Source organism: Thalassophryne amazonica, chromosome 2, assembly GCF_902500255.1.
Source record: "Thalassophryne amazonica chromosome 2, fThaAma1.1, whole genome shotgun sequence".
In the NCBI taxonomy this organism is placed as follows: domain Eukaryota; kingdom Metazoa; phylum Chordata; class Actinopteri; order Batrachoidiformes; family Batrachoididae; genus Thalassophryne; species Thalassophryne amazonica.
This window is the reverse complement of record NC_047104.1, coordinates 107,731,540-108,767,239: the sequence shown is the minus strand read 5'-3', so window position 1 is coordinate 108,767,239 and position 1,035,700 is coordinate 107,731,540. Positions and strand designations below refer to the sequence as shown.

Sequence of the window (1,035,700 nt, the reverse complement as noted above, 5' to 3'; positions counted from 1 at the left end):
TGAGAAATCCTTTGCTGTAAATTTTATTACCATAACAGCAATCACTGGAAGATTGGGAGGATGTTACATGTTTGAAAAAATACTTTGAATTCTCTGTTCACATTTATTGCAGTTCATTCAAAGTCCATGTTGGCATGAATAATCACAGCATAACATTATTTAATGCATATACATGCTGAAATCTGCTTCTCACCATGAGGTGATTTCTCAAAGCCGTCAGAGCTGAAACATGAAACACAATGAAACATCTCCATGTCAGTCATCAGCAGAAATGTCTCCCATTCTGCATCGCATCAGCAACACCTGGAGAAATTTTGATTAGTTGGCATTCCTCTTGAAATTTAACCAGATCTTTGTTTAAAAAAATTAAGATCTTTGTTTCAGCTGGTTGTGGAATGAGAGAATGTCATCCAGAGGAATTAGATACAAAGCAATGACACTTTCTCACACTGCAGAATGAAACCCAAGAGCAAACATCAGTTCATATATTCCTTTGTGTCAAACAGTTTATTTTTGGAGACTCGGACGAGGACTATTACTTGTATTGTCAGGGAGCATCAGCTACATTTTGGTCATATTTCTCTGGACACAAACATGTAGATGCCTCAGTATTGAGGATACCAGTGGGCAGGGTTGGGTAGGATTACTTTGAAATGTAATCCAAAAGTAATCAGATTACAAGTAATCCAAATGTATGCACATACATACATGTAATCGACATGTATTCCTTTCAAAGTAAATCCTACCCAACCTTGCCAGTGGGGGTGTATGTTCATGTACAGGTGCTAGTTTAGTTAGATTAAAATACTCCAAATGTTGACGCATTTCTTGATTGTGTTCCATTAAATATCTTATGTCAAAAAAGTGTTTTTATTTTCTGGATATGAATTTTGAATTGTGTTTCTGATTCCTTGGAAATGACAACTACCCATATGCGTGGAGGTAGTTATATGTGGGGAAAAGGATTATCTGCTCCAACCTGCATAAACATAGCAATTCTAACATACCGAAATGGTGTTTTTTGCTACAATATGTTCTTGCACCAGAGGACAGTGTTTAAAGTTTCTCACTCTCGACCTAAGCACTGGGATTTTCCCAAAAAGAAAACCTGAAAGTTCAGCTACAATGTGCCAGAAGGTACAACTAAGGTGCAAGCCTAGATTTCATATTTTAGTGAATAAAAATCCTCGTCTGTACCACTTCATCAGGAAGCTGATTAACTGGAGATGCAAAATGCCAAAAACATGCACTGTGCACAATTCTCCAATCACAGCCACAGAAGCCTGTAACTCTTCTGGGTTGTCTGGTTGCCTTGGGGCTTCCTCACTCTTCTCCTTCTTGCACAGGACACTCAGTTTTTTTTGTTTGTTTTTTTTTTAATGAAAATGGCAAAAGAGAAAAAGGAAGAAGCAAAACAAAGCAAACAAACAGAAATCACAAAAGCACAAACCTAACTGGGTTGTACAAATGCACCGTTGCATCACCAAAGCATTGCAATCCAACAAGCTTTCAATATCGAGGTGAGTGGACCATTGTGGCATGTTAGAGTGATTGCCAGGCTGGGCAAGATGATCTAAGAATGGTGGACATATGATGTAAAATTTAGTAAGACTGTGCATCAAGCTGTATCGATTTTCTCCATATGCAATAAACTGCTTAGTTCCATTAGCCACGCCTTGACCTGAGGCACAGTGCCCGATTTCCAGGGTGTTAAAATCAGTCTCTTAGTGAATATCATTCCATACACAATAGTGCTCTGCACCGAGAGACTGAGATTTTGTAGGGACAGAGATTATCCAAACAACATAATCTCTGGGTCAGGACTAAACACACAATCATACATCTCAGAAAACCACTTGAATATTTCAGTTATGTAATTTTGGGCAGGTTAAAGAGATTAGAGATTATAGGGTAAATTTAACTTTTGAGTAACATAGCTTGTGCATCACCTTAATTGAATTAACTGGTTGTCTATAGCCTTAATGGAACAGGAGCGAATTCTGCGAGGCTTTCCCCCAAACATTCATTCTCATCAGTCTGCAGCCCCAGTCTTTCTGTCATGTTGCTCTCAAAGATTGCGTACTAAAATGAATGTGTCCATAAAATATTTTGACAGAGTTTGAAACCAAACCTTTTAGAGCCAGGCGGTCCCAGTAGGAGTGAGTAAACCCTTTTCCCTCAGGGAGGGTTTTCACAATTAGGCAAACATCGGCAGACATAGTTCCTGATTTGTAAATATCTAAGGGTGTTGATGGGAGGGAGAACTTGTTCTTTTAGCTTGTCAAAGGAGGCACATATTTTATTAAGGTACAGAACTTTGCAAAGTGACTGTGCCTTTTAACCTCCAGCTGTTCAAAGCTGCATCCGAAATGATGGAGGGAATGGATTGGCAATGAACTGGAGTGTGAATAGAGCGGCCCGACAATTTCCAGCACTTCTTAATTTCTAACCAGATTTTGAAACAGTTTGAAATTATCTGGTTGTTCACCTTCGTGCCCTGCTGGCAGGCTGGCGTGAGTGCTGGCTGCAAACTATTTTATGAAGCCTTTCTTTTCAGTTGCGACCCAAGCAGGAGTATCCACTGAAATTCCTGCCAGTAGACAAGAGCCCTTAGATTTGCCAGCTTGGTAATAATGTTGGAAGCAAGGTATCCCTAACCCTCCCATCTCTTTTGGTTTGTATAAATGAGTTTTTGATATCCTGTGGGCTTTGAAACCCCATATAAACAGTATAACTACCGACTCTAATGATCTGAAAAATTGAGTTGTTGATAAAATGAGAGTTTGAAATAGGTTGAAAAATCTTGGCAACAATATCATTTTGATAACATTTATGCGACCCACCATGGAAAGAGGGAGGGTATGCCGTATTGCTTTTCAACTTACCCACGTATTAAAGAAAATAGAGTTTGAAGTCTGTGTCACCCAATCATCATGTGCACTAGACATGAACATTGCGCAAATCACACCGATACCTCATATGTCACAGCGAGTCACAGTGTGTCTCCATAACGCGCTGATGTGTACTGCGGCCATCTGGCCGGGGTCTAACAGCCATTGATAGCATGATACTACAGATAAATCCTCTGACTCATGAGGTGAACTGGCAATGGATCTGTGATTACATGTCATTGTGGACATTATACTGCGATCACAGGCGATGTGCGTTAGCGCATCACGGAAGCCTGTGGATGGGTTATTGAAAACTTTAGTACGGCAAAACTGGGCTGGTGTGACTGTTTTGCTTTATTTATTTTATTTGAAATTTTTTACGGATTCAAGAGCACAATGTGAAATATTCAGGACATCAGGACAGTGTCTCTGCAAAATCCTCGCTTCAAGCGGGGGAAGACAATACCTTATCTGCTTCACTCGAGTGACCAGAGCTGCACAGGGTAGATGAAACCGACCCTTGCTCCAGCATACTTGAGCTTCTTATGGACATCATCATAGGTTTGCCCCTGCTTCATCACCTCTGCTGGGAAGTCAGGAAAGAGTGTATGGTCTTGCCCTTGTAGATCTGAGGAGATTGCTGGTAGCACAGCTGTAGTATCTTCTCTCTTACCTGGAAATGGTGGATCCAGGCTGTCATTATACGCAGCCAGGCATTTCACCAGACTATTCAGGATTGAGGGGAAAGATGAATGCAGCAATGTACAGAGACCATCCTGGATGAAAACCTGCTCCAGAGTGCTCTTAACCTCAGACTGGGGCAACGGCTGCATCTTTCAGCAGGACCAATGACCCTAACACACAGCCAAGTATCAAAGGAGTGGCTTTCAGAGCAACTCTGTGAATGTCCTTGAGCCCACCCAGAGCCCAGACCTGAATCTGATTGAACATCTCTGGAGAGAGATGTGAAAATGGCTGTGCACCGACACTCCCCATCCAACCTGATGGAGCTTGAGAGGTGCTGCAAAGACAAATGCGGAAAACCTGCCAAAGATAGGTGTGCCAAGCTTGTGGCATCTATTTCAAGAAGATTGAGACTATAATTGCTGACAAAGGTGCATTAACAAGTATTGAGCAAGGGGTGTAAATACCTTACGGTACATGTGTATTTTTTAGTTTTATTTTTAATACCATTTGCATTTTCAAAAAAACTTTTCATGTTCTCATTATGGAGTGCTGTGAGTTAGGATTCGAAGGAAAAAAAAAAAAATGAATTTACTCCATTTTTGCAATAAGGCTGTAACCATAACAAAATGTGGAAAAAGTGAAATGCTGTGAATTCTTTCTGGATGCACTGTAGCAACTGGGGCAGTGTGATGTCAAAAGAAATCAGTGTTCCATCCAAGGATCCCAGGGTGTCCCCCTAGAAATTTATAGTATGAGGGTGCTGTACCTGTGAGTAGACAGCAGGATGCAGCAAATGGGTCTGGAGGGGGCATGTGGGGGTGGGAAGTACAGCATGGCAAAGAGGGAAGCTCTATAATTTGCTCATGTTCAAGATATAGCAACTGATGCAGCATGACTGTTATTATTCCATTTACGGCTTATACCAATCCAGTCAGGGGTTGGGTGGTGTAGCACAACGAGCCAGCTAATATTTAATATGAAACGGACACATGCAAACTCTAGGCGATCATAATCACTGAATAAACCCTTTGTGGTGTCCTTGTAAATGGCATAAAGAGTTCTATAAATGACTCAAACTTCATTTGTTAAGGTTTGATTATGCTGAACACAATCAGGTTAATCGCCTGACCAGTCAGGAGGCAAAAGTTTGCACAACCTCCGCGATGATGCCAATCATTATTGATGAAGTGTCAGATATAAATAAAAGTGCAGACATGAGTCTTTTTCGACTGCTCAAGGTTGAAAGAGATGTCAGAGGTGTCCACGGCACAGGATAAGGGTTACTTCCTGCAGTCCGCTGTGTTATATCCATACTGGCTTTGTCCAAAAGACAGATGAGGCCGTTCTCTACGCAGTGTGATGTTACAGTGAAGACAGCCTCATGAACCTCTTTGTTCCTATGAGTCATCTTGAATGATTGCATTTGTGAAATAACTGTGTATTTAACTGGATCATCACAGTACTTATATGCAGTATTTGGAGTTGATGCCGAAAGGTTAACACAGGGTCAATCATGATATTTACATATTTGTAAAGACTAATAAACAAAATGAAGGAAGGCTGAACTGCAGCATTTAAATAATAGTCCTTTGTTCTTTTTTAAGTGGGCCATAAAGCAAACAGAATGCAAAGTGTATACAGAGTACAACTAACCATGCAAAGTCTACCATAAATGAATAACACCAATATTAAAGGGAAATATTTTGAGGTTTGTATTTTCACTCAGAACAATATCAGTTTTATTTCCAATGCTAACACTGTCAAGGGCTGAACAACTACACACTACATCTGTACGAGGAAGTTAAAACACCAACCCGATTTCAAGGTAGCTCATGATGGAATCACGAAAACTTATTTAATCTGTTGTTTTGTGATGCCGTCATTTTGTGACGGTATCACGAAATTTGGGGTGATACGGGGAGGGGTTGGGGGCTATGGTCATGGCTATAGTTAGGGATAGGGTAGGGTTAAAAATATGAACTCAACTTGACCACGTCACGAAAATGTGACGCATTTCGTGACGGTACACTCAACAACCTGATGCATTGGATGAACTGAATTCAGTTATGAGGATTTCCATCTACTAAATGTATGTAGCCCCAACTCAAATAAAGTGCATCCATGCAAGATTTAGAAGATTTAGAATTTAGTTGGGACTACTTATATTTATTAGATGGGAATCCTGCACATAATTGAATTGAGTTCATCCAATGAGTCATTTGTTTGAGTGATAAAACTGACTCATTGGATTGGATTCCACCTAATAAATATATGTAGTCTCAACTAAATAAAATTACATTATCTTGCATGGATGTGTTTTATTTGAGTTGGGCCTACATATATTTATTAGATGGAAATCTTGTACATAATTGAATTGAGTTCATCCAAAGAGCCATTTTTTGAGTGCATCACAAAAATAAAGCTTCTTGAGGCTGGGCTGAAAACATTCAAAGGAAAACGTTTCTTGTCACCACTGACCAGATACAAATGTCATTCATGTCATGGTTGGTGGGTGCACAGCTGGTGCTTGCTGTTTTGTTCCACACGGTTATCCGTGCAGTTTTGTTTACCTTGCCACTAGTTCCTCAGTCTTGGTGTCTCCCAGTGACCACGTTCCTCAGGATCATCCCAGCACTCCTCACTGAAACATCTTCTTTGCTTCTGTGTTGAGCACGCCGGCATATCTCTGGCCTGTTTTGTACTGACCGCCCCTTGTGTTTGCACCTTAAAGTTTTTTCCCCAATGTCGTTTTTGTAGCCAGAGTGATCATTGTGGGTCAAGTTGAGCTACTTTGTTTGCTCATTTTTTTAATTTTTCAGTCAAACTGATCTTCGCCTTATTGAGCAGTACCTCAGCGCGTTTAACCTCACTGAGTATTGTGGCGTTTTCCTTCACAGGTGAAATTTTTGCTAATGGACCTCACAGTGCCCTCTGCTGCAACCTGAAAGATCGCTTGAGAAGAACATGTGACTTTCTTGGTTCTTTTTTTACCCTTTGTTTAAAAAAAAAGACTCTGACTGCTCATCAGTCTGTTCTCTGCATTTGGGGTTAACATTCTGTTTGCTGATAATTAGATGCACCTGTTAGGTTGACAGATTATACAGTTAGCCGCTTACCTTACGCTCCTGACTGTTTGACAATGCCCATTTCGACCTAGTCACGACAAGTCGATTACTCATGAGATGCTCTGTATTTTGCTTACAACAAGAATGAGTCTGTCATCAACAATCGACGTATAGGTACTGACTGAGTGGAGATCGGTGCAGCTGAAAAGCCAGCACACTAAGGTAAGTGGCTAAGTGTGGAATCTGTCATTTAAAAAGTTTATTTAGTGCGCTCCCTGGCGATCCTCTCCATACTGCAAGACATGTTTTAGCTTGCAAAGTTTTTACTTTTCTCCATACAATTACATTATGTAGCTGTTTGCCTCTGATGATTTTTGAGTTCAGAATTAGTACAGCAGCAAATCCAATAATTTTGGGTTCCATGTGAAAAGATGAACTCAAAAACATCAAAAAAATAGAGCACAGGTTGAAATATGCTGGAGATCCACTCTAACTGCTGACGAGAAAAGTCTTTTAGCACAAAGTCAGGTAGCTCCTGTTGGGTCAGACATGCTGGTAAGTAGCTAGTGGTGAAGGTCACAGAGAAACTGCTCCCATCAGCACCGCTTGGTACTGGCAGCAACAAAAACAGCTGAAATCTCACCAAAAATCTTCACACGCCTGCCTCGCCTTACTCCTCTGAAGTGTATTTAGAGCTTTGGGGTTGGAAAGAGGATTAAAAAATACACAAGCATCACGGGCCTGAAGGAGATTGAGGGATGGTGAGGTCACAACAGCAGTGAGAGGGTCTTAAGACAGAAGGCCAGTGCAGTCCAATACCCTCTCCAAACTCTGTTGATGCATTTTCTGATACATATGTGCAAGTTGCAATCCTATATTGCAAATATGGACTCTTGTTTGGGGCTGCATTTAAAAGCTGGATGCCACCTGATTTTTTTCATTTTGGAGAGATGCTGAGATTATTTTACCGGCCCTGCCAGAAAGAGAGGATTTTATTATCATTTCACAACCCTGTTCATGGCTGGGCCAGCATGGTGGCTTAGTGGTTTGCACTGTTGCCTCACAGTTAAGAAGGGTGGGGATTGCTTCCCACACGGTCCTTTATTGTGGAGTTTGCAAGTTTTCCCTGTATTCACGTGGGTTCCCCAACTTCCAAAACATGCAGGTTAGGTGAATGGATCACTCTAAATTGACCACAGGTGTGCGTGAAGTAAATGGACTGCATTTATATAGCGCTTTTCCTGTTGTGTGGGCCGCTGAAGAGGAGGTACTGCTGGCCCACCACCACCAGAGGGCGCCCTGCTTGGAGTGCGGGCTCCAAGCAAAGAGGGCGCCAGACCCAGAGGAGGTGACAGCTGTCACTCATTACTCCAGCTGTCACTCATCTACACCACCATATAAGCCGGACTGCAACTCCACCTCCCCGCCGAGAAATCGACTACCAGTACTAAGGTAATTCTTCTCTGCTGTTGTTAGTGTATCTAAACTGTGATCTGTGTGCAGCCGCGTACCTGTGAAGTCTGTGGAAGACTGGATTGGCGGATAGTGAGAGGACGACGGTCTTCGTCTCTCACTCCATCCAGAAGGAAGACAAACAGGAGCTCCACAAGTGATAACGTATCTGGAGGTGGAGGTGCTCCCTCCTAACGGTGTCTGGACTGTTAATCACTGAGTGTGCGGACTCACACTCACACATCATCTTTCTGTTTTCTGCCAGCAGTACCAGGGTCGACAGCCGAAGACAGAGGCCACCTGGGGACTCGGGACTTGGCGGCTCCGGTGTTCTTCAGGCCGTTGGTGGTGGAAGCCGTGTGGGACGCGGCTTCTCTCGTCGTCGGGCGTCTTCTATCTTCGAGCCTGCCCATACGTCACCTGGTGTTTATTGACTGTGAACATTAAGACACGTTTCGTTGTGTAATATCACAACATTAAATTGTTACCTTTTGGCTTACTCATTGTCCGTTCATTTGCGCCCCCTGTTGTGGGTCCGTGCTACGACACCTTCACAACAGGATTTCTCGGCCATCGTCATGGACTCCGAGGGGCGTCAACTCCAGCTTGAATGGCCAATGGAAGAGCCAGGAGCGCAGGCGTCAGCGGGAGGCGGGTTGAGTGAGCTGCAGCAGATCTTAACCGCCTTCAAGGCCCGGTTAGTGTTTGTGACCGAGCAGAGTGTCCTCCTTAATCGGAGGGTGGAGGCTCTCACCGCCAGGGTGGAAGCGCGCGATCAGGGCGCTGCTGCAGCCACTCCTCTGGCTGGTCCTGGGCCCGTATCAAACGTTCCACTGGTCGTTCAACGAACCCCCCCACCGTCCCCTGAAGCATACATAAGCCCTCCGGAACCGTACGGGGGCTGTGTCGAGACGTGCACGGACTTCCTCATGCAGTGTTCGCTCGTCTTTTCACAGCGCCCCGTCATGTACGCATCAGACGCTAGCCGGAAGTCGGCGGAGAAAATGCCTCACTCAAAGTGTGGCTGTTGCAACAGGTGTCGTAAAGCGGGACTGGTTGGTTGCTACGGCGATGCTGTGTGGCTGCTCCAAGCTAAGGGTCCTTTCACACATAGGGCTAATTTGGTCAAATTGCACATGAAGTGTGCATGAAGCAGGAATCATATGCAATACGTATAAAATCGTAGCTGCCTCTAACATCTCTACACTTGATGCTACAACTATTTGCGCACACGGTGATTGAAAGACAGCGTGTGCGCTGTGAGAGCCCATCGAACCCTCTCGTGGCAGGTGTCAGCCAAATTCCAGGTGACACACACAAACATCTAACCCCACTCGCATGGCACTTAGAAAATGTGTGGCCATTCACATTGTTAACACGACAACAGTCAGCAGACAATCACTGTCGAACTGGATGTGAAATTTGTCTAAGTGCCCCACGAGTGTGGCTTTGCAAACAGACACAGTGACACTTTGGTGTGTGCGCTGAACTGACAGGGGGGTGCTGCCCACAGGGGCAGCTGTGGAGATCTGTGGTTCTGGACGTCCCAGCTGGACAACATGTACTGGACGGACATGAACTAACAACTGCCACTGTGACGCACTTGCGTCTGCTTGCTGTTATCACGTGGACATACATAAAATATATACCGCTGTTGCAATGGGCTGCAGCGAGCACATGCACACCGCGCACATTGACAGGCTACCCCAGCTGAAACTGACTGTCAGATCATAACACACAGCAGGCGATCTGAATGTCGCACCACCCATGTGAGCTCTGTTCCACATGATGTGGCGTCTGGCCTGTCAGGCAGGACACACGCACGTGGCCGGCTGGACACACCGCCAGTAAATGTGGACGTGATAAGAGTGCTCTGCTTCTCATTCATGTCATTTCATGTCTGTACGTCTGTGACCATGGGCAGTAGTGGGCACAGTTCAGCTAATCCGACAGCAGATAATTATCGAAGCTAATGTTTTTGCTATTGGATTAGCTTTTCAGATAAGTTTTGAAACCATTACTGGACCAATTATCTTCTGCTAAATTTAGTTCCCGATAACTTTCAGTCTGATAACATTTTCTTTGCTGGTAAAGTTTAACAGTCAAAAACGTTTGTAAACCCTAAAATCAAACATTTTAGTTCGTTTGTTGTGTGTTTATAGCCACCGAGCAGACTGGCTGCATTTTGCGTGCTGATGATGTCATCATTAAGCGCAAAACGTGATTGGCCGATCGACGCAAGTAGCATTGTGGGTAGTGTGTTCCGGTTCACTTTGAACGTTACAGTGACTTTTCCACTCGACACAATAACAAAACAGACTAATTTTAACATTATTTTATTTTATTTCTTTGTGGCTGTAATTTAATCTCCAAGACTCGGTAGGGGAGAGGAGCTCTCACGCTGCAGCTGTGTGTACAGAGCGAGTGACTTTTCTTCATGTTTCAATACTGTTTTGGATTTTAAAAAGGACACTTTATGTGGATTATTTATTCAGATGAATCCCACTGAAACTAACAGGTAAGAATTTATATTTACTACATGTATTTTACCTGCCAATCAATGCATTAATGGATGTATTTCGGTTGTTTAAGCCGCAGGGTTGAAAGCATGCAAAAAACAGCGGCAGCTTTTAGCTCGTAAATGACGGTGTATCTAATACCAGATAAACTGTGACTTCTAATACTGTGTTTTACTGCTTTTGAAAGATGATGACAGTGTTTGGGGTTTTATTTTTTTGTTTATTCATTTTTGTGCATTCTTTGTGTTTGTGATCCTTGAATTTACCCAGCAGCCCCTGCGGCGCTTAAACTGAAACTGGTTTATCAGAAGCCGACAGTGTAATCTGATGTGGCCGCGTCTAAATCAGTACTATAGTTAGTTATCGGTTATCTGTAATAAAGATCAATTTTTTAGCAGTTTATCTGTTTATCGTCATAAAATATAACTTTTCAGTTATCTGATTAATGGTCATTGAAGCTAACTTTTTGGTTCGCTGTGCCCACCACTGAACATGGGTCATCTACAGAGGAATGGACAGATCATACTTATATTGTCCGCTTGATAAGAGGGATTCATAAAATGTGGTGTTTTTATATGGTGTGGGTTTGACTTTTTTAAATACGCCCATGTCCTTCTTGATATCAGGCATGTTCCTGCACCTTTTACAGGACAGCAATAGTAGCTCAGTGGTTTCTGACTAGCAATCAGAGCTTTGGGAAAGTGCAGGATCGAATCCCGTGGGTGGCATGTATTTTCTTTTCAGCTGCGCAGCTGCTCGCACTGTGTTCCCACGTGCATGAAACCATCGCAACATGTATTTTTTTTTTTCTTCACAGCAGCTGTGTTCCCGTGTGCATGAACCGTCACAGCGGCATCGTGCATGCCTGCCCGTCAGCTCGATGTTTTCGTGGTTCACTCATACAAGCTCTTCCGCCGTGAGTCGCCCTGACTTGTACTTATTCATGTGTGAAGGGCAGTGTTGGGGAAAGTAACTTTGGAAAGTTACTTCATTAGTTAATTTATACAGTTATATTTTACAGTTACTTCATACAGTTAGTTCAGCAGCTGCGGACACCTTGTCGGCAGCTGCTGAATGTAATTAATAAAGTTACTCATAATCTAATTTGGTTATTTTTAAGATTTAGTACTCAGAAAAGTAACTATTAGTTACTTTGCTGGTGAGTTACTTTGCTGATTGCTCAATCTTACGAGTAACCAAGTTACATTACTCGTTACCTTATTAGTTACATTACTTATTAGTTGCAAGTTTTCGGCAGATTCTAATAAAGTAATTGCATAATGCTGCTAATGAAGTAACTGCATAAAGCAACTGTATAAAGCAACTAAAAAAGTAACTAAGAAAGTAACTTGTCAAAGTTACTTTTCACAACACTGGTGAAGGGACCCTAAACGTAGCATGTGGACATTGCATAGAGCCATCAAGTTTTTAAAAGCAGAATTTTTCGGTATGTCTGTGTCACGGGGTGACATCGGAGAGAGGGAAGATAGCGAGAAACATGGTTTAAAAAGTTTAATGAGGACAAGAATCCATGGAATTGGCGCTGGCTTGAATTTAAAGTTCATCGTCACGAACACAGATAAAACAAACTGGAAAAGCTCACTGCGTCTTGTGTCCTTAAGAAACACTGTAATTTTTTTTTTCTGGAAAATAAACATTGTGCTGTTCAAACAGGATTTCAGACAAGATTTTGTGACTTTTTAAATTAATGCAGACTTTCTTTCATTGGAAAAAAAGACAATGTGGCTTTGAATGGATTTACAGGAATTTACACAAAGATATAATTGACTTTTTTTTTTACTATTAAGGTATGTTATTGATATTTAACTATGATTTTCAATATTCTACAAGCTTTAGCTGTGGTTTTTAAAATGCTTTAACAGTCTTTTCAGTCTTCATGAATTTCATGTAGTTTATTTGTTCCTAGTTAATGCATAATTTGGTTTACAATTAAAAGGAAAACCATTCCAGGCCCTACTTTCACATCATATTCTGTTATTTCAGCATTATCAATGACAGTTCAAATGAAAGGTTGAATCTAGGATCATTTAAATATGCACTTCTTTTGAGATTTTTTTTTTCTTCCAGGAAATGCTGAAAATGTATCATTACATAAAAAATTAATTGGTTTCTTGGCCCCACGGGCCCTAAACCCTGGCTCCTGGCGGGCTGTGCCCCCCAACCCCCTGCAAATTTTCCTCCGATTTCACAATTTTCATTTCACAGCACTGATGAAACATTCTATTTGATTCATCTTGGCTTTCTTGAAAGGAATGTTACAGGTTTCAAGTCATGCAAATTTGCTCTCATTTCTTTTTTATTCAGCCAATAATGAATCATACGAAGAAAAACATGCATATATGTAGCGGCTGCGCTCTGTTGTTATGACTCTGCCCATTCGCTCCCCTCGGGACGCGAACTCACTAACTCCAGCATGGGAGTCGGACTCTCTAACCAGAAGGCTAAAACCCAGGGCTCTGGCCTTGTGACCAGAGAATCCCTTTGAGCTGTTGGGAGTGAGGTTTACTAACTACATCTGCACAGCGTCACCTGCTGGCCTCTGTTACATATATGACAACATTAAAACCTGTCAGGATCTGTGGTGAAGTGGCCTGGCAGGCAGGTGGACACCAATGCAGACTCATTACTCAGATGGAGGATTTAGTAAAGGTTTAATCAGAAACAGGCTTGGTCGGAGCACAGGAAGACAATCAGACAGGCGGCAGTACAGACGGTCGTCAGGCGGAGACGTGGTCAGTACAGAAGCAGAGTTCCAGCACGGGCAAACAGGTACATAAGAGGTGGCAAAAAACAGAGTCAAAAACAGGCTGGGTTTGGACACGGAGAAGGAGGTTAACATGCTCAGGCAAAAACGTAGTCAAGGACAAGCAGAAGTCGAGAACGGCAAAAACAGACTAAGACAGGATACAGATGGCTTGGAACGAGGCTGAATGCACAACGAACTAGCAGTGAGCTGTGGAAGACAAGGAGTTTAAAAGCAGAGTATAATCAGGGCGTGATGAGATGCAGGTGCAGGAAAGAAGGCGTGGCTGAGTGAGACGAGTGGAGTGACAGGTGGGCGTGTCAGACAAAAGCAGCAAAAAGAGGAATGTGACAGTGACAGAACAAATGTTAAACAATTAGGAAATAATGATACCTAGAATCCAAATGTGAGAAACAGAATAAACAAATGAAAAGGAAGAAACAGAACAGAAAATTAAAGGCTGGATCTAAACTAGATGAGAACTCAACGTCTGGCAGGAGTGTACAGAAAAACCTGAAGGACTAATGTGCTCAACACAGAGTGACTGAATAACCAGAAAGTAAGTATGAAGACTCTAAACTAGAACAGAACTCAATAAGTGGCTGAAGAGTAACTGATAATACTCAAAACCTAATGTGATAACACATAATGACTAAATAAGAATACAGAGACTAGAACCAGAACCAAACTTAATGTGGGTGAAGTGTAACAAATCATAAAACAAGACTAAAGTGTAAGAAACAGAAATAAACACTCAGAGCTAAACAGAAGAACCAAGACAGGGAAATGGACGGAGACTGGGGAACAAAAGCAGGTTCTGGGCCGGTCCAGGACCAAAGCATGACAAAACCAGGATAACACGTGAAACAAACAAACAAACAAAAAAAAACTTATTTCCAATGTGGTCTTTAGTAAAATATAAACATTCATTATTAAGTCCCTTCGGCTGCTCCCTTTTTTGCACTCAGGGTCACCACAGCAAATCCAAGGTGGATCTGCATGTTGAATTGGCACAGGTTTTACGCTGGATGTCCTTCCTGACGCAACTCCACATTACATGGAGAGATGTGGCAGGTGTGGGATTTGAACTGGGAACCTTCTGCACTAAAACCAAGCGCATTAACCACTTGGCCACCACCCCTGCACCTAAACATTCATTATTATATTATATTATAATATAATAATCAATTAATTGATTATTTGTTGCAACTCTAGATGGAAGTTTGAAGAGTTAAACAAAATGTCCAGTTGCTGTTGACAATGCTTTTGGATTTCTTGTGTAACTGGGAATCTGCATCAACGCAAACTCTGTCTTGACCTGACCAGTTATGTTCTCTTACAAGTGCCCCACCACACACACACACACCACACACACACAAACAAACAGGTCATCACAAGAAGCTTCAAATACAGCGACAGTCAAATGAATGACGGGGGAAAACGCGGGATATATATGTGAAAAAAAAACAACACGCAGGCTTTCGGCGCTGTCCTGTGAGGGCACGTGCTCTGATTTTATTGTGAAACTCAGCAGCGGATCAAGACTCTCCAGATAAACACAGAAGGGCTGCTGGGAAAAAAAAAATACAAACTCTTGTTATAGGAAAGCATGGAAACGTAAAAGCCTCATTTGAAATCTGTTCTAAAGACATTTTTTAATCAAACAGCACGCGCGACCTTTGCGCTCGCGCGCCGACCGGTGGACTCACCAGAGCTGTCTCTTGGCGGGGAGGCAGTCTTTGTTGGAGGCTGTCACTCCCATGGCCATCTGCATCACTGTGATTATATTTCTGGTACTCATTTTGTCCGCCTATTACTACTACTACTAATTTCAGCTACTACTATTAGTTCACCTCGTGGGCAGCCGCGCGGCACGAAAGCGGCGCAGGTGAGCGCGCGCGCTCAAAGGTCTCCGCTGGCGGCGGCTCGCGCGTCTTCAGCATCACGAGCGCCATTTCCACGTCTGGAGGAGCGACAGGGGAGGATGTGTTCAAAGAAAGGTGCCGCGCCGGCTGTGTAATCTCATTAGAGCGCAGAATAGATTAGTCCGTTCAGTTTGAGTCGGCGCCCGGCGGCTGCACTTTTGCTTCTGAGGAGGAATAAAAGTCAGACAGGCAGCAGCCGAAGATCTGCGCGCGAGCAACGAAGAGAGTGTTCCACGCCGCGCGCGCGAGAGGAGGAGGGAGCAGGAGGAGGGGGGATGAAGAGGAAGCACGAACCTCCTGTGGAGTCAATAAGACGAAAACATTTTTGTCGAGATTTTTCTTTTTTTTTTTAATGGAAGCTGAGAATGGCTACCAGTCAACGTATTTTCTCCCATTGTTTTCCTGAGAGAATGAAATATTTGTCATCTCATCTCTGTAGAACCTTTTTTTTTCATTATTTCAAGAAAAAATAAACTTGGTTTTCCCAAAATAATGGAATAATTGTATCAGGCTAGTACATTAATGCATTTTCTACTCCCTCTTATTCCCATTAAGGGGACTACATCTCTCTGCTGGCTTGGGAACGCCTTGGGGTTCCCCCGGAGGAGCTGGGGGAGGTGTGTGTGGATCGGGAGGTCTGGGCGGCTTTGCTTCACCTGCTGCCCCCGCGACCCGACTCCGGATAAAGCGGATGAAGATGGATGGTTACAGGGGAACTAGGCTGGGCAGGTATTGCACCATATATAGACACATAAGGTATCCAGGACACACCCATGTAACCCTCAAGTTGTCACAGAGAGAAGAGAAGTAGACGTAAGTTCAGCATAGGACCTGAGACCCATTGGTATTGGTGCTTATCCCTACATTCTGCAGCATGAATGCCCCAGACTAGCCAAGGGTGGTGCCCATTTTTATGTCTGTGGACTGGGATGATGCAGAGTGTTGTCCAGGGACACTCAGGGGCAGCATGATGGAGGATCTAACTCAAATCTACATAATGGGCAGTCTAAGTCCTATTTGATTAAGGGTACTATCTTACTGGGCTGAGACTGGTGGAGATAGGCAGAAACACTAAATCGCGCTAAACCAGATGGAAAAGCAACAACTTTTTCATGTCACTTCTCAAGGAACTGGTCCTCCTGACATGTAGGCACATGGTGGCCAACTGTTTGATGAATAACGTCCGGCATGGTAGCGAAAATACAGCCACAAATCACGAGCCGTCCGCACACATTTTGTGCAAGACCCACTGACACGACGCCCGGCACAGACGCAAAAGTCAAGCAGCACTGGTGCGGCCTTTGCAGGTGCAAGGTTTGATTCAACATGGTTCCTACAGTTTGATGAAATTGAGTTTATGAGATAAACAATTTTAGAAGCCACGACCTGGAAAACTGCTCTTGTGTTCTTGCTATATGCACATATCACAATGAACACATAAAATATTTTGTGCTCAGTAAATGTATTTCAGTGCTTGCTGTTGTCCACAAAAACACAGTACTTCACTCACTGTGTTATTTGCACTCTGGACTGTGCGGTCAACTTGGCACGGTGCACAGAAGAGATGTGTATCGTGCACAGAAAATAATCACAACATGGGAACTAATTAATCAAATCATAGGAGCAAATTACATGCTGCCTGGTTCCCACCTTCTACACAGAAATGTACTAAATTGGAGAAGTAAACCATTACCAATATTTTCTAATTATTTCAATGGGATTCAGATCAAATCATGACAAGGCCACACCTTCACACAGCCTTACAGAAGGCAGCATGAATTCAGCCACAGTAGAGTGAGTGCATGGTTTGGTCCATCCCAGTAATATAGGTTATCTTCTGTGTCTACAACTTTAAAAATGCATATGATGACGACAAACTGTTTAAAATCTGGCAAATTTTAGTGCATCACATCAATTAAAAAAGCAACTTTGTTGAGCCTATTTAATATTTCACAGATGTGTCTGCCACCTGCTGGATGTGGAGCTAGCCTTCACAGGAGCCAACAACGTAAACCCACAACTGTCGGAACAAAAATGATTTTCCAAACATGTCCAAGGAGGAGGTCCCAGGAAAGACCCAGGACGTGCTGGAGGGATCTCCAAGCTGGCTGGAAGTGTGGGATGAGCTGCTTGATCTACTGCCCACTGTGACCTGGACCCAGATAAGCAGCAGAAAATGAATGAATGAATGATAGAAAATAAAACACTGTCCAGTAATCTTTTGAAACCTCGGAAACACCAGAGTTTCAAACATTGTTCCAGAGTCCACATGAAAAGGAAGACAACACGCTGTGTTGCCACCTGCTGAATACTGACACCAAGTGGACAGTTTGGAAATTTGCATCAATTATCAAATAAGGAATTTCATATTTAAAAATGGGGCAGCACGGGAGCTTAGTGGGCAGCGCTGTTGCCTCAGAACAAGAAGTGTCATTGGGAGGATTCCCGCCTGTGGCCTTTCTGTTTGGAGTTTGCATGTTCTCCCCGTGTTTGTGTGGGGTCTCTCCGGGTTCTCCGGCTTCCTATTTTGTTTGTCTATATGGGGCCCTGCGACAGACTGGCATCCCCTGGTGTACCCCGTCTCACACCCTATGACTGCTGGGATAGGCTCCAGTCCCCTGTAAAAAAGAGCCCCACGACCCGATCTTGGTAGTTGAAGATGAGATGATATTTAAAAGCTGTCATTAGTCCATGATATGCATGTGCATGTGCCTGTACATTCTAAAACTCCAATAACACACTCCACACAGCCCTACTGAAAGGATTTTGTTTGAATGTAGCTAAAGCAGACTTTATTCTCTCTCTGTCTCTCCCAACATAGATGTGTGGTTGAAGTTCCATGTTGTTTGAAATTAGCTTGTTTCACAGTATATTTCATTTTCAAAGCCTCCAACTGGTGGCCACCCAGGCCACTGCTGCTTGCCTTAGGAAATAAAAAGTGGAAAACATATGTTAACTGATGCTGACTCTTGGCTTTAACAAAATTTATTTTTGTTTTTGTGGTCATCGTGCTGTACAGATTTGCACTTTAGGGCACAATTAAAGGGTTGTGATGTTCAGGAGGAAGAAGAAAGAGGAGAGAGGAGGATGGAGGGAAGTACGTCTGACACAACAGCAGTCTTCAACAACAAGCAATTAAAGAAAGCAACAACATCATCCTAAAGTCATCATTAGTAAGAGGAATACAAATTTAAAAGGATCCTTGTATCAGTCCAAGAAACACAAATTGCTCTGCACGTTCAACTCAATTTCATTTATAGTTCGGTTCATAAATATTTGGACAGCGGTACAGCGGGGTTTTTTGTAATGCCTGCCTCTGTACTTCACTGCAGTGGAGCTGAAATCAAACAGTCAAGATGTGCTTGTTGTGTAGACTTTCAGCTTTGAGTCAAAGGATTGAACACGCATCGCCGGTAAAACTACTTTTTACTGCCGGTAAAGCTGTATGTTCGACCATATAACCCAGTATGAACATCCGCCCATCATCAGACACAACAGGGTTATTCTCTAAATGACCACTAGTGAGGGAAGCCACCAAGGCATTCAGACAACCATAGAACAGAGAAGGATTTTCATCTATGAAAAGAAATCAAATCTAGGATTAGAGTTTCCATTGTTCCCTCTGGCAAACACGCGGAAATTTTAAGTTTTGCTTTATTGAGAAAATCCTTTGCTGTAAATTTTATACCATTAACAGCAAATCACTGGAAGATTGGGAGGATGTTACATGTTTGAAAAAATACTTTGAATTCTCTGTTCACATTTATTGCAGTTCATTCAAAGTCCATGTTGGCATGAATAATCACAGCATAACATTTATTTAATGCATATACATGCTGAAATCTGCTTCTCACCATGAGGTGATTCTCAAAGCCGTCAGAGCTGAAACATGAAACACAATGAAACATCTCCATGTCAGTCATCAGCAGAAATGTCTCCCATTCTGCATCGCATCAGCAACACCTGGAGAAATTTTGATTAGTTGGCATTCCTCTTGAAATTTAACCAGATCTTTGTTTAAAAAAATATAAGATCTTTGTTTCAGCTGGTTGTGGAATGAGAGAATGTCATCCAGAGGATTAGATACAAAGCAATGACACTTTCTCACACTGCAGAATGAAACCCAAGAGCAAACATCAGTTCATATATTCCTTTGTGTCAAACAGTTTATTTTGGAGACTCGGACGAGGACTATTACTTGTATTGTCAGGGAGCATCAGCTACATTTTGGTCATATTTCTCTGGACACAAACATGTAGATGCCTCAGTATTGAGGATACCAGTGGGCAGGGTTGGGTAGGATTACTTTGAAATGTAATCCAAAAGTAATCAGATTACAAGTAATCCAAATGTATGCACATACATACATGTAATCGACATGTATTCTTTCAAAGTAATCCTACCCAACCTTGCCAGTGGGGGTGTATGTTCATGTACAGGTGCTAGTTTAGTTAGATTAAAATACTCCAAATGTTGACGCATTTCTTGATTGTGTTCCATTAAATATCTTATGTCAAAAAAGTGTTTTTATTTTCTGGATATGAATTTTGAATTGTGTTTCTGATTCCTTGGAAATGACAACTACCCATATGCGTGGAGGTAGTTATATGTGGGGAAAAGGATTATCTGCTCCAACCTGCATAAACATAGCACTTCTAACATACAGAAATGGTGTTTTTGCTACAATATGTTCTTGCACCAGAGGACAGTGTTTAAAGTTTCTCACTCTCGAACTAAGCACTGAGGATTTTCCCAAAAAGAAAACCTGAAAGTTCAGCTACAATGTGCCAGAAGGTACAACTAAGGTGCAAGCCTAGATTTCATATTTTAGTGAATAAAAAATCCTCGTCTGTACCACTTCATCAGGAAGCTGATTAACTGGAGATGCAAAATGCAAAACATGCACTGTGCACAATTTCTCCAATCACAGCCACAGAAGCCTGTAACTTCTTCTGGGTTGTCTGGTTGCCTTGGTGGCTTTCCTCACTCTTCTCCTTCTTGCACAGACACTCAGTTTTTTTGTTTGTTTTTTTTTTAATGAAAATGGCAAAAGAGAAAAAGGAGAAGAAAAAACAAAGCAAACAAACAGAAATCACAAAAGCACAAACCTAACTGGGTGTACAAATGCACCGTTGCATCACCAAAGCATTGCAATCCAACAAGCTTTCAATATCGAGGTGAGTGGACCATTGTGGGCATGTTAGAGTGATTGCCAGGCTGGGCAAGATGATCTAAGAATGGTGGACATATGATGTAAAATTTAGTAAGACTGTGCATCAAGCTGTATCCGATTTTCTCCATATGCAATAAACTGCTTAGTTCCATTAGCCACGCCTTGACCTGAGGCACAGTGCCCGATTTCCAGGGTGTTAAAATCAGTCTCTTAGTGAATATCATTCCATACACAATAGTGCTCTGCACCGAGAGACTGAGATTTTGTAGGGACAGAGATTATCCAAACAACATAATCTCTGGGTCAGGACTAAACACACAATCATACATCTCAGAAAACCACTTGAATATTTCAGTTATGTAATTTTGGGCAGGTTAAAGAGATTAGAGATTATAGGGTAAATTTAACTTTTGAGTAACATAGCTTGTGCATCACCTTAAATTGAATTAACTGGTGTCTATAGCATTAATGGAACAGGAGCGAATTCTGCCGAGGCTTTCCCCCAAACATCATTCTCATCAGTCTGCAGCCCCAGTTCTTTCTGTCATGTTGCTCTCAAAGATTGCGTACTAAAATGAATGTGTCCATAAAATATTTTGACAGAGTTTGAAACCAAACCTTTAGAGCCAGGCGGTCCCAGTAGGAGTGAGTAAACCCTTTTCCCCTCAGGGAGGTTTTCACAATTAGGCAAACATCGGCAGACATAGTTCCTGATTTGTAAATATCTAAGGTGTGTTGATGGGAGGGAGAACTTGTCTTTTAGCTTGTCAAAGGAGGCACATATTTTATTAAGGTACAGAACTTTGAAAGTGACTGTGCCTTTTAACCTCCAGCTGTCAAAAGCTGCATCCGAAAGTGATGGAGGGAATGGATTGGCAATGAACTGGAGTGTGAATAGAAGCGCCCGACAATTTACAGCACTTCTTAATTTCTAACCAGATTTTGAAACAGTTTGAAATTATCTGGTTGTTCACCTTCGTGGCCTAGCTGGCAGGCTGGGCGTTGAGTGCTGGCTGCAAACTATTTTATGAAGCCTTTCTTTTCAGTTGCGACCCAAGCAGGAGTATCCACTGAAATTCCTGCCAGTAGACAAGAGCCCTTAGATTTGCAGCTTGGTAATAATGTTGGAAGCAAGGTATCCCTAACCCTCCCATCTCTTTTGGTTTGTATAAATGAGTTTTTGATATCCTGTGGGCTTTGAAACCCCATATAAACAGTATAACTACCGACTCTAATGATCTGAAAAATTGAGTTGTTGATAAAATGAGAGTTTGAAATAGGTTGAAAAATCTTGGCAACAATATCATTTTGATAACATTTATGCGACCCACCATGGAAAGAGGGAGGGTATGCCGTATTGCTTTTCAACTTACCCACGTATTAAAGAAAATAGAGTTGAAGTCTGTGTCACCCAATCATCATGTGCACTAGACACGAACATTGCGCAATCACACCGAATACCTCATATGTCACAGCGAGTCACAGTGTGTCTCCATAACGCGCTGATGTGTACTGCGGCCATCTGGCCGGGGTCTAACAGCCATGATAGCATGATAATACAGATAAATCCTCTGACTCATGAGGTGAACTGGCAATGGATCTGTGATTACATGCTCATTGTGGACATTATACTGCGATCACAGGCGATGTGCGTTAGCGCATCACGGAAGCCATGTGGATGGAGTATTGAAAACTTTAGTACCGGCAAAACTGGCTGGTGTGACTGTTTTGCTTTATTTATTTTATTGAAATTTTTACGATTCAAGAGCACAAATGTGAAATATTCAGGACATCAGGACAGTGTCTCTGCAAAATCCTCTGCTTCAAGCGGGGAAGACAATACCTTATCTGATTCACCTAGAGTGACCCAGAGCTGCACAGGGTAGATGAAACCGACCCTTGCTCCAGCATACTTGAGCTTCTTATGGACATCATCATAGGTTTGCCCCTGCTTCATCACCTCTGCTGGGAAGTCAGGAAAGAAGTGTATGGTCTTGCCCTTGTAGATCTGAGGAGATTGCTGGTAGCACAGCTGTAGTATCTTCTCTCTTACCTGGAAATGGTGGATCCAGGCTGTCATTATACGCAGCCAGGCATTTTCACCAGACTATTCAGGATTGAGGGAAAGATGAATGCAGCAATGTACAGAGACATCCTGGATGAAAACCTGCTCCAGAGTGCTCTTAACCTCAGACTGGGGCAACGGTGCATCTTTCAGCAGGACAATGACCCTAAACACACAGCCAAGATATCAAAGGAGTGGCTTCAGAGCAACTCTGTGAATGTCCTTGAGCCCACCCAGAGCCCAGACCTGAATCTGATTGAACATCTCTGGAGAGAGATGTGAAAATGGCTGTGCACCGACACTCCCCATCCAACCTGATGGAGCTTGAGAGGTGCTGCAAAGACAAATGGGAAAACTGCCCAAAGATAGGTGTGCCAAGCTTGTGGCATCATATTCAAGAAGATTTGAGACTATAATTGCTGACAAAGGTGCATTAACAAAGTATTGAGCAAAGGGTGTAAATACTTAGGTACATGTGATTTTTTAGTTTTTATTTTAATACATTTGCATTTTCAAAAAAACTTTTCATGTTCTCATTATGGAGTGCTGTGAGTAGGATTTCGAAGGGAAAAAAAAAAATGAATTTACTCCATTTTGCAATAAGGCTGTAACATAACAAAATGTGGAAAAAGTGAAATGCTGTGAATTCTTTCTGGATGCACTGTAGCAACTGGGGCAGTGTGATGTCAAAAGAAATCAGTGTTCCATCCAAGGGATCCCAGGGTGTCCCCCTAGAAATTTATAGTATGAGGGTGCTGTACCTGTGAGTAGACAGCAGGATGCAGCAAATGGGTCTGGAGGGGGGCATGTGGGGTGGGAAGTACAGCATGGCAAAGAGGGAAGCTCTATAATTTTGCTCATGTTCAAGATATAGCAACTGATGCAGCATGATGTTATTATTCCATTTAAGGTATACCAATCCAGTCAGGGGTTGGGTTGTGTGTAGCACAACGAGCCAGCTAATATTTAATATGAAACGGACACATGCAAACTCAGGCGATCATAATCACTGAATAAAACCTTTGTGTGTTTCATTGTAAATGGATAAAAGAGTTCTATAAATGACTAAACTTCATTTGTTAATGGTTGATTATGCTGAAACACAATCAGGTTAATTCGACTGACCAGTCAGGAGGCAAAAGTTTGCACAACCTCCGCGATGATGCCAATCAATTATTGATGAAGTGTCAGATATAAATAAAGTGCAGACATGAGTCTTTTCTGACTGCTCAAGGTTGAAGAGGATGTCAGAGGTGTCCACGTGCACAGGATAAGGGTTACTTCCTGCAGTCCGCTGTGTTTATATCCATACTGGCTTTGTCCAAAAGACAGATGAGGCCGTTCTCTACGCAGTGTGATGTTACAGTGAAGACAGCCTCATGAACCTCTTTGTTCCTATGAGTCATCTTGAATGATTGCATTTGTGAAATAACTGTGTATTTAACTGGATCATCACAGTACTTATATGCAGTATTTGGAGTTGATGCCGAAAGGTTAACACAGGGTCAATCATGATATTTACATATTTGTAAAGACTAATAAACAAAATGAAGGAAGGCTGAACTGCAGCATTTAAATAATAGTCCTTTGTTCTTTTTTAAGTGGGCCATAAAGCAAACAGAATGCAAAGTGTATACAGAGTACAACTAACCATGCAAAGTCTACCATAAATGAATAACACCAATATTAAAGGGAAATATTTTGAGGTTTGTATTTTCACTCAGAACAATATCAGTTTTATTTCCAATGCTAACACTGTCAAGGGCTGAACAACTACACACTACATCTGTACGAGGAAGTTAAAACACCAACCCGATTTCAAGGTAGCTCATGATGGAATCACGAAAACTTATTTAATCTGTTGTTTTGTGATGCCGTCATTTTGTGACGGTATCACGAAATTTGGGGTGATACGGGGAGGGGTTGGGGGCTATGGTCATGGCTATAGTTAGGGATAGGGGTAGGGTTAAAAATAGTGAACTCAACTTGACCACGTCACGAAAATGTGACGCATTTCGTGACGGTACACTCAACAACCTGATGCATTGGATGAACTGAATTCAGTTATGAGGATTTCCATCTACTAAATGTATGTAGCCCCAACTCAAATAAAGTGCATCCATGCAAGATTTAGAAGATTTAGAATTTAGTTGGGACTACTTATATTTATTAGATGGGAATCCTGCACATAATTGAATTGAGTTCATCCAATGAGTCATTTGTTTGAGTGATAAAACTGACTCATTGGATTGGATTCCACCTAATAAATATATGTAGTCTCAACTAAATAAAATTACATTATCTTGCATGGATGTGTTTTATTTGAGTTGGGCCTACATATATTTATTAGATGGAAATCTTGTACATAATTGAATTGAGTTCATCCAAAGAGCCATTTTTTGAGTGCATCACAAAAATAAAGCTTCTTGAGGCTGGGCTGAAAACATTCAAAGGAAAACGTTTCTTGTCACCACTGACCAGATACAAATGTCATTCATGTCATGGTTGGTGGGTGCACAGCTGGTGCTTGCTGTTTTGTTCCACACGGTTATCCGTGCAGTTTTGTTTACCTTGCCACTAGTTCCTCAGTCTTGGTGTCTCCCAGTGACCACGTTCCTCAGGATCATCCCAGCACTCCTCACTGAACATCTTCTTTGCTTCTGTGTTGAGCACGCCGGCATATCTCTGGCCTGTTTTGTACTGACCGCCCCTTGTGTTTGCACCTTAAAGTTTTTTCCCCAATGTCGTTTTTGTAGCCAGAGTGATCATTGTGGGTCAAGTTGAGCTACTTTGTTTGCTCATTTTCTTTAATTTTTCAGTCAAACTGATCTTCGCCTTATTGAGCAGTACCTCAGCGCGTTTAACCTCACTGAGTATTGTGGCGTTTTCCTTCACAGGTGAAATTTTTGCTAATGGACCTCACAGTGCCCTCTGCTGCAACCTGAAAGATCGCTTGAGAAGAACATGTGACTTTCTTGGTTCTTTTTTTACCCTTTGTTTAAAAAAAAGACTCTGACTGCTCATCAGTCTGTTCTCTGCATTTGGGGTTAACATTCTGTTTGCTGATAATTAGATGCACCTGTTAGGTTGACAGATTATACAGTTAGCCGCTTACCTTACGCTCCTGACTGTTTGACAATGCCCATTTCGACCTAGTCACGACAAGTCGATTACTCATGAGATGCTCTGTATTTTGCTTACAACAAGAATGAGTCTGTCATCAACAATCGACGTATAGGTACTGACTGAGTGGAGATCGGTGCAGCTGAAAAGCCAGCACACTAAGGTAAGTGGCTAAGTGTGGAATCTGTCATTTAAAAAGTTTATTTAGTGCGCTCCCTGGCGATCCTCTCCATACTGCAAGACATGTTTTAGCTTGCAAAGTTTTTACTTTTCTCCATACAATTACATTATGTAGCTGTTTTGCCTCTGATGATTTTTGAGTTCAGAATTAGTACAGCAGCAAATCCAATAATTTTGGGTTCCATGTGAAAAGATGAACTCAAAAACATCAAAAAAATAGAGCACAGGTTGAAATATGCTGGAGATCCACTCTAACTGCTGACGAGAAAAGTCTTTTAGCACAAAGTCAGGTAGCTCCTGTTGGGTCAGACATGCTGGTAAGTAGCTAGTGGTGAAGGTCACAGAGAAACTGCTCCCATCAGCACCGCTTGGTACTGGCAGCAACAAAAACAGCTGAAATCTCACCAAAATCTTCACACGCCTGCCTCGCCTTACTCCTCTGAAGTGTATTTAGAGCTTTGGGGTTGGAAAGAGGATTAAATAAATACACAAGCATCACGGGCCTGAAGGAGATTGAGGGATGGTGAGGTCACAACAGCAGTGAGAGGGTCTTAAGACAGAAGGCCAGTGCAGTCCAATACCCTCTCCAAACTCTGTTGATGCATTTTCTGATACATATGTGCAAGTTGCATATCCTATATTGCAAATATGGACTCTTGTTTGGGGCTGCATTTAAAAGCTGGATGCCACCTGATTTTTTTCAATTTTGGAGAGATGACTGAGATTATTTTACCGGCCCTGCCAGAAAGAGAGGATTTTATTATCATTTCACATACCCTGTTCATGGCTGGGCCAGCATGGTGGCTTAGTGGTTTGCACTGTTGCCTCACAGTAAGAAGGGTGTGGGATTGCTTCCCACACGGTCCTTTATTTGTGGAGTTTGCAAGTTTTCCCTGTATTCACGTGGGTTCCCCAACTTCCAAAGACATGCAGGTTAGGTGAATGGATCACTCTAAATTGACCACAGGTGTGCGTGAAGTAAATGGACTGCATTTATATAGCGCTTTTCCTGTTGTGTGGGCCGCTGAAGAGGAGGTACTGCTGGCCCACCACCACCAGAGGGCGCCCTGCTTGGAGTGCGGGCTCCAAGCACAAGAGGGCGCCAGACCCAGAGGAGGTGACAGCTGTCACTCATTACTCCAGCTGTCACTCATCTACACCACCATATAAGCCGGACTGCAACTCCACCTCCCCGCCGAGAAATCGACTACCAGTACTAAGGTAATTCTTCTCTGCTGTTGTTAGTGTATCTAAACTGTGATCTGTGTGCAGCCGCGTACCTGTGAAGTCTGTGGAAGACTGGATTGGCGGATAGTGAGAGGACGACGGTCTTCGTCTCTCACTCCATCCAGAAGGAAGACAAACAGGAGCTCCACAAGTGATAACGTATCTGGAGGTGGAGGTGCTCCCTCCTAACGGTGTCTGGACTGTTAATCACTGAGTGTGCGGACTCACACTCACACATCATCTTTCTGTTTTCTGCCAGCAGTACCAGGGTCGACAGCCGAAGACAGAGGCCACCTGGGGACTCGGGACTTGGCGGCTCCGGTGTTCTTCAGGCCGTTGGTGGTGGAAGCCGTGTGGGACGCGGCTTCTCTCTCGTCGGGCGTCTTCTATCTTCGAGCCTGCCCATACGTCACCTGGTGTTTATTGACTGTGAACATTAAGACACGTTTCGTTGTGTAATATCACAACATTAAATTGTTACCTTTTGGCTTACTCATTGTCCGTTCATTTGCGCCCCCTGTTGTGGGTCCGTGCTACGACACCTTCACAACAGGATTTCTCGGCCATCGTCATGGACTCCGAGGGGCGTCAACTCCAGCTTGAATGGCCAATGGAAGAGCCAGGAGCGCAGGCGTCAGCGGGAGGCGGGTTGAGTGAGCTGCAGCAGATCTTAACCGCCTTCAAGGCCCGGTTAGTGTTTGTGACCGAGCAGAGTGTCCTCCTTAATCGGAGGGTGGAGGCTCTCACCGCCAGGGTGGAAGCGCGCGATCAGGGCGCTGCTGCAGCCACTCCTCTGGCTGGTCCTGGGCCCGTATCAAACGTTCCACTGGTCGTTCAACGAACCCCCCCACCGTCCCCTGAAGCATACATAAGCCCTCCGGAACCGTACGGGGGCTGTGTCGAGACGTGCACGGACTTCCTCATGCAGTGTTCGCTCGTCTTTTCACAGCGCCCCGTCATGTACGCATCAGACGCTAGCCGGGTGGCTTATGTTATTAATTTGCTTCGAGGAAAGGCACGCGCATGGGCTACGGCGCTTTGGGAGCAGAATTCACGGCTCCTAACGTCTTATACTGGGTTCGTACGGGAATTCAAACAAGTGTTTGATCATCCCAACAGAGGCGAGACCGCTTCGACGTCCTGCTGTCGATGAGACAGGGGCGCCGTAGCGCAGCCGAGTATGCAGTCGACTTCCGCATCGCGGCAGCGAGGTCCGGCTGGAATAACGCTGCGCTCCGCGCCGCCTTTGTAAATGGACTGTCCCCGGTCCTTAAGGAGCACCTACTGGCCAAGGATGAACCGCGGGAATTTGACGGGCTGATCGATTTGGTTATACGTTTAGACAACCGTTTAAATGAGCATCGTCGGGAGCAGGCCGGGGGGCGTGACCGGGCACGAGCCGTCCCTCCCCCTTCCGGTTCCGACAAGGTGACGTCGTCCCCACGCTTCACTGCCAGAGAGCTCCGTGTGGCTACGGCTCCCCCTGCTGAGGAGGCTAGGGACACGAGCAGGGCCAAATTAAGATCAAAAATCAGACAAAGGAGGCTGGCCCGCGGGGAGTGTTTTGTCTGCGGCTCTTGCGAGCACATGCAGAAGGACTGCCCTAAAACGGTCAAACTACAACGCCCGTCCTTAGAAACTGGGCTAAGGGTGGGTCATAACACGCACGCGGGAAAACCCCGCAGATCTGCACGAATCCCAGTAACAATCCTTTGTGGGGATTTAACCCTTCATGCCCCAGCACTGATAGACACAGGGTCTGAAGGGAATCTGCTGGACAGCAGATGGGTAAAGGAAGTAGGGCTCCCTCTGGTGGCTCTGCCGGCACCATTGCAGGTGCAAGCACTAGATGGCACCCTGCTTCCATTAATCACACATCAGACACAACCAGTGACTTTGGTTGTGTCTGGGAATCACAGGGAGGAGATAGTGTTCCATGTAACACCTTCTACCTCCCGAGTGATTTTGGGCTTTCCATGGATGGTGAAGCACAATCCCCGGATTGATTGGCCGTCTGGGGTTGTGACGCAGTGGAGCGAAACCTGCCATCGGGAGTGCTTAGGATCCTCGGTTCCTCCCGGCACTACGGCTAATGAGGAGGTCAAAGTTCCCCCCAATCTATCGGCGGTGCCAAAGGAGTACCACGATCTTGTGTTGTGTGGGCCGCTGAAGAGGAGGTACTGCTGGCCCACCACCACCAGAGGGCGCCCTGCCTGGAGTGCGGGCTCCAGGCACCAGAGGGCGCTGCCGCCGACGAGGGCTGCCAGGGTGACAGCTGTCACCCATTACTGGACACAGCTGACTGCACTCAGGACGGAGGTATATCAGCAGGACAGCGTCTCCACCTCAGTGCCGAGATATCGTCTTGAGATTAAGGTAACCTTCTCTGCAAGCTCATATTGAAGACTCTGATAAACCTTGGTAAACCTTTTCAGGACAGCTGACTACAGAAAGCTACTTGCTTGGATAAGTACTCACCTTTCCTGCTTCATTGTAACAAGAGGTGGAGGCGGCTTCTCCCCTCTCCGTCTACTGGGTGCTGTCGCATCCATACCTGTGTGTTTGTGCTCTTTCCCGCCAGCAGTACCGGATCCGACGAGCGGAGGCAGTGGCCACCTGGGAATTCGGGACTTGGCGGTTCCAGTACTTCTGGGGTTCGGTGGCAGAGGAAATCTGGGTGGTTCCGGTTCGACTAGGACGGACGCCTCCTACCTTCGAGCCTGCCCACACGACACCAGCAGATTTCGGCTTCAAACTCCAAATTATTAATTGTTGTATTGGTTGTGCTCTTTTCACAACAGTAAAACTTGTTATTCACCTTTCTCCATTGTCCGTTCATTGCGCCCCCTGTTGTGGGTCCGTGTACCTACACTTTCACAACATCTTGCTGACGTTTTCAGCAAAGATCTGGCACTCACTCTTCCCCCGCACCGACCGTATGATTGTGCCATCGATTTGGTCCCGGGCGCTGAGTACCCGTCCAGCAGGCTGTACAACCTCTCACGTCCGGAACGCGAATCAATGGAGACCTACATCCGGGACTCCTTAGCTGCCGGGCTGATCCGGAACTCCACCTCCCCGATGGGTGCGGGTTTCTTTTTTGTGGGCAAGAAAGACGGCGGACTCCGTCCATGCATTGATTACCGAGCGCTGAACGAGATCACGGTTCGCAACCGATACCCGTTACCTCTGTTGGATTCAGTGTTCACGCCCCTGCATGGAGCCCAAATTTTCACAAAATTGGATCTTAGAAACGCGTACCACCTGGTTCGGGTCCGGAAGGGAGACGAATGGAAGACGGCATTCAACACCCCGTTAGGTCATTTTGAGTACCTGGTCATGCCGTTCGGCCTCACTAACGCCCCCGCGACGTTCCAAGCTTTGGTAAATGACGTCTTGCGGGACTTCCTGCATCGGTTCGTCTTCGTATATCTGGACGATATACTCATCTTTTCCCCGGACCCTGAGACCCATGTCCAGCATGTACGTCAGGTCCTACAGCGGTTGTTGGAGAACCGGCTGTTTGTGAAGGGCGAGAAGTGCGAGTTCCACCGCACTTCTTTGTCCTTCCTGGGGTTCATCATCTCCTCCAACTCCGTCGCCCCTGATCCGGCTAAGGTTGCGGCGGTGAGAGATTGGCCCCAACCGATAAGCCGCAGGAAACTACAGCAGTTCCTAGGCTTTGCAAATTTCTACAGGAGGTTCATTAAAGGTTACAGTCAGGTAGTTAGCCCCCTGACTGCCCTGACCTCCACCAAGGTCCCCTTCGCCTGGTCGGATCGGTGCGAAGCCGCGTTCCAGGAGTTGAAACGCCGGTTCTCGACTGCACCAGTTCTGGTGCAGCCTGATCCTGATCGCCAGTACATAGTAGAAGTGGACGCCTCTGACTCAGGGATAGGAGCCGTGCTGTCCCAGAGCGTGGAGGCTGATAAAGTCCTCCATCCTTGTGCCTTTTATTCCCGCAGGTTGACCCCAGCTGAACGGAACTATGACGTCGGCAATCGGGAACTTCTTGCGGTGAAGGAGGCTCTTGAAGAGTGGAGACACCTGCTGGAGGGGGCATCGTTGCCCTTCACGGTTTTCACGGACCATCGGAACCTGGAGTACATCCGGACCGCCAAGCGGCTGAACCCCAGGCAAGCCCGCTGGTCTCTGTTCTTCGGGCGCTTTGACTTCCAGATCATGTATCGCCCCGGGACCAAGAACCAAAAACCAGATGCATTGTCCCGGGTGCACGAAGAAGAAGCCAAAGCGGGGCTGTCGAACCCCACCGAGACCATCATCCCCGAGTCCACTGTCGTGGCCACCCTCACCTGGGACGTGGAGAAGACCGTCCGGGAGGCCCTGACAACGAGCCCGGACCCGGGGACTGGCCCCAAGAACAGACTGTACGTCCCACCAGAGGCAAGAGCTGCCGTATTGGACTTCTGTCACGGGTCCAAGCTCTCCTGTCATCCCGGAGTGCGTAGGACCGTGGCAGTAGTCCAGCAGCGCTTCTGGTGGGCGTCCCTGGAAACCGACGTCCGGGACTACGTCCAGGCCTGTACCATTTGCGCCAGGGGCAAGGCAGACCATCGGAGGACGACGGGACTCCTCCAACCCCTGCCAGTGCCTCATCGTCCCTGGTCTCACATCGGCCTGGACTTCATCACGGGCCTCCCGCCGTCCCAGGGCAACACCGTTATTCTCACGATAGTGGACCGGTTCTCCAAGGCGGCCCACTTCGTGGCCCTCCCGAAGCTCCCGACGGCCCAGGAGACGGCGGACCTCCTGGTCCACCACGTCATGCGGCTGCATGGGATACCATCGGACATCGTGTCAGATCGTGGTCCCCAGTTCTCTTCACAGGTGTGGAAGAGTTTCTGTAAGGAGCTGGGGGCCACCGTGAGTCTCTCGTCCGGGTACCACCCCCAGACCAACGGCCAGGCAGAGCGGGCTAACCAGGAGTTGGAACAGGCCCTTCGCTGCGTCACCTCCGCGCACCCGGCGGCCTGGAGTCACCATCTGGCCTGGATCGAGTATGCCCATAACAGCCAAATCTCGTCTGCTACCGGCCTCTCCCCTTTTGAGGCATGTTTGGGGTTCCAGCCCCCATTGTTCCCGCTGGTGGAGGGAGAGGTCGGTGTGCCCTCGGTCCAGGCCCACCTCAGGAGGTGCCGCCGGGTGTGGCGGACCGCCCGCTCTGCCCTATTAAAGGCCCGGACGAGGGCCAAAACCCATGCGGACCGCCGACGTTCCCCGGCCCCCACATACCAGCCCGGGCAGGAGGTGTGGCTGTCAACAAAGGACATCCCCCTCTGTGTGGACTCACCCAAATTAAAGGACAGATACATCGGCCCATTCCCCATCCTCAAGATCATCAACCCGGCCGCAGTGAAGCTCCGACTCCCAGCTTCACTGCGGATCCACCCTGTTTTCCACGTGTCCCGTATCAAGCCACACCACACCTCGCCCCTCTGTGCACCTGGCCCTACGCCGCCTCCTGCCTGGCTCATCGACGGGGAGCCTGCTTGGACAGTCCGCAGGCTCCTGGACGTCCGTCGTAAGGGCCGGGGGTTCCAATATCTGGTGGACTGGGAGGGGTATGGACCCGAGGAACGCTCCTGGGTGAAGAGGAGCTTCATCCTGGACCCGGCCCTCCTGGCCGATTTCTACAGCCGACACCCGGACAAGCCTGGTCGGGCGCCAGGAGGCGCCCGTTGAGGGGGGGGTCCTGTTGTGTGGGCCGCTGAAGAGGAGGTACTGCTGGCCCACCACCACCAGAGGGCGCCCTGCTTGGAGTGCGGGCTCCAAGCACAAGAGGGCGCCAGACCCAGAGGAGGTGACAGCTGTCACTCATTACTCCAGCTGTCACTCATCTACACCACCATATAAGCCGGACTGCAACTTCACCTCCCCGCCGAGAAATCGACTACCAGTACTAAGGTAATTCTTCTCTGCTGTTGTTAGTGTATCTAAACTGTGATCTGTGTGCAGCCGCGTACCTGTGAAGTCTGTGGAAGACTGGATTGGCGGATAGTGAGAGGACGACGGTCTTCGTCTCTCACTCCATCCAGAAGGAAGACAAACAGGAGCTGCACAAGTGATAACGTATCTGGAGGTGGAGGTGCTCCCTCCTAACGGTGTCTGGACTGTTAATCACTGAGTGTGCGGACTCACACTCACACATCATCTTTCTGTTTTCTGCCAGCAGTACCAGGGTCGACAGCCGAAGACAGAGGCCACCTGGGGACTCGGGACTTGGCGGCTCCGGTGTTCTTCAGGCCGTTGGTGGTGGAAGCCGTGTGGGACGCGGCTTCTCTCTCGTCGGGCGTCTTCTATCTTCGAGCCTGCCCACACGTCACCTGGTGTTTATTGACTGTGAACATTAAGACACGTTTCGTTGTGTAATATCACAACATTAAATTGTTACCTTTTGGCTTACTCATTGTCCGTTCATTTGCGCCCCCTGTTGTGGGTCCGTGCTACGACACCTTCACAACATTTCCACCTGCATCAGACGCTTAAAGTGCTTTACAATAATGCCTCACATTCACCCCAATGTCAGGGTGCTGCCATACAAGGTGCTCACTACACACCGGGAGCAACTAGGCGATTAAGGACCTTGCCCAAGGGGCCTTAGTGATTTTCCGGTCAGGCTGGGATTTTAACTGAGGATCCTCTGCTCTCAAGCCCAACGCTTAGCAACTGGACGATCACCTCCCCATGTGAATGTGTTTGTCTGTCTGTATGTGGCCCTGCAGTAAACTGCTGGCCTGTCCAGGGTGTACCTTGCCTCTCCCCAGTTGACCACTTCTATAGGCTCTAGTACCCTGTGACCCTTAACTGAAATAAGTGGGTGTAAAAATGAATGAATGCCCATGACTGATGGAGAGATGGTGGTTCTTTGTTTCTTCAGAAATATATTACTGTAATGCCCCCTGGGGAAAAAAATCATTCTAATTGTTTACAGCAAACCTGCTGTAGGTTTAGCCAGGGTGATGAAATTTGATATCACTGCAACATTATTTCACTTCACTGCCTGTCTGTCTATGTGACAGCAGATTTCAAGGTTTTGCTGCTGACATACAACATAGAATAATAAATGGTAGCACACTCCATTTTCTCACTGAACTAGTTTTTTTTTAACTTCTTGATTGTCTTTTTAATAAAATCTCCTAACAGCCATGCATCCAACAGTTTCCATTGCTCATACTTAACATGGCTTCCATTGCAGGGGATTTTCTGCCTGAGGATCCCCTCCCAATAATTTTATGTTTAGAGCGAACTCAAAGACTGAAAAGACTGACAGGACATGGACTTCAAAAACCAGATGTTATATTGAAGAGATGCCTTCACAGAAAGAATAGAGTGTCAGTACGACAGCACTGAGGTCTTGAAGCAAGCGTCCCACCTGATGTTGCAAACAAGAGCCCCGACATTAGGTTAACCTGACTTTTTTAAGCCTGCTTCAGCCCACCCCCCAGGTGGACAGGCGTTGTTCTGTCCGTGGATCATTAGAGCTATGTGATTGGTTGAAAAGTGTTGCGTTTGACCTTGTAGGCGGGTGAGCATGCTTGTGTTGTTGTATCTGAATGGTATGTGTTACATCAAAATTTTGCTCTGCATGTGTTTGTGCCAGCGTGCTAAGCATTGCCTGTGGTCCCAGATGGAGATATAAAGGCCTTAGTTTTATCAGTTTATACTCTACGCAAATGATGACATTTTTTCAGGTATGTACCCAAAACACTCAGGTCAAATCTGGTCTGTGTGATTAAGTGGTCTGTGGACAAGCGTCATGGAACATTCCATACAACACATAATAAATAAATAAATGTCTTGTGCATGATGTTAAACCATATCCAGGATTGTTGGTGGTCTTCGACCTACGTATAACTCCCTTTTTTTGTGAGTCAGTGGTGTGACTGCCAGTGCAGCCACCATAAAAATACACCATAAACTCAATCCTACAGTGTGGCGCTGGAGCCTATCCCAGTAGTCATAGGGCATGAGGCAGGGTACATCCTGGACAGAACTCCAGTCTGTCACAGGGCCACATACAGACAAACCAACATTCACACCAACATGGACACGTACGGACAATTTAAAGTTTCCAATTCACCTAACCTGCATGTCTCTGGAAATGGGAGGAAGCCAAAGCACCCGGAGATGGAAAGGGATCCCTTACCTTCTTGCTGTGAGGCAACTGTGCTAACCACTAAGCCACAGTGCTGCCTCGTTGATCCCAAAATGTGCCAAATATAAATTATTCTATTTGTGAGATGACCCCTGTTTTCAAGACATATTTTTCAAAAAGGCTTTCTGAAGTTGGAATATTCTTTTTTTAAATAAGGAATATGATTTCATTTGAAAATAATGGTCACAAAAGCACATTTTATTGGCAGCTCATGTTTTATTTATTTTTTCCCCAAAATACTGACACACAAGTACTTTTGGACCACAGGATATTTTTCTGCCTGCTAGCATTTTTAAGCTGGTCTTTTGGGGCTTGCCATCTTTTACATTCTAACATTGCATTCACATCATACTTCTTGGCTGTTTGAGAGTTGTTTGATTACATCCATTTGTTGTCCATTCCTGGTTAACTGACACAACTTTTAAAGAGCTGTCTTTTCAGGACAGTCACTGTCTATCTGTGTCACTCAGCACTGTGAGATACAGGGGCAGGTTGCTTCAATCCTTTGTATATTTATTTCATATGTACTGGTACCACCTATTGTTTTGGTTGTAAAATCTGAATAATCGAATGATGCATTCAAACCCATTGTGGCCAGCACCCAGTTTTGCTAACAGTTTATACATCCTTAAAGGACATGTCTCACATTTCTTAACGTCTCAGTTAGTAAGACAACATAAAAGTACTCATGACTGTAAGTGTCTTTGCACACATGTGCTAATAATTAGTGATCTCTTATGTATTTTATTCCTTTCACTCTGAGCATTAGCAGGTGCATTTCTGGAAAATGTTTCACTCTGCAATTTAAGGCATTTTTCAGTGTGTGACGCACTTATAAGCAAAACAGAAACATCCCAATGACTGCCAGACAGAGAGAAAAGAAGCATCCAAAAACAAAGTTTCTGAGCTGTTGTTCAAACGTGATGGTTCGGATTTACAGAGAGGCGATGACGTGCTTCACCCCGAAACTCAACTTTTTCAGAGTCTGATTTTGGCACCTAAAGTGTGGTGAAGCACTGTTTGTGTGAATGCTGGTGCACATCAACCTTCTTGGAGCCGCAGATTTTACTGTGACTCCATCAAAATGAACAGTTATCACTTAAAAACGAGTCATCATAACACGACATCACACTTATGTCAACTCTGGAATTAATCTGTGCCTCCGTTCTTAACGTTATTTTTCAATTTAATTTTCAATTTATTTTAATTTATATAGCACCAAATCATGACAGAGTTGCCTCAAAGCGCTTCACACAGGCAAGGTCTAACCTTACCAACCCCCAGAGCAACAGTGGTAAGGAAAAACTCCCTCTGAGGAAGAATCCTCAAGCAGACCAGACTCAAAGGGGTGACCCTCTGCTTGGGCCATGCTACAAACATAATTTACAGAACAATTCTCGGACAAATATACAAGAAATGCTATTGGCGCACAGGACAGGAGGATCGCCAACACGAATACAACTCCCATCTCTGGATGGAGCTGCACCTTAAACAGAGAGAAAAAACAGAATCAGGCATCAGAAAGACAAAATACTGTATAATTTGCCAGCATTAAACAACAAGAAAAACAGAGAAATACTAAGGTGATCGCTGGCTACTAGCCCTAAACTTCACTAAAAGACCCAGAATTTAGGTAAAGTTGAGGCCGTAGCCCGCTCCAATAACTAATAAATGAATTAAAAGAGTAAAAAGCGTAAAACAAAACTGTACCAGTATGCTAGCCATATGAAAGGGAAAATAAGTGCGTCTTAAGTCTGGACTTGAAAATCTCCACAGAATCTGACTGCTTTATTGACACAGGGAGATCATTCCACAGAACAGGGGCATGATAAGAGAAAGCTCTGTGACCTGCAGACGCTTTATTCACCTTAGGGACACAAAGTAGTCCTGCACCCTGAGAACGTAAAGCCCGGGCTGGTACGTAAGGTTTAATTAGGTCAGCTTGGTAGGGAGGTGCCAGTCCATGAATAATTTTATAGGTTAGTAGCAGAACCTTAAAATCTGATCTCACTGGGACAGGAAGCCAGTGAAGGGATGCCAAAATGGGTGTAATGTGGTTGTACTTTCTGCTTTGTGTCAAAAGTCTGGCTGCAGCATTTTGAACCAAATGGAGACCCCTAATGCTAGACTGCAGTAAACCAGAAAATAGAACATTACAGTAGTCCAATCTAGAAGAGATAAATGCATGGATCAGGGTCTTAGCATCAGCCATAGACAGGATGGGACGAATCTTCGCTATATTTCGCAGGTGGAAGAAAGCAGTCCTAGTAATATTTTTAATGTGGAAGCCAAAGGACAATGAAGGATCAAAAATTACCCCAAGGTTCCTCACTTTGTCAGTGTGATGTATGACACACGAGCCAAGGCTGAGCGTTAACTGGTCAAATTGATGCCGATGTCTCACTGGACCAAGAACCATCATTTCAGTCTTATCAGAGTTTAAAGTAGGAAGTTTCTAGACATCCAACTTCTCACTGCTGCAAGGCAATCTTCTAAGGATTTTATGTGAACGAGATTACCAGCAGTTATCGGCATGTATAACTGAGTATCATCTGCATAGCAGCTTATAGTCAGCTTATAAAGCTTATAGTTAGGGCTGGATCAGGTGACCCTGAACCATCCCTTAGTTATGCTGCTATAGACGTAGACTGCTGGGGGGTTCCCATGATGCACTGTTTCTTTCTCTTTTTGCTCTGTATGCACCACTCTGCATTTAATCATTAGTGATCGATCTCTGCTCCCCTCCACAGCATGTCTTTTTCTTGGTTCTCTCCCTCAGCCCCAACCAGTCCCAGCAGAAGACTGCCCCTCCCTGAGCCTGGTTCTGCTGGAGGTTTCTTCCTGTTAAAAGGGAGTTTTTCCTTCCCACTGTAGCCAAGTGCTTGCTCACAGGGGGTCGTTTTGACCGTTGGGGTTTTACATAATTATTGTATGGCCTTGCCTTACAATATAAAGCGCCTTGGGGCAACTGTTTGTTGTGATTTGGCGCTATATAAAAAAATTGATTGAATTGATTGATTGATAGCAGTGAAAGGTAATCCCAAAACACCGTAATATGTGCCCAAGGGGTGCTATATAAAGGGAGAAAAGCAGGGGGCCTAAGACAGACCCCTGTGGAACCCCAAATTTCATGTCACTAAGGTTAGAGGTAGTGTTGCTGTACAAAACACAGTGAGAACGACTGGTCAAGTATGACATCAGCCATGCAAGGTCACTCCCAGTAATCCCAAAATGATTTTCCAGCCTATCAAGTAGAATATGATGATCCACTGTATCAAATGCAGCACTGAGATCTAACAGCAACAGAACCGTAGTGGTGTCCGAATCCATTGTAAGCAGAAGATCATTCACCACTTTAGTGAGAGCCGTCTCTGTGGAATGATATTTTCTAAAAGCAGACTGCAGTGGCTCAAAGAGATTATTCTCAGTAAGATAGTCTACGAGCTGCCGTGACATCACTTTTTCCAGAATTTTAGAGCAAAATGATAGATTTGATATCGTCCGATAGTTTTTCAATACACTAGGGTCAAGATTAGGTTTCTTAAGTAATTATTAGCTGCATTCCATTGAAGCGCACACTGGGACGCTTCTAGTTGCGACATCACTTGTTGGAAACACCCGAGTACTCACGAGTACTTTGTTTTCGGATGTCTCCGTAGCTGTTTGTTGAGAATGCTGTATAATTTGAAACCGGTCACTGAAGTGCAAAAAGTAATCCCAGTGAATTATTGGATGGCCACGAACAGCCTAAATCTAAACTGTTATGATTTTGGTGCGACATGTCCTTTAATAGCAATTAGACTAACTCGATTTCTCATTATATAGCTTCTTCTGCTATACAGGAATTGCTGCAAAATTGATGCAGTAGTGATTAGAAATTTTCCTTTGTTTAATTGTATGTAGAATTATTACTGTGTTGATTTTGTAAAGCAAATGACTGGAATGAAATCTTTCTTCTTCTTGCTCTCTTATTATTATTATTATTATTATTATTAATGTTGCTGACTTCCAGCTGAAGTAATGCAAGTCCTGTTAGCCCTCAGAAGTGAAGTAAATAGGTCCTGATTAGTACTTGGCTGGGTGGCCACTTGGGAACACCAGTAACTGTGCATGTGTTTATTATGAAGAACAGGAAGTGCATCCAGTGTAAAAGTTGTGCCAAATGCCCATGCTGGTCTGTCCTGGATCTGACCAGCCACAAGAAAAATGAAATGATATTGACTTTCAAAAAGTCTTTATAAACTACTGGTCAGTAGATTATGTTGTCTGTCTTTAAATAAGCACATTTGCTTGTGGCACCTGCTGTTTAGATGTCAGCCATTTCATTTTCTTACAAAGTCACATGATGTTATAATGGATAGAGTGGAGGATACAGGACTACTTTAAGAGAGATTTTCCTAAGGAGGACCATCCAAATGCCCCCCACTCCCTCCACCCCACCACCACCATAAATCACACCACCCACTGGCCCCTGGCCACCATTAATCACATGACCTCAGCAGCCAGATTAAATCTGAAGCCTTAAACTGTTCTGCTGTCTCATGTTCTTTACCCTTTTCTTTCATAAACAAGACACACATTGGCATCACATGAAGACATGAGAGACTGACGACATAAACTGGACAGCAACAGACACACACTGTAACAATGCGTGTGTTATCAGATCAGACATTAGTCACTGAGTAGCTGGTGTGTCCACATCCACCTGTTGTCACCTGTCTGGGCGTATCTGCAGCATGTGGAGGCTACAGCTCTCAGAGTATGGTTGGTTGCTGTGTGCAACCTGCAACTCAACACTCGGCTGCAGTGCTTTGATTTCTTACCTTGCATCTCCAGGACAGCACTTGTTCCAGGCTTGGATGATGCTGACACATGATATGTGTTCATATGCAGTAGCAATATGATATATTGCAAATTGAACAGCTAACAGTCTTTTAATTTGATATTGCACTAGGTATTTATAATGTGACAGATTTGATTTGAGCATTATAAAATACTGTTGTGCTGTATCACAGAGCAGGTAGCTCAACCAGGCAGGAGTTGGGCTTAAAAAGGAGGACATGAAATTTCAGCTACAGTTTAGAAGACAATCTGAAAACTATTTAACTGACTTTCTTTTATGACAATCCTCTGTATCAGTTCACCATGAAGCTGTGACTGATGATGAAAAAGACATGTTGCACTGTGCAGTTTCTCAGTTTCTCCAATCACAGCCACAGTTGCTTATAACTTCTTCAGAGTTGGGTTTCCTGGTGGCTTCCCTCGCTTGTCTCTTTCTTGGACAGTCACAGTTTTTCAAAACTGTCTACACCATACAGATTTATCGTACTGTTTGCATTTCTTCATGATTGACGTAAATTAAGTCCAAGACATTCTGCTACCTTGCCGCAACGGAAATAAGTTTAATGCTGCCAGCCCAGCCATGCGGGTAGGGGCAACAGGCTGGATGAGTCCTGCCTGGCAGTGCAGGAGGATGACGTGCGCAATCTGGATTTATTCTTTTTGGAGAACCACAATGGAAATAACTTTAATGCTTTATTCTGTTATCGTCTGCAATTTTATATACTGTATTGTCGAGACACAGCGGGGTGTCACTATCTCATCATCACTCTGTACGTTGGTGAGTTACCACACAAAACATCTACTTTTCTCTTCTTTATTTTATCTCCTCCACTAGGCTGTTGTTTTATTTATTATTTAGAGGTCTTTGCCTTCTGTGGCTACAGTCTGGGGTATTTCCACAGCCTCTTTCACATAATAGCAGCACCATAGCACCCCACTGCCATCCTGAGCACTTTGCTCACAAATGTGTTGTTATTTCTCCTCTTACTAACCAAACGTTGTAGCCCAGTGAGAGACTACCCTGAACCTCACTCCGCATGATACTAGAGCCCATGGGTTTTACTCTCGTGGTTACAGCGCCTACCTCCCATCCTGGAGATTGTGTGTTACAATGCAGGTTACAGCATGATGTGATAAGAAGGCACACATGGACTGCCAGATATAGAAACTGCAGAAGATGCAGCATGAACCAAATGAAACCAACCAAGAGTAATGCAATATGTAAATGAAAGTGCTGTGTGCATGTGAAATACAGGAGTCACGACTCACAGAAAACACACATATGCAGGCTCTGGTGTTTCTACTGCATGCACAGTTCTGAACTTTATTGCAGGTCAAAGCAACAAAAGTGTGTGTGTGTGTGTGTGTGTGTGTTAAGGGGTGCAACCATGAGTTATGTTAGTGGCTCGCAAACCTTTTCTGCAGGGCCTCACTTTTGTACGTAAGAATATTTTCGACACCCGCTCCCCCAAACTGTGACACACATAAAAATCTTTTGCACCTAAAATCGACTAGAATTTATTTTAAACATTGTAATTTATGCAAATGTAGAACTTCTGTTGGGAAAGTGTAGTGACACGGACCCACAACAGGGGGCGTAAATGAACGGACAATGGAAGGAGTCAAATTATAACACTTTACTGTTGTGAATGTCACAACCAAACACAGCAGATTCAGAATGTGCAACAGTCAATTAATAAAGGTGTCGTGTGGGCAGGCTCGACGATAAGAGACGCCCGTCTGGAAACGAACCGGAACCACACGATTTCCACCGCCACCTGAACCCGAGGAATACTGGAGCCGACAAGTCCCGGAGTCCCCAGGTGGCCACCTTCCCGGCGTGTCGGATCTGGTACTGCTGGCAGAAAGCAAAAGACAGTCAAAGGGTGGGTGTGTGAACACCCAGTAACAATGGTGGGAATGCCACCTCCACCTCTCACTCAACACGTTGCAGCGGTCTCAGATGAAAAGGAGCGCCGTCTTGCACAGCCTCCGCAAAAACGACCGGTTCTCCTGCGAACACTCACAATAACAGATTTATAAATCTCACTAAAAGGGCTGAGAGTATTACCTCCAGATGAAGATGATATCTCGGCAGCTTGGTGGAGGTGTCTTCCTGCTTTTATACCAGATGTGTTGATTAGTGACAGCTGTCACCACGGCTTGTTCCTGAGGCGGCAGCGCCCTCTCGTGCCTGAAGCCCGCACTTCAGGCAGGGCGCCTTCTGGTGGTGGGCCAGCAGTACCTCCTCTTCAGCAGCCCACACAACAACTTCTTATTGATCAAAACAAAATAAAGTGAAAACATCACTATTACAGTGGAATTATTAAAAGTGATATGCGTCATACAGATTACATATTTTTTAATTTATTTGTCACAAACATGTCCATGTTGTGCTCAAGCATGATTATCTTCAGTGTTGCCAGATACAGCTGATGGTTTCCATCCCCAAAGTTGTTCAGAAACTGCCAAAATGCACACAAAACTAAAATATTAGTTATATATAATATTTTAACTAAATGCAAATTAATATTTTAACTGTCCAGGTCACTTAGTCAATCATAAAAAGCAATTCACCCGAAGCATATGTAAAAATCCTACAACAACAAACTGCTTGTTCACCTACAAGCAAATTAATTTGCCTTACCATGCCCCCCTGGAAAATCTCCCTCTAAATTTTGGAACCACAGAGCTATGTTCATATGACAAAGTGGCACATATCAGATATTCTTTCAGACATGTGACAGATCTGAGTTCTTTACTCGCAGTGTGAACAAGCAAAGTCAGCACTGTTGCTCCACAGCAAGCAAGTCCTGGGTTTACTTCTCGCCTGGTCCTTTCTGAACTTATCTTTATTAATTTGATCATTAGAAATTTTCAGTGCAAGTTACCTTATACAATTGCAGAAGATAATTACAGATATAACATGTAAATTATAATTAAATTATACACTGTGTCCATGTTATACATATATATAAAGAAAATACAGCCTGCATTATAACAAGAAAAGCGAAAAGGAATGAGCAAAACAGTTCAATTTGAGAGGTATCTTTGGATCGCGGCCCATTCGTCCAGAAATGAGTCCATTTTCATTTGTAGACCCACAGTTATTCACTCCATATGGTATACTTCTTGTAATTTGTTCCTCCATTGAGCAATAGTCGGGGCTGGGGCCTGAGCCATGAGACCGTAATCATTTTCTTGACGATTAAAAGTAATATTTTTATTTAAGGAAAGTTACACTTTAACCTGAAATCATTAGGAAATATTACCAGTATGATGTGACTTGGCTGTATTGGTATTTCAACATCTAGGCATATTTTTATTTCACTTTGTATATCTTTCCATTAATTTGTTAATTTTGGGCAGTCCCAAAATATATGGGTGTGGTCTCCAATAAGACCACAGGCCCTCCAACACCAGTCTGAAAAGGCATTCTAAAAAATCTTACCTTAGTTTTCCATTCACATTCCCTTAGGACTGGACTCTTTGTTATTCTATGTCTCTTCCGCAATGTCTGTTCCCAGTACTAATTCTCAATTATTACATTCACAGTACCTTCTTGCTGTAATATTTTATAAATGTGAGAAACATATTTACTGTTGATAGTTCTTTTAATTACTGAAATAAAAATAAAAAATCTATACTGGAGGGTGGGGCCTGCAAGGAGACCAGATATGCAAGTAATTTTCAGAGGGAGCGTCTGGAACAGAAAAAGTACTCTTGGCAGTATGTTTATTCTGATCTGCTCCTATCCTCCCTACAAGTGAGAGAGGCAAGATTTCCCACCTTGTAAGATATTTTTTGATTTCATCCATCATTGCAGTGGGCCCTTTCAATGCCCAGATCCATGTCCGTGGGAAGATTGAGTGAGGTGCGGATAATGTCAGGTATGAACAGAATGGTATCATTTTTCTCTTGGCCTTCATTTATACCATATATGCGCAAATTATTGTGCCTTGCTCTCAACTCAAGGTCCTCACATTATGCAAATACTTGGACTTCTCAGTGTAACAGGTGACGGATGGCTCTCTCATGAAGCTGCAGGTGGTCCTCGTTCTCACTCACTCTCTGCTGTATATTAACCACCTCCTGCTCAAGCTTATCGGTACGGTCGACCACATCTTTCAGAGTTACCTCCACCCTTGCCAGGGGAGCCCTGGTGTTTTTAGAGGCCTCCGCATGTTCTTTTCTGAAATTTCTTAACTCCTCGAGAAGGGACACCATGTTGTCTTCGGGCTCGTTCACATCCAAAGCTTCTTCCTCAGTGTGTTCCTGTTTGTCCCCTTTTTTGGCGCTCCTGTGTTTGTTTTCTATTTGTTGAGTTGTAAACATAGTTTGTAATATTTTTCTTCAGTTTGCAGATAAGAATATAGACCTTTTTTTTTTCCTAGATTTGGGCTTTCTCCCCAGAGCTATGGAATCAGGCTGTTTACTTCATCATGACGTCACTGGTAGTCTGTCTGGTCCTTCCTGTGTGGAGTTTGCATGTCCTTCCCATGTTTATGTGAGTTTCCTCCGGGTGCTCCGGCTTCCTCCCACTTCCAAAGACATGCAGGTTAGGTGAATTGGTGACTCTAAAATTGACCGTAGATGTGTTTGCATGTGTGAATGTGTGTGTCCTACGACAGAATGGCGTCCTGTCCAGAGTGTACCCTGCCTCATGCCGTTTGACTGCTGGGATAAGCTCTGCTCCAACCCACCGTGTAACCTGAGATCGTGCATGCATTTTATTGTATTTTTATATATTTATTTTTCTAAGACTTATTATATGTGCATGTGCACCTCGACACAGAAAGTGCCACCTGAATTACGATTCCACTGACACATGGACACTGATGCCTGCAAAGCTCTGTGATCTGTTTTATTATTTGGCTGCTGCTTCGCTTACATTTTTTTTTGTTCCTGATTTCATGCGGATTCTGGTGTGTATATATATATATATATATATATATATATATATATATATATATATATATATAGTTTGTTTGCTGCACACAAACATGAATATGAACCGTCAAGACACAAAGATTCAATTTCACCACAGAGATATAACAAAGCAATAAGGGGCTGTAACCTGAATTAAACTAATTTGGCTAACGTGATCAGTGGCGGCCATGTTCCTTCTAAATTCCCTCTTTCTCTGTGTTGCTAAGTAACTGAATGATACCAAATCAGCTGAGTTTTTGTTTTAGGCACTGAACAGAGGCAGCAAGGAAACAGCGAAGAGTTGGGGGTTGAAAGAAAGCAGAAGAATGAAGAATCGGATGCCAGAAGCGATGGATCCTAAATGACTGCTGCTGCTGCTGCTGGTAGGACGGTGATTTATGGTTGAGCTTCAGGAGCTGTAAGGAAGAGGACTACACATGTAAACAGATGCAGTCTGACAGCTGGAGAGAAAGCAGGCTCTTCGTGGTATCAGACAGACTTTATTTACTGGTATGTGTTTATATGCAGAAGAGTGGATGAGTTGACAGTAAAGTGAACCTTGGTCCTGCTGTGCCTCCGCTCAGCGGGGTTTGACACCAGCAGCTCCCTCTCCTCTCGCACACCCGCTGTCACCTTTATTAAAGGTCTGCCAGGTGGAGCCTTTGTCTCCAAAGTGTAGCCTCGTATGGAGGGGAGTGATGAACGGGATTTACCACACAGCACAGCAAGGTTCTTCAGTCGAATACGGTCTGGCCTGTTGTCATCTACAGCTGGCATGGGTCATTAGGTGCTGAAGGCAACTAATTATTGTAAGATTCACCAAGGTCAGGCACACAGGAGATCGGAAAATGTGTTCAGATGTCCAGCTGTTTTTCTTATCTACTGCAGTGGAGGCAACTAAACAAACAACCAAACTTCAAAGCCCTGAAATAAGATACATTTGTAACTAAATAGCGATCAGCCTGTGGTGGCCTTGGAAGCCACCAGACCAAGTCTTTGGAAATGAAACTGATAATCCAGTAGATTGGGGAAAAATTGTGCACTTTTGTAACAATGTGTAGATTTTTGCAATATGTCTTACACCCACATTTACATACAAAGTAACCTTCTTGTCCACGGTATCAGATTAAAACTCTTTTAGAAAAGAACCAACCGAGGCAAGTGTTACAGAATATACGTACATTACTATAGCTGGGGTACCCGGCACTGCCCGGGTTAACCTGTTTTAGACATAAGCCAAATGTCAATCATTTTAATCAAAACAATTGCCCAACATTTGTTTTTGTAATGCTGATGTCTTATAAATATAATAGTTAATGGGCTAAAGTTTGTCCAGCAGAACTATAAGAAGTGGACTCCCCAAACCATGTGGAAATACTTGGTTAAAAGACAAACACATTTGAAGTCCTTCATGCAGACTTTGTTTTGCAATCAAATTTATAACAACATTACACACAAAAGGTAGGTAACAGTAAATGTAAATATCAATAAATCAAAATTGAGGCAGGGGTGTATTTCACTGTTTTTACATTGCAATTTTACAAAGATAAAATCAGTGTATTCAGACAGGAAGGCAAACTGGGTTGTACAGGACAGTCAGGTGCGTAACAGTTGAGAACATAAAGTAGCTGAAGGAAGGGATTAAAGAAACAGAGATGGCCAACACATATACAGGGCTGGAAATTTGAATCTGCCTGGTCATACCCACAGCCTCAGCCTAAGCATGTTGTTGTTTTGCTGAGTGTGCTGTGCTGAGTGTGCTGTAGGAAGGGATTAAATAAATAGAGATGGCCAGCACATATACAGGGCTGGAAATTTGAATCTGCCTGGTCATACACACAGCTGGCAATTTTGGGGGTCATTTTCAGTTCAACTTTTAAAAAAATGGTACCAGTTTGTTCCCCATGTCATGAGGATTCAGAATATATATAGTTTTTAGGGCTACATATTATAGTTTGGGAGTTTATCCCGGACAGACAGAAGTGGCAGCATGAAAAGCACATGGTATAACACTGTATGGTCTTACATAAATGGCTATTTTGGGGTAATTTTCAGTTCAACTTAAAAAAAAAAATTGTACCAGTTTGTTCCCCATGTCATGATTCAGAATATATCTAGTTTTTAGGGCTACATATTATAATTTGGGAGTTTATCCCAGACAGACAGACAGACAGATGCAGCCCTTTATGTATATAGATTCAGAGAGTATCAAAAAAAATTGGTATTTGTATTTTAGCTGATCTAGAATATGATCCACTGATCATCACAATGATCACCGTTATAAGACTGATATAAAATTGCCAAAACACACACACACACACACACACACACACACACACACACACACACACACACACACACACACACACACACACACACACACACACACACACACACACACACACACACACACACACACACACACACACACACACACACACACACAAGCACACTGACTGATTCTGCTTTTTTCTTTTCTCTCTGTTTGAGGTGCAGCTCCATCCACAGATGGGTGTGGTGTTGTATGGCTGGGGGGGTCTGGCTGCCTTTTTGTTTCTGTCTTTTGTCCTGTCTTTTGTTTTTCCTTCCAGGTGGCTTGCATTTGGGACTGAGTGGCTGTGAACTGGTTGGACAAAGGCTGACCGCACAGGTTCAAGAACTCCTGGCCACACCTGTGCTAATTGACTAATAGAAACAAGGGCAAAGATGCAGCCAGAGGAGAAGACATCAACCGTTCTGTTAGATGAAGATTCTGTTGGAAGATGAATGCGGATACGGTTTCCAGCCATGGTCCCTGGAGGGGGGTGTTTCTCCTGGGCCAGGTTTGTGTGGTCGCCGGGAGGCTTCCCGTGAGGGTGGGGTACTGTTGTATGGCTGGGGGGAGCCTGGCTGCCTTTTTGTTTCTGTCTTTTGTCCTGTCTTTTGTTTTTCCTTCCAGGTGGCTTGCATTTGGGACTGAGTGGCTGTGTAGCTGAGTTTATCAGGACCTCACCCTGATCACCTGAGGCTGATCACCTGCGGCTCGTCAGGACTCACAGCTGTGGTGCATCTACATGGATTGGAACATGGTGGCATTTAAGACTGGAGTACACAGTGTGTATTTGCCAGAGACTCGACCTTGTGACCAGACGGGTGAGATCGTCGTCTCGGGAGCCATCTCATCATCAGTGGATGCAGAGAACGTCCAGGTTTGATGCATGGTCTGTGAAAGAGGAGGGGGTGAGGTCTCACGCTCGTCAGCACACTTCCTGAGGTACGTTAGATTTTGTGAATAACATTTATACAGTCAGTAAATGTGGTGTCCCTCACACCTTATTATATTGAGCTGTATGTTGGTTGTATAATCAGCTTCCACTGCAGTGGAGTTTTGTGAACTGGGTGTTCCATGCCTGCAGGGTGGGAAGCTGATTAGTAATTAAGCCAGGAAGTGTTTGCTGTTTGTGCACCTTTGAGCGTTCTCTCTGTGTGTTGAGTGTGGACTCACATAATGATTCCTTCTTTCACAGACTCGGTTTGTCGCGGCCACCTGGGGGGTGTCGGCGGGGTCCTTGGGTCCGGGTTGGCGCTGCTGGGAGCGCACCGCAAAACCACCACACCAGACCACGTACTTTTATATTTTTTCACAGCACTGTTATGTTCATTAAACTCTGTTATCCTTTGTACCGTGCTCTGCTTATTTTATACTGGGTCCTTCAAACGCTGGTCGGTTCTCCGGGCTGCGTCCGACACATAACAGTGTGGTATCTGTTCCAGAAACTGTCCTGTGCACCAGCAACATTTCCTGTATATTTGTTTTGTGAATTGTTTTGTAATTTATGTCTGTAGCATGGCCCAAGCAGAGGGTCACCCCTTTGAGTGTGGTCTGCTTGAGGTTTCTTCCTCAGAGGGAGTTTTTCCATACCACTGTTGCTCTGGGGGTTGGTAAGGTTAGACCTTACTTGTGTGAAGTGCCTTGAGGCAACTGTGTTGTGATTTGGTGCTATATAAATGAAAATAAATTGAAGCATATTTAATGCTTCATAAAAGCATTAAAATGTATGAAAAACTGAAAAACAAATCACAAATAAATTAAATGTGTGACGAATTCAAACTTTAATGATAATCAAAATGAAAACTGGGTGCTATTTACATGTGACTTTTCAGTATATAACTCGCACCAGTGTATAAGTCGCAGGACCTCAAAAACTATTTTGAGAAAAGTATGAGTAAATATGTTTAACTGTCATTTTAATATTGCATGATCATTTGCAACTGTGTATGTGTGGTACACTTACAAAGCAGTTATTATTATTAGTATTAGTATTATTGAAAAAATGATACTTGTGTTATAACTCTGGGATGCCTCAAACATTTTCACAGACAGTACTATATGGGCAGCACAGTGTCTTAGTGGTTAGCACTGTTACCTCACAGCAAGAACGTCATGGGATAGAGCCCCACCTGTGGCCTTTCTGTGTGGAGTTTGCATGTTCTCTCTGTGTTTGCGTGGGTTCCTCTGGGTGCTCCGGTTTCCTCCCACATCCAAAGACAACTGTTGTGGCTGGCGTGCCTGGCTGGCTTTTGTGTGTCTTTTGTTTCTGTCTTTTGGTTTTCCTCCCAGGTGGTGCGCATTTGGGACTGAGTGGCTGTGTAGCTGAGTTTATCAGGACCTCACCCTGATCACCTGAGGCTGATCACGTGCAGCTCGTCAGGACTCACAGCTGTGGTGCATCTACATGGATTGGAACATGGTAGCATTTAAGTCTGGAGTACACAGGGTGTATTTGCCAGAGACTCGACCTTGTGACCAGACGGGTGAGAGCGTCGTCTCGGGAGCCATCTCATCATCAGTGGATGCAGAGAACATCCAGGTTTGATGCATGGTCTGTGAAAGAGGAGGGGGTGAGGTCTCACGCTCGTCAGCACACTTCCTGAGGTACGTTAGATTTTGTGACTAACATTTATACAGTCAGTAAATGTGGTGTCCCTCACACCTTATTATATTGAGCTGTATGTTGGTCGTGTAATCAGCTTCCACTGCAGTGGAGTTTTGTGAACTGGATGTTCCATGCCTGCAGGGTGGGAAGCTGATTAGTAATTAAGCCAGGAAGTGTTTGCTGTTTGTGCACCTTTGAGCGTTCTCTCTGTGTGTTGAGTGTGGACTCACATAATGATTCCTTCTTTCACAGACTCGGTTTGTCGCGGCCACCTGGGGGGTGTCGGCGGGGTCCTTGGGTCCGAATTGGTTCTGGCTCCGGACCGTTGGCGCTGCTGGGAGCGCACCGCAAAACCACCATGCCAGACCGCGCACTTTTATATTTTTTCACATCACTGTTATGTTCATTAAACTCTGTTATCCTTTGTACCGTGCTCTGCTTATTTTATACTGGGTCCTTCAAACGCTGGTCAGTTCTCCGGGCTGCGTCCGACACATAACAGTAGTCTCTGGCCAAACATCACGGACCCAGCGGTAGCAGAGACGGTAACGCGCCGGGAAGGTGGCAGCAGACGTTCAGAAGTTATCCGGATCAGTTGCAGGTGCTCTCCGCGCGGATGGTGCGCGTTGGAGAACCCATTACTGAATACTGATTTGAGCGCTCATGCAGCCGTGTTTCCTGTGTTTGTGCCTTATCCGTGGGTCGTGGGGGAGTGTGACTGGCGACGGCTTCGCGTCGCACTTCGACCGGATAAGAGGTTTAAACGGGAGCTGCAGGAGTGGGTCTGTAATGGGTGAACGCGCACGGCGGAGCTCTGTGGCACAGGTCGCGGTGCTTCCTGTGTTACAGTCGTAGCCCCGTTTCCCCGGGTAATGATAGCTACTGTGTCTGTTGTGTCAGCTCCGGTGTTATTTAGTTGAATCACATTTTTGGTTGTGTGTTGCACACAGCTGCGCACAGAAGAGCAGCTCGTTTGTTTTCTCTGTCACCAAAGGGGGTTTTTCATTTTTAGCACTCTGGCTCCCTCTGTTGGTGACTGAGTCACATTACCGTCAAGCTCTTAAGTTGGAACAGGTGTGTTCCATTTGTTTGAGCTTGACGGTATAAATCACTTATTTGTTTTGTGTTAGTTCATTTTGTGTGGGTGTTTTTTGAGTTGGTTTTTGTGTGGGATTTTTTTTTTTTTACACTATTAGTGTCTGGGGTCGTGTCCCTGCAGTCTGTTTGGAGCACAAAAAGGACCCAAGCAACTTTATGTTAGTCTGTTAGTCTTTCTTTTTATTTCTTTTAGTTTCACCTCCCAGGGTTTGATGGGACGGCCCCCTGGGGGGTGATGGGGGGGTAATTGGGTTGTTTTTTTCTTTTTTCTTTTTTTTTGTTTTGTTTTTTGTTATGCCCTCTCTTCTCCTCTGACTCCAGCCGGGTGAGCCGTAGAGTCGGCGTTGCTGGAGTGGTGCAGTTTGGTTATGCTGGGCGTTTCCCAGGTAACCTCTGCACCCGGGAGGGGAGGGGGGGGTTTGGGGTATTTTCTTTTTATTCCCTCTCTTCTCCTCTGGCTCCAGCCGTGTGAGCCGTAGGTTGTCGGCGTTGCTGGAGTGGTGCAGTTTGGTTATGCTGGGCGTTTCCCAGGTAACCTCTGCACCTGGGGGGGGGGTGTTTTTGTTTGTTGATTCCCTGTTCCACCTCCGGCTTCAGCGCGCCTTTGAGCCGTCTGCCATCGGCGTGGCTGAGGTTTGGGGCAGTGGGATATACCCGTGGCTGGTTTGGAAGTCGGAGGAGTGGCGCTGTTTTGTGCCGTCTGCCATAACCGCTGTTCCACTCCTCCCGGTTGGCTTCTGGGGTATAGTCACGGTTGGTGACGCTGGACGTGCTTCCAGTTTCCACTGCGCCAAGGGGGTGGGGTTGGGGTTATTTTGTTTGTATGTTTTTTTTTCTTTCCTTTTGTTTTTCCCCCCAGTTTCCGCCCTCAGGGTGTGACTGTGGTGTCCTCTGGGGGGGAAAGGGCTGTGGGTCCATCTAGCCATAGACGGCCGGGGCTGGGTCCGTTGGTCATGAGGGGAGGCGTCTCCTGGGGTTGATGGAATGGTCCTCTGGGAGGCGCTGGGAGTCCCCGTGGGTGATGTTGGATCCCAGAGGGACCTCGGCTGTGGTTATTACTCCTGGAGCTGGCGGGATGTCCTCTGGGGTGTGTTGGTCCATACATGTCGTTGGGGGGGGGGGGGGTGTTAGCATTTTTATTTGCAAGCTAAAGTTTGGGTTTTTCTTTTCTCCCCTTCCCGGGGTTTGATGGAACGGTCCTCTGGGGGGGGGGGGGGGGGGGGGGGTGTTAGCATTGTTATTTGCAAGCTTAAGTTTGGGTTGTTTTTCTTTTCTCCCCTTCCCGGGGTTTGATGGGACGGTCCTCTGGGAGGGGGGGGGGGTGGTTTGGTTGTTTGTGTTTGTCTTTTTTGTTTTATGACTAATCAGACTGAACATGGTTGGACAAAGGCTGACCGCACAGGTTTAAGAACTCCTGGCCACACCTGTGCTAAGTGACTGACAGAAACAAAGGCAAAGATGCAGCCAGAGGAGAAGACATCAACCGTTCTGTTAAATGAAGATTCTGTTGGAAGACGAATGCAGATACGGTTTCCAGCCATGGTCCCTGGAGGGGGGTGTTTCTCCTGGGCCAGGTTTGTGTGGTCGCCGGGAGGCTTCCCGTGAGGATGGGGTGCTGTTGTGGCTGGCGTGCCTGGCTGGCTTTTGTGTGTCTTTTGTTTCTGTCTTTTGGTTTTCCTCCCAGGTGGTGCGCATTTGGGACTGAGTGGCTGTGTAGCTGAGTTTATCAGGACCTCACCCTGATCACCTGAGGCTGATCACGTGCAGCTCGTCAGGACTCACAGCTGTGGTGCATCTACATGGATTGGAACATGGTAGCATTTAAGTCTGGAGTACACAGTGTGTATTTGCCAGAGACTCGACCTTGTGACCAGACGGGTGAGATCGTCGTCTCGGGAGCAATCTCATCATCAGTGGATGCAGAGAACGTCCAGGTTTGATGCATGGTCTGTGAAAGAGGAGGGGGTGAGGTCTCACGCTCGTCAGCACACTTCCTGAGGTACGTTAGATTTTGTGACTAACATTTATACAGTCAGTAAATGTGGTGTCCCTCACACCTTATTATATTGAGCTGTATGTTGGTCGTGTAATCAGCTTCCACTGCAGTGGAGTTTTGTGAACTGGATGTTCCATGCCTGCAGGGTGGGAAGCTGATTAGTAATTAAGCCAGGAAGTGTTTGCTATTTGTGCACCTTTGAGCGTTCTCTCTGTGTGTTGAGTGTGGACTCACATAATGATTCCTTCTTTCACAGACTCGGTTTGTCGCGGCCACCTGTGGGGTGTCGGCGGGGTCCTTGGGTCCGAATTGGTTCTGGCTCCGGACCATTGGCGCTGCTGACCATGCCAGACCGCGCACTTTTATATTTTTTCACATCACTGTTATGTTCATTAAACTCTGTTATCCTTTGTACCGTGCTCTGCTTATTTTATACTGGGTCCTTCAAACGCTGGTCGGTTCTCCGGGCTGCGTCCGACACATAACAACAACTTTATAATTGTCCAGATCTCCCTTGTAAAAGAGATCTCGATCTCAATGGGACTAACCTGGTCATACATATACATATATATATATATATATATATATATATATATATATATATATATATAAAACACACACACACAGTTGTATGCAAAAGTTTGGGCACCCCTGATAATTTTCATGATTTTCCTTTATAAATCATTGGTTGTCTGGATCAGAAATTTCAGTTAAATATATCATATAGCAGACAAACACACTGATATTTGAGAAGTGAAATGAAGTTTCTAGTATTTACAGAAAGTGTGCAATAATTATTTAAACAAATTTGGGCAGGTGCATAAATTTGGGCACCCTTGTCATTTTATTGATTTGAATACATTTAGCACTAATTATTGGAACACAAAACTGGTTTGGTAAGCTCGTTGACAACTGTCATAGTCAACCCACAGACCTGCTCCAAAGACCTACAACATGATCTTGCTGCAGATAGTGTCTCTGTGCATCGTTCAACTATACAGTGCACTCTGCACAAGGGGATGCTGTAATGCAGAGGAAGCCTTTTCTGCGTACATGCCACAAAAAGAGTCACTTGACGTATGCTAAAGCACATTTGGAGAAACCAGCTTCATTTTGGAATAAGGTGCTGTGGACTGATGAAACTAAAATTGAGTTATTTGGACATAACAAGGGGTGGTATGCATTGCTGAAAAAGAATACAACATTCCAAGAAAAACACTTGCTACCTACAGTAAAATTTGGAGGTGGTTCCATCATGCTGTGGGGCTGTGTGGCCAGAGCAGGTACTAGACTAGGAATGTGCTCTGGCCACACACACACACACACTATATATATATATATATATATATATATATATATATATATATATATATATATATATATATATATATATATATATATATATATATATATATATATACACTCAACAAGAATATAAACGCAACACTTTTGGTTTTGCTCCCATTTTGTATGAGATGAACTCAAAGATCTAACACTTTTTCCACATACACAATATCACCATTTCCCTCAAATATTGTTCACAAACCAGTCTAAATCTGTGATAGTGAGCACTTCTCCTTTGCTGAGATAATCCATCCCACCTCACAGGTGTGCCATATCAAGATGCTGATTAGACACCATGATTAGTGCACAGGTGTGCCTTAGACTGTCCACAATAAAAGGCCACTCTGAAAGGTGCAGTTTTGTTTTATTGGGGGGGGGGATACCAGTCAGTATCTGGTGTGACCACCATTTGCCTCATGCAGTGCAACACATCTCCTTCGCATAGAGTTGATCAGGTTGTCAATTGTGGCCTGTGGAATGTTGGTCCACTCCTCTTCAATGGCTGTGCGAAGTTGCTGGATATTGGCAGGATCTGGTACACGAGGTTGTATACGCCGGTCCAGAGCATCCCAAACATGCTCAATGGGTGACATGTCCGGTGAGTATGACGGCCATGCAAGAACTGGGACATTTTCAGCTTCCAAGAATTGTGTACAGATCCTTGCAACATGGGGCCGTGCATTATTTTGCTGCAACATGAGGTGATGTTCTTGGATGTATGGCACAACAATGGGCCTCAGGATCTCGTTACGGTATCTCTGTGCTTTCAAAATGCCATCAATAAAATGCACCTGTGTTCTTCATCCATAACAGACACCTGCCCATACCATAACCCCACCGCCACCATGGGCCACTCGATCCACAACACTGACATCAGAAAACTGCTCACCCACACGACGCCACACACGCTGTCTGCCATCTGCCCTGGACAGTGTGAACCAGGATTCATCCGTGAAGAGAACACCTCTCCAATGTGCCAAACGCCAGCGAATGTGAGCATTTGCCCACTCAAGTCGGTTACGACGACGAACTGGAGTCAGGTCGAGACCCCGATGAGGACGACGAGCATGCAGATGAGCTTCCCTGAGACGGTTTCTGACAGTTTGTGCAGAAATTCTTTGGTTATGCAAACCGATTGTTTCAGCAGCTGTCCGAGTGGCTGGTCTCAGACGATCTTGGAGGTGAACATGCTGGATGTGGAGGTCCTGGGCTGGTGTGGTTACACGTGATCTGCAGGTGTGAGGCTGGTTGGATGTACTGCCAAATTCTCTGAAACGCCTTTGGAGACGGCTTATGGTAGAGAAATGAACATTCAATACACGAGCAACAGCTCTGGTTGACATTCCTGCTGTCAGCATGCCAATTGCACGCTCCCTCAAATCTTGCGACATCTGTGGCATTGTGCTGTGTGATAAAACTGCACCTTTCAGAGTGGCCTTTTATTGTGGGCAGTCTAAGGCACACTTGTGCACTAATCATGGTGTCTAATCAGCATCTTGATATGGCACACCTGTGAGGTGGGATGGATTATCTCAGCAAAGGAGAAGCGCTCACTATCACAGATTTAGACTGGTTTGTGAACAATATTTGAGGGAAATGGTGATATTGTGTATGTGGAAAAAGTTTTAGATCTTTGAGTTCATCTCATACAAAATGGGAGCAAAACCAAAAGTGTTGCATTTATATTTTTGTTGAGTGTGTGTATGTATATATATATATATATATATATATATATATATATATATATATATATATATATATATATATATATATATATGTATGTGTGTAAAGGTAGTTTGAAAACACACACACACACATATATATATATATATATATATATATATATATATATATATATATATATATATATATATATATATACGAGGTCTGTCCATAAAGTATCGTACCTTTTTATTTTTTTTTAAACTATATGGATTTGATTCATATGTTTTCACGTCAGACAAGCTTGAACCCTTGTGCGCATGCGTGAGTTTTTCCATGCCTGTCGGTGACGTCATTCACCTGTGAGCACGCCTTGTGGAAGGAGTGGTCCCGCCCCGTCGTCGGATTTTCATTGTCTGGAAATGGCGGAATGATTTGGGGTTTTTTTCCATCAGAATTTTTTCAGAAGCTGTTAGAGACTGGCACCTGGAAACCATTCGAAACATTTATCTGGCTTTCGGTGAAAATTTTGCGGGCTTCACAGAGAATAAGGTCTGTTAGTACAGCTTTAAGGACCCCTTTAAGGACCCCTTTAAGGACGCTCAGCGCGCCGCACTCCGAGCTGCGACGACGCGGCACAAGCCACCGGACCATTTCTAAATGTATGGCTCTGTGGATATGAGACCGTCGTGTGCTCTTTCTCTGGTTATCACAAGAGCTGGACATCAGCCATTTTCCGGCAGATTTCACTTTTAACAAGAGATTTTGCCATGGAAAGCCGCGCGGAGGCTTCGCGCGTCACGACCGATTCGCTTTGGAAGCGAGACAAAGGAACACCTCCGTTTTGGCGTGTCAGAGGACAAGTTTGGACATGTCCAGCTCTCCACAATTTCACTGATACTTACTGGACTGGTAATCGTTGAAAGCCGTGATAGACATTATTTATTTTTGCAGTACATCATAAAATTACAGCTAATTGTAAGTAACTTTAAATGTCTACAAACAAAATGATGAAAGCAGGACAATATCAGTAGGTGGACTCAGCGAGAACGCTCAGATGGATTCTGTTTAATCTGACACACACCCGAGCTCCATGTATCCACCCATTCATCCATCCATTGATTCATCTGTCCTTGTATATTTATTGATGAACTGCTCTCAGACAAACTGAATGTGATACGGGCAGCCAAACCTGTCGTCTCAGGTGTCACATCACCTCATTTTGTTGTGAAGCAGTGAAGCAGGTGCTCTGCACCAAGGCGGCACTGAATCTCTGAATCCCATCTCTACTGGTGAGAATGAGACTTCACTCCATCTGCTCATGCCTTACCTAGTCAACGTTCACATATGGATAACACAAGAAGCGGAGTCACACATAAAAATAAGTCACACTCAACCAAGTCAGACATAAGGAGGACACGTCTGGTCACTTTTTTTTCTGTGAAAGGACCATCTGCTAATACAAGGGTAACAACTGACTGCAGAAAGTCTGCAGTGATAATTTATTAACTTCACAGTCACTCCTACTATACAGTCAACCTCTTGATGCAGATATGAAAGGATACACGAAATTCAAACTTCAATTTTCAGTCGTCGCATGAGGAAAATTGAGCCTATATTTCATGCCTTTTTTTCAATGGCTTTCTCTGTGCTATTCAAAACGGGCCAACTAGTAACATATCACTCCTGAAAACGATCTTTGGCTTTTCACGTGAGGTAAATCTGCCCTACGATTGGATTTTGGAAAACCATGTGAAGGTGAACCAATTCCGATTGGACACTCACATTGTGCAGATCATCACACAGCTTCTATGAGAAGTACAAAGATGGCTGGCTCAAAAGGTCTTGTTAGGAGAGACGGCATCCATCCCACTTTGGATGGAGCAGCTCTCATTTCTAGAAATCTGGCCAATTTTCTTAAATCCTCCAAACCGTGACTATCCAGGGTTGGGACCAGGAAGCAGAGTTGTAGTCTTACACACCTCTCTGCAGCTTCTCTCCCCCTGCCATCCCCTCATTACCCCATCCCCGTAGAGACGGTGTCTGCTCCCAGACCACCAATAACCAGCAAAAATCTATTTAAGCATAAAAATTCAAAAAGAAAAAATAATATAGCACCTTCAACTGCACCACAGACTAAAACAGTTAAATGTGGTCTATTAAACATTAGGTCTCTCTCTTCTAAGTCCCTGTTGGTAAATGATATAATAATTGATCAACATATTGATTTATTCTGCCTTACAGAAACCTGGTTACAGCAGGATGAATATGTTAGTTTAAATGAGTCAACACCCCCGAGTCACACTAACTGTCAGAATGCTCGTAGCACGGGCCGAGGCGGAGGATTAGCAGCAATCTTCCATTCCAGCTTATTAATTAATCAAAAACCCAGACAGAGCTTTCATTCATTTGAAAGCTTGACTCTTAGTCTTGTCCATCCAAATTGGAAGTCCCAAAAACCAGTTTTATTTCTTATTATCTATCGTCCACCTGGTCGTTACTGTGAGTTTCTCTGTGAATTTTCAGACCTTTTGTCTGACTTAGTGCTTAGCTCAGATAAGATAATTATAGTGGGCGATTTTAACATCCACACAGATGCTGAGAATGACAGCCTCAACACTGCATTTAATTTATTATTAGACTCTATTGGCTTTGCTCAAAATGTAAATGAGTCCACCCACCACTTTAATCATATCTTAGATCTTGTTCTGACTTATGGTATGGAAATAGAAGACTTAACAGTATTCCCTGAAAACTCCCTTCTGTCTGATCATTTCTTAATAACATTTACATTTACTCTGATGGACTACCCAGCAGTGGGGAATAAGTTTCATTACACTAGAAGTCTTTCAGAAAGCGCTGTAACTAGGTTTAAGGATATGATTCCTTCTTTATGTTCTCTAATGCCATATACCAACACAGTGCAGAGTAGCTACCTAAACTCTGTAAGTGAGATAGAGTATCTCGTCAATAGTTTTACATCCTCATTGAAGACAACTTTGGATGCTGTAGCTCCTCTGAAAAAGAGAGCTTTAAATCAGAAGTGCCTGACTCCGTGGTATAACTCACAAACTCGTAGCTTAAAGCAGATAACCCGTAAGTTGGAGAGGAAATGGCGTCTCACTAATTTAGAAGATCTTCACTTAGCCTGGAAAAAGAGTCTGTTGCTCTATAAAAAAAAAGCCCTCCGTAAACCTAGGACATCTTACTACTCATCACTAATTGAAGAAAATAAGAACAACCCCAGGTTTCTTTTCAGCACTGTAGCCAGGCTGACAAAGAGTCAGAGCTCTATTGAGCTGAGTATTCCATTAACTTTAACTAGTAATGACTTCATGACTTTCTTTGCTAACAAAAATTTTAACTATTAGAGAAAAAATTACTCATAACCATCCCAAAGACGTATTGTTATCTTTGGCTGCTTTCAGTGATGCCGGTATTTGGTTAGACTCTTTCTCTCCGATTGTTCTGTCTGAGTTATTTTCATTAGTTACTTCATCCAAACCATCAACATGTCTATTAGACCCCATTCCTACCAGGCTGCTCAAGGAAGCCCTACCATTATTTAATGCTTCGATCTTAAATATGATCAATCTATCTTTGTTAGTTGGCTATGTACCACAGGCTTTTAAGGTGGCAGTAATTAAACCATTACTTAAAAAGCCATCACTTGACCCAGCTATCTTAGCTAATTATAGGCCAATCTCCAACCTTCCTTTTCTCTCAAAAATTCTTGAAAGGGTAGTTGTAAAACAGCTAACTGATCATCTGCAGAGGAATGGTCTATTTGAAGAGTTTCAGTCAGGTTTTAGAATTCATCATAGTACAGAAACAGCATTAGTGAAGGTTACAAATGATCTTCTTATGGCCTCGGACCGTGGACTCATCTCTGTGCTTGTTCTGTTAGACCTCAGTGCTGCTTTTGATACTGTTGACCATAAAATTTTATTACAGAGATTAGAGCATGCCATAGGTATTAAAGGCACTGCGCTGCGGTGGTTTGAATCATATTTGTCTAATAGATTACAATTTGTTCATGTAAATGGGGAATCTTCTTCACAGACTAAAGTTAATTATGGAGTTCCACAAGGTTCTGTGCTAGGACCAATTTTATTCACTTTATACATGCTTCCCTTAGGCAGTATTATTAGATGGTATTGCTTAAATTTTCATTGTTACGCAGATGATACCCAGCTTTATCTATCCATGAAGCCAGAGGACACACACCAATTAGCTAAACTGCAGGATTGTCTTACAGACATAAAGACATGGATGACCTCTAATTTCCTGCTTTTAAACTCAGATAAAACTGAAGTTATTGTACTTGGCCCCACAAATCTTAGAAACATGGTGTCTAACCAGATCCTTACTCTGGATGGCATTACCCTGACCTCTAGTAATACTGTGAGAAATCTTGGAGTCATTTTTGATCAGGATATGTCATTCAAAGCGCATATTAAACAAATATGTAGGACTGCTTTTTTGCATTTACGCAATATCTCTAAAATTAGAAAGGTCTTGTCTCAGAGTGATGCTGAAAAACTAATTCATGCATTTATTTCCTCTAGGCTGGACTATTGTAATTCATTATTATCAGGTTGTCCTAAAAGTTCCCTAAAAAGCCTTCAGTTAATTCAAAATGCTGCAGCTAGAGTACTAACGGGGACTAGAAGGAGAGAGCATATCTCACCCATATTGGCCTCTCTTCATTGGCTTCCTGTTAATTCTAGAATAGAATTTAAAATTCTTCTTCTTACTTATAAGGTTTTGAATAATCAGGTCCCATCTTATCTTAGGGACCTCGTAGTACCATATCACCCCAATAGAGCGCTTTGCTCTCAGACTGCAGGCTTACTTGTAGTTCCTAGGGTTTGTAAGAGTAGAATGGGAGGCAGAGCCTTCAGCTTTCAGGCTCCTCTCCTGTGGAACCAGCTCCCAATTCAGATCAGGGAGACAGACACCCTCTCTACTTTTAAGATTAGGCTTAAAACGTTCTTTTTTGCTAAAGCTTATAGTTAGGGCTGGATCAGGTGACCCTGAACCATCCCTTAGTTATGCTGCTATAGACGTAGACTGCTGGGGGGTTCCCATGATGCACTGTTTCTTTCTCTTTTTGCTCTGTATGCACCACTCTGCATTTAATCATTAGTGATCGATCTCTGCTCCCCTCCACAGCATGTCTTTTTCCTGGTTCTCTCCCTCAGCCCCAACCAGTCCCAGCAGAAGACTGCCCCTCCCTGAGCCTGGTTCTGCTGGAGGTTTCTTCCTGTTAAAAGGGAGTTTTTCCTTCCCACTGTAGCCAAGTGCTTGCTCACAGGGGGTCGTTTTGACCGTTGGGGTTTTACATAATTATTGTATGGCCTTGCCTTACAATATAAAGCGCCTTGGGGCAACTGTTTATTGTGATTTGGCGCTATATAAAAAAAAAAATTGATTGATTGATTGAAAAGTCCGTGGAGTTAACTTTTCAGCAAAAACAAAAAGTAAGTTTCTATTTCATATCATTCAAAAGTTATTTATAATTTAGTAAAGCTTGGTCTGAGCCGTCGTATACGATGGCGTCGGCCCCAGAGGGTTAAGGATTATGGCAAAACTACTTTACAGATTTTCCGCAAATTTGCACCACAGATTAGGCATGTGGAGATTAATCGATACGAATCAGTATCTAGAATGCATCGATTCATTCAGTGTGCATCGATTCAATTGATGGGCAAAGTCGCGATTTTGCATGTCGCTGCCTGCTTGCATCAATTTTTTTTCCAATGCATATTCAATGCACCATGGACGGAAGCCAGAAAGCACATTTCTACCACAACAAAAATGATGACATCAAAAGCCTTTTTGCTTAACGATTCCCTTATCAGTCCTTCAGTTCGGGACACTGGAATGGCCGTTTTTTGTGGGGGTGTTTATCGGGAAATGATAATTTCTCTATGTTGATTGCAGACTGCAGCGGGTGTGCTGGAAGCAACGAAGCAGCCCTTCGACCCGCTGTTCGCTGGATCTCTGCTTCACTTCATTAATCCCTCTCACAACCTAGGAATATTGTCTTGCTGCTGGCAAGAAATGAGAAACGTCCTCCATTCCACACCAGAGTTTTACGAGACGGTTCTCTGGCATGAGCACCAGCCGGTGCGTAAACTGAAGTTGTCCATCAGGTAATGGAAATAATAATAATAATAATAATAATAATAATAATATCCTCTGTTTTGTGGGACTAAGTGCACAGCTCCAAAGAGCCGCGTAGATTTTGGTCAGAATTAATAACTTAAGAGCGAATCGCCATTTTAAATCAAATGACACCTCTTTCCAAACATTATAAGACAAACAAACTACAACTGACCTAAGCTGTTTTTTTCCTCCCAAAATGAGCCGTCCTCTCTCTTTTTTTTTTCTGACTTCTTTTATTACTTCCTGCCAGCTGAAGAGTTCATCTCAGAGTCTATGGAGTTACATTTGTGTCATTAATATCTGAAAGGAAATGCTTTTGACAAAAACATACACATACAACATACACATTTTGTTTATTTTGATTTATGTCCAGAGAGCTAGGATCCACCATGTACATTAAGGATTCAGTCACCATGTACAGAGTTTATTGATTTCTGAGTGGATTCTTGTCATTTGATTGGTGCTTTGTATGTCACATCAATCAATCAATCAATTTTTTTTTTATATAGCGCCAAATCACAACAAACAGTTGCCCCAAGGCGCTTTATATTGTAAGGCAAGGCCATACAACAATTATGTAAAACCCCAACGGTCAAAACGACCCCCTGTGAGCAAGCACTTGGCTACAGTGGGAAGGAAAAACTCCCTTTTAACAGGAAGAAACCTCCAGCAGAACCAGGCTCAGGGAGGGGCAGTCTTCTGCTGGGACTGGTTGGGGCTGAGGGAGAGAACCAAGAAAAAGACATGCTGTGGAGGGGAGCAGAGATCGATCACTAATGATTAAATGCAGAGTGGTGCATACAGAGCAAAAAGAGAAAGAAACAGTGCATCATGGGAACCCCCCAGCAGTCTACGTCTATAGCAGCATAACTAAGGGATGGTTCAGGGTCACCTGATCCAGCCCTAACTATAAGCTTTAGCAAAAAGGAAAGTTTTAAGCCTAATCTTAAAAGTAGAGAGGGTGTCTGTCTCCCTGATCTGAATTGGGAGCTGGTTCCACAGGAGAGGAGCCTGAAAGCTGAAGGCTCTGCCTCCCATTCTACTCTTACAAACCCTAGGAACTACAAGTAAGCCTGCAGTCTGAGAACGAAGCGCTCTAATGGGGTGATATGGTACTACGAGGTCCCTAAGATAAGATGGGACCTGATTATTCAAAACCTTATAAGTAAGACGAAGAATTTTAAATTCTATTCTAGAATTAACAGGAAGCCAATGAAGAGAGGCCAATATGGGTGAGATATGCTCTCTCCTGCTAGTCCCCGTCAGTACTCTAGCTGCAGCATTTTGAATTAACTGAAGGCTTTTTAGGGAACTTTTAGGACAACCTGATAATAATGAATTACAATAGTCCAGCCTAGAGGAAATAAATGCATGAATTAGTTTTTCAGCATCACTCTGAGACAAGACCTTTCTGATTTTAGAGATATTGCGTAAATGCAAAAAAGCAGTCCTACATATTTGTTTAATATGCGCTTTGAATGACATATCCTGATCAAAAATGACTCCAAGATTTCTCACAGTATTACTAGAGGTCAGGGTAATGCCATCCAGAGTAAGGATCTGGTTAGACACCATGTTTCTAAGATTTGTGGGGCCAAGTACAATAACTTCAGTTTTATCTGAGTTTAAAATCAGGAAATTAGAGGTCATCCATGTCTTTATGTCTGTAAGACAATCCTGCAGTTTAGCTAATTGGTGTGTGTCCTCTGGCTTCATGGATAGATAAAGCTGGGTATCATCTGCGTAACAATGAAAATTTAAGCAATACCGTCTAATAATACTGCCTAAGGGAAGCATGTATAAAGTGAATAAAATTGGTCCTAGCACAGAACCTTGTGGAACTCCATAATTAACTTTAGTCTGTGAAGAAGATTCCCCATTTACATGAACAAACTGTAATCTATTAGACAAATATGATTCAAACCACCGCAGCGCAGTGCCTTTAATACCTATGGCATGCTCTAATCTCTGTAATAAAATTTTATGATCAACAGTATCAAAAGCAGCACTGAGGTCTAACAGAACAAGCACAGAGATGAGTCCACTGTCCGAGGCCATAAGAAGATCATTTGTAACCTTCACTAATGCTGTTTCTGTACTATGATGAATTCTAAAACCTGACTGAAACTCTTCAAATAGACCATTCCTCTGCAGATGATCAGTTAGCTGTTTTACAACTACCCTTTCAAGAATTTTTGAGAGAAAAGGAAGGTTGGAGATTGGCCTATAATTAGCTAAGATAGCTGGGTCAAGTAACGGTTTAATTACTGCCACCTTAAAAGCCTGTGGTACATAGCCAACTAACAAAGATAGATTGATCATATTTAAGATCGAAGCATTAAATAATGGTAGGGCTTCCTTGAGCAGCCTGGCAGGAATGGGGTCTAATAAACATGTTGATGGTTTGGATGAAGTAACTAATGAAAATAACTCAGACAGAACAATCGGAGAGAAAGAGTCTAACCAAATACCGGCATCACTGAGAGCAGCCAAAGATAACGATACGTCTTTGGGATGGTTATGAGTAATTTTTTCTCTAATGGTTAAAATTTTGTTAGCAAAGAAAGTCATGAAGTCATTACTAGTTAAAGTTAATGGAATACTCAGCTCAATAGAGCTCTGACTCTTTGTCAGCCTGGCTACAGTGCTGAAAAGAAACCTGGGGTTGTTCTTATTTTCTTCAATTAGTGATGAGTAGAAAGATGTCCTAGCTTTACGGAGGGCTTTTTTATAGAGCAACAGACTCTTTTTCCAGGCTAAGTGAAGATCTTCTAAATTAGTGAGACGCCATTTCCTCTCCAACTTACGGGTTATCTGCTTTAAGCTACGAGTTTGTGAGTTATACCACGGAGTCAGACACTTCTGATTTAAAGCTCTCTTTTTCAGAGGAGCTACAGCATCCAAAGTTGTCTTCAATGAGGATGTAAAACTATTGACGAGATACTCTATCTCCCTTACAGAGTTTAGGTAGCTACTCTGCACTGTGTTGGTATATGGCATTAGAGAACATAAAGAAGGAATCATATCCTTAAACCTAGTTACAGCGCTTTCTGAAAGACTTCTAGTGTAATGAAACTTATTCCCCACTGCTGGGTAGTCCATCAGAGTAAATGTAAATGTTATTAAGAAATGATCAGACAGAAGGGAGTTTTCAGGGAATACTGTTAAGTCTTCTATTTCCATACCATAAGTCAGAACAAGATCTAAGATATGATTAAAGTGGTGGGTGGACTCATTTACTTTTTGAGCAAAGCCAATAGAGTCAAATAATAGATTAAATGCAGTGTTGAGGCTGTCATTCTCAGCATCTGTGTGGATGTTAAAATCGCCCACTATAATTATCTTATCTGAGCTAAGCACTAAGTCAGGCAAAAGGTCTGAAAATTCACAGAGAAACTCACAGTAACGACCAGGTGGACGATAGATAATAACAAATAAAACTGGTTTTTGGGACTTCCAATTTGGATGGACAAGACTAAGAGACAAACTTTCAAATGAATTAAAGCTCTGTCTGGGTTTTTGATTAATTAATAAGCTGGAATGGAAGATTGCTGCTAATCCTCCGCCCCGGCCCGTGCTACGAGCATTCTGACAGTTAGTGTGACTCGGGGGTGTTGACTCATTTAAACTAACATATTCATCCTGCTGTAACCAGGTTTCTGTTAGGCAGAATAAATCAATATGTTGATCAATTATTATATCATTTACCAACAGGGACTTAGAAGAGAGAGACCTAATGTTTAATAGACCACATTTAACTGTTTTAGTCTGTGGTGCAATTGAAGGTGCTATATTATTTTTTCTTTTTGAATTTTTATGCTTAAATAGATTTTTGCTGGTTATTGGTGGTCTGGGAGCAGGCACCGTCTCTACGGGGATGGGGTAATGAGGGGATGGCAGGGGGAGAGAAGCTGCAGAGAGGTGTGTAAGACCACAACTCTGCCTCCTAGTCCCAACCCTGGACAGTCACAGTTTGGAGGATCCAAGAAAATTGGCCAGATTTCTAGAAATCCCAAAGTGGGATGGATGCCGTCTCTCCTAACAAGACCAGGTTTTCCCCAGAAGCTTTGCCAATTATCTATGAAGCCCACCTCATTTTTTTTTATTGTCACATGACATGGATTATTCATCCCATTTGCGTTCCATTGCATTTAGAGTGTGATTTGGTTCCATTTAGAGTGCAAATTTGGTTCCATACATTTGGTACCATTGCACTCTGCATGTGCACGCACACACAAACGTGCGTGCACGCACACACATAACAAATCCACTGCACTGTAAGCCGTCTGGAGGCTGCTAGCAGGAAGTTGAAATGAAAAGCTGGACTAATTTCTGATTTTTTTGCTGCACTGAGGAAATACACAGCCCTTTTTTGGGGTAGTATATGCGCGCACAAGCAAGTCCCTTTTGTGTGAGCTAGTGTGTGTGTGTGAGCTAACTGACGGTGCTAGTTCTTGTAACACACACACACACACACACACACACACACACACACACACACACACACACACACACACACACACACTCACACACACACACACAGAATCCACTCTGCTGTGAACCATCTGGATGCATGAAGAGCTGTTCAGATGAAAAGTTGACGTGATTTTTAACTTTTTTTTAATGGAAATCCGAAGTCAGTGCACAGCATTACGGTCTACATGTCACAATTTGGACTTTAGCAGCAGTGGAACAGCAAAATGTAAGTCCCTTTTTTGTTTTTTATAAATTAACAAAATGCCAAATGACAAGGATCTAGTTTAGCCCTTATATAAAACAAATAATGAATGTTTTAATATTCTTTCAATGGAACGAATATTTAATTAAAAATTCGTACCACTGAACCCATAAACATTCATTATTTCTATATTATTTATGTCTAGAGATCAAGGATCCAGTGACCAATTTCATATTTATTTACTTAAGACTCGATAAAATGTTGTTGACATAGAAAACCTGTAAATCCTACTTTTAGTACACAGAAAATTCACAATAGGTATTGATAAGGGATTCAATAAAGAATTGGATCAATAAGCGGAATCAATAATGGCATCGATATCGATAAAATCTTATCAATACCCATCATTAATCGTCAGTGTCGCTGTGTATTGTATCGCTGGTAGTGTGTCGAGGTGTGTATCGAATCATTGTCAGTGATGAGATTCACATGTCTACCACAGATAGATATTCGGCCATGGAAGACACCACTGGATTTTGGAGATGATCCAGATTATGGATCAAGATTTCACTTTATATAGGCTTTTAAGGATTACGTCAAAATTACTTCACAGATTCTCATCAAATTGCACCACAGATAGATATTAGGCCACGGAAGACATTGCATTTTGGAGGTGATCTGGATTCTGGATCAGGATTTGTATGCTTCACTTTCTCGGATTTTGAGGATGTCAAAACTACATAACGGATTTTCACTATATTTTCGCCACACATTGGTGTTAGGCCTTGGAAGACTCCATAAAATTTTGGATGTGATCTGGATCTGCATCCGTGTCCAGATGCTGGATCAGGATTTTATTTTGTAGACTTTTAAGGATTACATCAAAGCTACTTCATGGATACATCACAATGTAAAACCAAGAACAGGAAGACAGAATTTTGTTTACGTTTGTGAATTAAATTTCACATTGCAACATCTTGATCAGTCTGTCAGTATGCAATTATTGCATTGTGTTGTGGAATCCGGATCCAGATAAAGTCCGGGTCACGATGTGAATCACATATCTGTTATTTTGAGTCCTCGTCAGCCCTTGGCGGATGTCAGAATTCTTGGATTGCGCTTGTTGTAAATGATGTAAGACATATTTATGTGCACTTGCTGTAAAAGTGATGACGTTTTTCAGTTTTGTACAATTAGATATGACCTGTGAAAATGGAGGGATTGTGTAAAGCATGTGTTGTTCCTAAATGGTTCACACAACATTTTTATTAAACCCCTTGAATTTGACTGTTTCCTTTCAACTCCAGTGAGGTGGTATCCAGAGGCAAAAGAAGACATACGGTCCATGTCCAAATACTTATGGACCCAGCTGTTTTATAACCCAGTGAGGGTGAATTAAATGACAGCTGTGAATGCAAGAGCTACAAGTTTACTTTATTGTTTTCTCTTTTCTTGTCACACCAGGGAACAGAACACACAGATGTAAGTTTAAAAGACAAACCACAGCAGGTATGTGACTCTTACGACAGGAATATCCTGTGCTGCTCCCAAAAAAAAAAAAAAGGAAAATGTCTCAACATAATAGTGCAAGAGAGAAGCCAGGCATCCAATAATATTCTCTTAGCTGTTCATGTCTTTCTTCTGTGGCTCTGCGGGCCACAGAACTTTCTCTTATTGTGTACCTGCTTTGTGGAATGATCTCCCTGCGTAAATAAAACAGTCAGATTCTGTAGAGACTTTTAAGTCCAGTCTTAAGCCCCGTTTACACATAGACGGTAAAAGCTCCCGGAAGCGTCCCGGAAAAGTTTTTGGTCGTCTTAAGGATCACACGCCGTTGTTAATGCCGGCACTAGGGGGCGTGGCTTAGTTCCGGCTTTACCGGGAATTGTCGAAAAAATTATTCAACATGTCGAATAATTCCGGGAGCGCTCCCGGAATTATTGAACTTTTAACTTTTAACTCTGTAATTTTATTACAGAGATTAGAGCATGCCATAGGTATTAAAGGCACTGCGCTGCGGTGGTTTGAATCATATTTATCTAATAGATTACAATTTGTTCATGTAAATGGGGAATCTTCTTCACAGACTAAGGTTAATTATGGAGTTCCACAAGGTTCTGTGCTAGGACCAATTTTATTCACTTTATACATGCTTCCCTTAGGCAGTATTATTAGACGGCATTGCTTAAATTTTCATTGTTACGCAGATGATACCCAGCTTTATCTATCCATGAAGCCAGAGGATTGATTGATTGATTGAAAACGTCACTTTATTCGGTGGATTTAGCGGCATTTTATCCGCATATTTCGAATAGTACGGCGGTCAAAACGCTGGCGAAATGCTCCGCCCCTTTCCACCGCGAAAACAGCCAGAACTACCACGAACTTCGGTCTGCGTACTACCCGCCGACAAAACCGTCTATGTGTAAAGGGGGCTTTAAGACACACTGATTTTCCCTTTCGTATGGCTAACAATTGCCATAGTATGTTACTATGCATCCTACCCTTTTAAATTCATTTTATTAGTAAACAGAGTGTGTCTCTGCCTCAACTTTATCTAAAGTCTGGGTTTGTTAGTGAAGCTTAGGGCTAGTGGCTGGCGACCACCTTAGTATTTCTTTTGCTTTCCTGTTGCTGCTGGCAAATTATACCTTAAGTGTAGTTTTTCTGGCTGACTGATCGTTTTCCTTTTCTCTCTGTCCGAGATGCGGCTGGATTCATGTGCTGGATTGAATGATTTCTGTGGTGGATGCAGGACAGACTGGCAATTATTAACAAAATGTTGCTTGCTACCTGCACTGTAATATGGTGTAAAGTTTCAAACATATCCCTGCGTGAACCAAAGACACCCACTTTAATTCAGAGCCCTCTGCATGACTGCGAACCCGTGCACCTGCTAAATGACTGAGAACGCAAAGGGCTGTGATTTGTCACAGTTCATTAACAGTTTAATTAACACAGGGGAGTCAATGTGCAGGTAAGAGTCAACTGAGACACCGTTTTTCTTTAAGGTGGGTACAAACTTAGGCATCTTCATCATAAGAGGTGACTACAAACTGAGGAATCTTCTTCATCAGAGGTGGATACAGAGGGATCTTCTTAATAACAGGTGAGTACAAACTAGGGAATCTTCTTCATCTTCATCTTCTTCTTCATTTTCTCTTCTCCCTCCCTCCTTATCTTTCCTGCTTCTGTGGCGTGTTGTCTGTGAGGCTGTCAGCTTTGCTCTTCTGGAAACAGCAAAAATGGATCTGTTAAAGTGGTCTCTGAACGCAATTGACACTATTTTTTCTACAAGACATTCGGGAGCGGAGGACCCGACCTGTCCTGCCGGGACACATGTGATGGGTTACGTGATGGACAGTTGGAGGAAATGGCAGGTCATGTGCCTTTACACGCTGTCTGTGGAGGACGTCAAAGATGTGTATATATTTGGCATGGTGGTGACAGGGTTTCTGCTGTGTGGAGCGGGCATAGTGCTGGTTTACTGGAAAATTAAGAAAGTGGAAGCTGCAATAATTGGCCCGTCCAGGCTCCCCCACATGATTGATTCGATTGGAAGGGCAGTGTCAGCTCAGTCGGTGGGTGTTAACCGCGCATTGGAAACCATCTCTGGTAGGATCGCTGCACTGGAAAACCGCATTGATCGTCAGTAATGACCACATCTCCTCTCCTAATTCAGATGTATTGGAAGCCACTTGTCTCAGACTGTGGAATCTTTCAGGCGTCTGCTAATCTGGATTTTTTTCGGCTTCCCAAAACACAGCTGCACTTCAAGGCCGCTGTGATAAAACCCTCCTGGAGAAGAACAACGCTCATGCCTCACCCCCCCGGTCTTCCCCCGCCCTCAGTTTCTCCAGCTCTGACGTTGACTGTGGACAGTGGACTGTTCAGGGCTGGGCCCCTCCTCCCTCCAGAACGGACGAACAAGGCCGTTGATGGCGCCTAAAGGCGGCCTCCGGGTGTTCTGTCTGATAACTGGACTCTTACAAATCTCGGTCGTCGTCTCTCGTCCTGTTGTTGTGTGTGATCATTGTTCATTGTGCTGATAGGCTTTTTCCTGCATTGCTGCTGCATGATTCAATGCAGCAGAAATGAAGGTTTTTCTTTCTCAAGTCTTACCTTGTGTGTGCTTTTTATATGTGTTCATGTACCGGGCCGGCTTATGTGTGTGTTTGTGTGTGTCGTTTGTCGTCATGAGGCCGGTCATGGTTTGCTCAGCCCTGCTGTTGACCTAAGGCAGGACATACATCTGGAGCTGGTCCCCGGGCGCCTAAATGCGACTTCTGCTCCTAACTGGCAATTAGGATGGGTTAAATGCAGTAAACACATTTCATTGTGCAGGGAACATGTTCCTTTGTGCATATGACAATAAAATTCTTTTGAATCCTTTGAATCCTTTGAAAAGGTGAATACTTTCAAAACACAAGATCAGCTACTTCATTATAAAATGTAAGTTCAAAAGACAGCCAGGCTTCTTCCTCGACTGGGGGTGAGTTCCAAACATAAAGCTCCCTCCTCACAGCAGGTGTGTGAAAACTAAAAGTCTGTTGTGAGGCAGGGATGAACTGAGGAAAATATCCATCTTCAGAGAGAAGAACTCACTGGAATATAATACTACCCACTCTAGGTAAAGGGTTTGACAGAATGGGCAAGAAAAAACTCAGAAGAACCGGAGTGCAAAAACCAACACAGTACTTACAACAAACGAAGATCGCTTGAAACACTATGAACAGGAAGCCAACTACCTACAAACATACATACATACAATGGACCCGCACCAGAAAAACAAACACAGGTGACTTAAATAACAAACAGGCAAATTTAACACAGGTGTCTTGATGGTGCAAGCAGACCTGTATTAACACAAAGGAAATACCAGGGGGCAACAGAGAATGGAACATACATGAATATAGAGGGTAGATACAAAGTGACACAGAAACTCCTCAAACACTATAAGAAAGACAAGACTGGAGGGTATAAGTGAGAAAGGCAAAATGGACATGACCAGGAAATACAACGAGCAAAAGGTGGGGCCTAGCCATGACAGAATGACAGCACAGTGCGCTCGCTGTGAGGCACAGCCCTGCCAACAAGCATGCACGTATGGTGGGAACAGAATACAAGAAGACAGCAGTGCAGAGCTACATAAATTGGGGAAAGGCGACAGCACAGAAGAGACAGAGAGACTGAGTTAAAATGGATAGGAGGTATGGGAGAAATGCCCTCACACACATGACCCAGACACTCATTTATCCGCAACCACACACAGACTACTGGAGGAAGAGGTAGGACAGAGAAACCATAGGGATGGAATATCACACAGAAACTAACCAAAAACAACCCAACAGAACCTAACCACAACAGTTCTGGCTTCAGGCCATTGGCTGAGAGTCTGTGTCCAAAATAATTCACTTAAGACATGCATATTCAACATTTCTCCAGATTCATCTTAATCCCGCGCTCTCTGGTTTAGCTGAGCATGACTCTGAGGTTACGATTGTGTTTCTTTTTTGTTTTTCCAAAGATAACAATGTCATCCACGATGCCAGCCACCCCTATGAGACCCTCATATGTTTCATCCACTCTCCTCTGAAACTTGTGTTGGGTGGACATGATACCAAAGGGCAGCCTGACGAAACGGTATCTGCTGAATGTGGTGTTGAATGTGCTGAGCATCAATGACTCCTCACTTAATGGACCAGTAGCTAGAATTTGCATCTAGGATGGTGAAGAACTTTGCCCCTGCTAAATTTGATGTCACATCCTCAAGTGTGGGTATGGGGTAGTGTGGCCTCATCATTGCCTTATTTTGGGGCCTTGGGTCTAGACATACTCTAAGCTTGCCTGTCTTGGGCTTTTTGCACACTACTAGGGTATTGACCCACTGTATAGACTCCATTACTTTGCAAATTATGCCTTCTGCATCCATCTTTTTAGGCAATCTCTCCGGGCAAATGGTACCCTGCATGGTGGGCAAATCACTGGTGTTACACAGGGGTCTATTCTGATACTGTATTCACCTGGGAATGTACCGATGACTTTGAAAACGTCTGAATATTCAATCAGGATGTAATCTGACTGGGTGCTGCTCTTTTTTCACGAGTGACTGTGTAGACCACTTTTATGAGTGCCAGAGCCTTACATGCTCTGTAGCCTTGGATAGGTGGGCCTTCGCAATTCACTACGTAGAACCTTTGGGTGGTGGACCTCTTTTTGTACCTGCCCACTATATTGCAAAAGCCATCCACTTGAAGTGGGTGTCCTCTGTAGTCAGTCAGCCTGTGGTCTGGAGGTTTTAATGATATGTCGGATATGAGTGCAACAAAGTCTGTGGTGGGGATTACGTTTGCTTGAGCTTCAGTGTCTAACTTGAAAGTTAGCTGACAGTTCTGTGGTCCCAGTCTGAAATCTGCATATGCACTTTTCTTGTCCTCCTCTTCTGTGGTAACAGTGTCCACAAACCGCTCTGAGTTGAGATCCTCTTTCTTAACCGAGTTTACATCTTGTCTGTGTCCTGCTCTGCTACGAGTATGAGGTTTAGTCTTACACACCCTTGCGTAGTGGTTGAATTTCTTTCACTTCAAACACTGTTGGCCTTTTGCTGCCATCCACACCACACGCTACAGGTTTTATTGTGTGCTTTATGACTGTCATTTAGCATGCTAGCATTTCTCATGGCTCCTGGTTTTCCTATTTACGATGGATTGCATGCACTTCGTGACTGTCACTAGCCATAGCTTTTAGTTGTACCTGTGATACCTCATAGGAGAGAGTTTTATCTACTGCTTTGTCTAGGGTTAGCTCTGTTCTGTAGCTCAGCAACTTTTCATGCACTCTAGGGGCATTGGTGGAAAATACTATGCAGTCGCTGACCATCTTGTCGCTGGTTGTGTAGCCACAGTCTTTGATTAGCAACTTGAGATCAGTCACAAAATGTTCAAATGACTCACTGCTCCCTTGTGTTTTCTCATGGAATTTGTGTCTGCCAAATATGGGGTTTACTTTAGGGGTGAGGTACTCTGCGAATTTGTCATAGTATGTCTTTAACTGTTTTGTCTTGTCTGCCGTCCATGTGTTCCTGATGTCCTGTCCTTTATCCTCAATCCACAGCAGAAGGAAGCTGCATTTCTCCTCTTCAGACTTGCTTTTAAGCAGGCCTGTAAACATGAGTTTGGCATGTTGTTTAAATCTTCGCCATCCATGAATTTAAATAAATAAATGCTGATGTTCTATGAACCAACCAATGAATTACTTGTAACATCATAAATTGCAGGACTTAAGCTTGTTTCACTTTTGCTTTTGTTTTCAAATGCTTGTAAAAGTTCAAAGACTTTCACGAGACTGGATCACAGGAACTTTTAAATTTGTGAAATAAAAACAAAATCAACATGTCTGATCATTATAGCACATCGCCTCGATTCGCCCTAATTAAATAAATACATTAATGCTGTCTCAACAAAAACCTGAGTTTTGAACAGCATGTTGTGACAACAGACAAAGACTGTGTTTTCCCCCTCAGGTGAGAAATTCCTAAGTCATCTGGAGATTTGGAAGATAAGCCTGAGACCCCCCTTCGGGCCCCCACACTGTGGCCCAGAGAAAAACACAATTATAAATCAACGTTCTTATGAATTATGTGACATTATAATCGCTTCATGTCAGAATCTGAAATTGTCCAGGCCCGAAGAACCCACTTTTATCACCTCAAGCCAAGGACAGAACCTCTCCTCACACAGAGGACCTTCCCCCCATGATAACATGTGGTCATAAAACTTTGTCTTGACAATCACCTTTTATCGAGGTCTAAGCAAAGGAAAAGAACTTTTGTTTAAAATAAAAGGAATTAGATCAGCATTCTTATTCATATATATATCTAAAGACTTCTAATGTTGGTAATGATTAATCAAATGAAAGGCGTTGCATTCCATTTAATTGATGTGTTCCTTAACTGATGTGTGTTTAAATGTGATCTTCCTGCATTATGAATATTGTTGATGGTGAAATATTCTGGTTTATCCAAAGGATGTGTCTATTAATGATGTGTATCCATTCGAGTGTCTCAGAACACATAATATGTCAAAATAGTTAATGTGTTTAAATAATTGAATCATTTGTGTCTGCACTGTGACAACATTAATTTTTCTGTGAGATTACACACCTTAAATGGGCAGAGTTTGGTGAGGTAAGTCCCCCTTTTTAAAGTTAGAACAGAGTGCTGCCTCTCTCTTGCTCTGGCCTCTCCCTCTTCTCTGCCGGCAACGCTTCTTCTTTTTCTTTTCTCTCTTCTTTGTTAAACGCTTAATTTTTATTCTTGGGCCAAGGCCCATTGCTAAGCTAAGCTAAAGCTACCATGTGGCATTCATTCTTTATTCATTTTTGATAATTTTAACAAAGTTTTAACCTGACGCTTTACGGTGCATCAAGTCTTTTGAATTTTTAAGAGAACTTCCGAGCTGAACTTTTCAAATTAATAGCGAATTTACAGAAAAGTGACTCTCCTTTTCTGTTGGCTATTTTGTTTTTTCAGTGCTTTTAAAGATGAATTACTTTTTTCTAAATTCACGAAGACTTTTAATCTGGCTCCATCAAACTTTTTAGAAGCTACCAGAAACTATTTTCAATAAACGCCTTCCACCTCTGGGGTCCAGCAGCTGACAACGGAGCTGACTTCAAACCTGACTACAAGCAGCCATCCTGTCGGTAAAGCCGGTCAGCACAAGCCTTTGGGATCACTCAGGGAGACCACGGAGTTAACCCCTGACCCAAGTGAGCTCACGCTGCAGAGCCTACATCAACAACGGATGGACAGGCCATCTGAACCACCTTTTCAACGGACCAGCTAAGTGACCCAGTTAAAGGTTCCAGAGAAAGGGTTTGTTGTTAATGGATACAAAGTGGCTCCTCCTTATTATCATTCTTCCTTTTAAACATATTCATATGTTTGTTTAATAATTTTCTTAAAAATAATTGGCTTCCAATTTCATCACTAAATTCTACTCAGATTTATTCACTTAAAGTCATGAAGCTTCATCTCTCTTTCTTTCACGTCTCATGACTAAGTAGGAATTGTGTCCATAAATGAACTTATTTAATCACTGTCCACAAAAATGCCAGTAAACTGTTCATGACTATATAATTGTAAATAAATTGTAAATATTTCTGCTGTGGTTCATTTTGTGTTCAGAAGGAAACCTTGGTCAATTGTATTGTGAATTCAGACGTTCCAATGAAATCAAATCAAATCAATTTTATTTGTATAGTGCCAAATCACAACAAAAAGTTGCCCCAAGGCGCTTTAGATTGTAAGGCAAAAGCCATACATAATTACAGAAAAACCCCAATGGTCAAAACGACCCCCTGTGAGCAAGCACTTGGCGACAGTGGGCCTTCCCACTGTCGCCAAGAAACCTCCAGCAGAACCAGGCTCAGGGAGGGGCAGTCTTCTGCTGGGACTGGTTGGGGCTGAGGGGAGAGAACCAGGAAAAAGACATGCTGTGGAAGATAGCAGAGATCAATCACCAATGATTAAATGCAGAGTGGTGCATACACAGCAAAAAGAGAAAGAAACACTCAGTGCATCATGGGAACCCCCCCAGCAGTCTAAGTCTATAGCAGCATAACTAAGGGATGGTTCAGGGTCACCTGATCCAGCCCTAACTATAAGCTTTAGCAAAAAGGAACATTTTAAGCCTAATCTTAAAAGTAGAGAGGGTGTCTGTCTCCCTGATCCGAATTGGGAGCTGATTCCACAGGAGAGGAGCCTGAAAGCTGAAGGCTCTGCCTCCCATTCTACTCTTAAAAACCCTAGGAACTACAAGTAAGCCTGCAGTCTGAGAGCGAAGCACTCTATTGGGGTGATATGGTACTATGAGGTCCCTAAGATAAGATGGGACCTGATTATTCAAAACCTTATAAGTAAGAAGAAGAATTTTAAATTTTATTCTAGAATTAACAGGAAGCCAATGAAGAGAGGCCAATATGGGTGAAATATGCTCTCTACTTCTAGTCCCCGTCAGTACTCTAGCTGCAGCATTTTGAATTAACTGAAGGCTTTTCAGGGAACTTTTAGGACAACCTGATAATAATGAATTACAACAGTCCAGCCTAGAGGAAATAAATGCATGAATTAGTTTTTCAGCATCACTCTGAGACAAGACCTTTCTAATTTTAGAGATATTGCACAAATGCAAAAAAGCAGCCCTACATATTTGCTTAATATGCGCATTGAAAGACATATCCTGATCAAAAATGACTCCAAGATTTCTCACAGTACTACGAGAGGTCAGGGTAATGCCATCCAGAGTAAGGATCTGGTTAGACACCATGTTTCTAAGATTTGTGGGGCCAAGTACAATAACTTCAGTTTTATCTGAATTTAAAAGCAGGAAATTAGAGGTCATCCATGTCTTTATGTCTGTAAGACATTCCTGCAGTTTAACTAATTGGTGTGTGTCCTCTGGCTTCATGGATAGATAAAGCTGGGTATTATCTGCGTAACAATGAAAATTTAAGCAATGCTTTCTAATAATACTGCCTAAGGGAAGCATGTATACAGTGAATAAAATTGGTCCTAGCACAGAACCTTGTGGAACTCCATAATTAACCTTAGTCTGTGAAGAAAACTCCCCATTTACATGAACAAATTATAATCTATTAGATAAATATGATTCAGACCACCGCAGCACAGTGCCTTTAATACCTATGGCATGCTCTAATCTCTGTAATAAAATGTTATGGTCAACAGTATCAAAAGCAGCACTGAGGTCTAACAGGACAAGCACAGAGATGAGTCCACTGTCTGAGGCCATAAGAAGATCATTTGTTACCTTCACTAATGCTGTTTATGTACTATGATGAATTCCTCTGCAGATGATCAGTTAGCTGTTTTACAACTACCCTTTCAAGAATTTTTGAGAGAAAAGGAAAGTTGGAGATTGGCCTATAATTAGCTAAGATATCTGGGTCAAGTGATGGCTTTTTAAGTAATGGGTTAATTACTGCCACCTTAAAAACCTGAGGTACATAGCCAACTAATAAAGATAGATTGATCATATTTAAGATCGAAGCATTAATTAATGGTAGGGCTTCCTTGAGCAGCCTGGTAGGAATGGGGTCTAATAGACATGTTGATGGTTTGGAGGAAGTAACTAATGAAAATAACTCAGACAGAACAATCGGAGAGAAAGAGTCTAACCAAATACCGGCATCACTGAAAGCAGCCAAAGATAACGATATGTCTTTGGGATGGTTATGAGTAATTTTTTCTCTAATCGTTAAAATTTTATTAGGAAAGAAAGTCATGAAGTCATTACTAGTAAAGGTTAAAGGAATACTCGGCTCAATAGAGCTCTGACTCTTTGTCAGCCTGGCTACAGTGCTGAAAAGAAACCTGGGGTTGTTCTTATTTTCTTCAATTAGTGATGAGTAGTAAGATGTCCTAGCTTTACGGAGGGCTTTTTTTTATAGAGCAACAGACTCTTTTTCCAGGTTAAGTGAAGATCTTCTAAATTAGTGAGATGCCATTTCCTCTCCAACTCACGGGTTATCTGCTTTAAGCTGCAAGTTTGTGAGTTATACCACGGAGTCAGGCACTTCTGATTTAAGGCTCGCTTTTTCAGAGGAGCTACAGCATCCAAAGTTGTGCTCAGTGAGGATGTAAAACTACTGATGAGATAATCTATCTCACTCACAGAGTTTAGGTAGCTACTCTGCACTGTGTTGGTATATGGCATTGGAGAACATAACAAAGAAGGAATCTATCCTTAAAACTAGTTACAGCGCTTTCCGAAAGACTTCTACTGTAATGAAACTTATTTCCCACTGCTGGGTAGTCCATTAAAGTAAATGTAAATGTTATTAAGAAATGATCAGACAGAAGGGGTTTTTCAGGGAATACTGTTAAGTCTTCAATTTCCATACCATAAGTCAGAACAAGATCTAAGGTATGATTAAAGTGGTGGGTGGACTCATTTACATTTTGAGCGAAGCCAATTGAGTCTAATAATAGATTAAATGCAGTATTGATGCTGTCATTCTCAGCATCTATGTCAGGGGTAGGCAACCTGTTCCAGAAAGAGCCATGAGGGTGCAGGTTTTCTTTGCAGCCACTGACTCCACCAGGTGATTTTACTGATTAATATCACTTTGAGCAGATGGAATCAGTTAATTAGTGAATGAATTAAAGCTCTGTCTGGGTTTTTGATTAATTAATAAGCTGGAGTGGAAGAGTGGATTAACTTTAGATCAGTATAGGTTTTGGGTAACATGTTAAAATACTGATATATATATATATATATATATATATATATATATATATATATATATATAAACTAAGAAATCACATGTACATAAGTATTTACACCCTTGGCAGCAATTACAGCTCTTGAACATGATGCCACAAGCTTGGCACACCTATCTTTGGGCAGTTTTGCCCTTTCCTCTTTGCAGCACCTCTCACGTTCCATCAGGTTGGATGGGGAACGTCGGTGCACAGACATTCTCAGATGTCTCCAGAGAAGTTCAATCAGATTCAGGTCTGGGCTCTGGCTGGGCCACTCAAGGACATTCGCAGAGATGTTGTGAAGCCACTCCTTTGATATGTTGGCTGTGTGCTTAGGGTCATTGTCCTGCTGAAAGATGAACCGTCTCCCCAGTCTGAGGTCAAGAGTGCTCTGGAGCAGGTTTTCATCCAGGATGTCTCTGGGCATTGCTGTATTCATCTTTCCCTCAATCCTGACTACTTTCCCCGGTTCCTGCCACTTAAACAGCATGATGCTACCACTACCATGCTTCACTGTAGGGACGGTGCCTGGTTTCCTCCAAACATGACACCTGGCATTCACACCAATGAGTTCAATCATTGTCTCATCAGATCAGAGAATTTTGTTTCTCATGGTCTGAGAGTCCATCAAGTGCCTTTTGGCAAAGTCCAGGTGGGCTGCCATGTGCCTTTTACTAAGGAGTGTCTTCTATCTGGACACTCTACCATACAGGTCTGATTGGTGGATTGCTGCAGAGATGGTTGTCCTTCTTGAAGGTTCCCCTCTCTCCACATAGGAAAGCTGGAGCTCTGACTAGAGTGACCATCGGGATCTTGGTCACCTCCGTGACTAATGGCCTTCTCCCCAGGTGGCCAGCTCTAGGAAAAGTCCTGGTGGATCCCAACTTCTTCCATTTATGGATGATGGAAGCCACTGCGCTCATTGGGACTTTCAAAGCAGCAGAAATGTTTCTTTACCCTTCCCCAGATTTTTGCCTCAAGACAATCCTGTCTCAGAGGTCTACAGACAATTCCTTTCACTTCATGCTTGGTTTGTGCTCTGAAATGCTCTGTCAACTGTGGGACCTTATATGTAGACAGGTGTGTGTCTTTCCAAATCATGTCCAAGCAACTGAATTTACACCAGGTGGACTTCAATTAAGCTGCAGAAACATCTCAAGGATGATCAGTGGAAACAGGATGCACCTGAGCTCAATTTTAAACTTCATGGCAAAGGCTGTGAATACTTACGTACATGTGATTTCTTAGTTTGTTTGTTTTTTAAATAAATTTACAAAAATCTAAAAAATAAAGTTTTTCACATTGTCATTATAGGGTATTGTGTGTAGAATTTTGAGGAAAAAAAATGAATTTCATCCATTTTGGAATAAAGCTGTAACATAACAAAATGTGGAAAAAGTGAAGCCTTGTGAACATTTTCTGGATGCACCGTATGCACAAACACGTGTATGCACAAGCACATGAATGTGATGAATGTATGAATCTGTGTGCTGGCAACCTGCTCGTGTCCTCACAGTCAGCCTGCTCCCCTCAAGGTAAGCCCTTGGACAGTGTGACATTTACAAAGATGCTGTTCAGCTGGTCCCAACGTGACAACTGAACAGTCAAAAACAAAACACCAACACCAACCACCTGGTAAAACACCAACCACCTGGTGACCCAACCAGGGTCAAGGGTCAACACTTGGCCGACAGCTCGCACCAGCAGTCACACCAGAAAATGTTTCATCATCTCCTGTGCTTCACAGAGATTCAAGTGCATGTGTACAGGGCGGTGAAAATATGCTGTCATGATGTCTTTTTTGTTTGTTTGATTGGTTGGTTGTTTTTTGGTTAGGGGCGAGGGATAACTGAAAAAACATAAAGAAAAAAAATAAAGGCATTAACCAGTTACAATTATTTTAAAATAAAAATTCTGTTCCAGAACAATTTTTTTTAAAAATAAAATTTCTGGTTTTGTTTTTGTTCGATGCACCAGTTCAAAGCCTTGATCACTGGATTATACCAATAAAATTTAAGTACATCATTTTTGAAAGGGTGTTGCTTCATTTTATTCCCACCTCACAATCTTCGTTTGTCACTTGATGGCGACCTAGATACATATTATATCTAATACATGTCTGTAGTTTACATGATGTGGCTGCATTCCCATGGGTTATTTTCATGTAAAAACAATGCAAAAGGGACAAATGGATAATCAAGACAGCTAAGTTTGTGAGTGAATTCAGACCAGTTCATTCCGGGTTATAAAACATACAATAAAAATAAAACATACAATAAAAAATAATTTGTATACAGTTGTCCAATAATAATGTGTCACAAATCACGATATGAGGAAACAGTATGATAACAGAAGTTCAAACAAAAACTAGAGCACTGGGCTTGTAGAGCGCAAACCACCACCAGCACTAGTTTTCTATTTTACAAACTTTGACAAAGGTCAAAGTCCTGTTAGAAGTGACTTTTCATAAACTAAAGTATAAGACAAAATATAGATCAAAAGGGCTTTTCAATGTTAATGTTAACATCAAATATCCACAAAGTCCGCAATATGGATCAGACACAAGATCAAACTTAGTCTATTCTTTGAGAGTGTCAGTTTGCACCTCAGTGTCACAAATGAGAGTGATTGAGGCACTTTTGATTGAGATATAATCCAAAATGTACACCAAATGTACACAAAATCCACAATCTGGAACAAACTTTGTCAGGTGATAAGTGAGTGTCAGTCTGCACCTCACTTTCAAATAAGAGGGTGATTGGGGTGTGTTTAATTAAGATAATACATTAAATGGTGTTTTCAATGTTAAATTTAAATGAGCACAAAATCTGTAATCTGGAGCAGATCCGGATCAAACTTTGTCATTCGATACTGTCCTACATAACACTCAAATATGAAATATTTGATCTTTTTGATAGTTATGAATTTTTGAAAATTTTTGAAATTTTGAGATTTTTCTTGACTTTGACCTATGACCTTGAAAATTGAATCAGTTCTTTCCTTTAGGATATGAATCTTCAGTAAAGATTTCATAACATATATGAAAACTTGTGGGCTCCAGGCTGTTCACAAACAGACAAACGGACAAACAGACAGACAAACAAACTAACAAACAGGGCAGATAACATTACCTCCTCCAACTTCATTGGTGGAGGTAACAATTGCCTCAGACTTCTATAATCAGACAAGATCAGATCTTGTCTCACTTGGGCAACTGTCAACATTAATTATTTTAGAAATTATTCACCAATTTTGACCGCCCTTTTAATTAATATACCTGTGTGAGAATGAAAATCCGCCTTATTTTCATTTGAGTAATGATAGTGTAAGAGAGAAAAAAATCATGGCTTCAAAGATGGGGTTGAGAATCAATCCCATCCAGCGGTACTCTTCATCCTTCAACACCTGCCATTTGAAGCACACTGCTTTGATGTTGTAGGTTCAGTGGAAAAAAAGAGGCTGATAGATGTCAGCACAAGAGGGAGAGATGGAGGGATAACAGACAAAATGAAATGAACGCATGGTGGGTAGGCATCGCAAATGAAGTTCATTTTAGGGGGGAATTCACCAAATGAAAGGAAGCCAGCAAAAGGAGATAGAAGTTTTTTTTATGTTTTAGTATTAGTTGAAATGAGCTATGCGGGTCAGCTGAAAAGTTCTGCCTCCAGCGCCATTATTTCAATAACAAACAAGTCTGGATTTGAACTGGACGTTGCTGCGGGAACAGGAATGCTGGATGACCCCTGCCTGTGGTATCACCGCCTGCATGGACTTCTCATCAAATACATACATACTCTTTTGTTATTATGTTGTTTTGAAGTCCTGTTTTCTGTTTCTTCAGCTTTGTGAAACTTTGTAAAAACCTTGTAACTGTTAGAATGGCCTAAGCAGTGGGTCAACCATCTGAGTCTGGTCTGCTTGATGTTTCTTCCTCAATATCATCAGAGGGAGTTTTTTCTTATCACTGTCGCCTGTGTGCTTGCTCTAAGGTTTGGTTAAGGTTAGACTGTGTGTGTGAAATGCCTTGAGGCAGCTTTGTTGTGATTTGGCGCTATATAAATTAAATAACTAAACTGCTACAAGAATAATCCTTTACTTATTGACTGTTGTGACACTGTTTTTGCCTGCAATCTCAGGCATGCTCAAAATCACCTTTTACATAACACAGGCACACAGCTGTCTGGAAAAATTGCCGCGTACATGGATGTGCATTACTGAAGTCAGGGCTGTGCACACATGGACATTCATCAGTGAATAAATGTTGTCTATAATGATGCCTGTGTGGATGTCAGTACAGTCAGGAGGTGGGCAAAGGCCAAAAATCCAGCTATGACAAATCTGTATGTCCAGGCTCAGTAGGCGTCCCATAACAGAAGACATGGAATATCTGTGTCGTTTCAGAAAGACACCGAGTGTGACTGCGGTCATTCTGAAGAATATTTCATGTTGTTTTATCACTAATATGAGTTTAAACAGCCTGCATGAAAATAAAACAAGTTTCACAGATAGATTTTACAGACGGGATTCCTATATACCTCTCAAAATTTCATTTATGGAGGGTATTACAACCATCACATTTTTTCAGTTGTTTGCATGGAATAAAATGCCACAAAGAAAAGATATAAAATAAAAACGTTAAATTATATTTGTGAAACTGCACCTAGTTAATGGAAACAAAACATTTAAGTAATCACTTGATTAAAAATAAACTTGAAATTTATTTATTTCAATCAATTCCTTGATTAATCAGCTAATTAATTCAGCACAAAGGCTGTGTGCTAAAAAGGTAAATCAACACCTGATTCAGTGATTCTTCATTCATTTTAAAGCTCACTGCATTCGCGACCGACCAGCGTCTTAGGACTGTCACTTGCTCTCAACAGTGTGTTGGGAGTTGAGGAAGATAAAGGTTGTGGCTTTGCTGTTGTCATGGCAACAGAGATATGACAGCTTAAATCAGTCTTGATATGAACAAGCAAGAATGGCCACCAGGAATCCGTTTGATGAAGCAATACTGAGAGAGACAGACTGAGACTAAGGCCAAGTACTCAAACTTTAGTCAAAGATGAAAAATGGTGAGGTTCCATGTGGACAGACTAGGTTAGTTATGTTAGAACGGTCTAATTTTAGTCCAAAGATCTAAATTTTACACCACCAATCTGAGGTGGTTTAAGCCTCTTAGTCCTGGTCTAAGGCCAAGATGGCAGAGATTGTTGTGCTTCAAGACAAAGACAGGAGGCAAGACTTAACGTCCACAGAGAGGGTCTTTCAACAGTGCCATATCTGAAAAACAAATCATAAGAAAAAAAATAATTTATTCTTTTCGTACCCACTAGGCAACCAATCAGCGTTTTATAAGCTACATTATAATGACTATTAATTAATCTTGTGTATACAAAATAACAGGACCGATGTGATTTTGAAAGAAAAACATGACATTAACTGAAAATATTAACCATGTTAAAAATTACTTTTGACCATGAAGGACTATTTGTAAAAATATTAAATATTTTATATTTTTACAGCAAAGGAGACACGACCAGGCTTTTAAGTTTCAAAACATTTCACATATTGGTTTGCAGTTGGCAATGTTTTTTTTTTTAAACAAATCTGTGCTTGGGTTCCATAGAGTTGACTATGTAGTAGTTTTTATGGAGATACTGACAAATATTTTGCAGACTCCCTGACTCAATGACACAATGAATGAGTCCATTATCCTCTGATTACTCTACTAATCACAAGGAACCTTTTCGAACAAAGTGATTCATAGACTACCCAATTTGATTCTTATTCTGACCTCCTCAGGGTTCAAACAACCATGACCTATCAGTTATACCAACGGCAAGTTGTATGATTATACAGCAGCATTTTTCTTAATAGGTTGCTGCTGGTATAAAACACCAGATTAAATGACATGACTGTATTTAATCAAAAGGAATCAATCAATGCATCACATGTACATGTGACACCAATAAACGCTTAACCTGCAGACAGCCCCATCTCGGTGGTAAAACAATACTGGTTGCGGGATAATGTTAACAGACTGATGGCAACTTCATGCAATGATACATATATTGAAATCATGCTGTTCCTTTATGACATCACCTGCCATTTAGGAGCTCAGGTGACAATATTTAGAAGACATAGTAACACACTTCAAGGACTGCAGTTAATGAACAACGCTGGATTTTATTCTCATTGGTTTTAGTGTTGTAAATCATATAAATCAGGGGTGGGCAATCATGTGCCATAAAGGGCCGAGACATTGCAGGTTTTCCTTGCTACCACTCACCTTCGTAGGTGATTTCATTAATGTTCAGGTGTCTCAGCAGGTGATTTCATTGATGACCAGGTGTTTATGTGCAGGGGAGAAGGTCATCAGCAACCCACCAGGTGAGGTGATTGGTTGCAAGGAAAACCTGCAGTGTCTCGGCCCTCGTTGCCCACCCCTGATATAAATGAACTGGACTTGGCCAACAACTTAGTATATTAGATAATATCACCATCTGGTGGTTAGCACAGGTATTGCAAACACTCATCTAACTGGCCTCCATAAAACACTCGTACTCTGTTCTTTCATTCTAAAAATATTGTCTCACACTTAATGGGGTGCTTTTGCAAAAAGGAACAGACGCTAATCCTAGACTAAAATGTTCTTTTTAAACCAGAATAATATGTCACTTTATGATTTGTGGAACACAATAACACCAGGTTAGACTAAATCTTGTCTAAAATCGTTTGTTTAACCATCGTGAAGTTTTTAGACAAAGACAAAGCCAACAATCAGGACCAGCCAAATCAGGAAAATCACATCTAATTTAGCTTATGAAAAGCCACTTCTAACAGGAGTTTGACCTTGAAATTTTTTCCAAGGTAAAATTTTGTGTAATTGGAAACTAGGCAGGCAGGTATAAAGTTTGCATTAATGTTATCTTGGTTCTTTCTGGGTGGTTCTTATGGCAACTGAGCCAATCTCAAGCAAGGACTATTTGTATATAAAAATGTATTTCCTAAAATGATTCATTTTGGATTTCAAATGAAATTTATGTAGCTTTTTACCTCTCGAAATCCTCAAAAAGCTTCTGCTTCAGGGGGCTTTGCACCCCCTGAGCCCCCCCACGAGGGCATTGCCCCTCGACCCCACCGGGGGCCCTGCGGCCCACTGGACCCCCAACTCAAGGATTTCAACCCCCCCCCCCTTTCACATTCCTATATACGGCCCTGCTCCCCCTCCTTTTTTTTTGCACCGGCCCCCCTTTAACTGAGTATGGTGCCCGCGTCCCACCTCACAGGTGTGACATATCAAGATGCTGATTAGACAGCATGCTTATTGCACAAATGTGGCTTCGGCTAGATTATTACCGTTACTTGTGGTAATGTGATCATGGTCACTTTAAAAAAATTGTTTAAATAATATACAGTTAATGTTAACCATTAATGCTGTGAGGTAAAATGTTATTTTATTATTATTATTATTTTTAGCTTGCACTAGCTACTAAACCATATTTTTTGCATGGCCATTTGCCTTGATGTGTATGTGTCTGAATGATATATTTTTAAAATATATTTTAGTGTTTAAACATGAACAGAATCATTTCAGTATCAAAGAAATGATCTGTTTGTTATTTCCCTCTTCAGCCCTCAGTCTAGCCTTAATTAGCCCTTTAGCTAGCCCACTGTGTTCAAGCTGAAACGCTGAAAACAGCTTTACTAAAATAACACCTCAACAGATATGTTTGAGAACAAGACTGCTTGGTTTTCAAACAGCGTGCCACAGGAACGCCATATGTTTTGGAGTAAGTCCTATTATTAGGTTAAGAATTGTAGGGCTTTTTTGAGCTAACATGCTAATATGCTAACTGTTACAAGTTTTGCTCATTGGAAGATTTAGAAGCTGTGTTACATTAAACTTGCATTTTCTTTAAAAAGGGAAGCACATTGTCTGAAATAACAGATGTGTAACTTCATTTTGTGCTTAGAATGGTAACAGTATTGCTTAATGTTTTAAGATTGCTCAGCGGGCTTTGTGGTCTTGTTTTAGCTCTGGAGGGAGGAACAGTTATAAGTTGGAGGAGAGCAGATTACCTTTTTAGTGACGATGCTTCATGTCCTGATACTGTGAGGTGAGCAGCGTAACAGTGATAACTAGAAAACGAACGAACTACAGGCTTCCAATATTTTTGCAAAGCAAAAAATGAAACCATTGTAAGTCTTTTCCAGCCCAGTCTCGCATTTTTTTCGTGCTCCCGTCACAAAATGAGTCAAATTGTCGTGACACCCCCCCGTATTAAACATTAGAATTAATGAGAATAAATCAGGTACAGGAGACTAAGCTGCTGGGTGTAATGGTAGATTCTAAATTATCATGGAAAAAACACATAATATTTTTGTAAAAATGAGCAGGGGTATATTGATTATGAGGATACATGCAAGGTTTTTAAGTTGTGCAACATTGAATTCCGCTATCAAATCATTATTACTAATATACCTGGATTATTGCCCAGCAGTTTGGTCAAATGCTTCTAGTGAAATGATTGATAAATTACAGATTATTCAAAATAGGGCTGCCCGTATAGCACTTAAATGTAGTTATAGGACCAACATTATTATGCATAAAAGTTTAAAACTGGCTGTTAGTTAAAGATAGACTATTATATTCACTGATTATTTTTACGAGAAAGATTATTGTCACTAAGTTACCTGATATTTTGCTCAGGAATTGTCCTTCAGTTCAGAAAGTCATAGATACATAACCAGACATGCTGTGGTGGGAAATTTTACGTTACCTGTGGCCAGGACTAATGCCACAAAAAAACATTGTCTTATTTAGGGGTATGAAGGAATGGAATTCATTGCCGGAATGTATTAAACTTATTGCAAATGAATGTTCATTTAGGGAACTTCTGCAGCAGTATTTACTGACATAGTGAGCAATCTGTTTTTTTTCTTCTTCTTCTTTATCAGACAAGTTTTTTTGAGAATATTGATTGACCAGATGTGATGATTAATACATATATATATATATATATATATATATATATATATATATATATATATATATATATATATGCATTTTTGATTATTGTATATTTTGGTTGTTGTTTTGTGTGGACCCCAAGAAGAGTAGCTGCAGCTAATGGGAATCCTAATAACTAATCAAACATAAACAACCCCCAACCCTAACCTTAACCATAACCTAACCCTACTTCTCCCCCAACCTTAATCATAACCACCCGACCCCCCCCCCCACCGCTTCACTTTTAATTTCATGCAGCCATCACGGAATGTATTAGAATGAATTTGTGCTGCCGTGACGAAAATGAGGCACTTTTTGTCACAATATCACGAACCAATAGATTAATGTATATTTCGTGCAGCTGAATCACGACTTGCTGTGAGACTGGGTTGGGCTTTTCTGAGTGATTAATGAACCTATCTGTATGGGTGGCACACAACGCTCCAATTCCTTTGGGAGTCCTTTGCTCTTTGACTAAGGCAGTGGCTCAGGGCACCAGACTGTTCCTGCACATTACTCCTTGTGGTTAGATTGTGTTTAAATGTAATTAGGATGGGTTAAATTCATTCATTCATTTTCTGTACCCGCCTCAAGGGTCATGGGGTGGGATGAAGTCTGTCCCAGCAGTCATAGGACGAGAGGTGGAGTACACCCTGAACAGGATGTCAGTCTGTTGCAGGGGCAGATATATCATTTTTAAAGAGTACGTTTCCCCAAATAAAATCACTCATGCTCCATCTTCAATTCTGTTTTTTTTTTTTCAGAATATATGACAGCAAAGATTTTCTTTGGAACAAGGTGACAGTTTTCCACAGCTCTTTTTTGTCGGCCTGTGAGAGGCGCAAGAGTGTCCGATCTGTGTGCATCGGCCATTATGTGCTGCCTCCAGCCTCTGTGCAGGATGGTAAGGAGCACTTCATGTTTGGTGGTTTACTGTGAAGCTTTGAAAAAAAAATCAAGGTTTCACAAATTACACTACACTCTTATTATTTAAGAGGTGCGAAATGTGGTTGGAAGACTGATTTGGGAATGTGAAGATGACCAGTCGACTGCAGAGGTATGCATACACGCACGAACCATTAATGAGATGGAAAATGATGCTGATCGGGTTAACATTAACAATACTGTAATCAATACTGTTAAATTTTGTATTTTACAGGATTTTTGTTCCCAAACAGAAGATGACTCAAGTGAGACAGAATCCAGTAGAAACACGTACGCTCATTTTCTGCTGAAAATATTCAGAACAGGAAGATAATTAATAATAAAAGCTGTTCATTTTCTTTCTTTCTAAGTTCTGGACCTTCCTGCAAAGATACATCAGAAAATGGAACCTACTCATGTGGTGTTTTGCAGCATTATCCACTTCATAAAACAATTACAGGTAATGCTTTAGTCATTGATATTCGTTGCCTAAAAGTCTGTGCCCATTTCCATTAAGATAATATGAAACAATTTTTTTTTTTATGGTGCAACTTGTTACTCAATGAAATACAAAACGATCATGTTAAATATGTATGAAGGAAATACAGAACTACTCACAGCTTTGTAAATATGAGGATATGCTGCTCACATCATAATCAAAAATAAGCAAATTGGAAGGATTATTTTCAGCTGTAGTATGTTGATATTCATACATTGAACTTTTGAAAGCAGCTCACCATTCTGTTGACTTGTACTTCACAGAGTATGCCAGCATGGATGACCTGCAGAAATATTCAGGTGACCTGTGCGATTTCCTTCCTGAATGTTTCCGATGCTCCATCTGTAATGCCCATTGCTGTGGTATTTGCAATCTGTAGTTAATGTAGTGGAAGATAATTCACTCTGTTTGTTTTCCATTTGCTTCTATGCAGTTATGACACAAGCCAAAGTGATAAGAAAATGTTTATCCATACCATTCAGGTATTATCAGTATGTATGAGGTCCATGTACTGAATTTGACTTCTATAGTTTTGCTAATCAGCGATCAATTATTTGAAATTTGAGGATTTTTTGTGAGATTGTGAAGAAAATAATAAGCATAGAGTGATACACTAGTTTTATGAAGCATCCAAAAAAGAGTTTTCCTCTCCAGCATGAGGGCATATTTGGTAAATAAATAAATAAATAAACCAATTTGTGGCTTTGTGTATTTCTCAACTTGGACAGTATATGGCTTAGTGGTTAGCACTGTTGCCTCACAGCAAGAAGGTCATAGGATTGATTCCCACCTGTGGGAATCTGTGTGGCGTTTGCATGTTCTACCTGTGTTTACGTGGGTTCCCTCCGGGTGTTCTGACTTCCTCCCATATCCAAAGACATACAGGTTAGGTGGATTGGAAACTTTACGTTGTCCATAGGTGTGGGTGTGAATGTGTTTGTTTGTCTATGTGTGGCCCTGTGACAGACTGGCGTCCTGTCCACGGTGTACCCCGCCTCGTGTCCTATGACTGCTGACTGGCTGAGCACGCCTTGTGGGACGAGTGGTCCAGCCGCCTCGTTGGAATGGCTTTGTCTGAGAAGTTGCTGAGAGACTGGCGCTGTGCTTCATCAAAATTTTTTCAGAAACTGTGAGGCACATCCGAGTGGACACCATTCGAGAAATTAAGCTGGTTTTCGGTGAAAATTTTAATGGCTGATGAGAGATTTTGGATTGTTTCTATTGCTGTAAGGACTTCCCACGGAGCGGGACGTCGCGCAGCGCTCCGAGGTGACGTCGTCATCCTGTTTCAAGCTGAAAACCTCCAAATTTAAGCCTCTGTTGACCCAGGACGTCGTGAGAGAACAGAGAACTTTCAGAAGAGGTCGGAATCAGCAGTTTATCCGGACATTCCACTGTTAAAGGAGATTTTTTTAATGAAAGACGTGCGGACGGATTGGTGCGTCGGCTCGCAGCCGGCGCGGCGCACCCGCCACAGGAAAAAAACCTCCGTTGGAAGCCTTAAGGACAAGTTGGAACATGCCCTGTTGTTAAACAATTTCTCAGATACTCACTCAACTGAAAGCCACCAAAAGCCGCCTGGATTTTACAAATGATTATCAACATGGAGGTGTTTTTCCTGTGGCGGGGGCACGCCACGCCGGCTGCGCCCGCCACAGGAAAGACACCTCCGTCCGCACGTCTTTCATTAAAAAAATCTCCTTTAACAGTGGAATGTCCGGATAAGCTGCTGATTCCGACCTCTTCTGAAAGTTCTCTGTTCTCTCACGACGTCCTGGGTCAACAGAGGCTTAAATTTGGAGGTTTTCAGCTTGAAACAGGATGATGACATCGCCCCGGAGCGCTGCGTGACGTCCCGCTCCGTGGGAAGTCCTTACAGTGATAGAAACAATCCAGAATCTCTCATCAGCCGTTAAAATTTTCACCGAAAACCAGCTTAATTTCTCGAATGGTATCCACTCGGATGTGCCTCACAGTTTCTGAAAAAATTTTGATGAAGCACAGCGCCAGTCTCTCAGCAACTTCTCAGACAATGAATATCCGACGAGGGGGCTGGACCACTCCTCCCACAAGGCGTGCTCACAGGCGAATGACGTCACCGACAGGCGTGGAAAAACTCACGCATGCGCACGAAGGTTCAAGCTTGGCTGACGTAAAAACATATGAATCAAATCCATATAGTTTTTAAAAAAAATAAAACGGTCGGTTTCTTTTCTAATAGACCTCGTATGTCTCCTGTAAATTTAGATTACAGAATTAATATTTAATTGCATTTTGCTTTAAATATCACAAATAGTTTGTATCAACATCCATCCGTTCATCTTCTTCACATTCATTTTAGACCTTTAAAGATGTAAGGCCTTTCATCAAATTTCACAAAACTGACCAAATTTAGTTTCTACTAAAATCCATTTGTATACTCGTATTTCTGAGCTCTTCCTCATCAAACTCCCATTGTGTCAATGTTGAATGTGCTTGAGTGAAAACTTTAAGTTTTGTAACTATTTATTACAGCCACTCTTAAAACTTCAGTTATCTTCATAATTTTATTACTGGTAAATTTTAGAATTGATTTAGATGAGATATACTCATTATCTCACAAGAATATGTCACAATTATCTGGGAACTACTTTTTGCGCAGGAATTCATCAAGCACGTCGGCCGCGCACTAATACAGAATATACAGAAACTGTATATCGTTGTTCGGCCAAAACGAGACTGTCCACTGCCTGAGCTCGTCGCGCACATGGCTGTTTGGTTTGTTCCACCCCCCCGCGGAATGGTCGGCTCTGCGGCTGTCTGTCCAATCACAGGCCGTGTTTAGCGGTGACGTAGATTATCAGTCTTGAACCTGTTGCGACGCACGCAGAGTCCACGTCTTTTTCCTCCGTGACCTCCTTCAGTTTGTGCAGCCTGTGGAGCGAAATGGAGAAGGACAATCTGTGCATGGTGCTACACTCCAAAAGAAACTTCAGACTGGTAGGACATTCTCCGCCAACTTTTTCTTTTTGGCGCATTCACACAGGACGCGATTTACGCAAACTGCGTCCTGTGTGAATGCGCAGTGACACATTTTGACAGTGCATGAGTTCCCTGCTGAACTGAGACAAACTTTACTTTCTTCTAGGAAAAGCGTCCTGTGCAGGAACCAGGCCCTAACGGTACTGTGTGCGATGGAGCAGTTTTTATATTAAGAACACAGGTGCTGTGTGCATGAAAGTGTTGTGGTTTATTTCACACTCAGTCGGTGGTTTTCTGCTTGCAGGCTGTCTTATCGGTGTTATTACATTACCTATCGAGAAGTCCTACCGAGCCTTCACTGGGCATGCGCACAAGAAACAAAAATAATTCTTCAGCAGTCAGTATTAATTGTTTTCCAAGTTAATAATTGATTTTGAATCATTGAATTTACTTTTGGCTCGTGCCTTGTTTTTTTGATTGATATTCTCTGTATAGAGGGTTTTCATGTGACGTATCGGTCACGTCATTTTGTGTCCCACGCCCATTCTGGATTACGACGCGGTGGCTGCTGTGTTACGCTACGTGCATTTGGCGAACAATTGCAGAAGCTTCAACGTCGGTGTGAAGAAGCCTCACGGCACCGTGGCGCTGAGAGAGATCCGCCGCTACCAGAAATCCACTGCTCCCAGAATTTTATTTTATTTTATTCTGCAATAAAATTATATAAAAATACATAAAAATACCCCAGAGGATAACACAAGAACGCTTCCAATATGGATGCTTATTTACATTGTGGTCCTCGAGCACCGAGCTGCTGATCCGCAAGCTGCCCTTCTAGCGCCTGGTGAGAGAAATCTCTCAGGACTTCAAGACGACTTCCGCTTTCAGAGCTCTGCCGTGATGCTCTGCAGGAGGCCGGCGAGGCTGACCTGGTCGGCAGCTTCCTAGTTCACAATATCGCAGTGTGACACTATCGGCCAGTTTGTTACATCACCACTAAATTCACTATCTGGTATAAGATACGGATCCACTGAACCAACTGCTACACATCTATCATGATAAATAGACTTATCTCAAGGATTTAAAGCATCGTAATAACCGTACATTCTCTCCATTTTTCTATCACGCGCCAGCCTCCTTGTAATCCAGAATGGAGACGGCACCTGTCCTGCAGCAAATCGGTCACGTGATTGAAAACCCTCTATAGGTACAGTTGGACATCCAGGTCCTTGATGCGCGTGCACAAAGCAACGCGCATAGTAACCAGTGAGGCGCTGAAAACGAACCGCTATCTTTTCTACTTGACATCCATCTTGCTCGCATTATTGTGCCACATTCTTTTCTACTTAATATGCACCAGTTTTCACAGAGAATGCCACGATCGTGTGTTGCAGTTGGCTGTACCAACCACAATAAGTTAAAAGATCAAAAAGTGCATTTTTTTTTAGCTCCCAAAGCGGCACAAAAGTCCAGACAGAAGGGATAAATGGCTGGCTGCTATCAGTCAAGTAAACGAGGATGGTCATGGGAATCACCCCGCCGGATTGCTAGTTGGCATCGTTTATGGTCGGAACTACGACGGTATCTGATCTTCTTCAAACCGCTGACTTTAGTTCTTGATTAATGAAAACATTCTTGGCAAATGCTTTCGCTTTCGTCCGTTTTGCGCCAGTCCAAGAATTTCACCTCTAGCGGCACAATATGAATGCCTCCTGCCATCCTTCTTAATCATGGCCCCAGTTCAGAGGAAGAAAACCCACAAAATAGAACCGGAGTCCTATTCCATTATTCCTAGCTGGGGTATTCAGGCGACTGGGCCTGCTTTGAACACTTAATTTTTTTCAAAGTAAATACTTCAGACTAGAGCCGATATATTATCGGCCGATATAAGCCCTTTTCAAAGTACTCACTATCGGCTGAAATTTTGCCGATAGAACGTCAATAATTTCTCATAAACAGAACCGTTACTGAAATAATGTTTGTGTCGGCAATGTAAAATGTCCTTGCACCGTTTGTCCAGCAGATGGAGCTCTGACTCCATTCAACTGAGAGCTGCTTAAATGTGTTCATCGCCGGCCCCTGTAGTTTGCCGTCACACTGCACTGATCAGCTGACAAAACCATATAAGTAAGTTTATAAGGCTGTTGTTTGTAATAACTTTGCAATTACATTCACCCCACATTTCTCCCGTTTCAGTTCAACTCAGTTTGATTAACTCAGTTTATGTAGTAATGTATCAAATGTGCTTCATTGCATCAGTCATGCTTTTTATTAAGCCCACGTTGTGTACACCTTATTTCTAGCATGAAAAACTTTCCTTTACTGCTAAGAGGTTGAAACATTCAGATTCACTGGTCGTCCGGAAGTGTTCTGGGAATTACTGCCATTCACCATTAATCCTCTGGGGCCGATGCCATCGTATACGACGGCTGGGACCAAGCTTTACTAAATTGTAAATAACTTTTTAATGATATGAGATAGAAACTTACTTTTTATTTTTTGCTGAAAAGTTAACTCTGTGGACTTTTGATCCACCGTCGGCCATCTTGGTACTCCTCATAGAAGATGTGTGATGACGTGCGCAATGTGAGTGTCCAATCAGAATCGGTTCTCCGTCACATGGTTTCCCAAAATCCAATCGTAGGGCAGATTTACCTCACGTGATATGGCAACAATCGTTTTCAGGAGTGATATCTTACTAGTTGGCCCGTTTGAATAGCCCCCTAACTGCTCCAATGCACCTTGCGCCATTACGCACAGCGAAAGTGAAAGTGAGCAGACGGCGCCGACATAGAGCCTCTGATGACAATCACACGTGCTCAAATAGACCGTGTAAGTATCAGGATTGCTACACTAGTTTGCATGTGAATGTTTACTGGATAACTCTGGCAAGCTCTCTGGCTGAGGCGTAAAGCACTGTGTTTATCATATCATATCATATGAGGACACAGCTTCAGCTTTTAGCTCATACCTTTTTTGTTAAGGGTCCAAAAAAGAACATTTTATTAATAATAAAAAAAAAACAAAAAAACAGCTGTTTCATCGGCTATCGGCAAATCAGCCAATTTATTGATTATCGGCATTTTTTCATCCAAATATCGTTATCGGCATCGGCCTCAAAAAATCCATATCGGTCAGGCTCTACTTCAGACCCCGCGGGACACTCAGCTAAGAGCATCGAGGGGGCGCTGAGAGGCAGGGGCTGGGACAGACGGTAGCTTGCCTGCGGCGGGCCGTTAGCTTGATCCCGAGATCCAACTACGAGCTTTTTAACTGCAGCAACTTTTGCACACCTAGCAAGGCTCTTCACATACTCCTACACCATTTGGCATGACCAAAATGGCAGGCCTTTGTGAATAAACAGCAGTAAAGACAAGTATAACAACAATGGTTGTGAGTGCACGTACAGTTTGTTTTCAGCGGTAATCCAAAATGGCGGCGGAAGTGACGTAGGCCCGATGGTACATATTGACTCAGTTGCACATCAGGGTACTCAGTCTGAAGTCTTAGCAACGCCGGCTGGGGTGTAAACAATCAATAGCAGACAGTAGGCCTGGGTGAGTTGGCCTAAAAATAAAATCATTTTAAAATATGTGAATTATGTCGGTATCGGAACCCGATACCCGTCTGGGATTGGATCAGTCCCATCCCCAGTATAGAGCCATATTTAAGTCAGAGTGTGCTGGAAGATGGGATAACCGTTGTCGAGTCTTCTTCTTCTGTGTTGTGTCACAGTGGCGGCACATATGACTGCGTCTGCCCTTTGGCTGTTAGATTAGATATAACTTTACTGATCACTCAGACTCCCTCAGGGAAACTGCACCATTTACCAGACAACACCATTTCACTGTCTACACACAGAATCCATACACACAAAAGTCAGTTTTGGATTTCTGTACTCTCAGGGCATTTTTGAAAAGTGCCAGATTGGGGAGGGGAGAACGGTGGATTAGCGTGGATGGAATGCCAAAATGGTTAGACGATTTCCTTTAAAACATGATAGTGTAGATTGGGCCTGTGTCTGTCTGGTTGATGTGATTCACCACTGTCTGCAGGGGTGGAGTCTAAAAATGCAGACATCAAGTCAGACAAGTTCTACTTCATGTTGTTTCTGTGAACTGATATATAATGTCATTCTGTTTGTCTTCTTTGTAGAAAGAGAATAAATGTAAAGAATAAAAATATGAGCTACAAGGATGTTATTCTTACAACAACAATCTTTTTAACTAAACTTTATGTTGGATGAGATCACTCATATCGCAAAACAACAAAAACAGAATATGGACTTGATGGGGAAAAATAAAGGAGCTGAAAATAAAATAATGACGAGAAGGACAAAAAAATCGTGTTACTGATTTGAAGCAATATTCCTGAATGAATGACCTAGTCATCAGTGGTTTGGAAACAAAGCTCTGGTCATACGCCAGAGCAGCAGCGATGGAGAGGGAGCTCACTGAGCCGGACCTGGGGTCCATTGAGCAGTAGGTGATTGGCTTTTTTGAGACCAACGGGATCACTATGGAAAGCAGTGCCATTGAGGCGTGTCATCCCCTTCCCAGGAAAAACAAGAAGATTAAGCCAGCCACATTAATTTTGTAAACAAAAAAACAGCACTGCTCAAACAGGTGAGCAAGCTGAGAGGAGCTGACATCTACCTCAACGAGCACCTGACCAAGAAAAACTCCAATATCACCAGACAAGCCCACATTCTGAAGAAGCAAAACTGAATTCAATCAACATGGGCATCAAACTGCAAGGTGTTCATCAAGCTGCATGGATCACCTGAAGAGGCCAAAGTACTGCTGATGGAGAAAGCTATGAGCTGGACAGGGACACGTGACTGAGTCAACATCAACGTATGAATAATGAACAGTACAGTACAGTAGGTACTGACTACTATCTCTGTAGAGCAAACTGATAACATCCTACATGACCATCATCACCATTGATGGAAATAAACACAGTTACTAACGGCATTATTTTTTTCAGTAACAGGTAATTTAACTAATTATTGATTCCATCGTTACAATGCCATTGCCATTACTGACAATAAAATGCGGCACGTTACCCAAATTAAAGTTATTGAAGCTGATTGAATCGCTCTCGGCCATGGCTGAGCTGCAAATTTTTTTTTTTTTTTTTGGTGAAAGAAGTTATGGTGATTGGCTAAGGAAGAGTAAAATTTCACGGTAAGCCAACCAGAGGCAGAGGTCGGCGGGAATTCACACACATACACAAACATGCACAGTCACCTCACATACAACTGAGACATGCAGCATTAGCGTTTTTCAAATGGAACTAAAGACATTACTTCCCCTTATTGAGATTGAAGAGAAGAATGTACATGTGAACGAGCATCATTTAATTTTAAATTTATTTGATGGCCAGTTGCGGCCTATTGAGGTGCACTATAAGTAAAAAATTCTAAAATATCTACTATGTTTGATTATTCCACTATTATAAACATAGTAATGATATGTATTAAATTTGATAGGTGTCTTTTCTTACATTGTCCCACAGCAACATTAAAATAGTGTAGATTGTTGTTGTTTTCTCTTAACAATTTATTAAGTGTACATTTCATTCATTAAATATATTTAATATTCAGTTTTTATAATTGAATATACAGTTAAATTTAAAGTTCTGTTGGGGGGGTGTCCAAATTCATTGACTTTTTTTTAACATGTTAAAATGTAATGCAATAGTTACTTTCCACAGTAACTACTGACTTCTGTAATGCTGTAACTCAGTTACCAAGTTAGTTTTTGGGAGAATAACTATAATTACTGTTTTTAAAGTAATGTACCCCAACACTGGTCATTACTGACCGTAATGATTAATCATTACTGACCGTAATGATTAATCATTTTCTGAAGGTGATAATGAAATTACAACATCCTTGGAAACAGATTATGCGTCATTCGCCTGTGAGCAGGCTTTGAGTGAGGAGTGGTCCACCCTCTCGTCGTTTTTTTCATTGTTTAGGAATGGCTCAGAGACTGCCGCTTTGCTTGATCAAACTTTTTTCAGGAACTGTGAGGGACATCAAAGTGGACACCATTCGAGAAATTCAGATGGTTTTTGGTGAAAATTTTATGGGCTTCAAAGAGATTACGGAGTGTTACTGTCGCTTTAAGGACGGCCCAAAGCGACTGGTGGTGCGCCGTGCTCCGAAGCCGCCATCGACAGGCTGAGCGACCATTTCATTTCTAAACGGATGGCTGTGTGGATCCGTGACCATCGTGTGCAATTTCTCTGGTTATCACAAGAGCTGGACATCAACCATTTTCCGGCAGATTTCATTTTAACAAGAGATTTTGTCATGGAAAGCCGAGGGGAGGCTTCGCGCGTCACGATGGATTCGCTACTGGAACGAGACAAAACCACCTCCGTTTTGGTCTCACATGACGGCTTTGAGATGGCGTTCAGACAGCTGTCGGTGGTTTTTCCATCGAGTGATTATCCGAGAAATTGTGGATGTGCCTGGACATGCCAGAACATGTCCTGTGAGGCTTCATCATGGCGTTGCTTTGTGCCATGCGGCACTGCTGCGACGCTCGAAGCCTCCTCTCCTCTTTCCATTACAAAAACTCCTGTAACAGTGGAATGTGCCGTTCATTTCCAAACTGGATGCTGTGTTTTATCCGGGATGTCATCTGACTAGCACAGGAATTGTGAAAAGACGTGGACATCAGCACTTTTTCGGCACATTGAGACAGACGTGCGGAGGAATTCCGCACGTCGCGGCGGTTCCGCATGGCGCAAAGCAACAAAATCTCTTGTTAAAAGTGAAATCTGCCGGAAAATGGTTGATGTCCAGCTCTTGTGATAACCAGAGAAATTGCACACGATGGTCACGGATCCATACAGCCATCCGTTTAGAAATGAAATGGTCGCTCAGCCTGTCGATGGCGGCTTCGGAGCGCGGCGCACCACCAGTCGCTCTGGGCCGTCCTTAAAGCGACAGTAACACTCCGTAATCTCTTTGAAGCCCATAAAACTTTCACCAAAAACCATCTGAATTTCTCGAATGGTATCCACTTTGATGTCCCTCACAGTTTCTGAAAAAATTTTGATCAAGCAAAGCGGCAGTCTCTGAGCCATTCCTAAACAATGAAAAAAACGACGAGAGGGTGGACCACTCCTCACTCAAAGCCTGCTCACAGGTGAATGACGCAACCGACAGGCGTGAAAAAACTCATGCATGCGCATGAAGGTTCAAGCTTGGCTGACGCAATCACACGTGATTCAAATCCATATCGTTTTTGAAAAAAATAATAAGGTCAGATACTTTTCTAATAGACCTCGTATTTCAGGCATGAACCGAGAAAACATTTACAAAAAATAAGAGTCAGAAGAATATTTTTATCTGTGGTTACGTCAATATAGACATACTTAAGGCAAAGCAACATAAAAGAACTGAGGAAATGAACAGAAAGAGAAATAAATTGTATAAACAATTTATGAAACAAAGAACTATTGAGGCAGAAGAGAAATATAAAGAAATAAATTATGAGATTAGAAAAACCTTTCACTGCTAGACTCACCAACTTCATTGATTTAATAATCAATATGAATTCAGAACCAGCAGCTCAACTTCACTTGTTCTGACTGAATTCCTCAAGGAGCTCACAAAGAGCATAGAAATGAAAATGCACTCAGTGGGAATCTTCATAGATTAAAAAAAGGCTTTTGACACCATTAACTACAATATATTGATTGAAAAATGGAAAGGTATGGCATCAGGGGAACGGTACTGAACTGTCTGGAAAGCTATTTAACAAACAGGCAGCATTTTACACACACACACACACACACACACACACACACACACACACACACACACACACACACACACACACACACACACACACACACACACACACACACACACACACATATATACCTCAACAAAAATATAAACGCAACACTTTTGGTTTTGCTCCCATTTTGTATGAGATGAACTCAAAGATCTAAAACTTTTTCCACATACACAATATCACCATTTCTCTCAAATATTGTTCACAAACCAGTCTAAATCTGTGATAGTGAGCACTTCTCCTTTTCTGAGATAATCCATCCCACCTCACAGGTGTGCCATAACAAGATGCTGATTAGACACCATGATTAGTGCACAGGTGTGCCTTAGACTGTCCACAATAAAAGGCCACTCTGAAAGGTGCAGTTTTATCACACAGCACAATGCCACAGATGTCGCAAGATTTGAGGGAGCGTGCAAGTGGCATGCTGACAGCAGGAATGTCAACCAGAGCTGTTGCTCGTGTATTGAAAGTTCATTTCTCTACCATATGCCATCTCCAAAGGCGTTTCAGAGAATTTGGCAGTACATCCAACCAGCCTCACAACCACAGACCACGTGTAACCACACCAGCCCAGGACCTCCACATCCAGCATGTTCACCTCCAAGATCGTCTGAGACCAGCCACTCGGACAGCTGCTGGAACAATCGGTTTGCATAACCAAAGAATTTCTGCACAAACTGTCAGAAACCGTCTCAGGGAAGCTCATCTGCATGCTTGTCGTCCTCATCGGAGTCTCGACCTGACTCCAGTTCGTCGTCGTAACCGATTTGAGTGGGCAAATGCTCACATTCGCTGGCATTTGGCACGTTGGAGAGGTGTTCTCTTCACGGATGATGCGAAGGAGATGTGTTGCGCTGCATGAGGCAAATGGTGGTCACACCAGATACTGACTGGTATCCCCCCCCAATAAAACAAAACTGCACCTTTCAGAGTGGCCTTTTATTGTGGGCAGTCTAAGGCACACCTGTGCACTAATCATGGTGTCTAATCAGCATTTTGGTATGGCACACCTGTGAGGTGGGATGGATTATCTCAGCGAAGGAGAAGTGCTCACTATCACAGATTTGACTGGTTTGTGAACAATATTTGAGGGAAATGGTGATATTGTGTATGTGGAAAAAGTTTTAGATCTTTGAGTTCATCTCATACAAAATGGGAGCAAAACCAAAAGTGTTGCGTTTATATTTTTGTTGAGTATATATATATATACACACGCATGCCTTGTGAAACTGCAGACGGCTGTTAAAGTTTGTGTCCTTTTTTCTTCTCTTTTATTTCACCTTGCCATGTAATGCTGTGTTTATGCATAGGCAGGACAAATGTCATATTTGCGTCAATCGTGGCACATTCCTGACATTCTTAACGTGACTTAATGAATCTGAATAGGTTTCTTAATAGTACGTGTTGGTGCGTGATATTCATGATTTTCGTGGGGCATGTTTTGGCTGTCAGAAAATCTTCCACGAATGTCACGCACCATCCTCATTTTGCCTCATGTCGTGGAGGTCGCAACTGAGCATGTTGATCCTGTCTTGATTAGTGGTGATCCTTAATAGAGCATGACAGACATGACATTATTCTCTAACGTGCGGACAATTAAATCCTGCTGCACCGCATTCAGCTTCATTGCTGCAGTATGCTAAACAAGGACAGTGATGCCAAGTCAGCTAAAAGTCTCGTTCCAATGCTCTTCAGCGTGCTCCTGCAGGTATTCCACCTGCTGCTGTGCTTGATGTTTGGGAACTCAAGGGAGACGAGAGCCGCGTGCAGCCAGACATGTGGCTTGCTCCGTCTCCTCCTCTCTGCGCCACTCCATGGCACATAGCCCAACTTAGCATGCAATCACAAAGTTCTTCTGCTGTGGATTAATCTGGATTTTGAGGAGCAAACTGGAGTGATCTGAATTGTTCAGTAGCTGATGGTAGGATGAATATGGGTGTGTGTGGAGACAATTCGCCTCATTCACAACGTGACAGAACGATGTGCTGTTATGTGCAGCAGCACACAACAACGTGGAACATTATTCTTGAGCGTGCATAATGGTTCATGATAATTCGCCAGCAACACATGCCATTAATCATAATGCGTGGTAACAGGTTGCAGCAGTTCCTGAGGACATCTGACACCTCTGCCCCAAATCATCACATTCGTGATCATCGGCCAAGAATGTATACTTCGTGGCATTCGTGACTTGTCGTTATGTGTAAATGCAGCATAACGTATCCTTCTAACATTGTGACTGTTACACACACATTATATATAGATGCACACACGTTTTGTACAGATAGGTGACTATTAATCATCATGTATAAATATCGCCTGTGGTGTACCTGAGGGATCAGTTTTGAGTCCACAACTGTTCCCTGTGTACATAAATGACATGTGTCAGGTGTCTAAAACTTTAAAATTTATTCTGTTTTGCTGATAACACAATTGTTTTTTTCTCTCTCTGGGGAAAATTTACAGCTGCCTTTGAGAGATATCACAACAGAAATGAATACATTAAAAGAGGCAGCGTGATTAAAAAAATCTTTAAATAAAACAAAATGTATGTTTGGAAATCATTGTATAGATGCAGAGGTGCAAAAGAAAATATTATTATTGAAAAAAAATGTATGAAAATAAATTTCTGGGTATGATATTGGACCACAAAATCAGTTGGAAATCCCACATAAGTTGTATTCTATAAAAGATGGCGAGGAGTGTGGCAGATTATCTACAAAGCAAAAAATGATTTACTTCTGGGCATTATTTAAAAAAATGTTTTGTGACAGGGATGGGGGTTACAAGAAGTTATAGAAGAGAATTAAACTAAAAAAAGCACTGTGTTTGCACAACTATGAAGAGTGTGTGTATTTCAGCTTGTGGGGTGGATTTGTAGAATGGGCTGGATGAAGAATTACAGAGTAACACTGATATAGAGCAGGTTTTAAAAAATGTACAGAAGGAAGACTTTAAGAATGTATACAGACAAACAAGTTCACAATGACAGATGAGATTATGTCTAGATGCATCTTTTTGACAGTTTTTATTTAATTATGTATTTTTGTTCTTTATTTTTCGGCACTGTATGGGTATTGGACTGTAAATACCTTGGATTTACGTGGTGATGTAACTGAGTTGTCATTTATTTTAAAATATGAACAGTAAGATGAGGTTAGGAGTTTAAGTGTTTACTTCTACTCCATTTCAAACATTTTCTTAATTGACATGTTTTTTCTTGTGGATTATCATCATTATTTTATTTTTCCTTTCAGAGACATCCTTTAACCGTCGTCTAGCTTTGTTTCTGTAGCTGGCGCTTTGTCAGAATTTTCAAACTATGAAAACTCTGAACAAATCCTGACGACAACCTCAATACGTTCGTAATCTGTTTTGCTTTGTGTCTTGACAGTTCCTCATCATTTGCGTAGTTCCCGTACTGTCAGCGTTCCATTGATTGTTGTCCAACTTCATCCAGCTTCTCTCTCTCTCTCTCTCTCAATGTCTCTGGCTGTTACGTGTGTGTCAAGCAACGCAGCTGCAGCGAATCTGTGTCACAGACTTGCTGCAGAAATGATCACACACTGGTACTTTGTTTTGATTTTGTTTGTAAGCGTCAAGGTCACCGCTCGCTTAGTTTTTCTTTTGGTAGTTTCAGTCTTTTTTGTGCTCTGCACGTGCAGGCTTTTCGGTGATGGGAGAAGTCCATGATCATTCGTCCACTTTTTCTCGACGATTTGTGACTTTGGGACTTTTCTTCCTTAGTTCAGCTAACGCCGTGACCGGTCCCTAAAGTGCAGTGCTCCATAAGTCCTGGAGTTGATCAGTCTTACAGCCTCTGGATAGAAGCTGCGTTTGTGCATAGTTGTTCTTTCCCTGATGCTCTCTGCAGCCTCCTGCCTGAGGGGAGCAGTTCAGTTTGTGGGCTGGGTGGGAGGGGGCTGCACTGCTCCTGCACCTGCTGGTATAGATGTCCTCAATGGAAGGGAGGCTGCAGTGAGTGATGTTCTGGGCGGCTACCACCACCCTCTGCAATGCCTTCTTGTTGCAGTGGAGCAGTGCCCGTACCAGGTGATGATGGAGAAGGTGAGTGCGCTCTCCACCACACACCTGTAAAAAGCTACCAGCACAGAGTTGTCAAGTCCAGCCTGCTTCAGCAAACTGAGGAAATATAGGCATTGGTGGGCCTTCTTAATGATGTTCACAGAGTTAATGGTCTATATCAAGTCCTTGGAAAGGACTAAGGTATTTCAGACTGTGGGCTTTTTCCACTGCTGTTTCATTGCTAAACAGGGGCGAGAGGGTGTGGCTTTGTCTCCTAAAGTCCACGACCAGTCCCTTTGTCCTTCCCACACTGATACTTATTTTTCTGACACCAGTGCACCAGATCTTTTACCTCCTGCCGGTACTAGGACTCATCATTGTGGAATATCAGACTCACCACTGCTATGACGTCCAGAAATTGTGACATTTGCTGGTGTTTTAAAGTGTGACATGCCAATGTCGGGCGGTGCTGGCAAAAGTCGGACTTAAGTTCTAACTGACATGTAGTGCGCTGGTCCACAAAGCAAAATGTCTAGCCATCTTGCCTTTCAGGGTGAAGGCACATGGACCCATATTCAGCTGGAAATTGCAATCACGTGACTTCTGTTGGAGGTGTCGTCACACAGATTTGATGTTTGGGTAGTTTTTCACTTTTGTAAGTTAAGTTTATGGTACGGTTGTAGTAAATTTGTATTGTACAGGTTAGATTTTTCAGTCATTAGTGAAAAAAACTAATTGATCACATGACCACTGTAAATGTGGTCACGTGATAGCTGCCGAAAAAATAGACTGAGAATTATTGTTCCAGTAGCCTGAAAGACAGCCACTGCACCACTGATAGTTGACAGAGGTTCATCATATGGGACGAAATTTGTTAAAATATCATTGAAGTAAAAAAAAAAAACACCAGCTTCATAGTGGACACAGAGAGAAGGATTTTCTTTAAAAGATGTGATAATTTAGGCACAGCTTGCCAGAAGGCACATGGGAGATTCAGGCCTAAATGTAGTCAGTTTCCTTGTATTAAAACTAATTTAAAATCTTCCGTACCTGACTGCTTTTCTTTGCGCATTTGATCATTACTGGTGTGAAGTATTTCAAACTGCTTCTAAACTGCTCACCATGTTTTGTGCACAGATGTTTTGCTGCAGATGCACTCTGTTGGAATCTGTGGATCGGATGTGCACTTTTGGCATGATGGCCGTATTGGTGACTTTGTGGTTGCACAACCCTTGGTGTTGGGGCACGAGGCATCTGGGCGAGTGGTGAAGGTTGGATCAGCAGTCAAGCACCTCAAAGTAGGTAAGTGGGGGGGTGGGGAGGTGGGAGTGGGGGTTCCAGAGGCGTCCACTGCAGACGGGGAAGCAGACCTATAAAGTACTAATCCTGCAAATTTGACTTTCACTATTATCATTTTCATGCTTGAATGTATTTACATAAAGTTTGCCAAAGCAAACTGTGCTGTGACCTTGTGTTTGTCGTAGGTGACAGAGTGGCTATTGAGCCAGGCGTGCCCCTCGAAATGGATGATTTTGTCAAACAGGGTCGCTACAACTTAACTCCTTCAATATACTTCTGTGCCACGCCTCCTGACGATGGAACCCTGTGTCGATATTACACACACAATGCCAACTTCTGTTACAAGTAACTGCAAGACTGTTGGTGCAGCACAGGTTATGTAACGACTCGCACTCTCTCTAACCGTCTTGCTTACATCCTCTTCTGGCTGTCTTCTCTTGCACTTTTTCCTGTTCCTCTTTTCAACTGTCCAGGTTACCTGATAACCTGACGTTTGAGGAGGGCGCTCTGGCTGAACCGCTGTCTGTGGGGATCCACACCTGTCGCAGAGCTGGAGTATCCATTAATAGCACTGTGCTCATCTGTGGTGCAGGTCAGAACGTAAATAACTCGTTAACACAAGCAACCAAACTCACTGCTACTGGTTTGAGATGTTGCAGATTACAGTGAGGACATTTCAGTGCATGCCGGAATCTAATTGCATGATGTTAACTGTATGTCTTTCCAAGTAAGGAATCTAAAGGACAAGTGCAGTTATAAAAGAGGACTCACACTCACTCAACAAAATTCAAGTCAGGAAAAACTATTAGATATTAACTTTCCATTGCTTAACATGCACATTAAGTGTGCACTTGGTGTCTGCTGAACGTACGTTGATGGCATGAACACTGCCCCCGGTGTCTTAGAATTACTTTATTGCAGTCTGTGGCCCAGGTGAGAGCAGGTTTCCTTATCGCACATTCATATTTTCAGTGTTGGTCTGCATGTGTCGAGTACCAAACTCTTTTTCATGCAGTTTCTACAGTAGCATAAGGTTATTTATTGCTTTCTGCAGGACCTATCGGTTTGATATGCATGGCTGTGGCCAGAACAATGGGGGCTTCAAGGACCATCATCCTTGGTATAGAACCAAGAAAACCTTTGTTTTTGAACTGTTGATGTTCCAATTTTCCAAACCATGGGTCCTTTTTTTGTTTTTCATCCTGTCCTACTGTGTTTAACTGCCACTGCTGTCAGATGTGAACCCACAGCGCTTGAAACTGGCCAAGGAAATGGGTGCTGACTTTACTCTGACAGTGGAGCAAGGGGATGCACCAAAGCAGGTGGCCAAGAGTGTGCAAGACTTGCTGGGAGTTGAGCCCCACATTGCGATCGACTGTACTGGTGCCGAGTCCTGCATCCAAACTGGAATCTATGTACGTAACCACAGCTCAGGCCATATGTTTACATGCACCTTGGCTAAAAAGCTTTCAAAATCAACTTTTCTTATTGCCACTAGGGCTGGGCAGTTAAACAGTCCCAATCCTGGATCGTGGTTAAAGTTATGTTAATTTCTGCGATAAGCTTTGTACAATTTTACTTGAAGGGCAGATTTAAGATCCGATCACATAGCAGACAGGCTCTGTATTCATATAGCGTGTATACAGTGAGACAAAAAAGTATCTGATCCACTGTCAGTTTTGCAAGTTTTCCCACCTGCAAAGAATGGAGAGGTCTGTAATTTTATTGTAGGTACACTTCAACTGTGAGAGACACAATCAAAAAAAAAAAATCATAAAATCACATTGTATGATTTTTAAATAATTTGCATGTTATTGCATGAAATAAGTGGCTCGGGCATCTTTTCCGGATGTCCCCTGGACGCCTTGCTGGAGAGGTGTTCCGGGCACGTCCCACTGGGAGGAGGCCCCAGGGAAGACCCAGGACACGCTGGAGGGACTACATCTCTCAGCTGGCTTGGGAACGCCTTGGGGTTCCCCCGGAGGAGCTGGGGGAGGTGTGTGTGGATCGGGAGGTCTGGGCGGCTTTGCTTGAGCTGCTGCCCCCGCGACCCGACTCCGGATAAAGCGGAAGAAAATGGATGGATGGATAGAAAAACACACCTTAATATTTGGTACAGAAACCTTTTTCCTGTAGTTCTTGACCAGGTTTGCAAACACTGCAGCAGGGATTTTGGTCCACTCCTCCATACAGATCTTCTCCAGATCTTTCAGGTTTCCAGTTTCAGCTCCCTCCAAAGATTTTCTATTGAGTTCAGGTCTGGAGACTGGCTAGGTCACTCCAGGACTTTGAAATGCTTCTTACGGAGCCCCTCTTTAGTTGCTCTAGCTGTGTGTTTCAGGTCATTGTCATGCTGGAAGACCCAGCCACGACCCATCTTTAATATTGAAGCAGATAACAGAATATTTACATAGGAATCTTTCAAATGGTGAAACAAGCACCAAATTTGGCACAAATACTAGACATTACTCTTTTGTAAAAGCACATCAGCCAAAAATTACACATGGGTCAAATTTAAAAATGCTCCAATCATATTGAAAACTACACCACATTATTTGTCTGAGCATAAAGATTCCAAAAAGGTATAGTTTGGACTATCTGTGATATATTATGGAGTTATGGGGTAAATCAGCAAGAATGGTAAGAAAGGTCAGTGTCAGTTTGTAAAGTGGTCAAAAGTTAAAGTTGCTCCATTTTTGGTATAAAAAAAGTGTAAATTATTGATTGAAATAAAAGGATTAATAAATGGAATAGTTTTGACAGTGTTGAGTGCTTCGTCTCCAAAGTAAAGGTCAAACAAGATAAACGTCCATGCAACATGTTTCAAAAAAGCTGGGACAGTGGTATGTTGACCACTGTGTTACATCACCTTTCCTTCTAACAACACTCAATAAGTGTTTGGGAACTGAGGACACTAATTGTTGAAGCTTTGTAGGTGGAATTCTTTCCCATTTTTGCTTGATGTACGACTTCAGTTGTTCAACAGTCCGGGGGTCTCCTTTGTCATTTTTTGTGCTTCATAATGCGCCATACATGTTCAGTGGGTGACAGGTCTGGACTGCAGGCAGGCCAGTCAAGTACTCGCACTCTGTTGTAACACGTGCAGAATGTGGCTTGGCATTGTCTTGCTGAAATAAGCAGGGACGTCCCTGAAAAATTGTATTCTGGTTTTATTTACATTTTACACAGCATCCCAACTTCATTGGAACTGGGGTTGTACTTATCTTTTTTTCAAAGGGTGAAAAGTACTTATTTGTGTAACTTGAATCAATGGCAGAACTGGTCTAAATCAGCAACTTTTTAATCGGCTTCCTTTCTATCTGTGGGACTCAGGTCAGGGTTTGTTTGTTTTTTCATTTTGCTGTTTGAAAGCCATGTTTCAAACCACTGTTGTAACAACTGTAACATTTGTAATCATAAGTACCATAGCAGGTGCAAATGCACAGTTAGACTTACGACTTTGTCGTAAATGTTAACGTCACTGATACCCCTTACCATGAATATAACAATCTTTTAACAATCTTTTAACAATCTCTTAATAATTGTTACACCATAGTGGTTGCAGCAAAACCACTGTCACAGTGGTTGGAATACACAGTTGCATCCAAGCTTTAGTGTTCTAATGTCTTCAAATGTTGCTTGTGAATTTACAGGTAACATTTTTTTTTTCTTAATGATACCTGACTGACTGTGATAAATCCCACACTTCAAAACAAGAAGCACAAATTCTGACTACATCTGAACACAGTTTTTACATCAAGGTCTGGAAAAAAACAAGTTATGAGATGGATCATATGGTGAACTTTTAAAGAAAATCTCTACTTTTAAACGTTTTCCACCCTCTGCAGGCACACTGAAAGCAGGCAGATACTTTGTTTCGTAAAGGGTTAAGAAAGAATCCAAGTAGTTTATTTGCTGCTAACCTAAAATCGTTCTGAGTGCTTTTTTTATTTTAGAATGTGTTGTGGAGCATCGTGTTGTGGTGCACATGTTCTGCTGAACCCAAAGTGTAATTTAAAGGAAATAACATCTGCACAAGAAGCCATTTTTTCTGCAGTTTTACAGCCCATGTGCACGTGCATCACCATGAGGTGGACATAAATGTTTTACCTTTTACTTTGCTGCAGTGGTAACAGTGCAGACTGTCAGTCACCATTACACAGGCAGTGGTAACGGGTGCAGAGGGGCTGTTGCTCTCCTGGGTGTTTGAATTTAGAATCGGTGCATGAGAGCTGCTCAAGAATGTATTTAAAATAAATTATGAATCATTAGAAATACTTTCTTTGAAGAGTACCAAGCAGTCACACAGTGAGGGGAAAAAAAAAATTATATAGAAATACGATGCATCGATATTCCTTTTATCTCGCGATTCCTTGATTACTTTAACCTGAATAAGGTCATAATTACAGTAACAGTAATCTAATTAAGACATGGAGTATTCTTATTTTAGTCAGATTATTGAAGTGCATTGTGGACATACTCCGTACTCAGACTGTCATATTGTTGGAGTTGTTATGACCCATAAATTTGTGACCCATAAGACATTCATCAGAGTATAATCTGAATGGAATATTCACTAAACTCGTGTAAGGGCAATAGTTGGATAATTGACATCCATATAAACAAAGTCACTGTATTTCTTTCACATATGTATACTGTAGCATTGATCATTACTCCTGAAAAGTACCATTTTATTTCATCTCACCAGGCAGAATTCCTCCAAAAGCCTTTTTTAAATGTTGAAATTGGGTTCTTTCTTAGTTAACAGCCTTTAGGCCATTATATATTCACCAGAGTGCCAAGTATAAAAATAACTGTAAAAATTCAAGCAGGTACTCCAGGAGACTGAGATGAGAAATTTCACTTCCATTCCGTGAGACATTTTGGAAATCTGTCTCATTTCTCTGATCCACCACTCAGCAGCCTTGGGACTGAGGATCCCAGTGGCTGGAGAAGGCCAAGGGGATGTCCATGTTTCATCTGGTTGCAGCAGATACGTAGATGGTGGAGATGGGGATGGATCAGCTGTGTGCCTAGGTGGTTGTCCTTCAGGACTTTAAACATTTCCATGGTGTGGCAGTTGCTCCAAGACTTGACACCGATTACTCAGAAGATGTTATGCATGATAATCACTGGTATTGTTTCCTGTCAGGCAACTCGTCCTGGAGGTGTGGTGGTGCTGGTGGGTGCTTGCTCAAGTATGACCACGGTTCCTCTGATTGATGTCACTATCAAAGAATTGGACATCAGAGGAATATTTCGCTACTGCAACACGTAAGAAAGTATCTATTTTCACTTGTGTGTGTCATGGGAGATGTGGTGGCAGTTGCAGTTATGTTTCACAGATAGCAAAAATGAAGTCAAGTAAAGTTTTTTTGTCTTGCTGTGTTCCAGCTGGCCAACGGCTATAGACATGCTGGCGTCAAAGAAAGTAAACTTGAAGCCCCTGGTGACACACCGTTTTCCCCTGGAGCAGGCTCCTCGTGCCTTTGAGGTAGCGCATCAAGGTCTGGGGGTAAAGATCATGCTAAAGTGTGACCAGAATGACCAGAATCCCTAATAAACGTAGCTGCAGTTGTGCAAGCTTGACCAGTAGAATTGACTCTGCAAGGCAGGCAGGCATTCTCCAACAGGACATTGACCTCAGGAAAGTGTCCCAGTTTAGAACAAACAGCAGTTCTTTGAAAAACAACCTGAGTGCTGTGTCGCTTACAGGGCCACTGCATTGTACAGACAAAACACTAATCAGTATGCTTTGCACTGTATTCTCCCAGTAATTTTTAATATTAATATTCAACAAGAGCTTTACCCTCTAGTTAATTTACTTATAATTTTAAACACTACATTTAGATTTTTTTTTAAAGGCTTTGAATAATAAAACCCAAACAGTCATAGTTTTTTAATTTATTTCTGGGGATTAGTGAGCCGTACCTTTGATTCTCTGTAGTGTAGAGTGAATGGTGCAGTTGGACTGGTGCACCATGGCTCTATGTTGCCCAAAGTGGCGAGTTAATTTTCAGGCCCATTTGTAATGAAATCTGGTCAAAAGCAACACATTTCATCGACTGCCCTGGGCTGCAGAAGCAGGATTTTTTTTTTTCTTTGATTTGTCTATTTTGGATAAATGATACCCACTTCTTTAAATCCATGATTATTTCATTTCCTCTCATATGGGTAGCGTGATTGTAATGGGCAGACACACAGATCACCAAAGAGTACATTGTATGTTTTAAAAGTAAATTTTATTCATACTATTGCTGTTGTACACGCAAAACTTATAAAAATCAGCAGATATGAAAATAGCCCACTTGCTCAAATAAGGTAATTATTAAAGAGGTCATATTGTATAAAACCAGTTTTGTCTACTTTTTAGTTTCATGTTTGAGAATTCATGTTTTAGACATCTCCAAAGTTCCACAATTCCACTCAGTTACACTCAGAAATTCTCCTGCTGTATACGAGGTCTGTTAGAAAAGTATTGGCCTTTTTATTTTTTTCAAAAACCTGATGGATTTGAATCTTGTGTGTTTGCATGAGCAAACCTTGAACCTTCGTGCGCATGTATGAACTTTTTCACGCCTGTCGATTGCGTCATTTGCTGGTAAGCAGCCTTTGTGTGGGACGTGTGCAGCGCGCTTGGCGGATTTTCATTTCAAGGAAAAAGACGGAACGACTGGAGCAGCGCCGCATCAGATTTTGCCAGAAACTGGGCGACAGCCAGGTGGAAACCATTCTGATGATTCAGACGGCTTTCGGTGACTTTTCAGTTGTGTGACTATCTGAGAAATTGTGGAAGAGGTGGGCATGTCACAACATGTCCTGTGAGACTTCCAACACAAAGAAGCTTTTGCTGCACCATCAGCAGCTTCGTGCCGAAGCCATCGGCTTGATTTTCACCGCCAATCTTTTCATGGCCAAATCTTCTGTCACAGTGGAATGTACCGAAAAAATGCTGATGTCCACCTCTTCCTCAATTTCTCGGACAGTCACACGACGGTCCCGCATCATCACAGCGTTCACTTTGGAAATGATCTGGTCATTTCAGCATGTTGATGGCTGACCAGAGCGTGGCGCGCTCTCCACCGTTGTGCAGACGTCTTTAAACCGGTTGTACCGCTCCTTAATCTGTGTGATGCTCACAGGATCGTCACCGAAAGCCTACCTGGCTGTCGCCCAGTTTCTGGCAAAATTTGATGCAGTCACGCTGCTCCAGTCTTTTTCCTTGGAATGAAAAAACGCCGAGCGCACGAAACACACCTCACACAAAGGCTGCTTACCAGGAAATGATGCAATCGACAGGCGTGAAAAAGTTCACGCATGCTCACGAAGGTTCAAGGTTGGCTCATGCAAGCACACGTGATTCAAATCCATCAGGTTTTTGAAAAAAATAATAAGGTCCGATACTTTTCTAACAGACCTCGTACATAGTTCAGGCCTGATATAGATTGTTTATTGTTGTGTGATGTGTAAGAGGAACGACCTCCAAATGTTTTAATTTTACCTCCAATTATTAAAATCCCCCCCCGACTCAATGATCTAGGATCACTGTACACCAAAATCTGAGGAGAAAAAAATCCCACCAGCTTGCTTTGTATGTTGTTTGAATTGCTGAAAAAAATTAAATAAACTTTGTCAAGCACGCACAATGGATTGATTTGCATATACTTGTAACTTCTTCTGTGTGCATCCAATATATCAGGTCTGTCAGTGGATAGTCAATATGATATATACAGTAAAACTCGCATATAACGGATTTAGTTGGACCAGTGAATTTTGTCCATTATAATCGAAGTCCACTATATGTATAAAACGGACAAAATACATTATATGTATGTAACAATACCAATTAGGCTGAGGTATTTCCTTGATTAAATGCCTGACCTTGAATAGGACCTGCCTCATTTAATGGGCGGGTCAAAACTTCATCTCAAAAAACATGTCTGCTTTAAACAAGCACCGCACATATGTGAATTAAAAAGGATTACATTTAGTCGAGTCACTCATTTTCTAAGTCCCCCGTGGAGTGGTACCTCACAATCCTAAAGCCTGATTTATGCTTCTATAACTATGCAACTCTGTGGCCATGCAATGAGTCCAACAACATTGATCCATGATTGAAATGTAATGGGTGGGCGCACTGCAAAAACTATTAAAATGTGACGGGAGAGGAAAGAGGGAAAACGTAAAAGTGACCAATCACAGCCCTTGCAGTCTCTGATGCTTTTTGGCTAGGCTACGGAGAGGGTTTGCAGAGGGCTCTGATCTAAAGTGGTTGTTGTTGGTTCATCACACCCAGGGATATGTGTAAAACTTAACACCATATTACAGTGCAGGCAGCAAGCAGCATTTTGTTAATCGCCGGCCTTGAATTACGCCCTACCTTGTTTAGGCACCGAGTCTGAGCAATTTGAAAAAAGTAAAAGCCCGGGCTTTTAGTCAAGGAAATGCGACACCCACTTCCCTTGAAGTGGCTCGTGTCAGTGCTGAACTTAATTTCGTACCTCTGTTGCGACTGGGCACATCCAGACTACTCTGTTCGGTACATGCGAGGAGTTTTTAATGGGAATGCATTGTGATGGGGTGGGACGTTTTGTCCGATGTGAACGAAAATCTGTTGTAAAAAAATCTGTTATATACAGTGTTGAATAAAAGGAAATTGTGCCTGAAGAGGGGGTGGGCTGATGCATGAGCATGGCCAATATATTCAGCAGAATCCCCAGTTCAGTAAAATGTCTGATTTCATCACTAATCTTCTTCTTTGTCTTCCGGCTGTTCCCATTATACAACCTCTGGCAAAAATTATGGAATCACCGACCTCGGAGGATGTTCATTCAGTTGTTTAATTTTGTAGAAAAAAAAGCAGATCACAGACATGACACAAAACTAAAGTCATTTCAAATGGCAACTTTCTGGCTTTAAGAAACACTATAAGAAATCAGGAAAAAAAATTGTGGCAGTCAGTAACGGTTACTTTTTTAGACCAAGCAGAGGGAAAAAATCTGGAATCACTCAATTCTGAGGAAAAAATTATGGAATCATGAAAAACAAAAGAACGCTCCAACACATCACTAGTATTTTGTTGCACCACCTCTGGCTTTTATAACAGCTTGCAGTCTCTGAGGCATGGACTTAATGAGTGACAAACAGTACTCTTCATCAATCTGGCTCCAACTTTCTCTGATTGCTGTTGCCAGATCAGCTTTGCAGGTTGGAGCCTTGTCATGGACCATTTTCTTCAACTTCCACCAAAGATTTTCAATTGGATTAAGATCCGGACTATTTGCAGGCCATGACATTGACCCTATGTGTCTTGTTGCAAGGAATGTTTTCACAGTTTTTGCTCTATGGCAAGATGCATTATCATCTTGAAAAATGATTTCATCATCCCCAAGCATCCTTTCAATTGATGGGATAAGAAAAGTGTCCAAAATATCAACGTAAACTTGTGCATTTATTGATGATGTAATGACAGCCATCTCCCCAGTGCCTTTACCTGACATGCAGCCCCATATCATCAATGACTGTGGAAATTTACATGTTCTCTTCAGGCAGTCATCTTTATAAATCTCATTGGAACGGCACCAAACAAAAGTTCCAGCATCATCACCTTGCCCAATGCAGATTCGAGATTCATCACTATGACTTTCATCCAGTCATCCACAGTCCATGATTGCTTTTCCTTAGCCCATTGTAACCTTGTTTTTTTTCTGTTTAGGTGTTAATGATGACTTTCGTTTAGCTTTTCTGTATGTAAATCCCATTTCCTTTAGGCGGTTTCTTACAGTTCGGTCACAGACGTTGACTCCAGTTTCCTCCCATTTGTTCCTCATTTGTTTTGTTGTGCATTTTCGATTTTTGAGACATATGCTTTAAGTTTTCTGTCTTGACGCTTTGATGTCTTCCTTGGTCTATCAATATGTTTGCCTTTAACAACCTTCCCATGTTGTTTGTATTTGGTCCAGAGTTTAGACACAGCTGATTGTGAACAACCAACATCTTTTGCAACATTGCGTAATGATTTGCCCTCTTTTAAGAGTTTGATAATCCTCTCCTTTGTTTCAGTTAACATCTCTCGTGTTGGAGCCATGATTCATGTCAGTCCACTTGGTGCAACAGCTCTCCAAGGTGTGATCACTCATTTGTAGATGCAGACTAATGAGCAGATCTGATTTGATGCAGGTGTTAGTTTAGTTTTGTGTCATGTCTGTGATCTGCTTTTTTTGTACAAAATTAAACAACTGAATGAACATCCTCCGAGGCGGTGATTCCATAATTATTGCCAGGGGTTGTAATGCTGGAGCTAAGACTAAGATTGTGTGTTTTTGGTTAAAAGCATGAACCTTGGCACAGTTATAGAGTGACCCCAGATGAATATTTCTGGATATGGATACATTCTGGCAGAGCCCCCTGGCGGCCACAGCTGGAACTAAAAGTGCGCCCATCGAAATAACACTACTTCAGTAAATAAATCCCGTTATATATATATGTAAATTATATACTAAAATACATAATAAGACTAGTTTAATAATACTAAGTATATCAGAGTAAGTTTAGGTAATGAATTACAAATCGATCCAGTGCTTTGGGGCTGCCTCGCAGACGCCATACGAGGGAGCATGAGTTGCTCCTGAGGTTAATCTATCTTAAACCTAATAAACTACTTATAAATCCAAACACCTCTCTGTGTTGACTGCCAAAACAAACAAAAAAATATACACACACACACACACACACACAAAATCGGCATAAGGCACCGTTTGACTGGGGGCTAACCTATGTTTGAAAGCAGTTTCCTTCACAGTTGCAAAGTGCAGTGCACTTCAGCTGGGCTTTGCTGCATTTGCATAGGCCCCTGCACAATTTCTTGCACTTGCAGTGTATCAGCTCATAGCACATTTCATGTGCCTGTTGAAGGGTGGTCCATCTTGGTATCCACTTTCTATTTGTTTCATTCCATTCCAGCCATACAGTGATGGACTTGGCAGCTGTGGTTCTTTCTTTAATGACTGACCCCATATATGTCCTGCTATGAAAGCTGCTCTCAGAATGTGCTGCTTTAATGCTGCTTGTGTTGGAGGAATGCCTTCAAGAGATTTAGATTTCCTAGAGAACATATGCTGCCTTGCATCATTGACACTGGAAAGCTCACTTGTGCGATCATACCAGAGTACAACAAATCTCTCGATTAGACACAGAGAGGCTTCAGTCAGCTCCTCTGCAGATGCCAGAGACAAGAAAGCTTTTGTAACATCAGGATAGGCATTCCATGTATCCCATGAACTTTTCTTGCCCTTTCCAGCAAAGAATGATGTCATGTCACAGCCACTGAATGCATGGAAAAACAACAATGCCTGTGCTTTGGATACGGATAGCGCACCAGCAATCTCATGGATTGCTATGTACCTCTGAGTTTTCCCTGTGCCAAAGGAGATCCACAATTCAGGAACTCCAAATCTGTGGAAGAAAGCTACTGCAAGAATGACAACATCAGTGTCAGCTGTTCTGATCATGATACTTGCAGTATCCAATACATGTAGCATTAGGCGTGCGTCTGCCTCCTCATGTGAAGATGGCTCTAACATTCTCTTATGTTACTGCTGAATTGCAGATCACATTTTTGTTCACTGTGCAGAGAATCTGCTTGTTGTCTTTTTCAGTGCTTGCTGCCTGTTCAGCAATGAGGGTGAACAATTCTCTTTGTTCTCATTGTTCCTCAGAAAGCTTTGCCAGTTACCAGGAATATGAGTTGAGAGAGTGACCCTTCGACGCACGCCAGTACCTCTTTTCTCTCTGGTTGAGGCCTTCAGACTTTGTGCATCATAGACATCAAACACCACATCAACTCTGTCCACATTCTGCAAGATTTTCTCAATGTGGTGGGGAAAAAACCTCTGCAATGTAGTTAGCAAATGTCTTAGATGTGATGGGTCTTAGACTATGGACCATCATGGCACCATCCAGTACAACTGAGGTCACCGCAGGTGCTGCGTTGTGCGACTCAAGTAAAGCTTCCAAGGGAGACAACAAATCAGCCCTCTTTCCTGATCTCATTTCTCCAGCTTTTGAGAGTGAGGGTGCCCATGGTTGGTTTTCATACTTGAAAAACTCTTCTAGGTTTCCCTCTCTAGACTGACATGCTATGTATAGTCTTGAAAACAAAGTACAGTCGTCTTTCAGAGCAGAGATCTGGCTTTTCTGCTTTGTTTGTGACTGAGATCCCGAGAACAAGGACTTGTTTTTCTTGATTGGCTGCATTATAGACTTAGACTGAGGAACTAACCGCTCAGCAACATATGCCTCATACTGTTGCTGACCCAGAGTATGTGCACTTCTCACACTTTCCACTACTGATTTACCCATGACTATTTTGGTGTCAAGTGTGAGTAGATCTGTGCTGTCCTCAAGAAAAGCATTTCCAAAGTCTGCTATGACAGTCTCAACAGCAGTAACATCCTTAACAAATGCCTTCTGGACACTGGGCATCTGTTCATGATGTTTGTCATCTGACCTTTTCTCTGAGCCTTTCTCAAAATCATGTATCAACCTGCAGATTTCTGGACCAGCAACTATCCACCGACGCAGGGCTGAAGGTAGGGCTGTCACAATTATTACAATATTTGTCAATCGCGATATTTTTTCATATTCGCGATTACCGTGATTATTTATTTTATCACAAAGCATAAACCGACTCAGAATCTGACGTCATTGTGCTGCAGCCTCGCTCTCGTCTTAAGGCGGGACAATAACATGGAGGCTGAAGAGCGATCCGTCTTGCCGTTTGGATAAGACGGCTGATTAAAACAGTGGCCGTCTTCTTCAAAAGCCATCTAAAATGTGGAGCTGTCGGTGTGTGTGTGTGTGTGTACGCGCCCGCGGAGTCAACAGGCTACACACTGCGAGGGAGGGGGTGCGTGAGGGAGATTCCTGAATGCAGGGCGCGACACGTTACAGTCTGGGAACCATCAGTGCGCAGCGAGCGCGGAGCAGAGAGGATTTTAACCCGAGTGAACATGTTAAAAAAAAACCAAAAACATGAAGCTGCTTTTACTTCTCTCTGAACTTTCTCTAAAGGTGTGATCCTGCCGTTACCGTCCTGTTCACATCATGTGCACATCGTCTGCTGAATTTATGAATCATGAGATAAATAAACAGTCAAATAGCTTTAAAAACATATTTAAAAAATGAGAATATATGAATGAACTGAGCCACAAAAAAAAAAAAACCCTGACATGGAGAAGCTGTGGTGATGTTCAGATGCACAGATCACAAAATCAATCAATCCATCATTTTATTTATATAGCGCCAAATCACAACAAACAGTTGTCCACAAGGCGCTTTATTATGTAAGGCAAGGCCATACATATTACGTAAAAACCCCAACGGTCAAAACGACCCCCTGTGAGCAAGCACTTGGCGACAGTGGAAAGGAAAAACTCCCTTTTAACAGGAAAAAACCTCCAGCGAACCAGGCTCAGGGAGGGGCAGGCTCTGCTGGGACTGGTTGGGGCTGAGGGGAGAGAACCAGGAAAAAGACATGCTGTGGAGGGGAGCAGAGATCAATCACTATGATTAAATGCAGAGTGGTGCATACAGAGCAAAAAGGAGAAAAGAAACACTCAGTTCATCATGGGAACCCCCCAGCATCTAGAGTCTATAGCAGCATAACTAGGGATGGTTCAGGGTCACCTGAGTCCGACCTAACTATAAGCTTTAGCAAAAGGCAAAGTTTTAAGCCTAATCTTAAAAGTAGAGGGGTGGTCTGTCTCCCTGATCTGAATTGGGAGCTGGTTCCACAGGAGAGGATCCTGAAAGCTGAAGGCTCTGCCTCCCATTCTACTCTTACAAACCCTAGGAACTACAAGTAAGCCTGCAGTCTGAGAGCGAAGCGCTCTATTGGGGTGATATGGTACTATGATGGTCCCTAAGATAAGATGGGACCTGATTATTCAAAACCTCATAAGTAAGAAGAAGAATTTTAAATTCTATTCTAGAATTAACAGGAAGCCAATGAAGAGAGGCCAATATGGGTGAGATATGCTCTCTCCTTCTAGTCCCTGTCAGTACTCTAGCTGCAGCATTTTGAATTAACTGAAGGCTTTTCAGAGAACTTTTAGGACAACTTGATAATAATGAATTACAATAGTCCAGCCTAGAGGAAATAAATGCATGAATTAGTTTTTCAGTATCACTCTGAGACAAGACCTTTCTAATTTTAGAGATATTGCGTAAATGCAAAAAAGCAGTCCTACATATTTGTTTAATATGTGCATTGAATGACATATCCTGATCAAAAATGACTCCAAGATTCTCACAGTATTACTAGAGGTCAGGGTAATGCCATCCAGAGTAAGGATCTGGTAGACACCATGTTTTCTAAGATTTGTGGGGCCAAGTACAATACTTCAGTTTTATCTGAGTTTAAAGCAGGAAATTAGAGGTCATCCATGTCTTTATGTCTGTAAGACAATCCTGCAGTTTAGCTAATTGGTGTGTGTCCTCTGGCTTCATGGATAGATAAAGCGGGGTATCATCTGCGTAACAATGAAAATTTAAGCAATGGCGTCTAAAAATACTGCCTAAGGGAAGCATGTATAAAGTGAATAAAATTGGTCCTAGCACAGAACCTTGTGGAACTCCATAATTAACCTTAGTCTGTGAAGAAGATTCCCCATTACATGAACAAATTGTAATCTATTAGATAAATATGATTCAAACCACCGCAGCGCAGTGCCTTTATACCTATGGCATGCTCTAATCTCTGTAATAAAATTTTATGGTCAACAGTATCAAAAGCAGCACTGAGGTCTAACAGAACAAGCACAGAGATGAGTCCACTGTCTGAGGCCATAGAAGATCATTTGTAACCTTCACTAATGCTGTTTCTGTACTATGATGAATTCTAAAACCTGACTGAAGCGCTTCAAATAGACCATTCCTCTGCAGATGATCAGTTAGCTGTTTTACAACTACCCTTTCAAGGATTTTTGAGAGAAAAGGAAGGTTGGAGATTGGCCTATAATTAGCTAAGATAGCTGGGTCAAGTGATGGCTTTTAAGTAATGGTTTAATTACTGTCACCTTAAAAGCCTGTGTACATAGCCAACTAATAAAGATAGATTGATCATATTTAAGATCGAAGCATTAAATAATGGTAGGGCTTCCTTGAGCAGCCTGGTAGGAATGGGGTCTAATAGACATGTTGATGGTTTGGAGGAAGTAACTAATGAAAATACTCAGACAGAACAATCTGAGAGAAAGAGTCTAACCAAATACCGGCATCACTGAAAGCAGCCAAAGATAACGATACGTCTTTGGGATGGTTATGAGTAATTTTTTTCCTCTAATAGTTAAAATTTTATTAGCAAAGAAAGTCATGAAGTCATTACTAGTTAAAGTTAAAGGAATACTCGGCTCAATTAGAGCTCTGACTCTTTGTCAGCCTGGCTACAGTGCTGAAAAGAAACCTGGGGTTGTTCTTATTTTCTTCAATTAGTGATGAGTAGTAAGATGTCCTAGCTTTACGGAGGGCTTTTTTATAGAGCAACAGACTCTTTTTCCAGGCTAAGTGAAGATCTTCTAAATTAGTGAGATGCCATTTCCTCTCCAACTTACGGGTTATATGCTTTAAGCTGCGAGTTTGTGAGTTATACCACAGAGTCAGGCACTTCTGATTTAAAGCTCTCTTTTTCAGAGGAGCTACAGCATGAAAAAGCAGGTGAGAACTCTGAACTTTAACAGCTGTTACTTTCCAAAGGTATTTATTTGTTCAATCTTGAGCTTAATGCAGTGTTAACCACAAAACACGACTGATGAGGAGAAACAATTTCAGAAATGCAACAGAAACAACCACAATTCAGAAAAAGTTGGGACTGTATGTAAAATGAAGATAAAAATAAAATGTTGCACCATTCCCAGTTTCTCCACTCACAGAAGCCAAACGTTCTTCCAGAGTTGTGTATTATACTACAATAGTAGAATATAAAGAAGGGGAAAAAAAGGAAAAATAGACAATATATCGTCAATCGCAATCATCTGTCTGACAATTAATCGTCTCCAGAAATTCCTAATCGTGACAGCCCTAGGCTGAAGGATTACCTGTTAATCCAACAGCTCCTCCTTCACCCTGATTATAGCATTTTCCGCTCATGTGCCTGATCTAAAGCCATGGCTGAGAACTTGTGGCTTCTGCACAACAAAGGCCCCTGCACAGAACTCCTGAAACACAGATGGATGCTACCTTTCCAGAGTTGACATGTCGCGGATGTGCACAGGCAGCCACCTAGCATAGTTTGTGTGGTCTGTAGCAAATGTCCATGGTGTTAGTTTTATCAATGAAGCCACATATTGTAGAAAATCTCCTTCTCGAATGGACTGCACAAATTGAAGTACATTGAGTTCAAGCTCTAGAACCAAGTTCCAGAAATGAAACTGTGGATGTTCTTGGCACATTTGTTTGATCCAGTCATGAAATTCTAATATTTCTGAATCAGAGACACACTCTGCTTATAGCTTTCATGAGCCTGACACTGTAACAAGTAGAGAGCAGCTTCTGTGACAGTGTGTGCATGACGTGTTCTTGCCGAATGTGCTACCTTCAAGAGAGAATCAGCAACACCACCAATTGCAACTTCTGCAGTAGAAACCACTGTGGTCCATCCACTGTCTGTCAGCAAGTCTCTAAGAATTAAAAAAAAGTAATTTCTGTGTGCATTGCCCCCAACATGATCACAAACTTGCTTTCACCGTGGCTTTCTGGGAATGCCCATTGAATCATTTTTCCAAGAGCAAAAAGTGGTTGATCCATCACTAATACTCGTACCTGACCAGGTTTAACATGCTGAATAGCAGCAATCACAACATCCATAGCTTGTTTGATCACAGCAGGTGTATGGGCACTATCCAAGAAAAGTGGCATCAGTGCTACATTTGCAGGATGTAAAAGCACAGACTGGAGACTAGCATGGAAAGCAGCCCTTGCATCAGACTCACTTAAGTCAGGCTTATCCAAGACCTTTCTTACATTCTCTAGCCAGGCAAACTGGTTATTTAGACAGCTGTTGCTAACAGTTGTGCTGGACCTGCATATAAGTTAGGAATTTGTGGATCATTTTTTGCCATTGTCACTGGCTGAACATTTGTGAAGTGTCTCGGCAAAGTTGATACTTGTTTCACATTTGTTGTCAGCCCAGATATTGTAGGAATCCTCTTGAAATACCTGTGAAGCCTTCTCTAGGATGTTGTGCAAGGGAAATACTAGTCCCATGGAAAGAATCAACTGAGGTGGTGGAGCTTGGGTTGTGGTCAATGTTATCAACAGCGGCTGTGGTAAATATACCACTGAACAACTTTGGAGGGCACACAACACCTTCATCTTGGTACATCTGGCAAACAGTGTTTGCCACATCAGCAGATACAGACAATAGTCTGTGATAAGATATGCAAAGACCCATACCATGTAAAGTGTGAACTAGTTCATGTTTTCTTGTCTCACCGTGTACTTTCAAAGCCAGGTAGATTGACACTGGCGTTTCACGATCTCTGTTGTGCCTAACGTGGCCTGTGGAGAGGGCAGATGTGGACTGAGATTTTACAGTGTTAAATGCCACTAACTGAGAAATAGTACTAGATGCCTTGGTTGCAGCATTGTCTAAACCAGCTTGATCTTTGATGTTGGGGCCATTTAGTATCATACTTATCAAAGATGTTAATGTTGCTGGTACAGAATTTGCCTGGCAGTTTTCTGAAAATTGGCCATCAAATACTTGCTTAAATTTGTGAATGTCTCGGCGTATAATTGCTGGTTTTGTGAGCAACATTGCATCAGAGTCATAGTCTGCATCACATGCATGTTTAAGTGCTGGACCAACATCTTCTCTGAAGGCTAACAGCACTTCTTTGCCTTTCTTTTGAGCTTGCAAATCAGGAACAGCAGCAAGGATACATTCCTTGAACCGTGTTGTATGCAGCAGGAATTTTCAGCACCTAGCTCCTTAGTTCTTTCAATATAGAGCTGTTTTAAAGCCTGCAAATTGAACACAGGTCTTACTTCCTTGGAATATTGGTATGATTCTATGTATGAAACCAGCTGTGCAAACGCAATGCCACAAAGGGTTTGGGTGTCATCCTGGCCATTACTTTTATCACATTGTTGTCCTCGTTTATAAAATTTTACCCAGCACAGTGTATGATATTGTGCTTCAATTGCCACAATGTCTACAGCTGCTAACTTTGAGAGCAGCTTGGTGTCTCTGAGTTCTGTAGCAATGCGACGGACCTTAAAGTCCAGCTCAACGTGGAGGCCCTATGCAGACCAACTGAGCCACCTCTCTGATCACAAAAGATACAAGTTGGTTCAGAATTACTTGCTACAACATACTGTCATCTTGTTTTTACAGGACTGGAGAATTCGTCAGTTTCACTCTTTTGCTTTATAGCTCGTTCAAGCATCATGTTGTTAACTTTATTGCGGCAAGATTTATGAAAAACTGCATTAAGTGATACAAGGGTTTGTTCAATCCCCAGACCTTCATCCAATTGTTTTGCATTTACAGGCACAGGCATCATATCAATCTCATGGAATTTCTGCAAGTTCTCTGCAATATATTTGTAGCCAGCACCTACATCCTTTCTCTTGGAAAATGCAGGGCATTGCACTGGTTCACTTGTAACTGACTGACAGAGAATACATTTATCCCAGTCAATTGGTGTGGGCTCAGTTGGACCAGAAGGACCTGGGATTGAATCATCAATTATCTTAAATGACATAATGAAACTTCAGCCTCCTTAATGTTGTAACTATATAGCTCTATATAGCCTACATTTGACAATAAATGTTACTAAACTGGAATGGTTATAAATTAACAGTATAGATGTATACTAATAACACCTATCAAACAGCTGACAAGACATCCAACCATAAAATGATGGCCAAGTGCATTTCCCTGGTGAGAGTTACTGAAAACATAGAACCACTGGCGACACCCCACAGTGGAAATCGCAGCAATTCACCAGTACTTATTCTATAATGTCTCTCAATGTGGTTTTATTTATATTTGCATATAATATTACCAAGTTGTATTATAATAAATATGTAATATTATCATGGTGATTGTTACTATTAAACAAAATACAGTGACTGTTGGTATTTGTTGGCTATCATTAAAACATTAATAAACTTAAAAAAAAAATCAAACAGTGGCCACCAGGGCCTAAATATTATAACACTATTGTAGTCACTGTTTCCTCTGTAAATATCTGTAAATATACTAAATGCAAAACCTAAACTAGCATCACAATCAGAAATCTGACCATTTCTATGGCATCGCCTATTTCTTTAAATATTAGTTCCAGCTGTGGCCACCAGGGGCTCTGCCAGAATGTATCCATATCCAGAAATATTCACCTGGGGTCACTCAATAACTGTGCCAAGTTTCATGCTTTGAACCCAAAACGCACGATCTTAGTACCGGGCTAGCCTTAGCTCCTGCACTATTAGGGGTCGCCACAGCAGATCAATTATTTCCATCTCACCCTGTCCTCTGTATCTTCCTCTGTCACACCAACCACCTGCATGTCCTCCCTCAACACATTCATAAACCTCCTCTTTGGCCTCCCTCTTCTCCTCCTAGCTGGTGGCTCCATCCTCAGCATCCTCTTCCCTATATACCCTGGGTCCCTCCTCTGCACATGTCCAAACCGTCTCAATCTCGCCTCTCTGACTTTGTCTCCAAACCGTCCCACCTGAGCTGTCCCTGATATTTCATTCCTAATCTTGTCCATTCTTGTCACTCCAAAGAGAATCTCAACATCTTCAGCTCTGCCACCTCCAGCTCTGCCTCCTGCCTTTTTGTTAGTGCCACCGTCACTAAACCGTACCACATAGCTGGTCTCACTACTGTTTTGTAAACTTCCCCTTCACTCTTGCTAATATTCTTCGGTCACAAATCATTCCTGCCACCTTTCTCCACACTCCCCCTGCCTGCACTCTCTTCTTCACCTCTCTACCACAATCTCCATTACTTTGAACAGTTGACCCCAGATATTTAAACTCATCTACTTTCACCACTTCTACTCCTTGTAACTGCACTATTCCACTGGACTCCCTCCCATTCACACACATGTACTCAGTCTTGCTTCTACTGACTTTCATTCCCCTTCTCTCCAAAGCATATCTCCACCTCTCCAGACTAGATTCGACTTGCTGTCCACTCTCACTAAGATCACAATGTCATCTACAACATCATAGTCCATGGGGACTCCTGTCTGATCTCATCCGTCAACCTGTCCATCACCACTGCAAACAGGAAAGGACTCAGAGCTGATCCTTGGTATAATCCCACCTTCACCTTGAATGAGTCTGTCATTCCGACTGCGCATCTCACCACTGTCACACTATTCTTGCACATGTCCTGCACGACCCTAACATACTTCTCTGCCACTCCAGACTTCCTCATACAATACCACAGCTCTTCTCTTGGCACCCTATCATAAGCTTTTTCTAAGTCCACAAACACACAATGTAACTCTTTCTGTCCTTCTCTGTACTTCTTCAACAGTATTCTCAGAGCAAACATTGCATCTGTAGTGCTCTTTCTTGGCATGAAACCATATTGCTGCTCACAGATCTTCACCTGTTTTCTAAGCCTAGCTTCTACTACTCTTTCCCATAACTTCATGCTGTGGCTGATCAACTTTATGCCTCTGCAGTTACTGCAGCTCTGCACATCACCCTTGTTCTTGAAATAGGAACCAGCACACTTTGTCTCCACTCCTCAGGCATCCTCTCACTTTCCAAGATTTTAAACAATTTGGTTAGAAACTCTACTGCCATCTCTCCTAGACATTTCCATGCCTCCACTGGAATGTCATCTGGACCAACTGCCGCCACTCTTCATCCTAGCATAGCAGTCGTCACTTCTTCCTTACTAATCTCTTGTACTCCTGATTACTCTCACCATCATCCATCTTTTCTCTCGGTTCATTTTCTTCATCATCAGCTCTGCAAATTTTCCCTCCACCTTCGCACACACTCCTCCACTTGTCACACATACCATGTGCATTTTTACCACCCTAACCTGCTGCACATCCTTCCAGCTCTGTCCCTTTGTCTGGCCAGTCGGTACAATCCTTTTCCCTTCCTTACTATTCAACTTCTTATACAGCTCGCAATATGCCTTTTCTTTCGCTTTTCCCCACTTCTCTTTTCGCCTTATGCCACATCTCCTTGTACTCCTGTCTACTTTCTTCATCTCTCCGACTATCCCAAAACTTTTTCGCTAACTCTTTCTCTTTATGCTTTCCTGGACCTCTTCATTCCACCACCAAGTCTCCTTGTCTTCCTTCCACTGTCCAGATGTCATACCTAGTACTGTGCTAGCGGTCTCCCTCACCACATCTGCAGTACTTTTCCAGTTGTCCAAAAGTGCTTCCCCTCTAAACAGTCTTCCTCCTTCAGCTTTCACCATCTGATCCTTTGTTGAACTCTCACTCTCTTCTTCTTCTACCTCTAAAGTCATCCTACAAACAACCATCCTATGCTATCTAACGACACTCTCTCCTACCACCACCTTACAGTCTCTGATTTCTTTTAGCTTGCATCTCCTATAAAGAATGTAGTCCACCTGTGTGCACCTTCCTCCACTCTTATGTTACCCTGTGCTCCTTCCTTTTCTTAAAGTAGGTATTCACCAAAGCCATTTCCATCCTTTTTGCAAAATCAACTACCATCTGTCCTTCCCCATTCCTATCCTTGATATCATATCTACCCATTACTTCCTAATTACCTCTGTTCCCTTCACAACATGCCCATTGAAGTCCGCTCCTATCACCACTCTTCATGCTTGGGCACACTCTCCACCACCTCATTGAACACACTCCAGAAATCTTCTTTCTCCATCATCTCACAACCTACCTGTGGGGCATATGCACTGATGATACATCATTACCCCTTCAATTTCCAACTTCACACTCATCGCCCTGTCAGACACTCGCTTAACCTCCAACACACTTTTAACATACTCTTCCTTTAAAATGACCCCAATGCCATTTCTCTTCCTTTTCCTCACCATGGTACAGCAACTTGTACCCACCGCCGATGCTCCTGCTCTTACTTCCCTTCCACTTGGTCTCTTGCACACAATATGTCTACCTTTCTCCTCTCCATCATATCTGCCAGCTCTCTCCCTTTACCAGTCATACTACCAACATTCAAAGTCCACTCTCATTTCCACCCTTCTAGTTTTCTTCTTCTCCCACGGTTTGTGGAAACGTTCTCCCTCTTTTTCGTCATCTTCGCCCAGCAGTAGCCCAATTTCCACCGGCACCCTGTTGGGCAACAGCACCGGTGGCGGATGTTGTTAACCCTGGCCTCGACCGATCCGGTATGGAAATTCAATTCTTAGGCTGCATAGTTGCATTGGCTTGTTTTACGCCGGATGCCCTTCCTGACACAGCCCTCCTCATTTATCCGGGCTTGGAACCGGCACTCAGAATGTACTGGCTGCACACCCCATGTGGCTGAGTTTTGATTTCATCACTACTAAAAAAATAAATTACAAATAACTCACTGATTTATGTTTTTCGTCCTTGTCTCAGTCGAAAAAGTGTTTGTGTAATTTATTATAATTTCAGGTGGACATTTAACCAACTTTCTTCAAAAAAAAAAAAAAAAAAAGGGGAGGTGTCAGGGTGCTGATGCTCAGTCCCGGGACCTCTGACAGGTAAACGCGGTATACATTCACACACGCGCACTCGCTGATTACCCACCCCAGGGTGGGTTTGATTCACTGTTAGGGTGCGACTAAAGCTGCCTCAAGAAGAGACTGCTGCTTACTAGTAATACTATGCTGCTACTACTACTGGTACTTGCAAAAAATGAAGAGGTAAAAAGTTCAAAGGAAAAAAAAGAGAATAGAAAACTATCACAAACTTTTAGCACACTTGTCAATGATGGTGCAGCAAAAAAGCGTTTCTCCCATTAACAACTACTAAAGTGCTCAATAGCCTATGTCACTCCCTGCATATCAAAGTATGTGTGCCATGTTTGACTCAATTCCAAGGTGCCGTCTGAACAAGAGGACATACACACACACACATATATATATATATATATATATATATACATACATACACACACAACCGCATCGGCTTTACTGGGTTCCTATTCATTGCTTGTTAACATAAATGGCTAATCAGCCAATCACATGACAGCAACTCCATGCATTTAGGCATCTAGACAAAGTTCAAACAGAACACCAGAATGTGGAAGAAAGGGGATTCAAGTGACTTTCAATGTGGCGTAATTCTTGGTGCCAAACGGGCTGCTCTGAGTATTTCATAAACTGCTGATCTACTAGGCTTTTCACACACCCATCTTTAGGGTTTACAGAGAATGGTCAGAAAAAGAGAAGATATCCAGTGAACGGCAGATGTGTGGAAGAAAAGGCCTGGGTAAGGTCAGAGAATGGGCAGACTGGTTGAATGGGCGACTGCGTGATGCTGTCATGTCAATATGGACCAACATCGCTCAGGACTGTTTCCAAGACCTTATTGAATCTACACCATGAAGAATTAAAACAGTTTTGGAGGCAAAAGGGGGTCCAAGTACTAAGTACTAGCAAGGTGCATCTCAAAGTGGCCGGTGAGTGTGTGTATATGACCCCCCTGCTTGCCCCGTATGGCTAAGTGTAGTGCCCTGGTACTGTGCAGTCCAGAAACTGGCTGGATGGAAGGAATTATTTCACATTCACAGTGCTCAATGACTCCTTTAATCTTATGCACATTCTGCTTATTGCAGTAAAAATAAAACTTGCCCTACCTAGTTGTAGAATTAACTAGAGCACCACGCTCGTAGAGCACAAACTTCTGTCAACACTAGTTTCCAATTCCACTGATTTTTATCTTGAACAACATTTTCAAGGTCAAAGTCCTGTTAGAAATGGCTTTTCATAAGCTAAAATATAATACAAAATATAGATCAAAAGGGGGTTCCACATTATTTGTCTGAGCATAAAGATTCCAAAAAGGTATAGTTTGGACTATCTGTGATATATTATGGAGTTATGGGTAAATCAGCAAGAATGTAAGAAAGGTCAGTGTCAGTTTGTAAAGTGGTCAAAAGTTAAAGTTGCTCCATTTTTGGTATAAAAAAAGTGTAAATTATTGATTGAAATAAAAGGATTAATAATGGAATAGTTTTGACAGTGTTGAGTGCTTCGTCTCCAAAGTAAAGGTCAAACAAGATAAACGTCCATGCAACATGTTTCAAAAAAGCTGGGACAGTGGTATGTTGACCACTGTGTTCACACCTTTCCTTCTAACAACACTCAATAAGTGTTTGGGAACTGAGGACACTAATTGTTGAAGCTTTGTAGGTGGAATTCTTTCCCATTTTTGCTTGATGTACGACTTCAGTTGTTCAACAGTCCGGGGGTCTCCTTTGCCATTTTTTGCTTCATAATGCGCCATACATGTTCAGTGGGTGACAGGTCTGGACTGCAGGCAGGCCAGTCAAGTACTCGCACTCTGTTGTAACACGTGCAGAATGTGGCTTGGCATTGTCTTGCTGAAATAAGCAGGGACGTCCCTGAAAAATTGTATTCTGGTTTTATTTACATTTTACACAGCATCCCAACTTCATTGGAACTGGGGTTGTACTTATCTTTTTTTTCAAAGGGTGAAAAGTACTTATTTGTGTAACTTGAATCAATGGCAGAACTGGTCTAAATCAGCAACTTTTTAATCGGCTTCCTTTATCTGTGGGACTCAGGTCAGGGTTTGTTTGTTTTTTCATTTTTGCTGTTTGAAAGCCATGTTTCAAACCACTGTTGTAACAACTGTAACATTTGTAATCATAAGTACCATAGCAGGTGCAAATGCACAGTTAGACTTACGACTTTGTCGTAAATGTTAACGTCACTGATACCCTTACATGAATATAACAATCTTTTTAACAATCTTTTAACAATCTCTTAATAATTGTTACACCATAGTGGTTGCAGCAAAACCACTGTCACAGTGGTTGGAATACACAGTTGCATCCAGCTTTAGTGTTCTAATGTCTTCAAATGTTGCTTGTGAATTTACAGGTAACATTTTTTTTTTTCTTAATGATACCTGACTGACTGTGATAAATCCCACACTCAAAACAAGAAGCACAAATTCTGACTACATCTGAACACAGTTTTTACATCAAGGTCTGGAAAAAAAACAAGTTATGAGATGGATCATATGGTGAACTTTTAAAGAAAATCTCTACTTTTAAACGTTTTCCACCCTCTGCAGGCACACTGAAAGCAGGCAGATACTTGTTTCGTAAAGGGTTAAGAAAGAATCCAAGTAGTTTATTTGCTGCTAACCTAAAATCGTTCTGAGTGCTTTTTTTATTTTAGAATGTGTTGTGGACATCGTGTTGTGGTGCACATGTTCTGCTGAACCCAAAGTGTAATTTAAAGGAATAACATCTGCACAGAAGCCATTTTTTCTGCAGTTTTTACAGCCCATGTGCACGTGCATCACCATGAGGTGGACATAAATGTTTACCTTTTACTTTGCTGCAGTGGTAACAGTGCAGACTGTCAGTCACCATTACACAGGCAGTGGAACGGGTGCAGAGGGGCTGTTGCTCTCCTGGTGTTTGAATTTAGATCGGTGCATGAGAGCTGCTCAAGAATGTATTTAAATAAATATGAATCATTAGAAATACTTTCTTTGAAGAGTACCAGCAGTCACACAGTGAGGGGAAAAAAAAATTATATAGAAATACGATGCATCGATATTCCTTTATCTCGCGATTCCTTGATTACTTTAACCTGAATAAGGTCATAAATTACAGTAACAGTAATCTAATTAAGACATGGAGTATTCTTATTTAGTCAGATTATTGAAGTGCATTGTGGACATACTCCGTACTCAGACTGTCATATTGTTGGAGTTGTTATGACCCATAAATTTGTGACCCATAAGACATTCATCAGAGTATAATCTGAATGGAATATTCACTAAACTCGTGTAAGGGCAATAGTTGGATAATTGACATCATATAAACAAAGTCACTGTATTTCTTTCACATATGTATACTGTAGCATTGATCATTACTCCTGAAAAGTACCATTTTATTTCATCTCACCAGGCAGAATTCCTCCAAAAGCCTTTTTTAAATGTTGAAATTGGGTTCTTTCTTAGTTAACAGCCTTTAGGCCATATATATTCACCAGAGTGCCAAGTATAAAATAACTGTAAAAATTCAAGCAGGTACTCCAGGAGACTGAGATGAGAAATTTCACTTCCATTCCGTGAGACATTTTGGAAATCTGTCTCATTTCTCTGATCCACCCCCTCAGCAGCCTTGGGACTGAGGATCCCAGTGGCGGGAGAAGGCCAAGGGATGTCCATGTTTCATCTGTTGCAGCAGATAAGTAGATGGTGGAGATGGGGATGGATCAGCTGTGGGCCTAGGTGGTTGTCCTTCAGGACTTTAAACATTTCCATGGTGTGGCAGTTGCTCCAAGACTTGACACCCGATTACTCAGAGATTGTTATGCATGATAATCACTGGTATTGTTTCCTGTCGGCAACTCGTCCTGGAGGGTGTGGTGGTGCTGGTGGGTGCTTGCTTCAAGTATGACCAGGTTCCTCTGATGATGTCACTATCAAAGAATTGGACATCAGAGGAATATTTCGCTACTGCACACGTAAGAAAGTATCTATTTTCACTTGTGTGTGTCATGGGAGATGTGGTGGCAGTTGCAGTTAGGTTCACAGATAGCAAAATGAAGTCAAGTAAAGTTTTTTTGTCTTGCTGTGTTCCAGCTGGCCAACGGCTATAGACATGCTGGCGTCAAAGAAAGTAAACTTGAAGCCCCTGGTGACACACCGTTTTCCCCTGGAGCAGGCTCCTCGTGCCTTTGAGGTAGCGCATCAAGGTCTGGGGGGTAAAGATCATGCTAAAGTGTGACCAGAATGACCAGAATCCCTAATAAACGTAGCTGCAGTTGTGCAAGCTTGACCAGTAGAATTGACTCTGCAAGGCAGGCAGGCATTCTCCAACAGGACATTGACCTCAGGAAAGTGTCCCAGTTTAGAACAAACAGCAGTTCTTTGAAAAACAACCTGAGTGCTGTGTCGCTACAGGGCCACTGCATTGTACAGACAAAACACTAATCAGTATGCTTTGCACTGTATTCTCCAGTAATTTTTAATATTAATATTCAACAAGAGCTTTACCCTCTAGTTAATTTACTTATAATTTTAAACACTACATTTAGATTTTTTTTAAAGGCTTTGAATAATAAAACCCAAACAGTCATAGTTTTTTAATTTATTTCTGGGGATTAGTGAGCCGTACCTTTGATTCTCTGTAGTGTAGAGTGAATGGTGCAGTTGGACTGGTGCACCATGGCTCTATGTTGCCCAAAGTGGCGAGTTAATTTTCAGGCCCATTTGTAATGAAATCTGGTCAAAAGCAACACATTTCATCGACTGCCCTGGGCTGCAGAAGCAGGATTTTTTTTTTTCTGTGATTTGTCTATTTTGGATAAATGATACCACTTCTTTAAATCCATGATTATTTCATTTCCTCTCATATGGGTAGCGTGATTGTAATGGGCAGACACACAGATCACCAAAGAGTACATTGTATGTTTTAAAAGTAAATTTTATTCATACATTGCTGTTGTACACGCAAAACTTATAAAAATCAGCAGATATGAAAATAGCCCACTTGCTCAAATAAGGTAATTATTAAAGAGGTCATATTGTATAAAACCAGTTTTGTCTACTTTTTAGTTTCATGTTTGAGAATTCATGTTTTAGACATCTCCAAAGTTCCACAATTCCACTCAGTTACACTCAGAAATTCTCCTGCTGTATACGAGGTCTGTTAGAAAAGTATTGGCCTTTTATTTTTTTCAAAACCTGATGGATTTGAATCTTGTGTGTTTGCATGAGCAAACCTTGAACCTTCGTGCGCATGTATGAACTTTTTCACGCCTGTCGATTGCGTCATTTGCTGGTAAGCAGCCTTTGTGTGGGACGTGTGCAGCGCGCTTGGCGGATTTTCATTTCAAGGAAAAAGACGGAACGACTGGAGCAGCGCCGCATCAAATTTTGCCAGAAACTGGGCGACAGCCAGGTGGAAACCATTCTGATGATTCAGACGGCTTTCGGTGACTTTTCAGTTGTGTGACTATCTGAGAAATTGTGGAAGAGGTGGGCATGTCACAACATGTCCTGTGAGACTTCCAACACAAAGAAGCTTTTGCTGCACCATCAGCAGCTTCGTGCCGAAGCCATCGGCTTGATTTTCACCGCCAATCTTTTCATGGCCAAATCTTCTGTCACAGTGGAATGTACCGAAAAATGCTGATGTCCACCTCTTCCTCAATTTCTCGGACAGTCACACGACGGTCCCGCATCATCACAGCGTTCACTTTGGAAATGATCTGGTCATTTCAGCATGTTGATGGCTGACCAGAGCGTGGCGCGCTCTCCACCGTTGTGCAGACGTCTTTAAACCGGTTGTACCGCTCCTTAATCTGTGTGATGCTCACAGGATCGTCACCGAAAGCCTACCTGGCTGTCGCCCAGTTTCTGGCAAAATTTGATGCAGTCACGCTGCTCCAGTCTTTTTCCTTGGAATGAAAAAACGCCGAGCGCACGAAACACACCTCACACAAAGGCTGCTTACCAGGAAATGATGCAATCGACAGGCGTGAAAAAGTTCACGCATGCTCACGAAGGTTCAAGGTTGGCTCATGCAAGCACACGTGATTCAAATCCATCAGGTTTTTGAAAAAAATAATAAGGTCCGATACTTTTCTAACAGACCTCGTACATAGTTCAGGCCTGATATAGATTGTTTATTGTTGTGTGATGTGTAAGAGGAACGACCTCCAAATGTTTTAATTTTACCTCCAATTATTAAAATCCCCCCCCCGACTCAATGATCTAGGATCACTGTACACCAAAATCTGAGGAGAAAAAAAATCCCACCAGCTTGCTTTGTATGTTGTTTGAATTGCTGAAAAAAATTAAATAAACTTTGTCAAGCACGCACAATGGATTGATTTGCATATACTTGTAACTTCTTCTGTGTGCATCCAATATATCAGGTCTGTCAGTGGATAGTCAATATGATATATACAGTAAAACTCGCATATAACGGATTTAGTTGGACCAGTGAATTTTGTCCATTATAATCGAAGTCCACTATATGTATAAACGGACAAAATACATTATATGTATGTAACAATACCAATTAGGCTGAGGTATTCCTTGATTAAATGCCTGACCTTGAATAGGACCTGCCTCATTTAATGGGCGGGTCAAAACTTCATCTCAAAAAAACATGTCTGCTTTAAACAAGCACCGCACATATGTGAATTAAAAAGGATTACATTTAGTCGAGTCACTCATTTTCTAAGTCCCCCGTGGAGTGGTACTCACAATCCTAAAGCCTGATTTATGCTTCTATAACTATGGCAACTCTGTGGCCATGCAATGAGTCCAACAACATTGATCCATGATTGAATGTAATGGGTGGGCGCACTGCAAAAACTATTAAAATGTGACGGGAGAGGAAAGAGGGAAAACGTAAAAGTGACCAATCACAGCCCTTGCAGTCTCTGATGCTTTTTGGCTAGGCTACGGAGAGGGTTTGCAGAGGGCTCTGATCTAAAGTGGTTGTTGTTGGTTCATCACACCCAGGGATATGTGTAAAACTTAACACCATATTACAGTGCAGGCAGCAAGCAGCATTTTGTTAATCGCCGGCCTTGAATTACGCCCTACCTTGTTTAGGCACCGAGTCTGAGCAATTTGAAAAAAGTAAAAGCCCGGGCTTTTAGTCAAGGAAATGCGACACCCACTTCCCTTGAAGTGGCTCGTGTCAGTGCTGAACTTAATTTCGTACCTCTGTTGCGACTGGGCACATCCAGACTACTCTGTTCGGTACATGCGAGGAGTTTTTAATGGGAATGCATTGTGATGGGGTGGGACGTTTTGTCCGATGTGAACGAAAATCTGTTGTAAAAAAATCTGTTATATACAGTGTTGAATAAAAGGAAATTGTGCCTGAAGAGGGGGGTGGGCTGATGCATGAGCATGGCAATATATTCAGCAGAATCCCCAGTTCAGTAAAATGTCCTGATTTCATCACTAATCTTCTTCTTTGTCTTCCGGCTGTTCCCATTATACAACCTCTGGCAAAAATTATGGAATCACCGACCTCGGAGGATGTTCATTCAGTTGTTTAATTTTGTAGAAAAAAAAGCAGATCACAGACATGACACAAAACTAAAGTCATTTCAAATGGCAACTTTCTGGCTTTAAGAAACACTATAAGAAATCAGGAAAAAAAATTGTGGCAGTCAGTAACGGTTACTTTTTTAGACCAAGCAGAGGGAAAAAAATCTGGAATCACTCAATTCTGAGGAAAAAATTATGGAATCATGAAAAACAAAAGAACGCTCCAACACATCACTAGTATTTTGTTGCACCACCTCTGGCTTTTATAACAGCTTGCAGTCTCTGAGGCATGGACTTAATGAGTGACAAACAGTACTCTTCATCAATCTGGCTCCAACTTTCTCTGATTGCTGTTGCCAGATCAGCTTTGCAGGTTGGAGCCTTGTCATGGACCATTTTCTTCAACTTCCACCAAAGATTTTCAATTGGATTAAGATCCGGACTATTTGCAGGCCATGACATTGACCCTATGTGTCTTGTTGCAAGGAATGTTTTCACAGTTTTTGCTCTATGGCAAGATGCATTATCATCTTGAAAAATGATTTCATCATCCCCAAGCATCCTTTCAATTGATGGGATAAGAAAAGTGTCCAAAATATCAACGTAAACTTGTGCATTTATTGATGATGTAATGACAGCCATCTCCCCAGTGCCTTTACCTGACATGCAGCCCCATATCATCAATGACTGTGGAAATTTACATGTTCTCTTCAGGCAGTCATCTTTATAAATCTCATTGGAACGGCACCAAACAAAAGTTCCAGCATCATCACCTTGCCCAATGCAGATTCGAGATTCATCACTATGACTTTCATCCAGTCATCCACAGTCCATGATTGCTTTTCCTTAGCCCATTGTAACCTTGTTTTTTTCTGTTTAGGTGTTAATGATGACTTTCGTTTAGCTTTTCTGTATGTAAATCCCATTTCCTTTAGGCGGTTTCTTACAGTTCGGTCACAGACGTTGACTCCAGTTTCCTCCCATTTGTTCCTCATTTGTTTTGTTGTGCATTTTCGATTTTTGAGACATATTGCTTTAAGTTTTCTGTCTTGACGCTTTGATGTCTTCCTTGGTCTATCAATATGTTTGCCTTTAACAACCTTCCCATGTTGTTTGTATTTGGTCCAGAGTTTAGACACAGCTGATTGTGAACAACCAACATCTTTTGCAACATTGCGTAATGATTTGCCCTCTTTTAAGAGTTTGATAATCCTCTCCTTTGTTTCAGTTAACATCTCTCGTGTTGGAGCCATGATTCATGTCAGTCCACTTGGTGCAACAGCTCTCCAAGGTGTGATCACTCCTTTGTAGATGCAGACTAATGAGCAGATCTGATTTGATGCAGGTGTTAGTTTAGTTTTGTGTCATGTCTGTGATCTGCTTTTTTTGTACAAAATTAAACAACTGAATGAACATCCTCCGAGGCCGGTGATTCCATAATTATTGCCAGGGGTTGTAATGCTGGAGCTAAGACTAAGATTGTGTGTTTTTGGTTAAAAGCATGAACCTTGGCACAGTTATAGAGTGACCCCAGATGAATATTTCTGGATATGGATACATTCTGGCAGAGCCCCCTGGCGGCCACAGCTGGAACTAAAAGTGCGCCCATCGAAATAACACTACTTCAGTAAATAAATCCCGTTATATATATATGTAAATTATATACTAAAATACATATAAGACTAGTTTAATAATACTAAGTATATCAGAGTAAGTTTAGGTAATGAATTACAAATCGATCCAGTGCTTTGGGGCTGCCTCGCAGACGCCATACGAGGGAGCATGAGTTGCTCCTGAGGTTAATCTATCTTAAACCTAATAAACTACTTATAAATCCAAACACCTCTCTGTGTTGACTGCCAAAACAAACAAAAAAATATACACACACACACACACACACACAAAATCGGCATAAGGCACCGTTTGACTGGGGGGCTAACCTATGTTTGAAAGCAGTTTCCTTCACAGTTGCAAAGTGCAGTGCACTTCAGCTGGGCTTTGCTGCATTTGCATAGGCCCCTGCACAATTTCTTGCACTTGCAGTGTATCAGCTCATAGCACATTTCATGTGCCTGTTGAAGGGTGGTCCATCTTGGTATCCACTTTCTATTTGTTTCATTCCATTCCCAGCCATACAGTGATGGACTTGGCAGCTGTGGTTCTTTCTTTAATGACTGACCCCATATATGTCCTGCTATGAAAGCTGCTCTCAGAATGTGCTGCTTTAATGCTGCTTGTGTTGGAGGAATGCCTTCAAGAGATTTAGATTTCCTAGAGAACATATGCTGCCTTGCATCATTGACACTGGAAAGCTCACTTGTGCGATCATACCAGAGTACAACAAATCTCTCGATTAGACACAGAGAGGCTTCAGTCAGCTCCTCTGCAGATGCCAGAGACAAGAAAGCTTTTGTAACATCAGGATAGGCATTCCATGTATCCCATGAACTTTTCTTGCCCTTTCCAGCAAAGAATGATGTCATGTCACAGCCACTGAATGCATGGAAAAACAACAATGCCTGTGCTTTGGATACGGATAGCGCACCAGCAATCTCATGGATTGCTATGTACCTCTGAGTTTTCCCTGTGCCAAAGGAGATCCACAATTCAGGAACTCCAAATCTGTGGAAGAAAGCTACTGCAAGAATGACAACATCAGTGTCAGCTGTTCTGATCATGATACTTGCAGTATCCAATACATGTAGCATTAGGCGTGCGTCTGCCTCCTCATGTGAAGATGGCTCTAACATTCTCTTATGTTACTGCTGAATTGCAGATCACATTTTTGTTCACTGTGCAGAGAATCTGCTTGTTGTCTTTTTCAGTGCTTGCTGCCTGTTCAGCAATGAGGGTGAACAATTCTCTTTTGTTCTCATTGTTCCTCAGAAAGCTTTGCCAGTTACCAGGAATATGAGTTGAGAGAGTGACCCTTCGACGCACGCCAGTACCTCTTTTCTCTCTGGTTGAGGCCTTCAGACTTTGTGCATCATAGACATCAAACACCACATCAACTCTGTCCACATTCTGCAAGATTTTCTCAATGTGGTGGGGAAAAAACCTCTGCAATGTAGTTAGCAAATGTCTTAGATGTGATGGGTCTTAGACTATGGACCATCATGGCACCATCCAGTACAACTGAGGTCACCGCAGGTGCTGCGTTGTGCGACTCAAGTAAAGCTTCCAAGGGAGACAACAAATCAGCCCTCTTTCCTGATCTCATTTCTCCAGCTTTTGAGAGTGAGGGTGCCCATGGTTGGTTTTCATACTTGAAAAACTCTTCTAGGTTTCCCTCTCTAGACTGACATGCTATGTATAGTCTTGAAAACAAAGTACAGTCGTCTTTCAGAGCAGAGATCTGGCTTTTCTGCTTTGTTTGTGACTGAGATCCCGAGAACAAGGACTTGTTTTTCTTGATTGGCTGCATTATAGACTTAGACTGAGGAACTAACCGCTCAGCAACATATGCCTCATACTGTTGCTGACCCAGAGTATGTGCACTTCTCACACTTTCCACTACTGATTTACCCATGACTATTTTGGTGTCAAGTGTGAGTAGATCTGTGCTGTCCTCAAGAAAAGCATTTCCAAAGTCTGCTATGACAGTCTCAACAGCAGTAACATCCTTAACAAATGCCTTCTGGACACTGGGCATCTGTTCATGATGTTTGTCATCTGACCTTTTCTCTGAGCCTTTCTCAAAATCATGTATCAACCTGCAGATTTCTGGACCAGCAACTATCCACCGACGCAGGGCTGAAGGTAGGGCTGTCACAATTATTACAATATTTGTCAATCGCGATTATTTTTCATATTCGCGATTACCGTGAATTATTTATTTTATCCACAAAGCATAAACCGACTCAGAATCTGACGTCATTGTGCTGCAGCCTCGCTCTCGTCTTAAGGCGGGACAATAACATGGAGGCTGAAGAGCGATCCGTCTTGCCGTTTGGATAAGACGGCTGATTAAAACAGTGGCCGTCTTCTTCAAAAGCCATCTAAAATGTGGAGCTGTCGGTGTGTGTGTGTGTGTGTGTACGCGCCCGCGGAGTCAACAGGCTACACACTGCGAGGGAGGGGGTGCGTGAGGGAGATTCCTGAATGCAGGCGCGACACGTTACAGTCTGGGAACCATCAGTGCGCAGCGAGCGCGGAGCAGAGAGGATTTTAACCCGAGTGAACATGTTAAAAAAAAACCAAAAACATGAAGCTGCTTTTACTTCTCTCTGAACTTTCTCTAAAGGTGTGATCCTGCCGTTACCGTCCTGTTCACATCATGTGCACATCGTCTGCTGAATTTATGAGATCATGAGATGAAATAAACAGTCAAATAGCTTTAAAAACATATTTAAAAAATGAGAATATATGAATGAACTGAGCCACAAAAAAAAAAAACCCTGACATGGAGAAGCTGTGGTGATGTTCAGATGCACAGATCACAAAAATCAATCAATCAATCAATTTTATTTATATAGCGCCAAATCACAACAAACAGTTGTCCCAAGGCGCTTTATATTGTAAGGCAAGGCCATACAATAATTACGTAAAAACCCCAACGGTCAAAACGACCCCCTGTGAGCAAGCACTTGGCGACAGTGGAAAGGAAAAACTCCCTTTTAACAGGAAGAAACCTCCAGCAGAACCAGGCTCAGGGAGGGGCAGTCTTCTGCTGGGACTGGTTGGGGCTGAGGGAGAGAACCAGGAAAAAGACATGCTGTGGAGGGGAGCAGAGATCAATCACTAATGATTAAATGCAGAGTGGTGCATACAGAGCAAAAGGAGAAAGAAACACTCAGTGCATCATGGGAACCCCCCAGCAGTCTAAGTCTATAGCAGCATAACTAAGGGATGGTTCAGGGTCACCTGATCCAGACCTAACTATAAGCTTTAGCAAAAAGGAAAGTTTTAAGCCTAATCTTAAAAGTAGAGAGGGTGTCTGTCTCCCTGATCTGAATTGGGAGCTGGTTCCACAGGAGAGGATCCTGAAAGCTGAAGGCTCTGCCTCCCATTCTACTCTTACAAACCCTAGGAACTACAAGTAAGCCTGCAGTCTGAGAGCGAAGCGCTCTATTGGGGTGATATGGTACTATGAGGTCCCTAAGATAAGATGGGACCTGATTATTCAAAACCTCATAAGTAAGAAGAAGAATTTTAAATTCTATTCTAGAATTAACAGGAAGCCAATGAAGAGAGGCCAATATGGGTGAGATATGCTCTCTCCTTCTAGTCCCTGTCAGTACTCTAGCTGCAGCATTTTGAATTAACTGAAGGCTTTTCAGAGAACTTTTAGGACAACTTGATAATAATGAATTACAATAGTCCAGCCTAGAGGAAATAAATGCATGAATTAGTTTTTCAGTATCACTCTGAGACAAGACCTTTCTAATTTTAGAGATATTGCGTAAATGCAAAAAAGCAGTCCTACATATTTGTTTAATATGTGCATTGAATGACATATCCTGATCAAAAATGACTCCAAGATTTCTCACAGTATTACTAGAGGTCAGGGTAATGCCATCCAGAGTAAGGATCTGGTTAGACACCATGTTTCTAAGATTTGTGGGGCCAAGTACAATAACTTCAGTTTTATCTGAGTTTAAAAGCAGGAAATTAGAGGTCATCCATGTCTTTATGTCTGTAAGACAATCCTGCAGTTTAGCTAATTGGTGTGTGTCCTCTGGCTTCATGGATAGATAAAGCGGGGTATCATCTGCGTAACAATGAAAATTTAAGCAATGGCGTCTAAAAATACTGCCTAAGGGAAGCATGTATAAAGTGAATAAAATTGGTCCTAGCACAGAACCTTGTGGAACTCCATAATTAACCTTAGTCTGTGAAGAAGATTCCCCATTTACATGAACAAATTGTAATCTATTAGATAAATATGATTCAAACCACCGCAGCGCAGTGCCTTTAATACCTATGGCATGCTCTAATCTCTGTAATAAAATTTTATGGTCAACAGTATCAAAAGCAGCACTGAGGTCTAACAGAACAAGCACAGAGATGAGTCCACTGTCTGAGGCCATAAGAAGATCATTTGTAACCTTCACTAATGCTGTTTCTGTACTATGATGAATTCTAAAACCTGACTGAAACTCTTCAAATAGACCATTCCTCTGCAGATGATCAGTTAGCTGTTTTACAACTACCCTTTCAAGGATTTTTGAGAGAAAAGGAAGGTTGGAGATTGGCCTATAATTAGCTAAGATAGCTGGGTCAAGTGATGGCTTTTTAAGTAATGGTTTAATTACTGTCACCTTAAAAGCCTGTGGTACATAGCCAACTAATAAAGATAGATTGATCATATTTAAGATCGAAGCATTAAATAATGGTAGGGCTTCCTTGAGCAGCCTGGTAGGAATGGGGTCTAATAGACATGTTGATGGTTTGGAGGAAGTAACTAATGAAAATAACTCAGACAGAACAATCTGAGAGAAAGAGTCTAACCAAATACCGGCATCACTGAAAGCAGCCAAAGATAACGATACGTCTTTGGGATGGTTATGAGTAATTTTTTCCCTAATAGTTAAAATTTTATTAGCAAAGAAAGTCATGAAGTCATTACTAGTTAAAGTTAAAGGAATACTCGGCTCAATAGAGCTCTGACTCTTTGTCAGCCTGGCTACAGTGCTGAAAAGAAACCTGGGGTTGTTCTTATTTTCTTCAATTAGTGATGAGTAGTAAGATGTCCTAGCTTTACGGAGGGCTTTTTTATAGAGCAACAGACTCTTTTTCCAGGCTAAGTGAAGATCTTCTAAATTAGTGAGATGCCATTTCCTCTCCAACTTACGGGTTATATGCTTTAAGCTGCGAGTTTGTGAGTTATACCACAGAGTCAGGCACTTCTGATTTAAAGCTCTCTTTTTCAGAGGAGCTACAGCATGAAAAAGCAGGTGAGAACTCTGAACTTTAACAGCTGTTACTTTCCAAAGGTATTTATTTGTTCAATCTTGAGCTTAATGCAGTGTTTAACCACAAAACACGACTGATGAGGAGAAACAATTTCAGAAATGCAACAGAAACAACCACAATTCAGAAAAAGTTGGGACTGTATGTAAAATGAAGATAAAAATAAAAATGTTGCACCATTCCCAGTTTCTCCACTCACAGAAGCCAAACGTTCTTCCAGAGTTGTGTAATTATACTACAATAGTAGAATATAAAGAAGGGGAAAAAAGGAAAAAATAGACAATATATTCGTCAATCGCAATCATCTGTCTGACAATTAATCGTCTCCAGAAATTCCTAATCGTGACAGCCCTAGCTGAAGGATTACCTGTTAATCCAACAGCTCCTCCTTCACCCTTGATTATAGCATTTTCCTGCTCATGTGCCTGATCTAAAGCCATGGCTGAGAACTTGTGGCTTCTGCACAACAAAGGCCCCTGCACAGAACTCCTGAAACACAGATGGATGCTACCTTTCCAGAGTTGACATGTCGCGGATGTGCACAGGCAGCCACCTAGCATAGTTTGTGTGGTCTGTAGCAAATGTCCATGGTGTTAGTTTTATCAATGAAGCCACATATTGTAGAAAATCTCCTTCTCGAATGGACTGCACAAATTGAAGTACATTGAGTTCAAGCTCTAGAACCAAGTTCCAGAAATGAAACTGTGGATGTTCTTGGCACATTTGTTTGATCCAGTCATGAAATTCTAATATTTCTGAATCAGATGACACACTCTGCTTATAGCTTTCATGAGCCTGACACTGTAACAAGTAGAGAGCAGCTTCTGTGACAGTGTGTGCATGACGTGTTCTTGCCGAATGTGCTACCTTCAAGAGAGAATCAGCAACACCACCAATTGCAACTTCTGCAGTAGAAACCACTGTGGTCCATCCACTGTCTGTCAGCAAGTCTCTAAGAATTAAAAAAAAGTAATTTCTGTGTGCATTGCCCCCAACATGATCACAAACTTGCTTTCACCGTGGCTTTCTGGGAATGCCCATTGAATCATTTTTCCAAGAGCAAAAAGTGGTTGATCCATCACTAATACTCGTACCTGACCAGGTTTAACATGCTGAATAGCAGCAATCACAACATCCATAGCTTGTTTGATCACAGCAGGTGTATGGGCACTATCCAAGAAAAGTGGCATCAGTGCTACATTTGCAGGATGTAAAAGCACAGACTGGAGACTAGCATGGAAAGCAGCCCTTGCATCAGACTCACTTAAGTCAGGCTTATCCAAGACCTTTCTTACATTCTCTAGCCAGGCAAACTGGTTATTTAGACAGCTGTTGCTAACAGTTGTGCTGGACCTGCATATAAGTTAGGAATTTGTGGATCATTTTTTGCCATTGTCACTGGCTGAACATTTGTGAAGTGTCTCGGCAAAGTTGATACTTGTTTCACATTTGTTGTCAGCCCAGATATTGTAGGAAATCCTCTTGAAATACCTGTGAAGCCTTCTCTAGGATGTTGTGCAAGGGAAATACTAGTCCCATGGAAAGAATCAACTGAGGTGGTGGAGCTTGGGTTGTGGTCAATGTTATCAACAGCGGCTGTGGTAAATATACCACTGAACAACTTTGGAGGGCACACAACACCTTCATCTTGGTACATCTGGCAAACAGTGTTTGCCACATCAGCAGATACAGACAATAGTCTGTGATAAGATATGCAAAGACCCATACCATGTAAAGTGTGAACTAGTTCATGTTTTCTTGTCTCACCGTGTACTTTCAAAGCCAGGTAGATTGACACTGGCGTTTCACGATCTCTGTTGTGCCTAACGTGGCCTGTGGAGAGGGCAGATGTGGACTGAGATTTTACAGTGTTAAATGCCACTAACTGAGAAATAGTACTAGATGCCTTGGTTGCAGCATTGTCTAAACCAGCTTGATCTTTGATGTTGGGGCCATTTAGTATCATACTTATCAAAGATGTTAATGTTGCTGGTACAGAATTTGCCTGGCAGTTTTCTGAAAATTGGCCATCAAATACTTGCTTAAATTTGTGAATGTCTCGGCGTATAATTGCTGGTTTTGTGAGCAACATTGCATCAGAGTCATAGTCTGCATCACATGCATGTTTAAGTGCTGGACCAACATCTTCTCTGAAGGCTAACAGCACTTCTTTGCCTTTCTTTTGAGCTTGCAAATCAGGAACAGCAGCAAGGATACATTCCTTGAACCGTGTTGTATGCAGCAGGACATTTTCAGCACCTAGCTCCTTAGTTCTTTCAATATAGAGCTGTTTTAAAGCCTGCAAATTGAACACAGGTCTTACTTCCTTGGAATATTGGTATGATTCTATGTATGAAACCAGCTGTGCAAACGCAATGCCACAAAGGGTTTGGGTGTCATCCTGGCCATTACTTTTATCACATTGTTGTCCTCGTTTATAAAATTTTACCCAGCACAGTGTATGATATTGTGCTTCAATTGCCACAATGTCTACAGCTGCTAACTTTGAGAGCAGCTTGGTGTCTCTGAGTTCTGTAGCAATGCGACGGACCTTAAAGTCCAGCTCAAACGTGGAGGCCCTATGCAGACCAACTGAGCCACCTCTCTGATCACAAAAGATACAAGTTGGTTCAGAATTACTTGCTACAACATACTGTCATCTTGTTTTTACAGGACTGGAGAATTCGTCAGTTTCACTCTTTTGCTTTATAGCTCGTTCAAGCATCATGTTGTTAACTTTATTGCGGCAAGATTTATGAAAAACTGCATTAAGTGATACAAGGGTTTGTTCAATCCCCAGACCTTCATCCAATTGTTTTGCATTTACAGGCACAGGCATCATATCAATCTCATGGAATTTCTGCAAGTTCTCTGCAATATATTTGTAGCCAGCACCTACATCCTTTCTCTTGGAAAATGCAGGGCATTGCACTGGTTCACTTGTAACTGACTGACAGAGAATACATTTATCCCAGTCAATTGGTGTGGGCTCAGTTGGACCAGAAGGACCTGGGATTGAATCATCAATTATCTTAAATGACATAATGAAACTTCAGCCTCCTTAATGTTGTAACTATATAGCTCTATATAGGCCTACATTTGACAATAAATGTTACTAAACTGGAATGGTTATAAATTAACAGTATAGATGTAGCTACTAATAACACCTATCAAACAGCTGACAAGACATCCAACCATAAAATGATGGCCAAGTGCATTTCCCTGGTGAGAGTTACTGAAAACATAGAACCACTGGCGACACCCCACAGTGGAAATCGCAGCAATTCACCAGTACTTATTCTATAATGTCTCTCAATGTGGTTTTATTTATATTTGCATATAATATTACCAAGTTGTATTATAATAAAATATGTAATATTATCATGGTGATTGTTACTATTAAACAAAATACAGTGACTGTTGGTATTTGTTGGCTATCATTAAAACATTAATAAACTTAAAAAAAAAAAATCAAACAGTGGCCACCAGGGCCTAAATATTATAAACAACTATTGTAGTCACTGTTTCCTCTGTAAATATCTGTAAATATACTAAATGCAAAACCTAAACTAGCATCACAATCAGAAATCTGACCATTTCTATGGCATCGCCTATTTCTTTAAATATTAGTTCCAGCTGTGGCCACCAGGGGGCTCTGCCAGAATGTATCCATATCCAGAAATATTCACCTGGGGTCACTCAATAACTGTGCCAAGTTTCATGCTTTGAACCCAAAAACGCACGATCTTAGTACCGGGCTAGCCTTAGCTCCTGCACTATTAGGGGTCGCCACAGCAGATCAATTATTTCCATCTCACCCTGTCCTCTGTATCTTCCTCTGTCACACCAACCACCTGCATGTCCTCCCTCAACACATTCATAAACCTCCTCTTTGGCCTCCCTCTTCTCCTCCTAGCTGGTGGCTCCATCCTCAGCATCCTCTTCCCTATATACCCTGGGTCCCTCCTCTGCACATGTCCAAACCGTCTCAATCTCGCCTCTCTGACTTTGTCTCCAAACCGTCCCACCTGAGCTGTCCCTCTGATATGTTCATTCCTAATCTTGTCCATTCTTGTCACTCCCAAAGAGAATCTCAACATCTTCAGCTCTGCCACCTCCAGCTCTGCCTCCTGCCTTTTTGTTAGTGCCACCGTCACTAAACCGTACCACATAGCTGGTCTCACTACTGTTTTGTAAACTTTCCCCTTCACTCTTGCTAATATTCTTCGGTCACAAATCATTCCTGCCACCTTTCTCCACCCACTCCACCCTGCCTGCACTCTCTTCTTCACCTCTCTACCACAATCTCCATTACTTTGAACAGTTGACCCCAGATATTTAAACTCATCTACTTTCACCACTTCTACTCCTTGTAACTGCACTATTCCACTGGACTCCCTCCCATTCACACACATGTACTCAGTCTTGCTTCTACTGACTTTCATTCCCCTTCTCTCCAAAGCATATCTCCACCTCTCCAGACTAGATTCGACTTGCTGTCCACTCTCACTACAGATCACAATGTCATCTACAAACATCATAGTCCATGGGGACTCCTGTCTGATCTCATCCGTCAACCTGTCCATCACCACTGCAAACAGGAAAGGACTCAGAGCTGATCCTTGGTATAATCCCACCTTCACCTTGAATGAGTCTGTCATTCCGACTGCGCATCTCACCACTGTCACACTATTCTTGCACATGTCCTGCACGACCCTAACATACTTCTCTGCCACTCCAGACTTCCTCATACAATACCACAGCTCTTCTCTTGGCACCCTATCATAAGCTTTTTCTAAGTCCACAAACACACAATGTAACTCTTTCTGTCCTTCTCTGTACTTCTTCAACAGTATTCTCAGAGCAAACATTGCATCTGTAGTGCTCTTTCTTGGCATGAAACCATATTGCTGCTCACAGATCTTCACCTGTTTTCTAAGCCTAGCTTCTACTACTCTTTCCCATAACTTCATGCTGTGGCTGATCAACTTTATGCCTCTGCAGTTACTGCAGCTCTGCACATCACCCTTGTTCTTGAAAATAGGAACCAGCACACTTTGTCTCCACTCCTCAGGCATCCTCTCACTTTCCAAGATTTTATTAAACAATTTGGTTAGAAACTCTACTGCCATCTCTCCTAGACATTTCCATGCCTCCACTGGAATGTCATCTGGACCAACTGCCTTTCCACTCTTCATCCTCTTCATAGCAGTCGTCACTTCTTCCTTACTAATCTCTTGTACTTCCTGATTACTCTCACCATGTCATCCAGTCTTTTCTCTCGTTCATTTTCTTCATTCATCAGCTCTTCAAAATTTTCCCTCCACCTTCTCAGCACACACTCCTCACTTGTCAGCACATTACCATGTGCATTTTTACCACCCTAACCTGCTGCACATCCTTTCCAGCTCTGTCCCTTTGTCTGGCCAGTCGGTACAAGTCCTTTTCTCCTTCCTTACTATTCAACTTCTTATACAGCTCGCAATATGCCTTTTCTTTCGCTTTTCCCACTTCTCTTTTCGCCTTATGCCACATCTCCTTGTACTCCTGTCTACTTTCTTCATCTCTCCGACTATCCCAAAACTTTTTCGCTAACCTCTTTCTCTTTATGCTTTCCTGGACCTCTTCATTCCACCACCAAGTCTCCTTGTCTTCCTTCCACTGTCCAGATGTCATACCTAGTACTGTGCTAGCGGTCTCCCTCACCACATCTGCAGTACTTTTCCAGTTGTCCAAAAGTGCTTCCCCTCTAAACAGTCTTCCTCCTTCAGCTTTCACCATCTGATCCTTTGTTGAACTCTCACTCTCTTCTTCTTCTTTACCTCTAAAGTCATCCTACAAACAACCATCCTATGCTATCTAACGACACTCTCTCCTACCACCACCTTACAGTCTCTGATTTCTTTTAGCTTGCATCTCCTATAAAGAATGTAGTCCACCTGTGTGCACCTTCCTCCACTCTTATGTTACCCTGTGCTCCTTCCTTTTCTTAAAGTAGGTATTCACCAAAGCCATTTCCATCCTTTTTGCAAAATCAACTACCATCTGTCCTTCCCCATTCCTATCCTTGATATCATATCTACCCATTACTTCCTAATTACCTCTGTTCCCTTCACAACATGCCCATTGAAGTCCGCTCCTATCACCACTCTTCATGCTTGGGCACACTCTCCACCACCTCATTGAACACACTCCAGAAATCTTCTTTCTCCATCATCTCACAACCTACCTGTGGGGCATATGCACTGATGATATTCATCATTACCCCTTCAATTTCCAACTTCACACTCATCGCCCTGTCAGACACTCGCTTAACCTCCAACACACTTTTAACATACTCTTCCTTTAAAATGACCCCAATGCCATTTCTCTTCCTTTTCCTCACCATGGTACAGCAACTTGTACCCACCGCCGATGCTCCTGCTCTTACTTCCCTTCCACTTGGTCTCTTGCACACAATATGTCTACCTTTCTCCTCTCCATCATATCTGCCAGCTCTCTCCCTTTACCAGTCATACTACCAACATTCAAAGTCCACTCTCATTTCCACCCTTCTAGTTTTCTTCTTCTCCCACGGTTTGTGGAAACGTTCTCCTCCTCTTTTTCGTCATCTTCGCCCAGCAGTAGCCCAATTTCCACCGGCACCCTGTTGGGCAACAGCACCGGTGGCGGATGTTGTTAACCCTGGCCTCGACCGATCCGGTATGGAAATTCAATTCTTAGGCTGCATAGTTGCATTGGCTTGTTTTACGCCGGATGCCCTTCCTGACACAGCCCTCCTCATTTATCCGGGCTTGGAACCGGCACTCAGAATGTACTGGCTGCACACCCCATGTGGCTGAGTTTTGATTTCATCACTACTAAAAAAATAAATTACAAATAACTCACTGATTTATGTTTTTCGTCCTTGTCTCAGTCGAAAAAGTGTTTGTGTAATTTATTATAATTTCAGGTGGACATTTAACCAACTTTCTTCAAAAAAAAAAAAAAAAAAAAGGGGGAGGTGTCAGGGTGCTGATGCTCAGTCCCGGGACCTCTGACAGGTAAACGCGGTATACATTCACACACGCGCACTCGCTGATTACCCACCCCAGGGTGGGTTTGATTCACTGTTAGGGTGCGACTAAAGCTGCCTCAAGAAGAGACTGCTGCTTACTAGTAATACTATGCTGCTACTACTACTGGTACTTGCAAAAAATGAAGAGGTAAAAAGTTCAAAGGAAAAAAAGAGAATAGAAAACTATCACAAACTTTTAGCACACTTGTCAATGATGGTGCAGCAAAAAAGCGTTTCTCCCATTAACAACTACTAAAGTGCTCAATAGCCTATGTCACTCCCTGCATATCAAAGTATGTGTGCCATGTTTGACTCAATTCCAAGGTGCCGTCTGAACAAGAGGACATACACACACACACATATATATATATATATATATATATATATACATACATACACACACACCGCATCGGCTTTACTGGGTTCCTATTCATTGCTTGTTAACATAAATGGCTAATCAGCCAATCACATGACAGCAACTCCATGCATTTAGGCATCTAGACAAAGTTCAAACAGAACACCAGAATGTGGAAGAAAGGGGATTCAAGTGACTTTCAATGTGGCGTAATTCTTGGTGCCAAACGGGCTGCTCTGAGTATTTCATAAACTGCTGATCTACTAGGCTTTTCACACACCCATCTTTAGGGTTTACAGAGAATGGTCAGAAAAAGAGAAGATATCCAGTGAACGGCAGATGTGTGGAAGAAAAGGCCTGGGTAAGGTCAGAGAATGGGCAGACTGGTTGAATGGGCGACTGCGTGATGCTGTCATGTCAATATGGACCAACATCGCTCAGGACTGTTTCCAAGACCTTATTGAATCTACACCATGAAGAATTAAAACAGTTTTGGAGGCAAAAGGGGGTCCAAGTACTAAGTACTAGCAAGGTGCATCTCAAAGTGGCCGGTGAGTGTGTGTATATGACCCCCCTGCTTGCCCCGTATGGCTAAGTGTAGTGCCCTGGTACTGTGCAGTCCAGAAACTGGCTGGATGGAAGGAATTATTTCACATTCACAGTGCTCAATGACTCCTTTAATCTTATGCACATTCTGCTTATTGCAGTAAAAATAAAACTTGCCCTACCTAGTTGTAGAATTAACTAGAGCACCACGCTCGTAGAGCACAAACTTCTGTCAACACTAGTTTCCAATTCCACTGATTTTTATCTTGAACAACATTTTCAAGGTCAAAGTCCTGTTAGAAATGGCTTTTCATAAGCTAAAATATAATACAAAATATAGATCAAAAGGGGGTTTCAATGTTAAAATGAAATATCCAGTAACTCCACAAGACAGATCAGACTTAGTCTATTCATTGAGAGTGCCAGTTTGCACCGCATTGTCACAAATGAGAGTGATTGAGGCACTTTTGGTTGAGATAATATGCATATGTTGCCGACATGAACGAGCGAAGCTCTTCACCATCTCACCATGTCATTTAGGTCCTTCAGACTTTTTCAGTGAAATGGTTCGTGGGAGTATGAGCATGACTAAAACCCCCCAGACCCCCTGCCTTTTTAAGCATTATCCTTATTTTGCCTTTCAGCTTCTGGAGGAGCTCTGCCCCCCGTACCCCCACCTTTTTAAGCATTTTTCTTTTTTTGCCTTTCAGCTGACCCCCTTAATTACAGCCCTCTTAACCCCCTGCCACTTTAAGCATTTTTTTCTAATGTAGATGTAAATTAATATTCAAAGTTTTCAGCTAGTTGACAGTAGGGCTGTACAACATGGCCAAATTATAATATCTCAATATTGTCATATCAATATGATATACGATGACTATGATTTGACACAAAGTGCAGCAACAGCGAAAATTAAACAATCTTAAACAAAACAGTAATAATACCACACTCATCATAAGGATAGGATACTGTGCCCTCCAAAAGTATTGGAACACTTGGAATTCCTCACAGTTTAATTTTTTAATTTTTTTTTTTTTTTTCCGGCGCTTCCAGGTGGTTGCAGCTGGGTCACTTCGCAGCTCCATATTTGCGCACTTTTTTTTTCCAACTTTTGAACTTTATTTATTTTATTTTATTGTTACACTTACTGTAAGGCTAGGGCTACGCTGACACAGTATTTTTCTGCAAATTCGTGGATATTTTTTACCTGTTTTTGCCCCCCGCATGCCGCGCGCCTATTGTCTACACGAAGGAACAGCTGATCGCCCTGAGAGGAGCCGCTCGGCTTTTCCTGTGGGACAAAGAAGTAAACAGCATCCCCGCGGACATATTACGCAGTTTTCGTCGTGGATGTCGGGCCGGACGCAGGATCCAAGAGAAGAAACATCGCCCTCGTCCTGCACTTCCCTCTGTGATCACCGGTAACGTAAGATCCATTGCCGGAAAGTGTGACGAGCTGACTGCGCTCACACGGTACCAGCGGGAATACAGAGACAGCGCACTGATGATCTTCACGGAGACCTGGCTCCCCCCGACCATCCCAGACTCTGCTGTAGCCATCGACAACTTTCATCTGCTACGCTTGGACAGGACGGAGGAGAGTGGGAAGCGGAGAGGAGGAGGACTTTCAGTTTATGTGAGTGAAAAATGGTCCAAAGCAGAACACTGTACTGTTAGATGCAGATGTGCAACAAACACATCGAACTTCTTGCTGTTAGCATCAGGCCATATCATCTGTCTCGGGAGTTCTCACAAGTTATCATGATAGCTGTGTATGTAGCCCCATCTGCTAACCCTGAAATCGCTTGTGAGCATCTGCTAAACTGCATCAGTGATCTGCAGTCAAGACACCCACAGGCCCTGTTCCTCACCACTGGGGACTTCAACCACTCCAGCCCTGCCTCTGTCCTCCCCACACACACTCAGTATGTGACCTGTCCCACCAGAGACAATAAAACACTGGACTTATTTTTTGCCAGTGTGAAGGAGGCATACACCTCTTCCCCCCCTTCCCCCACTGGGCAGATCAGACCATAGTCTCATCCATTTGGCACCAGTATATGTCCCCCTTGTGCAAAGGCAGCCTGCTGAGTCTCAGATTGTACTGAAGTGGTCTGCAGAGAGTGAGGCAGCACTTAGAGACTGTTTCAGCACAACTGTGTGGTCCAAACTCTGTGACCCTCACAAGGAGGACATAAACGCCATGACAGAATGCATCACGGACTACATCAACTTCTGCTTTGAAAACACCGTACATACCCGGACAGTGCGGTGTTTCTCGAACAACAAAACATGGATTAACCCTGACATAAAGACTCTGCTGAAGGAGAAGAAGACAGCCTTTAAGTCAGGGAACCGAGAGGCCCTGAAGAATATACAGGAGGGAAATTCGCAAAGCTCAGACCGCCTACAAGAGGAAGTTGGAGGAGAAGCTCCAACACCAGAACATCTGGGGGGTGTGGAGCAGCTTGAAAACCATCTCTGGGTTCAAACCCCCTCCCAAACAGGCGGAAGGGGACCATCAATGGGCAAACGACCTCAACAAGTACTTCCTGAGGTTCGACACAACCCCTCCCCCTGCTCTGTCTTCGGTGCCTCTGCCCAGTATCCCCCCTCCCCCTCCTTACACCTCCGCTCACACCGCCACCACAGACTGCTTCATTCCTAATACACATCCCGGCACCTGCCAGACCTCCTCCACCCATACCTTCCCCTCCACCTGCTTTCTACTCTTCACAGCAGATCAGGTCAGGAGTCAGCTGAAGAGACTAAAGAGCAAAAAGGCAGCAGGCCCAGACAAGATCAGCCCGAGGCTCCTCAAATCTTGCGCAGATGAGCTGTGTGGGGTCATGGAGCGGATCTTCAACCTGAGCCTGAAGCTGAGGACGGTGCCACACCTCTGGAAAACGTCATGTGTGGTCCCAGTGCCCAAAACACCGCACGCCAAGGACCTCAACAGCTTCAGGCCAGTGGCACTTACATCCCACCTGATGAAGACCCTAGAGCGCCTCATCCTGTGTCACCTTCGCTCCACAGTGAGCTCTGCTATGGACCCACAGCAGTTTGCTTACCGGCCTGGCATCGGAGTGGAGGACGCCATCATCTCCCTGCTGCACCGCTCACTGTCCCATCTGGAGAGGCCCGGCAGCGCTGTGAGGATTCTTTTCTTTGACTTCTCCAGTACTTTCAACACCATCCAGCCGCAGCTCCTGAGGGACAAGCTGGTGATTGCAGGAGTGGACGAGGATCTGGCTGAGTGGGTCCCAGACTACCTCACAAACCGGCCCCAGTTTGTGAGGACCAAGAACTGCGTGTCTGACCTCCTGACCTGCAGTGTGGGGGCCCCCCAGGGGACGGTCCTTGCGCCCTTCCTCTTCACTCTTTACAATGCAGACTTCAGACACAACACGGACAGCTGTGTCATGCAGAAGTTCTCCGATGACTCCGCCCTCACTGGACTTATTATGGACGGCGATGACACGGAGTACAGAGGACTAACGCAGGACTTTGTGGACTGGTGTCAGAGGAACCACCTCCTCATCAACGCGGGGAAGACCAAGGAGATGGTGGTGGATTTCAGACGCGGCCCCACTACACTCCCCTCAGTGAACATCCAGGGAAGGGACATTGAGAGAGTGGACTCTTATAAGTACCCGGGTGTTCATCTGAACAACAAACTGGACTGGACTGACAACACGGACGCACTTTACAGGAAGAGTCAGAGCCGCCTCTACCTCCTGAGGAGGCTGAGGTCTTTTGGAGTGAGGGGGCCACTCCTGAGGACCTTCTGTGACTCTGTGGTGGCATCTGCCATCCTGTACGGTGTGGTCTGCTGGAGCAGCAGCAACACAGAGAGGGACAGGAAAAGACTGGATAACATCATCAGGAAATCCTGCTCTGTCCTGGGCTGTCCTCTGGACTCTGTGCAGGAAGTGGGGGACAGGAGGGTCCTGGCTAAACTTACATCTATGCTGGACCACGAGTGTCACCCCCTGCTGGACGTTCTGTCTGCTCTGGAGAGCAGTTTCAGTGACAGACTCATCCACCCTCGCTGTGTGAGGGAGAGATTCCGCAGATCGTTTCTCCCCGCTGCTGTCAGACTGTACAATGAACAATGCTAGTACTGTGGTAACCATAGCAACCAGGACAATAATCATGTCACTACCTGCTGTATTTATTAGTGCAATAATTTAACTTATGGTGCACTCAATCACTTTACATATATTACACTACATATTACATATATATATATATATATATATATATATATATATATATATATATATATATATATATATATATATATATATATATATATATATATACGAGGGCTGTCAATAAAGTAACGGTCCTTTTTATTTTTTTCAAAAACTATATGGATTTCATTCATATGTTTTTATGTCAGACATGCTTGAACCCTCGTGCGCATGCGTGAGTTTTTCCACGCCTGTCGGTGACGTCATTCGCCTGTGAGCACTCCTTGTGGGAGGAGTCGTCCAGCCCCTCGTCGGAATTCCTTTGTCTGAGAAGTTGCTGAGAGACTGGCGCGTTGTTTGATCAAAATTTTTTCTAAACCTGTGAGACACATCGAAGTGGACATGGTTCGAAAAATTAAGCTGGTTTTCAGTGAAAATTTTAACGTCTGATGAGAGATTTTGAGGTGAGACTGTCGCTTTAAGGACTTTTCACGGTGCGAGACGTCGCTCAGCGCTCTCAGGCGGCGTCATCAGCCTGTTCAAGCTGAAAACCTCCACATTTCAGGCTCTAGTGATCCAGGACGTCGTGAGAGAACAGAGAAGTTTCAGAAGAAGTCGGTTTCAGCATTTTATCCGGATATTCCACTGTTAAAGGAGATTTTTTTAATGAAAGACGTGCGGACGGGTCCGCGCGTCGGGACGCAGCCGCCGCGACGCTCCGCCACAGGAAAAACACCTCTGTTGAAAGCCTTAAGGACAAGTTGGAACATGTCATGCCTGTTAAACAATTTCTCATATACTCACTCCACTGAAAGCCATCAAAAGCCGCCTGGATTTTACAAATGGTTATCAACACAGAGGTGTTTTTCCTGTGCCGCCGCACCGCGTATATATATATATATATATATATATTACTTATATTTTAACCTGCCCATATTGTAAATATCAGAGTAACTTATCGTACATTTCACGCTGAAGTCATTTTACCTGATCAATCTCACACCCCGACAGTGTAACTGAACAATGGTAGCCTCAGCTTTAAGCCCCGTTTACACATAGACGGTAAACTCTCCCGGAAGCGTCCCGGCAGAGATTTTGCCCCCTCTGGGCTGTTTTAGGGATCAAACGCCATAGTTAACGCCGGCTCACGGGGGCGTGGTTTGGTTCCGGCTTCACCGGGAATCATCGAAAAAATTATTCAATATGTCGAGTAATTCCGGGAGCGCTCCCGGAGAAGTGGCCTGACGATGGAGACAACGCGAACAACGGCGTTTGATACTTTTTAATTGCTGTGTCATCCCGCCCCTTGCTGTAGTGCTGCAGTTTACACCACCGTAATTGGCGGCCGGCGTTGTATCCCTAATCAACAGTGTGTAAAACGGCGATAGAGCCCACATCGGCGTCCTCAAAGGCGTTTTAACCGGCGACAGAGGCAGACAAAACGGCGGTGTTAGCGGACAGTACGCTGTTCTAAACGCCACCTCCCGGTTAATGGCGTTCCAAACGGCCGATAGGTGGCGGTCAGTATAAAAACGCCACGCTGCATGCAGGTCTCTCACTCGGGGCCAGCTCCAGATATTTTTGTAGAGAAGCTCCAGTATACCTCCTAAAATAAAATTGGCAGCGGCAAGGACTTACCAAGAGGTCTGGTTCAGAAGCAGAGGGTAGCCCTGTGGTGGAGACAGAGCAACACGTTGAGGAGGGGAAAAGGAGAGAAAAGAAAAGGCTGAGAGATGAGCTCCCTGTCACTCCCTCCCCCTGCAGTGACAGCTGCTTCAGCCTATTATACTCTGGGGGTGGTGCCTGTAAGCAAAAGTTCCTGAAGTAACACAGGATTTGCCTGGATAAATCCAGCGGTACACAGGGCATTATCGGTGGCAGCAGAACACCGCCGTTCTCACGCGCGTCTTAACCTGCGATTGTAAAGGATAGAACTGAGTATTAACCCCCGTTGCCTGACGTGTGCCGGATGCTACGGCGTCAAAACTCCGCTTTATTCTGCGGATTTAGCAGAGTTTTATCCGCATATTTGCGGCTAGTAGGGCGCTCAAAACGCCGGCGAAATGCTCCGCCCCTTTCCACCGTGAAAACAGCCGGAACTACCGCGAACTTCGGTCTACGTACTACCCGCGGACAAAACCGTCTATGTGTAACTTGGGCTTTACCCAGCACTCAGTGCTTTTTTTAGTTCTTGTTTTTTAAGAGATGCTTGTTGTTTTATTGCATGCCCTTCTATTCCTACTGTTCTATGCCGCGATGTGACACTGAAATTTCCCCATTGAGGGATGAATAAAGGCTTTTCTTATCTTATCTGTTTATGCCATTTTAAATACAAGAAATACACAAAAAAAATCTCTAAAACTTAATAAAACCTGTAAATATGTTGTGGGCTGGGGTGTTTGGCTGGCTTTGTTTTTGTTTTCTGTTTCTCCCACCAGGTGGTATGCGTTCAGGACTTAGTGGCTGACGTGGGGCTGAGTTTGAGGACCTCACCCTGATCACCTGTGGCTTGTTATCACGTGCAGTTCATCAGGACTCACAGCTGTGGTGCATCTGTCTTGATCAGGGCATGTTGCATTTAAACCTGGAATACACAGTGTGTATTTGCCAGAGACTCGACTTTGTGACCAGACGTGTGAGATCGACGTTGGGAGAACAGTCTCACCACTACGGATGCAGAGACCGCTCCAGGTTTGACGCCACGGTCTGTGAAAGAGGATTGGGTGAGGTCTCATGCTCTTCAGCACACTTCCTGAGGTATTTTGGTTTTTGTGACTTTCATGAAGTAAAGTCAGTAAATTTGGTGTCCCTCACACCTTGTTATATTGAGTTGTTATGCTATGCTAATCGTCTAAATCAGCTTCTACTGCAGTGGAGTTTTGAACTGAGTTGTTCCGTACCTGCAGGGAGAGAAGCTGATTTTACATTTAGGCCAGGAAGTGTTTTGCTGATTGTGTGCACCTTTGAGCTGTCTCTCTGTGTGGAGAGTGTTGGACTCACCTTACGGTTTCTTCTTTCACAGACTCGGTTTGTCGCAGCCACCTGGGGGGTGTCGGCGGGGTCCTTGGGTCCAGAATTGCTGTGGCTCCGGTCTTTTTGCGCTGCTGGGAGCGCGCCGTTTTTCCACCTCGCCAGACCGTTGACTTTTGGGTTATTATCACTTAATACACTATGTTAATTAAAACTTGTTTTCCTTTGAACTGTGCTCTGTTTCTTTTATGCTGGGTCCTGTCAAACGCTGGGTCGGTTCTACGCCCGCGTCCGACACATAACAAAATAATCAGTTTTATTGCCAATTTTCTTCAGACAAGTCAGGGGATGGACACATGAACATTTCCAAGTCACTGAATATGTCTTGGACTTTATTTGGACTGTAATTTATGTCTGTAGCATGGCCCAAGTAGCACTCCTTTGAGTCTGGTCTGCTTAAGGTTTCTTCCTCAGAGGGAGTTTTTCCTTACCACTGCTGCTCTGGGGTTTAGTAAGGTTAAACTTTACTTGTGTGAAGCGCCGTGAGGCAACTCTGTTGTGATTTGGAGCTATATAAATGAAAATAAATTGAAATTATTTACATCAATTATGAAGAAATACAAAAGTTTCTTTCACCAAAACATCAAATCTAGGCTTTCATCTCAAATGTACTTTATGGCAAATTGTAGCTGAACTTTCAGGTCTTCTTTTTAAGAAAGTCCTCCTCAACACCACTTCATCAGGAAGCTGGATTTTATATTTTTAATTAATTTATATCAAGTTGTGGAGATTTGCGTTCAGTTTGAGTTAAGGAAGATAATTTTAGAAAAAAAAATGTATTTGAAATGGAATAAACAAATTCAAATGTGTGAAATACCAAGTGTTCCAGTACTTTTGAGGGCAATTGAGAAACACTGAGGAGCAGCATTTTACATTTCATAGTGCAGCAGATAAGAGAATATTTATAGCGGAATGCTGCAAATGGTGATACAAGCATCAAATTCGGCACAAATATTCCATACACATTAACACTTGGAAAAAAAAAAACTGATCGGCCTGATCATAAAGACTCCAAAAAGGTATAGTTTGGACAGTCTGTGACTGAAGTTATGAGGTAAAAGCAGCAAGAATGGTGACAAAGGTCAGTTTCAGTTTTATAATCAGACAAGTAACGTGATGTAGTTTTCAATTTGATTGGACCAAATTTTAACCCCTGTGTAATTCTTCAGTTGACCCCTACCTGGCTGCCTATTGAAAATTTAAGTGGGCAGTCAGTCAGTTTTTTTTAAAGTGTAGTGTCTAAGCTGTATGTGTGCTGAATTTGATGTTTGTATCACCATTTGAAGGATTGTTATCTGCTGCACTAATACGCCAACAGAGCATGAACCAGCTGCTGTCTATTAGCTTAAAGATGTGTATATAAGGCAACCCGAATTAAAGGAGAAATGCTGCTTTTAACAACCTGGACCTCATTTCTGGCATAAAATATGGTTGTTTACTCACCCATGTAAATTTGGTGTGATTAGAAGTCCATAGTTAAAACAACGTCAATGTTGGGTATTTTCTCCTCCAAACATTCTTAAAACCTTTGATAAGACAAACAGAGTCAAGAAACACCAGTGAGACAGAAAGTCAAATTAATCACGCGCGGAGTGCGGCCAGGCTGTACACCAAGGCTACACTAAAGTCTGGCCTGTGCTCCCGCTCTTTTTATTAGAGATGCCCTCATTACATCATAAAACCTGTCCTAAGGGGGGGGGGGGGGTGGGGGGACAACGCGAGACAAGTTTCTTCCCGTAACATAAACACATACGTCAATAAGCGCAGCTGTAAGGACAAACAGTTTCTTTCTTTTACTCTTATCGTCGGAGGTCAGCACATCTCGTTCGTCTGTTGCAGTTATCAGCTGTTGTGCATCTGCCTGGAGTGTCCTGGTCTTCACACTAAGCATCACGTCACAACAGTCAAAAACAACCTTCAGGTCTATTACTCCCAGTTCATGACTGACCCCGTCATGCTTCACTCCCAGTCGTTAGCGGCTACAAAAACAAGTTGTATAATAATAATAATAAGTACATCCAGCTCTTCATTCCCAGTTCAGATTGACCCCAGCATGCTAAAACAAGGTTGAATAACACATACATTCTCAGGGTTAGTGCAAACAGCACAACACCGTTTTCATAAGAAGAAGACGAAGGTACAAATGTTTAACAGTGATAACATATATATATATATATATATATATATATATAAAATCCTTAACATTTCCCACCTGTTTATCGCCTGTTAAACATATAGTAGGCATCACCCAGCTTAGTTAGTTAGTTTATTAACTTAGTTTATTCTGTCCACGTTTTTATTAATTGAACACCACCAACAGATGGAAGATTCGAATCCAGCTGCTATTTGATCAACCAGTTTATACTCGTCAGGCACTCCTCTGGGGACTCCTATTGCGTCAATATATGTTGGATTTCCTACTCCTTTCCAATCTCTTTTTACTCTATGTCTGGCTATGCCTTTCTGCCAATCCTCAGGAATAAGAGAGGCTGCATATGTCGTAACGTCTTCAGGGGTCATGGGTATGGCTTTAACTGGTAACAATAATGATATTAATGCACAATAACCTGACACATTTCGTGGCAGTCTGTCAAAGATTCTGTTATCACCACACCACCACCATACATCACTTCGGCTGACTGGTATAAATGAACCGTTTTTCTGTATTATTCGACTACACCACTTGTCTTATTACTTTTTCAGCTAAAGCTTCATAGGCTAAGAGTGTGTTAACTCATCACGTCAACAGTTCAAGCTTGAACTGGAGTTGTGAGCTTTTCAATATCATCATAATTCTCAGTACAGTCATTATAGTTTTCTCCACTAAGGTCTGACTGTTTCAATGCTTGATATTTTGGCATAGTTTGTTGGAAGGCCAGATTACACTGTACAAATGTATTTGACACCATTTTGCCAACCATTGTTTTGATATAAGGGATCACACAACACATGCAAAGTCCAATCAGAATTAGGACTATAATAACTGGTGTCACCATTTTCAATAGTAACTGCCAACATGGTCCTGAAGTCAACCAGGACCAGGGATTCCACCGGTTCACGGCTAGGGTGTCTTTATGCATTGCATCACGAAGTTTATTCAGCTCTTCCAATGCGTCCTGCATATCCACTGAATGAATGGAGTCTGGGATGAAAGTACAGCATGTTGTGTTCAGCAGAACACAAACTCCTCCCTGTGAACCAGTAAGCAAGTCTAAAACCATGTGATTTTGCATCACCATGGTACGTAAAGCATCTATTTCAGTGTTTTGAGCTGCTACTATTTTTTTAGTTACATTCATGAACAGACCCAATCGATAATTCAGAGTTTCAATCATTAATGAATTTTTTCCCACTCCTATCCAGGGGAACAATGAATGTGCTATTTTATCTCCTACAGACCACAATTTTTTGGTCCTTTAGTACATCCGAGCCCCACATGTGATCATGTGGTAACACATCTGGGTATATCAATCTCCTCCGTCTGGTGCTGCCATTCTTCTCTGTGGAGGTCCTACCACATATGTATGGTCAGTCACCTGGGTAGGTGCACACACACCACCCCAATTTGGTGGGAGACTCATGTACAGTCTGGAACCACAAAGCCAATAGATGTCATCATACACCGGAGTACCATTTACAGGTGGTAGCAAAAACTTACTAACATAAGCACATGATTCATCCGTTCCCCATGGACAGGAGCCTGTATAATTACATCCCCGTCCAATGTGATGAAGATAAGTACCATCCACATATTATGTTTTGGCTAGGCTTAAATTATTTGATAAAACATACGTTTGGGTACACAGACGTTTCTTAATTTTACCTACAGTTTTATTCCCTGTCCCGTAAAAGCAATTTGGGAATGGCCGTTGTGATGACAATTTAACGTGATGATATTTTTGCGTTTCCCTTCAGTCTAGTCAATGGAGCAGCACTTGGGCACGCTTGTACGTCCTCTGTTGAAATCCCTATCATATAAGTGGTTGCACTGAGGCAAGTGGTGTTAGAACTGCCCCCGAAATACAGTTTGATTATGCATCCGTATGATAAGACATTCTGTCACCCTAGCAGGGTACGGTTTAGCCGTCAGAGCTGGGTGTGTTGAGGATATAGGTATTTGCGAACAAACATAACAATTAGTAACGTAATTCCATAGCCAATAAATGAACATATCTGTACCACATATTAGTATGGTATATATGAGGGTGTCCATCTGTCTCGTTCACATTATGAATAAACCTCTTCTGACGTTGCTTGCGTTGTTCTCTGGCTCGGTCCACAGTGAGCTGCAATTCTTGGGTCAACCACCAGGCCAGGAATCCGAGGAGCACGAAACACACTAAGATCACAACGCAACCGGCTGCCCTACCAACAGTCGGCAGCGGCGGCGCTGAGCACGCCGCTCCGGGGTCTGCTGTAGTTCAGTCATGATTGCTAGGATACAGTGTTGTTAACCACCTCACCTAATAGTGCAAGGATCTCCCTGCTTCACTGGCATTGAGACAATCTATTGCTAATTAAATAGACTCCCTTTGTAGCCAGACTTCCCCTTACACTGTGGAGGCCGCCAACACACGCTGTATCTTACAGTGATGTATCCACGTTGATCTCTCCGCTATCTTTACTGCAGTTGGTGTTGTTAACAGCACTTGGTATAGACCTTCCCAACGAGGACTGGACCAGTTCTTCCTCTTAATCACTCTGATGAACACCCAGTCTCCTGGCTAGACTACTGGAAGGCCGTCCTGTGGAAGATCAAAATGATTCGGCAGTAAATGTGTTTAAGTTATCTCTTTCTGTGTTAATGTCTTTTTCATAAAATTTGCTAATGTTTGTTCCTCATCTGCTGTTTTAGTATCCATGTCAAAATTGGTAGACGATATGGTCGTCCATAAAGCATCTCAAATGGTGTTAACCCTGATGGTGTTGGTGTTATTCTCATATACAATTTTACTAGGTCCAACATTCAATCCAGGTTCGTTTTGTCTCTTCTATACATTTCCTTAATCTTATTTTTATTGTGCCCTTTGTCCTTTCCACTAATCCGGCACTGTGTGGATGATAAGCACAATGATTTTTGAGATTGACCTGTAGCGCTTCTCCTACGTATTGCACTATTGTATTAACAAAATGCGCTCCATTATCTGAATAAACTGTTTCTGGTATTCCAAATCGTGGAATGATGTCTTTGCACAATGCCTTAGCCACTGTAAGTGCATCTGCATGTTTTGTAGGGAACAATTCTACCCATTTTGAGAAGGCATCAATTACGACTAAACAAAATTCCTTCCCTTCATGTTTACTCAGCTGTATATAATCCATGTGAATCACTTGAAAGGGATATTGTGGTGTTGGAAATTTGCCTCTTTGGGGTCTCAAATTGCCTTGTGAATTGTGTTTTGCACATGTCATGCATGCTCTACAATGCTGTTTTGCATATGCATCGAACCCATAAAGACAAAAAATAGATTGCAATTGCGATATCATACCCCCTGATGAGACATGCGTCACGCCATGGCTCATAATAGCTGCCCATTTAAACATATTTTTTGGCAATATGGGTTTCTTTTGTGGGCATACGTACAAATCATTTGCATACGTAGCTCCTTTATTTATCCACATCTGTTTTTCTTTCAGTTGCCTGCTGTTGCATGTCAGCAAGCAGTGTATGACCTAAATGCAAATCTGGAGTGGTTTCCTGTACAACAAAAATAGAAGAAGCTGCTGCTGCCTCTTTTGCTGCTCTGTCAGCAAAATCATTTCCTTTTGAAATACTGTCAGAGCCCTTGGTGTGAGCCGCACATTTGCATATAGCAATTTGTTTAGGCAATTTCACAGCCTTCAGTAGTGCAGTTAGGAGTGTGGCATGAGTCACTGGCTTTCCAGATGATGTCACCATTCCACGCTCTTCCCACAGTTTTGCAAACACATGCACTGTGCTAAAAGCGTACTGGCTGTCTGTATAAATTGTTACAGCCGTACCTTTAAACAGATAGCAAGCTGCAGTTAAAGCAACTAATTCAGCTGCTTGTGCTGAAAATGAGGATGGCAATGAAGCAGAATCCAATACTTCTGAATTTGTGACAACAGCATATCCAGATTGTGTTTGTCCATAAGCGTTTTTAGTGGAAGAACCATCCACATACACAATTGTACTGTTTGGGATGGGTGTGTCCTGGAGGTCTGGGCGTGCTTTCGTACAGACCGTAGCTACATCAAGACAATTGTGCGGCTCACCATCCTCAGATAAAGGTATCAATGTGGATGGATTCAATGTTGTACAGCGCTCTACCGTAAGGTGTGGTTGTGATAATAGCAAGGACATGCACGAAAGATGTCTTGCTGGGGACAAAAGGCTCATTTTTGTCTGCAACAGAAGTGCAGAAACTGCATGTGGAACTTTCAGTGTCAACTGATGGAATAGAACAACATTACTGCTACTTTGAACAGCCATAGAGGCTGCAACAACAGCCTGTACACATGGTGGTAGAGCACTTGCCACTGCATCCAATTTAGATGAGTAGTAGGCAACTGGCCTTAATTTTGAGCCATACACTTGAACCAAAACACTAGTCATGAACTTATTCTTACAATCAGCTGTTTGAATGAATGGTTTACTATAATCTGGTAGTGCCAAAACTGTGGATGACACTAATGTTTGTTTTACTTTTACAAAAGCTTCCTCAGCATCTTTGTTCCATTCCAACACGGTTGACATTGAAATATCATCCTTGTACATCAAATCAGAAAGTGGACTAGTCAATTCTGCATAACAGGGAATCCATGCCCTGCAGTAATTAGTCAGTCCAAGAAATGACATCATCTGCTTTTTGGTTTGTGGTTTTGGAGCGTGTAAAATTGCTTCCTTCCTGTCAGACAGGATCGTGCGCCCTGTGGCTGATAATTCATGTCCTAAATATTTTACTTTATCCCTACACAACTGAACTTTGTTTTTACTCACTTTGTGGCCATTATCAAATAAGAAACATAATAATGCTACTGTGTCAGTTATGCAGTTTTCTCGTGTGTCAGAGGCAATCAAATGTCATCAACATACACTAATAGTTGGCTATCTGCCGGTGGAACGAAATTGGCTAAACATGCTGACATGACTTGAGAATAAATAGTTGGACTCTCTGCGTAACCCTGCGGTAATCTGGTAAATGTATATCGTTGTCCTTTAAAGGTAAAAGCAAACCAGAATTGACTATCTGGATGTACTGGCACAGAGAAAAATGCATTACTTATGTCAATTACTGAGAAACTATTAGAATTTGGTCTCAGCGAATTTAACAAGGTGTGTGGATCTGGGACACATGGTGCTCTTTTAATCACAGCAGCATTTACTGCCTGCAGATCTTGAATCATTCTCCACCCCACTGAGGGCGGAGCCTTTTTTACAGGAAATATGGGTGTGTTACATGGTGAATCTGGACATGGCACTATTACTCCTGCTGTTAATAAATTCTCTATTACTGGCCTGATTCCTTCAATTGCATCAGGTTTCAATGGATACTGTCTTACACATGGTCTGTATTCTGTTTTTGGTCTTATAACTACAGGTTGTGCATTTTTTATCAGTCCTACGTCTGAAGGACCTGTTGTCCACAATCCTGATGGTACCGAAGAGAGAAGATCATCTTCTTCAGGACTCAACTGAAACACTCAGGATTGTGAAGTGGACACATCAATGTGTGTTCCAGCTGTCAGCACCAATGAGACATTAACTGGCACTTTATACAATTTAGTTGATGGACTGAACTCCGTTCGTGGTCCAACTCTGCTCCAATCAGTGGCTGACAAAGCTGTTATGACTGTCAGTCCCAATTCTTGCCATTCTGTCAAATATGGTTTACAAAGTGACACATGTAATGGCATACCTGTGAATCTCAATTTTAAAACATCTTCAGTGGCACCTGTTACTGTTATGACAGCTGTTGAGTTGCCATCATGAATCAAATCGGTCATTGTCAGCTTCACAGGTGAAATATTTTTCAATTTGTTTTCATACACTGGTGTTCCTGGCAATATGCCACTATGGACTCTAAATACACTCTCAAATCTGCATCTAAACTCTGTCCATGGTTCTCCTTCTTTCTGAGTTGTCCTGGTAATTTCAGTATAATTTATCTTTGGTCCTAACACACCTTTTGCACGTGTAATCATAGCTTTCACTCTTGTTTTCAAGACTGGATCATCATGTGGCAATGGTACGCCATCCTGGTCTGCAGGATTCCAGTCTCCGCGTATCTGACTCCATTTAGGGCCACATGCTTTCATCCACACCTGTTGGACTTCAGGTCCACTAAGGTGGTAAGAACTTCTAATGTTTTCTATATCCTGCATAAATCCCTCAATGTCGACATGTGGCGATGGTATCATGTCGACTGCTGCTTTGATATCATCAGCATTCCATGTTTGATATACGAGCATGGTTGATCGCTGTCCTGCTGTTCCTGCACGAGGATTTGGTACTTCTATCATAGGATAGGCACCTCCCTGGTCACTGTGTTCCACCATGGGAGGGGCTGTAGGCACTTTCGCTTGACTGCGTGTTTGTGGTTTTTCTGGTTTTTCTGGTTTTTCACTTTTTACCTTAGGTTTTACTGCCAAATCATACTGTGGTGGCGGTACATCGTCATCCTCTGGTAGAGGAGATAAGGGTGTTGTTGTCACCGACGATCCAGCCGGCGGTGGTTGCTGAGGCTGTTCTGGTTCTCTGTGCTGAATTATCACATCTTCTTCTGCCTTACCTACAGCTTTCCTTTTCCTTGCTTTCTCTAATCGTCGCTTCTCTGCTCCCTTCTGTCTGTTCTCTGCTTCCTCCTCCCAAAATGCCACTAAATCTGCCCCTACTTTCTGCATCTTTTTCTCATCACCTTTATGTTGCTGTTCTAACTCCTTCTTTACCTTCTGTATACTGATCAGGTTCAGTCGTCCGTCAAAGTCATGTTTATTTATCCAGGTCTCCAATTTCTTTGTTGCTTTTGGATTTTTTTGCTTCCATAAATTTCCAGTCGTCAGTTGATAAATTTTCCTTATTTTTAGACGTCTTACCCCCCATTTTTATTATCCCTTGTTATAATTTGGACTTCAGACGGGGGCACACCTAGGGTGTTCTAAATCTGAAGTTTTCACACTTTCTTTGGACGTGACAATTAATTTGCCGTCGTGTGGTTGATTCCTTTCACCTCCCCGTAGGAAGCGGAATCACTTGCCTCTGCTTCCACACGCACGGTTGTCACTAACGTTGTCCAAAGTATTACACTTTCACACAGTTATTTACACTTACACAAAACACTATTTACACATAGAAACACTTTTAATAATCGTACGCGTATTCTTAGCCCAGGGGAGCTCGCCCTCCCGTGAAATTTAACTAATGTCCTGCATTAGGGGACTCCGCCGTCCCTGCCAAATTTAACTGCTTTTTTACAGTGCACGTATTTCTACCCGGGATTTCCTTTACGTATTAAAACAGAGGAGTCCGTATCCTCCTTCCGGAATTTAACTACGTGCGTCCCTCGCAACCGTAGAGGAGTCCGCCCTCCTTACAGAGTTTAACTGTGTTTCATTAACAGACGATTCTGTATCATCGCTTACGGAGTTTAACTGTTTTATGTGATCACTTTTATCCCCTACCGGTACGCGTATATAAACAGAGGAGTCCGCACCCTCCTTACAGAGTTTAACTGCTTTGCATTAACAGACGATTCTGTATCATCGCTTGCGGAATTTAACTGTTTATGTGATCTGATCACCACTCACTCAGTACTGTTTACAAAGAAATTTTACTCACTGACTCGACTTCCTGTCTGTCTTCTTCGGGAAAATCTCGTCAACCAGACGATGCCAACGGTGGTCGACAATTGCAGACACGATCAATCGATTGGACCTTGGCCAAGGATTTACGTCTGGACTTGACGACCTCCGCTGGACACCTCCGGTATTGTTGAGATCCCGGACTGAGCCCCCAGTCAATGTTGGGTATTTTCTCCTCCAAACATTCTTAAAACCTTTGATAAGACAAACAGAGTCAAGAAACACCAGTGAGACAGAAAGTCAAATTAATCACGCGCGGAGTGCGGCCAGGCTGTACACCAAGGCTACACTAAAGTCTGGCCTGTGCTCCCGCTCTTTTTATTAGAGATGCCCTCATTACATCATAAAACTTGTCCTAAGGGGGGGGGGGACAACGCGAGACAAGTTTCTTCCCGTAACATAAACACATACGTCAATAAGCGCAGCTGTAAGGACAAACAGTTTCTTTCTTTTACTCTTATCGTCGGAGGTCAGCACATCTCGTTCGTCTGTTGCAGTTATCAGCTGTTGTGCATCTGTCTGGAGTGTCCTGGTCTTCACACTAAGCATCACGTCACAACAGTCAAAAACAACCTTCAGGTCTATTACTCCCAGTTCATGACTGACCCCGTCATGCTTCACTCCCAGTCGTTAGCGGCTACAAAAACAAGTTGTATAATAATAATAATAAGTACATCCAGCTCTTCATTCCCAGTTCAGATTGACCCCAGCATGCTAAAACAAGGTTGAATAACACATACATTCTCAGGGTTAGTGCAAACAGCACAACACCGTTTTCATAAGAAAGAAGACGAAGGTACAAATGTTTAACAGTGATAACATATATATATATATATATATAAAATCCTTAACAGTGTTCACTTCAAATCTGAGGCAAACATTTTTCTTCTTCTGTGAAGGTGAATTAGAACTTGTTGTGGTACACAGCACCAACTACTGGACAGGAGGAACCTATCGGTCAATGTGACTCACTAATTTCAAAACGTAGCTCTTTCAACCAGATGTGTGGTGCCGTGACATGCCAAGCATCTGTGTCCAATCACATTTCAGGGGAGTCCATGAAGCCCCGGCCACTGCTCTAGCTCCACCCATGCCAGGAAATGTTCAACATTTGACATTTTCTGTTTCACTGTGGATTAAGAATTTGGCACTTCTTGTTTGGGCCACAGTGTACCATCGCTTCCAAATGGGCTTTTTAGTATTAAATTCAAGTGTCCACAAAATGCACAATCCAGATCAGATCCAGATCAAACTTTGTGAGGTGCCAGTCTGCACCTCACTTTCAAATATGAGAGTGACTGGGGCATGTTTGATTAAGATAAAATATACATTAAATGGGATTTTCAATGTTAAATTTAAATGGGAAAAAAAAAAAATCTGTAATCCAAATCAAACTTTGTCAGTTGATAATGGATACCATCCTATGTAATGTTCTCAATTATGAAAGAAATTTCATCTTTTTTGACAGCATACATGTCAACCTATACTGATTGTCCGTAAATTACACGGATTTTTCTTTTTTTTTTTAAATGCTTAAATTCTTATGCAGCGTTCACACCGGGCGCGACGTGAGCGACAGCAGCGACAGGTTGCCATGTAATCTCTATGGAACAACGCGTTTTGGCGCCAAGTCACGCAGCGCGACTCGATGGAAGCGAGTGAAGCGATTTTGAGCGATTGGCGCGTTTGTGGCGTGATATTGCGTCGCATCACATCGCGTTGCCCTCCTCCCCAAGTTGAAAAATCTGAACTTTTTCCTCTCATTGCTCCACGATGACCAATCAGGGAGTGAATATGTAGTGACGTGGAGATGTCTGGAGTTTGACTGAAGATGTGAACATGTCCTGTATCTGGTAGCAGCCTGTGAGCAGGACTTATGTCTCTTTTGTCCTTTATTTCACAATTATGACAGAGTTGTTGGAGAAAGCAGCAGCACCACTGCAGCGGGGAGCGGAGTTACTTTCTCTTTTTATTTTACGTGCGCGCGCAAGCGAATCGTCCATGGAGATTATTTTACCTATTAACTACACAGATGTATAAAACAAATGGTGACTGGTTTCTAAATACAATTATGACTCTTTTTTTTTTGGGGGGGGGGGGGGGGGGGGGGAGCGAGGTGCAGCCCCGCAGCAAGCAGCGGAGTTTTTTTTTTTTTTTTTATTGTTTACATGTGCGCGCGTGAACGGGATAGGATGTCCTCAAACTGGGTCCCGCAGAGGTGGAAGGACCACTGAAAGTGGCCGTCATCCAGACGCAGCTCCTGCAGCAAATAATGATGCTCCCTGTATTGGGAGCTTTCCACAACAACTCGCTCTGTGTGATCAAGGTCCGTCATGTTAACTTGACTGACAACCGGAGCTGGCGAGCGGAATAGGAAGCTCCTCCTATTTGAAGACGCACCGGGGCGAATTTTCGCAGCAAAAGCAGAGCAACACACCGGGTGAAGGACGCGCGTCCGTCACCACGCGACCCCCGCGAATTTGTAGCATCTGATCGCGCCCGGTGTGAACGCAGCATTCTGCAGCGCGACTCCACTTTGATGCGAGTCATTGAAGCTATGCTTCGAACCACTGGCTCGTGGTTCTTTGATTCGCTGCACTTCAGAAGCGGCAAGTCCACTTCTTAACTCCGCTCAAAGCCATTAAAATATCGTGAGTCACTTTTGTGTGGATTAAAGTCACTAACTGGGACTTGTCATGTTGTAGTCCAGAAATGAGAATCGTCCTCCGTTCCGTTGACACAAAATTGCTGCTTTAAATAAAATGACACCTCTTTCCAAACGCTGTAATACAGAAAATAAACTACAATCGACTAAAACGTTTTTTTTTTCTTCCTAAAATGAGACGTCCTGTGTTCTTTATGAATTAAACTGATGCTGACATACAGCACAGCCAGCTGAGCTCAGCTCAGATGTATGGAAAGACATTCATGCCAAAATGTTTTAAAGGAAATGCTTTTGACAAAAACTACAGATTTTGTTTATTTCTATTTATGTCCAGAGATCAAGGATCCACCATGTAGAGTTTATTATGTCCAAAGTTTAAGGATCCAGTGACCAATTTCATATTTATTTACTTTAAGACTCAATAAAATGTTGTTCAATTCAATTTCACTTTAATCGGCTTACAAAGCGCCAAATCACAACAAAAGCCATCTCATGGCACCTCACATAGAACAGTTCAACATAAAAAATTAAAATACATAAATAAAAATTAAAAAATTCAAATACATAATTAAAAACAGAAGTAAAAGAATAAAACAGATAAAAAATAAAAACTATTCACAAGAAAGAGAATAAAAACAGGCTTTAAGTCTTGACTTAAAAATGTCCACAGACTCCGACTGCCTCACGGTCACAGGAAGACCGTTCCACAGAGCGGGTGCACGATAAGAAAAAGCTCTTTGACCCGCTGACATAGAAAACCTGTAAAGCCTACTTTTAGTACACAAAAAAAATCACAAGAGGTATCGATAAGGAATCGGATCGATAAGCAGAATTGATAATGGTATCGCTAAAATCTTATCGATACCCATCCCTAATAAACACACGGGGCGAAGTCAAGGATCACTGACATGCCTGTCTGCAACATAGGCACTGGCAAAGTGATTTTTGATACACTTGAAGTTCTGAGGTATGTTTTATTTTGTTCATTATATTCGATTTATTTTTCATGATTTTATTAATGTATTTCCACTAGTGACACACAATTCTTGTTTCTGTAAAAAAAAAACTAAATTTGACACATTCAGTTCTATAAAATTCAGCTTGACACATGAATACTAGATCTCTATTGTTTGAAATTCAACTGTGGAGGAAATACTAATGATCCTGACTTTAATGTCAAGGCGCTTATATTGTATGGCATTGCCTTACAATATAAAGCACCTTGGGGCAACTGTTTGTTGTGATTTGGCGGTATATAAATAAAATTGATTGATTGATTGTGGCAACTCATAATATGTGGACAAAAACCCAGTTATGTGATACCTCTATGCGGTTGTGTGTACTGTAATAAAACTGATTTTGGTGCAATTTGGAGGTTATAAGGATTTTGTGCTGATTTTATGGATTTCTCACTTGGTTATACAGGTGGACCCTCAAAGGGGTCGACATGTACAAAGTCAGGAAGTTTTTTCTGACTTTGTCCTATGACCTTGAAAATTGAATCAGTTTTTGACTGCCAGGATATGACTTCTCTGTAAAAATTTCATAAGGATACATGGAAAATTGTGGGTTACAGGCTGTTCAGAAACACATTACCTCCACCCATCTTCGTTGGCGGCGGTAATTAGCTCAAAGAGGAAACAAGCCTGACAACATTCTTTTCGAGGCTTCTTACAATTGCTGCTCAACACTTTTTTTATGACGACACCAAAATTCTGCAGGTGGATGTAAGCCAAGAACATCAGACAGGTTTAGCTTTGATTTTATTACCTTGCAACAATGACGTACTAATTTACAGGGCATGCACACAGACAATGCTCATGGTTTAAATTAACTACACACCCATTGTGAAACCGTTACTCGTGCATAAGGCTTTTTCTGTCACAGTGTGTGATTCACAGTTCTCTCTTCGCTTCTGGAGACTCAGCATCAACATACAGTTTTTCAAGATGTTTGAAATGGCTAAACCTGTTTTTTTTTTTTTTTTTTGTCATGTCTAAGTACAATACTAGACTGTTTATTTTATGTACAGACATTCTAATACGGTTTATGACAATGGAACAGCTCACACAGAAACGGTACATTCACAATTCACTTGTAAGCATGAGCTTCTGTCAAGAACAATACACTTCAACACAGAGCAGAATATCACAATCTTTTTTTTTCATACATTTGACTATCAAAAGCATAATTAATGCATGTTCAGGATTTACTGAGTTGCTTGTTATTTGAGTGTTGGGTGTTTTGCACTTGAGATTTACAAAAGCATTCAGAGGTTGAAAGTTCGTATTGCCTGAAAATGGAGTAACTGAAAAAGGTTATGGCATTTCTCCCATAAACTCCTTTGGAAAGGAGTGTTTTTATTCACACGCACGTCAACCCATTGCATTTAACTCAACATTCTGAACACTAAAATCATTATCGTTTTCACATGGAACTACTGTGATCCCCAAAGTTTAATTGTTCCCCCAAACATTAATTAAAAAGCAAGACTCCATAAATATTTACAGTGCATGTGAGCTCTGCTTCACATTTCCTTCAGTCACACTATCAGCAAAAAGAAAAAAGTATTTACATGAGAAATAAATAAAGAATAAAATGTATAGAAGTAGGATATTGCATTACATGAATATAAAAAAAATAACAGTGATGCATTCATTCGATAATTCACACTGATGTCGGACAGAAAAGCACAGAAATAACACACACACACACACACATATTCTTCAGCTGGTCAGATGGAAAAAGCATCACACGTCACGTTTAAGCACACAGACAGGAGAGACAAACAAAGCATTCAGCGTCGATAGATGAGCCGTCCTGCCCACGTTATCGGCCGGCTGGTCAGACTGACAAAGGTCTCTGTCCAACGGTTATATGTACATCGGTGTCTCCTGTCCTGTCAGAAGTCTGAACATGGCTGCAGGCATCGTCTTCATGTGGATCTGGTAGTGGAAGAAATACCAAGACAATGTTAATACATTTTGTACTGTGTTTGCCAGCTGTTAAAGGGGTTCGGTGATCTCAGCAATCTAATTATGAAGAAGAGATTTTAAAAAGGATCTGTTTCTGTGCTCGCTATTTTTTATGAAAATGGTGCCGGTGAATGGTCACTCCCTCCCCCTCTGGCTTTTCCACAGACCCTGAGGGTGTGTAGTCAAAGCTTAGACCAGCTCACTGAACAGATAGTATCATGTAAAGTTCGTGTGTGGAAGAAACATGCTAGTTTGTTGCTCTGGAAGGTGGATCTCTGCATATGCAGAGCTGATCTGGCAGACTGTACAGATCTGGTAGTGCCAGCACTGAGCAGCTGCAAGAGCAAACCATAAAGTTTTGGCAGCCTTCATCATGTACTCAACAGAAATGTCATCTTCCTCATGGTCGAGTGACAAGGTGGCAAATTGGAAAATGAGTAAGTACATTTAATTACCCTCCATATTGGTTTGTTTATGTTAGTAAGAGATTCGTGCAGATGACCAGATCCATTCTGCACACATGCATATACAATGTCAACTACTTTGGCTTCCAGGTAATGCCATAACTTTAGCAACCAACGTGGATAGATGGAAAATGAAGATTTCCACACAGAGATCCAATTTGTGTGTTTGTGTGGACACAAACTAACGACCTCGGATGTGGGAGCGTTTGTGCTAATATATAAAAGTTAAGTCCCTTCGGCTGCTCCATTGTTTTGACTTGGGGTCGCCACAGAAAATCCAAGGTGGTTCTGCATGTTGAATTGGCACAAGTTTTATGCCGGATCCCCTTCCTGACACAACTCCACATTACATGGAGAAATGTGGAAGGGGTGGAATTTGAAGTGCACTAACCACTTAGGCACCACCCCTGCCTAGTATTTGTGCTACTGGCCTTACTGTCACAAACACAGACATTTTGCCTCTTGCCTCGGTGGTCTCTGAACACTCATTTATTAGGTTTACATTTACGTTGCCGTGTTTAGCGGAGGGACAACCTTGTCTACTACTGCGGCGATGCATTAAACCCTCAACTGTGACTGAACTCAAAGCTAGACTGTCTGAAATTCTGGCTTCAGGTTTGGAGAATGTACAATCAGTGGATTGTCTTGTGGATGGCTTGAATTCAAATCAAATCAAATCAATTTCATTTATATAGCGCTAAATCACAACAAACAGTTGCCCCAAGGCGCTTCATATTGCAAGGCAAAGCCATACAATAATTACAGAAAAACCCCAACTGTCAAAACGACCCCCTGTGAGCAAGCACTTGGCGACAGTGGGAAGGAAAAACTCCCTTTTAACAGGAAGAAACCTCCAGCAGAACCAGGCTCAGGGAGGGGCAGTCTTCTGCTGGGACTGGTTGGGGCTGAGGGAGAGAACCAGGAAAAAGACATGCTGTGGAGGGGAGCAGAGATCAATCACTAATGATTAAATGCAGAGTGGTGCATACAGAGCAAAAAGAGAAAGAAACACTCAGTGCATCATGGGAACCCCCCAGCAGTCTAAGTCTATAGCAACATAACTAAGGGATGGTTCAGGGTCACCTGATCCAGCCCTAACTATAAGCTTTAGCAAAAAGGAAAGTTTTAAGCCTAATCTTAAAAGTAGAGAGGGTGTCTGTCTCCCTGATCTGAATTGGGAGCTGGTTCCACAGGAGAGGAGCCTGAAAGCTGAAGGCTCTGCCTCCCATTCTACTCTTACAAACCCTAGGAACTACAAGTACGCCTGCAGTCTGAGAGCGAAGCGCTCTATTGGGTGATATGGTACTATGAGGTCCCTAAGATAAGATGGGACCTGATTATTCAAAACCTTATAAGTAAGAAGAAGAATTTTAAATTCTATTCTAGAATTAACAGGAATTCAATGAAGAGAGGCCAATATGGGTGAGATATGCTCTCTCCTTCTAGTCCCTGTCAGTACTCTAACTGCAGCATTTTGAATTAACTGAAGGCTTTTCAGGGAACTTTTAGAATAACCTGATAATAATGAATTACAATAGTCCAGCCTAGAGGAAATAAATACATGAATTAGTTTTTCAGCATCCCTTTGAGACAAGACCTTTCTAATTTTAGAGATATTGCGCAAATGCAAAAAAGCAGTCCTACATATTTGTTTAATATGCGCATTGAATGACATATCCTGATCAAAAATGACTCCAAGATTTCTCACAGTATTACTAGAGGTCAGGGTAATGCCATCCAGAGTAAGGATCTGGTTAGACACCATGTTTCTAAGATTTGTGGGGCCAAGTACAATAACTTCAGTTTTATCTGAGTTTAAAAGCAGGAAATTAGAGGTCATCCATCTCTTTATGTCTGTAAGACAATCCTAGGTAATTGGTGTGTGTCCTCTGGCTTCATGGATAGATAAAGCTGAGTATCATCTGCGTAACAATGAAAATTTAAGCAATGCTGTCTAATAATACTGCCTAAGGGAAGCATGTATAAAGTGAATAAAATTGATCCTAGCACAGAACCTTGTGGAACTCCATAATTAACCTTAGTCTGTGAAGAAGATTCCCCATTTACATGAACAAATTGTAATCTATTAGATAAATATGATTCAAACCACTGCAGCGCAGTGCCTTTAATACCTATGGCATGCAGTATTCAGTGCAATTCAGTATTTCACAGAATTGCACACCTATGGTGTGCAATTCAGAGCACAAGACTACACTTGATAAGGTTGCATCTCCTCTTTTAAGGCCACATCTTCCCAAGGTACAGTTGCCTCGGTTCAATGGTTACTTGCATGACCTTAGGTAGAAGGCTAGACGTCTGGAACGGAAATGGCGTAGTTCCAAATTAGAGGTGTTCCACCTTGCGTGGTGTGATGCTATCTTAGATTATAAGCATGCACTACTGGCTACAAAGTGGGTCTATTATTCTGATTTGATCAATAAAAACAAGCATAACTCAGTTTTTGTTTGACACGGTAGCATTTCTCATTCATGGACGGCCACCTGTTATTCACTCTCCCTTTTCAGTACAGGACTTCTTGGACTATTTCGAGAAGAAAATTGAAGATATTAGGTTGAGCATATCTCAGCATGCCTTGGTCCAACCACCGCATCCTGCTATGGAGGTGGATGTTACCACTGAGGTGTTACCCAGATTTACAGATTTTGATGGTATCTCGCTAGGCGCACTGATGAAGCTCATGACGCCTACAAAAAACACAACCTGCTTATTTGATCCTATATCAACAAACTGTTTAAGGACCTGTGGCCCATTCTTGGGCCGACTGTGCTGGAAATGATTAATCTCTCACTAACTTCTGGATCTGTTCCTAAATGTTTCAAATCTGCAGTGATTAAACCATTACTTAAGAAACCAGTGGTGGGCACAGTTACGATAATCCGATAACCGATAATTATCAAAGATAATGTTTTCATTATCGAATTATCTTTTTAGATAACTTTAAAAACCATTATCAGACTAATTATCTTGCGATAAATTTTTGTCCAATAATTTTTAGATAATTTTTTTAATTTTTCAGTTGAGCACCTACCTGTTAAATGTTTCGTAGCTGATGTGTAGTTCTACCCTCTGCAAAACAGAGAAGAGCTGCTTTAAAGAAGAAACCGCTCTATCCTCTGTAGACAAAGGAGAACATTTTGCGATGACACTTCCAGGGCTCAGTAAAAATGCCTGTTTTTACAAATAAAAAATGGAATATTTTACAAAAGCACATTTATCTGTAAACACCAACACACGACATACGTCACATTAACGTGTTGGTTTACATAATGAATGACTGAACCAATCAGTGTTTAGCAGAGGCACATTTTACCCAGAATCCTTTGCGATCTGTGTTTGTTACAAAATCTCAGAATTAGTGCATTATTCAACATTAAGATATATGTTATATTTTAACTTTGTACAAATGACAGAATTGGCATTAATTATTAATGTTATTTATAAATCAAAACCATAAGTCAACATGGCTTTATGATTGCTCTCAGCTGGCTTCTGTGCTGGAAGCCTTGTAGTAAACGAGAGCTTCTAGCAGGGGGCAGGATGTTCAAAGACAGAAGTATGGACTCATTGTTTGGGTCTGTTGTTGCTTTTGATGTTACCAGAAGTGATCGTGGTGTTAAAACTCAAATTTAGTTTATTAGTAGTTGCAAATGTACCAGAGACAATACTGGAATTCATCGGTTATCTGTAACTTCCAATACATTTTTGGGTGGTTTATCATTTTATCTTTATCAAAGATAACTTTTCAGTTATCTGATTAGCTGTTATCGAAGTTAATTTTTTGGTTATCTGTGCCCATCACTGTAAGAAACCCAATCTCGACCCTAGTGTATTGAAAAATTATAGGCCGATATCAAATTTAGCATTTTGTTGTAAAATTCTGGAAAAAGTGGTTTTGCGGCCGCTCGTGGACCACCTTACTGAGAATAATCTTTTTGAGCCACTGCAGTCTGCTTTTAGAAAATATCACTCCACAAAAACAGCGCTCACGAAAGTAGTGAATGACCTTCTGTGAGCAATGGACTCGGACACCACTACGGTTTTGGTGCAGTTGGATCTCAGTGCTGCGTTTGATACTGTGGATCATCATATTTTACTCGACGGGCTGCAGACATTTTTGGATTACTGGAACTACCCTTGCGTGGTTGATGTCATATCTGTCCAGTCATTCTCACTGCGTTTTGTACAATAATACTACCTCTGATCTTAGGGACATTGAGTTTGGGGTTCCACAGGGATCTGTTTTAGGAACCCTTGCTTTCTTCCATTTATGTAGCACCCCTTGGGAATATACTGCGGCGTTTTGGGATTGCCTTTCATTGCTATGCTGATGATACTCAACTGTACATGCTGATAACTGCTGGTAATCTTACTCACATAAAATCTTTAGAAAATTGCCTTGCATCAGTGAGAAGTTGGATGTCTAGTAACTTCCTACTTTTAAACTCTCATAAGACTGAAATGATGGTTCTTGGTAGCGAGGCATCTGCATCAATTTGACCAGCTGACGTTTAGTTTGGGTTTATGTGTTACACATCATACGGACAAAGTGGGGTAATTTTTGATCCTACGTTGTCCTTTGACCTCCACAATAGAGACATTATGTGGACTGCTTTCTTCCACCTGCGAAATGTAGCAAAGATTCGTTCCATCCTGTCTATGGCTGATGCTGAGACTTTGATACATGTATTTTTTTCTTCTCGATTGGACTATTTTAATGCTGTATTTTCTGGTTTGCCTTGTCCAACATTAGGGGTCTTCAACTGGTTCAAAATGCTGCTGCCAGACTTTTGACTTCAGGCACAAAGTTTGACCATATTACGCCCATTTTTTTCTGTGTAGGCTCTCAGTTGTCCAGGTGGTTTCCATGGTAGAGAAGCTTGAATCTTCGACTGGACTGGGTTGCTTGATGCGAGGACGTTTCGCTTCAAATCTGGTCAGACCACCAGAGCAAGAATTTTAGCTGAGGAAGCTTCTGCGATTTGAAGCGAAATGTCCTCGCGTCAAGCAACCGAGTCCAGTCGAAGATTCAAGCTTCTCTACTACGCCCATTTTGGCATCCCTTTACTGGTTTCCTGGCAAGATTGGATTTTAAGGATCTGTTATTGGCATTTAAAATTGTTCATAGACTTGCACCTCCCTATCTGGCTGACCTGGTCAAGCCCTACGTATCAGCTCGGGTCCTGCGCTCACAGGATACAGGACTTTTAAGTGTTCCCAGAGTGAATAAAAAGTCTGCCGGTCACAGAGCTTTCACCTACCGTGTCCCACCTCTGTGGAATGATCTCGCCTGATGACGTCTCGTTGCGCTGCGAGTTTGGCTGCCAGTTGCTCCCCCTCACTCTAAACTTTAATGAACGAGCGAATGAACCTTCAAGCGAATGTGGAGATGTCTGGACTTCTATTTGATGTTAACATGTCCTGTCTCAGGACTTACGTCCTTTTTTTTGTCCTTTTTGTTAACTGTGATGTGAGAGTTCGAGCAGAGAACAACGAACTAATGCTTGGAGCCACACTTTTTTTTTCTTTTAATTGTTCACATGTGCGCGCGTGAACGAACATCCATGAGTGGACTAGAGATGTCCGGACTTTTTACTGGATATTTCTGGCAATCATTCTGCATTTTTTTCTTCAGCATGTAGTTTTTACTGCATTAAGTACATGGTATAACAACAATCCTGCGTGATTTATACTGCGGGAACAACGGAACACAGCAGGAATCATAAATTGGCTTCAAGTCACGTCGGGTAACGCCTCTTTGCCCCGAATTACGCCTCTTTGCCCCGACTTGCACTGGACCCACTTCCTTTCTGCGCCGAGCACAGGACGCCAAAAAAATTAAACAGGTTTAATTTTTCAGCGCCCAACTTGCTTCCTCCTTTGCGCCCTCGCGCACATGCGGACCGGGAGCCGCATGTTCTCCTTGAATTGCTGGCTGTCTGAGTGGTGTCCAAAAAATGAGGTGGGCTTCATAGATAATTGGCAAAGCTTCTGGGGAAAACCTGGTCTTGTTAGGAGAGACGGCATCCATCCCACTTTGGATGGAGCAGCTCTCATTTCTAGAAATCTGGCCAATTTCTTAAATCCTTCAAACCGTGGACTATCCAGGGTTGGGACCAGGAAGCAGAGTTGTAGTCTTACACACCTCTCTGCAGCTTCTTCTCCCCTGCCATCCCCTCATTACCCCATCCCCGTAGAGACGGTGCCTGCTCCCAGACTACCAATAACCAGCACAAATCTATTTAAGCATAAAAATTCAAAAAGAAAAAATAATATAGCACCTTCAACTCACCACAGACTAAAACAGTTAAATGTGGTCTATTAAACATTAGGTCTCTCTCTTCTAAGTCCCTGTTAGTAAATGATATAATAATTGATCAACATATTGATTTATTCTGCCTTACAGAAACCTGGTTACAGCAGGATGAATATGTTAGTTTAAATGAGTCAACACCCCCGAGTCACACTAACTGCCAGAACGCTCATAGCCGGGCCGAGGCGGAGGATTAGCAGCAATCTTCCATTCCAGCTTATTATTAATCAAAAACCCAGACAGAGCTTTAATTCATTTGAAAGCTTGACTCTTAGTCTTGTCCATCCAAATGGAAGTCCCAAAAACAGTTTTATTGTTGTTATCTATCGTCCTCCTGGTCGTTACTGTGGGTTTCTCTGTGAATTTTCAGAACTTTTGTCTGACTTAGTGCTTAGCTCAGATAAGATAATTATAGTGGGTGATTTTAACATCCACACAGATGCTGAGAATGACAGCTCTCAACACTGCATTTAATCTATTATTAGACTCAATTGGCTTTGCTCAAATGTAAATGAGTCCACCCACCACTTTAATCATATCTTAGATCTTGTTCTGACTTATTGGTATGGAAATGAAGACTTAACAGTATTCCCTGAAAACTCCCCTTCTGTCTGATCATTTCTTAATAACATTTACATTTACTCTGATGGACTACCCAGCAGTGGGGAATAAGTTTCATTACACTAGAAGTCTTTCAGAAAGCGTTGTAACTAGGTTTAAGGATATGTTTCCTTCTTTATGTTCTCTAATGCCATATACCAACACAGTGCAGAGTAGCTACCTAAACTCTGTAAGTGAGATAGAGTATCTCATCAATAGTTTTACATCCTCATTGAAGACAACTTTGGATGCTGTAGCTCCTCTGAAAAAGAGAGCTTTAAATCAGAAGTGCCTGACTCCGTGGTATAACTCACAAACTTGCAGCTTAAAGCAGATAACCCATAAGTTGGAGAGGAAATGGCGTCTCACTAATTTAGAAGATCTTCACTTAGCCTGGAAAAAGAGTTTGTTGCTCTATAAAAAAGCCCTCCGTAAAGCTAGGACATCTTACTACTCATCACTAATTGAAGAAAATAAGAACAACCCCAGGTTTCTTTTCAGCACTGTAGCCAGGCTGACAAAGAGTCAGAGCTCTATGAGCTGAGTATTCCATTAACTTAACTAGTAATGACTTCATGACTTTCTTTGCTAACAAAATTTTAACTATTACAGAAAAAATTACTCATAACCCATCCCAAAGACGTATCGTTATCTTTGGCTGCTTTCAGTGATGCCGGGTATTTGGTTAGACTCTTTCTCTCAGATTGTTCTGTCTGAGTTATTTTCATTAGTTACTTCATCCAAACCATCAACATGTCTATTAGACCCCATTCCTACCAGGCTGCTCAAGGAAGCCCTACCATTATTAATGCTTCGATCTTTAAATATGATCAATCTACTCTTTATTAGTTGGCTATGTACCACAGGCTTTAAGGTGGCAGTAATTAAACCATTACTTAAAAAGCCATCACTTGACCCAGCTATCTTAGCTAATTATAGACCAATCTCCAACCTTCCTTTTCTCTCAAAAATTCTTGAAAGGGTAGTTGTAAAACAGCTAACTGATCATCTGCAGAGGAATGGTCTATTTGAGAGTTTCAGTCAGGTTTTAGAATTCATCATAGTACAGAAACAGCATTAGTGAAGGTTACAAATGATCTTCTTATGGCCTCAGACAGTGGACTCATCTCTGTGCTTGTTCTGTTAGACCTCAGTGCTGCTTTGATACTGTGACCATAAAATTTATTACGAGATTAGAGCATGCCATAGGTCTTAAAAGGCACTGTGCTGCGGTGGTTTGAATCATATTTATCTAATAGATTACAATTTGTTCATGTAAATGGGGAATCTTCTTCACAGACTAAGGTTAACTATGGAGTTCCACAAGGTTCTGTGCTAGGACCAATTTTATTCACTTTATACATGCTTCCCTTAGGCAGTATTATTAGACGGCATTGCTTAAATTTTCATTGTTACGCAGATGATACCCAGCTTTATCTATCCATGAAGCCAGAGGACACACACCAATTAGCTAAACTGCAGGATTGTCTTACAGACATAAGGACATGGATGACCTCTAATTTCCTGCTTTTAAACTCAGATAAAACTGAAGTTATTGTACTTGGCCCCACAAATCTTAGAAACATGGTGTCTAACCAGATCCTTACTCTGGATGGCATTACCCTGACCTCTAGTAATACTGTGAGAAATCTTGGAGTCATTTTTGATCAGGATAAGTCATTCAAAGCGCATATTAAACAAATATGTAAGACTGCTTTTTTGCATTTACGCAATATCTCTAAAATTAGAAAGGTCTTGTCTCAGAGTGATGCTGAAAAACTAATTCATGCATTTATTTCCTCTAGGCTGGACTATTGTAATTCATTATTATCAGGTTGTCCTAAAAGGTCCCTGAAAAGCCTTCAGTTAATTCAAAATGCTGCAGTTAGAGTACTGACGGGGACTAGAAGGAGAGAGCATATCTCACCCATATTGGCCTCTCTTCATTGGCTTCCTGTTAATTCTAGAATAGAATTTAAAATTCGTCTTCTTACTTATAAGGTTTTGAATAATCAGGTCCCTTATCTTAGGGACCTCATAGTACCATATCACCCCAATAGAGCGCTTCGCTCTCAGACTGCAGGCTTACTTGTAGTTCCTAGGGTTTGTAAGAGTAGAATGGGAGGCAGAGCCTTCAGCTTTCAGGCTCCTCTCCTGTGGAACCAGCTCCCAATTCGGATCAGGGAGACAGACACCCTCTCTACTTTTAAGATTAGGCTTAAAACTTTCCTTTTTGCTAAAGCTTATAGTTAGGGCTGGATCAGGTGACCCTGAACCATCCCTTAGTTATGCTGCTATAGACTTAGACTGCTGGGGGGGTTCCCATAATGCACTGAGTGTTTCTTTCTCTTTTTGCTCTGTATGCACCACTCTGCATTTAATCATTAGTGATTGATCTCTGCTCCCCTCCACAGCATGTCTTTTTCCTGGTTCTCTCCCTCAGCCCCAACCAGTCCCAGCAGAAGACTGCCCCTCTCTGAGCCTGGTTCTGCTGGAGGTTTCTTCCTGTTAAAAGGGAGTTTTTCCTTCCCACTGTCGCCAAGTGCTTGCTCACAGGGGGTCGTTTTGACCATTGGGGTTTTTACGTAATTATTGTATGGCCTTGCCTTACAATATAAAGCGCCTTGGGGCAACTGTTTGTTGTGATTTGGCGCTATATAAATAAAATTGATTGAACTGATTGATAAAGTAACTAAGTTACTTTTTCAAGGAGTAATCAGTAATCAGTAATTGGATTACTTTTTCAAAGTAACTGTGGCAACCCTGCACGTTAGAGAGAACTTGAATTCAGGGGTTAGGGTTAGAACTTTGATGAAATGCTGAATAGTACCCTCAAGTGGCACTGGCATAATGCTCATCACTATGGCCTTTCATCTACGGTGATGGGCCCATCACCGTTTTAAACCGGGACTCTCGGCTAAGTACAATGCCTTACAGTCATTTTTCAAAAGTCATCTACATTGCCTTATGTGATGAAGAGTTTGTCCTACTTTGAGTCATATAATGTGCCACATTGCAGGCATGTCATGCAGCTGTTTCCATGAAATTTCACTCGCTGAATCAATTTTGACAACCCTTGTAAATTGTGCTCCTCATCACAAATAACTGGTGGCAGAAATGCACACACGTTGGTTGCTTGCTAATAAACTCCACAGTTGAAGAAGTTTCTGTGCTGTCAGACGGTGATTCGTGACCATCCAGCATGTGAAAACAAACACCGAAATATGAGTCGATGAAAAGAAGAAAACTGAGTGTGAGAAATTGATGCAGGATAAAGGAGTGTGTGCTCTGAGAAGATGAAACCTTTTTTACATGGGGGAGGGCAGAGACACGTTAGCAGGACTGAACAGTGTTTACCTGCAAGGACACACACATGGAGTTCCAAACGAGAAGCAACTCATCCCTTTGTTGTATAGAAAGACACATATTGAGGCAAGACTACATTGAAATTATTATTATAACAAATGGTTTGATGTGAAAGCTTTGGAATACCATGAGAATTGATAATTTGGTATCAAGTTGATACAAAAATTCAGAAAATGTGACTCTGTTGGTCATACTGTTCGTATGAAGGACACAGTTTTAAGCATGTAAAAACAACTGCTACTGCTGCATAAACGGGCTTGCAGCCCAAAATCTGTACACTCATGTTTAAAAGGCATGTTTCATGTTTTTTTTTTTTTGTTGTTTGTTTTTGTTTTTTTTGTTAGTGTTTTGTGTCCAGCAGTTTAACCACCACAAATGTTATATACAGTATATGCTTATATATCATGTACACATTTTATATATTGTCCCCCTTTTTTTGACCTGTTATCTCTATTGTACACTTACTTAATGCCGTGCCTCTGTTTATATGTCATATATCAACGGTTTATATGTATATTGTAATTTTTGATGTGTTCTGTAAATAAACCAAAGGGAAAATGTTTTTAAGGTGTTGATCCATACTGATGAACCAAAGGCCATGTTTACATTACAGGGTAAAGTAAACAAAATCCAGTAAAGACATTAAGAATTCCTATTTTATGGCTACTCAACTCAACTGATAGCAGAATAAAATGCAAAATGTCTAACAAACATGTCAGTCCTGCTGTACCTTTCTTCACAGTCTGCAGACTATGATAAACATTTCTATTACATGTTTTGGCTTTAGGGTTCAACACGATTATTTACATGCTCTATTAATCTTGAACATTTGCTTGATTAATCCATTAGTTGTTTGGTCCATAAAACGGTGAAAAATGTTGATCAGTGTTTCCCAAAGTACAATATGATGTCCTCCAATGTCTTGTTTTGTCCACAAATATTCAAAATATTTACATTTCATAAAATGACATCTGCAGAGCTCCTGAACGGCCACAGTGGGAATTATATTTTAGAGGTGGGGATTTATTTTTACGTCTTACTTTGTGTTCCCTTGTAAATAATTTCATCTCTGGAGATGCCTCCTTTACCTCAAGGAAGCTTCTCTCGTATCCTGCTTCTTGATGTGCGGGCCATGTTCCCTGCATTTGGAATACATCCATACATATCAATCAATCAATCAATCAATCAATTTTTTTTTATATAGCGCCAAATCACAACAAACAGTTGCCCCAAGGCGCTTTATATTGTAAGGCAAGGCCATACAATAATTATGTAAAACCCCAACGGTCAAAACGACCCCCTGTGAGCAAGCACTTGGCTACAGTGGGAAGGAAAAACTCCCTTTTAACAGGAAGAAACCTCCAGCAGAACCAGGCTCAGGGAGGGGCAGTCTTCTGCTGGGACTGGTTGGGGCTGAGGGAGAGAACCAGGAAAAAGACATGCTGTGGAGGGGAGCAGAGATCGATCACTAATGATTAAATGCAGAGTGGTGCATACAGAGCAAAAAGAGAAAGAAACAGTGCATCATGGGAACCCCCCAGCAGTCTACGTCTATAGCAGCATAACTAAGGGATGGTTCAGGGTCACCTGATCCAGCCCTAACTATAAGCTTTAGCAAAAAGGAAAGTTTAAGCCTAATCTTAAAAGTAGAGAGGGTGTCTGTCTCCCTGATCTGAATTGGGAGCTGGTTCCACAGGAGAGGAGCCTGAAAGCTGAAGGCTCTGCCTTCACATACATATATGTGAAGTTTCTGGAGTGTGGTAACTAACAACGAATAAAATCAACAGCATCTACTGTAATATTTTCTCTGAGAGACCCGTAATATTTTAAGAAGTCTTTTTAGTTTTCTGTCACTAACTGCACAATTGTGGTTTTCAATCAGTAGTAATAGCATGTCTGCATATTCAACACCTAGCTCAAAATACAGTTGTAGTATAGATAAGTGGATAAGGAGCTGGCCTGCCATTATCTAGACCTGGGTTCAAATCCCATTCATGCTACCTGTCTGTGTTCTTGGACAATATCTACATTGTCTGAATCCACCCAGCCATAAATGGGCACCATCGTCGGTTGGGAAAATAATCTGTGTTGGACTGACGTCCTGTCCAGAGGGAGTCATAGACTCTCATCCACTTGATACTATGGAATCCGGAGATAAGCACCAGCACCAATGAGCCTCAGGGCCTACATTGGACTTACTTCTTCAAAATAAAGTTTTATGAGCACATCCATTCCGTAATGTTGGGTATTAAGAATAGCTCATTAAGAAGGGATGTAGAAAATATTATGAGGGGACGCAAACCTATTGCAAGGAAAATAATTACCACCGTGGCCTTTTTTTTTCCTTATTTAAAAATGCCTCAATGATTTATTATGAAAATAATTGCCAAAGGATTTAGTAGGCAATTAATCATTGGCAGCTGTATTTGATGTGGGACTATACCTACCGAGGTTTGTAATAAGGAAACCTTGTTGGAAACTCAGTGTGCACTTAAAAAAAATGTCAGTGCCATTTAACTTTGATTTAGGAACTGGATCTTTGGTGTCTAGAATCTGTATCTTGTGAGTCCATCAATTCAGTCTAAAAGTTCATTCATTCAGTTTGAGAGATTTAGTTGGAATGAACACAGACAAAATAGTTTTTCCTTGTGGTCACCTAGTTGCCAGTTTTGTTTGTGTCACAAAATGGTGTTTTTCATTTGAACCAAGCTGTTAGGGATCAACGCAGCCCTAAACTGTAAAGTTCATTCATGGTCTCCTTCACATTGGCAGCAGGTGGTATATAAACAGCAGCCACTAAAACCATTGTTGGTTACTGCAGTAACCAACAATGGATCAGACTGACCTAGAATGACTCCAAATATGTACTTTAATTTAATTGTTTGGTGTTTGTTTTTTGTGAGATGTGCTCAGTACATGTACTCGGGGCAGGTGCGCTATCTTGTGTACAAGAGATGAAGCTTTAGCTACTGGGCCAGTCTGCTCCATTTCATTACATTTTAGCCCCATTTCGTGATTATCAGTCCCCATTTCACTCCATTTTTCTCCAATTTTGCTAAAAAATTAAATAAAAGTACTATCATATTTGGAGTCAGTCTGGGTCACTCTGCTCCATTTCATTACATTTTACCCCCATTTCATGATTATCAGGCTCCATTTCACTCATTTTGTATTTTAGTATAGCCGCATGCAGACTCCTCTCAGTGCCAGAAGTCCACCTAAGGTAGGGAACAGCTTTTCCATTTCTGACATTTTCTGTACTGTATATTTTGGTGAATATTGCTTGATTGTATAGATAATTCACTTTTAAAAACAAGATGTAGTGTTTTGTGTGTACATCTGGGTTGAATGTTTGTCTCTCTTTTACCTCGCCAACAGAGTTTGAGAGAGCCTGGACAATCTTCTCATGTGCTGTGGCCACCACGCTCTGACCATTGATTTGTATGATTCTGTGTCCCACGCGGACCCCACCTCGTTCAGCGATGCCTCCCCGCATCAAACTGCATATCTGCATGGTAAAAATAAATAAATAAATAAAGCAAAAACAGGAACAAGCATTTAAATAACATCATGTTTTAAACATACGGAATAAGGGTGGACTCCCAATGCCGATATTTCATGTATGATTGTGTACGTCTGTGGCACAAAATAAATAAAATAAACATCGGATACCCAATTATGGCCAGAAAACAGGTGTAATCTGTGGTTAAAAAAAAGTAGCACTGTGGAACACTGTAAGCAAATGGGAACGTTTTAAACATGTTTAAAAACATTTATGACGCTGGGTTAAATTGTAATCCCCCAAATGTGACTAATCTGATTTAACTGGTGCAGACCATGAAAAGCATGTTGTTCTCTTCAACAGAAGACTGTTTCAAGATGTGAACAGAAACATTTTAGTTTTTTGGAAAAATATAGGGGAAAATGTACAAGTAGCGTTTCACACATGGGCAGGTGCAACAACAATTGTTAAATGAGAATCATAGATATCTGGGTGTATTTGGCAATAATCGGTCACACTTGTATGTAAGCAGATATAAAATAGTAGGTAACACAAATTTTGCATATTCCTCAAATCATCATTGTTCCTCAATTTTGAAATTGGGATGGAAACCTGTGGCAAAAGTCAGCAACAGCCCATCTCACACAGATTACATATTTGTGGAATACAGCACACGCCACGAACATGTCACAAAACACTACACGATTGCCGGCACTTGCCAGAGTTTGGCCCGCTTTTTGGTCATGTTTAAAACACTTGCCATACTCTGGTGAGTGCCAGTGTCACCGACCAAACAATCCCCCCTAAAAATCAGTCCGCCCTGCCTTCACTGCGCATGCGTCATTTCGGAGCATCAGCAACGATTCAGTTTATCGCCTCGTTTCTGCTTAAAACTGCACTACAGTCATCATCTGTCTCAGCAATAGATATATGAAGCTTTTGTACAACAATCACTTCCACATAAATTCAGAATTATTTCATAATAAAAGACAGGGACCGATCAGAGCACCACAGCAGCACGTCTGAGTCTGGCGTGCTGCTGCACCTACGTCATTTTGGAGCATCAGTAGCAATTCACCAATTATCGCCTTGTTTCTGCTTAAAACTGACTTTAGAATGATTTAAAGTAGACCTGCAATGAAATAAATGCAGTCAGATCTTTGGACCAAAAAATGACTTATATTTACACATAAGATCCTTCTGAATGTAGTAAAGTAAATCTGCAAGCCCAGATCTGTCGTTCAACGGAGAAATCTTCATTTAAAAATGACAAATTTACAGCTAAAATTTAGCCCTCCGCAAAACTGTTATCACATCCGGGACGCTGCAGAGACGTCATGGAAAAGACCCTATCCCAGCATGCATTGCACGCGCCAACTGTAATTTGTGGATTTACGTCAGTTTGCATCTGCACCTTTTTCGTGTCTTATACGGAAGGATCTACTTTTTTAAAAACTTCATATTGTCTTGCGGCACGTTTGGTGAGTACACATTTCTTTTATTTGTGCTTGAAAATCATTTTGGGGGACTTTTTCATACGCCCCTTTGATTGAGTGGTGTCGCATTGAAAATCTACTGTCTTTCGCCTCCGGTGTTACCGTCGCGGGGTATGGAGGCGGGACCTGCAAAGAATCCAAGTCATTAAAAAGATATAAACCTCTCTCAGCGGCCACGGAGCTCTGCGGCTCCGATTACCGAGACGTGCGGCACTGCGGAAAGTCTGTCCTTGCAGCAACAGGTGTCACCGGCCGCTCCGCATCAAAACAGCGAGCGTAGTCTCTGGACTTTTGCCAAGTTGGCTGCACCTCCATTCAGTAGACAGGGAGGTGGTGCCGGCTACACAGCAGACACGGGGGTGATGTGAGTGGCCCGCTTTGGCGTTCATCGAGTACGCAGACTCAGTAAGCGCAGCGGAGGCAGAGAGCGAGGCGTCGGGGAAGAACGTCGCCCACTGTTGATGTCGCCGCTGATCTGAGCATGCAGAGCTGTATCTCACATTCATTGCAGCTTACTTTTGGATGCTGAAACCAGGATGTGTATAACAGTAACATTACTAACAGATAAAATCAATTTCAATGCGGGATCGGACTGAAGGTGGGAGCGCTCCGTCTTCTGCCGGACGTCACTGCAATGACCCGGATGTACAAACAGTTTTCGCTGAGGGCCAAATTTTAGCTGCAAATTTGTCATTTTTAAATGAAGATTTCTCCGCTGAATTACAAATTTGGGCTTGCAGATTTACTTTACTGCATTCATAAGGGTCTTATAAATACATATCAGCTATTTCTTTCTGAGATCTGACCACATTTATTTCAATGCAGGTCTACTTTAAGAGGTTTCACAACAGTTTGTTGTGATTTGGCGCTATATATAAAAAAAAATTGATTGATTGATTGAATATGATGTACAACTCTAAGTAGTTGACATTGAAAAGTCAGTGTGACAGTTGCAGATTATATCTGTGCTGGAAGTAATGAATACTGGAGACTTAACTGTAGCGTCAGTGAAAAGAAAACAGTGAAACTTACAGTGTTTGGTTTGTCAGTGCATAAGTAAGCAGCAGCGGCTTGAAATGTGAATGACACACATTCTGTAAATAAAAATATGTCATAAGAATATTCATTATTTTGTGTTGTTGTGCTTTGAACAGTGAGATGTGCTCACAATGCCGTTCTGGACACTGAAGCCCAGCTGGTACTTCAGATCTGGTCTCTTGATGAGGACAGTGGTAACAGGAGGGCAGCTTACAATGTTCATTTTCACCTGGACCTGGTTCTTCAAGCCCTTTAATAAAGACGGATAAGCATGACACTTTATGTTAAAGCGCCTTTCTCACAAACAGAACTGCTCATTTCATTTTTGAGCATGGTGTTTTAATTGTCTCTTGTCATCCTCGTCTACCTTGATGATTCCCTGGCAGGTAGCGAGCGGCAGCCCGACCAGGCTGGTGTTGTTGATAGACATGATCTGGTCTCCGATGCTGAGCTTGCTGGAGCGTGCCGCTGGGCCCCCGTTCATCATGTTGGCTAATATAACTGTCGGCAGAATGGATCCCCAGCCGGACTCCACAATCACCACACCCAGGATCTCCCCTTTACTCTTCTCCAGCTGCAGCTGTGGAATGGTGAGAAGTGGGCAGGTATTGGAACCTTTTAACTTTTCATGATATATTATGCAGAAATTGACATTATGTCATTAACGAAGTTCATTATTATTATTATCATCCATTACTTTTTAGGTTCCCAGATATCCATAAACTTAAGTGCTGAATCGCCCTACAATGTATTCAGCATATTTCATGTCACGCAGCATATATAAACATCCACAACAGGCAAAGCTCCTCCTTGTGTTACTGAATGTGATGCAGAACTGTTGCCCCGCATGCAGAAACTGCTTCATGCTAGGGCTGAGCAACATGGTATATTGATCAATATTTATCACAAGGTAAACTGATAATGCTATCAATTTGAAAAGTGTAATGACTGAAGCCTGAAGAAACCAGAGGGTTTATAATTTGAACTTCACCATATTTTATTAATAACAAATAGAATATTAACAATGTAAACATTTAACTTTGCAAAAACCATTTCTTTGCCTTAACAGAGCAATATAAGTGAGCCTGCCTTCTAACTTATGAACTAAAAGCTGCGGCTACTTTCACAAATTATTGTGGGAGGGTGGAAAGCATCTCAAATGTTCGTAGAGGTGCATTTGCAGGACAGATCGTGCATGTACTTTGACATACAAGCCAAAAACTGGTGGTCTGTGAGTGACCCCTAGTCTATTGTAGTAGTGTATTCATAAAATATCACGTTTTAAATTTAGATCATACTTTAACTTAACAGTGATTCACAAAATGTTTAAAAATGACCCAAAGGCTAACAGATACTAATGTACAGTTGGACTGGGAAGCAGACCTATGTTTTTGGATATTGAGAACTTAGGTGGTTGCCAAGATTTATTTATTTATTTTTAACTGGCTAAGGGGTCCTTGGTCAGAAAAAAGTTTGAGAAACATGGGTCTAGACCTTACCCACTGCATGACAAAGCACACTGATGAAAGTGGTAAGGAAAATCACCTTATGTGTTTCTTAATTATAGAAAGAAACCTCAAGCAGACAAGACAAAGTGGGGTGGCCATCTGTTTTTACCATAGCAACAAAGTAGCACAGGCACAACACGGAATTGGAGGCTTTGATCAGAACTCAAACCCCTAACCCTACTACACATCTGCAGCAAAAAATATTTTTGTTCATAAATTTTAAATAAAGAATAAAACATGGAAGTTGCAGTCTAAAGATAGCCACAAGATACCCCCCCCCCCCCAAAAAAAAATGTTTAAAGTCAGCAAGCCACCAAGAAAATGACTGTAGTATATCACATAATGACAAGTGATTAATTGAACGATATAGAATTTGGATCACCTCACTAGCCATATTGATTATGGAAAGAGATACGGTGCATCCGAAAAGTATTCACAGCGCTTCAACATTTTGTTATCTTACAGCCTTATTCCAATATGGAATAAATGAGTTTTCCCCTCAAAATTCTACTCACAACGCCCTATAATGACAAAATGAAAAAGTCTTCTGAAATTTGTGTAAATTTACTAAAAAACAAACAAAAAAAAAACTAAGCAATCTTATGTTCATTAGTATTCACACCCTTTGCTCAATACTTTGTTGATGGACCTTTGGCAGCAATTACAGCCTCAATTCTTTTTGAATATGATGCCACAAGCTTGGCACATCTATCTTTGGGCAGTTTTGCCCATTCCTCTTTGCAGCACATCTTAAGCTCCATCAGGTTGGATGAGGAGTGTCGGTGCACAGCCATTTTCAGATCTGTCCAGAGATGTTCAATCAGATTCAGGTATGGGCTCTGGCTGGGCCACTCAAGGACATTCACAGAGTTGTCCTGAAACCACTCCTTTGATACCTTGGATGTGTGTGTAGGGTCATTATCCTGCTGAAAGATCAACAGTCACCCCAGTCTGAGGTCAAGAGCACTCTGGAGCAGGTTTTCATCCAGGATGTCTCTGTATATTGCTGCATTCATCTTTCCCTCAATCCTCACTAGTCTCCCAGTTCCTGCCACTGAAAACATCCCACAGCATGATGCTGCCACCACCATGCTTCACTGTAGGGGATGGTGCCTGGCTTCCTCCAAACATGACGCCTGGCAAGTGTTCCAACCAGAGAATTTTGTTTGTCATGGTCTGAGAGTCCTTCAGGTGCCTTTTGGCAAACTCCGGGTGGGCTGCCATGTACCTTTTACTGAGGAATGGCTTCTGTCTGGCCACACTACCATGCAAGCCTGATTGATGGATTGCTGCAGAGATGGCTGTCTTTCTGGAAGGTTATCCTCTCTCTACAGAGAAATGCTGGAGCTCTGACAAAGTGACCATCAGGTCCCTGGTCACCTCCCTGATTAAGGCCTTTCTTCCCCAATCGCTCAGTTTAGACAGGTGGCCAGCTCTAGGAAGAGTCCTAGTGAAGCCAAACCTCTTCCATTTACGGATGATGGAGGCCACTGTTCATTGGGACTTTCAATGTAGCAGAAATGTTTCTGTACCCTTCCCCAGATTTCTGCCTGGAGACAATCCTGTCTTGGAGGTCTACAGTCAATTCCTTTGACTTTCTGCTTGGTTTGTGCTCTGACATGCACTGTCAACTGTGGGACCTTATATGTAGACAGGTATGTGCCTTTCCAAATTATGTCCAATCAACTGAATTTACCCTAGGTGACTCCAATTAAGCTGTAGAAACATCTCAAGGATGATCAGTGGAAACAGGATGCACCTGAGGTCAATTTTGAGCTTCATGGGAAAGGCTGTGAATACTTATGTACGCATGATTTCTTTGTTTTTATTTAGTTTTTTAAATAAATTTACAAAAAGCTAAATAAAAAAAAAACTTTTCACATCGTCATTATGGGGTGTTGTGTGTAGAATTTTTTTTTTGGGGGGGGGGGTGTAAAAATGAATTTCATCCATTTTTGTGTAAGACTGTAACATAACAAAATGTGGAAAAGTGAAGTGCTGTGAATACTTTCTGGATGCACGGTATCCGAGAAAATGTATGTTTCCCAATGATTATGTTATAATTTCCTGACATCTTTGGTACATTGTCTTGACATCACTCACACATTTGATAACAAATGATTGATTGGTTGATAAAAACTTTTCATCATCTCTCCAGTCCTATTGGTTATCAGGATATCTGGAAAAAGTACTACATTTTTAGCCTTGACCTTTCACTGATTATCTCCAAAAGGTCATGATCTGGAGATAACCATCCAGTATTCCTACCAGGTCTAACGAATATCTTGTCACTCGTTGCTGAGAATTTGTACTCAGACACACCTAAGTGATTACAAACCCTGATCTACAGAGGGTAAAGACACAAGCCAATTACATGTTATTCTGTAGTCCAGCAATGACCAACCTCTTTGCAGTTTTCAGAGTTGGAAAAGTGAATGAGGTCATCATTGTACATCTCCTGGGTGTTGATGATGTCACTGTATTCCTTCTGGCTCAAGTCCTCGGGATTAATGCCATTGGCTCGTAGGAACTCCTGGTAAGCTACGCTGAATGCCTGGCCGATGGACTGAGCGATGAGCTGGGCCTGCAGACACAAAACAGGCTCAGAGACGCAAGAAATCAGAAATCAGGATGGACGCACGCTTCATCTGTTTAGCCTACACTGAGATATCAGAAAATACACTGTGGAGTCAAATGATTCTGACATTGTATGTTGTTTTTGTTGACATCAGGAGGGGAATATTAATAATAATATTTCACTGAACACAAGATACTTCAGCATTTCTCATTCACTTGTAGAGTGTGTGAATTCAACTTTCTACAAGTTTAATCAGTGAGCCAGAGAACACTGTCAGAGTGTTAACGTGACACTTTCAAAAGCGTTATTGTAAACCTCACCCAGGAGTGACACTCAAACCACTGGCATGGTGTCTTGGACATCCAGTGGACCTGGATCATGTTCTACAACATAGTTATCAGGACTGGAATTTTCCCAACACTGGAAAGCAGTGTTGGGAAAACAATACAATATTTTCTTTATGTCGAATTTGTCATTTCAGGACATGGATGTCTCTGCAGACATTTCTTCAAGGATTTTGAGTACCAGCAGGGGGAGCTTTAGATACAAGTATGTAACTGGTGATAGTGTCTTTAAGAAATGTCTGCAGTTACCACAATAAAATACTTTATTATTTTACAATATAAGCATATGGTATAAGTGGTATGAGCACCATTGTTTGAAAACTAACACCACAGATATTCAAAGGTGACATCCAGTAAATTTAATGACAAAACACCATACACTTGGTATAAAACCTATTAAAAAGGGCACTGAAAAAAAAAGATCTTGAATATACTAATGAACTATAAGACAACAGTTTATGAGGCAGAATACATTCACAATTTATTTGTTGGATTTTTCTATAAACCTTTGCAGTAGCAAGCTAGAAGCAGAAAAGGACATCATGGAGCTCCATGACAAAGAGAACACAAAGTGTTTGTGTGCTGATGGATGAGCAACTGAAGACAGAACAGATGGGACTCCAGCCTTTGCACCAACTGAAGACAAGCTGGAGTGCTGACAGCTTTACACAGAGTTCTTCATGAAGCCACTGCTTTCTGAATTTGCTTCAACAAGTCAAGCTGCAGCAGTGTGGTCCTAAATTAAATAAATGCCCAGTCAGTTCAGTGGGTTATCCTGTTCACTTACTATTGACTACAGCGAGGAAATGGGAGAAACTAAATTCAGGATGGACAAATAAAATGAGGTGTTAGATCCATTGTGTCATTGCCTGTCATAATCATTTGAAGTTTTTTTTAGAATGGGGTCATCTGTGTAAAGGCCCCGTCACACCTTGACGATTTAGGCAGCGTATGCCAACCATATTAAAATCGCTGACATACGCTGAGATGCATCTAATAAGTTATAGGCAGTGGTGGGCACAGCTAACCAAAACGTTAGCTTTGATAACAGCTAATCAGCTAACTGAAAAGTTATCTTTTATGAAGCTAAACCGATAAACCACCCAAAAAATTATCGGAAGCTACAGCTAACCGATAACTTTCAGTATTGTGTCCGGTTACACTTGCAACTACTAACAAGTTGATCTTGAGTTTTAACACCCTGGTAGCATCAAAGGCGACCACAAACCCAAGCAATGAATCAGCACTTCTGTCTTTGTGCACCCTGCCCACTGCTGGAAGCTCCTGTTTACTACATATTTTGCAGCAGTGAAGCAGTTGAGAGGAGCTCAACTCACACACACACACACACACACACACACACACACACACACACACACACACACACACACACACACACACACACACACACACACACACACACACACACACACACACACACACACACACCACACACACACACACACACGCAGCATTATTCCTTAACAGCATATACAGTGCCGCCATGAGGCAGAGGTCTTGGAAAATAAAGCAGTTTTGACTTATGGTTTTGATTCATAAATCAAATAAATCCGGAAAAACATTATTTTGAAATCCTGAGAAAATAAATTTTGTAGCACAGAAGTGGCTTTATTGCAAGAATCTGTAAAAAGCAAAAAGCACAAAAACATAGTTTTAGACTCCTGAGAAAAAGTAAAATATATTTACAGAGTGGCACAAAAACACTGTTTTGAAATCCTGAGAACATACGACATGTGATTGTCACATACTTGTTTGTGATGCGCTGCCGCATGCTTTCTGTAAGTGGAATTATTGTTCGGCGTAAGTTGCATAAGCCGGCAACATGATACGCAGTCGTTGGTGTCAATTCATTTAAACATTCTATATAAGTTAAAAATACGACATGTACACATCCAACTGATTATGAATACACTATGCATACGTCCAACAGTGGGGAAAAAAAAAAAAAAATCTGCATATGCGAGCATTTTTGATACGGTTGGCATATGCTGCCTATATCGTCAAAGTGTGACAGGGGTATAACCTCTTATGTGTTGCTGCTGTTGCTACAGGAGGCAAACATACAAATCACAGTTTAAGAGGGACTTACATCCTCAGACTCAAAAACGTGACAAATCATCTTGTACTGCTTCTTGGCCTCAGGTGCACCAGGTGTGGTCTCGATGCAGTCCTGGGAGGCCGTGCGTGGCATCCTGCGTCTCGCCATCAGGACCACAATGTTCCCAATATCAGCAATGTAAGATATTGTACGAAGTGCATTGTCCATCATGGTTTCCTGTCGGTACAACAATCAAAGTAACATTCTGTTAAAGGTCAAATCTGCCTTAAAATGGCGGCATCATCATCATCATAGTCTGTGCTGCTCCTGCTTAATAAACAGATGCTGCACTGATGGTGAGCTGTGGAAAACCTACCATGATACCATGAAAGCAGCAGTTGTCAAGTTACTTATGTAGAATACATCACTTTGTCAAAATGTCCGGTGTTAAAAAACAAGGGTGTAACAGTACACACACACACACACACACACACACACACACACAACACACACACACACACACACACACACACACACACACACACACACACACACACACACACACACACACACACACACACACACACACACACAAAAATCACAGTTCAGCACAATTTCAGTACAGCGGAAACTAGAAACACAACATTAAGGATAATTAACCTATGTTCTTTGGACTAGTGTGTGGCTGAATAGTGTTGCCAGATTAGTATTTTTTTCTTAAATTCTTGCAAAATAATTTCAACAATAAATCTGACTTAAGACCTGTGTGATTTATATATTTATAAAATGGTCAGTGAGAATTCCATGCCTAACTGCATTATTTTCTTTATACGCACACGTAGTTCGGCGAGTTAAGTCACTGTAATATCACTCCACTCTGGTCGTCACCATACCAACGTGCAAATCTGTTGGCGCAGATCAACTGTGTTTTGACAGGTGAACGACAGAAATGTGATAAAACATGGATTTCCAAGTGACATTTAATATTTTGGCCAAAATAAAACATTTGAGGAATGAAAAGAGGAGGACAGCAAATGAGAAGAACAGCAAAAGCAACGGCATAAAGATTTAACATCGGACGAACTGGACAAGACTGAAGACTGGAAAGAAGAAGAGAACACGATAAAAGTTAACTTAAATAAATATTTGTGTGTTAGCTCACTGTGTGGGACCATGGTATAAGCAGATTAAACAACTCGAAGCCGTGCATTATATGGTTTGAATGCACTTCGCGGAGTAACACCACTCTGCTTCGCGTCGTGGTGTTTTAGACTCTACGGCTTCTCGTTGTTTAATCCTTATATATATATATATATATATATATATATATATATATATATATATATATATATATATATATATATATATATATATATACACGAGGTCTCCTGTAACAGTGGAATGTGCCGCAAAAGTGCTGATGTACACCTCTTCCACAATTTCTCTGGTAGTCAGACGACACAGCCTTCACTTTGGAAATAATCTGGTCATTTCAGCTTGTCGATGGCCGCTCGGAGCGCGGCGCGCCCTGCGCCGCTGTGGGCCATCTTTAATCTGGTTGTAATGATACTTAATCTGTGTGACGCCCAGAGTATCTTCACCGAAAGCCGTCTGAATCTTCCGAATGGTTTCCACCTGGCTGTCTCTCACATTTTCTGGAAAAATTTGATTCAGCGCTGCTCCAATTGCTCAGCCATTTTCCTGACAATGAAAATCCGACGAGGGGGCTGGACCAGTGCTCACTCAAAGCCTGCCCACAGGCGAATGACGCAACCGACAGGCGTGAAAAAACTCACGCATGCACGCGAAGGTTCAAGCTTGGCTGATGCAAGCGCACATGATTCAAATCCATATAGTTATTTAAAAAAATAAAAAGGTCGGAAAGTTTTCTAACAGACCTCGTATATATATATATATATATATATATATATATATATATATATATATATAGAGAGAGAGAGAGAGAGAGAGAGAGAGAGAGAGATGTGTCTTATATGCTAGCACGATTTACAGTAGTCCAGAAAATACAGTAAGTCCTTTATAGGCCCTGAAAAACTATTTTGCTGGTGGTTATCCCCAGATTCTGCAGCATGAAGGTGATAGAAGTCTTCCCCAGCCAAGTCTGGTACCCATTTACAGCTGGGTGAACTGGGACAAGGCAGATGAAGTGTCGTGGACATTTGATGGATGCATGAGAACAGAATACCTACTCAAGTTTAATCAAAAGCTATTCAACTTTATGGTTTTATTTGGATGCTGGAATAACGAAGTTAACAACTGAACTTCAAAATGTGGTAAAACAGACCTAATAGGAAGTGTAGTATGCAGTTGTACCTCTATGGCACCACCAATGAATGGAAGTACTACATTACAATTGAACATTTTAAATGCTCAAGTGAAACGAATAATGCAAATGCGCAGTGCGCAATTGGCCACATAACAAGTGCACCCAGACACATCCAACTACTACGTTGATTTTTGGACTAATTATGTGCGGCTGTTGGATGATTAATGGAACATGATAACTGAAGAACATTAATCACTGACGCCCCACTCCCACCTCCAAAAAAGGAATACACAGATTTTGTTGTTCATATCAGCTCCCTTAAGAATAGCAATGTTCATGAAATCTTTTAAGTGACCATAAAGTTTAATCTTTGATCTTGAAAATTACCTTAAACCCAAGTTTACAAGAGGACCACTTGAGGAATAATGTCTGCATGTTTGATCCAAATTGGGCAATAAAGGTCAGAGGAGAATGAATTTTTTGAATTGTGGATGACAGATACGACAGAAGCTACATCACGGCTAAAGAAAAAAATGTTTCATTCTTGCTTCTGGGAATTACGGGGTTGAAATGCTGCATTCATTCCTCAGTGTGTATTTAAACAAATGGAGTAAATGATATTTGGAATAACGCTTCTACTAAACAGAAGAATAGTACAGAAAACAAAACGTGGTACTGCACAGTAAATTCTCTGTAGAATGCCTTGGTGTTCCCATGTTTCCACGGCTGAACTCACCTGTGAGTCTGCATTGAGTACTTTGATCCTCTGGGTAGAGATGAACAGATCAACCTCTGTGAGAGTTTGAGTGTCCCCTTCTGCATTCTGCAAAAAGACAATTACAGAAGACGTCGTTGTTGGCTTTCTGTGTTAACTCCTCTGCTGGACTGTTGGAGAGTTTAGTGAAGACAAATCATATTATACATGCCCTAAAAGACAGCAATGGTGCATGCATGATTAAGGTCCATGGTGGCTTCTTGAATGAATGGTGTTATGTGAAAAGGCAGAAAAAGAAATAGTTTGGCAGCAGCATTCATTTACATGAAATTGGCACAAGAATGGTGAGCGGGCAGAGTCACCAGAAAGGGCTTAGCGCTAAACCCTTACCAGCTGGCTCTTATTCCACTGAGTTATACCGCTGTGGTTCCAGCACAGCAAAGGCTGAACACAATTATCTCTGAATACTGCAGAATGCAAACAAAGTGTATTAGTCTGAAATATCAAACCACATTACACTGCACACTGTAATGAACCACTTTAATGACTGTTGAACCATTTATTTGACACTATGGCAGCGAACCACAGCTGCAGCTACTATTATATTTATCATCCAACAATCTGTTGATTATTTTATGGTTTAGCTTCTAAAAATATGAGAAACAGCAAAGAAGCACCTGTGACAATTTCCCATATTTAAAAATACAGTGTGCAAGGTTTAGGGTTGTTTATTAGCAGGCCCCTTATTAGCATATAGCATTCATAACCATTTGTTTATTAGTATACAACAAAGTATTAATGTATTTTCCTAAGTTTAGAATGAGTCTTTCAAATCTACATCAGAGCATGCCCCTTCACGAAGGCTGCCGCGTTGCACCACCATGTTGATTCAGTGGCCCAAAAGGCATGTAGTTATCACTGTAGACATTATATACATAGAAGCCTCATGACTTGCTGCAACGTAATCCAGCGTCGCCGCCATATTTAATGGGTCTCTTCACAATAGGCCAGGACCAGAGTCAACCAGAGTTAATGGAGAGTGAGCAAATATACCGGTATTTTGTGCTGCTTACGGTTGCAATAACCGGCACAGTATAGAAACAAGATCGCGTGGGATTACCTTTCACAAGTAAGACTGAACAATAATTTTGGTTATTTTACCATTTGTAATATTATGCCATGTTAACAAACGGTACTTGCGTGTAACATTATTACAGCAGGAACTGGTACTGTCTCTCATTAGCTGTGTTTCCATCCAACTAGTATCACAACTCTTAAGCGAATTTTCGTTAATGAGGTTAATGGAAGAGTACATCTCCGCACATTTCCATCCACTTGTTATGCGTTTTTGTTTCACAGGATAAGTCGTAGGTGCCGTTAGGTGTTGCTAATTCTTGAGTCTGTATTTCACAAAGTAAGGCTGCACCACATCGTAAAATTAACTACACTGGCGTTACAGAGTGCCAGCACACACAAGCAGCTGTCCAAAAACAGTTCTTTTGCCAAGGGTTTCAACTCTTCAGCCCCAGTTGCAAGCCTAACAAGGTAGTTTAAGACCCTGTAATGACCTGGAACTTTCTTTTCCTGACCTTGAAAAAATGTTTGTCTTTGTAACAAAACCTGGTGAGCGAAGCAGAGGAAATTGTGATGTCCTCTGTGTGTGTGTTTTATAATACATACTTCTCACTCTATCCAGGAGTGTATACATATATACAACGTATTTTTAATGTGTGACATTTTTAATGTGTGCATCCTGTATTGTACAGATCTCTGCTTTTTCTAATAAACCAACTGTGGGAAAATTGGGCAAAAATTTGGTGAGGTTACGGATTATTGTAGTTCGGGATACACCTTCCGCAGTACAAATAAATGCACTGGGGGGTGCAATAGGGACCCATCCAGATGGTGGCGCACCGATATGTCAGCTCCAATAGGCCAGCGGCAGTCCATGAGGCGTCTACCATATATAATGTCTATGGTTACTGCACCTTTCTTGCAGCACGGAAAGAAGACTGAAGAAAAACAAGATCAATCAGTGATTTCTCCTGTCTGCTGGTTGTGAGTGCAGGCTAACAAGTTTGAGAATCCTCATATTTATGAAATGGAGGATCATACATGTATATATATATATATATATATATATATATATATATATATGGAGTTAAATTTGACTCCAAAATACCTGCAAATGGTTTCACTTAGAAACAAAACTAATTCTGCCATCTACAGGATGGGAGTGTGAATAGCGACTTACATATTTGTGAACCTCTAAGCAGTTTTGCGCTCAGAATGTCTCAATATTGTGTAGCTGAGCAAAACGATGGATGCGTGTGATCGGTGATTCACGAATGCTGAATCACACTTCACAAACAGAATTTTCAGTTTTGCAAATTCCTTTTTTAACAAATGAAAAAATTATATATTTACAAATACACATTTATTTGTAACAAAACAAACCAAAACACAAGTTACGAATCGGAAATTTGTGTTTAGATTGCAAAACACGTGTGAAAATCAAGCACTATTTGTAGATCACCCTCAGTGTATTTGCAGGTACAGTAGTGTTCAGAATAATAGTAGTGCTATGTGACTAAAAAGATTAATTCAGGTGTTGAGTATATTTCTAATTGTTACATGGGAAGCAAGGTACCAGTAGATTCAGTAGATTCTCACAAATCCAACAAGACCAAGCATTCATGATATGCACACTCTTAAGGTTATGAAATTGGGCGTCTATCGACCTATCCGTCTATCGGTGTCATGCTTCAACGTACCCCCACTCGTGAACAAGACCCCAAGATACTTAAACTCCTCCACTTGGGGCAGTAAGTCTCCTCTGACCCAGAGGTGACAATCCATCATTTTCCGACAGAGGACCATGGTCTCAGATTTGGAAATGCTGATTCTCATCTTAGTCACTTCACACTCAGCTTCAAACCTGCTCAGTGTGCATGGTAGGTCACTGCCTGATGAAGAATCACATCATCGGCACAAAGCAGACAGGCAACTCTGAGGTCACCAAAATGGACATCCTCCGGTCCCTGACTGTGCCTTGAAATCCAGTCCATGAACATTACAAACAGGACTGGTGACAAGGGGTAGCTCTGGCGAAGTCCAGCACCCACCAAAAACAAGCCTGATGTAATGCAGAGAATGCGGACGCAGCTCCAACTTTAGTCATAAAGAGACCGGATTGCATGTTGTAGCGAATCTGGTACCCCATACTCCCGCAGCATCCCCCACAGGACACACAGAGGGACCCGGTCATATCTCTTTTCCAAGTCCACAAAACATATGTAGACTGGTTGGTCATGATGCCAACATCACCCTCTAATATCCTTGTGAGGGTAAAGAGTTGGTCCGCTGTTCCACGAACAGAATGGAATCAGCATTGCTCCTCCAGAATCTGAGGCTTGACTAGCGGTCTAAGTTTCGTCTCTAGTAGCCTGGCATAGGTTTTCCCAGGGAGGCTAAGAATTCCTCTATAAGATAAGATAAGATCAACTTTATTGATCCCCCAACTAGGAAAATCACTTGTTGCTGCAGCAAAAGTCATACAGTAGTAAAGAAAAAAAAATAGTTAGACCAGGTTGTGGTCAGAACGGCCTAGCAGGGGGAGGGGACAGGAGCTGTATGCATCCTTGATGTTCACATACATTAAATCCAAGGTTCTCTTGTCTCTGGTGGCCATTCATGTACTGAGTGAAGGTAGGGAGAGTGGAAGACAGGGAAGCATGACTGAAATCACTGGAGATGAGGAGGAGGGACTGGGGGTGTGATGTCTGCAACTCAAACACTACAATCTGCAGGCACTCACAGGCTGCAGCAGCATCTGCCAATGGCAGTATGTACACAGTTATCACTATAACATGCGAGAATTCCTTCGGGCTGTAGTATGGCTGAATGCTAACTGGTAGCAGCTCAATGTCTCTACTGCAGTACTGCTCCCTCACCGTGATGTTCTCCGGGTTACTCCATCTATCGTTCACAAACATCACTATGCCCCTACCTTTCCTCTTATCGCTGTCCTTTGCTTCCTGTCCACTCTCACGATTTGAAAGCCTTCCAACATAAAGTGCAAATCTGGTGTGAGTTCATTCCCGGTGTCGCCGACCAAAACGGTCCCCCCTAAAATTGGTCCGCCCTGCCTTCACTGCACATGCGTCATCAGCCAAGGTTCACGGATTATCTCCTCGTTTCTGCTTCAAACTGCACTCCAGTCATCATCTGTCTCAGCGACAGATTTCTGAAGCTTTTGTACAACAATCGTTTCCACATAAATTCAGCATTATTTTATCATAAAAGACGGAGGAAGCGATAAGAGCGACGCGGCTACATGGGCTGCTAGCTGCTGTGTGTCCGTCATTTTAAAGAGTCAGCGAATATCACCTCGTTTCTGCTTAAAATGGCCTTGATTCTGCTTAAAACTGACTTTAGAATGATTTAAGAGGTTTTACCTTGTCATCTGATGGTTAAGGTTAATAATCCCATTATTGCGTTTGATCGCTTTGAGTGAAGAGACTCTTTCTCAGATGAGCTGTTGAAGCTCCGAAATGACGCATGCACAGTGGACACAGGGCGGACCAATTTTTACGGGGGACCGTTTGGTCTGCGAATCCGGTACTCCCTCTGCGGCCTGGTTAGCACCGTTAGCTCTTCCACCTTTTTGGGGAGAGATCTCATATTCCCTTTAATAACAGACAGTATACATGGTTTATACAGTCTTTTCTTCATTCTCACTCTGTATCCCCTTCTTCTTCTCCTTAATTCCGTGGGGATCTCCGGTCTTTCCACGGGAGGGAGTACCTTCCTGCTGAGCAGTGCTAACAGCTGCTCCTGAGTGCAAACAATGGAGCCGTGGCTGAATGAAACATCTGATGTTGATGTAAGTAGTTCCAAAAAAAGAAGAAAATACTGTCTCACGAGTTGTACATCCATAGATGCACACTTCTGACTGAGAAAAGTGATGAAGAAGACACTAAAGGAATACAAAAACACAAGCTATTGCAGCGGGCTGCCACTCGTGCAATGCCATCTTGGTACCTGGATGATTTGAACACACGCTACAGTGCCCTTTTTTAAAGATGGGGACCACCACCCAGGTTTGCCAATCCAGAGGTATTGTCCACGAATTCCATGTAACATTGTATAGGCGTGTCAGCAATGACAGCCCAAAAACATCCAGAGACTTCAGCATCTGAGAATGCATCTCATCTGTGGCCTGCTGGTACCTGTTCGCTGATTCTGGAGACTTCTGTGCGAACCAAACACCAAAGGCCTGATGGCTTCCCTTACCGCTGGAGTCAATGGGTTCTTAGGTTGCTGCCACGACAAGCACTAATGCCGCGTTCACACCGGGCGCAAAGTGAGCGACAGCAGCGACAGGTTGCCATATAATCCCTATGGAATGACGTGTTTTGACGCCAGGTCACGCAGCACGACGCGATGGACGTAAATGAAGCGACGCGAGTGAAGCAATTTTGAACGACTGGCACGTTTGTGGTGCGATACTGTGTCACGTCACGTCGTACTGCCCTCCTCCCCAAGTTGAAAAATCTGAACGTTTTCGTCTTGTCGTGCCGCGATGACCAATCAGGGACTGAATATGTAGTGACGTGGAGATATCTGGAGTTTGACTGAAGATGTGAACGTGTCCTGTCTCTGGTAGCCAGCCTGTGAGCAGGAATTATGTCTCTTTTGTCCTTTATTTCACAATTATGACAGAGTTTTTGGAGCGAGCAGCAGCCCCACAGCAGGGGGAGTGGCGTTTCTTTCTCTTTTTAATTTACATGTGCGCGCGAGCGAATCATCCGTGGAGATTATTTTAGTTATTAACTACACAGATGTATAATAAAACAAATGGTGACTGGTTTCTAAACGCAATTATGACAGAGTTTTTTGGGGAAGAGCGAGCAGCAGCTCCACAGCAAGCAGCAGAGTTTTTTTTTTTCTGTCTACGTGCACGCTTCAGCGAATCGTCTGTGGAGATTATTTTATTAATTAATGACACAGATGTATAATAAAGCAAATGGTGACTGGTTTACAAACACAATTATGACAGAGTTTTTTGAGGAAGAGCGAGGAGCAGCCCCGCAGCAAACAGCGGAGTGTCTTTTTTTTTTTTTTATTGTTTACATGTGTGCGCGTGAAAGGGACAGGAGGTCCTCAAACTGGGTCCTGCAGAGGTGGAAGGACCACTGAAAGCGGCTGTCATCCAGATGCAGCTCCTGCAGCAAATGATGATACTCCCCGAATTGGGAATGTTTCATGGCATTTGTCAGCTTTCCATAACTCGCTCCATGTGATCAAGGTCCGTCATGTTAACTTGACTGACAACCGGAGCCGGCGAGCGGAATGGAAGCTCCTCCTATTTGATGACGCACTGGGGCGAATTTTCGCAGCAAAAGCAGAGTGACACACTGGGCGATGGTGGCGCGTCCGTCGCCACGCGACCCCCGCAAATTTGTAGCATCTGATCGCGCCCGGTGTGAACGCGACATAACAATTTTCTGGCCAAATAAAGAATATATGTACAAGGTGGGCCAATAAAATGTTAGCACTTTTTGATCGTACACAAGTGTTTGAAATGAGAACTTATTTGAAAATTTTATTCACAGACTTGTAACAGAAGCATCAAATTAACATTTGATACCAAATGTTTCCCACTTTGTCTCTTGTTTTCCGCACAGTTCAATAACTGATGACATTTTTTAATTGTACGAATTAAAAACGTGGTAACATTTTATTGGCCCACCCTGTATATATGTATTGGATACTCCCTTTTGCTGGGGGTCATGACACAGAATTCAGGAGAGATCTGCTTTGGGATTTGGGACAAGATTTGGCCCTTTTGGCTACACGTGTTCCAAAAGTTGTATATGAATAAAAACAAAGTCTGTTGGATTCACATGATATAAATATGTACATGCCTGGAATGCATCCAAATGACATCATAAATTATGAGTTCAATTTTTTTGTAAAACACTTTTTAACTGAAAACTTTTGATTTTTTGCACTTATTACATGCTACGGAAGTGTATTGCATTCACTGGATACAAGAAAAAAAATTAGACGGCTGACCTCGTAAGGAGAAAAGATCTCATCATTATGAGAAAAGAAATCATAATTACGAGATCAGGATCTTGTAATTAAGAGATCAGGCTATTTTTATTTTTTGTAATCACTTCCATACATTAGGTCCCTCAGTAAAGACAAGATTGAGAATTCCCGAGTCATAATCGAAAATCAGCCAATTTGTAACCGCCGACACTGCACTGCGATCGCACACCACTTCTATGCGCACACAAAGTGTGGATTTTCCCCTAAACTGTTCCTGGATGAATGAAACTCCTCTAGGGAGGCGGGGCATGGGCAACCAGACTGGCATGCGCCCGGCTGGAAGTGAGCCCCCTTTGTTCCTCAGTGGTTGGTGGGGCTTGTGAGTGAAACCTGGAAGTCTAAAGGGGAGCAAGACACATCTCATTTTGGTGAGACACCTCGTGCTCCTTCCTGGACTTTTATCCAGGAAAACCTTAGGGGAACATCCACACTTTATATTTGATTACAGAGTGTTATTATTGGTTAACCTCAGCCCGCTTCTTTACTGAGAGACTGGAAGTACGGAAAATCGATCGATCGATCGATCGAACTATCTATCTATCTACGAGGTCTGTTAGGTCTGTTTTTCAAAAACCATATGGATTTGAATCACGTGTGATTGCATCAGACAAGCTTGAACTTTCGTGCGCATGCATGAGTTTTTTCACGCCTGTCGGCTGCATCATTCGCCTGTGAGCAGGCTTTGTGTGAGCACTGGTCCACCCCTCTCGTCGTTTTTTTATTGCGAATAAATGTCTAAAGGATTTGGAGCTTTGCTGCATCAATTTTTTCCAGAAACTGTGAGAGACCTCCAGGTGGACACCGTTCGGAAAATTAATATGGCTTTCAGGGACGATTTTATGGGGATTATACAGATTAAGGAGAATTACTGCCGCTTTAAGGACGGCGCGGCGCGCTCCCAGCGCCGATCGACATGCTCAGACCCCGCTGAAACAACCAGATCATTTCCAACGTGAAGGCTTTGTTGATCCGGGACCTCGTCTGACTTTCACAAAAAGGCAGAAGTCGTGGACATCAGCACTTTTTCGGCACATTCCACTGTTACAGGAGTTTTTTTCATGGAAAGAAAAGCGGAGGGACGTGCCACGGAGCCGTTCATTACGCGGCACAAAACCACCTCCGTGTTGGTCTCACAGGACAATTCCTCCGGACGTCTGTCCACGTCCAGACAACGTCCCGGATAAAACACAGCGTCCAGTTTGGAAATGAACGGCACATTCCACTGTTACAAGGATTTTTTGTCATGGAAAGGAGCGGATGCGTCGCGCGTCACGACGGCAAGCGAGACAAAGAACACCTCCGTTTCGGAGTGCCAGAAGGACAAGCTGGGACATGTCCACCTCTCCACAATTTCTCTGATACTCACTCGACTGGTAAGCACTGAAAGGCATGTCCCAGCACTTTTTCGGCAAATTGAGACAGACGTCACGGCGGTGCCGCGACGCGCAAAGCAATGCCGTGATGAAGCGTCACAGAACATGTTCTGGCATGTCCAGGCACATCCACAATTTCTTGGATAATCACTCGACTGAAAAACCACCGACAGCTATCTGAACACCATCTCAAAGCCGTCCTGTGAGACCAAAACGGAGGTGGTTTTGTGTCGGTCCAGCAGCGAATCCATCATGACGCGCAACGCGTCCGCTCGGCTTTCCACGACAAAATATCTTGTTAAAAGTGAAATCTGCAGGAAAATGGGTGATGTCCAGCTCTTGTGATAACCACAGAAAGTGCACACGATGGTCACGGATCCACAGAGCGATCCGTTTAGAAATGAAATGGTCGTTCAGCCTGTCGAAGGCAGCTGGAGCGCGGCGCGCCCCACAGCTGCTGTGGGCGTTCTTAAAGCGACAGTAACATCCCTTAATGTCTTTGAAGCCCAGAAAATTTTCACCAAAAACCACCTGAATTTCTCGAATGGTGTCCACATGGATGTGCCTCACAGTTTCTAAAAAAAAATTGATCAAGCAAAGCAGCAGTCTCTCAGCCATTTCCCTGACAATGAAAATCCGCCGAGGGGGGTGGACCAATCCTCACTCAAAGCCTGCTCACAGGCGAATGACGCAACCGACAGGCGTGAAAAAAATCACGCACGCGCATGAAGGTTCAAGGTTGGCTCACGCAAGCACACGTGATTCAAATCCATATGTTTTTTTTTTTAAATAAGGTCGGATACTTTTCTAATAGACCTCGTATATATATATATATATAAACAAATTAGAATTACAAGAAAATATCTCATAATTACAAGATCTTTTCTTGTAATTATGAGATTCTGATTTTGTATTATGCAATATGCTTCCATAACATACCACCTAAGTATGTTTAAAAAAACTTTGTTCCTTACAACTCCAAAGCAATAGAAGAAAACATGCATCTCAAAATATTAAAATGTTTCATAATGGATTTTTAAAAAAAAAGGATTTATACATACATACAGTACCAGTCAAAAATTCACACACTTTCCTAGTTGAAAGGGAAAGTGTGCCCAAACCTGTGACTGGTAGTGCGCACGCATGCACACGCGCGCACACACACGCATGCGCGCACACACACACGTATCCTGTTACTTTTACGGATACTGCAACAAAAATCTTTTAATTCTGCCATAGTTTGAATGATGCTGTGCTCTTATGATATGCTAAAAATGAGGTGCAGTGCAGACAGATCAAAGTGACTTTGCTCTGGGAACATAAGAAACATGTGACAGACACATTTGTGGCAGAATACAAAAGGAAGACACATACAAATGAAATGAAAAAGAAATGATGACAGTGGCAAGGAGGTGGATGAAGGGTCTTGGTTTTGCTCTGTTTGTTACACACCGCCTTTTTCTTGATTTTGGCAGCCTTCTGAACCCTCTGGCAGACAGGTAGGCAGGGAGGCATTACAGGACAAGGTCAGCAGATACAGGAGCACAAAAAACAGGAGGAAAGAGGAGGAGCAAAATAAGAAGGCAAATAAAAACAGACAAAAGCTTCAAACCAACCAGCCAGTGTGTGGAGAGAGAGAGAGAGAGAGACAGAGAGAGAGAGAGAGAGAGAGAGGTGTACAGGGTGATATCGCATGTGTGACATCGCATGTGTGACTGGCTGAAGACTGTGTTGGTTGTCATACACAGAACAAAACAGCAATTACAGAGGGACATAATTGCCTTTTAACTGAAACACAAAATCTCAAGGGGATTGACAGTATTTATGCATTGTTGACATTTAAACTAGGCACACTAATTTTACACATGCCTTTTTATTATTATCACTTTAACATTTGACAGTATTTTTGGCCGTAGGTGGAGCACTGTAGATGTCAACATGCAGGTCATCGAGATGGGCAGCGTGACATTATATTATTGTTCCTCAGCAATGATCACCAGGACAGTCTGTAACTCCTCATTTGACCAAGCTTGGCTATTGTTCGCTGACATTCTTCGTTGTGTGGATATTGAAAAAAACGCATATATTTTTGACAGGAATTATTACAGTGCGTAAGCTGTCACAGGGTGACGACGCGTTCCTATGTTGTTATGAGCCATTCAATGGACAGCAGTGGGTTAGCGCCTCTCTTCTGTTACCATTTCATCAGTAAGGTATCCCAAGAGAAGGATGTCAAAAAGTGTTATGCAGGGGTTGGTTATTTTGGTACACGTCCCTAAGCATTCCATACCGTGCCGTACCACCCTCGACCGCTCCTTGGAAACGAGGAAGTGGTTAGCACTGTTGCCTCACAGCAAGAAGGTCCTGCAATTGCTTCCCACATGGTGCTTTCTGTGTAGCGTTTGTATATTCTCCACATGGTCAGGTGACTTCCCTCCGGGTGCTCTGGCTTCCTCCCACTTCCACAGACATGCAGGGTGAATTAGATACCTTAATTTAACTGTAGGTGTTCTGACCTGCTTTACCTCCTCCATCCAACACTCACAACCCAAAAATGCTGCATTCACATGTTAGGGTGTGTGACATTTTCTTTTCAGCGATATCTAAAAGCCACTGCTGGCTGTTAGAAGTTAAAAATTTACTTCCCAAAGCTGCACTGACAAATGCTGATTTGTTCTCAGAGACAGGCAGAGAGAGTTATTCTTTTGGTGCAATCAGGTGCATAATATTTTCTATCATTAAAGCAGAAATGACTTACGTGACATTCCAGAGAGAAACAACATAGAATCTAAAAGTTATAAAACAACCTGCAAATTACCACGCCTATGCTATTCCCATGCCATCTGTTGCTGCAGTTGGCAACGAACCCACTGTAATGAACGGTAGGGCTGCTTTTCTTCAACAGCATGCAGCATGAGTGTATCAGTAAATACCATCTGTACTTTCTGCTCAGATGTATACAGTAATACTGCAGATAAGCCTAAACACGTAGTTCTTATGAAAATTACTCAATCGGGCAAACATTTGACCCTGTGGCATCATATAAACCGCAGCAAACAACAATCAGTGTGTTTTGAAAATTGACCCACGCTGTTCTATTTCCACTTCTTAAATTGCAGCAGGAGGAGCTTTATCTTCACTTGGAGAGCAGCAGAAGCACGAAGTGTCACTCGTTACTTCCTCCACCTCATAACATAACAATGACTTGTTATGGCATCTGTTATGTAAGTCACAGATGAACTCTTTGTTCTGCTTTGGCCATAGAAACAATCAGGCATTTTAATTCTTTTGAATCTCAACTACAAACACTTTACTTTTTCACATTTTATGTACAGCCTTATTCTAAAATGTATTAAATGAATTTTTCCTCAAAATTCTACACACAACACCCCATAATGACAATGTAAAAAAAAAATGTGAGATTTTTGCAGATTTATTAAAATGAAAAACAAACAAACAAATCACATGTACATAAGTATTCACAGTCTTTGACATGAAGCTCAAACTTGAGCTCAGATGCATCCTGTTTCCACTGAACATCGTTGAGATGTTTCTACAGCTAAATTGGAGTCCACCTGCGGTAAATTCTGTCAATTGGACATGAATTGGAAAGGCACACACCTCCCTACATATAATGGCCCAGTCACACAGCACACGACGATTCCTGAAACGAAGGGAAAAAGTAAAAAAAGACACAATTCGTTGAGAAAAGGTGGACGAAAGAGCTTTATCACCGAACAGCCTGCGAAGCAAGAGGTGCAAAAGGGACGAAAAAAGGAACTTAAAAAAACAAGCTAACAATCTCACCACTTTAATGAAACGCCACAGCTGGAGCAGTGTGTGTCTGCATCTCTGAGTTCCAGGACTCGGTGCTGGGACGGAGCTCATAGCGCCTAAGTCCTGGAGAAACTACAAACAGAAGCTGTGGAGCTCTGTGTGCACGTCAGTGGACCCACCTGCTCTGGTTCCTCATCCAGAACAAAAAAGGGATCATCTCCATCATCATCAGAATCCACACTGTCTGTCGACACGCTGCGCGCTCCGTCTGGCTCCAATTAAAAAAAAAAAGTGTGCCGTGGTCATATCACTGTATTCCTTTACTAAGCCGTATATATTGATTTATAACAGAAAACTGTCAAAAGGGGGAATAAATATATGTGTAAAGATGATTGAATATATCAGAGCAGTAAATTAATCAGTAAGTGTGAATGCGTGCATTGACTCACGTGCGGTTATTCCACCAGCTGATCACTGATCCACAATGTGAATTCTGCCTTCCAGAACAGCTCTTTATATAATCATTTTAATTCATTTACCCATTGCCACATGTACAGAAGGAGTGGATTGTCATTCCTGCATTCATATTGTTATATTTAATACAAAATAAGCGCACGCAGCAGCTGCTGCTGCCGCTGGTGCTGCATTCAAGTACCGTCGGAAATTACACAACTTTTTTGTTGTTTCAAATTAAACAGTTGCTTGTGGCAAAAGTAATTAATTATATCCACACAAAAGATTAATTCTGGCCTATATAAGGAGCACATTGAAGCTGACCCCCCACCCAGATAAAAAAAAAAATCCAAGCAAGCAGGCTAAGTTTGCCCTGTAATTTCCAATGGTACATGAAGCAGCAGCAGCCTCAGTGCTCACAAACCGGCTTCTGTACTATGTGAAAACACTCAGCTGCTCCAACAAAGTCAAATTAAACAATAACGTTACAAAAACTAAACAAACGATTAAAAATGTCAAGAACGACAGCAAAACAAAACACAGACGAATTGAGGTTGTCGTTGCCCTTCGTTCAAATTTTTCAACAGTTTAAAAATCCTGACGAAGTGCCAGCTGCAGGAACGAAGCTGCGCGAAGGTTAAACGATGTCAACAAAAGTCCAGATTTCTTCTTTCGTCAGGGCTTCGTCACCCTTCGTTAAGTGCCGTGTGACTGGGCCATAAGGTTCCACAGTCAGTTAGTTAGTTAGTCAGAGCAGAAACCAAGCATGAAGTCAAAGGAATTGTCTGTAGACCTCCGAGACAGGAATGTCTCGAGGCACAAATCTGGGGAAAGGTACAGAAACATTTCTGTTGTTTTGAAGGTCCAAAATGAGCACAATGGCCTCCATCATCCATAAATGGATGAAGTTTGGATCCACCAAGACTCTTCCTAAAGCTGGCCGCCCATTTAAACAGTGATTGGTGGAGAAAGGCCTTAGTCAGGGAGGTGACCAACAACCCGATGGTCACTCTGTCAGACCTCCAGCCTTCCTCTGGGGAGAGAGGAGGCCCTTCCTTGTTATCATTAGAGGGATTTTTTTCTTACCACTGTCACCTGCGTGCTTGTACAGTGGAGTTCACAAGGTTAGAACTTCCTTGTTTGTAGTGCATTGAGGCAGCTTTGCTGTGGTTTGGCACTATATAAAGAAAATAAGTTGAACTTGATTGGGGGAGGTGATGGTTTAGTGGGCTTCAGATCAGAGGATCCTTTGTTCAAACCCATGTCTGGCTGGAAAATAACTAAGGGTCCTTGGGTGAGGTTCTTAGTCCCCAAGTTGCTCCGGATGTGTAGTGACTGCCTCGCATGGCAGCACTCTGACATCGGTGTGCGAATGGGTGAATGTGAGGCATTATTGTAAAGTGCACTGAGTATCTGATATAGATGGGAAAGTGCAATATGCAGTCCATTCATTTGAATTGCTACTAAACATTAGATACACACACACACACACACACACACACACACACACACACACACATATATATATATATATATATATATATATATATATATATATATATGAGGTCTATTAGAAAAGTATCCGACCTTATTATTTTTTCAAAAACCATATGGATTTGAATCACGTGTGATTGTGTCAGACAAGCTTGAACCCTCGTGCGCATGCGTGAGTTTTTCCACGCCTGTCGGTTGCATCATTCGCCTGTGAGCAGGCTTTAAGTGAGGAGTGGTCCACCCCGTCGGCGGATTTCCATTGTCAGGAAATGGCGGAATGATTTGGGCGTTTTTTCCATCAGAATTTTTTCAGAAACTGTTAGAGACTGGCAGCTGGAAACCATTCGAAAAATTTATCTGGCTTTCGGTGAAAATTTTACGGGCTTCACAGAGAATAAGGACTGTTACTACAGCTTTAAGGACGCTCAGCGCGCCGCGCTCCGTGCCGCCATCGAGAGCCACAAACCACCGGATCATTTCTAAATGGATGGCTCTGTGGAGCCGGGACCGTCATGTGCCATTTCTCTGGTTATCACAAGAGCTGGACATCAACAATTTTCCGGCAGATTTCACTTTTAACAAGAGATTTTGTCATGGAAAGCAGAGCGGAGGCTTCGCGCATCACGATGGATTCGCTCGCTACTGGAGCGAGACAAAACCACCTCCGTTTTGGTCTCACAGGACGGCTTTGAGATGGCGTTCAGACAGCTGTCGGTGGTTTTTCCATCGAGTGATTATCCGAGAAATTGTGGATGTGCCTGGACATGCCAGAACATGTCCCGTGAGGCTTCATCACGGCGTTGCTTTGCGCCATGCGGCACCGCCAAATCATTCCGCCATTTCATGACAATGAAAAGCCGCCGAGGGGGTGGACCACTCCTCACTCAAAGCCTGCTCATAGTTCAAATCCCCACCTGACTGGAAAATCACTAAGGGCCCTTGGGTGAGGTTCTTAGTCCCCAAGTTGCTCCGGATGTGTAGTGACTGCCTCGCATGGCAGCACTCTGGTGTGCAAATGGGTGAATGTGAGGCATTATTGTAAAGTGCACTGAGTTTCTGATATAGATGGGAAAGTGCAATATGCAGTCCATTCATTTGAATTGCTACTCAACATTAGATACACACACACACACACACACATGTATATATATATACTCAACAAAAATATAAACGCAACACTTTTGGTTTTGCTCCCATTTTGTATGAGATGAACTCAAAGATCTAAAACTTTTTCCACATACACAATATCACCATTTCCCTCAAATATTGTTCACAAACCAGTCGAAATCTGTGACAGTGAGCACTTCTCCTTTGCTGAGATAATCCATCCCACCTCACAGGTGTGCCATATCAAGATGCTGATTAGACACCATGATTAGTGCACAGGTGTGCCTTAGACTGCCCACAATAAAAGGCCACTCTGAAAGGTGCAGTTTTGTTTTATTGGGGGGGGATACCAGTCAGTATCTGGTGTGACCACCATTTGCCTCATGCAGTGCATCACATCTCCTTCACATCATCCGTGAAGAGAACACCTCTCCAACGTGCCAAATGCCAGCAAATGTGAGCATTTGCCCACTCAAGTCGGTTACGACGACGAACTGGAGCCAGGTCGAGACCCCGATGAGGACGACGAGCATGCAGATGAGCTTCCCTGAGATGGTTTCTGACAGTTTGTGCAGAAATTCTTTGGTTATGCAAACCGATTGTTTCAGCAGCTGTCCGAGTGGCTGGTCTCAGTCGATCTTGGAGATGAACATGCTGGATGTGGAGGTCCTGGGCTGGTGTGGTTACACGTGGTCTGCGGTTGTGAGGCTGGTTGGATGTACTGCCAAATTCTCTGAAACGCCTTTGGAGACGGCTTATGGTAGAGAAATGAACATTCAATACACGAGCAACAGCTCTGGTTGACATTCCTGCTGTCAGCATGCCAATTGCACGTTCCCTCAAATCTTGCGACATCTGTGGCATTGTGCTGTGTGATAAAACTGCACCTTTCAGAGTGGCCTTTTATTGTGGGCAGTCTAAGGCACACCTGTGCACTAATCATGGTGTCTAATCAGCATCTTGATATGGCACACTTGTGAGGTGGGATGGATTATCTCAGCAAAGGAGAAGTGCTCACTATCACAGATTTAGACTGGTTTGTGAACAATATTTGAGGGAAATGGTGATATTGTGTATGTGGAAAAAGTTTTAGATCTTTGAGTTCATCTCATACAAAATGGGAGCAAAACCAAAAGTGTTGCGTTTATATTTTTGTTGAGTGTATATATATATATATATGTATATATTGAGATCTTTAAAGACATTAAAGACGGCCCAAAGCGGTGGAGGGCACGCCTCGCTCCGAGCGGCGATCGACAGGCTGAAACGACCAGATCATTTCCAAAGTGAACGCTTTGTTGATCCAGGACGTCGTCTGACTACCAGAGAAGTGGCAGAAGAGGTGGACATCAGCCAGTTTTTGTCAGATTCCACTGTTACAGGAGATTTTGTCATGAAAAGACGTGCGGAGGAATTCGCGCGTCGGGACGGAGCCGCTAATGGCGCGGGACAAAAAGCAACGCCGTGATGAAGCCTCACAGGACATGTTGTGGCATGTCCAGCTCGTCCACAATTTCTCGGATAGTCACACGACTGAAAAGCCACCGAAAGCCGTCTGAATCTTCCGAATGGTGCAAGAGCTGGGCATGTTAGAACATGTCCTGTGAGACCAACACGGAGGTGCTTTTGTCCTGCGCCATTAGCGGCTCCGTGGCGAATTCCAAAACCAAACAAAACCACCTCGGTGTTGGTCTCACAGGACGGCTTAAAGGTGGATTTCAGACGGATTCCGGTTGCTTTCCAGTCGTGTGAATATTCGACTGTGATTGTGCATGAGCTGAACATGCCAGAACATGTCCTGTGAGGCTTCATCACGGCGTTTCTTTTCACCATGCAGCTCCGCCGTGACGCGCGGAATTCCTCCGCCTTTGTTCCTCTTTCCATGACAAAAACACCTGTAACAGTGAAATGTGCCGTTCATTTCTAAACTGGACGCTGTCTTGATCCGGTATGTCCTCTGACTAGCACAGGAATTGTGAAAAGACGTGGACATCAGCAAAAATAAATAAAATTTAAAAAATCATACAATGTGATTTACTTTTTAGATTCTGTCTCTCACAGTTGAAGTGTACCTACGATAAAAATTACAGACCTCTCCATTCTTTGTAGGTGGGAAAACCTGCAAAACTCACAGTGGGTCACATATTATTTTCCCCACTGTGTGTGTGTATATATACAACCCCTGGCAATAATTATGGAATCACCGGCCTCGGAGGATGTTCATTCAGTTGTTTAATTTTGTAGAAAAAAACGCAGATCACAGACATGACACAAAACTAAAGTCATTTCAAATAGCAACTTTCTGGCTTTAAGAAACACTATAAGAAATCAGGAAAAATAATTGTGGCAGTCAGTAACGGTTACTTTTTTAGACCAAGCAGAGGGGAAAAAAATATGGACTCACTCAATTCTGAGGAATAAATTATGGAATCACCCTGTAAATTTTCATCCCTAAAACTAACACCTGCATCAAATCAGATCTGATCGTTAGTCTGCATCTACAAAGGAGTGAACACACCTTGGAGAGCTGTTGCACCAAGTGGACTGACATGAATCATGGCTCCAACACGAGAGATGTCAACTGAAACAAAGGAGAGGATTATCAAACTCTTAAAAGAGGGTAAATCATCACGCAATGTTGCTAAAGATGTTGGTTGTTCACAGTCAGCTGTGTCTAAACTCTGGACCAAATACAAACAACATGGGAAGGTTGTTAAAGGCAAACATACTGGTAGACCAAGGAAGACATCAAAGCGTCAAGACAGAAAACTTAAAGCAATATGTCTCAAAAATCGAAAATGTACAACAAAACAAATGAGGAACGAATGGGAGGAACCTGGAGTCAACGTCTGTGACCGAACTGTAAGAAACCACCTAAAGGAAATTGGATTTACATACAGAATAGCTAAACGAAAGCCATCATTAACACCTAAACAGAAAAAAACAAGGTTACAATGGGCTAAGGAAAAGCAATCGTGGACTGTGGTTGACTGGATGAAAGTCATATTCAGTGATGAATCTCGAATCTGCATTGGGCAAGGTGATGATGCTGGAACCTTTGTTTGCTGCCGTTCCACTGAGATTTATAAAGATGACTGCCTGAAGAGAACATGTAAATTTCCACAGTCATTGATGATATGGGGCTGCATGTCAGGTAAAGGCACTGGGGAGATGGCTGTCATTACATCATCAATAAATGCACAAGTTTACGTTGATATTTTGGACACTCTTCTTATCCCATCAATTGAAAGGATGTTTGGGGATGATGAAATCATTTTTCAAGATGATAATGCATCTTGCCATAGAGCAAAAACTGTGAAAACATTCCTTGCAAAAAGACACATAGGGTCAATGTCATGGCCTGCAAATAGTCCGGATCTTAATCCAATTGAAAATCTTTGGTGGAAGTTGACAAGGCTCCAACCTGCAAAGCTGATATGGCAACAGCAATCAGAGAAAGTTGGAGCCAGATTGATGAAGAGTACTGTTTGTCACTCATTAAGTCCATGCCTCAGAGACTGCAAGCTGTTATAAAAGCCAGAGGTGGTGCAACAAAATACTAGTGATGTGTTGGAGTGTTCTTTTGTTTTTCATGATTCCATAATTTTTTCCTCAGAATTGAGTGATTCCATTTTTTTCCCCCTCTGCTTGGTCTAAAAAATAATCGTTACTGACTGCCAAATTTTTTTTCCTGATTTCTTATAGTTTCTTAAAGCCAGAAAGTTGCCATTTGAAATTACTTTAGTTTTGTGTCATGTCTGTGATCTGCTTTTTTTCTACAAAATTAAACAACTGAATGAACATCCTCCGAGGCCGGTGATTCCATAATTTTTGCCAGGGGTTTTATATATATATATATATATATATATATATATATATATATATATATATATATATATATAGAGAGAGAGAGAGAGAGAGAGAGAGAGAGAGAGAGAGAGAGAGAGAGAGTACATTCTGAGTACCAGTCCCAAACCAAGATAAATGAGGAGGGTTGCTTCAGGAAGGGCATCCGGTGTAAAACAAGGCAAAATCACCATGCAGCGTACAAAACAAATTTCCATACCAGATCGGTCTAGACCCGGGTTAGCAGTGACTGCCACTGGTGCCGTTCCCCAACAGGATGCTGGCGGAAATTGGGCTACTGCTGGGCGAAGAGGAGGAAACTGTATCCAGAGACAATGGGAGAAGAAGAAAACTAGAAGGGTGGAAGTGAGACTAGGGAGTTTGAATGCTGGCAGTATGAATTGTAAAGGGAGTGAGCTGGCTGATATAATGGAGAGGAGAAAGGTCGATATATTGTGTGTGTACTGTGAAATAAGAGCAGGCGCATAGGCGGTGGGTTGAAGTTGTTGTATCATGGTGTGGATAGGAAGAGAAATGGTGTTGGGGTCATTTTAAAGGAAGAGTATGTTAAGAGTGTGTCGCAGGTTAAGCAAGTGTCTGACAGGGTGATGAGTGGGAAGTTGGAAATTGAAGGGGTGATGATGAATATCATTAGTGCATATGCCCCACAGGGAGGTTGGGAGAGGAAGGGGAAAGAAGATTTCTGGAATGAGTTAGATGAGGTGGTGGAGAGTGTGCCCTAGCATGAAAGAGTGGACTTCAATGTGCATGTTGGCGAAGGGAACAGAGGTGATGAGGAAGTAATGGGTAGATATGGTATCAAGGGCAGGAATATGGAAGGGCAAATGGGAGGTGATTTTGCAAAAAGGATGGAAATGGCTGTGGTGAATACCTACATTAAGAAAAGAGAGGAGCATAGAGTGACATATAAGAGTGGAGGAAAGTGCATACAGGTGGACTACATTCTTTGTAGGATATGCAAGCTAAAAAAAAAATTGCAGTCATCAGCCTTCTGTACTTCCACCTGTTAATCTCAACTCCTCTGTTCCCTCAGCTCTCAGCCTGATCCTCCATTGCCAATAAACCTGGGAGCAGGCTAAGAAGGCTCTGTTATGTTCCTCTGTGACCTACAAGATTGCTGCTGACAGAAGGAGGTCCACCGCGTCACCATACACTCCCGTACAGAAAGTTTGGCTCTCCACATGCCACCTTACGCTAAGAGGACTTACCCCAGAAATCGGCTCCTAGGTTCGTTGGTCCCTTCATAGTTTCAAAATTATTAATCCTGTCTCTGTTCGTCTCCGTCTCCTCAAGTCTATGTGCATCCACCCCATGTTTCAACAAACTTCATAATGAACAACCAGATGGCGCTTTTATTGTTACTGGGGACTTTAATCACTGCAACTTAAGAACTGTACTTCCAAAAAAATTATCAGAATGTCTCAGGCTCCACAAGGAGCAATAAGACCCCGGATCATGCTTACACCAATGTGGCTGGTGCCTCCACCACCTTGGTCAGTGGGCCCATCTTTCTTTGTCTCTGATGCCGACACAGACCCCAGTCATTAAACATGTGAAACCCTCAACAAAGACTGTGAGAATCTGGCTGGAAGATGCAGACTCCACTCTGCAGCACCAGTTCCAGCACACTGACTAGAGTGTGCTTCCTGTTGTTGCTACCACAGACTCCCAGGCCAACATTCATATATACACCAACTCTGACCTGGATTACATCAATAAGTGCATAGGGGGGAATGACTACACAGAAACAATATAATTATTCACCAACCAGAAACCCTGGATGAACAAGGATGTTTGCCATCTCCTCAAGGCTAGAGATGCAGCCTTATGGTCTGGAGACCAGGAGGCATACAGCTCAGCTAGATCCAACCAGAGGAAAGGAATATCCAGGGCCAAATACATTTAAAAGAAAAGGATTGTAGAGCAATTCAACTCCTCTGACCCCCGGTATATGTGGCAAGGACTACATACAATTATTAACAAACTCCCATGCAACGCTTTCCTACCCTGTTCCACTTTAAGGAGGTAACCTCCAAGACAACGGTTTCACTTGATGAGGTCACTCTCCAATGATCTATTTTTAATTTTAATTTGACAGAGAATGTGGAGGAAGACATTAAAAGCACTACACTTTTCATTATGGTACCGGAAGCATTCAACAGCAACATAACACTTAACAAAACCTACAAAAACACAATAAATCAAAAACATCAACAACACTGTTAAACTGACAAGCACCACAATAACAACATTTAAAACCCCAAAACCTTGAACTCCCATGGTGCATTGCAGCACAATGTCCATTGTTTAGTGGTTAGGTAAAAGCGCTAATTTCTCAAAAAGATATTTTTCCTATCAACTTTCCATTTTCGCGGCATTCATCCTTGACCCAAAATACACAAGCATACCAAATGGCAAATGTCAGTTCTCCCTGGTTTCTCTCAGTGATCAAAACCATACACGCACACACACAGAGACCACTTGGCTATTATAATATAGATGTTAATGGCATTCGCACTTTCAGCAGCTGTCGGTAGCCTGATCCATTAGATCCATTTAATGAATAATTACTGAGAAAATACATATCACATTTTATGCCCACACTGAAGCAAACAGTTATGAGAACCACCGCACAGTCTCCAAAAATAATTTCATAAACACCCAAACCTCGGTTAGCATGTTTGCTTAACTAGTTCAAACTCAAAGACAGGAGCATGATCAGGCTTCTTGTATCAGACAATGAGGCACTGACGTGTCACCTCTTTTTCATGACGTTGGGGCAGCCGCAGCTCGTGGTGGTGGTGGTGGTGGGGGGAGTCTGGGAGAAATACTGCATGCAATTTTGTGCAATCTGGTGCAATTATTGAGCTAAATGGGAGCTATTTCTCAGTCCCATTTTCTTGTTCATTTTAGTCATAAAAACCACATTTTCCCATTTTGGCAAGATGGCAGAACTATAATACAGCTGCCACATTGATTAGAATATGGTGTTATTACTATTACATAAAAAAACACATATTTGCATTGGACTGTTAGGGTTCACTCTCTACATTTGACTTCAGCAATTTGTGTTTTTATAACTGATAGTGTCTTAACATAAACAAAAATAAAAACTGACACAAGTAAAGCTGCACTTATTGTTCATTAGAACAGAACAGAATAGAATAGAATGCCTTTTATTGTCATTATACGATGTACAACGAGATTAAAAGCCAACTCCAAAATCAGTGCAGGCAAGTGAGAAGAAAAGCAGCAATATAACTTTTAGTTCTCAGGAACACTGGTTTGGGTTTAAATTTGATTCATATTTCTATTGTATAAATGAGAAATGCAGTAACACATATTGTTCTGTCCATTAGTGACGTCAGCATTTCTGGGATATTGACCATTTATGTCACACAACATAACGCATAAATGTTTTTCACATCAATATTTGACTTTAGAGCATGTTAAATGTTTATCATAATTTCCTCCAGTTGGATATTTCTCACCCATGTAACATAAGAACGACAAAATGCAGATTTTGCAAGCTGGAATTTGCATAGAGACAATTTGAAGTAAATTCTTCCTAAAGACGGGTTTTGAAACATGATATAAAAATCAAGAGTTACCGGAGTGTTAGCTTTTCTGTATAAACGATGAATTAAAAAAAGTCAGGTAGCCTTTTTGGTCCTTTTTCCTTGAACCGCCCCATTTGAATTTATTTTTGATGAACTTTAAATTATCTCACCACAGCAGAACAACGTTCATCAATTTGGTTTGTCGTTTCAATACGTCACAGAGTTCATGGTAAAACGGTGCCTCTCATTTCCTGCTGTGTATCTGTATCTGTATCTCTGATTCGGATATTAAAACATCAGACTTAATATATCTACTGTAGCATCTTAGAGATGTTTGCAAACAATTTTACAAATGCAAACATCATGAAATCAGACCACAGACTAAATCCGAAGGAAAACAAAAATAACCTGCCACTAGCCACATGACACAACCAACGGGGGCCCAGCATAGTGCACTGCTTTGTCCCAAGTGTTGTGATTGGCTGCCAGGTCCACTACATTAAAATGGCCAACAGGAACAACTCTGACAACACTTTGCTTCAATCAATGCTTGGTTTTGCTGGAAATGTCCACATTTTCCCCCAAAAATTGGAATTATGAGAATTTCCAGTAAACTTTCATCACTGCTAATGACACTTGGAAAGAATCATGATGCTCAGTTTTCAATTTTCTCTGAGATTCTAATACAAGACTTGTCTTTGTTTAAATCCTCTGAATTTGGATTTGAACCAGAACTGAAACTGCAATATAAAAAGTAAGGTAGCGTAGTGCAAGTTTTACCAGGAAGACACTTTCAATCAGATTCACCGAATCACTTTAGTCCAGTTTTAGTCATCTGCTCACAACAAATACAAACATATATGTTATTTAAAAATGTCAACCCTAACTCACCGCTCTGCCGTTTGCAGTTGCCACCCTGAAATGCTACCTTCTCCACCCTGTCCCCACCAGTTGGTCCCCGTCTGACATCAAGGGGTAGGCTCCATCCCTACCTTCTTTCGAGGGCAAGATTTGGGATCAATGTACCCCTTCACCATTGTGACCGGCACCTCCCCCAAAGATTGTGCTAACATTCTGTACAATATCACTGTGGGTTAAATCTGTAACTGTTTCTGGTCTCCTGAGTCTTAATGGTAGAATAACATATTTCCAGTCCGCCACTCTACAATACGGCATGATACAGCTGTATACATCCATCCATCCATCCATCCATTTTCTTCCGTTTTATCCGGAGTCGGGTCGCGGGGGCAGCAGCTCAAGCAAAACCGCTCAGACCTCCCGATCCACACACACCTCCCCCAGCTCCTCCGGGGGAACCCCAAGGAGTTCCCAAGCCAGCCGAGAGATGTAGTCCCTCCAGCGTGTCCTGGGTCTTCCCCAGGGCCTCCTCCCAGTGGGACGTGCCCGGAACACCTCTCCAGCAAGGCGTTCAGGGGGCATCCGGAAAAGATGCCTGAGCCACCTCAACTGACTCCTTTCGACGTGGAGAAGCAGCGGCTCGACTCCGAGCTCATCCCGAGTGACCGAGCTCCTAACCCTATCTCTAAGGGAGCACCCAGCCACCCTGCGGAGGAAACTCATCTCGGCCGCTTGTACTCGCGATCTCGTTCTTTCGGTCATGAGCCAAATCTCATGACCATAGGTGAGGATCGGAACGTAGATCGATCGGTAAATCGAGAGCTTTGCCCCCCTACTCAGCTCTCTCTTCACCACGACGGTCCGATACAGCAACCGCATCACTGCAGATGCTGCACCGATCCGTCTACCGATCTCACGCTCCATCCGTCCCTCACTCGTGAACAAGACGCCGAGATACTTAAACTCCTCCACTTGAGGCAAGGACACTCCACCGACCTGAAGAGGGCAAAGCACCTTTTTCCAGTCGAGAACCATGGCCTCGGATTTGGAGGTGCTGATTTTCATCCCGGACGCTTCACACTCGGCTGCAAACCGCCCCAGTGCACGCTGAAGGTCCTGATTTGACGAAGCCAACAGAACCACATCGTCCGCAAACAGCAGAGACGAGAATCTGAAAGAAAATTGAAAGGATTAAAGTATATCCGGAAGAAGGTCAAGTGCGTTCCAAATAAGACATTAATAAAATACAACACAGATAAAACAAAAAATAAGTAAAAAGGTGACCAACATAACTAACACTGACTAGAACATGAATAATTTTAAAATGCCTTAGAGAAAAGATTTGTTTTTAAGCGAGACCTAAAAACTTCTAATGAAGGAGCCAGCCTAACATCCAAAGGCAACTCATTGGGGGCCACTACAGCAAAAGCTCGGCCATCCCGGTGTTTCAGTCTCGATTTGGGGACAGCAAGAAGTAAATGGTCAGCTGATCTGAGAGACCTTCGAGGGGTCTATATATGTAAGAGGTCTGTCAGACACATGGGAGTCAAGCCACTCAAAACTTTAAAAGTGAACAATAAAATTTTTAAATTAATTCTAAAATAGTCAGGCAACCAGTGTAGAGAGACAAGAACAGGGGTAATGTGCTCACATCTACATGTTCCTGTCAGGAGACGAGCAGCAGCATTCTGGACCATTTGTAAACACAATAGCGAAGCCTGATCAATACGAACATAAAGGGCATTACAATAATCCAGGCGAGTGGTTACAAATGCATGCAAGACTCTCTCTAAATCTCGACAAGATAAAAAAGGCTCAACTTTGGAGTGTTGCCTCAGCTGAAAGAAGCCATTTCTCACCACTATTTATCTGCTTGTCCATTTTAAGAGCTGGATCAATTTTTACCCCAAGGTTGGTTACAAGTGGTTTGACACAGGATTTGAGGGGCCCCAGGTCGAATGGTAAAATACCTGGCACACTTGGCCCAAATATAATGACCTCTGCTTTATTTAATTAAAATCCAAGAAATTCAGGGCCAGCCAGTCTCGACATATGGAGGACGCAATCAACCTAGCACAAACACATCACCCTGCAACACTTTGACCACCCAGGAACATATACAAGGATCCTATCTATCATTCCAGAAATCCTCCATTCTAAGCTCACCCAGCTCACTATACTTGCGTCTATCTGTGAGTAACTCACCAAGTTCCTAACAGACAGGAAGCAACAAATGAGGCTGGGGAAAACCATAGCCAGCACCTGGAACATCAGCACCAGTGCCTCCAGGGTTATGTACTCTCTCCTCTGCTCTTCTCCCTCTACACCAATAACTGCACCCTGAGATAACCCTTTCTGAAACTCCTGAAGTTTGCAGATGACAAGGCAGCACTGGCCTCATTCATGATGATGACAAAATCTGTAGACAGGAGGTTGCAGATGAAAACTGTGGAGATGACAGTGGAATTTAGGAGACACCCCCCCCCCCCCCCCCCCAACACTGTCCCACAATATAATCCTCAATAATACTGTTTCTTCTGTGGTGAGCTTCAGGCTTCTGGGATGCACCATCCCTCAAGACCTCAGGTGGACTACAAACATCATCTCACTCACCAAGAAGGCGGATGTACTTCTTGCGTTAGCTTAAACAGTTAAACTTGTCACAGTCACTGCTGACTCAGATCTACAATGCCACCATCTAGTCTTTTCTCTGGTCCCCCATCATTGTGTGGTTTGGGTCACTCCATTAAACACACCAGGAACAGACTGCAACAGACCATCAGGACTGGATTAAAAAAATATTCAATAGTATCAACCTACTCACTCACTCGGGAGGAGCTCGGAGTCGAGCCGCTGCTCCTCCACGTCGAAAGGAGTCAGTTGAGGTGGCTCGGGCATCTTTTCCGGATGCCCCCTGGACGCCTCGCTGGAGAGGTGTTCCGGGCACGTCCCATTGGGAGGAGGCCCCGGGGAAGACCCAGGACACGTTGGAGGGACTACACCTCTCGGCTGGCTTGGGAACGCCTTGGGGTTCCCCCGGAGGAGCTGGGGGAGGTGTGTGTGGATCGGGAGGTCTGGGCGGCTTTGCTTGAGCTGCTGCCCCCGCGACCCGACTCCGGGTAAAGCGGAAGAAAATGGATGGATGGATGGATGGATCAACCTACCCTCCATCTCAGACTTCCAGACTAAGGAAACGAGCAGAAAATATCACTGCAGAACCCACACATTACAGACACAATCAATCTTAGATTCTCCCCTCTGGGAGGCACTTCAGATCAGAGTACAAAAACATCCACACATAAGAACAGTTTATTCTCACTGGCCATCAACCTGATGAACAACTTAATATGCAATGGACCTGTACACCACGCAATAATTATTTACATATCAGCAAAACTCACACATATATTTTTTCAAACACAATGTTCTATATAAGTTGTTTAATACGGAAATACTAAAGTTAATCCGGAGTCAAATTCCTGATAAGTGTACAGATACTTGGCCAATAAATGTGACTCTGATTCTGAAACAAAAACAGAAAATAGCAGCTACAACTACATAATCGCACACATTTGCAGGCACACTAGTGTGTTGCCTGTGAAGATCCACGGGCTCTAGATTGGGCAGTGTTTATAAAATAGGGAGCTGACATTTTTCAAGGGTGGTAATAAATTAAGCAAAGTTTGTTTAATGAGTTGGAATGGTGTGGGAGTCCAGAATGTTTTTAGAATGTCAGACCTCAACAATTTTTCGGACAGTAACTCAACACTTTTATTTCCTGTTAATTATGGTTTTTTTTACAGTTAATTTACTGTCTAAATTGTTTAGGTTCTTGTTATCATATGCACACTATTATTATTATTATCATTATTATTCTCAGTATTATTATTATCATTATTATTATATTTTATTATTACTTCTACTTTGCCATTTAGTTTTTAAATGGAACACAATGGAAATAAGTGTTTTCACTTTCTGTCATCGATGTATTCTCAACATATTGACCCAAAATACATAAACATACCAAACGGCAAATGTCAACTCTCCCTGGTTTCTGTGTGATCAAAGCCATACACATGCATGCATGCACACACACAGAAGCCACTTGGCTATTATAATATAGATGTGACTATCAAAGCATGATCAGTGATCCTGCATGTTCATGATTCAAAGATGCAAGAAACGTCAAAAAGCTGAGAGTAAGCTTTTTACATAACCATAAAGCTATGCAGGGACACATGTTCTGTTGGCAGTTTACACTAATGAACAAAGCAATCAAGTTAATCAAAAATAATATGGGCTGGCCTCCTCAGCACAGCCCTTGTATCGCCTGTGCCCCACTGGAACATCACCATCATCAAAATAATATTAATATTACAGCAGGGAGCCAGTGTCAACAAGGGAAATATCGACTGTGCAAGCCAACAGTTCCATTATCCATCCGGCTGTGTCGAACACACACCCTGCGGTTCAATCTGGCCAAGTTCTTTAGCTGCCCTAAAAGCACACTCGCAGCTAATATATGGCTGTAACTGCTTTGCTCCAGAAACAAATAGCACTGATTCCATTGTAAATTTTATTAGGGGCAATCTAAATTGAATTTAAATGTTAAAAATGAATAAATAAATAAACAAATAAATCCCAAGAGAATTATTAAGGACAAATGAGAAAATAAAGCAACACGAGGAAACAGCGATGCTTGTTTATTTGTGCCAATAGTTTAAAGAGAGCTGTATACATTTTATTTATATTCTAGGCATGCGCAGTCATGTGAGATACAGATGGTTAACAAACTGAAGGAAAACACAACATAAAGTGGCTTTGTGAGGTGTTGGGCTACGGCATGATGCCAGAACAGCTTCAGTGTGCCTTGGTTTGATTTTACAAATCTCTGGATCTGTACTGGAGGAGTAGAAGACCATTCATCCCTTCATTTGGTGTTTTAATGATGCTGGTGTTGAGCAATGTTTTAAGTTCTGTTCTCACTTTCATGGATCTCAGACTCACGGTTTTAAATCTTAACCATACCTGAGAAAATCATAAGGGGGGGTTCACCAACCCTGATGCTTCAGATCACCTGTCCTGCATGTTTTCCATATGTACACCCCCTTTTTTCCATTGCAAATTTTGACATTCTTTGGTAATCCCTTGTATTTTTGAAGAGCATGTAACGTTGTGCATGCCATGATATCAAAGGAAGGATGACATCAAAGATTAGATTAGAACTTTATTAATCTCTCGGGAAGACTACCTCAGGGAAATTGAGGTTCCAGCAGCATTGTACAGCAACACACAGAGTAAGAAGCACACAGGTAATCAAAAGTACAAGTAAAAAAAAAAACAAAAAAAAATTTGCAAAATGTAAAAAATATAAATACCAGAAATACTGCTCATTACTGGCTTACTGGCTACTACTGTTCCTCTCTTTCATGTCCCCTGTCTTGCTGATACAGGGTACGGGAAGGAGAGGAAAGGAAGGTTTCCCAGGATAGGTTCAAAGGAAGGTTTCACAGAATAGCCAAGGTTGTGCTAAAGTTATACTACAGGTGTGCTGTGGTTGGTTTTGCACACATCAGATGGCACAGCCTGTTGTGTCATCCAACTGTACACTAGATCACATTCGTGGACAACCGTGATCTCCACACAGTGGTTTTGCACAGATATATAGACTGTGACCTTCCAGGATGCATATCCATAAAAGTGAGAACATGAATGCTGGTCTGAAAACTCCCATAGGCATTCAACTGGGTCTGGATTTGGCAATTGAATTTGTATACCTGGAAAAGACTGTGATTGGCTGTTCATTGTTTAATTTTGCCATTCAGTTTTCCTGTATGGAAGCATCTCTATTTCTTGTATTTTTCCTCTCATGTATTCAGGCTTTTCCTTTAATTTGTACGAGGTCTGTTAGAAAAGTATCGGACCTTTTTATTTTTTGCAAAAACCATATGGATTTGAATCACGTGTAGTTGCATCAGCCAAGCTTGAACCTTCGTGCGCATGCGTGAGTTTTTTCATGCCTGTCGGTTGCGTCATTCGCCTGTGAGCAGGCTTTGTGTGAGCAGTGGTCAACCCCTCTCCTCGGATTTTTAATGCGAATAAATGTCTGAACGATTTGGAGCTTTGCTGCATCAAATTTTTCCAGAAACTGTGAGAGACCTCCAGGTGGACACCATTCGGAAAATTCAGATGGCTTTCAGCGACAATTTTATGGGGATTACACAGATTAAGGAGTGCTCTAGCCGGTTTAAAGACCGCCCACAGCGTTTGAGAGCACGGCGCACTCCGAGCGCCGATCGACAGGCTGACACCCCGCTGAAACAACCAGATCATTTCCAACGTGAAGGCTTTGTTGATCCGGGACGTCGTCTGACTTCCACAAAAAAAGGCAGAAGGCGTGGACATCAGCACTTTTTCGGCACATTCCACTGTTACAGGAGTTTTTTTCATGGAAAGAGAAGCGGAGGGATGCGCCACCGTGCCGCTCATGGCATGGCACAAAACCACCTACGTGTTGGTCTCACAGGACGGCTTTCAGGTGGCTTTCAGACGGCTTTCGGTGGCATTTCAGTCGTGTGACTATCCGAGAAATTGTGCATGAGCTGGACATGCCCCAACATGTCCTGTAAGGCTTCATCACGGAGTTGCTTGGCGCCATGCGGCTCCACCGCGACGCGCAGAATTCCTCCGCTCCTCTTTCCATGACAAAAACTCCTGTAACAGTGGAATGTGCCGTTCATTTCTAAACTGGACGCTGTGTTGATCCGGGACATCGTCTGACTAGCAAAGAAATTGCGGAAGACATGGACATCAGCACTTTTTCAGCACACTGAGACAGACGTGCGGAGGAATTCCGCGCGTCGGGACGTTTCCGCATGGCGTAAAGCAACGCCGTGATGAAGCCTCACAGGACATGTTGGGGCATGTCCAGCTCATGCACAATTTCTCGGATAGTCACACGACTGAAAAGCCACCGAAAGCCATCTGAGCCATCTGAAAGCCGTCCTGTGAGACCAACACGGAGGTGGTTTTGTCCCGCGCCATGAGCGGCACGGTGGCGCATCCCTCCGCTCCTCTTTCCATGAAAATAACTCCTGTAACAGTGGAATGTGCTGAAAAAGTGCTGATGTCCACGCCTTCTGCCTTTTTTTGTGGAAGTCAGACGACGTCCCGGATCAACAAAGCCTTCACGTTGGAAATGATCTGGTTGTTTCAGCAGGGTTTCAGCCTGTCGATCGGCGCTCAGAGTGCGCCGTGCTCTCAGACGCTGTGGGCGGTCTTTAAACCGGCGGGAGCACTCCTTAATCTGTGTAATCCCCATAAAATCATTGCTGAAAGCCATCTGAATTTTCCGAATGGTGTCCACCTGGAGGTCTCTCACAGTTTTTGGAAAAATTTGATGCAGCAAAGCTCCAAATCGTTCAGACATTTATTCGCAATAAAAATCCGACGAGAGGGGTGGACCACTGCTCACACAAAGCCTGCTTACAGGCGAATGACGCAACCGACAGGCGTGAAAAAACTCACGCATGCGCACGAACGTTCAAGCTTGGCTGATGCAATCACACGTGATTCAAATCCATATGGTTTTTGCAAAAAATAAAAAGGTCCGATACTTTTCTAACAGACCTCGTATACTCATATACTGTACTCATATAAATGATCATTTGTACAGTATTCTCCATGTGAAGCTGGTGGATACTTCCCTTTTGCAGAGCTTGTACTACAGTTTCATAGTGTGTTGGATGTTGAAGCCTAAGCAACAAGATAATATCAGATTTTGCTGAAAACTCAGCAGAGAAAACTGCTTCATATGAAATGCTGTTTCAGAGCAGGTCAACAAACAAACAAGGAGTGATCGAACACTGTAGCCTGAGCTGAGAACAAACGGCAACAACACCTCTAAGAGTCGAGAATCAGACAAGCGGGAATACTTCAAATAGCTCCCAAAGCTCCTGATTTAGATCTGAGCTATTTTACCTCAGGAAGAGCAGCACCAGAATTGGAGAAAAAAGTGTCTATCTCTGAGCCAACAATTCATCAAAACATGCACATTTGTTTCGATGTGTGAGTTTGTGAAGTTTGATAGGTGCTTGCTTTTGAGTACCTTCACCCTGCTGACGGCCTCCTGCGCTTGCATCATGCGTATGTTCTTGGAGGGATTCCTCTCAGAAAGCAGCTGAGTGGAGCCAATGTAGTTAGCAGCAAAAATAATTCCATCAATCAGATCCTCAGGCTCACAGGGTCCTGGGACTGGCCAGGAAGGGAAGAGAGGATGGTGATTAATTGGGAGACACCAGAAAGAAGAGAGTGTGGTTAGACTGAAGGAGCCGGCTGGGTGGCAGAGAGGTTATTGTATTGAGGGTAGACAATTTGCTGTGTGGAGAAATGGAGCCAATCACTGCTGCTTGGGTGATACTGATACCATGCTGGATCAGACTGAACAGTCAGGTGACCACTGGGTACCAGTTGATGTACTGATATGGTACTGGTGTAAGTGTGGGCCAAGACTGAGACACAATGCACCAAATGTGTATAACCGGAATACTTAGAATATTTTCATTGTAAGATTTCAATTTCACCATCAAAATGTGTACAGAGGGATTATCTTACCGTCGACAAAGCTGGGGAATGACGCAGCCTTCTTTGTTGGCTAAAAAAATAGCAAGATATGATGGTGACTAAACAGGCTTACAGTGCATGTAGACTCATATAAACCATAAACATAAAATCAACCAATAACATGACAGCACAGCTAAGAAAACAAGTCAAACAGCACACAACACCATGCAGGAAACTAAATTTTTGACAGTGACTATAAATTAGTCAGTGACTATATTTGTAGGCATCGCTCAGTTAATCAGCAAAGCTGATCTCTTCATAAGCAGATTAGCTTTTCACCTAACTCTGAAAACTGTTAGCAGAACAGTTATCTTAAAAAAATATTTTCAGTAACTTTAACTCACCTAACAATTTTGAATAACAGTCAAAAATGTTTGTAAACCCTATAATTCACACATTTTTTGTTCCTAATGGATCTTATAGACTAATCCTAAAAGTCAGAACATCGTAACAATACAATACAAAAACTGTATTGTCCAAAATGTGGACATTTACCTTTGGTTTCACCATAAAATCATGTTATAAAATGCCTTACATTCTTACAACAAGCAACCATAAAAAAATATATCTAGGCGCTTGAGCACACACACGCGCATGCACACGCATTTAAAGGCAACAAGCATCACCTTGAAGACCTGGAGGAGCAGGAGGTCAAGCCAGAACAAACATTAATTAGATTTTTAAAAACGTTTTTCATTTGTGTTTTTATGTCTTAAGAGTTTTTTGTTTGTTTAATATTTTCTGTACTGTGAAAACAATGCATGTTGAATGTAAACTACGATTTAGCGTCACAAATAATTATTAATGCACATCTTGCGCATCACCTGTTCTTGGCATGCTTAATGTTATTGGTAACCTAATGTATATGCTTTAACATAATAACATTTCAGCTCTTTAAGTCTGTTTTTTTCCAGAAGTTTAGCACCAAAATATGAAGTCCAATCTATGTTCAAATCATAAACGTTAGCAGGTGGCAGTGAATTAAGCTAAATGTTTTATCAGTTTAGTGTTATCACATTTTCTGAAAGCAAATGAGCGGTTACCAAAGTCATCTTTTGGGCTAGCTGTGCCCACCACAGCCTTTTTAAAGTCATCAAGTGACATTATGGGAATCATGCCTTTCCCAAAATGAAGGAAAAGGAATCAGTGATGAACAGATTCATGTCAAATGGCTGAGAAACGAGAGAGAGATGAAATGATACAATATGGTGATAAAACAAGTTAGTTCTGCTTTTAGTGCGTTTATAATCATATCTCTGGTAGCGGCCATACATTCCACACATACAATCAGTTCCAAATATATCAGGACATTGACCATTTTTGTAAGTAATTGAGGTCTGAGCATAATATACAGAAGCATCACACAGTTAAGCTCAGAAGTTAAACAATCATCATGGATATAAATGTCAGGACAATATTACATTTTTGGTTTCTTTGAAATGTGCCACTGACTACAAAGTAGGGTTGCTGCTGTTATTTGTTGTTGTTTTGTTTTTAAGCATACAGTGGATTTTTGTAATTTGGTGGGAATTTTTGTCTTCCTAAATTCTCACACATGACCCAAACATCAAAAGTGTGTTCAGCACACAGAAGCTTGATATGCAAGAAACATTTAATATGAGTAAGTTTCTCGAAAAAAAATTAACCTATCCATTACCACCTTCTTTTTGGAACAGTTTAAAAATACAGTTATCAATCATGACATATGTTCTGATATTTTTATATACACTCAACAAAAATATAAATGCAACACTTTTGGTTTTGCTCCCATTTTGTATGAGATGAACTCAAAGATCTAAAACTTTTTCCACATACACAATATCACCATTTCCCTCAAATATTGTTCACAAACCAGTCTAAATCTGTGATAGTGAGCACTTCTCCTTTGCTGAGATAATCCATCCCACCTCACAGGTGTGCCATATCAAGATGCTGATTAGACACCATGATTACTGCACAGGTGTGCCTTAGACTGCCCACAATAAAAGGCCACTCTGAAAGGTGCAGTTTTGCTTTATTGGGGGGGGGGGGGGGGATACCAGTCAGTATCTGGTGTGACCACCATTTGCCTCATGCAGTGCAACACATCTCCTTCGCATAGAGTTGATCAGGTTGTCAATTATGGCCTGTGGAATGTTGGTCCAATGGCTGTGCGAAGTTGCTGGATATTGGCAGGAACTGGTACACGCTGTCGTATACGCCGGTCCAGAGCATCCCAAACATGCTCAATGGGTGACATGTCCGGTGAGTATGCCGGCAATGCAAGAACTGGGACATTTTCAGCGTCCAAGAATTGTGTACAGATCCTTCCAACATGGGGCCGTGCATTATCCTGCTGCAACTTGAGGTGATGTTCTTGGATGTATGGCACAACAGTGGGCCTCAGGATCTTGTCACGGTATCTCTGTGCATTCAAAATGCCATCAATAAAACGCACCTGTGTTCTTCGTCCATAACAGACGCCTGCCCATACCATAACCCCACCGCCACCATGGGCCACTCGATCCACAACATTGACATCAGAAAACCGCTCACCCACATGACGCCACACACGCTGTCTGCCATCTGCCCTGAACAGTGTGAACCGGGATTCATCCATGAAGAGAACACCTCTCCAATGTGCCAAACGCCAGCGAATGTGAACATTTGCCCACTCAAGTCGGTTACGACGACGAACTGGAGTCAGGTCGAGACCCCGATGAGGACGACGAGCATGCAGATGAACTTCCCTGAGATGGTTTCTGACAGTTTGTGCAGAAATTCTTTGGTTATGCAAACCGATTGTTTCAGCAGCTGTCCGAGTGGCTGGTCTCAGATGATCTTGGAGGTGAACATGCTGGATGTGGAGGTCCTGGGCTGATGTGGTTACACGTGGTCTGCGGTTGTGAGGCTGGTTGGATGTACTGCCAAATTCTCTGAAACGCCTTTGGAGACGGCTTATGGTAGAGAAATGAACATTCAATACACGAGCAACAGCTCTGGTTGACATTCCTGCTGTCAGCATGCCAATTGCACGCTCCCTCAAATCTTGCGACATCTGTGGCATTGTGCTGTGTGATAAAACTGCACCTTTCAGAGTGGCCTTTTATTGTGGACAGTCTAAGACACATCTGTGCACTAATCATGGTGTCTAATCAGCATCTTGATATGGCACACCTGTGAGGTGGGATGGATTATCTCAGCAAAGGAGAAGTGCTCACTATCACAGATTTAGACTGGTTTGTGAACAATATTTGAGGGAAATGGTGATATTGTGTATGTGGAAAAAGTTTTAGATCTTTGAGTTCATCTCATACAAAATGGGAGCAAAACCAAAAGTGTTGCGTTTATATTTTTGTTGAGTATATATATATATTTTTTTTTTAAATCATTTTATACATATTATTTTTACCATGTGTGGCCACAAGATGGCATGGTGTACACATGTGACAATCTGCTTCTCTAGCCTGATCTGAATGAGGTACTTACTGTCTGATCAACATTCCGGAGCAGAATGTGACATTAAAGCACCATTAATCTGGATGCCGACAGCTGTAAAATACTACTACTACTACTACTACTAATAATAATAATAATGATAATATCTGAAAGATGACATGCTGGGTGTTAGAGAACAAATGAAATTAATAAGCCATGCACTCAAACTGAGAGATGCACTCTTAAAGAGAGGAAATAACCTTTATACACTGTTGAATAAAAAAAAGAATGAATAAACATACTACTCAGCACTTCACTTGTTTGCACTTTGTGGGGCAACCAGAACTGCAATGAAGAGGTGTGTTAGGCTAAGGTAAGGCTAATGTTTTGAAAATGTATAATCAGTTCTCCCTGTGGCATATATGAAAAAAATCTGGCCCATAATACACTGTCTTGGTATCTGCCTGGCAAACATCTGATTGCTATTGTTCCATTTGTGTTTCTTGATTCTTTCATTTATCAAAAAAAAAAAAAAAAACAGTCAATAAGCTGATAAGCAGTTACCAGCACTGCTAGCTGTTAGTGAGGTCTATGCTTATCGGCTTATAGACTGTTTTTTGGATAAATGAAAAAAATAAAAAATAAATTAACACATATGTGACAACTGCAATCAGATGTTTAATGACAGCCATGTGGAACTCCTGTAATTTCAAAATATCGACGTTTACAAAGCCCTGTGAAAAAAGCAGTTGTGTTCCTGTTATCCTGCAGCAAATGGCTTTAGCCATGATCTCAAAAGAGAACAAATGAAAGAAACAAGAAACACAAATGTGACTATGGCAATCGGAGGTTTAATGATTGTCATGTCAAACTTGTGGAATTGAAGCTTACGAAGGTGTGTGAAGCAACAAACAGTGTCGACAGCAACTCACTATTCTCCGTTGCTGCTGAGGGTTACCTGAGGAGGAGTAAAATAAGCCGGATGCGGCTATGTTGGATGCTATGCATTTATAAATTTTCACTTTGTCCTGTCCGGTTTACACATAATAGATGCGTTTTCAATGCTCGCTGTATGAGCTCTGCACCAGTCACAATGCAACCGGAGGTACAGTTAGACGCAGTGGTGGGCATAGCTAACCAAAAAGTTAGCTTTGATAACCGCTAATCCGCTTCAAAATTTAGCAGATGTTACAGCTAAGTGCTAACTTTTAGGACTGACTCAATACGCAGTCGGCTAAGCCAGTTTTGAGTTTAATCACTGCAAATGTTGCTGGGTAAATTCAAAGGCAATCACAAACAAAAAGCTAGAGCTTCTGTCTTTATGCACCTGGCCCACCGCTACAAAAACAAAAACATTAGTTTTAGTTTAGCTTATTCATTTATTTAAGGTACAGCATCATTAAGCTCATCAAAGCAGAGATGAGTTGTACCAGATTATAGCTGAATAGCTAATTTCCATCTGCAGTCCCTAGGTACATCAAATAATTTAACCATAAATAACTTAAAATTCATAAATTAGAGTATATTAACACAATATTCCAAAATTCAAGTTTTAAAATTGCTCTCCCACAATAAATCACTCTCACAGGTACCATATCACAATATCACAGTCTATCAGTCAGTCACAAGCATATAAATCCATGTCCCCTAAAGTCTGTACTATTGCACATTTAAGTCTAAAAAACATGGGGTTAACATTAGACAATTTCACACACAAAAAAGAAATAAAAAACTGTATCTAAGAAAACATGAAATTAATACTAAACAGTTTCTTACAAAAAAAAAAAGAAAAAAGGCCTCATTTACTTTCAACATGCAGTGGGCAGAAGTCATGAAGCGCAAAGCACCTTTCACTCATGGTTTCATTTAAAACCAACTAATTCCGGACAGTTTATGGAAATGAACGGCAACTCTGTCATTTTTACAACGTGAAAATATGATATTGCACACATTTTTAAAGTAATGCGTGAATTTTGAAGGTTTGAGCGTTAAACAGACGTGGGTGCCAAAAGGCATTATGGGAAATTCAAATGATCTGCTGTCATTACCCCCCCCCCCACTTAAAATGCATAGAACACCAGTAGAATGCAGCTTCTTGACATTTTCCTTTGTTCAGTGGGGACAAGAAATAATTTATGGTTGAGTTCTTTGAGCCTAATACATTAATTAGTCTATTAGCTTCTGCTCGCTAATGCACTATGAATAAATAATATGCCAAATCAATTAATTTTACTTCTTGTCACATGAAGCAGTAACACTGTTTTAAAAATAAATGTGACTCACAGACTGATGCTACTTCTTATGTTTTTTATCTCTTCACAATGCAGTAAGACACAAAGCTATACTAATATATAATGCAAAATGTTCATGTCATTCACCAGATTCAGTCATGCTGTGCTGTGTTAACAGTTAAAGAGAAAGAAGCGGTGGTCAGTTACAAAGATGGAATAACATATGACAACTCCAATTGGAAATAATTTTTCTCAATTTTGTTGCAGCTGTAACAACATTAATACTTGCTGAAAAATTACATTAGTGGATTATTTAGGTCTCTGTAAATATTCAGACATCTCCAACTCTGCACCACATTCACACATTTACATCTATTAGAGCTGCAGGGTTTTCTGTGATTTGCTCAAAAGCACATGGGGATATTATTTTGAAGAGTGGAGAGTGTTACTGGTCCATTCACACATTCAGAGCTCTGTAAAATGTAGAAGAAAAAAAAACAATGAAAGAGGAAGCAATAAGTGAGAGATGGCTGCTAAGTTGTTATTTATGTAGAGACTCAAGATAAACATTCAGGTACAGTTTGTGCATATGAACCCCCCCACACACACACTCCCCAAACTGGCTCATTACAAATTCAATGACTTTCCTCTACCCAAGAACATGGGGGTATGGGCGGAGCCTGTGCAGGAAACATCCTGATTAAAAATGGCTGTCATAAAACAGTGAGCAGACACACTTCCAATTACCGGGAGGCCATTATGTCTTAAATGGAGGACATGAATTGTGCTTGTAATGACACAGTTATTCATTTACGCAGGCATACATGCATGCACGCACATTAACAACATCCTCCGTTAAAATGACAATGACCTTGAGATGCTGCAATACAAAATCCAGACCATCTTACCTCTGGTACATTATTGTTCTCAAGGGGAACGTTGAGGTCAGAGCGTTGCTGTTTTCTGGGTTGCTCTGCACCATTGCTCACCTGGCAGGTCAACAAAGAAGAACAGGTGTGAATCCAAAGAATCCAAACAGAATCATGTGACTGGATGTGTGCATGGCATCTTTTTTACAAAGATGGGTTAAGTGCTACCAAAACCCTCTGAACTCACCCCTCTGCTTGATAGGTTTAAGCTCAGTGTTGATTTTATTGGCATGTCTACAGCCTGATAAATACATCCAAGTTAATTTTGAGAAGGAACGAATTCTTTATACCATGAGTAACCAATTTCTTACAGTGGACTTCAGCTGAATATTTATTTATTATTTATCGTATCATGCCCCTGTTCTGTGGAATCTGCCTGCGTCAATAAGTCAGATTCTGTAGAGACTTTCAAGTCCAGACTTAAGACGCACTTATTTTCCCTTTCGTATGGCTAGTATACTGGCATAGTATGGTACTATGCTTTTTACTCTTTTAATTCATTTTATTAGGAAAAGGAGCAGGCCATGGCCTCAACTTTATCTAAAGTCTGGGTCTTTTAGTGAAGGTTGTGTGAAGCGCCTTGAGGCACCTTTGTTGTGATTTGGAGCTATATAAATGAAAAAAATGTAATTGATATTTATTATTTATTATTTCTCGTTACAGGCAGAGACATTTTTTACCCCGGATAGCATTCTTGCAGCTCCTCATCTCTTTATTAACAATTAAAAATAAATAAATAAATAAATAAAAATAAAAAATCCAATACTTTGTGTGGCATTAAGGTGCACAAGTAATTTTTTTTAAGTGGACCATGCTGATTTCCATCTCAGATTGAAAATTAATAGCTGCAGACATGGCATTGCTGACCTCTCAAAAACAGAGGTAAACAAACCAGTGATCAGCATTCACTGTGTTCCTCAAATCACCTGTGCAAACAAATTGAGGTTTGTGTTATCTGCTGAGATAATGTTAAATTTTAATGAACTACAAATTTATTTTCCTGCAGATAAAATTCCAGTTGACTCCAGTCAAATCTTAGTAGTTTCACTGACTACAGGAATTCTAAATTACATGTTGAATTTGAATGCGAGTAAATCAGCAACACATCCATTCAATGAGAACATTAGCAATTCAAGGCCCTTATTCACAAGATGATGCATCTGTATTATGAGACAATCTGTCAGCTTGTCAGCTAATGTGTACTACCTGTGGCTCTGACACTGTCTTTTAAGTTGTTCACGACTATATTTTCCGGAGTATAAGTCACACTTTTTTAAATTAGTTGTAGCTACGACTTATACTCTGGTGTGACATATACTGAAAAATCACACATTCCTTAATAAATAATAATAATAATAATGATTATAATGACTGGTTATATAGGACTTTCCCAGGAATCAAAACACTAAACAAAATAAACTAATAATACAAGAACAAATGCCAATAATAAAAAGTACATAACAACAGTGCACAAAAATCTTAAATTAAAGAGCTGATAAAAGTTGCAATTTGTAATTTGGTGTAGTTTATATATGGGTTTTTCCTCATAAACAGGCATTTTTTAACAGGTGTGACTTATACTTCAAAAAATACAGCAACCACAAATCAGAAAAAGTTGGGACAGTATGGAAAATTGAAAACAAAATAAAAACAAAACACCCAAACAAACAAAAAAACCATTACATTTATTTTATCCCTCTGGGGCCCAGGAGTAATTTATAGATTTTACCATACTTTTCAGCAAAAGCAGCCACTGCTACCTTCAACAAGCAGTTCTAAATTAAATTAAAATGTAAATAGTTTGTACATGAAATACTTTAAAAAGTGGTTCAGATACATTTTTGATGGTTAATGCAATATTATAAATTATTCCTCGTGTATGTTTTTTGTAAGGGCAATTGCAGTTTCTTTGTAAGGGAAGGACTGTGTAGAGGTTAACAGGTATGCAGTTCACAGTTTGCAGATAATTGCATGATTTACAGCTGATTCACGTTTTGGGGGTTAACTCTCATTTTCCCAGTTATCCCAATTTACAGCTGTGAGGCCAGTTATAATGTGTGGCTGCCCTACAGAATCAGCAGCAGTAATGATTTTGCAGTGTATGTAGAGGAAACACTGGTGAGATAGGTAGCACCATTGCGCCAAAGCTATGGAAACTGATGGGACATTTTTCAATTAAATGCAACAGTGGCACAAGGCATGTGCCCTTCCTGATCTATGCACAAAACATGAAATATCTTAGATTTCCACTGTCTTCAAGAAGCAGAAGTTGACATGAAAGTAAGAATGAGTTTATTTGTATTTTCCATACCATCCCAGCCTTTTCTGATCTGAGGCTGCAGTTTGGAGACTTACATAATCTTGTAACTTCTGAGTTGTTATTATTATGAGCTTATGCCAGACTATTGCTTATTTGAAAAGTACATAATAAGACTGTTTTAATCAACTAATTCAGGTCTGAACCAGGTAGATGGACGTGTGTGTGAATATGCGTGTGCAGCTCTCCCATGCGTGTGTGTGTGTGTGGGGGGGGGGGGTCATTGTGTAATTTACTTCAATTAAACTTTTACTGCCAATGTATGCGGGATACAAAACCGTAAGTAAGATGTTGCAACTCTGGTACTGATGCCTCCACTCTCACATTTGTTGCTTTTCTTTTGACCAATCAGCCAACCTGTATTTTCCCTTTAAAAAGGGGATTTCTTCAAGACAGAATAAGAAATTAAGCAGAAACTAGTGCCAGTAAATGCAGACCTTGAACAGGAAAATCTGACTGTTTTACATAAAATGTGGTCTGGCAATAATAGTGCATAATGGCAGTGTCAGTGTTTCACCAATAATCATATTACATATAATCTTTAAAAAAATTTATTAAAATTTTCAGCCAGTATCAGTTACATACATAGATTAAAATACATTCTAATCCAATTACATTTTTTCCACAAATCTGACTGGTTAATCATGTGAGATTTCAGACCATAAAATATCACATAAATGGTGGCAAAATATTACAACCGTTTTACGTTTAATGTATTAATTGGCGCCCTGACCGCGCATTGCTACGCAGATGTAAATAATTGTGCTGACACATGAGGGCAACAGAAACTTGGATTTGATGGATTTAACTCAATGCAGCTGACGAAATGGAGAAATCTGTTGGTCTGCTCACAGAATTTCCAGTTTGGCATGAAGACGCTGCCGCAACAGTAAGCTCTGACAAGCCGATCACACCCTTTCACAGCTATTTGCGGACTGAATTACTTACAGAAAAATAAACCGTGCAAACATTGAAATTGCATTAGAATGGGAATGATCCTATTGTGTGGGCCGCTGAAGAGGAGGTACTGCTGGCCCACCACCACCAGATGGCGCCCTGCTTGGAGTGCGGGCTCCAAGCACGACGGGCGTCAGAGCCGCTGGGAGTGACAGCTGTCACTTATCAGCACCAGCTGTCACTCATCACCATCACTATAAAGGCTGGACTGCAACTCCACCTCCTCGCCGAGAAATCAGCTACCAATCGAGGTAACCTTCTCTGCGATTTATATTGAGACTAAAAACATTGTTCTGTGTGCAGCCGTGTTCCTGCGGGCTCTGTCGGAGGCTGGATTGGCGGACAGTGAGAGGGCGACGTTCTTCGCCTCTCACTCCATCCAGGAAAGAGACCAACAGGAGCTGCACGGGTGAAATTGTTTCTGGAGGTGGAGGTTCTCCCTCCCGGAGGAACTAATTAAGGGACGATTACTGGGTGTGTCTTCACACACCCACCATTAACTGTTTCTGTTTCTGCCAGCAGTACCTGGTCTGACAGCTGGAGACGGTGGCCACCTGGGACTCGGGACTTGGCGGCTCCGGTGTTCTTCAGATCCGCTGGCGGTGGAAGCCGTGTGGGATCCAGCTCTTCTCTGGACAGACGTCTTCTATCCTCGAGCCTGCCCACACGTCACCTTGTATACGATTGACTGTACTCCTCTATTGTCATTGTCTGTATTCCATTGGGCAATTCACAACATTAAATTGTTACTTTTTGGCGCATCCATTGTCCGTTCATTAACGCCCCCTGTTGTGGGTCCGTGTCACTACACCTTCCCAACAGATCCCTTTGTGTCTGATGATTTGTGGACGTGAATGCTGGATTACGGTCACAAATAGCTGTAATGTCCTCAAATCATCAGACACAATAGGGTTATTCCCTAAGTAACACCTTCAAAATTGTGACGAAAGCAAGCCGGAGTGTTGCGCATATGTAGTCACAAATCATCACTCCTCAATGCCAAAAGATGCTCTCGTGACAGACGGCAGAGCCCATGGGTTTTATCCTCGTGATTAAAGTATCTGCCTCCTGTCCAGATCGTGAGTTTTCTCCCCAAGTGGTGGAATCACAACACAGAAGTTAAATAAGCACACGCCTTGGTGTTTAAGTCGGTTAAAAAGTTTCTCTCACACAAAAAAGAAAAGCCAGTTGTCACATTTGAGTTGCACAAATAAGAAATCATGGCAAATTTGGGTGCCCGTTTATAAAATTAATATCTTAAAAAAAAATTCTGCCCTTGATCTGATTCTCTGAGTAATTACAGTCCTGTCGTTAACCTTTTCTTTAAAACACTGACTGAAAAACAATGTTCAAACAATTTGTGGGATATTTGCTACATAATTTCATTTCAGTCAGTATTTGACTCATTACTTTGAAGAAGACACACTCTTTGAGACAGTAAATTATTTTGTGATTGGTATGGATGCAAGCGCTATGTCAGTGCTGCTTTTGCAAACGAGACATTGTTCAAAGAGAAAACCTTTGTGGCAATTCTGGGCTAGTGCTTGTATGGTTGAGATCACATTCATTGGACATATCAGTGTGCTTTTCATTATTGCATTAAAGTATGTCAAATTTTCTGTATTTAAATATGGACTTCCACAGAGTTATGTGCTTCATCCTTTGTTGTTGCCCTTGTACATTGCAGCAATTGGCCAGATCATCTACAGTTATATAACAACCTTTTATTATGCCACCTTTACATGGTTGCTGATGCCAATAATGTCTCTCAAATTGGAGGCTTGTCTAACTTCAGTAAAAAGTGGATAACATAACCTTTTGCTTCTAAATTCTGAGAGGACTGAGATGATGGTCATGGGTCCAGTGCAGCACAGATGATCAGTTGACAATTTCACTTAATACTTGTTTGATTTATCAAAATGATAAAACTAAGAATTTTGGAGTGATATTTGACCACACCTTGTTTTTATTTATACACTAGAAAGATGCCAATAATATATATGATTGTAAATATCCATCCCATTTTGTCTACTGCTAACATTGATTCATGCTTGTGTCTCAGAGTTGTTACACACTAACGGTTTCTTCCTTGGCTTGCCAAAATGCTACTGCAAGAATTTTAACCAAGCTGATGAAATGGAATCATATTGACTGACTTCATGTTCATGTGAGATCAGAATTTAGGGACTGCCAAGATACAACATACTGAATTTGCCTTCTTTGACAGCTCTTTAAAATGTGAACCATTTTTTACACTGCGTTCTCATTACATAGGTCTACTTTATATTCCTAAAATAAACAGGACCTCTGTGGATTGTAGTGCTTTCCAGTGTACTGTGCACTCCTTTTCGGGGAATAACATGTCAGTTATGACAACACCATCTGCTCTGTTGATTCATTTTAAACCAAACACACTTGTATTCTTTAACTTACAGTTACCAGCTGTGCATTACTGGCAGCTTTTGGGAAAATATTCTTTGTTAGTTGATTTAGGGTCAAGTTGTTTTGCAATTATGGCAACAGTTTTACTGGAAAGGACTTAACCCTCTGAGGGCGATGGACATAGAGGCCTGCCTGACTCGTTTTTTGCATGCGTCATTTCTGTGCGGCAGCTGTGGTTCACCGATTTTCACCTCGTTTCTGCTTAAAACTGCACTCCAGTCATCATCTACCTCAGCGATTGATATCTGAAGCTTTGGTACAACAATCATTTCCACATAAATTCTGCATTATTTCATCATAAAAGACGGAGGAAGCTATCAGAGTGCAGCAGCCAGAGGAGTTGCCGCATTCACTGCGCCTTTGTCATTTCAAAGCGTCAGTAGAGACTCACCAATTATTGCCTTGTTTCTGCTTAAAACCACCTTGTTTCTGCTTAAAACTGATTTAAGAACGATCTAAGAGGTTTTACCTTGTCATCTGATTGATAATAAACACATTATTCCCTTTGATCGCTTTGGGCGTAGAGACTCGGTCTCAGACGAGCTGCTGTGTTCCCAAATGACACATGCGCAGTGAAGGCAGGGCGGACCAATTTCTTGGGGGGGACCGTTTGGTCTGCGACAACAGAACATCACAAAGACCACTGCCTGAAACTATAATTTGCCAGCTTTAAAATGGATCCTCCCTAGTTATAGTAAGGAGGGCAACATCACTTTGAGCAGATGGAATCAGTTAATCAGTGAAATCACCTGGTAGAGTGGGTGGCTGCACCCTCTTGGCCCTTTCTGCAGTCAGTTTGAGACCTCTGCTCTACACCTGCTACATTTTCTACTAGAGAATTTTAAAGTGTTGTACATAGTAATCATGCTCCTATATTTTGCCTGTTTATATGAAAAAGCCAGTTCCAATTAATTTTTTAAGGCAAACCTTGAAACTTATTTTCTGCTGCCTGCAGTTAGTTTTACTGTTTTATCTTGATTTAACTAAATCTGTTGGTTTGTATGTTTCATTTTGACTTTGTTTCAATTTTCAGTTCTTATGGATATTAGTTGTTTTACTGTTGCGCCATGATGTTGATGTTGTCGAGCACTTTCATTTTGCTAATCCTCTATAAATCAATTATAATAACAAAACACCAAAAAGAGAAGAGTTTAAGATCTGTAACAAATTCAAACTACCAAATACATACACTCAACAAAAATATAAACGCAACACTTTTGGTTTTGCTCCCATTTTGTATGAGATGAACTCAAAGATATAAAACTTTTTCCACATACACAATATCACCATTTCCCTCAAATATTGTTCACAAACCAGTCTAAATCTGTGATAGTGAGCACTTCTCCTTTGCTGAGATAATCCATCCCACCTCACAGGTGTGCCATATCAAGATGCTGATTAGACACCATGATTACTGCACAGGTGTGCCTTAGACTGTCCACAATAAAAGTCCACTCTGAAAGGTGCAGTTTTGTTTTATTGGGGGGGATACCAGTCAGTATCTGGTGTGACCACCATTTGCCTCATGCAGTGCAACACATCTCCTTCGCATAGAGTTGATCAGGTTGTCAATTGTGGCCTGTGGAATTTTGGTCCACTCCTCTTCAATGGCTGTGCGAAGTTGCTGGATATTGGCAGGAACTGGTACACGCTGTCGTATACACCGGTCCAGAGTATCCCAAACATGCTCAATGGGTGACATGTCCGGTGAGTATGCCGGCCATGCAAGAACTGGGACATTTTCAGCTTCCAAGAATTGTGTACAGATCCTTGCAACATGGGGTCGTGCATTATCCTGCTGCAACATGAGGTGATGTTCTTGGATGTATGGCACAACAATGGGCCTCAGGATCTCGTCACGGTATCTCTGTGCATTCAAAATGCCATCAATATAATGCACCTGTGTTCTTTGTCCATAACAGACGCCTGCCCATACCATAACCCCACCGCCACGATGGGCCACTCGATCCACTCGATCCACAACACTGACATCAGAAAACCGCTCACCCACACGATGCCACACACGCTGTCTGCCATCTGCCCTGAACAGTGTGAACTGGGATTCATCCGTGAAGAGAACACCTCTCCAACGTGCCAGACGCCAGCGAATGTGAGCATTTGCCCACTCAAGTCGGTTACGACGACGAACTGGAGTCAGGTCGAGACCCCGATGAGGATGACGAGCATGCAGATGAGCTTCCCTGAGACGGTTTCTGACAGTTTGTGCAGAAATTCTTTGGTTATGCAAACCGATTGTTTCAGCAGCTGTCCGAGTGGCTGGTCTCAGACGATCTTGGAGGTGAACATGCTGGATGTGGAGGTCCTGGGCTGGTGTGGTTACACGTGGTCTGCGGTTGTGAGGCTGGTTGGATGTACTGCCAAATTCTCTGAAATGCCTTTGGAGACGGCTTATGGTAGAGAAATGAACATTCAATACACGAGCAACAGCTCTGGTTGACATTCCTGCTGTCAGCATGCCAACTGCACGCTCCCTCAAATCTTGCGACATCTGTGACATTGTGCTGTGTGATAAAACTGCACCTTTCAGAGTGGCCTTTTATTGTGGGCAGTCTAAGGCACACCTGTGCACTAATCATGGTGTCTAATCAGCATCTTGATATGGCACACCTGAGGTGGGATGGATTATCTCAGCAAAGGAGAAGTGCTCACTATCACAGATTTAGACTGGTTTGTGAACAATATTTGACGGAATGGTGATATTGTGTAAGTGGAAAAAGTTTTAGATCTTTGAGTTCATCTCATACAAAATGGGAGCAAAACCAAAAGTGTTGCGTTTATATTTTTGTTGAGTGTATATATATATATATATATACACACATACATACACAATAGTTCCCACTGGGATACCAATTAAACAAGTGCAAATGATAAAGAACACGATACTCATATGGCCAACGGTATTTCAGCATTGTGTTATATTTTATTTCTGTAATACACAATTGTACAGAAACATATTAACTAAATACACTGTTGTCCTGGTTTCTGGGGCCATGTTAAAGTGTGCACAGAAAATATTTCATCCAATGACAGCAGTAGAAATCATCTGTGTGTGTGGGAGTTTTCTGCACTGTACAGTATGTACTCCCACTTTATTCTCGTAATACACCTGACCCAGTTGTCTGCTACAGATATGCTGTGCACCGTGAATGTGGGGGCACATATGCACACTGCAGACCAGGTGCGTATCACTTTGTTGCCCACAGGAGATTCTCTGTTCCATTCTTGCCATCTGCCTTAAAACAGAGACGCTTTGTGTATGCTTCTCTCCAAGTATGAATCTGAACAGCACTCAAGGTAGCAGGAACGTTTATGGTAAGAGGAGCAACATATGACCTGTAACTCATTTCTAGCTCCTCAGTGTAAATCTGCTGTTAGTCATACAGGCAGAGTCTCTACATTAACTCTAATGATTACAATATATCATCTGCAAAGGCTCTGACCTTAGCCTTAGGCTGAAACTCATTATTTTCATTATCAGTTAATGTACTGGTTATTGTTATGATTAATCAAACTAGCTCAACATTTGCACTGCTGGAGACTACAGTTATGGTTGGAAGTTTGCCTACGGTGCGTTCGGAAAGTATTCACAGTGCTTCACTTTTTCCACATTTTGTTATGTTACAGCCTTATTCCAAAATGGATGAAATTCTTTTTTTTCCCATAATGACAATGAGAAAAAGTTTTAGATTTTTGCAAATTTATTAAAATAATAAAAAAAAACAACTAAGCAGTCACATTCAGCTTAATTGAAGTCCACCTGGGGTAAATTCAGTTGATTGGACATGATTTGGTAAGGCACACACTTGTCTGCATACAGTAGAATAATAGTAGTGCTATGTGACTAAAAAGATTAATCCAGGTTTTGAGTATATTTCTTATTGTTACATGGGAAACAAGGTACCAGTAGATTCAGTAGATTCTCACAAATCCAACAAGACCAAGCATTCATGATATGCACACTCTTATGGCTATGAAATTGGGCTATTAGTAAAAAAAAAAAAAAAAAAGTAGAAAAGGGGGTGTTCACAATAATATTATCATCTGCTGTTGATGCTACAAACTCAAAACTATTATGTTCAAACTGCTTTTTTAGCAATCCTGTGAATCACTAAACTAGTATTTAGTTGTATAACCACAGTTTTTCATGATTTCTTCACATCTGCAAGGCATTAATTTTGTTGGTTTGGAACCAAGATTTTGCTCGTTTACTAGTGTGCTTGGGGTCTTTGTCTTGTTGAAACATCCATTTCAAGGGCATGTCCTCTTCAGCATAATGCAACATGACCTCTTCAAGTATTCTGACATATCCAAACTGATCCATGATACCTGGTATGCGATATATAGGCCCAACACCATAGTAGGAGAAACATGCCCATATCATGATGCTTGCACAACCATGCTTCACTGTCTTCACTGTGAACTGTGGCTTGAATTCAGATTTTGGGGGTAGTCTCACAAACTGTCTGCAGCCCTTGGACCCAAAAAGGTCAAGGTCAAGGTCAGGTTTATTTATAAAGCACATTTACAAACAGTCAACACTGCCCCAAAGTGCTGTACAATAAAAGGAATTAAAATTATATAACGTTAAATACAAGAACAAAATAAATCAACAAGACAGTAAAAGATGTGGCAGTGCTCAGCTCATCTTGTATTAAAAGCCAGTGCAAAAAGATATGTCTTTAAAAGAGTCTTAAAAGAGTCAATTGAAGGAGCCAGTCGGACATTCAATGGCAGAGAGTTCCAGAGCTTAGGCCCCGCAACAGCAAAGGCTCTGTCTCCCCTGGTCCTTAGCTTAGATCTGGGACAGACCAGTAAACTCTGGTCCGCGGAGCGCAGAGCTCTTCCTGGAGTGTGCAATGAACAGAATGGGGCTTGACCGTGAATTGATTTAAAAACAAGCAACAAAATCTTAAAATCAATTCTAAAAGCAACAGGCAACCAGTGCAGTGAAGATAAAACAGGAGAAATGTATTGGTGCCGTTTGGCTCCAGTGAGCAGATGCGCAGTTGCATTTTGCACCATCTGGAGACGATGCAGAGACGACTGATTAAGACCAACATACAAAGAATTGCAGTAGTCTAAACAAGACGTGATCAAGGCGTGCACAACCTGTTCCAGCTGATTTGGGGGTAGGTAACGCTTGATTTTACTTAAAGGTCTAAGCTGGAAGAAGCTTGTTTTGACCACTGTGTTGATCTGCTTCTCGAATTTAAAAGAGCTGTCTATAAAAACACCAAGGGTCTTAGCAGATGAACGACAGTGGGAGGCGAGTGAACCATGAGCAGAAAGGTCAAGGTCACCAAAGACTACAATCTCTGTTTTGCTTTCATTTAGGTTCAAAAAGTTTAAAGACATCCAGTCTTTGACTTCTTGAAAGCAAGTCTGTAGGATGGCAGATGAGTTTGTTTTAAGGTTCAGAGGTGGATAAATCTGCACATCATCAGCAAAGCAGTGAAATTGAATGTTATATTTCTTAAAAATTGATCCTAAAGGAAGCAAATTGAGCGAAAATAGAATTGGCCCTAAAATTGAACCCTGAGGTACTCCACAAGTCAAAGGGGCTTTCTGTGACACAAAGAGACCAAGGTTTACAGAAAAGCACCGACCAGTCAAATAGGAATTAAACCATTTGAGCACTGTGCCATTTAATCCAACACACGATTCAAGGCGAGATAATAAGACCTGGTGGTCAACAGTGTCAAAGGCTGCAGTTAAATCCAAAAGCACAAGCACAGCTGAGCTGCCAGAGTCCATGATTAAAAGAAGATCATTAAAAACTTTTAAAAGAGCAGCTTCAGTGCTGTGCAAAGGTTTAAAACCAGACTGGAACTTCAGTTATGTCAAATGCAGTAAGGTGCGACTGTAGTTGAGTATAGACCACCTTTTCAAGTATTTTAGATAAAAATGACATCTTAGAAATGGGTCTATAATTAGAAAAAATAGCAGGGTTCAAATTATGTTTTTTTAAAAGGGGCTGTATCATGGCCTGTTTAAAGGAACAAGGAATGACACGAAGACAGAGAAGCATTAATCAGCTGTAAAATACAAGGGCCAACTGAAGAACAATTTTACTCTCATCAGTCCACAAAATATTCCTCCATTTCTCTTTAGGCCAGTTGATGTGTTCAAATTGTAACCTCTTCTGCACATGTCTTTTATTTAACAGAGGGACTTTGCGGGGGATTCTTGCAAATAAATTAGCTTCACACAGGCATCTTCTAACTGTCACAGCGCTTACAGGTAACTCCAGACTGTCTTTGATCATCCTGGAGCTGATCAGTGGGTGAGCCTTTGCCATTCTGGTTATTCTTCTATCCATTTTGATGGTTGTTTACCATTTTCTTCCACGCGTCTCTGGGTTTTTTTTTTTTTTTTGTCCATTTTAAAGCATTGGAGATCATGATAGATGAACAGCCTATTATTTTTTGCACCTGCGTATAAGTTTTCCCCTCTCCAATCAACTTTTTAATCAAACTACGCTGTTCTTCTGAACAATGTCTTGAACGTCCCATTTTCCTCAGGCTTTCAAAGAGAAAAGCATGTTCAACAGGTGCTGGCTTCATCCTTAAATAGGGGACACCTGATTCACACCTGTTTGTTCCACAAAATTGACAAACTCACTGACTGAATGCCTAAAAACTATTATTGTAGTGTGGCATTTTCTACTATTTTCTACTTTTTTTTTTTTTACTAATAGCCCAATTTCATAGCCTTAAGAGTGTGCATATCATGAATGCTTGGTCTTGTTGGATTTGTGAGAATCTACTGAATCTAGTGGTACCCTGTTTCCCATGTAACAATAAGAAATATACTCAAAACCTGGATTAATCTTTTTAGTCACATAGCACTACTATTATTCTGAACACTACTGTATAAGGTCCCACAGTTGACAGTGCATGTCAGAGCACAAACCAAGCATGAAGTCAAAGGAATTGTCTGTAGACCTCTGAAACAGGATTGTCTCTAGGTACAAATCTGGGTCCGAGACAGGACTGTCTCTAGGCACAAATCTGGGGAAGGGTATAAAAACATTTCTGCTCCCTTGACGGTCCCAATGATCACAGTGGCCTCCATCATCCATAAATGATACAAGTTCAGCTCCATCAGGACTCTTCCTTGAGTTGGTCACCTGTCTAAACTGAGCGATCAAGAGAGAAGGGTCTTGAGGTGACCAAGAACCAGATGGTCACTCTGTCAGAGTTCCAGCATTCCTCTGTGGAGAGAGGAGAACCTTACAGAAGGACAACCATCTCTGCAGCAATTCACCAATCAGGCCTGTATGGTAGAGTGGCCAGACGGAAGCCAATCCTTAATAAAGGGCACATGGCAGCTCACCTGGAATTTGCCAAAAGGCACCTGAAGGACTCTCAGACCATGAGAAACAAAATTCTCTGCTCTGATGAGACAAAGATTGAACTCTTTTGCGTGAATGCCAGGCATCATGTTTGGTGGAAATGAGGCACCATCTGTACAGTGAAGCATGGTGGTGGCAGCATCATGTTGTGGGGATGTTTTTCAGTGGCAGGAACTTGGAGACTAGTCAGGATTGTGGGAAAGATGAATGCATCAATGCAGAGAGAGATCATGGATGAAAACATGTTCCAGAGCGCTGCTGTCCTCAGACTAGCGTGATGGTTCATCTTTCAGCAGCACAATGACCCTAAGCACACAGTGTGTCAAGACTGGCTTCAGGACAACTCTGTGAATGTCCTTGAGTGGCCCAGCCAGAGCCCAAACCTGAATCTGATTGAACATCTCTGGAGAGATCTGAAAATGGCTGTCATGGTAATTTTGGGCTTTTATTGGTGTCTTTGAACTGTATGTTTGCCAGGGTGATTCGACTGTACACCATTTACAACGTTAAAAAACAAGAATTGGGTGCCCAAGTTTGAATTTATTTTGGATCTTCTCTAAAGCACACACGGTCAGAAGTATACATACAGGCTCATATATATATATATATATATAATATTTATTATCAGTTATGAAGTTGTTCACCAATGAATATGGCTTTATACACCCTGAAGAAAACCATACACCCTGAGGCCGAAGGCCCGCTGCGGCACTTACCGAGCCCGCAGACTCAGTAAGCGCATCGGAGGCAGTGAGAGCAATCGCGGTGATGCCGACCGGTGCCGCGACTGGCCTGCCTGATAAGGATGCAGAACACGATGCGCTGTTTAAAAAAAAAAAAAAAAAAAAAAAAAAGAAGCAGCATGCAAAATTGCACAAAAAAACAAACAAAAAAAAATCTGTGAAACTGTGAGGCCACGAAAGGTGAGCCGCGATATAGCGAGGGACCACTGGTGGTCCCTCCCTCGTATTTCACAGTTCCTCTGACTGCGCCTCTTCGTCGTGGCGCCGCTCTGCTGTCCAGATTGGCTGATTACTCGGGTGGTATGGAAAATATTACCCGTCCGTGAAAAGGGTGTATTGCTATTTATTCTTTAGTGTTTTATCCAATCATACAACCCCTGGCAATAATTATGGAATCACCGGCCTTGGAAGATGTTCATTCAGTTATTTAAAGGGGATAGAGAATCAAAATCATCTTTTTCATGTTTTTGGTGTTAGTTCAGAGTCTCCCCGCTGTGGGGAATACACACGAAGTGCCAGAAAGTTTCAGAACCTCTGTTTCAAGTATTTCTCCTTTTTTGAATTGCCCCTAGAAAACAGGCCAATCTGTTTTTGAGAGAAAACTTACGTCACTTTTTCACCAATAGCCCCCCCCCCCCCACACACACACACCCACCCTCTTTCACACACGCCCCTTCGAAATTAATTATTCATAAGGTTGTGCCCACCCATTCGTTACACTTGAAGAGAAGCAATGGCGAGCTACAGGTGTGCTTTCCCAGGCTGTTTTAGCGGACTACTATCTTCCCACGGAAAACAATGTACGCGATCACTGGCTTTTATTCATTTTTAACCGCATCCCCAGTACATACAACCGCCGACTATTTCTTTGCTCTGCGCATTTCACGGAGGACTGTTTCACAAACCTTGCACGATTTCGAGCTGGCTTCAGTCGGCATTTAATACTCAGTAGAAGGTCAGTTCCGACTCTGCGACAAAATCAACCCCAGCAATCAGTACAGCCTGTGAGTATCACATTTTCTTTTGTTTTAAATTTGTGTTGCGCCATATTCCTGTTGTAAGAATTGCATGTTAGAATGGCACGTTAGTTCTGGTTTGTTCCTCTAAAGGGAATGAGCTAACCCCTTAGCAGCTAGGGATGTGTATTGAGAACCGGTCACTTTTGGGTATCGTTAAGAAATGACTCGATCCACCGACATCAATAAGCTTTGTGCTTAACGATTATGTTATCGGTCCTTCAGAGTGGCCGTTGTTTTGGGGGGAGTTTGTCAGGAAAATGATAATTTCTGTATTGATTACAGACCCTGCAGCGGGTCCATAAACAACTTTTCTGCAGCGCGGCTTTGCTTTGAACCTTGAACCAATCGAAGCACTGCTTAGCAGATTTTCTCCTGCTAAAACCCTAAAGAGCATACGTCTGTGAGTATTATTTACCTTTTCTATGTTAAACCGACCTGTTATGTTCTTCTGAAACGTTGATAGATGTATTTTATAACTTAAAAACGGGAGCGATGCTAACACGTTAGCATGTCTATGGCATTTTCAATGTTAAAAGTTAGCATTGCAGCTGTCATCACGTTCGGGTGCATTTGTTTTCAATTTGTAATATTTCTTAAATTTATTTTTGTTTATATATTAATAATCTAATAATAATCTAATATTAATTAATATTAATTCTAATATTAATAATTTCTTTTTTTTTGCCAGCTTGCACTCGGCCGAGACGGATGCACTTTTCTCTTCTCCCTCCCTCATCTTTCCTGCTTCTGTGGCGTGTTGTCTGTGAGGCTGCAGCTTTGCTCTTCTGGAACGACAAAAATGGATCTGTTAAAGTGGTCTCTGAACGCAATTGACACTATTTTTTCTACAAGACATTCGGGGGCGGAGGACCCGACCTGTCCTGCCGGGACGCATGTGATGGGTTACGTGATGGACTCGTGGAGGAGATGGCAGGTCATGTGCCTTTACATGCTTTCTGTGGAGGACGTCGAAGATGTGTACATATTCGGCTTGGTGGTGACCGGCTTTCTGCTGTGTGGAGCGGGCACTATGCTGGTTTACCGGAAAATCAAGAAAGTGGAAGCAGCTTTGATTGGTCCTTCCAGGCTGCCCTACATGATTGATTCGATTGGGAAGGCAGTGGCTGCGCAGCGTTGGAAAATACCTCGAATAGAATTGCAGCCCTGGAAACCCGCTCTGACTGTCTGTGAAGACCACATTCTACATTCAGATGCATTGAGAGCCACTCTGTTCTCAGAACTGTGGAATCTTTCAGGCGTCTGCTAATCTGTCTATTCATTTGGCTTCCCCAAAGCTGCACTTCAAGGTCGCTGTGATAAAACCTCCTCAGAAGATCAACACTTAAGCCTCGCTCCCTGGTCTTCCCCCCTCCCTTCAGCTTCTCCAGCTCGGACGTTGACTGTGTGGACTGCTCAGGACTGCTCAGACTGCTCAGGGCTGCCCCTCCCCCCTCCAGGATTGTTGGACAAGGCCGTTGACGGCGCCAAACAGGCTGCCTCCGGAGTGTTCTGATAAACTGGACCTTTTCAAATCTTGGATGTCGTCCTGTGTCCTTGTTTTTGTCTGTGTGATTATTGTTTTTCTGTGCTGATGGAGATTTTTTTCCTCATTGCCGCTGTGTAATGCAGCAGCTATGAGGGTTTTTTTCTCCTTTTCCCTCGTGTTTTGCTTTTCATATATATGTTTATGTACCGGGCCGGCCTATGTGTTGTGTGTTGTGTGTGTATTGTTTGTTATGGGTCGGTGTTGGTTTGCTCAGCCCTGCTGTTGACCAAGGCAGGGATGTACATCTGGAGCTGGTCCCCGGGCGCCTAATGGCGACTTCTGCTCCTACTGAAAATTAGGATGGGTTAAATGCAGTAGACATATTTCATTGTGCAGGGAACATGTTCTTCTGTGCATATGACAATAAAATTCCTTTGAATCCTTGAATCCTTTGAATCCTTGAATCTCATGATTATTATATACAATTTTAGAGAAAGAGGCAAAAAAAACCTGAATAGAAATACAACAGAAAATATAAAAGCAATGAAAATAAATAAATAATGCTTTCTTTTCAGTGAGAGCAAGGGCAGCCAATCAAACAACGGCAACCGATCAGCGCCACCTACTTGCATTTCATAATGAGGTTGCCAAATAAGCTCCGAAACAACGCCATTAAAGGCAAACGAGGCATTCTAAACCCAGCATAGTAACATAGCTGTTTCAGAGAGCCTTTTAGGAAGGTTCTGAGCCATTACAGACCCAACCAATTTTTTTTGGGCTACATATCACATCACAGAACAAGGATTAATGCCTCATTCTCTCTATCACCTTTAATTTTGTAGAAAAAAAGCAGATCACACACATGACACAAAACTAAAGTCATTTCAAATGGCAACTTTCTGGCTTTAAGAAACACTATAAGAAATAAGGAAAAATAATTGTGGCAGTCAGTAACGGTTACATTTTTAGACCAAGCAGAGGGAAAAAAATACGGACTCACTCAATTCTGAGGAATAAATTATGGAATCACCCTGCAAATTTTCATCCCCAAAACTAACACTTGCATCAAATCAGATCTGCTCGTTAGTCTGCATCTAAAAAGGAGTGATCACACCTTGAAGAGCTGTTGCACCAAGTGGACTGACATGAATCTGGCTCCAACACGAGAGATGTCAATTGAAACAAAGGAGAGGATTATCAAACTCTTAAAAGAGGGTAAATCATCATGCAATGTTGCAAAAGATGTTGGTTGTTCACAGTCAGCTGTGTCTAAACTCTGGACCAAATACAAACAACATGGGAAGGTTGTTAAAGGCAAACATACTGGTAGACCAAGGAAGACAGCAAAGTGTCAAGACAGAAAACTTAAAGCAATATGTCTCAAAAATCGAAAATGCACAACAAAACAAATGAGGAACGAATGGGAGGAAACTGGAGTCAACGTCTGTGACCGAACTGTAAGAAACCGCCTAAAGGAAATGGGATTTACATACAGAAAAGCTAAAAGAAAGCCATCATTAACACCTGAACAGAAAAAAACAAGGTTACAATGGGCTAAGGAAAAGCAATCGTGGACTGTGGATGACTGGATGAAAGTCATATTCAGTGATGAATCTCGAATCTGCACTGGGCAAGGTGATGATGCTGGAGCTTTTGTTTGGTCCCGTTCCAATAAGATTTATTTTCAGGCGTGGCACAAACCGAGCAGGACACAAATGCAAAACTCTCACAAACAGACTGGTGTAAGCAAAAGGTTTAATTACAAGCTGGAATTCGGTACACAGGAGGTCCAGTAGCGACAGCAAAGGTACAGACAGACGTGAGGCTGAGGCTTGGTCCAAAAAACAGGCTGTAGTCAAAAAACACGGCGTGGAGGTAATCAGAGGCAATGACAAGTACAAGGTCGAGGGCAAAACAAGGTCAGATACCGGCAGGCTGAATACAAAGCAAAACAAGGCAAGGACGTGAGTGCTGGAAAGTGAAATCATTCAACAATCGAGCAGAGGACTGTGAGACTGTGAGGGCTTATATAACTTGTGATGTAATTAGTGCAACAAGACACAGGTGTCGGTGAAGGTTCTGGAAGGGGGCGTGACCAGGGAAGACAAAGGCAAGTGCAAGAGAGTGAAGGCAGGAAGACAGAGTGAAGTGATGAAAGAGACAAAGACACGTGAGCAAGTGCAAGAGTGGGAGTGAATGAAAATACAAAGCAGACAGAAAAAGAGTGAGACAAAGACACAATGGCTGGTGTAGTGAGTGAACACAAACAAATGAGGACGACGTGAGAACAGAGCTAAAACAGAATATGATACTGGTCGACCAGGACAGAGCAAGCATCATGGGAACTAAAAGCAGACCAAGATATAACAAGTACAAAAGAAAAAACTATGAGAACTGATCAGAAAGTCAATACTGAAGCAAAACTAAATAGGAAATGACTAATTAACAGAAAGCAAAAATCCAATATAAAAGTACAACAGTAAACAGAAATGAGAACATCAGATAAACAAAACTGGTGACTACAGAATAGTGCAATAAATTAAAAAAACAACTGATGAGCAATAAGTGACAAACTGAACATAATCAGAAGAAACACTTGAAGATAAATAATAACAAATACCTGTGACCAAAGCATAATACAAAAATGTGATAAACAGAACTAAGCTAAGAATACAAGATGCTCAAAAGAAAACTGAACCAGTGCCCAAAGTATAATACAAGAAATGAAGTAAACACAATCAAAGATTAGAGTGACTAAGTGACCAAATACAAGGTTAAATGACAGAAACAAAACCAAAGATAACATGAACATGAAAACCTGGCAAGGACAAGAAACAAGACCAGCTGAAGCATGACGATGATACATGGCATGATTAAGAAATCCAAAAGGCTCAGAGCACAAACATGGAAAAATAGTTCAAAATAATAACAGCCAGGCCCAACAGGGCTGGATCATGACATTTATAAAGATGACTGCCTGAAGAGAACATGTAAATTTCCACAGTCATTGATGATATGGGGCTGCATGTCAGGTAAAGGCACTGGGGAGATGGCTGTCATTACATCATCAATAAATGCACAAGTTTACGTTGATATTTTGGACACTTTTCTTATCCCATCAATTGAAAGGATGTTTGGGGACGATGAAATCATTTTTCAAGATGATAATGCATCTTGCCATAGAGCAAAAACTGTGAAAACATTCCTTGCAAAAAGACACACAGGGTCAATGTCATGGCCTGCAAATAGTCCGGATCTCAATCCAATTGAAAATCTTTGGTGGAAGTTGAAGAAAATGGTCCATGACAAGGCTCCAACCTGCAAAGCTGATCTGGCAACAGCAATTACAGAAAGTTGGAGCCAGATTGATGAAGAGTACTGTTTGTCACTCATTAAGTCCATGCCTCAGAGACTGCAAGCTGTTATAAAAGCCAGAGGTGGTGCAACAAAATACTAGTGATGTGTTGGAGCATTCTTTCTTTTTCATGATACCCATTTTTCATGATATATATATATATATATATATATATATATATATATATATATATATATATATATATAGGGTTAGGGTTAGGCAAGTTAACGTGTTATTATCACGTTGACACATTAAGTAATTAAAGCCGACAATTTTTTATCACACATTAACGCAGTTGTTTTTTTAATGAGCGGAGTACTTCCTAAACGCACCACACACAGCTGATACCAGCAAATCATTCAACGAAGCACAATGCAACATGAGGCTTCGCCAGACTACGTTAGATGCAGCGTGTGGTTGAACTACAGATAAACAAAGGCAAGAGAAGTCTGCAAATGCGATAGCGAAATGAATTGCTACAGACGGCAGGCCGATTAGTGTTGTGGAAGACATTGGTCTGAGAGACATTCTGAGAATCGCAACAAATGACGGCACGTATGAGATTCCCTCACGTCGAACCATAAAGGAGAGGACTGCAAAGGTCAAAGCTTTACAATATGCACCCGCTGTTGCTCTCACTGGGGACGACTTGACATCACTGGGTAATTTTACATTGTAATTTAGCATATTTTGTTTGTTTGTTTTTTTCTTCTTAGTGGTGGGACAAAGCAGGTTGAGAAACTCACCCAGAGGAGACAGACACTAAGGGACTTCTTAAAAACCCATAATAAGTAACTTCCATCATAAGGAATTAATGAATTTCCAGACGTCATCTTCCAAAACAAGGGTGTCATGTGGAGAACAGTTTTCATCTGTGATGATGAATCCTGGTAACAGGTCAGATTAAAAGACTTTATTTAATCTGTGATCCAGCTTCTAAAGTTTTAGATTTTGTTGTTAGCTCCACATCTTCTTCTCCATTTTTTTGTAGAAGCATTACAGTGCTACATACAGGCCTGGCATGTGTACTACAACATTTTCATGCAATTTCACTGGATTTGTGAGAACAGAGACATTTCTTGAATGGAAAACTTTTTGAAAATGACAAAGAAAAAGACTGTATAGGAGACGTTCAGTTTCAGTGCAGATAAGGCCTTAAAAACATGGGATGAAATTAAAATAATACAATAATGAGGAATTATTTTCTTGGGGGTACTGTGGGGGTGCTATGACAAATCCAGGGGAGTTCCAGCGCCCCCCCTGGTGCTGCTCATGCTTTTGTTCATATGGCAGAACATTTAAAATAAAATTGAATTCAAATCCCCGCCTGACTGGAAAATCACTAAGGGCCCTTGGGCAAGGTCCTTAATCCCCTATTGCTCCTGGTGTGTGGTGAGCGCCTTGTATGGCAGCACCCTCACACCGGGGTGAATGTGAGGCATTATAGTAAAGTGCTTTGAGCGTCTGATGCAGATGGAAAAGCACTATATAAATGCAGTCCATTTACCATTTAGTGTTCCAGCAGTTTCCAGTTCATGGCAGGGCTGGGAGGTTCCTGTGTTGTTCCTGAACATACTAACCAGTTTCCTCTTATCTGAAGGTGACTGTGTAGGTCTTCCCTTGGCAAAGGGGTGACACACCTGACTAACTTTTACTTACGTGTCATTGTTTGAACTCATGATTCTGGAATCTGCATTTGTTTAGAAATGGCTCCAAGAGACTTTCCCAATTTGTGTAAATCTACAGTTCTCCTTCTTAGAACTTTATTGAGTTCCTTGGACTTTCCCATTGTACTGTCAAACACATCCTTTTTATACTGGCAAATAGAATCTAGCAGTAGTAGTCAATAATGATCACTAATAAGGAGTCATAGTTGTCATGACTTGTCATGTTAAAAGACCCTGCAAAACCTTCAGCACCACTTACTAAAAGATTTATCCTTTGTGGATATTAATATGTCCAGAAAGTGATTGATTTAGTGATTGATTTTAAGAAGAATCAAATATAAATCTCCCCAGTGATTAATTATCACGCTGTGGAGGTGGTACAACAGTATAAATACTTGGGCACCCTCACTGATAGTAAGCGCACCTTTGAAACCCAAGTGGATGCTGTCCTTAAGAAAACCCATTAGCGAACATACTGCTTTGGGGAGGTGATGGTCTCATGGTTAAGCAGTAGGCTTGAGATGGCAAGATCCTCTGTTCAAAGCCCTGCCTGGCCTAAAAAAAAAATACTAAGCGGCAAGGTTCTTGATCCCCAAATTGTTCCCAGTGTATTGTGAGCTTCTTGCATAGCAGCACACTGACATTGGCGTGTATATGTGAACGTGAGTCATTACTGTAAAGCACACTGAGCTTCTGATATAGATGGAAAAGCACCATAGGAATGCAGTTCATTTACCATTCTACTTCTTGCATAAGATTAATAGTTTTAATGTTGACAGAGTTTTTATTAAGATGTGTTATTCCTGATTTATTGAATCACTCCTGACCTTGTCTTTGGTGTTCTGGCTGGGTCTACTGACCCTTTAGAACAGAAACAAGCTTCAGAGTATGATTGTAGTATGCAGCTAAATTGTGGGTATGCCCTTAAGTGACCTGACAAGCTTAGCTGATATCAGGTCTTTGATGGCCTTGCCACGCCTTGACGATTTAGCCTGCGTATGCGGACCGTATTAAAAACTCTGGCGCACATCTAACAAACTAATGCAGCTGTCACACCTTGACTATTAACCAGCGTATGCTGCCAGCTCCGTTTACACCCAGTGGTTTGGGTCAGTACTGCATGGTGTGGTGCCAGTCAGAAACAGAGTTATTTAACTTTTTTTTTTCTTTTTTTTTTTTTTATCTTGGTGGACCATTTTCATTGTGTACAGAATGCTGATGAGTCGACTGACTGGGAAACGTTGCTGTGAATGTGTTGTGTGTTGGGGGGGGTTTGGCTGGATAAGGTTGGGTTGTTTTGTGTTTATTTTCCTTCCCAGGTGATTTGGGGCTGTTCTCTGAGGAAAATGTGCTGCAGAAGAGTCTCTCTCCTCTGTTACGATGATTGGCTGCACCTGTTGCATTCTCGTGCGGCTCTCTATCAGGACAATCCACGACACCTGTGATGTTCACGTGCAGATCTGAGGACTTCCAGCTGGTACCAATGTAATGATGAAGAACTACATTTAAACCAGCAGTGAGTTGGATAAGATGGCCGGAGAATGCGACCTTGTGACGACCGTGTGGGGACGCTGAGGGCCGTTTCAGAGTCTGACATCGCGCCTGTGAAGGAGGACGAGGGTGAGAGGCAAACGTTGTCAGCACACGACAGAGGTGAATATTCTGAAAAGTTTATCCGTGAATGTAAATTGGCGTTTATACGCAGCTATAAGTAATTATTGGTGGAAATTGTTTGGCGTGCTCCTCACGGCAGTGGCGTGCGGATTAATGATCCTCCACTAGCTGTGAGCAGCAGCCTCTTTCAACCAGACCTAAACGTGTAGCTGATAAGTTTGCCTCTAAACAATATTTCGTAGTAATAAGTGTTGAATAATCTCATCTCTGTTCCTCCTTCGCAGAGTACAGTCTGGGAAAGTCACCTGGGGGGGGGTGTTGGCGGAACTCCTGAGTCCTGAACGTTCGGACTCCGACTGTTGAGACGCTGAGAGAGCGCGCCGCCTTTTCACCTCACCAGAACTCTAATTATTTAGTATTTCATGTATAGCACAAAGGGAGAAAAATAAATGTGTTTTCTTTTTGGAACTGCTTCTTGTTGTGTGGGCCGCTGAAGAGGAGGTACTGCTGGCCCACCACCACCAGATGGCGCCCTGCATGGAGTGCGGGCTTCAAGCACGAGAGGGCACCGGAGCCACTGGGAGTGACAGCTGTCGCTCTTCATCAGCACCAGCTGTCACTCATTCAACCCATCACCATCACCATAAAGGCCAGACTGCAACTCCACCTCCTCGCCGAGAAATCATCTACCATACAGGTAATTTTCTCTGCTGAACTAAACCTTGTTCCTGTGACGGTGTTCTTATCTGCGGTATTGGCGTTTGGTGTGGACTGCGACGACTTCGCCTCACACCCCAAACCAGATAAGTGGTTTCACAGGAGCTGTACGAGTGTGTGATTGGAGGTGGAGGTAGTCCCTCCTAACTGAACACAGACTGTGGGATTACTGAGTGTGCGTACTCACACTCATCAAACTGTTTCTGTTCTCTGCCAGCAGTACCGGGTCTGACTGCTGAAGACGGTGGCCACCTGGGGCGCAGGGCTTGGCGGCTCCGGTGTTCTTCAGATCCGTTGGTGGTGGAAGCTGTGTGGGTTCCGGCTCTTCTATCACCAGACGTCTTCTATCTTCGAGCCTGCCACACGCCACCTTGTGTATGATTGACATTCCGCACTATTGTTATTGTCTGTACTTCGCTGTGCGCTTCACAACATTAAATTGTTACTTTTTGGCTTATCCATTGTCAGTTCATTAACGCCCCCTGTTGTGGGTCCGTGTCACGACACTTTCCCAACACTTCTGATTATTTCATGCTGGGTTCAGTCAGATACTGGACCACTCCTCAATCCGCGTCTTATCCATAACAGAATGAATGGAGTGCTGTCTATTTAAATGCTGAAAGTGTGGGGGGGTGCTTCCTGATCTGATCTGATCAGGTCCGCTGATCAGACCTGATCAGGTCATCACATACCTAAATGAAACGCTGTGATGATTTAAACTTTTAAGCACCAGTTGACTGCAATCAGGTGTGATCTGAATGAAGTGCTGTGTGATCTAACGGTGTGATCTGTCGGTGTGGTGATCATCGACAGCGACGGCGCTTTAAATGTTTAAACAGTGCATTAATCAAGTGTGATCACCCTGATTGACCGATCAGGTCATCTGATGATCACACCACAGCGACAGCTCTTTAAAAGTTTAAATCATCACAGCGCTTCTGTGTGATCAGACCGTGAGACACAGGCATCCTCTGAGAAACGAACCTGCAGCAGAAAAACCACAGAGGGACTTGCTTTAAAACGCTGCATTTCTAGCCACGAATTAAAGGATTTTCAGAGGTCATTTTCAAAAATCAGGAGCTTTATGTGGATTCATGTCCATCTGTGATGGTGAATTGGACTGAATGAAACAAGTTTCAGCCAAGCAGTGGCCAACATTAATGGACAAATTTAGAATTATGAGTAAATTACAAGAAACGTGTGCCAACACTCATAACTTACCTACAACTTATGTCCCGCATGTGCGGGATGTATGAGTCACACGCTGGTATGCGTTGAAAATTTTCAGCATGCCCAAATTTTTTTGAGGAGCTCAGCTAGGACGCACATCAGCGAGCTTCATTGTGTTTCAACATGCTTCAACTTGCTCTTAAGTTGTAAAAAAAACCCTACCCTTGACTTACTGGGCCTATGCCAGTATTTTTTAATACGGATGGCATACGATGGCTAAATCGTCAAGGTGTGACAGGGCCTTGAAGATGGAGAGAAAAATTTTGGCAGGTGCAAGTCATCCGCTGTTCAGAGAATTTCAGGTGCTTTCTTCAGGTAGGCGATACAGAATGACAAGATGCAGAACGAAAAGGCTTCCTTTATCCTACCTGTCATCGACCTTTTAAAAAAGATGAATTAATTACTCATGATGTGCTCTAAAACTATTTTTTTCCCATTGTTTGCTAACCATATATCATAATAAGGTGCTTGTACAAATGACCTATTGGGTCTTTTTTTTTTTGGAGGGTGAGTCTGCAACTAGATCAGCCAGTCAGAAATATAGACAGGAAGCACCAAAATAAAACAGTATGGAACAATGTTGGAATAAAATAAACTGTTGAAAGTTATTGTATGTTATGGTCTTTGTATTTCTAGAGACATACTTAGTTTTCATACTCTGTGATGTGATGATCAGTACCTAGATTCACATTCTGTATTTAGAGCACTGTTGCCAATACTTGTTTTCAGTACTAACACACCATTTTTTCAACCAGCATACACATTTTGTATTGTGTGTCTCAATGCAAATGTTTTAATTTTCAGTTCAGGTTTGTCTCTCAATGTCAAATTTTATTTTCCTCGCTAAAGTTATCTGTAACTGTTCTGGCTCCATAGGTTTCGGGCTATATAAATAAAGCTGAACCAAAAATGTCACATTTATTTGTATAATGCCCCAAATTATAACATTTCAACAGACTTAAACTTCCATACTAAGTCAATTCAGCTGCTCCCTTATTTTGACTCAGGGTTGCCACAGCAGATCCAAGGTGGATGTGCATGTTGATTTGGCACACGTTTTATGCCGGATGCCCTTCCTGACGCAGCTCCACATTACGGGGAGAAATGTGACAGGTTTGAACCATGAACCTTATGCACTGAAACCAAGTGTACTAACCACTTGGCCACCACCCCTGCTTAGGCTTAAAATGAATATAATAACCAAGTGGCCTCTGTGTGCTTGTGTTTGTGTATGCATGTGTATGGCTTCAATCTAGGAGAAACTGGAGAGAGCTGGCATTTTCCATTTGGTATGCTTATGTATTTTGGGTCAAGGATGAACGCTGCAAAAATGGAAAGTTGATAGGACTAATATTTTGGGAGAAATGAGCGATTTTAGCTAATAACAGTTATTGTGTTGTAATGCACCATGGGAGTTCAGGGTTTGGGGGTGTTATATGTTGTTTTTGTGGTTCATGTGGTGGTTCAGAGCTGATTAACATATGAATTTCTCCTTTGTGAGATCAATAAAGTTTATCTTATCATATCTTAACAGTGTTGTTAGTATTACTGATTTATTCTGTTTTTGTAGCTCAGTTGGCTTAGTCAATTTAATTAAGTGTCATGTTGCTGTTTCCATGAGTAAAAAGTGTAGTGCTTTTGATGTCTTCTGCCACCATCTCTATTTGTGGGTGTGTAAAAATAAAGCACCTGCTTGCAGCAGAATGCAGAAAAGACCAAAAGCTGTGTGCATACTTATAACTTTGATCACAAACAAACTGGGGAGAGCTGATATTTACCATTGGGTATGCTTATGTATTTTGGGTCAAGGATGAATGCTGCCAAAACAGAAAGTTGATAGGACTAATATTTTTGGAGAAATTACGGATATTAGCTAACAACACTGAACAATGTGATAATTACATTCTGGACTCACACGCCATTCCAGCAGGGGGCGGTAAATCATCTGTATATTAAAAGTGTGCATGCATGCATGATTTTATTTAGCAAGTTCAATGCAAGAAAATAATATATTTGTAAATAAGTTAAAAATACATGGATGACACAAGAAAGTGAAAAAACACTTATTTCCATTGTGGTCAATTTAAAAATCAATTGACAAAATAGAAGTAATAATAAAATAAAAAGAATAATACTACTAATAATAATGATAATAATAACAATAATAATAAAAGTGTGTACAGTATAACAAGAACCTAAACAATTTATACATTAAGACAATTACCACTCTTGAAAAATGTCAGCTACCTATTTTATGAACACTACACAATCTAGAGGCCATGGATCCCATGGGCAACACACTAGTTCCGTATAACACACAAAAATGTAACAATTAATGTTCTTTCATATTATTTTTCCCAATCAGAACTGGTATTAGTATTTTGTCAGGGTGAAACAAAAGCTCCCTTTATTTCCTGTTTTTATGTACATTAAATGTGAGAGTGCCACTAATGTATGTTTACATCCAGTAAACCACTTTATATGGATGTAGTACAAATTCCTGCATTTTTAAAAATGGGTAATAACATTAAATAACTGTTTTTCTGCATCATTTGTTCCCACCCATCAATGTCTCAAAGTTTTGTTTTGGCATTAAGTACGAGGTCTATTAGAAAAGAAACCAACCTTTTTATTTTTTTCAAAAACCATATGGATTTGAATCACGTGTGATTGCGTCAGACAACCTTGAACCCTCGTGCGCATGCGTGAGTTTTTCCATGCCTGTCAGTTGCGTCATTCGCCTGTGAGCAGGCTTTGAGTGAGGAGTGGTCCACCCCCTCGGTGGATTTTCATTGTCAGGAAATGGCGGAATGATTTGGGCTTTTTTTTCCATCAGAATTTTTTCAGAAACTGTTAGAGACTGGCAGCTGGAAACCATTCGAAAAATTTATCTGGCTTTTGGTGAAAATTTTACGGGCTTCACAGAGAATAAGGACTATTACTACAGCTTTAAGGACGGCTTTAAGGACGCTCAGCGTGCCGCGCTCCATGCCGCCATCGAGAGCCACAAACCACCGGATCATTTCTAAATGGATGGCTCTGTGGATCCAAGACTGTCGTGGGCACTTTCTCTGGTTATCACAAGAGCTGGACATCAGCCATTTTCTGGCAGATTTCACTTTTAACAAGAGATTTTGTCATGGAAAGCCGAGCGGAGGCTTCGTGCGTCACGACCGATTTGCTGATGGAGCGAGACAAAGGAACACCTTCGTTTTGGTCTCACAGGACGGCTTTGAGATGGCGTTCAGACAGCTGTCGGTGGTTTTTCCATCGAGTGATTATCCGAGAAATTGTGCAGGTTTCTGGACATGCCAGAACATGTCCCATGAGGCTTCATCACGGCGTTGCTTTGCGCCATGCGGCACCGCCACGACGCGCGGAATTGCTGATGTCCATGTCTTTTCCCAATTCCTGTGCTAGTCAGACGACGTCCCGGATAAAACACAGCGTCCAGTTTGGAAATGAATGGCATATTCCACTGTTACAGGAGTTTTTGTCATGGAAAGAGGAGCGGAGGCTTCGCGCGTCGCGGCGGTGCCGCATGGCGCACAGCAACGCCGTGATGAAGCCTCACGGGACATGTTCTGGCATGTCCAGGCACATCCACAATTTCTCGGATAATCACTCGATGGAAAAACCACCGACAGCTGTCTGAACGCCATCTCAAAGCTGTCCTGTGAGACCAAAACGGAGGTGTTCCTTTGTCTCGCTCCATCAGCAAATCGGTCATGACGCGCAAAGCCTCCGCTCGGCTTTCCATGACAAAATCTCTTGTTAAAAGTGAAATCTGCCGGAAAATGGTTGATGTCCAGCTCTTGTGATAACCAGAGAAAGTGCACACGACGGTCTCGGATCCACAGAGCCATCCGTTTAGAAATGATCCGGTGGTTTGTGGCTCTCGATGGCGGCACGGAGCGTGGCACGCCAGTCTCTGCCAGTCTCTAACAGTTTCTGAAAAAATGTCTGATGGAAAAAAAGCCCAAATCATTCCGCCATTTCGTGACAATGAAAATCCGCCGAGGGGGTGGACCACTCCTCACTCAAAGCCTGCTCACAGGCGAATGACGCAACTGACAGGCATGGAAAAACTCACGCATGCGCACGAGGGTTCAAGGTTGTCTGACGCAATCACACGTGATTCAAATCCATATGGTTTTTGAAAAAAATTAAAAGGTCGGTTTTTTCTCTAATAGACCTCGTATATCAATAGTTTATTGTTCACAACATTCCTTCAGAACAGCTCACCTGCTCTTGCTGCCATCGCTGCCTGTCTTCAGGTGAACGTGGATGTGGTTTGATGCCCCTCTGGTGGTCAGGGTTGTTATGATGTAATGAGGGCAGATTGAGTGACTTGGGCCTACTATCATGGCGGTGGTGAGGTGGCGGGTAGGACGTTGTGTCAGGTTTGCCATGAGAGCAGTTGCTTGGTGTGGGGTCATGCGCTAACTCTTCTGGGCTTTGGTCAGTGGCACTGCTTAGACTTCCCATACTCATACTCATCTTGATCTCAGCAACTATTTGGTCAATGTCCTCCTCTGCCTCTTCTCCCGTCTCTCCCTCTACAACCAGCACTTTCCTGCCATGATACGGAGAGACTTGCACTGGGTTCCCGTTGTCCTCCGGAGCATAGTATTCACCACTATAGACCCCTCCATGTCTCTCCTCGTCCTCACCTTCTTCATCTTCTTCCTCATTTGGGTAGTACTCCTCACTCTCTGCCTCCTCCTCTCCCTCTCTGTCAGCTGGACTGGAATGCAGGGTATCATGAAGCGATGGCTGGTGGTGGTGGTGATGGTGGAGGTGATGATCCAGGATGGGTTCAGGTCGGCCATTGTATATTTGTTCATCTGGATCTTGCTCCACTACCTCACAGCGCACCTCACCATCTCCGTTGCCCCACTCCTCCACCCTGTGCCTCTCTCGCACCATCCACTGCTCCTGTCTCACTTGTCCTTCTTGTCTCCATTCTTCCCTTGCCTCCTCATCTCTTTCCCTCCACTCTTCCCTTAACTCTTCACCTTCCTCTCTCCACTCTTCCCCCACCTCATCCTCATCTTCTCTCCATTCTTCCCTCACCACACCTTCTTGCTCGTCTTCCACCCATTCCTCCTCTCTCACCCTCTCCTCCCCCTCTCCTTGTTCCCATCCTTCTACAGCATCCTGCCTTTCATGATTATGGACTGCAGCTTGCTGGATGGTGGTAGCACAGTCTGGCTGGCTGTGGGCACGGCTGCAGTCTCTCTGGCTGTTGCAATCCACACCTTCCAGATAGCTGTCATCTTCTGGGCAGTAGCGGATATAGTAAGTCACACCCTCATCCTCCTCTGCGAGTCCTGAAACAGTTTACATTTGTCACCATCCAGTGTTTCCTAAATGTCTGTCACACTATGACGGATTGAGGAAATGTATGAGTAACATATACAAAGTTCTGACAAACTGTTCATGTCAGTTTTTGTTCTGTACAAATCCTTTTCTCATTTGCTAAATGAGTTCCTTGTCAGCTGATGTCTAGAGAGTCTGTCAAAGCTTTGTGCACACTCAAAACTTTGAGACTGAGAGCTTTCCCAGTGGTTGCATATTTGCTTACCATTTTGTCCTGTACTTGTTTATTACTTCTACAGCGTGAAACAGCTGTTCCTCATCCCTCACATACTCCGAGCTCTGCACACAGTGTACACAGTAGAGCATGGCTACGTGATCTGGGCCTGATGGGACCCGACGGGTTGGGTCAGGTTCAGACAATTATTTTGGAATGATACTCTGGTTCGGGTCATGCTCTGTCACGTCAGCACAAAGACACTGAACATACAGAACTTTTCTGAAATGATGACGTCGTAGCCCTGCCTCTCAAAATTCAGCCACTCATAATGAAGACATGTTGTTGTTAACAGTGTAATTTAACTATGGCTGCAGCTATCGATTATTTTAGTAATCGAGTATTCTATTGATTATTTTTGCGATTAATCAAGTATTCTATCGATTATTTTTGCGATTAATCGAGTAATCGAGTAATCAGTAAAAAGCACTTTTGCATTTTTAAACAACATCAATAGTCCAGGGTTCTCCCTAAGCAATGGCACAATGTCTCTGCGCCAAAATCTGAGTAAATCAGAAGAGATATGCACATCCAGGATGTGTAAAAAAGGCGTGCTGGATCAAAAAAGAGACAAATATCAAAGCAAAAATCTACACAACCTGAGCGCTCCCATGCAAAAAGCTTTATTTGGACACAAATAGCAAAATAGTTGTGTCAAAATCTTGACATTTTGCTGAAATGGCGATGCGATGTGGTTTCTGTTTTGTTTTTTCCCCAACTTGTAAAATTTAACCATTTTGTTTTTTTGTTTTTTTTTTAAGGTTGGTGGACTGGGTCCCTGCATTTTTTTTTTTATCCCCCTTTCTCTGCAATTCAGCAGATGCATTTCAGCTGGAGGTTGAACATGCAGCCTCACAGTCAGTTTTTATTATTATTATTATTATTTTATTTAAGTTACCGTATTTGTGAAGCGTTGTGTGCTGCCCAAAAAAGCAAAAATTAAAAAGTGAAACACTCAGTGGGAGTCAGCAAAACAAAGAAGAAAGAGTGGACTTTTGCTGAGAGGATCTTTCAGAAACTGTGTATCAGTGTGTCTGGGGACAGCACTGTGACTTGCCCGGTGTGAGGGGAGTACTGAGCACCCCACACAGGGCCGAGAGACAGCAGCTGGCCGCCCAGTCAATAGTCACTCCCCACACTGAGCTGACCATGTGTTTTTTTAAAAATAGACAACCACACAGCTTCGCTTTAAATGCGCAGTCTATTTCAGATGATCAATGTGGACCCTCTTTCTCTTATAAGGCTTAATTTTACTCTGTGGTGGTTCATTAATGGGATTTAGAGTGCTGAAGACACAACGGATGACTGTGGTGAACGCTGATCGTGAATAAATGGAGCGCTGTGACGCTAATATTTATTATATTAGTGCCACAGTGCAGAAAAGACCTTCAGCTTTTAAAGTAAATGATTTTTTTCTTCTTGTTGGTGGCAGGACAAAGCAAGTGCATGCTGAGAAACATACCAGGAGCACCATGTTGTAACACAGAGGGACTTCTTAAAAAAAACCTCTACATTTATTCACGTGCAATTTCCCCAATAAGGAATAAAAGTATTTCTAGATGTCGTCTTCCAAAACAAGGGCATCTTATGTGGACAACAGTTTTCATCAGGCTGTGATGATGAATCCAGATGCAACAGGCCAGATTAAGACTTTATTTACTCTGTGTACTGTGGTAGCCAACAGGTCTGCTTCATTTGAGGCAAATGTTTGTTTCTGTTAATTAAAACAATTATAATACAGGATCTAACAGTTTTCTTTCTGTTTGCAGGGATTTGTGTAGGATGGAAATAACAGAGACATCAACAGCGTTGGGTTCAAACAGAAACATTAAATGGCGGTCGGGTTTGGTCACTACTCTGTGGGACGTGGGTCGGGTTCAGATAGAAATATGAGGCCTGAACTGCACTTTAGTGCACAGCTGTCAATGTAGGATGACTCCTGCACATATGTACACACTGTTTGTGCATTCTGCTGTGGGCTTTACTGTGTGTATCAATAATAAATCAATAAAATAGACTGCTATTTGAGTACTGGCTTCCATATCTATTAGATCTAGATAAAGAAGTGTCTTACACCTGCATCCAGTAACTTAAGTGGCTGATTTCATTTGATTTTACACTTACGGCCATAAACACAAAATCTTCATTTACATACTGCTCAACATCACATTACTGCCTGCTAGCAACTGCCCATTTACTCTTTGTAAATCACCCATTTTAGTCAATTTAACCATGAAATGTAGCACTCCTTATCTGGCATCTTAGTAAATCAGGCCACCAGTGCCACTCTGTTTCACACTCTACTATAGAAAGCGTATAATACAGTCATGACTGTCTGACTCACCATCATCATAATCTTCATCTTCTGAGGTGTTATTAATGTAGTCTGAGCTTGAGTCTTCATCCAGGCTGTCAGCTTCACCATGGAAGTCTGCCTGGTCACGGTCAACTTGGTCAAGGTCATGTTCTGGTGTGGAGGGTGTTGCTGTCTGCTGGTTGTCCCGCTCTGCATCTACTTTGTTGTTGTAACATGTTTCTTCAACTTCTGCCTTGACATTCACATCTGGATGGTTGCGGATACCATCTTGAGGCTTGCGAGAGGAATACTGTGCTTTGCATGGACGGGGGAGTGGTTTTTGATCATGTGACTGCTTGTGGTAGCGCACCGGGCACTGGCGAGAAGGCAGCACTTTCAAATCACATGAGTCTGCAGGATGAGGGGCGGGGCAGGGGGCAGGGACTGGAGCAGCCATAGTGTTTCCTCCACTGGTCCCTGGCCTCTTCCTGTGAGCCATAACTGGTGGCTTACAGGCTATGCATTATCACTGGCTTGATCCTGAGAGACAAAGATGACATAAAAAGACAAAGATGACAAAAACAAACTGTAAAGTAACACATGTAGGTTCATAAAAACACACTGGAACTGAAGAAAACAGGATGGTAGTCTGATGACAAAAACTTAATATGAGGACAAAATGCATTTGAAAAAGAAAATTTGTGCTTTAAGTATATATCTGTCAGAGCAATTCCCTTTATCAAAATCACACAGGCACATGCGCACGCAAACATTTTGCATATGCTTTCTGATAGCAAAATACTGCTACTTGTTTTTATATAACAAACCAATCTATTGGTGCAGTCAGCACTGACTTTGTGCCGCTAACACTACAGCTTTAAATAAGCAAACACTGGATCAATAAAATGCTCATGAACACTTTGAAACAATAGTGACAGAGTAGAGCCCTTCTAAGCATGATGGCTTCACAGACAAGAATCAATAGACACATCAAGACCATCCAAATGTATGTGGTGTTCATGTACACTCCAGGATCAGGCTTGCAGCTGATGGTTCAGTTTGAGTATTGATCCTTCTGTCGTGTTTGAGCTTTGAAAGTTACAGAGATGAAATGCGGAAGTTCATGGAAAACCAGTTTTAATAGATGAAGAAGAAATCACAATGAAGCCTTTACCTTTACCAAAATATCCAACAAACTGAAATCCAAAAGCTTTAGGCGTGCTGATAAAATGCAAATAACCTACAGAATGTTAAGAGTAAAATCTACATGGGTCCATACCCATTCAGGGTATTCTTGAAACACCGGTATAACTTGTATGCATACAAGTTATACCGGTGTCGCTAACCGAATGGTCCCCCCGATGACGCGGTTTCACCTTGTTTCTGCTTCAAACTGCACTCTAGTCATCATCTATCTCAGCGACACATATCTGACACTTTTGTACAACAATCATTTCCACATAAATTCAACATTATTTCATCATAAAAGGTGGCGGAAGCAATCAGAGTGCCGTGGCTAAAGGAGCTGCTAGCTGATGCGTTCACTGTGCGTCAGTCATTTCAAAGGGTCACGGAATTTCGTTGAGCTTCTGCTTAAAATGGCCCCGTTTCTGCTTAAAACTGACTTCAGAATGATTTAAGAAGTTTTACCTTTATCATCTGATGGTTAATAATCCCAATAATCCATCTGATTGCTTTGGGTGAAGAGACGCTGTCTCAGACATGCTGCTGTGGTCCAAAATGACGCATGCGCAGATACAAAAGGCGGACTGATTTTTAGGGGCAGACCGCTCAGTCTGCGACACCGGTGTTCCCTCAACCTCAGTACATGTACAGTGGGTTTTACAAACATATTTATGCTTTGTTTTCTTTCAGATATGTACAAAGGCTGTTGCTGAGGGTGGCACATACAACTCCAATTCCAATGAAGTTGGGACGTTGTGTAAAATGTAAATAAAAATAAAATACACTGATATGCAAGGAAGGAAAGGTGATGTAACACAGTGGTAAACATACCACTGTCCCAGCTTTTTTTGAAACATGTTCCAGGCATCCATTTTAAACTGAGTAAATATTTGCATAAAAACAATAAAGTTTATCAGTTTGAACATTAAATATCTTGTCTTTGTGGTGTATTCAATTAAATATAGGTTGACGAGGATTTGCAAATCACTGTATTCTATTTTTATTTACATTTCACACAACGTCCCAACTTGATTGGAATTGGGGTTGTATAATCAAACCATGGCTAAACTGTCTTATCTGTGAATGAGGGTGGACGTTCCACATAAATACATGAGTTATGTTTTTGTTTTACTCACACAGGGCAGGGACGTAGACAGAGAGGTGAGGGGGCATAACACCTCTCACCCTCACCACACCTCAACTCTCAGAGAGTAAAGGTCCAGTTTTGAAAACATTTTAGACATTTTTGTGTGTACTACTGCTATTTTTAAATGTTAATAATAATAATAAATATTTTTTAACAAATAAAATGTTTAAACAATATCAAGAATAAGAAAGAACTTTATTAATCGCAAAGAAAATCGTTTTTCTAGAGTGCCGAAACAGTTAACATTGCTTTTTTTTTTTTTTTTTACAGTGGGAACAATGAGTAAAACATGTTGATGCAAAATGACTGAAGACACTAGCACAAGATGTTTGACAGTATTGCACATAGCTCTGAGTAACTACAAAAACTCTGATCATTATGTATTCATCCTGAAGAAGGGGGAGGAGTTACACAGTCTGATTGCCACAGGTAGGAAGGACCTCCTGTGGCCTTCTGTGGTACACTGTGGTGGCCTCAGTCTTTGGCTGAAGGTGCTCTGACAGAACATCAGTGTGGCATGCAGGGGATGGGAGGTGTTGTCAGGGATGGTGAGTAGTTTTCTCAACATTCTCCTCTCCAACACCTCCATCACAGACTTCAGTTCCACCCCCAGGAAAAAGCCTGATAAGCTTGTTGAGTTTGTTCATGTCAGCTGCCTTCGGCCTGCTGCCTCAGCACACTACAGCATAGAAGGTGACACTGGAGACCACTGAGTGATAAAAAATCTGCAACATACTTCTGCAGACTGTTATCCAGGCATATTTCATCTTACTGTTTGCCTTAGTTTTACTATAATTCTACAGTAAGTAGAACTGATGAGCCATATTAAACTATTTAACTTTTCTGCATAACTAAAGTGGGGCATGAAGCAGCATCTGTTTTCTCTTCTTTTTTAAGCAGTATTGAAGCTTGGAGTCTGTGTGGTATTCCACCTTTAAAATCAGGTCAGTTAGGGTTAGGGAAGCCATAAATATGGAAATGATGAAGGGTCTTATGTAGGTTGTGAAGTCAATTTGGGACAGGGAAAAGGCAAAGAAAAGGTGAAAATGTGCAAAAGAAAATATGAAGAGAACACACAGTAAGCAGTATAACTAAAGTACTAAATAGTTGGGTTACACACCAACACCACACATTGCAATTTATGCATGCATTTAAATACAATTTCTATAAGCAGTATTAAGCACATTAATTTATTAATATCATGATATGTACTGCATGTGTATATGACTTCACATGCTCAAACTATGGAAAATATTAAACTGACCATTACGAGCATCCATGTTTGAGACACTGAAGCATACCATTACACTCAAAGAAGCCTCTCCATTTCATGGCTCCTTAATGCCAGCTATACTGGCTATGAAATATGTAAATTTGGCATATCTGTGGTAAACAGTTATTGTGGCAGAAACCTCTGAAATCTGAAAAAAGCATTTTGTGGTCAAATTTTATTAGAAGAAAAGCTCATGTGGGCAGTAAATAAAACTCTTAAAACTGATTCCATTTTGAAGGTATTGAGCATACATAAACTTCACAGTTTAGTGTCAATGTATGTTGTTTGACTATAGACCAAGTCTAGGTGTCCATGACAACTGCCACAGAAAATTTCAGGCCTCTAAGTCCACTATTTGCTGATGTCTAAGAAACGGCAGACCCGGGTTCAAATCCCACCCCTGCCACATTTCTCCATGTAATGTGGAGTTGCGTCAGGAAGGGCATCTGGCGTAAATTGTGCCAATTCAACATGCAGACCCACCTTGGATTTGCTGTGGCGACCCCAAGTGCAAACAAGGGAGCAGCCGAAGAGACTTACTATTGTTATAGTATACCTTAGTATACTAGCATAGGTCCGCCTTAGAATTGGAATATATAAGATATACCTTACTGTAGTGATTTTCAACCTTTTTTGAGCCGCGGCACCCTTTTTATATTTACAAAATCACCACCAACCAAAATAATATTATAACTCTATTACCTCTGGTTTTGCGCAAAACCCAATTATCGCAATAGAAAATCTATACAGAAAACACCGCACTTCGAAAATCCTCAAGCATTTTGCGCTCTGATCTCAAGTAGGGCTGTCACGATTAGGAATTTCTGGAGATGATTAATTGTCAGACAAATAATTGCGTTTGACGAATATATTGTCTATTTTTTTCTTTTTTCCCCTTCTTTATATTCTACTATTGTAGTATAATTACACAACTCTGGAAGAACATTTGGCTTCTGTGAGTGGAGAAACTGGGAATGGTGCAACATTTTTATTTTTATCTTCATTTTACATACAGTCCCAACTTTTTCTGAATTGTGGTTGTTTCTGTTGCATTTCTGAAATTGTTTCTCCTCATCAGTCACGTTTTGTGCTTAAACACTGCATTAAGCCCATATTGAACAAATAAATACCTTTGGAAAGTAACAGCTGTTAAAGTTCAGAGTTCTCACGTGCTTTTTGTGATCTGTGCATCTGAACATCACCACAGCTTCTCCATGTCAGGGGTGTTTTTTTTTTTTTGTGGCTCAGTTCATTCATATATTCTCATTTTTTAAATATGTTTTTAAAGCTATTTGACCGTTTATTTCATCTCATGATCTCATAAATTCAGCATACGACGCGCACATGGTGTGAACAGGACGGTAACGGCAGAATCACACCTTTAGAGAAAGTTCAGAGAGAAGTAAAAGCAGCTTCACGTTTTGGTTTTGTTTTTTTAACATGTTCACTCGGGTTAAAATCCTCTCTCTGTTCCGCGCTCGCTGCACACTGATGGTTCTCAGACTGTAACGTGTCGCGCCTGCATTCAGTAATCTCCCTCACGCACCCCCTCCCTCGCAGTCTGCAGCCTGTTGACTCCGCGCGTGCGCGCACACACACACACACACACACAGACCACCAGCTCCGCATTTTAGACGGCTTTTGAAGAAGACGGCCACTGTTTTAATCGGCCGTCTTATCCAAACGGCAGGACAGATCGCTCTTCAGCCTCCATCTTATTGTCCCGCCTTAAGACAAGAGCGAGGCTGCAGCACAATGACGTCAGATTCTGAGTCGTTTTATGCTTTGTGGATAAAATAAATAATTCACGGTAATCGCGAATATGAAAAATAATCACGAATATGAAAAATAATCGCGATTGACGAATATTGTAATAATTGTGACAGCCCTAATTTCACGTGTTTTTTTTTAGATGTGTCGACACTTTTATTCACAATAATCTGCCACTCTAATATGCACGGAGCGCAGAGGCTGCCTTCAGTGAACCCAGTTGTGAGCGAGAAGGCCCAAGTCTGACCACGGTGACATCAACGGAGGTCAGGCCGCCTTCCCCGCACACCTCCACAGCCAACGCGGTTTCTCCTTCCCCAGAGGAGCCATGCTCCGTGAGCAGCTGAGATTCACGCTGTAGTCAGCAACCCGTAACCATGGAGATGCACAACACTATGTGCGCAAGTATGTCTATTATACTATAGTACAGCGCTTAAAATTTGTAGTTTTTGTCAAAAGCATTTCCTTTCAGACATTTTGGCATGAATGTCTTGCCATACCTCTGAGCTGAGCTCAGCAGGCTGCTGCACGTCAGCGCAGGATGTCTCATTTTGGGAGGAAAAAACATTTTGATCGATTGCAGTTTGTTTGTATTCCAACATTTGGAATGAGGTGTCATTTGATTTGCTTTGAATTTACTAATTCCGACTGGACTCTATCATTCTAAATTGACTTGGCAGAGAGCCGCGCAGCATTTGGAGCTGGTTGAACAGAACGGAGGACGATTCTTGTTTCTTTCTCGCAACAAGACAGGAGTCCCAGTTAGTGACTTTAATCTGCACAAAAGTGACTCATGATTGACATATTCAGGGATGAAAGTGGTGAAAAAGAAACAAATCTGAAACCCAAAATTACCCCCCAACACCTCCCGCACGAAAATTTTTGAATTCTAGGAGCTCTGAAATGTAATCTGGGGCTATTCCAGACAATGCAGTGAGTGCAGCATCCATTTTGGTGAGGGGGAAAAAAAAACAAAACCATTTTCTTTATTCAAATTCATTCCAGTAGTATTCTGCCTTTACTAGGATGCAGAGGTTTTCTGGCTTGGCAGATAGTTCTGGAGGAAATCACTGATGAAATTAACAAATTGAAAATATGGTTTCACCAAAACAAATTGTCATTAAACTTAAAAATGAAACAGGGATGAAGTGGAGGTGTAAGAGTCACTAGGTGTTCACAGGAAACAGTTATTTATTTCTATATGTTTATTTATTTATGTTCATTGTTAGTTGGTTTTATATTTTCTGTTGTGTTTTTATCAGGTTCTTTTTGTCTCTTTCTCTAAAATTGTATTGTAGCATTATTAGTTATTATTACTATTACTGTTGTTGCTATTATTATTATTATTATTAATATATAACCAAATTTAAAAAAAAATTAGAATTTGTAATACATTTGACTCTGTTACGACAACAAACACTGAGCCATTAATTATTATACAGAAAACAAATGCACACAAACGTGCTGACATGCGAACAGCTTAATGCTAACTTCAACACTGAAAATGCCATAGACATGCTAACGTATTATCATCAGTCCCGTTTTTAAGTTATACATTGATCAACTGTTTCAGAAACCGTAACAGGTTGGTTTAACATAAAAAAAGGTAAATATTACTCACAGACATAGGAGGGTAGGCTGAAAAGTTCTAAGGCTCCCCATGAAGGAGTAATGCATTAACTGCATTATAGTGAGCCTTAGAACTTTTCAGCCTACCCTCGTATGCTCTTTAGAGTTTTAGCGGGGAAAAATTAAGATAAAGTGAAATAAAACAAAGAACCAACAAAGCAGCGTGTCGGATCAATGCTTCATTACTTCAACCTTCAAAGAAAAGCCGTTCTGCAGAAACGGTTGATTACAGACCCTGCAGGGGTTCTGTAATCAACGTAGAGACATAATTTTCACGACAAACACCCCCAAAACAACAGCCACTCTGAAGGACCAACAAGGGAATCGTTAAGCAAAAAGGCTATTGATGTCAGTGGATCAAATAATTTGTTAACAATACCCGAAGAGAACCGGTTCTCGATACCCAACCCTAGCAATACCCGATGGCCATATGTGGGCCTCACGTAAAAACTACACTGTCAGGTATGAAAGTTCACATTATGCAATGGGATAACAGGCATCGACATTAACGCTTGTCTGATTGTCCGGGACAAGTGTAAAATGTGATTGGACAAGCTATATGCTCTAATCGCTGTCCGACCGGACAAGTGGTATTTTTTTGCTTTAAAATGTTCAAATTCTTTATTTTCATCGCTCGAAACCAAAATACCTGACGGCTGCCTTTTTGTCTCACACCTCGCGAGAAAGCGTCTTCGGTTTTTCCCGCCACTCTCCACGCAGGGGACAGTCGGAAAACATGATAATGTGTGTGCGAGACCACTGTATGGCATTGAGCGCAGAGTGAAACGCAACACAAACTAAACTGTGGCACTGCCTTTATTTCTCTCTGGACTGTTCTGACGGTACGTCCTGTTCACACCGTGTGCATGTGAATTACTGAAATTATATGAGATGAAATAAATTGGTCAAAATTCCTTAAAATGAGAATATATGAATGAACAGAATAAAAATCACACACGTGTTTAAAAAAACGTGATGTGCAGAAACTCTGCAGTGATGTTCAGAAGCAGAAATCACATAACGCAGCTGAGAACTCTGAACTTTAACAGGCTGTTATTTTACGAAGATATTTATTTTAAATGGCTTAATGTAGTTGTTTTATGTTCAAGCACAAAACGTGACTGAGGAGGAGAAAAAAAGAGGAAATGAACTCTAGTCTGAATAAAAATACAAGCCGCTGATTTTTATTTTTCAAAATTATTAGGCTGCAGTTCTGAGTTTCATTTATTTCAAAGTAAGTTACCGCTTATTATTTTCAAAAATCACGAGTCAAATCAGTCTGCATTGTTCAGTTTTTCCTGCACATTTGTGTATTTTTTCCTTCTTCATAAGAGTTTGGTTTTTGTGTTTGTTCTACTAAAACATTTTAAAACACTTTTCCTTATAGCAGTTCTTTAATTTCAGAAATGGAACAGAAACAACCACAAATAGAAAAGTAGGGACTGTATGTAAAATGAAGATAAAAATAAAAGTGTCATATTCCCAGTTTCTCCACTCACACCCACAGAGGCCAAACATTCTTCCAAAGTTGTCTTGGTGGCTTTCCTCACTTGTCTTCTTCCAGCATGAACATTTAGTTTTTGAGAACTGCTTATCTGACACAGATTTAACATAAAGTACCACACTGTTTGTATTTCTGAACGATTGATGTAAATAAAGTCTAAGAAATATTCAGTGAGTTGGAAATATTCATGTATTCATCCTCTGACATTTCCCAAGAAAACTGGCTGTAAATATTAACTAATTCTTCCATTAACAATAAACTGCCCTATCCCAACCTTTTTTCTTGGAAAATGCTGCAGGCCTCAAATGTAGGAATGGATATATATTAACAAAAAAATTAAATAAATAAATAAATAAATAAAGCTGACCTCACAAAACATGAAATATTTTGGTTTCATACAGTCTGCAGTTACAGAAATAGAAGACAAAGTAAATGTCAGGATCATTACGTCTCTATCACCACCACATTTTGAAAAACTATAAGACCACAGGCCATGCATTACTTATGTTTTGTGTCTTTTAGTGACTTTTTTTTTTATTAAGGCAATAAGTGCCTCCCTGTATTACCACAGATGAACTGTTTCTGTTGCCACATCTTCTAAAATAAAACTGCAAAATTTTACCATCTACACAGGAGAGTGGCAGTATTAACTTTTTCATGAAGTGATATGTCACAGCAAAGTAGATATGATAAATATTTAATCTGAATCTCAGTCCCAGAAAATGTTGAAATGTAATGACTTTTCTATTTCAGCTGCAATTCTTATGTTGGAATATTAAAGTTAAAGTACTTACAAACAAAAGAAGTATGAGAGGTTTTTATTAAGTGACAAGTCAGAGCAAAGAATGTGATAAATATTTAATTTGAATCTCATTCACGGGTTGTCCAGACAACCAGCTTTTCCTATAGGACAAGTAAACTGCCAGGGTTACTTGTCCTATGGACAAGTACACTAAAAAGCTTAATGTCAATACCTGGGATAGTGTTATATTAGCAATCCTTGGTAGTATTTGCTGGTGCTTAGAGTTATTACATGTTTTTTGGGTTCATTGTGTTGTTGTGTGAAAGGTACTGCATGTATGGTATGACAGTGGGCTGTGCAAACCTGTAGAATGCACTTGATTGAGAATGTGTTTCCAGAAAGACCTTGTGATGTGTATCATAACTTTGAGGTTGTCAACAAGGCCAATTCTTGGCTGGTTTTATAAAATATAACAGAATGCTAAAATACCCTCGGCTGTATGAGCATAGTCTTCTTTATAATTTGCAGTTGTTTAATTAATTATTAAGATCTTATCTTAAATACAATTTGTACATGTTCAATAAAGCTTCTCTATCAATCAATCAATCATAAACAATTCAATTTCAAACTTCCAAGCCTTCAATTTCCAACTTCACACTCATCACCCTGTCAGACACTTGCTTAATCTTCAACACAGTCTGAACATAGTCTTCCTTTAAAATAACCCCAACACCATTTCCCCTCACATCCACACCATAACACAACGACTTGAAACCACATCCAGTGCTCCTGCCCTTACTTCGCTTCCACTTGGTTTCTTGTAGGCACAATATGTACCTTTCGCCTTTCTGTCATATCAGCTAACTCTCTCCGTTTACCAGTCGTGCTGCCAAAATTCAATGTGACAACTGTCACTTCCATCCTTCTTGTTCTCCTCTTCTTCCGCTGTCTCTGGACACGTTCTCCAGAAAGGAGGGAATTTACAAGGTTATCTGCACACATTGTCCTTCTGTTCTTTCTTAGTTGCCCAGCAGTAGCCCAAGTTCCACAGGAAACATTTTAGGCAACAGTGGCAGTTGTTAACCTGAGCCTTGACTGGTCCAGTATGGAATTTTAATTTGACCTGCATAGTTTTTGTAGCTTTTTTATGCGCAGTGGCCTTACTGACGTGACCCTACTCACTTATACAGGTTTCCGACTGGTGTTCTGACTGTACACGCCATATGACTGAGATTTCACAAAATTTACGGAAGCGCCGTGTTTTCTTCTACCCTCCTCATTTGTCTAGGCTTGGGACTGGCACTCAGAATGTAGTGGCTGCACACCCCATGCAGCAGAGTTGCTAATCAGAAATTTGGGGTTGACTGATATCCTTTTCTTTATGTCACAATTTCATGAGTCAGCCTTCAAATGACGGCAGAACTGGCGACTGTCAGGAACTCGGGGTGATGTGGCACCAAAGGTTGTGGGACCTAAATGCAAAAACTCACAGACAATGGAATTGAAATTGAAAGGCTTTATCTGTCAAAAAATTAGCTTGGATTCGGTACACAGTTAGGCAGTCATGGATGCAGAGGTACAGATAGTCGGCAGGCCAGGGTGTCGTCAAAAAGGCAGGCTCAGGTCTTTAACACAAGCAGACAAAGTACGTGGGCAGCAGCAAGACGAGGTCACAAAACAGAGCTGGGTCAGTACACGGCAAAACAAAGCAGAGCTATGAAAAGGCTGGTACGAGGACTGTGAAAATCAACAAACTGGCGGGGCTTGAGTGAAGACAGAGAGTTTAAATAACCAAAGTGGAAATGAGGAAAGTGAGAACAGGTGTGTTGGAAGAACCAGGAAGAGGGCGTGGCAAACAGAAGAAACAGAAAAGTTCAGGTGGGCGTGACTTAGTGCAAAAATACTGAACAGCAAAAACCAAAAGGTAATTCTGATGAAGAAAAAACAGAAATAAGAAAATGCAGAGACAAGTGTAATGAGACAGAGATGAAAGAAAACAGAAAAAAAACAACTAAACATCATGACATGCAAACGGAAAGAAATGACCCCAAAAACTAATACATGTTAAAGTGGACAGACCAGCCAGAATATAAAAGACTAAGACAAAACTAGAACAGAACTGACCATGGCTAGAGTATAAAAACTAACAAGAACAAAATGGCAAACAAACCCACAGACTACAGAATAACAGATAATACCTAAAAATGACTAAACAGAAGACTAAGTGATAAACTGAAAACAAAAGCAGAGACAAAAGTAAACTTCACAGAAAAGGCCAGACTAAAGCAGAATACAAGAAATTAAATAAACAGAACAAAACCAAGACTGAAGTGAAAACTAAGGTAACAGTTAATGAAAACAATGTGGCAAACCAGCTACTAAGACAAAACTACACAATACATGAATGATGAACAGAAAACAAAACAGACAACAGAGTGAATGGGCCAGAACCCAAGGGAACCGCCTACAAAAAGGGCAGCATCAACCGGGTGGCCAAAACACCATGGAGGGACAAAAAGACCTGCAGGAGGGTGACAAAGCAAAAAACAAGGAACAAACAGGCAGTCAGGCAAACAAACAAGCATGGAGTCCGGGGGACGACGGCGAAGCCCATGACGATAAGCAGGAGGCTCAGGAGGTCAGCCAGAAGGGAGACAGGGCCTCGTGACAGAGGTAGCAAGTGGACCTGGGTCAGGTGCATGACCCAAACCCCGGCGAGCAAAAGGGCAGGAGGGAAGGGCTAACATTACCCCAGAACCAAGGAACCAGAGACCAAACATAGTACTGGGCCCCCAGAATAGGGAAGGCTGCGAATTAATGCCCAAACCCCATATTACCATGCAAGGAAGTCCAAAAAACAGGGAGACTGACAGACAAACAGCCAAATCTGGGGGCCTACGCCTGATAATACTGACACTGAACATAAACAAAAATGCCACAGTAAGAGGATTAACAAACCCAGCAAATGAATTAGATACAGCATAATAGTGAATAAACCACCGAGATAAAAAGCTATGGGAGCCACTGACATACATGTTGTTATCATAAGAGTTTGAGGAAGCAAAAAACTTCTTAGCTGAAGCGTGCAAAAAGTAAACAAACTGACACAAAAGATTAGGGAGGCGAACAGGAACCAACCACTCCAGAATGGACCAGGGGGGTATCTTGACTGAGCCCAAATACGGAGCACCAACCAGTTCCCAACAAAAAAGCAAACAATAAAAGGAGCAGACCAACAGGATCTCTCTTAAACACATATCAAAAGACATGGTTGCTATTAGCTTAGCACCGTAACAATACAAGAGCAATACATTGTGGAAAAAGGTTCTATGCAAACCTGCCACAAAATGAAAACTGCAGAAAAACCACCAAAAAACCATGTTCAAAAAAGAAAATAAAAAACTCACAGTTCTATAGATCGTAATCCCCAAGGGCACCCTTGAGGGTGGCGTTGATGATTGGTTCAGATGTAGTGTGGAGGTCATGGATATGTCTGTGCCTTCAATAGTCATGCATGCTGTGGGTAGACGCAGAAATGTCGCCGAAGACTTTGGATATGAATACGTAAGTGACGTCTCATGCGGGGTGTGACAGGCTGAAGGCTCGAGTGGTGTGACCTTCTCCTGTAGTTCAGTCGCAGCTTCGTGGGACAGGAGATGCTCTGATGAGTCTGAATGTGGGCGCGCAGCAGAAACACATGCTGCTGGGTTCTGGGATGTCGTGCTCGCCGTGGAAGGCTCCTGTTGCATGCGCGGTGCTGGGAGCAGTGGTGTACTCGGAGAAGAGTGGATGACAGCGAGCTCAGGAGGCGGGCATGGAGGAATTAGGTCGGCGGGCACGAGCGCTGCCGAGGACTGGAAGGAATTGCGCGATGTGGATGACTGCTGACACGGGTGCGCTTCGGTGAGTTGTAATGGCTTCAATGTTTCTGTCAATGCTGATTGCTGGTAGCGGACCGGTGCGTCAGACGGAAGCAGTGAGACTGCAGCGTTGGACAGCGTGATAGATTGGGGCGTGTCCGAGCAGGACTCTAGAATGTCGGCTTCAAACAGAAACGTCATTGGGTCGTCAATGTAGGTGGGGATCCGACCTTGCATAAACAGAGACTTGATGTTGGCGAGTTCTGGATAAGATGACATGATTCCCGGCTCATCCTGTAGGATGCGGTCTAATGCCGAAAAAATCTGTTGTCATTCCTGCCGACCTGTGCTGTCCAGAAATTCATAAAATAAGTCCTGAATCTTAAAGAACACAGTGGCCGTGTCCTGTAGTGCTAACTGCTCTGACTCAGACTCCTCTTCCTTATCACCATCAATCCAGTTGGATTCGTCGTCTTCTGACGGTAGGTAGGCCTCTGGGTGTTTCATCCAATTGGGCCGTTTTTGTTCACAAAAAACATCGGCAAGGCATAGAAGCTCCGGAAAATAGTCAAACAGCCAAGGATGTAGATTCACCAGGTTCCAGGCTTGGTCTAAATAATCACACTTCTCTTCTGGAACATAACAGTCTCGAAAGCAGACAAAAAAAAAAGAGAGATCAGAAAAAATCCTCTTTATCACCTCTAAATCTGGGAGAGCAGCAACAGAGCTTGCAGGCTTCATGTTCTGGCCAGTTTGAATTGGCAGACCGGGCGGGGGCCCGTCTACTATGGTGGCTGTGTCCTGTAGATATGACCCTTCTGTCTCTGATGTGCAGTCATCGTCCAGGTCGGTCCACTCAGACTCGCTGTCAAGGAGCTGGTGTGGGCGGCAAGTGCATTTCTGGCTGGTAAATCCAGGCTGGGAGGCTTCCTGCCACAAACAAGTTGTCCAGATCTTCTAATTCTGGAAAAAGATCATACAGCCAGGAGTTCTCCTCCACCAGGTTCCAAGCTTTGTCCAAAAAGTCAAATTTTTTCTTCGGGGTGTAACAGGAGTGAAAACAGTTAAAGAAAAAATTTACCTCAGAAAAAATGTCCTTGATGAGGGCCATGTCCGGGTCCTTGGCAGAGAGAGAGTTGTCAGACATGACTGGGAGTGAGCTTGCTGAGTCCGTTTATGGCCAGTTCGTTCTGTCAGGAACTCGGGGTGATGTGGCACCAAAGGTTGTGGGACCTAAATGCAAAAACTCACAGACAATGGAATTGAAATTGAAAGGCTTTATCTGTCAAAAAATTAGCTTGGATTCGGTACACAGTTAGGCAGTCATGGATACAGAGGTACAGATAGTCGGCAGGCCAGGGTGTCGTCAAAAAGGCAGGCTCAGGTCTTTAACACAAGCAGACAAAGTACGTGGGCAGCAGCAAGACGAGGTCACAAAACAGAGCTGGGTCAGTACACGGCAAAACAAGGCAGAGCTATGACAAGGCTGGTACGAGGACTGTGAAAATCAACAAACTGGCAGGGCTTGAGTGAAGACAGAGAGTTTAAATAACCAAAGTGGAAATGAGGAAAGTGAGAACAGGTGTGTTGGAAGAACCAGGAAGAGGGCGTGGCAAACAGAAGAAACAGAAAAGTTCAGGTGGGCGTGACTTAGTGCAAAAATACTGAACAGCAAAAACCAAAAGGTAATTCTGATGAAGAAAAAACAGAAATAACAAAATGCAGAGACAAGTGCAATGAGACAGAGAGGAAAAAAAAAAGAAAAAAACAACTAAACATCATGACATACAAACGGAAAGAAATAACCCCAAAAACTAATACATGTTAAAGTGGACAGACCAGCCAGAATATAAAAGACTATGACAAAACTAGAACGGAACTGACCATGGCTAGAGTATAAAAACTAACAAGAACAAAATGGCAAACAAACCCACAGACTACAGAATAACAGATAATACCTAAAATGACTAAACAGAAGACTAAGTGATAAACTGAAAACAAAAGCAGAGACAAAAGTAAACTTAACAGAAAAGGCCAGACTAAAGCAGACTACAAGAAATTAAATAAACAGAACAAAACCAAGACTGAAGTGAAAACTAAGGTAACAATTAATGAAAACAATGTGGCAAACCAGCTACTAAGACAAAACTACACAATACATGAATGATGAACAGAAAACAAAACCAATGAAAACATGAACATGGCAGGAATGCAAATACAGATGTACAGAACAAGAAAGCAAAGATCAATAAAAAGTCATAACAGAAAACACATCAAGGGCAGGACCATGACAGCGACTAGTCAGTCGCCACATCCAGGACTGCAAAACAAAACTGTCTGAATGGCAAATCTGTTTTCAAAATGGAAGATACAGATACTCGCAAAAATGTTGAATTTTTGTACAAATAATCAGCCAGGCCTATAATCGGTCAACCCCAACACTACAGGCTTTGGGTTTTAGGCTTGTGCTTAGAACACCTGCGTTTCCAGTCGGACCTCATTCCAGGACAGACTTGACTCCTCAGTGATCAGACTGAACAGCGCTCCTCTATTTAATACAATGTTGTAATCATCTCTTTTATTTTAGTTACCTGTGCATTACTTTTGGTAGTATTTAAGTGCAACAGCTACAGATTTTCCTTCACTAATTTACTGCTGTGTGAATCCTAGGAGTATTCTCGTTAGCGAATAACTTGTGCACTAAGAAAAGAATAAGCAAGTAGTGCAACACTTTAACTTGCGGTCTTCTAAGAGAGCCATATCTGTAAGTGAGAGCAGCTTCTTAGTTCAGTGCAGTTAGATATCATGGGCACTCCAGATGAGCTTAGCATTAGGCCAGTTAGTGCACCCATTAGCAATAGCTTAGTTCCGCCGGCTAAAGACGACGGCTTTCGGACTGTTCTTCGGTGGAAGAAATCCCGTAAAGCTTGATGTGTCGGCAGCGATTAATAGTCCCTGGTCCCCTCCCCTCTCGGGGTAATGATGAGGCGTTGAGCAGTCTGATATCTTTGAACAGGTGGCTGGTGAAGTTTTGCAGACAGCAAGGCTTTAGTTTTATTGACAACTGGCCCTCTTTCTGGAGTTGCATTGGCTTGCTGATATCGGACGGCCTTCACCCTACTGGAGAAGGCGCCACCATCTTATCTACAAACATAGATGGTGGTTTACAGGGATGGTAACATTAGGATGCTAGGGCAGGCCAAGGAACGGGTGATAAGAGAATATGCAGTGCCTCATATTAATGTGGATGTAGACTCCATTAGCATGGCAGGGAAAATAGCGCAGGAAATCCACAATGGTAACAGCATAGTTTATGTGCCAGGAAAGGAAATTTCTCAAGTTGAAATTGTGGCATGTTTCCCCAGAGGTACCCATAAAAAACATAGAGGGATAGGTTTTGCAAATTTAGTGCCCATTACTACACTGGATAACACTAAATCTGAGGGTGCCCCACTGGCTGTTTCTGCAATGTCAATATTCTGTGTCTGCTTTCTTCAGTCCCTGTGGGATTTCACAAACCTAAACCTAATCTAAGACATCTGCAGGCTCTTCAAGGTTACCCAGAAACGCTCCTACTCAATGGAAATACCATAGCATCGACAAACAAGTATGATGGCCTCCTGCAGACTTTTTATAACATCATTGCAGATAAGACAATGGATGATAACACACTGGATTGTGCCAAAGGTTCTGTAATGAAACTGGATGATTTTGAGTTTGTGTAAATGTTGTACACACACAGTGGTGGGCACAGTTCCGCTAATCCGCTAACCACTAATTATCGAAGCTAACGTTTTCATTAGCGGATTAGCTTTTCAGATAACTTTGAAAACCATCAGCAGACCAATTAGCTTCTGATAAATGTGCCTCAGGTCATTTTTAGACCACTAACATATTTTTGCAGGCATAGCGAATAAACCTTAACAGTTAAAAACATTTGTGAAGTCTGAAATCAAAGATTTTAGTGCCTGCCCATTACATGTTTTGTAGCAGACAGACAGCTATGAGTGGTGCAGCTCTATCCTCTGCATTCAGAGGAGAGCTGACTACCAGAGAGAAAGAAAGGGGGGGGGGGGGATCATTTCTCTTCACACCATACGGGCTCACCGGCATATTACACAAGTCATGCATAGGCAGACAGTTTTGAAGTATGGTTAACATTTTATACAAACTAATTCCAGACAAGTAATTGAAATTAATGTCACGTCTGTCATTTTACAAAGTGAAAATAAAAAAAATGACATATTAGAAATACAGATTTATTTGTAAAACCCACCACACGTTTCAGTAAGTTGTGTGTTATACCGACCAACCAACCACTTATGTCAGGAAACTAATTTACCCATAATGCATTGTGGCATGGGTGTCTAAATGCTAAAACCTTCAAAATTAGTGTTACTTTAAAACTAAAACACATAGCTGATATTTTCACTTTGTAAAATGACACACATGACATTAATTTCAATAACTTGGCCAGAATGAGTTTGTTTAAAATTTTAACCATAAGTCAAAACTGTCTGCCTGTGCATGACTTGTGTGAAATGCCGGCGAGTCTGTATGGTATGAAGAGAAATGATCTTTTTTCCCCTCTCCTCTCCTCTCCTCTTTTCTCTTTCCTTTCTTTATGGTTACCAGGTCTCTTTTGCTGAAAGAAGGCTGATCTGAGACAGAAGCGCTGGCTCGTTGTTTTGTCATTAGCTGAGTGTACTGACGTCAATATTGCAAGTTATGAGTTTAGGTTTTATCTGTAACATCTGCTAAATTTTTTAGGGGTTCATCGGTTTAGCTTTATAAAAGTTAACTTTTCAGTTAGTGGATTAACGGTTATCGAAGCTAATTTTTTAGTTAGCTGTGCCCACCACTGCGCACATAAGAAATCTTATCAGAGACTGATGTGGTCTTTGATGTCGTCCAGCATAAGGCCATGGATGTTCTTTACTGCAATGAAAGAATCAAGTCTCTTCTTGGTTTTGTCAAAGAGAACAGGTCAGAGGGGGCTTTCCAAGCTGTTTATGCCAAATAAGCACGTCTCAGAGACCCACGAGATGAGCCCATGGGAAAGCACCTTCTCTCCCAATTCCAGGGTCTCCAGGAGCGCTACAGAAATCTATACATGGCCATCCTTGATAATCTCATGGAGCAGATTATGCAACATTTTGCAAATTTGGAAAGTTTGCGCTTCTTAGAATTGGTCAATCTAGGGAAGTTTCATGACATGAGAGAAGTGTGTTCAGAGGAGGCATTCCAGAGTGTCCTGAAAGGTTATGGCCAATACTTTGATTCAGGGAGACTGAGGTCTGAACTTCAAGTCCTGTACTCAAATCAGAACTTACAGTGTAACAGGGGAAAGCTGTGTGATTTCTTGGTCTTTTTAAAAGACATAGATTTGGACTGTGCAATGCCTCAGCTGTACAAATTGTTATCATTAGTGGCAACAACTGGAGCTACATCTGTAGGTGTAGAAAGAAGCCTCTCCTGTTTAAAAAGGCTTACGTCTTACACCTGCAACACAATGAACCAAGGCCATCTCAGCAGCCAAGGTCTGCTGGCCAATGAAAGGACACTGGTCAAGTCCTTGGAAAAGACACCAACTTGGTATGACAGGGTCACAGACCATTTTCTTCAAAAGGAACAGAGGGCAGAATTGACGTAAAAATAAACTGACAAATTTTATAATGTAAGCCAACAATGAGCTTTCCCTCTTTGAAAGAACAGCAGCCGCCACTGTGATAGAGACAGATTTTGAGTGAGTTATATATTTTGAGTGACAAATCCAATAATCCTCTCAGATGTCAAGACAGCAGTCTGAAAAGTTGAGAGACATTCAACTTAAAAGCACTTAAGAGTTCGGGCGCACAAAATGTGGTCTGCTCTGAAAACAGACACTGGGTGTGGTCTAGAGGTGACTGCATCTGCTCCATTCTCATTTAGAAGAGTACAAAAGAAAAAAAGAAGATGCTGGTGCTCAGTAAAAAAAAAGATGCTAAATTAGCCTAATTTAGAGCAACCAAGAGTGAAAGCAGATATACATATTTGGCACACATACTCCAACTGGGACTCGGATGAGTAATGAAACGTTTTAGCTTGCTGTAAATGATGCTTGAATGCTAAATGTCACACACACACACACACACACACACACACACACACACACACACACACACACACACACACACACACACACACACACACACACACACACACACACACACACACACACACACACACACACACACACACACACAAAAGCAGTAAGCTTGGATGGGCTCAGATGAAGCACAACCAGAAGAAGAAAAATGGTTGTTCCTCGACCGACCACTTGAAGCTGGCTACAAAAGTGAGCAGGTCCATGTTGTCCAACTTCAGAACAGAAATAAACATGTTTACAGCCTGGTCCAAAAAAAAAAAGTTATTATAGAGAAAACTGTACAGGGTTTGTTCTGTGGTGAAAAGCCCTAACAGATCATCTCAGATATCCTTGCTGCAATTTACACTGCGTGAAATTTTCACTTTTAATGTTATATACTAACGACATTACCACTTTTAGCATTTATTGGTACCCTGATCTGTTAGGTCAATTTACTGCATGATTACTGAGAAAATAAGTGGCTCATAACAATTTGTGCCCACACCAAAGCAAACCATTATGGGAAACCCCTGCACAGTCCCTAAAGATATGATTTAAGAAACATCCAAACTGAGGTTAGCCTGTTCGCTTAGCTGGTTTGTAATCGAAGATGGGGTGTGTCCAGGCTTCTTCTGTCATACACAAAGTCACTCACGTTCCACGGGTTCATTGTGACGTAGTCAATGCCAGTGCTGCCACCTCTGTCAATATGGCGAAGCCCAGATATGGCTTCATATGGGCTGGTCCGGGTCTCCACAGAAAATGTATGGGTGCTGTCACTGGGTGTTGCTCAGTATATAGACAGTCTATGTTCTGCAATCATGCAAGACAGTTGTCATTAGTGTAAAAAAATACTAGTGGCCACCCATTTGCTAAGCTCATTAACTGGACCATAAACAGTGCATATCAAATCAAATCAATTTTATTTATATAGCGCCAAATCACAACAAACAGTTGCCCCAAGGCGCTTTATATTGTAAGGCAAGGCCATACAATAATTACGGAAAAACCCCAACGGTCAAAACGACCCCCTGTGAGCAAGCACTTGGCAACAGTGGGAAGGAAAAACTCCCTTTTAACAGGAAGAAACCTCCAGCAGAACCAGGCTCAGGGAGGGGCAGTCTTCTGCTGGGACTGGTTGGGGCTGAGGGAGAGAACCAGGAAAAAGACATGCTGTGGAGGGGAGCAGAGATCAATCACTAATGATTAAATGCAGAGTGGTGCATACAGAGCAAAAAGAGAAAGAAACACTCAGTGCATCATGGGAACCCCCCAGCAGTCTAAGTCTATAGCAGCATAACTAAGGGATGGTTCAGGGTCACCTGATCCAGCCCTAACTATAAGCTTTAGCAAAAAGGAACGTTTTAAGCCTAATCTTACAAGTAGAGAGGGTGTCTGTCTCCCTGATCTGAATTGGGAGCTGGTCCACAGGAGAGGAGCCTGAAAGCTGAAGGCTCTGCCTCCCATTCTACTCTTACAAACCCTAGGAACTACAAGTAAGCCTGCAGTCTGAGAGCGAAGCGCTCTATTGGGGTGATATGGTACTATGAGGTCCCTAAGATAAGATGGGACCTGATTATTCAAAACCTTATAAGTAAGAAGAAGAATTTTAAATTCTATTCTAGAAGTAACAGGAAGCCAATGAAGAGAGGCCAATATGGGTGAGATATGCTCTCTCCTTCTAGTCCCTGTTAGCACTCTAGCTGCGGCATTTTGAATTAACTGAAGGCTTTTCAGGGAACGTTTAGGACAACGTGATAATAATGAATTACAATAGTCCAGCCTAGAGGAAATAAATGCATGAATTAGTTTTTCAGCATCACTCTGAGACAAGACCTTTCTAATTTTAGAGATATTGCGCAAATGCAAAAAAGCAGTCCTACATATTTGTTTAATATGCGCATTGAATGACATATCCTGATCAAAAATGACTCCAAGATTTCTCACAGTATTACTAGAGGTCAGGGTAATGCCATCCAGAGTAAGGATCTGGTTAGACACCATGTTTCTAAGATTTGTGGGGCCAAGTACAATAACTTCAGTTTTATCTGAGTTTAAAAGCAGGAAATTAGAGGTCATCCATGTCTTTATGTCTGTAAGACAATCCTGCAGTTTAGCTAATTGGTGTGTGTCCTCTGGCATCATAGATAAAGCTGGGTATCATCTGCGTAACAATGAAAATTTAAGCAATGCCATCTAATAATACTGCCTAAGGGAAACATGTATAAAGTGAATAAAATTGGTCCTAGCACAGAACCTTGTGGAACTCCATAATTAACCTTAGTCTGTGAAGAAGATTCCCCATTTACATGAACAAATTGTAATCTATTAGATAAATATGATTCAAACCACCGCAGCGCAGTGCCTTTAATACCTATGGCATGCTCTAATCTCTGTAATAAAATTTTATGGTCAACAGTATCAAAAGCAGCACTGAGGTCTAACAGAACAAGCACAGAGATGAGTCCACTGTCTGAGGCCATAAGATCATTTGTAACCTTCACTAATGCTGTTTCTGTACTATGACGAATTCTAAAACCTGACTGAAACTCTTCAAATAGACCATTCCTCTGCAGATGATCAGTTAGCTGTTTTACAACTACCCTTTCAAGAATTTTTGAGAGAAAAGGAAGGTTGGAGATTGGCCTATAATTAGCTAAGATAGCTGGGTCAAGTGATGGCTTTTTAAGTAATGGTTTAATTACTGCCACCTTAAAAGCCTGTGGTACATAGCCAACTAATAAAGATAGATTGATCATATTTAAGATCGAAGCATTAATTAATGGTAGGGCTTCCTTGAGCAGCCTGGTAGGAATGGGGTCTAATAGACATGTTGATGGTTTGGAGGAAGTAACTAATGAAAATAACTCAGACAGAACAATCGGAGAGAAAGAGTCTAACCAAATACCGGCATCATTGAAAGCAGCCAAAGATAACGATACGTCTTTGGGATGGTTATGAGTAATTTTTTCTCTAATAGTTAAAATTTTATTAGCAAAGAAAGTCATGAAGTCATTACTAGTTAAAGTTAAAGGAATACTCGGCTCAATAGAGCTCTGACTCTTTGTCAGCCTGGCTACAGTGCTGAAAAGAAACCTGGGGTTGTTCTTATTTTCTTCAATTAGTGATGAGTAGTAAGATGACCTAGCTTTACGGAGGGCTTTTTTATAAAGCAACAGACTCTTTTTCCAGGCTAAGTGAAGATCTTCTAAATTAGTGAGACGCCATTTCCTCTCCAACGTACAAGTTATCTGCTTTAAGCTGCGAGTTTGTGAGTTATACCACAGAGTCAGGCACTTCTGATTTAAAGCTCTCTTTTTCAGAGGAGCTACAGCATCCAAAGTTGTCTTCAATGAGGATGTAAGACTATTGACAAGATGCCAATATTATGCTGCGTTTACGCATAACGACGACAAGTCACGAATGCCATGAAGTATACATTCTTGGCCGCTGATCACGAATGTGATGATTTGAGGCAAAGGTGTCAGGTGTCTTTAGGAACTGCTGCAACCTGTTACCACGCCTTACAATTAACGGCGTGTTGCTGGCGAATTATCAGGAACCATTACACACGGTCAAGAATGTTCCGCGCTATTGCATGTAACAGCGCATCGTTATGTTCTGCCATGTTGTGAATGAGGCGAATTGTCTCCATACACGCACCCATATTCATTCATCAGCTGCTAAACAATTCAGATCACTTCAGTTTGCTCCTCAAAATCCACAGCAGAACGTTGTGACTGCATGCTTAGTTGCACTCTGTGCCATGGAGTGGCGCAGAAAGGAGGAGGAGATGGAGAGAGCCAGATGTGTGGCTCCACGCGGCTCTCGTCTCGCATGTTTTCCCAAACATCAGGCACATGCAGAAGGTGGAACACCTGCAGGAGCGCAGTGATGAGCACTGGAACAAAACTTTTGGCCAACTTGGCGTCACTGTCCTTCTTCAGCATACTGCAGTAATGAAACTGAATGTGGTGCACCAGGGTTTAATTGTGCACACGTCGCAGAAGAACGCTTTCATGCTCTATTAAGGATCACCACTAATCAAGATGGATCAACACGCTCAGTTGCGACCTCCACGACATCAGGCGAAATGAGGGTGGTGTGTGACATTCGTGGAAGATTTGACAGCCAAAAACATGCTCCATGAAAATCACGAATACCATGCACCAACACGCACTGTTAAGAAACCTATTCAGATGCATTAAGTCACATTAAGAATGTCAGGAATGTGCCAAGAATGACGCAAATATAAATAAATATTCGTAACGCGGCCCGCCTATGTGTAAACGCAGCATCAGTCATATCAATGAAATGTTAGATATAATCACTTCAGTGTAAGTGATTGCACAGCCTCATCATAGAGACTCAACTCGTCTTAGAGCATGGAGATAAGTGTCTACAAGGCTTCTACTGTAATCTAATTTAATTTAATTTATTAATTTATATAGCGCCAAATCACGACAAAGTCGCACCAAGGCGCTTCACATAATTCACAACAACACAAATTAATCTAAATTCAAAATTAAAAGCAAGAAAAGCACAGTTAAAAGATAAAACACAGTAGAATAAAAAGAAATTACAAAGCAAACACAAACAGATTAAAAAATTAATGATAAGACAGTCTAAAAAAGTGGGTCGTCAGTCTTGATTTAAAAATCTCCACCGTGTCAGACTGCCGAATAACAGCAGGTAGATCATTCCAAAGAGCCGGACCACGGTAGGAGAAGGCTCTATACCCCACAGACTTTTGTTCATCCTCGGAACACACAGAAGCCCTGTGCCCTGCGAACGCAAAGGCCTCGCAGGTACGTAGGGCTTAACCAAGTCCGCCAAGTAGGAAGGCGCCAGTCCATGAACAATTTTATAAACCAACAATAAAACTTTAAAATCCAATCTGGCAGAAACCGGTAGCCAATGAAGGGATGCCAGAATGGGAGTAATGTGGTCAAACCTTCTACTTTGTGTCAAAATTCTGGCAGCAGCATTCTACATCAGCTTGTAGCTTAGTAGAACATAGCCAAACAATTATATACAGTATAAGATATTGGGGCACTGTCAGGGTGCAGGTCCTGTCTATGGCACAAAAGGTCTAAACTGTAATATATCAACAATTACATCCTGTTTTCCAGTGCTCTATGTAGAAAACAACAGTACTAAGATAAAAGATAAAGACTAAAGATGTTGTATGTTGCATGTTTAATCTAATAGGACTGTCTATCTGACCCGTTATCCGCTTTAACACCATTGCCACTCTATTGTGTCATTCAGTTGCTAAGAACAACTCCCCTTACGAAGTGTGCTGCTGCTTCTTTAACTTCCCATAATTATATTTTCCACTATCAATGACTGAAATGGTTAATTATTTAGGCACAATGTAAGCAAGACAAAATGTTTCCAAAACACCAACAGATGAGAAAGTAGCACATACAGGTGCACTTTAATACAGTTGTCTGTTCATCAGGTATCAGTGTGTACACAGTGTGATAATCTAATGGATGATTTTTGTTGTACCACACCAAAAATGTCATAACGGAATATAATAATTAGCATTAAGATTATCTAACACACAGTTTAAGTAAATGCACACATGCACTCTTGCTTGCACCCCTGATGAATCTACAAGTATGCATCCAGTCTTTTTAATAAGTGATAAGTGAAAAGCTTTTTATGCCAAAGTTTTACTAAATTAACTGGAAATGATTCTTAATATCTAGAAAACGGTCAAGTGACTGTGTCTCTTACCTGATGTCCTGAGCTGGGATGCAGTGTACAATAGCAATGGGATCGGCTGTATCAACAGCCTCCGTCCTCCCTCCCACTGCTCATTTGCTCCTCCCTTCCCCCCACCAGCTGCTACACAGCAGGCACCTCCCTCACTCCACCCTCTGCCTTCCTCTGAATTATATTCCAGCATCCTCTAGTAGAAGCTCAGCCCCACCTTGTTCAGTCCCAGAGGGCTTACTAGGGGTAAGGATTGGTAACTATGGGTAACTGCATCCCCTGGAGGCTGAAACGCTTTCACTTCTTTGTTGGCTTCCTGGATTTACAATCCCTTGATTTGTGGTATGGTGCTGCCCAACAATACAGCACACTGCACATGCTTCAAATCATGTTTTTGTTCTGTACCACAGGGAGAGTAACAACTGTTGTTAACATTTAGAAATCCCATAAGTCCCGAGCCAGGTGGCTTTTCTAAAATCTTCTTTGTCAACAAGTAATTTCAGATATGACTGAGTTTATTTAATTTGCATACGCTGATACAATCATATGAGGCCACAGAGGGATCTGTTAGACCTGTTTACCATCAGAAGCAATTTAGCATGAATACAGCAATTCTATTTTCTCTTCACAGAGGATGTACTTTCAAAAATGCTTTCTGCACTCACAGAAATATTTAACCCTAACTTATAAGATTTATGTAATTTTATTACATGACACATTCCTATTTACTTTTTTTTTTTTTTTAGATAATTTCAATACAAACCTACCAAATAAACCTTACATGATGCATATTCATAACGCTGAGGATTATAATTTATGGACAAGCAGTCATGGTCATAGACAGGATTACTGGCACCCCTCCTACATAATAAGTACACATTTTAAAATATGTACAGAAATAAATGTAAACAAGCCAATTTTGTATAATCAAAATATAAAAAAAAAGTCCAAAGGCAGTGACTAGAAACAACAGCTCTTTCTTGAAGTCAAATAATAAATACAGACATAAACTGTATGCTGGATAATGTTATTGGCACATAGCTGTCTTTACACAAGTCAGGATGGATCCATGAATATCTCCAAGTCCATGAATATGTCTTGGATTTCATTTCCATCAATGATCAAGAAATATAAACAGCATGGTACATCTGTCAGGAATATAGTTCTCTAAAACAGCTACCAGGCAAGAAGGAAATGAGTGAAGGAAGAATTAATTCAGGTGTCTGTTAGTATATTATTGGCTGCACAACTGAATGAGCTAATCAGCTTGTCGCAGAGCAGGGAGAGATGGAAAATGAGTAGGTTAGGTGGTCTTTGAGGACACGGACAACTACTGACGTATAAGTTGGCATAATTCTGATTGCAGAAGTTGTACATAGTGCAACTGTTGGCTGTTGCATCAAGTCCCGGGACATAAAAACTGCAAAAGAATGCGTCAGCATTCTGGAGTGCTCAACTGTTAAGTTGTTACAAGTCATGGTTCTTAAGGAAAAAAATTTAAGATGGTATCTGAGTTAAGATGGCATAATTTTGCCATCTTAACTCAGATTGGACATTCCACATGCTCACAGCATCTCAAGCTTCAAGTTGAAGCCAAATACAAACAACATGGGCAGGTTGTTGAAGTTGAAGAAAATGGTCCATGACAAGGCTCCAACTTGCAAAGCTGATCTGGTAACAGCAATCAGAGAAAGTTGGAGCCAGATTGATGAAGAGTACTGTTTGTCACTCATTAAGTCCATGCCTCAGAGACTGCAAGCTGTTATAAAAGCCAGAGGTGGTGCAACAAAATACTAGTGATGTGTTGGAGCGTTCTTTTGTTTTTCATGATTCCATAATTGTTTCCTCAGAATTGAGTGATTCCATATTTTTTTTTCCCTCTGCTTGGTCTAAAAAAGTAACCATTACTGACTGCCACAATTTTTTTTCCCTGATTTCTTATAGTGTTTCTTAAAGCCAGAAAGTTGCCATTTGAAATGACTTTAGTTTTGTGTCATGTCTGTGATCTGCTTTTTTTCTACAAAATTAAACAACTGAATGAACATCCTCCAAGGCAGGTTATTCCATAATTTTTGCCAGGGGTTGTATATACTCCTCTGGAACAAACAGGACAAACAGTGTTGTAAAGGACAATAAATAGGATGTTAAAGAGCAAACAGGAAGCGATTGCAGCTCTCAGTGATTCCAACTGAAAATAATGGAGAAGCAACCTGAGCTTCTTCTGGCATGTTTACATAAAACAAACACAATAACAACGTCTATAAATCCAGAGAATATATTCAGGAGAGTTTTAGGTACAATATACAAAGGGTTTAATGCTGTTGTCCGTGTGGAGCCTGATTAGAGTGTCGCAAATGCATTTCTCCTGTTGTGAACTTTTACCCATAACGCACTTTGGAGACAGCATGTCCACACTAAAACCTTCAAAATTAGTGCATTACTTTAAAACTAAAACATATAGCTGATATTTTCACTTTATAAAACTTCAGATGTGATGTTAATTTAAATAACTTGTCCGAAATTAGTTTGGTTAAAATTTTAAACGAGTTAAAGTTGTATGCCTCTGGATGACTTTGTGATATTGCCGGCAAGTTAGTATGGTGTCAAGAGAAATGAGCTCTTTTTTCCTTTTTCTATCTCGCTTCTCCTCTTGCTTTCTTTCTCTTCTGTGACCAGTTCTCCTCTGACTGCACACGACAGAGCGGTTTCTCCTGAAACCAGCTCTCCTCTGTTTGCAGAGAATAGAACTGTATGTCTGCTACAAAACATTTAACAGGTAGGCACTAAAATCTTTGATATCAAATGTTTAAAGCTTTATTTATTTAGACTTAACAGTATTCCCTGAAAACTCCCTTTTGTCTGATCATTTTTTAATAACATTTACATTTACCCTGATGGACTACCCTGCAGTGGGGAATAAGTTTCATTACACTAGAAGTCTTTCAGAAAGCGCTGTAACTAGGTTTAAGGATATGATTCCTTCTTTATGTTCTCTAATGTCATATACCAACACAGAGCAGAGTAGCTACCTAAACTCTGTAAGGGAGTTAGAGTATCTTGTCAATAGTTTTACATCCTCATTGAAGACAACTTTGGATGCTGTAGCTCCTCTGAAAAAGAGAGCTTTAAATCAGAAGTGTCTGACTCCGTGGTATAACTCACAAACTCGTAGCTTAAAGCAGATAACCCGTAAGTTGGAGAGGAAATGGCGTCTCACTAATTTAGAAGATCTTCACTTAGCCTGGAAAAAGAGTTTGTTGCTCTATAAGAAAGCCCTTCGTGAAGCTAGGACATCTTTCTACTCATCACTAATTGAAGAAAATAAGAACAACCCCAGGTTTCTTTTCAGCACTGTAGCCAGGCTGACAAAGAGTCAGAGCTCTATTGAGCTGAGTATTCCATTAACTTTAACTAGTAATGACTTCATGACTTTCTTTGCTAACAAAATTTTGACTATTAGAGAAAAAATTACTCATAACCATCCCAAAGATGTATCGTTATCTTTGGCTGCTTTCAGTGATGCCGGTATTTGGTTAGACTCTTTCTCTCCAATTGTTCTGTCTGAGTTATTTTCATTAGTTACTTCATCCAAACCATCAACATGCTTATTAGACCCCATTCCTGCCAGGCTGCTCAAGGAAGTCCTACCATTATTTAATGCTTCAATCTTAAATATGATCAATCTATCTTTGTTAGTTGGTTATGTACCACAGGCCTTTAAGGTGGCAGTAATTAAACCATTACTTAAAAAGCCATCACTTGACCCAGCTATCTTAGCTAATTATAGGCCAATCTCCAACCTTCCTTTTCTCTCAAAGATTCTTGAGAGGGTAGTTGTAAAACAGCTAACTGATCACCTGCAGAGGAATGGTCTATTTGAAGAGTTTCAGTCAGGTTTTAGAATTCATCATAGTACAGAAACAGCATTAGTGAAGGTTACAAATGATCTTCTTATGGCTTCGGACAGTGGACTTATCTCTGTGCTTGTTCTGTTGGACCTCAGTGCTGCTTTTGATACTGTTGACCATAAAATTTTATTACAGAGATTAGAGCATGTCATAGGTATTAAAGGCATTGCGCTGCGGTGGTTTGAATCATATTTGTCTAATAGATTACAGTTTGTTCATGTAAATGGGGAATCTTCTTCACAGACTAAAGTTAATTATGGAGTTCCACAAGGTTCTGTGCTAGGACCAATTTTATTCACTTTATACATGCTTCCCTTGGGCAGTATTATTAGACGGTATTGCTTAAATTTTCATTGTTACGCAGATGATACCCAGCTTTATCTATCCATGAAGCCAGAGGATACGCACCAATTAGCTAAACTGCAGGATTGTCTTACAGACATAAAGACATGGATGACCTCTAATTTCCTGCTTTTAAACTCAGATAAAACTGAAGTTATTGTACTTGGCCCCACAAATCTTAGAAGCATGGTGTCTAACCAGATCGTTACTCTGGATGGCATTTCCCTGATCTCTAGTAATACTGTGAGAAATCTTGGAGTTATTTTTGATCAGGATATGTCATTCAAAGCGCATATTAAACAAATATGTAGGACTGCCTTTTTGCATTTACGCAATATCTCTAAAATCAGAAAGGTCTTGTCTCAGAGTGATGCTGAAAAACTAATTCATGCATTTATTTCCTCTAGGCTGGACTATTGTAATTCATTATTATCAGGTTGTCCTAAAAGTTCCCTAAAAAGCCTTCAGTTGGTTCAGAATGCTGCAGCTAGAGTACTGACGGGGACTAGCAGGAGAGAGCATATCTCACCCGTGTTGGCCTCCCTTCATTGGCTTCCTGTTAATGCTAGAATAGAATTTAAAATTCTTCTTCTTACTTATAAGGTTTTGAATAATCAGGTCGCATCTTATCTTAGGGACCTCGTAGTACCATATTACCCCATTAGAGCGCTTCGCTCTCAGACTGCGGGCTTACTTGTAGTTCCTAGGGTTTGTAAGAGTAGAATGGGAGGCAGAGCCTTCAGCTTTCAGGCTCCTCTCCTGTGGAACCAGCTCCCAATTCAGATCAGGGGGACAGATACCCTCTCTACTTTTAAGATTAGGCTTAAAACTTTCCTTTTCGCTAAGGCTTATAGTTAGGGCTGGATCGGGTGACCCTGGACCATCCCTTGGTTATGTTGCTTTAGACGTAGACTGTGTTTCATAATTATTGTATGGCCTTGCCTTGCAATGTGGAGCGCCTTGGGGCAACTGTTTGTTGTGATTTGGCGCTATACAAGAAAAAAGTTGATTGATTGATTATTCTTTACTCCTGCAAAAATAAGTTAGCGATCTAAAAATTACTGGACCAAAATTTATCAGAAGATAATTGGTCTGCTGATGGTTTTCAAAGTTATCTGAAAAGCTAATCCGATAATGAAAACAGTGGCTTCGATAATTAGCGGTTAGCGGTTTAGCCAAACTGTACCCACCACTGATGGCAGCAGAGGAGTTACACCAATGGACTTTTTTTTTTTTGTTGCTTTGTTTGCAGTAGCTGGAGTATCAAGCCTGCCACCAACTCTCAAGAAGTTATGTATGGTAAGCTAAAATTGATTTATGTAGCACATTTCCAGAACAAAGTTCATAAAGTGCTGCACAATAAAAAGTAAAACAATAAACAATGAGAGAGAGAGAAAACGGCACTCAGACATAATATGAAGACAGCAAAAATCTGTTAAAAGCCTGTGTACAAAAAACTTTGAGATTGGGATGCTATTTTAGAATCCAAAGTTTCTGCTGACCTCATGCTAAAGATAAGTGCCAGGAAGCTGCAACTGTAAAAAATAAATTCACCCCTTGATTTCTCTCACCTTACATATATGTAATGACAACTAGAAATGTTGGTAGTTTGGCATGTAAAGTTCTGTTTCGGGTTCTTCATCTGTTCTGTGTTGCCTCTTGCCTGTGAATGTCTGACTGTAATTCCCTTAGGCTGTAACTTAGAATTCAAGGCAGAGAGGCATTAGTATTCCCCAGGTCCACACTGTCCAAACCATCTGCTGCTTTCAGACTGCTTCATTGCCCTCTGTCCTGTGCTCCATCCTGCACTTACATGCACACAAACGCTATACATTCACAAACACATCGGTGGCATTTACCTGTAAAACTTGTGGAGGGTCTGAGGTTAATTTAAAGATTTACCTTACTGTAGCTGCAGTGGTGTACAGCAAACACACAGACAAGTGGTCCCCAGTTGAGGCTTAACAGACAACTGAGACAGTGCTGGCAAGCAGGCTGTTATACTGCTGTTAGTGCTGCAAGTGTTTATGTGCAAGCATGTCAAACCTTAATAATGATGAAGGGAACCGCTTAAATCAGCACACACTCTCTACGTGTGTGCTTGCACACAGAGAGTCATGTACAATGATCAGCCACCAAGGTTTGTTTTTTTTTTTCCACCAATCATTTAGTCATTTTCCTTAATCACCCCACTTCTATTGAGTATCCCGCGAGGCTGAGGCTTCCCAGAATACATTAGGCAGAAGGCAGTGAAACAATCTGATCATGAGTTAACTTGGATACACAATCTTATAAACTCCCAGTGGCTGTGGGCTATTACAGTATAAAACAACACAACATCGGAGGTGTGTGTGTGTGTGGGGGGGGGGGGGGGGGGGTGTTCATCTTCCTACAAGACATAATTTAATATATTAAAGTTAGGGAAGAAAAAAATAAATTTTGCCTGGAAGGGTTGTAGTAGGAGTATTCCATAAAAAGAGAGACATTTCCTACTGCGTGTTTATTTGAAATGAATAAACTCATTATATGAAGGGGGAAGCCCAGATTTGCAGAAATTCTACAACCCCTGGCAAAAATTATGGAATCACCGGCCTCAGAGGATGTTCATTCAGTTTAATTTTGTAGAAAAAAAAGCAGATCACAGACATGACACAAAACTAAAGTCATTTCAAATGGCAACTTTCTGGCTTTAAGAAACACTATAAGAAATCAGGAAAAAAAAAATTGTGGCAGTCAGTAACGGTTACTTTTTTAGACCAAGCAGAGGGAAAAAAAATATGGACTCACTCAATTCTGAGGAATAAATTATGGAATCACCCTGTAAATTTTCATCCCCAAAACTAACACCTGCATCAAATCAGATCTTCTTGTTAGTCTGCATCTAAAAGGAGTGATCACACCTTGGAGAGCTGTTGCACCAAGTGGACTGACATGAATCATGGCTCCAACACGAGAGATGTCAATTGAAACAAAGGAGAGGATTATCAAACTCTTAAAAGAGGTTAAATCATCATGCAATGTTGCAAAAGATGTTGCTTGTTCACAGTCAGCTGTGTCTAAACTTTGGACCACATACAAACAACATGGGAAGGTTGTTAAAGGCAAACATACTGGTAGACCAAGGAAGACATCAAAGCGTTAAGACAGAAAACTTAAAGAAATATGTCTCAAACATCAAAAATGCACAACAAAACAAATGAGGAACGAATGGGAGGCAACTGGAGTCAACGTCTGTGACCACACTGTAAGAAACCGCCTAAAGGAAATGGGATTTACATACAGAAAAGCTAAACGAAAGCCATCAACACCTGAACAGAAAACAAGGTTACAATGGGCTAAGGAAAAGCAATTGTGGACTGTGGATGACTGGATGAAAGTCATATTCAGTGATGAATCTCGAATCTGCATTGGGCAAGGTGATGATGCTGGAACTTTTGTTTGCTGCCGTCCCAATGAGATCTATAAAGATGACTGCCTGAAGAGAACATGTAAATTTCCACAGTCATTGATGATATGGGGCTGCATGTCAGGTAAAGGCACTGGGGAGATGGCTGTCATTACATCATCAATAAATGCACAAGTTTACGTTGATATTTTGGACACTTTTCTTATCCCATCAATTGAAAGGATGTTTGGGGATGATGAAATCATTTTTCAAGATGATAATGCATCTTGCCATAGAGCAAAAACTGTGAAAACATTCCTTGCAAAAAGACACATATGGTCAATGTCATGGCCTGCAAATAGTCCGGATCTTAATCCAATTGAAAATCTTTGGTGGAAGTTGAAGAAAATGGTCCATGACAAGGCTCCAACCTGCAAAGCTGATCTAAAATTCTTCTTCTTACTTATAAGGTTTTGAATAATCAGGTCCCATCTTATTTTAGGGACCTCATAGTACCATATCACCCCAATAGAGCGCTTCGCTCTCATACTGCAGGCTTACTTGTAGTTCCTAGGGTTTGTAAGAGTAGAATGGGAGGCAGAGCCTTCAGCTTTCAGGCTCCTCTCCTGTGGAACCAGCTCCCAATTCGGATCAGGGAGACAGACACCCTCTCTACTTTTTAAGATTAGGCTTAAAACTTTCCTTTTTGCTAAAGCTTATAGTTAGGGCTGGATCAGGTGACCCTGAACCATCCCTTAGTTATGCTGCTATAGACTTAGACTGCTGGGGGGTTCCCATGATGCACTGAGTGTTTCTTTCTTTTTTGCTCTGTATGCACCACTCTGCATTTAATCATTAGTGATTGATCTCTGCTCCCCTCCACAGCATGTCTTTTTCCTGGTTCTCTCCCTCAGCCCCAACCAGTCCCAGCAGAAGACTTCCCCTCCCTGAGCCTGGTTCTGCTGGAGGTTTCTTCCTGTTAAAAGGGAGTTTTTCCTTCCCACTGTTGCCAAGTGCTTGCTCACAGGGGGTCGTTTTGACCGTTGGGGTTTTTCCGTAATTATTGTATGGCTTTGCCTTACAATATAAGGCGCCTTGGGGCAACTGTTTGTTGTGATTTGGCGCTATATAAATAAAATTGATTTGATTTGATCTGGCAACAGCAATCAGAGAAAGTTGGAGCCAGATTGATGAAGAGTACTGTTTGTCATTCATTAAGTCCATGCCTCAGAGACTGCAAGCTGTTATAAAAGCCAGAGGTGGTGCATCAAAATACTAGTGTTGGAGCGTTCGTTTGTTTTTCATGATTCCATAATTTGTTCCTCAGAATTGAGTGATTCCATATTTTTTTCCCTCTGCTTGGTCTAAAAAAGTAACCGTTACTGACTGCCACAAATTTTTTTCCTGATTTCTTATAGTGTTTCTTAAAGCCAGAAAGTTGCCATTTGAAATTACTTTAGTTTTGTGTCATGTCTGTGATCTGCTTTTTTTCCTACAAAATTAAACAACTGAATGAACATTCTCTGAGGCCGGTGATTCCCTAATTTTTGCCAGGGGTTGTACATTGGCAGAGGTCACAGACAGACCTGCACTCAGTACTTATTTCCCAAAAGCAACCATTTATAGAATTCAGCTGTACACAAGAATCTAAAGATGCCCAGGCGATATCATAGGTCATTGGTTAGCCAGGCCCATAAGTATATGGACAAACTTTCGAAAATATCCTTGGAGTGTAGTGCAAACCTTTAGGTTTAATTCAAGGAGTTTAACAAACATAATGGATTTGCCATTTAGGAATTATGGCCATTTATTTTTTTAACACACCTCCATTTTTATAGGCCGTAAGTACTTGAACAAATTAAATATGAGGATTATGGTTAATACAAATAATTACTTTGTCAGGGCTTGGACTTTGTTGCATTATGTTTGCTCTGTTTCGTTAGGTTGTTTGATGTTGTTGTATGTGATTTCTCTTGCTGGGTTTTTGTTGCTTGGCCTTTGTCCCTATCTCTCTTGGTGGTGGGCAGGGCACACTGTTGGGCCACACCCTTATTCCAGTGTTTTCCACACACCTGTTCCTAATCTGTAGCTCATCACCAGGGTGTATACAAGCTTCACGGGTTGCACTGTTTATTTGCCAGACCGTTGTGCTTTACGCCATCGTTTCATAGCCCTGTTTCATAAGTTTTTCTCAACCTGTTTTCTAGCTGTGTTTTTTGGACTGCCTGCCTGTTTATTGGACCACATCCTAGCCTAATGTTTCTGACACTGTTGCTGATTTTTGACTGCCTTTCCGTGTACCAGACCCTGCTTTATGTACCAGTTAATCCCTTTTGCCAGATCCCATCTGAGTCTGAGCTCTGCACTTGTGTCCAGCCATTCTGTACCACTGGTTCTGAGATACTTTTGGAGCCAGTTTCTTTCAGATATGTTAGGTGATACATGAACATTTCCAAGTCATTGAATCTGTCTTTGTATGGTGGACACAATAGGTCTATTACAGAGGGACAGAGTCCGTTCTGCATCTCTTGTGTAAATAAGAAATCATCGAGAATGCCACAGGATGGCATAGAAATGCTCAGCGAGTGCCAGGACCTTCCAAGGCATTATGCCTTAGAAGCCATTAAGTATGAAGCTGCACCTGACAAACAGAGAAGAGTCTCCAAGGGTGGAGGATGCTCAAATACTGCACAGGCCAGGCATACACACTGCACAGACCACGTCATGGATGCCGAATGAAAGCACAATGAGCAGGGCTGTTTGCCATGATTTTTATGAATAAAGTTCATTTTATAAAGTGCAGGTGTTCCTTGTCGGCTGATGTCTGCAGAGTCTGTTGTTTTTTGTGTGTTCAAAACTTTGTGCAGAGATCAGATGGAGAGATTTGTCTTCTACTTTTCCTGACACTGATGGTTCATTCTTGGGTTCTGAAGGCTCTGGTGTCAATTCAGCACAAGCAGATGTGCAGCTTGGATGTCACCGAAAACACCACATCAGATGTTTGACTTTAGCTGCGCCCCAATTACTGTTATGACGACAACCTGTAGCATGAACAAACTGACAAGTTATCACCATGGCAGACAAAATGAGTTCAATATTAAATTAATCCTTTTTTTCACATTTCTGTACAGTGCATATTCAGTTTAGATTTTATGTGCATGTGCAGGTTTTTTCTTCACTGCTGTGCGCCTGACAGCACCTGCATGAAAATGCCACACGTGGAATGTTTTAATATATAAATAGGTACAGTGAGTTCATTGTGGACTCACCATCAGCTTTGTCTCTTTTCATGAACTGTATCATCCAGCGTTTTGACCACAGAGCTCCATGTGGCGCTTGCATCAGAATAGGACAAAGTGAGTTTTCTGAAATGGATAGCAGTCATGCGACTTTTTTTTCAGTCTCTGCAATGGCTTTTAAAAAATCTGTCTACATTTTTCATGGCTGTCAGTTATTTTCCAGCCATAAAAAGTCCAGTGAACAGTGTTAATTATCCAATGTAATTTTTCTACCGATTTAGTTGAGCCCCCCGCTTGAATGATGGAGTAACATGCGCACATGCACAAGATAAATCCAAACTGAAGAGTGTGGAAAATTAGCCATTTAATATTCAGCTAGTTTTGTCAGCTATATTTCTATCTCTCTGAGACATTTGATATCCTTGCACACGGACAGTGAAGAAATATGACGCCATGCTTTTAGACCATGGTAACTCACTCAAATCCAGCATATATGTCAAAAAACGGCATATCACCATGGAAATGTGATGCGATCTGTAGTGCCCCAACTAGGGTTCGCTTTTAGCGGTTACCCGGGAACCTGTGGCACCCTACTTTGGGGGCGGGCACACAACTCTTTAGACTTGCATTCCCGACTGGAATCCACCTTTTTTATTTCATAACTGTACAGAAATCTATCAAATTTGGACAAAATTTCCGCAGAATTTGACTTTCTGAGACCGACACATACACAAAACGTCATCAAAAAATGTTCTTCTCCTCTGTTTGTAATGCCGCGTTTTATTATATACAGATCAAATGGAGCGTTTTTGAGGGAAGAGCGAACAGCAGCCAGCGGAGAGGTCTTTTTTTTATTTCTCTACGTGCGCGCCCGAGCAAATCATCCGTGAAGATTATTTTATTTATTAACTACACAGATGTATAATAAAAGCAAATGGTGACTGGTTTATAAACACAATTATGACAGAGTTTTTGAGGGAAGAGCGAACAGCAGCCACCGGAGTTTTTTTTTTATTTCTCTACGTGCACGCGCGAGCAAATCATCCCTGAAGATTATTTTATTTATTAACTACACAGATGTATAATAAAAGCAAATGGTGACTGGTTTATAAACACAATTATGACAGTTTTTGCGGGAAGAGCTGCCTTAGATTCTGAGCTTAATTCTGATTCTGAGGAAGAACACCTTGAAGTGCTGCAGAGAATGGCAGATGACCATGATGACTGCTAATAAATTTTCTGTAATCACAAGTGTAATAAACACTCATGGCAGCCATGATTGTTAATGGGCTGGATGTTTAATAAAACATCGGCAGCTGAGATGACCCCATGCCAATCTGCCTGTGCATATTGGCATGGGGTCATCTCAGCTTCTGACAAGGTTAGAAAATTTCAAAATTTCAGAAAATATTACTCCAAAAACACAAAAATTCCCTTCCATAATTTCATCCTGTCTGATGAAGGGCGAGGCCCGAAATGTTGGTGTGTTATTAAAGGCTTGTTTGGGAGCTAACTGGCTGTGCGGATCTCTTTCATTTTTTGTTCTTCCATAATTTCACCCCAAATCTCACCCAGATATCACCAGAATGCACAATTTGCATCCTTTTATATCAAAATTTTGTGGGGGGCATGCACCCAGACCCCCCTAATTGCTTTGCCGCTATGCTGTGTAGCGGTAGGTTTGGTACCAAACTTTTCTGAGGGGCACCAAACTTTTCAGATTTTGGTGCCCTTAAGGCACACAACTACTTATTCTAAAAGGCAAACCCTGGCCCCAACTTCACTGGACACAACAAGGGATGCTGATGCGGTTACAAAGAAAGATGTTTTCACAACCCTTCTGCATCTCTGCAAAGTTTTGTCACAAACTATGCTGTCCTGTGTAACAGGGCCTGAAACACAAACTACTAAAACAACAACAAAAACCCTTTGCAAACAGTGAAAACAAACAAAACCTACAACGCATGCAACAATTTGATTTCACGGCGTGTTTTCTGCAAATTTTTGCAAAAAGCCACAACAAGAAGTCCACTTTGTGACACAAAGGAAGTACAAACAACATAAAAGGTTTTTGCCTGGACAGTTTCACTGGTTGCTTTATTCCTCAGTTTGTAACATGCTAATTTCATCAGAGACCCATGTGCGAAAGCACTGAAAAGGGGAGTTTTTCATAATGTATTCCCTTTAAAATCAGGATTCTATGGCCTTGAGTGCCAGTTGGCATCAGGGGCATAAGCACAGTGCATCCGGAAAGTATTGAGTGACAACATGAAGGTTTTTTTTTTTTTTTTTTTGCAAATTTATTAAAAATCAAAAATTAGAAATGACATACTGTTGTGAAAGTGTAGTGACACGGACCCACAACAGGGGGCGCAAATGAACGGTCAATAGATCAGCCAAAAAGTAACAATTTAATGTTGTGAAGGTGCACAACAAATACACAGACAATCTCAGAATCTGATAACAGTCAATCCACAAAGGTGACGTGTGGGCAGGCTCGAGGATAGAAGACGTCTGTCCTGAGAAGAGCCGGAACCACACGATTTCCGCCGCCACCGAACCTGGTGAATACTGGAGCCACCAAGTCCCGAATTCCCAGGTGATCACCGTCCCCGACTGTCGGATCTGGTACTGCTGGCGAAGAACAAAGACAGTCAAGTGTGGGTGTGTGTACACCCCGTAACAACAACGGTGGGAATGCCACCTCCACCTCTAACACACACTCGTGCAGTATCTGTTTAACCACTTATCTGACGGACGTAGGACGAAACAGTCGCGACCCACGCCGGTCCTCTGGTTGACAGCTGCAAAACAATAGCTCTTGGAATCAATTAATACAGGCAGAGAAAGTTACCTCCATAGAAGTACGATATCTCGACAACGACATGGAGATGACGTCCGGTCTTTATGGAGTGAGATGCTGTAGAGTAGATGGGTGACAGCTGTCAAGAGATAATGAGTGACAGCTGTCACCCCCGGCTGTGTCCGTGGCGGCAGCGCCCTCTCGTGCCTGAAGCCCGCACTTCAGGCAGGGCGCCCTCTGGTGGTGGGCCAGCCAACATACATAAGTATTCACACCCTTTGCTCGATACTTTGTTGATGCTCCATTGGCAGCAATTACAGCCTCAAGTCTTCTTGAATATGATGCCACAAGCTTAGCACACCTATCTTTTGGCAGTTTTGCCCATTCCTCTTTGCAGCACCTCTCAAGCTCAATCAGATTGATGGGGAGCGTATCAGATTGGATGTCTGTCCCTTTCTCTCTTGTCTGTCTCTGCTGGCTCTTGGTGGTGGGTGTTTCCCTCGCTCTGGCCACACCCTCATTCTGGTGCGTTCCACGCACACCTGTACCCAATCTGCACCTTATCACCTGGGTGTACTTAAGCTCCTCATTTTGCCCTGCTCCCTCGCCAGATTGATGCACCTTGTGCCTTCTCTCAAACTCTGTTTTTGTGTATTCCTGACCTGCTTGCCTCTCGTGTGTTATGGCCACCTGCCTGTATTATCAACCACTTTTGCTGAAGCAAGCTGAAAATGAAAACAACTGAGACCAAAATACATGTAAGATCAAAGCTACAGATATAATTTAAATATGTCTGAAATATGTCTCAGACATTATCTTATTCTCACACATTAGGTGCTTTGAGTAACAGTTCGTGTATTGTTACCATGCGGCAACCTAATGAGCCTTTCACACTGCAAGCATTGACAGCGTTAGATACATCGCGGTTCGGTCTAAAAAGCATCATTTTCAATTACACGCTTTGCGTTTTGACACGACGTAGCGTCAAAAGCCGAGCTAAAGCAATGCTTCGCCGGGAGCGCATGTTGCCGCTTGTCGTCAAGCTGCCGCGGTCATAGTTCAACCCAGTCCAGCTTTCGCTGCTGTGTGCTGATGTAGCGTCGCACTGTCCAGTAGAAATGAGGCATCAGGCCAAAACATGGAAGACTACAGTGCAGAAATGTGTCACAGAACTGCTCATTTATACACAGCAGTTTTCTGAAGAAAATCCTTGCAATTGTTTTTTTAACCTCAAAATTAATTTCTGATTACTGTAAAAAAGTTTCTTACATTAGAACACTTGTAATTAAAATAGTAAAAAATAAAACATTCTTTAGAAACCTTTCTTCATCTCTAAATTAAAACCATACTTACCTATTTTTTCAGATGAGATGATTTCTTGATTAACATAAGGAACCATGGACATTTATTTTCAGTCATACAATAGCATGGAATAGCATGGAAATTTATGTGTACATTTTTAATTCTGGTATTATCTGCATTTCAACCAGAAAGAGACACTGTAAATAAATTAAATGTTTATTATAAATGCAACAAGAAATGATTTAACAATGACTGCAGTGTGTTTGTAAAGTAGGATTTCTTAATATGACAGAAACCTAAAAATAGACTGAACCATTTACAAATTAAAGAGTTCACTCAGCTCAACTGTGCTAAAAGGCTAAGTTAATGTTCGCTGAGTATTAACCCTTCAGCAGTGCAGTAACATCACATTTTATTTTTAAATTATTCTCAACTCAGACTGAGTTGCAGAACTAAGTTCGGTTCTCAAACTGGGTGTTTGTATATATCCAAAAGTGAGGCATTTCATGGGGCTGCTCCATCACCGCGGCTGCGTTTCCGATGTAGAATTTGAGTCTCACAAAAACTAATACATTTATATTGCTCAAACCTGTGATGAACAACTGTATTTATTTGCAGATCTGTGTATAGACCTAGATTTTTTGCAGTGAAATATACATTTGAACCGGGCTGATATTGACAAAATTGCTCTGATTTCAAAAATCAAGTTATATTGTTAATCCTAGTATAACAGTCAAAAACTGTTCCATTATATTTCAAAGTACCCACCCACCATGCGTCTTTATATTTAACTTCTCTTGTACTAGCAGCAGCACAATTCAAATGCATTAGTTTCTTCCGAAACCAGCTGCGTTTCTGCTGCTTCTACATTTTGGCATACTGAGCCATAGAGAAAGTGTGACAGTTAAGATACCAAGCATGTAAAATTTTAAAATGATCATGCTGCTCCTCATTATGAAGCAGTCAGTGTGTCATCTTTATCCGGGTCAGCTCTGACAGCCAGGCCTTTTATTCAGATCCATTTATCCGGTATTTCTTTCAGCTCTTAAAACAAAATTGGCAGATTAGCTTTTGAGTGATCTTACTAAAACAGGAAGAAATAAACAGACCTGCAAGAACACAACCTTTCTGACAGTAGCACAAATCAACAGTATAATATTATTGCACCTGACCAACACTGACATTAAATGCGCTTAAAAACTGGTGACTATGCTGCTTGTAAATAAACAATAAAAAGACTATCAGAGGGAATCAAGCGAGGAAATGATTTTCCTCTGAGTTGTCTCATCGGCATTCCATGTTTGTTCTCCTTTCAGTCTCCCACTCACTTCAAAACGACAATAAGGAGCGATGTGGGAGATGAGGTGAGCAGAGGCTCAGTGAGAAGCCGGGATGGCGCATGACCGCCAAACGCATCCCCCACCATTCTGCCTGCCTGCGTTCTGCCTGCGTGTCCATCTCGCCACTTCAAGCACAGCGGTATGGACACACCCTCCTCCTTCACCCTTGACTGTTACCATGGTAACGCTTTGTTTTCCAGCGCAGTCTCTCAGAGGAGAACTGTTCAGCCGATTGTTAAATAACTTCTACAGATCACACACAGGCACACACACGTTATGTGCTGACATTACAATGAATATAGACTACTTATTTCCAATCATACAGGGACAACCTAAAGTTACTTGGGCTAATAATGTCTTTTGGTGATTCAAGACCATCAATTATTCTGCCCATGCTCAGTGAAAATAGTTTTAAAGCATTTTCTCCTCTCCACACATGCATTAAAATGCTACAACTTTGATTCAAACTTTTCACAGGTGTACAACTGTAAAATGTTTTTCCAAATGTTACAAAGGAGGTCATATTTTCACATGTTAGTTGGTTTGTTTAATTTCTACTCAAAAACCTTATGGTGTATATATGCACTGGGACCACACGTTGCAGCATCCACCACACAATGGAACTGCCTTGGGTCCTGAATGGCAACCACCCAGGCAGACAACCAGGCCATCCCTACCTCTCAAAATTAACAATCTATCTCCTTAGCCCTTTCAGTAGCTGGGGATTTCAACACTGAAGCACCTGTGTGTTAGTCTGTACCAAAAAAGTATACCATATGGACATAATATACACATGGTATAATGTCCAGAGAAAGAAACCCAATGTAGTCTTTCATGACACAACTCAGCCACATGGGGTGTGCAGCCAGTATATTCTTAGTGCCAGTGTCGCCAACCAAACGGCCCCCATAAAAATCGGTTCATGTATTAACTAGGGATGTCCCGATCAGGTGTTCTGGCCCTGATCTGATTCCGAGTCATCTGATTTTGAGTATCTGCCGATACCGAGTCCCGATCCGATACTTTAAAAAATTGAATGAACAATCAACAAATGCTAAATATATAATAATTTCATTTTAATCACCTTATTTTATTATTTATCACTTAAACAATGCACTTCTCCTTGAGGTAGCTTGAACAATCAAGTAATAATCTACCAGACTTAAAAAATTTACAAATTTCCATGTTATTTTATTTGTTTAAAAATAAAATGTCCAAGGTTCCGTATGTTAAACAAAAATTATCTAATCTGAAATAACAGGTGGTTTTAATTTACAGATGAAAGGTTTCTAAAGAACCATTTATTGATTTAGCTATCTTAATTACAAGTGTTCTAAACTTTTTTAAACAGTAATCAGAAATTTTGAGGTAACAAACAACAACAACAAAAAACATTTCCAAGGATTTTTCTTCAGACACATGGTTTCTGCACTGATCTGTGGTTCAAATCCCCGCCTGACTGGAAAATCACTAAGGGTCCTTGGGCAAGGTCTTTAATCCCCTAGTTGCTCCCGGTGTGTCGAGAGCGCCTTGTATGGCAGCACCCTGACATCGGGGTGAATGCGAGGCATAATTCTAAAGCGCTTTGAGTGTCTGATGCAGATGGAAAAGCGCTATATAAATGCAGTGGTTTCTGCCACTAGTCTTCCGTGTTTTGCTTCTGACGCTTCTAAAAAGCAACGCGTCTCACGCCTCTGACACTTCCGACACGTGAAAGGCCCATTAATCTGCAATAATGAGCTTGAAATAGCGCTGATCAAAATAATGAGGATAAAATCTATATCGGATTGCTGATCGGGATGCAACGTCCGATTTCGATCAAGTCTGAAACCACGTGATCTGGCCTGATTTCCGATCACGTGATCGGATCGGGTCATCCCTAGTATTAACACCTCGTTTCTGCTTCAAACTGCACTCCAGTCATCATCTGTCTCAGTGACAGATATGTGAAGCTTTTGCACAACAGTCATTTCCACATAAATTCAGCATTTCATCATAAAAGGCGGTGGAAATGATCAGAGCACCATGGATAATTGAGCTGCTAGCTGATGCATTCACTGCGTGTTGAACGTTTCAATGCATCACAGAATTTCACAGAGTTTCTGCTTAAAACGGCCTCATTTCTGCTTAAAACTGACTTTAGAATAATTTAAGAGGCTTTACCTTTATCATCTGATGGTATACAAATAATGAATGTTTCTGAGTTCAATGGTACGAATATTTCATGAGGCGAAAGCTGGAACATACTATTCAACGAGGCGAAGACGAACAACACAGAATACTTTTAACATTATTTAATTTTATTTCTTTGTGGCTGTAATTTAATTGCCATGACTCGGTATGGGAGAGGAGCTCTCATGGTGCAGCTGTGTGTACAGAGGGAGAGACTTTACTTCACATTTAGACACTGTTGGATTAAACAAAAGGACGCTTTATGTGGATTATTTATTCAGATGAATCCCACTGAAACTAACAGGTAAGAATTTATATTTACTATGTGTATTTTATTCTGCCAATTAATGCATTAATGGATGCATTTCAGTTGTTTAAGCTGCAGGGTTCAAAGCTTGTGAAAAAGCAGCAGCTTTTTAGTTTGTAAATGACATTTACAAACTTTTTAGTTTGTAAATGACATTTAAATGACATGACATAAACTGTGACTTCTAATACTGTGTTTTACTGCTTTTGAAAGATGTTTGGGGTTTTATTTTTTATTTATTCATTTTTCGTGTGTTCTTTGTGTTTGTGATCCTTGAATTTACCCAGCAGCCCCTGCGGAGCTTAATGTGAAACTGATTTATCAGAAGCCGACAGTGTAATCTGATGTGGCCGCGTCCAAATCAGTACTAATAGTTATCGGTTATCTGTAATAAAGATACATTTTTTTTAGCAGTTTATAGGTTTATCGTCATAAAAGATAACTTTTCAGTTATATGATGAATGTTTATCGAAGCTAACTTTTTAGATAGCTGTGCCCACCACTGCTGAATACTTACTTTCTTAGTTTTGTTTTTTTTAATACATATGTAAAAATCTAAAAAATACTTTTTCACATTGTCATTATGGGGTATTGTGTGTAGAATTTTGAGGAAAAAAATTTCTTCCATTTTGGAATAAAGCTGTAACATAAAAAATTGTTCAGGACCATCTCCTTACTCAGTGCAGAATGTAAAATCTTCTTCTTAGTGCTGGTAAAGAAGATGTCCACATACATGATCAAAAATGGACACTTCTATCCAAAAGGGAAGGATCTCAGGATTTGCCGGATGCCTGGAACACAAAAGAGTCCAAAGCCAGATGATGCACAAAGCCAGGTGAAAGAAAGAAAGGTGACCTGACAGTAGTCTGGCTGGACTTGCCTAAGGCCTATGGACCCATTCATCAAGGCGAAGAACTACATCACATAGTAGCAGCAGACGGATTGTCACCAGATGCACAGTCCCCCATCCCAATCCTGTTTGTCATGGGCATGAACTCATCATCAAAACAGAGGCAAAGGAAACCAGAGAGCCAGTGATGGATTCAGGGGTCTGACAACCAGTGATCAGGGGTTACATGGATGATCTTACAATCACAACATGGTCCCATCTGCAGGTAAGGTGGGTCCTAACAAAGCTTGTTGAGGTGGTAACACAGGCTAGAATGACATTCAAGCCAACAAAATCAAGGAGCCCGGTTATTAGGAAGGGCAAAATCACAGAAAAGTATAATTTACTAATCTGGACTCTCAGGGAAGTTTAAAACAAGGCTGTATCAACATGGACTGCTCCCCAGACTGATGTGGATGATGACCGTGTATGAAGTTCTACTTACAGCAGTAAAGGAGTGGAGCGTAAGAGCAACACACACCTGAGAAGGTGGCTTTGAATCACTACAAGTTTCACATCAGTTTAGCTGTAAATAAGATCTGGGCAACTACAACTACTCCTCTCATCCCTGGTTGATGAGTTCCGAGTAGCAAAGTGTAGGTTTGCTATGACCGTCAGGGACTCAAGAGACAAGGTCAGGGAAGCTGGACTAAAAACCAGCTGAGGATGAAAGTGGGAGGCCTCAGTATCATTGGCCCAAGCAGAAGGGGACATCAAACTCAAAGACAAGGGAATGTGGAAAAGAAAGGATTGGGAACGTCCCGTTTCCAAAGGTGGAGAAGACTCTTTGAAGACCCCTGGTCCAGGCATAAATAAGTGACCTTGAGGAAGAGCAGAGGAAGGCAACAGCTATGGAGCTAGGATCTCAGGGAGCCTGGACAAAATGGGATCTCCTCTAGAGGAAGTTGACATGGGTTGACCTTTGGAAGCTAAAGCCATTCCGGATATCCTTCATGTTAAGGGATGTCTATAACCTCTTTCCAACCCCTGTGAACCTACACAGATGGGGTATGAGAGACAACCAAATGTGTAAGCTCTGCAGCCAAAAGGTAATCATGGCACACATTCTGACAGGATGTAAGACCGCTCTGACCTAGGGCAAATACAGATGGCACCATGACAAAGTACTAGCCATGCTCACTGACATCCTAGAGCAGGAGAGAATCAGGAAAGGTCAATGCCAGAACAAGCCACCACCTGTAATAACATTCATCAAAGAGGGAGCAAAGCCAATAAGGAACCAATAAAACCACTGCAAGTCTCCTGCAGTAAGCCCAAGCATGGGATCTTAGGGTAGACCTGAAGAGGAAACACAGTCCTGTTCTCCACTGAAGGAAAGGAGATCATCCTGGTGGAGCTCACTGTGCTGTGGGAAGAAGAGTGTAAGAAAGCAAACAGTGTGATGCGTGGATCAAACTGTAACCTGTGGGAACCCACACATCGGCCAAGAGAGTTCCCACTAAGTGATTAATAATTTACAGATTTAAAGTGTAGGTGACACAATATGTCATTTTTTTTTTTTTTTTTGCGTATTTAAGACTACAATTATACAACAGTTTGAAATTAATGTTTTCCCAGTGTGTGGTTACTTAAGAGATAAATATTGAGATTTTGAACTGCGCGCCACTAAAAACCAGGAAATTCTGAACAAGTCACGACATTGGAGAAGAAGGAGGAAGTGATCACAGCAGGAGAACAATTTACTTAACAGCTGCATTTGTTTGGTTAACAATCGGACATAATTCAGTGTTTAAGTACTTCATTTCTGGAGTTATGCTGACTGGATGAGTTTGCTGCAAGTTTTATATGAAAACACTGTTGCAAGTGGAATCCGCTGGTTTCAGTTTTCTAAGGATCACATGCAATGAAATGAGTGAACGTGTCAGAATGGTTAAGTCTGGCAGGCAGGAACCCTTTTGATTGGCAGGTGGAACACATATTCACGAGCGCGTGTGCACAGTGTCGTGCGTCATCTCCACTCCACACAGAGGCAAAACAGTATTTTCACATTATTTTATTTTATTGTTTTGTGGATCATGGGATAATTTCATTGTGTGCAGACTGAGACATAGCACATGAGCTGCTGCAATCAGCGGATTACACCTGTGCCAGCGCTGTAACCTGATGCAAACTGCCGGTGTGACAAAGGGACTTTTCTTCATCCAGGACAAGGAATTAAGTTATTTTCAGACATTGTTTCAAAATTCAGGCTTTATGTGTGGATACATTTTCGTCAGACTGAAGATGATCTCACTGAAACGGACAGATAAGACTTTATATTAATTCCTTGTGTGAATGGTTTTAACATTTAATAATAGCATGTTTATCACGCTACTAATGTACAGTACACTAACTGTATTCAAGAAGGAAACAAGAGTTATTTTAAAAATAGCTGGTATTTTCAGTCCCTTGTGCTGTGACCAATACCTAAAAATCAGTCCACCCTGCCTTCACTGTGCATGCGTCATTATTCATGGTTCACGGATTATCACCTTGTTTCTGCTTCAAACTGCACTCCAGTTATCATCTATCTCAGCGACAGATATCTGAAGCTTTTGTACAACAATCATTTCCACATAAATTCATCATTATTTTACCATAAAAGATGGAGGAAGTGAGCAGAGCGCTGCGGCTACACGAGCTGCTAGCTGATGCATTCACTGAGCGTCAGTCATTTAACCCTCTCAAGGCAGGCGCTGCAGATTTGCAACAGCTAAATATCTTTTTTCCTGTTTTTTCCTGATTTTTCCTGTTACTAAAAATTACTTTGGGCCTGAGAGGGTTAAAGCGTCAGCGTTTTGCCTCGTTTCTACTTAAAACAGCCTTGTTTCTGCTTAAAATTGACTTTAGAATGATTTAAGAGGTTTTACCTTTATCATCTGATGGTTAATAATCACATTATTCCTTTTGATCGCTTTAGGTGAAGAGAGTCAGACTCAGACGAGCTGCTGTGGTCCCAAATGAGGCATGCACAGCGAAGGCAGGCAGACCGATTTTTAGGTGGAGACCGTTCGGTATGTGACACCAGCAACACCACAGTGCTACGGCGCAACAAGTCTAGCAGCTGATCTCAAATGTAAAGCGTGGATGACGCCACTCCCCAGACACAGCTGTAATCAGAGTAAAAAGCAGAAAAAAAGACCACAGCAAACACACAGTGTGTTTGGTGGCCACAGTCCACAGGCATTAAAAAAAAGCATGATTAAGAAAGCAAAGTTAATAAACAACAAAGCTAAAAATACAATGGAGCTGCTGGGACGGCTGCCACATGGAAAGCACCATTTTTATTTGTGTAGTACAAGTGCAGTCTTGCACCTTTTCTTTCCAAAAGCCCCCCCCATACAATTTGTTAGTGTTGCACTGCCTCACTGCTCACACTGCATTGTTATTAGCAACATGACAACCCTTTTGTCTATTAGCTTGGTTTCTCGATCTATTCATAAACTTATTTACAAGGCTGATTTGTTGTTGCCCAGGCTGCTCAGGAAAACCATAGTTTGGGAAATACTGACCTAAGTCTGTGTTTCTCAAACTTTTTCAACTCACCAAGTCCTAAAAACAATCAGTCTGCATACCACTACAGTATATTACAACACTACATTAATCTGTTAGACTTTGAAGTCATTTTTAAATAGTCTGAGCAAGACTTTTAAGTTAGAATTTGTCCATTTAAAATTTGATATTTTACCAATATATTCACTGACCACTCTTTGACAAAGGCTAGCCTAGGGTGACCAACATTTTGAGAAGGAACATGAAGGAGTCTCCAAATTTTGTCTGCAACAGTCCCGGCTCACAGAAAGCTCATAAATGGTGCAAGAAGGAACCAGATTCTGGATACGTTTCACATGGTATAATTAGGGTTGGGTATCAAGAACTGGTTCTTTTCAGGTATCGTTAAGAAATGATTCGATCCACTGACATCAAGAGCCTTTTTGCTTAATGATTCCCTTATCAGTCCTTTAGAGCAGCCGTTGTTTGGGGGGAAATGATCATGTCTCTAAGTTGATTACAGAACCCCTGCAGGGACTGTAATCAACCGTTTCTGCAGCGCAGCTCTTCTTTGAAGATTGAAGCAATGAAGAATTGATCCGATCCGCTGCTTCACTGGTTCTTTATTTCACTTTATCTTAATTTTTCCCCGCTAAAACTCCAAACAGCATATGTCTGTGAGTAATATTTACCTTTTTTTATGTTAAACTGACCTGTTATGGTCTTCTGAAACATTTGATAGACGTACTTTATAACTTAAAAACGGGACTGATGCTAACGCGTTAGCATGTCTATGCAATTTTCAATGTTAAAGTAAGCATTAAACTGTTCGCATCTCAGCACGTTTGTGTGCATTTGTTTTCTGTATAATAATTAATGGCTCAGCATTTGTTGTCCTAAAAGAGTCACATGTATTACAAATTGTAATTTTTTTTTATTTATTTTTGTTTATACAGTGAGGAAAATAAGTATTTGAACACCCTGAGATTTTGCAAGTTCTTCCACTTAGAAATCATGGAGGGGTCTGAAATTTTCATCTTAGGTGCATGTCCACTGTGAGAGACATAATCCAAAAATAATAATAATAATAAAAATCCGGAAATCACAATGTATGATTTTTTAATAATTTATTTGCATGTCACTGCTGCAAATAAGTATTTCAACACCTGCCAATCAACAGAAATTCTGGCCCTCAAAGACATGTTAGTCTGCCTCTAAAAAGTCCACCACCACTCCACTTATTATTCCAAATTAGAAACACCTATTTGAGGTCGTTAGCTGCATAAAGACACCTGTCCACCCCACACAATCAGTAAGACTTCAACTACTAACATGGCTAAGACCAAAGAGCTGTCCAAAGACTGTCCAAAGACACCAGAGACAAAATTGTAGACCTCCACAAGGCTGGAAAGGGCTACGGGGCAATTGCCAAGCAGCTTGGTGAAAAAAGATCAACTGTTGGAGCAATTATTAGAAAATGGAAGAAGCTAAAGCCAAAACTGCATAGGAGGAGCTGGTCAATGACCTGAAAAGAGCTGGCACCACTGTTTCCAAAGTTACTGTGGGTAATACACTAAGATGTCATGGGTTAAAATCATGCATGGCACGGAAGATTCCCCTGCTAAAATCAGCACACGTCCAGGCCCGTCTTATGTTTGTCCATGACCATTTGGATGATCCACAGGAGTCAAGGGAGAAAGTTATATGGTCAGATGAGACCAAAACAGAACTTTTTGGTCTTAATTCCACTCACCGTGTTTGGAGGAAGAAGAATGCTGAGTACCATCCCAAAAACACTGTCCCTACTGTGAAGCATGGGGTTGAAGCATCATGCTTTGGGGGTCTTTTTCTGCACATGGGACAGGACAACTGCCTTGTATTAAGGAGAGGATGACCGGGGCCATGTATTGCGAGATTTTGGGGAACAACCTCCTTCCCTCAGTCACAGCATTGAAGATGGGTCATGGATGGGTCTTCCAACATGACAATGACCCAAAGCACACAGCCAGGATAACCAAGGAGTGGCTCCGTAAGAAGCATATCAAGGTTCTGGAGTGGCCTAGCCAGTCTCCAGACCTAAACCCAATAGAAAATCTTTGGAGGGAGCTCAAACTCTGTGTTTCTCAGTGACAGCCCAGTAATCTGGCTGATCTAGAGAAGATCTGTGTGGAGGAATGGGCCAAAATCCCTGCTGCAGTGTGTGCAAACCTGGTGAAAAACTACAGGAAACATTTGACCTCTGTAATTGCAAACAAAGGCTACTGTACCAAATATCAACATTGATTTTCACAGGCGTTCAAATACTTATTTGCAGCAGTAACATACAAATAAATGATTTAGATTATGTGGACATGCACCTAAAAATGAAAATTTCAGACCCCTCCATGATTTCTAAGTGGGAAAACTTGCAAAATCGCAGGGTGTTCAAATACTTATTTTCCTCACTGTATATTAATAAATAATAATAGCAACAACAACAATAGTAATAATAACTAATAATGCTACAATACAATTTTAGAGAAACAGACAAAAAGAACCTGATTAAAAACACAACAGAAAATATAAAACCAACTAACAAAGAACATAAATAAATATAGAAATAAATAACTGTGAACACCAAGTAACTCTTACAACTCCACTTCATCCCTGTTTTATTTAAGTTTAATGACAATTTGTTTCGGTCAAACCATATTTTCAATTTGTTAATTTCTTCACTGTAGCTTATTGTCTGGAATAGCCCCAGATTGCATTTCAGAGCTTCGAGAATTCCAACATTTTCGTGGGGGTGGTGTTGTATGGAGTTAAAATTGTCTCATTAATATTTGTAAATGCACACAGGGTGATCTACAAATAATCATTGATTTGCAAATGTGTTCAGATATCCACAAATGCAAATTTCATATTTGTAACTTGTAAACTGGTCTTTGCAAATAATGTTGTATTTGCAAATATAAAACTTAATTTGTAAAAAAAAAAAAAAATTACATTTGTAAAACTGGAAATTGTATTTGTGAATTGAGTTTCAGCATTTGTGGATCACCGATTACATGCATTCATCTCTTTCCTCCTTGCCTCTACTGGTGGTTGGCTCTCACTGCGGTATTGTATCACTTCCTGTTCCGGAGCACAGCGGTGTTTTGCTGTATGTTAGCTGTTTAATCTGCGCAGTTAGATTGATCTAGTTACCTAGATAACGATTTGTTTTACAATGTAATCTTCAGGTGCCTTAACTAAAGCACTCCGTCTGCTGAATCACCTCTAAATTATTTACACATTATTCACTTTGTGTGTTTTTAGGAATCCGCTATCTTAGCGCAGCTACTAGCTCTTAGCCGGTTTAGCATGGCGGCTTCTCCTGTCTCTCCCGCACTTTTCTGCTCTGGGTGTGAAATGTTTAGTTATTCCTCGGCCTCCTTTAGCAGTAATGGTACTTGTAATAAGTGTAGCTTATTCGTAGCTTTGGAGGCCAGGCTGGGCAAATTGGAGACTCGGTTCTGCACCGTGGAAAATTCTACAGCTAGCCAGGCCCCTGTAGTCGGTGCGGACCAAGGTAGCTTAGCCGCCGCTAGTTTCCCTCTGGCAGATCCCGAGCAACCGGGAAAGCAGGCCGACTGGGTGACTGTGAGGAGGAAGCGTAGCCCTAAACAGAAGACCCGTGTACACCGCCAACCCGTTCACATTTCTAACCGTTTTTCCCCACTCGACGACACACCCACCGAGGATCAAACTCTGGTTATTGGCGACTCTGTTTTGAGAAATGTGAAGTTAGCGACACCAGCAACCATAGTCAATTGTCTTTCGGGGGCCAGAGCAGGCGACATTGAAGGAAATTTGAAACTGCTGGCTAAGGCTAAGCGTAAATTTGGTAAGATTGTAATTCACGTCGGCAGTAATGACACCCGGTTACGCCAATCGGAGGTCACTAAAATTAACATTGAATCGGTGTGTAACTTTGCAAAAACAATGTCGGACTCTGTAGTTTTCTCTGGGCCCCTCCCCAATCGGACCGGGAGTGACATGTTTAGCCGCATGTTCTCCTTGAATTGCTGGCTGTCTGAGTGGTGTCCAAAAAATGAGGTGGGCTTCATAGATAATTGGCAAAGCTTCTGGGGAAAACCTGGTCTTGTTAGGAGAGACGGCATCCATCCCACTTTGGATGGAGCAGCTCTCATTTCTAGAAATCTGGCCAATTTTCTTAAATCCTCCAAACCGTGACTATCCAGGGTTGGGACCAGGAAGCAGAGTTGTAGTCTTACACACCTCTCTGCAGCTTCTCTCCCCCTGCCATCCCCTCATTACCCCATCCCCGTAGAGACGGTGCCTGCTCCCAGACCACCAATAACCAGCACAAATCTATTTAAGCATAAAAATTCAAAAAGAAAAAATAATATAGCACCTTCAACTGCACCACAGACTAAAACAGTTAAATGTGGTCTATTAAACATTAGGTCTCTCTCTTCTAAGTCCCTGTTAGTAAATGATATAATAATTGATCAACATATTGATTATTCTGCCTTACAGAAACCTGGTTACAGCAGGATGAATATGTTAGTTTAAATGAGTCAACTCCCCCGAGTCACACTAACTGCCAGAATGCTCGTAGCATGGGCCGAGGCGGAGGATTAGCAGCAATCTTCCATTCCAGCTTATTAATTAATCAAAAACCCAGACAGAGCTTTAATTCATTTGAAAGCTTGACTCTTAGTCTTGTCCATCCAAATTGGAAGTCCCAAAAAAAAACAGTTTTATTTGTTACTATCTATCGTCCACCTGGTCGTTACTGTGAGTTTCTCTGTGAATTTTCAGACTTTTGTCTGACTTAGTGCTTAGCTCAGATAAGATAATTATAGTGGGCAATTTTAACATCCACACAGATGCTGAGAATGACAGCCTCAACACTGCATTTAATCTATTATTAGATTCACTTGGCTTTGCTCAAAATGTAAATGAGTCCACCCACCACTTTAATCATATCTTAGATCTTGTTCTGACTTATGGTATGGAAATTGAAGACTTAACAGTATTCCCTGAAAACTCCCTTCTGTCTGATCATTCTTAATAACATTTACATTTACTCTGATGGACTACCCAGCAGGGGGATAAGTTTCATTACACTAGAAGTCTTTCAGAAAGCGCTGTAACTAGGTTTAAGGATATGATTCCGTCTTTATGTTCTCTAATGCCATATACCAACACAGTGCAGAGTAGCTACCTAAACTCTGTAAGTGAGATAGAGTATCTCGTCAATAGTTTTACTGTTGTGGGCTGGGGTGTTTGGCTGGCTTGGTTTTTGTTTTCTGTTTCTCCCACCAGGTGGTATGCATTCAGGACTGAGTGGCTGAGCATTAGGACCTGACCCTGAACACCTGAGGCTTGTTTTCACGTGCAGGTCATCAGGACTCACAGCTGTGGTGTATTTTGTCTTGATCAGAGATTGCTGCATTTAAACCTTGAATGCACAGTGTGTGACTGCCAGAGACTCGACCTTGTGAGCAGACGTGTGAGATCGACGTCAGGAGAACAACCTCACCATCACGGACGCAGAGACCGCTCCAGGTTTGACGCCACAGTCTGTGAAGGAGGATTGGGTGAGGTCTCACGCTCTTCAGCACACTTCCTGAGGTAATTTGGTTTTGGTGACTTTTATGAAGTAATGACAGTGGATTTGGTGTCCCTCACACCTTGTTGTATCGAGCTGTCACGTTATGCTAATTGTCTAATCAGCTTCTGCTGCAGTGGAGATTTGAACTGAGTTGTTCCGTGCCTGCAGGGTGAGAAGCTGATGTATAGATTTAAGCCAGGAAGTGTTTGCTGAGTGCATGCACCTTTGAGCTGTAGCTCTCTGTGTGGAGTTGGACTCACCTCCATGTTTTCTTTCTTCACAGACTCGGTTTGTCGCGGCCACCTGGGGGGTGTCGGCGGGGTCCCTGGGTCCGAACTGCTGTGGCTCCGGACCGTTTGCGCTGTTGAGAGCGCGCCGTGTTTCCACCTCACCAGACCGCGGACTTTTTAGTTGTTTAACACTTCACTCACTGTTATGTTTATTAAATTCTGTTACCTTTTGAACCGTGCTCTGCTTATTTTATGCTGGGTCCTTTCAAACGCTGGGTCGGTGCTCCGACCGCGTCCGAAACATAACATTTACATCCTCATTGAAGACAACTTTGGATGCTGTAGCTCCTCTGAAAAAGAGGGCTTTAAATCAGAAGTGCCTGACTCCGTGGTATAACTCACAAACTCGCAGCTTAAAGCAGATAACCCGTAAGTTGGAGAGGAAATGGCGTCTCACTAATTTAGAAGATCTTCACTTAGCCTGGAAAAAGAGTCTGTTGCTCTATAAAAAAGCCCTCCGTAAAGCTAGGACATCTTACTACTCATCACTATTGAAGAAAATAAGAACAACCCCAGGTTTCTTTCAGCACTGTAGCCAGGCTGACAAAGAGTCAGAGCTCTATTGAGCGAGTATTCCTTTAACTTTAACTAGTAATGACTTCATGAAAAGAGTCAGAGCTCTATTGAGCCGAGTATTCCTTTAACTTTAACTAGTAATGACTTCATGACTTTCTTTGCTAATAAAATTTTAACTATTAGAGAAAAAATTACTCATAACCATCCCAAAGACGTAGCGTTATCTTTGGCTGCTTTCAGTGATGCCGGTATTTGGTTAGACTCTTTCTCTCAGATTGTTCTGTCTGAGTTATTTTCATTAGTTACTTCATCCAAACCATCAACATGTCTATTAGACCCCATTCCTACCAGGCTGCTCAAGGAAGCCCTACCATTATTTAATGCGTCGATCTTAAATATGATCAATCTATCTTATTAGTGGCTATGTACCACAGGCTTTAAGGTGGCAGTAATTAAACCATTACTTAAAAAGCCATCACTTGACCCAGCTATCTTAGCTAATTATAGGCCAATCTCCAACCTTCCTTTTCTCTCAAAAAATCTTGAAGGGGTAGTTGTAAAACAGCTAACTGATCATCTGCAGAGGAATGGTCTATTTGAAGAGTTTCAGTCAGGTTTTAGAATTCATCATAGTACAGAAACAGCATTAGTGAAGGTTACAAATGATCTTCTTATGCCCTCGGACAGTGGACTCATCTCTGTGCTTGTTCTGTTAGACCTCAGTGCTGCTTTTGATACTGTTGACCATAAAATTTTATTACAGAGATTAGAGCATGCCATAGGTATTAAAGGCACTGCGCTGCGGTGGTTTGAATCATATTTATCTAATAGATTACAATTTGTTCATGTAAATGGGGAATCTTCTTCACAGACTAAGGTTAATTATGGAGTTCCACAAGGTTCTGTGCTAGGACCAATTTTATTCACTTATACATGCTTCCCTTAGGCAGTATTATTAGACGGCATTGCTTAAATTTTCATTGTTACGCAGATGATACCCAGCTTTATCTATCCATGAAGCCAGAGGACACACACCAATTAGCTAAACTGCAGGATTGTCTTACAGACATAAAGACATGGATGACCTCTATTTTCTGCTTTTAAACTCAGATAAAACTGAAGTTATTGTACTTGGCCCACAAATCTTAGAACACATGGCTCCAACCAGATCCTTACTCTGGATGGCATTACCCTGACCTCTAGTAATACTGTGAGAAATCTTGGAGTCATTTTTGATCAGGATATGTCATTCAAAGCGCATATTAAACAAATATGTAAGACTGCTTTTTTGCATTTACGCAATATCTCTAAAATTAGAAAGGTCTTGTCTCAGAGTGATGCTGAAAAACTAATTCATGCATTTATTTCCTCTAGGCTGGACTATTGTAATTCATTATTATCAGGTTGACCTACAAGTTCCCTGAAAAGCCTTCAGTTAATTCAAAATGCTGCAGCTAGAGTACTAACGGGGACTAGAAGGAGAGAGCATATCTCACCCATATTGGCCTCTCTTCATTGGCTTCCTGTTAATTCTAGAATAGAATTTAAAATTCTTCTTCTTACTTATAAGGTTTTGAATAATCAGGTCCCATCTTATCTTAGGGACCTCATAGTACCATATCACCCCAATAGAGCGCTTCGCTCTCAGACTGCAGGCTTACTTGTAGTTCCTAGGGTTTGTAAGAGTAGAATGGGAGGCAGAGCCTTCAGCTTTCAGGCTCCTCTCCTCTGGAACCACCTCCCAATTCAGATCAGGGAGACAGACACCCTCTCTACTTTTAAGATTAGGCTTAAAACTTTCCTTTTGCTAAGCTTATAGTTAGGGCTGGATCAGGTGACCCTGAACCATCCCTTAGTTATGCTGCTATAGACTTAGACTGCTGGGGGGTTCCCATGATGCACTGAGTGTTTCTTTCTTTTTGCTCTGTATGCACCACTCTGCATTTAATCATTAGTGATTGATCTCTGCTCCCCTCCACAACATGTCTTTTTCTTGGTTCTCTCCCTCAGCCCCAACCAGTCCCAGCAGAAGACTGCCCCTCCCTGAGCCTGGTTCTGCTGGAGGTTTCTTCCTGTTAAAAGGGAGTTTTTCCTTCCCACTGTCGCCAAGTGCTTGCTCACAGGGGGTCGTTTTGACCGTTGGGGTTTTTACGTAATTATTGTATGGCCTTGCCTTACAATATAAAGCGCCTTGGGGCAACTGTTTGTTGTGATTTGGCGCTATATAAATAAATTGATTGATTGATTCCTCTGCGACGTCATTTTGAGACATTCTTTTCGCAAACACAGATCCACAAACAAATGCCGACTGATTTACAAATACACACTCATGCACACTGGATATCCACTAGATGGCAGTGTGGTTCCATTCATTCATCCACAAATGCTTAACCTCAATTCACAAATACAATTTCCAGTTTTACAAATGTAATTTTTTTTTTTTTTTTTTTTACAAATTAAGTTTTATATTTGCAAATACAACATTATTTGCAAAGACCAATTTACAAGTTACAAATATGAAATTTGCATTTGTGGATATCTGAACACATTTGCAAATCAATGATTATTTGTAGATCACCCTGTGTGCATTTACAATTATTAATGAGACAATTTTAACTCCATATTGTTGGGGGGTCATTTTGGGTTACAGCTTTTTTTGTTTTTCACCACTTTCATCCCTGAATATGTCAATTATGAGTCACTTTTGTGCGGATTAAAGTCACTAATTGGGACCCCTGTCTTGTTGCGAGAAAGAAAGGAGAATCACTCTCCGTTCTGTTCACAAAGCTCCAAACGCTGCGCAGCTCTCTGCCGAGTCAAGTTAGAACGATAGAGTCCAGTTGGAATTAATAAATTCAAAGGGAAATGCCATTTAAATTAAATGAGACCTCTTTTCAAATGTAGTACAAACAAACTGCAATCGATCAAAATGTTTTTTTCCTCTCAAAATGAGACGTCCTGCGCTGCCGTGCAGCAGCTGGCTGAGCTGAGCTCTGAGGTATGGAGTGACATTCATGCCAAAATGTCTGAAAGGAAATGCTTTTGACAAAACTACAGATTTTCTTTATTTTTATTTATGTCCAGAGATCAAGGATACAGTGATCAATTTCATATTTATTTACTTTAAGATTCAATAAAATGTTGTTGACACAGAAAACCTGTAATGCCTACTTTTAGTACACAGAAAATTCATAAGAGGTATAGATAAGGGAATCAATAAGGAATCGGATCGATAAGCAGAATCGATAATGGCATCAATTTCGATTAAATCTTATCAATACCCATCCCTAGGTATAATTCAAGCTGTACACCGAGTTTGGTCACTGTTTTTACATTCAAATGTAGATTTATTAGTTTAGGAAAAACAGAAAGAAATGGGTTTGTCATCAAATTAGTAACATCAATTCACTGCCAGTTACCAGTAGGATTTTAATTTATGCGATAAGAAAACATTCTTATTTTGCACATAATGAGAAATCAACCTTCCACAGCAAGCTAAATCTAACAATAAAACAACCGAGTATTTATTCAGTACCCAAATAAATAAAGGGAGGCATGAACAAAGCTTACGGAGATGCTGCTAATTAAAAAAAATGTGGATTGCTCTGCTTATAAAACAGGTGGGTGAGAAACATGGTACAGAAAAGGATTATTTACTATTGTTTGCAATAAAATTAGTCTAAGTTCTGAAACAGAACCAAACACATAAATCTTCAGAAAGGAAAAGATGTTTTAAAATTACCTGAAAAATCTAGAATGTTAAATGTGATGAGGAAAAATTTAAGTTTTTGTGCAGAGCCTTGAAATAGTTTCTTCTCCTACTTTTCCACTTCTACTTATTGTCACTGCTGGTGCTGCACTTCACTGCATTCACAACACCATGGAATTGTCTTAGGTCCTGGATGGCAACCACCCAAGCAGACAACCTTTCTATTCCCACATCTCTACAATAACCATCTCTCTGCAGCAGCTAGGGTAAACGTGGATGTCCCCTTGCCTTCTCGAGCTACTGGGGTCCTCAACACTAAGGCACCTGCATGTTGGATCATGCACAGAGAAAACACGCCACTTGGCAAAAATGTTGTAGCTGATGCTCCCTCACAATGCAAGTGATACTCCTCTTCCTAGTCACTCTTAGTAATCTCTGATTTGATACAAAGTCATTCCAGCAGGACCCAGGGATCCCCAAAGAGACCACATACCAAAGACATCCAGTCATCACTTTAAGTGAATGGTTAGTATCCAACCACACAGCAAGACAGGCAGCACCAGGAAACTAAAGACTTCGGCATTTGTCATACGTATCACCATCACCAATCACCATCACCACATATCACCATTACCAAACACCTCTGTTACTTATTCTAACAATATGAATGTATTGTAGTCAGCACACAATTTAGTTATACATTTTTTTTAAAAGGGTAGAAGGAAGGAACAGTTTTACAATAGTTGACAGAATCTGCAATTTGTGAAATTAAAAAACATGCAGTGACACTAAATAACCCTGAATTTACAGTATATACACATACAGTACACATTTCAGGATTTGAAATTCAAACTATCAATCAATCCACTGCTATGGGAATGCTACAAAACTTTAAGTGTAATTGTACCCAGTATCAAACGGTAATAGAGTACTAATATCAAACAGGGATGCCAACGTATGGTGTTGGTTGGAACACTAATGTACTATAAAGGAAAACAGAAATTGTGGATGTGCCTGGACATGCCAGAACATGTCCCGTGAGGCTTCATCACGGCGTTGCTTTGCGCCATGCGGCACCGCCGCAATGCGCGGAATTCCTCCGCACATCTGTCTCAATGTGGCGAAAAAGTGCTGATGTCCACGTCTTTTCACAATTCCTGTGCTAGTCAGACGACGTCCCGGATAAAACACAGCGTCCAGTTTGGAAATGAATGGGACATTCCACTGTTACAGGAGTTTTTGTCATGGAAAGAGGAGCAGAGGCTTCGCGCGTCGCGGCGAGGCCGCACGGCGCACAGCAACGCTGTGATGAAGCCTCACGGGACATGTTCTGGCATGTCCAGGCACATCCACAATTTCTCGGATAATCACTCGATGGAAAAACCACCGACAGCTGTCTGAACGCCATCTCAAAGCCGTCCTGTGAGACCAAAATGGAGGTGGTTTTGTCTCGCTCCAGTAGTGAATCTATCGTGACGCGCGAAGCCTCCGCTTGGCTTTCCATGACAAAATCTCTTGTTAAAAGTGAAATCTGCCGGAAAATGGTTGATGTCCAGCTCTTGTGATAACCAGAGAAATGGCACACGATGGTCACGGATCCAGACAGCCATCCGTTTAGAAACGAAATGGTCGTTCAGCCTGTCGATGGCGCCTTCGGAGCGCGGCGCACCCCACAGCCGCTGGGGGCCATCCTTAAAGCGACAGTAACACTTCTTATTCTCTACCAAGCCCGTAACATTTTCACCGAAAGCCAGATAATTTTTTCTAATGGTTTCCAGCTGCTAGTCCCTAACAGTTTCTGAAAAAATTCTGATGGAAAAAAAAGCCCAAATCATTCCGCCATTTCCTGACAATGAAAATCCGCCGAGGGGGCTGGACCACTCCTCACTCAAAGCCTGCTCACAGGCGAATGACGCAACCGACAGGCGTGGAAAAACTCATGCGCACAAGGGTTCAAGCTTGTCTGATGTAATCACACGTGATTCAAATCCATATGGTTTTTGAAAAAAAATAATAAGGTCGGATACTTTTCTAATAGACCTCGTATGTTACCTCGTAACATGATAACATAGTGTGACAGATGGTGCAAACTATTCCTTTTTAAAATACTATTAACCAAGAATTTGCATAATTTTTTACCAAAATTGGAGCAAGTTTAACGTTTGACCCCTGTACAAACTGAAACTGACCTTTGTCACCATATTTGCTGTTTTTACCCCATTACTCCAGAACATTCAGTCATAGATAGTCCCAACTATACCTTTTTAGAAGCTGTGTAATCAGATAAATAATGTGGTATACTTTTCAATATGATTGGAGCATTGTTAAAGTTTGACCCCTGTGTAGTTCTTTATTGACCCCTGTAGCTCATTAGAGGTCAGCTCCAGAATGCCTCCATATCTGAAAATAAATATTAGTTAATTTAAAATATTTGTGCCAAATTTCATGCTTTTATCACAAACTGAATGATTGTTATGGAAATTTTAGGGCAATTCTATGGCAACGGAATTACAATCTGACCTAATCTGTAGTCGTTAGATTCAGTATGTCCAGATTTTGGTGCTGTTGTAATTCCGTTACCATAGAATTGCCCTTTAGCTAAGCTGCACCACTATAGTAGAAAACAACATATTTAATCAAATGACAGCAGAGAAGCTGTATGACTCTTACCTGAGCTGAAGACTCACAGAAACACACCTCAAAGATGTGTGTATCAGCGCTTGTCCTCTGCTCATCCTTCTGTACTCTGTCCATCCTTCTGTCCTCTGTCCATCCCTCTGTCCTCTGGCTTCTGTCCATCCTTCTGTCCTCTCCTCACACCCTCTTCTCTTGTTTCCAATGTTCCTCTAAATCCACAACAAAGTGTTTTCTCCCCTCAGCAATAAAAAAGTGCTCCACTGTCGCATTATGAAATGAAAGTGAAACCTAAAATGCGTACATTGCCGCACGCGTGCACGGACTTTTGTTAACATAACATGACTTTAAGGTTGGATGAAACATCCCTAATATCTATGAGAGACACGAGTAAAGCAAGTCTAGCTACAAAGAAAGTTTTGCCGGCTGATGTGACCAGTGTTGACGTCCGTCCTTGTTTTCAGTTCATCTGAAACAATGAGGGAAACAAGAGGTTCCGCCCTAATAAAAATACCACTGAAAGCTTATTCCTCATTGTTTATTAATTTATACAGTACTTGGTGAGTGTATCAATTTTGTATTTCTTTCTCCGCAAAGTTTTCCTGGCAGCCGTGTGTGCTCGCGTGTCGTCGTGTCTTTTAGGGAAAGTTCGGCGTCACAACAGATGGGGGGGACAGGGAGAGCGCGAAGTGCAGCTTGTGCTGCATTCAAGGGCGCTCAGAGAGCACAGCTTTTGCCGGTTAAAGTCATTTGCGAGGTCCCTTTTTTGAAAAAAATGTCACCCACTTCTGATTGGGGTGGCAAGAGCTATTTTTAGGGTGGCAGTTGCTACCCCATGCCACCCCAGTAGATCCGCCCTTGAGTCAGTAGAAGAGCGGAGAGAAGTCCAGGCGCCGAGGAGTCAGTCCATTCACAGGGGCGGGAGCGGCCGCCTGCTCTTCCTGCAATCTGATTGGCCACCCTGTATGCTTCTCCAATTGTCACTGGCTGTTGGTCATGTCAATCGTGCTCAATGTAAGTCACCGTTGTGTGATCAAACGGAAACAAAACTAAAACCTAAAATAAGACTGTGCCGTGTATGAAACACTACAGAACTTTTATTTTGACACAAATAAAGGAAGTGGTTCTGCAGCTGCGCCGATTAAATGCTGTAGCTTCACCGATCACAGACTTTCGTGTCGACAGCAGCGCGCGGTTCGTGAACACTGTATTTCCATAATCTCTATAAATATGGGAGGGCCGGCCCACGCACGTCTAAACGTGCAGTGGCCCACCGGGCAAATGCCCAAAATCACAGATTACCAGTCCGAGCCTGGGCTCCAGCGCCCCCGTGACCCTTAATTGGAGTAAGTGGGCATAGAAAATGGATGAAAATTTCAAAGCAATGGAAAAGTAGAGTTGGTGAAACATGAAACTACGGCAACACAACACGAAAGTATTGTAAAGTAAGAAAAATATCCAACGAAGAACTGACAGAATCCAAAAGCACTGTGAGTTAATGAAAATACAATACAATACATACTGAGAGAATTTGAAAAGCTTTTCAAATTTTAACAAATGTGATTTGAGTTTCTCATCTGATTACAGCAACTGTGAAACAATCTGTTGAGTAGTGAGCTTGTGGCACTTTAGCTTCACATCCAATTCTCACAGCATTTAGACATATGGCTTCCATATAGCGACAGTTGCAATTTTGCAAAATCTAAAACCATAGAAATGTCACAGGATACATTTATTGCCTTGGTACATGTTCAGACGGGAGCACACGTTATTTTAGATTCTATGATGGGTACATTTCATTAACTCCTGGTAAATTTCCTGATCGGAATGAAGTTTCCTTTTCCTCAAAGAGTGAGAGTGGCATCACCTTTCATGGTAAGTTTTCTCCTTTTATAGAAATGCTTCTGTTTTTTAAAAAAGATCCTCTCTGGTAAACATTTTTAAATGATGTTTTTGTTAGACAGAGCCACACAGACAAGGCAGACAGCGTTCGGCACTGCTGTCGGTAATATATATTTGAATTAATACAGAATATTATTTTTTTCTATCACCGGTGATGTTCCTACTTATTTATAATTAGAAATCAAGACGGAGTCAGAAGACGCTGATAAAGGGAGAACACACGGAAACGCCGCAACAGAGATGTAAATAAACCTCCCGAAAATTCATTTACATTAAAAATACAGGTTAATAATGCAAAGTTGATGCGTTATAGCCGGTTGTCAAGCGGACGGAGGTCTATCGAACTGTCAACAGTGCGCCAGGGGGAGGCACTCACCGTTACGTGGTAAGGAAAAAAAGTGTATCGTAACATTTTAAAACTGTAAATATTTAATTAATAAGTTGTGTCTTTCTTTCAGTTTCTGGTGAGGTGAGACAATCGCTCCTGCAAATGCTGCAAGAAGCTTGGACAGTTGAAGACATTGTGGAGCGGTATTAATAAATGTTTTTGGTAAAGAATCTTTTCGATGCATAAAAAGTTTATTCTGGTTTAACGATGGAGCAGGAAAATTCACCCCGACAAATTAACCCTGATCTTAGACGCTTATTAGATGATTTAAAAGCTCCCTTAATGTACCCTCTGGGTGATGACGGTGGAGTGTTTGCCGAACCATCAGATGTGTTAAGATCACCACCTCGGGATGAAGGTCGCTCCAGAGAGGGGATTTTAAACAGTTTAACTCCTTTAAATGATGTGCTTAATTCAGACGATGGTCCACATATCCAAACTGAAGCTCAAAGTAATTGACAGTCTTCACTTGAATCTGTATGCATTATTTCACTTCAATTGTATTTATTACTTTTTTTTTAATTGAATAAAAGGAAAAACAGGTTCTTCCTTTGATCTCTGCTATAACATGCTTGCATATTTGTGATGTCTTACATCACAAATATTTGTAATCACACACGTCTTGATTAGTGTTTGCATACAGTGAGGAAAATAAGTATTTGAACACCCTGTGGTTTTGCAAGTTCTCCCACTTAGAAATCATGGAGGGGTCTGAAATTTTCATCTTAGGTGCATGTCCACTGTGAGAGACATAATCTAAAAAAAAAAAAAAAAAAAATCCGGAAATCATAATGTATGATTTTTTAATAATTTATTTGTATGTTACTGCTGCAAATAAGTATTTGATCACCTACCAACCAGCAAGAATTCTGGCTCACACAGACGTGTTAATTTTTCTCTTATTCTGCACTCTTTACCTGTATTAATTGCACCTGTTTGAACTTGTTACCTGTATAAAAGACACCTGTTCACACACTCAATCAATCACACTCCAACCTGTCCACCATAGCCAAGACCAAAGAGCTGTTTAAGGACAACAGGGACAAAACTGTAGACCTGCACAAGGCTGGGATGGACTACAGGACAACAGGCAAGCAGCTTGGTAGAAGACAACAACTGTTATGATTATTTATTAGAAAGTGGAAGAAACACAAGATGACTGTCAATCTCCCTCAGTCTGGGATTCCATACAAGATCTCACTTTGTGGGGTAAGGATGATTCTGAGAAAGCTCAGAACTACACAGGAGGACTTGGTCAATGACCTGAAGAGAGCTGGGACCACAGTTACAAAGATTACATTAGTAACACATGATGCTGTCATGGTTTAAAATCCTGCAGGGCAGCAAGGTCCCCCTGCTCAAGCCAGCACATGTCCAGGCCAATTTGAAGTTCACCAGTGACCATCTGGATGATCCACAGGATGCATGGGAGAAGGTCATGTGGTCAGATGAGACCAAAATAGAGCTTTTTGGAATCAACTTCACTTACCATGTTTAGAGGATGAGAACAACCCCAAGAAAACCATCCCAACCATGAAGCATGGGGGTGGAAACATCATACTCTGGGGGTGCTCTTCTGCAAAGGGGACAGGATGACTGCACCATATTGAAGGGAGGATGGATGGGGTCATGTATTGCGAGATTCTGGCAAACAACCTCCTTCCCTCAGTAAGAGCATTGAAGATGGGTCATGGCTGGGTCTTCCAGCGTGACAATGACCCCAAACACACAGCCAGGGTAACTAAGGAGGGGCTCCGTAAGAAGCATTTCAAGGTCTTGGAGTGGCCTGGCCAGTCTCCAGACGTGAACTCAACAGAAAATGTTTGGAGGGAGCTGAAACTTCAAACCTGAAAGATTTGGAGAAGTTCTGTATGGAGGAGTGGACCAAAATCCCTGCTGCAGTGTGTGCAAACCTGGTGAAAAACTACAGGAAACGTCTGACCTCTGTAATTGCAAACAAAGGCTACTGTACCAAATATTAACATTGATTTTCACAGGTGTTCAAATACTTACAGTATTTGCAGCAGTAACATACAAATAAATTATTAAAAAAAAAAATCATACATTGTGATTTCCAGATTTTTTTTTTTTTTTTTTTAGATTATGTCTCTCACAGTGGACATGCACCTAAGATGAAAATTTCAGACCCCTCCATGATTTCTAAGTGGGAGAACTTGCAAAATCACAGGGTGTTCAAATACTTATTTTCCTCACCGTACATAATCCAGGACCACTCCATAATCCGTAGTGAAATGTGCCACATGTCTGATTCCAATCCGTGCCAAGATTTGTAATGACTTGTTTGCAGTAAATCTGATTCTGTGCATAGTACATCATGTACAGTCAGGTCCATAAATATTAAACAGAGTGACAATGTTTGTATTTTTGCCTCTGTACATCATCACAATGGCGTTAAAATAATAAATAATCCAGGTGTTTCTGCAGTGTAGTGTTTCAGATTTAATTCAAGAGGTTCAACAAAAATATCACATTAAGCATTTAGTAATTACGTCCATTTACATACATAGGCTCTCCAGTTTTAGAGTGTATGTAAACTGACAAACTTGCACATAAGTATTCTTTAGTGCAAACGCTCACCACTCAGAGAGCTTTCTTTCAACAAGTCAGGGGGTGGCTATATTAAAATTTCCCAATAGCGGTGGGAATCTCTTGGTACTTCAAATCTGATGTGATTATGATTCAGATGCTGATGCGATTCAAAAACGATCATCAGTAAATCCTGACATCTTTTTTGTTGTATAAGATTTATTTTTTCCTCACTGTATGACTACTTCATGATTTTCAAATCTAAGTATTTAACAGCTCAGTCATAAGTGCACCTATGTGGCTCTGATTCACTGATGCTAAATTCTGAAACTCAGGGCGCCTGTTGCTGCCGCCGCCCCGTTCTCCAGCCCCTGTGCTTCCACCAGCTCTGTAAGTGTGTGCTCAGGTACAGTATCTGAATGACTCCAGTTTGGACTATTACCTCTCCAGTAAGTTAAAATATATGTGCACCTTATCGCAATGCATTTGCATGTGCACACAAGCTGTGCTGCACTGATGCATTTGTGCCAGAATAATAAAAACAGGAATGTACATTGTTACAATGGTAAAACATTGTTGCACAACTGCAGAAAACATGGCACGTAGCAACTGTTCTCATCGTGTGCATGTGTGTTGCCTGTTAATTGCACAGCACAATGATGTGTGGGCACAGTGTGCTTCAATACTATGCACTTCACAATAAATATTAATCTCTCAGGGGTCCAGAAACATTAAAAAAAGGTACTGACGTGGACTCACTGGCAATGGACACCTGGGGGGTTAAAATGAAAGTACTGGAGGTGATCAACCATACAGTGGAGCCTTTCTTTAGGGCCCTGTCCCACTGGCGTTTAGGAGGATTTGCGCAAGGATTGCACACAAAATTGTCCCATATTCGCCAAACATGCGCAATATCCGTGTAACATGCCGGTATGAGTCGGCCGTCATCCGAACACGCCCGTGATCATCCGCAGAGGCACGCATGTCCGCAGCCAGGATTTTTGAGCTGTTCAAAAATGTGGATGCGGATAATATCCGCCTTACATACTCCATATATTCTCAATTCATACACAATACATACTCACTCTATGCGCTGTATATCTGCCGTTAACCGCTGATATCCGCAACTGACGGGGATTTGCGGCTTGGCGGCAGACCGGGTCAGTGTGTAAAACAGATATATATCGTGCCTATCATGTCCACATCACAAACTAAAATATGTTGTAGCGAATGCATACAAACTGACCACGAATAAAGCATTTTTATTACATCTGCTTTGCGGACAATCTGTGAATGCATTACAAACACGTCACGTAAACCCAAAGTACTATATGTGGCAGAAAGCGACATACCTGCCAGTCAGTGCAGGTCTGGCTGTGTAAATCCACAAAGACGTAATAGCTGCTGCAATCCAGGACTTTTATTTAACACCAACTAAAGGAAGAGTTGCTGTTTATAGCCACAACTCACGCTGAAGTCTGTTTTCTGTGACACTCTCAAAAAAAAAAAAAAAAGAAAAAACACTGTCTCACACCCAAGCGGCTTCCCCTCTCCCACTCCCCACACTCATGAACAGTTAACCCTTGCATGACAAAATGAACATTGACTCTGTGATCAACTTGTCCAAGTCCAGCAAATACTCCAGAGGCTGTATTGTTGGTGTGAATAGTGATGCCGACGGCCCGAGTGAGCCTCTTTTATGACCGCAATGCAGATGCTGTGCACGCGCAACACGTGCGCGATGCATTCATAATACACCCGTAATACTGCCGTGATAATCTTAATGTGTCGGATCAGTTTCCTCACTACATGCGTTATATAACCGTGATTGTTCATCATATATTCGCTATATATTATTAATATATCCGTAATTCATACTGGGACATTTGTCATTTTTGGCCATTTTTGTTGCGGACGACAATGAACGCCCGTAATTTGTATACTCAATTCATGCTCAATTAATCCTCTCCCCAGTGGGACAGGGCCCTTAGAGGCAGACAAAAAAGCACTCCGTTGTTTAACTGTTTGACTGTTTTAGATTTTGAAGTAAAAACTGTGTTCAGATGTAGACAAAATTGTTAGGTGCTTCTTGTTCTGTGGTGTGTCACATTTATCATAGTCCAAAAACAGACAGACAGTCATTCTGCCTCAACGCAACTCTCGGCGTCTGTAGCTGCTCTACACGCCTGTATGGCAAATATATTTAAACAAAAAGGACGTGACTATGTCAAAAACTAATTTGATTCAAAGCAGAAATCCAGGTTTTCAGAAAGAATGTGAAAAGTGCTTGGTGATAATGGACAACATCCGTGTTTATGCCCACCTTTGCAATCAACATTTAAAAATTACATTTTTGACATCAATTCCTCCCCACACCACAAAATTCTAAGTAAATAAATACATGTTGGATAAATGTGAAGCAATAATATAATCAGTGCTGCTACAGTGCCCATTTTGAAAACATATTTCACTCTCCTTTGCTTTAGATACACACAAAGGCCCAGTTTCATAAAGCAGTCTAATATCTTAGTCTACTAAACTTACTTAGTCGACTAAGGTTAGTTGCCTAACATTAGTCATGTAATCATCATTTCACATCGACGGCTAAATTTGTAGATTAGCCATCTAACGTTAGTCAACAATTTTCACGGGCATAAGCAGCCTTGTCAGTGCCGTTACCAAGAAACACCTCCAATGCACGAGAGTTTTGTTTACTTCCAGGTTGGCCGTCTGCTACAAACATGGCCGAGTCTGCTGCGCCAGAGAAGAAGCACTCCCAGCCTCGGCATCCGTAAACATCTCCAATGGATTATTCCAGTCCCAGAACACTTGCTCCCACCACAAGACTCTCCTTCCTTCGTGCTCCATCCATTGGTAGTATATGATAGCCACCATTTTTAGAGATAAGACACTGACGTTTTGTTGGCGAAAATAAGATTAGCCTTCTCTGTACCAGGCTAAGAACTTTAGTCGACTAACACAAAACTTGAGCCGACTAAGTGCATTGTGCAACAACTAACATCAAAAGATTAGTCAATTAAGTGAGTTTAGTCGACTAAACAAGATTGGGCCTTTTTTATGAAACCGGGCCCAAGTCTGTTTGACACATGTGAAATACCCTTCTTACCTGCCAATCAAGGACTAATTTCCACAAAAAACACAAATTTTTTGGTTGTGCTGCTTTAATGAGTGCTTAGTGCTAAAGTCTGCTGCTCACACAAATGATCATCTGATTGTTTGTAAACAGCAGTTTGCACAGTTCATAAACAATTCCATGAAAAGCATTAACTTTTGTGTTCATGTGAAAATAAGTGAATTCCCCCTCCTTCTCTCTCTCTCTCTCTCTCCCATCCCTCTCCTTTCACCCAGCTTCAAAGAAACACCGCCATTGCAGTGTTCTTCTCCTTCAAGCAAACATGGAGCTTTTTGGAAACACAAAGCCTTTCAACTGTAAAATAAACCATTACTTTCTAAATGTAACAGCACCTACAGACACAGGAGGAGCTCTGGATTATTTAATGAAGGATTTTGATGGAGTTTTTTTTTTTCTTTCACTCATATGGAGAGAGACGCTGCTTTGAGCTGTGCCATATACAGCGCTTTGGCTTCATGGAATGCTAAAGTCACTGACTGGTGATCTCTTTTTTAAAAATGTATGCGTGAAAGAGGAACTTGGCGACCAGTGACTTGCTACATCCAGCACTGCAAAAACTGTCATGTCAGCATTAGGGATGGGTATTGATAAGATTTTATCGATATCGATGCCATTATTGATTCTGCTTATCGATCCGATTCCTTATCGATTCCCTTATTGATACCTCCTGTGAATTTTCTGTGTACTAAAAGTAGGCTTTACAGGTTTTCTATGTCAACATTTTATTGAGTCTTAAAGTAAATAAATATGAAATTGGTCACTGGATCGTTGATCTCTGGACTTAAATAAAAATAAACAAACTCTGTAGTTTTTGTCAAAAGCATTTCCTTTCAGACATTTTGGCATGAATGTCTCTCCACACCTCTGAGCTGAGCTCAGCCTGCTGCTGCATGTCAGCGCAGGACATCTCATTTTGGGAGGGAAAAAACATTTTGATCAATTGCAGTTTGTTTGTATTACAACATTTGGAAAGAGGTGTCATTTGATTTAAACGGTGTTTCGCTTTGAAGTTATTCATTCTGACTGAACTCTATCATGCTAACTTGACTCAGCAGAGAGCCACACAGCATTTGGAGCTGTTTGAATAGAACGGAGGACGATTCTTGTTTCTTTCTCGCAATAAGACAGGAGTCCCAGTTAGTAACTTTAATCCGCACAAAAGTGACTCACGATTGACATATTCAGGGATGAAAGTGTTGAAAAACAAAAAAAGCTGTAACCCAAAATTACCCCCCAAACAACACCCACATGAAAATGTCTGAATTCTAGAAGCTCTGAAATGCAATCTGGGGCTATTCCAGACAATAAACTGCAGTGAGTGCAGCATCCGTTTTGGTGAGAAAAAAAAACCAACTTTCCTTATTCAAATTCATTTCAGTAGTATTCTGCTATTACTAGGATGAAGCAGTGTTCTAGCTTGGCAGATAGTTCTGGAGGAAATCACTGAAGAAATTAAATTGAAAATGTGGTTTGACCAAAACAAATTGTCATTAAATTTAAATAAAACAGAGATGAAGTGGAGGTGTACAACCCCTGGCAATAATTATGGAATCACCCGGCCTCGGAGGATGTTCATTCAGTTGTTTAATTTTGTAGAAAAAAAGCAGATCACAGACATGACACAAAACTAAAGTCATTTCAAATAGCAACTTTCTGGCTTTAAGAAACACTATAAGAAATCAGGAAAAAAAATTGTGGCAGTTAGTAACGGTTACTTTGTTGTGTGGGCCGCTGAAGAGGAGGTACTGCTGGCCCACCACCACCAGAGGGCGCCCTGCCTGGAGTGCGGGCTCCAGGCACCAGAGGGCGCCGCCGCCCCACAGGAGCAGCCTCGGTAACAGCTGTCACCCATCACCTGAGACAGCTGACGGCAATTATCACTGGGGTATATCAGCAGGACGCCATCTCCACCTCATCGCCGAGATATCGTTTCTACCAGAGAGGTAACGTATCAAAGCTACGGAGTGTATCTTTTTGGATTTGTGCTTAGTTTGTGGATTACTGTTCCAACGAGAGGTGGAGGTAACTTCCCTGCTGTTCGGAGTCCTGGGTGCAAACGCGCCCCCATCTAACTGTCCTTTGTTCCTCGCCAGCAGTACCAGGTCCGACACGCGGAGGCAGTGGCCACCTGGGAGTTCGGGACTTGGCGGCTCCAGTATTCCCGGGGTCCTGTGGCGGAGGAAGCCGTGTGGTTCCGGTCTTACCTTGGAGAGGCGTCTCCTATCTTCGAGCCTGCCCACACGACACTTTTGTGAATTGACTGTTGTCCATTGCTGTGATTGGTTGTATTCGTTGTGCACATTCACAACAGTAAAGCTTGTTATTTTGACTTACTCCATTGTCCGTTCATTTGCGCCCCCTGTTGTGGGTCCGTGTTCCTACACTTTCCCAACAGGATATCTCGGCCAGCGTCATGGATCCCGAGGGGCGTCAACCGGCTGTTGAACGGCCAGTGGAAGAACAGGACGCGCAGGCGTCCGCGGGAGGGGTAATCGGTGAGTTGCAGCGGATCCTCACCGCTTTCACGACTCGGTTGGATTTCATGACCGAGCAGAACGTCCTCCTGAACCGCAGGGTGGAGGCTCTCGCCGCGCAGGTGGAAGCGCGCCCTCCGGGCGCCGCTGCGGCTCTCCCTCCCGTAGATCCTGTGCGTAACGTTGACGTTCCACTGGTTGTTCAACGACCTCTCCCTCCTTCCCCGGAAGCATACATAAGCCCTCCAGAGCCGTACGGAGGCTGTGTGGAGACGTGCGCGGATTTTCTGATGCAGTGTTCGCTCGTCTTCGCACAGCGTCCCGTTATGTACGCGACCGATGCTAGTAAAGTAGCTTATGTCATAAACCTGCTTCGCGGTGAGGCACGCGCTTGGGCTACAGCGCTCTGGGAGCAGAATTCACGGCTCCTTCTGACATACGATGGGTTTGTGAGGGGGCTCAGAACCGTGTTCGATCACCCTAATAGGGGCGAGACCGCTTCAACCGTGCTACTGTCAATGAGACAGGGGCGCCGGAGCGCAGCTGTTTATGCAGTCGACTTCCGCATCGCGGCTGCGAGATCCGGCTGGAATAACGCTGCCCTCCGCGCCGCCTTTGTAAACGGACTGTCTTTGGTTCTCAAGGAGCACCTGGTGGCTAAGGACGAACCGCGGGATTTAGACGGGCTTATCGATCTTGTCATACGATTGGACAACCGGTTAGAAGAACGTCGGCGGGAACGAGACGAAGGGCGTGGCCGGGCACGCGCCGTCCCTCTCCCTTCCGGTTCCGACCGCGCTCCGCCTTCCCCACGCTCCACGGCCCCTGCGCTCCGTGGGGCCACAGCTCCCCCTATTGACGAAGCTATGGACACGAGTAGGGCAACATTTAGGGCACCAGCTGCACAGAGGAGACGGGCCCATGGAGCTTGTTTTTTTTGTGGTGCACTAGAGCACCATGTGAGAGACTGCCCCGAGCGGTTACAACACCAACGCCCGCCCCTAGAGACTGGGCTAGGGGTGGGCCGAGACATTCACGTGGGACACACCCACATTGCTACACGACTCCCACTCACGATCCTGTATGAGGATTTAACCCTGAAGGCCCCAGCACTGGTGGACACGGGCTCTGAGGGGAATCTGTTGGACTGCAGATGGGCCAGGGAGATAGGGCTCCCTCTGGTGGCGCTTACCTCGCCTGTGCAGGTTCGAGCGCTAGATGGCTCCCTGCTCCCTCCGATCACACATAAGACACCACCTGTAACGCTGGTGGTGTCAGGAAACCACCGGGAGGTGATCGAGTTTTTTGTGACTCAGGCCACTTCCCGTGTGGTTTTAGGCTTTCCCTGGATGTTGAAGCACAATCCCCGGATTGATTGGCCGTCCGGGGTAGTGGTTCAGTGGAGCGAGACCTGCCATCGGGTGTGTCTAGGTTCCTCGGTTCCTCCCGGCTCCCAAGCTAAGGAGGAGGTCAGAGTCCCGCCCAATCTGGGGACGGTGCCGGTGGAGTACCACGACCTTGTCGACGTGTTCAGCAAGGATCTGGCGCTCACACTCCCCCCCCACCGTCCGTACGATTGTGCCATCGATTTGGTTCCAGGCAGTGGGTTCCCGTCCAGTAGACTGTACAACCTCTCACGGCCTGAGCGCGAATCAATGGAGACCTACATCCGGGACTCGTTAGCTGCCGGGTTGATCCGAAATTCCACCTCCCCGATGGGCGCAGGTTTCTTTTTTGTGGGTAAAAAAGATGGCGGACTTCGTCCATGCATCGATTAAAGGGGGCTGAACGAAATCACGGTTCGCAACCGATACCCGTTACCCCTGTTGGATTCGGTGTTCACGCCCCTGCATGGAGCCAAGATTTTTACCAAGCTTGATCTTAGAAACGCGTATCATCTGGTTCGGATCCGGAAGGGAGACGAGTGGAAGACGGCATTCAACACCCCCTTAGGTCACTTTGAGTACCTGGTCATGCCGTTCGGCCTCACAAACGCCCCCGCGACGTTCCAAGCCTTGGTTAACGACGTATTGCGGGACTTCCTGCACCGGTTCGTCTTTGTATATCTAGACGATATACTCATCTTTTCTCCGGATCCTGAGACTCATGTCCGGCATGTACGTCAGGTCCTGCAGCGGTTATTGGAGAACCGGCTGTTTGTTAAGGGCGAGAAGTGTGAGTTTCACCGCACCTCTTTGTCCTTCCTGGGGTTCATCATCTCCCCCAACTCCGTCGCACCTGATCCGGCCAAGGTTGCAGCGGTGAGAGACTGGCCCCAACCCACAAGCCGTAGGAAGCTGCAACAGTTCCTCGGCTTTGCGAATTTCTACAGGAGGTTCATTAAGGGCTACAGTCAGGTTGTTAGCCCCCTGACAGCCCTGTCCTCACCAAAAGTCCCCTTCACCTGGTCGGATCGTTGCGAGGCCGCGTTCAAGGAGTTGAAACGGCGCTTCTCGTCTGCACCCGTTCTGGTGCAGCCCGATCCTAGTCGCCAGTTAGTGGTTGAAGTGGACGCCTCGGACTCAGGGATAGGAGCTGTGCTGTCCCAGAGTGGGAAGACCGATAAGGTCCTTCATCCGTGTGCCTATTTTTCCCGCAGGTTGACCCCGGCTGAACGGAACTATGACGTCGGCAACCGAGAACTCCTTGCGGTGAAAGAGGCTCTTGAAGAGTGGAGACACCTGTTGGAGGGAACGTCCGTGCCATTCACGGTTTTCACTGACCACCGGAACCTGGAGTATATCAGGACCGCCAAGCGGCTGAATCCCAGGCAAGCCCGCTGGTCACTGTTCTTTGGCCGTTTGACTTCCGCATCACCTACCGGCCCGGGACCAAGAACCAGAAGTCGGATGCCTTGTCCCGGGTACACGAAGACGAGGTCAAAGCGGAGTTGTCGGATCCACCGGAACCCATCATCCCGGAGTCCACTATCGTGGCCACCCTCACCTGGGACGTTGAGAGAACCGTCCGGGAGGCCCTGGCACGAAGCCCGGACCCCGGGACTGGACCAAAGAACAGACTTTACGTCCCACCAGAGGCAAGGGCTGCAGTCCTGGACTTCTGTCACGGCTCTAAGCTCTCCTGTCATCCAGGGGTGCGAAGAACCGTGGCAGTTGTCCGGCAGCGCATCTGGTGGGCGTCCCTGGAGGCCGACGTCCGGGACTATATCCAGGCCTGTACCACCTGTGCCAGGGGCAAGGCCGACCATCGCAAGGCTCCGGGACTGCTACAGCCGCTGCCCGTGCCTCATCGCCCCTGGTCCCACATCGGCCTGGATTTTGTCACGGGCCTCCCGCCGTCCCAGGGAAACACCGTGATCCTCACGATAGTGGACCGATTCTCCAAGGCGGCCCACTTCGTGGCCCTCCCGAAGCTCCCAACGGCCCAGGAGACAGCGGACCTCCTGGTCCACCACGTCGTCCGCCTGCATGGGATACCATCAGACATCGTCTCCGATCGCGGTCCCCAGTTCTCCTCGCATGTCTGGAGGAGCTTTTGCCGGGAACTGGGGGCCACGGTCAGTCTCTCGTCCGGGTATCACCCCCAGACCAACGGGCAAGCAGAGCGGGCCAATCAAGAAATGGAGCAAACACTGCGTTGTGTGACAGCCGCGCACCCGGCGGCCTGGAGTACTCATCTGGCCTGGATCGAGTACGCCCACAACAGTCAAGTGTCATCAGCCACCGGCCTCTCCCCCTTTGAGGTGTGTTTGGGGTATCAGCCCCCGTTGTTCCCGGTGGTTGAGGGAGAGGTCGGTGTGCCCTCGGTCCAGGCCCACCTGCGGAAGTGCCGTCGGGTGTGGCGTGCCGCCCGTTCTGCTTTGTTGAAGGCCCGGATGAGGGCGAAGACCCATGCAGACCGGCGGCGGACCCCGGCCCCTACGTATCGCAGTGGCCTCCCCTAAACTACAGGACAGGTACATAGGACCGTTTAAAATCCTCAAGGTCATCAATCCCGCCGCAGTGAGGCTTCAGCTTCCAGCCTCACTGCGGATCCATCCTGTATTTCATGTGTCGAAGCTCAAGCCCCATCACACCTCGCCCCTCTGTACACCCGGTCCGGCACCACCTCCTGCCCGGATCATCGATGGCGAGCCGGCTTGGACAGTGCGCCGGTTGTTGGACGTCCGTCGGATGGGCCGGGGCTTTCAATATCTGGTGGACTGGGAGGGGTATGGTCCCGAAGAACGCTCCTGGGTGAAGAGGAGCTTCATCCTGGACCCGGCCCTCCTGGCCGACTTCTACCGTCGCCACCCGGACAAGCCCGGTCGGGCGCCAGGAGGCGCCCGTTGAGGGGGGGGGTCCTGTTGTGTGGGCCGCTGAAGAGGAGGTACTGCTGGCCCACCACCACCAGAGGGCGCCCTGCCTGGAGTGCGGGCTCCAGGCACCAGAGGGCGCCGCCGCCCCACAGGAGCAGCCTCGGTAACAGCTGTCACCCATCACCTGAGACAGCTGACGGCAATTATCACTGGGGTATATCAGCAGGACGGCATCTCCACCTCATCGCCGAGATATCGTTTCTACCAGAGAGGTAACGTATCAAAGCTACGGAGTGTATCTTTTTGGATTTGTGCTTAGTTTGTGGATTACTGTTCCAACGAGAGGTGGAGGTAACTTCCCTGCTGTTCGGAGTCCTGGGTGCAAACGCGCCCCCATCTAACTGTCCTTTGTTCCTCGCCAGCAGTACCAGGTCCGACACGCGGAGGCAGTGGCCACCTGGGAGTTCGGGACTTGGCGGCTCCAGTATTCCCGGGGTCCTGTGGCGGAGGAAGCCGTGTGGTTCCGGTCTTACCTTGGAGAGGCGTCTCCTATCTTCGAGCCTGCCCACACGACACTTTTGTGAATTGACTGTTGTCCATTGCTGTGATTGGTTGTATTCGTTGTGCACATTCACAACAGTAAAGCTCGTTATTTTGACTTACTCCATTGTCCGTTCATTTGCGCCCCCTGTTGTGGGTCCGTGTTCCTACACTTTCCCAACATACTTTTTCAGACCAAGCAGAGGGAAAAAAATATGGAATCACTCAATTCTGAGGAAAAAATTATGGAATCATGAAAAACAAAAGAACGCTCCAACACATCACTAGTATTTTGTTGCACCACCTCTGGCTTTTATAACAGCTTGCAGTCTCTGAGGCATGGACTTAATGAGTGATAAACAGTACTCTTCATCAATCTGGCTCCAACTTTCTCTGATTGCTATTGCCAGATCAGCTTTGCAGGTTGGAGCCTTGTCATGGACCATTTTCTTCAACTTCCACCAAAGATTTTCAATTGGATTAAGATCCGGACTATTTGCAGGCCATGACATTGACCCTATATGTCTTTTTGCAAGGAATGTTTTCACAGTTTTTGCTCTATTGCAAGATGCATTATCATATTGAAAAATGATTTCATCATCCCCAAACATCCTTTCAATTGATGGGATAAGAAAAGTGAATATGACTTTCATCCAGTCATCCACAGTCCACGATTGCTTTTCCTTAGCCCATTGTAACCTTGTTTTTTTCTGTTTAGGTGTTAATGATGGCTTTCGTTTAGCTTTTCTGTATGTAAATCCCATTTCCTTTAGGCAGTTTCTTACAGTTCGGTCACAGACGTTGACTCCAGTTTCCTCCCATTCGTTCCTCATTTGTTTTGTTGTGCATTTTCGATTTTTGAGACATATTTCTTTAAGTTTTCTGTCTTGACGTTTTGATGTCTTCCTTGGTCTACCAGTATGTTTGCCTTTAACAACCTTCCCATGTTGTTTGTATTTGGTCTAGAGTTTAGACACAGCTGACTGTGAACAACCAACATCTTTTGCAACATTGCGTGATGATTTACCCTCTTTTAGGAGTTTGATAATCCTCTCCTTTGTTTCAATTGACATCTCTCGTGTTGGAGCCATGATTCATGTCAGTCCACTTGGTGCAACAGCTCTCCAAGGTGTGATCACTCCTTTTTAGATGCAGACTAATGAGCAGATCTGATTTGATGCAGGTGTTAGTTTTGGGGATGAAAATGTACAGGGTGATTCCATAATTTATTCCTCAGAATTGAGTGCGTCCATATTTTTTTTCCCTCTGCTTGGTCTAAAAAAGTAACCGTTACTGATTGCCACAATTATTTTTCCTGATTTCTTATAGTGTTTCTTAAAGCCAGAAAGTTGCCATTTGAAATGACTTTAGTTTTGTGTCATGTCTGTGATCTGCTTTTTTTCTACAAAATTAAACAACTGAATGAACATCCTCTGAGGCCGTTGATTCCATAATTATTGCCAGGGGTTGTAAGAGTCACAAGGTGTTCACAGGAAACATTTATTTCTATATTTATTTATTTATTTATGTTCACTGTTAGTTGGTTTAATATTTTCTGTTGTGTTTTTAAATCAGGTTCTTTTTGTCTGTTTCTCCAAAATTGTATTGCAGCATTATTAGTTATTATTATTATTACTATTACTGTTGTTGTTGCTATTATTATTAATATATACTCAACAAAAATATAAACGCAACACTTTTGGTTTTGCTCCCATTTTGTATGAGATGAACTCAAAGATCTAAAACTTTTTCCACATACACAATATCACCATTTCCCTCAAATATTGTTCACAAACCAGTCTAAATCTGTGATAGTGAGCACTTCTCCTTTGCTGAGATAATCCATCCCACCTCACAGGTGTGCCATATCAAGATGCTGATTAGACACCATGATTAGTGCACAGGTGTGCCTTAGACTGTCCACAATAAAAGGCCACTCTGAAAGCTGCAGTTTTATCACACAGCACAATGCCACAGATGTCGCAAGATTTGAGGGAGCGTGCAATTGCTGGAATTGCACGCTCACAGCAGGAATGTCAACCAGAGCTGTTGCTCATGTATTGAATGTTCATTTCTCTACCATAAGCCATCTCCAAAGGCGTTTCAGAGAATTTGGCAGTACATCCAACCAGCCTCACAACCGCAGACCACGTGTAACCACACCAGCCCAGGACCTCCACATCCAGCATGTTCACCTCCAAGATCGTCTGAGACCAGCCACTCGGACAGCTGCTGACACAATCGGTTTGCATAACCAAAGAATTTCTGCACAAACTGTCAGAAACCGTCTCAGGGAAGCTCATCTGCATGCTCGTCGTCCTCATCGGGGTCTCGACCTGACTCCAGTTCGTCGTCGTAACTGACTTGAGTGGGCAAATGCTCACATTCGCTGGCATTTGGCACGTTGGAGAGGTGTTCTCTTCACGGATGAATCCCGGTTCACACTGTTCAGGGCAGATGGCAGACAGCGTGTGTGGCGTCGTGTGGGTGAGCGGTTTTCTGATGTCAATGTTGTGGATCGAGTGGCCCATAGTGGCGGTGGGGTTATGGTATGGGCAGGCGTCTGTTATGAAGAACACAGGTGCATTTTATTGATGGCATTTTGAATGCACAGAGATACTGTGACGAGATCCTGAGGCCCATTGTTGTGCCATACATCCAAGAACATCACCTCATGTTGCAGCAGGATAATGCACGGCCCCATGTTGCAAGGATCTGTACACAATTCTTGGAAGCTGAAAATGTCCCAGTTCTTGCATGGCTGGCATACTCACCGGACATGTCACCCATTGAGCATGTTTGGGATGCTCTGCACCGGCGTATACAACAGCGTGTACCAGTTCCTGCCAATATCCAGCAACTTCGCACAGCCATTGAAGAGGAGTGGACCAACATTCCACAGGCCACAGTTGACAACCTGATTAACTCTATGCGAAGGAGATGTGTTGCACTGCATGAGGCAAATGGTGGTCACACCAGATACTGACTGGTATCCCCCCCCAATAAAACAAAACTGCACCTTTCAGAGTGGCCTTTTATTGTGGACAGTCTAAGGCACACCTGTGCACTAATCATGGTGTCTAATCAGCATCTTGATATGGCACACCTGTGAGGTGGGATGGATTATCTCAGCAAAGGAGAAGTGCTCACTATCACAGATTTAGACTGGTTTGTGAACAATATTTGAGGGAAATGGTGCTATTGTGTATGTGGAAAAAGTTTTAGATCTTTGAGTTCATCTCACACAAAATGGGAGCAAAACCAAAAGTGTTGCGTTTATATTTTTGTTGAGTAAATAAATTTAAAAAAAATGACAATTTGTAATACATTTGGCTCTTTTACGACAACAAACGCTGAGCCACTAATTATTATACAGAGAACAAATGCACACAAATGTGCTGAGATGCAAACAACTTAATCCTAACTTTAACATTGAAAATCCCATAAACATGCTAATGTGTTAGCATCGGTCCCATTTTTTTAAGTTATAAAATACACCTATCAACTGTTTCAGAAGACCATTACAGGTCGGTTTAACAGTAAAAAAGGTAAATATTACTCACAGACATATACTCTTTGGGGTTTTAGCGGGGAATAATTAAGATAAAGTGAAATAAAACAAAGAATCAACGAAGAAACGGGTCGGATCAATGCTTCAAGCTTCAAAGAAGAGTCACACTGCAGAAACGAATGATTACAGACCCTGCAGGGGTTCTGTAATCAACTTAGAGACATGATCATTTTCCCAACAAACACCCCCAAATACAACGGCCGCTCTGAAGGACCTATAAGGGAATCGTTAAGCAAAAAGGCTATTGATGTCGGTGGATCTAATCATTTCTTTGCGATACCCAGACAGAACCGGTTCTCGATACCCAACCCTAGTCAGCATATTGGCCATTATAAATGGGTGACATCCGCAGAAATGCTGAATATCGGCCTGGCCAATAATCGGTCGACCACTAATATGAAATAAATCAATCTGTCATTCCCCTTAACCCTCTGGGGTTCAGGGGTATTTTTCTCAGTTTTACTCCATTTTTGGTAATTTCCCTTGAAAGGTGCTTTTTTCAGTATAATGCCCATGTGTTACATATCAAATTGTTCACAACAATCCCAACTTTCAGAATATGTGACATATTTGACTAGAACGCTTTATGTAGAAAAAAATGTGCCTCCAAACTGCAAAAATGAAATTTGTTTTAAGAAAATTCTTCAAATATTCAATTTTATACCAAAACAGTTCATCCACATGAATAAAGATTCATGTGGATGAACTGTGTGCACTGTTTTTTCATGACAATATACTTTGTCTCTTGGACAAAAAATATTTTCAAGTGTTTTCAGGCTAACAGGACCCTTTTTTAGCATGTGAGTGTTTAGAGGCAATGGGCCTCATGTATCAAAGTTGCGCACTTGTGGCATAAATTTATGGTGTAAATTTGAAGTACACCAAAGTTGCCGTGACATGTATCAAGCAGTGCGCACCTGCCCATTTCCAGCGTACGTCTGATGTGACCTTGATAAATGCGGCGGGTGAAAACAAGCGTAATTATAATAAACACGCCCATAAATATTCAGACTCCGCTTCAGACACACCCTCATTTTACGACATGGAAGCCAGGAAGACGGCAAAGAAAAAGAACTCCATCAATCACGATGCATGCCAATAGAGTGTCAAAAGCGGCCGTCGTATCAACTGTTTTGTAGTATAATCAAAACTGTCACAGTGGTCCCTCGTTTATCGCGGGAGTTACGTTCTAAAAATAGCCCGCAATAAGCGAAGTTCATGAAGTAGACAGCGTTATTTTTTTACAATTATTATAGACGTTTCAAAGCTGTAAAACCACTTTATACACTTTCTCAATCAGGCATGAACATTTTCTCACTCTTCTCTCGTGTGTAAACACTCTCAAAGTTCAAACCTTATTAGCAAAATAAGACCAAACTGTTTTCAGGCCCAAACATTTGTTTGAGAAATAAAAATAGAACGTTTTCCTATAAATAATCATGATGGCTTTTAAAACTAATGAATTTAATTTTAATGATCAACGTACAAGGTTGGACACATAAGAAATTATTAATAGTGACTGACCAGTATTTCACAGACCGTGCCTCTGCATCCTGACGCCGCGCCTTTTTCCACTCACACCTGGCTGCAGGTGTCTGTTTCCGAGTGACAAACACAGTTATGAGTAGTTGTTGGCGCTCTTTTTTCTTCTGGGCAAGAAGATTCTTATAAACAGACACGCAGACCACAATGCACTGTAAAAAAAAGCATGCAAAATTGGACTAAAGAAATCCGTGAAACGACGAGGCCGTGAAAGGCGAACCGCGTTATAGCAAGGGACCACTGTATTCTCTTTTCACATGTCAATAATTCTTGACATGTGGATATTTGCTCACTCAATTAATAAGACACGCCTAATTTTTCGGATTTCTTTATTCTTAAAATGTATTTCTTTATTTATTTTATTGTGACAAACGAATGGAGACGACAAAACCTGATTGCAGCATGGGCGAAGGGAATGACAACACTACAGTTGTAATTATCGATTTCATTGTCTAAAACGATCACACCACATAAAGTTAAGCTCAGCGCTGCTCTGGCTCCAGGCTCGAAGTCTGGAAAAAAAGGCGAGCAGCGCTTTCTTTGCGGTCAGCGCTGTGGCCACGGATCGTGCTCGATAGACCAACAATCCCGCAAAAGCGGGATTTGTATTGATTATTATGTAGTATAATCAGGAAAGTGTTATTTATGTAACATATGCATTGATTTGTATAATGGCACCGTTTATCATGTTGATCATTTACATTGTTATGTGGATTCCAGCGCTGGTTCATTTTAGTGTATAATTTACGCCACCTCTTGACCTGGTGTATATTTTCAGCGCAGCGTACGCCAACGACCACATTGATAAATGCCAAGTAGCGCAGCCGTTTTGGTGTACGCCCCATATATGCTCAAATATCGCCATACGCACGTTGATACATGAGGCCCAATGTGACGCAATCTGACTGTTGAACAGAGTAACAGTGTGCTGCTCTGAATGCAGCCTGTTGCGCAACAGCAGGCAGACAACAGTGCAGAACCTGAAACAGTGCAGCAGATAAGAATTACTTAGCTGATGATACAGGCACCAAATTTATTATAAATACTTATGAGAAGTCCTTTTCTCCCCCCCCCCTCAAAAAAAAAAAAAAACAGTGAGCCACATGAAATTTAAATTTTTAATTTATCGGTTGTATAATGTTAAAAAGTCATTGTTTCATCTGTTCAACAGTACATTCTGGAAGTTTCCAGTCTTCATGCATTGATATGGCAGCAAAGAAAACTCCATCACAGAGAATCTTTCTGTGTACTGTTCTTAGCTAGTTTAGCCCACAAGCCAATGTGGTAAATGGTAAATGTTTAGTGCTTTTCCATCTGCATCAGACACTCAAAGCGCTTTACAATTTGCCTCGCATTCACCCATTCACACAAACACACTCACACACCAATGTCAGGGTAATGCCATGCAAGGCACTCACTACACACCAGGAGGAACTTGGGGATTAAGGACCATACCCCAAGGGCCCTTAGTGATTTTCCAGTCAGGCTGGAGTTTGAACAGAGGATCCTCTGGTCTCAAACCCAATGCTTAACCACTAGATCATCACCTGCCCTGGTTTACTGGGGTGTAGCCAATGCTGTGCCCAAGCAACTACTTGGACCTATAGGTAAGAGTTAGGTAAGCAATGAGGACTAGTGTTCATTCAAAGGACAAGGTTGACTTTAAAAGCAAAATACTACCTCTACTACTAAGCCCATAAGGTCCGGTCACACGACACTTAATGAAGGGCAACAAAGCCCAAACAAAACCTAGACTTTTGTTGGCATCATTTAACCTTTGCGCAGCTTTGTTCCTGCAGCTGGCGCTTTGTCAGGATTTTTAAACTGTCGAAAAATTTGAACAAATGCCGCCGAAAACCTCAATTCATCCGTATTTCGTTTTGCTGTTGTGCTTAATGGTTTCTTATCGTTTGCTTAGTTTTTGTGATGTTAGTGTGGACTCGGATACTACTACAGTATTGGTGTTGCTGGATCTCAGTGCTGCGTTTGACACAGTTGATCATCATATTCTACTTGATAGGCAAGAAAACTGTTTCGGGATTACTGGAACTGCTCTTGCGTGGCTGACGTCTTACCTGTCTGGTCGTTCCCACTGTGTTTTTTGCAACGACACTACCTCTGGCTTTAGGGGCAAGAAGTTCGGGGTTCCGCAGGGATCCGTTCTGGGTCCCCTGCTTTTTTCCCTGTATATGGCACCCCTTGGGAACATTTTGCGGCGTTTTGGGGTTGCTTTTCATTGCTATGCTGATGACACTCAGTTGTATACGCCGATAGCTGCTGCAAATCCTGTCCACATAAAATCTTTACAGGACTGTCTCGCAGCAGTGAGAAGTTGGATGTCTAGCAACTTTCTACTTTTGAACTCTGATAAGACTGAAATGATGGTTCTTGGTCCAGCAAGACATCGGCATCAATTTGATCAGCTAGCGTTTAGTCTAGGTTCATGTGTTATACATCATACTGACAAAGTGAGGAACCTTGGGGTAATTTTTGATCCTACATTGTCCTTTGACCTCCACATCAGGGACACTACGAGGACTGCTTTCTTTCATCTAAGAAATATAGCAAAGATTTGTCCCATCCTGTCTATGACTGATGCTGAGACTCTGATTCATGCATTTGTCTCTTCTAGATTGGACTATTGTAATGTTTTGTTTTCTGGTTTACCACAGTCCAGCATCAGGGGTCTTCAACTGGTTCAAAATGCTGCTGCCAGACTTCTGACACGAAGCAGAAGGTTTGATCATATTACGCCTGTTCTGGAATCCCTTCACTGCCTTCCGGTCTCCTTGAGATCGGATGTTAAGGTGTTACTATTGGCCTATAAAATTGTTCACGGACTGGCGCCCCCCTATCTGGCCGGCCTGGTTGAGTCCTATGTGCCGGCAAGGGCTCTGCGTTCACAGGGCGCAGGACTATTGTGTGTCCCGAGGGTGAAGAAAAGGTCAGCGGGTTACAGAACTTTTTATCACCGTGCCCCAGCTCTGTGGAATGACCTGCCTGCGCTAATACGACAGTCGGACTCTGTGGAGACTTTTAAAGCCAGGTTGAAGACACATCTGTTCTCCCTGTTTTATCATTAGTATTTTATATGATTGTGTGTCTTTTTTTATTTGTTTTATTTATTTTACTTCTTTTACCTGTTATGGTTAATTTTTTTATTGTGTTTTAATGTTATTTCATTTTATTCTGCTTTTAAATGTTTGTGAAGCACCTTGAGGTGATTCCTCGTGATTTGGCGCTATATAAATTAATAAATTATTATTATTATTATTATTATTATTATTATTATTATCTTTACACATATTTATTCCCCCTTTTGACAGTTTTCTGTTATAAATCAATATATATGGTTTAGTAATGTAATACAGTAATACAGCAGCCACCACAGCACACCAGCATTATTTTTATTTTTTGTTTTTTTAAAATTGGAGCAAGAACACACAGCGTGTCGTCAGTCTGAACCAGACAGTGAAGATTCTGATGATGAAGTTGATGATCCCTCTGTTGTTCTGGACGAGCAACCAGAGCAGGTGGATCCACCGACGTGTGCACAGATCTCCGCAGCGGGTCAGATTGCGCACTTCTCTATGCAGCTTCTCCAGGACTCAGGCACTACAGAGCTCCATCCCAGTGTCGAGTCCTGAAACGCAGAGCGGGATACAGACACACGCTGCTCCAGCAGTGGCTCCAGGCGCATTTCGTTTAAAGCATTGAGATCTTCGGTTTTGTTTTGTTCCTCTTTCGTTCCTTTTGCGCTCTTGATTCATAGGCTATTCGGTGATGGGAAAAGTCAAAAGCTCATTCATCCACCTTTTCTCAATGATTTGTGACTTTTTTTTTACCATTGTCCCTTCGTTCAGGAATTGTCGTGTGCTGTGTGACTGGTCCATTACACCCCAAACACTACTGCACATTCTGCAGCATACACATTCTACACCATGCACGTACACATATTAAAATCATATACAGTCAATCTAAAAAGCATGAAAATATTGCCTTAAAATAATTTCAAATTCCCTTAATCCACAGTACAATATTTAACAGGTGCAACATTGAAATAAACCAAGATTGTGCAAATATATGACAAAAACTCATATATTTAGGTGACATCTTGAAAAAATTGTCATCATCTTGAAAACTGAAGTGGCTAACAGCTTATTTGCAAAAAGTAAACCAAGAAGTACCATTGTGACAAATTTAGTGCTTGTATCACAAAATTAATATTCTTATGATATATGCATGTCATTTTCTCTAGGCTCTAGGATTAGCTGTGAGGCAATGATCATCTACAACAGGGACTGAAATGAGAGGTGACACTGTCATTTCAGGAGTGGTTGAATGAAGTCTCTGGCACTCTGCTGCTGATTTATTAATAGAAACATGATGAGAAACAGAGATGGACATGCGCCTGCGTCCTTTGACGCCTGAGGGTGAATCTGAGGGAATCTGCACATACTGCTATTTAGAAAGGATCAAGCGAGAGGCTAGCTTTCATTAACAGATCTCATGTTTAACAACGATAATGACGAGAAAAAGAAGATCATCAAGGCTGATGCTGATTAGTCAAAATGTGGCTTGATTGGATTTAATACTATGTGGTCCACTGCAAGGAGCTTTGGTGCAAAACGGCCAATGGCACTGATGTATAATGGTCTGCAAGACTGATCTGTCACTCAAGTTCTATTGTCACTTGAAGCCAAGAGAAATGAGTCGAGAATTGTTCCCGAGCTGACAATGGTCCTCCTGATCCCACAGCCATTGACTCTGCTTTCTCTAATTCCTCCTTTTTTGGGTCAGATTTCTGTCCTGACAGCTTTCAATCTTCACCCCTGCCAGATCTTTTCAAACAAGAACCACAGCAGAGAACTGAAACTGCTGAGCCCAGTGACTCTGTTCGGAATTGGCAATAATATTGTAGTTCAACAACTGCCTCTAATTGCTTTTAGACTGGACCCTACCTACACTGCAGCACATCAACTCCTTTTCCCCTAAAGTCAGCTCAAATATCAGCAAAAACAGCACGCACTCCCACAAAAACTATTCCACTTTTGATAGAATCCAAAGAAAAATGTTAATAATATTCACTGAATACGGTGATGGTCATTGTATTCAGTGACAGCACACAACACAGCCAGCAATACTGGGTCAGGAAATATCTGCTTATCTTGTTGCGGGACAGACAGGCTGAGCAGAAACAGCTTGGCGATAAACACTAATGCAGTTTGGCAGCAGGCACATGAAATAACTGCTGGGTTTGGTCAATCACACAATCCCTCAGGGGGAAAAACATTTATCAATTTTCACGTCACACAAATGAAAACATATACATGCACATTAAACTGTACACTCAGTCAGTCCGTGAATTTGTTTACACATGCACATATTGACACAAAATACCTTCAAAACAATTCAGGCTGAATGCAATTTATTTGAATTAATGGTCAAAGCATGTTTGTAGGCCAGGCCTCTAAGGTGTTTGTTTGCACAGATGACGGAATGTGTATTTATAATTTGTACATCTTCAGACTTTGAAATACAAAATGAGTGTGTGCATGCTGCAGAGCTTTTCTGAGAGTTTCAGTATCAGCGCTGGCCAGCTGACAGGTCAACAATTAGTCACACAGACAAATCGTGCACAGCCACACAGTACCAGCACTGCTCTTCACAAAAACAAAAGACAGACACACAAACAGGTCTGAATTTGATTATCAGTGCTGTCCCTTGTGTTGACATTTTGCTTATCTGCATGTGAATAAGCGTGTATTTGTGTCTCAGACTTGTACGACTGTGCATATAAAGATGTAACATCGTGGCTCAAATTTGTGGCATTTATCTGCTAGAGTGTAGAGTATGTGTGTGAAAGTGCAACATCAATCTCACAGAAGAAGTGGGTTCAGGAGATGGTGTCACACCTTCCAGCATCATTTAGGCTAGACTAAACCCAAAGGAAAGAGATTCAGGCTAAGAGATAGACATCTGCCTAACCCTACTTCAACAAAGAAGCAGAACTGTGTTTTCCACAGTACTCCAACAACATATCTACTCATGAGTGCAGGTTATATATATGTATATACACAGTGGTAAGCACAGTTCCGATAATAGATAATTATCGAAGATAATGTTTTCATTATCGGATTATCTTTTTAGATAACTTTAAAAACCATTATCGGACTAATTATCTTCCGATACATTTTTGTCCGATAACATAGTAAACAAAGATGGACAGTGACAAACACTTTAAAAAATTTTAAATCAGTTGAGCACCTACCTGTTAAAAGTTTCCTAAGAGATGCATAGTTGTACTCTCTGCAAACAGAAGAGAGCTGCTTCTATAAGAAACCACTCTGTCCTCTGCAGGCAAAAGAAAACTGGTCTCACAAAAAAAAAAAAAAAAAAAAATTTCCTTTAACAACATACTGATAAGCTGGCAATATCACCCAAGTCATCCAGAGGCATATATTTTTGTCTGACATTTTATAAAGTGAAAATATCTCATATATGTTTTAGTTTTAAAGTAATGTGCTAATTTTAATGTTTTAGTGAGCACATGCTGTGTCCAGTGTTGGAGTTATTCTGTAGATACACTGTTTTATTTTATCATGCATGTTTTGTGTTCTCTGCTCTGGTAGAATGTAGTTCTCTCTGCTCTGATAAAGTGTACTGTACTGATGTGATGGGTGAAGGTTACTTAAGATATGTGACATGACGTGCTTCTGCAAGTTGTGGTATCTCTGTGTGCACGCTAAGCTCTTTTTCAGGACATGTGAAGATGACCCAGGCAGAATGCAGCCATAAGCGGAGCAGTGAGATAAAGAATAGAGAATTGAATGTTCCAACCACAGTGTGATTATGATACATTAGTCCTTGTGTCAGAAGAAGTGTGATTAATCGTTAGATGTCTTAAACACATCTTAATCGAGCCCAAGATTAAAAAGGTTCTGAAAGTCCTGAATGTATTGTGCAATCAGCGGTTCTGCGGCAACAGCTCACGCGCTATCACTCCTCCGCTTAGGAGCTGTACCGCCCATGTATGTAGGGAAGTCCTAAATAAAAGAGCAGGAGCGCAGGCCAGACTTTAGTGTAGCTTTGGTGTACAGCCTGACTTGCACTCCTTGCGAGCTAAAATTGACTTTCTGTCTCACTGGTATTTCTTGACTCTGTTTGTCTTGTTAAAGGTTTTAAGAATGTTTGGAGGAGAAAATACCCAACATTGACTGGGGGCTCAGTCCGGGATCTCAACAATACCGGAGGTGTCCGGCGGGGGTCGTCAAGTCCAGACGTAAATCCTTGGCCAAGGTCCGATCGATTGATCGTGTCTGCAATTGTCGACCGCCGTTGGCATCGTCTGGTTAACAAGATTTTCCCGAAGAAGACAGACAGGAAGTCGAGTCAGTGAGTAAAATTTCTTTGTAACAGTACTGAGTGAGTGGTGATCAGATCACAAACAGTTAAATTCCACAAGCGATGATACAGAATCGTCTGTTAATGAAACACAGTTAAACTCTGTAAGGAGGTCGGACTCCTCTACGATGGCGAGGAACGCACGTAGTTAAATTCCGAAGGAGGGTGCGGACTCCTCTGTTTATATACGCGTACCGGTAGGGAATAAAAGTGTGATCACATAAACAGTTAAACTCCGTAAGCGATGGCGTGGAATCGTCTGTTAATGTAAAGCAGTTAAACTCCGCGAGGAGGGCGGACTCCTCTACGGTTAGCGAAGGACGCACGTAGTTAAATTCCGGAAGGAGGGTACGGACTCCTCTGTTTTAATACGTAAAGGAAATACCGGTTAGAAATAAGTGCACAGTGAAAAGGCAGTTAAACGTCGCACGGATGGTGGACTCCCCTAATGCAGGACATTAGTTAAATTCCACGGGAGGGCGAGCTCCCCTGGCCTAAGAATACGCGTACGGTTATTAAAAGTGTTTCTATGTATTTGTGTAAATAAAATAACTGTGTGTGAGTGTAATAAAGGTGACTGAGTGAGAGTGTGGAGTCACTTCGACTCCCCTCTATGAAAATCTCACAGGAAAGTAAGTAGTAAGTTTTGAGAAGAAGCAAAGGCAAGGCCTTCCCGTGCCCTCCGGGGTGGCGAAAGGGAACGCACTTCTCAGAATAGTTGATTACTACCCTGTGATTGTAACAACACCAGTGGATTAGGACCTTGTAGGGGCAAAACCATCACTGGTCTAAAACATTCTGAAAACACAAAATGGGTAAATCTAACAGTAAAAATGAGAGACCTAAGTCCCGGGACGATCTAAAAACAAAAAATTGGATATACATGAATAAAATTGATCCAAATTCAACAAAACACTTAGATAAGTGGATAAAAGATCATGGATTTGATGGACGCCTGCAGAAAGAGTCATTAACTAAACTAAAGAACAGTATTGAGAAAAAGTGTGGAACAAGTAAAAAAAAAATTGAAAAAAAAAAAAGAAGGTCAAGGTGAAATTGTAGCATGGGAAAGAGAAGTTGAGAAACGAAAGAAGGGCCTTAGAGAAGCAAAGGAAAGACAGAAAGAAACAGTAAATGATAAGAAGGAGCAGGGGAACGTGATGTTTCACAGACAAGAAGATAATGAGACAGGGCCTGCGGCTCCAAAAGTAGAAATGGTAGTAAAATTGGATACTACAAAACACAGTAAGCCAGAAGCTGAAATAAAGGAGAATAAACTCTATCCAGATTTACCACAGGGACAACCCCCATCATATGTAGACCCTACACAACACGTCATGAGAACACGATCCAAAACACCAAAAGATGAAGAAAAACAACCTGGACCATCAGCCCCACCGGCTGATCAGGAACCAGGTGGATCAGGAGTCTATCCAATGATTCATGTGGCAAATCCACATACGTCAGGACCAAGAACTATTCTTGTGTACCGAACTTGGACACAAGCAGACGTTAAGGCAGCTGTGGAAGGTGTAACTCCCCCACGAGAAGATGTAGCCCAGTACATTATTGACTTAACCGCTTTGGTTAAATCCTACAATCTTAGAGGGGATGAAGTTCAACAAGTCATAATGGCAAGTGTGACAAAGGATTGGGCTGATGTAAAAGGAGATTGGGATCCTGCAGAGGCAGACCACACTCCATTAGCCCATGATAGTCAGGAATTGGAAGATCGATTGGCCGCACTATTGCTGAGAATTAAGCAGAAATACCAGCAGAAGTCAAATTACACAGAAATAAATCGCACAAAACAGAAAGATGATGAACCATTCGAAGACTATCGACATCAAATGGAAAAAGTTTTTAAAGTGCACAGTGGTCTTCTACCACTGAAAAATGATAGCGTGTATGAACAACAATTGAAAAATGCACTCCATGCCAACTCCAGATCAGATATCCAAGCATGGGTAGACAAACACATGATAACGTTCCCAACAGCTGGGTTACAAGAGTATGTAGACCACGCCATACACGCAGAAAGAAATCTGAAAACAAAAAAGGCAGCCCGCTACTGTATATACAAATTTGGCCCAGGCCTGGCAGTGCTCTTTGGATCTGTCGGAATTGAGACAAACTGAACAATTATTGGAGGAAGGTCTGATGACCTGTGAAAACAGAGAACATGTAGTAATGATGTCACCTAAAGATCTACACATAACTATACTATTCACTCCACGAAAGGATGAAAGGTATGGAGCAGGATTTCTGAAAATTCCATCAGAATTACAGACAGTAGCACACCTATACACAGACAGAAAAACCACCTCTGTGTGTAGTGTAGTGCTGACCCAAAGTGCAGACAAATGGTACAGAGGAAAACCTGAGGCTGTGCCGCATATTTCACTGATAAGGGCAGACACTCAGTCCTGGAAGGACCTTGGAGGAATTGTTAAGATAGCTGAGGAAGCAACTGATTGGCATGAAGCAGATGCAATGTCGGTGTGGGATTTCAGTCCATCCACAGGCTTGTATCGGAAATACAAGTTTGTAAGTGCTTGAACGACACCGGTGATACATGAAGTAGATCTGGATGATTGAAATTTAACAACATCTGTGTTGTTGACACAGGAAGATGAGACTTTATTGGCCAAACTGCCTCCTCATCTCTGGGTGAAAGCACCCACAGATGTAGGACTGTTGAAAAATATTCCGCCAGTCAAAATTAAGCCACGATCTGATTGGAGACCACGGATCAAACAATATCCGTTAAAACCTGAAGCAGAAAAAGGAAATGATGACTTTTCTAGGTATCTGTAATTATTGCAGAGCCTGGATTCCATGTTATGCAGAGATGGTGCAGAAATTGCAGGATTTAATACACTCTATACCAATGGATATGACTGACAAAATACAGTGGAATAAAGAAGCTGAAGAACAGTTTACAGCTCTTAAACAAGAACTTGTGAGTTCCACAGTATTATCTCTGCCCAATTATGCCAAGCCATTCACTCTCATGGTGGACACAAAACGGGGATTCATGTGTGCAGTCTTGCTACAACAACATGGTAATAAAAATAAACCAGTTGGCTATTATTCCAAACGTTTGGATACATTCTTATCGCCTGCCAGACAGACAATGAACCATTAATAGATTCTGACCTTTTATTGGATATGCAAAAACAGGCACCAGCGCAGGAACGACATTTGTGGTTGAAAAATGGGGCAACCCCAAACCCCAAAGGACTTTATTGTATACATAACAAACCCATCCTACCCAAAAGCTTATTCAAAGCAGCTGCAATTGCGACACATGGGTGTGTCGACAGGGGGGATGGTATATATGGTAGACCAATACTTTACTACCTATGAATTTAATTTATACTCAAAAAATTTTTGTAAAGCCTGTGTTACCTGATTGAAACACAACCCACAGGACCCCGGAGAGGGCAATTCCCAAAACCACAGTATCCTTTTCAAATTGTTCATATGGACTTTATTGAACTAAATCGATGTGGACCTTATCAATACAGTCTAGTATTAATTGATGCCTTTTCAAAATGGGTAGAAATTGTTCCATCACAAAAAGCAGATGCTTTAACAGTAGCAAAAGCACTGTGTAAGACAATTATTCCGTATTATGGAATACCAGAGACATTGTACAGTGATAATGGAACACATTTTGTAAATGAAGTTGTACAAAGAGTAGCAGAACACATGAAAATTAAGTTAAAACATCATTGTGCTTACCACCCACACAGTGCAGGATTAGTGGAAAGGACAAAGGGCACAATAAAAATAAGATTAAGGAAATGTATAGAAGAGACAAAACGAACCTGGATTGAATGTTTGGACCTAGTAAAATTGTATATGAGAATAACACCAACACCATCATGGTTAACACCATTTGAGATACTTTATGGACGACCATATCGTCTACCAATTTTGACATGGATACTAAAACAGCAGATGAGGAACAAACATTAGCAAATTTTATGAAAAAGACATTAACACAGAAAGAGATAACTTAAACACATTTACTGCCGAATAATTTTGATCTTCCACAGGACGGCCTTCCAGTAGTCTAGCCAGGAGACTGGGTGTTCATCAGAGTGATTAAGAGGAAGAACTGGTCCAGTCCTCGTTGGGAAGGTCCATACCAAGTGCTGTTAACAACACCAACTGCAGTAAAGATAGCGGAGAGATCAACGTGGATACATCACTGTAAGATACAGCGTGTTGGCTGCCTCCACAGTGTAAGGGGAAGTCTGGCTACAAAGGGAGTCTATTTAATTAGTAATAGATTGTCTCAATGCCAGTGAAGCAGGGAGATCCTTGCACTATTAGGTGAGGTTGGTTAACAACACTGTATCCTAGCAATCATGACTGAACTACAGCAGACCCCGGAGCGGCGTGCTCAGCGCCGCCGCTGCCGGACTGTTGGTAGGGCAGCCGGTTGCGTTGTGATCTTAGTGTGTTTCGTGCTCCTCGGATTCCTGGCCTGGTGGTTGACCCAAGAATTGCAGCTCACTGTGGACCGAGCCAGAGAACAACGCAAGCAACGTCAGAAGAGGTTTATTCATAATGTGAATGAGACAGATGGACACCCTCATATATACCATACTAATATGTGGTACAGATATGTTCATTTATTGGCTATGGAATTACGTTACTAATTGTTATGTTTGTTCGCAAATACCTATCCTCAACACACCCAGCTCTGACGGCTAAACCGTACCCTGCTAGGGTGACAGAATGTCTTATCATACGGATGCATAATCAAACTGTATTTCGGGGGCAGCAGTTCTCAGCAAATCTGATAAGATGTAACACCACTTGCCTCAGTGCAACCACTTATATGATAGGGATTTCAACAGAGGACGTACAAGCGTGCCCAAGTGCTGCTCCATTGACTAGACTGAAGGGAAACGCAAAAATATCATCACGTTAAATTGTCATCACAACGGCCATTCCCAATTTGCTTTTACGGGACAGGGAATAAAACTGTAGGTAAAATTAAGAAACGTCTGTGTACCCAAACGTATGTTTTATCAAATAATTTAAGCCTAACCAAAACATAATATGTGGATGGTACTTATCTTCATCACATTGGACGGGGATGTAATTATACAGGCTCCTGTCCATGGGGAACGGATGAATCATGTGTTTATGTTAGTAAGTTTTTGCTACCACCTATAAATGGTACTCCGGTGTATGATGACATCTATTGGCTTTGTGGTTCCAGACTGTACATGAGTCTCCCACCAAATTGGGGTGGTGTGTGTGCACCTACCCAGGTGACTGACCATACATATGTGGTAGTGCCAAGGACCTCCACAGAGAAGAATGGCAGCACCAGACGGAGGAGATTGATATACCCAGATGTGTTACCACATGATCACATGTGGGGCTCGGATGTACCAAAGGACCAAAAATTGTGGTCTGTAGGAGATAAAATAGCACATTCATTGTTCCCCTGGATAGGAGTGGGAAAAAATTCATTAATGATTGAAACTCTGAATTATCGATTGGGTCTGTTCATGAATGTAACTGAAAAAATAGTAGCAGCTCAAAACACTGAAATAGATGCTTTACGTACCATGGTGATGCAAAATCGCATGGTTTTAGACTTGCTTACTGGTTCACAGGGAGGAGTTTGTGTTCTGCTGAACACAACATGCTGTACTTTCATCCCAGACTCCATTCATTCAGTGGATGTGCAGGACGCATTGGAAGAGCTGAATAAACTTCGTGATGCAATGCATAAAGACACCCTAGCCGTGAACCGGTGGAATCCCTGGTCCTGGTTGACTTCAGGACCATGTTGGCAGTTACTATTGAAAATGGTGACACCAGTTATTATAGTCCTAATTCTGATTAGACTTTGCATGTGTTGTGTGATCCCTTATATCAAAACAATGGTTGGCAAAATGGTGTCAAATACATTTGTACAGTGTAATCTGGCCTTCCAACAAACTATGCCAAGATATCAAGCATTGAAACAGTCAGACCTTAGTGGAGAAAACTATAATGACTGTACTGAGAATTATGATGATATTGAAAAGCTCACAACTCCAGTTCAAGCTTGAACTGTTGACGTGATGAGTTAACACACTCTTAGCCTATGAAGCTTTAGCTGAAAATGTAATAAGACAAGTGGTGTAGTCGAATAATACAGAAAAACGGTTCATTTATACCAGTCAGCCGAAGTGACGTGTGGTGGTGGTGTGGAGATAATAGAATTTTTGACAGATTGCCTAGGAATGTGTCAGGCTACTGTGCTTTAGTGTCCCTACTCCTCCCAGTAAAAGCCATTCCCATTTTAGCCAAGGACTTGTTGACGCACCTAAAGTCTGTGGTGCCTGAAAATTGCAGCTGAAAATCTGAATAAGAAGTGGTTGCTTAGTAACAATTGTTTACTTTTAGGTGAAGATGTAATACCGTTGGAATGCATGATAAACAGAGGGGAATGTTGGAGTTATTCTGTAGATACACTGTTTTATTTTATCATGCATGTTTTGTGTTCTCTGCTCTGGTAGAATGTAGTTCTCTCTGCTCTGATAAAGTGTACTGTACTGATGTGATGGGTGAAGGTTACTTAAGATATGTGACATGACGTGCTTCTGCACGTTGTGGTATCTAAGTTGTGCACGCTAAGCTCTTTTTCAGGACATGTGAAGATGACCCAGGCAGAATGCAGCCATAAGCGGAGCAGTGAGATAAAGAATAGAGAATTGAATGTTCCAACCACAGTGTGATTATGATACATTAGTCCTTGTGTCAGAAGAAGTGTGATTAATCGTTAGATGTCTTAAACACATCTTAATCGAGCCCAAGATTAAAAAGGTTCTGAAAGTCCTGAATGTATTGTGCAATCAGCGGTTCTGCGGCAACAGCTCACGCGCTATCACTCCTCCCCTTAGGAGCTGTACCGCCCATGTATGTAGGGAAGTCCTAAATAAAAGAGCAGGAGCGCAGGCCAGACTTTAGTGTAGCTTTGGTGTACAGCCTGACTTGCACTCCTCGCGAGCTAAAATTGACTTTCTGTCTCACTGGTATTTCTTGACTCTGTCTTGTTAAAGGTTTTAAGAATGTTTGGAGGAGAAAATACCCAACACCCAGCAATGCATTATGGGTAGGATAGTCTCATCTCAGTATGTTCACGACAGGACAAATGCATTTCAGACATTCTGTGCAGGCTCTATGGACAGCAGCATTAAACTCTAGTGCCTAAAACTCTCGTGAATATATTCACTGGTTTATAGACATTGTATTTGCATTTGTTAAATTCCACGCACCTCAGCAGCAGGATACAGAATAATATCCCACCCGGAAACTGAACATTGACTGTTCATTGAACGTTTGCATGAGAACGTTTGCAAACATGGCATGAACATTGGATGAACATCATATGAACATAGAATGAGGACAGGTAATGTTTGCATGCAAACATTCAATGAACATTATACAAACATTCACAAATGTTCACAAACATATGAACAGTTGAACCAGAACATTAAATGAACATTTGTAGAATGTTTGCATGCAAACATTACCTGTCCTCACTCAATGTTCCTGCTCAATATATCTACAATTTGTTTGTGATTTTTCCTATTGAGAACTAAAAATGACGTAAAACAAACTTTATAAATGTTTTAAAATTCAACAGGTTTTATTCAAATAGTAATTTGCAATGTATTCATGGACTTCACATATAAAATCAATAATGCAGAAACTTTTGAAATCACTTAGATTTAATGATGGAATTCATCTTTATAGAATTAAACATCATGCTCAAAAATAAAGCACATAAAATTAAAAATTTTCAACTTTACAGAAGATTTCGTACATGGCATACCACCGACACTACTCCAAAAGATGTTCAGACAAAAGAATAAATCGAGAAATAATAATGAAACCTAAAAAAAAAAAATTCATCTATTGATCTACAACCAACTACACATTTTAGGAGCAAAAATAAATTCAGCTTACATCTACATACAGTTAATACTTTATGATATTTAAGAGCAAAAATGTGGACAGTTTTAAAATAAACACTCAATAAATTCCCTGACAAAATTCTTATGAAAAAATATTAATATAGAGTTTTTAAATCACAGATTTGAAGACTCAGTATGACATTAGTCAGATACGACAATGCAACTTGCTGAACACACATTTTTAAGAGCGAAACTGAACAGTTTAACACAAACACATTACAATCAATAAATTTCCTGAGGAAATTCACATGACAAAACACTAAGTTTTTATCACATAGAAGTACAGTCAGATACGACAATATAATTGAACACAATTTTTAAAGCAAAATTGAACAGTTTTAACACAAACACATTACAATAAAATGATACTGATATCATTCAATGATACCCTGACTGCTGAAGCACTGCCAAAGATAAACACGAGCCGTAGCGTACAAGCAGCCCCTGACAATGCTTGTTACCATATTCTTCCCTTGTTCCATTCCAGGGTTATATGCAATCAAGGCATTGATTAGGGCATTCCTCTGGTGCCTGGTTCCCTTGTCCTCGCCATCAAGTCTGTCATTAGCACTCTTGAGCTGCAAGTTGAACATTTCCATTGTTAGTCATAAGCAATTATATCACATATATACTTTCCTGTTCAGATACTGTATAATTTGAGCGGCATGGTCATAACTGGTATTCAACTCAACTCCTTATTGGACAGACCCTCTATTTTTAACAAGCTGTTTACGAGGTCTATTAGAAAAGTATCCGACCTTATTATTTTTTTCAAAAACCATATGGATTTGAATCACGTGTGATTACATCAGACATGCTTGAACCCTCTTGGGCATGCGAGAGTTTTTTCACACCTGTCGGTTACGTCATTCGCCTGTGGGCAGTCTTTGAGTGAGGAGTTGCCCACCTTCTCATCGATTTTTTCATTGTTTAGGAATGGCTCAGAGACTGCTGCTTTGTTTGATCAAAAATTTTTCGTCACGGAAACGACTCGGCGAATTTGCGCGCACATCTTTCATTAAAAAATGTCCTTAAACAGTGGAATGTCCACATAAAGTCCTCATGCTGGCCTCTTCTGAATCTTCTCTGTTCTCTCAAGACGTCCTGGGTGAATTAAGCCTTAAATTAGGATGTTTTCAGGTCGAAACAGGCCGATGACGCCGCTTGGAAGTTGAAAGTTAGCATATACAACTTCATTACTGACAGATTTTACTCTATTTTCAAATTATATCCCAAACAGAACAAAGTATTTCTTGCCAGAAATGTTTGAATATTTTGCTTGCTGAACATGAATTTTAGAATCTACTGGCACAAGACACTATACAATCTTATTTAACCATTATAGTACAAACCTCTGCATAATCAGGCTGATGTGAATCAACTGCAGGCAGACGCTCAACCCACTGATCAGATGGAGGATTCACTGATTCAACAACTCTTATGACAGCCGGCGTGGTTGCTGTTGGGGGGAAAACAAGCATCCAAAAATATTATCACAAGCTTATCTTCATAAAGTCTCTTTCTGGGCACTGACATGGCTTAAACTTCAAATGCGTCAACACCTAATAAAAGAGAGTATATATTTTAGTCATGTTTTAGTCAAAATATTAATTAGGCCTGTGCCTCTCTGTGGCTAACATTAGCTCCATGCTAGTCAAAAATGTGTTCGTTTGGTTCCCATTAATCTATGGTTGGCATAATCAAGCTTCAAGGAAGTTTTGTTATTTCTGGCTAAAACGAATTTGTGCTCACATCAGGTTCCGTTACCTTCTTTTGACATTCACAGCGTCGATATCACGGCACAAAGGCCCCGCCATTTGAAGCTAGCTGCTACCTCATGGGTAGCTATATGGTGGTTCTTTGTGAGGAATCCCAGTCGACGAGCGTCCAGCGTTAGTCTCCTCTTCTGCTCTCAATGGTCTCTTAATCACAGTATAGAGACTGAACCGACAAATTAACTTGTGGAACACAAACTTCTATTTGCTAAAACAGAATGGAGTTGAGTGCTATAACTCAGCTAAGTCTTCTTCTTCTGCTCTGTTAAACAGCGGGTTTTAACCCAACTCGGTGCACTACTGTCACCAACTGGTTTGTGAGCAGCACTGCAAGCAACTGTGAAGCAGCAAGCATATTGTTAACAAAATAATTTAATAGTAAATAGATCTATGTACAAAAACTACTTGAAATAAAATGAATTCATTTGAATTGTATCCTCTGATAATGTTGGTCAAACATGTTTTAAAATAAAGCACTATAGTGTTTCAGACATTCTGACCCAATTATTACAGTAGTTTTGTGAGACAGCATTTCTCTGAGCTGATAAACCTGCTCTGGCTTTACCTTTAACCACAAAGGAACCAAACACTTATGCTAGAAATTTGTTAACTTAATTGGCAATACATGAATGTATAATGTGATTACAGGAAATTATACACAATGATCACTGATACTTTTTTATTTATGTTTTTATTTTTACCAGAATGAGTATGTTGCATTTTACATACAGAAATGATTGTATCCAGGTGTTACAAATATATTGTGTACAATGTACATGTTTTACCCTGGATAATTATAATATCATGCCTCACTGCAAACATGAATTAAGCAGCTGATATTAAAGGAATCAGAAAGCAAGAAATATGTTGTAACAATTATGTGGTAACAATTCCCACCAAACACTGTTCGACTGTGACATGAAGTCATCCTCAAATGAGGCCTGAGTGAAACACTAAACCCTGGACAAATGTTCATTCTGGAAATGTGAAATTGAGTTGATTTCTGCCACTGTAACATGTGTGACTGTTATATTCATCTCATGTTCAAACATGTTTGTTTAAAAACATGTTTGAACTGCAAGTTGTGAAGTGACCAGTAAAAAATATTGTCTGTGAGCTGTTTTATTTAAATGTCAATGCTTCCTGCTCATGTATGTTCCAAAACATTATTTTGTAAATCAGTTTTTTTTTTTTTTTTTAACTTTAATGGGGTTTTTTTTCCTTATTTTCAAAAATGCTAAAGATAGGGGGTTTTTTTTGTTTTTTTTTTTAATTTGGCAAAATGTATGTAACTCAGGTCTGTGGGACGTCTGGATAATAAGCTGCCATTGCAATCTGTTTCCATAAAAAACATATTTTGGTAGCTGACAACCACAGTGTGTAGTGATGTAAATTATTTTGCAAAAATTAATATTCCAAGTAACAGAGTGCATGTTTATGCAAGTTGCACCAAGACGTTTCGGAGTTAGCTCTGTCAGTTTATTACAGTAATCTTGAAATTATACAGTATATTCAGGCCTGAATAAATCATAAATCGACAAATTCTTGGTTACCATGGTAGAGTGCTTAAATTATTTCCTCTTGTTCATTCTACCTATGTTTGCACACATAATTTAAATGGAGTCCAACATTAACTTTCTGTATGCCGGAAATTATATTTAATGTTTTCCTATAATGTGAAATTTTACACAAACACACACACACACACACACACATGTGTATATATAAATATATATATATATATATATATATACACACACACAGACACACACTTTTATTTAGAGGCAAGCTTTACACATACAACATGAACATTATGTGAATGTTGAACATTAAGCATACATTCTATGAACATTTGATTGATTTTTGCAAATGTTTCCTTACATGTTTGTCTGTCTGCTTCCATGCAAACATTAGACAAACATCACAAACATTATATGAACGTTTGCAAACTTGCTGAACAGTAAATGAACATTCTATGAACGTTCAGTTGATGTTTGCAAATTTTCGCCTCCATGCAAACATTAGACAAACATCACAAACATTACATGAACGTTCACAAACTTGCTGAACAGTAAACAAACATTCTATGAACATTTGTTTGATGTTTGCAAATGTTCCCTTCCGGGTGGGATCAAACAGGTTTGATTTTCATTCAACCATACGATCGGCGATCAGGAGGTGGTCGTGAGATGTTAAATGCAGCTTGTTAATCCATGTACACTACACAATACAGGACGCGCGATTAACCTGAAGCTCGGTCCAAAAAATTCTCGCATGAATGAAAAATCATCTGAAAAAGGGCCAAAACTCGCAGTGTAAAGCCAACATTTATGTGTCAAGACAATATTGAGTGCATGTTTTACAACATCATCAAACGTGCGCACGGCACAATATAATAAAATGAGCGCACATTCTCTCCACATGCAAAACATTTTGCAATGACACTTCCAGGGCTCCATAAAAATGCCTGTTTGTACAAATAAAAAATGGAATATTTTATAAAAGCACATTCATCTGTAAACACCAACACACGACACACATTACATTAACGTGTTGGTTTACATAATGAATGACTGAACCAATCACTGTTTAGCAGAGGCACTTTTACCCAGAATCCTTTGCGATCTGTCTGTGTTTGTTACAGAACCTCAGAATTAGTAAATTATTCAACATTAAAAGATATATGTTATATTTTAACTTTGTACAAATGACAGAATTGACATTAATGGAGTTATTCTATCGGTAATAATGTTTTTTATAAATCAAAACCATAAGTCAGCATGACTTTATTTTCCAAGACCTCCGCCTGACCGGAGCGGTGTGATTGATGGAGAACTGGCTTTATGACTGCTCTCTGAGTGCCTCTGTGCTGGAAGCTGTGCAGTAAACAAGAGCTGCCAGCAGGGGCAGGATGTTCTAAGACAAAAGTATGGCCTCATTGGGTCTGTTGTAACTTTTAATATTACTAGAAGTTATTGTGGTGTTAAAACTCAAATGTAGTTTATTAGTGGTTGCAAATGCACCAGAGACAATATTGGAATTTATCGGTTATCTGTAACTTCCGATATTATTTGGGTGGTTTATCGTTTTATCTTTATCAAAGATAACTTTTCAGTTATCTGATTATCTGTTATCGAAGTTAATTTTTTGGTTATCTGTGCCCACCACTGTGTATATATATATATATATATATATGCTTGGTGAATGAATGCTTGGTCTTGTTGGATTTGTGAGACTCTACTGGTACCTTGTTTCCCATGTAACAATAAGAAATATACTCAAAACCTGGATTAATCTTTTTAGTCACATAGCACTACTATTATTCTGAACACTACTGTGTATATATATATATATATATATATATATATATATATATATATATATGCCTGAGTGGATCCTTGTCATTTGATTGGTGCTTTGTTTGTCACATGACATGGATTAATTAATCCCATTTGTGTTGCATTGCATTTAGAGTGCAGCTTGATTCCATTTCGAGTGCAAATTTGGTTCCATACGTTTGGTACCATTGCAGTCTGCACACACACGCACGTCCTCATGCGTGCGCATGTGATCATGCACGCGCATGTGATCATGCACGCGCATGTGCACCCCCACACATGTGCATGCGCGCGCACACACAACCAGCGTGCGCACACACACAAAACAAATCCACTGTGCTGTCTGGAGGCTGTTAGCAGGGAGCAAGAAAAGCTGGGCTCATTTCTGACGTGACTTTTTTTTTTTTGCTGCACTGAGGACGTACACAGTCGACCGACCCGGCTGCGTGTGTGTGTGTGTGTGTGTGTGCGCGCGCGCGGGGGACAACGACACAATGATCTGATTGAGCTAACTGACGCTGATTGTAACATACACACATACCGCGCCGGTGTAAGCCGTCTGGATGCATGAAGACCTGTTTCCATGAAACGCTGATGTGATTTTTGGCTGGACTGAGGAACTACACAAACTCTTTTTTTTATGGAAGTCCGAAGTCAGTGCACAGCATCACTGGACTACACGTCACAGTGGAACACCAAAATGTATGTCCTTTTTCTGTTGTTTATAAATTAATAAAATATCAAATGACAAGGATCTATTTTAGCTGTTATATAAAACAAATAATGAATGTTTTTCATTTTTTCAATGGAACGAATATTTAATTCAGTGAAAGCTGGAACAAACCATTCAACTCGGCTTCGCCTCATTGAATGGTATGTTCCAGCTTTCACCTCATGAAATATTTCTACCATTGAACTCATAAACATTCATTATTTGTATAATATATATACAACCCCTGGCAAAAATTATGGAATCACCGGCCTCGGAGGATGTTCATTCAGTTGTTTAATTTTTTAGAAAAAAAGCAGATCACAGACATGACACAAAACTAAAGTCATTTCAAATGGCAACTTTCTGGCTTTAAGAAACACTATAAGAAATCAGGAAAAAAAATTTTGTGGCAGTCAGTAACGGTTACTTTTTTAGACCAAGCAGAGCGAAAGAAATATGGAATCACTCAATTCTGAGGAAAAAATTATGGAATCATGAAAAACAAAAGAACGCTCCAACACATCACTAGTATTTTGCTGCACCACCTCTGGCTTTTATAACAGCTTGCAGTCTCTGAGGCATGGACTTAATGAGTGACAAACAGTACTCTTCATCAATCTGGCTCCAACTTTCTCTGATTGCTATTGCCAGATCAGCTTTGCAGGTTGGAGCCTTGTCATGGACCATTTTCTTCAACTTCCACCAAAGATTTTCAATTGGATTAAGATCCGGACTATTTGCAGGCCATGACATTGACCCTATGTGTCTTTTTGCAAGGAATGTTTTCACAGTTTTTGCTCTATGGCAAGATGCATTATCATCTTGAAAAATGATTTCATCATCCCCAAACATCCTTTCAATTGATGGGATAAGAAAAGTGTCCAAAATATCAACGTAAACTTGTGCATTTATTGATGATGTAATGACAGCCATCTCCCCAGTGCCTTTACCTGACATGCAGCCCCATATCATCAATGACTGTGGAAATTTACATGTTCTCTTCAGGCAGTCATCTTTATAAATCTCATTGGAACGGCACCAAACAAAAGTTCCAGCATCATCACCTTGCCCAATGCAGATTCGAGATGCATCACTGAATATGACTTTCATCCAGTCATCCACAGTCCCCGATTGCTTTTTCTTAGCCCATTGTAACCTTGTTTTTTTCTGTTTAGGTGTTAATGATGGCTTTCGTTTAGCTTTTCTGTATGTAAATTCCATTTCCTTTAGGCGGTTTCTTACAGTTCGGTCACAGACGTTGACTCCAGTTTCCTCCCATTTGTTCCTCATTTGTTTTGTTGTGCATTTTCGATTTTTGAGATATATTGCTTTAAGTTTTCTGTCTTCACGCTTTGATGTCTTCCTTGGTCTACCAGTATGTTTGCCTTTAACAACCTTCCCATGTTGTTTGTATTTGGTCCAGAGTTTAGACACAGCTGACTGTGAACAACCAACATCTTTTGCAACATTGCGTGATGATTTACCCTCTTTTAAGAGTTTGATAATCCTCTCCTTTGTTTCAATTGACATCTCTCATGTTGGAGCCATGATTCATGTCAGTCCACTTGGTGCAACAGCTCTCCAAGGTGTGATCACTCCTTTTTAGATGCAGCCTAATGAGCAGATCTGATTTGATGCAGGTGTTAGTTTTGGGGATGAAAATTTACAGGGTGATTCCATAATTTATTCCTCAGAATTGAGTAAGTCCATATTTTTTTCCCTCTTCTTGGTCTAAAAAAGTAACTGTTACTGACTGCCACAATTTTTTTTCGTGATTTCTTATAGTGTTTCTTAAAGCCAGAAAGTTGTCATTTGAAATGACTTTAGTTTTGTGTCATGTCTGTGATCTGCTTTTTTTCTACAAAATTAAACAACTGAATGAACATCCTCCGAGGCCAGTGATTCCGTAATTTTTGCCAGGGGTTTATATATATATATATATATATATATATATATATATATATATATATATATATATATATATGTATATGTGTGTGTGTGTGTGTGTGTGTGTGTGTATATATGCAAGTACATTTACTCTTTAGACTGTCTTTCTGTGAGGTTGATCTTCATAACTATAAAGCTATGCAGATGATTTGGGGAGCCTTTTCAGAATTTGGAATTTAGAAAAACAAGAGAACAATAATCCCAGCAGCCAGTGCAGTCTGACAGGAGAGATTATGTAATAATGTATGATTCAAAGCTATTTTAAGATTATGGATTGCTAAATCTAAAACTCTTTTGGGAAATCTCCCTCACAGTGCAGAAACTGTGCCAAGCACAAACAGAGTTGGAGCCTGGGTTTGGTAATGAGGCAACAGAAGACAAAACAACATCTTCACATGCATGGAATGGGGAGGTGATGGTTTAGTGGGCTTGAGACCAGAGGATCCTCGATTCAAATCCCAGTCTGATTGGAAAATCATTAAGGGCACTTGGGCAAGCTAGGTCCTTAATCCACTAGTTGCTCCCGGTGTGTAGTGAGTACCTTGTATGGCAGCACCCTCACATCAGCTTGAATGTGAGACATTATTTGATGCCTCACATTGCCTGATGCCTGATGCAGATGAAAAGCACTATATAAATGCAGTCCATTTACATTTGGTGGCACGAGAGTGCATCTGTTCTGCTTTGCTGTGGTACTATGCAGTCAGCCATCAGCAGATATTCGTATTTGCTATCTCGGTGTAACATCTTAGTCAAAGTAAAAAAAACACTGAAATGGATGTATTCAGTAACCAGGTCAGACAGACTGACCAAGGATCGCACCAATGCAAGTTGAAAAGGCAAAACCATGATGAACCAGGACACTCCATCATTGTGCAGTAGTCTTGTTTTAAAAATGGTGAGATAATGATAATAATAATAATAATATTTTCTTGGCTTGCAATGAAAACAACAGAAGCCATGTTGAGAGGAAAGATGATTATGTAAAAGAGCAGATATCTGCATTGTTGAGTAATATCCTTAAAATTAGCTTGCACATCATCTAAAAGATTGAGTGTTGTCACTAAAAAATATCCCTCTCAGTCGAGCCAGTTAAGTGCTACCCTGGCCTACATGTCGCTGCATCCGCGAGCCCCAAGCTCTCCTTAGCCGGGAGCGGTTCCACCTCAGTATCCTTTTACTACAGTACTTATATCTTCTCTCCATATACATTTCAGCACACTTTATGGTTGTGAATATATACAAATGTCCTTTTTCCATTTCTTTTTTAATATTATTATATTAGTGATAAAAATGGAGGAGTGTGGTACAATTAGTTAAACCTAGCAGCTTATCGAGCCGGCTGCAGCACCGTTTGTCATAGCTAACAACAAAGTCCGTTCTGTTTGGGAAGCTAACATTAATACACACTTTTGTTTACATTTGTTATGTATTTTTGTTGTTATGGCCATTAGTGTAGGGTGAAGAGATGCTATTGTGCTTTATACGCCAGTTACTGGCTTTGTTTAACTTTGTTGGCTAGCTAACGGCTAAATTAACGGTAGCTCATCTGGCTATAGTTAGCCTACTTTCGAGATTTGCACTTTTATTTTATATGGTGTAGATTTTTAATGGTTCTTCAGTTTATGGGTTCTTTAATAGATATCAAAAGATAGTATCTAAGTTTGGGGTTTCCATTAGAAAGCATAGAGTATGGAATTTGTCTTCCTATATAATAACATAACCATATTGGTAACTTAGCCTACTAGCTATAATTTAGTTTTACAACAAGTCTACAGACTAGGTAGATGTATACTACAATCTTCTCCTATATGAACATTTAGGTTTCAGGAGCTAACTCCTATAATATTAAGTAGTAACTCTATTTCTTGTATATATTATTTACTACCCTGATTGTATAAATGTCACTTATATACATGCTGTCCATATTCTTGAGCCGCTTAGGTGGGTAGGGAGCGTTCCAAAGGGATTAAAAAAAAAACACACACTTTTCAACCTACTATCCCTGGTTCTCAAGACTTTACTTTTTTTTTTAGATCAGAATAAATCAGATCAAAATCACGCCATGTAAACAGCTCCATCTGATTAGAATAGCCCAATCCAATCGAAATTACGATCAGGTTAGAGCTCTTCAGCTTCGGACTCCGACGAGGGCGGTCGCATCTCCTCCACTCTCCCTTATCTCTCTGCTTTTAACCTTCAAGTCCCTACTTCACCAGACTTGTGAATTCCTCAAAACTATATTGGATTCTGGATCTACTGGACTACTATTGGATTAACCATGGAATTGATCAGATGGTCTCTGAACGCTATTGACACCATTTTTTCTACAAGAAAGTCAGGACCAGGGGATCTTGCCTGCCCAGACGGAACGTATCCTGCGGGCTATGTCCTCGACTCCTGGAGTTCCTGGCGTGTGGCATGCTTGGCGCCTTTCTCTGTGGAGGACGTCGAGGACCTATTCATTTTTGGTCTTATGGTAGCAGGGCTGGTACTTTTTGGCTTATGTGCTGCCCTGATCTACCGGAAAATTGGCAAGACGGCGGCATCAAGAACCACGGGCCCTCACTTGTCCGTCATGATTAACGAGGTCGGCAAGGCAGTGCATTCTCAGACTGCGTTGACTCTTGAACCCAGAAGCAAATTGGATGACACCTTGGAGCTGATGCCTGCCTTGCAGTTGAAGCTGAAGGTTTCGGAGGCCGGTGAATATTCCTAATTCAAAATTAGGAATATTCTTAATTCATAATTGGGATTTGGCTGAGTGAGTGGAACTGTAAAAAGTGTTTTTCACTGCTCAACTGCAACACTACAGGCATCAAGGTCAATTGCCCACTGTTTTTCCTCCAGAGGAATTTATCCAGGCTCTGGTGAGATTATTTGGCTCCATTCTTATCTCAACTGACAAGGACAATAAACTGACAGACTTACACATGGGCCGAAGCATGCTCCAGCCCCAGCCTCTCCTCTTATCACTCTTCCTGCCCCTCCCTCCCTGCGGCAGGCCTCGTCCTCTCAACCTGGCCTGGCAGCGCGACTTGACAGTTGCAGCGGCTACAAACACACTCACATTGCCTCAACTGGGAAACGGACTGTTTCAAGTTTAGTGCACATAAACAATGTCAAATGTATGTGTTGTCGTAATTCTGATGTGTGCCATTATTACGGTAAGCAAGTAATAATTGTAGATCAATTGCTGTTGTATGTGGAATGTGTGTGCGGACATCTCGTTGTTGTAATGACAATGATAATAAAAGCTATCTATCTATGAGGTGGTGTAACCCTGTTTTTAACCCGATCGCATTCCATGTAAACAGCACGTCGGATTGTCCGCCTGTGAGGAGCCTTATTGCGCATGTCTGTCATGTCACATCACCACGTGACGCTTCCTGCTCTGTGTTCGCGGAAATGGCGACGGAAAAAACAGCTGGACTTTAAAAGAGCCAATACTCCTCAACGTTTTAAAAGAATTTAAAATAAGTGGAAAAGCTTGACGGACATAAGTTGGCAGCATAGACTTGTTGTGTCCGGAGTCAGCAGGTCAGTACAGCAAATTAAAAACCGCTGGGAAGCAACAAGCACTTTCTACAAGGAGAAGCTAAGCGAGCAGAAGCTAAGCGAGCAGCAGCTAAGCGAGCAGAACCTGCACGGCTCCAACCAGCTTCACTTATTATAAATTAATGTAGTAATAATCGGAGGTCGACCGCTCTCTAAGGACACTGGAGTAGAAGTCGGTTTTCCACCGGAGGAAAGTTCATCCGAGACACCGGAAAGCCTGGAGGTAAGTCCTGATAAAATCACGCTAACTCAACATTACTTTTTTTTTTTTTTACGAGACGTACTTTGAGCCAAATGTGTGGATGTAGTTCTAATTAATGTTGAGGATTCATGTTATCACATAATTTTATTCACGGAGTAAAGTGCATGACCACAGTCTGCCATCGAGTTAACCGACATTCTTTATCCTTGTTCACTTTAGTGCATCACGTTAATTTCTGCTCTCATCTATACAGATGATGATGATGATGATGTAAAGAGCACGTCGGAGGAGATTGATGACAGCAGCTTAACACAACCTGAAGACCACACAGAGGAGGATCCAGACAAAAAAGTGAGCTTTTTTAAAGAGTAATATGGTGTAAAATAAGACCACAGTGAGTTATTGAAATTTCGTGTAGAGCTTGTTGAAAAAAATTATGTTCAAGTCATTGCATATTTATTTATTTATTTATTTGGAGTGCTTTATTTTTTAGAAATGGTAATATTACAAAGTTCCAGCAGAATATGACAGTTAATATCCTGTAGACAGTTGAGACACAAACATATTTTCATTTCAATTTTGTTTTCCTGTTTTGAGCTTTGCGAAGTCAAAAGCCGTGTGGATGTTACAACATATTTGAATATAGAAGCAGGATGGTTCTTTGGTAGAATACATAATATTTCTGTGAAGGCTCTCAGTTGTCCAGGTGGTTTCCATAGTAGAGAAGCTTGAATCTTTGACTGGACTGGGTTACTTGACGCGAGGACGTTTCGCTTCAAATCGCAGAAGCTTCCTCAGCTAAAATTCTTGCTCTGGTAGTCTCACTTCTGCCTTGACTCTTGTAGAGAAGAATAAACAGAAGCCACAAAAGCTGGAGTTTTAAACCTAACCAGACCCCTCCTACCGAGAGGCAGGCTGCTATAGGCTAGTGACTGAACAATAGCTCTAATTAGCACCTATTGTGCTCTAGTTAGCACCCTCCTAATGACAGGGCAGCTGTCCCTCCTAATGATGGGACGGACGACTCTCCTGATGATGTGAATGACTCATTACCATAAACAAAAGACAGAAACTGCTTTGACCTGAGTACCCCATTGATCAGGACTCTTCAACACAGAGCCCTACAGGTGCCCACAACTGCAGAGGGAATGGCTAAAGAACAACAACTTGTCCGGAAAGCCCTCACAGTATGTGGGTACCCACGATGGTCCCTGGACAAAGTGCAGAAGTCCCAGATAACAAAGAGACCAGATAGACAGGAGACGGAGACAAGAAGAAGAGGAGTGTCTCTCCCTTATTTAGCAGGAGTAGGGGAAAAACTACAGAGGGTCTTCAGACAGCACAAAATCCCAGTTTACTTTAAACCTGTTAACACCTTGAGACAGAAATTAGTTCACCCTAAGGACAGGATCCCTAGTTACAAACAGAGCAATGTAGTGTATTCTATCAGATGTCAGGAAAACTGTAACAAACACTACATATGTGAGACTAAGCAACCTTTACACAAAAGGCTATACCAGCACCGCAGAGAGGGCGCCAATGGACCTCAGTCTGCAGTTCACCTCCACCTCAAAGACACTAACCACACGTTTGAGAACAAGGAAGTTAAAATCTTAGCCAGAGAGAAGAAATGGTTTGAGAGAGGGATCAAGGAGGCATTCTATGTGAAACAGTTGAAACCCAGCCTTAACTGGGGAGGGGGTCTGAGACACACTTTGTCCCCTTTTACAATGGGGTACTCAGGTCAAAGCAGTTTCAGTCTTTTGTTCATGGTAATGAGTCATTCACGTCATCAGGAGAGTCGTCCGTCCCATCATTAGGAGAGACAGCTGCCCTGTCATTAGGAGGGTGCTAACAAGAGCACAATAGGTGCTAATTAGAGCTATTGTTTAGTCACTAGGTGGGCTTCATAGATAATTGGCAAAGCTTCTGGGGAAAACCTGGTCTTGTTAGGAGAGACGGCATCCATCCCACTTTGGATGGAGCAGCTCTCATTTCTAGAAATCTGGCCAATTTTCTTAAATCCTCCAAACTGTGACTATCCAGGGTTGGGACCAGGAAGCAGAGTTGTAGTCTTACACACCTCTCTGCAGCTTCTCTCCCCCTGCCATCCCCTCATTACCCCATCCCCGTAGAGACGGTGCCTGCTCCCAGACCACCAATAACCAGCAAAAATCTATTTAAGCATAAAAATTCAAAAAGAAAAAATAATATAGCACCTTCAACTGCACCAGAGACTAAAACAGTTAAATGTGGTCTATTAAACATTAGGTCTCTCTCTTCTAAGTCCCTGTTAGTAAATGATATAATAATTGATCAACATATTGATTTATTCTGCCTTACAGAAACCTGGTTACAGCAGGATGAATATGTTAGTTTAAATGAGTCAACACCCCCGAGTCACACTAACTGCCAGAACGCTCGTAGCACGGGCCGAGGTGGAGGATTAGCAGCAATCTTCCATTCCAGCTTAGTAATTAATCAAAAACCCAGACAGAGCTTTAATTCATTTGAAAGCTTGACTCTTAGTCTTGTCCATCAAAATTGGAAGTCCCAAAAACCAGTTTTATTTGTTATTATCTATCGTCCACCTGGTCGTTACTGTGAGTTTCTCTGTGAATTTTCAGACCTTTTGTCTGACTTAGTGCTTAGCTCAGATAAGATCATTATAGTGGGCGATTTTAACATCCACACAGATGCTGAGAATGACAGCCTCAACACTGCATTTAATCTATTATTAGACTCAATTGGCTTTGCTCAAAATGTAAATGAGTCCACCCACCACTTTAATCATATCTTAGATCTTGTTCAGACTTATGGTATGGAAATTGAAGACTTAACAGTATTCCCTGAAAACTCCCTTCTGTCTGATCATTTCTTGATAACATTTACATTTACTCTGATAGACTACCCAGCAGTGGGGAATTCGTTTCATTACAATAGAAGTCTTTCAGAAAGCGCAGTAACTAGGTTTAAGGATATGATTCCTTCTTTATGTTCTCTAATGTCATATACCAACACAGTGCAGAGTAGCTACCAAAACTCTGTAAGTAAAGTAAGTCCCTTCGGCTGCTCCCTTGTTTGCACTTGGGATCACCACAGCAAATCCAAGGTGGATCTGCATGTTGAATTGGCACAAGTTTTACGCCGGATGCCCCTCCTGATGCAACTCCACATTACATGGAGAAATGTGGCCTTCTGAACTGAAACCAAGCGCATTAACCACTTGGCCACCACCCCTGCTGCCTAAACTCTGTAAGTGAGATAGAGTATCTCATCAATAGTTTTACATCCTCACTGAAGACAACTTTGGATGCTGTAGCTCCTCTGAGAGCTTTAAATCAGAAGTGCCTGACTCCGTGGTATAACTCACAAACTCGCAGCTTAAAGCAGATAACCCGTAAGTTGGAGAGGAAATGGCATCTCACTAATTTAGAAGATCTTCACTTAGCCTGGAAAAAGAGTCTGGTGCTCTATAAAAAAGCCCTCCGTAAAGCTAGGACATCTTACTACTCATCACTAATTGAAGAAAATAAGAACAACCCCAAGTTTCTTTTCAGCACTGTAGCCAGGCTGACAAAGAGTCAGAGCTCTATTGAGCCGAGTATTCCTTTAATTTTAACTAGTAATGACTTCATGACTTTCTTTGCTAATAAAATTTTAACTATTAGAGAAAAAATTACTCATAACCATCCCAAAGATGTATCGTTATCTTTGGCTGCTGTCAGTGATGCAGGTATTTCGTTAGACTCTTTCTCTCCGATTGTTCTGAGTTATTTTCATTAGTTACTTCCTCCAAACCATCAACATGTCTATTAGACCCCATTCCTACCAGGCTGCTCAAGGAAGCCCTACCATTAATTAATGCTTCGATCTTAAATATGATCAATCTATCTTTATTAGTTGGCTATGTACCACAGGCTTTTAAGGTGGCAGTAATTAAACCATTACTTAAAAAGCCATCACTTGACCCAGCTATCTTAGCTAATTATAGGCCAATCTCCAACCTTCCTTTTCTCTCAAAAATTCTTGAAAGGGTAGTTGTAAAACAGCTAACTGATCATCTGCAGAGGAATGGTCTATTTGAAGAGTTTCAGTCAGGTTTTAGAATTCATCATAGTACATAAACAGCATTAGTGAAGGTTACAAATGATCTTCTTATGGCCTCAGACAGTGGACTCATCTCTGTGCTTGTTCTGTTAGACCTCAGTGCTGCTTTTGATACTGTTGACCATAAAATTTTATTACAGAGATTAGAGCATGCCATAGGTATTAAAGGCACTGCACTGCGGTGGTTTGAATCATATTTATCTAATAGATTACAATTTGTTCATGTAAATGGGGAATCTTCTTCACTGACTAAGGTTAATTATGGAGTTCCACAAGGTTCTGTGCTAGGACCAATTTTATTCACTTTATACATGTTTCCCTTAGGCAGTATTATTAGACGGCATTGCTTAAATTTTCATTGTTACGCAGATGATACCCAGCTTTATCTATCCATGAAGCCAGAGGACACACACCAATTAGCTAAACTGCAGGATTGTCTTACAGCGCATATTAAACAAATATGTAGGACTGCTTTTTTGCATTTGCGCAATATCTCTAAAATTAGAAAGGTCTTGTCTCAGAGTGATGCTGAAAAACTAATTCATGCATTTATTTCCTCTAGGCTGGATTATTGTAATTCATTATTATCAGGTTGTCCTAAAAGTTCCCTGAGAAGCCTTCAGTTAATTCAAAATGCTGCAGCTAGAGTGCTGGCAGGGACTAGAAGGAGAGAGCATATCTCACCCATATTGGCCTCTCTTCATTGGCTTCCTGTTAATTCTACAATAGAATTTAAAATTCTTATTCTTACTTATCAGGTTTTGAATAATCAGGTCCCATCTTATCTTAGGGACCTCTTAGTACCATATCACCCCAACAGAGCGCTTCGCTCTCAGACTGCAGGCTTACTTGTAGTTCCTAGGGTTTGTAAGAGTAGAATGGGAGGCAGAACCTTCAGCTTTCAGGCTCCTCTCCTGTGGAACCAGCTCCCAATTCAGATCAGGGAGACAGACACCCTCTCTACTTTTAAGATTAGGCTTAAAACTTTCGTTTTTGCTAAAGCTTATAGTTAGGGCTGGATCAGGTGACCCTGAGCCATCCCTTAGTTATGCTGCTATAGACTTAGACTGCTGGGGGGTTCCCATGATGCACTGAGTGTTTCTTTCTCTTTTTGCTCTGTATGCACCACTCTGCATTTAATCATTAGTGATTGATCTCTGCTCCCCTCCACGGCATGTCTTTTTCCTGGTTCTCTCCCTCAGCCCCAACCAGTCCCAGCAGAAGACTGCCCCTCCCTGAGCCTGGTTCTGCTGGAGGTTTCTTCCTGTTAAAAGGGAGTTTTTCCTTCCCACTGTTGCCAAGTGCTTGCTCAGAGGGGGTCGTTTTGACCGTTGGGGTTTTTCCGTAATTATTGTATGGCCTTGCCTTACAATATAAGGCGCCTTGGGGCAACTGTTTGTTGTGATTTGGAGCTACATAAATAAAAATTGAATTGAACTGAATTGAATTGAATTGAAGCACCTTGGGGTGACTGTGTCGTGAGATGGCGCTATATAAATTAATAAATTGAAATTAAAGAAGGGGCCTGTTCAAAGGCCACAGGTTAAGTAGTTTTCATCACCATCCATCATTTTATCTTACATGGAACAACAAGCACATCTCCAATAATGTTGAGGTTTGCACACTATCTATATTATAATAGCCAAGTGGCCTCTGTGTGCGTGTGTTTGTGTGTACGGTTTTTAATCACACAAAAACCGGGGAGAGCTGACATTTGCTGTATGACATGCTTATGTATTTTGGGTCAAGGATGAATGCTGCCAAAACGGAAAGTTGATAGGACAAATATTTTGGAGATGTTAGCAATTTTAGCTAACCAATAAACAATGGATGCTGTGCTGCAATGCAACATGGGAGTTCACGGTTTTGAGGTTTTAAATGTTGTTATTAACAACATTTGTGACGCCACTCTGAACTTCACACAGTTGTATACCCTTCTTTTATTTCTGTTTAGCACTGTTCTGGTTATTAATTGTATCTACTCTGAACGTTATTTAACAACAGTCCTGTTGTGAATCTCTAGCAGTTAGCATTCGCTAGCGGTTAGCTTTCACTAGCTAGGTCGACCCCTCCCCTCTTCGTCGTTACTTTTTAAAGCTGTTCTTTTCTACCCGTTTAATACTTCTGTTCGTTTTTCAGTCAAACTGCTGTGAATTTTAAGTAATTATTTTACTCCTGTGTAAAATCTTACGAGGGGATAGCATTTTCGGTAGCGGTTAGCTTGCGTTAGTTATTTCGGACCCCCGTCATCATTTTTTCATTTAATTTTTTCATTTCCTGTTAGTTAATTAAGTGTTTAGTGTATTTTATAGCTGCTGCTTTTTTTACCTGTTTAATACTTCTGTTAGTTTTTCAGTGTAACTGCTGTGAATTTTAATAAATTTATTTGCGTCTGTGTGAGCCTAGGAGTGGTTAGCTTATCCATTATTGGTTAGCTCGTGTTTGCTTGGCTACATTCTTGAATTTCTTAGTGCACAAAGTACACTACTAATTCTACTTTACACCCTCCATAAATCCTGCGTGATGTTGAAAGATAGGGTGGCTCTCTTAGAGAGCCGTGTCCGTAAGTTAGAGCAGCTTCTTAGCTCAGTGGAGTTAGATGTTACGGGCACTCCAGATGAGGTTAGTGTTGGGCCGGCTAGCGAGCCCATTAGCATCAGCTTAGAAACGCCGGCTGTGGAGGACGGCTTTTGGACTGTGGCTAGGCGGAGGAAGCCCCGTAGGGCTTGGTGCCCGGTTGTGGCACCCCGATCACACTCACCAGTGCGAACTGTGAATGACATGACATGAGATATAGTCACATAGTTATTCACATTGGCACCAATGATATCAGGATGAAGCACTCAGAGGTCACAAAAATGGACATAGAGAGGACTTATGACCTTGCCAGAAAGATGTGTTGGCATCGATTAATAGTCTCTGGTCCCCTCCCCTCCCGGGGTACTGATGAGGCGTTTAGCAGGCTGACATCGTTAAATAGGTGGCTGGCACAGTTTTGTACACAGCAAGGCTTTAGCTTTATTGATAACTGGCCTTCCTTCTGGGGCCGCCGTGGCTTGCTGATGCCAGATGGCCTCCACCCTACTGAGGAAGGCACCGCCATCTTGTCTGTGAACATAGATAGAGCTCTACAGGGAGGGTAACATTAGGAATCTACAGCAGGCCACGGAGCAGGTGATTAGAGACCCTGCAAGGTTTATGACAAATGTGGGTGTGGAATCCACTATGGTGATAGTGCAGTTTATTTGCCAGGGAGGGAATTTCAACAAGTTGAGACTGTGGCCTGCTTCTGTAGTCGTGTCCATAAAAATCATAGAGGGATTTGCTTTCCAAACTTAATATCCATTACTATATTGGATGATGTTGAAACTGAGAATGGCCCAGTGGTTGTTCCAGCAATAGCAAAGATTTCGTGTCTGCTACCTACAATGCGCGTGGAATGTCTTAAACCTAAACCTACTTCTAGCCATCTTATATATGCTACTCTGGAACCACCCCTAAACCCAAACAGTTCAACTGTCAACCCCACTGAGGTCCTTAGACTGGGTCTCATTAACATAAGATCACTGTCCTCAAAATCACTGTTGATCAATGATCTAATTATTGATCATGACTTAGATATGATTGAGCTATGTGAAACCTGGCTTAAACCTACAGCTGTCCTCCCCTTAAATGAGGCCTGCCCACCAGCTTATACATTTAGTCACGTCCTTCGTGATGCGAAGCAAGGCGAGGGTGTTGCTCTTATTTATAAATCTAGGTTTAGCTTATTAGCTGTTGGGGGTTACAATATCACTTATTTGAGCATCTGATTCTCCGCTCTGCTCAGGATATTACACACTGCCAAGGTCAGAAGAATAAAAATCAGTCGTATTACGTTGTCACTGTATATAGGCCTCCTGGCACATATTCTGAATTCTTAGATGAATTTGGTGCGTTCATCTCTAACTTGTCAACTAGTGTAGATAATAGTCTGATCATTGGTGACTTTAACATTCATATAAATAAGCCTTCTGATCCCCTCTGCAAATCATTTATGGAAATTGTGGATGCATTAGGATTTCGGCAATGCATTCGGGATTCGACGCACATTAGTGGAAATACCCTGGATCTGGTTCTCGCACGTGGTATTGCTGTCACGAATATTGACATCATGCCTCTTACATCAGTGGTGTCTGATCACTCACTTATTAAGTTTACAGTTTCGCTGCCATGTTTAGTGGAACAACAACCTTATAATATCATTACGGCGATGCATCAACTCCTCAACTAAGACTGAACTCGAAGCTAAACTGCCTGATGTCTTAGCTTCACATTTGACAAATACCCAGTCAGTAGACAGACTTGTGGATAGTTTAAACTCAGTCCTCAAAACTACACTCGACATGATTGCACCACCTGTGTTAAAACCGCGCTCCCCCAAATCACAGTCACCTTGGTTCAATGATTATCTGCGTGACCTCAAGCATAAAGCAAGAGGTCTAGAACAGAAATGGTGTTGTTCAAAATTAGAAGTATTTCACCTTGCGTGGCATGATGCTATCTTAGATTATAAGCATGCATTACTGGCTACAAAGCGGACTTACTACTTTGATTTGATCAACAAAACCAAGCATAACTCAAAGTTCTTGTTCGACACAGTGGCAACATTTATGCATGGACAACCACCTGTAGTTCACTCTCCTTTTACAGCACAAGATTTCCTGGATTACTTTGGGAATAAAATAGAAGACATCAGGTTAAACATATCCCGGCATGCCTTAACCCAGCCACTACACTCTGCTATTGAGGTGGGCGCCACTACTGAGGTATTACCTAGATTTACAGAATTTGATAGTATCTCACTAGGCATCCTGACAAAACTCGTAATGTCAACAAAAAGCACAGAGCTTTCTCTTATTGTGCCCCTGTTCTGTGGAATGATCTCCCTGCGTCAATAAAACAGTCAGATTCTGTGGAGATTTTCAAGTCCAGACTTAAGACGCACTTATTTTCCCTTTCTTATGGCTAGCATACTGGTACAGTTTTGCTTTACGCTTTTTACTCTTTTAATTAATTTATTAGTAATTGGAGCGGGCTGCGGCCTCAACTTTACTTAAATTCTGGGTCTTTTAGTGAAGTTTAGGGCTAGTGGCCGTCGATCACCTTAGTATTTCTCTGTTTTTCTTGTTGTTTAATGCTGCCAAATTATACAGTATTTGTTTATCTTTTTGATGCCTGATTGTTTTTTCTCTCTGTTTAAGGTGCAGCTCCATCCAGAGATGGCAGTTGTATTCGTGTTGGCGATCCTCCTTTCCTGTGCACCAATAGCATTTCTTGTATATTCGTCCGTGAATTGTTCTGTAATTTATGTTTGTGGCATGGCCCAAGCAGAGGGTCATCCCTTTGAGTCTGGTCTGCTTGAGGTTTCTTCCTCAGAGGGAGTTTTTCCTTACCACTGTTGCTCTGGGGGTTGGTAAGGTTAGACCTTACCTGTGTGAAGCGCTTTGAGGCAACTCTGTTGTGATTTGGCGCAATATAAATGAAAATAAATTGAAATTGAATTGAAACTGAATTGTTATTGTGGTTTATGATAGTTTAACAGTGCTGTTAGTGTTATTGTTTTATTGTGTTTTTGTAGTTCAATTGGTTTTGTCAGTTGAGATCAGTCTCCTGTTGCTATTACCATGAGTGACTTAAGTTTCATGTTCGTAACATGAATGAAATGTTTAGTGGCTTTATAGTCTTCAGCCACTGTCTGTCTGTCAAGTTAAAACCGCCTGCTTACAGCAGCTGTGCGTGCGTGTTGGTAACTACTTTCTGGACTCCATTCCAGCAGGGGGTAGTAAGTCATCTTTATATTAAAAGCGTGAGTGTGGTGAGTGATTTTAAGTTCAATGTAAGCACAGAATATAATTGTAAATATGTTAAAATACATGGATGACACAAGAAAGTGAAAACACTTATTTCCACTGTGATCCATTTAAAAATCAAATGACAAAATAGAAGTAGAAATAAAATAATAATAGTGTATATGATAACAACAACCTAACAATTTATAAATACATTAAGACAGTAAATTAACGTTACAAAAGTTCTTCTTCTAAAAGGTCTAAGGTTCTAAAACACTCTGGACTCACACGCCATTCCAACTCATTATAAAAGCTTTGCTTAATTATGTCCACCCTTACCACAAAAATATCAGCTACTTATTTTATAAACACTACCCAATCTACAGCCCGTGGATCCCCACGGGTAATGCGCTACTTATAAATTATTATATTAAAAATAAAAGTTTCAGTTCGGTTTTCTCAGAAGACCTCAGTCATCCTGAGCAACCTCACCCTGCTCAACTTGTGTCAAGTGCAAAAAAAAAAGTAACTAAACAGATTTTCCATCCCACACTGCTGAACTCACAGAAAAGCAAATATACAAAAGGCACTGGTATAGAAAAACAAAACAGAAAAATACTGAGTTTAAAGGGCAAGTGAAAAGGGCAGAGATGGAAAGATAAGTTGATTCCTTGCACATCCATTCATCCATTTTCTATACCCACTTACTCAAGGGTCACAGGGGGATGGAGCCTATCCTAGCAGTCATAAGGCACGAGGCAGTTACACCCTGGCCAGGATGCCAGTCTGTCGCAGGGCCACATTACTTGCACAGTGAACAGCATGTGTGATGATAGATATGATCAACATCACAGTGTGGTGTCACACAACCGGTGTGCACATTCATAGCTCTGCTCTGGCTTTTGATGATTTATTACAGGCAGTGTCCTTCTCTTTGTCCTTCTCTTCATCTTCAGAGGCTTAACATGAATAAATGAAGAATCGTAACAGGAACAGTGAACACACAGTACTGCAAGGGCTGAGTCAAAATGCACTTTACAAACATGGTTTAGTGCAGCGGAGTTGAAGGCTGCAGCAATAAAAACCGCGCTGCCTTCGAGGTGGCAGGGAGGAAGCCAGGGTGAGGGGAGTGGAGAGACACGGGGGGGAGGTAATGGGGATGGAAGGAGGGAGACATGTCATGTGCAGATGGGTTAAGTTTCTGTCAGTTTCTGTCTGTGTGTGTGTAAAGTCTGATGTTGCTAGGCAACAGCAGGCTGGGGGGGGGGGTAGATAGATAAGAAGGTGGAGCCAAATTCCTTCACCAAGGCCACAGATCCTTCTGGGGGAAGAGCAAGGTATTTGGCCCAGAGGAGGCGATAAGGCTGCCATGTTGATGTCAGACGGAGAGATACAGAATTCCATTTATTGCACTTCTGACCATCCAGAGTCTGAATTCATGAAGAATATTCTCCGGTCCCCAACATCATATTCCTTTGCAATGCAGCACTGGTCAACTCACTAATCATGATGAACAGATGAGGGGACAAGATTCTGGAAGCAGCTGTATTGCTAATATTCCTATGGGTCAGGGCATCACACAAACCAATCAGCACCAAACCTCCCACCATAAAAGCGAATAGAAATAAATCCTCATCGTCTTCCACAGAGAGTAGAGCCACATGTCACATTTCATCCTCTCAGGCGTCGAGAGCATAGCCCGCTGGGTAGGTTCCATCAGGGCATGCAGGGTCCCCCAACCCTGATTTCCTTGTCAAAAAAAAAAAAATGGTGTCTATAGCGGTGAGAGACCAGCTGATCAATTCCATGGTTAATCCAAATCTTAATTTGAAGAATTCACAGTCTGGTGAAGCTGGGACTTTGAAGGTCGGAGCAAACACAGAGATCAGAAAGGAGGAGAGGAGGGGGGAGGAATGCAACCGTCCTTGCCGGAGTTCCAAGCTGGAAGCTAATACCAGAGGTCTCAAACCGGTTCCAGAAAGGGCTGAGAGGGTGCAGGCTTTCTGTGCAACCACCCACTCCAGCAGGTGATTTCACTGACTAACTGATTCCACCTGCTCAAAGTGATGTATAGTCTTATTCCAAAATGGAGTAAATTAATTTTTCCAGTGCACAACACCCCATAATGACAACATGAAAAAAGGTTTTTGGATTTTTTGCAAAATTAAAAAAAGAAATCACTTGTACGTAAGTATTCACACCCTTTGCTCAATACTTTCTTGATGCACCTTTGGCAGCAATTACAGACTCAAGTCTTCTTGAATATGATACCACAAGCTTGGTGCATCTATCTTTGTGCAGTTTTGCCCATTCCTCTTTGCAGCACCTCTCAAGATCCACCAGGTTGGATGGAGAGCGTCGGTGCACAGCCATTTTCAGATCTCGACAGACATGTTCAAACAGATTCAGGTCTGGGCTCTGGCTGGACCACTCAAGGACATTTACATAGTTGTCCTGACGCCACTCCTTTGATATCTTGGCTGTGTGCTTAAGGTCATTATCCTGCTGAAAGATGTACCGTCACCTGGCTCATATGACACATGGTGGCTCAAACACTCATCATATGGCCAATCGACAGCGATAGGACTAATTGAGCAAGTGGATCCAGTGCCTGTTTTGCAAATCAATGTGGCGGGAGAGGTACTGAAGGCGACATGACTGCACCGGGTCTATGAGTGCTTGTGTGAATATCAGAAGAGATTGATGCAACCCGAATCACACTGTGGGCTACAGTCTGAAATCTGGAACAGCTCTGATTATGTGCCTCTAAAGTCATCATGTTTCTACATGTTTATACACTGATTCTGACACAATCTCACTCTGCTCAGACCCAGGGCCTCATCTGTCAACTCTTCTTACGGACAGATCTGTGCTTAACCCCAACATATGAACATTTCTACGCAAAGTACAAAATTTGGTACCTTGGACTTCATTCTAGAAATGTTCCTATATTTACACACATTTCTAGAACAAAGTCCAAGTTGATAAATTCCATACTTTGCATAGACGTGTGTAAATAAACAAATAGCTCTGACCATGCGTATGCACAGCATCTAGTGGTAGATGAGAGAAACTGCAGTTAGAAAGCACTGCTGCAGTTTTCACACATACTTTAATTAAAATGTACACAATTGGTAAGCATGTCGAGTTAGAAACAGACCTGTAGCCTCATTGGAGTCAAAACCTACAAATGCCACCCATGAACTAAACAGCAGCTTTTGATTTCAGCATTTAAAAAACTTAAAAACAAATAAAAAAGAAAATAGTTTCCTCTTGCAATTTAATATTAAAAATGTGCCAATGTTATTTTTGCTGGTCAAATTTAATTCGGGAAGATTTTATAACAATAAAAGCGAAGGTACGGGGAAGTCACAGGAGCACAAAGCACTGTGGCTCCACTAACAATACACAATTGTCTGCACATTCTATCAATTAAAATGTTTTATGGTCGTGTCATGATGAGTGTTAAAGCTGCTTAAAGCTTGTTAAAAATATGCCCTTAAGTGATTTTTTTTTCTCTAAATTAAGACACAACATGACACCAACAACAGAAAAAGAAAAGATGGGGAGGAACCCAAGGGACCTGCCTACCATAAAGGGGACACCAGACGGGTGGCCGAAAGGCTGACCGAGGACAGAAAACCCAGCAGGGGGGCAACCAAGACCCATGCAGGAGACAGATGGACAATCAGACAGACAGGCAAACACAGAATGTGGGGGGCGACCGTGAGGCAAGCTAAGGTCAAAACCAGGCATGTCTGATCAGGTTTTTTTTGGCCCCGATCCGATTCATCTGATTTTGAGTAACTGCCGATACTGAGTCCTGATCCGATACTTTAAAAAAACTGAATGAACAATGAACAAATGCTAAATACGAGGTCTGTGAGAAAAGTATCCGACTTTTTTATTTTTTTCAAAAACCATATGGATTTGAATCACGTGTGATTGCATCAGCCAAGCTTGAACCTTCGTGTGCATGCGTGAGTTTTTGTCAGTTGCGTCATTCGCCTGTGAGCAGGCTTTGTGTGAGCAGTGGTCTACCCCTCTCATCAGATTTTTATTGCGAATAAATGTCTGAATGATTTGGAGCTTTGCTGCATCAATTTTTTCCAGAAACTGTGAAAGACCTCTAGGTGGACACCATTCGGAAAATTCAAATGGCTTTCAGGGATGATTTTATGGGGATTACACAGATTGAGGAGTGCTCCAGCCGGTTTAAAGACCGCCCACAGCTGCTGAGAGCGCGCCAATCGACAGGCTCAAACCCCGCTGAAACAACCAGATCATTTCCAACGTGAAGGCTTTGTTGATCCGGGATGTCATCTGACTTACACAAAAATGGCAGGAGACGTGGACATCAGTACTTTTTCGGCACATTCCACTGTTACAGGAGTTTCATGGAAAGAAAAGCGGCCGGATGCGCCACGGAGCCGTTCATGGCGCGGCACAAAACCACCTCCGTGTTGGTCTCACAGGACGGCTTTGAGATGGCTTTCAGACGGCTGTCGGTGGGTTTTCAGTCGTGTGACTAACCGAGAAATTGTGGATGAGCCTGGACATCATGGCGTTGCTTTGCGCCATGCGGCTCCGTCCCGACGCGCGGAATTCCTCCGCACCTCTTTCCATGACAAAAACTCCTGTAACAGTGGAATGTGCCATTAATTTCCAAACTGGACGCTGTGTTTTATCCGGGACGTCCTCTGACTAGCACAGGAATTGCGGAAGACATGGACATCAGCACTTTATCGGCACATTGAGACAGACGTGCGGAGGAATTCTGTGCATCGCGTCGTGGCTGATTCAATCACACGTGATTCAAATCCATATGGTTTTTGAAAAAATAAAAAGGTCAGATACTTTTCTCACAGACCTCGTATATAATAATTTCATTTTAATCACCTTATTTTATTATTTATCACTTAAACAGTGAACACAGTGCACTTCTCCTTGAGGTAGCTTGAATATTCAAGTAATAATCTACCAGACTTAAAAAATGTACAAATTTCCATGTTATTTTATTTGTCTAAAAATAAATGTCCAAGGTTCCGTATGTTAAACAAGAAATGATCTAATCTGAAATAACGTGGTTTTAATTTACAGATGAAAGGTTTCTAAAGAACCATTTATTGATTTAGCTAATTTAATTACAAGTGTTCTAAACTTTTTTAAACAGTAATCAGAAATTTTGAGGTAAAAAACAACAACAAAAACATTTCCAAGGATTTTTCTTCAGATATGTGGTTTCTGCACTGATCTGTGGTTCAAATCCCCGCCTGACTGGAAAATCACTAAGGGCCCTTGGGCAAGGTCTTTAATCCCCTAGTTTAGGGGTGGCCAAGTTCGGTCCTCGAGAGCCACATTCCTGACACTCTTAGTTGTCTCCCTGCTCCAACACACCTGAATCCAATGAAAGGCTCATTAAAAGTCTGCTAACGAGTCTGTCATTGGATTCAGGTGTGTTGGAGCAGGGAGACAACTAAGAGTGTCAGGAATGTGGCTCTCGAGGACCGAACTTGGCCACCCCTGCCCTAGTTGCTCCCGGTGTGTCGAGAGTGCCTTGTATGGCAGCACCCTGACATCGGGGTGAATGTGAGGCATAATTGTAAAGCGCTTTGAGCATCTGATGCAGATGGAAAAGCGCTATATAAATGCGTGGTTTCTGCCACTAGTCTTCCGTGTTGTGGCCCAACGCGTCGTTCCTATTGGACAGCGCGAAGCTACGTCACAGCTCAGAGCATCGAAAGTTAAAAAAAAAAAAAACACTTACATTTGCATCCTGACAGTCCCCCTCTGATGCTTTATCAGTGTTCAACAAGTTCAGAGCAGCGCAGTGAACATGAATGAAGACGGAAGCTCTTTAAGACGCGCTCCTAAATGTGATGAGTGCGCACACCATCTCTCGCTCCGTTTTGCAGACAAACGATCACAGGACAATTTGTTTTTTTCTTTTTGTTAATCAGATGACAGATCATCGTCCTGAGGACTTGGTCAGCACCGGGTCCTGCTGCGCATGGAAGGATGACTGAGCAAGTTTTTCGGTGGGAAAGTGTCCATCATCCTCTTGTCATTCCACCGAGGCGTCAGGCTGAGCGCGTAAACACACAAACAGCAGTTCTGGGAAAGAAACTTTGCACACTCTGTCCGGGTTACAATTCCATCTCTTCTTCCCAAATTCACTGCGCAACTCTTGTTCCCTTTTCTCCTCTGGAATCGGTTTCAGCCACACGTGTGTGCGAGAATGTCCGGTTGAACTCATGTTTTTTCTTTTGTTCAATTAAAAAAAAAAAAAAAGATTGGGTTGAACTTTGACCATGTCAGCCTGCCGATAAGCAGCAATGCGCTCTCCCATCAGAAGCGTCGCGTCAAAAGCCAAGCTAAAGTGACGCTTCTGATGCCTCTGATGCTTCCGACGCGTGAAAGGCCCATTAATCTGCCATAATGATCAGTGCTTGAAATAGCGCTGATCAAAATAATGAGATTAAAATCTATATCGGATTCCTGATCGGGATGCAACGTCCGATTTCGATCAAGTCTGAAACCACGTGATCGGGCCCAATTTCCGATCACGTGATCGGATCGGGACATCCCTAGTCAAAACAAAATCCAAAGGGGTGACCAAGGGCCAAGGTACCCGGACAACTGAGCAGATGGTAAAGGTTTAAGCATGAATCGTAAAGATCTGATTCAAATGAAAAATCCATGGGGTCCTCTAAGTATGGTGGGACCAGTCCCTGCCTGAACAGCGTCTTGATGTAACACAATTCTGGATATACTGACAAGATTTCAGGGTCACCCTGCAAAAGCTGATCTAATACTGAGAAAACATGTTGTCTGTGCCACTGATCCAAACTGCCCCCCCCCCCCCCCCCCAAAAAAGTCATGTATCTTAAAAAAAAAAAAACTGAGGCTGTGTCCTGCAGCTCCCATCCTTCCATTTCAGAAAATGCATCACTGTCAATATCTTCCCACTCAGATTCATTGTCTGTGAGTAGGTGACTGGACGACACGTGCAGCTCGGGCTGCCCCACCCAGGCTGGGAGTCTCCCCGCAGCAAACAAGCCATCCAGATCTTCCAGGTCTGGGAAGTGTTGGTACAACCAGGTCCCAAGCTCGGTCTAAATAATCATACTACTACTTCTGGGGGATAAGAAGAATGAAAGCAATTGAACAAAAAGTTGATCTCAGAAAAAATGTCTGATGGTGGCCATGTCTGAGATCGTGATGGCAGAAAAAAGAGTTTGTCTATGTCTGGCTAGCTTGTTCTGTCAGACTGGGCAGTGGCGTGGCACAACCAGAGCAGGACACAAATGTAAACTCACACAAGCAGATGAAGTAAAAAAAAGAAAAAGATTTAATACGGAAAGCCAGCAGAGATTTGGTACACAGGAGGTCAAGCAGTGAAGTGGAAGTCAAAAACATACAGCGTGGTGGTGTATGTATCAGTGGCAGAGACAAAAATCAAGGTCAAAACAAAGCAGAGTCAAAAAACGTGGAGGCAGCAGAACAAGGCAAAAATGGGACTGTGGAACAAGCCCAGAACATGAAAGTAATTCAACATGCTAGCAGTGAGGGGGAAAACAGAGGACTTAAACAGAACGAGTATAGTAATTAGGGAAACAAGATGCAGGTGTGGGGAACAGTCTGGAAGGGTGAGTGGCAAACAGAAGAGACAGGACACACCCACACCAAACCCTGAATACCAACCAAGAGAGTGCAGTAAGACAAAAGCAAAGTGAACAGGACCCAAATTAACTATGAACCTAACACCACAGTGATCGAAACAAAAAGGCCAAACCACAGATGAAAAAAAACACAAGTTCTAATAAATGAGAAATAAAATAAAGAAGACCTAACATGAAAGAACAAAGAATTAAACAGAAAATAAAAGTAAGTACTGAAAATAGTTCAACAATAAAATTAAAGGCTCACACTAAACTAAAATGGGACTCACAAATGGCGACAGTAATATAAACAGAAAGAAAAACAAACAGGTGATACAACTAATAATAAGACAATGGGGGAAACAAAGATGGAACTAGATAGCTGGCTAAAGTATGATACGAGGTCTCTTAGATAATAAACCGACCCTTTTATTTATTTTTTTAACTATATGGATTTGAATGACATGCGATTACACCAATCATGCTTGAACCCTCGTGCGCATGCGTGAGTTTTTTCACGCGTGTCGGTGACGTCATTTCCCTGTGGGCAGGCCTTGAGTGAGATGTGGTCCCGCCCTCTTGGCTGAATTCCTTTGTTTCACACGCTGCTCGAGACGGCGCGCGTTGCTTTATCAAAATTTTTTCTGGACCTGTGAGGAATATCCGAGTGGACACTATTCGAGAAATTAAGCTGGTTTTCTGTGAAAAGTTTAACGGCTGATGAGAGATTATGGGGTGTTTCTGTCGGTGTAAGGACTTCCCACGGAGCGGGACGTCCTGCAGCGCTTCCAGGCGATGTCGTCGGCCTGTTTCGAGCTGAAAACATCCTAATTTAAGGCTTAATTCACCCAGGACATCGTGAGAGAACAGAGAAGATTCAGAAGAGGCCGGCATGAGGAATTTATGCGGACATTCCACTGTTTAAGGACATTTTTTTAATTAAAGACGTACGCGCAAATTCACCGAGTCGTTTCCGTGACGACTCGGCAAATCTGTGTGCGCCGCGACAGGAAAAACACCTCCGTGTTGAAAACCATTTGTAGAATTCAGGCGGCTTTTAATGGCTTTCAACAAGTGAGTAACTGAGAAATTGTTTAACAGCTTGGGCATGTTCCAACTTGCCCGTTAAGATTTCCAACGGAGGTGTTTTTCCTGCCGCGACCCCCCGCGGTCGGGTCCAGCCCGACATGCGACTCTGCCCGCACGTTCTTTCATTACAAAATGACCGTTAACAATGGAATGTCCGAATAAACTCCTCATGCCGACTTCTTCTGAAAGTTCTCTGTTCTCTGACGACTTACTGCGTCAACAGAGCCTGAAATGTGGAAGTTTTCAACTTGAAACGGCGAGACGCTGCCGCCTCGAAGCGCAGATCGCCGTCAGGCGCCGTGGACCGTCCTTAAAGCGACACTACCAGACCAAAATCTCTCATCAGCCGTTAAAATTTTTACCGAAAACCAGCTGAATTTATTGAATGGTGTCCACTCAGTTGTGCCTTACAGTTTTGAAAAAATTTTTATCAAACAAAGCAACAGTCTCTGAGCCATTCCTAAACAATGAAAAAAATCGACGAGCGGGTGGACGACTCCTCACTCAAAGACTGCCCACAGGCGAATGACGTAACCGACAGGCGTGAAAAAACTCTTGCATGCCCACGAGGGTTCAAGCATGTCTGATGTAATCACACGTGATTCAAATCCATATGGTTTTTGAAAAAAATAATAAGGTCGGATACTTTTCTAATAGACCTCGTACACCGAAGATAAATGCTAAATAAAAACAGAGACTACCACATCATAAACCAGGGGTGCCCAAGTTCGGTCCTCGAGATCTACCTTCCTGACACTCTTAGTTGTCTCCCTGCTCCAACACACCTGAATCCAATGAAAGGCTCATTAAAAACCTGCTAACAAGCCTTTCATTGGATTCAGGTGTGTTGGAGCAGGGAGACAACTAAGAGTGTCAGGAAGGTAGATCTCGAGGACCGAACTTGGGCACCCCTGTCATAAACAGAAAATCAAAGACAGAAGCTCTAAGATGGAGGGCATGGATACTGACAAAAGACAAAACTATAACAGGAGCCCTGAATGGGCCGGACCATGACAAAACCAGTTCCACATGCACATTTAAGCAGATACCGGACTAAAAGTACGATCATTTAAGTAATTTGATTAGTTGATACCAAAAAAAAAACAAAAAAAAAAATAGTATATAAACCCACAGGTAAATGTAACAGATTAAACAGTAATGGAGTGAGCCTCCTTGGGTGTATATTTATGTGAGTAGAATTAAGTTTTAAAATGGCTGTTTCTCTGCTAATGTGACAATGCTGGTTCATGATGTATGATCTTCAAGTGGCTACAATAACAGCAGATGCGAAACACTGCTGAGCACCAGGATATGAGAGCTACATTAATTTTCCTCTCTCTCTATGAGGATAGCACTGTATAAGCACGAGATAAATAAATGATGAGGAGAGGTGGTGTTGAGAGGCTCATAACACTATGGATAGCTCAGTTCTCATTTTAACCTATTTTCATTCCGTGTCCCACGATGCTCTCCCTCATCCTCGATCTGTACACAAGCTACACTCGCTCCTGCTCTTTTCTATTTGAGAGGGGTGTATAAACAATTGATTTTATAATTAATCACAATTATCAGTCAAGCAATCCAGAATCTTTTCATAAAAATCTTTTTTTTATGTTATCTTGTACAAAATCAGACACTCAGCGGTAGTCCTATAACCTTTATTTACTCACAGAATCGTGTAGAGGGGCAACCACCACAAAATTTTGGAGCTGATGAATTGTGGTCCAGGACGTATAATTGCATCGAGGGATGCACCGATCCACAATTTTTCACTTCCGATCTGATCCTGATACCTGAATTTGAATATCTGTTGATACCTTTCCGATCCGATACCAGAGCTCTGTTTTAATATTATGATTGTTGTTCAATCAATCAATCAACTTTTTTCTTATATAGCGCCAAATCACAACAAACAGTTGCCCCAAGGCGCTCCATATTGTAAGGCAAGGCCATACAATAATTATGAAAAACCCCAACGGTCAAAACGACCCCCTATGAGCAAGCACTTGGCCACAGTGGGAAGGAAAAACTCCCTTTTAACAGGAAGAAACCTCCAGCAGAACCAGGCTCAGGGAGGGGCAGTCTTCTGCTGAGACTGGTTGGGGCTGAGGGAAAAAACCAGGAAAAAGACATGCCGTGAAGGGGGGCAGAGATCGATCACTAATGATTAAATGCAGAGTGATGCATACGGAGCAAAAAGAGAAAAACAGTGCATCATGGGAACCCCCCCACAATCTACGTCTAAAGCAGCATAACCAAGGGATGGTCCAGGGTCACCCGATCCAGCCCTAACTATAAGCCTTAGCGAAAAGGAAAGTTTTAAGCCTAATCTTAAAAGTAGAGAGGGTATCTGTCTCCCTGATCTGAATTGGGAGCTGGTTCCACAGGAGAGGAGCCTGAAAGCTGAAGGCTCTGCCTCCCATTCTACTCTTACAAACCCTAGGAACTACAAGTAAGCCCGCAGTCTGAGAGCGAAGCGCTCTAATGGGGTAATATGGTACTACGAGGTCCCTAAGATAAGATGGGACCTGATTATTCAAAACCTTATAAGTAAGAAGAAGAATTTTAAATTCTATTCTAGAATTAACAGGAAGCCAATGAAGAGAGGCCAACACGGGTGAGATATGCTCTCTCCTGCTAGTCCCCGTCAGTACTCTAGCTGCAGCATTCTGAACCAACTGAAGGCTTTTTAGGGAACTTTTAGGACAACCTGATAATAATGAATTACAATAGTCCAGCCTAGAGGAAATAAATGCATGAATTAGTTTTTCAGCATCACTCTGAGACAAGACCTTTCTGATTTTAGAGATATTGCGTAAATGCAAAAAGGCAGTCCTACATATTTGTTTAATATGCGCTTTGAATGACATATCCTGATCAAAAATGACTCCAAGATTTCTCGCAGTATTACTAGAGATCAGGGAAATGCCATCCAGAGTAACGATCTGGTTAGACACCATGCTTCCAAGATTTGTGGGGCCAAGTACAATAACTTCAGTTTTATCTGAGTTTAAAAGCAGGAAATTAGAGGTCATCCATGTCTTTATGTCTGTAAGACAATCCTGCAGTTTAGCTAATTGGTGTGTATCCTCTGGCTTCATGGATAGATAAAGCTGGGTATCATCTGCGTAACAATGAAAATTTAAGCAATACCGTCTAATAATACTGCCTAAGGGAAGCATGTATAAAGTGAATAAAATTGGTCCTAGCACAGAACCTTGTGGAACTCCATAATTAACTTTAGTCTGTGAAGAAGATTCCCCATTTACATGAACAAACTGTAATCTATTAGACAAATATGAATCAAACCACCGCAGCGCAGCGCAGTGCCTTTAATACCTATGACATGCTCTAATCTCTGTAATAAAATTTTATGGTCAACAGTATCAAAAGCAGCACTGAGGTCCAACAGAACAAGCACAGAGATAAGTCCACTGTCCGAAGCCATAAGAAGATCATTTGTAACCTTCACTAATGCTGTTTCTGTACTATGATGAATTCTAAAACCTGACTGAAACTCTTCAAATAGACCATTCCTCTGCAGGTGATCAGTTAGCTGTTTTACAACTACCCTCTCAAGAATCTTTGAGAGAAAAGGAAGGTTGGAGATTGGCCTATAATTAGCTAAGATAGCTGGGTCAAGTGATGGCTTTTTAAGCAATGGTTTAATTACTGCCACCTTAAAGGCCTGTGGTACATAACCAACTAACAAAGATAGATTGATCATATTTAAGATCGAAGCATTAAATAATGGTAGGGCTTCCTTGAGCAGCCTGGCAGGAATGGGGTCTAATAAACATGTTGATGGTTTGGATGAAGTAACTAATGAAAATAACTCAGACAGAACAATCGGAGAGAAAGAGTCTAACCAAATACCGGCATCACTGAAAGCAGCCAAAGATAACGATACATCTTTGGGATGGTTATGAGTAATTTTTTCTCTAATAGTAAAAGTTTTGTTAGCAAAGAAAGTCATGAAGTCATTACTAGTTAAAGTTAATGGAATACTCAGCTCAATAGAGCTCTGACTCTTTGTCAGCCTGGCTACAGTGCTGAAAAGAAACCTGGGGTTATTCTTATTTTCTTCAATTAGTGATGAGTAGAAAGATGTCCTAGCTTTACGGAGGGCTTTTTTATAGAGCAACAAACTCTTTTTCCAGGCTAAGCGAAGATCTTCTAAATTAGTGAGACGCCATTTCCTCTCCAACTTACGGGTTATCTGCTTTAAGCTACGAGTTTGTGAGTTATACCACGGAGTCAGGCACTTCTGATTTAAAGCTCTCTTTTTTAGAGGAGCTACAGCATCCAAAGTTGTCTTCAAAGAGGATGTAAAACTATTGGCGAGATACTCTAACTCCCTTACAGAGTTTAGGTAGCTACTCTGCTCTGTGTTGGTATATGACATTAGAGAACATAAAGAAGGAATCATATCCTTAAACCTAGTTACAGCACTTTCTGAAAGACTTCTAGTGTAATGAAACTTATTCCCCACTGCAGGGTAGTCCATCAGGGTAAATGTAAATGTTATTAAAAAATGATCAGACAGAAGGGAGTTTTCAGGGAATACTGTTAAGTCTTCTATTTCCATACCATAAGTCAGAACAAGATCTAAGATATGATTAAAGTGGTGGGTGGACTCATTTACTTTTTGAGCAAAGCCGATAGAGTCTAATAACAGATTAAATGCAGTGTTGAGGCTGTCATTCTCAGCATCTGTGTGGATGTTAAAATCGCCCACTATAATTATCTTAGCTGAGCTAAGCACTAAGTCAGACAAAAGGTCTGAAAATTCACAGAGAAACTCACAGTAACGACCAGGTGGACGATAGATAATAACAAATAAAACTGGTTTTTGGGACTTCCAATTTGGATGGACAAGACTAAGAGACAAGCTTTCAAATGAATTAAAGCTCTGTCTAGGTTTTTGATTAATTAATAAGCTGGAATGGAAGATTGCTGCTAATCCTCCGCTCCGGCCCGTGCTACGAGCATTCTGACAGTTAGTGTGACTCGGGGGTGTTGACTCATTTAAACTAACATATTCATCCTGCTGTAACCAGGTTTCTGTTAGGCAGAATAAATCAATACGTTGATCAATTATTATATCATTTACCAACAGGGACTTAGAAGAGAGAGACCTAATGTTTAATAGACCACATTTAACTGTTTTAGTCTGTGGTGCAATTGAAGGTGCTATATTATTTTTTCTTTTTGAATTTTTATGCTTAAATAGATTTTTGCTGGTTATTGGTGGTCTGGGAGCAGGCACCGTCTCTACGGGGATGGGGTAATGAGGGGATGGCAGGGGGAGAGAAGCTGCAGAGAGGTATATAAGACCACAGCTCTGCCTCCTGGTCCCAACGCTGGACAGTCACAGTTTGGAGGATCCAAGAAAATTGGCCAGATTTCTAGAAATGAGAGCTGCTCCATCTAAAGTGGGATGGATGCCGTCTCTCCTAACAAGACCAGGTTTTCCCCAGAAGCTTTGCCAATTATCAATGAAGCCCACCTCATTTTTTGGACACCACTCAGACAGCCAGCAATTCAAGGAGAACATGCGGCTAAACATGTCACTCCCGGTCTGATTGGGGAGGGGCCCAGAGAAAACTACAGAGTCCGACATTGTTTTTGCAAAGTTACACACCGATTTAATGTTAATTTTAGTGACCTCCGATTGGCGTAACCGAGTGTCATTACTGCCGACGTGAATTACAATCTTACCAAATTTACGCTTAGCCTTAGCCAGCAATTTCAAATGTCCTTCGATGTCGCCTGCTCTGGCCCCCGGAAGACAACTGACAATGGTTGCTGGTGTCGCTAACTTCACATTTCTCAAAACAGAGTCGCCAATAACCAGAGTTTGATCCTCGGCGAGTGTATCGTCGAGTGGGGAAAAACGGTTAGAGATGTGAACGGGTTGACGGTGTACACGGGGCTTCTGTTTAGGGCTACGCTTCCTCCTCACAGTCACCCAGTCAGCCTGCTTTCCCGACTGCCCGGGATCTGCCAGGGGGGAACTAACGGCGGCTAAGCTACCTTGGTCCGCACCGACTACAGGGGCCTGGCTAGCTGTAGAATTTTCCACGGTGCGGAGCCGAGTCTCCAATTCGCCCAGCCTGGCCTCCAAAGCTACGAATAAGCTGCACTTATTACAAGTACCGTTACTGCTAAAGGAGGCCGAGGAATAACTAAACATTTCACACCCAGAGCAGAAAAGTGCGGGTGAGACAGGAGAAGCCGCCATGCTAAACCGGCTAAGAGCTAGTAGCTACGCAACCTAGCGGATTCCTAAAAACACACAAAGTGAATAATGTGTAAATAATTTAGAGGTGATTCAGCAGAAGGAGTGCCTTAATTAAGGCACCAAACAGGCCATGACGCAGCACAGGCAACGCACGACAACAGCGAACGCACGACAACGGTGCTAAAATAAAATAAAAATCGACTAAACACGCTGTGGAGCAGCACAGACAACGCACGACAACAGTGCTAAAAAAAAAAAAATAAATAAATAAATAAAAACGAAAGCGTTAGCAAGCTAGTTAGCTTGCCAACGCTGATAAAAGTTAGCTGATAAAAGTGCTCCATCGCGATGTTTCGACCGTTAGAGGTCTTCCTTAGGCGTTGGAGCACAGTAAAAAAGTATAAAAAAAAAAAGTAAAAAGTAAAAAAGTCTTGAGAAAGACTTTATATGATTTTATATGAGGATTTTCTTAAAAAGAAGACCTGAAAGTTGAGCTACAATTTGCCAGAAGGTGTATCTAAGATGAAAGCCTAGATTTGATGTTTTGGTGAAAGAGTTAAGTACTTTTATTTTTTATAGACTTTTATAGCCTTATTTTTAGAGACTTAAAGAGAAAAGACAGCACTCTCTCTTCCTATCTCTTTCTCTGTCTCTCCCTCTCTCTGTCTCTCTTTCTTTCTCTCTCGCTGTTTAAGTGCTGCGCAAACTTCAAACTTTTAGGAAACGCAAAGCCTTTCAACTGTAAAATAAATATATCATCACTGATGCTCACATGCAGGATTTTAATGGAGACTTTTTCCCTTTCAGCAGACAGAATCTCTGTTCATCTTCTCCTCGGCTGCACACTGAGCTGGCGTTTTACAGCCTCGGGACAGTGAAGCGGCTAACTTTTTAGCACACATTTTCAGCAACAATTCAGTTAATTTTTCAGAAAATCTGTGCTTGACGGACAAACAATTTAAAGCCGAGAGGTGGGAAGAAAGTTGCCAGAGCAGCTAGAACACTGCGGAAGAGAGCTCTCTCAAACAGCCTGGCTTCAGAAAACTTCCACCCCCCTGTCGCTCAGCAGTAAACAAGAAGAGAGCAAACAACAACAGTTGAGAGGATTCACAGTCGCTCTTCTCTGGTATCGGAAAATGTCGCGGGTTGGATCTGTATTTTCCGCTACGTGAATTACATCTGTATCGAGTCTGGGATCAGATCAGTCCCATCCCTAATTGCATCCCACAGTTTTATAATCTTAGGTTTTGCAAACATTTATTGTTGAGCTGCAGCTATCGATTATTTTAGTTATCGAGTATTCTATCGATTATTCTGGCAATCAATCAAGTAATTGGATAAAAAGTACTTTTTACCAACATCAACAGTCCAGGGCTCTCCCTAAGCAATGGCACAATGTTGCTGCGCCATCACACAGATTGTCAAATTTAAGCTATCCCTTTTTGTTTTCCTGGGTAATTATTTTTTTCACATCTTTACAAGTTTTAGATCTTTCCTGGTGTCAGGAGCTCAGCCAAAGTCAGGCCAAAGTCTTGACATTTTGTTGAAATGGCGATGGGATGTGGCTTTCTGTTTTGTTTTGTTTTTTCCCCAACTTGTAAAATTTAACCATTTTTAATTTTTTTTTTTTTAAGGTTGGTGGACTGGGTTCCACAAACAGGCCACACATAGGCCTGGCATATGTACTACAATGTTAAACAAAGCTTCGAGGCACAGAATTTGCCTCAAACATTTTTTGTAATCGAATTACTCAAATAATTTCAGCCCTAGTTTATTGTTTGGGATGAACATGTGGCTACGCAGGGATGACTCACCCCTTACAGAATTTTAGGTCAGAGGATACATAAGAAAATTACAAACCAGTGAAGTAGCAGCATTAGCAAGTCACCTTTTCCCATAGCCGAACAACAGGTCTTCACCATCTGCCACCCAGCAACATCGCAAGACTAAACCTCACAGCTCGAGTCCCCTTGTGACTGTCAATACTCAGGATTAACAACCCCAAAGCAGGAAAAGAGGGGACAATATGGAAAATGCTAATTTAAACCCCTCCCCAACAGTAATTCTTTTGACTTTTATTTCATTGTGCACAGTTACACATTTCTATACCCGGATACTCCAATTAAGAGCCAAAAGGGAAAGGGGGGGCTGGAGCCTATCCTATTAGTCATTGGGCAAAAGGCAGGGTACACCCTAAACAGGCCACCAGTCTATTGCATGACCAATCTTGATACTGTCCCTTCATCCTACCACTTCCCTCTTTCCCTTCACTTTGCACATTCCAAGTCAGTGTTGTTATTATATAATTAAGAACATTACTAAGAGTAGGCTACCACGTACAACATGCCTAGTAACATATCCTAGCTCAGAATTTAAAGTCTTAACCCTTTCAAAATGTAATCAGTACTTCCTTCCCACCCAACCTACACGTTAATGTGATGTGACGTGGGTGTTGGTGTTTACATATAAATGTGCTTTTGTAAACTATACAATTTTATTCACTCATCATCTTCAACCACTTTTCCGTGTTCGGGTCGTGGGGGCAACAGCTCCAGCAAAGGACCCCAGACTTTCCTTTCCCGTGCCACATTGACCACCTCTGACTGGGGGATCCTGAGGTGTTCCCAGGCCAGTGTGGAGATATAATCTCTCCACCTAGTCTTGGGTCTTCCCTGGGGTCTCTTCCCAGATGGACATGCCTGGAACATCTCCCTTGGGAGGTGCCCAGGAAGCATCCTTACCAGATGCCTGAACCACCTCAGCTGGCTCCTTTCAATGCGAAGGAGCAGCGACTCTACCCCGAGCTCCCCACGGATGATCGAACTTCTCACTCTCTCTCTCAGGGAAACATCAGCCATCCTCCTGAGGAAGCCCATTTCAGCCGCTTGCACCCACGATCTAGTTCTTTTGGTCATGACCCAACACTAGCTAGACCATAGGTGAGTGTAGGAACAAAGGTGAGAGTAGGAACGAAGATTGACAAGTAGATCGAGAGCCTCGCCTTTTGGGTGCTCCCTTTTCGTCACAACAGTACGGTAGAGCGAATGCAATACCGCACTTACTGTGCCGATTCTCTGGCCAATCTCACACCATTTTATTGGAAGTTCCTTCGGCTGCTCCCTTATTTGCACTCGGGGTCGCCACAGCAAATCCAAGGTGGATCTGCATGTTGAATTGGCACAAGTTTTACACCGGATGCCCTTCCTGACACAACTCCACATTACATGGAGAAATGTGGCAGGGGTGGGATTTGAACCCAGAACCTTCTGAACTGAAACCAAGCGCACCACTTGGCCACCACCCCCTCAATCTGCAAAAGCCAAAAGTCAAGTTGTGATTAGACAACCGTCTGATTTAACCGGGGTCAAAATGCATGGAAGACTGCCATCTACTGGTGCACAGATGCTCAGACCGTAACCCATAATCCTTTGCGTGCCAGCGTGTTTTTTTTTTTTGCATGCCAGAGAGTTGCTGCGGTTTAAACAGCACAAAGAGAATCCACGACAACAATTGTAAATGAACATTATACAACCAAAATGTACATTTTTATTTCTTTTCATCAGCTTCAGCAAGAGGCTGCAACAACTCTCTGGCACGCAAAGGATTATGGGATATCTCAATACTTAGGGCGAATACTGCCATGAACACTGGCCAGTAGATAGCAAAAGAGACCATGAAAACTTGCCAAAACAAGTATTCCGAATAAATAATCAGTGTCTGCTACGTTTAATCTGCGTGGAATTTAATAAACGCAAACTGAATTTCAGACATATTATACAAGGTCTGTTAGAAAAGTATCGGACCTTTTTATTTTTTGCAAAAACCTGATGGATTTGAATCACGTGTGCTTGCATGAGCAAACCTTGAACCTTCATGCGCATGTGTGAACTTTTTCACGCCTGTCGATTGCATCATTTTCTGGTAAGCAGCCTTTGTGTGAGGACATGTGCAGCGGGCTCGGCGGATTTTCATTTCAAGGAAAAAGACGGAACGACTGGAGCAGCGCTGCATCAAATTTTGCCAGAAACTGGGCGACAGCCAGGTGGAAACCATTCGGATGATTCAGACGGCTTTCTGTGACTTTTCAGTCGTGTGACTATCCGAGAAATTGTGGAAGAGGTGGGCATGTCACAGCATGTCCTGTGAGACTTCAACACAGAGGTGCTTTTGCTCCGCCGTTAGCAGCAGCATGAATTTCGCCGCCACTCTTTTCATGGCCAAATCTTCTGTCTTCGACAGTGGAAATCTTCTACAGTGGAATGTAACGAAAAAGTGCTGATGTCCACCTCTTCCGCAATTTCTCAGACAGTCACACGACGGTCCTGCATCACCACAACGTTCACTTTGAAATGATCTGGTCATTTCAGCATGTTGATAGCCGACCGGAGTGTGGCTCGCTCTCCACCGTTGTGCGGACATCTTTAAACCGGTTGTACCGCTCCTTAATCTGCGTGATGCCCACAGGATCGTCACCGAAAGCCGTCTGAATCATCCAAATGGTTTCCACCTGGCTGTCGCCCAGTTTCTGGCAAAATTTGATGCGGCGCTGCTCCAGTCATTCCGTCTTTTTCCTTGAAATTAAAATCCACCGAGCACACAACACAAGTCCCACACAAAGGCTGCTTACCAGGAAATGACGCAATCGACAGGCGTGAAAAAGTTCACACATGCGCACGAAGGTTCAAGGTTTGCTCATGCAAGCACACGTGATTCAAATCTATCAGGTTTTTGCAAAAAATAAAAAGGTCCGATACTTTTCTAACAGACCTCGTATAGATTACTTTGGAACAAAGACGACAAACAGTGTTGTAAAGGACAATAAGCAGGATGTTAAAGAGCAAACAGGAAGTGACTGCAGCTCACAGTGATTCCAACTGAAAATAATGGAAAAGCAACCTGAGCTTCTTCTGGCATTTTTACATAAAACAAACACAATAACAATGTCTATAAACCCAGAGAATATATTCACGAGAGTTTTAGGCACAATGTACAAAGGGTTTAATGCTGTTGTCCGTGTGGAGCCTGATCAGAGCGTCTCAAATGCATTTCTCCTATCATAAACCTTTACCCATAATGCACTGGCACTGCCGAGGCATGTCCACACTAAAACCTTCAAAATTAGTGCAATACTTTAAAACTAAAACATATAGCTGATATTTTCACTTTATAAAACTTCAGAAGTGACGTTAATTCAAATAACATGTCCAAAATTAGTTTGGTTATAATTTTAACCATAAGTTAAAACTGTATGCCTCTGGATGACTTGGGCAATAATGTCGGCAAGTTCATATGGTGTCAGGAGAAATGATCTTGTAACCAGTTCTCTGCTGACTGCAGAGGATAGAGCGGTTTCTCCTGAATAGAACTGTATATCTGCTACAAAACATTTAAGAGGTAAGCACTAAAATCTTTGATATCAGACAAACGTTTTTAACTGTTAAAGCTTTATTCACTATGCCTGCAAAAATATGCTAGCGATCGAAAAATTATTGGACCAAAATTTATCGAAAGATAATTGGTCCGTTGATGGTTTTCAAAGTTATCTGAAAAGCTAATCCGATAATGAAAACATTAGCTTCTATAATTAGTGGTTAGCGGATTAGCGGAACTGTGCCCATCACTGATCATATCGCATTGTGAGGAATCGATTTGCCATCAAATACATATCAAATTGCATCGAATCAGGAACAGGGGTGAATCATATCGTATCGTATAGTCCTGGAGTTTAATCACGTATCACTATATGTATCACATTGCTGGTAGTGTATTGCGTAGTGTGTGCATATTGAATTGCTGTCAGTGATGAGATTCACATGCCTTTATATATACATATATATACATACACACACACACACACACACATTACGATTATACACTCAACAAAAATATAAACGCAACACTTTTGGTTTTGCTCCCATTTTGTATGAGATGAACTCAAAGATCTAAAACTTTTTCCACATACACAATATCACCATTTCCCTCAAATATTGTTCACAAACCAGTCTAAATCTGTGATAGTGAGCACTTCTCCTTTGCTGAGATAATCCATCCCACCTCACAGGTGTGCCATATCAAGATGCTGATTAGACACCATGATTAGTGCACAGGTGTGCCTTAGACTGCCCACAATAAAAGGCCACTCTGAAAGGTGCAGTTTTATCACACAGCACAATGCCACAGATGTCGCAAGCTTTGAGGGAGCATGCAATTGGCATGCTGACAGCAGGAATGGCAACCAGAGCTGTTGCTCATGTATTGAATGTTCATTTCTCTACCATAAGCCGTCTCCAAAGGCGTTTCAGAGAATTTGGCAGTACATCCAACCAGCCTCACCGCAGACCACGTGTAACCACACCAGCCCAGGACCTCCACGATCGTCTGAGACCAGCCACTCGGACAGCTGCTGAAACAATCGGTTTGCATAACCAAAGAATTTCTGCACAAACTGTCAGAAACCATCTCAGGGAAGCTCATCTGCATGCTCGTCGTCCTCATCGGGGTCTCGACCTGACTCCAGTTCGTCGTCGTAACCGACTTGAGTGGGCAAATGCTCACATTCGCTGGCGTTTGGCACGTTGGAGAGGTGTTCTCTTCACGGATGAATCCCGGTTCACACTGTTCAGGGCAGATGGCAGACAGCGTGTGTGGCGTAGTGTGGGTGAGCGGTTTTCTGATGTCAATGTTGTGGATCGAGTGGCCCATGGTGGCGGTGGGGTTATGGTATGGGCAGGCGTTTGTTATGGACAAAGAACACAGGTGCATTTTATTGATGGCATTTTGAATGCACAGAGATACCGTGACGAGATCCTGAGGCCCATTGTTGTGCCATACATCCAAGAACATCACCTCATGTTGCAGCAGGATAATGCACGGCCCCATGTTGCAAGGATCTGTACACAATTCTTGGAAGCTGAAAATGTTCCAGTTCTTGCATGGCCGGCATACTCACCGGACATGTCACCCATTGAGCATGTTTGGGATGCTCTGGACCGGCGTATACGACAGCGTGTACCAGTTCCTGCCAATATCCAGCAACTTCGCACAGCCATTGAAGAGGAGTGGACCAACATTCCACAGGCCACAATTGACAACCTGATCAACTCTATGCGAAGGAGATGTGTTGCACTGCATGAGGCAAATGATGGTCACGCCAGATACTGACTGGTATCCCCCCCCCCCAATAAAACAAAACTGCACCTTTCAGAGTAGCCTTTTATTGTGGACAGTCTAAGGCACACCTGTGCACTAATCATGGTGTCTAATCAGCATCTTGATATGGCACACCTGTGAGGTGGGATGGATTATCTCAGCAAAGGAGAAGTGCTCACTATCACCGATTTAAACTGGTTTGTGAACAATATTTGAGGGAAATGGTGATATTGTGTATGTGGAAAAAGTTTTAGATCTTTGAGTTCATCTCATACAAAATGGGAGCAAAACCAAAAGTGTTGCGTTTATATTTTTGTTGAGCGTATGACTTTCTGAATAGACTTGCATACTGCGGGCATATATTCATAGAGATTTGGAGTTTTGCCTTATCATCTATTGGTGCAAAGGTGGCAGGGGTGGTGGCCAAGAGGTTAAAGCGCTTGGTTTCAGTGCAGAAGGTTCCGGGTTCAAATCCCACCCCTGCCACATTTCTCCATGTAATGTGGAGTTGCGTCAGGAAGGGCATCCGGCGTAAACCCTGTGCCAATTCAACATGCAGATCCACCTTGGATTTGCTGTGGTGACCCCGAGTGCAAACAAGGGAGCAGCCGAAAGGACTTACTTACTATCTATTGGTGCAAAGGTGTGTGGCTCTTCTGTGTGCCTGTCACAGTATTGCCTTTCACAGCACCATTCTCATTACTGTTGACTTTCACATCTTCTGCAAAGTAGAGTGCAAAGAATAAATCCTTGCTATTTTCACCTGTAATCCAATAATCTACGACACTTAGGTACTTTTAAGACTCTCACTTTACATTTATCTGACTTTCCTAAATGCTATTGGCAAAGTGTTAAGCAAGTACTTGAATGAATAAATTAATTTATTCAGCACACAATTCAACAATAACAAAAAAATTCACAACAAAACAACTCTTCAATGAACCTGTGTGACCGAAAGGGTGAGGGCAGAATCAAAGCTTATAAATACCCACCCCTTATACTATAAAAATAAGAAATATACGAGGTCTGTCCATAAAGTAACGGTCCTTTTTATTTTTTTCAAAAACTATATGGATTTCATTCATATGTTTTTACGTCAGACATGCTTGAACCCTCGTGCGCATGCGTGAGTTTTTCCACGCCTGTCGGTGACGTCATTCGCCTGTGAGCATGCCTTGGGAAGGAGTGGTCCCGCCCCTCGTCGGATTTTCATTGTCTGGAAATGGCGGAATGAAAAGGACTTTTTTTCCATCAGAATTTTTTCAGAAGCTGTTAGAGACTGGCACCTGGAAACCATTTGAAAAATTTATCTGGCTTTCGGTGAAAATTTTACAGGCTTCACAGAGAATAAGGACTATTACTACAGGTTTAAGGACCCCTTTAAGGACGCTCGGCGTGCTGCGCTCCGAGCTGCGACGACGAGGCACAAACCACTGGATCATTTCTAAACGGATGGCTCTGTGGATACGAGACCGTCGTGTGCTATTTCTCTGGTTATCACAAGAGCTGGACATCAGCCATTTTCCGGCAGATTTCACTTTTAACAAGAGATTTTGTCATGGAAAGCCGCGCGGAGGCTTCGCGCGTAAAGACCGAGTCGCTTTGGAAGCGAGACAAAGGAGCACCTCCGTTTCGGGGTGTTAGAGGACAAGTTGGGACATGTCCAGCTCTCCACAATTTCTTTTATACTCACTCGACTGGTAAGCACTGAAAGCCGAGATAGGCATGTCCCGAAACGGAGGTGTTCCTCTGTCTCGGACAGACTAGGACAAAAGAAGATAAACACACTCATGGCTGCAAACAGTATGGTTACTATGTCTGACCTCCAGTAGTGTTCTTGGTGTAAACACACTTCACTTTGACCACTTATATAATTGTGTAAATTCCTGTAAATCCATTCAATGCCACAGCATCTTTTTTCAATGGAAGAAAGCTGCATATTTAATTCAAGTGGTACTTAAGATTTTGCTTGTTGATGATTGCAGGTAACATTGACATTTTTTCTTGTGATTTCACAAAAAATAATTGACAAAACTTTGCTAAATGTTTGGTTGTGAGCTACAATTGAAAACTTATTTTTGTGGTGAAACAGCAGAAGGAGGTGGTTTCCAATGAGTATTCTAGAACTGTTACTTCTTACACATAGACACAAAATTGCTGTGATACTGTGAATCCACTGTCTATTCACTTGAAACTAACTCGCCACCATTCCCAACCTCAATTCACGCAAGGTCAGTGGTGGGCACAGCTAACCAAAATGTTAGCTTTGATGAGCACTAATCTGCTAAGTGAAAAGTTAACTGTTATCATGCTAAACCGATAAACCGCAAAAAAATAAAATAGCGGAAGTTACAGCTAACCGCTGACTTTTAGTACTATTGGCTACTGATAAGCCAGTTTCGAGTTTAAGGACAGCCGAGGCTTCTGAGTAAAATTAGAAGTGATCACAAACCCAAAAACGAACAACGAGCCAGAGTTTCTGCCTTACGTAACCAGACTGTGACCTCAGTCCTCACCCAGCAAACGAGACCGGCGCAGGCCGGCTGCTGTTGCCCAAAGGAAGAGAGGGAAAAAAAAAAAATTACTTTCTTCAACACGCAAAAAGACAGGCAGTGTGGAGGAGACATAAAACACAGCACACTTTTTACTCATGGTTTTACTAACAAACAACTAATTCCGGACAGTTTATTGATATTAACTGTAATTCTGTCATTTTTACAGAGAGAAAATATCACACATATGACATATCTTTTAAAGGAATGTGCTAAATTCTGAATGTTTAAATGGAATGGACTGCATTTATATAGCGCTTTTCCATCTGCATCAGTCGCTCAAAGCACTTTAAAATAATGCCTCAAATTCACCCCAATGTGAGGGTGTTGCCATACAAGGCACTCACTACACACCAGGAGCAACTAGGGGATTAAGGACCTTACCCAATGGCCCTTAGTGATTTGTTACTGAGCAGTAGAATGTCATTTCTAATCTTTAAAATGCTTCCTGAGCCTCAAACAGAGAGTCTGGACCACTATTTAATGCAGTGCACTACTGCTGATGTTCTGTGATAACCATCTGCAAATAAACCTGAGAATGTTTACACTTCAAAGAAGGTTTTTTTTTTAAATAAAATGTTCATTCACTGAGAGAAATAACATTCTAAGCAAAGTGTTTCAAGCAGGTGCTGTCAGACGCACAGCAGTGGAAAAAACCTGCACACACACACATAATCCAAACTGACTGCATGTTCAGAAACGTGGAAAAAGACTATTTAATATTTAGATTGTTTAGTCTTCCATGGTGACAGGTTTTTAGTTATTAGTTAATGCTACAGGTTGTCATCATAACAGTAATCAGGGCTCAGATTACTTGTCTGATGTGGCACATGCTTTCGGTGACAATCGAGCTGCATGTCCGCTTGAATTGACACGGGAGTTTTCAGAAGCTCAGAATGAACCATCAGCCACAGGAGGAGAATAAAACAAATCTCTCAACCGCATCTGTTCAGATTTCAACACACACAAAATTTTCTAATTAACTCAGCGGACATCGGCTGACAAGGATCTCATTTTGCTCTTCATAACGGTGCTTTATAAAATGAACTTTATTTATAAAACTCATGGCACACAGCTCTTATCACTGCGTGCCCGTTGGCTGTGATACTAAATGATATTGCTCTTTATTTTGTTCTGAGTTCATGTCCAAACTCGCGTCGCTCCAGTCATGTTACAGTGGACGATCTGCTGTTGTCGTGTGGGGTGGTCATGGGGTGCTCTGTGATGTGTTTTTGTGTGGCCTTTGTGGTATTTGTGTGTTTTTTACGGGCTTGGTGACTCTCCTGTGGAAATCAGGTGCAGCCTCACACTTCACTGTGACCATTGCAATCACGACATAAACCATCAGCTGAGATCCTCTATGGCATCATGTGCCGTTCAACACAATTTTAATTTCATGACTGCATAAGGACTGCTGGACAGACCCCATTCCTGTGTAAAGGGGGTTCGAGCAGGCTGGACGCGTCCTGTCCATGGACAAGCTGCACAAGCCTCTTTTTATTTATTTGTTTTTCTGTGGACAGAAGTTAAATTTAAGTTTAATGCTCCTGGTTGGAGCACACCTGGCGTGCACACACATATGCGACAGGTTAAACAACTGACTAGAAGGGAGGGATATGCCTGGAGAAGGAATCAATCGCACAGTGCATTAAGGACTCTCTGGCAGCAGGCTTGTACGTTCCTCTTCATCCCCCTTAGGAGCAGGTTTCCTTTTTGTTGGGAAGAAGGACGGGACCCTCCACCCCTGCATTAATTCCTCTGGACCCCCTAGTGCAGCAGATAACTGAAACAATCGTGCAAATGGTGATACAAGCACCAAAGTTGGCACAAATACTCCTTAGACATTACTCTTTTGAAAAAACCGACTGGCCACTTGAATTTTCAATAGGCGTCTAGGTAGGGGTCAATTGAAGAATTACACAGGGGTCAAAATTAAAAATGCTCAAATCATTTTGAAAACTACACTACATTATTTGTCTTATCGCAAAGATTCCAAAAAGGTATAGTTTGGACTATCTATGACTGAATGATCAGGAGCTATGGGGTAAAAACAACAAAAATGGTGACAAAGGTCAGTTTCAGTTTATACAGGAGTCAAAAGTTAAAGTTCCTTCAGTTTTGGTAAAAAGTGATGCAAATTATTGGTTGAGCTAATAGGATTAATAAATGGAATAGGAGAATGGCTTGTGTTTTGGAGCAGTTTAGTTGAAGAAAATTTACCTTCATCTACGCCTCTATCTCCTCCAAGCAGGTGGTCAGTGTGGATCTTGGTAGGGGAGCAGTGGAAGTTGAAACTGTTCTCAAATAGAGTTGTGTGTCATCGGCGTAGCAATGGTAAGATATCCCATGCTTGCTGATGATCTGGCACAGGGAAAGCATGTAGAGAGTGAAAAGGGTGGGGCCCAGCACAGAACCCTGGGGGACACCACAGATGACACTGTGGGTGTGTGATCTTGCTTTGCCCAGGGTGACATGTTCAGAGTGACATCTAATTTATCTTATGAAAAGCCACTTCTAACAGGATTTTGGCCTTTAAAATTTTTTCCAAGGAACAATTTTGTAAAATTATAAACTAGTGTTGGAGGTTTGCGCTCTATGAGCACAGTGCTCGTTGTTTTTTTTTTCCATTGTCTGTGAGGATGTCAATGGAAGTTGAGAGACACAGCTCCTGAACATCGTTCTATAATGTGGTGATGGTCTAGTGGTTAAGGCATTGGGCTTGAGACCAGACGATCCTCGATTCAAATCCCAACGTGACTGGAAAATCACTAAGGGCCCTTGGGCATGGTCCTTAATCCTCTATTGCTCCCAGTGTGTAGTGAGCGCCTTGTATGGCAGCACACTGACATCGGGGTGAATGTGAGGCATTATTTGTAAAACGCTTTGAGCATCTGATGCAGATGGAAAAGTGCTATATAAATGCAGTCCAGTTACCATGTAAGTCCATGAGTGGTTCTTCACACATTTTTCTCTTTTTTATTATTATTATTATTATTTCTTATTATTTTATTATTATTTTCAGTGTTTTTTTTCTAAAGTCAGGAGATGTTTAACAGCCTTTTTCACATAACAATGCAATAGTCCACATCCATCCTGAGCACTGTGAGTGCAAACATGTCATCACCTCAGTCACACCAGTAGCGCTCAACATCTGTGCAAATCATTGCACCTGCAAAGACAATGCCAGTGCTGCTTGACTTTGATGTGCGTGCCGTGCACCATGTCAGTGGCTCTCATGCGTACTGCTTGAGAGTTGTGGCCATATTTTTCACCGCCACTCTGGAAGGCATTCAGCGGACAGTTGGCCGCCACACGCACGTGTCAGCAGGATCAATTTAGCAAGATTTCACATGGGAAAGTTGTTGCCTTTTCACCTGTTTTCACGTGATTTCGTGTCTCCGCCTCCTTTCCACCAGTCGAGCCTCTGTGAGATATTAGCCTAACCACTAGACCAAGGGTGGGCAACTTGTTCCAGAAAGGGCCAAGAGGGTGCAGGTTTTCTTTGCAGCCACTGACTCCACCAGGAGATTTCACTGATTAATATCACTTTGAGCAGATGGAATCAGTTAATCAGTGAAATCACCTGGTGGAATCAGTGGCTGCAAAGAAAACCTGCACCCTCTTGGCCCTTTCAGGAACAAGTTACGCACCTCTGCACTAGACCATCACTTCCTGGGGTATATACGGTACACTGCTGAAACAGATAGACATGTCAAGTGGTGATGCCCACTGTAGATAGGATTTTTGTGTTTTACAACAACAACAACAACAACAACAACAACGTCTGTATAACAGTACAGTGTGCTGTGTGTTGTTACTAAATAAAGTATTAATGCCCTGAAGGCATTTGGTCAGCCTCTGTTGTCCTGTTCTCAACATTGGCCCAGTTCCCACCATCAACACGGTGCATCAAGATGTTTTGGCATTTCTGTCTCATTCAGTTTTGTTTTTCTTATAAGTGTGATCTGTATTTCTGTCTGTGCTGCTTTTTAGTTTCCTGTCTAATCCTGTCATTATCTGCTGGATATACACCATTTATGTCGTTAAGGAAAATACTGTTTTTTCCTCAAGAAAATGATTACAACTCTAACTCTGCAAACTATACCACATTCTACTTCTTCTATACCACATTCATCACATTCTAAAAGTACTCAGGAATCTCCTTTGTGGCGTTTTCGAAATCTGGGATGGTTTTCAAGGCGGCCACCTTTCACTTATTTTTGCGTATTGCTGCTTCTTGGGAGGTTGGAGACCTAGTTTAAGTGTCTTAATGAATGAACATAAAGTTCAAAATTGTTGAAGAATTGAGGGCAGGTGATGGTCTAGTGATTAAGCATTGGGCTTGAGATCAGAGGTTCCTCTGTTCAAATCCCAGCCTGACTGGAAAATCACTAAGGGCCCTTGGGCAAGGTCCTTAATCCCCTAGTTGCACCCGGTGTGTAGTAAGCGCCTTGCATGGCAGCAGCCTGACATCGGGGTGAATGTGAGGCATTATTGTAAAGTGCTTTGAGCATCTGATGCAGATGGAAAAGCGCTATATAAATGCTGTCCATATACCTGCATCTCAACTCTAAAAATCTCTTCACTACTGACACATATTTATGGTTCAATGCTCAACCTCCATGCACCAGGTTAAGGTGGAACAATAATGCTTTGAAAAGTGAAATCACAATCTGAAAGCTTAATGTTAAAATCACAAACAGCAATCAGTGCTCATTTTCAAGCAGTCAAAATTTCAGAGTGACATGTTGGCTGTTATCTAGCCGTTTTCAGAATAGACATGACTAGCTAGTATCTGACTAGGGCATATCTCAGTCCAGTCAATGCTATCTTTTAAAAATTATATACCAGATTAAATACGAGATAAATCAATACTTCCATCTCTTTAATTTGTGTGGGTCCTGATAAGGCTGATAAAAGTAAAACAAGCCAGAGTGCATTTGAAAAATGAACAGATTGACAGCCATTATCATGATGTAACGTCAGGAACTGACTATTACCTATCTGAAAGTCACTCCACCTGTGTCCACGAATGGAAAGAACAGAATCCGTGGTTAGGTCTATGTTTTGAAGACCATTCTCATGCTGTGCTGGGCTTCACTTCTGCAGCCTATCCCAGAGGCACTCAAAAAATAAGTAAATAAATAAAAACCTCCCACTTTCCTCCTTTCCTCTTATCTTTGGAAAATCTGTTCAACTAATAAACATCACTAGTCATATGACTACATCCTGCCAAAATGCACATTTTAACCAATTTGATATATTCAGCACCAAAGTCCACAAAAAACACAGATTTCACACTGTAAGAAATTTAGTTTTTCCCATTCATTTTAATAGAGGGCCTCAAGGGGCATTAGCCTATGTGATGTCATCAAAATCCACATCCCTCACAGCTTCCTGTTTCTGAGCGTTTATCAGCAGAAAGTGAAATCAGGCTTAATTCCACATGTTTATGACTTAATTTCTCAGGGTACATGGCACCATAAATAAAACACATCAATAATTTCATTATTCTTTATTTATTTAGAATAGTCAGCTCATTTGACATTTTATTTACTAGTGATACACATTTTAAGTTGACTAACTGGGTAATTCAGATAGCACGAATTTCTTACTATTAAAGTTTAAAACATGGCTTAAATGTTTAACATTCTTTTTCTGCACAGTTATGAAAAACAAGGACAGGATAAGCTTACGCAGACGGATTCACCGAGGTCAGCCACCAAGCAGGAATCAGTCAACACAGCCCACCATCCACCAGCAGCCAGCACTCCTTTCACTTAAGGGATCTGAATGAACAATTTTGCATCTAGTAGAACTACAAACATCATTTCCATATGTTAAAGCCATACTTCCTACTTGTACTTCTATAAATGCTTACTTTTTAAAAAAATTAAAGTCAATCCCTGCTAAGATTTGACTTTAATTTATTGTGAGGTTTAGTTATTGTCTATTGGGTCATGATCTAAATTAGTAATCCAAAATCCCAATACCTAATTTGTGCTCTCTTTGTGCACCTGGTCACTTAGTCAAAGATTGTTACTGCAAGATGATGCACTAATGTCTTAACTTGTAATGTTTGAAAAGACAGAGAGACATATCTGTCTGGTTGTCAAGAGATCAACAGAGTGGTGCTGCTGACTCTCCATAAACAATCAGCATTGACAAGTTATGCCTGGTTTATACTTCATACTGATGCTGACATGCTGGTGTGCACTGGGACAATTGCGGCCACTGTAGATACAAGACTTATATGGGGACCACTTGGCATTTACCAGTTTTTGGAACAATTCACTCCAGGTAATTGCCCGAGTGTAGATTGACATTTGGTTAAAAGATGATGATGAAGCAGGTATGAATAGTCTCCAGCAAGTGCAGTACCACTCTGACAACAATCCCACAAATAATTCTGATGTTGAAGTGTAGTATTTGCAACACTGTAGCATCTCTTAGCTCACAAAAGCCTCATGATTAATCATTATTTCAATTGCCTTTTAGACATTATGACAGTTTTATGGTACATGGATATCTACACACACTATGCAAACCTATCCATAGGGTTTATTAACATGCAATATTTTCTTTTTGCTGAAGGACATGTTAGTATTATTGTGTATGCACCCAGATGTTATGAGCAGACTAGTCGATAAAATTCGTAATTCACAAATCAAACCTTTTAACTCACTCGATGCCATTGACTCTAAAACGCGTCTTTTCCAATAGTAACGCCCCACGCCAAAGACGCGTCATCGAGCCAATTTCTTTTCTTCTCTTTTCTTGTGGTACGTTTGTTGCTGACATGGACATAGAACTCAATTTTCTATGGGTCTTGAAAAAAACACTCAAATGCTGAAGAAATCCTGGCACTGGGATGTTCTGAACTTTGAAAATGGCTGGCACTCAATGAGTTAAGAATACATGAACATTAAGCTGGTGACTCCATTAAGGAAGTGCATTTATATTGACTGGACAGGAAACACAATATATATGACAGCTTTTCAAATACTCATTATCACCTTTCATGCAGTCTTGTGTGTTTGGAGTATTATTTTGGACCCTCAGGCTGTGTAGCATGAATCTGATCACAGAACATTGTAGGGAGCAGTATCTGCTGTGAGGCTAGCAAGACTAACAGAAATGAGAATGCATCTGAATGAAGTGATGGAAGGGGATTTTGGAGAAAAAGTAAGGACAGATCTCACAGAAAAGACAAAAAGACAACAGTGAAATAACAGGTCCGGAGAGACGTATGCCAGACAATTTGGCACGGCCACTTTTAGTGCAGCAGCAAGTCAACATGCAGTGCACATCCTCTGAATCTTAACAGGTTTCATGACCCTCCAGAGGCCCCTTACTTTCTCTAATAGCGGTGCTTTACTCTCCTCTATGTGTCTTCAGCTTCTGTGACTTCAGTGATCACTCACCTCCACAGCCACTGTTTTCCACAATGGCTGTTTTCCCGTGTTTGTGTGGGTTCCCTCCACGTGCACTGGCTTCGTCCCACTTCCACAGACGTGTGTTAGGTGAATTGGTGACTCTAAATTGACCATAGGTGTGTATGAGAGTGTCAGTGAGTTTTTCTGTCTATATGTGTCCCTGCGAAAGACTAGCGTCCTATCCAGGGTGCACCCCATCTCTCGCCCAATGGCCCCTGGGATAGGCTCCAGCACCCCCATGACCCTTAACTGGAATAAGCAAGTACAGAAAATGGCCACATTTACATGACCCTAAAAATCAGATAACTGTTAGTAATCATCGGGCATATGGTAAGGACGGATGGATGAGATTTATTGTCATTACAAGTGCAACAACGAGATTACGTCCACACTCACATTTCCACACACAAACAGCAATTAATCCACAATTATTACTTGTTTACCGTAATAATGGCACACATCAGAATTAAAGACAACACATATACATTTGACATTGTTTATGTGCACTAAACTTGAAACAGTCCGTTTTCCAAATTAAGGCGATGTGAGTGTGTGGTAGCCGCTGCAACTGGAGTTGCGCCGCCACTAGCTTGGGGAAACGGGGACCAGCTACAGCTGAAACCGCGCCGCCCCCGCAGAAGGTTAGGGATGATGTGAGCAGAAGCCGGAGGATGCCTCAGGTGCCTCCTGAGGGAGTTGTTCCAGGCACGTCCAGCTGGGAGGAGACCCCGGGAAAGACCTAGGACTAGATGGAGAAACTATGGCCCAATCTCAATTCTCTTTTGTACCCCTTCCCCTTCCCATTGGCCCTACCCCTACGCTTACCTCTTTAAAACAAGGGGTAAGGCGAAGGGGTATGCCTCTAGCCCTATGAATTGAGACACCCCTCCGCCTTAGAGGGAAAAAAAATTGCCCGTCTCAAACTGCCGTCTTCACTGTTTGTCAACATGGCAACCGGAGCGCAACTTGTTGCAGTAGCCTGTTTCCTCTTTTTATTTTCTCGCCTTTCTGCATAAATGCAAAGAAATAGAAGAAGTCGCAGATTTCTTCGACACATCACAATCATGTTGGAGAATTTTGTGGTATTAATAATTAATTTAAATAATTTGTCATTTATAATAATAATTAATAGTATCAATAATGAATTAGTAATTAATTAATGTTAATAATACTGATTAACTAGTCATTAATATTAATTAATATAGTTAATAATTGATTGATTAGTAATTAATTAATGAATCAATTAATAAGTAATTAAAATAAACACTTGAAATATATCAGTCTGTGTGGAATGAATGTATACATTATACATGTTTCACTTTTTGAATGGAATTACTGAAATAAATCAACTTTTTCATGATGTTCTAATTATATGACCAGCACCTGTATGTATGTTATGGGCTGCATCTAGTTCTGTTAACCTTATTTCTTTTTCAAATTCTCTCATTTGTTGCATCCAGCCCTATTTCCTTTAGAAATTTCCTTGACAAATATACGAGGTCTGTTAGAAAAGTTTCCGACCTTTATTTTTTTTTAAACTATATGGATTTGAATCACGTGTGATTGCATCAGCCAAGCTTGAACCTTGGTGCGCATGCGTGATTTTTTTCACGCCTGTCGGTTGCGTCATTTCCTTGTAAGCAGCCTTTGTGTGAGGACGTGTGCTGTGCGCTCCGCGGATTTTTATTGCAAGGAAAATGGCCAAACGATTGGAGCAACGTTATTGCATCAAATTCTGCCAGAAACTTGGCGACAGCCAGGTGGAAACCATTCGGAAAATTAAGACGGCTTTCGGAGATGAAGCTATGGGCGTCACACAGATTAAGGAGTGGTACAACCGGTTTAAAGATGGACGCACAGCCATGGAGAGCGCGCCACGCTCTGGCCGGCCATCGACATGCCGAAATGACGAGATCATTTCCAAAGTGCACGCTGTAGTGATGCGGGACCGTCGAGTGACCATCAGAGAAATTGCGGAAGAGGTGGACATTAGCACTTTTTCGCCACATTCAATTGTTACAGAAGATTTGGGCATGAAGACAGTGGCTGTGAAATTCTTGCCGAAGTTGCTGACGGCGGAGCAAAAGCACCTCCCTGTTGAAGTCTCACAGGACATGCTGGACTCCACACAAAGTGATCCCAGCTTTATGGACATGATTATCACTGGTGATGAATCCTGGGTGTACGGGTACGACCCGCAAACCAAATTCCAGTCGTCACAATGGAAGCATTCCACGGCACCACAACCGAAGAAGGCGCGCCAAGTGCGCAGCAACGTGAAGGTGATGCTGACTGTTTTTTTTTTTACTCCTGCGGTGTTGTACACCACGAGTACGCACCACAGGGTCAAACAATAACGAAAGAGTACTACAGGGATGTCCTCCGTCACCTCCGTGATGCTGTACGGCGCAGGAGACCGGAGTTGTGGGCCACAGGAACTTGGCGCATTCATCACGACAATGCTCCAGCACATTCCTCAAACTTAATTTGTACTTTTCTGACTAAAAACCAAACTCCTCTGGTTCAACAGGCTCCGTACTCTCCTGACATGGCCCCTTGCGACTTCTGGCTGTTACCAAAACTTAAAAGACCCTTAAAAGGAACGCGTTTTGAGACGAGGGAGGACATTATGGCTGCAACGACGGCGGAGCTGCACTCCAAAAAAGCCTCTTTCGGAATGCTTCCAACCGCTGGGAGAAGTGTGTGGAGTCCCAAGGAGACTACTTCGAGGGTGATTAGGTTTCCAACGCTCCAGGTAAGCCAGTTTTTTCACGGCCAAAGGTCGGATACTTTTCTAACAGACCTCGTAGCAGTCTATTAGGACGTCAGGTTACACGTATTGTATGTATATGTGTAACATATACATGTGTGTGTATATATTCTCCAACTTACTCCCATTGATGAAATTTCTCCCCATTTTCTGCCTGAAAGCTTATTAGGAGCTCAGGGCTCCCTGTTTGTTTACAAAGTACACACGCGTTACAGACCTTGAAATCCAACAGCAGGGATTGATATTATCCAAAGATTTATGAACATATCTTTCTAAACAGCGTAATTTGTAATGAAAGCCGCTTTAATTTATGCAGCTCTGGGCGCCATGTTTGTTTCTTTGGACACAGCAGTAAGCTCCTCCTACCCCTCCAAACGGAGTGTGCATCCAGATTCACTCGGTTTGGAGGGGTTTGAAGCCCTCCGCCTACCCCTCCACCTCGCTCCAAAAAGAGAATTGAGACACCCCTCTGTCTCTCGTGCCCATGCAAAATGGAGGGGAAGGGGAAGGGCTGAGGGATAGAATTGAGATTCAGCCTATGTCTACACTGGCCTGGGAATGCCTCAGGATCCCCCAGTCAGAGGTGACTGATGTGGGAAAAGGAAGTCTGAGGTCCCCTGCTGGAGCTGTTGCCCACACGATTCGATCCCGGATAAGCGGTTCAAGATGTATGTATGCTAGTAATCAGAAAAGTGTAATAATCTGATCACTTGCATTTACATGCATTTCAGTAATCCGCTAATTGGAAAAACCATGTTTTGGAAGTGGAGAAAGAAGAAAGGGCAGCTCCTGAAGTGAGTCAGTCTCTCTCTCTCTCTCTCCTTTTTTTTTTTTTTTGAACACACAACAGATTGTATGAACTTTGTGATCTGATAAAGGATGTTACAAGACCAGACGGGTCATCCCACTTCACCTCTGGAAATGTGAGTGACAACTGCTTTTTACACATGCACAAATGTAAAACGATGAAATAAAACTTATTAATGGTATACATGTACTGAAGAAATTGGAGTACAGTGGTCCCTCATTTATCGCGGGAGTTACGTTCTAAAAATATCTCGCGATAGCTGAAATCCGCGAAGTAGTCAGCGTTATTTTTTTACAATTATTATAGATGTTTTAAGGCTGTAAAACCTGTTCAAACCTTAGTAGTAGAAAATTAAGACCAGTATTATAGAATGAAACAAAAGATCAAAACCTGTTTTCAGGCCCAAACATTTGTTTGAGAAATAAAAATAGAACTTTTTCCTATAAATAATTATGATGGCTTTTAGAACTAACAAATTTAATTTTAACGATCATCCTACGAGGTTGGACACATAAGAAATTATTAATAGTGACTGACCAGTATTTCACAGTTCCTCTGATCGCGCCTCTGCATCCTGGCGCTGCTCCGCAGCATGTTTTTCCAATGAGAGACACCTCGGGCAGGTGTCTTTTTCCGAGTGAAAAACACAGTTATGGATAGTTGTTGGCGCTCTTTTTTTCTTCTGGGCTAGAAGAATCTTATAAACAGACACACACAGAACACAATGCGCGTTGCTCTCCCTTCGCTCATTGCCTCCGGTGTTACCGTTGCGGGACGGATGCTGAACCCGCAAAGAATCCAAGTCATTAAAAAGAAACAAACTTCTCTCAGTGGCCACGGAGCTCTGCGGCTGTGGTTTCCAAGACCATGCAGCGCTGCTGAATTCTATCCTTGCGGGCTGCTGGAGCGCTCTGCATCAAAACAGCGAGCGTAGTCTCTGGACCGGTTGCCAGATTTGGGCTGCAACTCAGCACAGCAGACAGTGGGGCGGTGTGAGTGGCCCGCTGCAGCGCTTACCGAGCCCACAGACTCGGTAAGCGCATTGGAGGCAGTGAGAGCAATCGCGGTGATGCAGACTGGCCCGCCTGATGAGGACGCAGAACACAATGCGCTGTTAAAAAAAGAGAAGCAGCATGCAAAATTGCACTAAAAAAATCCGCCAAACTGCAAGGCCGCAAAAGGTGAACTGCAATATAGCGAGGGACCACTGTATTGAGGAGGAATCCAGGTGTGTTAATCAGATAATGGTCACTATTGGATAAAGCATAATGGATTTTGCCGTTTACATGAGCACTTAATTAGATAACGGCCAACAGCAACCAGATTTTTATGCGTATGTAAACGGCCAATGAATGTGTAAAATACAATGGATATTCAGCTCAAACACCCTACCAAAGCACCCAAAAAGCTGCTGAAGGCAAAGAAATTCTTCAGTTGCCATGTCAGACCTCTATCCAAGAAAGCTTGACTTTCACTTACTGTAGACTTGTTCTCTCCAACCCTGTTCCTGGAGAGCACATGCATGTTTTTCACATCTGGTCTAGTCACATCTGATTTGTTAAAAAATTAGTTGATTTGGTGCTTCCCAACTCTTGACTGACTGAGCGTAGTTGAGTGTCTAAATTAAGTGTGAGTGGAACATCAGCATCAGTAAAGATTCAAGGCAGGCGCTCTCCAGATGCAGGGTTTGCAACTAGGGATGGGTATCGAGAACCGGTTCCTTTCGGGTATCGTTAAGAAATGATTCGATCCACCGACATCAATAAGCTTTTTGCTTAACGATTCCGTTATCGGTCCTTTAGAGTGGCCGTTGTTTTTGAGGGTGTTTGTCAGGAAAATGATACTTTCTCTACATTGATTACAGACCCTGCAGCGGGTCCGTAATCAGCTTTTCTGCAGCGCGGCTTTGCTTTGAACCTTGAACCAATCGAAGCAGTGGTTCGCAGACTGAAGCAGTGCTTCGATCTATTGCTTCGTTTATTCATTTTTTTTCCTTTCGCTTTATCTTAATTTTCCCTCGCTAAAACCCTAAAGAGCATACATCTGTGAGTATTATTTACCTTTTTTATGTTAAACTGACCTGTTATGGTCTTCTCAAACAGTTGATAGATGTATTTTATAACTTAAAAACGGGAGCGATGCTAACGCGTTAGCATGTCTATGGCATTTTCAATGTTAAACTTAGCATTAAGCAGTTGCAGCTGTCATCACGTTCGGGTGCATTTGTTTTCTGTATAATAAGCGTTTGTTCTCATAAAAGAGTCAAATGTATTACAAATTGTAATATTTTTTAAATTTATTTTTGTTTATATATTAATAATCTAATGATTAGTTATTGTATACAATTTTAGAGAAATATAAACAGAATATAACAGAAAATATAAAACCAACTAACAATGAACATACAGAAATAAATACATACATACATACAGAAATAAATAAGTGTTTCTTGTGAACACCTAGTGACTCTTACACCTCCATTTCATCCCTGTCTTATTTAAGTTTAATGACAGTTTGTTTCATTCAAACCATATTTTCAATTTGTTAATTTCTTCAGTGATTTCCTCCAGAACTATCTGCCAAGCTAGAAAACTGCTGCATCCTTGTAAGAGCAGAATACTACTGGAATGAATTTGAATAAGTTGGGTTTTTCTCACCAAAATGGATGCTGCACTCACTGCAGTGTATTGTCTAGAATAGTCCCAGATTGCATTTCAGAGCTTCTAGAATTCAAACATTTTCGTGCAGGTGGTGTTGGGGTAATTTTGGGTTTCAGCTTTTTTTGTTTTTCACCACTTTCATCCCTAAATATGTCAATCGTAAATCACTTTTGTGCGGATTAAATTTACTAACTGGGACTCCTGTCTTGTTGCGAGAAAGAAACGCGAATCGTCCTCTGTTCAGTTCACACCACTCCAAACGCTGCGCGGCTCTCTGCTGAGTCAAGTTAGAACGATAGAGTCCAGTCGGAATTAATAATGTCAAAGCGAAACACATTTTTATTTATGTCCAGAGATCAAGGATACAGTGACCAATTTCATATTTATTTACTTTAAGACTCAATGAAATACGTAGAAAACCTGTAAAGCCTACTTTTAGTACAAAATTCACAAGAGGTATCGATAAGGGAATCGATAAGGAATCGGATTGATAAGCAGAATCGATAATGGCATTGATAGATAAAATCTTATCAATACCCATCCCTATTTGCAACACCTGCTGTAGACTTAACTGAAGGCAGAAAGACCCACAAACAAGTAACAACTCAAGGAGGCCTGCTAAAATATCTCAAAGGGGGAAATTCAATATTTAGTGATGTCCATGGTTCCAGATTTCTTTTCATACTTTCATCCAAGTATTAACAACAGTCCTTAAATTTGTGAATATGTTCGTTTGTCCAATTACTTTTGGTCTCTGAAAATGGAGAGACTGTTTAAAAATAGCCATAATTTGTTAATGTTCAATGGAATATATTTTGCTGTTCCTCTTGAATTAAAGAAGAAAGCTGACACTTTGTTTCGCCTCCATTGTGGTGATGTACAAACAAAATTTTAAAATTGTGTCACTGTCCAAATACTTACCATATGTGCCCGACTATACTCTACATTAATGAAATAACCTATGCAGCACCATACTGAACCAACTACAATATTGTCAGACCCTGAATAAAAGTTTCATAGATTCAAACACCTGGTACTGGAACATGGCTTTGGAGGGTTCAGTCACCATTACTGACCTGATGCAGCTCAAATGTGTTGCATTGTGTACAATGGCATCAACTCTGGGCTAGGGATGGATATTGATAAGATTTTATCGATACCATTATCGATTCCGCTTATCAATCCAATTCCTTATTGATACCTCTTGTGAATTTTCTGTGTACTAAAAGTAGGCTTTAGAGGTTTTCTATGTTAACATTTTATTGAGTCTTAAAGTAAATAAATATGAAACTGGTCACTGGATCCTTAAACACTGGACATAATAAACTCTACATGGTGGATCCTTGATCTCTGGACATAAATAGAAATAAACAAAATCTAGTTTTTGTCAAAAGCATTTCCATTCAGACATTGTTGGCATGATTATCTCTCCATACCTCTGAGCTGAGCTCTTGCAGCTGGCTGTGCTGCATGTCAGGATGTAATTCATAAAGAATGCAGGACGTCTTATTTTGGGAGGAAAAAAACATTGTAGTCGATTGTAGTTTATTGTCTGTATTACAGTGTTTGGGAAGAGGTGTCATTTTATTTAAAGCGGTAACTTGTTAAGAAGTTATTAATTCTGAGCGGACTCTGTCTCAGCAGAGAGCTGTGCAGCATTTGGAGTTGTTGCAACAGAACGGAGGACGATTCTCGTTTCTTGACTGCAATAAGACAAGAGTCCCAGTTAGTGACTTTAATCCACACAAAAGTGACTCACAATTGACATATTTTAATGGCTTTGAGAGGGGTTAAGAAGCGGACTTGCTGCTTCTGAAGAGCAGCGACTCAAAGAACCAAGTCAGAGGATCAAAGCAGTGCTTCATTGGTTCATGCATCAAAGTGGAGTCACGCTGCAGAAGCAGTTGATTACAGAGCCGCTGCAGGGTCTGTAATAAACGTAGAGAAATGATCTTTTCCCAGCAAACACCCTCAAAAACAACAGCCGCTCTGGAGGACCAATAAGGGAATCGTTAAGCAAAAACACTATTGATATTGGTGGATCGAATCATTTCTTAACGATACACGAAAAGAACCGGTTCTTATTACACAACCCTACTCTGGGCACAACAAAGCTGGCAGAGAAACAAATAAAATAAGTCTAATAAGCAGCAAACAGCCTGCAGGAATCTCACACAAGTGCACGAAGACCATAAACACAGTCTGCCTGACTATACGCACAGAGTACACACCGCTCTGTTGAAAACAACTGTCACGCAAAGTTCCACTACTCACACTGAATAATACACAGCTGAAAGCAGCACTCTATAGGTGATTGACATCTGCTAAGGCACGAATGGAAGAGAGTGGCACACAGCAGTGGGTTAGTTTTGGAATACAGGCTTTAGATAACTCCAGGCATTTTAAGAACTGATCAAGATCTAAATTTTCACCAAAGAGGTGTGTTCGGTGTTCAAACCTTCAATGGTACCATAAATGGAAGAAATCAACAGCTTTAATTCCGATCTCCTGTTGACAATTTTTGACACCCAACTGTCAAACTTTTCTGTGGGGGAAAAAAAAAATTGGATATGCAATTTTGTAACTTCCCATAATTCCCTGCGTATGCAGTATAAAATTTTGTTGATTCCTGGGAATAACACCACAATTACCTGATGCCATCAAATATGGCCATCGGGTATTATGAAGTCTTTGCGTCTGATCATCCATCCGTCCATCTGTCTGTGCTCAGCATAAGTCCAGTCCTATTACTGCCAGAGTCTTCAAATTCACACAGAACATTTATGGGACACAGACCTTGGACACGTTCAAAGATGGCTAACCTTGACCAATTTTAAGAGGTTAAAAAGTCACATTCTGTTTTCATATTTTTATGCCATGATTCATGCAAATCTGTTTTTTTTTTTTGTTTGTTTGTTTGTTTATTGGGGGGTTTTTTGTTGTTGTTTTTTTTTTTGTTTTTTTTTGAGGGGCGGGGGTGACAGCCAATCAGAGTAAAGCAGCACCATGACGTCACTGGCTGGTCTCTGTTTGTTTTCGGTTTGGTGATCCAACACTGCTTTGTCTATAAATGGACTGCATTTACATAGAGCTTTTCCATCTGCATTAGACACTTAAAGCGCTTTACAATTATGCCTCACATACACCCATTCACACAAACACACTCACACACCGATGTCAGGGTGCTGCCAGTCAAAGCGCTCACCACACACTGGGAACAAGTAGGGGATTAAGGACCTTGCCCACGGGCCCTTAGTGATTTTCCAGTCTGGCTGGGGTTTGAACTGAGGATCCTCTAGGCTCAAGCTCAATGCTTAACCACTAGACCATCACCTCTATGTGTAAATATAACGTTTCTCATATATTAAGTAAATGCTAGCAAGAAATAAACACTTCTAAAATTGAAAACACTGTTTTTGTAACCTGATCACTCCTCTGGGGTGATTTACAAGACATCTCATGGACATCAGCATGCATGCTAACTTCCACTAACTCAAAGTTTAGCACACAAATGACCATATAATTTGTATTCAAGAATAGGTTATTTTTAATCTAACCCAACTGTGTATACAATTATATATCAAAAACAGCATTCAACATTGTCAGATTAGGCTTTAGATCTTACTTTATCCATTCATCTGTTTATATATGATCATAAATCATTAATGACAAAACACTGAGAGTTTTGTTGGTCCTAATGTTTCTGTATGCTTATTTTTAAAGCTTCTCTTATAACCACAGAGACATATCCCCAGAAGTACATAAGTGTACTGAATGATGGTCAATCACTTTGTAAAATATAAGAATTTCTGCCTGCTGTGTTTTACGAGTTTTTTAAACCACTGTACAAGAAAGACACTCCATCGAACTACTTCTAAAATGTGAACTGTTTCTAACCAATTTAATTTTGAGATAATAGGCTTTCATTGTTCCATATAGAATAATTTCAACTATTTGTAAACAGCTTCAAACAATTTAAAGTAGTGTAAAATGATACTATCTGCCATCAATAACATAATAGCTTCATAGCTTACCACTGTTGCTCTGGGGGTTGGTAAGGTTAGACCTTACTTGTGTGAAGCACCTTGAGGCAACCTTGTTGTGATTTGGCGCTATATAAATGAAAATAAATTGAAACTGAAATATTTACGTTGGTTGGTGTCTCTTGAGTTTCACCGCGACTATTTAAAGCTCTGGCTGCAACAAACGCTGCTTTTGCTTCAAATTTGGAGTACAATCAAACAAGTCTCAAGCTGTACTCACTAGGACTACCCGTTTACAGATGCTTGAACATGACTGAAGACTACGGAGTCGAAGAATTATTCTTTCCATTGTGGTCTATTTAAAAATCAAATGACAAAATATAAGTAGAAATAAAATAATAACAATGTTTATGATAACAAAAACCTAAACAATTTATAAATACATTAAGACAGTAAATTATCATTAAAAAAATTACATGATTAACAGGAAATAAAAGGGTTAAGTTCTTCTAAAATTTGTTGAGGTCCAAGGTTCTAAAAACATTCTGGACTCACAAGCCATTCCAACTCATTATAGAAGCTTTGCTTAATTTATTACCACCCTTACCACAAAAATGTCAGCTACCCATTTTATAAACACTACCCAATCTAGACCCCGTGGATCCCAACGGGCAACACACTTGTTTAATATATAGGTATGAGGGACTGGAAAATCGATACAGTATTGTGGAAATAAATTACCTGCTTCTTTTTTTGTCAGCCCTAAGAAGAACCCATTAAATTGTTAATCTGGGGTGGATCCAGTAATTTGTTTTGTTTGTTTTCATTCACAAAGATTACTCTCAAATCGACTGAATTCCATGGAATCGGTTGTGGAGTGGTAAATTCTGGTGCAGTTGTGGATCCAGGGACAGAACAGAGGAATTGTTTTCATCTTTGTCAACACTGTGATACAGGCTGTTTTGCACCATTCTGAATCCCTTTCTAATGAAATAATCTAGACCCCAATTTAATAAATAAATAAATAAATAAATCATATTGTTGAAGGGTACATGGAATATGGGTTGTGGCTAATAATGTCAAAGGTACTATTAGCCATAAACTAAGACCGCATAAGAAATTAAGTACTTTTATCATGTCAAAGAGACTGTAGTTATATTTGTTGTCTGTTTTTATTCTCTGCACTGTAACAACATATGGTTTGTACAGCAAAAATGTAGACATGAGTAAGTGGGTGGGTTAGTCCATCGAAGCCACTTGTAAAGACAATAACTCAAAAAAAAAAATACGTTATGCCAAATCAACTCTGATGTGCTGCATCCATCAAAAAAGCAATATTGTTTTGCCTATGTAACATTCTATAGATCTGTCTGCCACCTACTGGATGAGACGCCCACCTTCATGTGATCGTCAACTAATAAGCTAGCAAAAAAAAAAAAAGATATTCTTATGTTGCTCCTGTATGGGAACATTTGCAACAACATATCTATGAAAACTAGAAAGAAAAAAGGGAATTCAAGAATCTATAGAACATGTAGCTGGAGATAACATGGCAAATTCAGAATACTGTTTCACAAAATTTCCAAACCTTTACAACACCTGTTTTGAAACACTGTTCAGACTTCAGACCCATATCAAAAGGAAGACATGCTGAACACTGATACCTGGTGGACAGTTAATGAATGTGCACCTACATCAAATTATGAATTTCATCTAGTGGCTTTGCATCTCCATAAATGCACTGTAATTTTCCCACAATGCACTATGGTTTTTGGTGTGAAAACTGGAGCGATGAGCACTGAAATGACAGCAATGGCGGGCATAGAAGGAGCCTGTTTTGTTTTTGTTTTTTTGAGTGATTTGCCAAAAATAACTGGTCCGAAAAAAAGGAAAGTGATTTTGTGCTGCTCCATTGTGCAGCAACTCATCTGGGCACTTGGGATCATACTACAGATTCCCACACAAAGATTACAATTCTCCCAGCAAACTAGAAACTGTTCTTCACAGATCTCAGACAAAATCATGCACTCAAGATGTCGTGATATTTCAAAATGTGACTGCAGCCAGTCCAGGATCTGTATGCAAAATATGCATTAGTGCATACTTTGCTTGGTAATGTCAGAATTGTATTATTTTAAAAGAAGAACTTTTGCACTGTACTGTACATATGAGATGAACTGGATTTCAGGAATGTAAAAAAACAAAAGAAGGATCTTGGACTCATGTATGAAGATGTCTCCTTGAGGTCTGTAAACCGATGATGGCCATTCTAAGCTGAAATACACTGAACAATGAATCATAAAAACCATGAGATTAATCTGATGAAAATAATTGGTAGCTGCAGCCCCAGGTGTGACTGAAAATCTGGGTTAGTAGATCTTTTTCACACGTCCAAAAAACCAGACATGCTTTTTTTTTTAAATAAATAAATAAATAAGCGTCAGAGTGGCTCATTAAGGACAAAACAGCACTAATGACCTTCATCATCATGAGTCATTAAGGCCTGCAATCTGACTACAATCGATATTTAGGCGTATACTACAGGCTGCAGGGATGAATCATCGAGAATTTTTTAAACCGGTACGAACGTTGCTTAAAAATGTAAACCAGAGTTTAGCAGCCGGGGTGTTTTGGTGCGGAAGCTCGCCGCCCTGTTCATGATGCTGAAACATCCACACCGCCCCTCCGGATGGTTCCAATAAACATTTTTAACACTACAACCACACAACACTTCCTTCTCCACCGTGTTCACCGGACGATTTTTTTTTCTTTTTTTTCTGTGCCGTTAAAATAATAACCTGAAAGCCGTGTCTTACCTCGAGAATGTCGTGCGCGGATAAAGTCACCGGCTGTCGACATTAGTGAGCGCGCGCACTGGCTGCATTTCAACCGCTGAAACGAAGCGCACGGAGCCTGGCAGCGGCGCCCCGGAACGAGGATAAAATCAAACGCACCCACTGCAGTCTGCTGGTGATGAAAACAGCGCGTGCACCGCAAACACCACCCCACCCCACCCGAAAAAAGGACCTTGTTACCCTAACCCTACGTCACTCACTCATCTCCAACTGCCTACTTCAATTAAGGGTCACGGGTTAACTGTATTTAATGATATATATTTTTAATGTTTAATTTTTTCTCCACTTTCTTGTCAGCAACATACGTACATAGTATGCCTGTTTGTTTTTAGCATTAAATGCCTAATATCGTCTCTCATTGTGCATGAAATGATACAATCACAGTACCCCGCCCCCTCAATTGATATTATTGTACAGAAACATAAAGAGAGACGTGATTATAAATGGGCTGTTAATCCGCCAGCTCATAAACACATCCTACAAGCAGCTGCTTCTCAGCTCAGAAGGCAAACTGACCGGACTTTTTTTTTTTTCCCATAGTACAACACTGCCACCTGGACAGTAAAATGAGGTTCTGTTCTTCTGCAGTGTGGCAATCTCACACACACACACACACACACACACACACACACACACACACACACACACACACACACTAAAGTGAGGTACGGTGTTGCAGACCGAACGGTCCCCCCCCTAAAAAATGGTCCGCCCTGCCTCCACTGTGCATGCGTCATTTCGGACCACAGCAGCACGTCTGAGACAGAGTCTCTTCACCCAAAGCCATCAAACAGATTAATGGAATTATTAACTATCAGATAATAAAGGTAAAACCTCTTAAATCATTCGATACTCCGTGACGCTTTGAAATGACCGATGCACAATGAATAAAGGTGGGCGATACCGGGAATTTTGGTATTGATCCGATACCAAGTAAATACAGGCCCAGTATCGCTGATATCGATACCGATACTTTTTCATATTTAAGCTTCATAGATCCAAAGGATACAAAAGACCTAGGATAGAATTTCGCCAAAAAAAAAAATATATATATGTATATATATATATATATATATATATATATATATATATATATATATATATATATATATATATATATCGGATCGATCTTAATATCGATAATATCAATACCAACGCTGGTATTGATATTGAACAATCCTCATGTAAAAAGATCGATACTTAAGCTTTTTTTCTCTCCCGCACGCACTGACTGCTGTGCACGCAGATTCATCAAAGTCTACTCTCTGTCTGTAAGAGCAGTGCTGTGCTGTGTCACACAACACGGAGCAGCACACCCTTGTATTGTGGTTTGTCAGCCCTCTACCTCAGGAGATTTTGTTTTAAGTTGTGTTGAGTGATATCACTAGAGGGCTAGAGGGCTGACAAACCACAATACAAGGGTGTGCTGCTCCGTGTTGTGTGACACAGCACAGCACTGCTCTTACAGACAGAGAGTAGACTTTGATGAATCTGCGTGCACAGCAGTCAGTGCGTGCGGGAGAGAAAAAAAGCTTAAGTATCGATCTTTTTACATGAGGATTGTTCAATATCAATACCAGCGTTGGTATTGATATTATCGATATTAAGATCGATCCGCCCACCTCTAGCAGTGAATGCATTAGCTAGCAGCTTGTGTAGCCATGGTGCTCTGATCGCTTCCGCCATCTTTTATGATGAAATAATGCTGAATTTAAATGTAAATGATTGTTGTACAAAAGCTTCAGATATCTGTTGCTGAAATACATGATGACTGGAGCGCAGTTTAAAGCAGAAACAAGGTGTTAATCCGTGAACCATGGCTAATGACGCATGCGCAATGAAGGCAGGGCGAACCGATTTTTAGGAGGGGCCGTTCGGTTGGCGACACCGGTGTCACGGACTCAACACTACCCTGCCTTAACAGCGCTAGCAGCGATTAACAGATTATTGCCTCGTTGCTCCTTAAAACTGGCCCGTTTCTGCTTAATCTGCCTAATTTCTGCTTAAAACTGACTTTAGAATGATTTAAAAGGTTTGATGTTGTCATCTGATGGTTAATAATCCCATTATTCTGTTTGATTGCTTTGGGTGTAGAGAGTCTGACTCAGAGAGAGAGAGTCTCAGACATGCTGCTGTTGGGCTGTGATTGTTCCCCCCTCCTTTATGTGGAAATGATTGTTGTACAAAAGCTTCAGATATCTGTCGCTGAGATACATGGCGACTGGAGTGCAGTTTTAAGCAGAAACGAGGCGATGATCGGTGAATCGCAGTTGACGCTCCAAAATGACACATGCGCAGTGAAGGGAGGGGGATCGCTGAGAAGGAGGACTGCTAAGCTCCTGACACCACTGTCTCAGACTGAATGCCCCCCCACCTAAAAATTGGTCTGCCCTGCCTACACTGCACATGCGTCATTTCAGACCACAGCAGCACGTCTGAGACAGTCTCTTCACCCAAAGCGATCAAATGGATTAATGGGATTATTAACCATCAGAGGACAAGGTAAAACCTCTTAAATCATTCTAAAGTCAGTTTTAAGCAGAAACGAGGCGATATTCGTAATGCAGATGAAAGTTCAGCAATCTGTACTAAAGTTTAACTGTCAGAATCAAAGCTCAGACTATTCTCAGGCAGTGATCATACGAGGTCTGTCCATAAAGTATCGTACCTTTTTATTTATTTTTTAAACTATATGGATTTGATTCATATGTTTTCACGTCAGACATGCTTGAACCCTTGTGCACATGCGTGAGTTTTTCCACGCCTGTCGGTGACGTCATTCGCCAGTGAGCACGCCTTGTGGAAGGAGTGGTCCCGCTCCGTCGTCAGATTTTCATTGTCTGGAAATGGCGGAATGATTTGGGTTTTTTTTCCATCAGAATTTTTTCAGAAGCTGTTAGAGACTGGCACCTGGAAACTATTCGAAAAATTTATCTGGCTTTCGGTGAAAATTTTACAGGCTTCACAGAGAATAAGGTCTGGTAGTACAGCTTTAAGGACCCCTTTAAGGACGCTCAGCGCGCCGCGTTCCGAGCTGTGACGACACGCGGAGACTTCGCGCGTCACAACCGATTCGCTTTGGAAGCGAGACAAAGGAACACCTCCGTTTCGGCGTGTCAGAGGACAAGTTTGGACATGTCCAGCTCTCCACTATTTCACTAGATAGACATGTCCAAAATTGTCCTCTGACACGCCGAAACGGAGGTGTTCCTTTGTCTCGCTTCCAAAGTGAATTGGTCGTGACGCGCGAAGCCTCCGCGCAGCTTTCCATGACAAAATCTCTTGTTAAAAGTGAAATCTGCCGGAAAATGGCTGATGTCCAGCTCTTGTGATAACCAGAGAAAGAACACACGACGGTCTCGTATCCACAGAGCCATCAGCTCAGAAATGGTCCGGTGGCTTACGATACTTTATGGACAGATCTTGTATAGATAGCATTATAGAAAGAACTGTACAACTAAGAGCTGAAATTTTGTTTGGGGCTTAAATTAACTTAAATGTGACTGTGGTCCAAAAACAATCTTGATGAATTTGAAAACTCTTATTATTTTTAAAAGAGTGCTCTTACTGTAACCAAACAACACTAAAATGTTGCCCCAGTTGACAGGTTTTGATTTTGAGCATGTTGCACCTACATGTCATCATGCTGTCTCCAGACAGTTCAATGTGTTCGTCTGGAGACAAGAGCAAAACATTTGCTGTAACATCAGTACTTACACACATTTCTTACTTATTTCTTCTATGTAAATTAATCACTAAGTAAAACAATTAAACCAGAAGAACTAATGAAACTGATCCATTTGATTGTTGAAGTTAAATATACTATTAATAACTGCAATTGTGAAAGTTAAACACACACACACACACACACACACACACACACACACACACACACACACACACACACACACACACACACACACACACACACACACACACACACACACACACGGGCAAACCTAAAATAAACAAACAAATAAATAAATACATGATAATGAACTCATTTTCAAATCTTGTCTGCTCCATCAAATTTCCACATCGCAGCAGCAACAAATGCCAACACTGCTATCTAGTGGTCATTTCTTCACATTACAAATGAATAAACCAAATACAATAATCTGTATTTAGGGTCAAGTTTATTTTATTTAACAACCATCAATCATTTTTTTTTCCCACAAAATGCTGAAAAGGAAATACACCTGTATTAGAGAGGCCTATAGTAGGGCTTTAAATTAACTCAAACTGCAATTTTTCAAACCTTGCAGTTCCCAGCCCGGGTCCTCGGGCCCACCCTAACTTGCACATTTTCCATCTTGTTTGTTGGAAATGGTTGCATCATATTTTATGTTGTATTTGTAATGGTGAAGGTCTCGATCTTGTCTCGGGCTCTACTTCATTTTTACTCTGTTGTACTTTTACTCGGTCTTGTCTCGGTCTCAGACATACGTAGAGGACTTGAGATTTTATTTCAAGACTGGTCAAGACCACAATGGTGGTGATATCACTGAATTACCTGCCGTTAGGCCACTGAATGTTTGACCGCTTAGGATTAGGTATCTCATGTTGGTTTAAAAGTTGAAATGGTCAGATCTTTTTTGATGCTCACACATTCATTCAAAAACAAATCTAAATCTGTAAAACCAGAGAAAACGCTGTACTCCTAAACTGTTCACACACTTCATTGTTCCTTAACATCAATATTTGACATATAGAGCCTCTGTTATTATTTCTTAATTGCTGATAGAATGTTGTGTGCTATTTACAACTTCTGGTATTTTCTACAAGGGTCATCTCAAAGGTTCAGTGTGATTATTTCAATAACAAGGAGGTACTCGGATGAATCACATACACTGGTCTACAAATTTTAAAATGTTGTCTGCTTCAGAAATATAATGTGCTATTTATGACGGATTTTGGCATGCTGAATTCAAATATGACAATAAAAATGACTGGTTGGCTACTGTTTCTAAGATATTTAAGTTTTTACATTTACGTCTACATAATTATATTGTGTTGATAGTAGGGTTTTCATGATAAATCCTACACATAGGTCTTTTCATGTTTCTCTGACTGGTCATATAATATTTCACCTGTTTTTTTGTTGTTGTTTTTTTGTAACACTTTAAACATGATCAAAAGGTAACTCTTAGTAGCATAGAGCCAATCAATCATTTCAAGCATCTTTTTCATTCTCAGTGGCCCAAAATGAGTAAAGTTTGACTACATTTATTTCAGAAGTATTTTGACTGTAGACCAGTGATATCTGCTTAAAGCTTGGAATGTTCTCCATCAGACAGTACAATTACTTTTTCACTTAGTCACCTTCCCTATCCACACACTTATACCAACACCGGACAAGGTTATTCATCTCATCAGAGAAGAAATCGGGTGTCTTCTCTCAGCACCAGTGATGTGTAACTTGCACTTCTGCATCAGTAGTGTAACTGTGTCCTGTCATGTTCCTTTTGACCGAGGGACATAGAAATGCTGTCCATCCATCCATCAGACATTTACCAAATCTGCAGCAGGGATGCATCCTTTGAAGGTCTAGGTCAGCTTCTATGATGTGTGATTTTTACCAAATACTGAAGGTCACAGAGCCAAAACTAGACGTTTATGAATGAGACGAAGACTGTACTCTCAATAATATTACAAGGATTTCAGACACATTCATCAAATTTGAAGGACACATGCATCCCTTCAAGGTCTAGGTTAACTTCAATAATAACTGACCTTGACCTAATGTTGAAGGTCACAGGGCCAAAAATATCCATAAAACTGTAGTCTCAATACCTTTTCAAAGAAATAACACAGGCTTACCAAATTGGAACCAAGGATACATCTCTTGAAGGTCTAGGTCAAGTTCAATGATGAATGGCCTTCAGCTTGTTTTGAAGGACACACAGTCAAAAATTTTGCCTGTGTAAGATAAACATTGCCCTCTCCTTACATTTCTAGGCTGTCTTGGTCATGACTTGGTCTCACTTTACCTGATCTTGACCACAGCACTATGCACCTGTTATTTTAATTGCCTGATTTAATTTTTTTTTTTCTCTTGTGTGCTATGCTGCATGTTCAGTGATTTTAAAAAGTAAAATAAATAAATACCCACAAAGTGTGATCCACACGTAAAAATCTAAAGTAACTGATTAGAACGATCTTCTAAAGGCTGATTTATGCTCAGTGTTAAATACAGATATGGACAGAGCCTTCTGTCTGCACTCTGTCTCATTCATTTTGTGCATATTTGTGTCTGGTTTCGGAAAGCAGGCATTGCCCCTCGACCCCACCGGGGGCCCTGCGGCCCACTGGATCCCCCACTCAAGGATTTGAACCCCCCCTTTCACATTCCTATATACGGCCCTGTGGACCACCTTCCTCTTGCACAGACTTACCTCAGTGTTTTGCCCCTCGTGGATATGACCTTTGCCAGTACCTGGATGACGAATAAAGAACTCCTGAAAAGAATTCCTGAACCTTGTTTCCATTTAAAGCCTTGATCTAAAGAATGAACTACTGGTCAGCCGTCTTGTTATTTATTATCTGACAAAGATCCACTACTTATTTCCACTTTGAAAATATCTGAAACATAATTTGAGCGCTTACAAGTTTCATTTTTGCAACAAAGGATTTTGTTCCCAAAAAAGTTCTGGTTATAACAATGTAACAAGCAGATCAACGGGTTATATTCATATCACACTGAGACCCTAGTTATTGTCATAATTAAGTACAAGCCAAGGTCCACATGGTGGAATGTCTCTGACAGATACAGTGGCAATAAAAAGTACGTGAACTCTTACACATCTTAATTTTGAATGACATCAAATTATAAAAATATAATTCAAGCTTTTGCGTATCAAAATTTCTAAAATGATGCTCTTCAAACTCACAGCAAAAAACTAATCTCCACAGCATAACATGAATGAAATAATATAAAAGCCAAAATGATATGTTGCATAAGTACGTGCACCTTTTAGTGTAACACAAGTAAGTCATCATTTTTGCAGTCACTTTTCTTCAGACAAGTCAGTCAATCAATCAATTTTTTTTTTATATATAGCGCCAAATCACAACAAACAGTTGCCCCAAGGTGCTTTATATTGTAAGGCAAGGCCATACAATAATTATGTAAAACCCCAACGGTCAAAACGACCCCCTGTGAGCAAGCACTTGGCTACAGTGGGAAGGAAAAACTCCCTTTTAACAGGAAGAAACCTCCAGCAGAACCAGGCTCAGGGAGGGGCAGTCTTCTGCTGGGACTGGTTGGGGCTGAGGGAGAGAACCAGGAAAAAGACATGCTGTGGAGGGGAGCAGAGATCGATCACTAATGATTAAATGCAGAGTGGTGCATACAGAGCAAAAAGAGAAAGAAACAGTGCATCATGGGAACCCCCCAGCAGTCTACGTCTATAGTAGCATAACTAAGGGATGGTTCAGGGTCACCTGATCCAGCCCTAACTATAAGCTTTAGCAAAAAGGAAAGTTTTAAGCCTAATCTTAAAAGTAGAGAGGGTGTCTGTCTCCCTGATCTGAACTGGGAGCTGGTTCCACAGGAGAGGAGCCTGAAAGCTGAAGGCTCTGCCTCCCATTCTACTCTTACAAACCCTAGGATCTACAAGTAAGCCTGCAGTCTGAGAGCGAAGCGCTCTATTGGGGTGATATGGTACTACGAGGTCCCTAAGATAAGATGGGACCTGATTATTCAAAACCTTATAAGTAAGAAGAAGAATTTTAAATTCTATTCTAGAATTAACAGGAAGCCAATGAAGAGAGGCCAATATGGGTGAGATATGCTCTCTCCTTCTAGTCCCCGTTAGTACTCTAGCTGCAGCATTTTGAATTAACTGAAGGCTTGACCACAAATTTCAGTGTTTATGTATTCATACCTGACCACAAGTCAGGTATGAATACATAAACACATCAAAGTCACACAATAATAATAATAATAATAATAATAATAATAATAATAATAATAATACAGCACAGTCATCTGTCAGGACTTTGCTGTCATCTGTCAGTTTGAGATGTAGGTTTGGTGTAATGTAGTGCTTTGTTTTCTCTGTAAAGAAGCCGAGGGTCACTACACCATGATTTTGAGATACTTCCTCATAGAATATACACTCAATAAAAATATAAATGCAACACTTTTGGTTTTGCTCCCATTTTGTATGAGATGAACTCAAAGATCTAAAACTTTTTCCACATACACAATATCACCATTTCCCTCAAATATTGTTCACAAACCAGTCTAAATCTGTGAGAGTGAGGACTTCTCCTTTGCTGAGATAATCCATCCCACCTCACAGGTGTGCCATACCAAGATGCTGATTAGACACCATGATTAGTGCACAGGTGTGCCTTAGACTGTCCACAATAAAAGGCCACTCTGAAAGGTGCAGTTTTGTTTTATTGGGGGGGATACCAGTCAGTATCTGGTGTGACCACCATTTGCCTCATGCAGTGCAACACATCTCCTTCGCATAGAGTTGATCAGGTTGTCAATTGTGGCCTGTGGAATGTTGGTCCACTCCTCTTCAATGGCTGTGCGAAGTTGCTGGATATTGGCAGGAACTGGTACACGCTGTCGTATATGCTGGTCCAGAGCATCCCAAACATGCTCAATGGGTGACATGTCCGGTGAGTATGCCGGCCATGCAAGAACTGGGACATTTTCAGCTTCCAAGAATTGTGTACAGATCCTTACAACATGGGGCTGTACATTATCCTGCTGCAACATGAGGTGATGTTCTTGGATGTATGGCACAACAATGGGCTTCAGGATCTCGTCATGGTATCTCTGTGCATTCAAAATGCCATCAATAAAATGCACCTGTGTTCTTCGTCCATAACAGATGCCTGCCCATACCATAACCCCACCGCCACCATGGGCCACTCGATCCACAACATTGACATCAGAAAACCGCTCACCCACACGACGCAACACACGCTGTCTGCCATCTGCCCTGGACAGTGTGAACCGGGATTCATCCGTGAAGAGAACACCTCTCCAACGTGCCAAATGCCAGCGAATGTGAGCATTTGCCCACTCAAGTCGGTTACGACGACGAACTGGAGTCAGGTCGAGACCCCGATGAGGACGACGAGCATGCAGATGAGCTTCCCTGAGACGGTTTCTGACAGTTTGTGCAGAAATTCTTTGGTTATGCAAACCGATTGTTTCAGCAGCTGTCCGAGTGGCTGGTCTCAGACGATCTTGGAGGTGAACATGCTGGATGTGGAGGTCCTGGGCTGGTGTGGTTACACGTGGTCTGCGGTTGTGAGGCTGGTTGGATGTACTGCCAAATTCTCTGAAACGCCTTTGGAGACGGCTTATGGTAGAGAAATGAACATTCAATACACGAGCAACAGCTCTGGTTGACATTCCTGCTGTCAGCATGCCAATTGCACGCTCCCTCAAATCTTGCGACATCTGTGGCATTGTACTGTGTAATAAAACTGCACCTTTCAGAGTGGCCTTTTATTGTGGACAGTCTAAGGCACACCTGTGCACTAATCATGGCGTCTAATCAGCATGTTGATCTTGATTGATGTAGATTATATCATAGATTATTGTAAAGCGTTTTGAGCATCTGATGCAGATGGAAAAGCGCTATATAAATGCAGTCCATTTACCATTTAGCTTGGTTGTGTTATTTGCTGGTACCATAAGTGTGGCGTGTACTGTGTTTGATGACTTCTGCCACTGTCTCTGTGTTGTCTTGTGTAAAAATTAAAGCACTTATAGAGGCAGCATGCAAAAACAATGGAAGCTGTGGCTCAGTCGCCATTCTCCCACACAGCTCGCTGCAATGTAAAACAAAACAAAAATGTGTAAATGCTGAGGCTCAGTGCGGCAAAAAATTAAGTTCACCGCGGCTGACAGTGTATGACATTCATAACATTACAAATGCGTTTATTGACAAATACTGAACACAGGGTGATAGTCGAGGGCCTGTTAAGAAGCTGTCTAGTTCCATCATCAAGAAAAAGAAAACACATTAATAAAAACAACAAAACACATATTTGAATGCGCACAAGCCCAAATGTGCCTGTGGTGGTTATTGTTAGGAACAATTACACAAATAATCTATTAAAGCATCCGTCCATCGCGCATCATGCCAGCCTCTACCCCAGGGGTGGGCAATCATGCACCATGAAGGGCCAAAACACTGCAGGTTTTCCTTTCTACCAATCACCTTAGCAGGTGATTTCATTAAAGATCAGATGTTTCAGCAGGTGATTTAATTGACTATCAGGTGTTTATGTTCAGGGGAGAAGCTCATCAGTAACCCACCTGCTGAGGTGACTGGTTGCAAGGAAAACCTGCACTGTCTCGGCCCTCGTTGCCCACCCCTGCTCTAGCCTCTTCCCAGCCTAACCCAATGCATATATGTATCACATATGATTTAAACATGGATGGAATAAAAATGTTCCCTTTTAACAAAAACAAATTCATCATGTGATGGTACCTTTATGTATGCAGTCAGTAGCTTGATTACATTGGGGAAACTGGGTCTCACTGTAAGTTAAACTTTAATGTTGGAATGTGATGTACGTGGATGACATTCGGATAATTGTGTTCCACACAGTTGGCATGGCTCAGCGCAGGGTTGACTGGCACACTCCTGACCGATCGGTAAGCTCCTGCTGGAATGCCCTTGTTGCCAGGAAGCATAGCGTGAGCAGCAGGCAACCCCTGGCTCCTCACTTTGCATGAGGCCACTGGTCACCAAAGAACTCCCTCAACTTAATTTTGGTGATAAAATACTGCAAAGGTGTCAGAAATGCGCATATGTGTAAATTCTTATGAGCATCTCTGCAATAGTAGTTTCAATTGCTTCGATATTTGAGATTTCTTAAGCTGGTGCGTTCTCAGCATGATGTCAGTGATACAGTATGTGCATGTTGAAGCAGGAGATGACAGACAGGCTTCCCTAGTTTCAAGTATACTGAGGTGTAGCTGAGTTCATTTCACTCTGATGCTCTGATGTTTGTTGGTCTCTGTGTTAGGCAGCTTCTTCTTGTATGTATAATTCATTTGTGCATGTTGGGCATGCCTTGGAAATGTGCAGCTCCAGTGCATTACAGAATTTAGCCCAGTTAACGTGGTATGCTTTAAACAAACCTTCAGTATGTGAGTACTCATAAAATTTGCATTAAGAGCTGCATTTACATAACAGTCAGTGCTAGCAAATCTTATGAAGAAATGAGGCAACGCGGCAATGAAAAACCCGTGCAGATTAAAGCTTGGCTTGAGCTGTGCTGATGAATGTCTTGTTTTGACTTCAGAAAAGACTTTGTGACAGGTTAATAAATATTCATCACCAAAAATTTGTGAGTAAAAATGAGGGTAGAGGGAGTGGGAAAGCCAGATGATGCAATGACAAGTTTGGAGGAGGAAAAGGGGTGGCATCAAATATCTTCAGCACATATGGAGCATACCAGAGGTGGGACGACATGACTGTCAAGTCATTCGCAAGTCATGAATCAGCAAGTCCCAAGTCAAGTCTCAAGTCAGCTTGCAATCAATTGGTGGTTATTATGACGTGAGACTTGACTTGGGACTTGCTGATTCATGACTTGAGAGTGACTTGATTAACAGAATAAACAGGATTCTATCGTTCATTACATTTTCAGACTAACTGACAAGCAGTTACTGTGCTTGCTTCCTCAACATCACATCACTGCCTTCACCGAAATCTGAATCACTCACTCATCTTCACCCACTTATTCTAATTAAGGGTCACGGAGAGGCTGGAGCCTATCGCAGGAGCCATAGGGTGTGAGGCGGGGTACATCCTGGACAGGGCGCCATTCTGTTGCAGGACCACGTATAGACAAACAAACACATGCACACCCGCACGTACACCTACGGACAATTTAAAGTTTCCAATTCAACTAACCTGCATGTCTTTTTATGTGGGAGGAAGCCAGTGAACCTGGACGGAACCCACGCAAACACAAGGAGAACATGCAAACTCCACACAGAAAGGCCACAGGTGGGTATCGATCCCATGACCTTGCTGTGAGGCAAGAATGTTAACCACTAAGCCAGGGGTGACATGGATGAAATGTTTTGCTAAATGTTCCAGCTTTGTGGCTGCAGTGGATGAGTGGGTTTTCCATGAGCAAGAAGGCTGGTAGATTAATTGCTAACTGCTCCTGTTGGTCATTTTTCTAAAGCGAGACATGAGCCTTGTCTCTGGGACGTCTGCACTTTGTAGACATCCCAGAGAACAAAGAGACCAGATAGACAGGAGACGGAGACAAGAAGAAGAGCAGTGTCTCTCCCTTATTTAGCAGGAGTAGGGGAAAAACTACAGAGGATCTTCAGACAGCACAAAATCCCAGTTTACTTTAAACCAGTTAACACCTTGAGACAGAAATTAGTTCACCCTAAGGACAGGATCCCTAGTTACAAACAGAGCAATGTAGTGTATTCTATCAGATGTCAGGAAAACTGTAATGAACACTACATAGGTGAGACTAAGCAACCTTTACACAAAAGGCTATACCAGCACCGCAGAGAGGGCACCAGTGGACCTCAGTCTGCAGTTCATCTCCACCTTAAACACACTAACCACACGTTTGAGGACAAGGAAGTTAAAATATTAGCCAGAGAGAAGAAATGGTTTGAGAGAGGGGTCAAGGAGGCATTCTTTGTGAAACGTCTGAAACCCAGCCTTAACCGGGGAGGGGGTCTGAGACACGCTTTATCCCCTGTTTACAATGAGGTACTCAGGTCAAAGCAGTTTCAGTCTTTTGTTCATGGTAATGAGTCATTCACGTCATCAGCAGAGTCGTCAAGGGAGCCATCATGAGAGGGTCCGTCCCATCATTAGGAGGGACAGCTGCCCTGTCATTAGGAGGGTGCTAACTAGAGCACAATAGGTGCTAATTAGGGCTATTGTTTAGTCACTAGCCTATAGCAGTCTGCCTCTCGGTAGGAGGAGTCTGGTTAGGTTTAAAACTCCAGCTTTTGTGACTTCTTGATTATTCTTCTCTACAAGAGTCAAGACAGAAGTCAGACCACCAGAGCAAGAATTGTAGCTGAGGAAGCTTCTGCGATTTGAAGCAAAACATCCTCGCGTCAAGCAACCCAGTCCAGTCGAAGATTCAAGCTTCTCTACTATCTCAATATGACATGATCCAAGTTTAATGAAATTTGGTGATGAAGTAAACCTTGGGCAAAGGAAGAACTGATTAAATTGTTGTGTGGATCTGTCCCTCAGACTGTTCACCCATGTACTTGACCTATGTCTGCTTATTTGATTTGATTTATTTGGAATTTAAATACTGTGAATCCAGAAAGTATTCACAGCACTTCGCTTTTCCACATTTTGATATGTTACAGCCTTTTTCCAAATGGAGTAAATTAATTTTCCCCTCAAAATTCTACTCACAACACGAAAATGTTTTTTTTGGGGGGGGAATTTTTGCAAATTTATTAAAAATAAAAAACTAAGGAATCACATGTGCATACGTATTCACACTCTTTGCTCAGTACTTTATTGATGCGCCTTTGGTAGCAATTACAGCCTCATGTCTTCTTGACTATGATGCCACAAGCTTGGCGCACCTATCTTTGGACAGTTTTGTCCAATTTGCCCAGTTTTCCTCTTTGCAGCACCTCTCAAGCTCCATCAGGTTTTATGGGGAGCATCAATGCATAGCCATTGTCAGATCTCTCCAGACATATTCCGTCAGATTCAGGTCTGGGCTCTGGCTGGGCCACTCGAGGATATTCACAGAGTTGTCCTGAAGCTACTTCTTTGATATCTTGACTGTGTGCTTAGGGTAATTGTCCTGCTGAAAGAGGACTTTAAGAGCACTCTGGAGCAGGTTTTCATCCAGGATGTCTCTGTACATTGCTGCATTCATCTTTCTCTAAATTCTGATGCTGAAAACATCCTCACACCCTCAAAAAAAATTACTCATTGGATGAACTCAATTCAATTATGTGCAGCATTTCCACCTAAGAAATATATGTTGCCCCAACTCAAAAAAGCACATCCTTCAGTTGCCTTTTGGCAAACTCCAGGCAGGCTGCCAACCCAATCTCACGCCATTTCATGATGTCATTACAAAAAGTAAAATAATTAAATTAATCTATTGTTTGTGATGCCGTCAGGAAAAGCATCACATTTTTGTGACAGGAGCACAAAATGTGAGGAGATATGGGAGGAGGGCAGAGGAGTCTGTGGGGGTTATGGTTAGGGGAAGGAGTAGGGTTACAAATAATAAAATAAGCTTTTAAAAAATCACGGAAATGTGACTCAATTCGTGACGGGAGCACCAAAAAAAGTTTGAGACTGGGGTGGCCTTTTACTAGGAGTGGCTTCAGTCTGGCCACTCTGCCATACAGGCCTAATCAGGCAGCAATCCACCAATCAGTGGATTGCTGCAGAGATGGTTGACCTTCTGGAAGGTTCTCCTCTCTCCACAGAGGAATGCTGGAGCTCTGACAGAGTAACCATTGGGTTCTTGGTCACCTCCCTGACTAAGGCACTTCTCCCCGATTTGCACAATTTAGACGGGTGGTCAGCTCTAGGAAGAGTCCTGGTGGATCTGAATTTCTTCCATTTACAGATGATTGAGGCCTCTGTGCTAACTGGGACATTCAAAGCAGCAGAAATGTTTCTGTACCCTTTACCAGATTTGTGCAGATTTGTCTTTGAGGTCTACAAACAATTCCTTTGACTTCATGCTTGGTTTGTGCTCTGACATGCACTGTCAACCGTGAGACCTTAAATGTAGACAGGTGTGTGTCTTTCCAAATCATGCGCAATCAACTGAATTTACCCCAGGTGGACCCCAAATAAGCTGAAGAAATATCTCAAAGATGATCACCGGAAACAGGATGCACCTGAGCTCAATTTTGAGGTTTCATGGCAAAGGCTGAGAATACTTTTGTACGTGTGATTTCTTTGGGGTTTTTTTTAAGCGAATTCGAAAAAAAAATCTCAAAAAACTGTTTTTCACATTGCCATTATGGGGTATTGTGTGTAGAATTTTGAGAGAAAAAAAAAAAATTCATCCATTCTGGAATAAAGCTGTAACATAAAATGTGGAAAAAGTGAAGCGCTATGAATACTTTCTAGATGCACTGTACATGTACGTAAAACAAAAGAGTATATAAAATTGCAATAGATTACACAATAAAGCATACAACTTGTTTCCAATGCGGACTTCAGAAAAAAAAAAAAAATAACAATGCAAACATGACCAAGCCTGCTGCCAGCTGTAACTGTGCATTAACCCCTGTGGTGCAATAAACCTGTTGTACTCTAGGTCCTGATGTGGTTCTCTGAGTTGGGGATCTCTGCCTTTCCATTACAAGGAATAAATGAATGACTTAGTAAACGGGGAAATACAAAGGTAACTGTGATGAAGCTGAATTTCCCCCCAGGTTAATCAAGGAAAGGAATCAGAATAGCTGAGGAACTTAAAGTAGTAATAACTGAATAACCTTAACTAGTTTACCTGAGACTGAGAACAACTAAGTATCTTCATCTGATTACCCTAAAAGACTCTTTTGTTCTGACCTGATAAGGACTTTTGGCTGTTATCTTCGTACACCCCAATTTAAAATTCCTCTGATGGTGACTGAACCATTGTTACCCTCTATTCTCTCAAAGTGTACTTTCTAATTATAAATGATTTCATCCTTCATAAATGTCTTTTTCTTTTTTACATGTAGCCTGAAATGCCAGATGAGAAGAAGAATCTCCAAAAGAAAAAAGTAAAGAAAAAAAAATTAACACCCAGATTACCGAATTATGTGATCCACTAGAGACTGCCAGTGAGCCGAGTTCCAACCAGACTGCATGTGAACGTGAACAGTGAGTCAATGTGTCTGACTGTACAGGCCTATAATAACATGATCATAATGAAAGCACGCAGTCTGCTTCAGCACAGAGAAGCTGACACTAATGAGAAGTTTAATAAAGGTTTAATGCATCCCTGAGAAGCAGGTAATCTACAAGTCCAACTCTCAGCGCTGAAAAGGTTTCACATTCTGACTCCACAGTTAAACCACCGGCTTAGGGATGATTGATAAGCATTCTTTAAATTATTTCTAAAAGAAAAAACACTTGTCACTTATATTTTCATCTTGTCACCTTTCCTTATGCACTGTCAAATGTCTGTCCATGGGCAGATAATTTACAGCCCTGCCTGGGTGCAGGTCTAGGGACCACAAACACATGATCCCTGCATCATTCTGGACAAGAAACAGTTGTGAGTTACAGACAAAAAGAGTGGAATCTGGGACTGCAACATGCACACAGTAACATCAGCAATATTATATTATTATATTATTTTGTGGCTTTGTCGTTTTTATGGCATTTTTTATGTTCTTTTATGTGTTTTTATTGTTTGTGTATGTCTGGCTAGTGCACTTTTGAGCTCCTTGCACCCTTTTTCCAATGTGGTTTTAATACTGCAAATGGCAAATAAACTTGAACTTGAAGTTGAATATAATAATGGTCATTTTAAAAAATCACTACCTACTTAGTTCAATTTATTTTCATTTATATAGCACCAAATCACAACAAAGTTGCCTCAAGGTGCTTCACACAAGTAAGGTCTAAATTACCAACCCCCAGAGCAAGCACACAGGTGACAGTGGTAAGGAAAAACTCCCTCTGATGATTTGAGGAAGAAACCTCAAGCAGACCAGACTCAAAGGGGTGACCCTCTGCTTGGGCTATGCTACCGAACACAATAGACAAACAATTTACAAAATGAATATACAGGAAATTTTGCTGGTGCACTGGACGGGAGGGTTGCACCACACCCATCTCTGATTGGAGCAGAATCAGGCATCGGAAAGACAACAAATTCAGTATAATTTGTCAGCATTAATCAACAAGAAAAACAGAAGAAATGCTAAGGTGGCCGGCCACTAGCCCTAAACTTCACCCAGACTTTAGATAAAGTTGATGCCACGGCTCACTCCGTTTCCTAATAAAATTAACTTAAAAGGGTAAAAAGTAACATACTATGCCAGTATGCTAGCCATACGAAAGGGAAAGTAAGTGTGTCTTAAGTCTAGACTTGAAAGTCTCCACAGAATCTGACTGTTTTATTGATGCAGGGAGATCATTCCACAGAACAGGGGCACGATAAGAGAAAGCTCTGTGACCCGCAGACTTTTTATTCACCCTAGGGACACAAAGTAGTCCTGCACCCTGAGAACGCAGTATGGATTTACGTAGGATTTAATTAGGTCAGCTAGGTAGGAAGGTGCCAGTCTGTGAACAATTATATAGGCTAGTAGCAGAACCTTAAAATGTGATCTCACAGGGATGGAAACCTACTAATAACAATCCAACAACAGACTTACATTTATGTTTCAAAATAAGAGTTTTCTGATGATGGAGGGTTGTACATAAATAAGCAAATAAATAAACTGATTTATTTATTCTACTCTTATATCTACAAGTATTTTGGAAACAAATTTAGATAAAACAACACTTGATAACAGGCAGTCTATCATGGGTACAAAACACATCTTTTTAAATATGAACAGTTATGTCATAAATAAATGGCTATGTGTATCAAATGTGTGTTATTGATTTGTTTTGTGCTGTTTGTACATTTACAACACCTTGTAACATTTTTTTTCCTGGCATGTGTAGAATAGTCCTTTATGGTGGAGTCTTGTACCACCAGCAGCTGATTTACTGATTAATATTGTTTTTAATCTCAGAATTGGGTGGATCCTATGTAAATATCAACTTTTCATGCTGTGCAAAATGCATGGGCACTATCAAAGTGATCAGCAAAGAAAAACAGGAATGGTCCCTCCATCTCAATTTGAATTTACATGTGTATTTAGATCTTCTTTTTTGGAACATCAACCTGGTCCAACATATCAACAACAGTTTTGCGAAACAACAGCTGTTGTTCGGCAGGTCAGCCATCGTCTTGCGCAAACAGCTCCTGCACACATGCCACTTGAATTGTCTATGCAGACTGTCAGGTTTCTATAACAGATTTGTTGAAGTTGTACAGAGTGTGTACATTGTGTGGTTGGCTTGGGCTTCATAGACAATCTAGCAACTTGAGTGATGTCAGTATGAGGATTATTGTTCCTAAAATTTGAAGGACACACAAATTTATTTGAATTTCTCAGGTCAGGTCTGGAAGCATCTGCTTGTGCTACACTTTGCAACATCACACCATAGAACCACCTTGGGTTCTGGATGGCAAAAATCCATTCAGATAATCAGTCCATCCCCACCTCTTCAATTCAGTTTTAATTTATTTCATTTATATATTGCCAAATCACAACAAAGTTGCCTCAAGGCGCTTCACGCAAGTAATGTCTAACCAACCTCTTGAAAATAATGATTATCTGCCACAGCCAGGTAAAACTTAGGCATCCCTTTGGCCCTCTCCACCTGCAGGGGTCCTCAACACTGAGACACCTGCACACTTGATCATGCCCAGAGAAACACAGCATATGGCCAAAATGTTGTAGCTGATGTTCCTTCTCAGTGGAAGTGATACAGCTTATCCTTGTCTCTCTTTGTCACTGCTTATTTGACATAAAGTCATTCCAGCAGGACTCAAGGATCCTCCAAAGATACCTAGTAAGAAAAGACTGTTGTGTGTTGGGGGGTGTGGCTGGACATTTTGGTGTTCTTTTCTTTTCTTTGCTCTCCAGGTGGCATGAAAACTGATTTGTCTGTGGAGAAGGTGCGGGCTGAAGAGTCCTTCACCCTCATCAACATTATGTGCAGCACCTGTGGATTGTGCTCACATGCAACCTTAAAGACTTTCAGCTGAAGCAGATAATTGGATGACGTTCTGCATTTAAGCCATGTGTGATTCAAGCAGAATTGCCGGGAACTCGACCTTGTGATGTTCGTTTGTGAGACGCTGAGCACCGCGCCTGGGTTTGACACATCGTGCCTGTGAAGCAGGAAGGGTGAGGGACACATGCTGTCAGCACACATCAGAGGTGATTAATTGTTTGACTACTTGTTGATAGTAACTTGGTATTTTGTTACGCAGTAGATTTGAATTGTGATGAGAATTGTGCAGCTCGCTTCTCACTGCTGTGGCGTGCGGACAAGTGATCCTCCACCTGTTGTGAGAAGCTGCTCATTTGCATAAAGCTTAAAATACAGACCTGAATGTGTTGCTGATGGTGTGTGTCTTTTGAAGGATATTGGTTGTAACTGCTGACTTACCTCACCTCTTCTATCCTTCACAGAGTCGGTTTGTCGTGTCCACCTGGGGGGTGTTTGGCAGTAATAGTGAGTGCAGAAGCGCCGGGCTTCGATCCTTTTGGGCGCTGGAGAGCGTGCCAGCCTTCACTCCGCCAGAATGACGCTGTTTTAGTTTCTACACTTTGTTTAGCACCAGAGGGTGATTCAATAAATTGTTTTTGTTATTGGAACCGCTTTCTGGTTATTTTAGCGCTGGGTTCCGTCAGACGCAGGTCCGCTCCTCAACCCGCGTCGACACATAACAAAGACATCTTGTTGCTGCCTTCGGGTACTGGTTAGCATTCAAATCTCACAACCATACGGTATACCTGCAAATATACCAGCAATGCCAAACCATTTCTAGTGACCTCATGAATCAGGCTTAGAAGGGGCAAGGATCCAGAGACATGAATGTCACTGTCAAGAAAAGTGAATTCTTTAAACGTTCAGCAGTTGTGTCGCTTTCAGATGCACTTCTGATACCTGAGTCCAGAAGATTGAAACCCTGGACCTTAGTCTTGGTTGAGGTCAATCGCAAACCCAGAGACTCAGTTTGTCGAGCTGCAATCAGGGTAATGATTCTGCAAAGATCACAGCAACATCTTTGAAGACAAGGTCAGTTACTTTTCTTGCCAACAATGGCATCAAAGCCACTGGTTTCAACAACCCTACCCAATATTCAGTTCATGCAAACATTCAACAATGTAGGTGCTACAACACATCCTGAATTTCCCAGTGAATTTTTCAGTTTCTATGGAGAAACTACAAAATGAGGAAGGGGCTATGAAATGGTCATGAAATATGGAAGAAACCTAGGAAAAACTGTATTGTTGGCAAAGTTATGTAGACAACATTGTAATGTTGCATGATGGGAAACTGGGCAATTCAAGACATCACAATATTTTTACTTCTTACAAAAGCTAAATAAAAAAAAATCATGCAATTCCTTGGCTTCCCTCTGGAAAAAGAGTGTTTAACTTGAGTGTATTCACACATTTGTTAAAAAAATTAAATTGGTAGGATATTGACTATGATATAATTTGGCATGATTCTCTTATATGAGTTTAATTCCACCGTTGGGTCAGTTTCACATACCATATACACAAGTGGACAAAATTGTTGGTTCTCCTATATTTTATGTACACATTTTAATGTATGGTCAGAAATAAATGCAAATAAAGCAGTTCTATTTATTCAAAATATTCTTAAAAATGTCCAAAATTATTTAGCAACAAGAACAAACAAAATGCTTTCATGAAGTGAAAACAAAAAATCCTGACCTTCCCTCACTCCTTTTCTTCTTGCAGGTTCATTCAGTTTTTGAAAACTGCCTCTTCCAAACAGATTTACCATACAGTACCATAGTGTTTGTATTTTTTTAAATGCAAATTAAGATGTAAATGTAGTCCAAGACATAATCAATGACGTGGTAATGTTCATGTATACATCATCTGAATTGTCTAAAGAAAACTGTCTGTAAAAGTGATGATTTACTGTCAATTCCTCAAAGGGTGCCAGTGACTGTGTCCAGAATACATTGTATGTCAGGATTTTTTGTTTCACTTTATGAAAACATTTTTTGTTCTTGATGCCAAATAACTTTGGGCATTTTTTAAAAATATTTTTGATTAAATAAAATTGCTTTGTTTGCATTTATTTCTGACCATATATTAAAATCTGTACATAAAATATAGGAGTACCAACAATTATGTTCACATGTGTAGCCTGTTGTATTTTACTCAAACATCTTGTGGTGCTTTTTTTTAAATTAACAGAATACTACGATTGTTCATAACATGCACATTTCAACAGCTGCAAAAATTAAGCTTGTCTGTGGAGTTTTAGAGTAAAAGCGTGCGTAAAAACGGCTCGCTGGAATGTAACAGCTGTGCAGAACCTGATCTGAGTGCGCACGGATTCACCGCCTCACATAAAGAGCAGGCGACCTCTGGCATCACCGCGCCCGTCTGCATGCCGTCTTCTCACTAAAAAGAAACAAACAATCCAAAAAAACAAACAAAAAAAAAAAAACGCTTACGCCGGTGACTGTCCGACGGAGCGACTCTGAGCCGAGACAGTGCGAGGCGACGACACAGAGAGAGAGAGAGAGACAGCGAGAGAGAGAGAACATCCATACAGTCTCCCAACATCACCTCCACCACCTGCTCCAGCGCAGCCAGAGGAGGAGGACGCACAAGTGCAGGCGCGTCCATGCGTGTCACCCGCACGAGACAATAAAGCGGGCAAAAGAGCGCGCATCCACATTTGGAATAAGAGTTGACCTTAAGAACTCTTTGGGGTTTGTGCAGAAGCGCCGTTGCCAGAAGACCCAGACGGCCTGAATGAGCGCGCGCCACGAACAGTCATGCATCTGAACAGAGAAGAAGACAACAGCAAAGGTGAGCAGAAAGACATCTGCGGCCACGATCTGTGTGGCTCGATTCCTCCGGACGGAGCTGCTTTCCAAAGCTCTCGCGTTGGTTGCCAGATGCCCTTGAGTGCGCAATGTTGATGTCAAGTAATGATTGCTATGGGGGGGGCAATTCGCCTTTTTGCCAAACGCACTTTTGCACGGCAGCCACGGGGGATGGTGATAGTCTGTGAGACGGCCGCCGGAGCACTTGTTGTGCTCCGTGTCCGCTATCCACGCTCAGTTTTGCGTGATGTGAGCCGTGCATCGGTGCACAAGGTCATCCATTCTCGGACGTGTTACAGCCGCGTCTGTGCGGCTGCCAGTTGTTGCCTGTGATCGAGTCGCCACGGCTGTTTGGAGAGAGAATAATCATTTTAAAAAGAGCAGACGGTGAAGCGTTGGTTGGGATGAGTGGGCTTTTGGTGCATGCTTGTGTGTTTCCTCTCGGCTTGTGCACTCAGGTCGAGGTCACTGAAGAACACCTGATGCTTTGGGAGCAGTAACATGATGCAGTTGTGGAGTGTTCACCACACCCATAGAACACGCAAATTAAACCTCACTCCAGTGATTGATGTGCAGTTTGCACCTCCATATGTCCATCGTCTGCTCTGCTTCTGAACCAGTCCAGCATAGATAGTTTCCATTATCGATTTAAATCTCCATTATTTTCAGGACTGATCACATAATCATTTTGAAATTCCCAACTCAACTTCTCAGAACTAATCTGCTTCATCTCCAGCACAGAATCAGTCTTTATGTGTAACACATTTTTAACATTTAGTCTTCCAATATGTGGTCCCACTCTAAAAGAGTTACATAAACTCTAATATGTTACATGTGCTGACATTAAGGAGCGAAGCTCCTCACCATCTCACCGTCATTTAGGTCCTTCACACTTTTTTAGTATAATAGTGTTTTAAACTTTAATGTTAAAAAATTAAATTGCTGAAGAAGCATGAAGGTCATATAGGTCCGTTAGACTTTTCCAGGTAAAATTTAGAGTTAGAAAATTAAATTGTAAAAGAAGCACTTAACCATTAAGGGTCATGGTTTCTTCTGATTTTTTTCTGTATAATGAAAAGAAAAAAAAAAACAGTTGCAGAAGCAAATAAACAGCTCCTCTACTTTTTAAAATGCAAATTAAGATGTAAATGTAGTCCAAGACATAATCAATGACTTGGTAATGTTCATGTAGCCATCCCCTGAGTTGTCTAAAGAAAACTGTCTGCAAAAGTGATGATTTACTGTAAATTCATCAAAGGGTGCCAGTAAATGTGACCAGAATACATTGTATGTCAGGATTTTTTTTTTCACTTTATGAAAACATTTTGTTTTGTTCTTGACGCCAAATAACTTTGGGCATTTTTTAAAAATATTTTTGATTAAATAAAATTGCTTTGTTTGCATTTATTTCTGACCATATATTACAGTTTTTATTGATTGCTTTGACGCAACAGTCAACTCAAAATCCACATTTTCAAAACAGTTAACACAGAGGCCTAAACAGTGCCCCCAATGGTCAAAGTGACGCATTTTGTTTGCAAAAGGCTCTAACTGTGCCAAAACATTTAAAATAAGGAACAAAAGCAAATTTTGCCTTCAAACTGCACAACTTGCCCACAAGTGTATGAGCACTTACAATCAATCATAACACAATGGACAACAAAATACAAAATACAGCACTCAGTGTGAATCAGTGCACCATTGGTTGACATTGTAGCCCATAACTGTTACATGCTAGTGCCGTTTGCTGCCTTCTTGCAAAAAATGGATCTAGAATCAGATATGCTTTGAATGCAAATTTTATTGATTCCATTACATTCTTTTTTCAGGCTTTTTTGTGTCTGAAAACTGAAATATTCCTACAGAAGGTGTGCAAATCAAAATATGTAAAATCCATTAATGTAGGCCTATAAGAAATTAGGAAAAAAAAATCAATCTTTTACAGTAAAGAACAAAAATCTTTAGTAGGCCTATACTATAGAGTACAGTAAGAGTAGAGTACAATTGACAGTCTCTTCTGTCTTGACGAATGAGCCACATGGCCTCATCCACATCGCATTCAATGTTCTTTCTGGCAATACAGCGAGGGAAAAACCTTCTGGCATGCCTGATCCAGCCTTGGCATACCTCTGCATCAATATCTTGGGCTGCAGCAGTCATTGCATTGAGCAAGGGCATCCGACCATAGGGATGATGATCATAAACCTTCCATCTCCAAGCACTAAAGAATTCCTCTATTGGATTCAAAAAAGGGGAATATGGTGGAAGGAATTGCACCATCATCCGAGGGTGGACTGCAAACCACTCATTTACAATACGAGAGTGGTGGAATGCCACATTGTCCCATATGATGATGAACAGTGGCAAGCCAGGCCTCAACAGCTCTCTCTCCTGAGGCAGGATCAGCATGTCATAAAGAGCATTCAGGAACGCTATGAGGTGCTCGGTGTTGTAGGGGCCAATGGTGGGGATATGGCACAGGACACCATCTTTGGAGATGGCAGCACACATAGTTATGTTGGCGCCCCTCTGCCCTGGACCTCCAATAGTGGTCCTATGCCCAATGAGGTTCCTTCCTCATCTCCTGACTTTACACAGATTGAAGCCGGCCTCATCTACATAAATGAAGACGTGATGTGCCCCCTCGGCTTCAAGCGCCATTATTCTCTAAAGAAAAAAAGGTCAAAATTACAAATACGTAAAAGTGACTCTAGTTGCCTCTACAGGAACTGCAGGATATGACAAGGCAGACAGTAACAGTAATGTTTCCTTACCTCCACATATTGGCATCTGGCCTCCTTCACAGCATCAGAGTTCCTTTGAAAAGGAAGTCTGTAGAGCTGTTTCATTGCCATATGATTCCTCCTGAGGATGCGGCCTATGGTGGTCTCGCTCACAATATTTATATTTCTAAATACTCCCTGATCTGCAGTTACTGCAGCCCTGATTTCTCGCAGCCTAATGGTAATATTTGCCACAACCATGTTGACAACCGCTGCCTCCTGCTCAGCATTAAAAATTCTTCTTCTACCACCAGTGACTGGTAGCCTTTCGAATCTATAAAAAATATATGAAATGGGAATGTGGAAAAAATTACATGAAGTACTGTATATTACAGTTTTTATTGATTGCTTTGACAAAGTAGTCGACTCAAAATCCACATTTCTCAAAACAGTTAACGCAGAGGCCTAAACAGTGGCACCAATGGTCAAAATGACACATTTTGCTTGCAAAAGGCTCTAACTCTGCTAAAACATTTAAACTATGGACCAAAAGCAAATTTTGCCCTCAAACAACACAACTTGCACACAAGTGCATAAGCGCTTCCAATAAGTCATTAGACAAGGGGCATCAAAATACAAAATGCAGCACTCAATGTGAATCAGTGCTGCATTACTGGTCATTGTACCTAATGACTGAGCTACAGTAATGACTGAGCAGCTTACATGTCAGTGCCATTTGTAGTCAAATTTGCCTTCTTGCAAAAAAAGTGATCCAGATATGCTGTGATGAAAATTTTATTGATTGCAGTATTCATTCTTGTTTTTCTTATTTAGACCGTGGCTAACAAATGAAATATCCCAACAGAAACCACATATAGAATATGAAAGAAAAAATAAAATCCGTCACTGTGTAAGACATTAGGAAAATAAAAATAATAATTCTGTACAATAAAGAAAAAAAAATCTCTACTAGTCTATTCTCTCTTGATGAATAGACCACATGGCCTCATCTACATCACACTCAATATTTTCCCTTGCGATGCACCTAGGGAAGAATCTTCTAGCATGCCTTATCCATCCTTGGCATGCCTCTGCATCTATGTCTTGGGCAGCAGCGGTCATTGCATCGAGCAAGGGCATCTGCTCATAGGGGCGGTGGTCATATACCTTCCATCTCCATGCACTGAAGAATTCCTCTATAGGATTTAAAAATGGAGAGTATGGAGGAAGGAATTGCATCATCATCCTCGGGTGCCCCACAAACCACTCATTCACCACACGAGAGTGGTGCAATGCCACATTGTCCCAGATGATTACAAACAGTGGCATGCCAGGCCTCAACAGCCCTCTTTCCTGAGGCGGGATGAGCCTGTCATGCAGGGTGTCCAAGAATGCAATGAGGCGCTCACTATTGTAGGGGCCAACAGCTGGAATAGGGCTGAGGACACCATCATTAGAAATAGCAGCACACATAGTAATGTTGGCGCCCCTCTGCCCTGGAACTGTAATAGTGGCCCTATGCCCAATGAGGTTCCTCCCACGGTGCCTCACTTTACAGAGGTTGAAGCCGGCTTCATCGACATAGATGAAAATATGATGTGCCCCCTCAGCTTCAAGCTCCATGATACGCTGAAGAAAAGAAAAAGCAAAATTACAATTACATACAGTAAAGGTAACTCCAGTTGACAGTAACTGCATGATATGCCAAGGCACAACAGTATAGTACTGTAATGTGTCCTTACCTCCACATATTGGCATCTGGCCTCCTTCACAGCATCAGAGTTCCTCTGGAAGGGAACTCTGTAGAGCTGTTTCATAGCCATGTTGTTCCTACTGAGGACACGGGCAATTGTTGTCTCACTCACAGTATTTACATTTCGAAATACCCCCTGATCTGCAATCACTGCTGCCCTGATTTCACGCAGCCTAATGGCATTATTTGCCAGAACCATGTTCACAATGGCTGCCTCCTGCTCAGCATTCAAAAGTCTGCGTCTACCACCACCGACCGGTAGCCTTTTGATTCTATAAAGAATACATGACGTGGAATAAAATTACATGACATACTGTATATCACTACAGATATATCTATATACTGTATGAGCAACATTACCTGTTCTCCAGTCGAAAAACTCTGACAATGGATGCAACCGTGTTTCTATTGAGAACAGGTTGGACTCTTTGTCCAGCCTCTCTATGTGAAAGACCATGATTTACCACATGATCAATCACAGTTGCCCGAATTTCATCTGTGACTTGAGCCCTTCCAGCTACACCCCCACCTCGCACACGGACTCCTATTCCTCGGACTCGTCTTCCCCCGAGCCCTCTACCTCTCACTCTCATGTGCCTTAGACCATCCATGCTTGCAAGTTACAACACACAACGTGGCACCTTTTGAACCTGTAGACTGATTGCAAATTGAAAAGTTGTGTGAAGCAGTGTCAAACAGGTTCTCCAGTGATTTCATCCCGGTCAAGAGGTTTCTAAGAGATGGGAATATATGGTTTCTGTTTGGTTACCACAGCTAAAGCAATGGAGTTTGGACTGCTTGAATGACATCTGCGTTAACTGATTTGCAAAAGGGTGGGGGAATTGTGTCAAACCAATGACAATGGGTTAACTCATTTGCAAGAGGTGTTTTTTGCTCTGCTGAGAGAGTGATGATGAGGACTGAGAGGTTACCAGTTTCTTCAAACAGGTTAAAGCAATCAATAAAAACTGTAACGTACTGCAGATATGTCTGTATATATTGTAGGCCTATAACAACATTACCTGTTCTCCTGTTGAAAAACTCTGACAATTGAGGCAACAGTGTTTCTGTTTACAACGGGTTGGACTCTTTGTCCAGTCTTTCTATGTGAAAGGCCATGATTTATAACATGATCAATTATAGTTGCCCGAATTTCATCAGTAACTTGAGCCCTTCCAACTATACCTCCACCTCGCACACGGACTCCTCTACCTCGGACTCGTCTACCTCTTACTCTCACTCACATCTGCCTTAGACCTCCTTGATCCATGCTTGCAAAGAACAACACAGGCATGGCACCTTTTAAGGCCTCCTACAGACTGATTGCAAATTGAAGATTTGTGTGAAGAAGTGTCAAACAGGTGCTTCAGTGATTGCATACTGATCAGATAGTTTCTAATAACTGGGAACATATGGTTTCTGTTAGGATACCGTAGCTAAAACAATTGAGTTTTGACTGCTGAACCGAATTTCAGACATATTATATATATTAGTCTGGAACAAAGAGGACAAACGGTGTTGAAAAGAACAATAATCAAGACGTTAAAGAGCAAACTTCACCTTCTCCCAGAACGACATGATCAGGAAGCGAGCGTAGCTCACAGCAGCTCCCATTGAAAATAACTGAGAGACAGCCTGTGATTCTCGCATGTTTACATAAAACAAACGCAATAACGTCTAAAAACCCAGAGAATATATTCATGAGAGTTTTAGCCACAACATAAAAATACGTAGTTTTATGTTGCAATGTTAATGCTGTTGTCCGTGTGCAGCGGTTAAAGTGCAGTGTGATCACAGGGTCTCAATGCAGTTCTCAATGTTACTGAGATCTCGAAGCGCGGCGACCTTTCCGAAGTTTTGCGGGATTTGAAACCTGAAAAGGGTGGATACCAGTAAATGCACAGTGGGTGATGTACAAATATTCCTTGATTTGCAAAACGTCCGCTGTCAAAAGCTCATGTACATGCAAATGCAACGCCTCCTGCAGATGCTGTTAAAACGTAAATATTGTTTTTGATTGATTGATTATTAGAGGGGCTTTATTGAACATGTACAAATTGCACATAAGACAACAGGATCTTAATAATTAAGTCAACAACTGCAAATTATAAAGAACACAATGCTTATATGGCTGAGGGTATTTTGGCATTGCGTTATATTTTTAGTGTGATAGAGTTAAAATAACTCTGTTTATAGTGGGACCAAATTTAGTCCTGTCACAGTAAATTTTACTTTCTATGTTGAGGAGGATCATAATGTGTAGTGAGAACCTGAGTTTTTCTCACATTTAATTTATACCCCAAGTATGATCCATACTCGTATTTGTCCATAGACATCAGAACTGGTAGAGACTCTGAGGTGTGAAAGGCTAACAAGCACATCATGTGTGAACAGGGCCAGCTTTTGGTCACCTGCTGACATCTTTATACCTTTGAGTTCATTGTTCAGCCTGATCCATCGAGCTAATAGCTCAATAAAAATTGCAAACAACAGTGGACTTATGGGACAACTTTGTCTTGTGAATCTCTCCAACAGAAAGGAGTCTGCGAGCTCCCCATTGATTTTGATAAGGCTTCTAGTGTCTTTATGATTTCATTTTTTTTTTTTTTTTTTTGTCGTTTATATAGCGCCAAATCACAACATAGTTGCTTCAAGGCGCTTCACACAAGTAAGGTCTAACCTTACCAACCCCCAGAGCAGCAGTGGTAGGGAAAAACTCCCTCTGAGGAAGAAACCTCAAGCAGACCAGACTCCCTCTGCTTGGGCCATGCTACAGACATAAATTACAGATTACCTGGTTTAAACCAAATTTCTCCATAGCGCTGAATAGGAATTTCCATCTAACAGAGTCAAATGCCTTTTCCGCATCTAAGCTAACCAGCTTGGCTTGTATTTTATTTAGATTTATATATCTAGAATAGAAGAATAGAAAAGAATGCCTTTTATTGTCAATATACAATATACAATGAGATTAAAAGCCAACTCCAAAATCAGTGCAGGCAAGTAAGAAGAAAAGCAGCGATATCAAATAATATGTATTAAAAAAAATAATAATATATGTACGATGTAAACATTAGAAGGTAAGGTGCACGGTCCTGCATGGTATGTACATTGCAGAATAAGTATGTTATTATATACATTATTAAAAATTATAAATATTGCACATTATGGGATGGAATGTTGCACATTATCGTCGGTTTATGAGGGAATTCAGGATGGTTACTGCTTTGGGAAAGAAACTGTTTTTGAGTCTGTTTGTTCTGGTCTTAATACACCTGTAGCGCTTACCTGAGGGCATCAGGTCAAACAGTTCAAAGCCAGGGTGGGAGATGTCTTTAGTGATGTTTAGGGCTCTGCTAAGGCAGTGGGAGCTGTAAATGTCCATCAGGGAGGGGAGAGGGCAGCCAATGATCTTTTGGGCTGTCTTTATGACTCTCTGGAGCCTCTCCCTGTCTGCAGCAGTACAGCTGCCGTACCATACTGTGATGCAGTATGTCAGCAGGCTCTGAATGGATGCTCAATAGAAGGTCAGCAGGACTCTCAGGAAGTGTAGCCGCTGCTGAGCATTCTTGGTGACTGCTGTGATGTTCACAGACCAGGAGATATCACTGGAGATGAGGACGCTGAGAAACTTGAAGGTGTGAACCCTCTCCACACGCTCGCCATTGATGAAAAGGGGGGCTGGGTCAATGCTGTACTTCCTGTAGTCAATGATGATTTCCTTGGTTTTCTTGGTGTTCAGTGCGAGGTTATTCTCTGAACACCAGGCTGCCAGCTTCAGGACAACCTCTCTATAAGCTGTCTCATCACCCTTAAAGATGAGTCCGACCACAGTGGTGTCATCAGCAAACTTGACGACCAGGCTGTTTTGGTGGGCCGAACTGCAGTCGTAAGTGTAGAGGCAGTATAGGAGGGGGATCAGCACACAGCCCTGTGGGGAGCAGATGCTCAGTGTGCGGGTGGAGGAGAGGTGGGGGCCAAGTCTCACAGTCTGGGGCCGGTTGGTCAGAAAGTCCTTGATCCAGGCACATGTGAGAGGGGGGAGGCCGAGAATGGCCAGTTTTGTAGTGAGAATGTCCGGGATTATTGTATTGAAGGCTGAACTGTAATCCACAAAGAGCATCCGAACGTAACTCTGCTGCTGCTCCAGGTGGCTCAGCAGAGTGGAGAGCTACGGCGATGGCATCCTCTGTGGATCTGTTCACACAGTATGCGAACTGGTAAGGATCAAAGTCTGGAGGAAGATAGACCTTGATGTGCTGGAGAACTAGTCTCTCGAAGCACTTCATGACTACCAGAGTAAGGGCCACTGGACGGTTATCATTCAGGCTGGTGATGGGAGACTTCTTCGGCACAGGTATTATTGTGGTTGCTTTGAGGCAGGATGGGATAACTGCCTGGTGCAGAGAGAAGTTGAAGATCCTGGGTTAAGGTGGGAGCAAGCTGGTAGGTGCACGCTCTGAGCACCTTGCCAGGTACTCCGTCTGGGCCGGTGGCTTTCTTAGGATTCACTGCCAGGAGCACCCGTCTGACCTAATGCTCCTGATATTCTAATATTATCATGTGCTTGGCGTGATAGAACAAAACCTGTTTTATCAATATTAATTATTTTGAGCAACATTTTCTCAAGTCTTTTTTGCAATCAATAACTGAAGTAAACAATTTATAGTCCACATTACACACACCAATTGGTCTGTAATTGCCACAGTCTGATTTATCTTTACTTTCTTTTGGGATAGCTGATACAATTGCTCTCTCTCTCTTTCTATCTCATTTGCTTTCTCTCTCTCTCTTTCTCGCTCGCTTTCTCTCTCCCTCTGTCTCTCTCTCTCTCTCTCTCTCTCTCTCTCACATCATCATCAGCGACGCTCTTTTTTAAGGAGGTTTTTTCCCTTTCACGGACAGAATCTCTGTTCGGCTGTCCTCCTTGGCTGCACACTTAGCTGATGTTTCACAGCCTCAGGATGCTGAAGCGGCTCACTTTTCAGCACACATTTTCAGCAACAATTCAGTTCATTTTTTGGAAAATCCATGCTCAACGAACAGACAATTTGAACCCGAGAGCCGGGCAGAAATTTGTCGCTGCCCTCAGCTTCAAACACTATGGAAGAAAGGTGTCACGAACAGCTCAGCTTAAAAAATCTCCCCCTCCCCTCATCCCCTCGGCAGCAAACAAAGCAGAGAGCAAACAACAATTGAGAGAATTCACAGTGGCTCTTCTCCGGTATTGGAAAATGTAATGGATTGGATGGGTATTTTCAGATAAGTGAATTGCGTTCGTATTGGAAGCCGATCCTGAAGCTGGATTGGTCGCAACCTTAGTCAGAGCTCCCCTTTATCATTGTATTTTAAGTAATAGAAAAATACTTTCAAACTCATAAACAAAGAAAAAGATAAAGACTTCATGTAACAGAGGGACCCTTGTCCCTCTAAGGTTCTTGTTGATGGGCGGAGGGGAAAAAAGCCCCTTCCCAAATGCCCCCCCCAAGCAGTGAAGTGATCCTGCTAGAGCACTGCTTTTCCACTAATGAGTTCAACACTGTGATTCTGTTCAGTCACTGATTTACAGTATTTTTCAACAAATGGGATTTAAAATAAAGAGAGGTTTTAGAAAAAAGAAAAGTACCTGGTTGGCTTCCTTATTTTCAGTCTGTCCATGTGTTGTCCTCCAGATTCTTTTTTTTTTAAATTTATACACTGGAATGATCTCTTAAACTCCTGGAGCTTTTCTTTCACTCACACCTCCATCTATTTTCCTCCATGAACCACTTGCTGCCAAGGAAACGCCTTCAATATAGTCTCCTCCAGGTTGGAACCCGGAGCCTCTCTGAGAGCATCCACCTGTATTCCCCATGCCTTCAGCTCCCGTGCAGCTTGTTGCGCATCCGTGGTCCATAAGTCCATGGTCCGGTGCTCCAATGAATCTGAATTGTCATGAGCAGAGTTTGGAAATGTATGCCTTTTTCCTTCAGCACTTTCTTGATCCCTCCGTAGGCTCCGCGTTTCTCCATTACCTCATTAGCACAGTTGTGGTCGCAAAAAATTTGTTTGTTGTTGAGGTAAATTTTTTTCTTCCAGGCCAACTTCAACACAGTTTCTTTAACCTCAAACTACTGGAAATTTATCACAATAGATCAAGGGGTAGTGCTGAGGCCTGGTTTACGTGCCACAGCTCTGTGAGTCTGCTGAATCTTTAGGGACATACTGTCTGGTAACACGAGTTCTGTCGTCAACAGGTTTTCTATAAACTTTATCACTGAGTCACCCTCGGAGTCCTCCGGTACACCATACACCCGAATGTTGTTTCTTCTGGACCTGCTTTCCAGATCTGTGAATTGTTCCCGTAGCCTGCACTATTCCTCCAACAGACATAGCAGAGCCTCTTTCGTTACAGCACTCCTTGCTTCCACCCCTGAAATGTGCTCCTTTGTCTGGGTGATAGCTTGGCTATGATCTTGGAGCATGGTCTTGACTTGAGTTAGCTTCTGGTTTAGCTTGTGCCTCAGCATTGCTAGCTTACTTTAACTCTACCTTAAGGTCGGATATAACTGAATGTATATAATTTCTAAAGTCACAGTTATTTTTAGATATAATTGAAATTTTCTGAAGCAGTTTGTCTCGAGATTCATCCTCTTCTCTGCTAGCCAGCTGTTAGTTGTTAGCCCGTGCTTTTAAAAAAAGCTCCGTGCTTTTATTAGGCGCCAACATTGTTGGTTCAGTTACTTGCCCTCTCCGAGACGTAGGTCCTTTTTGTGACGTGTGTGATTTCTCTCGACTCATTCCTCACCTCTCAGAATCTTTGTGTAGATGTTTTTGAGTTGGAGAGTTATTTTTAATACAGACTCAAACGGAGCATTCAAGTATGAATCTGACATGTACATGGCTTAACCCGGAAGTCTTCGTGGGGATGTTTTTCAGCTGCTGGAACTTCGAGACTAGTCAGGATTGAGGGAAAGATGAATACAGCAATTTACAGAGACATCCTGGATGAAAATCTGCTCCAGAGCGCTCTTGACCTCAGACTAGGGTGACGATTCATCTTTCAGCAGGACAATGACTCTAATCACACAGCCAAGATATAAAAGGAGTGGCTTCAGGACAACTCTGTGAATGTCCTTGAGTGGTCCAGCCAGAGCCCAGACCTGAATCTGACTGAACATCTCTGGAGAGATCTGAAAATGGCTGTGCGATGATGCTCCCCATCTAACCTGATGGAGCTTGAGAGGTGCTGCAAAGAGGAATGGGCAAAACTGCCCAAAGATAGATGCACCAAGCTTGAGGCTGTAATTGCTGCAAAGGTGTATCAACAAAGTACTGAGCAAAAGGTGTGAATACTTATGTGCATGTGATTTTTTAGCTTTTTATTTTTAATAAATTTGCATAAATAAAAAAAACCTTCTTCATCTTGTCATTATGGTGTGTTGTGAGTAGAATTTTGATGGAAAAATGAATTTATTCTATTTTAGAATAAGGCTGTAACAGAACAAAATGTAGAAAAATGAAGTGCTGTGAATACTGTCCAGATGTACTGTATTTAATTCTAGTGATATCAACTCTAACCCAGGCACCTTAAAAATCCTTTAAAATATTCTGTCATTGATGTACTGTGCGATTTAAAACCAGCAAACGTGTTCAAGACACACTTTCGCTGCTTTAGTGCAGAACTTGGTAAGTACCTGCCAGGAAAAGACAAGAAGGTGCAGGTCTGTGTTACGGCCGCTCTCCTCTGTAGGTGATGTCATTGATGAGCTTCTCTAACCTCCAGATCAAAAGGTCAGTGAAACCACCTGCTGAAGGGATCAGTTTGGAACAAAGATGTGCACATCTTCCATGTGCTTTAGAGTGAAAGAGATTTAAGAGCAGCTGCCTGAGAAAAAAAACAAAACATGGAAAGTGACATCTTACCCATTCCAATGAAATTTGGTGTATGAACAGTATTTAGCTCGTGTATAACTGTCACACAATATTTTAACATATCCTTCAGTGGTTGCCATTGTAACCAGTCTTGTATTTTTAGCACATGGTCTACAGGAGTCATTCTTAAAATGTGGTATGATGACAGGGGCTGAGCATGACCCGCACATTCTCAGGGGTCACGTTAATTTCACCATTTTCAGCGATCGCGGTCATTTTTCTGGTTTTTGAATACATGGCTATACTTGTCTGACACGTATTGGCACATAATAACATATGCGACAACTTTTGAATATATCAACATGGTCTGCCATGGTCACTCTTTCAATGTGATAAAATAACAGGTTGCATGGATAATCAGCACATATGCAAAGGCCCCATCAATTTTACACTTTTCAATGTTTTCATGCAATTTTCCATCACTTAAAAATAAAGTCACATTCATGTGAAACATATAGGCACTTAATATTAAAGGCAACAACTTTAAATGATATTTGCATGGTCTACAGGAGTCACACTTTAAATGAGATATGATAATGATCCGCAAATATGCAGTGATCAGGTCAATTTTACCATTTTAATCGTTTTCGCTCAAATCTCAGTTACTTTAAAAAAGGGTCACATCTTCTAAAACATGATACCACTTTATATAAAACAATTCTTAATTATACTCCCATGATCTACAGGAGGGTATTTCTAAATTTCATATGATGAGAAGGGTATCGTTATAATCTGAAGACAGATAGATGCCAGCTAAACTTTGCTGTTTTTGCTCTTTTCGCTATGTTTGAAAATTGGAACAATTTGTACTTTTCACAGATTCACCCAGTATCTGATGCGATTGGATTTTATTTGATAAATGTCAAGCTGAAATGTCCCTCTTCAAAATATAAATAGATAAACTAGCCAGTCATGGTCTGCATAGTGACAGTAGGCAGAGCAATACTGTAAATATTTGTTTTTTTTCGACATTTCTAAAATAGAGGTAACTTCAGCGTAAAAGACACACTCCACTGCGTAACAGCTCAAAGGTACAAATGTATGACACGTATTTCTGAAATCTATAGAATCTGCTTGTTCTATTGATATGTAATGTTCATTTGTATGTAAAACCGATCTCTCTGTATGCTGTGTCTACAAGCTGTTCAAATGCGACCACTGCAGTAGCCACAACAGCTGATTTTGGCCTTTTTCCAGCATAGTGCGTTTCCATGGCAACCAAACTGATTTTTTTTTTAATACTGTAGGATATGCCATTTTTCCTCAAAATAAGCTGGTGTGAAAAGTTTAATTAACATCTGCTAACCCAGACTTTCCACCCCATGGCTGATTTTCTCAGTCACCAGCTCTTAAAAGTGTTTTAAACATAGTTAAAATCTTTGGTGTTCAACATTTAAAATCTATGAAATGTAGATTTTGTTACATTAAATATATTGGGATGAAATCTTTATAATTGAGAAGGTGAAACAACGTAAACACGAGTGACTTCAGTGAGTAAACAACAGTAATGATGTCATTATTTTGTCCTCTGGACTGATGATAACCCATTATTTTAATTCTGGTGCTTTCAGGTTGACGCTGTCAAACTGAAAGCTGTCAGTTGTTTGTGTCTCACAGGGAAATAGCAGCGCAGTGTCCTTGTTCTTTCCAACATTTTTTGCTTGTGTCTCCCTAAAATCAAAGCAGTGTGCACTTGAGACCCGTTGGCACAGAACATCTGTCTGAGTTGTGAGTTGGAGTCAGGTTAAAGAACATGCGCTGCAGCATCATTCAAGTGACTGGCCTGCTTTGGTTTCATACTGGTGACCACCCATGCAGATCTAAACTGCTTCCTTATCTCCAAAAAGTAGCCATCTGTCTGCTGCAGCCAGGGGATGGATGACCGTGCCTTTGACCTGGTCCAGATGCTGGGGTTGTCGGGATGATGGCACCTGTGTGCACAGTAGGGATGCCGTGAGAACCAATACTTCAGGCCCAAGTTGATGCCAGATTTCTAAATGTGATGGCAGTTGTTTTGCTTTTGTGCAATAAAGGTAGTGCCACTGAGGATGCAGTACTTCCATAACTGCTGTTAAATACCCAGCATAGAAAACAACTACACAACAGCGAGACATTTCATTGCAGCTGCAGCAACAGCTCTGCCCGGAAGAAAAGAGTCAGACATGAAGGCGCCGTTTGAAAACAGTGCTATTGTGCATTTCAGACCAAACAACACCTCACAATTATTAAAGCTACAAAAAGACAGGGATCCAAATACGTTGAAACAATTCAAGGTGATGGAGTTTCAGTTCATCTTAACAATGTTGTATCTTGAAATTAGCCACATTTAGGCTAATGTAATGCAATCATAGCTTGTAGTAGTACTGGAAGTGCCATCCTGAAATTTCTGTGTCCTGTCATCAAAATAAAATGTTTGCATTTTAAATAAATCTTTCCAGTTTGCAGGTGCACATGAAATTTAATGAAATCTGGCAGGACAGCATCAATTTGAATAATTAAGTACAGTGTTTGAATCATGCATTTCTGAGCCTGTGTATCACGAATCAGAGCTTCGTAGCCTTGCTAGCACACTCAGTGTAATCAGGGACAGGTAGCCACGGCACATCATTAACTGTTGGTCATGCAAGTGAAACCTGGCTAAAGAAAAACTGTCACAGAGTGGTATTTACATAGATATAATGAGATGAGACTTAAGCATGGTTTACACATAGACGGTTTTGTCGGCGGGTAGTACGTAGACCGAAGTTCGCGGTAGTTCTGGCTGTTTTCATGGTGGAAAGGGGCGGCGCATTTCGCCGGCGTTTTGACCGCCGTACTAGCCGCAAATACGCGGATAAAACGCCGATAAATCCGCCGAATAAAGCGGCGTTTTGACGCTGTAGCATCCGGCACACGTCAGGCAACGCGGGTTAATACCCAGTTCTATCCTTTACAATCGCAGGTTAAGACACGCGTGAGAACGACGGTGTTCTGCTGCCGCTGATAATACCCTGTGTACTGCTGGATTTATCCAGGCAAATCCTGTGTTACTCCAGGAACTTTTGCATATAGGCACCGCCCCCAGAGTATAATAGGCTAAAGCCTCTGTCACTGCAGGGGGAGGGAGATCATACTCAGCCTTTTCTTCTCCTTCCTTTTTCCCCTCCTTAACGTATTGCTCCATCTCCACCACAGGGCTACCCTCTGCTTCTGAACCAGACCTCTTGGTATGTCCTTGCCGCTGCCAATTTTCTTTTAGGAGGCATACTGGAGCTTCTCTGCAAAAATATCTGGAGCTGGCCGCGAGTGAGAGGCCTGCATATTGACCGCCGCCTATCGGCCGTTTGCAAACGCCATTTAACCGGGAGGTGGTGTTTAGAACGGCGTACTGTCCGCTAGCACCGCCGTTTTGTCTGTCTCTGTTGCCGGGTAAAACGCCCTTGAGGACGCCGATGTGGGCTCTATCGCCATTTTACACTCCGTTGATTAGGGATACAACGCCAGCCGCCAATTACGGCAATGTAAACTGCAACACTACAGGAAGGGGCGGGATGAAACGGCGATTAAAAAGTATCAAACACCGTTGTTCGCGTTGTCTCCGTCGTCACGCGAATTCTCCGGGAGTGCTCCCGGAATTATTCGACATGTTGAATAATTTTTTCGACGATTCCCGGTAAAGCTGGAACTAAGCCACGCCCCATAGTGCCGGCATTAAAAACGGCGTGTGATCCTTAAGACGGCCAAAAACTCTTCTGGGACACTTCCGGGAGCTCTTACCATCTATGTGTAAACGGGGCTTAAGCCACAACTCCCAGTCAACTACTTCCCCAAAAGTTTCATTACTTGAAGCATCCTACTGATGTTTTCTTCGTCTTCATGTTCTTCTTCTTTTGACTGATCCAGTTGAAGCATATCATCATCATACTGTCATCTACAGATGTGGTCGGAAGTACACATACATTCATTGTGGGCATGAATATCATGGTAATTTTGGACTTTTGTGCCCCAGTCACTAGGGTTGGGTATCGAAAACCGGTTCTTTTCGAGAACTGTTAAGAAATGATTCGATTCACTGACATAAATAGCCTTTTTGCTTAGGGCCCCTTCACACAGAGTGCGAAGTTTGGACGAAGTGCACACTTAGTGCACATGACGCAGGAATCGTGTGCAAACCGTGTAATATAGTCCTTGTCGCCAATGCCTCGTACACCTGTTGTTAGCTTCAAGCTCCCAGTCTATGACTGGGAATCAGAGGTTTTGAAAGGTGCGAGTTCGCGTCCTGGGTGATGTGTTTTTTTCCCTTTTCTTTTTTCTATTATTTATTCCACATAAGCGGCGCGATGTGGTCTCACAGGTACCGGCTGGTTTATATTTTATTATTTATTCCACATAAGCACCGCGATGTGGTTCCACACGTACCAGCTGATTTTTATTTCTTCCACATAAGTGGCACCATGTGCTGCACCTGGCACTGTTCCTGCTCGACGGACACCGGTGCGTGCATGAACTCTTGCACTGGGTTCATGCATGTCTGCCCATTGGTGCGATGCATGATGTTTTGTGCGCTAATTTCAAACTGTTTTGTGCTGTTTCACCGTTTTCGTCCAAATACTGATGATACCCTTATCAGTCCTTCATAGCGGCCATTGTTTTTGAGAGTGTTTATCGGGAAAATGATCATTTCTCTACGTTGATTGCAGACCCAACCGCTTTATGCAGCAGCTCTCCTTGAAGCTTGAAGCAGTGCTCCAACTTGCTGCTTCATTGGTTCTCTGCTTCGCTGCTTTTCAGAAGGGGCAAGTCCGCTTCTTAACCCCTCTCAAAGCCATTTAATGATGTCATTCATGAGTCACCTTTGCACGGCTTAAAGTCACTAACTGGGACTCTTGTCTTGTGGGCAAGAAACAAGCATCGTCCCGCGTTCCGTTTGCACAGCTCCAAGGCTATGGAGTTAAATTTGTCTCATTAATACCTAAAAGGAAATGCTTTTGACAAAAACTACAGATTTTGTTTATTTTTATTTATGTCCAGAGATCTAGAATCCACAATGTACAGATTTGATTTATGTCTAGAGATCAAGCACAGAGATTCAGAGATCAAGCTCTGGATCCTTGATCCAAGGATCCAGTGACCAATTTCATATAAATGGACTGCATGTATATAGGGTTTTTCCATTTGCATCAGGTGCTCAAAGTGCTTTACAATAATGCCTCACATTCACCTCAATGTCAGGCTGCTGCCATGCAAGGCGCCCACTACACACTGGGAGCAACTAGGGGATTAAGGACCTTGCCCAAGGGCCCTTAGTGATTTTCCAGTCAGGCTGGGATTTGAACCAAGGATCCTCTGGTCTCAAGCCCAACGCTTTAACCACAAGACCATAACCTCCCATCTTTATTTACTTTAGGACTCAATAAAATGGTGACATAGAAAACCTGTAATGTCTACTTTTGGTACACAGAAAATTCACAGGAGGTATTGATAAGGGGATCGATAAGCGAAATCGATAATGGCATTGATATCGATAAAATTTTATCAATACCCATCCCTACCAGTTACACTAGAGCACAAATTACACAAATGCTGTACAAACTGACATTTGTGTAATTCATGCTGCATTCGAAATGCATTCGAACACCTCGTACAGCATTGCTACAGCAGTTGACACATTCATGTGTCTCTCCAGATGTAGAGATGCTGTCTTTGTCAGGGGAAGAGAAAGGAGCACACCCTAAATAAGAAAGTTTTTGATTGTGCGAAGAAACCAGAGTGCCCGGAGGAAACCCACGCAGAGATGGGGAGAACATGCAAACTCCTACGACCTTCTTGCTGTGATGCACCAGTGCTAACCACTAAGCCATCGTGCTGCCATATGACTGTGCTTTAAAAACAGCTGACTCTCATCAAAACTTTTTTAGTATTAGAGAAACTCTGTTTCTCCCCTTTTTCAGTGTATGATCATTTTGGTGAGCTGCCGTCCACCTGAAATGAAACTACGTCAGCAGTAGCCTGACACCATCATGTGACACGACGTCCACATTTTGATTTTCTGTTGCATGAAACTACTTTCATAAAATTGAGAATTTTTTAGCTCTTTTGGCTGAGTTTCTGACAAGTTTCAAATGCATTGCAGAGTGCCTTGCCACATCCAGCTCTACACAACTTAGCTTCAAGTAGGGTTGCCAACTCTCTGAAAAATACCTCACCGCCAGGGCCGACCGGCCGACTGACCATTGCCTTCACCCTTCCCAGCGTCTGTGTGAAACGATTTTTAACCATTTGACTGTTGACTTGACCCTGAATTTAGGTAGATGCATACATGCATTTGTTCTGATATGAACACGTGGAAAACAAATTATTATTTAGCAATTTATTTTTAGTGCAAAATAAATTTTCACTCACAATTTCAATATGAGCATTCTGTCTTCTTTAAAAATAAATCTCTGTAGTGCTATTGCTTAACTTAAAATTGTATAAATTAACAAAAAAACAATAGAAAATTTGCATCATCCAAAACAATGTAACAGTGCAAAACAATGTAACAGTGCACATTTACACATTTAGTGTAATAAAAAGTGCAAAAAATAAAGTCTGAAAAGTAAACAATACTGTTGTTGCGCACCTTTTCCACCCAGCCATTTTCCTTTTCTCATTCTCCCCTGTATTTTTGCATTCTTTTTTGTTTTTTTTAGGAGGAGTAACGACGTTACAGACATTGCTGTCCGTAGACATATCTGCAGTGCCAGTGTCGGTGTCTGTATCGATATCAGCCATGCTGCTTTGTTATTGTAGTCCAGCGACCGTCGTCAGCTCATGACGTCGGTATCTTCTTGCGAGTATATGTCCCTCGACCAATGAGATAAGAGTGATTCTGTATTGTCAACTCGTGTCTGTCACCTCATTGGTGAAAAGCAGGAGAGAGGCTGGGATAAAATTTACCGTAAGTTTCCATATAAAGCGCCAGTCAATTCCATTGACATTTTACAGACTTTTTGATTCTCACAGAAATATGGGACAAACTGCGTCCCGTTTCAGCTCAATACGGAACGCACACTTTTATTTCCAAATAAGGGACGATTCCATTTTTCAAGGGACGGTTGGCAACCCTAGCTTTAAGTTAGTTTAGTTTCAAGTACCTGATGTTGCGTGAAAGTTGCTCTATCTAAAGCCAGTCAAAGTATTAAAAATCTAACGTGAAACTTCTTCAGTAGCAGACTATGATAAAATATAATGCATACTGCATTTCAGTGGTGGGCACAGTTCTACTAATCCGCTAAACGCTAATTAGTGAAGCTAATGTTTTGTTAGCGGATTAGCTTTTCAGCTAACTTTGAAAACCATCAGTGGACCAATTAGCTAAATTTAGTTCCACTAACTTTCAGTCCTCTCACAGTAAATATAATGGTAAAAAATGTTTGTAAACCTTAAAATCAGCTAGCTAACACCATACTCGCATGAGCGCCACTAGCTTGGCTTATGGTAAGCTAAAAGTGGACACTCTCATTTTGGCCAAACTGCTATACAGCTTTTGTATATTCTATGTTAGTGTACGCCCACAGCCAATGTACTTGATGAATTCCTGTGCAAAAAGTAGTTACCAAACAATGCTGTATTTGCAATGTCAGTATGTTTTCATGGGTAACAAAAACATAAGGAATATATTTGGCACAAGAACTTGTGTATCTTGTGTGTTTTTATGCCTAAATGATCGTAAGTCAATACTCACACTCGTCCAGCAGCATGTTTTCATGTCAGCCCTGGGTCAGGCGAAAGTAGTCCGGCGAGCTTCCTACAATGCCAAAATAGCAGAGCTGTTGCTCCAACGAGAGCAACACACTGAGCGGGGTGAGCTAACACTTCCGGTTCACAGGTCAAAGCACACAAGCGCTGGTTAGAAGACAAGAAGTTACACTGTGGACAAAGACTGTATTTTAGCAGCTCAAAAGTCAGCATTTTTATTTATTTATTTTTTGTGCATTTGCTTTGTGTTTGTGAACACAATACAGGTGAGCCGTAGCTCCATTAACTGTGTATAAATATATACAGTAGTGTTCAGAATAATAGTAGTGCTATGTGACGAAAAAGATTAATTCAGGTTTTGAGTATATTTCTTATTGTTACATGGGAAACAAGATACCAGTAGATTCAGCAGATTCTCACAAATCCAACAAGACCAAGCATTCATGATATGCACACTCTTAAGCAGGCCCGGATCCAGACCGGTTTGGACCGATGCAGTTGCATCGGTCAAATTTTTTTACGCATCGTTCGTCATCGGTTAAAAAAAAAATCTTGAATAATCCCAAATAGTGCCGAACTTGTCCCCGCGGTGACCACAGCTTTTCGGTGGTTTTCATGTCAACCTATAGTCAATTATTATACGGATTTTTCCGAGTTTCAGAGTCATACGGCCGTACAAATAAAGTCAGATATTCAGGGTTTGGTCTTCAGCGGCTCTGTAATCAACCTGCAGCGTGGCTCCACTTTGAAGCCGTGAACCATTGAAGCAAGGCTTCGATCCACTAGCTCGTTGATTCTTTGATTCACTCCTCTTCAGAAACCGCAAGTCTGCTTCTTAACCCCTCTCAAAGCCATTGTGTGGATTAAAGTCACTAACTGGGACTCTTGTCTTGTTGCTGTCAAGAAACGAGAATCGTCCTCCGTTCCGTTCACACAGCTCGAAACGCTGCGCAGTCCGGTCAGAATAACTTCAAATCGCCGCTTTAAATAAAATGACACCTCTTTCCAAACTTTGTAATACAGACAAGAAACTACAATCGACTAAAATGTTTTTGTCCTCCCAAAATGAGACGTGCTGTATTTTCTTTACAAATTACATCCTGAAGTGAAGCACAGCAGAGCTCAGCTCAGATATATGGAAAGACATTCATGCCAATAATGTCTGAAAGGAAACGCTTTTGACAAAAACTACAGATTTTGTTTATTCCTATTTATGTCCAGAGATCAAAGATCTACCATGTAGAGTTTATTATGTCCAAAGTTTAAGGATCCAGTGACCAATTTCATATTTATTTACTTTAGGACTCAATAAAATGTTCAATTTCAATTTAATTGGCTTATAAACTGCCAAATCACAACAAACTCTAAATATACCAAACAAATACATCACAATTGTGTACATATCCCAATTGTGATATGTACACAATTGGAAACCATTTGGAAGATTCAGACGGCTTTCGGTGGCTTTTCATTTGAGTGAGTATCCGAGAAATTGTGTAACAGCTGGGCATGTCACAACTTGTCCTGTGAGACTTCCAACACGGACGTGCTTTTTGTTGTGCGCCATTGCGGCTCCGTACAGACGCACGAATTCCTCCACATGTCTTTCGTTACAAAATCTCCTGTAACAGTGGAATGTGCCGCAAAAGTGCTGATGTCCAACTCTCACAATTTCTCTGGTAATCAGATGACGTCCCGGATCAACACAGACTTCACTTTGGAAATGATCTGGTCGTTTCAGCCTGGCGATGGCCGCTCGGAGCGCGGCGCGCCCTCCGCCGCTGTGGGCCGTCTTTAATCCGGTTGTAATGCTCCTTAATTTGTGTGACGCCCAGAATATCCTCACCGAAAGCCGTCTGAATCTTCCGAATGGTTTCCACCTGGCTGTCTCTCACAGTTTCTGGAAAAATTTGATTCAGTGCTGCTCCAATCGCTCAGCCATTTCCCTGACAATGAAAATCCGATGAGGGGGGTGGACCAGTGCTCACTCAAAGCCTGCCCACTATCTAAAGCCAGTCAAAGTATTAAAAATCTAACGTGAAACTTCTTCAGTAGCAGACTATGATAACATATAATGCATACTGCATTTCAGTGGTGGGCACAGTTCTGCTAATCCGCTAAACGCTAATTAGTGAAGCTAATGTTTTGTTAGCGGATTAGCTTTTCAGCTAACTTTGAAAACCATCAGTGGACCAATTAGCTAAATTTAGTTCCACTAACTTTCAGTCCTCTCACAGTAAATATAATGGTCAAAAATGTTTGTAAACCCTAAAATCAGCTAGCTAACACCATACTTGCACGAGCGCCACTAGCTTGGCTTATGGCAAGCTAAAAGTGGACACTCTCATTTTGCCTTCAAGTTTCAACGTGATTATATACTGGCTGATTATTTATTCTCAAGATCGGCAGTATTCAGTTTTCAGAGTTTAATCATTTATACTTATATGTAACTAAAACTTGGATTAATTCTTAAGCAAATTTAAATTAAATGAACCAAGGACGCGGCTCAAATCCCTCACCTCGAGAGGTAAAGGGTTTAAGAGAACACTCCCACGCTAATTGCATTTAGTCCAACCACCTTAGCATCATAGACATTCAACCTGAAGTTCCTATAAAGGAGAAATAGGCATTCCATTTGAGATAGAAACAGTCCATTCTGTCCAGTAGTTTATATGAAAGGCGTTCCAATGCAGCTAGTTTGCCCAGTTCCGTGAGCCACTGAGCCACCGGAGGGGCTGATGGAGATTTTCAGTAGGATATTATAAGTTTGCATCCCAACAACAAGACAGTCTGAGTCCATGCCTTATCATTAAATGGGGAGTCTTGCAAAGGTGATGGATCCCCGATCACAAAAAGCCTCTGAGAAAATGGCACTTTATGTTTAGCAATTTGTTCAATATGTCAATGGATCTCCAACCAAAAGCACTGAATTTGTGGACAATCCCACAACATGTGGATGAGTGTACCTACCTCCTGCGAACACCTCCAACAGTTTGCAGAGGTTATAAGCTTTGCTTTATACATTTTATGTGGTGTCCATTATAATCTATTCAAGATCTTAAATTGGACAAGCCTGGTTCTCAGTTCTCTGGAAATTTTTTTTCCATTTTGTGAAATATTTGTCCACTCAACATCACTGAATTGAACATTAAGATCTATTTCCCATGTTTGTTTGAGGGTATGAAGGTCTTTATTTGAGCTCTTGAGGAGCATTGAATAGAAAATTGAGGCTTTAAAACCTTTACCGATAATGTCCAGTGTCTTAGTCAGCCACTTTAAAACAGGGGGAGGGGTTGTGGGAGATCCAAAGACTTGACATAACAGATTCGAAGTTGTAAGTATTTCCGGAATTGATTTTGAGGTAAACCATATTGAGCTTGTAAAACCATAAACGATTTGAGGGTTCCCCCTTCATAAAGATCTCTTAGCATAAGAATGCCCTTCCTAACCCACTGCTTCCAAATAAATGGTGATTTTTCAATACATAGGCTTGGGTTTAGCTAAATGGAGGCTAATGAATGAAGATGGGAGCTAGTGCGCAGTATAGCAGAGATCCTTTTTCATACATGCTGTAAAAATGATACTACTGGGTGTGTCTGAAATTCAGAGGAAAGTTTCATGGTAGTAAGATGAATTAAGGGGAGAGGACTACTCAGATAACTCTCTAGATCAAACCGGGGGGAGCTCTCTCTGGTGGGAGGGCCCAGTGAATTATATGTTGGAGGCTGAAGGCGTAGTGGTATAGAGTTAAATTTGGGACACCAAGTCTGTAGGTTTTTGTAATTTTTTCAACTTCAATCTAGGGCGTTTGCCATTCCATATAAACCTATTGCACAGCCTATCAAATTGCCTAAAATAACCAGCTGGAATTTTAAGAGGGAGGACTTGTAGAAGGTAATTAAATCTAGGAGCACTAATCATCTTAATAACATTAACCCGGCCCCAAAGAGACAGAAAAAGAGTAGACCATCGTTCAATGTCTGTAAAATTATCTAATAAAGGCTCTAGATTAATTAGAATTATATTTGAAAGATTATGAGGAAATAGAATACCAAGGTATTTAATTCCTACCTGGGGCCAACAAAAATCTGTGCCATCAGTGTTTTAGGACAGTAAAATGTTAGAGGGAGAGCCTCTGACTTGCTCCAATTAACTCTATAACCAGACAGACGTGAAAATGTATTAATAATTTTAAGAAGAACTGGGATTGATTTTTGTGGCTGAGTAATCAGTACTAAAGCATCGTCTGCATATAACATAATCTTGTGGGTCTTGCCATGAATTTCAATACCTGGAAAGTTGTACTCTTTGCAAAGAGCTACTGCTAATGGCTCTAATGCTAGAGCAAAAAGCAGGGGACTTAATGGGCAGCCCTGGCGTGTGCCCCTGTAAAGTCTGAAAGGTTGAGATGTGTGTTGTGAAAGTGTGGTGACACGGACCCACAACAGGGAGCGTAAATGAACGGACAATGGAGGAAGTCAAATATGAACACTTTACTGTTAATAGCACAACTCAACACAGCAGATTACAGAATATGTACAAAAATCAATTAACAAAGGTGTCGTGTGGGCAGGCTCGAGGATAGAAGACGTCTGTCCTGAGAAGAACCGGAACCACACGATTTCCTCCGCCACCGAACCTGGAAAATACTGGAGCCGCCAAGTTCCGAGTCCCCAGGTGGCCACCGTCTCCGCGTGTCGGATCTGGTACTGCTGGCGAGGAGCAGAAACAATCAGATGTGGGTGTATGAACACCCAGTAACACTTATGGTGGATATTCCACCTCCACCTCTCATTCAGAAAGCTGGCACGTGCAGTTGTAAGTGTACTTATCAAACGTCGGGGTGAGAAGGTGTCAGTCCCAACTCAGCCTCAGCTAAAAGCACTCACAGAAACCCAACTGCAAAAGTAGCACAAGCAAAAATATTGTCTGTAACGGACAATCACAACGGCTGAGAATTTACCTCCTAAGGTAGATGATATCTCGGCAACGAGGTGGAGATGACGTCCAGTCTTTATGGAGTGAGATGATGAGGTGTAGATGGGTGACAGCTGTCAAGAGATAATGAGTGACAGCTGTCACCCCCGGCTGTGTCCGTGGCGGCAGCGCCCTCTCGTGCCTGAAGCCCGCACTTCAGGCAGGGCGCCCTCTGGTGGTGGGCCAGCAGTACCTCCTCTTCTGGCGGCCCACACAACAATGTGATTTGGTTTGTTGTCACTGAAGCTATGGGTTCATCGTATAGAAGTTTGATCCAGGAGATAAATTTTGGACCAAAGCCGAAGGTCTCCAGGGCAGCAAAGAGATATTGCCACTCTACCCTGTCAAACGCTTTTTCAGCGTCCAGGGAGAGGGCTGCTGCTGGGGAGAGATGTTTGAGCGAGGGGTCGTTTTGGAGTTTTAATTTCTCTTATTTTTTAAAATAAGAGAAATTAAAGCCTCCCTTCCAATGAATCTGTGAAGGTTTCTAAAAGTAAAGATGAAAGCTTGTCAGCACAGGCCCTGTAAAATTCTACAGTGAATCCATCAGAGCCTGGTGGCTTGCCAGTGGGAAGACTTTTAATTACTTTTGCAATTTCCTCTTTGGTTATAGGGGCGTCAAGTAGGTCTATTTGCTCCTTTGTCAAGGATGGTAAAGAAAGAGAAGACAAAAATCCATGGATCTCCTGAAATTCTGCTTGCATTTCGGATGAGTAAAGTGAAGTGTAAAATTCTCTAAAAACTTAATTGAGTTCATTCGGATCTGACACCATAGAATTGTCCTGTGCTCTGATTGCAGGTATGATGTTCTGCGCTTCTTTCATTTTGATGTATCTGGCTAACATTTTGCCTGCTTTATCCCCTTCCTAAAATTGTTTATGTCTAAGACAGAACAGAGAAAATTCTGCTTTTTGTGTAAGGATTGAGTTCAGTTCGTGCTTAAGCTTTACAAGAGATGACAGATTAGCAGAGTTTGAATTATGCTTGAATGCAGCCTCAGATAAAGCTATTTTTCTCTCTAGATCAATCTGTTAAGATGTATCAGATTTTTTTTTGAATGAAGCATACTGGATAACAAAGCCCCTTATAAAGGCCTTAAAGGCCTCCCAGGCCACACTAGTTGAGGGGGCTGTGCTCCAATTTGTCTCAACATATAGGGAAATCTCTGCTTTTAGGGAGGACAGAAACTCAGGGTTGAGAAGAAGACTTGAATTAAGCCTCCATCTGGAACATTTTTAAGCTGACATGGCAAGGCCATATGTAAATAGACAGGAGCATGGTCGGACAGTACTATGTTACCAATGGAACTAGAGTTTACTGAGGAGATGGAGGATTTTGACACAAAAAAAGTCAATCCTAGACAATACATTGTGAGCAGAGGAATAAAAGGTGTAATTTCTTGTAGAAGGCTTACATAACCACCAAATATCGACCAGGCCAAGGGCACTGCACATGTCTTGCAGTATAGAGCCGGACCTCCGGGAGCGCTGTGAGAGGATGTTGCGATCTAGGGTGTTTTCCATGACCAGATTAAAATCGCCACCTGTTAAAATAGGATAGTTACCCATTTCACTAATTTTATGTTCGAATTGTGCATAGAATGCGGGGTCGACTGAATTTGGAGCGTAGACGTTTGCTATGATGAACTTGCAGCCTTGGATCTCTACCAGGATTATAAGCAGTCGCCCGGACTCATCACTGACCTCTTTAAGACATTTAAGGTGCAAGTGTTTATGGATAAGAATAGCAACCCTTCTGCTCTGGCTGTTGCCGCAGGAAGCATACACCTGGCCGAGTTTTTTTGATTCTGTATCAATCAGGTGGATCTCCTGGAGAAGTGCCACATCTACTTTTTTTATTTTTATAAATGTTAAGACCTTTTCCCTCTTGATTGGGTGATTAAGACCTTTAACATTCCAGGTTAAAAAATTTAGAGTGCTATGGGAATTAGCCAGCATCGTAATCACTGTATATTGCAATCCAAAAGTTACTACAATTCACAACCAAATACTTCCTCACTGGGTAAAAGACAGAAACAAAAATTAAAAAACACAACAAAAATATAGGAATAAGCATATAACAATAGCATAATGTAAATGGGGACCCAGAACAATAGTCACCCAATGATGCCCCAAAATAGCATCAACTAAACCAAAAAGCTCTATGACCATGACTGTAAACAATGTGACAAACTCAGGGAGAGGTGCTAAAGCAGCAGCCTTGTACATTTGAAAAAGCTATGAGCAAGGGCAAAGGACTGTTGTATTCAGTAAAATGTAAAACAAAAACTCAATAGAAATATCTTAATAACGTTGAAGATCCTTTGCTGAAACTGTATAGTCTGTGTCCATACCTTCATTCAAATCAATGTCCACTCACGGTATTGAAGCGATCATGTTCAGCGCTTTCTTGGGATCTGTAAACTCTTGTTTACCAGACGTCAGCTTCAGGACCAGCACAGCAGGATATTTGAGTGTGAAGGTGACTTTCTTTTGGTGTAGCAGACGTTTACATTGTTTAAACGCCGCCCATTTCTCCGCGACCCGTCTGGAGTAGTCTGGAAAAATCATATTATGATGACCATTCCAATCCAACTTCCCCATCCTGTATGCCGCATCTACAACACGCTCCCGGTCCTGGAAGCGTACAAAGCGTATGAGGATGGCTTTGGGTGGGTGATCGCCGGGAGCTCGTCTGCCAAGGGTCCGATGCGCACGCTCAATCTCCAGGCCACCAGTGGATTCAATATTCAGCAGCTCCTGGATAACTTTGCGCATGAAGGTGAGAATGTTGGACTTTTCACAGTCTTCTGGAAAGCCAACAAAACGTAGATTCTTTCAGCGTGATCTGTTCTCCATGTCATCTATTTTCTCGAGCAAGCCCTCAATCTCTGCTCAGTGGCCGGAGGATTAGCTTCCAGTGTGGCGTTAGCATCTTCAAGAAAAGCAATACGAGACTCAACGTCTCCCAGATGGTTTGGAACCACAGCCTTTTTATCAAAATGCTCCTTCATGTCAACTTGAGAAGAAGAAAGAGCTTCTTTAGCTAGTTTAGCGGCCCGCTGTAACCGTTCCTTAGTCTTAAAGACAAATTCTGACACGTCCCCCTTTGGTATTGTCCCAGACAAAAATATTTTCTTGAACATTTTCAAGGGGCCACGAAGGTTATGACCGAACACAAGCTCGGCTGGACTGAAACCAGTGGATTCTTGAGTGGCATCCCTAATAGCGAACAACATAAAGGGAATGCCCTCATCCCAGTCTTTGCCAGTCTCAAAACAAAACTTACTCAACATAGACTTAAGAGTCTCGTGCCATCTTTCTAGTACACCTTGTGACTCTGGATGATAAGCACTAGACACGGAGTGGGTTACACCAAACGACTGTAATGTCTCCCCAAATGCTCGAGACAAGAAGTTTGTTCCTTGGTCAGTCTGAACAATCTTTGGGAGACCAAATGTAGTAAAAAATTTAATAAGTGCTTTTATGATAGAGGAAGCAATGATTCTTCGTAGAGGAACAGCTTCAGGAAAACGAGTGGTAACACACATCATAGTCAACAGAAATTGGTTACCAGATTTGGTTTTCGGTAAGGGGCCAACACAATCCACAATTACATGCTCAAAAGGCTCACCAACAGCAGGCACAGGGCGAAGTGGTGCCGGCGGTACCACTTGGTTTGGTTTTCCCACCATCTGGCAGGTACTACAGGATTTACAGAAACGAGCCACATCAGTTTTCAGACCTGGCCAAAAGAAATGCTGTAGAACATGATTATGGGTTTTAGTCACACCAAGATGACCAGACCACCAATGTTCATGGGCTACAGATAGCACATGAGGTCGATAACATTTAGGGACCACAATCTGGAACACTACGCACCAACCATTGGAATCAGCACTGTTCTCTGACCAAGGAACCCACTTGCGCATTAACACTCCCTGGTCCAGGAAGTAGTAGTTGTTATTAGTTGGGCTCTCTAAAACAGAAAAACATTTCATTAAAGTAGAATCAGCTTTTTGTGCTTCAATAAGAGCTTCACGTGTTAGTGGAAGAGACATAAGGGAGCCTGTCCGGAACTCCCCAATGTCAACATTAATCTTCAAGTCCTTCTCATCTTGGTCAGAAGATCAGTCAGCGCACAATCCCCATACAAAACAGGGGGCGAGTCACCTAAATCAACTTCACCTTCCGATGTTCTCTTTGCCTGGGCTTGTGTCAAGACACACACTGGGAACACGCCAGGGTGATTTGTGGCCAACTCATCCCTTTCAGATCTTGGAATAGGCTGACTGTCAACTTCAGGAGCCGGGTAGACTTTTCCACCTGCGATGTCATTTCCCATGACAAAATCTACTCCGTCGATGGGAAATTGGTCACGAACAGCCACTAACCAACTTAGACTCAAGATAGACATTATGCAGTGGAGCCGGGACGTAAGTTAAACCAATGCCCGTAACTACAATGCTTGAGTGACAGTCAGTGTTTGAGCTGAGAGACAACACCCCGGAAAGGATAAAGACCCGTGTCCCGCAAGACCTTAACAGGGCGCTTTGCCTCTCCTGGTACTGAAACAAACGCCTCAAAAATAAAAGGCTTAAAACACTCGTCAGGAGTAACAACTGGCGTGCAAACGGACCGAATTATGGCCGGAGGCACAGTTGTAATTAAACCCACACCTTTAGGTTTTGGCCCAAGTTGTTGCTGTTTCCGTTTAAGGACATCACAATCAGCCACAAGGTGACCAATTGTATGGCAATAAAAACACTGCTTTTGCTTTTCAGGCCTGGCACTGACCGAGAAATTAGTCTGTAGCGGCTTGTCAGTCAGTTTAGAAACAAAATCGTGTGTAAAAGTTGCTTTGTGCGTAAGCGCGAACTCATCTGTCCAAACCGCAGCCTGCTGGAGCGTAGTTACTTTCTGTTCATTAAGATAAATAATAATACACTCAGGCAGAGAGTTTTTAAAGTCTTCAATCAAAAACAACTCACGCAATGACGCATAAGTGGACACCTTACTGGCGGAACACCACCTGTCAAATAACAAGCTCTTTTCATGGGCAAAATCCACAAAACTTTGGGTAAAAGATTTCCTTAGCCCCCTAAAATGCTGTCGGTATGCCTCTGGGACCAACTCGTATGCGCGAAGAATAGCACTCTTCAGTTTATCATAATTTAGGCTATCTGAAACAGACAATGACGCACAAGCCTCTAGCACTTTACCGCTCAGTTTGCATTGCAGTAAAATAGCCCAAACATCCCACGGCCAATGTAATGCGACGGCAATGCACTCAAAAGCCCCAAAATACGACTCCACTTCACCGTCGTGGAAAACTGGGACAAGCTGAATATTTTTAGTGACATCAAATGCATCACGTGGACTGACCATGGGAGGTGCCGTAACCGAACCCCGGACCTGCAGCTTCAGCTGCCGCATTTTAAAAACTGACTCTGCTTCCAACTTTCTCAACTCCACTTCTCCAATGGTGGCAGCCTCTACCTCGATGTGCTTTAATGCTAGTTCATGTCTGAGCTGAAACTCTCGTTCTTTTTCCTCTCTTTCACTTTTAAGACGCGCCATGTGCACGTCCACACGCACATCTCGAGCAAAAGTTTCCGCAACAACTCCCCCAGGAGAAGGGCTAAACTTGTCCTTCACCTCAGACACACCTGCACCTGAGCTCACCTGCGGCAGCGGTGCGCTCTCCTGACCGAGACACACTGGGGACGCAGTCACTTCAACACCCACGGAATCATCACACTCCGACAAAACAAAAACGCCTCTGCTAACCAGTACAGGCAGCACAGCTTCCCTCACCTCACTCACACGCAAACCAGAGGAGACGGGAACATCATAATGCTGGGCGATTTCAAGTAAATCACACTTTCTACAGGAGTTAAACACAGAAATTGACGGTTGAGCCACAAACTCCTCCAAGGTAAATGTAGCCATCACTCACCAAACCACAAAACGGTCTCCAAACAAGCCACAGCTAATCACAACACAGCTGATCCCACTCACAGCCGATTACACACACAGCCGACTCACAAAACGCTGTGCGCAGAGCCACGAAGTCATCCAATCACGGCAATTACGCGCACCCGCACTCCACTCACACAGGGCCACAAAAGACAAAAACAGCACACTATAACCACTCAGTAGCCCACACACTTATAAAAGAATCCCAGAATCCCAGAAAGAGGGGAAAAAAAAAACCTACTCTATCTTCTGGAGCTTGCCGGGCTTGAGGCCACTGTGAAGCCCCCGCCAGTGAATACACACCGCCCAGGATTCGCCCCAAAAACAACAAACTAAAACAAAAAAACGGGCGCTCGATGGAATGGTGAACAAAAATCCACCAAGCTGGACACCCCCTAATCTAAACTGGGATTCACAACAAAAAACAAAGACACAAAAGCACAAACATGCCCACACTGGAGCGTACACACACACAGACAGAAAAATGTCATACATCACCACAGAAACCAGCCCCCGATCCGGTCCAACCCGGCGGCAATGTCGGACGAGCCCCCAAATCTGTTACGTGCCACTGTCTAGGGCACACTGGCAACGCAAATGACAGATCCAAAAAAAAGAAAAGAAGGTGGGAGCGGAAGGTGCTCAAAAATTATAAACACTTTATTATAAACAACATTACAAAAAGAAAGAAAAAATACGACAAAAGGTTAACAAAAGAAAAACTTGCTTCAGCAGAAGAAAACCCAGATGCTTCGGGGCATGTGGCACGCTGGACTTTGATACTCCCAGGTGGGCATCAGCTGGCAGGTGCTGCTGATCAGCTGGGCAGATCTGAGACGTGGAGGCAAGGCAAAATCAACATACGTAACACTGTGAATCACTAAACTAATATTTAGCTGTATAACCACAGTTTTTCATGATTTCTTCACATCTGCAAGGCATTAATTTTGTTGGTTTGGAACCAAGATTTTGCTGGTTTACTAGTGTGCTTGGGGTCATTGTCTTGTTGAAACACCCATTTTAAGGGCATGTCCTCTTCAGCATAAGGCAACATGACCTCTTCAAATATTTTGACATATCCAAACTGATCCATGATACCTGGTATGCGATATATAGGCCCAACACCATAGTAGGAGAAACATGCCCCATATCATGATGCTTGCACCACCATGCTTCACTGTCTTCACTGTGAACTGTGGCTTGAATTCAGTGTTTGTGGGTCGTCTCACAAACTGTCTGCAGCCCCTGGACCCAAAAAGAACAATTTTACTCTCATCAGTCCACAAAATATTCCTCTATTTCTCTTTAGGCCAGTTGATGTGTTCTTTGGCAAATTGTAACCTCTTCTGCACGTCTTTTTTTTAACAGAGGGACTTTGCGGGGGATTCTAGCAAATAAATTAGCTTCACACAGGTGTCTTCTGTCACAGCACTTACAGGGAACTTCAGACTGTCTTTGATCATCCTGGAGCTGATCAATGTGTGAGCCTTTGCCATTCTGGTTATTCCTCTATCCATTTTGATGGTTGTTTTCCATTTTCTTCCACACATCTCTGTTTTTTTTGTCCATTTTAAAGCTTTGGAGATCATTGTAGATGAACAGCCTATAAGTTTTTGCACCTGCGTATAGGTTTTCCCCTCTTCAATCAACCTTTTAATCAAACTATGCTATTCTTCTGAACAATGTCTTGAATCTCCCATTTTCCTCAGGCTTTCAAAGAGAAAAGCATATTCAACAGGTGCTGGCTTCATCCTTAAATAGGGGACACCTGATTCACACCTGTTTGTTCCACAAAATTGACGAACTCACTGACTGAATGCCACACTACTATTATTGTGAACACCCCCTTTTCATTTTTTTTTTTTTTTTAATAGCCCAATTTCATAGCCTTAAGAGTGTGTATATCATGAATGCTTGGTCTTGTTGGATTTGTGAGAATCTACTGAATCTACTGGTACCTTGTTTCCCATGTAACAATAAGAAATATACTCAAAACCTGGATTAATCTTTTTAGTCACATAGCACTACTATTATTCTGAACACTGCTGTAATATAGAGATAAACCGTGACTTCTAATACTGTGATTTACTGCTTTTGATAAAGATGATGACAGTGTTTGGGGTTTTATTATTTTTTTTATTGATTTATTTTTCCTGTGTTTGTTTTGTGTTTCTGATGGCCTTTGAAATTACTCCGCAGCCCCTGTGGTGTTTAAACTCGAAACTGGCTTATCAGTAGCTGACAGTCAATACTAAAAGTTAGAGGTTAGCAGTAATTTCAGCTAATTTTTTTTTATCGGTTTATCGGTTTAGCGTTATAAAAGTTAATTTCTCAGTTAGCGGTTTAATGGTTACCAAAGTTAACTTTTCGGTTAGCTGTGCCCACCACTGTTGCATTTAGCCAGACAACATCTCAGTTTAAATGTCAAAATCTACGTGCAACTAATATCTTTGGTTTTACTAGCTCTAAAGCTGTTTTTTTTTAAATAAATAGTATCCTGTGTTCTGAGGTACCACACACATCAACAGACTGCATGGTTCCTTGTGTGAAATGTCTTACGACCTCATTGATAGATATGCTTTCACCAGGGACAAAAGATGAGTCACCATCTGCAAATACAAGGGAAAAAAATAGAAGTGATTTCATGGTCACATTTGTCTGTGTGTGTGAATGTGTGAGCGAACGAGAGAAAAGTTGTCAGAGTGGTGCGCATGTCAAAAGAGCGATAAAAAGCTGGAACATAGTAAATCAAATGTCAGTATAATAAAAGTTCTCCATAAATGCAGCTGTAGCAGTTCCGTGATTTACAAAGACTGTGGTAAAGTTCACTTTCAAGTTGATACATGGAATTCTACAAGTAGCTGATCCCTATAAACAAAACAAGACATTAAAACAAAACAATGAAATATTTTCTTGTCGAAGCTGTAAAACTTTAACCAACTAGTCTGATAGTGTAACTTAAAAGTTTGGTTTATTGTAATGGATTGACAAACAGTTACAATGGAGAACAGGTCAGGTCTGGGAGTATAGGATGCTGCCGTTTGTTGTCACATTAACCTCACCACAGAACCATCTTGGGTTCTGGATGGCAGTAGGGATGCACAATCCACATTTTTTTCCCTTCCGATCCGATCCAGATACCTGAATTTGGATATCTTCTGATACCGATACTTTTCCAATCCGATACCAGAGCTCTGTTTGCTTTAACCCTCTGGGGTCTGAGGGCATTTTTTGGACAGTTCAATCGCCTGTCATAAATGTCTTATTATTCCTGTTAACAGCTCTCCCTGCATCCCACAATCAAGTTTTATGTCTCTTTTTTTCAGGACAATCTGTGCTTTCAGAATATATATGTTTTTGTTGTGTTTTATAAGTGTAATAAAGATTTACAATCAAAAATAGGCAAGAAAAAAATAAAGCGAAAAATAATTTTCCACACACATTTATCCAAAACACACAGCAAACTATAATAAACAACTGTTTTGACACTTTATAAAGGTAATTTGAGGTCTTGTGTGAAAGGCTGTACAACAAAAAGGTTCAAACAATAAACACAAATGCACATTTTGAACAATATATACAAAATGGTCTGTGCATTTTGTTGTCCATTGATATGGTAAACAGTGCTTTATGCAGAGAAAGCAACAGTTATCCAGTAACATTCACATGCAAACTAGTGGAGCAATCCTGATAGTTACACACTCTTTGTTTGAGCACGTGAGATTGTCATCAGAGGCTCTCCGTGTGCTCGTGCTTTCACTGATCGCTGTGCATAGTGGCGCAGGGCACAGTGAGTACGTACTAATAGTATGTACTCATTGGAGCACCCAGGGGGGCTATTCAAACAGGCCAACTACTAACATATCACTCCTGAAAACGATCTTTGGCTTTTCACGTGAGGTAAATTTGCCCTACGATTGGATTTTGGAAAACCATGTGACGGTGAACCAGTTCCGATTGGACACTCACATTGCGCACGTCATCACACAGCTTCTATGAGGAGTACAAAGATGGCCGACGGCTGGCTCGAAAGTCCGCGGAGTTAACTTTTCAGCAAAAAAAAAAAAAAAAAAGTAAGTTTCTATCTCATATCATTCAAAATGATTTATAATTTAGTAAAGCTTGGTCTGCGCCGTCGTATATGACGTCGGCCCCAGAGGGTTAATATTGTTATTATCATGATTGCTGATTTAATGAGGATGTGTTGTATTAAAAAAAGAAGACCTGAAAGTTCAGTTACAATTTACCAGACGGGACATCTAAGATGGAAGCCAAGATTTGATGTTTTGGTGAAAGAATTAAATGTTTTTATATATAGACTTAAAAGAGAAAAGACAGCACTCTCTCTCTCTGTCTCCCTCTCTCCTTCTCAATTTCAGTGGAGCTTTATTAACATGGGAAACATATGTTTACATTGTCCAAACAAGCGTTACAGTAAAAATTAAAAATAATGTCCTCTCCCTTTGTCTCCCTCTCTCTCAATTCAATTTCAACTGAAACATATGTTTACATGGTCAAAGCAAAAAAGAAAAAGTCCTCTCTCTTTCTCTCTCTCTCTCTCTCTCTCTCTCTCCCCTTGCTCTCTCTGTCTCTCCCCTCTCTCACTCCTTCTCTCTCTCTGTCTCTCTCCCTCACCATCTCTGTCTCTCCCCCTCTCTCGCTCCTTCTCTGTCTCTGTCTCTCCCTCACTCTCTGTCTCTCTCTGTCCCTCGCTCTCTCTGTATCTCTCTCCCTCACTCTCTCTGTCTCTCTGTCTCTCTCTCTCTCTCTCTCTCCCCCTCTCTCACTTGTTGTCTCTGTCTCTTTCTATCTCTCCCTCGCTCACCATTTTCCTGCTGAACGTTTTGGAAACACGAAGCCTTTCAACCATAAAATAAACCATAAATTTCTAAATGTATCATCAGCGGTGCTCACTGGAGTAACTCTGGGTAAACACCGAAGGATCTTGGTGGTATTTTCCCCCATTCAGCGGAGAGAAAGTGAATCTCTGTTCGGCTGTCCTCCTCAGCTGCTCCCTGAGCTGCTGTTAAAGCGTTCACAGCCTCGGGACGTTGATCCGGCTGATTTTTTCGTATCAGTTCAGCTCATTTTTCGGAAAATCTGTGCTCATGGCATAGACCATTTGAACCTGAGAGCTGGGAGGACATTTACCATTACCAGTGGCTTAAAACTTGTCTCGGCTGTGGTGTGAGGAAGAAACAGCTCGGCTTCAGCTCAAAAACCTCCCTCTCCTCTCCTCCCGCACCACAGTAAACAAGGCAGAGAGCACACAGCACGAGAGAGGTTTCACAGATGTGTTATCTCTCCAGTATCGGAAAATCTCACAGGTTGGATCGGGAAATTCCGATCATGCGAATTCCGTCAGTATTGCAACCCGATATGATGCAGGATCAGATCACCCCCAACCCTATGCAGGCATCAGCACTAGCAGATGTGGGACTCAGCTCAGCACTACCCATCTTTTCCTTTTGCAGATCTTGCAGAGCAAATACTGCTTTGGACTTGGGTTTTTCTCACGTCATCCTTTGACTCGCTCATACCACTTCTGATGACAAAATATAATATACACATCAATATAAAAGACCACTGTGTAAAACTGAATGAAAACTGACAACCATCCTCATGCACTATTTTAAAATGCATGTGTACCAGTGAGAAAGTGGTCAGAACAGGCTGTGAAGTGACACTGGTTGGGTTGAGGGTCGAAATCCAGCTAGCTGCACTCTTCTTCTCTCCTTCGACAACTCTTCGGTCTGCTTTCCCTGATGAGTACTTTTGGTATAACATAATACCACTGGCTCGTATCTCTGACATTCAATCGGTTTGCACAACCCCACACTGCAGAAGTGTTCACCATAATTGAGCATGTATCTGTCACATCTTGACGGGATAGCGTGACATCATAGGAAAATGGTCTATATTATTTTTCAGACAAGAAACATTTTGAGCATACAGTAGTGTTCACAAAAATAGTAGTGCTATGTGACTAAAAAGATTAATCCAGGTTTTGAGTATATTTCTTATTGTTACATGGGAAACAATGTACCAGTAGATTCAATAGATTCTCACAAATCCAACAAGACCAAGCATTCATGATATGCACACTCTTAAGGCTATGAAATTGGGCTATTAGTAAAAAAAAGTAGAAAAGGGGGTGTTCACAATAATAGTAGCATCTGCTGTTGATGCTACAAACTCAAAACTATTATGTTCAAACTGCTTTTTTTTTTTAGCAATTCTATGAATCACTAAACTGGTATTTAGTTGTATAACCACAGTTTTTCATGATTTCTTCACATCTGCGAGGCATTAATTTTGTTGGTTTGGAACCAAGATTTTGCTGGTTTACTAGTGTGCTTGGGGTCATTGTCTTGTTGAAACACCCATTTCAAGGGCATGTCCTCTTCAGCATAAGGCAACATGACCTCTTCAAGTATTTTGACATATCCAAACTGATCCATGATACCTGGTATGTGATATATAGGCACAACACCATAGTAGGAGAAACATGCCCATATCATGATGCTTGCACCACCATGCTTCACTGTCTTCACTGTGAACTGTGGCTTGAATTCAGAGTTTGGGGGTCATCTCACAAACTGTCTGCGGCCCTTGGACCCAAAAAGAACAATTTTACTCTCATCAGTCCACAAAATATTCCTCCATTTCTCTTTAGGCCAGTTGATGTGTTCTTTGGCAAATTGTAACCTCTTCTGCACGTCTTTTATTTAAGAGAGGGACTTTGCAGGGGATTCTTGCAAATAAATTAGCTTCACACAGGCGTCTTCTAACTGTCACAGCACTTACAGGTAACTCCAGACTGTCTTTGATCATCCTGGAGCTGATCAATGGGTGAGCCTTTGCCATTCTGGTTATTCTTCTATCCATTTTGATGGTTGTTTTCCATTTTCTTCCACGCATCTCTGTTTTTTTTGTCCATTTTAAAGCATTGGAGATCATTGTAAATGAACAGCCTATAATTTTTTGCACCTGCGTATAAGTTTTCCCCTCTCCCATCAACTTTTTAATCAAACTACGCTGTTCTTCTGAACAATGTCTTGAACGTCCCATTTCCCTCAGGCTTTCAAAGAGAAAAGCATGTTCAACAGGTGCTGGCTTCATCCTTAAATAGGGGACACCTGATTCACACCTGTTTGTCCCACAAAAGTGACGAACTCACTGACTGAATGCCACACTACTATTATTGTGAACACCCCCTTTTCTACTTTTTTTTTTTTACTAATAGCCCAATTTCATAGCCCTACGAGTGTGCATATCATGAATGCTTGGTCTTGTTGGATTTGTGAGAATCTACTGAATCTACTGGTACCTTATTTCCCATGTAACAATAAGAAATATACTCAAAACCTGGATTCATCTTTTTTGTCACATAGCACTACTATTATTCTGAACACTACTGTATGTGTTGATATAACATTGTGAATCCTTCATTTCAATATAAAGAAATAAAATTGTAGTGGTACAGAGTCACACCTTTTTCATGATAAATTTAGAAAACAACCAAATGGATTATAGCTTTAATGTACATGACACATTAAATATGCCTATAATTGTACTGTGGGGCTATACTGTTGTGTTTTCAACTTAAACTCCTGGCGTATGAAGGAGATATTCTTTTTTGCTTGTAGGGTATTCCCTTTGTCAAAAAACATCAGATGAATAGTTTATATTCATTATAAAAAAAATTACAGTCCAGCCTCCAGCTGTAATTGTCACGTTGCATTACTTTGGATAAGATCAGCAATACAAAAATACATTTAACACATTTTCTGGCAAAGACAATCTATTTCAAGGTGAATACAGTGCCATTTAAATGAAGCAGTTTATTATTGGCAGAACCTGAGGAGTTTAGCCTCTACTGAGAAATAAAAGTGACAAATCCTTTCACTCTGAAGCCTTTGAAAATAAGAATCTGCAGGTTGGTAGAAACATCAATGTGAACCAGAATCTGTAGTCCACTGCTGTGATGTGAGCGAAAAGGAGCCATCAGTCAAAACTGAGGTGGACCTCCCTCAGGACTTCTGAGAATATAGTTTTTTGGTCAGATGCGAGAGAGAGAGAGAGAGAGAGAGAGAGAGAGAGAGAGAGAGAGAGAGAGAGAGAGAGAGAGAGAGAGAGAGTGTGTGTGTGTGTGTGTGTGTGTGTGCACGTGTGCAGGTGTGTGTGTGTGTGTGTGTGTGTGTGTATTTAAACCAGAGACAAGAATCATCAGCGTTTTTCAGCTGTCAGCTCAGAAACTGTTAAATTGTAAATTACATTTATGGAAAGATAATTTGGCAATGAACAATAATTTACCTATTTGTTTCTGAGTTAGTTTTCATTAGATATAATTTATTCTAAAATCTAAATGACAGCAATTATAATTGTGGATTAAGATAGATAACTTATTAATATTTTGCCAGATGCAATTTCATAAAATTGTCCTTCAGAGACCTTATGTAACAGTTTGAGCTTAAATTAAAATAATACTGTTTCCAAGTTTAAGTTTTATCAGATACTGTTGACGATAATAAGACCACAAATGTTTAATCTATTTATATTATATATATATATATATATATATATATATATATATATATATATATATATATATATATATATATATATATATATTATATATATATTATTATTAATTATTCTGTAAATTTTACCCCCCCCCCCCATAAAAATTGACACATACCTCAGGTCCCCAGTGATCCCACAGACAACAGCAAAAAATGATAAAAATGTCAGACACAAATTTCTTGTTAAATGTGTACAGTATAAAGAATAGAGTATGATTTTGTACTTATCTGCAAAGACATGAGGTACGCGATAATGTGTTCAATATAAAGTACTTTTGCAGCCCCTTTTGAATGGATTAAAGTCAAAGACTTCAGAGTTTGATGCTATAGGATAATTTCTGTGGTTCCTGAGCTTTTTTTAATCACTATATTGTTCAGAATGACCTACAACATGTGGTAAAATAACCCAAAGGTCAAGGAAAACATGGTCTAAAAAACACACACCTTTTTTTGTATATATCTCATTTTCCATTCGTCCCTGAACTAATAAGAGCAGAGCAGCTCATTTAACTGTTGATTAACGGAACAATGACCTAAATGGATCATCATCAACCTTCAAACCAGCGCTACAGTATGTGCAATTTCCCTCCATGAATTGTAGGTCATTTGAGCATCTTTGTCGTTTTTAGACTCTGTGTTGTAAAGTTGGTCATATTTCTGGACTTTTATGTCAAACGTTCCTGTTTGATCCATGATTGAAATGTAATTGGCATGCGCACTACAAAAACCTTTCAAATATGAAGGGAGAGGAAAGAGTGAAACCGGAAAAGTGGGCAATCATAGCCCTTGCCGTCTCCATTATTTCGACGGGGCTTGGAGAGGTTACGCAGTGACGCGGGGGCTCTGATCTAAAGCGGTTGTCTTTGCTTCGTCAAACCCAGGGATATGTGTGAAACTTAACACCATATTACAGTGCAGGCAGCAAGAAGCATTTTGTTAATAATCCCCGGCTTTGAATAAAGTCCTGCCTCGTTTAGGTGTTGGGTCTGAGCATGATTTGAAAAAAATAAACCCCCGGCCGTTTAATCAAGGAAATACGGCAGTGAGTTTAAGTTATGGAACATGCATTTGCACACAAACAACTCTGGCGAACACCTGGACAAAATATCGGAGGTGTGGTATGTTTTGAGCAATGACTCGCTGTCTGTAACAATTAAGAGTGGAGATTTTGTTGGGTGTGAGGGGACTTCTGTGACTAAGTGCCTACCTGTCTACAAAGTTTAACTGAAATCCATTCATGCCTTTTTGAGATATCCTGCTGACAAAAAAATAAAGTAATAACAATGAAAACATGAACTCCCTGGCTGAGGTAAAAATACGTTTATATATTTGTGTTCTGTAGTGTATTTAGATATGCCTGCGTGGTCTATAATGATGTCTGCAGCACGTCCATGCTGAAGACAGCAGCCTCACTGCTCTCTCTCTCTCTCCTACTTGACCCTGTGCTCTAGCTTGTCTTGAAATCGTGCTTTGCAATTATTGATAAGTATGTCGTAGTGCGCAGCCAAACCAAAGAGCAGAGATGGCAGAGAAGACTTCTGAGTCGGGATGACATGGTGCATCAAAGTAGCTGGTATCAGCAGTGTGGGTGAGAATGTTACTGGCAGATATAGGAACTGGTGCACAATGACAGAAATAGATAATTGGAGACAGAGAGAAGCGGGTCTTGATCTTCACAGAACATCTATGTTGTGCCTCCTAGAAGTGAACGTTTTTCAAAAGGGGGCAAATTAGAGAAACATAGTCTGCCTTTTAATCAGTGAAGTCACTGAAGCAGCACTTGTGTTCTGACACTGTGCACAGACAGAAAAGCAAAAGGATTGATCTTTACATTTGTTGAGAAATATGTAACCCCCCTCCTTTTTGGGGAGAAATGAACAATACTCTACTGAAGCATCTAGTTTGCAATTTCTTGACGTCAGGGCATTTGATTGTTTTATAACAATATATTAAAAAAATGAAGGTGGGACAAAGTGCCTTGTATGGTACTGTGCAAAAATATGACATGTTTAATGCATTTAACATTTTTAAGAAAAGATGTTTAAAATTATTTCATTATTATTCATAAACAAAATATAAACTAAGCAAAATGTGTGATGACCTGTCATCAAACTTTTACAGTCATTTTATTTTTGAGTGACTGTTGGCAGCTGTCTGTCAAGTATCATGTAGTTTGTCAGCAAAGAAAAAATTTTTTAAACCAGCTACTTTTTTAAATCCATGGCAGCGGTGTATGTGGGGTGTCGTTTTCAGTCTTGTGTGGCCATCTGTGTGTTAAGAAAGTTTTCATCTGATTTCAACAAAGCTTGGGGAAAGGATGGAGGACCAAGGACAGATTGATTTTACATCAAGGAAAATCCATTTTTTATAAGAATCAGGCAGGTTTCTATTAGAGGGTAATTTATGACCCCTTCAGATTTGTCCCCCCAAATTTTTTTATGGGTAGATATATGTTAGAAAGGAACAAAAATCACATTTTTATCCTTGATAGGGTCTGCTTTTTTTAGGGGGTCCTAGAAATTTACGGTCAACATGAGCCAAAATGGCAAAATCACAAAATTTACGTTATCGAATGCTCATATTTCCGTGAGCCCTGAGTGAGCCAAATTGATTTTCATTTGTGTTAGTCTATCGGGTGTAGACTTTCCAAAAAGGTGAACATTTTGGCAGCTGATTCAGGGCACAGCCCATAGGAGGCACTGGTGTAGAATTGTGAAGCTAATTTATTTGCAAGAATCCCCCGCAAAGTCCCTCTGTTAAATAAAAGATGTGCAGAAGAGGTTACAATTTGCCAAAGAACACATCAACTGGCCTAAAGAAAAATGCAGGAATATTTTGTGGACTGATGAGAGCAAAATTGTTCTTTTTGGGTCCAAGGGCCGCAGACAGTTTGTGAGACGACCCCCAAACTCTGAATTCAAGCCACTGTTCACAGTGAAGACAGTGAAGCATGGTGGTGCAAGCATCATGATATGGGTATGTTTCTCCTACTATGGTGTGGGCCTATATATCACATACCAGGTATCATGGATCAGTTTGGATATGTCAAAATACTTGAAGAGGACATGCCCTTGAAATGGGTGTTTCAACAAGACAATGACCCCCAAGCACACTAGGTAACCAGCAAAATCTTGGTTCCAAACCAACAAAATTAATGCCTCGCAGATGTGAAGAAATCATGAAAAACTGTGGTTATACAACTAAATACTAGTTTAGTGATTCACAGGATTGCTAAAACAGCAGTTTGAACATAATAGTTTTGAGTTTGTAGCATCAAAAGCAGATGCTACTATTATTGTGAACACCCCCTTTTCTACTTTTTTTTAAACTAATAGCCCAATTTCATATCCTTAAGAGTGTATCATGAATGCTTGGTCTTGTTGCACTTTATTGCACAGAGGATGTGGCCTCCTCCCTTAGTCCATATGAGTTCATCTTATATTTTAATACCACATGCTCTGATATTTTAGATATTGTGGCACCTTTTAAATTCAGGTCCACCAAACCCAAACCAGATCCCTGGCTCAATGACACCACCCGTGCCTCGCTGTAGACAGGCTGAGCGGAGATGGAGAAAGGACAGGCTTCAGGTGTTCTTGGAAATGCTACAGGATAGCTTTACAGAGTATCAGAATGCTGTGAAGGAGGCAAAAACCCAATATCTGTCAAGTATCATAGCCAGTAGTTCTAACTGTCCGAGAGTGTTATTTGACACAATTAAGTTAGTTTTAAACCCACCAACCATATTGTCTGACATTTCGCAGGCTACATGTGAAAAATTTCTCAAGTTTTTATAGAGAAAGTAGCCACTTTCAGACAGAATATTTTAAACTATAACACGGTTTTTAATAACCTTTACACTCTACCTGAACCATCTGCTGTTTTTAATAGTTTTGTACCGGTTACTCTGACACTTCTCACTGAGGTTGTCCAGAGCATTAAACCTAGTTACTGCTCATTGGACACTATTCCAGGAAAGGTTTTTAAGAGGTTTTTAACACTGTGGGTCTGAGCTTGCTCTCTTTTATCAATAGCTGCCTCAGCTCCGGGACAGTTCCAGCCCATTTTAAACATGCTGTAGTTAAGCCTCTTCTTAAAAAGCCCAACCTAGATCCCTCAGTTTTATCAAATTTTAGACCAGTATCAAACTTATCGTTTTTATCTAAGGTTTTAGAAAAAGTTGTTTTTAATCAGTTGCAATCGTTTTTAGAACACAACTCTGTTTTAGATAAATTTCAGTCAGGTTTTAGATCTCGACATAGCACTGAGTCAGCTCTTTTAAAAGTACAAAATGATATTCTTTTATCCTTGGACTCTAAAAAACCTGTGCTGCTGGTGATGTTGGATCTAACAGCTGCGTTTGATACTGTGGACCACTCCATCCTCCTCACACGTCTGTCCCAACAGGTTGGCCTCCGGGGGACTGTCCTGGAGTGGTTTCAGTCTTATTTGACCAACAGGACTTTCAGGGTGATGGTTAATGACCTCTCCTCCTCCACAGTTCCTCTGACCACTTGTGTGCCCCAGGGCAGTATCCTCGGACCGCTCTTGTTCTCTTTGTACATGCTTACACTGAGTTCACTCATCACTAAATACAATCTTCAGTTTCATTTTTATGCTGATGACCTTCAGATTTATATGGCAGTTGTGCCTAATAATACAAGTGCTTTGGACTCCATACATAACTCTTTTAAGGATATTAAGGACTGGCTGGCTCAGAATTTTCTGCACCTTAATGAAGCCAAAACAGAGTGTATTCTGTTTGGAGCTAAAACTAACTCTGCACCCAGATCTTGGCTCCCTGGCTCCTTATCGGCTGTGGTAAGGAACCTTGGTGTGCTGTTTGACGACTGTTTAAAATTTGAGAAACAAATTGATAGTGTGGTAAGAGCCACTTTTTTTTCCAGCTGAGACTCTTGGCAAAAGTCAAACCCTTTCTAAGACAAAAGGACCTTGAAAAGGCTATGCATGCTTTTATCAGCTCCCGGATTGGCTATTGCAATGCACTTTATGTTGGTATCACTCTAGGCTCCCTAAACCGACTCTAACTCGTCCAGAATGCTGCTGCTCGCCTGCTGACCAACACCAGGAAGCACAGCCACTTCATTCCTGTACTTTACTCCCTGCACTGGCTTCCAGTCCGTTTTAGAGTTGATTTTAAACTGTTAATGTTTGTTTTTAAAGCTGTAAATGGCATTGCATCTTCTTATTTATGTGACCTGTTAAAAACACACAACCCTGTCAGAGCACTTCGGTCTGCTGACCAAAACTTTCTGGAGGTTCCCAGGTCCAGGTTCAAACAATGGGGTGACCGTTCTTTTGCAGTAGCAGGTCCTAAGTTGTGGAATGCATTACCTCCTGAACTGAGGTCCATTAATAGTTTGCCTCTGTTTAAAGCTAAGTTAAAAACGTACTTGTTCAGGGCAGCTTTTTGCACATAATTGCTTTGACACTTTTTTGTCTATTTTTATTCTATTTGGATGCTCTTATTATGCTTTTATGTGTGCTTTTCGTACTGTTCTTTTTATTTCTTCTTTAGTTGGTGCTATTGGAAAGCACTTTGGTTCAGTGAAAACTGTTTTAAAGTGCTATAGAAATAAAACTTGATTGACTGATTGTTGGATTTGTGAGAATCTACTGAATCTAGTGGTACCTTGTTTCCCATGTAACAATAAGAAATATACTCAAAACCTGGATTAATCTTTTTAGTCACATAGCACTACTATTATTCTGAACACTACTGTATAAATGCAGTCCATTTTAAATTATTTTGTACAATGTGACCCAGTTGTGATGGTGGAGCAGGGGTGGTGGCCAAGTGGTTAATGCGCTTGGTTTCAGTTCAGAAGGCTCCGGGTTCAAATCCCACCCCTGCCACATTTCTCCATGTAATGTGGAGTTGCGTCAGGAAGGGCATCGGCGTAAAACCTGTGCCAATTCAACATGCAGATCCACCTTGGATTTGCTGTGGCGACCCCAAGTGCAAAACAGGGGAGCAGCCGAAGGGACTTACTTACCCAGTTGTGATGGTAAGTAAGAGCTAGCTAAAAGTCACAGGCTTGTTTGGAATGTAGCAGAATAACAGCAGTCTTCAGCATGAGAGTAACACGCTCTATGGGCCCAAATGTCCACCCTGAGCTCTCTTTGTGGTAGCATTCGACGTGCTCGTCCGACCATAAGAGTCTGCTTGTCTGAAAATTGTAAACACAGATTGTTTTCACTCCTGGTGAGGACAGTGTCAAATTGGCATACAGTATGTGACAAATTTAATTAATCACTGACTAGTGGCCATGATGCAGACCAAAGTAGAAAGACAAAACCTTCACATTCACACAGCTTTCTTTATTTTGACAACAAAAAGTGGTGGCCTTGATTTGCACTGACCCAGGGTTTGAAAATGAAAGAAACTGTAAACAGTATCATAACATGTAACTTGAAAACCACAAATATTTTGAGAGAGAGACGGAGAGAGACATATGTGCTTCATGCACAGTCCTTTAGTTGTGATAGTGCTGTTGGAGGTTTGGAACACAACTGCGGTGAAACACTTAAACCCCCTTTACACATAGAAGGGGGTGTGTCCAGCTGTCCTTGTGTGGTCATGAAATTGTGTCGCCATGATCACAATGATCGCCGTGAACTATGAGGCTGCATCTGATTTCCGCAAGAGAGTTGCCAAGCCTGGAAGATGCACAAATACCACACAGACCACACAAAAATACCTCATACAGCACGCCATGACTGCCCGACAGGGTGCCATGACTGCAGAAACAGAAGGTCACCCACATGACCAGAGTGATGTGACTTTGAAAGTAAACTAAAAAAATATCATATCATTTCAATTCCTCAGCCAATGGGTGCACAATGATCAAGGCTGTGTATGTTCATGTCCGCAAAATGTATATGTTGCAAACATGAACGAGCAACGCTCTTCAGCATCTTACCATGTCATTTAAGTCTTTCAGACTTTTTTTCAGTAAATGGTTCTAGGGAGCATTAGTATGGCTAAAATCCTCCAGCTTCAGGGTGTTTCACCCCAGACCCCACCACCACCCCAACTACGGCCCTCTTAACCCCCGCCACTTTAAGCATTTTTCTTTATTTGCCTCTCACATGCCTGGAAAGTCCTCACCATCTCATTTAGGTCCTTCACACTTTATTTTCCATAAATCCTTCTGGGGAGCATTAGCATGGCTAAAAATCTTCATGCAATTTACACACTAAATAGTGACTGACTGACCTCATGAGCTGTCAAGGTGCGCGCTGCCTCTTACTTTAGCATTCCTGGATTCAATCTTGACTCAGGATTTAGCATTTCCTGTTTCAGTATCAACTGTGCACTGAATTCCCGCAAGAGCTCCTCTTTCTCTTTTAAATTTCCTTTTCTTTTTTTTTTTTAAATTGAGATAAACAAAAAATTACATAAAAACCTTGCACAGGATAAAAAATACCAGCGCAAAAACAACATAATGAAAAACAGGTTAATATCCTCTGCTGTAGCTCCAGGAAGAGTTCAACACTGGACATTTCCTGTTTCACTGTGGACTGAAAATTTGGCACTTCCCGTTTCAGTGGCAGCTTGCCATTGAATTCTCGTGAGATCCCACAAAATCTTCTCTATTGTCAATCCAGGAAGTGTTCAACATTTGACATTTCCCGTTTCACTGTGGACTCAAAATTTGGCACTTCCTGTACCATGAGTGATCTTGCACAGTGCTTTGCTCGTATTATACCAAAGCATAGCTTTACTTGTGCAGCCCATCACATTGGCTTTTATATTTTTAATTAATTTATATTGAATTGTAGAGATTTGCTTTCAGTTTGAATTTAAGGAAGATAATTTTAGAAAATTTTATTTTTTGTATTTTTTGAAATAAATAAACAAATTAAAATGTGTGAAAAACCAAGTGTTCCAATACTTTTGGAGAGCACTGCATATAATGCTGTACCTGTGAACTAAACTCATCAGCATCCATTCAGTTATCCACTAACTTAGCCATCAACTAGGGCGAAGATGTCATGAATGCAGTATCATTCATATTTAGTCTTCACCTTGAAAGCTCCACAAGGACATGGTATTTTGCATTTTTATGATATCATAGAACATATGCACTTGGTAAGGATACATGTAGCCCCATATAGCATCAAAAGGGATAAGAGAAAGGGGATGCCTGTGGTGGGGGTGCTATGAAAAACTGAAAAAGGACAGATTTTACTTATTTATTTATAGATATTTGATGCAACAGATTTTTTTTCTGATTTTGATCAAACCTGGCATGCACATTGGACATGGGGATGGAAAGAAGTGATTTACTTTTGGTTAGGATCAAGATTAGAGATTAAGGTCAAGTGTCAGTCTCCATGCCAATATAAAGGAAACTGACTCGTTTTATGGAAATGAGTATGAACTTTCTTTAAAAGCACATATATATTTTCTCTGTTCACGTAAAATGTGGGTGCGGGCTGCAGGTGGGTCTCCCACAGTGGCTGGGTTGTTGTGTGTTGGGGGGTTTGGCTGGATGTTTTTGTGTTGTTTTCTTTTCTTTGCTCTCCAGGTGGTATGCAAACTGGTTTTTGTCTGTGGAGAAGGTGCTGGCAGAAGAATCCTTCACCCTCATCAACATTATTGGCTGCACTTGTGGAGGATGTTCACGTGCAGGCCTAATGACTCGCAGCACCTGTGGATGATGCTCACGTGCAGACTTAAGGACTTTCAGCTGAAGCAGATAATTAGATGGTGTTCTGCATTTAAGCCATGAGTGGTTCAAGCAGAATTGCCGGGAACTCGACCTTGTGATGTTCGTTTGTGAGACGCTGAGGGCCGCGCCTGGGTTTGACACATCGTGCCTGTGAAGGAGGACGGGTGAGGGACACATGCTGTCAGCACACATCAGAGGTGATTGATTGTCTGAATAAGTGTTAATAGTAATTTGGTATTTTGTTACGCAGTATATTTGAACATTGATGAGAATTGTGCAGCTCGCTTCTCACGGCTGTGGTGTGCGGACTGATGATCCTCCACCTGTTGTGAGAAGCTGCTCATTTACATAAAGCTTAAATTCAGACCTGAATGTGTTGCTGATAGTGTGTGCCTTTGAAGGATATTAGTTATAGCTGTTGACTTACCTCACCTCTTCTATCCTTCACAGAGTCAGTTTGTCGTGTCCACCTGGGGGGTGTTTGGCGGTGAATGTGAGTCCAGAAGCGCCGGGCTTCGATCCCTTTGGGCGCTGGAGAGCGTGCCGTCCTTCACTCCGCCAGACAAACCATCTCTTATGTTGTACACAGTTATTGCACAGAAAGGGAAATAAATGTTTTGTTTTGGGAACCGCTTTCTGGTTATTTAGCGCTGGGTTCAGTCAGACGCAGGTCCGCTCCTCAACCCGCGTCGGCACATAACATGGGTGTCGCTGTAAAAGGCTCTGAGGATGAGTAAGGCTATTTGTGGTTTGTACTCCTGCCCACAACAGAGACGGGAAGCACTTTCACATCAAGAGTGCATCTCGGATCTTCCCTCATTACTGAACACTACAAAAATATGAATGTTTAAGTGGGGGTGGGGTCGGGGGAGTATGATGGATGGATGGATTGATGGTGGCTCTTTGCATGAAAGCTGACAAAGGATGAGGCGTGTGGACAGCAAAGGAAAGAGGTTCTTATAAGAAGAGATAACAGCAGTCTAGCCAGGAACAGATGGTGAGACAGAACAATCTTCCTGCCAATGCAAGCCTGACAGAATGATGTCAGTGTTCACGTGCACATGCATGGACACATACAAGCTGTCTTGATGAGGGGCCGTTACTGGCTTCAATGGCCGTCACTCCCTCTGTGCCTAATTTTCCCTGCGTTTCCTTTGTTCTTTTCTATCTCCTTATCAGTTTTCTGTTACTGTACCGATTCCTGTCTTTCAACATCTTCCCCCCCCCCACACACACACACTCTGTATTGCATGGAAACGTTAGGATAATATATTCTTACGCTAACAAGTGCTGTCGCCTGAGCAATATATTGCAGTATCATCTGATCCCATTTCTGGATTTCGATTCCCAGCAAAACATTTACGTATGACTGCTAAATTATTCATTACAGCTACTAAGGAGCCAATATAATTAAATAGACTAATGCAAAGAAGCCCTTGGGGACTATTAAATGTGGCACAAATGTTTACTTCACAGTTAATTAAGTTTATGTGTTGTCTGATGCACATCAGACACCCTAACCCAAGCAGCTCACAGTGGGAAGTGTGTGTGTGTGGGGGGGGGGGGGGGGGCAGGCATCAGGTTGGAGCATGTGGAGAATCAGCAGAAGTGATCTGACCCGCAAACCTGCAGGTCTGATCAAACCCTGACCATAGCAGTGGTTTTAGAGGAAGTCATGTATGGAAGCATATGCAGGTGATGCACTTCGTCATAGCGACAACACCATACAACCACAATGGATCCTGGATGGCAACCACCCAGGCAAACAACTGGTCCTTCCCTACCTCTGGAAAGTAACCATCAATCTGCCACAGCTGGATGAGGCATGGGCCTCTCCTTGGCCTTCTCCATCCACTGGGATCCTCAACACTGAGGCACCTACTGCATGCTGGATCATGCACGGAGAAATACACCACATGGCCAAAATGTCAAAGCTTATGTTCTCTCACAATGCAAATGATATGTCTCATACTACACAGTGATGCGATACGAATGTGCATTTTGCCAGGATCGTACCAAAAACATATTGCAGCGTGTGCACAGCACCCATGTTGTGAGTGTGCGTCTTAGACATTAGAGCACAATACAGTGTTTTGATCATTTTCATAATTTCTGCAATGAGACGGCTGCACTATGCTTGTGTTACATAATAATGAGAATTGTGTGGTGATAGCTAGCTGTTACATAGATGGACACACACACACACACACACACACACACACACACACACACACACACACACACACACACACACACACACACACACACACACACACACACACACACACACACACACTTTAACTGCAAATGTCTTTTTAAACATCCAGCAAATGAAAATGATCCATGTGACCCTCAACTTTAACAAGATTCCCAGTACCTGCACTGGCCACACAGCCCCTCAGCATGATGGAACCACCTCCAAATGTTACTGTAGGTAGCAAGTGTTTTTCTTGGAATGCTGTGTTCTTTTTCAGCCATGCATTTCGTCCATTGTTATGTCCAAATAACTCAGTTTTAGTTTCATCAGTCCACAGCAACTTAATGAAGCTGGCTTGTCCAAATGTGCTTTAGCATATCTCAAGCAACTCTGTTTGGGGTATGTACGCAGAAAAGGCATCCTCTGCATTACAGCATCATAGAGCATCTCTTTGTGCAAAGTGCACTGTATAGTTGAACGATGCACAGAGACACTATCTGCAGCAAGATCATGTTGTAGGTCTTTGGAGCAGGTCTGTGGGTTGACTATGACTGTTCTCACCATCCTTCGCTTCAGCTTATTTGAGTTTTCCTTGGCCTGCCACTTCGGGCCTTAGATAGTATTGTGCCTTTGGTCCTCTATTTCCTCAGTATGTTCCTCACAGTGGAAAGTGACAGCTGAAATCTCTGAGATAGCTTTTTGTGTCCTTCCCCTAAACCATGATGTTGAACAGTCTTTGTTTTCAGGTTATTTGAGAGTTGTTTAGAGGCTCCCATGTTGCCACTCATTAGAAGAGATGCAAAGAGGGGAAACATTTGCAAATGGCCACCTTAAATACCCTTTCTCATGATTGGATTCACCTGTGTAAGGAGGTCAAGTGTCAGTGAGCTTAGCAATAATTAGTGTTCCAATAATTAGTGCTAATTGTATTCAAATCAATCAAATTTATGCATCTGCCCAATTTTGTTTAAATAATTATTGCGCACTTTCTGTAAATACTAGAAACTTCATTTCACTTCTCAAATATCAGTGTTTTTGTCTGCTATATGATATATTTAACTGAAATTTCTGATCCAGACAACCAATGATTTATATCATTATTTATATCATTGTATCATTGGTTGCATTATATCATCATCTAAGTGAGTTGTTTTAAGTTTTTTTCTTCTTGGTGTCCTCTTGTGCATACATGCACGCATGCTCACAGGCACACTCGCATGCACAATTCACATTTTTGAGAGGCAAAAGTTAGGGTAGGTGAACTGGAAACTTTAAGATAGATAGCGATAGAGACTTTATTTGCTATTTGTACTCGCATGCAAGATTTAGGTACATTGGAATTCTTGTTATGTGTCAATGCGGGTTGAGGAGTGGACCTGCGTCTGACGGAACCCAGCGCTAAAATAACCAGAAAACGGTTCCAATAACAAAACAATTTATTTTTCCACCCTCTTGTGCATAACAAAGTGTATGAACAAAAAAATGCGTCAGTCTGGTGGAGTGAAGGCTGGCACGCTCTCCAGCGCCTAAAAGGATCAAAGCCCGGCGCTTCTGGACCCACGTTTACCGCCAAACACCCCCCAGGTGGACACGACAAACCGACTCTCTGCGAAGGATAGAAAAGGTGAGGTAAGTCAGCAGCTACAACCAATATCCTTCAAAAGGCACACACTATCAGCAACACATTCAGGTCTGTATTTAAGCTTTATGTAAATGAGCAGCTTCTCACAACAGGTGGAGGATCACCAGTCCGCACGCCACGGCAGTGAGAAGCGAGCTGCACAATTCTCATCACAATTCAAATATACTGCGTAACAAAATACCAAGTTACTATCAACAATTAGTCAAACAATTAATCACCTCTGATGTGTGCTGACAGCATGTGTCCCTCACCCTTCTTCCTTCACAGGCACGATGTGTCAAACCCAGGCGCGGTCCTCAGCAGTCTCACAAACGAACATCACAAGGTCGAGTTCCCGGCAATTCCGCTTGAATCACACATGACTTAAATGCAGAACGCCATCTCATTATCTGCTTCAGCTGAAAGTCTTTAAGGTTGCACGTGAGCACCATCCACAGGTGCTGCACATAACGTTGATGAGGGTGAAGGACTCTTCTGCCAGCACCTTCTCCACAGACAAATCAGTTTGCATACCACCTGGAGAGCAAAGAAAAGAAAAGAACACCAACATATCCAGCCACACCCCCCCAACACACAACAATTCTTTTGTAGAGCTCATGAGTCACCAAATATAAAGGTACAAAAGTGTAAAAGGTATAACTATATAAAGAATACCCAGTGCACCTGAAAAAAGAAATATATTACAAAGGCTCAGGTTAATGGGGATAGAGAACAGCAGTTATGGCACACTTGTATTCCAACACAGTGGATGTTGCACAGATAATAAAGTGTATGTTGCACATGTGGATCAAACAGATACTGCACCAATGACTGTTATTTCAAAAGGAATAAAACAAAATAACCCATCTCGTGCTGTATGGGTGCTGGGATAGGCTCCAGCCCACTGTGACCCTTAATTGGACTAAGCGGCTGAAGATGTATGTGTGTGATAATGTGCTATGCCCTCTTTTTGCATCGATGACTGTAAATTGAGTCCATTGATGGAAGTTCAGTCCTGATAATATTTCATCTGTTTTTACGACTCTCTGGTGAGCCTTCTTCTCTGCCTGAGTGGTGTTGCCGTACCACACTGAGATGCTGGTGGTGAGGATACCCTCCACCAGGCCTGTGTAGGCTTGTGTGAGGGGACGGCAAATCAGCCCTGACTTCCTGAGTAGCTTTTTTTCACAGTGGCTGCAGTATTTGCCATCCAGCTCAGATCAGATGACGCATGAAGGCTGAGGAACTTCAGTGCCCTTGATGATGAGGGGGTGCAGTTGAGGGACTTTCTTTTTGAAGTCAGTGATGATTTCTGTTGTCTTTCCTATATTGAGGATGAGGTCATTTTCCTCTACGTAGACAAGTGTGCTGTTGACCACCACCCTGTACCCAGTCTCGTCCCCACCCTTGATGAGCCCCATGATGGTCATGTCATCAGTGTATTTAATGATGACTGTGTTGCCCATACCCATGCCCATGCTGGTTGTGAGCTCAGCGGAAACCATTCCTCCCATATGTGCAACCTGTGGTCTGTCTGTGAGGAAATTTACAACCCAGTTGCAGGTGGCGGTCAGGACTCCCAGGTTGGACAATTTTCCAGTCAACTTTTTTGGGCAGATGGTGTTGATGGCAGAGGGGTAGTCGAGGAAGAGCATCCTGACATACGTCCCGTTGTGACCCAGGTGTTGGAGAGTGTGGTGAAGTATGGTGTGGTGGAGGGCTATAGCTGCCTAAACTGTCCGTAGGTGTGCATGCAGGTGTGAATGTGTGAAAGAAGGCTCTGTGGCCTGCTGCCATTTTTTTAACCTCAGGGACACAAAGTATTTCTGCACTCTGAGAACACAGAGCACGGGCTGGTACATAGGGTGTAATTAGGTCAGGTAGGTAGGGAGGGACTAATCCATGAATAATTGTACAAGTTAGTAACAGAACCTTATCAGACCTCACAGAGACAGGAAGCCAATGAAGGGAGGCAAAATCTGTGTAATGTGGCCAAACTTTCTGCTTTTTGTCAAAATTCTGGCAGCAGTATTTTGAACCAGTTGGAGAGCCCTAATGCTGGACTGCAGTGAGACAGAGGACATTAAAATAATCCAGTCTAGAAGAGACAACTGCATTGATCTGCATCAGCCATACACAGGATATGATGAATGGTCGCTATGTTATGAAGGCAGAACAAAGCAGTGCTCATGATTTCTCTGATATGGAGTTCAAAGGACAATGTGGGATGAAAAATCACCCCAAAGTTCCTCACTTTGTCAGTGTGATGTATGACGCACGAGTTTAAGTTAAGTGTTAGCTGGTCAAACTGATGCCGATGTCTCACTGGACCAATAACCATCATTTCGGTCTCCAAATTTAAAAGTAAGAAATTGCTAGACATCCATCTTTTCACTGAAGCAAGGCAATCCTCTAAGGCCCTGATATGTCAACATGTACAACTGAGTATCATCAGCATTGCAGTGAAAAGTAATCCCATAACGTTGCAGTACATGTCCAAGGGGTGATATATAAAGGGAGAAAAGCAGTTAGCCTAAGATGGACCTCTGTGGAACCCTATATGTATTTCATGGCCATAAGGTTTGAGGTGACATTGTTGTACAGGACACAGTGAGAGTGACTGGTTAGACAGGATGTCAACCATGTAAGGACATTCCCAGCAATCCCAAAGTGATTCTCCAACCTATCGAGTAGTATATGATTATCCACTCTATCGAACGTAGCGCTAAGATCTAACAGTAATGGAATCTTGGTGGTGTCCAAGTCCATTGTAGGTAAGAGATTATTTACCACTTTAGTAAGAGCTGTGGAATGGTGTGTTGTAAATGCAGGAACTGCAGTGGCTCAAAGAGGTTATTCTCAGTTAGGTGGTCCACGAGCTGCTGTGAAACCACTTTTTCAGGAATTTTAGAACAAAATCATTGGTTTGATATCATTCTATAATTTTTCAGTAGACTGAGATCAAGGTTAGATTCTTAAGTATTGGTTTAACCACTGCAGATTTAAAACATTTATGAACAGGTACTGAAGTTAATGACAGGTTAATTATTTCCAGTGCAGTAGGCCCAATTGTAGGCTACAGGTCCTTAAACAGTTTTGTTGGTATAGTGTCGAAAAGACATGTTGAGCATTTTGCAGAAGTTACAAGTTTTGTCAGCACACTCAGTGAAATAATGTCAAATTCAGTAAATCTAGGTGAGGTATCAGTGATGGCACCCACATCAGTAACAGGGTGCAGTGGTGGGACTAAGGCCTGCTGGGATATATTTAACCTAATGTCATCTACCATATGTCCTTAATAAAAAGCCCAGGAATTAGTTTTTTTCAAATGTTGCACAGACCCGGCATCTAAAAAAAATGCATGCTTTTATTCAAGGCCGGTGATTATTAACAAAATTATTCACACATATCCCTGGGTGTGATGAACCAAAGACAACCCCTTTAGATCGGTCATGTAGCATCTAGCTAGATGTTCTCGATGGTAAGATATCAATGCGGTGCTAAATCAAAGCCCTACCAGTGCACCACATGATGTCGTTCCTCTGCAGCTGACACCTTGGCATGCCGTTTTATTTTAGGATATTAAGGTACTCCACAACTCAATAAGTGAGTAATCTGAAACCACTGATGCAAGAGACACAATATCAGTATTTGAGACAGTAATACCACAAGCAATTAACAAATCTGGGGTGTTTCCACTGATGTGAGTCGAACCCTGAAAAAGAAATCCCGTATAAAAAAAGATGCATCAATATGTAGAATGCACAGCCCTCTAAATCATCATCAAATTGAATCGTGAGGTTCCTAAAGATTCCTATCGCTAGTAATCGTATAACAATCGACAGTGGAAAAGGAAGTACCTGATACCAAAAGTGAGTCAAGTTGAGTTGTGTGGTACATCAGGCGTAAAAGCTTCATAAGTCAGTCACCAATGTGATCAAGCATCCAGCAGGAGTCAGTCAGTCTTCCCTGTTTTACATATTAATATAGTAAATACATCTTGTTATTTCCCTTTGCCTTTTTCTGTCCTAGTAAGTCCCTTCGACTGCTCCCTTGTTTGCACTCGGGGTCGCCACAGCAAATCCAAGGTGGATCTGCATGTTGAATTGGCACAAGTTTTATGCCAGATGCCCTTCCTGACGCAACTCCACAGTACATGGAGAAATGTGGCAGGGGTGGGATTTGAACTCAGAACCTTCTGCACTGAAGCCAAGTGCATTAAGCACTTGGCCACCACTGTCCTGCATCTGACAAAAAACAGAGTGCATAATCTGAAGGCCAGCTGCTGCCCTGACTGCCCCTCTCTACTGCTGCAGACAGAAGGACTCTGTCTGACCTGAGGGTTCACAGCCCATGTTTTTCTCATTTTGAGCTTCTTCCCCATTTCAACCTTCAGCTGCCACTTTCACTCTGCGCTGATGGCTTTCAATCCTTGCTTTGGTCAAAGCTGAGCTGGTGCAATGCCCGCTGAGGAAGCATGTCTCGGTCAGTGACCCTGAAGATGATGTCTGCTGTAGCCTTTGTCACCTGGCTGTTGTCTCAGGGCCATGGTGCAGCAGCTACAGATGTACTCTGGCTTTCTCCTGCTACAGCACCGAGGGCATGGAGGTGATTCATCAGTGCTCCTGAAGTACAGCTGGTCCAGGCTTTGGCGGAGATGTATTTTAAGAAAGGTCTGAGTAGCTTCCATTAAAATGATCTTCTCTTACTGTCCTGTGTTTTGCTTTCTGTCTTTTTCGGTTGTCAGTATTGTGCTTGACCTCACTCCTTCATTTTGATCTTTAATTTATTCATGCTCATCAGCACTCTGCTTATTGTGTTGACGGCTCTTACTGTGCTTGCTCATGATAAAACAGTGATTGTTGCCTTTCTCAGAATCAGTGGGATCAGCTGTTCTCAGCCCAAATGACATATATATGTCATACTTTTGTTGTTTTGTCACTATTGGATGCACAGGGTACTGCATTTATTTTGAACTTTTCAGGGTTTTTTGTTGGCCATGTTGCACAAAAGCATGTGAAAGATTCCTGCATGTCACTGCAGGAATCTTTCGAGGATTCAGATTGTGCAAGATAGGTTTCTAACTTTTATTATTAAATATGGTTAGGGTTTCAGTTCATGCATAATCAAACCAAAATCTGTGTCTGGGCATGCAAAACCCCCCTGCTACTAGCAAAATTCGAATATGTACTTTCTTTATGTAGTAATGATTCTGTTTTGTCTTGTCTTGTGTACTATATATATATTCAAATAAACAAACTTGAACTTGAAATTCTCCCTTCAAACACCTCATTGTGTCACATCTGGAGTCCTGCATGTAGCGTAAGACACACTAAGCTACAACAACATCTCCTTTCTATTTAAAGTGACATGCAGAGAAAGTGATTGTTTCTTAGAGACTCCAAAATCATGTTCTTTAGGATGCTTAAACTCAGTGTTGTTGGGTTTATTTCAGCTACATTTCAGTTCTGGGAGCATTTGTTGGTGCTTTGCCTTACACCACACCACAGAACCAACTTTGGTCCTGGATGACAACCCCCCATTCCCACCTCTTGAATGTAAGCATTTATCTGCAGCAGACAGGTGAAATGTGGACATTGCCTTGACCTTTGCCAGCCTCAACACTGAGGCACTTAATGTGCTGGATCATCCATCCATTTTCCATATCCCCTTACTGCATTTAAGGGTCACGGGGGCTGGAGCCTATCCCAGCAGTCATAGGGCATGAGGCAGGATACACCCGAGACAGGATGCTAGTCTGTCGCAGATCCACATATAGACAAACACATTCACATCCGCACACACACGTACAGTCAACTTCACCTAATCTGCATATCTTTGGACATGCAAGGAACTCGGAGCAACCGGAGGGAACCCACGCAAACATGGGGGGAACATGCAAACTCCATACAAAAAGGCCCCAGATGGGAAGAGAGCCCATAATCTTCATGCTGTGAGGCAACCGTGCTAACCACTGAGCCACCATGCTGCCTGTGCTGGATCATGCATAGAGGAAAGTGCCACAAAATGTCAAAGATGACATTTCCTCACAATGCAAGTGATACTTCTCATATAGGGGAGGCGATGGTCTAGTGGTTAAAGCAGTGTGTTTGAGACCAGAGGATCCTCAGTTCAAATCTCTGTCAGAGGGAAAAATCACTACGGGCCTTTGGTAAAAACAAGGTCCTTTATATCCAAGTTGCTCCCGGTGTGCCAGTGAGTGCCTTGCATGGCGGCATGCTGACATGAGTGTTTGTGTGTATGGGTGAATGTGAGGTATCATTGCAAAGCTTTGAGACTCGAATTCATATGGAAAAGCTCTATATAAATGCAGTCCCAAGTAAGCATTTGTTTGACACAAAGTAATTCCAGCGGTACCCAGACTCAGATTACCGATTAACATCCCAGTCTTACAATTATTGAGTAGGTGCTTCCATATCTCAAAGGCTGCGGACCCAGAAACGTGAATGTCACTGTTGTGTTACGTGAGTGTTTCTCCAAACTCAACACAGTCACTGCATACAGATACAGAACACGTCTAATGGCTGAGGCCAGAAAGTCATTGAAAGTCTGACTCTTAGTCTTGATCCAGGATAATTACAAACCCAATCATTTTGATCGGCTACAAATGTGAATGTGTTTAATACACATGGTGCTGCGCTTGCTGAAAAGGTTACACCTTTAACAGTGTCCTTAATGCCATGATTACACAAGAAATTTAGCCTTGAAAGTGTGGCTCTGGGAGCTTTTCAATACAAAGAAAATCCAGTTAAAAAGTTTTCAATTTTTAATTCAGTTTTAGTGAGCTTATCTCTTATATTTGCACTGAAGCCGCGTGATACTTCATCCTCACACAGTTGACACACCAGCTCCACCATAAAGTCCTTGTGTGTCATGGGCTGCACTTGCTTGACACTGCTGATCTCACGATGCAAGATGAATGCATTTGTGGTTGCAATGTCAAGGAAGTGCAGCAACACTGTCCTGTACCAGCATGCAGTTTTCCGATGGGTGGAGTAGTATTGGATAAGCTGGTCAGATAGATTGACTCCACCCATGTTTTTATTATAAGCCAACACTGGGGTAGGACAAGGAATGTCTTTCACCATCCAGCATCCATCCTTTGCATACTTCACCCTTCTCCACACTGTCTCACCCAAAAATGCATGATGGATGGTGGAGCACACAGATACCTCCCATGTTTCCATCCACTTTACAAACACCAGAGGCCCCTCTCTTATCCATCTTATAGATCCTCTTTCAGAATTTTTTGAGAGCATTTGCCCTCCCTCTGGGGCATCCCCGTCTGTTCTCTCTGTATGTGCGACATGCCCCAAACGTCATGTTAGCCAGGTCCAGGAATAGTTTGGGTAAAAATTGTCCATGTAAATGTGGTACCCAGTACCAAGCAAGGATGGCTGGATCAGGTTCATGACCACATCGTATGACAGCCAGTGCTCACTTGTGGTCTCAGTCTTGCCAGTGTAAATATTGAACTTGAGTGTGTAGCCATTACTTGAAACAGCCAACACAAAAAGGTCCATGCCCCATTTTGTTGGCTTGTCCAAATATCGAGTCATTCCAGTTTTTGCCTTCGTCGCCACCATCCTTTCATCCACTGCCAGCTCCCTCCTCGGGTGGTAATAAGCCTGGCAGGCACTGAGGATGTCATAAAGAGGCCTGACTCAAAACAGTTTGTCATGACCTGCTGTTCCCTTTTTTCGTGCTCCAACCCTCTGTTCAGATCTCCATGCACATGTTGGTGGATCCACCTGCTTTGGTTGCTCCTCCAGAACAAAAGAGGGTTCATCTCTTTCAGCACCAGAATCCTCATTGTCTGTTTCAGACTCTGATGACACGCTGCGCAGTCCGTCTGACCTTCAGTTCAAAAAATAACTGAAGCGCTTGCTCCACATTCATAAAACACCTCATTTAAAAAAAAAAAAAACCCAAACAACAAAACACTAACCACACATGCTTTCCACCAGTAATAAAGAGAAAGCAACCACACAATCAGACCCATGTGGGGTGGGTGGGCTGTGATCAAACACACGTGGGGTTAGTGAACACATGGGGGTTAGTGACTTCTGAGTGGTGGAAAATTCATGAGCCAACCAACCAGAGGAAGGAGTCATATTTCTTCCCACTGTTGTCGCTGCTGCAGTAGAGAAGGAAATGACTGCATGTGTGTACATAAATGCGAAATGAAAAATGACAATAATATTCATGAAAACGCATGACATAAAAAATACTCATAAGTCAAGTTATACTAGGCCTATTAACAAAATTTAAAAAGTGCTATAAAGGTTGAAGTTCCCATGTTCAACATGCATTTAAAGGCTTCAAAGTGCAGCAGATTGAGTGTTACATCCACTTAATTAGGTCATGTGATTTTTTTACTCGAGGGCGCGTCATTCGACTCCAGAGGGTTAATATTTACTCTGTAAATTGGGAATCAGCCAGTCTGTTTTGTGTGCACCTGAGCCTGTCGGATCTCAGACGGGAAGCAGAGTAGGTCTTGATTAGTACTTGGCTGGGAGACCACTAGGGAAGGCCAGGGCCTGTCTGTGTTTCTCCAATTAGAACTGGAGTTGTGTCAGGAAGAGCATCTTGTGTGAAACGTCAAATCCCAATGCAGATCTGTGGCAACTCTGAACAACTGGAAACAGCCAAAAGACGAAGGCTCTCTAACTGAATGGTACATAATAAAATAAATTTGTCTGAATCAGAATAATCCACCCCATGACTGGATTCCATATAATTGGTTGAAGATGAGTGAGTGAGTGAATACTCCATTGTTAATTGGAATACTATGGTTGCAAATCATCACACAAAGGCCTCATGAAACCAAATCAATCACAGTGAAACAGTTCTATTTTAAGACTTTTTTCATGATGAATTATGCACAGCTGCAGAGTTTGCTCCATTTAAGGGCATAACCTCATAAAACTGGTGGGTCAGACAGAAATGTTCCCTCTATTCTGCTCGAATGCTTCATCCTCTCATCCACAAGAGCTTTGTTTGAGGGGGAGGAAGGGGAAGCTGTTTTGACAGATGTCATGAAGCAGCTCTGCGCTGGTTTTCTATCCAGGAGGAGGAGGAGGAGGAGGCAGTGATGATTTTTATCTTGCTGGAATTTGAGGAGAAAAATTAAAACTGTGAGTTGATTTTGCAACAGGTCCATCTTCAATTGTTAGATTTTCAAAGCCTGGCCTGTGCATGTCATTATATATGTTTAGGTTGTGTCAGCTGTGACATGTAAAAACATGTATCTCATCACTTTTTTGTGCTCATGTAAATGGTACATTCAGATTCTGTGACAGGAATTTCTTTCTGAAATTTTTCTTTTAATGTTATCAGGTTTCTTTAAATCTCTCTCTCTCTCTGTCTGTCTCTCTCTCTCTCTCTTCATATATATATATATATATATATAAATATATATAAATATAAAGTATCCGACCTTATTATTTTTTTAAAAAACCATATGGATTTGAATCACGTGTGATTACATTAGCCAAGCTTGAACCCTCGTGGGCATGTAAGAGTTTTTTCACGCCTGTCGGTGACGTCATTCGCCTGTGAGCACGCCTTGTGGAAGGAGCGGTCCTGCCCCCTCATCGGAATTCCTTTGTCTGAGAAGTTGCTGAGAGACTGGCGCTGTGCTTGATCAAAATTTTTTCAAAAACTGTGAGGCACATCCGAGTGGACACCATTTGAGAAATTCAGCTGGTTTTCGGTGAAAATTTTAACGGCTGATGAGAGATTTTGGATTGTTTCTATCGCTGTAAGGACTTCCCACAGAGCGGGACGTCGCGCAGCGCTCCGAGGCGACGTCGTCATCCTGTTTCAAGCTGAAAACCTCCAAATTTAAGCCTCTGTTGACCCAGGACGTTGTGAGAGAACAGAGAACTTTCAGAAGAGGTCGGAATCAGCAGTTTATCCGGACATTCCACTGTTAAAGGAGATTTTTTTAATGACAGACGTGCGGACGGATTGGCGCGTCGGCTCGCAGCCGGCGCGGCGCGCCCGCCACAGGAAAAACACCTCCGTTGGAAGCCTTAAGGACAAGTTGGAACATGCCCTGCTGTTAAACAATTTCTCAGATACTCACTCAACTGAAAGCCACCAAAAGCCGCCTGGATTTTACAAATGGTTATCAACACGGAGGTATTTTTCATATGGTTTCGTTCTCAAGTGCGGCCTTTATGCGAGATTCAATGTCCCAAGTAATCGCAGAAACAAAGCACGTGGACGGCAAAATATTACCCGGATCTGTTGGAGCATTGGGGTCATCATACTGTCTAGACAAAGCGTCTGGTTTACCATTCTTTGTCCCGGGATAATGAAGTTGAAGTGGCTGAAAAATATTGCCCAGCGAGCCTGGCGAGCGTTTAGTTGCTTAGCGGAACGTAAATAAGCCAAATTCGTATTATCAGTATAGACTAAGAATGGTATCTGTGCCCCCTCAAGCCAGTGTCGCCACTCCTCCAAGGCCACCTTGACCGCAAGCAGTTCCCGGTCGCCGATGCTATAATTACATTCTGTGGCAGACAACTTACGGGAAAGAAAGGCACACGGATGTAATCGTTTGTCTGCAGGACACATCTGAGACAGAATTGCTCCCAGGCCTACATCAGATGCATCGACCTCAACAACAAACTGCTGTGCGTGGTCAGGAAGGAATAGCACTGGGGCGGTAGTAAACCGTTGCTTTAGGATCTTAATGGCCTTGTCACATTCCGGTGTCCACTTGATCACTCGTAACAACGAAGTTACGTTATGAAGTGGCGCAGTGACCAAACTGAAATTTCGGATGAACTCGCAATAGAAATTTGCAAATCCCAAAAATCTCTGGACTTCTTTATGGCTACCAGGCACCACCCAATCTTGTACTGCAGCCACCTTTTTGGGATCCATCTGAATCTTGCCCTCTGTAATAACAAAACCCAGAAAGGACACAGTAGGCTTATGGAATTTGCATTGCTCCGCTTTGACATACAATTTGTTCCGTAAAAGGGTTTGTAACATGGTCCGTACATGCCGGGTGTGCATTTCCAGGTCAGGGGAGAAAATCAGTATGTCATCCAAATATACGAACACGAACTTATTCAAGAACTCCCATAATACATCATTAACTTGGTTCTGGAAGACAGCCGGTGCATTCATAAGCCCAAATGGCATCACCAAATACTCGTAGTGGCCGGAGGGGGTGTTAAACGCCGTCTTCCATTCATCCCCCTCTTTAATCCTGACCAAATGGTATGCATTACGAAGATCTAATTTGGTGAATACTTTAGCACCCTCTAGTGATTCGAAAGCAGACGACATCAAAGGTAAGGGATAACGGTTCTTCACTGTTATATTGTTTAACCCTCGATAATCAATGCAAGGCCGAAGCATCTTATCCTTTTTCTCCACAAAGAAAAATCCCACCTCTGCAGGTGACGATGAGGGCCGAATTAATCCCATGTCCAATGATTCCTTTATGTATGCCTGCATGGCGGTACGTTCAGGGGTGGACAGCGAGTATAACTTCCCTCAGGGAGGGCTGGCCCCAGGCAACAAATCAATGGCGCAATCATACGTACGATGAGGTGGGAGTGATTTAGCTTGAGCTTTACTAAACATTGTTGCTAGGTCATGATAACAAGGCGGGACTCTGTCCAGGTCCATCTGACAGGCATAGGCAGAAGCTTGCGGCTGATTAAACATCTTCCAGGGCAGGAAGGCCCCATTCAGTTATTGTACCTTTAGCCCAATTGAAATTGGGACTGTGCCATTGCAGCCAGGGATGCCCCAGAATGACAGAGTGAGTCATTTAATCTAGCACTAAGAAACTGATTGTTTTCACATGGTTCACATTGATAATTACTCGGACAGACTGAGTGCAATGAGTGATTTGTCCAAGCTCGTGTCCGTCCACTGCCCTGACCAGCAGAGGTCGTGAGATGCAAAATAATTTAAGGTGCAGGGACTTGGCAAGGGAGAGTAACATTAAATTGGCATCAGACCCAGAATCCACGAAGGCATGCACCATTTCCAAATTGTGATCAGATTGCAATCAATCAATCAATCAATTTTTTTTTTATATAGCGCCAAATCACAACAAACAGTTGCCCCAAGGCGCTTTATATTGTAAGGCAAGGCCATACAATAATGATGTAAAACCCCAACGGTCAAAACGACCCCCTGTGAGCAAGCAATTGAGCAGGAATAAAATTCTGCAAATTAGAAGAAAAAATAGAGCTGTGACTCACCCGTACAGAGGCCGGAGGTTTTGCGGAGGCACCCCTGACTGCACAACAAGCATTCAAATGACCTGGTTTACCACAGTAGAAACAAAGTCCGTTGTCACGTCTTCGCTGTCGTTCCTCCTGCGATAGATGCGTGCAGCCGTGCTGCATCAGTTCTTTGGTCCCAGGAAGTTTGACGTCGGAGTGATAAGCCATGGTGGGATTCGGGTGCGACATGAAGGCACGCCGGGGCAGGTGATGCGGCTCACGGCGAGACCATTCCGGCAAATGTCAGTCGATCCGGGTTTCCAGGTTGATCAATTTGTACAAATCCTCGGGCAATTCGGCAGTGATCAGCTGATCACATACTTTGGTAGACAGTCCCTGGAAGAACACATCCTGAAGTGCAGCTGGATTCCACTCGCTCTTGGTGGCCAGGATGCGGAAGTCCACAGCGTAATCCGCCACTCAGTGAGTGCCCTGCTTGAGCCTCATCGCGTCTCGGCGATGTGTGCTGAAATACTTGCACGAGTGCTGCGGTGAAAGCTTGAAGGGAGGAGCAAGATGGCGACTGATGGCTCCACTCCGCAGTAGCCCACACCGCAGCCCGGCCCGACAGATGGGAGATCAACTATACTATCTTTGTCCAATTGGACGGGAACATACTGGACATCGGTTCAAAATGCAACTCACATTGTGTGATAAAGGGCATGATGTCACCAGTCTCCCCGGAGAATCGTTCAGGGCGGGAAAGCTGAGTACAGATGGCTGCTTCCGGTGCAAAGGTCGTAATGGCGGCGGGCGGAAGTGACGCCGGCAAGCTGATGTTGCTCTTTGCTGGGTCCGGGCTGGCCTGAATATCAAGCTTTGACAGGAGCAATTCCAACTGGGAGCTCACGGAGGTCATGAAAGCATCCTGTGGCTGAGCTAACTCACCAAGACCGGTGCTAAGAGAGGTGAGCTGATCCTCTTGTTGGGCAAGCTGCTTACTGTGGTGACGTATCGCAAGCTGGAAAGGCGTAGGGTCCGCTGCATCCATAGTTGGCCAGATTGATCTGACAGGTCTGAAGAACGGATTAGGCTGGATGCAAATGCAGGACTCTGACAACAAGCTCTGTAAGAGACAGCAGTTTACTGAAACAGTAAACGAGGTTCGGTACATGGAAAGACAGTCCAACAAGAGTAACAAAAACAGAAACATCAGGCAGTAGGCATGGTCGAGGATACAGGCAGGTAGTCGAAACACACGTGATGCAGGCAGGTTGAGAATACACAATACAGAGCTGGAGAGAAGGCAGTAGGCGCATCAATCTGGCAAAGAAATGAGGCAAACTAAAGAGCTTATATACACCCAGGTGATGAGGTGCAAATTGAGAGCAGGTGTGTGTGGAAAGCCCCAGAAAGAGGGTGTGGCCATGGAGAAGGACACGCCCACCACCATGAGACACAGACAATAGAGAAAGTGACAAACAGACCCAAGCAGGAAAAACCCCAGCAAGAGACAAAACAAAACAAGCAAACCAAAACCAGGAAAGCAGCAAACAGGACCCAAAGCCTGACACCGACTGCCTCTCGGTCACAGGAAGACCATTCCACAGAGCAGATGCATGATAAGAAAAAGCTCTTTGACCCGCTGACATCGAAAACCTGTAAAGCCTACTTTTAGTACACAAAAAAATTCACAAGAGGTATCGATAAGGGAATCGATAAGGAATCGGATCGTTAAGCGGAATCAATAATGGTATTGATATCCATAAAATTTTATCGATACCATCCCTATTCATTTCTGTGAGTGCGTGCAAATGAACAGATGTTCATGTCTATGTGTGTTTGCTATTACATCGCACACGAACAGATGTTCATTTCCACAGCAGAGTAACAATGTCAAGTCTCTTCTCTCTCTCTTTGTTTGTGTTTCTCTCTCTCTCTTGAAAGAAGATAAATGCACTGTGAGCTGATTTAAAACTGAACTTACCCTATGTTTTCATTGGACTTGTCTGTCACTATGTTCCATATAGAATCCAACAGAGTTCAGCACTCAAAAAGTCTGTAAAAATCAGTGTGATAATCCACTGTTAATTATGATACGAGGAAAAGGAAAAGTCCCAAACAGCTGACTGCAAAGACTCAGATAGAAAAGTCTGTCCTCTGGACAGGCACGGGGCTGTTTTCATGGATCTTCTCAGCTACCAGACCCTGTTTTGTGATCAGAGGGAGAAACCACCCGTGAAGTGGCCTGCCAATCCATGAGTTCGGCCAGCGGGACAGGGGGAGGGCAATGGGGCAACTCATTGCCCCCCAGCCACAGCATGAGTTTAGCCAATCTGTCCTAAGATGCTTTTCTCCAGGAAGGGGATCAGAACCACCAGAATAAGATTGGAAAAAAATAAAAAATAAAAAAAACCTTCTTAGTTGTGTAAGAAATATCGTAACGTTTTTTACTGGAAGACTACACTTTTGAATGAAGATTTTTTTTTTAATTTCTATTTTTTTTTTCTATTTGGAAGGATGGCTCTTTTAACAAGAAGAAAAAAATAATGGTGAGTTGATTTCATAAATGTACTAAGAAAAAGGACTTTAAATTACATTTAAGTTGAATGTTCACGTCACATATGATCATTGTCAACGGCTGAGTGGATCCTTGTCATTTGATTGGTGCTTTGTATGTCACATGACATGGATTAATTCATCCCATTTGTGTTGCATTGCATTTAGAGTGCAGCTTGGTTCCATTTAGAGTGCAAATTTGGTTCCATGCGTTTGGTACCATTGTACTCTGCACGCACACGCACATACACACACGCGCGCACGTCCTCGTGCACATGCACATGTGCTCGTGCACACACATGTGCATGCGCCCACACATGCACGCGCACACACACAACACATGTGTGCAGGCACACACAAAACATATCCACTGTGCTGTCTGGAGGCTGTTAGCAGGAAGAAAGAAACAAAAGCTGGACTCATGTCTCACTTGATTTTTTTTCGCTGCACTGAGGAAGTACAGTTTTTTTTTGGTAGTACATGCACGCACAAGTGCCGACCAGGTTGTGTGTGTGTGTGCGAGAGGGGAACAACGACTCTATTGAGACATAGTTTGATTGAGGTAACTGATGCTGCTAATTGTGAGACACACACAGACACACACACACAAAACATATCCACTGTGCTGTCTGGAGGCTGTTAGCAGGAAGAAAGAAAGAAAAGCTGGACTCATTTCTCACTTGATTTTTTTTCGCTGCACTGAGGAAGTACAGTTTTTTTTTTGGTAGTACACGCACGCACAAGCGCCGACCAGGTTGCATGTGTGTGTGCGCGAGGGGAACAACGACTCTATTGAGACATAATTTGATTGAGGTAACTGATGCTGCTAATTGTGAGACACACACAGACACACACACACACACACACAAAACAAATCCACTGTGCTGTCTGGAGGCTGTTAGCAGGAAGAAAGAAAGAAAAGCTGGACTAATTTCTGACATGATTTTTTTTTTTTTTTGCTGCACTGAGGACGTACACAGTTGACCGAGCCAGTTGCGTGTGTGTGCGCACACAGGGGACAACGACACAATGATTTGATTGAGCTAACTGATGCTGCTATTTCTTGTAACATACACACACACACACACACACACACACACACACACACACACACACACACACACACACACACACACACACACATAAAATCGACTCTGCTGTAAGTCATCTGGATTCATGAAGACCTGTTCATATGAAACGCTGAAGTAATATTTGGCTGGACTGAGGAACTACGCAAAGTCTTTTTTTATGGAAGTCCGAAGTCAGTGCACAGCATCACTGGACTACACGTTACAGTGGAACACCAAAACTTTTTTGTTGTTTATAAATTAATTAAATATCAAATGACAAGGATCTATTTTAGCTGTTATATAAAACAAATAATGAATGTTTTTACATTATTTCAATGGAACAAATATTTCATGAGGTGAAAGCTGGAATATACCATTCAACGAGGCGTACCATTGAACTCATAAACATTCATTATTTGTATACTGTTCAGTGGCTGAAAGAAGCAGTTTGCACTTGTAACAAAAGCATTAATTAGCTCTTGGGTTCCGATGGCTAAAACAGTGTTGTAAATAGAGAAATAAAGAACCAGGTTTTCAGTGGCTGAAAATAAGCAGTTTACTCGCATTTTGTGCCCTTATGATGACATTATTTAGCTCGTTAGCTGTGCTCCTTAACACTGTGTGTGCCTTATAAATGAATAATGTGGTAACTAAATTGATTTTGCTTTTTCTTGCATGAAGTGACAACTGTGACTTACTACTCCAGTGCGATTTATATGTGCTTTTTTTTCTCTTAAAGAGGCATTTTTGGACAAATGGGACTTATACTCTGGTGCAAGTTGTACTCTAGAAAATACGGTAAAATGAGCAAATAAAAATATCTTTAGAAGTCCAGGAGATGACCCATTGCAACATTATAGTCTACCTCATCCACATTGTCCGTTGCAACAAATCGCCGACTTATCTGCACACTGCGGTTGATTGTAATCGCTAAATACTCACCAACTAGCTTTCCTTTCCCCACAGGGATGAAATGGAGAAATATGAGCTTATGTGTCTACAGGTTAGCATAATCGAGGTTTCTATCCCTGTGTAAATGAGGGTGGTTTGTTCATGCATATGCATGTGTATGTATGCAATGATGTGTGACAACGTCCACATCAATTTTTGTATCAGTGTCAAGCTGATACTCTTTCACTCCAGCATTACTTATGTCTTTCTCTTTCAATTTAATTCCCTCTGCTTTTAAAATGGATTGTTTTTATTTTCCCCTTGTGTCGCAAGCCATCATACCTTTCAAATGCTTATATTACAGTGATGGAAAGTGGCAGACAGAGGGAGAGGAGTAATGAAAGCACTCCATTGAGTTTTTGTAGAAGAGGAGATTTGGCCACCACAGTGAGACTGGATAAATCAGTTTTAGATTTCAACCTGAATGGATGAACATAAGCTGTCGGACCATGTTTTGTGAACCTTTTTCCCCAGAGAGGTTTAAACAGTCTGCTCTGCTCTGACAGAAAAGCTGGAATACATATCTCATCATTACTTCTAAAACTGAAAAAAAAAAATTCAGTTCACTGTAGGTGGTCATACATCCTGCAGATAGCTCTTTTGGGAGGTGGGGGTAAGTGCTGTGTGGTACTACAGCCAACCCAAAGAGTAACCATGCCAGAACTTCTGAATGACTCTTTTGCAGGCAATACTGATTTTTGCAAGGTGTGTGTGTTTCAGTCAGCCGGACTGCTCTCTAGGACATCTTGGGAATTTGACATAGGACATTGTAACCAGCCTATACATAAGTACTGTGGGTAATGCAGAGACAGAATATCTGCCATTTTCTCTGAGAGTATTGACTTTTTCCAGAGGTGTGTTCTGGCTCTGACACTATTCAATGCTTGCATTCACCTTATTGATGCTTCAAATCCCGCAAAACTTCGAAGAGGTCGCCGCTCTTCGAGATCTCAGTAACATTGAGAACTGCATTGAGATGCTCTGATCACGCTGCACTTTAACCGCTGCACACGGACAACACCATTAACATTGCAACATAAAACTATTTTTATATTGTGCCTAAAACTCTCATGAATATATTCTTTGGGTTCATAGACGTTGTTATTGCATTTGCTTTATGTAAACATGCGAGAATCACAGGCTGTCTCTCCGTTATTTTCAATGCGAGCTGCTGTGAGCTACGCTCGCTTCCTGATCATGTAGTTCTGGGGGAAAGTGAAGTTTGCTCTTTAATGTCTTGATTATTGTTCTTTACAACACTGTTTGTCCTCTTTGTTCCAGACTAATATATATATATAAGATGTCTGAAATTCGGTTTGCGTTTATTAAATTCCACGCATATTAAACGTAGCAGACACGGATTATTTGTTATAATTGTTTTAGCGAGTTTTCAGGGTATCATGCATGCAGTCTCTTATTAACGTGACGAAAAGCATAAAAAAAATTACATTTTTGTAGTATAATATTCATTTACAATTGTCATCATGTGGATTATGTTGTTTGACTGCAGCATCTCTCTGGCGCACAAGGGATTATGGGATACGTCAATAGGGCGAATGGACTGGGCGTTGAGTAGGGTTATCAAAACCAGCTGTTTAGGTGCTTTTGTTGGCATTTACTGACTTTGACTTTGCAGATGATGTTTTGATCTTTGTAGAATCATTGCATACCCTGATTGTAGCACTTGAGAAGTTGAGTGAGGATTTAGACAGTCTGCGTTTGTGCTTGTCCTAGATCAGAACTAAGATCTGAGCTTTCAAAGAATTCCTTGTCTCAGGTATCAGAAGTATATCTGTAGGCATTCAATTATCTCTGCAGTGATATTCCATGTCTCTGGGTTCTTGGTTTTTGAGATCAGGAAATACTTGGGAAAAAGCTTATCGAGCCATGAGGTCACTGGACAGAGGTGTTTGTGAGTGCTGATATCTTTACAGGAAAATAAAGGTCCAAGTCTTTTGGGTCCTGGCACTTCCTGTCTTACTGTATGATTCTGTGAAATGGACATGAACCAGTTGAGCTCAGGTGATGACGAGATTTCTGCCTTATGTGCTGCCCTGATCTACCAGAAAATTGGCAAGATGGTGGCATCAAGAACCACGGTCCCTCGCTTGTCCGTCATGATTAACGAGGTTGGCAAGGTAGTGCATTGTCAGACTGCGATGACTCTTGAACTCAGATGCAAATTGGATGACATCTTGGAGCAGATGCGTGCCTTGCAGATGAAGTTGAAGATTTCGGAGGCTGGGGAATATTCTTAATTCATAATTGGGATTTGGTTGTTCTAGTGAAGCTGTAAAAAGTGTTTTTCACTGCTCAAACCACAACATGGCAGGCTTATCAAGCCTGAAGGACAAATTGTCCGACTGTTTTCCTCCAGAGGAAAGTCTTCGGCCTTGGTGATCATTTCACTCTTTTCTTATCTCAACTCACCAAGACAATAAACTGTTTTTCATAGGACTGAAGCATGTTCCACTCCCTCTCTCCACCCCCCTCCTACCCCCATCACCCCCCCCCCCCCACACACACACACAGACACACACACTTCGGCTTCTGCTCACGTCACCCTTTCCCTTCTGCTGGGGTGGCACAGTTTAGCTGTTGGTGGTCCCCGTTCCTCCCCCCAAGCTGACGGTGGTGCAACTCAGGGTTGCTGCGTGACCTTCACCCACTTGCCTCAATTCGGATAACGGACTTATTCAAATTTAGTGCACATAAACAATGTCAAATGTGTATGTGCTGTCTTTAATTCTGATGTGTGCCATTATTACAGTAAACAAGTAATAATTGTGGACTAATTGCTGTCTGAGGTAATTGGAGTGTAAACATAATTTCTCCAATGTGAGATCAATAAAGTATATCTCATCTCATCATTTCTCTGAGCATAATCCAGTATGCAGGGGCCTCAGTACTGAGAAGCCCAACCACTGGAGAAGGCCAAAGAGATGCTCACATTTCCAGAAGTGAGGACGGACCTGTTGACTGCTTGGGTGACTGCCAAACAAAATTAGATGTGGTAGAAATCTACAAGTACAATATGAAAACAGGACATCTTTTTCTTGTATGACGTCAGATTAGTGCCATAAGCACTTGCGCGATAAAACATGCATTCAGGCATATTATATTATTCAGCCCAGTCTCACGTTTTTTTTTTTTTTTTTTTGTGCTCCCGTGATGAAATGTGTCGGGTTTAGAATACTGTACCTTTGATAAGAGGAAGAGACAACCAGGCAATAAAACAAGTGAGAGATAGAATTCAATTTAAGCTCGCGAGGAGTGCAGTCAGGCTGTACACCAAAGCTACACTAAAGTCTGGCCTCCGCTCCCGCTCTTTTTATTTAGGACTTCCCTACATACATGGGCGGTACAGCTCCTGAGGGGAAGAGTGATAGCGCGTGAGCTGTTGCCGCAGAACTGCTGATTGCACAATACATTCAGGATGTTCAGAACCGTTTTAATCTTGGGCTCGGTTAAGATGTGTTTAAGACATCTAACGATTAATCACACTTCTTCTGACAAAAGGACTGATGTATCACAATCACACTGTGGTTGGAACATTCAATTCTCTATTCTTTATCTTACTGCTCAGCTTCGGCTGCGTCCTGCATGAGTCATCTTCACATGTCCTAAAAAGAGCTTAGCGTGCACACAGAGATACCACAACTTGCAGAAACACGTCATGTCACATATCTTAAGTAACCTTCACCCATCACATCAGTACAATACACTTTATCAGAGCAGAGAGAACTACATTCTACCAGAGCAGAGAACACAAAACATGCATGATAAAATAAAACAGTGTATCTACAGAATAACTCCAACATTTCCTCCCTGTTTATCATGCATTCCAACGGTATTACATCTTCACCTAAAAGTAAACAATTGTTACTAAGCAACCACTTCTTATTCAGATTTTTCAGCTGCAGGGTCATTAAACAATGGTAAGAATACATTTACACTCGGGAGGTCTTATCGTTGATGTTGAGGTCATCGTCAGGTTCACCATAATCACCTGGATCAGGGAACAGATCTGGAAGATAGTGGTCGTAGTCGTCTTCTTCATCAGTTTCATCATCGTCATCGCCTGGATGGTTACCCAGAAGGGGGTATGCCTGAGCTGAATCCTGTCTGGCTGGTGAGATAGCAGTGGTTATCATTCTATTGACTAGACCACGTAGACAAGGAATACAACAGCATCCACACAAGGTCAGAATTGCAGCAAAAACTGCTATAGATATAAGCGCAGAGGAGACCAAAGTGCGAAACTTCCCAAACACGTCCAGCCACGAGTCCCAGAATTCGGCATTAACGCCGCTGTGATCCTTCATCTTCTTGTTCAGTGTCCGCAGGCCCTCAATGGCCTGGGTCAGGCTTCCATCGGCTGCTGTGTTGTTCCGTATGAATGTGCACCACTGTTCTCCAAACATTGCACAGACTCCTCCTTTCTCAGTGAGTAGCATGTCCAGGGCTATGCGGTTCTGGAAGGCCATCAGTGAGGTGGCTGCCAGTTGGGAATGTACCACTTTAAAACCTTCCTCTGTCCAATTTCCCAATTTCTGCACGTTGTAGTGGATGTAGTTTATTCTGTCTACGTTCTTATTAATTGAGCACCACCAACAGATGGAGGATTCAAATCCAGCTGCTATCTGATCAGCCAGTTTGTACTCATCAGGCACTCCTCTGGGGACTCCTATTGCGTCAATATATGTTGGATCTCCCACTCCTTTCCAATCTCTTTTTACTCTATGCCAATTTTCAGGCACCACAGACTTTAGGTGCGTCAGCAAGTCCTTGGCTAAAATGGGAATGGCTTTTACTGGGAGGAGTAGGGACACTAAAGCACAGTAGCCTGACACATTCCTAGGCAATCTGTCAAAAATTCTATTATCTCCACACCACCACCACACGTCACTTCGGCTGACTGCTACAAATGAACCGTTTATCTGTATTATTCGACTACACCACTTAGTCTCGTTCAGATTTCCCAGTGGTTTCCCTGTTCCGGGCAGTTTGATACAGGAGAAATTTCCCAAAGCTACCTTTTCTGAGAATATTGGTTTGTTTTTTACCGCAGCCGCAACGGGGTAAATGTGGTCCCATACTGAACAATTGTGGTTTCGGGGTATTGTTGTATTTTTCATTACCACCAATAGGCAGTCGTCCGATATCGCTGCTGGAATCACCTGTAAAATTGGTCGGGGCCCCATACATACTATGCAATCCTGTTTTGTGGATTTTACTGCTTGCTCCGCCATCAGGAGCCAATTGTTATTTTGTCCGCTAATTCCCGTAGTTACCAAAAACCAATCATCTGCTGACAGAGGCCCTTTATGCAAGCGGGCCTGCTTGGCTCTTACAGACCCCGGTCCGGGGAGAAGGTCACCCAGTATTGTTTGATTCGTGGTGTCTCTTGAGGCATTTGTATTTGGTGTCTTTGGGCATAGCACAATCTTCCAGCAAGGATCATACCCCGCTTTGTATGCACACAGTGCAAACGTGTGACATATCCGTTCGATTGGTCTGCTTATCGGGAATTTTAACGAGTTTATTGTGAATGTCACTGTTTTGGTTCGGCCGCTGACTGTTAGGTTTGATATGATATTTTTCCAACTATACGCTTCGTCTGTCCACCCATAGGAATTTTGTGGCCAGGCGGACGGGTAGCCATTCGTCAGAAAGGTATTTCCCCACCAATGACTGGCACGGGGAAAACCCGTAGTCATGTAGAAATCATAAGCCAGCCATTGTCCAGGATCACCAATCCAGCTATCTTGTCTGAGGGCCAAAAAGGGTATCTGTACAACATAATAGATCCTGGGTGTGGTGTAACAGGCATAAAACCATTGGTAGGATGTTTCCTGGTCTTCACAAGGATTTAGTCCGCATAGTATCTGCCTCCCATGATTGTAGCAGGTTACTCCCTTTGAGGTAACCACATATCGTTTAACGCGGCGGATTGAATTTCCACTTGTAGTTTCGTCTGTTCTGGTTGTGATGTTCTCTACTTCCCCAAAGTCAATTCCCTTTTTCATTAATGGTGTCCACACGTGCATTCCCCATATAGTGACTGTTATGGCTCCTAACACTAATGCCCAGCAGCACAATGCTGTTTTCATCCATAATGGTGTATGGCGCGACATAGTCAGGATCTCCCTAAAGTCAGTGTCCTAAGTTTCTGGTCAGTGGCTTGTAATTTCTTCTGCTGATTTTCGTGTCTGCCCTGGATCTTAACACCAGAGCCACACACTATTATCAGACTTGCTCACTTTCCGTACTTACACTGGGTTTACAGAGATCACTTTCTTACAATGTGTTAAATGTATCCACGTTTGCCTTTCTCCTATTTTTAAAGCTGTGGGTGTAGTGAGCAGTACTTGGAATGGACCTTCCCACTTAGGTGAGTGCCAGTATCAACGACAGTAAATACTTTAGCATCTGGTCGCAACGAATTTAACAACGTGTACGGATCCGGGACACAAGGAGCTCTTTGAACAACAGCATTGTTGACAGCTTGTAGGTCTTGCACCATTCTCCAACCTACGGAGGGAGGAGCCTTTTTTACCGGAAAGATAGGTGTGTTACATGGTGAATCGGGGCAGGGGATCAAGACTCCTTCCTTCAATAGATCTTGTATTACCGGTCGGATCCCTTCCGTCGCATCGGGTCTCAAAGGGTACTGCCGGACACATGGGCGATATTCCGTTTTTGGTCTAATTTGCACTGGTAGGGCAAATTTTTCATTTTTCCCATCATGGTAAATCCAGTCTGCTACTGCAGATGTTGGGGTTACTTCCTCCAAGAGGCTCTCATAGTTACCGTCCGGTCCTGGAGTACCCTTGAACCACAATGTGACATGGAGATCTTCCGGTTCATGTGTTTGTTCAGGATGAGACAACAATGTTTTTAGCAAACGACAGAACAGATGCACCAAAAGAGGTGGGGCTAGCATCTCGTAGTTTCAGAAAATAATAATAGTAGCAGTTTAGGGCGTAATTTGAGCCTAAAGTAAAGACCTGCAGCTGATGTTGTCGTTTTACTCGCAACAGTCCATTGTCCGACACTAGAGACAGTCCCAATGCAGTTAGACCATCTCGTCCGAGAAGATTAACCGGACATTGGGGCATCATCAATACAGAGATGCAACATGACTTCCCTTCTGGGTCCTGAATCCACACGGGTTGGGACACAGGGACAGCACATGTCTTCCCATTGGCTGCTCTTACCCAAAATGTTTCATCACTGGGCTGTAACCCTACCGGCCATGAGCAACATGTTGTTTTACATGAGCCTGAATCGCATAGGAAAACAACACTGTTGATGTTGCTTGTCGGGCGGTTAGTCATTGCGGATTCTGTGTTCTTTGTGGGCAGTCCTTGGCGAAATGTCCTAATTTGCCGCAAACCCAACACTCATTTGACCTTCCAGCCCAGGGCTTTGGGGGAGCTGACTGGCCTTGGCCCTGCCAATTTCCTTGCCTGTCCTGCTTCCATTGCCTCTGTGGGTTTGATTGAAAACGTCCTCAGGGTGGGCCTCTAAAACGGCCCCGCCCACGAGGTGGTCCGAATTTTCTGCCTTGAAAAAAGACTTGGCCTTCCTGCCATTCAGACTCATCAGAATAGAAGGTAGTCACCTGTTTCCTTTTTGGGGCTGCCTTTTTTGTTTTCAGATTTCTTTCTGTGTGTATGGCGTGGTCTACATACTCTTGTAACCCAGCTGTTGGGAGCGTTATCATGTGTTTGTCTACCCATGCTCGGATATCTGATCTGGAGTTGGCATGGAGTGCATTTTTCAATTGTTGTTCATACACGCTATCATTTTTCAGTGGTAGAAGACCACTGTGCACTTTAAAAACTTTTTCCATTCGATGTCGATAGTCTTCGAATGGTTCATCATCTTTCTGTTTTGTGCGATTTATTTCTGTGTAATTTGACTTCTGCTGGTATTTCTGCTTAATTCTCAGCAGTAGTGCGGCCAATCGATCTTCCAATTCCTGACTATCATGGGCTAATGGAGTGTGGTCTGCCTCTGCAGGATCCCAATCTCCTTTTACATCAGCCCAATCCTTTGTCACAGTTGCCATTATGACTTGTTGAACTTCATCCCCTCTAAGATTGTAGGATTTAACCAAAGCGGTTATGTCAATAATGTACTGGGCTACATCTTCTCGTGGGGGAGTTACACCTTCCACAGCTGCCTTAACGTCTGCTTGTGTCCAAGTTCGGTACACAAGAATAGTTCTTGGTCCTGACGTATGTGGATTTGCCAAATGAATCATTGGATAGACTCCTGATCCACCTGGTTCCTGATCAGCCGGTGGGGCTGATGGTCCAGGTTGATTTTCTTCATCTTTTAGTGTTTTGGATCGTGTTTTCATGACGTGTTGTGTAGGGTCTACATATGATGGGGGTTGTCCCTGCGGTAAATCTGGATAGAGTTTATTCTCCTTTATTTCAGCTTCTGGCTGACTGTGTTTTGTAGTATCCAATTTTACTACCATTTCTACTTTTGGAGCCGCAGGCCCTGTCTCATTATCTTCTTGTCTGTGAAACATCACGTTCCCCTGCTCCTTCTTATCATTTACTGTTTCTTTCTGTCTTTCCTTTGCTTCTCTAAGGCCCTTCTTTCGTTTCTCAACTTCTCTTTCCCATGCTACAATTTCACCTTGACCTTCTTTTTCTTTCTTTTTCTCACTTGTTCCACACTTTTTCTCAATACTGTTCTTTAGTTTAGTTAATGACTCTTTCTGCAGGCGTCCATCAAATCCATGATCTTTTATCCACTTATCTAAGTGTTTTGTTGAATTTGGATCAATTTTATTCATGTATATCCAATCTTTTGTTTTTAGATCGTCCCAGGACTTAGGTCTCTCATTTTTACTGTTAGATTTTCCCCTTTTGTGTTTTCAGAACGTTTTAGACCAGTGATGGTTTTGCCCCTACAGGGTCCTAATCCACTGGTGTTGTTACAATCACAGGGTAGTAATCAACTATTCTGAGAAGTGCGTTCCCTTTCGCCACCCCGGAGGGCACGGGAAGGCCTTGCCTTTGCTTCTTCTCAAAACTTACTACTTACTTTCCTGTGAGATTTTCATAGAGGGGAGTCGAAGTGACTCCACACTCTCACTCAGTCACTTTTATTACACTCACACACAGTTATTTTATTTACACAAATACATAGAAACACTTTTAATAACCGTATGCGTATTCTTAGGTCGGGGAGCTCGCCCTCCCGTGGAATTTAACTAATGTCCTGCATTAGGGGACTCCACCATCCCTGCGAGGTTTAACTGCCTTTTCACTGTGCACTTATTTCCCTGTTTAACCGTGACTTTCTGTCACTATTTCACTATTTCAACATTTCTATTTTACGCAGCCTACTGCCACCATTCACAACAACAATTTTATCAGAATCAAATTCTATACTCACACTCCATCGGTCTCTTTCCCTCTCGGTGATCCCGTCAACCTTTCAGATCCCAGCCAACGGATTGAGCCAGTCCTGTCAAAGGGTCTGAGTTACCTTGGCCAAGGATTTCTCTGGTGTCGATCACGCTCGCTGGATCCGTCAGGTCTGTTGGGATCCCGGACGAGCCCCCAGTCTTTGTCGGGTTTAGAATACTGTACCTTTGATAAGAGGAAGAGACAACCAGGCAATAAAACAAGTGAGAGATAGAATTCAATTTAAGCTCGCGAGGAGTGCAGTCAGGCTGTACACCAAAGCTACACTAAAGTCTGGCCTGCGCTCCCGCTCTTTTTATTTAGGACTTCCCTACATACATGGGTGGTACAGCTCCTGAGGGGAAGAGTGATAGCGCGTGAGCTGTTGCCGCAGAACTGCTGATTGCACAATACATTCAGGATGTTCAGAACCTTTTTAATCTTGGGCTCGGTTAAGATGTGTTTAAGACATCTAACGATTAATCACACTTCTTCTGACAAAAGGACTGATGTATCACAATCACACTGTGGTTGGAACATTCAATTCTCTATTCTTTATCTTACTGCTCAGCTTCGGCTGTGTCCTGCATGAGTCATCTTCACATGTCCTAAAAAGAGCTTAGCGTGCACACAGAGATACCACAACTTGCAGAAACACGTCATGTCACATATCTTAAGTAACCTTCACCCATCACATCAGTACAATACACTTTATCAGAGCAGAGAGAACTACATTCTACCAGAGCAGAGAACACAAAACATGCATGATAAAATAAAACAGTGTATCTACAGAATAACTCCAACAAAATGAGTCAAATTTTCGTGACAGAGCTTTTTTAAACTCATTATTCCTAACCCTACTCCCACCCCCAACCCTAACCTTAACCATAACCTAATCTTACTCCTTTCCCCCACCCTAACCATAACCACCCGACCCCCCCCACTTCAGTTTTAATTTCGTACAGTCATCACGGAATGAATGAGAATGAATTTGTGGTGCCGTGACGAAAATGAGGTGCTTTTTGTCACAATATCACAAACCAATAGATTAATGTACATTTCGTGCTGCTGAAGCATAACTTGCCGTGAGACCAGGTTGTATTATATCACACGTGTAGATATTAACTGTGTTAAACTTGTGCAAATTATCTCTGCATGAGCAAGCATTAAGAGGAACATGTGACCAGCGCGCTCCCACCCTGTCAAAGTTGATATCTGTTTGCGTGCAGTGGGTTTCTGCTCTCTCGCTCAAAACCTATGGCACTATGGGCGAGGGTTTTGGCACTATGGCAGAGGGAACCAGGGTCAGTACTGACTCTGCTGTGATTGGTCATTTCTGAAGAGCGAGATTTGATTGACAGCCCTCCTCTCAGACATGGAAGTCTGCTGACATGAAGACAACGGCATCTGAGCAGAGGTTTCTTACCTGAAGGAGCCTCTGCTCAGATGTCGTCGTTTCCTTCAGGGAGGTGGTGGCGTAATGGTTTGCACGTGATTTAAGAGGTTTTGCTTTGCCATCTGATGGTTAATAATCACAGTATTCCCTTTGATCGGTTTGGGTGTAGAGAGTCAGACTCAGACGCGTCGGTTTTCATTAATCTCAGGTGATTTGTAGGACTTTCTGTAATTATTATGAAATAATGCTGAATTTATGTGGAAATGATTGTTGCACAAAGATTGTTGCAGCTTCAGATATCTATCGCTGAGATCGATGATGACTGGAGTGCGGTTTTAAGCAGAAACGAGGCGATAACTGGTTCATTGCTGCTGATGCTTGGAAATGACGCATGCGTAGTGAAGGCAGGGGGGCCAATCAGATGGAGGGGGAGCCAATCAGACCGCTTTCAACAGGAGTGCTGGGGAGGAGTGACAGATACGTGACACACAGTGGCACATCGGTGTGTGCGCTGAACTGACAGGGGGTGTGTGTGCCTACAGGAGCAGCTGTGGAGATCTGTGGTTCCTGCCAGATGGAGAACACATACCGTGCTTGGATGGACATGAACTAACAATTGCCCACAGTGACACACGTGTGTCTGCTTGGTGTCCTCACGTGGACATACATAAAAACATATTGCTGTTGCAACAGGCTACAGTGAGTGTGGGCACGGCACCTACATTGACAGGCTACCCCAGGTGAAATGGACCGTCAGATCAGAACACGCAGTGGGTGATCTGAATGTCACATCACCCACGTGAGCTCTGTTCCACATGACGCAGCATCTGTCCTGCGGCGTGCCATCCACAAGACAAGTGTGTCAGACAGGACACGCGCCTTGGGCTCCTGCTGGACACACCGCCAGCAGATGTGTACATGATAAAAGTGCCCTGTTTCTTATTCATGTCATTTCATGACTATACGTGTGTGACCATGGGTCATCTAAGAGGGACAGATGGTTCATATTTGTATTGCCCGTGTGATAAGAGGGATTCAATAAAATGCGGTGTTTTTATATGGTGTGTGTTTTTTTTTTTAAATACATCCATGTCCTTCTTGATATCAGGCATTTTCCCACACCTTTTACAGGACAGCGATGGTAGCTCAGTGCTAATGTTTCTGGCTGGCATCAGAGCTTTTGGAAAGAGCAGCTTCAAATCCTGTGGGTGGCGTGTAATTTTTATTTATTTTTATTTTTTATTATTTTTTACACATGCTGCAGCTGCTTGCACTGTGTTCCTACGTGCAGAAAACCGTCACAGTGGCATTGTGCATGCCTGCCCGTCGATGTTTTCATGGTTTGCTCATACGAGCTGTTCCGCCCTGATTCACCCTGATTTGTACTTAGTCGTACTATGTGTAAAGGGGCCCTAAATAAGAACCTGTGAGAGGAGCGTTGTCCATCAAATCTTGTTTTTCAGCTTCCAGAGGACGGTGGCATGTTGGTCACATATTCCTCCTCACTAGCAGCACTTTTTTCTCACTCGGGAAGCAGTTTCCTCTGAGTGCACGTGTGCACAAAGATAATTTGCACACACGCAGTTAATAACTACGCATGTGAAATAATATAATTTGGCTGAATGGATGTTTTATCGTGCATGTGCTTATGGCACTGACCTGACGCCATATTCTTGGACAGAGTTTTTGTTTCATAAAGCATTTGTGTTATTTTCCTTGCTGGTAATCTCTGCTTTTGTCTCATTCATGTTTGGAATAGTTACTTTATGTCCTGGACTTCTCACTGCATTGCTACTTACACACGGTTGTGTTACTGTTGTGTAATTTTGTGGGTTTTGTATTAATGCATGTGGAACTTTGGCTGCAGTATAAGAAAGTGATGATCATTGAACCTGTGACGTGTAAATGTGTTCATTATCTTGTGTCAAAGATTGTCATTGGCCATATTATGCTCAGTGAGTAGTTCATGTGCACAACTTTGTCTGGGGGGGGGGGGGGGGGGGGGGGGGTGTCGAATGAGTCAAATGAGGGAACATCCAAAGGTTTTTAAAAGGCAATAAAGGCAGAGAGGCAGGCAGAGTGCAGCTTATTGAGGGGTGAAAGGAAGAAATGAACCTCATGAACGTCCATATGAAATGGAGTTCATAAAGAGGAAATATGGGGCTTGTAGGTGGATTTTCAGGTTGTTTACCTGCTTAGATTGATGGCAGCTGGAGTTCCAGAAGAAAGATCTATGTGGCTGTGGAGCAGCCATGCTACATTTAGAAATAAATGCTTTAAATAATTTAGAGCAACCATCAAGTGGGCACATTCTGTACTCCCAAGTCACATAACTCAATCAATCAATCAATCAATTTTTTTTATATAGCGCCAAATCACAACAAACAGTTGCCCCAAGGCGCTTTATATTGTAAGGCAAGGCCATACAATAATTATGTAAAACCCCAACGGTCAAAACGACCCCCTGTGAGCAAGCACTTGGCTACAGTGGGAAGGAAAAACTCCCTTTTAACAGGAAGAAACCTCCAGCAGAACCAGGCTCAGGGAGGGGCAGTCTTCTGCTGGGACTGGTTGGGGCTGAGGGAGAGAACCAGGAAAAAGACATGCTGTGGAGGGGAGCAGAGATCGATCACTAATGATTAAATGCAGAGTGGTGCATACAGAGCAAAAAGAAAAAGAAACAGTGCATCATGGGAACCCCCCAGCAGTCTACGTCTATAGCAGCATAACTAAGGGATGGTTCAGGGTCACCTGATCCAGCCCTAACTATAAGCTTTAGCAAAAGGAAAGTTTTAAGCCTAATCTTAAAAGTAGAGAGGGTGTCTGTCTCCCTGATCTGAATTGGGAGCTGGTTCCACAGGAGAGGAGCCTGAAAGCTGAAGGCTCTGCCTCCCATTCTACTCTTACAAACCCTAGGAACTACAAGTAAGCCTGCAGTCTGAGAGCGAAGCGCTCTATTGGGGTAATATGGTACTACGAGGTCCCTAAGATAAGATGGGACCTGATTATTCAAAACCTTATAAGTAGAAGAAGAATTTAAATTCTATTCTAGAATTAACAGGAAGCCAATGAAGAGAGGCCAATATGGGTGAGATATGCTCTCTCCTTCTAGTCCCCGTCAGTACTCTAGCTGCAGCATTTTGAATTAACTGAAGGCTTTTTAGGGAACTTTTAGGACAACCTGATAATAATGAATTACAATAGTCCAGCCTAGAGGAAATAAATGCATGAATTAGTTTTTCAGCATCACTCTGAGACAAGACCTTTCTGATTTTAGAGATATTGCGTAAATGCAAAAAAAGCAGTCCTACATATTTGTTTAATATACACTTTGAATGACATATCCTGATCAAAAATGACTCCAAGATTTCTCACAGTATTACTAGAGGTCAGGGTAATGCCATCCAGAGTAAGGATCTGGTTAGACACCATGTTTCTAAGATTTGTGGGGCCAAGTACAATAACTTCAGTTTTATCTGAGTTTAAAAGCAGGAAATTAGAGGTCATCCATGTCTTTATGTCTGTAAGACAATCCTGCAGTTTAGCTAATTGGTGTGTGTCCTCTGGCTTCATGGATAGATAAAGCTGGGTATCATCTGCGTAACAATGAAAATTTAAGCAATACCGTCTAATAATACTGCCTAAGGGAAGCATGTATAAAGTGAATAAAATTGGTCCTAGCACAGAACCTTGTGGAACTCCATAATTAACTTTAGTCTGTGAAGAAGATTCCCCATTTACATGAACAAATTGTAATCTATTAGACAAATATGATTCAAACCACCGCAGCGCAGTGCCTTTAATACCTATGGCATGCTCTAATCTCTGTAATAAAATTTTATGGTCAACAGTATCAAAAGCAGCACTGAGATCTAACAGAACAAGCACAGAGATGAGTCCACTGTCCGAGGCCATAAGAAGATCATTTGTAACCTTCACTAATGCTGTTTCTGTACTATGATGAATTCTAAAACCTGACTGAAACTCTTCAAATAGACCATTCCTCTGCAGATGATCAGTTAGCTGTTTTACAACTACCCTTTCAAGAATTTTTGAGAGAAAAGGAAGGTTGGAGATTGGCCTATAATTAGCTAAGATAGCTGGGTCAAGTGATGGCTTTTTAAGTAATGGTTTAATTACTGCCACCTTAAAAGCCTGTGGTACATAGCCAACTAACAAAGATAGATTGATCATATTTAAGATCGAAGCATTAAATAATGGTAGGGCTTCCTTGAGCAGCCTGGTAGGAATGGGGTCTAATAAACATGTTGATGGTTTGGAAGAAGTAACTAATGAGAATAACTCAGACAGAACAATCGGAGAGAAAGAGTCTAACCAAATACCGGCATCACTGAAAGCAGCCAAAGATAACGATACGTCTTTGGGATGGTTATGAGTAATTTTTTCTCTAATAGTTAAAATTTTGTTAGCAAAGAAAGTCATGAAGTCATTACTAGTTAAAGTTAATGGAATACTCAGCTCAATAGAGCTCTGACTCTTTGTCAGCCTGGCTACAGTGCTGAAAAGAAACCTGGGGTTGTTCTTATTTTCTTCAATTAGTGATGAGTAGAAAGATGTCCTAGCTTTACGAAGGGCTTTTTTATAGAGCAACAGACTCTTTTTCCAGGCTAAGTGAAGATCTTCTAAATTAGTGAGACGCCATTTCCTCTCCAACTTACGGGTTATCTGCTTTAAGCTACGAGTTTGTGAGTTATACCACGGAGTCAGACACTTCTGATTTAAAGCTCTCTTTTTCAGAGGAGCTACAGCATCCAAAGTTGTCTTCAATGAGGATGTAAAACTATTGACGAGATACTCTATCTCCCTTACAGAGTTTAGGTAGCTACTCTGCACTGTGTTGGTATATGGCATTAGAGAACATAAAGAAGGAATCATATCCTTAAACCTAGTTACAGCGCTTTCTGAAAGACTTCTAGTGTAATGAAACTTATTCCCCACTGCTGGGTAGTCCATCAGAGTAAATGTAAATGTTATTAAGAAATGATCAGACAGAAGGGAGTTATCAGGGAATACTGTTAAGTCTTCTATTTCCATACCATAAGTCAGAACAAGATCTAAGATATGATTAAAGTGGTGGGTGGACTCATTTACTTTTTGAGCAAAGCCAATAGAGTCTAATAATAGATTAAATGCAGTGTTGAGGCTGTCATTCTCAGCATCTGTGTGGATGTTAAAATCGCCCACTATAATTATCTTATCTGAGCTAAGCACTAAGTCAGACAAAAGGTCTGAAAATTCACAGAGAAACTCACAGTAACGACCAGGTGGACGATAGATAATAACAAATAAAACTGGTTTTTGGGACTTCCAATTTGGATGGACAAGACTAAGAGACAAGCTTTCAAATGAATTAAAGCTCTGTCTGGGTTTTGGATTAATTAATAAGCTGGAATGGAAGATTGCTGCTAATCCTCCACCCCGGCCCGTGCTACGAGCATTCTGACAGTTAGTGTGACTCGGGGGTGTTGACTCATTTAAACTAACATATTCATCCTGCTGTAACCAGGTTTCTGTTAGGCAGAATAAATCAATATGTTGATCAATTATTATATCATTTACCAACAGGGACTTAGAAGAGAGAGACCTAATGTTTAATAGACCACATTTAACTGTTTTAGTCTGTGGTGCAGTTGAAGGTGCTATATTATTTTTTCTTTTTGAATTTTTATGCTTAAATAGATTTTTGCTGGTTATTGGTAGTCTGGGAGCAGGCACCGTCTCTACGGGGATGGGTAATGAGGGGATGGCAGGGGGAGAGAAGCTGCAGAGAGGTGTGTAAGACTACAACTCTGCTTCCTGGTCCCAACCCTGGATAGTCACGGTTTGGAGGATTTAAGAAAATTGGCCAGATTTCTAGAAATGAGAGCTGCTCCATCCAAAGTGGGATGGCTGCCGTCTCTCCTAACAAGACCAGGTTTTCCCCAGAAGCTTTGCCAATTATCTATGAAGCCCACCTCATTTTTTGGACACCACTCAGACAGCCAGCAATTCAAGGAGAACATGCGGCTAAACATGTCACTCCCGGTCTGATAGGGGAGGGGCCCAGAGAAAACTACAGAGTCCGACATTGTTTTTGCAAAGTTACACACCGATTCAATGTTAATTTTAGTGACCTCCGATTGGCGTAACCGGGTGTCATTACTGCCGACGTGAATTACAATCTTACCAAATTTACGCTTAGCCTTAGCCAGCAGTTTCAAATTTCCTTCAATGTCGCCTGCTCTGGCCCCCGGAAGACAATTGACTATGGTTGCTGGTGTCGCTAACTTCACATTTCTCAAAACAGAGTCGCCAATAACCAGAGTTTGATCCTCGGCGGGTGTATCGTCGAGTGGGGAAAAACGGTTAAAGATGTGAACGGGTTGGCGGTGTACACGGGGCTTCTGTTTAGGGCTACGCTTCCTCCTCACAGTCACCCAGTCGGCCTGCTTTCCCGGCTGCTCGGGATCTGCCAGGGGGGAACTAACGGCGGCTAAGCTACCTTGGTCCGCACCGACTACAGGGGCCTTGCTAGCTGTAGAATTTTCCACGGTGCGGAGCCGAGTCTCCAATTCGCCCAGCCTGGCCTCCAAAGCTACGAATAAGCTACACTTATTACAAGTACCATTACTGCTAAAGGAGGCCGAGGAATAACTAAACATTTCACACCCAGAGCAGAAAAGTGCGGGAGAGACAGGAGAAGCCGCCATGCTAAATCGGCTAAGAGCTAGTAGCTACGCTAAGCTAGCGGATTCCTAAAACACGCAAAGCGAATAATGTGTAAATAATTTAGAGGTGATTCAGCAGAAGGAGTGCTTTAGTTAAGGCACGTAAAGATTACACTGGGAAACAAATCGTAATCTAGATAACTAGATCAATCTAACTGCGCAGATCAAACAGCTAACAGATACAGAAAAACACCGCTGTGCTCCGGAACAAGAAGTGATACAATACCGCAGTGAGAGCCGACCACCAGTAGAGTCAAGTAAAAAAGTAAAAAAAAAAAAATAAAAAGGTAAAAAAGTAAAAAAGTCTTGAAAAAGACTATTAGTTCAAAGTCCAAAGCAGCAGGTAGCAGTCTCTGTGTAAACAGTCCCAACAGAGAGCCAAAATTAACAGATACAGCAAAACACCGCTGTGCTCCGGAACAGGAAGTGATACAATACCGCAGTGAGAGCCAACTCGGGCAAACAAAACCTGAAAACTGACAGTCAGGTTTTGGTGTGCATAGAAAGGATGTACACCAGAAAGTGAAGCATTGCATCGCATTGCAAACTGAATCTGTTGTGGTGGCCATGAGCAAAATGGACGAAGCCCAGTGAAATTTCATTGAAGTGTTTTACTTTATTACGTCCGCCAAGGATGTAATAAAATCATTGGCGTTTATTTATTTGTCTGTCTGTTAGCAGGATTATGTCAAAACTACTACACGGATTCTGACAAAATTTTCACCACAGATAGGTAATTGGCCACAGAAGACTCCACTGAATTATAGAGGTGATCGGGATCCGGATTTGGATTCTGGAGCAAGATTTCACATTCTAATCCACAAATCTGATTGGTTAATTGAGATTTCAGACCATAAAATATCACATAGACGGTGGCAAAATATTCAGCCATTTCACATTTGATGTATAACTCCACACCCTGATCACGTTGCTCTGCAGGTGTCATTAATAGCGCTGTCAGCTGAGAGTAGGGTTGGGTATTGAGAACCGGTTCCTTTCGGGTATTGTTAAGAAATTATTTGATCCACCGACATCAATAACCTTTCTGCTTAATGATTCCCTTATCGGTCCTTCAGAGTGGCCGTTGTTTTTGGGGGTGTTTGTCAGGAAAATGATCATTTCTCTACATTGATTACAGACCCTGCAACGGGTCTGTAATCAACTTTTCTGCAGCGCGGCTTTGCTTTGAACCTTGAACCAATTGAAGCAGTGATTCACAGATCGAAGCAGTGCTTTGATTTGGTGCTTTGTTGATTCATTGTTTTATTTAGCTTTATCTTAATTTTCCCCGCTAAAACCCCAACGAGCATATGTCTGTGAGCAATATTTACCTTTTTTATGTTAAACTGACCTGTTATGGTCTTCTAAAAGTTGACAGATATATTTTATAACTTAAAAATGGGACAGATGCTAATGCATTAGCATGTCTATGGCATTTTCAGTGTTAAAGTTAGCATTAAGCTGTTCACATCTCCGCAGGTTGTGTGTGCATTTGTTTTCTGTATAATAATGGCTCAGCGTTTGTTGTCGTAAAAGAGTCAAATTGTATTTTTTTTCATTTATTTTTATTCATATATTAATAATAATTGCAACAACAACAATAGTAATAATAACTCATAATAACTAATATGCTACAATACAATTTTAGAGAAAGAGACAAAAAGAACCTGATGAAACAAAACAACAAAAAAGATAAAAACCAACTAACAATGAAAATAAATAAATACATATAGAAATAAATAACTGTTTCCTGTGAATACCTAGGGATGCTTACACCTCCACTTCATTCCTGTTTTACTTAAGTTTAATGACAATTTGTTTTGGTCAAACCATATTTTCAATTTGTTAATTTCTTCAGTGATTTCCTCAAGAACTGTCTGCCAAGCTAGAAAACTGCTGCATCCTAGTAAGAGTAGAGTACTACTGGAATGAATTTGAATAAGGAAAGTTGTGTTTTTTCTCACCAAAATGGATGCTGCACTCACTGCAGTTTATTGTGTAACAGACTGACTCCTGTAACACTGTGATGCAGGGGAAAAAGGAGGACACAGCTTGTCAGGTTCAAGGATTTTGCAGTAATGAAGTCAAACACAATACAAGACGCTAAACCAGTCACTCACTCTCGCCCCCTGCTGGCATGGAGCAAACATTACAGCATACACATTGAATAGGGAAACCAAACCAATGCACAAGGAAATGCAAAACTCTTGGGGGTACTTTTTTCAAAATAATATACAATAACTTGTATTCAAAATAAAATAAAATAATGCCTTTTACTCTTATTTCCATAAACACAAATGTGAGACTTTTGTGGTCATCACACACTCCCCGACAAAAAGAAATGGGTCCCACCATTTTCTACTCAACTCTTCTTAACTAAAGTTCTTTTTCTTCCTAACAGGTGACAGGAACAGGTAAAATGTATGGGTGTGATGGTAAGGGGTAAGGCATGTATGTAAAGGGGGGATAAAGAGTGGAATAGGGGTTAAGGGGATATGTTGGTGTTGTGTAGGGGATGAGTGAGTGAAGGGGTTGTGTAGTGTGAGGTGCGGTGTAAGCAGGTGAGTGTAAGTTTGTGTTTGCCATGTTAACTCTAGCTTGTGTTGTCAGTGTGGGCTGACCAAGTCTCTCATATGTAAAGATCTGTCTAGGTTGTCTGTCCCGACTTGACCTTCTGACCTCTGTCTGTCGGTCCGGCATTGCATTGACCAGAGGCTGTTCTTCCTGGACGGGCTCTGGAGCCTCAGCATATTCATCTTGATCCTCAGGTCCCGCTTCAACAGACTGGACTTCATCCTGTTCAGGTTCTACTGTCTCTGCTTCTCTTACAGGTACCGGGTCAACTTCAGGTAAGTAGTCTACGTTAACTCTCACCTCTTCTCGTACAGGTACTGGAATCGGGCGACTCACGGTGATGGCTGGTCGTTGTGGTGGGGCTACCCTAGGTACCTCCTGTATCCTGTCAGCTGGTATCCTCAGCCAGTAATGAGGACCATCAGAGTCGCAATCTGAGTCGGAGTCTGAATTTGCTTCTGGTGGTGGGTCTGCATGCTCTGGGATGGCACGTTGGGTCTGGTGTTTACTCTTCTGGGTTCTCTTCTCAGGAGCGGCCTGGCGTGGAGGCTCTTCAGCTGGGAGGTCATTCACAAGCAAGAGCAGATTGCGATGTAGTGTTCTTGTCTTTTTCTGGTCCCCAGACTCGGGATACACTATGTACACTGGGTTATCAGCAAACTGTTCTTTCACAACGTAGATGGCCTTCTCCCCGTACGACCTTAGTTTTCCTGGTCCACCACGCTCGCTGAGGTTCCTGACTGAGACTCGATCGCCAGGTTGTAGCACCACTCCTCTTGCTCGCTTGTCATAGAGCACTTTGCCTTTGGCGCTGGCCTGCTTGCTGTTCTCACTGGCAATTTGATAGGCCTCAGACATCTGCTTTGCCCACTTCTTTGCGTATCCCTTTGGCGAGTCAGGCTCTATGTCTTCAAGCAATCCAAACAGCAGATCTATGAGGAGATGAGGATGACGGCCGTAAAGGATTAAAAAGGGCGAGAAGCCTGTCGACTCGTGCCGAGTACAATTATACGCATGTACAACTCTCGGGATCTGATCTTTCCATCGTTCTTTTTCTTTGTCAGTCAACGTCCTCAACATCTGCAGGATCGTTCGATTGAACTGTTCCGCAGGGTTTCCCTGGGGATGGTAGGGCGATGCTCTGGAATGACGGATGCCTGACAGTTGCTGGAGAGTACGGAACAGTTCATTCTCAAATTCACGGCCTTGATCATGATGTAACTTTGAGGGATATCCAAAGTGAAGGACGAAGTCATTAAAGATGCACTCAGCCACTGTCTTTCCACTCTTATTCTTCATTGGGTAGGCCTGAGTGAATCTTGTAAAATGATCAACGACCACTAGGATATACTCATAGCCACCACGGCTGGTCTCCAGATGTAAGTAGTCAATACACACCAACTCTAGTGGTGAGCTTGATGTGATACTACCCATTGGTGCGTGAACATGAGTAACTGGCTTCTTTGACTTTATGCATGGACATTTCTTAGTGATATGGTCCTCAGTCTCTCTTGCCATGAATGGCCAATAGAATCTCTCTCTGGCGAGGTTTAGGACCCTTTCTGTGCCAACATGAGCCATGTCATTGTGGAGTTTCTTCAAGACAAGGTCTTTGTACTTGGTGGAGAGTACAAACTGCTTTCTGCCATTGGCACGCTGGTACAGGAGACCATTTTCCCAGACTAGCTTTCCCCATTCATAGAACAGCCTTTTAATAGCTCCACTCGCGGCTTTCTGTATCTCATCAGTCAAGGGTGTACCTGCCTCTTTCAACTTGATTATTTCACTGATGGCTTCGTCCACACATTGCGCTTCCGCAAGCTCATCATGACTGATTGCATTCAAGTGATCGAGGGGAGGAGGCGGGTCGGCTTGGCAGGAGATGTTCAGAGCTGCCACCCAGGCTACATCTTTCTGCTTGGCTACTTTTGTTGTGAAAGTGTCGTGACACGGACCCACAACAGGGGGCGTTAATGAACGGACAATGGATAAGCCAAAAGTAACAATTTAATGTTGTGAATCGCACAACGACGTACAGACAATACAATATGGTGGACTGTCAATCAATCAATCAATCAATTTTTTTATATAGCGCCAAATCACAACAAACAGCCGCCCCAAGGCGCTTCATATTGCAAGGCAAGGCCATACAATAATTATGTAAAACCCCAATGGTCAAAACGACCCCCCGTGAGCAAGCACTTGGCTACAGTGGGAAGGAAAAACGCCCTTTTAACAGGAAGAAACCTCCAGCAGAACCAGGCTCAGGGAGGGGCAGTCTTCTGCTGGGACTGGTTGGGGCTGAGGGAGAGAACCAGGAAAAAGACATGCTGTGGAGGGGAGCAGAGATCGATCACTAATGATTAAATGCAGAGTGGTGCATACAGAGCAAAAAGAGAAAGAAACAGTGCATCATGGGAACCCCCCAGCAGTCTACATCTATAGCAGCATAACTAAGGGATGGTTCAGGGTCACCTGATCCAGCCCTAACTATAAGCTTTAGCAAAAAGGAAAGTTTTAAGCCTAATCTTAAAAGTAGAGAGGGTGTCTGTCTCCCTGATCTGAATTGGGAGCTGGTTCCACAGGAGAGGAGCCTGAAAGCTGAAGGCTCTGCCTCCCATTCTACTCTTACAAACCCTAGGAACTACAAGTAAGCCTGCAGTCTGAGAGCGAAGCGCTCTATTGGGGTGATATGGTACTACGAGGTCCCTAAGATAAGATGCGACCTGATTATTCAAAACCTTATAAGTAAGAAGAAGAATTTTAAATTCTATTCTAGAATTAACAGGAAGCCAATGAAGAGAGGCCAGTATGGGTGAGATATGCTCTCTCCTTCTAGAAGGAGAGAGCATATCGTCACACACCAGGTGACGTGTGGGCAGGCTCGACGATAGAAGACGCCTGGCGAGAGAAGAGCCGGATCCCCACACAGCTTCCACCACCAACGGAGCTGAAGAACACCGGAGCCGCTAAGCCCTGCGCCCCAGGTGGCCGCTGTCTTCAGCAGTCAGACCCGGTACTGCTGGCAGAAAACAGAGACAGTCCTGATGAGTGTGAGTTCGCACACTCAGTAATCCCACAGTCAGTGTTTAGTTAGGAGGGAGCACCTCCACCTCCAATCACACACTCGTGCAGCTCCTGTTTAACCACTTATCTGGTTTGGGGTGTGAGGCGAAGCCGTCGCTGATCACACCAAACGCCAATCCCACAGATAAGGACACACCACAGGAAAACGGCTGCAAAGAAGTTCAGATTATTACTCAATGTTTTGAGTCAGCAGAGAAAATTACCTGAATGGTAGCTGATTTCTCGGCGAGGAGGTGGAGTTGCAGTCCGGCCTTTATGGTGATGGTGATGAGATGAATGAGTGACAGCTGGTGCTGAGGATGAGTGACAGCTGTCACTCCCAGTGGCTCCGGCGCCCTCTCGTGCTTGAAGCCCGCACTCCAAGCAGGGCGCCATCTGGTGGTGGTGGGCCAGCAGTACCTCCTCTTCAGCGGCCCACACAACAACTTTACTCCCATCCCAGACAGCACGAACCACGTCTTCAGAACACTCTTTGGTGCAGGACTCACTGTACGTTTCAATGTCTAAAGGGAGACGTGACAGTGTGTCGGTGTCTATGTTGGACTTTCCAGGTCTGTACTTTATGTCGAATCTGAAATCAGAGAGTTCCCCAATCCACCGATGGCCTACAGTGTTTAGCTTTGCTGTGGTCATTACATAAGTAAGTGGATTGTTGTCTGTATATGTCGTGAAGTGAGGTGCATAGAACAGGTAATCTCTGAATTTTTCACATACAGCCCACTTCAGGGCAAGGAACTCTAGCTTCCCACTGTGCAAATGGTAGTTTCGTTCAGCTGCAGTCAATGTCCTAGACCCATACCAGATGACTCTCAACTTGCCATCCTGGTGTTGGTAAAGGACTGCACCCAGTCCCTGGTCTGAAGCATCTATGTGCAATATGAAAGGCGCACTGAAGTTTGGGTTTGCCAACACAGGGGGGCTAATAAGAAGAGAAATGTGTCAGTCAAGGGCTTGCTGGTGTTCAGCGGTCCACTCCACAGGTGTTCTGGATGGTAGTTGTGGACCTTTGCCTTTACCACACTCTACAGCTACTTGTCCTGGTTTGACTTGTAGTAGCTCATAGATGGGCTTTGCTATCCTCGAAAAGTCCTGGATGTAGGAGCAGTAATAGCCCAGGAAGCCAGTGAGCTTTCTCACATCTCCAACCATCTGTGGCATCCTGATGGCTAATGATCGCACTGCATCCAGGTCTTTGGGATCGATCCTTACTCCTTGAGCTGACACAAGGCGACCCACGTATCTCACGTCTCGGCGAAACAGCTCACACTTTTCAGGTCTGAGCTTCACCCCGTGTCTCTGAAGTGCTTGAAGTACTTTGCGGACCCCTTCCACGTGCTCGTCAAAGGTTCTTGCATAGCACAACACGTTGTCGAGGTACGGGAGACAGCAGTCATCTCTCAAGGGACCTAGCATCTCTTCCATGCTCCACTGGAAGGCTGCAGGGGCATTTGAGAGGCCAAATGGGATACAGACCCATTCATACAGCCCCCAGGGAGTAATGAAAGTGGTGATGGGTTGAGAGTCTTTGGCAACAAAACCCTGATGATAGTCTTTTCCTTGGTCGAGGATGCTGAACCAGGAATAGCCACCAAGGGTCTCAGTCAGGTCTTGTATCCTAGGTAAAGGATGTCAATCAGGGACGGTTTTCTGATTCAAGAGACGATAATCTATGCAGAGGCGGAGTGTACCGTCTTTTGTCCGGACGCAGACCACTGGCGCAGCATAAGAGGACTTTGACTTGACAATCCAGCCTTTCATCAGCAAGTCTTGCATGTACTCTTTCACATCTTTAAACAGTTGCTTGGGGATGGAGGAGTACACTCTCTGCACTGGAAACTCATCCTTGAGGTTGATCGACATCTGCAAACTGGGAATACAGCCAATATCATGACTGTCTCAAGCGAAAGCAGCTGATTCTTCCCACAGCATTTTCTTTACTTTGTGTTGTTCTTCTTCACTAAGGTGGCTGAGGTGGGAGGCTGCCACAAGGCGGGAGCAGTTTGAGCAGCTGGTGTTGTTGCTGCATTAGCTACTACTCTGGGCCTGGGTATCTCGTGTGGATTGGTCTCAGTCACCCTAGCAACAGTCTGGACGCTACCCAGGACGGTCTTCCTCGGTATAATGACAGGATGCTTTGTGCTATTTCTTACTGGTATTATGACATAAAGTTGCTTTGCCGGTTGCATTTCAAGCAGACCCTCCCCAATCTCAAGCTCTGTGAGGTGGACGCTGTTTTCTTCTGGCTCAAACAGGAGAAGGGGGTCTGACTGTTCTACAGCCAGTGGGATCTGACACTTAACCCAGGCTACTTGTCCAGCTGGGACGGAGGTGTCATAATTCCCAGTTCTTAGCAGTCTTGGACACATGGAGGGTTTGTCTGTCTGAATGAAGTTCACCAACAGCTCCACCTAATCCACAGAGGCAGATATTGAATCAGAGAGGAGCGTGGTGAGGGCTGGAACAAGCTCTGCTGGTCTATCCTGAACCACTTCCTCCAGCACATTGAATCCAAGGATTGGCCGTTCAAGCGTGATGCTACTGATGAGGAAAGGCACCATTATAGACTGGCTAAGAGTACAGTTTCCGGAAAAGCTGACTGCAATGGGGACCCAGCTATCAAAAGGAAGAACTCCCCCATTCACAGCTTGTATTTCCAGCTCTTCGTCATCGAATATTTCGCTGAGGGGCCACACCGGTGCATCTGGTAGGTACTTCTTCTTCCAGCTCCTATCAATCATGCTCACCTGAGCTCCTGTGTCTAATAACGCATCGACTGTCAAGCCATTAAGGTCACAGTGCAAGGGCCTTGGCACCTATAAACTTGGCTAGGCGCCTGCTTGTCTGAGTGGGTAGGGAAAGGGGAGATTGGGGGTCACTTTCAATGTTTACTTTTGCCCTTTTATTCCGCAAACTCTCCCTTGCACGACTCTCAGAGCTAAACACATTGCACTTAACACTGTGGGACTGAATATGAGGCCTGGTCACTGGTTGTCCCGTTGCAGCGACCGGCTCCAGTTTTCCTGACGCTTCGGTTTCTTCAGGCAGCCTACTGCTCTGTGACCATCTTCACCACAGTAAAAACAGTGAGTGCATCCTGGGAGGTTCTGTGTGAGGCAGTTAGCACAGCTATATGACTTGGGTTTCTTTTGTTCCACTTGAGCTTTGCAATTGTGGCAAGGTTCAGAGCTGTGAGTCTGCTGTGGCCGTTGCAGTAGCTCAACTTTAGTCATTAACTCTGCTACTTTTCAGTTAACTGCTGGAGTGCATTAGCCTTTGGCTGTTTATCTGGGGCATCTTTCTTTGCACCACTGCCTTGTGCAGCTGCGACTTCAACCTCCACTAACTCGGTGCTGTGCTCGTTTACTTGTTTCTGTTTCACATCTGGCCCCAAACGTCTCTGTCACTCATTCTCTGTGTTTGTTATCGTCATCATTTGTTTCAGAATTGTCTCGTCAGACACACTGCTATCAGAAAGCAACGTTTTAAGTTCTCTGCATATGTCATTATGTTTGTGGCTAAGGCCTTGATATATGGTGTGAAGGAAAATGTCTTGAACTGTGTTTGCATTGTACTTCACTTCTGTGTCCGCATGTTTTGACGCAAAGAGGATCTTTTGTTTCAGATCTATGACACGGTACAGGAACTGTTGGGGGGTTTCACTGTCATTTTGTTTTATGCACATCAGCTCTTGGAAGAGTTCTGTGTTGCTCTGACCACCTAAGTGGGACTGCAGGAAGCCCTTCAACTCGTCTAATAGTAAAATCGTCTTTGTGCATTAGCATGTCTTTAAAATGCCCTGGTCTGATAACTCTGAGAACGCCTCTCAGTATACGCCGTCGTCGATTTGTCTGCATATGTTGGTGTAGCTTAAATCTGAACTCTGATCACCGATCTGTCTGCCTTGAACCTTGAACTCACGTCGCAGCATTGAGAGATCCTGAAGGGGGACGACTCGGTCATGTTTGTCGTGTGTGTGTGTTGTTCAGGTGTGTGTTTGGTGTCAAAGGGAGGTGTAGAATGCACCTGTGTAGAGGGGAGAGTAGACGGTGACATGGTGTTCATGTATTGTAAGGGGCTGGAAAGTATTTTCTGTAACTCTGTGTCGGCGTTCTGTGTGGTGGTGACTGTGTGTGTGAGTGGTGGAAAGGTGGTTGGTGAAGGGGTAGCTGAGCTAACCGTAGCTGTGTTGGGTGTGTTAGTACGAGGGCTGTCAATAAAGTTACGGTCCTTTTTATTTTTTTCAAAAACTATATGGATTTCATTCATATGTTTTTACGTCAGACATGCTTGAACCCTCGTGCGCATGCATGAGTTTTTCCACGCCTGTCGGTGATGTCATTCGCCTGTGAGCACTCCTTGTGGGAGGAGTCGTCCAGCCCCTCGTCGGAATTCCTTTGTCTGAGAAGTTGCTGAGAGACTGGCGCGTTGTTTGATCAAAATTTTTTCTAAACCTGTGAGACACATCGAAGTGGACACGGTTCGAAAAATTAAGCTGGTTTTCAGTGAAAATTTTAACGGCTGATGAGAGATTTTGAGGTGATACTGTCGCTTTAAGGACTTTTCACGGTGCGAGACGTCGCTCAGCGCTCTCAGGCGGCGTCATCAGCCTGTTCAAGCTGAAAACCTCCACATTTCAAGCTCTATTGATCCAGGACGTCGTGAGAGAACAGAGAAGTTTCAGAAGAAGTCGGTTTCAGCATTTTATCCGGATATTCCACTGTTAAAGGAGATTTTTTTTAATGAAAGACGTGCGGACGGGTCCGCGCGTCGGGACGCAGCCGCCGCGACGCTCCGCCACAGGAAAAACACCTCTGTTGAAAGCCTTGAGGACAAGTTGGAACATGTCCTGCCTGTTAAACAATTTCTCATATACTCACTCCACTGAAAGCCATCAAAAGCCGCCTGGATTTTACAAATGGTTATCAACACGGAGGTGTTTTTCCTGTGCCGCCGCACCGCGTCGGCTGCGTCCCGACGCGCGGATCCGTCCGCACGTCTTTCATTAAAAAAATCTCCTTTAACAGTGGAATATCCGGATAAAATGCTGAAACCGACTTCTTCTGAAACTTCTCTGTTCTCTCACGACGTCCTGGATCAACAGAGCCTGAAATGTGGAGGTTTTCAGCTTGAACAGGCTGATGACGCCGCCTGAGAGCGCAGCGCGACGTCTCGCACCGTGAAAAGTCCTTAAAGCGACAGAATCACCTCAAAATCTCTCATCAGCTGTTAAAATTTTCACTGAAAACCAGCTTAATTTTTCGAACCATGTCCACTTCGATGTGTCTCACAGGTTTAGAAAAAATTTTGATCAAACAACGCGCCAGTCTCTCAGCAACTTCTCAGACAAAGGAATTCCGACGAGGGTCTGGACGACTCCTCCCACAAGGAGTGCTCACAGGCGAATGACGTCACCAACAGGCGTGGAAAAACTCACGCATGCGCACGAGCGTTCAAGCATGTCTGACGTAAAAACATATGAATGAAATCCATATAGTTTTTGAAAAAAATAAAAAGGACTGTTACTTTATTGACAGCCCTCGTATTAGGAATACTAGTTGTGGCATTATCAGCTGTCACGTCATCACTAACTACATCTGACTGGCCTGATGTCACATTCTCACTCAGCTCTGGGGTTGCCATTACATTGTGCGTATCAACATTGGCTACCATCTTAGACTGAGCATTACGAACCTGAATGACATTATTCACAGTATCATTTAACTCCAACAACACAGCCATACCTGAATCCTCAGATTGCATAAGAGTGTCACTGTTCATGAAAGCTAGTATGTGCTCAAAGCAACTTTCTTCCTTCCTTGCCAACCTGAAGCGTGGATGCATCCTTCCCCGGTACAGGACCAACAATGTGAGCTAGTTGGAAAAGTTCATCGGCCGTCAGAGTGAGCAGACTCTTCTTGATGTCCCACACCAAGCCTTTTCTCTCACCGTCCGCCATGACTGCTGTTCCATCTTCCTCACTGTTGGTCGCTCTTCCAGGCAGCTCTTTCACCGTGGCTCCAGGTCTGGTTCCAGTTGCGTTGCACCGTCATTGCTTCACAGGCACTCGTTGTGGTGGATGCACAACCTGTGCATCTGGGATGATGGATTGATGAGGTAGGTTGCGTCTTCACACACTGTAGGGCAGGGGAGGCACTGACATCGTGGCTGTGGGACCCAATCTTTCTCCAGGTGCATGGGCTGAAGAGTCGCCAACTGCTGGAATGCTTCACATGGCTGATTCCAGTTGTGCTCGTCGCCTGCGCATCTGATGCCGTTCCCCGTACGGGCCACCAAAAATTTGTAATGGGTACCGTAGCAACAGCACCGTGGTTAACAGATTGACTCCTGTAACACTGTGATGCAGGAGAAAAAGGAGGACATGGCTTGTCAGGTTCAAGGATCTTGCAGTAATGAAGTCAAACACAATACAAGACGCTAAACCAATCACCCGCCCTCGCCCCCTGCTGGCATGGAGCAAACATTACAGTATACACATTGAATAGGGAAACCAAACCAATGCATAAAGAAATGCAAAACTGTTGGGGGTACTTTTTCAAAATAAAATACAATAACTTGTATTCAAAATAAAATAAAATAATTTCTTTTACTCTTATTTCCATAAACACAAATGTGACACTTTTGTGGTCGTCACATCTGGAATAGTCCCAGATTGCATTTCAGAGCTTCTAGAATTCAAACATTTTCATGCGGGTGGTGTTGGGGGGTAATTTTTGGTTTCAGCTTTTTTTGTTTTTTACCACTTTCATTCCTGAATATTTCAATCGTGAGTCACTTTTGTGCAGATTAAAGTCACTAACTGGAACTCCTGTCTTGTTGCGAGAAAGAAATGAGAATCATCCTCCGTTCTGTTCACACAGCTCCAAACGCTGCGCGGCTCTCTGCCGAGTCAAGATAGAACGATAGAGTCCAGTCGGACTTAATAAATTCAAAGCGAAATGCTGTTTAAATCAAATGACACCTCTTTCCAAACGTTGTAATACAAACTGCAGTCGATCAAAATGTTTTTCCTTCGAAAACGAGACGTCCTGTGCTGATGTGCAGCAGCCAACTGAGCTCAGCTCAGAGGTATGGAGAAACATTCATGCCAAAATGTCTGAAAGGAAATGTTTTTGACAAAAACTACAGATTTTATTTATTTTATTTATGTCCAGAGATCAAGGATCCAGTGACCAATTTAAAATGTTGAATGTTGACATAGAAAACCTGTAAAGTCTACTTTTAGTACACAGAATGGATAAGGAATCAGATCAATAAGCAGAATCGATAATGGCATTGATATCAATAAAATCTTATCAATACCCATCCCTAGCTGAGAGTGACAGAAACTAGTGCAGAGACGACGATGCTGAAATGCGTGGATTTAATGGATTTAACTGGATTGATTGATGGATTTACCGTGGATTTAACTCAGTGCAGCTGACGAGATGGAGGACTCTGTGGGTCTGCTCACAAAATTTCCAGTTTGGCAGTACTGTAGTGTTTTAACAGTAATAAATGGTTTTATGTTGCACTAGGCGCCTTGTAGAAAGTGCGTACTGTGACATACTGCCACAGTATCTGTCACTTGTCCTACTGTAGGATAGCAGTGTTACTGCACTGTTATCCTACAGTAACACTGTACAGTGTACAGTATAGTAACACTGTAGGACAATACTACTCTACTGGCAGTAGGGTACTGATAATTAAAATGGAAATTTGTTAAAATTTGTTGAAATTTGTGTGTGCGTATGTCGGCCTTGCAATAGATTGGCAGTCTTTCTAGGTTGTACCCTGCATGTCAACCCAGTGACCACTGGAATGGGCTATGGACCCCTCCCCTCCCCTGCTGTGTCCCTTAACTAAAATTAGCAGGTTCCAAAATGGAACGATGAATGTATTAATGGCTCTCCCTTTGGTCGACAGTCTTTCAGGTCACGATGATGGAGTGCTCTATTAAAGTTGGAGAATGTTACATTTCTATTTGTGATCCCAACATTCTGGGTGTTAATTTGATCCTCCTTCTTCAGTGATGTAAAGCTTGTATGGTCACAAGATGCTTATATTTTAAAAGACTGACCAGTTGGTGGTGGTACTATGAAGTGTGCTTGGCAGAGATGTCAAATTTTGCTCTGCATGCCTTGGCTTTTCTGTGTAGTATCTGTAATTTTCCACAAAATAGACAAAGTTTACTTCATGTTTAAATGTAGTTGCTATAAAATATGTTTACTTTTGGCCAGAGTGCGATCCTGCATGGGTACAATACGATCTAGTGCTGGTGCACAAAGTGATCTGGTGGTGCGTACTATAAGGCACATTTGCCTAGGTTTAGCCGTGTGTGACCATTCAGTAAAGATTCTCAGGGAGGTGATAGATTAGTGGTTAAAGTGGTGGGCTTAAGACCAGAGTATCCTTGATTCAAATCACTAAGGGCCCTTGGGCAAGGTTCTTAATACCCGAATTGCTTGCTGTGGGTAGTTGAGTGCCTTGCATGGTAGCACTCTGACACTTCGGTGAATGTAAAGGACTTTAAGCTTTTTATTCAGATGGAAAAGCACAATATAAATGCAGTCTGTTTCTTTTATTTCTGTGTTATATCACAAAATTACAGCAATTTTTATTTTTTCATTCATTAATTTTCTATACTCACTTACTTCAGTTAAGGGTCACAAGGTATGTCGTGGAAATTTCATGGCAAATTCAGTGAGTTTGCTTTGTGAGAGCTTGCAGATGACAAATAAAGATGAAGGTGGGAGCACATGTGTAAGGTACTCTGGAATTTCTAAGTTAGAACCAGGAAAAATATTTTAAAAATCTATGATAAAATGTAGCCTCCTCACTGATATATTTTGGCAAACCAAGTAAAATGTTGTATTTGGAGCTATGGTGTTAATACTGACAAATAACCCAACAGACCTGTGTGAGTGTATCTGTCCAGCAGATATTGAATAAAACTTTCAAATTACTTCTTTCCAGTGGCATCTGTGGTGGCCTATAAAGTATTTATTGGTTGTGTCCTTCGCTGTCTTTCTGTTTCTATTTCATGAATCTGGATTTTTTTGTTTTTTGTTTTTTGCACTGCCAGTCACAACTGAAGTGCTCCCATGTTTCTTCAGCAAACACTAGCACATGAACTGGGCAGTATCAATGCCATGTACCTCTCAAACAGCATGCATTTCCTATCAAGTCAAGGCTTCTTGTGACAGTTTTTACCCACCTGGTTCAAAATTATTATTATTATTTTCAATGAAAAGGTGAATTTTTTATCATATTGCAGTATAAGATCATGAATCATTTATTTGAAAACTACAGAACAAAGTATGTTGCCAAAAAAAAAAGCTCTCCTTATGAGTTACATTGTAAAAAAAATCCCCCCAAAACCAAGATTACACCATTAATTATTTAAATTTTATCTTTCCTATTCTTAAAAACAATGAGACACTGGTTCTCAAAATAGGCCCTTAAATGCAGAAATAGATTCTCCAATTAAGCAATAATTATACCAATTAGTCATTGAGATGCTTAGTCATTGAGATGGCATTCATCTTGATGTATGTAAATGAGTCGCCCACTTTAAAATCTGTCATTAAAAAAAAAGAAAAAAAAAAACAAAATCTATCTTGTATTATTTTGAAATATTCTATGGAAGCACAGCAGACATTATAACTGACTCAAGAAAAATATTGTTTGATAAAATGGAATATGCGCAGCCGGAAAAAATTGAGTTTGAAGGTTTTTAGTCAAGGTGCATGTGAACTTGTGTCCACTGTTGTAATTGGAGCGCTTGCTCTTTGTGATGCTGCACACAACTGCTGTGGCAGTAAGACCCAGAATCATAAAACAATGCTGCATTTCATGGATCACGGGAGCTGAAATCACAGACAGAGAGACAGAGAAATAGCAAAAATAGTGAGTGCGTGTGTGTGTGTTTGGATCAGATAATGTGGCAGGGGAGGAAAGCTATACAGAGAGCATTACTGAGGAGCCATATCGAAAAGTTAAAGAAGCGGAAAGAGGAGGCGCCTGCTGCCTTTTCATTTAGTTCCACTGCAATTCATCCACACCTGGTAGATGGTCAGGCTGCAGAATAGCAGAAGCTATTATGAACAGCTCAAATTTAATGTTTTACACCAAGGTTAAAGCACACCATCTGGTAAAGTTATTATTATCGTATTTGTGTGTCCGAGCACCCTGGACGTTCTATGTGAAATTCTGCCTGAAGAGGGGGTGGGCCAGTGCACGAGCATGGCCAATATTATGTTCGCCAGAAAGCCCATTTCAATAAAATGTCTGATTTTATCACTAATAAAAAATAAATCACAAGTGACTCACCCATTCACACCCATTTTTGTACTGTATAAATACTTTTCTCATTCATTAAATGTGTTTCTTGTCAGCTGATGTGTGGTGAGTCCATCGGAAAGTTGTGAGCATGCTCAAAACTTTGAGCGAATATCGGATGGAGAAGTTTCCCGAAGGTTGCATGTTTGTTGTGTCCTGTACTTGTTCGTAGCTTTCCAGTGGGCGTACAGTTGATGTTAAGGTGCTTATTCATGTCGACAGCAGAAAACCGTCACAGCAGAATTCCGTCTGTAGCGGCAGACTGCAACGTGCAACTGTGATGTGAGACACTGAGCATACCAGCAGTCTTAACCTTCACAAAGCTAGCCATTTTTCTGGTACACCTTCAAAATAAGAGCACATTTCAACATAAACCATAGCTGTCAAACTGATTCCAGAAATGGCCAAGAGAGTGCAGGTTTTCTTTGTAACCACCAACTCCACCGGGTGATTTCACTGATTAACATCCGTTTGAGCAGATAGGATGAGTTCATCAATGAAATCACCTGGTGGAGTTGGTGGTTACAAAGAAAATCTGCACCCTCTTGGCCCTTTCGGGAATTAGTTTGACACCTATGACATAGAGTATAATTCTATTACCAGCGCACACCAGTGTCGTTGTCACAGGTAAGACGTGGAAGAGATGAGAAAACATCATGAAAACTCATTATTTTTTGCACCTTATGGTGTTTCGGTTACAAAATTATTTAATTTGGGGTGGGTGTTTAATCAACTTGAATAAAAATTTACTTTTTTGAACAAGAGGGGGCAGAGCAGGCTTGATGTTCTTCCAGTCTGTGGTCGCAAATGTCCTTTTTTATGCTGTGGCATGCTGGGATGGCAGCACATCCAAAAAGGAATCTTCCAGGCTAGACAAATTGATCTGGCGTGCCAGCTCTGTGGTCGGCATGAAGCTAGACTCTCTGGTGACAGTTGCAGAGGAGAGATCACTGAAAAAACTCCTGGCCATCATGGATGATGCCAGTCACCCTCTGCAGACTGTCATTAGTGTTGTGTGGGCCGCCAGAAGAGGAGGTACTGCTGGCCCACCACCAGAGGGCGCCCTGTCTGGAGTGCGGGCTCCAGGCACCAGAGGGCGCAGCCGCCTCACAGGAGCAGCCAGGGTGACAGCTGTCACACATCACCTGCAACAGCTGTTACCAATCACCTGATCAGCAGGGGTACATCAGCAGGACTACGTCTCCACCTCTTTGCCGAGATATCGCTCTACCTGGAAGGTAACGTTCTCGGCTGACTGTGGGATTTTTCGACAGTAACCTTTTGTGACTTTGTGCATTGTATAACAGACTCTTTTTCCAACGAGAGGTGGAGGTAGTTTTCCTGCCGTGTGGATTGCTGGGTGCAAACGCGCCCACATTTAATTGTTTTTTTGTTCCTCGCCAGCAGTACTAGGTCCGACACGCGGAGGCAGTGGCCACCTGGGAGTTCGGGACTTAGCGGCTCCAGTATTCCCGGGGTCTGGTGGCGGAGGAAATCGTGTGGTTCTGGTTCTACTTTGGACAGACGTCTTCTATCTTCGAGCCTGCCCACACGACACCTTTTGTGATTTGGCTTTTTGTCCATTGTTGTAATCTGTTGTATTTGTTGTGCCCATTCACAACAGTAAAGTGTTGTTATTTGACTTCCTCCATTGTCCGTTCATTTGCGCCCCCTGTTGTGGGTCCGTGTACCTACACTTTCCCAACAATTAGTGCATAGAGAAGCCTGTTCAGTGATAGGCTGCTCCTCCCCAGAAGTAGGACCAGCAGAGCCAAGAACTCCTTTGTCCCCCGAGCCATCAAGCTGTACAACTCTGAACTCGGGGAGAGGGGGAGGAGTAGCAGGAGGCGAGAGGGTCGGGACGACAGGTCGAGATGAGAGTGGGCATACCACGAAATGCTCTATCATTTTCAGTGCAGTATGGCCAGAGCAGTGTTTTTGTTTTTGCAATTTTTTTTTACTGTTACTTTACTTTTACTTTGCCCAAGGGATCAACATCTATCTATCTATCTATCTATCTATCTATCTATCTATCTATCTATCTATCTATCTATCTATCTATCTATCTATCTATCTATCTATCTATCTATCTATCTATCTATCTATCTATCTATCTATCTATCTATCTATCTATCTATCTATCTATCTATCTATCTATCTATCTATCTATCTATCTATCTATCTATCTATCTATCTATCTATCTATCTATCTATCTAACCAACTTTCTTCATATAAGGTGGTGGGCTGATGCTCAGCTGTGATGTGTGGATGCAGTATTTTGTAAATCAACATACCCAATAAGACATTGAACAATCAATAATCAGCTACATATTTTCTGTTTGCCCACCAACAAGTTGCTTTCATATTCACTTCAGAGCCATCTCTTCACTGTTAAAGGTAACATTCATTTATTTATCATAATCCTAATTACAACTTGAAAACAGGCATGTAGAACATTTCACAAGACGACTTGTTCAGTGGCCATACAGACTTTAACTGGGCAACCAAAGTCAAGTCTAAGTGAGCTGGGCTGTTGCATAGTGAGGCATAACCTCACATGAGAGAGAGTTGACAGTGACTTTGTTCAATCTTGGGTGGAAATTATTACAAAAGTAACTAGACACAAAAGAAACTAGAGTAATGACTCATGCGTTTGGAGTGTTACAGTGGTGACAGCGTGATCTTCTGTTGGAAGGGTGTCATGCTCTAAATGGATCATACTGTGAAAAAGAATATCTTTTTTCCACTTCTTACAGTTAAATATAATAAATATGATTGAAAATTCATGAGTCATCCTCAGAGTCCAACCATTCAATGTGTGTGCATGGACAAACTCCTGTTGTAAAAATAAATCTTCATCTTTGAAGCAGTTTATTTTTGATTCTTGTGTTATGAATCATTACACTTGGACTCAGGCATGCTGTGTGAGACCACTTAGCTGGTTTGTACTCTGTTGTCCAATCTCAGTGTCCACACCGATTCTAGATTTGTTAAGTAGTGAGAAATACTGACACTAAGCTGAATGCTGTGTTCAAAAGGGTTGGGATTTACTTGTACCATGTTCATTATTCATAGACGTATTGTAGTCCAAACATGCTATCAACCAATCAGAGTGGCACTTGTCCTTGCCTTTGAAGTGGACTGGCACAAAAAGCTGTGGTATTGAGGAAATGGATGCAAGTGAAATGATTTCTGGTATGTGAGAGATTAGTGCCAACCTGTCAGAGTGTACAGTGGACACCAAAGTTTCCTGAGGTGAGGTGGTGCAGCAGCAAAGTCTTGTTCCTTCAGCGTCTCCCTTTTTTCATTTGGGGCCATCACAGCAGATCCAGTATGGAACTGTGTGTTGATTTGGCACAAGATTTACACTGGATGCCCCTCCTAACGTTACTCCACATTATACAGAGAATGGGCAGGGGTGGTTTGGCACCAGGAACGTTCTGTTCTGAAAACAAGCGCACTAGCAGCTTGGCCACCACGCTGCCCTCTTGTAAGTCTTAACTGTTATTTCATCTTGGGACTCTGCCGAGGGTGGTCACATCTCCTCCTCTCTCCTCTCCTTCTGTGTTTTTCTCTATCTCTGCCCCAACCTTCAAAAGTCCCAACTTCACCACACTGCGTATTCTTCAAGCTATATTTGGAATAACCATGGAATTGACACCATTTTTTCAACAAGGAATCAGGGCTGGGGGACCCTGTGTGCCCAGATGGAACCTATCCTGCGGGCTGTGTTCTCAACGCCTGGGAGAAATGGCGTGTCACGTGCTTGGCACCACTCTCTGTGGAAGATGTCTAGGATTTATTCTTATTTGCCTTTATGGTAGGAGGTCTTTTGCTGCTTGGATTATGCACTGCCCTGACCTACCAGAAAATTGGCAAGATGGCTGTGACCAAAACCACAACCCCACATCTGTCCATCATGATTAACGAGGTGAGCAAGGCGGTACAATCTCAGACTGCGTTAACTTTTGAACTTAAATGAAATTGGAAACCATCTCGGAGCAATTGTCTGCCCTGCAAAGGAATTGATGTTGGAGACCAGTGAATATTCACAATTGGATCTGGGCGGTTAAAGAGAGGCCGTATTGAAATTCTGTGTCTCTCTGCCTAACCCAAACATGGCAGCCTTATCAGCTACCAAAAGTCTAAATGCCCTGCTGTTTTCCACCAGAAGGATTTCAACAGCCTTGGTGAAGCATTTGGCTCCCTCTTCATTTGCCCTCCTCTACAGCCACTCCAGACTCTACGCACACACAGACAGAGACTGATGTGAACTCATCTGCACACATGACGCACGCTCCCCATCCCTACCCCTCCTTTGTCTGTGCTCCCCACCCCAGTCTCCGCACTTGCCACTCCCTTCCCCCTCTGGGAGGCCGCGCAGCATGGCTGCAGCAACCCCCCACCTCCACCCTCCAAGCTCAGTTGCGCAGCATGAAACTGCTGCAGCCCATACTCACATTGCCTCAATTCGGATGACGGACTGTTTCAAAGTTTAGCATACATAAACAATCAAATTGATATGTGCAGCTGTTTTAATTCTGATGTGTGCCATTATCACATTCAAATAGTATTAATTGTGGATTAATTGCTGTATTTTTGTCTGAGGAAATTGGGTGTCATATGAATTGCCCTTTTAGGAAACAAAAAAGTTGTTTGAATCTTGTCACATTTTGACCCCGATCGGGGCTTTGCCCCTCTTTCTTTTCATTTACATTTGCTCCAGCTTTGATTTATTAGTTATTTTATTTTCATCATGTGTTTATTCTCTGTTTTGCTTTGTCACTTTGTTTCTTTGTTACTTTTATACTTTGGCTATAAGTTCAGTTCTGTTCGAGTTTTGTTCAGCTGGTTTGCATTTGTATTATTGATTATTGTTTTATCACTTGTTTATTTTGCTTTTCTCATTTGTGTTATCAATTACAGTATGCTTTATGTCGGGTTTTCATGTAGTTTGCTTTTCTTATAGCTTGTTTACCACTTTGTTTTCCTAGTTTAGTTTTGCTTAAGTATTTATGTTCCATTTTCAGTTCTCACGCACATATTATCTCTTGGTTTGTGTTTTGTTCTCCTGTTCATGTCCAGTTCTTGGTTATGTTATTCTGCCCTCAGTTTTTATTTTACTTTTGTTCATAGTTCTCAGTTTCCCTCATGCCCCTCCTAGTTTGTTCCCACTCCTCAGCACAGCACCTGCTATTCTCTTTGTCTCACACTTTGATTCTGTCCGCTCTTTGTTTTCTTTCACTCACACTCTTGGTCCCCTCTCACGCATCTTTGTATCCTACATCACTTCACTTTTTGCACTCTCTTCCTCCCTATCTTGCACTGTGTTTAATCTTCATTCACTGGCCACATCCTTTTCTAGATTGTTCCTCACGTGCACCTTGTTAACTCCACTCTTATTTAAACATCTCCCAGCCATCACTCCCCTGCCAGTTTGTCGGCTTTGCCCACATTCCAGCTCTCGTTTTCAGTCCCGATTTTTGCCTTGCCGTGTACCGTGTTTTGCTCTGTTTTCCTCGACCATGCCTCTTGCCTTACCTCAGATGTCTGTGTTTGCTCGTGCCTCTGACCCCTGCTCAACCATGACTGCATTTTTGCCTGATCCTGATTGTACCTCTGCTCCGCTGCTTGATCACATGTGTACCGAACCAGAGCCTAGAATAAAGACCATGTCTTCTCTTACACCTAAGCCTAGTCTGGGAGTCTGCTACGGGTGCCGGGCACCCGTCTGCCCTGAAAATCTTGAATCTTAAAGGATGGTTGCCTAGGACGTCCCAATCCAATAACAGCAATTGGCACCGAGCCCAATTAAGGGACTTTTTGATTGCTCGGTATTGGCTAGATTACCCAGAGATCTGTTTGTATTCCATTTTTCTCTGTTTTATATGCACAGTGCTGACAGATTTGTAGCCGCGCTTTATCAGTGCTTGCTGCTAGTTCATGGGCAGTGTTACATTTTAAAACCATATTTACATTCTGCTTTTCCTCAAATACACACCAAGTATGGTTTGGACAGATACCATCTCGCGCCACCTGTGTGTGTGTCCATCCGTCCTTTTGTGGATTACGAATGTAATTTATACATTAGATTGCTTCAGAGGGGGATGTTCAGCCACAAGTTGCCTTGTTCTAAATGGATTGCAGAGCTGTTGAATTGTCAAGCACATCCACCTGATTGACTTTAATGTGATGGCGGTGTACTATACAAGTGTAATAGCCCAGAAAATAAAAATATATCGGGATTCAGTATCGGCCGATACTCAGTATTAGCACACACAGCCAGCAAGAGATAAATGTAGATACACCCCCACTTAGAAGGCAAACTGGGTGTGGCAGGAAGCACTCAGCATAATATAAAATCAATAACATAAAATAAATTAGAAAAAATAAAATTTTTGTTTGAAATGTTGCCAGGTTTACTCTTTGTTGAATTTATTTCTCTACATCAGACAATATAAATAAATAAAACATCCCCCTCAGACTTCTTTTTCTTTCTCAACATCTCTCAATTTTGTGTGAGGTCGATAAACTCTATGGTTTTGGCTAAGATTACAAGTGTCCTGGATGCCCTTCCTGATGCCAACCGTTCCTGATTTTATCTGGGTTTGGGACGAGGATGGGGTTCAGTGTCTTGCTCAAGGACACTTTGATGCCCAGAGGAGGATGCCAGCAGTATGAATACTAGACGCTCTACTTTTCATTTTGCACACACACGTCAGTATGTTTTGATATTTGACTTACAAAGACTTGACACTTCACAGTGAGCACTATTTCATTTCACTTTGTGTTGTAATCCAGATAATTGTTAGACTAATTTGGCTTGAGGTGACAATGCAAAGGTCTGACACCCAAAATGGCAAGTAAATAGCAACATTACAAGGTACTTTAATAATTTTACTATTCACAATATTTGTTTATTATTGGTGTTTACATGGCAGTATGGTGGCTTAGTGGTTAGTACTGTTGCCTCACTAAATCTTTGACTAAAATATGTCTCATGGTCTGACAAAAAAGCATAAATACATGCGAATGACAAACCTCGTCACGTGATTGGCTGACAGATGATCAAATATGGCCACAGTTTTAGTTTAATACTTTTTCTGGCATTTGACATTCTTTGCATTGAGACGATTATTTTCTTTAATGGTGTCAAGTTAGCAGCACGGTGGCTTAGTGGTGGTTAGCACTGTTGCCTCACAGTGAGAAGGTCATGGGTTCGATTCCCACCTGTGGCCTTTTTGTGTGGAGTTTGCATGTTCTCCCCGTGTTTGCGTGGGTTCTGTCCGGGTGCTCCGGCTTCCTCCCACATCCAAAGACACGCAGGTTAGGTGGATTGGACACTTTGAATTGTCCGTAGGTGTATGTGCAGGTGGAAATGTGTTTGTTTGCCTCCGTGTGGCCCTGTGACAGACTGGTGTCCTGTCCAGGGTGTACCCTGTCTCACGCTCTATGATTGCTGGGATAGGCTCCAGCCCCCCGCGACCCTCAATTGGAGTAAGCGGTTGAAGATGAGTGTGTGTGTGTGTGTGTGTGTGTCAAGTTATGTGATAAAATCAGCAATAAACAAGTGAGCGAGAATAAGCCGACTTTGGGGTTTGCTAAACTAAGCTGTAAAACTATTGATCAAATAGTGAGTTATTGCCAGTGACAGAATAGATTCTATTTTTCCATTTCCAGTTTTTCTTTTCCATTTCACTTTTGGTACTCTGTGTGCTTCTCACCCTGTGTGCTGCTGTACACTGCTTCTGGAACCTCAATTTCCCTGAGGGAGTCTTCCCAAGGGATCAGTAAAGTTCTATCTAATCTGTTCTAATCTAGTCCAATTTAACTGACTCTGAGAGCAGCAGGAATTGGGAATGAATTAACTATTTTGAAATTTCACCATTGTTTATGTTTAATGCAGAAAAGGGGAACATCATCCATCCATCCATTTTCTATCCCCGCTTACTTCAATTAAGGGTCGCTGGGGGGGCTGGAGCCTATCCCAGCAGTCATGGGGCACAGGGCGGGGTACACACACTCGCATACACACCTACAGCCAATATAAAGTTTCCAATACACCTAACCTGCATGTGTTTGGACCCGGAGCAAGGGGAGCATCATCTTGGTGAAATTTAATTTCCTATTTTAACTTTCCATAACTTTTCATAGACTACACCTCGGCAAAGTCATTTCTCTTTTTCAACAGGTAAATACTAACTTTATTAGGCTATGTGATGAAAAGTACCCTACCAAACCCTTGACATCACTCACTATATGTACAACCCCTGGCAATAATTATGGAATCACCGGCCTCGGAGGATGTTCATTCAGTTGTTTAATTTTGTAGAAAAAAAGCAGATCACAGACATGACACAAAACTAAAGTCATTTCAAATGGCAACTTTCTGGCTTTAAGAAACACTATAAGAAATCAAGAAAAAAAAATTCTGGCAGTCAGTAACGGTTACTTTTTTAGACCAAGCAGAGGGAAAAAAATATGGACTCACTCAATTCTGAGGAATAAATTATGGAATCACCCTGTAAATTTTCATCCCCAAAACTAACACCTGCATCAAATCAGATCGGCTCGTTAGTCTGCATCTAAAAAGGAGTGAACACACCTTGGAGAGCTGTTGCACCAAGTGGACTGACATGAATCATGGCTCCAACACGAGAGATGTCAATTGAAACAAAGGAGAGGATTATCAAACTCTTAAAAGAGGGCAAATCATCATGCAATGTTGCAAAAGATGTTGGTTGTTCACAGTCAGCTGTGTCTAAACTCTGGACCAAATACAAACAACATGGGAAGGTTGTTAAAGGCAAACATACTGGTAGACCAAGGAAGACATCAAAGTGTCAAGACAGAAAACAAAGCAATATGTCTCAAAAATCAAAAATGCACAACAAAACAAATGAGGAACGAATGGGAGGAAACTGGAGTCAACGTCTGTGACCGAACTGTAAGAAACCGCCTAAAGGAAATGGGATTTACATACAGAAAACCTAAACGAAAGCCATCATTAACACCTAAACAGAAAAAAACAAGGTTACAATGGGCTAAGGAAAAGCAATCGTGGACTGTGGATGACTGGATGAAAGTCATATTCAGTGATGAATCTCGAATCTGCATTGGGCAAGGTGATGAAACTGGAACTTTTGTTTGGTGCCATTCCAATGAGATTTATAAAGATGACTGCCTGAAGAGAACATGTAAATTTCCGCAGTCATTGATGATATGGGGCTGCATGTCAGGTAAAGGCACTGGGGAGATGGCTGTCATTACATCATCAATAAATGCACAAGTTTACATTGATATTTTGGACACTTTTCTTATCCCATCAATTGAAAGGATGTTTGGGGATGATGAAATCATTTCTCAAGATGATAATGCATCTTGCCATAGAGCAAAAACTGTGAAAACATTCCTCAAAAAAAGACACATAGGGTCAATGTCATGGCCTGCAAATAGTCCGGATCTTAATCCAATTGAAAATCTTTGGTGGAAGTTGAAGAAAATGGTCCATGACAAGGCTCCAACCTGCAAAGCTGATCTGGCAACACCAATCAGAGAACGTTGGAGCCAGATTGATGAAGAGTACTGTTTGTCACTCATTAAGTCCATGCCTCAGAGACTGCAAGCTGTTATAAAAGCCAGAGGTGGTGCAACAAAATACTAGTGATGTGTTGGAGCGTTCTTTTGTTTTTCATGATTCCATAATTTTTTCCTCAGAATTGAGTGATTCCATATCTCTCTGCTTGGTCTAAAAAAGTAACCGTTACTGACTGCCACAATCTTTTTTTCTTGATTTCTTATAGTGTTTCTTAAAGCCAGAAAGTTGCCATTTTAAATGACTTTAGTTTTGTGTCATGTCTGTGATCTGCTTTTTTTCTACAAAATTAAACAACTGAATGAACATCCTCCGAGGCCGGTGATTCCATAATTTTTGCCAGGGGTTGTATAAGTTATTGTAGTGCAAAAACTGTCGCACTGAGTTCAGGAATATCGCTTCTCAACCATATCATAGAGCAACATGTGTCAAGAAGCCAAGATGAAAGTCAGGAGTGATTATGTTCATTTCTCACTGAGGCGGCACTTTGATGTTACTTGATCAAAAGTGATACTTGATTTAACAATTGTGAGACCTCTCCATAAGAACTGAATCACATAATTTCACATTAGAACTGCTGTAAGCACTTCACTGAACCACATTTCATCCACCAGAAAGATATGTGATATCTTTCAAACATTAAAAGATTTAACTTTTTAAAATTTTTTTTTTTGCAGTTTCTTCTAGGTGATAATTTAAATTCCCTTGCCTCAGATCTTCCAGCAGCCTCTCTGCTCAATCTGCTCTCTTCACTCTTTTTATTACTTCTGATCTCTTCCGACTCTTTGATGAATCACCTTGTATGTCTGAGAAATTATAAATACCCACAGGCACAACACACGTGCACAACTGTGCAGACATAAGCAACTCAGGATGCTCATATATGAGATATAATTATTCATTGAGGTGGAAAAAGGCTCAAGTAAAAACGTGCAGGTTTCAAGTTTTACACTGCACCGATTTTTAATAAAATGTATTTTTTTTTCACAGTAATGTTTGTGATGTCCTTCCTGTTGACGTTTTAATGAATGTTGTGTTTTGTGGAGATAATCACAAATACCTCATGTTCCAGCTGCACGAATACTTTTTTTTTTAGCTAAATGATGATCTGAAAAAGACGTCAAGGTAAGTTCATTTCTACAGCACCATTCAAACATAAGGCTTTACAAGGGCAGAGAAATACATTAACCAGACATTGACAAAACATTAAACTGCAATTAACAGACCATAAAAACAAAAACAAGGAAATAAATGACTGAATATTAAAAAGAAACTGCATTAAAAAGGCAATAAAAACAAAGTAAAATAATACTTACCAAAGCATTAAAGTAGCATTTAAAAGACAATCAAAAACAAGCAAATAAATGGCTGAAGTTTAAAAAGAAAACCACATTAAAAAAGGCAACTAAAACAAATACAAGGAAATAGTTATAGCTTTAAAAGACTTTATGGTTGTAATTTAATGGCAGTCCATCATAAACAGTAATGTTTTAAGTCCTGATTTAAATGAATTATATAGTCAACCTCAGATATTCAGGAAGAGTGTTCCACAGGTGCTGAACATAGAAACTTGCGCTGTGTTCCAGTTGCACTTGGAGGTCGTCATTCCCCAGTTACAAGGAGGAACCTTCAAATGGAATGCACCTGAAGTCATTTCAACTCATCAACTTGTTTGAACACCACATATCCTGAGTTCACAGTCCAAGACAGCTGCTCCATGCATCGGCACTATGTGAAAGGCCAACTTTTCAGTTTCTGCACCCTTTTGTCTTTGTTGAGTCCAGTTTAATAAGTCGTACATTATACTACTGTCCTACCGCTCCCTGTGTTAACAGTGTTATGGATGAAATACATAATGTGTTGTTTGCTAACAGGTATTATATAACGGCTGAGTGGATCCTTGTCATTTGATTGGTGCTTTGTATGTCACGTGACATGGATTATTCATTCCATTTACTGTGCAAATTTGGTTCCATACATTTTGTACCACTGCACACTGCAAACCCGCCCATGCACACACTAGTGGGGGCGGTGTTTAGCTAAACATGGCAGAGTTTGTTTTGCTGACAAATGACGATTTGAACGAGCTAATTGACAGTGCTAATTATTCTAACACACACACACACACACACACACAAAACAAAAACAAATCCACTACGCCGTAAGCCGTCTAGAGGCATGAAGAGCTGTTAGGATTAAAACCTGGGAACATTTATAATGCAATTTTTCACTGGACTGAGGAAGTACACAAAGTCTTTGTTTTTTTGTTTTTTTTTTGGTGGCCGGGGGGGGTTCACGGACTACGTCGTCAGAATTATCTTTGAACTATCTAACTGTTTTTCCAAGTTGACTGAGAACAATTTTGGACACCTTTTTAAAGTTCTTGTTGGACTGTTGATGACAAAGCACCAGTGACGCACAACAAAATGCAAGTCCCTTTTCTGTTGTTTATAAATTCATATAATATCAAACGACAAGGATCTATTTTAGCCGTTATATAAAACAAATAATGAATGTTTTTACATTCTTTCAATGGAATGAATATTTCATGAGGTGAAAGCTGGAACATACTATTCCATCTTTCACCTCATGAAATATTCACACCATTGAACTCATAAACATTCATTATTTGTATACTATTATAATTGGCTACCCTGGTAGATGTTGCTAACACTGACTGACTACACATCGCTACAAACCAAGCAGTAAGAAAACAAAACAAAAAACTACCTTCTGCACCATCTGCGATCTTTCATGAGGTCCCTTCGGTGGACTCCATACTGTATTTTCCAGACTATAAGTCACACTGGAGTATTTGCACTTTGAATTACCTTGTGTTGAATTGTGCTATACAAATAAAACTGCCTTGCCTAGTGAGCACAAACTAGCATGATTATTATTGTTATTGTACGAGGCACAAAACTTGACTAAACTGCTTTGTTCTGCCACTGAGCAGATGATCACAGGTAACATAAACATGTAATGTAATTAAATGTTTAAAAAATTGACTCATTATTTCCAGTTTTGGGCACATTACTTTGAAATATGAATTAGTTATAGTTACTTGTTACTTCTCCCAAAAAGGAACTGAGATAGGAACTGAGTTACAGCATTATAAAAGTAACTAGCGTGTTGCCCGTGGGGATTCATGGGCTCTAGATTGGGTAGTGTTTAGAAAATATGTCGCTAACACTTTTCAAGGGTGGTAATAAATTATGCAAAGTTTCTACAATGAGTTGGAATAGTGTGTGAGTCCAGAATGTTTTCAGAACCTTAGACCTCAACAGTTTTTTGAAGAAGAACTCAACCCTTTTATTTCCTGTTAATTACATAATTTTTTAATGTTAATTTACTGCCTTAATGTATTTATAAATTGCTTACGTTCTTGTTATCATATACACACTATTATTATTATTATTATTATTATTATTATTAGCAGAATAATAATAATTATTATTATTATTATTTTATTTTTACTTCAATTTTGTCATTTGATTTTTAAATGGACCACAATGGAAATAAGTGTTTTCGCTTTGTGGGGCCTTCCATGTACGAGGTCTGTTAGAAAAGTAACGGACCTTTTTATTTTATGCAAAAAATATATGGATTTGATTCATATGTTTTTACGTCAGCCAAGCTTGAACCTTCGTGCGCATGCATGAGTTTTTTCACGCCTGTCGGTTGCGTCATTCGCCTGTGGGCAGGCTTTGAGTGAGCATTGGTCCACCCCCCTCATCGGATTTTTATTGTCAGGGAAATGGCGCAATGATTTGGGCTTTGCTCCATCAGAATTTTTTCAGAAACTGTTAGAGACAGGCAGCTGGAAACCATTCGGAAAATTCATTTGGCTTTCGGTGAAAATTTTTTGGGCCTCACAGAGATTAAGGAGTGTTGCTACCGCTATAAGGACGGCCCACAATGGCGCACGGTGCGCCGCGCTCCGAGCCGCAATCGACAGGCAGAAACGACCATTTCATTTCTAACTGGATGGCTGTATGGCTCCGGGACCATCGTGTGCAATTTCTCTGGTTATCACAAGAGCTGGACATCAGCCATTTTCCAGCAGATTTCACTTTTAACAAGAGATTTTGTCATGGAAAGCCGCGCGGAGGCTTCGCGCGTCACGACGGATTCGCTAATGGAGCGAGACAAAGAACACTTCCGTTTTGGATTGTCAGAGGACAAGTTGGGACATGCCCAGCTCTCCACAATTTCTCTTATACTCACTCGACTGGTAAGCCACTGAAAGCCGAGATAAGCACCCCAGGTGAAACGGACCATCAGATCATAACACGCAGTGGGCGATCTGACTGTCATGTCACCCACATGAGCTCTGTTCCACATGATGCGGTGCTAGTCCTGCGGACACGCTGTCCAGAAGACAAGTGTGTCAGGCAGGACATGCACGCGGGGACGGCTGGATACGCGCCAGCAGATGTGTACATGATGAGATGAGCGCACTGCTTCATTCATGTCATTTCATGACTCATACGAGCGGTTCCAACGTGAGTTGTACTTGTTTGCACTATGTGTGAAGGGGCCCTAATTGAAGGGCACAAATCATAAAGACAAGAACTGTGAGCGGAGCAAACATCATGACACGACAGGAACACAACAATGTGAAGGACTACTCAGACAGCGGGTTAGACACACAGAATGACACACACGCAGGGCAGCACACACCATGGACAACACACACACACACACACACACACACACACACACACACACACACTCACACACACACACACACACACAGCCAAGACACAACAGAGACACACAGGACTCAGACACAAACCAGGAAAGCAGACACACACTCACACATACCCGAGAGACAAGGCCCAGGGGCACACACACACACACACACACACACACACACACACACACACACACACACACACACACACACACACACACACACACACACACGGATGAGGAGGACATACACAACACACAGACATAAGATTCAGACAGGAACCAGACACGCACGCAAGCACACGCGCGCACACACACACACACACACACACACACACAGAAAACCAAAAGGGGGTTGTGGGCATCAGAAAAAGCATAAACCATACTCAAACGAGGGCAGGACTGGAACACAAAAATGAAAGGCAAAATCCAAAAATGAAAGGCAGAGACAGGGCAAGAGGAATGCACACACAACAGGGACCTACATGGGAGACAAAGTTAGGATACACACTAAATGGGACACAGAAAAATCCAAAATACATATAGATACCAAACAGACACACCCACAACATGCAGTGATTTAGGGACCAGTGTAATATGCTCTACTTGGTGTTAGTGAGGACTCTGGCAGCAATATTCAGACATGACTGATTATTTTTAGTATGACCTGTGAAGACACCATTCCAATAGTCTGAAAACATAACCAACATTTGACTATTAGTGCAAGACTGATTCTGTTCCACTCTGTCCAGTCCCAATACTGTCAAGCATTTGGGCGAAGCTTATTACGTCTGCCAGGGACATAATGAAATCACCTGCGTTTATTTGTCTGTCTGTACATCTGTCTGTCTGTTAGCAGGATTACGTCAAAATTACTGCACGGATTTTGACAAAATGTTCAAAACAGATAGATAATAGACCAAGGAAGAACCCATTAAATTTTGGAGCTGATCCGGATCCGGATACAAATCCGGATTCTTTATCAAGATTTCACTTGATATATGCTTTAAAGGATTATGTCAAAACTATTTCACGGATTCTCACCAAATTTTCACCACAGATCGATATTAGGGCATGGAAGACTCCATGAAAGAGTCTCCATGAAGACTCCAAAACATTTCATATTTCCTCATTAACACACTAAATACTTAAAAAAACAAAAAAAAACAAAAACAAAACAAGCTAGAATAACCATTTAGTGATGCACACAACACAGAAATGTATTTTTTATGTCCCAACCCATAAATCCATAGGTGACATATTGTATTATACATTGTGATATTGTATTATACATTGTGATATACGAGGGCTGTCCGTAAAGTATAGGTCCTTTTTATTTTTTTCAAAAACTATATGGATTTCATTCATATGTTTTTACGTCAGACATGCTTGAACCCTCATGCGCATGCGTGAGTTTTTCCATGCCTGTCGGTGACGTCATTCGCCGGTGAGCACTCCTTGTGGGAGGAGTTGTCCAGCCCCTCGTCGGAATTCCTATGTCTGAGAAGTTGCTGAGAGACTGGCGCTTTGTTTGATCAAAATTTTTTCTAAACCTGTGAGACACATCGAAGTGGACATGGTTCGAAAAATTAAGCTGGTTTTCAGTGAAAATTTTAACAGCTGATGAGAGATTTTGAGGTGATTCTGTCGCTTTAAGGACTTTTCACGGTGCGAGACGTCGTGCAGCACTCTCAGGCAGCGTCATCAGCCTGTTTCAAGCTTAAAACCTCCACATTTCAGGCTCTATTGATCCAGGACGTCGTGAGAGAACAGAGAAGTTTCAGAAGAAGTCGGTTTCAGCATTTTATCCGGATATTCCACTGTTAAAGGAGATTTTTTTAATGAAAGACGTGCGGACGGGTCCGCGCGTCGGGAAGCAGCCGACACGGCGGCACAGGAAAAACACCTCCGTGTTGATAACCATTTGTTAAAATCCAGTTGGCTTTTGATGGCTTTCAGTGGAGTGAGTATATGAGAAATTGTTTATCAGCTGGAGATGTTCCATCTTGTCCTCAAGGCTTCCAACAAAGGTGTTTTTCCTGTGACGGAGCGTCGCGGCAGCTGTGAGCCGACGCTGCAATCCGCCCGCACGTCTTTCATTAAAAAAATCTCCTTTAACAGTGGAATATCCGGATAAAATGCTGAAACCGACTTCTTCTGAAACTTCTCTGTTCTCTCACGACGTCCTGGATCAACAGAGCCTGAAATGTGGAGGTTTTAAGCTTGAAACAGGCTGATGACACCGCCTGAGAGTGCTGCGCGACGTCTCGCACCGTGAAAAGTCCTTAAAGCGACAGAATCACCTCAAAATCTCTCATCAGCTGTTAAAATTTTCACTGAAGACCAGCTTAATTTTTCGAACCATGTCCACTTCGATGTGTCTCACAGGTTTAGAAAAAATTTTGATCAAACAAAGCGCCAGTCTCTCAGCAACTTCTCAGACAAAGGAATTCCGACGAGGGGCTGGACGACTCCTCCCACAAGGAGTGCTCACAGGCGAATGACGTCACCGACAGGCATGGAAAAACTCACGCATGCGCACGAGTGTTCAAGCATGTCTGACGTAAAAACATATGAATGAAATCCATATAGTTTTTGAAAAAAATAAAAAGGACCTATACTTTACGGACAGACCTCGTATATATTGTATATTCATTTATTCCATCCACACATCCATCCTTGCATTTTGTACCATTTGTGCAGAACAGGGCCACAGGGGCAGCAGGGTGACTGAAGCAGACCACTATTCTTCTTAAGGGGGGACTCCCAAGGCAATCCCACGCCACATGGGACATACAATCTTTCTAGTGTGTTCTGGGCTTTCTCTTGGGTCCTCTCTGGTTGGATGTACCAAGAAAAAGTCTAGAAGGAGGTGACCAGGAGGCAACCTTAAAAATTCCTCTCTTTAATGTGAAAGAGATTATTCCCATTGCACTCACAGGGCGGTGGGAATAATAGACATATTAATAGAAGTTGTAAATCATAATGGGGCTTGAGGCTCATTGAAAAAGATGGGCCTTTATTGTCATTGTACATATATGAATACATACAATGACATTTGTCCTTTGCATTGCTGCTGTTTCTTATCTCCCGATTTTGTAGCATGAAGTAGATGAACTCCTCCTGGATGGGGCACCAGCCCAGCGCAGGTTACTTCCTCAAGTAAATAATCAGGAATTAATTCCACACTTCCAGTGTATTGAAAAACGTAATTCCACACAGGAAATAACACAGTACATCCAAAACATTTCCAGGACTCATTGTTGACGAGCTGTGGTGCACAGTTTAATTTGTATTCATGCAAATATGTTGTGAGCAAGTCCAACTCCAATTTTAATGTACAAAGCACATAATCGGAGCCCAGTCAGGTGCAGGTAAAAAAAGGAATTGTATTTAATTACTTTAAATCAATGGATACCCTGACCTTAGAAGCTGAGTGAGGAATCGGAGTGTCTGGGTTTGCAATTGTCCTGGATGAAGACTGGCTTTCAGTGACATTCCTGGTTTCAGCCATCAGAAGTGTTGAACTTGTAGAGGCATTCACTGATTTCAGTGACATTCTTGTCTTGGTTCTCAGACTTTGAGATCAAAGGATGCCTGAGAAGAACTTATGGAGTCATGAGGCCACTGGACAGAGGTGTTTGTTTGCATCACTTTATAACACACCATTTTGTAAGCAGATCATACTGGTAAATTTTTCAATGCAGCAGGTGTAATTAATACAGTATAAGCTTTTCTTAGTTCAGTTATATGAGCTTCAGCGTTTTCCAACAATACCATCAATCTGTTTGTGTACACACAATATGTGGTCACAATGCACTGTGAAACCGAACGCACTGTATTAGCAAAAAGGTGTTGAAGAATGATGCAAACAGCTGCTGGTTGTCACTATCTTTCATACTAACAAATACATTCACACTCATAATAAAACATGTTATTGGCAGCACTGTGGATTAATGAAGTGCAGGTTGACTTTGGGGTAGCTGAAGTCATTATAAAAACTGTATTTTTATTTTGAAGTAAATCAAGTGATAACAATGCATGGTTTTCTTCCTACACAGTAAAATCATATGAACATATGGTCCCACTCTGGCCATAGTAGGACCATATATACACTGGCAGTGTTAATTTAACACTGTCAGTGTTAGTTTTCCACTGGTGATTTTACTATGTATTGTGTCAAGTAGGCATCTGAATTGTTTAGAGACACAGTGTTACTACAGTGTGGGTTGCAATCGTAAAAATGGCCTACACGTGGGTGAAAATTAAGAAATTGAGTGTTGGTGCCAAATCAAAGGTACATAAACTGAATGGAGTTGACATTTTTAGAATCTACAGTACGAGAGAGAGAGAGAGAGAGAGAGAGAGAGAGAGAGAGAGAGAGAGAGAGAGAGAGAGAGAGAGAGAGAGAGAGAGAGAGAAATAACCTTTGAGAACACAAAAAAGGACCACAGCCAATATTGAAAACAAGGTGCCACCATGACATGTGCTAGATACAGAATAGAGAGAGGGTGAAAATCTATACTCAAGTACAAGTACAATTACTGTAATATAAAAGTACTCAAGAAAAAGTGGAAATTCCCATTTGAGAAACCTAATTAAGTAAAATAAAAAGGTATCAAATTAATAAATGACTCAAATAAAAGTTACTTTCTTTAGGGCCCCTTCACACATAACACGATTGAGGCCAAATGGCGCATGAAGGAGGAATCATATGCCACTCGTGAGAAATCGGAGCTGCACTCAAACACCTGGTACAACAGTCGCCACATCCATTTGGGCACAACGCATGCACTCTACATTCATGTGCCGCTCGCACCAGAAACCCATTCGAACGGCAGGCAAGATGACATCGCACTGCCATCTGATCGTGCTCGCAACAATTTTTTATTCATTTCTAATTATTTATGTAAATTTTATGTTGAATTGTTCATGTAAGGTGCCTTGAGGTGGCTTTGCTGTGATTTGGCGCATTATAAGCTAAAGCTAACTAAATTGAAACTGAACATTCGCACAGCATGTCAAACACAGGTCAGACATATCGTGCCACGACTGAGGGGCTGCACAAAATCATCAGCCATGTGGAACCCTGGCCCAATGGCAGCCTTCACACCAGTGGCTAAATGCCGGCGAATGCTGGACGAGTGGCTATTCAACCCACTCTCGACTGGAGTCGGCCAGAGTCGAGGTGCCACCCACGAACATCCAACACCACTCGCGGGGCACTTAGAAAAGGCAGGGCCATTTGCGCAGCCATTACGAGAGTAGAGAGCAGGCGACCACTTTCAAGCTGGCTCTGCAAATGGCCCTACATTTTTAATTGCCCCATGAGTGTGCCGTTACTGAGCAAATGGCATGTGAGTGTACCACCCCCCGCCCCACAGCACAGTGTGCGGTGTTCCCCCCATGACACAAATGGCATGCGAGTGTGCAGTGTTCCCCCAGCACAAACGGCATGCAAGTGTGCAATGCCCCGGCAACAGAGATGGCGGGTGAGTGGGCCGGCTTCCCCCACCTGCCACACCATGAACCTATCGAAGTGCGGCTGAGGTTGCGAAGGCTGGCACGGTGGGTGCAATGCAGTATGATGGCTGTTAGCACAGCGCGCACAGCTGGATGGCTGTCATGTCCATGACGGAACAGTTGACAGCTGTGAAACACCACAGCATATCCCAACCCCATACCACCACAACAGAGATATAAATAAAAACTCAGCCCAACTGCGTGTCACAGCGCCAGGACAGGCACATCACATGACACACGATCGCAATGTCCACACAGACCATCCATCATGTGGCAGCCTGACTGACAGCCTAACAGAAATATCAGCTTGGCCAGCTCAATTGCCCCACAGCCTGGAGTCGTGAGCCCATCTATGTGAGTGCGTTGCTGCAATGGAGAGGTAGGCATGTCACTTTTCGATGATGTGATGTCCATATTGATTGACATGATCACACGTGCACACACACACTACAGTTATGCATTTGTCAGGGGGCCATGATTGACATGTAATCCAGTCATGGGTTGGATGTCATTCGAAATCACGCAGGGAGGGAGGTGACCACCGGCCATGGGCAGTGCTGCGGTCCTGCAGCTTGCACCGTTCCAGATCACGTGAGTGCAACGCAAAGCTGGGGAACACATATTGTCACATATGCTCCAATCACCCATGTGCAAGGCACGGTGCTGTATGCATGTCTGCAAATGATCACGACATGGGGAATATAAAAACAAATGGGATCGCCCCAACTACGTCTCAGTGCACATGGCGATGGGCATGCAGTCAAAGCTGCACCTGAGCGCTGCATCATCACTATGCATAGCTGGTGAACACATACCATGCCATGCAGAATATCACCTGACAACACACCACCACAATGCACATGCTTCGGCAAGCTCTCCTCACATGGTAATAAATAAAACCACATATCACCTTTGCAATGTGGTCACCAGCACCTCAGTGCGTGCTGGACATGGAGCCAGCTGTTGTGTTAATGATACCAGCACATGGCTTCATTCATGTAAAGTAAATTACTTCCTTGTTTACGTCGTTCATGTACAGGAACAGGAACAGGAACAGGAGGAGGATAATTCTTGGATTGTCCGCTCTTAATAACAGGAACTAAATGTTAAAGTTTTTTCTTTTGTGTGTGTTTTGTTTCTTTTTTTACAGTGACAACAGCATCATTACCGTTAACATGATTGTCTTACAATTAAACAGTACATTGTTCGTATAATGTTCTGTGCTCTCTCATTATTTTCTGCTTACACATTTTAATTGATTTATGCACATATGTCTAGCATGTGACTGCTGCCACTGCTAAGCGTGGTGTGATATCACACCTCTTACATCTTCGCACTGTGTTCGTGCATGCACACACGAGCGTGCACAAAACTGCCGCCATGGGATAGTTCACGCTTGTCTGACCTTGTGTCTCTTCCGACGACGGGTGGAATTTTTCGTAGTTCACCAATTTGGTTTTCATCGCCCTTTTTCAGCTGGTTTCTGCCTCTTTTGCCCAACTTCAAGTTATGTGTGAAGGGGCCCTTAACCTTAGATCTGGGTTGTGTTCTTCTTCTTGTCTGTGGAAAGTTCTTAAAGGGCATATCACACTCCAATCAAAAATATCTTTTACAAAAATTATATACCAGATTATGAATCATTGCTTCCAATTCTTTAAGATGTGAGAGTCCTGATGTAGCTGATAAAAATAAAATTAGCCATACAGCATCTGAAAAATGCACACAGATTCGGGGCTATGTTTAGCCATAAAAGTTACGTAACCTCAGGTGCTAATTATTACCTGCCTGAAGGTCACCCCACCTGTGTCCACTTCATGATTTACTCCAGTACACGCAGTCAATCTGGGCTGGTTTTTGTCTCCAAATGTAATCTGGCTTTAATATAGTTTTAATTTGGCTTTCAAATCAAATTCTTGTATTTCGTGATCATATTACTCAGAGCTTGGGGTTTCTGAGTCTTTATCAGCAGCAGGTGAAATCATACTAATTTACCCATGTTTATGACTTAATTTCTCTGGGCATATGGCACCAAAAATAAAATGAAATACATTTATATTTTCATAATTCTTTATTTATATGGTGACACTCCGTAGCCATTAAAGCTACAGAATCAGTTCCTTATTTGTAATCATCAGCTCATTTGACATTATATTTACTAGTGATACACACTTTAAGCTCAGATCTAAAATTGGTCTGTGTGTGTGTGCGCGTGTGTGTGCCACTCAGATCACACCCACTTCTGCGACCAGTGTTTAAACGTGGGCTCTTATATGTTACTGATTGACTCTGGTTTGGACTGTTATCACTCCATCAATGTACTCTATTCACGCGTCACAGTGCCCTGGGTGTTCCGTGTGAAATTCTGCTTGAACAGGGGTGGGTGCTTGCACAAGCTCATCCAAATATTATGTTTGTCAGACTGCCCATTTCACTAAAATGATTTCCTCACAAATAAAGGATAAATCACCTGTCTGTGTCTGTTTTTTCCCCTCTGTCCTTCTGTCATTTATTAAATGTGGTCCTTGTCAGCTGATGTCTGGCGCAGGAAAAAATTTTATAAAAGGTGTCATGATGTGCACCGTCGTTTTCCAGTATTAACCACACAGACAATAATTTACTTCATTGAAACATTTTGCACAGCATTTATATTAAAACAGAAAACTCTGGCTCTCATGGAAGCTTCAGAACCTCCTGCCTGTTTAAATCCAGGCGACTCTGCAGTTAAATAATGTTTGTTGCAGTCCCTGATTCCAGCTCGTTAAGATAAAAAAACAGAAATTCCCTTCAGTCTCTTGCTGAAAACAGTGGAACATCCAGTCGGGTGCTGACTGTCAACACATGAAGCCAGTTTTCTCCGTGTTCAGTCCAGAAGCACTGCGTGTCCTCTCTGTGTCCCACTCTCTCATACTCAAAACAGCAAACAAACATCCAGGCAGCAGGAAAGATCTCCATCTGAACTCGCACAAAACATGCACAAAACTTCCTGACAAACTTTGTAGACATCAGCTCATTGCTGGATGGTAAAAGGACTTTTGTCAGACAAAAATGAGCACAGACTGATAGGTCCTTCACCATGTGACTGGAGCTTGTACAAAGCTAGCCACATTATCATAGAACACTTCCTTTCACAATAAGAGCACAGGACAAACAGATGACATCGTCACAAGTCGGACACAGTAGACGCGAGAAAAACCATAAAAACTCATGTTTTGTTTTTTTTTGCTTTTTACAATATGCCGGGGTTCATGGAATTAATTTGTTTTAGGTAGACATTTAATAAACTTTGACTGAAAAATAAGAATTTAATTTCGGGTGGGTGTTTCACAACTTTATGTCCATTGCTTTGTTATGCAGTACGAATTGACAGTCGAACAGCATTTGAGCAATTCATGCTGCATTCGAACTGCACTTGAATGCCTCATACAGCACTCCTACAGCAGCCTGCACATTCATGTGTTGCTTGTGCTGGAAAATATATGAACAGCGATTACAGTCATAACACATTCTGACTGCTGTATAAATGGACATTCGAATGTCATTCGTGCAATTTGACCTGCAGTTCAACTGAATTCGAGCTGCATTTGAATTCCTGGGACAGAATTTGTGTGGCACTTAACTCATTGAGTGCCATTGTTGCTTAAACACGTCTTTTCAGATAGTAACGTTCAGCGCCAAAGACGCGTTATCGCGCCAATTACATTTTTTATGGGGGGGGGGGGGGGGGGTAATCAGCTGATCTAGCTTGTGTAAAAAAAATTAGAGTTGTAATCACAAGGGAACCCATTCTGTGGGTGGTAGCAGTGTGAGTGTGGACCGGAGCGCGGCTCACTCTCCACCGTTGTGCGGATGTCTTACGGTTGTACCGCTCCTAATCCGACTGGTTTCCACCTGGCTGTCTGTCAAACTGTGATGCAGTCGCGCTGCTCCAGTCGTTCCGTCTTTTTCCTTGGAATGAAAAAACGCCGAGCGCACGACACACACCTCACACAAAGGCTGCTTACAAGCAAATGATGCAGTCGACAGGCTCATGCAAGCACACGTGATTCAAATCCATCAGGTTTTTGAAAAAATAAAAAGGTATGATACACGGGAGCCAGAGGGAAAAGACGCGCCGCCGAGAGTAGAGACAGACGGAGTCCCTCCCCTGACGTTTTTTTTTTTTTTTTTTGGTGCATTATACAATAGGATCACTTTTCATAATGTTTGAGATGTCACTGAAGCAAAAACAATTATAATCAAATACATTTTCTTCTTGAAATGTTGCTTGTCACAAAAAGCCAATTTTCTCAGTTTTTTGTCAGAAATCAGCATTTTTAGTGATACTCACCCATGTTCTGCAGACAATTACTAAAGAATGGAAAGAGGTACAAACAAACATTTTTTTTCTGATGATAAAGGAAAGTCTGAAGTTTCTTTTGGTATGTTTGTTGTTGACATGGACATAGAACTCAATTTTCTATGGGTCTTGAAAAAACACTCAAATGCTGAAAAATCCTGGCACTGGGATGTTCTGAACTTTGAAAATGGCTGGCACTCAATGAGTTAAAAAAATACACCAAATTGGCAGGCCAGCACGAATGTAGAGAACAGGCGCACTACTGTCATGCTGCATTCGAACTGGGGAATAGTCGTATGGTGGTCGTACTGCTGTGTGACTGCTTCCTCGAATCCCATTCGAACTGGCATCCAAAATGACAATTCATTAAGGAAATATTGTAATGTGCAAAGTCTGTGGCACGCAATCATCTTGAGCAGTAGACATGAACATTGCACAATCACACAAATACACCGTGTGGTACAGCAAGTCATTATTGTGCGCAGTGTGGCTGTCTGGATGGGGTCTAACAGCCATGATAACATGATAATACAGATAAATCCTCTGACACATGAGGTGGACTTACCCTGTGATAACAGGCACTGCACATCAGTGCGTCAAAAGACTTAATTTGACCACTTGCTGTCACAACTCATTTCAATCCCTGTTGTAGAAAATCTGCGCATCACAGCAAATGCTGGAACCCGGAAAAGGTCATATAGGTCTGTCTCTTTCTCTCTCTCTGTCTATCTCTGCAACAGGCTGCATTCAGAGTGCACCTTTACTCTTCTCAAGAGCCAGATTGATTCACAGTGCCACTAAACCTTTATAAATGCTAAAAAAAAAGACCACTACTGTCAGCCTGAAAGCATTTTTAAAATTTCTATTTAGTCCAACAGACAAAGCGCAGTGTCATAAAATAACATGCTGATCGGCTTTTTCCCCCCAAGATCTAAGCTCCCCCGACAGAGAAAATAGGCATTTTTTGTGAGGGACTTTCCATTTTTCAGTGAAGGATATTTATAGACATTTCTTCGGGCCCCTTCACACATAACACAAACGACGCAGAAACCAGAACAAAATCTGCGAACCAAACATGAAATGGGGAACCATGAAACATTCCACCTGCTGCTGTGAGGGACGCATGATCGCAAAAACGTGCATGACACACCGGCAATGGTTTCATGCATGCTCTTGCGCGTGCATGAACACAGTGCAAGCAGCTGGAACGTATTGCAACACATCGCACCATTGTTGTGGGGAAGACAAAAAACAAACAAAAAACCCAGCTGGAACATGTTGCACCACATCGCACCGCTGATGTGGAGAAACAGAAAATAAAAAATACAGTGGGGCAAAAAAGTATTTATTCAGACCCTGATTGTGCAAGTTCTCCTACTTAGAAAGATGAGAGAGGTCTGTAATTTTCAACATAGGTACACTTCAACTGTGAGAGACAAAATGAGAAAAAATAATCCAGGAAATCACATTGTAGGATTTTTAAATAATTTATTTGTAAATTATGGTGGAAAATAAGTATTTGGTCACACACAAACAAGCAAGATTTCTGGCTCTCACAGACCTGTAACTTCTTCTGTTACCTGCATTAATGGCATCTGTTGGAACTCATTATCTGTATAAAAGACACCTATCCACAGCCTCAAACAGTCGGACCCCAACTCAACTATGGCAAAGATCAAAGACACCAGGAAGAACATTGTAGACCTGCACCAGGCTGGGAAGAGTGGATCTAGAACAGTCAAGCAGGTTGGTGTGAATAAATCAACTGTGGAAGCAATTGTAAGCAAAGGGAAGACACATAAGACCATTGATAATCTCCCTCAATCTGGGGCTCCACGCAAGATCTCATTCCATAGGGTCAAAATGATAATGAGAACGGTGAGCAAAAATTCCAGAACTACACAGAAGGACCTGATGAATGAACTGCAGAGAGCTGGGACCAAAGTCACAAAGGCTACACACTACGTAGAGAGGGACTCAAATCCTGCAGTGCCAGACGTGTCACCCTGCTTAAGCCAGTACGTATCCAGGCGCGTCTGAAGTTTGCCAGAGAGCATATGGATGATCCAAAAGATAATATCATGTGGTCAGATGAAACCAAAATAGAACATTTTGGTAAAAACTCAACTCGTCGTGTTTGGAGTAAGAAGAATTGTTGGGAAAGTGTAGGAACACGGACCCACAACAGGGGGCGCAAATGAACGGACAATGGAGAAAGTCAAATCACAAAGTTTTACTGTTGTGAATTCACACAACAAACACAACAGATTACAAATACAGCAGTAACCGTATTCCAAAGGTGTCGTGTGGGCAGGCTCGACGATAGGAGACGTCTGTCCGAGTCGAACCGGAACCACCCGATTTCCTCTGCCACCGAACCCCGGGGATACTGGAGCCGCCAAGCCCCGAACCCCAGGTGGCCACTGCCTCCGCTCGTCGGATCCGGTACTGCTGGCAAGGAACAGAAACAGTCAGGTGTGGGTGCGGCTGCACCCAGCAACACACAGGGTGGAAACACCACCTCCACCTCTTGTCAGGAAAATACAGGTGAGTGCAGGAATGTGAGTACTTATCCAAAATACAGTCTCCTGCTGTCTTTTCTCTTTCTGTGTAAAGGCAAAAAGTATTTAATGGTCAAAAGATGATCTGTTTGGCTGGATACGTTACCTCCTTGGTAGAGCGATATCTCGGCAATGAGGTGAAGATGCCGTCCTGCTGATATACCTCCCTGTTGATTGATATCAGCTGTCTCGTCTCAGGTGATGGGTGACAGCTGTCACCCTGGCTGCTCCTGTGAGGCGGCAGCGCCCTCTGGTGCCTGGAGCCCGCACTCCAGACAGGGCGCCCTCTGGTGGTGGTGGGCCAGCAGTACCTCCTCTTCAGCGGCCCACACAACAAGAATGCTGAGTTGCATTCCAAGAACATCATACCTACTGTGAAGCATGGGGGTGGAAACATCATGCTTTGGGGCTGTTTTTCTGAAAAGGGGACAGGACGACGGATCCTTGCTAAAGGAAGAATGAACGTGGCCATGTATCGTGAGATTTTAAACCAAAACCTTCCATCAGTGAGAGCATTGAAGATGCAACGTGGCTGGGTCTTCCAGCATGACAATGATCCCAAACGCTCAGGCAACGAAGGAGTGGCTCAGTAAAAAGCATTTCAAGGTCCTGGAGTGGCCAAGCCAGTCTCCAGACCTCAACCCCATAGAAAATTTGTTGAGGGAGTTGACGGTCCATGTTGCCCAGCGACAGCCCCAAAACATCACTGCTCTAGAGGAGATCTGCATGGAGGAATGGGCCAGAATACCAGCTACAGTGTGTGTAAACCTGGTGAAGACTTACAGGAAACATTTGACTTCTGTAATTGCTAACAAAGGTTATGTTACAATGCACTGAGTTGAACTTTTGTTATTGACCAAATACTTATTTTCCACCATAATTTACAAATAAATTTAATTTAAAAATCCTACAATGTGATTTCCTGGATTATTTTTTCTCATTTTGTCTCTCATAGTTGAAGTGTACCTATGATGAAAATTACACACCTCTCTCATCTTTCTAAGTAGGAGAACTTGCACAATCAGGGACTGACTAAATACTTTTTACCCCACTGTACATGCCACCTGCAGGATTCAAACCTGCAATTTACAAAAGCTTTAATTAACAGACAGAAACTTTACCACTGCACTGCAGCGCTGTCCTATAACAGGAGCATAAAATGCATAAAATCAACAAGGAGATAAACTGATTTTTTTAAAAAGAGAAATTAGACAATGTAAACAAAGAGGGAGTCTTTAATTTTTTCCGTAATAACCGACAAAATGGTGTTTCTTATGGCGTATGTTTGGTGATACGTCATTGAAAGTGACGTATTTGTTGGTTTGTAGTCCTGGGGTGTGCTGGCTGTGGTTTCTGTGTTTTTAATGTGATATGTCATATGCACTGAGCCATCATTCCCAGCTGTCAGTGAGTCTCAGGTCAGTGATCAGCTGAAAGGCGGCTTGCCATGTTGTGTGCGCTCAGACATGGCTGGCCGCTCCCCATCTGTACATAAATATCACCATGTCATGCAGGTGTGCCGCCTCCTGCACGCCGGGGGGGGGGGGGGGGGGGCAGGAGGAGCCCGCAAAACACATGCACTCACATCTTGTGGGAAGGGGGGGTGCAACACACGCACAATACACACGCACGGCACATGTTGATGGGGAAGCTGACACTCTGGCACACCACATGTGTGTTGCTTGGCAACTTCACAGTCATGGGGGCATTCAGACAAATTCCACAGCCAGCTCAAAAGTGGTCGTCTGCTCACTATTTTCATGCTAACAGCGCAATTGGCCCCACATTTTCTAAGAGTCCAGCGAGCGGTGTTGAATATTCGTGTGTGTCACCTGGAATTTGGCCAACACCTGCCGTGCGAGGGTTCAAATGGGCTCTCAAAGGGCACTCTCCGTCTCTCTGCCGCTAGTGTGCGAGAACAGTTGCAGCGACAGGTGTATGAGGCATTAGGGGCAGCTCCAATTTTTCACAACTGTCATTCAATTCCTCTTTGTGCGCTAGTTGGCTTCAAACGTGTTATGTGAATGAAGATAGAAAATATCTACCTGGAAATGGTGAGTGATTTGATTTGACATTTGAATTATTTGAGCTACAATTTTCTTCATATATTATACTACTTGTGTGAGCCAAAGACTTTGGTGAACCCATTTCTAGTGCCAAAACCATTTGTCTATAGAAATAAGGGTGTATTTGTTTTAAGATCTGAAGAATTTTCTACAGAATGTTTCTTTTTTTTTTTTTCAAATTTAGACACATTATTTCTATATACAGTTTTCTGCACAAATATGTGACACAAATTTGGACAGTTGAGATCTTTGTGAAGATTTTGATATGTAACACATGGGCATCATACTAATTTTACCTTGAAAGGGGACTTACTGAAAGTATGGTAAAATTGAGAGAATACCCCTGGATCCCAGAGTGTTAAACTAGCACTGCAGTAAAACAGGAAGAAGAAGAAGATCTGAATGAGAAAGACATGCTGGGTCTTAGAGATTGAATGATATTCATAAATCATGCTCTCAAACCAAAAGACCATGCACTTGAATAAAGACTAAATAACCTTCATGCTACTTGACATTTGACTTGTTTGCAGTTTGTGGGCCAGCCAGATCTGTAACAAGGGGGATGTCTAAGGTGAGGCCAATTATAATCTTTTAAAAATGTATATGCATTTAGTGATTTGCTTTGATGTTTTTTTTTTTTTTTCTGTTTGTTGGCAACAAGAAGCAGTTTACTCCTGAGATCTTTGTGCCTTGTACAGTAACATCAATTAGAACCTGAGTTTCTGCTCGCTAATTTGGTGTTTGCATTACAAATAAATAGTGCACTAATTAAGTGTGCTTCTTATTGCATGTAGTCACACCACATTTCAAAAATAAATTAAAATTAAAATTATAGAATGCTGTAACTTGTATAAGTTTGTATTCCTCTCTAAGAACCATTTTTGGATAGATGCAATGAATACACCAGTGTGACATATAGCCTGGAAAATACAATAAGTCGACTGCATTTCTATTGCACATTATTCCAACTATGATGTTCTCAAAATGCTTTACAAAGCTTCACATTCTCCCACGCACACTCATCAATGTCATTGTGCTGCCAAAGAAAAGGTTCAACTGCACACTGGGAGCAGCTCTGAGATTACAAGGACCTTGCTGAAAGGCACCCTAGTGGTGCCAAGGTTAGTTGTCAAGGTTTACAGTATATGGTTGTTGAATATGACTTAAGGCATCAACAGTGCTTTGCTGGAATAAATCAAATTCTATGTGGGACTGATGTACACATTTCACTCAACAAAACTCAATATAACAACAAAATGATTATGTGTACCAAACTACATCCCACCTGTCCATCAGTTCAGGCTTCCTTTGATGTTATGACATGTCTCAGTAGCTGCTGGTGGTATTAGATTTTGGATTTCAGTTATTGAAGATATCCCAAGTGCCCATTCGCTTCATTTAAATGAATGACATGACGTGATGCTGACACTGGGTACCACTCTGTGGTACAGCTTGATGTGTCGTCATGGACCGGGAGGACCCATGACGTTTGGACATGCTGTGTCACATTGTGATGGTTCTTTGGTGCGTCTTCCCTATTTTGTGACAACATCTTACACAATCATGAGTCTTCTTGCTGATGTTTTCCTTCTTTCCAACCTTTTCACTAACTCATTAAAATGTTGACCTCATTCAGAAAGCCATTAGGACCAAATCTTCACAGCAGCTTCTTTCCTACTGAAGTTGGTCTCATCAGTAACACTTGGGACTCCAGTGTCATAGGCAGGGATCCTGACTTCCTCTTATAACACTTTTCATATCCTCCGCCAGAAATGTGCCCTTTTCCATGAGAAAAGCAGGGCATGTGTAGGATTAATGGAATCAGTGAGGCAGTCAGGGTAAATTTCAGTAAGTATTGCCATAAAAACTACTGCATGTTCATTGCTGAAATGACCAGTCAACATCTTATTTTGGGCAATGTTGGTATATTTTAGCACAATAACTGCAGCAAAAAATAGAAACAGGCCAATCAAGTTGCTTGTGTGTCCTTGTTTGTAATCACGGGGTTCTCATGGCCACTGAAGGACATATGTCATTATGTTTTGTATTCATTGTATTCCTCCAACAGTGTTTTTCATTGCACTACATTTGTTGTTCATTGTATAAATAATCTTTTTATGATGATTATGGTTATTCTCACACTGTTATTTATCACCAGACCAAAGCAAATTCCTTCTGTGTAAAATCCTACTTGGCAGTAAACCTGTTTCTGTTTCTGGCTCTGATATATTTTAGAAAATTGGGGCCTTTCCATCAGTGACACTTTAGTGATTTAGACCCATAACACCACTTCATAAACAACCTTTACAACTTCCCACAGCACTGATAAGACTAAATTGTTTTCTCTCAAATGCACCTACTTTTATCATTGTCCTATTCTGTCATAAAGCTGAAACCAGCCATTTCCAAATGGCTGCCACTTTTTAAAGTTGGTCTGTTGTCTCGACTGACTTCATGCCTCCCTTCTGAGGCTGCGTTAACATAGTAAGTGGTGGATCCTGCACTAACATTATTATTGTGAGATGAGTGTATCTCCTGAACACACAACAAGCTACTTCTAATGATGTCTCAGTAGCCACTGGCATTAACAGATGTCCAGGTGACCATATAAACAGTATGGTTATTGTCCTGTCAGCTGGTTGTTTATATGGGGTCACCACAGTGTATCCGCCACAGGAGCCACATTGGGATTTGGCATAAGTTTTACGTCCGATGCTCTTCCAATTTTACCTGGAGAAACACACACCACCCCTGGTCTTCCAAAGAGGTCTCTCATCCAAGTACTAACCAGGACCCACTCTGCTCTGGTACCATATGGTACATCTGTGTCAAATGGGTAGTTCTCAAAAACTAACACCAGTGAGGGAAGCCACTAAGACACACATGTGCACATTAGGGAGGGAATAATTTTGTGAACTCGACTACCATGTTGACTACCCGTCACTACGTAAAGGTGAATGCTACTATTGATATACGTAACTATTAAAAAGAGAAAGAGAACTAATATCATCATGTTAAAGCCTGTGCATATGCAATATGTTTTGTTACATTGTCGGATATCGGTATCTTTTTGTTTGGCACTTTTGGATTAACCTTTTCTTTCCTCAGCTTGGATGCCCTTTCTCTTTTATCCTGCAGGAGCTCTTCTTTTTCTTCACCAGTTTTTGAATGATATGACGTTTTCGTTCTTTCCCTTTGCTTTGCCAGTTCTTCTTCCTTTTCTTCAGCTGTTAACATTTTCCTCTGTCTAGCACTCTGTAAACTTCCCTTTGATTTTCCTATTAATGTGCATGTGCATTTCCTTGTCATTTTGAAGGTCTGAAATGAAGTAAAAAAAAAAAATTTATTTTAAAACACGTGACATGAAATGTACTAGTTACAAAATACATAAAAATGGAGGGTGCTTTTAGAATTGGTAGAAAAATTATTTTGATTATTTTGGGAGGCAATATGTAAATACTGGACACGTATTTTTATATTGGAACACTCTAAAGGAACTATAATTCTTACCTAATAATAGGACTTCATCAGTCAGTGCATCAAAGACACAGCCACTCAATCACTGATCTTGTGTCTTTTTTTCTGCATCAACAAACAGCTTTTAAAATTAGAACAGAATAATAAAAAATAGACCTGAAGAGTGCAGTGTGGTTATGTAAGTGGAGAGCATAGTCCAGGGGTGGCCAAGTTCGGTCCTCAAGAGCCACATTCCTGACACTCTTAGTTGTCTCCCTGCTCCAACACACCTGAATCCAATGAAAGACTCGTTAAGAGTGTCAGGAATGTGGCTCTTGAGGACCGAACTTGGCCACCCCTGGCATAGTCTATAAATTGGGGAGAGTATTATGTGCAACTTGAAATGCTGCATAATTTGAAAATGGTGAGTGACTGGATTATTAGTAGTGAATATGCCATGCTATTGGTCTATTTTTTCAGTAACCTTTGTTTATTTTTGTTTGTTTATTGCTGAAATGCTGACATGAAGTACCACACCATTGGTCTAAGTTTTTCAAAAGAAATGTTCCATGAGTTTTCCAAAAGAAAAGCCAAATCAGTGGCATGCAACAGGAAAACTTCTGTTAAGGATAGAGAATCAATGTACTTACCTCAGTATAATCTATTAGACATAGTGATCATTGACTGTCGCTTCCCCCTCCCCCTGTATAGTCAATTTCCTGTGTTTCTATTTTCTTTTCTTCCTTTAAAGCCCAAAAGTGAAAATAGCATCTGCTTTGTTGTTGTGGTTTGTCATATCCATGTGATTTCTGGGAAATTCCCTGTGGCAAAATAATGTAAATAAAAGAGCGTGATCCCAGTCTCGCTTTTATGTCATATCAATGACGTAATGGTTTTTTTTTTTAATTTTAGTGAATGATCCTGAAGTGTCTTTTGTTCTGTTTGTCAACAAATTTGAGGGATTTATCCTTCCAAAAGGGGCAAAAGGGTGAAATTCCATGAATCTTGAAGTGCCTGACATTTTGCAAACTAAGAATGTGGACTGTGAATGGAAGCAAATAAGCAGATTTTGAGCTGCCTAGAGTGTTAACAGATGAGATAACTGTGGAAGCAGAAGCCTGAACAGGTTTATACTGTATATACAGATTATACGAGGGCTGTCCATAAAGTATAGGTCCTTTTTATTTTTTTCAAAAACTATATGGATTTCATTCATATGTTTTTACGTCAGACATGCATGAACCCTCGTGCGCATGCGTGAGTTTTTCCACGCCTGTCGGTGATGTCATTCGTCTGTGAGCACTCCTTGTGGGAGGAGTCGTCCAGCCCCTCGTTGGAATTCCTTTGTCTGAGAACTTGCTGAGAGACTGGCGCTTTGTTTGATCAAAATTTTTTCTAAACCTGTGAGACACATCGAAGTGGACATGGTTCGAAAAATTAAGCTGGTTTTCAGTGAAAATTTTAACGGCTGATGAGAGATTTTGAGGTGACACTGTCGCTTTAAGGACTTCCCACGGTGCGAGACGTCGCGCAGCGCTCTCAGGCGGCGTCATCAGCCTGTTTCAAGCTGAAAACCTCCACATTTCAGGCTCTATTGATCCAGGACGTCGTGAGAGAACAGAGAAGTTTCAGAAGAAGTCGGTTTCAGCATTTTATCCGGATATTCCACTGTTAAAGGAGATTTTTTTAATGAAAGACGTGCGGACGGGTCCGTGCGGACGGGTCCGCGCGTCGGGACGCAGCCGGCGCGGAGCGGCGGCACAGGAAAAACACCTCCGTGTTGATAACCATTTGTAAAATCCAGGCGGCTTTTGATGGCTTTCAGTGGAGTGAGTATATGAGAAATTGTTTAACAGCTGGACATGTTCCAACTTGTCCTTAAGGCTTCCAACGGAGGTGTTTTTCCTGTGGCGGAGGGTCGCGGCGGCTGCGAGCCGACGCGCGGACCCGTCCGCATGTCTTTCATTAAAAAAATCTCCTTTAACAGTGGAATATCCGGATAAAATGCTGAAACCGACTTCTTCTGAAACTTCTGTTCTCTCACGACGTCCTGGATCAATAGAGCCTGAAATGTGGAGGTTTTCAGCTTGAAACAGGCTGATGACGCCGCCTGAGAGCGCTGTGCGACGTCTCGCACTGTGGGAAGTCCTTAAAGCGACAGTGTCACCTCAAAATCTCTCATCAGCCGTTAAAATTTTCACTGAAAACCAGCTTAATTTTTCGAACCGTGTCCACTTCGAAGTGTCTCACAGGTTTAGAAAAAATTTTGATCAAACAAAGCGCCAGTCTCTCAGCAACTTCTCAGACAAAGGAATTCCGACGAGGGGCTGGACGACTCCTCCCACAAGGAGTGCTCACAGGCGAATGACGTCACCGACAGGCGTGGAAAAACTCACGCATGCGCACAAGGGTTCAAGCATGTCTGACGTAAAAACATATGAATGAAATCCATATAGTTTTTGAAAAAAATAAAAAGGACCTATACCTTATGGACAGACCTCGTATTATTATTCATTTTGTAATTTTGAAATGGCACTGACACTGACTGTAGCCTTTATATGAGAAATTCATGAATTGGTGTAGATGCACATCAAATTGGGTGCACGTTCCTGCTTCAAGAACACCTCTGCCCATTCTCTGTGTAAGGTGTAGTTGTGTCAGGAAGGTTATCTGCTGTTTAATAAAATACACATGCCAAATCAAGACCAAAATCAGTGAAAAAGAAAAAGCTGAAATAATTTACTGACATAAATATGCTTATTGATTGTACTATTAATGCTTAATTATTGTTCCACTTATGACATTGTTTGAATTAACATCACAACTTGTGATGAACAACAAATGTGTGAAAAAAAATTCCATAATAAAAAAATGGTACTTCTTAGTGATTGTTCTTGTTTTCTAAGATAAAACCATGGAAATATAAACCTGGAATGGATGTGTGCGCCTCAATCTATTAGTGTCGCTCAGGACAGGAAGGCACCATTACTAAGGGTGGAAATGTGCCGATCATCAATAATAAACGGACCGCTTTTTTTGCACTAGCGTCGCTATTTCTTAACGGATTTTAATAAATGGCTTGTTTTAAAGCCCTTTGAAAAGCTCTTTCCAATGAACCTATGCATGTGTGGGTGAAAAAAAAAAACTTTTATGTAAAATGCAGAAATTTGGGGAAATTATGACAAACTGTGCTGCTTTTCTCACTCTGTTGTCAACAGATTTAATAAAAGTAGGCTTGTTTTAATGCCCTTTAATTGCTCTTTCTAATGAACCCATACATGCCTGGGTAGAAAAAAATGTTTTATGTAAAGTGTGGAAATTTGGGGAATTTACTGTGTTTTTTTTTCCTGTCATCATAATTCTCGATGGACTTTTATAAATGAAGCCTTGTAAGTTGTATTCAAGCTGATTAAAAGCTCGGATAAAAAAATCCTTGTGTATTAAAATATAAATCTGAAGTATGCCTTGCCATTGTGGTCATTTACCTTGCTGCTTTTTCCACTGTAATATTATTGCTAGTCTTTTAATGACAACAACATATATATATGAATATTTACTAGCATTTTATTACAAGTAGATATAAAGCCATTCACCATCCCTGGTTCTCAAGACCAGGCACCTAAGTCACTCTACTCTACTCTTTTCTACTCTCCTATTTTACTCTTCCTTTTTAGATATTTAGATATACCTTTATATACTAGCATAGTTCCACCTTACAATTGGAATATAATGTATAAGATATACCTTACAAAATTTTCATATTATATTAAACAACAACTGCAAGTATATATATATATATATATATATATATATATATATATATATATATATATTTAAACATTTTTGTTTGTTTTGTTTGTATGCATGTGAACGCAGCTTAATGAAAAGAACTTATGGCGTTGAGTTATAGTCTCAGTATATCGATATTAAATTGCGACATAATGACTTTAAAATAGACATTTATTTTACATAATTACATTAAGGCTGTTGTACAGTTCATTTTAGTATTCGAGAATCTGTTTTTGTAGTTCATGCAGTTGATGGTGAAGCACTGGCTGCCTTTTTTCCCCTCATTTCGCTTCTGTTTAACAGGTGCCTTAACTGGCTCAAGGCGCTCTCTCCACACTTAGTATTGGCCACCGTATAGCACACCGCTAGTCACATGACATCCATTCCAGGTCTCTATTTCCATGGATAAAACTACCTGCTCTTTTAGATTGTAGCACTTACAAATGTCTAAATATGACTTAAGTTCAAGTTTTTTGTGTTTTTCAATAAAAAAATACCCTAAAACAGGCATTCTTTTTACAATAGTTTTTTTTATGTTGTGATTTTTTTTTCAAGCAATTGACTAGTGAAAGTATGTTTTAAGATGTAACATAAGCTTTATTCCTAGTTCTTGTGTTGTTTTGTTACAAGTTGAATTTTAACCTTTTCGAGCAGCAGATAGATCATCCTTCAGGATTATTTGTCCTATGGCTGAGCGACAATTTTTTTGGGCAAAATTGTATGCTTTAGGCAAGATATGATACTTATTTTACTATGGTGGTGTTTTCAAAGCTATATTTACAAACTGCATACCAAATTATTCAGTGGGTCCTACTGTTGCCTTACAATAAGCAATATCTAACTGTAGTTAAGAAAAAGTCATATCTTTCTCAACCCTAACCCCTTAAATTTAAGACATGTGATATGTGATGTTGCAAAAACAAAACAAAACAAAACAAATCTGATCCCTTCAATTCTGAAGCTGGACTCCTAAAACCAGTTCTACCTATACATACATACACACACATATATATATATATATATATATACAGTAGTGTTCAGAATAATAGTAGTGCAATGTGACTAAAAAGAATAATCCAGGTTTTGAGTATATTTCTTATTGTTACATGGGAAACAGGGTACCAGTAGATTCAGTAGATTCTCACAAATCCAACAAGACCAAGCATTCATGATATGCACACTCTTAAGGCTATGAAATTGGGTTATTGGTAAAAACAAGTAGAAAAGGGGGTGTTCACAATAATAGTAGTGTGGCATTCAGTCAGTGAGTTCGTCAATTTTGTGGAACAAACAGGTGTGAATCAGGTGTCCCCTGTTTAAGGATGAAGCCAGCACCTGTTGAATATGCTTTTCTCTTTGAAAGCCTGAGGAATGGGACGTTCAAGACATTGTTCAGAAGAACAGCGTAGTTTGATTAAAAAGTTGATTGGAGAGGGGAAAATTTATACGCAGGTGCAAAAATTATAGGCTGTTCATCGACAATGATCTCCAATGCTTTAAAATGGACAAAAAAAACAGAGACGCGTGGAAGAAAACGGAAAACAACCATCAAAATGGATAGAAGAATAACCAGAATGGCAAAGGCTCACCCATTGATCAGCTCCAGGATGATCAAAGACAGTCTGGAGTTACCTGTAAGTGCTGTGACAGCTAGAAGACTCCTGTGTGAAGCAAATTTATTTGCAAGAATCCCCCGCAAAGTCCCTCTGTTAAATAAAAGACGTGTAGAAGAGGTTACAATTTGCCAAAGAACACATCAACTGGCCTAAAGAGAAATGGAGGAATATTTCGATGAGTGTAAAACTGTTTTTTGGGGGGGTCCAAGGGCTGCAGACAGTTTGTGAGACGACCCCCAAACTCTGAATTCAAGCCACAGTTCACAGTGAAGACAGTGAAGCATGGTGGTGCAAGCATCATGATATGGGCATGTTTCTCCTACTATGGTGTTGGGCCTAAATATCACATACCAGGTATCATGGATCAGTTTGGATATGTCAAAATACTTGAAGAGGGCATGTTGCCTTATGCTGAAGAGGACATGCCCTTGAAATGGGTGTTTCAACAAGACAATGACCCCAAGCACATGAGTAAACGAGCAAAATCTTGGTTCCAAACCAACAAAATTAATGCCTCGCAGATGTGAAGAAATCATGAAAAACTGTGGTTATACAACTAAATACTAGTTTAGTGATTCGCAGGATTGCTAAAAAAACAGTTTGAACATAATAGTTTTGAGTTTGTAGCGTCAACAACAGATGCTACTATTATTGTGAACACCCCCTTTTCTATTTTTTTTTTTTTTTTACTAATAGCCCAATTTCATAGCCTTAAGAGTGTGCATATCATGAATGCTTGGTCTTGTTGGATTTGTGAGAATCTACTGAATCTACTAGTACCTTGTTTCCCATGTAACAATAAGAAATATACTCAAAACCTGGATTAATCTTTTTAGTCACATAGCACTACTATTATTCCGAACACTACTGTGGGGAGTGCTCCGGGAGTACGGGGTCCTTTGCTAAGGGCTATCCGGTCCCTGTACGACCGCAGCAGGAGCTTGGTTCGCATTGCCGGTAGTAAGTCAAACCTGTTTCCAGTGCACGTTGGCCTTTGCCAGGGCTGCCCTTTGTCACCAGTTCTGTTCATTGTTTTTATGGACAGAATTTCTAGGCGCAGCCAGGGTGTAGAGGGGGTCTGGTTTGGGAACCACAGAATCTCGTCTCTGCTGTTTGCGGACAATGTGGTTCTATTGACTTCGTCAAATCAGGACCTTCAGCGTGCACTGGGGCGGTTTGCAGCCGAGTGCGAAGCGTCCGGGATGAAAATCAGCACCTCCAAATCCGAGGTCATGGTTCTTGACCAGGAAAAAGGTGCTTTGCCCTCTTTAGGTCGGTGGAGTGTCCTTGCCTCAAGTGGAGGAGTTTAAGTATCTCGGGGTCTTGTTCACGAGTGAGGGACGGATGGAGCGTGAGATCGATAGACGGATCGGTGCAGCATCTGCAGTGATGCGGTCGCTGTATCGGACCGTCGTGGTGAAGAGAGAGCTGAGTAGGGGGGCAAAGCTCTCGATTTACCGATCGATCTACATTCCGATCCTCACCTATGGTCATGAGATTTGGCTCATGACCGAAAGAACGAGATCGCGAGGACAAGCAGCCGAGATGAGTTTCCTCCGCAGGGTGGCTGGGCGCTCCCTTAGAGATAGGGTGAGGAGCTCGGTCACTCGGGAGGAGCTCGGAGTTGAGCCGCTGCTCCTCCACGTCGAAAGGAGTCAGTTGCGGTGGCCCATGAGAAGACCCAGGACACGCTGGAGGGACTACATCTCTCGGCTGGCTTGGGAACGCCTTGGGGTTCCCCCGGAGGAGCTGGGGGATGAGTGTGTGGATCGGGAGGTCTGGGCGGCTTTGCTTGAGCTGCTGCCCCCGCGACCCGACAAGAAAATGGATGGATAAATAAAAACATATATTGCCGTGGTGGCGACAAGTTGCAGCAAGCGAGCGCGCGCATGGAGCAGACACTGACAGCCCCCCAGGTTGAAATGGACCGTCAGATTAGAACATGCAGCGGGCGATGTGACTATCACGTCACCCACGTGAGCTCTGTTCCACATGATGTGGTGTCTGTGCTGTGGCACAGTCCACAAGACACGCATGTCGGGCAGAACATGTGCGCGGCTGACTGGATGCACCTGACCAGTAGATGTGGACATCAGAGCACACTGCATCTCATTCATTTCATTTCATGACTGTATGTCTGTGACCATGGGTCATCACCGGAGGAACAGACGTCTCATATTTGTATTGCTTGCTTGATAAATACGGTGTTTTTATGTGGTGTGGGATTTTAATTTGTAATACTTCTTTGTCCTTCCTGATATCAGGCAGCTTCCCATAGATTAAAATAAAAAACAGCTCTGTAGTTTAGTGGTAAAATCTCTGACTGGGGATCACAGGTTTTGAAAGGTGTGAGTTCACGTCCCGGGTGGTATGTTTTTGTTTTTTTAATTATTCCACATAAGCAGCGTGATGTCGATCCACACGTATCAGCTGGTTTTTATTTCTTCCACATAAGCGACGCCATGTGCTGCACCTGGCACTGTTCCTGCTCGACGGACACCGGCGCGTACATGAACTCTCACACCAGGTTCGTGCATGCCTGCCTGTCAGTGTGATGTTTCACACTCTAATTTAAAACAGTTTTGCGCTGTTTCGCCGTTTTCATCCAAACACCGTCCAAACTTTGTGTGTGTGAAGGGGCCCTTAAGAATGTCAGCTTTTATTTCTTGGTAGTTTCAGCTTGATATGTATTGTAGAAAACAGTAGTTTTGCTGTTAGGTCACTTAAATATGGGTGAGTAAAATTATTGGAATGTTACCACATCCACCTTCACGAGGTGGATGTGGTAACAGGCATTACTAAAATGTTTCTCAACCAGACCCACTAACCTTGAAACAAACAGGCTTGGGTAAAAATATAATGTTTAAGTTGATATAATAAAGTAATACTTGCTTCTTGCATTAGGGCTGAAAGATGCTTGTTGTTCCCTCAGCTCTGTGGTTGTTCCCTGTATTCAGCAGTCCAGAAATGGATTACATTTCTTTCTTCATACTTGGCTTCCTTTTCAAAATATGTAAAGCTTTTCCATTTTTTGCCTCATGGAGTTCCCCCATCTCACTGCTGAGGGATTCTTTACAAACAACCATCTGACTTTTTAACCACTTTTCCATCCAAGGTCAGCTCTAACAGAGTTGATCAAGGAATGGTTGCCTGTTGTCTGATTACACTGGTTTACAGCCACAATGCTTCCGACATAAATGAAGCCAAACCTTCCTAATTCTGGGTCACTCAGAACACAAATGATACTTAAAAGTGTTAATTGGCTGTAAAATTCAAGATATGCTATCAGGTCAGTATACTGTATATGACCCTTAATTTTGGAATGTCAGAAGATAAGCAAGTTATTAAAGGTAGTTTGGTAAACACAGTGGTGTGCACAGTTCCGTTAAATCCACTAAGCGCTAATTACCAAAGCTAACTTTTCATTAGCAGATTAGCTCTTCAGCTAACTTTGAATTCCATCAGCGGACCAATTAGCTTCGACTAAATTTAGTTCTACTAACTTTCAATCCGCTCACATTTTTTGCTGGCATAGTGAGTAAAGACTAACAGTCAAAAACATTTGTAAACCCTAAAATCATACATGATAGTTCCTGCCTGTTGCAAGTTTTGCAACAGTTAGACCACTATGAAGAGTTCAGCCCTCCCACAGCAGAAGGAGGCAGGCCGGCTGCTGGCCACTGTGCAAAAAAAAAGTGTCATTTACTTTCCACATACAACAACACAGACAGTGGCAGGAGACATCAAAAGCAATGCATTGGTCTATAAATGGTTTCATTTATAAACAAAACTAATTCCAGACGGCAACTCTGTCATTTTTACAAAGTGAAAATATCGCACATATCTTTATATATATATATATATATATATATATATATATATATATATATATATATATATATATATATATATATATATATATGTGTATATATATATATATATATATATATGTATATATATATATATATATATATATGTATATATATATATATATATACATATATACGAGGTCTATTAGATAATAAACCGACCCTTTTATTTTTTTTTAACTATATGGATTTGAATGACGTGCGATTACACCAATCATGCTTGAACCCTCGTGCGCATGCGTGAGTTTTTTCACGCGTGTTGGTGACATCATTTCCCTGAGTGAGATGTGGTCCCGCCCTCTTGGCTGAATTCCTTTGTTTCACATGCTGCTCGAGACGGCGCGCGTTGCTTTATCATATTTTTTTCTGGACCTGTGAGGAATATCCAAGTGGACACTATTCGAGAAATTAAGCTGGTTTTCGGTGAAAAGTTTAACGGCTGATGAGAGATTATGGGGTGTTTCTGTCGGTGTAAGGACTTCCCACGGAGCGGGACGTCGTGTAGTGCTTCCAGGCGCCGTCATCGGCCTGTTTCGACCTGAAAACATCCTAATTTAAGGCTTAATTCACCCAGGACGTTGTGAGAGAACAGAGAAGATTCAGAAGAGGCCGGCATGAGGACTTCATGCGGACATTCTGTTTAAGGACATTTTTTAATGAAAGACGTGCGCGCAAATTCGCCGAGTCGTTTCCGTGACGACTCGACAAATCTGTGTGCGCCGCGACAGGAAAAACACCTCCGTGTTGAAAACCATTTGTAAAATTCAGGCGGCTTTTGATGGCTTTCAACAAGTGAGTAACTGAGAAATTGTTTAACAGCTTGGGCATGTTCCAACTTGCCCGTTAAGGTTTCCAACGGAGGTGTTTTTCCTGTCGCGACCCCCCGCGGTCGGGTCCGACCCGACATGTGACTGAAGTCTGTTTAAAAGTAATGGAGAGTGTGGTAGAGAGGTGAAGAAGAGAGTGCAGGCAGGGTGGAGTGGGTGCAGAAAGGTGTCAGGAGTGGTTTGTGACTGAAGAATATCAGCAAGAGTGAAGGGGAAAGTTTACAAGACAGTAGTGAGACCAGCTATGTTGTACGGTTTAGAGACGGTGGCACTAACAAAACGACAGGAGGCAGAGCTGGAGGTGGCAGAGCTGAAGATGTTGAGATTCTCTTTGGGAATGAGAAGAATGGACAAGATTAGGAATGAACATATCAGAGGGACAGCTCAGGTGGGATGGTTTGGAGACAAAGTCAGAGAGGTGAGATTGAGATGGTTTGGACATGTGCAGAGAAGGGACCAGGGTATATAGGGAGAGGGATGCTGAGGATGGAGCCACCAGGCAGGAGGAGAAGAGGGAGGCCAAAGAGGAGGTTTATGGATGTGCTGAGGGATGACATGCAGGTGGTTGGTGTGACAGGGAAGATACAGAGGACAGGGTGAGATGGAAATGACTGATCTGCTGTGGCGATCAACGGTAACAGCCGGAAGACAAAGAAGAAGGCATGTACTTAAGTATTCACACCCTTTGACCAATACTTTTTTGATGCACCTTTGGCAGCAATTACAGCTCCAAGTCTTCTTGAATATCACACCACAAGCTTGGTGCACCTATCTTTGAGCAGTTTTGCCCATTCATCTTTGCAGCACCTCTGTAGAGTGTAGAGCTGTAGAGATGAAGAGCGTCAGTACACAGCCATTTTCAGATCTCTCCAGAGATGTTCAATCTGATTCAGGTCTGCGTTCTGGTGCGCCACTCAAGGACATTCACAGTTGTTCTGAAGCCACTCCTTTGTTATTTTGGCTGTGTTTAGGGTCATTGTCCTGCTGAAAGATGAACCGTCGCCCCAGTCTGAAGTCAAGAGCACTCTTGAGCAGGTTTTAATCAGAGATGTCTCTGTACATTTCTGCATTCATCTTTCCCTCAATCCTGACTTGTCTCCCAGTTCCTACTGCTAAAAAACATCCCCACAGCATGATGCTGCCACCACCATGCTTCATTGTAGGGATGGTGCCTGGTTTCCTCCAAACATGATGCCTGGTATTTACACCAAAGAGTTCAATCTTTGTCTCATCTGACCAGAGAATTTTGTTTCTCATAGTCTGAGAGTCCTTCAGGTGCCTTTTGGTAAACTCCAGGTGGGCTGCCATGTGCCTTTTACTAATGAGTGGCTTCCGTCTGGCCACTCTACCATTCAGGCCTGATTGATCGATTGTTGCAGAGATGATTGTCCTTCTGGGAGGTTCTCCTCTCTCCACAGAGGAATGCTGGAGCTCTGACAGAGTGACCACCAGGTTCTTGGTCACCTTCCTGATTTAGGTCCTTTTCCCCCAATCGCTCAGTTTAGACGGGCGGCCAGCTCTAGGAAGAGTCCTGGTGGATCTGAACTTCTTCCATTGACTGATGGTTTCTTCCTGGAGGTTTCTTCCTGTTAAAAGGGAGTTTTTCCTTCCCACTGTCGCCAAGTGCTTGCTCATAGGGGGTCGTTTTGACTGTTGGGGTTTTTCTGTGATTATTGTATGGCTTTTGCCTTGCAATATGAAGCGCCTTGGGGCAACTGTTTGTTGTGATTTGGCGCTATATAAATTAAATTGATTTGATTTTGATTTGATTTGATTTGATGATGGATGCCACTGTGCTCTTTGCAACCTTCAAAGCAGCAGAAATGTTTCTGTACCCCTCCCCAGATTTGTGCCTCGACACAATCCTGTCCTGCAGGTCTACAGACAGTTCCTTTGACTTCATGTTTGGTTTGTGCTCTGACATGCACTGTCAACTGTGGGACCTTATATGTAGACAGGTGTGTGTCTTTCCAAATCATGTCCAATGAACTGAATTTACCCCAGGTGGACTCCAGTTAAGCTGTTGAAACATCTCAAGGTTGATCAGTGGAAACAGGATGCACCTGAGCTCAGTTTTGAGTTTCATGGCAAAGGATGTGACTACTTATATGATTTCTTACTTTTTTCTTTTTTTTTGCAAAAATCTAAAAAAAAAAAACAAAAAAAAAACAAAAAACAAAAAGTTTTTTCACACTGTCATTATGGGTATTGTATGTAGAATTTTGAAAAAAATCTATTTCATCCCATCTGGAATAAGGCTGTAACACGAATAAAAATGTGGAAAAGGTGCAGTGTTGCCATCATAGCAACACTGCTGCGACTAGTGAGAACTTTAAGGACTTTTCCTGGTGTTATTGGAGTCATTTGGAGACTCTGATGTGAAAGCACGTATTTCTCCTCAATGAGAAGCAGGTGCTACCGTTGGACTGAGCCTCTCACCCTTCCCAAAGCACTCATAGGAGATCACCTGCTTCCTCCGCTCGCACGGAAAAGGAAGCAGACAACCAGCAGCGAGTTATTCCATTTCATTGGCTGAGACTTCTTTGTATTGAGCACTGAGCTCTGATTGGCTCACACAGATGCAAGACAGGCTGGTTCCCACCTCCATCTTTTAAATGGTGCATGTTTATTTTTTGACACATAAAATTCTATTCATAAATCTTTTTTGTGTTCAGTGTTTTTCATCTCTCCGGGAACCGGGGGCGTGCTGGGAACATTTTTCAGCCCGGGAGTTTCATATCCAACCGGCCCACAAACCGCCAGCGCACAGAGATAATAAGAGTTCTGCAGTGGCATTTAAATCCAGCATTTATGTGCTTACTGACTGTGAAAATTGGGTGGCTTATAATAGAAATTAAAAGTTAATTAGTTAAAACAAGAACGGTATTGTTAATTCACCAGTGCACCACCTAAGGCTGGCCTTACACTGTGCGATTTTTTTGGCCCTTTTTCAGCTGATTTTTCACTCGTGCAAGAATTTTTTGGATCGCGCCAAGTTTCAGCTTAATCATGCGTCCTACATCGTGCAGTCTACATGGAGTAATGAGCTGCGTTTAACATCTCACGACCACCTCCCTATGGGGAATCATATGGTCGGATAAAAATCAAACCTGTTTGATATTTTGGTCGGCCGTTGTGACTCATGAGGGTTCCGCGCTGTTGAAGCAGCGCTACAAGCGCCTACGCGCTGATTACCTCGCGCACTGTGCATGTGCAAACACCGGAGAGAGCGAACAGTTAACTCATGTAAAGTCGTGTGTTTTGTGTTTTTTTTTGCGTTCCCTTGCAATAACCTAATATCATATTAAAGTTCATGCCTATCAGCGCGCACAGTGAGTGGAATCAGGTGGGGGGGGAGACTGAAATATGCGTGCGCGCACACACACACACAGCAGACAACAACAGGATTTATGACAGATGAGCACAGCTGTAAGACTCCGTATGAAATATAGTTTATTTATACAACAGTGTAAGTAGCAGCACCTGTTATGAATGTTTGTTTTCTTTTTTACCGTCCTCTTGTGAATCATGTTGCTGTCTGCTGTGTGTGCGCGCGCGCATATATGTTCAGTCTCCCCACCTGATTTCACTCACTGTGTGCGCTGATAGGCATGAAATAAATTTTTTTTTAAAAAGAAAAAAAAAGCTTCTGTTACGTTTTGCTTTTGGAAACACCAGTCCGACGTGTGGTTTTTGAAGGTACAATGTGAGCAGTCAGATTGCATCAGAGCATCGGGCCATACAGTGTGAGAACATGAATCGTGCGCTCTGAACTTTTAAACCCTGCGGTTTTGTCTCACAGTTTGAGCTGGAGCCAAGTACAACGATTGAAAATATCGTACAGTGTATGCCCGGCTTAAGTCAGTGAAGTCTGTAAGTAGCTGGAAGAGGTGGTACTGGACTACAAATGTTGATACAGCTGACATCCTGGCATCAACAGGCACGTAGCCTGTTATGCCCAGCCCTATTTACCATTTCCCTCTTCACTCTGTCTTGAAAACATTTGTGAGCTTTGCACACTTGGCAGCATCTTCCTCCAGAGCTTTTCTTTTTCTTAATCTAGCTGTTTCAGCTCCACCTGGCATTTTTCTGTCCATCGTTTCACTCACGGGCCACTCCTCCTATACTTGCTAGTAGCGCAAGTCCCATCTGAACGCACAGGGCTTGACTGGATTGAACTAACTGTAATGAATGCATAGGGGTGTTCAACGTGTAATGGTATGTCCCTGCCTTAGGCTTTAGAAAAGATAACAGCGTTGCAAAAGAAGCAGTCTTAAGTTATTTTCTTGTGAATTTTCATGATTGTAAAACATTTATAACACTTAATGTCTTCTCTTTAAGATACAGCAGCCCAAGTGTCTTGCTGTGTAGCCTAACAGTGGTGGTCATATATGTATGCATATATTAACACCCCCTCACAACGGCCCCAGGTTGGACCAGCCCAACAGGAAAACTCCCAACTCTCCTGATTACCCAGCATGCGGTAGCCGGGAACCATCACCTTATCATGGTGGAGAGGTTTGTGTGCCGCTATGAACCTGAGAGCTGTGCTGTCTGGAGCCTTTGTGCTCCTGGTAGGGTCTCCCATGGCAAATTGATCTCAGGCGAGAGGCCAGACTAAAAATGGTTCACAAGGCACCATGATAAAATCAGGTTGAGGAAACGTGACCCTGCTCAGAGGAAGCCTGGGGCTCTCGTCTGGAGCCAGGCCTGGATGTAGAGCCCGTCAGTGAGTGCCTGGTGGCTGGGCTTGCCACGGAGCCCAGTTGGGCACAGCCTGAAAAAGCAATATGGACTTTCCATCTCCACCCTGTGGATTCACCACCCGCAGGGGGAACCACTGGTGTTGGGTGCGCTGTCCTTTGGGTGGCAGTGAAAGTCAAGGGCTTTGACGGACCAGACCCGGGCGGCAGGGGCTCGCTCTGGGGGTGTGGAACGTCACCTTGCTGTGGGGGAAGGAGCCGGAGCTTGTGCGGGAGGTGGAGCGATACCAGTTAGATCTGATGGGCCTCGCCACGCACAGCCTCAGCTCCGGAACCACTCTCCTTGATATGGGTTGGACCTTATTCTTCTCTGGAGTTGCCCAGGGGGTGAGGCGCTGGCGGGTGTGGGGATACTCATGAGTCCCTGGCTGAGCGCTGCTACGTTGTAGTTTACTCCAGTAAATGAGAGGGTTGCACCCTGTGTCTTTGGGTGGCGGGAGGGAAAACTCTGTTGTTTGTATGTATGCACCGAACAGCATTTTGGAGTATTCGGCCTTCTTGGAGTCCCTGAATGGAGTCCTGTATGGGGCTCCGGTGGGGGACTCCATTGTTCTGCTGGGGGACTTTAACGCACAAGTGAGCAATGACAGATACACCTGGAGAGGTGTGATTGGGAGGAACAGCCTCCCTGACGTCTGTGCTAGTCACGGACTGTCCATAATGAACACCATGTTCGAACATAAGGATGCTCATAAGTGTACATGGTACCAGAGCACCCGATCGATGATCGATTTTGTGATTGTATCATCTGATTTGAGGCCACATGTTCTGGACACTCGGGTGAAGAGAGGGGCAGAGCTGTCAACTGATCACCATCTGGTGGTGAGTTGGATCAGAGGGTGGGGGAGGACTTCGGACAGACCTGGTAAGCTCAAACGGATAGCGCGGGTGAACTGGGAATGTCTGGAGGAGCCCACTGTCTGACAGATCTTCAACTCACACCTCTGGCAGAGCTTCTCTAGCATCCATGTAGAGGTTGGGGGCATTGAACCAGAATGGGCAATGTTCAAAGCTTCCATTGCTGAAGCTACAGCAGGGAGCTGTGGCCTGAAGGTCTTAGGTGCCTCAAGGGGCGGCAACCCTCGAACACCATGATGGACACCAGTGGTCAGGGAAGCCGTCCGACTGAAGAAGGAATCCTTCCAGGATAAGTTATCTCAGATGACTCCAGAGGCAGTCGCAAGGTACCAACAGGCCCGAAGGGCAGCAGCCTCTACTGTGGGGGAGGCAAAGCAGCAGGTGTGGCAGGAGTTCAGAGCAAACATGGAGAAGGACTTTCGGTCTGTGAGCAGATAATAAATTCATATTATGCACCGACCGAAACAAAGATGGCTGAAAGAAAATAGTTCCACACAACCTGGATCCACTACACCTGATCCAGGGGGTCTGGATCCACTTGTAAACCCGAGGATCCACATCTGGCTGAGGTATAAATTACATTATACTACAGTTTCACAAAGTATGTGGCTAAATATGTATATGAATAATGAAATGAAATAAAATAAAACTAAATTACTAAAACTTAATTACAAGGAATTTGATCTGGTGTTATTGGTGCATAAACAACAATAAAAATAAAAGGAAAAAATACTTCTGTAAGACGTAAAAGAGTAAAATAGTGAAATAGGCAAAACTGTTCATTGTTAAATAAATATAACATAGTGGAATGGGACTGTGCAAAAGCAAGTGATTGGTGTGCAGATGTACAGTACCTTTGTACTTTGTGGAAGTTGGGGGGGCAGGATAAATGGGGGTCTCTGGCATTATTTATTAGTCTAGCTGCAGATGGAAAGAAGCTGTTAATGCGTCTTGAAGTTTTAGTGCTTATGGACCTCAGCTGTCTGCCAGAGGGGAGGGTGACATAGAGTTTGTGTCTTGGGTGAGAGGGATCAGCGACAATCTTCCTTGCTTGCCTCATAGTCCATGAGCCAGTCATGAATTATGACCTAATCAGTACCCTGCAGACTGCTCCTGTCGTTAGCAGTGGCAGCAGCGTACCAGATGGTGATGGAAGAGGATGATGGACTCAGTGATGACAGCGTAGAAGATCACCATCGTTTTTGGCAGTTTGAACTTCCTCAGCTGCTGCACAAAGTACACATTCTGTTGTGCTCTCTTGATGGAAGAGCTGATGTTCAGGTCCCACTTGAGGTCCTGGGTGATGGTGATCCCCAGGTAATGGAAGGATTATTAATATAAACTGAAAGGTGAACAGTGCTTTTTCATGAAGGATGGGCAGACATGCGATGTGCACAAGAGGTGAAATAGTATGTAAATCTCAATTTCGCAGTTACAGTGGTCCCCCATTTATCGTGGGAGTTACGTTCTGAAAATAGCCCACGATAGGTGAAATCCGCAAAGTAGTCAGCATTATTTTTTACAATTATTATAGATGTTTTAAGGCTGTAAAACCCCTCACTACACACATTTTCTCACTTTTCTCTCCTGTGTAAACACTCTCAAAGTTCAAAACTTAGTAGAAAAATAAGACCAGTATTATAGAATGAAACCAAAGATCAAAACCTGTTTTCAGGCCCAAACATTTGTTTGAGAAATAAAAATAGAACGTTTTCCTACAAATAATTATGATGGCTTTTAGAACTAACAAATTTAATTTTAACGATCAACCTATGAGGTTGGACACATAAGAAATTATTAATAGTGACTGACCAGTATTTCACAGTTCCTCTGATCGCGCCTCATCATCGTGGCGCCGCTGCGCAGCGTCTTTTTCCACTGAATGTCACCTCGGTGCAGATGTCTTTCCGAGTGAAGAACACAGTTATGGGTAGTTGTTGGCACTCTTTTTTTTCTTCTGGGTGAGAAGATTCTTATAAACAGACACACGCAGAACACAATGCGCGTGCTCTTTTTTCGCTCACTGCCTCCGGTGTTACCGTTGCGGGACGGATGCGGGACCTGCAAAGAATCCAAGTCATTAAAAAGAAACAAACTTCTCTCAGTGGCCACGGAGCTCTGCGGCTGCGGTTACCGAGACCATGCAGCGCTGCTGAATTCTATCCTTGCGGGCTGCTGGAGCGCTCTGCATCAAAACAGCGAGCGTAGTCTCTGGACCGGTTGCCAGATTTTGGCTGCAACTCAGCACAGCAGAGAGTGGGGCGGTGTGAGTGGCCCGCTGCAGCGCTTAGCATCGGAGGCAGTGAGAGCAATCGCGGTGATGCCGATCGGCCTGCCTGATGAGGACGCAGAACACAATGCGCTGTTAAAAAAAAAGAAGAAGCATGCAAAATTGCACAAAAAAAAAAAATCTGCGAAACTGCGAGGCCGCAAAAGGTGAACCGCAATATAGCGAGGGACCACTGTATACCAAAAAAAAATTAAAAAAAATCACGATTATCATATTTAACTTACCTGTTTAGTTTGATACTTATAAATGTACATTTCTGTCTTGTTTTTTTCTGCATTACATAGCTTTTTCAATAAGGCATTTAAAAGCAAGAGACCTCCTCACAAAATGTGCAAACCCTAAGATGCTAGTTCAATCACCACAGTGTCACAAATTCTTTAATGTACATTCTAAAAGCTTGTGCCACTTTTTCATGGAGGCAGTTAAAAGTACAGCCCTACTGTAGTTAGTCTGAATTTCAAGGAGTCCTCGATTTCATTGCAGATTAAAAACTTACCACTTAATGTTCTTAGGTTTTCTTTCATTAACTTTCACAATTAAAATAAACACTGAATTGAAACAGACAGGTATTGTTTGTCCTTATCTGGAGTCATTTATCACAAGCAGCAACTTTGACTCTTAAATGTCTGTTGGCATCCGTCCAACTGCATGGCTTTCAACCAGGGAGAATCTGCACACTGGGGATCGCAATATAAATGTAAAAACTAATTTGCAATGCCAAATAGGGAGTCATCCACAAAAAGGATGTCTGCCTTAAGTGTCTGTTTAAAAAAAAACAAAATAACACTTATTTCCACAGTTATGAGATTTTCTACTTTGGAGATTAAATATTAAAACTGTTGATGTGCATCAGAGTCAGGCACATAGCAGAGTACCACTCCGTGGATCCTATGTCACCAGCTCATTACCATTGAACACCACCAAGTTGCTAGGTAGTAGTGTTTGGAAGACTAGTCACAATACTCAGCTATGTCTAGCTAATATATAAAATATTGGTTGACGAGTCAGGCATATCATATTTTCCTGCACAGCTGTCAGAAATACAGACAGATTGTTTCATAGATTGTTGCATAGATTGTTTCACTATGGTCAAAGATCATTCAGGAGCCAACACAGGTGAGTAACCAGCAAGCCTTTCACTTAGGGCTTTGAATAAATATTTTGCGTCAAGTATAAACATAAACATTGTTTCCATATATACTGTGGCACTTTGGCATTCCCTTTCATTGCTATGCTGATGATACTCAATTGTACATGCCAATAACTGCTGGTAATCTCATTCACATAAAATCTTTGGAAGATTGCCTTGCATCAGTAAGAAGTTGGATGTCTTAACTTCTTACTTTTAAATTCTGATAAGACTGAAGTTATGGTTCTTGGTCCAGCGAGGTATCGGCATCAATTTGATCAGCTAGCACTTAGTTTAGGTTTGTGTGTTATACATCATACAGATAAAGTGAGGAACCTTGGAGTAATTTTTGATCCTACATTGTCCTTTGATCTCCACATTAGAGACATTACAAGGACTGCTTTCTTCCATTTGTGAAATATAGCGAAGATTTGTCCCATCCTGTCTATGGCTGATGCTGAGACTTTGATTCATGCATTTGTCTCTTCTAGATTGGACTATTGTAATGCTCTATTTTCTGGCTTACCGCAGTCCAGGATTAGGGCTCTTCAACTTGTTCAAAACACTGCTGCCAGACCTTTGACACAAAGCAGAAAGTTTGACCACATTACGCCCATTTTGGCATCCCTGCACTGGCTTCCTGTTGCTGCAAGATCGGATTTTAAAGTACTGTTATTAGTTTATAAAATTGTTCATGGGCTTGCACCTCCCTATCTGGCTGACCTGGTAAGCCCCTATGTACCAGCTCGGGCCCTGCATTCTCAGGGTGCAGGACTTCTGTGTGTTCCCAGGGTGAATAAAAAGTCTGTCAGTCACAGAGCTTTCTCTTACCGTGCCCCAGCTGTGTGGAAAGATCTCCCGGCACACATTCGGCAGTCGGATACTGTGGAGACTTTTAAGTCACGTTTAAAGACTCATTTGTTTTCCCTGTTTTATCATTAGTGTTATGATGTGTTTTTAGTCATCGTTTTATTGTGTTTTAAATTTTTAATTCAGTTTTTTTTTCTGTTTTATGTTGTGTGAAGCACCTTGAGATGATTTCATCGTGAATTGGTGCTATATAAATTAATAAATTTGAATTTTTAATTTGAATATAGTTCACTGTATTAATGTATTTTCAACTCCTAGTTTGATTGATTTTTACCTGAGGCCAAAATATGGCCATCGGGTATTGTGAAGACTTTGCGTTCGTGAATCCATCCATCCATCCGTCTGTCTATCCATCTGTCTGTGCTCAGCACAAGTTCAGTCCTATTACTGCCAAAGTCTTTTTGGCACACAGATGTTGGACTAGTACAAAGATGTCTAACCTTGACCTATTCCAAGGGTTCAAAAGTTCACTTTCTTTCTACACACTCTTTCATTGATTACATGCTCATACGGCCGAGGGTGTTTTAGCATTGCATTCTATTTTTATTTAAATTGGAATTTTACTGCTGACATTTGACAGTATTAATTGTCAAAATTAGTCATCATAGACTAGTTGAAAATTATTGGTTCCCAACTACTCGACTAATGATTTCATAAATTGCTCCACTCGGTGTGACAAATTATCTTCATTATCACCATTGTGTGTACATGTGAAACCAGGACAATGAACAGTTTTTTCTTTTGATGTGAAACTACAACACAACTGAAAATTATATGCCAGGAGCAGTTTACTGTTAGAGGTTGAGGGACATACAAATGCACAACTTGTGATGGTCACATTGCTAGGATGGATAACAGCCGACTTCCCAAACAGATCTTCTACTCTCAGCTGAGTGAAAGAAAATGGTCCAGTGGAGGACAGAAGATATGCTACAAGGACCTCCTGCAGCACTGCTCCATCAATTGGAAGTCCTGGGAAGAACACACAAGGGAACATGCCAGCTGGCAAGCAATGATCCACCCTGGAGTGGAAGTCTTCGAAAAAATGCAAACAAACAACACAGAGGAGAAGAGGAGAAACAAAGGAAGAGAACAAGAACCTGACTGGCAGAAGCTTCCCACAGCAACCATGTGCAGCGTCTGTAAGAAACAGTGCGCATCAAGAAGAATGGGCCTGTTCAGTCGTCTCCACGTCCATCATCGTGTCCAGGAATCAATCAAGAGATGATCTTCTTCGCAACTGACACACAGCCATGACGGTGATGTGAAGCAATAACCAAATGTGGATATTTTCTTAATGGTGGATGACAAGTTTAAAAGATGATATGGATCTGCATGTTGATTTGGCCCAAGTTTTACACCGGTGTACTTCCTAATGCAACTGCACATAAAAGGATCCCTTGAATGGTGCAATGATTTCATCTGACAGCACATGACTCTCATTACTATAATTAAAATGTTTGCAAAAGGGAAGAGCCCCCCGGATCTCCCCACATATTAATACTTAAGTGATCAGTTTGGCCTTAGAATTTCAATATGTTTTATGCCTGGACCAGTAGGACATTCAGCACGATGCAAAAACAGGTTTGTAGTGGGTTTAAGGCAGAGTTGCGCCATGTTTTTGCTGCTACATGGGAGCTCATTTCAGAGCTGTAATACTTGTGTATTTCTCTTTACCCACACCCTAGCTCCACCAAGATCTCCAAAAGACCTAAGTCTATGTTGTCACATGCCAAAAACATTGTGATATGATAATAATATTTTTTTTAAAAAGCCAGTGTGTAGTGGTTCTAAACTCGAGGCTGTGCTGCGTTGTTTCCGTTGTTTCCGCCATTGTTGAAAGTGGGCCTGATGACGACGGGTGCTCGCAATGTCCTGGGTGTTTGTTAGTGGGTGCAAACTACATATCAGGATGACAGTCCTGCTGTTCTTCCGTTGTCAAGCAGACAGTTAAACTGATGATGTGACTGCTCCTGAGGCGTTCTGAGGCCCAGCTCCCCCTCGTTGGGACAGCTGTCTCCAGGCTAATTTATCTCTGTTGTTATCCAGGTAGTTGTGTGGTGTCGTAGTGTATCTTTATGCTTGAGTGAGACTGTATCTATAGTGACCGGGAGAGGTCAGTGGAAAAAAACTTGAACAAATGGTCGACTAAACCATGTGAGTGGAGATAAGAAGAGCCGTGACAGAGCCACCCGGTCAGGCCGTCCACAGAGACAGTCTGAGGAGGCAGACAGAGGGACCCACGGAGGTGTGTCCATATGGACTTGGCTGTCACAGCCACTCAGTGTGGCAGTCCACCTGTGTGGGCCGCTGAAGAGGAGGTACTGCTGGCCTACCACCACCAGATGGCGCCCTGCTTGAAGTGCGGGCTTCAAGCACAGAGGGCGTCATAGCAACCGGGAGTGACAGCTGTTACTCGTCATCAGCACCAGCTGTCACTCATCCACATCACCACCACCTTAAAGGCTGGACTGCAACTCCACCTCCCCGCTGAGAAATCAGCTACCTTGGAGGTAATATTCTCTGCTGTATTGAACGCTGACTAATAGTCTGAACTTCTTTGCAGCCGTTTTCCTGTGGTGTTGCCTTATCTGTGGGATTGGCGTTTGCTGTGATCAGCAACGGCTTCGCTTCACACCCCAACCAGATAAGTGGTTAGACAGGAGCTGCACGAGTGTGTGACTGGAGGTGGAGGTGCTCCCTCCCAAAAGAACACAGACTGTGGGATTACTGAGTGTGCGTACTCACACTCACCTGTGCTGTTTCTGTTCTCTGCCAGCAGTGCCAGGTCTGACAGCTGGAGACGGTGACCACCTGGGGACTCAGGACTTGGCGGCTCCGGTGTTCTTCAGATCTGTTGGCGGTGAGGGCCGTGTGGGATCCGGCTCGGTTCTGGACGGGCGTCTCCTATCCTCAAGCCTGCCACACGTCACCCAACATGTAATTGACTGTAGTTCCAAACTTGTTGTTGTCTGTATTCCGTTGTGCACAATTTACAACATTAAATTGTTACTGTTTGGCTTATCCATTGCCCGTTCTTTTACGCCCCCTGTTGTGGGTCCGTGTTCCTACACTTTCACAACACTGGGGTTAACACTGTTCTCAGGGCTAAGTGCCAGTAATGAAGTCATAAAATACTCCACGTGAGAACCTTCAAAGGACGACTTTGCCAAAAACAGTGACTGCCACCGTCAGCTGCTGATTAGAATACAGCTGATCTGATGGGGCTTCGGCTATACGGCATGGACAGACCGTGCACTTTTTAATTTTTTCTGTGGGGTGTTGCAGACAGTTCTCATTACATTATATGACAGTTTCACATAGTATCTAGCTAAATATGTATATGATTAATGAAATAAAGTAAAACTAAATTAGTAGTCAATTTGTGGCCCTGTGACATACTGGCGTCCTGTCCAGGGTGTACCCCGCCTCACCTGACCTATGACTGCTGGGCAGTCACAGAGCGCGAGGCGGGGTATACCCTGGACAGGACGCCAGTCTGTTACAGGGCCACATATAGACAAATAAACACAGACACACCCACACGCACACCTATGGACAATTTAAAGATTCCAATCCACCTAACCCGCATGTTTTTGGATGTGGGAGGAAACCGGAGCACCCGGAGGAAACCCATGCAAACACGGGGAGAACATGCAAACTCCACACAGAAAGGCCACGGGAATTGAACCCTTGACCTTCTCGCTGTGAGGTAACAGTGCTAACCACTAATCCACCGTGCTGCCCTGATACTGATAACATAAACATCAAAATACCAGTCCTCTGTCAAGAAATGAGGCAACTACAGTGAGTGTGCAATGAGGAAACCTTTTACTAAACAAAGCTGTTATTGTGTGTAAATGTTTGGGTTGTTGGGGAGTTTCCGGCTGGCTGATCCCCTCCCGGTAGTTTAAAGTGAGGAGCGAACTCAGAAGCTCAAAGAATGACAGGAAACAGACTTCAATTTCAGATGTTATATTAAAGGTGATGCCTTCACTGAACAAAGAGTTGCTACAACAGCTTGAAAGCTGCCCTCACACAGCGCTCTACCTATGTCTACTGCCTGCTCTCGACCCCACACCCAGATGGGTGGGCTGTTGGCCTGCGCGTGGATCAGTAGAGTTTTGTGATTGTTTGAAAAGTGTTGTATTTGACATTTTTTTTTGCCAGTGCTCGCGTTGTTTATCAGAAACGGTATGCGTACAAGCAAAACTGTCTGTGTGGCGTGATCATCCAAGAACAGTATGCATCATGGTGTCTGTCGCCCCAGAGGAGGTATGAAGACAGAGTGTAAATTATTATGTGAGCTGTGTATTGACAAGGACCTCAAAATATGATATGTACCCCCTCACTCCCCCCCCCCCCCCCAGACATTTCCCTCCTAGGTCATCCCCCCCTCCCCTGTCCTTTTCCCCCCGGTCATCCCTTGTGTGCCTTAAATGAGAGAGTGGCGAAATGACAAGTTGAAAAAAATCATGGCAATCACCTTTAATATGACATCAGAAAATTAGAATATTGTGAAAAGGTTCAACATTGAAGACACCTGGTGTCACACTCTAATCAGCTAATTAACTCAAAACACCTGCAAAGGCCTTTAACTGGTCTCTCAGTCTAGTTCTGTAGGCTGCACAATCATGGGGAAGACTGCTGACTTGACGTCTTGCCTGGGTTAAAGACAAAAAGGACTGGACTACTGCTGAGTGGTCCAAAGTTATGTTCTCTAGTGAAAGTAAATTTTGCATTTCCTTTGGAAATCAAGGTCCCAGAGTTTGGAGGAAGAGAGGAGAGGCACAGACTTCATTTTCCAACAGGACTTGGCATCTGCACACAGTGCCAAAGCTACCAGTACCTGGTTTAAGAACCATGGTATCACTGTTCTTAATTGGCCAGCAAACTCACCTGAACTTAACCCATTAAAAAATCTATAGGGTATTGTGAAGAGGAAGATGCAACATGCCAGACCCGACAATGCAGAAGAGCTGAAGGCCACTATCAGAGCAACCCGGGCTGAGCAGTGCCACAGATTGATTGACTCCATGCCACGCCGCATTGCTACAGTAATTCAGGCAAAACGGACCCGGCGCCACGAGGGGGCGTTTGGGGGCGACGCCCCCTCGTGGCGCCGGGTCCGTTTTGTGTTTGGGCCTGAAAACAGGTTGGTCTTATTTTTCTACTAAGGTTTGAACTTTGAGAGTGTTTACACACGAGAGAAAAGTGAGAAAATGTTAATGCCTGTTTGAGAAAAGTGTATAAAGTGTGTAGTGAGGGGTTTTACAGCCTTAAAACGTCTAGAATAATTGTAAAAAATAACGCTGTCTACTTTGCGGATTTCGCCTATTGCGGGCTATTTTTAGAACGTAACTCCCGCGATAAATGAGGGACCACTGTATAGCTACATGAAAGGTTTATCTTTGGGTGACTGTCATGCCAAATTGCTCTGTGTTTGCGCTTGTGATGGAGGTTCTGTATGTGGGGTTAATCTACTGTCTCGTGTCGTTTCTCAGATCAGTTGTTGGTTTGGTTTTGTGGTATGCAGGAGATCACTTGACCGAGGGTCTATACGTTCAAATAATAATTAAAAAAATCACTCATCACTCTTTACTCTCAGTCAGTCTCTTACAACGGTGTAGCCTAAATACACGAGCTTTCTAGGAGTGCACCCAGTTCATTACGCACGCTCAAAGGCATGTACCCTGCGGTGCGCACTTTTTTGGGGGGAGGGGGGCGACCCCACCCCCTGTGATAAACTCATCGCCCCCTTAATATTTTTTTTCTGCCACCGGGCCTGAGGCAAAAGGAGCCCCAACTATATATTGAGTGCTGTACATGCTCATACTTTTCATGTTCATACTTTTCACTTGGCCAACATTTCTACAAATCTTTTTTTTTTTTGTATTGGTCTTTAGTAATATTCTAATTTTCTGAGATACTGAATTTGGGATTTCATTAGTTGTCAGTTATAATCATCAAAATTAACAGAAATAAACACTTGAAATATATCAGTCTGTGTGTAATGAATGAATAGAATATACAAGTTTCACTTTTTGAATGGAATTACTGAAATAAATAAACTTTTCATGATATTCTAATTGTATGACCAGCACCTTTCCTAACAAATATATCTTATCAAATATGTGTGTGACATTGTAAACTACCCATCCATCCATTTGCTATACCTGCTTACTCCAATTAAGGGTCATGAGGGGCTGGAGCCTATCCCAGCAGTACATTGTAAACTAAATTGTGCTTTTATGGAACAGAAAAAAAAGCCAGACTTGATATGCGTGGTTAATGGAAGCCAGGTTTATTCAGTTATGATCAGACTTCCTGTGCTGCCTTTGTGGAACAGCTCTTTGATGTGCTCCTTACTTAAACACTTTGTTCTAGAACGTGTTGTTCATATGCCACTACTAGGTCCTTGATCACATCCTTTTATAAGTGAGTGATGTCTCCTACAAAATGTGTGGTTGGGCTGCAATGAATAATTATTTCCAAAATCACTTCATTGGTTGATTACTGGGCAGGGTGGATTAGTGGTTAGTACTGTGCCTTACACGAGAAGGTCTCAGGTTCACTTTTGACTTGGTCCTTCCCTGTGTAGAGTTTAAATGCTCTTCCTCTGTGTGTGTGGATTCTCTCCAGGTGCTCCGGCTTCATCCGACTTCCCCTGTGACCCTTAACTGGTATAAGTGGCAGCATGGTGGCTTAGTGGTTAGCACTGTTTCCTCACAGCAAAAAAGTCATGGGTTCGATCCCCACCTGCGGATTTTCTGTGTGGAGTCTGCGTGGGTTTCCTCCCACATTCAAAGACATGCATGTTAGGTGAATTGGAAACTTTATAATTGTCCAGGTCTCCCCTGCAAAAGAGGTCTTGATCTCAATGGGACTAACCTGGTTAACTTAAATACAAAAAGTAAGCAAGTTCATAAACTGGATGGACTGTTCATTGATAATTTTTTGAGCACCTAAAGGACAGGAATGTATTATATATATATATATATATATATATATATATATATATATATATATATATATATATATATATATATATATATATATATATATATATATATATATATATATACACACACACAGAGGTGTCAAGTAACGAAGTACAAATACTTCGTTACTGTACTTAAGTACACTTTTAGGTATCTATACTTTACTCCATTACTTATTTTTCTGCCTACTTCTGACTTCTACTCATTACATTTTCACACAAGTATCTGTACTTTCTATTCCTTACATTTTTAAAACAAACAGCCTCGTTACTCTTGGCTTCAGTTTAATGTTTATATATATATATATATATATATATATTTCACGTCATGTGCGCCTGTAATCAACTTTTCTGCAGTGCGGCTTTGCTTTGAACCGTGAACCAATCGAAGCAGTGGTTCGCAGATTGAAGCAATGCTTCGATCGATTGCTTCGTTTATTTCTTTCTTTCGCTTAATTTTCCCCCGCTAAAACCCTAAAGACCATACTTCTGTGAGTATTATTTACCTTTTCTATGTTAAACCGTCCTGTTATGGTCTTCTGAAACAGTTGATAGATGTATTTTATAACTTAAAAACGGGAGCGACGCTAACGCGTTAGCATGTCTATGGCATTCTCAATGTTAAAACTTAGCATTAAGCAATTGCAGTTGTCTAATGATTATTATATACAATTTTAGAGAAAGAGGCAAAAAGAACCTGAATAGAAACACAACAGAAAATATATAATAGCAACTAACAATGAACATACATAAATAAATACATACATACATAAATAAGTGTTTCCTGTGAACACCTAGTGACTCTTACACCTCCACTTCATCCCTGTCTTATTTAATGACAGTTTGTTTCAGTCAAACCATATTTTCAATTTGTTAATTTCTTCAGTGATTTCCTCCAGAACTATCTGTCAAACTAGAAAACTGCTGCATCCAAGTAAGAGCAGAATACTACTGGAATGAATCTGGTTAAGTAAAGTTGTTTTTTTTTCTCACTAAATGGATGCTGATTCAATTCATATAGTGGCATCTACTTTTTTTTTTTTTTTAAGGTTACTTTATACTTTTATACTTTAAGTAGGTTTTGGAGCACATACTTTTTCACTTTTACTTGAGTAAAGAGGTCAAGTTGATACTTCAACTTTTACCAGAGTGTTTTTAAACTGCAGTATCTATACTTCTACTTAAGTAACAAATGTGTGTACTTTTGACACCACTGTGTATATATATATATATAAAGCGTTGTAAGTTTATTCAAGAAAGATAAGTGATTAATTGAAGAGAAAACCTCCTCCTTGAGAGCCCTGATACTCACTCCTTACACTCATGTCTGTTCAGCTGTGCACCATGATGCCGTGAGGAGATGAATAAATGGCACTTTGTAACCCAATAACAATTGTAGTAGATTATAGAAATTGATGCAACTATTTGAAGGTGTAGTCTGATATCTTGTACAGCCATCAGCTGTTGATATATTACACTTTTTACTTCTGACAATGGCTTCTCTGTCGATACTCTCTGTTGTCATATCTTCAGCATGCATTGCATATTAGTGCAAAAGGGGTGTTTTTGTGGAAGAAGAAAGAAGGGAAGATACAGACGAAGCAATCAGATGGGAACTGGACAGACAGTGAAAGAGCTGAGATGGAAGGATGATCTTATCGCGACAGTGATGTTATACTGAGAAGATTAGTTTTGAAACCTGGAAGATCTTCACCAAAATAAGGGTACTGTATAGTTGGAAGAGAAAGGAGAAAACATTTATAGGATGACCTTGATTTTGCAGTTAAAAATGTTTCACATTGTTCACTGTAATATATGTGTATAGCAGCTTTGGAGCATATGATAAAAATGCATAACCAATTATATATGAGCATAGGAATCTTCGACACTCCATAGAGTGCTGCACAAATTGTTGTTAAAAAAAAACAAATGTTCTTTTTTTAAAGAACCAGGTGCGCGTCACTGTGGCAGCAGATCAAACAGCTCTCTCACATTTCCCTATCCTCAGCTATGTATTGCAACTCTTCCTGGAAGATCCTTAGGCTTTTTCACGCTGGCTGCGAAATATAATTCCTCCAGCCTCTCCTGGGTCTTCCCCGGGGTCTCCTCCCAGTTGGACATGCCCGGAGGACCTCATCGGGAGATGACTGAGGGCATCCTCTGCAAATGCCCGAACCACCACCCCTTTCAATGTGAAGAAGCACTGACTCCACTCGGAGTTCCTCCCATATCATCGAGCTTTTCACCCTGTCCAGAAGTGTAAGCCTCGATACCCAATGGAGGAATCTCATTTCTGCCACTTCTGTCCATGACGTTATTCTTTCAGTCATTACCCAAAGTTCATGACCGTGGGGGAGGATGGGAGCATAAATCCACTGGCAAATTGAGAGTCTTGCATTCTGGCTCATCTCCTTTATCATCGCAAGTACCAAGCACATATGACTTGAAAATTACTTTGGTATTTCTTGGAAGGGTATCACTTTCAATTATCGGTGGTTTTGGTTTGGCTTTTGAACATTGAATAAATTCTGGTTGGGTGTCCCTCTTCAACATGGGGAGCATTTTTAATAAATAGTGGTGAACTCAGGGTCAAAATAGAACAATACAATCCTGCAGAAATACATACCAAATTGCCCATCTTGCCATGTAGAATCCAAAAAATATATAGTTCACCCCATTTCTGACCTTCTTATAAACCAGTATGACTAGAATTGTAGAAAGGTAGATCCACTTTTGATTAAGGGTCATATTTGCCAATACTATCAAGATGATCTGATTTGAATGATTTTGGTGTCAAATCATATGGTTTATGACTTGACAAATTCAAGTAAATTTCTTTCAAAAATCAAAATAGTAAAATTAACCTTGAAATTTCAAGGTTAAAATTGAAATTTAAAAAGCCAATAACATGATTGTTTTGAAATCTAAAGTTTCTGTGTAGGCTCTCAGTTGTCCAGGTGGTTTCCATAGTAGAGAAGCTTGAATCTTCGACTGGACTGGGTTGCTTGACGCGAGGACGTTTCGCTTCAAATCGCAGAAGCTTCCTCAGCTAAAATTCTTGCTCTGGAAGTCTGACTTCTGTCTGACTCTTGTAGAGAAGAATAAAACAGAAGCCAACAAAAGCTGGAGTTTTAAACCTAACCAGACCCCTCCTACTGAGAGGCAGACTGCTATAGGCTAGTGACTAAACAATAGCTCTAATTAGCAACTATTGTGCTGTAGTTAGCACACCTAATGGCAGGAGAAACAATCATTTAGCCTTCCTGGACTGTGATGTTACGATTGGAGAGAACAGGCAGCTCCAGACAGGGGTTTACAGAAAACCAACTCACACTGACCAATATCTGCTCTTCGGCTCAAATCGCCCCCTTGAACACAAGCTCAGGGTGATCAGGACGCTTCAACACAGAGCCCTACATGTGCCCACAACTGCAGAGGGAAGGGCTAAAGAACAATAACGTGTCCGGAAAGCCCTCACAGTATGTGGGTACCCACGATGGTCCCTGGACAAAGTGCAGAAGTCCCAGAGAACAAAGAGACCAGATAGACAGGAGACGGAGACAAGAAGAAGAGGAGTGTCTCTCCCTTATTTAGCAGGAGTAGGGGAAAAACTACAGAGGATCTTCAGACAGCACAAAATCCCAGTTTACTTTAAACCGGTTAACACCTTGAGACAGAAATTAGTTCACCCTAAGGACATGATCCCTAGTTACAAACAGAGCAATGTAGTGTATTCTGTCAGATGTCAGGAAAACTGTAACGAACACTACATAGGTGAAACGAAGCAACCTTTACACAAAAGGCTATACCAGCACCGCAGAGAGGGCGCCAATGGACCTCAGTCTGCAGTTCACCTCCACCTCAAAGGCACTAACCACACGTTTGAGGACAAGGAAGTTAAAATATTAGCCAGAGAGAAGAAATGGTTTGAGAGAGGGGTCAAGGAGGCATTCTTTGTGAAATGTTTGAAACCCAGCCTTAACCGGGGAGGGGTCTGAGACACACTTTATCCCCTGTTTACAATGGGGTACTCAGGTCAAAGGAGTTTCAGTCTTTTGTTCATGGTAATGAGTCATTCACGTCATCAAGGGAGCCATCAGAAAGGCATCCATCCCATCATTAGAGGGACAGCTGTCCTGCCATTAGGTGTGCTAACTACAGCACAATAGTTGCTAATTAGAGCTATTGTTTAGTCACTAGCCTATAGCAGTCTGCCTCTCAGTAGGAGGGGTCTGGTTAGGTTTAAAACTCTAGCTTTTGTTGGCTTCTGTTTTATTCTTCTCTACAAGAGTCAGACAGAAGTCAGACTTCCAGAGCAAGAATTTTAGCTGAGGAAGCTTCTGCGATTTGAAGCGAAACGTCCTTGCGTCAAGCAACCCAGTCCAGTTGAAGATTCAAGCTTCTCTACTATGGAAATCTAAAGTGTTTATAGTTTCATGGCTAGTTATCGAACATTTCAAAGTAAGTATCCATTTTTTGGGTTTGGAGTACTTTTTGAATTTTATTACACACTAAAATGCGTGCCACTTTCAAGACAGACACCCAAGCCAAATTTGTTCATTATTCTGAGATGACTTTCAAAGCTTGGTTCCTGTGAAATTGCCATGGAACATTAAGATTGTTCTCTACTACAAGGCTGACATGATCAGAAAGAGTGTTTCCTGCAATAATATCAAAATGTTCTTGAGTGACATATTGAGTACCACAATTTTTAGTTTTGGTACCACTGTTATTGTTAACTCTGTATAACATTGTTGGGTCAGAATATTTGCTAATATGGAATGATCTTTTACTGTCAAGCTGATGACATACAACTTTATATGACTCCAAGTGTTGGTGATGATGTGATGGCATTTATGGAACTGGAGCAAATTTGATATAACAACCCTTAATCAGAAAATGCTGGCGGGGCATGAAAAATGCAAACCCAACAGTGAATCTTACATTTTCTTTGACTTCGATCTCATTGCACAATGTATTAACTAGGGTTGGGACAACTATTGAAAATCATTAGTTGACTAGTCGGGGACCATTAGTCATCAACTAGTTGACTAGTCGGTGACTACATTTGATGAATAAATTAAGCCAATTTTGAATTTTCATGGTGAAACTCAAATTTGACAATTATTCAAACAAATATAAGCACAAAATCACATAATCACACAATACAAAACAACAGCATTAGCATAAAGACAATACCTGCATTCATTTACTAGACGTAGACGACCCGTTCGAGCTGACGAATTCACCTGCCAAGGTTCACACACTTTCTTCACTGGGTGAAGGGAGGGGTGGCAGATCCAGTGGGTCTATTCTTTTAAGGGTAAAATTAATTTAATAAATGGCTGTCGACTTATAAATATAGTCAGCTAGTCGGATGTTAGCTAGTAGTTGACTATTATGACTAGTCATCCCATCTGTAGTATCCGGGTCCCACTGAGCTTCAAGAATCAACTGAAAAAGGCAAGATGGCAGCAGCAACGAGGTGCAGCAAGGCAGGGGCAGTTGACCCACACTTCTTATTACATCTAGAAGGCCGGTCATTTACTGACAAAACATCTTTTTTAGCCATCTCAAACCATTTTGTTTGTGATAAACACTACAAAACCATCATCTGGCAGTAAATTTACAATGCGCTTTTTATAAAGCTGTTGCTGGTTGTCATTGTTGGCCCTCCGTTTCGGGTCTGCCTGTTAGGGAGGCCATACGCGGAACACCTGTGTTTTGACGGCCGTCGGATGCAGTAGATGGCCTGGACAGGAGAACACTGGTGGTTGTGCTCAGTGCCTCGGGCTGTATCCTATCATCATAACCTTCTTGGATTTTATGTCATCTACTCATCTGTTTTATGTGATGGTTGTGCTACGACTGACCAATGTAACCACAAAAGGCAGCGGGGACTCACCTCTTCTCCATAAAAGATTCACAGTGTGGGCCTGTTGCTCCTTTTGCTGCTGTTGTGTGGGGACGTACAGCTCAATCCAGGGCCAGTAATCATTCGGAGCACATCATGGGATATCGGTCCTGGACTCCCCTCGACTACGATGGCAACATTGTCTGGGGAGGTGAGTTTTTGCGGGTTGTCCCTGGCCTCCCCCTGGCTGAGGTGGGCGCTTTCTGCGGGCTAGCTAGCACAATGACTGTGCTAATGGGGAAACACCAGCCTACAGACTTTGCTCTGGACACTGTCAAGTGCATCAATCCCGCTGTTAAAAAACAAATCCCATTTAAGACATTTCAAACTGTCAATCACACAAAGGTCATCTGGGATCGTAAGTGGAAACCGAGAGGGCTTCTCGGTGGTCACTTAAACATCAGAAGTATTGTGTCAAAAACTGAACAGCTGACTCATTTACTAGCGAACTCTAACTTGGACTTTGTGTGCATATTTGAAACATGGTTGCAACATTCTACTCCTATCAATGTGTTTACAGTGAGTGGATTCCAATGTTTCAGGCAAGACAGGACTGTGGGAAAAGGGGGCAGGGTATTAATGTACATACGAAAGATTCTGATAAGTTCAAACGCATATTCTTCAAGCTGGCAATTTCCTTGGAACATGTCGCACTAAAAGTTGTCTTGTCTCAGCAAATGAAATGTTCAGATGCAAAACCCAGTATCTCCAAAACCATAAATTTTTAGTTGAGGCCAACATGGCTGTCAAGGGCACCATCATTGTGCAAAATATTAAAGAATTTGAACAAACTGTTTTCATTTTATTGATGAAGGTCTGTGCATTTCCAAATATGGTTTCATTTAAATCTCCATTTTCAACTGCATTTTTCTCCATAAAAAAAATACTTAATGGGTTTTGCATCTGAACTCTTCAAATGTCACTTAGTATTATAGGCTTTTATAGACCCCCAGCTGCTAGCAACACATTTTATGAAGAACTCACTGAAATCCTGAAAGAATGTGACCACCATAAAGAAATTATTGTAAGGAGGGATTTTAATCTCAACTGGGAGGATAAATCTACTAGGAGAAAGTTAAAAGCTATTACAGATAAATACCATTTACAGCAACTGATAAAAGGCCCAACTAGAATCACAGATTGCTGTTAGGGATAAATTCACTCTTAAAATTCATCGGGAAAAAAAAAAACAGAAGCAAGGTCAACCTGCATTGGTTCAGTGAAAACCTGTGGCAACTGATGAAAAGTAGAGACACTGCTCTAAAAAAAGGCTATTAAAACCAGAAGAGACACAAATATTTTAGTTTATAAAGACCTAAGGAATAAAGTAATTAAACTGAGAATAGCTAAGTCACACTTTTACCTTCAACTTATGACTGGTGCTAAAGGCAACAGCAACAAAATTTAGAAAAATATCAATAGTTTAACAGGGAAAGATTACAGTCATACAGGGGATATCCAGCTCACTATTCAGACCAAGACTATAAAGGACAATGCTAAAACTGCCTCTACTTTTAATTCCTTTTTTTAATCAATTCTGTTCAGGAAATAGGAAATAATTTTAAACTTATGGATCTAGGTTCTTGATTGTTGCAGGGCAGGGCCTTGATTTAGTCACAGTAACTGAAGAGGAAGTTAAGAAGGTGATTTGCTCAATGAGAAATTCAAAAAGCAAAGATACCTCCCATCAGGATACAGTATTTATTAAAAAACACTCAGCTACTAATTCCATTCCCCTCATTATTCATTTATTAAACCTTTCCATTGCACATAGTTTTTTTCCTGCGGACTGGAAGCACGCCATTGTGACTCCAGTTTTTAAATCTGGTGATCGTCATATACGAGGTCTGTTAGAAAAGTATCCGACCTTTTTATTTTTTGCAAAAACTTGATGGATTTGAATCACGTGTGCTTGCATGAGCCAACCTTGAACCTTCATGCGCATACGTGAATTTTTTCACGTCTGTCGATTGTGTCATTTGCTGGTAAGCAGCCTCTGTGTGAGGATGGGTGTAGTCTCTCGTCATTTTTTCTTTGCAGGGAAAATGACGGAACAACTGGAGCAGCACGACTGCATCAAATTTTGCCAGAAACTGGGCGACAGCCAGGTGGAAACCATTCGGATTATTCAGATGGCTTTTGGTGACGATTCTATGGGCATCACACAGATTAAGGAGCGGTACAATTGGTTTAAAGGTGTCCGCACAACGGTGGAGTGCGAGCCACGCTCCCGTCGGCCATCAACATGCTGAAATGACCGGATCATTTCCAAAGTGAATGCTGTGGTGATGCGGGACTGTCATGTGACTATCCGAGAAATTGCGGAAGAAGTGGACATCAGCACTTTTTTGGCACATTCCACTGTGACAGAAGATTTGGCCATGAAAACAGTTGCAGCAAAATTCATGCCGATGGCTTCGGCAGGAAGCTGCTGACGGAGCAAAAGCACCTCCGTGTTCATGGACTTGCACCTCCCTATCTGGCTGACCTGGTAAGCCCCTATGTACCAGCTCAAGCCCTGTGTTCGCAGGGTGCAGGACTTTTACGTGTTCCCAGGGTGAATAAAAAGTCTGCCAGTCACAGAGCTTTCTCTTACCGTGCCCCAGGTCTGTGAAACGATCTCCCGGCACACATACAGCAGTCGGATACTGTGGAGACTTTTAAATCATGTTTAAAGACTCATTTGTTTTCCTTGTTTTATCATTAGTGTTATGATGTGTTTTTATTCTTGTATTATTTTTATGGTTTTGACTTTTTATTGTGTTTTTAAATATTTAATTCAGTTTTTTTCTGTTTTTATTATGTTGTGTGAAGCGCCTTGAGAATTTGAATTTGAATTTTGTGATGTTTGATGTGTTATATTTATCTGTGTCTAGGGACTGCAGATGCAAAGTAGCCTAAGGGTAACTCTGATGCAATGCATCAAATGGTAACATTTATGTTTTAATTGCACATGGTCCATTTAAATAAATTAAATTGAACTGAATTGAATTAACCCAATAAATTTCAGGTGTGTCAACTTAATTTCATTTGTTAATATACATCCATTCCTGCATTTCAGCCCTGCATCACATTCTAAAAAAAAGTTGGGACTGTGAAATTTAGGATTAGTAATGAGGTAATAAATAAATAATGATATGATTTCAAACAGATGATGTCAACAGATGATTATAATCAATGATTTGGTACAAAGCCAGTATCCACAAAAGACAGTCTTTGAGGACCAAAGATGGGTGGAGGATGTCTAATTTGTTAATAAATGCATGAGAAAATTATAGAATTGCTTAAAAACAATGGTCCTCAAAGAAATACTGGAAGGGATTTGCATATTTTCTCCTCTGCAGTGCATGATATCATTAAACAAATTAAGTAATCTCAAGGAATTTCAATGCCTAAAAGAGTCAAGAGCACAAACCTAAACTTAACATCTGTGATCTTAAATCCCTCAGATAATACTGCATCAAGCCCCATCATTCATCAATAGCTGATATAACAAAATGGGCAAGGGATTACATTGGGAAATGTTTGTCAAGCACTACAATATGAATTTAAATTAACAAATGATGCTTAAATCTTTATTCTGCATAAAAAGCCTGATTTTAACTTTGTCTAGAAGCTGCATCAGCTTCGCTGGCCGCAGGTTGAGTTGGGCCATCTCACAGTGGAAACATGTATTTTGGCCAGATAAATCAGTATTATAGATCTTTCTGGGAAGAAATGGACACCATGTGCTCTAGACAAAAGATGAAAAGGACCATCCAGACTGTTATCAGTACAAAAGCTTGTACTGATATGGGGTTGTGTCAGTGTCCTTTGTAAAGGTAATTTATACTTTTGTGATGCAGTATTAATGCCTTAAAGACATCTTTTCCAGAGACATTCATGCATTTTTGAACAAGATAATGCAAAACCACATTTTACACACATTACAAAGACATGGCTGCGGCAGAAGAGGGTACAAATACTGGATTGGGTTGGCAGCAGTCCTGACCTGTCCCCAATAGAAAATATATGGAGAATTTTCAGATGAAAAATACAATAATGACGACCCCATACTGTTGCGCTCCTTAAGGGCCCTTTCACATATAGTACAAATAAGTACAAATCAGAGCGAATCACAGAGAAACAGCCCGCACGAAAACATCGAGCCGACGGGTAAGCGTGAAAGATCCCACTGCGACGGATTCATGCACACGTGTGCGTGCACGAAACCCTCACAGCGGGAACACAATGCAAGTAGCTGGAGCATGTGGAACCATATCACGCAGCTGCTATGAAAAAAAATGCCACCCATGGGATTCAAACCTACAATTTTCTGATTGGCAGGCAGAAACTTTACCACTGCGCTACACATAGTATAAATGTGGCTGAATTGTGCACGAAGCAGGAATCATATGCAATACGTGTAAAATCGTAGCTGCCTCCAATGCTTCGTAGACTTGTCGCTACAACTATTTGTGCACATCAGCGGATGAAAGAGTGTGCCCTGTCAGAGCCCATTCGATCCCTCTTGCGGCAGGTGTCGGCCAGAAAATGTGTGGCCATTCATGCTGTCAGCATGAAAACAGTCAGCAGATGATCACTTTCGAGCTGGATGTGAAATTTGTCTAAGTGCCCCCACGAGTGTGGCGTTGCAAAAAGCAACACACGTTCTGCATGTGTCACGCACGTGCCCTGCTCCCACCTACACATGTGGCATGTGGGGGACACACATTTGCATAAAATGCTTATACAACCCCTGGCAAAAATTATGGAATCACCGGCCTCGGAGGATGTTCATTCAGTTGTTTAATTTTGTGGAAAAAAGCAGATCACAGACATGACACAAAACTAAAGTCATTTCAAATGGCAACTTTCTGGCTTTAAGAAACACTATAAGAAATCAAGAAAAAAAGATTGTGACAGTCAGTAGTTAGTTTTTTAGACCAAGCAGAGGAAAAAAAAAAAAAATGGAATCACTCAATTCTGAGGAATAAATTATGGAATCACCCTGTAAATTTCCATCCCCCAAACTAAAACCTGCATCAAATCAGATCTGCTCGTTGACATTGACGCTATGCCATGACATTGATCCTATGTGTCTTTTTGCACAGTTTTTGCTCTATGGCAAGATGCATTATCATCTTGAAAAATGATTTCATCATCCACAAACATCCTTTCAATTGTCCAAAATATCAACGTAAACTTGTGCATTTATTGATGATCTCCCCAGTGCCTTTACCTGACATGCAGCCCCATATCATCAATGACTGTGGAAATTTAGATGTTCTCTTCAGGCAATCATCTTTATAAATCTCATTGGAACGGCACCAAACAAAAGTTCCAGCATCATCACCTTGCCCAATGCAGATTTGAGATTCATCACTGAATATCACTTTCATCCAGTCATCCACAGTCCACGATTGCTTTTCCTTAGCCCACTGTAACCTTGTTTATTCTGTTTAGGTGTTAATGATGGCTTTCGTTTAGCTTTTCTATATGTAAATCCCATTTCCCTTAGGCGGTTTCTTGCAGTTTAGTCATAGACGTTGACTCCAGTTTCCTCCCATTCGTTCCTCATTTGTTTTGTTGTGCATTTTTGGATTTTTGAGACATATTGCTTTAAGTTTTCTGTCTTGATGCTTTGATGTCTTCCTTGGTCTACCAGTATGTTTGCCTTTAACAACCTTCCCATGTTTTTTGTATTTGGTCCTGAGTTTAGACACAGCTGACTGTGAACAACCAACATCTTTTGCAACATTGCATGATGATTTGATATTCCTCTCCTTTGTTTCAACTGACATCTCTCATGTTGGAGCCATGATTCATGTCAGTCCACTTGGTGCAACAGCTCTCCAAGGTGTGATCACTCCTTTTTAGATGCAGACTAATGAGCAGATCTGATATGATGCAGGTGTTAGTTTTGGGAATGAAAATTTACAGGGTGATTCCATAATTTTTTCCTCTGCTTGGTCTAAAAAAGTAACCGTTACTGACTGCCACAATCTTTTTTTCTTGATTTCTTATAGTGTTTCTTAAAGCCAGAAAGTTGCCATTTGAAATGACTTTAGTTTTGTGTCATGTGTGTGATCTGCTTTTTTTCTACAAAATTAAACAACTGAATGAACATCCTCCGAGGCCGGTGATTCCATAATTTTTGCCAGGGGTTGTATATATTGTACAGACATGATCACATTTGGGGCGGGCAGCTGGGTCAGAGTGCACACAGCAATGGGGAGGCGCCTCCCAGCTGCTGACCAGAGACACAAATGACGGCTCAATGCACAGGACATGTCACATTAAAAACACATGAGTACTATACTACCTACATACACAATTACATAAGAAATAACTAAAGAAAAATGACAAAGTAACACAAACAGATTGACACGTAGTTGTGTGCGCTGAACTGACAGGGGGCGTGTCCGCCGACAGAAGCAGCTGTTGAGATCTCTGGTTCTGGACATCCCAGCTAGAGAACATGTACTGTGTTTGGACCGACATGAACTTACAACTGTTCGGTGTGATGCGTGTTTGTCTGCTTGCTGTCCTCACGTGGACATACATAAAAACATATTGCTATTGCGACAGGCTGCAGCGAGCGAGTGCACGGAGCGGACATTGACAGGCTGCCTCAGGTGAAATGGACCGTCAGATCATAACGCAGTGGGCGATCTGAATGTCACGTCACCCACGTAAGCTCTGTTCCACATGATGCAGTGCGCCATCCACAGAACACACGTGTTGGGCCGGACATATGCGCGGGGCTGGCTGGACACACCATGCCAGTAGATGTGGACATGATAAGAGCACACTGCTTGATTCATGTCATTTCATGACTGTACGTCTGTGACCATGGGTCATCTACAGAGGAACAGACGGTTGATACTTGTATTGTTCGCTTAATAAGAGGGATTCAATAGAATGCAATGTTTTTTATGGTGTGTGGTTTTTTTTTTTAAATACGTCTATCTCCTTGTTTATTTCAGGCATTTTTTCGCACCTTTTATAGGACAGCGATGGTAGCTCAGTGGTAAAGTTGCTGGCTGGCAATCAGAGCTTTTATAAATTGCAGGTTTGAATCCCGTGGGTGGCATGTTTGTTGTTTTTTTTTTTCACAGCAGCTGTGTGATGTGGCTACACATGCTCCAGCTGCTCGCACTGTGTTCCCTCTGCGGGATCATTCACGTCTGCCCGACCACGTGTCCCTCCTGACATCTGCTCGATGTTTCGTGGTTCGCTCATATGAGCTGTTTCGTCCTGACTTGTACTTATTCATACTATGTGTGAAGGGGCCCTTAACAATGTAAAGCAATTTATGCCAGTGTATCTTGATTGGGAATCAAATGAAGGCAAAGAATTGTAGTTTATGAACTTGACTCTTATGATGTATTTGAAATCAAAAGAAGTGCAATGAGCCTGAGATAATGTTAGTTTCAGAAATATAGCTTGCCTTAAACTTAAAAGAAATGCTCCAACAGAAGTGCATGCCCAAAATGTGCCCACATAATAAAAGAGACAAAAACACTCCATAGCTCCATTAACCATGAGCTCATCTGAAAACTGAAGAACTTCCCACATTGAGAGATATGAAAGTGTGCATGTGCAAAATGTGCAGCACATATAAATGAAGTTCATAACAAACAGAGATACACTGCATCTTCATTAACTGTGGGTTCAGTTGAAAACTTGCTTGTTGAATGCAAGTTGTGTCGAGGTATTTGGTTTTCTCATTGCGTTGCACTCAGAGCTTCATTTAAGCTCCTACTTAAATGAAGCTCTGAGTGCATCTTTGTTTTTTTCCAACTGAGTGATAATGCTCAGGGTTGAGTTCTATCTAGTTGGAACATCTTGGATGAGAGGCTCTGGATTTTGTCCCCTCTGTTCTTGTAAGTTCTTTGATTTAGTTTCAACCATAGGTCTGTGATGATTTGCACTCTCAAAAATAGTGCTGTGCCTCAGCCCGCTAGTATTAATTTGATTAGCCAAATTTGTGTGCGTAGCTCGTAGGTGGTAGCTCAAGCTCGACGTGCTTTGTTGATATTTAAATTCCATCTTACACAAACTGCAGATTGCTTTTGATTTGTCAAGTGAGCCATCTGGGAGTTCTACCAGATGGCTCAGCTGCTTAAAAGAAAAGGAACTTATTGCACAAGTTGTTATCATGTACAATGTTCATTTTGACCTTTGTTTGTCCCTGTTGTGGCAGTGGGATGAGCAGTGTCTCTCGAACCCCACCAACGAAAGAGACGGGGGTGGGGGGGTGGAGTCCATCCCTGCAACAGACAGGAAACAACTGGTGGTGGTGGGGTGGCAGAGGGAGCTTCGGGCAGCAACTACAAACAGACGGAAGTAAGCAAGACAAGAAGCTTTTAACACCGAAGCCCGCACCGTATTGGTTCCAGTGATGTTAATCAGAAGCAGCTGCTTCAGATTAAAGTGCGCAGCTGGATTCAGTAAAATGATTAATTAAGGAGCTGACTCATGAGTCTTCTGCCAGAATAAATGCTACACTTCATTTCTTTAAAGTAAAACGTGCAGTTCAGAATTGTATTGTTCGACTCCATGGCTGAGGCGCTTGGAGCTAAGGGAAGCATCTGCTGCAGCAGTTTAACTAGAAGTAAGGGTGCCTCACTGTGTCAAAACAGCTGCATGTGATTAATGCAATTAAAAAGTAAATAACGTGTTATGCTTGGCCCTTAATCTTATTGTGATTATCGTGTTAATGCTGACAGCTTTAATTACCTCCACCAAGGAGGTTATGTTTTCGGTCGCATTTGTTTGTCTTTCTGTCAGCAGGATAACTCAAAATATTTTGAACGGATTTTGATGAAATTTTGTGGAGTGGTTGGAAATGACAAGAGGAACAAGTGATTAAATTTTAGTGGTGATCCGGATCACGATCCGGATCACAAAGCTAATGCGTTAGCATGTCTATGGCATTTTCAATGTTAAAAGTTAGCATTAAGCAGTTGCAGCTGTCATCATGTTAGGGTGCGTTTGTTTTCAAATTGTAATATTTCTTAAATGTATTTTTGTGTATATATTAATAATCTAATGATTATTATATACAATTTTAGAGAAAGAGACAAAAAGAAATAGATCACTGTGCCAAGGAGAGAATCTCTTTAGGGTCAGTGACCCTATGGCCTTGTTTAGAGAAGTGTTTCATAAATGTTAAAAAATTCATATATTTGAAGTTTAGTTGAATAATAAATTGATTTTTGTCTCTTATTTGTTTTTGTCTATAAGCACATGCAATATCAATATCAGTGTTCAGATGACAGTAGCTTCTGGGAAAGGTGCAAGTTGCAATAAACTGTGATGCCAAGCGCTAAGGATACATGCTATCCAGTCACAGCAGATGAAACTTTTTTTTACTACTGAGCAGACATCATTGTTAGACTTTTTTAGGTTCAATGATTCCACGGCGTGTAGATGTTATGGCATCAGTGACCCCGTGGCCTTGGCGGAGGTTTGCACTCTCCGAGTGCTTCTAGTTTATTTATATAGCACAAGTTCGCAACATAAGTCACACAAAGATGCTTCACAAGATTAAAGACTAAACTTAACAACCCCCCGAACAAGCACACAGGCAATAGTGGTCAGGAAAAACTCCCTCGGGCCTTTTTTTAAGGAGCAAAACCTCAAGCAGACCAGACTTAGAGGAGTGACCTACTGCTCAGGCCAATCAAAAAAACAAAAACAAAAAAGATCAAACCAACAAAGTACAACAAGGAATTTTTGAACATGCAAAACAGAACAGAAAAAAGTCTGATGTGTGTGTGTGTGTGTGTGTGAACCAGTTTGCTGCAGGGGGAGGAGTGTTCTGAGCTGAGGTGACTCTCACTGATGTTCATGTAAGTTTGTGAGACACCTGTTCTGTCGCTGATATTTGCAAAGCTGTTGTTTATTTATTTTTTATTCTGTCGCAACCTGAATCAAACATTTGAGAAAGTGCCACGTTAAATAATGCAAGTTTTTTTAAACTAGATTAGAAAGACAAAATTGTCCAGGTAATGTCAATTTACCCAGACTAACTTCAAATATGAGTAAATTAAGTTTTTTTTTTTTTTTTTATAAAATGTTTTGGTTTTGTGTTGAGTTTTGTAAATGAGGAAGTGACCGTATGTCCTGAAAGCGCTTTATGTATTCAGAGCGCGTGTGCCATCTAGTGTTCAAGAGATGAAACTTCAGCCGCTGACCATAAATTTATTAAATTCTTTCACCAAAACATCAAATCTAGGCTTGCATCTTAGATGTACCTTCTGGCAAATTGTACCTGTAGTTTTGAGATCTGCACAATAAATGTTTTCAAAATGACATTATATCAGTTTTAATCATTTTTATTTTTATTAATAATTTTATTTTTGTCATTTTTATTTATATATTTATTTTGATCAATTTACCTTTCTAAGGGACCCATTCAGAAACACATTATAATTTTTACACTTGAGTTTATAGCGCGATATATATCATTACCACGAAGGAATTCAATTTATACCATGATATGATATTTAGGTCATACTGTGCAGCCCCAGTGGCCACCACAAAATTTGAAAATGCAATATTTCTGTTAATATGTGACATAAATCAGTGATCTTGGGGTCCAGTCCTACATTTTCAATGTCAAAGAATCTGTTTATGTCATTCTGAGTTATGTCAAATTAATATTTTGTATGTAAAATGAAGAAAAATTGAATATTTCAAAGATAATTAAAGATCAGCTGTAGTAGCAGCACTGATTTTTTAAGAAAGAGCTCTTATTGATTGGTACCTAGTTATCACTAGGTGTGACATAGTAATAGATCACACCTTAACGGGCCTGTGTGTATGCTGATGTATTAAAAATACGCGACTACACTGACGTACGTTTAATAAGTTATGGGTAAGTTTGGTATGTTAAGAGCACGTGAAGCACGCCGATATACATCCTAATACAGCACATTCATTGAAAATTTTTTTGCATACACAATATTTTCAACGCATTCCAGCGTATGCCTCATGTCCTGCATACGCAGGCCAATAAGGTTTAGGCAAGTTTAACGATTGTTGACACACGTTACTTGTAAGTTACTCATACATCAAAATACACTGAGATATTGTCTAGTGTACCCAAAACATATGAGTAACTTGCTTTGAGCCTATGTGTAACTTATCTCCAACGCATATTGACATATGTAGACGTATTCAACGTGTTACAGATGAAAACAGAACTTACTAAATGTGTCATCTACTGTATAATGGTGTATTGTGCATTTCCACATCCAAAACTGGTACTAAAATAACCAACCTGGGCTGGGGTCCCAAAATTATTCATGTTGTTCCAAACGAAAACCAGAGCGGGCACATTTGGGCATGTGCCCATTCCTGTGTTTAGTATTTGTCAATTAACGCGTGTGTAAATTGTGAATGTCACACTGTCAGTGGAGGCGCGCCTCACTTTTTTAACGTCAGTGCATGCACGCTGTTCTGCGTGTCGGCCTCACACACACTCACTCTGTAGCTCCCACAAACATTTTTTCCAGTTTCTTGATTAATCTGTTTAACAGCGTACCGAATAAACTGTCCCTGCGTGTCTCCACGTCATTTCCAGTCATCTATAGTATGATTTCCTTCCCGTGTTCATGTTGTCTGATGTGATGTCGGGAATCCATGCTCCAAGGACCTATTTACATGGAATTGCATATTTAAATAGGGCGTGGCCAGGGAGGAGTTGGGTTCCACGCTCAATTCCACGTTCAGTGGAATGTACATACTCTCAATTATGTGCACGTCAGTATCTACGTGCTCCACCTACTAAACAAATGGTACTCCTGGTGGCGGAAATGCAAGCCAAGCCAGACTTAACCCTTCCAACCCGTACCATATCGTGCTGTACTGACCCAGACCGCTTGGCAGAGACGGGGCTGTGTGTTGGAATACGTTGGCTAAATCATCATGGTGTGACAGCTGCTTAACTTATTTGATGTAGCCAGCATATTTGCCCAATTTTTCATAAACCGGCATATGCTGGCTAAATCGTCAAGGTGTGACAGGGCCATTATATACAGAAATGAATTTAATTACAACAATGTTAGCTAATTATTTTTGGAAGTGTGTTGTATAGCAAATAAACAACAGCCCTGCTGCCTTCGGTGTACATGTATCAATTAAGAACAGTTAGGGAAGGCTGAATTAAAGAGCCCCAACATCTATAGTGAATGGCAGATTTGAAAAATCTTAGTATTATACTAAATGACTAGAGATGGCATCGATGGACATCAGAAGTTTTCATCATTGAAATAATCTAACGATTAGACCAAAGAACACAGTTAGGACCCTAAATGCAAGGAGTACGGAAAAAGCCAAATCACAATTTATTGTGCAACAGCAAAAGGTATATGGGCACAAAGTCATGCGCCACGGCGTTGACAGGTGGTTGGAATGCTGAAGGGACAAGAAATGAGAGGTCAAAAATGTGATCACATAAGTGATCACAGAGACAAACAAACAAGAAGTTTTTTTTAAAGAAAACACGTAGGCCAAATACCACGCAGGCTAAGCTGGGTTTCTGGCGATTGTAGAGAGGCAGGACCGGGGTATAAATACAGCTGCTGGTGATTGCTGGCAGGTGAGCGGAATCAGCTCAGAGCAGAAACCAAGGCAACGCAAACATGTTTAGCAAGAAACTTCTGTTTCAATATTTGAAACAGAGAAGCTTTGGTTATTTATAATCCTGTGATATTTAATATTTTCTTTACTATTCCTAACAAGATTATAACTTTCTGTTTTCAGGCATCAGCTATGGAATTGTGTTCTCTGCATTTGGGTGAAGTGAACCAAATGCAGTTGTTATATTTGGTTCGCTTCCAGTTGTGACAGTGTAGCTCGGCTGTGAGGAACAGGCAAGTCCAAAGTTCTGATAGTACTTTAGGCAGGGCATCGCCTGTCAGGACTAGGAAACATCACTCCCTCAGTCCCTGATGTCAAAGCAGAGTGTACTGATTTCATAACAGCATCTTCTGGACATTCAAAGGTATTAGATTTGAATGACCTGCGATACAAGGTCTGGAAACAAAAAACAGCAAAAAACAGCAAAGTTGAACACTGTCTCTGCTCCAAAGCTGATGTCTCTCCCTCCTGCAAATGCAGCATTTCACCAGAATGTGTTGAGAGCACATTTGCAAGCTTACATCTTGAACTGCATCTGAAGGCTCCCCTCCTGCGTTGGACCCAACAGAACTGGGATGGACAAAGGATATATCAAATCTTTCCCTTGTACCTGTCATGGTTCCACAAAGTGTCAAAGCTGTGCCAGATGATGTTCTCAAGCTGATAAGATGTTCTTGCAAAAGTTGCAAATCTAAATTCAACAAATCTAAATTAAAAGGGGGGGCGGGGGGGATTTGTATGATGAGACACTGGAACAGAACATGACCTGAGTTGTAACTCAGCTCAAATAAAAACAATCTCTCTCTCTCACACACACACACACACACACACACACACACACACACACACACACACACACACACACACACACACACACACACACACACACACACAGGGGTTAGTGCCAAATTTTCTAGTGCAATATTTGTACAATAAAAATGACCATAAATGTTTTGAAGGAAAATGTAAAAAAAAAAAAAGTTTTTCCATTTTTTTTACATTATTATGTCAAGTATTGATGTGATATAGATAAATACAGCTTAATTAGATTCACTGACCTCAAAAATGTAGGATTGGACCCCAGTATAATTGATTTATGTCACATATTAGCAGAAATATAGCATTTTCAAATTTTGCAGCAGCCAGTTTCAAAAACACCTCAATTTCTGAAAAAATGCCGAAAGATGCCAGATTGGCATACTTTAGATTCCGATTCTGCAGAGTCGAAAGATACAAAATATGCAAAACTTCATGTGGGTAACTTCCATTCAAAGTTGGACTGACAGGCTACATCCTCAAGCAGGGAACTGACAAACGGATGCTTGTTTTTTTTGTTTTTTTGGTCTTGTTTTATGTTGTCATTTGTTTGTCTGTCAGCTTGGCTATGTCAAAAGCATGTGAATGGATTTCAGTGAAATTTGGTGAAGAGGGAGACACTGGGTCAAGGAAGAGCTGATTACACTTTCATCCAAATAATGATTCACAATCACGTTTAATTAAAAATGTTCAAGAATAAATCAGAGTACAACCAAATGTCAACAGAGTTGTAATTGAACATTGGTGGAGGTGTGTGTTCTCTGAGAGCCCTTTGAATAATTAATGATCATAATGATTTAATTTAATTTTTACAACCCCAATTCTAATGAAGTTGGGACGTTGTGTAAAATGTAAATAAAAACAGAATACAATGATTTGCAAATCCTCTTCAACCTATATTCAATTGAATACACCACAAAGACGAGATATTTAATGTTCACACTGATAAACGTTATTGTTTTTGTGCAAATATTTGCTCATTTTGAAATGGATGCCTGCAACACGTTTCAAAAAAGCTGGGACAGTGGTATGTTTATCATTGTGTTACATCACCTTTCCTTAATAACCCTCACTAGAGCCTTTCTTTTTGAAAGTAGCAGCTCACATTTTAGCAGCCCCCATCTGTAGACTATTCAATCTTTCCTTACAGACTGGGGTTTTTCCAAAAGATTGGAAATCTGCTGCGGTCACTCCTCTATTTAAAGGAGGAGACAACAGTGACATGAACTGCTTCAGGCCAATTTCCATCTTGCCCTGTCTTTCAAAAATCTTTGAAAAAATTGTCAACTTACAGCTGATAGATTACCTGGAGTCTTACCAAATCTATAACCCATTGCAGTCTGGGTTTAGAGCCAGGCACAGCTGTCTGACTGCCTCATTGAAGGTCCTCAATGATATCATCAATGCTGTTGACAATAGGGAGTACTGTGTGGCTATGTTTGTTGACTTAGCCAAAGCTTTTGATTCTGTGGACTTAAACGTCTTGATGGATAGGCTACGGGAGACAGGTTTTTCAGACAACTCCATTACATGGTTTAAAAGCTTTTGCTCTGGGCATATGCAGGCGATGAGAGTTGAAGGGCTCCTCTCAGAACCCCTACCTCTTCACAAAAGCCTGCCTCAAGGATCCATCCTAGGCCCCACCCTGTTCAAAATTTACATAAATAATATCACATATGCTGCAGGTCAGTGTCAAATGCATTTGTATGTAGATGACACTATCCTGTATGCGCATAGTCCCTGTTTCAACACTAGTCTGTCTTTGCTCCAAGACAGCTTCATTTCACTTCAACATGCCTTTTCTGAGCTTTGACTTACGTTAAATACAAGAAAAACCAAATGTATGTTCTTTAACAGACACCTCCCGCTCCCTGAGAGTCCAAGTAAAATTGTATCCCTGGACGGATCAGAAATTCAGACTGTCTCGCACTATAAGTATCTAGGTGTATGGCTTGATAACTCTCTAGTTTTTGAAACCCACATCATTAATCTGCTCACCAAAGCAAAGGCGAGAATTGGCTTTTTATACCGCCACAAAAACACTTTCACTCGCCCAGTAAGAGAGCTTTTGGTAAAAACTACAGTTCTCTCCATCCTTGATTATGGAGACTTAGTTTACAGAATGGCATCAAAGACTCTGCTCCACAAACTTGATCTTGTATATCATGCTGCCATACGCTTTGTTACAGGTGCACCTTTCACCACGCACCACTGTGACTTGTACTCAGTGGTGAAGTGGCCCTCTCTCCACACACGTAGACAAATCCATTGGCTATTGTGTATTTACAAATGTTTGATTGGCTTGGCTCCGTCCTATTTGAGCTCTTTATTAAACATCCACACTTCTAGTTGCACTCTCCGCTCCAGCTCTTACATCAGTCTGGTGGTCCCAAAGGTTTGCACAGTCTTTGGTCGCTCCTCTTTCCAGTTTTCTGCAGCAAGTGACTGGAATAACTTACAACAGTCTCTAAAGCTTAGTTTGTTTTTACCTCAGAGAGAGAAAACTGAGAGACTTTATGTCAATAACTGATTTATGGCCCTGTCAGCCAATCAGAATCGACTACGTCACTAAGCCCCGCCCCTAATCCCGCCCCCCTTATGACGTCACAGACAATCAGAATCGATTACGTCACTATGTCCTGCCCCTAAGCCCCGCCCATAACCCCTCCCCTAGTCCCGCCTCCAAGCCCCATCCCTGGCTCCTCCCCTAGCCCCGCCCCACGCTCCGCCCCTACCTCCCCTAACCCCACCCCTAGCACCTCCCTCAACCCCGCCCCAAGCTCCGCCTCCAAGCCCTACGTCGCCTCCCACCCGGGTCTAATATTTTAATGTCATTTTATTCCATGAATTAAAGAACAATTAAAAAAATACCTAGATCTTTTTTAATGTATTAAAGAATTAACTAATTCTGAAATAATTAAACATAAATCAGTGTCTAATATTTAATACCCCTTTAATATTTTTTAATTCTTAAATTAAAGCGCGTCCTTTTATGGTTTTTAATGCCTCAATTAAAGAAGGATTAAAAAATACCATATCTTTTGCACAATTATGGGAGGTTTTCTTCAATTTAGTGATTAAACACGAATATTTTAATACCCCTTTAATATTTTTTTTTCAACAGAGTGGGAGTAGAAAATGGTAGGTTTGGAGGTGTACATTCTGTGATAGACGTGTACATTCCAGCACTAGTGAGTCTAAAAAAGTTGACATAATAACTTAAAAAATACTTAAAAAGTGGGATAAATACATCTGAGTCAGGACCTGGGCTAATTTCAACATTTCCAATAAATAACAAGATAAATAACAGTAGTCCAGAAGCAGTTGTATTGCTTACCAGCGACTTTGAAATGTGCTTAGATTTATATGACTTACTATGTTTGGACCATTCTTTTTTACAAAACATCTCCAGTTTGGTCAGGTTTGTTGGTTTCTGAGCATGGACAGTCTGCTTAAAATCACACCACAGATTTTCAATAATATTCAGGTCTTGGGACTAAGGTGGCCATTCGAGAACATTGTACTTGTTCCTCTGCATGAATGCCTTAGTACATTTTGAGCAGTGTTTAGGGTCGTTGTCTTGTAGAAAGATCCAGCCCCGGCGCAACTTCAATTATGCCACGTATTCATGAACACTGTTCTCACAAATCTGCTGATACTGACTGGAATCCATGTGACCCTCAACTTTAACAAGATTCCCAGTACCTGCATTGGCCATACAGCCCCATAGTATGACGGAACCACCTCCAAATTTTATTGTAGGTAGCAAGTGTTTTCTTGGAATGCTGTGTTTTTTTTCAGCCATGCATACTTCCCTTGTTATGTCCAAATAACGCAATTTTAGTTTCATCAGTCCACAGCATCTTATTCCAAAATGAAGCTGGCTTATCCAAATGTGCTTTAGCATACCTCAAGCGACTCCATTTCTGATGTGTATGCAGAAAAAGGCTTCCTCTGCATTACAGCATCTCCTTGTGCAAAGTGCACTGTACAGCTGAATGATGCACAGAGACACTGTCTGCAGCAAGCTCATGTTGTATGTCTTTGGAGCAGGTCTGTGGGTTGACTATGACTGTTCTCAGCATCCTTCGCTTCAGCTTATCTGAGATTTTTTCTTGGCCTGCCACTTCAGGCCTTAACTAGTACTATGCCTGCGGTCTTCCATTTCCTCACTATGTTACTCACAGTAGAAACTGACAGCTGAAATCTCTGCAATAGCTTTTTGTATCCTTCCCCTAAACCATGATGTTGAACATCTTTGTTTTCAGGTCATTTGAGAGTTGTTTAGAGGCTCTCATGTTGCCACTCATTTGAAGAGATGCAAAGAGGGGAAACATTTGCATATGACCACCTTAAATACCTTTTCTCATGGTTGGATTCACCCGTGTATGGACGTCAAGGGTCAATGAGCTTACCAAACCAATTCTGTGTTCCAATAATTCCTGCTAAATGTATTCAAATCAATAAAATGACAAGGGTGCCCAAATTTATGCACCTGCTCAGTTTTGTTTAAATAATTATTGCACATGTCTGTAAATACTAGAAACTTCATTTCACTTCTCAAATATCAGTGTGTTCATCTGCTATATGGTATATTTAACTGACATTTCTGATGCAGACAACCAATTATTTAAAAAGGAAAATCATGAAAATTATCAGGCGTGCCCAAACTTTTGCATACAACTGTATACAACTGAAAACTAGTGCCAGCTCTCCATTCTTTTCCTTGTTGTCATTGACAATTTCCACAGTACACCTCTGTCACCTTATTTAAGTATCAGGCTCTGAAATATTATTATATCTTACAGTTCAGTCTGCACTGAAAAATAAAGTCTCATTTAATAATGTGTAGGTCTTATACTCAATTTAAAAACTATGGTGCATCTGGAAAGTATTCAAAGCACTTCACTTTTTCCACATTTTATGTTAAAGCCTTCCTAAAAAAAAAATTCAACACATCATACACCATAATGACAATGTTACAAAAGTCACAACTTAAAGATTTTTCCAGTTTAAAATCCATCCATCCATCCATCCATCCATCCATCCATCCATCCATCCATCCATCCATCCATCCATCCATCCATCCATCCATCCATTTTCTTCCACTTTATCTGGAGTTGGGTCGTGGGGGTAGCAGCTCAAGCAAAGCTGGCCAGACCTCCCGATCCAAACACACCTCCCCCAGCTCCTCCGGGGGAACCCCAAGGCATTCCCAAGCCAGCCTAGAGATGTAGTCCCTCCAGAGTGTCCTGAGTCTTCCCCGGGGCATCCTCCCAATGGGACGTGCCCGGAACACCTCTCCAGCGAGGCATCCAGGGGGCATCCGGAAAAGATGCCCGAGCCACCTCAACTGGCTCCTTTCGACGTGGAGGAGCAGCAGCTCGACTCAGAGCTCCTCCTGAGTGACCGAGCTCCTCACCCTATCTCTAAGGGAGCGCCCAGCCACCCTGCGGAGGAAACGCATCTCAGCCGATTGTACTCGCGATCTCATTCTTTCGGTCATGAGCCAAATCTCATGACCATAGGTGAGGATCGGAACGTAGATCGATCGGTAAATCGAGAGCTTTGCCCCCCTACTCAGCTCTCTCTTCACCACGGCGGTCCAATACAGCGACCGCATCACTGCAGATGCTGCACCAATCCGTCTATCGATCTCACGCTCCATCCGTCCCTCACTCGTGAACAAGACCCTGAGATACTTAAACTCCTCCACTTGAGGCAAGGACACTCCACTGACCTGAAGAGGGCAAAGCACCTTTTTCCGGTTGAGAACCATGGCCTCGGATTTGGAGGTGCTGATTTTCATCCCAGACGCTTCGCCCTCGGCTGCAAAATGGCCCAATGCACGCTGAAGGTCCTGATTTGATGAAGCCAACAGAACCACATCATCCGCAAACAGCAGAGATGAGATTCTGTGGTTCCCAAACCAGACCCCCTCTACACCCTGGCTGCGCCTAGAAATTCTGTCCATAAAGATAATGAACAGAACTGGTGACAAAGGGCAGCCCTGGCGGAGGTCAACGTGCACTGGAAACAGGTTTGACTTACTACCGGAAATACGAACCAAGCTCCTGCTGCGGTCATACAGGGACCGGATAGCCCTTAGCAAAGGACCCCAGACGCCGTATTCCCGGAGCACCCCCCACAGGGTGCCCCGAGGGACACGGTCGAATGCCTTCTCCAGATCCACAAAACACATGTGGACTGGTTGGGTGAACTCCCATGAACCCTCTAGCACCCGATGGAGCATGTAGAGCTAGTCCAGTGTGCCGCGACCAGGACGAAAACCACACTGCTCCTCCTGAATCCGAGGTTCAACTATCGGTCGAATTCTCCTCTCCAGTACTCTGGAATAGACCTTACTGGGGAGGCTGAGAAGTGTGATCCACACCATCCGGTCCCCCTTCTTAAACAGAGGGACCACCACCCCGGTCTGCCAATCCAGAGGCACTGTCCCCAACCGCCACGCGATGTTGCAGAGGCGTGTCAGCCAAGACAGTCCCACAACATCCAGACACTTAAGGTACTCAGGACGGATTTCATCCACCCCTGGAGCCTTGTCACCAAGGAGTTTTCTAACCACCTCGGTGACTTTGGCCTGGGTGATGGATGAGTCCGCCGCTGAGTCCCCAGTCTCGGCTTCCTCTTTGGAAGACGTGATGATGGGATTGAGGAGATCCTTGAAGTATTCCTTCCACCGCCCGACAACATCCCCAGTCAGGGTCAACAGCTCCCCACCCACACCGTAGACAGTGCTGGTGGAGAGCTGCTTCCGCCTCCTGAGGCGTCGGACGGTTTGCCAGAATTTCTTCGAGGCCGACCGATAGTCCTCCTCCATGGCCTCCCCGAACTCCTCCCAGACCCAAGTTTTTGCCTCTGTGACCACACAGGCTGCGGCACGCTTGGCCTGCCGGTACCTGTCAGCTGCCTCTGGGGTCCCACCTACCAACAAAGACAAGTAGAAGTCCTTCTTCACTCAGCTTGATGGCATCCCTTACTTCCAGCGTCTACCACTGGGTTCAGGGATTGCTGCCGCGACAGGCACCAGAGACCTTGTGACCACAGCTACGAGCGGCCGCATCGACAATGGAGGTGGCGAACATTGTCCACTCGGACTCCATGTCTCCCACCTCCCCCAGGATCTGGGAGAAGCTCTCCCGGAGGTGGGCGTTGAAGACATCGCTGACAGAGGGTTCTGCCAGTCGTTCCCAGCAGACCCTCACTATACGTTTGGGCCTGCCAGGTCTGACTGGCTTCCTCCCCTCCCAGTGGATCCAACTCACCACCAGGTGGTGATCGGTCGACAGCTCAGCCCCTCTCTTCACTCGAGTGTCCGAGACATGTGGCCAAACGTCAGATGATACGACTACAAAGTCGATCATCGACCTCCGGCTCAGGGTGTCCTGGTGCCACGTGCACTTATGGACACACTTATGCTCGAACATGGTGTTCGTGATGGACAAACTGTGACTATCACAGAAGTCCAACAACTGAACACCACTCGGGTTCAGATCAGGGAGCCCGTACTTCCCGATCACCCCCCCCTCCAGGTCTCACTGTCACCGCCCACGTGGGTGTTGAAATCCCCCAGGAGAACAATAAAGTCCCCAGATGGAGCGCTATCTAGTACCCCTCCCAGGGACTCCAAGAAGGTCGGGTACTCTGCACTGCCGCTCGGCCCGTAGGCCGAGACAACAGTGAGAGACCTGTCCCCGACCCGAAGGCACAGGGACGCGACCCTCTCGTTCACCGGAGTGAATTCCACCACATGGCGACTGAGCTGGGGAGCAATAAGCAATGTGACCCCAGCTCTCTGCCTCTCCCCATGGGCAATGACAGAAAAGTGGAGTGTCCAGCCCCTCTCCAGAAGTTGGGTACCAGAGCCCAAGCTGTGCGTGGAGGTGAGCCCGACTATCTCTAGTCTGTATCTCTCAACCTCCCGCACAAGCTCAGCCCCCCCTCCCCCCCAGTTTAAAATAAATAAATAAATAAAAAACTAAGAAATCAAATGTTCATAAGTATTCAAAGCCTTTAGCCATGAAGCTCAAAATTGAGCTCAGGTGTATCCTGTTTTCACTGATCATCCTTGAGATGTTTCTACAGCTTAGTTGGAGTCCACCTGGGGTAAATTCAGTTGATTGGACATGATTTTGAAAGGCACACACACCTGTCTACGTATAAGGTCCCACAGTTGACAGTGCATGTCAGAGCACAAACCAAGCATGAAGTCAAAGGAATTGTCTGCAGACCTCTGAGACAGGGTTGTCTCGAGGCACAAATCTGGGGAAGGGTACAGAAACATTTCTGCTGCATTAAAGGTCCCAAAGAGCACAGTGACTTCAATCATCTGCAAATGGAAGATGTGTGGATCCACCAGATCTCTTCCTAGAGCTAGCCGCCTGTCTAAACTGTGGGAGAAGGACCATATGTCAGGAGGTGACCAAGAACCAGATGGTCACTCTCTCAGAGCTCCAGCATTCCTCTGTAGAGAGAAGAGAACTTTCCAGAAGGACAACCATTTCTGCAGCAATCCACTAATCAGGCCTGCATGGTAGAGTGGCCAGATGGAAGCCACTCCTTAGTAAAACGCACATGGCAGTCCACCTGGAGTTTGTCAAAATGCACCTGAAGGACTCTGAGTTCATGAGAAACAAAATTCTTTGGTCTGATGACACAAAGATTGAACTCTTTGGCATGAATGCCAGGTGTCATGTTTGTAGGAAACCAGGCACCATCCCTACAGTGAAGCATGGTGGTGGCAGCATCATGCTGTGGGGATGTTTTTCAGTGGCAGGAACTGGAAGACTAGTCAAGAATGAGGGAAAGATGAATGCACCAATGTACAGACATCCTGGATGAAAACCTGCTCCAGAGCACTCTTGACCTCAGACTGGGGCGACAGTTCATCTTTCAGCAGGACAATGACCCTAAGCACACAGCCAAAATTTCAAAGGAGTGACTTCAGGACAACTCTGTGAATATTCTTGAGTGGCCCAGCCAGAGCCCAGAGCTGAATCCAATTGAACATCTCTGGAGAGATCTGAAAATGGCTGTGTACTGATGCTCTACATCCAACCTGATGGAGCTTGAGAGGTGCTAGAAAGAGGAATGGGCAAAACTGCCCAAAGATAGGTGAACCAAGCTTGTGGCATCAAACTGAAGAAGACTTGAGGCTGTAATTGCTGCCAAAGGTGCATCAACAAAGTACTGAGCAAAGGGTGTGAATACTTATGAACATGTGATTTCTTTGTTTTTTTAATGAATTTGAAAAATTTTCAATGTAAATTTTTTCATATTATCATTATGGGGTGTTGTGAATAGGATTCTGAGGGGAAAAGAATAACACATTTACTCCATTTTGAAATAAGGCTACAAAAGAAAAAGTGAAGCACTGTGAACATGGTGACTACTTTATGGATACACTGTACTTTACACAGTGTTGTATAAAGTACTGTAAAATCACACTTAAGTAAAAGTACAGATACCCATTTAAAAATGACTTTGGTAGAAGTTCAAGTAACTGATTGAAATGCTACTCAAGTAAAAGTCTTAAAGTATCTAGTATTTATTGTACTTAAGTATGACAAGTAATGTACAACTAAATGTACTCAAGTTTTGAAAGTAAAAGTACAAGTAAATGTTAATAATCAAAAATGGACTGATTTTTTTGTTATAAAAGTTTATCTAGGCTTGTAAATGACTGGTACTATTAGTCAAAATACTGAAAATTGTGCACATCACAAAAAACACTTCAGAAACAAGGTTTCAAAACCTAAACGAGTAGGCTACTCACTAGGTGTTCACAGGAAACAGTTATTTATTTCTATATGTATTTATTTATTTTCATTGTTACATGGTTTTATCTTTTCTGTTGTGTTTTGTTTCAGTAGGTTCTTTTTGTCTCTTTCTCTAAAATTGTATTGTAACATTATTATTATTGACTATTATTGTCTATTATGTAGACTATTATTGTTGTTGCTATAATATATGAATAAAAATAAATTTAAAAAATTACAATTTGACTCTTTTACGACAACGAACACAAATCAACACAAATGTGCTGATGCGAACAGCTTAATGCTACCTTTAACATTGAAAACGCCATAGACATGCTAATGCGTTAGCATCAGCCCCGTTTTTAAGTTATAAAATACATCTATCAACTGTTTCAGAAGACCATAACAGGTCGGTTTTTAAATATTACTCACAGACATATGCTCTTCAGGGTTTTAGCGGGAAAAAAATTAGGATAAATCGAAATAAAATCCACAAATCGTAGATCGAAGCACTGTTTCGACCTGCGAATCACTGCTTCGATTGGTTCAAGGTTCAAAGCAAAGCCGCACTGCAGAAAAGTTGATTACAGACCCGCTGCAGGTCTGTAACCAATGCAGAGAAATGATCATTTTCCTGACAAACACTCCACAAGTGCGCAACTGCAAAAAAGCCTACCAGACATGCCTCATGACAAATCGGCCTGACTTTGTTGCAGTCACTAGTAATCAGTGGTGTCTCTGGCTGAAAACACGACTTGTTTCATGTTTCTGTGTGTTTGTTGTTTTTTTGTTTTTTTGTAACGAGTAACGGCATGACGCATAGAAAATGTATCGGAGTAGAAGTATGCAATTAAGTTCGGAAATGTAGTGTAGTAAAAGTGAAAGTAAGCTGAATTAAAAAAACTCAAGTAAAGTACAAAGTCTCCCAAAACGTACTTAAGTACAGTAGTGAAGTATTTTTACTTCGTTACTATACAACACTGACTTTACAGTATCAAGTTGAAGCCAGAATTATATAGTGTCAGCCTGTTTTACAACATTTGTAATCATTTAATGTAACTAAATGAGGTTTTACCATTTTTAAATCCCACATGACCTTTTTTTTTTACATTGCCTTCTCCTAATAAAAGACATCAAAGTGTTGTGACAAATTGATTATGGTCCAGTCTTTTATTTCCCCATTTTGTTGAAATATAATTATGAATATGTGACTCACTGCGCTAGATGATATCATGTTAATCATGCTTGCAGTTCACTTACCATGCAGAGGATTGGTTGTCCTGATCTTTATTTTTTTTTAAAGTGACATTTGTTTGGGGTGCTTCAGACTGACGTGGAGCTTGAGCACACAGAATATTTGTTTACACCAACAGCGATAGGTACTTTCAGATCAAGAATGCTGGTGGCCAGAAGGTGAAGCAGAGGCACTGTGCTCACAGCTTACGTATCCTCTCCCACAAGAGAGTCAAACTCTGCTCTCTGCTCACTGTTGCAAACAAATGTATTCAGTTCTTTCTGTCACTCTGCTAGTACTCTTCACACTGGCTACATACACATGGATTTGTATTTTGAAAAGTTCAACATATTACCTCATGCATTCAATTTTGATGTTGCTGTGCACAGACCTGCAGCTGGAGTTATACATGTGGCAGTAGACTGCAGGTGCTTGGATATTGTGCAGCTTAATTTCTGTGTTCACTCCCTGATGTTTCTCTCTTAGGTTTTGATTTGGTTTTTCTCCTGTAGTTGAGAGGGGCCACAAAATTTCCAAATTAAGAAAAACACTAGCAAACACACACACACACACACACACACACACACACACACACACACACACACACACACACACACACACACACACACACACACACACACACACACACACACACACACACACACACACAAAAGAAACAGAAAAAAAAACCCTCACATGCCTCTATTCAACAACTGGTAGTTGTATCAGAAATATGTGTTGCAAATTCAGTACATGCTTGGAAACCCACAGAACATCAATATAACCTACCAGCTATGCAGTAATTTAATTTGAAAACACATTTGCTCTAAATTCACACAATGCCCAAACACAAAGGCTTTGCAGCGCAACACAACACAACACAAAAGAAATACTAACACCACAAAAACAGGTTTCTGCATGGAGGAGTTACCTACTTCAACTGTTCAATGCAAATAAAATAACACATTCAGTTCAATTTATTTATATGGCACCAAATCACAACAAAGCTGCCTCAAGGCACTTCACATAGGTAAGGTCAACCTGAGCAAGCACACGGCTACAGTGGTAAAGCACCAGCCCCATCATGATGAATCAAGGAAATGAAGAGCTGATACTATCAGTTTGTTTTTGCCGACAAAAGTCCTTTTCCCATTCACAAACTGAGTTCTTTGTCAGCTGATGTCTGCCAACTCTGTTAAAAAGTTTTGAGCATATTCAAAACTTTGAGAAGAGATGAGACAGAGAGCTTTCCCATCTTCTACTTGTTATTTACTGTTACAATATTCATGAGTTTATATCCTGCGACTGTCTGATAGTTCATTTTAGGCTTCTGATTAGCCAAACTTCCGATGTGAGGTGTGATTTCTATATGTGCAGAGAGAGGACTCAACAAAGCTGTTCTAAGTCAGGCTGAAGAAAAAAAACAACACTGTGTGATTTGTAATCTTTTTTAGCTGGAGCTCAGAGTGCCCAGCAGATTCTCTCTCTCTCTCTCTCTCTCTCTGTGTGTGTGTGTGTGTGAGGAGGTGTGGCAGAGTTGTTTGATGTCCCCGTTGTGAGGCCAGCACACAAACTGAGAAATGTGACATCATCAAATCAAATCAAATCAATTTTATTTATATTGCACCAAATCACAACAAACAGTTGCCCCAAGGCGCTTTATATTGTAAGGCAAAGCCATACAATAATTACGGAAAAACCCCAACGGTCAAAATGACCCCCTGTGAGCAAGCACTTGGTGACAGTGGGAAGGAAAAACTCCCTTTTAACAGGAAGAAACCTCCAGCAGAACCAGGCTCAGGGAGGGGCAGTCTTTTGCTGGGACTGTGTTGGGTTTGCACCCTGTTTTTAAAGAAATGAGAGGCACAAACACTGAAAAGAAACCAGTCAGAGAGAGACAAATATATATACATATTTTTTGCTCTGCGCAGAGGAGGAGAACCAGAAACAGCTTGTAAGTGGTCAGCTTCAAAGCTCTCCTAAAATCCCCTCCTCTGGCCCAGCCTTTTATTTAGTTCATCAACATGAGAAAAAACAAACAAGGACAGTCGGGAGAGGTTACACATGAGTCATGTCTGCAAGAGGGTGATAGCAAAGCAAGGTAATGGCTGAAACCTTCCATTCCTGCAACATGAGCCTTGTGGCTCGTCAAAGCAGGATAAGGCACTTATGCAAAATGAAAAATAGTTTGCTCAATCATGAAGAATGCAGACAACAAGTCTTTCTTTCTAAAACCTCCTCTTCTCACAAAGAGGAAAAATAATAAGCATAAACTATAAGAAAATAAATAATAATAATATAAGCATAAACTAAAGAAAATAAATTATAATAAGAGCATGAACTATATAAAATCCTTGACAGACTGGTTGGGGCTGAGGGAGAGAACCAGGAAAAAGACATGCTGTGGAGGGGAGCAGAGATCAATCACTAATGATTAAATGCAGAGTGGTGCATACAGAGCAAAAAGAGAAAGAAACACTCAGTGCATCATGGGAACCCCCCAGCAGTCTAAGTCTATAGCAGCATAACTAAGGGATGGTTCAGGGTCACCTGATCCAGCCCTAACTATAAGCTTTAGCAAAAAGGAAAGTTTTAAGCCTAATCTTAAAAGTAGAGAGGGTGTCTGTCTCCCTGATCCGAATTGGGAGCTGGTTCCAGAGGAGAGGAGCCTGAATGCTGAAGGCTCTGCCTCCCATTCTACTCTTACAAACCCTAGGAACTACAAGTACGCCTGCAGTCTGAGAGCGAAGCGCTCTATTGGGGTGATATGGTACTATGAGGTCCCTAAGATAAGATGGGACCTGATTATTCAAAACCTTATAAGTAAGAAGAAGAATTTTAAATTATATTCTAGAATTAACAGGAAACCAATGAAGAGAGGCCAATATGGGTGAGATATACTCTCTCCTTCTAGTCCCTGTCAGTACTCTAGCTGCAGCATTTTGAATTAACTCAAGGCTTTTCAGGGAACTTTTAGGACAACCTGATAATAATGAATTACAGTAGTCCAGCCTAGAGGAAATAAATGCATGAATTAGTTTTTCAGCATCACTCTGAGACAAGACCTTTCTAATTTTAGAGATATTGCGCAAATGCAAAAAAGCAGTCCTACATATTTGTTTAATACGCACATTGAATGACATATCCTGATCAAAAATGACTCCAAGATTTCTCACAGTATTACTAGAGGTCAGGGTAATGCCATCCAGAGTAAGGATCTGGTTAGACACCATGTTTCTAAGATTTGTGGGGCCAAGTACAATAACTTCAGTTTTATCTGAGTTTAAAAGCAGGAAATTAGAGGTCATCCATGTCTTTATGTCTGTAAGACAATCCTGCAGTTTAGCTAATTGGTGTGTGTCCTCTGGCTTCATGGATAGATAAAGCTGGGTATCATCTGCGTAACAATGAAAATTTAAGCAATGCTGTCTAACAATACTGCCAAAGGGAAGCATGTATAAAGTGAATAAAATTGGTCCTAGCACAGAACCTTGTGGAACTCCATAATTAACCTTATTCTGTGAAGAAGATTCCCCATTTACATGAACAAATTGTAATCTATTAGATAAATATGATTCAAACCACCGTAGCGCAGTGCCTTTAATACCTATGGCATGCTCTAATCTCTGTAATAAAATTTTATGGTCAACAGTATCAAAAGCAGCACTGAAGTAATGGTTTAATTACTGCCACCTTAAAAGCCTGTGGTACATAGCCAACTAATAAAGATAGATTGATCATATTTAAGATCGAAGCATTAATTAATGGTAGGGCTTCCTTGAGCAGCCTGGTAGGAATGGGGTCTAATAGACATGTTGATGGTTTGGAGGAAGTAACTAATGAAAATAAATCAGACAGAACAATCAGAGAGAAAGAGTCTAAAATACCGACATCACTGAAAGCAGCTAAAGAGAACGATATGTCTTTGGGATGGTTATGAGTAATTTAGTTACATTTTTATTAGCAAAGAAAGTCATGAAGTCATTACTAGTTAAAGTTAAAGGAATACTCGGCTCAATAGAGCTCTGACTCTTTGTCAGCCTGGCTACAGTGCTGAAAAGAAACCTGGGGTTGTTCTTATTTTCTTCAATTAGTGATGAGTAGTAAGCTGTCCTAGCTTTACGGAGGGCTTTTTTATAGAGCAACAAACTCTTTTTCCAGGCTAAGTGAAGATCTTCTAAATTAGTGAGATGCCATTTCCTCTCCAACTTACGGGTTATGTGCTATAAGCTGCGAGTTTGTGATTTATACCACGGAGTCAGGCACTTCTGATTTAAGGCTCTCTTTTTCAGAGGAGCTACAGCATCCAAAGTTGTCCTCAATGAGGATATAAAACTACTGACGAGATAATCTATCTCACTCACAGAGTTTAGGTAGCTACTCTGCCCAGTGTTGGTATATGGCATTGGAGAACATAAAGAAGGAATCATATCCTTAAACCTAGTTACAGCGCTTTCTGAAAGACCTACTGTAATGAAACTTATTCCCCACTGCTGGGTAGTCCATCAGAGTAAATGTAAATGTTATTAAGAAATGATCAGACAGAAGGGGGTTTTCAGGGAATACTGTTAAGTCTTCAATTTCCATACCATAAGTCAGAACAAGATCTAAGGTATGATTAAAGTGGTGGGTGGACTCATTTACATTTTGAGCAAAGCCAGTCGAGTCTAACAATAGATTAAATGCGGTGTTGAGGCTGTCATTCTCAGCATCTGTGTGGATGTTAAAATCACCCACTATAATTATCTTATCTGAGCTAAGCACTAAGTCAGACAAAAGGTCCGAAAATTCACAGAGAAACTCACAGTAACGACCAGGTGGATGATAGATAACAACAAATAAAACTGGTTTTTGGGACTTCCAATTTGGATGGACAAGACTAAGAGTCAAGCTTTCAAATGAAATAAAGCTGGAGTGGAAGATTGCTGCTAATCCTCCCCCTCGGCCCGTGCTACGAGCGTTCTGGGAGTTAGTGTGACTCGGGGGTGTTGACTCATTTAAACTAACATATTCATCCTGCTGTAACCAGGTTTCTGTAAGGCAGAATAAATCAATATGTTGATCAATTATTATATCATTTACTAACAGGGACTTAGAAGAGAGTGACCTAATGTTTAATAGACCACATTTAACTGTTTTAGTCTGTGGTGCAGTTGAAGGTGCTATATTATTTTTTCTTTTTGAATTTTTATGCTTAAATAGATTTTTACTGGTTATTGGTGGTCTGGCAGCAGGCACCGTCTCAACGGAGATGGGGTATTGGAGGGATGGCAGGGGGAGAGAAGCTGCAGAGAGGTGTGTAAGACTACAACTCTGCTTCCTGGTCCCAACCCTGGGTAGTCACGGTTTGGAGGGTTTAATAAAATTGGCCAGATTTCTAGAAATGAGAGCTGCTCCATCCAAAGTGGGATGGATGCCGTCTCTCCTAACAAGACCAGGTTTTCCCCAGAAGCTTTGCCAATTATCTATGAAGCCCACCTCATTTTTTGGACACCATTCAGACAGCCAGCAATTCAGGGAGAACATGCGGCTAAACATGTCACTCTCGGTCCGATTGGGGAGGGGCCCAGAGAAAACTACAGAGTCCGACATTGTTTTTGCAAAGTTACACACCGATTGAATATTAATTTTAGTGACCTCCGATTGGCGTAACCGGGTGTCATTACTGCCGACGTGAATTACAATCTTACCAAATTTACTCTTAGCCTTAGCCAGCAGTTTCAAATTTCCTTCAGTGTCGCCTGCTCTGGCCCCCGGAAGACAATTGACTATGGTTGCTGGTGTCGCTAACTTCACATTTCTCAAAACAGAGTCGCCAATAACCAGAGTTTGTTCCTCGGCGGGTGTGTCGCCGAGTGGGGAAAAACGGTTAGAGATGTGAACGGGTTGGCGGTGTACACGGGGCTTCTGTTTAGGACTACGCTTCCTCCTCACAGTCACCCAGCTGGCCTGCTTTCCCGGCTGCTCGGGATCTGCTGGAGGGGAACTTATGGCGGCTAAACTACCTTGGTCCGCACCGACTACAGGGGCCTGGCTAGCTGTAGGATTTTCCAAGGTGCGGAGCCGAGTCTCCAATTCGCCCAGCCTGGCCTCCAAAGCTACGAATAAGCTACACTTATTACAAGTACCATTACTGCTAAAGGAGGCCAAGGAATAACTAAACATTTCACACCCAGAGCAGAAAAGTGCAGGAGAGACAGGAGAAGCCGCCATGCTAAACCGGCTAAGAGCTAGTAGCTGTGCTAAGCTAGCAGATTCCTAAAAACACACAAAGTGAATAATGTGTAAATAATTTAGAGGTGATTCAGCAGAGGGAGTGCTTTAGGTAAGGCACGTGAAGATTACACTGTGAAACAGATCGTTATCTAGTTAACTAGATCAATCTAACTGCGCAGATTAAACAGCTAACAGATACAGCAAAACACCGCTGTGCTCTGGAACAGGAAGTGATACAATACCAATCCTGCTTTCAGACCACAGCAAACTCCACCCAAATCCATATTCCACCAGTGTGCATAACGTTAGCTTATCTAGCCAGCCTTAGCTTAGCTTACAAAATAGTTGGTACTTTTGTGTTTGATAACCCACATTAATTCATACTTTTTGCCCACATTTATTTTATATGTATTTGTTAATACCGTTACTGTAGGTTTAACTATGCTATTATACTATATACACTAATTACCGTTTTTGTTTATCGTGTTAGCTTGCTGGGTACGGTGGTTGGCTTATTCACGGCTAATTTCGCTCTTCCACCATAATTAGCTTATTTTTACCATTTACAATTCTATTTTACATGGTGTAGATTTTTAATGATTCATCAGTTTATGTGTTCCTCTAAAAACATCGACATATAGTACCTAAGTTCTTAGGTTTCAATTTGATAGCATAATGATTATACTTTTTATTTTCCTATAGTATGCTAACAGAGTTACTTTAGATAGATACCGGTACACTCATACACTCACAGCTTCTGCTTCTACAGCTTAGCCTACTAACTATATTTGATTTCACTACTTGTCTACATACTAATTACCTTTGCTACAGTCTTCTCCTGTGATGTCTTATCCTTCTTATGTCTTATTACTTATTATATTATATATACATTTTTCTTGAGCTGCTTGGGTGGGTAGGGAGAGTTCCCATATGTCCATTAGAGCCCCAAATCTATGGGAGGCTGATGAATTTGCCAACAAACAAAATATTTAAGTACATAATTAATTGCTCTGTCAGTCATGGTGTGACACAGCCTTAAAAAATACTCGCTCTGGTGTATTTTGAGAAAGAAACCTCAAGCAGATCAACCTCAGAGGAGTGACCCATTGCTTAGGCCATTCTATAAATTTATAGAGACAAGAAAAAACAAGAAGAACAAAAACAAACACACACACACACTCACACACACACACACACACACACACACACATACACACACAAAATAGGGTGCAGACAGCACCGTTAAACCAGTGTTAATGAAAGTCAATAACTGTATCGTCCCAGCGAAGTCCAAGTCCTTACTTTGGTCTGACAATGATATTCAGTGTCACCCCACTTCTCGTTGTCTGCATCTGCATCTAAATATAACTAACTGACAAGTAAACTGTCAATATGAACAGATGGTGATGAAGATAATAAAGCACCACAATGCACAGAATGGTTCGTCATTAAATTAGACCTGCATTGAAATAAATGCAGTCAGATCTTTGGACCAAAAAATGACATATTTACACATAAGATCCTTCTGAATGTAGTAAAGTAAATCTGCAAGCCCAGATCTGTCATTCAATGGAGAAATCTTCATTTTACAGCTAACATTTAGCCCTCCGCAAATTGTCCCTCTCATCATGGACGCTGCCGAGACGTCAGGGACAAGACCCTCTCCCAGCATGCATTGCACGCGCCAACTGTAATTTGTGGATTTACGTCAGTTTGCATCTGCACCTTTTTCTTGTCTTATACGGAAGGATCTACTTTTTAAAACTTCATATTGTCTTGCAGTATGCGTGGTGAGTACACATTTCTTTTATTTGTGCTTGAAAATTATTTTTGTGGACTTTTTCATACGCCCGTTTGATTGAGTGGTGTCGCATTGAAAATCTACTGTCTTTCACCTCCGGTGTTACCGTCGCGGCCTACGGAGGCGAGACCCGCAAAGAATTCAAGTCATTAAAAATATATAAACCTCTCTCAGCGGCCACGGAGCTCTGCGGCTCCGATTACCGAGACGTGCGGCGCTGCAGATTTTGCAGCAAGAAGTCTGTCCTTGCGAGCAACAGGTGTCACCGCGCGCACTGCATTAAAACGGCGAGCGTAGTCTCTGGACTTGTGCCAAGTTGGCTGCAACTCCATTCAGTAGGCAGAGAGGTGGTGCCGGCTGCACAGCAGACACGGGGGTGTGAGTGCCGCGGCAGCATTTAACGAGCGCATGCACTCGGTAAGCGTATCGGGAGCAGTGATAGCAAGGCGTCGGGGAATAATGTCGCCCGCTGTCGATGCCGCCGCTGATCTGATGCCCGGATCTGAGCAAGCAGAGCTGTATCTCACATTCATTGCAGCTTACTTTTGGATGTTGAAACCAGGATGTGTATAACAGTAACATTACTAAGAAATAAAATCAATTTCAATGCGGGATCGGACTGAAGGCGGGAACGCGACGTCTTGTCACCGACGTCATTGAAATGATCCGGATGTACAAACTGTTTTCACAGAGGGCTAAATGTTAGCTGCAAATTTGTCATTTTTAAACGAATATTTCTCCGCTGAATTACAAATTTGGGCTTACAGATTTACTTTACTGCATTCACAAGGGTCTTATAAATACATATCAGCTATTTCTTTTCTAAAATCTGACCACATTTATTTCAATGCAGGTCTCCTTTAATCTCTGTCATCTGGCGAGAAACCCCTTTTTGTGCCATTAGTATTTTTGCTGTGTTCTGGAGCTTTGCAGCATGTCTGTATTTGTTGTGTGTTGACTGAATTTGTAGCAGACGCATAATCAAATTCAATTGTTCCATGTGCTGCAGGTGGTATTTGTGTTCTCTGTGTTTAATTTAATTTTAATTATTTTATTTATACATCAACAAATCACAACACTGCCTCAAGACACTTCACACGGGTAAGGTCTAACCTTACCAGCCCCCCTGAGTAAGTGGTAAGGAAAAATTCCCTCTGGCATTTTTCAGGAAGAAACTTCAAGCAGACCAGATTCAGGGGGGTGGAGCTAAGCTATTGCTAGTGGGTGCGCTAGCTGCCAGACACTAAGCTCTTCTGGAGTGCCCATGATTCCTAACTCCACTGAGCTAAGGAGGTGTTCTAATTTATGGACACGGCTCTCTAAGAGGGCCACTCTTTCTGACAACATTGTGCATGTTATTTTAAGGCTTTGTGAAGACTAACCGTGTAGTGAAAGTTAGCGCAAGCTACACACTAGTGAAAAAGCCACTCATAGGGTTCACACAGGAGTAAAATAATCAACTTAAATTGATAACTGTTACAGTTAAAGAGTAACAAATGTAACTGAACTAAAAAAAATGATTACAACCCTGTGTTAAACAGAGCAGCGCTGTTCAATCCGGCTGCTGAGCAATCAGTCCGTCCGAGAAAGAGGTCCGACGGGAAACGTAGCAGCAAGTAGCAGCGATGTGTTTGCAAACATTTTTTTTTTCAATTTGCAGGATGTATTTTGATGCAACAACCTGTTGTAGAATTGCTGCAGTTGTTTTGTATGTGTAAGTGTTTTCTGCATTTGCTGATGTGTTAATTTGGAAGTGTTGTGGCCTCTCTCAGCCACGTGCCAACATTTCTAGCAAAACAACCCTAACCCTCTCCGCTAATTATATCTCTGTCATTTGTTAACAAGTAACTGAAACATCTGGTATGAATTGAATACTGCCAGATGTGATTCATATGCAGACATTATGATCATGTGATATTTCTCAAATTTGAAACGTGTTGAGATTTTCCCACTTAAACACGTGCACAGTTGGATACTGAGGGCTGTATAGCTTAATCTGGTTGTACCAAATTCAAATTGTGACCACATTTTGCAGGGACTTTTAAAGTAGCACAGAGCTCTTCAGCCCATTATGACATATTTGGACCTATAGTGTGGACTTTAGGGGGATTCATCCTCTTAACTGGGACACATCAAGAAACTAATAAGTCAGTGAAGCATATGAAGAAGAAAAGCAGGCAGGAAAAGCGGTTACTGTGGCATTAGTCTCAGCTCCTTTGCCTCATTTTCTCAAGCTTTAAGTTTCCACTGTGTGTTCCCAAATGCAATTCATCAGTTGTGACATAAATCATTCTCCCTAAACAATGTGTGGCTTTCTCAGGTCAGTCACAGGTTCAAAAAGTTATCAGTTGGCTGCTGATCCAGTTGAAAATTGTGAACTGTGCTCCTTCATTTCAACAGTCTGGTAACTCTAAATGGTCTTCTAAAGAGGATCTATTGTGCAAATTTGTATTCCATCTTTCTTTCCCTCATAAATATTGTTGGAGTTTTATATTAAACATCCTCAAAGACTTATAGATGATTGCGTATGTAGACACTGCCTTATTATAGGAGAAATTTAAGCTTGAGCTTGTTTTAGGCTTCTGTGACACAAGTATCAAAAATCTGTATCTGGACTAGGGATGAGCGAGTACACCACTATCTGTATCTGTTCAACCATCTAAATTATCTGTATCCGTATCTGTACTTATAGTGGGCTGGGCCTAAACTGGAAATGGGTGTGGCTTAACCCAAAATGGCTGGGGCTAAAATCAGTACATTATTTTAAGTGTGAAATTGATATGGATTGATAGTGCAGCAGATAACTGAAACAATCGTGCAAATGGTGATACAAGCACTAAAGCTGGTACAAATACTCCTTAGACATTACTCTTTTGAAAAAAACGACTGGCCACTTGAGTTTCAATAGGCGGCCAGGTAGGGGTCAATTGAAGAATTACACAGGGGTCAAAATTAAAAATGCTCAAATCATTTTGAAAACTATACCACATTATTTGTCTGATCATAAAGATTCCAAAAAGGTATAGTTTGGACTATCTATGCCCGAATGATCAGGAGTTATGGGGTAAAAACAGCAAAAATGGTGACAAAGGTTAGTTTCAGTTGTTTGTACAGGGGTCAAAAGTTAAAGTTCCTTCAATTTTGCTAAAAAGTGATGCAAATTATTGGTTGAGCTAATAGGATTAATAAATGGAATAGTTTTGATGTGTTGAATGTTTGGTCTCCAAAGTAAAGGTAAAACAAGGTCAACGTCCATTGGATTCTACAACCCCTGGCAAAAATTATGGAATCACAGACCTCGGAGGATGTGCATTCAGTTGTTTAATTTTGTAGAAAAAAAGCAGATCACAGACATGACACAAAACTAAAGTCATTTCAAATGGCATCTTTCTGGCTTTAAGAAACACTATAAGAAATCAGAAAAAAAAATTGTGGCAGTCAGTAACGGTTACTTTTTTAGACCAAGCAGAGGGAAAAAAATATGGACTCATTCAATTCTGAGGAAAAAATTATGGAATCACCCTGCTTCCCCGGATTGCCTCCAATACTTATGTCGGCCACTTAGCCGAATCTACTGGTAGCTGGAGGTACTTCCTGTCTTCGGAGTGAGATTGCATCAGAATTTTGGCTCTCTGTTGGGACTGTTTACACAGAGACTGCTACCTGCTGCTTTGGACTTTGAACTTTTTCAAGACTTTTTTACTTTTTTACCTTTTTACTTTTTTTACTTTTTTACTGTGCTCCAACGCCTAAGGAAGACCTCTAACGGTCGAAACATCGCGACGGAGCACTTTTATCAGCTAACTTTCATCAGCGATGGCAAGCTAACTAGCTTGCTAACGCTTTCGTTTTTATTTTATTTATTTTTTTTTTTAGCACTGTTGTCGTGCGTTACCTGTGCTGCTACACAGCGTGTTTAGTCGATTTTTATTTTATTTTAGCACCGTTGTCGTGCGTTCGCTGTTGTTGTGCGTTACCTGTGCTGCTTCATGGCCTGTTTGGTGCCTTAATTAAGGCACTCCTTCTGCTGAATCACCTCTAAATTATTTACACATTATTCACTTTGTGTGTTTTTAGGAATCCGCTAGGTTGCGTAGCTACTAGCTCTTAGCCGATTTAGCATGGCGGCTTCTCCTGTCTCTCCCGTACTTTTCTGCTCTGGGTGTGAAATGTTTAGTTATTCCTCGGCCTCCTTTAGCAGTAACGGTACTTGTAATAAGTGCAGCTTATTCGTAGCTTTGGAGGCCAGGCTGGGCGAATTGGAGACTCGGCTCCGCACCGTGGAAAATTCTACAGCTAGCCAGGCCCCTGTAGTCGGTGCGGACCAAGGTAGCTTAGCCGCCGTTAGTTCCCCCCTGGCAGATCCCGGGCAGTCGGGAAAGCAGGCTGACTGGGTGACTGTGAGGAGGAAGCGTAGCCCTAAACAGAAGCCCGTGTACACCGTCAACCCGTTCACATCTCCAACCGTTTTTCCCCACTCGACGATACACTCGCCGAGGATCAAACTCTGGTTATTGGCGACTCTGTTTTGAGAAATGTGAAGTTAGCGACACCAGCAACCATTGTCAATTGTCTTCCGGGGGCCAGAGCAGGCGACATCGAAGGACATTTGAAATTGCTGGCTAAGGCTAAGCGTAAATTTGGTAAGATTGTAATTCACGTCGGCAGTAATGACACTCGGTTACGCCAATCGGAGGTCACTAAAATTAACATTAAATCGGTGTGTAACTTTGCAAAAACAATGTCGGACTCTGTTGTTTTCTCTGGGCCCTTCCTCAATCAGACCGGGAGTGACATGTTTAGCCGCATGTTCTCCTTGAATTGCTGGCTGTCTGAGTGGTGTCCAAAAAATGAGGTGGGCTTCATTGATAATTGGCAAAGCTTCTGGGGAAAACCTGGTCTTGTTAGGAGAGACGGCATCCATCCCACTTTGGATGGAGCAGCTCTCATTTCTAGAAATCTGGCCAATTTTCTTGGATCCTCCAAACTGTGACTGTCCAGCGTTGGGACCAGGAGGCAGAGCTGTGGTCTTATACACCTCTCTGCAGCTTCTCTCCCCCTGCCGTCCCCTCGTTGCCCCGTCCCCATGGAGACGGTGCCTGCTCCCAGGCCACCAATAATCAGCAAAAATCTATTTAAGCATAAAAATTCAAAAAGAAAAAATAATATAGCACCTTCAATTGCACCACAGACTAAAACAGTTAAATGTGGTCTATTAAACATTAGGTCTCTCTCTTCTAAGTCCCTGTTGGTAAATGATATAATAATTGATCAACATATTGATTTATTCTGCCTTACAGAAACCTGGTTACAGGAGGATGAATATGTTAGTTTAAATGAGTCAACACCCCCGAGTCACACTAACTGTCAGAATGCTCGTAGCACGGGCCGGGGCGGAGGATTAGCAGCAATCTTCCATTCCAGCTTATTAATTAATCAAAAACCTAGACAGAGCTTTAATTCATTTGAAAGCTTGTCTCTTAGTCTTGTCCATCCAAATTGGAAGTCTCAAAAACCAGTTTTATTTGTTATTATCTATCGTCCACCTGGTCGTTACTGTGAGTTTCTCTGTGAATTTTCAGACCTTTTGTCTGACTTAGTGCTTAGCTCAGATAAGATAATTATAGTGGGCGATTTTAACATCCACACAGATGCTGAGAATGACAGCCTCAACACTGCATTTAATCTATTATTAGACTCTATTGGCTTTGCTCAAAAAGTAAATGAGTCCACCCACCACTTTAATCATATCTTAGATCTTGTTCTGACTTATGGTATGGAAATAGAAGACTTAACAGTATTCCCTGAAAACTCCCTTCTGTCTGATCATTTTTTAATAACATTTACATTTACCCTGATGGACTACCCTGCAGTGGGGAATAAGTTTCATTACACTAGAAGTCTTTCAGAAAGCGCTGTAACTAGGTTTAAGGATATGATTCCTTCTTTATGTTCTCTAATGTCATATACCAACACAGAGCAGAGTAGCTACCTAAACTCTGTAAGGGAGTTAGAGTATCTCGTCAATAGTTTTACATCCTCATTGAAGACAACCTTGGATGCTGTAGCTCCTCTGAAAAAGAGAGCTTTAAATCAGAAGTGTCTGACTCCGTGGTATAACTCACAAACTCGTAGCTTAAAGCAGATAACCCGTAAGTTGGAGAGGAAATGGCGTCTCACTAATTTAGAAGATCTTCACTTAGCCTGGAAAAAGAGTTTGTTGCTCTATAAAAAAGCCCTCCGTAAAGCTAGGACATCTTTCTACTCATCACTAATTGAAGAAAATAAGAACAACCCCAGGTTTCTTTTCAGCACTGTAGCCAGGCTGACAAAGAGTCAGAGCTCTATTGAGCTGAGTATTCCATTAACTTTAACTAGTAATGACTTCATGACTTTCTTTGCTAACAAAATTTTGACTATTAGAGAAAAAATTACTCATAACCATCCCAAAGATGTATCGTTATCTTTGGCTGCTTTCAGTGATGCCGGTATTTGGTTAGACTCTTTCTCTCCGATTGTTCTGTCTGAGTTATTTTCATTAGTTACTTCATCCAAACCATCAACATGTTTATTAGACCCCATTCCTGCCACGCTTCTCAAGGAAGTCCTACCATTATTCAATGCTTCAATCTTAAATATGATCAATCTATCTTTGTTAGTTGGTTATGTACCACAGGCCTTTAAGGTGGCAGTAATTAAACCATTACTTAAAAAGCCATCACTTGACCCAGCTATCTTAGCTAATTATAGACCAATCTCCAACCTTCCTTTTCTCTCAAAGATTCTTGAGAGGGTAGTTGTAAAACAGCTAACTGATCACCTGCAGAGGAATGGTCTATTTGAAGAGTTTCAGTCAGGTTTTAGAATTCATCATAGTACAGAAACAGCATTAGTGAAGGTTACAAATGATCTTCTTATGGCTTCGGACAGTGGACTTATCTCTGTGCTTGTTTTGTTGGACCTCAGTGCTGCTTTTGATACTGTTGACCATAAAATTTTATTACAGAGATTAGAGCATGCCATAGGTATTAAAGGCACTGCGCTGCGGTGGTTTGAATCATATTTGTCTAATAGATTACAGTTTGTTCATGTAAATGGGGAATCTTCTTCACAGACTAAAGTTAATTATGGAGTTCCACAAGGTTCTGTGCTAGGACCAATTTTATTCACTTTATACATGCTTCCCTTAGGCAGTATTATTAGACGGTATTGCTTAAATTTTCATTGTTACGCAGATGATACCCAGCTTTATCTATCCATGAAGCCAGAGGATACACACCAATTAGCTAAACTGCAGGATTGTCTTACAGACATAAAGACATGGATGACCTCTAATTTCCTGCTTTTAAACTCAGATAAAACTGAAGTTATTGTACTTGGCCCCACAAATCTTAGAAGCATGGTGTCTAACCAGATCGTTACTCTGGATGGCATTTCCCTGATCTCTAGTAATACTGTGAGAAATCTTGGAGTCATTTTTGATCAGGACATGTCATTCAAAGCGCATATTAAACAAATATGTAGGACTGCCTTTTTGCATTTACGCAATATCTCTAAAATCAGAAAGGTCTTGTCTCAGAGTGATGCTGAAAAATTAATTCATGCATTTATTTCCTCTAGGCTGGACTATTGTAATTCATTATTATCAGGTTGTCCTAAAAGTTCCCTAAAAAGCCTTCAGTTGGTTCAGAATGCTGCAGCTAGAGTACTGGCGGGGACTAGCAGGAGAGAGCATATCTCACCCGTGTTGGCCTCTCTTCATTGGCTTCCTGTTAATTCTAGAATAGAATTTAAAATTCTTCTTCTTACTTATAAGGTTTTGAATAATCAGGTCCCATCTTATCTTAGGGACCTCGTAGTACCATATTACCCCATTAGAGCGCTTCGCTCTCAGACTGCAGGCTTACTTGTAGTTCCTAGGGTTTGTAAGAGTAGAATGGGAGGCAGAGCCTTCAGCTTTCAGGCTCCTCTCCTGTGGAACCAGCTCCCAATTCAGATCAGGGAGACAGATACCCTCTCTACTTTTAAGATTAGGCTTAAAACTTTCCTTTTCGCTAAGGCTTATAGTTAGGGCTGGATCAGGTGACCCTGGACCATCCCTTGGTTATGCTGCTTTAGACGTAGACTGTGGGGGGGTTCCCATGATGCACTGTTTCTTTCTCTTTTTGCTCCGTATGCATCACTCTGCATTTAATCATTAGTGATCGATCTCTGCCCCCCTTCACAGCATGTCTTTTTCCTGGTTCTTTCCCTCAGCCCCAACCAGTCTCAGCAGAAGACTGCCCCTCCCTGAGCCTGGTTCTGCTGGAGGTTTCTTCCTGTTAAAAGGGAGTTTTTCCTTCCCACTGTAGCCAAGTGCTTGCTCATAGGGGGTCGTTTTGACCGTTGGGGTTTTTCATAATTATTGTATGGCCTTGCCTTACAATATAGAGCGCCTTGGGGCAACTGTTTGTTGTGATTTGGCGCTATATAAGAAAAAAGTTGATTGATTGATTGATTAAATTATCATTCCCAAAACTAACACCTGCATCAAATCAGATCTGCTCGTTAGTCTGCATCTAAAAAGGAGTGATCACACCTTGGAGAGCTGTTGCACCAAGTGGACTGACATGAATCATGGCTCCAACACGAGAGATGTCAATTGAAACAAAGGAGAGGATTATCAAACTCTTAAAAGAGGGTAAATCATCACGCAATGTTGCAAAAGATGTTGGTTGTTCACAGTCAGCTGTGTCTAAACTCTGGACCAAATACAAACAACATGGGAAGGTTGTTAAAGGCAAACATACTGGTAGACCAAGGAAGTCATCAAAGCGTCAAGACAGAAAACTTAAAGCGATATGTCTCAAAAATCGAAAATGCACAACAAAACAAATGACGAACGAATGGGAGGAAACTGGAGTCAATGTCTGTGACCAAACTGTAAGAAACCGCCTAAAGGAAATGGGATTTACATACAGAAAAGCTAAACGAAAGCCATCATTAACACCTAAACAGAAAAAAACAAGCTTACAATGGGCTAAGGAAAAGCAATCGTGGACTGTGGATGACTGGATGAAAGTCATATTCAGTGATGAATCTCGAATCTGCATTGGGCAAGGTGATGATGCTGGAACTTTTTGGTGCCGTTCCAATGAGATTTATAAAGATGACTGCCTGAAGAGAACATGTAAATTTCCACAGTCATTGATGATATGGGGCTGCATGTCAGGTAAAGGCACTGGGGAGATAGCTGTCATTACATCATCAATAAATGCACAAGTTTACAAAGGATTCAAAGGATTCAAGGATTCAAAGGAATTTTATTGTCATATGCACAGAAGAACAATTGCCAGTAGGAGCAGAAGTCGCCATTAGGCGCCTGGGGACCAGCTCCAGATGTACATCCCTGCCTTGGTCAACAGTAGGGCTGAGCAAACCAAGACCGACCCATAACAAACGACACACACATAACACACAACACACATAGGCCGGCCCGGTACATAAACATATATTGAAAAGCAAAACACGAGGGAAAAGGAGAAAAAAAAACCCTCATAGCCGCTGTGTTACACAGCAGCAATGAGGAAAAAAATCCCCATCAACACAGAAAAACAATAATCACACAGACAAAACAAGGACGCAGGACGACAACCGAGATTTGAAGGTCCAGTTTATCAGAACACTCCGGAGGCAGCCTATTTGGCACCGTCAACGGCCTTGTCCGACAATCCTTGAGGGGGAGGGGCTCAGCCCTGAGCAGTCCACTGTCCACAGTCAACGTCAGAGCTGGAGAAGCTGAGGGGAGGGGGGATGACCAGGGAGCGAGGCTTAAGTGTTGATCTTCTTGAGGAGGTTTTTTTTATCACATCCACCTTGAAGTGCAGCTGTGTTGGGGAGGACAAATGAATAACCAGATTAGCAGACGCCTGAAAGATTCCACAGTTCTGAGAACAGAGTGGCTCTCAATGCATCTGAATGTAGAATGTGGTCTTCACAGACGGTCAAAGCAGGTTTCCAGAGCTGCAATCCTACCCGAGATGTTTTCCAGCGTGCGGTTAACACCCGCCGACTGTGCAGCCACTGCCTTCCCAATCGAATCAATCATGTAGGGCAGCCTGGAAGGCCCAATCAAAGCTGCTTCCACTTTCTTGATTTTCCGGTAAACCAGCGCCATGCCCGCTCCACACAGCAGAAAGCCGGTCACCACCAAGCCGAATATATACACATCTTCGACGTCCTCCACAGAAAGCATGTAAAGGCACATGACCTGCCATCTCCTCCACGAGTCCATCACGTAACCCATCACATGCGTCCCGGCAGGACAGGTCGGGTCCTCCGCCCCCGAATGTCTTGTAGAAAAAATAGTGTCAATTGCGTTCAGAGACCACTTTAACAGATCCATTTTTGTCGTTTTCCAGAAGAGCAAAGCTGCAGCCTCACAGACAACACGCCACAGAAGCAGGAAAGATAAGGAGGGAGGAGTGCTATTAGGAGTGCTCCTAATTGGAGTGTTCTGATAAACTGGACTTTCAAATCTCGGTTGTTGTCCTGCTGTTACGTAGTGAAAGCTTCTACAATCATGACGGAGGTGCGGATGTCTTTTGTGAGCCTTATCTGTTCAGAATTTATTTACACAAAAAAAGAAAAGGGAGCAACTCCAACTTGCCGTTTCACATCACAGTCAAGATGGCCACTAAACTCGGAACAGTTCCTGTTAATTGCCTTCAGTATAATACTTCCGGGTTTTCAAAATAAATGAATACAGGATCCTTTCAATACATATTTTGGCACATTTAAATCAATGCACAAGCATGTTAATTAAACTGTTCAAGTAAATCATGTTACATTAATTTCATATCAAATAACAATGAATAATTCACAACACCTGCGTCCTTGTTTGTCTGTGTGATTATTGTTTTTCTGTGCTGATGGGGTTTTTTTTCCTCATTGCTGCTGTGTAACGCAGCGGCTATGAGGGGTTTTTTTTCTCTTCCTTACCTTGTGTGTGCTTTTTATATGTGTTTATGTACCGGGCCGGCCTATGTGTGTTGTGTGTTATGTGTGTGTCGTTTGTTATGGGTCGGTCTTGGTTTGCTCAGCCCTGCTGTTGACCAAGGCAGGGATGTACATGTGGAGCTGGTCCCCGGGCGCCTAATGGCGACTTCTGCTCCTAACTGGCTATTAGGATGCGTTAAATGCAGTAGACACATTTCATTGTGCAGGGAACATGTTCCTTTGTGCATATGACAATAAAATTCTTTTGAATCCTTTGAATCCTACCTGGCCGCCTATTGAAAATTCAAGTGGCCAGTCGGTTTTTTCAAAAGAGTAATGTTTAAGGAGTATTTGTGCCAACTTTGGTACTTGTATCACCACTTGCATGATTTTGCTCTAAATATTCTCTTAGCTGCTGCACTATGATCAGAAGTTGCTGTATTTGTTAATTTGAAAACTATTTACAGAACAGCCTCAAAATTGAGATTCAAATCAATGTTTTTGATCACACAAGTAAGAGAACTATTTACAGAACAAGTTTTTATGAATTCAGAACATGAATATTCTTCTTAAACGTATGAATGAATATTTACAGAACAACCTCAGAATTTAGATTCAATGTTTTTGATCACAATAATAAAGTAACTATTTTACAGAACAAGTTTTTTATAAACTCAGAACATGAATATTCTTAAGTGTATGAATGAATAACAGAACAGCCTCAGAATTGACATTCAGTGTAGTAGGAAATTATGAACTACTAAGTATGCATGAACAAGAGTTGTCATACTCGACTTTCTTTTTTTTAATTTTATGATCAAACTGTGATTTTTTTTCCAATTATTTATTTATTTTTACTACCTAACCTTGGCATTTTTTTCCACACAAAGTTAAACAATACTGATTAAGGTGTGTGTGCGTATGTGTATCTGTGTTATGACTAAGTGACTGTGTGAGATGGAGAGAGAGAGGTTGTTCGACTGACCAATTTATTTTATGAACTGCAGTGAGAAAGTGTCAGACACTGCATGCAGCCATATTCAATAAAAATATTAACATAGGCTACTTTGCGTGTTCAGCTATATGTGTGTATGTGTGTGGTCTGTAAGACTGTTTATTTTGGTGAACTTGGTGATTCATGCAAACATCCAGTGATGGCAAACAGGGAAATAATATGTCAGCCTTGTTTACTGTATTCTTCTCAAAAGCACCACGTTCAGTCGGAGCAAAGTTTTCCACCTGACTTTATATCACCCAACAAAACGAAGACCAAGCAAACAGTTAAATAAATAAATAAAAACCCGAGCAGAGTGGATGCAGTGACCGACGCGACATGAGCCGTTTTCAGCTCTGTCTTGTAAAAAGCAGATACGAAACAAGTTCCCCAAGTAACTTTAAATATCAGACAAACTGAAAAAGAGGCGAGCTGAAGAAAACTGAGTACTGACAGAGAAATGTGAGGTAGAATCAAGCCAAGCACAGAGAGAGATCCTGTCTGTGTGTGTATCTCTGCGAGAGTGAGAGACAGCTGCAGAGCAGCTGCAGAGAGATGTGTCTGTGTTGGGAGAGGCAGGCGCTGTGTGTGACTGGCCAATCACAGAGCGTGAAGTCATTCAGCCAATGAGAATTTTCCTTCAGCACGAGCACAGATATTGATGAGTTTTATTCGTATCATGCTCATACTCATCAAAAATGCTTTATCCATACTGGATACTCATCTGAAACGACTATCCGGCTCAACCCTAATCTCGACTACTGCTTGATCTGTGAGATTCACAGAGGGAGAGAGAAAGGGCACTGACCTCTATCAAAAGGGAGGGGCAAACAGTTTAAAGCAACAGGTACAGAAACAATGGCATTTCATAGAGTCCTGAAAATGAATGAGTTGGTGTGATTACTGTTTTTCTCTGTTTTTTTAGCTGTAAAATGGGATTTGAATACACCTGGGGCTTCATTTACTAAGACTGCTTATGTACAAAAACACTGCGTAAGCCATCTTTCACACTCACGTTCTTATTTACTAAAAGTGAACTGTGTAGTGGACATAATTCAATATGTAATGGACATTATGTACATAATTCACTATACCCTGTTATCAATTGTGATTAGTGTGTTCTGTGTTGTATGTTTGAAAATGTGCTGAGGGGTGCGCTGCACACATAAATGTATGTCTCATTCTAGGTTACAGGGACGCGGGCCCTTTGATGTTTTGACGCTGGACCGCTACCCAATGCCCCACATCCAGGATTTTTCAGTACACTTGGTAAGGTCATCTTGGTGGACCTTGTCTGCAGATACCACCAAGTGCCTGTCCACGCACTAGTCGTCCCTAAAACAGCAGTGATCCCCACTTTTAGACTGTTTGAGTTCTGAGAATGCTTTTTGGCCTAAAGAATGCCACCCAGTCGCTCCACCGCCTTATGAACTCTGTGCTATGTGACCTGTCTTTCCTGTTTGTATACCTGAATGACATCCTCATGGCCAATACCTCCCAAATAGAGCATCTGTTCCACCTGTGGCTACTTTTCAAGCGCCTCAGTCTGCATGAAAGCCACTGTGGTCATGAACCCCCTGCATGAGGCCCTGAAGGGGAAAGCACCCACACACCTGGTGGATTGGTCCAGCGAAAGACACGCCGTTCACAGATGCTAAAGCTGCTTAGGATGCTGTGACGATGCTGGCTCATCCATCAACGGAGACCCCAGTAGCCATTACCAAGGATGCATTGGACTATGCTGTGGCTGCAGTGCATGAGCAGTGGGTGAACGGTACCTGGCAACTGCTTGATTTTTTAGTTGGCAGTTACACCCCAGTGAGTGCAAGTATAGCACTTTTGACCGGGATCTGTTTGCCCTAAACTTCACTGTTTGACACTTATGTTCACTGCTGGAGAGTCAGCAGTTTATGGCTTTCTTCTATCACAAACTGCTGATCTTTGCCAAGGCTAAAGTGCAGTAACCATGGTCCACCCGCCAACACGACAGCTCTCTTACACTTCAGAGTTCACCACAGACATACAACATGTATGTCAACGAGTATGACAAGCTTCACTGTGGACTGCTTCTCTTGAGCTGTTGCTGCCACTGGGGACCTCGGGAAGGACTACACCCACATGGCAGCTGATCAGGCCACTGACTCAGATGTGCAGTCACTCAGGTCTACTGCCACTGGACTACAGTAGACATAGATTGACTTCAGTGATGGCAGTACCATGTTGCTTTACAAAATGGACAGCCACAGCCCGCCGTCCCTGCTGCATGGAAGTGACATGTTTTTGATGCTGTGCATGGCCCTTCCCGACCGGGTAGAAAACCGTCCCAGAAGTTGGTGGCAGCCAAGTGTGTCTGGCATGGGCTCAAGAAGGACTTGAGGGACTGGGCAGACTCTTGTGGAGCAACCTGGTCTCACGACAAGTCGTGCTTCAGCAGCACAAAATATACATTAATCTATTGGTTCATGATATTGTGACGAAAAGCGCCTCATTTTCGTTACGGCAGCACAAATTCATTGTAATCCATTCCGTGATGGCTGCATGAAATTAAAACTGAAGTGGGGGGGGGGGGGGGGGGTTGGGGTGGTTATGGTTAAGGTTAGGGTCGGGGGTCGGAGTAGGGTTAGGAATAGTGAGTTAAAAAACACCCCGTCATGAAAATTTGACTCATTTCGTGACGGGAGCACGAAAAACAAAAACGTGAGACTGGGCTGTGTGGAGAGTGTCAGTACTCCAGAATCCACCACCACCACTCCAAAGCTCCTCTGACACAATTCCACATGCCTGAGTGGAGATTTGACCACATTAATGTCGACCTTGTGGGTCCTCTACTCTCCTCCCTGGGTTTCACACACCTCGTCAAGGTGATGGCCCGGTGAGGAGGTTGGAAAACTGTAAAGTAGTGCTTGCAAACAGAGAGAATGCAAATATAACCTATAGCACATGTAACAATTGAAATTGATAATGTGGTGTTTGCTGCAAATTCACATCGTGCACACAAAAATCACAGAAGCACTGCAAAACAGCACAACACAAAGCAAGTACTTGCAACACAAAAACGTTTTCTGCCTGCAGGATTTTATTTGATGGACTGTTAAGTGCATTTATGGTGCTCTGCTCTTTATCTCTACATGGTCATCAGAGCCGAATAAGTTTTTTTATTTAACTTGTTGATGATTTCATTCTTAAACTTGTTATAAATTCATATTTTATTATTTTATTTGCAATGTACAGAAGCGTATTGCATTCACTGGATAAAAAAAAATTGGCCGCTGATCTCATAATTAGGAGAAAAAAATCTCCCAATTACGAGATCAGGATCTCGTAATTATGGCTGAGGTTAGCCGATGATAACACACAAAGTGTGTATTTTCCCCTAAGGTGCTCTTGGATGATGTCCACGGAAGAGCACGGGGCATCTCACATGAGACGTGTCTCGCTCCCCTCCAGAATTCCAGCTTTGACTCACACAGCCCCACCAACCACTGAGAGACAAACAGGGGCTCACTCCCAGCAGGGCACATGCCAATCTGGGTGCCCCGTGCCCCACTTCGCTGGAGGCAGTGCACGGGGCACACTGTGTGCACATGGTGTGCGATCACAGCGCAGTGTTGGTGGTTACAAATTGGCCCATTTTCGATTATGACTCAGGAATTGTAACGCTTGTCTTTACTGAGGGACTGGAAGTACAGAAGCACATTGTATGGAAGCAATTACACATACACACACACACACACACACACACACACACACACACACACACACACACACACAAATATAAAATAGCCTGATCTCATGATTAGAAGATCTTTTCTCATAATTATGAGATTAGCAGTCTGATTTTTTTTTAATTCAGTGAATGCAATACGGTTCTGTAGCAAAGCACTGAACACTTGAAGTAGAAGTCAGTAAAAGTCCTCGAGGCAGAATCCTCTTTTTGTGATGTTTGCTCTTTTGTTGTATTGTGCAATTTTGCAATGTGTTTTTTTTCAAAGCATTATCTGAATTTGCAGTTGACACATTTTCATATTCCTTTGTTGCATATTAGTGATGCATATTTAACCCGTAACTCTTGGGCATCTGTGAGTTGACCCATGGGTTGGGCAAGTGAGAATATTATGTGGGTGTGGGTGTGGAGGGTCAGTGGCAAAGCAGAGTTCCCACTAAGTAAAATCTTTTCAGATATATTACAAGCACTGTAAATGACATACAGCAGGCAAGATGTGATTACTTTCATCTTTCTTTTCCTTCCTCCTGCTCACACAAGCTGCTGTGCTGCATTCATGTCAACAGGCTGTAGTTGATGATGCAATGCATACAATGTTTGTTGTCAGTCTGTGGTTTGTTGCATGTGTGATACAGAGCTAATAGACCTCATTCCAATGAATGCTGCCTTTTCCATTTATCAGCAGCAGTGGCAGCTGCTGATAAATTTCTCGGGGGGAGAGAATTTTTCTGATCATGATTAAAGTGACCCATTCAGTAAATACATTCAGCAAGACCACTGATAGCTGATTACTTACCTTCACTAGATGGCAGCACACAAAAGAAAAATTTCCCCTCTAGCTACATAAGTTAAGGTGCCTTGACACTTGCACAAATTTGATTTCTGCACTGGCATGCAATCTTGCGTGCCAATGAGTAAATTGGCCATAAACTGTTGTAAACTGCGCATGAACTGTGCGTGACTGCATCCAAATGCGCAAAGAAAATTTTGAAATAATAATAATAATAATTAATTTTGTGAACTCAATTCAATTTTCAATTTACTTCATATATATCAAATCATAACAAAGTTGCCTCAAGGCACTTCACACAAGTAAGGTCTAACCTTACCAACCCCCAGGGCAAGTACACAGGCAACAGTGGTAAGGATAAAGTCCCTCTGAAGATTTGAGGAAGAAACCTCAAGCAGACCAGACTCAAAGGGGTGGCCCTCTGCTTGGGCCATGCTACCAACACAATTTACAATACAAATATACAGGAAATTTTGTGAACTAATTGTGAACGTTGTGCAGCCCACTCAAAAATCTTGTGTGTCACTGTGTGTCAATGCATTTCATTGCAAGCAGGCCATCTGAACAATTATGATGAGATGTTACATCTATAATGAACATAACTTTACATATACATTATCTAACTCATAAGATGGAATGAAAATGCAACTGTTTTACCAATCCATTACAATATATACATTGTAAATAATTATCTTTGAGACAAGATTCCAAATGCGTTCTCCACTGAACGACACGTACGACACAACCTGTAGCTGTAGATAATTTTTCTGTGATTCTGGGAGGGATGAGAGAATGCTTCCATCAGCCAAGTTCTGAGAGCAAACGTGTCCTCAATGAATTGCGCAGCAGTGCAGTGATCAAGTTTGTGCAAGTGGCAAGGTGCCTTTACAGTTATGAACAAGCTGCTCTAATACATTTCAGTTGCAACAAAATGTACCGTTAAGCAGAAGTCTATTTTGTCAAATGTCAGAACTGAAAAGCAATTAAATGGCCAATCAGATCATCAGTAACCACATCGTCACGCCCCGTCATTATTAATATTAAAAGCACATTGCACTTACAGTACATTGCAAATGTAAATTTAAAACAAAAATCAGAAAATATAGCTGGGGTACAACACAATGCAGGCTGGTGGTCAAATATCTGCTTCTTTATTTGACTGACAACAGACTGACATTTTTTACCTGCCGGACTTTCATTCTTTAAAATAAAAAATAAACAAACTTAAAAAAAAACATCCATGTGGTCTCACTCCATATGCACGCACGCACTCGTGCACAAGAACACACGCACGCACACCCTGTGATGTATCCAGTGTCGGTCAGAAATTTAAAATCATGTGCACATTTACCAAAATGAAGATCATATAAATTTCAGTTTCACACCACAAACAAACATACGTGTTCTCATTTTATAGTGAAACAGGTGTCTTTCCATTTTTTTTCCCACAGTTCACAGTATGAGATTTTATCCTCTCGCCCAAGAAGCCATGTTTCTTTGTTCCTCTTCAGTGTCTCTGTGAGTCATAATGACTCTTCAGCTGTGTCCATTCACCCGTAGCCTGTCTTGTCTCACATTGTAAACCTCTGGATGCCCTCATTAAGGACAGCAGATCACAGTCCTTACACAAACACTCTTTCATGGCTCTGCCTGCAGACTGTTGTGATGTCTGCATAAACACACCTGCAGGTCAAGGGCATAAGCTCATGAGCCCGCCGTAGGTCCTCTGGGATGACAAATGACAGCCTGTTTGCAGCACTTTTCAAGTCATGAAAAGGCACACATGCCCCTGCATGTTTCGTGACTGTAGTCGCACACAAACACAAAAATAAAAACATTTTACCAGAGGTACTGTGCATCCAAAGCTCCAAAGAGGAATGGACAAAACTGCCCAAAGCTACGTGTGCCAAGCTTGTGGCATCATATTCAAGAAGACTGTAATTGGTGCCAAAGGTGAATCAAAATCGTATTGAGCAAAGAGAGTGAGGCATCTGTAAAAGGGAGTATGACATTCCTTACAAAGTGCCCCTGTGACTCTTTAACCCTGCAAACCTTTCCAGTGAAACGTGAAAAGCTTTCCATGCTTTGCAGCAAAATCCCACAGGGAAAGGCATTATGTTTAAACAGCACATTTTATGCACTACAAATGGTTGGTCAAGAGGGTCATAAAACTATCTGTGGGCTCAAGCAACGGGAAACACAGTGCATCCGGAAAGTATTCACAGCACTTCACTTTTTCCATATTTTGTTATGTTATAGCCTTATTCCATAATGGAGTAAATTAATTTTCCCCTCAAAATTCTACACACAACACCCCAAAATGACAACATGAAAAAAGGTTATTTAATTTTTTTGCAAATTGACTAAAAAAAAAAGAAAGAAATCACGTGTACATAAGTATTCACACCTTTGCTCAATACTTTGCTTATGCACCTTTGGTAGCAATTACAGCATCTCTCAAGCTCCATCAGGTTGGATGGGGAGCATTGGTGCACAGCCATTTTCAGATCTCTTCAGAGATGTTCAGTTGGATTCAGGTCTGGGCTCTGGCTGGGCCTCTCAAGGACATTCACAGAGTTGTCTTAATGCCACTCCTTTAATATCTTGACTGTGTGCTTAGGGTCATTGTCCTGCTGAAAGATGAACCTTCGCCTCAGTCTGAGGTCAAGAGCGCTCTGGAACAGGTTTTCATCCAGGATGTCTCTGTGCATTGCTGTATTCATCTTTCCCTTAATCCTGACTAGTCACCCAGTTCCAGCTGCTGAAAAACATCCCCACAGCATGATGATGCTGCCACCACCATGCTTCACTGTAGGGATGGTGCCTTGTTTCCTCCAAACGCCTGGCATTCACACCAAAGACTTCAATCTTTGTCTCATCAGACCAGAGAATTTTGTTTCTCATGGTCTGAGAGTTCTTCAGCTGCATTTTGACAAACCGCAAGCAGGCTGCCATGTGCCTTTTAATAAGGAGTGACTTCCACACAGGTCTGATTGGTGGATTGCTGCAGAGATGGTTCTCCTCTCTCTACAGAGGAATGCTGGAGCTCTGACAGAATAACCATTGGGTTCTTGGTCACCTCCTTGACTAAGACCCTTCTCCCCTGATCACTCAGTTAGGACAGGCGGCCAGCTCTAGGAAGAGTCCTGGTGGATCCAAACTTCTTCCACTTACTGATGATGGAGGCCACTGTGCTCACTGGGACCTTCAAAGCAGCAGAAGTGTTTCAACTGTGGGACCTTATTGTCGACAGGTGTGTGGCTTTCCAAATCATGTCCAACCAACTGAATTTATCCCAGGTGGACTCCAGTTAAGCTGCAGAAAAAACATCTACAGGATGATCAGTGGAAACAGGATGCACTCAAGCTCAATTTTGAGCTTCAGAGCAAAGTCTGTGAATACTTATGTGCATGTGATTTCTTAATTTTATTATTATTATTATTAAAAAGTTTGCAATCTAAAAAAATATATGTTTTCATGTTGTCATTGTGGGGTATTGTGTGTAGAATTTTCAGAGAAAAAAATGAATTTACTCTGTTCTGGAATAAGGCTGCAACACAACAAAATGTGGAAAAAAAGTGCAGTGCTGTGAATACTTTCCAGACGCACCATATAATACTGCACTGGCAGATTTCCTACTAAAATACCTTGATATTCCTCAGAAGCCTGAAGTGTCTTTTTGTTTTGTTTGTTTGTTTGGTTTTTTTTTTTTTGGTCTCACATTAAAATTTACACATCAGGCTGCACTTTGAGTACATGCAATGAAAAGATCGACCTGCACCTCAGGCAATGGACACTCACATTTTTTTGACAAATATGGGGTGAGAACATGCATTACTTTGGGGTTTTAGTGTCATAGAGGTACAATACAGAATAAAGCTGTGGGAGGTACTATTCATCTTTTAGGTGAAATAAGGAGTCAAAGAAGTCACCTCGTTTACTGTGCAGGACGTCGTGAAATAAATGTATCATGCTGACACAAAAAGTTATTTCAAAGACAACATGTGTTGAATTTGAAATTGCACAAATAAATGTTCCCTGATGATTTGAGTCTGCAGCAGTGGAAGCAAATCTGATCTCCTGTCAAGTGGGCAGTCATGCAACTGCTGGGAATTCAGGAATAAGCTCACCCAAATCTTATCTCAGATTTTTCCTGAAAAGAAGTAGATAAAAAACAGAAAGGATCCTTTTTTTTTTATTCTTGTGGTGTTATGTATAATTGGATGCCTCTGATCCTCCCAGTGGTTGCCAGTATGCCAGTGTTTCTATTGTGGCAGTAAAGGGTCACCTTCCTTTGTGATGACCCCTTCAGTATTGCAGTGCCCTGCAGCTAAAGGACCTTCTCAGGAGGTCTCCTGTGACTAATAGAACTCATTATTTGTATAAGGAGAGGTACAAACAGCAGAGGCCTCATGAACGTTAAACAGATAAGCACAAGAGTTACAAGAAAGGAGGCACTGAGGAAAGAAATGACACATTGGAGGAAAAGAGACACAGACACAACAAGACAACTGTGAGGGAAGGACTGCAAAAATTTAGAGTTAAACAGTTTGGAGTAGTATTTAGAGTGGCATACTAAAACACAGTTAAGTGACAAATTAAAGGGAAAAAATCCATACGGTGTTGGGAAGGTGTCATGACATGGACCCACAACAGGGGGCGTTAATGAACGGACAATGGATAAGCCAAAAAGTAACAATTTAATGTTGTGAAGCGCACAACGAAGTACAGACAATAACAATAGTGCGCAATGTCAATCATACACAAGGTGGCGTGTGGCAGGTTCGAAGATAGAAGACGTCTGGTGATAGAAGAGCCGGAACCCACACAGCTTCCACCACCAACGGATCTGAAGAACACCGGAGCCGCCAAGCCCTGTGCCCCAGGTGGCCACTGTCTCCAGCAGTCAGACCCGGTACTGCTGGCAGAGAACAGAAACAGTGTGATGAGTGTGAGTACGCACACTCAGTAATCCCATAGTCTGTGTTCAGTTAGGAGGGAGAACCTCCACCTCCAATCACACACTCGTACAGCTCCTTGTGAAACCACTTATCTGGTTGGAGTGTGAGGCAAAGCCGTCGCAGTCCACACCAAACGCCAATACAGCAGACAAGGACACGTCACAGGAAAACGGCTGTAAATGAGATCAGACTCTTGTTCAGTTTAAGCAGAGAAGTTACCTGTATGGTAGCTGATTTCTCGGCGGGGAGGTGGAGTTGCAGTCCGGCTTTTATGGAGGTTGACGTAGATGAGTGACAGCTGGTGGTGATGATGTGACAGCTGTCACTCCACTGGTTCCGGCGCCCTCTCGTGCTTGAAGCCCGCACTCCAAGCAGGGCGCCATCTGGTGGTGGTGGGCCAGCAGTACCTCCTCTTCAGCAGCCAACACAACAGGACCCCCCCCTCAATGGGCGCCTCCTGGCGCCCGACCAGGTTTGTCCGGGTGCCGGGCGTAGAAGTCGGCCAGGAGGGCCGGGTCCAGGATGAAGCTCATTTTCACCCAGGAGCATTCCTCGGGGCCATACCCCTCCCAGTCCACCAGATACTGGAACCCCCGACCCTTGCGACGGACGTCCAGGAGCCGACGCACGGTCCATGCCGGCTCCCCGTTGATGATCCGGGCAGGAGGCGGTGCAGGTCCAGGGGTGCAGAGTGGTGAGGTGTGGTAAGGCTTGATTCGTGACACGTGAAAGACAGGATGGATCCGCAGTGAAGCTGGTAGCCGTAGCTTCACTGCGGCTGGGCTGAGGACCTTGGTGATGGGAAATGGTCCGATATACCTGTCCTTGAGTTTCTGAGAGTCTACCTGAAGTGGGATGTCCTTTGTTGACAACCACACCTCCTGCCCGGGCTGGTATGCAGGGGCCGGGGAACGCAGGCGGTCTGCATGGGCCTTGGCCCTCGTCCGGGCCTTCAACAGGGCAGAACGGGCGGTCCACCACACCCGGCGGCACCTCCTGAGGTGGGCCTGGACCGAGGGCACACCGACCTCTCCCTCCACAAGTGGAAACAATGGGGGCTGGAACCCCAAACACACCTCAAACGGGGAGAGGCCGGTGGCTGACGACACTTGGCTGTTGTGGGCGTACTTGATCCAGGCCAGATGGGTGCTCCAGGCCGTTGGGTGCGCGGAGGTAACACAACGGAGGGCCTGCTCCAGCTCCTGGTTGGCCCGCTCTGCCTGTCCGTTTGTCTGAGGGTGATACCCGGACGAGAGACTCACGGTGGCCCCCAGTTCCCTGCAGAAACTCCTCCAGACCTGAGAGGAGAACTGAGGGCCACGGTCTGAGACGATGTCCGCTGGTATCCCATGCAGACGCACGACGTGGTGGACCAGGAGGTCTGCTGTCTCCTGGGCCGTAGGGAGCTTCGGGAGGGCCACAAAGTGGGCCGCCTTGGAGAACCCGTCCACTATCGTGAGAATGGTGGTGTTGCCCTGGGACGGTGGGAGGCCCGTGACAAAGTCCAGGCCGATATGGGACCAGGGGCGGTGAGGCACCGGTAGGGGCTGGAGGAGTCCTGAAGTCCTCTTGTGGTCAGCCTTGCCCCTGGCACAGATGGTACAGGCCTGGACTTAGTCCCGGACGTCGGCCTCCATGGACGCCCACCAGAAGCGCTGCTGGACCACTGCCATGGTTCTGCGCACCCTGGGATGACAGGAGAGCTTGGAACCATGACAGAAGTCCAAAACCGCAGCTCTGGCCTCTGGTGGGACGTACAGTTTGTCCTTCGGGCCGGTCCCCGGGTCCGGGTTCCGTGTCAGGGCCTCCTGGACGGTCTTCTCCACGTCCCAGGTGAGAGTGGCCACGACAGTGGACTCGGGGATGATGGTCTCTATGGGGTCTGACAACTCGGCCTTGGCCTCCTCTTCATGCACCCGGGACAGGGCATCCGACCATTGGTTCTTGGTCCCGGGGCGGTATGTAATCTGGAAGTCAAAGCGCCCGAAGAACAGTGACCAGCGGGCTTGCCTGGGGTTCAGCCGCTTGGCGGTCCGGATGTACTCCAGGTTCCGATGGTCCATGAAAACCGTGAAGGGCACCGTCGCTCCCTCCAACAGGTGTCTCCACTCTTCAAGAGCCTCCTTCACCGCAAGGAGTTCCCGATTGCCGACGTCATAATTCCTCTCAGCCGGGGTCAACCTGCGGGAAAAATAGGCACATGGGTGGAGAACCTTATCGGACTCCCCGCTCTGGGACAGCACGGCTCCTATCCCTGAGTCAGAGGCATCCACCTCCACTGTGAACTGGCGAGTAGGATCAGGCTGCACCAGAACTGGTCCAGACGAAAACCGGCGCTTCAACTCCCTAAACGCGGCTTCGCACTGATCCGACCAGGTGAAGGGGACCTTAGTGGAGGTCAGGGCTGTCAGGGGGCTAACTACCTGACTGTAGCCCTTAATGAACCTCCTGTAGAAATTTGCAAAGCCGAGGAACTGTTGCAGTTTCCTACGGTTTGTTGGTTGGGGCCAATCTCTCACCGCCGCAACCTTGGCCGGATCAGGGGCGACGGAGTTGGAGGAGATTATGAACCCCAGGAAGGACAAAGAAGAGCGGTGAAACTCGCACTTCTCGCCCTTCACAAACAGCCGGTTCTCCAACAACCGCTGTAGGACCTGACGTACATGCTTGACATGGGTCTCAGGATCCGGAGAAAAGATGAGTATATCGTCTAGATATACGAAGACAAACCGATGCAGGAAGTCCCGCAAGACATCATTAACCAACGCTTGGAACGTCGCGGGCGCATTGGTGAGGCCGAACGGCATGACCAGGTACTCAAAGTGACCTAACGGGGTGTTAAATGCCGTCTTCCACTCGTCTCCCTCCCGGATCCGAACCAGGTGATAAGCATTCCTAAGATCCAATTTTGTAAAAATTTGGGCTCCATGCAAGGGCGTAAACACTGAATCCAACAGAGGTAACGGGTATCGGTTGCGAACCGTGATCTCGTTCAGCCCTCTGTAATCAATGCATGGACGGAGTCCGCCGTCCTTCTTGCCCACAAAAAAGAAACCAGCACCCATTGGGGAGGAGGAGTTCCGGATCAACCCGGCAGCTAACGAGTCCCGGATGTAGGTCTCCATTGATTCGCGTTCCGGACGTGAGAGGTTGTACAGCCTGCTGGACGGGTACTCAGCGCCCGGTATCAAATCAATGGCACAATCGTATGGACGGTGTGGGGGCAGCGTGAGTGCCAGATCCTTGCTGAAGACGTCAGCAAGGTCATGGTACTCGGCTGGCACCGCCGCCAGATTGGGGGGGACTAAAACCTCCTCCTTAGCTGTCACACCGGGTGGAACTGAGGATCCTAAACACTCCCAGTGGCAGGTTTCGCTCCACTGAACCACAACCCCAGACGGCCAATCAATCCGGGGATTGTGTTTCAACACCCATGGAAAACCCAAAATCACTTGGGAGGTAGAAGGTGTTACATAAAACACAATCTCCTCCCTGTGATTCCCAGAAACAACCAAAGTCACGGGCTGTGTCTGGTGTGTGATTAGTGGAAGAAGGGTGCCATCTAGTGCCCGCACCGACAATGGTGACGGTAAGGCCACTAGAGGGAGCCCAACCTCCTTTGCCCATCTGCTGTCCAGCAGATTCCCCTCCGACCCCGTGTCCACCAGTGCTGGGGCGTGAAGGGTTAGATCCCCACTCAAGATCGTGACTGGGATACGTGCAGATTTTCGGGGTTTCCCCATGTGGGTATTGTGACCCACCCTTAGCCCAGTCTCTAAGGACGAGTGCTTCTGTTTTGACCGTTTGAGGCACTCTCTCTGTATGTGCTCGGTTGAGCTGCAGAGAAAACACTCTCCACGGATCAACCTCCTTTGTCTCTGATCTGATCGCTTTTTGGCCCTGCTCGTTTCCATAGCAACGTCAGCAGGGGGAGCTGTCGTCATGTGGAGAGCCCTGGCTGTGGAACGTGGGGAAGTCGGCTCCCTTTCGGACCATGCCTGACCATGCCCTTCATCTCGCTCCCGTCGGTGTTCTGTTAATCGGTTGTCTAACCGTATAACCAGGTCGATAAGCCCGTCTAAATCCCGCGGCTCGTCCTTCGCCACCAGGTGCTCCTTAAGGACCAGAGACAGTCCGTTTACAAAGGCGGCGCGGAGCGCAACAGCATTCCAGCCGGCTCGCGCTGCCGCGATGCGGAAGTCGACTGCATACTTCGCTGTGCTCCGACACCCCTGTCGTATCAACAGCAGCACGCTTGAAGCGGTCTCGCCTCTATGAGGGTGGTCGAACACCTGTCGGAACTCCCTCACAAACTCAGTGTAAATCGTTAGCAGCCGTGAATTCTGCTCCCAGAGCGCCGTAGCCCAGGCGCGTGCCTCTCCTCGAAGCAGATTTATAATGTAAGCCACCCGGCTAGCGTCTGACGCGTACATGACGGGACGCTGTGAAAAGACGAGCGAGCACTGCATCAAGAAGTCCGCGCACGTCTCCACACAGCCTCCGTACGGCTCCGGAGGGCTTATGTATGCTTCAGGGGAAGGTGGGGGGGTTCGTTGAACGACCAGTGGAATGTCTGTCTCTGGCATTCGGTCAGCAGCAGGAGGTGCTGCAGCAGCGCCCTGAGCATACGCTTCCACCTGGGCGGTGAGAGCCTCCATCCTTCGATTGAGAATAATGCTCTGCTCGGTAACTAAGTCCAACCAAGCAGTAAAGGCGGTTAAGATGTGCGGCAGCTCACCTAACACGCCTCCTGCTGGCGCCTGTGCACCTCGCTCTTCCATTGGCTGTTCAAGCGCTGGTTGACGCCCCTCGGGATCCATGACGCTGGCCGAGAAATCCTGTTGGGAAGGTGTCGTGACACGGACCCACAACAGGGGGCGTTAATGAACGGACAATGGATAAGCCAAAAAATAACATTTTAATGTTGTGAAGCGCACAACGAAGTACAGACAATAACAATAGTGCGCAATGTCAATCATACACAAGGTGGCGTGTGGCAGGCTAGAAGATAGAAGACGTCTGGTGATAGCAGAGCCGGAACCCACACAGCTTCCACCACCAACGGATCTGAAGAACACCGGAGCCGCCAAGCCCTGCGCCCCAGGTGGCCACTGTCTTCAGCAGTCAGACCCGGTACTGCTGGCAGAGAACAGAAGCAGTGTGATGAGTGTGAGTACGCACACTCAGTAATCCCACAGTCTGTGTTCAGTTAGGAGGGAGAACCTCCACCTCCAATCACACACTCGTACAGCTCCTTGTGAAACCACTGACCTGGTTGGGGTGTGAGGCGAAGCCGTCGCAGTCCACACCAAACGGCAATACAGCAGACAAGGACACGTCACAGGAAAACGGCTGTAAATGAGATCAGACTCTTGTTCAGTTTAAGCAGAGAAGTTACCTGTATGGTAGCCGATTTCTCGGCGGGGAGGTGGAGTTGCAGTCCGGCTTTTATGGAGGTTGACGTAGATGAGTGACAGCTGGTGGTGATGATGTGACAGCTGTCACTCCACTGGTTCCGGCGCCCTCTCGTGCTTGAAGCCCGCACTCCAAGCAAGGCGCCATCTGGTGGTGGTGGGCCAGCAGTACCTCCTCTTCAGCGGCCCACACAACATACGGAACCAAAACGTTTCTTTTTGCTCTTTTTTTTAAATTTACCAACCATTTTGTCTTGGAAAAAAGTGCACCATGACAATTCTGAGGACCTTCAAAATGGGACAGCCCAATCACACCACGTATGACACATTCGATCGTTGAATGTAGCCTTAGAACAGTGCAGCACCTGAAATGGTTCACAACCATAATCTAATGTTTCAACAAGACTTCAAAGCATAAATATATTGTGGAGGCCAAATGCAAACCACTCGTCAGCGGTAAGATCCAAAAAGTCCGCTCTGAATTTGTAAGAGCAATACAAAGACAATTCATAATGATTTACAAAAAAAGTTTGGAGAACTAGTGAGAACTGTTGGGAAGGTGTCGTAGCACGGACCCACAACAGGGGGCGCAAATGAACGGACAATGAGTAAGCCAAAAGGTAACAATTTAATGTTGTGACAACACACAACGTAACACACAGAATTTGTAAAGTCAATTAACACCAGGTGACGTGTGGGCAGGCTCGAAGATAGAAGACCCCGACGAGAGAGAGGCCGCGTCCCACACGGCCTCCACCACCAACGGTCTGAAGAACACCGGAGCCGCCAAGTCCCGAGTCCCCAGGTGACCTCTGTCTTCGGCTGTCGACCCTGGTACTGCTGGCAAAAAGCAGAGACAAGATGAATGAGTGTAAGTCCTTACACTCAGTGGTCCACAGTCTGTACACAGTCAGGAGGAGAACCTCCACCTCCGAATCACACACTCGTGCAGCTCTTGTCTAACCACTTATCTGTTCAGAGAGTGTGGCGCAGTCGTCGTCGTCACGCCACACGCCGCAGTCCCGGATAAGGCAACATCCACAAGAATAAGGCTGCAAGAGAGATCTGGTTTAGTACACACAAAGTGTCAGATAGCAGAGAAAATACCTCTCGGTAGTCGATTTCTCGGCGGGGAGGTGGAGTTGCAGTCCGGCTTAAGTACTGGTGTAGATGAGTGACAGCTGGTGTGATGAGTGACAGCTGTCACTTCCTCTGGGTCTGGCGCCCTCTCGTGCTTGGAGCCCGCACTCCAAGCATGGCGCCCTCTGGTGGTGGTGGGCCAGCAGTACCTCCTCTTCAGCGGCCCACACAACAGGACCCACCCCTCAACGGGCGCCTCCTGGCGCCCGACCGGGCTTGTTCGGGTGTCGTCTGTAGAAATCGGCCAGGAGGGCCGGGTCCAGGATGAAGCTCCTCTTCACCCAGGAGCGTTCTTCAGCTCCATACCCCTCCCAGTCCACTAGATATTGGAACCCCCGGCCCTTACGACGGACATCCAGAAGCCTGCGGACCGTCCAAGCAGGCTCCCCGTCGATGAGCCGGGCAGGAGGCGGCGTGGGTCCAGGTGTACAGAGGGGCGAGGTGTGGTGCGGTTTGATACGGGACACGTGGAAGACAGGGTGGATCCGCAGCGAAGCCGGGAGACGGAGCTTCACTGCGGCCGGGTTGATGATCTTGAGGATAGGGAATGGTCCGATGTATCTGTCCTTTAACTTGGATGAATCCACACAGAGGGGGATGTCCTTTGTTGACAGCCACACCTCCTGCCCGGGCTGGTACGTGGGGGCCGGGGACCGTCGGCGGTCCGCATGGGACTTGGCTGGTGCTGATGACGGGTGACAGCTGTCACTCCCGGTTGCTATGATGCCCTCTCGTGCTTGAAGCCCACACTTCAAGCAGGGCGCCATCTGGTGGTGGTGGGCCAGCAGTACCTCCTCTTCAGCAGCCCACACAACAAGAACAGGATTAACCCCTTCAAACAGGGGTGACGTGTGACGCGGCCATCACAAGTTATTTCTGTATGTGGTGAACTTGAGATTCACTTGTCTCAGCGGTAACATTCATGTCTCTGGGTTTTCGGACTATGAGATGGAGAGATGCCTGAAACGAGCATATGGAGTCATGAGTAGTGTTGAGATTGTTACTCAAAAAAGTAATATTACACATTTGTCTCTACTTTAAAAAATGGAATGCCTTACTCTTTACATGACACGTTACTTTTGTGTTATTCAGAAACAGACTATATATTAGTATACAGTACATATTTCATATTTTAACAATTCTTTAGTGTATAAGATGTCGTTGGATACCAGGAGAATGACATTGTCAAATGAAAGGTTACATAAAGAGACATATTAGGATCACCACTTGAATTGTGATAGAACTTCAGCCATGACATCTTAGCCATGTGGTGCATTTCTCTGTGCATGATCAACCACACAGATGCGTCAATTAAATTTGAAAAGAAAACTAAATTTCCCAACTCTGGAATATTAATCAAGGCTAATACAGAAAAACAGACAGACATGCTGGCTTCTCAGTGAAATGCCTCACTTGTGCTGGCCATACTGTGCTTCCAGAAAGTATTCACAGCACTTCACTTCTTCCACTTCACATAACCCTAACCCTAACCCTTATATTACAGCCTTGTTCCAAAACAGAGTAAATTAATTTTTTCCCTGAAAATTCTATTCACAACACCCCATAATGACAACATAAAAAGGTTGTTTATTTTTATTTTTGCAAGTTTATTAAAAAGAAATAACATGTATACAAGTATTCACAACCTTTGCTCAATACTTTTTTGATGTGCCATTGGCAGCAATTACAGCCTCAAGGCTTCTTGAATTTGATGCCACAAGCTTGGTGCACCTATCTTTGGGCAGTTTTGCCCATTCCTCTTTGCAGCCCCCCATCCATCAGGTTGGATGGGGGGCATCGGTGCACAACCATTTTCAGATCTCTGTTTAGTCGGATTCAGGTCTGGGCCACTCAAGCACATTCACAGAGTTGTCCTGAAGCCACACCTTTGATGTCTTGGCTGTGTGCCTAGGGCTATTGTCCTGCTGAAAAATGAAGTGGCCCAGTCTAAGGCCAAGAGCACTCTGGAGCAGGTTTCCATCTAGGATGTCTCTGTACATTGCACATTCATTCATTCATTCACAGTATGATGCTGCCACCACCAAGGGAAGGTGCCTGGTTTCCTCTAAACATGATACCTGGCATTCACGCCAAAGATTTCAATCTTTGTCTCATCAGACCAGAGAATTTTGTTTCTCATGGCCCGAGAGTCCTTCAGGTGCCTTTTGGCAAACTCCAGACGGGCTGCCATGTGCGTTTCACTAAGGAGTGGCTTCCGTCTGGCCACCATACAGGCCTGATTGATCGATTGTTGCAGAGATGGTTGTCCTTCTGGAAGGTTCTCCTCTCTCCACAGAAGAATACTGGAGCTCTGACAGAGTGACCATCGGGTTCTTGGTCACCTCCCTGACTAAGGCCCTTCTCTTCTGATTGCTCAATTTTGACGAGCAGCCAGCTCTAGGAAGAGTCATGGTGGATCCGAACATCTTCCATTCACTGATGATGGAGGCCATTGGGCTCATTGGGACCTTCAAAGCAGCGAAATGCTTCTGTATGCCTCCCAAGATTTGTGCCTCGAGACAATCCTGTCTCGGAGGTCCTCAGACAATTCCTTTGACTTCATGTTTGGTTTGTCTCAGAGGTCCTCAGACAATTCCTTTGACTTCATGTTTAGTTTGTGCTCTGATATGCACTGTCAACTGTGGGACCATATATGTAAACAGGTGTGTGCCTTCCCAAATCATGTCCAATCAACTGAATTTAGCCCAGGTGGACTCCAATTAAGCTGAAGAAACATCTCCAGGATGATCAGTGGAAACAGGAGGCACCTGAGCTCAATTTTGAGCTTCATGGCAAAGGCTGGTAATACTTATGTACATGTGATTTCTTAGGTTTTTTTTAATAAATTTGCAAACATCTTTAAAAAACCTTGTTATTATGGGGTACTGTGTATAGAATTTTAAGGATTTTTTTTTTTTTTTTTGGAATAAGACTTTAATGTAACAAATGTTGAACAAGTAAAGCACTGTGAATACTTTCCGGATGTACTGTACTTGAGGTTCAAGCTGAGCATACAGGTGCAATCTCACAAAGTGAATAAATTGACTGAAATAAATTAAAATGTCACTTTAGACATTCTTTCTGCATAATGTGGCATTTCTGGCAAATATAGATAAAGGCTACAGTTTTAAATGCCAAGAAATCCCTTTAAAGGTTGTTGGTGCTTGCAGCCCATTATCACCATGAAACTGGAAGCAGCATCAGTCATTAAGCGAAATCAAAGCAGCCTTATCAACTGTAATGATAGATTTTTTTTTCCTCCGTTATGAGCTTTATTCTTTGCTTGATTTACCATTCACTGTGTGTACCTCATCAACATTTAACAGCTTCTTACTTATCAACCCTGTCATAAAATGTTGCAGATTTTTGAGCAACGGCCATAAGACGGGGATATAACAGTTGAGGCATGTGGGGATATAAAGAGGCAAATGCTGTTTTTCAGATGAGCGAGTCTAATCATTTTTATAATAAATTATGGAATTATTGCATGAGTAAAAATAATGGTGTGCTGACAGAGACCACATGGAAAGCGATGAGAGTGATGAATAATAATTCAGAAGAAGACATGCAGCACGATGGAGAGAAGCTGCTGTGTTTTTGCCTGTAATTAAATGTTAGAGACTTTGCGTTATATTAACTAATGTTGGCCTACTAGTTACTCCAAAAACAGACAGAGGATGAGAGAGAGAGTTTGATTGATGGAAGCAGGACTGCAGGACTCTGTTGTTCTTACTCAGAGCAACGGGACGTAGAGTACTCAGTATGATGCCAAACACAGCGCTGCAGGTGCTGTGGCTCCAGTTGATCATTTATTTAACCCAACATGACCTGACATTACATGAGAATAACACACACTGTTCAAATTGAGGGTTTTATATTGCTGCAATCACCAAATTATACCACCATGCTGAGAGCTGATATAATATAATTAAAAGGCAAAGGAAATTAAAAGTAAAAAACATTAAAAGTAACAAACATTTAAGTGCTTGTGGATCCCCCTCCCCCTCCCAAAAAGAGACAGAGAGAGAAGATTCTAAATGAAAGTCATTTTGTCAATAATGATGTTGACACATTATTCATGACTATGGTGTCATATGGCATTGATGTCAATAAATTAAAATATTGATTTGTGCAAAGCTCCACCATTGGCCGAGTAACCAAAACAAAAGTTAAACATGGACTTACATGCATGCTTCACTAAACAAAGACAATCGTGACCAAAACAATTAAATACATATATTACATTTAGTTGCTGCTCCCATATCAGGCAATTTTTAGAAACATTGTTTCCAGTAAACATCTACTCTGTTATCTTCTCATTTGTGAGTTTGCTGAGATAAGGCAGACATAAAAACAGAAATTAGTGTGACACTTTTTAAAGATATTTATATAAAGTAGTATGGCAAATTTAAAAAGACAGCATCATAACAAGGAGATGCACTATATATATATATATATATATATATATATATATATATATATATATATATATATATATATACACACACACACACGCACGGCAACTCAGCCAATTTCCATAAACATAGAAACCTCTATACTCACAATAGCTTGTCATAGATCCTTTTTTTTAAAGGATTATCAGTTTGCAAAGGTTGTAAGCAGTGGTGTGCACAGTTCCGCTAATTATCAAAGATAATGCTTTCATTATCGGATTAGTTTTACAGATAACTTTTTAAACCATCATTGGACCAATTATCTAACGATGAATTTTGGTGTGATCATTTTTAAATCATTAACATGTTTTTGCAGGTGAAGTGAATAAAGCATTAACAGATAAAAACCTTTGTTAAATCTAATATCAAAGATTTTAGTGCTTACCTGTTTTGTAGTAAACAGCTCTGTTCTCTATAAACAGAGAAAAGCTGGTTTAGGAAGCAACTGCGCTATTCTCTACAGTCAGATAAACTGGTTGCAAGATCATTGCTCCTAACACAATACTAACTCACTGGCAATATCACCCAAGTCATCCAGAGGCAAACAGTTTTAACGTATGGTTAAAATTTGAACCAAACTAATTTCGGACATGTTATTTAAATTAACATCACTTCTGAAGGTTTACAACGTGAAAATATCAGCTATATGTTTTAGTTTTAAAGTACTGCAGTAATTTTGAAGGTTTTAGTGTGGACATGCTCTGCTGCCCAGTGCATTATGGGTACAGTCACGACAGGAGAAATGCATTTGAGACGCTCTAATCAGGCTCCACACGGACAACAGCATTAAACTCTTTGTATATTGTGCCTAAAACTCTCATGAATATATTCTCTGGGTTTATAGATGTTGTTATTTGTTATTGTGTTTGTTTTAAATGGAGAAGAAGCTCAGGTTGCTTTTCCAATATTTTCCTGTTTGCTCTACGGTCTCTACTGCCATCTACTGGCCAGTAGTGTTCATGGCAGTACACGCCCTAATTTGAGATATCCCATAAAATTATAATTCTTATGGCGCCTGACAGTTGTTGCAGCCTCTTACTGCAGCTAAAGAAATAAAAGTATACATTTTAGTTGTATAATGTTTATTTACAATTGTTGTTGTGGATTTTGTTGTTCAAAAAAAAAAAACTGGTACGCAAAGGATTATGGGGAAGAGGTTGAGCATCTGCGCGCCAGTAGATGCCAGTGTTCTATGCATTTTGACCCCGGTTACATCAGACCATTTTCAAATCACAACTTGACTTAGTTGGCTTTTCCAAATGTTTTTTTTTAACATATAAATAAAACTACATATTTTACAAAAGCACATTTAAATACCAACACACACGTCACATTAACGTGTTGGTTTTTACATAGAATGAATGTCAACCAATCAGTGTTAGTGGAGGCTCATTTACCCATAATCCCTTTCGCATCCATCTGTGTTTGTTACAAAACTTCAGAATTAGTGCATTATTTAAAATTAAAAGATATATGTTATATTTTAACTTTGTACAAATGACAGAATTGACATTAATGGAGTTATTTTATCCGTATTAATTTTATTTATAAATTACAAACCATAAGTCAGCACTGCTTTATTTTCCAAGACCTCCGCCTCACGGCAACACTGTTATTAAGTAGAGAGTTAGTCTTCATTGCTGCACACTATGTAGTAAACAGACGCTTCCAGCAGTAGGCAGGATGCACAAAGACAGACATGCTTTCTTATTATTTGGGTCTGTGGTCGCTTTTGATGCTACAAGAAGTGGCTGTCATGTTAAAACTCAATATCAGCTTGTTAGTAGTTGGAAGTGTACTGGAGACAATACTGAAAGTTATTGGTTAGCAGTAAATAAATTTTTGGGTGGTTTATTGGTTTAGCTTTATAAAAGATAACTTTTCAGTTTGCTGATTATCTGTTATTGAAGCCAACTTTTTGGTTAGCTGTGCCCACCACTGGTTGTAACAAGAAGGAAGAAAAAGTAAAATAAATTAAAATGAGAAAATAACATAAAAACAAAAGCAAGCAAAGATTTCTGAAGTCCACCGGCTCACGTCCAAAATTCAGTGGAGTCTTCCATGCCCCTAATATCTATCTGTGGTGCAAATTCAGTGAGAATCTGTATATAAAGGGAAATCTTGATCCTGAGTCTGGATCACCTCCAAAATTTATTGGAGTCCTCCATACCTTAATATGGATCTATCTTAAAAATTTTGTCAAAATCTGTACAGTAGTTTTGACGTATCCGTATTTAACTTATTGCAATATTGTATAGGGTAGCACCTTTGTAAATTATATAAACATAATTTTTCTTTTACAGAAAAAATTTGTTCGAATAGCTACCTTGTCGAAACCTAGCGCTCCTAGTGCACCTTTGTTTTTTAAATTGCAGCTCTTAAATATCTATCATATGAATATTTTCCTGACCTGTATATTTGTTTTCAGAGCTCTTCGTGATAATAGTTGGCCTTTTTAAATTAAATATTATTTTGTACATAACCATCAAATTCATAATTATCCAACAAGGCAGACCTCATATTTGTATTTATTTTTGCATAGAATGACTAGTTGGCCTTTTTAAATTAAATATTATTTTGTGCATAACCATCAAATTCATAATTATCCGACAAGGCAGACCTCATATTTGCATTTATTTTTGCATAGAATGACTCGTTATCAGCATCATATTAGATATCATGGCGTTAAACTTTGGAATAATACTGTACATCTTCTAAATCCACCCATCACTTTATACAGATATAAAAGTGGATTAAAAGCAGAGCTCCTGTATGAGTACTTATAATGTTTAAATATTACCTGGTTTTAACTGATTCAAACATCTTATACTTCACAAATTGATTTAATTCTTTTGTTTATTGTTGTGATTATTTTTTTTTTTTTTTTTTGGGAGTGGGTTTCCGATAAGCCTTTTTGGCTTCTACCTCTCCCCTGCACAGTATATTCATAATGTGTTTCTTTTTCTTCATTACAATCTCATGTTTATATATGTATACGTACATTTTTTTATTCTTGTTCTATTGTGATTTTCATTTGTGCTAAATAAATGAAATGAAAGTGAAAACTTTCATTATAACTTTCATTTATAAAGTGAAACTTGATCTGGAACCAGATCACCTCCAAAATTTAATGTACGCGTATAATATGTATCTGTGGTGAAAATTGCATCAAAATCCGTACAGTAGTTTAGACATAATCCTGCTAACAGACAGACAAGTAAATAAATGTGGATGATTATTTTACATCCTTGGAAGATGTAATAAAAGAGAAAAAGGGAAGCACATTTGTCAAATAATATACACTGTTCAGGAGTAACATTGGGATTACCTGCCTAATATTGTATTGGTCTCTCTTTTGCCACCAAAACAGCCCATCTGGTCAAGGCATGGACTCCACTAGACCTCTAAAGGTGTACTGTGATTTACTATCTGGCACCAAAATGTTGGCAGCAGATTATTTTACACTTGTAAGTGGCAAGGTGGGGTCTCTGTAGGCTGCCCATAACCCTGTTGGAGGTTCAGCGGTTTTCCTTCCTTAAACTACTTTTTGTAGTTACTGACAACTACAGACTGGGAAAATCCCAGAAGAGCTTGAGTTTTGGAGATTCTGTGGTCCAGTCATCAAGCCATCACAATTTGGCCCTTTTTAAAGTGCCTGGTGGTAGCTGGCTCACGCTGCAGCCCGGGCCGGGCCTGATGGTCGAGGTTGTAAAGTTTCAACTCTTGAGCTGTCTGGAGCGCAACTTTCAGACAAAAAAAGCTGGCAGAGTTGTTCTGGTTGGTATTTGAGGGTCTATTCAGTAGAATGAGTTGCAGGTGGCGTTGCACCAGGGAAGTTTCTCCAGAGCTCCATCAAAATGTAATCATGGTGTAATGAAAATTTGCATTGATAATGAAATAATAAAGGGTCTCCTCTATATGTTTTTTGGGTGTGTGGATAGATGAGAAACTGTCTTGGAGAGAACATATTGATCATGTTTGTAAAAAAAAAATAACTCAATAGGAATCATAACCAAAACAAGATATTTAATACATAACAAATGTCTTTTAACATTATATTATAGTTTATCCATATTTAAGTTATTGTAATATTGTATGGGGAAGTACCATTGCAACTTATATAAACAAAATATTTCATCTACAGAAAAAATTTGCTCGAATAGCTACTCATTCAAAACCTTATGCTTCAAGTGCACCTCTGTTTTTTATAAATTGCAGCTCTTAAATATTTTCCATATAAATATTTTCTTGACCTGTACGTTTGTTTTCTGAGCTCTCTATGATATTAACTGGCGTTCCTTCATTAAATATTATTTTGTACATAACCATCAAATTCATAATTATCTGACCAGGCAGGCTGCACATTTGCATTTACCTTTATATAGAGCGACTCATTATCAGCATCACAGCAGATATCATTGCATTAAATCTTGGAATGATAATGTACATCTTGTGAATCCATCTGTCACCTTATATACATAAAAAAGTGGACTAAAAGCGAAGATTCTGCAGGAATTTGTTGTGTGGGCCGCTGAAGAGGAGGTACTGCTGGCCCACCACCACCAGATGGCGCCCTGCTTGGAGTGCGGGCTTCAAGCACGAGAGGGCGCCGGAGCCACTGGGAGTGACAGCTGTCACTCATCCTCAGCACCAGCTGTCACTCATTCATCTCATCACCATCACCATAAAGGCCGGAGTGCAACTCCACCTCCTCGCCGAGAAATCAGCTACCATTCAGGTAATATTCTCTGCTGTACTTAACACTGACTAATAGTCTGAACTTCTTTGCAGCCGTTTTCCTGTGGGTGTTGCCTTATCTGTGGGATTGGCGTTTGGTGTGATCAGCGACGGCTTCGCTTCACACCCCAACCAGATAAGTGGTTAGACAGGAGCTGCACGAGTGTGTGATTGGAGGTGGAGGTTTTCCCTCCTAACTGTATACAGACTGTGGGATTACTGAGTGTGCAAACTCACACTCATCAGGACTGTCTCTGTTCTCTGCCAGCAGTACCGGGTCTGACTGCTGAAGACAGCGGCCACCTGGGGCGCAGGGCTTGGTGGCTCCGGTGTTCTTCAGCTCCGTTGGTGGTGGAAGCTGTGTGGGATCCGGCTCTCGCCAGGCGTCTTCTATCGTCGAGCCTGCCCACATGTCAAATTTGTGTATAATTGACAGTCCACCATATTGTTATTGTCTGTACGTCGTCGTGCGATTCACAACATTAAATTGTTACTTTTGGTTTATCCATTGTCCGTTCATTAACGCCCCCTGTTGTGGGTCCGTGTCACGACACTTTCACAACAGAATTTTTACAATGATTTGTTATAATCTGAAAAAAAAGGGTGTAATTCTGTTGTATTCTGTTATATTAGCTTTGTTCGGGAGTGGATTCTCTATAAGCCTTTTTGGCTTCCACCACTCCCTTGCATATTACTTATATTGTATTTTTTTTACTCTCTCTTTTGTTGTTTTATGTATATACAATTTTTGTATGAGTTTTATTTTGTGCTAAATAAACAAATCAAAGTCACTTAAATCTTTATGCATCCCTATTTTTCCTTCTTCCAACACATCAACTTCAAAGACAAAATTGCTTGCTCCCACTATCAGGTTTCACTATAACTATTGAGATACTCAATGTTATTCCCTTCATCTTAAAGCCCTCATCTATTCCCTTCAATGTTAAAGATAAAGACCAACATCAACTTTATTTGTCCCAAAAGAAATTAATCTATGTTTTTTTATGTTATGGCCGATCGATGCAGACTGAAGGGAGGTAAAATATGTTAACATTTGCCACTTACTGTAAAATTTTAATGGAACTTCATCCTTCTCTAGCTTTAGAAAAGACCAAACATGCAAATGTTGGGCAGGAGAGGGAGCTTTAGTAAGTATCCAGTGAAAAGGGAGTTAGATTCATGCGAGCATGGAGGTAAATGTTAATGCAGTCAATTCAGTTTCAGTTTCATTTATATAGCATCAAACAACAATGATGCTGCCTCAAGGCAAGTCACACACATAAGGTCTAACCTTACCAACCTCTTTGAACAAGCACACAGGCAACAGTGGTAAGGAAAAACTGACTCGGGGGTTTTTGAGGAAGAAACTTCAAGCAGACCAGACCCATTGCTTGCTTAACCTCTGCATTGTCATCAGGGCACAAACTCACCACTATCTTCCACATGGGAGGCAGGCACTTCATGATAAAATCCATGGGCCCTGGTGTCTGTGGCCAGAGCATCTTTTGGCGTTCACACTTGGCATTCATGCCAAAGAGTTCAATCTTTGTCTCCTCAGGCCAGGGAATTTAGTTTCTCATGGTCTGAGAGTCCTTCAGGTGCCTTTTGGCAAACTCCAGGCAGGCTGTCATGTACCTTTTACTACGGAGTGGCTTCCACCTGGCCACTCTACCATACAGGCCTGATTGGTGGATTGTTGCAGAGATGGTTGTCCTTCTTGAAGGTTCTCCTCTCTCCACAGAGGAATGCCAGATATCTGACAGAGTGACCAGAGTGTTGTAATTAGAACAAAAACAGAAAAGTAGAAAGAAATGCTGGATAATGACCAGAACACCAAAGGAAAAGAGCCACTGAAACAGCAAGAAGGTTTGTCCTGAGTTTCTGTGCAGGCTCTCAGTTGTCCAGGTGGTTTCCATAGTAGAGAAGCTTGAATCTTCAACTGGACTGGATTGCTTGACATGAGCACGTTTCGCTTCAAATCACAGAAGCTTCCTCAGCTGAAATTCTTGCTCTGGTAGTCTGACTTCTGTCTTGACTCTTGTAGAGAAAAATAAACTGTTGGGAAGGTGTCGTAGCACGGACCCACAACAGGGGGCGCAAATGAACGGACAATGAGTAAGCCAAAAGGTAACAATTTAATGTTGTGATAATACACAACGAAATGTGTCGTAATTTTCACAGTCAATAAACACCAGGTGACGTGTGGGCAGGCTCGAAGATAGAAGACGCCCGACGAGAGAGAAGCCGCGTCCCACACGGCCTCCACCACCAACGGTCTGAAGAACACCGGAGCCGCCAAGTCCCGAGTCCCCAGGTGGCCTCTGTCTTCGGCTGTCGACCCTGGTACTGCTGGCAGAAAACAGAAAGATGATGTATGAGTGTGAGTCCGCACACTCAGTAATTTACAGTCCAGACACCGTTAGGAGGGAGCACCTCCACCTCCAAATCACACACACTCGTGCAGCTCCTGATCAACCACTTATCTGGGATGGGGTGCGAGGTGAAGCCGTCACTGTCACACCAAACGCCAATCCTCCAGACAAGGCAACACTTCAGGAAAACAGCTGCAATAGAAGTTCAGTTGGTTACACAATGTGTCAGCAGAGAAATTACCTTGGTACTGGTAGTCGATTTCTCGGCGGGGAGGTGGAGTTGCAGTCCGGCTTATATGGTGGTGTAGATGAGTGACAGCTGGAGTAATGAGTGACAGCTGTCACTTCCTCTGGGTCTGGCGCCCTCTCGTGCTTGGAGCCCGCACTCCAAGCAGGGCGCCCTCTGGTGGTAGTGGGCCAGCAGTACCTCCTCTTCAGCGGCCCACACAACAGGACCCCCCCCTCAACGGGCGCCTCCTGGCGCCCGACCAGGCTTGTCCGGGTGTCGTCTGTAGAAATCGGCCAGGAGGGCCGGGTCCAGGATGAAGCGCCTCTTCACCCAGGAGCGTTCTTCAGGTCCATACCCCTCCCAGTCCACCAGATATTGGAACCCCCGGCCCTTACGACGGACGTCCAGGAGCCTGCGGACCGTCCAAGCAGGCTCCCCATCGATGAGCCGGGCAGGAGGCGGCGTAGGTCCAGGTGCACAGAGGGGCGAGGTGTGGTGTGGCTTGATACGGGACACGTGGAAAACAGGGTGGACCCGCAGTGAAGCTGGGAGTCGGAGCTTCACTGCGGCCGGGTTGATGATCTTGAGGATGGGGAATGGTCCGATGTATCTGTCCTTTAACTTGGGTGAGTCCACACAGAGGGGGATGTCCTTTGTTGACAGCCACACCTCCTGCCCGGGCTGGTATGTGGGGGCCGTGGAACGTCGGCGGTCCGCATGGGTTTTGGCCCTCGTCCGGGCCTTTAACAGGGCAGAGCGGGCGGTCCGCCACACCCGGCGGCACCTCCTGAGGTGGGCCTGGACCGAGGGCACACCGACCTCTCCCTCCATCAGCGGGAACAATGGGGGCTGGAACCCCAAACATGCCTCAAAAGGGGAGCAGACGAGACTTGGCTGTTATGGGCATACTCGATCCAGGCCAGATGGTGACTCCAGGTCGCCGGGTGCGCGGAGGTGACGCAGCGAAGGGCCTGTTCCAACTCTTGGTTAGCCCGCTCTGCCTGGCCATTGGTCTGGGGGTGGTACCCGGACGAGAGACTCACGGTGGCCCCCAGCTCCTTACAGAAACTCTTCCACACCTGCGAAGAGAACTGGGGACCACGATCTGAAATGATGTCCGATGGTATCCCATGCAGCCGCATGACGTGGTGGACCAGGAGGTCTGCCGTCTCCTGGGCCGTCGGGAGCTTCGGGAGGGCCACGAAGTGGGCCGCCTTGGAGAACCGGTCCACTATCGTGAGAATAATGGTGTTGCCCTGGGACGGCGGGAGGCCCGTGATGAAGTCCAGGCCGATGTGAGACCAGGGGCGATGAGGCACTGGCAGGGGTTGGAGGAGTCCCGTCGTCCTCCGATGGTCTGCCTTGCCCCTGGCGCAGATGGTACAGGCCTGGACGTAGTCCCGGACGTCGGTTTCCAGGGACGCCCACCAGAAGCGCTGCTGGACTACTGCCCACGGTCCTACGCACTCCGGGATGACAGGAGAGCTTGAACCCGTGACAGAAGTCCAATACGGCAGCTCTTGCCTCTGGTGGGACGTACAGTCTGTTCTTGGGGCCAGTCCCCGGGTCCGGGCTCCTTGTCAGGGCCTCCCGGACGGTCTTCTCCACGTCCCAGGTGAGGGTGGCCACGACAGTGGACTCGGGGATGATGGTCTCGGTGGGGTTCGACAGCCCCGCTTTGGCTTCTTCTTCGTGCACCCGGGACAATGCATCTGGTTCTTGGTTCTTGGTCCCGGGGCGATACGTGATCTGGAAGTCAAAGCACCCGAAGAACAGAGACCAGCGGGCTTGCCTGGGGTTCAGCCGCTTGGCGGTCCGGATGTACTCCAGGTTCCGATGGTCTGTGAAAACCGTGAAGGGCAACGATGCCCCCTCCAGCAGGTGTCTCCACTCTTCAAGAGCCTCCTTCACCGCAAGAAGTTCCCGATTGCCGACGTCATAGTTCCGTTCAGCTGGGGTCAACCTGCGGGAATAAAAGGCACAAGGATGGAGGACTTTATCAGCCTCCACGCTCTGGGACAGCACGGCTCCTATCCCTGAGTCAGAGGCGTCCACTTCTACTATGTACTGGCGATCAGGATCTGGCTGCACCAGAACTGGTGCAGTCGAGAACCGGCGTTTCAACTCCTGGAACGCGGCTTTGCACCGATCCGACCAGGCGAAGGGGACCTTGGTGGAGGTCAGGGCAGTCAGGGGGCTAACTACCTGACTGTAACCTTTAATGAACCTCCTGTAGAAATTTGCAAAGCCAAGGAACTGCTGTAGTTTTCCTGCGGCTTGTTGGTTGGGGCCAATCTCTCACCGCCGCAACCTTAGCCGGATCAGGGGCGACGGAGTTGGAGGAGATGATGAACCCCAGGAAGGACAAAGAAGTGCGGTGGAACTCGCACTTCTCGCCCTTCACAAACAGCCGGTTCTCCAACAACCGCTGTAGGACCTGACGTACATGCTGGACATGGGTCTCAGGGTCCGGGAAAAGATGAGTATATCGTCCAGATATACGAAGATGAACCGATGCAGGAAGTCCCGCAAGACGTCGTTACCAATGCTTGGAACGTCGCGGGGGCGTTAGTGAGGCCGAACGGCATGACCAGGTACTCAAAATGACCTAACGGGGTGTTGAATGCCGTCTCCATTCGTCTCCCTTCCGGATCCGAACCAGTGTGTACGCGTTTCTAAGATCCAATTTAGTGAAAATTTGGGCTCCATGCAGGGGCGTGAACACTGAATCCAACAGAGGTAACGGGTATCCGGTTATGCGAACCATGATCTCGTTCAGCCCTCTGTAATCAATGCATGGACGGAGTTCCGCCGTCTTTCTTGCCCACAAAAAAGAAACCAGCACCCATCGGGGAGGTGGAGTTTCGGATCAGCCCGGCAGCTAAGGAGTCCCGGATGTAGGTCTCCATGATTCGCGTTCCGGACGTGAGAGGTTGTACAACCTACTGGACGGGTACTCAGCGCCCGGGACCAAATCGATGGACAATCATAACGGTCGTGCGTGGGGAAGAGTGAGTGCCAGATCTTTGTCTGGAAAACATCAGCAAGACCGTGGTACTCCTTTGGCACCGCCGATAGATTGGGGGGGACTTTGACCTCCTCATTAGCCGTAGTGCCGGGAGGAACCGAGGATCCTAAGCACTGCTCCCGGTGGCAGGTTTCGCTCCACTGCGTCACAACCCCAGATGGCCAATCTATCCGGGATTGTGCTTCACCATCCATGGAAAGCCCAAAATCACGCGGGAGGTAGAAGGTGTTACATGGAACACTATCTCCTCCCTGTGATTCCCAGACACAACCAAAGTCACTGGTTGTGTCTGATGTGTGATTAATGGAAGCAGGGTGCCATCTAGTGCTCGCACCTGCAATGGTGCCGGCAGAGCCACCAGAGGGAGCCCCTACTTCCTTTACCCATCTGCTGTCCAGCAGATTCCCTTCAGACCCCGTGTCTATCAGTGCTGGGGCATGAAGGGTTAAATCCCCACAAAGGATTGTTACTGGGATTCGGCAGATTTGCGGGGTTTTCCCGCGTGCGTGTTATGACCCACCCTTAGCCCAGTTTCTAAGGACGGGCGTTGTAGTTTGACCGTTTTAGGGCAGTCCCTCTGCATGTGCTCGCAAGAGCCGCAGACGAAACACTCCCCACGGGCCAGGCCTCCTTTGTCTGATTGTTTGATTTTAATTTGGCCCTGCTCGTGTCCCTAGCCTCCTCAGCAGGGGGAGCTGTAGCCACACGGAGCTCTCTTGCAGTGAAGCGTGGGGACGAGTCATCTTATCGGAACCGGAAGGGGGAGGGACGACTCGTGCCCCGGTCATGCCTCCCGGCCTGCTCCCGACGATGCTCATTTAAACGGTTGTCTAAAGTCTAACCAAACTCGATCAGCCCATCCAATTCCCGCAGTTCCTCCTTGGCCAGTAGGTGCTCCCTTAAGGGACCGGGGACAGTCCATTTACAAAGGCGGCGCGGAGCGCAACGTTATTCCAGCCGGACCTCGCTGTCCGCGATGCGGAAGCCGACTGCATAATCGGCTGCGCTACGACGCCCCTGTCTCATCGACAGCAGCACGTTCGAAGCGGTCTCGCCATCTGTTGGGATGATCAAACACTTGTTTGAATTCCCGTACAAACCCAGCATAAGACGTTAGGAGCCGTGATTCTGCTCCCAAAGCGCCGTAGCCCATGCGCGTGCCTCTCCTCGAAGCAAATTAATAACATAAGCCACCCGGCTAGCGTCTGATGCGTACATGACGGGGCACTGTGAAAAGACGAGGCTGAACACTGCATGAGGAAGTCCGCGCACGTCTCGACACAGCCCCCCGTACGGTTACCGGAGGGCTTATGTATGCTTCAGGGGACGGTGGGGGTGTTCCTTTGAACGACCAGTGGAACGTCTAATACAGGCCCAGACCAGCCAGAGGAGTGGCTGCAGCAGCGCCCTGATCGCGCGCTTCCACCCTGGCGGTGAGAGCCTCCACCCTCCGATTAAGGAGGACACTCTGCTCGGTCACGAATTCTAACCGGGCCTTGAAGGCGGTTAAGATCTGCTGCAGCTCACTCAACCCGCCTCCCGCTGACGCCTGCGCTCCTGGCTCTTCCATTGGCCGTTCAAGCTGGAGTTGACGCCCCTCGGAGTCCATGACGATGGCCGAGAAATCCTGTTGGGAGGGTGTCGTAGCACGGACCCACAACAGGGGGCGCAAATGAACGGACAATGAGTAAGCCAAAAGGTAACAATTTAATGTTGTGATAATACACAACGAAATGTGTCATAATTTTCACAGTCAATAAACACCAGGTGACGTGTGGGCAGGCTTGAAGATAGAAGACGCCCGACGAGAGAGAAGCCGCGTCCCACACGGCCTCCACCACCAACGGTCTGAAGAACACCGGAGCCGCCAAGTCCCGAGTCCCCAGGTGGCCTCTGTCTTCGGCTGTCGACCCTGGTACTGCTGGCAGAAAACAGAAAGATGATGTATGAGTGTGAGTCCGCACACTCAGTAATTTACAGTCCAGGCACCGTTAGGAGGGAGCACCTCCACCTCCAAATCACACACACTCGTGCAGCTCCTGATCAACCACTTATCTGGGATGGGGTGCGAGGTGAAGCCGTCACTGTCACACCAAACGCCAATCCTCCAGACAAGGCAACACTTCAGGAAACGGCTGCAATAGAAGTTCAGTTGGTTACACAATGTGTCAGCAGAGAAATTACCTTGGTACTGGTAGTCGATTTCTCGGCGGGGAGGTGGAGTTGCAGTCCGGCTTATATGGTGGTGTAGATGAGTGACAGCTGGAGTAATGAGTGACAGCTGTCACTTCCTCTGGGTCTGGCGCCCTCTCGTGCTTGGAGCCCGCACTCCAAGCAGGGCGCCCTCTGGTGGTAGTGGGCCAGCAGTACCTCCTCTTCAGCAGCCCACACAACATAAACCAGAAGCAGACTGAGGTCCACTGGCGACCTCTCTGCGGTGCTGATATAGCCTCTTGTTTAAAGGTTGCTTAGTTCACCTATGTAGTGTTCATTACAGTTTTCCTGACATCGGATATAATACACTACATTGCTCTGTTTGTACTAGGGATCCTCTCTTAGGGTGAACTAATTTCTGTCTCAAGGTGTTAACCGGTTTAAAGTAACTGGGATTTGTGCTGTCTGGGATTTTGTGCTTCTTGGACTGTGATGTTACGATTGGACAGAACAGGCGCTCCAGACAGAGGTTTTACAGAAAACCCACTTCACACTGACCAATATCTGCTCTTGGCTCAAACCACCCCCTTGAACACAAGCTCGGGGTGATCAGGGACTCTTCAACACAGAGCCCTACAGGTGCCCACAACTGCAGAGGGAAGGGCTAAAGAACAACAACTTGTACGGAAAGCCCTCACAGTATGTGGGTACCCATGATGGTCCTTGGACAAAGTGCAGAAGTCCCAGAAAACAAAGAGACCAGATAGACGAGACGGAGACAAGAAGAAGAGGAGTGTCTCTCCCTTATTTAGCAGGAGTAGGGGAAAACTACAGAGGATCTTCAGACAGCACAAAATCCCAGTTTACTTTAAACCTGGTTAACACCTTGAGACAGAAATTAGTTCACCCTAAGGACAGGATCCCTAGTTACAAACAGAGCAATGTAGGTATTATATCAGATGTCAGGGAAAACTGTAATGAACACTACATAGGTGAGACTAAGCAACCTTTAAACAAGAGGCTATACCAGCACCGCAGAGAGGTCGCCAGTGGACCTCAGTCTGCAGTTCATCTCCACCTGAAAGACACTAACCACACGTTTGAGGTCAAGGAAGTTTAAAATCTTAGCCAGAGAGAAGAAATGGTTTGAGAGAGGTGTCAAGGAAGCATTCTTTGTAAAAAGTTGAAACCCAGCCTTAACCTGGGGGGCGGGTCTCAGACACGTTTTGTCCCCTGTTTACAATGGGGTACTCAGGTCAAAGCAGTTTCAGTCTTTTGTTCATGGTAATGAGTCATTCCCTCTCATCAGGACTCTACTGGTGGTTGGTCCTCCACTGTGGTACTTGTATCACTTCCTGTTCCGGCGCACAGCGGTTGGTTTGTTTTACGGTTATCTGTAGCTGTTTAATGCTGTGCAGTTCGATTGATCTAGTTAACTAGATAAACGATTTGTGTTCACAGTGTAATCTTCACGTGCCTAACTAAAGCACTCCCCTCTGCTGAATCACCTCTAAATTATTTACACATTATTCACTTTGTGTGTTTTTAGGAATCCGCTAGCTTAGCACAGCTACTAGTTCTTAGCCGATTTAGCATGGCAGCTTCTCCTGTCTCTCCCGCACTTTTCTGCTCGGGGTGTGAAATGTTTAGTTATTCCTCGGCCTCCTTTAGCAGTAATGGTACTTGTAATAAGTGTAGCTTATTCGTAGCTTTGGAGGCCAGGCTGGGCGAATTGGAGACTCGGCTCCGCACCGTGGAAAATTCTACAGCTAGCCAGGCCCCTGTAGTCGGTGCGGACCAAGGTAGCTTAGCCGCCGTTAGTTTCCCTCTGGCAGATCCCGAGCAGCCGGGAAAGCAGGCCGACTGGGTGACTGTGAGGAGGAAGCGTAGCCCTAAACAGAAGCCCCGTGTACACCGCCAACCCGTTCACATTTCTAACCATTTTTCCCCACTCGACGACACACCCGCCAAGGATCAAACTCTGGTTATTGGCGACTCTGTTTTGAGAAATGTGAAGTTAGCGACACCAGCAACCATAGTCAATTGTCTTCCGGGGGCCAGAGCAGGCGACATTGAAGGAAATTTCAAATTGCTGGCTAAGGCTAAGCGTATATTTGGTAAGATTGTAATTCACGTCGGCAGTAATGGCACCCAGTTACGCCAAACGGAGGTCACTAAAATTAACATTGAATCAGTGTGTAACTTTGCAAAAACAATGTCGGACTCTGTAGTTTTCTCTGGGCCCCTCCCCAATCGGACCGGGAGTGACATGTTTAGCCGCATGTTCTCCTTGAATTGCTGGCTGTCTGAGTGGTGTCCAAAAAATGAGGTGGGCTTCATAGATAATTGGCAAAGCTTCTGGGGAAAACCTGGTCTTGTTAGGAGAGACGGCATCCATCCCACTTTGGATGGAGCAGCTCTCATTTCTAGAAATCTGGCCAATTTTCTTAAATCCTCCAAACCGTGACTATCCAGGGTTGGGACCAGGAAGCAGAGTTGTAGTCTTACACACCTCTCTGCAGCTTCTCTCCCCCTGCCATCCCCTCATTACCCCATCCCCGTAGAGACGGTGCCTGCTTCCAGACCACCAATAACCAGCAAAAATCTATTTAAGCATAAAAATTCAAAAAGAAAAAATAATATAGCACCTTCAACTGCACCACAGACTAAAACAGGTAAATGTGGTCTATTAAACATTAGGTCTCTCTCTTCTAAGTCCCTGTTAGTAAATGATATAATAATTGATCAACATATTGATTTATTCTGCCTTACAGAAACCTGGTTACAGCAGGATGAATATGTTAGTTTAAATGAGTCAACACCCCCGAGTCACACTAACTGCCAGAATGCTCGTAGCACGGGCCGAGGCGGAGGATTAGCAGCAATCTTCCATTCCAGCTTATTAATTAATCAAAAAAGAAAGCTTGACTCTTAGTCTTGTCCATCCAAATTGGAAGTCCCAAAAACCAGTTTTATTTGTTATTATCTATTGTCCACCTGGTCGTTACTGTGAGTTTCTCTGTGAATTTTCAGACCTTTTGTCTGACTTAGTGCTTAGCTCAGATAAGATAATTATAGTGGGCGATTTTAACATCCACACAGATGCTGAGAATGACAGCCTCAACACTGCATTTAATCTATTATTAGACTCAATTGGCTTTGCTCAAAATGTAAATGAGTCCACCCACCACTTTAATCATATCTTAGATCTTGTTCTGACTTATGGTATGGAAATTGAAGACTTAACAGTATTCCCTGAAAACTCCCTTCTGTCTGATCATTTCTTAATAACATTTACATTTACTCTGATGGACTACCCAGCAGTGGGGAATAAGTTTCATTACACTAGAAGTCTTTCAGAAAGCGCTGTAACTAGGTTTAAGGATATGATTCCTTCTTTATGTTCTCTAATGCCATATACCAACACAGTGCAGAGTAGCTACCTAAACTCTGTAAGTGAGATAGAGTATCTCGTCAATAGTTTTACATCCTCATTGAAGACAGCTTTGGATGCTGTAGCTCCTCTGAAAAAGAGAGCTTTAAATCAGAAGTGCCTGACTCCGTGGTATAACTCAGAATCTTGCAGCTTAAAGCAGATAACCCGTAAGTTGGAGAGGAAATGGCATCTCACTAATTTAGAAGATCTTCACTTAGCCTGGAAAAAGAGTCTGTTGCTCTATTAAAAAGCCCTCCGTAAAGCTAGGACATCTTACTACTCATCACTAATTGAAGAAAATAAGAACAACCCCAGGTTTCTTTTCAGCACTGTAGCCAGGCTGACAAAGAGTCAGAGCTCTATTGAGCCGAGTATTCCTTTAACTTTAACTAGTAATGACTTCATGACTTTCTTTGCTAATAAAATTTTAACTATTAGAGAAAAAATTACTCATAACCATCCCAAAGATGTATCGTTATCTTTGGCTGCTTTCAGTGATGCCGGTATTTGGTTAGACTCTTTCTCTCTGATTGTTCTGTCTGAGTTATTTTCATTAGTTACTTCCTCCAAACCATCAACATGTCTATTAGACCCCATTCCTACCAGGCTGCTCAAGGAAGCCCTACCATTAATTAATGCTTCGATCTTAATATGATCAATCTATCTTTATTAGTTGGCTATGTACCACAGGCTTTTAAGGTGGCAGTAATTAAACCATTACTTAAAAAGCCATCACTTGACCCAGCTATCTTAGCTAATTATAGGCCAATCTCCAACCTTCCTTTTCTCTCAAAAATTCTTGAAAGGGTAGTTGTAAAACAGCTAACTGATCATCTGCAGAGGAATGGTCTATTTGAAGAGTTTCAGTCAGGTTTTAGAATTCATCATAGTACAGAAACAGCATTAGTGAAGGTTACAAATGATCTTCTTATGGCCTCAGACAGTGGACTCATCTCTGTGCTTGTTCTGTTAGACCTCAGTGCTGCTTTTGATACTGCTGACCATTAAATTTTATTACAGAGATTAGAGCATGCCATAGGTATTAAAGGCACTGCGCTGCGGTGGTTTGAATCATATTTATCTAATAGATTACAATTTGTTCATGTAAATGGGGAATCTTCTTCACAGACTAAGATTAATTATGGAGTTCCACAAGTTTCTGTGCTAGGACCAATTTTATTCACTTTATACATGTTTCCCTTAGGCAGTATTATTAGACGGCATTGCTTAAATTTTCATTGTTACGCAGATGATACCCAGCTTTATCTATCCATGAAGCCAGAGGACACACACCAATTAGCTAAACTGCAGGATTGTCTTACAGACATAAAGACATGGATGACCTCTAATTTCCTGCTTTTAAACTCAGATAAAACTGAAGTTATTGTACTTGGCCCCACAAATCTTAGAAACATGGTGTCTAACCAGATCCTTACTCTGGATGGCATTACCCTGACCTCTAGTAATACTGTGAGAAATCTTGGAGTCATTTTTGATCAGGATATGTCATTCAATGCGCATATTAAACAAATATGTAGGACTGCTTTTTTGCATTTACGCAATATCTCTAAAATTAGAAAGGTCTTGTCTCAGAGTGATCCTGAAAAACTAATTCATGCATTTATTTCCTCTAGGCTGGACTATTGTAACTCATTATTATCAGGTTGTCCTAAAAGTTCCCTGAAAAGCCTTCAGTTAATTAAAAATGCTGCAGCTAGAGTGCTAGCAGGGACTAGAAGGAGAGAGCATTTCACCCATATTGGCCTCTCTTCATTGGCTTCCTGTTAATTCTAGAATAGAATTTAAAATTCTTCTTCTTATTTACAAGGTTTTGAATAATCAGGTCCCATCTTATCTTAGAGACCTCTTACCACCATATCACCCCAATAGAGCGCTTCGCTCTCAGACTGCAGGCTTACTTGTAGATCCTAGGGTTTGTAAGAGTAGAATGGGAGGCAGAGCCTTCAGCATTCAGGCTCCTCTCCTCTGGAACCAGCTCCCAATTCGAATCAGGGAGACAGACACCCTCTCTACTTTTAAGATTAGGCTTAAAACTTTCCTTTTTGCTAAAGCTTATAGTTAGGGCTGGATCAGGTGACCCTGAACCATCCCTTATTTATGCTGCTATAGACTTAGACTGCTGGGGGGTTCCCATGATGCACTGAGTGTTTCTTTCTCTTTTTGCTCTGGATGCACCACTCTGCATTTAATCATTAGTGATTGATCTCTGCGCCCCTCAACAGCATGTCTTTTTCCTGGTTCTCTCCCTCAGCCCCAACCAGTCCCAGCAGAAGACTGCCCCTCCCTGAGCCTGGTTCTGCTGGAGGTTTCTTCCTGTTAAAAGGGAGTTTTTCCTTCCCACTGTTGCCAAGTGCTTGCTCACAGGGGGTCGTTTTGACTGTTGGAGTTTTTCTGTAATTATTGTATGGCCTTGCCTTACAATATAAGGCGCCTTGGGGCAACTGTTTGTTGTGATTTGGCGCTATATAAATAAAATTGATTGAATTGATTGATCGGGAGAGTCGTCAAGGGAGCCATCAGGGGAGGCTTCCATCCCATCATTAGGAGAGTGCTAACTAGAGCACAGTAGGTGCTAATTAGAGCTATTGTTTAGTGTCTAGCCTATAGCAGTCGGCCTCTCGGTAGGAGGGGTCTGGTTAGGTTAAAAACTCCAGCTTTTCTTGGCTTCTGGTTTATTCTTCTCTACAAGAGTCAAGACAGAATCAGACTACCAGAGCAAGAATTTTAGCTGAGGAAGCTTTTGTGATTTGAAGCGAAACGTCCTCACGTCAAGCAACCCAGTCCAGTCGAAGATTCAAGCTTCTCTACTATGTTTGTCCTGAGGAACATGAACATGCCCGGTAGATTTATCTTAACTACTGTTCAATGCATTGGAATTATTATAATAAAATGTGAAAATATAGCTTCCAAGAGTAAAATCACCAATAAAGTAAATAAATGAACTTACTCAGCTGTGCCAACCAGTTTGAGATCAAACAAGGAGGACCATGATAAACTGAGCTGTTAATCAGTAAAAGTCGTCAAGGCAGAGATCTCGTGTGCTGCATTTCCATTGTGTTGTGGCTATTTGCAACACCTCAGAGTGTTTGCATGTGAACTGTGACTTTGCAGCAAACCCATTATCATATTATATTGTTGCATGTGCTGCAGGTTAAATTTGTTTGTGTTCTGTGTTTCCAAGTTGTGCAGATGGTTTTTGTATTTCTAAACATTTTCAGCATTTGCTCATATTATCTTCATTTGGAAGTGTGTGTTACTCTTGGCCAAAATACTGCACTCTAAAATATCACAGAGGCACTGTGTTAGACTGTTGATCTGTTTTTAGGTGGTTGACTGTGCAAATACTTTCTTGTGATGTGCAACAGAATGATGGACGGTGGCTTAGCGCCTGATTACACCTTAAGGTGCCTTGACACTTACACGCATTTAACCCCCGCACTGTCGAGCAATTTGTTGTGCCAGTACCACCCACTGTGTCCTGCTGGATGCTGTATAAAATAATTATATAAAATAAAATAATTAGCTATTTTGTAGCGGATTAAGATAGATAGATAGATAGATAGATAGATAGATAGATAGATATGAACTTTATTGTCAGATCATGGATCTGAAATTTGTTTTGCATGTTCAGCAGCTCCGTATAACACAAAGACAATAGACATCATACATTAAAATAATTACATCACACAAAGAAAACAACAATAAATAATCATCCATTTGCCTTCACACTTTGACTCTATGAACTAAGCTCCTCATTTAGTTTCAAGATAGACTGATGTATAAATGAGTTCTTAAGCCTGACTTTGTTATAGCGCGGCACACAGTAGCGTTGCCCTGATGGTAAGAGCACATATTCAGAATTTAGGACATGGCTGGGGTCAGAGGCGATGTTCTTTGCTAACCGTATCATGTTGTTGTGATATGCGGCTTCATACTGACCATCCAGAGACTGTCCCACTATCTTAGAGCAGATTTTAAGCAGTTGTCTAAGCCCAGATTTAGCAGTGACGGACAGACAGCTAAACCACACAGCGTTACAATACTGCAGAACACTAAGGATGATGGAAGTGAAAAACAGCAACAACACCTGATGAGAGGCCCCAAAAGACTTCAGGCGACGAAGGAAATAGATTCTTTGTTTGGTCTTTTTACAAACAAAGTCTATGTGATGTTTCCATGTTCATTAATCATTTGCTGTCAGAGTTTGGCTGATGAAAACACCTCTAATGGCTTCTGGAATCACAGATGCAGCTTTTTTCCTCTCTCTCTCTCTCTCTCTCTCTCTCTCTCTCTCTCTCTCTCTCTCTCTCTCGTGTGCTTCATGACAGGGAGAATGCATTTGGAATCATCTAAAAGGTAATTATTTGTAATATTTATATTATAATGGTTTGGTAAAACAGTTGCATTTTCATTCCTTCTTATGAGTGTGTGTAAAATTATGTTTATGATCGATTTAACATCTTATGATCATTCAGATGATGGAGGTTAAGCGAGTGTCTGACAGGGTGATGAGTGTGAAGTTGGAAATTGAAGGGGTGATGATGAATATCATCAGTGCATATGCCCCACAGGTAAGTTGTGAGATGAAGGAGAAAGAAGATTTCTGGAGTGTGTTAGATGAGGTGGTGGAGAGTGTGCCCAAGCATGAAAGAGTGGTGATAGGAGCAGACTTCAATGGGCATGTTGGTGAAGGGAACAGAGGTGATGAGGAAGTAATGGGTAGATATGGTATCAAGGATAGGAATGGGGAAGGACAGATGGTAGTTGATTTTGCAAAAAGGATGGAAATGGCTGTGGTGAATACCTACTTTAAGAAAAGGGAGGAGCACAGGGTAACATATAAAAGTGGAGGAAGGTGCACACAGGTGGACTACATTCTTTATAGGAGATGCAAGCTAAAAGAAATCACAGACTGTAAGGTGGTAGCAGGAGAGAGTGTCACTAGACAGCATAGGATGGTTGTTTGTAGGATGACTTTAGAGGTAAAGAAGAAGAAGAGAGTGAGAGCTCAACAAAGGATCAGATGGTGGAAGCTGAAGGAGGAAGACTGTTGTGTGAAATTTAGCGAGCAGGTGAGAGAAGCACTAGTTGGAGGGGAAGCAATTTTGGACAATTGGAAGAGTACTGCAGATGTGGTGAGGGAGACAGCTAGGGCAGTACTGGGTATGACATCTGGACAGTGGAAGGAAGACAAGGAGACTTGGTGGTGGAATGAAGAGGTCCAGGAAAGCATAAGGAGAAAGAGGTTGGCAAAAAGGTTTTGGGATAGTCGGAGAGATGAAGAAAGTAGACAGGAGTACAAGGAGATGCGGCGTAAGGTGAGAAGAGAAGTGGCAAAAGCAAAGGAAAAGGCATATTGCAAGCTGTACAAGAAGTTGAATAGTAAGGAAGGAGAAAAGGACTTGTACCGATTGGCCAGACAAAGGGACAGAGCTGGAAAGGATGTGCAGCAGGTTAGGGTGGTAAAAGATGCACATGGTAATGTGCTGACAAGTGAGGAGTGTGTGCTGAGAAGGTGGAGGGAATATTTCGAAGAGTTGATGAATAAAGAAAATGAGCGAGAGAAAAGGCTGGATGATGCGGTGAGAGTAAATCAGGAAGTAAAAGAGATTAGCAAGGAAGAAGTGAGGGCTGCTATGAAGAGGATGAAGAGTGGAAAGGCAGTGGTCCAGATGACATTCCAATGGAGGCATGGAATGTCTAGGAGAGATGGCAGTAGAGTTTCTAACCAGATTGTTTAATAAAATCTTGGAAAGTGAGAGGATGCCTGAGGAGTGGAGACGAAGTGTGCTGGTTCCTATTTTTAAGAACAAGGGTGATGTGCAGTAACTACAGAGGCATAAAGCTGATCAGCCACAGCATGAAGTTATGGGAAAGAGTAGTAGAAGCTAGGCTTAGAAAACAGGTGAAGATCTGTGAGCAGCAATATGGTTTCATGCTGAGAAAGAGCACTACAGATGCTAGTGTTTTTGCTCTGAGAATACTGTTGGACAAGTACAGAGAAGGACAGAAAGAGTTACATTGTGTGTTTGTGGACTTAGAAAAAGCTTATGATAGGGTGCCAAGAGAAGAGTTGTGGCATTGTATGAGGAAGTCTGGAGTGGCAGAGAAGTATGTTAGGGTAGTACAGGACATGTACAAGAATAGTGTGACAGCGGTGAGATGCGCAGTCGGAATGATAGACTCATTCAAGGTGGAGGTGGGATTACACCAAGGATCAGCTCTGAGTCCTTTCTTGTTTGCAGTGGTGATGGACAGATGAGATCAGACAGGAGTCCCCATGGACTATGATGTTTGCAGATGACATTGTGATCTGTTGTGAGAGTAGAGAGCAAGTTGAGTCTAGTCTGGAGAAGTGGAGATATGCTTTGGAGAGAAGGGGAATGAAAGTCAGTAGAAGCAAGACTGAGTACATGTGTGTGAATGAGAGGGAGCCCAGTGGAATAGTGCAGTTACAAGGAGTAGAAGTGGTGAAAGTAGATCAATCAATCAATCAATTTTTTTTAATTTAGCGCCAAATCACAACAAACAGTTGCCCCAAGGTGCTTTATATTGTAAGGCAAGGCCATACAATAATTATGTAAAACCCCCAACGGTCAAAACGACCCCCTGTGAGCAAGCACTTGGCTACAGTGGGAAGGAAAAACTCCCTTTTAACAGGAAAGAAACCTCCAGCAGAACCAGGCTCAGGGAGGGGCAGTCTTCTGCTGGGACTGGTTGGGGCTGAGGGAGAGAACCAGGAAAAGACATGCTGTGGAGGGGAGCAGAGATCGATCACTAATGATTAAATGCCAGAGTGGTGCATACCAGAGCAAAAGAGAAAGAAACAGTGCATCATGGGAACCCCCCAGCAGTCTACGTCTATAGCAGCATAACTAAGGGATGGTTCAGGGTCACCTGATCCAGCCCTAACTATAAGCTTTAGCAAAAAGGAAAGTTTTAAGCCTAATCTTAAAAGTAGAGAGGGTGTCTAGATGACACTAGAAACTAGATGAGTTTAAATATTTGGGGTAACTGTTCAAGTAATGGAGAGTGTGGTAGAGAGGTGAAGAAGAGAGTGCAGGCAGGGTGGAGTGGGTGGAGAAAGGTGGCAGGAGTGATTGTGACCGAAGAATATCAGCAAGAGTGAAGGGGAAAGTTTACAAAACAGCAGTGAGACCAGCTATGTTGTATGGTTTAGAGACAGTGGCACTAACACAAAGACAGGAGGCAGAGCTGGAGGTGGCAGAGCTGAAGATGTTGAGATTCTCTTTGGGAGTGACAAGAATGGACAAGATTAGAAATGAACATATCAGAGGGACAGCTCAGGTGGGACGGTTTGGAGACAAAGTCAGAGAGGCGAGATTGAGATGGTTTGGACATGTGCAGAGGAGGGACCCAGGGTATATAGGGAGAAGGATGCTGAGGATGGAGCCACCAGGCAGGAGGAGAAGAGGGAGACCAAAGAGGAGGTTCATGGATGTGCTGAGAGAGGACATGCAGGTGGTTGGTGTGACAGAGGAAGATACAGAGGACAGGGTGAGATGGAAACGATTGATCTGCTGTGGCGACCCCTAACGGGAACAGCCGAAAGACAAAGACGAATGATCATTCAGATGAGCTGCACTGTGGTGCGGTGACACAATGACTCGCACTGACACTCAGTGTTTTTGAATTGTTTGTGCAATGTTCATGTGAAGTTCACATAATGAATCCATGCCAGAGATTTTGAACATTTCAAAATTTTCCTTGCACACTTGCGCGAAGCCACGCACAGTTTACAATGAGTTTACTCTCTGGCACGGCAGATTGCGCACCAGTGCACAGATCAGATTCGTGCAAGTGTCAAGGCACCTTTACTTTTTAGACAAACATGCCCATGATTGCACTGATGTGGGCAAGTGCATTTGTTAGGGCCCCTTCACACATAACACAACTGAAACCAATTTGTTACGTTATTTTCAACTGATGAACCAAAAAATGCAGACGGAGGAAAACGAGGAGTAAATGTCAAAAAGGTTTTTTTTGGCTGTGCCAGGAGCAAACAGACCAAACAGAGGTGGAGTCAAAACATCCAACAAAAGATTTCCAAAAAATGAATATGGCAAAACAGGGTCAAAGCTGAACAGATTAAGTAAAGCAACACTGACTTGAAGACTACAGGAATACACCAAGAATAATTAATGTACTTACAGAGAGCAGACAAAGGTGAGTGAATCTACAACCAAAGACTGACAGGTGAGGGCTTAAATACCAGACAAACTAAATGAATACAGATGTGGGGGAATCAGCATGAACAGAATACCAGGTGACCGAACACTAGTCAGAATATAAACAGTGCAAAACAACATAACTGACATCAAAGGGTGAGTGGACAAATAAATAACCAACCGTAATTGAAAGAGAGGAGAAATCATAACCCCACAAACTAACACAGAACTCAGGAGTTAATAAAGTGCAAGGGTGGAGGAATTAACAGAATGACATAAATGATGTGAAATCACAAACCCACAAACTAACACAGAACTCAGGAGTCAATAAAGTGCAAGGGTGAAGGAACTAACAAAATGACATAAATGATATGATCAGAATCCAAAGACTACAAGAATGAATAACCAACACCCAGAACTAAAACAACACCAGATTGAACAGGTGAGGAAGCAGGGGTGGAACATGGGGAGCTCAGACCACAGACAGTGTTCAAACATGAATAAATTAACCTATACAGCAAACTGAATACAGAAAAGAGCAATACATAATGACAGCCACAACTACAAGAACTGAATACCTGCAGAACATATTACTCAAAGGTGCACCAACGTGGAACTATCCACAACACAACTGGCGCACGAAGGAGGAATCATATGCTACTTATGAAAAATCAGAGCTGCCTTGAACGCCTCATACAGCAGTCGCCACAACCATTCGGGCACAGCACATGCACTCGACATTTGCATGCCGCTCATAGCGGAAACCCATTCGAACAGTGTGCAAGATGAAGTTGCACTGCCATCTGATTGTGCTCGCAGCATTTGCACGGTGTGTTGGACGCAGGTCAGACATATCGTGGCTAAGGAGCTGAACAAAATCATCGGCCATATCAAACCGTGGCCAAATGGCGCGATCGAGGCAGCCTTCACACCAGCAGGCAAATGTCGGTGAATCCCGGACGAATGGCCATTCGACTCACTCTTGGCCGGAGTCGGCCAAAATCCAGGTGCCACCCACGAACATCCAACACTACTTGTGGGGCACTTAGAAAAGGCGGAGCTATTCGTGCAACCAGCACGAAAGTAGAGTGAAGGCGACCACTTTCGAGCTGGCTGTGCCCCACGAGTGTGCCGTTACCAAGGAACACAAATGGCTAGGCACTACCACCCACACCATGATCCAACATTGTCAGGTGCGGCTGAGATGGAGTGCTATCGCTGTCCAGCACAGTGGGCATCTGGACAACTGTAATGTCCAGCTGGAACAGGTGACCTCTATGTACTCGCAACTCAGCTGGAGAACACATGTCGTGCCATGAACAACACTCCATGCAATGCGTGTGTGTGGGTGGGCTCTCATGGCATGCTGGTAATTACATACAGACAAGATCACATGGGGACCAGCCAGTGACGTCTGAGTGCACACGGCACAGTGAGAAATTTGTTATCAGCAGGCCGGCCAGGCTAATGAACCTTCCACCATGTAAATTGTAGTCCCCATGACAGACAGAAAGAGTGGAAAAAAATAAAATATACGATAAGGGGAAAGGTGTGAAGTCAGTCATGTGTGATCGCTTTGCTCATAATGCTGTGGACACACGGAGCGTTTCAGCTGATCGCTAGCCAGCGACTCACTGTCAGCTGGAACTGACAGCGAGTCAGTCCACACGACGTGTTAAATAACAAACACAGAGAACAGAAGCAGGACAAATAAATAAATATAACAATAAGTACATACATAATTACATGACAAATATATAAAATAAATAATCAGAGAACACAGGAACAGAGAATGAGACTTTTTTCTTTGAGCTGAGTTGGTCTGCAGAGATGGGCATGATCGCTGCAAGCAGCAGCTGTTGAGAACTGTGTCCTTGCAAGTCACAGCTGGAGAACACATATCGTTCCATGCAGGATATCACCTCACAACACTCCACCGCGTCAGCGCGCACACCATCAGGTAAGCTGCCCCATGTGAAAAGGTCTGATCATGTGAACACTCAGCTGCCGATCTGAATGTCATGTCGACCACGTGAGTTATGGTCCACATGACGCGGTGTCCTTCAGTGCGCCATTCGCTGGACACACAGAGCCGGCTGATGTGGACCTGATATGAGCGCACTACTTCATTCATGTCAGTCCATTACCTTGTATAGGTACTTGACCATGGGTCATGTACAGAAGAACAGGAGAATGATACTTGTATTGTCTGCTCTCTGTCACAGTGTTAGTGCTGTGGGAGCGCGATGTGGTGTCACACTTTCCATGTGCTTGCACTGTGTTCATACACGTGCACATGAGCGTGCACAACACCGTTGCCGCCGGATCATTCAGGTCTGTCCGACCGTGTGTCCCTCCCGACAGCAGGTGGAATTTTTTACAGATTGCCAATTTGTTTTGTTTTGTTTTTTTGCTGTTTTTTTTTTTTTACCGGTTTCTGCTTCTTTCGCCCACCTTTGTGTTATGTGTGAAGGGGCCATTAATGAAGGAAAATTGGCACTGGGTGTGAAAGTGACAACTACTTCAGGTGGAAATGGGCAATGACACCTGAGCTGTGCTGTGCAAAGCTTTTGCACATGTGGACAAAAGGGACCAAAGGCTTTCATACACTCGAGACTGCGGTATGCAGGGATAATCACTGTTCTGATAGGCCTCAGGGTACTCTCTCCTTCTGCACAAGAAAGTGTGACGGATGCATGCACACTTTGATGGGGTGCATTTCCATATCTTCTGTCCTTACTATTCACTTATGGTTAAGATGATGGCATGCCTTACTGTAGCAGTGCCACCCACAGTTCTGAGATGGTCAAGAACTGCATAGACCACCTGCGTAGACATGGAGTGCTTCAAATAACTGTAAAGAGGGGATCATCTACATATATGCACAGTCACAGAATTATGAGACTTTGAGGCTGTTTAACATGAAACCTCAGCCATCTATTATTACTTTTAAAAAAAGGTGTATACATTATAATCCCTTTGAATGATCATAATCAGGAATAGATTACAAGGGTCAATGTAGCTTTTCAAATCTTTGCTTCAGTGGATGTCATTCTGCTTGAATTCTAATGCTTAAAGCTGCAATGTTGCGACAGGTCTTTATGTCGATTCTTTTTCTTTCATCTGGCTTCCTGAAGCACGTTCAGGTTTCTGAATGTGGCTGTGGTGTCTTCTATAAAATTTTATCCTGGCACAGTGAAATCAATCAATCAATCAATTTTTTTTTATATAGCGCCAAATCACAACAAACAGTTGCCCCAAGGCGCTTTATATTGTAAGGCAAGGCCATACAATAATGATGTAAAACCCCAACGGTCAAAACGACCCCCTGTGAGCTTTCATGCCCACATGTGGTGGTCTGGCAGCTATGAAAGGACTCATCCCTCCATCCAGTTGGTCGTGTTTCCTCTAACTGGAGAATATTTCAGCTTCTCTAGCTGTTTTTAAATCAGCTAACTTTCTGTTTTACAGCATGTGTTGCCTTAAATTGGTAAGTACACCGATGAGATTGAGACCACGTATTTGTTAGGCATTCAAACACTTTAGAAAGCTGCTGTTTCCCAACCACTGCTGCCAGAATGAAAGGCCCAGAGGTTCATGGAAATTCAACATTGTTATCTTAATTTTCACTGTATTCTGCCATGGCAAAATTTTCAGTGTATCAGATTCTAATGTACCAACAGGTTTTATTTTGCTTTGTGAATAAAAACAGGCTGACAGTTTAAGAAGTGGGCAAATTCATACTCCAGATTGGCAGGATACAGTTAAAACTGGACATGCCTCTGGGAAATATCGAAAGAAGGGGTTTAATGTTATTTTGTGCCATCAAATAACAAATCACTCGAAACACGGACTGAAAGCTCAACATAGAGCATTTTAAATTTTTCTTAAAGCAAGCATGCCTACTTATCTCAAAAGTACCAAGACAGCTAACCCTAACAGGTTAAGTAATCTGGGTTCAGGTGATTGGCTAAGGCACATTTTTGTCTACTGGGTGGTATTTGTTATACTTGGTAGAGGTATTAAAAAATAGGACTGGCATGTAGCCTCAGCCTCCCCCCTACAGGGAAACTAGCCATGGAGTCCAAAACCATATTTGGTACCAGGCTGTTGTTGTTGTTTGTCTCTCAGGGTTGTCACAGCTGATCCAGTGCAGACCTGCACTGGGATTTGACACAAGTTTTATGTCAGATGCACTGCCTGACGCAACACTAGTTGTACACAGAGAAACACACAAAGCCCCTAGTCTTCCCAAGTGGTCTCCCAGCCAAACGCTAATCAGGACCTACTTCACTTCTGAGATTTGATGGGATCAGGTGTACACAGAGCGACAGGCTGAAAACATGTTTATTTTTGTTGTGGCCATTCAAGAAACTGCAGGCTTTGGTACTTTTGTGTTAGATTAATTTTTCAGCACTGGAGGGTACACCTGGCTTTTACTGTTAGTATCTGCATTATTTTACCAATATGAAAACTTTTATTTTACTGGGAAAAAAACAAACAAACAATGCACTTGGCAGGCCACAGGGCCTGCTCTTATCATGCACCTGTCTTGTGGAATGATATTCCTGCAGATATAAAACGGATTCCGAAGAGACATTTATTTACAGACTACAGTCGCATCTATTCTCCCTTTTGTATGACTAGAATACTGGTAGAGAACAGGATCATGCTTCCTCTCCTTTTAATTCATATTTTTAGCATCACAACAGGTCTCAGTCTTATTATATCTAAATTCTGGGTCTGTTGGTGAAGCACAGGTCTAGCTGCCGGTGACCACCTTAGAAATTTGTCTGCTTCTATGTTGATTTACTGCTGGTGAATTAATGCTTTAGGTACAGTTATTTCCGGCTGACTGATTCCACTCTTTTTCTCTCTCTCTCTGACACCTGATGAGACCTTTAATGAATTCTGGCCCTGCACCCCGGGATACCGGACTGACCCCTGGAAGCCCTACTTTTTTTAGACCTATCTACTGAATCACCTAAACACCCAAGATGGACTGTTTTTTTATTATTATTGTTATTATTTCAGTTAATGACATTTTTGGTGCTCTTCTGATTTTTTTGTTTGTTTGTTTGTTTGTTTTTTCCCTGTTTTCTGTTTCGTCTGTTTATAAAAAAAAAATTCTTGGAAAATTTGTAAAAGCATTGCACCTGTTAAAATGGCCTTAGCAGTGGGTCACCCCTCTGAGTCTGATCTGCTTGAGGTTTCTTCCTGGTTATCACCAGAGGACGTTTTCCTTAGCACTGTCACCTGTGTGCTTGCTCAAGGGCTTGGTGAGGTTAGACCTTACAAATGTGAAGCACCTTGAGGCAACATTGTTGTGATTTGGCACTATATGAATAACATAAATTGAACTGAAAGTGAAAATGACCTGGTGCTATTAATTTTCAATCAAGTAGGAGTTTTACAGTGACAAGAGACAAATGGTCATTATGCCACCAAGTAGGTGGGGGCAATAATGCTGAGTGATGCAACACAGTGACAGCCAATCCCAATAAAAACAGGGTGATGGACATTGTTTGGTTTTAGGTTATATTTTTTATTTCTAATAAGGTTGAATAAAAAATAAAGGTCTCCCTCAGAGAGACATCAGTCATCGCAGTCAGAGCATATACAGAGACAGACACAACACCCAGTGAATATTCGAGTCTGAGCCTCATAATATGCTCACTGACAGGGGTAACATCTGACACTATTGGAAGGAGCCAGTCTGCATAGACTGTTGGAATGACCAGACCAAAAAATGGCTGTGGCCACCCACAGAGATCTGGCCACTACCAGGTCTTACTGGTCCAGTGCAGCTACCGCAATGTGGAGTTTTCCAAGCTCCCTCAATAGCAGTGGAAGATGGTCATCCTTGCTGAGTGATAGCATTTTCCAGGTGCCCACCTGCATGAGCCACCTCAGGATTGGACCTGGGCATCGCTCATCAGTGGACCCTTCAGTACCACACCAAAGACAAGACCCTTGGTGCTGTCCTGTGGTTTCTTCTTCTCAAGACATGAGGCTCCAGATGGCTTTCCCCCAATCCCTTCATAATTCATGCTACCTTCCAGCAAAAGGTAGCAGCAGAGTTACTCCCACAGAGTACTCTGCAGGTACTCAAAGAATGCAAGCATGAGTATCAGAAGTGCTTCTTTGCAGCCTATGTCAATTTTTGCTATGCATTTCATTCTGTTGATCGGACCGCTCTTTGGGACATCCTGAGAATTCACGGGATTCCAAGAAACTACTGGACATCATAACCAGCCTATACACAGATAAGATGAGTGCTGTGTGGAGTAGAGGCAGAGACTCTTGAGTTTTCCATGTGAAAACTGACATTCATGAAAACTTGCATGGACTGGGTGTTGGGTAGGGTTGTGGAAACCAATGATTTGGGTGCTTTTGTTAGCAAGGAAAGGTTTACTGACCTCGACTTTTCAGATGATGCTGCCACCTTTGCAGAATCAATGAGTACTCTGATTGCAGCACTTAAGAAGCTGAGTGAGAAATCAGAGTGTCTGGGTTTGAGATTGTCCTGGATCAAGCCTAAGATTCGGGCTTTTAACAACTTCCTGGATCCAGCCATCAGCAGCGTATCCGTATGTGATGAAAGAGTTGAACTTGTAGAGGCATTCACTTATCTCGATAATGACATATATGTCTCTGGGTCCTTGGCCTTTGAGATCGAGAGGGACTTGGGAAGAGCTTGTGGAGTCATGAGGTCACTGAACAGAGGTGTTTGGCAATACTGATATATTTGCAGGTGAACAAAGGTCCATCTTTAGGGTCCTGGTGCTGCCTGTTTTGCTGTATGTTTGTGAGAATTGGATGCTAACCAATGACCTAAGACAACGACAATGTCATTGGTACTAGGTCATTTCGGAGGATCCTTGAGTACCACTGGGATGACTTTGTTTCAAACGAGCAGTTAAGCCCCGGTCACACGGCACTAACGAAGGACACCGAAGCCAAAACAAAACAAGAAATCTGGACTTACGTTGACTTTCAGAGACATCATTTAACCATCGTTCAGCTTTGTTTCTGTAGCTGTCGCTTCGTCAGTATTTTCAACCTGTTGAAAGATGTGAATGAATCCTGACGTCAACCTCAATTTGTCCGTATTCCGTTTGGCTTTGGCTTTTTCTTTTGTTAGTTTTGGTTTTATTTCGGTCTTTTATGCACTCTGCACTCACAGGCTTTTCAGTGATGGGAGAAGTCCATGATCATTTGTCCACTTTTTCTTGACGATTTGTGACTTTTTTCCTTTGTTCAGCTAATGGCGTGTGCCGTGTGACCAGGGCCCTACTAAGAGAAACTAGGATGAGGAGTGTCACTTACATTGTGAGGGAGCGTCAGCTACAACATTCTGGTCACGTGGCCCGTTGGCATGATCTAGCATACAGATGCCTGAATGTTGAGGACCGCCATAGCTGGAGAAGGCCAAGGGGATGCCCATTATTCATCTGGCTGCAGCAGATAGATGTTTATTTTGGATACGTGGGAATGCTCCAGTTGTCTACCTGGATGGTTGCCATGCAGGACCAAAGACGGTTCCATGGTGTTGTGACTGTGGCAAAGCGCAGCATCAGTGCATGCTCCCAGACTTGACTTGACTTGATAATAAGGTTCATGTTTAAACTGCAAAAGATCAAGCATTTGATGAATCTGGTATGGCACATTCATACAAGACCATCATACTACAAGTTTATGAAAATGGTTTTCCATGAGACTTAATTTAAAAAAAAAAAAAATTTTATCAGAGCAGCAATTCAATTCCAGTTAATATGCTGTGTTGGAATGCAGCAGGAGCAGTATATGTAAAAGGCAAATAACACATAAGGATGACACAGTGAAGGGACACTGGGGAAAAATATGAGAAAAAAGATGGATGAGGATGGATTTAGATGGATTACGTAGCTAATCCATTTATTCTGTGTATTGGCTTCATGCACAGGCAGAGCAAAGGCAAGATGAATTTAGCAGGTAGAGACTGAAAAGGCTCAGCTGCGTTTTCTCGGGGAGGGATGCAGCAGTTATGAGCTTTTTGTTTGCTGACATTGTTTTGCCAGCGTGCCTTTGCATTTTGAATGACTCTGCAGTCAAGGTGGCAGACAACCGAATGAATGGCCCAGTCGAGAGGCAGCAAATGGAAAAAATACAGATGAGAAATAGGACGCTCTGAAAGAAGTTTTCATCAGTCAAGTGTGGAACGATGTTGCTGAATGATTTACAATACGGTTGAGAGCAGACAGAAGATGATAATTGCCTTCGTCTTGATTTAGTGATATTATGTATTTGTGATGTGTAAATATTTCTTGTTGGTATACGTGCAGAGAACATGCACGTGAAAGACTTGCGCTGCCTTTCTCTGTTGCGCCTGCTTGCTCTCATTCAATTTGTGTCTGTGTGCGGGTTAATGATGACAGATGTCTAATGACAACCATGAATGGAGAGTGGAAGGAAGGAAGAGCCACATTATAGAGAAGGCAGACCTGATTTTTTTTTTTAATCAAGGATCTTGTATATGTCATTAGACATCTGTCGTCATTATTACGATTATACCTACAATAAATATTACCCGAAAGTGTGGAGCTTTTAGTCCTTAAGTCATATTTGAGTCATGTCTTCTCCCATTTCCACATGGTGGGTTTAGGGGATTTAACGTTGAATGTAGGCTTTTGATCTCGGCAATGTCAACGAGTGTTATTACCTTTTGATATCCTCACATTTATCAGCAGAATGTAGTAGATATCAATATGCGCTATCAAATGATTGAGTTGACCGTTAAAGGACTAAATACACTAACACTGCCTTCTCTGTGTCTCTGTCTCTTTCCTCAGGCTCACTGTCTCTCAGTGTGTTCCTGGTGTCTGTTGCATTCATCGTGTGTGCCGTTTGGCTAATAGCTCTGTGTGGCATCTGTACCTGGTGTCGGCGTAAACTGGTAAGTTATGCAACAACAGTAATAACAGTACATTTTAATTAAAGTTTCCATTCATGACAATCAAGGTCACCTTACAGATCATTTAGAGACAAAAGAAGAAGCAACACAAATAGAAATAGCTCAATCACAGCTCCCCCCACCCCCCAATCCCAAGTCAAGTCATTTAATATTGAGCATCTGCCAATACTGGGTCAATCTGACATGCACATTAAGGTCAATCAAATACGGTGCATCTGGAAAGTATTCACAGCGCTGCACTTTTTCCACATTTTGTTATGTTACAGAATGTGTGAAATTAATTTTCCCCTCAAAATTCTACACACAATACCCTATAAGGACAATGTGAAAAAAGTTTTTATAAGATTTTTGCAAAATTATTTTTTAAAAAACTAAGAAATCACATGAACATAAGTATCCACAGCCTTTGCCATGAAGCTTAGAATTGAGCTCAGGTGTTTCCACAATCAATTGAAACAATTCATTTCAGTTGGTTCAATTATTCTTTTTTTTTCAGTGCAAATATGAAGTCAAAGGAATTGTCTGTAGACCTCCGAGACAGGATAGTCTTGAGGTACAAATCTGGGGAAGGGTACATAAACATTTCTGCTGCTTTGAAGGTCCCAATGAGCACAGTGGCCTCCATCATCTATAAATGGAAGCAGTTTGGATCCACCAGGACGAGAACTGACCGCCCATCTAAACTGAGCGATCGGGGGAAAAGGGTCTTAGTCAGGGAGGTGACCAAGAGCCCAGTGGTCACTCTGTCAGAGCTCCAGCATTCCTCTGTTGAGAGAGGAGAACCTTCCAGAAGGACAACCATTTATGCAACAAACGGCAACAACAAGTGGTAGAGTGGCCAGACGGAAACCACTTCTTAGTAAAAGGCACATGGCAGCCCGTCTGGAGTTTGTCAAAAGGCACCTGAAGGACTCTCAGACCATGAGAAACAAAATTCTGTGATCTGATGAGACAAAGATTGAACTCTTTGGCGTGAATGACAGACATTTTGGAGGAAACCAGGCACCATCCCTACAGTGAAGCATGGTGGTGGCAGCATCATGCTGTGGGAATGTTTTTCAGCAGCAGGAACTGGAAGACTAGTCAGGATTGAGGGAAAGATGAATGCAGCAATGTTCCAGAGACATCCTGAATGAAAACCTGCTCCAGAGCGCTCTTAACCTTAGACTGGGGCGACTGTTCATCTTTCAGCAGGACAGTGACCCTAGGCACACAGCCCAGATATCAAATGAGTGGCTTCAGGACAACTTTCTGAATGTCCTTGAGTGGTCCAGCCAGGGCTCAGACCTGAATCCGACTGAGCATCTCTGGACAGATCTGAAAATGGCTGTGCACCAATGCTCCCCATCCAACCTGATGGAGCTTGAGAAGTGCTGCAAAGAAGAATGGGCAAAACTGCCCAAAGATAGGTGAACCAAGCTTGTGGCATCATATTCAAGAAGACTCAAGGCTGTAATGACTGCCAAACGTACATCAACAATGTTTTGAGCAAAGAGTGTGAATACTTATGGACATGTTATTTCTTAGTTTTTATTTTTAATACAAAAATTTTTTAAACAAACCTTTTTGCATGTTGTCATTATGGGGTGTTGTGAGTAGAACTTTGAGGGTCAAAAATTAATTTCCTCTGTTTTTGAACAAGGCTGTAACATAACAAAATGTGGAAGAAGTGAAGCATTGTGAATACATTCTGGATGAACTGTATGAAAAATGCAGTATTAATTCATCACTTTTACAGCCAGTTTTCATTAGACAAGTCAGGTGATGGAAACATGAACATTTCCAAGTCACCGAATATGTTGGACTTAATTTACATCAAGGGCGCAATTTAGAACTAGATATTGGGGGGGGGGGGGGGGACAAAGTGCGAGGCCCGCAGGGCCAAAACCCATAGGTCGGGGGGTTAGGGCGGGGCGCTTTAGGCCCCCAGAAGCCAACAGTTTCTAGATAAGCTCAGATGCATTCTGAGCATCCAGAAAAGTAATTTTAATGTTTTGAGAAAACCATAAAGTTGGACACCATTTGACTTATGCAATTTGAAACTGTGGATATAAGTACCTCCCCCTCTAGCTGCCACCTTATCGTGGTGGGGGAGTTTGCATACCCGGATGATCCTAGGTGCTATGTTGTCGGGGGCTTTGTGCCCCTTGTAGGGTCTCCCAAGGCAAACAGGTCCTAGGTGACGGGTCAGACTAAAGGCAGTTCAGAACCTCCATGACCAGTAAAAAATCAAGGACCGAGATGTCGCCCGGTATGGCGGAGCCGGGGCCCCACCCTGCAGCCAGGCCTGGGGTTGGGGCTCGCGTGCGAGCGCCTGGTGGTCGGGCCTTAGCCCATGGGGCCTGAAAGAGCGACGTGGGCCTGCCCTCCTGTGGGTTCACCACCTGCACAGGGGGCCATGGGGGTCGGGTGCAGAGAGGATTGGGTGGTGGTTGAGGGCGGGTGGCCCTGTGGCCCGGTCTGTGCTTACAGCCCTTGGCTGTTGGGACATGGAATGTCACCTCACTGGGGGGGAAGGAGCCTGAGCTTGTGCGGGAGGTTGAGAGATACCAACTAGAGATAGTTGGGCTCACCTCCACGCACAGCTTGGGCTCTGGTACCCAACTCCTGGAGAGGGGCTGGATGCTTCATTTTTCTGCTGTTGCCCACAGGGAGAGGCGGAGAGCTGGGGTCGCATTGCTTATTGCTCCCCAGCTCAGTTGCCATGTGTTGGAGTTCACTCCAGTGAACGAGAGGGTCGCGTCCCTATGCCTTCGGGTCGGGGACAGGTCTCTCACCGTTGTCTCGGCCTATGGGCCAAGCGGCAGTGCAGAGTACCCGACCTTCTTGGAGTCCCTGGGAGGGGTACTAGATAGCGCTCCGACTGGGGACTCCATTGTTCTCCTGGGGGATTTCAATGCCCATGTGGGCGGCGACAGTGAGACCTGGAGGGGGGTGATTGGGAAGCACGGCCTCCCCGATCTGAACCCGAGTGGTGTTCAGTTGTTGGACTTCTGTGCTAGTCACAGTTTGTCCATCATGAAGGTTGGAGACATGGGGTCCGAGTGGACCATGTTCTCCACCTCCATTGTCGTTGAGGACGCTCGTAGCTGTGGTCGCAAGGTCTCTGGTGCCTGTCGTGGTGGCAATCCCCGAACCCGGTGGTGGATGCCGGAAGTAAGGGATGCCGTCAAGCTGAAGAAGGAGTCCTACTTATCTTTGTTGGTAGGTGGGACCCCGGAGTCAGCTGACAGGTACCGGCAGGCCAAGCGTGCCGCAGCCCGTGCGGTTGCAGAGGCAAAAACTCGAGTCTGGGAGGAGTTCAGGAAGGCCATGGAGGAGGACTATCCGTCGGCCTCGAAGAGATTCTGGCAAACCATCCGACGCCTCAGGAGGCAGAAGCAGCTCTCCACCAGCACTGTTTACGGTGCGGGTGGGGAGCTGTTGACCATGACTGGGGATGTTGTCAGGCAGTGGAACGAATACTTCAAGAATCTCCTCAATCCCATCGTCATGTCTTCCAAAGAGGAAGCAGAGACTGGGGACTCAGAGGTGGACTCATCCATTACCCAGGCCGAAGTCACCGAGGTGGTTAGAAAGCTCCTCGGTGGCAGGGCTCCTGGAGTGGATGAAATCCGTCCTGAGTACCTTAAGTCTCTGGATGTTGTGGGACTGTCTTGGTTGTCTTGAAGATATTGGTTGGATTTGGAGGGCTCTCTGTTGGGACTGTTTACACAGAGACTGCTACCTGCTGCTTTGAACTTGAACTAACAGTCTTTTTCAAGACTTTTTTACTTTTTTTTTTACTTTTTTACTTTTTAATTTTTTTTTAACTTTTTTACTGTGCTCCAACGCCTAAGGAAGACCTCTAACGGTCGAAACATCGCGACGGAGCACTTTTATCAGCTAACTTTTATTAGTGTTGGCAGGCTAACTAGCTTGCTAACGCTTTCGTTTTTATTTTTTTTATTTTTATTTTATTTTAGCACCGTTGTCGTGCGTTGCCTGTGCTGCTTCATGGCCTGTTTGGTGCCTTGATTGGGGCACTCCTTCTGCTGAATCACCTTTGGATTATTTGCACATTATTTACTTTGTGTGTTTTTGGGAATCCGCTAGCTTAGCGTAGCTACTAGCTCTTAGCCGATTTAGCATGGCGGCTTCTCCTGTCTCTCCCGCACTTTTCTGCTCTGGGTGTGAAATGTTTAGTTATTCCTCGGCCTCCTTTAGCAGTAACGGTACTTGTAATAAGTGCAGCTTATTCGTAGCTTTGGAGGCCAGGCTGGGCGAAGTGGAGGCTCGGCTCCGCACCGTGGAAAATTCTACAGCTTGCCAGGCCCCTGTAGTCGGTGCGGACCAAGGTAGCTTAGCCGCCGTTAGTTCCCCCCTGGCAGATCCCGGGCAGTCGGGAAAGCAGGCTGACTGGGTGACTGTGAGGAGGAAGCGTAGCCCTAAACAGAAGCCCCGTGTACACCGCCAACCCGTTCACATCTCTAACCGTTTTTCCCCACTCGACGATACACTCGCCGAGGATCAAACTCTGGTTATTGGCGACTCTGTTTTGAGAAATGTGAAGTTAGCGACACCAGCAACCATTGTCAATTGTCTTCCGGGGGCCAGAGCAGGCGACATCGAAGGACATTTGAAATTGCTGGCCAAGGCTAAGCGTAAATTTGGTAAGATTGTAATTCACGTCGGCAGTAATGACACTCGGTTACGCCAATCGGAGGTCACTAAAATTAACATTAAATCGGTGTGTAACTTTGCAAAAACAATGTCGGACTCTGTTGTTTTCTCTGGGCCCCTCCCCAATCGGACCGGGAGTGACATGTTTAGCCGCATGTTCTCCTTGAATTGCTGGCTGTCTGAGTGGTGTCCAAAAAATGAGGTGGGCTTCATTGATAATTGGCAAAGCTTCTGGGGAAAACCTGGTCTTGTTAGGAGAGACGGCATCCATCCCACTTTAGAGGGAGCAGCTCTCATTTCTAGAAATCTGGCCAATTTTTTTGGATCCTCCAAACTGTGACTGTCTAGCGTTGGGACCAGGAGGCAGAGCTGTGGTCTTATACACCTCTCTGCAGCTTCTCTCCCCCTGCCATCCCCTTATTACCCCATCCCCGTAGAGACGGTGCCTGCTCCCAGACCACCAATAACTAGCAAAAATCTATTTAAGCATAAAAATTCAAAAAGAAAAAATAATATAGCACCTTCAATTGCACCACAGACTAAAACAGTTAAATGTGGTCTATTAAACATTAGGTCTCTTTCTTCTAAGTCCCTGTTGGTAAATGATATAATAATTGATCAACGTATTGATTTATTCTGCCTAACAGAAACTTGGTTACAGCAGGATGAATATGTTAGTTTAAATGAGTCAACACCCCCGAGTCACACTAACTGTCAGAATGCTCGTAGCACGGGCCGGGGCGGAGGATTAGCAGCAATCTTCCATTCCAGCTTATTAATTAATCAAAAACCTAGACAGAGCTTTAATTCATTTGAAAGCTTGTCTCTTAGTCTTGTCCATCCAAATTGGAAGTCCCAAAAAACAGTTTTATTTGTTATTATCTATCGTCCACCTGGTCGTTACTGTGAGTTTCTCTGTGAATTTTCAGACCTTTTGTCTGACTTAGTGCTTAGCTCAGATAAGATAATTATAGTGGGCGATTTTAACATCCACACAGATGCTGAGAATGACAGCCTCAACACTGCATTTAATCTATTATTAGACTCTATCGGCTTTGCACAAAAAGTAAATGAGTCCACCCACCACTTTAATCATATTTTAGATCTTGTTCTGACTTATGGTATGGAAATAGAAGACTTAACAGTATTCCCTGAAAACTCCCTTCTGTCTGATCATTTTTTAATAACATTTACATTTACCCTGATGGACTACCCTGCAGTGGGGAATAAGTTTCATTACACTAGAAGTCTTTCAGAAAGCGCTGTAACTAGGTTTAAGGATATGATTCCTTCTTTATGTTCTCTAATGTCATATACCAACACAGAGCAGAGTAGCTACCTAAACTCTGTAAGGGAGCTAGAGTATCTCGTCAATAGTTTTACATCCTCATTGAAGACAACTTTGGATGCTGTAGCTCCTCTGAAAAAGAGAGCTTTAAATCAGAAGTGTCTGACTCCGTGGTATAACTCACAAACTCGTAGCTTAAAGCAGATAACCCGTAAGTTGGAGAGGAAATGGCGTCTCACTAATTTAGAAGATCTTCACTTAGCCTGGAAAAAGAGTTTGTTGCTCTATAAGAAAGCCCTCCGTGAAGCTAGGACATCTTTCTACTCATCACTAATTGAAGAAAATAAGAACAACCCCAGGTTTCTTTTCAGCACTGTAGCCAGGCTGACAAAGAGTCAGAGCTCTATTGAGCTGAGTATTCCATTAACTTTAACTAGTGATGACTTCATGACTTTCTTTGCTAACAAAATTTTGACTATTAGAGAAAAAATTACTCATAACCATCCCAAAGATGTATCGTTATCTTTGGCTGCTTTCAGTGATGCCGGTATTTGGTTAGACTCTTTCTCTCCGATTGTTCTGCCTGAGTTATTTTCATTAGTTACTTCATCCAAACCATCAACATGCTTATTAGACCCCATTCCTGCCAGGCTGCTCAAGGAAGTCCTACCATTATTTAATGCTTCAATCTTAAATATGATCAATCTATCTTTGTTAGTTGGTTATGTACCACAGGCCTTTAAGGTGGCAGTAATTAGACCATTACTTAAAAAGCCATCACTTGACCCAGCTATCTTAGCTAATTATAGGCCAATCTCCAACCTTCCTTTTCTCTCAAAGATTCTTGAGAGGGTAGTTGTAAAACAGCTAACTGATCACCTGCAGAGGAATGGTCTATTTGAAGAGTTTCAGTCAGGTTTTAGAATTCATCATAGTACAGAAACAGCATTAGTGAAGGTTACAAATGATCTTCTTATGGCTTCGGACAGTGGACTTATCTCTGTGCTTGTTCTGTTGGACCTCAGTGCTGCTTTTGATACTGTTGACCATAAAATTTTATTACAGAGATTAGAGCATGTCATAGGTATTAAAGGCACTGAGCTGCGGTGGTTTGAATCATATTTGTCTAATAGATTACAGTTTGTTCATGTAAATGGGGAATCTTCTTCACAGACTAAAGTTAATTATGGAGTTCCACAAGGTTCTGTGCTAGGACCAATTTTATTCACTTTATACATGCTTCCCTTGGGCAGTATTATTAGACGGTATTGCTTAAATTTTCATTGTTACGCAGATGATACCCAGCTTTATCTATCCATGAAGCCAGAGGATACACACCAATTAGCTAAACTGCAGGATTGTCTTACAGACATAAAGACATGGATGACCTCTAATTTCCTGCTTTTAAACTCAGATAAAACTGAAGTTATTGTACTTGGCCCCACAAATCTTAGAAGCATGGTGTCTAACCAGATCGTTACTCTGGATGGCATTTCCCTGATCTCTAGTAATACTGTGAGAAATCTTGGAGTTATTTTTGATCAGGATATGTCATTCAAAGCGCATATTAAACAAATATGTAGGACTGCCTTTTTGCATTTACGCAATATCTCTAAAATCAGAAAGGTCTTGTCTCAGAGTGATGCTGAAAAACTAATTCATGCATTTATTTCCTCTAGGCTGGACTATTGTAATTCATTATTATCAGGTTGTCCTAAAAGTTCCCTAAAAAGCCTTCAGTTGGTTCAGAATGCTGCAGCTAGAGTACTGACGGGGACTAGCAGGAGAGAGCATATCTCACCCGTGTTGGCCTCTCTTCATTGGCTTCCTGTTAATTCTAGAATAGAATTTAAAATTCTTCTTCTTACTTATAAGGTTTTGAATAATCAGGTCCCATCTTATCTTAGGGACCTCGTAGTACCATATTACCCCATTAGAGCGCTTCGCTCTCAGACTGCGGGCTTACTTGTGGTTCCTAGGGTTTGTAAGAGTAGAATGGGAGGCAGAGCCTTCAGCTTTCAGGCTCCTCTCCTGTGGAACCAGCTCCCAATTCAGATCAGGGAGACAGATACCCTCTCTACTTTTAAGATTAGGCTTAAAACTTTCCTTTTCGCTAAGGCTTATAGTTAGGGCTGGATCGGGTGACCCTGGACCATCCCTTGGTTATGTTGCTTTAGACGTAGACTGTGGGGGGTTCCCATGATGCACTGTTTCTTTCTTTTTTTGCTCCGTATGCATCACTCTGCATTTAATCATTAGTGATCGAGCTCTGCCCCCCTTCTCGGCATGTCTTTTTCCTGGTTCTTTCCCTCAGCCCCAACCAGTCTCAGCAGAAGACTGCCCCTCCCTGAGCCTGGTTCTGCTGGAGGTTTCTTCCTGTTAAAAGGGAGTTTTTCCTTCCCACTGTGGCCAAGTGCTTGCTCATAGGGGGTCGTTTTGACCGTTGGGGTTTTTCATGGTTATTGTATGGCCTTGCCTTGCAATATGGAGCGCCTTGGGGCAACTGTTTGTTGTGATTTGGCGCTATATAAGAAAAAAGTTGATTGATTGATTGATTGGTTGACACGCCTCTGCAACATTGCGTGGCGATCGGGGACAGTGCCTCTGGATTGGCAGACCGGGGTGGTGGTCCCTCTGTTTAAGAAGGGGGACCGGAGGGTGTGTTCCAACTATAGGGGGATCACACTCCTCAGCCTCCCCGGTAAGGTCTATTCCAGAGTACTGGAGAGGAGAATTCGACCGATGGTCGAACCTCGGATTCAGGAGGAGCAGTGTGGTTTTCGTCCTGGTCGCGACACACTGGACCAGCTCTACATGCTCCATTAGGTGCTCGAGGGTTCATGAGAGTTCGCCCAATCAGTCCACATGTGTTTTGTGGATCTGGAGAAGGCGTTCAACCGTGTCCCTCGGGGCACCCTGTGGGGGGTGCTCCGGGAGTACGGGGTCCGGGGTCCTTTGCTAAGGGCTATCCGGTCCCTGTACGACCGCAGCAGGAGCTTGGTTCACATTGCCGGTAGTAAGTCAAACCTGTTTCCAGTGCACGTTGGCCTCCGCCAAGGCTGCCCTTTGTCACCGGTTCTGTTCATTATTTTTATGGACAGAATTTCTAGGCGCAGCCAGGGTGTAGAGGGGGTCTGGTTTGGGAACCACAGAATCTCGTCTCTGCTGTTTGCGGATGATGTGGTTCTGTTAGCTTCATCAAATCAGGACCTTCAGCGTGCACTGGGGTGGTTTGCAGCTGAGTGTGAAGCGTCCGGGATGAAAATCAGCACCTCTAAATCCGAGGCCGTGGTTCTCGACCGGAAAAAGGTGCTTTGCCCTCTTCAGGTCGGTGGAGTGTCCTTGCCTCAAGTGGAGGAGTTTAAGTATCTCGGGGTGTTGTTCATGAGTGAGGGACGGATGGAGCGTGAGATCAATAGACGGATCGGTGCAGCATCTGCAGTGATGCGGTCGCTGTATCGGACCGTCGTGGTGAAGAGAGAGCTGAGTAGGGGGGCAAAGCTCTCGATTTACTGATCGATCTATGTTTCGATCCTCACCTATGGTCATGAGATTTGGCTCATGACCGAAAGAACGAGATCGCGAGTACAAGCAGCCAAGATGAGTTTCTTCCGCAGGGTGGCTGGGCGCTCCCTTAGAGATAGGGTGAGGAGCTCGGTCACTCAGGAGGAGCTCGGAGTCGAGCCGCTGCTCCTCCACATCGAAAGGAGTCAGTTGAGGTGGCTCGGGCATCTTTTCCAGATGCCCCCTGGACGCCTCGCTGGAGAGGTGTTCCGGGCATGTCCCATTGGGAGGAGGCCCCAGAGAAGACATAGGACACGCTGGAGGGACTACATCTCTCAGCTGGCTTGGGAACGCCTTGGGGTTCCCCCGGAGGAGCTGGGGGAGGTGTGTGTGGATCGGGAGGTCTGGGCGGCTTTGCTTGAGTTGCTGCCCCCGTGACCCGACTCCAGATAAAGCAGAAGAAAATAGATGGATGGATGGATGGATGGATATAAGTACTTTATTCTGAGAATAGCCAGCATTGATTTTATTAACAACCTGGTGTAAATAAGGTATCACCACATGTGTAGAACTCAAAAAGAATGATAGGTTGAGTTTTCATTAAAAAAATAACTGCAATGTGGTAAAATGTATTCATAAATACACTCAACAAAAATATAAACGCAACACTTTTGGTTTTGCTCCCATTTTGTATGAGATGAACTCAAAGATCTAAAACATTTTCCACATACACAATAATCACCATTTCCCTCAAATATTGTTCACAAACCAGTCTAAATCTGTGATAGTGAGCACTTCTCCTTTGCTGAGATAATCCATCCCACCTCACAGGTGTGCCATATCAAGATGCTGATTAGACACCATGATTCTGCTGGAGGTTTCTTCCTGTTAAAAGGGAGTTTTTCCTTCCCACTGTAGCCAAGTGCTTGCTCACAGGGGGTCGTTTTGACCGTTGGGGTTTTACATAATTATTGTATGGCCTTGCCTTACAATATAAAGCGCCTTGGGGCAACTGTTTGTTGTGATTTGGCGCTATATAAAAAAAAAATTGATTGATTGAATTGATTAGTGCACAGGTGTGCCTTAGACTGCCCACAATAAAAGGCCACTCTGAAAGGTGCAGTTTTGTTTTATTGGGGGGGGGGGGATACCAGTCAGTATCTGGTGTGACCACCATTTGCCTCATGCAGTGCAACACATCTCCTTCGCATGGAGTTGATCAGGTTGTCAATTGTGGCCTGTGGAATGTTGGTCCACTCCTCTTCAATGGCTGTGCGAAGTTGCTGGATATTGGCAGGAACTGGTACATGCTGTCGTATACGCCGGTCCAGAGCATCCCAAACATGCTCAATGGGTGACATGTCCGGTGAGTATGCCAGCCATGCAAGAACTGGGACATTTTCAGCTTCCAAGAATTGTGTACAGATCCTTGCAACATGGGGCCGTGCATTATCCTGCTGCAACATGAGGTGATGTTCTTGGATGTATGGCACAACAATGGGCCTCAGGAACTCGTCACGGTATCTCTGTGCATTCAAAATGCCATCAATAAAATGCACCTGTGTTCTTCGTCCATAACAGATGCCTGCCCATACCATAACCCCACCGCCACCATGGGCCACTCGATCCACAACATTGACATCAGAAAACCGCTCACCAACACGACGCCACACACGCTGTCTGCCATCTGCCCTGAACAGTGTGAACCGGGATTCATCCGTGAAGAGAACACCTCTCCAACGTGCCAAACGCCAGCGAATGTGAGCATTTGCCCACTCAAGTCGGTTACGACAACGAACTGGAGTCAGGTCAAGACCCCGATGAGGACGACGAGCATGCAGATGAGCTTCCCTGAGACGGTTTCTGACAGTTTGTGCAGAAATTCTTTGGTTATGCAAACCGATTGTTTCAGCAGCTGTCCGAGTGGCTGGTCTCAGACGATCTTGGAGGTGAACATGCTGGATGTGGAGGTCCTGGGCTGGTGTGGTTACACATGGTCTGCGGTTGTGAGGCTGGTTGGATGTACTGCCAAATTCTCTGAAATGCCTTTGGAGACGGCTTATGGTAGAGAAATGAACATTCAATACACGAGCAACAGCTCTGGTTGACATTCCTGCTGTCTGCATGCCAATTGCACGCTCCCTCAAATCTTGCGACATCTGTGGCATTGTGCTGTGTGATAAAACTGTACCTTTCAGAGTGGCCTTTTATTGTGGACAGTCTAAGGCACACCTGTGCACTAATCATGGTGTCTAATCAGCATCTTGATATGGCACACCTGTGAGGTGGGATGGATTATCTCAGCAAAGGAGAAGTGCTCACTATCACAGATTTAGACTGGTTTGTGAACAATATTTGAGGGAAATGGTGATATTGTGTATGTGGCAAAAGTTTTAGATCTTTGAGTTCATCTCATACAAAATGGGAGCAAAACCAAAAGTGTTGCGTTTATATTTTTGTTGAGTGTATGAAAGAACAGGCTCTTAATAATTTTTAACTATCGCATACTGTATTTTTTTTCTCAAGATTTGTTTTTGCATAAGTTTGAAAAAACAACAAATCATAAGTTGAGGATAAATTACTTATCATGAATTTAATTTTCGAAGTGGCACTAATGACAACACTCATACAGAACATAATTTCACTTGCATAGACTGATTTTGGAAATCAAGCAATAATTGCAGATGGGCTTTCTGAGGTCCCAGATAGGTTTTCTGATTTCCTTTTCTAACTTTCAGAATTTAGTAAATTAGCATATGGTCCATTGATACTTATGTGTAGACCAGGGGTGGGCAACTTGTTCCAGAAAGGGCCAAGAGGGTGCAGGTTTTCTTTGCAGCCACTGGCTCCACCACATGATTTCACTGATTAACTGATTCCATCTGCTCAAAGTGATATTAATCAGTGAAATCACCCGGTGGAGTCAGTGGCTGCAAAGAAAACCTGCACCTTGGCCCTTTCTGGAACAAGTTGCCCACCCCTGGTGTAGACACTAGTCCGTAGAGGCAACTATTTTTGGTTTCAAATCTGGGCAAATGCAGTCCCAGAAAATTCTGAATGTGACAAACAAGAAACAGGTGTTGTAAACAAGTCAATGCTGCTAAAAATACAAATTTACAGAAACAAAGATGCTATTCTGACATGGTTTGCACATAAGACTGGCATAGCATGTTTCAAGTACACACATATATGTCAGAAGGTGGAGGGGGGGCATACCATATTCTGTCCCCCCTGGTTGAAAAGGTGGGGGGAACATGTCTCCCCTATGCCCCACCAAATTGCGCCCATGAAAATTGACATCAATCAGGGCTGCCACGATTACGTTGACTATCAAAACTGTCAGCAACTAATTTAATAACCCTTTTTTCATGTTGTCATTATGGGGTGTTGTGGGTAGAATTTTTTTAGGGGTAAAATAAATTTACTCCATTTTGGAATAAGGCTGTAACACAAATTCTGGAAAGTAAAGCGCTGTGAATACTTTCCGGATTCACTGCATGCTCCACATATAACAAAAAGAATTGGACGTGGCTATGCACTGTTCTCCATGTGCTATAAATCATTAACGTAGGGGCTCAAAAACTGCAGCTGGACCTTTTTTCATCTCAGTGTGCAAAGGCCTGAACATTTAAAATACCATATATACGACTTGTTTATTTTCCTAAAAGCAGATATCGTTTTCCCAATTTACTGTGATACTGATATTTCATATTTGACATGAAAACATGTTGGGTTTTTTTTCAAAGTGAATGATCACTTTTTGTTGTGAAGAAAGCACAGCTGAAAGTGTCCACTGCACACAGTAGCTGTGATAGTTCCTGGCAGCATTTTTCTTTCTTAAGCTGCACGTTCCTTATAAAATGCCATATTACTGTCTAACAACTGCTCACACATTTCCATTGTGGTAGCCTCATGTGAGCTGTTGTATTGAAGACGACTGCAGTTGTAAACTGTGATGATTCTATGACCTTGACTCATACGCACACCATGATTACAGGCTGTTTGTAGGCTGACTGTAGTTGTTGAATATCTTTGGGAAGCACAACCGCCACAGAGATGTGCTTGGCCGTGACAGCAAACATTATCAGAAACCTTCGTGCGCTCTGTAAACATGGCTTTGTGCACCCAGAGCTCTGTGCATCATGGATGCTGGCCTCCAGCCACCAGCGCCATGCTAATGATTCATATGCTAATGAGCATCACTCTGAGCTATTGGCTGCTGCTGCACAAACTGTAATTTCCTCCAATATACGTTTTGATTTGCTGGCATTTCCTGCCTCCTATCCTGCTTTCCTGCCTTCTCTACCCAGCTTTTTGTCAAGCCTCTCATGACTCTCTCTGTGTATGGTTGTCACTCTTTTTCTGTGTGAGTGTGTGTGCATTTAAGCCATATTAACTGAGACCATTACATTTGCTAGGGAGGTTGTTTTCACCTGCATCTTACTGCATCTCATTCAAATTGGCCAAGTGCTTTTTAATATTTTTATGATGGGCAATTTAGAAGCTGCACCTGTATCTCATGCAGGATGTTGTGATTTTATTTTATTTATTGAAATGTGTGTATATGCAGTGGTGGGCACAGTTCCACTAATCCGCTAATTAGCTAAGCTAACTTTTTTGTTAGCTTAGCTAATTGCCTTTTCAGGTAATTTTGAAAACCACCAGCAGACCACTTAGCTTCTGCTAAATTTAGTGCCACTAACTTTTTTTTTTTTTTTGCTGCCATAGTGAATAAAACTTAATAGTAAAAATCATACATTTTAGCACTTACCTGTTACGTGTTTTGTAATAGTCAGACGGCTGTTAGCTTAGTTGCCCCTCAGCAGAGGAAAGCTGAGCAGGCCAGCTGCTGTTGCCCAAAAAGAAGAAGAGAAAAAAGAAAGAAAGAAAGAGGAAAAGAGAGAAAAAAGTTATTTACTTTCAACAAGCAAAAATACAGACAGTGTAGAGGAGACATGAAGCACAACACACTTTTCACTTATGGTTTTACTCATAAAAAACTAATTCCGGACAGTTTGTTGATATTAACAGTAACTGTGTTATTTTTACAGAGACAGAATATCACACATATCTTTTAAAGGAATGTGCTAAATTCTGAAGGTTTGAGCTTTTAACAGACACATGTACCGAAAGGCACTATGGGAAATTCAAATGTTTCTTTTGGTCACCTCCCATCGAACACTGCCATCTACTGTATGAGAGTGTGAATAGCAGCCCGTGTTGGTTGTGAATTACACTTCACAAACAGAATTTTGTGATTTACAAATGCTTTGTTTACAAACGAAAAATGACATATTTACAAATACACATTTATTTGTAAAAACCAACAGACACGTTACAGTAACTTGTGTGTTGGTTTTTACAAATAAATAAACCAACCAGTGAAGGGGACTCATTTTTCCCATAATGCCTTTCGGCAAGTGTTTCTGTTAAAACTCAAACATTCAGAATTTAGTGCATTCCTTTAAACAATATATCATATGTGTGATATTTTCTCTCTGTAAAAATGACACAGTTACTGTTAATATTGACAAACTGTCTGGAATTAGTTGTTTATGAGTAAAACCGTCTTCTTCTTCAACAACAGCAGTCGACCCACTCTGCTTGCTTCTGCTGAAGGAGGACTGAACTCACAGCTGTCTGGTTACATAATACAGAATCTCTGGCTCGTTGTTTGTTTTTGAGTTTGTGATCACTTTTGATTTTACTCAGAAGCCTCGGCGGTGCTTAAACTCCAAACTGGCTTATCAGTAGCCAACAGTACTAAAAGTTAGTGGTTAGTTGTAACTTCTGCTAAAATGTTTTGCGGTTTAGCGTTATAAAAGTTAACTTTTCAGTTAGCAGATTAGCGGTTATCGAAGCTTACTTGTTGGTTAGCTGGGCCCACCACTGTGTGTATGTACATTTCTATGTATATGTGGCCCTGTGACAGACTGGCATCCTTTCCAGGGTGTACCCCGCCTCACGACCTATGACTGTTGGCATAGACCCTTGATTGGAGTAAGCAGGTACAGAAAATTATTGGATAGACATGTGTTAGTTGGTTGCAAAAATTGTCAGCTGAAGCTCATGAAACATAGCTAATACTGTAGGTTTAGCATGGCTAGGAATTTAAAAAAATGCAGGAACTCTCAAAAATTTTCCCTGGTGCAGAAGGTAGTATTTGGGTGGCGGATGCAAACAAAAGGGAAAGATGCAAGATGATGATTTGGTTAAACTCATAGCTCGCCACAGTACTGAGCTGAGGTGGATGCATATGTGTTGTATGGCTGGGGGGCCTGGCTGCCTTTTTGTTTCTGTCTTTTGTTTTTCCTTCCAGGTGGCTTGCATTTGGGACTGAGTGGCTGTGTTGCTGAGGTTATCAGGACCTCACCCTGATCACCTGCGGCTCGTCAGGACTCACAGCTGAGGTGCATCTATATGGATTGGAACATGGTGGCATTTAAGACTGGAGTATACAGTGTGTATTTGCCAGAGACTCGACCTTGTGACCAGACGGGTGAGATCGTCGTCTCGGGAGCCATCTCATCATCAGTGGATGCAGAGAACGTCCAGGGTTTGATGCACGGTCTGTGAAAGAGGAGGGGGTGAGGTCTCACGCTCGTCAGCACACTTCCTGAGGTACGTTAGATTTTGTGACTAACGTTTATACAGTCAGTAAATGTGGTGTCCCTCACACCTTATTATATTGAGCTGTACGTTAGTCATGTATCGGCTTCCACTGCAGTGGAGTTTTGTGAACTGGATGTTCCATGCCTGCAGGTTGGGAAGCTGATTAGTAATTAAGCCAGGAAGTGTTTGCTGTTTATGTACACCTTTGAGTGGTCTCTCTGTGTGTAGAGTGTGGACTCACATAATGGTTCCTTCTTTCACAGACTCGGTTTGTTGCTGCCACCTGGGGGGTGTCGGCGGGGACCTTGGGTCCGAACGGCTTCTGGCTCCGGACCGTTAGCGCTGCTGGGAGCGCACCGTATCACCACCACGCCAGACCGCATACTCTTTTGTTGTTTTGTATCACATCACTGTTATGTATTAAATTCAGTTAGCCTTTGTACCGTGCTCTGCTTATTTCATACTGGGTCCTTCAAACGCTGGTCGGTTCTCCGAGCTGCGTCCGACACATAACACATATGTCCTTGTTTCATCAACATCTTTGTCCCATATGTGGTGATAAGCAATGCTCAACTCACTGGATCACCACAGTCCAGACAGGTGAAGTTGCCACATCAGTTACAGTTATCGGGCTAGGTCAGTTCCGGGAGCATCCACAACATCCACCACCTAATGATGGCAACCTCCCAGATAGGCTATTCAATTCAAATCCATCTACTTACACAGCATCAGATCACAAAATAAGTCACTTCAAGTCTGAACTCCCTGAGCAGTTTTTGATTTTACAGGAAAAAACCTCAACCAGACTGGCCTTAGTGGGGTGACCGTCTGCTATGGCCATTCTCACAAGATGAAAGGCAATTTTTGTTTGTTTGCAACAAAAATGTTGCAAGTAAACAAGCACTTTTTTTCTTCCTTTGAGCTGTCCTCAGTTGAAGCAGCATGGTGGTTTACTGGTTCACATTATTACTTGACAGCATTATTGCCTTGGATCGCTTCCCACCTGGTTCTTTCTGTGTGGAGTTTGCATGTTCTCCCCGTGGTTGTGTGGGTTCCCTCCAGGTGTTCCGGCTTCCTCCCACTTCAACAGACAAGCAGGTCAGGTGAATCGGAAATTTTAAATTGACCATAGGTGTTTGTCTGTCTATAAGTGGCCTTGTGATAGACTGGCATCTTGTCCAGGGTGTACCTCATGTCTTGCCCAGTGACGTCTGGGATTGGCTCAAGCCCCCCAACCCTACCGACCCTTGATTGGTGTAAGTGGTTCTAGAAAATGAATGAATGTCCTCAGATGCTCTGGGTTACTAGATCAGATCCAGTACAGATCCCACCCCACTCTCACAGATTGCTGTGATTCAGCAGCATGAAATATACATTAATCTATTGGTTCATCATATTGTCACGAAAAGTGCAAAATTTTCATCAGGGCAGCACAAAGTCATTCTTATTCATTCTGTGATAGGTGCACGTAATTAAAACTGTAACGGGGGGGGGGGGGGGCGTCAGGGTTAAGGCTGGGTTTCAACTGTTTTTCAAAGAATGCTTCCTTGACACCTCTCTCAAACCATTTCTTCTTTCTGGCTAAGATTTTAACTTCCTTGTCCTCAAACGTGTGGTTAGTGTCTTTCAGGTGGAGATGAACTGCAGACTGAGGTCCACTGGTGACCTCTCTGCGGTGCTGGTATAGTCTCTTGTTTAAAGGTTGCTTAGTCTCACCTATGTAGTGTTCATTACAGTTTTCCTGACATCTGATATAATACACTACATTGCTCTGTTTGTAACTAGGGATCCTGTCCTTAGGGTGAACTAATTTCTGTCTCAAGGTGTTAACAGGTTTAAAGTAAACTGGGATTTTGTGCTGTCTGAAGATCCTCTGTAGTTTTTCCCCTACTCCTGCTAAATAAGGGAGAGACACTCCTCTTCTTATTGTCTCCGTCTCCTGTCTATCGGGTCTCTTTGTTTTCTGGGACTTCTGCACTTTGTCCAGGGACTATCGTGGGTACCCACATACTGTGAGGGCTTTCCGTACAAGTTGTTGTTCTTTAGCCCTTCCCTCTGCAGTTGTGGGCACCTGTAGGGCTCTGTGTTGAAGAGTCCTGATCACCCCGAGCTTGTGTTCAAGGGGGTGGTTTGAGCCAAAGAGCAGATATTGGTCAGTGTGAGTGGGTTTTCTGTAAACCTCTGTCTGGAGCTGCCTGTTCTCTCCAATCGTAACATCACAGTCCAAGAAGGCTAAATGGTTGTTTCTGGCATCCTCACGTGTGAACTTGATATTGGAATCCACCGAATTGATGTGTTCTGTAAAGTCCTCGACTTCCTGTTGCTTGATTTTAACCCATGTGTCATTGACATATCTGAACCAGTGACTGGGAGAGATGCCTGTGAACGACGTCAAGGCTGTCTTCTCCACTCGCTCCATGTACAGATTGGCCACAATGGGGGATACCGGAGACCCCATCGCACAACCATGGATCTGCCTGTAGTAATTCCGCCTAAACAGGAAATATGTGGTGTTAAGACAGATCTCCAAGAGTTGGCAGATATGGTCTGGTGTGAGTTTGGTCCTTTCAGGCAGAGACACATCCTCCAGCAGTCTCTGCCTCACAGCTGAGATGGCCTCTTTGTAAAACAGTTGAAACCCAGCCTTAACCGGGGGGCGGGTCTCAGACACGCTTTGTCCCCTGTTTACAATGGGGTACTCAGGTCAAAGCAGTTTCAGTCTTTTGTTCATGGTAATGAGTCATTCACGTCATCAGGAGAGTCATCAAGGGAGCCATCAGGGGAGGCTTCCATCCCATCATTAGGAGAGTGCTAACTAGAGCACAATAGGTGCTAATTAGAGCTATTGTTTAGTCACTAGCCTATAGCAGTCAGCCTCTCGGTAGGAGGGGTCTGGTTAGGTTAAAAACTCCAGCTTTTGTTGGCTTCTGGTTTATTCTTCTCTACAAGAGTCAAGACAGAAGTCAGACTACCAGAGCAAGAATTTTAGCTGAGGAAGCTTCTGTGATTTGAAGCGAAACGTCCTCACATCAAGCAACCCAGTCCAGTTGAAGATTCAAGCTTCTCTACTATGGAAACCACCTGGACAACTGAGAGCCTACACAGAAACACAAGAATAGAGTTTGTGAAATCACTACCAAATGCAGTTACATAAGAGAAGGCTACTAGATTCCATTTACAACGGTCAGTTGTCACCCAAAAGCCTAATTCCTCATACAAAGTTGCTGAAGAAAATATCACGGAAACAAGCGCAATCTGACATTTCTGACATCCACCAATTCAGATCCGGATCACCTCCAACGTTCAGTGGAGTCTTTCATGAATCTCTCTGTGGTGCAAAGTTGCTGAGAATCTGTGAAGTAGTTTTGACGTAATTCTTCAAAGCATATATATAAAGTGAAATCTTGATCTAGAATCCAGATCTGGATCACCTCCAAAATTTAATGCAGTCTTCCATGGCATAATATCGATCTGTGGTGAAAAGTCAGAAAAGATCTGTGCAGTAGTTTGAAGTAATCGTGCTAAGAGACAGACAGATAAATTAATAAACGCAGATGATTTTATAAGGTCCTTGGCGAACGTAAAGAGCTTGATGTCCACTCTTTTATTCACCTTTTGTGGGTGGGGGATGGGGGTGTAAAATGTGCCTAGCATAGTTTGTTAGCTGTGGCATTTGAAGAAGTGCCTTTATTGTCATTGTACGTACATCCACACACAACAAAATTTATCCTGTGCATTTACCCCATCCTAATTACAGTTAGACACAATCAACCACGAGGAGAAGTGGAGTAACGATAGACTACAGAGGAAAGATATAGCCTATAGCAATACACATCTTCTAATGTGAAATATACATCATCTTATGTCAAACAGCCTTACATGGAACATTATCTGTTTTTTCTTTTGGTTAATAGAATCAAATGCATTGTTTGTCTTTCCTTACTTCCATAGTATATCTTGTTTCTTCCTTTTGCCACCTAATCGTGGCATCCTTGCCATTTTGTGGGAGGGCAGCAGGGAGGAGAGTAGGAGGGGTACAGGAAAGGGAATGCGGAGGGTAAAGCAGCCACAGTGACAGACAAGTGGAGGATGCCCCTGAACCGCACATCTGAGTGTGGGATAGATGTAACCATAAGTGAACAGAAAAGACTGCTCCAAGAAGGGAATTCCCTCCACCTCTCTCCCCCGCTGTCCCACGCTTCCTGTTCATCTCATGACATGACATGCTGGTTTCCAGCCCCCAACTTGTTATTTTGGGTTTCAAACCTCCATCCTCCTGTCTCTCTCTCTTTTCTTATTGGTCGCTCTGTTCTGCTGACGAGCCCACTGCTCTACGCGTTCACTCCACTCTCTCTCTCTGTTCCCCTCGTTTCTCACATCCTCCCACAGTCTCTCTGTGCTGTTCCTTCTTCGCCCTCTCCTGATGCTCATCCCCAGCCTCCTGAAGATTTTATGATGTATTTAATGATAGATGAGCTACATTTGATAGCATATTCTTGGCTGCTAGAAACTCATCCTTCTCAGAGCCCCTAAATCTGATGATATTGTGTCTTATAGGTACATGTTGCACATGCATCTGGTCACTATAAGTGCATATTATTTCTGGCCCCCAGATTTTCTCTCTGTTTATGTATGACTGCCACGCTGAACGTCTGCGGTGTGGCAGGATCATTTATTGTTGACAGATTACAAATAACCTACATTAGAATACATAAATAGGTGTCTGTCTGCAGGAAAGTCAAATCTGTATTCAGATCATCATTCAGCAAAATGCCCGAAAGCCTCTGATGAGTCCAGTGATAAAGACGGCTTGAAATCCTTATTGGGTACACATATGTCATTGAGTTTACAAGCAAATGAGTCTTCCAGCCATTTTTAAAAAAATCCTATGTTCAAGGCTCCATTAAAAATCCTGTCCTGTAAAAATACAAACAGCATGGTTCCACTGCCCAGCAAATTTGTCAGGGTTAAATGTCCATTGTTACCACCTGTCAGCATAAAGCATTAGGATGCTGGTGCTAATTTCAACCAAATTTACACCCCACTGGTGCTAAATCATATAGTATTAATTCATCTCTCTGCAGGTGTTAAACTCCATCCATGACTCAGTGGGAGATGAGAAAAAGAAGAACTCTCTAAATGTACAATATTATACAAATAATGAATGTTTGTGAATGCAATGGTAAGACTATTTGCACGAGTTGGAAGATGGTGCCTTGGTGAATGGTAAAACATAACAGATATGGGTTACCTGGGTTTGAATCCTGCTCATGCTACATGTCTGTGTTCTAGGATAAGGCCCTATGGTCCACCTCCTTGTGTTACTTTATAAGAGTTAAGTGTAATCTGGTAGTGTTGATTTACTGGCACTCGTGTAGAGTATTAATAACACTACTCAGTGTTAGCCACTGTTAATATTTCAACACTGACAGTGTTGAAATAACTCTAGGTGAGTGTTAAACAGTTAACACTTTCAAAGAGCAAATATGACACTCAGACAAATTAAGTACTATGTCTTGATCTTTACCTTTGGTAAACAGTATAAGCTTCTCCCCAAACAGATATTTTATGTACTCGTATGTATGTCATCTGTATTATAAAATTGTAGAATGTATTTGTTGTGCATTTTTGTAATTGTGGAATGTTATGTAATCTGATTCTGGAAAGTACTGTAATTTCTTCATGTAGTACTCAGTTTATAGGTTTTGGATATGTGGTAAACAGATAAAATTTGTATCAAACCATTCTGTAGAGTAGATAACTTAGTGGGATAAGGAGTTGGGTTAGCAGAATGTCCAACTCGTACATACAACTCAACTATAACTACAACTTGTACACCTAGGTTTGATTCCTGGTCATACTACCTGTCTGTGTCCTTGGACAAGACACTTCATTGTTCCAGTCCACCCGGCTGTAAATGGGCACTTATCTTGGCCGGACATTCCAGGGGACAGGCTGCAGCACCTCGTGTTCCTGAGCTGAAATAAGTGGGTTCAGAAAATGGATAGTTGGATGGATGTTTGAAATGGAAGTAACATCATGTAATTCTCAAATTCAGTCCAAAACATTTGCACCTTCTGTGCAATGAATGTCTAACTGTATTTACAGTTCGTTCCCACCAGCAATTGAAATTGAATTTTACCAATTCTTGGGGTTTAAAAATCTATTCTCATATCATAAACCTTTGTTCCACCCCAGAAAATAATATAACTAAGGTAAAGCCTTGGACCGAACATTGACTTAGGTTGATAAAAATACAGTATATCATGTTAATTGTATGTGATACACCATAGTTAAAAATTGTTTCAGTGTGTGAAGGTCTTGAGATGGAGGTACTTAAATGGACCGACACGATTTGTTAATGATAAGCAATTGTAGGCTTTAATGGTACATACATATGGGTTTATTAAAGGTATTCATGAAAATATCATTGCTAATTAGAATATCAAGAAAAATCAAGAAAAATGCAGTTTACAACAGGAAATAATATGTTTCATGTCACCGAAATTAATGAGTTCCTCACCATCTCACCATGTCATTTAGGTCCTTCACACTTTTTTTTCAGTAAAATAGTTCAGGGGATCATTAACCCTCTTGACCCTCCACCATTTTAAGCATTTTTCTTTATTTGCCTCTCACATGCCTGGAAACTCCTCACCATCTCACCATGTCATTTAGGTCCTTCAGAGTTTTTAACTAAAACCCTTTAGCTTCTGTATTGGAATGGGTGGGGACACCAGCGATCTCAACTTGATCGCAACAAATGTCAAATAAATTTGATTCAGAGAAACAAATTGGCAGGAACATGGCCTAGAATAAAATATTCTTAATTCTGTATGTTATTATCACACTTCCGCGATTATTTTGCCTGTGATTTAAACAATATTGCAGATTCTCGATGAATTTTGATGTTGTCACAGATGACAGACAACAGAAATGTGAGTGGCGAGCTAAGTGGCCAATTTCAATCAATCAATCAGTCAATCAATCAATATCCATCTATCTATAAATATATGTGTGAGTGTGTATGTGGCTTGCACATCTCTCTGATTTGATTGTCAGATCGACCTCACCTTTCAGATATGTCTTGCACATGGTACGATGAAGTGCATTGTTTATTATGAAAATTTTGGGGATTAATTTTCACAACCTTTATTTTAAAGTCATCATCATTATTGGCACAAGATGGAACGTTCTCACTCAACATCTTCGACATTGATGAGTCACTCTCTGCCTTAAACAGATACCTATCTCTAACGTGTTCATGGGGAGAGACAGAAAGAATAAAGAAATAAATAATACACAAACAGATATGCGACACAGACACACAGACGCTTCTTGCTTCATTATCACAAGGCAGATTGTTCTCACAAGCCAGCTTCGACAAAGATCGTCAACAAAGCTCCCACTTTTGTATAGGAATACATACTTCCTACAGCCACTGCACTAGTTTATTTATAAAGGGCTTCATAGCAGCCAGATGGTGTCCAAAGTGCTTTACAAGATTCACAAAAATAAAACACATACAATAAAGTTAAAACAGCACATAAAAACAAAACATGTCACAGCACCACTAAGTATTAAAAGCCAGCTTAATTATTTTTTAGTTTTTCCTTAAATTTAAATTGTTTGGGCACTACGTACTACTTACTTTGCAATCTGAGACACATTTTCAGTCTGTTGCACATCCGGGTATTTCGTCTGTGAAAGTGCAGCAGATAACTGAAACAATCCTTCACATGGCGATACAAGCATCAGATTTGGCATGAAGATTCTTCATAAATCAGTGTTTAAGAAAAAAGTGCTGGCCATGTGAAAATCCAATATGATGGCCAGGTAGGGGTCAATGTAGAATGACACAGGGGTCAAAATTTTAAAATGCTCCAATCATATTGAAAACTATACCAAATTATGTGTCTGATCACAAAGATTCCAAAAAGGTATAGTTGGTGTTGACTGAATGTTATGGAGTTATGGGGTAAAAACAGCAAGAATGGTAAGAAAGGTCAGTTTCAGTTTGCACAGGAGTCAAAAGTTAAAGTTGCTCCAGTTTTGGTAGACGGTGGTACAAATTATTGGTTGAACTAATAGTATTAATAAATGGAATAGTTTTGACTGTGTTGAATGCTTTGTTTGAAGAGGAAATGTCAAACAATGTTGACGTACATTGGATTCTATGGCATATGACACATGTTACCCTGTAACGTGACAACTAAGCATGACACATGATGCAAACTATTCCTTTTTAAACCCCTATTAACTCAGAATTTTTTTAAACCCCTATTAACTCAGAACCTCAGAAAAGTTATACGCCGAGTCCAATATGCAGGGGTGGTGGCCAAGTGGTTAATGTGCTTGGTTTCAGTTCAGAAGGCTCCGGGTTCAAATCCCACCCCTGCCATATTTCTCCATGTAATGTGGAGTTGCCTCAGGAAGGGCATCCGGCGTAAAACCTGTGCCAATTCAACATGCAGATCCACCTTGGATTTGCTGTGGCGACCCCGAGTGCAAATAAGGGAGCAGCCGAAGGGACTTACTATATATACGAGGGCTGTCCGTAAAGTATAGGTCCTTTTTATTTTTTTCTAAAACTATATGGATTTCATTCATATGTTTTTACGTCAGACATGCTTGAACCCTTGTGCGCATGCGTGAGTTTTTCCACGCCTGTCGGTGACGTCATTCGCCTGTGAGCACTCCTTGTGGGAGGAGTCGTCCAGCCCCTCGTCGGAATTCCTTTGTCTGAGAAGTTGCTGAGAGACTGGCGCTTTGTTTGATCAAATTTTTTTCTAAACCTGTGAGACACATCGAAGTGGACATGGTTCGAAAAAGTAAGCTGGTCTTCAGTGAAACTTTTAACAGCTGATGAGAGATTTTGAGGTGATTCTGTCGCTTTAAGGACTTTTCACGGTGCGAGACGTCGTGCAGCGCTCTCAGGCGGCGTCATCAGCCTGTTTCAAGCTTAAAACCTCCACATTTCAGGCTTTATTGATCCAGGACGTCGTGAGAGAACAGAGAAGTTTTAGAAGGCTGCACCGACATGCGTGAAAAAACTCTCGCATGCCCACGAGGGTTCAAGCATGTCTGATGTAATCACACATGATTCAAATCCATATATATATATATATATATATATATATATATATATATATATATATATGGTGCACCTGTTGCACATGAAGACATTCATCCTTACAGAAAACAAAAATGAGCATGAGCGTTTAAGCATATCTAATGTTGACAAGGACTGACTTTTTTCTTTGTTTTTTATGTCTGTGTGTGAGGAAGCAGGGGCCTGTCTGCTGCTGGTACAGCAGTCTGTCGAGCCCAATCAGTTAACACCAAGGTTTCAAACTTCCAAAATACAGATGCAGTCAACAGCAGCTGAATGACCTTTTTGGCTTTGATAAATTGTGTTGTGTGTGCACACCTCAAATATTTGCATGTTCCCTCCCACAGTTTTGCACATTCTGGTGGATAAACCCCGAATTGCGTATTCACATTATAAATCAACATGTAGGTGTATGTGCGAGTGCGGTGGTGTTTGATTAGATTACATTAGATAGAACTTTATTAATCCCTTGGGAAGACTCCCTCAGGGAAATTGAGGTTCCAGCAGCATTGGCTATCAGCACATGGTAAGAGGCACATGTAGAATTAAAAAACAATTTGCAAAATGTAAATACAAATATAAATACCAGAAATACTGCTCACTACTGACTACTACTGTTCCTCTCCTTCCCATCCCCTGTCTTCCTGTTGTGCACATTTTTTGCACATGCAAGCCTTTAGTAAATCTGCTGCTAAACGTATATTGTCTCAGTCCTCCCAGCTGTAAATGCATACCAGCCTTGGGTGGGGAAGTAACCTGATTTGGACTGGCGTCCCATTCAGAGGGAGTGGTAGACTACTTCTTCTACTTTTATTTAAACTACTTTTACTTCTCTAGTATTGTGTTCGCATTTTGGCTGCAGAAAAATGTCACAGTAATCGTCATAGCACAATCATCATCCGCAGCGACAGACTGTCTGTGACGATGTGAGGCGTCGTCATTTTTCAAAGTTAATGACACATACAATAATTTGCTTATTTATTTATTTATTTATTTATTGCACAGCTTTATCAAATCAAATCAATTTTATTTATATAGCGCCAAATCACAACAGTCGCTCCAAGGCACTTTATATTGTAAGGCAAAAGCCATACAGTAATTACAGAAAAAACCCCTATGAGCAAGCACTTGGCGACAGTGGGAAGGAAAACTCCCTTTTAACAGGAAGAAACCTCCAGCAGAACCAGGCTCAGGGAGGGGCAGTCTTTTGCTGGGACTGGTTGGGGCTGAGGGAGACAATCAGGAAAAAGACATGCTGTGGAAGAGAGCAGAGATCAATCACTAATGATTAAATGCAGAGTGGTGCATACAGAGCAAAAAGAGAAAGAAACACTCAGTGCATCATGGGAACCCCCCAGCAGTCTAAGTCTATAGCAGCATAACTAAGGGATGGTTCAGGGTCACCTGATCCAGCCCTAACTATAAGCTTTAGCAAAAAGGAAAGTTTTAAGCTTTATAATTACAATAGGAAGCCCTGGCTGTAACGGCATCTTAAAAACTTAACTATTTGTGAGGTTGTCGATTAATTCCTCTCTGTAATATCACAAAAATTATTCACGTTTATCTGATTAAAGCTGGGTGGCTGTCTGCACTTATAATCCATCTCTTGCTGTCCATTTTTCCTCCTTGTTCAAGACAAAATAACATCTGGTTTGTCCTTGTTACTGTGTTAAGTGTCAAAAGTAGATTTTTTTTTTTCTTTTGAAGTCAAGTGCAGTCACAATGCATAGTTACCACGCTCATAGTCAGAGGTGGCAGGATTTGTCCGTCAACCTCTCACTGAACATAACAGAACATCCAGCTAATCGTCTACCACTTGTACATGTGAATGCAACAGTGTGTGTCTGTGTGTGTGTGTGTGTGTGTGTGCACATGCGCGCACCTGCATGCACATGCTCTAAGCAATGCAGATTCTGCTGTTCATTTTTTTTTTTTGATGATGATGATGATGATGATGATGATGATTTTTCAAAGCCCTCCAACTTTTTGCACTCTTTGGAGTGGAGGTGGCTCAAAATATGAGGAGATCAGACAGTATGACAGCTTTCTGCTTTCCTCAGGCTCATTTTGTTGAAGTGGGAAAAGAACATGGTGATTTGGAAAAAAATCAGGTGTATAATTCTGAGAAGGTGAGAAGGCAATTTAGTAAAGTTTTTGCAGTTCAGCAACTTTTTGGTTTGTGTGCTGACAATATAGAACAGGGGTGGGCAACTTGTTCCAGAAAGGGCCAAGAGGGTGCAGGTTTTCTTTGCAGCCACTGACTCCACCAGCTGATTTCACTCATTAATATCACTTTGAACAGATGGAATCAGTTAATGAGTGAAATCACCTGGTGGAGTCAGTGGCTGCAAAGAAAACCTGCACCCTCTTGGCCCTTTCTGGAACAAGTTGCCCACCCCTCATATAGAAGATAAGAAAGTACATTTGTAAGACACATTACCCACAGTTTGTGTTTTTGTTTGTTTTGCTTTCAAACAAATGATGAATAGACTGCCACAAAACAATAGAAATAAATGTCTTACACCCCCACAATACAGTCTTTGGTGATCCAGCAATTTTTTTTTTAATAGGACTATTTACATGTTGCCATCAGCCTTATTATGATTTATTTTCTCATTTGTGTCCATTCATTAATCCCTAAAACATTTAACTGTAACTTTTCAGTTACAGTGAATTGAAATGAGTAATGATTTTGGCACTGTCAGTCATACGTCTGCACTCAGGCAGTCGACTACATGTAGTCATGATCAGAGGGAATGACTCCAGCACAAAACAATGCAACAATTATAAATAAGTAATCAAAAAAACAATAAATAAATTAATAAACGACTTCCATCTTTGTGCACAATGATAATTTCTTGTTTACTTCTGCTGAGATTAACGTGCAAGTGATTAAAATTTAATTTGGTTTCAGAGTACAGTTGACCTGACCGACACAGCAAACGTGTGTACCGTATCTTTCACCGAGAACATTGTTTACTGGTAAATTTTGACAAGTACATTTTTGAGTTTTGAGTTTACACCTTATCTGGGAAATTCTTACAGTCTTGAAAATGTGCTGTTTATTTTGTTAAAAAAGTGAGGCTCGTGAGGATTCCAAATGCTCACTGCCTTTAGGGCAGTGTTTCTAAAGTCTTGTACATTTTATTTAATAAACAAACTGAGAAGCAGCACATTGGCTTAGCGGTGAGCACTGTAAGGGCCCCTTCACACATAGTACGAATGTGGTCGAATTGCACATGAAGTGCGCATGAAGCAGGAATCGTATGCAATACGTGTAAAATCGTAGCTGCTTCTAATGCCTCGTACACCAGTTGCTACAACTATTTGCGCACACCAGCGGCTGAAAGGCTGAAAGGCAGAGTGTGCGCTCTGAGAGCCCATCAAACCCTCTCATGGCAGGTGTCAACCAAATACCAGGTGACACACACGCAGATCTAACACCGCTCACATGGCACTTAGAAAATTTGTGGTCATTTGTACTGTTAACACGACAACAGTCAGCAGATGATCACTGTCGAGCTGGATGTAAAATTTATCTAAGTGCCCCCATGACTGCTTTGCAAAACAGCAACACACATGTGAGGTGCTAGAGTGTTGGCTCCCCCCACACACACATGTGCTGTGTGTGTGAATCGCATTGTGTTGCGCTCCCCTATCCGTAAACAAGTGGCGTGCTGGAGGGGTGGGAGCGCACTTACATGAGCTGCTGATATATGGATGTACAGATGGTACTTTCGGTGTGTACCCTGGACCGACGGGGGGCGTGTCCACCAACAGCTGCAGGTGTTGAGACATGTCTGGTTCTGGATGTCACAGCTGCAGAACACGTATCTTGTTTTTTTACAGATGCACATGTGTGATTGCTGTCCTCACACGGACATACATAAAAACATATATTCCTGTTGCAATGGGCTGCAGCGAGTGAGCACACGCCGCGCACATTGACAGGCTATCCCAGGTGAAACGGACTGTCAGATCATAACACGCAGCGGGTGATCTGAATGTCATGTCACCCACGTGAGCTCTGTTCCACATCACGCGGTGTCTATCCTGCGGCGCGGTGTCCACAAGACATACATGCTGGCCCGGCTGGACATGCCGCCAGCAGATAAGATAAGATAATGATAAGAGCGCGCTGCTTCATCATTCATGTTATTTCATGATTGTACATCTGTGACCATGGGTCATCTACACACGAACAGACGGATCATACTTGTATTGCTCGCTTGGTAAGAGGGATTCAATAAAATGCGGTATTTTTATATGGTATGGTTGTATTGTTTTTTTAAATACATCCATGTCCTTCTTGTTATCAGGCATTTTCCTGCACCTTTTACAGGACAGCGATGGTAGCTCAGTGGTAAAGTTTCAGGCTAGCAATCAGAGCTTTTGGAAATTGCAGGTTCGAATTCCGTGGGTGGCATGTATTTTTTTTCACAGCAGCTGCGCGATGTGTAACCACATCTGCTGCTCGCACTGTGTTTCCGAGTGCGCAAACTGTTGCAGCAGCATCATGCACGCCTGCCTGTCCGCTCTATGTTTTTGTGGTTCGCTCATACAAGCTGTTCCGCCATGAGTCGCCCTGAGTTGTACTTATTGCAATGCGTGAAGGGGCCCTTACTCTACAGCGAGAAGGTCCTGGGTTTGACTCAGACCTTGTCCTGTCCATGTCACGTTTGAATGTTCTCCACATCTCTGTATGGGTTGCCTCTGGGTGCCTTGGAAACTGTGAGTGAGTTTGTTTTGTCTGTGTGGCAACCTGTCCGTAGTGTACCCATGTCTTACCCAATGACTGCTGGGATACCCTCCTTAACTGGACTAAGCGGGTTCAGAAAATAAACAAGTAAAAGTGAAGTTATAGACCTAAATCATACTGTGACAGATTAAGGAAACATATGAGTAATGGATGTGAAAGTTTGCTATCTGTTAATGTCAGTTTTGTCCTGTACAAATCCTTTTCTCATTCATTAAATCCATTCCTTGTCTGTTGATGTCTGGCAAGTTCATCAGAAAGATTTGGTGGATACCGCACAGAGAACATCCATCTGGTTAAATGTTTGTTTACAGTTTTATCCTGTACTTGCTCTGAGCTTGCCATTGGACATCTGGTAGTAGTTAGGTTTATCCCTACTTTAGCTGTTGTCTTCTGTTCATGCCCAGAAGCACTGCACACCCGTGTTTGGTGGTTGTTCACTCATTCCATCAAAGCCCCAAATCCAGTGGAGACCGACAGATTAGGTGATTTTTGCCACTGGATCGGTTAGTAGTCAGTTTTCTCATTTGTCACAGTGTGGCAACAGCTTTGACATTTAAACATTCTAATCAACCTCATTGTGTTCACAACTGGGGAGATAATGGTGGTTCTGGGCAGCCATGATCAGGGTTGACAAAAGCATCTTGTTGACAGACTGCTGCTTGATTCTGAGCCAACAGGAAAGCATACCATGAAAACCTGAATTAGTCAGCCTTGCCAAGGAGGGACATTGTTTGTTTAGCACAAAGCCCAGCTGTCAAGTAGCATACTTGATATAGCAAATGATGGTTTCCTGTTATGACTCGGACGCAGCCCGGAGAACCGACCAGCGTTTGAAGGACCCAGTATAAAATAAGCAGAGCACGGTACAAAGGATAACAGAGTTTAATGAACATAACAGTGCTGTGAAAAATATAAAAGTGCGCGGTCTGGCGTGGTGGATTGCGGTGCGCTCCCAGCAGCGCTAACGGTCCGGAGCCAGAACTGGTTCGGACCCAAGGACCCCACCGACACCCCCCAGGTGGCCGCGACAAACCGAGTCTGTGAAAGAAGGAATCATTATGTGAGTCCACACTCAACACACAGAGAGAACGCTCAAAGGTGCACAAACAGCAAACACTTCCTGGCTTAATTACTAATCAGCTTCCCACCCTGCAGGCATGGAACATCCAGTTCACAAAACTCCACTGCAGTGGAAGCTGATTTAAACGACCAACATACAGCTCAATATAATAAGGTGTGAGGGACACCACATTTACTGACTGTATAAATGTTAGTCACAAAATCTAACGTACCTCAGGAAGTGTGCTGACGAGCGTGAGACCTCACCCTCTCCTCTTTCACAGACCATGCATCAAACCTGGACGTTCTCTGCATCCACTGATGATGAGATGGCTCCCGAGACGACGATCTCACCCGTCTGGTCACAAGGTCGAGTCTCTGGCAAATACACACTGTGTACTCCAGTCTTAAATGCCACCATGTTCCAATCCATGTAGATGCACCACAGCTGTGAGTCCTGACGAGCCGCAGGTGATCAGCCTCAGGTGATCAGGGTGAGGTCCTGATAAACTCAGCTACACAGCCACTCAGTCCCAAATGCAAGCCACCTGGAAGGAAAAACAAAAGACAGAAACAAAAAGGCAGCCAGGCCCCCCCAGCCATACAACAGTACCCCCACCCTCACGGGAAGCCTCCCGGCGACCACACAAACCTGGCCCAGGAGAAACACCCCCCTCCAGGGACCATGGCTGGAAACCGTATCCGCATTCATCTTCCAACAGAATCTTCATCTAACAGAACGGTAGATGTCTTCTCCTCTGGCTGCACCTTTGCCCTTGTTTCTATCAGTCAATTAGCACAGGTGTGGCCAGGAGTTCTTGAACCTGTGCGGTCAGCCTTTGTCCAACCATGTTCACAGTCTGATTAGTCATAAAACAAAAAAGACAAACACAAACAACCAAAACACCCCCCCCCCCTCCCCAGGGGACCATCCCATCAAACCCCGGGAAGAGGAGAAAAGAAAAACACAACCCAAACTTAAGCTTACAAATAAAAATGCTAACACCCCCCCCCCCCCCTCCCCAGAGGACCGTTCCATCAAACCCCGGGAAGGGGAGAAAAGAAAAACCCAAACTTAAGCTTACAAATAAAAATGCTAACACCCACCCCCCCTAACGACATGTAGGGACCAACACCTCCCAGAGGACATCCCGCCAGCTCCAGGAGTAATAACCACAGCCGAGGTCCCTCTGGGATCCAATGTCACCCACGGGGACTCCCAGCGCCTCCCAGAGGACCATTCCATCAACCCCAGGAGACGCCTCCCCTCATGACCAACGGACCCAGCCCCGGCCGTCTATGGCTAGATGGACCCACAGCCCTTTCCCCCCCAGAGGACACCACAGTCAAACCCTGAGGGCGGAAACTGGGGGGAAAAACAAAAGGAGAAAAAAAAAACATACAAACAAAACAACCCCAACCCCACCCCCTTGGCGCAGTGGAAACTGGAAGCACGTCCAGTGTCACCAACCGTGACTATACCCCAGAAGCCAACCGGGAGGAGTGGAACAGCGGTTATGGCAGACGGCACAAAACGGCGCCACTCCTCCGACTTCCAAACCAGCCACCAGCTGCGGGTATATCCCACTGCCCCAAACCTCAGCCACGCCGATGGCAGACGGCTCAAAGGCACGCTGAAGCCGGAGGTGGAACAGGGAATCAACAAACAAAAACACCCCCCCCCCCCCCCAGGTGCAGAGGTTACCTGGGAAACGCCCAGCATAACCAACCTGCACCACTCCAGCAACGCCGACTCTACGGCTCACCCGGCTGGAGTCAGAGGAGAAGAGCGGGCATAACAAAAAACAAAACAAAAAAAAGAAAAAAACAACCCAATTACCCCCCCATGACCCCCCAGGGGACCGTCCCATCAAACCCTGGGAGGTGAAACTGAAAGAAATAAAAAGAAAGACTAACAGACTAACATAAAGTTGCTTGGGTCCTTTTTTTTTTTCCAGACAGAACTGCAGGGTCACGACCCCAGACACTAAATAGTGTACAAATAAAAACCCCACACAAAAACCAACTCAAAAAAACACCCACACAAAATGAACACACACAAAACTAATAAGTGATTTATACCGTCAAGCTCAAACAAATGGAACACACCTGTTCCAACTTAAGAGCTTGACGGTAATGTGACTCAGTCACCAAAAGAGGGAGCCAAAGTGCTAAAAATGAAAAACCCCCTTTGGTAACTGAGAAAACAAACTCATGCTGCCTTTCTGTGCGCAGCTCTGTGTAACACACAACCAAAAATGTGATTTAACTAAATAACACCGGAGCTGACACAACAGACGCAGTAGATATCTTCATCCGGGGAAACGGGGCTACAACTGTCACACGGGAAGCACAGCGACCCGTGCCACAGAGCTCCGCTGTGCGCGTGCACCCATTACAGACACACTCTTGCAGCTCCCGTTTAAACCTCTTATCCGGTCGGAGCGTGACGCGAAGCCGTCGCCATTCACACTCCACCACAACCCTCGGATAAGGCACACACAGGAACACGGCTGCATGAGCGCTCAAATCAGTATTCAGTAATGGGTTCTCCAACGCGCACCATCCGGGCGGAGAGCACCCGCAACTGATCCGGATAACTTTGAACGTCTGCTGCCGCCTTCCCGGTGCGTTACCGTCTCTGCTACCGCTGGGTCCGTGATGTTTGGCCAGAGACTACTGTTATGTGTCGGACGCAGCCCGGAGAACCGACCAGCGTTTGAAGGACCCAGTATAAAATAAGCAGAGCACGGTACAAAGGATAACAGAGTTTAATGAACATAACAGTGCTGTGAAAAATATAAAAGTGCGCGGTCTGGCGTGGTGGATTGCGGTGCGCTCCCAGCAGCGCTAACGGTCCGGAGCCAGAACTGGTTCGGACCCAAGGACCCTGCCGACACCCCCCAGGTGGCCGCGACAAACCGAGTCTGTGAAAGAAGGAATCATTATGTGAGTCCACACTCAACACACAGAGAGAACGCTCAATGGTGCACAAACAGCAAACACTTCCTGGCTTAATTACTAATCAGCTTCCCACCCTGCAGGCATGGAACATCCAGTTCACAAAACTCCACTGCAGTGGAAGCTGATTTAAACGACCAACATACAGCTCAATATAATAAGGTGTGAGGGACACCACATTTACTGACTGTATAAATGTTAGTCACAAAATCTAACGTACCTCAGGAAGTGTGCTGACGAGCGTGAGACCTCACCCTCTCCTCTTTCACAGACCATGCATCAAACCTGGACGTTCTCTGCATCCACTGATGATGAGATGGCTCCCGAGACGACGATCTCACCCGTCTGGTCACAAGGTCGAGTCTTTGGCAAATACACACTGTGTACTCCAGTCTTAAATGCCACCATGTTCCAATCCATGTAGATGCACCACAGCTGTGAATCCTGATGAGCCGCAGGTGATCAGCCTCAGGTGATCAGGGTGAGGTCCTGATAAACTCAGCTACACAGCCACTCAGTCCCAAATGCAAGCCACCTGGAAGGAAAAACAAAAGACAGAAACAAAAAGGCAGCCAGGCCCCCCCAGCCATACAACAGTTTCCAACTTTGCAAGAAGGTTGCAATACCCAAGCATAATTGTTATAACAGTGCAAAGGCCAGACACTGTCCTATTCTTTGGCAGAAACAAAGTTATTGCTGTTGAGGTGATAGTTTCCTACAAGTCTTATTTCTTGGACGTCATTTCCATCAATCTGTAGGGAATACAAACAGTATGGTACTCTATGGATCATGTGTCTGGAGGAGGTTGTTCTCAAAAACTGAGTGACTGTGCAAGGAGATGAGTGAAGGAAGCCAACAAAGACACCCAAGACAACTGAAAAGTTATAGGCATCTGTGGCTGTGATTGGATAAACCGTGCATAGTGTAACATTAAACTGTGGCTTCGCCAGTTGTACAGCTTCATGGTGGAGTGGCACAGAGAAGGATTTTCTTAAAAAGAAGATGTGAAATTTCAGAAGGTACACGATAGAAGCTGTGAGTGGTGATGCAACAGACTGCACTTTTTAAAAAAAATATTTTGATTAAAAGTATGTGGCCACTAAGCTTTTTGAGATTTAAAGCATGAAAAGATTTTTTTTTTTTTTTTTTTTTGGCACCACTATAATTTATTAGCCTTTAAATAGAGGATTCATAATATGACATTACCAATACGATCAAAATTTGCATTTTCTAAAAAAAATAGAAATAATAATAAAAGCTCCCCTGACTGGAAAAATGTCACAGGAACAGACAGCCTTGAATTACTTAAGGCAACGACGGTTGAGATCCATACAGCTATGACAGCGACATCATAGAGCACGTTGGACTTGCAATAGGGATGCTGGGAAGCATCCCCAGATAGCCAATCAGAGCAGAGAACCACAGAGACATCTGCTGGCTGGTCTCTATCTCTGGCTGCTAATTCAATATGGTGGAAAATCCTCCAAAACTGTGGTGGTTTTGTATAAATGTTTCTAATATATTACTGCATGTAAAAGCTAGTGAGAAATAACAGTTCTAAAATTTAAAATGCTGTTTTTGTAACAAGATAACACCTCTGAAGTGATTTACAAGACATCTCACAGATGTCAGTGTGCACGCTGCAGACATTTAAATAGAAAAGAAAATATTTCTTATGGAATTCCCTCCTGATAAATATGTTCTCTTCATTAAAATGAGCTTTCATTCCAAAGACGTTTCAAAAATAAACTGACATTATAATGGTTGGATTTCATTAGAAAATAAATTTTGGTGAAATTTGGGTGGCTGTATACCTTTAAACAAAACTGCTTTGTTTGCAGTTTTTTCTGACCATATATTAAAACATGAACATAAAATATACAAACACTTTTTCCACATGTGTACATGCCTCTAACTGGCCACACATACGCCGTCTGTGTGACAGGCCGGAAAGCACCAGGTTTTTCAAACACTCTGAATCCATGATAAAATGGAAAAACACACACACACACACACACACACACACACACACACACACACACACACGCAAAAAAAGGACATAAGCAGCAGATGATGAGTTACATTTAACACCACTGCGGACGCCAGTTCCATGTCACACACTCGGCTTCTGTGTGGGAGTAGCTTCTGTAATGCTTCACTTCGCTGGTGTCTTTTGGTTTTGTGGATGGTTACAAAGGTGTGCACAGCATCACAATTTTTATTTGTATTACTAGTAATTCTTTACATGAACTAACCATCAGTTAAAATACAGCGGCACAAGATTGTATTCATTAAAAAATACGGAATACTCAAAAAACAAAAGCAGAAATATCAGAATTTTTGGAGACGACTGACACACTTGTGATATGTTTGGATTTAATTCATAACATGATGGCAGATCCCTTTTTTTCTATAAAAAGGTTTCTTCCACAGGTTCCACAGAGTCATGGTTGCTTTGTTTGAGATGTCTTCCAATTTTAAAATCAGATATCTATTGAAAGATGCCAATACATATCAAGGTGTCTGATCTACAGCTTTGTCAGATGTGTGGAGTGTGCTGCAGATGCTCGTATTGTGTTTTGGGGGGAACACGTGCACGTGTGCTCCTCAGGAAGCGAGTGAGATAGGTTTGTTTTGTTTTTTTTTTACATTTCATTGTGGCCCCTCAGAAGCAGTTCTGGTATGCAGCCAATTTGTTACTGTCCACTCATTTATCATATTTTACATTATGTTGGGAACCTGATGCTCTTCAAAAGCCTCTATAATGAGCACTTCACTTGTAAAAATGCTTTTGTAAACAGCAATTACCTCCCTCCCTCTCTCTCTCTCTCTCCCTCTCTCTCTCTCTCTCTCCCCTCCCTCTCTCTGTCTCTCTCCCTCCCTCTCTCTGTCTCTCCCCCCCCCTTTCTCTGTCTCTCTCTCTCTCTCTCTCTCTTTCTCTGTGTCTCTCTCTCTCAGGGGAAGAGGAATAAGCCTGGGGTGGAAGCTGCCAGCTCTCCAGAATCTGTGAGAGGTCGAGGGGAAAATAAAGCCATCAAGTAGGTGTCAAGCTTTGGGTGAGGGATTGAAATAAATTAGAGGTAGTGTGTGATAGCATCATATTTTAGTATTTATGATAGCATTAACCTATAATTTGGAAAGTGGGTCGTGTCCCCAGCTACTTGATATATCCACCATGAAGTCGTACCCTCAAAATACTTATATATACACACACACATATTGGCATCATTGTTGTGGCAATCCCTCGGTAGTGAGGAAGATCGTGTCTTAGTTGATTCCTGGAAAGGATGTGGGCTCAGAGATGACTGAACAGGTCTCATCTTGACGCACGCTGATTCTGGATGGACGCTGCATGTGGTTGCTGCAGGAAGCTTCTGCCTGTCAGGATCTTGCTCTCTCTCCCTTCTGTTTCTTCTTCGTGTTAGACTTTTTAGTATGAAGACTTACACAACTGTGTCGACAAGCCTGACCATATGTTATGAAGGATTTGGGCCTTTGAATTCATTTTTTGTTTTTTTTTGCTTGGTTTTTTTTTGCATTAATCATTGTCAGGAGATTGATTGACCTCATAACTCTCAAGAAAATTTACCAAAAACCTTCTGACAAAGATAGTAAATGAGACACCAAGCAGGTGGTTTTCTAAGATCTTTAGTATTTGAAGCTTCAATGGCACAGTCATACAGCTCATACAGCATGTGCGTTCTGCAGAGAGTACACAGAACATCTAGTTTCATCTTGCTTATATACTGTAGTACCAAAGTGTGACAAAGTTCATAACATGAGATCATTCAAAGCACAACCACAATTTAGTCAGAGTCAGTTTCTTTTGTGCATTAAACCTGCTGCAACAGATATCCCACCTCCGTTGCTTCATGAAGAAACAGGATAAGACAGACATAACCTTGTGAACATCATGTCACTTGACTGGCAACTTTGACTGCTTCAGGATTTTACTCATATGGCACTTATGAACAGTAGGGATTTGACTACACTTTGGTTAAAATACCTTCCGATATAAACTTAACTTAAATATCAACATTTATCTTTATCTTCTCTGTAATATAAAAGAAAATTCCATAGGCTACTAAATTTTGAATTTCAATAAAAAAAAATTCTCTGATCTTTAGTTACACTATCCCAGTCTGTCCCCATGTTATTTTTGCTCCATGTCACTCTAAAAGTGTGACAATCATATATCACTGATCTACATTTTAATTAGATGTCAGGCAATTTAAAAGTTGTATCTAATTAATTACATGCTTTGGGATTAATTCTTCTAAAATTAATCACATTTATAAAATTTTGATGTGTACAGAGCTGATGGAGCCAGACAGTAAGCCAACATATGAATATCACTGTAAATCTGATCTGTTTTAAAGATAAGTTGTCTGTGTGTCCTACGGATCATATTTCACAACCTTAATAATATTAAAAATTATTAAAACATACAAAAAAAGAAATCATGTACTTATGTAGATTACAAGGTTGAAGCACCAAATCCATGAAAAATCCAAAACTAAACAAATGCTCTACTCCAGAAAACTTACCATACCACTTTGTACGCACGACTTCATGAAGTCATGGAATCGAGCACAAGTTTACATCTGAACGGTTGAGAGAGGGGTTTAAATAGGCTTGAAACTTCACTTACTGTGCCAGTGCTTATTACTTAGCTTGATGCTAAGTGGTTTGAGTTCAGGTGATAATTTATGCATAAAAAAGTGGCAGTGCAAAAACCTCTTGCTGCAAATATTGCACAGAACAGTGATCCAATCAACACTTCCACCAATGTGTCTTTTAAATGTAAAGTTCCTGTTGGCCAAGCAGAGTGTTCATCATGCTTACCAAAGTTCTGTGTGCCTGCCATATTAAACACTCTGGCACATGCTGTTGTACGTCTACTAAATTAATGCAGCTGTCACACATTGATGATTATCCAGCATCTGCTGACAGCCCCGTTTCAACCCAGTAGTTCTGGTCGGTACTGCACCGTGTGGTATGCGTCAGAAACAGAGTAATTTAAGATTATTTTATTTTTTATTTTCATTTTTTTATCTTGGTGGACCATTTTCATTGTGTACAGAATGCTGATGAGTGGACTGGCTGTGGGAAATGCTGCCGTGAATGAATGGAGGACTGTCTCTTTAAATGTTTAAAGCGCAGAGTGGCTGCTTCCTGATCAGATCTGATCAGGTATATCCCATATATATATATATATATATATATATATATATATATATATATATATATATATATATATATATATATATATATACATACACACACACAGTGGTGGGCACAGTTCCATTAATCGAATAACAGATAATTATCAAAGATAATGTTTTCATTATCGGATTACCTTCTTAGATAACTTTAAAAACCATTATCGGAATAATTAACTTCCGATAAATTTTTGTCCGATAACTTTTAGACCGGTAACGTAGTAAACAAAGCTGAACAGAAGCAAACATTTTTAAAATTTAAAATCAGTTGAACACCTACCTGTTAAAAGTTTCCTAAGAGATGTATAGTTCCACTCTCTGCAAACAGAAGAGAGCTGCTTCCAGGAGAAACCGCTCTATCCTCTGCAGGCAAAGGAAAATTGGTCACAAAAAAAAAAAAATAAAATAATAATTTGCTTTAATACCATACTGATACACTGGCAATAACACCCAAGTCATCCAGAGGCATACATTTTTAACTTATGGTTCAAATTTTAACCAAATTATTTAAAATTACTGTCATGTCTGAAGTTTTATAAAGTGAAAATATCAGATATATGTTTTAGTTTTAAAGTAATGTGCTAATTCTTAAGGTTTTAGTGAGCACATGCTGTGTCCAGTAGTGCATTATGGGTAGGATAGGGTAATAGTATGTTCATGACAGGACAAATGCATTTCAGACACTCTGTTCAGGCTCCACAGACAACAGCATTAAACTCTAGTGCCTAAAACTCTCATGACTATATTCTCTGGGTTTATAGACGTTATTGTATATGCGTTTGTTAAATTCCACGCATCTTAAATGTAGCAGACATGGATTATCTGGAATTTTGTTTTGGCAAGTTTTCAAGGCCTCTACTGCCATCTACTGGCCAGTAGTGTTCATGGCAGTATTCGTACTGAAGCTGAGCAGACACTGTATGATATTTTTAATCACTGTACTCAGTTTCAGTTCAAACTGTACAACAGAACCGCACAGTGTAAAAGTTCAGAGCGCCCGATTTATGTTCTCACACACATTGTACGTTCAAAAACCACACGTCAAACTCATGTTTCCAGAAGCAAAATGTAAGCTTTTTTTTCAAACTTAATTTACAAAAACTCTCGATGGGAGACATCAATGTTTAAAAACAAAACAAAACAACAACAACAAAAAACATCACAGCTCTGCAGTGTTTGCACAGGTACAGTGCGAGCGGTTGGATGCTTGTAGCTCTTCAGCAGCAGGATACCCTCATGACAGCCGACCACAATAATATCAAACAGGTTTGATTTTCATCTGACCATACGATCGGAGATCAGGAGGTGGTCGTGAGATGTTAAACGCTTGTTACTCAATATACACTACACGATGCAGGATGCGCGATTAACCTGAAACTCGGTCCAAAAAATTCTCGCATGAATGAAAAATCATCTGAAAAAGGGCCAAAACTCGCACAGTGTAAAGCCAACATTTATGTGTCAAGACAATATTGAGTGCACGTTTTATAACATCATAAAACGTGCGCATATCATAAAACGTGTGCACGGCACTAATAAAATGAGCACACATTCTCTCCACATGCAAAACATTTTGCAATGACACTTCCAGGGCTCTGTAAAAATGCCTGATTTACAAATAAAAAATGGAATATTTTGCAAAAGCACATTTATCTGTAAACACCAACACACGACACACGTCACATGAACGTGTTGGTTTACATAATGAATGACTGAACCAGTCAGCATTTAGCAGAGGCACTTTTACCCAGAATCCTTTGCGATCTGTCTGTGTTTGTTACCAAACCTCAGAATTAGTGCATTATTCAACATTAAAAGATGTATGTTATATTTTAACTTTGTACAAATGACAGAATTGACATTAATGGAGTTATTCTATCAGTATACACACAAAACCATAAGTCAGCATGACTTTATTTTTCAAGACCTCCGCCTGACCGGAGCATTATGATTTGTAGAGAGCTTGTTTTGTTTTGTGGCTGCTGTCAGAGTGCTTCTGTGCTGTAGCCGTGTAGCTTCCAGCAGGGGCAGCATGTTCAAACATAGAAGTACTGGCTCATTGTTTGGGTCTTTTGTCAGTTTTGATGCTTCCAAAAGTGATCTTGGTGTTAAAACTCAAATTCAGCTTGTTAGTAGTTGCAAATGTACCAGAGACAATACTGGAATTACATTTTTGGGTGGTTTATCGGTTTATCTTTAGCAAAGATAACTTTTCAGTTATCTGATTATCTGTTATCAAAGTTAATTTTTTGGTTATCGGTGCCCACCACTATATATATATATATATATATATATATATATATATATATCACCCATATATATATGGGTCACCCATATATATATATATATATATATATATATATATATATATGGGTGATTCTTTAACTACTGGCACTATTGGCCTTGTAAATGTAATTTCCACCACACCATTGCCTTACAATATAAAGCGCCTTGGGGCAACTGTTTGTTGTGATTTGGCGCTATATACATGTGCTCTGATGTCACTGTTTATCTCCATAGAAACTACTCAAACAATCGTTCATACAAACTGTTTAAAGGGACATTACAGTGTTGTGGTGGAAATTACGACAGTAGTGTGGGACAACTACATTTTGTTTAAAAAAATCACAACAGTTGTATGACATTGAATACCCCAATTATGTTTTGATTTTTTTACTGATATTTTATTCAGAGATATTTTCAAATCAAATCAGTTTTATTTATATAGCACCAAATCACAACAAACAGTTGCCCCAAGGCATTTTATATTGTAAGGCAAAGCCATACAATAATTACAGAAAAACCCCAACGGTCAAAACGACCCCCTGTGAGCAAGCACTTGGCCACAGTGGGAAGGAAAAACTCCCTTTTAACAGGAAGAAACCTCCAGCAGAACCAGGCTCAGGGAGGAGCAGTCTTCTGCTGGGACTGGTTGGGGCTGAGGGAGAGAACCAGGAAAAAGATATGCTGTGGAGGGAAGCAGAGATCAATCACTAATGATTAAATGCAGAGTGGTGCATACAGAGCAAAAAGAGAAAGAAACAAATTTTAAAACATTAGAAAAAATGTTTCTTTACCATTCATTTTTATCATTGAAGATCAAAAGTCTGGGTGTGGGACAAGCACAAAACGGCAATATTTGCATATAATGATGCTGAAAAAAGGTGAAAAAGGCATCATAGACTACTAGAACAAATTTCTTAACACACTTTCATTGTAAAGATAAAAGTGTGAAATTTCCCCTTTTTTCTGTTTTTCATACAATATGATCAAAGGACATAATAAGTGCCCGTAGTCTAATAATCACCCTTATATATATATATATATATATATATATATATATATATATATATATATATATACGATGGCTGTCAATAAAGTAACGGTCCTTTTTATTTTTTTCAAAAACTATATGGATTTCATTCATATGTTTTTACGTCAGACATGCTTGAACCCTCGTGCGCATGCGTGAGTTTTTCCACGCCTGTCGGTGACGTCATTCGCCTGTGAGCACTCCTTGTGGGAGGAGTCGTCCAGCCCCTCGTCGGAATTCCTTTGTCTGAGAAGTTGCTGAGAGACTGGCGCTTTGTTTGATCAAAATGTTTTCTAAACCTGTGAGACACATCGAAGTGGACACGGTTCGAAAAATTAAGCTGGTTTTCAGTGAAAATTTTAACGGCTGATGAGAGATTTTGAGGTGATTCTGTCGCTTTAAGGACTTCCCACGGAGCGAGACGTCGCTCAGCGCTCTCAGCCGCCGTCGTCAGCCTGTTCAAGCTGAAAACCTCCACATTTCAGGCTCTACTGATCCAGGACGTCGTGAGAGAACAGAGAAGTTTCAGAAGAAGTCGGTTTCAGCATTTTATCTGGATATTCCACTGTTAAAGGAGATTTTTTTAATGAAAGACGTGCGGCTGCGAGCCGACGCGACGCTCCGCCACAGGAAAAACACCTCTGTTGAAAGCCTTAAGGACAAGTTGGAACATGTCCTGCTGTTAAACAATTTCTCATATACTCACTCCACTGAAATCCATCAAAAGCCGCCTGGATTTTACAAATGGTTATCAACACGGAGGTGTTTTTCCTGTGCCGCCGCACCGCGTCGGCTGCGTCCCGACGCGCGGACCCATCCGCACGTCTTTCATTAAAAAAAATCTCCTTAACAGTGGAATATCCGGATAAAAATGCTGAAACCGACTTCTTCTGAAACTTCTCTGTTCTCTCACGACGTCCTGGATCAATAGAGCCTGAAATGTGGAGGTTTTCAGCTTGAACAGGCTGACGACGGCGGCTGAGAGCGCTGAGCGACGTCTCGCACCGTGGGAAGTCCTTAAAGCGACAGAATCACCTCAAAATCTCTCATCAGCCGTTAAAATTTTCACTGAAAACCAGCTTAATTTTTCGAACCGTGTCCACTTCGATGTGTCTCACAGGTTTAGAAAACATTTTGATCAAACAACGCGCCAGTCTCTCAGCAACTTCTCAGACAAAGGAATTCCGACGAGGGGCTGGACGACTCCTCCCACAAGGAGTGCTCACAGGCGAATGACGTCACCGACAGGCGTGGAAAAACTCACGCATGCGCACGAGGGTTCAAGCATGTCTGACGTAAAAACATATGAATGAAATCCATATAGTTTTTGAAAAAAATAAAAAGGACCGTTGCTTTATTGACAGACCTCGTATATATATATATATACGGGGGGAGGGATTTTTACTTCTGCAACCCTTAAAAAAGTTGGCAGCCACTGTTGAGCTGTATTGTATTTGCGTCATGCTGACTTTTATACTGCTGCAGTATGTCTTCTTATCCATCTATAGCATCATGAAACTGGTCACGCGGGTTTGTTGACGGAGCTGGAAGCCTACTAAGACCTTCATTGTAGGTTAGTGTAGAGAAATACCTTGCTTTTGCGGTATTAGGTTTTGAACGTATTCAAAGACCGCCAAACCCCTTCCTGAACTCGAAGACGCCATACTTTCTGTCTTTCGTGGTATCACTTTACACACGATCTTGCCAAACGCGTCAATGTGCATGCTTGTGATGTCAATGTTTGTAAACAAGACGTATCGCTATAACAAACATGCTTTTTTCTTTTGAGGATGTTTTTGCATATAATTGATCTTTTTGCCAAATTTAATTCACTTTTCCCGCATAAGTATTGTGTTAAATGGACAGTGATTTACATGCTTAGTTTTCAAATATAACTTTACAGGAGCTGACATTATCATTTCTTTTCTCAGTAGCACTCCTTCACTGACCTTTAGATTTCTGACATACATTTCGACCTTTGCTCTATTTAAGGAGACTTTCTCAATTTTGTCTCTGTCAGACTTCTCTCATCTGTTGTGTAGTTCATGTGCATCTCTTCGCTGTTCTTACCCGCTCTTGTCTCTGTCACTTTCTTGCCACAGTGATCTAGACAGAGACTTTTGGAATAACAATGACAGCAGCAATGTGCAACAGCGATGGAGCTCTTACCCGCCGAAGGAGTTCCTCTTAAACATGTCTCCCTACGCTCCATATGGAGACCCTCGCCTCACGCCCAAGTGAGTCTCAGTCGTGTCCGGTAAGGAGCCGTCTGTCTGAGCAGAGCTGTAAGAACAAGGGCTTTTATGCACACTACAAAATCCACTAAACTCTCCATAGCTCTGCAACTGGTGGACACTAAATAAAAATAGAGAAAAAAAAATGATGGTTTGTCTACATTGGCCACTTTTTTATTTAAATGCTCTCATCCTAAATAGCCAAAACTGAAACAGGAAGCCCCTGGACTGCAGTTTAGTTAAATATTCCTACCAATCTTCATACTATAATATTCAAGCATACCCATGGCAACAGACAGGTCCATAAGTATTTGGAACAGGGGGGCACAGTTTTGGAAATTTGCCACCATACATTCACACATTGGAGTTTAAATGAAACAGTCAAGATGTGCTCGTATGCAAACTTTCAGCTATAATTCAAAAGGTTTAACAAATATGACAATGAATTTAACCACTTTTATAAATGGTCCCCTCATTTTCACAGCCTATAAGTAACTGGACAAACTAAATATTAAGATTATTGGTAAAACAAATTATTATACAGCTTCATTGTGCACAGAGAAAGATTTTCTTGAAAAGACAATGTGAAATTTCAGCTAGTTTGTTTGGAGGCATACAGGAGATGTGAGCCTAGAGTTGTTCTGTTTTTTTTTTTTCTTCTTCTTCTTTTTGGATGAATATCCTTCTCTGTTCCACTCCATCTTGAAGCTGTGGAACTGGTGATGCAGCAGACAAACGTTGTGCTTTGTACAGTTTCAACAGTCACAGACACAGAAGCTCATAACTGTGTGAGAATTGTCATGAGTGTCTTGGTGGCTCCCCTCACTAGTCTCCTTCCTGTGCAGTCAGTCACGTTTTAAAAGCTACCTGCTCCAGACAGATGTACAATACAGTGTCATACTGTTTGTACTTCATAAAGACTCATGTACTTACTTTTATTGGATTACTTATTGTCTCTAAAAATGGAGGGACTTTGCATTAAAATGGCTGTAATTAATATATGGTTACTGTGATATTTTTATTAAACCCCTTGAATTAAAGCACACACTGATTACTTTATTTCAAGTCCAGTGCAGTGGTTTACATCTGCCAAATTGCTAAATATTGTGATCACTGTAGAAAAGCTTATGCACTTGACTTTTGGTGTTTAGTGTGCACTCTTGATCTGATGCACCACCAGAGCATGTGTGACATCATCCCTCAATATTACAATAATTGCTTTGATTGGCTTTGATTGGGCAGACATTAACATAAATGACTATTTGCCAAATGCTCTCAGATATTACAAGGTTTTTGTGTCACCCCCCACCCCCTTTGCAAATGAGTAACCAGTCTATATTTGTAAATCAAGCTGAACAGTTTTGAGTGATAGCCTGGGAGCTGTGTTGCACTCAGAACTATCACAGATTAACAAAACACTGAATATACTGAAATTAGGGAAATAAGATTGTTGATTGTTTTCACATTGGTAAAATGTTTCATTGCCTGTAGCCTTCGGCTCATCAGAGTCTCTTTGCTTCTTAAGGCCTGGGTGGACTACAGCAACACTGCATGGTGGTGCCATTTTGATTGATATGAGCAGATGTTTGCTTGTCTGCATGTTTTTTTTTAACTTCCACATCATCACTTTCGGTAGTGATAATACCAGAAAGCACAGTGTGGAAGAAGCCTAGAGAGTAAACCTCATTCAGCCCATTGTAGCTCAGCATCTCTACTGGAAAGATTGTATCATTCTCTAACTCCTCCCATGTCTGTTCCACCAAAATTGGCAAGTAGATGAAAGTTAACCTCAGAATTACCCTTAAAAGATTTGTTCTGGCAAATGTTGAGTTCATGGGGGCCAAAGGCCAAAAATTAATTTTACATATGGTTTGCACCAAATTTAGCACGATTAGGTAAGTTGGAGAATTGCCCAGTCAGCATACAATTTGACAAAGGTCAATCACTGGCATAAAGGCCATGTCTTTCTGTACTTCTCTCAAGTGCTTTGGCTGATTTCTCCCAAACATGGTGTGGATGAAGGTCAACCCTGGAATTACCCTTAAAAGTTTAATTTAGTAAAGGTCAAAGTCATTGTCAAGGGATTTGATTTTCAAAGCAATTTGGACAAATTCTGGCACACATATGCAGATTGGTTTCTAACGTTAACTTACCAGGGTCAGCCAAAGGTCAATCACTCAGGTAAATGTCATTGTGGTCAAGTTCAAATTCACTGGAGCTATAGGTCAGATATCCACATCTGCCAACAAATCCCAAGGACAGATACTATCAAGAATAGGCATCTACATGTCCCAGGACTTCTTTTCGCAAGGACAACTTTATGTTACCATGAGCAGAGTTGAAAACAGGAACAACATGAAGAGTCTAAACCCAAATTTCCAGAGAAAATGGGTGCGTTCACAAACAGTGCTGTTTATGAAGAAGTTCTCTCCTAAGGGCCCCTTCACACATAATGCGAATTTGATCGATTTGCACAGAAAGTGCGCGTGAAGCAGGAATCATGTGCAAAATGTGTAATTTCATAGCTGCCTCCAATGCCTCGTACACCTGTTGCTATAATTATTTGTGCACACCAGCAGCTGAAAACAGTGTGCACTGTGCGAGCCCATCGAACCCTCTTGCGGCAGGTGTCGGCCAAATCCCAGGTGACACACACGAACATCTAACACTGCTCACATGGCACTTAAAAAATGTGTGGCAAATCGTACGATCATCACGAAACAGTTTGCAGACAATCACTGTTGAGCTGAATGTGAAACTTGTCTAAGTGCCCCACAATTGTGAAATTGCAGAGTGTACATGTGGCGTGCCAGAGTGTTGGCATCCCCCACAACACATGTGTGTGTGGTTCACGCTCTCCCCCCCCCCCCCCCCACAACACATCTTTGCATGTGTGGCTCACCCCCCGCAAGCGAGGCATCACTCATCTGATCACAGAGTGACATCTTGGTCTGTGTGCTGACAGGACAGGGGGGCGTGGCTGGCTGCCTACTGCTCTTGGGACATCTCCGGTTCTGGACATCACAGCTGCAGCACATGTCCCATGTTCCCATGTTTTCACAGACATGCACGTGTGTGTGCTTGTGTTGAAATACATAAAAACATATGTCGCTTTTGCGATGGGAGGAGAAACGGGATATCAGTCTGTTTGGACACACAGCAGGCGATCTGAATGTCACGTCTGACAGGACACGTGTGTCAGGCCATAAGCAGCACGCCGCACAACCAAGACAGGCCAGCAGTATGACAAATACGCCACTTTCAGTCACGTATCAGCGGAAATATGCCGTACCAAATTTTTGTCAGTTATCACAATGCTTTTTTTTTTTTTTTTAGAAAATATGTTATCTGCTTGTTGATTTTACCCATTTCACACTCCTGTTACAAGACAGTGATTGTACCACAGTGGTAAAGTTTCTGTCTGGTAATCAGAGTGTGTGGGGTTTGAATCCCGTGGTGTTTTTTTCTTTTCATTTTACCAGGGTTATTTAACGGCTCCTTCATGACTGTATGTCTGTGACCATTGGTCATACAGAGGAACAGATGGATCATATTTGTATTGCCCCCTTGATAAATGTGGTGTTTTTTATGTTGTGTGGGTTTATTTCATTTTAAATACGTCCATCTCCTTCCTCATATCAAGCAGGTTCCCACAGCTTTCACAGGACTGCAATTGTAGCTCAGTGGTAAAGTTTCTGACTGGTGATCAGGGCTTTTGGAAGGTGCAGGCTTGAGTTCCCTGAGTTGAGTGGCATTTAATTTTTATTTTTTTATTTTCAGCAGCTGCGCGATGTGTAAAAGCTGCTGTGTATTAAATATCGGCACAGTGTTTCATGGTTCGATCATATGAGGTGTTTCACAGTGAGCCGCCCCGGAGTTGTACGTATTCGCACTATGTGTGAAGGGACCCTAAACAAGGTTACCACATTCATATTGATGCTATATTTATTCTACCTAACTGCCATAGCCCTTAGCTAGCATCTTCATATCCACATATTGCCTAGAATCTAAAATAAAACATTTGCATGTTTACTGCATGCTTAAATGCACTTATGTTTCTTGATGTTCAATTGAATTCAATTTATTTCATTTATATAGTGCCAAATCACAATAAAGCTTCCTCGAGGCGCTTCACACACCTTATGTTTGGTGTAAAACAGAGTTCCTCCATTATTTTGTTGCCCGTTGTTTGACTTCAACAGCAAATTCAACCAGTCAGCTTTGTTTTCCGTGTGGCAATGCAACACCAGGTTGGTACACATCATTCTGTCATAAAGCTTCTATGCTGTTTCATTACCCATAATTCTTGTTGCTGTGTTGGTCAAAAGCCATGCTGACATGCAGCGTTGCTGTAGCATACTCAGGCCTTTACCGCTACTACAGTCCATGGAGCGTCGTCATGGAGACAGACAACTCTGAGAGCAGAGCTCAATGTTTCACCCTTTTACACAGTTAACTCACCCAACTTCTATATTCAAACCTTCTTAATCTGCTTAAAGACTTGCTATTTGTAGCCACAAGTGCCCCCCCCCCCCCCCCCCAAAGGTCTGGCTATGATTTCTAGCTTCTGTTTAAAGTTTTTAAATGGGGTGGTGCAACAGGGTTGTTTCCGTTTGACTTTTTCCACAGTGGTGTTTGTTCTTGTACGGAGCCCTGGAAGTGTGATCGCAAAATGTTTTGCATGTGGAGAGACTGTGCACACGTTTTATTATATTGTGCACACATTTTGTTATATTGTGTGCATGTTTCATTATATTGTGCGCACGTTTTAAGCATTGTTTGAGTAAAACAAAGGCATGATCTACTTAAACGTGGCCACAATTTGTAGAACGTGCATTCAATATTGTCGTGACACATAAATTTTGGCTATTAGTCAACAAACCAGGAGACAGTGTGATACATTTCCCCATGAGAACTGGATGTGGTCAGGGTATATCATCATGGTTTGGGTGCACAAGGACATATAGAGAACTCTAGCTGCCCAACATGGCATCATCTGGAGTTTAAGCACATTAAAAAGGATGCTGAGGGCAAAGTGTCTCCCCGTTGTGAGGATGACAATGTAGGTCATATTATGGAGTTTATTTTGAATGAAAGGAAAACGTGCGCTCGTTTTATTAAATCGAGGTCTCAATTAAAAGAAAACGTGCACACATTTTATTAATTCGAGGGCTCAATTAAAGGAAAACGTGCGCATGTTTTATTAATTTGAGGGCTCGATTAAAGGAAAACGTGCACACGTTTTATTAATTCGAGGGCTTGATTAAAGGAAAACGTGTGCACAAATGATCACAGCCAGGAAAACATGCGCACGTTTGATTAATTTGAGAGCACGTTTTATTAATTTGTGGGCTCAATTAAAGGAAAACGTGCGCACAAATTATCATGACCATGAAAAATATCACTTTAAGTGACCTCTCCCGGTTTCCGTATTCTTGTGAGTGTTGTGTCATATGTTTTTAGTGCTTTCACCTCCTTTTTCCATCCACTCTGTGCTCCTCCTGCTCATATGCTGTCACTGCTTCCATTATTGCACGTGGAGTTAGAAGTATTATAAATGGTATAAATGACTGCCAGACTAGCAATAACACATTCATCATTCACAGCCATTAAGCGTTTGCTTTTAGGTACATCACGTGTTGCTGAGGTCGTAAATGAACCTGTTCTGTCTTATCTGCTCTAATTACAACTCACTTATCACTGCAGTGTGATCAGTTACTCTGCAGGGATGTTGAAATGAGGGCGAAAGTTGTGATTATAGCAATTGTTATGATTGCACTACATTTTGGTAATTGCATAATTATTTCACTGTGAGTCACATTTAATACCTTTGTTGATAACACTGGCTGTAGAAGAATGTGATGGCAAATGTATGTATTATAACAGTAATTACAGTGCTGATAAGAATACTTTCCTCTCTACAGAATAAAATTCTTATTCTGGTGAATAATATATTAATGTTGAATAAGAAATTGTTGAATAAGGCAGTAAGTCAGACTTGTTTCTGGTGGAGGTTGGCCAGAGCTGCGCCTTGTCACCAATCCTGTTAGTGATATTCATGGACAGGATATCGAGGCGTAGTTGGGGGAAGGAGGGTCTTCAGTTTTGTGGGTTCAGGGTCTCATCACTGCTTTTTGCAGATGATGTTGTCCTGTTGGCTTCATCGGCCTGTGACCTCCAACACTCACTGGATCGGTTCGCAGCCGAGTGTGAAGCGCTGGGATGAGGATTAACACCTCTAAATCTGAGGCCATGGTTCTCAGCAGGAAACCAGTGGATTGCCTACTGCAGGTAGGCAATACAGTCTTGCCAAGTGAAGGAGTTCATGTTCTTCGGGGTCTTGTTCACGAGTGAGGGGACAATGGAGCGTGAGATTGGCCAGAGAATCGGTGCAGCAGGGGCGATATTGCATTCGCCCTATCGTACTGTTATGACGAAAAGGGAGCTGAGCTAAAAGGCGAAACTCTCGATCTACTGGTCAGTCTTTGTTCCTATACTCTCACCTACAGTCATGAGGGCTGGGTCATGACCGAAAGAACTAGATCGTGGGTACAAGCGGCCAAAATGGGCTTCCTTAGGAGGGTGGCTAGTGTCTCCCTTAGAGATAGGGTGAGAAGTTCGTCATCCATGGGGAGCTCGGAGTAGAGCCACTGCTCCTTCACGTTGAAAGGAGCCAGCTGAGGTGGTTCAGGCATCTCGTAAGGATGTCTCCTGGGTGCCTCCCTAGGGAGGTGTTTCCAGGCATGTCCATCTGGGAGGAGATCCCAGGGAAGACTCAGGACTAGGTGAAGAGATTATATCTCCACACTGGCCTCGGAACACCTCGGGGCCCCCTAGTCAGAAGTGGTCAGTGTGGCCCGGGAAAGGGAAGTCTGGGGTCCCCTGCGAGAGCTGTTGCCCCCACGACCCGATCCTGAGTGAGAGTGAAGAAATTGCTCATTTTTAGCTCCAGGCCGTGTTTCATGTCTAAATGTTGTTGATAACTTGTTCCAAACATCAGCTGTGTTATGTGGTCTGTCCTCTCAAAAACAAAGGTGTCAAAGTTGGGTTTGTGCTTCTCTGTGTGGTGTCTACATGTAGCTGGGGTGGGCCAGGTGTTTAAGAATATGTTATACAAAGTTGAATGATATAATGTATGAGCTGCAGGTGAATTGCTGAGCAATTGCAGTGCATCTGGAGAGTATTACAATGCTTCACTTTTTCCACATTTTGTTATGTTACAGCCTTATTCCAAAATGGAGTAAATTAATATTTTACCTTAATATTCTACTCACAGAACCTCATAATAACAACATGAAAAAGTTTTTTTTTTAATATTTTGCAAATTTATTAAAAATAAAAAACTAAGAAATCACATGTACATAAGTATTCAAACCCTTTGCCCAGTACTTTGTTTATGCACTTTTGACAGTAATTACAGCCTCAAGTCTTCTTGTATATGATGCCAGCTTGGCACACCTTTTTTTTGGGGGGGGGGGGGGGATTTTTGTCCATTCCTCTTGCAGCACCTCTCAACCTCCATCAGGTTGGACAGGGAGCGTTGGAGCACAGCCATTTTCAGATCTCTCCAGAGATGTTCAATAGGATTCAAGTCTGGGCTCTAGCTGGGCCACGTTCACAGAGTTGTCCTGAAGCCACTCCTTTGATATCTTGGCTGTGTGCTTAGGATCATTGTCCTGCTGAAAGATGAACCGTCAACCTAGTCTGAGGTCAAGAGCGCTCTGGAGCAGGTTTCCATCCAGGATGTACATTGTGCATTCATCTTTCCCTCAATCCTGAGTAGTCTTCCAATTCCTGTTGCTGAAAAACATCCCCATAGCATGATGCTGCCACCACCATGCTTCACTATAGCGATGGTGCCTGGTTTCCTCCAAACCTGATGCCTGGCATTCATGCCAAAGAGTTCAACCTTTGTCTCATCAGACCAGAGAATTTTGTTTCTCATGATCTGAGAGTCCATCGGGTGCCTTTTGTCAAACTCCAGGCAGGCTGCCATGTGCCTTTTACTAAAGCGTGACTTCCATCTGGCCACTTTACCATACAGACCTGATTGGTGGGTTGCAGCAGAGGTGGTTGTCCTTCTGGAAGGTTTTCTCTCCACAGAGGAATGCTAGAGCTCTGATAGAGTGACCATTGGGTTCTTGGTGATCTCCCTAAGGCCCTTCTCCCCCTACGGCTGTTGGGGAAAGTGTAATGCATGGACCCACAACAGGGGGCGGTAAATGAACGGTCAATAGATAATCCAATAAATGTAATTTAATGCGGCAAATTTGCACAACAGGTCGAATACTGCTTTTAGATAGTCAATCACAAGATACAATAAGTGACGTGTGGTTAGGCCCGAGGGTAGGAGACGCCCATCCAGAGAAGAGCCAGGGCCCACAAGGTTCTGCCGCCAACGAAGACCTGCAGTATACCGAAGCTGCCCATTCTCAAGTCCCCAGGTGGCCTCTGCTTCCAGCTGTCAGATCCGGTACTGCTGGCAGGAACAAAAACAGGTTAAGGGTGGGTGTGTGAACACCCAGTAAGCAGTCAGCAAAACACGTTCTCACTGTAATAGGCTGGGAAAAACACCTCCACCATCTACACAGGAACACAGTTCGGGAAGAACCTGAAAGTACTGCTTATCCAGTTTGGAGTGAGGGGTGAAGACATCACTCCTCCACTAACCACAAACCCAGCTCCCAGCTGACAGCAGTTAACAGGAACTCCTGCAAAAACTCAGAGAAAGAGAACACGTGTGTACGGCACAGTCAAACGGCTGAGAGTTTACCTGTAAGGTAAGCTAGTATCTCGGCAGAGATGTGGTGTCTCCTCCAGGTTTTTATGGTGCAGTGATGATGATTGCTGACAGCTGTCACTCCTGGCTCCTGGGTGGTAACTGCGCCCTCTGGTGCCTGAAACCTGAATACAGGCAGGGCGCCCTCTGGCGTTGGCCAGCAGTACCTCATCTTCGGGCGGCCCACACAACAGGACCCCCCCCCAACGGGCGCCTCCTGGTGCCCGACCAGGCTTGTCGGGGTATCGCTGGTAGAACTCGGCCAGGCGGCCGGATCCAGGATGAAGCTCCTCTTCACCCAGGAGCGTTCTTCAGGTCCGTAACCCTCCCAGTCCACCAGATACTGGAGACCCTGACCCCTCCGGGGAACATCCAGGAGCCTGCGGACTGTCCACGCAGGCTCGCCGTTGATGATGCGGGCAGGCAGGAGGCGGCGCTGGTCCGGGGGTGCAAAGGTCCGAGGTGTGGTATGGTCTGATCTTGGAAACATGGAAAACTGGATGGATCCGCAGTGAAGCTGGGAGTTTCAGCTTCACTGCGGCTGGACTGATGATCTTGGTGATCTTGAACGGTCCGATATATCTGTCCATCAGTTTTTGTGACTCCATGTTGAGCGGAATGTTCTTCGTTGACAGCCAGACCTCCTGCCCGGGCTGATATTCTGGGGCCTGGGCGCGTCGGCGGTCTGCATGGTTCTTCGGCCTCATCCGGGCTTTCAGCAGGGCAGAGCGGGTTGTTCGCCACACCCGACGGCACCTCCTGAGGTGGGCCTGGACTGAGGGAACCCTGACCTCTCCCTCCATGGCCGGAAACAAAGGGGGCTGGTACCCCAGACACGCCTCAAATGGGGAGAGGCCGGTAGCAGATAAAACTTGACTATTATGAGCGTACTCGATCCAGGCCAGATGTTGACTCCAGGCCATCGGGTGCGTGGAGGTCATACAACGAAGGGCCTGCTCCAGCTCCTGATTCGCCCGCTCTGCTTGGCCATTGGTCTGTGGGTGGTACCCGGACGAAAGGCTCACAGTGGCCCCCAGTTCCCTACAGAAACTCCTCCAGATTTGCGAGGAGAACTGGGGACCACGATCTGAGATGATGTTTGTAGGGATACCATGCAGACGTACGACGTGGTGGACCAGGAGGTCTGCAGTCTCCTGGGCCGTCGGAAGCTTCGGGAGGGCCATGAAGCGGGCCGCCTTGGAGAACCGGTCCACTATCGTCAGGATGGTTGTCATTCCCTGGGACGCAGGGAGACCCGTGACGAAGTCCAGGCCGATGTGGGACCAGGGGCGCGGAGGCACTGGCAGCGGCTGGAGGAGTCCCTTTTCTGGTTGGTGGACTGCCTTGCCCCTGGCACAGGTGGTACAGGCCCGGACATACTCCCGGACATCGGCTTCCAGAGACGCCCACCAGAACCACTGCCGAACAACTGCCACGGTCCTTCGCACCCCTGGATGGCAGGTGAGCTTAGAACTGTGACAGAAGTCCAAAACTGCAGTCCTAGCGTCTGGTGGGACATACAAACGGTTAGATGGTCCACCGCTGGGGTCCGGGTGATGCGTCAGGGCCTCCCTGACGATGTTCTCCACGTCCCACGTCAGTGTGGCGATGATAGTGGACTCCGGGATGATGTTTTCTGGTGGATCCGACAGCTCCGTTTTGACTTCATCTTCATGCACCCGGGACAGTGCATCTGACCGCTGGTTCTTGGTCCCGGGGCGATAGGTGATCCTGAAGTCAAAACGTCCAAAAAATAGAGACCAACGGGCTTGCCTGGGGTTCAGATGCTTAGTGGTCCGAATATACTCCAGGTTCCGATGGTCATTGAAAACCGTGAATGGAACCACGGCTCCTTCCAACAAATGTCTCCACTCCTCCAGGGCCTCCTTCACCGCCAGGAGCTCCCGATTGCCGACGTCATAATTCTGCTCTGCCGGGGTCAACCTGTGGGAGAAATAGGCACAGGGGTGGAGAACCTTATCGGACTCCCCGCTCTGGGACAGCACGGATCCTATCCCTGAGTCAGAGGCATCTACTTTCACCACAAACTGGCGGCTAGGATCGGGCTGCACCAGTACTGGTGCAGTAGAGAATCGGCGTTTCAACTCCCTAAACGCGGCTTCGCACCGATCCGACCAGGTGAAGGGAACTTTTGAGGAGGTCAGGGCTGTAAGGGGACCAACAACCTGACTATAGCCCTTGATAAACCTCCGATAGAAATTAGCGAAGCCGAGGAATTGTTGCAGCTTCCTACGGCTTGCCGGTTGGGGCCAATCTCTCACCGCCGCAACCTTGGCCGGATCGGGGCGACGGAGTTGGAGGAGATGATGAACCCCAGGAAGGACAAAGAAGTACGGTGGAACTCGCACTTCTCGCCCTTCACAAACAGCTGGTTCTCCAACAACCGCTGCAGGACCTGACATACATGCTGCACATGAGTCTCAGGATCCGGGGAGAAGATGAGGATATCGTCTAGGTATACGAAGATGAACCGATGCAGGAAATCCCGCAAGATGTCATTTACCAATGCTTGGAACGTTGCGGGGGCGTTAGTGAGGCCAAATGGCATGACCAGGTACTCAAAGTGACCTAACGGGGTGTTAAATGCTGTCTTCCATTCATCTCCCTTCCGGATCCGAACCAGGTGATACGCATTCCTAAGATCCAATTTCGAGAATATTTTGGCTCCATGCAGGGGCGTGAACACAGAATCCAATAGGGGCGACGGGTATCGGTTGCGAACCGTGATCTCGTTCAGCCCTCTATAATCAATGCATGGACGGAGTTCACCGTCCTTTTTGCCCACAAAAAAGAAACCAGCACCTAACGGGGAGGAAGAGTTCTGGATCAACCCGGCAGCTAAAGAGTCCCGGATGTAGGTCTCCATTGATTCGCGCTCGGGGCGTGAGAGGTTGTACAGTTTGCTGGACGGATACTCAGCGCCCGGGATCAAATCAATGGCACAATCATACGGTCGATGCGGGGGAAGCGTGAGTGCCAGATCTTTGCTGAAAACATCAGCCAGATCATGGTACTCAGCTGGCACCACCGTGAGAGTGGCAGGGACTCAAACCTCCTCCTTAGCAATCACACCGGGTGGAACCGAAGACCTTAAGCACTCCCGTCAGCAGGTTTCGCTCCATTGAGCCACAACCCCAGATGGCCAATCGAGCCGGGGATAATCCATGTATAGCCCAAAATAACTCTGGAGATAGAAGGTGTTACAAAGAACACGATCTCCTCCCTGTGGTTTCCAGACACCACCAATGTTAAGGGCTGTGTCTGGTGTGTTATTAGTGGTAGAAGGGTGCCATCTAGTGCCCGGACCCTCACTGGGGAAGGAAAGGCCACTAGAGGGAGCCCTACCTCCTTAGCCCATCTGCTATCTAACAGATTCCCTTCTGACCCCGTGTCGATTAGTGATGGGGCTTGAAGGGTTAAATCCCCACAGAGGATCACAACTGGATTCGTGCGGATTTTCGTGCATTACCCATGTGTGTGTTATGGCCCACCCTTAGCCCAGTCTCTAAGGTCGACCGTTGTTGTTTAACTGCTTGGGGCATTGTTTCTGCAAATGCTCGTTAGAGCTGCAGAAAAAGCACTCTCCGCGGGCCAGCCTCCTCTGTCTGTTTTCTGATCTTATTTTGGTCCTGCTCGTGTCCATAGCTTCGTCAGCAGGGGGAGCTGTCGTCACATGGAGCCCTCTGGCTCTGGAGCGTGGGGAAGGCGGGGCTCCTTCGGACCGGGAAGGGAGAGGGGCAGCGCGTGCCCGGCCACGTCCTTCGTCTCGCTCCCGTCGACGTTCTTCCAGTCGGTTGTCTAACGCATGACTAAATCAATAAGCCCGTCTAAATCTACCCACCAGGTGCTCCTTCAGGACCGAAGACAGTCCATTACGAAGGCGGCGCGGAGCACTACCGCATTCCAGCCGGCCCTCGCGGCCGCGACGCGGAAGTCGACTGCATACTCTGCAGCGCTCCGACTCCCTGTCGAATGGACAGCAGCAAAGTGGAAGCAGATTCGCCTCGATTAGGGTGATCAAACACCTGTCTGAACTCCCTTACGAACCCAGTGTATGTCGTCAGGAGCCGGAATTTTTGCTCCCAAAGCGCCGTAGCCAGGCGCATGCCATCCACCTCGAAGCAAATTGACAACATAACCACCTGCTGGAGTCTGATGCGTACATTATTGGACGCTGTGTGAAGACCAGCGAGAAACTGCATCAAGACGTCCGTGCACGTCTCTACACAGCCTCCGTACGGCTCCGGGGGGACTTATGTATGCTTCAGGGGATGTGGGGGGGGGGGGGGTTCCGTTGAACGACCACTGGAGGGTCCCTGTTCAGAACACAGGTCGGCAGGAGGAGGAAGCAGCAGCCACGCTCTGTGCATGCGCGTCCACCTGTGCGGTGAGAGGCCTCCATCCTACGATTGAGTAGTACATTCTGCTCGGTTACCAATCCAACGAGCAGTGAAGGCGGCTAAGAATTGGCTGCAACTCACCCATTATTCCTCCTGCACAAGCCTGTGCACCTTGAGTCTCCATTGACTGTTCAACGGGTGGGTTGTGCCCCTCGGGGTCCATGACATTGGCCGAGATATCCTGTTGGGGAAAGTGTAATGCACGGACCCACAACAGGGGGCCGTAAATGAACGGTCAATAGATAATCCAATAAATGTAATTTATTGCGGCACATGTGCACAACAGGTCGAATACTGCTTTTAGATAGTCAATCACAAGATACAGTAAGTGACGTGTGGGCAGGCCCGGAGGGTAGGAGACGCCCATTCAGAGAAGAGCCGGGGTCCTCAAGGTTCCGCCACCAACGAAGACCTGCAGTATACCGAAGCCGCCAAGTATCAAGTCCCCAGGTGGCCTCTGCTTCCAGCTGTCAGATCCGGTACTGCTGGCAGTAACAAAAACAGGTTAAGGGGTGGGTGTGTGAACACCCAGTAAGCAGTCAGCAAAACACGTTCTCACTGTAATAGGGTGGGAAAAACACCTCCACCATCTACACAGGAACACAGTTCGGGAAGAACCTGAAGTACTGCTTATCCGGTTTGGAGTGAGGGGTGAAGACGTCACTCCTCCACTAACCACAAACCCAGCTCCCAGCTGACAGCAGTTAACAGGAACTCCTGCAAAAACTCAGAGAAAGAGAACACGTGTGTACGGCAGTCAAACCGGCTGAGAGTTTACCTGTAAGGTAAGCTGGTATCTCGGCAGAGATGTGGTGTCTCCTCCAGGTTTTATGGTGCAGTGATGATGATGCTGACAGCTGTCAGTCCTGGCCCCTGGGTGGTAACTGCGCCCTCTGTGGCTGAAACCCGACTACAGGCAGGGCGGCCCTCTGGCGTTGGCCAGCAGTACCCTCCTCTTCGGGCAGCCCACACAACTGCTCAGTTTAGATGTGCAGCTGGCTCTCGGAAGAGTGCTGGTGGATCTGAGCTTCTTTCATTTACTGATGGTGGAGGCCACTGTGCTCATTGGGACCTTCATACAGCAAAAATATGTTTGTACCCTTCCCCCAGATTTGTGCCTCGGTGGTCTACAGATAATTCCATTGATGTCATGCTTGGTTTGTGCTCTGATATGGACTGTCAACTGTGGGGACCCTATATGTTAGACAGGTGTGTGCCTTTGCAAATCATGTCCAATCAACGGTATTTACTCCAGGTGGACTCCAGTTAAGCTGTAGACAGATCTCAAGGATGATCAATGGAAACAGGAGGCACCTGAGATTCACGGCAAAGACTGTGAATATTTATGTTCATGTGATTTCTTAGGGTTTTTTTTAATTTTTAATAAATTTGCAAAAATCTAAAAAAAAAAAAATCTTTTTCACATTGTCATTATAGGGTATTGTGTGTAGAATTTTGAGGAAAAAAATTAATTAAATCCATTTTGGAATAAGGCTGTAACATAACAAATGTGGAAAAAGTGATGTGAATATTTTCTGGATGCATTGAATGGACACATTCTAATTGTCTCCTTTCTGTATGAAAGGAGGAGACAATCCAAGTCATATTAAAACATTGTTGTTGATCAGGCTTCTGAATGCTGTACTGTACTTCAGTGATTGCTTTATTTGCAAAAAATCCATCTTGTTATGTTTCATCCATGATAATGAACAGGACAGCTATCCCGAGAGTTACAAGAACTCACCACACTTGGACGATGTCTGCTTAAATACAAATCCAGAATTGTGCAGTAAAACATGATGGTGGACAATGAATCATGGTGGAGGGATTTTTATTACCCTTTAAAATGAGATATCCGTTAAAATTGATCGTCGTGTTGTGCACTACCATGGCCACTGGTCTGCCCTGAGCCACACACTGCTGGAGCATGTACAGTGGTGCCCCCTTGAGCTTTTACACGTTACAAATTTTTTAGGACATCAAGAAAACAAACCAAAAAATTCAGGCTTGTATATTAAAATTTCTAAATGATACCCTTTAAACTCACAGTGAAAAGTAATCTCTACATCGTAGTTTGTTTTTTTTTAATTATGACTATTTGGCTGCTGTGCCTAACTGACAGAGCCAGTAGACTGGTCATTGTTTTTCCCCTTAAGTCCTAAAATGTTTCATTTCTATGCTCAAACATTCCAAACTGTTGTTTCTAGAGCCACTTTGGCTCCAAAAAAGTAATCGCGTCAGATTCCTTACTTTTGAACATTGTAAATTAGGTGATACAGGTGGTCAATCTGAAATTGAACAAATGTAAGGACAGCACTATTGCACTTTGGGATTTCACTAAAGTGTCCACAGAAAGAAAACCTACCCACATTCTTCAGTTTATAAGCTCTTTGGTCCTTATATCTTCACAGCTTATTTATGGACTCACGGGTGTGCATTAGATATTCCTCCAAGTTTTTATTGTACCATATACTGGATCAGTTTTGGACAGGATGCCAGCTTACAGTCTCTCATGTTTGACCCTGGAGAGGGGTTTTCTCATCAGTCAATGACGATACGTTTTCTCCTCCGACTGTCCATCTGTTTCGTCTCACTCCCCCTTTTTCTCTCTCCTCCTTTGTAACCTCTCTGGCCCCTTTTTTCCTGTCCGTCCATGTCCGTCTTTGTCATAATCCATCCCACTGTTCCTTGCAGTGGTGCCGTGGATAAGGGTGGGCAGGGCGGTGCTGGAACCCTCACCAGGGCCAATGAGACCGTGGTTGGTGCTGCATCTGGGACTGGGGAAGGACCCAGTCGCAGTGACAGTGTACGAAGCATGCTGACAGGGGCAGCAAGGCTGGACGGTGGCACACAGTCCAGAGCCACTTGCGTGCTGGAGGCCTGCGGTCTTGCAAGTGAGTGTTGCATGAGTGACAAGGGGCCGCATGAGGGGCAACAGCGGGCACAACAGGACAATGGTGTCAAGAGTGTGAGTTTGGGCCATGCCCTGATCTGGCATGAAATGCCAATAAACATACAATGGATTTCAGGTGCCAAGATATCAATAAGCAGTATTTCTGCCTGTAGTAGTCATCAATCAATCAATCAACATTTATTTATAAAACGCTTTACAGAACCGACTGGTGTCCAAAGTGCTTAACATTAAAAAACACAATTCTCAAAATAAAACACATATAGAATAAAATTTTAAAACAACACATAAAAAAACAGAACATGTCACCTCCCCACTAAGTGTTAAAAGCCAGTTTAAATAAATAAGTCTTTAACTTATATTTAAAAAGTGCGAGTTCATGAATAGTACATAACTCAAGAGGTAGCTCGTTCCACAGTCTGGGGCCAGCTACCGCGAAAGCATGGTCCACCCCAGCATTTATATCTTGACCTTGGAACATCTAAGTAAAGCTGGCCAGATGCCCTTAATGTCCTACTGTAGGTGCGCAAAGTTAAAATTTCAGACAAGTAGGGAGGTGCAAGGCCATAAATAGCTTAAAAACAAACATTAACATTTTAAAATCAATTCTAAAATGACTGGAAGCCAGTGGAGTGAGTACAGGACAGGCGTAATATGCTCACGTCTAAAAGTGTTTGTTAAAAAGACGAGCAGCAGCATTCTGCACCAATTGGAGATGTGCAAGAGACGACTGATTAATGCCCGAATAAAGTGCATTACAATATCAAGTCTGGAGCTGATGAAAGCATGAATGGCTGTCTCAAGATCACGTCTACTGAGAAAGTGCTTTATTTAGCCAAAAGGCGAAGTTGGAAAAAACTTGCTTTGACAACAGAGTTTATCTGTTGTCAAACCTCAAACAGCTGACAAATATCACTCCCAAATTCTTGGCAGCTGGTTTTACATAGTTAGCCAAAGCACCAAAATTTGGTGTTAGCACATTTGGTATGCTAGAGTGCTCAAACACCGTGATCTCCGTTTTACCATCATTCAGGTAAAGGAAGTTTTGGGACAGCCACTGCTTTACCTTGCGAATACAATTAAATAATGATGACAAAGCATCACTCCTATTAGTCCTCACAGGCAGATAGATTTGAAGATCATCTGCATAGCAATGAAAGGACAGGTTGTGCTTGGTTAGAATTGACCCCAATGGCAGAATGTACAAAGAAAATAGAATTGGCCCAAGGACAGAACCCTGCGGCACTCCACAAGACAGATGAGGCAGTTGATGAGGAGAGGTCCCCAGTCATGACAGAAACGCTCCTTTCAGCCAAATATTATCTAAACCACTTAAGTGCAGTACCCTGAATGCCAATAAAATGTTCTAACTGGAAAACAAGTACTTGTTGATCCACAGTATCAAAGGCTGCAAACTGCAGTCTGTGTTACTGCAGTTTGTTTTCTGGTTGGTTACATACACTGGGTGATAACTTCCACAACGTCAACCCTCTTCATATCATTTCTACATACAGTTCATGCCACATTGCAAAGCTAAACATTTCCAGAAGAAACTTAACCCTGGTCTTCCATTGCGTCGATTGACAGCCCCATTCTGAATATAATACAAGCAGCATGGGAGCAGCACCATGTGCTCACGACAGTACAGTGTGCAGTCTGTGCACTAATGTCTGTGCTTATAACAAGACGTCACTACAAAACTACAATCTGTCTGTGAACGTAAACTGTATTTTGATGAAGAGTGTGGCATGCTTTTGATGGGATTGTGGACGTATATTTTGTTTCCAGAGTGATTTAAAGAGGCCAACGAACAATATGTATTTGACTGCGCACACACACTGACTACTTGCGCTGCCTGGTTAACATTTTCACTCCAATGCAAATAAATCACCCACCACTCTGTTCACAAATAATACAGTCTGCATTGTATTTTTAATTTTAGTTTTCATTGTAGCCTGGCATCAAAATAATTAGTTACCCCAATCCACATTCAAGAGGAAATTATTCATTTCAAGAGGCACTACAAAATAATTACAAAGCCATCTGTTAAAAAAAAAAAAAAAAAAAAAAGTGTGTGTGTGGTCCAATACTGGTCCAGTATGCAACAAATACTCCATACAGCATATGTGAAAACCACCACAATGCTTTCTGCCACATAATCGAGTGTCAAGTGCCAATGAGAGACTGTTTTAAAGAAAAAAAATTCAGGGAAATTTAAAAACTGTCATGAATGCCTTTTGTATGAAGACAATGCAAACTTTGTGACAGTTTCACTTTCAAAAGCTGCTGTTATGTTGATGAGATGTGAAGATCTGGACTAAGACATGCCATCTGTCGAAAACTATAACAGTTAAAACAAAATGTTCAAATGCCTTCACAGTTTGGTTCCCCCAACAGACAGTCAAACTGCATATCCATCATGTACTATCAGGTTGTTACTACTAAAAGAAGTTGATAATTTAATATTTTTGATAGTGATATTTATTCAATGACTGCCTGCATAATAGTTGTTGGTATTTCTGCCAGTTTCACCTCAAGTCAAGTTCTGTAACAGTCTTCAACTTTCAGTGACATTCCACTCATTATTTGGTTCATACTGTATCAGTCCCTCTGCTCTTAAACTGCAGGCAGCCAACAAACCTGTTGTTTGAAAGAGAAACCAGGCAGAAACATGTTGACTGTCAACATTTCACATGTCAAAAGAAGCCACTGGTTTTCACCACTGAGTTTCACTTTAAACAATGCTTCAAAGACATAAACTGTTCACATATTTTACGTTATGTAACAGCTGAGTGGATCCTTGTCCATTTGATTGGTGCTTTGTATGTCACATGACATGGATTATTCTCCCATTTGTGTTGCATTGCATTTAGAGTGCAGTTTGGTTCCATTTAGAGTGCAAATTTGGTTTCATACATTTGGTACCATTGCACTCTGCACACGTGTACACACACACACACGCACTTTGCGCACGCACATGCACACATGCACGTACTCGCACATGCATGTGCTCGTGCATGCATGTGCACGCACGCGCCTACACACACAAATGCGTGTGAGAGCACACACAAAACAAATCCACAGCACTGTCTGGAGACTGTTGGCCGGAAGTTACAATGAAAAACTGGACTAATTTCTGACGTGACTTTTTTTTTTTTTTCGCTGCACTGAGGATGTACACAGTCTTTCTTTTTGGTAGTACTGCACGTGCCAACCCGGTTGTGTGTGTGTGTGTGTGTGTGTGTGTGTGTGTGTGTGTGTGTGTGTGTGTGTGTGTGTGTGTGTGTGTGTGTGTGTGTGTGTGTGTGCGCGCGTTTGGTACATTGCACTCTGAACACATACACAGAAAACACACATGCACGCACTCCGCGCACGCACATGCACAGACGCCCACACATGCATACATGCCCACACATGCGCGCGCATGCACACACAACATGCGCGTGCACGCACAAACAAAACAAATCCACTGTGCTGTTTGGAGGCTGTTAGCAGGAAGAAAGAAACGCTGAATTCATTTCTGACGTGATATTTTTTTATTTGCTCCACTGAGGACCTACACAGTTGACCAAGCCGGTTGCATGTGTGTGCGTGCGCGTGCAGGGGACAATGACACGATGATTTGATTGAGCTAACTGATGCTTCTTGTAACATACACACATACACACACAAAATCCACTCTGTTGTAAGCCGTCTGGATGCATGAAGACCTGTTCACATGAAATGCTGATGTGATTTTTGGCTGGACTGAGGAACTACAAAAAGTTATTTTTTATGGAAGTCTGAAGTCAGTGCACAACATCACTGGACTACACATTACAGTGGAAGACCAAAATGTAAGTTACTTTTCTGTTGTTTATAAATTAATAAATATCAAATGACAAGGATCTATTTTAGCCATTATACGAGGTCTGTTAGAAAAGTATCTGACCTTTTTATTTTTTTCAAAAACCTGATGGATTTGAAGCACGTGTGCTTGCATGAGCCAACCTTGAACCTTCGTGCACATGCGTGATTTTTTTCACACCTGTCGGTTGCGTCATTTGCTTGTAAGCAGCCTTTGTGTGAGGATGGGTGGAGTCTCGTCGTTTTTTCTTTGCAAGGAAATGGCGGAACGACTGGAGCTGCGCGACTGCATCAAATTTTGCTAGAAACTGGGCGACAGCCAGGTGGAAACCATTCGGATTATTCAGACGGCTTTCGGTGACCAATCCTCTGGGCATCACACAGATTAAGGAGCAGTACAACCGGTTAAGACGGCCGCACAATGGTGGAGAGCGCGCCCGCGCTCAGGGCGGCCATCAACATGCTGAAATGACCAGATCATTCCAAAGTGAACGCTGTGGTGATGTGGGGACCGTCGTGTGATTATCCGAGAAATTGTGGAAGAGGTGGACATCAGCACTTTTTCGGCACATTCCACTGGGACAGAAGATTTTGCCATGAAAAGAGTGTCGGCGAAATTCATCGGCACGAAGCTGATGGCGCAGCAAAGCGCCTCCGTGATGAAGCCTCACAGGACATGATGTGGCATGCTCACCTCTTCCACCAATTCGGAAGATTCAGACGGCTTTCGGTAGCTTTTCATTCGTGTGACTATCCGAGAAATTGTGGACGTAGCTGGGCATGTTACAACATTTCCTGTGAGGCTTCAACACAGAGCTGCTGTATACCATAACATAATACCTGTATGGTAGAGTGGCCAGACGGAAGCCACTCCTTCGTAAAAGCACATTGCAGCCCACCTGGAGTTTGCCAAAAGGCACCTCTGCTCTGATGAGACAAAGACTGAACTCTTTGGTGTGAATGCCAGGCCTCACGTTTGTGAGAAAACTAGGCCCCATCCCTACAGTGAAGCATGGTGGTGGCGTCATCATGCTGTGGGGATGCTTTTCAGCAACAGAAACTGGGAGAACTAATCAGGATTGAGGGTAAGATGAATGCAGTAATGTCTGTAGCAATCCACCAATCAGAGCCAGAGCCCAGAACCTGAATCCGATTGACAATCTTTGGAGAGATCTGAAAAATCACCGATGCTCCCTATCCAACCTGTGGAGCTTGAGTGGTGCTGCATAGAGGAATAGGCAAAACTCCCACAAATAGGTGTGGCAAGCTTGTGGCATCATATTCAAGAAGACTTGAGGCTGTAATTGCTGCCAAAGTTGTATCAACAAAATATTGAGCAAAGGGTGTGAATACTTATGTACAAGCGATTTCTTAGTTTTTATTTTCAATAAATGTGCAAAAATCAAAAAAATAAATAAATTTCATGTTGTCGTTATAGGGTGTTGTGAGTAGAATTTTGAGGGGAAAATTAGTGTTACTCCATTTGGAATACGCCTGTAACATAACGTGGAAAAAGTGAAGCGCTGTCAATACTTTCTGGATGCACTGTATGTGAGCATCACGCACTCATCTTCAGCTGCTGACTCCAATTGTGGGTCATGACAGGAAGCCCATTAAGACTTGGATATTCATTCTCTTCTCAGGCATCGTTCATTAAGACCCATCCATCATGAACATGCACTCAAATACTTTGACGAGTGCACACTTTTAGGAATTGGTGCACCAGAAGGTTTTTTAATTCTAATTTATACATCTCCACATCTATTTCTGGATCTATCCCAAATATTCTCAAACTAAAAGACTATTTAAAATACATTAAATAAGGGACCATTTGAAAAAAAGAAGATGAAAATACGCATTTTAGCCCTCTGGGGCCAACGCCGTCATATACGACGGCTGAGACCAAGCTTTACTAAATTATAAATAACTTTTTAATGATATGAGATAGAAACTTACTTTGTTTTGCTGAAAAGTTAACTCTGCTGACTTTCGAGCCAGCCATTGGCCATCTTTGTACTCCTCATAGAAGCTGTGTGATGACGTGTCCAATCAGAATTGGTTCACTGTCACATGGTTTTCCAAAATCCAATTGCAGGGCAGATTTACCTCACGTGATAAACCAAAGATCGTTTTTAGGAGTGATGTGTTACAAGTTGGTCCATTTGAATAACCATCTGGCTTCTTGCTCCAGTGCACCTTGCGCCATTATTATGCACAGCGATCAGTGAAATTGAGCAGACGGAGGGCCTCTGATGACAATCTCACGTGTTCAAACACAGATTGTGTGAGTTTTAGAGATGCTCCACTCCTCATTACCTGTGAATGTTATTGAATAAGCCTGCGGCAAGCTCTCTCGCTCCGGCGTAAAGCACTGTTTACCATATCAATGGAGCGAGGGGGGAGGGGCCGCTCCTCAGAGTGTAAATGGGCCAAAGTGTCAAAGCTGCTTTCAGAGCAGGATAGAGCACTCCAAAACACAGTAGAAGTAGATGTTTGTGATGTGACCTTTGTGTAATAGCAGACAGAAATTTCTTTGAGATGAAGACAAACAAAACGCATAGACCATTTTGTATATATTGATCAAAATGTGCATTTGTGTTTATTGTTTGAACCTTTTTGTTGTATAGTCTTTCAAACAAGAGCCCAAATTACCTTTATAAAGTGTCAAAACAGTTGTTTATTATAGTTTACTGTGTGCTTTGAATAAATGTGTGTGGAAAATTATTTTCTGCTTTACTTTTTCCTTTCTTATTTCTGATTGTAAACCTTTATTACACTCATAAAACACAACTATAACATATATATTCTAAAAGTACAGATTGTCCTGAAAAAAAAGAGACATAAAACTTGATTGTGGGATGCAGGGAGAGCTGTTAACAGCAATCATAAAACATTTATGCCAAGCGAGTGAACTGTCCAAAAAAATGCCCTCGGACCCGAGAGGGTTAAGTTGAAAAGCATTCACTGGTACATAACAATAAGAATGGTACCTGATGGTGTGGCAGAGAGCAGGAGCGAGTGTGCTTGTGTGAACATAAACTCTGCCATGTGTTTATTTGCTACAGCAATGCTCAGCTTCTCAGTGGGCTGCTCTCCACCTCTCTGGCGGAGCTGAGTAAATACTGAAGAGCACTGCACACACAGCTCAGTAAATCCTGCTGCGCAGTGGAGCTGTTTATCACCAGCTTACGGACATCCGGAAGGGCAGAGATCGAGGGTAGGATAAGGAGTGAAGCACTATTACATAATTGTTAGAGCAGCACAGCAGTAATTAGAGAGTAATGATTGGCTGAGGAGATGACGAGCGAACCGATGTGATGGAGAGCAGGTGAGCTCAGAAGCTCAGACGTGATGGGATGAGTGGGAAAAGCAAGAGGGACTGCAAAGGAATGCTGGTGGAAGCCAAAAAGCAAGAAACAACTTAGATCTGCAATGGAGAGCAGATTTAAATAATAGTGACATTAATTCCAATAAAGCCAAATAGCCTTTTTTTTACAGCAGATTTGACAATAATGTTCTGTTTACACTGTGCAGCAGCCCATCCACACACTCATACGTGAGCTCAAGATTGTGTTGCACTAGTCTACAGTTGTTTGACACCTCTGTTCTTTTTGATGCCCCCCCCCCCCTCCTTTCGCTGATCTTTTCTTGATCCTCCTTCTCTTGGATAATCGCTGTGAGCACTGCCTACCTGCTTTCCATTAACTGCTCTATCTATATGTGCTTTTGACATTTTATCTTCTCTCCTTTTGATAAACATGATCTTTCACTTTTTCCCCTTTTCCTTTTGTACTACAACCTTTTCTAAATCCCTCTCCCTCCAGTGTTGCTCATGCTGTTTTTTTTAAATATTAAATCTTCTATCTTTCTCTTTCTCCTGTGCTTCTGCATGTGCTATCAGTTTTGGGAACGCTTCTCTGTCTTCGGCTTCCACCCTGGAGCACATCCCGTCCTCGGCTGTGGCACGCCCTCGGCCCCTGGTCCGACAACAGAGCCTCCAACAGCCCCTCACTCACCAGCCCCCACCGGGTCCTAACGATCCCCCAGTCACTTCACAGAGCCTGGGCCAACTGCACACAGGCCCAGGCGGCGGGGCCACCGTGGGGGCCCGCGAGGGGTCCGGGGGAGTTCGGCTGGAGCCTCCAGGTACAGAGGGGCGGGGACAGGCCAATCAAGATCAAATCCAGGTAGCTGGGACCACATGATGGAACAGATCCGGCACAGAGGTCTGGATGTCAAGTCTTTCCTGTAAGTGTCACAGCAAAACGCTGCATCGTTGTGATAAAGTGTTGCACCGCATGTAGGGGTGTGCACAAGGTAACATGAACATTTGTAAAATACACTTATTTTGTTGCAAACATTATGATGTTGAATTTGTGTCGGCAACTTATCAGAGAGTCGCTGATTCAATCTGTCACAGGTTTTTAAGGTCTATTTTGTGGTGTTGATAAATGCACTAGAAGCTCCTTGTTTGCAGAAATGGTGTTAAATGGAGATGTAAGTGACAGATGACATTCCACAGCGCACATCCATCCTCTCTAGGTTGTATTGTTTTCTCTCAGGTATAATATTTGAGGATGCTACACACTAAGCAGTTGGTACAGTTTGTTTTACTGCTTCTGAAAATACTTCTGGAGCACATGGATTATTGTGCAAATTATTGCCCTCTATGCTGGCAGTTGTTCTCTGGCAGAGGGCGAAGGCTTCTCTCCATACCTGTTGATCCTTAACATATAGTTCATCAAAAACAATAAAGAATTTTCCAACCCCGTCATGCTCGCCCCCAGCAAGCACATTAATTTGCCATTTGGACAGACCAGACAATGCACCAATTACAATTTTTACTTTTTGAGATTCAGTTAAATTATTGGTTTCTAAAAGACTTGCATTTGCTCCTTCCATTCCAAATATTTTATGTTGTCTTCTTTGCCTTCAAATTTAGGCACCCACGGGGCCCCTGGATAAATAGACATCATCATTTTGAGGAAAAAAAAGTAAAAAAATACAGTAGTATAAAAAAATGCTTCAAACAATAAAAATAAATAAATATATTGAATTACAATGGAAATATAAAATACAAGAATCAGTGTCTGCAGTCCACCATCAAATTGAATATTCTTAAAGTGTCTAGTAAAAATAGCAGAGGTTAGGGTTAAAACCAAATAAATATCTAAAAATACACCAGGGCGAAACCCCACGTGTCCATCTGGCTCCGTGGGTAGCGTGGCTCCGTAAACTTCCTTCTGCCGCGCCTCTACTACTTCCGTGGGCCTGTCAAGGAAACAGAGGTGCCAGTGGGGGGGGTAATCAAGGGAACTTTCAATGGGACCCCCCTCCCCTTGTCGACGGCACTTACTGGGTCTGGGCGGCTCTCAATCAGCCGCCCAGTACACACACAACAAGCCTTGTGTCTTTTTTCTCCGGACCCGTCTCTCGGCTGCACTCCTTACACACGCGGTCTCATCTCCCACTCGCCGACCTCAGCAGCTCCTCTCGCTCAGACTCGTCCTCTGCCCTGGCCTCTGGCTCCACGCATTTGCCCCAGGTTTAACCCTTGCTCAGAGCTACCCGTGTACGCCACCCACACGCACGTCCCCTCTACTTGCTCTTCTCTCACATCTCCTGCTCATCGTCTTTTACACTCTTGCCACTAATTTCCTGATTAGCAGCAGGTGTACTCACTTGTTCCTCAGCAGTCTGTGGGAAGAGTGGGCATGGCCTGAACACAACTCATATGTTCCCAGAACACAGCAAAAATAAAATACATACAAAAAAGTATAAAGCACAGCAAACTAAACAAACCATAAACATGCAATATTAATGATAAATTTTAATTAAAAGGCCATACTCCCACATTATCATCTAATAATATTTAAATAATAATCTGTAAATATGAAAAAGTAAAAAGAGGTGAAGCTGTGAAGTAATTTGGATGAGCTTTATGCAACAGGGAAAGTTGGATATAAGGACTCCATTAACTTTACCCTCACAGGCAACATCTGGTCTGTGATATTCTAGAAAAAAAAAAAAAAAATTTTACTGACCTCAAACTGTAACGACATCTGTTCAAGACCAGTCCCACTATTTTACCAAGGTTTGTAAATTGGTGCAATTAATTAATAATAATTAATTAACATTAGGCAGCACAGTGGCTTAGTGGTTAGCACTGTTGCCTCATAGCAAGAAGGTCATACGAGGGCTGTCCGTAAAGTATAGGTCCTTTTTATTTTTTTCAAAAACTATATGGATTTCATTCATATGTTTTTACGTCAGACATGCTTGCACCCTTGTGCGCATGCATGAGTTTTTCCACGCCTGTCGGTGACGTCATTCGCCTGTGAGCACTCCTTGTGGGAGGAGTCGTCCAGCGCCTCGTCGGAATTCCTTTGTCTGAGAAGTTGCTGAGAGACTGGCGCTTTGTTTGATCAAAATTTTTTCTAAACCTGTGAGACACATCGAAGTGGACATGGTTCGAAAAATTAAGCTGGTTTTCAGTGAAAATTTTAACAGCTGATGAGAGATTTTGAGGTGATTCTGTCGCTTTAAGGACTTTTCACGGTGCGAGACGTCGCTCAGCGCTCTCAGGCAGCGTCATCAGCCTGTTTCAAGCTGAAAACCTCCACATTTCAGGCTCTATTGATCCAGGACGTCGTGAGAGAACAGAGAAGTTTCAGAAGAAGTCGGTTTCAGCATTTTATCCGGATATTCCACTGTTAAAGGAGATTTTTTTTAATGAAAGATGTGCGGACGGGTCCGCGCGTCGGGACGCACAGGAAAAACACCTCCGTGTTGATAACCATTTGTTAAAATCCAGTTGGCTTTTGATGGCTTTCAGTGGAGTGAGTATATGAGAAATTGTTTATCAGCTGGACATCAATCAATCAATCAATCAATTTTTTTTATATAGCGCCAAATCACAACAAACAGTTGCCCCAAGGCGCTTTATTGTAAGGCAAGGCCATACAATAATTATGTAAAACCCCAACGGTCAAAACGACCCCCTGTGAGCAAGCACTTGGCTACAGTGGGAAGGAAAAACTCCCTTTTAACAGGAAGAAACCTCCAGCAGAACCAGGCTCAGGGAGGGGCAGTCTTCTGCTGGGACTGGTTGGGGCTGAGGGAGAGAACCAGGAAAAAGACATGCTGTGGAGGGGAGCAGAGATCGATCACTAATGATTAAATGCAGAGTGGTGCATACAGAGCAAAAAGAGAAAGAAACAGTGCATCATGGGAACCCCCCAGCAGTCTACGTCTATAGCAGCATAACTAAGGGATGGTTCAGGGTCACCTGATCCAGCCCTAACTATAAGCTTTAGCAAAAAGGAAAGTTTTAAGCCAATCTTAAAAGTAGAGAGGGTGTCTGTCTCCCTGATCTGAATTGGGAGCTGGTTCCACAGGAGAGGAGCCTGAAAGCTGAAGGCTCTGCCTCCCATTCTACTCTTACAAACCCTAGGAACTACAAGTAAGCCTGCAGTCTGAGAGCGAAGCGCTCTATTGGGGTGGCGGAAATATGCCGTACCAAATTTTGTCAGTTATCACAATGCTTTTTTTTTTTTTTTTAGAAAATATGTTATCTGCTTGTTGATTTTACCCATTTCACACTCCTGTTACAAGACAGTGATTGTACCACAGTGGTAAAGTTTCTGTCTGGTAATCAGAGTGTGGGTTTGAATCCCGTGGTGTTTTTTTTTTCATTTTACCAGGGTTATTTAACGGCTCCTTCATGACTGTATGTCTGTGACCATTGGTCATACAGAGGAACAGATGGATCATATTTGTATTGCCCCCTTGATAAATGTGGTGTTTTTTGTTGTGGGGTTTATTTCATTTTAAATACGTCCATCTCCTTCCTCATATCAGCAGGTTCCCACAGCTTTCACAGGACTGCAATTGTAGCTCAGTGTAAAGTTTCTGACTGGTGATCAGGCTTTGGAAGGTGCAGGCTTGAGTTCCCTGAGTTGAGTGGCATTTAATTTTTATTTTTTTATTTTCAGCAGCTGCGCGATGTGTAAAAGCTGCTGTGTATTAAATATCGGCACAGTGTTTCATGGTTCGATCATATGAGGTGTTTCACAGTGAGCCGCCCCGGAGTTGTACGTATTCGCACTATGTGTGAAGGGACCCTAAACAAGGTTACCACATTCATATTGATGCTATATTTATTCTACCTAACTGCCATAGCCCTTAGCTAGCATCTTCATATCCACATATTGCCTAGAATCTAAAATAAAATTTGCATGTTTACTGCATGCTTAAATGCACTTATGTTTCTTGATGTTCAATTGAATTCAATTTATTTCATTTATATAGTGCCAAATCACAATAAAGCTTCCTCGAGGCGCTTCACACACCTTATGTTTGGTGTAAACAGAGTTCCTCCATTATTTTGTTGCCCGTTGTTTGACTTCAACAGCAAATTCAACCAGTCAGCTTTGTTTTCCGTGTGGCAATGCAACACCAGGTTGGTACACATCATTCTGTCATAAAGCTTCTATGCTGTTTCATTACCCATAATTCTTGTTGCTGTGTTGGTCAAAAGCCATGCTGACATGCAGCGTTGCTGTAGCATACTCAGGCCTTTACCGCTACTACAGTCCATGGAGTCGTCATGGAGACAGACAACTCTGAGAGCAGAGCTCAATGTTTCACCCTTTTACACAGTTAACTCACCCAACTTCTATATTCAAACCTTCTTAATCTGCTTAAAACTTGCTATTTGTAGCCACAAGTGCCCCCCCCCCCCCCCCAAAGGTCTGGCTATGATTTCTAGCTTCTGTTTAAAGTTTTTAAATGGGGTGGTGCAACAGGGTTGTTTCCGTTTGACTTTTTCCACAGTGGTGTTTGTTCTTGTACGGAGCCCTGGAAGTGTGATCGCAAAATGTTTTGCATGTGGAGAGACTGTGCACACGTTTTATTATATTGTGCACACATTTTGTTATATTGTGTGCATGTTTCATTATATTGTGCGCACGTTTTAAGCATTGTTTGAGTAAAACAAAGGCATGATCTACTTAAACGTGGCCACAATTTGTAGAACGTGCATTCAATATTGTCGTGACACATAAATTTTGGCTATTAGTCAACAAACCAGGAGACAGTGTGATACATTTCCCCATGAGAAATGGATGTGGTCAGGGTATATCATCATGGTTTGGGTGCACAAGGACATATAGAGAACTCTAGCTGCCCAACATGGCATCATCTGGAGTTTAAGCACATTAAAAAGGATGCTGAGGGCAAAGTGTCTCCCCGTTGTGAGGATGACAATGTAGGTCATATTATGGAGTTTATTTTGAATGAAAGGAAAACGTGCGCTCGTTTTATTAAATCGAGGTCTCAATTAAAAGAAAACGTGCACACATTTTATTAATTCGAGGGCTCAATTAAAGGAAAACGTGCGCATGTTTTATTAATTTGAGGGCTCGATTAAAGGAAAACGTGCACACGTTTTATTAATTCGAGGGCTTGATTAAAGGAAAACGTGTGCACAAATGATCACAGCCAGGAAAACATGCGCACGTTTGATTAATTTGAGAGCACGTTTTATTAATTTGTGGGCTCAATTAAAGGAAAACGTGCGCACAAATTATCATGACCATGAAAAATATCACTTTAAGTGACCTCTCCCGGTTTCCGTATTCTTGTGAGTGTTGTGTCATATGTTTTTAGTGCTTTCACCTCCTTTTTCCATCCACTCTGTGCTCCTCCTGCTCATATGCTGTCACTGCTTCCATTATTGCACGTGGAGTTAGAAGTATTAAATGGTATAAATGACTGCCAGACTAGCAATAACACATTCATCATTCACAGCCATTAAGCGTTTGCTTTTAGGTACATCACGTGTTGCTGAGGTCGTAAATGAACCTGTTCTGTCTTATCTGCTCTAATTACAACTCACTTATCACTGCAGTGTGATCAGTTACTCTGCAGGGATGTTGAAATGAGGGCGAAAGTTGTGATTATAGCAATTGTTATGATTGCACTACATTTTGGTAATTGCATAATATTTCACTGTGAGTCACATTTAATACCTTTGTTGATAACACTGGCTGTAGAAGAATGTGATGGCAAATGTATGTATTATAACAGTAATTACAGTGCTGATAAGAATACTTTCCTCTCTACAGAATAAAATTCTTATTCTGGTGAATAATATTAATGTTGAATAAGAAATTGTTGAATAAGGCAGTAAGTCAGACTTGTTTCTGGTGGAGGTTGGCCAGAGCTGCGCCTTGTCACCAATCCTGTTAGTGATATTCATGGACAGGATATCGAGGCGTAGTTGGGGAAGGAGGGTCTTCAGTTTTGTGGGTTCAGGGTCTCATCACTGCTTTTTGCAGATGATGTTGTCCTGTTGGCTTCATCGGCCTGTGACCTCCAACACTCACTGGATCGGTTCGCAGCCGAGTGTGAAGCGCTGGGATGAGGATTAACACCTCTAAATCTGAGGCCATGGTTCTCAGCAGGAAACCAGTGGATTGCCTACTGCAGGTAGGCAATACAGTCTTGCCAAGTGAAGGAGTTCATGTTCTTCGGGGTCTTGTTCACGAGTGAGGGGACAATGGAGCGTGAGATTGGCCAGAGAATCGGTGCAGCAGGGGCGATATTGCATTCGCCCTATCGTACTGTTATGACGAAAAGGGAGCTGAGCTAAAAGGCGAAACTCTCGATCTACTGGTCAGTCTTTGTTCCTATACTCTCACCTACAGTCATGAGGGCTGGGTCATGACCGAAAGAACTAGATCGTGTACAAGCGGCCAAAATGGGCTTCCTTAGGAGGGTGGCTAGTGTCTCCCTTAGAGATAGGGTGAGAAGTTCGTCATCCATGGGGAGCTCGGAGTAGAGCCACTGCTCCTTCACGTTGAAAGGAGCCAGCTGAGGTGGTTCAGGCATCTCGTAAGGATGTCTCCTGGGTGCCTCCCTAGGGAGGTGTTTCCAGGCATGTCCATCTGGGAGGAGATCCCAGGGAAGACTCAGGACTAGGTGAAGAGATTATATCTCCACACTGGCCTCGGAACACCTCGGGGCCCCCTAGTCAGAAGTGGTCAGTGTGGCCCGGGAAAGGGAAGTCTGGGGTCCCCTGCGAGAGCTGTTGCCCCCACGACCCGATCCTGAGTGAGAGTGAAGAAATTGCTCATTTTTAGCTCCAGGCCGTGTTTCATGTCTAAATGTTGTTGATAACTTGTTCCAAACATCAGCTGTGTTATGTGGTCTGTCCTCTCAAAAACAAAGGTGTCAAAGTTGGGTTTGTGCTTCTCTGTGTGGTGTCTACATGTAGCTGGGGTGGGCCAGGTGTTTAAGAATATGTTATACAAAGTTGAATGATATAATGTATGAGCTGCAGGTGAATTGCTGAGCAATTGCAGTGCATCTGGAGAGTATTTACAATGCTTCACTTTTTCCACATTTTGTTATGTTACAGCCTTATTCCAAAATGGAGTAAATTAATATTTTACCTTAATATTCTACTCACAGAACCTCATAATAACAACATGAAAAAGTTTTTTTTTAATATTTTGCAAATTTATTAAAAATAAAAAACTAAGAAATCACATGTACATAAGTATTCAAACCCTTTGCCCAGTACTTTGTTTATGCACTTTTGACAGTAATTACAGCCTCAAGTCTTCTTGTATATGGGGGGGGGTGGGGGGGCACCTTTTTTTTGGGGGGGGGGGGGGAATTTTTGTCCATTCCTCTTTGCAGCACCTCTCAACCTCCATCAGGTTGGACAGGGAGCGTTGGAGCACAGCCATTTTCAGATCTCTCCAGAGATGTTCAATAGGATTCAAGTCTGGGCTCTAGCTGGGCCACGTTCACAGAGTTGTCCTGAAGCCACTCCTTTGATATCTTGGCTGTGTGCTTAGGATCATTGTCCTGCTGAAAGATGAACCGTCAACCTAGTCTGAGGTCAAGAGCGCTCTGGAGCAGGTTTCCATCCAGGATGTACATTGTGCATTCATCTTTCCCTCAATCCTGAGTAGTCTTCCAATTCCTGTTGCTGAAAAACATCCCCATAGCATGATGCTGCCACCACCATGCTTCACTATAGCGATGGTGCCTGGTTTCCTCCAAACCTGATGCCTGGCATTCATGCCAAAGAGTTCAACCTTTGTCTCATCAGACCAGAGAATTTTGTTTCTCATGATCTGAGAGTCCATCGGGTGCCTTTTGTCAAACTCCAGGCAGGCTGCCATGTGCCTTTTACTAAAGCGTGACTTCCATCTGGCCACTTTACCATACAGACCTGATTGGTGGGTTGCAGCAGAGGTGGTTGTCCTTCTGGAAGGTTTTCTCTCCACAGAGGAATGCTAGAGCTCTGATAGAGTGACCATTGGGTTCTTGGTGATCTCCCTAAGGCCCTTCTCCCCCTACGGCTGTTGGGGAAAGTGTAATGCATGGACCCACAACAGGGGGCGTAAATGAACGGTCAATAGATAATCCAATAAATGTAATTTAATGCGGCAAATTTGCACAACAGGTCGAATACTGCTTTTAGATAGTCAATCACAAGATACAATAAGTGACGTGTGGTTAGGCCCGAGGGTAGGAGACGCCCATCCAGAGAAGAGCCAGGGCCCACAAGGTTCTGCCGCCAACGAAGACCTGCAGTATACCGAAGCTGCCCATTCTCAAGTCCCCAGGTGGCCTCTGCTTCCAGCTGTCAGATCCGGTACTGCTGGCAGGAACAAAAACAGGTTAAGGGTGGGTGTGTGAACACCCAGTAAGCAGTCAGCAAAACACGTTCTCACTGTAATAGGCTGGGAAAAACACCTCCACCATCTACACAGGAACACAGTTCGGGAAGAACCTGAAAGTACTGCTTATCCAGTTTGGAGTGAGGGGTGAAGACATCACTCCTCCACTAACCACAAACCCAGCTCCCAGCTGACAGCAGTTAACAGGAACTCCTGCAAAAACTCAGAGAAGAGAAACGTGTGTACGGCACAGTCAAACGGCTGAGAGTTTACCTGTAAGGTAAGCTAGTATCTCGGCAGAGATGTGGTGTCTCCTCCAGGTTTTTATGGTGCAGTGATGATGATTGCTGACAGCTGTCACTCCTGGCTCCTGGGTGGTAACTGCGCCCTCTGGTGCCTGAAACCTGAATACAGGCAGGGCGCCCTCTGGCGTTGGCCAGCAGTACCTCATCTTCGGGCGGCCCACACAACAGGACCCCCCCCCAACGGGCGCCTCCTGGTGCCCGACCAGGCTTGTCGGGGTATCGCTGGTAGAACTCGGCCAGGCGGCCGGATCCAGGATGAAGCTCCTCTTCACCCAGGAGCGTTCTTCAGGTCCGTAACCCTCCCAGTCCACCAGATACTGGAGACCCTGACCCTCCGGGGAACATCCAGGAGCCTGCGGACTGTCCACGCAGGCTCGCCGTTGATGATGCGGGCAGGCAGGAGGCGGCGCTGGTCCGGGGGTGCAAAGGTCCGAGGTGTGGTATGGTCTGATCTTGGAAACATGGAAAACTGGATGGATCCGCAGTGAAGCTGGGAGTTTCAGCTTCACTGCGGCTGGACTGATGATCTTGGTGATCTTGAACGGTCCGATATATCTGTCCATCAGTTTTTGTGACTCCATGTTGAGCGGAATGTTCTTCGTTGACAGCCAGACCTGCCCCCGGGCTGATATTCTGGGGCCTGGGCGCGTCGGCGGTCTGCATGGTTCTTCGGCCTCATCCGGGCTTTCAGCAGGGCAGAGCGGGTTGTTCGCCACACCGACGGCACCTCCTGAGGTGGGCCTGGACTGAGGGAACCCTGACCTCTCCCTCCATGGCCGGAAACAAAGGGGGCTGGTACCCCAGACACGCCTCAAATGGGGAGAGGCCGGTAGCAGATAAAACTTGACTATTATGAGCGTACTCGATCCAGGCCAGATGTTGACTCCAGGCCATCGGTGCGTGGAGGTCATACAACGAAGGGCCTGCTCCAGCTCCTGATTCGCCCGCTCTGCTTGGCCATTGGTCTGTGGGTGGTACCCGGACGAAAGGCTCACAGTGGCCCCCAGTTCCCTACAGAAACTCCTCCAGATTTGCGAGGAGAACTGGGGACCACGATCTGAGACGATGTTTGTAGGGATACCATGCAGACGTACGACGTGGTGGACCAGGAGGTCTGCAGTCTCCTGGGCCGTCGGAAGCTTCGGGAGGGCCATGAAGCGGGCCGCCTTGGAGAACCGGTCCACTATCGTCAGGATGGTTGTCATTCCCTGGGACGCAGGGAGACCCGTGACGAAGTCCAGGCCGATGTGGGACCAGGGGCGCGGAGGCACTGGCAGCGGCTGGAGGAGTCCCTTTTCTGGTTGGTGGACTGCCTTGCCCCTGGCACAGGTGGTACAGGCCGGACATACTCCCGGACATCGGCTTCCAGAGACGCCCACCAGAACCACTGCCGAACAACTGCCACGGTCCTTCGCACCCCTGGATGGCAGGTGAGCTTAGAACTGTGACAGAAGTCCAAAACTGCAGTCCTAGCGTCTGGTGGGACATACAAACGGTTAGATGGTCCACCGCTGGGGTCCGGGTGATGCGTCAGGGCCTCCCTGACGATGTTCTCCACGTCCCACGTCAGTGTGGCGATGATAGTGGACTCCGGGATGATGTTTTCTGGTGGATCCGACAGCTCCGTTTTGACTTCATCTTCATGCACCGGGACAGTGCATCTGACCGCTGGTTCTTGGTCCCGGGGCGATAGGTGATCCTGAAGTCAAAACGTCCAAAAAATAGAGACCAACGGGCTTGCCTGGGGTTCAGATGCTTAGTGGTCCGAATATACTCCAGGTTCCGATGGTCATTGAAAACCGTGAATGGAACCACGGCTCCTTCCAACAAATGTCTCCACTCCTCCAGGGCCTCCTTCACCGCCAGGAGCTCCCGATTGCCGACGTCATAATTCTGCTCTGCCGGGGTCAACCTGTGGGAGAAATAGGCACAGGGGTGGAGAACCTTATCGGACTCCCCGCTCTGGGACAGCACGGATCCTATCCCTGAGTCAGAGGCATCTACTTTCACCACAAACTGGCGGCTAGGATCGGGCTGCACCAGTACTGGTGCAGTAGAGAATCGGCGTTTCAACTCCCTAAACGCGGCTTCGCACCGATCCGACCAGGTGAAGGGAACTTTTGAGGAGGTCAGGGCTGTAAGGGGACCAACAACCTGACTATAGCCCTTGATAAACCTCCGATAGAAATTAGCGAAGCCGAGGAATTGTTGCAGCTTCCTACGGCTTGCCGGTTGGGGCCAATCTCTCACCGCCGCAACCTTGGCCGGATCGGGGGCGACGGAGTTGGAGGAGATGATGAACCCCAGGAAGGACAAAGAAGTACGGTGGAACTCGCACTTCTCGCCCTTCACAAACAGCTGGTTCTCCAACAACCGCTGCAGGACCTGACATACATGCTGCACATGAGTCTCAGGATCCGGGGAGAAGATGAGGATATCGTCTAGGTATACGAAGATGAACCGATGCAGGAAATCCCGCAAGATGTCATTTACCAATGCTTGGAACGTTGCGGGGGCGTTAGTGAGGCCAAATGGCATGACCAGGTACTCAAAGTGACCTAACGGGGTGTTAAATGCTGTCTTCCATTCATCTCCCTTCCGGATCCGAACCAGGTGATACGCATCCTAAGATCCAATTTCGAGAATATTTTGGCTCCATGCAGGGGCGTGAACACAGAATCCAATAGGGGCGACGGGTATCGGTTGCGAACCGTGATCTCGTTCAGCCCTCTATAATCAATGCTATGGACGGAGTTCACCGTCCTTTTGCCCACAAAAAAGAAACCAGCACCTAACGGGGAGGAAGAGTTCTGGATCAACCCGGCAGCTAAAGAGTCCCGGATGTAGGTCTCCATTGATTCGCGCTCGGGGCGTGAGAGGTTGTACAGTTTGCTGGACGGATACTCAGCGCCCGGGATCAAATCAATGGCACAATCATACGGTCGATGCGGGGGAAGCGTGAGTGCCAGATCTTTGCTGAAAACATCAGCCAGATCATGGTACTCAGCTGGCACCACCGTGAGAGTGGCAGGGACTCAAACCTCCTCCTTAGCAATCACACCGGGTGGAACCGAAGACCTTAAGCACTCCCGTCAGCAGGTTTCGCTCCATTGAGCCACAACCCCAGATGGCCAATCGAGCCGGGGATAATCCATGTATAGCCCAAAATAACTCTGGAGATAGAAGGTGTTACAAAGAACACGATCTCCTCCCTGTGGTTTCCAGACACCACCAATGTTAAGGGCTGTGTCTGGTGTGTTATTAGTGGTAGAAGGGTGCCATCTAGTGCCCGGACCCTCACTGGGGAAGGAAAGGCCACTAGAGGGAGCCCTACCTCCTTAGCCCATCTGCTATCTAACAGATTCCCTTCTGACCCCGTGTCGATTAGTGATGGGGCTTGAAGGGTTAAATCCCCACAGAGGATCACAACTGGGATTCGTGCGGATTTTCGTGCATTACCCATGTGTGTGTTATGGCCCACCCTTAGCCCAGTCTCTAAGGTCGACCGTTGTTGTTTAACTGCTTGGGGCATTGTTTCTGCAAATGCTCGTTAGAGCTGCAGAAAAAGCACTCTCCGCGGGCCAGCCTCCTCTGTCTGTTTTCTGATCTTATTTTGGTCCTGCTCGTGTCCATAGCTTCGTCAGCAGGGGGAGCTGTCGTCACATGGAGCCCTCTGGCTCTGGAGCGTGGGGAAGGCGGGGCTCCTTCGGACCGGGAAGGGAGAGGGGCAGCGCGTGCCCGGCCACGTCCTTCGTCTCGCTCCCGTCGACGTTCTTCCAGTCGGTTGTCTAAACGCATGACTAAATCAATAAGCCCGTCTAAATCTACCCACCAGGTGCTCCTTCAGGACCGAAGACAGTCCATTTACGAAGGCGGCGCGGAGCACTACCGCATTCCAGCCGGCCCTCGCGGCCGCGACGCGGAAGTCGACTGCATACTCTGCAGCGCTCCGACGCCCCTGTCGAATGGACAGCAGCAAAGTGGAAGCAGATTCGCCTCGATTAGGGTGATCAAACACCTGTCTGAACTCCCTTACGAACCCAGTGTATGTCGTCAGGAGCCGTGAATTTTGCTCCCAAAGCGCCGTAGCCCAGGCGCATGCCTCACCTCGAAGCAAATTGACAACATAACCACCTTGCTGGAGTCTGATGCGTACATTATTGGACGCTGTGTGAAGACCAGCGAGCACTGCATCAAGACGTCCGTGCACGTCTCTACACAGCCTCCGTACGGCTCCGGGGGACTTATGTATGCTTCAGGGGATGTGGGGGGGGGGGGGTCCGTTGAACGACCACTGGAGGGTCCCTGTTCAGCAACAGGTCGGCAGGAGGAGGAGCAGCAGCCACGCTCTGTGCATGCGCTTCCACCTGTGCGGTGAGAGCCTCCATCCTACGATTGAGTAGTACATTCTGCTCGGTTACCAAATCCAACCGAGCAGTGAAGGCGGCTAAGAATTGCTGCAACTCACCCATTATTCCTCCTGCACAAGCCTGTGCACCTTGAGTCTCCATTGACTGTTCAACGGGTGGGTTGTGCCCCTCGGGGTCCATGACATTGGCCGAGATATCCTGTTGGGGAAAGTGTAATGCACGGACCCACAACAGGGGGCGTAAATGAACGGTCAATAGATAATCCAATAAATGTAATTTATTGCGGCACATGTGCACAACAGGTCGAATACTGCTTTTAGATAGTCAATCACAAGATACAGTAAGTGACGTGTGGGCAGGCCCGAGGGTAGGAGACGCCCATTCAGAGAAGAGCCGGGGTCCTCAAGGTTCCGCCACCAACGAAGACCTGCAGTATACCGAAGCCGCCAAGTATCAAGTCCCCAGGTGGCCTCTGCTTCCAGCTGTCAGATCCGGTACTGCTGGCAGTAACAAAAACAGGTTAAGGGTGGGTGTGTGAACACCCAGTAAGCAGTCAGCAAAACACGTTCTCACTGTAATAGGGTGGGAAAAACACCTCCACCATCTACACAGGAACACAGTTCGGGAAGAACCTGAAAGTACTGCTTATCCGGTTTGGAGTGAGGGGTGAAGACGTCACTCCTCCACTAACCACAAACCCAGCTCCCAGCTGACAGCAGTTAACAGGAACTCCTGCAAAAACTCAGAGAAAGAGAACACGTGTGTACGGCAGTCAAACGGCTGAGAGTTTACCTGTAAGGTAAGCTGGTATCTCGGCAGAGATGTGGTGTCTCCTCCAGGTTTTTATGGTGCAGTGATGATGATTGCTGACAGCTGTCAGTCCTGGCCCCTGGGTGGTAACTGCGCCCTCTGGTGGCTGAAACCCGACTACAGGCAGGGCGCCCTCTGGCGTTGGCCAGCAGTACCTCCTCTTCGGGCAGCCCACACAACTGCTCAGTTTAGATGTGCAGCTGGCTCTCGGAAGAGTGCTGGTGGATCTGAGCTTCTTTCATTTACTGATGGTGGAGGCCACTGTGCTCATTGGGACCTTCAATACAGCAAAAATATGTTTGTACCCTTCCCCCAGATTTGTGCCTCGGTGGTCTACAGATAATTCCATTGATGTCATGCTTGGTTTGTGCTCTGATATGGACTGTCAACTGTGGGACCCTATATGTTAGACAGGTGTGTGCCTTTGCAAATCATGTCCAATCAACGGTATTTACTCCAGGTGGACTCCAGTTAAGCTGTAGACAGATCTCAAGGATGATCAATGGAAACAGGAGGCACCTGAGATTCACGGCAAAGACTGTGAATATTTATGTTCATGTGATTTCTTAGGGTTTTTTTTAATTTTTAATAAATTTGCAAAAATCTAAAAAAAAAAAATCTTTTTCACATTGTCATTATAGGGTATTGTGTGTAGAATTTTGAGGAAAAAATTAATTAAATCCATTTTGGAATAAGGCTGTAACATAACAAAATGTGGAAAAAGTGATGTGAATATTTTCTGGATGCATTGAATGGACACATTCTAATTGTCTCCTTTCTGTATGAAAGGAGGAGACAATCCAAGTCATATTAAAACATTGTTGTTGATCAGGCTTCTGAATGCTGTACTGTACTTCAGTGATTGCTTTATTTGCAAAAAATCCATCTTTGTTATGTTTCATCCATGATAATGAACAGGACAGCTATCCCGAGAGTTACAAGAACTCACCACACTTGGACGATGTCTGCTTAAATACAAAATCCAGAATTGTGCAGTAAAACATGATGGTGGACAATGAATTCATGGTGGAGGGATTTTTATTACCCTTTAAAATGAGATATCCGTTAAAATTGATCGTCGTGTTGTGCACTACCATGGCCACTGGTCTGCCCTGAGCCACACACTGCTGGAGCATGTACAGTGGTGCCCCCTTGAGCTTTTACACGTTACAAATTTTTTAGGACATCAAGAAAACAAACCAAAAAATTCAGGCTTTGTATATTAAAATTTCTAAAATGATACCCTTTAAACTCACAGTGAAAAGTAATCTCTACATCGTAGTTTGTTTTTTTTTAATTATGACTATTTGGCTGCTGTGCCTAACTGACAGAGCCAGTAGACTGGTCATTGTTTTTCCCCTTTAAGTCCTAAAATGTTTCATTTCTATGCTCAAACATTTCCAAACTGTTGTTTCTAGAGCCACTTTGGCTCCAAAAAAGTAATCGATTCAGATTCCTTACTTTTGAACATTGTAAATTAGGTGATACAGGTTGTCAATCTGAAATTGAACAAATGTAAGGACAGCACTATTGCACTTTGGGATTTCACTAAAGTGTCCACAGAAAGAAAACCTACCCACATTCTTCAGTTTATAAGCTCTTTGGTCTTATATCTTCACAGCTTATTTATGGACTCACTGGGTGTGCATTAGATATTCCTCCAAGTTTTTATTGTACCATATACTGGATCATTTTGGACAGGATGCCAGCTTACAAGTCTCTCATGTTTGACCCTGGAGAGGGGTTTTCTCAGCAGTCAATGACGATACGTTTTCTCTCCGACTGTCCATCTGTTCGTCTCACTCCCCCTTTTTCTCTCTCCTTTGTAACCTCTCTGGCCCCTTTTTTCCTGTCCGTCCATGTCCGTCTTTGTCAATAATCCATCCCACTGTTCCTTGCAGTGGTGCCGTGGATAAGGGTGGGCAGGGCGGTGCTGGACCCTCACCAGGGGCCAATGAGACCGTGGTTGGTGCTGCCTCTGGGACTGGGGAAGGACCCAGTCGCAGTGACAGTGTACGAAGCATGCTGACAGGGGGCAGCAAGGCTGGACGGTGGCACACAGTCCAGAGCCACTTGCGTGCTGGAGGCCTGCGGTCTTGCAAGTGAGTGTTGCATGATGACAAGGGGCACGCATGAGGGGCAACAGCGGGCACAACAGGACAATGGTGTCAAGAGTGTGAGTTTGGGCCATGCCCCTGATCTGGCATGAAATGCCAATAAACATACAATGGATTTCAGGGCCAAGATATCAATAAGCAGTATTTCTGCCTGTAGTAGTCAATCAATCAATCAATCAACATTTATTTATAAAACGCTTTACAGAACCGACTGGTGTCCAAAGTGCTTAACATTAAAAACACAAATTCTCAAAATAAAACACATATAGAATAAAATTTTAAAACAACACATAAAAAACAGAACATGTCACCTCCCCACTAAGTGTTAAAAGCCAGTTTAAATAAATAAGTCTTTAACTTATATTTAAAAAGTGCGAGTTCATGAATAGTACATAACTCAAGAGGTAGCTCGTTCCACAGTCTGGGGCCAGCTACCGCGAAAGCATGGTCACCCCAGCATTTATATCTTGACCTTGGAACATCTAAGTAAAGCTGGCCAGATGCCCTTAATGTCCTACTGTAGGTGCGCAAAGTTAAAATTTCAGACAAGTAGGGAGGTGCAAGGCCATAAATAGCTTTAAAAACAAACATTAACATTTTAAAATCAATTCTAAAATGAACTGGAAGCCAGTGGAGTGAGTACAGGACAGGCGTAATATGCTCACGTCTAAAAGTGTTTGTTAAAAGACGAGCAGCAGCATTCTGCACCAATTGGAGATGTGCAAGAGACGACTGATTAATGCCCGAATAAAGTGCATTACAATATCAAGTCTGGAGCTGATGAAAGCATGAATGGCTGTCTCAAGATCACGTCTACTGAGAAAGTGCTTTATTTTAGCCAAAAGGCGAAGTTGGAAAAAACTTGCTTTGACAACAGAGTTTATCTGTTGTCAAACCTCAAACAGCTGACAAATATCACTCCCAAATTCTTGGCAGCTGGTTTTACATAGTTAGCCAAAGCACCAAAATTTGGTGTTAGCACATTTGGTATGCTAGAGTGCTCAAACACCGTGATCTCCGTTTTACCATCATTCAGGTAAAGGACGTTTTGGGACAGCCACTGCTTTACCTTGCGAATACAATTAAATAATGATGACAAAGCATCACTCCTATTAGTCCTCACAGGCAGATAGATTTGAAGATCATCTGCATAGCAATGAAAGGACAGGTTGTGCTGGGTTAGAATTGACCCCAATGGCAGAATGTACAAAGAAAATAGAATTGGCCCAAGGACAGAACCCTGCGGCACTCCACAAGACAGATGAGCAGTTGATGAGGAGAGGTCCCCAGTCATGACAGAAACGCTCCTTTCAGCCAAATATTATCTAAACCACTTAAGTGCAGTACCCTGAATGCCAATAAAATGTTCTAACTGGAAAACAAGTACTGTGTGATCCACAGTATCAAAGGCTGCAAACTGCAGTCTGTGTTACTGCAGTTTGTTTTCTGGTTGGTTACATACACTGGGTGATAACTTCCACAACTTCAACCCTCTTCATACATTTCTACATACAGTTCATGCCACATGCAAAGCTAAACATTTCCAGAAGAAACTTAACCTGGTCTTCCATTGCCTCGATTGACAGCCCCATTCTGAATATAATACAAGCAGCATGGGATGCAGCACCATGTGCTCACGACAGTACAGTGTGCAGTCTGTGCACTAATGTCTGTGCTTATAACAAGACGTCACTACAAAACTACAATCTGTCTGTGAACTGTAAACTGTATTTTGATGAAGAGTGTGGCATGCTTTTGATGGGATTGTGGACGTATATTTTGTTTCCAGAGGTGATTTAAAGAGGCCAACGAACAATATGTATTTGACTGCGCACACACACTGACTACTGCGCTGCCTGGTTAACATTTTCACTCCAATGCAAATAAATCACCCACCACTCTGTTCACAAATAATACAGTCTGCATTGTATTTTAATTTTAGTTTTCATTGTAGCCTGGCATCAAAATAATTTAGTTACCCCAATCCACATTCAAGAGGAAATTATTCATTTCAAGAGGCACTACAAAATAATTACAAAGCCATCTGTTAAAAAAAAAAAAAAAAAAAAAGTGTGTGTGTGGTCCAATACTGGTCCAGTATGCAACAAATACTCCATACAGCATATGTGAAAACCACCACAATGCTTCTGCCACATAATCGAGTGTCAAAGTGCCAATGAGAGACTGTTTTAAGAAAAAAAATTCAGGAAATTTAAAAACTGTCAATGAATGCCTTTTGTATGAAGACAATGCAAACTTTGTGACAGTTTCACTTTCAAAAGCTGCTGTTATGTTGATGAGATGTGAAGATCTGGACTAAGACATGCCATCTGTCGAAAACTATAACAGTTAAAACAAAATGTTCAAATGCCTTCACAGTTTGGTTCCCCCAACAGACAGTCAAACTGCATATCACATCATGTACTATCAGGTTGTTACTACTAAAAGAAGTTGATAATTTAATATTTTTGATAGTGATATTTATTCAAATGACTGCCTGCATAATAGTTGTTGGTATTTCTGCCAGTTTCACCTCAAGTCAAGTTCTGTAACAGTCTTCAACTTTCAGTGACATCCACTCATTATTTTGGTTCATACTGTATCAGTCCCTCTGCTCTTAAACTGCAGGCAGCCAACAAACCTGTTGTTTGAAAGAGAAACCAGGCAGAAACATGTTGACTGTCAAACATTTCACATGTCAAAAGAAGCCACTGGTTTTCACCCACTGAGTTTCACTTTAAACAATGCTTCAAAGACATAAACTGTTCACATATTTTACGTTATGTAACAGCTGAGTGGATCCTTGTCATTTGATTGGTGCTTTGTATGTCACATGACATGGATTATTCTCCCATTTGTGTTGCATTGCATTTAGAGTGCAGTTTGGTTCCATTTAGAGTGCAAATTTGGTTTCATACATTTGGTACCATTGCACTCTGCACACGTGTACACACACACACACGCACTTGCGCACGCACATGCACACATGCACGTACTCGCACATGCATGTGCTCGTGCATGCATGTGCACGCACGCGCCTACACACACAAATGCGTGTGAGAGCACACACAAAACAAATCCACAGCACTGTCTGGAGACTGTTGGCCGGAAGTTACAATGAAAAACTGGACTAATTTCTGACGTGACTTTTTTTTTTTCGCTGCACTGAGGATGTACACAGTCTTTCTTTTTGGTAGTACATGCACGTGCCAACCCGGTTGTGTGTGTGTGTGTGTGTGTGTGTGTGTGTGTGTGTGTGTGTGTGTGTGTGTGTGTGTGTGTGTGTGTGTGTGTGTGTGTGTGTGTGTGCGCGCGTTTGGTACCATTGCACTCTGAACACATACACAGAAACACACATGCACGCACTCGCGCACGCACATGCACAGACGCCCACACATGCATACATGCCCACACATGCGCGCGCATGCACACACAACATGCGCGTGCACGCACAAACAAAACAAATCCACTGTGCTGTTTGGAGGCTGTTAGCAGGAAGAAAGAAACGCTGAATTCATTTCTGACGTGATATTTTTTTATTTGCTCCACTGAGGACCTACACAGTTGACCAAGCCGGTTGCATGTGTGTGCGTGCGCGTGCAGGGGACAATGACACGATGATTTGATTGAGCTAACTGATGCTTCTTGTAACATACACACATACACACACAAAATCCACTCTGTTGTAAGCCGTCTGGATGCATGAAGACCTGTTCACATGAAATGCTGATGTGATTTTTGGCTGGACTGAGGAACTACAAAAAGTTATTTTTTATGGAAGTCTGAAGTCAGTGCACAACATCACTGGACTACACATTACAGTGGAAGACCAAAATGTAAGTTACTTTTCTGTTGTTTATAAATTAATAAATATCAAATGACAAGGATCTATTTTAGCCATTATACGAGGTCTGTTAGAAAAGTATCTGACCTTTTTATTTTTTTCAAAAACCTGATGGATTTGAAGCACGTGTGCTTGCATGAGCCAACCTTGAACCTTCGTGCACATGCGTGATTTTTTTCACACCTGTCGGTTGCGTCATTTGCTTGTAAGCAGCCTTTGTGTGAGGATGGGTGGAGTCTCGTCGTTTTTTCTTTGCAAGGAAATGGCGGAACGACTGGAGCTGCGCGACTGCATCAAATTTTGCTAGAAACTGGGCGACAGCCAGGTGGAAACCATTCGGATTATTCAGACGGCTTTCGGTGACAATCCTCTGGGCATCACACAGATTAAGGAGCAGTACAACCGGTTTAAAGACGGCCGCACAATGGTGGAGAGCGCGCCGCGCTCAGGGCGGCCATCAACATGCTGAAATGACCAGATCATTTCCAAAGTGAACGCTGTGGTGATGTGGGACCGTCGTGTGATTATCCGAGAAATTGTGGAAGAGGTGGACATCAGCACTTTTTCGGCACATTCCACTGGGACAGAAGATTTTGCCATGAAAAGAGTGTCGGCGAAATTCATCGGCACGAAGCTGATGGCGCAGCAAAAGCGCCTCCGTGATGAAGCCTCACAGGACATGATGTGGCATGCTCACCTCTTCCACCATTCGGAAGATTCAGACGGCTTTCGGTAGCTTTTCATTCGTGTGACTATCCGAGAAATTGTGGACGAGCTGGGCATGTTACAACATTTCCTGTGAGGCTTCAACACAGAGCTGCTGTATACCATAACCATAATACCTGTATGGTAGAGTGGCCAGACGGAAGCCACTCCTTCGTAAAAGGCACATGGCAGCCCACCTGGAGTTTGCCAAAAGGCACCTCTGCTCTGATGAGACAAAGACTGAACTCTTTGGTGTGAATGCCAGGCCTCACGTTTGGAGAAAACTAGGCCCCATCCCTACAGTGAAGCATGGTGGTGGCGTCATCATGCTGTGGGGATGCTTTTCAGCAACAGAAACTGGGAGACTAATCAGGATTGAGGGTAAGATGAATGCAGTAATGTCTGTAGCAATCCACCAATCAGAGCCAGAGCCCAGACCTGAATCCGATTGACAATCTTTGGAGAGATCTGAAAATCACCGATGCTCCCTATCCAACCTGATGGAGCTTGAGTGGTGCTGCATAGAGGAATAGGCAAAACTCCCACAAATAGGTGTGGCAAGCTTGTGGCATCATATTCAAGAAGACTTGAGGCTGTAATTGCTGCCAAAGTTGTATCAACAAAATATTGAGCAAAGGGTGTGAATACTTATGTACAAGCGATTTCTTAGTTTTTATTTTCAATAAATGTGCAAAAATCAAAAAAATAAATAAATTTCATGTTGTCGTTATAGGGTGTTGTGAGTAGAATTTTGAGGGGAAAAATTAGTTTACTCCATTTTGGAATAAGCCTGTAACATAACGTGGAAAAAGTGAAGCGCTGTCAATACTTTCTGGATGCACTGTATGTGAGCATCACGCACTCATCTTCAGCTGCTGACTCCAATTGTGGGTCATGACAGGAAGCCCATTAAGACTTGGATATTCATTCTCTTCTCAGGCATCGTTCATTAAGACCCATCCATCATGAACATGCACTCAAATACTTTGACGAGTGCACACTTTTAGGAATTGGTGCACCAGAAGGTTTTTTAATTCTAATTTATACATCTCCACATCTATTTCTGGATCTATCCCAAATATTCTCAAACTAAAAGACTATTTAAATACATTAAATAAGGGACCATTTGAAAAAAGAAGATGAAAATACGCATTTTAGCCCTCTGGGGCCAACGCCGTCATATACGACGGCTGAGACCAAGCTTTACTAAATTATAAATAACTTTTTAATGATATGAGATAGAAAACTTACTTTGTTTTGCTGAAAAGTTAACTCTGCTGACTTTCGAGCCAGCCATTGGCCATCTTTGTACTCCTCATAGAAGCTGTGTGATGACGTGTCCAATCAGAATTGGTTCACTGTCACATGGTTTTCCAAATCCAATTGCAGGGCAGATTTACCTCACGTGATAAACCAAAGATCGTTTTTAGGAGTGATGTGTTACAAGTTGGTCCATTTGAATAACCATCTGGCTTCTTGCTCCAGTGCACCTTGCGCCATTATATGCACAGCGATCAGTGAAATTGAGCAGACGGAGGGCCTCTGATGACAATCTCACGTGTTCAAACACAGATTGTGTGAGTTTTAGAGATGCTCCACTCCTCATTACCTGTGAATGTTATTGAATAAGCCTGCGGCAAGCTCTCTCGCTCCGGCGTAAAGCACTGTTTACCATATCAATGGAGCGAGGGGGGAGGGGCCGCTCCTCAGAGTGTAAATGGGCCAAAGTGTCAAAGCTGCTTTCAGAGCAGGATAGAGCACTCCAAAACACAGTAGAAGTAGATGTTTGTGATGTGACCTTTGTGTAATAGCAGACAGAAATTTCTTTGAGATGAAGACAAACAAAACGCATAGACCATTTTGTATATATTGATCAAAATGTGCATTTGTGTTTATTGTTTGAACCTTTTTGTTGTATAGTCTTTCAAACAAGAGCCCAAATTACCTTTATAAAGTGTCAAAACAGTTGTTTATTATAGTTTACTGTGTGCTTTGAATAAATGTGTGTGGAAAATTATTTTCTGCTTTACTTTTTCCTTTCTTATTTCTGATTGTAAACCTTTATTACACTCATAAAACACAACTATAACATATATATTCTAAAGTACAGATTGTCCTGAAAAAAAGAGACATAAAACTTGATTGTGGGATGCAGGGAGAGCTGTTAACAGCAATCATAAAACATTTATGCCAAGCGAGTGAACTGTCCAAAAAATGCCCTCGGACCCGAGAGGGTTAAGTTGAAAAGCATTCACTGGTACATAACAATAAGAATGGTACCTGATGGTGTGGCAGAGAGCAGGAGCGAGTGTGCTTGTGTGAACATAAACTCTGCCATGTGTTTATTTGCTACAGCAATGCTCAGCTTCTCAGTGGGCTGCTCTCCACCTCTCTGGCGGAGCTGAGTAAATACTGAAGAGCACTGCACACACAGCTCAGTAAATCCTGCTGCGCAGTGGAGCTGTTTATCACCAGCTTACGGACATCCGGAAGGGCAGAGATCGAGGGTAGGATAAGGAGTGAAGCACTATTACATAATTGTTAGAGCAGCACAGCAGTAATTAGAGAGTAATGATTGGCTGAGGAGATGACGAGCGAACCGATGTGATGGAGAGCAGGTGAGCTCAGAAGCTCAGACGTGATGGGATGAGTGGGAAAAGCAAGAGGGACTGCAAAGGAATGCTGGTGGAAGCCAAAAAGCAAGAAACAACTTAGATCTGCAATGGAGAGCAGATTTAAATAATAGTGACATTAATTCCAATAAAGCCAAATAGCCTTTTTTTTACAGCAGATTTGACAATAATGTTCTGTTTACACTGTGCAGCAGCCCATCCACACACTCATACGTGAGCTCAAGATTGTGTTGCACTAGTCTACAGTTGTTTGACACCTCTGTTCTTTTTGATGCCCCCCCCCCTCCTTTCGCTGATCTTTTCTTGATCCTCCTTCTCTTGGATAATCACTGTGAGCACTGCCTACCTGCTTTCCATTAACTGCTCTATCTATATGTGCTTTTGACATTTTATCTTCTCTCCTTTTGATAAACATGATCTTTCACTTTTTCCCCTTTTCCTTTTTGTACTACAACCTTTTCTAAATCCCTTCTCCCTCCAGTGTTGCTCATGCTGTTTTTTTTAAATATTAAATCTTCTATCTTTCTCTTTCTCCTGTGCTTCTGCATGTGCTATCAGTTTTGGGAACGCTTCTCTGTCTTCGGCTTCCACCCTGGAGCACATCCCATCCTCGGCTGTGGCACGCCCTCGGCCCCTGGTCCGACAACAGAGCCTCCAACAGCCCCTCACTCACCAGCCCCCACCGGGTCCTAACGATCCCCCAGTCACTTCACAGAGCCTGGGCCAACTGCACACAGGCCCAGGCGGCGGGGGCCACCGTGGGGGCCCGCGAGGGGTCCGGGGGAGTTCGGCTGGAGCCTCCAGGTACAGAGGGGCGGGGACAGGCCAATCAAGATCAAATCCAGGTAGCTGGGACCACATGATGGAACAGATCCGGCACAGAGGTCTGGATGTCAAGTCTTTCCTGTAAGTGTCACAGCAAAACGCTGCATCGTTGTGATAAAGTGTTGCACCGCATGTAGGGGTGTGCACAAGGTAACATGAACATTTGTAAAATACACTTATTTGTTGCAAACATTATGATGTTGAATTTGTGTCGGCAACTTATCAGAGAGTCGCTGATTCAATCTGTCACAGGTTTTTAAGGTCTATTTTGTGGTGTTGATAAATGCACTAGAAGCTCCTTGTTTGCAGAAATGGTGTTAAATGGAGATGTAAGTGACAGATGACATTCCACAGCGCACATCCATCCTCTCTAGGTTGTATGTTTTCTCTCAGGTATAATATTTGAGGATGCTACACACTAAGCAGTTGGTACAGTTTGTTTTACTGCTTCTGAAAATACTTCTGGAGCACATGGATTATTGTGCAAATTATTGCCCTCTATGCTGGCAGTTGTTCTCTGGCAGAGGGCGAAGGCTTCTCTCCATACCTGTTGATCCTTAACATATAGTTCATCAAAAACAATAAAGAATTTTCCAACCCCGTCACGCTCGCCCCCAGCAAGCACATTAATTTGCCATTTGGACAGACCAGACAATGCACCAATTACAATTTTTACTTTTTGAGATTCAGTTAAATTATTGGTTTCTAAAAGACTTGCATTTGCTCCTTCCATTCCAAATATTTTATGTTGTCTTCTTTGCCTTCAAATTTAGGCACCCACGGGGCCCCTGGATAAATAGACATCATCATTTTGAGGAAAAAAAGTAAAAAAATACAGTAGTATAAAAAAATGCTTCAAACAATAAAAATAAATAAATATATTGAATTACAATGGAAATATAAAATACAAGAATCAGTGTCTGCAGTCCACCATCAAATTGAATATTCTTAAAGTGTCTAGTAAAAATAGCAGAGGTTAGGGTTAAAACCAAATAAATATCTAAAAATACACCAGGGCGAAACCCCACGTGTCCATCTGGCTCCGTGGGTAGCGTGGCTCCGTAAACTTCCTTCTGCCGCGCCTCTACTACTTCCGTGGGCCTGTCAAGGAAACAGAGGTGCCAGTGGGGGGGGTAATCAAGGGAACTTTCAATGGGACCCCCCTCCCCTTGTCGACGGCACTTACTGGGTCTGGGCGGCTCTCAATCAGCCGCCCAGTACACACACAACAAGCCTTGTGTCTTTTTTCTCCGGACCCGTCCTCTCGGCTGCACTCCTTACACACGCGGTCTCATCTCCCACTCGCCGACCTCAGCAGCTCCTCTCGCTCAGACTCGTCCTCTGCCCTGGCCTCTGGCTCCACGCATTTGCCCCAGGTTTAACCCTTGCTCAGAGCTACCCGTGTACGCCACCCACACGCACGTCCCCTCTACTTGCTCTTCTCTCACATCTCCTGCTCATCGTCTTTTACACTCTTGCCACTAATTTCCTGATTAGCAGCAGGTGTACTCACTTGTTCCTCAGCAGTCTGTGGGAAGAGTGGGCATGGCCTGAACACAACTCATATGTTCCCAGAACACAGCAAAAATAAAATACATACAAAAAAGTATAAAGCACAGCAAACTAAACAAACCATAAACATGCAATATTAATGATAAATTTAATTAATAAAAGGCCATACTCCCACATTATCATCTAATAATATTTAAATAATAATCTGTAAATATGAAAAAGTAAAAAGAGGTGAAGCTGTGAAGTAATTTGGATGAGCTTTATGCAACAGGGAAAGTTGGATATAAGGACTCCATTAACTTTACCCTCACAGGCAACATCTGGTCTGTGATATTCTAGAAAAAAAAAAAAAAAAATTTTACTGACCTCAAACTGTAACGACATCTGTTCAAGACCAGTCCCACTATTTTACCAAGGTTTGTAAATTGGTGCAATTAATTAATAATAATTAATTAACATTAGGCAGCACAGTGGCTTAGTGGTTAGCACTGTTGCCTCATAGCAAGAAGGTCATACGAGGGCTGTCCGTAAAGTATAGGTCCTTTTTATTTTTTTCAAAAACTATATGGATTTCATTCATATGTTTTTACGTCAGACATGCTTGCACCCTTGTGCGCATGCATGAGTTTTTCCACGCCTGTCGGTGACGTCATTCGCCTGTGAGCACTCCTTGTGGGAGGAGTCGTCCAGCGCCTCGTCGGAATTCCTTTGTCTGAGAAGTTGCTGAGAGACTGGCGCTTTGTTTGATCAAAATTTTTTCTAAACCTGTGAGACACATCGAAGTGGACATGGTTCGAAAAATTAAGCTGGTTTTCAGTGAAAATTTTAACAGCTGATGAGAGATTTTGAGGTGATTCTGTCGCTTTAAGGACTTTTCACGGTGCGAGACGTCGCTCAGCGCTCTCAGGCAGCGTCATCAGCCTGTTTCAAGCTGAAAACCTCCACATTTCAGGCTCTATTGATCCAGGACGTCGTGAGAGAACAGAGAAGTTTCAGAAGAAGTCGGTTTTCAGCATTTTATCCGGATATTCCACTGTTAAAGGAGATTTTTTTTAATGAAAGATGTGCGGACGGGTCCGCGCGTCGGGACGCACAGGAAAAACACCTCCGTGTTGATAACCATTTGTTAAAATCCAGTTGGCTTTTGATGGCTTTCAGTGGAGTGAGTATATGAGAAATTGTTTATCAGCTGGACATCAATCAATCAATCAATTTTTTTTTTATATAGCGCCAAATCACAACAAACAGTTGCCCCAAGGCGCTTTATATTGTAAGGCAAGGCCATACAATAATTATGTAAAACCCCAACGGTCAAAACGACCCCCTGTGAGCAAGCACTTGGCTACAGTGGGAAGGAAAAACTCCCTTTTAACAGGAAGAAACCTCCAGCAGAACCAGGCTCAGGGAGGGGCAGTCTTCTGCTGGGACTGGTTGGGGCTGAGGGAGAGAACCAGGAAAAAGACATGCTGTGGAGGGGAGCAGAGATCGATCACTAATGATTAAATGCAGAGTGGTGCATACAGAGCAAAAAGAGAAAGAAACAGTGCATCATGGGAACCCCCCAGCAGTCTACGTCTATAGCAGCATAACTAAGGGATGGTTCAGGGTCACCTGATCCAGCCCTAACTATAAGCTTTAGCAAAAAGGAAAGTTTTAAGCCCAATCTTAAAAGTAGAGAGGGTGTCTGTCTCCCTGATCTGAATTGGGAGCTGGTTCCACAGGAGCGGAGCCTGAAAGCTGAAGGCTCTGCCTCCCATTCTACTCTTACAAACCCTAGGAACTACAAGTAAGCCTGCAGTCTGAGAGCGAAGCGCTCTATTGGGGTGATATGGTACTACGAGGTCCCTAAGATAAGATGGGACCTGATTATTCAAAACCTTATAAGTAAGAAGAAGAATTTTAAATTCTATTCTAGAATTAACAGGAAGCCAATGAAGAGAGGCCAATATGGGTGAGATATGCTCTCTCCTTCTAGTCCCGTTAGTACTCTAGCTGCAGCATTTTGAATTAACTGAAGGCTTTTTAGGGAACTTTTAGGACAACCTGATAATAATGAATTACAATAGTCCAGCCTAGAGGAAATAAATGCATGAATTAGTTTTTCAGCATCACTCTGAGACAAGACCTTTCTGATTTTAGAGATATTGCGTAAATGCAAAAAAGCAGTCCTACATATTTGTTTAATATGCGCTTTGAATGACATATCCTGATCAAAAATGACTCCAAGATTTCTCACAGTATTACTAGAGGTCAGTGTAATGCCATCCAGAGTAAGGATCTGGTTAGACACCATGTTTCTAAGATTTGTGGGGCCAAGTACAATAACTTCAGTTTTATCTGAGTTTAAAAGCAGGAAATTAGAGGTCATCCATGTCTTTATGTCTGTAAGACAATCCTGCAGTTTAGCTAATTGGTGTGTGTCCTCTGGCTTCATGGATAGATAAAGCTGGGTATCATCTGCGTAACAATGAAAATTTAAGCAATACCGTCTAATAATACTACCTAAGGGAAGCATGTATAAAGTGAATAAAATTGGTCCTAGCACAGAACCTTGTGGAACTCCATAATTAACTTTAGTCTGAAGAAGATTCCCCATTTACATGAACAAATTGTAATCTATTAGACAAATATGATTCAAACCACCACAGCGCAGTGCCTTTAATACCTATGGCATGCTCTAATCTCTGTAATAAAATTTTATGGTCAACAGTATCAAAAGCAGCACTGAGGTCTAACAGAACAAGCACAGAGATGAGTCCACTGTCCGAGGCCATAAGAAGATCATTTGTAACCTTCACTAATGCTGTTTCTGTACTATGATGAATTCTAAAACCTGACTGAAACTCTTCAAATAGACCATTCCTCTGTAGATGATCAGTTAGCTGTTTTACAACTACCCTTTCAAGAATTTTTGAGAGAAAAGGAAGGTTGGAGATTGGCCTATAATTAGCTAAGATAGCTGGGTCAAGTGATGGCTTTTTAAGTAATGGTTTAATTACTGCCACCTTAAAAGCCTGTGGTACATAGCCAACTAACAAGATAGATTGATCATATTAAGATCGAAGCATTAAATAATGGTAGGGCTTCCTTGAGCAGCCTGGTAGGAATGGGGTCTAATAAACATGTTGATGGTTTGGATGAAGTAACTAATGAAAATAGCTCAGACAGAACAATCGGAGAGAAAGAGTCTAACCAAATACTGGCATCACTGAAAGCAGCCAAAGATAACGATACGTCTTTGGGATGGTTATGAGTAATTTTTTCTCTAATAGTTAAAATTTTGTTAGCAAAGAAAGTCATGAAGTCATTACTAGTTAAAGTTAATGGAATACTCAGCTCAATAGAGCTCTGACTCTTTGTCAGCCTGGCTACAGTGCTGAAAAGAAACCTGGGGTTGTTCTTATTTTCTTCAATTAGTGATGAGTAGAAAGATGTCCTAGCTTTACGGAGGGCTTTTTTATAGAGCAACAGACTCTTTTTCCAGGCTAAGTGAAGATCTTCTAAATTAGTGAGATGCCATTTCCTCTCCAACTTACGGGTTATCTGCTTTAAGCTACGAGTTTGTGAGTTATACCACGGAGTCAGGCACTTCTGATTTAAAGCTCTCTTTTTTAGAGGAGCTACAGCATCCAAAGTTGTCTTCAATGAGGATGTAAAACTATTGACGAGATACTCTATCTCACTTACAGAGTTTAGGTAGCTACTCTGCACTGTGTTGGTATATGGCATTAGAGAACATAAAGAAGGAATCATATCCTTAAACCTAGTTACAGTGTTTTCTGAAAGACTTCTAGTGTAATGAAACTTATTCCCCACTGCTGGGTAGTCCATCAGAGTAAATGTAAATGTTATTAAGAAATGATCAGACAGAAGGGAGTTTTCAGGGAATACTGTTAAGTCTTCTATTTCCATACCATAAGTCAGAACAAGATCTAAGATATGATTAAAGTGGTGGGTGGACTCATTTACTTTTTGAGCAAAGCCAATAGAGTCTAATAATAGATTAAATGCAGTGTTAAGGCTGTCATTCTCAGCATTTGTGTGGATATTAAAATCGCCCACTATAATTATCTTATCTGAGCTAAGCACTAAGTCAGACAAAAGGTCTGAAAATTCACAGAGAAACTCACAGTAACGACCAGGTGGACGATAGATAATAACAAATAAAACTGGTTTTTGGGACTTCCAATTTGGATGGACAAGACTAAGAGTCAAGCTTTCAAATGAATTAAAGCTCTGTCTGGGTTTTTGATTAATTAATAAGCTGGAATGGAAGATTGCTGCTAATCCTCCGCCCCGGCCCGTGCTACGAGCATTCTGACAGTTAGTGTGACTCAGGGGTGTTGACTCATTTAAACTAAAATATTCATCCTGCTGTAACCAGGTTTCTGTAAGGCAGAATAAATCAATATGTTGATCAATTATTATATCATTTACCAACAGGGACTTAGAAGAGAGAGACCTAATGTTTAATAGACCACATTTAACTGTTTAGTCTGTGGTGCAGTTGAAGGTGCTATATTATTTTTCTTTTTGAATTTTTATGCTTAAATAGATTTTTGCTGGTTATTGGTGGTCTGGGAGCAGGCACCGTCTCTACGGGGATGGGGGGGAGAGAAGCTGCAGAGAGGTGTGTAAGACTACAACTCTGCTTCCTGGTCCCAACCCTGGATAGTCACGGTTTGGAGGATTTAAGAAAATTGGCCAGATTTCTAGAAATGAGAGCTGCTCCATCCAAAGTGGGATGGATGCCGTCTCTCCTAACAAGACCAGGTTTTCCCCAGAAGCTTTGCCAATTATCTACATGTTCCAACTTGTCCTCAAGGCTTCCAACAGAGGTGTTTTTCCTGTGGCGGAGCGTCGCGGCGGCTGCGAGCCGACGCTGCAATCCGCCCGCACGTCTTTCATTAAAAAAAATCTCCTTTAACAGTGGAATATCCGGATAAAATGCTGAAACCGACTTCTTCTGAAACTTCTCTGTTCTCTCACGACGTCCTGGATCAACAGAGCCTGAAATGTGGAGGTTTTAAGCTTGAAACAGGCTGATGACGCTGCCTGAGTGCGCTGCGCGACGTCTCGCACCGTGAAAAGTCCTTAAAGCGACAGAATCACCTCAAAATCTCTCATCAGCTGTTAAAATTTTCACTGAAGACCAGCTTAATTTTTCGAACCATGTCCACTTCAATGTGTCTCACAGGTTTAGAAAAAATTTTGATCAAACAAAGCGCCAGTCTCTCAGCAACTTCTCAGACAAAGGAATTCCGACGAGGGGCTGGACGACTCCTCCCACAAGGAGTGCTCACAGGCGAATGACGTCACCGACAGGCGTGGAAAAACTCACGCATGCGCACGAGGGTTCAAGCATGTCTGACGTAAAAACATATGAATGAAATCCATATAGTTTTTGAAAAAAATAAAAAGGACCTATACTTTACGGACAGACCTCGTATAATCACTTCCAACCTGATCCTGTCTGTGTGGAGTTTGCATGTTCGCCCTGTGTTCACGTGGGTTCTCTCCAGGTGCTGTGGCTTCTGTGGTGACTCTAAACAGCCCATAGGTGTTAATGTGTCTATATGTGTCCCTGTGATAGACCAGAGTCCTGTACAGGGTGTATCCCACCCCATGCCCTAATGCTTAGAGGTGTATAGCATTTCATTTTTCCTAAATTGGAGCAAACATTTACTTGAAATTGAGCTGCTATAAGCTACTTTTATTTCAGTTTATTTAAATTATAGCTAATTTTATTGCTGGTAAAGTATTTATTTTGACTTTACCCAGTGAGACAGAGCAGGTAGCTCAGTGAGATAAAGATTTGGGCTACCAATATGCAGACCTGGGTATGATTCCCGGGCACACTACCTGTCCTTGGACAAGACACTTCATCAGCCTTGTCTCAGTGCACCCAACTGTAAATGAGTATTGGCCTTGGCTGGAGAAGTAACCTGCTTTCGACTGGTGTCGTATCCGCGGGGAGTTGTATACTCTCATCTGTTTCACCCTATGGAATCTGGACATACACACCAATAAGCCTCAGGACCTCTACAGGACTTGGTGAGATCATGCAGGTCGCATGAAGGAGCAAACAAATACACACGGTTCAAAATTCATGCTGCATTCCTTGGAAACTGGGAATTCAGAGTTTTTGTCACACTTTCGGCTTGCCCCTGTTGCTCAAGTTTGACGCCATGGATTCAGTTGAGAGCTGCATGAGGTTTTGTCATACATTTTATGCCCGATGCCCTTCTTGACGCACCTCGAGTTCAACATGGAAAATACACAGGAACAGCCCTTGGTGTTCCTAAGTGATGTCCTAGCAAACTACTCAGCAGGGCCTACTCTGCTTAACGTCCGAGATCTGATGAGAGCAGATGTGAATGGCAGTGCAAGGAACTCAAAAATCAACCAGAAAATTACTTTTAAGAAAACTATGATGAAATGGGTTGTCTCCCCACTGAGTCATTGTAGTGAACCAAGTAAAAACTCCAAAACTGTAACTAATGATAATATTGACAACTGACACAGCAGACATGTGTCAGTGTTGTCTTACCTGAGTCTACAAGACATCCAGCAAACATTTTGTGTAAACTATGTCCAGATTTTATCCATAGTACTTCTCTAGTGGCCTGTGTTTATTAGTTTTGTCCATCACTGTCTTTCTGTTTTGATTTTAGTTTTTTGGCACTTTCATTCACAAATTAACATCTACTGCCTTTCTTTGACTCTATGAAACAATCACTAGTATACGTAATGCAGGAGTGACCTTTGACTCCCGAACAGCATGCTGGGAAAATGAGTTTTTATCCACTCAGTTCAAGATTAAAAGTTTTTTCCAGAAAAGGTGAATTTTGATGATACTTGCAACATAGGTTTCTGAATGTTTACTTTGAACACTATGAATGAAAATTATAGTGGTGGAAAAGAAAAACGTGTGACTTAAATTGAACAAAAAATTCAAAGAGATTACAGGTTTAATTTGTTGTAAGGGCATTCAGTGTAAAATTTGTGGCAACTCCCAATGCAAATGTGTACTTGATCTGCTGTGGTGACCCTGAGCCAAAAGACAAACAACAGCAGATTTCATTTGTTGCAAAGCAGGTCAGAACCTTTCACTTTCTTTTTTTTAAACACACTGTATGTCCATGTGTAAAGGTAAGTTTTGATATCTAGCTTTTGCTCTTCCAAGGTCAGACTGAATTTTGTCACCAATGTTGTTGAAAATTGGTTAATTAGTTTTTGAGTGCTTCTTACAAAAATCCAACCAATGAATGGACATAAATGAAAAAAAAATTTACTTTGGCAGAGGTAAAACATGTAGATTTATAAATTTACCAGATTTGATGGTTTCCTTCCATGTTTAATCGAATAGATTGATGGCGTGCAGTGGCTTTTCATTGCTTGAGGCACAGAATATGCAGCATTCTCTTGCTCCACTTGATTTTCATGACAAATTACATACGATTCTTTCTACAAATCAGCCTCAGGTAAATGGGCTCCGCCTCTTTGAGAACACACAGTTATATGCAGTGTATCCGGAAAGTATTCACAGTGCTTCACTTTTTCCACATTTTGTTATGTTAGAGCCTTATTCCAAAATGGATGAAATCCATTTTTCCCCTCAAAATTCTACTCACAACACCCCATAATGACAACATGAAAAAAAGTATTTTATTTTATTTATTTATTTTTTTTGTAAATTTATTAAGTACATAAGTATTCACACATTTTGCTCAATACTTTGTTGATGCACCTTTGGCTGTAATTACAGCCTCAAATCTTCTTAAATATGATGCCACAAGCTTAGCGCACCTATCTTTGGACAGTTTTGCCCATTCCTCTGTGCAGCACCCCTCAAGATCCATCAGGTTGGATGGGGAGCATCAGTGCATAGCCATTTTCAGATCTCTCCAGAGATGTTCAATCAGATTCAGGTCTGGGCTCTGGCTGGGCCACTCAAGGACATTCACAGAGTTTTCCTCAATCCCGAATACTCTCCCAGTTCCTGCCACTGAAAAACATCCCCACAGTATGATGCTGCCACAACCATGCTTCACTGTAGGGATGGTGCCTGGTTTCCTCCAAACATGATGCCTGGCATTCACGCCAAAGAGTTCAACCTTTGTCTCATCAGACCAGAAAATTTTGTTTCTCCTGGTCAGAGTCCTTCAGGTGTCTTTTGACAAACTCCAGGTTGGCTGCCATGTGGCTTTTACTAATGAGTGGCTTCCATCTGGCCGCTCTACCATACAGGCCTGATTGGTGGATTGCTACAGAGATGGTTGTCCTTGTGGAAAGTTCTCCTCTCTTCAGAGGAATGCTTTATGGCTTCATGATTGGTTTGTGCTCTGATGTACACTGTCAACTGTGGGACCTTATATGTAGACAGGTGTGTGCCTTCCCAAATCATGTCCAATCAACTGAATTTACGCCAGGTAGCTGTAGAAAGACCTCAAGGATGATCAGTGGAAACAGAATGCAGCTGAGCTAAAATTTGAGCTCCATGGCAACAGCCTTTGCCATGTACATGTGATTGTACATGTGATTTCTTTGTTTGGTTGGTTTTATTTTTAATAAATAAAAAAAACTTTTTCACAGTATCATCATGGGATATTGTGTGTAGAATTTTGAGGGAAAAATGAATTAAGAAGACTGTAACATAACAAAATGTGGAAAAAGTGAAGCACTGTGAGTACTTTCCGGATGCACGGTGTCCTAACAAACAGCTTTACCCTGCTGTATGTTTTCCTCTTAATGTCTCCAGGCCAGTGCTTTTGTGAATCATCACTCAGATCAGGCTGGGAGCACATAGAGAACCATGGCATTGCTCATTGTCCATGTCCTCGTGAATCTCACTTGAACAAACACTTCAGCTGGGGGGAAATACACTGCGGGGGGTCGGATTCGAGTTTGTGATCCACGTTGTATGAATGTAGTGCAGCACTTTGACCTTCCACGAGCACCCACAGTCACACAGTGTGGTAACTGAACAATGCCACAGTTCCAAATAGGTCAAATGCAGGAGGTTTCATCTGGACAAATGCATTCATCTTATCGATGAGCCTCTTACTGGCACTGTGTGCACGTCCCTCATAGGCCAATGTCTCTCAAGTGTAAAGGTGTTCCTCATGTTATTGATTTTCCTTCAAAAAATATCCTCTCATTTAAGAGGGAATGTAATAAAAGGCAGGAAAGTGCGTGCAGTCTGGGAAAACAGATGTGTAAGAAATAGAAAGTTCAGACATCAAATGTGGCAGAAGAGATGAGCCGCAACACGTTGTCACTCACAGGTGTCAAATAGCGATGCTTTGTCAGAGCCACTTGGCATCAATACATGCACACAGAAGGTTCCCTTTCACATCAGTGTAACACTCAGAAATGGAATTTTTATGAAAATCTGTTGCCCTTGATGTACCATTTTGGTTTTGGTTCAGGTTACTTTTCGTAGCCTTCACAAACAGTTGACATCTATTTCTGAAAACCCATTTCTCTCTATGTCACACACAATTTTTATTTGATTTTTTTTTTTTTTTTTACTTTTGTGGATGAGACCAAGTGTAAAGGAAGAAGTAGAGAAGCTTGAATCTTCGACTGGACTGGGTTGCTTGACGCGAGGATGTTTCGCTTCAAATCGCAGAAGCTTTCTCAGCTAAAATTCTTGCTCTGGAAGTCTGAAGAAAGGAAAGGAAGAAAGTCTTTCAAACTGTAACTCCGGTCAGGTTTGGGAGTATGTGCTGGTTTTACCAGCTCATACAACTACTTTGGTTCTTTGCAGTCATTTCCTGTCTTCTGAAAGTAATCATAAGCTGTAGCCAAGTGTTATGTACATAAATTCAAATTTCAAATTTATTAATTTATATAGCGCCAATTCACGATGAGATCGCCTCAAGGCGCTTCACACAGCATAATAAAAACAGAAAAAACTGAATTTAAAATTTAAAAATGCAATAAAAAGACAAAACCATAAAAGAATACAAGAATAAAAACACATCATAACACTAATGATAAAACAAGGAAAACAAATGAGTCTTTAAACGTGATTTAAAATTCTCCACAGTTTCCAACTGTCGTATCGTATGTGTACCGGGAGATCGTTCCACAGAGCTGGGGCACGGTACATGGCCATGCCTTTGCTTTTGTTCACCCAATGGGGTCCTCATCAGTGAGGCACCTGTGCACTCAGTCATACACTGAAAAATGCACTACACCATAGTGTTGTAATACCATAATCATTCATGTATAACAGATCCCATCAACATCCTGGGTCCCACTCTGACCAGAGTAGGACCATATGTACACTGGCAGTGTTAATGTAACATGGTCAGTGCTGGTTTTACACTGCTGATTTTACTGTGTATGTTGCAGCAGAGGACAGGGGTCACGAGGACGCCAAGGATCAGAGAGTGGAGTCAAAAGGGTCCTGCCCACCTTGTTAGAATAAAGGTCCACTTTTGAAAACATTTTTTTTACATACAACAAAAACAAATAAGAAGAAGCAGGAGGAGGAGAATGAATTAATTAATTAATGTGTTTTTAACAAGTAAAACATTATTCAGTCACTTTTACTCTGAATGTTACAATTGGACACCGTAGTCTCGTTTAGGTGTGGGCGCTAAATGGGCAAAATATGGCGCATATGATGTAATTTCTCTACTTCCAGGGGAGAAACAGTGGCATTTTCAGTGGGTTTTTGGGAAATTACACGCAAACAAAGTGAAAATGCAAAGAAAAAGTGACGATGCAGTGGGAAAGCGGTTGCGGTTTTGTTTATGACTCGGAGCACAAACGTGCTGAGTCTGTTTTGCAAACTTTGGTTAGCTATGTAGGCTAACACTTACTGACACAACGTCTCCCACTCGCTTCATCTTCTCTTCTCCACTGGGAACCGAAAAAAAAAAAACTTTTCACGACTGCTTCAGTGATTGCAGCCGAAAACAAAACAATACAGCATTTTTCCGTATGAACTTATGTTGTGTATATATTGCACAACGGAGCGCAGGTCCCCATAAGTGGTCAAATCCCACAATATCACACAGGGTTCAAACGAGACCCTATTCTGCACTTAGTGAAATTGATGACAAAAATATACAGTGTGCTGCCTTTAATGTGCTTGTATTCTGCTCTATGCAAGTGTAATTTCAAAGAAAATACAAGTATTGGCTCAGGACTCGGTATCAATAGATACTCTGTATTAAATTACTTAGATCAGGATTGGGGACAAGGAAACAAAATACTTGATCAGGACATCCCTACTCATAATACTGTGCTATTGTATTTATTTATTTATTTATTTATTTATTTATTTATTTATTTGCCAGAGCTGTGCGAGTTGGAAGTGTTATATTTTGAAGTTCTACCCACTGTTTCATATTGATAATGGTAAATGGACTGCATTTATATAGCGCTTTTCCATCTGCATCAGACGCTCAAAGCGCTTTACAATTATGCCTCACATTCTGCCATACAAGCCACTCACACAAACACCGGGAGCAATAGGGGATTAAAGGCCTTGCCCAAGGGCTCTTAGTGATTTTCCAGTCAGGCGGGGATTTGAACCCATGATCTTCTGGACTCAAGCCCAACACCTTAACCACTAGACCGTCACCTACCCTGACAACACAACACAACACAACATTTTGCTGATTTGTGTTTTCATCCATTCACATGAGCTGTGTTCTCTGTTGAGTATGCCTGTTTACCTATTTATCTTTGTGTTGGTTTGTTTGTCTCTGTGTCCAGTGAAGGGAAGATGGTTGTTTTATCTCTGGCAATTGGACTGGCTGAACAGGATGACTTTGCCGACCTCCCAGATCTGCAGGAAGCACCAGCATGTAAAGAAAATGAAACCACGCCAGAAAAAAGGTAAAATGTATGTGCTTGCATGCATGTGTGCGTGTGTGTGAGTGAGACCAAAACACCATCAAATGTACTGGTGTGCAGAGCTATTGAACTTCTGTCACATTATGAGCACTGTCTGTGCAATGTGTGGTCAACTTCGTTTGGAAGTTCCATTAATTTGCAACACTTTATAAATGTATGCGCACATACCGCTGAGTTTCTGCTGTTTATTAATAAAGTGTGCTGTGACACCTACGTAGCTATCGTTGTGCCAGTAATCCTCTATAAAACTGACATTCTGTCTCATATGTAAAAATAGGCAGTGGAGGGACGACAGACTCGACGAATCATAGGAAGTGTGTTCATCTACATATTTATTTACACATTTAGACAGTCCACTTTAAGCACAGACATTAACACATTCATTTTTTGAGTCTTAATAATTATTTTTGAATGCATCGTGTCTACATTCTGGCCATGTTGGCCCTCTCATCCTTTGAACACGCTCTCTCTGCTGTTCATCCTGACTTTGATAGCATGCTTGTCTACAGCTCTTCACCGGGGGCTTGATCTGTGAAACGTAGGCAAAGGAGATAAGTAACCTAACCACTGAGCTGTGAAGCTGCTCCTCTAAAACACTTGTCTAAAAATCACGTTTGTCCGCTGGTGATGATCTTCCAATAGCTGTCAGAAAATAGTCTTTCACCCAAATCTTGTGAACAAAGCCAACTCAGGCCATCCTGTTATCATACGAGAGAGTACATGGTTTCCTTTGGCCTTGGCAGACACATGTGCATACTGTCGTTTCACTGAACGGAATTGAACATTATTAGTAAAAGAGTCATTACATGGAATTCATAAAAGCAAAGTCAAATCTTGACTGCTTAATTTTTAGTCAGAACTTTCTGTTCCACCTTTCACTGCTGTTGGCAATGGTGATTGAAAATAAACTTCATATTCAAAATGGAAAACATTTTTTATGTCTATTTATTGATTAGTATCTCTGTAAACGAACAAAGTTGAAAATTTCAAATGTTGATTTTTCTGAAAATGGTAAAATGGACTGCATTTATATAGCGCTTTTCCATCTGGATCAGAAGCTCAAAGTGCTTTACAGTGATGCCTCACATTCACCCATTCACACAAACACACTCACACACCGATCTATCGGTGCCATGCAAGATGCTCACTACACACCGGGGGAAACTAGGGGATTATGGACCTTGCCCAAGGGTCCTTAGTGATTTTCCAGTTAGGCTGGGGCTTGAACCTAGGATCCTCTGGTCTCAAGCCCAAATGCATAACCACTAGACCATCACCTCCCCAAAATCACCTCCTAAAAATGAATTAACCCTCTGGGGCCGACACCATCATATACGACGGCTCAGACCAAGCTTTACTAAATTATAAATAACTTTCTAATGATATGAGATAGAAACTTACTTTTTTTGATGAAAAGTTAACTCCGTGGACTTTCGAGCCAGCCGTTGGCCATCTTTGTACTCCTCATAGAAGCTGTGTGATGATATGCGCAATGTGAGTGTCCAATCAGAATTGGTTCACCGTCACATGGTTTTCCAAAATCCAGTTGTAGGGCAGATTTACCTCACGTGATAAACCAAAGATTGTTTTCAGGAGTGATGTGTTACTAGCCCATTTGAATAGCCATCTGGCTGCTTGCGCCAATGCGCCCTGTGCCATTACGCACAGCGATCAGTGAAAGTGAGCAGACAGAGCAGATGGAGGGCCTCTGATGACAATCCCACGTGCTCAAACACAGAGTGTGTGAGTTTTAGAGATGCTCAACTTCTCATTACCTGCACTGAAAAAAATGATACTTTGGATCAACTTTAAAAAATTGATGCAATTTGTTACAGCTAATTTTTTTAGTTTCTCACAAAGTATATTTATGATTTTGTAAAGTGATCCCAGCAGATTTAAACTGGAAACCACAATTTTCCATTAGACCAATGTAAATAAGTACTTTGAATGAAGTGCACTGTGTTTCACTTTTTTCAGTGTGTGAATGTTATTGAGTAAGCCTGTGGCAAGCTCTGTCACTCCGGTGTGAAGCACTGTTTACCATATCAATAGAGCGAGGGGGAGGGGCCACTCCTGAGAGTGTAATTGGGCCTTGAAGTGTTTAAGCTGCTTTCAGAGCAGGACAGAACACTCAAAACACAGTAGAAGTAGAAGTTTGTGATGTGACCTTTGTGTAATAACAGACAGAAATTGCTTTGAGATGAAGACAAACAAAACACATAGACCATTTTGTATATATTGTTCAAAATGTGCATTTGTGTTTACTGTTTGAACCTTTTTGTTGTACAGTCTTTCACACAAGAGCCCAAATTACGTTTATAAAGTGTCAAAACAGGTGTTTATTATAGTTTACTGTGTTTTGAAGAAATGTGTGTGGAAAATTATTTTCCACTTTACTTTTTCATTTCTTATTTCTGATTGTAAACCTTTATTACACTTATAAAACACAACTATAGCATATATATTCTGAAAGTACACATTGTCCTGAAAAAAAAGAGATATAAAACTTGATTGTGGGATGCAGGAAGAGCTGTTAACAGCAATAATAAAACATTTATGCCAGGCGAGTGAACTGTCCAAAAAATGCCCTCAGACCCCAGAGGGTTAGTCTGGTAGTTTGGTTACCAGTATGTAGACTTGGGTTTGATTTCTGGTCCTGCTACCTGTTTGTGTCCAAGACACTCTATATCTATTGCAGTGATGCCGGTAACGCGGTTACTTACTAACGCGTTACTCTAATCTGACCACTTTTTTTAGTAACGAGTAATCTAACGTGTTAATCTTTCCAAATCAGTAATCAGATTAAAGTTACTTCTCCATGTCACTGTGCATTACTATTATTTTTCATTGTGGGTCGATAGCAGCATTAAACTTGGTCTGTGGGCAGGAGGTCGGGGTTCGACTGAACTGCCCACTTTAAGCGAGCTGTGAGCTTTTCATCCGCGGTTTTTTGCAGCTGCTCGACTCGTCCTCACCTCTTAAAGCACGGTGATCAGCACACCTGCACTGAGCTTTACAAAGACATTTTTATACTTTTTTTCCTCCTTTATTTAGAGCTGAGCTGAGCCGCTCTGTATCTGCACGTTAAAAACAGCTGATACTCCGCGACGCGTCAACAACTAACACTATTTTCCACTCAAATGCACCTAAACTCTCTTTCTGAGGACCACATGATATGAATACGCAATAAAACTTTCTTACCTGTAAATCTGGTCACGTTTTCTGCATAAATAAATGTTATCCATTCTTTGTGCTCAAACGCCAAAGTAGGGGCGAATCCAGATGGAATGGGGGCGTGGGGGAGGGATGTGCCCCCCTCACAACACCCCTAGATTAAAGGTACAGTTTTGAAGCGTTTTTTTACTACAACTACTAATACTACTTAATATTAATTTCGACAAGTAAAATATTTAGAGAGAATTTAAATGTTAGAAAAATGCTAGAATGAATTTAATAGTTACATTTATAAACAATGTAGGTTCGAAATTGCAAGTTTTACTGTTACAGTGCTGTCAACAGTTAAATATGAGGTCAAGAAAGAGGTCTTTATTTTACTTTTTATAAAACAAGTATTTATTTTCATTGAAGTCAAGAAAGGGTGACTATAAAGTGAGTTTTGGCAAAACAGGTATCATTGTCATGTTGAGGTGGCAGAGGGTTGTTGTCAGCAGCTGGGAAAAGTAACTAAAAAAGTAACTAGTAATCTAACTTAGTTACTTTTACAATTGAGTAATCAGTAAAGTAACTAAGTTACTTTTTCAAGGAGTAATCAGTAATCAGTAATTGGATTACTTTTTCAAAGTAACTGTGGCAACACTGCTCTATTGTCTCAGTCCACCGAGGTGTAAATGGTTGCTGGCCTTGGCTGGGGAAGTAACTGGAATCCCCTGAGACATGGCATCCATGGGGGCATGTATACTCTCATTTGCTTCACATTGCTGAATCTGGGGTTGAGCACCATCACCAATGAGCCTCATGACTATATTGGACTTACTTAGAGTTAGTTATGAAATAAGTAGTATAGTTAAAGATCATCTGGCATTCTTCTATCTGGGCTCTATTTTAGATGTAGTAGGGTTCATATTTTGACTTTGGATAAAAATGAGGGGTTCTTTTATGTTACAAGCAGAAGAATGAGCCTCTCATCAGCAACTGACGTTTAATGAGTCAGTGGAGACCAGCGTCACCTCTAAAAATACAGCACAGGTTGAAAAGTGCATCTTTAAAGGTAAAATGTTGTCACACAACATATTTGTTTTGTTTAACCTTTGGATTTGAGGTTGTAAAAAAATTTAAATGATTTTTTACAAAGTTCTGTGGTTGTTTTTTATTATTATTATTGCTACATCAACTGTCTTGGAGATTTCAGCAAAGTACGTGACTTCCATTGCAATTACCAAAGGGACATTGATGTGAATACCAAAAGCTTCAGCACATGATGAACGCAGCATAAATATAGTTTCTGAACCATGACGGCTTGTTTTCCCTGTCATCCACTCCCTCTGACTGTCGGCAGCTCTATCAAGTACCTAACTCTAATCACAGTCAGACAGCTAGACTGTACCCTGAAGGGTCGTGTGGGCCAAGTCCTATCAGTCCATCTCCAACAAATAACAACTCTCCATCATCATCTCTGTCCGTCTCTCTCATCTCTCTGTCTCTGTAGTTACCCTCTAAATGTTGTGTGACTGCTGGCTCGCTGCCGGCCATTTTCGTGGAGCTCAACAGACTGAGAAAGACAGAACAGAGTGATTTTGTCAAGAATATGTAACAAACAGTGAAAGAGGCAGACAGAGAGAAATTATTTTCAAGAGAAAACATGTCTTGAGATTAAAATAGACTTTCCCATAGAGGACTGAGATTGTGCTGGTTTATTAATGCAGTCAAATATAGTTTGGAGCACAAATGTCTGCAAACACCAATTCTGATAACATAGTATTAAATGATGGTATTCAAATCCTCTGTGTAAGGGTGAAGTCTGCATTTGTTCTTTCTCCTAAACATGGACAGTAAATATGCAGGCCAAGCTATACCCTCTCATCACACACCAGCTTTTAGATATTTTCAGCCTACAGTACAATATCTAATTAATAGGGTTTTAATCAGCACTCTCTAATGTATTTCACAGTTGTTAGGAAATGCTGAGTCAGTAATTAAAATTGTGTGTGTGTGTGTGTGTGTGTGTGTGTGTGTGTGTGTGTGTGTGTGTGTGTGTGTGTGTGTGTGTGTGTGTGTGTGTGTGTGTGTGTGTGTGTGTGTGTGTGTGTGTGTGTGTGTGTGTGTTGTAGGGATCTATACTGGATCACACTGATACTGAAGTACTGGTACAAGATGTTCGGTACACGTACTGTAATCCAGCCCCCATAGTTTCGATATATCAGAGCTGGATGTCACAAGTTGATAATCTGCTGTTTTATATAGCAGGTCAGAGTTTTTACAAAAATACTTTGTCATCTCGCTGTGTCTGACAGCGCAGTGGCAATGCAGTGGCAGCACATCCGCCATGAGTTTTTCCAAACATATTTATGATATGCTTTTCTTTTAAAGTCTGTGCTTGTCCTCTGGCTGTGTTAACGTGGGTAAAACAGCAGCATCTTTAAAACAGAGAACAGCAGCACACCCATGGCAATTTTAATAAAAATACAAATGCTTAGCTGTTTTTCTCTCATATATTGCCAAACTCTTTTTGAGGATGGAACAAGAAAAAAGCACAGATAAAACCTTTTTCCTGTTGTTCAGGTAGTCATACAGTATCTATACAGTCATACAGGATAGAGAGATAGATACAGTTGTAAAAGCTTGGGCACCCCTGATGATTTCCATGATTTTCCTTTATAAATCATTGGTTGTTTGGAGCAGCAATTTCAGTTAAATATATCATATATGAGATAAACACAGTGATATTTCAGAAGTGAAATGAAGTTAGTAGGATTTACAGAAAGTGTGCAATAAGTTTTTAAACAAAATTAGGCAAGTGCATAAATTTGGGCACCCCAACAGAAAAAAAAAACATCAATATTTAGTAGAGCCTCCTTTTGCAGAAATAACAGCATCTAAATGTTTCCTATAGCTTCCAGTGAGAGTCTGGATTCTGGTTGAAGTTATTTTGGACCATTCTTCTTTACAAAACATCTCAGGTTTGTTGGTTTCCGAGCATGGACAGCCCGGTTAAAATCACACCACAGATTTTCAATAATATTCAGCTCTAGGGACTGAGATGGCCATTCCAGAACATTATACTTGTTCCTCTGCATGAATGCCTTAGCAGATTTTGAGCAGTGTTTAGGGTCGTTGTCTTGTTGATAGATCCAGCCCCGGTGCAACTTCAACTTTGTCACTGATTCATGAACACTGTTCTCAAGAATCTGCTGATATTGACTGGAATCCATGTGATCCTCAACTTTAAAAAGATTCCCAGTACTTGCACTGGCCACACACCCACACAGCATGATGAAACCACCTCCAAATTTTACTGTAGGTAGCAAGTGTTTTTCTTGGAATGTTGTGTTCTTTTTCAGCCATACATACCGCCCCTTGTTATGTTCAAATAACGTAATTTTAGTTTCATCATTCCACAGTACCTTATTCCAAAATGAAACTGGCTTGTCCTAATGTGCTTTAGCATACCTCAAGCGACTCAGTTTGTGGTGTGTATGCAGAAAAGGCTTCCTCTGCATGACAGCATCTTCTTGTGCAAAGTGCGCTGTATAGTTGAACGATGCACAGAGACATTATTTGCAGCAAGATCATATTGTAGGTCTTTGGAGCAGGTTTGTGGGTTGACAATGACTGTTCTCACCATCCTTCACTTGAGCTTATCTGAGATTTTTCTTGGCCTGCCACTTCGGGCCTTAACTAGTAATGTGCCTGTGGTCTTCAATTTCCTCACTATGTTTCTCACAGTGGAAACTGACAGCTGAAATCTCTGAGATAGCTTTTTGTATCCTTCCCCTAAACCATGATGTTGAACAATCTTTGTTTTCAGGTCATTTGAGAGTAGTGTAGAGGCTCCCATGGTGCCACTCATTAGAAGAGATGCAAAGAGGGGAAACATTTGCAAATGGCCACCTTAAATACCTTTTCTCATGATTGGATTCACCTGTGTAACGAGGTCAAGGGTCAATGAGGTTACCAAACCAATTTTGTCTTCCAATAATTAGTGCTAAATATATTCAAATCGATAAAATGACAAGGGTGCCCAAATGTATGCACCTGCCTAATTTTGTTTAAATAATTATTGCACACTTTCTGTAAATACTAGAAGCTTCATTTCACTTCTCAAATATCAGTGTGTTCATCTCCTTTATGATGTATTTAACTGAAATTTCTGATCCAGACAACCAATGATTTATAAAGGAAAATCATGAAAATTATCAGTGATGCCCAAACTTTTGCATACAACTGTAGATAGATAGATAGATAGCTAGATAGCTAGATAGATAGATAGCTAGATAGCTAGATAGATAGATAGCTAGATAGCTAGATAGATAGATAGCTAGCAAGCAAGCAAGCAAGCAAGCAAAGAGGACAGGATTGCTTCCCACCTGAGGTCGTTCTGTGTTGGGGTTTGCATATTCTACCTGTGTTTACATTGGTTCCTTCCGGGTGCTCCGGCTTCCTCCCACATCCAAAGATATGCAGGTTAGGTGAATTGGAAACTTTAAATTAGCTGTAGGTGTGAATGTGTTTCAGGTGGACCACTGAATTTTGTTCATTATAATCAAAATCTGCTATACGTATAAAATGAACAAAAGCCGTTATTTGTATAAAATAGACAAAATTTGTTATATATATAACAGATAAAATCCGTTATATGTATGTAAAGACCTGGTACCACCGAATAATGAATGATGAATAATGAGCCACGTAGCATGTTTTTTTTGTTGTTGTTGTTGTTTTTTTGGTAGAAGTCCAGTTATTTTCAATGTTAAAAGTTAGCGTTTAGCAATTGCAGCCATCATCACGTTCGGGTGCATTTGTTTTCAAATTGCAATATTCCTTAAATTTATTTTTGCTTATATATTAATAATCTAATGATTATTATATACAATTTTAGAGAAAGAGACAAAAAGAACCTGAATAGAAACACAACAGAAAATATATAATAGCAACTAACATAAATAAATACATACAGAAATAAATAAGTGTTTCCTGTGAACACCGAGTGACTCTTACACCTCCATTTCATCCCTCTCTTATTTAAGTTTAATGACAGTTTGTTTTGGTCAAACCATATTTCCATAGTTTGTTAATTTCTTCAGTGATCTGCCAAACTGCTATATCCTTGTAAGAGCAGAATACTACTGGGAGGAATTTGAATAAGGAAAGTTGTTTTTTTTTTTTTCTCACCTAAATGGATTCAGCACTCACTGCAGTCTGTCGTCTGGAATAGTCCCAGATTGCATTTCAGAGCTTCTAGAATTCAAACATTTTCGTGCAGGTGGTGTTGGGGGTAATTTTGGGTTTCAGCTTTTTTTGTTTTTCATCACTTTCATCCCTGAATATGAGTTGTGATTCACTTTTGTGCTGATTACAGTTACTAACTGGGACTCCTGTCTTGTTGCGAGAAAGAAACGAGAATCATCCTCCGTTCTGTTCACACAGCTCCAAACGTTGCGCGGCTCTGTGACAAGTCAAGATAGAACGATAGAATTCAGTCTGAATTAATAACTTCAAAGCGAAACACAGTTTTGTTTATTTTGATTTATGTCCAGAGATCAAGGATACAGTGATTAATTTCATATTTATTTACTTTAAGACTCAAGGAAATACATAGAAAACCTGCAAAGCCTACTTTTAGTACAAAATTCACAGGGTATCGATAAGGGAATCGGAGGAATCGGATCGATAAGCAGAATCGATAATGGCATCGATATCGATAAAACCTTATCAATACCCATCCCTTATCCCACCTGCTTTGTGTGCCAGACGCTGGATATGAAATAATTATTTTGTAGCGGATTAATCATTTTCTGTCACAGTTTGGATGTTGAAAACACCTCTAATCACTTCTGGAATCACAGAGGACTGTTTCATCTGGATGCTTTTTTTCCTTTGTCTCATGTGTTGCATTAGGCGGAGAAGGTATTTGGAACAGCCTAAAAGGTCATTATTTGTAATGTTTATATTGTAATAGCTTGGTTAAAAAAGTTGCATGTTCATTCCTTCTTTATAAGCAGCTGTAAAAGTATGTTTATGATAGATTTAACATAAAATGGATCAGATGAGCTCCGCTGTGTGTGTGCAGACGCAGTGACTTACACTGAAGACAAACAGTGCACAAAAGAGTGATTTTTGGAGACAATAACGGACAAACACAAAGTTCAAAGTTGAACCGGTGTCAAAATGAAGACGAGCATTTACGCAGGACGAGAGTGCACAAAACTGTGATTTTGCAGACAATAACAGATGAAAACAAAGTTAAAAGTTGGATCACCAGTGTCAAAATGAAGACGAGCATTTACACAGGGCACAAGTGTGTAAAAGAGCGATTTTGCAGACAATAATGGATGAACACAAAGTTAAAAGTTGGTTAGACGCCAGGTCTGCGCAAGGTTTGAACAAAAACAACTTATAATCAAGGAAATACGGTACCCACTTTCCTCAAATCAGCGAGTGTCAGTGCTGAACTTCATTTGTGACTGGGAAATCCCATACTGCTCTGTCCAGTATAGGGTTGGGTTTCAAGAACCAGTTCTTTTTGGGTATCGTTAAGAAATTATTCGATCCACTGACATCAATAGTCTTTTTGTTTAATGATTCCCTTATCGGTCCTATAGAGCAGCCGTTGTTTTTGAGGGTGTTTGTCAGGAGGGAAAATGATCATTTCTCTCGATCCTTCGATCTGCTGCTTCATTGGTTCTTTGATTTGCTGTTCTTCAGAAGCAGCAGGTCCGCTTCTTAACCCCTCTCAGAGCCATTAAAATATGTCAATCGTGAGTCACTTTTGTGTGGATTAAAGTCACTCACTTTTGTGTGGATTAAAGTCACTAACTGGGACTCTTGTCTTGTTGCAGTCAGGAAACAAGAATCGTCGTCCATTCTGTTGGCACAGCTCCAAACGCAGCGCGGCTCTCTGCCGAGACAGATTCCACTTGGAAATAATAACTTCAAAATGAATTGCTGCTTTAAATAAAATGACACCGCTTTCCAAATGTTGCGATACAGACAATAAACTACAATTGACTAAAATGTTTTTCCTCCCAAATTGAGACGTCCTACGTTCTTTATGAATTAAATTGATGCTAACGTGCAGCACAGCCAGCTGCAACAGCTCAGCTCAGAGGTATGGAAAGACATTCATGCCAATAATGTCTGAAAGGAAATGCTTTTGACAAAAACTAGATTTTGTGTTATTTCTATTTATGTCCAGAGATCAAGGATCCACCATGTAGAGTTTATTATGTCCAGAGTTTAAGGATCCAGTGACCAATTTCAACTTTATTTACTTTAAGACTCAATAAAATGTTGTTGACATAGAAAACCTGCAAAGCTTACTTTTAGTACACAGAAAATTCACAAGAGGTATCGATAATGGAATCGATAAGGAATCGGATCAATAAGTGGAATCGATAATGGTATCGATATGGATAAAATCTTATCGATACCCATCCCTAGTCCAGTACATGCAAGGGGTCTTTAATGGAAATACATTGTAATGGGAGGGGATGTTTTGTCCGATGTGAGCATTATACAAAATCTGGTCTATGCAGTGTTTATTACAAGAAAAACCATATAAAAGCATTGGGACTTTTGCTTTTGCCCAGTGAGTGTGAGTATCCAAGTTTATATGAAGACAGTTTAGGCGAGTTTTACTGTATATTGAGAGGGACCATTGGGCTATTTTCAACACTTGAATCTATGTGTTTCATGTAGAAATGAAAAATCTCACTCACAAAATGATCCTCATCTGCATGTGGAAGAAATGAATATTTTTTTATCTGTGATGTTCCAAATAGGACTAAATATAAACCTTTCTTAAATAGATCAGCGTGTGCATGGGTTTGAAATGTGATTTACCTGCTTAAAGAAGGCAGACGTCTCCTTAATTCAAAAGAAAACATGGCAACATAATGTGTAACTTGTCCAATTTTATGGGAGGTTTTTGAAGCAGGTCTTCAGCAGTGAAATACAGACAGCCAGCAGATTGTACTCACAGCCTGATAACAGCTTATTAAAGCTTATCAGGGAACATAATATCAAGATAAGTTCTTTTTTTTAGCACCGTTTACTTTTTTAGAAGCTGAGACCAATTACTCAGTTCCATCACAGCCTGATTTAGACACGTGAACTCTTGTCTGTTTTCACATATGTGCACGGAGGTGAGAATGATGTCACAGTAAAATCAGTCTGGAACAAATATCACCTCTGCTCATTACCAGCAGTGTATTGTGTGACAAATATTCAGACTGATCTGTATGTAATTAGGCATTCACCAGCAGCAGCAGCTATAGCTGTTGCCTATGATTGCTGTCTTGTAGGTATCATATCTTCCAGTAAATATCTGATAAGAAACCACAGCAGTGTTGGCTGCAGCTAATTATAGCTGTAATTGTCAAAGGACACATTTAATTGTAGCCGATCTGTTATGCAAGTAAAGCCAGTAAAGTGTTGTTTTTGTTCCTCACTCGATTTGGAGTTGAAGGTATTGTGTTTTGCTATGTGAGTCACTTTGACTCAATAAGATGAACTGGTCAAAGCCCTGAGGTGCACCAAGCATAATCACCCACCTGAAGATACGGATGATAGAGCCTCTGGAGCTGCTTGGATTATTATTAGCATCTCCAAAAGCTGTTGCTTGTTGAGCTGGGTCATAACAAGCTTAGAGATTCACCGCATGCAGAGAGGCAAACGGGAAGCAAATAGCAATAAAGCCATGAGAAATTAGTGGCTCTGGACAACCTGAACGATGGGCGTGTAAAAGCTGTAAAATTGTGAACCAATTGTTGAAATGGAGCGTATCAGAGTCTGCAGCGCTTACTAACAAGCAGGAATGCATTGTGCTTGGCAGAAAGTGAACGATAAGACGTTCAAATAATCACCTTTATTGAGTGTGGTGAAGTGTGATTTCACTGTGTGATTTTAAATATTACAATTCAATTCAATTCAATTTTTTTTATATAGCGCCAAATCACAACAAACAGTTGCCCCAAGGCGCTTTATATTGTAAGGCAAGGCCATACAATAATTATGTAAAACCCCAACAGTCAAAACGACCCCCTGTGAGCAAGCACTTGGCTACAGTGGGAAGGAAAAACTCCCTTTTAACAGGAAGAAACCTCCAGCAGAACCAGGCTCAGGGAGGGGCAGTCTTCTGCTGGGACTGGTTGGGGCTGAGGGAGAGAACCAGGAAAAAGACATGCTGTGGAGGGGAGCAGAGATCGATCACTAATGATTAAATGCAGAGTGGTGCATACACAGCAAAAAGAGAAAGAAACAGTGCATCATGGGAACCCCCCAGCAGTCTACGTCTATAGCAGCATAACTAAGGGATGGTTCAGGGTCACCTGATCCAGCCCTAACTATAAGCTTTAGCAAAAAGGAAAGTTTTAAGCCTAATCTTAAAAGTAGAGAGGGTGTCTGTCTCCCTGATCTGAATTGGGAGCTGGTTCCACAGGAGAGGAGCCTGAAAGCTGAAGGCTCTGCCTCCCATTCTACTCTTACAAACCCTAGGAACTACAAGTAAGCCTGCAGTCTGAGAGCGAAGCGCTCTATTGGGGTGATATGGTACTACGAGGTCCCTAAGATAAGATGGGACCTGATTATTCAAAACCTTATAAGTAAGAAGAAGAATTTTAAATTCTATTCTAGAATTAACAGGAAGCCAATGAAGAGAGGCCAATATGGGTGAGATATGCTCTCTCCTTCTAGTCCCCGTCAGTACTCTAGCTGCAGCATTTTGAATTACCTGAAGGCTTTTTAGGGAACTTTTAGGACAACCTGATAATAATGAATTACAATAGTCCAGCCTAGAGGAAATAAATGCATGAATTAGTTTTTCAGCATCACTCTGAGACAAGACCTTTCTAATTTTAGAGATATTGCGTAAATGCAAAAAAGCAGTCCTACATATTTGTTTAATATGCGCTTTGAATGACATATCCTGATCAAAAATGACTCCAAGATTTCTCACAGTATTACTAGAGGTCATACCAGAGTTGCAATCAGGATTGTAGAGTAACAGGATCCACCATGTAGAGTTTATTATGTCCAAAGTTTAAGGCTCCAGTGACCAATTTCATATTTATTTACTTTAAGACTCAATAAAATGTTCAATTTCAATTCAGTTTCAATTTAATTGGTTTATAAAGTGCCAAATCACAACAAAATCTAAATATAGTAAAACAAATACATCACATTGTGATGTATTTGTTTTACTATATTTAGTCATGGACATGATGAATATTGTTACCTGCTGGACTTTTTCTAATTTTGATTGGTATCAATGGAAAATGTCTTCTGTGAATTGTCTTTATCTCAATATATTATTATTAAGAATATATGCAGTCATATTTTTATTGATTTTATCAGTTGAAAAAAAATCATATATAGATTCAGATATAATTGAAAGATTTTGGCAATAAATTTGATCCTGTTTACAGTCAGTTTTTGTTATAGTGTTGTTTTTTTAGGACATCATATTTATACAAATAAGAAGTGTTCACTATGGTCCATGAAGTATAATAAATATATTAAAAGAAGTGTGACAGTGTATGTTGCACACGAATAAAAGAATCAAGATTATTGAATAACAAGACGCGTACAATTTTTATTTTATCATTGGGCAAAAATGCATCTGTCAGATTTTCACTCTGGATCCAGCCCTGTTAATAATGTGCTCTGTTTCACTGGAACTCTTATCTACGCCTCACTGTAGCCATTTCAACTACGGTGCACCCAGAAAGTATTCACAGCGCTTCATTTTTCCACATTTTGTTACGTTACAGGCTTATTCCAAAATGGATTCAGTTTTTTTTTCTTCTCAAAATTCGACACACAATACCTCGTAATGACAATGTGAAAAAATGGGGCATTTTTTAGATTTTTGCAAATTTATTAAAAATAAAAAAATAAGGGATAACATGTACGGTATATAAGTATTCACAGCCTTTGCTGTGAAGCTTAAAATTGAGCTCAGGTGAATCCTGTTTCCACTGGTCATCCTTGAGATGTTTCTACAGCTTAATTTGAGTCCACCTGGGGTAAATTCAGTTGATTGTGTGTGCAGAGTGGGTAATCGGGAGGACCAGGACCATCCCCATTGGGCTGACCTAATGTTTGGTCCGCAAAAGCCGGTGTTCACTTCTTTTTTTTTTCTTTTTTTGTGCCGGTGTTCAGTCACGACACTGAGATGATCACGCATGCTGCTACCGCAGCATTGTCCTTAGGCGGGCTTCCTCCGCCCCTTTTTTTTTTGCAGATGCACCGTAACGCATCACATTCATGCACTTGGTCAGTCATTGCATTTGAAAAATGGAAAAGAGAAAGATGGTGCGGAGAAGGCAAGGATTAACAAGAGGAAAGCTCTGGAAACAGATGCAGGCAAATGTGCTAAAATTGGCATATTTTTTCTCTAAAATGAGCTCACGAACAAATGAGGATGATGAAACGGGTAAGGCAAGATGTTGAACTTTGCCTGAAAACCACCATTCAAGTTAATTAATTATCAAGTAAATGAACTGTGTGGCATTGTGCATGACATTGTTATTTGATGTAAATAACAGTATGATGTGATGCCACATAACTGGGAAACTTTGTCTTGTTGCCCCTCAGAGATAAAGACAAGATCCAGCACCAAGCACCAGCTATGAGCCCACAAGTCCAGAGTGGGCAGGTCGGACTGACTGAATATTACATAACGGCTGAGTGGATCCTTGTTATTTGATTGGTGGCTTGTATGTCACGTGACATGGATTATTTATACCATTTGCCATTGTGTTTACCGTGCAATAGTTCTTTTTAGTATGCATGACAAGCTTAGAGATTCACCACATGCAAAAGGGAAGCAAATAGGAATAAAGCCATGAGGAATTAGTGGCCCTGGACAACCTGAATGCTGGGCGTGTAAAAGCTGTAAAATTGTGAACCAATTGTTGAAATGGAGCGTATCAAAGTCTGCAGCGCTTACTAACAAGCAGGAATGCATTGTGCTTGACAGAATGTGAACGATAAGACGTTCAAATAATCACCTGTATTGAGTGTGGTGAAGTGTGATTTTTCATACCAGAGTTGCACTCAGGATTGTAGAGTAACAGAACACAGTATTTTGCAAAACGTTGTACAAAATGTAATTTAGAACAACATTGTTGTTGCTTTTCTCCCTTTATATAGCACCCCTTGGGCACATATTGCGGCGTTTTGGGATTACCTTTCACTGCTATGCAGATGATACTCAGTTATACAAGCCGATAACTGCTGGTAATTTCATTCTCATAAAATCCTTAGAAGATTGCCTTGCATCAGTGAGAAGCTGGATGTCTAGAAACTTGAATGAATGAATGAATGATCTAATTATTGATCATCACTTAGATATGATTGGGCTATGTGAAACCTTGCTTAAACCTCCAGCTGTCCTCCCCTTAAATGAGGCCTGCCCACCAGCATATACATTTAGTCACGTCCCTCGTGATGCGAAGCAAGGCGGGGTTGTTGCTCTTATTTATAAATCTAGGTTTAGCTTATTAGCTGTTGGGGGTTACAAATGTCACTCGTTTGAGCATCTGATTCTCTGCTCTGCTCAAGATATTACACATTGCCAAGGTCAGAAGAATAAAAATCAGTCATATTACATTGTCACTGTATATAGGCCTCCTGGCCCATATTCTGAATTCTTAGATGAATTTGGTGCATTCATCTCTAACTTGTCAACTAGTGTAGATAACATTCTGATCATTGGTGACTTTAACATTCATATAAATAAGCCTTCTGATCCCCTCTGCAAATCATTTATGGAAATTGTGGATGCATTAGGATTTCGGCAATGCATTCAGGATTCAACGCACATTAGTGGAAATACCCTGGATCTGGTTCTCGCACATGGTGTTGCTGTCTCGAATATTGACATCATGCCTCTTACATCAGTGGTGTCTGATCACTCACTTATTAAGTTTACAGTTTCGCTGCCGTGTTTAGTGGAACAACAACCTTATATATTGTTACGGTGATGCATCAACTCCTCAACTAAGACTGAACTTGAAGCTAGACTGCCTGATGTCTTAGCTTCACATTTGACAAATACCCAGTCAGTAGACAGACTTGTGGATAGTTTAAACTCAGTGCTCAAAACTACACTCGACATGATTGCACCACCTGTGTTAAAACCACGCTCCCCCAAATCACAGTCACCTTGGTTCAATGATTATCTGCGTGACCTCAAGCATAAACCAAGAGGTCTAGAACGGAAATGGCGTCGTTCAAAATCAGAAGTATTTCACCTTGCGTGGTGTGATGCTATCTTAGACTATAAGCATGCATTATTGGCTACAATGTGGATTTACTACTCTGATTTGATCAACAAAAACAAGCATAACTCAAAGTTCTTGTTCGACATGGTGGCAACACGTATGCATGGACAACCACCTATAGTTCGCTCTCCTTTTACAGCACAAGATTTCCTGGATTACTTTGGGAAGAAAATAGAATACATCAGGTTAAACATATCCCGGCATGCCTTAACCCAGCCACTACACCCTGCTATTGAGGTGGGCACCACTACTGAGGTATTACCTAGATTTACAGAATTTGATAGTATCTCACTAGGCATGCTGACAAAACTTGTAATGTCAACAAAAAGCACAACCTGTTTATTTGATCCTATACCAACAAAACTGTTTAAGGACCTGTGGCCCACTCTTGGTCCGACTGTGTTGGAAATTATTAATCTTTCTTTAACTTCTGGATCTGTTCCTAAATGTTTCTGCAGTGATTAAACCATTACTTAAAAAACCTAATCTTGACCCTAGTGTATTGACAAACTATCGGCTGATATCAAATCTATAATTTTTCTCTAAAATTCTGGAAAAAGTGGTGTCACGGCAGCTCATAGACTATCTAACTGAGAATAATCTCTTTGAGCCACTGTAGTCTGCTTTTAGAAAATATCATTCCACAGAGACGGCTCTCATTAAAGTGGTGAATGATCTTCTGCTTACAATGGATTTGGACACCACAACAGTTCTGTTGCTGTTCGATCTCAGTACTGCATTTGATAAAGTGGATCATTATATTCTACTTGATAGGCTGGAAAATCATTTTGGGATTACTGGGAGTGAATTTGCATGGCTGACGTCATACTTGACCAGTCGTTCTCACTGTGCTTTGTACAGTAACACTACCTCTAACCTTAGTGACATGAAATTTGGGGTTCCACAGGGGTCTGTCTTAGGCCCCCTGCTTTTCTCCCTTTATATAGCACCCCTTGGGCACATATTGCGGTGTTTTGGGATTACCTTTCACTGCTATGCAGATGATACTCAGTTATACAAGCCGATAACGGCTGGTAATCTCATTCACATAAAATCCTAAGAAGATTGCCTTGCAGCAGTGAGAAGTTGGATGTCTAGAAACTTCCTACTTTAAAATTCTGATAAGACTGAAATGATGGTTCTTGGTCCAGTGAGACATCTGCATCAATTTGACCAGTTAACGCTCAGCCTCGGCTCGTGTGTTATACATCACACTGACAAAGTGAGGAACCTTGGGGTAATTTTTGATCCTTCGTTGTCCTTTGGCCTCCACATTAGAAATATTACTAGGACTGCTTTCTTCCACCTGCGAAATATAGCGAAGATTTGTCCAATCCTGTCTATGGCTGATGCTGAGACCCTGATCCATGCATTTATCTCTTCTAGATTGGACTACTGCAATGTTCTATTTTCTGGTTTACGGCAGTCTAGCATTAGGGGTCTCCAATTGGTTCAAAATGCTGCAGCCAGACTTCTGACACGAAGCAGAAAGTTCGACCACATTACACCCTTTTTGGCATCCTTTCACTGGCTTCCTGTCCCAGTGAGATCAGATTTTAAGGTTCTGCTACTAACCTATAAAATTATTCATGGACTGGCACCTCCCTACCTAGCTGACCTAATTAAACCTTACATACTGGCCCGGGCTTGACGTTCTCAGGGTGCAGGACTACTTTGTGTCCCTAAGGTGAATAAGAAGTCTGCAGGTCACAGCGCTTTCTCTTATCGTGCCTCTGTTCTGTGGAATGATCTCCCTGCGTCAATAAAACAGTCAGATTCTGTGGAGATTTTCAGGTCCAGACTTAAGACACACTTATTTTTCATTTCATATGGCTAGCATACTGGTACAGTTTTGTTTTACGTTTTTTACTCTTTTAATTCATTTATTAGTAATTGGAGCGGGCTGCGGCCTCAACTTTACCTAAATTCTGGGTCTTTTAGTGTAGTTTAGGGCTAGTGGCCGGCGATCACCTTAGTATTTCTCTGTTTTTCTTGGTGTTTAATGGTGGCAAATTATACAGTATTTTTTGTCTTTTTTTTTCTCTCTGTTTAAGGTGCAGCTCCATCCAGAGATGGGAGTTGTATTTGTGTTGGCGATCCTCCTGTCCTGTGCGCCAATAGCATTTCTTGTATATTCGTCCGTGAATTGTTCTGTGAATTGTTCTGTAATTTATGTTTGTAGCATGGCCCAAGCAAAGGGTCACCCCTTTGAGTCTGGTCTGCTTGAGGTTTCTTCCTCAGAGGGAGTTTTTCCTTACCACTGTTGCTCTGGGGGTTGGTAAGGTTAGACCTTACCTGTGTGAAGCACTTTGAGGCAACTCTGTTGTGATTTGGCGCTATATAAATGAAAATAAATTGAAATTGAAATTGAAAGATAAATCTGTTGATAGTTTTGATTACTTTGCTTGCCCTCAGTCACAGGATATGCATTTTTTTTATTATTATTATCATAAAACTCGGAATCTTGCTATACCAAAAGTTTTCAATAGCAAAGATGGAACCAACCGTGAGTGGCTGACTTACTGTGAAAAAAAAAAATCAGTCTCTGTACTGTTCTGTTTGTGTGGCGTTTGCACCTGTGGTTAGTGATGGCACTTTCAGAAAGGGAGGCATGAAAGACTGGAAACACATTCAACAAAGGATAGTGGAACACACAAAGAAGCAAGACACACAGAGATAGTACAGATGCATACTTTCTCAATGTACAAAAGGCAGATGTGAAAAGCCTGTTGACTGGCAACCAAATGTCACTGTGTACTGAGCAAGTGAAACACAAACATCAGGTGATGGAGCGCATAGTGGATGTTATTAAAGTTATTGGCAAATCTGGCCTGAGCTACAGTGGAGATAAAGAGGAGGCAGGTTACAGCTGAGAAACCATTGCTGTTAATCACGGCAATGTCACAGAGTTGATTCTACTTTTGAGGAGAATGACATTTGCCGACAACAGCATGAAAACACTTGCATAGGAAACAGTAAGAAGTAGCATGAAACTGGTGCAAAATGCAGAGGGTCTCAAGTTACAGTCATGATCTTAAGTGGGCCGGTGTTCTGTCGAGATGAGGTGTGTCGTCGAGATGAGGTTCCTTGCGTAACTGCACATGTGTGCACTGAAAAAAATACTTGACAAAGTTTGCTTATTTTGATGGGCAAGTAAATGTAGAAATTGTTTATCCGAACGTAGTAATGTATAAAATCTACTCACGATAAAACGATAAGTATTTTTAACCTGGAGTTAGCTTATTTCAACAGGCAAAATATACATACGAGTATACATACATTTATGCTCCTAACGTAAAATACAGAAAATGTTTTACATACTAGGCTATAAATACACTGAATACAATTAATAAAAAGAAAAACTTTGACGGAAAAAATGACAACAACAAAAAAAATGCGCATGCGCAGTTGCATGTCGAGTGAGTTACATCATCTCCATATGTGCAGTTGCGCGAGGCACCTCATCTCGATGGGTGACGTCTTCAAGTCCGGGGTAGAGTGATGTGCGCATGCACATGACGCACCTCATCTCAACATTCACCTCATCTCGAAGGGACACCGGTCTGAAGCACGAAACTCCAGGGCTGACAACGAGTCCCACTCCGCCAAAGGTTGATTGGACATGATTTGGAAAGGACACCTGTCTACATATATGATCCCACAGTTGTCAGTGCATGTCAGAGCACAAACCAAGCATGAAGTCATAGGAAAAGTCATAGGACCTCTGACACAGGATTGTCTTGAGGCACAAATCTGGGGAAGGCTACATAAACATTTCTGCTGCTTTGAAGGTCCCAATGAGCACAGTGGCCTCCATCATCTGTAAATGGAAAAAGTTCAGATCCAAAAGGACTCTTCCTAGTGCTGAATGCCCGTCTAAACTGAGTGATTAGGGGAGGAGGGCCTTAGTCAGGCAGGGGACCAAGAACCCGATGTTCACTCTGTCAGAGCTCCAGCATTCCTCTGTGGAAAGAGGAGAACCTTCCAGAAGGACAACCATCTCTTCAGCAATCCATCAATCAGGTCTGTATGGTAGAGTGGCCAGACGGAAGCCACTCCTTAGTAAAAGGCACACACCAGCCCACCTGGAGTTTGCCAAAAGGCATCTGAAGGACTCTCAGACCATGAGAAGCAAAATTCTCTGGTCTGATGAGACAAAGATTGAACTCTTTGGTGTGAATGCCAGGTATCATGTTTGGAGGAAACCAGGCACCATCCCTACAGTGAAGCATGGTGGTGGCAGCATCATATGTTTCAGCAGCAGGAACTGGGAGAGTAGTTAGTAGTTGCTGCTATAGACGTAGACTGCTGGGGGGTCCCCATGATGCACTGAGTGTTTCTTTCTCTTTTTGCTCTGTATGCACCACTCTGCATTTAATCATTAGTGATTGATCTCTGCTCCACAGCATGTCTTTTTCCTGGTTCTCTCCCTCAGCCCCAACCAGTCCCAGCAGAAGACTGCCCTTCCCTGAGCCTGGTTCTGCTGGAGGTTTCTTCCTGTTAAAAGGGAGTTTTTCCTTCCCACTGTCGCCAAGTGCTTGCTCACAGGGGGTCGTTTTGACCGTTGGGGTTTTTCCGTAATTACTGTATGGCTTTGCCTTACAATATAAAGCGCCTTGGGGCAACTGTTTGTTGTGATTTGGCGCTATATAAATAAAATTGATTTGATTTGATTTAGTTACACTTTAAAAAAGGAACTGCTGTCTCAACAAGACAAGAAAAACTGATGTCACAACTTGCATAGATTTTCAACTTCCAATTGAGTTAATGCCACAAGACGTCTCTAGTTAAAATACCTTTAGTTAAGTTGAAATGACAAAAAAAAAAAAAAATCTGTGCAAATTGTTACATCACTTTTTCTCATTGAGACAGTGGTTCATTTTTACATCCGCCAATGACGTAATAAAATCATCGCCGTTTACAACCCCAAGTCAGGACATTGTGTGAAATGTAAATAAAAATAGAATACAATGATTTGCAAATCCTCTTCAACCTATATTCAACTGAATACACCACAAAGACAAGATATTTCATGTTTAAACTGATAAACTTTATTGTTTTTGTGCAAATATTTGCTCATTTTGAAATGGATGCCTGCAACATGTTTCAAAAAAGCTGGGAGAGTGATATGTTTACCACTGTGTTACATCACCTTTCCTTCTAACAACACTCAATAAGCATTTGGGAACTTGACAGAGGATATGGAAGTGTGGGATGAGCTGTTTGGTCTGCTGCCACGCTACCCCAACCCAGGTAACCGGCAGCAAATTAATGAATAAATGAATTTTGATTAATTTAGGACAAGGACATAAGGACATTTCATTAATATATCCCATGTTTTCTCTTTGATAAGAGAACTGTGGAAATGTATCATCATAACAAGCAGTGTTGTCTTACAGAATACGTCAAAATGAAAGTTGCCTTACAAACACATCATAATGTTTTTAATTGTGGTTTGCATTGAAATATTCCAACAGTAATGGAAAGCAGTCAGAACACATTTAATTAATTATTTAAATTTTATACCTCTGTGACACAAATTCAACTCTTTAGCAGATAACAAGCAACATTAATGGAATCTCAGCATCAACACTTTCAGTAAAGTTGATCATCCAGAGCTTTTATTTGAACCACATGGATCAGTGTGATCACAAAATGAAAAAGTTTCTGTTTGAGAAATTGTGAAATTGCAGTGAAAATGAAAGTAAGAAATCACAAAGATATAATGGTTTGAAAAATGGAAAGGAATCATCATCAGAACAGTACATTTTCACAGTTCGAATCCAGCAGGAAGTTGTGCCACCCTTTATCCAAACTTTGACACTTTCATCAAAGCCAGCAATCAGGACGAGTCCAACTTCCTAATGACTCTCCAGGCCAACCACGGGTTCGTGTCTCAGCCTCTGGAACCAGCAGTGTCCCTGGAGAAAAATGACTGGGGAGCAACAGCGATGTAGGTCAGCACAAACAAGGCATCTTTTTAAAAATCTGTCAGATATAAGTCTAGAGCTCATTTACTATTTCCCTGGTGTAGGCTTGTGGCAGCTAAAAGCAGAGAACTGATTTAAGAGAGTCTAAAAAAGGAAAACTAAGTGATGATTTGTTGAAAATTCTCACGGTTTAAGAAACATTATTCTTTTTAAAATGAAAACATCCTGTTGTTATCTGAATTCAATTTTTATCCTTCTTTTTCATTGTGTGATGGGGTTTTCCTTTGATCACCTCTATAAATTTGTAGATCCCAATCACTGAACTCTGATCCTGATCTTTGTTCCTAAACACTAAGCTTTAATCACTGATCTTTGATCCTGAAAACTGATCTATGGTCCCTATCACCAAGCACTGAACTTGACCATAGCTCTCGATTGCTTATGTTTGATGCTAATCTTTGGTTATGACCACTTGCGTATGTTTAATCCTGATTACTGATCTTTGATCTTGATCAGTCTACTTTGATCCTGATCACTGAGCTTTGATTATGATTACTGCTTGCCTTGATTACTTGAGAGAGGTTGCATTGTTGCTGAACTAATAGCAATCCTGATTAGAGGGACAAAAATATGATTAGACATCAAAGATCAAAGTCATAAAGTAGCTCTTGACCTGGATCCATACTAAAAATTAATCACCTTTGGCCTTACCCAAGCTCTACTTCTCCACCAGAATTCACTTATGTCCTTTTGACAACCTGTTGGCAACAAACAGACAAACAACAAATAAAACAACTTCCTTTGCAGAGGTAAACACACATAATTGCTAGAGACACCAGGTACTGTATATACTGCATTCATTTTTTTTATGTCTGACTCCTTAACCAACAAATCAAAACAGCCCACCATCATGAAGGATTGCAGTGATGAAAGAGGTTTCCCAAACTTCTACCACAGAAGTCTTTCTAAGGGACTTTTTAAAAAATGTGTTTTAGTTTAGATAGTACAGCTCAGAAAATGCTGCACTCCAGCATCACACTTTGTCAAACATCTGACAAAGACGGGGAAATATCACAACCTAGTCAGGTGTAAAATAGCCATTTTATAGCTCACATTTCTTTTCTGATCTTTGAGGGGTTTTTTTTTTAATAATAGCAAATATTGCATTAACTGTCAAATAATGGAACTATACAACTTTCATACTTTTCCTGTTCATTGAGCACAGTGGTTGTTTTTCTTTTTATTATACCTCCTTTCCATTTTAAACTACATTTCAGATCACTGAGTGTTTGTACTTTATGTAAAACATTTACATATTCTCATTACAGCCTCTTATCTCAGCCGGCAGCAACTCACTTACTCTGTAATTAACTGTTAATGTAACTGTGCACATTTACAAAAATAACATACACTCTATACTTTATTATATAATACTTCACACATTCTCTAGTATTTGTATGACAAGGCCACTTTAATTGATTTTACACTGAAGACATTTGGGTTTGAGATTAGCAGTTGAATGCATCCATGTATTTTAGGATGTTATATTTTATGTTCTGATGTTTGCATCTGGACATGATACAGGCCACAGAACAGAGCACTTTTTTATGTTAGACACGCAATTTTTGGATAAGCAAAAATATTGCAGAATAAATCACACGTTAATACTTAGTATTATTGTTTGTTTACTATAACAGCATCAAGCCTGTGACCCAGTAATGGTGCTAAACTGTTATCTTTCCTTTCTTCTTTTCTATTATGCTTTTTACAGCAGCCTCTGTTGGTTGTTGTTTGTTTCAGGTGATTTCACGCTTCAGTCTTCTCCTCAGGACGTGAAATGCTGCTCATTCTTATGAAGGTGTGGTAATTGACTTGGCCAATGTGGAACCTTCCACTTTTCCACCTGATGAAACCCTTTGTTGAGTTGGCAGTGTGTTTTGGATCACTGTCTTGTTCCATGAGGAAGTTCCTCTGGATTCATTAGGATGCCTTGCTCTATCTATTGTCAGACAACATGTTCGTTTAGACTTATGAATTCATTCTGCTGCAACCACTATGAGTTACATCATCGGTAAAGATGAGCAAGACTGGTGCACAGATGAATTTGTGGAAGATGAGTGGATGCTTTCTTCCTCCACACTTTTGCCTTTCTGTCCCTTTGTTAGAGGCTAATCTTTTTCTCAGTGGTCCATAAAACATTGTTCCAGAGCCACTGTGGCTTATCTCTTTACTTTTTGTAAATGTTATGTGTCGGACGCAGCCCGGAGAACCGACCAGCGTTTGAAGGACCCAGTATAAAATAAGCAGAGCACGGTACAAAGGATAACAGAGTTTAATGAACATAACAGTGCTGTGAAAAAATATAAAAGTGCGTGGTCTGGCGTGGTGGTTTTGCGGTGCGCTCCCAGCAGCGCCAACGGTCCGGAGCCAGAACCAACCCGGACCCAAGGACCCCGCCGACACCCCCCAGGTGGCCGCGACAAACCGAGTCTGTGAAAGAAGGAATCATTATGTGAGTCCACACTCAACACACAGAGAGAACGCTCAAAGGTGCACAAACAGCAAACACTTCCTGGCTTAATTACTAATCAGCTTCCCACCCTGCAGGCATGGAACACCCAGTTCACAAAACTCCACTGCAGAGGAAGCTGATTACATGACCAACATACAGCTCAATATAATAAGGTGTGAGGGACACCACATTTACTGACTGTATAAATGTTAGTCACAAAATCTAACATACCTCAGACCATGCATCAAACCTGGACGTTCTCTGCATCCACTGATGATGAGATGGCTCCCGAGACGACGATCTCACCCATCTGGTCACAAGGTCGAGTCTCTGGCAAATACACACTGTGTACTCCAGTCTTAAATGCCACCATGTTCCAATCCATGTAGATGCACCACAGCTGTGAGTCCTGACGAGCCGCAGGTGATCAGCCTCAGGTGATCAGGGTGAGGTCCTGATAAACTCAGCTACACAGCCACTCAGTCCCAAATGCAAGCCACCTGGAAGGAAAAACAAAAGACAGGACAAAAGACAGAAACAAAAAGGCAGCCAGGCCCCCCCCCCCCCCCCCCCCCCCCAGCCATACAACAGTAAATTCCAGTCTGCCTTTCCATTCCTTACTGTTAATGAGTGGTTTGCTTATTTCGGACGTTGTGTGAAATGTAAATAAAGCAGAATACAATGATTTGCAAATCCTCTTCAATCTATATTCAATTGAATACACCACAAAGACAAGATATGTAATGTTCAAACTGATAAACTTTATTGTTTTGGGCAAATATTTGCTCATTTTGAAATGGATGCCTGCAACACATTACAAAAAAGCTGGGACAGTGGTATGTTTACCACTGTGTTACATCACCTTTCCTTCTAACACCACTCAATAAGCATTTGGGAACTGAGGACACTAATTGTGAGTGTCATGATTGGGTATAAAAGGAGCATCCCCAAAAGGCTCAGCCGTTCACAAGCAAAGATGGGGTGAGGATCACCACTTTGTGAACAACTGTGTGAAAAAATAGTCCAACAGTTTAAGAACAATGTTTCTCAATGTTCAATTGTAAGGAATTTAGGGATTCCATCATCTACAGTCCATAATATAATCAGAAGAGTCAGAGAATCTGAAGAACTTTCTACACGTAAGCAGCAAGGCTGAAAACCAACATTGAATGCCTGTGACCTTTGATCCCTCAGGCGGCACTGCATTAAAAACTGATATCATTGTGTAAAGGATCTTACCGCGTGGGCTCAGGAACACTTCAGAAAAGCATTGTCAGTTAACACAGTTCGTCGCTACATCTACAAGTGCAAGTTAAAACTCTACCATGCAAAGCGAAAGCCATACATCAACAACATCCAAAAACGCAGCCGCCTTCTCTGGGCCCAAGCTCATTTGAAATGGACAGACGCAAAGTGGAAAAGTGTGCTGTGGTCTGATGAGTCCACATTTCAGATTGTTTTTGGAAATCATGGACGTCGTGTCCTCCGAACAAAAGAGGAAAAAAGACCATCCAGATTGTTACCAGCGCAAAGTTCAAAAGCCAGCATCTGTGATGGTATGGGGGTGTGTTAGTGCCCATGGCATGGGCAACTTACACATCTGTGATGGCATTATCAATGCTGTACATCATCAAAAACCTGGATGTACAAAAGTTTTGGAGCAACACATGCTGCCATCCAAGCAACATCTTTTTTTCAGGGACGTCCCTGCTTATTTCAGCAAGACAAAGCCAAGCCACATTCTGTACGTGTTACAACAGAATGGCTTCATAGTAAAAGAGTGCGGGTACTAGACTGGCCTGCCTGCTGTCCAGACCTGTCGCCCACTGAAAATGTGTAGTGCATTTTGTAGCGCAAAATACGATAATGTAGACCCCAGACTGTTGAACAACTGAAGTCGTACATCAAGCATGAATGGGAAAGAATTCCATCTACAAAGCTTCAACAATTAGTGTCCTCAGTTCCCAAATGCTTATTGAGTGTTGTTAGAAGGAAAGGTGATGTAACACAGTGGTAAACATACCACTGTCCCAGCTTTTTTGAAAGGTGTTGCAGGCATCCATTTCAAAATGAGCAAATATTTGCACAAAAACAATAAAGATTATCAGTTTGAATATTAAATATCTTGTCTTTGTGGTGTATTCAATTGAATATAGGTTGAAGAGGATTTGCAAATCATTGTATTCTGTTTTTATATACATTTTACACAATGTCCCAACTTCATTGGAACTGGGGTTGTATATGTCCTCTGTATTTGTGCTGTCAAAGTCTTCTTCAAACGGTGGCTTGTGATATTTACCTCTGCCCTTTGACAGGTGTTGGTGATGTCATTCACTGTTGTTTGGGGATTTTGGTTGACCCATTCATGTCCATTACTTATGATTATGACTGCTTTCATTGTACTGTCTGTGCCTGGTGTCCAATGCCTCTGATTGAGTTTTCTCTTGTTCCTGAGCATCAGAATGGAGTTCTTTCCTCTCATAGACAGCTCTTTGCTTTATACATTTTGGCTAACTGTTTCTAACAACACCTGCAGTTTTTATGGATTAAGCCCAAGACTTAAATAACACTCACAGCTATTCAATGTTTAAACTACAGCACCACGTTCTAGTTTAAACCGCATTTTCTACTCCTGGTAGGGAATGAGGTCTTCCCGCAAGTGAAAGAATTCAAGTACCTCGGGGTCTTGTTCACGAGTGAGGGGACAATGGAGCATGAAATTGGCCAGAGAGAATCGGCACAGCAGGGGTGGTATTGCATTTGCTCTACCATACTGTTGTGACGAAAAGGGAGCTGAGCCAAATGGCGAAGCTCTCAATCTACTGGTCAATCTTCATTCCTACTCTCACCCAGCTGTGGGCACAGTTGTGGTAATCCGCTAATTAGCACAGGTAACCTTTTTGTTAGCAGATTAGCTTTTTAGCTAATTTTGAAAACCATCCACGGACCACTTAACTTCCGCTAACTTTCAGTCCGCTAACTTTTCTTTTGCTGGCATAGTGAATCAAAATCATACATTTTAGTAGTTACTTGTTGTGTGTTTTGCTAATAATCAGACGGCTGTGAGCTCGGTCCTCCCTCAGCAGAAGAAAGTGGAATGAGCTGACTGCTGTTGTCCCAAAGGAGAGAGAAAAAAAAGACAATTACTTTGAACATACAAAAAGGCAGACAGTGTAGAGGAGACATGAAGTGCATCACACTTTTCACTCATGGTTTGACTCATAAACAACTAATTCTGGACAGTTTATTGATATTAAAGGTACCTCTGTCATTTTTACCTCGAGAAAATATCATACACGAGATACCCTTTAATGGAATGTGCTAAACGTTTTGAGCTTCTAACAGACACATATGCCGAAAGGCATTATGGGAAATTCAAATGTCCCTTTCGATCACTCCCCCCCCCAAAATGCATTGAACACTGCCATCTACTGGATGGACGTGTAAATAGTGGCCCGTGTTGGTCCTGAATTACACTTCACAAACAGAATTTTCAGTTTTGCAAATGCCTTTTTTTTACAAATGAAAAAATAACATTTCAAATACACATTTGTTTATAAAATCCAACACACACATTACAGTAACTTGTGTGTTGGTTTTTACAAATAAATAAACCAACCAGTGAAGGAGACTCATTTTTCCCATAATGCCTTTCGGCAAGTGTGTCTGTTAAAGCTCAAACCTTCGGAATTTAGCATATTCATTTAACCTTCTGGGGCCAACACCATCATATATGATGGCTAGGACTAAGCTTTACTAAATTATAAATAACTTTTTAATGATATAACATAGAAACTTACTTTTTTTGCTGAAAAGTTAACTCCCCGGACTTTCGACCCACTGCCGGCCATCTTTATACTCCTCATAGAAGCTGTGTGATGGCATGCACAATGTGAGTGTCCAATCGGAATTGGTTCACTGTCACATGGTTTTCCAAAATCCAATTGTGGGGCAGATTTACCTTACATAATAAACCAAAGATCGTTTTCAGGAGTGATATCTTACTAGTTGTCCCATTTGACCCGATCCTGGATAAGCAACTGAAGATGATGACACCGCGTTTGTAGAGTGCAAACATCTGCCAACACTAGTTTCCAATTCCAGAAAATTTTACCTTGAAAAAAATTTTCTATATCAAAGACCTGTTAGAAGTGGCTTTTCATAAGATAAATTAGATGTGATCAAATGTCAGGAGCATGTATTTAGTTTGTGCAATTTAATCAAAATTTTTTTTGTGGTGTTGTAAGTTTTTCCAACTTTTAAAGTTTCTGAATTCTTTTTCAGATTATTTTCACAGAACATTGGTTATGTCTGCTATGCAAAATTTGTCATTGCTTTTTGGCACTTGGTTTCTGACTGATAAGTGGAAGATAGAAAAACAGGCATAAAATTGGAACCTCCATCCAATTTTGGTTTTGTAGGTAAATCCATAACAAAAAATAAGATTCACAGAGCACACAGAGCAAGGAAGATCCAGCGCCTGAGGGAAGAGCTCAAGCTGCTAAAGAAGCAATACAAAACAGCAGGGGAAGTTGAGCAAGCTGGCCTAGCAGACCTGAGAGCAGTCCTGAGGAAACAGCTGTTGACCCTGCGGAGGGCAGAGTTCCACAGGAGGAGGCGGAAAGAGAGAGCCAGGAAGAGGGCAGCTTTCCTGGCTAATCCTTTCAAGTTGACCAAGCAGCTCCTTGGCCAAAAGAGGACGGGCCGCCTCACTTGCTCGAAGGAGGAGATCAACAACCACCTCAAGGCCACATACAGTGATCCCAGCAGAGAACAGCCGCTAGGCCCATGCGATGCACTGATAGAACCACCAGAGCCTACTTCAGGTTTCAACCTGAAGGAGCCAAGCCTAAGTGAAGTGGAGGAAGTGGTGAGGGCAGCAAGATCAAGCTCAGCACCGGTTCCAAGTGGTGTGCCATATAGGGTCTACAAGAACTGCCCGAAACTGCTACGCCGGCTTTGAAAGGCCCTGAAGGTGATCTGGAGGAGAGGGAAGATTGCCCAGCCGTGGAGGTATGCTGAGGGAGTGTACATACCGAAAGAGGAAAAGTCTGAGAACATCGACCAGTTTCGGGTAATCTCCTTGCTAAGTGTGGAGAGCAAAATCTTCTTCAGCATTGTGGCCAAGAGACTCTCCAACTTCGTGCTGAACAATAAGTACATCGACACATCTGTACAGAAGGGAGGGATTCCAGGAGTCCCCGGTTGCCTGGAACACACAGGCGTGGTAACCCAGCTCATCAGGGAGGCGAAAGAGGGCAGAGGTGACCTGCCTGTGCTGTGGCTGGATCTCACGAACGCTTATGGTTCCATACCCCATAAGCTGGTGGAGGTTGCAATGGAGAAACATCATATACCCCAGAAGGTGAGAAGCCTCATCCTGGACTACTATAATAAGTTCAGCTTGAGAGTTTCATCTGGCCAGCTGACATCTGACTGGCACCAGCTGGAAGTGGGTATAATCACTGGTTGTACCATATCAGTGACCCTTTTTGCACTGGCAATGAATATGCTGGCCAAGGGAGCTGGGACAGAAAGCAGAGGTCCTCTCAGCAAGTCTGGACTAAGGCAACCGCCCATCAGAGCCTTCATGGACGACCTCACAGTGACGACATCAACCGTACCAGGAGCCAGACGGATTCTGCAGGGGTTGGAGAGGATCATGGCTTGGGCACGCATGTGTTTCAAGCCAGCAAAGTCCAGGTCTCTGGTTCTACGGAAAGGGAGGGAAGGTCTCAGACAAATTCCGTTTCAGGTTGGGAGAGCATCTGATCCCGTCGGTCAGTGAGAAACCAGTGAAGAGCCTGGGGAAGGTCTTCAACTGCAGCCTGAATGACAGAGACTCCATCAAGGCAACCAGTGATGACCTGGACGGATGGCTGAGAGCAGTGGACAAGTCTGGGCTCCCGGGTAGATTCAAGGCCTGGATGTACCAGCATGGAATCCTCCCAAGAATCCTCTGGCCTCTCCTCATCTACGAGGTTCCCATGACTGTGGTGGAACGTTTTGAGCAGAGGGTGAGCAGCTATCTTCGCAGATGGCTGGGGCTACCACGCAGCTTAAGCAACATCGGGCTGTATGGGAACAAGCTCAGGCTCAGGCTTCCTTTTAGCTCAGTCAGGGAGGAGTTCATCGTGTCACGGACACGGGAATACCTGCAGTACGCAGTATCCAGGGACACCAAAGTGTCCGGGGCAGGAATTGTGGTGAGGACAGGGAGGAAGTGGAGGGCAGCCGATGCAGTCCAGCAGGCAGAATCTCGGCTGAAGCACAAAGCCATCCTCGGTACAGTGGCACAAGGCAGAGCGGGACTTGGGATGTCAACATCAACCCGGTACGAGTCTGCCAATGGGAGGGAGAGGCAGAGGCTGGTGCAGGAGGAGGTGCGAGCTTCAGTGGAGGAAGAGCAAAACTGCAGAGCAGTGGCCATGAAGCAGCAATGAGCCTGGATGAAGTGGGAGCAGGCGATGGAGCGACACATCACCTGGAAGGACATCTGGCAGTGGAACCCCCAGAGGATCAAGTTCTTAATCCAAGGGGTTTATGATGTCCTCCTGAGCCCATCTAACCTGTACACCTGGGGCAAAATGGAGACACCTGCATGCACCCTATATTCCAAGACGGGGACATTGGAGCACATCTTGAGCAGCTGCTCCAAGGTGCTGAGCGAGGGCCGCTATCGATGAAGGCACGATCAGGTCCTCAAATCCATAGCTGAGGCAATCAGCAAGGGGATTAAGGACAGCCGGTGCACCCAAGCTACAACCAAAGCCATCCAGTTTGTAAAAGAAGGACAGAAGCCAGAGAAAGCACCAAAGAACTGCTCGGCTGGGTTGCTCTCTACGGCCCGAGATTGGGTGATGACAGTTGACCTGGAGAGGCAGCTGAAAATACCACCGCACATCACCCAGTCCAAATTGAGACCAGACATCATCCTTGTCTCTGAGGCTACAAGGCAACTGGCCATGCTCGAGTTGACAGTTCCGTGGGAAGATAGGATGGAGGAGGCACAGGAGAGAAAGAGGGAGAAGTACCAGGAGCTGGTGGAGGACTGTTGAAGGAATGGCTGGAGGACCAGATGCATGCCAGTGGAGGTGGGGAGCCAGGGATTTGCCAGCCACTCACTGAGCAAGGCCTACGGCACACTAGGTATAACAGGTGCCAATCAAAAGAGAGCCATTAACAGCAATGCAGAGGCTGCGGAGAAAGTGTCCAGATGGCTCTGGCTGAAGAGGGGAGAGAGGTGGGGGGAGTAGAATGCCACTTGGACACAGGCCGGGGTTTGATCAGCCCCGGTTGGGTCGCCTGGACAAGGGTGTCTGTTGTGAGACCCGAAACACCCAGTGACTCCAGGAAACAACACTGATGATGTGTCCAAGTTAGTGCATCAGGGGATGTTTGCAAAACTGATCTCTGCTATGCAAAATTTGTCATTGCTTTTTGGCACTTGGTTTCTGACAGATAAGTGGAAGATAGAAAAACAGGCATAAAATTGGAACCTCCATCCAATTTTGGTTTTGTAGGTAAATCCATAACAAAAAATAAGATTCAGTGAGCAAAATGCAAAATGTACACCAAATAGGCTTTTCAATATTAAATTCAAATGTCCACAAAATCCACAATCCGGATCAGATTTGTATAAAACTTTGTCAGGTGATAGTGAGTGCCAGTCAAAACCTCACTTTCAAATATGAGAGTGATTGGAGCATGTTTAATTAAGATCCATCCATCCATCCATTTTCTTCTGCTTTACCCGGAGTCGGATCGTGGGGGCAGCACCTCATGCAAAGCCGCCCAGACCTGCCGATCCACACACACCTCCCCCAGCTCCTCCGGGGGAACCCCAAGGCATTCCCAAGCCAGCCAAGAGATGTAGTCCCTCCAGCGTGTCGTGGGTCTTCCCCGAGGCCTCCTCCCGATGGGACGTGCTCGGAACACCTCTCCAGCGAGGCGTCCAGGCCACGTCCCAACAGCCAGGGGCTGTGAGCACAGACCGGGCCGCCAGGCCACCCGCCCTCGACCGCCACCCAATACTCTCTGCACCCGACCCCCATGGCCCCCTCTGCAGGTGGTGAACCCACAGGAGGGCGGGCCCACGTCACTCTTTCTGGCTGAGCCCAGCCGAGCCCCATGGGCTAAGGCCCGACCACCAGGCGCTCGCGTGCGAGCCCCAACCCCAGGCCTGGCTCCAGGGTGGAGCCCCGGCTCCACCATACTGGGCGACATCTCGGTCCTTGATTTTTTACTGGTCATGGGAGCTTCTGAACTGCCCTTAGTCTGACCTGTCACCTAGGACCTGTTTGCCTTGGGAGACCCTAACAAGGGGCACAAAGTCCCCGACAACATAGCTCCTAGGATCATCCGGGTACGCAAACTCCCCCACCACGATAAGGTGGCAGTTAGAGGGGGAGTGTTTGATTAAGATATAATGTAAAATATACAGTAAATGGGGTTTTCAATGTTAAATTTAAATTTGCCCTATTGACTTTCAAATCCTGCAAAACCTTGGAGAGGTCACCGCGCTGCGAGATCTCAGTAACATTGAGAACTGCATTGAGACGCTCTGATCACACTGCACTTTAACCGCTGCACACAGACAACACCATTAACATCGCAACATAAAACTATTTTTATATTGTGCCTTAAACTCTTGTGAATATATTCTCTGGGTTTATAGACATTGTTATGGTTTGTGTTTTATGTAAACATGCGAGAATCACAGGCTGTCTCTCCGTTATTTTCAGTGGGAGCTGCTGTGAGCTACGCTTGCTTCCTGATCATGTCGTTCTGGAGGAAAGTGAAGTTTGCTCTTTAACGTCTTGATTATTGTTCTTTACAACACTGTTTGTCCTCTTTGCCTCTACTGGTGGTTGGCTCTCACTGCAGTATTGTATCACTTAGCTTGTTCGTAGCTTTGGAGGCCAGGCTGGATGAATTGGAGATTTGGCTCCGCACCTTAGAAAATCCTACAGCTAGCCAGGCCCCTGCAGTTGGTGCGGACCAAGGTAGCTTAGCTGCCGTTAGCTGTCCCCCAGCAGATCCCAAGCAGCCGGGAAAGCAGGCCGGCTGGGTGACTGTGAGGAGGAAGCGTAGTCCTAAACAGAAGCCCCCTGTACACCACCAACCCGTTCACATCTCTAACCGTTTTTCCCCACTCAGCGACACACCCGCCGAGGAACAATCTCTGGTTATTGGCGACTCTGTTTTGAGAAATGTAAAGTTAGCGACACCAGCAACCATAGTCAATTGTCTTGTGGGGGCCAGGCAACATTGAAGGAAATTTGAAACTACTGGCTAAGGCTAAGCGTAAATTTGGTAAGATTGTAATTCACGTCGGCAGTAATGACACCCGGTTACGCCAATCGGAGGTCACTAAAATTAACATTGAATCAGTGTGTAACTTTGCAAAAACAATGTCGGACTCTGTAGTTTTCTCTGGGCCCCTCCCCAATTGGACCGGGAGTGACATGTTTAGCCGCATGTTCTCCTTGAATTGCTGGCTGTCTGAGTGGTGTCCAAAAAATGAGGTGGGCTTCATAGATAATTGGCAAAGCTTCTGGGGAAAACCTGGTCTTGTTAGGAGAGACGGCATCCATCCCACTTTGTATGGAGCAGCTCTCATTTCTAGAAATCTGGCTAATTTTATTAAACCCTCCAAACCATGACTATCCAGGGTTGGGACCAGGAAGCAGAGTTGTAGTCTTACACACCTCTCTGCAGCATCTCTCCCCCTGCCATCCCCCCAATACCCCATCCCCGTAGAAACGGTGCCTGCTCCCAGACCACCAACAACCAGTAAAAATCTATTTAAGCATAAAAATTCAAAAAGAAAAAATAATATAGCACCTTCAACTGCACCACAGACTAAAACAGTTAAATGTGGTTTAATGTGGTTTATTGTTAGTAAATGATATAATAATTGATCAACATATTGATTTATTCTGCCTTACAGAAACCTGGTTACAGCAGGATGAATATGTTAGTTTAAATGAGTCAACACCCCGAGTCACACTAACTGCCAGAACACTCGTAGCACGGGCCGAGGGGGAGGATTAGCAGCAATCTTCCACTCCAGCTTATTAATTAATCAAAAACCCAGACAGAGCTTTAATTCATTTGAAAGCTTGACTCTTAGTCTTGTCCATCCAAATTGGAAGTCCCAAAAACCTGTTTTATTTGTTGTTATCTATTGTCCACCTGGTCGTTACTGTGAGTTTCTCTGTGAATTTTCATACCTTTTGTCTGACTTAGTGCTTAGCTCAGACTGACAGGCAGGTGTAAAGTTTGCATTAATGTTATCTTGGTTCTTCTTGGGTGGTTCTTATGGCAACTGATCCAATGCCAAGCAAGGACTATTTGTTGTGTGGGCCGCCAGAAGAGGATGTACTGCTGGCCCACCACCAAAGGGCGCCCTGCCTGAAGTGCGGGCTTCAGGCACGAGAGGGCGCTGCCGCCATGGACACAGCCGGGAGTGACAGCTGTCACTCATTAATTCCTGACAGCTGTCACACATTCTTCATCATCGCACTCCATAAAGACCAGACGTCATCTCCACCTCATCGCAGAGATATCATACTTCATTGGAGGTAATACTCTCAGCCTTTTTGTGAGATTTATAAATCTGTTATTGTGAGTGTTTGCAGGAGAACCGGTCGTTTTTGCGGAGGCTGTGCAAGACGGCGCTCCTTTTCATCTGAGACCGCTGCAACATATTGAGTGAGAGGTGGAGGTGGCATTCCCACCGCTGTTGTTATTGGGTGTACACACACCCACACTTGACTGTCTTTGTTCTTCGCCAGCAGTACCAGATCCGACAGTCGGGGACGGTGATCACCTGGGAATTCGGGACTTGGCGGCTCCAGTATTCACCAGGTTCTGTGGGGGCGGAAATCGTATGGTTCCGGCTCTTCTCAGGACAGACGTCTTCTATCCTCGAGCCTGCCCACACGTCACCTTTGTAATTTGACTGTAATTATATTCTGAGATTGTCTGTATGTTCGTTGTGCACGTTTCACAACATTAAATTGTTACCTTTTGGCTCTTCTATTGACCGTTCATTTGCGCCCCCTGTTGTGGGTCCGTGTCACTACACTTTCACAACACTATTTGTATATAAAAATGTATTTCCTAAAATTATACATTTTGGGTTTTAAATGAAATTTATGTAGCTTTTTACCCCTCGAAATCCTCAAAAAGCTTCTGCTTTTGGGGGCTTTGCCCCCCTGAGCCCCCCACGAGGGCGTTGCCCCTCAACCCCACCGGAGGCCCTGCAGCCCACTGGAGCCCCAACTCAAGGATTTGAACCCCCCCTTTCACATTCCTATATACGGCCCTGTCATCTATCACAGATATGAAACTTATATTGCATTTCATAGTCTCTTAGGGCAGAGCATGATCAGCAAGACCCATGCAGAGCCTGTTTGTGGAGATCCACTTCCTGTCTGGGCCCTGATGCTCTCGCTTCCACCACCTTTCCCTCTGCCTTCCATTCCTCTCGTCATCTCCTCATCAATTTGCGCTCCCACCAAACCCTTCTGTACCCCTCATTTTGCTTCTCGGTAACAATTTGTCTCCTCATTTCTCTTTCATTCCCTCTCCTCCTCTGCTTTCTCAAGCTGTCTTCTTCTCTCTCTGCTTTTTCATCCCACTTATTCACCTACGTAAAACACACTACCCTAGGGGTGTTGACTAGCTTGGTGATGGGATGATGTCATGGCAGTGGTCCTCTGTCAGTACAGATGACTGTAGTCCTGGCCTGATAGAGCTTCATCATTGCTGAATGTCAGATGAGGGGAAGATATTGCCTCTGGACAGTCTCCGTGTATGAATGTGCTCTTCGTCACATATGTCAAACTCAAGGTCCAATGGCAAAACTTGGCCCGTAGCTTTACATCCAACACAGACAAATTTGGAACAACATGTTTAATTTAATGTGGCCCATGAGTTTATATTTGTAATTTGTATTTAAAAGGAACCATGCCAGAGGACCTCACAAACAGTCCCAATTTAACATGATTTGCATAGAAGATCAAAAATAAAATAAAGGCACACTTTCATTAATATTAAATCAACAGACAAAAATAAAATCCTTGATGTAGTAAAACATTTTATACAGATAAATTACTGCAGATAAAATATTGCAAGAGTGACTTAATGACTTAACTCTAATGTTGTTTGTCCAAGTGTGGTGGTGTTCTACCACATCTGTTGCATATTGGGCAGTAACAGATGTTACAATCAAACGGTACACTTCAATAGTTTGAGATGAAGCCCTATCAGAAGAAGAAAAAGTTGCAGTTCCTTGACTGGCCGCTTGACGCTGGCTCCAAACCAGAGTACGTTCCTGTAGGAGTCCATGTTAAAACATTAGAGCAGAAATAAACATGTTTACAGCCTGGTACAAAAAAGGTTTTGGTGTCTATAGAAAGTTTCCTCCTCCATGACAACTGTATGGAGGGAGGGGGGTGATTTTTAATTTGTAGTTTAAGATGTTTGAAGCCACAAACTTTTACATAGTTAGGGGTGTGGTCGCTTTGAGTGGCAGCAACAGTGCCCAGTATCTCTGCCTCTCGTACAACTATCGGTAGCTTGATATGTTATACCCCATTAATGCATGATTACTGATAAAATAAGCAGCTCAGAATTTTTACTGTCCACACCAAAGAAAATTGCTATGAGAACCACAGTGCAATCCCCAAAAATATGATTTCATAAACACTGAACCGAGGTTAGCCTGTTAGCTTAGCGGGCTCAGACTTGAAAAGAGGGCCGTGTTCAGAGTTCTTTCGTCATACACTGAGCCACCCACATTCCACCTCTTGATGGATTCATGAGTTTATCGCAAATCAGTTATGCATGTTCAAACACCTGAGTTTATTGTAATAATCCTAGGGAGGCACAGATGCCGATACCAGGATCAGGTATCGTCCTGATGCCGTATGTATTTGCTTGTACTTGTAATCATAAAACTGCACCGATACTAGACACCTGATACTCCTTTACAGCAGCGTGATGTCAACCTCTCAATGTAGCTCGTGGGCAGGCGGAGGTTGCGGTTCGATGAAACTGCTCACGTCACCCACAAAACATTTGAGGCTGCGAGATTTTAATCTGTTTTCTGCAGTGCAGCTCAGAGTTGAGAACAGTTGTTGTTTCTGAAAGCACGGTGATGGCAGCACACTTGCAGTGAGCTTTACAAAGACATTTTTACGCTTTTTTTTTTTTTTCGCCATGTGGGATCTCACTAAAAATAGCTGATCCGCATGCATTAACAAATGACTGAGAAAAGCAGAAGTACACAAAGAAGTCAATGCATGGGATCAGATACAGACTACATCATCAGGATTTTTTTTTAACTATCTGACTGTTTTTGCAAGTTGGCCGACAACAGTTTTGGATTGGATTGGACTCCTATTTAAGGGCCCTTCACACATAGTACAAATAAGTACAAATCAGGGTGAATCACTGCGAAACAGCTCGTATGAGCAAACCATGAAAACATGAAGCCGACGGTCAGGCATGAACGATCCTGCTGCAACGGTTTCATGCACGCTCGAACACAGTGCGAGCAGCTGGGACATGTTGCACCACATCACGCCACTGAAGTAGAGAAAAGTAAAATAAAAACCAGCTGTATAATTAGTGAACCTCACTGGGTTGATATAAATATTAAATAAAAGGGGACGCAATACAGAACCCCATGGTTAAATAACTGTGGTTAAATAAAAAAATAAATGCCACTCACAGGATTCGAACCTGCAGTTTACAGAAGCTCTGATTACCAGACAGAAACTTTACCACTGCACTACAATCACTCTTATAAAAGGAGCGTGAAATTACTAAAATCAACAAGGACATAAATGTATTTTTTTTTTAAAGAGACAAAAGTGTCGTTATTACTGCTGCGTGTCTACATGAACTGACAGTCCATTTCAGCTGGGATAGCTTGTCAATGTGTGCACTGTGTGCGTTCTCCAGCCTGTCGCAAAAGTGATATATGTTTTTATGTATTTCTACGTAAGGACAGCAAGCACACATGCACATGTCTGTCAGCACAGTACGTGTTCTGCAGCTGTGATGACCAGGACCAAAATTGTCAACAGCTGCTGCTGTTTGCAGCCACCCACAACCCCTGTCTGTTCAGTGCACAGACCAAGGTATCACTCTGTGATCAGATGAGAGACGCCTCGCCTGCGGGAGGCGCGTGAACCACACGCATGCCATGAGTTGGGGGGAGCAGGCGGAGCAGCCAAAACACACGCACACATGCTGTGGGGGGGAGCCGACACTCTGGCACACCACATGTGTACTTGGCAACTTCACAGTCGTGGGGGCACTTAGACAAATTTCACCGCAGCTCGAAAGTGATCGTCTGCTAACTGTTTTCCTGCAAACAGCATGAACACATTTTCTAAGTGCCAAGCGAGTGGTGTCAGATGTTCATGTGTGGCACCTGGAATTTGGCTGAGACCTGCCGTGAGAGGAATCAAATGGGCTCTCACAGCGCACAATCTGTCTTTCAGCCACTGGTGTGCGCAAATAGGTGTAGCAACAGGTGCACGAGGCGTTGGAGGTAGCTCCGATTTTACACGTATTGCATATGATTCCTGCGTCATCCGCAGTTTGGCCACATTCGTACTATGTGTGAAGGGGCCCTACAATTTGCGTTGGAGTGCTTGGAACCTCTTGATATCAAAGGACCAGTGATGAACATCAAAACTTTTCTCTTGTTAATAAAATAATAAAATATCAAATTTTTAGGTGTTGAATAAAACAAATGATGAATGGTTTTTTTTTTCATTCATTCAATGGTACGAATATTTCATGAGGTGAAAGATGGAATGTTCCATTCAACGAAGTGAAAGTATCTTAAATTTCTCTTACTTTTTTGTGCAATGGGCCCAAACACTATTGTAAGATATCTGCATAAGTGTCCTGTGTAAACATGATGAATACAGCCTGTGTGTAAATTAATGCACATTCATGAGGATTGTAAATTAGCATAAGTAACCACCAATAATACAATATCATGACATAAACCCCACCTCATACGTCAACAGGTACTTGTTCAGGAAAATGGCTTTGAAGACAAAGCTCAAGACATTGTTTTAACTTTTAAATGAAATACACAATAAGCTCTGCAAAGACTAAGATTTACTGGGGAAGAATGAACTATTTATCCCCGTGTTTGATTTGTTATTCATATTTTGAAGTGAAAAATGAAGCCACTTGAGGTTGATTGTGTTTGTGCAATACCAATAAACAGTTGAAGCAAAACATTTATTCTGATTTATTTCCATTACTGCCACCTATGAGACTAGTGAGATTGCTTAAAAACTGAAAAAGAAAACAAAAAAAGACCATATAACGAGATATGTAAGCGCCATCTGTAAGTCAACAGATGGCGGCTGTGGATGCTCACACCAGACATTCTGCTCATGTAATGTTCCTCGCTGAGGAACATTAAATGCAGAATAAAGTTACAGTCGCACTGAACCCAAACCAGATTTTATTGACCTGACATTAAAAATGTCATTTAAAAACTTCATGAAGTTCAACTGTACATTTCCTCTCCGTTTTCTCTTTTTTTGACCTTTATTTTGTGTTGTCCACAGACCACATTCTTATTACTTCTTCACAGTTTTGAATCAATAAGTTATCCATTAACAATAAAATGCCATTATATTAGGATAAAAGAATATTTTGTGTCATTGCAGACCGCATGTCTTATGACATAACCAGATCTTCTACATGACTCCAAAAGGCAGGGTTTTGTGTTTCACTTCAAAGCATTCTGTCTTCAGGGATGTTGACCTTGACCTCTGTCTACATTACTGTATGTGCTCATATGTGTCGCTTTATAGAAGTCATTGACCTGTACTGTGCTTCCCTACCATTACAAACAACTAAGCAAAAAGATGGTGTTGGGAGGTACAGGACAGCCACAGTCTGTTTTAGTGCAGCTTCAGTGGTGGAAGAAGGTCACTCACTGAGGGGAGATGCTCATTCCTGTCCTTGCCTGTTGTTTTGAGAATTACAGCTTGAGGTTATTCTGCACTTTTTTTCTTTTACATTTGTGAATCTGCTTTTTTCAGCATGTGCAAGCACACACTTAGAAAAGCAACTGCTATGTTTATGCAGGGGTCAGGGGTCGGGGGGTTGTGGTGCAGATATATGAGACATCAGAATGCATCCCAAGTGTATTTTAAAGGTTTTCGCCATCTTTGGCCCCTTTGCCCTGTGGGCCTTTTGCTATTTTCAAAACGCCTGTGGAACTTACTTCATTTTTACTGCTCTCTTTTGAAGGCTGCTGTTACCATGGTTTCTCAACCCTGTGTAAAATATGTGATGGTACCAAGTACAACCTTAAGTGGAAGTGCTCATTTCTGTAGTCATGGTTACAACAACCTCTAAAAGAATGGATTATGTAACTTTTAGACAAGATCATTGCTAGCAGGCATAAATGATATTTTTAACCACTTGAGGGAAATTACAAAGTTAAGCACTGCGATTTGGTGCCGACAGGCATTTTTACTTCGCAACGAGTGCGAAAAAAATTTGTAACACACATGTGCATGCCAGAAAGACTGCAGTGAGAGTAAATCATCAGAATGTGATGAGAAATAAGAGAGCCATTTCTCCCCTTCTGTCCCATTATTACAGCAGAGTATTCTGGGGAGGGGGGAAAAAAATAACGTCTTTTTTTGTGGGGAAAAAAGCTAATTTGAGGATGTTATTGAGTTTGAGAAAGGAAACCAGGGCCCTGCTCCTGGCTGTGTGTGTGTGCATGTGTGTGTATACATTTGACTGGGAGAAAAAATATGTATATTTACATGAGTTGATAAATTTGCTTCACTTCCACACTCTGCAGTCCTCCAGTGTGAGCCGTCATGATTGGAGGACGCTCTATGCAGCAGCAGCAGCAGGTTTTTATCTGTGTCTCATGTCACTGTGTGATCATCTGAGGTGATATGACAAGCACACACACTGATGCTCTGCTTCACTCATGTGAGTCTTTCAGGAGTGCACAGTGCTGATGATGAACAGGTTACTGCAACAGACTGAATGAGCTGTGTCAAAATATGGCATGTTGAAATAATCGGCATTACATGAAAAACAGGATATGGTTTCACATCAGAGGAGACGGGATTTTGTGTTTCAGTTACTGTGTACTTGATGCGTTTTTAATGTTGGAGTCAGGGCAAACATGGTGGAATGATAGCGGCATTAATAATGTAATTAATGCAGTTATCTTTCTAGCTATGATTTAGGTCATGAACTTGGAGTTACATAAATGCTTTTTTGTAACATGCCTATGAATGTACTTGCCTATGTACTTCTTGACAGAAGTCGCCTGCAGTCCTCCAACTGTCTAATTGACTGCTCAGTTGTCTCCTTTCTGACAAACTTTCAACTAGTTAGCTCTTTTCATGAGCAACGCTGGTGGCCGTTGAGTTTGTTTTTGTCATATTATGAGCTGCGATGCAAAGCTCGCTCATGGTACACTGAGTCCCAACGAGGAAGTGCCAAATTTTGAGTCCATAGTGAAGCAGGAAATGTCAAATGTTGAACACTTCCTAGATCGACACATCCTGGATTGAGAGTAGATGAGATCTCGTGGAATCTCACGGGAATTCGGTGGCAAGTTTACACTGAAACAGGAATTGTCAAATGTTGAACACTTCCTGGATTGACAAGACAGCAGATCTCATGGAAATTTAGTGGCAAGTTGAGACTGAAACAGGAAGTGCCAAATTTTGAGCCCACAGTGAAACAGGAAATGTCAAATGTTGAACACTTCCTGGATTGACAGTATATGTATATAAGATCTTACAGGATCTTGTGGGATTTCAGTGGCAAGTTGAGACTGAAACAGAAAGTGACAAATTTTGAGTCCACAGTGAAACAGGAAATGTCAAATGTGTTTAACTTTGGAATTTTTTTTTAATAATTCCCCCCTAGTTTTGATCTGCTTTTTTAAAATTAACCTGTTCTTTGGTCTGTTGTTTTTGCTGTGTAAGGTTTCTGTGTAACTTTTTGTTTGTCTCATTAAATAATAAAAAAGTCAAATGTTGAACACTTCCTGGCTTGACAATAAACAAGATCTCGTGGGATGTCGTGGGAATTCAGTGGCAAGTTGAAACTGAAACAGGAAGTGCTAAATTTTGAGTCCACAGTGAAACAGGAAGGCCCAGTCCCAATACCCGCACTTCCACCCTTGTGCCCCTCAAATGCGCGTTCCCGCTAGGGGTTCAAGTGTCCCAATTCTCCGGAGAGGAGATTGCCCAGCCCCGTTTCCGCACTTGGTCTGCACTTCGGCCAAGTCCGCATCGAGGCGATTACCCACAATTCATTGCTGCATGTGACGTATTTGAGCAAAATGGCGGAAAATTGGAAAAAGATTGATGGCGATCGAGCTCCTGTGCTGAAAAAATGTCTTTTCAAGTGTAAATATTTTATTCTTTGTGTAATTACAATGGACGTTTGCTTTGCCATGATGTTTTGATGTGTATTTACGGACATTCGTGCAAACAATTTCGTTACTTTTTGTAGTCATGTCATAAAACAACCAATTTAACAGCCAAATAAAAATATTAATATTTATTTTAAACATTTACCGGTTATTTACCCACTCCTTTAAATTAAAAAAATTAAACAACTACCTTAAATAAATGACCAATCACTAATTTACATTTGTGAAGACGTGTGTCAAGATGCCATTGCCTAAACAATTGTTTTTTCATTCAACAGGGACAGATGAAATGATGTTTAATTTTATTTAAAGGTTGTTTTTTTATTATTATTATTAGTCACTGCTGACCACAAGAACCAGTCAAAGATTCTGTGGATAGAAGGGAAACATCCTCACCTCGATAAACCCAGTCCAGTCAATGACTTAAGTTTCAGCACTAAAACAAGTTCATTTCTATTCATTTTTCTGTGTTCTTGAAAATGTAAGCAACATGTTTTTGCATGTTTGCTCTTTGTTGTAAAAAAACCCCACAATAAACACTTTCAGAATAAATAAATCAAATGTCTTTATTAATGTTTTTATATCTTCAGTAACAAAAGAAAATAATGTCACAACAAGGCATAATAAACATTGCCATAATAATTAAAAGCATGCAAAAGTAATATTTTTTTTATGTAGTAATCCAGATTATCATATTGGGTTAAGTTTTAATTATTACATATTTAATATTTTATTTATTTAAATCCAGTTAATTAATAAATAATAAATAAAAAAAATGTTTCTAATCAAAAACCTCAGATCAGGAAAAGACCTGGACCTGGTTTAGTCCTGGTCTAATCCATATTAAAGTGAATACTTTAAAGTGCATATTTAATGATACTTTTGGAACGTGACTAAATGTGTTGCTACTTTTTTTTTACTTTAAATTAAGTAAGTAAACTAAGCGCTTCTTCAAACACTGAAATTCTCACTAGAACAAACCCTAAATGGACCTAATACTTCATCTACAATATTGATGTTGTGTGTTGGGGGGCGGGGTTGGATATTGTGTTGTGTTTGTGTGTTTGTTTTCCTTTCCAGGTGGTTTGGGACTGTTCTCTGGGTAAATTGTGCTGCAGAAGAGTCTCTCACCTCTGATACAAGGATTTGCTGCACCTGTGGCATTCACGTGCAGAGTAAGGACTTTCAGCTGGTGTCAATAGAGAAATGAGGAGCTGCATTTAAGCCAGCGGTGATGAGTGTTGGCTGCCGGAGAATTCAACTTTTCACAGCTCAAAACAACGTTGTGTCGACCGTTTGGGGACGCTGAGGGTCGCTCCAGAGCCTGACCGTACGTCTGTGAAGGAGGACGAGGGTGAGAGGCAAATGCTGTCAGCACACGTCAGAGGTGACTTTCTTTGAATGTTTATCTATGAAAATAATAGGGCAATTGTGCGTAGCTAAATTTAAATACTAAAAGTCAGTGTCTTGTTTGCCCCTCGCGGCGGTGGCGTGCGGAGTGATAATCCTCCACCGGCTGCGAGCAGCTGTTCTTTTACATAACGCTGAGATCAAACTGAACGTGTTGCTGATAAGTAAGCCTCTAATAGTTTCTGATATTTATATTGAAGGATATCACCTATGTTTCCTCCTCACAGAGTATAGTCCGGGAAAGGCCACCTGGGGGGGGGGGGGGGGGGTGTCGGCGGAGATCCTGAGTCCTGAACGTTCGGGCTCCGGTCAGTCCAGGCGCAGAGAGAGTGCGCCGCCTGTTTAACCACCACCAGATGTATTTTATTTTGACGTTTATGTACAGCACAATAGGGTGATTAATAAACTTGTTTCTTTGGAACTGCTTCTAGTTATTTTAGGCTGGGTTCAGTCGGGCCTTGGATCGCCCTTTTAACTTGCGCCCCCACATAATAATTGATGCATAAACATAACAGTGAACAATTCAAATCATGAAACTTAACAGGAAATACTAATGTAATTAACTAAATGTAATCATGTTCAAAGAGGTGTGCTTGTAAAGCAAGTGGTGCAGACACCTGGGCAGAGAGTCTGCCTCGCAGTATATTGCCACTTGCTTCCTGAAATGCATCTCCTGAGGGCAGCGGCAGTGGGAGTTGGTCATCTACATCTTCTGGTTCAAGGACATCGTCGTGGGTCAGGCAGATATTATGCAAGAAAGCACATGCAGTTACCACTTGAGTGCAAAATGCAACCTTAACCTCTATTGCCTTAAACATGGTTGTGCGCCAGCGAGCTTTCATCATGCCAAAGGCTCGTTCAATTATTGAACAAGCACGTGAATGGCATTTGTTGAACCTTTCTTCAACCCGGCCCTGGAGAGGCAGTTTGTAAGGGGTGATGATGGCTATGGGCCACTGAATGCAGGGATATCCACCATCACCCAGAATAAAGTAGCCAGGTGGTGGGTATTCAGCATTTACATACACTGGGCTGTTCTTAAGAACATGGGTGTCATGAACCGAGCCTGGAAAACCAGTAAAAATGTTCAAAAAACATCCGCTGGAGTCACAGATGGCTTGCATGTGAATGGAGTAGAACTGCTTATAGCTGACGTAGTCCTCTTTGTTTTGATTTGGGGGTTTAATTCGAATAAGACAGCCATCAATCGCACCTACAGCTTTGTCAAAGGCTTCGTGGCGGGCCAAACGTCCAAATCCCTTCCCAATGTCCTCCAATTCGTCCTGTTTGGGATAGCAAATGACCTTGTGTGCACTGTCCATTATTGATTGGGCAATTCTGTGCACAATCCGGCAAACAGTAGATTTTGGCACAGAGAATGCCCTGGCTGCAACTCTGTATGAGATGCCATGCGCAAGCCAATAAACAAAAATTAAGATCTCCAGGGGATACCCCCAGCCATGGTCTTGGTCCCTCTTCAAAACCCTCATCAAGCCGTTCATTGACTCTCTTGACAGGCGATAGTCAGGTTTCAGGTCTTTCTCAGGATGTAAATACACCTGAAGAGCTGGCATGGTGTTGTTCAGCCTGGTGTACCTGAGCAGTCCTCCAGTCTAAAATGTATGTAGATTAAACATTAAATTAATACATGCTATATAGGAAGAAATGCTCAAATTGAATTCAAAAACTGACATATTTGACAAATATGTGACAGTGAAAATACTTTAATTGTAGATATTCGTCATCCAAATACATCAACATAATTTGGCCACACCGATTTAAACATATTTTTGGTTTTCTGGGCTCACCACTGGACTACACTACAGGGTTATTAATAGCATCACTGCAGTTAATAGCCTTAATATTTAAAATTACCGTTCGAACAGATTCTGGACCGGCGGCGAGAGTCTGCCGTATGAATCTCCTTCAGTTCGAGCGCTTTGTCTTCATTGAAATTGTTGCTTGTTGCAGTTTTAAAAACATTTTTAGCAGCAAAAGTGCACAAATAGCCATTGGTGCAGCCATGTTGGATGTCGCAGAAATGACGTAGTGGCGCAGGTATATGCCGTAACCCACGCTGTCCTCATCCTGCAATTTTTGGACACTTGTGACCTGCACACTCGAACCCTAATGCACACTTCTTCTGAGTGTACACTTCACACAGCAGCGTAGGGTGTAGTGTGGGTATTGGGATTGGGCCGAAATGTCAAATGTTGAACACTTCCTGGCATGGCTGTAGCTAGGTTGCGCTGGACTTCCCTGAAATCTGATTGGACACCCCAGGTGCCACCAGGATGATTGGCATGTCATGGCACCGCACATCTGATTGAAAAGAGCCATTTTGAAATCAGTGACGTATATTGACTGCTAGGTCTCTCCTGTACAGTAGTTGGTGCTGTGTTCCACAAAAAAGTTGTAATCCACCTTAGTAGAAGAAGAAAAATGTTTGAGCCACATTTGAACCTGAACATGTTATCTGAACCACCATGGACTCTTAGTTATATTGGTGAGTAAACGGCCGTATTTTATGCCAGAAATGAGGTCCAGGTTGTTAAAAGCGTTATTTCTCCTTTAAATCAGGTTGCCTTATATATACATGTTTCTCCAGGTAATAACGTGAGCAGACAGCAACTGATTCATGCTCCGTTTCCTTATTTGAGATGTAAGATGCTGCCCGAGTGTTTCTCAATTGCCCTCAAAAGATGAACCATAATACTTGGATTGTGACTCCAGCAATTGGAAAAGGCCAAGGAGATACCCACATAGCACCTGGCTGCAGCAGATGGATGGCTGCTTTCAGGAGATGGGAATAACAGCTACATTGTGTGGTGAATCCAGTGACAGGTGGCACTGGCACTGGCACAGGTGGTACCCGACTCCGGATAAAGCGGAAGAAAATGGATGGATGGATATTTTCATTGTTCGAGTAAATTCTTTGTATTTCATTTATGAGTTTTCAAATTTGCATGGTTACCGGTGCACTCAGGACAGTTCTTCTTACTGCTTTGTTTGAGTCACTTTTAATAAATTAGTGTTACCTTTGACCAATTTTATTCATTGGATAAAGCAGGTCTTTAGTTGACAAAAGGGAGGCAATGCTAGAATTTCAATTATTTCATTTGGTAAAATTGACCTGTAGTTTTATGAAACTGTCAGTCACAGCACAAACACCAAATGTTGTTACTGCATACTCAAAATACTCACACTTCTTATTTGAATATTGCACTGCTACAGAAAATGTCAAGGTTTTGTTGTTAGTGTTTTTGTATTGTTCTGTATTGTTTTGTTTTGTTTTACATGTGAAGGCTGTGAGTGTAATAACAAGAAAGTGGAGGGGTGCCAAATATAGTTCATACCCAGTGATGCCGGTAACGCGTTACTTAGTAACGCGTTACTTAGTAACGCGTTACTCTAATCTGACCACTTTTTTTAGTAACGAGTAATCTAACGCGTTAATCTTTCCAAATCAGTAATCAGATTAAAGTTACTTCTCCATGTCACTGTGCGTTACTATTATTTTTCATTGTGGGTCGATAGCAGCATTAAACTTGGTCTGTGGGCAGGAGGTCGGGGTTCGACTGAACTGCCCACTTTAAGCGAGCTGTGAGCTTTTCATCCGCGTTTTTTTGCAGCTGCTCGACTCGTCCTCACCTCTTAAAGCGCGGTGATCAGCACACCTGCACTGAGCTTTACAAAGACATTTTTATACTTTTTTCCTCCTTTATTTAGAATTCTGAGCTGAGCCGCTCCGTATCTGGTCGTTAAAAACAGCTGATCCTCCGCGACGCGTCAATAACTAACACTATTTTCCACTCAAATGCACCTAAAATCTCTTTCTGAGGACCACATTTTGTGAAAACGCAATAAAACTTTCTTACCTGTAAATCTGGTCATGTTTTCTGCATAAATAAATGTAATCCATTCTTTGTGCTCAAACGCCAAAGCAGGGGCGAATCCAGATGGGATGGGGGCGTGGGGCAAGGATGTGCCCCCCTCACAACACCCCTAGATTAAAGGTCCAGTTTTGAAGCCGTTTTTTACTACAACTACTAATATTGCTTAAAATAATAATAATTTCGACAAGCAAAATGTTTAGAGAGAATTTAAATGTTAGAAAAATGTTAGAATTTAATAGTTACATTTATAAAAAATGTAGGTTCGAAATTGCAAGTTTTACTGTTACAGTGCTATCAACAGTTAAATATGAGGTCAAGAAAGAGGTCTTTATTTTACTTTTTATAAAACAAGTATTTATTTTCATTGAAGTCAAGAAAGGGTGACTATAAAGTGAATTTTGGCAAAACAGGTATCATTGTCATGTTGAGGTGGCAGAGGGTTGTTGTCGACAGCTGGGAAAAGTAACTAAAAAAGTAACTAGTAATCTAACTTAGTTACTTTTACAATTGAGTAATCAGTAAAGTAACTAAGTTACTTTTTCAAGGAGTAATCAGTAATAAGTAATTTGATTACTTTTTCAAAGTAACTGTGGCAACACTGTTCATACCTCTGCCAAAGGCAAACAGATGGCTGATGCACTATAAACAGCTGATTTGTTCATAAAACACTGTACTTCTTTGCATCCCACTTGATCTTTTTATTTCATTGATCTTGTAACTATTTTTAAAGTTAATGACAAAATTCACATACAATATGTCCTCAAATAGAAGTCATTTCAATGTAATGGCACCTCATAAAAGCCACTATTTTAAAAAATATACATGTTGTATATATGTGTGTGTGTGTGTGTGTGTGTGTGTGTGTGTGTGTGTGTGTGTGTGTGTGTGTGTGTGTGTGTGTATGCTTCCCATACCTCTGCCAAAGTCCAAACACCCTCTCACCCTCTTTAATTAATTAAATGCCAGCCCTTAGCAGCAACAGACATTGCACAAAGATGACCAGCTGATATCATGTGATTTTTTTCCATCTGTGTGTGCACAAGTCTTCCTGTAAAACTGTGCAAAATACTAAATACACTCACAGGCCACTTTATTAGGTACACCTGTTCACTTGCTTGTTAACACAAATGCAAATCAGCCAATCACATGGCAACAACTCAATGGATTTAGGCATCTAGACAAGGTGACGATGACTTGCTGAAGTTCAAACCGAGCATCAGAATGAATGTGGCATAGTTGTTGGTGCCAGACAGGTTAGTCTGAGTATTTCAGAAATCTACTGATCTACTGGAATTTTCACACACAGCCATCTCTGGGGTTTACAGAGAATCGTCCAACAAAGAGAAGATATCCAGTGTGTGGCAGTTGTGTAGACGAAAATACCTTGTTGATGTCAGAGGTCAGAGAATGGGCAGACTGGTTGAATGGGCGACTGCGTGATGCTGTCATGTCAATATGGACCAACATCTCCGAAGACTGTTTCCAACACCTTGTTGAAGCTATGCTACAAAGAATTAAGGCCAGTTCCAAGAGATTAGTTACCAAAATCAAACATCTACTGCATGTCTGTCAGGTCCAAACTGAGAGATCTTGATTCACAATCCTGACTCTGTCACGCATAACTGATCACTGTATGACTTGGGTGTCAGAATGTGTCAGTACTGTCTGGACATGATATGCGTGTGTTGGTTTAACCGGGGAATCAGGCTATGTCAGACACACAGCATTTCAAGCTTAGTCCAGTGGCAGGGAATCCAAGACCTGTCGCCCCTTTCTCCATCTTGATAGCTGTTCTTTGTGTTGCTTCCATAAATCCACATCTTATGCCCAGTCTGCCATTAAAAGTGGTGGACCACTTTTACTGTGGAACCTCATTCGTGATATGACCGCCGTGGGTGACCCTACCGAGAACATGTTCACTCGAAGCCTTCACTCGCTTGAGCACTGGAGCCAGCCTCCTCACCATGACACAGTAGTGGTCCATTTGAGCAATTATGGATAAACAGTGTTGACAAAGACCACACAGTACAAATGGTCCCACATTTGTAGTATAACTCTGTCAGGTGTTACATCAAATTATTTTAAGCCAACAATTTGTTCCCTAATGTAATAAGGTGTGTTATCAAAATTGACGTCCCATTATAAGCAACCGTGTTGTATAATTCTTACTGTGCTCTTGGATTTGGGGAAAAGCAGTTGTGCTTTTGTACAGTTTTATCTGCAAACATGTAAGCTGCCTTTTATGTGTCCCAACAACCAAACCATACCATTTTGAATTTTCTCTACTGCATTGATGGTGATATGACCACCAGATCACAAGCAGTAAATATAGAGCAACAAATCTCATTTTCCGTCTTCCAGTGCCATATCCTTTTTGCCTCATCTGATTCTTGTCTCTTTGCTGCACAGCCGCTGTCCATCTCTGTTCCTGCCTTCTGCTGTTTTCCTTACCACTATAATAAGTCCAATTTCTTCTTTCTTACCATTTACTAAAAACAAAATCTGGTTTATATCTGTGCTTTTCTACCTTTCTGCCTTTCAGTTTTTGTGTGTTAATGGTGTCTTGCTTTTGTCTAAGTCTCACATTAATTTGAGCTGCTAACCCCACATTGTTCGTTCTGTTAATCCTCGGCATCTTAACAAAGACAAATCCTCTCCTTCACTCTTTCTCAGACTGCGTTCGCAGATGAGTCTTTAAAATTATCTCTCCTCAGCTCATCTTTTCCACAATGCCGCCGTCTAATCTCATACACCTGCTCATTCATTTTTACTGTGTCTGACTTTCATGCAAACACTCACTGGCCCTTTTTCTCACAGCGATAAGTCCTCTTTGCTGTTATTTGTTGGGGCTCTTAGGCTGGTATCAGATCGTTCTTTGTATCTGAGCTGTTTGCCCACGTGAAGAAACAGTAATAAGAGACAGGAGCTGCTCTTATATCGTTATCATTATTTTCTTTTTCTCTATTTGTTCTTTTAGTTCAAAATATGGTTCAACACAGGTGCTGCAGAACAAAATTAATTGTTTTGGTTGCGTTCCGTTTCCTCCCAAAACATCCTCCTGAAGTGTAGTTAATTATAGTCCATGGGCCAGGGGTCCACCGTGCACCCCCCCTCCCCACCCCCAAATAACAGTATGACACCAACTTTTTGGAGTCCCTTGGACCTTATTGAACGATATATGATGCCTACCAAAATATTTGGGGATCAACTACACATTAGTGGCCATTTTCAAAATGGCCACCGCTGGAACTGAAAGGTCAGATTTTTGCTTATAACTTTGCTTCGATGACAGACAGAGATATGGTTTTGGTGTCTTTGCCCATGTTTATGGGCACTAGCAATCCATTAAACCACCCTTCAACACTATCATGCTTCGTTCATCTTCAAATGTGAAATAATTCATTTTAGTGAAAAAACTGTTTTTCTATAAGGTTTACAATTTTTCTAGACAGTTGCTTGCATGATCATTTCATTGAGTACAGTTCCAGAGAAGTAACATGCAGGCCTCTTGGCTGTACAGACAATATTTCTTCTTTTCTTTGTAAATGAGGGGTGGTTAAGTAATATGAACATATTTAGTTGGCAGTCTAAGTGTGCACCAGGCTAACAGAAGATATTTCAGTGCATGTGACAGGCGTTGACAAGGGCTGATCAAAGAATGGTTGCCTACTAAATGGGATCCAGCCAGTTAGGTTCACTTTTAAAATCAATCAGTCAATAGCTGAACACCTTACCCACTACCTGTATTGATCAAAAATTAATCATATCATCTCTTACATACAAACATGTGGCGTGATAAATGATAAGATGCTGGCATTCTTAGTTTTGGTGTTGCTGTGTCTGAAAGAATGCAGATTCACTCACTCACTGAGATTTTTTGTATATAAGCTATGTATGCCAGATGCATGAAACATATGCTGCTTCAAACTGTGGTGGTTTGTTACATCCTTAGAATTGAAATGGCCCCGCATGCCTCCCAAAATTTGTCGCATTATTACCCTGCATGCCAGCAGTAGCTTGGGGTAATAGTACGGTTGTAATGACTCTTATACAGAATAACTCGGAAACAGATCAACAGATTTTAATCGTACTTTTTTCTCGGGTAGGTGTCTCCAAATGATTAACTTATGGGGCAGATTGGTCAAAGGCTGGTCATGGTTGTCAAAAAATGCATTTAAATATACTTTCCAAGATTTTTCCGTAACCAAGGGGGCTAGAGAGTTTGATGTAAAACTTATATCACTCCATCATTTGTTATTATGTGGTATACATTATTTCATAATGACATCACTGAAATGTCATGAAATTATGTTCACCCACAAGGTATGCATGGCCCCTCTGAATGCTTTTGATTCTTGTCTCACAAAGGGGTGGATGGTCTTTTCTCCCTAAATGCATGTGGCCCCATATGTTTCAATTTTAATGATATGACAAAATTTAATGTTAAACATTCTCATAGTCCCACAGGTTTATGTCTGTGCAAGAAAAAACCCTGTTATTAAAAATGTTAGGCCTGAGATAACCAATTTCACACATATATGACATATGTCACAGAATTTCATTCATGACATCCTGTATGGACACATCTATTGTACGAGTACACTCTAAAAAAAAAAAAGGAACTGCTGTCTCAATGAGAAAAATTCATGTAACAGTTTGCATAGAGTTTTTTTTTTCAAATTCAAATTTCAACTTTCAAACTGAGTTAATGCCACAAGGCGTCTCTAGTTAAGTTGAAATAGTTTTTAAAAAATCTATGCAAATTGTTACATCACTTTTTCTTGTTGAGACAGCGGTTTATTTTGTAGAGTGTAGCCATTGTGTATTCTGTGTGCACGCCCACCTGGTCTCTTTTAAAAAGGCAAAGATACAACCTCCTCTCTGATGAGAGATGGGAAGTGGTGAGCTGCAGCTCTGTTCCATGTAAAGGAACAGACACAGAAACAGGTGGTTTCTTAAGACATTCATTTTCTTAAGACATTCATAACAGAAACAGCAGAGAGGTGGCATTCTGTATCACCCGTGTTCACACATAAGCCCTTTCTCCTGTTCATGTCCGCACTTCTCCTCTGCAGTCTCCACCGGTCACCTGCATCATGGCACAGGCTTATGAATAAATACTAAGTAAGAAGTCAGCGGCATAAGGATGGAACAGTGGCTTAGTGGTTAGCACGACTCACTTTGTCGCACTGGTCCTTTCTGTGTGGATTGTGATGTCCTTCACTTGTTTGTGTGGCTCCCCTCTGGGTGCTCTGGCTTCCTCACTCTTCCAAAGACATGCAGGTTAGGTTAAGTGGAAACTTTAAATTGACTGTCGGTGTCAGTGTGTTTGTATGTTTACCCTATATGTGGCCCTGCAGTAAACAGTCGGTCCATCCAGGGTGTGCCCCACTTCCTGTGCATTGACCTCTACAAGTAGAATAGACTCCAGGCCCTCTGTGACCCTTAACTGGAATAAGCGGGTGTAGAAAATGAATGAATCAGCACGATGGCACGCCTGTGTTTTTGGAATCACTTGCTCTCCTTTGGCACAAAAGCAGTGAAGTAGAGGGTTCAAACACAAAAAAAAAACTGTGGAATTACAAATTCTCCACCCCACACTCCACCCCAGGCTATTCCAAAGCCTTGGCATGAACCTTGCAAAATGCAGTCAATAGAGAAATAAATGATTGTGTCCAACTCCATCCAATTTGTAGCCATTGTAACTCAAAAACAATGTGTGTGATCATTTTGTAACTCAACAACTTAAAAGGGCATATAATAAGGACAAACACATTAAAACAGTATGACTGTTGACATACCAGATCATTTGGAAATGCGACTTTATCTTGTTTATATGTAATATACCACAGACCTGCTTGCCACCTGCTAAACACTGACTTCCTAATTGTTACACAGCAAAGTTCTAAAACACAACTAACACTGTCACAAGCCTACACAACGCCTCAGATACAGTATGATTCTGAATGTATTGAGCTGCAAAAGGCAAAAAAGAAGGGAAGTAGTTGAATGAGGGATACAGTGATGAGAGAGAGAGAGAGAGAGAGAGAGAGAGAGAGAGAGAGAGAGAGAGAGAGAGAGAGAGAGAGAGAGAGAGAGAGAGAGAGAGAGAGAGAGAGAGAGAGAGAGAGAGAGAGAGAGAGAGAGAGAGAGAGAGAGAGAGAGAGAGAGAGAGAAATTTACTAAATCAGAGCAAAAACTGCAATTTTCTAATTGTTTAACAGTGCTGCAGCCTCATTAATGTGATGAGAAACATAAAAATGTACATTTTGGTTGTACGAGGTCTGTTAGAAAAGTATCCGACCTTTTTATTTTTTGCAAAAACCTGATGGATTTGAATCACGTGTGCTTGCATGAGCCAACCTTGAACCTTCGTGCGCATGCGTGAATTTTTTCCATGCCTGTCGATTGCATCATTTGGACATGCTGTGACATGCCCACCTCTTCCACAATTTCTCGGATAGTCACACAACTGAAAAGCCACTGAAAGCTGTCTGAATCCTCCAAATGGTGGAAGAGGTGGGCATCATTTTTCGGAGTCCAGCCTGTCCTGTGAGACTTCAACACAAAGGTGCTTTTGCTCCGCTGTCAGAAGCTTCAGGAAAGAATTTTGCCGCCACTCTTTTCATGGCCAAATCTTCTGTCACAGTGGAATGTGCCAAAAAAGTGCTGATGTCCACCTCTTCCGCAATTTTCGGATAGTCACACGACGGTCCCGCATCACCACAGTGGTCACTTTGGAAATGATCTGGTCAATTCTGCATGTTGATGGCTGACCGGAGCGTGGCTCGCTCTCCACCGTTGTGCGGACATCTTTAAACTGGTTGTACCGCTCCGTAATCTGTGTGATACCCATAGGATCATCACCGAAAGCCGTCTGAATCTTCCGAATGGTTTCCACCTGGCTGTCGCCCAGTTTCTGGCAAAATTTGATGCAGTCACGCTGCTCCAGTCGTTTTACCCATAATGCACTGCTGCATGTGTGTCCAAACACTAAAACCTTCAAAATTAGTGCATTAGTTTAAAACATATAGCTGATATTTTCTCTTTATAAAACGCCAGACGTGACATTAATTTAAATAACTTGCCTTGGTTTGGTTAAAAATTTTAACCATAAGTTAAAACTGTATGCCTGTTGATGACTTGTGTGATATGCCAGCAAGTGTAAATGCAGGTGTGTTTGAAGCAATTTTCTTTGCGGTTTTCACGGCGACCTTATCGTTTCTCTAGTTTTTGATTGAGATGCACAAGCGGAGTTTGTGCTGTTTCGCAGCGAGGAGGAGTGGTGTTGGGGTGCCAGCCGGAGGCCTGTATAGGTCCGGTATCGGTTCTCTTGGCCCTCTTCCTGAGCTGTGTCTGCTTCATTATAGCTCCTCTGCAGTTGGGTAAGTCAGAGCCAGCCCATGCCCGATCTACTTGAAGGACAGAGGGGTGCGAGTGGGTGGTCTGCGGTTAATAGCTCTAGGAAACATTCGTAAAGGAGGGAATGCGGTGATAACTCTCAAGATAGCAACATGGGCGGTACTCAGACTAAAGTGAGGAGACCAGAGCAGGACAGGGGAAGCGATTATAAAGTCCTGATTAAAGTGACGGCTGGCGCAGGATTTTCTTCTGTCAACCCACTGCAGTTGGCTCGAGAATTGAAAAAGGAATTGAATGATGTTTTGAATGTGTCAGTTTTGCAGAATTGTATGTTGTCAATGCTATGTGAGTCAGCGAGGCAACAAGATAAAGCGCTGAAATTAAACAGGATACTGGATAAAGCAGTGCAAGCCTTTACACCCCGTGCAAGTTCATATGTAAAAGGAGTCATCTACAATGTATCTGTGGATGTATCAGAGCAGGACTTGCTGGAAAACTTGAAGGGAGGTGATGTTACAGCTGTTAAACAACTGGGTAGTGGAGTGAATGGTCGGGGCTCTGCTCCTGTCTTGCTTACGTTTAAAGATGACAAGCTGCCAAGAAAAGTTATGCTAGGTTATAGTAGTTTCACTGTGAGGGAATATGAAAGGCCACCTCTAAGATGCTTCAGGTGCCAAAGGTTTGGGCATGTGGCTGCTGTATGCGGCGGAAGGAGAAGATGTAGATGGTTTGGTGAGGATCATGACGGAAAGGAGTGCATTGAAGTGCCAAAATGTTGTAATTGTGGCAGTGCCCACCCTGCCTCCTACAGAGGTTGCCCAAGTTACATCACAGCTGAAAGTGTGGACAAGGTTTGGAAAGACCAATCATTATCTTATGCAGAAGCTATAAAGTGAGTGAATAACTCAGGCAGGCTTGGGCGAGACTCAGGTCACCCCTACGAGGCAGGTCTGTCACGCTCAGTTCCGGGTGTGGATCGGGACTCACTGTTTGTGAGCAAGAAAGCTTTACTATCTTTTATGGTTGAGACCTCGTGGAGAGTGAAAACTGTGGTGGTTAAGAAATCAGATGTAGCTTGGGAAATTTCCTCTGCTGCGGAGAGATTGTTAGGGTATGCAGGTATAAACCCTCAAGAACTCTGGGAACTGACATACTCTCAAGGAGGTGACTCCCAACGGTTGGATGACCACATGAGTATGGGTGTCTCTGAGTTTGGGCTAGCTGTGGAAATGAGAAGTATTGATGGGGATTGTGGGGATGATTATTTTCATTTTACTCATGTTTAGTATTCTCCAGTGGAATGCATGGAGTTTAATTGCTAACGGACAGGAGCTAAAACATTATTCAGGGTCTGCGGTTCGTACACCTGAGATAGTTTGTATCCAGGAAACTTGGCTGAAGCCCGTATTAGATTTTGTTATCCCAGGATATAGGTGTGAAAGGAAGGACAGGGTCACAGCTACTGGTGGGGGTTGTGCTACCTTTGTTAAAAATGGTATCCAGTATAGGAGGCTTGTGATTCAAACTGCAGTAGAATGTGTGGCAATTGAGGTATGGATGGATAAGGGTAGGATGACAGTCCTTAATTTGTATAATCCTTGTATCAGGCTTGAAGAGGAACACATAAATGACATTGTGGAGGGAGTGGGTGTACCTTTGGTCTGGGATGGGGATTTTAATGCCCATCATGAGCTTTGGGGTTGTAAAAACCGGGATCGGAATGGCAAGGTTGTGGTAGATGTTATTGATAGGTATAATCTTGTACTTAATGATGACCGGCCCACCTGGTTTGGCACTGGGGGAGGTAGTTCAGCGCTGGATATTACCTTGGCATCTGCGGACTTGGCCGTAGTGAGCCGATGGGACACATTTAGCCAGGACCTTATGGGAAGTGACCATGCTCCCGTGCTAACCAGGATTGGTAGAAGCCTTGTCGAAGGGGCAGATGTTCCTTTTCCAAAGCTTAACTATAAAATGGCTAACTGGGTGAAGTTTACTGAAATACTGTATAATGAGGCATCTGGGGTAGAAAGTGACTTCTCTTGTAGAGAAGAATGTCAAGACTTCTGTCTTGACTCTACAAGAGACAAGACAGAAGTCAGACTACCAGAGCAAGAATTTTAGCTGAGGAAGCTTCTGTGATTTGAAGCGAAACGTCCTCGCATCAAGCAACGCAGTCCAGTCAAAGATTCAAGCTTCTCTACTATGGAAACCACCTGGACAACTGACAGCCTACACAGAAACACTCAACAGTGAATAACACTAGTGAGTACAAACACCTGCGCAGTAAGGCGAGACGTGCAGTGAAGAATGCCAAAAAAGATAGTTGGAGAAACTTTTGTTGTTCAATTGGGTCCGAGATGCCGTTAGGGAAACTTTGGGGCCTGGTATGTAAAATGTCAGGAGTCTGTCGGCGAGCTTTGATACCTGTGTTGTTAAATGGTGAAGATGAAGCAGCTGTTAGCGGCAAAGACAAAGCAAATGTATTGGTGAAGTAGTTTAAAAAGGTCACAGTTCCCAAAATTTGAGTGCAGAGACTATAAGAAAGAGAATGGAAATTCTACGTGTGGAAGCTCATAAACTGCAAGCTAGTGCTGATAACTCTAATGCTATAAACTTATTTTTCTCCTTGGATTAAATAAAACGAGCTATAAGCAAAGGGAAAGACACTACTCCTGGCAGAGATGGGTTGAGCTATCAGGTGTTTAAACACTCTGACCAAATGTTAGAAGAGGTTGTGGCCCTGTTGAATACTGTTTTGGAGGACGGGTGTCTCCCCACGGAATGGAAGTATGCTACCATTGTCCCAGTTCTAAAACCTGGGAAGGACCCTAGTGACCCTGGCTCATATAGGCCCATTGCGATAACGTCTGTATTGTGTAAGATTATGGAGCATATGGTGGTTGAAAGCCTAGTCCAGAAACTAGAAACAAGCAGATATTTTGTGCCATATCAGAGTGGTTTTAGGCAGGGCTGGTCCACTATAGATGCAGTTGTGAGTCTGGACGTTGACGTGAGGAAGGCTATTGCGAATAAGGATGCAGTTGTTGCAATGTTCTTGGACATAGAAAAAGCCTATGATATGTTGTGGACAGAGGGCTTGTTATTAGCATTGTATGATGCAGGGATTCATGGGAGGATGTTTAATTGGGTTAAAAACTTTCTGTGTGATAGAACTATTCAAGTAAGAGTTGGTGGTGAATTTTCTGATACCTGTCGGGTAGAGAATGGAACTCCACAGGGCAATGTCATAAGTCCAGTCCTTTTTAATGTTCTAATAAATGGTATTTTTAGTTGTGTAGGGAGAGAGTTTGGTCTGGCCTTATTTGCAGATGATGGAGTTGTTTGGAAACGGGGTAGAAACCTCCGTTATGTCCTTTCTCAAGTCCAGGCTGCTTTGGGGAAGGTGGTTGAGTGGACAACTGATTGGGGATTTCAGGATCTCTATTAGTAAAACAAAGTACATGATATTTGGTAATAAAAGAAAAATCCCGGACCACCAGCTGCAAATTTATGAAGAGGGGCTTGAAAGAGTTCAGTGTTTTAAATATTTGGGAATGTGGCTGGATGAAAGGCTCACTTGGAAACCTCATATTGACAAAGTTTGTTTGAGGTGTGCTGCTGGGTCTTCATGGGGGTGCAGACAGTGAGACTATGTTGATGATTTATAAAGCAATGATCAGATCAAGCATTGATTATGGATGCGTGGCTTATGGTTCAACAGCCCCCTCTGTGCTGAAAAAGCAAGATATTGTACAAGCTAAGGCCCTGAGGGTATGCACTGGTGCTTTTCGCACAACACCAATCCTGTCACTGCTGGTGGAGACAGAAGAAATGCCATTAACACTGCGATGGACAAAACTTGGTCTTAGGTACATGGTCAAACTAAAGGGTCAGGCTGAGAGGATTCCACCAACAACTTTATTAGATGCCCACTGGGAGTTTATGGGCCAAAGGAAGCCAATTAAAACAAACTTTGGAGAACAAGTAAAGTCTCTGGCAGAAAGAATGGGAATACTTCAACTTACTGTGTGCCCCCCTGTGTGCAGGCTGACTGTCCCTTCATGGACTATACCAGATCCTATCGTTGATTTGACTTTGCTGCAAGCCTCCAAAAATAAAGTTGATGATTTGTTTGGTCTCGTGAGTGCTAAGCTGTATGAAGAGTGGGAGGGATATTTAAAAGTTTTTACAGATGGATCTAAGAACCAGGAGACTGGCAAAGTGGCATGTGGGGTGTATATTCCGGAATATGAAGTCAGCAGAGGCCTGCATGTAGAAGACCAAATGTCTGTATACACAGGTGAGATGATGGGTATTCTATGGGCTTTATGGTGGGTTGAGGAAAATTGAATAAACTTGTCTGTTATATGCAGTGATTCATCTTCACTTCTTGTAACTGTACTAGAACGGAAATCTAGGTCAAGACCGGACCTTTTAATGGAAATGTTTCATTCCTTGCATAGAATCCGTGGAGCTGGGGGTGAGGTAGGATTTCTATGGGTTCCGGCACATGTGAGTGTGGACGGCAATGAGACTACTGACACTGTTGCAAGGAATGCTTTGGTGAAGGGAACTGTTGATATTCCACTGGCGTTTGGGTTCTCAGAGTGTTTGGAAATAATTAATAGATCGTTGAGAGAGAGTTGGCAGTTCAACTGGACACATGATAGCAAAGGGAGATCTTATTTTGCTATTCAAAACACTGTGATGAAACCAATGGAATTTTTTGCTGTAGCAGGTGGGAAACTGTAGTCATCACTAGATTGAGATTACGGCATTGCGGGCTGAGGAGTGGGCTGGCTCTGATAGGCAAACACCCAGATGGAAAGTGTGAGTGTGGGCAATTAGAGACAGTAAGGCATGTCCTGCTCCAGTGTGGCAACTATGTACTCCAGAGGAAACAACTGTACAGAGACCTGGGAAGTGCTGGTCATGCCATTCACTCTGAAAGAACTCCTTAACTTGGGCAGTTGGAGCAAAATGGAAAAAGTGCTGGCATATCTGCGGACCATTGGACTCTTCAGCAGAATCTGATCCACGTGTGTGTGTGTTTTTTTTTAAGTGAACAGATGGCACCACTGTGCCTTGGTTGCGTCTAGTCTGCTAAGTAAGAGAAGAAGAAGAAGTCTAAATGCACCCTGCTCAGAGTGCCGCTCTCACTGGACTGACATCTCTGCTATTTTTGGCATTGTGGGATCACTCGCGCCCACAGATTGAGCTCACCGGACTACTTTCGCCACCCTGCTCAGTGTGCCGCGCTCATTGGAGCGACAACACACAGAATGTGTCTCTTTGTCCAAAATAGATCTCTTTCAGTGCAGCTTCTTGTTCTGACTTTAAAACGAAGTCAACACCCGTCTTTCATCACCAACTGTAAATGGTAATCAAACCATTCCAATCATATCATATAATCATTCTGAACTCTTCCGCATCAAAGTCCATCATGTCAATGTTTACAATGTGCTTCAGCAACAACAGGTGAAGTTGCTCATAAACTTTACGTTTCCTAAATATTTATTACAGCCACGCTTAAAACTTCAGTTATCTTTATAATTTTATTACTAGTACGTTTTAGAATTGATTTAGATGAAATATACTCATTATTTCACAGGAATATATCACAATTATCTGGGAACTACTTTTTGCACAGGAATTCATCAAGCACATCGGCCGCGGGGTGCGTACTAACACAGAATCCCCAGAAACTGTGGAAAGTTGTTAGGCCAAAACGAGAGCGTCCACTTTTAGCTTGCTATTAGCTAAGCTAGTGGCGCTCATGAGAGTGTGGGCTAAATGGTCTAAAGAGAAATTGTCTTTATTCTTTCTTCTCCTCCACAGTCAGCAGGTCTCTTTGGCTGAGAGAAAGCTAATCTGACACAGAAGTGCTGGCTCGTTGTTGTGTCAGTAGCTGCTAGTGTACTGAAATCAATACTGAAAATTATCGGTTTATCTTTTATCTACAACTTCTGCTACATTTTTTAGGGGTTTATCCATTTAGCTTTAAAAAAGATAACTTTTCAGTCAGCGGATTAACTGTTATTGAAGCTAACGTTTTGCTTAAGCCTGGTTCACACCATAGGATTTTAAAATTATCTTTAGGTTTCCAAAACCTGAGAGACCACACACGTGAAGATAAAAAATCATGGATCTAACAGGTTTGGTCGTACAGTGTGTGGTGTTCATCCACACAGTAAGGACACCACACACGAACATTTACAGCTCAGACAGGAAATCTCGCAAAATCTCTCGAGATTAAACATGACTTCAGAGTAAACAAACGGAGGTACTTTGGGGACTATTTAAAACAGAGGGAAAAAATGATACAAAAAGAAAAGGTGCTCTTTAAAGGAGTGGAGACAGCACGACCACCGGACTTTCTGGTAAGTCAGAACAGCTGTTTTGATTTTATTTTCCACTCCGTACGTCTGTCACATTGCTTTCTGATTGGCTGCACATCACATTCAGCAGGCTGCGTGCTCGTTAGTGGTCGGAGGACACAACACATGCTGCGATATCGGGCCAAAAAATCCAATATGTTGAATATCCCCGATTTGCGATCGGAGCGCTCCTGACGCCCTTCCAAGCAGATCAGAGCGCTCTGAACACACCACACACAACAGGAATATCTGATAAGATTATCTTTAGCATCATCACGATTGTCGGGGCGTCCTTAAGATTGTCGGAAGGGGAAGATCAGGTCCGATATCAGCCTAATTATCCTGCCGTGTGAACACAGCCTTAGCTGTTCCCACCACTGATTAAGGGCCCTGTCACACTTGGCAAGAATCAAGCCAATTCAGGCGCAATGTCAAAAAAAAAACACCATTCATGTCACTTCTGGGAGGGAATAAGAATTGTGGAGGACAGCCGTCCGAATACCCAGACTGCGCTCCAACCCGCCAACGACTGATTCGTGCACATGCCGTGCGCACAAGCCTCTAATCGCAGTACAGTTGTAGGTGGAGCACATTAGGATTACCCAGACAGCTGTCAGAATGCAGTCAGAATATGACGAATGCACTTACACTGCTGTACAAGTGAGGGCCGATTGCGGGTGGAGGAAATATAATCCAGCAGCACTCAAGGTGTGCTCGTGGTGCATTCAGGCACAGTCGTGACATTTGGCCAGAATCCAAAATGGCAGATCATTTCGAATGGCCCCTCAAACGTGATCAGAATGCTTTGAATGCCGTTTTCATGCTGTACAAATATTTAGATTGCGGTCAGAACGCACTCCGACCACTGTTTGATATTTTTACATGTCGACTGTTTTGCACGTGCAAAACATTGCCTGACTCTGTAGACTGCTCTCAGAATGCTGTCTGACATCCTCGAATGCACCTCAACATTTTCGGAACGTAGGCCGAACTATCATTCAGACGGCATCCAGCCTCATTCAGCCTCTAGTGTGACGGGGTATTACATTGTAAACAGTTCTTTCAGTTTGAAACTTCTTTACAATCCTCCATGTTGTCTTTCTGTCTGGAGCTTTTCTAACCGCAAAATGACATTGATATTGTTGTTGGGTTTTGTACAATCAATTTGGTCTCAAAGTGGATTCCACCAGTTTCCCTTTTTGCTCGATTGTACGCGGCTTCCTCATTGCAGCCTACATCACATATTTTGATGTCTGTTTGATAAAACAAAATTCAGTTTAGCCATTGCAGAGTTAGAGTCAAATGATTTTTGTGGGACTTTTTTTGGGACACCCTGTACTTTCTAAGTACAGTGTCATTTCCTGAGAACTTAAAACACTACATTCACCTTTTTTCCATACTTAATCTGCAGGACATGTTCTCTATTTTACACAATTTTTTCTCAGAATAGACAGAATACAATGATTTGCAAATCCTCTTCAATCTATATTCAATTGAATACACCACAAAGACAAGATATGTAATGTTCAAACTGATAAACGTTATTATTTATTTTATATATATATATATATATATATATATATATATATATATATATATATATATATATATATATATATACGAGGTCTGTGATAAAAGTAACGGACCTTATTTTTTTTTTTCAAAAACCATATGGATTTGAATCACATGTGATTACATCAGACATGCTTGAACCCTCGTGGGCATGCGAGAGTTTTTTCACGCCTGTCAGTTACATCATTCGCCTGTGAGCAGTCTTTGAGTGAGGAGTCGCCCACCCTCTCGTCGTTTTTTCATTGTTTAGGAATGGCTCAGAGACTGCTGCTTTGTTTGATCAAAATTTGTTCAAAAACTTTAAGGTACAACTGAGTGGACACCATTCGATAAATTCAGCTGGTTTTCAGTAAAAATTTTAACGGCTGATGAGAGATTTTGGTCTGGTAGTGTCGCTTTAAGGACGGCCCACAGCGCCTGACGGCGATCTGCGCTTCGAGGCGGCAGCGTCTCGCCGTTTCAAGTTGAAAACTTCCACATTTCAGGCTCTGTTGACCCAGTATGTCGTCAGAGAACAGAGAACTTTCAGAAGAAGTCGGCATGAGGAGTTTATTCGGACATTCCATTGTTAACGGACATTTTGTAATGAAAGAACGTGCGGGCAGAGTCGCATGTCGGGCCGGACCCAACCGCGGGGGGTCGCGACAGGAAAAACACCTCCGTTGGAAACCTTAACGGGCAAGTTGGAACATGCCCAAGCTGTTAAACAATTTCTCAGTTACTCACTTGTTGAAAGCCATCAAAAGCCCCCTGAATTTTACAAATGGTTTTCAACACGGAGGTGTTTTTCCTGTCGCGGCGCACACAGATTTGCCGAGTCGTCACGGAAATGACTCGGCGAATTTGCGCGCACGTCTTTCATTACAAAATGTCCTTAAAGAGTGGAATGTCCGCATAAAGTCCTCATGCCGGCCTCTTCTGAATCTTCTCTGTTCTCTCACGACATCCTGGGTGAATTAAGCCTTAAATTGTGATGTTTTCAGGTCGAAACAGGCCGACAACGGCGCCTGGAAGTGCTGCGCGACGTCCAGCTCCGTGGGAAGTCCTTACACCGACAGAAACACCCCATAATCTCTCATCAGCCGTTAAACTTTTCACCGAAAACCAGCTTAATTTCTCGAATAGTGTCCACTCGGATATTCCTCACAGGTCCAGAAAAAAGGTTGATAAAGCAACGCGCTCCATCCGCAGCGGCTATTCAGACAAAGAGATTCTGACGGGCGGGGTGGAGCACTCCTCACTCAAGGCCTGCCCACAGACGAATGACGTCACCGACACACGTGAAAAAACTCACGCATGCGCACGAGGGTTCAAGCATGTCTGACGTAAAAACATATGAATCAAATCCATTTATTTTTTGAAAAAAATTAAAAGGACCGCTTTTTTCATCACAGACCTCGTATATATAATTTATTATTATTTTTATTATGTTTATTTATTTTGTGCAAATATTTGCTCATTTTGAAATGGATGCCTGCAACACGTTTCAAAAAACTTGGGACAGTGGTATGTTTACCACTGTGTTACATCACCTTTCCTTCTAACAACACTCAATAAGCGTTTGGGAACTAAGGACACTAATTGTTGAAGCTTTGTAGATGGAATTCTTTCCCATTCTTGCTTGATGTACGACTTCAGTTGTTCAACAGTCTGGGGTCTCTGTTGTCATATTTTGCGCTTCATAATGCGCCACACATTTTCAATGGGTGACACGTCTGGACTGCAGGCAGGCCAGTCTAGTACCCGCATTCTTTTACTACGAAGCCACGCTGTTGTAACACGTGCAGAATGTGGCTTGGCATTGTTTTGCTGAAATAAGCAGGGACGTCCCTGAAAAAGACGTTGCTTGGATGGCAGCATGTGTTGGTGCAAAACCTGGATGTACCTTTCAGCATTGATGGTGCCATCACAGATGTGTAAGTTGCCCGTGCCATGGGCAATAACACACCGCCATACCATTACAGATGCTGGATTTTGAACTTTGCGCTGGTAACAATCTGGATGGCCTTTGTTCTCTTTTGTCCGGAGGACACGACATCCAAGATTTCTAAAAACAATTTGAAATGTGGACTCATCAGACCACAGCACACTTTTCCACTTTGCATCTGTCCATTACAAATGAGCTCGGGCCCAGAGAAGGCGGCGGCGTTTCTGGATGTTGTTGATGTATGGCTTTCACTTTGCATGGTAGAGTTTTAACTTGCACTTGTAGATGTAGTGACGAACTGTGCTAATTGACAGTGGTTTTCTGAAGTGTTCCTGAGCCCACGTGGTAAGATCCTTTACACCATGATTTCGGTTTTTAATGCAGTGCCGCCTGTGTTATGTGCAGACGCGAGTTGAGGAGCGGACCAGCATCTGACTGAACCCAGCGCTAAAATAACTAGAAAGCGGTTCCAAAAACAAAACAAATTTATTTCCCTTTTGTGCAATAATTGTGTACAACATAAATGTGCGTTTGTCTGGCGAGGTGAAGGACGGCGCGCTCTCCAGCACCCAAATGGATCGAAGCCTGACGCTTCTGGACCCAGACTCACCGCCGAACACCCCCCAGGTGGACACGACAAACTGACTCTGTGAAGGATGGAAAAGGTGAGGTAAGTCAACAGCTACACCAAATATCCTTCAAAGGCACACACTATCAGCAACACATTCAGGTCTGAATTTAAGCTTTATGTAAATGAGCAGCTTCTCACAACAGGTGGAGGATCATCATTCCGTACGCCACGGCAGTGAGAAGCGAGCTGCACAATTCTCATCAATGTTCAAATATACTGCGTAACAAAATATCAAATTACTGTTAACACTTATTCAGACAATCATCACCTCTGATGTGTGTTGACAGCATGTGTCCCTCACCCGTCCTCCTTCACAGGCACAATGTGTCAAACCCAGGCGCGGTCCTCAGCGTCTCACAACTGAACATCACAAGGTCGAGTTCCCAGCAATTCTGCTTGAACCACTCATGGCTTAAATGCAGAACGCCATCTCATTATCTGCTTCAGCTGAAAGTCTTTAAGTTTGCACGTGAGCATCATCCATAGGTGCTGCAAGTCATTAGGCCTGCACGTGAACATCCTCCACAAGTGCAGCCAATAATGCTGATGAGGGTGAAGGACTCTTCTGCCAGCACCTTCTCCACAGACAAAAAAACAGTTTGCATACCACCTGGAGAGCAAAGAAAAGAAAACAACACCAAAATGTCCAGCCAAACCCCCCAACACACAACAGTACCCCCCCCCCCATCAACGGGAAGCCTCCTGGCGACCGAACAGACCAGGCCCGATAACAGAACCTCCCTCCGGGGTCCTCGTCAGGAAGCAGATGGCGTAACGCTCCCAAGGTCCACCGCAGACAGCAGGACAGGGCACCGCGGCTGGAAGGCCGGCTGGCATCAACAAAAAACCCCAAAAAGTCCCATATACAACCCAACATACAAGAAAAAACACAAAACCCACCCAAACCCTCCCCAGGGGACCATCCCATCCAACCCCGGGAAGAAAACAAAAACACCCAAATCCAACAACCCAACACAGCCCCAACAACACAATACAAACATAAATTCACAAAGAAAAATAACAAACAACCCCACCAGAATGACTTGCAGAGCCCAACACCCCCCAGAAGACCTTTACCGCCAGTTCCAGGAGAAACAGCCAAAGCCGGAATCCCACAGAGGTCCCCAGGTACACATGGAGCAACAGCGCCCCCCAGAGGACCGTACCATCAACCCCAGGAGGCACCCTCCCCACAACCCAGGAACCCCAGACCCGGCCACACTTGGCTAGTCGGCCCCACAAGCCAATTCCCCCCCAGAGGACCGTCCCATCAACCCTGGAGGTGGAACCTGGAAGGAAACATAAAAAACACAAAATCCAACCCCCGGCGGACTTCATTAAACCACCCCGGGGGCAAATAAACAACCGGCAAACCCGGTTACCCCCCCCAGCACACTGAAAGACCCCAGATCACTCCCAGAGCCTATCGTCAGCTCAATTTTGGCGAACAGCACAAAACTACCAAGCTGGGGAAGGAAACAGGAAAAACTAACCCAGTCCCATCCCCTAAGCGCAGCGGAAAACCGGAAATACTTCTGGTGCCCCAAACCGATCATACCGCCAGCCCATCGGGAGGGGTGGAACTACCGAAATGGTGAACGGCACAGATCGGCCCACCACTCCGACTGAGGTACGTTCCCGCTGCACCACACCCCGGTAACACCAATGACGAATGGTCAAAGGCCCACCGGGGCTGGAGTGGAACCGGGCATCAACCAAATCCAAAAAAATGCCCCTGATCCCCCCCCCCCCCCCCCCCCCCAGGTGTAGAGGTTTTCTGAGATACGCTCAGTGTAACCAACCTGCAACACCCCACAACCCACAAGACAAACGGTCTTAGAGCATGTGAGGTTGGGGTTAGGGAAGCAAGGAAATAAAAAAAACAACAAAACAAAACGACCCAATCCTCAAACAAAAATTACCTAAATTAAAATAATGATTACCTGAGTCCAGCCGAGCTCCGAACTGCCAGTCGTTCACTCCACCAGAACCGCCTCTAAATCCCCAAACAATTTATAACCCCTTACATAAAAACAAAAACAGCCCAAATAACTAAACAACCAAAGATCTTCCCCCCCTTTTTTTGTGTGTGTGTGTCCATTATTATGCCTGTCTAAGAACACCTGGAGATACGTCATTGTTCTCTTTCTTGACGCTTATGTGACCGGGGCAATATGGCGGCTTCAGCTCGTCCGAGCTGCATGGGCTCATCCGCAAGAGGAGCCAGAGGTCCCGTCGGAGGAGTCTCAGTGGGGCGAAGAAGAGGCAGCCCTGATCTGTGTCAGGGAAAACCCCGAGACGAAAAGACCCGCTCTGATGTCCGCCCTCTCTCGCGTCCATGCTCCTTTATCCGATCATCTAGACGAATAGCCAAAGATATCAGCTCATCTAAATCTTTTGGTTGTCACGGACTGCTAGCTCGTCTTTTAATGAATCGTTCAAACCATCCACAAACACTCCTCTCAAAGCTGCAGCACGTGAACATCCTCCACAAGTGCAGCCAATAATGCTGATGAGGGTGAAGGACTCTTCTGCCAGCACCTTCTCCACAGACAAAAAACCAGTTTGCATACCACCTGGAGAGCAAAGAAAAGAAAACAACACCAAAATGTCCAGCCAAACCCCCCAACACACAACAGCCTGAGGATCGAAGGTCACGGGCATTCAGTGTTGGTTTTCGGCCTTGCCGCTTACATGTAGAAAGTTCTCCAGATTCTCTGAATCTTCTGATTATATTATGGACTGTAGATGATGGAATCCCTAAATTCCTTGCAACTGAACGTTGAGAAACATTGTTTTTAAATTGTTGGACTATTTTCTTCACTCAGTTGTTCACTAAGTGATGATCCTCACCCCGTCTTTGCTTGTGAATGGCTGAGCCTTTTGGGGATGCTCCTTTTAAACCCAATCATGACACTCACCTGTTTCCAATGAACCTGTTTACCTGTGGAATGTTCTAAACAGGTGTTCTTTGAGCATTCATCAACTTTCCCAGTCTTTAGTTACCACTGTCCCAGCTTTTTTGAAATGTGATGCAGGCATCCATTTCAAAATAAGCAAATATTTGCACAAAAACAATAAAAAATTATCAGTTTAAACATTAAATATCTTGTCTTTGTGGTGTATTCAATTGAATATAGGTTGAAGAGGATTTGCAGATCATTGTATTCTGTTTTTATTTACATTTCACACAATGTCCCAACTTCATTGGAATTGGGGTTGTAACAAAGGACATATAATAAGTATTTCAGACCAGCTGTGAGATGTGAAAATGGTTTTTATGAGGATGCGTCAGCACACTTCACTGTCTGGTGGATTATTTGCATATTTTGTGGCTACAAACTTTAATATCTGTTTTTCAAACATGTGGTAATTTACAGACTGACAGAAAGCTGTTTAATGTGACCCCCTTTATGGTTCCTGCTCAAGGCAAGAACCAGCCTTTTCTCAAGGCTGAATGAAAATTGCTTCATTTTTTTGAGTAACAGATGGGGGTCAAACCATAACCTTCTTGGTAGACGTAACAGTATTTGTGGGTTCTATAGCTGTATGTGCGCACAGTTGCACTTTACTGGAACACTCAGCTGATGTGCCTGCCGTCCACATCAGTGAGGCTGACCACAACCTCATAGCTGCATAAATATTAAATATGAGCATATGTGTATGACTGTTTGTGTTGATTATAACAGGACCCCGGGTAACAAGCCAGGCAGTGGCTCCAGAGGTCAGACCCGAGATGAGGCCGGACACCGCCATGGGTCGAGCTACAACGCCAGCTCCTCTGTTTCTGACTTGGCAAACTCAGTCACCAGTGACATGCTCATGGTAACAATAGCAACACAATATATATTTATAGCTGTAGGAGACGCATTTATTGATACAACACTGCATCTTCCAGGCTGTTTGTTTTCTGCGTGGCTGAATTTATTTGTATTAGTGGGAGGAGGATGACTGCTGTCAGCAGAACCTGTTAAATCATAACAAATGGCATGGCTAAGAGTCTTTAATAGGACTTCTAAATCATTCCAGTATAAGAGAGACGTTACGTGCGGGCCCTGAAATAAGCAAGTCAAGGATTAGCCCAGCCCCCTATATAAATAAACTGCATTTTTCTGCCAATTTTCCATCCAATGATTTACAATGATGCCTCACATTTACCCATTCAGTGTGTTGCTATGCAAGATGCTCAACTGCACACCAGTAGCATCTTGGAGATTAAGGACACTTGGTGGGTTTTCTGTGTATGATGAGGCATCAAAGAGACAATCAGCTGGTTATAGGACCACCTCTGTAACCTCCATACCACCACATCCACAACGTGCATATGGTCTACCAAATACCACCCACAGGTGTCATGGTTGTCCTGGCTGTTTTCATTTGACCAGTTTGATGCAAAATTGTACACATATGGTTTGACCTGTAGAGCTGTGTCTTTTGACATTGAATATTGACATATTATATTGACACGGTGGTGTGAACACTTAGCACACTTGCCTCCCAACAAGAATGCCCCCCCATTCTCAGTCTACATCTGGGGTTTCATCAGAAAGGATGAAACTGTTGCTAAACTTGTGCCAAATGAACATGCAGCTCAACATCAGATCTGCAACAGTGAACCCAAGAAAAACCAAGCAGCAAAATTTTATATTTTAGATTATGAGTCATGATTTATAGTGGAATGATTCTGATGGATAATTCATTTACGTATTCCAATTCATATTCGATTAAGACACTCTTTGATGCAGTTGTAAAGCATATAAAATAATCTTCTGCAAGTTTTTTCATTAAAGGTTTTAAGTAAACATCTAAAAATAAATTCCTGGATGCTTGTCTTCTCCAATACCTCAAGAAATACAGGGACAAATAAATCACGTCCTCAAATAAATCACGTCCTTGCCTGCCTGTTCAAATATAGGCTCGGCTACAGACAGCATGTCCAGTTTCTGAGGCTGCCAACCGAATTTGCCTCGAGTCAGTTTTTCACTATTTCATCTGGTATTTTGGTCAGAGCTCCCCTATATTTGTCACAAAACAGTCGTAAAAACTCACTCTCTGTGTCCATTTGAGCTTGCAAACGCAATCCATGGAGCAACAATACACAGAAATACATAAAGAACAAAGAGTTTATCTCAGTATGTATAGAAATGCAGCAGTATGTATGGCAGCTCTGCATCTGTTTTTCTCACTTCTTTATCTTTCAGCTGTCAGTGTTCCAAGAAATTCCAACTGAGGTTGACCTGAGAGTGTGAGACTCATCAATCGGGCACATGCTCTTTTTTTTTCTTCTTCTCTTCCTCCGACAGCGTTTTGCTTTTTCACCAGCTCTACCATGATTATAAACATGCAAGAATCGCTGGCTCGTTCTTAAAGCTGCGAGCTCGCCGGTGCATTGATAGGGGGCGTGTATGTGTTATTTGAGGGCCATAAAGCAGTTTGTGTTTCTTATGAGACTTGAGACCGGCACTGGTGTTGCTGACCGAACGGTCCCCTCTAAATTGGTCCTCCCTGCCTTCACTGCGCATGCGTCTGAGTCTGACTCTCTACAACCAAAGTGATCAATCAATCAATCAATCAATTTTTTTATATAGCGCCAAATCACAACAAACAGTTGCCCCAAGGCGCTTTATATTGTAAGGCAAGGCCATACAATAATTATGTAAAACCCCAACGGTCAAAACGACCCCCTGTGAGCAAGCACTTGGCTACAGTGGGAAGGAAAAACTCCCTTTTAACAGGAAGAAACCTCCAGCAGAACCAGGCTCAGGGAGGGGCAGTCTTCTGCTGGGACTGGTTGGGGCTGAGGGAGAGAACCAGGAAAAAGACATGCTGTGGAGGGGAGCAGAGATCGATCACTAATGATTAAATGCAGAGTGGTGCATACAGAGCAAAAAGAGAAAGAAACAGTGCATCATGGGAACCCCCCAGCAGTCTACGTCTATAGCAGCATAACTAAGGGATGGTTCAGGGTCACCTGATCCAGCCCTAACTATAAGCTTTAGCAAAAAGGAAAGTTTTAAGCCTAATCTTAAAAGTAGAGAGGGTGTCTGTCTCCCTGATCTGAATTGGGAGCTGGTTCCACAGGAGAGGAGCCTGAAAGCTGAAGGCTCTGCCTCCCATTCTACTCTTACAAACCCTAGGAACTACAAGTAAGCCTGCAGTCTGAGAGCGAAGCGCTCTATTGGGGTGATATGGTACTACGAGGTCCCTAAGATAAGATGGGACCTGATTATTCAAAACCTTATAAGTAAGAAGAAGAATTTTAAATTCTATTCTAGAATTAACAGGAAGCCAATGAAGAGAGGCCAGTATGGGTGAGATATGCTCTCTCCTTCTAGTCCCCGTCAGTACTCTAGCTGCAGCATTTTGAATTAACTGAAGGCTTTTTAGGGAACTTTTAGGACAACCTGATAATAATGAATTACAATAGTCCAGCCTAGAGGAAATAAATGCATGAATTAGTTTTTCAGCATCACTCTGAGACAAGACCTTTCTGATTTTAGAGATATTGCGTAAATGCAAAAAAGCAGTCCTACATATTTGTTTAATATGCGCTTTGAATGACATATCCTGATCAAAAATGACTCCAAGATTTCTCACAGTATTACTAGAGGTCAGGGTAATGCCATCCAGAGTAAGGATCTGGTTAGACACCATGTTTCTAAGATTTGTGGGGCCAAGTACAATAACTTCAGTTTTATCTGAGTTTAAAAGCAGGAAATTAGAGGTCATCCATGTCGTTATGTCTGTAAGACAATCCTGCAGTTTAGCTAATTGGTGTGTGTCCTCTGGCTTCATGGATAGATAAAGCTGGGTATCATCTGCGTAACAATGAAAATTTAAGCAATACCGTCTAATAATACTGCCTAAGGGAAGCATGTATAAAGTGAATAAAATTGGTCCTAGCACAGAACCTTGTGGAACTCCATAATTAACTTTAGTCTGTGAAGACGATTCCCCATTTACATGAACAAATTGTAATCTATTAGACAAATATGATTAAAACCACCGCAGTGCAGTGCCTTTAATACCTATGGCATGCTCTAATCTCTGTAATAAAATTTTATGGTCAACAGTATCAAAAGCAGCACTGAGGTCTAACAGAACAAGCACAGAGATGAGTCCACTGTCCGAGGCCATAAGAAGATCATTTGTAACCTTCACTAATGCTGTTTCTGTACTATGATGAATTCTAAAACCTGACTGAAACTCTTCAAATAGACCATTCCTCTGCAGATGATCAGTTAGCTGTTTTACAACTACCCTTTCAAGAATTTTTGAGAGAAAAGGAAGGTTGGAGATTGGCCTATAATTAGCTAAGATAGCTGGGTCAAGTGATGGCTTTTTAAGTAATGGTTTAATTACTGCCACCTTAAAAGCCTGTGGTACATAGCCAACTAACAAAGATAGATTGATCATATTTAAGATCGAAGCATTAAATAATGGTAGGGCTTCCTTGAGCAGCCTGGTAGGAATGGGGTCTAATAAACATGTTGATGGTTTGGATGAAGTAACTAATGAAAATAACTCAGACAGAACAATCGGAGAGAAAGAGTCTAACCAAATACCGGCATCACTGAAAGCAGCCAAAGATAACGATACGTCTTTGGGATGGTTATGAGTAATTTTTTCTCTAATAGTTAAACTTTTGTTAGCAAAGAAAGTCATGAAGTCATTGCTAGTTAAAGTTAATGGAATACTCAGCTCAATAGAGCTCTGACTCTTTGTCAGCCTGGCTACAGTGCTGAAAAGAAACCTGGGGTTGTTCTTATTTTCTTCAATTAGTGATGAGTAGAAAGATGTCCTAGCTTTACGGAGGGCTTTTTTTATAGAGCAACAGACTCTTTTTCCAGGCTAAGTGAAGATCTTCTAAATTAGTGAGACGCCATTTCCTCTCCAACTTACGGGTTATCTGCTTTAAGCTACGAGTTTGTGAGTTATACCACGGAGTCAGGCACTTCTGATTTAAAGCTCTCTTTTTTAGAGGAGCTACAGCATCCAAAGTTGTCTTCAATGAGGATGTAAAACTATTGACGAGATACTCTATCTCACTTACAGAGTTTAGGTAGCTACTCTGCACTGTGTTGGTATATGGCATTAGAGAACATAAAGAAGGAATCATATCCTTAAACCTAGTTACAGCGCTTTCTGAAAGACTTCTAGTGTAATGAAACTTATTCCCCACTGCTGGGTAGTCCATCAGAGTAAATGTAAATGTTATTAAGAAATGATCAGACAGAGGGAGTTTTCAGGGAATACTGTTAAGTCTTCTATTTCCATACCATAAGTCAGAACAAGATCTAAGATATGATTAAAGTGGTGGGTGGACTCATTTACTTTTTGAGCAAAGCCAATAGAGTCTAATAATAGATTAAATGCAGTGTTGAGGCTGTCATTCTCAGCATCTGTGTGGATGTTAAAATCGCCCACTATAATTATCTTATCTGAGCTAAGCACTAAGTCAGACAAAAGGTCTGAAAATTCACAGAGAAACTCACAGTAACGACCAGGTGGACGATAGATAATAACAAATAAAACTGGTTTTTGGGACTTCCAATTTGGATGGACAAGACTAAGAGTCAAGCTTTCAAATGAATTAAAGCTCTGTCTGGGTTTTTGATTAATTAATAAGCTGGAATGGAAGATTGCTGCTAATCCTCCGCCCCGGCCCGTGCTACGAGCATTCTGACAGTTAGTGTGACTCGGGGGTGTTGACTCATTTAAACTAACATATTCATCCTGCTGTAACCAGGTTTCTGTAAGGCAGAATAAATCAATATGTTGATCAATTATTATATCATTTACTAACAGGGACTTAGAAGAGAGAGACCTAATGTTTAATAGACCACATTTAACTGTTTTAGTCTGTGGTGCAGTTGAAGGTGCTATATTATTTTTTCTTTTTGAATTTTTATGCTTAAATAGATTTTTACTGGTTATTGGTGGTCTGGGAGCAGGCACCGTCTCTACGGGGATGGGGTAATGAGGGGATGGCAGGGGGAGAGAAGCTGCAGAGAGGTGTGTAAGACTACAACTCTGCTTCCTGGTCCCAACCCTGGATAGTCACGGTTTGGAGGATTTAAGAAAATTGGCCAGATTTCTAGAAATGAGAGCTGCTCCATCCAAAGTGGGATGGATGCCGTCTCTCCTAACAACACCAGGTTTTCCCCCAGAAGCTTTGCCAATTATCTATGAAGCCCACCTCATTTTTTGGACACCACTCAGACAGCCAGCAATTCAAGGAGAACATGCGGCTAAACATGTCACTCCCGGTCTGATTGGGGAGGGGCCCAGAGAAAACTACAGAGTCCGACATTGTTTTTGCAAAGTTACACACCGATTTAATGTTAATTTTAGTGACCTCCGATTGGCGTAACCGGGTGTCATTACTGCCGACGTGAATTACAATCTTACCAAATTTACGCTTAGCCTTAGCCAGCAGTTTCAAATTTCCTTCAATGTCGCCTGCTCTGGCCCCCGGAAGACAATTGACTATGGTTGCTGGTGTCGCTAACTTCACATTTCGCAAAACAGAGTCGCCAATAACCAGAGTTTGATCCTCGGCGGGTGTGTCGTCGAGTGGGGAACGGTTAGAGATGTGATCGGGTTGGTGGTGTACACGGGGCTTCTGTTTAGGGCTACGCTTCCTCCTCACAGTCACCCAGTCGGCCTGCTTTCCCGGCTGCTCGGGATCTGCCAGGGGTAACTAACAGCGGCTAAGCTACCTTGGTCCCCACTGACTACAGGGGCCTGGCTAGCTGTAGAATTTTCCACGGTGCAGAGCCGAGTCTCCAATTCGCCCAGCCTGGCCTCCAAAGCTACGAATAAGCTACACTTATTACAAGTACCGTTACTGCTAAAGGAGGCTGAGGAATAACTAAACATTTCACACCCAGAGCAGAAAAGTGCGGGAGAGACAGGAGAAGCTGCCATGCTAAATCGGCTAAGAGCTAGTAGCTACGCTAAGCTAGCGGATTCCTAAAAACACGCAAAGTGAATAATGTGTAAATAATTTAGAGGTGATTCAGCAGAAGGAGTGCTTGAGTTAAGGCACGTAAAGATTACACTGGGAAACAAATCATAATCTAGATAACTAGATCAATCTAACTGCACAGATTAAACAGCTAACAGATACAGAAAAACACAGCTGTGCTCCGGAACAGGAAGTGATACAATACCGCAGTGAGAGCCAACCACCAGTAGAGGTTCAAAGGGAAAAATGTGATTATTAACCTTCAGATGACAAAGTAAAACCTCTTAAATCATTCTAAAGTCAGTTTTAAGTAGAAACGAGGCAGTTTTAAGCAGAAACGAAGCAATAATCTCTGAATCGCTACTGGCACTCCGAAATGACGTAGGCGCAGCGGCAGCATGTCAGACATGCTGCTGTGGCGCTCTGATCGCTCCCCTGTCTTTTATTATGAAATATGCTGAATTTATGTGGAAATGATTGTTGTACAAAAGCTTCAGATATCTGTCACTGAGATGGATGATGACTGGAGTGCAGTTTTAAGCAGAAACAAGGTGATAATCCGTGAATCACTGCTGAGGCTCAGAAATGACGCAGGCAGGGCGGATTGGTTTTTAGGGGGGACCGTTCGGTCGGCAACACCAGGTTGGTGTCCCTAAAGTTGCAAGGCAGGTTTTCCACAACTGATGCTTGGGGAAGGGGGGGGGCTACCATTCCCCCAAAACAAGTGATTTAGTGATTACAATTACACTGGAACTGGAAAATGAAGGTAAAAATGTTGCATAGTTCACAGTATAATGAGAATGTAGATTTTATGATAAATGGACTGCATTTCTGTAGCACTTTTACATCAGAAGCAGACACTCAAAGGTCTTTACAAACACACGCACACCAGTGTCAGTGTGCTGCAATGCCAGAAGCTCAGCTGCACACCAGGAGCAACTTGATGATGAAGGACTCTGTCCAAGATCCCTTAGTGATTTTCCAATCTAAGTGGGAATCAAACTGTAGATCCTCTGGTTACAAGCCCACCAAAAGTCTAGAGGTCACCATCCCTGCTCATGGAAAGCATCTGCCTTACATATTTTCCATGTGTTCTTACTACATCCACATGTGATTCACCAAGTTTGCTGTGTCCTACATCTTCATTGGCTGAGCAAACCTGACTTAGTTCATTAGCAGTGAGTGAAACAGGGAGAGTTTGAAAACATGCAGGGTCAGTGACCCCTGCTCTAGACCACCACCTCCTGATTAGGATATATGTAAATGAAGTGCCAACGGACCGTAAGTTTGAAGATGCACATTCTTCTCTTTGTGATGAAATTTCACAAATAAAAAATAACTTGGCCACGATGACCTCCAAGGAAAATCTATGAAAGGTATGAAAGGTACTGCACAAAAATTTGTACATATCCTGTGTATGAATCAGGTGATGACATCACTATAAACGGATTCCCAACACCTCCCACAAACGAAGCAGAAATGAATGTTGTGATTATCATTGTTATTCTAATTCTAACCAAAATGTTAATGCACATTTCTGAATGTTAAATACGAAATGCATGTTGCACATGTGCACAGAAATTCATAGGAATATACCGTACATGAAGGTTTGGACTTTACTTTTTGTGATATAAGATGAAACGTCATTAGAACACCTTGCATTGCAACATGAGATATTTCCATATGGATCTGCAACTATACCGATTTCTTAATGCTGCATGTACATGTAGCTATTGCATAGCCATTGTGCAGACATTGGGCCTCATGTATCAATGTTGCGTACGGTGATATTTGAGCGTATATGGGGTGTACGCCAAAATGGCTGCGCTACTTGGCATTTATCAATGTGGTCGTTGGCGTACGCTGCGCTGAAAATATACACCAGGTCGAGAGGTGGCATAAATTATACACCAAAATGAACCAGCACTGGAATCCACATAAAAATGAAAATGATCAACATGATAAACAGTGCCATTATACAAATCAATGCATATGTTAGATAAATAACACCTTCTTGATTATACTACATAATAATTAATACAAATCCCGCTTTTGCGGGATTGTTGGTCTCGAGCACGATCCGTGGCCACAGCGCTGACTGCAAAGAAAGCGCTGCTCGCCTTTTTCTCCAGACTTCGAGCCTGGAGCCAGAGCAGTGCTGAGCTTAACTTTATGTGTATTTACACATCATTCACTTTGTGTGTTTTTAGGAATCCGCTAGCTTAGCGCAGCTACTAGCTCTTAGCCAGTTTAGCATGGCGGCTTCTCCTGTCTCTCCCGCACTTTTCTGCTCTGGGTGTGAAATGTTTAGTTATTCCTCTGCCTCCTTTAGCCGTAATGGTACTTGTAATAAGTGTAGCTTATTCGTAGCTTTGGAGGCCAGGCTGGGCAAATTGGAGACTCGGCTCCACACCTTGGAAGATCCTACAGCTAGCCAGGCCCCTGTAGTTGGTGCGGACCAAGGTAGCTTAGCCGCCGTTAGTTACCCTCCGGCAGATCCCGAACAGCCGGGAAAGCAGGCCGACTGGGTGACTGTGAGGAGGAAGCGTAGCCCTAAACAGAAGCCCCGTGTACACCGCCAACCCTTTCACATCTCTAACCGTTTTTCCCCACTCGGCGACACACCCGCCGAGGAACAAACTCTGGATATTGGCGACTCTGTTTTGAGAAATGTGAAGTTAGCGACACCAGCAACCATAGTCAATTGTCTTCCGGGGGCCAGAGCAGGCGACATTGAAGGAATTTGAAACTGCTGGCTAAGGCTAAGCATAAATTTGGTAAGATTGTAATTCACGTTGGCAGTAATGACACCCGGTTACGCCAATCGGAGGTCGCTAAAATTAACATTGAATCAGTGTGTAACTTTGCAAAAACAATGTCGGACTCTGTAGTTTTCTCTGGGCCCCTCCCCAATCGGACCGGGAGTGACATGTTTAGCCGCATGTTCTCCTTGAATTGCTGGCTGTCTGAGTGGTGTCCAAAAAATGAGGTGGGCTTCATAGATAATTGGCAAAGCTTCTGGGGGAAAACCTGGTCTTGTTAGGAGAGACGACATCCATCCCACTTTGGATGGAGCAGCTCTCATTTCTAGAAATCTGGCCAATTTTCTTAAATCCTCCAAACCGTGACTATCCAGGGTTGGGACCAGGAAGCAGAGTTGTAGTCTTACACACCTCTCTGCAGCTTCTCTCCCCCTGCCATCCCCTCATTACCCCATCCCCGTAGAGACGGTGCCTGCTCCCAGACCACCAATAACCAGCAAAAATATATTTAAGCATAAAAATTCAAAAAGAAAAAATAATATAGCACCTTCAACTGCACCACAGACTAAAACAGTTAAATGTGGTCTATTAAACATTAGATCTCTCTCTTCTAAGTCCCTGTTAGTAAATGATATAATAATTGATCAACATATTGATTTATTCTGCCTTACAGAAACCTGGTTACAGCAGGATGAATATGTTAGTTTAAATGAGTCAACACCCCCGAGTCACACTAACTGCCAGAACGCTCGTAGCACGGGCTGAGGCGGAGGATTAGCAGCAATCTTCCACTCCAGCTTATTAATTAATCAAAAACCCAGACAGAGCTTTAATTCATTTGAAAGCTTGACTCTTAGTCTTGTCCATCCGAATTGGAAGTCCCAAAAACCAGTTTTATTTGTTGTTATCTATCGTCCATCTGGTCGTTACTGTGAGTTTCTCTGTGAATTTTCGGACCTTTTGTCTGACTTAGTGCTTAGCTCAGATAAGATAATTATAGTGGGCGATTTTAACATCCACACAGATGCTGACAATGGCAGTCTCAACACTGCATTTAATCTATTGTTAGACTCGACTGGCTTTACTCAAAATGTAAATGAGTCCACCCACCACTTTAATCATACCTTAGATCTTGTTCTGACTTATGGTATGGAAATTGAAGACTTAACAGTATTCCCTGAAAACCCCCTTCTGTCTGATAATTTTTTTAATAATATTTACATTTACTCTGATGGACTACCCAGCAGTGGGAAATAAGTTTCATTACAGTAGAAGTCTTTCAGAAAGCGCTGTAACTAGGTTTAAGGATATGATTCCTTCTTTATGTTCTCCAATGCCATATACCAACACAGGGCAGAGTAGCTACCTAAACTCTGTGAGTGAGATAGATTATCTCGTCAATAGTTTTATATCCTCATTGAGGACAACTTTGGATGCTGTAGCTCCTCTGAAAAAGAGAGCCTTAAATCAGAAGTGCCTGACTCCGTGGTATAACTCACAATCTTGCAGCTTAAAGCAGATAAACCCGTACGTTGGAGAGGAAATGGCGTCTCACTAATTTAGAAGATCTTCACTTAGCCTGGAAAAAGAGTCTGTTGCTCTATAAAAAAGCCCTCCGTAAAGCTAGGACATCTTACTACTCATCACTAATTGAAGAAAATAAGAACAACCCCAGGTTTCTTTTCAGCACTGTAGCCAGGCTGACAAAGAGTCAGAGCTCTATTGAGCCAAGTATTCCTTTAACTTTAACTAGTAATGACTTCCTGACTTTCTTTGCTAATAAAATTTTAACTATTAGAGAAAAAATTACTCATAACCATCCCAAAGACATATCATTCTCTTTGCTTTCAGTGATGCCGGTATTTGGTTAGACTCTTTCTCTCCGATTGTTCTGTCTGAGTTATTTTCATTAGTTACTTCCTCCAAACCATCAACATGTCTATTAGACCACATTCCTACCAGGCTGCTCAAGGAAGCCCTACCATTAATTAATGCTTCGATCTTAAATATGATCACTCTATCTTTATTAGTTGGCTATGTACCACAGGCTTTTAAGGTGGCAGTAATTAAACCATTACTTAAAAAGCCATCACTTGACCCAGCTATCTTAGCTAATTATAGGCCAATCTCCAACCTTCCTTTTCTCTCAAAAATTCTTGAAAGGGTAGTTGTAAAACAGCTAACTGATCATCTGCAGAGGAATGGTCTATTTGAAGAGTTTCAGTCAGGGTTTAGAATTCATCACAGTACAGAAACAGCATTAGTGAAGGTTACAAATGATCTTCTTATGGCCTCAGACAGTGGACTCATCTCTGTGCTTGTTCTGTTAGACCTCAGTGCTGCTTTTGATACTGTTGACCATAAAATTTTATTACAGAGATTAGAGCATGCCATAGGTATTAAAGGCACTGCGCTGCGGTGGTTTGAATCATATTTATCTAATAGATTACAATTTGTTCATGTAAATGGGGAATCTTCTTCACAGACTAAGGTTAATTATGGAGTTCCACAAGGTTCTGTGCTAGGACCAATTTTATTCACTTTATACATGCTTCCCTTAGGCAGTATTATTAGACGGTATTGCTTAAATTTTCATTCTTACGCAGATGATACCCAGCTTTATCTATGAAGCCAGAGGACACACACCAATTAGCTAAACTGCAGGATTGTCTTACAGACATAAAGACATGGATGACCTCTAATTTCCTGCTTTTAAACTCAGATAAAACTGAAGTTATTGTACTTGGCCCTACAAATCTTAGAAACATGGTGTCTAACCAGATCCTTACTCTGGATGGCATTACCCTGACCTCTAGTAATACTGTGAGAAATCTTGGAGTCATTTTTTATCAGGATATGTCATTCAATGCGCATATTAAACAAATATGTAGGACTGCTTTTTTGCATTTGCGCAATATCTCTAAAATTAGAAAGGTCTTGTCTCAGAGTGATGCTGAAAAACTAATTCATGCATTTATTTCCTCTAGGCTGGACTATTGTAATTCATTATTATCAGGTTGTCCTAAAAGTTCCCTGAAAAGCCTTCAGTTAATTCAAAATGCTGCAGCTAGAGTACTGACAGGGACTAGAAGGAGAGAGCATATTTCACCCATACTGGCCTCTCTTCATTGGCTTCCTGTTAATTCTAGAATCGAATTTAAAATTCTTCTTCATACTTATAAGGTTTTGAATAATCAGGTCCCATCTTATCTTAGGGACCTCATTGTACCATATCACCCCAATAGAGCGCTTCGCTCTCAGACTGCAGGCTTACTTGTAGTTCCTAGGGTTTTTAAGAGTAGAATGGGAGGCAGAGCCTTCAGCTTTCAGGCTCCTGTCCTCTGGAACCAGCTCCCAATTCAGATCAGGGAGACAGACACCCTCTCTACTTTTAAGATTAGGCTTAAAACTTTCCTTTTTGCTAAAGCTTATAGTTAGGGCTGGATCAGGTGACCCTGAACCATCCCTTAGTTATACTGCTATAGACTTAGACTGCTGGGGGGTTCCCATGATGCACTGAGTGTTTCTTTCTCTTTTTGCTCTGTATGCACCACTCTGCATTTAATCATTAGTGATTGATCTCTGCTCCACTCCACAGCATGTCTTTTTCCTGGTTCTCTCCCTCAGCCCCAACCAGTCCCAGCAGAAGACTGCCCCTCCCTGAGCCTGGTTCTGCTGGAGGTTTCTTCCTGTTAAAAGGGAGTTTTTCCTTCCCACTGTCGCCAAGTGCTTGCTCACAGGGGGTCGTTTTGACCGTTGGGGTTTTTCCGTAATTATTGTATGGCTTTGCCTTACAATATAAAGCGCCTTGTTTCAACTGTTTGTTGTGATTTGGCGCTATATAAATAAAATTGATTTGATTTGATTATGTGGTGTGATCGTTTTAGACAATGGAATTGATAATTACAACTGTAGTGTTGTCATTCCCTCTGCCTGTGCTGCAATCAGGTTTTGTCTTCTCCATTCGTTTGTTACAATAAAATAAATACATTTATTACATACATACATTTTAAAAATAAAGAAATCTGAAAAATTAGGCGTGACTTATTAATTGAGCAAGCAATTATCCACATGTCAAGAATTATTGACATGTGAAAAGAGAATACAGTGGTCCCTTGCTATAATGCGGTTCACCTTTCGCGGCCTCGCCGTTTTGCGGATTTCTTTAGTCCAATTTTGCATGCCTTTTTTTACAGTGCATTGTGGTCTGCATGTCTGTTTATAAGAATCTTCTTGCCCAGATGAAAAAAGAGCACCAACAACTACTCTTAACTATGTTTGTCACTCGGAAAAAGACACCTGCAACGAGGTTTGAGTGGAAAAAGGCGTGACAGTGGCGCAGCGCCAGGATGAAGAGGCGCGGTCAGAGGAACTGTGAAATACTGGTCAGTCACTATTAATAATTTCTTATGTGTCCAACCTCGTAGGTTGATCGTTAAAATTAAATTCGTTAGTTCTAAAAGCCATCATAATTATTTATAGGAAAACGTTCTATTTTTATTTCTCAAACAAATGTTTGGGCCTGAAAACAGTTTGGTATTATTTTTCTACTAAGGTTTGAACTTTGAGAGTGTTTACACACGAGAGAAAAGTGAGAAAATGTTAATGCCTGTTTGAGAAAAGTGTATAAAGTGGTTTTATAGGGTTTTTACAGCTTTAAAACATCTATAATAATTGTAAAAAATAACGCTGACTACGTCGCAGACTTCGCTTTTTGCGGACTATTTTTAGATTGTAACTCCCGCGATAAACGAGGGACCACTGTAACACTTTTTTGATTATACTACAAAACAATTAATACGACGGGTGCAGTGAGGCTTTTCTTCAGTGTGGTTTGGTAATTAGCTGTGAAAGAACAGGCAGTGCTGTGGTGCTTTGGAGAATATGGCAGCACTGGGTCGCAGCAGAGCACAGTATAATTACGTGGGTCTGCTGGTGTGACTGAGGAATTCACAGCGGTGCTGCTTAATGATAACACTCTCTCTGGGCAGTTTCACGAAAGGCATCTTTGTGCTACACCGCCCATCCCCCCCGCGCCCCCCCAACCCCAAAGCCTGAAATATCCACCCAGCGCAACTGAGCTGCTTGTGCCAGTACAAGAAAAGAAATACGAGGGCATCAACATCATTCCACATTTGACTTCAAACAAAAGATGCTGGGAAACGGTATCAAACTTGAGAATCCTCTCAAAACCCTCTGAAGAGTCTCGGGTGATGGAGGTTTCGGACGATGGATGGGGCCTTCTCAAGATTAGGTTCTTATCAGGATGCACTCTGACACGGCTTTCATCTAGTGTGATGAAAACCATAGATGTTGTGGCGTCAATGGGTTTTCGCCTCAGGTGTGTCATCATTACTGCACACGTTTGCTGAGCTTTATGTGGGAATGTCTTTGTGTAAGAATGCACACACCTTCAAATGGCATATTTTTTTGTTACATCTGCTGTATGTAGGTTGTTTGAATAAGAAGCGAGGACACCGAGAAAAAGGCAGCGCCCAGCTCTCAGACAATTGGGAAAAGCAGTTTAGGCCAGCTGTTGGGTGGAGGACTAGCGTATAATGAAAAGTGATCATATTCAACATGGGGAATGAGGCTGAGCAGCAGCGCCGTGAGTGTGTGGCCGAATACAAAATTGGATATTAAATTTCTGGAACTGCTCCTTGAGTAAAGCCTTTAGCTTTCTTTTTCTCATCAGATAACATGTTTAAACTGGATTTCTCTCCTTCCCTCCAGGCCTAACCACCATCAGACTGAAGGTCCAACAACACTTAATCTGCCTCTCATCTCCACACAGCCATGCACACTTTGTGCCCTTATCGTACAGCACACACAGCAGCCACGTGAAAACATATTGGTAGTTTACCAGTTAGGAGGTGGGTTTTCTTAGATTTAAGTCCAGACACGGTGCCTCTTGTGGATTGGAGTCTCACTTTCTCATTAAGTGCGAAATCACCTGTCAGCTCCTCTGGATGCGCTCAATCTGTGCACGACATTCTGCAAATGTGGGTGCATGTGTGACCTAGAGGTCTGACAGTAGGAGCACAAACCTCATGGTGGCTTTTGTTCTGTGAAACCCGCCTACGTTCTCTTATGTAGATGTGGCCTGAGTTCTTTATCTCCATTTACTTTTTGTATAAAATCTCTTTACAAGTTAATATTTTGTTTTGTTTGTTTTTTCCCCTTAGGTCATTTTTAGAAATTTTGTCCCTTTGAATAAACGTAAGTATTATAAGACTACTTTAAAGCAAATATTTAAGTCTACTAACCCTTTAATGAAGCAAACAAATACATCTTACTGTATTTAAACTATAGAACAATTTCACCCACATAGTAGTGGAAGAGTTAAAAGTACTACTTTATTTAAATTGAAAGGTAAAACTAAATAAAAAAGAAACCTAAATCTTCACAATGTTATTAATTTTCTTTTATTAATTTTCTGTTTCTCAAATAAACATTTGGATTTACACCACACAGTTCCTTTTCCAAATTCTAATCTATCTGGTTGTTAAGCTCTGACATAACGCATCACGTGATAAATCTGTTTGCGCGTCCAAAGACCTGCAAGTTTCCGGTTAAAGTTACGTCTGTATGATCCTTTTAAGGATCTACAGTTTAAGTTTAGTTTGTGTTTACAGTGTTCGCAAACCTCCATCCCTCCCTTCTCCGCCTCCACCTCTGTAACTTTTTGTCTTTTACTTTATATATTTTATTATGTACCGGTAAAATATACATGTCTGTTTGTTAAAAACAAAAAAATTCATAATTTAGAGCGATTTGGGGATGTTTTACAAGGCTAGAACTGATTAAAATTATTTTAGTTATTTTCAATGGGGGAATTTCGTTTGAAATATGAGCAGATTGGCTTACGAGCTTCGTCACGGAACAAATTAAACTTGTAAATCAAGGTTCCACTGTACTACTAAAATGTAATTTTTTTAATGCTTTTCATCACGTTAATAAGAGACTGCATCCATGAGACCCTGAAAACTTGCTAAAACAAATATTCCAAATAATCCGTGTCCGCTACGTTTAACCTGCGTGGAATTTAATAAACGCAAACCAAATTTCAGACATATATATTACTCTGGAACAAAGAGGACAAACAGTGTTGTAAAGGACAATCAACAGGATGTTAAAGTGCAAACTTCACTTTCCCCCTGAACGACATGAACAGGAAGCGATCGCAGCTCACAGCAGCTCCCATTGAAAATAACGGAGAGACAGCCTGACATTCTGGCATTTTTACATAAAACAAACGCAATAACAACATCTAAAAATCCAGTTAATATAACCAGGAGAGTTTTAGGCACAATATACCAAGAGTTTTATGTTGTGATGTTAATGCTGTGATGTTAATGGTTTAAGTGCAGCCTGATCAGAGCATCTCAGTGCAGTTCTCAATGTTAATGGCAGCGCACCTTTTTTGTTTGGACCCGGAAGTTGAAAGTCACATGATGCGTTACATCACACTTAACGGGATATTCAAACGAAATTGTCTGACTAAACACACACAATGCACACACAATAATCACTCCAGTGCAGCAAAATACAACCCCTGGCAATAATTATGGAATCACCGGCCTCGGAGGATGTTATTCAGTTGTTTAATTCATCCATCCATCTTCTACCGCTTAGTCCAATTAAGGGTCGCGGGGGGCTGGAGCCTATCCCAGCAGTCATAGAGCGTGAGGCGGGGTACACCCAGGACAGGACGCTAGTCTGTCGCAGGGCCACAAATAGACAAACAAACACAGACACACCCACACACGCACCTACGGACAATTTTAAAGATCCCAATCCACCTAACCCGCATGTCTTTGGATGTGGGAGGAAACCGGAGCACCCGGAGGAAACCCACACAAACACGGGGAGAACATGCAAACTCCACACAGAAAGGCCACGGGAATCGAACCCACAACCTTCTCCCTGTGAGGCAACAGTGCTAACCACCAAGCCACCGTGCTGCCCTCAGTTGTTTAATTTTGTAGAAAAAAAGCAGATCACAGACATGACACAAAACTAAAGTCATTTCAAATGGCAACTTTCTGGCTTTAAGAAACACTATAAGAAATCAGGAAAAATAATTGTGGCAGTCAGTAACAGTTACTTTTTTAGACCAAGCAGAGGGGAAAAAAATATGGACTCACTCAATTCTGACGAATAAATTATGGAATCATCCTGTAAATTTTCATCCCCAAAACTAACACCTGCATCAAATCAGATCTGCTCGTTAGTCTGCATCTAAAAAGGAGTGATCACACCTTGGAGAGCTGTTGCACCAAGTGGACTGACATGAATCATGGCTCCAACACAAGAGATGTCAATTGAAACAAAGGAGAGGATTATCAAACTCTTAAAAGAGGGTAAATCATCACGCAATGTTGCAAAAGATGTTGGTTGTTCATGGTCAGCTGTGTCTAAACTCTGGACCAAATACAAACAACATGGGAAGGTTGTTAAAGGCAAACATACTGGTAGACCAAGGAAGACATCAAAGCGTCAAGACAGAAAACTTAAAGCAATATGTCTTAAAAATCAAAAATGCACAACAAAACAAATGAGGAACAAATGGGAGGAAGCTGGAGTCACCGTCTGTGACCGAACTGTAAGAAACCGCCTAAAGGAAATGGGATTTACATACAGAAAAGCTAAACGAAAGCCATCATTAACACCTAAACAGAAAAAAACAAGGTTACAATGGGCTAAGGAAAAGCAATCGTGGACTGTGGATGACTGGATGAAAATCATATTCAGTGATGAATCTCGAATCTGCATTGGGCAAGGTGATGATGCTGGAACTTTTGTTTGGTGCCGTTCCAATGAGATTTATAAAGATGAGTTCCTGAAGAGAACATGTAAATTTCCACAGTCATTGATGATATGGGGCTGCATGTCAGGTAAAGGCACTGGGGAGATGGCTGTCATTACATCATCAATAAATGCACAAGTTTACGTTGATATTTTGGACACTTTCTTATTCCATCAATTGAAAGGATGTTTGGGGATGATGAAATCATTTTTCAAGATGATAATGCATCTTGCCATAGAGCAAAAACTGTGAAAACATTCCTTGCAAAAAGACACATAGGGTCAATGTCATGGCCTGCAAATAGTCCGGATCTTAATCCAATTGAAAATCTTTGGTGGAAGTTGAAGAAAATGGTCCATGACAAGGCTCCAACCTGCAAAGCTGATCTGGCAACAGCAATCAGAGAAAGTTGGAGCCATATTGATGAAGAGTACTGTTTGTCACTCATTAAGTCCATGCCTCAGAGACTGCAAGCTGTTATACACTCAACAAAAATATAAACGCAACACTTCTGGTTTTGCTCCCATTTTGTATGATGAACTCAAAGATCTAAAACTTTTTCCACATACACAACATCACCATTTCCCTCAAATATTGTTCACAAACCAGTCTAAATCTGTGATAGTGAGCACTTCTCCTTTGCTGAGATAATCCATCCCACCTCACAGGTGTGCCATATCAAGATGCTGATTAGACGCCATGATTAGTGCACAGGTGTGCCTTAGACTGTCCACAATAAAAGGCCACTCTGAAAGGTGCAGTTTTATCACACAGCACTATGCCACAGATGTCGCAAGATTTGAGGGAGCGTGCAATTGGCATGCTGACAGCAGGAATGTCAACCAGAGCTGTTGCTCGTGTATTGAATGTTCATTTCTCTACCATAAGCCGTCTCCAAAGGCGTTTCAGAGAATTTGGCAGTACATCCAACCAGCCTCACAACCGCAGACCACATGTAACCACACCAGCCCAGGACCTCCACATCCAGCATGTTCACCTCCAAGATCGTCTGAGACCAGCCACTCGGACAGCTGCTGAAACAATCGGTTTGCATAACCAAAGAATTTCTGCACAAACTGTCAGAAACCGTCTCAGGGAAGCTCATCTGCATGCTCGTCGTCCTCATCGGGGTCTCGACCTGACTCCAGTTCGTCGTTGTAACCGACTTCAGTGGGCAAATGCTCACATTCGCTGGCGTTTGGCACGTTGGAGAGGTGTTCTCTTCACGGATGAATCCCGGTTCACGCTGTCCAGGGCAGATGGCAGACAGCGTGTGTGGCGTCGTGTGGGTGAGCGGTTTTCTGATGTCAATGTTGTGGATCGAATGGCCCATGGTGGCGGTGGGGTTATGGTATGGGCAGGCGTCTGTTATGGATGAAGAACACAGGTGCATTTTATTGATGGCATTTTGAATGCACAGAGATACCGTGACGAGATCCTGAGGCCCATTGTTGTGCCATACATCCAAGAACATCACCTCATGTTGCAGCAGAATAATGCACATCCCCATGTTGCAAGGACAGTACACAATTCTTGGAAGCTGAAAATGTCCCAGTTCTTGCATGGCCGGCATACTCACCGGACATGTCATCCATTGAGCATGTTTGGGATGCTCTGGACTGGCGTATACGACAGCGTGTACCAGTTCCTGCCAATATCCAGCAACTTCGCACAGCCATTGAAGAGGAGTGGACCAACATTCCACAGGCCACAATTGACAACCTGATCAACTCTATGCGATGGAGATGTGTTGCACTGCATGAGGCAAATGGTGGTCACACCAGATACTGACTGGTATCCCCCCCCCCCCCCCCCCCCCCCAATAAAACAAAACTGCACCTTTCAGAGTGGCCTTTTATTGTGGACAGTCTAAGGCACACCTGTGCAGTAATCATGGTGTCTAATCAGCATCTTGATATGGCACACCTGTGAGGTGGGATGGATTATCTCAGCAAAGGAGAAGTGCTCACTATCACAGATCTAGACTGGTTTGTGAACAATATTTGAGGGAATGGTGATATTGTGTATGTGGAAAATGTTTTAGATCTTTGAGTTCATCTCATACAAAATGGGAGCAAAACCAAAAGTGTTGCTTTTATATTTTTGTTGAGTGTAAAAACCAGAGGTGGTGCAACAAAATACTAGTGATGTGTTGGAGCGTTCGTTTGTTTTTCATGATTCCATAATTTTTTCCTCAGAATTGAGTGATTCCATATTTTTCCCTCTGCTTGGTCTAAAAAAGTAACCGTTACTGACTGCCACAATTTTTTTTTCCTAATTTCTTATAGTGTTTCTTAAAGCCAGAAAGTTGCCATTTGAAATGACTTCAGTTTTGTGTCATGTCTGTGATCTGCTTTTTTTCTACAAAATTAAACAACTAAATGAACATCCTCCAAGGCCGGTGATTCCATAATTTTTGCCAGGGGTTGTAGTATCACAAAATTAAAATCAGTGCAGGGCTGAGTCTATGAGGTCACTTCACTCAAACTAGAGCCAAAAAACAAATAAATCTGGGTAGTACCTTAATATATCCAGAGAAGGCCTCTGTCCATGAGCAACAGTGGCGGCACCAGAAAATTGTTGTTGGGGGGGCTGGGGTAAAAGTTGGAGGGGCTCCACAAAATGTCATCAAAATGAACAATATATAGTAAATTGCTTTATAAATAGCAAGGTATATGTTTTAGTCACCCATGCTCCTCTAAAATGTGGTATCAGTGCACACACACATCACTTAGAATGATTGCAAGTTCAGTAAACTTGCACATAGGTATACAAACTGAAGTAGTTCCCAGATAATTGTGATATATTCCTGTGAGATAATAAGTATATGTCATCTAAATCAATACTAAAATTTACCAGTAATAAAATTATAAAGATAAGTGGTGTTTTAAGAGTGGCCGTAATAAATATTTAGGAAACCTACATTTTTGGAGTATGGAGTTAAATTTGTCTCATTAATACTTGCAAATGCACAGAGGGTGATTTACAAATATCCTTTGATTTGTACACGTGCTTTGTGATCCACAAACACAAATTTCTGATTTGTGACGTGTGTGGGTTTTTACAAATAAATGTTTATTTGCAAAACTGAAAATTCTGCTTGTGAAGGGTGATTTAGCACTGGTGGATCACTGAACATACACATTCATCACTTTGCTCAGTTACGCAATATTGAGACATTCTCAGCGCAAAACTGCACTTGAGATCCACAAATATGTCCGTCACTATTCACATTATTGGCAGAATTATTGGCCCCCCTTGGCGCCACCACTGATGAGCAAGGTAGCAGCATGTGCACATGGAGTTCAGTGGTTTTCTAACATTACGTTACTAGTAGGACTGTGAGCATCCTCCATGTGGCTTAGAGCACAACCTTTTGTTGTCCGTCTTTCATTTCCAGGTCAGAAGCAATACAAATGAAAACTATCACATCCAGCTGAGCTAGTAGCGACTTACTGTTAATTAGCCAGCATATTATCTTGTTGAAAATCTAAAAATCCAACAGTTAAACCTTTTTCGGCACAGCTTCAGGACTCCACCATTTCACTCGTTAACTCTCCCCTTCTCTCACATCCACCCCACATGCATTACTGCCCAAAAGAAAATCTCACCAGAAGCAATAATGGCCCCTGAAAGTCAGTAAAGTCACAAAATTACGTGATGATGATAATCACATCTAATTTGCTTATGGCAGGAAGGAGAGTACCATCATGTTGTCTTGAAAAAGGATTATTTTGTTTGTTGTAGGTTTTTTTGGTAGCGTGGGTAGGGGAATTTGGGTGGGGATAGTACAGCGGTGTTCTCTCTCTCTCTCTCTCTGTCTCTCTCTGTCTCTCTCTCTCTCTCTCTCTCTCTCTCTATCTGTACATACACACACACACACACGTATAGTGCATCCAGAAAGTATTCACAGCGCTTAAGTTTTTCCACATTTTGTATTTTACTTGAAAATGGGTGAATTCCTTCTTTTTTTTTTCCCTCTCAAACTTCTACACAACAATGGCAATGTGAATTTTTTTTTTTTTTTTGGCAAATTCATTAAAAATAAAAAAAAACAATGAAATCACATGTATATAAGTATTCACAGGCTTTGCCATGAAGCTTAAGGCACACACCTGTCTACATATAAGGTCCCACAGTTAACAGTGCATGTCAGAGCACAAGCCAAGCATGAAGTCAAAGGAATTGTCTGTGGACCTACAAAACAGGATAGTCTCTAGGCATAAATCTGGGGAAGAGTACAGCAACATTTCTGCTGCTTTGAAGGTCCCAATGAGGACAGTGGCCTCCATCATCTGTAAATGAAAGAAGTTCAAATCCACTGGGGCTCTTCATAAAGTTGACCACCCATCTAAACTGAGTGATTGGGGTAGAAGGGCCTTAGTCAGGGAGGTGACCAAGAACTCTGTGGTCACTCTGTCAGAGCTCTAACATTCCTCTGTGGAGAGAGGAGAGCCTTCCAGAAGGGCAGCCATCTCTGTAGCAATCCAACAATGTTGTGTCAAAATTATTCATTTGCTGTCTTACGGATAGAGTGCCTAAAAGCCTGCCTAAATCTTTTGCTTTTGCATCTAAACTCTATTCATTGTCTTTATGTAATGTTGCAGTTTTGCAGCTGCACTGATAAAACTCACCATCTCTTCTCCAAGTCCAAAAACTGTGATAACATTCATTGTTCAGCACAAGTTTTCATGGGAAACTCGAAGATTCATTTACTGGCAAATGTGTACGTGACTGTTTGCAGCAAGCCCACCTTTCTCTGAATGTACAAAAGATCTCCTTTAGAAATGCTGTGCACACACACTCATTCAAAATTCTGCTTTTCTGATTTTTGACTTTGCGTGTGTCTTCGAGGCCTTGAATTAAAGTCTGTTATTTTAATCTGCCAATCCCTTGACTTTATTTCCACAAACAGCCTCAGACACTTTGACTTAACATAATTTCTGCCTCCACACCAATCAGGCCTGTATGGTAGAGTGGACAGATGGAAGCCACTCCTTATTAACAGGCACATGGCACCCCACCTGGAGTTTGTCAAAAGGCACCTGTAGGACTCTCTGACCATGAGAAACAAAATCCCACGACAAGAAGGTCATGGGATCAATTCCCGACCTTTCTCTGTAGAGTTTGCATGTTCTCCCCGTGTCTGCGTGGGTTTCCTCCGGGCACTCCAGTTTCCTCCTACAATCAAAAACATGCTTATTTAGGGTCTGACTAAGGCAGCGTCTACATTTCGAATTGGTCCCCGGGCCCCGGACTGTGACTGCCCACTGCTCTTAGTGGTTGGATTGTGTCTAACTGTAATTAGGATGGGTTAAATGCAGAGGACAAATTTCGTTGTATGTATATTATGTGCAATGACAACAGAGGCTCTATTCTATTCTCTTTGGCATGAACGCCAGGCGTTATGTTTGGAGGAAACCAGGCACCATCCCTACAGTGAAGCATGGTGGTGGCAGCATCATGTTGTGGGGATGTTTTTCAGTGACAGAAACTGGGAGACTAGTCAGAATTGAGGGAAAGATGAATGCAGCTATACAGAGACATCCTGGATGAAAACTTGCTCCAGAGTGCTCTTGACCTCTGACTGGGGTGACGGTTCATCTTTCAGTAGGACAATGACCCTAAGCACACAGCCAAGATATCAAAGGAGTATCTTCAGTACAACTCTGTGAATGTCGATGAGTGGCTCAGCCAGAGCCCATACCTATCCGATTGAACTTCTCTGGAGAGATCTGAAAAAGGCTTTGCACCAAAACTCTCCATCAACCTGATGGAACTTAAAAGGTGCTGCCAAGAGGAATGGGCAAAACTGCCCAAAGATATGTGCACCAAGCTTGTGGCATCGTAATGGGGTAACTGTTGCCAAAGGTGCATCAACAAAGTATTGAACAAGGGGTGTGAATACTTATATACACGTGATTTTGTAGTTTATTTTTAATACATTTTCAAAAATTAAAAAAAAAAAAACTTTCATGTTGTCATTTTGGGGTGTTGTGAGTAAAATTTTGAGGGAAAAATGAATTTACTCACTTTGGAATAAGGCTGTAACATAACAAAATGTGGAAAAAGTAAGTGTTGTAAATACTTTCCAGGTGCACTGTATATATAAATGTTAAAACTGTCTCTGACCAAGAATATGGTGGGACTAGAATCAATTTACGTTGAACTCTTTCTTTTCCCACATGGAGAGCTTAAAAGGCTCCAACTACTGTTCCTTCTGTTCAATGCAAATTAGAGAAAGGGGAGGAGAGAGGCTAATGGAGGAGTGGCTGAGAAGGGAAGCCCTGTTCTTGGTTTGTTTTTTTTCTGAATACCTTGACCTAGTGCAACATCTAGTTCTAGTAAAATATCTTTTACAACACCTTTACCAAGTTTTATTGTTATTTAACTATATTTCATGAGAAATCCAACTACAAGACCAGTGTTCACATACTTTCATGGTGGAGGTAAACGAATATGAAAACTGAAATATTATTTTCATTTCTGAATATTTTGACAAGTGTAAGTTTATAAGAAAAAACATCTCTTCTCTCTCTTTTATTTCTGCAGCTGTCTCCAGGTTCAGAGGAAGAGGAACCTGAGGGTCACGTATGTGAAAAGTTGGGCCGGATACAATTCAGCGTGGGATACAGTTTCCAGGACTCCACCCTCACTGTCAAAATTCTCAAGGGCCAAGATTTGCCTGCTAAGGACTTTTCTGGCACCTCGGATCCATTTGTCAAAATCTACCTGCTGCCAGACAAGAAACACAAGTTGGAGACTAAAGTCAAAAGGAAGAATCTGAATCCCCACTGGAATGAGACCTTCCTGTTTGAAGGTTTGACAAACAAAGTGATTTTAGGAAATGAAGTATAAACCATGCAGTATCGTCAGGAATAGAGTGGTTGATATTCCTGTTTTTTTTCTGTGTTACATGTTGTTTAAAAGAGGTCCCATTCTGCAAATTTTTAAATCTACCTCTAAATATGGTTGGGGGTTTATATTAAACACAGAAAATGGGGTCTTCCCTGCCCCTATTCCCGCATTGTCTACATAGTTGTTTTGCATTTCTTTTTTAAGACTGCTGAAGAATATACTAGCTTTTTGAATATGACCTCTTTAAAGACATGTAAACAGAATCTGTGTACAATTGCAGTATTTGTACATCCAGATTTGACATGGGTGCTTCCTTGCTCAGAAAGTTTTTACTGACTTTAACTTAGAAAACAATGCTGTGATATTTGCAGAAACAATGGCTCCCCTGATTCTAGCACTTGAGAAGGTTGAGTGAGGAATCAGTGGGTTTGCAATTTTTTGCTGGCAAAAAGCAATATGCAGAAGCTGTAGGGTATCCAAGTACTCAGTATGTATTCAGTAGCAAGGGAATAGTACCCAAATGATCTACTACCTCTACTGCTGTTGATGACCGTGTTTACGACAGTGAGAAGAAACAAACAAAATGGAGCCAACATTATTGATTTTTTTAATTGTTTTTGAACGTTTTGAATTGATTAAGGATAAGAATCGCAATTCTAATGAAAATATATGTTGTGTGTGTGTGTGTGTGTGTGTGTGTGTGTGTGTGTGTGTGTGTGTGTGTGTGTGTGTGTGTGTGTGTGTGTGTGTGTGTGTGTGTGTGTGTGTGTGTGTGTGTGTGTGTGTGTAAAAATCAAATAAGATAGCAGACATCCACTTTCCCATTCAGTTGAATGAGAAAATGTGTTCAAATTGATGAGCATTTTCACATGCATTATGGGGGAACATCAGCTATGACATTTTTAGACATGTGACATGCATAATCCAGCACACAGGTGTCTCAATGTTGAGAACGCCATTGGGTGAAGAAGTTCAAGGGAACAACCACATCTGACCTTGCTGCAAGAGCTATATCACTACTTGCAAGAGCTGGGAATGGATCAGTTGTCTGCCTAGATGAGTGCCATCCAGAATCCAAGGCGGTCGCGTAGTGTAGTTGAAGCGGTGATATGCGGCACCAATGTATGCTCTGGGACAGACCTGACCCATGTAAACGCTTCATGCTTCCACTTTACTATGGCTAAATAACATTGGTCTCCAAACAGCTCCACAAGAACAGTAAATTTAATGTTAAGACTTTGTGCAAGTATTGCTGAAGGAAATGTGATGCAGATGACCATTACAGTGTACAATACTGTTCTCGTTTCCATTGCTTTCTGAAAGGCCTATGCCTTTGTGTGATTATACACAATAAGAAGGAAACTCTATCAACAATCACACAAAGACAACATTTCAACTCAGACACTATCTGCTAAACATTGCAAAGTAGTCAGGACAATGCATTCCTGATTTTAGCACATTAACTACACAAAACATAGACACGGACAAATATACAGTCAATTGCATAACCTAATAATAGAATAACCCTGTGTTGGTCCTTGTTTGGTACTGTGACAAAATAAAAAGTCATATCAATAAATATGCATTTAGTTATTTTATAGGGAGTCCATAAAACAATGTGTGTAGTGTTACTTAACATCAAACTCAGATATCATTGACAAAAGTAGCTGCTCACCTGTACTGTTATGTATGTAATGATGCATAAAGCTTCGAGCCTTTCTCTTGTTTGTTGGTGGGAAATGCTCCAGTGCAATTCTGTGGAAGTCTCTGCTTATTATTTTTAACAGATCTCTGCTAGATTATTAATGGTTTTTCTTTTTCTAGAAATTTATTTTAAAAAGTTGTAAGGGAACATCTGTGACATGTATGCAGCCAAAATCGAAGCGCAGTCAATAAACTGGGGCTATCTTTTAAGTGTGATACAAAGCTTGTAAAACCTCACATCATTGCTCATATTTCTTCAGAAGTCTTTGTACAACTAACATACCAGCAATTACAAAGTAGGTTTCTAGCATTATTGGTTGCTGTTATGAGCGTACAACATATTTTTATATCTCTTGTGGAGGCTGCCTGTTCATTCTCGCTCATTCGTTGACAGAGACTGTGTGGAACAAGCAGGATTCAAGTGCACATCCAAGTTTAATAAAACACAACACAAAGGCTCGGGCACTCAGGCGATGACAGAAAATAGAACTGACTAGCTCAGAGCTTATAAATATAGTTACTGACAGGGAAGAATCACAGGCAGGATTTCCACCAGACGTGCAGGAGATAACACCAGATGAGGATTGGCTGAATAGCTTCCTCCTTTAAAGAAGCCGGCTGAGGAGATGGTTTTTATGTTCATGAGGTTCATGTGTGTGTAACTGCTGGGTAGGAAAGCGAGCCAAAGGTTAAACCTTTGGTGATTGAACTTTGTACAGTATCTAAACAGAGCAAGTTGGGAGGATGCTGGAGATAAGAAGAAGAAAGGTTAGTCCAGTTTAGGCCGTGAGGCACACTGGTCCTGGATCTTATCTCCAGATTCAGTGGCGTGAAGCAGATGAGAGTCTAAGATTCTCTCTGGACAGGACACCAGTCCATCACAGGTTACTTCTCCGGCCAAAGCTGGTCCCCATTGACAGCTGGCTGGACTGAGGCAATGTAGATGAAGTTGGTAGCCCAACTCCTTATCCCACTCAACAAATAATTTAATTTTTAATTTAACCTTTATTTAGGGCCCTTTCACACATAACACGAAAGACACAGAAACCAGAAGAAAATCCGCAAACCAAATACGAAATGAGGAACCACAAAACATTCCACCTGCTGTCCTGAGGGACACACGGTCGCACAGGCATGGATGACACACCGGCGACAGTTTCTCTGGAACATGTTGTGCAACATTCCGCCACCAATGTGGAGAAAAAGAAAAAAAATACATGCCACTTGCGGGATTGGAACCTGGAATTTACAAAAGCTCTGATTAACAGACAGACAATGTCCTATAACAGGAGCGTAAAATGCCTAAAATCAACAAGAAGAAAAACGTATTTTTAAAAAAAAACAGAATTAGACAATGTAGACAAAGAGGAAGCCTTTAATTTTCACCGTAATAACTGACAAAACAGCATTTGTTATAGCGTATTTTTTGATGATACGTGACTGAAAGTGGTGTATTTGTCACAGCCTACGGCGCGCTGGCTGTGCTCTCTGTGTTTTTAATGTTACACGTTGTGTGCACTGAGCCATCATTCCCAGCTGTCAGTGAGTCTCTGGCCAGAGATCAGCTGAAAGGTGGCTTGCTGTCCTGTGTGCTCCCCATCTGTACATATCGGCATGTCATGCAAGTGCCCCCCCCCCCCCCCCCCCAGCAAGTGGGAGGTGAACAAAACACACCCACCCACTTGTTGTGGGGGGGAGCAGGGAGGGACGCAATACACACGCACAGCACATATGTTGAGGGGGGAGCCCACATGTGTGTTGCTTGACAACTCCACAGCCGTGGGGGCACTTCAAACTTCAACACTTCAAACTTCAACAAAATCCACAGCCAGCTCGAAATTGGTTGCGTGCTCACTGACAGTGCGAATGGCCACACATTTCCTAAGTGTCCAGTGAGCAGCGTTGGATGTTCGTGTGTGTCAAATGGAATTTGGCTGACGCTTGCTGCGAGAGGGATTGAATGGGCTCTGTCCTTCGGCCGCTGGTGTGCGCAAATAGTTGTAGCAGCAGGTGTACGAGGTGTCAGAGGCAGCTCCGATTTTTCATGACTGGCATGCAATTCCTCCTTCGTGCGCTAGTCGGCTTCAATTGTGTTATGTGTGAAGGGGCCTTAATCAGGTTAGTCCCTTTGATATTGAGACCTCTTTTGCAAAGGAGACCTGGGAAATTCTAAAGTTTCCAATTCACTTAACCTGAATGTCTTCAAATGTGGGAGGAAACCGGAGAGCACCCAGAGGAAACCCACGCAAACACAGGGAGAACATGCAAACTCCACACAGAGAGGCCACCGGTGGGAATAGAACCCATGACCTTCTTGCTTTGAGGCAACAGTGCCAGCCACTAATCCACCGTGCTGCCAATAAGTACATAAAACATTCCTTTTTTTCTTTTTTATTCTTCTAAAAAGGATTTCTTGAAAACAAATAAATTTGATACGGTTGTGAAAAGGTTAACTCATGTTGGCATTTTCATGTTAAATCTTGCATTTATGGGAGAGAGAGTTCCTCCACAGCTCTTTCTATATGTGTCTGAATGGAGCTCATGCAAAAACCATTCATACAAACACATTCATTCATAACATTTTTCATAGGTTTTAAGAAAATCTGCAAGTGGCCCAGAGCTGTAGTATGAGCCATGTGCAGTTACTCTGCTGTCATACAAACATATGATTTCAGTCATTTATTGCATCATAACACCAACTGATTTTGTCATATTTGACACCTGGTAGATGACTGGCATAACTTTGAAGTAGTTTGAGTTTGAAAATCCCCCATGAATTACAGCTCATGATTACTTCAAGTTATAAATTCAGAATTATATTACAACTGAAACTGGTAAAATGGATAAGTATAACAGTATCATTAATTTAAGAAAAGATTAAGATATTCCTTCACTGGAAATACTATGAGGAAATATGCAAGAATTTCAAAAGTCGCTCGGGCACTCTGCACAGCAGTGGTTATGAGGAGTGTTGGTTCAGATCAGCGCAGGGCCATGAATCCGGAAGGGTGTGTGGGAGTGGACATCCAGTAGTGCTATCCATCTCATGCAGAGAAGAAGGTTCCAAATGGGCACCTAAGGGCAACCAGACCAGGAATTAAAATGAACATTTCATACTGCAAAACCAGTTATTCTTTTATTCATCTGACCTCAAACATATTGCTATGGTGAGATAAAAAATAAGGCATTTTTATGTCAAACAAAATTACTTCTTTATTTTAGTGACCGAGTTCAACATTCTATAGCATCCAACTATCACACAGTCACTATTCATTGCACTGAATCACACTACAGAATTTTCTGTTTTGCAAATGCCTTTTTTTACAAATGAAAAAAATGACATATTTACAATACATATTCTTCACACACACCCAGTAACATGTGTTGGTTTTACAAATAAATAAACCAACCAACACTTATAAGAGGAGGCTCAATTTCCCATAATGCCTTTTGGCATCTGTGTGCGTTAATTCTCAAACCTTCAGAATGAGCGCATTACTTTAAAACTAAAAGATGTGTGCAATATTTTTCACTTTGTAAAAATTACATTATTGTCGATAAACTGTCTGGTGTCACAGACTGAACGCCCCCCCCCCCCCCCCCCAAAAAAAAATCGGTTCACCTGCCTTCATCGCGCATGCATCATTTTGCACCACAGCAGCACGTCTGAGATGGAGTCTCTTCACCCAAAGCAATCAAAGGGATTTATGGGGTTATTAACCATCAGATGACAAAGTAAAATCTCTTAAAATAAATCATTCTAAAGTCAGTTTGAAGCAGAAACAAGGCCGTTTTAAGCAGAAACTCAGCGAAACACCATGACGCTTTAAAAAGACAGACGCGCAATGAACGCATCAGCTAGCAGCGCATGTAGCTGTGGCGATCTGATCGCTTTCTCTGTCTTTTATGAAATAATGCTAAAATTATATGGAAATGATCGTTTTACAAAAGCTTCAGATATCTGAAATATTTTAGTCTTTTATCATTTATTTCAGAGATAATTTTTGTTTTTTCATTCCAGATGACTTGTGTTTCATAACTGAAATATTGATTAAATGTCTGGAATAACAAACATCTTGAATAAATTGAATGAATGAATCTTCAATGCAACTTTGCTAAAAGTGTCTTGTTTGTTGATTCAGTACACATTTACAAATGATGCTCTTGTTCTGATGTTTTATATTTATTAGAAATACCAACAAAATAAAATAAAATAAAAACTGGTGTTAAATAATATGTCTCTTACAGCTAGACTCATAGCCGAGCAGATTCAGAGGGATATAAATGTAAAATGTTGCTTTGGCCTCGATCTCCCTTACAATACTCATGCCTGGAGTGCTGCAGCGCAGCTATGGTCAGCCTGGAGCACTGAGACTTTGACGCTGGGATAAGTTCTCCCTGATGGAATGGAGGATGTATCATTTTGGGGAAAAACAGTTTTGGTCGGTTGAAGTACGATCTGTCAATAAAGTAACGGACCTTTTTATTTTATTTTTTTTAACTATATGGATTTGATTCATATGTTTTTATGTCAGACAAGCTTGAACCCTTGTGCGCATGCGTGAGTTTTTCCACGCCTGTCGGTGACGTCATTCGCCTGTGAGCACGCCTTGTGGAAGGAGTGGTCCCGCCCCCTCGTCGGATTTCATTGTCTGGAAATGACGGAATGATTTGGACTTTTTTTCCATCAGAATTTTTTCAGAAGCTGTTAGAGACAGGCACCTGGAAACCATTTGAAAAATTTATCTGGCTTTCGGTGAAAATTTTACGGGCTTCACAGAGAATAAGGAGTGTTACTACAGCTTTAAGGACGGCTTTAAGGACGGCTTTAAGGACGCTCGGCGCGCCGCGCTCCAAGCTGCGACGACGAGGCAGAAAACGCCAGATCATTTCTAAGCTGATGGCTCTGTGGATACGAGACCGTCGTGTGCACTTTCTCTGGTTATCACAAGAGCTGGACATCAGCCATTTTCCGGCAGAATTTCACTTTTAACAAGAGATTTTGTCATGGAAAGCCGCGCGGAGGCTTCGTGCGTAATGACCGATTCGCTGTTTGAGCGAGACAAAGAACACCTCCGTTTCGGCATGTCATGGGACAAATTGGGACATGCCTATCTCGGCTTTCAATGCTTACCAGTCCAGTAACTATCAGAGAAATTGTGGAGAGCTGGGCAGTCCCAACTTGTTCCATGACATCCGAAACGGAGGTGTTCCTTTGTCTTTCCTCTGTGTCCTTATTCTCTGTGAAGCCCGTAAAATTTTCACCAAAAGCCAGATAAATTTTTCAAATGCCAGTCTCTAACAGCTTCTGAAAAATCTGATGGAAAAAAGTCCAAATCATTCCGCCATTTCCAGACAATGAAAATCCGACGAGGGGGCGGGACCACTCCTTCCACAAGGCGTGCTCACAGGCGAATGACATCACCAACAGGCGTGGAAAAACTCACGCATGTTCACGAGGGTTCAAGCTTGTCTGACGTAAAAACATATGAATGAAATCCATATAGTTAAAAAAAAAAAATAAAAAGGTCCGTTACTTTATTGACAGACCTCGTATGCTATTTTACAATGTTTGAAAAGAGGTGTCATTTGATTTAAAATAGCAATTTGCTTTGAAGTTATTGATTGCAGAATGATCCATCTTCCACCTTTACTTGGCAGAGAGCCACGGCAAATCCCGCAACATACACACACAGAGCACAGGATATTATCAATTATCATTATTATTATTATTATTTTCATGAGGGACACTAACTTTAGTTTACGAACCAGAGAAGTGGAGAAGATATTAATGTTCCAGTCCACGGCAGAGAACCGCGTCGTTGGCTGCCCCACAAAAAAAGGCACGTTAATAATGAATGGATAAAAACTGTCTGTGTGAAGCGGTGGAAGATTCTCGCAGAAAAAGAGTCCCGTTTAGAGATTTTAATCAGCAGAAAAGGTGAGTCATGACTGACATCTTTAATTGTGGGCGCGGTGCTTCTAATCAGAACCAGTGGGTCCACAATATGTTAAATTAAAACTATCAGTGGGCGCAGCACGTAGCCTTCAGTACTGTAGAACTAGAAGCACTCGGAGAGTGCAAACCTCCGCCAAGGCCATGGAGTCACTGACGCCATAACATCTACATGCCGTGGAATCATTGAACCTAAAAAAGTCTAACAATGATTGCAAGTAAAAAAAACGTTTCATCTGCTGTGACTGGATAGCATGTATCCTTAGCACTTGGCATCACAGTTTATTGCATCTTGCACCTTTCCCAGAAGCTACTGTCATCTGAACACTGATATTGATATTGCATGTGCTTATAGACAAAAACAAATAAGAGACAAAAATCAATTTATTATTCAACTAAACTGCAAATATATGAATTTTTAACATTTATGAAACACTTCTGTAAATAAATAACAGGAAATTCTGAAATAGAACTATTTTTTAAGTGTTGCATGTGCTACACAAGGACATAGGGTCACTGACCCTAAAGAGATTCCCTCCTTGGCACAGTGATCTATTCAACAATTCAGTGTTACAACCAAAACTATGATACATACACTTTTCTTTCCTTTATATTTGACATCCTTGACCATGAAAACATACACACTAGAACTTGGAATCACTTTTATGTCTTTATTAGTTCAAAAGTTATTGTATAAAAACGATTTTTTCGGTAATGGCGGTTTTCTTCTGGATCTAGCTCCATCAAATCTGATGACACCTTACTGAATCAGTACAGATTCAGCTACAATTTGGTGTTAGTTTGTGCATCTCTAGCTTCATTTGTCACCTCCACACTGACACATTTTCTATTTTCCCTATATTTTTGCATATTCTGGATCACCAGATTCGGAATCCGGATCATCACCAAACTTTGTTGTTTGATAGAACATTTGACCTATGTTACACCCTAATTTTTTTCAAGCCTTAGAAAACTAGAATGTCAAAATTCCCCCTATCCCGCAATGGTGAAGAATCCTTTAAAAATTCCTGGATCCGGATCGCCACTAAAATTTAATCACTTGTTCCTCTGTCATTTCCAACCACTCCACAACGTTTCATCAAATCCGTTAAAAACTTTTTGAGGTTATCCTGCTGAAAAACAGACGACAGACAAATGTGACAAACAACAGACAAATATGGCCAGATATTTCCATATTCAAACAAACAAACTCGACCGAAAACATACCTCCTTGGCGGAGGTAAAACTGCTGGCACAAACATATGACAGCTGGACTGGATGTTGCATTTTCTCTTGTGTAGTAGATGAAGCGAGGATGAAATTTTTGTTTATTTTTTATTTCTTGCACAACATTTTTCGTCTGATTTTTATTCTTCAACAATAACGCACATTTACACAGTTTTTAGAACATTGGTGCCATCCTCGTCGTTGTCTCGTCTTAGTCATGGGAAAAGGGGTTGTTGACAAACATATTTTGTCTCGTTACATCTGACGAAATTAACGCTAGACTGGAGTGCAGTTTTAAGCAGAAGTGACGTGTTAATGACGCATGCACAGTGAAGGCAGGGCGGACTGATTTTTAGAGGGGATCAATCCGGATCAGCGGAAACCGGAAATAGTTTTGGTTATAAATCAAACCATAAGTCAAAACTGCTTTGCTTTTGATGTCTTCTGCCACACGTTCTGGGGCATTGCATGTTGAATGTTGGAATGTTGTTTTTTGTGGCAGCACTGGCAGCCAGGCCCCTTCTGCTGGGGTGGGGTTGAGCAGTAGGTTGAGCTCAGCTCCTCACAGCTGCTGACTGCTGTAAAACACATAACAGACAGGGTTTACAAAATGTTTTGGCTGTTCGGCTTTACTCACTATGCCAGCAAAAAACACATTAGTGGATTAAAAGTTAGCGGAACTAAATTTAACAGAAGCTAATTGGTCTGCTGATGGTTCTTCAAAGTTAGCTGAAAAGCTAATGTGCTAGCAAAAAGTTAATTTGCGGTTAATCGACTAGCGTAACTGTGCCCACCACTGTTATAAACGCAACACTTTTGGTTTTGCTCCCATTTTGTATGAGATGAACTCAAAGATCTAAAACTTTTTCCACATACACAGTATCACCATTTCCCTCAATATTGTTCACAAACCAGTCTAAATCTGTGATAGTGAGCACTTCTCCTTTGCTGAGATAATCCATCCCACCTCACAGGTGTGCCATACCAAGATGCTGATTAGACACCATGATTAGTGCACAGGTGTGCCTTAGACTGTCCACAATAAAAGGCCACTCTGAAAGTTGCAGTTTATCACACAGCACAATGCCACAGATGTTGCAAGATTTGAGGGAGCGTGCAATGGCATGCTGACAGCAGGAATGTCAACCAGAGCTGTTGCTCGTGTATTGAATGTTCATTTCTCTACCATAAGCCATCTCCAAAGGTGTTTCAGAGAATTTGGCAGTACATCCAACCAGCCTCACAACTGCAGACCACGTGTAACCACACCAGCCCAGGACCTCCACATCCAGCATGTTCACCTCCAAGATCGTCTGAGACCAGCCACTCGAACAGCTGCTGAAACAATCGGTTTGCATAACCAAAGAATTTCTGCACAAACTGTCAGAAACCGTCTCAGGGAAGCTCATCTGCATGCTCGTCGTCCTCATCGGGGTTTCGACCTGACGCCAGTTCGTCGTCGTAACCGACTTGAGTGGGCAAATGCTCACATTCGCTGGCATTTGACACGTTGGAGAGGTGTTCTCTTCACGGATGATGCGAAGGAGATGTGTTGCACTGCATGAGGCAAATGGTGGTCACACTAGATACTGACTGGTATCCCCCCAATAAAACAAAACTGCACCTTTCAGAGTGGCCTTTTATTGTGGGCAGTCTAAGGCACACCTGTGCACTAATCATGGTGTCTAATCAGCATCTTGGTATGGCACACCTGTGAGGTGGGTTGGATTATCTCAGCAAAGGAGAAGTGCTCACTATCACAGATTTAGACTGGTTTGTGAACAATATTGAGGGAAATGGTGATATTGTGTATGTGGAAAAGTTTTAGATCTTTGAGTTCATCTCACACAAAATGGGAGCAAAATCAAAAGTGTTGCGTTTATATTTTTGTTGAGTATATATATATATATATATATATATATATATATATAGTTGTATGCAAAAGTTTGGGCACCCCTGATCATTTTCATGATTTTCCTTTATAAATCATTGGTTGTCTGGATCAGAAATTTCAGTTAAATATATCATATAGGAGATGAACACAGTGATATTTGAGAAGTGAAATGAAGTTTATAGGATTTACAGAAAGTGCGGAACAATTAATAATAACATCTCCAACACCACCATGCTGAGTACTGGGGCCCCCCAGGGCTGTGTGCTCAGCCCACTGCTGTCACTTTGCTGACTCTCGACTGTACAGCAATGCACAGCTCGAACCACTCATCAAGTTTGCAGATGATACGACTGTGGTGGGTTCTCATCAGCAAGAATGACGAGTCATCATACAGAGAGGAAGTGCTACGGTTAATGGACTGGTGCAGAACCAACAACCTGTCTCTGAACATAGACAAGACCAAAGAGATGGTCGTTGACTTCAGAAGGACAAGGCATGATTCATATCAAATCACATCAAATCAATTTTATTTATATAGCACCAAATGACAACAGTTGCCCCAAGGCGCTCAATAATGCCTGATATCACCCCAATGTCAACTGCCACACCAAGGCGCTTGCTGCACACCGGGAAGAACTAGGAGATTTAGGACCTTGCCCAAGGGCCCTTTGTGATTTTTCAGTCTGGCTGGGGTTTGAAGGATCTTCTGGTCTCAAGCCCAACAGCTTAACCACTTGACCATCACCTCCACTTAAGATGCATGCACTTTATGTCAGAAACATGATACCAAGACCCTGATCTGCTTCTTCTAAATGGATTTGGGTGATTAACAGGCAGATATGAAAGTGTTTTGAGCATATTATACCATTCTGTACACCTACACCACCAATAATGTGATGTTGATGCAGAATAAGGCACTGAGATGTGCTTGGCATGCCTTTGGTTTTAATTATTCTCCCTCTCTCTCAGGTTTCCCATATGAGAAGGTGGTCCAGAGAACTCTTTACCTGCAGGTTCTCGACTATGACCGCTTCAGCCGGAATGACCCCATAGGAGAGGTGTCCATCCCTCTCAACAAACTGGACCTGGCCAACATGCAGACTTTCTGGAAGGAGCTGAAACCATGTAGCGATGGCAGTGTGAGTGTACACAAGGACGAGGAAGGAGGAACAGAGTGGGAGAATGGGGGAAAAAGAGAAGATGGGACAGAATGTAGCTGGTGATGTCATTCTTGGCTGCCGTGGCTCTCCCAGGGGAGATGTGGTGGCACAGGAGATAGAAAGAGATGAGAATACGGCGAGTCTGACAGGTAGATGGGAAGAACGCAGGCAGGCAGCCAGCGGGGGAAAAAAAATGAAACACATAGAATGAAATATAAGGGAGGACAATATGAACGGGGTAAAGTTAAACAAGGTGCTTTTATTTATGCATTTCAGGGAAGTCGAGGGGATCTGCTGGTGTCTCTGTGCTACAACCCCACAGCCAACACCATCACTGTGAGCATCATCAAAGCACGCAATCTCAAAGCCATGGACATTGGAGGCACCTCAGGTATAGATGCTCCTTCAACATTTCGTGTCTATTTATTTTTCCTCTCTATGCTTAAGTAATGGGTCAACATGAAGAGAAAATTCTGTTTTACTGCTTTTACACTGTTTAAAAAAATGCTAACACCGTCATACTGCGATCCAATTACAATTGACAGGTTCACAAGAATCTTTCCCTCTCCTTAGACCCATATGTGAAGGTGTGGTTAATGCACAAGGATAAGCGTGTGGAGAAGAAGAAGACAGTCGTTATGAAGCGCTGCCTGAACCCAGTTTTCAATGAGTCCTTCCCGTTTGATGTGCCCGCCCATGTGCTGAGGGAGACAACCATAATAATTACAGTCATGGACAAGGACAGGCTCAGTCGCAATGATGTCATTGGAAAGGTAACTTCTTCTTTACTTCTTTCCTCTCTTCGTCTTTGTTTTCTAGCTCTAGGACAGATGCAGGCTGTGTCCCAGTTCAGGGTCTGCAGCCTTCTAAGGTCTTTGAAATGAGATGGTCTAGCCCACGGAGCATTTTGCTATTATGTCATTAACATATCCTGCCCCTATCCCCTGTTGCCTGGCAACCTTGACAGCTGTATGTGACTAGCTCGCATGGTGGACGTAACTCATAGCTTAATAACCCATAGCTTGAGTCGTCAAGGGGGCCATCAGGGGAGGCTTCCGTCCTGTCATTAGGAGAGTGCTAACTAGAGCACAATAGGTGCTAATTAGAGCTATTGTTTAGTCACTAGCCTATAGCAGTCAGCCTCTTGGTAGGTGGGGTCTGGTTAGGTTAAAAAACTCCAGCTTTTGTTGGCTTCTGGTTTATTCTTCTCTACAAGAGTCAAGACAGAAGTCAGACTACCAGAGCAAGAATCTTAGCTGAGGAACCTTCTGTGATTTGAAGCGAAATGTCCTCACGTCAAGCAACCCAGTCCAGTCGAAGATTCAAGCTTCTCTACTATGGAAACCACCTGGACAACTGAGAGCCTACACAGAAACTTTACTTATAAATATTACTTATTTACCATTGTACATGTACAGAGCCCAAAGGTGTCCTTTTGTCTTTTATAAATTTACCAAGTGTTTTGTCTTGAAAAAAATTGAAAAATTAAACATTCACATAATGACTCATGGGATTGTTTGGGCTGTGAAGTACATCTGTTGTATCCTTCGTTGTCAAGGGAAAGAATGCTGCACTCAACTGCTACACAAGCAGCTTTGAAATGGGACAGTCTAGTCACACCACTAATGACATAAGCAATCGATGATTACACCCTTAGAAGTGTGCAGCCAGTGAATTGGGACAGAGCCAATAACATGCCTGATCACTCCGCCGGTCTATAGTGACCTCTGCTGGAACACACAGCATCAGTGTGGACCAACAGACATCATACACTAAACACAGGTGTGAAGTGTTTTAAGTCAGTTTTAATGACTCAGTGAGTAAATTATTTTTTATTTTTAAATAAGTTGTTTAAAGTATTTTATATTTAGATGGAAAGTGTCTTGCTTTTAACATGTGCATAATCACCTTTATGTTATCTGAGAACACTGATGGAAATTATTTTCCTCAGTGCTCCTGAATGCCAAATCTTTGTTAAAATTTGTAGTTGCTGTGTGATCAAGGGATATTGTCCACATCAGTTTCACGAAGCAATAGTATCAACACCTATACTGTAATAAATTATATTACATAATGTCAGAAAGCTTGGTGCCCTTTTCATTTTGTGTTTTTATCATTGTTTGTTTGTTTGTTTCTAAAATAAAGAAAACATCAGAGACACAAGATACTATTTTACTGTAAGTGTACGAACACAGTAATTGGTGGTTAATTAACTGTGAGGTGGAGGACATCAGATACAAAATCTTGCCTCGGGCACCAAACTGGTCAGGGCTGGTTCTGATACTGCAGTTATTGTGATGCACAAACTGGCAAAGATGCCACAGTTTCCTGAAAAATAGGAAACTAGGAAAAATAGGCAAACTAACACACACCTGACATGACCTTTACCCCAGTGGTTGACCTTTAGAAAATATGCTCTTTCCTGGGCAATTCCAGAACCCACCCCCATGTGTGCCCCACATTCAATGCAAATCACAGTGAAAATTATACATTTTGATTACTGACCTCAATGACCCTGACCACAGTAATTGACATTTGATAAATTTCATCTTACCTGAGCCCTCCTACATGTGTGCATATGGCAGCATGCTGAGTTGAGCCAGTCAATTGGACTTCTTTAGCTCCTTGAAGACATTCTGCTGTGCAGCTGACCATCTCACTCACCATAATTGAATATCATGACATGGATAACTGAGAAGCTCCATAAACACCACCTCCATATTGAGGGGGTGATGGTCAAGTGGTTAAAGTATTGGGTTGGTGACCAAAAGATCCTTGGTACAAATCCCTGTCAGATAATTACTAAGACCACTTAAAGTCCTTGTGCATTTGAGCACCTTGCGTGGTAGTATGCTGACATTTGTGTGTGTGAGACGCATCATGATAGAACTCTTAGAGCATCTGCTTCAGATGGAAAAAATGCAGTGTATTTACATATGTGTGCCATGTCTGGTGGACACTGGAGTGAAAATCATAATTTGACCTTTGCCAAAACAAACGATTTTCAGGCAGTTCTGGGGTTGAGCTTGTTTGTCAGGTTGTTGTTGTTGTTTTTTTGTGGTCACCGTGACAACCACTTCTTATAGAAAAAAAAAATTCAACAAATATATTCTGTGTCTTTCTCATAGATTTATCTGTCATGGAAAAGTGGTCCTGCAGAGGTAAAACACTGGAAAGATATGATGGGTCATCCTCGTACTGCCGTGGCCCAGTGGCATGCTCTCAAGGCTTGAGAGACCCAGCGACCAACCTGCCTACTCTTCCCAGCATTCAGCATCAGCTCCTACCCTCAGCCCACATCTCCTACTCCTAACGGGCTGCAGACAATCTGTATCATGTCCTCGTTCTCAGGCCTCTTTGATCATCCATGGCACTCTGGTCAAGTTCCAAGTTCCCACCTGAGTCCTCTCACCCTTCTGTCTGTACAAGGTCTGTCCATAAAGTATAGGTCCTTTTTATTTTTTCAAAAACTATATGGATTTCATATGTTTTTACGTCAGACATGCTTGAACCCTCGTGCGCATGCGTGAGTTTTTCCACGCCTGTCGGTGACGTCATTCGCCTGTGAGCACTCCTTGTGGGAGGAGTCGTCCAGCCCCTCGTCGGAATTCCTTTGTCTGAGAAGTTGTTGAGAGACTGGCGCTTTGTTTGATCAAAATTTTTTCTAAACCTGTGAGACACATCGAAGTGGACATGGTTCGAAAAATTAAGCTGGTTTTCGGTAAAAATTTTAACAGCTGATGAGAGATTTTGAGGTGATACTGTCGCTTTAAGGACTTCCCACGGTGCGAGACGTCGCGCAACGCTCTCAGCCACCGTCGTCAGCCTGTTCCAAGCTTAAAACTTCCACATTTCAGGCTCTATTGATCCAGGACATCGTGAGAGAACAGAGAAGTTTCAGAAGAAGTCGGTTTCAGCATTTTATCCGGATATTCCACTGTTAAAGGAGATTTTTTTAATGAAAGACGTGCGGACGGGTCCGCGCGTCGGCTGCGGTGTGGCGGCACAGGAAAAACACCTCCGTGTTGATAACCATTTGTAAAATCCAGGTGGCTTTTGATGGCTTTCAGTGGAGTGAGTATATGAGAAATTGTTTAACAGCTGGACATGTTCCAACTTCTCCTTAAGGCTTCCAACGGAGGTGTTTTTCCTGTGGCGGAGCGTCGCGGCGGCTGCGAGCCGACGCTGCAATCCGTCCGCACGTCTTTCATTAAAAAAATCTCTCATCAGCTGTTAAAATTTTTACCGAAAACCAGCTTAATTTTTCGAAACGTGTCCACTTCGATGTGTCTCACAGGTTTAGAAAAAATTTTGATCAAACAAAGCGCCAGTCTCTCAGCAGCTTCTCAGACAAAGGAATTCCGACGAGGGGCTGGACGACTCCTCCCACAAGGAGTGCTCACAGGCGAATGACGTCACCGACAGGCGTGGAAAAACTCACGCATGCGCACGAGGGTTCAAGCATGTCTGACGTAAAAACATATGAATGAAATCCATATAGTTTTTGAAAAAAATAAAAAGGACTAATACTTTATGGACAGCCCTCGTACTTAAAAATGCCTTTATTTATATCTTATTCACTTTCTCCACATATTTTTTTCTGAAGTTATTCCTCTCAACCAGTGGTGGGCACAGCTAACCAAAAAGTTAGCTTTGATAACCACTAAACCATTAACTGAAAAGCTCATTTTTATAACGCTAAACCGATAAACTCCTAAAAAGAATTAGTGGAAGTTACAACGAACCACTAACTTTTAGTATTGACTTGGCTGACGGGGGTGTGATGGTCTAGTGGTTAAGACATTGAGCTTGAGACCAGAAGATCCTCAGTTCAAATCCCAGCCTGACTGGAAAATCACTAAGGACCCTTGGGGCAAGGTCTTTAATCCCCTATTGCTCCCGGTGTGTAGCGAGCGCCTTGCATGGCAGCATCCCCACATCAGGGTGGATTTGAGGCATAATTTATAAAGTGCTTTGAGTGTGTGATGCAGATGGAAAAGCGCTATATAAATGCAGTCCATTTACTCGGCACACTGTTGGTGATTAATAAACCAGTTCTGACTTTTAGCACCACAGAGACTTCTGAGTAAATTCAATGCAAAGCAATCGCAAACCCAAAACAACAAACCAGCGCTTGTGTCTTTAAACAGCCTGTGGGCTGTTACTAAGGCATCTCACTTACCTTTCACGGTGGCAGTATACATCAAATGCAAAACACTTTCACTCATGGATTCATTTATAAACAGACTAATTCCGGACAGTTTGTCAACACATTAACAGCATCTCTGTTATTTTTACAAAGTGAAAATATCACACTGTTAAAGTAATGCTCGAATTTTGAAGGTTTCAGCATTAAACCAACACAAGCGCTAAAAGGCATTATGGGAAATCAGACTCGTCTCATCACCCACCCCCAGTCAAAACACACAGAGCACTAGAACACTGCCATCTACTGGATGGGAGTGTGAAAAGCGCCCAACATGCTGAGTCACACTTCACAAACAGAATTTTCAGTTTCACATATGCCTTTTTGTTTGTTTGTTTAAAAAAAAAAAAAAGGCATTTGGTAAACCACGGCCTCAACTTTATCTAAATTATTTTAGTGAACCTTAGGGCTAGTGGCCGGCGATCACCTTAGTATCCTGTTTTTCTTGTTTAATGCTGGCAAATTATACTGTATTTCTTGTCTTTCTGATGCCTGATTCTGTTTTTTCTCTCTGTTTAAAGTGCAACTCCATCCAGAGATGGCTGTGGTATTTGTGCTGAAAACCCTCCTGTCCTGTGCACCAACAGCATTTCCTGTATATTCGTTTTGTGAATTGTTCTGTAATTTGTGTCTGTAGCATGGCCCAAGCAGAGGGTCACCCCTTTGAGTCTGGTCTGCTTAAGGTTTCTTCCTCAGAGGGAGTTTTCCTTACCACTGCTGCTCTGGGGGTTAGTAAGGTTAGACCTTACTTGTGTGAAGCACCTTGAGGCAACTCTGTTGTGATTTGGCACTACATAAATGAAAATTTAAAAAAAAATACAAATGGAAAAAAATATGTATTTACAAATACATATCTATTTGTAAAAACCAACACACAAGCTGCAAATCAGAAATTTGTGTTTGTGGATCACAAAAGCCGTGCAAATCAAGGACTATTTGTAGATCACCCTCTGTGCATTTGCAGTTATTGAGACAAATTTAAGTCCGTAAATAAGTCTCTTTTCACTTAAAAAAAAATAAATGTTTGTATGCACACACTGTCTTTTAGAGCAGACAGACACTGTTGATCATAACGCATTGCAGCAATGCATTATGGGAGTTCAGGGTTTGTTTGTTTTTATTATTATTATTGTAGTACGTTAGTTTAGGAGTGTTGTTAGTGTTATAGATTTATTGTGTTTTTGTAGTTCAAGGAATGTAGTTAGTTTGGTGAAGAGTTATGTTGTGACCATGAGTAAAAATGACGTGATTTACCTCTTCTGCCACTGTCTGAGCTGCTATGTGTTGAAAGAAAATGATAGGAGGAGTTTTTTTTTTTTTTTTTTATCCCAGCAGCACTGGCAGCCAGCCCGCCCCCTTCTGCTGGGAGAGGGTGGCGTTCCTTATGGCAGCCTAGCTGTGGCAAAACATGCAACAGACACTAATTAATGTTTGGTTTTAGGGTTTATAAACATTTTTGACCATTAGACGCCAGCAAAGATGTTAGCGGACTGAAAGTTAACAGAACTAAATTTAGCGGAAGCCAATTAATCTGCTGATGGTTTTCAAAATTACCTGAAAAAATAAATCTGCTAATGAAAAGTTAGCTTTGCTAATTAGCAGTTAGCGAATTAGCAGAACTGTGCCCACCACTGCTCTCGACTACCCTTCATTTTGATTTCCTTGTCTACCTTTGTCATTCTTATTTTTAAAGCTTAGCTCTTGCCACTCAAAATACAAATTGCCAACCAAAAATAGATCAAACTAATGTTCTAATTATTCCATTCTGTGTGGCTGGAAGAGAAGCTGTATTCAAACACATGAATGGCACTGACTGGCATAAGTCATTTATGCCTATACACGGAGGACTTCTCCACTCTGTTCCTCCTGTTCTCTCTTCTGTTACTACCGTTATTCCGCAGTTCTGTCAAATACCTGAAAAATCAGGAAAACCGACACAGGCAAAGGAAAAGTATTGGACTGCATTTTAGAACAGTGTTGGAATCTGTCACTCAACACATGTATGACTCCCTCCCCCAATTCACTTGTTCTTTGGCACCACTGTAATAATTCTCCCTTGGCTCGAACCCTTCACTGTCCGTGCGTGCTGTGAGTGATGTGCTGTAACCCCAAATGAAGTCCTTCAACAAAAAAGGATAGATGACTGAACATTTTGGCTCTGGTGCATAGGGCAGGTGTATTAAAAATATATATATTTTCCTGGGGTGGGCTTTATCAACATGGGAAAAAGAGTTTAGTCAGTAATGTTGTTACATTTTCTATTCATTTTATTTTTCAAATAATTCAAAGAATCAGTTTATTCTTCCAGATTCCAGACATGGAAAATAAGTCAAAAGCCAGCTTCCATGCATTTGGTGGCGAGTGTACAGTTGTGTGTGGGCACGACTGAACGTTTAGGAGTTGCTCAGCAAAATTATAAACATGGTCAAAAACAGCATTGCCACTGATGATGGTGAAACAAGCAACCCTTAGAATTGGTTGTGGTGATTTGAAGAGGTCACTACAGTTTAATAGTCAAAACACAAACTCCAGATTTCTCACTAACCCTTAAGTCGCTCTTAAAAGTGGCAAAGTTTGGCGTCAGGTTCAAGTGCATGGCTCACCAATGGTGTGCTGCTCAGAGTGGCTTTGACAATTTCAGAAAGGTTGGTTAAATATGTGCAGCTTTTCAACTTATTCAAATTTCCTTGGAGTTCATTGCCATCCATCCCACTTAACCAGATATATCAAGAGTTGAGGGCGGGTTCACCGGGAGTTTACACTAAATCTGGTGTTACACTGAGTTGAACCAGGCCTGCCAAGGGCCCTCCAGAGCTGAGTTTGGACCAAGAAGTGGGGATTCCAACTGAAGAAGTAAGTGTTGTATAGGCCATGAGGTTTCACTAGACCGGTGTTATCCCTGGATACTGTAGCAGGAACAGGACATGAGTCTGCAACTCCCCCTGGATGAGACACCTGTGCATTACAAGTTACTTCCTCAGACAAGTTTGGTACCCAATTACAGCTGGGTCTTTAAAGCTGGTAGTCAGGGTCAGTGCAGATGAAGTATATTGTCCTCACCTACCTAGACAGTGCATATTAAATAAAGTGTTCAATATTATAGCGAGTGCTTTAACACTGTTCAGAGTTAACAGTGTAAGGGCATTACTTTAAACGATACAACAGATAAAGCCCTCAGGTTGGGTTTAAACCTACAACCTTCTTTGGTCACATGTCACAATTATTACTTTTTCTCATAACTCACTTGAATCAACTCCAACACTGTTCAAGCTATAAAGCTACAGTGTGTAGAATTTTGTGTCATCTAGTGGTGAGGTTGAAGATGGCATTGTGTAGTTTGTTTCTATTCACATTTTCACTTTGTTGGTGACAGGGATTCATGCTGCCTCGCCTTCTGTTGTGATAAGCAATATGTATGAGCCTGCATTTCACAAAAAATGGGACTTATCCAACTTGTTAGCCTGCATTAGTAACTACTGACTTGGTTTTATTATTATTATTATTATTATCATTATTATGGTCATGCTGCAAAAGACAGTTAATATGTCAATTTTGGGCTACTGCACGGCAGTGCAACATGGCAGTTTCCATGAGGGGACCTGTTCCCATGTAGAAAACACATTAATTTATTGTTAATTATACATTAATGAACATAAAGTTATAACATCTAATTCCGTTGTTGCTAACAAATACCTCTAAATGCTACACACTGTAGCTTTAATACTGAGAAAAATATCTTTAAGAGGTAAAATCAGCTGAAATATTAGACTCAAAGATTTTGACACAGTTTACGTAGATACATAACTGGGGCAATGATTTGTATTTTGTTTGTTTTGTTTTGGTGTATTGACCGTTTCAGGAGCACTGCCAGTGAAGTTCTTTCTCGAGAATTCTGCTGAAGAAATAAGCCAAACGGGACAAGCTAAACTCGGTTGGCCGTAGTAGGGCGTCTCGGTGACAACACCGTATTAAACTGGGCTTTGTTGTACTGTTTTGGAGACCTGAGTGCAAGCTAATCTTCCAGTCGTTTACTTTGTTGCTTCAGGCGAAACCGGAATGTGACTTCCCTGGTTTAGTGCCAGAGATGGCCACTGAGTGCAAATAAGGGAGTAATAAAGTCCACGTAGGGGGGGTGTGGGGAAACTTTTTACATTCTACTGTTTGTCTGTCTCTTGGATTGTGTGTGCAGTGGATGAATGTTAATATTTGTAAGCTTGTGTGACTGTGTTAACTGTGGCTCCCTCCGTGTATTACCTGCACCGAGTGCTATTTTGCCAGTTCAGTTGAATATGACATTGTTTACCGTTTTTTAGTCTGTGCAAAATGAATCGAGATGTAAAAAGTATTTTTTTTGTTGCCACAGAGTGATATAAAAAGAACCACTGCACTGGTTGATATAGTGATGCTGGAACAGACCTCTCTCTTCACAGCAGGTTTATTTTATGTACATGTGCTTTAAATGTGTTCAGGAGGAAACACGAGAGCTGACAATGATTGGCAGAGGAAGAAAGTCTAAAGCTTTACAGTAACTTTAGGTCACCTGATTTTTCAGTTCACTCAGAAGCAGCTACACATTTGTAATTATCAGGCATATCTGCAGTTGTGGTCCAAACCTGTTCTATAACATCACAGCTGACATTCCTCAAAAACGCCCCATTGTGCACACATGCTTCTTGGCACAAAGTGTTCTGTGTGTGCCTTATAAACCCAATCATGGCTTTGTTCTTCACCACATGCAGACCCTCTGCCAGTGTCAAGGAGGGAAAACAGGTGAGATAGATAATCATCACCTCTTTGCATAATTGTTAGCTACATCTCAGGTCGCAGCATCAGAGCATCCCAAAATAACCGGGCACACATTCGTGTCATTGCTGATGGTCCCGTGTGTAAATGCAGCAGTATTTTGAGCACTGCTGACAAAGTATTACATTCCAAACGCTTCCTGAAGAGTCACTGCCAGACTTCAACTTAAAATATTCAGGATTTGGTACATTTTACTTTTCTGAAACCGAACCAGAATTGTCTTTCCAATATCATCAAACTTGCCAAGCGCCATGCAGCGGTATTTCTTACTGAACACCTTATATTTTTTGATCAAGGGCATTCTCTTACAGAGCTGCTAGAGACAAAGAAAGGTTAACCAGCAATTGATAAATTGATATGTTGTAAAAAAAAAAAAAAAAAAAAAAAATTGTGAAATGTCCTGTGTACAAAAAAAAAAGAAAATCAGTATTTACTGGGGTTGTTGATATCTGTCTGTCTGGTATCACTCAGCCCCTTTTCAGTCCCTTTTCTCTTTGTAGTTACATCAGTGGGGTGCAATGTTAAATGCCATTTATTTTTTGAAATTTGTACAGTGTATATAAAAATATGTGTATATATTTAAAAAGTGCTACTAGTTGTCTTTTTAACATCATTTGCAACATTTCATTTTATTTCCAGTTCCTCTTGCAAAGAGTAAAGCCCCGGTCACAACCCACCGTGCGTTTTTTTTTTCGCCTTATGTTTTCTGCGGATGCCACAGCCACTACGTTTTTGTGAAAACGTACAGAGGCGCACGTCTCTAGGAGTGTAACGATAAAGAGAGTTGAAAATAAATGTGTGATCGCTTTTCTTTTTTATGAGCGGGACCGGAGCGGCAGGTGTTTTTCGGTGTCGGCGATGCATGAGCATGTCCAGCCTGCAGCAGTCAGTTACGAGTGTTTACTTGCCTCGAAAAGTTACAGCTAGTTATCAGACTGAAGCTGTGGAGTGTGTGTTGCTGACGTTTGTAAATAAAGTCCAAGTTCAAGTGAGAAGCTGCGTTGTGCATGCAAGTCTGTCGGCCTCCATAGTATGTGGTGAGTGCCATAATCTGTACTGCCTATGTACGGATTTGGTTAATTCAATAGTAATTGAATGACAATGTGCTGCTTTGAATCCGTACTGAGGCAGTACTCACAATGTGCATCATCTGTACTGCTGGTGAATCCGCAGCCTGACCGCAGCGAAAGTTCTGCATGCACTAAAACCTCTACGGCGTGTCTGCGTGCTCCTAAATTCGTACTGAGGCAGTACTTATGACGTACGGATCTCCAAATTTAGCCCACGTTTTTGCAAGTAGACTGCACGCACGTGCAAGTACGGCGGGTTGTGACCACGGCTTAAGTTACATTATACATTGTTCTGCACTAAAGATTGATCTATCCCTTCTCCAAAATAAGTTGCTTAACTATAGTGCAGCAGCTAAGAGAATATTTAGAGCAAAATCATGCAAATGGTGATACAAGCACCAAAGTTGGCACAAATACTCCTTAGACATTACTCATTTGAAAAAAACGACTGGCCACTTGAATTTTCAATAGGCGGCCAGGTAGGGGTCAATTGAAGAATTACACAGGGGTCAAAATGTAAAAATGCTCAAATCATTTTGAACACTACACCACATTATTTGTATGATCATAAAGATTCCAAAAAGGTATAATTTGGACTATCTATGACTGGATGATCAGGAGTTATGGGGTAAAAACAGCAAAAATGGTGAAAAAAGGTCAGTTTCAGTTTGTACAGGGGTCAAAAGTTAAAGTTGCTCCAATTTTGGTAAAGAATTATGCAAATTATTAGTTGATTTAACAGGGTTTTAAAAAGGAATAATTTGGACCATGTATCATGCTTAGTTATCATGTTACAGGGTAACATATGTCACATGTCATAGAATCCAATGGATGTTGACCTTGTTTGACCTTTACTTTGGAGACCAAACATTCAACACAATCAAAACTATTCCATTTATTAATCTTATTAGCTCAAACAATAATTTGCATTACTTTTTACCAAAACTGAAGGAACTTTAACTTTTGACCCCTGTACAAATTGAAACTGACCTTTGTCACCATTTTTGTTGTTTTTACCCCATAGCTCCTGATCATTCAGTCATAGATAGTCCAAACTATACCTTTTTGGAATCTTTACAATAAGCCAAATAATGTAGTGTAGTTTTCAAAATGATTTGAGCATTTTTAATTTTGACCCCTGTGTAATTCTTCAATTGACCCCTACCTAGCTGCCTATTGAAAATTCAAGTGGCCAGTCGGTTTTTTCAAAAGAGTAATGTCTAAGGAGCATCTGTGCTAACTTTGGTGCTTGTATCACCATTTGCACGATTATTTCAGTTATCTGCTGCACTACTATTACATGAGGTGCACAATATATTTTCAGACTTGCAGCTAAATTTCTATAAAATGTCAAATCAGAAGAGTTACTAAATTCAAGCGCTACACATAAAGAGTCACATCTATAGCACTTGGCAACAACAGAAAGGATATTTCCATTTTAACAGGGAGAAACCTCAAGCAGACACAAACTCAATGGGATAGCGCCTTGGTTTGGTTCTCTCAAGACAAAGTAAAAAGAAAAAATCACAACACAGGATTGGCACAGTCATACATGAAAGTTGTAATAAAACGTAAGCAAACTGTATGAGAACACTGTTACACAGGATGGTGGCATTTGTGAAGACATTGTGCATGTTAAAATGTTGCCGATCCGCAGACGGGACACGAAAACACTTTTCTGTGTAACCGCTTCAACGGCCCTTGTGCAGTGTTGTTGTCTCCCTTGGAATTGGTGCATTATAGAAGACATCACATTTCCACGGCAAGCTACTGCTTTTTGACATATATGCTGGATTTAAGCGGTGTGGCTCTCCATCATTGAGGCAACTAAATCGGCAGAAAAATTATATATTTATATAATTATATAAAAATTATATAATTGGATAATTAACACCTTTCACTAGACTTGCTATGGTTGGAAAACAATTGAGCCATGAAAAACAAAAACAGATGAAAACTAGAAGCACTCAGAGAATGCAAACCTCCACCAAGGCTATGGGGTCACTGACGCCATAACATCTAAACGCCGTGGAATCATTGATCCTAAAAAAGTCTAACGATGTTTGCTCAGTAGTAAAAAAGTTTCATCTGCTGTGACTGGATAGCATGTATCCTTACCGCTTGGCTTCACAATTTATTGCAACTTGCACCTTTCCCAGAAGCTACTGTCATCTGAGCACTGATATTGATATTGCATGTGCTTATAGACAAAAACAAATAAGAGACAAAATTCAATTTATTATTCAACTAAACTGCAAATATATGAATTTTTTTAACATTTATGAAACACTTCTCTAAACAAGGCCATAGGGTCACTGACCCTAAAGAGATTCCCTCCTTGGCACAGTGATCTATTCAACAATTCAGTGTTACAACCAAAACTATGATACATACACTTTTCTTTCCTTTATATTTGACATCCTTGACCATGAAAACATACAACTAGAACTTGGAATCACTTTTTGTCTTTATTAGTTCAAACGTTATTGTATAAAAATGATTTTTTGGTAATGGCGGTTTTCTTCTGGATCTAGCTCCATAACATTTGAAGCTACATCAAATCTGATGACACCTTACTGAATCAGTACAGATTCAGCTACAATTTGGTGTTAGTTGTGCATCTCTAGCTTCATTTGTCACCTCACACTGACACATTTTCCATTTTCCCTATATTTTTGCGTATTCTGGATCACCAGATTCGGAATCCAAATCCGATCATCACCAAACTTTGTTGTTTGATAGAACATTTGACTATGTTACACCCTCATTTTTTTTAAGCCTTTCTGCCTTGTTTTTGTGGAGTTAGAAACTAGAATGTCAAAATTCCCCCTATCTCGCAATGTTGAAGAATCCTTTAAAAAATTCCTGGATCCGGATCGTGATCCGGATCACCACTAAAATTTAATCACTTGTTCCTCGTGTCATTTCCAACCACTCCACAAAATTTCATCAAAATCCGTTCAAAACTTTTTGAGTTATCCTGCTGACAAACAGACAAACAAACAAACACGACCGAAAACATAACCTGGAAGATTATAAAACAATCTTCCCTGTCTGACTAAAAGAACTGTTTAAATAGTTAACTTAAGAAGACAGTATGAAACTTCACAAATGAAAACATAACCTCCTTGGCGGAGGTAACACTGCAGGGACTGAAAAAAGACTGCTGTGCAGTTCAGAAAACTCAGTGTCTTCCTCTGACTGCACTGGAGCTCCACAATGAGTTCTGTGGGGCAAACTCTGGATTATACATTTCATGGAAAAAAGACAAAACTAATGAACAATGAACTTAATGTACCTATTTAATTTACCTGTTGTATTTATATATTAATACATTCCATGCAAGGTGTTTTCATGCAGGTGCTGTCAGGCACATGATAGTGGGGGGGAGTCATGCACACCGAATGCAAACAAAGTTATTGTACTTGGCCCCACAAATCTTAGAAACATGGTGTCTAACCAGATCCTTACTCTGGATGGCATTACCCTGACCTCTAGTAATACTGTGAGAAATCTTGGAGTCATTTTTGATCAGGATATGTCATTCAAAGCGCATATTAAACAAATATGTAGGACTGCTTTTTTGCATTTACGCAATATCTCTAAAATCAGAAAGGTCTTGTCTCAGAGTGATGCTGAAAAACTAATTCATGCATTTATTTCCTCTAGGCTGGACTATTGTAATTCATTATTATCAGGTTGTCCTAAAAGTTCCCTAAAAAGCCTTCAGTTAATTCAAAATGCTGCAGCTAGAGTACTGACGGGGACTAGAAGGAGAGAGCATATCTCACCCATATTGGCCTCTCTTCATTGGCTTCCTGTTAATTCTAGAATAGAATTTAAAATTCTTCTTCTTACTTACAAGGTTTTGAATAATCAGGTCCCATCTTATCTTAGGGACCTCGTAGTACCATATCACCCCAATAGAGCACTTCGCTCTCAGACTGCAGGCTTACTTGTAGTTTCTAGGGTTTGTAAGAGTAGAATGGGAGGCAGAGCCTTCAGCTTTCAGGCTCCTCTCCTGTGGAACCAGCTCCCAATTCAGATCAGGGAGACAGACACCCTCTCTACTTTTAAGATTAGGCTTAAAACTTTCCTTTTTGCTAAAGCTTATAGTTAGGGCTGGATCAGGTGACCCTGAACCATCCCTTAGTTATGCTGCTATAGACGTAGACTGCTGGGGGGTTCCCATGATGCACTGTTTCTTTCTCTTTTTGCTCTGTATGCACCACTCTGCATTTAATCATTAGTGATCGATCTCTGCTCCCCTCCACAGCATGTCTTTTTCCTGGTTGTCTCCCTCAGCCCCAACCAGTCCCAGCAGAAGACTGCCCCTCCCTGAGCCTGGTTCTGCTGGAGGTTTCTTCCTGTTAAAAGGGAGTTTTTCCTTCCCACTGTAGCCAAGTGCTTGCTCACAGGGGGTCGTTTTGACCGTTGGGGTTTTACATAATTATTGTATGGCCTTGCCTTACAATATAAAGCACCTTGGGGCAACTGTTTGTTGTGATTTGGCGCTATATAAAAAATTGATTGATTGATTGAGCATGTACAGAAACGTGGAAAAGGGAATGATTTAATATTGAGCTCATTTTGTCTTCCACAGTAACAGGGTTTTAGTTAGTGCTACAGGCTGTCATCATAACAGTAACCGGGGTGCAGATTACTTGCCTGACATATCTGACATGACATGCGCTTTTGGTGACAGCTGAGCTCCATGTCAGCTTGCGCTCAACTGACACTGAAGCAGAAGCCCAGAATGAACCATCAGCCACAAGAAAAGTAGAAGACAAATCTCTCCTCTTGATATCTGGTCAAAGTTTTGAACACGCACAAAACCTTCTGATGAACTCATCGGACATCAGCTGACAAGGATCTTTGCGCTTTATAACAGCGCTTTATCATGACAAGGAACTAATTTTGCATTTTATAATGGCGCTTTATAAAATTAATTTTATTCATAAAAATCACAACACAACCCCAATCATTGCACGCCTGTTGGACAGTCATGGGGTGCTCTGTGCAGTGTTTGTGCATCCTCTGGCATTGGCGACTCATCTGTGGTAATCAGGTGCAGCTTCATACTTCATGGTGGCAATAGCGATCATGGTGGTTTATGAGCAGATACCAAGTGGGCCTTGTAACATCCTGGTGACATGCTGTGCAGCTCTACGGCTCCATGATTTCACGTTCGCACAAGGAGCACTGAATGGACTCCATCCAGCTGTAACGGGGGTATGACCTATATCAACATAACTCACTGTAGGCACTGACATAAATAAACTAAATTAATAAAGTAGTAAAGACCCATTTAACACAACAACATAGTACAACAGAAATAGTAAGATCAGCCTTTCTGTGGATGCAGTTCCAGAATCCAAAAGTCACGACTGATTACATTTCAGTGGGCTGTGGTACAAAGATAGCAAGGTTTGTATGGCAACATGAAGTACAACAATCAAGGTTTTTGGAAGATCTTGCAAGCACCTTGAAAAGAAACCTGTAAGACTGGCATTACCTATTAGGAAATTCATGCCTTTGACTGCCCTTGCCAGAAGCAGCAGAGCAGTGCTCTGTGAGCACCAGGACTTGGAAACAAAAGAGAACTTTGGCTATCAAGAAGTGGGAGTGGAAATAGCGGGGCACATCTTCTGGAGACATTTTCATTTGCAACATCTCCAGAAAATGTTATGCCTCCAGAATTGGCCTCTACTCCCACATGAGGACTCATACAGACAAGTAGCCTGCCTACTTAGTCATCCTACAGGAGATTACATCATCGCCAGTAAAGTTTGTAGTCAAAAAATACCTCAGAGAGAACGCATATGTCACAAAAGTCTAAAATGACTCATGTCAGGAAAATACTTTTGCTTAAAAGCAGAACAGTTTTTTGCATGCACGGTCACAAAATTGTATATTTTGGGGATTTTTACTGCAAAACTACAGCTAAAAATTGATTTTTACAGAACATGACAAAGGTATGAGTTCACTGATTGGACCTTTATCATTAAAAAGGACTCTTCATTATACATTATTCAACCATAAAACAACATCCCTAAACGTGCAGCATTGTTTGTTTCCAACCAGATGCAGCAAGGATTTGGTGGCTGTGTTCTCACACTTAAGACCTGATTTACTAAGATCTGACATAGTGAGTACTAAATTGCATGGGCAATCCAAACTGTTGCACATTGGCATGGAGACCATTTTTGCAGGTGATTTAAGAGTAAATGCTGAATTGATAGTAGGTGGTAATGTGACATAGACAACAGTATGTGAATGAGAATTTTGTGTTATGCTTGAGTTAATGTTTTGCGTTAATGCTATAAGCACAAAATGAAATTACATCAATGACCTGCAGCTATGTGCCTTCATTATGCACAAACTCAGCTACGTAACTGAGTGTGTGTCGTGTCATAATGGCAATTAAAAAAGAAAAGGAAAAAGCAACAATCTCCTATTTCAGACATTTAATTCTTCATCCATCCATGGTATTTCAGCAAAATAGAAATGGTGAATATATATTGCTTAACACATGTAGACATCTATTCTAAAAGGAACAAGCATGGAGTACATTTAAATATGCTTGGCATTTACAGTGAGGAAAATAAGTATTTGATCTCCCTGCGATTTTGCAAATTCTCCCACTCCTGTGTAGTTCTGAGCTTTCTCAGAATCATCCTTACCCCACAAAGTGAGATCTTGCATGGAATCCCAGACCGAGGGAGATTGACAGTCATCTTGTGTTTCTTCCACTTTCTAATAAATAATCATAACAGTTGTTGTCTTCTACCAAGCTGCTTGTCTGTTGTCCTGTAGTCCCAGCCTTGCGCAGGTCTACAGTTTTGTCCCTGGTGTCCTTAGACATCTCTTTGGTCTTGGCTATGGTGGATGGGTTGGAGTGTGATTGATTGAGTGTGTGAACAGGTGTTTTTTATACCGGTAACAAGTTCAAACAGGTGCAATTAATACAGGTAAAGAGTGCAGAATAAGAGGGCTTCTTAAAGAAAAATTAACAGGTCTGTGTGAGCCAGAATTCTTGCTGGTTGGTAGGGGTTCAAATACTTAATTGCAGCAGTAACATACAAATACATTATTAAAAAAAAAATCATACATTGTGATTTGCGGATTTTTGTTTTTAGATTATGTCTCTCACAGTGGACATGCACCTAAGATGAAAATTTCAGACCCCTCCATGATTTCTAAGTGGGAGAACTTGCAAAATCGCAGGGTGTTCAAAGACTTATTTTCCTCACTGTATAATGATTAGACAGCATATTATTGCACGTGTGCCTTAGGCTGGCCATAATAAAAGGCCACTCTGAAATGTTCTGTTTTATTACACAGCACAATGCCACAGATGTTGCAAGATTTGAGGGAGGGTGCAATTAGCATGCTGATTGCAGGAATGTCCACCAGAGCTATTGCCAGTGAACTGAATGGTCATTTCTTTACCATAAGCCACCTCCAAAGGCATTTCAGAGAATTTGGCAGTACATCCAACCAGCCTCACAACCACAGACCATGTGGAACCATGCCAGCACAGGACTTCCATATCCAGCATGTTCACCTCCAAGATCACCTGAGACCAGCCACTCAGACAGCTGCTGCAACAATCGCTTTTCAGAACCAAAGAATTTCTGCACAAACAGTCAGAAACTGTCTCAGGGAAACTCATCTGCATGCTCGTCGTCCTCACTGGACAGTTCATCGTCCTAACCAACTTGAGTGGGCAAATGCTCACATTCGATGGGTTCTGGCTGCTGATCAACTCTTTGCCATTTACTCACTGCTTTCCGGCCCCCCTCCCCCCAATAAAGCAAAACTGCACATTTTAAAGCAGCCTTTTATTGTGGCCAGCCTAAGGCACACCTGTGCAATAATCATGCTGTCTAATCAGCATCTTGATATGCCACACCTGTGAGGTACGATGCATTATCTCGGTAAAGGAGAAGTGCTAACACAAATTTAGACAGATTTGTGAACATTTGAGAGAAATGGATCTTTTGTGTATAGAAAATGTTTTAGATCTTTGAATTAGCTCATGCGAGCAAAAACAAAAGTGTTGTATTTATATTTATGTTCAGTGTATTTTTATACCAGGCAGAAAACATTTATTTCTGCTCTAAAGTTTGACATTTTTACATGGACACCTATAGGAATGTGATCCTTTTTGGAGCCAGCCTCACGTGGCCAGTCAAGGAACTACAACTTTTTCTTCTTAGCTTACTGCTTGGTGTCAACATACCTCTTTAGGAAAGAACACAGAACTGCAAAAAGAAAAACTCAACTTGACAACAAAGATATAATTCAATTTGACACCAAATGTGAATCCACGGAGAGGTGGTGAACAGGGAACATCTTTGATTTGGTAGTCTCAGGTATGGGAACATGGACAAAACAAATATCACTGAATGGGGGGAAATAATGGATTTTATAGCGGATGTGCACAGATGTGACTACTGTGCCTAAAATTAGCAATAAATCAATAAGAGAGCTAATAAAACTTCACATTCAGTGAAGTACTTTGTGAATGGTTAAAAAAATATTTTTCCATTTTACCATTCATGGACATAACCATATTTGTGGGTGTGAACAAATATTTTAACAAAAGGAAATGCAAAAAATCTATGGCATTGACTTTGTTTTACTCCTTATTTTTAGTTTTCTCATCAGGACGAACTTGCTCTTATTTCCATCGCTGACTCTGAAGCATTCGTGAGATGCACATATTCTCTCTTCAAAAATTACAATTCACATACAGTAAAATATGTACATGTGATTTTTGTGCATACACACACACACACACATATATATATATATACATATATATATATATATGTCCCAAAAAATATACATTTAAAACACTCAGTTTGACCCTTAAATGCTACAAACTTAATCACTTATGTTTCTTTTTTACTTGCAGAGACCCTGAAGTTTATGTTGATGCCAAGCATCGATACATTGAAGGAAAACATCTGCCGAGAAATCCCAAACATTCCTCAGGACACTTCCCCCAAAGCGTTTGCAGGCCGTAATTGGCCAACGCGGGGCCTACATTGAACATGCTGTCTAAGAGACTGACAAAATGCAAGGCCAATATTGACATTAGTATGAAAAACTTCAACCTTTCAGCTTTCTATGTGTGTGTGTGTGTATATATATATATATATATATATATATATATATATACACACACACGTGTGTAAAAGCCCCAGAGGTACAAGGAGACTGGGGCACATGTGGCCTTGAATCAGGAACTTTCATCCATTTCTTTTTCTAGTTGTAATTTTTGAACATTTTGAAAGTGAGATTTGTTTTAATATGAAGTTTGAAATTTTAATTGACATTTTGTTTTGGTTCTCTAGTTAAACGGAAGGTCAGTTATATGAGAAAAGTACTGTTCAGCGGCACAAAGCTCGCTCTATGGTAGATGAAGGCACAAACCAGAAATGGCACAAAAATTCAGCCCCAGTGGAGAAAAGGCCATAAAAAGCCACAAACCCTTGGTAGACAAACATAGACATTATAAAGAGTACACGCTGCATTGGTTGCTGAGACGCCATCTTGGACTGGTCATCGTAGTGATTCTATCACAAGGCACAGTGAAGGTTTCAATTTTTTAGTCTTTTTAACATAGCATGTGTGAAATACTAAGTGTTCCAGTACTTTTGGAGGGCACTGTATCCTAAGCTTATGTTGAGTGCAAAATGAGTGTGGTATTATTACTGTTTTGTTTAAGAATGTTTAATTTTCACTGTTGCTGCACTTTGTGTGAAATCATAATCATATCGTATATCATATTGATATGACAATATTGCGATATGATAATTTGGCCATATTGTAGGAAAAAAAGAAAAATGCTTAAAAAGGTGGGGGTCGAAGCTGCAAGACAACAAAAAAAAAAAAAAAATTGAAAGATGGGGGGTCTGGGGGACTCGAAGCTGAAAGGTTTTAGCTATGCTCATGCTCCACCGAAGCATTTACTCAAAAAAAAAAGCTTTGAAGGACCATATGACACGGTGAGATGCTGAAGAAAGTGACACACAGCAGAAGAAACTTCATGCATTTGTTAAAGGGAGTCCCAAACATGACGTGCCAAATTTTGAGTCCACAGTGAACACTTGAACACTTCCTGGCATGGGCAGAACTAGAACAGAGGTCAGGGCTGCACTGGACTCCCCTGAAATCTGATTGAACATAGATGATTGATGGCACATGCAAAAAAAACAAAAACAAACAACAAAAAAAAAAACTGCATTTTGACACAATCTGACACATATTGACTGCTAGATCTCTCCTGTCTTGTAGTTGGCAATGTGTAAAACAAGAAGTCCTAATCCACTTTATTAGAAGAAAAATCTTTGACCCACATTTGAACATGAATACAGCATTTGAACCATGGACGCCGAATGACACCAGAGTTCTGTTAGTGAAAACAACCGTATTTTATGCCACAAATGAAGTCCAGGTTGTTAAAAGCAACATTTCTCCTTTATTTCAGGTTGACTTCTATATATACACGAGGTCTGTCAATAAAGTATAGGTCCTTTTTATTTTTTCAAAAACTATATGGATTTCATTCATATGTTTTTACGTCAGACATGCTTGAACCCTCGTGCGCATGCGTGAGTTTTTCCACGCCTGTCGGTGACGTCATTCGCCTGTGAGCACTCCTTGTGGGAGTCGTCGTCCAGCCCCACGTCAGAATTCCTTTGTCTGAGAAGTTGCTGAGAGACTGGCGCTTTGTTTGATCAAAATTTTTTCTAAACCTGTGAGAGTCGGGACGCAGCCAGCGCAGTGCGGCAGCAGAGGAAAAACACCTCCGTGTTGATAACCATTTGTAAAATCCAGGCGGCTTTTGATGGCTTTCAGTGGAGTGAGTATATGAGAAATTGTTTAACAGCTGGACATGTTCCAACTTGTCCTTAAGGCTTCCAAGAGGTGTTTTTCCTGTGGCGCAGCGGCTGCGAGCCGACACTGCAATCCATCCGCACGTCTTTCATTAAAAAAATCTCCTTTAACAGTGGAATATCCGGATAAAATGCTGAAACCGACTTCTTCTGAAACTTCTCTGTTCTCTCACGACGTCCTGGATCAATAGAGCCTGAAATGTGGAGGTTTTCAGCTTGAAACAGGCTGACGACGGCGCCTGAGAGCGCTGCGCGACGTCTCGCACCGTGGGAAGTCCTTAAAGCGACAGTATCACCTCAAAATCTCTCATCAGCCCTTAAAATTTTCACCGAAAACCAGCTTAATTTTTTGAACCGTGTCCACTTCGATGTGTCTCACAGGTTTAGAAAAAATTTTGATCAAACAAAGCGCCAGTCTCTCAGCAACTTCTCAGACAAAGGAATTCCGACGAGGGGCTGGACGACTCCTCCCACAAGGAGTGCTCACAGGTGAATGACGTCACCGACAGGCGTGGAAAAACTCACGCATGCGCACGAGGGTTCAAGCATGTCTGACGTAAAAACATATGAATGAAATCCATATAGTTTTTGAAAAAAATAAAAAGGACCTATACTTTATTGACAGACCTCGTATGTTTCTTCTGTGATTTTTAGACGCATTTACTGAAAAAGTGTGAAGCACCTAAATGAGGCATGTGAGATTCAAATCAAGAAAATGCTTAAAATGGCAGGAGTTAAGAGGGCTGTCGTTGGGGGGGTCTAGGAGTGAAGTGCCCCCAGAAGCTGAAAATTTTTAGTCATGCTAATGCTCTCCAGAAGCATTTACTGGGAAAAAAAGTCTGAAGGACCTAAATAACATGGTGAGATGCTAAAGAGCTTCGCTCACTCATGTCTGCGACATACACATAATAGCTAAGAAAAGCACATTACCCAATTGTTAAAAGGTCAACGTCAGAGGTCAAACATGTATTTTTATGCTGGATAGCCCAGCTGCCATGCTTTTGGAACCAGGCTGACAGCTTCTATTGTTTTTCATCTGTCACAGCTGAACAAACTAAGAATTTGTGGTCTCATTTGGTGACCTTTGGTTATAAAAATGAAAAGTTCACACTTTGCTACAAAAACAATTTCGACCGTGCAAATCAACATTTTGTTTTGTATCATCCAATAGTAAGACTTGTGAACATTACAATTCAGTGGTCGTACACAAGCAGGCTTGTCATCTGTATTGAGATTCTGTGCACATCTCCCAGCCAGAGAGCACCTACCTTCTGTTCGCAGAACAAGGTTCCACTGAACTGACACGGCACACAGCCAGGCTAAAATTTCCCTGTTCTCAAAACACACTGTTCCAGTGGTGGAGATGTAACAGGGAAAGACACACAATACTGCTCACGTTCTGACTGCCAACTGAGGAACACTGTTACAAATTTCACTGCTTCACAGTGTGTTAATTATATCCATCTTATGTCGTGTGCATGCAAGATTTTAATCATCCATAAGGCGTGATGCCAGTGGCTGTCCTTTAGCTGTGATGTTCACAGCCAACTGTCTGATCTTGCACTGCAGTCTGCATAAAAAACATGCACTGTGATGTTTATGTCCAGTGACCCATTTGTCAGAGACCATCAGGGCCAACAATGTGATGCTCATAGAGCAAGGTGATCTGCTTCCATCTGGTGTCCACACACTGACACTGCAATAAACATAATTTATTATATAACCCGTTCACACCTTCAATCATAGAAGGGTGATTCTTAGACTACGGGCACTTATTATGTCCTTTGATCATATTGTATGAAAAACAGAAAAAAGGGGAAATTTCACACTTTTATAGTTATCTTTACAATGAAAGTGTGTTAAGAAATTTGTTCTAGTAGTCTATGATGACTTTTTCACCTTTTTTCAGCATCATTATATGCAAATATTGCCGTTTTGGGCTTGTCCCACACCCAGACTTTTGATCTTCAATGATAAAAATGAATGATAAAGAAACGTTTTTTCTAATGTTTTAAAATATCTCTGAATAAAATATCAGTAAAATAATCAAAACATAATTGGGGTATTCAATGTCATACAACTGTAATTTTTTTTAAACAAAATGTAGTTGTCCCACACTATTGCCGTAATTTCCACCACAACACTGTAATGTCCCTAAACAGTTTGTATGAAAGATTGCTTGGGTAGTTTCTATGGAGATAAACAGTGACATCAGAGCACATCACAACAAATCACAACAAACAGTTGCCCCAAGGCGCTTTAGATTGTAAGGCAATGGTGTGCTGGAAATTACATTTACAAGGCCAATAGTGCCCGTAATTAAAGAATCACCCAGAACCTTCCACTCACAAAATCTGTAAGGACGACCTCAACAGCAAATCGTGGTACAGGTTCAGCATTTATTATGTGCAGTGCACCCTGCAAGTATTCACATCACTTCACTTTTTCCATATTTTATGTTACAGCCTTATTTTATATATATATATATTACAGTAGAAGTCTTTCGGAAAGTGCTGTAACTAGGTTTAAGGATATGATTCCTTCTTTGTTATGTTCTCCAATGCCATATACCAACACAGTGCAGAGTAGCTACCTAAACTCTGTGAGTGAGATAGATTATCTCGTCAATAGTTTTACATCCTCATTGAGCACAACTTTGGATGCTGTAGCTCCTCTGAAAAAGAGAGCCTTAAATCAGAAGTGCCTGACTCCGTGGTATACGAGGTCTATTAGAAAAGTATCCGACCTTATTATTTTTTTCAAAAACGATATGGATTTGAATCATGTGTGATTGCGTCAGACAAGCTTGTGCGCATGTGTGTCGGTTGCGTCATTCGCCTGTGAGCAGGCTTTGAGTGAGGAGTGGTCCAGCCCCCTCGTCGGATTTTCATTGCCAGGAAATGGCGGAATGATTTGGGCTTTTTTTCCATCAGAATTTTTTCAGAAACTGTTAAGAGACTGGCAGGTGGAAACCATTAGAAAAATTTATCTGGCTTTCGGTGAAAATGTTACGGGCTTGGTAGAGAATAAGGAGTGTTACTGTCACTTTAAGGACAGCCCCCAGCGGCTGTGGGGCGCGCCGCGCTCCGAAGCCACCATCAACAGGCTGAGCGACCATTTCATTTCTAAACGGATGGCTGTCTGGATCCGTGACCATCGTGTGCCATTTCTCTGGTTATCACAAGAGCTGGACATCAACCATTTTCCGGCAGATTTCACTTTTAACAAGAGATTTTGTCATGGAAAGCCGAGTGGAGGCATCGCGCATCACGATGGATTCGCTACTGGAGCAAGACAAAACCACCTCCGTTTTGGTCTCACAGGACGGCTTTGAGATGGCGTTCAGACAGCTGTCGGTGGTTTTTCCATCGAGTGATTATCCGAGAAATTGTGGATGTGCCTGGACATGCCAGAACATGTCCCGTGAGGCTTCATCACGGCGTTGCTTTGCACCATGCGGCACCGCCGCGACGCGCGGAATTCCTCCGCACGTCTGTCTCAATGTGCAGAAAAAGTGCTGATGTCCACGTCTTTTCACAATTCCTGTGCTAGTCAGACGACATCCCGGATAAAACACAGCGTCCAGTTTGGAAATGAACGGCAAATTCCACTATTACAGGAGTTTTTGTCATGGAAAGAGGAGCGGAGGCTTCGCGCATCGCGGCGGTGCCGCATGGCGCAAAGCAACGCCGTGATGAAGCCTCATGGGACATGTTCTGGCATGTCCAGGCACATCCACAATTTCTCGGATAATCACTCGATGGAAAAACCACCGACAGCTGTCTGAACGCCACCTCAAAGCCGTCCTGTGAGACCAAAACGGAGGTGGTTTTGTCTCACTCCAGTAGCGCATCCATCGTGATGCGCGAAGCCTCCGCTCAGCTTTCCATGACAAAATCTCTTGTTAAAAGTGAAATCTGCCGGAAAATGGTTGATGTCCAGCTCTTGTGATAACCAGAGAAATGGCACACGATGGTCACGGATCCAGACAGCCATCCGTTTAGAAATGAAATGGTCGTTCAGCCTGTCGATGGCGGCTTCGGAGCGCGGCGCGCCCCACAGCCGCTGGGGGCCATCCTTAAAGCGACAGTAACACTCCTTATTCTCTACCAAGCCCGTAACATTTTCACCGAAAGCCAGATAAATTTTTCTAATGGTTTCCAGCTGCCAGTCTCTAACAGTTTCTGAAAAAATTCTGATGGAAAAAAAGCCCAAATCATTCCGCCATTTCCTGGCAATGAAAATCCGACGAGGGGGCTGGACCACTCCTCACTCAAAGCCTGCTCACAGGCAAATGACGCAACCGACAGGCGTGGAAAAACTCACACATGCGCACGAGGGTTCAAGCTTGTCTGACGCAATCACACGTGATTCAAATCCATATGGTTTTTGAAAAAAATAATAAGGTCGGATACTTTTCTAATAGACCTCATAACTCACAAACTCGCAGCTTAAAGCAGATAACCCGTAAGTTGGAGAGGAAATGGCGTCTCACTAATTTAGATGTTCACTTAGCCTGGAAAAAGAGTCTGTTGCTCTATAAAAAAACCCTCCGTAAAGCTAGGACATCTTACTACTCATCACTAATTGAAGAAAATAAGAACAACCCCAGGTTTCTTTTCAGCACTGTAGCCAGGCTGACAAAGAGTCAGAGCTCTATTGAGCCGAGTATTCCTTTAACTTTAACTAGTAATGACTTCATGACTTTCTTTGCTAATAAAATTTTAACTATTAGAGAAAAAATTACTCATAACCATCCCAAAGACATATCGTTATCTTTGGCTGCTTTCAGTAATGCTGGTATTTGGTTAGACTCTTTCTCTCCGATTGTTCTGAGTTATTTTCATTAGTTACTTCTTCCAAACCATCAACATGTCTATTAGACCCCATTCCTACCAGGCTGCTCAAGGAAGCCCTACCATTAATTAATGCTTCGATCTTAAATATGATCAATCTATCTTTATTAGTTGGCTATGTACCACAGGCTTTTAAGGTGGCAGTAATTAAACCATTACTTAAAAAGCCATCACTTGACCCAGCTATCTTAGCTAATTATAGGCCAATCTCCGACCTTCATTTTCTCTCAAAAATTCTTGAAAGGGTAGTTGTAAAACAGCTAACTGATCATCTGCAGAGGAATGGTCTATTTGAAGAGTTTCAGTCAGGTTTCAGAATTCATCATAGTACAGAAACAGCATTAGTGAAGGTTACAAATGATCTTCTTATGGCCTCAGACAGTGAAATTATCTCTTTGCTTGTCCTGTTAGACCTCAGTGCTGCTTTTGATACTGTTGACCATAAACGTTTATTACAGAGATTAGAGCATGCCATAGGTATTAAAGGCACTGCGCTGCGGTGGTTTGAATCATATTTATCTAATAGATTACAATTTGTTTATGTAAATGGGGAGTCTTCTTCACAGACTAAGGTTAATTATGGAGTTCCACAAGGTTCTGTACTAGGACCAATTTTATTCACTTTATACATGCTTCCCTTAGGCAGTATTATTAGAAAGCATTGCTTAAATTTTCATTGTTACGCAGATGATACCCAGCTTTATCTATCCATGAAGCCAGAGGACACACACCAATTAGTTAAACTGCAGGAATGTCTTTCAGACATAAAGACATGGATGACCTCTAATCTCCTGCTTTTAAATTCAGATAAAACTGAAGTTATTGTACTTGGCCCCACAAATCTTAGAAACATGGTGTCTAACCAGATCTTTACTCTGGATGGCATTACCCTGACCTCTAGTAATACTGTGAGAAATCTTGGAGTCATTTTTGATCAGGATATGTCCTTCAATGCGCATATTAAGCAAATATGTAGGACTGCTTTTTTACATTTGCGCAATATCTATAAAATTAGAAAGGTCTTGTCTCAGAGTGATGCTGAAAACTAATTCATGCATTTATTTCCTCTAGGCTGGACTACTGTAATTCATTATTATCAGGTTGTCCTGAAAGTTCCCTGAAAAGCCTTCAGTTAATTCAAAATGCTGCAGCTAGAGTACTGACGGGGACTAGAAGGAGAGAGCATATTTCACCCATATTGGCCTCTCTTCATTGGCTTCCTGTTAATTCTAGAATAGAATTTAAAATTCTTCTTCTTACTTATAAGGTTATGAATAATTAGGTCCCATCTTATCTTAGGAACCTCTTAGTACCATATCACCCCAATAGAGCGCTTCGCTCTCAGACTGCAGGCTTACTTGTAGTTCCTAGGGTTTTTAAGAGTAGAATGGGGGGCAGAGCCTTCAGCTTTCAGGCTCCTCTCCTGTGGAACCAGCTCCCAATTCGGATCAGGGAGACAGACACCCTCTCTACTTTTAAGATTAGGCTTAAAACTTTCCTTTTTGCTAAAGCTTATAGTTAGGGCTGGATCAGGTGACCCTGAACCATCCCTTAGTTATGCTGCTATAGACTTAGACTGCTGGGGGGTTCCCATGATGCACTGAGTGTTTCTTTCTCTTTTTGCTCTGTATGCACCACTCTGCATTTAATCATTAGTGATTGATCTCTGCTGTCTTCCACAGCATGTCTTTTTCCTGATTCTCTCCCCTCAGCCCCAACCAGTCCCAGCAGAAGACTGCCCCTCCCTGAGCCTGGTTCTGCTGGAGGTTTCTTCCTGTTAAAAGGGAGTTTTTCCTTCCCACTGTCGCCAAGTGCTTGCTCACAGGGGGTCGTTTTGACCGTTGGGGTTTTTCTGTAATTATTGTATGGCTTTTGCCTTGCAATATAAAGCGCCTTGGGGCAACTGTTGCTGTGATTTGCTGCTATATAAATAAAATTGATTTGTTTTTTATTTGATTTATTCCAAAATGGATGAAATTCATTCTCAAAATTCTACACAGAATACCCCATTAATGACAATGTGGGAAAAAAAAAGGTTGGGCTTGTTTTTTTTTTTTATTATTATTATTATTATTTTTGCACCACAATGCTCTCAATCATCCCTAAATGGAAGAAATTTGGATTCACCAAGACTCTTCCCAGAGCTAGCCAGCTGTCTAAACTGAGCGATCAGGGGAGAAGGACCTTAGTCGTGGAGGCAACCAAGAACCCGATGGTCACTCTTTCAGAGCTCCAGCTTTCCTCTGTGGAGAGAGGAAAACTTTCCAGAAGGTCAACCATCTCTGCAGCAATCCACCAATCATGCCTGTATGGCAGTGGCCAGATGGAAGCCACTCCTTAGTAAAAGGCACATGGCAGCCCATCTGAAGTTTGCCAAAAGGCACCTGAAGGACTCTCAGACCATGAGAAACAAAATTCTCAGGTCTGATGAGACAAAGATTTAAAGTAGACCTGCACTGAAATAAATGCAGTCAGATCTTTGGACCAAAAAATGACTTATATTTACACATAAGATCCTTCTGAATGTAGTAAAGTAAAGCTGCAAGCCCAGATCTGTCATTTAACGGAGAAATCTTTGTTTAAAAATTACAAATTTACAGGTAAAATTTAGCCCTCCACAAAACTGTCATCACATCCGGGACGTTGCCGAGACGTCCAAGAGAAGACCCTATCCCAGCATGCATTGTGCGCGCAAACCGTAATTTGTGGATTTACGTCAGTTTGCATCTCTTACAAAAGCACCTTTTTATTGTCTTATACGGAAGGATCGACTTTCTTTAAAACGTCATATTGTCTTGCGGAATGTTTGGTGAGTACACATTTCTTTTATTTTTGCTTGAAAATTATTTTTGGGGACTTTTTCATACACCCATTTGATTGAGTGGTATCGCATTGAAAATCTACTGTTTTTAGCCTCCGGTGTTACTGTTGCGGGGTACGGATACGGGACCCGCAAAGAATTCAAGTCATTAAAAAGATACAAACCTCTCTCAGTGGCCAAGGAGCTCTGCAGCTCCGATTACTGAGACTGTGCGGCGCTGCAGATTTTTCCGCAAGAAGTCTGTCCATCAAAACAGCGAGCGTTGCCTCTGGACATGTTTCCAAGTTGGCCGCACCTCCATTCAGTAGACAGGGAGGTGGTGCCGGCTGCACAGCAGACACGGGGGCGGTGTGAGTGGCCCGCTGCAGCGTTTACTGAGCCCTCAGACTCAGTAAGAGCATCGGAGGCAGTGAGAGCAAGGCGTCAGGGAAGAACGTCGCCCGCTGTCAATGTCGCCGCTGATCTGAGCATGCAGAGCTGTATCTCGCATTCATTGCAGCTTACTTTTGGATGTTGAAACCAGGATGTGTATAACAGTAACATTACTAACAGATTAAAATCAATTTAAATGCGGGATTGGACTGAAGGCGCTAGTGTGCCGTCTTCTCCCTTACGTCACGGCAATGTCCTGGATGTACAAACAGTTTTCGCGGAGGGCCAAATTTTAGCTGCAAATGTCATTTTTAAATGACGATTTCTCAGCTGAATTGCAAATTTGGGCTTGCAGATTTACTTTACTGCATTCATAAGGGTCTTGTAAATACATATCAGCTATTTCTTTATGAGATCTGACCACATTTATTTCAATGCAGGTCTACTTTAACTCTTTGGTGAGAATGTCAGGCGTCATGTGTGGAGGAAGTCAAGCACCATCCCTACAGTGAAGCATGATTGTGGCAGCATCTTGCTGTGGGGATGTTTTACAGCAACAGGAACTGACTGAGAGACTAGTCAGGATTGAGGGAAAGATGAATGCAGCAATGTACAGAGACATCCTGTATGAAAACCCACTCCAGAGTCCTCTTGACCTCAGATTGGGGTGATGGTTAATCTTTCAGCAGGACAATGAGTGGTTTCAGGACTCTGTGAATGTCCTTGAGAGGCCCAGCCAGAGCCCAGACCTGAATCTGATTCAACATCTCTGGAGAGATCTGAAAATGGCTGTGCATGGACAGTACCCATCCAACCTGATAAAGCTTGAGAGGTGCTGCATAGAGGAATGGGCAAAATTGCCTAAATATCGTTGCACCAAGCTTGTGGTATCATATTCGTGAAGACTTGAGGCTCTAATTGCTGCCAAAGTTGCATCAGCAAAGTATTGTGCAAAGGGTGTGAATACTTACATACAAGTGATTTCTTAGTTTTTTATTAATAAATTTACCAAAAAAATTCAAAAAACTTTATTCTATGTTGTCATTATGGGGTGTTGTGAGTAGAATTTTGAGGGGAAAAAATGAATTTACTCTATGTACTCCACATAACAAAATGTGGAAAACGCGAAGTGCTGTGAATACTTTCCAGATGCACCGTAGGTATTTTATACAATCACACAAACAATTCATCAAGAGACACTAATAATGTGTGGCAATGAGATCTACATATAAAAAACAATCTAAACAGATAATCAACTTGAATCCGTTTAGTGAAGTTGACATACCCTACGGTCAAATTATCTACAAATGAGGGTGAGAAGCAATTGGCATTTGTCATTTGATGGGCATTCTGGGGGCGTAGCCAGCTCGTCATTACTTGGCGCTAACATGCATAATGTTTAATGGTAAATTACAAAGACTGGAAAAGTGAATACTGTCATTATGAGTTTTTCCTTTATACTCGACTGCTGAACAAAACCAAAATTTACTTGATTTGTTTCAGTCACTGTGAATTTCTAGTATCCCTAGTTAGCATGCTAATATTTCCTTAAGATGTTTTGTAAAACCTTCAGAGGTGTTTATAAGCTTTGCTTCTGCTCACCCCTTTTTGGTCACACATGTCACTGTGGAATTGTCTTGTGTATCAGTTTTTGTTATTGTCGAGTTTGTGTACCAAAATAAATAAATTCAAATTCAAAATTTGGTTACAAAAACAGCTATTTTAGATTTAGAAGTGTTAATTTCTTGCTAATGTTAACAAAATACATGAGAAAAATGCTAAACATGTTGGATTTATGCAGAAATACAGCTGTTTCTCAGCAGTTTCTGCCATCTTGTGTTTTTTTTTTTTTTAGCAAGCAAACTGGCGTCACGCTACATTTTTACTCAGATTGGCAATCACCATGTTGCGTCGCTCAGCATTTCACTTGTAGCTAATGTGACTGTAAGGTTATTCAGTGTGCAACTCATGCATACATCACTTGACAGTTCTGCACTACATTGGTTCAATAAACTCACAATAATGTCCCCATAGCGATGTTCAGCTTTCTGGAGCCCCTTCACTGTCACACGTTCTGCACATGTTGTCATCAGCCTGGATTTAGCGGGTGAAGTAATGGACTATGGCTTTGTTGTGGATTCCCCTCACCAGTTTACTGTATTTCATAAAAATAAGTCTTCCCACCACTTTGCACAGCACAATATTTTGGACAATTTTATCTGCTGTGGAACATTAACGATGAAATGAAAGTTTGCAGAGAATGTCTGGTGGAGTACAACACTGATGATTCACTCAGTGTTCTAAAAGGATTTGTTTGTCAGTTTTTCACAGGACTTCACTGGTTTTCTTTTTCCAGATACTCCAAACTGGGAGCATCTAACCTCTGTTCGTGGTTGCGATTCTTTGTGAATTCCTTTAACATATCCATTACCTCTCCTTGGTAAACATCAGGTGTGGGCTGCATTTCTGTTCAGAAAAAAATAAAATAAAATAAATCATTATATATAGAAAACAAGAGGATAATATTTCACTATTGAAACTTTGCTGGAAATGTTCACATAATGTGAATATTGGTAAGAGGTTTGAATCCCAATTCCTCAAAAGAGGAAAAGGCTACAAAAATATATGGGTGTCAGAGATGTGTCCCCCTGGTGGTCACAATTACATGCACCCAATGTCAAAACCAGGATATCATGCAACATGTTTCAGAGATGTGTCCCATGGTGAGCATAAAAACACACCCTATATCAAACCTGTCAGAGTGTCAAACCTGTCATCTAAGTAATGTAAACTTGTGCACCAAGTTTCATATTTTTTCTCAAGATACTGCATACACATCGATAAACAGAGACAGGTTTAAAAAAAAAAAAAAGTGCGTGCAGGACAATATGCCCCCACCACGATTTTGTATGCAGGTCTGACTTTACTAATTCTCATGTCATGACTTAAACAAGAAAACATTCAATCATTTTAATTAAAAAATTATGAAATAATTGGTCAAATTTTGGTTTATTTTTAAACAGTAATTCTGCACACTGGTGTTTACCTTTGCTTTGTCATCCATTATGTATGCAACAACAGTCGGACATAATTACCTCAAATTAGAGAGAAAATAAATATAACAACATGGGAATTCATTCTTGGGCAAATGAATGAGCTCCCGGGATGAAAGCCAAAACAAAAAAGCAGAGGGGAGGAAAAAAAATTAACTGGATTGACCTTAATTTGCAAGCAATTGTCATTTCATTAATTCAGAAAGAGGAGTAATTAATGATTGCCAGTTAAACCAACAGGCTTTAAATGAAAATTACATGAATGTTTTTTGTTGGGTACAGTTGTTATTACTGTACCACATCAGAACAACATATTAGTCGTGGGGGGGGGGGGGGGGGGGTTTGTTTTTGTTTTGTTTTTTAACTATACAAACCAGAAATGTTTTCTGTCATTAAATATCTTTTAATAACACTATACATTTCTTTCAATTTATGCGTCTTTATTTCTGAATCTGTCTACTTCCACCTCATCATCTAAGATAAATGTACAGTACTGCATAAAACATTTAAGCACATTAGAATTTTTATGACATAATGCAGAATCGCCCCAAATAGGCGAGTCATCAGAAAACCTCATTTGACAAGATTTAAAAAAAGAAGGCAGTACTCTCTCCGTTAACATTATGGAGGGAAAAAAAGGATAAAAGAGAAGGCTACAAAATATAGACCCGAATGAGGAAAAAGGAAGTGAATGGCTTGAAAAGGAACATGATAATGTTCACAAGGCACACTACAACTTCTGCTGGTGAACTTTTTCAATAGCCCATGGTGAAATGTCCAAAATTATAATTTTTCCAAAATTTCTAAAAATGATGCCCTTTAAACTCACAGTGAAAAATAATCTCTAAATCTAAAAGCCAAAATGATAGTGTAAATAAGTATGAGCACCCTTTATTATAACAACACATAAAGACCATCACTTTTACATCCAGTCTTCTTCAGACAAGTCAGGAAAGGGATACATGAACATTTCCAAGACACAGATTATGTCTTGGACTTAAATTACATTAAAAATAATTTGAAAAATATTTGCACTGGCATTAATTTTTTTCTATATTTTAAATTATTTTATACTGATTTAAGTTAACTAGGAGTTCTGTAAATCCAAAAAGAGAAATTTAAGTTTTGCACTGACAAAATAAGTTGTTGAATGATATTTTTTCCATGTATTCCTACCACTCAAATCATGAATCTGCTCAAATTAAGCTTTGCGTGTCTTAGTTTATAAGGTTATTATAGATACATCTAGTAAATGTTTAAAAAAACCATTGCATTTCCTTATGATTATGCTATGGAATGGACAGGACTTAAAACACCCCACCCCTAAACAACGCAATTAGTGTGGAAAACTGAAAATAAAAAAAAAAAATCAGATTTTCAGCCGGTTTGGCCAGACAAAGGCCACACCAAATTTCAGCTCTACTGATTTTGGACATTATGTTTAAAGTGACAACTAGAAAAATGGGTGTGGTTACAGTCCAGGGGTCATATCAAGGTCAAATTGAAAATGGGCAAAATACATCAGATATGTTTTTGGTTTTGATGATTGCTACCCATGTAGCAAAATTTCAGCTCAACTGCTGCACAAATTGCTGGCAAATGGCTTTATATGAGATTTTCAAGATGGCCACCATAACGGCCATATTTGAAATCAAACTGGACCACATCACACAAACTATGGTGTCCTTATGGGTAGGAACATGCACACCAAAGTTTCAGCTTCATTGGTCCAGCAGTTCGGGAGAAGATGTTTACACAAACAGTTGATGGACAGATGACCCACGGTCCAGGTGAGCTAATAATTAATTAAGTTGCAATAATCTGTCATTTAAGTTTTGAATAAAGAAACAAAATTTTACAACCATAGCACATCCCAAGGTTTAGTCATTAGGCAACATTTGTACAAAGTCGGTCTTTCAGAAGTGCAGTATAATTGCGCTAAATCTATCAAACTTATTCTGTTCTCTAATACTGTTACGATATTTTTAATACATTTTAATTATATTACTTTTCATTTTATTGTTTCACGGCAGCATGATGGATTAGTAGTTACCACTGTTGGCTCACAGCAATTGTTTCATTTTCTGTAATGTATAAACCTATTTAGTTGGGAAGAAAATAGATCCTGTTTGAAGAAAGAGGTGGATGGAGGAACAAACCAGGGAAATGTAAATGCATTATGAAAAATGTCTTTTTTGCATAGTTAGCACTCCCAATAAAGTTTTTAAGTTTTGTTTCAGACCATGGTGGCTGATGACCTATGCAAGGGGAGTGTCATACAGGAGTGATTCTCGAGGGATTTAATAGGGCAGCGCAGTCTCATCTGAACCCTTGCGTGATAGCACAGGATTTGACCACATATGGGGACAACCGGCACCAACACAGCAGAGAATCACCAGGTGGAGTGTGGGAGGTTCAGCACAAGCATTCAGCCCGGCTTGGTAAACTTAAAAACATATTCTCCGTCATTTAGCTCGTCTGGCTGCTGTGGCGCTCTGATCGTGTCCTCTTTTATGATGAAATAATGCTGAATTTATGTGGAAATGATTGTTGTACAAAAGCTTCAGATATCTGTCGCTGAGATAAATGATGACTGGAGTGCAGTTTTAAGCAGAAATGAGGTGATAATCGGTGAACCGTGGCTGACGCACAGAAATGATGAAGGGTTTTTTAAGGGGGACTGTTCGGTCAGCGATCCTGGTTTAAAATGGTTTGTGCTGATACTCCCACACTCTGTCTGGGTATTAGTCTCTCCCTACAAAGAGCACCAATTCTAATGAAAAATGGTGTACAGTTTTGTTTTCAGATGCAAACAGTCACAAAAGGTGCAGTTTTTTTCAGTTCCCAGTGGAGAAAGGAAGACGGGGCAAATGGGAGAGGTCGTTAGCCTACACAGCTAACCAGAGTGGCTGTATTCTTTCGCCTGCACAACCGCCTCGACATTTTTAAACTCTGGGTCATAAACAAACCGCAACACATGTTCACTTTCCACTGCATCATCACTTTTTCTTTGCATTTTCACTTTGTTTGCATGTAATTTGCCCAAAAACTCAGAGAAAGTGCTGTGTTTCTGGATGTAGAAAAATTGCATCCTATGTGTCATATTTTACCCCTTTAATACCTGCCCCCAAACAAGACTGTGGTGCCCAATTGTTCAAGTGTCTTGAAAACGACATCATCTTTTAGAAGTCGCTAGCACCACATAGCTCAATACTAGCAGGTTAACATTACCATACACTGTGTGCCTCATTTCTGTGCATTTTATCACAAATATCTGTGATAATACAGCCTGTTGTGCAGTTAATTGTCCTCATAGATCATGTGAGAAATGTGTGCACCAGTATTTCCAATGAGTGAAATTTTCATGTCATGTTAGCGCTATTAGTGTGTTAACAGGTATTGTAGCTTTCATGACATTAGCTCCACTACACACTAACCATGGTGAGGAAATAATCCGGTCATAATTTTTAATATTCCACCCAAGCCATCCATCACGAAAACCACCACCCAGTCCACACAAATATACTTTAATAAAATGCCAAATATGAACAGTTATCCTGTTAGCTTTGTTCAGTAACTCCGAGATGGGGCATGTTCAAATCACCTGACTGCACCAATTTAGCAATTTGTAACCACGCCACAGCTGCCTTTTGTATTAAACAGTGTAGAACAACTGTGAATATTCTTTTAAATGTGCAATAAAATATATTTAAATATGCACAAAAGGAGCCCAGTGACCAATGCCATCAGCACACAAAATGTGGTGCAGACAGGATCAAAACTGTAGATTTCTATTAGCATCACACAAGCACACTTTTTTTTTTTGCCTGTTATGAAATCAGAGGCAATAAATCTGTAAAGAAACACCATTATTAGGTTTAAAAAGCAGGAATTATCACCTGTTGCCCAGTAGTAGATGTCCCAGTCATTGCTTGGTTCGTTAATCAGTCGGTCATACTGCTGCAGCTGGGCCTCACTCATTGTGTTCAAGTATTTCTTTGCAAAAAGACTACAAAAGATGGGAAATTCATGTGAGCCAGTGTGTTTAATGCATACAGAAAGCCACAAGTACTAATTATCTGAACCACAGATAAACACTGGGAGCGGATAAATCTTACAAAAAAGAAGAGAATTTGCTGCAGTGTTTGTTAACTTTCACTGTGTAATGAATATGTCCAGGGCCAAACAACAGCATTTTCAGCCACCCTGCTGGCACACGGTGCAAATGGACAGATGCAATGTGGCGAGAAATGACATCAATAAGGCAGAAGGATTAAGGGAGAAGTTACAACCTGAGCAGTATGCAGTTTTCCAACATGCCCCTCTTACGACTCTCATAGAGCAGTCGGCGCCTCTTGATGTTAATGGGCTCATCTAGTTTTTCTTCCCAAGGGGGCAGAGGGATCTCGATCAGGTCACCCCTGGTGTCATCCGGAGCATCACCACGGTAACCATGAGATGATATCAGCCCTGTCACTGCTGGTTTCCTTGCTGCCTGGCATGCCCCAAACACCAGCTGCCATCAACACACACACACACACACACACACACACACACACACACACACACACACACACACACACACACACACACACACACACACACACACACACACACACACACACACACACACAGACTTCAAGAAAGCCTCATACTAATATTCTCACAATATCAAATTACTCAAAAATGTAGTGAGCTAGTTTAGTAACAATATCTGACACAAAAACAAATTAAATTTAAAAGATTGCTTTATGACTATAGAACTAATAAATCTGTTTTCAGGTCACCTAACAATTTTGAAATTTGGGTCAATTAATCAGTGATGTCAACCTGGGAGTTATAAACTGTAAAAATAAATCTGAGAAGCAAAATGTACTAAATGGTAAAGCACATATTTTAAAATTATTTATGCAAAATTGTAGGAGTAGAACTAGGACACTCAGCATAATGCTGACTGAACGTCATAGTTGTTAAAAACATATTCATTATCATTATTATGACTAGCAGTAGTAGCAGCATGTGCAAAATGTCTTCAAAATATCTTCAGTGGATTTCTACTCTGGGTTGTGGGGCTATTCTTATCCATCGCCCCACTGCCTAAGACAATGTCACAGCCAGTCACAGTCTGTGAGCATGGAAAAAAAAACAACATCCACACACTGATAAACTTGCTTACTTATGTGTAAAGTGCTATGGTAAGAAGTTTTCATTATGCACCATCTAAGAGAAATGCACGTGTTGCATATTTGAAGAAAAGGAGGGACATTTTTTTTTTTTTTTTAAGTTTTCACCCTGCGGGGCACTACATATTATTTTTGCATAGACACTGTGCTCTGAAACAGCAAATGCACACAATAAAGGGGCACAGAGCACTACTCCAGAAGCACCATCGCTTGCCAGTGTTGAGTGGACAAGAGTTACTGTTACTGTTAGTATGACATATTCTCAACAAATTCTATCTTTTAAGAAATGCTACTGAGTGCACAGTCCATCAGTGGGTTTGTAAATATGTGACAACATGTAATTTCCTTTGTTGTCCTATGACGAATTGTCCAGAGATGTAAACATGAGAAATACGGTCATCCATATAGTCAAATTCTATGACAACAATGTGAAGAAAATCAAGAATTTGACCACTTCAACTACAAATGTGCACGCCTGATTCAGACAAACTAATAAAGTGCAACTATTGTCCTAAAAGCTTTTGTATATTGTCTCAATCAAACAATCATTAATATCAAACCCTGCTCAAGATCATGGCTGCTAACTCAGTTTGGAGGCAATATGGACTAAACACAGTGGAAGGGTTGTGTGTCAATATATTTGTAAAATATTATATATGTAAATATATGTAAAATATTTCAGTTTTGTGCAAAAGTGATTAAATGTTAAGGCCACACAGAATATGTTAGGGTGCCAAAGAATCACAAAGAATTAAACGTGAATCTGTGTCATGTTAGGTGAGGATGATTGATTGATTTTTATTTGTATAGAATGTAATCATGCATAAAATAATAAAAAATGTATTAACTAAACACATAAATACATAAAATACAGGGTAACACAAAAAGAAAAAAAATGCTTGTTTCCATTGTGGCCCAACATGTTGCACTCTGGACTGAACTAGATGGCACAATTAGCCGTTTTCCTTCTTCTTCTTCGTCTTTTGGCTGTTCCCGTTAGGGGTCGCCACAGCAGATCAATCATTTCCATCTCACCCTGTCCTCTGTATCTTCCTCTGTCACACCAACCACCTGCATATCCTCCCTCAGCACATCCATAAACCTCCTCTTTGGCCTCCCTCTTCTCCTCCTGCCTGGTGGCTCCATCCTCAGCATCCTGCTCCCTATATATCCTGGGTCCCTCCTCTGCACATGTCCAAACCACCTCAATCTCGCCTCTCTGACTTTGTCTCCAAACCGTCCCACCTGAGCTGTCCCTCTGATATGTTCATTCCTAATCTTGTCCATTCTTGTCACTCCCAAAGAGAATCTCAACATCTTCAGCTCTGCCACCTCCAGCTCTGCCTCCTATCTTTTTGTTAGTGCCACCGTCTCTAAGCCGTACAACATAGCTGGTCTCACTACTGTCTTGTAGACTTTCCCCTTCACTCTTGCTGATATTCTAACCTTTTTCCTGTCTCTTTTTAATTTTTGTTGTTGTTGTTGTTGTTTTTACTATGGCATGGTGTGTAACTAGGTGAGACCTTTCAGGCAGTTGCATACTGCTGAAACTGTTGTGTTTAATGGATGATCTGTCTAAATGGGGCACCAATAGTCGCCCCTGTCTAGGTCCCTTCCAGCTAACACCAGCTATCATTCCAGTTTGGCAGATTAGTGCAGCAGATAATTGAAAAAAATCCTTCAAATGGTGATGCAAGCACCAAATTTGGCACAAATACACCTTAGACATTACCCTTTTGAAAAGGCAAGGTCTCCAGGCATCAACACAGTCAAAACTATTTCATTTATTAATCCTATTAGCTCAACCAATAATTTGCAAATAATTTATCAAAATTGGAGCAACTATAACTTTTGACCCCTGTACAAACTGAAATTGACCTTTCTCACCATTTTTGCTATTTTTTATCCCATAACTCCATAACATTCAGTCATAGATTGTCTAAACTATACCTTTCTGAAACCTTTATGATCAGACAAATAATGTGGAATGCCTTTCAATATGATTGGAGCATTTATAAATTTTGATCCCTGTGTAATTCTTCAATTGACCCCTACTTGGCCACCTATTGATATTTCATGTGGACACTCTGCTTTTTCAAAAGCATGAGTATTTGTGCCAAATTTTGTGCTTGCATCACCATTTGCAGGATTCCTCTGTAAATATTCACTTATCTGCTGCACTAGATAGGTGGATTTAGTAATTGTGGAGCAAATAATTTTCCACAGGTCCTGTTGATAATCTTTTCCCCTCTCTCTAATAAGAATACCTTTTGAAAATTGCATTATATGTCAGAAGTCCTATGGAAAAGTTTATCCGTATCTAAAGCAATCAATCAAGAGACACAAGGGTTATTACTGCTGCGTGGATTAAAAATAATAATGAAGAAGCTGCAGATGATTAAACAGAAAACACTACTAATAATTATCATGTAGTGTAGCGCATACCCTCAGACTTGACCATGCAATCATCTTTTTGGATAAGACACTGCCATTCTTGTAATTCTTATTGGAATGGTATACTAATTTAAAATAATAATAAATCAACCAACACTACAGAAAAGTTATCCACAAGCTGAAAAAGCCACACGACCGTTTAACATATAATTCTCTCCAAAGGTTAACGATAAGTAACTCACTCTTCTCGCTAAAAGCGACGACAACATAGTAAATGTCTGGTTTTAATCTGGTGCTCGTTAAAGATGTTTCTTCATCAAAGTCACACTAACGACGTCACCGCAAACAGGAAGCAACTTCGTCTTCTTCGTCTTCAGTAAGTGTTCTGGCAGGCTGAAAATTGAAAAGCGTAATACTGCCCTCTGGAGGACAAGGGACACCTGTTTGTGCCTTACGTCCAGCCCAGTTGACTGAAGCAGTTGTATAGAGCTATTATTATTGCAGCAAAAATTATTCTAATTGTTCGCCAATGTGTGTGGAGAGTTGTGTAACTAAATCTCAGTCCATATGTGTGAAGTCGGATTTATCAATGTGTAAAAGAATCTGTAAATGCATATTAAAATGTGCAAATGTGCAACAAACCTAAATGTCACTGACTCACATGATCAATAACTACTGTATTCACATCCATATGTTTGCGCTTCATGTACTCTGTGTTTATTTCTTCCTATCTCTATATGTGTATACATGTCTGAGCATGTTGGATGAATGTCAAGATTTTTCTAAAAATAAGTGTATTTGTGTGTCTCTTTGTATCTCAATGTCAACCATGTCTTAACAAATATACGCTTTCTCTGTTAAAACTATGTAAGAGTGAGTAGACATCTTTGTACATCCCACCTTCAAACACAGCCTCATACGACCAGCCATGAGAAATCTACTTAAGCTCCTAATTTTCTATAAGAATACAACCTTCCTACGGGCACTGTACTAGTGTGTAAAAAAAATATTTTAAAATATGTGGTCTGGTTTACCAGACTCACTGTAGCAAATATGCAAATACATGTACAGATTTGCATGTCTGTCTACTTGAGGTTTCTTCTTACACTCAAAAAACACAGAGGGAGTTTTCCTTTACACTGGCATCACTGTGTTTGCTCATGGATTGGGCAAGGTCTAGAATCTGAATCCTACTTGTGTACAGCACCTTGATATGATTTTGTGGCCCAGTCGCACGGCACTTAACGAAGGGCAACAAGAACGAATGAAACAAGAAATCTGGACTTTCGTTGATTTTCGTTAGCATCATTTAACCTTCACTCAGCTTTATTCCTGCAGCTGGCGCGTCGTCAAGATTTTTAAACTGTTGAAAAATTTGAACGAACGACAACGAAAACCTCAACTCGTCCGTGTTTCGTTTTGCTGTTGTTCTTGATGTTTTTTAATTGTTTGCTTAGTTTTTGTAACGTTATTGTTTAGTCTGACTTCGTTCGACCAGCTGAATGTTTTCACACAGTGCAGGCGCTGGTTTGTGAGCACTGCTGCTGTTGCTGCGTTCATGTACCGGCGGAAATTACAGGGCAAACTCAGCCTGCTTGCTTGGATTTTTTTATCTGGGTGGGGGGTCAGCTTCAATGGGCTCAGGCACCTTATATAGGGAAGAATTAATATTTTGTGTGGATACAATTAATTATTTTGCCACAAGCAACTGCTGAATTTGAAACAACAAAAACACTGGGTAATTTCCAATGGTACTTGAACGCAGTGGCAGCAGTGGCAGCAACAGCAGCAGCAGCTCCTGTGTGCGCTTATTATTTTTTTATTAAATATAACAATATGAGTGTAGAAATGACAATCCAGCCCTTATGTATATGTGGCAACGGGTAGATAATTCAAATGGTTATATCAAGAGCTGTTCTGGAGGCAGAATTCATGTTGTGGATCAGCTGCAGCTGGTGAAATAACTGCACATGGGGAGTCAATGCGCGTTCACACGGAGTGATCAATTTACTTCTTTGATGTATTCAGTCATCTTTACACTTATATTTATTGCCTGTTTTGACATTTTTCTGTTATAAATCAATATATATAGCTTAGTAATGTAATACAGTGATACAGCAGTGACCACGGCACACCAGAGGTTTTTTTTTTTTTTTAATTGAAGCAAGATGTAGTGCTCTGCATGTCATCAGATAGTGAAGATTCTGATGATGAGGAAATGACCCCTCTTTTGTTCTGGACGAGAAACCAAAGCAGGTGGTCCACCGATGTGCACACAGATCTCCACAGCTTCTGTTTGCAGTTTTTCCAGGACTCAGTCGCTATGAGCTCCGTCCCAGCGCCGAGTCCTGGAACGCAGAGATGCAGACACACACTGCTCCAGCTGTGGCTCCAGGCGCATTTCGTTTAAAACATCAAGATCATTAGCTTCGGTTTTGTTGAGTTCATCTTTCGTCCCTTTTGCGCTCTTGCTTCACAGGCTATTTGGTGATAAAGCTCTTTCGTCCACCTTTTCCCAATGAATTGTGACTTTTTTTTTCCCTTTGTTCAGGAATTGTCATGTGCTGTGTGACTGGGCCATTACATTGAGTTGCGTCATGGGCATCCGGCATAAAACTTGTGACAAATCACCATGCAAATCCACCTTGGATCTGCTGTGACCTCCCCAAGTAAAACAAAGGAGTAGCCGAAGAGACATACAATAAGGATTTTGAGCTTTACTCACTTTTTTAAACACACTGCTATTATTTTGAACACAACTGTATTTCAAAAAGTAAACCCTAACTCTAACCTTATCCTGATATTTCAGAGTTTGAGTACAATCGAACACAGCATAATCACCCAGTGGTGAGCAGTGCTAGCCAGAGGCTAACAGGCTAAGTGGCTAGCTGTACAGTTGGTTGTTTTAAAAAGTTTATTCCGTTTAGTTAAGGAAAACGTGGCCATATTGAAGTGGCCCGTGCTACCGGACACTGCTGATGATGTTTTTGCCTTTTCAGTGGCAAGATCCAGTTTACTTCTTCTTGCTGCTGTGATTTTTGCATTCTAAAAATATTGCAGTGATTAAATTCATTTATGTCCTGAGCATCTTGAAATTTTACTGTATGATCAAATAATTTGCAAGGTTCCCATGCAGCTGCGATTCATCTTTAGACCCTTGTTCATCAACACTAGAAGCACGTATTGTCTTCCACAAATGGCAAGCAGATCTGTAGTTGGCAATAAATTTGCCCTACTGAGGTTTCAAATCCTAACATAAGATAAGATAAGACTTTACTGATCTCACAGTGGAGAAATTCACGTTACGTCAGCTCTTAAGAAAAACACACAAGATGGGTGCGAGTAGAGGAAAATGTGCATCAAACAGCGTGTGCAAGGATAAGCAATAATAATAATACTTGTAACAATACAATAAAATAAGAAAATGAGGTAGAAAAAAAAAATATATATATATATATATATATATATATATATATATATATATATATATATATATATATATATATATATATATGTCTTGCAGTGATTTATAATTACGGAGAGCACTTCGAGAAAAATCGACTGTCGCAGTGTGCAGATGGTTTTACATACTGTAGCTTTAACACAAATATTTCTTCGCTAAATTTTTAACAGAATGCCTAAAAAATGTAAAACACTAATAATATATAAAATGAACGAGACTATTTGCCTCAATTAAAGTAATTACCTTTACAGAAACATTAGTGGGCAGGTGGGAACGAAAAGTCGTTTGTTGTTGTTGTTGGCCGGTAACACACGGCTGTGACACGGACCGAAAACATTAGCATCGTTAGCATTATCCGGTGCACGATCGTGGCGATTCGTAATTAACTACCTTTTCCCTACCTATGAAAAGCAGTGTGTGTGTGTCTTGACAGTGTCCATTCAATTTTTATTTATTAACATTTGTCGTCCGCCTTCCTTCTGCTTGGTTAGATACATTTATGTTGACGCTTCGTGACAGTCGTCTGTCTCGAGTTGAACGTTAGGACGGTTGGAAAAAAAAGCAAAAAAAAAAAAAAAGGAAGCGTAAAACACGAACCGCCGAGGTGTGCTTATACTAATGAATGTGTGCATGTGCGAGGTGCGCTGAAAATAAAGTAAAGTAAAGCAAAGCAAAGTGGCCGCGGTGTGGTCGGGCCCGCAGGATGAAGGCTGCGCGACCGACCGTTTTATCCAACCGCGATTGCATTAACATTTACGACAATCAGACCCACAAAGACAAGGTTTGTACCATTTTTGTTGTGTGTTTACAGCTTGGGGATGTGATATCAACTGTGAAGCTATACATTTGATGACTTAATTAAGGATAAGAATTGGTGTTTACATGTGCTTTTATGTCCTGGTGTTTACCTGTTAGATTTTGCAGAGCATGAATGTGCTTTTAATACCGGATGTACAGGTCTTTGTGAAGGTTTTACAAAGAATGTGCTTCAGAAAATCAGGTTGTAGGCTTTTAACAACCATTTTATGTTAGGAAGTGAGAGCAGTGCTCTCCGTAGCTGTTAAACCATTGTAATTGTGCTTGCCCACAAAGTGTTCCAGACCCTCCATTCATCACCATCAACAATGTTACCTTGGAAGTTGTAAGCAACTTTGACTAAAAACAATGCATTAAAATTGGAATTAAAATTGTGAGTCTTTCTGAATGTCTGTCCTGTATGCCCTGGACATGAAAATCTGCCAAAAAAAAAATTTGTTTAATTTTTTTGTCAGAATTGTGTTCATTTGGTTTAATGACATGAGTAATATCGGGATCCAACATCAGCAACACAATCTCCTTCCGAGTAGAACTCAATCATGGACTCGGCAAAGCAAGCAACATTGTGTCCAAACTGAGCAAGAGAGTGTTGGAGAACAAAGCATGATCAGAGAACACCAAGATCCAAGTCTACCAAGCTTATGTTCTTAGTACATTACTGTATGAAGTGACGCACGGCCGACTTACATGAAGGAAGAGCGTCAACTCAATTCCTTCCACATGATATGCCTCAAGCGCATCATGGGAGCTTAGTGGCATGCTGGAATCACTCATGGTGCACTGTTGCAGTGTATGAAAATACCCAGTTTGTTCTCCTTGCTCAGTCAGCAACGCTTATTCTGGCTTGGCCATGTTAGCCACATGGAAGATGGAAGGATGCCAAAAGACATGCTGATTGGACAACTGGCCCAAGGAACTAGACGTGTTGGATGCCCCCTACTGCATTATAAAGACGCCTGCAAAAACAACCTGAAATCTTGTAACATTTCATTGACAAGCTGGGAAACACTAGCCATGGACTGCTCTGCCTGGCGCCAGTTAATCTGAGCGGGCACATTGCTCGCCGACTCTGAAAAAGTCAAAAATACACTCAACAAAAATATAAACGCAACACTTTTGGTTTTGCTCCCATTTTGTATGAGATGAACTCAAAGATCTAAAACTTTTTCCACATACACAATATCACCATTTTCCTCAAATATTGTTCACAAACCAGTCTAAATCTGTGATAGTGAGCACTTCTCCTTTGCTGAGATAATCCATCCCACTTCACAGGTGTGCCATATCAAGATGCTGATTAGACACCATGATTACTGCACAGGTGTGCCTTAGACTGTCCACAATAAAAGGCCACTCTGAAAGGTGCAGTTTTGTTTTATTGGGGGGGGGGGGGGGGGATACCAGTCAGTATCTGGTGTGACCACCATTTGCCTCATGCAGTGCAACACATCTCCTTCGCATAGAGTTGATCAGGTTGTCAATTGTGGCCTGTGGAATGTTGGTCCACTCCTCTTCAATGGCTGTGCGAAGTTGCTGGATATTAGCAGGAACTGGTACACGCTGTCGTATACGCCGGTCCAGAGCATCCCAAACATGCTCAATGGGTGACATGTCCGGTGAGTATGCCAGCCATGCAAGAACTGGGACATTTTCAGCTTCCAAGAATTGTGTACAGATCCTTGCAACATGGGGCCGTGCATTATCCTGCTGCAACATGAGGTGATGTTCTTGGATGTATGGCACAACAATGGGCCTCAGGATCTCGTCACGGTATCTCTGTGCATTCAAAATGCCATCAATAAAATGCACCTGTGTTCTTCGTCCATAACAGACGCCTGCCCATACCATAACCCCACCGCCACCATGGGCCACTCGATCCACAACATTGACATCAGAAAACCGCTCACCCACACGATGCCACACACGCTGTCTGCCATCTGCTCTGGACAGTGTGAACCGGGAGTCATCCGTGAAGAGAACACCTCTCCAACGTGCCAAACGCCAGCGAATGTGAGCATTTGCCCACTCAAGTCGGTTACGACGACGAACTGGAGTCAGGTCGAGACCCCGATGAGGACGACAAGCATGCAGATGAGCTTCCCTGAGACGGTTTCTGACAGTTTGTGCAGAAATTCTTTCGTTATGCAAACCGATTGTTTCAGCAGCTGTCCGAGTGGCTGGTCTCAGACGATCTTGGAGGTGAACATGCTGGATGTGGATGTCCTGGGCTGGTGTGGTTACACGTGGTCTGCGGTTGTGAGGCTGGTTGGATGTACTGCCAAATTCTCTGAAACGCCTTTGGAGACGGCTTATGGTAGAGAAATGAACATTCAATACACAAGCAACAGCTCTGGTTGACATTCCTGCTGTCAGCATGCCAATTGCACCCTCCCTCAAATCTTGCGACATCTGTGGCATTGTGCTGTGTGACAAAACTGCACCTTTCAGAGTGGCCTTTTATTGTGGGCAGTCTAAGGCACACCTGTGCACTAATCATGGTGTCTAATCAGCATCTTGGTATGGCACACCTATGAGGTGGGATGGATTATCTCAGCAAAGGAGAAGTGCTCACTATCACAGATTTAGACTGGTTTGTGAACAATATTTGAGGAAAATGGTGATATTGTGTATGTGGAAAAAGTTTTAGATCTTTGAGTTCATCTCATACAAAATGGGAGCAAAACCAAAAGTGTTGCGTTTATATTTTTGTTGAGCGTACAAAAGATATCGAAAGAAGTCTGCTACCATTGCTAACCACCCTTCTGCACCAGACTTTATCTGCCCACACTGCAACGAGGGCTGTCACTTATGGATTGGCCTCTGCAGTCACACAACAAGGAAAACCCGTAACGTCTAACAACCTTAGTGCTTTATGGGTGGTCTTTTGAGACTGAGCTGCCAAAGAAGAATACATACAGTATAAAATTATATAATAATGTATATAGTACACTATTATACAAATAATGATAGTTTATGAGTTCAGTGGTATGAATATTTCATGAGGTGAAAGCTGGAACATACCATTCAACGAGGCCTCATTGAATGGTATGTTCTAGCTTTCACTAAATTCAGTATTCGTTCCATTGACAGAATGTTAAAAACATTCATCATTTGTTTTATATAACTGCTAAAATAGATCCTTGTCATTTGATATTTTATTAATTTATAAACAACAGAAAAGGGACTTACATTTTGGTTTCACTGCTGCTTAACAGTCCAATGCAAACTTTAAATAGCAGTCCAAAATTGTGACGATGTAGTCCGTGATGCTGTGTACTGACTTTGTGAACCCCCCCCAAAAAAGACTTTGTGTAGTTCCTCAGTCCGGCGAAAAATCACGTCAGCCTTTCATCCTAACAGCAGTTCATGCCTTCAGGCGGCTTAGAGCGGAGTGGATTTGTTTTTGTGTGTGTGTATGTTAGAAGCATTGACACCGTCAATTAGCGCTTTCAAATCGTCGGCCCTCAGCAAAACATATTCCGCATGTTTAGCTAAGTTCTCTTATACTCACTCGACTGGTAAGCACTGAAAGCCAAGATAGGCATGTCCCAACTTGTCCTCTAACACTCCAAATCGGAGGTGTTCCTTTGTCTCGCTTCATCAGCGAATCGGTCGTGATGCGCGAAGCCTCTGCGCAGCTTTCCATGACAAAATCTCTTGTTAAAAGTGAAATCTGCTGGAAAATGGCTGATGTCCAGCTCTTTTGATAACCAGAGAAAGAGCACACGACGGTCTCGTATCCACAGAGCCATCAGCTTAGAAATGATCCAGTGGTTTGTGCCGCGATGTCGTAGCTCGGAGCGCGGCGCACCGACCGTCCTTAAAGGGGTCCTTAAAGCTGTAGTTAAAGTCCTTATTCTCTGTGAAGCCCGTAAAATTTTCATCGAAAGCCAGATAAATTTTTCGAATGGTTTCCAGGTGCCAGTCTCTAACAGCTTCTGAAAAAATTCTGATGGAAATAAAGTCCTTTTCATTCCGCCATTTCCAGACAATGAAAATCCAACGAGGGGGTGGGACCACTCCTTCCACAAGGCGTGCTCACAGGCAAATGACGTCACCGACAGGCGTGGAAAAACTCACGCATGCGCACGAGGGTTCAAGCATGTCTGACGTAAAAACATATGAATGAAATCCATATAGTTTTTTTTTAAAAATTAAAAGGACCGTTATTTTATGGACACACCACATATATCATATAGCAGATGAACACACTGAGAAGTGAAATGACGTTTCTAGTGTTTACAGAAAGTGTGCAATAATTATTTAAATAAAATCAGGCAGGTGCATAAATTTGGGCACCCTTGTCATTTTATTGATGTGAATACATTTAGCACTAATTATTTGAACACAAAATTGGTTTGGTAAGCTCACTGACCCTTAACCTCCTTACACAGGTGAATCCAATCATGAGAAAGGGTATTTAAGGTGGCCATTTGCAAATGTTTCTCCTCTTTGAATCTCTTCTAATGAGTGGCAACATGGGAGCCTCTAAACAACTCTCAAATGACCTGAAAACAGACTGTTCAACATCATGGTTTAAGGGAAGGATACAAAAAACTATCTCAGAGATTTCAGCTGTCAGTTTCCACTGTGAGGAACATAGTGAGGAAATGGAAGACCACAGGCACAGTATTAGTTAAGGCCCGAAGTGACAGGCCAAGAAATATCTCAGATAAGCTGAAGCGAAGGATGGGGAGAACAGTCATAGTCAACCCACAGACCTGCTCCAAAAACCTACAACATGATCTTGCTGCAGATAGTGTCTCTGTACATCGTTCAACTATACAGCGCACTTTGCACAAGGAGATGCTGATGAGAGAGTAATGCAGAGGAAGCCTTTTCTGCGTACACCCCACAGAGTTGCTTGAGGTATGCTAAAGCACATTTGCACAAATCAGCTTCATTTTGGAATTAGGTGCTGTGGAATGATGAAACTAAAATTGAGTTATTTGGACATAACAAGGGGCCGTATGCATGGCTGAAAAAGAACACAGCATTCCAAGAAAAACATTTGCTCCCTACAGTAAAATTTGGAGGTGGTTCCATCATGCTGTGTGGTCTGTGCAGGTACTGGGAATCTTGTTAAAGTTGAGGGTCACGTGGGTTCCAGTCAGTATCAGCAGATTCTTGAGAACAATGTTCATGAATCAGTGACAAAGTTGAAGTTGCACCAGGGCTGGATCTTTCAACAAGACAACGGCCCCACTGCTCAAAATCTACTAAGGCATTCATGCAGAGGAACAAGTACAATGTTCTGGAATGGCCATCTCAGTCCCCAGACCTGAATATTATTGAAAATCTGTGGTGTGATTTTAAGCGGGCTGTCCATGCTCGTAAACCAACAAACCTGAGATGTTTTGTAAAGAAGAATGGTCCACAATACTTCAACCAGAATCCAGACTCCCATTGGAAGCTATAGGAAGTGTTTAGAGGCTGTTATTTCTGCATAAGGAGGAGCTACTAAATACTAATGTATTTTTTTCTGTTGAGGAGCCCAAATTTATGCACCTGCCTAATTTTGTTTAAAGAATTATTGCACACTTTCTGTAAATCCTATGAACTTCATTTCACTTTTCAAATATCACTGTGTTTGTCTGCTGTATGGTATATTTAACTGAAATTGCTGATCCAAACAACCAATGATTTATAAAGGAAAATCATGGAAATCACCGGGGTGCCCAAACTTTTAAATACAACTGTAGTTTTTTAATATACTAGGGTCAAGATTAGATTTCTTAAGTCATGGTTTAATCACTGCAGATTTGAAACATTTAGGAACAGATCCAGAGGTTAATGACACATTAATAATATTTATGTGAATTGTTTTCCTTGGAAGATTCTCTTTGCCCATTTATATAAAAATGTGTTTGTTTTTTTTCTTTCTTTTTTTTTAATTCTCCATAGGATGACGTTGAGACAAGTGAACTATATGATGCTGTTCTGACTGGGGCTGTCAACCAGGAAAAAAAACTTCCCACAAAAGCTTCCCCTCCTGTTCAGGAGTCACCAGCTAAGCAAGAAAACAGTCAGCCAGGACCAATAACTAAACAAGGAACAAGGTCTTTAAGGCAACTTTCTTTATATGTTGGCAATTTTCCATGGGTAAGTAAAAAGTGGTTTTGTGTGTGTGTAATATATAAAATTTTATTTTTCTAATTTGAACGCTGTGAAAATTGACCAGCGCAGAGAGAGTGAAGCAGCAGGGTCTGTGAGAGGCGGCGCTAGGGGAGCATTGAAGGTGATAGAAGAGGCACTTTGAAGAAGCCAGACCATCATTCAAACTGAGATGCATCTGCATAAATCCGATAGCATTCGGAATTGAAACCACCTTTACGAGGTCTGTTAGAAAAGTATCCAACCTTTTTATTTTTTTCAAAAACCTGATGGATTTGAATCACGTGTGCTTGCATGAGCCAACCTTGAACCTTCGTGCGCATGCGTGATTTTTTTCACGCCTGTCAGTTGCGTCATTTGCTTGTAAGCAGCCTTTGTGTGAGGATGGGTGGAGTCTTTCGTCGTTTTTTTCTTTGCAAGGAAATGGCGGAATGACTGGAGCAGCGTGACTGCATCAAATTTTGCCAGTAACTGGGCGACAGCCAAGTGGAAACCATTCGGATTATTTAGATGGCTTTTGGTGAGGATTCTCTGGGCATCACACAGATTAAGGAGCGGTAAAACCGGTTTAAAGATATCCGCACAACGGTGGAGGGCGCACCACGCTCCGATCGGCATCAGCACGCTGAAACGACCGGATCATTTCCAAAGTGAACGCTGTGGTGATGTGGGACCGTCGTGTGATTATCCAAGAAATTGTGGAAGAGGTGGACATCAGCACATTCTACTGTGAAAGAAGATTTTGCCATGAAAAGAGTGGCGGCGAAATTCATCGGCACAAAGCTGATGGTGCAGCAACAGCGCCTCCGTGTTGACGTCTCACAGGACATGTTGTAACATGCCCAGCTCGTCAACCATTCGGAAGATTCAGTTGGTTTTCGGTGGCTTCTCAGTCGTGTGACTATCCGAGAAATTGTGGACAAGCTGGACATGTCAGGCCAATATGGGTGAAATATGCTCTCTCCTTCTAGTCCCTGTCAGTACTCTAGCTGCAGCATTTTGAATTAACTGAAGGCTTTTCAGGGAACGTTTAGGACAACCTGATAATAATGAATTACAGTAGTCCAGCCTAGAGGAAATAAATGCATGAATTAGTTTTTCAGCATCATTCTGAGACAAGATCTTTCTAATTTTAGAGATATTGCGCAAATGTAAAAAAGCAGTCCTACATATTTACTTAATATGCGCATTGAAGGACATGACTCAAAAATGATCAAAAATGACTCCAAGATTTCTCACAGTATTACTAGAGGTCAGGGTAATGCCATCCAGAGTAAGGATCTGGTTAGACACCATGTTTCTAAGATTTGTGGGACCAAGTACAATAACTTCAGTTTTATCTGAATTTAAAAGCAGGAAATTAGAGGTCATCCATGTCTTTATGTCTGTAAGACATTCCTGCAGTTTAACTAATTGGTGTGTGTCCTCTGGCTTCATGGATAGATAAAGCTGGGTATCATCTGCGTAACAGTGAAAATTTAAGCAATGCTTTCTAATAATACTGCCTAAGGGAAGCATGTATAAAGTGAATAAAATTGGTCCTAGCACAGAACCTTGTGGAACTCCATAATTAACCTTAGTCTGTGAAGAAGACTCCCCATTTACATGAACAAATTGTAATCTATTAGATAAATATGATTCAAACCACCGCAGCGCAGTGTCTTTAATACCTATGGCATGCTCTATTCTCTGTAATAAAATTTGACGGTCAGCAGTATCAAAAGCAGCACTGAGGTCTAACATAACAAGCACAGAGATGAGTCCACTGTCTGAGGCCATAAGAAGATCATTTGTAACCTTCACTAATGCTGTTTCTGTACTATGATGAATTCTGAAACCTGACTGAAACTCTTCAAATAGACCATTCCTCTGCAGATGATCAGTTATCTGTTTTACAACTACCCTTTCAAGAATTTTTGAGAGAAAAGGAAGGTTGGAGATTGGCCTATAATTAGCTAAGATAGCTGGGTCAAGTGATGGCTTTTTAAGTAATGGTTTAATTACTGTCACCTTAAAAGCCTGTGGTACATAGCCAACTAATAAAGATAGATTGATCATATTTAAGATCGAAGCATTAATTAATGGTAGGTCTTCCTTGAGCAGGCTGGTAGGAATGGGGTCTAATAGACATGTTGATGGTTTGGAGGAAGTGACTAATGAAAATAACTCAGACAGAACAATCGGAAAGAAAGAGTCTAACCAAATACCAGCATTACTGAAAGCAGCCAAAGATAACAATATGTCTTTGGGATGGTTATGAGTAATTTTTTCTCTAATAGTTAAAATTTTATTAACAAAGAAAGTCATGAAGTCATTACTAGTTAAAGTTAAAGGAATACTCAGCTCAATAGAGCTCTGACTCTTTGTCAGCCTGGCTACAGTGCTGAAAAGAAACCTGGGGTTGTTCTTATTTTTTTTCAATTAGTGATGAGTAGTAAGATGTCCTAGCTTTACGGAGGGCTTTTTTTTATAGAGCAACAGACTCTTTTTCCAGGCTAAGTGAAGATCATCTAAATTAGTGAGACGCCATTTCCTCTCCAACGTACGGGTTATCTGCTTTAAGCTACGAGTTTGTGAGTTATACCACAGAGTCAAGCACTTCTGATTTAAGGCTCTCTTTTTCAGAGGAGTTACAGCATCCAAGGTTGTGCTCAATGAGGATGTAAAACTATTGACGAGATAATCTATCTCACTCACAGAGTTTAGGTAGCTACTCTGCACTGTGTTGGTATATGGCATTGGAGAACATAACAAAGAAGGAATCATATCCTTAAACCTAGTTACAGCGCTTTCCAAAAGACTTCTACTGTAATGAAACTTATTCCCCACTGCTGGGTAGTCCATCAGAGTAAATGTAAATGTTATTAAGAAATGATCAGACAGAAGAGGGTTTTCAGGGAATACTGTTAAGTCTTCCTCTAAAGTGGTGGGTGGACTCATTTACATTTTGAGCAAAGCCAACTGAGTCTAATAATAGATTAAATGCAGGGTTGAGGCTGTCATTCTCAGCATCTATGTGGATGTTAAAATCGCCCACTATAATTATCTTATCTGAGCTAAGCACTAAGTCAGACACAGAATCCACAGAGAAACTCACAGTAACGACCAGGAGGACGATAGATAACAACAAATAAAACTGGTTTTTGGGACTTCCAATTTGGATGGACAAGACAGAGTCAAGCTTTCAAATGAATTAAAGCTCTGTCTGGGTTTTTGATTAATTAATAAGCTGGAGTGGAAGATTGCTGCTAATCCTCCGAATAATCCGAATGGTTTCCACCTGGCTATTGCCCAGTTAGTGGCAAAATTTGATGCAGTCGCGTTGCTCCAGTTGTTCCGCCATTTCCTTGCAAAGAAAAAACGCCGAGAGACTACACCCATCCTCGCACAAAGGTTGCTTACAAGCAAATGACGCAACCGACAGGTGTGAAAAAAATCACTCATGTGCACGAAGGTTCAAGGTTGGCTCATGCAAGCACACGTGATTCAAATCCATCAGGTTTTTGAAAAAAATAAAAAGGTGGGATACTTTTCTAACAGACCTCTTATATGTGGCTTGAATCTGATTTGGAACAAATCACTTTTTTTTTCTGTTCAGACTATCAAAAAAAATCAATCTATATACGATTTGGGACATGTCAAAAATATGATTTGGACTGGGACTCTGAAAGTGGCCAATGGCCCCTAAAAATATCCCCATAAAGACTGCGTAAGCTTGTAAATGATTCATGTCGTACTGAATTTGTCCTGCTTGTGTCATGGACGCTTTTTAACGATAAAGTAGCGGTGCTGTTGAATAGAACAAAATATATGGAACAAAATGCACAATATGTGATGCCACTCATACAGTGAGCTTGTTCTATATACCGTGAGACAAATAATATCACGTGACATACAATTCACCAATCAAATGACAAAGATCTGTTCAGGTTTCATACTGTTATTTAATTGTTCAATTGCTAGATCATTATATATTAAATGTTGTGATATTTGTTCCTTTTACTGGATGATGTTTGAGTAGTTGGAAATGCAGTACTTCTAATAAACACAACACACATTTTATGGAGGGTGGGTGTTGTCCAGGATAATACACTCGCCAGCCACTTTATTAAATACACCTTGTTAGTTCTGGGTTGGACCCCCTTTTTCCTCCAGAACTGCCATAATTCTTAATTGCATAGATTCAACAAGGTTTTGGAAACATTCCTCATAGATGTTGGTCCATATTGACATGACAGCATAACGCAGTCGCCCATTCAACCAGTCTGCCCATTCTCCTCTGACATCAACAAGGCATTTTCATCCACACAACTGCTTCTCACTGGATATCTTCTCTTTTTATGACCATTCTCTGTAAAGCCTAGAGATGGTTGTTTAGTGAAAATCCCAGTAGATCAGCAGTTTCTGAAATACCCAGACCAGCCCGTCTGGCACCAACAACCATGCCGCGTTCAAAGTCCCGTAAATCTCCTTTCTTCCACATTCTGACGCTCGGTTTGAACTTCAGCAAGCCATCTTCACCATGTTTAGATGCCTAAATGCATTGAGTTGCTGCCATGTGATTGGCTGATTAGCTATTTGTGTTAACAAGCAGTTGAACAGGTGAAGCTTCGGGCTAGCGGCTGGTGTCGCAGACCAAACAGTCCCCTCTAAAAATTGGTCTGCCCTGCCTTCACTGTGCCTTCACTGCACATGCATCTGAGACTCTGAGTCTGACTCTCTTCACACAAAGCGATCAAAGGGAATATGTGATTATTAACCATCAGATGACAAATTAAAACCTCTTACATCATTCTAAAGTCAGTTCTAAGCAGACACGGGCCGTTTTAAGCAGAAATGGGGTGATAATCGGTGAATCGCTACTGATGCTCCAAAATGATGTTGGAGCAGCAGTAGCAGCAGCATGTCTGACTCAGACGTGCTGCTGTGGCACGTTGATTGGTCCCCTGTCTTTTACAACCCCTGGCAAAAATTATGGAATCACCGGCCTCGGACGATGTTCATTCAGTTGTTTAATTTTGTAGAAAAAAAGCAGATCACAGACATGACACAAAACTAAAGTAATTTCAAATGGCAACTTTCTGGCTTTAAGAAACACTATAAGAAATCAGGAAAAAAAAATTGTGGCAGTCAGTAACGGTTACTTTTTTAGACCAAGCAGAGGGAAAAAAATATGGAATCACTCAATTCTGAGGAAAAAATTATGGAATCATGAAAAACAAAAGAACGCTCCAACACATCACTAGTATTTTGTTGCACCACCTCTCGCTTTTATAACAGCTTGCAGTCTCTGAGGCATGTACGTAATGAGTGACAAACAGTACTCTTCATCAATCTGGCTCCAACTTTCTCTGATTGCTGTTGCCAGATCAGCTTTGCAGGTTGGAGCCTTGTCATGGACCATTTTCTTCAATTTCCACCAAAGATTTTCAATTGGATTAAGATCAGATCATCAGGGGGAGTTTTCCTTACCACTGTCAGCTGTGTGCTGGCTCTAGGCCGTTGGTAAGGAAGACCTTATGTGTGTGAAGCACCTTGAGGCAGCTTTGTTATGATTTGGCGCTATATAAATAAAATGAATTGAATTAAATTGAGTGTAACTAATAAGTGGCCTGTGAGTGTAAGTGAACTTGTGGATCAACTCATTCATTTTGGACATATATTCTTGGAAATATAGATCTATGAGAAAATCATTCAGTAATGTCATATATTTATATGTTAATATAAATTAAGGTCATATCTCTCCTAAAGGAATTCTTTACGCCTTGTGGTAGCAGGCGGACATTGAGGAGCTTGTTGATGGTCAAAAGCTGCTGTTTATTTCACACAGTTGTGTTTCATTGGTTTTGACACCAGTGAGGCTATACGTTTGTAACTTGATAAAATTACAAATTGTGTACTTGTTAATTTGAGGATATTAAGAATGTGTTTGGATGAGGTTGCATGTTGTAACATCAGCATTCCGTAGTAATTTCTAGTTGCAGTTTCTGTCTTCTACCACTAGATGTTGTGCATCCTCCTAATCAGAGCTGTGCATATATTTATACACATTTCTGAGTCTAAATACAAGTTGATAAAGTCTGTATTTTGTGTAGAAATGTTTGTTCACGCAGTCTAAGCACAAATCTATGAGGCCCCTGGAGAGCACACTTGTTTCATGGCCTCTTGCTATTGTGGATGTATATGACATGCAGAAATCTAGACCTTAAATGTCAGAAACGTCCTATTTTTCAGTTGTGTTTCTAAGAAATATATTAAAAAACACTGATATTTGGAACAACAATGGTATTAACAGAACCATTGTAAAAACCTTGGACACGTACTGATATTGGGTTTTCCAATATGAGCAAAATTACTATATCTTTAGGTTTGGGCTTTCCAGTCTTTGACAGATGTGATCATTCTCTGTTTGGATTCTGATTACAACCCCTAGCAAAAATTATGGAATCACAGGCCTCGGAGGATGTTCATTCAGTTGTTTAATTTTGTAGAAAAAAAGCAGACATGACACAAAATTAAAGTCATTTCAAATGGCAACTTTCTGGCTTTAAGAAACACTATAAGAAATCAAGAAAAAAAATTGTGGCTGTCAGTAACGGTTACTTTTTTAGACCAAGCAGAGGGAAAAAATATGGACTCACTCAATTCTGAGGAATAAATTATGGAATGACCCTGTAAAGTTTCATCCCCAAAACTAACACCTGCATCACATCAGATCTGCTCGTTAGTCTGCATCTAAAAAGGAGTGATCACACCTTGGAGAGCTGTTGCACCAAGTGGACTGACATGAATCATGGCTCCAACATGAGAGATGTCAATTGAAACAAAGGAGAGGATTATCAAACTCTTAAAAGAGGGTAATCACGCAATGTTGCAAAAGATGTTGGTTGTTCACAGTCAGCTGTGTCTAAACTCTGGACCAAATACAAACAACATGGGAAGGTTGTTAAAGGCAAACATACTGGTAGACCAAGGAAGACATCAAAGCGTCAGGACAGAAAACTTAAAGCAATATGTCTCAAAAATCGAAGATGCACAACAAAACAAATGAGGAACGAATGGGAGGAAACTGGAGTCAACGTCTGTGACCGAACTGTAAGAAACCGCCTAAAGGAAATGGGATTTACATACAGAAAAGCTAAACGAAAGCCATCATTAACACCTAAACAGAAAAAAGACAAGGTTACAATGGGCTAAGAAAAAGCAATCGTGGACTGTGGATGACTGGATGAAAGTCATATTCAGTGATGAATCTCGAATCTACATTGGGCAAGGTGATGATGCTGGAACTTTTGTTTGGTGCCATTCCAATGAGATTTATAAAGATGACTGCCTGAAGAGAACATGTAAAGTTCCACAGTCATTGATGATATGGGGCTGCATGTCAGCTAAAGGCACTGGGGAGATGGCTATCATTACATCATTAATAAATGCACAAGTTTACATTGATATTTTGGACACTTTTCTTATCCCATCAATTGAAAGGATGTTTGGGGATGATGAAATCATTTTTCAAGATGATAATGCATCTTGCCATAGAGCAAAAACTGTGAAAACATTCCTTGCAAAAAGACACATAGGGTCAATGTCATGGCCTGCAAATAGTCCGGATCTTAATCCAATTGAAAATCTTTGGTGGAAGTTGAAGAAAATGGTCCATGACAAGGCTCCAACCTGCAAAGCTGATCTGGCAACAGCAATCAGAGAAAGTTGGAGCCAGATTGATGAAGAGTACTGTTTGTCACTAATTAAGTCCATGCCTCAGAGACTGCAAGCTGTTATAAAAGCCAGAGGTGGTGCAACAAAATACTAGTGATGTGCTGGAGTGTTCTTTTGTTTTTCATGATTCCATAATTTTTTCCTCAGAATTGAGTGAGTCCATATTTTTTTTCCCTCTGCTTGGTCTAAAAAAGTAACCGTTACTGACTGCCACAATTTTTTTCCCCCGATTTCTTAAAGTGTTTCTTAAAGCCAGAAAGTTGACATTTGAAATGACTTTGGTTTTGTGTCATGTCTGTGATCTGCTTTTTTTTCCTACAAAATTAAACAACTGAATGAACATCCTCCGAGGCCGGTGATTCCATAATTTTTTGCCAGGGGTTGTATGTATCCTCAGACTAGTCTAACTTTGTAATACCAGTCTTTATCTGTGAATTGCCTCTAGAGCAACTTCTTGTTCTGTATGTGTTATGGTACTGTGTGTAATTATCTGCCTTCCTTTTCTCATTATTTCTCTCTCAATGGCTGCTGCTACCTCTAGTGGACATCTGATACAGACATTTTCTGCTTGGCCAAAAGCTTGGGTGTGAACACCATAACAGAGATTAAATTTGCAGAGAACAAAGTTAATGGCCAGTCACGAGGGTAAGCAATTGTGAACATTTTAAACATGAATTAACTTTTAAAATATAAGTATAAATATAAGCTTGTTGTGTACAGTTCAAAGGAAAATAAGTTTTGGTGTATTGTTAATTTGGCTTTCTTTGATAGTGTGTCTATATGTACATGCTTCTTTTTTCTACTTTATAGCTATGCAGAAGTAGTGGTGTCTTCTGAAGACTCACTGAAAGTATTGCTGGAGAAAATCCCACAGTGTGAACTTCATGGAGAGAGGTTGAATTGTCGCTTTGCTACTCAGCAGAACCTCAGTGTGTTTGAGGATGTAGCAAATAAACGTATGTATCATACTGCTCATTTTTTATTATTCTTATTACCTTATCTAAATACAGTATGAATCTAAATGTCAGGAAGAATGTTTTTCTATTAAATTTATATATACATATTTTATAGGTTTGCCTCTTCGGGATAATTCAAAAGATTCAAAGGACTCTAATTCTACAACAGTGGAGGCCGCCCCACAAGTTCAGTCCTCGTTTCTTCCTCCACCTCCATTTGTAAACAGGCCCCCTGTTGTACCCAGCCCTTTTTTTGGTCAGCCACCTCCCCCTTTCCCGCATATACCAATACCACTAAACATCCCTCCTCCTGTGCTTCCCCCAATTATTCCCTCCTCCCGCCTCTTATCACTACCCAGCCAGCGCCTAGTCTGCATATAAATCCAGCGTTCTTCACCCCAGCCCAGGACAGTCACAGCACTCGAACCTACAGTCAGCAGAAGTAAGATCTACTTCTTCATAATCTAAATCTTGACAATTGCTTTTTATACTCTAAATGAGACCAGATTAATGAAGCTGTTGGATGTTAGTAGCAGGAAAAGATTAGGACACAGAATGGAGCACATACATGTTCATTAACATGTTAAAGGTTTTTAAAGAATGCATTGGGATTAAACGTCGTCCAAACATTTGCTGTAGCATTGTGTTTTAGGACCCTTGACGATTTAGCCAGCGAATGCCAACTTCTGAAAAATTTGTGGAACACACTGGATGTATTGAATAAGTTATGCAGCTTTCACATATGACACTTTATCCAGAGTATGCTGGCAGTCTTGTTTCCACCAAGCAGTCTGGGCCGGTATGGTACGGGTGTAACAGTTAAGTCTGACTTCGTTTGCATTTCCACCGCCGGCAGAACCCTTTTGTTTGGCAGGTGGAACATGTAGATATTGACAACCACATCACTGACCACGCGTACGCCGTCATGCGGCCTGTCCCCTCCACATAGAGGCTAAACATAGTAACATTTTTTATATTTTATTTTTGTCTTGGTGGATCTGGGGATTTATTCTCATCACATGCAGAATGCCGAAGAGTCGACTGATGGCTGTGATAAATGCTGATGTGAATGAATGAGGCGCTGTGGCTCTTTCACCTTTTTAAAATAAGTTAATTGTCTTGTTGTGGTGCAAAGCGCCACTATTTTCTGGTTCAGGCTCAGAAACGCATAAAACTCAGAGGGACCGCTTTTAAAATGCTACATTTCTTCAGTCACGATAAAATAAAATATTTTCAATGTCCTTTTACAAAATCAGGACGCTTTATGTGGATAAGTTTTTGTCAGGCTGTGATGATGAATTTGATTGAAATGAACTAGAAAATTAAGACTTTATATTTTCTCCATGTGTTTATGGTTTTAATATTTGTAACAGTCTGAACTGTTCGCATGACTGCAGCTTTTAGTTCTTCAACCAGTCATTGGACTGCATCAATGGCCATATTTCAGCTTATGAGTAATTTACAAGAAATACGTGTCAACAATCATATAACTTGCCTACAACAAATGGCCCGTGTATGCGGGACGTATCAGCCATAAAACTGGCATGCGTCGAAAATATTGTGCATGCCCAAAATTTTTCAATGTATTCGCCGTATTATGATGTATATCAACGTGCCCTTGACTTACACAAAACTTACCCATAACTTACTAGACGTACGCCAGCATTTTTAATGTGGTCAGCATACATTGGCTAAATGGTGTGACAGGCCAGTAACACCCATGTCACACCTTGATGAGCGTGGCTGAAGAAACATAGCCTTTTAAAAGAAGTACCCCTGTATTTTGTCTGCTCCCCCCCTGCGTTTCTCAGCCTGAACCAGAGGATGCTGGGGCTTTATTCCACAACAAGAAAATTAACTTATTTTAAAACGAAAGCGTCACTGCACTTCATTCATTCATGTCAGTGTTCAACACAGGCATCAGTTGATTCTTCAGCATTCTGCATGCGACAAAAATAAATCCCATGATCCACCAAGACAAAAAAAAAAATAAAATTAAAATGACTTTGTTTGGCTTACGCGTGGAGGGGAGAGGCTATGTGCGCGGGAGCTCGATGATGTGCTTGTCAGCATCTGCGTCTTCTGCTTGCCAGATAAAAAGATTCTGCCCACAGTGTAAATGCAAACCAAGCCAGAATTAACCATTTCAACCTGTACCATACTGTGCCTTATCACATATTACGACAAAAATCTGCCCTTTACTCGTAAACCAGCCCTCATGAGATACAAGAAAAAATAGGGCTGATAAATCACACTTTCCTATCAGTTAGTTTTACTGCCTTGGAAACTGTGACGATAAAATCAGGGCGATACAAATCTTAAAACAGGGCGATACAAAAAAGACATACCAGGCTTTGTATCACCTCGCTTTTCATCCAATAAGGAGCCCCGGTTTGTCAGCCCCACTAATGACACCCCCCCATTTTGTGTTACCCTGTTGACAAGTGCAGGATCCTGATACAGGCTCCAGATCATTTCATTCAACCAAGATGTCTGATCAAGGTGAGAGAGTTTTAGCCTCCCTAACAGGGAGAATTCTACAACGCAAGTTTCATGCAGAAGGTGTGAGACACCAAGAAGTTAGTGAAGAGGACACTCTTCACTAACTCTTCATTCTTCACTTCATTGAATAGCTGAGTGGAACCAAGAAGGAGAAGAGAGGGCTCCTTGTTCTTTCTCTGACGGAAATTGACAAATGGAGTTGATGATAATTATATGGTTCTTATTCTATATTTTTGTTGTAATATGTGATAAATATCTTACTACATGTCTGTTTATGTATCACGCCCTGTATCATGCCCCGATGTATCATACATCAGGGCGTGATACATAAACAGACATTTGATAACCTTATCAATACATGATTTGGTACCAACATACGTACCAACCCGGAACGCTCTGTGGAAAAGGGGCTGTCAGCATGCTCTGGTTAAATTGTCATGGTGTGACAGCTGCATAACTTATTCAACTTATTCAGTGTATTCCTCAAATTTTTCATAAGTTGGTATACACTGGCTAAATCGTCAAGGTGTGACAGGGTCCTTAGTAAGAATACATGACCGTGTTCATATGAGTCTGTCAGCTATGTTTTTTGTGTTTTGCCAATAGTGATGGAGAGTTTGGAGAGTTAATGAACAGAAACAAAGCTATTGCCAGCAGTGCTATTACCAAGGCCGTGTCTGGAGCAACTGCTGGTAGGTTACAGACGTGTCACGCACACATTTTTCAAACAAAAACTTTAGTTCTATACAGATGAACATGTTGTGAATATTACTGTAATGTGTCTAAGAATGTCTGCACGCTTCATTCTTGGTAAAATGATTTCTAGCTTTGAGTTAATCAGCAAACCTTTTCCAGAGGGTGCTCTTAAAAAAAGTTCTCCATAATCCCATACCTAAACATGACCTTCATCTTCTCCCTTTTCTGTGTGGTGGTGGATAATCAGATCAGATCAGGTCAGGTCTGGGAGCATTCACTGGTGCCACATGTTGCCGCATCTACCACACGATAAAGTTGTCTGGATGACACCCACTCAGGCAGACAGCCATTCCATCTCCACCTCTCAAAAGTAACAGTCTGTCGTCCCCTTGGCCTTGGTCATCCCCTTGGCCTTGATTGTCCCCTTGGCCTTTCCAGTTGCTGGGGTCCTCGATGCAAAGGCACCTGCCTACATGCTGAATCATGACCAAAAAAAACACCACGTGACTAAAATTTCGTAGCTGGCATTTCTTCACAGTGTTCCTCATCTGAGTCTCAGTAAGTAACTTCATTTGACACAAAGTCATTCCAGTGGACCCTAGTAGCAAACAGTGGCCATTTAATCACTGTTGGGCACATTGACCCCAAACTTACTTTTCACTTTGTTGCTGTTGCAGTTTACGTTAATGATAAGTGACAACAGTTGTGAGGGGTTGTGTACAAAGCTAAAAGTGGCCACTGTAGTGGTATCCACTCTGGTGATGGCTGTTATTGCTCATATTGTCTACTGTTTCCTACAGAAACCGTGCCATTGTGTCTCATATCAAGTCACAAGTGAGCACACATTATTGTGGCCACTCTGCACATGCACCAAAAGGACAAACACGTTCAGTGTCCTGTTGGATCATGGCTTGTGACACCAGCATGAAAGAAAATTTATTTTCAGACCACCTCTGTCAAGGAGGTCATGTTTTAGGTCCTGTTTATCTGTCAGCAGAATCACTTAATATCTGCACAGCCAGTTTAAAAGGGTTGAGCAGAAAAACTATTTGTTTATTTTGACTTACCATCAGTTTATCCACAAAAATATTACAGCAACATTGATAAGCATTAAGCATTGTACAAGCAGTTTTCATATACTGTGTCTATGATAATGCAAAATAACCTGCATGATTAGATGAGTGGTATAGCGCCGCATGCGGACAGGGAATGCGCACCTTAAAGTACTCTGCCTAGCCTCTAGTTTCCAAAGTGTATCTATTATTTCTATCACGTCATAAAAAGAGCTCCTGGTAACATTCAAGAAGGTTAAAAAAACGCCTCCTTGTAGACTGTAAAGTTATATGGTACTGCTGTCTTTATCTAGTGTACTTTTATAGGTTTATTTATTCAGACAATGGGAACACAACCTAGCTGTTGTTATATCAAATAACGTTGCTAACATAGAGGACCCACCTTTAAATCAGTCTACTTTCTAGCAGGTACCTGTCTCCAAATCTGAATTATTAGTAATGTATGTTCTTTGGGCTTCTCCTGTTTTCCTCGATGTCTCCACAGCAGATCTGATGTGGACCTGCATGTTGATTTGGAACAAGTTTAATGTCGGATGCCCTTCCTGATGCAACTCCACATTACACGGAGAATGGGCAGGAATGGTCTTGAACCAGGAACCTTCTGCTCTGGAAGCAAGCTCACTTGTCTACCATGCTGACTCCAAATCTCTATAGTCATCATAAATTAAGATTTTAACTGTTTTTATGCACCCAGATTTCATAGTGAGACCGTTAGTGGACCTCCTTAAAATGGTCCATGATGTTCAGCCTTTTTAGTTCTGTGATTAAAATATCTAAAGTGAAGCCAGTAGCTATGTTTCAATTACAGATTTGTGCAAAAGTTAAGCAATAGTTTCAGAATGTCGACAAAACATTATAGCGAAATCACAGCGTTTCCACTGACAGGTGTAATCTGACTGCTGGGTTTTGAACTTTCGCAATACTTGTAATTCCAGCAGGGGCCTAGCGTAAACTGTAATAGTCATTGCGACAGATGGGTGTCTCGATCAGTGCGGCCCATTTTGTATCCTTTTCCACCACACATGCAGCGTGGAAACACATTATTAGTAGCTTAGCTTCTACTGTTAATGAAGTCAACATTTTTCACACTTTCTTAAAAATACCTCTATCTTGGATAACACAAGCATCTTTTCTAAATGCAGGAGACCTACGGATGGCTATGGAGACACTTCTAACTGCCATTGCTATCATTAAGCAGTCCAGAGTGTATGGAGATGAGCGATGCCAAGCCCTTGTCACATCACTCAAAGACTGCCTCATTTCCATCCAGGGCAACTATGGGTACAGGTTAAAATGTCTTCTGACTCCAATACAAATGCAGTGTCACAGTTCTCGTGCTGTCTGCATGCTCGTGGTAATATCAAATTGTCTGCAGGAGTAGCAGTGGTTCGAGGGAGAGAGAAAGGGAGCGGGACAGGGGACGGGACAGAGAGCGAGACAGAGAGAGAGACAGAGAGCGAGACAGAGACCGCGAAAGAGAGGATTCATATGGCCGAGAAGCTGCAGGAATGTCTCGACGGCACCGAGAGCGTTCATGGAGTTGGGAGAGGAACAGGGAGCGCACGGGGGAGCGAGACAGGCACAGAGAACACAGAGATCGATACCGCTAGATTGGTAAGATGTTCACACAACACAACTCTGTCTTCTATTTCATTGACGACAGCATGAACTAGTGTTGAACTAGGGGAGGTGATGGTCTAGTGGTTAAGGCATTGGGCTTGAGACCAGAAGATCCTTGGTTCAAATCCCAGCCTGACTGGAAAATCACTAAGGGCCCTTGGCCTAGAGCTCTGACTCTTTGTCAGCCCGGCTACAGTGCTGAAAAGAAACCTGGGGTTGTTCTTATTTTCTTCAATTAGTGATGAGTAGTAAGATGTCTTAGCTTTACGGAGGGCTTTTTTATAGAGCAACAGACTCTTTTTCCAGGCTAAGTGAAGATCTTCTAAATTAGTGAGACGCCATTTCCTCTCCACCGTACGGGTTATCTGCTTTAAGCTGCGAGTTTGTGAGTTATACCACGGAGTCAGGCACTTCTGATTTAAGGCTCTCTTTTTCAGAGGAGCTACAGCATCCAAAGTTGTCCTCAATGAGGATATAAAACTATTGACGAGATAATCTATCTCACTCACAGAGTTTAGGTAGCTACTCTGCCCTGTGTTGGTATATGGCATTGGAGAACATAAAGAAGGAATCATATCCTTAAACCTAGTTACAGCGCTTTCTGAAAGACTTCTACTGTAATGAAACTTATTCCCCACTGCTGGGTAGTCCATCAGAGTAAATGTAAATGTTATTAAGAAATGATCAGACAGAAGGGGGTTTTCAGGGAATACTGTTAAGTCTTCAATTTCCATACCATAAGTCAGAACAAGATCTAAGGTATGATTAAAGTGGTGGGTGGACTCATTTACATTTTGAGCAAAGCCAATTGAGTCTAACAATAGATTAAATGCAGTGTTGAGGCTGTCATTCTCAGCATCTGTGTGGATGTTAAAATCGCCCACTATAATTATCTTATCTGAGCTAAGCACTAAGTCAGACAAAAGGTCCGAAAATTCACAAACTCACAGTAACGACCCGGTTACTCTAATCTGACCACTTTTTTAGTAACGAGTAATCTAACGCGTTAATCTTTCCAAATCAGTAATCAGATTAAAGTTACTTCTCCATGTCACTGTGCGTTACTATTATTTTTCATTGTGGGTCGATAGCAGCGTTAAACTTGGTCTGTGGGCAGGAGGTCGGGGTTCGATTGAACTGCACACTTTAAGTGAGCTGTGAGCTTTTCATCCGCGGTTTTTTGCAGCTGCTCGACTTGTCGTCTCTTAAAGCACGGTGATCAGCACACCTGCACTGAGCTTTACAAAGACATTTTTATACTTTTTTTCCTCCTTTATTTAGAGCTGAGCTGAGCCGCTCCATATCTGCACGTTAAAACAGCTGATCCTCCGCGACGCGTCAACAACTAACACTATTTTCCACTCAAATGCACCTAAACTCTCTTTCTGAGGACCACATGATGTGAAAACACAAAACTTTCTTACCTGTAAATCTGGTCACATTTTCTGCATAAATAAATGTTATCCATTCTTTGTGCTCAAACGCCAAAGCAAGGGTGAATCCAGATGGAATGGGGGCGTGGGGGAGGGATGTGCCCCCCTCACAACACCCCTAGATTAAAGGTCCAGTTTTGAAGCCTTTTTTTTACTACAACTACTAATACTACTTAAAATAATATTAATTTCTACAAGTAAAATATTTAGAGAGAATTTAAATGTTAGAAAAATGCTAGAATGAATTTAATAGTTACATTTATAAACAATGTAGGTTCGAAATTGCAAGTTTTACTGTTACAGTGCTGTCAACAGTTAAATATGAGGTCAAGAAAGAGGTCTTTATTTTACTTTTTATAAAACAAGTATTTATTTTCATTGAAGTCAAGAAAGGGTGACTATAAAGTAAGTTTTGGCAAAACAGGTATCATTGTCATGTTGAGGTGGCAGAGTGTTGTCGGCAGCTGGGAAAAGTAACTAAAAAAAGTACTAGTAATCTAACTTAGTTACTTTTACAATTGAGTAATCAGTAAAGTAACTAAGTTACTTTTTCAAGGAGTAATCAGTAATTGGATTACTTTTTCAAAGTAACTGTGGCAACACTGGTCACAACATAAGTTGACCCAAGGTGCTTCACATGAGTAAGGTCTAACCTTACCCACCAAAAGCATGTCTGATCTAATAATTGGATTATGTAACGCTTAAACAAATGTCATGTAATATTGAATAATGTGGCAAATTCTTTTTTAGCATTTTATGTAATTGTTGCCCTGTGTGGACTTCGTTAAGGAAGCTGTTTCATTGCAGTCTGGTCAAAGCTGGCTTCACACTGATATACCAGTCACACCAAATTTAAGATGTAACTAGTTGAAGTTATGAACCTGTTCTAAAGACATGTTACACAGCAGTAACCCTCTTAGTTTGTGTTATGTATATTTTTGATAGTGATAATAGATAATATAATGCCACCACGTACAAGCCCTGGCAAAAAGTATGGAATCACCGGCCTCGGAGGATGTTCATTCAGTTGTTTAATTTTGTAGAAAAAAAGCAGATCACAGACATTACACAAAACTAGTCATTTCAAATGGCAACTTTCTGGCTTTAAGAAACACTATAAGAAATCAGAAAAAAAATTGTGGCAGTCAGTAACGGTTACTTTTTAGACCAAGCAGAGGGAAAAAAATATGGAATCACTCAATTCTGAGGAAAAAATTATGGAATCATGAAAAACAAAAGAACGCTCTAACACATCACTAGTATTTTGTTGCACCACCTCTGGCTTTTATAACCGCTTGCAGTTTCTGAGGCATGGACTTAATGAGTGACAAACAGTACTCTTCATCAATCTGTTTGTATTTGGTCCAGAGTTTAGACACAGCTGACTGTGAACATCCAACATCTTTTGCAATATTACGTGATGATTTACCCTCTTTTAAGAGTTTGATAATCCTCTCCTTTGTTTCAGTTGACATCTCTTGTGTTGGAGCCATGATTCATGTCAGTCCACTTGGTGCAACAGCTCTCCAAGGTGTGATCACTCCTTTTTAGATGCAGACTAACGAGCAGCTCTGATTTGATGCAGGTGTTAGTTTTGGGGATGAAAATTTAGAGGGTGATTCCATAATTTATTCCTCAGAATTGAGTGATTCCATATTTTTTTTTTCCCTCTGCTTGGTCTAAAAAAGTAACCGTTACTGACTGCCACAATTTTTTTTTTCCTGATTTCTTATAGTGTTTCTTAAAACCAGAAAGTTGCCATTTGAAATGACTTTAGTTTTGTGTCATGTCTGTGATCTGCTTTTTTTCTACAAAATTAAACAACTGAATGAACATTCTCCGAGGCTGGTGATTCCATAATTTTTGCCAGGGGTTGTAATTCCGTTCTCAGTGTAAGCTCAGAACTTGGAATTTTTCAACCTCTGACTAGGAAAAATCAAAGAAGTCTGATTTCCGTTTACGATTATTTAAAAAAAAAAAAGAGGCCTTTTCTGTCATGTTATGCTTTATCCATTGTATTGATCATAATCTTTATTGTTCTTTTTCACTCCTCTGATTCTTCAGCGACGTACGTCTGTACTGTCACTCTACATTTGCTGTTGTTAGAAAAGCATCAAACCAAACCTGGAGACAGTCACCCCCCCCCCCCCACACACACACACACTCTTTATGCATCACCATGCGATTAAAATTTACATAATTAAATAAAAGTTACACCTTTCCACTTCTGAGGTACATCGAATAGGTCATAACAATAGTAACTAGCGCGTTGCCCGTGGGGATCCATGGGCTCTAGATTGGGTAATGTTTATAAAATAGGTAGCTCACATTTTTCAAGGGTGGTAATAAATTATCCAAAGTTTCTATAATGAATTAGAATGGTGTGTGTGAGTCAAGAATGTTTTTAGAACCTTAGACCTCAGCAGTTATTAGAAGAACACAGCAATTGATTTCCTGTTTATTACATCATTTTTATGTTAATTTACTAATATCCATAGTTTCTCCAAAAATATTAGTCCTCTCAGCGTTCCATTTTGGCAGCATTCATCCTTGATCCAAAATACATAAACATACCAAACAGCAAATATCAGCTCTCCCCAGTTTCTCTGTGATCAAAGCCAAACACACGCGTACACACACACAGAGGCCACTTGGCAAATATAAGATGACAGTTAACACCAGCAAACACTTTTGACATGAGGTACATGAGGTGAGGTACAGAAATCATGCTTGGATTTTTTTTGTATACGGTTTACAAAAATGTGCTTTTTCTCCCCCAGACTTGGTCTCCTGTCATGGGGAAGCAACCAGAAGACGGGATTTCTGCACCAATTTGTATGTAATATGGAGGAATCTGTGTTGAGATTTAAGTGTATTTCTAAAACGGTAACATATAATTTTAAATTTTTTTTTTTTTTCCTTTTACCAGTAGTCTGTGAGCACACGGAACGTTCATCTGTTGAGAAAAGTTGAGAAAGTCTGTTGAGATTTGTTGCTGGGACAACAGATTTTAAAGCTTGCATGCGTAGGACACCTTAAAACCTGTCATACAGTGTAATGTTTCATCACTTTTCTTTTGTATTAAATCAACATTCCCTGAAAATGTAACTCCAGTGTGGTATTTAAGCTTTTCTTCATCAGATCATTGAGGGATACAGACATGATGTAGTTTTATTTCCAGGACTGTGATCTAGATTTTCATCTGAAGCAGTGTCAAATGTGTTACATGTGGATGATATGTGTATATCTGATGTCAGCATTGATGGTTAAAATGGTTAAACAGTTTTTGAACAATGTGACCAACTGTTTACACGTAGACAAAATAATTTTAAAATGAACTCTGTCATGCACCCATTGTTTTTCCCCATGATCAGAATTTGTGTCCCCACAACATTAACAGTTGATGTTGACTTGTGTTGCAGGTGCACTACGTACAGTGAATCCGGAAAGTCTTCACAATGCTTCACTTTTTCCACATTTTATGTTACAACCTTATTCCAAAATGGATGAAATTCATTTTTTTTCCTCAGAATTCTACACACAATACCCCATAATGACAATGTGGAAAAAAGTAGCAAATTTGTTTAAAAAAAAAAAAAAACCTAAGAAATAACATGTACATAAGTATTCACAGCCTTTGCCATGAAGCTCAAAATTGAGCTCAGGTGCATCCTGTTTCCACTGTTCATCCTTGAGGTGTTTCTACAGGATAATTGGAGTCCACCTGGGGTAAATTCAGTTGATTGGACATGATGTGGAAAGGCACACACCTGTCTACATATAAGGTCTTACAGTTGTCAGTGCATGTCAGAGCACAAACAAAGTGTTAAGTCAAAGGAATTGTCTGTAGACCTCTGACACAGGATTGTCTTGAGGCACAATGGTAGAGTGGCCAGACGGAAGCCACTCCTTAGTAAAAGGCACATGGCAACCTGCCTGGACTTTGCCAAAAGGCACCTAAAGGACTCAAACCATAAGAAACAAAATTCTGATGAGTCTGAGTGAGTCAAGTCTGATGAGACAAAGATTGAACTTTTTGGTGTGAAAAGAACTATCCCTGCATGTCCCCACATAATTTTCAGTCATCTGTACCACATACTCGGTATAAATTGTTTTCTGTGTTCATGTTGTCTGACGTGATGGCCTGGGGAATCCCAGCTCCATTGCCTATTATATGGATTTGCATATTTAAATAGGGGCATGGCCAGGGCAGAGTTTGGTGCATGTGTGCTCAATCCCACATTCAGTGGACTATAAATGGAATGTGCTTGGAGCCATGCTTGCGCACTTTGATACATCAGGATATTTTTCTGCTTATGCCAGTTTCTGGGTTTTGGTGTACACCATGTTTCAGTAGGAAATCCATGGAAGCCTTTGTACATGAGGCCCCAGATCTGAATCTGATGGAACATCTTTGGAGAGATTTGAAAATGGCTATGCACGAACACTCCGTATCCAACCTGATGGAGCTTGAGAGGTGTTCCAAAGAGGAATGGGCAAAACTGCCCAAAGATTGGTGCACCAAGCATGTAGCATCATATTCAAGATTTGAGGCTACAATTGCTGCCAAAGGTACATCAACAAAGTATTGAGCAAAGGGTGTGAATACTTATGTACATGTGATTTCTTAGTTTTTTATTTTTAACAAAATTTCAAAAATTAAAAAAAAAAAACTTTCATGTTGTCATTATGAAGTATCGTGTCGTATTTTGAGGTAAAAAAAAAAAAACGAATTTACTCCATTTTGGAATAAGGCTGTAACAAAAACAAAAAAATGCGGAAAAAGTACTGTGAATACTTCCTGGACGCACTGTGTGACAAAAACAAGAATGGCAGAAGGTGGAGTTCAACCTTTAGAAGAATTCAGCTGGCCTTACACTACACGATGATACAATGCAACACTGACTTATCATAAGCTGAGTCTCCAGATATTTTTAGATCAAAGCAGAATATTGAAATGACAGCATTTCTGTTAAGCGCTGGAATATGACAGCTGGGTTCTGTGTTCTCACGTTAATCCTCATTCTACTGAGGCTGTTGCAAGAACTAAATCAGACATGGCAGTGGAACGGTAGGTCCTGCTCAATATTGACATTTGTTTTTAAACCACTGTTGACGTAAAGTGTCTTTTATATCGTAATCTCTTTCTCTGTCCACAAGTAGCGATTCATCTATTTAAGAACATCATGTGATGCTTTCTGTCATGTAACCTCTAGCGGAAGGTGTTTCCATTGCCATTTTTCAAAATAAGGCTTTTCAGACTGCCCGACAAACCACCTTGTGCAAACAGAAAAACGATATCTGAAAAACATATTTGTGTATTTTAAATTAGCTATTTTAGTTTGTGCAATTTGGAGGGCGATGTAAACCTGCCTACAGACACATGGTGAGGCAGGAGAACCACAGAGTAACATCATACGCCTTACCCTGTCTGCCCCCTCTAGTCTGCTGCGTGCAACTGAGTACATCAGATGTTGGACAGCATGTCATGTTCATAACATGTAACTAACCCAAACTGAATGTTAGGAAAAAAATACTGCATGACCTTTAATAAAGGAGTGGTGGTCACAAACAGCAGTTTATTCTAATATTATAATTTCAAAAATTTACACCAGATGCCCTTCCTGACACCTTTTATAATGTAACAAAGTGAAATTGAGAAGTGAGTATGGATCAGTTGTCTGCTGGGTGGTTGGACTCCAGAACCTCGGGTCTCATGTCCAAAGACTTGCGTGGACTTTCTAATAAAAGATGTCGTACGCCAAAACCCTGAAACTGGCGTAAGCACAAATATGTTCAGATGTATCAAAGTGTGTAGGCATGAATCCACGCACGGTCTGTTTGTACATCCCACTGAACGTGGAACCAAACTACTCCCTGGTCACACCCCATTTAAATGTGCAATTTCATGTAAATAGACCCTTGGAGCAGCGATTCCCCACGACGTCACATCAGACAACATGAACACAGAAAAAATACTATTGATGACTGGAAATTACATGGAGACACGCAGGGACAGTTTATTCGGTACGCCGTTAAATGGATTAATCATGAAACTGGAAAATGCACATGGGAGCTACAGAGCGCAAGTGTGAGGCCGACACGTAGAACAGTGTGCAAAATGGAATCACTCAATTCTGAGGAATAAATTATGGAATCACTCTAAATTTTCATCCCCAAAACTAACACCTGCATCAAATCAGATCTGCTCGTTAGTCTGCATCTAAAAAGGAGTGATCACACCTTTGAGAGCTGTTGCACCAAGTGGACTGACTGCCACAATTTTTTTTTTCTTGATTTCTTATAGTGTTTCTTAAAGCCAGAAAGTTGCCATTTGAAATGACTTTAGTTTTGTGTCATGTCTGTGATCTGCTTTTTTTTCCCTACAAAATTAAACAACTGAATGAACATCCTCCGAAGCCGGTGATTCCATAATTTTTGCCAGGGGTTGTATAAACTGCATCATAGTCAAATGTAGAGAGCTGTGCCAAGTTAATCCATATGGATGGCAAAATCTGTTTTCACATATTCACGTGCAAGATTCCAGGTTTGTAAGAATGCACCAGATGACACCAATTTTCACCAAAGAGTAATCCCCAAGATCCCTTAATACAAATACATCACTGAAAAGTACAGACCAAAGGACATCACTAATCAATTTTATTTAGAAATGAGTTCATATTGAAAGAAAAAAATTCTAAAAGATGCAGAAATAAACAGCATAGCTTCAGCGGTCTCTTCTGTCATATGTGTACATGAAGGTATGCACATACACACACATCCTGTCAGTCAATGCCACAGTCCGGCTGTCCATGCAGGACTTGGCTTAAGTTGATATGTTATCACTTCTCCAGTGGAGCATAATTCAAGAGTTTCTCAATGAGATCCACATGAGAAAGCAGCATCCTCCGGCAGCAGTATCTCTTTAAACCCAGGGCATCCAGGGCGTCACTGAAGAGGAAAAGACGAAACCGTTCAGTCACACTGCATCATAGTCAGACAAGTGATACCACAGACATGGTATTACAGTGAATATAATCCATTACAGTGCCCTCCAAAAAGTACTGGAACAACTTGGTATTTCAGACATTTTCATTTGTGTGTGCTATTTCAAATACAAAACCAGGGTTGGGTAGCATTACTTTGAAATGTAATCCAAAAGTAATCAGATTACAAGTAATCCAAATGTACGTACATACATGTAATTCACATTCACGTATATAAAAGCCAAGATGATGGGTTGCGAAAGTAATGGAACACTTTGGTATAATACCTCTAAATAATCAGTTTTATTACCAGTTTTGACATGCAAACAGAGAGATTTGATGTTATGGTGAAATAAAAATTTGTGTTTCTTCATAATTGATGTAAATAAAGTACAAGACATTCAGTGACTTTGAAATGTTTGTGTTTCCATCCCCTGACTTGTCTGAAGACAACTGGCAATAAAACTGATTTACAGGTATTATACCGAAGCATCCCATTACTTATGCAACCCATCATCTTGGCTTTTATACTTTTTTTTTTTTATTAATTTATATCAAGTTGTAGAGATTTGCTTCAGTTTGAGTTTAAGGAAGATAATGTTAGAAAAATGTATTTTGTATTTGAAATGGCATAAAACAAATTATAATGTTTGAAATACCAAGTGTTCCAATACTTTTGGAGGGCACTGTATATTTTCACCCATTTGTAGTCTTCACAATTGCAGTAGTATATTAATGATCCCTCCAATAGCAACATGAACAGCACTCTCCATGAATACGTCAGTTATAGTGACTTATCACGAGTGATCACTGCTATTTAACAGTCACGCAGTTAATGTATGAAGAGTATTTCACTGATAGGTATGTAAAATATTCATCTCACCCCTCTGTATACTCTGCTTGAAGCAGGCCAAGGTACGCTTCCCATTTATTGCCAACGACCTTCCCACATGTGAAGCATCGGATCGGGATAATCATTGTGGTTCACCTGGAGACAGGGACAAATTCAGTTTTTCGTGATTTAATAGCAAATGTAGCTGAACGCATCACCAGCAGTTAAAACAAACAATCAATTTTTTTATATAGCGCCAAATCACAACAAACAGTTGCCCCAAGGCGCTTTATATTGTAAGGCAAGGCCATACAATAATTATGTAAAACCCCCAACGGTCAAAACGACCCCCTGTGAGCAAGCACTTGGCTACAGTGGGAAGGAAAAACTCCCTTTTAACAGGAAGAAACCTCCAGCAGAACCAGACTCAGGGAGGGGCAGTCTTCTGCTGGGACTGGTTGGGGCTGAGGGAGAGAACCAGGAAAAAGACATGCTGTGGAGGGGAGCAGAGATCGATCACTAATGATTAAATGCAGAGTGGTGCATACAGAGCAAAAAGAGAAAGAAACAGTGCATCATGGGAATCCCCCAGCAGTCTACGTCTATAGCAGCATAACTAAGGGATGGTTCAGGGTCACCTGATCCAGCCCTAACTATAAGCTTTAGCAAAAAGGAAAGTTTTAAGCCTAATCTAAAAGTAGAGAGGGTGTCTGTCTCCCTGATCTGAATTGGGAGCTGGTTCCACAGGAGAGGAGCCTGAAAGCTGAAGGCTCTGCCTCCCATTCTACTCTTACAAACCCTAGGAACTACAAGTAAGCCTGCAGTCTGAGAGCGAAGCGCTCTATTGGGTGATATGGTACTACGAGGTCCCTAAGATAAGATGGGACCTGATTATTCAAAACCTTATAAGTAAGAAGAAGAATTTTAAATTCTATTCTAGAATTAACAGGAAGCCAATGAAGAGAGGCCAATATGGGTGAGATATGCTCTCTCCTTCTAGTCCCCGTTAGTACTCTAGCTGCAGCATTTTGAATTAACTGAAGGCTTTTCAGGGAACTTTTAGGACAACCTGATAATAATGAATTACAATAGTCCAGCCTAGAGGAAATAAATGCATGAATTAGTTTTTCAGCATCACTCTGAGACAAGACCTTTCTAATTTAGAGATATTGCGTAAATGCAAAAAGCAGTCCTACATATTTGTTTAATATGCGCTTTGAATGACATATCCTGATCAAAATGACTCCAAGATTTCTCACAGTATTACTAGAGGTCAGGGTAATGCCATCCAGAGTAAGGATCTGGTTAGACACCATGTTTCTAAGATTTGTGGGGCCAAGTACAATAACTTCAGTTTTATCTGAGTTTAAAAGCAGGAAATTAGAGGTCATCCATGTCTTTATGTCTGTAAAACAATCCTGCAGTTTAGCTAATTGGTGTGTGTCCTCTGGCTTCATGGATAGATAAAGCTGGGTATCATCTGCGTAACAATGAAAATTTAAGCAATACCGTCTAATAATACTGCCTAAGGGAAGCTTGTATAAAGTGAATAAAATTGGTCCTAGCACAGAACCTTGTGGAACTCCATAATTAACTTTAGTCTGTGAAGAAGATTCCCCATTTACATGAACAAATTGTAATCTATTAGACAAATATGATTCAAACCACCGCAGCGCAGTGCCTTTAATACCTATGGCATGCTCTAATCTCTGTAATAAAATTTTATGGTCAACAGTATCAAAAGCAGCACTGAGGTCTAACAGAACAAGCACAGAGATGAGTCCACTGTCGAGGCCATAAGAAGATCATTTGTAACCTTCACTAATGCTGTTTCTGTACTATGATGAATTCTAAAACCTGACTGAAACTCTTCAAATAGACCATTCCTCTGCAGATGATCAGTTAGCTGTTTTACAACTACCCTTTCAAGAATTTTTGAGAGAAAAGGAAGGTTGGAGATTGGCCTATAATTAGCTAAGATAGCTGGGTCAAGTGATGGCTTTTTAAGTAATGGTTTAATTACTGCCACCTTAAAAGCCTGTGGTACATAGCCAACTAACAAAGATAGAGTGATCATATTTAAGATCGAAGCATTAAATAATGGTAGGGCTTCCTTGAGCAGCCTGGTAGGAATGGGGTCTAATAAACATGTTGATGGTTTGGAGGAAGTAACTAATGAAAATAACTCAGACAGAACAATCGGAGAGAAAGAGTCTAACCAAATACCGGCATCACTGAAAGCAGCCAAAGATAACGATACGTCTTTGGGATGGTTATGAGTAATTTTTTCTCTAATAGTTAAAATTTTGTTAGCAAAGAAAGTCATGAAGTCATTACTAGTTAAAGTTAATGGAATACTCAGCTCAACAGAGCTCTGACTCTTTGTCAGCCTGGCTACAGTGCTGAAAAGAAACCTGGGGTTCTTATTTTCTTCAATTAGTGATGAGTAGAAAGATGTCCTAGCTTTATGGAGGGCTTTTTTATAGAGCAACAGACTCTTTTTCCAGGCTAAGTGAAGATCTTCTAAATTAGTGAGACGCCATTTCCTCTCCAACTTACGGGTTATCTGCTTTAAGCTACGAGTTTGTGAGTTATACCACGGAGTCAGACACTTCTGATTTAAAGCTCTCTTTTTCAGAGGAGCTACAGCATCCAAAGTTGTCTTCAATGAGGATGAAAAACTATTGACGAAATACTCTATCTCCCTTACAGAGTTTAGGTAGCTACTCTGCACTGTGTTGGTATATGGCATTAGAGAACATAAAGAAGGAATCATATCCTTAAACCTAGTTACAGCGCTTACTGAAAGACTTCTACTGTAATGAAACTTATTCCCCACTGCTGGGTAGTCCATCAGAGTAAATGTAAATGTTATTAAGAAATGATCAGACAGAAGGGAGTTTTCAGGGAATACTGTTAAGTCTTCTATTTCCATACCATAAGTCAGAACAAGATCTAAGATATGATTAAAGTGGTGGGTGGACTCATTTACTTTTTGAGCAAAGCCAATAGAGTCTAATAATAGATTAAATGCAGTGTTGAGGCTGTCATTCTCAGCATCTGTGTGGATGTTAAAATCGCCCACTATAATTATCTTATCTGAGCTAAGCACTAAGTCAGACAAAAGGTCTGAAAATTCACAGAGAAACTCACAGTAACGACCAGGTGGACGATAGATAATAACAAATAAAACTGGTTTTTGGGACTTCCAATTTGGATGGACAAGACTAAGAGTCAAGCTTTCAAATGAATTAAAGCTCTGTCTGGGTTTTTGATTAATTAATAAGCTGGGATGGAAGATTGCTGCTAATCCTCCGCCCCGGCCCGTGCTACGAGCATTCTGACAGTGTGACTCGGGGGTGTTGACTCATTTAAACTAACATATTCATCCTGCTGTAACCAGGTTTCTGTTAGGCAGAATAAATCAATATGTTGATCAATTATTATATCATTTACCAAAAGGGACTTAGAAGAGAGAGACCTAATGTTTAATAGACCACATTTAACTGTTTTAGTCTGTGGTGCAGTTGAAGGTGCTATATTATTTTTTCTTTTTGAATTTTTATGCTTAAATAGATTTTTGCTGGTTATTGATAGTCTGGGAGCAGGCACCGTCTCTACGGGGATGGGGTAATGAGGGGATGGTAGGGGGAGAGAAGCTGCAGAGAGGTGTGTAAGACTACAACTCTGCTTCCTGGTCCCAACCCTGGATAGTCACGGTTTGGAGGATTTAAGAAAATTGGCCAGATTTCTAGAAATGAGAGCTGCTCCATCCAAAGTGGGATGGATGCCGTCTCTCCTAACAAGACCAGGTTTTCCCCAGAAGCTTTGCCAATTATCTATGAAGCCCACCTCATTTTTTGGACACCACTCAGACAGCCAGCAATTCAAGGAGAACATGCGGCTAAACATGTCACTCCCGGTCCGATTGGGGAGGGGCCCAGAGAAAACTACAGAGTCCGACATTGTTTTTGCAAAGTTACACACCGATTTAATGTTAATTTTAGTGACAAAACACACACACACACACAACTGAGGTCAATGTCCATTTGGTCTGATAAATAATGACTATTATTACATGGTGCCACACTACGTGCGCTCTGATTGGCTGATTTCCGGTTTGATATTTTCCCATATCAGACCGGTTACCATGACAATCAGTCCAGAACGCGTATCATTCATTACAAACTAGAAAGCTAAAAACACTTAGAAAAACCAAGTCAGACATGAATGTATTCCATAAATATCTGAACAGCATCGGACAAAAAAAAACAAAAAAAAAAAAACAGATTGAAATCGTACCAGCTAACAACTGGACCGTCTGTTAGCAAGTTCTTCATGGAAGTGAAGCGAACAGGTCTGACTATAAGTAGCCATATGAAAAACAAATTATTAACCTTGCTTGCTCAGTCTGTATGGGAATATCAGACCTCTGTGTTTTTGGCATGTACCTGCACCTCGGTCTGATATTTTTTTCGTACAAACCTTGCGCTCAGTTAATAATCCTTTATTATCATTATCCTCACACACACTCTTAACAGATGAGGCACACTGGCATGAGTTCCATTTGTGTCTGTGTCCTGAAACACGTAGGACAAGATAATCATACAAACTATTGACCAGAATTACATGAAGTCTGACATTTTTCTCAACTGTCAGAGGGCTGTAACTTTTGACTTTGAATCAGCACAAGCTACAACAACTACTGAATAAGATCAACATTAAAAAAATGTTAATTAAAACTGACTACCAGTCAAAAGCTTGTTTAACACTTTCCCATTCACTTTTGACTGTTACTGTGTGCGTATATATATATATATATATATATATATATATATATAAACAGTATTTTCTGGAGTCAGATATCAAATTTAATAATCTCTATAGTACCAACTCACGATGAGATCGCCTCAAGGCGGTTTACACAACACAATACAAAAAGCAGAGAAAAATTCAATAAAAAGTTAAAAATAATAAAGACAACAAAACATAAAAGAGCACAAGAATAAAAACACATGACAATAAAACAAGAAAAAGAAATAGGTTTTCAGTCTCGAGTTAAGTCTCCACATTATCCAACTGCCGTATATGTGCCAGGAGATCATTCCACAGAGCTGGGACACGGTAGGAACACACAAACGTCCTGCACCCTGTGAGCGTAGGGCCCGAGCTGGTGACCAGATCAGCCAGATAGGGAGGTGCAAGTCCATGAACAATTTTAAAAGCCAATATCAGAAAATGCCTCGAGGGGGAAAAAGGAACTACATTATCAGCCCTTAAATTTGGGATTTTTGAGAATGGTTGTAATGTATTTTATTGTTGGCGTTTATACTTTCCGAAGTTAATTATATTTTTTGCTTTCACTTTTGAAAGAGCTCTCTATAGTTACTCACTAGATGCTTCTTGTCATGTGGTGTGTCACATATAGTCCAAAACAGCTGTTTTTTTCCCCACATGCAGTGCAGAAGGTGCAACTGTTATGTGTACCATCTCCTCCATATAGAGGCTGTAACAAAATCATATGGCAAATGTACTTTTTATGCAAGCACATTATCCATAAAACGAATGATAAAAGCAGAAACACAGATTTACTAAGGAACACAGAAAGTGCTCATTAACTGTAGCCAGCAGCTGCATTATAACCCACAAATCCAAATCATCTGTGTCCTCACGCAAAATTGTGGAAAGCTGCAAAAATGAATGAATGTCATCATAGCTAGGTATACATCCACTAATCTGGAAATGAGGCATAAAAGATGAACGCTGACTCAGTGGGCAGAATGAAGGCCTTTCAACTCATGTTATGTACTCAATGGAATGTGCATAAGAACACACAGCATCAAGTTATTTTAGATCACAGAAATAGAATAAAAAAAATATTTTTGTTGTTTTGCAATATGGCTACATAGGTATCGTAGCCATATTCGTATAGTGAAATTCTAGTCATACGTAGCGTCTCTCTCATTGGCCAATATAGGTCACGTGATCATGACGTGGATCATGTAACATGGAATAGGAAGATGGCTGCATTCAGGAGTGGAGACAGGAAGTTGCTGAAGAGGATGCAGCAAAAACTGAGGAAGAAGATCGCAGAGGGGAAGGACAGTTACAGGAGGAAGCTGCAGAGCAAGCTCCAGCAGAACAATTTAAGGGAGGTGTGGAAGGGGATGAGAACCATCAATGGTCATAGTAAGAAGGCAGACCAGATGATGGAAGGAGACCTTCATGAGACCAATGAGTTAAACCTGTTCTTCAACAGGTTATATTTTGTAATCAAGTAAGGTCTAACATTATGCAATCTATCTATATTATGCAGCATTTAAGAATGCAGGTCCACCTTGGATCTGATGTGGCGTCCCCAAGTGAAAATGATGTGCATAACCCAGGACACTCAATGGATGAATAAAATGATCTTCACGCACTGATAATTTCATGATGTGTCATTTTCATGGCGAGGAATTGAAGCGAACTCGTCCAATCCTAGCATACTGGTGAGGTTGGGTACACGACACTTCCGGCAAGGTGGCCAATCCAAAGGTGAAATTTCTTACTTCTGCGACTGGCCGCTCGGTAGGGTTGCCACCCATCCCTTAAAATACAGAATTGTCCTTTATTTGACAATTAATTGTTGCATCCTGTATTGTTCCCATATTGTTCCGTATTATCACAAATGTCCCCCCCACACACACATCCAAACTGAATAATGAACAAAATAAAAGTAGCGAGGACCTGACGTGAGGTACAGCGGATAAACATCTCCGTGTGCCCACCTTTCTGGTCCTGTCACGGGTTACCTGGCATGTCTACACCCGAAACTCCACCACATCCAAGAAAGCAAAAACATTTGCAAATGTGAGTGGGAAGAGTCAGACCCCTGGCTTGGCAGCGCTAGTGGCAATGGGTACAAGGCAAACAAGTATTTTTATTTCCTCTTCAAAAAGTAAAAATGTCCTCACTTTAAGTATTAAAACTATTGGTGTTTTCCTTCATAATTATGTTTATTATTGCACACTTCAGTGACTGCAGTTTATCCTTAACAGTGTCTTTAAGCACTTAAATCTTTACATATGACTCAATGCTGTTTTCAAAATTAAATATGCCACTCCTTGGGTGGTGGTAGTGGCGCTGAGGTTCTGTGGTGGGCATCCTTTATTTTCATTTCTGAAAGGTGGCCACCCTACTGCTCGGTGAAAACACGCTCAGGCACTACGCTGTTCTCTTGAAAATCAGATGGTTTGGTTTTGTCTCTAACTTGCTTCTATCAGCCAGCTGATAGTTATCATTGCCTGGAACGATGAGACTTGTGCACCAAGCTGACCTGAAATGAAGTTTGGCGATGTTGTCAACGACCAAAAACGGCCACCAGAGTAAATCCCGATCTTGAGAAGACAATGCATTTGATTACTCACGTGAATTTATTTCACCATTAACTACTTCTTTATGGCAAATTATCTAGCTTCGTTGGCGATTGCACAGAAAAATATAGCATAGACGTATATCGGAGTGGGCGAGTTGATTACGCAGCGCCGAAGGAACATTTTCAAACATGGACTGTTTAGTAACCTGAGCCATGCGACAAGTCAGAACCAAAATAGCAACTTCAGCGAATGCTAACATCTCTACATTAACAATCAAACTCAACGTTTAGTTTTAATCGCGTCTTTTACTTACTGTCACCCAGTAAATAGGAATTAAATGTCAGCTTTGGGGACAGGCTTCAACCAGGCGATAAAGCAAATATATTCTTCTTCTTCTTCTTCTTCTTCTTCTTCTTCTTCTTCTTCTTCTTCGTCGTCGTCGTCGTCGTCTTCTTCTTCTACTACTACTACTTCTCCTTCTTCTTCTTGCAATTTATTGGCGGTTAGCATCCAGAATGTTGCATTACCGCCACCAACTGTACAATTGTGAAACTACAGATGTAAAGCATCGACGCTTCTTCTTCTATGGTGTTTCTTCTTCTTTTGTCTTCCTTCTTCTTCTATGGCGTTTCTTCGTTTTTCTTCTTTTTCGTCTTCTTCTTCTTCTTCGTGGCGTTTAACGCCAGCCGGCATTCGTGTTGCATTGCTGCCACCTTCTGCATCAATACGTTATAGCAGCACTAAATGCTTTCGATGAGTCCAATGTCTTTCAAGTATATAAAAAGCCAACAGAACACCCCTCCTTCCACTTGACCTGATGTCTAAAATACGTTCTACAGAAACGTCTTTCGGGTTTATTCTTCTAAATTCTTGAAGAACCTCTTGCCTTTCTCTGGAATATTTATTACAGTACATGAGGACATGCTGCACTGCATGGGCGGCGCCAGGGGGCGCTAGAGCTCCCCCTGGATTTGTCACAGCACCCCCAAGAAAATAATTCCTCATTTATTATTTTAATTTAATTTCCTCCCATGTTTTTAAGACCTTGTTTACACTGAAACTGGACTTCTGCTATACAATATTTTTCTTTGTCATTTTCAAAAAGTGTTCCCTTCAAGAAAAAAAAAAATCTCCGTTCTCACAGATTCAGTGAAACCGCGTGAAAATGCTGTAGTACACATGCCAGGCCTGTATGCAGCGCTGTAACACTTCTACGAAAAATGGAGAAGACATGGAGCTAATAAGAAAAGCTAAAACTTTAGAAGCCAGCTCACGGATTAAATAAAGTATTTTAATCTGACCTGTGACTGGTGAAAACTGTTCTTCACATGACACGCTTGTTTTGGAAGATGATGTCTGGAAATGCGTTAATTCCTTATGATGGAAGTTACTTGTTAAGGTTTTTTAGTTTTTAAAGAAGCCCCTCAGTGTTTGTCTGCTCTAGATGAGTTTCTCAGACTGAGGCCAGCAACAAGGAAAAAAAAAGAATATGCCAAATTACACTGTAAAATTACACTGTTAACAACACACACAGGACATGACATCATCCTTTTCACACTGGTGTTTTCAGATTTATGTAATTAGATAAATATTTTGACTCCTTAAACATTCATCAACAGAACTGATTGTTTTACACAAAGTGAGTGTAACGTGATGTTCAGTGACATCACGTTCAGTAATGTCATGATGATAAAAATAAAGTTCATTTATAATGCACCTTTCAATAATAAAAATCTCAAAGTGCTACAGGAAAAAAATAAAATCAAGGATTGGCAAGAGAATAAAAACAGAAAAACTTAAGATAAAAACAGTCAGCAGAATAGAATAAAACCAAAATAAAATAAGAAAATAGAATAAAAAGACTAAGATGCAACAGATTCAAAATATTGAGACCTGTAATAGGCCTGTCCAAGCAGGTATGTTTTGAGGCTTTTTTAAAAGCTTCCACAGTCTGTGGAGCCCTCAGATGGTCAGGGAGGGAGTTCCAAATATGAGGGGCAGCTGAACAGAAGGCCCTGTCTCCCATGGTGTGACGTTTGGTGTGAGTGGGATGGAGAAGATTAGTGTTGTATGAACAAAGGGAACGGGAGGATGTGTGGGGAGTGAGGAGGTCTTTGAGGTATGTGGGGGCATTGCCATGGATGCATTGGTGAGTGATGACAGCAATCTTAAAATGGATTCTGTAGGTGATGGGGAGCCAGTGAAGGTTATGGAGTATATGTGTAATGTGTTCCTGTTTACGTACTCTCATCAGAATTCTAGCTGCACTGTTTTGAATGTATTGGAGACTTTGAAGGTTTCCAGAGATCCCAAAGAGCAGGGAGTTACAGTGGTCAAGCCTAGAGGAGACAAAGACATGGACATGTTTTTCAGCATCAATGATGATGTCGAACTGTAGTGAATGTAGTTTCAAGTTGTTGAAATGGTTCGGTTTTCTGTGCCCAAATATGCATGAGTGGAACTGGAAAGTAGTAAAGTCTGTGTCGCCTAAAGAAAGACCCAAGGAACAGCAGTGAGGACGGACAAACCAGTGACCTGGTGTCACTCCTGGCCTTTAATCCTCAGAGAACACTGCCTCTGGACAGCAACCAAATCATTGATGCTTTTGCTGTTAACCACAACAGATGCATTGTGCTGTTATGAAGACATCAATGGTCGGTAAAAGATTTTCTCTTTGCCTGCTGTTAGCATTTTTCTAGGTTACATGTATAGGTCTGTGAATATTTGTTTTGAACAGTAGCCTAGGTTTGTGTGTGATTTTGGTCATTCTGTATGTCATTAGTGACTGTCACAGATCAGAATGTGGCTATGTATACGCATGCCCATGAATGTGGTATAAAGGTGTAGCAGAGCGCCGTCGTGACACACGCGCCGATAGCACTCTTATAAAAATGTCAAGCCCCCTGCAGAAAAAAAAACTCTGGAGCCGCCACTATGCTCATGTTAAGGAAGCATAAAGCGCCAGAGCACCCCCACCTGCACAGCAAAGTGGACCATAACCTGGTTTATTTCGAGCCACTCTACATTCCTGCAGTTTGGTGGCAACCAGTGATCGACCAGAGTGGTATGGAGGTGGTCACAGGAGGCTGCAGACAGTCTTTGTGGATGTTTTGAGGTGACCGACTGGGGTGTGACATTGATAGCAACAGACAATATCATCCCAACCAAGACTGTGCACCATTACCCCAACAACAAACTGTGGGTGACCAAGGACATCAAGGCAACACTGAACAGGAAGTAGGCTGCATTATTGCTGCCTTTGTAATTATTTGAATTCTCTCACTTTTTGATTTAACGTCAGCTGTTGCATTTATTACCCCTGCAGTAAAGATAACCAAGTCCCTCTTTTCTTCCTATATCTTCATTTCCTTCTCTTTGAGAGAAGGAAATTTTTTCTGTTTTCTGTTTCCATGCAGTCACTGGCAGTGTTATTTTCTCCATTAACTTTCTTTGGTGGGTTCGACTTTTTTGAGTGCTTCTGCATATGACATCTTCCTCTTCCCTTTTACAGTGTGAATGTCTTCTTTTATCTCTGGACAAAAGCACACTAACTGCTTGGCTACCACATTGCCAGTTTTATACAAGAAGATGAATAATGTAATATTTATTATGACCAAGTAGCACTATAAATGACAGATGGGCGTAGCGGTCTCTTTTTTAAAAATAAAAGAAAGACAGAAAATTACCAGGCTTCTTTTTTTTCTTTCTTCTTAGCACTGAAAGAATGGATTCATCTCTACAGTCAGCTCTCGTGGATCTTTTCATTTCTATTACCTTTTTATTATTATCACTTGCACTGTTGGCCTCAGAGATTTCTTCAGTTTCCAACCTGTGTATGTCCGGTACATATGGCATTGACAATAAAACTGACTTTGAATGAGCTGAGAGAGTTTTTTTTTGTTTGTTTTTTTTGGCTACATGTGCTCTGCAGAGGTGCACAGAGATGCAGTCTTTGTGTCTGTATGTCTACTTCTCATACAGACACACAGAGATGTGTCCAGTCCAGGTGAACCAAAGATGCACAGTGTGTTTTATAAATGCATCTTTATGCCTGAAACACATGTTTTGGATCAGTTTCTTAATTTAATGCAATCAAATACACAAAATACAGGTTCTGTTTGAGAATTTTTCAAAATAAAAGCTCAGAAGCAGTTCAGTTCCGTTGAGGACCCATTAGCCATCTCGTGTTCAGGGGTCCTGTTGGGCATTCATGGTTACCATAGCGGTCTCAGGGCATGCAAGGGTCCCCAATGTATTTCACCCCAACAAGCAATCCCCTACTTGATCCATTACCCAGGTTACTTTAAAAACCATTTAATTTTGAATGGAAATATGACCTGTAACTACAGTTTCACACATTTGAACAAACATTGAATCAAATCAAACAATACTGACCTGGTTCACTGTCTTTAATAATGGGCTAATTACAACCAAATACTTTAATACATCTGGGAGCAGGGGGCGTGTGCATATATATATATATATATATATATATATGAGATATCATTCGTCATCACAGAAAAAAAATATCTTCATCATGGCCATCATTAATGTCTCACCATCATCCTCAACAACATTACTACGCTGTCATTCATCTAAGAACTTGCTACAGACATCTTCTAGATGACGAGTCTTATCTGAATTATTGCATTTATACGCTGTTGAAAATATGAAAATAGGATATCTTTTTTTTGGTATTATATAATGTAAGGTGAAGTTTGTTTTGGTGTCAGGAGGTATTTTTCATGTTAGTGGTGTTGACAGTGGCAAAGTATGCTCCTATGAGATCTGAGGTAAGTAATGCATTTTAAAAGTCCTACATTTATGATTAAACTCGCCAAGTAAAGGCATGAGTGAGGACTTTATTTCAACTATTTATCTAGCATGTGTAGCAGGAACTAATCTACGGGCTGTCCGTGTGATTGAACTAACCGTGTGCAGCTCTATATGTGATCGCACAGCATTACGTGCAGCTATGACAAAATGGTTTTAAACTACACAACATATCTAAATCCTGCTTCCATTACATGTGATAATAGGATGTTCTTACTAACTCGGTTATAAATAAATGTCACACATTTAAAAAAAAAACAGGTTTTAAAAAGACTTCTTGGTGTCACCTAAGGGGATCACCGTGAAACTAGAAACAGCTCCCGCGTGTTGGCAGCAGGCTTTAAACATAACGCCACATACAGGCCGGTCAGGTTGCTATACAGCTAAAACTGTAAGATGTAAACAGGTCGAGCCAGTGTGACTGTGACAGGTTATTGATGTGTGACATTGTTAATAAAATTCTTATTCTACAACACAAATAAAATTAACTACTCTCCGCAGGCAAGCATAACTTCACACATCTCAAACATCCCTTTTCTAATGCGCCACATGGTTATATTTTCTTCTTGTGAGTAACGTTGACTTCATAAAATGCTCTCAAACATTCTCTGTTTGAAAATTTGTACCTTCATTCAGTGTGAAAGAAATGGAATGTTTCATCTCAAATACTAATCGACCCCGGATATACACAATGAATACCTAGCAGTGCAGGCTTGCACAGTAAATTGTGCAGACTCTGTCCCCACTCCACATAGTGCTAAATCAGTGTTAAATCAGCTCTATCACAGTGTTAAATCAAGTTTACTGACTTTATTGACTTAATTTATGGTGACGGAGTTGCTTTGACACTGATAGTTTATTTAAAGCTACAGTGTGCACGTCTAGTGGCATCTAGTGGTGAGATCGTAGATTGCATTGACACAGTTTTGTTTCCCTTCTCACTTTTCCTCCTTTGGTGAAGGAGAGTCATTCTCCCTTGCCCATTCTTAGGATAAGCAGTATGTATGAACTTCCATTTCACAAAAATGCGGGTTCTCAAACACGTTATCCTTGGCTACCAACCAGCAGACAGTGTTTTGGGGAGCACCCTTGGTTCCCTCTTCTTTTTTCTTCCATCCTCTGTTTTTTAGCTACTCCCGGTTGTTCAGTGTTGCCACAGCTGATACAGTATAGATCCGCAGTGGGATCTGGCAGAATGCCTGATGCCATCTCCAGCGCAACTCTGGTTGTACATGGAGTAGTAGCACACACAGAATTGAGCTTCCCAGTTTCAATTCAGTTTAATTTTTTTTTTTTTCATTTATATAGCGCCAAATCACAACAAAGCTGCCTCAAGGTGCTTCACACAAGCAAAGTCTAACCTTACCAAACCCTAGAGCAAACACACAGGCAACAGTGGTAAGGAAAAACTCCCTCTGATGATATTGAGGAAGAAACCTCAAGCAGACCAGACTCTGAGGGGTGACCCACTGCTTAGGTTATTCTAACAGTTCCAAGGTTTTTACACAGTTTTACAAAGTTGAAGAAACAGAAAACAGGAAATCAAAACATGACATAATAGCAAAAGCATTTGATGAGAAGTCCACGCAGATGGTTATGCCACAGGCAGAGGTCAATCAGCATTCCTCATGCCGTCAGTGGGCCTCTTCCCGCGGCAGTGTCCATTCTAAACACAGACTGCAGTGTGCCACATCAGCTTCAGGCGTGGCATCTCACGGTCAGTTTGGCACCCTGTGTTCAGTAGCCATCCCACTATACGTACCTCGGACAGAGAGAAAAAGAGCAGAGCTTGGACACTGCTTCCCAAGCAGTCTCCCAGCCAAGTACTTCTCAGGACCTACAGCAAGTACTCTGCTTCATTTCTGAGATATGTTGGGATCAGATCCACACAAGCAAAATGACTATATTTGTTCAGTCTTCCATCCATGCTATAAAATGCTAAAGCCAAAAGAAGTATGTACCATTTGGGCTACTTTATCAACTTGGTGGGCTCCATGAGGGGGCCCACTCCCATGTAGCTATGAAAGGCTCATTCTAAGCTTAACTTGATTTATTGTTGTTGTAGGTAAAATATACACTGAACAATACAATAAACACTTGAAGAACATTTGCGCTAATAAACACCTTTAAATTCTACACGCTGTAGCTTTAAGACTATTTAGAGTGGGACCAAAAGTACCCCTGCAATATGTAACATTTTGAAAATTTACACTTTTTCTCCTTTAAACATAAATTTTGATTTTCTGTATTGATTAGCAAAGTGAACCAAGCTTTTATCTGTTCCAAGCATGTATGAATATGACTAACCTCTATTAATATTTGTTCAAACTGGATTAAAGAAGATAAATCCGTTGAACAAGCCTTTACAGAGTTCAGTTCTGTGACAGCAGTACTACTTTTTTTTATGAGTATACAGTTTAAGTTTAGAATGTATTGAAGCAAATTCATGCACATACTGTGTGTAACTATATTACTCATGGTGTCTATATATCAAGACTTGAGTATTTCAATTTGTTACAAAGTGAAGGCAAACCAAAGGACACAAGTACCCAGTTGCCCCCATCTCCCTATGGCAGTCCATCAACCAATCACAATGTGAACCCCAATTCTCCAACTAATACAATGACTTGATATAATAAGATGGATTTAATTTCTTCTGGCCAATAAAAACACTCCCAGTAAGATGGCCCCTGCAGCGATGACGGCACCACCTATGAGAAAGGGTTTCAGATGTTCCAGAGAGTCTGTGCCGGTGCCTGCGGCTTCATCAGCTGCAGCTGATGCCTCAGCGTCTGCCGATCCATCATGGGGAGGAGGATTCTCGCACGCCGGAGCAGTGGGGAAGGGGTCAACCTTGCGTGGAGCTGTTGATTCCTTCTTCTCTGTTTTAGACGCTGCCTTGGGTGCTGGAGCCCCAGTCTTGGTTTTACCTTCCATGGACTCAGGGACAGAGGCGTGGTCCGGTCACAAGGAGTCTTTTTAAATCAGCCCTGTGTTGTTTCACTGAGAAGTAACAGGAAACAGAACAGGATTATCCTTCTAAATTAGGTGCATATGGGGCATGTAATGTGCTCTGCTGAATGTTACAGCTTCCTTAAAGGGTCATATAACACAAAGTTGACTTCATCTAACTTTTTGCAGTTAAACATGGGTGTTGTGGTAAATATCCTCAAAGTCCCACAATTATCTCTGTGCATGTCAAAAACCTTTTTGCTGTGTGTGAAACTGAAGCTAGAAATGGATCTTTTAGGTCTCTGTTGCAAATCTCAGAGAAGTTAATACCTGGACTGGATTTTTGACAAAATGCCTGGTTGACATTAGAACTAATATATATATATATATATATATATATATATATATATATATATATATATATATATATATATATATATATATATATATATATATATATATATATATATATATATATATATATATATATATATATATAGATAGATAGATAGATAGATAGATAGATAGATAGATAGATAGATAGATAGATAGATAGATAGATAGATGGTAGCAAATGTTTCTCATTTGTATAATCTACCTAAAATGGTTCCAAATCTAATAAATGAAAACTGCTCTGCATGACACGCCCATATGGTCTGCTGGAAAGAGACCGAGGCCTTGCAGCAAATCAGAATTTTTCTCAGATCAGATCTATTGAGGTCAACTGTCCACACTCTTATTTGCAAGTAATCATATTGGATTTGTGTGTGCAGACATCATAACCAATGATGCTACATATCTATCTGGTTTGCAGCGGTAACAATGTACACATCAGTCACTGCATAGCTATGCTGGTGGTATCTGAGGTGAGACTGCATCGCAGCAGTTCAAGCATATTCAAACCTGTGATGCAGAAGATGCAGTGTGTTGTATTTCCTACATTGCATCATAACGTGTATTGCATGGTGTTACATACATGTTATTACAAGCAGAGAAATAGGGTTCACAGGTACCCACACTACACATTTGCATGTGATACATATATGATGACAGTCTACTGGACTTCCATAAAGACTTGATGTGAGGTGGAAATGGATGTTGCCATTGTTGAAACCCAGACAGGGAGCAGCTGATAGAAAAACAAAGCTGTGCACTTTGAAAGGACCTGACTTCCAAGGTCCTCAAATTAAGACGTTCACATCCATGGAGCCCCAGACTGTCCATAGAGAGGAAAAATGGGGTGAAAAGTATAGGGCTCAAAATGCTATTGAACATGCACAACATATCATTAGCTTCCACTGTAGTAACACTGTGTGGCATCTGCAAAGCACTGACTGTTGAGATGGAAAAGACACTTTTGAAAACCAGTTTGAGTGTCCAGAGCATCCTGGCTGAGTCACATCTGTAAAAATCTGATTGGAATCACAATTTAAACCACCTCCAAATGTGGTGTGAATCAAATTTGCAAAAGTGCATAATTAAGGCCCCCTGACTCGAGTGTGACTTTGATTCACATGCTTGCACGCCCGTCGTGATGATCCCACCCGCTGTGATCCCAGTGGGATGCCGTTCTTTGTTGCACCGCCTGCCACGTGCTCTGCACTGGACGCTGCATATATAAAATAATTATTTTGTGGTGGATTAATCATTGTCCCTGCAATTTTGCCACTGAAAATAGCTCTAATTGCTTCCTGAATCACACAGGAGCCTTTAGCTGGAGCCGTTTGCGTGTACACGCGCACTTAAGCTCCAGAAAGCATTTTGAGCAGTCTAAAAAGGTAATTATTTGTCATGTTTACATTGTCATGGCTTGGTAAAAGAGTTGTGTGTTCTTTCCTTCTTGTGTGCAGCTGTTAAATATGTTTATAACAGATTTAACCTCTTCTTATAATCCTTCAGATGTGAGCTGCGCTCTGATGCGATCCGCTGACGTCACCACCCGCTCTGTTCACTTCTTCTTTGCTCGACGAGCTGCACGTCGTGTTGGCGATTAGATTGCACCACGTAGAATGACATTTATGCGTGAAAGATTTTTTGAACATTTCAAAATTCTCTGTACACAATAGCACGCACTGGCGCCCCTCTCGCATCCAGTCTCCACCCGTTAAAGACGAGTTTACTCTCCAGCACGACACAGGTCGTGCTAGTGCGTGAATCAAAGTCATGGGGTAGGGTGTGGTACATTGCCCCAGTTTCTATGGTCTACTTTTGACAGCAAACACCTGGTGACCTGTGGCAGGTTGCCCAAAAAAAGAGTGTATAATATGACCCCTTTAAAGCACGCAGCAATGGAGCAGTCCTGTGGCAGCGGGGCCTTAAATGTGACCTTGGAAAAATATGACACTGGACAGAAACGTGCTGATGCTCAGAGGGAAAGAGAACAGTTTATTTTGGTCACAGCAACTGTGGATTCTTCTCTTTGTAGAAATAATGTCAAAGCAACCTTTCTGTGGCACAATCTGTCAGTTTGGTGTCGATGAAAGAAAGGTGCAGTTGAAGAGCTCATCTTCAAATACTGCACCTTTACATTTTAATGCACCCACCAAAAGTGCTCTGTAGATACAGACTGAGTGGTTTAATCACATCTTTTCTCTCTCGTTAAAACTGCATGAGTCAGTGTGATACAAAAAAACAAGGACAAGATGGAGGAGAGAAAATAGGAGCACAGTGAATGGATTAGAGAGAATTAGTCAGGACACTGAATGCAAATGAGGGATGAAGGAAGTTTTTAATTGAATAAAAGCACAGATAACAGACTTGATATAATGCTGGCTGAATGTCTTAGAAAAAAGATGCCTAAATGCTGCAGTGTTGAGAATGAATGCTACATACCTTCCTAAGAGCTGTGCACAAAGTTCAGGAATAATGGATGAAGGATAAACCACAGTCAGGTCTGGATGTCCTCAATGTATGAAAAAAATGAGAGAAAGCAGAGAGATGGAGGACACTGCAAACAGGAGGGAGGAGAGAGGAGAGCTGGGATATACCATCTGGTCCTCAGAATAGGGGCGCACACTTCACATCCTCTGGAAAAACAGTGCGCTCTCACGTGCTGCTGCTGCTGCTTCACTGGTTTGATGATTGCTTCTGCAGATGCAACTCAATTACAGATGACACAAACATCGAGCAGACATTTTCCACCAAGCTGATTCTGAAATAAAAAGAGTATGACAACAATAACAAGCTGGACTCCCTGGTGACGGTGGCAGAGAAGAGAACACTGGACAAACTGCTGGACATTATGGATGATGCCAGTCACCCTCTGCACACAGTCATCAGCAACCAGAGGAGCCTCTTCAGTCACAGACTGCTCCTTCCCAAGTGCAGGACCAGCAGACTGAAAAACTCCTTTGTCCCTCAGACCATCAGACTGTACAACTCCTCACTCAGGGGGAGGAGGAGTAACAGGAAGACAGAGGACGGGAAGGAGAGGAACAGTAGTAGCCAGTAAACCAGCAGCGATCAGTATGACTGGTATTTATATTTGTGTATTTATATTTATGTTTGTAAATTGTTTTTTATACTTTCACTTTTGATGCTCTGTGTGCTTCTTACCCTGTGTGCTGTTATACAATGCTGCTGGAACCTCAGTTTCCCTGAGGGAGTTTTCCGAAGGGATTAATAAAATTCTCTCTAATCTAAACAACAATAATAATAATAATAGTAACTACTTAAGTAGTAATTGCCTGAAAAGATTTTTCAGATATGTTTTATGCAGCAGTTTGCATGCTGACAGCTGATCCATTACATAATAGTTTCTTCTCACGCATGAAGTACACATAATCACACAACTTTCTAATCGTCTGTTATTCTGCCTGTAATCACATTATGGACACACAATGAACAGGAGCAATCAGAGATATCTGACATCCGCCAATCCAGATCATCTCCAAAATTTAATGGAGTCTTCCATGCCCTAATATCTATCTGTGGTGCAAATTTGGTGAGAATCTGTGTAGTAGTTTTGAAGGAATCCTTCAAAGCCTATATAAAATGAAATCTTGTTCCACAATCCGGATCCAGATCACCTTCAAAATTCAGTGGAGTCTTCCATCTATCTGTGGTGCAAATTTGGAGAGAATCTGTAAAGTGGTTTTGACGTAATCATTCAAAGACTATATAAAGTGAAACTTGATCCAGAATCCGGATCCAGATCACCTCCAAAATGTAAAGAGTCTTGCATGGCCTAATATGTATCTGTGTTGAAAATTTCATCAAAATCCGTGCAGTAGTTTTGACATAATCCTGCGAACAGTAATCCTTCAAAGCCTATATAAAGTGAAACTTAATCCAGAATCCGGATGTGGATCAACTCCAAAATTTAATGGGTTCTTCCATGGCCTAATATCTATCTGTCATGAAAATGTCATCAAAATCCGTGCAGTAGTTTGACGTAATCCTGCTAACAGACAGACAGATAGACAGACGCAGGTGATTTATTATGTCCTTGGTGGACATAAAAATCCTCCCAGCTAATATTTTCCCTTTCTGTCAGACTTACTGCAGTGGTGTGGCTGGACACAAATGCAGGATTCAGATGTCAGTAAAACAGAGTTTAATGAAAGTTCAGGCCAGGTTCATTACACAGGTAGGCAGACCAAGATAAGCAGCAGGATCGGAAGCATTAGGCAGAGACAACGTCAAATACAGGCAGGCAGGTCAAAAACACAGGTAGTCAAAAACAGGACAGAAATGCTCAGAAGAATATGCTCAAAAGTGGCTCAAGGCTCAACAATCTCACCACCAGACAGGGTGACAGGTGTGACAAAAATAGAGGGAGTGATTAGCAGGAAATGCAGGACAGGTGTATCTGGAAGGGGTGTGGCAAGCTGGAGAGAGGATCACAGGTAAACGCCCAACACCAAGCAGAAGACAGAACAGAAAGATCCCTCCACCAAACATGACAGTGACAAAGAACAGTAGTAACAAAATAAAGAAACAAAAAGACACTACATACAAGCCCCAATCATGACATCACCCCTCCCCCACGGGTGATTCCTGACGGCCCAGGCGCCCCGGGATGGGAAGCATGAAAGTCCCAGATCAGTGAAGGGTCCAAGATGAACCGAGAGGGCACCCAGGAGCATTGCTCTGGACCATACTCCTCCCAGTCCACCAGGTACTGCACCCCCCGGCCACAGCGGCGAGACAAAAGAAGACGACAAACTGAGAAGACAGGACCACCCTCCACAAACCGTGCGGTCGTTGGGGGCCTGGCCGGAGAATAAAGAGGACTGGACCTGGCTGGCTTAATACGACTGACATGGAAGGATGGATGTACATACCGGGCATGCCAGGATATATTCCTTGATGTCCTGTGACATCTTGGGCCACCAGAACCACTGATTAATTAAACAAGTAGTTTTTTAATACCGGCATGGTTGGCAAAGGGGCTGTCATGTGCCCATTGAATGCCGGGGACTAAGAGCCTATTTGCAGGACAGCCCTGAGGCTTAGGATCCCCCCTAGATGCTGCTCTCACTACATACGAGGTCTGTTAGAAAAGTATCCGACCTTTTTATTTTTTGCAAAAACCATATGGATTTGAATCACGTGTGATTGCATCAGCCAAGCTTGAACCTTCGTGCGCATGCGTGAGTTTTTTCACGGTTGTCAGTTGCGTCATTTGCCTGTGAGCAGGCTTTGTGTGAGCAGTGGTCCACCCCTCTCGTCGGATTTTTATTGCGAATAAATGTCTGAACGATTTGGAGCTTTGCTGCATCAAATTTTTCCAGAAACTGTGAGAGACCTCCAGTTGGACACCATTCGGAAAATTCAGATGGCTTTCAGGGATGATTTTATGGGGATTACACAGATTAAGGAGTGCTCCAGCCGGTTTAAAGACCGCCCACAGCGTCTGAGAGCGCGGCGCACTCCGAGCGCCGATCGACAGGCTCACACCCCGCTGAAACAACCAGATCATTTCCAACATGAAGGCTTTGTTGATCCGGGACGTCGTCTGACTTCCACAAAAATGGCAGAAGATGTGGACATCAAGACTTTTTCGGCACATTCCACTGTTACAGGAGTTTTTTTCATGGAAAGAGAAGCGGAGGGATGCGCCACGGAACCGCTCATGACGCGGGACAAAAGCACCTCCGTGTTGGTCTCACAGGACGGCTTTCGGTGGCTTTTCAGTCATGTGACTATCCGAGAAATTGTGCATGAGCTGGACATGCCAGAACATGTCCTGTGAGGCTTCATCACAGCGTTGCTTTGCACCATGCGGCTCCATCCTGATGCGCGGAATTCCTCCGCACGTCTGTCTCAATGTGCCAAAAAAGTGCAGATGTCCACGTCTTCCGCAATTCCTGTGGAAGTCAGACGACGTCCCGGATCAACACAGTATCCAGTGTGGAAATGAACGGCACATTTCACTGTTACAGGAGTTTTTGTCATGGAAAGAGGAGTGGAGGAATTCCGCGCGTCGCGGTGGAGCCGCATGGCGCAAAGCAACGCCGTGATGAAGACTCACAGGACATGTTCTGGCATGTCCAGCTCATGCACAATTTCTCGGATAGTCACACGACTGAAAAGCCACAGAAAGCCGTCTGAAAGCCATCTGAAAGCCATCTGAAAGCCGTCCTGTGAGACCAACACGGAGGTGCTTTTGTCCCGCGCCATTCAGACATTTATTCGCAATAAAAATCCGATGAGAGGGGTGGACCACTGCTCACACAAAGCCTGCTCACAGGCGAATAACGCAACCGACAGGCGTGAAAAAACTCAGGCATGCGCACGAAGGTTCAAGCTTGGCTGATGCAATCACACGTGATTCAAATCCACATGGTTTTTGCAAAAAATAAAAAGGTCGGATACTTTTCTAACAGACCTCGTACAAGCCCCAATCATGACACTTTCCTCTCATATTCATTATATCAGACATTTGAGGTGCATCCAAAAAGTATCCGGCCTTATTTTATCCCACAGAAATGAAGCGTGCAATTTAGACCCAGAGCCAGGATCTGAAAAGGGAGGGTTCTTTTTTGGTGAAAGAGGACCTTTGCTGGCAGGGGTTCTGGGGGCCTTCAGCGGCCCCCGTATGGTGTTTGTATTCTCTGATTTGTTCAACAAAAACAAGCAGAACTCAAAGTTCCTGTTTGAAATGGTGGCAACACCTATTCATGAACAACCACCTGTGAATCACTCTACTTTTATAGCACAAGATTTTTTAGATTACTTTGAGAAGAAAATAGATGATATTAGGTTAAACATATTCCAGCATGCCTTAGTCCAGCCACTATACCCTGTTATCAGGGTGAGTCCCATCACTGCTATACTGCCTAGATTTAACAAATTTGATAGTATCTCACTGGCCGTGCTGATGAAGCTTGTAATGTCTGCTAAAAGTACGACCTGCATAATCGATCCTATACCAACAAAACTGCAAAGGACCTGTGGCCTAGTCTTGGGCCGACTATGTTGGAAATTATTAATCTCTCATTAACTTCTGGATCTGTTCCTCAGTGTTACAAACCTGCAGTGATGAAACTTAAGAAATCTAATCTTGACCCTAGTATATTGAAAAACTATAGGCCGATATCAAATCTATCATTTTGCTCTAAAACAGACAACAACAACAGATACAGCTCTCACTGAAGTGGTAAATGACATTCTGCTTGCAATGGATTCTGGTGCTGTTAGATCTTAGTGCTGCATTTGATATGGTGGATCACTGTACTCTACTTGATAGGTTGTAGAATAATTTTGGGATTACTAGGAATGTCCTTACATGGTTGACATCATACCTAACCAGTCATTCTCACTGTCTTGTATAACAACACTACCTCTACCCTTGGTAGAGGTAGTGACTTGACATGATATGGGGTCCCACAGGGGTCTGTCTTAGGCCCCCTGCTTTTCTCTTTTTATATAGCAGCCCTTGGGCACATATTGTGGCATTTTGGGATTACCTTTCACTGCTATGCTGATGATACTCAGTTATACATGCCGATAACTGCTAGAAATCTCTGTGTGTCTAAAAATCTATGTGTCTGCAGGTCACAGAGCTTTCTCTTATCGTGCCCCTGTTCTGCGGAATGATCTCCCTGCTTCAATAAAACAGTCAGATTCTGTAGAGACTTTCAAGTCCACACTTAAGACGCACTTATTTTCCCTTTCGTATGGCTAGCATACTAGCATAGTATGTTTCCATGCTTTTTACTCTTTTAGTTCATTTTATTAGGAAATGGAGCAGGCCGCGGCCTCAGCTTTATCTAATGCTGAGAAATTACACTGTATTTGTCTTTCTGATGCTTGATTCTACTTTTTATCTTTTCTCTCTGTTTGAGGTGCGACTCCATCCAGAGATGGGTGTGGTATCTGTTCCAGAAACCGTCCTGTGCACCGGCAACATTTCCTGTATGTTTCTTCCGTGAACTGTTTTGTAATTTGTGTCTGCAGCATTGCCCAATCAGAGGGTCACCCCTTTGAGTCTGGTCTGCTTGAAGTTTCTTCCTCAGAGGGAGTTTTTCCTTACCACTGTTGCTCTGGGGGTTGGTAAGGTTAGACCTTACTTGTGTGAAGCGCCTTGAGGCAACCTTGTTGTGATTTGGCGCTATAGAAATGAAAATAAATTGAAATTGAAATTGAGGATTGCCTTGTATCAGTGAAAAGCTGGATGTCCAGCAATTTCTTACTTTTAAACTCGGAGAAGCCCGAAATGATGGTTCTTGATCCAGCGAGACATCGGCATCAGTTTGATCAATTAACGCTTAAACCAGATACATGTGTCATACATCACACTGACAAAGTGAGGAACCTTGGGGTGATTTTTGACCCCACGTTGTCCTTTGATTTACACATTAGAGATATTACGAGGAGTGCTTTGTTCTACTGTGAAACATAGCGAAGATTCGTCCCATCTTGTCCATGGCTGGTGCAGAGACCCTGATCCATGCATTTATTTCTTCTAGATTGGACTACTGCAATGTTCTATAAAAAAGCCCTCCGTAAAGCTAGGACATCTTTCTACTCATCACTAATTGAAGAAAATAAGAACAACCCCAGGTTTCTTTTCAGCACTGTAGCCAGGCTGACAAAGAGTCAGAGCTCTATTGAGCTGAGTATTCCATTAACTTAACTAGTAATGACTTCATGACTTTCTTTGCTAACAAAATTTTAACTATTAGAGAAAAAATTACTCATAACCATCCCAAAGACGTATCGTTATCTTTGGCTGCTTTCAGTGATGCCGGTATTTGGTTAGACTCTTTCTCTCCGATTGTTCTGTCTGAGTTATTTTCATTAGTTACTTCATCCAAACCATCAACATGTTTATTAGACCCCATTCCTACCAGGCTGCTCAAGGAAGTCCTACCATTATTTAATGCTTCGATCTTAAATATTATCAATCTATCTTTGTTAGTTGGCTATGTACCACAGGCTTTTAAGGTGGCAGTAATCAAACCATTACTTAAAAAGCCATCACTTGACCCAGCTATCTTAGCTAATTATAGGCCAATCTCCAACCTTCCTTTTCTCTCAAAAATTCTTGAAAGGGTAGTTGTAAAACAGCTAACTGATCATCTGCAGAGGAATGGTCTATTTGAAGAGTTTCAGTCAGGTTTTAGAATTCATCATAGTACAGAAACAGCATTAGTGAAGGTTACAAATGATCTTCTTATGGCCTCGGACAGTGGACTCGTCTCTGTGCTTGTTCTGTTGGACCTCAGTGCTGCTTTTGATACTGTTGACCATAAAATTTTATTACAGAGATTAGAGCATGCCATAGGTATTAAAGGCACTGCGCTGCGGTGGTTTGAATCATATTTGTCTAATAGATTATAATTTGTTCATGTAAATGGGGAATCTTCTTCACAGACTAAAGTTAATTATGGAGTTCCACAAGGTTCTGTGCTAGGACCAATTTTATTCACTTTATACATGCTTCCCTTAGGCAGTATTATTAGACGGTATTGCTTAAATTTTCATTGTTACGCAGATGATACCCAGCTTTATCTATCCATGAAGCCAGAGGACACACACCAATTAGCTAAACTGCAGGATTGTCTTACAGACATAAAGACATGGATAACCTCTAATTTCCTGCTTTTAAACTCAGATAAAACTGAAGTTATTGTACTTGGCCCACAAATCTTAGAAACATGGTGTCTAACCAGATCCTTACTCTGGATGGCATTACCCTGACCTCTAGTAATACTGTGAGAAATCTTGGAGTCATTTTTGATCAGGATATGTCATTCAAAGCGCATATTAAACAAATATGTAGGACTGCTTTTTTGCATTTACGCAATATCTCTAA

General features: G+C 42.2%; 7 protein-coding genes and 1 long non-coding RNA gene across 14 annotated transcripts; 4 read left to right on the top strand and 4 right to left on the bottom strand.

Annotated features, from left to right (window-relative positions):
- The first annotated feature begins 45,227 nt into the window (after nt 1-45,227).
- terb2 (telomere repeat binding bouquet formation protein 2) lies at nt 45,228-90,073 on the top strand. 2 transcript variants are annotated; one of them, XM_034161844.1, is made up of 7 exons: nt 45,228-45,401; nt 87,220-87,289; nt 88,947-89,086; nt 89,178-89,239; nt 89,342-89,397; nt 89,478-89,566; nt 89,869-90,073. In XM_034161844.1, exons 1-7 carry the CDS (start codon nt 45,380-45,382, stop codon nt 89,982-89,984), a joined length of 555 nt encoding a protein of 184 aa, XP_034017735.1. In that variant the 5' UTR covers nt 45,228-45,379; the 3' UTR covers nt 89,985-90,073. The 2 variants fall into 2 exon arrangements, with proteins under 2 accessions (XP_034017735.1, XP_034017742.1); XM_034161851.1 differs by lacking the exon at nt 45,228-45,401 and adding an exon at nt 86,869-86,962 and having other exon boundaries at nt 87,208-87,289.
- A 2,396-nt stretch (nt 90,074-92,469) lies between these two features.
- On the top strand, nt 92,470-112,280 carry sord (sorbitol dehydrogenase). Its single transcript, XM_034191440.1, has 9 exons — nt 92,470-92,584; nt 92,733-92,766; nt 105,553-105,717; nt 105,900-106,059; nt 106,188-106,306; nt 106,769-106,834; nt 106,951-107,129; nt 110,867-110,988; nt 111,109-112,280. The coding sequence occupies exons 1-9, from the start codon at nt 92,531-92,533 to the stop codon at nt 111,272-111,274; spliced, it is 1,065 nt and encodes a 354-aa protein (XP_034047331.1). The 5' UTR covers nt 92,470-92,530; the 3' UTR covers nt 111,275-112,280.
- A 60,005-nt stretch (nt 112,281-172,285) lies between these two features.
- Nucleotides 172,286-271,966, bottom strand: apba2b (amyloid beta (A4) precursor protein-binding, family A, member 2b). 4 transcript variants are annotated; one of them, XM_034191425.1, is made up of 13 exons: nt 271,472-271,966; nt 267,777-268,864; nt 238,589-238,669; nt 232,024-232,063; nt 231,518-231,663; nt 209,747-209,782; nt 199,824-199,910; nt 196,852-197,037; nt 194,224-194,403; nt 190,679-190,891; nt 190,442-190,561; nt 187,643-187,783; nt 172,286-173,484 (listed from the first exon to the last, which is right to left on the bottom strand). In XM_034191425.1, the coding sequence occupies exons 1-13, from the start codon at nt 271,920-271,922 to the stop codon at nt 173,413-173,415; spliced, it is 2,841 nt and encodes a 946-aa protein (XP_034047316.1). In that variant the 5' UTR covers nt 271,923-271,966; the 3' UTR covers nt 172,286-173,412. The 4 variants fall into 4 exon arrangements, with proteins under 4 accessions (XP_034047316.1, XP_034047317.1, XP_034047318.1 ...); XM_034191426.1 differs by having other exon boundaries at nt 231,518-231,657; XM_034191427.1 differs by lacking the exon at nt 209,747-209,782.
- Nucleotides 271,967-456,091: 184,125 nt separating this feature from the next.
- On the top strand, nt 456,092-938,835 carry syt7b (synaptotagmin VIIb). Of its 2 annotated transcripts, XM_034191422.1 has the most exons (13): nt 456,092-456,390; nt 722,020-722,123; nt 759,057-759,136; nt 766,736-766,870; nt 806,909-807,109; nt 814,865-815,212; nt 828,380-828,502; nt 898,765-898,900; nt 923,169-923,436; nt 935,225-935,394; nt 935,692-935,806; nt 935,989-936,188; nt 938,544-938,835. In XM_034191422.1, the coding sequence occupies exons 1-13, from the start codon at nt 456,357-456,359 to the stop codon at nt 938,646-938,648; spliced, it is 2,019 nt and encodes a 672-aa protein (XP_034047313.1). In that variant the 5' UTR covers nt 456,092-456,356; the 3' UTR covers nt 938,649-938,835. The 2 variants fall into 2 exon arrangements, with proteins under 2 accessions (XP_034047313.1, XP_034047314.1); XM_034191423.1 differs by lacking the exons at nt 456,092-456,390; nt 722,020-722,123 and having other exon boundaries at nt 759,054-759,136; nt 766,736-766,890.
- A 28,070-nt stretch (nt 938,836-966,905) lies between these two features.
- Nucleotides 966,906-976,440, bottom strand: sdhaf2 (succinate dehydrogenase complex assembly factor 2). Its single transcript, XM_034191414.1, has 4 exons — nt 976,326-976,440; nt 972,799-973,022; nt 972,406-972,515; nt 966,906-967,919 (listed from the first exon to the last, which is right to left on the bottom strand). Exons 1-4 carry the CDS (start codon nt 976,350-976,352, stop codon nt 967,789-967,791), a joined length of 492 nt encoding a protein of 163 aa, XP_034047305.1. The 5' UTR covers nt 976,353-976,440; the 3' UTR covers nt 966,906-967,788.
- Nucleotides 976,441-980,102: 3,662 nt separating this feature from the next.
- On the top strand, nt 980,103-1,005,578 carry LOC117528776 (cleavage and polyadenylation specificity factor subunit 7-like). Its single transcript, XM_034191404.1, is given in 10 exon segments — nt 980,103-980,327; nt 986,267-986,464; nt 994,737-994,840; nt 995,006-995,151; nt 995,267-995,487; nt 995,490-995,593; nt 998,257-998,345; nt 1,000,565-1,000,709; nt 1,000,798-1,001,036; nt 1,005,256-1,005,578. Coding segments are annotated over 9 exon segments (1,320 nt in total). The 5' UTR covers nt 980,103-980,249; the 3' UTR covers nt 1,001,033-1,001,036; nt 1,005,256-1,005,578.
- Nucleotides 1,005,579-1,009,257: 3,679 nt separating this feature from the next.
- polr2l (polymerase (RNA) II (DNA directed) polypeptide L) lies at nt 1,009,258-1,018,310 on the bottom strand. 2 transcript variants are annotated; one of them, XM_034161833.1, is made up of 4 exons: nt 1,018,265-1,018,310; nt 1,017,965-1,018,008; nt 1,010,345-1,010,449; nt 1,009,258-1,009,426 (listed from the first exon to the last, which is right to left on the bottom strand). In XM_034161833.1, the coding sequence occupies exons 3-4, from the start codon at nt 1,010,437-1,010,439 to the stop codon at nt 1,009,318-1,009,320; spliced, it is 204 nt and encodes a 67-aa protein (XP_034017724.1). In that variant the 5' UTR covers nt 1,010,440-1,010,449; nt 1,017,965-1,018,008; nt 1,018,265-1,018,310; the 3' UTR covers nt 1,009,258-1,009,317. The 2 variants fall into 2 exon arrangements, with proteins under 2 accessions (XP_034017724.1, XP_034017716.1); XM_034161825.1 differs by having other exon boundaries at nt 1,018,228-1,018,279.
- Nucleotides 1,018,311-1,024,696: 6,386 nt separating this feature from the next.
- On the bottom strand, nt 1,024,697-1,028,449 carry LOC117528767. Its single transcript, XR_004565861.1, has 2 exons — nt 1,028,269-1,028,449; nt 1,024,697-1,025,474 (listed from the first exon to the last, which is right to left on the bottom strand). It is a non-coding gene; the product is annotated as an uncharacterized LOC117528767 (long non-coding RNA).
- Between the last annotated feature and the right edge of the window lie 7,251 nt (nt 1,028,450-1,035,700).

What these genes read in the sequence shown, in the direction of transcription:
- syt7b (XM_034191422.1), top strand. Translation starts at nt 456,357, where the DNA reads ATGCATCTGAACAGAGAAGAAGACAACAGCAAAG. An exon ending in TGAGACCTTCCTGTTTGAAG is followed by an intron (nt 923,437 to 935,224) that starts GTTTGACAAACA and finishes CCTCTCTCTCAG; the next exon opens with GTTTCCCATATGAGAAGGTG. An exon ending in GGACATTGGAGGCACCTCAG is followed by an intron (nt 935,807 to 935,988) that starts GTATAGATGCTC and finishes CCCTCTCCTTAG; the next exon opens with ACCCATATGTGAAGGTGTGG.
- terb2 (XM_034161851.1), top strand. Translation starts at nt 86,899, where the DNA reads ATGTTTGAGAACAAGACTGCTTGGTTTTCAAACAGCGTGCCACAGGAA. An exon ending in GGAACGCCATATGTTTTGGA is followed by an intron (nt 86,963 to 87,207) that starts GTAAGTCCTATT and finishes GTCTTGTTTTAG; the next exon opens with CTCTGGAGGGAGGAACAGTT. An exon ending in ACAGAATCCAGTAGAAACAC is followed by an intron (nt 89,398 to 89,477) that starts GTACGCTCATTT and finishes TTTCTTTCTAAG; the next exon opens with TTCTGGACCTTCCTGCAAAG.
- apba2b (XM_034191425.1), bottom strand. Translation starts at nt 271,922, where the DNA reads ATGGCTCACAGGAAGAGGCCAGGGACCAGTGGAGGAAACACTATGGCT. An exon ending in CCAAAATCAAGAAAAAGGCG is followed by an intron (nt 199,911 to 209,746) that starts GTGTGTAACAAA and finishes GTCTTTTTGCAG; the next exon opens with AATGCAGAAGGGGACACTCA. An exon ending in ACTCTGAAAACTGCAAAGAG is followed by an intron (nt 190,892 to 194,223) that starts GTTGGTCATTGC and finishes ACCATTCCACAG; the next exon opens with CTGCAGCTGGAGAAGAGTAA.
- sdhaf2 (XM_034191414.1), bottom strand. Translation starts at nt 976,352, where the DNA reads ATGTTGTCGTCGCTTTTAGCGAGAAGA. An exon ending in GAAAACTGCATACTGCTCAG is followed by an intron (nt 972,516 to 972,798) that starts GTTGTAACTTCT and finishes CATCTTTTGTAG; the next exon opens with TCTTTTTGCAAAGAAATACT. An exon ending in CATCTACTACTGGGCAACAG is followed by an intron (nt 967,920 to 972,405) that starts GTGATAATTCCT and finishes TTTTCTGAACAG; the next exon opens with AAATGCAGCCCACACCTGAT.
- polr2l (XM_034161833.1), bottom strand. Translation starts at nt 1,010,439, where the DNA reads ATGATTATCCCGATCCGATGCTTCACATGTGGGAAGGTCGTTGGCAAT. An exon ending in CAAGCAGAGTATACAGAGGG is followed by an intron (nt 1,009,427 to 1,010,344) that starts GTGAGATGAATA and finishes TTTCCTCTTCAG; the next exon opens with TGACGCCCTGGATGCCCTGG.
- sord (XM_034191440.1), top strand. Translation starts at nt 92,531, where the DNA reads ATGGAGAAGGACAATCTGTGCATGGTGCTACACTCCAAAAGAAACTTC. An exon ending in GCAGGAACCAGGCCCTAACG is followed by an intron (nt 92,767 to 105,552) that starts GTACTGTGTGCG and finishes TTTTGTGCACAG; the next exon opens with ATGTTTTGCTGCAGATGCAC. An exon ending in ATATTTCGCTACTGCAACAC is followed by an intron (nt 110,989 to 111,108) that starts GTAAGAAAGTAT and finishes GCTGTGTTCCAG; the next exon opens with CTGGCCAACGGCTATAGACA.